Here is a 975488-nt window from a genome sequence, read left to right on the forward strand (position 1 = left end):
AAACTGGAAACACTCAAGATTCTGCGAGCATTGGTACCACACCCGGGAAAGATTTGCTTAAGAAATTGCAGATCATTAGCCTTGGAGTATGACTCTTAACCTGCCTAACAAGAAAATCCAGATCTCAGCAAATCAGTATCCAAATAAGTGCACCCAAAACAAATCCGAGATGTACAGGAATACACAAACACTCAGCACTAGAACAAGGCAAACATTTCAATGTCTGTCATCTGAACAATAGTTATCAGACATGTTAAGAAGCAAGTAAATGAGCATAAAAGTTCAATCGATCAAAATAGATCCCGAACTGAAACAGATGTTAGAATTTGCAAAAAACACAAGATGGTTGTTCTAACTGTAATCCAGACACTTAGAAAGCCAGAGGAAAGATTGAACACGTTAAGCAGAGAGCTGGTATAAAACCCTTAAAAATGCAAATCATGATTTTTAGGCATGATAATTTCCACGTCAGTGATGAAAGCATCAATGTGTAGGATTATAAGTGGACATTTTGGAGGAAATGGCCAGTGAACTGAAAGACACAGCTATGGAAGCTGCCCACGTGGAAGGCAGATAGACCCGCGTCCAATGGAAGGAGGAGGAAGCAAAAGGGAAAGAGGAGCCAAAGGAAATGGAAGGAAATAAAGCCAGCGTCACTGGCCTGCGGCGTCACGTCCATGGCCTCATGCTCGTGAAGTCAAAGTCCAGAGAAGAGGGAAGGACGTGGGTGAGACAGAAAGGCCCTTGAAGAAACAATGGCCCTTCCCCCTCAACTGTGATAAAAACCATAAGTTTTGCACGTCCAAGAGAATCCATGAGCCCCAAACACAGAAAGAAAATATGGAAAAACTTAGACAACATTTACAAACCCCTGAGAAGAGAATCCCAACAGGAGCTAGACAAACAAGAGATGGTAACATCTTTGAAACGAAGATGAGGTGGCCAACAGAGGTTTCACGAGACACTGTTCACAGGAAAAGGCAGTGAAAGAAAATCTCTAAGGTCTTCAAAGGAAAACAGTCAACCTAGATTCAATACTCAAAAAATAAGTTTTTTCTAACATATAAACTTAGAACAAAGACATAGGGACTTATCAGCTTACAAAGAAGTGTAAAAAGATGTTCTTCAGACAGGATAAAATGATACCAGGTGGGAATATAAATGTACACAAGAAATGAAGACCACTAAAAATTGTCTATCTGTGGGAAAATAAAGAGATCCTTTTCTTCTGTTTGTATAAATACCTAAAATATAATTGTTTAAAACACTATTGCCCATACAAACAATGGACTATGAAGTCTATATGTTTGTTAAAAAATATATGCCAATAATAGTATCTGGACCAGGAGAGGTATAATTGGAAGGATGCTGTTGTAAAATTATTTTGTAATATCTGTTGTGGTATATTGTCATTTTAATTTAAAAATAAGTCTAAGGTGTATATTAAAAGTCAGCTGCTAAAATAATAAAAGACATAGTTATTGCTAAAAAGCCAATATAGGAGATATATAATATCATACAATAATGGATTCAAAAGAATCCAGAGAAAGAGGAAAATATGAAAAGAACAGAGGAGAAAAAGTGGTTATATGGTAGCTTTAAATCTAGCCCTATAATTAATCATACAACATTAAAGCCTCTGAATATCCTAATTAGAAAGCAGAGTGGTCATATTGGTTAAAAAGTGAGACCCAACAATTGGCCTCATGTAAAAGATGCAAGTTAATATATACAGACATGAACAGATTACAAGTAAAAAGATTGAATGAAATATACTGTTCTCACATTTATCCAAGAAAATTAGAATGGAGATATTAATATCAGACAAAAAGTAGATTTCAGAATAAAGAATATTACATGGAAAAAATAAAGTTATTGTATAATGGTAATTTACCAGTAAATTACCAAATCAAACCCAAACCCAGTACCATCACGTCCATTCTACCTCATGCACTCCTAGGTTGGTTTTCTGAGACTCTACATGTTTACAGGAGCAGACAGCCTCATCTTTCTCTCTCAGCAAATGTTAGGTTTGAACTCTCCACCTTGAAGTTATAAGACTAATGACTAACTCACAGTGTCATCAGAATCCCTGTAATTCACCAAGAATATATATAATCCTAAATATTTATATGTCCAGTAAACGAGCTTTAAAAACACGAAGCAAAAATGGATAGAACCGTAAGGACAAGCGTAGTCAGAGCGTTTAATCTAATTGATGGACTGAGATCAGGGTATCATTAGGATGTGGAGGATTGGAACTGCCCTACGAATCATTTTCATACAACAATGACTTTCATACAACACTCCCTTTTTGTGGTAGCTACATAATCTGATGTCAATTTGAGGACAAAGGGTGTATGGGTGGGGTACATTCTGTCAATTGGGTCAATCCCTGAGAGACATTGCAACTCACAAGACACAGGAAACTATGTGGAGACTCCCGCCAGAGCTGAGACGCTTCCACCGCCATGGGATCCACAGGACTTCCCACCCATTTGCCTGTGATCCTCCTGCATTCGGCGTCATTACATATGTTTTGTGAGTCTGAAGAGGGCTTTATAGATTGGTATTAGACATATAGGCTAATATCGGACTTATGGACTTGATCTGGACTGGGATGTTTTCTCAATATTCAATTGCTCTTGCATATAAAGCTCTCTATGAATTTCTTTCTCTAGTCTACCTGGACTAACACAATCATCAAAAGTAGAATATGCACGCCCTTCAAATACACATGGATCATTGGCCAAGTTTAGCCAACAAGTCTCATCAAATTATCTGAGTACAAAAGAATGAAACTGTAAACAAATAACAGAAGAATCTTTGGAAGAACTCCCAAATGTTAGGAAACTAAATAATCCATGCTTAAATAACCCACGGGTCAATTAAGGCATCAGAAAGGAAATTAAGAAATCCTTTTGTATTGAATTAAAATGAGGACATGAAATATTGGGTGCCAATAAGATACTACTTAGAGGAACATTCATAGCACCAAACGCCTATATTATTAGATAGCACAAAAGTCTGAAATCATTCATTTCAATTTGCATTTAAAACAAAACTAGAATAAGAAGAGAAAATCATACCCAAATAAGCAGAAACTGAAAAAACACACAAAAAACCAAACTCATGGCTGTCAAGTCAATTTTGACCCAGACCGAGGTGACTCCCAAGGACAGAGTAGACGAGCCCTTCGTGTTTCCTAGGATGTAAGTCCTTATGCGGGCACAAAGTCTCATCTTTCAGAAGTTCGTGATACGTAAAGGTCAGAGGGCAAAGGAATGAAGAAGAAAACAGAAAGGGAGAGAGAGAAAGGACCAGAAGCTGCAATCATATTTATAAGGTGAACAAAAGAGAAGACACAGATTACTAATGTCATGAATAAGTATAATAAATATGATGAACAACTTCATAACAATACATTTGACCATCAAGAGAACGTGGGCTGAATATCTGAAAGAAACAAGTTACCAACGCTCCTTCAGGAAGAAAGAGGCAACTTGAATAGCCCTATATATCAAAAGGTAATTAAGATTATAACACAACTACCTAAAAAGAAAGCTATAAGCATATTATAAAGTAAAATGTGCCAAGCATTTAAGAAAGAATTGATATTAATTTTACACAAATTTCCCAGAGAATTAAGCATGAGGTTTGCCAGCTAATTCTATGTGCACAGTGTTATCCTTATCCCCAAATCAGACAGAGTACAGGAACACTATAGAACTATATGCCAATGACCATAGATGAAAACTCATTCAATTTTAACAAGTCAAATGTTACATGTATACAAAAAGGTAGTATCATGTGACCAAGTTGGATTTACCATAGGAATACAAGATTAAACATTTGCAAGTAGATTTGTATAATCCATCATTCTAATAATCTAAAATATAAAAACCTTATTAATATCCAATAGATAAAGACAAATATTTTCCTTGTTTCTAAAATTTGTTCCTGATTTAAAATAAACCATCAAAGAACTTGAAATAAAAGAGAACTTCCCTAGCTTGGTAAAAGGGGTAGATGATAAATCCATGACTGACATTACTCTTAATAGTGAAAGACTGCACGCTTTTCCCAAGATAAGACCCAGATAAGGAAAAAGAAGCCGCCACGAGGTAAGGAAGTCCACGCTTGTTACTGTTTCTCATCAGACTGAAAACAAAAAGAAGTCATTAGGTCATAAAAGAAGAAATACTACTAGTTGTCTTAAGTTCTCAGATAATATGATGGTTTATGAAGAAAAATCTGAGATGTTCCCAGAAAGTTAATAGAATAACTGGGTTTTAAGAAGTCGCACAATACAACATTAGTAGAAAACAATCAATGTCTTTTTATATACTGGCTATTGATGACCACATATTAACATCTAATTATTTACTATGCTACCAATGTTTTCAAATATTTGGGACAAGTTTTGAAATATTAGGGACAAATCTAAAGCCAGATGCATGATCTTTACACTGAAAACTACAAACAATTGCTTAGAGAAAATGGAGAAGACCTAAATAAAATGAGAAACAGATTATGTTTCTTGGCTTAAAAGAAAATGAAGATTAGGGGCTCAACACAATCCAGTACGTTGATCTTAAAGATAATACTACCCTAATGCTAACGTTACACTGATACTTGTACTTCCATCATAGAGTAAATTATGTGCCCCAAATATATGTCAACTTGCCTGGACCATGAGACTTAGTGATTTGAAAGTTAAATTATGTAACATTCCCCACGATGTGGCCTGATATGACCAGCCAATCTTTGTAAGGGGATTCGGATGAGACACAACACCCTGACCCAGCACCCAGATCCTAATGGGTCACAACACTGATCCATTGTAAGGAAGTGTCCCTGTGCTGTGGTTTCTAGCAGCTTTTGTCCTACAGGCAATAAAAGGGGAGAAAAGATAAAAGAGAGGGACCTATGATTATAAAAGAACAAGAAGCACATCCTTTGGACCCCGAGTTCCGCACTGGAACATTTCTAGAACCAGGGGGAAATTGATGCCAAGATACAGACAGCTCTTCGAGATGGAGACAAGACTCTTCCTCCAGAGCCAGTGGAGAAAGAAGCCTTCCTCTAGAGTTAGCATTTGGAGAAAAATGGAGCTTTCTACTCCCGTAAAGAGTTAGAGCATTGGAAGCTCATAGGGGCGGTTCTACCCTGTCCAGGAGTGTCGGCATCAACTCGATGGCAGTGAATGAGAGGAAGCACTCTGAACTTGGAGATCTAGCCTGTTTATCACAGCCATCTGCTTGTGATACTGCTGTGATAGTAGTATTATAGTATCTAGTCTTAAATAACTAAGACAACTTCTCACCCACACTGTAGAACTGGTGTAGTAGTTACATAATCCACTGTCAACTTGAGACTATTAAGAGTGAAGGGGTGGAGTGTAGCCTGCCCATCAGGTTGCAGACCTCATTTGGAGGCGCTAAGGAGATACATAGCTCACTGGAGGTAGGACACACACTCATTCCCTGCCAAGACATTCCTATTAACAAGCCACATGAAGCTACACTGATGGCGCCAGAGCCCTGGAATTAGAGGAGCCACTAGATGTCTCTACCATCACTGGATCCTCACGACTTTCCACCCACTGGCCTGTGATTTTCCTACATTCATCATCATTACATATGTTTGTGAGTCTGAAGAGGAGCTTATAGATAGATATTGGACATATGGATCAACATTGTGCATATGGACTTGATCTGGACTGGGCTGGGATGTTTTCTTAATATACCATTGCTCTTTTGTGTAAAGCCCTTTCTTATACACATATGAGCGTCTCTGGATTTGTTTCTCTAGTCACCCCAGACTAGTACAACTGGCTTTAAGAGAAATGGACCTTGTTGCGATTGCCTTCTGCCAACTGACTTTGCAAGACTGCCAGCAACGCAACTCGGCTGCCTCGACTCTTGCTGCAGCCACAACTCCACTCGTAGGACTTCGTCTTGCTCATGAACAGCTGCAAGTCTTTCCTCTCCCTCTGCCCAGTGAGATGCATCTTTCCCACAGAGGCTACTGTCTCAGGCTGCTCCATTTGAAACTGAAGTCCCTGTGGGTACATCAGGCTGGTAGTGCCAACAGACATGCCTGTGCTCTCGCTGTTCAGGAAACAGAGAAACTGAAGTTTGCAGGACTTTGTCATAAAGAAGTGAAGCTCACAAGGTGAAGTTTTTTCAAAAGTTTTTTTTTAATTAGTAAAAGTGTTCAAAAGTGTTGTGTAGACAATTTGCTTGGCTCGCAAGAGGTCCCGGGTTCAGTCCCCGGCACCTCCACCAAAAAATTAAAATAAAAAATGTATGTATGGCACATGCGTACTAAACACTAGACCAAACCCTATAAATAGAGGACTTGGAAAACCAAACTCATTTCGTCAAGTTGACTCTGACTCATAGTGACCGCATAGGATGGAGGAGAACTGCCTGACAGCGTGTCCGAAGTTGTAAGTTCTTAGGGACGCCGACTTACATCAGTCGCCAAAGGAATGACTGGTGGGTTTGAACTACACACCTCTTGGTGAGCAGCCAGATGCTCAATGGCAGTACAACTGCTAATAGGTCTTGAGCAATGTAAAAGAGAAACTCCCTAACTTTGAAGTATGGGAGTACTTTGATCAGTTCAGAGGGCAAGGAAGGCCGGTGTTTTACACAAGCATACAGATCTGTCTCTGTTTCTCTCAGGTTCTCCTCGTGGAGAGCTCTAAAAATGTTTGTGTGAGAGACATCCAAGGAGACCCCCACACACGCGCACACACACGCATAAGGGACACAAACATTCTTCATCAAGAATGTAATAAGTACCAACACATTTCTCTTGACCTGATCTGTCATGATTCTCGGGAACTCAGTGACAGTGGGGAGGACCACATTTGATTGATATAGATCATCTCCCTGGAAGTCCTCAGAGAAGAGTTAGTGGTCAGAATGTTTCCCTCGCCCGGTTTCCAATCTTTCACTCACTTATTGGAGACTTCAAAATGAGCCCGGGGTTAAAGTCACACATTAGAGTTATTGTTCACACTGCTATTACACTTTAAGGCACTGCCAGCAGGCTTGGAGAGCAAATAAGCAAGTGAGCTTTTGAAAGAGTAGCCCATTTCTTCATAGGTATCTTGGATTTAGAAAAGACTGTCTTTATATATATAGCTTTATGGGGGTGCACTCTACAAATAAGCACTGTTTCTCCAGGCCAGGTGTGTACTTAACACACACACACACACACACACACACACACTTATACACATGCCCCACAACACACTCACATTTACACACACACTTATACACACACCCCACAACCACACTCACATTTACACACACACACTTCTATACACACCCCACAACCACACTCACATTTACACACACACTTATACACACGCCCACAACTACACACATTTACACACACACACACACTTATACACATGCCCCACAACCACACTCACATTTACACACACACACTTCTATACACGCCACACAACCACACTCACATTTACACAACACACACACTTACACACACGCCTCACAACCACACTCACATTTACACACACACACACACACACTTATATACATGCCCCACACTCACATTTTCACACACACACATTCTTGCAGTATTTATAGAAGCCCACCCTACACTCTATTACAGGACTTGAATCCCCACCTAAAGAACAGTCATCCTAGCCCCCTGAGGAGTCTGGCTCCAAGCCAACATCTGAGGTGTGATTTTTTTTTCAGACCTGAAGCAATTACTAGCTTTGCCTGGCAGCTCTCCTGGGGAAGCTGGGGTTTCCACATCAGATGTGTGCTGAGCAAGTGCCTTGTAATTTAATGGAGGCCCCGCAGTTCAGAACTTGGGCCCCCTCCAGAGCAGCCACGCTCCCGTGCAGCTCTACCGCAGTGGTCTAAAGGACCTCCACTGGGATGCTGCCTTGGCGGCCTTGGTGGAGGTACTGTTTTATGGTCTAACTCAGTCCCTTTCCATGCTTGGCCCCTGCCCCCACCCCTCCTATCCGAAGCCTGTTGTTCAGGGTTCTTTGGCAGTGATATGCTTACTCTCATATGCACCTGTCCACCTGACTTTTACCAGGTCACTTGTTTTTAGGAACAGAGCAGTGGGAAGCTGCCACGATTTTTTCTTGTCTCTTGCTTATGAATACAAGCTAGAGTATTCCGTTCACTCTGGCTCCTGGTGGTCATTGGCCATTTGGACACCTGGTTGGGCATTGGCTTCTGGACACCCCGGTCGTTTGCAGGTGTACTTCTGACATGTCATCTGAGCTCCCTGTGGAGTGAGTTTGTGGCTCTCCTCTCCTGTAGTTCCGTTTGTTCCAGTAGAAAGCTTCCTCATAGCTGCTACTGCTGTTGGCACGGGCGCTGGAGGCCTGGGCTGGGCCGTTGTGTCAGACCTGCCCCTGCAGTGACCTGTGGGTCCTGCTGGTGCTACCAGAAGCCAGTGGTCCTCACAGTCCCCTCCATGTCTTCCAGCGGAGGAAGAGAATGTTCCTTAACGTTGCTACTTCCCGATTTGGGGTGGGTTCTATTCCTGTAAGTCAGTTCTGACGTTACGTCGATGCCTCTTTTTACCCCCTTCTTTAGTATTATTGCCTTTTAGAATTAGAATCTTTAGAAATTTGATTTTGTCCCCCCTTTGGCTGTTGGAAACATTGCGTATGAATTTACATTGCATATAAATTTTAAGCCATGCATCCATCTTTAAAATACACAAATCAGGGGCAGGGTTTCCAGTAAAAAAAAAAAAACCCACCACAAATCATAAACATGTTCTTCAGTGATAATGAAAGGCTGGGGCTACACTGTCATTTTGGAAGTTGCAATAAAACCAACCATGGGGAAGGTTCTAGATCACCTGATCATCTCTGATGTAGTAGTTATATAATTGTCAATTGGAGAGGATTAAGAGTGAAGGGGTGGAGCCTAGCCTGTCAATCAGGTCATAGCCAATGAGGCTCTGTGTGGGCATGGCCTTCTCCTGAAGATTCTGGGAACTCCTGTATTTCCTCCTTGGAGACGGGAGACACTCTCTCTCTGCTCACTGCCTGGGAGGCATTGCAGCTAATAAGACCCATGGAACTACTCTAGTGTCCTGAGCCGGAGCAGCAATGTGCTGACCCCTGCCAGCACTGAGAGCCTTACAACAACACTGGATCCACAAGACTTCTCACCCACTGGTCTGTGATCTTCCTGCATTTGGTGTCAGTGCATGTGTTTCGTGAGTCTGAAGAGGATTTTATAAATTGGTATTGGACAGATGGGCTAATCTCGGTCTAATGAACTTCATCTGGACTGGGCTGGGGTGTTTTCTGAATGCATACTTACGCTTTAAAGCTCTTTCTTATGAACATATGTGTGTCTATGAATTTGTTTCTCTAGTCTACCTGGACTAACACACCTCAAAATGAGGGTGGCAATTTTAGCCAAACAATGAATACATTGTCTCTATGGTATTTTCCTTTTAGTTGTTCATGTATGTGCCATCGTGACCTGTCACTGCTTCCCCAGTCTGCCTGTTAACTTTAGCAAAGCAAAGAGTGTTTGGGTCCACGCTTTCAAGCAAGTGAAACTACTGAAAGTTTAGAAAAAACTCCAACTATTCCTTTCTCTCTAAATGTTTTGGACCGCTCCTCACCTTCTGGTTGTTGATAGGTGCCATCAAGTCGGCCCCAACCCATAGCGACCCAATGCGCCACAGAAGAAAACACTGCACAGTCCTGGGGCAGTCTCGCAATTGTTCCCATGCCTGAACCCATCGATACAACTACCCTTCCCCTTTACCAAAGAGGATGTCTTTCTTCAGGACTGGTCTCTTCTGACAACATGTCCAAAGTATGGAAGACGAAGTCTTGCCATCCCTGCCTCTAAGGAGCACTCCGGCCTTACTTCTTCCAAACAGATTGATTGGTTTGTCCTTTTAGCAGCCTATGGTACTTTCAATAATCCTACACGGCACCACAATTCAAATGCATAAGTTCTGCTACAGTCTTCCTTTGTCAGTGTCTAACTTTCACGTGCATATGAATATGAAGACTGTGTAAAGCCGGGTTGACTAGAGAAATAAATTACTCATGAATATGTGTAAGAGAGAGCTTGATATCAAGAAGTAATTATCTATCAAGCAAACATCCCAGGACTATCCAGATCAAGTCCATAAGTTCAATACTAGTCCATAATTCTGATACTAGTCTATAAGACCCTCTTCAGACTCACGCAGCCACAGTAACAATGCAGAATGCAGGGAGATCACAGCCTAGTGGGTGCAGTCTTGTGGATCCAATGGCAGTGGCTGCATCTCAGAGCTCGCAGGTCTCAGGGTGGCTTTCCAGCAGGAAGTTGGAAGCAGAGAGAGAGGGAGGGGCCAGCCTCCAGCAAGGCATTTATCTTGGTTGGACTTCCATATAAGGTCATCAAGCTGGGACCTGCTTGACAGGGTAAACTCCACCCCTACACTTCAAGTTGACACAAAATCACAAATATCAAGGGTTGAGTTAGACACACCTTAGTCCTTAAAATAACATCCTTGCTCTTTAATACTCTAAGGAGGTCTTGCACAGTAGATTTACCTAATGCAGTGTCTTCAGATATTCTGAGTGCAATAGATTTACCTAATGCAATATATCTTTTGATCTCTTGACTACTGCTCCCATGAGCATTGATTGTGGATCCAAGTCAGACAAAATCCTTGACAACTTTAACACTTTCTCCATTTATCTTGATGTTACCTCTTAGTTCAATTGTGAGGATTTTGATCTTCCTTACATTGAGTTGTCATCCACACTGAAGGCTGCAATCCTTGATCTTCACCAGCAAGTGCTTCAAGTTCTCCTCACTTTCCACAAGCAAGGTTGGGTCATCTGCATATCTCAGGTTGTTATTAAGCCTTCCTCCAATCCTAATGCCACACTCTTCTTCATATAATCCAGCTCTGATGATTTGCTCAGTGTACAGACTGAACAAATATGGTGATAAGATATAACCCTGACACACACACCTTTCCTGATTTCAAACCATGCAGTCTTCTGCCTCTTGGCCCATGTACAAATTCCAAATGAGCATAATGAAATATTCGGGAACTCCCATTTTTCTCAAGGTTACCCACAGTTTATCGTGATGGGATCCACAGTCAAATGCTTTTGCAGAGTCAATGAAACAAAATTAAATATGCTTCTGGTATTCTCTGAGTTGAGCCCCAATCCATCTGACGTCAGTAGTGATATCCTTTTTTCTACTTCCTCTTGTGATTTGTGCCTGAACGCCTGGTATTTCCCTGTCAGTGTACGGCTGCAACCAATGTTGGAGGATCTTCAGCAAAATCTTAGGTGTGTGTGATATCAAGGAGACCATTTTATTGTTTGATCATTCTGTGGGGTCACCTTTCTTTGGCATGGGCATAAATATGGTATGTGCTAGTCAGCTGGCCAAGTACTATCTTCCAAAGTTCCTGACCTAGACGGGTGATTGCTTCCACTGCTTCCTCAGCTTTCTGGAACACTTCAATGGCTATCAATTCCTGGAGCCTCCGTTTTACTAGTGCATTCGGTGCAGTTTGAACATCTTCCTTCAGTACCACTGGTTTTGTCTGTCACGTTGTCGTACTGTGGTGGCTGGTGTGTTGTCGTGATGCTGGAAGTGAAGTCACTGGTATTTCAAAGGCCAGCAGGGTCCCCCAAAGTGAGCAGGTTTCAGTGGAGCTTCCAGACTGAGAACAGACAATGCAGAAGGTCTCCACTCCCCATTTCAGAGGGAGAAGCTGCTGAAAGCATTATGCACAGCCTTGAAGTACAGTCACCCACTCTCCTTCCTATTCCTCACTATTTCTTCTTCAGCATTTCTTTCCTCTTCAACATCCATTAAGTGCCCATCTGTCTTATTCCCTTTCTTTATGATCTTTGAGCTGCTCTGCATCCTTGACATTGACTTCTAAATTCAGCGTTCTTGCCACAGGGACAGTTTTTCCCCACTGACCTCTTGCATCATGTTATCCTGTCATATAATTGGAGTGTGTTATCATCATCACACACACACACACACACTCCCATCACCTGTATGCACTGTCCCACAATTTCATTCCACGAAGATGCAATATTCCAGAAAGACTGAGGGTCCTAAGTGCGGTTTATTCTAGATCCGATATGGTGTGAGGCGGGAAGTGCCCGTATGGTCACACCTCTGCTGAGGCCTAAAGCCCTGTTGTTGCTCACGTACTCAGGGACCGAGAGGGGATTGTCATGAAGTGGTCCTTTCCAATGTGACTAGTCTTCTTCTTCCTCTAAGCCCTGACAAGGTGGCCTGGGGTGAGAGGAAGAGAGTGACAGTGTCAGTGCTCACAATCACCCCTCCCTCATTGAGCCCAGCATCTTTACATAGTCTCCCTGATCATGGAGTACTTGTAAGTTTTTTCCGCCCACCTACCATCATTTTAATTTACTTATTTTCTTCCCCCCAACCCCACTCCCCAACTCACCTTTCCTAGCAACCACCAGCGTCTGCCCCTTTTGGTGCAAAACCATTTTTCTCTTACAATAGCGGTATCATACAGGGTTTATCTGTATGGGATTGATTAGCTGCATGCGGCATATTATCTTCCAGGTGCATCCATGTCACCAAGTGTGGGGCAGTTCCACCGCTATTCTTTAGGGTTGCGTAATATCTTATCATACACATATGCCCAAGTGCATCATCCATTCTTAGCCACGAACTGCATTCTGTATTTCCATCTTCTTGTTACGGTGACCAACCTGTGATCAACCTGTGATCAATCTAGGTACACATGCATCTGCTCATGTTTTGTTCCTTATTTCTGTAGGGAATGCACCAAATGGAAGATTGTTGGGTCATATGGAGACCCAGCTATAGAGTCCCTAGGAGTCAGAATCAACTTTATGACAGAGAGAGAGAGAGAGAGAGAGAGAGAGAGAGAGAGAGAGAGAGAGAGAGAGAGAGAGAGAGAGATCCCATTTGTTGGAGAAAGCATCATACTGCTTTCCACAGTGGTGGAAATTTCTTTATTGGACCTGCGATGGCTGCCATTCATTGGCCTAGTTCCTAGTTCCACTGCCTTCGTTGGAGAGTTTGGGAAGGGACAAACTTAATCGATCACCCTTCCGTATTTAAATTAGGAGCCCTGGTGGCATCATGGTGACACATTGGGCTTTGATCCGCAAGCTCAGCAGTTCAAAACCACCAGCTGCTTCCTGGGGGAGAGGCTGGGATTTCCACTGCAGTGAGCAGTTGGATTCTGACACTCACAAGGGTAATTCTAACCCTGTCCTGCAGGGTCTCTATGAATCGGAATCTGCTCAATGGCAGTGACTTTAGTTATCTAGGCGGGGAAGGGAGGATTCCAATTGTTGCTGTCCAGTGCAGTCTTGTCTATTTTGATTGACAGCCATCCCATGTGACGGAGTAGACGGGTCCCATACGCGTTCCCGGGCCGCCATCAGTGTAGCAGCTGATTGCCAGGCCTTTCTTCCTGGGTCTGTGTGAACCACCATCTTTCCGGTGAGCAGCCAAGCGCTTGAGTCATTGCATCACCAGGGCTCCTTGGAGTCGAATCAGGGCTCACGAAGTCCATGCACTCAGGCAGAATTTGGGTGGCAAAAAGGAAGCAGAGGCTGGCTGCTACTGTTGGCAGGGAAGCGCAAGGACATGAAAATAGTTCTGCCTTGGCATTTTCCGTCTTCGGAGGGTCCAGACACAGTCGCAGGCTAGCCTCAGCAGTGGCACAGTGTGTGAACTCACGGCTCCGCAGGAGCCTGCATGCGTGGCTGTGCAGTGGGTGCAGGCTGGGGTTTCTGGCCCGTGCCTTGAAGCTCCATCTGAACCTTTCCCAGCAGCTCTTCCCCTAAGTTCATAAGCGCCGAATGCAAGGTGGAGTTCCCGTGTGGTGCCAGTGGTTGATTCTTGACTGCTCACTGAAAGACTGGGCATTTGAGCCCACCTAGAGGCACCTCAGAAGAAAGGCCTGGTGAGCTACTTTATAAAATCAGCCCTTGAAAACGCTGAACGCAGTCTGACGCTGGCACACTCAAAGTAGCAATCAGTCAGAATTGACGCCATGGCAACTGGTGACTGGTTACTTCTTTCCTTTAAATCATTTCTCGCTTAAAAACTCCAGGGTGATTTCTGTTTCTTGTATTGAACCTGAGTGATGCACCCCTTCTATAAGCAGATGTAGGAATCCCTGGCAGCATAGTGGGTTACACTTTGGGCTGATAGCAACAAGGTTGGCAGTTCAAACCTGCTGTCTGCCCTGCGAGAGGTAAATGCAGATTTCTGCTCCTGTAAAGCTGTATAGCCTTGGAAACCCATAGGCACAGTTCTATTTCATCCTGGGCAGGATCACTACCCGTGGGAATCTATTTGATGGCCGGGAATGTTTATAAACAGAGTTTTGGAGTAGAAGCTGAAACTCAAGCTGCCATGTCCTCCTTGCTCCCCACCTCCGTTCATCTCATGCCTCTGTACACATTTCTCCGTGATTGTTCAAAACTGGGTAGCATACAAATATACCTTCTGATGGTGTTTTATGGAAGAAAACATGCAATTTATAGAAGCCACAGAACAGTAATAGTTGCTGTTCCCTTCTTCTTGGGCTATGTTCATGGGAACTTCCTGGAGGGCGTCTCGACCTGCATTTCTCGTTTGCGAAGGTCTTTGATGCGTCAGTCTGAGGGTTTGAGGTACCCTCCTCGGCTTAAAGCAAAGGCATGCTTATATACTCCCTGCCATCCAGTGGATGCTGACTCATAGCAACCCTCTGGGACAGGGCAGACCTGCTCTCTGTGAGTTTCCAAGACTGTAACTCTTGACAGGAGTAGAAAGCCCCTGCCTTTCTCCAGAGGAGCGGCTGGTCATTTCGAACTGCTGACCTAGCGGATCACAGCCCCATGTGTAACCACTATGCATACCTACCTCAGGATCTCTTGGGGCGGATCTGATAACACTTAAAATGCTAAGATCCGCCCGCATCAGCTCCAGGTGCTGCCAGAATCAATGGAGTTCACTCTGCTGGGGGAACCTGGAGAACAGGCATTACTGGGGCCTGCAGCCAGCTAGCAGTTCTTTCTGGGATCTCCGCCTCCCGTGCCTCTGCAGCAGCGTCAGGGGGATCTTTACGATATGGTGCTATATCCAATTAATCCCAAGGACTGAAAAGACACTGGAATTGTTGACCGTGGCAGCCGCTGCCCAGGATTTCCATCCTGGTAAGTTAAAATAGCATGACAGCCTCAGCAGCAAACCCCTGGGCAAAAGGCGAGGCAGGCAGAGTGAGCCTGCCTCAGCAGGGTACACAGTGAGGTTTTCAGTTTTATGTCCTGCTGCTCTTTCGATACTCGGTATTACTCAAATGCCATGGGTATTTCGGGCATGGAGCCTGTCTGCTTAGTGACTGAGGCTGCAGAACCAGCTTAATGACCTCGGCCTGTGAGTTTGTTGCAGGAAGAGATCATCAGGATTTGCTGCTTCTCAAGCACCAGGCCACCTTTGTTCCTCTGCTCAGAGTTAGAAAATGAACGGTTTTGATTCTTTGGGTTTTTTTTTTAATTTGTTTTGGCAACAACGTCAAGCCTAGTTTTGTGACTTCCCTTGAATCATATACCAAAAGCTCACCTACTGCAGGCATGTGTGGTGATTTGGGGGAAATCCTAGTTGCTGCCGACGGCGTTCTGGTGGTTTAGCGGTTATGCGTTGGGCTGTGATCCATATGGTTAGCGGTTCTAAACCACCAGTGGTTCCTGGGAGAAAGACTGGGCTTTCTACTTCACATAAGCAAGTTAGAGTCCCCGAAATCCACAGGGGGGGCACGCTTTGAGACACCCCTGACTCATTGGCAGCGAGCCAGTGGACATGGAAAGGGCCCCGTGTGTCACAGTTGAACTGTGCTCCAGGGGTTTCCATGACTGATTTCTTTTAAAAATAATTTTATTGGGAGCTCTTACGGCTCTTAACATAATGCATCCATCCATCCATTGTGACAAGCATATTTGTACATCTGTTGCCATCATCATTTTCAAAATATTTTCTTTCTACTTGAGCCCTTGGTATCAGCTCATTTCCCCACTTCCCTCCCTCCCTCCTGAACCCTTGATGACTTAGGATTATTTTTTCACATCTTACACTGACTGCTCTCTCCCTTCACCCAGTTTTCTGTTGTCAGTCCCCCTGGGAGGGAGTTATACGTAGATCATTGTGATCAGTTTCCCCTTCCTCCCCGCGCCTTCACCTTTTCCTCCTGATATGGCTACTCTCATTATTGGTCCTGAGGGGTTCATCTGTCCTGCATTCCCTGTGTTTCCAGCTCTTATCTGTACCAGTGTGCATGCTCTGGCATAGCCAGATTGTAAGGTAGAATTGGGGTCATGATAGTGGGGGAGGCATTAAAGAACTAGAGGAAATTTGTGTATTTTATTGGTGCTATACTACACCCTGACTGGCTCGTCTCTTCCTTGTGACCATTCTGTAAGGGGATGTCCAGGTATCTACAGATGGGCTTTGGGTCTCCACTTCATGATCCCCCTCATTCACATTGATATGATTTTTTTTTGTTCTCATCTTTGATGCCTGATACCTGATCCCATCGACATCTCATGATCACACAGGCTGGTGTGCTTCTTCCATGTCGGCTTTGTTGCTTCTCAGCTAGATGGCTGCTTGTTTATCCTCAAGCCTTTATGAACCCAGTTGCTCTATCGTTTGATAGCCGGCATCATCAGCCTTCTTCACCATATTTGCTCATGCACCCATCTTGTCCATGAGTGATTTTTAAGAGGTGGATCAGCAGGACTTTCTCCTAAGGGTCTTCTGAGTGGGCTCAAACTTCCAACCTCTTGGTTAGCAGCAGAGCTCTTTAACTGTGTGCCCCACCAGGGACTACCAGGGGTGGTTATCACTAGATAAAAGCTTATCGCGATGTCCCCAGGCTCTGCTTTTCCTGCCATGGGTGAGCAGCAGTCTGTAATTCTCAAGCTGTTCCCGAGGTGACGCAAATTATATAGTCCCATCTTCTTGTTCAAGTTGCTTCTTCTGGGCGTAGAGATCTTAGCCGTACTTAATGCCCGGCTGGCTGTTGTGTGGAAAAAGCTGAGAGGGAGATTTCTTTGAATCGCTTGCAATGTGAATACAGCTTAAGTATCACCCTGCCATCTCTGCATCTTAGCGGTGGGTGGAGGGAAGCCACAGGTGCATCTCTGTGGCAGAATAGAGAGTAACATATTTTTGGAAGACTGTATAATGCCATGCCCATTATACCATAGGTTTCATGAGATAATTATGAAGCACTAAAGCAAATCAGCACACTAGACTGGTGGAATATGCTCACATTCTAATTTTGCATAGGGGTGATTACCGTTATTATTTATAGAGTGCAGTCAGTGTACATAATGTTTTATAAACACGTAGGCAGGCAAGGGCTCTGCCCAGAGGTGCCTAAGGTCTAATTGCTTGAATTAGATAATATAAATTCAAAGTAAAGGGAAAAGGACAATCGTGCAGCGAAAGTAAGAGGCAGGCAGATGGAGGTGGCAGACCCAATTCAAGTGACAGGTGTTTAAGATGCATAAAGGGCGAAAGACACGCAGCAGACTCAGACTCATGTTGCTCCATACAAGACAGAAGGGCTATGACTAAGTTCATTTAAAAATACTTTTGGGGACCCGTGTTAGTCTGGGTACTTTAGAGAAACAACTCCACAGAGACTCATGTAAAAGAGAGAGTTTGATATAAAGGTTCACTGTGCATCAAGAAAACATCCCAACCCAGTGCTGCCCAAGCCCACAAGTCCAACATTCACCCATTAACCCATATGTCCAACACCAGCCCACAACGTCCTCCTCCATTTCACAAAGCAGACGCAATGATGCCGACTGCAGGAGGAAAGCCAAGTCAGTGAGCGTGTAAGCATCTCAGTGCTGGCAGGGGTCTCCACACAGGTGCTCCAGCACCCAGGGCTGCATCAGGGTAGGCCCATGTGGCTTCTCCTTGGGGATATCTTGCAAGAATTCAGCCTTGCAAGCTGAAGCAGGGAACTGCTAAGGCAGCTGCACCCTGGTGCGACCACCACAAAACAAGAGACCTGAGAACTAGAAAGGCGAGGCTCACTGAGCCTTTTACCCCTCTGCCCTTCAATTAATCCCACATGTGTTTATTGGCCAGGTTGGCACAATAAACTAACTAACTCAGGACCTTTGAAGACATTGTGATTGACTCCTAGAAACTCAGCCCTCCCTTCTTGCCCCTTAGATATGAAGAGCCCAGTCTTTCTTTGCAGTGTGTTCTTAATCCCTCGAGTGACTAGTGAAATTTGGAGTATCGATGGCTTAGCGTCTAGCATCACAGCCATACACGAGCCACCAGAGGATGATGAACTGACAGGCAAATGGCGGATAATTATACCATATGAGTGAATTTTTGTGTAAAACGCTGTTATTAAAAATATATAGAAGACAACAAATTCAACTTCCATCATTAAATTATTGCTAATCTTTGAATATATGTAAAAGTGTTGGTTATTTAAGTCGTGCCTTGTTAATATTTTAGTGTGAAATTTAACTTGATTTTTCCTTTGGGAGCACTATGTATAAACATATTGTGTCAAATACGTAATTGTTATATCATTTTTGAAACTTTTAAATCATTCTTTTAAGGCTTCTGAAGTAGAAATTGGCTACTTACTCCCCCCCCCCACCTTTTCCTTCAGGGTTAGCTTGACTAGGATTAGAGAGTACTACATAAGCAATTCAAATACAAAGGTATTAATATATCATGAGGTATAAAATATTAAGAGCAAATCCAAGTCATAAGAGAAACTGCAGGAACATTCCAATGTTTTATACCCAATTTTCTATATTCTGAAAACAAATGTTTAAGATATTTTGGGATAATGTTTTACTTTTCATGAGGTTTGTGGCCCTCCTTCCAAATGTCATTCTAAAAATATGTGTATAATTGAACAGATTTAGCACGATTTTGACCATAATCTATAAACGGTGGTCAGTGAATATAACCCTCACTGCCATCAAGTTGGTTCCTACTCATAGCGACCTTCTAGCACAGGTCAGAACTGCCTCTCTGGGTTTCTCAGACTTTTTTTGTGGGAGCAGGAGGTAGTTTATTGTGCCAACCTGGCTGATAAACACATGTGGGGTTAATTGAAGGGCAGAGGGATAAATGGCTTGGTGAGCCTCGCCTTTCTAGTTCTCAGGTCTCTTGCTTTGTGACGGTCAGACCAGGGTGTAGCTGTCTTAGCAGTTTCCTTCTTCAGCTGGCAAGGCTTACTTCCTGCAAGACATCCCCAAGGAGAAGCCACATGGGCCTACCCTGATGCAGCCCTGGGTGCTGGAGCACCTGTGTGGAGACCCCTGCCAGTGTTGAGATGCTTACACATTCACTGACTTGGCTTTCTTCCTGCATTCGGCATCATTGTGTGTGTTTTGTGAGATGGAGAAGGACTTTGTGGATTGGTGTCGGACATATGGGTTAATGTTGGACTTGTGGGTTTGGGCAGCACTGGGTGGGATGTTTTCTTGATGCACACTTAACCTTTATATAAATATCTTTTACATGAGTTTCTGTGGATTTGTTTCTCTAAAGTACCCAGACTAATGCAGAGCAGAAAGGCTCATCATCTGCCGCGCGCCCCCCCCCGCCCCTCCCCCAGCCACGCAGAGGGAGCTCTGCATACCCGCTTTACATGATACCCCGCATTCTAAACGATGAGAAGACATTTGTCATGGACGCTGGGGGTGCTTCTCAATTCCAAACACCACACTTTTCAACTCCGTGGCAGTGGTTCACATTTACTATACTGCCTATTACCTACATAAGTGTGGGTGAAGTAGATACCAAAAGGACCTGTTTAAAACCTGCTTTATTTTATACTTTGACAAAAAATGCATCTGTTCAATATCTCATAAGGCCCTGCCATGTACCAGGCACTGAAATTGGTCTCAGGGAAACAAGGACAGTGCCCTTGCCTTGGTGTAATCAGTCGTATTAAAGTCTAAAAAATACTGGCTGTTGAGCTGCAGGTGGCCCTCAGGCCTGCCACATCAAGCAGCCAGTGACAAACCAGGCTCTCCCAGCCATGCTGTCCCACACCTGCTCCTTACAGCATCCCCAGCTCCTGACAGTGCATACTGGGAGCGGAATTGCAGCACCATTTAGAGGGTTTGCATCTATCAGCGTGGGCGCCAGGTGGCAGTCTAATGTTTAAGCTGTCCTTTTAATATATTGATGACTTATTGAGGGTGCCCAGAGTAGTAACCTGAGTTGGCATTTTCAGGGACTGTGATTCCAATAGAGGAATCACTATCTCAGAACATGCCTAAGTAGGATCTGGGCATGCATTTCTTTCATGATGGCAGGGTGTTTTACAAGGCAACTTTGAAAGGGTGGGGAGGGTGAAGAGTGGAAAGGAGGGAGGGAGGGAGGGGGGAGGGAGAGAGAGGGAGGGAGGGAGAGAGGGAGGGAGGGAGAGAGGGAGGGAGGGAGAGGGGGGAGGAGGGGAGAGAGAGAATGAATGAATGAATGAATGAATGAATGAGAGAATATGGTTACCAGAGGACCTGGAAGGACCCTATCACCTTCGCTGAGATACATCCTCTTCCAAATTAGGAACATGTTTTTCTTATACAATTTCCTCCTTAAATTCTACCTACAACTAAGGGTACCACACTGTTAAACTTCCATTTGAAAAATCAAATAATGAAACCTTTTGTTCCTTCAACTGGGGGTGAGGTGGGGGGCAGCTGACCACTGAGTCACCTGAAGCAGTGGAAGTTACAAACAATGGAAAAGGAACATGCTTGTGGGCGGGCAATCATTACCTCTCCTCTTTTTTGGTTTTGCTTTGGTTTATAACCATTTACTCTCTTCTTACCCATTACTGTCTAAATGAAGATAGGTACGTGAATAAAATAAGCAACACATTTGATGAAAAGTAAAAGGTGCATCTGGGCGACCCCGCAAGGTTCTGGATTTAGAAAGGAAGACGCTTGCTTGCTTGCAGTGCTGTTATATACCACTGCAACTGCACGGGGCTAAAATTGCTGGCGGTTCTGGCGGTCCCTGCAGCCTGCCTGCTGCCCTGCTGTTGACAGCGGAAGCCCAGGGCACCTTTGCGCCAGCGGAGCGCCTGCGGGTGGCAGCTCTCCGTGGCTGGGCTCTCAGATGTCTCCAGGGGGACGCGTGAGGCGCGCTGGGGCTCCATCCAACACAGGGCCCCAAGCTCAGCCCCAGTCCCCTTAGCCATCCCAGCCGCTTGGAAAGAGCTGTCATTGGATGCCTCCGCAGAAACTCTTCCCTGCATGGTTCCCAAGACCATGTCAGAGAGCAGGGAAAGTTGGGAGAGGAGGGACCTTCAGAGTAGGGTCCTGCAGAGGACCCACTCAGTGGCCTCCTCGGGGTGAGCTGGGGGAACTCTGCCCAGCTGCTCACCACCTCCGGGGGCCTCGGGCCTAGGAGTCCAAGGTAGGTCCGGAGACGCCGCGAGCTCAGCGGCAAGCCCTTTCCCGGAGTCTGGACTCCCAGGGTCTGGCAGAGACCCGCTCGATCCACACGCTCGCGCGCGATTCAGATGGGGAAAGGGCCCTGGTAGCGACGATGCCGAAGCGGCGTCCTGGGCGCTGCGAAGCCCGCCGGCCCCGGACCTTGCGGCGGGCGTGGAGGTGGCAACTCCACTCTCTGCTGCTGGGGGTGGCGTGCCCAACCAACCCTCCACCGCGCTCTCTCCCAGTGCAATTCCAGCTCGGGTTTTTTTTAAAGGCGTCCGGGCGTCCTCCAACTTTGCGGGGAAAGAGGAGCGCAGCCCCCGCGGTGCCGCGGGCCCCTCACCGCGTTCCTCCAGCTCCCGGCGAACTCCGCGTCCCGGGTGTCTCCGCCCGAACCTGGCGTCGAGCGCCCCCGGCTGTCGGCGCGCGGCGGCTCCTCCGCGCCCCGGGAACGGGACGCTCGGGTGCCGGAGGTTCCTGGGACCCCGCCGCGCCTCCTTCCCACCTGCGCGCCCGCTCCCACGCGCTCGCCCTCACCGTCACCCTCCCGGTCCCCGCGCCCCTGGCCCTACCCCACCCTCGGCGCCTGTCCTCCACGCGCGCGGGGGGGCGGGGCGGGGGGCGGTGACGTCAGCACTGCAGTCCCGAGGAGAGCGCTTGCGAGAAGGCTGCGCGCTCCTGGGCGAGCTGGCTGGGCGCGCACTCCGCACGCCGCCGCTCCGCCCTCCTCCCCGGGCGCTGCACCCGCCCGGGTCACGCTGCCCGCCCGCCCGCGGGGAGCCTCGCGGACCTCCAGGTGAATTGAAAGTCGTTTCCAGGGCGGGTGCTGAGGGGGGGCACGGCCCGGGCGCTGCAGTCCTGGCATGCACTGAAACTGCAACTCGGACCGGAGGAGCCCGGCGCGGGGCGGCGCGCCATCACCTCCCCGCGCCGCTGGCGGTGGCGACTCGGTTCGGCTCGGCTCGCGGGAGAGCGCGGCGGCCGGCCCCTGGACTTCGGATGGTGGGCGCGCCCGCGGGGACAGACCCCTCCCCGCCCCCCGCCCCTGCTGCGCAGGTCGCTGCCGTGCGGGTGCCGGGGAAGGCGAGCGGGGCGGCTCCAGGTCGCCCAGGAGCCGTTCCAGGTGCGAGAGCTGGAAGAAGCGAGGGGGCGGCTGCCTCGGCCCGAAGTAAGTGCAGCAGAAGTTTGCGTCGGTTTTCTCAGCGCGCCCAGGGAGAGGGTGGAAGGCTCTTCTCTCCCCCACTCCTTCTGCCAGGAAAGCCAGGGGAGACTTAGGAGGAGGCTTTGCTCTGGAGAGAAAGTGACCCTTCAGAACGAGAAGGGGACGGGGGACCAACCCAGAGGGCAAAGGCAAGCAGGATTCCTGTTGGAGTCATGGGGGTGCCAAAGGAGGAGACCCCAGATGGCAATGTAGGGCGAGGAAGGAAAGGCACCCAGGGGATCTCAGACTAGGGAGATTGAAGGCGGAGGCAGCCACACCTATGCTGGTGACCTTGATGTGCCCCCCCCCCCGAGTTGTGAGCCATGGGGGCGATGTCTCCCTGGCAGGAATCAGGGGTGAGACTCATTACCTCGCACACAGGGTTGCTCTTGGGGAATGGAAAGTCAGTGGGCAGAAGAGGGAAGTGGACCTGGAGGGAGAGATGCTGGAGTAGGTGGGGACGCTGGGGAGTCAGGACATGGGCACTCGGAGTGTGGGAGGTTGGGGTTCCCAGAGAAGCCCGCTGAGGCCATTTGGAGGTCCAGGGTGTGAAGGTCCCTTCTGGTCATTGCTACCTTTGCTGCGAAATGCTGCTACCCATGCCTTTGAGCCTCAAGGCTAAACCTCATTAATTGGGCGGCATGATGGTGGGCGAGGGGGCCGGAAAGCAGGCTGAAAGGAGGCGGAGGGGGGTCCCTCCTGGCTCTCTGATCCCGCCCCCCACCTCCACTGCTGGTCCCTCCAGTTCTTTAGATGGGGTGACAAGGCCGGCACCTGGACTCCACTGAGCCCCTTGGCATTTTGCTCACTTCCCCGCCGCACATACTCGGTTGGTTCGTTTTCCACTCCCTCTGCTTAATTGCACTCCCTGTGCTTAATTGCTCTCCCTGATGAGATTTTATTCTTCACCTGACCAAACTTCTAGTGGAGGGGAAAACAAAGTTTAAGGAAGCTGCGCTCCTCTTAAGATGGGAGCCTGCAGATGGCAGGCGAGGGCAGCAGCGCGGGTCAGTTCTACAGGCTTCCTACCACTTGGGGTGTGGGCTGGGGGCTGGAAGAGGGTCTCAGGAGTTTGTTACTTAAAGTAATGTCCCCCTCGCCCCCTAAGAAAGGCAGAAAGACATCTGTCCCCCAGAGTAGAACTGTCTACCTGGGAATGTGGCGCCTTCTCTCATCTTCTGACATTCAGGGCTGTCCTTTAGGAAGGGTTGGAAGGGGGTGGTTATTCAGTTAATTACAATCTGATCCCAATGAGTAAAGCAAAACCAAACAAGCAGACAGACAAACAACCCCCCCCCCCCAACATAGCACAGAGTTACACAAGAGGCATATCGATCATCCCATTATCATTAATTCCCAGCCAGTCATTCAAAACTCTTTGTGTGGACAAACTGTGTGACAGAATTGGTGTGAGATCCGGTGCAATAGGTAGGATATGGTTAATTATTATTTGAGTATTCAGAAAGCTTGCTGTGTGTAAGAGAAGTGATCTAGAAAGTGTTTTCTGGGGGGGGCGGGGTGGGAGTTGATTATGGTCACATGTCCTGCAATTAAGTGCAGGTGCTACCAGATTTTAATAATGACTCATCCCCAACCATCTATCCACTTGATTGTGTCTACCCACCCATATCCACCTTTGATGCCCAGAGCCCAATACCACACCAAGCACATAGTAGGTCATCAATAATTTCTATTAAAAGAATAAAGGAATGAATGATCCATAGTTAAATGTGTCTTAGAGGCATCCTACTTTATTTTGGGAAAATTGAAGAAGGAAGTGAATGAGAGGAAGAAACAGCCAGAGAAAATAGGAGGGAAAAGAAGATAAGGCTCATTAACATTTAAAAGTAGATCTGTCTTTCGCAAACATGATTCCTTCCCATTGTAATATAGTGGAAATTAGCAACACCCAAAATCCTCAGTCCTCTATCCCTGCAATCCCTGCAGTTCTGTGCATATTAGAGTATAACTTTTTCTTTCTTTGTAAGCCGAATTCTCACAACTCAGTTGAAAATTTTTCTTTCTTGCAATATAACTTTGTGTGGACTTGAGCCGCTGGCCTCTTGGTTAGCAGACAAGCATGGTAACTTTTTGCAACTGCATCTAGGAATGCCCTGTCCCCACCCCCTTTTTCTGTTTAATCATATTGTTAGTAATAGCTACTACATACAGTGTGGGAGCACATAATTAGTTGATGGTATCATTCTCGGGGTTCATTTGCAGATGTTTAATGCTAGGACTGACAGTCCAAAACACTGTTGAAGAGCAGACAGGCTTCCAGGCTAGCAGTGAAATTGGTGTCCGTGTGGCAAATTGTAGGAGAGAGAACCTTGGGCAACGTTCAGCTCTAACAACAAAAGATAATTGAACTGCCCATGAGTCCAACCACCCTTGGGGCTTGGCTTTCGTATTTCATTGCTATGTCACTGACACTGACATTAGTGTGGACCAGGCCTGTGTTCTGATCTTATTCCATGGTCCGGGCCCCGAGGAGCATCAGCTGTTAATCTGAGTTGCATTGTTCAAATTTCTCTCACTACCACCCCTGCATTCGTTCTACCCCCAACATGTCATTCTACCCCCAACATGTCTAGCAGGAGAAGTCATGCCGCTGAAAAATATGTAGTTACAAGTTTAAGTATAGATTAAGATTAGATTTGTTTATACTGACAATAAAAAGGCAAAAAAAGAAAAGTGTCTTAAGTTTAGTGTTCTGTTTACATTGATAATGACCTGTGAAGGCATTGGAAGGGAGCCACGGTTAGTTGGGGACCCCCTGCATGGCCCATTGTAGCCCTCAGGAGTAAGCATGTACGCAGGACCCTCCAGAATCCAGCGCCACTTTATTGGACCTGCTCTCCCTGGATGCCCCCTTCTGCTCATTCTGACCAACCCATCCTCAACCACTGTCAGCCCTGAGAGGGACCCACTCTCACTCCTCCTGCAGCCTTACTTATTTACTGGGGCCTTTGGAGGACGGAGCTCCAGAGTCTTTGCTCATGGTTCTGCTGTACTGTGGGACTGGTGACATTTGGGTTGAATGTCCCCACCTCCTCTTCCCCCGTTTTGACCCCACTGTGTGTCATAAAATCAATTTCATAACCAAAAGGAATCTAAGAAGGCAGCTGTCCTGTGTCAGTCTGGGGTGACTGAGAAACAAATCCATAGACACTCATATGTGTCTATGAAAGAGCTTTCTAGACAAGAGCAACTGAATAGTGAGAAAACAGCCCAGCCCAGCCCAGTCCAGATCAAGTCCATAAGTTCGATATCAGTCCATATGTCCAATACCAATCTATAAAGCCCTCTTCCGACTCTCGAAACACATGCAATGACGCTGAATGCAGGAAGATCACAGGCCAGTGGGTGGAAAGTCTTGTGGATCCAGTGGTGGTGGAAGCATCTCAGTGCTGGCATGGGTTTCCACGTGGCTCCTCCAGCTCCAGGGCCCTAGTGTAGCTCCATGTGTCTTCTCAACAGGAATGCCTTGCAGGGAGTATATGCGTCCAGTCTCCAGTGAGCTATTTATCTCCATGGGGCCTCCAAATGAGGTCATCAGGCTGTGACCTGATTGACAGGCTAAACTCCACCCCTTCACTCTTAACAGTCTCAAGTTGACATGGACGATGTAACCACCATGTGGCCCAAACACCTTGTTGTATAGGAAACTCGGGCCCAGAAAGGTTCGGTAATATCCCAAAATCACTAGTGGAGGACTTTCTAGATCCGGTCCCTCTTCTTGTTGGCTCCTTTGCTTTCTGTCTCCAGTGAAAAACTAGTGAGTTCTGGAGGGAGGCAACCTGTGTTCCTGTCCTGACTCTGTTTCTCTCTAGCTGTGCCTCTGGGCCAAGTTATTTAAATTCTCCAGCACTTCTGTTTCCTCGTGAATAGCTCTATCTATCTATCTAATTTGGTTGTTTCATAGATCATTGCTGTCTATCTTTGCAGAGGTTTTTCTTCTTTTTTTTTTTAACCCTATAGATTTAATGTGTTTCCTCCTGAGGACTGGGCTTCTCGACTCCTGTAAACAGTTACGGTCTCGGTTGCTCTGAGTCAGTATTGACTGAATGGCAGAAAGTTTGGTTTGTGTTCGGTGCTGAGGAAAGAAACCAAGCACCCCATCATTCGCGGTATGCTCAAGGCCCACGACATGGCCTGGCACACGGTGGGCGCTCAGCAAACAGGTGTTGAATCAGCAACTATGGATGAAGGCATGAGAAAAAGAAGGTTTGTTGGAAGAAGGCATGACGTAGGGAGAATGAAAACAAGTTGCCGTTGAGTTGATCCTGGCTCTCTGGAGGAGGTCTCTGTCTCGGGGGGCGTCTATGAGTTGGGATTGACTTGTGCACAGGGGCTGGATGGAGGAATTGTTTATACCCCAGTCCTGCATTAAGTTCCTGTTTACAAGGTAGAACTATAAACACCATATGGTTTACCCATTTATGTTCTCCTCCCTACTATAAAACACACGAAAGTGGAGATTCTGTCTTGTTTGTTCTTTACTACATCCCCAGTCTTTAAAATAATGAATGGCTCATAGCAGGTGTTTATTAAGTATTTATTGAAATACTTAATGGAGGTCTGAAGAATGTGTGTCTTAGATAAGAGTGCTGTTGTGGAAATGCCACAAGTGGATAACTTTCATAAAAACATATTCACTCACCGTTTAGGAGGCTAGAGGTCTGAATTCAGCGTGCTAACTCTAGAGCAGGGGTTCTCCACCTTCCTAATGCTGCAACTCTTTAATTCAGTTCCTCGTGTTATGGTGACCCCCCCCCACCATAAAATTATTTTTGTTGCTACTTCATCATTGTAATTTTGCTATTGTTATGAATCGGGCAACCCTTGTGAAAGGGTCATTCGACCCCCAAAGGGTTACGACTCACACAGATTGAGAACCGCTTCTCTGGAAGTTCATGGAGAGAGTCCTTGTTTCATGTCAACCTCTGTAGACTTGGCTTCCCTCCATGCACCTTGGCATTCATCTTCCCCTGTGTCTAGGACGTTGAAAGCCTAGGGCTCAAAAGGTGAGCTCTGTTAAGGTTCAGTCACTTCAGCCTTGGTGGTAATCAGTTCCCCAATTGCTTCTAGTTGGTTGAATCTCTCTTCTATCTCCAAAGAGATTTAGTTAACATCCACCGGACACTGTATATTGTATCCGACCTCCTTAACATAACTGCCACTGATCCTTTAGCACCCTAAAGGTTAGGACTCACAATTTCTAGAGAAATGACATCAAGTCCCAAACAGAGGATGATGACCTAATACTGGAAGCATGGCCCAACCAAGTGGACACCTCCATCAAGGGGGAAATAATTCAGTTGGTAACAACCCATCCCGTGGGGTTACTGAGACAATGTATGTGCGTAACACAGCGCTTCACACTGTGCCTGGAATGGACCTGCTGCCACTGGGTCAATTCAGACTCATCGAGGGAGAAAGCACACCTGCTCTCTAGGGTTTTAAATCTTTTATGGGTGCAGAAAGCCTCATGTGACTCCTTCCAAGAGGCCAGTTGGTTTGAACTATGGACCTTGCAGTTGGGAGCGCAAAGTAGGTACTATTGAGCAAAAAACAACCAATTCATGGCCATGGAGTGATTCCGACTCAAAGCAACCCTACAAGGAGGCTTCAAAGAGCTAGTGCTCTGCCAGAGCCACCAGGGACCCTAAAGCACGGTCCGTTAGCATATGACCGTTCCTTTGATCCGGTGTCACCTCTGATCTCCTGGCCGTCAGGTCCTAGGACAATCGTCAGAGACACAATTCTTCCAAAGCCTGTAGATGTTCTTATTTGGTTTGAAATGACCTTGAGGGGTTTTCTGTTGTTGACATCTGCTGCTGCTGGAAATAAGGGGGAATTGCGTACAGTTGTCTCTCCAAGGCAGCCTATGTTTTCTGTGAAGCTCCTCCAAATCTTGGATTCTTGGGAGGCTGCTCCGGGGGTCCCTCCAGGTTCAGGTGTCATGTTCTAGAGGGCTCTCCATGTTCTTCTCAAACGGAGCAGGGCCCGTCTTCCCCAAAGGATTCCGGTTGTATGTCTGCATTGATACCTACTGTAAATGCATCTTAGCTGTACCTCTGGAGTGATTTCTTGCAGTGGAAGACTGCGAGTAGTGGTTTCCCAGGATGGAAGTGAGGAGAAGATGGGCAATCGCTTCTTGGCGGGGCCCCTTGCCAAGTCAAGACTAAGACAGGAACGTGAGCAGAATCTGGTTGGTCAAAGAGTTAGTTAGTAACTGCTTGCCCTGCCTCTTTCACTTCCAGGGCAGTGGTTCTCAACTTTCCTCAGGCCGCAGCCTTTTCATACAGTTCCTCACGTGGTGGTGATCCCCCCTCCCAACCATAAGATTATTTTTGTTGCTACTTCATCACTGTCATGTTGCTACTGGGATGAATCGGGCAACCACTATGAAAGAGTCGTTCGACTTCAAAGGAGTTGCCACCCCAGGTTGAGAACTACTGTTCTAGGGTTTTCTCTGGCTCGGCTTACATGCCAACTCTCATTGGTTGTGTGGGAGCCAGCATATTGTGGCTGAAGAAGAGTGATGAAGCCATTATCAGTAAACGCATGGAACGCTACCTGAAAATAAATGAAAATTAATCCGAACTCTTCTAACGCTGTCCCCAGAGTTAAGAATTATGTAGCTGCAAAATAGCCCAGAAACAGACCTACTGCCATCGAGCAGACACCAACTCCCAGTGTTGCCATGTCGAACTAAGCTCCCCGCTGCTGTTTTCTTGCCTGTCAGCGTTATGGACGCTGGACACCAGGCCTTCTGTTCTTGGAGTCACCATGTGGGTTTGAACTGACGACCCTTGGATTCGTAGTGGAGGACAAAGACTGTCGGCACCAACTAGTTACCTTCAGATGCTAAATAAAGAGTTCTTCATTGCGTACTGACGGGCTATGCCTGTTGGCTGGTCTGATGGAAGGTTTTCCCGGTGCTACCAGGGCAGTAAGGGTGCTGGTGGCCTAGAGTTTGCGTGGTAGGCTGCTAGCTGCGAGTCCAGCTGTTTGAAACCCCCAGCTCCTCCGAGGGAGAACGACGAGGTCTTACTTTAGAGAAACAAATTCACAGAAACTCATGTATAATAGAGAGCTTTATATAAAGGTTAAGTGCGCATCAAGAAAAACATCCCAACCTAGTGCTGCCCAAGGCCACTAGTCCAACATGAACCCATATGTCTGACACCAATCCACAAAGTCCTCCTCCATCTCACAAACCACAAACTATGATGCTGACGGCAGGAGGAAAGTCGAGTCAGTGAACTTGTAAGCATCTCAGCGCTGGCAGGGGTCTCCACACGGCTGCTCCAGCACCCAGGGCTGCATCGGGGCAGGTCCATATGGCTTCTCCTCAGGAATGTCTTGCAGGAAGTGAGCCTTGCCAGCTGAAGCAGGGAACTGGCTAAGGCAGCTGCACCCTGGTCCGACCATCACAAAGCAAGAGACCCGAGAACTAGAAAGGTGAGGCTCACCAAGCCATTTATCCCTCTGCCCTTCAAATAACCCCACATGCTTATTGACCAGGTTGTCACAATAAACTAACTACCTCAATACCATATTGGAAACCCATAATGGGGGTTCTTCTCTGCCCTCTCACGGGATCCCTGTGTATGCATCGGAACTGGCCAGGATATGGTGAACAGATACTGATTGTGGTAAAGTTGGGTACATTATTACATTTTCTATACAAATGACTAACTTATGAAACGATGACAAAAAGCCATTGCTTTGAGCTGGTTCCGACTCACAGAGACTCTGTAGGAGAGGGTAGGACTGCCCCAATGGGCTTCCATGGCTTTAAATAATTATGGAAGCAGACTCTGTCACGTCTTCTTCCCATGGAGTTACTGGAGGGTTTGAATGGCTGGTCGTTCAAGGAGCGGGCAGAGGCTTTGACAACTGCCACCCCAGGGCTCCTTGTAGTAACCCGTCGACCTAGACATTCCTTCTGGCTCCACTCACTCACTGCACCGAGTCCATTGTGACCCTGCAGGTCAGAGTCGAACCGCCCGCTGCTTGTAAGTGGCTGAGGTAGGAAGACGAGCAGAAAGCCTCATCTTTTTCCTGTGTAGCACCTGGTGGTTTCAAACTGCTGACCTCGTGGTTAGCGGCCCAACCCATGACCCGCTGAACTACCAGGTCTCCTTTACTAACTTAAAGCGGTCACATTTGATAAAAGTTGACTCAGTGGGTAGTATTTTCAGTTCTGTGGAGCCATAGAGTTCTGTCATGGCAGAGGAAAAAAGTTACATCCTGGCTTTTTTTTTTTTTTTTTTTGCTCTAGAGATAGAGAACCGTGGGTTTACTCACCACGTATTGGCTTGAGTATAAGCCGACCGAAATATCAGCGGAGGCACCTAATTTTACCACAAAAACGGCATTAAAAATGTCCTGCAAAACTCGGCTTGTACGTGAGTGTATATGGTGCTTCTGGGTTCCTGGTTCTGCTGTTCAATTCTCTGTGACCTTGTCCAGTGCTTGGGGCAGCTCTGCTGGAGCCAGAGAATGATACCACCACAGCAAACCTGGGGCCAACAGTCTCTAAGATCCCATGGCAAAGCCAGATTCTTGGAACTGTCAAAGGGAGGCAATTTGGACAGGTCTAGGGCAGTCTCAGTCTCTCTCTGGAGTCTGGTGTGGAAACATAAGCTACCATACTATGAAAAGCAAGGGTGAGCAACTGCGCTTTCTACAGAACAGGAATGCACAGCCTTGTTTTGCCTATTTTACAAATATATTTTGCTTCGAACTTCCTGGGTACGCTGTTTGGGTTTTCTTTTCCTTCAGAGAAACAATGTTACGTGTGGAATTTAGATTCCCAAAGGTCTTGTAAGAAATCTCATTTGATTCACTGATGAGCATTGAAAAGTACAATGGTAGTATTAATTTTTTCATGCTCATCAGTGAATCCAGCTTTTAAAAAGCAATCCATCCGGCTGTTTTACTTGTCCAATGACAGCATTGCTTTGGCGTCTAATGAATGAACTCCTAGTCGCTTCTATCATGTTCCACAACGCGGACCCAGGACGATCTTTTTGTAAACATTAACTCTCCTGACACTCTTGCTGGTTTACCGACAATATGTAAGTGATAGTGTATCCTGTGTGTTTGCTTGCAGATAAGATCGAGTTTAGAAAGTCTTGCTGAATCAATGGAGGGTAAATAAATGAACTGCCTCACCAACATCAAATTTGTAGGCATCTTGGAGAATTAAGATACTGCACAGCGACTGTCCTGTCCATCAAGAAGTGCCTGTCCATCAAGGTCACTTCTGGTTGCTAAGGGGGAGAGTGAGGATGCCCTTCTCCTCTCCCATCATGCACCACGGTACTGAGCTTGTTGGAACACCCTGAGAGTCCCTATCTCAGCCTCTCACCAGCCCAGGGATTGGAGGATGGCAGCTAACACTTGCTTATAGAAGGGACAGACTCCTTTGGCTTCCTTCCTGCTTGTGTCTCCTTTCCTCCCCCTGCAGCGTTTATTTCTCCATGCTTCCTTTTGGCCTCATGCTCTGGGCCAGCGATTCTCAAACTGGGTTGTGACCCCTTTGGGCGGGTGTCAAACCTCCCTTTCACAGGGGTCGCCTAAGACCATCAGAAAACACCTATTTCCGATAGTCTTAGGAACCGAGACACCGCTCCTCTAGAGACCCGCCCACATGCAGATAGGCCCACATACGAGAAAACTGTTACCCTTGCTACACCGTGCTTCACGAAAAAATTTCATTTATTTGTAACTAGAAATAAGTATTTCACAATATGTAATTACATATTGTTTTTGGGATGAATCACCATGCTTTCATGATACTCAATTTGTAACCATGAAAATACATCCCGCCTAGGAGATATTTACATGACGATTCACCACAGTAGCCAAATGACAGTGATGAAGTAACAACGAAAATACTTTTATGGTGGGGTCACCGCCACATGAGGAACTGTATGAAAGGGGTGCAGCCTTAGGAAGGTGGAGAACCACTGATCCAGGTGAAACCTCTGGGCCCAGACGCCTTTAGGCAAAGTGTGACTAGCCCTCCCTCTAGTGGCCGGCAGTAAGTCTTCCCCTCCATGGCCTTGGTGAACCTCAGGAGAAGTTCTCATCTGATCCTTCGTGGTCCCCACCAGCCTGTGGCTGCTTGGCCACTGGCATGAGGGCATCTCCTTCCAGGCCTCCAACGAGGATAGCAGTGGGGGCCCCCACACACCTTCTTTCCTGACAGGCAGATATTGACCTATTCTTCCAAGCCTGGTTCATGCCTGACTGCAGCTACTCAACTTCCCGTTGCTACCAGTTTATTTACTTAGCAAACACTTACTCTCATGTAAGAGCCCTGATGAGAGAGGGGTGGTTTTCATTCAATTAGTAAGAGAGAGAAACGGGGGCTGACCTAATAGCGAGGTCATGCGAGTCCTGTGCTTTGCTGTCACAGAGGGGGAGGCTAATGTTAGGACCAGGCTCAGGCACTGGTCGAAGATGTATTAGTGGTTTCGACCATGAAGTCGCTGGGGTACAATCCAGCCAGGAAAGGCATACCTCTCCATACTAAGATCCCACTTGTTAGTGCTGGCATTGTGGACGGAAGTGCTTTGTACAGCACTTGTCTTGTTGGTCTTGAATGTCTTGTCCGTCGTGAAGGCTAGGGATGGTCCAGCCAGAGCTTCTAAGTAATATAGTTTTAAGGAATACATGGGGATAAGTATGAGAGAAAGCCAAATGTGGATGTTTAATCCCAATTGCTACTATTAGGCCTAATTGGCTGAAAGTTGACAAAGCTACGCTGTTTGGTTTTTTTCCCCTTTTAGTATCATATGGAGTGAGGACGCAGATGGCAGTAAAAGTGTGACGGTAGCACCTAACCAGAGTGTAAGGGCTGGAGTGAATGCGTTATTTTCTGTGTGAGTCTGCGTTGATTCAACAAACAAATTCATAGACACTCGCGTGTGTATAAGAAAGAGCGAATATATATTAAGAAAACATACCAGCCCAGTGCACATCAAGTCCATCAGTCTGATGTTAGCCCATATGTCTGATACCAGTCTATAAATTCCTCTTCAGACTCATGCAACACATGCAATGACACTGAATGCAGGAAGATCACCGGCCAGTTGGTGGAAAGTCTTGTGGATCCCATGGCGGTGGAAGCATTTCAGTGCTGGCGTGGGTCTCCACGTGGCTCATCCAGCTCCAGGGTTCTGGCTCTGTCAGTGTAGTTCCACGTGGCTTCTTAACAGGAATGTCTCACAGGGAGTGTGTGTGAGCGTCTCTCCTCCAGTGAGCTATTTATCTCCTTAGTGCCTCCAATTGAGGTCATCAAGCTGCAACCAGATCGACAGGCTAAACTCCACCCCTTCATTCTTAATAGGCTCAAGTTGACACCAGATGATGTAACGACCCATTTTCCATGAAGGAGTACCATTGAATTGGTAGGAAAACGTCAGCTGCTGGTGGTGTTGGGGACAGGCATTGGCCTGCTGGCCTCAGGGTTGGCGGTTCAGATCTCCCAGCCACTCTTCCGGAGAAGGATAAGCTATCTTCCTGATAGAGGTTTATAGTCTCAGAAACACAGAGGGTGGCGAAGCGTCAGAATTGACCCCCTAGCCGTGAGTTATCTAATGCGTACTCCGCCAGGCCGTGTTCTCAGCATCTCACAGATATCGACGCCCTCAATCTTCCCGTTAATTCATGTGGCAGGTGCTCTCAGGTTCCTCTGTCATCACCTTCAGAAGCTTCGGGAGGTGAAGGTCGGAAAGAGGGCGTCTGGCTGCTCAGTCCGTGTGTGCTTCACCGTGAAGTGTGGCATCTTGCTGTGAGCTTTCTGAGCACCACCACGGGCTCCTCTTTGAATCCAGTGTGTCTGACATCATACTGTCGGGACTGGGAGAAGAGTCCGTTGCCGGAAGGCCTTACCTCCTCTGCCCACAGGAGCACCCTGGAAAGCAGGAATGGTGTGTCCTTGCCTCCATATCTCCAGGGAGTTGGGTCCATAATAGGAGTAGAATGAGTGATAGAAATGTAAGTGAATGGATGGACGAAGGAAGGAGCAAGCGAGTGGCTAATGAAAAGTTCAGGCAGCGAAGCAGCAGCCATGGAAAGGGACCTTCTTGAACATCAGGCTGTGTGATTTCTAGGTCAAGGAATACCCCCCACCGGCAGCCTTTTAATTCAGGCCAGCCTAATTTCTGGCTTTACCATCATAGTACTTCAAAATTTCCATGAATCCTTTGGTGCAGTCTAATCAAACCTTGCTATTCTCCGTTTCAAAAATGATGAAGTTCCCGGGCTGGCAGGGATGGTGATGTGGGACTCGGATGCTCTATGGTCACCAAGGGCATTCCTGCATCTGATGCCAGGAAGATGGCTTCATTTAGAGCTAATAAGGACCGCGTTGGCTGGAGAAAGCAGAAATGTGGAAAAGACATGCATGATGTGAACAAACGAACCCAGTGTGAACCGACAGGGCAGCTTCTTTGACCAGCACAAACACGGCTCTTTGTTCTGATGTAAAGTGGAGAAACACTGGGTGCTGTGACATCACTGTATTTTTAGCATCGGGTAGTGAAAGTATTTCTGGAAAACGCATTATGTTTTACAGATGGTTCAGGCTGTGCTGAACTTTTACTCAAATGTAGATTTATACAGGTGTGTCTTGATCTTGAAGGGAAAAGATATGCTTCACAAAAATCTGAACTACAGAACAGGCACATTAGAAATAAATCCCCTTGCCTAGTAACCTACCAATAGTTCATTCTGTATTAATGGGGTGGCCCACGGAGTCTAGGGGTCTGGGCCACCACCTACCCCTCGCGAGCTCCAGGAGTCTGACTGACAAAGCAGGCCCACCAAGAAAGGCTGTTAGCCAGGTGGGTAACAAACAGTGCATTCTGCTAGCCTCCATAATCCCCATTGCAGGGCTTTGCGACAATGTCTGATCTGAATGTATGCTTGGGGCTTTTTGAAAGTGGAACTTCTTATTCTCACACTACGCCTGGGCCCCTGTAAGCTCAAGTGTGCTTTGGACCGGATCTGCGGGGCAGACTCGAATATCACTCCCTGGCCTCTGGATGAGGGTGGCCGTCATGGATGGAAGGAAGGTGTGACAGGCAGAATAAGGGCCCGCATTTCCCAACCTGTGATGGCTACTGCTTGGTTCTGAGCCTCAGCTACTTTCCTCAGCTGTGCTTGACACTCTGCTGAATGGCCTTCCCAGGTAAGCCCAGGGATTTGTTTCTTTAATGTACCTAGACTAATACATTAGTCCATATATCCGATACGAGTCCATAAATTCCTCTGGAGACTCACCCCACACATGCAATGATGTTGAATGCAGGAAGATCTGGGGACAATGAGTGAAAAGGCCTGTGGATCCAGTAGCAGTGGAAGCATCTCAACACTGGCATGATCCTCCTCCAGCTCTGCGGGCATCTCACCAGCAGGAAAGTGAAGCACAGAGAGAGAGAGTGAGGCACACTTTCAGGGAGAAAGGCAGGATGTTCTCAGAATCCTCATGAGAAGGCCATGCCCACAAGGAGGCATCATCAGGCTGTGACCTGATTGACAGGCTAGACTCCACCCCTAGACCTATTTATCAAATTAACACAAAATTACAGAACTACCATAATCCCTGTGAGTCAGAAACACTCGAGGCTCCTGGTTTACTGTGTTTGAAAGTTTAGGACTAATAACAACAACAGTAACAGCAGACTATTGTTATTTTTGGTCGAAGGTGGTTGGTTTCTGTACAACTTGACCAAGGAAAATGATGATATTAACAAGTGCACTCCTGGCTATGTCCTTGGGGGCTCACCCTCATGAAGTGTTATATGCTTTTCTATCTTTCAATATATGAAACTCAGGCTTGCTGAACCTATAGAGACAGCAGGTAGAGTAAAGGTTTCAGGGTGGGGTACAGTGGTGGTGGTGGTGGTGGTGGTGGTGGTGGTGGTGGTGGTGGTGGTGGAGGGGGTTAAAAGGGAGATGATATGAAGGAGTCCAGGAAGAAAAGGGATGTTTGGAAATCGTGGCAATTGTACAGTACTGCTGCATGTGATTGAACTATGGCATGATAGGATATATGTATTAACTCCCCCCAAAATAAACAATTCATTTAAAAAAGTACACATAATTAATATTTTTGGCAAATACTATAACATGCATAATTTTAAACCAACAGTGTTATCAACAAAAAAATATATGTGTGCCAGCACAGGAGGAAAAGTATGCATACAGCGTATGTGCATGTATGTATATGGGCATGTGCTTATAGGTGTAGACATAGCTGTACACATGTTTCTCTGTGCCGCATACATTTTCATTTAAAGTAAAGCCACCCCAGAGAGGAAAAATCCAGCGGTCTGCTGCTGTAAGGATTTACGACCGCTGCAACTTCGTAAGCTGGTGGTCTTTTATTCTGTAGGCTTGTTTTTAGCCTGAATGGGCTGGACCACGGTGGGAAATAGAACACACAGCCAGTAGAGTTATGGATACTTGTAGACATCGCCAAATGCCTCCTGGGCTTGGTTTACTGTGTTTGAAGGTTTAGGACTGTGTGCTTGGGGGACCATTTGGTCAGTTGGCATCACACAGTTCATACCGTTTACGTTTTATGTCCTCGTCCGGTGAGTAATGGAGGAGGTCTCAAAAGTATGTGAGGGGCCATCTGAGAGACAACTTATGGCCACTGCTCATCTTAAGCAAAAACAGGAAGAAGGATATCACCACTTCAAAGAAGAAACTACTCTATCACACCTCATCTGCCCCGACTGACTGGCTAGACCCCACCCCTATCCTTATTTAGCAAGTTGACATGACATTATGTCACTACCACAATCCCTGGCTGCCACTACCAAGCCCGACCACCAGAAACACAATAGACCGTACTGGATAGAATGAACAAAACAAAACAAAACAACCAACCAAAAACCGTAGACTAAAAGTCATAGTCTTTTAAGAGGCCTGGCTGGCTGGGGTGGGAGAGTTCAGTGGAACCCCAGAGACTATTGCCTGGACTGACCTTTGAAACCCTTTCCTGGAGGTAGCCTTTCAGCTACATAACAGATTAAGCTCATAAACTAAACAACATCACTCAGGAATACTGTGCTTTTAAAATAAAAAAAAAGAAAAACTCAACTATTTATGACTGAATTGTTGACATTTGTCCGAAGGTAAAGAAGAAAAGGGTGGGCAACCAGAATGGGACTGGTGAGAATGTTGGCGTATTGCGAAATACGGAACCAAGGTCACTGAGCATTAAGAAAGGAAATTGTTAAAGGGGACCTAATTTGTGGTGCCAGTTGTCACCCCCAAACACAACCATTTAGAAGCAGGAAACAAAGAACCAGAAGCTAGGCATGAAACAGTGACTATTGATGCATAGACTTAACACGATCGGGCTGTCATTTTACTGTCCCTGATCCACGCTCTCTTTTTTTTCTGCTCTCTCTCTTGAACCTACATTATTTCAAGGACATTTTTCCTTGGAGCTCTTAGCAAATAATTTAAGCCAAATTAATACTCGCCGCAAATGTCAGGAACAGTTGCATTTTGTTTTCTCGGGACCTTTGAACCTCGGTGTTTCCCATGAAAGATCAGAGTTGACATGCCATTATTTTTTACTTTTTAAAAAAATTCAAATGAGGTTGCGCCTGGAACGGTTAGCCAATTATCCACGGGGATAACTACCATTTAAGTCAGGAGTGAGCTCAGCATGCCATATATTTTTTTCACTGCTTGCTTTCAAGGTTTTCTTTTTTTCTTCTTCTTCTTCGCCCTCCTCCAGGAGATTTTCAGCCTACCTCCCAGTTCCATCTCTAATTGCCCCTTAAGATGATAGAATTACATCCCAAATGCCACACGCAGCAAAGGGAGAGCTGGCGGCACCCTGGCATTTGCTTCTGTGTCTGAGCTCAGAGCCCAAGCGTAGAGGAGAGCCGACGTGAACACTGGAAAGTTACTCACCCAGTTGCCGCGGACTGGATGCTAGCTCGTGGAACCCCCATGTGTGTCGGAGTTTTCAGAGGGTGTTCAGGGGCCGTTCTTCTCAGAAAGAGGTGGCAGCGCCTTCCTTTTGAAGTACCATTGACTAGGCTTGAACTGCCAGCTTTCTGGTTGGGACTGAGTGTGTTAATCATTGACACCACCTAGGGTCTCCTGGGAAGTCAGGAGCGATCTCTCTATCACTTGATCAGGAACGGGTGATGCGGGTCAAGCCAGAGCCAACTTTTCCTTTGCGATGTAGCATGCTTCAGTTCCTAGCAGAGATAAGACAGAGAAGCAAGCAGCGAGGGCAGGGGGAGTGGGGGCCGGGACTTCAATATCAGAATAAAGAAAGAGCCAACATGAACTCAGGGTTTGGAAAAAAGGCAGGTGAACGGGAGGGGATGCTGTAGGTGAACGGAGCACATGGTTTCAAGGCCCAGGGACCATTTCCCAGAGAGCCCTGCAGATGACTGTGAAGCCCCTGCATAGGACTCAGCTTGTGAACTGTGTTTATGCACTCAGGTGCCCGGGGTGACTCTGGCAAGCCCATCCAGCACCGGTTCTGCTTTGATTAAACTGCTCTTGGCTCTTTGCCCATGGCCATCACTGTGAGTTATTTCTTCATTTCAAAGACCATACGGCCGAGATCAAGAGCTGTTGGTTTTAGGACATGGTCACTAATCATTTCGGTTTGAGTTGGTTGTCAGAGCTTTGGGATTTGACTTCCAACAGGTCATTCTGAGTCCTGCCTACACAGATGATTGCAGGCCAGGGGGTAGATTCAAATACTGTCCCTCTCTAACCATCCATCAGCCGGGAAGCATTTTCATGGTCATGTTCGTGTTGGTCTGCCTTGCAGAAATGGCGACTTCGGTGGCGGTGACCACTCTGCAGTTCACATTTTCAATTACCATGGAAGTGCTGCTCTTAACAGAGTTTGATTTTAAAGGTTCTGCTTAATTTCTTTCTGTTTAGGAGCCTGTGTTGGTTTGGATGGAGATATTACTATTATTATTATTAATTATTATGACACAAGCCAAACCATTAAATCTCTTCAGTATTGCTAATAAAGTTTGACTTTAATTTCCACTAGAATATGTGCTGTGATTCTGGAGTTGAAGGCATTCTATAAAACAGTCAACTTAGATTACTCTGTTCCTGTGGAAAAATTAATGCTTCCTGATCGCCTATTCCTGGTCCCTTTAGGCAATTTCATTTATATCTTCGGCTTCAAATCCACTCTCAGATTTGCCTATTCAGCTTAGAACTTTCAACTGAATTCAGACCTGCATGTACACTGATTTTTAAATACCCTACCCAACTTATTAACAAGATTGAAGGCTTATTAGCAACCTGCAATATGCAAATGATGCCGCCTCAGCTGCAGAGACCCTAACATTGAGGAGCTCTGGAAGCGCTTGGTGAAGAAATCAAACACTGCAGCCCTCAGTATGCATTACAACTCGATTTAAAGAAAACTCAGATCCTCACAACTGGACCAATAGACAGTAGCATGATAAATATATGTGTGCGCAGGGGAGTGGGGGGCGGGAATGGCATTGTCAAGGATTTCATTTTGCTTGGACACACTATCGATGCTCGTGGGAACCCAAGTTGAGCAATCACACGGCATATCGCAATTGTGAAATCTGTCAGTCGGCAATAGTGGTTTCCAATGAGGCCTTGAATGCATGTCGGCATTGTCCACTGAAACCTCCATTGTCTAGATGTGTCCCTCTCCTGCCCAACTTCCATACTCACTCGCCACTAGCCACTGCCATTGGGTTGGTGACAACTCATCTCAAACACAAAGCTCTCTGCCATCGAGTGGACTCTGACTCATAGCTGCCCTGTGGGACAGAGTAGAACTGTGCCTGTGGGTTGCCAAGGCTGTCAATCTTCACAGGAGTAGACAGTTTCATCTTTCCCTCAAGAGTGGCTGGTGGTTTCAAACTGCTAACCTGGTGTTAATAGCCCAACTCACACCCTACACACCACCAGGAGGTTCTTTCTACCACAGTGACCCCAAATTGTAAATCTTTATAAGACTGTCTCATCTTTCTCCAAAGAAGCAGCTGGTGGGTTTGAACTGCCTACTTTGAAGTTAGCCCACCGACACCTAACACACAGTGCCACCAGGGCTCCTTGACTTACTCTCTCAGCGCCTTGGGGTCATTGCTGAAACACAGGACCGTATAGTACAGGAAAGAACTGCCCCTCTGAGTTTCTGAGACTGTGTTTATGAGAGTAGAAAGCGCCATCTTTGTCCCAAGGAGTGGCTAGTTTCAAACTGCGGACTTTGTGTATTGGAGCTTGTGGGAGTTACATAATCTGGTGTCAATTGTGACTATTAAGAGTGAAGGGGTGGAGTTTAGCCTGCCAATCAGGTCACAGCTTGATGACCTCATATGGAGGCACTAAGGAGATAAATAGCTCACTGGAGGTGGGACACACACTCTCTCCCTGGGAGACATTCCTGTTGACAAGCCATGTGGAGCTACACTGACAGAGCCAGAGCCCCGGAGCAGGAGGAGCCACATGGAGACACATACCAGCGCTGAGATGCTCCCACCACCACTGGAGCCACAGGACTTCCCACCCACTGGCCTGTGTTCGTCCTGCATTCTGCCTCATTCCACATGTTGCGTGAGTCTGAAGAGGAATTTACATATGGGCTAATATTGAACTTACGGACTTGACCTGGATGGGGCTGGGATGTTTTCTTAATAGACAGTCACTCTTTATAAAGCTCTTTTGTGTACACAGCCGAGCGTCTATGAATGTGTTTCTCTAGTCCACCCAGAATAACAGAGCTGAACGCGTAACCACTACCCCACCAGGACACCCTCCCATAGAAGGAATCCACAGACTGGTTTGCCAGTCTGCACTACTTAGAGTTTCTTAAATATCCTTTGCTTCTGCACAAACTCCTGTCCTTTGACCTGCTGCTCCTTTTGATCTGAATTACTCTTCTTCTTCGGCAATTTGTTTGCCTGACTTTGGAACTAAAGATGACTCTGAAGTTATTCTCCTGAACTAGGAGTGTTGCTTAAGGCTCTGAAACTACCCTAGGAAAGCTTACAGTGCACGGGCTTTTGTCCTAAGTTATTTGATTGCACAGCGGCTGTTTCTCCCTCTTGATAGTGGAGTCAAGACGTGAGATCTTTGCCCTTCTGCCTTCTGGTGCTTAGCCCAAGACTTGTGGAGTCAATGAGGTGAGTAGGCGAGTAAGTGCGAGAGTAAGCCAACAAGCATGGCTACAAAATCATCAAATCCTTTATTAACCCAAGACATGAAAAGGTGAGGCTGTTGCTTTTTGTTGTCTCCTCCTTCCAAGTCTCCATCTTCAAGGCATCGTTTCGTCTCTCTAACCCTTCCCCAAAGAACTCTGTACTCTTGAGTGTACACCAGGGCAAGACAGCAGTGAGGGTACCTTCGGGAAGCACAAATTATGTTTCCTTTAGATGTCACATGAGTTGGGGAAACAAAAATAGATGTCTGAAGGGACAAGATGAAGGTGGATCTGTAGGTGGATGGGGTCAGGTCTCACAGGATTCCCTTACGTACCTCAGAGTGTGAGCGGGTAAATTGTTGTGATGAAAAACAATTCCTCGGGGGAACTTCCCATGCCCTTTTCTCAGGAAGGCAGTTTTCAGTTTTTACAAAGCATCTTCATAATAAGCCCCCATCATCACCCAGTGACCTTCAAGAAAACAAGAGGGTCCCTTGGGAGTCCCCCTGAGAGTTATAACCATCTGAGCTGCCCTCTGCCTGCAATTCAGCTGGCCCTTCGGAAGCCACTGTTAGGATTAAGCCTGTTTTTGTGTTTTTGACTGGTTGTCTTGTTGTGATTTTTTGAAGGTGTCCTAACGATATGAAAAGCCCTAACTCAACTGAGCTGCCATTGAGTCAATTCTGACTCATGGTGACTGAGACAAGTATGTATTACCGAGAGGACTTGTCTGCGGCCATCCGCTGATCACAGAGATGTATGTAAACATGGAACTTTTGCGGTGAACTGGTATATGAACTGGTACCCTAGTAGGTGATGTCTGCCTCACCTTTGTACGTTTGTCGAAAGGACTGTGACCAGAGTTGGTACACGTTATGCCATAGATCGTTTTATTCATGGCGAGTCTCAGATCCTTTATTTTAGCTCCCCGCCTCATCACGGTGAACTAGTATATGATCCAATGGTCAAAGGCATATCCATTTTAGAGCTGATTTTATGAAGCTATAAGGTTTTACGTTTGTTTTATGATTCACAATGCGAAGCTTCAGACATGTTCTAAAGAGATTTAAAATGAGTGCTAAGGAGATGACTAACATAGATTTGAGAATGTCAACGCTAAAACATATCTTTTCCTTTTATCCCATATATAAATCTGTATTCTTTAAAAATTAGGTAGCCCTGACTCTAAAGGAACGAATTGTACTATCCTGGCCTGTGAAAGAAAAGGAAAGTTTGCATGATCCTTTAACTTTTACTGTGTTTTATGAAAAATGTGATGTCATGATGCAGTTCACCCAAATGACCATTAAAAGCCATATTTTTTGTAAATGGCTCATTTTAAAGGGAAACTTGCCCCAGTTTGCAAGCTAGGAGTTTTATCTCTAAGTTAGCCATGTGAGAATAAAGCAAATGTTGTGGTACAAATTATACAAATTGTGTTTCAATCTTGAAAGGCATTAGTGTTCTTTTTATTCCTTAAATAAGCTTTTATGGAAAAACTCTGACTGATGCTGAATACGAGCAATGTATGCACATATTCCCCTTAGATGTGGATGTGTCATTAAAATATATGAACACAATAGGCTTTGCGCAAACAGAATGTAACAAAACTGTGCTCAGGGCACTTGGAAAGTTTTTCCTTGTCAACTAAATGAGCAATATCTCTTTTAGAAAATCCATCCTAAACCAAGCTCTGATTTATAATAGAGGGCCTAGTTTTCGATCAATGAACTCCCTTCTTATCCATTTCTTTTGCATACATCTGGTAGTAGTTCTAAATATATAAATCCATCAATACCGTTCCTTTTGTCCTAGATATCCCTTATGTTGAACAAGTCCATCTATAAACGTTTTATGTTGCTGAGTATAAACGTAACCATAAATTCAGGAAGCAGTATCAGATGTCCCTGCATGTGCAGGGTGAAATTGCTTTGTCTCCCTCTGACTACGTCTACTTTCGTTGGATCTTCTCAGCTAACGGAGTGTTGGGAAGCAGAAATGAGTACGTCTTTGACTCCAATCAGAATCTGCCCAGAGCCTTGGAAGACAGGCCTGCCCCTCTGCTGCAGAACGATCAGCAGCTTCATCCAGTGCTCTGTGCGGCACGGTTCCGCTTGGCAACACAGGCAGTGGCTCGGGGCTGGAGTCAACTTGATGATAACGTGTGTGTGTGTGTGTGTTCTATTTTCCCAAAGCAACGATTGGTTTTATAACCAACTTCTTTATCTCAAGTCTTCCTCTCTTCTCAACCGCCACGCTGAGCACAAGTGAACATATACAGGTCTGGGCAGGACTCTCTGGTGTGAGTAAATGGGAAAACTGGTGGCCCCAGTGGTAGAAGAGTGCTTTTCCAGTCTGGATTATACATATCATATATGTGTGCATAATGAAATATATATTGGATATATATAGATACACATATACACATGCACACACATAGATATAGCATTGCCATTAGGTGAATTCAGATTCATAGCAACTCTATAGGACAGGGTAGAATTTCCCCTAAAGGTTTCCAGGATTGTAACTATGGGAATAGAATCCCCATCCCTTGACACATACATGCATATTGTATATGTATATATATATGTGTGTGTATGTATATGAATAACTATACATATCTGTATAGATATTCACATATATTCATATTCACATATTTATAGATAGGGAGACAAATATTTATGCAGGTTTTCTTACTCAAGAGGAGTCATGGTTGCCCTATGGGTAAGCACTGCATTGCTAACAGAAAACTTGACAGTCGGTGTGCAGGAGCAAAGGCCTGGCATCCACCCCCATAAGTCACTGCTGGCAAGTTGGTTTCCACCACAGTGACCCTCTAAGGCTTTTGAGGGTTTAACCTCTTGACAGGATTAGAGAGCTTCGTGTTTTTCCCTTGGAGCAACCAGTGAGTTTGAACCACCGACCTGGTGGCTAGCAGTCCAATGCTTACCTGCCAGCGCCATAGGAGTGCAGTTCTCCCCTGTCAGCACACGGTGAAAACAACACCCTCCACAGGGCTTCTGTAAGCGCATGGACATGATACGTTGGTAAAGTGGACCCCTCCTGACTGTCTAGCATTTGTCCTCATGAATTTCTCCTTTAGATCCTAATGTTTTCCTTTCCCTCATATTGGAAGCATTTTGAATTAAAGCTCTTTTATACTTCTGTGGCATTTCCCCTTGTGTGTGTTTCTATTTCTCCTATTATAAGCATGCACCCTCACCCAGTAACACAAGCAAGCAAACAAAAATCTATACGCAAAACGCAAACTCTGCTTCCCTACTAAACCCACGCCGAGTCTGCCCCTTCTTGCAGCCTGTCTTCTTGAAGGCGTGCGCTGCACTTGCTGTCTTTATTTCATCACCTTCCCTTCACCTCTCGGTGTCTGTGAACTTAAAATTCTTCTTGATATTAAAAAATACTTCCTAGGCATCAGAAGACCAAAAACAAGCAAACAAAAAACCATATTGCTGAGAACGAGGTGGGTTAAAGCAGATACGCAAACCCATCTGTAGACAATAGGACATTCCCAAACAGAAGGGTCACAAGGAAGGGATGAGCCAACCAGGGCGCAGTATAGAACAGACGAAATACACACATGTTCTTTGAGGCTTCCTCACACGTACAAATGCTTCCCCACTAGCATCACCCAGTCCAGCCTTTCAGTTCCGGCTAGACCAGAGCACGTACACTGGTACAGATAAGAGCTCACGACACACGGAATCCGGACAGATTAACCCCTCAGGAACCGAAATGGGAGTAGAGATACCAGGAGGGTAGGGGGAAGAGAGAGGGGTCAGGGTGGAAAGGGGAACTGATCACAATGATAGACACATAAACTCCCACCCCTACCCCAAGGGTGACGAACAACAGAAACATGGTGAAGGAACACAGAGGTTGGTGTAAGATATGAAAATAATAATTTCTAATTTATCAAGGGTTCATGAGGGTGGGAGGGTAAAAAGAGGAGCTGATACCAAGGGCTCAAGTAGAAAGTAAATGTTTAGAAAATGATGGCAACAATATGGTACAAATATGCTGGATACAATTGACATATGGATTATTATAAGAGCTGTAAGAGCACCCAATGAAATAATTTTATTTTATTTTATTTATTTTTTTTAAATTATTTTTTATTTTTTAACAAATTATTGGGGCCGATACAATTCTTTTCACAGTTCATACATATACATACATCAATTGTATAAAGCACATCTGTACAGTCTTTGCCCTAATCATTTTTTTCTCCTCTTTTCTTCTTTTACATTTTATTAGGGACTCCAACAACTCTTACCACAATCCATACATATACATACATCAATTGTATAAAGCACACCCATACATTCCCTGTCCCAATCATTCTCAAGGCATTTGCTCTTCACTTAAGCCCCTTGCATCAGGTCCTCTTTTTTTTTTTTCCCCCTCCCTCCCTTTTCCCCCCTCCCTCATATGCCCTTGGTAATTTATACCTCGTTATTTTGTCATATCTTGCCCTATTCGGGGTCTCCCTTCCCCCCTTCTCTGCTGTCCCTCTCCCAGGGAAGAGGTCACATTTGCTCACCTTTGTGCTAGTGCATTTTTAAATGAAGTCATTTAAATAGTTCTTCATTTTTTTGGCGTTAAGTTACACTCATAGGAGACTTGTTAATGTAATATTCAAGATAATATTTACTGAGCATGTCCAGGCATTGTGCTGAAATCTTTACATGGATTATCTCACTTGTATCGTAAACCCTTTTATAATGTCGGGATTTTGCCCACTTGAGAGTGGAGGAGAATGATGGATAGGGCATTTTGCCCTGACTCTATTTTTATAACTTTTTCTATTCAGCAACTGATTTTACAGTTGCACATACATTGCAATCCCCTCTCTGTACCATCCCCCACTCCAATTTCTTCTTGTTTCCTGTTCCCTCCTCGTCTCCATCTTTTCTAGCCCTCTGATCTTTGCCTTTTTCCTTAGGCAAATGCTACACCCCTGCTCATTCTTCAAGGTTCTATTCCTGAAATGCAGGTACCACTGCCTCTTTCTGATCAGTAGGGCTGGCCTCTTTTGTGCTTTTGAGTTTGAGTCTCCATTTTTCTCCCACTCTATGCAGAGCCTTCTGATGTGTTCCTGTGGGGGCAGTTGGGAGAAGTAGGCAGGTACAGCCGGCTCTTCTGGGCTCAGGGCCATGCAGGCTGATGCATTGGTCCACGGGACTCGTGTTGCTTCCCTATGCATTTCTCTTGTGAGCACTCCATGGCTGCACCCTGGGCCTCTCCTCAGTCTGGGATCCCTAGAACCGAGCTGAGCCGCCCTTCTCCGATGAGGGCTCCTGAGACTAGAGCTTCATTTCCCCTCCTCAGGACCTTCCGTGTCCTTGAACGGGCAGGCCCTGCTTCCTTCCTGCCCTGCAATACTGTTCACTCAGAAGAGACCAGGCCACCCTAAAGATAGGCCTGGTGGCGCAGTGGTTCAGCACCCAGCTGTTAATTGAAAGCTTGAAGACTCACCCAGCAGCTTCACAAGACAGAAAGACCAAGCAAAATGCTTCCACAGATGACAGCTCCAGAAAGCCCTGGGGGTCAGCCCTACTCTGTCACACGAAGGTGCCAGGAACTAGGAGCGAAGCATTCAATGCACATGATCCATCGCCCAACCTTTGATGGCAACAGACCGCTGGAAACAGACCACTTGAGAATATAGTCCTAACCTCAAAAAGTTTCACGTGTGTGAGGTGGTGATATTCATTATATATATGTCTATGTATTATTATTATATATTATTTAGCAGAAATAAAATTGAAGGGAATTAAACAATTTTTATTGAGAGTTAATACATATACAGTTCCACAGTTCAGTCACATCAAACAGTATTGTGCTGAGAGAAACCCCAATATGGACAAACAGAAAACAAAACCAGAAAGTGTTGGAAATCAGATCAAGCCGAAGGTGCGTGGGGTGGAGTGGGAGGAATCAATTGACAAGATTTTAACCGTTCCAGTCAAATGTATCCTGTTGATCTTCTATGGTCATCTCTCCAATGCATTGCTTGGTGACCAGTGTCTTCCCAGCCCTCTATTGTGGAGAGAGGGAAATCCCTGGAAGCTGATTGCCTGTGTCGATCTCACAAAGGTATCTTGGGCTCCCGTTGTCGACCACAGCCTTCCACAAACCAGATTCTCACAGCGCAGGCTCTGATACTTGTGCCCCCTCGGCGTCACATGATATGATTTACAATGCTTCGGTGACTGAGGTTGGTGTGCTTAATTCCATGTGGACTTACTTGACATCTCGCTCAGATGGCTATTTGGAAATAAGCCTATAAGACCCCAGACACTATTTTACCTGGTAGCCAGGCACCATCTAATTTCTTCACCACATTTTGCGATAGCACCCGTATCTTCTATATTCCCTTCCTGAAGGCGAGTATCGAGCAGGGCCATGATGTATGAACTAATTTTTTGGAAGTTGATGTTTAGTGTGAGCCCCAAAGTAAGAGGACACATTTAACCCTGGTTGAAGTTAGGACATAAAATGTTTGCAATATGGGTCAGAAATTTGGGCTCTGAGCTTACTAGCGGCCAATGCAAAGATGGAAACATTATCTGAGACATGATTCATGGTTAAAAAAAAAACCCAACAAAACCAGATCAGTGGTTCAGGAAAAGTGCAGCTATTCCTAGTAATGGGGTCCAGAGCCTCATAGCAACAAGTGCTTAATCAGTTGGGCACTTATCCCAGAGACCTGTGCATAACCCCCCTTAAATATATAGATCTGGCCAATACATTTTTCATATGGTTTCTCTTAACTTTCTTGAGCTGTGTTCTAGTGTCAATGCCATTATGGTGGTTACACGGCTTTCTTAGTGGTTAACGTAAGTCCTCTTTCCTTTCTTTGTAGCTTGCTCACATGTTGTGACCTGGTGCTGATGAAAACCAAACCTACTGCCATTGAGTGAATTCTGCCTCCTAGTGATTCATGGATTCAAAGTAGATGTGTGAATCCCCCATGTCCGGCCTTGTGTCCCCTAGAGGGCATACGTAAGAGTCAGTGGGTTAATGTGTCCAAAGCCCGGAACCTCAAAGGAAAGGGTGGTGGCAGTAGTTAGAGTTTGTGGCTGTCTTCGGAATGGCCCTTCACTTATTAAATCTCTTACGACACGGAAGTAATAGTTTTCTTTCTCATTTGATCTGTTAGCAAATATTTCAATGTGGTTTATAAAACAGCACCAATATTCTGAAGGGCTATTTATTTATAAGCAGGTTGTCTGTCAGAGAGAAATATTTTATTATGATTTGGGGTTTGTCCCAAGTTTACTTTTGGCTTGCTTTGTTATTTATCACAGCCTTAAAACCATTTTAAAATTACATTATTCTTTAAGCACTGACAAATATTTATTGTAGGAGGAGAGTATGTGCATAGACTGGCCTAAGATGAAATAAATTTAGAGACAGAAATCAAAGAGAAAGCATAAAAGAAAACATCTCCAGAGATGTGTTTCATGAAACAGATAAAAATTCATAGTTTTCTTTGTTTAAAATTTTTTTTGATTCTTTTGTATATAGTTTCTTATAGCCATTTCAAGGTTTTAGGACAATAAAGAATAATGTAACCGAGTTTTGAAGTGTCTTGAGAATTATGTGAAGGGCCATAGAAATTCCCCAAGTGAGTCCGACTCTCCATTGACATGAGTTAGTACGACTCTCCATAGACGTGAGTATGACTCTCCATAGATGTGAGTGAGTGAGTGAGTAGGACACTCCATAGACATGAGTGAGTGAGTGGGTGAGTGAGTAGGACTCTCCATAGATATGAGTTAGTGAGTGAGTAGGACACTCCATAGACATGAATGAGTGAGTGAGTGAGTGGGTGAGTGAGTAGGACTCTCCATAGACATAAGTGAGTGAGTGAGTAGGACTCTCCATAGATATGAGTTAGTGAGTGAGTGAGTAGGACTCTCCATAGACATGAGTGAGTGAGTGAGTAGGACTCTCCATAGACATGAGTGAGTAAGTGAGTGAGTAGGACACTCCATAGACATGAGTGAGTGAGTGAGTGAGCGAGTGAGTAGGACTCTCCATAGACATGAGTGAGTGAGTAGGACACTCCATAGACATGAGTGAGTGAGTGAGTGAGTGAGTGAGTAGGACACTCTATAGACATGAGTGAGTGAGTGAGTGAGTAGGACGCTCCATAGACATGAATGAGTGAGTAGGGCATTTCATAGACATGAGTGAGTAGGACACTCTATAGACATGAGTGAGTGAGTGGGTGAGTGAGTAGGACTCTTCACAGACATGAGTGAGTGAGTGAGTAGGACACTCTATAGACATGAGTGAGTGAGTGAGTGAGTGAGTAGGGCACTCTAGACATAAGTGAGTGAGTAGGACACTCTATAGACCTGAGTGAGTGAGTTGGACACTTCATAGACATGAGTGAGTGAGTGAATAGGACACTCTATAGACATGAGTGAGTGAGTGAGTGAGTGAGTAGGGCACTCCATAGACGTGAAAGAGTGAGTAGGACTCTCCATAGACATGAGTGAGTGAGTGGGTGAGTGAGTAGGACACTCTATAGACATGAGTGAGTGAGTGAGTGAGTAGGACGCTCCATAGACATGAGTGAGTGAGTGAGTGAGTGAGTAGGACACTCTATAGACATGAGTGAGTGAGTGAGTGAGTAGGACGCTCCATAGACATGAATGAGTGAGTAGGGCATTTCATAGACATGAGTGAGTGAGTAGGACACTCTATAGACATGAGTGAGTGAGTGGGTGAGTGAGTAGGACTCTTCACAGACATGAGTGAGTGAGTGAGTAGGACACTCTATAGACATGAGTGAGTGAGTGAGTAGGGCACTCTAGACATAAGTGAGTGAGTAGGACACACTATAGACCTGAGTGAGTGAGTTGGACACTTCATAGACATGAGTGAGTGAGTGAATAGGACATTCTATAGACATGAGTGAGTGAGTGAGTGAGTGAGTGAGTTAGGGCACTCCATAGACGTGAGAGAGTGAGTAGGACTCTCCATAGACATGAGTGAGTGAGTGGGTGAGTGAGTAGGACTCTTCACAGACATGAGTGAGTGAGTGAGTAGGACACTCTATAGACATGAGTGAGTGAGTAGGACACTTCATAGACATGAGTGAGTGAGTGAGTAGGACACTCTATAGACATGAGTGAGGGAGTGAGTGAGTATGTATGACTCTCCATAGACATGAGTGAGTGAGTGAGTGAGTACAACTCTCCATAGATGTGAGGATGACTCTCTATAGACATGAGTGAATGAGTGAGTGAGTATGATTCTCCATAGACATAAGTGAGTGAGCAGGACACTCCATAGACATGAGTGAGTGAGTGAGTGAGTGAGTAGGACACTCCATAGACATGAGTGAGTGAGTGAGTGAGTAGGACACTCCGTAGACATGAGTTAGTAGGACTCTCCGTAGACATGAGTGAGTGAGTAGGACACAGGTAATGAAAGATACAAACTTCTCTTCAAGTAACTTAAGTAGTTCGATAGCATGTGCATCCCAAACAAGCGCTGGTTTAGGAGAGTTTACAGTCTAATGCAGTAAAACAACAATGTGTCAGAATCTTAAGAGGAACCTTGACGAAGAAACCCGATAACATAGCGTGTTGAGCAGTATTGCGGAAAACGAAGACAAGCTCTCTGCAACGATTGTTTCCATTGGGTTTCGAGGCCATGACGGCAGGTGGAGGGTGCAAATCAAGGCAAGCCAAGAGGCACGAAGCGGGTCTCAGTCGAAGCGCCCTGGAAAGAGCCTCCTGAGATGAAACTGAGAGAAGACTCAGGATGCCAGAGAGAGGATAGCCTCTCCTCATTTTGTTATTTCCCTGCTCTAAACACTTTGATTGCAATTCAGCTTCCTAATTGGCCTAAGCAATGTATCCAGATCTCACAGAGCTACATCATGGGGCTTACTGTGAGAATATTCTTCTGGGGCAGGAAAACTCTCCCTAAATTCCGTAGCTGGAAACGCAGTGTAAGTATATTAGCGACTTCAAGCTTAGCATCATCCCACTAACATTCTTAGGTCACCCATATGGAAATGGCTCATGTTCCCTATGGGATGAAAAAAAATAGAAGAAAAAAATCCTGTGAGTCTAGGTTTTGCTTAGAAAAATAAAATGAAAAGGTATGAATTTCACCGACACCTTTTAAACTTATAGATGCCTCAAAAAGATCCAAGTATTTTTGGATCCATAGTATTAATACACGCTTCAACCTATCCAGGTCTGTATAGATTTTTATAGTCTTTTAGACTTGGTTTTTTTTAGGTTATTAAAAGAAAATCATTGTTACAGTGCAATCTGTGAGAACTTCATAAAACATCGGGGAAATTAGCCAGTTCCCCTGAGCAAGTGCCCTCAAAAAGTGCAATGTTAACTTTCAGAGTGACTGGGAATTGCAAGGCGGCTTCAGAGCCCACTCCATCCCATCCTGACCACCTCCCCCCACCTGTGTAACCACTGGGCCAGTAGCAATGTCAGGTTAAGCTTCCGAATCCCATTAGCACCTTAATGTCTGATAGCTGTCAATAGTCACCTGTCTGGTGCTGATAGACCTCATGAACTGGGTGGGCAGTGTGTGCATGGGTATGTGTGTGTGTGGGGGGGTGTAAAATAGGAAGGCAAGCATTACAGCCTGTTGAAGTCAAGGCTACTATTCTAAGTAATAGTTCCTTCTAATTTCTAAACACACGATGAACTTCTGCCCTTGCTTTTACTCCCGTTACATGGTATTCCTTTTTCTGAGCTTGTGAAAGTATAAGTGACCAACAAGCTCCTTTGGACTACCCAAAAAGATGTGATGTGATATGACTTATTTCGGTTATCAAATTGCTCTTGTTGCTAGGAGCCACGAAGTAAATTCTGATCTCATGTGCAAAAAACCAGGTAGTTGACTGGTCCTGTGGCATCCTCACAATTGTTGCCATGTCAACACATCTCCTTGAATGTCCTCCTCTTTGGGGATGACGTACTTTACCGAGCCATGATGCCCCTTCTTTGGGTCTGGTCCCTCCTGATAACCTGTCCGAAGCACGTGACATCACGATCCCCCATCCTGACCTACAAGGAGCACTCTGTTTCTTCTAAGATACATGTTTCCATTCTCTGGTGGCTCACCATGTATTCCATACGCTTCCCCGACACCATCATTCAAAGGCATTGATTCTTCAGCCTTTGTGTTTAATGGTCCAGCTTTCACGAGCTAGAGAGTTGATTGAAAATGCCAAGGCTTGAGCCAGGTGCATGCCAGTCCTCCAATGGACAGAGATTGATTTTTTTTAACACTTTAAGAGGAATTTCAGAAGATATGCCCAGTGGGATGCATTGTTGGACTTCTGGACAGCTAGCCGTTGCCCAGGACATTGACTGTGGATGTAAGTAATATGAAATCCTTGGCAATTTCAATATTTTCTTTATCATGATGTTGCCTACTGATCCTTTGGTGAAGGTTTTTATTTTCCTGATATTGAGGTGTAATCCATACCGAGGGCTGTGGTCTTTTATCTTCATCAGTCAGTGGCTGAAGTTCACCTTTCAGGAAGCAAGGTTGTATCACCTGCATATCACAGATTGTTAATGGATCCTTTTCCAATCCTGACGCCACGCTCTTTTGCGTATAGTTTGATTTCTGGGATTGTTTGCTCAGCGTGTAGTTTGAAAAACTGTGATGGAAAAAGGCAACTGTCACACACGCCTTTTCTGGTTTTCAACCCCGCAGTGTCCTCTTGTTCTTTGTGAACGACTGCTTCTTGATCTATGTACAGATTACACGAGTACAATAAAATGTTCTGTAATGTCCCCTCTGAATGTTAGGCCTAATTTGTTGTGACGCACGTGGTCAAATGCCTTTGTGGGATCAGTAGGAACAGAGAAACTTTTTTTTTCTGGTGTTCTCTGCATTCAGCGTAGATCCATCTGCTGTCCACAGTGTCCCTTGTTCCACGTCCTCTTTGGAACCCAGCTTGAAGTTCTGGCAGCTCCCTATTGATATGTTGCTCCAGCTCTTGCAGAATCATGTGCAGCGAAATGTTACTTGTATATAACATTAATTATGTTCTCATTATGTTGGACCATCTCTCTCTTACATGGGTACGCACATGGATCTTGTCCAGCTAGTTAGCCGGAGAGATCTTCTCCACAGTTCTGGGCTTCGACACGCAAGTGCTTCCAGTCTTGCCTCTGTTTGTTGAAACCTATCGATTTGGTATTCCGTCAGTCCCGGGAGCCTTGCTTTTCAATAACGCCTTCAGTGCAGCTTGGACTTCCCCCTTCAGCATCATTGGTTGAACATCAACCAGTTCTTTTTGGTACAATGGCTCGATGTGTTTCTTCTATTTTATTTTGATGCATCCTACAGTCCCCGTGATGTAACAGCCCTCTTAGTGCTTCCCCATATGGTTCTGCTTCCATTAGCCCTTCCTTCGGGCCCCTTCCTGTCCTCTGGGCGTTATCCTGGACCAGCTGCTGCGCTCTTAATCTCCTGGGGCCCGTTGCTTTAAGGGATGCATCCTTCCCTGGTGTCATTGTTCACTTTACAGGCCTGCTCGTCACTTCTTTTTGTTTGTTTGGTCTTTTTAAACTTATCTTAATATATTTTTAATTAAGAAATCATTTATTGGGGCCTCTTACAGCTCTTATAACAATCAAGTGTATCAAACCCATTTGTACATATGTTGCCATTATCATTTTCAAAACATTTTCGTTCTGCTTGAGCCCTTGGTATCAGCTCCTCTTTTTTCCCTCCCTTCCCCACTCTCCCACCCTCGTGGATCACTGATAAATTATAAATTATTATTATTTTCATATCTTACACCATCCACTGTCTGCCTTCACCCATGCTTCTGTTGTTCATCCCCCTGGGTGAATGGGGGGGGTATGTCGATCATAGTTGGTTCCCCATTTATCCTCCTTCCTCTGCCTGCCACCCCCCGCCCGACCCCCACCTTCCCCGTGCTCTCATGGTATCGCTGCTCTCATTACTGAGGGGTTTATCTGGCTTGGATTCCATGTGTCAAGAGCTCTTATCTGTGCCAGTGTACATGTCCCAGTCTAGCCTGATTTGTAAGGTCAACCTGGGATCATGATAGTGGGGGGAAGGAGACATTGAAGAACTATAAAGAAGTGGAGGAATAGTTTGTGTGTCATAAGTGCTATGCTGCACCCTGCTGACTCGATTTTTCTTGTGGCCCTTCTGTGAGGGAGTGTCAAATTGTCTACAGATGGGCTTTGGATCTTCACTCCGACCCCCATTGTTTGCATCAATATATTTGTTTGTTTGGGATCTTCTGATACCTGATACCTGATCCCTTCAATGCCTCGTGATCATACAGGCTGGTGTGCTTCTTCCAAGTGGGCTTTGTTGCTTCCATGCTAGATGGCCACTTGTTTAATTTCAAACCTTTAAGACCCCAGATGCCATGTCTTTTGATAGCTGGGCGCCATCAGCTTTCTTCACCACTTTTGCTTATGTGCCCATTTTGCCTTCAGTGATTGTGTTGGGAAGGTAAGCATCACAGAATGCCAGGTCATTAGAACAAAGTGTTTTTGCGTTGAGTAAGTAGTTGAGTAGAGGCTCAATGCCTGTCTACTACCTTAATTAATACTGAAATATAGGTACATAGGCCTATATCCTTATTGTTGTATATTAATAATTTACATATGTGTATGCTTATATTTATACCTCTATCCATGCCTTTTGCCTACTAGTTCCTTCCTCTATTTCTTTTTACTTCCTCCTGTCCCACTATCATGTTCCACCTTCATTCAGCTCTCAGCATTTTCTCTCAGCTACTTTGCACTTGATCAGACCCCACCAGGCATTCTATGCCCTCCTCACCATTAATTTAGCTCTCTCATTGTTCCCTTGTTTCTGGGTTTGTTGTCTAGCTCTCCCTTTCTCCAACCTCCTCCTCTCCCATGTATCTGCCCCCCACTTCCCACCAGAGCTATTGGCCCTGTTATTTACTCCTCAAGATTGTTTATCCTGTCTATCTTTCATGGATACACACAAGAAAAAGAAAAAAGAAAGCCTCTAAATAGTTCCAGGTCTGTCTGCTGACCCTTATGAATATTTTCCAATAGTGCCAAGTCCATCCTGCCCACCGATTTTGAAGTCGATTTTCGGGATTCCTCAGGGACTTCATTGCTTTGCTCCCCTTACTGCTCTGTTGCGCTCCTTTCATGCTTTGCTCCGGTGGTGGGGGGTAGGAGGGGGTCAGACCAGGCACACTTCCTGCACTGTGTCTCCAGTGCAGTGCTGTCCCCCATAGCGCTGTGGGTCAGTGAGGGGGGTGTCAGGTCTCGTGGTGGGGCCAGCCCTGGGGTCCTCTCTGTGCATTGGCTGCTCCAAGCCAGGCAGGCTGGTCGCTTCCTTGCAAGCTGAGTCAGGGGGAAATGTCAGTGCAGGTTCTAAAGGTGTCTAGGGAATTATGACAACCCTCTGCACATTTGAGTCAACACCTGCCTGGTTCTGGACCATCTCCACCATGGGTTGTAGGTATCACCATTGTTCACACGGTTTTCACTGGCTAGACTCTAGAAGGAGATCTCCAGGTTTCTGCGTCTGCATCAGTTTGTACCGGAAGCTCCACTGTGACCTGTTCACCCCGTAGCAGAACGGCATGCGGACCCCCACTCGCAGACGGGTGCTGGCCAAGAATGAAGTGCGTTGGCCGGATCAAAGCTGGAATCTCCTTCATGGAAGCTGAGGATCGAGCACTGAATCTGGTGTTTTCTTGAGAAAACTGAGGTGCAAACAGGTTTGTTACTGTGCTCCAAGCCCTATGGGAAAGCCAAATTTGAACTCAGGGTGTGTAATGGAAATTTTGAAAACGAGCAGTGATGATTGAACGACACAGTCACTATCACGGATATCACCAAATTGGACATCTGAAGAATGATGAAATGACAGGTGGTTCGCTACACACACATTCACCGCAATCAATTAAAGAAGAAGAGAGTAGTTTGTACTTGCAGATGCTGGAAATGCTCACTCAATTTTGCTTCCACAAAGTAGTCACGCGAGTCCCTGCTCTGGTCCGTGAGGGGCAGGCCCAGGTTTGGAATCTTGGGTCTCGGCATAGGTCTTGACACCTTGTCCCTTTGTTCCCCTCCCTCCCTTGATTCTCCTGCAGCCTGTGTGTCGGCCTCATCCTCAAGCTAGTGCTAAAATTGGTGAAGTAATTCTTGAGTCTCATCAGACTCTAGTAGACTACGTGGCACGCCTCACTGGCCAGGAGCAGCTCACATGTCCGTTCTTATTAAACCAGACACAGGTGAAGAGGGTAATTAGTCTAAAGTAATAATTTGGGTTCAGATGAATACCGGGGAATTTATAAGCCTGACTATTTTAGCCTGTCTGATCCCTGTGGACCATGCTACCTCCTTGGGCTGTTGGTGATTTCTTATTTCTTCGTCTCTCTGCCTTTAATGACCTGAAGTGCCCATGCTTTTTACATCATCGTGCCTGGCTCATGACAGGTTTTCTAGCTTCTCCCCTTGTTGTCGCTGTGATCAGCTTCTTTCACCTTTCATCAGTATCCTGGTACCTTGTAGTATTCCCATTGCTTCTCAGATTATTTAATTATCTTCTTAGCTGATGTGCCCTAGGGGGGTGGGAGGGGGAAACATAACCTTATTAAAGCTTTATATAAAAACATAAAAATAGACTGATAGTAATGGTGTGTTGGTTTCTCCTAAGGATGAAGCGTGAAGGCAGGGTAAGATTCGTATCTTGCCATTTTTTGCTCATTTACTGCTTCCTGAGCACATCTCTGTAATTGACACTGGTTGGTGAGTAACTTCTGATTATGTGCATCTGCAGTTAAACAAAGGGGCTTATAATATAGTTACCTGTTCAAAGCCATTGTGAAATTAGCAAAACAAGAATTTTCAATATTCTTAAGATGTTGTCCAAGTTACTGTTGACAATACAGCAGAACTTCCTGCCGGGTACCTCAGAGTTGATTCCGACTGCCCCTTCGCTGTTCCTGGAGCTACAACTTGGGAGATGCTCTGCTATCACGGGGGTTAAGTGGCTGCTAACTGAACCGTTTGCTGTTGGAGCCCACCCAGAGAATGATGGGACATTCTGCTTCTGTAATGGTTTACAGCCTTGGAAATCTGACGGGGCAGTTTTACTCTGTCCTGTAAGGTTGCTGTGAGTGAGAATCCTCTAAAAGGTAGTTTCTTTGTTTGCTTTCTTGCTCTTTTATAATAGTTATGTAAGCAGACTCCCAGATCTTTTCTCCTGTGGGGCAACTAGTGTGTTTGAACTGCTGACCTCTGCGTTAGCATTCCACTGCTCAATCATTGCTCCACCAGAGCTCCTTACAATCATAGTAGATTTATCAAGACCAAATGTGGGTAAGAATTGATGATGGAAGGTTTTGATGACTAAACTGGACAATCTAGAAGGGTCTCTCAAACTTTGATCACTAAACATCCCTAAAGTTGAAAGATAATTAAGGCATAATCTCATAATTTGATGACCAGTCCGAACTGGTTCCTCCCCAAACAGCTTCAGTGTTTTTCGAGCCCCTGTGCTTCATCTTTAGAAAGTACATGTTCAGTTTCTATTGCCCACCGTAGCAGATATGGGATTATTTTAATATGAATTGTATTTACAGTTCTTGTCACCAAACTATTTTATCAGATATCTTTGCCTCTAGACTTCCCTCACCCAGAACTATTTGTATAGTGTGTTAGTCCGGGTAGACTCAAGAAACAAATCGATAGACACTCAGATGTGTATAAGAGAGAGTTTTATATAAAGGGCGATTGTACATTAAGAAAGCATCCCAACCCAGTCCAGTGTAAGCCCGTCAGTCTGATATTCGTCCATATGTCTGATGCCAATCTATAAAGTCCTCTTCAGACTCATGAAACACATGCAATGACACCAAATGCTGGACTATCACTGGCCAGTGGGTGGAAAGTCTTTGGATCCAGTGGTGGTGTAAGCATGTCAGGACTGGCAGGGGTCTCCACGTGACTTCTCCAGGTCCAGGGTTCTTGCTGCATCAGGATTGGTCCATGTGGCTTCTCAGCGATGTCTCCCACCTCAAAGGAGTAAAATCAGGATTTCCCAGAATTCTCAGGTGTAGGCCATGCCCACACAGAGGCCTCCTTATTTATGTCTTGATTGACAGGGTAGACTCCAACCCTTCACTCTTAATCCTCTCAAATTGTCATCAGATTATGTAACTACCACACATAGCCAGTTGATGACTTGAGTTCTTTGTCCATGTGCAGCCTCCCCCAAGAGCAGTCCTGCCAGCCTCTTGGAGATGTCCAGTGACCTCAGTTCCACTCAAGTGGGAACCTTCCCGGAGCCAATAGTTCGCAGCAATCTCAGTCTTTCTCCTTTCTCCGTTGCATGCCTGCTGCTCTGTGGGGTAGGGGTCCCTTTTCTCTAGTGTCTGCTGATTTCGTGGGTTCCTTTTTTTCTTCAGCGATGCCCTTTCTCCTGTTTTGAAAACATTTCCCCCTTCTTGACCACATTCAGACTCTTGTTATTCTACTCGAGTTCTCTGGTAAAGTTGGTTTCCCAATTCCATGGAGCAAGACTTGAAAACTGGAGGTTTTGATGGGGGAAAAAACCCAAAAGTGGGACCGATTCAAAGTCTTTCTGGAAACTTAATAGCAGAGTGGTCCCTGAGAAGGGCTTACAGGGGAGATAGGAACAGTAGTTCATTTAGGAGGGATGCAGTTATCATCTTGGCGGGAACATTAGCGTGGTTTGTTAGACCATTCCGGGACTATACAGAGACCACGAACTGAACAAGGTTTTGAATTACACTTGGCTCCTTTAGATGAAAGGTTGTTCCTGGGAGAAAGATTGATTAATGTGGAGTTTTTAGGTATTTCCCTAAGTTTAACTACATGATTGTAATCATGTATCAGATCTATAAGCAAAAGATCTAATTAAATATAGGACAGCAATTTAGTTGCTCACTCCCTTCTTTCCCCCATTAGAGTAAAATACAGAACACTGTAGTTAATGGAATAATTAATGCCCGCCGCTGATTATAGTGAATACTTTAGTTTGGAACAATCAATGTCATTCTACTTATCTCCAGGGCTTGTTTATTCATTGAACTTTTGACTTACTGAAACTAGCATTTTACTGTAATAAACACTTGGTTACATCTGCTATAAATTGAACACAATTGGTTTTTCCAAGAAGAGTGAACCAAATTTAAACCAAAATTATAAGCAGCTGCCTGCTCATAGATACATAAAACCAGCTCTCCACCTTCGCGTCCTGTGGCTTCAAAATGCCTTGCCTCAAAAATCAAGTTCAAATTGATGTCATTTTTTTTACTTGAAATTATGCTGTGTTTTGTGAAATTTTCTTTCCTCACTCCAGAAAAAAAGAAAAGGCATTCTGTGCAGGGGGGAATGGCTGTTTTTTTTTCCCCCTCCATACCCTTTTATATGAATTCAGGAAAATGTTTCTTTTCCTATTCATTGCCAAGTACCTTTAGTTTTTGCTTTTTTTTTAATTCTTAGGAGGCTTTAGGTTTGCCTTTCTCTCCTTTTGGCACTTCCTTTTCTTTAATAAAAAACTAGATAATGCCTCTTGGATATGGGGGACTGTAAAACCATTTTCTTATTTGCTTTTTAAAATCTGATCAAGAAAATATAATTCACCTATGAAAAATTGAGACTACAGGAAATACTGAAAAATTACCTGTGGTCCCTTCCATCCAAGAAAATCACCATTATAATGTCCATGTAGGTTTCATTCCTAGTCTTTTTTAGTCTTGTTTCTTTTTTTAAAGAAAGTTGACTTGGAGGGCTGAAACCTCTTGAGCATTAATGCATGTAGGCCATTCCTTTGAAAAGATACAGATGATTCATATAAAAATTGTATGACATTATGCATTAATATTATACAACTAGGAATAAGCCACCAAAAACTTTAGGATTTTCCAAAGTGATATTTCCAGGTTAATGCATAAGCATGTTTTCAGACTCTTAAACCTTTGGGTAATTTTCTTTTCAGTAATATTCTAGGCTCTGGGACTGTCGAGATTTCAAGTGTCCACACTTTACTATGGATGCCACCAGGTTTTTAAAAAGGTGTTAATTTAGGTGCTAAACAGTAGCTTACTGTTTTAACCGGCAATTCGTGTAAAGTAAGATGGAATCTTTTCCCGTGTTTGTTTTCTCATCACATCTTGCCTTTTGTAAATAATTCATTGCCCTGGACAGTTTATCTGCGGTGTGTTCAATGCTTGTTCTTGTGTCTTTACCGTGACTGGATGCTCCTTATCTCACTAAAGAAGCGTGCTTCACCACCACCTCGGCCACCTTTCATATGCTTTTGGTCATGTAGCATCTGATGTGAAATGTTATCTGAAGCAGAAATGCGAGTTACAAAGCTAGGGGTCTCTTATTATAATATCAATTTAACTGGAACCCAGTTAAAGACATATCAAATCTCCACTTTCCATTTCTGATACATCTGTCCGGACTCCAGCCGTGCAAGCAGCCCATCTTCCTTCACAAGTGACACAACCGAGCCCTCCAGCCTGCCAAGTCAGCTCAAGACCTCACCTTTGGGAATCTCTAGGGATCTCCTCACCGCGACCTGCTGGCTTCCAATGCTCCCTTAGGTTCAGTAATTTGGGAACACGACTAATGGAACTCGAAGAAGGTGGTATGCTTAGGACTATAGCTTTAAATGAAGAGTCCTGGCCAGGACTCGCATGGTAGGGTCGGATCTGGACAGGTTCCCTTGGCGGCATTTCTGTGTCCCCCAAAAGAGATGTGCTACCCTCCCGTGTGCATCCATGCCTCTTGCCAACCAGGAAGGTCATGGAGCTCCGTGCCCAGAACTCTTCTAGTGCCTCATTACACAGCGCACACTCCAGACTCTTTCCCCTGAAGAGGCTCGTTACCATGGGTCATCATGAGGTTGATAGGAGGAGGTTGGTCTTTCTGGCCTGGCCCCCAAATCATCTGCTTCCCCTCCCCCATTAGCTCCATCTGCATTTTATTGAACCAATACCTAGACTACTTACTTAAGATTACCTCGAGGAGCCTTGGTGGTGTGGTGGACTATGGAAGTTCAGCAGTTCAAATCACCAGTCGATCCACAGAGGAAAGATGAGGCTTTCGAATCCTGTAAAGAGGTACAGCCTCAGAACCCCCCAGGGGCAGGCCCACTCTGTGATGGGGTTGCTGTAAGCTATGAGTCAGAGTAGACCAGATGGCAATGCATCTGTGCTTTGGCTTTCCCCTACCTGAGGCCATGCTGACATTCTCCTATAGATTAGTTTATTTCCCCATTCATTCTTTTTATGGTTCAGTGTTGTTCAAGGTCAAGTTTTGAATCCTTTGGTGTGGTCTATGTATTAGAGAAAGGGTGGTGTGAATTAGGAGTCCAATTGTATATTTTTCCCACGTGGATAACCAATGTGTGAATTTGGAGTCCAATCGTATTTTTCCCACGTGGATAACCAATGGTCTCAGCACCATTGATGGGGCTGTCCCTTCTTTCTCAGGTGATCGCCAAGGACACCTGTCTTAGCTCAGGTTTTCATAGACCGGGGCTTCATTCAGGGGTTTCTATTCTTCTTTGTCTCCAAATTACATGCCAGGAGCTCTGGTGGGTTTAGTTGGTCTGTTAACCACAAGATCAGCAGTTTAAGCCCACCAGCCTCCATTGGGAGAATGATGAGGCTTCCAACTCTGAAAGAGATGTACAGTTTAGGAACCTCACCAGAGTGGATTTACTCTGCCTGGTAGGGACACTGTGAGTTGGAAACTTGATAGCAGTGAGTTTGGTGTTTCACAGTGAAGTTAATGTCCGACCGTGCTAGTTAGCCACAACTGGTTTGTAATGTCTTACCATCTGATCCTGCAAAGCCCCTCATCCTGTATATCTTCAGGAAGTTTCCTGGCTATTCTTGGTCTTTGCTCTTCCATATATGTTTTAAAATTAATTTGTCAAGCTTAATTTATAAAATTACTTCTCTGGGTTTTAGGATTAAATTATAAAATTGTATCTAAAACAAAATTGAATCCTTGAAAATCTGAGCATTCTGTCCCATGTTGATGCCATTTCTTTGCCTTTCTATGTGTCTTTAATGCCGGTCAAACGAGTGTTTACATTTTGTTTTCTCTGTGCATCTCTTGTGCAAAATTTGCTAGATTTTCTCTGTGGAAGGCAGATAGCCTGTTTTAAATTCTACCAGTCCTTACAGGAACATTTTACGAGGAATTTGGCTCTTTGATTTCCAGCTTCCCCCTCCACTACTCTCCTCCCTAACTGAACCCAACTCTTCATCAGTCTTCCAGCACACTCATCTGGAACTTAACAAAACAGACAGATGGTTTGAAGGGAACATGTCCTCGCTTTCAAAATATGCATTACTGTGTATTTTGTTTCTGTTACTAGTAATAATTAAAACTATTTTTAATTGTCCTAATGTATTATTTTCTCACAGCAATTAATATATTTCTTTAATGATCCATTAAGTAAAGAACCAGAGTCAATACCTATTGAGAGTATTTTTTAATGACAGTGCATAAATTTTTAAAACTTTCAAAACTCATACATTGGTGGGCTGGAATATGTTTCCCGTCAAATTCTGTACAAAGTTATTAAGTACTACGTCTATAAGACCTTTCCATTTCCTCACGGACATTTTAATAGCATTATTCACTTTTGAGTTTGGTCATCAAAAAGTTGCCTAACATATAAACAGCAATCATAAACTCTCTCTCCTCCCAAACTCACCCAATGTAGGATAAACTGCCTTCTTTTGTACCACTTAATATTATGGAGTAGATATTAGAAACGTAACTATAGTTTACTTCCTTCTTACATAGGTCAATTTCAGGAAACATTTGTAAAATTCTTTTAGTTCAAAATTTTTATGAAGCTATATCTTAATGTTTATGTATTAGGCTGGTTAGACTAGAGAAACAAATCCAGTGATACTCATCTGTGTAAGAGAGAGCTTTATATCAAGAAGTAATCATATACCAAGCAAATATCCCAGCCCCATCCAGATCAAGTCCATACATCTGGTACTAGTCCATACATCCCTCTTTAGACTCACGCCGCCACATGCAATGATGCAGAGTGCAGGAAGATTACAGGCCGGTGTCTGAAAATTGTGTAGCTCCAATGGCGGTGGTTGCATCACAGGGCTCCCGGCAACCTGGGTCAGCCAGCAGGAAGGGGAAGACAGAGAGAAAGATGGGAGGTTCCCAGGACCTTCTTATGAGAAGACCACGCCCACAAGGAGCAACCATCAGTCTGATGGGCAGACTACACTCCACCCCTACACTTTTATGTATCTTCAAGTTGACATGAAATTGTGTAACTGGTGTTACACAGTTCTGTTCCTTAAGTGTTCTATTCGTCCACTCCTAATTAGTGCACTTTATCCATGCCTTTGTTCTGTTAAGGCTGGGTTTTCGCTCTGAGACGCGTCCTCCCGGTTGTCCTCTCCTTGTGCATATTTTTCCTACACTCAGTTTGGTCTTCATCCTGGCGTGTGTCTCAAGTGTGTTCTCTCCCATCATGAGTTGATTTTCTGCATGCCTACTGATTTTGTTTCAGTCGCTGCGTGCTGCACTTTTCTCTGCTCCTATCTTACTCCACCAGTTCTTTTTTTCATATGGGCCTGAAAATGTAGATTTAAGTAATGTGTCCCCGTTGCTGGAAGCCTGGGTGCCAGGGAGAATGGTGAGGAGGTTACAAGAGGTCCTTCCTTTAAGCTATTGTACTTAGACATTTTTTTCATGGAATAGTGATATTCATGGACAGATAATTGACTAATTCAGCATATATTTTTGGACCCCTTATTATGTATGAGTCACGAGCCCTGGTGGTGTAGAGGCTACATGTTGAGCTGCCATCCATATGGTCGGCCGATCAAAAGCACCAGCATCTCCTTGGGAGAAAGACTGGGCTTTCTCTGTGTTTGAGATGCTTCATGGAAGTTCAGACAGAGGGTAAATGTGTGTACATGCTCATCTGTTTAATTCACTTCTGAGCGTGACTTGTTGATCTTGACTTATTTTCTGCAGTTTCTTGGGAGATTGGGGTTAAGCCTTCTTCTTTGTGGCCGTGTGTCTGCAGCCCATGTTGGATTGTTTATTTTGTTTTGTTTTGGGATGTAGCAAGGTCTGTGGGGGTCTGTGGTTTTGTTTTGGTTGGTTTTGGTGGGTGGGGAGGAGATAGGGTGGGAAAACTGTCCTCACACATCTGGGTTCCAGGCGTTTTCATGATTGAGTGTGGGTTGATCTGAAAGACATATTCTCCTGTGCTTGGGTTAAAGGTCTTCATGAAAATCTGGATTCTTCTTCTAGGTATGGAATTCCAACCATTTCTGAGGATGTCTGTTTAGCACACAATCCAGCCCTCTCTCCCGTCGCCCATCAGCTAACAGACCATAGAATGAGAACTACACTCGGGCCTTGTTAATCATAGTATCCCTAGACAGAGGAATCGGCCCAGTGGTAAATGTATGGTCTAAGTCGAGCCAGTATGAGTCATTCCCATGATTGATAAAAGGCCGTGGCAATGAAGACACCCTCTTTCCACTGGAGTTATTAATTATTATAGTCTAACGCCAGAATTATAGGTTGTCACTTCCTTGCTGCATGGAGGAATAAGGCATAGAGAATGTAACTTTTATAAAGAGGACAAGTAAGGTGAGTGAAGGAAGAGAATATATGTCCTAAGAACATTCTTTAAACTCTGGATTCCACTATACTTGAAGTCAGTACATATTTTTTCTCACTTTTTTGCTTCCCTGCCCTTTTTATTTCTTGCACTTCTTGGAATTCATCTTGTATTCATTTGCAACTGGAATACTACTGATCAATTTGGGGGACCAGCCTTCACAACTAAATGGGTCCAAGGAGGCAGTTGTGTCATTGAAGGGTAAATTAAGGTAACAATGGACAAGACATGCAAGGACTCACCTCTTCCATGATGACTGGAACCACAGGGAGTGAGTGTGTTCTCTCACAAGCTCATACACTCTCGGCCATGCAAGTCACGTCTTACACATACGTAACAGGAAGGGATTTCATTAGAGGTATACAGGTGACCGGAAGGGGACAAGCTGGGGTATACACATGACAGGAAGGCACATATGTAACAAGATTGGAGGGAGTACTTTTAGAGCTAAGACGGTGGCTTTACTTTGGTCGTCTATGAGTTGACTTGACCCTAAGTGTCCCTGAGCTCTTCCTCAGGGGAACAATCTAGGATCCTTATTAGAAGGGAGTGGGCCCGACTAAGGGTGGGACAGACAGAAGGGTCTGCTTGCTCTGATGGCAGACCACCTTGTGCTTGCACACAGCACCTTAAAATGGGCATTATTACAGGGGAGGGGAGGACCCCGTCGGGAATAACTTTTACTTAGAAGAATGTGACTGAGCTGTATGTCCAGCCCACGGACGTGATGGCCTCCTTCCACCAGAGTCTCGGCCTCCCAGACTCCTGAAAATATGAGCGTTGAGAATTCATCTGCATACACTCTCTTCCTAGGTCTCTGTCTCCCACAATGAATGTCATGCCTGTTCAACCCTTTAGTCAATCATTCAGATCCGAAGGAGGGGAATAAAGATCCTTCATACTGGTTCGCACAGCAAAGGAGACATCACTATTGAGCCTTCCCTCCTTTATTTCATATTTCAGAGATGCCCTCACTAAGCATTTTCACACTCTGAACATGCAAGCACACGGGCTGTACATGCAGAGCCACTTCCCGGTTCTCTGAGCTGCCAGCCAAGACAGGAATGGGGGCAGAGCAGTGAGGGAGCTAGTGAAAGTCCTTCCTCCCTGCTCCTTCATTGTAGTGGGAGCCAGGAACCAAACAAGTAATCAGCAGCCGATGTTAAGGGTTCAAGTAGAAGGCAAATGCTTTGAGAATGATGATGGCAACAAATGTACATATGTTCTTGACACAATGGATGGATGCATGGATTGTGATAAGAATTGTATGATTGTGATAAGAGTTGTATGAGCCCCTAATAAAATATAAAAAAAGAAAAGGGAAAAAAGAAAAAAAAAGAATCGTATGAGCCCCCAATAAAATGATTTTTAAAAAAACAAAAAACAAGTAATCATGATTGTCTGGTAAAAGCATGGCCACCCTTCCCCCAGACTGTCTCCCAGAAACGGGCTAGTTCTGCGAACAACTGTACCCTCTAATAGCACAGGTCACCCATTTCATTGTTTCTAGAACCAGAACAGACTGACCTTGTACAATGAGCAAACAGTCACGTATACCCACTGAGCAAAACCGCACCTTACGTCAGCTCTCCAGAAGCTTCAACAGGGTGGGTATAAAAAACCCCTTAAGCGCTCCCCTGGGGCGGCTTCAATAGCTCAATACCCTGAGTTGCTGAACCCGCCCGCAAGCTTCTCAATAAAGCCTGCTTCTAAAACCTTGCCAATTGGATCTTTGGTTCTGTTTTGTGCCCCAATAAACCTTACAATAATGTTGCTGATCCCACAGAGTCGGGCCCAGGGAGGACAAGCAAAGATGATGGTCAGAATCCGGGATGGACAGGAAAGGCTACTGTGAGGTGGTGACATTTGAAGGGCGTGGATGGACGAGTGCAGCAGCCTTCGGAGATTTGGGGGATGGAGCCCGGCACAGGGACGAGCAGGTTAGGGATCTGGAGATGGGAAGGAGCTTGGTGCGCTCCAGAATCTGCAGGAGGGCCAATGTGTGTGGAAGCGAGTGCGGCCTGAGAAAAGCGGTGAGCAGAGTGACCCCATAGCGATGGTGACGCTTTGGGTGTTTCCTGGGCTCTCATGAGGTGTCTTGGGCACTTTAGGAGAAGAGGGGCGGTTTGATTTATGCTTAAAAAGCACAACAAACGAATCTGTGGATCCCAGTCGGAGTCGGTGCAGTGGTCCAGGTTGAGAGGCAGTGGTGACTTGGGCTAGGCTACCGGGGACCGGGACTAGACAGATGGAAACGAGGCTGATAGGGTTTGTTGATGGCGCCGAGGTGGGTTGGGAGGGAGTGATAGAAGTCAAGGCTTGCATACTGGCGTTTTCTTCAGCGTGCATAAACTGTGCTGTTTCATTACATGGGGAAGGAGGAGGGGCAGGTTTCTAGAGGACACAAAGGAGTTCTATTTGAGAGCTGTTGTGTTTAGCTCTCCTAGAAGGAACCTGGGTGGTGTCAGCAGTTTACAGTCAGCTACTAGCCTAAATATTGGCAGTTCAAACCCACCCAGAGGCTCTGTGGCAGGCAGTCCTGGAGAACTGTTTCCATGAAGACCACAGCTAAGAAACCCCTATGGACCAGTTCTACTCTATAACACATGGAGTCACCATGAGTCAGGGGCTGCCTGGATGGGAGCTATCACCACCACCACCAGCCCTCCCAGAGGGAGTCACCTGCTGTGTGGATTTGTCTCAGAAGGAGGCCAAGGCTAGAGATCTTAGTGAGGACATCATTGACATAGCAAAAGCTGAAAGTCGCTGCTTTCCAGTTGAGTCCGAATCACAGAGACCCTATAGGACAGTGGTTCTCAACCTTCCAAATGCTGTGACCCTTTCATACAGTTCCTCATGTTGCGGTGACCCCTCCCCAACCATAAAGTTATGTTCGTTGCTACTTCATCACTGTCATTTTGCTACTGTTATGAATTGGGCGACCCCTGTAAAAGGGTCTTTTGAGCCACAGGTTGAGAACCGCTGCTTTAGGAGAAGGTAGACTGCCCCATGTTAGTTTCCCAAGACTGTAACTCGACAAGAGTAGAAAACCTCATCGTTCTCCATGTGGCATCTGGTGGTTTCAAACTACAGAGCTTGAAGTTGGTTCACCTCTCAACACGTATTGGTGAACGGAAAGTCATCAGACTAGATGAAGAACCTGGAGCGTGAGTGAGCAAAGAAACCAAGGAGAGTTGGAGGCTGGGTTCTGGAAAGATCTAGAAGAGGAAACAGAGCGAGCAAAGGAGAGAGAAGAAGGACTCTGCTCAGTGGAACCCTGAGGGGGTTTCGGGATCCTGGAGGCCAAGAGCAGGAGGGGTTTCAGGAGACACCAAATGGACTATGTAAATGTTGCTGAGTGGCTCCGTAACTCAAGACCAAGAACTGACCATTGGGTTTGTCATTACCGTAGTACCACGGCTAGGGTTTCGACATCATTGAAGAGGCTCCAGATCGGAGCAGATCATCTGGAGAAGGAGGGGCAGACACTCAGTTACTCTGGACGTGCCAACCATTACTGGGGAGCGAGAGTGGGCAGCAGCTGCCAAGACCCAACCCTGTGTGTGCAGAAGCATTAAAAGTGATGAGCTTGATAGCTTGGAATAGAAGCCAGCCTGGCATCCCCGGAGCTGCACACCGATTGAAGGGAGAGCCAGGCATAGAATCCTGAGTGGATTAGTAAGATTATTTTGGCAGCACCTTTATGGTACATTGGAAAGTGAAGTGCACAGGAAATCTCAACATTGAACTAGGTGGAAATCACAACTGCCTCCTGGCAAGCCCTAGAGCAGTGGTTCTCCACCTTCCTAATGCTGTGACCCTTTCATACAGTTCCTCATGTGGTGGTGACCCCCCAACCATAACATTATTGTCGTTGCTACTTCATCACTGTCATTTTGCTACTGTTATGAATGGGGCAACCCCTGTGAAAGGGTCGTTCGACTTCCAAAGGGGTCACAACCCAGAGGTTGAGAACCATTGCCCTAGGGACTCATGAAAAACTTTGTGGGTGTCTCTGATCATTCTTACCACAGCCTGGCTGTTCATCCCATCCAATGGAGATGCCCATGGTTAGCTCAATTTTCTTATTTCTTTTGCAAATGACTTCTACGTTTGTGCCGGTGATAGGGATGGGGATCCACCTTCGAGGCAAACATCCTCCAGCATTTACATTAGGCAGGTGCCTGTTCTGAAAATTCCCAGCAAGCATGGACCTTTCACGAAGACTTCACTGGAGCAGACAGGTAAATTGCTCGCGACTCTTGTCAGAACAATATACTTGCATTTGCTTTTAGAGAGGAAGAATCTGAAGAAAGGAGGAAATGAGAGGGGGTACACCCACAATGTTTCTGGAATTCACCCTCTGCTGTGTTGGGGCGAATGGCCAATAACCACCTCACTATCTCTGTATGATATGTTTTTATATTTTAGAGTTATTAAATGTGAAGGTTGTGACCCACTTTTGAGCAGATTAATCCCTGCACCCAGACCTCTCTACTGCTGTGAGTCTCTATTCCCAAACTGCATTTATTGAAACTCATACTCAAAACCGAAAACAACAACAAAGAAATTCCCACCTCAGGACCAATAATGAGAGTAGCGATACCAGGAGGGTAAAGAGAAGCTGGTGAGAGAAAGGGGGAACCGGTCACAATGACCTACATATAACCCCCTCCCATGGGACAGACAGCAGAAAAGTAGGTGAAGGGAAACAGCGGCTGATGTAAGACATGAAAAAAATTTTTTTGGATAAATTATCAAGGGTTCATGATGGAGGGAGAAAACTGAGCTGTTACCAAGGGCTCAAGTAGAAAGAAAATGTTCTGAAAATGATGTTGGTGACATATGTACAAATGTGCTTAACATAATGGATGGGTGTATGGATTAAGGTAAAAGTTGTATGAGCCCTAATAAACTGATTTTTTTAAAGTTGCACCTTCTCATATTCAGACTGACAAAGGCCATTTTCACTGGTCTTATGATAGGAGGGGGTACCCCCCCAACAATAGGATTTTTTTTTCAAGACATTTATCAAATCTGTGATACCATTCTTGGAAACATTTTTCAAACTCAACTGTTTGGATGGCTGACAGCACCTCCTTCATTTTTTTCTTTACCTCTTATGTGTCATCAATTGATGTCCTTTCACATCCCTCTACCTTTGCAGAAACAAAAAGAAGTTGCATGGAGCGATGTCATGTGAGTCAGGTGCATGGAGCAGGAGAGGCATGCTGCTTTTTGCCAAAACCTGGCACACAGATGCCTTGTCGTGGTGGCAATGCCAGTCCCCGGTCTGCAGCAAATCAAGCCTTTTTTTTTGTGTGTGTCACACACGTTTACACAAACTTTTCAGAAACGTTAAATAGAAAGCTTGATTAGCAGTCTGACCTGATTCAATGAACTCCAAATGCACTCTCCCCCTCACACCTAAAAACAAACATCATCTTGTCTTTTTTATTTCACTTGACAGACTTTTTTTTTTGGCAAGGTGACAATGGTGTCTTCCACTGGTGTGTTAGAAAGGGATCTCTAGAGAAAGAAAGCCAGAATGCTAATAATGACATATATATATATTTATACAGATAGATCGATATATAAGATAATAATTAAACAGTTAATTAAATTATAAAGCAGTACAAATGGCTCAGTGCAACTCACTCCTGTGAGACAGTTGTGAGACACTGCCCATCCTTCAAGTCTTGAGGGCTGCCAGGTGGTCCTTTATAGAGCAATTCAGGCTATCTGGGCACAGGCAGCAAACAGCAAGGCAGGTCACCAACAGTCAGATGACAGGGTGCAACAGTCCCCAGCTCAAGAGATGTAAATTCCAATGGTGTGGCGAAGCAGGTCTTGAAAGATCTTCAAATTACAGTGACAGGGTTAGGTGTCCCACAGGTAGCGTAGCTTGCAAATAGAGGCAGAAAACAAACAAGGCATCCGCACACTAGTCTGATGATCAAAGAGCAAGAGACAAGAAAGGCGAGGCTCCCCGAGCCATTTATCTCTCTGCCCTTCCTTTAATCCCACATGTGTTTATCGGCCAGGTTGGTATAATAAACTAACTACCTCAACTGGCTTGGTTGATGTTTGCTTTCAGGGTCATAAGAATAGGACCATGTCTTGTCACCAGTAATGACCTTGGGGAGAAACAAAATGTCTGGGTCACTTCGGAGCTGTTCTTTCAAAACACCACATATTTCCACTTGGCACTCTTATTCCTGATCATTTAGAACCCGAGGCACAAATTTTGCAGCAATCCTTCTTATTCCCAAATCTTCTGTTCTGAACCAAACTCCAAGATAGTCCAGGTAACTTCCCCATCTCTTCAATGTTCCATCGTCGGTCTTTGAGCACGAGTGCATGAATTAGGTCAACATTGTTGTCCATTCACGAACTGATGGCCATCCAGAAAGAGGTTTGTCATCAATCAACATTTCACCTTTTTTGAAATGTGAAAACTCTTACACTTGAGGTTTTTCCCATAGTGCTTTCCCTGTAAACTATGTTCCACATCATAGCAGTTTCCGCAGCATTTTTCCCAAGCAGGAAGCAAAACTTGACAGCCACATACTATTCTCTTAATTGGCCAGCTCACTCACACACACACACACACACACACACACACGGTTTAAGCGAAACTGCTTTCATGAAACAATTCTCTGCGACCAGAGAGAACTTTCCCAGGTGATGCCACTACGTGCACTAACTCAGAGCGAATTGCTGGATGCTTGCCTAGCAGGAAAATTAAGTACTATGTAAGCTCTGCCCAGCGGAGTTTTTTAGGTTGTTGTTTTTGGGGTTTTTTTGGTGGCACCTCCCCTCATACACTATTTGGTTTGCATGACCTTATTTTTATGTGTCATTCTTAATATTTAAAAACACATATAGGTATCTCTGGAACACAATTTGGAGAACGATTAATTTTTCCTGCCAGCGCTCAGGAAAGACTTCAGAGAAACCAAACCAAGCCTATCCAAATTATACAGACAATAGTTGAGGCAGGGCTGGGAGGATCATTCCCTGCAGAGGAGCAGGATGGGCAAGGTTGAGGAAAAGTGGAAGTGACTCATTATGTGGAATCCAGGCCAAGTCCTATGGGGAGAGGGCGACTTTGAAATTCTGGGCTTCTTAACATGGGACTGTGATGGTTTGGGGGTAGAATTCTCACTTTTCATGCCAGAAATCAGGCTCTATTCTGGCCAGTGCACCTCACTGGCATTTGGCTAAGAGAGCCAGCATTCACTTTTCTGTGTAAGTACTCAAGAAGCGGTGTAGGACTGACTAAATGATAAAATAAATGTTTGAGTTACATTACTCAAAGACAAATTATCCAATATACTGGTATTTCCATCTCAGCCAGAAGGTTTGTGCTAAGATAACATGCTTCTATTCAGTTGCCTGGTTTGCCTACCTTAAGCCCCTGCACTTTCCCAGAGATGGGACCAATGAGGTATCTTTGAAAACCCCATTGGGGGTACATAAGCAAATGTGGCGAAGAAAGCTGATGGTACCCAGCTATCAACAGATATAGCGTCTGGGGTCTTAAAGGCTTGCAGATAAACAAGTGGCCATCTAGTTCAGAAGCAACAAAGCCAACATGGAAAATGCACACCAGCCTGTGCGATCACAAGGTGTCAAAGGGATCAGTTATCAGGCATCATCAGAACAAAAAAATTTTACCATAGTGAATGAGGGGGGGAGTGTGGAGTGGAGCCCTGGGGTCTGTTTGTGGGCCGCTGGATATCCCCTTGCAGAGTGGTCTCAGGGAGGGACGAGCCGGTCAGTGTGTGATGTAGCAATGATGAAAAATGCAACTTTCCCCTAGTTCCTAAAAATTGCTTCCCCCCCCCACCCCCTATCATGATCCCAGTTTTACCTCGCAAGTCTGGCTAGACCAGAGGATGTACACTGGTACAGATAGGAACCAGAAACACAGGGAACCCAGGGCAGATGATCCCTTCAGGACCAGTGGTGTGAGTGGTTAGACTGGGAGGGTAGAGGGAGGGTGGGTTAGAAAGAGGGAACTGATTACAAGGATCTACATGTGACCTCCTCCCTGGAGGACGGACAACAGAAAAGTGGATGAAGGGAGACATCAGACAGGGAAAGATAAGACAAAATAATAATTTATAAACTATCCAGGGTTCATAAGGGAGGGGGAAACAGGGAGGGAGGGGGAAAATGAGGACCTGATGCCAGGGGTTTAGGTGGAGAGCAAATGCTATGAGAATGATGAGGGCAATTAATGTCCAGATGTGCTTTACACAATTGATGTATGTATGGATTGTGATAAGAGTTGTATGAGCCCCTAATAAAATGATTTTAAAAAAAGAAAGAAAACCTCATTGGAACTTTTCCCTATTGCTGATTGACACAGCAGTATGGTCCGTGGACATCAGCGCCCCCTTGTAGCTGCCCACTGTGATCTGGGAAGTTCTCGCTCCAGTGAGAAGCACCCATGAATGGTCTGAGAAATGGTAGCTGTTTTCGCTGTGTATCTATTACAGCCCTTTGAAGGAGAACCCGAGATGATCTATTTCCTTTACCAGCTAAGCCCGTGCAGGGCTATTTGTAACTGTCCTTGGCTCACAGACAATTTGTAGTCTTGGAAAACCAGACGACAAGTGTGGGGTGGCTGACAAAGGCCAGGGTAAAATGAGTGAGAAATCGCAGCCGAGTGAATGGATGGTTAACCATTCACTGGATGGGAGACAGAGACAGGTGAGGGGAAGTTCATCAAGGCAGTGGGTACAAATGCAAAGGCTGGTGAATAAAAACATCTGCTTCAGAGTCTGTCTGCAAAGGGATGAATAGAAAACAGATCCCCGCTTATCTCTCTTGCATGGGTCCTGTGGTTTTCCCCATTGTCTTGCAACCTTTACGAAGACAGGCATGATTCTTAGTGTTGCACTGAATACACATTCACTGTGCTTCCTGTCTTCCTTTACCCTCCCTTCCAGGTAGATGTCCGGGGGAGATGCAGGTAATCTCCTCTGCTCCCCGGTGAAGCACAGGTAGAGGTATGATAACCATTGGGTGAACTGTTACAGGCAGAGAGAGCGGAGCCAGGGTTGATGCAGTGTGGGAATTGTACTCTTCCAATGGCTGCATGGGAAGACAAATGGAGGTGGGAATGGAAGGCTTAAGCAAAATGGGCCAGCGGATATTTATGTGGTTGTTGGGCAGGAGAAAGCGAAGGACTAAGGGAGCAGAAAGAGGAACTCGTGAAAGCTGGCAGAAAGTCTCGACATCAACAGGAAGGAAGCGAACACTCCACAGGCCCCAGACCAGCATCCTGACTCCAGGGACGATCTCATGAGAAAAACACGTTAAAATGCCCAGCACCCCTCTATCTCCTAGGGACATGGCTAGGAACAAAATGCTTGGCCGGAGAAAATATCAGTGCATGTCACCACAGAGGAAAATAACTGGGAACAAAAAGGCGTTGAAGAGATGATAGAGATGACAGGAACCAGAGATTTGTCCTGATGAAAGGTAAAGGAAGGTAATGAAGATGTTAGGAGTTCCGGGGTGACATGGATGGTTAAGCACTGGACCGCGTGCTGAAAGGTTGGTGGTTCAGACCCACCCACAGGTGCCTCAGAAGACGGGGCTGGCAGAGTACTTCCAACGGGTCACAGCCTGAAAACACTGTGATGGAGAAGCTCTAGTCTGCCTCAATAGGGTCCCTGTGAATTAGGATCAACTGGATCCTCACCACCACCACCACCACCACCACCACCACCACCACCACCACCAACAACAACAACAACAACAACAACAACAACAGAACAACATTCATGAAGATGTTAGAGAAAACACCAGCATTTTATTTCTTCTGCAACTTTGATGCAGATGGTGATGTGTCCTTTAGTCCCCGGGCTTCTAACCCTGGGTGTCTGATTTGCATTGTCTGAAAAGCATTGTAAAGATAAGTGATGAGGTGGGCTTCACTGTGGTCTCTACGTTGAGACAAAGAAGGAAAATTCAAGAAAATAATAGTCGCAGGGCAAGTGCAAATGGGCCTATTGAGTCAGGGTGGGATATATCTGGTGGGGAGTGACTGTAGCAATTGTACAATTCTCCTTGGTGAGACTGAATAATGAAATGATACACGTAGTAACTCCCAATTAGTAATAATATTTTAAAACTAAAATGAGCATTTTATATATTTCATAGAATTGTATTGTCAGTCCTTAGACTTGTTTAAAAAAATAAAAAGGCTGTGAGATCATTCAGGGAGCACATTCCTTTTTTAGGAAGGAGTCTAGATTAGGTCCTAGAGGACCATTCACGGACTTAAAGGAGACAAAGGTTAGAATGCTAGAGAGCCACCAGGCCAGACATGGATCCATTCAGAAGCACAGTGTAGACAGATGTAGGTGGATGGCCCTTTAGCAAATGGTCCAGCTTCTGTGCACCAGGGGCCATGGTTGTGACGACCAGGTGGTGAAGGCATCCTCACACTTGCCTGCTATTCTGCACTCAGGTTCGCTGGGAGCACGCACAGTCTAACTAGCTCTATCGACTCCCCTCCCCACCCAACCCTAGGGGTGACTATTGTTCTTAACACCTGGATTCCCCATAGAAAGCCAAAAAGTCAGGTGCTGAATGGCACTGGAAACCCAAGACCAGTTCATCACTTCCGTCCATTTGCACATCCCCGGTATTCTCAGTAGCGTCTCAAGATGAAAATCCCCTGATGAAATTTACTTCTCTTCAACCCCATCGGGCCCGTGCTGCTTGTCCTTCAGCAAGCCTCACCTACTCCCTCCCTACAAATCCCAGGCACAGTGCCTTTTGGGGTACCTGTTCCTGAGCAGTAGAAGCCTGTCCTCTACCCTCCTCTTCAGTGGAAGTGCTCTTTGCCCCCCCCCCAGTCTTAGCGGAAATCTTTCTCCTTGTGATTGTGACTTTCACTTTCCCAACTGCCTCTTGATGGTAGGTTTTGTGAAGGAAAGGGCCATATCTAGTCTGTCTACTAATAATATTGTCAGCATGTAGCACAGCAACCGGCACCAGCAGGCACTCAGGAAATACACCTGGAATAAACGAATGCAAGTCGACTGTGACCGTTGGCTCACGGCCCCTGTTCTCCAAGTCAGGAGTTGGCATAGAGACTCCTTGTTTCTTCTTCGCGTGTAAACACTTGCCCCTTCACGATGCCTGTTTATAAATGCCACTCTCTTTTCATTGTGACCAGCTGCCCCCTCCCACCCACCCCCCACCCTGCTCAGCCCCCCACTACTCCTCTTCCTGAAGTCAGGCCCCTTCACTGGCATCTAGTCTCTCCTCCATCCCAAGTCTCTGTTTGTCCTCAAGGATAATCTAACCAACATTCTAGCCCGTTGCTTCCAAGGTCGCCACAAGATCAGTGAGCTTCCCATTCTTTCTCAGTCTCCGTCCCTGGAATGTGTCACCACCCCAAATGATAGAATATGTGGCATTTGTCTATGGTTTTAAAATAGTTCATTTTACTGTGTTGTTGAAAATGGTCGCAACAAACCATGCACCGATTCTGTCATTTCGACGCGTACAATTCAGTCATATTGATTGCATTCTTCAAGTTTGCCAATGTATTCAGTTGATCTTCCACATGTACCTACTCACTGACTCTGACGCTTCCTAGTTAGGCTGTCACATCACTGTTGTCCGTTGGGTCCCACACAGGTAAAACTCACAGCCACGGAGTCGATAACTCACAGCGACCCTGCAGAGCAGTGTAGAACTGCTTCTATGAGTGCCCGAAACTGTAACTCCACGAGATTAGAAAGCCTTGCCTTTCCCCTCAGAGTGGCTGATGGGTTTAGAAATGCTGATCTGACAGTTAGATGCCCGATGCAGGAACACGGGACCACCATGACTCCTCTCATTTGATAGTTCTTTCAAAAGGCCACTCATATATCAAATTGTCATAGGTGGGCATCAGGAAACATCATGAAAACGTTCTCCCCACTTATTGTCTCCAATTCCTTATCCCATGAATTCATCCTCATTCACTCTAATCTAGCATTTGACCTTCCAAGGACACACACTCTACCACCTACCACCCATCTCCTTGTTGTTAAATCTAGCACATCTTTCTGTCTCAGTCTTTAATTGACAACTTCACAGCATTTGTCAATGTCAACCGCATCCACCTTCTTGCAATGTTTACTTGTCCTGGGCGTTCTTGGTACTTAATCTCTTAGTTTCCTCCTGCCCCTCCTTCTCTGACTTTTATTATGTTGTTCCACCTTAAACCCAAAACAACAAAAACCAAGCCAAATTCACTGCCATCCAATTGATGTTGAGTCTTGCAACCCTATAGGTCAAAGTAGAACTGCCCCTGTGGATTTCTGAGACAGGAACTCTTTACTGAAGTAGTTGGCCGCCTCTTTCTCCCAAGGAACAGCTAGTAGTGTTGAACTGCTGACCTCTAGGTTAGCAGCTCCTAAGAAGTTGATGCTCCCTAGGTTCTCATTTTCTCTTTTCTTTCTTAACTCGAAACTGGTGACGTTCGTGGTCTCGGGCTGGCGCTCATTTGGTGTGAATACTCATCTTCTTGAGAGCTCAGCAGGCCCCTGGGTGATCCAAACCTTTTACTTGACTATTAACCTAAAGGTTGGCAGGTCGACCTCATCCAGATGTATTGTGGAAGAAATGCCAGGTCGCCAGATCAGCAGCCAAGAAAGCCCACAGGAGCACTCTCTAGCACTTGTGGCTTGAGTCAAAAGGTGGCCTCTTCGGTCTGGGGGCAGTTGGTTTTATAGCTGTCGTCCAAATGTTGACCCTCCTGAGACCATGCTTACACAGACACTGATTCGGCTTGTGGAGCACACAGCACCTCCGACTCAATGTTACAAATGGAAGGCATCCCTTTTCAACCACCTTCCCCTTGTCCATAGCTACCTCACATTTCTTTGGCTTGTTCATGTTTCCTAACTCTACTACCTCGATTGCTGTCACTTTTTTTTTTTTTACAGCATTTCCCTTGAACCCATTCCTAACTCCATCCCTGTTAGGATTCTAACTGTCATCCTTCTCAAGTGCAAACTCTGTCATGCCATTCCCTTTGCTTAAAACAGCGGTTCTCAACCTCTGGGTCGAGACCCCCTTGGGGGGTCAAACGACCCTTTCACAGGGGTTGCCCCATTCATAACAGTAGCAAAATGACAGTGATGAATTAGCAATGAAAACAATTTTATGGTTGGGGGTCGCCACAACACGAGGAACTGTCTTACAGGGTCGCGGCATGAAGAAGGTTGAGAACCACCGGCTTAAAGCCTTTCCTGTCTTAGCATTGCCCTCGATATCAGTCATTTGGCAGGAAATACACAGCTCTTCAGAAGGTAATCTCAGTTTACCTTTGTGACTGTCATCTCTGACCACTTCACTCTCCACTAACACCCCCCCGCCCCCAACCAGGTGCAGCTCTGCTGAGATTCCATCAGTCTTTCTTCCATGGTGGGTTCATTTGCCTTTCAGACACAGATTCAGTTCCCTCTCCTCTTCATGGTTCAGTTTACATGGCCTCCCTCAAGGCTGGCTTTGGTGTCTCCCTGGCACCCACAATCCCATGCTTCTTTCATTGCTCAATCACAGCTGCACATTTACTTCTCTGGCTGGAAAAGGTAAAAACTCTTGGCATTAGGTCCTCGTACCTTGTTGTCTACTTACTTCCAAGTGCTCAGGACAATCTCACTCACTCACCTCAACTCACTCAACTCACTCACTCAACTCACTCAACTCACTCACTCACCTCAACTCACTCGACTTACTCACCTCAACTCACTCACCTCAACTCACTCACTCAACTCACTCACTCAACTCACTCACCTCAACTCACTCAACTGACTCAACTCACTCACCTCAACTGACTCAACTCACTCACCTCACTCACCTCACTCACCTAACTCACTCAACTCACTCAATTCACCTCACTCACTCACCTCAACTCACTCACTCAACTTACTCACCTCAACTCACTCACCTCAACTCACTCAACTGACTCAACTCACTCACCTCAACTGACTCAACTCACTCACCTCACTCACCTAACTCACTCAACTCACTCAACTCACCTCAACTCACTCACCTCAACTCATTCCATCGAGTCAAGTCCATTCTGACTCAAGAGCTACAGTACAGATGGGGTGGAACTATCTTTGGGGAGTTCCCAGACTGCTTATCTTTACTTTAGTAGAAAACCTCATCTTTCTCCATTGGAGCAGCTGGTGGGTTTGAACTGCTGACCTTACGGTTAGCTGCCCAACTCATACTTCCCTATGCCACCGGGGCTTCTTTCCCAGGACTATGCTGTGCTCTGTATGTACTTGTTGAATTCACAAACAACTAATTTAAGAGCCTACATGAGATTCTGTGACTGAAAAGTTCCATTACCAGTGTCTTAGCAAAATGAGGTCACTGACTGGCCATGTTTTATAATAGCATTAATACTATCGGTGGCATGTTTAATTAATGACTTTGAAAAAATTAAGTTTAGGAGCTCCCAGTAAATTGTACCTTGCCTGCCCTATCTTGTGACTTCCCTACCTTGTGACTGCTCCCCTTAGGAGGACTCCCTGCAAGCCCTGTGTGAGGTGTCCCTGGGACTGGAACTGCCATGTTGTCTGGAGGTCTTGTGGATCATAGATTTTAATAACTGAAAATTGGTGAGGGTTAGATACGTGAGCTGAAGCATTTTTTAATGTCGCCTGAAAATGTGGCTTCTAGTTTTAACTTCCTTCTAGAAACCAAAATGCCTTTTGGGTCACAGGATGTCTGTTCTCCGTGTCTTACCTGCTCCCTTTGAGCCTGGCTTTCAGGATGATAACAAATTTCAGTTTCGTCCCATTAGATAGACAGTGGTTTTGCAGTCCCTGTGTGGTGCACTAAGGGCTCACCTACAAATGGGGAGTTTAGTGGTTTGAACCCATGCAGAGGCCCAGGGGAGAATGGCCACAGCTAGAATAGGGTGCAGTCCTACTATGAAACACCTGGAGTTGCCATGAGCCACAGCTCGCTTACAGCTTGCCTGATTGTTTCCCCCATTTTAGAGTGATTGGCACAATCGATTTGTTAGTGGCGCTGATGGTCTTGGAGAACAAAATAATTTCCTTGGTTTAGCACAGTGGTTCTCAACCTTCCTCATGCCACGACCTTTCATACAGTTCCTCACGTTGGGGTGACCCCCCAGCCATAAAATTATTTTCGTTGCTACTTCATCACTGTCATTTTGCTAGTGTTATGAATCAGGTGACCCCTGTGAAAGGGTCATTTGACCCTCAAAGGGGTTGCAACCCACAGGTTGAGAACCACTGGTTTATCAAATGCAATTAAAAGTGAAAAAGAAGAACTTTAATGTTAAGAGAGCCTCCTGACTCTCTTTATTATAGTTTGAGAGGATTCTTGTCAGATTCGCTGTCTGGGAAATGTTTGTGACTAATTATGAGGAATGTAACCTGGGACAGAGTTTGCTTGAGTTCAGTTTCTGAAACACTGCTGCATGGCACACCAGCCAACATCTTTAATTGTGTGTATGGTTTTCACAAATTTCCCGGGATATTTATTTTTAAAGGCAAGACATGGACCTGGTGCTCGGGAGGGCTCTTCATAGGAGGTCTTGGATAGAGTGGGAGAAAAATGTGGAAGAAAACTCAGAATAATAAAGAAGACTAGGCTTGCCATTTGATAGAAACTGGTGCGACTCCGGAGAATGTGACCTTGAGTCATCCTTCAAGCCTGAAATGGGACTTAGCCCTGGGTCTCAGCTTTCAGCCTGACCATAGACAGATCTATCAGATGACCAACGTGGAGTAGTGGTTATGGGATGAGCTGCTAATCACAAGGTCAGCAGTTTGAAACCACCAGTTGCTCCCTGGGAGAAAGAGGAGGCTTTCTTCTCTAGTAAATATTTGGTCACAGAAACCCACAGGTGCAGTTTCTACCCTGTCCTATTGGATCCCAATGAGTTGGGATTGACTCAATGGTAGGGAGTTAGTGCCTGAGTATCAGGTGCCAGTAGTGCTAGGGAGGGGAATACACACTTTTTGATTAACCTATCCTAGAAGATGACAAGGGCAGGAGCCGCCCAGGGATACACACTTTCTAGAATAACCTATCCTAGAAGATGACAAGGGAAGGAGCCGCCCAGGGACAGAGCTTATCAAGTAGGAAGGGATGGGCAAGAAGGATTTCCACCAGTGTCGCACATGAAAACATGCATGAATTGTTGAATGGAGAACCAATTTGCCCTTTAAACTTTCACTCCAGTTCCAATAAAATGTTTTGTGTCTTAAAGTAGACCCAGGACGTTGTTATTTGTCTTGCTTTTCATGATGGCTTCCACACTTCACATATCTCTCCCAACCCACTCTCGAGTCTGAGGGAGTTTATGAGCCCACTACACACCAACAGCTGCAATGGTTTGTTCGCTTGTCGGATTGTTCACGTTAAGCCCCAACTTGTTTTGTTTTTGTAGGGAGGACCAGGTTGAATTTCAGTGTGGACATTTCGATCGATTCTAGCACTCTTCGAATGCAGTTAATTAGCACGGCATGGGGTGGGGGGTGGGGATTACTGTCATCCAAATGTTAATTGAATGCTGAAGAATTGTTTCTGAAAGTTTGACTATTTTTAAACGTCTTCATGGACACTCAATTAAAATTACCACATATGACATTCACTTTAATTTTCATTAACTCAAAACTGAAAAGCATGTTCCAAATATCATTTCTCATCATTCATGCAATATTGCTGTCTCTCGCTTTCTCTTAGCTATTACATGGTTGATCATTTCTTTTTATTTTTTTCCCCACTCATAAAATATTAATAAATATAAGCACAAAGGGCCCACCTTTCTAGTTAAGTTCTAGGCATGATTTTATTCCATGTCATTAGATTTTGTCTTAGAAAAAAATTCTCCTGTGATCCAAAGGCAGTAGGCATTGACTAAACGCCTTCAGTGGGCCACACACTGGGCCAAGTTACAGTCTTTACATGAACTCTATAGGAACCCAGCAGAAGATTATCACCCCTAGTTTACATAGAAAGAAGCCAGGGCACAAAGAAGTTGAGTATTGACCATAATTTTATACAAATCACAAGTGGTGGATTTGGGAGCACATACCTGCAAAATTAGTAACACATGCCTTACCTAACAGTTCTCCAATCTCAACTCAACTAAACACACGTATCATCAAGTTGATTCTGACTTACAGCTACGGTACAGGGTAGAGTAAGACTAGCTATAGGGTTTCTGAGGCTGTAAATCTCTGTGGGAGCAGAAAGAACCATCTTTCTCTTGCAGATTGACTAGTAGTTTCGAACTGCTGACCATTTGGTCAACTAAATGCATAATTCACTACACTACATAGTTAGGCTTCCTATCTCCTCTCTAGTCCTCTTATTTTGAATAGGGTTCCATATGCTAACCCATCAAACAAACACAGCCCTGGTGGTGTAATGGTTATCCAATGGGCTGCTACCCACAAGGCCAATAGTTCAAAACCACTGGCTGCTCAGCAGGCTTTCTACTCTCACAAAGAGTTCCAGTCTCGCCAACCCACCGGGCAGCTTTACCCTGTCCTGTAGGGTCACTATGAATTAGAATCAACTTAATGGCAGTGAGTTTGGTTTGGAAGAGCAGTTCTAGGTTTGAGAAAGCAGATGTGTCTGCCACATAAGTAGATTTCAAGCAGAGAGAGAGGAAGAGCTGGTCAGAGCAGTGGCACTGGCTGTAATCCCAGTTTCCTGGACTCAGCCTTGCAGAAAGAACAGGCCAGGTGGATGACTTTGATCACTGGACTAACTCAGGGAAACCTGGATGACATTAGTGTGTCTCACCTAGAAGGACCAGAAGACCACTTGACCCTCAACAAACATGAGCTCTATAGTCATAATTGTTCATAGAAATGAGCTGAGAGCTTCGCACACTCACATGTTATATTTTTATGCCTACTTTATCTGTATATTTATTGTGGACATAGCCAATCAAAACCCAAGTAGCTATCCACATGCTGGTGTCATTAACGTTGATGTCAGAAAATTAAAGATGCAACCTAGGAATGGGATTTTTAGTTTATAGCCTATAGCAGTCTAATGCTTGACCACTAGGGGAAGGTTGGCAATTGTAAAGTACCCAGAGACACCTGGGCAGTCAAGCCCAGTGATCCTAGAAAGACCACAGCCTTGAAAATCCCACGGAACAGCTCCACTTGGTCTACACAGGGTTGTCGTGAGTCAGAGAGGACTCATCAGCAACCAGCGACCACAGTAGCAGCCTATATATGTTTGGATTTCTATCTCCCCGATAGAAGCAGGGTTATTCAATTTCCAATAACGAGAAGAATGCTGGGGACAGAATGGGAGTCTGTTTCATGGTCAACATATTCATCTTTTTTTAATGATTGAAAATCGAATATGTTCAAAACCTAACACCACCTGTCAGTTTGTTGTGCATGTTGTTTGTTGGCATGCATGTTGTTATGATCACAAAACCTATGCCACCAGTGGCAAATGCCAGCAGGGTTTCCGATGGTGATGGAGGGCAGGTCTTTGCAGAGCTTCTAGACAACGCATCTTAGGACAGAGTAGGAAGGAAACCTGGGAATCTGCTCCTAACAATTAGACGGTGACAATTCTATGGGTCGCCATGGCACGTTGTCTGAAATAATAGTAGAAGAAGAGCTCTCTCTGTTGGAAGATCCTCACAAGGCACAGGGACTACACCAGGGAGTCTGAGCATGCCAACACGCAGGGAGTCAGCCCTTGACTACGCAGTGTGTCTTTCTGTTGAAAGACATGACTGCCATGACTTGGGGCCAAATGGCTGGCCACTAATCAGACCCAAACTCATCTCAACTGTGTACCTGCAGAAGGGGTGGGGAGTGTGGGGAAGAACTTTTGTGATAACAGCCCACCTGAGATTAAAAACAAATAATGATATTTCGTTTTAGATTATAAAGTAAGGTGACCAGATTTTAACACTGTTAAAGTGGGACACCATTGATAAAACTCATATCCTGGCGAAATAGCCACATAGTACCATTCTCCTGCCATTCCCTAGCTTGTCGTGCATTCTTTCCAAAAATCGGGACTTTTTAAAAACGCTGTGGGATGCGGGACAAATTGTTAAAAATCGGAACTGTCCTGCCAAAAGCGGGACGTCTGGTCACCTTGAAAAGGCGTTTCCAGATCTTAAAACATTCAGACTCCTCTAATTTTCCTTCACACTATCATTGTTCTAAGCTCTCTTGGTCCTTATGACAAATTCTACCAATTGGTAAAGCCAGCTTCATTGTATCTTGCCTATGAATTTCCCTGAACTACTTACTCCCTTTGGCTCAAGTACTTAGGGCATGGTCCGAGGAGGTGACGAGTCCCTGGAAAAGGACATCAGCAAGAAAGAGGGGGGCCCTCAGGTGGATGGAAGCAATGACCCCAACAGGTTCAAATGTAACCATGGAAGCATGTCACAGGCGGTGTTTTGTTCCATTGTACACAACAGAGAGTCAGAAAAAGTCTGAACCAATTTGGCAGCTCCTGACAGACACACCTATTGACTGTACCTCTCTTCCCTCGCTCTACCAGAGGTGACCAGTCTCCCAGGTTCCTTTTACTTGATTTAATAATTGCTCTCCCCTAGGTGTCCCTAGGCTGTGCTGTAAATATGCAGACTGGTCACTGGTCTCAGATGACCCCCTCAAGGTCAGGGAAAGCCTCTTGTGTACTGGAGACAAAGCAAACTCACCACCTTGGAGTTGTGTCTGACTCAGAGTGACATGACAGCAACCTTGTAGCAGACCAATAGACTGTCCAATGGAGGAAAGGTAGAGAATGCTTCTGAGGAGGAATCTCCTGCCTGACTAAGTAGTCTGTGTTCGAAAAGGAACCTGTCACCTGGCCACCATCACCTGCCTGGCTCAACGAATCTCTTAGGCTGAAAGCCATACAAGAGCTCAACCGTTTCCTACCTTTAGCTCAGGGACGTTCCTAGCTTATCTCGAAGAAGTCCAGCAGACAGGGTAGTCTAGAAGACCCTTGATTTAGTCGTAGTCTTTTCAAAATCTTTCGCCTTGTCTGATCCTGACAGTCTTAACGTGGCATTTGGTTCAAGCCCAGCGGTGGCAGCTGCCCAGCCTGCTGCTTCCATCTCATTGGCCGTCTCCCTTTCACTGCGTCATGTTTACTATCCCTCTGCTCCTCCCCTGAGACCTCTCTTTGGGGCCCTGGCATCCCGGCACGCAGTTCAAGCTCCTCAGTGCTCTGTTTCCGCACCTCCAGGCTTCCTTAATCTTCTGGCTGCCTGTGAGGGAAGTGGCCGCTAGGCCCACTTTGCTGTGTCGGACAGTATGCTTTCACGATGAGCATGCCTCAGATTTTCCCCCCGACTCTTGAACTTCCATCAGTGGGATTTAGATGTTGCATTAAGAGGAAGGATACAACCCAAGGAAAGAGACTTTGAAAGCATCACTGGCAAGTGCTTTTAAAAGAAGAACTGATCCAAACAATAATGAAATACAAACTGAATGTTATCCCCATTATATAAACCGGCAGACGGATCATCACTGTGTAGTTGTCAGGGCCGACACCCACGGTCCTGGGATCTGCAGCTGCACCAACCCCATCCAGAGGCCTCGAGGCCCAGCTGCCTCCAGCTGGACCCAGATTCTTACCATGGCTGCAGTAGACTAAAGAGGAGGAAACGTTTGGGAAAGACAATAAATAGCTTGGATCCTGGGAGTCTATGAAGAGAAATTAAAGTTGTGCAGAAATCCTAAGAACTCTGGTTTGTGGGGTGAAGGAAAAAGTGTTGAGTCCCTGTGGCAGTTCCTCCCTCACTCCCCAGAACCCAAGGAATTAAGAGGATGGCTGTTTAATCCCAGCCTCGGTTAAAGTCATGGCTGCTCCCCGGAAGGAGGGTAGTTGGAAGCCACCAGCTGTTCCGCAGGAGAAAGACTGCCCGCTCTGTGAAGATTTACCACCTTGGAAACACGATGGGCAGCTCTACACTGTCCTATAAAGTCATTGTGAGTCAGAATCAACTCCATGGCATTGTGTTTGCTTTGGGTTGGTTTAGCCCCAGGTTGTTTACCAGGTGTGCAAATACTTTAATCTCTATTTTCTTTAGTGGTCATAAAGTTCCTAAGGGTCCCTGGTGGGGCATTGGGTGAAGGGTTGGCCTACTAGCCATAAGGTTAGCGGTTTGAAACCACCAGGTGCTCCTTGGGAGAAAACTTGAGACTTTCTATTCCTCTAAAGATTTATGGTCTTGAAAACCCACAGGAGCAACCCTACCTGGTCCTATAGGGTCATTATGAATAATCATGGACTCCAAAGCATTGAGTGTGGAGTTTTTTGGAGTTGTTGTTAGCTGTTTTCAGGCTGACTCAATACAATGCTGCTTGATCCTATGTCAGCCTTATGACCATTCAGCAGGACCGTTAACATGCCACAGCATCTCCTGAAAAGTCTCTCTGGTCTTGGGAGAAGGACCACCAGAATGCGCCTTAGAGGCAAGGTTGGCGAGACTTCGGCTCATGTACTTTGGACCTATTCTCCGGAGGACCAGTCCCTGGGGAAAGGCGTGATGCCTGTGGAGGCGCAGCGAAACAGGACGACCTTGAGCGTGATGGAGTGACACCCTGGCTGCAACAATGAGCGCCAACATACAAGCCATTGTGAGGACCAGGTTGTGCTTCATTCTGCTCTCCATGGTGCTGCTGTGAGTCAGAGCTCATTGGATGGCACCTAACGACAACTTCAGCCATCTGATGTCTTTTTCCAGTGACTGATTCCTTCTCAGGATGCATCCAAAGGAAGCGAGTCAGACAGTGTCCGGCTGTGACGTATACGTTTCCATTGGTTGGCTTTTTGAAAGTCAATACCAACTTGTTCTTCCTGGTCTCAATATGGAAGCACCCCTGAAACCTGTCGGCCATGGGTGACCCTGCAGATATTTCAAATATTGATGACATCGCTTTCAGAATCCTAGCAACACACAAGCCATGCACCAGACTCTCCACTGAGTCAGTGGTATATAAGGGTCTCTAATATCAGTAAAATCCAGCATGGTTACGACCCTGTCGGTAATGGCATGCAGAACATGCAAAGCAGAGATGATTGCATATGATCTTGCCTGACGACCCCCACCTGCACCCCTCAGGGACCTCGAGTGAGGACTGAAAGCTTTATGACCATGCGGCTGCCAAGAACAGAAGTGGAAAGAAAGGAGAGGAGGAACGGAGAAGAGGAAGCCTAGAGGGAGAAGATCTAGGAGTTGATTATGGGAGTCGCAATACCAGCAGGATGGAAGAGAAACGTGAATAATCAAAACAAGGAAGATTGGCCAGACAGTGCGCCACCAAGGGCTAACGTGAGCTACTGATTCCAGTTCGCCTGCAGCGAGCCTCATGCCTTGTGCAAGTCACATTTGAACCAGTGCTCCAGGCTCTGGTGTTTTAGCTCCCTGCTGGTGCACGTAGATTTATATCACCTCGGGATGCTTCCTGATTCTGAAGACTGCTTTAAAGACTAATGAGGAAAAAAGGAGAGAGAGAGAGAGAGAGAGAGAGAGAGAGAGAGAGAGAGAGAGGAGAAAATCCTATAGACAAATGAACAAGAGTTGTTGAGGGTTATTTTTTGTTTTTTAATGGGAATGCCAACATTGAGTTCGGAGGTTTACTATATAATACTGTCACCATTTACTTGGGAAGGACTGGGGTCTAGTTTAAGATTCTTAGTGTTAAACTGTCACACTTTCCTTGAGTGCCTGGTGTCCGAGGGCCAGCTTGATTGTGGAGAAGGCAATAATTGGAGCAGCAATATCACTCATCACTGAGATGAGGGTGCAGAGAGATGATCGTGAGGTCTGTCAGACTCTGGACCCGGGTCACAACTCCTCTGGTTCTCAGCTCTGGAACTTTGGGACGAGATGGTTCACTTCCATGAGTCTCCAGCTCCCTGTCTGTGGAAGTGACGGGCCTGTTGTTTGTGGCTGTGCGGTTGATTCGAACCCATAGCAAAACGCATGTTCTTTATCGGAGCTCTGGCTGCCCCTCCGCTGCCCTGAGCGTATGGGGATGTGAGCATTGACCGTGGTGAATGCGCAAGGAAAGTGAAGCTAACCCTTTTTCACGGCCATGCTGACTGCTGAGTCGTGCTGTTGCTGCTAGCTGCTATGGAGTGGGCTTGGACTCATGTTGTCCCCAGGGAGCACAGAGCAAAGAGAATCTTTAGGATCTTTGTTAGACACAGGCCACTGGGGTCATCCCTGGGTATTTTGAGCTCCTTCCAATTTAGGGTGCCCCCGTGCTAGCACTGTGTTGGATAATGACATTCTGTTATGATCTGTAGAGTTTTCATTGGCTGAGTTTTAGAAGTCGATCATCCAACCTTCCCCCATCCCCACCTAAAATCTGAAGCCAGTCTTAGTCTGATGCATCGTGACCCTCTAGTACAGAGTAGACGACACGGCTTTATGAAACTAACAAGCCTCCCCTTTCTCCCACAGAGCGGCCGATGGTCTTGAACTGCTGGCCTTGTGGTTGGCAGCACAGTAGTCACCGCTATGACACAAGACTCCTCCTCTGGGTAGGCTCGCTATGCGTCAGCATACGCACTCAGGGGCAGGGAGGGAACGTCTTGGTCTGCGAGTTCTCCTGAAATACAGACAGCCCCGTGTCTAGCCACATCTGTGCTGGCTCCGTAGGAGAACCTGACTGACAGGTGGAGGCATGGACCTCTCCAGCCACTCATGTGTTCACTCCATGTGAGCAGGATGACAGTGACACGCAGAGGGTGTGGGATGTTCTGCAGTGGCATCAGCGTGCATTAAGAGGGAAGAGGCAGGACGTGGATGGTGCACAGGGACCAGGAGTGGACAATGGTCAGGACAGACTTCTGCCAGTAAGGGGAGGGGTGAGCACATGGGCAGAGGGACCTGGATGAAATGAACATCAGTGTAAAGTAGAATGGGAAGGGCTGAACCCCGGCAGTATGCACGTCTGTGGGACAGTGTGCTCAGGTGGCAGAGAAGAAAAATCCATTCTGTTAGCTGTGAATCTACTTTTAAACTTACTCCCAAATTCAGCTACTCAGTCTTGAATATTAAATATTAACAATTCAGGTATTAAATCACTTAAGTTCAATTTTCCTATTCTTAGATTGTACTGTTAATTCTGATCAGCCCTGGGGGGCATTTGGATAGAAAACTCTTTCCCCTCATCTTAATCTCCCTTCTCTGCTTTCTCATTCTCCTACCCCACTCAGTACAAATTAATACTAGAATAGGAGGTTTTCACTTGCAATGCTTCATACATTTGCAAAATTCAAGTCTCCAAGTATTATCGGGGTGACTCAATCATTTAACTGTTTTCAAAGACCTCAGTTGCAGAGAATTTGAAGGGGACTGCAGGAGGCCAGGTGATTCTGTGGGCTAGGCATTTGGCTGCTAGAGGTGAGGTTCTCAGTGGTTCAAGTTCGTCAGCTACTCGAAGGGGCACAGATGAGGCTGTCTGCTCCCATAGCCACCGACAGTCCTGGAAACTACAGAGGATCACTAAAGTGGGTAGCAGCGGGTTAGATATTTTGGGTTTGCCCGGCAACATGTGGTTAACTAGTAGGCCGACATGTCTTCCATCTCTTTAATTAGCAATGATTTCAGTGTTCACCCAGCTCGTAAGAGAGTTCAGTCAGATGGTGTATTCTCAGCGAAATCTGCATTCTCAAAACCCTGCATTCTCACAGAAATCTGAGCACTTCCCTGAGAGGTTCATGTGCCTTCTGAATAGAGTGTGGCCTCATGCCCTACAGCTGTCACTAGTGGTGTGAGAAAGCAAACACAGCTAATATTGATTTTAGTTTTTATGTTGTTTAAAGAATAGCTTTTGTTTATGGTAGTGACCTTGACATCAAACCAAACAGATGGCATTTTTATTCATCAAGTTTGTCATCACGCCATTTCATCATAGATATTACTTCACTGCAAAGAAGAAAAACCCTTCCCCCACCCAACTCCAGTGTTTGCTAGAAGTCTATCCCCCAAAGAGTGAGGTTCATGGAAGTTATTTGAAAGCTGTTGTTATTACTGCCGTACTCCCCTTTTCTCTGTAAGCACGCCATCCTTCCTCAGGCCTCTGCATTGTGATTTCTGTCTGTCACAAGCATTCTCCCATGCCTACCGTGTCCTAAGCACAAGAGATACACACACACACACACACACACACACACACAGAGTCCTAGTACCTAAGGATCCTGGGCATGACCCGGGGAACACAGGAACATGCAGTTTGCTACAGATGACACACAAAGGCGATTACAGATGAATTGATGCGGTGGAATGGCAATGTTGGCAGACAACACTGAAAGCACCCCAAGCTGCTAGAAGACCAAACAAACCTATCTTGGATGAAGTGCAGCCAGACGTGCCTTCGAGGTGAGGAGGGGGAGACTTCGTCTCCTGTCCTGTGAACACGTGGTCAGGGAAGAACAGCCCCTAGCAACTCGTCCTTGGTACAGTAAAGGGTCAGTGAAAAAGGGAAAGACCCTCGTGGAGATGGATTGACAGGAGCAGCAACAATGGGCTCAGACATCATCTGAGGACTGCCTTAGGACCCGACAGAGGTGCCCGGGTGGCTGAGTGGACTGCAGTCCACAAGGTCGGCAGTCTGGCACCATCAGCCGCTCCAAGTGAGAAAGGTGGGCCTTCTGCGCTCGTAACTAGTAGGAGTCTCAGATGCTCGTAGGAGCAGTTGGGCCATGTCCTCCCGGGTTTGTAGGAGCCGGCATGGCTTTGATGGTGGCGTGTTTGTGTGTTTGCAGGACCAGACAGTGTTTCATCTTGTGGGGCTTAGAGTTGCTATGAGTTGAACCCGCTTGATGGCATCTCAGAACCTCTGAAGCAGCCCCCACATGGAGACCCAGAGGTTGAATCGTGAGATTAAGGGTTAGGAGAGGGGGGTTAGGAATGGTTTCAAAATGATGGACAGAGAGCGATTGGTGGAGAGAACCCATCAGTCATGCACCCTGAAGCTCCCAGCGAGCTGGGAGGAGATGAGACTAGGGGCGTCTGTCTTCTTCGAATGAGCCAGCAGGGTTTCAGGCAGAGGGGAGAGACTGGACTGGAGGTGGGCATGGCCCTCACGTTGCAGCAGGACACTCCACGTGCAAGTCTGGTCACTCCAACGGAGAGAGCCAAGACTTACTTGGATGGAGTCAGAGTGATGAGAGCCTTGGGGATTCAGTGGAAGAGTTCTTGCCTTCCATCCAAGAGACCGACGTTTGATGCCAAACCCATAAACGTCATTCACAGTTGTTCCCCTGCCGCCCAGTGGAGGACTGTGTGTTGGTATGGTTCTCAACAGGCTTCAGAGTCGCTTCCTGGCTAAAATGTCCAGATCATTAACAGACCACGAAGATAAGAAGCCGTGTGGAAGGTGAAGGGCTATGTAGGCGGTCACCGTGAATTGGGGTCCACATCGTAGCAGCAAACGCAGGAAGAAAGGCCTGCCGGGAAGAAATAAATGACTGAAGAGAGGAGAGTGTAGACACGTTCGAAGTGTTCAGTAAATATTCGTTGAATCCATCAGTGACGTTTCCTGAGTTACTGCTGTTCAATGCAAAAGGTCAAATTCAGTTTTTTAAAAAAAGAGGGGGTAAAATTAACCTCTAATTTGACCACATAGGGATCAAAGTCTATTTGAAAAGTCCTCACTGAGGAGGGTATAAATGACCATTTTCAGAAGATCGGGACAATGGTCTGCATTGTTAAGGTAACAGTGTAGATTGAATGTGACCCAATAGAGAGGCCCTGAAAAGAGACGTTAGAAGGACTCTCGGACATTTCCTGCAGACCAGTGACAGCCCACAGGCTGCCCTGGGCTGCACTTGCTGCATGGGAGAGGTAGGCGCAGAGGGGGTGTAAGTTTGTCCAGACCACGAGTTAAATCCACGAGTTTCACCAGGCTGAATCCTGACGCCGAACTGGGCTCTTCCTACCCTGAGTTACCTCGCGGGGCTCTAACGGAAATAGCACAAGACGGAGGTGTGAACGAAGGTAGTTTCTCACTTTCTGAAGGCAGAGTACCACTGTGGGGCACCGCCTCTTACAGGAAGGCTCCTGGGAGCCCTCTGAGAGGCAGCCCTCTCTCCGCTTCTCTGACGTTCTTCTGGTTCTGCGCGTTCCCTAAGGAGCGTCTGTCTGTCTTTCCCCCTTTTTGTACGTGCGGCTCTGCACCCAGCCTGCCTTCTTGATGACCTCAGAAGTGACCTTGGTTGAAGAGACACCCTACAATAATACGACCTCAACACCGTAACATAAGACTCCCCCTACTCCCAAATGGGATTGCATCTACAAGTATATGAGGTTGGATTCCACCACGTTCTTGGGGTGTGTGTGTGTGTGTGTGACTAATTCAATCCACAACCCGCACATTCCCCCTACTCTCTGTGAGGAATGAAGAGTTACGGAGACCAAGGAGGTGAGACAGCAACTGTGTTTTCTCCGGGAGTGAGATAGATTCCTCCCCACTCTCTGGTAGGGTTTGCTCGAGTGAGATAGATTCCTCCCCACTCTGGCAGGGTTTGCTCGAATGACACTCTAGAGACTCCGGAGTGCTCTTGGGAACACCAGAACACCAGAGCACCTTTGGCTTTTAAAGGGGAACTCAGCCCCTTTAACTCAGAATTAATTATAGGCATTTATGTTTGCAGGGACAAAAATGGGTAATCAGACCCAATGAACTGGTAATCAATCAATGCTTCTCTTCCTCCTGTTTTCTGTCTCCATACCCAGTGGCAAGGACGTGAAGATACTATTGGTTCTCCAAAGATGAGCAGCCCTTGGAAGGCTGGGAGGAAGTGGGGAATTGGGGAGTTCTCTGTGTGGTTTCTGTCACGGGTGATGATGTGTGATGGATACATGACCATCCCCCTCAGTGTGCTCCGCATGTACCACCGTTGGATGGTTCTGGTGACTGATGTCAGATGTGGAACTAGGAAGTGCAGACCCCATTGCTGAAGTGGTTGTGAGCCCAGAGGACCCTGAGTCCTCGCTCTCTCTGCCCTGCCTCTGAGGCAGGCCTGGTTTGTGATGGTTTAAAAGAGCTTGGTCAACCTATGCTCAGTTTTCACCGACGTCTTCCTGGTAGGCAGAGTTCCGCCAGCTCATCTGTGAGGAGAGGGGAGAAAGCAGACTTTGGGGACAGATTACTGCGAAAGCAATAGCAAAGCAGGGTTCCTTCCAGGACAGGGAAGGTGCTGTGAAGAAGATGTTAGCATTCCAGTGGTCCTTTGAGGAGGTGACGGGAGTGGCCCGTTTCTTCACCACTGATTTCTCTAAGCATCTCCAGGAGACAGAGGATGTCATAGGACCCCCACAAAGGAAATGGGGGTCTAGAACAGCTGCTGTACACCGATGGCCTGGCAAATCTCGAGTGGCTTCTCAGAGCCGTCTGTTTTTCCCCGGTTTGTTTTTCAATGTCGCGGGGCCCCATGGAGGGGGAAGCAGGATGAACTAAGAGTGACACTGGCTGCCGAGAGTGAGCCCTCGTGGATTGCTGGCAGTGCGCCTGGGGAGGTTTGAAGTGCTCCTTTAAGGCAACGACATCAATCTGGAAATGATAAACGCATCGCTCTTTCTCTTGATCACCCCCACCTTCCTTTTCCCGCCTTAATAGATATCCCTCCATTGCTTGGAAATTAGTGCGGGTTGTCGGAAGTGAAGTCTCACAGCAGTGATGTCACAGCAGGGCTGTGCTCTCTCTACGCCACCATGAGATCCGGTTGAGGGATGGCTCCCAGAGATGGGAGCTTTGTTCACGTGGAATGAAGTTCTCTCCTCTCTTAGTCCATGTGGCGAATTTCTGCCATGAAGCTTCATTCATTCCTCATTGTCTCTCCCTCACCACGAGCATGGTTTGGATTCTTTGTTCCACAGGTGATCATTCAGGAGATGCAGACAGATTTTGATAGTGGCACGCTTTGTTGTCTGCCACTGAGTTGATTCCAAGTCACAGCAGCTCACAGTCCTGTGGGACAGAACAGAGCGACCCCGTAGGCTGTAATCGCTATGGAAGCAGATGGCCACATCTTCCTCCCTTGGAGATGCTGGTGGGTTTGAACGTCTAATCTTTTGGGTAGCAGCTGATCACATAACCACTGTGGCACCAACCAAAAGCTAAACCCACTGAAGTAGGATAGATTCACATCTATCGTGACCCTGTAGTACAGAATCAAGCTGCCCAGAGGAGTCCCAAGGCTGTAAATGTTGACCAACATAGGTCGCTACCTTTTCTTCCTCTTACCTTTCCGTTAAAAGGCAAGTGCTTTAACCACGATGCCACCAACTCCCCTTAGGTTAGCATGAGTAAGATAGAACTGGGAAGGTATGGTTTTGTTGCCAAATCCCCCAAAACCTATTATCTCAACACAAGCCATCAACTTCTACAATGAAGGGTAGTAGTGCTTCCCAACAATATTTTGTGATGTTCACGAAACCCAAAACTCACTGCCATCGAGTTGACTCTCCCTCGTGTTGACCTAGTACAGGATAGAATAGAACTGCTCCTTTTGGGTTTCTGAGACTGCATTGTTTCATAAGGAAACGGCCTCATCTTTCTCCCAAGATGTGGCTGTGGGACTTGAACTACCAACCTAGAGGTTAGCAGCCCAACGCCTAACCCACTGTACCACAAAGGCTCTTGGAGTGTTCAGAGTAGACACATTTGTGCTACTCTCCAAGGATGAACACAATAGAAGGAAATTTTTTCCAGTTACATGTTTTCCTGATTCATGATTGCTGTCTCTAAGCAATGGCTTGGAACCCCATGTCCTTTCTTCATCTGGTGGCTTAGCCATTTTTTTTCCCCAAAGCTGCTCTCATTGCCACAGAAGATGGAAAGGGCATGCGGGATTACTTGTGTTTAAGGGCTACATGTCACTTCTGACTTACCTTTCCTTGGCCAGAGTTCCTGCCCATGCAAGGGACCTTGAGCTCCAGGTGAGTCCACCTGTGTGGCCAGGAGGGTGGAGACACAGCTTTGCTAAATAGACAGCCCTTCTCTGCCACAAGTGGGTCTCTTCTTCCCTTCTGCCTTTCCCTTTGGGATCTGTCCTTGTGACTTGCGCACAGGAAAGCGTGGTGGGGTAGCCCAAGTGGGGTAGCCAAGAACTCAAGCGTCATGCTAAAAATACATAATGTAGCCAGGCTTTGGGGATTTTGAATGATATGCGTTACAAGAGTGTGATGGCAATGTTAGTAAATATTAAGCAGACTCTAATTTTATGTGTAAAACTGGAACAAATCAAATATGCCAAATTAAAAATAATTAGGTAGATTGCATCATTTCCAAGTGAACTAGCAAAGAGAATCGTTAAGTATTGGTTGATGCCACCGGTTATTGACGACTTCACCTTGGCTGATAACCATCCTGGGTAGGCATCCTAGGAATCTGAAAATCCTCTGCATAAACTAGAATCTCTAATCATTGTTTCTCTGACTGGTATCCAACTTATTTTATTTCCCAGGGTGATTCTTATCTAAAAGAATGCCCTCAGGCAGTGTTAGGCAGAGCCCTGGTGATGCAGTGCTTAAGCACTTGGCCACTGAGAAATGTGCAATACACTTGCATAAAAACTGCTGTCTTGGAAATCTTTTGGGGCAGGACTATTCTGCCCAATGCAGGAGACCTGCAAAAAGTTTCTGGAAATTTTCTATTATCTTTTAATTCTGTTCCCCACCCTCAGGAAATTCTCAAAGCCTTCTCAGTGGGGTGCTGTGAGTTGGGATCAACTTGAAGGCAATGGGTTTGTTGTTTTTGTTTTTAATTATGTCCACGTTGGGCTGTGTGTTAGTCAGGGTAGACTAGAGAAACAGATTCATGAGCATTCATATGTGTATAAGAGAGGTGTATATACAAGAGCAATTGTATATTGAGAAAACATCCCAGCCCATCCCAGTCCAGATCAAGTACATAAGTCTGATATGAGCCCATATGTCCAATACCAATCTATAAAGGCCTCTTCAGACACATGCAATGATGCCAAATGCAGGAAGATCACAGGCCAGTGGGTGGGAAGTCTTGTGGATCCAGTGGTGTTGTAAACATCTCAGCCCTGGCAGGGGTCTCCACGTGGCAACTTCAGTTCCCAGGCCACTGGGTCTATCAGCATAGTGCCATGTCCTGTTAGTAGAGTGTCTCTCAGGAAGTGAGCTGAGAGAGTGTCTCCCGCCTCCAAGGAGGAAAAACAGGAATTCCCGGAATCCTCAGGAGAAGGCCATGCCCACAGAGAGGCCTCATTGGCTATACAATGATTGGCAGGCTAGACACTTACCCTTCACTCACAACCCTCTCAAATGGATAACAGATTATATGACTACCACAGGTTACTAGCTGGAAGGTCAGCAGCTGGAACCCCTGGTTGAGCCAAGGGAGAAAGAAGAGGCTTTCTACACCCATAACGATTTACAGCCTCAGAAACATTCTAGTGAAGTTTTTCTTTGTTCTATTGGGTCGTTAATGAGTCTGAACTGACTTCATGGCAGCAAATTTCTTTAGTGTATAAGCACACATCAAGGACCCCTGGTGGCACGGTGGGCTAGGCACTGGACTGCTGACGACAAAGTCAGTGGTTCGAACCCACCAGAGGGAAGAGAGGGGACTGAGAAAAAAAGAGACCCAGAAGAGACAGATGAGACTGTGTGTTTACAAAGAGATGTACAGCTTTGGAAACTCTAGTCTGCTCTCTAGCAGCCGGTTTGATTTGGGTTGTAAGCACCCATCATGGGCCAGTGTTGAAAAGCCTGTCTGAAAAAAATCAATAGCACTGGAGTGAATGGATGTTTAATGATAATAATACTCGGAAGGTGGAGGAAAAGAAGCACCAGGCATTATTTGTCCTGAGCCCTGTTCATCTTCACAGTATTCACACTACAGGTAAACAATGACCTCCATGCTCTATAGACAGAAGCATAATCCTCCGGGTGAACAGTCGAACACACCACAGTCTGTCTTGCCCTGCTGTTTATTTAGAGATGGGCTCTCAGAAATATTCCCACTGCCATCACGTCGACTCTGACTCACAGTGGCCTCACATAGGGATTCCGAGACCGTGCATCTTTATGGGAGCAGAGAGCCGCAACGTCCTCCCAAGTGGGAGCTGGTGGGTTTGACCCACTCACCTTGCTACGAGAGATACCGATTAAACAATAATAAATGGAAGAATGAAGTCCATCTTCTCTCCACATCCCATTCTAGAGTGGGCCTTAGCAGATACTTAAGAATGACGTGTTCTGAGCGTTACTCTTTGCACGCTAGCAGCTTCCTTCGCGCTGTATACACAGCCCAGGGGCCATGCCTGTGTGATTTCGCCAGACACTTGACTCTACAGCCACCACCTACTTATTCTCGGTCTTCTTCCCTAAACATCCTCCTGGAAGGAGTCTGCTCCACACCTGACCGTGGAGTAGGGTTTGTCTTCTCTATTTTCCTCCAGGAAAGCCTGGTGGCAATAGAAATACAGGAATGAGAGTGAGCATTAAAGGAGAAAAAGAAGCACACAAATGGAGTGGTTGGAGATAGGGACGAAACTGACCGAGTGAGTAGTTAACGTCCTCATCTACCAACAGTTACCAATGGTTCCTTGTGCCCAGCCCAGTGGAAGGCCCTGGAGCGGCGGAGGGCAGGACGACCACTTTAAGGTCCCACTGTCCACTAGGGAAGGGAGTGCTAAGAGTCTATATACAACGCTTACCGGAAAGTGCAGGCCGTCCCGATGAACAGCCAACTTATGCGCACCCTGAGTTATGAACAAATCCTGCAAGGTGTATGCTATTAAAAACTCCAGGTGTAGTCATTTGCTTATAATTTTCATATTAATAGCTGCCACATTGGGATGAGCATTATTATTACTGTATGATCGATCACACTCAAGATGTTTGAGTACATCTCGCAGGGTTTTTTTAACATTTGGTAATATCACAGGAGAATAATGCCCACTCCTCTCTGGTAAAGATTTGCACTCGGCTAGCCTGTGGATGCCAGCTGAGAACCACACACCACTGTTCTGAGTTATGGACCAATGGGGCACGAGGACGGAGTTAGAAACAACTCATTGTCCTCCGGGTACTGCCTATGGAATGCAAACATGTGCCTAACTTTCCCTGACAGAAAGACTTCTTATAGAGCCTGTCCAGACAAGAGGTCAGAGTCAGCCGTGCTCTGGAAGCATTCTATATGATGCGCTGGAGAGCAGTGCTGTCCGCAGGCCTGGGGACAGTCACCTTGTCCTGGATCCTGCATGTAGAGACCATGCCTCTGGCAAGAGGCCAGTGGAGTCATGAGGACTTACTCCCTTATGCTCCAGGTATTGGGGAACTAGGCACCCCCTACTCAGACAATCCCTACAACAGATCTGTAGGTCTACACAGCCCTCTGCCACTAGAAACTCCCTGAAGGACATAGATGGACACACCCCAACCCCAAAGTGGCCAAGGGGTAGCTGTTTGTAGAGAGTGTATTTGAACTTTGATGTCAGCCAGCCTGTCAGTCCATATACTGTTCACAAGGCGAAGCCAGGGGGTGGAAGCAAAGAGACATGGGAAAGGCAGGGGGCCCACTCTTCCTGTGACACTGTCCCATGTGGACTTCTGAAAAGTCCAAGAGTTGTACATTCACTATTGATTTTCAGGTCCTTTTAAGCAGCGATCTTTGCTAAGATGGAAAGAGTAAGCGGATGCTAAACAAGTCTATAAACAAGAGTCACAAGTTCTTGTGTTCTTATGTTCAGTCTGTGAGCCTGCATTTCTACTCTGGTCCTGGCCCCACTCTGGGAAGGATGGGCTTCTTGGAGAAAGGAAAGGTGGATGGGATAAACTGGGGTCAACGGATGAAGGTCTTGGTACAGCATGCCAAGTAACCAGGATGAGTTAATAGAAGCTTTTAAAGAAGTATCATACCATCTGATGATGAACTTTTATACAAGATAACTGTAAGAACAAGGTGAAAGGTGGAAAGACTTTAAGCCAGTGGTTCTCAACCTGTGGGTTGAGACCCCTTTGGGGGTCAAACAACCCTTTCACATATCTCACAGTGTAAGATATGACAAAATAATAATGTATAAATTATCAAGCGATCATGAGGGAGGGGGGAGCAAAAGGGAGGGGAAAAATACCAAGGGCTCAAATAGAAAGCAAATGTTTTGAGAATGATGAGGGCAACAAATGTACATATGTGCTTGACACAATGGATGGATGGATGGATTGTGATAAGCAATATATGAGCCCCCAATAAAATGTTTTTTTTAAAAAAGCCGTAGCAAAATGACAGTGATGAAGTAGCAATGAAAATAATTTTATGGTTGGGGGTCACCCCAACATGAGGAACTGTATGAAAGGGTCACAGCATTAGGAAGGTTGAGAATCACTGCTTTAAGCAGTGAGGCTGGTTAAAACCTTGCAGCTGTTTAATTCCCAGAGGATGACACCCTGCCTGTGGTTGTGGAAGAGCCAATGGACATGAAGGAGAGATGAGGAGGAGGGGCTAGATTTGAGGGCTGTTTCTAAGGGAGAATCAGAGAACTTTGCTAACTGATTAATACTCACTGCCATTGAGTCAATACTGACTCATAGTGACCTCCTTGGGGGTTGATGTCTATAACTGTTTATATGAGTAGCAATCCCAGTCTTTCTCCTGTGGAGCTGTGGGTGGTTTTGAACTCCCAACCATGCGGATTGCAGCCCAGTGGGTAACCACTACACCACCAGGGCTTCGTGGACGAATTGTCTGACTAACGTAATGATGGGATGAGAGATGAAGGTGAGAAAGCCGGGACCCGTGGAGAACAACGGTTCATTTTGTGGTCATTTTGGACACTCTTACAGGCGGTGCCTCCGTTAAATCAGACCAGTGGGAATAAAGGCTTTGGAGGAGAGATCATGAGTTCAGTCTGAAGGATTGTAAGACGGTGTTTCTGAGCTCCCCATTTGCAGATGGGCAGCGGGTGGTGGGCAGTAAGGGAGGTAGGCCAGCACGTCACCCAGATCTCCCTGCGGCCATTTACCACACAAGGAGCACCTCGTGTCAGCGTGTAGAATGCGAGTGCGGACCAACATTTCATGCAAAATTTATGCCCAACGCAAATCATTACGTTAACAAAAAAGACCGAGTGCCTGAACTAATTCAAGATTTCGAGCTTCATTTGTGATGGACTCTACGTTTCAGTATGCACCGAAGCGAGGACTCTACGTTTTGCACCAAGCGAGGCCGATGGCATTCGCTGTCTAAAAGTCATGCCTTCCACTGGGAGACATCTGAAGGTTCATCCTTTGGGGTAACTGGTTTGCACCTGAAAGGCATTTCTACCGCAGCCTTTTCTGTACCCCCCACTCCCCCCCGCACGCCCTGGTCAGTGCCTTCTCCCTGCAGTGTATTAATTCTCAAGTTATAACATTTTATGGTGTAGCGATGTTAACTTCTCTGACTTTATAACCATAAAACATAATTATCCCTTCGACATATCAGAAAACGTTATGAAAGTAACATTGAATCAAAATGACTTTCATGGCATCAAGAATTGTAATGATTTCTTTTAAAATTATAGGGCAGGTCGTGTTCAGAAAAGAGTCAACTATTAAGTAGAGGAATTGAATTGGATCGGTGCCCAGACTCGGACGAGAGTCCATTGAAGGTGACGACCTGGTTTCCTCTGAGCTTTCGTCTGAATGTGGCGTCCTTGCTAAAGCAGTTCCTCTTGGAGCGACTCTTAAGGACACCAGGAACAATGTGTGGCAGCTCTTTGCACAACTGCCTAGGGCTTGGAGGAGCCCTGGTGGCGCTGTGGATTAGGCATTGGGCTGCTAACGGCAAGGCCTGGTTCATACCTATCAGTCAGGCTGAGGGAAAAAGATGCTTCCAGTCACGATGTGGACTCAAAGAAGCTCTGTGTTGGGTCACTGTGAAGGTGATTGGACTTGATGGCGATGGGTGTGGAGGAGGGGGTGTGCTCTGTAACTTGATTCTTTCTTAAGAAATGTAGTCAGTACTAGATCAATGACCCATTGGGAGAAACAGATACGTGGACAAATAAAGTCCTATGCATATCCCCCCCCCCCCCGTCCCATTCTCCTCTCTCCCACCCTCCTTTCCCAGAATCTAGGATCTTATGATTATCATAATGGGATACAGAAAAGTATAAGAAATAATATGGTCTTTGCAATTAAAAAATAATTTTATATGGGGCTCATACAACTCATCACAATCCATACATACATCAGTTGTGTAGAACACATTTGTACATTCATTGCCCTCATCATTCTCAAAACATTTGCTCTCTACTTAAGCCCTGGCATCAGCTCCTCATGTTTTCCCTCCCCCTCTGCTACCCCTTCCCTCATGAGCCCTAGATAATTTATAAATTATTGTTGTGTCATATCTTTCACTGTCCGACATCTCCCTTCACCCATGTTTATGTTGTCCATCCCCCAGGGAGAAGGTTATATGTAGATCCTTGTAATCGGTACCCCTTTTCAACCCCACCCTTCCTCCACCCTCCCGGTATTGCCACTCTCACCACTGTCCTCAAGGGATCATCTGCCCTGGATTCCCTGTGTTTCCACTTCCTATCTGTACCAGTGTACATCCTCTGGTCTAGCCAGATTTGTAAGGTAGAATTGGGATCATGATAGTGGGCGTGGGAGGAAGCATTTAGGAACTCGAGAAAATTTGTATGTTTCCTCGTTGCTACACTGCATCCTGACTGGCTTGTCTCCTCCCTGAGACCCTACCATGATGGGATGTCCAGTTGCCTACAGATGGGCTTTGGGTCTCCACTCCATACTCCCCCTCATTCACAATGGTATAAGTTTTTACTCTGATGATGCCTTATCCCTGATCCCTTTGACACCTTGTGATCCCACAGGCTGCTGTGCTTCTTCCATGTGGGCTTTGTTGCTTCTGAACTAGGTGGCCGCTTGCTTACCATCAAGCCTTTAAGACCCCAGACGCTGTATCTTTTGATAACCAGGCACCATCAGCTTTCTTCACCACATTTGCTTATGTACCCGCTTTGTCTTCAGCAATTGTGTGGGGAAGGTGAGCATCATGGAATGCCAACTTAATAGAACAAAATATTCTTACGTTGAGGGAGTACTTGAGTGGAGGCCTGATTATACTCCCTACATATCTGGCCCAGTGCACAGACTGCCACCACCTGTCTGTCTGTGGGTTCTTGTGTGCTGCAACGACACTGATCAGGTTTCAGTGGAGCTTCCAGACTTAGACTAGAAAGATAGGCTTGATGGTCTCCTTCTGAAAGTCAGTCAACGAAAACCTCAGGATCACAACCATGTGATCCCATTGTGCTTGGGGTTTTCCTGGCTTGGTGGTGACTCCACAACAGCCCACCGCCGGAGGAACAGGCTCGCTGCATAGGCTGAACTTAGGAGAGAAAATGAGTGAATATCTTTATTTATTTATTCATTTCAATACATGTACTTGGTCTGTGTGTAATAGATGCTCCGTCAAATCCTGTAGCACACCGTTGATCGTCAACAAGTCTGACAGTTTCTTTGCCCAGGGTTACACACGCCATACTTGTAATTGTTGTTAGGTGTGGCTAAGTCATTTCTGACTCTTGAAGGGAGCTCCATACAATGGGAAGAAACACTGCCCTGTTTTGTGCCATCTTCACAATCATAGTGATGTTTGAGCCTACTGTTTCAGCCGTAGTGTCAATCTATCTCATTGAGGGTCGCCCTTTTATTATCGGATCGTTTACTTTATCAAGCATGGGGTTCTTTTTCAAGGATTGTCCCCTTCTGGTAACATGTCCAAAGTAAAAAAACAAACAAACAAACAAACCCTCCCAGCCATTGAGTTGATACTGATTCACAGTGACCCTCAGAAGGCAAGGTATAACTGCCCCTGTGAGTTTATAAGACTGGAACTCTTTTACAGGAATAGAAAGCCCCATCTTTCTACCTCATGGGGCGGCTGGAGGTTTCAATCTCCAGACCTCATGAATCACAGCCAATTGCATAACTACTACACTACCGGGGCTCTGAGCACGTCCAGAGTAGTAGAGATGAAGCTCACTCTCCTTGCTTCCAAAGAGCATTCTGGCTGTGCTTTTAGCCAACTCAGATTTTGTTTCTTCTTCTCGCAGTCCGCTGTACAATCACTGTTCTCTGCCCAAACATCATTCACACGCATGGGGTCTTCAGTCTCCCTCATTCCTTCCCTAGTCACAAGCACAGGGGGTCATTGAGCCCTGGTGGCACACTGACTTAAGTATGGTAACTTTAGCTGTAAGGACAGCAATTTGAACCCGCCAGCCTCTCCCAGGGGAGAACTGAGGCTGCCTGCTCCAGCAAGAACAATAGTCCTAGATTTTGACAGCTGGGCCTTGTTCAGGCATCCAAAACCCGACTATCTCAGGAGTGAATGTGGAGTATTTTGATCTACCTCTCTACTCTGCAGATCATACTGATCCATGAGCTTAGTCTGGTCACTTAAAACCTCTGTAAGTTCCTGTTAATGCATGGTGAGGTTTCCGTAACCTATGCCCTTCATTCACCCTTTTGGGTGAAATTCTTTAAGAATGGCTCATACTCTGCTATAATCCAGTTTGCCCAGGGGATGTAGTACCTTTTCCCTTCTGCCCACCAACTAAGTATTAAATCTACCTTCCATTAGTCAGTGTGTTATACTGTGGTGACATGCATGCTCCTATGATCCTGGAAGATGTCCCATCGAGATTTTAAATAACAGCAGAGTTACCATGGTGGACACCTTTCCATAGACAGCCTGGGAAGAAAGGTCCCAAAGTCAGCCAATGCAAAGTCAATGGAGCACAACAGATTACTCCCTGCTGAAAGTTTTACACACTCAACCTCAAACTCATTGCCATCGAGTCAGTGCTAACTCGCAGCAACCCAGGACAGGATAGAACTGCCCCTGTGGGTTTCTAGGACTGTAATGGTTTCTTGGAGTAGAAAGCACCATCTTTCTCCCAAGGAGCAGCTGGTGGTCTTGAACCACTGACCTTTTGTTAGTAGCCCAATGCATATACCCACTATGTTAACATGGCTCCTTGCTGAAAGGTTGGAAGACACTAAAAATGCACAGTGGCCACAGAGGTGCACACCTGGAATCATGCAGGTGGTTCAGGGCAGGGCTAGGTTTCATTCCCTTGGAGTGTGTGTGGTCACTATGCATTTGAGTCAACTCAAGGGCAACTAACAAACACTGCTACTGTGTCTGCTCTCCTTGCCTATGATAAGCAATGAGGATTTAGATCTTCATCATAAAAATCCCCCAATTCCAAGGGACATGGTATCAAGCATGTCTTAGGTAGTGCTGATGTAACAAAAAATACCACAAGGTATGGCGTTTACAAACAGGGCTTTACTGTCTCCAAGTTCAAGAGGCTCCAAGTCCAATTTCAGGGGCCAGCTCTAAGCAGGGAAGGCTTTCTCTTGGTCCATCTTCACGCGGCCTGGCCAGTCTCTTCCCCTGTCTCTGCTGGATCTATTTGCGTTTCATCTATTTTCTATCTCATGAAATGGCAAAATATGCCCTTAATGAATCATACCTCATTAATAGCATAATAAGGAAAACCCATTCCCCCAAAGGATTATAGCTATGAGCCTACAGCTTAGGATCTATAACACATATTCAGGGTGGGGGTGGGAGGATGGATAATTCAATCTATAATGAAGTTCTTCCAAGAACGCTTCTTGCTCCATGAGGCAGCCTAAGGGTGAGAGAGGCCAGCCCCCAGCCCTCACCCATCACCCACTCATGGGTCTCTTGAGGGTCTCCCATGGTTGGCGGGAGAGAGCAGCTCTACTGTTGTCCTGTGACTGCCCCTCCCTCTGCCATGAGTCTCTGTCTCCTTATTCCTAAGATTCTCCTTAAAATGGGTGCTAGTCAAATTTGGCAATGCCTGGTCTTCATCTTAGCATGCGAGGGTGCCTGTCACCATTTAAGCTTTGAGACTTTAGTCAAAATTCTCAAACTACACATAAGCCTTTGTGCTCACCTATGAAAGTAGGTTATGAATGCCCAAAATACCCCGGAATCACGCTGTGCTGAGTGGACCCTTCATGGTACGCGTTTTTCCCACTAGGCGAGCATCTAGCAACTCGCTCTGAGTTAGTGCACCCAGTGGTGTAGCCTGGGAAAGTTCTCTCTGGTCACAGTGAATTTTTTCTTACAAGCTGTTTCACTCAAACCTCAATTTTTTGTGATGGCCCATTTAAGAGAATAGCATGCGGCTGTGAGATTTTGTTTCCTGCTCAGGAAAAATGCGGGCGGGCATTTTTGTGATATTGAACACAGCTTTCAAGGACAATGTTATGGAAAAAACTCAAGTGTACGAGTGGTTTTCTCTTTCAAAAAATGGTGAACTATCCATTGAAGACAAACCCTGTTCTGGACATCTGTCAACTTCCTAAATGGAGGAAAATGTCAGCTTGCAGTGCATTTTCAGTTCATTCCACTGGGTTACACTGTTAATCTAGCTTTTTATTTAGAGGTTCTGGAAAGATTGCATAACAGTTTGTGACAAAAAAGGCTTGACTTGTGGCTGATGGGGGACTGTTTTTGCTACCACGACAATGCACCTGCTCACGCAGCCATTTCAATGCACCTCTTTGGGGCAAATACCAGCCTGCCTGTCTTGCCCCACACCCCTAACTCACCTGACTTCACTCCATGTGACTTCCCTTTTTTCCCACAAATGAAGAGGGCCATGAAAAACGGTGATTTCACAACATAGAAGAGGTGATGGGAAAAATGAGGGAGGTGCTGGCTTCCATCCAAACAGATGAGTTTGAAAAATGTTTCCAAGAATGGAATCGCAGATGTGATAACTGTCATAAGTGTCATGGAGAGTGCTCTGCAGGTGATAAAAAATAGTATTGAGGGAAAAAAATCTGTGGTTTTTCGGGGGGGGGGTGCTGTACCCCATCGTATATGCATCTTTAAAATCTTGACAATAAAATATGTCATTAAACTGGATTTTCCTTTTTGTTGTTGTTTCTTGGTTTGCTCGGCCTTATGCATTGATATTTTCCGTGTCAGTGCAGGATCCTCAGGTGCATTTGTGTTTGCCTCCTGCATGGTAATTTCTTGGTGTGACTATACACGTTGTTTATTCTCTAGTTGTACCCAGAGTTTCTCTTATTTCCAGATATCTGCTTTGTTGTTATTGACCAGAAAGACAGCATGAGTTTTAACAGCTCGTAGGACTTTCTCTGTGGTCAAAGGGAAGTACTGTGAAAGGATCCTGGATAGGAGAGTAAGCAGGTACGAGAGGTGAGTGGTTTGAACCCACTAACTGCTTCTTTGGGAGAAATAGGTGGCAGTCTACTTTCATGAAGATCTGCAGCCTTGGAAACTATATTGGGGGTGGGGTGGGGGGCAGCAGTTCAAAACCACCAGCCACTCCTCGGAAGAAAGAAGGTGCTTTCTACTCCCTTAACGAGTTATAGTCTCGGGAAATCACGTGGGGCAGTTCTACTCTATCCTCTAGAGTCCCTCTAAGTCAGCATCGGCTTGATGGCAGTGAGGTTTTGAGTGAGTACAAGGTCTTTACTGGAGCCCAGGTGGCCTAGCAGCTTACGTGTTGGACTGCGATCCTCAAAGTCAGCAGTTTGAACCCACCAGCCATTCCACATGAGCAAGATGAGTCTTTCTGTTTCCACAAAGAGTCATAGTTTTGGAAACTCACAGGGGCCCTTCTATTCTGTTCTATCAGGCCACTCTGGGTCAGAATCCATGTGATGGCAGTGAGTTTGGGGGTAGACAGCATCTTTAGGGGGCCCGGTGGCAATGTCAGGTCATCATTTTACTGCTAAAGACAAAGTCAGCAATGCAAACCCACCAGCACCTCCAAGGGAGGAAAATATGGCTGCCTGTTCACCTGAAGATTTAATACCTCAGACTCTCGACATTGGGTTGATATGAGTTGGAATCTACAACATCTCTAAGGAACCTGTTGGTGCTGTGGATTAGAGGTTGACCCGCTATCCTCAAAGTCAGCAGTTCAAACCCACCATCTGTTCTTTGGGGTCAGTCTGCCCCATGGGGTCACTATGGGTCAAAATTAACATGACAGCAGTATGTTTGAGTTCTCTATCTTTCTCTTTCTTTTCAACTTACAGGGTAAGAGTTGGAATCCATAGGAAGGCAGTGACTTAATCATGCTGAATGCAAGTTCACTGGAATTAAGACACACTGCCCCAGACTTCATTGAGGCAACAGGGATAAGCTAGAAAATGACACTTAAAAGTCTCAGGACCAAAAAAACCCCAAACACTACTTCTTCCCCTTTTGCAAAATATGAGTTCTTCTGTTCCCCACCCCCACCCCCTGTGCTCACAGAGCGTCATCCATTTGACAGCTTCCCCACCTCAGCAGCCCTGACCGTGTCTTTATAAATAGCATCCCGTGTTGCTTATTCAGGACATTAGCACATAAAGCTCACTCAGTGTGAATGTTCTTGGTCAAGGCCAGGTGACTGATAGATACTTAACTAGAAGTTAAATTGACCACAGGTTATAAGATGAACCCTTGGTATTGAATAATTGTCACGACTGTTATTTTATATTTACTCTCTCCTTTAATGAATGACTCTACATGCATTGAATATTAATATTGTGTTCCAACCTATATTTATATATGCACTTTATAAAATTTCCTTTTTTTAAAAAAGGTATGCAAGAGAATGTATTTAGGATTTTCACTAGCCTTTCCCTTCAATCTACATAATCACTTACTGCACACTAATGTGAATAGTAAATATACCAAATAAATAGGTTGTTTTTAATACAGGTTAAAAAAAATAAGGAGTTGTGATCTTTAAAACCAACTAACTTAGCTCAGACACCGATTCCTTTTGATGTATTCCCAATGCTGCTATTATTTCTGCCTGAACTCTGAAACAAACAAAGCAAAAGAAAACACTTCCTAACGAATCTCGCCATTCCCTGGGCCTGTTCCCATTCCAGTCTCATCTGCCAGCCACTACTGGAAGGCTCTTTCCAAAATACAATCGAATGATACCCCTGCTCAAAATCCATTGTGACATCTTGCCAGCTGCAGGATGAAGGACCAGTGTTGTCTGATGAGAAGCATCCTTCACACTGGGAGCAGGAGCCCTGGGGCTTGGGGGGCTAGGCAGGGGACTGGTGGCCCCAACACGAGCCATTCAAATCACAGGCCAGCGGGCTGGAGGCCTTGTGGATCCAGTGACATTGTAAGCATCTCTGCGTGGCTGCTCCGGCTCCAGAGGTCTAGTTGCATCAGGATAGGTCCATATGTCTTCTCCAGCTCCCAGGGAGTAGCACCAAGTGTCTTGTCAGTAGAGCGGCTCTCGGAGTGAGCAGAGAGAGAGAAGTGTCTCCCACCTCCTTAGGAACATACAGGAGTTCCCAGAATTCTCAGAAGAAGGCCAGGCCCACACAGAGGTCTCATTAGTTATGACCCAATTGACAGACCAGACTCCACCCCTTCACTCTTAATCCTTTCAAGTCCTAAATTGACACGAGATGATGTAACTACCACAAATAGGGTACAGTGATTCATGGGATACCAAAATGTATTATATGGGAAACTCACCCTCCAGTGGCTTTCACTCTACTGAAGGGAGATTAACATGAGTAAACTGTTTACAGTGACTAATATCAAATGATAAAGCAAGTGGTGAGAATTGTCTGGGGGCAAAATGGGCAGTGAGCTTTGGTTAAAATGTATTTAATGAGTAAATAGAAGACTAGAAAAGAACTCAAAAGTTCACAGCGTTCAGTCAATCCTGACTTATCTTGACCCAATGGGACAGGGTAGAACTGCCCCCAGGGGTTTCTGAGATGGTAACCCTTCATGGGAGGAGAGAGCCCTGTTTTGAGCCCCAGTGCATAGATCCATAGATGACATACTTTTGCGACTTCAGAGGAGCAGTAATTTAGATCTAAGGAGCTCTGGGAAAGGAGAGGCAATCTTGACCTAGACCTTGTGGACAGTAGGATTTGGTGTAATGTGAACATGGGGCAACAGCTTGGGAGATAAGGACACAAGAGGATGGAGTGAAGAATGCAAGGTGATGTGGAAAATGGAGACGGTGGATGGACACTGGGTGATAATCTAATTGGGCCAAACCTGCATACCCTGTGTTTGAACTTGCCTCGTCTATTTGCTCAGTTTGGATGGCCCATCCTGAGGACGGCCATGTCTCTTTCCCTACAAATTCTGACAGATGCCCCCTTCCCTTTGAGTGGACGACGACTCAGGGGACCGCATACTTGACTGTGTTACAGAGTTACTTAGAGAAGATCTGCTTCCTAGGATTTTCTTGGCTATTACCTTTGTGGAAACAGATTGCTAGCTCTCCTTCCTTAGGTGGGTTTGAACTGCCAACCTTCAGGCTAGTGTCAACAGTGTACACCAGCCAGGGACAACTTTGATGGGTGTTATGCTCTTATTCGGACTTTTTGGCTATTGTGGTCACCACCAAATTCGGATTCTACTTCTCCAAAAGCTTAAACATCTATGAAGTGGCCCAAAAAAACAGGGCATGCAGCTTTGGAAACCCCACCCTTGGTGCAGGAAACAAACAGAGATCTGCAGGCAGCTTTTGTAAGCATCGGTGGGGGAGGTGGCAGAGTTGTCATAGCCGTTCCTCTGTAATGAGGGATGGCAAATCCCTGAGCCCAAGACCCCCAGAGGCTGAATGAGATGCTCAGCTCAGCAGGTTCAGTGAAGCAGGAGAGAGCCCTGGAATGATGCAGACTCCATCCACGTGGGGCTTGCACTTTCTGCTGTGAGGCTCAGAAGTCTAAATTCCTATTTCACTGCCATCATTTGAAGCTGACTCACAGTGACCCTATAGGGCAATGTCGACCTGCCCCTGTGAGTTTCTGAGACTGGAACTCTTGGCAGAAATAGAAAGCCTTGATAGGATTTTTTGTTCTGAGTCTTTGATGCCTGATATCTGATCCCATCTACACTTCAAGATCACACAGGCTGATGTGCTTCTCCCATGTGGACTTTGTTGCTTCTCAGCTAGATGGCCACAATCATATCTATGTGAATCAGGGGGAGCACAGTGGAGATCCAAAGCCCATCTGCAGACAATTGGACATCCCCTTACAGAAAGGCCATGGGAAGGAGACGAGCCAGTCAGGGTGCAGTGTAGCACCAAGGAAACATACAGCATAACATTCCTCAGTTCTTTAATGCTTCCTTCCCCCCACTATCATGATCCCAGTTCTACCTTACAAATCTGGCTAGACCAGAGCATGTACACGGGTACAGATAAGATTTGAAAACACAGGGAATCCAGGACAGACAAAGCCCTCAGGACCAATAATGAGAGTAGCAATACCCGGAGGGTAAGGGTAAGGTGGGGGGAGAAAGGGAGAACTGATCACAATGATCTACATATAATCCCCTCCCTGGGTGACGGACAACAGAAAAGTTAATAATAATATATTATTATTATTTTGTCATATCTTACATTGACTGACGTCTCCCTTCACCCACATTCCTCATTTTCTCCCTTGGAGTGGAGGGTGGCTTTGAACTGCTGACCTTGTGGGTATCATCCCAACATATAACCACTAGACCCCCAGGATTTCTTCATGAGCTACATCAAGTCAACAAAAGCACCAATACCAGTTAACATCATACACCTCACCAAAGAGAAGCAGTTCTAGCCATCACATGTGTGCTAGCTAGAGGATTTTACTCATATGTCAACCTGAAGATGCATGGACGTGTAGGGGTGGAGTCTAACTTGCTAATCAGTTGCAGTCGGTTGGTGCCTCCTTGGCAGTGTTGCCTTCTTATAAGGAGGACCCTGCCTGGGAATCTGCCTTTCTCTCTGCCCCTTCATCTTCTCGCTTGCTGGAATTCTGCGACTGACCCTGAGAGTTTTCCCTGAGAGACATCCACTGACCTTGGATCCACACAACTCTGCCCCCACCAGCCTGTGATCTCGCATTGTGCATCACTGTGTGCAGCTCTGTGAGCTTGAAGAGGGACTGGTGGACTGGTATTGGACTTATAGACTTCAGTTGGACTGTGCTGGTATGCCTTCTTCATATATAATTTTTTGGTATAAATCTCTTTCTTATGCATAGATGAGTATCACTAGATTTGTTTTTCTTGATAATCCAGCCTAACACAACATTAAATTCAAACCCATGTGCCATCAAGTTGATTGTGACTCATAGCCACCGTGTAGAACAGGCTAGAATTGCTTCTGAGACTGTAACTCTGTACAGGTCAAGAAAACCTTGTGTTTCTATTGCAGAAAGCCTGGGTGGTTTTGAACTGCTGACCATGCAGTTAGCAGCCCAACGCATTACCACTATGCCACCATCACATTAGGGGCGAGTTCCTTACATGTTTGACTAGATACAGCAGACTAATTTTAGGTTGATAATTTTGTATGTCCCATGAATGATGTTATAAATATCCAAATGGCCCTTGGCAGGAAAAAAATGTCCCCCACCTCTGTTGACGGCAAATATCTAACGTAGGTTTTGTACCCTTATCGCACTCAGCCTGTATGTGGGAGGTCATGGAAAGATCGTGGAAGGTAGAAACCCTTGGTTTGGACCACGCCCTGTGCCATGCTGCTGATTCTGACTCAGAGAGAGCCTGCAGGACAGAGAAGGTTAGGGGAGAGAATAGATCTTTTCAGGAGCAGACAGCCTTGACTTTCTCCTGAGGTAGCTGGTGGATTTGAACCATGGACTTTTTGATTGGCAGCCAAGTATTTGGCCACTGTACCAGAATACAGAAACAAAGAATTCAAATGGGTGTTCATCTTTTTCCTTTATACAATCTTTTTGACAATCAGAAGAGTGGAATAGGAAAGACCATTGTTCTTTATTTGGTCTCAATAAATGTTTAGTTAAAAACGATAGAGATGCAAAAAGAGCTTCATATTTTCTTGGTAATTGAAAGTTCATTCATTCCTCCAAATGTAAAGAAAGTAGTTAAAATATTCCCCTGTGACCTGCAGCTCACCTCTTGAATGCCACTGAGTTCTACGGCCATTCTTCAGCCTTAAGTAAAAGGACCTTGAAAATAGTTAAGTAGTCGCCCCAGACCACTGCCATTCCGTCAGTCCCGACTGATAGCCGCTGTCTGTCGGGTGTCATGGTGGTTACGCAATTTCATGTCAACTTGATACATAAGAATGAAGGGGTAGTCTAGCCTGGTGATCCCTCCTTGTGGGCGTGGCCTTCTCATGAGGATTCTGGGACTTCCTCTCTTTATCCCTGGAGGCAGGATACACACTCTCTCTGCTACGTATTTCTATTGAAAAACCACATGGAGCCACGTTGAGGGCAGCCAGAGCCCTGCAGATCCTTCCACCACCACTGGCTCCATAGCACTTTCCACCCTCTGGCCTGTGATCTTCCTGCACTTGTCATCATTGCATGCGCTGCGTGAGTCTAAAGAGGAATTCATGGGCTGATATTGAATGTAAGGATTTAATCAGGACTGGGCTGGGATGGTTTCTTAATATCCAATTGCTCTTTGATATAAAGCTCTCTCACACACAAGTGTCTCTGCATTTGTTTCTCTAGTCTACCCAGTCTAGCACAGTCTCTGAAACTATTTGGAGGAGTGGACAGCCTCATAACTCTTCCTAGGAAGAGTTAGTAGGATTGAACCGCTGACCTTACAGTTAGCCCAAAAAACACTTAACCCTCTGCATCATTAGGGCTCCTTCCAGGAGGTAGAGTCGTTACTAATTCATGATCAAGACTGGACAAAAGGGCAAGTGTGTTTAGAGGCTCACAGGTGAGAGAAAGCTTGCCACTCAGTGGTCTCTGTAGGAGTTGTGAGGAAACAACACAGCAACCTTTAAAAATCAAGCAACACAGAAACTCTCCAAGCCATACAGGTCCACATTCAATGTGTCTCATATACGTTACGAGAAATAGCCTTCGGTGGCCGTTACATAATTTCCTGTCAACTGGAGTGAAGGGGTGGAGTTGTTTCAGGTCATAGCCAATAATGCCTCTGTGTGGGTCTGACCTTCTCCTGCGGATTCTGGGAACTCTTGTCTTCCTCCCTGGAGGCAGAACACATTCTGTTGATGATCCACATGGACCCATGCTGATGGCAGCCAGAGGCCTGGATATGCTTCCACCACCACGGGATCCACAAAACTTTCCGCTCTCAGGCGTATGATCTTCCTGCATTCGGCATCATTGCATGTGTTATATGAGTCTGAAGAGGAATTTATAGATTGGTATCAGACATATGGGCTAATATTGGACTATGGACTTGAAAGGGGCTGGGCTGGGATGTTTTCTTAATATACAATTACTATTTGTTATAAAGTTCTCTCTTACACATATGAGTGTCAATAAATTTTTGTGTATTGTTACAGACTTAGCACCTTCCTTATATCATTTTTTTTCACCTAAACAAATTGGTGAAACCCAGAATTCCTAAAAATAAAGTTAAATCAACTATCATTCTTTGTAGTGTATATCCATTTAGCAACATTTGAGAGAAGTCTGTTATCTTATGCTTAGAGTTCTCCTATCTGTAAATCCTTGGCTAACCATTCTTGGTGATCTGTGAGGAACAGAGTCCCATCTTGGCCATATTCAGAAAGTCTTGGTTCCAATTCATGGTTCTCCTCCCCCCACTACCCCCCCCCTCCAAGGACAGGAAAACAATGTCTTCATGAGTAATGGTGGGATGCTCAACTCCATTGCTTTGGCTAGTGAGTACCTTCCAATGTTAGGGCTCATCATCAAGCGCCATACTGGACCATAGTCTATGGCAGTGATTTTCAACCTGTGGGTCACAACCACTTTGGAGGTCGAATGACCCTTTTACAGGAGTTGCCTAAAACCATCAGAAAACACTTATTTCCAATGGTCTTAGGAACCGAGACATGGATCTTCTATCCGTCTCCAGGCAGGTCTGTCCATATGCTGATCTGGTGAGAAAGAAGCTATCTCAACCTTCACAATGACATTGGCTTTTTACTCATACAATTGCAAAACATAGCAATGTAGATTACTGTTATTATATTAAGACTGTTACCCATGCTACACCATGCTTCAAGACAAAATTTCACTTATTTGTAATTAGAAATAAATATTTCAAAATATCTAATTACATATAATTTTGTGATGAATCACTGTGCTTTCATTATGTTCAATTTGTAACAATGAAAATACATCCTGCATATCAGATGTTTACATGATGATTTACAACAGTAGTAAAATGACAGTCATGAAGTAGCAACGAAAATAATTTTCTGGTAGGGGGTCACCACCACATGAGGAACTGTATGAAAGGGTCGCAGCATTAGGAAGGTTGAGAACTGCTGGTCTGTGATGATTCCATTTGCTCAATTTTGAAAGTAGGTCACCAGATATTTCTTTTTAATCTATCTTAGCTTAAATGGTCCACTGAAAGGTAGCCACTGGGTGTCCCTCCTGGTTTGGTTTGGTCTTTTAAATACTGGCGCTATAACTACCAATATCCCAGCAAGCACACAAGCTACACCTGGTCCACAGTAGAGTGCACTGAGGGACGAGGGGTGGAAGTTAGTGAACTGGGCACTCAGGTCCCTTCTCCGGATGCTCAAGGCTTAGTCCATCGCTTCCCCTCAAAGACATTGTAGAGTCCTCTGGTCCTTTAGAAATGTCTTCACTGGTGTTATCAGTGTTAGTGACCTTTCTTTTTAAATCTTTGGTGATTCAACTTTCATAACTTATTTACTGAGGCAGACTGGCATGTTGCGGATCTGCGGTTATATAATGCATTAATCCCTCGAAGGAGAAAAGTGTCATTTTTAAACTTGTCATTTTTCTGTAGACAGGTGTGTCCTTCAGTACTTGCTTAGCAGGCAAGCTGGAATCAGATGTCTTAAAGTTCTTATCCCTTACATTTTCACCAACCTTAAAAAAGAATGCATACATTTACTGAAAGGTTCAAAGACTCATTTTTCTCATCTGTAAATTGGAATAAAAACCGTATCCTCATCATGAAATGTAAGTGATGACTCATTAGGGAGAGTAGGTTAAATCTTTCACAGCACGCCTAGCTCATCATATGATACTAGCAATAGATACTAACTCAATAGATACTAACAAGTAATAAGATTGGACATGTCATTTATTAGCTCTGTAGATCCTATTTGATCTTTTAAATGTTTATTAATGCCATTGATTCTAAATGCCATCACTGAGCAATGGCCAATTTCCGATACCAGGTGGAGCACACATTTCTTAACCCTTGCTAAGATGTCAGTGGAGTAGCTGAGTTGTACATCTGGTTAATGCAGTCATCTGCTCATTGAAAGGTTGGAGGCACCTCAGCAGAAAGGCCTGGTGATCTACTCATGGAAAAACACCCATTGAGAACTCTATGGAGACAAGTCTCTTCTGACACACCTATTGTGGCCATGAGTTGGAATTGCCCCGACAGTCAGAGGAGGTGGGGAGGGAAGAAGAGTTGTGAACATGTGATTCTATTAGCAGGTATTTGTAACCCCTGCCATGGAGTAATTTTGTTTTTGTGAGACTTGGTTGATTTTTTAAAAGTTAGTGGTGTTTCCCCATGGTACCACCATGTAAAACAAGAAAGGACGGACTATTTGTGAAATCTGTGAATCTCTTGATGCATAGCTTTCTTCCTAAAGAATCCTGCTAATATTGTTTATTGATCTCATCATTCTTGAACTAACAATATTATCCCCTGTGATTATGCAAGATCCCTGTTAATGTGAAGGAGACCTAGATGTGTAGTGGCTACCTTGGGCTGCTAACTACAAGGTCTGCAGTTACAGCCACCAGCCCCTGTATGGGAGAAAGTTGAAGCTTTCTACTCCCTTAAAGAAGTGCAGTCTTGGAAACCCACAGGGGCAGGTCTACCCTGTCCTGGAGGGTCGTTGTGACTTGGTGTGAAGTTGGGAGTAGTGAGTTTACTGATGTGAGGCTCAGGGGAAGAAGTGGTCTCTGCATCTACAACTAGATCTCTGTCTTTTGGTGGCCTTCTGCAGTGGCCACTTTTCTTCTTAGTTTTTCTTTTCTTTTTTCACTCAAGTAAAACAGAAAGGTGTGGTAATCTGGGTTGACAAGAGGAACAAATACAGAGACAATCATGTGTAATAGAGAACTGTATTATTAAAGAATAATTGTTTATTAAGAAACATCTCAGCCCAGTCCAGATCAAGTTCAAAAATCTGATATTAGCCTGTATGTTCAATACCAGTATATAATTTCCTCTTCAGACTCAGGCAACACATGCAATGATGCCAAATGCAGGAAGGTCACAAGTCCGTGGGTGGAAAGTCTTGTGGATCCAGTGGTGGTGGAAGCATCTCAGCACTGGCATGGGTCTCCACCTGGCTTCTCCAGCTCCAGGGTTCTGGCTCCATCAGTGTAGCTCCACGTGGCTTGGCAGCAGGAAGACGAAGCTGAGAGACTGTGTGTGTCCTCCCTCCAGGGAGGAAGACCAGAGTTCCTATAATCCTCAGGAGAAGGCCATGCCCTCACAGAGGCCTGATTGAGAGACTAGATTCCACCCCTTTGCAAGTTGACAGGAAATTATGTAACTGCCACAAAAGGCTAGAGGATACTCCCCAAAAAACCATCCATCTGGTTTCCAAGTCTACCTTGATTATGGAATCCTTCTCCTGCACACTAGGGTAGTGGGTTCAAACTACCATGCTTTCAGTTAGCAGCTGACTAGGTACTGGACCACGGAGCCAGTAGGCTCATAAGAGGGGCTAGAGTTGGGTATTTCTGAAGATTAGATAACCACTGTGCTATCAGATCTCACTTCCTCCCATCGGTTAAAAAACCAAACCAATAAAACAAACAAACAAAAAACAACCCCAAACTCACTGCCATAGAGTCAACACCGACCCAGAGCGACCCTAGAGAACGAGGTGGAACTGCCCTGTGAGTTTCCAAGACTGTCATTGTTTACCAGAGGCCCAGCCCCGGCTTGCCTTCATGCTGGTTTCAAACTGCTGGCCTTTGATTGCTGCACAGTGTGGAACCTCCATGCCACCAGGATCAGTTAGGCTCCGGTAAAAGCCAAGGTGGTTATGTTTGGGCAAAATCCTTTCTCCGGTGGCAGGCTGTTGCTAAAGATCCTGATATGTGCTACCTGTTTTAAAATCATCCCATGAGATGAGGCCGGCGGGAAGTGAGGGCCCAGAGGATAGCTGAGGTCAGACAGGTTATGCTTTATGACAGGGGTTCTCAACCTTCCTAATGCCGCAACCCTTTCATACAGTTCCTCCTGTTGTGATGAGACCCCAACCATAAAATTATTTTAGTTGCTACTTCATCACCAATGTTGCTACTTTATGAATAGGAAGACCCTTGTGAAAGGGTCGTTCAACCCCCAAAGGGGTCGTGAGACCCACAGGTTGAGGACCACGGTTATATGAGGATTCCCTGATGGTCTAGCCATAAGGTCAACCGCTTGAAACCACCAGCTTCTCCTTGGGAGCAAGACACAAGGCTTTCTACTCCAGTAAAGACGTACAGTCTCAGATACCCACAGACATAGTTCTACTCTCCCATATTGGTTTGCTATAAATTGGAATCCCCTTGAAGGCATCTAGCTAGTGAGTTCATGGTTGAGGGATGTGTTGTTAACTGTTTTGAAAGGCCACTGTATCATTTTCTCTATCTTTGGTTTAAATATTTTTGTGACACAAAGTTTTTCTCTTCTTCTTGAGAGAGAGGGAGGTCCCTAGCGAAGAAGAAGGCTGCTGTCAATAGAATAACCACAATATGTGGACAGTTAACGCATCTGAAATATTTAAATATTTCATATAATCAAATGTCCATTCATTTCTTCAATTTTTCCCAATTATTTCATAAATGTTGCTTTAGAGTTGGAGTGGCACTTCTGAATCAGGGAACATGAAGAAATGTATTGCACTAAGAAATAATCTTAATGTGAGTTTTTGTTCTGGAGATAAATCATAATGGCCTCCGGCAATTGCCTCTCAGGAAGGAAAATATTGCACCTAAAACCTTGAGAAAACTGTGTGTTGACCTAATTCGATGCTGGATGCATCTAAACCCCAATGATTTTATTGAAAGAGATAGTGTAATATGTGTCTACCCAGAAAGAGCTGGTCCTTTCTCCCTCTTTACCCAAACACTGCCAATGAAACATAGTTGAAGAGAATTTATATAATATTTCTGATTTCGTATTCAGGAAGCCTCTTGTCCAACTTTCCTTTGATTTTCAGTTTGAACTACATCTGTGCCACATTCTGTCTAGAAAAATATTGATATCTATGGAAGTGTTCATGACCTTCAGCTATAAAGGAACCACTCCCCTAGCAACGGATTAAATTAAAAATGCTCTCTTTGGGTGATCATTTTATGATACGTTTTATCTTTGCCAACCAGGACACTAGAGGACACAACCAACATTTGACCTGTTCATTGAGGTCAGAGAAAGGGCAAAGCTGCTCCCTTTCTGCCACAGCTATTTCCACACAGTTAGAAGTGAAGCATATTTTCAGACCTAAGGCATGCTTTGAATGAATGCCTTATGGAAATTCCCTATGTAAGGAGAGCCAAGCTGAATCCTTCTGGAAATTTAGGAATACCCAATTTTTTAACCTTGAACAAGTATTATTAACTTGGTTCCTTGAGAGTAAACTTTCCATAAAGCACTCTTTTGAAAGTCACTCCTGATAAAATACCAAGTACATCCTTATTGCGCTTTCCTTAGGGAAAGAATGGATTTGGGTAAACGTCTAAGCACCCCTGGCCTTACGACAGCTTTGTTTCATAGCATTCTTGTGCTGTCACCACTATTAATGATCTTGATTTTACAATACACTCAGAGATGCCATTTTGTCTGTGCTCTATTTGCTTGATCTCTTCAAAGTCGGTCTTACACTTAAATGGAGCCGATGGATTTTACAAGCCATTTCCCATGGTGCTCTACAGTTTGCTAAGCCAGTAGGTTAAATGAAACATTTTCAGACATCCTTCCTCACAATGTGAGAGAAAGCATGAGAGTAAGTGATATGACAAGAAGAGATGGATGACATTTTGTATGAAGTTCTCACCTACTATGCCTGGTTTGTTCCCAACACCCTACATAGTCTTCCCTCAAGGATGAAGCCTTCGATTCTGTTTAGTTGTCTCACTATGATTGCAAAGGGGACTCATACAGATGAATGTGGCTGACCTAGGGAACCCATTCACTTTAGTAGTAAAGCAGCTCAACGCATGTCCCCATACAGCATTGACATCAATTTGAAATTCCTGTGTCAACCCACAGATTAAAAAAAAAAAAGCAAAAACGTGCCATCAAGTCATTCTGACTCTAGTGACCGCATATACATCATGTAGAAAACCCAGTGGCACGGGATTTTAGGGTTTTCAATGGTTGATTTGTTGTTGTTTCTTCTCCTCCTCCTCCTCGTCTTTCTCCTCTTTCTTCTTCTTCTATTTTGGAGGAAGATAGCCAGGCCTTCCTTCCTTTGTCCCTCAGGTAGGCTAAACTTCCAACCATAGGGCACGTAGTCAGGAGCTTAACTGATCACACTAGCCATGGATTCCTTGACAATGGATTAACATCCCTGAAAAATAATGTCCTACAGAGGTAGGAAGACATTATATGTGTTTCTCTGCAGATAAGTCAATAAATGAGCGTCCGAAGAAGGAATTGGGGAAGTTGAAGAAGCTCTGCGACTTCTGCTCTCTGATGCTGCTAAAGGGTATTTTCTTAAACTGAAGACAACTTGAAAGCCCAGAATTTCCACTTAATAAGCACTTGCTTATTTTTAAAAGCAGCGATTTTATAATAATAGTCAAAATGCCTTTGATGAATGGCTATTAAAAATAATTTCACCATATTCGAACCACAGGAAGAAAAGGTCAAAATGAAATGATCTCTTTTGCTTTTATGCATTTCTTTTTTTTTTTACTGACAGGGCCTAAATGATCTCTGTCGGCCCTGCACGCATACCCAGTGGGTATGCCTTACAGTTGTCCATGGTGAGTCTCTGCGATGGACCTGGGGGATGCAGCAGCTGTGGTATCAAAAGACCCAGGCCCAAACAGCTGCTACTTCCACACTAGACATTTTACATGCAAGTTGTGCATGGCCAGCGACTACCACCCTGCTGATTCCTGGCCAAGCGTGGCATCTTGGCAAGCATGTGCTCTGCAGCAGGACATTCGCTAGTGCTAAACCTGGGAGTGACTTGAGTTTCACCTGGAAGTGGTGTACCAACTCTCCACAGATGGCGCAGCAGCAGAATTGCAAAGTGCAAGGGAAAGAAAGAGGGAGGCGTCAACGGGGATGCGGCTTCCTGCCTCACACAGACATCGAACCCTTAGGCAGGTGTCACCAGCACCAAGCAAGCAAATGCACCAAACAGATGCGTGGGAGTTACATCATCTGCTGTCAATTTGAGAGGTCAAGAGTGAAGGGGTGGAGTCTATCCTGTCAATTAGGAGGCAGCTTGATGACCTTATTTGGAGGCGCTAAGGAGATAAATAGCTCACTGGAGGCAAGATACGGGCTCACTCCCTGGGAGACATTGCAGTTGACCAGCCACATGGAGACAGGCTGATGGCAGCCAGAGCCCTGGAGCTGGATAAGCCACATGGAGACCCCTGCCTGCGCCAAGATGCTCACAATACCACTGGATCCATAAGACTTCCCACCCACTGGTCTGTGATCTTCCTGCCCTCAGCGTCATTGCAAGTGTTTTTGTGAGTCTGAAGAGGATGTTATAGATTGGTATCACACAATATCAGACTTATGGGCTTGATCCGGACTGGGCTGGGATATCTTCTCAATATTCAATTGCTCTTGTATATAAACCTCTTTCTTATACACATATGAGTGTCTGTGAATTTGTTTCTCTAGTCCACCCAGACTGGCACAAGATGCTTGGCCTGTGTTATGTCCAGGTAGCCCTGGTGTTGCAGTGACTACATGCTGGGCTGGTATCCTCAGAGTCAGCTTTTCAAATCTCCCAGCCTGCTCCACAGGAGAAAGGTGAGGCTACGTGCTTGACTTTGGTTCCAGTCTTGGAAACCCTCCAGGGAAGCTTGACCTACCTCATCTTGTGGGCATTTCTACGGGGTCACCATGAGTCAGAATCAACCCACGGTGGTGAGTTGGGTTTTGGGTTATCTCGAGGACCAGGTCCCTAGATGGTGCAAACCATGAAGCACTCAGTTGTTAGCAAGAGAGTGGTAGTTTGAGTACCCCAAGAAGTACCTTAGAGGAAAGGCCTGGCAATCTCCTTCCAGCAATACAGCGCCAGAAACCCTATAGAGCACACTTCTCCTCTGACAGAGATGGCATCGCCCAGAGCCCAAGGCATCTTGATGGCAAGCGGGCTCAGAGAGGTTTATTACTAGCCGCTCTCATAGATCATAACGTACTTAATATTTTGGGGGGTGCGTGTCCTAAAACATAAGGATCCTGGTGGTGTAGTGGGTTAAACATTTGGCTGCTAACCTCAAGGTCAGCCGTTTGAAGCCATTAACTGCTCTGCAGGGGAAAGAGGAGGCTTTCTCTTCCTGTTAACTGTCTCAGAAACCCACAGGGACAGTTCCACCCTGTCCTGCACAGTTGCTACGAGACAGAATCGACTCAGGAACAAGTACTTTATCCCCCCAAACACAAACGGATTGCCATTGAGCTAATTCCAACTCTTAGCAACTCTGTAGCACAGGGTAGAAATATCCCTGTGGGTTTCCGACACTATGACTCTTCGCCAGAGTAGAAAGCCTCATCTTTCTCCAGCAGAGCGCTGGTGGTTTCTAACTACTGAGAGCACCAGCCCACTACACTACCACTGTTCCTGTACTTGTGAAATGGACACCTTTTAAAAAGGTAAACATCAAGCACCAAAGAACAAGAAAATCATGTCATTATGAATAAGGGGGAGGGTGGGGTGGGGACCCAAGGCCCATCTATAGACAACTGGACATCCCTTTGCACAGGGGTCGCAGGGAGGAGGCGAGTCACTCAGGGTGCAGTGTAGCTACGATGAAACACACAACTTTCCTCTAGTTCTTAAATGTTTCCACTACCCCCACTATCATGATCCCAGTTCTACCTTACAAACCTGGCTAGACCAGAGGATGTACATTTGTACAGATAGGAACTGGAAACACGGGGAATCCAGGGCGAATGATCCCTTCAGGACCCGTGGTGAGAGTGGTGATACAGGGAGGTTGGAGGGAAAGTGGGGTAGAAACGGGGAACTAATAAGAGAGATCTACATATAACCTCCTCCCTGGGGGATGGACAACAGTAAAGTCGATGAAGGGAGATGTCGGGCAGTGTAAGACATGATAAAATAATTTATAAATTACCAAGGGTTCATAAGGGAATGGGAAGCAGGGAGGGAGGGGAAAAATGAGCTGATACCAAGGGCTCAAGTGGAGAGCAAATGTTTTGAGAATGATGAGGGCAACGGGTGTACAAATATGCTTGACACAATGGATGGATGTATGGATTGTGATGAGTTGTAGGAGCCCCCAATAATATGATTTAAATTTTAAAAAGGGTAAACATGTTCTTGTTTACCATTTAGGGTAGACTAGAGAAACAAATTCATAGAAATACATATGTGCATAAGAGAGAGTTTTATATAAAGGGCTATTGTACATTAAGAAAGCATCTCAACCCAGTCCAGTCCAAGCCCATAAGTCTGATATTAGCCCATATGTCCAATACCATCTATAAAGTCCTCTTCAGACTCACAAAACACATGCAATGATGCTGAATGCAGTACACTCCCCGGCCATTGGGTAAAAAGTCTTTGGATCCAGCGGCTTTGTAAGCATCTCAGTGTGGCATTGTAAGCATCTCATTCTCCAAGTGGCTTCCCCGGCTTCAAGGTCTGGTTGCATCAGGGTAGGTCCATGCGGCTTCTCCAGCTCAGGGCAATAGCGTAGTTCCATGTGTCTTGTCAGCTGCAGTGTCTCCCAGGGAGTGAGCAGAGAGAGAGAAAGATGTCTCTTACCTCCAAGGAGGAAATGCAGGAATTCCCAGAATTCTCAGGAGAAGGCTATGCCCCACAGAGGCCTCATTGGTTATATCTTGATTGACAGGCCAGACTCCACCCCTTCACCTGTAATCCTCTCAAATGGACACCGGATTATGTAACTACCACAGTTGCAGACAATAACTTGTGAAAGGATGTCGTCTAGGAAAGAAGCTGACCAAGGTGCATCAGCTTCCTACTGACTTGTGACTACAGAGATAGGCGCCAGTTTTCCCCAAAGAAACACCCTTTCCCTCAGGCTTTTGTTTACAAAAGCAGACAAGGCTGTGGTTGATGTTTTCATTTAGCTGACAAAACTGTAGCTCTCTATTTTCATATTTAGTGTTCATTAGCAACAGTGAGTCATTTCGTAGATGCTTTGGTGTTCATGCGGTCCTATTTCAAGGGAAATTTTTTTTTTTATTTCCTGAAATTGATAGGGAATGAGCATGAGAGAGTCAAATGGGACTGATGCTGGGGCGCCAATCCCTGCATGTATGGGTTTATTCCGAACAAAACCTTTTGTGTGTGCCTTTTTGTTCAGTGGATGGCTGCAGCCAAGTTCTCCTATTAGCACAGTGGTCACAGTCCCTTGTTGGTAGGTGCTGTCACATCAGTTCCAACTCATGGCAGCTCTGTGTACAGAACAACTGAACACTGCCACCGTCACAGTTGTTTGAGCCAATGGCAGCCACGGCGTCAGTCCATCTTGTTGAGGGATGTCTTCGAGAGCTAACACTGCTTTACCAAGCATGATGTCCTTCCTTCTCCAGGGACGGGTCTCTCCTGAGAACATGGCCAAAGCACTTGAGTCAAAGTCTCACCATCCTTGCCTCCAAAAGCATTCTGGATGCACTTCCATCAAGATAGACTTGTTTGTCCTCTTGGAAGTCCCTGGTACTTCCCTTATGCTTCAACAGCACAAGAACTCAGATGCATCGATTCTTCTGTGGTCTTCCTTACGCACTGTCCAACTTTCGCATGCATCTGGGACCATGGAACATCCCTTGGCTTGGGCTAGGCACACCTTAGTCTTCAAAGTGACATCCTTGCTTTTCAAGACTTTAAAGAGGTCTTCTGCTGCAAAGGTACCCATTGCAACTCATCATTTGATCTCTTGATGGCTGCTTCCATGGAATTGACTGTGGACTAAGCAAGATGAAGTCCTTGCCAATTTCAATTTTTTTCTCCATTTATCATAATGGTACCTACTAGCCCAGTTGTGAGGATTTGGGTTTTCTTCACATTATTTTAGTGCAATTAAAGTAAAAGCCCCACTAATAACAAGTCCTGATCTCCACTCATTTCACAGCCATTGAGTTGATTCCAACTCACAGTTGTCCTCTCAGACAGAGTAGAGTGGGAGTTTCCAAGACTTTAACTCTTCATGGATGCACAAAGCCTCATCTTTCCACCACAGACTGACTTGGGGAGTCGAGCTGCTGACCTTGTGGCTAGCAGCTCAACGCACAACCCGCTACACCACACCGGGGCTCCTTGTCCTGACCGAGGTAGCTTGTATCAGTGATCTGGGGCCTGTGGAGGGAAACACAGGGTGCGGCTGTTCCACACATTCCCTTGGCTCTGCCGCCCTCTTCCCTGCTCTCTTCTGCGCAGGCTGTAGGTATTTGTTCCTCTTGTTAGCTCCGTGGGATTCTCGGCTTCTTTCTTCAGTGCCTCTGTGAACATCTTCAAAGGACACGTGGAATCTACAATGATCTTCATGGTGTCACATGCTACTCAAATATGTTAGCTCTAGTTCCCAAGGGACATATTAAAGGGAGAGCATGACCCTCCAAACCAGGACCTGGCTTCTGATAGTCCTGCCTCTTACACTCTGTGCCCTGGTGGAAATCTAGCCTCTCTGAGCCTCAGTTTCCTCCCTTGGAGAACGGCGGCGATAGTAACACCAGCTTTGGTTTCCTCCCTGTTGGTCTCACACACTCCCCCGATAGCTTTGAGTGGGGGGCAGTTCCAGAGGCTCCCTTCAGCCAAATAGCCAGTGGGCTACACCCCTAGGCCTTCACTTGGGACCCCTTCCTTGGGGGAGTAGAGTGCTTTGGGTACACCTAGTAACATCACCGGGGCCATCGTGGGGGAGTGTGGATGGCAGGTGACATTAAAATGACCCCTGGGTTCATAGTGGCGGGGGGGCAGCAAATGGGGTGCTGATATAAAGGGATGGAGCATCAAGGCCACTAGGTATGGTGTCACCTGCCACCTCGTGCAGTAACTGATCACCCCCAACAACCCTCCAAACCCTCTACCTCTATATAACCTGCCAGTTAAGGTCTGGGTGAAGGGCCACAGGGCTCACCACTGGTGGCAAGGGGGTTGGTTCTCCACCTTGGCTAATGGGAGAGGGGTAGTGCTAGAGGGAGCCAAGAGGGATGAGGCAGGAGAGGCATGTGAAACCAGGCTGCTCAGTCCACTGGGGATGCTTTTCCTTGTTGGCTCTTCCTCTCGGGGATACAGGGGGACCCTATGAATTACTGGGTGACACCAACACCAGTGGTACCTCCAGGTCCAACCACTGAAATGATTTGTAAATTGTGTATTTTAATGCAAGTATTGGCTGTGTGTGTGTGTCTGGAATCTTCCAGCCATGTCAGCTTTCCAGAGGAGGAGTAGATGTGCGCAGACATGAGAGTATTACCAGGCCTGAGGGACTGAGAGGGAAGCCTCTCTTCCCCGGAATAACACTGCGATGTTCTGTATAGAATGCACTCACAGGCCGGATGCCACTAGGCATTTTATATTCAGTCCCCATTTACTACTCTGCCTGAAGATCCTGTTATCTCTGTTTCAGGAAGAAGGAAGCTGGATTTCTGAGAGATTAAGCAACTTGCTCAAGGCTACGCATTTAGTAAGTATGTCTGATTTCACACTTAAGTATATCTGACTGCAAAGCTCTTGATTCGGTTCTGCTATGTGAGAGTGCAGGTTGGCGTTCGTCTTAGCTGACTGCCGCCATCTATACTTCCGACCGCCACCTGGTCTCTTGGGAAGAAATGATGTCTAGGCCTATTCTGCTCTGCTCTAGCTGTCCTCTCTTCTCTGTTGCCATGAAGTCAGTTCTGTTCTGACAGAAAGTGACCCTGTCTGTGTGTCCTGGCGGAAGGGAGCTCCCCCTAGGGTGTGCAGGAGTTGGCTTGTCAGAAGTCGATCTTCCAACCTCCAAGTTTTCACTTAGCAGACAGGGACATGAAACTTGACATCACCAGAGACGTCTCTGAACCACAGATGGGAAGTTAAACTTGGGAGGAATGATCTCTGAGAAGATCTTCAGCATCTTGGCTGCCTGCAGCGTTCTGAGAGGCGGCGAATCTGGTTCTCACCAGCTACCGGCTAGGCTGGGCGTTTCAGGAAAGGAGGTTTTAGAATTGCGTTGCCCTTAGGACGACACTCTTTAGTGTATACTGTGAAAAAAAAACGGGCCTTCAGGACCTGGGGGAGAAATCACTAGGTAGGAAGAGAACATTGCCAGTCTCAGGGCGGGGATCCAGCAGCGCGTCCTTCTGCTGCATCTCTTGGGCAAGGCGGCGGCGCACCCTTCTGCTCCGTGGAAGGAGTGGAATTTCTGGCCACTGCCAGCCCTCCACGGGGCTGCCATACCGTGAGCATTGCCATAAATCGAGGCTCCAGGTTTTTCGGTTTTCTGGTGCATACTGAAGGTTATAGTTACACTCTCCAAGAACCTATTGCGTGCGCAGTAGCCTTATGAAAGAAGTTTGAAATTCTGTGAGAATGACCAACCGGTGACACGGAAGCTGAGGGAGCACCACGTGCTGATGGAAACAGGATGCCGATAGATGTACGCCTCACAGGGTTGCCCCAACCTTAAATCTATACATAGAAATAAATAAGTATACACATATATATGTAATGTCGTAGAAGTGCAGTAAAATGAAACACGACAAAGTCAGACATTTACATACATATGATGTGCACATGCGCACCCCTTCAGTAAGCCTGTCCTGGAAGCAGGAAGGTGGCTCATGCTGCCCTCTGAGCTGCCCCTCCGCCCCCATGGTCCCCAGCATTATTGGGGGCTGGAGCGACTGGTTGCCTCTATGACTTCTTCATGCCACCTCACAGTGTTCGCTCAATGCCCTCCCGGGTGTCAGAGCTGAAGCCGTCGACTGGCCCTTGCTTTGAGGTCATCCTCTGTCTGCGGGAGCCCAGCGGAAAACGTTACAGTAGGGTGTGCTCAGGGCTCCTTGGAGTTTGGCATGCATGAATCGCATGGAACTAGGAGAAGAGAGGTGGGCCATATCCCCTTAAGTCGGCGGTTCTCAGCATGTGGGTCACAACCCCTTTGGGGTCGAACAACCCTTTCACAGGGGTTGCCGGATCAACAACAGTAGCTAAGTGGCATTGATGAAGTAGCAACGACAATAATTTTATGGTGTGGGGGGTAGGAGTCACCACAACATGAGGAACTGTATTAAAGGGTCGTGGCAGCAGGAAGGCTGTTGTGAAACCTGCCGTGAGTGCTGGTGGGCCAGACATACTAGTTGTGTGAACTAATGTCACAACTAGTTGGCACCTGGCAAGCAGAGTCCCATCTGGACTGTTCCGTGGGTAGGAGTCTGAGCGATGATGTCAGGGAGCAAAGATCGCAAAACCTTTGTAAATGAGCCAAGACCTGTGGACGTAATCACCCACGTGTCCATTGGGCCCGTGTAAGAGAATGCTGGTGAGGAGGTTTCGCACACCGTGAAGTGCAGCATCGAGGTGCGGTGTTGCTATTATAATTGCTGGGCTGTGTGCTTGACAGTGACTGCGTCTATTTCTTCCAAGTTGCCTTTGCTTTGGGGATATTGTGAAGCTCGTTGTCACTCTGCGGAAAGTGTGGAGAAGGCAAAATGTGGGCTTATTAAAGGGAGGGTGGTGGGGGGAGGGAGGGAGAAGGGAGAGAAATTGAGGGAGAGTGAAAGCGTAGCTGCCTTTGGCATATACTTTCAAGGACTTAGGATCTAACTAATTAATTTCTGATTTTTCTGGGGGAATCCAGGAAGCTTCCGCCAGGATTTTTCATAGGCTTATTAAAACCCATTCTTCTATTGAAGGCCAATGTTCTTATGTCTGACATCGAATTGTTGTTAGGTGAAACGGAGATGCTGCCAGGTGAGGCTAAATGGAAAGGCCTGGGGATGCCCCCCCTCTTTGGAATGTAAACGTTTAAAATACAGAAAAGGGTTTATGTTCAAGGAGGCAGTCAGGAGGTGAAGACGAATTAGGGATTTCTTAACCTCCAAGAAAAGCCCTTCTACGATATAAACAAGATGCATGTTCAAGTGATTTCTTTTTCCTTCCTTCTATAATCCCCTTGCCCCACCCCCTGGAACAATTGTGTTTGCTTTGGGAGCTATCACGGTTGGATGTATTACAAATCTCTCTGTGGTGGTTACACAATCTGGTGTCAATTTGAGAGGATTAAACATGAAGGGGTGGAGTCTAGTCTGTCAATCAGGTCATAACTTGATGACCTCATTTAGAGCCACTAAGGAGATAAATAGCTCACTGGAGGCAGGACACATGCTCAGTCCCCACAAGACATTCTTGTTGTCAAACCACATGGAGACAGGCTCATAGCAGCCAGAGCCTCAGAGCTGGAGAAACCATATGGAGACCCATACCAGCATTGAGATGCTTATACCATCACTGGATCCACAAGACTTTCCACCCACTGGCCTGTGATCTTCCTGCACTCGGCGTCATTGCATGTGTTGTGTGAGTCTGAAGGGGACTTTATAGACTGGTATCAGACATATGGGCTAATATCAGACTTACGGACTTGATCTGGTGAGGGCTGGGATGTTTTCTTAATATTCAATTGCTCTTTTATATAAACCCCTTTCTTAGAGACATGAGTGTCTGAATTTGTTTCTCTAGTCTGCCCAGACTAACACGCTCTCGATTGCTTTGTGAGGTGCTTTGCAGCCCACCAAGCCCTCTGCCCAGCCCTGCACATTCTCACATTATACAAGTTGAAGAGCTATGTAAATGGGAGGGAAAACAGCCAGGCAACAGAAATCAATAGCACAATAGGAAAGAAAACGCTGCTCCCTACTGTTTGCAGACGTCTCTCTGCTTATTTAGATCATGCTTTTACTCTTCCACAAGCTTGGGGTGGTTCACCAGCCACTTAGCATTTGCTGGTTGCTATCACACTGATTGCTATTCGTGCATCGTGGACCCCCATAGGTGTCAGAGTCGAGGTGAGTTCGGTAGGGTTCTCCCTGGCTGGTCTTTTCTGAAGCAGGTCTCTGAGGCGCCTCCAGCCTTTCCCGTAGCCAAGGAGCCTGTTAACCAGCTCCGCTGTCCAGGGACTCCATTTAGTACGTACGGAGGGAACATGCGAGGCCCGGGACCCCCAGGAGGAACACGTGGGTGACAGTTATATCCTGAGGGGAACGGTGAATGCAGGGGGTTGGGTGCCCTCTTTGAAACTGGACCTCAGAGGGGACTGTGCTTGTCAGTGACCCTAGACTTAATCCTGCGACCCTTGGCTTGGAGAGGAAAGTATAAAACCAACCAGCTCTTCACACAAGCCACTCTTGTGCGACCTGGACTACAGCGAGACTTCTTCAGCGGGGCCGGAAGAGGACACTGTGCTCGATTGGCAGGGTCTCAGCCTGAGGAACGATAGCAACTTTGATTTGGGAGCCTGTTAGCTCCTCCCTCAGAGAAGGCGGTAAAGAAAAGATCCTCAAGGAGATGACCTGACCCAGAGGCTGCAACAATGAGCTCCGAGGCGGCAGCCAGTGTGAGCGGGGCGTAGACCTGTGTACACAAGGCTGCGGCGAGTGGGAGCCAACTTCCCGGCACCTACCAACAAGCGCAGTGAAGGCTGCCGGACAGCACCAGATCCAGCTCAGCACGATCCCACTCAAACTCGCTGATGGTTTGTCTGGATCCTAGGGGCTGATCCAAGAAGAGCCAAAGCAGTGGAGTTACGGCCTCAGCCTTTGGGAGACACGGATTTCTTACCAAGGAGCATAGAGAAGGGGGAGGCCCTTTGAAAGTGTTGGGAGACTGCCCAGGCTCTGAACTCTGACCCGTGAGGTGGCTTGTGAGGCAGGTCCTGTGGACGCGTTAGGCACCATGAAGCGATGCTGCGCTCATAGAATCCCCCTGAGAAATAGCAATGCAGGTAATAGCAACGTGACCTATGTGACAGGCTCCGCTCTGGGACCTCTACATGGGTAATTTCGTTTATTCTGCACACCGGGAGGTAGGTACTATTCTTACCATCGCTGTTTTGCAGAGAACGAAATGAAGGGACAAGTCCTTTCTACAGTGTGTGCATACTTTCCAGACACAGTTCTCTACAAGGTGATCTTTTTCATGTGGGGAAAAAAGACACCTTTTCATGTGGAAAAGCTGGACTACAGTTGGCTTAGACTTAAGAAGCCAGGCTGTCAGGAGGGGGAAATATCATAAAGTGTAAGAGGGATGTCTGGTAGGGCCGTGGATTTGTAATTTGCGGTGACAGGTGATTTTGTGCGTCCTCTAGTGGATTCTGACCCAAGCCCCCTTGTGTGACAGGGGAGCTGATAACATAGAGTGGACTGGGCATTGAGCACAAGATCAGCAGGTAGAACCCACCAGCTTTGCCAAGGGACAAAGATGAGACTTTGTGCTCCGTATGGATGGGCAGCCTCCGAAACCCCAAAGGGAAGTTCTCCTCCATATTACGGGGTCACTGCGAGTCAGAGCACACTGTGGAGAGATTATCAAAAGGACCGTGGGCTGCTGAGGGGACATACCAATCTGCCTTGGACAGCCAGAGGACTCCTTACAGTCAAGGATGACAAGACGGCGTCTTACTGTTGTCAGTCAGGAGAGACCAGTCCCTGCAGAAGGACATCACACTGGGTAGAGTGGAAGGGCAGTGTGCAAGTTACATCATCTGTTGTCAATTTGAGAGGATTAAGAGTGAATAGGGTGGAGGTTAGCCTGCCAATCAGGTGAAAGCTTGATGACCTCATTTGGAGGCACTAAGGGGAAAAATAGCTCACTGGAGGTGGGACACATGCTCACTCCCAGGGAGACATGGCAGCTGAAAAGACACGTGGGCTATGTTAGAGCCCTGGAGCCATATGGACTCCCGCCAGCGCTGAGATGCTACTACTGCCACTGGATCCACAAGACTTCCCATCCATTGGCCTGGGAGCTTTCTGCATTCAGCTTCGCTGCATGTATTTTGAGTCCGAAGGGACTTTATAGATTGGTATTGGATATAAGGGATAATATCAGACTTATGGACTTGATTTAGACTGGGCGGGGATGTTTTCTTCATGTACAATCACTTTTTATATAAAGCTCTTTCTTAGACACATATGAGGGTCTGTGAATTTGTTTCTTGAAAAAGAGGAAGGTCCTTCCTCAAGGAGACAGATCATTGACACAGTGGCTGCGGCAGTGGGCTCAGGCAGAGGATCGATTGTGAAGATGCCACAGGACCGGGCAGCGTCTTGTTCTGTTGTGTATCGGGTGGATGTGGGTTGGAACAGATTCGGTGGCCTCTAACAACCACAGCGAGTCAGAGTGAACCTGATGGCAGTGAACTTGACATGGTGATCGTTACAAAGCAGATCACCACATCTTTTCTCCTCCAGCCCATGGGTGGGTTCGAACTGTTGGCCTTCAGCAGAGCACTTCACCATTGCACCACCAGTGTTCACTGAGATGGAATAGTCCTCCTTCAAGAAAAGGAAGTGGAGCCACTAATGTCTTCTAGTGGCTGCTGTGGAATATGGCGGCCAGGGCCGTCTGAGGCACACATATCCCTAGCTGCTGAGGGTGCCCACAGCTAACCAGTCACAACCGAGTCCTTCACAGGCACTGGCCTCCATGCCGGGAGCTCCCCATCAATGCCCCTCAACAGAAGCAGCTGATAGGGATGGCTGGTCAAGGCAAGGGTCCATTGGACCAGCCCCTGACCCCCATCTCTGCAATGGAATCCCAGGTCCAGCTATTCCATGGGACCTCATCTGAATGACTCGGGGGTTCACTTTCTCCCTTTGCTCTGCCCTGCTTCCCGCCTCGCTGTTTGCTGTTGCTCACAAGTCACCTCCCTCCCAACACACACACACATTCCACACCCCCCCCCAAGTAAACATCATGCATTCATACTTGGATCAGAGTGAGCTTCTCGGGGAACCTGGCCCAGGACATGTGGCTTCACTTGCAGTGGTTCTTTCCCCTTCATGTTAAATCAGCAAAAGAGTGCTTTCTCATTTCATCTGTGATATGTAATCAGTCATACTTTGTGCACAGTTCTATTTTCTCTTAGCCACTGCTTGGTGGGAGAAATGCGTCTTTAATTGCATCTTCACGCAGCTACGGGGGATGCTGTGATCACACACGCACACGCACTCACACACACCAGAGACAGTTGTGCAGGCTCACGCATTTCCCTGTGTGACTGAAAATTTAAATCATAGCATGTAGGTTCACGGACGTAGTAGATAGGCTGTTACTAAGTGATATTGAGTCTATGTGTGACCCCCGCCACTATGTGGTGACCCCTGTCACTATAATCTCTTCCTCAGGATTTTCGAAGCTGTCGTCTGGATGAAACCTTTCCAGGTGTTTCTCCTGAAGAGCCCCAGCATGGGTCTGAGCTCCCAGCCGCGCAGGGAGCCGCCAAGTGCTTCACTGCTGTGCCGCCAAACCTCTGTAGAATAGATAACAGATGGGCGAATGTAGATGCGAATTCAAAAATATCCCATGTAAGAGAATCACTGTGTGCACTTCTATGTCTATAGACACAGAGACACAACCTTGGGCATAGCCAGAGGTCTGCTTTCCTTTGGAGTTGGTAGCTCCCCATCTGGATCTTGGTTTTCATTCCGGACTTCTACCCCCGCCCCACCCCCACCCCACCCCGCCTTGGTGCTGGTCCTTGACCTTGATTAGGAGTAAAGTGAAACCGTTCAAATATGGCTTAAATTGGCTGCTGGGATGCTCAGGGGAGAGTCTAATTATCTTTGCAGATATGCTCTACAGCTGCGCAGGGGCTGAGCCAGCCTTCCTTGCTGAGCCCTTGTCACGTACTGGTTTCCGGTGGGGATGTGTGATGGGGCTTGGGTCAGCACCCCTTTGAACCTTTGAAGTCTTCTCTCTGCCTGAAGCTACACAGGCTAGAGGGGCCAGTTCACTCAGTTTGCATTTGGTTAACACGACTGGTTGGTTTTTCTAATGTTTCTTTTTGCAAACAAAAATGAATGCTGGTCTTTCCATTTTTCTTGCGCATAATGTTTTGCTCACCTTTTTCTTTCTTAAATGGAGAAGGTGTGTGGGCAGCATGAATTGGGTCTCATCCTGCGAGCTCCTGTCGGTCTGGATTTTGTCTTGCGCTGTGCTCTCATGAGCAGTGCTGGCGTGACGAAGGCCTACATCTCCTCTCTGTCCGGAGCCCCCTCGCACCCCGGTGCCGGGGTATCCGGATGACATCGCTGGCTGAGTGAGACCATGCTGTGATGAGCTTTGTGCCCCTTAGAGCCTTCCTGGTTGATTTTCAGAAATAGATCCACAGGCCCTTTCCCCTCATGCCTCTGAGCCTGGAAACTCCACTGCAGGCTGCTCAGGGTCATGGCAAGTCCATAGCGGTACACAGCCCTCCCTGGAGAGGCAGGTGGTAAGTGCACTTCAGGTGCATTGTACAGAATCAAACCCTGGTGTAGGGGGGTGGAGTGGTGGTGTCAATTCCACCAAAGAACCACCACTGCCCAGCTGCGACAAGGGACCAGAGTAAATGCTTGCTGCTAGTGCCCCAGTCAGTGGACCCAATCATCTTGTGCTGACTTCATCTTTTGCTTGAACTCGGGACTGGAGGCCTTAGAAGGGGATAGTAGAAAGCAAATAATTCTGGTTAAGATCTCTGATCAGTGGGATTCCCAAAATAATCAGCCCAAATATGTCTGAGAGATGATTGAGGTGTGTGTGTGTGTGTGTATGTGTGTGTGTGTGGTTTTGGGAAAGAAGAGTGGAGCGAGGCACAGAATGGGAACTTAATCTTTATAAGAATATCCTCCCAGTGCTGCTTTATTAAACTGTTACGCGGGAATTTCTGTGGAGGTAAAAGGCATGCGTACTAAAGTACAAATTAAAAGTGATGGATAAACAAGTCCACATTGAAAAGAAACGAATGATGAAATTCGAGTGATTTTTCTTTTTTTTCCTTTTTTTTTTACATTACCCTGGCTGTACTTTTGCATAATAGCATAACACTGGAGACTCAGAAGATAAATTTATATTTCTTCAGATCCTGCCCTAATTACTGAAATGCCACTTAACCTTGGTGGTGACCTTGCTATTTATTTAGTTGTGTGTGTGTGTGTATGCGTGATCAGCCCTCCTAAGGAAACCATTCTGCACTCTCATGAATTATGTAGAAGAAGGAGGGAAAAAAAAATCTGAAAACAGACATCTGGGTGGTACTTCCCACCCTACCCCACCCTTTGTTCCCCCTCCCTGCCCAGTATTCACATTTCATATTCTATTGCTTCCCTCTGCCATTTCTTCTAGAAATAGTGACTTTTTTGCTAGCCTTGTTGAATTCTCTTAGGTTTGAACCAACTGTCTTTCCTCTCTGAATGAGTTTAATTTGCGCCGCTACTTTTTCTTTCCTGCCAACTCTTGGAAGACTGCAATCAAGTCCTTTTGGGCCGGCACTGTACATTTTCAAGTTATTGATTCACTTGCTGTGTGGTGTATAAATGAAGCTTACAAATGCAATTTCTTTGGTTCCTAAGGTCTTTTTTTTTTTTTCACCCCCGCCTTTCAATTCTCTGGTGTTCCAGCGAGTTTAACTCTACATGCCCAGCCTCTCGGCCCATTAACAGCTAGGATGTGTCTGCGCACGGTGAACTCTATTTCTTTGCTCTGATGAAGCATGGAAAACAGAATTGCTCTCTCCTCAGCAGGCCACCCTTTCTCCAGAGGGATGAGCGAATGTTTCCTTCGGGCGGAGAGCTAAGCCCTGGGAACATAGTGAAACCGAAGGTACTGTTTGGACAGGATTGTCGCATCAACAGGAGAGTCAACCGTCCACTTGGGTCAGCTGCTTCTGTCTACACAGCCCCGCCAGCCTTTGGAACAGACAGTTCCGTTGTTCTGTTTGAGTTCCATTTGGCTCTCAAACTTGACTTTGCTTCTTTTTATTCGAAATGAAAGATTCACCAATTTTGAAGCATTTATAGCCTGGACAATATTAAAAAAAACAACAACGAGCAATGAGTTAGGCCAAGTTCAAAAAGGAAGATATGGCAATCCTGAGCTGTCAGGAACGAGGAGGGAACTCACCACGAGGGCAGTGAGCAGGACCTGAAGCGGAAATGGACCATGAGAGAAAGGAAGAAAAATCTACCCCTTAAAATGGCAGCAAATGGAGCTGTCAGCCCTGTCTGGGGGGTCAGAGGTCAGGCAACACTCTCAAATGTTGGAATCTAACCAGCAGTCAGTCACTCACCAAGAGCCTCCTTGTCTGTTAGAAAGGGACCAAGAACATGGGACACTGGCTTGCTGTAGAAGCTTGCTATATATTTAAGGCCCCAAGGGAAAAGATCGACTAAGAAGAGAACTCAGTAAGGACTGGAGGATTTAGAGGATCCCAGAAAATGGAGCCCCAGTGGTCTCGTGGTTACAGCCGGAGCAACGCCCACAAGGTCAGCAGCTTGAAACCACCAGCTGCCCCGTGGGAGAGAGATGGAGCTTTCGACTCCTGTTAAGAGTTGCCGCCTCAGACACTCACCGGGCAGTGCTTCCATGGAGTCAGTGCTGACTCACAGTGACCCCCGTTTGGTTTCTGAGACTGTAACTGTTTACAGGTATCCAACCAAGCCACTGAGCGGCTGGGTAGTTTTGAATTGCAGACAGCGTGGATCGGTGCCTAACAGGTAAGCACCACACCCCAGGGCTCTCTCTACCCTGTCCCATAGGGTTGATATGCATCGGCATCAGCTGGATGGCAAGGAGAAGGAAGGGAACCCTGGTGGATAGTGGACTTTCTGTTGGGCTGCAAACCACCAGGTCAGCAGTTCAAACCTACCAGTCGCTCCAGAGAATGATGAGGCATTTTGTTCCCATAATGATTTAGAGCCTCAGAAGCCCAATGGGCAGTTTGACTCTGTTCTTCAGGGTCGCTGTCAGTCAGCATTTCCTCGATGGCAGTGAGGAGAAGGAATCCTGGTGGTGTCATGGGCTGAGATGTTATACACGGTCAGTGGTTTCAGCCCACTGTGCGAGGCTGTCTGCTTCCTTAAAGATGGAATGTCCTGGAAATCCACAAAGGGCAGGTGTACCCCATCCTATTGAGTCACTGTGAGTCAGCATCCACTCAGCGGCCATGAGGGAGGGAGCAGAAGAAAGAGGTAGCTGTCTGCTTCATTAAAGACTATAGCCGTGGAGATCCTGTGGGCCAGTTCTACTGGGTCTGAGAAGGTTGCTATGAATCAGAATCAACTAGACCACACACAACATCAACAGCAGTGGTAGGACATCCCATATCGAAAAGTAGCACCGGAGAAATTAGATGTAGGTCTTTGACGAAGACAAACACTATCACAAGGATCTTCTTCCACACTGACACTGGGCGGCAGAGGAATTTACCGTCAAAAATGAGAAACTCCATTGGTAGCCAAGTCAACACACGGGGAAATGTAGATCCCAAGAGCTGAACACGGTAGGTGATAGCCTAGCCGGAGACACTAGCGTCACTGTGTTTAAGTGGTTCAAAGAGCTAAAGGAGAGAAGAGAACCCATAGAGCAAGTACAGAAATGGACAACAATGGATGTGTTTGGAAATACCCAATACATTTTCCTAAAAATTACTCCAGTTAAATAAAGTTTTAATAATGGATGGAGTAAATGACTAAGCAGATAAGTAAGTGGTGAACTAGAAGATGAATTGGAGGGAAAAAACCCACCAGAAATTCAGTATAGAAAGATAGAGATGGAAAATATGAGGGGGGTGTTTCAAAAAGTTAGTAGAAGAATGATGGAATTAAAAGTTAATGGGAGTTTTCTAGGATTTTTTGTGTGTGTCATTTGACTTTATTTCACACTAGGTGGTGTGGGCACAAGCAATCCCCTTAATAAAGTTGACAATGAGCTTCACTCAGAACATTTTTAATAATGCACACTAACAAAGAAAGTATTCATCTTACAAATTGTTTTGCAATCCAAATATGCAACAGCTTGGAAAACACCAGGTAGGGAAGAAAAGCCCATGTAAAAGACAGGTTAAAACGAATGAATGAAGGGGGAAGTGCAGAGTGGAGACCCCAGGCCCAAGTGTCGGCTACTGGAGATCCCCTCATAGAGGGGTTTAGGAGAGGAGATGGGTCAGTCAGGGTGCGAGGTAGTACTGATGAAGAACACAGCTTTCCCCCAGATCTTGGATGCTTCCTCTCCCCAAATACCATGATCTGAATTCCACCTTGTAGGACTGGATAGGGCAGAGGTTGCACACTGGTGCATATGGGGGCTGGAGGCACAGGGAATCCAGGGTGGATGAAACTTCAGGACCAAGCGTGTGAGGGGCGATGCTGGGAGAGTGGTGGGTGAGTGGGTTGGAAATGGGGAACTGATTACAAGGATCCACATGTGACCTCCTCCCTGGGAGATGGACGGCAGAGAAGGGGAGGAAGGGAGACTCCGGATAGGGAAAGATATGACAAAATAACAATGTATAAATTGCCAAGGGCACATGAGGGAGGGGGGAGCGAGGAGGAAGGGGAAAAAAAAAGAGGACCTGATGCAAAGGGCTTAAGTGGAGAGCAAATGCTTTGAGAATGATTGGGGCAGGGAATGTGCGGATGTGCTTTATACAATTGATGTATGTATATGCGTGGATTGTGATGAGTTGGATGAGCCCCTAATAAAATGTTTTAAAAAAAAGAAAAAATAGGTATGTAAGCATGAGTCATATTGTAAAACACCCAACTAGGGAGATTTAACAAAAAAGTAAACCAAAACAAGAATAACAAGGGATATTAGAATAGGATTCTTATCTTACCAAAAAAGAGATTAGAAATGCCGCTTAAATCTAGATTTACTAAAATTAAACTTACATGGGAAAAGTTTAAAGGTATCATGTTTTATAAAGTAGCATGCTAACTTAGAGAAACAAGGGAAACTATAGCAACATATTAAACTTCCTAGGGCCGCCACTACGAATTAGGACACACTAGGTGGCTTAAAGGAACCCTGGTGGCAGAGTAGTTACACATACTGGTACTAACCACAAGGTCAGCAGTTTGAAACCATCAGCCTGAAATAGAGCTATGTACATATATTTATATGTTAAGTATTAAGGTAGCAGACAGACATTGGGCCTCTACTCAAGTCCTCCCTCAATGCAAGAATACTTTGTTCTAATAACCCAGCATTCTGTGATGCTCATCTTCCTGACACAATTGCGGAAGACAAAGCAGGTACATAAGCAAATGGGGTGACGAAAGCTGATGTGGCCCAGCTATCAAAAAAAAAATAGCAACTGGGTTCTTAAAGGCTTGAAGGTAAACAAGCGCCCATCTAGCTCAGAAGCAACAAAGCCCACATGGAAGAAGCAGACAAGCCTGTGTGATCACGAGGTATTGATGGGATCAGGTATGAGGCATCAAAGACCCAGAACAAAAAATCATATGTGAATGATGGGGAGGGAGGAGTGGGGACCCAAAGCCCATCTGTAGACAGTTGGATATCCCCTCACAGAAGGGTCACAAGAAAGTGATGAGCCAGTCTAGGTGAAGTATAGCACCCCCAAAACACACAGTTTTCCTCTAGTTCTTTAATGCTCCCTCCCACCCACTGTCATGACCCGAAGTCTACCTTACAAATACAGCTAGACCAGAGCATGTACACTGGTACAGATAAGAGCTGGCAACACAGGGAATCCAGGACAAATAAACTCCTCAGGATCAATAATGAGAGTCGTGATACCAGGAGGGTAGGGGAAAAGTGGGGGGAGGAAGGGGGAACCAATCACAGTGATGAGCATATAATCCCCCAGACACACCAGGGGGATGAACAACAGAAAAGTGGGTGAAGGGAGATAGCGGTTGGTGTAAGACATGGAAAAAATAGTAACTTATAAATGATCAAGTTTTCATTAGGGAAGGAGGGGAGAGAGGAGGGAAGTGAGCTGATACTAAGAGTTCAAGTAGAAAGAAAATGTTTTGAAAATGATGATGGCAACATATGTACAAATGTGCTTGACATAATGGATGTATGTGTGGATTGTGATGAGTTGTACGAGCCCCCAATACAATGATTTTTTTTTTCAAAATCAAGAACCCCAAAATCCCACCAGCCACTCTTTGGGAGAAAGACAGGGCTTTCTACTCCCATAGAGAGTGACCGTCTCAGAAGCCCAAAGGGACAGGTCCACCCTCCCCTGTATGGTCCCTGTGAGTCAGCATCAGCCCCACGGCAGTGAGAGAGGTGGCTTAGAACAGCATAAACACCCTCTCCCAGCCCTGGAAGCTGACCAGTTGCATCTCACTCCACGGGAACTCATGGTGCTGACTTGCCTTGTCTCAGAGTACAGCTGTGCCCCAGCGGCTTTTGATGTATCGTTTTTCCGCGGGAGATCTACAGGGCTTCCATTTGAGGGGTCCCTGGGTGGACTCACACACCAGCCTTTTGGCTAGTGGCCATGAGGGCTAACACTTTGACCATCCGGAGGCTCCTCTGGACTCTAGAAAGCAGACAGGATGCTGTGGGGAGGGTCTTACACTCCCTTTAAGCGCTAGGGGAATGCCTTTCCTTGCCTCCTCCTAGTTTCTAGTGATTCCCAGCAAGTCTCGACATTCTCCGGTGTTCACTCCTCTTACTACCCCCACGCCACATGATCATCTTCATTCTGTGTGTGTCTGTGTGCCTCCAACCCTCTGTCTCCTGATAAGGACAACAGTCTCAATTGAAGGCCCACCTTAGTTCTCTAGGATCTGCCCTGAACCAGGCAGCATCTGCAAAGATCCTCTCTCCAAATTAAATCACACGCACAGACACCTGAGGTTAAGACTTCAGCATTTCTCTTTTGGAGACACAATTCCACTCACAAGTTGCGTAAACAAAAACAAAAAAAGAAAAGCCAGTTAATTTAACAAAATGCGGTAAAGAGGAGAAAGGAAGCAGAGAAAAATGCAAGCAAATGTAAAACAGATAATAAGATGGCAGCAGTAAGCCTAAACCTCTATTTCTTCACAATAAATACAAGTCCTAGAAGTTGACTTTGTGAAAAACAAAACCTTTAGCAGTTCAACTATTATAATTAGCAGAAATTTCACAAGGTCAAAAAATTGAAGTTCCTTATTAGAAAACTGTCAACTATTAAAAATACCACTTAAAAACCAATAGTATTTACAATAATACAAAAAAATTAAATGCTAAGGAATAAATCCAATGAAGATGTTCTGGAAATATACAGAGAGCTAGTAAGCATTGCTCAGAAACGCTAGAGGAGCTAATTAAACTAATGGACATTATCAGGTTAATGCATTTGAAGACTCAATGAATATTCTAAAGAAAATAAATTTTCCCAATCAACAGATTCAATGCAAGCCCAAATAAGATTTCCAAACATACTGTGGAAAGGCTGCCCTTGTCTTTATGGAAATGCCAACACTGGTGCTTGCTTTACACCAGCAGTTCTCAACCTGTGGGTCAAACGACGCTTTCACATGGGTGACCCAATTCATCACAGTAGCAAAATGACAGCGATGAAGTAGCAACAAAAATAATTTTATGTTCGGGAGTCACCACCACATGAGGGACTGTATTAAAGGGTCGCGGCATCAGGAAGGTTGAGAACCACTGCTTTATACCATATACCAACATGATTTCCAAGTTAATTAGAGGTAGCTATACTAAAGTTTCAACAATAAAGTTTTTCAGAGACAACACTAGGAGATAGCTTCATGATTATAGACAAAAATTTCTCAAGCTGGATGCAAAATGACATTGATAACAAGAATGGTTATCTGGTTATAGTTCATTGAAATTAGGAGCTTCTATTTACTCTTCCCATTAAGAGAATACCAAGGTGAACCATCGAGTGGGCGAAAATACTTGCAATACATGTATTTATCAGAGGTCTCGTGTCTATAGCATATGAAGAATTTTAAAATCAGTAAGAAATCAGATGCCGTCCCACCCATAGTGACCCTGCACACAACGGACCCAAACACTGCCTGGTCCTGCACCATCCTCGCAATTGTTCTATGCCTGAGCCCGTGGTTGCAGCCGCTGTGTCAATCCATCTCACTGAAAGTATTCCTGTTTTTGTTGCTACCTTTCCATTTACCAAACATGATGTCCATCTCCAGCGACTGGTCTCTCCAGACAACATGTCCAAAATACATATGACCAAGTGTCGCCATCCTTGCCTGTCAGAGCACTATGGCCAGATTTCTTCTGAGACAGATGGCTTTGTCCTTTGTAGCAGCCCATGGTCCCTTAGGTGTTCTTCTCCAGCACCACAGTGCAAGTGCATCGATTCTTCTTCGATCTTCCGCATTCAGTGTCCAACTTTAAATGCATATGAAGCAACCAGAGATACCCTGGCTGGGGTCAGGTATACCTTAGTCCTCAAAGTAACATACTTGTCTTGCAATACTCGAACGAGGTTTTGTGCAGCAAATTTACCTAATGCAATATGTCTTTGCATCTCCTGGCTGCTCCTTCCATGAGCATTGATTGTGGCTCCGAGCAAGACACGATCCTTGACAACTTCAACCTCGTCACCACTTCTCATGCTGTCTGTCTCCATTGGTCCGGTTGTGAGGATCTAGGTCTTCTTGACATCGAGTTGTAATCCACACTGAAGTCTGCGATCCTTGATCTTCATCAGCAAGTGCTTCAAGTCCTCATGTTCAGCCAGCAAGGCTGTGTCATTTGTATATTGGAGGTTGTCAACAAGCCTTCCTTTGATCATCTGATGCTGCATTCTTTATATAAGCCAGCTTATCTGATATTTTAATTAAAAATTATGTTTACTTCCCTGCTTATTTATGCAGCATACAGATTGAATAAATATGCTGACAGGATACAACTCCATGACACACCTTTTCTGATTTTAAACCATGTAGTCTTCCCTTATTTGGTTCACACAACTGCCTCTTGACCCGTGTACAAGTTCCAAGAATGGATTAGCAACTCAATCAAAACAGAAGGGTTGAACAGGCACACAACCAGAAAATAATCAGCGAGGTCAGTAAGCATCTGGTCAAGTGTTAAATATTATTCACCTGGGAAAGGCAATTAAAACTAGAATCAAAAAGGCTTTTTAAAATTGAAGGACAATAACAAGTGCTGGCTGAGATGAGCAACCAGGGCTTTCAAATACCACTGGTGGGAATGTCAGTGGAAAGCTGGAAATACCTGCTGAAGTTAAACGTACACACAGCCAATGATGCACTAGTTCCATTCATAGTTATGTACCCTACATTAACGTATTTTATGTCTGTGTGTAGGGGTGGAGTCTAGCCTGTCAATCTGGAAATAGCCAATGAGACCTCTTGTGGGCATCTCTTGAGAATTTGGGGAACTGCTGTATTTCCTCCTTCGAGGTGGGAGACTGTCTCTCTTGGCTCACTCCCTTGGAAATTCTCTACTGACAAGTCTGATTCCCTGCAAGATATTCCTGAGGAGAAGCCACATGGACCTATGCTGATGCAGCCCTGGGTGTTGGAGAAGCCACGTGGAGATCCCTGCCAGCGCTAAGATGCTTATAACACCACTGGATCCATAAAACTTCCAACCCACTGTCCTGTGATCCTCCTGCATTTGGATCATTGCATGTGTTTCATGAGTCTGAAGAGGAATGTATAGATTGGTATTGGACATATGGGGTAATATCTGACTTATGGACTTGATCTGGACTGGGCTTGGACGTTTTCTCAATATTCAATTGCTAACCTCTTTCTTATATACATATGGGTGTCTATGAATTTGTTTCTCTAGTCTACCTAGACTAACATTGTGCCAAAAGACACAGATCAGGGCTATTTATGTGATAGGGCTATGTATAATACCTCCATCTGAAGACAACCCAAATTTCTATCAAGAGGAAAGAAAATTATAGTAGAGTTGTTAGGTGCTGACCAATTTGGAAGAAGTAGTGACATAGTTAAATAGTGAGACTCTTTGCATGGTTTGAGTCAACCACAGTCAACGTGGGTCTGAAAATGGTGGCCTAGTGCTTATGTCATTCACATCACTGCATCCCTCAATCACACTTTTAATCACAGTGTATTGTTGTAATTGTTCTGTTTTATTAGTAAATATCATTGCTCTTATTGTGCCTATTTTATCAATGACTTCATCTTAGGTATGTATGTATAGGAAAGAAAACATAAAATATATTCAGATTGGTATCCAATGGGGTATGGGCATGTCTCCCCCACAGTTAAGGGAGAGTTACTCTGTACACATACAGTGGAATACTACGTTCTTGTAAGTGCCACCAAATTGATCCCTTCTCATAGCGAGACTGTGTGTAACAGACCAACCCCATGCCCAGCCCTGTGCCACCCTCACAATCTTTCCTGGGTTGAGTCCTTGCTTTCAATCTTTGTGTCAACCCGTCTCATTCATGGTCTCCCTCTTGCTCATGTCCTTCCTCAGAGAATGGTCTCTTTTGATAGCACCCCCAAAGTACACGAGGTGAAGTCCCACCATTCTCACTTCGAAGGAGCATTATGGGGGTCTTCTAACACAGAGATGTTCATTCTTCCTACTAGAATCCGTGATCTACTTAATACTCTTGACCAATAACATATGTCAAAGACATCAATTCTTCTTCACTCATCCTTATCCACTGTCGAGTTTTCACGTGCATGAGAGGTGATTAAAAAATACCATGACTTAGGTCCTACGCACCTTAGTATTAAAGGCTTTAAAGTTTTGTTGTTGGGTTTTTTTCTTTTTTGGATACTTTATAAAGCTTTCTCAAAGGAAGGAGGAATATTCTACAGCAATGAAAAAGAACCACTATGCACAGCAACCTGGTTAAACCCAATAGACATAGTTTGAGAGAAAGAAGCCAAACACAGAAGGTGTGTGTGTGTGTGTGTGTGTGTGTGTGTGTGTGTGTGTGTGTGTAACATTTATTTAGCTTTCAAAAGGAAACACATAATCTATGGTGGTCAAACTCTCAAGAGTGGTGATCAAAGGTTATGATGGGAGAGGGTCCAAAGAGAGTTCTTAGGTGCCGGACATGCCTTAAACTAGGACGTTGTGACATGATCAAGATTGCTTTCTAAATATCCATCGGCACATTTAAGATACGTGCCCTTAATTATGTTTATGTTTTGCCTCAACAGGGAAGTTAGAAAACATGTATTAAACAAACAGAGGTGAACAGTACACACACACACAGATTACCAAGGAGGAAAAGTAAATATGTGCACGTGGACTGGCAGTGTACACCCAAATTCATAAAACTGACTGCTTTAGGGCAAGAGAGAAAGGAGAGGTACTGGAAGGAGAATAATAGAAAATCCACTTTTGTCTGCAATGTTCTTTTTCATTTTAGGGGCAGAGTGATATTTAAATCCAATTTTACACTGTACTAAACATGTTAATCTTTGTTAAACATTCGTGTTTGTTGCATTATTCTCCACATTTATGTGTGTTTAACGTGCTCTTTGGCATTACAGTTAAAAAGGAGAGTCAGGGTTCATCTTTATTGTGTTGTGGGGTTAGAATGGAGGGGAAAGACTGGCCTGAGAGAAATGACTGGGGAATGTTGTGCAAAAGATGGTGACATGTGGCCAGGGTGGTGGTTCTGGGACAGAGTGATTGTGAATTCCAAAGACCTGTTGTTGTTGCTATTAGGTGCCATCCCGGGCTCCAACCCATAGGGGCCCCGTGCACAACTGACTCACACACACACACACACACACACACGTTGCCTGGTCCTGCGCCATCCTCACAATTGCTCCCATGACTGAGCCCATTGTTGCAGCCACCGTGTCCATCCATCTCCTTGAGGGCTTCCCCTCTTTCGCTTTACCAAGCATCACGCCCTTCTCTGGGGACTGGTCTCTCCCGAAAATATGTCGAAAGTATGTAACATGAAGGCTTGCCATTCTTGCCTTTCAGGAGCATTCTGCCCATACTTCCTCCAAAACAGATCAGTTGCCCTTTTAGCCGTCCCTAATACTTCTAATATTCCTCTCCAGCACCATAACTCAAATGCATTAATTCTTCTTCTCTCTTCCTGAGTCAAAGTCTAACTTTCACATGTATACGAGGCCACCGAAGATAACATGACTTGGGATGGGTGTACTGCCTCAGTTCTCAAAGTAACAGCTTTGCTTTTCAATACTCCTGCTTCCATGAGCATTGATTTTGGATCCAAGCAAGACAAATATCCTTGATAACTTCTATATTTTCTCCATTTTTCATGATATCGTCTCTTGGTCCAGTTGTGAGGATTTTAGTCTTTTTTTACATTGAGTCATAATCCACCCTGAAAGTTACACATTTTGATCTTCATCAGCAGGTGCTTCAACTCCTCTTCATTTTCAGTGAGCAAGGTTGTGTCATCTGCATATCACAGGTTGTTCATAAGTTTTCCTCCAATCTAGATGCCACATTCTTGTTCATATAAGCTAGAGTCTCTGATTATTTGCTCAGCATATGGAATAAACAACTATAGTTAGAGGACACCACTCTGTCGCACACCTTTCCTGACTTTAAACCATGCAGCTTCCCCTTGTTCTGTTCACACAAGTGCCTCTTGATCCACGCTCAAGTTCCTCATGAGCACAATGAAGTATTGTGGAATTCATATTCTTCTCAAGCTTACCCGTAGTTTATTATGGTCCATGGGGTCTAATGCTCTGGCTGAGTCAATGAAACACAGATGAACATCGTTCTAGTACTCTCTGATTTGAGCCAAGACCCACCTGACATTAGGAATAATATCTCTTGTGTTCCAAATTCTTTTCTGAATTCGGCCTGACCTTCTGGCAGTTCCCTGTCAATGTATTGCTGCAGTCATTGTTGGAGGCTCTTCAGCAGAAGTTTACTTGCATGGCATATCCATGATATTGTTCTGTAGTTTGAGCATTCTGTTGGGTCACCTTTCATTCAAATGGGCAAATATATGGATCCCTTCCAGTCAGTTGGCCAGGTAGCTGTCTTCCAAATGAACTGGCATCGATGAGTGAGTGCTCCCAGTGCTTCATCAGTTTGCTGAAACATTTCAGTTGATATTCAGTCAATTCCTGGAGCCTTGCTTTTGGCTAATACGTTCAGTGCAACTTGAACTTCTTTCAGCGCCATTGGTTCTTGCTCATTTGTTACCTCCTGAAATGGTGGAATGACGAATAGCTCTTTTGGTGCAGTGACACAATGTATTCTTTCCACCCTCTCTTGATGTTTCCTGTACCATTCAATATTTTGCTCCTAGAATCTTTCAAGTTTTCAACTTGAGGTTTGCATTTTTTCTTGAATTCTTTCCGTTTGAGACATGCGTAACATGTTCTTACCTTTTGATTTTTTGAGTCTAGGTCTTTGCACATTTCATTATAACATTTCCCTTTGTCTTCTGGAGTTGCCTTCAGATGTTCTATTCATCTCTTTGACTTCAGCCTTTCTTCCATTTGCTTTAACGATTCGATGCTTAAGAGCAAGTTTCAGAGTCTCGTCTGACATCCATTCTGATCCTTTCTCGTTTCCCTGTCTTTTCAGTGGCCTTTTGCTTTCTTCATGAGTGATGTTCTTGATGTCCTCCCACAGCTCATCAGGTCTGCTGTCATTTGCGTTCAACGAATCACCTCTGTTCTTGAAATATTCTAGAAATTCAGGTGGGATAGACTCAAGGTCATATTTTGGCTCTCATGGATTTATTTTAATTTTTTCTTCCACTTTATCTTGAACAATTTATATGAGCAATTTATGGTCTGTTCCATAGTCAGCCCTGGTCTGGTTTTAGCTGCTGATATTGAGCTCTCCATTGTTTCTTTCCAGTCAATTTGATTGCTTTGTATTCTATCTGGGAACATCCACGTGCATCGTTTCCTTTTGTGTTATTGCAAAAAAGGGATTTACTTTGAAAAAGCTGTTGTTTTTGCAAAATTCTATCATGTGATTTCCAGCTTCATTTCTCTCATCAAGTTCATAGTCTCCAACTACTCTTCCTTTGTGTTTGTTTCCAATTTTTCCATTCCAATTATTAGTACATCTTGACTGCATGTTTGATCAGTTTCTGACTGAAGTCATTGGTAGACTTCTTCAATTTCGTCATCACTAGTTATTTTGGTTGGTGCCTAAATCTGAACCATAGTTTTATTGAGTGGATTTACTTGAAAGAAGATAGATATAATCCGATCACAGACAGCATTGTACTTTGTAATGGATTTTGAAATGTCCTCTTAGACAATGAATGCCATGTTTATTCTTCTTGATTGGGTTATTCCTGGCACCGTAAATCATGTGATTTTTCTGATTTAAACTGGCCAATACTTATCCATTTCAGCTCACTCATGCCTAGGATATCAATCTCTATGCATGCCATTTCATTTTTGACCACTTCCAGTGTTCCTAGATTCATAGTTGGCACATTCCGAGTTCCAATCGTTAGCAGATTTTTGCATCTGTTTCTCCTGAGTCATGTCCCATTAGCAATGGAAGATCCCGAAGGCTGCACTTCCACAGTCTTTACCTGACTCGTGTCATCAGAGTCAACTACGATCTGAGAAATCTGCTGCTCCTCAGTCATGATTCAGGTATTCTCAGCCCGTCCTCTTGCACAATCTCTGACAATGTTCTGCCTCCATTCAATAGGCCCTGGGTATCTGACAATGTTTCAAAGCGATGTATAAGGTTTTCCGTGGCTCCTTCCTTCGAGGTAGGGAGCTACAGCTTTCCTCTTGTCTGTTCTTAATCTGGAAGCTCTGCTGAAACGTGTTCACTTTGGGTGATCCTGCTGGCATTTGAAATACCAGTGACACAGCCTCTATCATCACAGCAACACACAAGCCACCAGAGTACACCAGACTGTTAGACAGGACAGGCACTTAGGATGGACTCATGAGAAGTTGATGATGGCTAGTTTTAGGAGGCAGGGTCAGGACCGAATCATTGGCGGTTCTGAGGTTTCTTGGACCTGCTTACTGAGAGGATAGCAGGATGCAGTGCCATGCACTAACTGAAATGTGGAAATAGGAAGTGTGTCTGAGAGAAATGGAGGCTTACAACCTAATACATTTGATATGTTGGATGGACACTGGCAGGAAGTTTCCTAACACAGCTGGAAATAAGATCAGAGACTAGCTGGGATTGATGGCATTATGTATGATTGCTTATAGGAAAAGGCTGTGGAGTACAAAATGATAATGCCCGTGCCAGAGTTTAAAAATTGTTATGTGACAACAAACACACACATATCCTTTTATTTACAGAGTGGTACTTATTTCTAACTTGCAGTAGGGTTAAGTCTTGATACCATCTTGAAAACAAGGAGTTGACTTTTTTTGTGTTTTATTTTATGAAGTATTGGCCAGGTTGTTGTCCAGTCATACCAGTTCACGGTGCACTATGTGTGGACAACAAAGCAGGACAACACTCCTGTACCGTCTTCACAGACGCTGCTGTGGTTGAGCCACTGTGAACACATGTTACTCAAGATCTTTCTCTTTGTTGTCAACGCCTACTTTACCAGGATGTACTAGGCAGAGTAGAGGTAATAGAGGAAAAGGGGTCTAGATCAAGAAGTCACTGCATGGTGCAAATAGTTAATGCTCTTAGCTTCAAACCGAAAGGCTGGCTGTTCTAGTCCACCTGTGGGTTCCTCTGAGGAAAAGCCTAGTGCCCCTAAGGTATCAATCAGTGGTGCACTGTTCAGTTCTGATGCCCGGGGGTTGGCATGAGTCCGACCCCACAGCATCTCTTTTGCCCTTCCCTCACTTCCAGATGAAACAATGAGAATGATACTCACTGGCGTTAAAGCAGTGAGTATGAGAGATACTTCACATACTCTATAACCCGCTTCTTTAAAGTATGCAATTACATGGATTGCTGTGTACTTAAAGATGTGTACATTCGCCACCCTAAACCATTTCGGTCTTTTTCATTTCCTCAAGTTTCCTATTGGTCATCCTCCAAGCTCCCCACCCCAGAGAGAGAACCACTGATTTACTTTCAATGTCTATGGAGTCCCCCAAGCCGGTCATTTCATATAAATGGAATTATAGAATGCTGGTCCATTTTGATTGACTTCTTTCAAGATTTGTTTATGTTGTAGCATCTTTGTCAGAACATTGATCTTCTTCCAATCTTTTTGCTCTCTCTCCTGGTAGTTGGCCCACAAAGTCTATTCTGACTCACATAGATTTCTATACAGAATTTCTGAGGCTGTAAATCTTGACTGAAGCAGACAGCCTGATTTTTCTCCCATGAGGCAGTATGTGGATTTGAACTAACTTTGCCTGATAATGCCACCCGGGTTCCTTCAGTTGGTAATGAACTATAGTTAAATCGGATCTTCGTGTATACAATGGTTTCTTGTTCTCACTTCAAATTCTGTAGTGAACATATTCAAATGGCCTTAAAAATATTCTTAGAACATCACTTTAAATGGCTGTGAAATCTCACTGTCATTTATATATCATAATATATTTCCTCATACATTCTTAAATACTTACACAGTTTCTGATCTTATGACTAGGGGCTAGTGGATATGCGTACAGGTCTGTCTTATCCATACACCTGATTCTTTACCTAGGCTACATTTGGGTTTTAAGAGGTAGCTGTTACTGGGCCCAAGAACATGAACGTTTTCTATACTGAGTGCAAATTGCTTTCCAGAAAGTTGGACCAATTCATACTCTGAAAATAAGTGCTTCTGTCATTGTGTCTCATTCTGAGTACTACTATAAAGCAATCAAACAGTAAATGTATGACTTCCTCTCTCTTTGATGCCCAGCCCCCTTCATTCATTTAAAGCTGAGGATGCTGACACCATGCATTCTGCCAACACTTTCGCAGAAGTTCTCTTGCTCTATGGTGACTTCACACTTCATTTCAAAGGCATGAAACAATTACCAGGTCCTTAGTGAATACTTTTTAAAACGAAAGGGGTTTTTTTTTTCCATTCTTGAAAAAAAAAACACACTTTAATGTATTTCTCTAGACATAGCAATCATGTTCAATATCCTTGCAATTCTGATCCCGTGGCAGCTCTTTGTGCTAATATGGTATCTAATATGCAATTTAGTATTTTAAAAAGCCTCCAAGCTCACTGCCATTGAGTCCATTCTGACCCCTAGTGATGCTATAGGACAGAGTAGACCTGCCCCTGTGGGCATCTGAGGCTGTAAATCTTTATGGGAAAAGACTGCCTCCTCCTTCTCTCACGGAGCTGCTGGTGGGCTTGAACTGCTGACCTCGAGGTTAGCAGCCCAACTGCACCACCCAAACCTCTCCCCTCACCATGGACTCTCATAAAAACAGCCAAGCGGCTGCTTACAAGTAAGGACGGTGAGACCAGGAAGGATCATTGTCTACAGTAGGGAGGGCTTCATGCCTGGTGAAACAGAGGGGAGTGAACCAAAAGGAAGACTCCTACGGGGGAGGTTGATATGGTGGTGGCAACAGTGGAGTCAAGCAGAATCATGGTGAGGATGGCATGGGACCAGGCCGTGTTTCATCCGGTTGTGCAGTGTCAGAGTTGGGACTGGCACGAAGGCACCTAATCACAGTGACACATATTGTTCAGTGACATTGGTTACAGTTTCCATTTTGCATCAACATGTTCATGGTTTCCTCTGGTTAGTCCATTTTTTTATTATTCTCGCTTCCCTGTCCATCTGCCTGTATTAATTTTGTTGTAGGGTTTTTGTCTTCCCCCACTTCTTAAATTTGCTTTGGGGTAAATGTTGATGGTTGGATCTGAAAAAGGTTCTCAATTTTGAAGATATACAAGGATATATGGAGGACAGTACTCACAGATGATATTGAATGAGGCAATATGTTATTTAGTTGAAATGACCCTCCGGGATTAGCTTCAGTTAAAATTTCAAAGGGCGCCTCAGAGTGATAGACTCAGAGGTTCCCCAGGCCTTGAGTGGTCCAGTAATTCTAACTATTTTTAAAGAAAATTTAATCTATACTTTTCTATCTTTCTAAGAAGCATGATTTAGCATGGCCCAACAGTGGTAACTGAACATCATCTAATTCTTCTGGTCTCTGGAGAAGTGAGGCCATGGTTCATGTAGGTGGCCAGTCCTGTATTTGTTTTCATTTTGAGTCGTTGGCTCTTTCCCTCCCTCCCTCCCTCCCTCCCTCCCTCCCTCCCTCCCTCCCTCTCCTGTTCCATACAAGTATAGGCCAATAGCTGTATCTTAGATGGCTTCTCATACCCTTTAAGACCCCCAATCCTACTCACCAAATGGGAAGTCGAACAATTTTATAGATTAGGTTATGTCAATTGGCTGAGATGTCCCACAAGATACCAGTCAATCTTAGGAAATCAATTCCAAGAGGTGTTTGGATATATTTAGGAGGTATCTGTGAATTTGCCCACTATGTGCTTTATTATATGTATGGGTATATATGTAGCATTAATCAATCTGTATGCAGATATCCCTACCCACACAGCTGTATCCATGTATGTGTAAGTATCTATGTACCCACTCATATTTTTGGTTCTTACTGATGTTACCAAACTACACAAGGAGACTTCAAAAAGTTTGTCGAAAAGTTATACTGAAACATAATGGGATTTTCTCTCGTGACCTTTTAGCAGCTTCCTCATAGATGGTTCATCGTTTACCAATACTTTTCCTTATTCTTGTGTATCTCATAGTGTCTTCCTTTGCCCTGGTTAGGTGGTGGTCATGTCATGAACTTCTGATGCTGCTTTCCCATAACCAAAACAAGTCAGTATCGCCTGTCTTCCCCCGTGGGAACAGCTGAAAAGCACTGATTCCTTTGTGCATCTCAGTTTCTGTCCTTTGTGCAATGGTGGGATTACACTGGTACAGTATTTGCCCGTTATGCTAGACTTATTTCATTCAGCATAATGTCCTTCAGATTCAGCCATGTTAAAGGATGTCTTATGGATTCACCATTGTCCTTTATAACTGCTTAGTAGTCCACTGTATATACATACGTGTGTGTGCATATATGCATGTATACATGTATCACTTTGTCTCTGCATCCATTGGTTGATGGCGTGCAGGCTGCTTCCATCCTTTTGATACTCTGAATAGTGCTGCGATGAACCTAGGAGCGCGCGTGGCTGTTCAAGTCAATGATGCTCGCTCTCTAGGGGACTTCTCTTCCAGATTTTCAAGTTTGTTGGAGTACAGGTTTTCTTCATATTCTGGCCTGATACCTTTTTTAATTCTGTTAAATCTGTTGCAGTGTCTCTAGTTTTGCTTCTTATTTTAGCTGCTTGCATCCCCTCTCTCTCTCTCCTTTTTCCAACTTGCCCAATGGGTCTATTTCCTTCAAAAACCAACTTCTAGCTTAGTTGACTCAAGGGTTTTTCTGTTTAATAGTTTATTTATTTCTGCTTTGATCTGTTATTTCCACTCCTTTGAAGGCTGAGTGGTTGGGTTAAGCTATTGATTGCTGACCTTTTACTTGCATAAAATGAGTTTTAAAAATATCTCTCCTGGAGGGTTTTCGCTCTTAATGGTGTTTCACTGGGAGGAACAGGGATCCTTGACAGAGTGAACACTTGAAGGTAGGAATCAAGTGATGGAAGGAATGAGTAGCTCATCCTGCTTGGTCTATTGGGGTTTTATCCTGAGGCCAGGGACCTCGTTGGACCCCTGCAGTGTGAGGCAACTCGTAGCACAGATTCCATGGAGGCAGATGACTGTTGGAACCCCAGTGCTCCCAACTTCTGGCATTGCGTCTTTGGGTCTGTCGGAACTGCATGTGAAGGCACAGGTAGCGAAGCACTTACTGCCGAGTAGAACTCAGTTGATTTAGGTTTAAGATGACCCCTGTGTGTCTGTCAGAGCAGAACTTTGCCCTCACGGGATTTTCAGCTGGGTGGTTTTCAGAAGTAAATTGATAGCCAGCCTTGTATTCCAAGATACTTCTAGGTGAACTTGAACCTCCAACCTTCCAGTTACTGCCTGAGCATATTTGCCCCACCCAGGGACATATATATATGAGGTTTTCAATAAATGTCAGTTGTTTGCCATTGTTGTTCATCTCTGTACCCTGAATAGGACAAGACACACTGGGCATGAAAGATGACTGGTGCTTAAATGGGTAAATGAATGAGCCATGGAAAAGCTAAATGGGTAAAAACAATTTGTCCTTACATCATGGCCCAAGGAAACACAGAGGTTATGGGTCCTATAGCAGAGTGCGGTGAGGAAGTTGGATGGTGCGCGCTATCGGATAAAATAATGTCTGGGGTCTTAAAGGCTTGTTTTCAAAGTAGCAGCCATCTAAATGAGATGTCAGCTAAGCCCACATGGAAGAAGCATGCCAACAACAGTGACTGAAGGATTGTAAATCATATAATCTAAAGGCGAAGGAGGGAATAGTATCAGAGCCTAAACTGTGAGATTGTGGCTGGCAGAAGTCTATGGATGACAGTGGAAGCCCGAGATACATCTGTGAGATCTACACAGGAAATCAGCCTCCGGCGAGTCTCCTCTAAAGGCATGGGAAGAAACTCGTCACCAGAGTGCATTAGAAAGATGACTGTAGAAAATCAAAGTGGTAAACATGACATGAATGGTTGAAATCTGATCAGCTGATCTCCCCCTCTGATGTACATTGGGCCAGATCTGGTTTTCAGCATCCTCATTATACTTTCATTTTTCGTTTTGTTCATTTGGGGTTTATCTCAGATGTATTTTGTCATTGAGGGTAACCCTCTTGAATTTGTGTGATGTGATTTTTTTTCTGTCTCTCAGTATATGAATCCTATGATAATGAACCTATAGAGACAGCAGGTGGGATAAGGGTTCTTGGGGGGAGGGGGGATACATTTGGGGAGAAGGGGATAAAGTGGAGTTGATGTCAAGCAGCTCAAGAAGGAAGAAAATGTTTTGAAATGGATTGTGGGAGCAATTGTACAGCACTGCTTGATGTGATTGAACTATAGAGCGATATGAGATCTGTATTAGCTTCCAATACAATGGTTTTGGGGGAGCACAGTGTGAGGGGGAGAGAAAAGCTACATAGAGGCTGCATATGGAAGGGGCCTCCCAATATCATGTATTTATTATGGGCTGTTCTTAATCCTCCAACTTCAAAACTGGAGCCATCTCCTGTTTGAAACTTTCCTATGCTATCCCTCCTTTGGTTAAGATTTCACCCTGAAAAAAGGCCATTCTTGGCAGCCTGCGTGTTTTCCATTCTTCTTTCATTCTGCTTTGGTTCTGCTGTTTTAAATCATTCAGCAGGTTACCTCCCCCCATAAAAGTCACTTAGAGACTGATTTAATCAAGAAGGACAGGGCAAAGTGTGAAAACTCAGCGTGGCTCTGAGCCTTGGCTTTGTGGAAAGCTACAAAAAAGGCATAAATTAAGTGACCTTTCCGGTCAGGATTTTGTGGCTCCAGTAATTCCCAGGCTTAGCGCTCGTCAGGGAAAACCATGCACGGAGAAGATGATGGTCTTTGCAGTGAGCAGATGAGGCAATGGATTTGAAAGTGCCTTGGAATTAGTCAGGTTTTCTCTTTTATGAATCTAAAACATGATGACTCTACTGCCAGTGATTTGGTAAGCACCGCAACAAATATAAAGTACTCAAAATTGAGGCACAGCTTTTTTGGGGGTTTTGTTTTTCGTCATTTCATAAGATCTCATAGCTCCAGGGGCTGTGTGAGGTTTTGTGTTCCGGATCAGTGTAGGCATGAGGAAAGGGTAAAGTGGGTTTATCAGGACCACATTATTTAAAACCCAAACCTTGCTTCGTTCCATAAAAGGAGTGGGTGGTGAAAATGAATAATTTCAAGTGAGTCTGAATTGACTTGATGGCAGTGAGTCTGGGAGAGACTCTGTTCTGTCCCTTCACAGAGCTAGAGGAGCGAAACGGTCATCATGCGCTTCATTTGTAATGCGTTTGAGTGCATCGTAAATGTTATCGTCCTAAGGTAAATGCAGTATATATATATATACACACACACACACACACACACACACTTCAATTATGAAGGCTTCGTTGAGGTGAATCATTGGAGCATTTTGAGAACACATTTGCTGCCTAACCAGTCCTCCGTTTAACCCCTCAGCTTCCAGCCTTGTTGTTAAGTTAGCCAAACGGCCCCCTCCTCTGGAAGCTGCGGCCTTGCCTGGAGGTTAACTGACATGCCAGTTCATAAAGATTACTGAAGTTTTTTAGAAACTCTCTATTACCTGGGTTCCCAAATTTAAAGGGGAGCAGCTTCCCTTATGTCTGGCAAACATGTACAAAAGGCAACGCTTGCTGGTGGCCAGCACTTGGCATTGGCCGCCATAGCAAGGCCCCAGCTATAAGAACCGGTGTAGTGTTGGGAGTGTGCACAAGCAAACCCTGGTCTGCAACTATACTTGGGGGTGAGGGGGGCGCTATGAGGGTGATTCTGCATCTTAGGAGAAGCAAGTTCTTTATTCTTGTTATTGGATGACTCAAAACTCACTGCCTCTGAGTGGATTCTGACTCCTAGTGACCCTCAAAGAAAGCCCTTGTGGCTTTCTGAGACTGTAACTACTTATCAACATAGAAAGTCTTGGCTTTCTCCCATGGGCGGGTTGGGTGTTTTTGAACTGCTGACCTTGCAGGTTAGCAGCCTAATCCATGACCACGACACAGCAGCACACCTTCGTGGATAGCAGTTCACTTTTATCCGATCCTTTTTGGAAAGGCCAGGGGTGTAGGGAAGCAAGATGTCCAAATGGCTTCGCTGTGGTTGCTCAGCACTGTGAGTTGATTCTGCTCACAGTGACCCGGGTGCCAGATCAACACGGCCCCTGGTCAAGGTTGCCGTCCTTAGAGAAGCACATTCCCAGGTCTCTTCTTTGGCCGAGCCACCAGATGGGTTCCCGTGGCCCACCTTCCTGTCAGTAGCTGAGTGCTTAATGTCTCTTTCCAATCATGGTAGAGAATGCTCAGGTAACACTACCCTTTATCCCAGAATTTGAAGAGCATTGAAGGGTGCTCAGAGGATAAAGCATTTGGATGGCTCTTCCTTAACTTGAGGAGGTCCAGCAAGGAGGCAGGCACCGGAAATCGGCCACTGGGCATTATTCTTCATCTGACAGAGTGGGGTGCACGCAGGCTTTGGCAAGGAAGTGAAGGCAATGAGAGGGAGTCTGGGGGATAAGATGACTCTGCTCTCTCAGGCAGAATATACTGTTAGCACAGCCTACTGTGAACTTGACCTAACCATGAGCAATACAGAATGTGTGCTGCAGAAGTACTTGGCATCGGCCCATCCCCGGGAAGCAAGATGATACGTTTCCCCTTGCAAAAGAGACAAAGGACCAGTTCTTCTAAAGTGGTACTCTGAGATTATTATATAACACTCCTTGTAAATGATTTGAAGTCATTTTAATTGGTACTTACCTGGGTGCTCCATCTCTTCTCATTTCACCACCTCCCTCAGAATGGCACCATGAATGGCCACACATTGGCAGCTGTGAAAGAATGATAAGACAGGATGATGTATACAAACGATTTCTTCTTCAGAAGAATTCATCCAGAAGAGTTGTCAGATTATTTTTAAATGGCTGGAGTTCTTACTGAAACATTGCAAAAGAGGTTTAAAGATTCACTGACAATTACATGGTGATGCTATCTGACATTGCTGGCTAAGCCTTGGACTGTTCACCACAAGGACGCTGTAGGCTAAGTGTTGGATTGATAACTGAAAGGTTGGCGGTTCAAACCCACCAGCCACTCGACAGGAGAAAGATGAGGCTGTTAGCTCTCATAAAGATTTGTAGCCTTGGAGACCTTCTTTTTTTTTGTTTTTTAACATTTTATTAGGGGCTCATACAACTCTTATCACAATCCATACATATACATACATCAATTGTATAAAGCACATCTGCACATTCCCTGCCCCAATCATGCTCAAAGCATTTGCTCTCCACTTAAGCCCTTTGCATCAGGTCCTCTTTTTTCCCCCTCCCTCCCCATTCCCCCCTCCCTCATGTGCCCTTGGTAATTTATACATCATTATTTTGTCATATCTTGCCCTATCCGGAGTCTCCCTTCCCCCCCTTCCCTGCCGTCCCTCTCCCAGGAAGGTCACATGTGGGTCCTTGTAATCAGTTCCCCCTTTCCAACCCACTCGCTCTCCACTCTCCCAGCATTGCCCCTCACACCCTTGGTCCTGAAGGTATCGTCCACCCTGGATTCCCTGTGCCTCCAGCTTCCATATGCACCAGTGTACAACCTCTGCCCTATCCGGCCCCGCAAGGTAGAATTCAGATCATGGTAGTTGGGGGGAGGAAGCATCCAGGATCTGGGGGAAAGCTGTGTTCTTCATCGGTACTACCTCGCACCCTAATTAACCCATCTCCTCTCCTGAACCCCTCTGTGAGGGGATCGCCTTGGAGACCTTCTATAAGATTTCCGTGAGTTAGAATCAACCCAGTAGCACTGAGTGGGATCATGGAATAGTGGAATTGGGAAAGCTTGATGGATTGCCTGATATAAAGCACCCTCCCTCATCTTTCCCCACCGCCGTCCCCTAGCCTAAGGAAGTAACGGGACAGGTCTGACTTGAAGGTAGAGGCAGGGAGTGAAGGAAATGGGCTTGGAAGAGAAAGAAGTACGGCCACTTCCTGGTTATTTTGTTGACTGGTTACAGTGCTGACAGGGCACTCAGCTCATGTTGAGGTAGATTTCAGAGAGTTGGGGACTGGCAACAATGTCAAGTTTCTGTAGGGATTTTATGATCCGGCTCTCTGTTAGCAGATACATGGGAAGGGGGATAATGAGACCCAAAGAGAAAAAAAATATGTTGCATTTATTTAAAATTTGAATTTTGAGCTACTCATTCTCCATATTTTCCCTTGACAGTCTCCCCTGAAATATCTAGCAGGCTGGGGGAAAAAATCATCAAGCAGAATGTTTCCAATGGGGGATATATATCTATATATTTATGATGCCATTGTATGTGGACATTTGTCTTGGTGTGTTGAAAGCCTCCGTGTCATCGTATTGAGCGTACAGCCTGATTTCCCATGACCTGATGGGTGGAGCTCTGATGAGAACACTGGACTGGCATATCAAGAACCTGGATCTTGTGCCGCTCAAGACACACACTCACTTATTAATTCTGTGCTCTTGAATAAGCCTTCTTGACCTCAGTTCCCCTCTCTGGACAATGAAAACAAGGGAGCAATCCTCTCCATAAGTCTGCCAAGCTCTGGAGACTAGATATTTCTGAAATGATTTCCTTTTAAGACCATCAAGTGGAGACTGGGCTCCAGGCTCATGTAAGGGCCCTTTTCTGTGCAAACATATGGTCACAGGTGCTGGTTGTGCCTGATATATGCAGACTACTATTCCTCTGTTCTTCCGTATATGGGATATCTGTGGGAGTGGGTGCCACAGTGCTTGTTTGCAAGGAGTTCACATTCTGGGTTTAGAGAAATTGAGGCAAATATAAAATCATAGAGTTTGATTTGGTATGATTTTCTCCTGTCTCCTGATCAAATGTTCTCTTCTGTTCTACATTTCACCGCTTGTTCTCCCCCCACCCCTGTTCATTAGCATATAATTTGCATATCATACAATGCAATAGTTTGGTTATATTAAGAAGAGTTGTATAATCATCACCACAATTAGATTTAGAACATTTTCTTCATTCTCTTGTTATTGTTAGCTCCCCATCTCCCTTCAACCACCCCTGCCATGTCCCTGGGTATTTATTAATCCCATTCTTGTCTCCATACATGTTGCCATCCTAGATTTCACATACAGAAAAACATACAAAACAAAAAGGAGAGACAAACCCCAAAAAACAACAGCAACAATAACAACCTAAAACAGAGGAAAACCTCAATTCAAAAGAAAGCAGAAAATATTAAAAACTGGAACAAATCTAAAATATGGCAAAAGGGAGATAAAATGACAAAGCCTTCTATTGTAACCTTACTATATTTTCCATAGTGGACTTTACAAGGCTCTCTGTCATATAGCCAGGCTATTCACATCCCTGGACTGCGGTCCAAGGGGAAGCACAGGAGGCTTATCCAAGCGGAGACTCTACACATGGATTTGGCCTTCCACCATTACCCATAGCCTCCTGCAAACTGGATGCTCAGAATTTAAGCTCTGCTACTGTTCTCTCCTCCCAATTTGGATTTTATTATCTGTAATCCTTGGATCACACAGTCTGGTGCACCTCTTCTCTGTGGACTTGGTTGATGCCTAACTTAGATGACGGGCTGCTTGCTCTGAAACAAGTCTCTAGGACTCCAGATGCTATACGTTCTGATAGCCAGCATCATCTGATTTCGTCACCCCTAGTGCTATGGCACCCGGGTCTTCACCGGTCTCTCCCTGAGAGGGTGCTCTCATCCTCTTTCAAGGCTCAACATAACACATTAGACGAGGAATACTAGCGATGACACTCTAGTCCAAAAATCTCATCTATTGCCACAAAATACAGTTCTGCTCTGTTTTCATCTGCCTAAAAAAGTCAGCTTGCTGTGAGAAATGGCCCTCCAACCTCTTCCCATTCAGCATCAAAGAGTGCTGCAGTTCATTTATGCAGCTACACACCAACAAGTGCAAACTACTCGATTACCAGCTGAATGCCAGCTAGTGAATGAAATCTACAATGCCAACAACTCGATTTTCAACTGAACCAAGCGTGGAAAGAGCTGTTGGGATCATGGCATCCGAAGAGACTTTCCTGAGGAGTTGAGGTTTGATCCAGAGTTTGAAGAAGATTCTAGTCATAGCTTGTTAGAGAAGTGAGGACAGTGGTGTTCACAGGTACACTGGGGTTGGAATGGTGTCCACCAAGCGACCGAGATGTGGCAGAAAGATGACCGGCTGGCTAATGCGGAGGGAATGCAAGGAGGAGGCGTGGGCTCTGGGAGCTTCCTGCTCTTTGTCTGCCCTAGCTCTCTTATTATTAGTGTGAAATACTCTCTTTAAACCCCGGGTTGTTTGGTGTCTGGAAGGAGCTCCCTCCTGTAGAAGAGAGATGGAGGAGAGTATGATTCTGGTGGAAGTAATTTTAAAGATACAGGGCAAGGAAGGGCAAAAACCATGGCTTTAAGACTGCGTCCCCTTTGTACCGCAGAGCTGTCATTTGCATACTTAGGTTTTCTGCTTCACTGTGTGCTGTGTGGTGTGGATGAGATAAAGTTGCAGAAGGAACGTAGAACTGCCTGACTTTTGAAAGCTAAGTCAGCTGTGACTTCCCACTAATAAAGTCTCTTCATGGGCTTCATTTTCTTGCAGCTGTGTGTGTACGTGAGTGTGAGTGTGTGTGAGATGGTTAATGGAAAAAGCCTAAATAGGGAGCTGATTTATTGCAAGCACTGTGTTTACCTGAGTGTATCATCATCGAAATTATCATAGATATTAGAAGTGGAGAAACGCCTGGGTGCGTCAAATTTTCGCAGCTCCTTTTGCAGCCTAACCCATCCGGTAGAATCACAGTTGTCTTGGAGCATTGGTTTGGGATTTTGCACCTGGGATGGATGGGGGTTCTTTTTCAGTTTTCTCGAAATTTCTGTTTTCAGCTCCTAAACCTAAAATTTCTTGGAGCCTGGAACTCAGAACTAATACCATTCTTCTCTAGAAGGAAGGAGGCAAAATCTGCCTCATTTTACCTAGTCTGGGTTATGAAAACGTTTTGTGGTTGTGCTTAGCTGCTAACTGAAAGCTGGGTATTTTTAACCCCCCCCCCCCCCCCCGCAAAAGCCCCATGGAAGAAAGGCCTGCTGATCTGCTTCTATAAAGGTTACAGCCCACAAGAACCGTATGGCATTTAGTGATAGTCTGTAATGCCCAGGGCCCCCAATAATCAAAACTAACCCAATAGCCATGCACTTTTGGCTTTGATTGCACTGGCAGAAAAAGAATCTGAATTCAAATTCTTGACATATTCTAAACCTAAACCAAAAAGACTACCATCAAGTCAATTCCAACTTTTGGCAACCCCATGTAGTGTTAAAATACTGTCGATGTTTGTGGGAGCAGACAGCCTCGCCTTTCTCCTGAAGAGTGGCTGGTGGATTCGCACTCCTGACCTTGAAGCTAGCAGCCCAAGGTGTAACTCCCTGTGATGCCTGGACTCTGCATATACAGCATCATGTTGGTGGCAGGTAGGGGCAGGAAGACAATCAGAATTTCTTAGCTGATAGAAAATCGACATTATTTTTGGTTTGTTTTCCCTGTTGCAGTTGATGTTATTGTTCTGTATCTAAAGTGTAATTTTTTTAAAGTTGGTTTTGAGCATCTAGTCAGGAGGCAGAGTCAGCTAGTTTTTTCTGCATTACAGGCCAACCGACCTCTTGTTCCATTCGTAAAGTTAGATCCATTTTCTGCCCAATCAGGGGTGTGGTGTTTGAGGAAAGCAAAAATGCTCTAAGTCTCCTACAAAGATGAGAGGTGTCTAAACGAAGCTAGATTTTCCCAGGGGATTTCTGTACGTGTGGATGAACCTTTGATGCCAATGATGCTCACCTGGAGGACAAGTCTCTTTAGCTGACTATGTCCATTCCTTGGTTTGAAAATAGGACAACGATGGAAACATCAATGAGCCCACACTCCATACTTCTGAATCTTAGCCCAGAGGAAAGACAGAAGAGCCAATTTAGAAAAGAATTATGAAAAGCCATGAACTCATGAATTCTTACTCCCCAGGTGAGAAGAACTCCAAACAATCTCACTGCCCTGGAGTCCACAGTGACTCACAGAGAGCCCCTGTTTCAGCGAGGTTCCATAAGAGCTGGTGGGTGGTACCAGGGTAAAGGGCCCGGTTAATGGTGCGAACACTCTCAGTAGCTACATGGGACAGAGGCTTGCGATCGGCTCCCATGAAGATGGAAGCCTCGGAAAAGCCTAGACGACAGTTCTCTGTTACATGGGGTTGGCCGAACTTCAATCAACTCGATAGCACTCACCACCACCAACACCCGGATTCAATTTCTATTGCTGATGTAATCCACGACCCAATACTAGCTTCAAGTAACGCTCATGTCTTAGCTCACCATTCTGTACAACAGAAGTGAGTGGATCCTGACTTACTCTGCACAGTTTCCCAAGGCCTAGCATTGCGTGCCTGCTTGGAGGCTGCAGGGAAGACCGGCCCACACGACGGGGGAACTCACCTCCTTGTCGCTGCAGGACTATGCCCGTGTTCTGGTCAGCTCTGGTCAGCTGTTAGCCCCGGCCACCTTGAGCTCCTGGAGGCTACTCTTGGGCTGTTTTGCATGGGGCCCCTTTGTACAGGGTCATCAATGGCCGTTGAATCCTTTTCACACTCGGAATGTCTCTAACTTTTCTTTTTCTGCATCTCTTTTGGCCTTGGCTGGAGAAAATTCTGTCTCTCTCTCTCAGGACTCGTGTAATTAGATTGAGTCCATCAGGAGCATCTGAGAGGACGCCCTGTTTTCAAGTCTATAACCTTCATCCCATTGCCAGGTCCCCTTAGCCATGTAACGTGACATATTCGCAACTTCCAGGGAAGAGGTCAAGGATCGCCCCAGGGGAGTCTTTCTGCCTACGACGCCTTTTTGTAGAAAAAGAAATCTATAACACTCAGTGCACCTGCATTTAAGTTAGGGAAAAAAACAAACTTAGAAAACATAAAGCCATTCAGTAAAAGTAGCAACGCAATTAAAATGTCGTTTTAGCCCCAGGCCATAGCGAACTGGGCCGGGCTCCACGGGAAGAAGACATGATGGAACCTAGAAGGGGCTATCTGTTCTCCAAGGAGGGGAGATAGGAAGAAGGAATGGGGAGGAAGAGGCGAGGGGGAGAGGAGAAATTAGAGGGAAAAGTAGAAGATAAAGCCAAGTGGAAGCATATGAAGGATAAGAAGATATATCAAGACAAGTAAAGAAGGGAACAAAAGTTACAGAGAGACATGCAAATGAGGGAAAATTCAGGAGCCTTGACAGAGAAGGATAATTGACTGAGATCATTTGGGACTTAGGGACTTTGGCAGGTATTCCGCTCACAATATACTGTCTTGCCCAGGCAGTCCAGTTTACAGTGTTTGTTCTGCTTTATTTGATAGGAGCATCCATTTGAAGGGAACCCTGATAGCCAGTGGTTAAAGCGCTTGGTTCCTAACTGAAAGGTAGGCAGTTTGAACCCAATGATGGGTCCATGGGAGAAAAGACCTGGCGATATGGCCCAGTGAAGGTCCCAGGTTCAGAGATCCAGTGGGACAGTTCTGTCTTGTCCTGCAGGGTCCCTGAGAGTCAGAATCTGGTCCAGGGCACATGATAGCACCATGATTTTTATTCTCATAAGCGTCCTGATTTGGGCAACATACCACAAGGAGTCCTGGTGGTATCGTGGTGATGAGTTGAGCTGCTAACCAGTCTCTCTCTCTCTCTCTCTCTCTCTCTCTCTCTCTCTCTCTCTCTCTCTCTCTCTCTCTCTCTCTCACACACACACACACACACACACACACACACACACACAGACTCAATGGCAGTGAGTACGTTTCTTTGTTAGTTTGTTTATTATAGGCATGACCAAAGCCATGGTATTTTCAATGGACTCATCTGCATGTGAAAGTTGGACATTGAATAAGGAAGACCCACAAAGAATCAATACATTTGATCAGTGGTTCTAGGGAAGAATATTGAAAGTACCAGGGACTGCTAAAGGGAAAAACGGATCGGTTTTGCAAGACATACAGCCAGAGCACGGGCAAGGATGCCGAGACTTTGTCTTACGTGCTTTGGACATGTTGTCAGGAGAGCCCAGTCTCAGCGATAGGACATCGTGCTTGGTGAAGTGGGGTGGTGGTGGTGGCATAAAAGGGAAGGCCCTTCCTTGATGAGATGGATTGACACAGTGGCTGTACCAATGGGCTAAAGCATGGGAACTGTTGTCAGGATGGCAGTGTTTCCTTCTGCTGTGTGTAAGGTCACTATGGGTTTGAGCAGACTCAATGGCACCTCACAACAATATCATTGGCAGGACTTGGGGGAATCAGAGCTTCGGTTGCAGACCATCACAGTAAAGGAAATATGATCAACTGAGTCAAGAAAAATGTCTGGCTTCCCAGTCCTTGTTAAAGTTGTGCTTGCCCTACACTGTGGCTTTTGAGGTGTGCAGTGGCCTTAGGGAAACGTTTGTAAATTGTGAGAATTACCAAAATGTCATATCGAGACACAAAGAGAGCACCTGGTATTGAATAAACTTGATTGACTCATAAACTCTTTGTGGAAGACTGCATTGGCAAAAGGCAAGAAAGAAAAAGGCAATTAAATGAGGTATGTCTATCGAGAGAGACGCTCTCTCTGGTGGCATAGTGGGTTATGCATAGGACTGTTAATAACAGGGTGAGCAGTTCAAAATCACCAGCTGCTCCAAGGGGAACGACAAGGCTGTCTACTCCCACAAAGAGTTATGGTCTAGGAAACCCACAGAGGTAGTTCTACTCAGTCCCATGGGCTCATGGTGAGTCACAATTGACTTGATGGCGATGAATTTGCTTTATGCCTATATCAATTTATCTGCCCTTAAGAAGCCTTCATTTGGAAGGCACATTAACTCTTAAACCATTTTTTGCACCTTTTAAGATGCTGCAGTGAAAATACCTGTTTCATGTAAGCTGGTCTCAAAGCTCTCCAAAACAAATGAACTTGATCGATAGTAAGTCCCTCATAAGTTCCAATTGCTATGTTGATCTTCCTATTTGTCTCTGGCATACCCCACTGAAAATTCTACGTGGGGCATTTTGAAATGTCAGTTTTATTTTTGTAAACTAATTTCCTTTCTTAATCTATCATTGTGGAGTACAAAGTTTAAAACGTAATCCCATTATTTTGTGGGTGGAAAAAAATAAAAGTGTATTTCCTCTTGGAGCACAAATCAAAATATGCTCTCTAGGATTTTAGTTTCTCCACATTAAAAATTAAGCTGCACTGTCACTTCAACCTGGGTTTCAACTCAGGTATTCGTGTTTAGACGCCATGGTAGTTACATCATATGGTGTCAACTTGAGACTAGTAAGAGTGAAGAGGTGGAGTTTAGCATGCCAATCAAGTCGCAGCTTGATGGCCTCATTTGGAGGTGCTATGAAGATAAACAGCTGACTGGAGGACAGACACTCTCCTTCTGCTACACATTCCTGTTGACAAGCCACAGGGAGCTACGCTGAGCCCTAGAGCTGGAGGAGCCATCTGGAGACGCATGCCAGCACTAAGATGCTTCCACCACCACTCGAACCACAAGACTTTTCACCTACTGGCCTGTCATCTTCCTGCATTCGGCATCATTGTATGTGTTGCATGAGTCTGAAGAGGAATTTGTAGAGTGGTATTGGACTGATGGGCTAATACAGGACTTCTGGACTTGATCTGGACTGTGCTGGGATGTTTTATTAATATACAATTAACTATAAAGCTCTTTCTTCCAAACATAAGCATGTCTGTGAACTTGTTTCTCTAGTAATCTCAGACTAACACACATGCTAATTAGATGCTATCCTGGTGGCCACACGTAGAAGTAAGTTACAAGTGGGTACAAGACATGCAACAACAGAAGGGCCAACTTTGCTTGGATTGGCCTCTATCCACATTGCTTTGGTTCTCAACCCCAAGGAAATGATTGCCATACAGTTTTATGACACTAAAACAGGATTAGTTGTTTGGCTATGAAATCATTTCAGGTTTTTTCCTAAATCAAATTGATTTTCATAGATTTTCATGTGTTACCCAGGATGATAAGACTTTCAGGAAATAATGGATAAAGGAAAATATCCAATTGTCCAGATTGATATGATGTGTCGTGTCATGCACAGGTCTGTCAGCAGGGTGAGGTGGCGAAACTTCAAACCTGTGCATCCAGCAGATTGGGTTCAGACGCTACCTTTATTCCTGTGGCATTGTATGGCGTTCTGCACATTCCTCAAACATTCTGATACTAAATGGAAATACTAATGTTAACCTCTGGGTGGGATGATTTAAGAGAGATTTTAAGCAGGGATTCTCATATACAATCAGAGTTTAGAAAATTATCAGTTGCCCTCTTCTTCTCAAGCCATGGTATTTTCCATTGCCTCGTTTGGATGTGGAAGTGGAACATTGAATAAGGAAGACCAAAGAAGAATCTGTGCATCTGAATTGCAGTGCTAGGCAAGACTATTGTAAATACTACGGACAGCTAAAAGGAAAGACAGACCTACCTTGGAAGAAGTACAGCCAGCGTGCTCCTTAGAGGCAAGGATCATGAGCCCTTGTCTTACTTTGGACACGCTGTCAGCAGAGAGCAGTCCTGGGAGAAGGGCATCGTGCTTGGTAAAGCGGAGGGGGAGCGGAAGAGGAAGGTCCTCAAGGACATGGGTCGACTCGGTGGCTGCAGTGGTGCGTTCAGGCACAGGAACAATGGTGAGGATGACGCAGGACCGGGCAGTATTGCCTTCTGCTGTGCTTGCCGTTGCTATAGGTCAGAGCCGACTTAATAGTACCTACCAACAGCAACATCTTCTTCTTGGGTTCTAGTCTGTCATCCCCACTGAACCCGAACCTGTTCACCCTACCGCAACCCAAACCCTCATCATGTGATGCAAGATCTAGTTTATTGGCTTATTTAAATCTAACATTCGCTTATATTGTCCTGACTGTAGGTGATTTTGCTTTTACAGTTACACGATCAAGACTATGTCTCTTTGATCAGTATTAAGAATAATAGTAAGATCGTTTGCTTGGTTCTTTAAGATTAGAAAGTCAAAATTCTATAAATGGCACCAAAGCAACAGAATTTCATTCTTTGCATCTCTAGAACAAATGCTTCTCTATTGTAGTTCAAAGGTCTTACCATGGAGAACCTAAAGGTAGCTATTCTTCTAAGGTCTTACCACGGAGGTCCTAAAGGTAACTATTCTTCTTGAAACTAGTAAAAATGTCCATTGTGCTGGATTTTCTTTTTTTTAAATTAAAAAAGTCATTAATCACTGATTGGCGGGCACAGTCACAATTCCTTTAGGTTTCCATGGTACCTGGTCTAAGGCTCTTCTCATCTCCTGCTAATGCAGCCGTTCTCAACCTGTGGGTCACGACCCCTTTGGGAGTCGAACAATCCTTTCATTGAAGCCACCCGATTCATCACAGTAGCAAAATGACAGTGATGAAGTAGCAACGAAAATAATCTTATGGTTGGTGGGGGGGGGGCATTCACCACAACACAAGGAACTGTATGAAAGGGTCGTGGCATGAGGAAGGTGGAGGACCACTGGGAGATCTGATGGCCTAGTGGTGACATGTTGGGCTGCAGTTGGAAACCAGGCACTCTGCAGGAGAACGTGAAAAACAGGGGCTTCCTATGTCCTCAGGAGTCACAGTCTTGGTAACTCGAGGGGGACGTTCTGCCATGTCTTACAGGGTCACGGTGAGTTGGAAACAACTCAGTGGAGTGAGTGCAGTTGGTTGTTTTCTGTTTTGTTTTTCGTTCATCTGCTTGTCTGTCTCTAAGATCACCTTGCTTGTGGCAGTGACCCCCAGACTCTGGCTGTGGCTTCAGTCAAGCGCTGTATGAGCAGGGCCTCCTTGCATGCAGCGCACATAAAGAAGGAGCCTTGGTGGCACCATCAGCTAAGCACTGGACTGCTCACCACCTCAAGGTCTGCGGTTCAAGCCCGCCATTTGCCCTGCAGGAGAAAGATGAGGCTGTTGGTTCCCGTGATGACTGGCAGGCTCAGCAACCTTATGGAATAGTCTACTCTATCCCACAGGGTGACGATGAGGAAGAACTGACTCCGCAGCAGTGGGGTATCTAGTGTCTGCCTGTGTGCTGTGGCGCGGAGCATTGTGCAGTGTGTCTCTGGCTGGCATCCCTGGTGACGGCTGAGATTCTGGTCTTCTCCAGTGGCAACCTCATGGCTCATTACATCAATGTCTACCAGTCTCCTCCCAAGCACAGACTCGTAGTGTGGGTGCTACAGAGAAATGAAGACACCTCGGCTAGAGTTGGTCCCTGCCTTCAAGAAGCTTAGGCTCTCGTGAGAAGTGGAGGTAAATAAACAGATTCAGCAAAGCAAGGCCAACAGAACCAAGTGTTCTATTAGAGGTACTGTCGTGTGCTGGCCCCTGAGTCCCAGCCCTGGCCACCCATCAGCATTGCTTGGGATGGTATTTGGAAATGTCTCCGTTTGAGCACCATCAAAGACAGATTCAGACTCTCTGGGCATGGGGGTCAGGCCAGGGCTGCTAATTGTAAGGTCGGTTGTTCAAACCCAGCTGATCCTCAGGCGAAAGAGCTATCGGTGTCCATAAATAGGTACAGTGCAGATGTCCTTGACACAATGGGTGGATTGTGATACGAGTTGTATGAGCCCTAATAAAATCATTTTTTAAAAAGACGTAGTGTTAAGGCCCCTACATAGGGTTCCCATGGGGTCAACAAGCGTTGACCCAATGGCAGAGGGTTTGGGGTTTGGTTTTCGCTGGTCAAGTTGAGAACTATTGCCCTAATGAGGGTTCTCCGTGGTGGTCAACAAGTTGACCAGGCTTTCTTCTTCTGTCTTACTACTGGATGGGGTGGGTTCAAACCAGCCACCTGTTGGTTAGAAGTCGACTGGGAACCAGCCACACGACTTGACTACTTCCGTTTTGTGGCAGGGGGCCAGTAAAGTCTTAGCGAGCCTTCTTTCCATACATTTTATGCATCTGCTTCCACGCGATCTGACTGGATTTTGATGAACTGAACTGTTGATAGGGAGCGTGTATAATTAGTATCCCTTCGCTCAACATTGATCGGCTGGCAAATGAACACTCACATTTGCATGCCACCTCTCCCATTTCACAGCAAACAAACACTATATGTTTGGGGCTCTACTGATTGGTGGTAGTAGTCCAACAGCATCTATGACTATGACTGGATACATACAGGTTTCCCACACGGAGGCTTCTTTTCCATCAGAGCCCTCTGGAGAGCTGGATAGCAGAGCAAGCTCAGGGATCCCTGCCGGCGGACTGTCACGGATGAAAGTTGGAACCTTCGCTGTTAGCAGGCAGCCAGTGGATTCCTCAGTACACGAGGACCTGAGGTCACAGAGAGATTGCACTGCAGACCTGTAATGACGGAGATGGGTGCAGAGTGCCATAATTGCCCGACCAGAGAAGGCAGCCTCTGGGGGAACCAGAGAAGGATTCTAGAAGGCAGCTTGTGAGGCGAGTCCACAAGGATGAGTGTTGGCTCTCCGGTAAGGTATGGGAGGAGAGGCATTCCTGGCCCAGGGAGACTCCCTGTAAAGCCAGAAAGTCCTGACGAATAAGGAGCACTGGGCAGCGTGGAGCCACACAGGGAAGAGTTCTCTGGGGAGTTTAAGTCAATGAAGCTGTATTGATTTCCTGCAATGTTCTAAGCACTGTGTAGAAAGGACACCAAGGCAGTAAACTGTTCAAGGAACAGGATGTTCCCGGGTTTGTCTGGAAACTTGTTTTGTTCAAGAAGAATGATGACCTGTCCCTGCCGAGCTCTGGAAATATCCCCGAAATGAGGGGGTCTGCTTGATTCATGGTGCTATAAAACCACACTCTGAGGTAAGAGCGTCTCCACTGGAAAGGCATAGAACCTGGCTGGTGGAGCCAGAACAAGCGCCCGACTGCCACCCCACCCCAGGCCCATACAGCCTTGGCAGTGAGAGTAGGAACCTCTATCCATCTCCAAACAGCTGGAGGCTCTAGGAGGAGGCAGTCTGGCCTGAAAGGATGTGCACAGGCCCCGGAGAAATAAGACCATCCAGAAGGTCACGGCTCATCATCTTGTTAAACAGCTGGTTAGGTTTTATCATACTATTACCCCCAGGCTATAAACAGGATGAGTAAAATAGGCTTCCGAAGCCATAACTTGGGAATCCAATCACCATTTAGAACTGTTTTGTTTTGCTTTGCTTTGTCTAAGAGCGAAGGTAAATTATGTTACAATGTTTTTTTTTTTAATCTGAGTCAAATTATTTGATTATTCTCTTGATCGAACCCAAACCAAACCCACTGTATTGAGTCAATTCCAATTCATAGCAAATAGCTCTGGGGAGAGATACTCCATGGGGTTTCCCACTCTGTAAATTTAAATAGAAGCATCCTGTGGGTTTGAACTGCCCACCTATTGCTTAGGTGCCGAGTACTTAACTACTGCGCCACCAGGGCTCCTGCTCATTCAACCAGCTGAAGTCCTCCTTGATCATCCAGCTTTGAGGCCTTATTTCTCACTATTCACTGCAAAGAATCTTCCACTCTGATCAGGTACCCATTGCTGTCCCGTGGGTACTGGCTCCTGGCACCCAGCTCCGAGGTCAGAGAACTGTGCTCCACACGGCTCCCAACGGCTGGTGTTACTCAGGAGTCCGTCACCAGGCCTTTCTTCCGAAGCCCTTCTGAGTATACTGACCACCAATCCTTCGGTTTGCACCAGCCATCAATGCCCTGCTCATGATCATGCATCGTTTCTCATACCAGCCCCCCCAGGGGGGGAGGGGTGTAGTTGCATGATGTCTGTCTCACACAGTGTGGAAGTTAGTAACGGAGTTGGATTTGAACCCATTACAAGCTGAGCCTTACAAATTTGGCCAGACTACTTTCGAATGTAGGTTTTTACTAAGCTGGTAATGTTCTCTGATTTCAGAGTTTATTTTTGCATCTCGCAGTGTGTTGAAACTTTGGTGAGTCAGATTGAAAACAAACAAAAGGTGCCAGGATCGATAGCAACAAATAAAATTGACCCCATTTTCTGGCTTTCCACCATGGACTGTGAAAAAGAACAGACAAAACCATCTTGGAAGACGTACAGCCGACATGCTCCTTAGAGGCAAGGATGGTGAGAGTTTTGTCTCACATGCTTTCTAAATGTCAAAAGATACCAGTCCCAAGAGGACATCACGCTTGCTACAGTGGAGGGGCAGTGAAAGAGAGAAGACGCTGGGCAAGGCGGAGTGACCTCGTAGCTGCAATAACGGGCTTGGACAGAACAATTGTGAGCACAGTGTGGGACCAGGCAGTGTTTTCTTCTGTTGTACATGGGGTCGCTATGACGACACCAGACAACAACAAGCGATGCTCATTCCTGCGCGTGGCATCCTATCTCCTGAGTCCTTTGGCTTAATTCTAGATGACAGGCTAAGCAATCCCCAAACGATCAGAATACTCTGCTCCCAAGAGGGATTTTTAGACAGAGCCGGTGATTCGGACTCTGCCAAAACAAACTTCAAATATTAGGAGGCATTCCACTGAACTATGAAAATAAGTTCTGTGACTTATCAAGTATTTTCTTTGATTATGTGTTGTTGCCCGCTCCCTTGATAATTGCCTGGGGCTTGAGTAGTGATTTACACCTAGCAGTTGGCTATCCTCAGCACCTGCAGGGAAAGGTAAGATATCAACTCTTGCTAGTTCTATTCGCAGGTATTATCTCCCCAGGACAAATAGGAGGCTGCTTTGGTGAGAACTTACAGTTAACATCAACCAAAGAAGAAAGCTGCAGAAGCAAACTTTCTGCACCATGAGCTGGGGTTTCAGCAACCTACATTTGTAATGTGTTTACCGCCCCCACTCCCCACCTTTTATATGAAAGATTTAATTATTCGCACATTTACAATCTTCTGCATGGTTTAGCATCTCATCCAGCTGTTTTATGTTTATTCATTGGATAATCTAAACATGTTCTCTCTTTCCAAACTATTACCAATCTTTACAGTCACTCGATATGGTTCAATTACATCACTCGTTAAGCAATGTTTGGTCAAGTGCCAAGGAGAGTATCTGTAATCTTTTTGTGCGCGTGGTAATTTCAGATACCAGAGAGTATAAGAAAATATTGCATAGTGGTTAGACATTTCAAAATATTTATATGAATTTACATGACCTCTTAATAAGAAGAAATTAATTGAACTCATGCTGTGAAACTAAGTAAATCAGTGGGAAGAAAAATGGTGGCGTTTACTGGTGGAAGTAATTGGATCAAAGAACTTTTCTTTGTTGTGCTAAGTTGCCTCTGTTGATTTCTGAATGGTTGATAATGTTTCAAGCTCAGGGCTGCTAGATTTTTACTATTTTGCCAACAACATTTCCTCCCCTCGAAGTGTTACTGGAAAGCTAATCAGATACAGTAATTGATTTAACGACAGACTGATTCAATAGCTGCAATCTTGTGTAAAATCTCTTTTTTATAAAACCGAAGGTGGATTTGCAATGTATGGAGCTTCTTGGGAAAGCAATCTTCTGTCTCCTTTAAAACAAAAGAGTTCTCTGCATTCAAATGTGTTAGTGGGCAGAATGCAGGGTTTACCTAGAGAGCCATGTCATTGTCATTGCCGAGTTGACTCAAAGTCATTGCTATCCAGGTGGCTCAAGCTCTTATAGACACAACAGGACAGAGTAGAACTGTCCAGTTGGGCCGGCAAGCCTGCACAACTTTTTTACCCCCGATGGTAGCAATTATAATGTTTCATGTTTAGAAGAGCTTTAATTTTTCTTTTTTTAAAATCATTTTATTGGGGGCTCGTTCAACTCTTACCACAGTCCATCTGTCCACCCATCTTTTTACCATGCAAAGGCTAGTGATTCTAACCACTGACTTTTTATTTCACAACCAACCAAGCAGTTAACTACTGTGTTTCTCGGATGGCTTAGGATGATCATATACTTGCATTCAGTTAAAAATGGCACAGCCTTAAAGACAGGTCTAGACCTAGCCATGTCTAGGTCTCCCTGTGAAGAATTCAATGGTGGACGTTTATATGCTCGCCCACTGCTATGACAAAGGGGACAGGGTTTTGTCCTTAAAGACCTTCACACCACTTTAGACAAGAGCCATGGTGGCACCAGTGGGTTATAGATTGGACTGTTAACCTCCAGGTCAACAGTTTGCACCCACTAGCTGCTCCACAGGAGGACAATGCTCCGGAAAGGTCTCTGTCTTGTGGGGTCACTCTGAGTATGAATCCATTTGGACGACAGTAGGTTCTTGGAGTTTTGCTGCACTTCAATTCCCATCCTAGCCCCTCATGCCAGGTTTCTGATGGGCAACATTCAGTTCTTCACCTTAACCCAACCACCCAACTAACTAGTCACCCTGGAGTTGATTTTCTACTCAAGGCATGTCTCTGTGTTTCCCAGTGAAACTGTACCCTTTAGGATTGATCTTGGAGAAGTAGATGGCCAGCCCTATCTTCTAAGGCTCCCCTCCAAAAATCAAAATCAAATTTAGGGCCACTGGATGCAACCCTTACAGGACAAAGGGTAAAACTGCCCCTGTGTGTTCCTGACACTACAACTTTTTAAAAAATCTTTTTATTAGTGGCTCATACAACTCATCACAATTGCCCTCATCATTCTCAAAACATTTGCTCTCCACTTAAGCTCCTGGCATCAGGTCCTCATTTGTTCCCTTCCCTCCCTGCTCACCCATCCCTCATGAACCCTTGATAATTTATAAATTATTATTTTGTCATATCTTGCCCTGTCTGACATTTCCCTTCACCCACTTTTCTGTAGTCCATTCCCCAGGGAGGAGGTTATATGTAGATCCTTGTAATTGGTTCCCCCTTTCCACCCTACCCTCCCTCTACCCTCCTGCTATCACCACTCTCACCACTGGTCCTGGAGGGATCATCCGCCCTGGATTCCCTGTGTTTCCAGTTCCTATCTGTTCCAGTGTACATCCTCTGTTCTAGCCAGATTTGTAAGGTAGAATTGGGATCATGATAGTGGGGGAAGGGGGAGGAAGCATTTAGGAACTAGAGGAAAGTTGTATTTTTCATCGTTGCTACATCGCACCCTGATTGGTTCATCTCCTCTCCAAAACCCTTCTGTAAGGGGATGTCCAGTGGCCTACAAATGGGCTTTGGGTCTCCACTCTACACTCCCTGCCACATTCACTATGGTAAGAATTTTTTGTTCTGATGATGTCTGATAACTGATTCCTTCAAAACTTCGTGATGTAATCAGGAGGAATTGCTGAAACCCTGGTGGGGACTGAGCATGATAGTGGGACAGGAGGAAAGTAAAAGGAAATAGAGGAAAGAGCTGGGAAGCAAAGGGCATTTGTAGAGGTCTCGATAAAGACATGTACATATGTAAATATATTTTTATATGAGGATTAGGAGGTACATCTATGTGCATATATTTATAGGTTTAGTATTGAGGTAGCAGAAGGACGTTGGCCCTCCACTCAAGTACTCCCTCAATGCAAGAATACTTTCTTCTATTAAATTGGCATTCTATGATGCCTGCCTTCTCGACACAACCGCTGAAGACAAAGCGGTGAATAAGCAAATGTGGCGAAGAAAGCTGATGGTTCCCGGCTATCAAAAGATATAGCATCTGGCGTCTTAAAGGCTTGAAGGTAAACAAGCCACCATCTAGGTCAGAAGCAACAAAGAGACCGTAACTTTTTATAGGAGTAGAAAGCCCCATCTTTCTCCTACAGAGCAGCTGGTGATTTCAAACTGCTGAGCCCGTGGTTAGCAGCTCAACTCCCACCCACTATGCCAGCAGGTTTTCTGTGATGCCTCCCGGGGTGGGTTTCAGCCACCAGCATTTCAGTTAGTAGGCGTGCACTTAACTGTTTAAACCACTCAGGGACTCCTTTTCTCTCTTACAAACGTGTAATCTGAGCAGATGGATGGAAGGATGGATGATGTAATTAGATGTGTGCATACAAGAAGGAGCCCTGGCTGTTCCATCTCAGCTGTTATTCAAAGGCTCGGCCATTTGAAATCATAGACCCCTATGCAGGGAAAGATGTGTCAGTCAGCTTCCATACAGATTGACAGTCTTGGAGCCCTTTGGGGACAATCCTACTCTGTCCTACAGGATGGCTAAGAATTGGAATGGACTTGACAACAGCATGTTTAGTTTGGGGTGGTGTGTGTGTGTGTGTGTTTCAATAAGTTCGTGAAAAAATGGAATTAAAAGAGAATGGGATTTTCTACAAACTTTATGAAGCGCGTGTGTGTGTGTGTGTGTGTGTGTGTGTGTGTGTGTGTGTGTGAAAGAGAGAGAATGTGAGCGAGAGAATGTAAGATGAGATTTCACATTGACATTTGAAGGCTGCCCAGTCACTGTGTTAATCTTGGTTGACTAGAAAAACAAATCCAGAGACACTCATGCATGTAAGAGAGAGTTTTATATCAAAATGTAATTGTATATTAAGAAAATATTCTAGTTCAATCCAGATCAATTCCATAAGGCTGATATTAGTCCATGTGTCTGATACCAATCTATATAAATTCCTCTTCAGACGCATGCAACACAGGCAATGACACCAAATGCAGGAAGATTCACAGGCCAGTGGGTAGAAAGTCTTGTGGATCCAGTGGTGGTGGAAGCATCTCAGCATTGGTATGGGTCTCCACGTGACTTCTCCAGCTCTAGGGCTCCGGCTCCATCAGTGTAACTCCATGTGTCTTGTCAACAGGACTGTGTAGCAGAGAGAGAGTGTGTCTGACCTCCAGTGAGCCATTTAGCACCTCCAAATGAGATCATCAAGCTGTGACCTGATTAACAGGCTAGACTCTATCCCTCCCTCAAGTTGACAGTAGATTAAGTAACTGCCACACTCACATTTATTTATTTTTGTCTAGCCCTACCTCCCTTTTCTTTCTCTTTCAGCTTAGTAACTCCCCAGTAAACCTTTGCCCCCTGACTCTCCACATTGGCTTCCCGACGAACCCAACACATGCCACAGGCTTGGTATTTGCTTTTCTCTATGCCTGGAACTCTCTTCCCCCTTTAATTGGTTATTTTGCTCACACGATGAAATTTCTGCTCAAATACCCCATGATCAGAGTGAACTTAGCTGAAAAGACGCACATTTCTTGAGTTGATCTCTTTATTCACAATCCACGGGTTTTGTGCCAAAAGAAGGGCACCGGGTGGGCTGGAGACACCCGCAATGCAATGACCCCGAGTCGAGTTGGGCCCTGGCTTTAGAACTGCCTTCTTGACTGAGTCTCAGTTAATTGGCATGTACCCCGACCCCACAAAAAAGCAAAAACTGGTGCATCCCCAAGACAGGAATCTTCCCCATTGCTGGTCACCACGATTGCTTCCAACCCAACTGTCTCTACAGCTGTTATTTGATATCCTATTTGTATATTTAAAGACTTCTTTGTATTACAACTGAAATAAGTGCATGGGATAAAATTTGAATAGTATAGAGATGAACGTGTTTAAAATAAGCAAATAAGCATCTTCCATCTTCCATCTCCCGGGGAATTCTCATTCTCCTCATGCATATATATATATATATAATTATTGTGAATAATATATATTCCCATGTGTGTGTATATGTGTGTTTGTGTATAGTCCCTTGTGTGAAATAAGGAACCCTAGTGGCATTGGGGGTTAAGCATTGGGCACTGATCAAACATCAGTAGTTCCAACCCACCAGAAGCTCCAAGAGAGAAGGACGGAAGTGCCTGTACCTGTAAAGATTTACAATCTAGAAAACCTTTGGGAGCAATTCTACTCAAAATCAATGTGAGAACCCTGGTTTTGACTTTAAGTTTTGCTGTGAAATATGGAGAATTTGCATAATTATAGTATTTTTTTCAAGTTCTAAAGAAGTTTCTTTTTATCAATGATCCATTTTATAAGCAGATCTTATAACTCAATATAATATATTTAAATCTTTTTTTTCTAAGCGTATTAACCTTAGGCATTATAGCTAGACTCCTCATGATAGGTGTATAATGAGGATAATTACAATACCTATTTTATAAGGTGAAGTCATGCAATTAGAGGTACATGAAAATGAGGATTAAATAATATAACTCATTTAAAGTGCTTTTCTCAGAGCCTGACACAAAGTGAGTAGTGACCAATGCATTTATCTGTTACCATGTGAGGGCGGGGCCTTCTTTACAGAGACCATAGAGAATTACAGTCTTGGAAACCCACAGAGGCAGGTCTACGCTGTCCTATAGGGCTGCTTTGATTGATTTAGCATTGACTCGATGGCAGTGAGATATGAGGACAGTTAGCCACTGTGTTAGGTGGGGTTGTCTAGAGAAACAAAACCAGGACACTTATGATTTTATATATATATGTATATATAGGTATGTGTGTATATATATGGATATATTTATACACCATGAAGGAATTTAACAGCTAATTAGTCTACACAGAAGTACAGAGGGCTCCGTTCAACTCACTTTCATGGAACAGTTAATATACTGGATGTCCTTCAAATTGTAAGGGCTCCTGGGTCCAAAGTCAAGGAAGCAGACAGCTGAGTCTTCCCTGGACAATACAGGTAGAGTCTGTCCACAGGCAGCAAACAGCAGGGACCATAGTGAAGCAGGCCCAGATGGGATATTGAACTCAAGCAATGCAAGACAGCAGGATCCACCAGCCTCAAGCTCAAGTGATGTACACACCAGCAGCATGGTGAAGCAGGTTTCAAAGGAACCTCAGGCTATAGTGACACAATCCATGGGTTGGCTGTGCCTCAGGTAGTGTAGCTCACAAGTTGAGGCAGAGATCTAACTAAAGCAGCTGCTTGCTGGTCAGATCACCAGAGAGAAAGAGAGGGGCGGGCCTTGCCAAGCCACTTATCTCTTTGCCTCAAATCAAATTGGGACATAATTAATCCCACATGTTTCTATTGGCCAGGTTGGCGCAATAAACCTTCCTATCACAGCCACGTATCCTTCCTTCCCTTAACTACCCTCACTCAACACCCCAGCCTCTGTCCAGTAGATCATGATTTTTATTTTTTAGATTATCAGCATTTATATTGTTTAATATAATGAATTTCAGCTTTTCTTATTGATGTGAAAACAATTGTTGGCCTATTAATTACTGAGGTCATCTAGCTAATTAGTCAGTGGGGTTGTTACCTTTGAAGACTTTGTCTTTGGGCCTTTTGTTTCCTATCCCAACGTGCACTGATTGCGTTCTAGGGCATTGCATAGTGGATAAACTGGTATTTCCTTCTCGGTGCACTATAGACCTAAGGTCATTGTGTGTATAATCCTTGTTTTTCCTTATTTCCTTTTCTGTTCCATGCATTGCAAGCATTGCTGGCCTGCAAATGCTGGCGCGGACTCGCGGGTCTCAGAATTGTGAAGGCATTGCTTCCTTAGCTTACAACAGTCAGCAACACTAGTGGAAGTCTAATGCCAACTGTTCTTTGTTCTCCTTGGGCTACTTGGCTTCCTGTCTGGAAGTTTTAAGATCTTTACCATGAAATGCCATGAAGATGTCTTTAAGGGGGCATTTCTGCGTTCTACATGCTACTCTATGAAATCATCTCAGTACTACTTGATATTTTTGCTGTTAGTGGCTATCAAATCCTCCCTAACTCACGGTAACCACAAAGAATGAGATGCCGCTGGTTCTGAGCATTTTCATTCATTGGGTGCTAATTAGATTGTTGGGGTCCCCAGGGTTTTCCTAGGCTTGCTTGTACCAAGTCTTTCTTCGTAGTCTGCCTTGGTCTGCAAGGTCCAGTGAAACCCATTCAGTATTGTAACAGCAAGGAGACCACATCTGACAGATGGGTGGTGGCTGTTCATCAGGTGTATTGACCAGGAATGGAATGCATAGAAAGTGAGAAGTCTACCATCGCTGAATCGCCATGGTCTCCACCGCCATTACTTAGCTCACTGTCTTCCATAGTAGCTTTGCTTGCATCTCCTTTAGCTTCTAGTCGTATGACAAAGTGAAGTATGCATTGGGCTGCTAACTACAAGATCAGCAGTTCAACATCACCACCTACTCTACAGGATAAAGGTGAGGCTGTCTACTTCCCTGAAACGTCTCAGAAACCCAAAATGGGAAGTTTGACCTTATTTTTAGGGTTGCTATGGCAATCAATTTGGTGGGTGTGGGAGTTACATAATCTGGTGTCAATTTGGGACTTGAAAGGATTAAGAGTGAAGGGGTGGAGTTTAGTCTGCCAATTGGATCATAGCCAATGAAGCCTCTGTGTGGGCATGGCCTGCTCCTGAGAATTCTGGGAACTCCTGTTTTTCCTCTTTGGAGGTGGGAGACAATTCTCTCTTTCTGCTTACTGTCTTGGAGACGCTCTACTGACTCACGGCACGACTAGACCCCATGCCCTGGGAAGCGGAGAAGCCATGTGGAGACCCCTGCCAGCGCTCAGATATTACACCACCACTGGGCCCATAAGACTTCCCACCCACTTGCCTGTGATCTTCCTGCATTTGGCGTCATTGCATGTGTTGTGTGAGTCTGAAGAGGACTTTATAGATTGTTATCAGCCATTTGGGCTAATATAAGACATATGGGCTTGGACTGGACTGGGTTGAGATGCTTTCTTAAAGTACAATTACCCTTTAAAAAAAAAACATTTTATTAGGGGCTCATAGAACTCTTATCACAATCCATACAATTACCCTTTTTATAGAACTCTTTCTTACACACATATGAGTTTCTATGAATTTGTTTCTCTAGTCTACCCAGACTAACACAGTGGGTTATTTTTTGGGGGGGTAGGTGGGAGTATCTTTCTTGAACGCACATTAGATTAACGTTGCTTGTAATTAATCTCCACATGTTTAAACTGACACTCTCCGCTTTTGTTCATCTATTTTCACTCAACAAGACTTCAAAATGTTCATGAAAAAATTCTAGACAGCAAATTACTCAAAGCCTCCACAAATTTTTGTGGATTTACGGATGGTAAATGAATCCTTTTGACACAAAGCAATGTTTTTTAAACTTTAATGGCATATTTAGAATTCAGGCATAATGTGAATCTGAAATTGGCACCCTGAACGACTGAAGCCTTTCTAAGAGGCTGGAGTGTTTCTCACATAACTACCATTCTTGAATTGTATCAAACAAATCATCGACTATGTGGACCAGAGTTCAGCTGCAGAGGACAACATCCCTGTAATGGATTTAAGCACAACGGGTGCACGTCGAGGTTTTAAATGATTTATTAAATCATTAAGAGTGATGAAGAAATGATTTCTAGATGAGGATCTGGGTCACGGTCCCCAATCGATTCTTCCATTTTGGCTAGAAAAGTACCAGCTCCAGAGGGCACCACCTCTGTTGGGATCAGGAAGCTCCATGACTAGGGATCCACTAGCACCCAAAGCCTGCTCTCAGAATACGTGCTACAAAAGTCGTTTGTACCTGCCTGGAGAGGAGGAAGAACAGCGTTTGGCAATCACAGAAGGAAATGGTTCACAGACCTAACTGCTTCTATGAACACCCTTACCATGAGATTGGATTGTTTACTGGACATTTCGATCAAGGACTCAGTAGACAGGTCTTGACCAAAAGGAGGAAAGCTGTGGGAGAAAACTGCAGATGCTCCTTGGAAGCCTGACTGCTGGACACAGCAAAACCGGTCACGATGAACAGAATGAGAGAGTCCCTACTTCTGTGTCACCCTCAAAATGATTTCTTTGCTTGAACCTGTTGCTGCAGCCACTGTGTCAACTCCGCTCACTGAGCCCCCCCCCCTTTTTTTGTTGTTTACTGATAGCCTTTTTCATGTTCCAGCATGATGTTCTTCTCCAAGGATGCATCCTTTCTGACATCGGGTACACTAAGTATGAGAGACAAAGTCTCACCCTCCTTGCTTCTAAGTATTCTAGTTGTACGTCTGCCAAGAGAGATTTGTTTTTAATCCTCTGTGTGTATCTGATACTCTCTCCCTTCAGTCTACTCAAGAGAGAGTTTCATTCTCCCACTGTCCATTCGTAGATGCGTGGGTCAGGTGCTAATGGCATGTGTTGTCATTTACAAAATTCAAGTGTCTGCCTTGTCCCACTGAACACCTGGAGCAGCATTTCATTATGTTGGCCACTCCTCTTTGAAAGAGTCAATCTTTAGAACCCACATTCTCCTGGGTTTCCTCGGCCTTTTGACTCCTGTCCCCATGGGCAACCTTCACAAGAAATGCACCCTTGTTGAGGCAAATGACTAAGATGCTAAGACGGTCACTGCCACAGCATGAGTCAACTCTTCCTAATTAATACAACTGAGAGGAAGAGGAGGCTTTCTGATCCTGGGAAGGATGATACTCTCCAAGACCCACAAGGGCAGTCCTGCTTTGTTCTATAGCAGTGATTCTCAACCTGTGGGCCGTGACCTCTTTAGGGGTGTCGAACGACCCTTTCATAGGGGTTGCCTAAGGCCATCGGAAAACATAACTATAACAAAATGACAGTGATGAAGTAGCAATGGAATTAATTTTATGGTTGGGGGGTCACCATCACATGAGGACCTGTATGAAAGGGCCGCGGCCTTAGGAAGGTGGAGATCCACTGTTTTATAGGGTTGACTTGATGGCAGTGAGTCTGGCTTTACGTTTTGAATGAAGACACTATCTCTTCATTTCTGATTGCACATTTATTTTAGTTATTAACTAAATGGTTTCTTTCTTCTCTAAATTGTTAGCTCTAGTAGTTTAAAACTTGCATCTATTTTTATCGCCACAGAGCTTGGGAATGTCCTGGCAAATAAAAGGTAATAAAGAAAACCCATATGCTTAATGAATGAATACGTAAAAGGAAAACATATGGAGTACAAAGCTGATATAAAACGGAATGAGGAAGATAAAAAAGAAAACATAAAGCCTGATATGATTGCTGATAAAGTATTGCAAATAGTTGGTAATAAATGCGTATAGGATAAATGAAGACATGGATTGGTTATGTTGTGATTTATAAAATTTTACCAGTGGAGATCTTAAAACTAAGCATGAACCAGCATAGATGAGCTGCTTTTTTGGGGTGGTGGGGGTGGGGCTCTCACTGACAGAGATCCATCACTCTTCATCCTCAGGTTTGTGCTGTGGAACCTCCTTAGCAGCTAGCCTGTGCCTGTCAAGTTCCTCCTGACTGGCAGGGACCCGACATGCTTCCCAAGAGAGCTGTCTGCCATGCAGTTGGCCGTGGCTGATGTTTCTACGGTAGAGAGTCAGGCCTTTTCAGGACGGGTCTCTGGCTAAACCCAAACCTCCAGCCTTCCAACTGGTAGCTGAGCACTTAGGGGAACCACTGACCCCAGCCAGGACCTTCCCAGTTGTAGCTAGTGGTTGTGACGGGGTTCTTTGCTCAGCAGCTCCTTAGAGCTCAGCACCTTGGTTCCAGGTTCAGACAGTGGATGGACTGGCACGGTGGCTACCCAAACAAAAGCAGACCAAAGAATTGGAGTAGCCGGTGGTTCACATAGGGCCACAAGGCCATTCCGCAACTTCAGTTCCAGCCCCTCCTCAGGAAGGTCGTGGCAGTTCCTATCAGAAGAGCATTCTCCTCCGCCCAGCTGAGCTTCACACCGCCCCATGCTGTATGGTGGCCCTTCCTGGCCATGAGTCTGTTCACCTCACTTGCTAACTCTCCTCTGGTCTCTCAGCTGGATCCAGAACCTCTGTTCAAATCCCCTCTTAGCTGTGATGACTGAAGTCCCACCCATGTGACAGATGCTTAGTTGGCCGCTCATTCTTCTCCCAGCAGCCCTCTGCCAAGTCCCAGGTGCTTGTGCACACTCATCCAGACAGCTGGCATCCGGCAGCCCGGCTCCTTTCCAATCTGAATCTCCTATAAACACATCCTTTTGGGAGGGCGGCGGGTTTCTTTTTGTGTGCCCGAGCCTGGGAGGCTATTCTTAAACACAGTGTAAAATTTGGACCCTGGAAATGAGGTGGACCCAATTCTAGCATTTACAATAAGTAAGTGCTTGAGAGTCCATCCCATTAAGGAGTTTTTAATTAAAAAACAACAACCCACAGGTGCCTCGTTGTGCCCAGGATGGAAAGAAAAAGAACCGTTCTCTCTCTGTGGTCGACAGCCCGACACCACATTAACCCTAGCGACAGAGTATTAGAGGCGAAGGTAATCTTGCTTGAAGCGCTACTAGCTTCTCACTTTTATTTCTCTCTGTTTCCCAGAATAGCAAGGGGCAAAAGTACTCGCGGCCTCAATTCTTTTTACTTCCTCTCCAAACACAGAATGACTGCTGACTACATCCCTGCAGGGGCAGAGAAACACAGGCGGACATGTAAATAGGGAGCGCGCAGTTTCCCTCCTCATTTCTACATTCGGATCTCCATGAAGGGAGGGCCACAGACCAGCACGGCTCGACAGGCTCGGCCTCTGGGAGAGCAGTCTTTCAAAAAGTCAATGTGTACTGAGTAAACTGTGTGTGCAGCTTTGCACTGCTTCCCACTAGTAATGATCATCTCAGAAAGGGAAAGTGCCAGCACTTCATTCTTCACCACGAACTTCAGTCCAAAGGGAAAAAAGTTTCTATTTCACTGCTATCATGTCCATGCCGACTCACAGTGACTTTCTAGGACTCTGACCCCTTTGTGTTTCCGAGACTTCCAGATCTTTATGGGAGCAGGCAGCCTCCTCCTTCTCCCATGCAGGTGACCAGTTGGTCTTGTTTATTAGAGGAAAAGACTCAGGACTGAACAAGAGCCAAAACTAGAAAGATGTGGGGGTCGAGTAATCATTAAAGATATATCCGCGAGAAACAGGGCTTAGCAGTAATTAGAGCAGCTACTTAGATATATCCATGACTGTATGTCTTAGAAGAAGCCCAGGTGGGGTCATGGGTTATAAATCGAGCTTCTAACTGAAAGGTTGACAGTTCAAACCCACCAGTAGCTCCAGTAGAGAACGATGAGGCTCTCTGCTCTCATAAAGGTGTGCAGCCTCAGAATCCAACAAGCAGTTTACTCTGCCCCATAGTCAGTATCCACTCACTGGTTGTGAGTTTGGGTTTGGGTTGGTGTACATTGGAATACATGGCCTCAGTCCCCTCTGCATCCAAACCACCTGGGAAGTGATGGGTCCACCCAGCAAACAGTGAATTAAAAGCAGTAGGCTGCAGGGTATCAGTGATGAAACACACAACTTTCCTCTAGTTCTTAAATGCTTCCTACTCTATCATGCTCCCAATTCTACCTTACAAATATGGCTAGACCACTGGTACAGATAGGCACTGGAAACACAGAGAATCAGGACAGATGATCCCTTCAGGACCAGTGGTGAGAGTGACGATACAGGGAAGGTGGAGGGAAGGTGGGGTAGAAAGGGGGAACCAATTACAAAGATCTACATATAACTTTCTCCCTGGGGGACGGACAACAGAAAAGTGGGTGAAGGGCAATGTCAGACAGTGTAAGATATGACAATATAATAATTTATAAATTATCAAGGGTTCATGAGGGAGTGGGAAGCGAGGAAGGAGGAGGAAAATGAGGAGCTGATATCAAGGGTCCAAGTAGAGAGAAAACTTTTTGAGAATTATGATGGCAACAAATATACAAATGTGCTTGACACAATGGATGTATGTGTGGATTTTGATAAGAATTATATGAGTCCCCAATAAAATAATTTTTTTAAAAAGAAAATAGAAAAATAAAATTGAAACTAACATAAAGAAAACAACAACAAAAGCAGTAGGCTCTAGGGATCTGCAGCGGATAATCAAGGGTTCCCTTGGGGCCAATTGGAAAGCCACACTGTCTTCAGGGACATCTGTGAATGGAGTGCCTGCCCCTACTTTTGGGAATAGAGCGGGGGCTATTTTCTCAAGAACATCACAAGGGATCCGTTGCAATACCTTAGAAGATAAGAGCAGCTTATTTTAAATCAGCTTTGGACCCATAAACACAGTCACCAATCCAAGCCCGCCAATCACTTATACAATGGTTTTATAGCAGAAAGAAGAGGCTTGCTCCTCCCCGTGGCACCTGGTGGTAGAGTGGTTACATGTTGGGCTGTGATTCGCATGGTCTGCAGTTCAAAACCACCAGCAGTTCTGAAGGAGGAAGACTGGGCTTTCTCCTTCGCTATGAATTACCATTTACCCAATGGCAGTATGCATCTTCTCCCGTAAAGCTCCGTAAGCGCAGAGACCGTGGGGAACCGTCCTATTCTATCGTACAGGGTGGATAGGAGCTAGAATTGCTTCAATGTCAGTAGATATGAGTTGCAATGGACTGGATGGGAGTGGGGCTCTGTATATTAAAAACAGATTAAGCATTTCAGTCTGTTTGACTGGTGAATGTAGGCCAAGAAAGGAATGCAGAGACCTCAAGTTGGATGCAAGTAGAGAGGAGACAGCCAAGGGGAGCAGGTAAGGGAGGGAGAGGAGCCTTCAAGGGTAAGCTAGTAGTTGGTAATATTCTCAAGGATGCAGCAAGAAAGATGACTGCAGTGGAATGACATTGGCCACTCAAGGATGGAAGTCAGGGCCAGGCCCCCTCCTGTGCTGCAGCAGGGAAATCCTTCGAACCCTTCTGTGATGTAGCAGGGGAATGTGGATTCTGCCATAGCTCTGACATTAGTTCATACGAAGAACATGTTTTAATCTTACCAAGTCTGTGTACTCCTTAGCAATAAGAGGATGGGAAGGACTAATAATTTTCAAACATGGTCCACATGGCAACCTATGTTTTGATGTCATCATGAGGAACATAATATAATAATTTCAGTGTCCACGGATGGTTAAACTTAATACCTCAAGGATCATAACCTTGCAGCTGCTTGTAGTTACATTTCATTGTATTAAACACAACAGCATCCACATACATTTTATACCTTGTAATGTTATTCTGGAACAATGCATGCAAAGAAGTATGTGCCACCATATCCACTCGTAAGTGATATGTTCTATGAACATTATTATGATCAGTTTTCAAAAATATTGTCATTATCCCAAACAGGAACTTAGTACCCCTTCAATAATAAAGCCCTGTTTGCCCCTCCCCGCAGGTCCTGTTAACCACTGATCAATATTTTTCTATGTATGTGACTATTCCATTTTGAATAAGTGATATCATATAATATTTTATTTTTGCATATCTAACTTACTTTTCCTGGCATAATGTTTTCAAGATTCATCCATGTTTTGTTTCTGTGTTCGGCTAAATGTCTATTATAGGTCAATAATGGTATAGGTATAGATATAGATACACTGCATTTTGTTTATTTGTCTCTTGATAGAAATTGGGTTGTTTCCATCTTTGGGCTATTATACATTCCACTGTATGAAGCACTGGTATATACCTATCTAATCTGATCTCAGATATTTTGAGTATATACTTGGAGAGAGCCCTTTGGGAGCCACGAAACCCTTTTCCACAGTGATTATCCTGGTTTACATTCCCACCAGCACGACATGAAAGGCCCACTGTCTCAGCATCTTCACCAACACTCATAACTTTTAATTGCTCTAATGATAGATATACCAGTGAGAGTAAGACAAAGGCCTTTGACTGTGTGACTCATAGAAGGTTCTGGATCCTATTGTATGCAATGGTAATCCGGGAACTTAATCGAGTACCCGGAGAACTTGTTCGCCTACCAAGAGGCAGTCCTTTGAACAGAGCAAGGGACTACTGCAAGGTTTAAAATCGGGAAAGGTGTGTGACAGGGTTTATCATCCCACCATACTTATTTAGTCTGTATATTGAGCAAATAATCTGATAGCCTGGGTAGCTGAAGAAGAATTTGACATCACGAGTGGTGGAAGGTCCATTGACAACCTCAGATATGTAGATGATACAACCTTGCTTGCTGAAAGCAACAAGGACTTGAAACATGTTCCAATCAAGATCAAAGACTGCAGCCTTCATTATAGATTGCAACTCGCTGTAAAGAAAACAAAAATCTTCAAACTGCATGTGGCAGGTACATAATTTCATGTCAACTTGATAAATAAGCATATGGGCAGGGGCTAGCCTGTCAGTCGGGTCACAGTCTCCTGATGCCTCCCTGTGGGCGTGGCCTTATGTTGAGGATTCTGGAAACTTCCCCTCTGTCTGTCTTCCTCTTCATGTTGACAAGTCATAGAGACTTGCTGAGCCCTGTGAGAACCACGCTTTTTCTCTGCTTCACCTTCCTGGTAAGGAGCCACACGTGGAGACCGGAGCCATGGAGCCGAGGTGTTTCCACTGCCATTGGATCCACAAGACTTTTCACTCACCGGCCTGTGATCTTCCTGCACTCAGTGTCATTGAATGCGCTATGTGAGTCTGAAAAGGAATTTATGGTCTAGTATTAGATATATGGGCTATCATCGGACTTATGGACTTGATTTGGACTGGGCTATTTTCTCAATCTACAATTACTGTTCTGTATAAAGGCCTTCCTCTACACACATGAGTGCTTCTGAATTTGTTTCTCTAGTCAACCTGGTCTAACAGTACTGGATCAATAGAAAGGATCCTAATAAACAGAAAAAAGTTTGAAGTTATTAAGGACTTCATGTTACTCGGATCCACACTCAATACTCATGCAAGTGTTATTGGGTGGCATTGAGCCCATTCCAACCCACAGTGACCCTACGAAGGAAACACTGCGCTGTCCTGCGACATTCTCACAATCATGCCTATGTCTGAGCCCACTGAGACAGCCACTGTGTCAATCCATCTCATTGAAGAGCTTCTTCCACTTCTTCACCAACCCTCCACTTACCAAGCATGATGTCCTTCTCCAGGGACTGGCCCCTCTCCTGACAACATGTCCAAAGTATGTAAGATGAAGTCTTACCATCATTCCCTCTAAGGATCCCTCTGACCTTACTTCTTCCAGTATAGGTCAGCTTATCCTTTCAGCAGCCCGTGATCCTCTCCGTATTCTTCTCCAGCACCACAATTCACATGCACATCCTTCCACGGTCTTTTTTACTCAGTGTCCACCACTCAGATGCCTATGACACAATGGAGGACACGATGGCTTGTGTCTGGCAAAACTTAGTCCTCCAAGTAACATACTTGCTCTTTAACACTTTAAAGGAGTGGTTCTCAGGCTTCCTTGTGCCTCGACCCTTTCATACAGTTCCTCATGTGTGACCGCCCCCCAACCACAAAATTATTTTCGTTGGCCACAATGTATGGCTTTATTTCTGAACTTTCAAGAAGATTCCATGTCGCTGCTTATACAATTACCAGCCTGTTCTGATGACCAGAGCTTTACAGTATGTTTTTAAGGTGGAGAGTATGAGATTTCCTACTTTGTTCTTTTTTAACATTCCCTTGATACTTCAGGGTCTCTTGCCATTCCATACAAATTTGAGGACTGATTCTTCCATTTCTACAAAAACAACAAAAATGCTGCTAGAATTTTGATAAAAATTGTATTGAATTTTATATATATTTCAAAGTGGTTATATATAAACTTTTGCAACAGACTGTTTCATAATACACTTTCTTTTTTAATCAACTTAAACTTGGCTCCAAATATCACAAAAACTTGTTAGGATAGTGGAAAACTTAGGGATTATTGGGCTCCCCTTCCCATCAGTTCTAAGATCCCTTTAATCTTCAACCCACACTGATGGTTGTTGAAACTGTATAAAATCACTTGATCATTTTAAAAGTTGGCTCATCTCTGATTCTCTGGGCATGGTACATCTACAAGTCCTGGTTGTAGACTCCAGACCCCAAACATTCCAGACATCCCAGGAGTTGTACTTCTCACTGCTTGGGTTCTTCTTTCTTTCCAGCCGACTACACAATCCAATTAGACATGCATACCTTTTGCAGCATAGACCATCTCCCTTCCTTTGACATAAACCTTCTACCTTTGCCTTGTCATAACATAATATTTCCAAGAAATCCAATCTTTCAGATAAGCCCAAGTAGTAATTAAAACCTACCCTCATCCAATGAAACAAGCCACCTGGCTACTGTCTTAGAAAGGAGAAAGTAAAACCAAGCACAAATGATCTCAGTGCATTATAATTCCCCGTGTAATTTATACATGGCTAGATGTGTGTGTGTGTGGAATATCTATTTAGATTACAGAGAACACTTGTAGCATGGGTTGTAAACCTCTGGACTAGAAGCCCCAAGATGCTTTCTAGCTATAATGTACTGTGCCGCTAGAATCCCCTTTGCCCTTGGTGCTGACCTTGATTGAGAGCTGCCGCAACTTATACCTTCTCACAGTGGGCACTAAACGCTCTATGTGTAATGATAGAAGTAAATTTGAATGAATTTGCTTTTATGGGCTGGTTGATTGGTTTTCTAACCCGAGGTGAATTTTCTTTTTTAAATCGATGTCATATTTGGTAAAATAATGGTATATCTATCATGCATTAAGCACATGCCTAGAGGCATTCTTTGCCCTACACTCACGGGATAGTCACTGTGGACAACAGTCAGACGATGCCTCTGGTGGCGTGTGGAGTTCTTTACCTGTGAACAGCGGTCCTGCAAGATCCCATGCTTAATCGGAGCGCCATCACTGATGGCCATGGCATGCTGCAGCGTTCCTTACAAAGATCAAGTACCTTGTGTACTTCAGGGGGAAAGGTGATGTGCTTTTAGCAGAATTTCTAAGCACGCAAATTTATCACATTATAGAGATGGGCTTATTAAACTCACGAAAGCATCCCTGTGTTTAGACTAAATTGTCTAAAATGACTTTCTTCTGTGATTTTTTTTTTTGGCAGCCAGTCCAAAACAATTACTTGGGGTCAGAGATTTCCAAGGTTTTTGCTTCTAATTAGAATATCCTGTAGACTCTCAAAGCCATAGATGTCCACTGTCATATAGTTGAGTAATGGCATTTGGAGCCTCCTTGCTGAACGGCTCTTAAGGGGGAAGGTGAAAGGAGAGGTGATGGACTCGGCAGCTCAGCCTCGCTCATGAACTGACTTCCATGACCTCCTCAGAGTGGGTTGGTTCACACGGAACTGGGGTTCACAGGCCAGGGCACTGACCTCCGCCTTCCTGTTCCATTCTCCATGCCGTTCTCTTCCATGATGGGCTGAGGTAAATGCACTACCCTCTCCCCCAACCACCACCCCCATTGTGACACTAAACTCTACCTGACCTTAATGATGAAATCTTGAAAAATTTATACCTCTGGTTGCCTAGGTGATAATTTAATATCATTATTCCTTGCTTCCAACCTACTTGAAAGCCATTCCATTTTACACTGCTCCCCTTTTATATGCTTTCCATTGTATAACTCCCATCAAGATGGACAAGATGGCCCAGCCACCACTAAAAACATACTGTTTAGTGTATCAACTCTCTTGTTACCTGATATTTTGTATTGACAGCAATAGTAAAAGGAATACGATCCAATCACGTTGCACATTAATGACAGACTTCTGGTTGTAACAAATCCCGAGGAACAAAGCAAGAGAAATGCTGACTGGGACGGGTAAGGTTATGTGTCAACTTGACTGGGCCCTAATTCTCAGTGGGTTAACAGTTATTTAATGATGTCGTTTAGAAGTTACCAGGTGGCATCCACATCCCCCCAAAAAGGAAAAAGCTCTGCTGGGAGTTTTTTCCTGCCAGGCGAGCCTCTAGTAACTCGCTCTGAGTTAGTGCACCCGGTGGTGTCACCTGGGAAAGTTCTCTCTGGTCAGTGAATTTTTTTTTCATAAAAGCAGTGTCACTCACACCTCACTTTTTGCGATGGCCAATTTAAAAGAACAGCTTGCGGCTGGAGAAACTGGTGTGATGTTGAACACAGCTTACAAGGACAGCACTATGGGAAAAACTTAAGTGTATGAGTGGTTTTCTCCTTTCAAAACAGTTGAACTGTCAACTGGTGACAAACCTCATTCTGGACGTCTGTCGACTTCCTGAATGGACAAAAATGGCTCTGTGGACTTGTGCTGACGACCAATGATGGATCAGAGAGAAGATGGGGAAGTTGCCTGGGCCATCTTGGAGCTCAGTTCAGTGAATTGTAATGGAAGATTTGGGAATGAGAGGGGTCACTGAGAAATTTTGCCTCAGGTTCTGACTGACCAGGAAAAAGAGCATCAAGTGGAAACATGCTGTGCTTTGAAAGAACGAGTCTGAAGTAACCCAGACGTTTTTCCCCAGGTCATTACTGGTGGCCCAATATGGTGCTATTCCTAGGAGCCCAAAAACAGCATCAATCAAGCCAGTGGAAGACGCCATCGTCACCTCCCCCAAAAAAGGCTCGTCAAGTGAAATCAAAGATCAAGATGGCGCTCAATTGTTTCTTTGATGTGAGGGCAATAGTGTGCTTGGAGTTCATTCCACCAGGTCAGACTGTTAATCAAGCTTTCTGTTTAGCGGTTCTGAAAAGATTGTGTAATAGCATGCAGCAAAAATGGCCTGATTTGTGACAAACGGGACTGGTTTGTGCCACCACGACCATGCACCTGCTCACGCAGCCATCTCAGTGTGCCAGTTTTCAGCAGAAAACAGCATGCCTCTCTTGCCTCACATTCCGTACACACTTGACCCCACTCCATGTGACTTCTTTTGTTTCTGAGAATGAAGGACATGAAAGAACAGCGATTTGATGACGTAGAAGAGATGAAGAAAAAAATGAGGGAGGTTCTATCAGCCATCCCAAAAGATGAGTTTGAAAAATGTTTCCAAGAATGAAATTGCAGATTTGACAAATGTACTGAGTGTAATGGAGAGGACTTTGAAGGTGATAAAGTTGTTTTATAAAAATTTTAACTACATAGCTTTGAAAATAAATTCCAGTTTAGGGGTATAACCCCTCATATGTAATAATGTAATTTGCCAGACAGGTGATAATGTAATCATCCTTCATGTTGTGATCTGATGTGGCCATCCTGTTTTTTCATACAGCTAGTTTCCCCATAACCTAGTGTGTAGAACCTCATCTGAAGGATACATGAGGGGTGGGTGTATTAAGTATAATATAGTGTAGTGTCGTGCAGTGTAGAATGACCAACCATGTTAAAATTAAACCTGTGGAACAGAATTTCATTTTGGAATTAAGCAATGCTGTTGTAAGTGCTGTCTTTGTTCTTTTGTCCATAAACGATACAGACATCTATTCTGGGAAACTATTCCAATAAGTCACTGCCATTGTAGTGATGGAGTTCCTAGAGCCTGACCTGGGTGGCACAACTGCTAACTCAAGTACGAAGCAAGGCTTGGTGAACTGTTTCCAACACATTAACCATTGAAAGCCCCATGGGACCCAGTTGTAACAAAGAGCTGAATCAATTGCAGCTTATTTTTTCTAGGAATGCTAAAACTGAATTAAATATTTGTTATTGAGCTAATCACAAAACCTGCAACTATCTGTATGGCTTGCTTTCAAGTTACAATACGCAGGATGAAGGTAAAGCAATAGTAATGTAAAACGGTCTCTTAGATTTTGTTTTTGTTTTGGAAAGGCCTCCCTGTGCCTGTGTTTTGGCAAAGAATCAGACTCTTCGAAACTCTTTTTGCAAATATTTCTCTTTTCTAATAACAAAGACTCAACAGCCGCATAAAATAAAAAGTAGACTTTGGGAACTGTCTTCCTGACCGGGCTTGGCTGATGAAACGAGCAGACAGAGGAGTCCTGGAAATGCAATAATGAAATGCTCAGCTTCTAACAGAAAGGTTGACAGTTCAAATCTACCAAGCAACTCTAATGGGAGAAAGACCTAACGACTTAGTTCCATAAAGATTACAGCCTAGAAAACTCTGTGGGCACCCCTGCTCTCTTGCTCAGGGGTTCTCTTAGTTGAAATCAACTCCACAGCATCTAATAACAGCAGCTGAAATCAAAAGATCTCAGAGATGTTCCCAGCTCACAGCAAAGAAATGAGGAATCCCAACCACAATGGATTTTCCCAACAACTAGAACAAGCAAGCAAGCTCCAGCCTGCAAGCGAATTCTTCCCCAGAGCCTCCAGGTAAGAAAAGCCAGGCTCAAGGACTACATTTCCCACCTTGTGATGCTAAGACCAGAGAAAGCAATTGAGTGCAGACATAAGATGCAGTGAACTGGGTTGCTTAAAGTTGCTATGTTTGTGGTAATTGATTGTAGCGGCAATAGAACATTAATACAAGGAGGAAGTCTGGGAGCAGAGACTTTGAGTTTAGCTCTGAACTAATCTGTATTGTGAGGATCCAACCTCTGTGTCAGCTATGGATAGTATCCAACCATTAGACGTCAGGTACGGGGCTTTGGCATTCAGGTATGGGCAGGTAGATTCAGAGCAACCTAGCCTGCTCAGTGGGCTGGTATTTTGCACATCCTCTCTCTTTACCTAGCTTTTTGGGGCTGACAATAAACTAGATTTGTATCCAGTATCCCCGGTTTCAAATAGACAAACACACACATGAAGATAAACCTCTACTTTGGCAAACTATTAATGCATAGGCTATAAATATGATTATTGTACATTTTATATTCAATTGTAAAATGAATTTTAAATCAAGTCTCAAAAGTTGGTGGAGAAAATGATGGCTTTGAGAAAGAGATATATCTATAAAACTTGTTCATATTAAGATGTATAAGTGTATGAGGTTATTAATAAAATAAATGCCCCTAACTCATGTTGACTACACACTTTGACATTTTGTCCCTGACCAAGCATGGCTTTGATGTCTGTCTTTGTCATTTTATGTCTCTCAGGAGTTTTATTTCCTGATTACAGTTTAATGTGTAGAAAAATTTTGTGGTTACTCTTATTTTACCCAAACAGATTGAAACTTGTAATAGAATTAAGTGGACAGGAAATCTGGTTATAAAATTCTCAGTATATTGTCAGGTTCCAAAAACAAACAAACACACGCACACACAGTGGTAGTTACATAATTACATGTCAACTTGAAATGTGGCGGTGGAGTTGAGCCTCCTTGTGGGCATGACCTCCTCATAAGGAGGGTCCTGGGAACCTCTCCCCTATCTCTCTGCTTCACCTTCCTGGGAAAGCCCATCCCTCCATCTCTCTGCTTCACCTTCCTATTGGCAAACCACACAGCCGAGACCTGCCAGAGCTGTGTGATGCTTCCACCACCACTGGATACACAAGACTCGACACCCACCGGCCTGTGAACTTCCTACATTTTGCATCATTGCATGAGGCTGTGTGAGTTTGAAGAGGGATTTGTAGATTAGTATCAGATTTGTGGACTAGTATCTGATTTATGGACTTGATCTGGACGGGGCTTGCATGTTTGCTTGATATAAAGCTCTCCCTTACACATATATTCATGTCACTGGATTGCATTCTTTAGTCAACCCGGCCTGACACACAAACTTACTGCCATTGAGTCAGCTCATAGCACCCTTTGGAGCAGGGTGAAACTGCCCCCTGTGAGTTTCTTAGACTGTAACATTTTATGGGAGTAGAGAGCCTCATCTTTCTCCTGTGGAGCTGTCTGATGGTCTCCATAATGGATATATGTATGGATTGTGATAAAAGCTGTAAGAGTCCCCAATAAAATAAAAACTTAAAGAAAGAAACACTGCCTGACGCAATGAAGACAAGCTCACTTTTCTGTATTTCTTTCCCAAAGCGACTCCTCTCCATTGGTAGCATCATGATCTAATCTAGTTTTAACTTTGAAGTCGCCCCTGAAGATGAAATAGGCTTGTAGATTTTTCACCCCTTAGATCCTCTCCCCCGTTCATCCCGATTGCCACCATCACTCCCTCTCCTCTCTAAGCGTGCATGTACACCTTTCCCTGCACTGGACTCTGGCCACATGGAATCGCTCTTGTGGATACTTGCCTCGGAGTCAGCTCCACACAACAGAACGCGTCCCCTCCAGCATCACTGGCACATCAGTCCTGTGTTGTAACAACTGTGTCAGTCCGTCTCACCGAGTGCTTCCCTCCTTGTTGCCGACCCTCTCCTCTTCAGACAGGATGGCCTGCTCTAGTGATTGGTCTTTCCCGATGACCACTGAACAACTCTTCTCAGTTTTTTTCCTGAACTCTTTCAAGAGTTCATCTCACCCTGTCTAGTCTTATCATAACTGCAGAAACATCCGTAGCATGGAGTGCACCTGTTTGCCCTGTGCTAACATGCAGCACAGTAAGTGCTTTTTCCTTTTTTGTTGTTTTGTGTGGTTTTTAATATAGATCATATCATCCCATAGTTCATTTGCATCAGGCAGAGTTGTACTATTACTACCAGAGTTTCCCAACATACTTTTTCTGCGTGAACTCTTAGGCATTGTGTCCCCTTGCTATTGTCTTTCTAAAGGCGCATGGGTTTTCATAAGTTATGCAACACCCCCCCACAGCAATACAAATCAGCATGTGGCTTTTCCATGTGATGAAGCTGCACGTCTATGAAGAAGCCATTGCCCTCCATCGTCCTTCCCTTTTGCACGTTGACTGGTACCAGATCCATCAGCTCTTCCCCGTAAGTTGGGCTTCTCCGGCTTCTGGGAAGCCAGAAGTCAGAAGCCTGTTGATGCAGTACACACAGGACAACGTCCCAGATTACAAAACAAAAAGCTGAACACTTAGTGTTTTAGACTGGTTTGATGAGAAGTATTTGGGGTTTATACACTTGCATGCTGCTATTTAAGATACAACTACTGGTCTCTAAGTAAGTGCTTTTTCTGTAGGAGACCATGGGATAGTCACCACCAGCTTTTAAAGATTTGTTCTTCTTCTCGTATTGATAAGGAAACAGAAGCTTAAAGAAACTAAAAAATGGAAGCCTGGCCATGCCCAAGTAAGTGGTGGGGCTGGAGCTGGGATTCTGAGCAGGCTGATGTCAAAACCCAGAGGCCTGATCACTGTGAAATGAGGCTTATCATGACATCATCTCTCACAGTCATAGGACTTGTGTGTCTTCAACCTTTGATTGTGTACAGGACAATATTAACCTCCCACCTCTTATCAAAGACCCTTCACTATCTGGGCCCAGTTGGTCCTCTTCAGAATTAATGAACGTATTGCCTCTATTTTTATGCATGCCCAAGGTTTACATACTTGAAATGTTGCTGTCGGTTCAGTTGCATATTCCGTACTTTTGTTTGTTTGATCCTGTCTTTCTATTTCACTCGGGAATTTTTATTTTCCGTGTCCTCTTACTGGACTTCTCTCAGCCCCTGCCCTGCTCACCACACAGTCATCAGCTTGTTGCAAACCATTCCTCAACTTTACCCACGTTGATGTGAATAGAAATGCACACACGTAAGATATTTGGTTCTTTTTAAGCTACAGAAGTGGGATTAAACTGCCTACATTTCTTTGTAACTTGCTTTTGCTCACTAAGCAAGCTATATCATAGAATCCCTCCATACCAATAGTGGGGCTCTATCCCATTCTTCTCGATAGCTCTGTAACGTGAAATGTGTTACTGAGAAATATGTATTTGGCTGTGATGTATTTTTGCATTTGGCCTCGAGTTATTTTCAGAAATGCTTTGTGGGAAGAGGAGGATCACTAGCTATAATGTTATTAATATTTTTACTAGATACTATTGGATTAAATTCCTCAATTATAGCGTTCACATTTCCACCACAGCATATGAGAGAATGGTTTTCTCGTCCTGCCATGGCGAGGAGTTAATATTTTCTGTAGTCAATATCAGTATAATGGATGAACGAGAGCGACTTACTGGACTTTTCATTTTCACTCCCTAGACTTTTCATCTGCTTATTAGCCATTCAGATCCTCTTGTGAATTGTATTTTGATCATTGAATTGTATCCTTTGGCTGTATTTTTATTGATTTGTATGCCCTTTATCGATTTATATATTATAAAACGTATTTTTCAATCTCCCATGTTTTAAAAAGTTCCCTTAGTCTGACATTTGCCCTTCGATGTTATTTGTAGCACCATTTACCATTCTTTTTGTTGTTGCTGCTCTTTTGTTTTGTTTTAATCATTTTAATGGAGGCTCATACAAGTCTTGATACAATCCATCCATCCATCCATTGTGTAAAGCACATTTGTACATTTGTTGCCCTCATCATTCTCAAAGCATTTGCTCTCCACGTAAGCCCCTGGCTCCTCATTTCCCCCCTCCCTCCCTGTTCCCCTCTCTCTCTTGAAGTTTTAATGATTTATAAATTATTGTTTTGTTATATCTTACACTGTCCAAAGTTTTCTCTTACCTACACCTCTGTTGTCCGTCCCCAGGGAGGAGGTTATTTGTAGATCATTATAATTGACTCTTTCTCTGTAGCCCCCCTCCTGGTATTGCCACTCTCACCACTGGTCCTGAAGGGATAATTTGTCCTGGATTCCCTGTGTTTCCAGTTCCTATTTGCACCAGTGTACATCCTCTGGTCTAGCCAGATTTGTAAAGTAGAATTGGGATCATGATAGTGGGGGGAGAGGAAGCATTTAGAAACTAGAGGAAAGTTGTTTGTTTCATCATTGCTACACTGCACTCTGACTGGCTCATCTCCTTCCTGTGACCCTTCTGTGTAAGGGGATGTCCAGTTGCCTACAGATGGGCTTTGGGTCCCTACTCTGCATTCGCCCTCATTCACAATGATAAGATTTTTTTGTTCTTTGATGCCTGATATCTCATCCCTTTGACAAATCATGATCATACAGGCTGGTGTGCTTCTTCCATGTGGGCTTTGTTGCCTCTGAGCTAGATGGCCGCTTTTTAACCTTCGAGTCTTTAAGACCCCAGACACTACATCTTTTGATAGCTGGGCTCCATTGGCTTTCTTCACCACATTTGCTTATGCACCCGCTTTGTTTTCAGCGATTGTGTTGAGAAGGTGAGCATCATGGAATGCCAGTTGAATAGAACAATGCAATTCTTGCATTGAGGGACTGCTTGAGTGGATGCCCAGTGTCTATCTGCTTCCTTAGTACTGAACCTATGAATAGATGCACATACCTCTATTTCCCCATCCTCATATATAATATATTTACATATGTACGTGCCCCCATTTACCATACTTAATGTTTCTTTGTAGCTTTGGATATTCTAATTTTTCTTAAGGACCCTTTTCTCTTTTAATATTGAATAACTATTCTCCTATATTTAACCTTATTTTTAAATTCTTAACATTAAGTTATTAACTTGTGCAAAATTTACTTTTTGTATTTGGTGTAGGATGAGATGCAAGTGTGTTTTCCTCAAAATGGTTAGTCAAGTGTGGCAATGCAATATTTTGAACCAGACTCAATTTTAATTTAGAAGAGAAAGGATTAAATAAACTGTCCCTTTCCCTCTCCATTAAAATACCATATTTGTTAGTTGTCAATTTCCTATGGATGCTCAGCTATTTATCTGGATTCTTTATTGTCTATCTGTCTGTTCTTGTGCTGGTTTGATTTAAAAAAACAATTCTACAATAAATTTTATAGCTGGTAAGGAAAATCAACTTCTTTCGCTGCCTTAAACACACATATAATCTGTCTCATGGTTTTACAGTATGCTTATAGACTTATTCTTCCAGGCAAACTTGAAATTATTTCTTCCAATCTCTACCCACTTCAGACTATAATTATAATCCCTATTGTACCAATTCTCTAGTACTCTATTTATGATTACATTATAGTAACTGTTATTTGGATTACATCTGTTGTTGATCTTAGGATATTACATAAATTATCCCACCTCAATAAAAGTTGCTTATTTGCTGGACCAATAGTATGACACTTCCCATTGATCTATCCTCAAGAAAATCCCCCACCTGGGTGTGAATGGTTCTATTTTATTGATTATAAAGCTCTAAAACAAAAAAGTCAAATATTCAGTAAGATACAACTTTGATTGAAGGAAGTTTTTCTCCCTTAGAGAAACCCACGAGGACTCACTCACCCGCTGTTGTGGAGTCGATGCCTCCTCCTATTAGTGCTACTGGCGAGGGCAGAACTGTTCCCTAGAGTGCCTGAGGCTGTCAGTCTTGCAGTAGCCAAAAGCCGCATCTTTCCCCCATGGAACATGGATGCGTTTGCATCCTGACCTTGTGCTTAACCCACGATGGCAGCAATATTTCCTGTCAGTATGTTGTTATTAGCTACCATGGTCCCCCCACACAGGACGGGACCAAACCTTTGTGACTCACGGGGTATTCCTTGGCTGATTTCCGGGCCTTTCTTCCTAGTTTGTCTCAGTCTGTTCAGCTTCAGAACAATACCCAAGCTTGTATGGTCGGATGAGTAGTGGCTACCCCTTTGGCGCATTTGTCAAGACTTGAACCTGGATCTCCTGCGGGAGAGGTACACATTCTATCACTGATTCGCCACGATCCAAAGAGCCAGGTATGCTCTAAGGAGAGTCAAGGTGATTAGGTAGTTGACTTTAATCTGGATGATGACCTTGGTACTGCTGCACACTCCACGGAGATTTATCTTCCCTTAGGGAGGAAGAACCGACCCCCACCCCTGCCGGGGAAAGCTTGTTCTCTCACATACACCCCTACGGTGCATCCCACCCAACCCTCTTCCGAGCCATCCTGTTCACCTGAAACTCCAGGACTCACAGCACTGACTCCAGGCGGCGTCTGTTTTCAAGGGCACACAAAGGGCTCCTGTCCTTGGCACAGTCTCAGCATGCGCTTCCTTGTGATTCCTCGTTCCAGCTGAGTGAGCCCTGTTTGTTTCTGTGTTGCCTTTTACCCTTTCCCGGCCCGTGAAATAAGCCCAGACCGCATGGTGTGCTCTGTTGCTGAGAAAGATGCCCAGACGGACAGCTGTTGAGTTCAGCTAGACTTGGCAGGGAGAATTCCACCACAGAAGAAGCAAAGCGTCTGAACAAAGTCTGGGCAAAGGTTGCGCTCATCCAAGAGGACAGCAACACGGATTGCCCTGTGCCCAGTGTGGCTGGGCTCCTCAGAAGAAGACCAAATGTGTTTGCCTAACCCTCTGCCCTTGTCCAGATATCTCCCTTTGTCTGAGGGTCGTCACCCCCACCCAGCCCCATCTGTCCATCTACTACCGAACCATGATGCTCTGGGCTGGCGGCCCAGGTCAAGCAGCGGTGGCTTGTTCCTTGTTCCTTCTGTGAACTGACATTTCACCACCAACCAACATCGATGGCCTACACGCTGAGCACATGGTGGCTGGCGATTCACGGAGCAAGTAGACTCTTCATCGCTCTCGTGATCTATCCCAGGACCCAGTGGCAAGGCCTGAGACGTCTGTCCTCTTTAGTAGCACCGCCTCCCCGCTCTCCACCTTGCTGCACTGTCAGACTGTCCACAGAAGCATATTTTTGGATGGAATAGTTCATTAAAATAGAGATCGCTGTTATCATAAGGTGGAACTAGTCTGTGTGTGCTATTGAATAATACTGGGGGGGTGGTTGTGATGGTGGTGGTGATAAGGAAATCTTCCCTTTGGAAAATCCATTGTGGCTTTTCATAAACATAGGCCTGTACTAATGTCAATTTTCTGCCTGAATAAAAGTGAATGAATATTAAATATGACTGCAGGCAGTCTTGTTATTAAAACTAAAGGTTCTCTGCTGTAATAAGTATTGTTTTCAAAAATTGCACATTTTGCCTAAGCAACACTAAGATCTGATTTTTTGGGGTTTTTTGGTAAATGTGTGATATGCCCCTGGTGCATACATTTGGCATTTCATGCGTGAGCATGACATGTAGGTTTTTAGAACAAGCAGCCTACATTTTGAAGCAGGGGATAGCCACCTTCCAGTTATGAGGTGGCCGAGTGGCTAAGTGAGGGACAGAGGAGTCTTTGGGGTGGGGAGATGGGATTTGCCTTAGAGGAAAGGTGTCATCAGAAGCACTACTAAATTGGCTGGGCGCTTGAGTAAGATGCTGCATCTCCGTCCAAGAAAACACGATGTGGTGGCATGAAATGAGCACGGGACTCAAAATCAGCAGAGCTGGTATCAAGTGCACGACAGGCCAGCTCCTTGCTGGCTGTGTGACGTTGAGCGACCTGTCAATGCTCCCTGAAAGAGGAACCTGTTAGTCCAGGCTGGCTAGAGAAACAATTCCAGAGACACTCATATATAGGTAAGAGAGAACGTTATCTCAAGAAGTAATGATGCATCCATAAAACCATGGTAGCTAACAACAACATAGTGACAGATCAAGTCCGTAAGTGTGATATTAGCCTGTCAGTCCATGAATTCCTCTTCAGACTCATGCATCACATGCAATGATGCCAAATGAAGGAAGGTCACAGGCTGGTGGGTGGAAAGTCTTGTGGATCCAGTGGTGGTAGAAGCACCTCAGCTCTTGCATGGTCTCCACGTGGCTCCTCCAGCTGGGCAGCAGGAAAGGGAAGGCAGAGAGAGTGTGGTCCACCTCCAGCGGGCAGAAAGGAAGTTCCCAGAATCTTTGTGAGAAGGCCATGCTCACACAGAGGCTTTGGCTCGACAAGATGACTCTACCCCTTCACGCCTATGAGCCTCAAGTAGATCTGCTATTGTGTAACGTCCACAGAAACTATCAGGCCAGTTGGGCATTCCAAGCCAGGTGATTTTTCAGGATACCTAGTGTTTCTCTGTCAGCTGTGAGGTAGACAATTTATGACAACTAGTAATAACGCTCTGGTGCGTGCAAATGATTTATGTTCATGGTGTGGATAAGTTTAGCTCTGTGATGCCATTTTCACCGACTGGCCTTCACAAAGGGCTCCTTGAGGGCAAGAAGACAGTGTGTTAGTTACGGCAAGACAAGTACCGCCCCCGCCACCCAGAGCTTCCAAATAACTAATTTCACGATTGACAAGCCTATAAAATGCTTTCCCGGTTATCACTCCCACAAAGTTTCTTACTAGGATTGCCCGACTTCCAACACATCCTTTTTTGTTGGCGATGTTGTTGCCAAAATTTTGTCAACATGTTGTCATCTCCGGGCACGCTCAGAGGAGTGGGTTATCCTTCCCCTGCGGACTCCACCATGTGGGATGTGCTGGACGGGGTCTCCTCTCCGTGGACTCTCCTTTCTGCAGTCACAAGTGATGCTTGCTGCACATTGGAGTGGGATGGCTTGGGGAATAGGTCCAGACTAGATCCTGTGGCAGAAAAATCTCTGGAACTTTGTGCTTCTCTTCTGTTGTTTTGTTTTGTTTTTTTATTGGTGGTGACCACTTGACCCAGGGCTGATGATTTCCGGGTGTGTGAGTACTTTGACTTTGGAGTTCCTCATTTGCATATTCTACCTGGTCTTTGCCTCACGCCCTCGACAGGCGTGTCTGTGATATGGAGCAGAGCCACGGTGATCATGTTTCCTTTCTTCGCTGTCACCCAGCACATACACCTAAGGAAACACTTGGATATGGGTTAGACAAGGACAAGGAGTGGTGACAACCTTCAGGATCGTGAGGACACAGTCTATCTCTGGCCAGGATTTATTGATGGATTACCCTGTGCCAAGCAGGGGGCTAAGTTTTCCATGAATGGATTCACTTCGTCTTCATAGTTCTATGAAGTAAGTAAGAGCAAGACTCCTGTGTTATAAGTGAGAGTGCTCAGGCCCCGAGAAATTAAGTGAACAATCCGAGTTTGCACACGTAGCAGTTGGCTGCGATTTAAACCCAGGCGGGCGGCCTCCAAAATCCAGACTTGTCCGCTTTTCCATGCCATGTCATTAGTTCATGAAGCTAATTGAGCTTGTGCCGGGTGCTTTTATAAGGTCTGCTCTGAAGTGTCTGAAATAGCCCACCTTTCCCCAATATTTGAAGAAGCCAGTGATCAGTGAAATTAGGTGAAAATGACAAAAGTCATATGGCTGGAAATACGGAGAGGAGTGAAAGATACAGAATTGGAGGCTGGTTTTCTTTGACTGTCAAGCTGTGCTTTTTCAACGGAATCTCGTGGGAATGAGTGAAATACTCTAAGGCATCCCCCCTCCCCTCCCCCCAGGAATATAATTTTTCCTAAAAATCTGGGGTTTCATCTTAGGTGGGAAATCCTGGTCGTGTCATTTGGATGCTGTCCCCATGATCACATCAAGCACCAGCATCTGAATATCTCTTCTAGAAAGCAGCCACTTTCCCCACCACAGGGAACACACACCCAAGGAGAGGAGATGAGACAAGACAACTTGACCCAACCCTCCCCAGCTCCCCTCAGGTGCTGGTGACCTTTGATCTTCAGACTCAGCCCCTGTCATCCTGCAGCCTGTTAGTTCTCCTAGCTCCCCAGTGGGTGGGCCGAGAGTCAGGCTTGCTTGCTTAAGGTAACACCTGTGCTGCAGCTTACACCCCAAGCCCCAAACAGGACCCAGTGACGGAAGTTCTGCCTCCCTTCATGAGTTGTCAGTGAAGTTCCTCAGTGAAGCGGGGTGCTTGTTCTTGATCTTGGACCATATCAATGAAGCACCGGAGAGCCGCCAGCACCGTTTAGTGGGCCTCCTTTGGATATGGACTCTGTATCATTTTCTCTCCATCATTGGCGGATATTGAACCCAAGCATCTCTCTCTTCCTTTCCCCAAATTGACCAGTCACTAGTTTGCCATGGCTTCCAGGTAAGGTGAATTGAACAATAGGTTAGCAATCACATTGGGGTGGGGAGGGCAAGATCTAACTCTAACTCAGATGGTTGCAAAGATTAAGTCACTTAATATGAAAAGGCAGTAATGGTCCATGACCATTGGACAAGGGCTCAAAGAACCCTCGTAGCAGGAGCACCAATTTATCATCTGAAAATCAAGGAGCACTGAGTTTTTCCGCCCTGCCAGGGACTATGCCTAGAACCAGGGATCAACGGCAGCAGCGAGTCCTAGTTCATGACCATAGTACTCACAGACTCATTTGTGTTCGCAGAGACAATCTTTTCTGGGTGGTGTTTAGCTGTCCTGAAAAAGGTCAAATGCACCCTTGGTTTCCATATCTTTGGCCCATTGGGGGGGATGGGTGGGAATTCAGCTCCCCAAGTTTGATTCAAAAGAACATACTAGCAAAGAGATGAAAGCCGTCTCTCTGCGGGTCATCAGATGAATGGAGAAGCAAGTTGTGGTACGTGCACACGATGGAACACTCTGCCGCCATAAAGAATGATGATGCATTCTCAAAATATGCATAACGTGGATGCTCCTGGAGGACACTGTGCTGAGTGAACCAGGTCAAGGTCAGAGGGATAGACGCTGTCGCCTGCAAGCATGCTGAGAGTTGCCTCAGAAGGGCCATGCAGTGCAGTCTTATCACCACAGCCAGCTCTTTACCTCCAGCCGGGTGCACCCCATCCTTGTGTCATCTGAAATGAACAGGGTAAACCTCCCCAGGGGTCAATTAGGTTTCGTCTGTCCCCACTTCCAGTGGGCATTGAGGACAGATGACCGAGGCTGTGTTAGAAAGCACGAGTCTGTCTTTCATTCTTAATTTTTTAAAACATCATTTTATTAGAGAGGCTTGTACAACTCTTATCATAAACCATACATCCACCCATTGTGTCGAGAACAGTTGTACATATGTTGCCATCATCGTTTTCAATGCATTTTCTTTCTACTTGAGCCCTTGGTATCAGCTCCTTGTTTTTCCCCTCCCTCCCTTTTCCTTCCTCAAGAACCCTTGATAATTTATAAATTGTTATTTTTTTCATGTTTTGCACTGTCTGATGTCTCCCTTCACCCCCTTGTCTGTTGTCCATCCCCCTGGGAGGGGGTTATAGTTAGGTCATTGTTATTGGCTCTTCCCTTTCTCCCCCCACCTTCCCCTTCTCCTCCTATAATGGCTACTCTCAATATTGGTCCCGAGGAGTTTATCTGTCCTATATTCCCTGTGTTTCCAGCTCTTATCTGTACCCCATGTACATACTCTGGTCTAGCCAGATTTGTAAGGTAGAATAAGGTTGTGATAGTGAGGGGGAGGAAGCATTAAAGAACAAGAGGAAAGCTGTATGTTTCAGAAGTGCTATACTGCACCCTGACTGACCTGTCTTCTCCCCACGACCCTTCTGTAAGGGGATGTCTAATTGCCTACAGATTGGCTTTGGGCCTCCACTCCACACTCCTCCCCCGCCTCATTCGCATTATGAATTTTTGCTCTGGGTCTTTGATGCCTGATTCCTGATCCCATCGACACCTCGTGATCACACAGGCTGGTGTGCTTCTTCCATGTGGGCTTTGTTGCTTCTCAGCTAGATGGCAGCTTGTTTACCTTCAAACCTTTAAAACCCCAGACGCTATCTCTTTTGATAGCCTGGCACCATCAGTTTGGGTGGAGGATTACAGAGCAGAACGGTTTTCCCATTCGATAGGCCATGCACTTTCTGTTTCAACTCATTTCCCTGCAGTCGCCCCGTGGCTGTTCGGTTCCCATTCCTCCTCCTTCCCTAACCCTCTGAACAACATCCTTGGGTTAATGCTGCTGTTTTAACCACAAGTGGTCGATAGGTCCTAGGTATTCATCCCCTCTTTGCCTGATTGTTCACCTTACAGACCTGTCTACTGTTTGGCTGAAATTGGCTAAGTGGGCGAGTTCCTTTCCAGCCTTGAAGGTTAATAAGAGCCCTCATTTTGAGGGTCTCACCAACTTCCATCTGATCAGAAAGCCTTGCCTTTTTCTTAATGGTTTTGTGTTATAATCCACATTTCCTTCCCACTCTAGTTAAGATGTCTAATGTATTTCTTTGCTGAGTGGTTGGTGGAGATAGCCGGGCACCATCTAGTACTTCTAGTCTCAGGGTCACTGATGAGAAAGGAAGTCGGGGGCCAGGAAGCAAAGAAGCCAGCTTTTCAGAAGCAGAGCAGCCAGAATGAAAGTCAGAACGCCGGCACACTGTGAAAAGTGTACGTGAAGCCATGGAGTAACACGAGTAGCAATTGTTCACTGAGAACCTAGCATGCTACGCAGATTTTCTCCAAAGTCGCACTACGTTGATTCTTTAACAAGAAGAACTTCTGCAAGTAGCCACTTACACATAGAGCAATGGATAGTTTTGTTAGATCCTAAAATCACTTGTTTTAAAACAAAGGCAAAGGGAACAGGCAAGATGGCAAGTACCTGTGGTCAGAGGTGGCAAGAGCCTGGGACGGATGCTCTGCGGGCTGTGAAACATTAGAAAGAGCCCAGCGAAACGAGGGTGATAACTTCCGGAAGGCCCGTGCTTCTCCTAGACAGGGAGATGAACAGAGGAGACTACCACCCACCTAGAACGAACTTGGAAAGGGAGAATACATTTTGGAAGACTTGTGAGACATAGCTAGAAATGGAAAGAAGTTTAAACATGGCTGCTCAGGCTCTTTCCCAACTTTCAGAAGAGAATGCTTGCTGTCAGCTTTGAGTGGGCACAAGAAGGTGCCAGGCTGGCTGTTGCCTCTCCGACCGAAGCGGTCTCCCCCAAGACGATGTGTCACGAGCCTTGCCAAGACCGCAAAGAGTTTCATTCACTGCTGTGGCAATCTCTCCACTAGCTGCTGTGCACATGAAGGGAAACAATTAGCAAGCTAACCAATGGTGGAGTTCCCCTTGCTTTTCTTTCATTCTTTTTTTTTTAAGCCACTTTGCCTTGATCAGTAACATGACCACTTTTGTGAGCTCACAGAGCCGGGCTCCAGGGTTCTGAATGCAAGATGTGTGAAGATTTCAGAAAAGCCAGACCATGAAAGCAAGAATTTAAGGTCCAGTAAAAGCGATTCAGCAAACATACATAAACCACTGGGCATGCAAAGAAATGAAACCCGCAGGTGCATCAGAAAGGAACTCTCACCAAGCCTGGAAATCTTCCTCAAATGAAAATAGCAAGAACTGCAGCTATTGCTTCCCAACGTTCCTTCCAGTTCAGTCCATACATGTCTCACGGTGGTGTTTCCATCTCCCTGACCCTTCTTCAAGGAACTTGGTGCTATTTGATCGACACCAGGACACAAGGGCAGCTTGGCCATGACCCTTACCCCATCCACTCTGTGACCCTGCTCGTGCTCTTCAGATGTCTGTTGGTTTCCCGAACTCAAAGCACCCGATGTAAGTCCCTGGGACATGCCCAGGCTGCGCCAGCACAGTCATGATAGAAATGGAAAATGGGCCTGACCTTTATCTCACCAAGGCATGCTTCCATTTTCTGATTACTTCACCATAAGTCCCTGTGATTGTCCCGGCCCCTCCAGAAAAAATCTATCTTGATCACTCAATGCACTGCCATTGGATGCATGCTGACTCATAACGAGCCCCTCTGGGGTTTCTGAGATGAACTGTTGACGGAGTAGAAAGCCTAGTCTTTCTCCTATGGAGCTGCTGGTGGTTTTGAACTGCTGACCATTGGAATCGCACCACCACCAAGGCTCCATGGAAGCCCCTGGTAACCACTACACCACCGAGGCTCCATCTGAGCTGACCTCTCGGACTTGCATTTAAATGGCCCAAGAGATTCGCTTGGAATCCACTGGTTGGATCTTTTATGTGTTTGTTTATTTATTTGTTTGAGAGACCTTGTCTGCAGTGACCCACTGAGCACGGAGACGGGTTTGGAATAAACCCACGTATGTGTGAACCTGACTCGAATAGCGATGCTTTTCGACTGGTGCTGGTGTGTTTAACACTGTCTTTTGGGGAGTTTGTCATGGATTCACATTCAGTATTCCATCACAAGAAACACCTGATAGGGTCTGTTCATCCATGCGTGACCAAGATTTCTAGCATCTTCAGAAGGAGACATAAAGAAGCATGTGAACGAAGCCCACTGCCACTGAGCCCATTTCAACACATAGGGACCTAGATAGAGTTTCCAAGACTGCAGACCTGTATGGCAGCAGATAGTCTCTCATCTCCCAAGCAGAGATTGCTGGGTTTGAACTGCTGACCTTGTGGTTAGCAGCCCAATGTAGATCCAACCGTGTTCCCATGGCTCCTACTGTAAGCAAGTCAACAGCCTGGCATGAGGTCCCATGACATGATAGATATCTATCAGAAAGCTCATGCATTTTACTCAGTTAGAAATGTAGAGTCTTTCAGAGGTGACAAACTACTTTTAAAATTAGGGACCACATTGCTGTTGTTGATGATGTAGTTAGCTGTCATCTGTCACTGAGCTGGCCCAAGTCACTGAGAAGTGAAATGCTTGGTGCTGGTCCTGTTGAGAAATCCCAGGGTTTTCATGAGAGGATTTTTCACAAGTAGATCGCCAGCCCCTTTCCCCAAGTCTGTCATAATCTCCAAGCTCTGCTCCAACTTGTTCCGCAAAGCGCAGCACACAAGCCTCCGCGATAGAGGGGAGCTGGTTATGCTTGAAGTCCATGGATCATCTGGGTCTACACGTGCAAGGCAAGCCTTGTACCACTGAACCACTACTGCCACATGAGAAGCAATTTAGAACAGCGCGCTCTGACCTTGGAAGTAGTATCGGGGTCTGAACAACAGACAGTAAAGAAAAGAACCTGGAGTCATTAAGCATGGGGACAAGGAACCCTCCACACTTTAACACCTTGGGGCTCCGCTGCCCCGTCACTAGAATGACCTTCTCATACTCGTCAGCCCATCTTCTCAAAAGCAAAATCGCATTATGTCCTTGTTGCATAGATCAGGGGACTTCAAACAGTTTGTGGAAAAGCATGGGATGAAAAGATAATGGCATTCCCCCACAAATTTGTTGATGTCCCCCAACCAAAGTAAAGAAAACTGCATGTTGATTAATGCTCTCTATAGTTGAGTAAAAATGTATTTTTCTGAATAACTCAAAGTAATGTCATTTTCTAAAATAGGAATTTAAATGGACTCTCTCCTGTGTAAAGATGCTAGATGATACATTACTATGTGTATTTGAGCATATCACACCTTACCTTATCTATACATTAGGTACTATACTCCCAATTTTAAGATAAGAAAATGAGTTCTCATCAGGCGAAGGGACTTAAGTACTGTTTGTGTGTAGCAAGGCCTGTCCAAGACATCCTTCCACTCTCCTCTCATTACGGATTTTACCTTCTGCATTTCGGCCCACAAGGTTGGAAGGGAAACAGAGAAAGCAAGCCTGCCCCTTCGCGGGCTTCTTCTTGGCCGGCCTGTCTGTCTGTCTGTCTGTCTGTCTGTCTGTCTGTCTGTCTCTCTCTCTCTCTCTCTCTCTCTCTCTCTTTCCTTGCTGAGAACTGAATTGAAAATTAAAGTACTCTTCTCTTGAGGCAAATGCTTGTTACAAAGTTTTTATCACAAACCCTTGTGAGCCAAGGAAACATTGAGTAGGCATATATCATGATACCTAAGCATTCTGGTCATTTGACCTGAGAGGTTTTGTCTGCAAAACATGTGTCCTATAGCGCATTGCCCATGGTAAAGTGTAGGTATCTGCTCTTACAGCCTCCCTGAATTGCTCCGGTGCTCTTGCCGGGGGACTGTATCAGCCATTTGGGGAACGACTGGAATGCAGTAATAATTAGGAGATTCCCAAATTCTGGCCTCCCCTCTGTCAGCTGTGGGACCCAATGCCATATTTCTCAAAAGTCGAGTCTAAGGTGAGACGGGAACTATTCGACGCTGGAGCATCTTGGTTTTTCCTTTGGTGTCCAAAGAATCCGGCAGAAGGAAAAACGTGCCCTGATGGTCCTTTTCATGGAGTCAAGCGGCCAGGGGTCTGAAGGCCGTTAATAGCAGACTGGTTACCACAGCCTTCGCTTAAGTGGTACACATGGGCCGGTATTCTCTAGGTACAAAATTAACCCTTCCTAGACTCAGCCTGTAGAGTTCCAGAATATCTAAGTGTAAGAATGACGGGTCTTCATTTAACCACTTTTTCAGTTCGTCCTAATAAGCTTTCTCCAGGAAAGGCAACTCCAATTTTAGAAGGCAAAGTTGCAGATATGAAAGACTGGTTGCTCCCTGCTCAATCCTATTCGTGGAAAGCCCACGCGTGCTCAGGTTTGTGCTGTGCTCCATGGGTTTTTCAACGGCAGTGTTTCTGATGCAGAAGGTCAGTACCCCTTTCTCCAGGAGCCCCTGGGTGAACTAGAACCTCTAACCCAGCAGCTGAGCATGTTGAACATGCACGACCCCAGAAGCTCTAGAGAGGATAGGAGACTTGTTTCTGGAATATGCATTGATGTCAACATTGCTGGAGTGGGTTTGGGCACACCAGTTACAGTTCTGGCCCGGTGCCCGATGTAGCAAGCTCTCGCGTCTCAGGAATTCTGCTACCCTGGAAACAGTCATCTCGCAGCAGTGATTGGGTTCCATCATTCCGTGCCTTTTTCTTGATTGGTTTCAACTTTCTTCCAATAGAGAAGAAAATAGTTAGGTGTAAAGCCATAAATGCTTAGGATTGAGGCCACTATGAAACTCCACCAGCGTGTTTGATGACACCATTAGGGGTGCGTGATAAAGAGTCCTATTGGGAGTAAGAGGCGCGTGAGAGTTAGACGTCACTCAGCCGCGACGTGATTGCATCCTGCCAACTTCTTTTTCCACATCCTCCATGTTCAAGTCTGTGGGATGAGGGAACAGGGCAAGATCGTCTCGAGGGTTTCCTTTAGCAGGCGGGTTTTAGGCTAACCTATCAGTCATTGGACTTTCTTTGGGCCATCGATGGATTGGCTGTTCAATTTTCCTTCTGAAGTGATGCAGACGTTCCTAAGGCTTTTATGAGGCGTGCTCACATGCACCCCCAATGGCTACCGCCCCGACAGCAGATGTTCCACCAAAGGACCTAATAAACCCAGTTTATTACTTCACTGCAACCCGTTTGTTCACTTCGATAGCAGATAGGCTTTCATGCCTTCGAGAGAAAATTGAGGGGGTTTTTTTATGTCTTGATAGATACAAAATTATATTTGTTATTTTTAACCTTTCTAGGACGGTTCCCTTGGAATCTCGGTTTAATGTTTTCCATCTATCGGTTCAACTCTTTCCACTGCCAGGAATAGCAAATGCTGGGCGAAGAAGACAACTCCATCATCTTCCTGTTTGCATTGTGAGAGGATATGCCCCAGTCCCTTCAGATGTTGACATTGCTAAACCCTTAAGTAGTTATATTTTCCTAGAAGTATATTTATATGTTTCAGTGGACCATGTATCTTTTGCTCCGTCAAGTCGGCACCATTGTGTCTTCTTTAAAAATCAGGACACTAATTCTCTTTTATACCTTTTGAGTAAATGCTCACTGCCAAATGCTTTAGCATTGGGTATAAATTGACCCTGGGATATAAAATGGGCTTTTAAACCCCATCTTCTTAGCTGACTAGCATTTGTTTTGTCAGATACCAAATAAATACAGGTATATAAAAGTTTCCTATTGTGATGCCAATATTCATGATTAGAGGGCTTCGCAATTACAGCTCAATCTTGATTTGCAGCCACTTAAAGACATGGGTTTTCCACGGTTTCCTGCCAGACTCTGGCAGAAGCACCTTGGGAGCCAGATGGCCTGGGGCACATAGTTCAGCTGCATCCACAGCAAGTGTGGAGAAGTTACCAGGTAACAAAGATGCATATTATCACTGTAGAGAGACCCAAATGCCCTCTGCTTTTCTTTATTCTTCCCCCCCCCCCCTTTTCTTGTGAAGAAGGCTTTAAAACAAGAAAACGGAGTTATGCAGGAGCTTGGCTCTGAGCAGTGTGAGACACTGAGTCAGATCCCAGCAAGATAAAACCCAGACATGATTTATACGGAAATAACATATTTCTGAAACACAGACTCTTTCGAGAGGCAGATGTGTCTGCCAAAATGTTTTATCTGTGGAGTCAACCTCACGGATAACATCAGAAATGGTATTTCCACCCTAAGTTTTAGTCTGAAATGCTTCCTTCTTGCTTAACACGAGCACACCAATTTCCTCTTGATTTTTGTAATCTAATTCTATTATCAGAAGACTTGGTTAAGAAAGCAAAGATTCAGTTATTCATTCAACAGATTTGTACTCTGCTCGTGTAGGGGAGCTCTGGTTTCAGGGGTTAGGTTTCCTGCAGGGTGCGCAGTTGTGCCTCATGTATTACGGGGCAGAGCGAACCTTAGGAAAGGTGTGCATGACAGATGAGGTGTGTGGGGTTGTGATCAGTGCCAGGGAGTGCAATAGAGCAGGGCCTGGCGACAGGGTGGGGCTTGGGTGTTGGGGAGAGGCTCACTGAGCAGGTGACAATTGGCCATAGAGTTAAAGGATATGAAGAAGCCAGCTGTGTGCCTCTTGGGACAAAAGTGACAGCCATGTGGATCAGAGTGACAATCCTAGAGGGAGGAGACATGATAGGTTCTGGAACTAGTGGGGGGAGCAGCCACAGGGGAGTCAGCCATCCAGATTGCCAGGTGGGGTGTGCAAGGACCAAGAGGACTCAGGGATGACTCCAGGATCCAGACTTGATCTCTGAAGGACAGTTGTCATGTGTGGACCTGAGGAAGGCGAGATGGCTGAGGAGGAGAATTAGGAATTTCTCTAATGTGTGGGAGGTTTGAAATGCTGATTAGACATCGAAGTCCAGTTGGAAAGATGGAGATGCAGCTCTGGCGTTCGGGAGCAAGGTCTGTGGTGAAGGCAGAAACGTTAGGGTGTCTGCTCTTACTAGGTAAGGAGCCTGGGTCCTGTCATCGTTCAGTGCTCAGCTACTCATCTAATGGTTGATGGTTCACTTCCACCCAGCAGAAGGACCGAGTTTTCTGTTGTTAGAATGTCGACAGCCTAGACAACCCAGGGGTCACTAGTGTTCTGTCCCACGGAGTGTCTGTGAACCCAGATGGACAGGAAGGCACCTGACCATAGCTCATGGGTAGGGTGTGAGTCTGAGGTCCAGTGAGATCATCCACGGCAAGGATTCTCCAATGACCTGTTCCTGCTCCTGACCCTGTACCTGCCCCCGAGACAGTTCATTCCTGTATGCTGTGTCACCCATCTCAAAGGAGCCCTGTCTGTCAGTAGTGTTGGCTAGGTGCTTGGCTGCCAACTCAAAGGTCAGCCATTTGACCCCACTCGCTGCTCCCTTGGAGAAAGATGTGTCAATCATTTTCCATAAAGATGTAGAGCCGGGGGTGGGGGGGCGGGAGGAACAGCTCTCCTCTGTCCTAGAGGGTCACTGTAAATTGGAATCAAATCCATAGCCATGGATTTAGTTCTGGGCTAGTAGCTTTTAGATTCTGGCAGTTTTCCAAAACCACCACCACCACCCCACCCACCCACCCCCAATGGTTCCCACATGTAGCTTGAGTTAAGTTCATCTGAGGTAGGAAGTCGGTGTAACTAGAGACAAGGAGAAGTCATAGGACAGGGCCCAGGCATGCCAACGTGTAGAGACTGATGAGGGACTGCAACAAGAAGGAGCTACAGCATCACGGGAGGAATGCCGAGGCGTGGGACATTCTGGAAGTCACAGGGAAGGGTACTCGGTAGGAGGAAGTGATGAGCTGCGTCCAGTGCTGCTCACAGGTCAAAGCCAACAAAGACTGAGACTGGGTCATTGGCTTAATGAGATTGTGTTAGTCAGGGTTGATTAGAGAAACAAATCTAGAGACCAGTGGTTTTCAACCTGTGTGTTGCGACCCCTTTGGGGGTTGAACGACCCTTTTACAGGGGTTGCTGATTCATAATAGTAGCAAAATGACAGTGATGAAGTAGCAATAAAAATAATTTTGTGGTTGGGGGTCACCACTACATGAGCAACTGTATTAAAAGTTCGCAGCATTAGGAAGGTTGCAAACCACTGCCATAGACATTCATATGTGTATAAGAAGGAGGCAGTGTCGCCTGGGAGGAGAGAGAAAGAATGGGGTGAAGAGACTAGAGGCTGGAGGAGAGAGCCAACTAAGCGATGCTCGTCCAGAAAAATGAAGTGCTAATTGACAAGAGGAATGTGGTCTCCAGGGGGCAGCCCGGGAGTCTGGGCGAGACCTGCAAGCAGCATGGTTGGCTGTTGGTGTGTTTTCTAGCCACCTTCCGCTTTGCAAGTGCAGCGTAATCGGAGAAGTAGATGTCACCAGGATGGAGGTTTTGCCTGATGACTGAAAGCAGGAGGAGTGTGTCCTGGAGTTATGGCAGTGGGCAAGGGCTGGTGATCATGATGGACCATGTCATGTTTGCTGAAATAAACCAGCCAGTCTACAAGTCCATTGCCAGGATGTGGATTCGGACGCGTGGCAGCCCTATGCCTTTCAGTGCACAGCTGTGCTCCCTACAGGCTTTCCATGGCTGTTGCCTGTGATCCACCAGGCCTTTTGCTAGCTTGGACGAAGCAAGGAGTCCCCAAGAGGGGTTGATTGGAGGACTGGGGAGAGTTTAAAAAAAAATGCTGAAGCCAGCAGCCCGGTATCCACTGTGGCGTGAAACAACTGCATTTTGACGAAAGGTAAGCATATTCTTTGCCAAAGCTGATTTCCCTTCGAATCTACTTAATTAAGTTTTAAGCCATTAAAATTAGCTAAGTTATGCAAAAAAGGGGGGGGGCCTATGACTCTGAGCATTAGTATGCGCTCCTTCGCTCAGAATTATGAAATGAATATATTAGCCCGTCATCTAAAAACAATTAGTGGTTGCTAGAATACAGCTCCGTAATCTGTGTCTTGTACAGTAATAAATTTCCAAAGACAGAATTCAACTATCTCGAGCACTTTTTAAATATTTATGCTTCTTCTGTAACCCCAACGGTTTGGGAAAACATTGACAAACAACACAATGTCTCTCTCCGCCAACTCGGTAAATCACGTTAATCTCGCTAAAGTGCTGAAAAGGGATTCACAGTGGTTAACAAACACTTTTCTACAACTTAATTGGTCAAATTGTGTTATGTAAGACAGATGCGGGTGCTGGGAAAGGCTTGACTTTGATCAGCTTTTATTCATTATACTTCAGAAACCCTCCCTGTGGATGGGGCTCTGGCCACCACCTCCTCTGATGACCTTGCTCTCTCAGGAGGACTCCCTGCCAGTGCCTGGAGCCAGGCCAGCTCCCCTGACTGAGGAGGGGTGCTGATGTCCTCTAGCGTTAGAACTGAGCATGACAGGCCCCTGCATGGCTGGTCCTCCTGCACCACCAGCCTGGTGCCCCCGGTCACAGAGGCTGCTCCTCATCTGTTACTTCTAGCACAGTGGCTCTCAACCTTCCTAATGCCACGACCCTGCAGTACAGGTCCTCCTGTGATGGTGACCCCAACCATAACATTATTTTCGTGTCTGCTTCATCACTGTCATTTTGCTGCTGTGATGAATCGGGCGACTCCTGTGAAAGGGTCATTCAGCCCCCAAAGGGGTCGTGATCCACAGGTTGAGACCACTATTCTAGCATGTTAGCTGCTAAAACCCACCTACCCACCAAGGTGCAGCCACTCCACAGACGTGAGGTCACACGAGGTTAGGTTGCTCCTCCCCTTCGTTAGAAGAAAGCAAGGTGAACCAGTCTGCAACATAAGCTGTTCACAACTGTTTATTCAAGTTGAAGTAAACATTTGAATCAATTCAAAAACAACAAGAGCACAGGTGAAAAGGTCCACAATTCCAGGTTGACCAAATCTCCGCTCAGTCAGAACAGTGCGACTCCCAGCCAACTGCTGTTTTCCCACTTTGGGGAACGTGGTGATGTCAGCCTTCTCTGAAAGCTCAATCCCGTGGCCCATACAAAACCACAGGCACAGATGGTGCTTCTGCGGCACCTTTCTTATGTTTTTGGACAGGTTCAGACCAGTCGCTACCGATCTTAAGGCGTCCCTGGGATAAGTGATTGGCTACTAAGCGATTGGTGGCTTGAACCCCCTCAGAGGAGGCTTGGAATTAAGTCCCCAGCAATCTGCTTCTAAAAGGTCCCATCTCAGGAAGCTGTATGGAGCACAGCCCTAGACTTAAACCCACAGGGTCACCGTGACTTACAACAGACACAGCGGCAGCTGGGGTCTCATTGCTCTTGACATCCTCAAGCCTGTGCTCTGGAGCCATTCTTCCCCTTCTGATCAGTTAAGTCTTCACCCAACAAAACTATGCTTGGTTACGGGACTCTGGCAGACGTCGGTGAGCGGATCGGCAGCATGTCGTATGCAATGTGCTTGCTTTCCTGCTCAGATGATGATGGAGGACAGTGACAGGCCTCTGTTTTAGTTCGCTGTGTGTTCGTGAAGACGTGTCGAAGCAAGGGTAAGAAAATGGGGAAAAACTGACTGTTATAGATCTATTGTGCTAACCTGGCCAATAGGAACATGTGGGATCAATAAGGTCACAGTTTGGAGGGCAAAGAGATAAATGGCTCTATAAGGCCCACCCCCCTCCTCTCTCTTGCTCTCTGGTGATCAGAGCGTGCTGGAGCATACATTCCAACCACTGCTGGAGCCAGTTCTCTGCCTCAACCTGTGAGCTGCACTACCTATGGGCCAGGCCAGCCCATGGATCATGCCGTAAGAGCTTGAGGCTCCTTTGAGACCTGCTTTGCCACGCTGCTGCTGGTGCATACATTGCTTGAGCTTGGTGGATTCCGTCACCTTGCATTGCTTGCATTCGATAGCCCATAAGCTGCCGAGTTATTGACTGTGGGTGACCCACCCTGTGCTTGCTGCCTGTGGGCAGGCTCTGCTTGCCTTGCCGCAGGGAGGACACTGCTGTCTGCTTCCTTGACCTTGGACCCAGCAGCCCACATGAGTTGAAGGACTTCCTTTACATTAACCCTTACATGGAATTGAGTTGAACTGAACCCACTGTACTGCCGTGTGGACTAATTAGCTGCTACAGTCCTTCTCACTGTATAAACCTATCTATCTATCTATCTATCTATCTTATCTATCTATCTATCTATCAAATCATAAGTGCCCTGGTTTCATTTTTCGAGAGAACCCTGCCTAACACACTTACATTGTAATAGATTTATACCAAGATTAAAACCAACATAATAGCAAATTGCATGTCACCCATCATCTGCCGTAATGTGGCTTTTATGTTCAGCGTGTGTTCCATGATTCCGTTCTTTCTTCCTAGTGAAGGAGCAGAATCATTGAACAGAAGACGTACTTCTGATGCGTGTTCAGTGGAGGCTAATGATCCGCTGTTTTGTTGGGCAATCGAGAGCATCATGAGTCCCCCCACCCTTAGAGCCCTCCCTGTGCTTTCTGTACTGTAGTCAGGACAAACGACTCTGTACACTGAAATTCCTACATGAACTCGGCAGCGTAGATGGAGAAGTCAGTGCGGCCACACCTGCCCCATTGTCCAGCCATCCAGCCAGCGTGTGGGAGTGCAGGCTAGTGTGCAGCCACTGACATTGGCGAGTAAGGCAACTCTGATGAGCAGCGCTTGGAAAAACAAAACAAAAAAACTGTAGCATGGAAATCAGTGTAGGAGAGTCCACACAAATGCATGTGTAGGTTCTGAACAGACTCCAAGGAGAAGAGGGATAAAGAGTTGAAGGGGGGAAAGTGCAGGGCATGTAGACTCCACTCTGAAAATCTACATCGAGAGATGGATAAAATTCACCCTTCGGTGAACCTTAACATCTGGATTGCGTTTTGTTGTGTTGGGAATAGGCTCGGGAATCACTGGTACTTGTTTTCTTTGTGTTTACATTGCTTCTCCCAGCTACCTGTCATTTGTTTATCTGCAATTATGGGCTCAATTGCGACAAGGATTTATGAGAAACAAACAAAACCAAGCACCCACCTGGACAGAAGTCTTGATTCACCAGTCAAGGCAACAAACGACCTGCCAAGGAGTTGCCGTCAGCACGATTTCTAGGGCCAAGTCTCCGTGACCGAATGCGCCGCTTCACGTTGGGCAGAACGGTGTTTGTGCATTCTCCTCTTCTGAGGCATCTTGTGGACTGGGGCATATTTATGTGAGTTCTCGTGAGACTGGGTTAAGGAATGAAGAAATGCCGCTGACTACGCTTAATAACTTAGCCAGAAAAAAAATAGGCAAAAGCATGGGAAGAGGTGACAAGCAAGAGATGGAGAGAGAACAGCTGTTCATTTTCATGGGAGAGATCATATGAGTGGGGTGGCCATTGTTAGGGGGATCAACCGCATCTCACTTCACCCAGAATTCTTCGCATTATAGGACCAGCCTCCCCAACTCACACCCCCTTTAGAAAAGCAAACAAGTGGACACCTGAAAAAGAAAAGATGCAGCTGCTAAGTGGGGGCCAGGTGATTGGGACCTTGGGTGACTGGGACCACTTTGAGAGCCAACCCAAGGGCCATATGCTCAGCAAAAATGGCATGTCCTTGAACTGAGTAAACTGCTGCCGGGACACTGGCCTGGGACGCCCAGAGGTTGGAGTTCTAGATCTACTGAATGTCCACATCATCCTGCAACCTGCAGGAAACAGCATACATCAGTGGTTCTCCACCTTCCTAATGCTGATACCCTTTCATACAGTTCCTCCTGTTGTGGTGTCCCCCTCCCCCCCACCATAAGATTATTTTTGTTGCTACTTCATCACTGTCATTTTGCTACTGGTATGAATCAGGCGACCCTGTGAAATGGTCACTCGGCCCCCAAGGGGGTCATGACCCAGAGTTTGAGAACCACTGGCATAAAGGCAAGGCATGGGGCTCAGCAGGCTGTCGGGTTTCTACATTTCAACACTCAGAGTGTAGAGACTAAATGGAGCGGATGTAATTTTGCCCCTTACAAAAGCAAACCAACAAACGCACAGTGCCTCTGCCTCTGAGCATTGGTCATGGCCATGCAGAAGAAAGCACTCGTAGTCTTTGCTTACCCATTCTTACTGCCGTCAAGCCCAAGAGAGTGGCCTGTGGGTGGCCAGCAATGCCGGAGCAAGGAACCCTGCCGACCACAGGCCAGAGGACCATGCCACCGGCCCCATGACAGTCTCCTTGTTTCTTCTTAGAGCTGTAAGCAGACAAGCCAGAGAAATCATTCATACGCTCTTCCATCTTTCAACCAATCTGGCTTGGTGATACCTTGTTGGTTTAGTAGTCTCACGAGCAACATTATGCTTCAAGGTAGGGAGCCCCAGTGGCCAGGATATTATCCAGGGAAAATGAACTCCAGCCACCAGAACACACAAGCTGGGGCAGCTCTGATTCGTCTTACACAGGCGCCGGCCTGCAGTAGAATGACTGAGATTATCCCAGCAGATTGCCTCTTCTCGGCAGACTTCACGTTTGTTCAAGAATCTCCAGAATTGGCATCCTGGTCTGAGGAAGTCTCAAGGAGTGTCGGAGGGGGTACCTGCTAGTTTTCCCAGGATGTTCAGGAGCATGGGTCTCTGCAGTTACTCATTAACTGCCACTCGTTCCTCACCTCATTGCCTGGAAGTTTAGCTTAGCACAGTATCATTTGGGCGTGGGTCACTGTGGCAGTGACATCATCTCCTGTCAACTTGTGAAGGGGCTGAGTCTAGCCTGTCAATCAGGTCACAGCTTGATGATCTCACTTGGTGATACGACAAAGATAAATAGCCCACTGGAGGCCAGATTCAATCTTCATGCCTTCTCCTTTCCCTGGTGTTGAGACACTCAGGAGCTGGAAGAGCCACATGGAACTCCATGCCAGCGTTGAGATGCTTCCATTGCCACTGGATCCACAAGACCTTCCACCCACTGGGCTGGGATCTTCCTGCATTCAGCATCATTGCATGTGCTGCGGGAGTCTAAAGAGGAATTTATGGACTAGTATCAGACATATGGGTTAATATCGGACTCATGGACTGGATCTGGACGGGGCTGGGATGGTTTCTCAATATACAATTGCTCCTTCATTAAAGCTCGTTCTTATACACATGTGTCTATGAATTTGCTTCTCTAGTCCACCCGGGCTAACACCATCATTCTGCCACCTTTCCTCCTCCCCACCAGTCCGATCTTGCGACACAATTTCCTTAAATTGCTGTTTCTGGGGAGGAAGCATTTCCACGGGCTCCAGCCAAAGAAGTCAAATGTTCCTTGGACTGGGTAGTTCACGGTGTCCTGTTTGAAAGCAGCAGGAGGTACTCTCCAGACTGGACCCAACGATGGAGGATAGATGTGAAGATGGGAGACTTCACCGGGGGAGATTGCAGCAGGAAGTTGTTTCGCGAGCACATGGTAAAGACACAGGCTGCTCTCCCCGGCTCGGTCAGGGGGTGTAACTCCTTTCAGTTCAATGAGGTGGGGCTGGTTCATCTTTGTTCTCCAGCAGCTCACCCTAAGGTTTGGCACTCAGGACACACACGCACACACACACACGTATGTATCGGTGTATACAGGTGCAGACCTGAAACAGCACTCGTGTACTCTCTGGAATACATTTCACTTGACGATGAAATGATGAGAGAAGAAGTCATGTGTGCTTTCTCCTCTTCTCCCTCAGGGTGCTTGGGTGTCAGACTCTACTACCAACCAGAAGCTTGCTGGTGTGTACCCTCCCAAAGGTGCCTCAGAAGTTAGCCCTGGCCATCAGGTTACCAAAGGCCACAACCATGGTGTTAGTCTGGGTGCTTCAGAGAAACAAATCCACAGAAACTCAGGTATAAGAGAGAATTTTATATAAAGGTTAAATTCACATCAAGAAAACATCCCAACCCAGTGCTGCCCAAGCCCACAAGTCCAACATTAATCCATATGTCCGATACCAATCCACAAAGTCCTCCTCCATCTTACAAAACACACACTGTGACACTGACTGCAGGAGGAAAGCTGAGTCAGTGAATGTGTAAGCATCTCAGTGCTGTCAGGGGTCTCCACACGGGTATTCCAGCACAGAGGGCTGCATCGGGGTAGGTCCATGTGGCTTCTCCTTGGCGATGTCTTGCAGGAAGTGAGCCTTGTCAGCTGAAGCAGGGAATTGGCTAAGGCAGCTGCACCCTGGTCCCACCATCACAAAACAAGAGACCCAAGAACTCGAAAGGTGAGGCTCACCGAGCCACTTATCCCTCTGCCCTTCAATTAATCCCACATGTGTTTATCGGCCACGGAGTGTAGTTTTACTCTGACATATCTGCAGTCACTGAAGGTCAGAACTGACCACACACACCTTGACCGTGGTCACCTTTGTTTGCCGTTCCTCCTAATGTCCTGTGAGGCTCCTTTGGAAGCTGTCGGCTTGTGTAGGCCATGTAAACAGTTGGTTCTCAATGGAGCTTCCCTACCCAACCATGGAAATACAAGTGTTAAAATCCTTGTGCCCATATTTAGCGGGGGATTTATGGGACCAACTCAGTGCCGATGAACCCGTGACTTCCCATGCTGGCTTCACGGAAGGGAGGCGTTGCTTGCTGTTGAAATACAGCCGCGCAGCTTTCGGAGGCAGCGCTGATGCGCTAGTGTTGGTCAGGCCTTCCATGCTGCCGGCCAAAGTGGGCTTCGCAGCCTTTGGTAGAGAAATCATGTTTGGATGTGAGCTGATGTTTACCACTCACCGACCCTTTAGTATAGGCGTCGCCGGGTTAGCACAAAGGGTTCAGTGCTTGCCTATGTGTTCTGCTGCTCACCACCCAAAGGCTGACAGTTCAGTCCCCATGTCCCCTCCCCATCCATCCCGGGGCTCTGCTTCTGAAGGGCCACAGCCTTGAAAACGCTGCTCCCATGAGTCAGAATTGACTTAGCTGCGTCAGACAACATCCAAAGCTCCCCACGAGTGGACACTTCCGGTGACCTCCCCTCAGATTTCCTGCCACCTCATGGTGACCCCAGTGGTTGTCCACAGGGGTGTCTTCACCTTTGGATTGGATTTATGTATATATTCTTTGAAATGGATTTCTCTGAAAGTCTGGTGCTTCCAGGCTGCTCAAAATGGGGACTGTGTGACTTAAACCTACAAGTCCCTTGCTTCCTAGTCAAATCCCTTCCTGAAAAACAAAAGGAAAGGCTACACACACTCTCGGGGAAGGTCATTGCAGAAATGGGCACAGCACGTCCTTTCAGATGAGGCCATTGGTCTGGCCAGACCCTCTGGGCTTTGGGAATTGCATTTCCGTTTTAGCCTGCTCGCTAGGTGCCACAGAGAGAGGGGCTCTGTATGTTCTTGAGCTTCAGCTATCAACTACTGACAGCCAAGGAACTCACTTCCATCCGTGGCCCCTGATCCGGAGGGACATAAAAGTTCTGGTTCAGGTTCAGATTCAGATCCTGTGATGATGGGGCTTGATGATAGCTGCTTAATCTGTATGTTCTCTAGAGATGCAATTGCTAAATTAGTAGTTATTAAGAAAATAAGGGCTAGGGGCCTTTTGTAAGTTTTTTTTTTATTTGTGTGTGTGTGTATGTGTGTTTACTTTTTGAGGAATCAAAAGAATGTTGGGAGGGTTGGAAACGAGGGAGACCCTCAGTAAGATGACCCAACAATGGGCTCCGAGGCAGTGGACTGGGCGGAGTTCCAGTCAGTTATAGGTAAGGTCACCACGCGCCTCAGCTGTCTGGACAGCAACCAGCAACTGTTGCAGTGCGGGAGAGAACACCTGTGTCCTCTCTGGCCTGGTTGTCTTTCAGAAGTGTCAACTCTACAAGGCTCTCCCTCATTGAAACTCGGCCCCTGAAGCATCACTGGCTATGTTTTGCAGGAAACAGACCAGAAGCCAGGGAACTGGATTTCAGAGATGGCGTTGCCATGTCCTAGCTCTCTGAACTTGGAGCCATCGTTTCAGCCTCCAGGGCCGTACTTTTCCCAAGTCGCAAAATATAAAAATGTCAAAGTGTCTCATATCAATGCTGGATGGTCATGCACAGAACTAAAGCATGTTAGGCTCTGTCTCTTAGACATGTAAAGTGTTATGTAAGTGTTGATGTTTAAAATGAGGGGTGCATGCAGACAGTAGACGGGGTGCGTATTGGTCGTAGGGGGTTTTGTTCTAATTTCAAAATCACTTGGCTCAGATTTTTTCCCATTACCGATAGGCTTATAAAAAAGAGCCATTTAAAAAGAAGAAAGATAGAGAAGGAAACGTAGCTATGGGCAACCACGAGGGTCGGTTAAAATCCGTTTTCTAAAGAATATATGTTTTTCATTTCTCTGTCCTAAGGGGTCAATAGCCACAATCAGACAGGGGAAAAAGCAAATTATATGGTAAACATACAGCAGTCCAGAGATTTACCTTGTACTGACTATAATCACATTGTCAAAGCACGCATTTCTAATTTTCTCTTTTATACCATCTTTTTTTGGATCTTTGTTCAGTGAAACCCCCCTCCCTTGGGATTTTTTGACGATAACAATCTGTAAATTAGGGGTTTTTTTTCTTTTAAGTCTGAAAAGATTTACCAGTGACTTCTATTATATTCCCTTTTGGAAACGTTGAGATGACTATTATCCTGTAATGGACCAGTCTACCTGTGTCTCTAAAATGGGTGTCATTGAGATTTTTTGACATTTGCAAAATACAATGCAAATGTTGTGTTCACATTTTTTGTTTGCAATGTTGTGTTCGCTTCTCAGACGTAGCCACCTTTCTGAAATGGGATGTCCGAGCCGTGTGCTTGGGAGCTCTGGTGCCACGTGGTTACCAATCAGCTCCTCACCGCATGGTCAGCAGTTGGAAATGACCAGAAGCTCCATAGGAGAAAGATGGGCTTTCTGTTCCCCAAAGAGTGACTGAGCTGGAAACCCACAAGGAGACATAGTTCTGCCCTGTCCTCTGTGGACACTGTGCGTTGAAATCGATGTGATGGCAATAGATTTGTTTCATGAAGCCATGTGCAAAGGAAGGCGCCACGGGCATCTCCCTGGCACACACCTCTCCTTAAAGCTGGGGCTCCCTGAGGAATGTGAGATGACCTCTAATGCGCTCGCAGTCATCAGCCGTCACATAGGAAATCAAGACATTAACCAGGACAGACGTCTGCTTGATTCAATTAGGATAGACGTTGGCCTGATGGACTTTTCCCCTCTCTCTGTTTTGTCCCCATCGCTTTGCTTGAGCTCTTTCTGGATTGTACCGGTTTTGAACGGGAGGATATACAATATCCGATGATCATGAAGCTGGTACAAAGCAGAGCAACATTTCCACGTGTGCTGAGATGGCTTGTGGGCCGCTATTAAGAACACTATCTGATCGTGCGTCTAGTAGCATAGGTTTAGATTTTTTTAATTGGGGCAATGTTGAGTATACAAGGAGGCCTGGTGGCATAGTGGTTATACACTGGGCTGTTACCTGCAAGGTTCGCAGTTTGAAACCACCAGCTGTGCCATGGGAGAAAAAGGAGGCTTTCTGCTCCCATCAAGAGTTACCGTCTTGGAAACCCACAGGCACAGTTCTACCCTGCCCTATGGGTTTGCTGTGAGTTAGAATTAACTTGATAGCCGTGAATCGTTTAGTGTACTCATTGTGAAGAATGGGAATTCCAGAACACTCCATTGTGTTCCTATAGAACTGCCTACAGACCAAGTGGCGGCCATTCAAAAAGCACAATGATTTACATTGAATGGTTTCAAAGCAGGAAAGGTATGTGTCAGGAGTGTGTCCTTTCCCCATATCTACTTAACCCATCATCTGAGCAAATCCTCCCAGGGGGTGCACTTCACAGGAGATTGGAGGAAGGCTAATTAGCAAACTAGCAAACGTATGCCGTGCCGATGGCAACAATGTAAAGAAAACAAAAACATCCTCCCAACTAGGCCACGATTAATGAAGCAACAATGGAAGAGCGCAAGAATTTCATTTCACTTGGGCGTCCACAACCCATGCCCCTGGAAGCAGAGGCCAAGGCATCACCGGGCGTATTGTCCTGGGAAGATCTGATGAACAGCACCTATTGAGAGTAGTAAGAGCACAGGTGTTTGCTGGAGGGCTGAGCTGCACCTGACCCCAACCATGGTATTTTCAGTCGCCTCCCATGAATATGAAAACTGAACAGTGAATATGGATGACCACAGAAGAACTGATGCATGTGGCAATGGTCTTCATGAAGCATAGCACAAATGCTGTGGACCGCCAGGACAAACAGCTCTGTCTTAGAACATGCAGCCAGGAAAGAGTGCTCTTGGTAAGCAAGGGTAGCAAGAGTTATCACATGTGCTTTGGACACATTATCAGGAAAGACCTGAAGAAGGACATCACGCGTGGTCAAATATAAGGGTGGAGGTCAGAGCGAAACCTGAAACCAGGTAGGTTGGCGCAGTGCCAAAACAATGGCTTGAGGCAGAACTACCATAGTAAAGCTGGTGAAGGACTGGGTCCTGTTCCATCCGGCTGTGCATTAAGTTGCCAGGAGTCAGAGCCAGCTAGATGGCATCTAATTACAGCAGGATCATTGTATATCTTGCTCCACATGGAACATCTAGCTAGGTGTTTGTTTGGTGTTTTGTGGGGGAGGGGGGTTTGAGAATTTGCCTATAGAAAGTCAAGGTGTGCCAAAAAGCAAACGGGAATGAGAGCGCTATGTAGCCTGTAACTACAGAGTCGGAATAATTATTTGTTTGTCCTCACTCAGATGATGTCATGAAAGAATTTAAGTCCACTTCAGTTTTACTTGGCTGCTTTCATCACCACTCAGACCAGCGCTTAGATCTGGTGGGTGAGAAATCTGGAGGGTTTTCAAGGCTGTGACCCTGCTCTCTTTCAAAACAAAAACATATTTGTTTCAATTTTTATATATTGTTCCTGTTATCTATGGACCAACTCTATGTAGGCGCATGGCCCTGTCACCTCAAAAACAATGACCTGATCCCAGGAAGCCACCTCCCTTTGTGATTCTTTCTTCTTTTAATAATTTTCTTTTCCCACCCACCCTCCCCCTGACCTCCCTGTCTGGCCTCATTCCAGTGTAGAAAAGTCTTTTCTTTTGGAGTGAACCCCATCTCCCCCCCTGTCCTCTATAACAGTAGCGCCCTGAAATATTTATCTTTATGTGCTTGACTAGCATCTTGTCCGTGTCATAAGGGTTTGGTGGATTCCTTATTATTCTTTAGAGGTGCATAATACTCCATGGTGTGTATGTATCTCATTTTATTTATCCACTCTGCCACTGCTGGGCATTGTGATTGTTTCCATCTTTTTGCTACTATAGAAATAGCTGTGATAAACTGTGAGCGTGCATCTACATGTTCAGAATGTTTTGTTCTTTATTTCTTTGGGGGTACATACCAAACACAGAGATTGCAAGATCTTCAGATATGTGCATTCACAAACACCTTTGTTCATTTTGTTTTTCATTTGTCCTATGGACTTCTGGTTCCATTTTTTCTTCCCTACCGTTTTCTTTTGCATGGAGTGGATATTTTCTGGTGTAACATTTTAGATTCATTAATGGCATTGCCAAGGGTCCTTGAGTTAATGTACTAGTGTTTGCCATGTACCTCTCAGCTGACAAGGATCGGCTTCGGATATGCACCGAGAGAACTCCATCAGTGTATGGACGGACACATCACTCACTCCTCTACAACTTGAGTCTTACTCCTCCTTCCTCCCCCCACTACTCCCTTGGGGGCATTTTTGCCACATGTAACATCTGTTGATGCTGCAGACCCAACAAGGCATGGATGAACCATTCTTTCACGGTCTGCCATCGTGTCCTCACCCCATGGTCTCTCAGCTCCATCCCGCTTCCTGTGTGCTAGTATTATAAAATATCTTGGATGCGACGTTTCTATATGCAATAGGCTGAACAAAACTTGATGTACATATTGTTTTACATAGTTGATTTCAAAATCAGGAAAGGAGAAAGGTTTGGATAGTCTCTCTTATAATTGCTTATTGAATTTGAATTATGATCTTAGGTGACTTGCTTTTTGCCTGAAGAACTTCCTTTCATGTTTCTTGCAAGCTGGGTCTACTTGCAACAAATTGCCTTGGTTTCGTTTTTCTGGGCCTTATTTCACCTTCATTTTTGAGTGATACCTTTGCTGCATGTGAGATTTTGAGTTGAGAGTGATTGTTTCCTTTGAGAAACTTGAATATGTTAGCCCCTGCCTTTGATACCCACATGTCTTCTGAGAAGTCAGCAGGTTAATCTTATTGGGATTCCTTTTTAAATATATATTCTTTTGCGCTAATGCTTTTCAGATTTTTCTCCTTGTCTTTGACTTTCAGTATTTTTATTATGTCTCTACGAGTTTCTCTGAGCTTCTCAGAATGGAGTTTATTAAGCTTCCCTGGATACATAGGAAGTTGTTTTTCAAACTATTTGAGAAGTTTTCAGCCGTTATTTCCTGGACCCTTTCCTCTTTTATTTCCTCTGGCACTCTCATAAGACATGCTTTGGTGCATGTAAATCATCTCGCACCATTGTTGCTCTCAGTATTTCGGGTTATTGCTTTTCTTCAATACATTATAAGCTGTGTTTTACAACATTGTTTTTATTTTAAACAGTCATCTTTTCATGGAATTACAATAAGTAAAAATAATATTTTACATTTCCTGACTTTTGTTCTTTCTTTTATGTAATTCTGAGTTTCTGTCATTGTTGAGTTTTGAATTTTCCCTAGTATCACTTCCCTTTGGCATAAAGCAAATCATTTAGCTCTGTTGAAAATGTATTCTTACAGCGTCGTTCATTTCTCAATGTGTATGTGGCTCACTGGGGGTTGGAAGCATATTTTCACCAGAATTATTATTTAGTAGTTAGATTTTCCTTTTCACTCAGGTAAGGTGTTGTTTCAATGTTCTCTAGTCTCTGACAATGCTACTATTAAGAAGTCTGTAACTATTTGTGTTGTGACTCAATGATGTCCTTTGTCCTTGTGACGATTTCCTCTTTATCTTGGACGTTTCACTATGAATTGCAAAGGAGGATTGTTTGTGTTTCAGGAGCTACTTTGGGGCATTTTGAACACTTGGGAACACCAATAGTTTAATATCAAATTTGAGCAACTTTGCTCTAGTATTTCATCAAATATTTTTATGCTCTCTCTCTTTCTGTGATTCAGATTTCACATATATTAGACTATTCCATAATATTCCACAAGTCTTCGAAATCAGGTCACTTTTTATAGCAATGGTTCCTGCTTTGTTCTTCAAATTGAATAATTTATAATGATTGCGCTTTAGGTTCCCTAGTCTATTTTACATGTCCAATCTGCCGCGACTACTTCATTTAGTAAAATTTTCATTTCGATCGCTGTACTTTCCAATCCTATAAATTCCTACTTCATATGATTTTAATTCTTCTTCTGATGTTCGTCTTCAGCTGATTTATTATGACTATGCTTTTCTTATCTTCTTGAACGTAGCTATAAAAGTTGCTGTAAAATCTGCCTCCTAATTCTAACATAAGGATACTCTCAGGATTAATTTTTTTCTCTTCTGAAAATGGAAGCCATCTTTCTGTTTCTTCTCATGTGCACTGAATTCTGCTTGTGAATTGGAAATTGTAGATTCTTTTATTTCCCTGAAGGATATATATATAGTGACTGTATTTATTTAACAGTTTTATGGAAATATAATGTACGTGTCTTATAATTCAATGGTTTAAATATATTTAAAAGATTTTTAAAGAGTCATCGCAGAAATATACCTATGTGCATATATTTATAGGTTCAGTAGTCGGGTAGCAGGTGAACATTGGGCCCCCTCGCGCACACTCCCTCAATACAATAGCACCTTGCTCAGGTAAGCGGTCACTCCATGATACCCACCTTCCTGACATGATCGCTGAAGACAGATATGTACACAAACAAACATGGTGAAGAAAACTGATGGTGGCCGGCTATCAAAAAGATATAGCATCTGGGATCTTAAAGGCTTGAAGGCAAACAAGTGGTCATCTAGCTCGGAAGCAACAAAGCCCACAGCGAAGAAGCACACAAGCCTAAGTGAACACGAGGTATTGAAGGGATCAGGTAGCAGACACCAAAGAACAAAAACCATCATTGTGTGATCACCTTCCCCACATAAACGCTAAAGATGAATGTGTGCATAAGTAAGTGTGGTGAAGAAGGCTGATGTTGCCTGGCTATTGAGAGATATAGCATCTGGGGACTTAAAGGCTTGAAAGTAAACATCTAGCACAGAAGCAACAAAGCCCACATGGAAGCAGCACACCAACATGTGTGATCATGAAGGGCCGGGGGGACCAGGTTTCAAGCAACAAAGGTGGGGGAAAAATCATATCATCGTGAATGAGGGGAGTGCATGATGGGGACCCAATGCCCATCTGTAGACAACTGGACATCCCTTGCACAGGGGTAGTGGGGAGGAGATGAGTCACTCAGGGTTCAGTGTAGCAACAATGAAACTCAAAACCTTCCTCTAGTTCTTGAACACTTCCTCCTTTCCTCCCCTTCCCCCCCCAATTATCAGTTATCATGATCCCAATTCTACTTTGCAGACCTGGTTAGAACAGAGGATGCACAGCAGTGCGGTAGGGATCTGGAAACACAGGGAATCTTGGACAGATGAGCCCCTCAGGGCCAGCAGTGAGAATGGCGACGCCAGGAAGGAAGGGAGTATAGAAAGGGGGAACCAATCTCAGGGATCTACATATAACCTCCCCTTTGGGGGATGGGCAACAGGAAAGTGGGTGAGGGGAGACGCTCGGCAGTGTAAGACAGGACAGGGTAATAATTTATAAGTTATTTAAGGGTTCATGAGGGAGGGGGAGCGGGGAGGGAGGGGGAAGGAAAAAAGGAAAGTGAGCTGATTTCAGGAACCCAAGTGGAAGGCGAATTTTGAGAATGATGAGGGCGACGAATGTATAAGGGTGCTTTACTCAATTGATGTATGTATGTATTATTGTGATAAGAGTTGTATGAGCCCCAGTAAAATGAGTTATTAAAATAAAGAGTCATCACAGTGCACTTTAGATCATTTTCTTCATTATTCTGTACGTTATTATTAGCTCCCCCTTTACCCCCAACCTCCCCTGCCATAACCTAAGGAACTATTAATCTTGTTAATGTTATCTATGGATTCATGTATCGTAGATTTCACCAAAAGAAATCCTATCTAAAAATGCAACAATGACAAGAAAATAAAACACAAGATAACCTCAATCCAAGTGGAAGCAATGATAATAGAAATCAGAACAGATTTAAAATGAATCAAGAGGGAAAACAAATTATAAGGTGTTAAAATTTAACCTAACTATGTCTGCAGTAATCTGCTCTCTAATGCACTTTGAGACCAAGACTATTCACATCACTGGTCAATGTTCCTAGGACTTCAATGGAGGCTTAATCTGCATGGGGACTTGCAAGTGGATCTGGGGCTTTCCCTCTCATCTGAAGCCTTCTGCAACTGCCGTGCTCACAGTTGAAGCTCTGATACAATTCTCTCCTCTGATCTTGGATTTTATTATTTAAAATCCTGGGATCACATGGGCTGGTGTGCTGATACCTCACTTAGATGGCTGTTAACGAGAAGCCTTTCAGACCCTACACACTATTCTTTCTGGTAGGTGGACACCATCTTAATCCTTCAACATCTTATTTGCTATAGCACCCCTATCGTCAGTTATCATTAAGTATATTGAATTTGGGTCTAGCAGGCAGTTCAGCGTCGGAATGACAACTATGAACGTGTATTGCGCATCTTGAGCGCTTTGCTAGTTATAGTAAGCCTTTAACACTTTGCTTGATGGAACCTTGGGAAGCACAAGCTGTATCCTGAACTCTTTTGATGTCTCCAAACTGCCTTTCCTTTGGATCTTGGTGAGATGGGGTTTTAAATTTGAGAAGGCAGACCGAGTGGAAGGCTTACTTTAGATCATTGCCCTTTATCCATACACAGCCTTCCTAATACCTCCGCACTGTCAACATTGTAAACTGAGTCGCCACGAGGGTTTCTCCATTCTGTTGAGGCCCAAACTCCACACCCTTGAAGCAGTTTTGTTCACAATCTATCTGCTTGGCCACTAGGTCTCTACAGGAGAAGTTCTTTGAGGAGTCTTGTGTGCTGCTCCGAACACCCTGGCTTCCAGAGACTATGCACCTAGGCTTGCGGTCTCATTCCCCCCACACCCTGGCAATTCTCTTTTTTTAGGACACAGCCATGAAGCTTTCCATAGCTTAGATAACCTAAAACCTTGACCTTTGTCTCCTCCGGTCGCTAGAAATGCTGTGCTTTGCTTAGACGCCCACACCGTGTGCTGTAGTAAGGAAATTGTCCTTAGGCATCCGTCCCGGGTATTTATGAGATCTCATGAGTTTCCCATCTCTCAGGGATTGCATTCTCTTAAGCTTCCCCTTGTCCACTGCCTAAAAATATTGCCTCGTATATTTTGTCTACTTGTTTATGGAAGGACACCTGGTCCGGCTGAGGTTAAAAGTTGCAGTCCCTAAATTAGTTTCATATTTCTTTTATCTGTCTTTTTTTAACAATCAAGTGTTAGCGTTCTCTTTTTCTTAGTTTTTTGCTTGTTTTTCTGTTCTCAGCGGGATCTGTTTTGATATTTCTTAATTTAAAATAGTTTGCATTCTCTGCATTCTTACTTGCTTGAAAAATGAGAATCTACACAATAACCAATGTAAAATATGTGCTCCAGTACTTTATGAATGATAAATCATTTGCAGTGTTTACAAGGCCAGTAGGCAGAGTAGGTATCAACTGCTCTCTCTCTTTAGTTAATAAATTTTAAACGGTTCTTAGTATAAAAACTGAATTCTTATTTAATGCACAACAGGTTTTTGTTCAGATTTACAGTTAATATTTGCATACATGGATAGGAATGAATCTAACCTTGATGACAAAGATAAACAAAAATAGCAACGACCATAGATTTTGCGTGCTAGAATCTTTTATCATTTTGTTATTTGGTGTTTGGAAAGTAAATGACTTTCATTTCAAGAAACACTTAATCAAAACTAAACAATAGAGTACTGTTTTTAAATTCACTACTACCTGTTCGATTTGAAAGTGTATTTTTAAATATTGCTTGTCCTGTAAATAATTTATAAGAAGGTTTTTAAAAAAATTGACCAATATAAGTAATGCTTAGGCAAACCAGACCTTTTGAGAGATTTTCCTTTGATCTGGTGGTGTAGTGGGTTACGAACTGGGCAAGTAGCCACAAGGTTGGCAGTTCTAAACTACCAGTTGCTCTGCAGGAGAAGATGAGACTTTCTCGTCCCATTACATTTACAGTTTGGGAAATCCAGAGGGGGGCCAGTTCAAGTCTGAAAGATTCGCGCTGAGTTGGAATCTGCTTGGTGACAATTGAGTTTGGAGTTTTCTTTGGGTCTTGCTCGTGGGAATGAAATGATCACGGGTAAGCTGGAAGGCGGTTTCCAGTCTCCGGTGGCACATTTCAGAAGGCTTCTTGAGCTTTACTGTGTGTCTGGCCTTGTTGAATGAGTCACTCATCGATCACAATGTGTTCAGTGTCTCCTTGCCTCGAACCGGGTGTCTGCTGACAAACCTTGGCCCCTCGAGTAAAAGAAACATGGTAACACCTCCTTTGAACTGAACAACCTTGAACAACCACACCATACCTAATGCTGTCATAAACACACTAGGACCTGGTGGTTAAAAAAAAAAGTTCCCGTTTGTTTTTTTGTTCATTATCCAAATTACTCGTTGCTTTGTTTGTTTTTCCCCTAATTCTATAATCAACCTCCATAAGTGCTCGTGTTGCCTTAGAACCATGGTTAGGTTTCATTCCCAAAGTTAAAAAGTTACATCTGCATGAATTTCACTGACTCCACAGATTGTAAGGGGCTCTTGATATGTGTTAGTTACCTCTTACATTTCTCACCCTCATCTCACCTCGAGAGAATGATTGATGCTGCCGGGAGGGAGATGGTTGGTTCTGAGTTTTAGAGACCCGGTGCCGCCTCACAGTGCTTCCAGGGTTTGAGCTGTTGAGTGCAGCCGCAGACTCAACCCATCCCACTGGGGATCTTCCTGTGTTCCACAGCCCTCTACCTTACCAAGCAGGATGTTCTCTTTCAGGGACCTGCTCTGCTGAAGGACACCAGGCCAAGTGTGCCTGTCCTCATTCTGAAGAGCATGTCGGCTGTGTTTCCTCCAAGGCGGACGGGTTCATTTTACTGGCTGTCACGAAAGAATGAATGAGTATCTTCAGCGTTCCTCAGAAGCATCACTATCTTTATTCATCGTCCAGCTTTCCTCGTGCATGTGAATCCATTGAAAATAACATGGCTTGGGTCTTAAAAGTTATTGGGACCTTAGCCTTAAAGGCTCTCTTTTTCATTCTTAAAGTTTAACAGTTTTGTTGACATGTAATCCCCATGCAAGTCAAGAGTTGACACGTCTTTAAAGAACCGTGCAGTCATCACCACAGTCAGTTTGAAGACATTTTCTTCTGTCTTGTGCTCATTTTTCTTAGCTCCCCATTGCCCACCAACCTCCCCTGCCAGAACCCCAAGAAATGATTAATCCAGCTACTGTCCCTACATATTTACCGTATATACTCCTGTATAAGCCGAGTTTTTTAGCACAAAAAAATGTGCTGAAAAACTGGAGTTCGGCTTATACACGGGTCAGTGGTACCCCAGGGAGGTGTAACATCTCACGGTGATTGCCAGTTCTCTGCTGTTCATTTAAAGCCCCGCTGACACTGCAGGGCTTTGAATGTTTGCTTACTCACATCTAACCAATCAGAGCCGTCCTATGACGCAGACATCTCCAATTCGCAGAAGCACCCTTATTGATTCACTTACGCCAGCAGCTGAACTGGTAAGGATGTGTCTGTGGCTGCGCTCTGTCTCTCCCCTCTGGTCTCTGTGTTGATTCACATCCTGTATTTCCCACCCAAGGCTTATACACAAGTCAATCAGTTTTTATGGTTTCCCAGGTAATAATTTGGTACCTTGGCTTATACTCGGGTCGGCTTATTTTCAAGTATATACGGTAACCTATCCTGAATGCCATAGAAAGAAAATCATACAAAAACAAAAATCTGAACCAACAACAATAACAAGACAAAGAGAAAAGCTTCAGTTGGACAGAAAGCAGAAAATAATGAAAACTAGCAAAGTGTAAAATGAGTCAAAAGAGAGAACAGGAGGTAAGGTGTTCCATTTTAACCTAACTGCACCTGCATCAGTCCACTTTCCAATCCAAGGCTATGGTTAATTGCCAGAGGGGATTCACCTGAGACGTAATCCACACGGAGACTCTGCAAATTGAGTTTAGCCTTTCCCTGTCACCCATAGCCTTCCTTCTGCAAACTAGGTGCTTAGAATTTAAGTTCAAATAATGTTCCCTCTTCCAGTCTTGGATTTCCTTATTTACAGTACTTACATCATACAGGCTGACGTGTGTCTTCTGTGTGCCCTTAGTCGATGCCTCACATAAAGGGCTGCTGCTTTTAAGACAGACATGTAAAGAAAAGACCCCAGACACGATTCTACCTGCCTTCTGGGCACCGTCTAATTCATTAGCACACTCTGACACAGCCCCTGGGTCTTCAGTGATCTCGTCCTGAGGGCAAGTCTCAAGTAGGGCCGTGTCATAAGAACTCATTGTCCTTAGCTCATGGCTACCATGAAGTGCAAATTCAAGATCCACTTGCATATCCCTGGTTTAATGGGCCCCTGGCCCACTTTAGAGACCGCATTATCTTTTCGCTGGGGAATACAAATAATCCCCACGAGGCATATGGGAATCCTATCGATACTGTCATTAACTTGGTCAATATATAGACTTTCAAGCACTCTTAGAAAAGGAAAGTAGACAAGTATAGGACAGCTTTTTAGAGCAAAATACATGGATTGCTGACCTTAAGAGATCAAAAACTAGTGACTGGACAACCGTTCAGCAACTTATACAGGGAAAAGCTTTCCACAGTACTCATTCACATTAAGGCATGCCATTAAAAATCCCAGAGAACATGAAAGTAGCAAATATATTATAGTCTTGAGTGAAAATGTTGTGGAAAATGGAATTGAAAAAAATGAATTTTTTTGCCATAAGATTTTTTTCCACACGTCTTTTTTTTTTTTTTTTTTACAATGGGGACTCAAATGAAAAGGCTTTTTTTTACATGGATTTTTTGATTGTGGGTGGATGGCTGTTTATAAGACCTGGAGCATAGGAACTCTGAGAGGTCACTCTGGAATGTTGTGGCTGACCTCTCTCCATTTATAAGGAAGCAGTTGGAATCCATCTAGTCCTAAAATGGGACATTCCTGCATTCTTCAAGTAACATTTTTGAGTAGTATGTGATTAATTTGGGAGAGTGAAATATATGGACCTGCCCAGATTTCCACATAGCTAAACTTGCTATCAGGATATCTTTTAATCATCTTGTCTGGTGTCAGTAATGCCTGCTTCTAGTAACAGACATCGCAGATTAAATTGACCTTCCAGCTTACCGAATCAGAATCAGACATGTGATCTTACGACCCTATTAGCTTCCTTCACTCTCAATTTATTTAAATAAAAATGAATTATTTTTGCATTGTCATCTGAAATGGCTACCCAGGTTGTCTGACAACACTGAAAATCTCCCCGTGAGACTTCTTGGACCGATATTTCTGTTGGTATATTTGGTACTTTCTTGGCTCCAGTCTGAACCTTTTGGGCTTTAGGTAACAAGCCTCTCTAATGCCAACCAAGGCTGAGATTGAGGGAGACACTTGTGGATGTGACGAAGGATGAAGCCAGTGCAGAGGAGTGCATCCAGTCTTTTCGATGTTGAAAGAGGTCCTATTTAGGGGTTGTGTGAAACAGAGATGGAAAACCCTGGCCACTTAGAATCCTAAATTCTGTTCAACCTTTGTTGACCTGTGAGTTAGAACAGGATAAAAATTTAATTTTATACGGGAGTAGGACACATTTCAGTTCCACACACCACCAAAAAAATCTATTATAACCATATTTATATGGCTGTAATTTCCACAGCGTATTATAAAAACCATTTCTTGAAATGGTCTGACATGACATCGCACTGTGTTTAATAAAAATACATAATTTTCAAGTGGTTTAAAATAAGATTCTCTCGGGGTTCTCAACACTCCTTCTTTTTCAAGTAAAATTCTATTTTGAGGCCGGCTAATGGTGAGGGTGCAGAGAGACACTGCCAGAGCATCTGTGCTCTGGCTGCTTGCTCTGGTGCCAGTACCTCGCTGTTGCCAAGGGAGGGAAAGAAAACAGTGGCTACTCGTATTTTATTGAACAGGCTGCACATGAATTTCTACTCTACCCAGGAAAGCGGGTGCTTTATTGCAAAAAGACGACTTTCTAAACTAGAACTTGGTTCTATCTACTCCATCATGCAGAGCTCCATGCTGACATTGAAGTCAGAGTCTTTTGGGTTGAATATTCTTTTTATATATTTATAAGATATATATATATTATACCTGTGTGGTCATCAAACTATAGCCGATACCCAATTTAAGCTCTAAAACACTGTTGCCAATAAAGCTAATCAAGGGGCCATTCCCATTTTAGGGCATAGCTACTTCTTTTTTTTTTTAACATTTTATTAGGGGCTCATCCAACTCTTATCACAATCCATACATACATCAATTGTATAAAGCACATCCATACATTCCCTGCCCCAGTCATTCTCAAAGCATTTGCTCTCCACTCAAGCCCCTTACATCAGGTTCTCTTTTTTTTCTCTCCCTCCCTGCTCCCCCCTCCCTCATGTGCCGTTGGTATTTATACATTGTTATTTTGTTATATCTTGCCCTATCCGGAGTCTCCCTTCTTATTATAATTTTAACATAAATGTTTCTATCCTTATGACTAATATGATAGGTTTTGCACATGTCTGAGATTCAGAAAAATAAAATTATATACTTTGTATTTTTCATGGGTTTTCTTAGATCCACTCAACATTGCATTCATAGGTTAAATCATGTGGATGTGAATAGTTATTATGAGTTCATTTTCCGTGTTTTATATTATTTCGTCACATAACGATTGAGAAACGTCCTTATCAGTTGTGTTTTTTTTATAGGCGTTGCTGCTAGAATCTTGTTTGCTTCACACCCAGTCACGCTGTGGACAGTTGTGTCACCTTGTTCATGTGCAAGCAGTTATAAACCCAAGGAGTGCTTCCTCGTATGGCCTGTTCATTCTAACTTCACTAGAGAGTGTTGAGATTGTCCTCGTGATGTTGATGCCAGTGTGCATCCCCTGCCTTGTTCTGTGATCTCATCCTCTAGCCAGAATTTGAAATGATCAGAAGTCTTAATATCTGCCAATGGGTATAACATGCTATCTAATTGTGTTTTCAATTTGTATTTCTCTGATTACTAATGACATTTCCACATCTTTTTATATGTCTCTGTGAAGAACAGTGTGACCTTACGGTTGTGTCTGACTTACTCTGGCGTCACCCTGGGGACTGAGACTCAAACCCGTCACCAGTCACCCCTCCCATGGCATGCTGTACGTCACCGCTAGGTCGAATAATTCATTATAATGGCCACTCCAAGCTCACAGACAATACTCATAATTATGAAGGTTATTCATCTAGTCTTTTCTCTCTCTTCCTGGTGGACAACAGCTAAATTCATTTTATAATCCACGAGTGTGGTGGCTCTCAATCGAGATACTGCTGCATCCGCGAAGAGGACGGCAGTGCTGTCATCTGGTGCGGCCTGCACACAGGTGATGTTCCGCCCATTGCAAGCTGGTGTCCCACCAGATAGCCCACCGAGACCCCGCACTGACTCACTCTCAGCATTCTCTTCTCGTCAACAAAGATTAGCCATTGCATTGGCTCCTTGTCCAATTAAAGAAAGAAAGAAAAAAAACTAAACATCATATTCCAAAATTTAATTTGTGACATAGGACCAAATCTCTTTTTTTTTCAATAGTCACATGATCAACATTTATTCTAGACTTTTATTTTATTTTGCAATCTTTGTATTGGGAGCGCTCACAGAGATTGTAACACTCCATAGTGCAGTCCCATCAAGCAGGATTGGATGTCTTAAAGACGTTTGCTTCTCCCCCGAGGGCTCAAAAGAGTGTGAGTGTCCTTGCGTGTTAGGACTGGCTGTCTTGCCCATCCAGAGGGCAGAGTGGTGACACTCAAAAGACACGTGGGAGCAATTAGTCCAGTTGCCTGAGGGGCTTCACAAACATCCGTCCCCACAACTCTGAGACCAGAAGAACTAAATGGTGCCTGGCTTCCACGACCTACTGCTCTGAATGGGGTCACACTCGAAAGCTCTTCACAGAGAGGGAGGAAAATGTGGAACCAGTTACCGCCATGAAAGGCACCAGGGTTGCTTAACAGAGACTCTGGTCCTTGTTCACCCTTCAGGGTCTGGATTGAACTCACCCAAAGGGTTCAGTTTTTCAACCAAACACTAGATAAGCTGATCTATAATGGAAGTCCATGTTATCAGAGATTGATGTTGCCATTCAAGCATTTGTTGGCTACCATTAGCTTGGTAAAAAAAAAAAAACCCACCCTTTGGGTTTTAGCCTATATTTGTGTTTAAGGTGTGTCTCTTGTGAGCAACCTATTGATGGGTCTGGTTTTCTAATCCAGTCTGCTGCTACTCTGACTCTTGTCTGGTGCATTTAACCCATTGAAATCCCATGTCATTTTTTATACAGGTGGGTTTCTTGCTGTCATTCTGCTGTGTGTCTTCTGTGTTTCTTTTTTGTCTTAGAGGTTTTATTGGTTTTGTAGTTTAAAAGAAAGGTTTCCTTGGTCTCTGTTCTGTTTTCATTGTACTGTTCTCCAGGGGTTATTGATCTGTGTTGTTCTCAGGTTTGTCTTCCATTGCTGTTGATACTCTGACTATAGTCTTCCCATAGTATTTTTTTTTTTGTAATCATGGTCTTGTTTTTATAACTCCCTTTAGTTTTTCCTTGCCTGTATTTTTGCTGGGTATAAGATTTTGGGTTGATCGTTATTTATTTCAGGATTTTATACAGATCACTCCATTGTCTTCTTACCTACTTGAGTTCTGTTGAGAATCTCAGCTTGTTCTGATTGGTTTCTCTCCTATAGGGGATGTTCTTGTTTCCTTTGTGTCTCAGGACTCAGTTTCCTTTCTCTTGACACTGGAGCGTTTAGCTATGATTTGTCATGATGTGTATCTTTTGGGGATCTACCCTGTTCCTGGTTCTTTCAGCTTCAGAAAGAGTGTTTTCTCCTCCTCTCTGGTGGCGGTGAGAGTTCTCTTCCATGATGTGTGATTTTCCTTAGAGATTTTTAAATGTGTTCTTCCTCTGGCAAATCCCAATGAGATTTAGGTTGTTTCTTTGGACGTGTCCCATATAATCCTTAGGCTCTTCTTAGTTTCCTTTGCTTTTGTTGTTGTGTTGATTGTTTCTTCCATTGATTTTATTTGCAAGAATGGCTTTCAAGCTCCCCAATTTGGTTTTCTATCTGTCCAGTTTTATTACTTAGCTATTTTGCCATATTATCTAATTCTGTCATTTAATGTTTCTCTTATAGAATTCTATTTGGTGGAGGGTGTCTAGATTTTCATTTCTTTCCTCCACCCATTGAAAATTTTGACAGGCTATCCAATAAAAATGAATACATCTATAGGATTCTTGTATATTAATAACTATGAAAAGGAAAATTTATAGTATTATAATAATAAAATTTTATAATAATAATAATTATTATTTATAATAACTACCTAAAAATGAAATACTTGGGAATAAACCTAACAGAGAAATAAAAGACATGTATAAAGAAAACTATAAAACACTGATACAAGAAACCTAAAGAGACTTACATAAGTGGAATACAATATAATGTAATTGTCAATCATACAAAAACAATCTATCAATATAATACAATTCTGATCCAAACCCAGAACAACTCTTCAGAGAAATGAGCAAACACTAATCACTAACTTTATGTGAAATTCAAAGAAACCCAGTGTAAGAAAAATACTACTGGAAAAATACAGTAGGAGGTCTCTCATTCCTTGATTTTAAAACATGTGACACAACCATAATAATCAAAACAGGTTGGTAATGGAACAATGATAGATCTGTAGACCAATGGATCATAACCCAAAACCTGGAAATACAACCAAAGACTAAGATGAAAACACATTAAATAGGGGAAGAGATAATCTCGTCAACAGATGGTGCAGTAACAATGGGATCGCCACCTGAAAAAGAATAAACGTGAGCCTTATGGTACAAAAATGAAGAGGGTGCTCCAGCTGTAGACCCAGTGATGCTATGCCAGGAGATGCCAACATCAGGTGCTCTTGTCGGCTCTCAGACACTTCTGGATACTCTGCTCCTGAACCTCTATGCCTTTGGAGAGAGGGAAGATGAACCAAAACATATCAAAAAGAAAAGGGAAAACAAGAAGAGAGATTTGAGAACCACCGTAGTCTTGTCAAGGAACCAGCTCCTCCTCACAATTCTCTTGTAAGAGGCCAAAAGGAAAGTTCTTCCAGTTTCTTTAACAAACTCAAGGAACTGCATTGTTCTCCTACTGTGATCCCTCCCCGGCCACACACACACATACACACATACAAACACAGGTTTCCCTTCAGGACCAGGTGTTCATGCTGCAGTTCCTTCCTGTCCCCTGAAGAACAGCAGGGAGCTTGTAGACCTGGTAGGATTCTACAGCAGGTGGAAGAAGAAAAGAAGGAGAAGTAGAGGAAGAAGAGGAAGGAAGGAAGAAGGAAGAAAGAAAACAGAAACCGAGCCAAGATGAAAACACAAAGAGCACAACCAGTGCCCTTGAGAAAGATGCGGACATACCAGAATTTAACTTGGCTCCTCTGGAAGCCCACAGGTTTGAAATCACAGTATGTTAGTCTGGGTTGATTAGAGAAACAAATCCAGGGAGACTCATGTATGTGTGTAAGAAAGAGCTCTAAATACAAGAGCAACTGAACATTGAGAAAACATCCCAGCCCAGTCCAGATCAAGTCCATAAGTCCAATATTAGCCCCTATGTCCGATACTAATCTATAAAGTCCTCTTCAGACTCACGAAACACATGCAATGACAACAAATGCGGGAAGATCACAGGCCAGTGGGTGGGAAGACTTGTGGATCCAGTGGCAGTGGAAGCATCTCAGTGCTGGCAGAGTCTCCATGTGACTTCCCTGGCTCTAGAGGTCTGACTCCATTAACCTCTCTCCCTGTGTCTTCTCCACAGGGATTTCTCACAGGGAGTAAGCTTGTGTCCCGTCTCCAGCAAGCTATGTATCTCCTTAGGGCCTCCAAATGAGGTCATCAAGCTACGACCTGATTGACAGGTTAGACTACACCCCTCCGCTCTGAATCCTCAAATGGACACCAGATTATGTCACTGCCACACACAGGTTATGGAAGAGGAAAAGATGCTTCTGGAACAAGAACGTGCCGTTATGCTGGCACACCATAGTTTTGCCAGATTTTGCCAAAGCAAATCAAAGAACAAAAGGCAGAAAAGGAAGAAGAACAGAGAGTGGCCTAGGACACAGATGTTTTCAAGAAGAGGAACGGTCAGGAAGACAGGATTTCCCCAAAGAAGAAATGGGCGCCCTCTATCTTGTCAAATGGATGTGGTGGGACAGGTGGAAAATTTAAGAAATGGCACATTAGTGTCATTAACTCCAAACGACATCAACAAACTGAATTCTCCCAGAGTGGTTAAACGAGGAACTTTATAAACTCAAAAGAGGAATGGAAACATGACACCATGCCGAACCCCAGCCACTCTGCAACTCAGCGATGAAAAGTTGGTTCTTAATTATTTAATGTTTTACACCCTGTGCTCTTCATGTTGAAAACAATTATCAAACAGAAACAGTGTATTTGTGGTTGTTCATTATGGTGGCTAAAAGATTGGGCCAGCTGTGATTTTAGTATGAAACAAACCCACAAAAATGGCTTTTAATATTTCCCAGTAAGGATCAGTCATATTTTATGTTCACTAATTTTTAAGATCAATTTCATATTTTCTTTAAAGCCACTAAACTTAAAAAAATCATTTTATTGGGGGCTCTTACAGCTCTTATCACAATCCACACATCCATCCCATTGTGTCCACCACATTATCATTCTCAAGGCATTTTCCTTCTACTTGGGCCCTTGATAAAGAATACAATCCGAACACCCATGTTTATGGCAAAAAGATGGAACCAGTATCAAATGCCTGTCTATCCAACATGGTGTGGCATGGCCAAATTTGTCAGACATTACGCTAGTAAAGTTAGTCAATGTAACAAAAAACAAATACTGCATGAGACCACTGTCGAGAAAGGAAGACGGAAAATGGTTTTACATCAAAAGATGAAAACTTTGAAGACTGCCGGGGGAAGGGGATGGGCGTCATGGCCAGGTCGCTACTGTGGTCCCTGCTCCGGTTCCTGGCTGGCCAGCACCAGGATGACTCCGGCTACAGCTGCTAGTGTGGCATTTCGGGCACGTGGCCGGATTTGCATTCGCCTATGAAGCTTGGCATCTTGCACGCGGTCAAAAGTATGGTTTCTCTAGGAAAAAAGCAGGGCCATCACGGAGGGGGTCTGTCACGACCTTGGGGGAAGGGGAGTGGGCCTCTGGGACAGGGGGCATTCCTGCTGCTGACCGAGCTGATTGTAACGGAAATAGAGGATAGTGGCCTCTCTCACTTGACCCGATTCTAAGTATGGTCTCTCTGCCTTGCAGGGCATTGCAGCACCCGCACAAGCCAGAGCTGCCCTGGCTCACACAGACAGCAAGCTGACTTGTACACTGCCTCTGGCAGCAGCCCGGGTGCAGTGGGAGCGGCCCGAAGGGAGCGAGGGTGGGCAAGGACATCACGGGCAACGCGCAAAGGTTGGTTCATCTCTCTGAACCATGAGAAGCAGGAAGCTGGTCCTTGGACAGAATCTGGTACCGGCCTGTTCTGGTGACACCTTTTTAAATAGGACCCAAACTGCCCGTAATGAATGGGGCAGCCCTCACCCTTTTGTCTTTATGGCTCTCCCTTGTAGGTCACTTACCCCTTTTCCTGGAGATTCCTTCAGGAATCTTTCCCTTTTTTCCAAAACAGTTTGATAGGCACTTCATCCACATAACACACAACTCAGTAGTTCCATCACATTGAGAAGAGTTGTACAATCATCAACTGCCATCAATTTTAGAACATTTTCTTCCTCCTTGCACTTACTGTAGTTTGTGTGAATAGTTTCTAAACGGTGGCAAAGATATACGCAACCAAAGATTCTCCCTCTCAACAGCTTCTGCATGTAAAACCCAGTGCCGCTGTTTATACTCTTTGTGTTGTGCGATCGTTGAGAACCTTTTCGGAACGATTCCACCGCCATTAAGGTAAACTCAATGCCCCGAAGGCAGTCCTTCCTTGTCTTTCATATTGGAAAGTTCGATTCTAATATGTTGTGATGGTTTTCTTCTGGGTTATATGCTATTTGCAGTTCTTTCAGCTTCTCACATGACCTTTCCCGTCCCCCGCCCACCCACCCCCTGCTTTCATGATGCCAGGGACATTTTCCTCCAGCACCTTGTGGATAATATTCTCTTTGCTTTTTTCCCCTTTCACATTTTAGAATTCCTGTCAAGATTATGTTGTTCCCCTCAATAATGTTCCACATAATTCTTAGACTTCTTTGGATTCACCGCTGCTGCTGTTGTTAATTTTGAGGATTTTTCTTCTTGTATATTGATATCAAGAGATTTATCTTCAAGCTCACTCATTCAGCTTTCCATTGATTCCATTCTACTGGATTACTTTTGCAGTGTGATCCATTTCTAATATTTTCCTATTAATCTTCTGTATTTCAGTTGGATGTTTTTGTATGGTTTCTAATTTTTTTCACCAAAGTGCTCTTACAAGGTTTACTTAATTTTTTTTTTGCAGTCTTTTCCTCCATCTGTTAAAAGTACCTAGGAATAAATCTGAATTCTTTCCTGGTGGGTCCAATGCCTATTCGTCCTCACTGAGATGGTTTGGCTCTGTATATAATTGTGCTATTCTATCTTGATTCTTTATATAAACTGAAAGTGCCTATTTCTCAGAGCCATTGTGCTGCTTTTGTATTAGCTTCTATTTATCGATAACATGGTCATGATAACATGATAACGTGGTCATGTGGATGCACGGTGGCTCTTGCCCACAAGTTGTAGCGGCACAAGGGTGGCTGCATCCTTTGGGGTCATTTGGCTGCGTCACGTGGAGATAGTTGACTTCATCGGATACAGGGAAAAGGAATATGTAAAATAACAAAAGGCAAACAATCCCACAATCCTACTCCACATCGCCCCAAAACACGCAAGCCAGACCCAGCGGCTGCTTTCTCTGTCTTAGCCACCCATGTGCGTGCATCAAATGATCCCTCCGGATGTGCACAGGAGGGAGGTAACCTAGGGTAAGTGAGGGTGGGTCAGTGCCTTTTCGGGTCAACGGTGGTGTGTGGGAGTTAGAGATGATTTCCCCCCTCTTGATTCCTGTGTATCACCACTAGTGGTTTATCAAAAGGGGAGATGAAAAATACAGAAAGAAAAACAAAAAACCCCAAATCCAGAACTGGCTACTGATTCTCCTAGTTGCCTTTTTCTCTCAGCGTGTTCATTCTCCAACTTTCTTTTTTGTTCCTAACATGTTTCCGTAGCTCTAGCTTCTTTGCCTTTCAATATAAATGTTAGAATCGCTTTGTGAATTTCTTTAAAAAAAATAATAAAACTCATCCTTTTGTTAAGTGCATTATTACTTTCTTACAATTAAAGAATATAATAACAAAGCAATTAGCTAGAATGAGAACAAATTTGCTTCTAGATAAATCAAAGAGCTAGAGTTGGAACTTAAAAATAATAATAATAACTTTGCCCCAAATTAGAATATAATTGGCTCAAATTAATTAGAAAAGAAATGCTCAAACCATAGAAACCTGACAAAATTAAGTAATGCTTTTTGAGAAGTTTTAAAGTTATCTTCATAAAAATGTCCATCTCCACCCAAAGAGTCTAAAGAAACAAAAGCAAATGACAGAAATTTGCAAAATCTTCCCTGGAGTATACACAAGACACACAAATCTTATGGTAAGAAACTTAAATGCCCCAAATTGCAAAATGGTGAATAAAAATAAACAGTTTCCTCCAACTCATCCTCAGACAAATTTGTTTCACCTCAATTCCCTTCAAAAGTAGGGATTATAAAGAAAGAGTAAACCAAAGTGAAAGAATGGCCCAAAGGTCACACGTATGACAACAAGAATCTTCTTTAAAAATGCAAGTGCTCCGTTGCTAATTTCCTATTAAATGTGCATGTACAGATTCTTCATCATGTTACCTCTGCAGTACTCTCCCTGCCGTGGACGTGACGGTCATTGGCTTTTAATTTAGGAATTCTGGGTGAAATTGGAAAACCCTGAGGTATAATGGAGCCCTTGTTAAGGACAGGGGTAGAACGAGGTAAGGGAATTCTTATTTTACCCATTTCAGTCAAGGTTCCTTATCTAGAGCCACATGCCAAGCCTGGCCATGGGAAAGGCAAGGTCGGGTTGTTTGCTTTGTGTCCTGTTTTGCTTTTTTAAAAACGGATCCCTCATTGAGACCATTCTTGGGTCTTGACGTCCGCATGGCTCCGGGTGCCCTCCCCACAGATGGCAAGTCTTGTCAGAAGGGAATGTGCCGTAAGCTCATCTGCCACTGCCACCGATTTGGAGGTCCCACGGATAGAGCACAGATTGAGGCACCTCTGGTTCCCCAGCTGCTGTGAGAAAACAGTGCTTACCCTTTCTTCTCTGGCACCACTGGGTCACCAACTGCCATCGCCAGGGGCTGAGTCTAGTTCCCAGAGCCTTGCTTGGCGTTCGGCTCCTAACCAAACAGGAAGGTGCTTTCATGTGAGTGCGGTGCGAATTCACTTGCATCGCTGGGCTGGCTAACAACCTGCAGGCTGACTCGGGATCTGTGTTAGCAATCCACTACACTTTCATGGGGCCCAAGACCAGTTTCTTCCTTTCTTCCTCCTTTCTCGCTTTCTCTCCTCTCAATCTTCAACAAATGATTGTTGAGAGTTAATTAGGCGCTCATCCCTCTTTTAGGCTCTGGGGAAACAACAGTTATCAAAGCATGCCCTTCTTCCCCTGAAAGCAACACTCAAGGGCAACAAAAGGGAAGGGTAAGCAATGAACAAACAAGTTCATGTCAGGGAATGATGAGTGCCAGGTGGTTATGAGATGAGGCTTGGTAGAGATGCCACGCTGAATCCGTGAAGGTTTTGCACTGGAGACAGGACCATCTCTCCTAGACTGAGCTGTGTCCCTCCTCAAATCTGTGTGCACTTGGCCACCCCGTGATATTCGGTGATTTAGCAATCGAACGATGAGGTCATTTGTCAATGGTGTGGTAATGCTGTGTGACAGTTATGCTGTGGCGTGATTGGACAATTACATAATAATGCAATTGTCTCCACAAGATGATCTTAGTAACCATCCTCCGTGTGTGATGTGTTACAAATCCTGATGTCTACGTGTCCATTTCGATGTGATTTCCATGTGATTTCTGATTCCAATGTGTTCGTTGCTGTCTGGTCTCTTAGGAGAGACCAGCCCCCGGAGAAGGGCATCACGCTTGGCAAAGGAGAGAGGCAGCAAAAGAGCGGAAGGCCCGCAACGAGGATTGACGCCATGGGCGCAACAGTGGGTTCAAGTGCAAGAGCAATGGGGCGGGTAGTGCAGGGCTGGGCATATCTGGGCAGTGCTTCTTTTTGTTTTACATAGAGTTGCTGTGGGTTGAAACCACCCCGATGCCCCCTACCAACAACAACATAGGCGGGATTAGGTCCTATTGCTGATGAATGGGTTTTGTGGATTGTGCTAGCAAGGCAGTATTGGAGTGTAATGCAAGACTCTTCATCAGTCCCATCCCTCATCTGATACAAGGGGAGTTTCCCGGGGGTAGGGCTGCATCGCTCTTTATACCACAAGAGATCAAAGGGGAGAGGAACCAACAGAGAGAAAAGAACCTCAGTAGCCCCAAGAAAGAAGAGCTGGGAACAGAGCATGTCCTTTGGATCCTGGAGTCCTTGTGCTAAGAACCTTCTAGATTCAAAGGAAATTTGATGCTAAAGATCTCCAAGGGATTCCAGACCTGCAAAGTATTTCCTCTGGAGCCAACAGAAAGATGGCAACCCCCCTCCAATGTCTGTTTCTTAAAGTCATCCACTTGTGGTCTTTCTGTTACACCAGCACTGGAGGATGGAGATACCGTCAGACATCCCGAGGGAATATTCTAGGCACAGGGAATGGTTGACTCAAAGGCAGAAAGACAGGAGGGTCAGTGGCTAGGAGCCCAGGTGGCCTGTACAAGACAGGGAGTGATGGCTCAGCAATAAGAAAAGATGCTTAAGATCATGTAACTGATAAGTGAAAAGCCAGGATTCACGTCGTCTGCCTCTAAGTTCTGAGATAGTGCCATGGCTATATAACCACCTACAAGATGTTGTGGCCGATCTTATTATCTGCCGGCCTCTTGAAATGGTGATACGTCACCCCAAACAGCCTGGTGGTTTTTTTTCCCCACACAAACAGTATTGGTTTCGTAGCGTAGTGGTAACAAAGTTCCAGAAATTGAAGAATACAGGACACAAGGAATTTATTATCTTATAATTCTGGAGATTACAAGTCTGAAATGCAATTTGGAGCAGGGCCATGCTCACTCTGAAGGTTCTAGGGAAGGATCCACTCCATACCTTTCCACTAGCTTCTGTTATTGCCAGAAATCCTTGCTGTTCATTGGCTTATAAAAATACCATGCCAATACCTATCTATAGTCATACGCCATTCTCTCTCTTTATCTATTTTATCTCTTCTCTTTTTTAATAATTTATTTGCTGCTGCTATTGAGAAAATGGCTATCAGAACAGACACCGATCCAGCTTATTCTCAGATGTGCATTTGGCAAACATCAATCACATTCTTCAAATTGTGTCACCACTCCCACCTTCCTTTTTCCAAATTGTTCTTCCTCCATTGCCACAAACTTACTGCTCCCCTAAATCTCGTATCTACTCTTCTGAGTTTTGTTATCCATTTGATCTCCTGTAGAACACAATACTCAGGCAGACATTCTCATACAGAACACAACCTCAAGTCATGCGAATTGGAGTCAAGAGGACTTTAGGGATTACTTTTGGATTCAGGACCATCTCAGGACAATCGTTTCAAGGATTCATCAGCCTTTATGAATCCAGAAAGTCTGGATTCCATAAGAACTTGACATTTTCCTCTACAGTTTTCTCCCATATATCTAGGATTCTTCTACCGAACTTTTATTCAAAAATGTCTGGGAACAGTCATAGCATCATTCAGCTCTCTTCTTCCAAAAATAACAGTCATCTCACATACCTGGTATTGCTGTATCAACTGCTCCAGCCCCTTCAAACTCATCAGGGGTGCCCAGCCAGTTAGCGTTGTCAGGTGGGCACCGTAGAGATGCCCCAGCCAGTTAGTGTTGTCAGGTGGGCACAAAGAGGGCCCAGATTGCTTGCCCACCATTGCCAGATTCAGGAAGCAGGCGGCTTAAAAAGATGCTGAGTTTTACATTTGCCTCCATGGAAAAGGGGTGTGGCTGGGCTCTCGCCTCTAACGAGCATCCTCCCCTGTTCTCTGCTCTCACAGCATATATGCCGGCTGATTTTATTTTCCAGATAGGCACACATATTGGAATGAAGGACACAGACTGGAAAAACAAAGTTTTGTTTTAACAAGGATCATATATTACAGAGCTTCATACTTCTGGAGACTCTAAATCTCGAGGAGACAGGCCGGGTATGCGGGGGCTAGCCATTAATGAGAGGGCAAAGAAAGCCTGGGGAAGATTCATAACACTCAGATAAGAGTTGGGTCTTTGACTTAGGATCCTAGAGAATCTGTGCCTGGACGCCCTCGCAGGACTGTCTCTGAGACCAGCTAGCTGGGGTCAACTTAGGGCCACAGCTCCGGAGAACTTCTAGTGAAGTCTTCTAACTAGGATTCTTCTCAAGCATGTTCTATTTACATCATAAAGTCACAGCAGGTTGGCTCCTCAAGTCCCCCTCTACCATTCTGGCTGCTCACTTCCAGGATCAAGGAGTTTGCCAACCCTGCTATTATCCCATTCCATCTTGAGAGCCCTGGATGTTTGCACATGCCTTTCGGGACTCCAAACCTACCTTCAGCTGAATGGGCTGAGTTTACTTCATCTCTGCCCTCTAGAGATTCTTGTCCGTCTTTGTCATGTCAAGCACACCATCAAGTTGACTCATAACAACCCTATATACGGTTCCAAGACCGTAGACGTCAATCTTTAGGGGAGTAGACTGCCTCATCCCACCCCGCCCACCCAACCCACCCCCCAGTCCCCGGAATAGCCGGTGCATTTGACGTGTTTGCATTGTAGTTAACAGCCCAACACCGAACCCACAGCACCAGCAGGCTGCTTTAAAGGTTTTCCAGGCGTTGTCCCCATTCCCTGATGGTGTTGCTCCCCTATTGCTAGTCATGCTCTACCCAACCCTTCAACTTGCTTCAAGTACATGACTGTCAGCCCTGGACCCTTGGCACCCATGTGGCAAAGGTTTGCTCTTTTGACAGTTCCCTTGGCGCGCAGGCGCTTGCTTTAAAAAACACCATTGGTGAGTACCTGCATGGCTGCTGCTCTCCTTGGGTCCAGTGCTCACTTGATTGTGGAAAATTGTCAGCTGGGAGAACATTTGGGGCCCGTGCACACTCCTCTGTTGGCAGTTAGCCGAATGCTGGGAGTTTTTCTTCAATTGAACAGCGTCATCAGGGAGTCTTTAGGATCTGCATTTGGCATTCAATTTAGAGCTGTGCCTTCTTTTCTATTACATTTTACATAATTTCAAAATACCGTATATACTCAAGAATAAGCCGACCCGACTATCAGCCAAGGGACTTAATTTTACCACAAAAACTGCATTTAAAAATGTGCTGAGTTACAAGGATCTACATATATCCACCTCCCTGGGGATGGACAACAGTAAAGTGGATGAAGGGAGACGTCGGGCAGTATAAGACATGAAAAAATAATAATTTATAAATTATCAAGGGTTCATGAGGGAGGGGGAATTAAAACATGCTGAAAAACTCGGCTTATACATGAGTATATATGGCAAGTTTCTAATATGTCTATGTTTGAACTATTTTAAACATATAGAAAAATCTAGATTTACAAAATAAATCTTCCTATACGCAACAACAAAAAAGAGCAAACACGTTGGAGCACACGCTAAGACAGTGTGCCTTCTTTTTAATCTGATTACATCAGAAAAGGCCCTATTTGCAAATAAGTTCATGTTCATAGGTACCAGCAGTTTGGACTTCAACAATCATATAGTTGGACTAGGGATGGGAAGAGGACGCCGTTCAATCCATAACAGAATCTGTGGATGTTTTGTACTCAAACTGTTGTCATCTATTGGGAGCTACACAGTTTGGTTGGCGTTCGATACTTTGCCCTTCGCTTTCAGGGTCACGGGTGAGAAGCAAGGCTCTTGAATATGAGGGTATCTGTGGAGGAGTGCTGATAGGGCTTTGTGGTTCTCTGCCTAGTTACTCTTCTTCCCAACCCTGTGCTCAAGTGAAAATGAACAGGTTTGAGAAAGACATTAGGATATCAAAACAGGACCAAATCACCCCATGCTTTAGCAAGACATTTGATAGAACTGGTCTCTTCCATGGCAAAGGCAAGTGTCTAGGTGATAGGTTAATTCTTGTCCAATTTAGACAGATGAAGAAGATCGTCCGCTCTTCTGTGCAGCGCAGTGTTTTGCAGGTGATATGCAGTTAGACACCCCTTTCTGGTCAGTAGCCACCTGGCTTTATGCAGTTATGGACGGTGACCATAGGCAGAATGAGCACACATGAAACCCTTCCTATGCATTTATCTCATCATCCTAAGAACCAGGCCCTTACTTAGGAAGGAGTCCTGGTAGTACAGTGGGTAAGCACTCGGCTGCTAATCAGAAGGTCTGTGGTTCAAAGTCACCCCACTCCTTGGACGGTCAGCTTCCAGAAAGATTCACAGCCTTGGAAACCCTACGAGGAGTTCCACAGGGCTGCCCTGCAGGCCGACAAGAGTCGTAGTGGGACAAGCATGGGCGTGAAGTGCCTCCTCGTTGATTCTTTCCCCGTTACATTAATAGAGAATAATATCTCACTCCTCGCTCTGAGATCATTACATAAATACGCTTGAGAATTCAACCCCTGACCTAAAGCAGGTTTCAGACTTCAAGGACTGAGCCTCTATTCTGTATGCAGATAGCATGTGCATTCCAATTAATCCTATCAAGAATGTCTGGCAGTATCAGGTTTAACTAGCGTGCAGACCTAAGTGACATTTTCAGGAGACCTGGTGGTTCGGTGGGTTAGGTGTTGAGTTTTTGCCTAGGAGGACAGCACTTCACACCAGCCAGTTTCTCCAGAGAGAAAGGGGGCGGGGCAAATGAAGCACAGGCTTGGAAACCCTCTACAGGGCTATTATGAGTGAGAATGAACTTGTTGGCAGTGGGGTGCCGGTAGGACTGGTTAGCAGTTGAACCCCCAGTAGCTCTGAGGGAGAAAACCTGGTAATCTACTCTCTGAAAGATGACTGGCTCTCACCAACTTGACTCGGATGCATTGCTACCCAAATAAGACAGTTGAACCATTCCCTGGCATGTCCATGACCATGAGTCTTTATAGGAGCAGACAGCCTCGTCTTTTTCCCGAGGGGAAATTACTGAGTTTGAGCTGCTGCCAACCCGTGGCATTAGCAGTGCCATGCGACCCTCAGAGATCACGGCCTAGAAAAGCTGATGGCCGCTTCACACAGGGTCACTAAGATTTGAAGTCAACATGATGACATCTAACAACAACAACATGTAAAATTGTAGACAGGAGCCCTGATGGCAGAGTGGCTGTGCATTGGGCTGCTAACTACAAGGTTAACAGTTCAAAACCACTGGCAGCTTTTTTGGGGGGTAAAGATGAGGCTTTGACTCCTGTATAGAGTGACAGCCCCAGAAAGCCACAGGGGCCGTTCTACGCTGTCCTGTAGGGCTGCTCTGAGTCAGAATGGACTTGATCCCAGTTTGGGTTTGGGCTGATGGGAGCAGAAAGGCTCATCCTTCTCTCTAGGAGGAGCAGGTGGGTTTGAATGATGGACTTTTTGGTTAGCAACTCAAGGCTCAGCCTACTGTGCCACCTGGCATGTAATAAGTTAAAGAAGTCAGCTGTCTTTCAATGTGGGTGGAGGAATCTAATCAGCCTCCTAGTGGGAAGAGTTTGAGAACCAAGGTGAAAGCAGCAGGGAGAGTGTGTGTGAGCCTTTGGGCCCCAGGGCAGGGAGAGGAGGCCAGGTTTGCTGACTGTCCTACAGGCACTCCATTGTCCCTTATAAGTACAGTGACCCAGTCTTCGCCTGCTGTTTCCACTCCATCGAGGGCACTTCCCTTTAAAAAACACAACAAAACACAAAAAGAAAGAAAAGCACTTCCATTGCAGTTGAGATCATTCCAATCCATGGCAAATCTGTGAGCTGCAGAACTGAATGGAACTTGATAGGGCTGTCTTGGCTAGAATCTTTAGAGAAGCTGATCACCATGCCAGGCCTTCCTTCTGTGGGGCCACCACGTGAGCTCAGACCAGCAGCCTTCCATGTAGTAGCCAAGAGTGAGCCATGTGCATCCCCCAGGGACCTGGTGTTTTCATGAGCATATCCGTCCCACCTTGAGCTGACTACTATCCAACATGCAATGCTCCTAGCAGGAAAAAGCAAAGCAACATGATTTTCATTCATTTCTCTGTAGAAACAAAGATTCTGCCCTTGACTAAGATGGTCTGTGAGTTCCTGATGACTTGTGACAGCCAGCCAGCATCTTCAAAGAGAGCTTCCTCTTGCTGGGAAGAGCTCCCCAAAGGCACCCTTACTTCAGGGCACAGGCAGTTGTGGGGAATTCTCTGGGTCAGCAATAAAGAGCTGTCTTACTCAATCACATCTAGAGAGCAGACAGTCTATGAAGTGCCTGCATTTATATTGGCCAGGAAGACTATTTTAGTTCTGTCACACTGGTCCCCCCCCCCTTTTCTTTCCTGAGTGCTTTTTCTATTCCTAGAAAAGCAAAGCAAAGCAATGGGAAGACGGCATTCACCGCCCCCAGCCCCCACACTTGCCTTGTTAACTTGCTCGTGATTCTGTGGGTTCTTTTTGGTTGAAAGTGAGGGGGAGTGAGGAGAGTGGGGAGATTTTCTTAATTAGAGGCCTGGAATGATGAGATAAGTGATGGGGGTTTTCCAGAGGCCACTGGCTAGTCCGGGCTTGGTGGTGCCAGGGCACGCATCCAGGGAAATTCCTGCTCCCAAAATAGTCCCAGCACTCTCGTTGGTGTATGCTCTGAGAGAAGAGGAAAAGTCAGCCTGGATTCTTCACATGGACACATAAAAATAAGGGGTCGTCCTAAGCAGAAATGGATACAACAGCTATGGATTGGCAGGTTGATTGATTTAGGGCATCCCTTTCCCAGTTCAGCCTTTATATCTTAGAAAATAAGAAGTTCTTTCGAGAGCAAGTAACTGCTTCCGGCCCTGTTTCCTTCCTTCTTAAAATGCCAGACATGTTTGGCCAAACTGTATTCACTCATCCATCCTTCATTCTCTTTGCCAGCATTTATGGATAGCACACTGGGAGTCAGACACTAGCCAGAGGCTGGGAATGCAGCAGTTCACAGGGACAAATGCCCTGCCCGAGTGGAGGGCTGGGATAAGGCGTCCTGTCACTTGTGCTAAGTTACAGGAGAGGGGACCCAACCTAGTCTGGAAGTGAAGACTGAACTAATCCTGCCAAGATCTGAAGGAGGAATGTGCCTCGACCCAGCTGCCACGCAAGGGAAGACCTTTCCAGATGGAGAGGAACTTGTCCCGAAAGGCAGAGTGCAGTTCACACAGGAGGTGTGCATAGGAATGCAACAGTGACAGCTCTGAGGCAAGTCACCTGTGTGCACACACTTACATCTTTTTCCTCGTTGTACCACAAAGTTCCATGGTCTGCTGCAATGTAGTGAAGTATGTTCTATGGCTCTTCTACCGCCAGATGACCTTTGTTTTCCTGATGGGTCTGGACAAGAGGGTTGGGGCAGATCCATAACTGAAGTATGTAATTCGCCTGCAATTGTTAACAGTGGTCCATTGTGAGTTATTCCTGCTGAGTATAAAACTGACCTTCTAAGAATCAGGAGTGGATGGGTGCGTTCTCACTACCAGCAAGAGAGGAAATGGATCCTCTGGACCCTGAGAGTCTTGGGCATGAAAGCTCCTTGGTCAAGAAGGCTATATGGACACTGGATGGTTGGCAGAAAAGCGGCAGAGTTAGGAGGCAGAGCATGAAGCGAGTAAAGGTGAATGCTTTGGGTCAGGAGGCTGGCTTGTGGGGTGGCATCTCTCTGAGCACTTAATGGAGAGAGCTGGCTTGCTGGCCCACAGAGCTTGAGCAGAGTGGCTTCAGATTGGGACTTACAGCAATGTGCCCTTTGGGCATTGATTCTCACTGTCATCAAGTGGATGCTGACTACAGGACAGGGTAGAAGTTGACCATGTGAACTTCAGAGACGGTAACACTAGGACAGTAGAAAGCCCTGTGGTTTTGAACTGCTGGCCTTGCAGTTAACAGCCCAGCACATAATGACTGTGCAACCGAGCACCCTAACCGAGCTCTGTAACATGCTTGAGATGGACAGAGGTGAGGTCAAGAGGCTGAGAGCCGGAGACGCCTGGGGACAGGCACAGCAGGGAAGAAACTATCCTGACTGAACACACTATAAGCTGAGCATTTCTCCCTATTAATGTCCTAATAAACCCATAATCTTGAGCATGCTTGTGAGTTCTGTGTGACAATTGTTATGAATCATCAAATCCAACTGAGGAGAGAGTGCTTTGAGAGGGGTGGTTTGAGCGTGAAGGCACGTCTGACCATCAAGAAAACTCACTGTCATTGAGTCGATTCTGACTCAGCGACCCTAAAGGACAGGGCGGAACTGCCCCCTGTGATTTTGCACCTGAACTGTTGATGGACGTGGAAAGCCTCATCTTTCTCTGGTAGTTTTGAACCACTGACCTTGTAGTTAGCTGCCGGACTCTAAACCATTATGCCACCGGGGATTCTATTTCTGACTACAGCTTCCTAGAAATCTGCCCTGGGCTGACACAGACAGGGGTTGAGCTTTCTTCCCCACAGTGTACCTGGTCAGAAGCCACCTCAAAGCCACAGACTTCTTTTCCACAGCAGCGTATTCGCATCCAGCACCACTTTGGAGGCTGTGAGAGTCCCCCTCCCTCATTTGGCTGTCACCCACCCTGACCTGGGAATGTTGTGGATTTCTGGTTAGGGTTTGCCCAGCCCTCCACCACCACTTCCTGTTCTCATGTGAGATAGCCATTGCATATCCTATGCAAACTTCCAACCCAGTGCTAGGCCGGAGCACGGTCTCCTACACTCAAGACAAAGAGATGAAGGAGTGAGTAGGGGGATGAGGCATGCCATGCTGATGGAGCTGCCGGTGGGCACTTGTAGATACTTGGTTCAATGCTGTGAAACTCATGGGAGGTCAAGGCGTGGAGTCACCACATCGATTTATTCACTGAAGACATGAGTTCAGTTTCTCAGTGAAATGCCTAGAGTGAGAGGATTAGAAGCGACAGACCAGGCTCTTGAGTTTATTATCAGCACCAAAACAGAGGGTAACTTTAGGGAAGTGGAAAGCAAGGATGGAGGTGAGGCCGGGAGAAAGGGAATCAGAGAGAAAAAGAAAGAAATAATGAGAGTGAAGATGAAAATCAGAAATTAAAATTGCACAGAAACTAAGGGGGAGGGGACGCCCATGCCGCAGAGAAGTCATATCGCTATGAAACAAGAAGCCCTAGGAATTAGAACCGTGTGTGCTGTTAACAACCTTGCTAAACACCGTTTTAAGAATTGCAGGGAGCTGAGGTCTATGAAGCCAGACAACAGTTTATCTGTAAAGAAGGTGGGTAAGGGCAATCGCTTAAGGAAGACTCGAGAAAGAAGGGTTGTTGTTGTTTGCTGTTGTGGTTTTATTTTAACAGTTACATTGACATAATTCACATACAAACATATTAACAGGGTTGTAGAATCATCACGCCGATCGGTTCTAGAACGTTTTCTTCTTCCTTGAGCTTGTTCTTATACTAGCTCTCCATTCTCCCCTGCCCCCACTTCACCTGCCAGAATCCTAAGAAGCTATTAATGCAGTTAACGTCTCTATAGAGGCGCCTATCCTGGATTTCATGGAGGAAAAATCTTTTTTTAATGTTTTTAAATTAACAATAACAAAATATAGAAAAACCTCACTTGACAGGATAACAGAAAATAATGAAAACTAGAACCAATTTAAAATGGGCCAAAGGGGAGCACAAATGATAAGGTATGGAATTAAATGGGAGCACAAATGATAAGGTATGGAATTAAATGGGAGCACAAATGATAAGGTATGGAATTAAATGGGAGCACAAATGGTAAGGTATGGAATTTTAATCTAACTACATCTGCACTAGTGCCCTTTCTAATGCGCTCTGTCTGATAACCAGGCCATTCCCGTCCCTGGTCAACAGCCAGAGGAGGTTCACTTCGTCCAAGTGAGGACCCAGCAAATGGGTTCATTTTCAAGATTGTAGAGACCTGGGGATGCTCATATGGGAACTGGAAAAGGACATTAAGGGAAAAATTTGTGAAACCCTAGGAATATCTAAAGTTAAGTTAACAGCAATATACCCATGTTGGTTGCTTAATTTTGGCCAAAAAAACTCCCCCAAAACCAACCAAACAACGTTGGTAAGATGAGATGTTAACATTAGGGGCAGTTGGGTAGAAGATTCTTGACTGTTCTTTAAAAAACAAAAAACTCTGGAAATCTAAAACTACCTCAAAATACAGTTGTGTCCTGTTTGTTTGTTTTGAATACCATTCGGAAGGTAGTGGAATGGGAGACCTAAGAGAGAGGAGAGTTTCGGCAGAGAAGGAAGTTGCAAGATCTGACATTGGAAGTTCATGGCCTCTGCTTCCTCTGAGAGAGAGAGAGAGAGGGTCCTGGCTCTGCTTCCTCTGAGAGAGAGAGAGAGAGAGAGAGAGAGAGAGAGAGAGAGAGAGAGAGAGTGTCCCGGCAGTGGCGAATGTGGGCAGCGAGTAAATGGAAGACCCAGGAATAGGATATATCTTTGAAGCCAGAGTGTCTAATGGGAGGGAGACAGAGAGAGACACACAGAGAGATGCATAGGATATGTAGAAGAACTTTCAAAGGGCACTTATTCCATACACCTAAACCAGCCAAACCCACTGCCATCCAGTCAACGCTGGCTCGTAGTGAACCTCCCGCCCCGCCACCCCCCCCCCCCCGTGACTTTCTGAGACTAACGGTTTCCTGGAAGAGAATGTCCAGTCTTTCTTCCTCTTAGCTGCTGGTGGTTTCAAATTGCCGACCATGCGGAGTGCAGCCCAACATGCAACCATGATACCACCAGGACTCCTTATTTCACACTAGTCCTCACGGGTTCTGTTCTGTCAGCCAGTAAGATTCGGCCTATGGTTGCCTACATCACAGTTAAAGTTCACGTCAGACTGGCTATTGGCTCCGATCTCAGGAAGAAGTTCGACTAAAATCGCCCCATAGCTTGACCAATGGTCACTGGAGATGAACTAACTTCTTGACCCAGTGATTTTACAAAATCATCAAAGTTCACTTAAGCTGTAGTTTTGAGGGAATTTGAAGTAATACCTCAACTGGTGACCCCTGACATACAGGCATTTTACCCTGGAGCGTGCAGCCAATTGACCCCTCCATTTGGAGGAGGAAAAGGAAGCTTTTTATTTAGAAGGTGCAGCAGCAAGGAGACCACAGTAGTGCAACACGGACTACCTTTGTGGTTTCCTGTATGAGATCAGAATACATAGAGAATATACACCTTTGACTTTGCAATGTATACCTTGCTTGGGCAGTCATGTAGAGAGGCTTGACATTCAGTCAGGTTTCAGGGTAAGCACAGGAAACAACTGTTGGCCCTGACCAAGCAAGCAGAACAATAAGGTTCATTAAGTTGCAGAACAGCCTCAGGATGTCTTTGTTGTCTACCTAAACAACAGGGCCTCTCTTTCAATCACTAAATTCAGGTAACTTGGGTAAGACAGTAATACTGGGACCTCTTAGCTGACATTCCCACCCAACTTGTCTGCTTGTGAGCACTGTAGCAAGTAATCCAAATTCCACATAGATTGCCTTAGGTGAAGAGTGAACTACATTAACTAAAATGAGTTGGGTTACACTGGGTTGAACTTAATGGCTGCTCATGTTTTGTCTTCCCCTTCGTTAGTTCCAAGCTACCCATCACAGCCAGCTCAATGGTCGCTCCTGTGAAGTCTCCGACATCTCTCCCTGACCACACTACTCACAGCCTTCCTCTAAACTCCAAGCACTTGGAAACTCCTTCCCTTGGAGGTGGCATTTAGCCCCCTGTGTTGCAAGTGCTTACTTATTTCCTCAGTGCTTCAGAGCTCAGGTAAAATGAACACAAAGCACTTGCAATATGTTTGATATAAAATCACTTCCTAGCTAAGGCTACTCCATGGTTAGAGGGTTTATTACCTAGGGAGCATGAGACTATATCCTGGCAATCTAATGAGATGAACTTGGACATTTTGACTTAATATTCCTTGCACTCTATTCATGTACAATGTAATGGATTGATTAGATGGCAGCCAACAACATAGGATGTAATACCTGCACCCTAGTTGGGTCCCAGAATTTAAATATTTTAGGTTATACCTCCAATTCATTGTAGTGATAAGACTCCGTGGTGGCTACCATGTTCAAAATGAACAGGAAACAGTGGGGAAGCTCAGACAGAAACTCTGAACACAGGCCCTGTGTGAGTCTGGGCTGACTAGAGAAACAAATTCATAGACACTCATATGTGTATAAGAAAGAGCTTCATATGAAACAGCAATTGTATATTGAGACAATATCCCAGCCCAGTCCAGATCAAATGCGTGTCTGATATTAGCCCATATATCCAATTATAGTCTATAAATTGCTCTTCATACTCACGTAACACATACAATGACACCAAATGCAGGAAGATCACAGGCCAGTGGGTGGAAAGTCTTATGGATCCATTGGTGATGGAAGTATCTCAGTGCTGCAGGGATCTCCACGTGGCTCCTCCTGCTCCAGGGCTCTGGCTCCATCAGCACAGTGCCATGTGGCTTGTCAGCAGGAAGATAAAGCAGAGATAGAGAGCGAGTCTCACCTCCAGGGGGGAATATAGGAGTTCCCAGAATCCTCATGAGAAGGCCATGCCCACACAGAGGCCTTATTGGCTATGGTCAGATTGACAGGCTAGACTTCTGATTGACACCCCTTCGCAAGTTGACAGACTATTTAACCACCACAGGCCCTAAATGGTTCTGTATGCTGGATGAGAGTTTCGCTGCATTGCACTTCCCCAAACCTCTGGTATCCACTATTGTTTCAGTCCAACCAGATGCAAGGGCAGTCAGCTCTCTGGAATCAGAGACAAACCCTTCTTGCTTGCTTTTTTAAAAAAATCACTTTATCGGGGGACTTGTACATCTCTTCTCACAATCCATACATCCATCCATTGTGTCAAGCACATTGTACATTTGTGGCTATCATCATTCTCAAAACATTTGCTTTCCACTTGAGTCCTGGGTGTCAACTCCTCACTTTCTCCCCACCTTGATCATTTATAAATTATTATTATTTTGTCATGTCTTACGCTGTCTGGTGTCTCCCTTCACCCACTTTGTTGTTGCTTTCTTGCTTGCTTTGAAAAACTCCCAGGTTGCCTTTACTGAGAGCAAGTGTCGGCAAGCCTATAGTCCGGCCAAAAGAGGGCAGCATAAGGAAGAAGTGCAAGTTCTGGAGTGACCGCCTGTGTGTGTGTGTGTGTGTGTGTGTGTGTGTGTGTGTGTGTGTGTGTGTGTGTGTGTAGGGAACAGGTGTGTTTGAGAGCCATGGAGGCGGCAGCGAGGCAGCAGGATTAAGTAACAGATCACTGATCTAGAGCCGAGGACCGTGACTTTGCGAGCCCGCAGTCACTCCCATGTTGGCGTGGAGATACTATTTCCCAGCACTTGACTGTCACAGGCGATCTAGAAAGGTCACTGCGAAACCACCAGCGAGAGAATTAGGAGGGAGCAGCACACACTCCCGGCTGTCCAAGCAGCTGTCACTGACAGATGATGTCTGGCGCTCCCTCTCACGGCTTGTCACTGTCACTTTCCTCGGCACCATGTGCCGTCTGCAAGGGGGGCACAGGAAACAGGACTTTGTCGCTCAAAGCGATGGAGAGCCAGCAAATCCACCTTCCTGTGATGAGGTGTAATCAGCTGGGTTCTTTGATTTTAGGGTTCAGGGGGTATGGGTGGCACCAATCCCTGTAAAGTCTGTATGAACAAAGGGTGCTTTATCCATTTTCATATATATATATAGAAATATATGATAACATATTGGCATCCTAATTTGTAGGGGTGGGGAGGTAGTGGGAAGGCCATTGAGAACTTGAGTCATCTCATCGATGTGAAAAGGAAAGTGGGGGTGGGGGGAAGAAACCCCAAAACAAACAGTAGCAGATGGGTCCTGTCATGGTAATATAGCATTTCTGACCTTTCCACAGGCCTCTCAGGAAGCCATTTTTAGCCATGAACTTTGCAGGAAGGCTTGCTGCAGAGCTAGGTCATGGCCGAGACCCCTTGAGATTGCTACTGTCCCAATGGTTGTACCGTGAGCCCTTTGCCCCATGGTGGACACACTTCCAGCATCGGACAGCTGGCACAGCCTGCTCCAGGGCAAAAGGCGCAAAGTCTAGAGTGAGACAGAGCACAATAAGCCTTACCACCCACATGTAGTGGCAGCTTTGTAATCTTCGTGAAAATAATGGGGGGTGGTGGGAATGTACCAACCAAACCAGTTACCACTGAGTGAATCCCAGTTCATGTAGGTCAGGGTAGATTATACTCAAAGACTATTATATTTGGGGGGCAGGGAATGAGGGGTGGCAGAGGGGGTTGTTTGCCTGCTTTTCTTCTTAGGTGACTCCGTGTTGACTGCAGCCTTAAATCATTTGGTTCAGGGTCTAGCAGGCTTCCCATTGACACTGCCGTGGACAGCTCTGACTAGAGCCAGTGGCAATGACAAGATGCGGACAAGAAGGAAGAGGCCAGCAGAGTGAGTGTGCTGCGGGCACGGGGGAGGTCTGTCCCTGTAGCCTCAGTGGAACGGCTACGGAATCTGCGCTGAGTGTCCCCAAGCCTTAGCACAAGTCACCTCTTAGAGGTATGAAGCCAGCAGACAGGAGCGCATACTGTGGCTCTTGGGGAAGCAAGCGAGGGAAGCGGAATCTAGAGCAGGGCAGTGTGGACAGACAGGAGGAACTAGTGCAGAGGGCTCAAGGTCAGCCTGTTGTGTCAACAGCCGCAGAAAGGCTGCCCATCCTTCTCCTTCACCCATGGTTCACTGCCGTTGGATTGAGATTAGCATGTCCAAGTGGATGAAGGTTTGCCTCATTAAATCATCATCTGGGAGTTCCCAGCCCTCAACATGGCAGAAAACCAAATGGTAGAACTGTACGTTTGAAGGTAGGTCCATGTGGTCTTTGAAAGTGGCTACAGCTGATCCTCACTAGGTCCCCAATAGATTCTGCCTAGACATAGTCATTCGCCCTTTCCATCCAGTCAGTGAGTCATTCAATTAAGAAGACCTTATTCAGACTTACTAAGTGCTCAGGGTCGCAGGGCAGCGTTGATAAGCCCAAGGTTGGGGTCTCAAATTCCGTTCTGCTGGCCTGGGTGAGGATAAGTGACTGGGGTCCAGAGAAGTCTCTCTGCCTAGATGTTTAAGACCCGACGCCTAGATGCTGTTCCCTGTGCCTCCTTTGCCCTTGGCCACCTGGTTTCCCAGGCTGGAGCACACTGTGAACCCAGCTGCCATCTCAGAAACAGGGAGTTTTGTGGGATATAGTTCAAAAAGCAAGGGATTTCAAGAAAAACCTGTTAAAAAAAGAGTCAGTCCTCCAAAATAGGATTCCAAAGAGGGTGGCCTTTTAAGAGATCTTACCTATGGGTGCATGGTCTTTAAGCCTGGGCCCCAAACCCAGCAGTTCTAGGGTAGCAAGGCCCATGGCCTTGACCCAGTCCTTCAGCCAAAGCAGTGACTTTCAACCTTTCCCTGTTCTGACGCACCTGAACAGACACTCAGATGAAGGGTCGAGGGACTAGACCGCCTTTGGCTAGGGTTTCATTTGAGGCCAAACTTGGGGATGCAGATCCCAGAGATGGGAGGGGTCAGGCACTTTCTCTTTGAGCCCCTAGCCATCCCAGCCCAGCAGGCCTTTCTGGGGGGTGGTGGGGAGAGGGAGGCACCTGATTGGCTGGACTGTTGACAGTGCATTCTACCTCTAGACCTGGGCCTTTTGGGTAGTCACAGAATTCAGTGTCTCTCTTGGGCCCTTGAGATGGACAAATTAGGATGAGGTTATCCAGCCAATTTAGATTTAGATTATCAAGCTGAGGATGATGAAGTTATCAAGGTTACAAGAGCCTTTGTGGACTTTAAGGCTGAATCCCTTCCTCTACCCACCCTCCTACGGTGTGAGTCGCAGTTGGCTGGTCTCTTTCAACGCAGTCCTAGTGAGGAGGCATTCCCTATCCCAGTCAGGGACCTACTCACTATAACAGAGCATTCAGAAGCTGTTCTGTCTCGGGTTAATCCCTCTCTGTGCGCAATCCTGGAATGAAGAAGTAGAAGGGCCCCTGAGAGAGGGTCGACAACCTTCATTGCAGATCCCTGTCTTTCTAGCCATGTGACCCCAGCGAAGTTACTTTTCTTCCAAGCTTGGGACCAGGAATTCCCTCAACGCCACACCTGTGCCCATCAAGTCATTTCTGACCCATGGTCACCCTACAGGACAGGGCAGAATGGCCTCTTAGGATGTCCCAGGCTTTCGAATCCACAGAAGCAGACTGCCACATCGTTTTCTCTCGAGGTCAACATGCCAGATGTCAGTCACTAGGAGCTTTGGTGGTGTCGTGTGAATGCATTGGGCTGCTAACTACGAGGTTGGAAGTTCGAAGTGACCTGCCGCTCTATGGGAGAAAGAGGAGGCTTTCTATTCCGGTAAGAGTTACCATCTCGGAAACCCACAGGGGCCGTTCTGCCCTGTCCTGTAGGGAAACTAGGAGGCAGCATGGACCAGATGGCCACGACGCTGCGCTTGAGCCGATCACGTGGCCTCTGTGCTGCACCTGTGATAGAGGAGAGGGGCCTGATGAAAGAACATTCCTGAGATGGGGGGAAGCACATGAGCGCCCCACTGGAGAACCCAAGTAAAATACCACGTCTCTGATCATCAACTCATTACGTGGCCAGACAGTTTTCAAAAGGTCAAAGCACAAACCTGCCTAATGCCCTCGCAGGAGGGCTGGGGCTGCTGAACTTTGGTTCAGGTACAGCGGGGCTTGCTTGGTTCACACGGACACTCTTGGCAGGGGCAATGTGCCGGCTGGGTAAAAGCATAGATTGAGAGAGAAAGGCAGTTAAGCCATCTACCTCTGTAGCGTTAGCTGGATTTTGCAGAATCATCAAGCAATTCGGTCCCTCTGAGATGCTGTGCTTTTGTATTTTACAAGCAACCCCCATTTGGAAGTTCTTGCCGAGCAGCGTGGGGTCCCCTGGGAGAGTTTAGGCTCAGTCGGGCCTAGTTCCAGATCCACCGGTGGCGGAGAGAACATTGCTTTTGTCGCTTCATTTTGCAAGCAAAATAGCATGTTCTAATGGAAAAGGGCGCTTTTAAAGCCAATTATCTGAGAGAGGAGCTTCCCTGAAATGGCATGGCTTTGGATTTCGGTTCTTGGGGTCATCTATTCAAATGGCGAGACTTTACCTCACCTCGTCAGCATATGGTGCCAGGAGAGAGCAGTCCCTGGTGCAGGGTGCCATGCCTGGTAAAGTCGAGGAGCAGCAGAGAGGAGGAAGGCGGTTGGCAAGTTGGATTGACAGGCTCATGGATACTAGGGGCTCAAACAGAAGAAAAAGGGGGAGAGGGCTCAGAAGCAGGTGGTGTTTCATTCTGTTGTGCACGGGAGAGAGGGAGGGAGTTCTCAGTGAGTTGGAACCGCCTTGCTGGCCCCGAGGAACAGCGACCGCATTTCGAGCCCTGGGGTGGTTTGCACAGTTACTGCCCACGCTGCTAATCAAGACAGAGGGAGGTTTGACTCCGCCCAGAGGGGCCGTGAAAGAAAGACCTGCCAACCCGCTTCTGAAAAGCCGGACACTGGAGTTTCACAGAGCACCACTCTTCTCTGTACCCATGCTGGGGGCCGGGGGGGACAGGGAGGTTCCACAAGTGGGGGTCAGCTGAGCGACAGACCCTGGCCGGTGTTATGATGCATTTACTTACTCACGAAACGTAGACTCCTTCTGTGCATAAGTGGCTATGAAGAGCTACAGCAATGGCTGCAAGCTTGACCCCAGTTGACCCCCATTCAACCTGCGACTTACCACCCTGGGCCGGCTGGCTGACCCGCAGCGCTGTGGCCATTGGACAGAGAGGAAGGCCTCTCCCTTGGACAGCGGGAAGGTGGAGGGGTGGTAGAGAGCCAGGAGTGCGGCCGCTTCTCGGACCAGCACTGGCGGGAAGTTGCGGGAGCATGGGGGGAGTGATGTGATGTGACACCGTGAGTGACCACACCCACCAGCAGCACCAACCTGAGTAACATCATGGATGATATATAAGACACCTTACTCTAGGTCCTGAGCATAGAGAATGAAATAGGACACGCTAAGGCCTTATTTTTTCACGGAACTTATATTCTAGGGTGGAAAATAGTCAATAAGCAAGGAATCGACACACCACACCAACCAACTCCCCTGCGATGGAGTCCATTCCAATGCTATTGACCCGTGCTAGGCTTTCCAAGACTGTCCATCTTGTGGGAGAAGACATCCTTGTCTTTCCCCCACCAAGTGGCAGCGGGGTTGGCGCTGCCCAACCTTGCAGGCGGGGCCCAGTTCTTAGCCCACAGTGCCACCAGGACACATATAAAACAATTAAAATCAACCTTACAAAGCAAATACAAAACGATATAGATATCATCTGCACTTCCCACCCGAGGAGACCCAGGCACCTGCTGCTGGAAGGTGTCATAGTAACAAGGACTTTGAAGCTGGCGTGTGGCTCCAGGGTCTAGTGTCCTCACCTGTCTGTGGACAATGAAAATATGGTGCGGGGATGGGGGCTGCAGGCTGCGTGAAGCTGAGCGGTCACAAGACATCTGCCAACGTGAGGATGGGGAGTCCGGAGAGCTGAGGTCTGGGGAGTAATAGCATGCCCACTGTGCAAAGACCAGGCAGGAGCAGGAAGTGCGAAGTCCCCCAGGCACAGATTAACGTCACGGTACAGAGGATCAACGCGAGGACCCATGTGGCTGGCAAGTCCAGGAAAGGGGTACAAGATCTGCTTGGCTATCCTGGTGTGGCTCTGTAAGCCAAGGAGGGAGGTGTGGATGTTTTGTTTTGTTTTGAAATCATTTTATTAGGGGCTCATACAACTCTTATCACAATTCATACATGTATCAATTGTGTAAAGCACATTGGTACATTCCTTGCCCTCATCATTCTGACAACATTTGCTCTCCTCTTAAGCCCCTGGCATCAGCTACTCATTTTCCCCCTCCCTCCCTGCTCCGTATTCCCTCATGAACCCTTGATCATTTGTAAATTATTATTTTGTCATATCTTACTCTGTCCGACATCTCCCTTCACCTACTTTTCTGTTGTCTATCTCCCAGGGAGGAGGTTATATGAAGATCCTTGTAATTGGTTCCCCCTTTCCACCCCATCTTCCCTCCACCCTCCTGTTATTGCCTCTCTCACCACTGGACCTGAAGGGATCATCCGTCCTGGATTCCCTGTGTTTCCAATTCCTATCTGTACCAGTGTACATCCTCTGGTCTAGCCAGATTTGTAGGGTAGAATTGGGATCATGATAGTGGGGGGTGGGGTAGGAGGAAGCATTTAGGAACTAGAAAAAATTGTATGTTTCATCATTGCTACACTGCACCCTGACTGGCTCATCTCCTCCCCGAGACCATTCCATAAGGGATGTCCAATTGTCTACAGGTGGGCTTTGGGTCTCCACTCCACACTCCCCTCCCATTCACAACGATATGATTTTTTTGTTCTGATGATGCCTGATACCTGATACCTTCGACACCTTGTGATCATTCAGGGTGGTGTGCTTCTTCCATGTGGGCTTTGTTGCTTCCGAGTTAGATGGCCACTTGTTTATGTTCAAGCCTTTAAGACTCCAGACACTATATCTTTTGATAGCCAGGCACCATCAGCTTTCTTCACCATATTTGCTTATGCACCTGCTTTGTCTTCAGCAATTGTGTCAGGAAGGTGAGCATCATGGAATTCCAGTTAATAGTACAAAGCATTCTTGCATTGAGGGAGTATTTGAGTGGAGACCCAATGTCCATCTGCTACCTTAATACTAAACCTATACATATATGCACATAATTTATTTCCACATCCCCATATATAAATATATTTACATATGTACTTGCCTTTATTTAGACTTCTATAAATTCCCTTTTGTCTCCTATCTCTTTCCTCTATTTCCTTTTACTTTCCTCTTGTCCGACCATCATGTTCAACCTTCATTTGGGTTTCAGTAATTCCTCTTGGTTACATTACCCTTGATCATACCCTAAGAGGCCTCCTATACCCTCCTCACCACCAATTTGGATCACTTGTTGTTCCCTTGTCCCTGGGTTTGTTAACACCACTTCCTTATCACCAACCTCCCCCTCTCCCATGACCCCCAAGAACTGTCTGTCCCGTTGTGTTCTCCTCCAGATTGTTCATCCATTTTATTTAGACAGACATGCGGAGATTATAACATGCACAAAAACAAGACAGCAAGACCAAGTAACAAAATAAAACAACAACAAGCCAATGACAAAACAAAATACAAGAAAGAAAAGCTTGTAGTTAGTTCAAGGACTGTTTGTTGGCCTTTAGGAGTGTTTTCTGGTCGAGTCTGATGGGGCACCACACCCTGGCCCCAAAATCTATTTTTGTTATTCCCCGGGGACTTTGTTGTTCTGTTCCCCTTACTGCTCTGTTGCATGCCCTTAGTGTTTTGCTTTGGTGTGGTGGGGTCAGATCAGTCACAATTCCCACACTGTGTCTCCAGTGTTGTCCCCTGAGGGCCATTGGTTAGTGAGGGTTTTCATGTCTCATAGTGGGGCCGGCCATATGATCTTCTCTGTGGATTGGCTGCTCGGAGCAGGAATCTTGGCCCCAAAGCTTGTTGAGCCAGGATGTGCTCCATTCTCTTCCTCCCCCTTCATTTGCTCCCATGTGGTCTGATCAGACACGTCCCTTGCAGATTCAGTGCTGTCCTCTGAAATAAATTCTTCTGTGGGGAGGGGCAAATGTCCACATAGTTGGGATTGGGGCCGGCCTCTCAGATGATGTGGATGTTTTAAAGATGCATTTCTACAGTAAAATCAAAATAAATTTTAAAACTCAAAAATTTTCATTTACTGTTGAATATTCCTACTTTTTTTCTTCATGGTTAACCATCATTATATGTACAGTGGCTAGGAAGGAAAAAATAGGTATGTATGTGTATATGTGTACACATGTATGTCTGCATCTGTGTATACATGTGTATGCACACATGTGCACGTGTGCATGTGTATGTATGTGTGTTTATATGCACACAGACATGTGGTATCTGTAAAATTGAACACAGAAAAATGTCACGCTTCGGTAACATCTACTTCCTTCGGTTTTTTTATAGCTATTATCTAATTATTCAGACAAGAAATGGTTGACATTCGTAGTGAAAGGTTTGTTCTCTGTCGTCTCCTCTCCCCCACCTTTCTAAAGCAGACTTTGTCTCACATTTGAATGTTTCTAAAATTGCTTTTCATGTTGCCATCAAGATGGACATGTCTATACTCGAAAAATAATTGACAGGGTTATTTAGAAGTTGTAGTTTCTGCCTCTGGCTGGCAAAGGGAAATGTGAGAATTGAGCTATTTACAATTTCAACAGAAACTGGAGTCGGAGAAATAGATTTTTCCAGTGCATGAGATTCCTTGGGATGGACATTTGAGGATAGGCCTTTTTCTTCATTACGTTCTTTCGGCTTGACTTTTAGAATTAACTCTGTTCCAGATGCTTCTGAAGTTGAGCTGCAGATTCCATGTCACCAACAGTCACTTGGGCTTGCTTCATGTTTTACAGTCAAAGTGGTCCCTCTGACTGGAGTACAAGGGGGTACCCCCAAAAACCCAGAATTGCTCCGGGCTGAGGAGAGCTTTCCTTGTAAGCATTCTTCCCGCTAGGCGAGCATCCAGCAACTCACTCTGGGTTAGTGCACCCAGTGGCGTCTCCTGGGAAGGTTCTCTCTGGTTGTGCTGAATTTTTTTTTTTTCATAAAAGCAGTTTCACTTGAACTTCGTGTGTGTGTGTGTGTGTGTGTGTGTGTGTGTGTTGGCCAATTTAAGAGAACAGCTGGTGGCTGTGAAATTTTGCTTCCTGCTCGGAAAAAATGCCACAGAAACTTCTGTGATATTGAACACAGTTTACAGGGACAGTTCTATGGGGAAAACAAGTGTACGAGTGGTTTTTCTCATTCAAAATGTCGATTGATGACAAACCTTATTCTGGATGTCTGTCACCTTCCTGAATGGACGAAAATGTCGACTCATAATGCATGTGGAGTTCATTCCACCAGGTCAGGCTGATGTTAAAGAAGCCTTCTATTTAGAGGTTCTGAAAAGATTGCTTAACAGTGTGTGGCAAAGAAAGATCTGATTTGTGGCAGGTGGGGGACTGGCTTTGACACCATGACAATGCACCTGCTCACGCAGCCATCAGTTTGGGGCAAAAATAAGCATGTTTCTCTTGCCCCACACACCTTACTCACCTGATCTTACTCCATGTGACTTCTTTTTGTTTCCCTGAATGAAGAGGGACGTAAAAGGACAGCTATTGGACCAAATAGAAGAGGTGAAGACAAAAAAATGAGGAGGTGCTGTCAGCCATCCAAACAGATGAGTTTGAAAAATGTTTCTGAGAATGGAATCGCTGATTTGACAAATGTATTAAGTGTAATGGAGAGTACTTTGTAGGTAATTAGGTTGTTTTGTGAAAAAAATTAAATACATAGCATTGAAAAAATCTGGGTTTGGGGGGTACCCCTTGTATGTCTCCCTCAGATGTACTTTTCTGCCATCCTCCTTCCCAACTGTGCATGTTTGTTTCTTGTGGCTTATGTGCTTTGTGACAGTCAAAAAGTGACCCGGACATGTTTTAGCTTTATGAACAATAGTTTGTAACCTATGATCTTTTAAGTGGAAGGATCAGCATCCGATGTATTGAATTTTTTCTGTCATATGTAGTTTTTAATTTGCTAAAGAATCCAGCAATTCATATGTACTTTTTAGTTCAAGTAGTTCATTGTGCTTTCAAAATGAAAGCATGAAAGACATGCTATGCCTAGTCAGAGTGCCATCATCCTACTGAAGGGAGCAACAGAATAGTGCTTTACGTATTTCTCTATAGTTTCCTACAGAGCCTACGTCTGGCTCAATCACCTTGGCTACTTTTATCATATTTTACATGCAACAAGTTGCATTTATTGAGTGCTTCCAAGGACCAGATAACCAGCTTATATTGAGTACATGACTACTGTATGTAATTCCCATAACACCCCTGGGTGGCAGACATTAGCAGCAACATCTCCCATTTCTTATGTGAACATGCTGAGCCCAGAGAGATTGAGTAACTTGGCCTTGGTCACATACCCAGAAGATGGCAAAGCCAAGATATGAACCTAGGTGTGTCCTCCACGCACCTGGTCCTCCACTCCTGCTCCAAAAGATACCAAAATAATGAACCTTGGTGTGTCCTCCACGTACCTGGTCCTCTACTCCTGCTCCAAAAGATACCAAAATAATGGAGTCGTTGAACTCTGTGCCCAAGATGATCAACCTCACACTTAAGCTTGCCTTGCAGCTCTGAGCCCAGTACCCCCTTCATCCACCAGCCAGAATGCAAAGTGCTCCAGCCTGGGATCATGTTGTATCACTCCCCGTGCCCTGCCCAGTGTCTGACACAAAATCCCTGCATGGTAATTGTTGGTCAATGGATTAACCCCCTTCACATGTAGGAAACCTTATGGACTGACCCGGAATTGTTAGTTTGCCTACAGCAAATGGGTGCCATGTCTCCTTAGTAGTGTTCAACTTCTGTTTTAATGTTGTCCTAATAGTTTACTTAAATCTGGTGGAGATGGGCAGTGTCTTCAAGCTCTTGTGCATCAGCCATGTGCTGATGGTCAGAAAGCTGATAGTCCACTCAGACTAGATGATGAAGGAATTTTAATGAAAGGCCTGTTGCAGAGCTATGGTTGGTGTTTTAGAGAAAGCTGCAAAGGATGGGGCGTGTGTCTCTCCCGAGCTCCTGGCTGCAGAGGGCAGTCCACGGTGGCACAAAGGCGGAGGGCTGGGCATCTGGCTCTGTGGCACAACGCCCAGCACATTTGACTTCTAGACACACAAAGGCGAAAGGCTCTCGACCGCTGACTCCACATTTGGGGGGTTTGAGATGCGTGGGAGGACAGGACTGGTGATGCCCTTCTGAAAAGCCGGCCACAGAAAACCCTCAGGCCTATGCTGACACAGGTGGGGTTACCTGGAAAGAGGTGTCCAGCAGCGGTGGGCAGGGGCTGCAGAGAGCTGCCGTCACCCTTCTGCCTGAGAGGGCAGAGGAGGGGCCGATGACTGGATTCTGTACCTACACCTCGAAGGACAAGAGAAGCTGCCAAGAGCAGTGGCCTTCAGGTGAGGGGAACCACCACAGGAGCCCAGCCAGGCGGGAGGAAGCGTGGGACACCTCTCCTCATGCTCCTAGATCAACTGCCTCCAGTGACCTGGAGGCAAGTGCGAGTGGGCAGAGGACATGGAGCCCCTTACACTGCTGCAGCACAGAGCCCATGGGAAGGGAGGCGAGCGTGTCTGGAGGAGCAAAGAGATGACCTTCATCACACCTTGTGAGAAAAATCAGGACTGTGGAATCTTGCATTCATTCAGTAACGTTATTGATGGAAACAGCATCGCTTAACCCAGTATTCATCCATTCAACAATTTAGATACCAGGCACTGCGCAGAAATGAGGTCTCAGACTTCGGGGCTCTAGAAGTTCAATGTTGGAGAGTCTTTGAAGCACTGTGCTTTAAAGATACCTGTTCAATGTAATGAATCGTCAGTTCACCGACCCCAAGGCCCTAGCAAACAATTGGCGATACAGTTATTCACAGAAGATTGAACTACGAATAAAATTTTATGTGCACGCACAAAATCAGACGTCATGAATTCCTATCTTCCTGGATAATTTTGATTATCAAATTTTAGATATAGATATTTTGATCCTTTAAGGTTTTTTTTGTTTGTTTTTGTGATTAATCTTTAATTATGCTTTATTTATGCTCAATTTGTAACAATGGAAATACATCTTGCATATGAAATGTTTACATTAGGATTCATAACAGTTCAAAATTACTACTATGAAGTAGCAACAAAAATAATTTTATGGTTGGGGGGGTCACCACAATGTGAGGATCTGTATTAAAAGGTCATAGCATTAGGAATTTTGAGAAATACTGCTCTACACTGAGGGGTCAACTGCAAGACCTGAGGATCCATCCAGAACAAGTGATCTATGAGTTGAGTGGGTTTCAAGATGCTCACAGGGTCCAGAATCAACTGAATCACAATTAAATTCCATGAGAAACTTCAAGGCTAACTCTAAAATAGATTAAAGACCAGAGGATTCACACAGTGTGAATAAACACTTTTTTTCTTAAGTTCAAGTTATTGGGTGAAAACATAACAATAGTTGTGAGAGTACACTTATTAACATTTTCTATGAGACCAGTAATAAACTTTTAACAAGGTCAGATAATGATACTTCAAGGAAACTGCAGACCAATATTTATAATGGATGTACATGAAAAAGTTCTTGAAAATATTGGGAACTGAGTCAGAAAACAGATAGAAATAATTATATACCATGATTAATTGGAATCTTCCCCAGAGTTGATTTAACCCTTTAAGATTTTTTATCTTAAACCATTCATGCAATATTAGTACGTACATTAAAAAAATGCATGGATATTTCTGTAGACCATCTCTGTCATTCAGCTCTGATTTTCACATTATGAAAGAACCCAGTGTGGATCTGAGTGAGTCTCTTTAAAGCTTCTTGGCCTAAATTATTGCTTGGGATAATGATGAAACTAACTAAATAAATGAAATTGCTCAGAAGGAGGAGATATGAAAGTGAAATCGGTGCTATTGTACTGTAATAGCCTTTCTTTCGGATTGTTACTTTTACTGCAGAAAGAATAAAAACCATATGAATCTGTTATGAGCAATTAATTAGCCCGGTTTGCTAGGACCAAGGGCAGTTTATAATATAATTCTTGTGGCAGCATCGTGAGAGCATTTCGACAGGACTTATGATCGCTACAATGTTGCTTATTTCATGAGCTTTGGGATGAAATCAGCCTCTTCTCGGCTGAATATCGTGGCAGTCGGGTCAGTGTGCATGGTTCTGGTTGTACTTCCTCCTGGTAAGCTGCTGAGTGCAACCTTAGAGAGAGAGAGCTGATAAGAGACGTTGACAGGGTTTCCAAGGAAAAGATACAATTTAGAAAGGTGAGCCTTTTCAAACCATCCTCTTCATGAGAAGAGTGAGTTCATCTCTCACGTTGACTAGAAGATACTCCTTGCCAGATGACCCATCCGTTTGGCCAAAGTGAGGTCCTTAATTCTCAGCCTCCTTTTAAATGCCCATCAAGTTTTTTGCCAGCTCAAAAGTCCCATGAGTTTTTTTTTTATTAACCAGAATGTTGTGTGGTCTTCCAGTCTTTTTAAGTATCCTAGAATAAAACATTTGACCAACCCAGAGTCCCAAACCTACTGCTGTTGAACTGAAGAGACCTCACAAGACAGAGTAGAACTGCTTCCAAGTGTTTCAGAAACTGGAACTCGCAATGGGATCAGGCAGACTCGTCTTTCTCTGGTGGAGCCGTTGGTGGGTTTGAACCTCCATCCTTACAGTTAGTAGCCGAGGGCATCCACCACAGCATTGCCCAGGCGCTCCTTATTCAAAGCAAAACACATTCATTTTATATAATATGTCACCTGGTATTTCCAACATACATAAGGGAACATATTTGTCCAAATATCAGACAGCTGCCGACCTCCGCTCTCCGGGGGAAGAATTCCTGTAAGTGCTCAGGATTATTGTCAGCAGCATCTGCACGAAAGCAATATATTTTCCTTTGTCCTCGTTCAGTGTTTATTAGTTCTAATTTAACGTAGAATTCTCGGTTTCACACACAGTGGAACCTAAAATTCTGTAGGCTCGAGTGTTGGCTTCCCTGGATCAAAATATATTAGCAAATACACTTGCATGAGGTCACGCTAAGTGTTTAGAAACATGCCCGGTGGTCAAAATGGAAGCAGGGTTTCAGAGCCTGGATCCAAGGGAAAGGTAGATTACCTAGGCCATAAATCTACACGGCCAATGCGAATTTAAATGTCAAAGACTCTGTCACTGGCCTCTTAGCCCCTGCACCAATGAAGAGCGAAGAAAGTGCAAGGCCCCAGGAATCAGTCTGAAGAACAGGACGAGTGACCACACAAACCTAAGCCTCCACTGGCCTGTGATCCAAGGAGCCAGGGGTGTCCGGCTCCCACAACTAATGGCTCCAATCAGCAACATACCCGAAGCTCTTGATTAGAGTGACAGAAAAATGTCGACCAACCCTCAAAAACATAAAAACATTTAAATTTTTTAAAAGGCCAGGCTGCTGGTTGGATGGAGGTTGGATCAACTCCTGAGATTGTGGGGCCTGAACTCACTCTCGGAGATCACTGAAGCAATCTACAGGTCTATGAAGTGAACAGAGACCCCTAAGGTGCATGCTCCTCAAACCAGGTCATGGGAATGTACTCGGCCGATCAAATAGGGCATCTGCTAGTTGCTGAGAAAATCCTAGAGACGGGTGGAAGGTAGAGTTCGGGGTCAATGGAAGCCAACTGGCAAATGGCATCTAGGAAGTGTGCAGGGACGCCTCAAGGAGCATGTTCCTCAAAGTAACCCGTCACCAGACACAGGCAAAGGGCAAAAGCCAAGTTGTAAGTGAGGAAGAGGCAGGGGAGATGGGAGAATGGAAGCGGGGGACCAGGGAAGAAGCGGGAAGGACGCTGTTAACGAGGAGGGGCGTGAGACGAAGACCATGCAATAGCATGCACGCGGAATTTTGAACGGGAAACTAATGTTCTCTTTTAAAGCCTCACTCAAACCACAATACAACATTAAGGAAAAAATTATGAAACAGCTCGCAAGCCTGCAGGGCAGTTCTCTGTCTGATGGGGTCATTATGCATTGGAATCAACTTGGTGGCACTCAGCTCGTTGTAAAAAGAGGTCCTGCATGCATCTAGGTACTGACCTTCATTTAAGAAGCAGTCAGTAGCCTTACTTTTAAAGGATTTCATTACAAGAGTTACAAAGGAAAGAAAAGAAAAGTTACTGGACAAAAGAGCAAAAGACGGTGGTGGATGAACATCAAGGTCTCAAGAGGGAAAAACCGGTGCGCACCTGTGAGGAAAATTCTCGGTGGTCTGCTGCTAGAGGCAGTGAGTTCAAGGGGCCCAAAGGCCAGAGGAGAAGTTGACTGGGGCCACGAAGGAGACCAGAGTCGTGGAGAATAGATGTCTTTGGGTGAAGGGACACAGCAAGCCTGAGGCGACCTCACAAGAACCAAGTTCATCTCTTTGCTGGCTTCAGTCTTCACACCCTGTCCAGTCCACTCCTGGGCACCTCGTTGGCTGAGACCAAGCGAAAACCAGAGGTCACAGGCGTCTTCTCTGTCCATCAACTAGGGCAGCCTCCAGTGGCTGGGAACATCAGAGAGTAGGGTGGAAGGCGGAGTTCAGGGTCCGTGGAAGGCATCTAGTGGGTTGAATTGTGCACCCCACATGATCTGTGGAAGCCCTGGACCTGGTGCATGTGAATGGGGCCTTTTTCAGAAAGGGCACCTTTGCAGATATATTAAGTTGCATGTGATCATAGTAAATCAAAGTGGGTCCTAAATCAGTGATGACGGTCTTTAAAAGATACAGGCTATCTGAACACAGAAACTCGGGGTAAGAACTCCACAGGTAGAGAGAGAGACTGGAGTGACGCAGCTACAAGGCAGGGCCTGCTGGCAACCACCAGGAGCGAGGAAGGCACGAGGAAGCATTCTGCCCTAAAGCCTTTAAAGGGAGACTGACCTGACAGCGTATTAATTTCAGACTTCTAGCCTTCGGGCCTTTGAGAGAGAATACATTTTTGTTTTGTAGATTCCCAACTACCACTCCCTTTCCAGGGGAAAAAAAGGGATACAAAGAATCTGTCTCCCCTCCCCACCCCACCCCGTTCTCAAAAATGTATGTCGTGTCACCCATCATGCAAGATAAAGTGCGGGTAATCTGTTTCTGAAGCTCCCTGGATCGCTGTGGGACAGAGCCGACTTGAAGGCAGTGAGTGAGCTGATTGTTCATGGCCTCTGTCCGGGAGTGATATTGCAGACACTGCTTTAAACCACTCCGTTTGCTGTGACTGGTTAGGCCTCACTCTATGTTGTTGCGTCAGCCTGATAGGGAGTATAACCCACTTCCTCAGCAGTCGTGCTGTTCAGGACTGTTAAGAATTAAACACAGTTGGATATTTCTTCCGTTGATTCTATTTTCAAGTGATCATACCCCCAAGTAACATACGAGGTAATCACAGGGATGGACGTGTTTGGGAGGAAGAGTGAGGTGTACCTGTCGGCCTGAAAGGATAGTGTTCAAAGACTCCTGGGTTGGAAGGTAGAACAGTCACCTGAGTAATTGCTTCGCTACTTGGCTGTGTATCCTGCCTGCTGGCTTGCCTGGGACTGACTCAGATTCTGTGTCTGACCGGCTTGTAATTGTCCTCCTTCTGGACTTTACCCTCTGACAGCACGCACATCAGGTAGCAGTGCTTCCGTGCTGTTCCCCAGAACCTGGGCCTCCCCAAGCCTGATTATCTCAGGTTTTATATGCTGCCTACAACAACAACAAAGCCCGATAGTAGAAAGGTTACTATAATTATGTAATCTGTTGTCAAATTGAGAGGATTACAAGTGAATGGGTGGAGTCTAGCCTGTCAATCATTGTATAGCCAATGAGGCCTCTGTGTAAGCATGGCCTTCCTCTGAGGATTCTGGGAATTTCTGTATTTTCTCCTTGGAGGTGGGAGAGACTCATTCTCACTACTCACTCCCTAAGAGATGCTCTACTGACAAGACACATGGCTCTACACTGATAGACCTCGTGCCCTGAGAACTAGACGAGCCACGTGGAGACCCCTGCCAGCGCTGAGATGCTTCTACTGCCACTGGATCCACAAGACTTCCCACCCACTGGCCTGTGATCTTCCTGCATTTGGCGCCATTGCATGTGTTGCATGAGTCTGAAGAGAACTTTGTAGATTGGTACCGGACATATGGGCTAATATCAGATTTATGGACTGGATATGGACTAGGCTGGGATGTTTTCTCAATATTCAATTGCTCTTTCTTATACACATATGAGTGTCTACAAATTTGTTTCTCTAGTCCAAGCAGGCTAACACAGTTACTAACAGGAAGAGCCAATTAGACCACTTCTTTGCCTCCCTGCAGCACCTGGCCTAATTTGGCACCATCATAAATAAGCAGAAATTTCTGCTTCAGATCAAATTGGCAGAACAGGGGTCAGAATCCCCTCTAGTCAGAAACCTATAACAATCAGGGACACAATGGTCTCTATATATTCAGCATTTGGTGGTGAGCGCAGGTTAGAGATTGCCGACAGCAGTGAGATAAATAGGATGAGCCCTCTGCTTGCCCCAGTTTGTTTTCTAGGGTGAATTTCTAGGCTTCAGTGCAGTGTGAGGATGCCCAGAAATCCCTGAATTGAGAAAAATGGGCTTGGTATGGAGTCCAAGGAGGCCAGGGCGGCAAGTGTTCACAGGGTAGGGTACCAGGAAAGACAGTGGCACATCGTGAGAGCACTAGAGAAAAAAGTGCCCTCCCCAGTCTGGGGTGGTGGTGGTGGTGGTGGTGGTGGTGGTGGTGGTGGTGGTGGTGGTGGTGGTGGTGGTGGTGTGTGTTGGGGAAGGTGTGGCGAGGACCTCCTAAGGTTGGAGAACGAACCACCCAAAAAGAGCAAGCAGAACTAACCTGGTCATTCATCAAGGACTTAGACTAGTTGGTGTCCCCACCTGGCAGCACATGAAAACCTCAGAATGCATAGAACATCACGTCAAGCCCTCTGAAAGGTATTGCCTCTCTGTTCATTGCTGTTGAGTTGATTCTGGCTGATAGCTGTCCTCTAGGACAGAGCAGAAATGCCCCATGCAGTGCTCAGCACTGCAAATGTTTACAGAGACGCCTGCATCCCAGGGAGGAGCTGGTGGTTTGATTGCCACCTTTCAGTTAACTTTCAACACTGAGCTACTGGAGCTATTTATTGTCTCAGTGGGGAAAATATTAACGCCCCATTAAAACGTGTTCTGATCTTGCTTAACTCAGCATAAACACAAGCTTTGAAAGTATCCAGTTTCCATGTAAGTACACTGTGGGCCAAACAAAACTGAACCGTGTATTTTGTAATATATAGAGAGAGATAAATTAAGCCTGATATATAAAATTAAGCAAGTATGGCAGTTGGAATTTGGGGCTTTCACTTAATTCTAGCTCCAATGTAAGAATAATTAGTTTTGATGACATGACCCTGCTTGATACTCACCCTTAGTAAGAGATCACTGAGGTGAGGGAGTACTATAGCAAAGTATGGTAATGAAATCAGATAGTACCTGGCTATCAGTAAGAATAACATCTGGGGTCTTAAAGGCTTGTCTTAAAACAAACAGCCATCTAAGTGAGGCATCAACTAAGTATTCATAGAAGAAGCCTGTGTGATCTAAGGATTGTAAATAATATAATAGAAATTCCAATGAAGGAATGGGAGTGGAGCTTCAACTGTGAACACTTGATTTGCAGAAGGCTACAGATATCATTGGAAGTCCCAATTCTGACCTCAGTCAAGGATGTGAATAGCCTGCTGTCAGACAGAGGGCCCCGTAGTCAGTTATAGCAATTGTAGTTAGGTGAAAATGAAAGATCTTATCATTTGATCTCCCATTTGACCCATTTTAAAGTTGTTTCAAGTTTTATTATTTTCTTTTGAAGACATCGTTTTATTGGCATATAATCACATATCCTATGCTTCAATCGTTCAGTTGCATTAAAACTTATTCAATCACATTGCAAAGAAATGTACACTCCCATGGGCCTCTCATAGTGTCCCATGCCAAAGCAAATTGTAACCCCGAACCACTGCCTGGCTTTACCCCATGGGCTTCAGGCACTGAAGCGGGTTGCACAGTAAAAAAGGAAAAAAAAGAAATGTACAGTCATCATTGCAATCAATTCCAGAATACTTTCTTCCTGGGCTCATTGTTATTAGCCCCCCATTTTCCACGTCTTGTTTAGTCGTTGTAGTTAGTTTTCCTTACGTTTTGCTCCCTGTTTGTGTTTCGTATGACTTTCTGTATGTGAAATTCAGGACAGGTAGCTCTGTAGACACAGTGGCTTGATTGATAACTGCCTAAGGTCGTGGCAGGGGAAACGAGGAGAAAATGCTCTGAAGTTGATTGTGGCGACGACTGCACAAATATTCTTAATATGATCGAGTGATTAAGTTGTATGGTATGTGAAGCATATGCCATCGTGGAAGAATTACACACACACACACACACATACACACTCAGAGTAGAAGGAAACGATAACAAAGAGCAGGTGAGACAAGTAGACACCAAACTGCAAGATGGCAGTTTTAGCCCTAACTTTATAAAAATTTACATGAAACATAGATTGAACACCCCAATCAAAGTAATGATATATACATGTGTACAGATGCAATTTAAATACACACTTTAAATATAAGGTCACAATTATATTTAAAAATTGGAAAGGATGTACATGTGATCAATCAAAAAGAAGATGGAATAGCTATATTAATGTGAAATGTAGATTTCAGAAGAACGAATATGACCAGGAAGAAAGAGGTTAATTTGTCAGAGATAAAGTTGTCAGTCAAGAAGACAAAGTAGTCTTACATACATAGCGCCTAATAACAGAGCTTCAAAATGCATTAAACAATAACTTATACAACTGAAAATACAAATAGACAAAACCACAATTAAAGTTAAAACTGCCAACATCTCTTGGTTATTTATTGAAGAAGTGAACAGATATCAAACATTTAGAAGACTTGACCTAGACTTCAACCAAATTGATCTAACAAACATCCACAAGAGGGCTTCAAAAAATTGTAGAAGAATTCCATTATCTTTTAGTAATACTTTTGTATGAACTTTTTATACCATCTTATATAAAATATCCTACCCAACAATACAAAAACACATTCCTTACATGCACTCATGGACCATTTACCAAGATAGTCTATCTTTCAGACCATCAAACAAGTCTTAGTAGCTAATGAGCTGATCATACAATGTATGTTTTGTGACAAACATGGAATTAAATTATAAATAAATAAGAGAAACCCAGATCACCACCAAACTTGAAAGGAAATAATACACTTTAAAAAAAAACTGCATCGGAGAAGAAATCTTAAATACTAGTAGAAAAATTCCATTATTTTAACTCTATTTTTCATAAACTTTCTGAAGACCTCTCATGTGTGGGTATCTATTCTATACACTCATGTTTTGGTATAATATTTGGACTTTGAAAAAACAATTCCTAAAGCAAAGAGCAGACAGCTTCTTCCAACTTTCTTCACAAAGTAGCTCTCTCTGAAGGTGCCTGCAGAAGAACACGAGTCAGGTCCTAAGGGCCTGATGAAAGATAAAGGCCATTGTATGCATATTTCATCAGGAGAAGTAAGGAGGTGAAACTTCACATTTTTTAAGAAGCGAGGCTAACATAATGACATGTATGATACCTTTATTTGCCTTGCTATATTCGTAATTCAATATTACTCTACAATGAGTAGCTATTACATTCATGACAAGAACAAAGAGGAAAGATGTTCATTAAAAACAAATATGGAAGACTTCTGGTTTCACTAATGGTGAGTAGGTCATAAACATAACTCTTGGGAAATAAACAATGATTCAAAGTCACTGCAGAGTGACAAAAGCAAGAACAAATGGGGGAAAGAATCAACCGTGGAAAAGGAAACTCCATGGCAAATACCATCTGCATGGTTCCTGCCTTATGGCCATCCCCCATCTGGGTGACTAGTACTCCAATCTCGCCAAATCCATGCTCATTTGGCTTGTCACAGGGACTGGGAATTGAAGGAAAAGTTGCAGAAGTGGGAGCTACTGAATGCCTAGCATACATAGCTGCCTATAAAATTTCTCCAGCTTTTTTGGTTTATCCCTTGCACTGCACATGCATCAAGGAGATTTCATGGCACCCAAGAGAAAGCAACGAATAAAAGGTGGGAAAGGCTGAGGAGAGATTTAAGCTACTGCCTGGGCCAGAGGAGACAGTTTGGAACTTAAACTCAGCAACATAAGAGGAGTCTTGTGAATAGTCCAGCATCACAGTCTTAATGGCCAGGCTTCAGAAGAGCCAACTAAGTCCATATCCAAAGATTGTACTGTAAAACTAAGAACAAGACTGAATCAGATCTGTCATAATTCAATGGGGGTGGGGACGATCTTCGCAAATGAAAGGTAGCCAACCCCTAATCTAACTGTGTGCTGAAACAAACATCTCCACTCTTCAGAGGAGGTATGCAGAGTTCAAAAATTTAATCCAAAGAATAGCTTCAGAGGGGACCTGATAAGCCAGGTAAGTTCAAGGCAGAGAGGTAGCTCAGAGACTTACGGTGCCTGTGTTAGGGGGTATCAAATGGGTTGTCTTGATTGATTTTCTCAAAGGACACAGGGCTATCAAGGAGGCTTATTGGGAAGAAGTTTGGGGAAGACTGAAAACTGTATCGGTGAGGGGAAAGCCAGCAGAGTCGCTCTGAGGAATTTATTTACGCGCTGACAGTGCACCTGCTCATTCTATGAATGTACGCTGCCGTCGGAGAATCTTGTTGGGAAACCATTCCTGGTCCACCCCACAGTCCTGATCTTGTCCCTTCAGTCTTTTTTTATTACCCAAACTCAAAGAACATTTACAAGGAATATGATTGGAGTCCCCCGAGAATGCCCAAACTGCTGTCATGATATGGTATAATTCAAAGAGTGCAGAACTGGGGGGCAGTGATGGAGGAAGTTAGAGAGATAGAAATACTGCCTTCAGAAGGTAATATACTAGATGGAGGATATGTCGGGAAATAAATATTTCACATTTGCCTTTTTTGTTTCCTAAGGTTTTCTGTTATTTTTTCAGCAATACCTTTAAATTTTACCCACAAATATGCATGTATATAGGGGCCCGGGTGGCTTAGTGGGGCTCCTGTTCGACTGCTAACAGCAAGGTTGGCAGTTCAAAACCACCCTTCCCTTTTCGGGAGAAAGATGAGGCTTACTAACTCCTGTAAAGAGTTAGCCTTGGAAACCTCTGGGATAATTCTACTCAGTCCTAAAGGGTTCATATGAAAGAGGAAGTATGTGTACAGGGTAGCAAAAAATAATTATAATATGAAGTCGTTGAAAGTTTTCTTAAAACAACAAAATGCTTGAGAATCAATCAGAGAAGAGATGGGCAATATTTATACACTAAAAATTACAAAATATGGTTGAGAAAATATAGTTGAGTAAATTATATATATATATATCATGATATGGTTGAGTTATATATGCCATGTTCATATCTTAGAAAATCAATGTTATGAGATGCCATGTATCCTACAATGTACCCATAGTGTAATCCCTGTCAAAAGCCCAGAAGAACGTTTTTGGTAGCAGCTGACAAATTGGTGCTCACATTTACACAGAAAGGTAATGTAAGGTTTTTCAGAGACGAGAAACAGTGAGCTATTTAATTAATAGGTTTTATTTAGGGAAATGAGATTTACAGAGAACAGGAGAACAAAGTAGGTGAGATGAAAGAAATCTAGGATAGTCACATAGAAGAAGGTTAGAGCCAGCCAGCCCTATGTCTGACCCCAGAGAACTAGCCAGCCAAAGAAGAGGGTGAGCTCATAGAGACCACAGGAGACAAGAGTTAAGCAGACACATCCCCGACTGCAGGGAAGTTCCGCAAAGATTGAGCGAGTAAGAAACTCTCGGCCAGCAGAGCGCCCAAAAGAAGAGAAGTGGCAGAAAGAGCAAGAGAAGTAGACAAAGAAGTTTCCTGCATGTATAAGTCTTGGGGAGAATAACTTAGGATCCTTTAGCCAGGAGGAGCCCAGCACATGTTTCTGCTTGGGTCTTTCAGCACCACAGGACTGGGGCTTGCATCTCTGGGAGTGGCATCACTCTGCTGGGCGGGGAAGAGGGTGGGACCTGGGAACTTTGTACATAAAGAGCATGTCTGGGGCTGCTGCCTATCACGCTGCTGTTAGATCCAATGGCTAAAGGCTCTGAAGAAGTCAAAAACCTTACTTATTAGAACTAATTAAAAAGATCTGCGCTACCCGATTTCAAGACTTAATGCAAATTCAAGACGGTAAAGACAAATATGGAATGGAACAAAGAGTTTAGAAGACTTTCTCCTTTGGAGAAGAGTTGCGGTCTAAGAAAACCCACAGGGACGGTTCCACCCTGTCCCACTGGGTTGCTATGGGTTGGAATTGACTTGAGTTCTACCCTGTCCCACTGGGTTGCCATGGGTCGGAATTGGCTTGAGTTCTAACCTGCCCACTAGGTTGCTATGGGTCAGAATTGACTTGAGGGCAGTCAGTTTGGTTTTTTGGAGGTTTTGATATAGTTGGCCAATTGATTTTACTAAAGCATTGGGGCAATTTAATGAGAAAGGCAATTGATATACATTCTGGATACATAATGAGAAAAAAGAACCTTGACATTAACTTCATCCCACACACAGAAATTAAGATGAATAATAACCCTGAACTTGAAAACTAAAACTCTTAAGCATCTTGAAGCAACATTAGATAGATCTCTAAACTACCTTGCTTAGGCAGCTAGCCAAGAAAAGCAGAAATATTAGAAAAGATATCAAAAGTATTAAACATAAAGGAAAATGATAAATTACACTTTATAAAAAAACTTAAAATTTCTGCTAGTCAAAAGATACCCAATGATAATCATCAATAATTTTTAAATTTCCTTTTGAATCTATGGTAAGCTCTCTAAATCCAAAATAATATTTAAAACTCTAAGAAGGATGGGAAAGACCACATGCAAACTTCACCAAAGGAGGTATATGATTGATCACAATTACATACAAAAGTGTTCAACAGTATCAGCTATCAAGGAAATGCCAAATAACTACATAAGAAGACATCACTCACCCAACTTGAGTGACTGACTTTTCCAAGACCAGTGACATCAATTGCAGATGAGAATGTGGATAAACGCCCTGTCATTCACTGTGGTTAGATAACACTGGACAACAGCTCGGTAGTTTCTGACAGAGTTATACATCTGCTTTCTGACCTAGGAAGCTCACTTCTAAGAATGTAGGAAAGGTAAATCTATGTCATTGGAAACACCAAAAAGACAAATGACCCACTAAAAAAGAATGGATGAAATATTTGAATAGGCGTTTTACCAAAGACTGTATTCAACTAGGTGACAAGCACGTGAAACGATGCTGCGTTAGGCTGGGTTGACTAGAGAAACAAATCCAGTGACACTCATATATGTGGAAGAAAAAGCTTCATATCAAGAAATCATTATGTGACAATAAAAATTTAAAATAATGGAAAACGTTATGTATCAGAAAACATCCCAGCCCAGTCCAACTCAAGTCCGTAAGTCCGATAGTAGTCCCTCAGTCCCCCTTCAGGCTCATGCAGCTCTATGCAGTGATGCAGAATGCAGGACCATCACAGGCCGGTGGGTGCAAAGTTGTGTGGATCCACTGGCAGTGGTACCATCTTCAGGGTCTTGGCAGCAACTAGGGGTCAGACAGCAGGAAGGCGAAGACAAAGGGGGACAGGGTTGCCCAGAGCCCTCCTTAAGAGAAGACCATACCTACAAGGAGTCACCATCAGGCTGCGACCTGATTGACAGACTAGACTTCATCCTATACTTTTAGATCTCTTTGAGTTGACATGCAATCGTATACCTACCACAGAGAGATCAACACCACAGTGAGGTCTCACCTCACTCCCACTAGGACAGCTAAATTTTTTTTTAAGTTTAAAATAGAGAATGCGGATGTGGGGAAGTCAGATAACCATCACTGGTGGGGAATGAAATCCTGGCACCACTGTTGTGGCAACCAGTGTGGCAGTTCCTCACCCAGTGAAAACCAGGACTGCCTTATGGCCCAGCAATTCCACACCGAGAAGAATTCAAAGCAGGCACACGAGCTGTAGCACGATGCGTACTACTGGTTCCGTTCAGGGTTCCCCTCTGAAGGACACCACACAGGAGAGAGGACTCTTATCAAGGAAACTAGAATTTCGGTTTTGCCCCATGTAGGCTATTTGTAGTTAAGATGGACTCTGCATCTTTGCATCTGTTTTTAACTCTCGGGTAACTTTCAAGCGGGATTTTACCCTCTAAGAATATCTCATAGTGGAACTTAGTCAGTAGAGCTCGTGTATGTAATATTTATAAACTACATAGAATTCATTGGGCCAGGCCCATTTCAGAAAATCCGCTCACTCTTCTCATGGGAGGCTTCTATTCTTCTCGAAGCTTCTGGTGACAGAGAATATTCTAAACCCATGCAACTTGTCCGGTGTATTGAAAAGCAAAGACAAGGCAGCTGGCTGGCAGATATAAGAAAAGATCATGTAGAAGAAAAACCACCGACGTGCTTCCTTTTCAGTGGCTTACCTTGACAAAATCAGAGATGCTCTTATGGACGGGTTTCATAATAGTGAGCCAAGCCAAAGGGGAATTAGGAACGTACTCTATCATCTCATTAGGGCTTACAGATTCATCTCAGCATCTCAACGCATATGTTTCCTTAGTTCTATATTGTTCATTTGAATTTCAAACCTTACCCATGCACACAGCCACTCGTGTTCACATGTACTTGCTCATAACAAAGAACAATTGTCGGGAAATACAACTAATTTCTTCCTCTTCCAGGGAAATTGAAAAACTAAACTAAACAGTAACACAGAACAATCCTGTGTAGAAATGATCGCTGGCTCTGAAGTGTTCTTTTCCTGTTTTAGTATCCGATACTTCACTGCAGGCTAACATTATTGTCACATAATGATTTACATACAGGCTCATCAAGAACCCATAAGAACCTATCTTTCCGATGGGCAAAATATTTTCATCCTATTCTGGGTTTTTAAAAAAAAGAGTGGACTGGGAGGAATGTGGGAGAAATATTTTCCCTTAGTCCTAAGAAAAGTTAAATATAAGGATCAAATGTGTATAAGTGAAAATGAATGTCTTCTTTCTTTAAGGAAACAGACTTATGCCTGGAAAAGATATATGTCATGTAGCTAAAGTTGCTTCACAAAGGGTCTGTTGAGTAGGCCAGCAATAGAGTCCTGATTTGTCAATGATGACTGTGGATCTCACTGGTCTCCTCCGTCTCTGTGGCTTGCACTGGGAGTCACCATCATACGTGCAATGAACTTTTATAGTTAGTCTTGAAAACTTCATCCTAAGCCAAAGCTCTTCATCAAATTTCTCAAAATCAGCAACAATTAAAAATGTGCATCTCATAATCTTTCCTCTCTCATCTTATTTCCTCCTTTGCTGCGAAAGATATTAATAGATGGTGAGTCAGCAAGAGATATTAATAGGTTTTGTGTACAAATTGTAAGTGGGATTAAAATGGTAAATTTGCCATTAGGATATGTTTATTCATTCAATAAATATGCATTGAGTGCCTTGCTCTGTAGTAGTACTATTCTTAGCAATAAAATACAGCAGGATAGCTCATGGACAATAATTCTGCCTTCATGGTATTTTTTTATTTTAATGTATGCATACAAATAATAAGCAGGATAAGTACCTAGAAATGAATAATTAATAAGAAAAATTAAGAAAGGATTACTTAAAGGCAAGTGGGACTAGTCCAGTTTTGAATAATTTTGAAATTGCTGTGTTCTTATCATCTCTATCACTTTGGCCAAGAGAGGGAGCCACCCTTAGCCACGGAGTGCATGTTGACTCATAATATAACCCTGTGCATCAGAGTGGAACTGCTCCATAGACGCTCGTAGCTATCCAAAACCCACAGACTCAGGGCCTTCCCGCTCTGATCATTTACTCAGTTCCTCTCTTTCCATTCCAACCAGTGTACTTTCCATCTGCTGTAACAAGGGTTCCAAGGAGAAGATTCCCTAGCATGTCTGTAACTTAATATGATAAACCATCTGAGATCGTACAGAGGACTCCATAATATATATATATATATATATATATATATATATATATATATATATACATACATACATACATAATATATATAATCAATTGCTTTGCCTCTGTGGAGTTGATTAGTCAGGGTCTTTGTTGACTAGCACCAAAGGAAACCCAGGAAAAACATATTAGTCTGTTAATAAATAAGAGCATAATAGAAAATAACCTCATTTCATAATCATTTTCTTGGGGGCTCATCCAACTCTTATCACAGTCCATACATCCATCAATTGTATAAAGCACATTTGAACGTTCATTACCCTCATCGTTCTCAAAACATTTGCTCTCCATGTAAGCCCTTGGCATCAGCTCTTCATTTCCCCCCTCCCTCCCCGTTTCCCCTCCCTAATGAACCCTTGATAATTTATAAATTATTATTTTGTCATGTCTTACACTGTCTGACCTCTCCCTTTACCCACTTTTCTCTTGTCCATCCTCCAGGGAGGAGGATATATGTAGATCCTTATAATGGGTTCCCCCTCTCTACCCCACTCTTCCTCCACCCTCCCAGTAATGCCACTCTCACCATTGGTCCTGAAGGGATCATCCATCCTGGATTCCCTGTGTTTCCAGTTCCTATCTATACTAGTATACATCCTCTGGTCTAGCCAGATTTATAGGGTAGAATTGGGATCATGATAGTTGGTGGGGAGGAAGCATTTAGGAACTAGAGGAAAGTTGTATGTTTCATCATTGCTACACTACACCCAGACTGGCTCGTCTCCTCTCCGTGACCCTTCCATGAGGGGATGTCCAGTTGTCTACAGATGAGCTTTGGGTCTCCACTCCGCACTCCCCCTCATTCACAATGAGATGATTTTTTTTGTTCTTTGATGCCTGATACCTGATCATTTCGGCACCTCATGATCACACAGGCTGGTGTGCTTCTTCCATGTGGGCTTTGTTGCTTCTGAGCTAGATGGCCACTTGTTTACCTTCAAGCCTTTAAGACCCCAGACGCTATATCTTTTGATAGCCAGACTCCATCAGCTTTCTTCACCACATTTCCTTATGCACACATTTGCATTCAGTGATCATATTGGGGAGGTGAGCACACACTTATATGATTTTTTGTTCTTTGATGCCTGATACCTGATCCTTTCAGCACCTCGTGGTCACGCAGGCTGATGTGCTTCTTCCATGTGGGCTTTGTTGCTTCTCAGCTAGATGGCCACATGTTTAACTTCAAGCCTTTAAGACCCTAGATGCTATATCTTTTGATAGCCGGGCACCATCAGCTTTCTTCACCACATTTGCTTCTGTACCCGCTTTGTCTTCAGCAATCGTGTCGGGAAGGTGAGCATCAGGGAATCTCGGGCAATATTTTAACCTCTTTGTTTGTACTTCAGTCTCTTCAAATATAGAATGTGGTTGTCAATAGTACTTCCCTCATAGGATCTGTCTATCTATCTTATCTATCTATCTATCTCTATCTCAAAGTCACGTTAGATACACAGATAGATACTCATCTGTATGTTTGTCCCACTGTGGTGGCTTGATTGTTGATGTGATGCTAGAAGGTATACTACCAGGATTGATGAGCTTCTTAGGTTGAAAGACATTAAAAAGATGACTAGGGAAGAGCTGCCTTCTCAAAATATTCATATCTCATGATATGAATTCAGCAAAACTCAAGACCTTAGTTTGCTAGTGGGGCACGACTTAAAATGAGAAGAAGCATCTGCAAGTATCTATTAATAATTGAAACATGGAATGTACAAAGTATGAACCTAGTAAAATTGAAAGTCATTGAAAATGAAATGGAATGCATAAAGATTGGTATCCTGGCACGAGTGAGTGGACATGACGTGGAATTGGCCCTTTTTACTTGGGGGATTGCATGGTTTACAATGGCGGGAATGACAGTTTCAAGAGGAATGGTATTGCATTCATTGAAAAGAAAACTTCAAGATCTGTCTTGAAACACAGTGCTGTCTGAGCTCGGAAAGCATCTATATGGCTACAAGGGAAACCAGTGAATACAATTGCTATTCAAATTTCCCTACCCACCCCTAAAGCCAGTGATGTAGGAATTGAAGAATTCTATCAATTTCTTGTATCTGGAATTGATCAGACTTGCAATCAAGATGTATTATAATTACAGGAAATTGAAATGTAAAAGTTGGAAACAACAAAGGAGGAAAACATGGTCTCGTTTATAGGAATGAAGCTAGAGATTGCATGCCATATTTTACCAGACCAACTTCTGCATCACAAATACCTTTTCCAAACACATGGGTCTCACCGCGAGGAATACACAGGAGTGAAATTCACTACACCTGTGGGAAGAGATAATGTCAGCTTACAAAACAAAGTCACAGGCCTACCTGGAGCAGACCATCAGTTTCTCATATGCAAGTTCAGATGCAAGCTCAGAAATATTAACACAAGACCATGGAGCCAAAAGATAATCTTGAATATATCCCATCCAAATTTAGAGACCATCGCTCCAGAAAAATTTGACACAATGAAGACGAAGGACCAAAAAGCAGACAAGTTGTGAGATGACATCAAGAACATCATACATAAAGAAAGCAGAATGCCATTAAAAAGAAATAAAAGGAAGACAACGCCAGAGTGCAGGTACAAGAAGAGACAGAAACTTGCTCTGGACTGAAGAGGAGCTAAAGCAAGCGGAAGAGACCACGCAATGTACACAGAGCTGAACAGACTCTTCCAAAAGGCAGCTAGAGGGGAAAAAGTAATGCAGTGTAATAAAATATGCAAATACTCAGAGATTGGAAGCCAAAATGGACGAATGTACTCTACATACCTCAAGCTGAAAGAACTGATGGAAACAAACTCAGGATTATGGAATATGGAAGGATTCTGTGAGCAAAATATTGAATGAGGCAGAAAGCAGCAACAGAAGACAGAAAGAACACACAGAATCCTGTACCAAAAAGAATCAGTTGACATTCAACCATGTCAAGAAGTAGCCTAGGATCCAGAACTGATGGTATTTGAGATAGGTTTATTGTCAACCTGGCTGGGCCAAGTTTCCCAGCATGAAGATTATCAAATCCTCATCATTGAACCAATAAAGATCGTGATGAGTGGAGAAAGGATTTAAGTTGCCAATGATTTCCTTTTATGAGGACCCACAATCCGTGATCGTGGAATCAGCAGCCAAGAGATGGCCAACATATTTCAGTGGACAAATCTGCTGCACAAGAAATCTTTAAAGTGGTAAGGAGCAGAGGTGTCCCTTGAAGGACAAATGTGAGCCTGACCTAAAGTCGTGGTATTGTCCATCTCCACATATGAAAGTGAAATCAAGACAAGGGCCAAGGAAAGCTGCAGCATCGATTCCTGTTGAATTATAGTGAAGAATATCGAAAGTACACGGCTGACCAAAGGAACCATCGATCTGTCTTAGAGGAAGCACAGCCAGAAAGCTCTTTAGAAGCAATTCTGGCAAGGCTGTTTCAAGTACGTGGAATATGTTATCAGGAAGGACCAGTCCCTAGAATAGGGGGTGCTCCTCGGTAAAGTCGAAGGTCAGTGAAAAAGAGCCCTTACTGAGATGAATTGACACTGTGGGTGCAACAAGGAGCTCAACTATAACGACCATTTTGAGGATGTTGCCGAACCAGGCAATGCCCCGCACCCCTTGTATATAAGATTGCTATGAGTCAAAATCAACCTGATGGCAGGTAACAACACATACACAAGTCATGGTACTTTCCATCACCTCCTATGCAAGTGAAAGCCTGGGAATGAAGAGGGAAGGCCAGAATAAGAACTGATGCACTTGAGTTTTGGTGTTGTCGAAGAATACTGAAGAGTGAATTGACCATCATAAACACCACAATTAATCTTGGAAGAAATATAGCCAGCATATGAAAGGGTACCCTGCCCCCCAAAGGAAAAAAGCTCCGCGGGGCAAAACCTTTGTAGTAGGCAATTTTCCCGCCAGGCGATCATTCAGTAACTCGCTTTGAGTTAGTGCACCCAGTGACGTCGCCAATTTACACTGTTTGGTAAAAGCAGTTTTGCTTGAACTTCATTTTTGGTGATAGCCGAATTCAGTGAACAGTTGGGGGCTGTAATATCTTATTTCCTGCTTGGGGAAAAATGCCTCAGAAACTGTTGTGATATTGAACACAGCTTACAAGGACAATGCTTTAGGGAAAACTCAGCTGTACGTGTGGTTTTCTCCTTTCAAACATGGTGAAATTGATGACAAACCTTGCTCTGGATGTCTGTCAACTTCCCGAATGGAAGAAAATGTTGACGGGGGTGTATATGCATTTGACTGCTAATCAAGCTTTCAATTTAGAGTTCTGTGGGGGTGGGGTGGGGTGGTACACCTTATTTGTAGAAGACAGGGGATTGGTTTAGCTAACCTTGACAATGCACCTGCTCACACAGATCCCTCAGTGCACCAGTTTTGGGCAAAAAACTGCATGCCTCTCTTGCCCCACACACCTTACTTACCTGGCCTCGCTCTGTGTGTTTCTGAGAACGCAGAGGGGCAAGAAAGGACAGCGACTTGAGGATACTTATGTGAGGTGAAGAAAAAATGAGGGAGGTGCTGTCAGCCATACAAACAGATGGAAATTCAGAGTTGACAAATGTATTAAGTGTAATGGAGAGTACTTTGAAGGTGATAAGTTGTTTTGTAAAAGTTAAAAATTAATACATTAAAAAAATCCTGGAGATTTTTGTGTACCTCCTCATACTCCTTAGAAGCATGGATGGTGAGACTTTGTCTCAGGCACTTTGAGCATGTTTTCAGGAGGGACTGGTCCTTGGATGCCATGCTTGGGAAAGTAGAGGGTCAGTGACAGAGAGGAAGACCTTTGAAAGGGTGGATTGAAGCAGTGGCTGCAATGATGGGCTCAAACAGCTCACTCTTATGAGGATGCCATAGGAGTGGCCAGCGGTTTCTTCTGTTGCACCGGAAGTGATGTTGAATCTGAACTGACTCCACAGCATATATATTTGACTGTGTGCATGAGTGTGTGTGTGTATTCAGTTAGAACAGTACATGGCAAATTATTAAATATCACAATATGAGAAAACTGATTTGGAAATATTATAGGTGTTACTTTTACAATCACTTGGAAGTGATACTAGATTAACTGCAGTTTTCTGTGAGATTTAAAATGAGACTTAAAGTGAAAGTAGATGCTTGGCCTCTCCGTTATGCAGTGGTTTTAAAAAGAAAACGGTGCCCAGATAGATCATAAAGTCTTAATTTTTAAAATCCTTCATTATTACTCTCCATCCCCTTAACAGGTAGATGTCTTAGGCTGGATACTGTACAGAAGAAAACCCAGCGAAGCTTATACATGTAGCATTAGAAAGAAAAAATTTAAGAAATTATTCATTATGAATTTAGTGGGGGCTTATATATCACATCACCATTTTTTTATTCCACAACTTTAACAATTTATCAACTCTCCCATTAGCTTACCTTTCACCCCTCGCTTTTTCTCCATCCACATTTCATGGGAAATTATCTTCCCCTCACCAGATGGACCCCTGTGTACCTCTACCCTCCTACTTCCCCTACCCTCCCTCCCTCTGACACAACAGTGGTCTTGTACAATATCTATTCTTCTGTGATTGACTAGCCTCAGTCAGCATAATACCCTCCGTATCCATCCTGTCCTGTCGGCGTTACAGCCTTGTGTATTAATGAATACAGCGGTATTCTTTAACTGCGTCTAGTTTTCCACTGTATGGATGCTGGGAGTCTGCTTCTCCATTCTTCCACTGACAGGCAATTTAGTTCTTTCCATCTTGCTGCTGTTGTGTGTAGTGCTGCGATGAACACAAGTGTTTTTATATTGGCGCATAACTTATTCCTTGTTTCTTTGGCATATACTCCAAGTAGAGGGATTACTGGGTCCTATAATAGTTCCATTCCCAGCCATCTGAGGAAACACCATGCCACTTACACAGAGGTTGTGACTTTGCAGTCCTGCCGCCAAAAGTTCCAATCTCAATAACCATGTTATTGTCCATGGTTTAAAAATTTTTTTATCTTTGCTATTAATGCTGGTATGAAGTGGTATCTCATTATTGCTTTGATTTGCATCTCTCAAATGCCCAGTGATTGTGAGCACTGCTTCATATGTCTGCTGCCCACCTGCATATCTTATTTGAGGAGCTTTCTATGCGTGCCCTCTGCTTACTTTCAAAATTGGGTTATTTGTCCTGTTCTTGTTGTCACATTGTGTTTTTCTGTAGATTTTAGAAATGAGTCCTTGTGTGATATATCATTGTCCAAAATTTTTACCCAGACACTGGGTTCTCTTTTTATCCTTTAAGGAAGTCTTTTGAGGCACATCGTGTTTTATGTTTAGGTCATCCCAGTCCTCGTTTTTCATGGTTTCTTCTGTTGTGTGTGTTTTCCATTGTATTTGATTGTGTGCTTATGCCAGGTGCTAGGACACTTAAAGCCGTCTCTGTGCTTCTCATTGATGATCTCAGTAGGTCTAGGCTTTACCTTTACATCTTGTTTGGAGTGTGTTATCGTTCCAGTTTCATTTTTCCGCAAATAGAAATCCAATTTGTCTAACTCCATTTCTTGAAGAGATGATTTATTTCCCATTTAATATATTTTCTGCCCTTTGTAAAAAGCCAGTTGTCTGTAGGTGGATGGTTTTATTTGAGAGCTCTCTATTCATTCCATTGGTCTACATACCTCTCATTGTACCAGTGCCAAGCTGTTTTCACTACCATGGGTGTATGGTATGGTTTGAGGTTGGAAATTTATATCAAGTCTGAGTCCATGCAGGTTTCAAGTCTTTGAGCCACATGTTAAGCTGGAGCTTTTTTCTGAATCATGTACCTTTGAGGCCTGAAAGACCCAAGAACAGCAGGAAGACCACAGGCTCATGACTGCAGAGGTGGATGAATCCCAGCTCAGTGAGTCAAGCTTGTGAGTGGAGAGATGAATGAATGCAAGGTCAGCAAGTGAGATGGCAGGCCTCTGATCACTCCCAAAATTGACAGGCAGCTGGCTCAAGTCCAACGAACCAGAGGTTCAGACCCAGCAAAAAGCAAGCAAGCTTCTACACAGCATCCACTTATATAGGAAGTAGAGCACATCTCTGCATAAACTCTCTTTAAATTGATCAGGGCTATAATCTGAGTAAGGAGACAGCTTTCCATCCTAATTGTTTAAAACTGATTGGCTACTCGCCATGTGTTAGGTAACATAATAGGTGATTAACTACTAGACTATTGAGAATCCTGTACCAAGCAAATTGACACAACGCTTAACTGTCACAGAAGGTAAACTCCATGGTGCCACAGATTTTTAATTAATTTATTTTTGTTTTTGTTGTTTCTCCATGTTACCCAAGTGCCTATCATAGTATTTGGCATATTGCAGGCATTCAATGCAGTGAATAAATAAGCTAAACAAAAGAATTAATGAATACGTGAGTGAAAGGTATCTAAATAGATGTGTCTAAATAGATTGCGAACATTGCTTCATATGGAGCCAGGTTGAATTCTGGCTTATTCACTAATATCTATAAAAAGGTCTATAACTTAGCCTTTTTGTAAAACTGTTCATTATATAACAATGGTTCTCAACCGTCCTATTGCCATGACCCTTTAATAAAGTTCCTCATATTGTGGTGACCCCCTAACCATAAAATTATTTTTGTTGCTACTTCATAACTGTCATTTTGCTACTGTTCTGAATCATAATATAAATATCTGATATGCAGGATCTATTTTTATTGTTATAAATTAAACATAATTAAAGCATGCTGAATAATCACAAACCAATACGTAATTATATATTGTGAAATATTTGTGTTTTCCGATGGTCTTAGGTGACCCCTGTGAAAAGTTGTTCAACCGCTGCTACATAACAAGGTGATCTGCTAAACTGTGAATTCTCAAAGAGTTGTAATTTCCTAGAGTAGATATTAAAGACATATAAACTAATTATACAAGGTGGAAAGTGCTAAAAAGGGTGGGAGGGGAGTAAAAGTAAGCAAATGGGAGAGACCATTATAGAATTCAGACTTCTTACGGTCTTTTACTTTTAAGGAATACTTGGCCTGACTCATGATCATCCCCTATGAAGTCTCCTTAAATAAATAATTAAAAATTAGAACGGTTGTCAAGTTCACCACATGGGTGAAACCATGACTGAAAAGGAAAACAGACAGACAGACACAGGGAGTTACGGTACAACAAGATGCCTCAAGACATTCCACATATCGAAGCTAGTGAGCAGTGCGGGAGAGCAGATGTTTTCTAAGAAACTCTGATGCTATTTGGCAAGTCTGATTATTTTTAGTTTATTCTTACATATTTACCCTTGCCTTTATTTGGTTACTTCTCAGGGTTATTTATGTTATTTAATTTTTAAGAGTACCCACGAATGTTTGACATATGCAGGGTGAGAATGTGTTTCTCTGACAATGATTGCTTATATTTGTACAAAATAACATTACAAATGCATTAAATTCAGATACCCAAAAGGAGTTGCAGCCATAAATTTCATTTAGCAGAACAAATAAACAGCAACCTTTCTTTATTTTCTACCTTTACTTTTTTTCCAAAAAGATTTCATCTTTATGATATTGGAGAAAAGATTGTGTAGGCCTTTTAAAAATAATAATAAAAACCTCTACTGAAAGTCATTTATGGTGATCGTGCAAGTACTGTGAATGAAGTTTTTATTTTAAAAAGTTGAAAAGTAATCATGTTGTACACATAAAGTCACCAAGAAAAATCAAACTGGGAAAATTATAACTTTATAATTAAAATTCTCTACATTGTTTGCTAAACCAACTTCAGTTGCAATATGAAGTGAATCCAGCAAGGGAGGATGACAATTTTTGAATGAGATTCATAGTTAATGTTTACAGAACGCTTTCTATGCCGGTACTCTTCTAAGACCTTTAGATTTAATAACTCATCGAATCCCCAATAATAACCCGGTGGGGTAGGTGATTTTATCATATCAGTGATATTGGTGAGGAACTCAAAGGAGAGGCGAGTCATTAAAGAGGATTACAATGTCTCAGGGCCAGTAAGTAAGAGAACACTTTCCATGTCAGACACAGATTTTAGTGGGGGAAGTAACAGTTATTTTATAATTGGGCCTGTGCTGGGGATTTTCCTGGCATTGTCCCAAACACCACGCTCACAGAATAATTATATTATTCATCGATTCATTTACTGAAGATGGGGATGGACATGAATTTTAAGGTGGAGAGGTGGAGATGGACACGGAGTACAGGTGGAGACTCAGGTAGGGCTGGGTTTGAGTCAAAGATATGGCAAGGCGTAGGAAGGAGGAGGAATCCCGATTGGGGAAAGAATGGCATGAGGTTGAGGCCAGTTGATCATCATCATCTGACCTAGGGATTACGTAGTGTCCAGCCTCCCCACTAGAATAGACACGAGCTTGTTCTCTTTAGGGTTGCGTGTTGAGGTCTATAGAAGCTGTGAGTTGCCATCACATGAGTTCCGACTCATGGTGACTTCGTGTCTACAGAGAAGGACTGGTCCGTAGGAATTTCTTCGTCTTATCTTCCACGATAACTCTGGGTTGGTTGAAATTTGACTGGGTGTTGAGCACCACCATTTGTGCCACCCCGGAGTTCCCTGGGGCACTTACTCATTAAATGAAAGTTGTGCCATGCCGACCGTTTCATTAGCACGGGGATCTCCTTCCATGATGAAAGATGCTGCATTTGTTTCTAGCACACTTGCAGTCTGGGCAGAAGAGAGACCATAAACAGGATATTACCATTTGGTATAAAAGTAGTACGATGAAGGCAGGGACTCACAAAGTCACCTGTGTGATCCGAGGGACCCAATCCTGTCTCAGAAAGTTACAGTGGCCTTTCTGGGGGGGAAAGAAAAAAAGGAAAACTTCTAACCTAGAGAATAAATATTCTAACTCTGTTCTGTCTGCCTTCAAATGCCACCTCTTTCCCTCCCAAATGGTCCCATAGACCGGCATCTACCAGTGTATGAAACATCCACCCCTCCCCCCCACCCCTCTGCTTTCAAATGGAAAATAATTGTTGTTCCTGCCTGCGATCATTGATCTTATGCCTTGCTACTTCAGTTGTTCCTCGGGGAACCACATAGTTAACTTTCCTATCACCCCCTCCCCCCATTTCATGAAGACTGGGATCAAGTTAATCACATACAAAGGTGTGTTCACTTTCTAAGGACACCAGAGCGTCCTTCTGCAAGCTCTTATGTACAGTTAGTCAATGTTGCTTCAGGGCTGGGAACATGCATGCAAATTCCCAAAGGGCTGATGTGTCACCTTAGAACTAGCTTGCACCTGGGGATACTCACCCCTGTGTTCACTTTAGTAACAGGTACACATTCGTCTTGAAATGATGTTGTTTGAGCACAGTAGACAGTGCTTTCTCGTCTATGTAGACACCACTGTTTGTCAATAATGGGTCTCTTCCAACCAGTGTCTCGGGGGTCCAGACCCCTTCGACCTGACACACTGCTATCTCAGCACATGGTTTCCAGATTTGCCAAGGCATGGGGGGGAAGATGGGACAAGAAGTGGCACTCATCTCTTGAATGTCTTGGCTTAGAAGTGCTGTGTGTCGAAAGTTGGAAATTCATATGGAATGTGGGATATGTAATTTTCTTGTATTACCAGGAGAGAGATAAGAACCAATAAAGGAAAGCATTAGGGGTCTCTAGCATGCCTGGCTCCACTCCTTGCCTATTCAAGAGATTTGGGGAAAATTAGATTTCTCCATCCATAAAATAGAAATAATAAGAGTTCCTACCTTACTATCTGCTGTTGTGTAGATCAGATGAGATACTGGACATCAACCAACTCATATAGAAGTGGTGTGTGTGACAGTTGAGTTAGATATTATTGCTTTTACTGATTAATTCCTTGATCCCATTGGTAAAAAAAATTAGGCATTGATGAAAGCTTTATTTATTTTTAAACATTTTATTAGGGGTTCATACTACTCTTATCACAATCCATACATATACATACATCAATTGTATAAAGCACATCCGTACATTCTTTGCCCTAATCACTCTCAAAGCATTTGCTCTCCACTTAAGCCCTCTGCATCAGGTCCTCTTTTTTTCCCCTCCCTCCCCGCGCCCCCCTCCCTCATGAGCACTTGATAATCCACAGATTGTCATTTTGTCATATCTTGCCCTATCCGGAGTTTCCCTTCCCCCACTTCTCTGCCGTCCACTCCCAGGGAGGAGGTCACATGTGGATCCTTATTAATCAGTTCCCCCTTTTCAACCCACTCACCCTCCACTCTCCCAGCATCGCCCCTCACACCCCTGGTCCTGAGGGTATCGTCCACCCTGGATTCCCTGTGCCTCCAGCTCGGATGGGGTTTCTTTAGCACCAGCCAGTTGCCATTGAGTAAATTTCGACTTCTGGTAAGCCCATGTGTGTCATAGAACTGTGCTCTCTCCTGGTTGTAATCTTTTGGAAGCAGACATTCATGCCCATCCTCTAGGGCACTTCTGCGTGGAATTAACTGCTTTCATTAAAAAGTAAGTTTATCATTTTGTATAGCCACTGAACAAGACCAATGTGTGGATTTTCAGGCGACTGCATTGTCTGCATTTAAAAACACGTGCAGCTTTCTTTCTCAAGTAAAATCATTTGCCAGAAAGATTAAAGTGGATACACCCAACAGGCAGGAAAATTCTTAGTTCTTATGAGGTCAAGTACATCAAAATTCTCCTGAGTTCAAGTGCATCCATGAAACGGAAGAGGAAACCAACAGATACTGGTTACATGTTCTTCCACTGAGAAATTGACATGTGACTTCAACAAATTTGTGAAGCTAGTGCTTCGTTAGTTTTACATGTGAGAAAATACCTGTTTGAGAGATCTGCTCCAGGGTCTCAAAGCTAGTGAATACCCCCCAAGTCCTGGGTATGAGCCATGCTTTGAGGGAGGGACAAACGGCAGAAGAGAATGGGCACAATTTGAAGTAAGAAAGGGCGGAGCTTGATTCCTGGGATACCACTTACTAACACTCTATCCAGGTCAAGATATCAGAGCCATTTCCCCCACCTGTAAATTGAAGAAACCGCCAGCAACAATTAACACTTAGAGATTTAGGCTTGCAAGTTCTTTTTATGTGCTGTATGTATATTAACCTACTCAAATGCGCACAACCACCTGATTGAAGGACAGAAAACTATCACTGTTTTATGAGGACAAAGCTGAAGCACTCCTTGATTAAGCAACTTGTCCACCGGTCCACACCTATTAAATAACAGAGGCAGAATTCAAATGCAGCACACCAGATCCAGAGCTCATGCCTTGAACCTTTAGAACTTCCTACGCAAAGGATAACATGATATACACGGGTGAGATAACACAAATGCACATCATCCTCACCATTGGCACCATCTCTGTACTCTACAATGCTAAAATAAAGTTTATGAGAGGGAGTCATTCCTCTGATGTCTTCTCTTCAAGAAGGGTGTGTGTGTGTGTGTGTGTGTGTGTGTGTGTAGAGAGAGAGAGAGAGGGTGGACTAGAGAAACAAATTCATAGACACTCATATGTGTATAAGAAAGAGCTTTATATAAGAGAGCAAGTGTATATTGAGAAAATATCCTTGCCTAAGTCCAATACTAGCCCATATGTCCGACACCAATCTATAAATTCCTCTTCAGACTCACACAACACATGCAATGACACCGAATGCAGGAAGATCACAGGAAGTGGTTGGAAAGTCTTGTGGATCCTATGATGGTGGAAACATCTCAGCACTAGCGTGGGTCTCCACGTGGCTCCTCCAGCTCCCGGGCGCAGACTCCATGAGATTAACTACTCCATGCGGCTTGTCAATAAGACTTTCTCACAGGGAGACAGGCACAGAGTGTATCTGACCTCCGGTGAGCTGTTTCTCTCCTTTACACCTCCAAATGAGGTCGTCAAGCTGAGACCTGATGGACAGGCTAGACTCCACCCCTTTGCAAGTTGACGAGAGATAGTATAATTGCTTCACGATTTTATCAAACATCTGGTTTATGCTAATGGAGATGTTAACTATAATCCTCTTAAAGTGACTCATTATTACTCTTGTGAGGTTAAGTTATTAAGAATAGCCCCTTATTTACTTTCAGTTCATTGCTGTAGTTTTTGCAGCCTGCCCGACTCCCATGCGTTATTCTCAATATGTTTTAGCATGCTGCCGGCTTCTATTCTGATTGATGCTCCTGTTCCACTGATTTAATGCTGAGTCTTCATCTTAGTGCCTGCTGACATGAGGGTTGGTTCGCAGAAGCAGTCCTTCAGCAGCCTACACATGAGTTTCTAAATGGCCCCTCTTCCAGCAGGACACCTTCCCTGCTCTGCAAACTGCTCTCTCCAAGGCAGGAAGAAGTCACTTTGTCCACACTAGGAAGCCCTCTCCAGGGCAACCCACCACCGTCCAAGAGACTCTCCTATCTGTGCATCCCAAGCTGGAGAGGTTGCTCAGCTGGCAAGACGTGTGCCTGCCCCGGCCGAGGTCTGACGGTCCAGAGTCGTCGTGAGAAGGCCAGGTGGCTCCCTTGCACACCCAGACACCACAGGGTGAAGCCATTGGTGCAGAGAGGTCCTGCATCCCTTCCTTAGAGGAACTGACCACCCAGGAGGGTATAAAGTTAGGGCAGTTCTCACACCCACATGGTCCTGCCACCCGTCTTCATGTGCAGCTAGTGCCTCAGGACCTGGATGCTCATGGACAACAGTCCTCGCCCACCATGGGAAAAGTGCACACTTGGCTATGGCAGCACCCAGCACAGCCCCAAGCCTGATGCTGTGCCCAACCTACACTGTTTCCAGCACAGAGAACCTGGGTGTCAATTGGCTGCAACGCACTCTGCTGCCCCAAGCCTGGCATACAGTTTCAGTGTTTACTGCCAATTACTGGGCACTGCCAGCTGCAGTCCAGGACTTCTGGACTCTGGCTTATACCTTGACCATACAAATATGTGCAAAAATAACATATCCAGACCCTTGAACTGAGGAGAAATAAGGCCTTGATTTACTTTCAGGAACGGTCAGAAGATGCGTCTATGCATGGACACACTTTGCCAGACTATTTTGTAATTTATGTTATGTATGTGGGTATCACCTCCATGGGTGGATTATTTGTGGAATAATAGGGTATGTTATAGAAGTCTAAGGGATGAAGGGGAGTTCTGGTTTCTTTTTATTGTGAATTAGGAGTGGGGGTTGCATTTTTTAAAGAAATATTTTTATTTTATTTCTTTTTCACTAAAAATGTGCGAGGTAAAGAGGAGTCTGCTTAGATTGGACCAAACTCCTTTCATTTGGTCCTAAAGTGTATCAGCAGAAACAGTTTGTTGTTGTTGTTGTTGTTTTTAATAAATCATGTTATTGGGGGCTCTTCCAGCTCTTATAACAATCCATACATCAGTTGTATCAAGCACATTTGTACATATGCTGCCATCTTCATTTCCAAAACATTTTCTTTCGACTTGAGCCCTTGGTGTCAGTGCCTCTTTTTCCGCTCCCTCCCCAACCTTCACACCCTTGTGAACCCTTGATAATTTATTAATTATTTTATGTTCATATTTTATGCCATCTGCTGTCTCCCGGGGGTTACATTTTGGATCACTTTGTATTCCGCAGTTTAAATCACTAATCAACGTGCCCAAAAGTTTACCCTTCACCAACTTCATGATTATTCTTCTCCCTTGTGTGGGTTACTATCGTCCATTGTATCAAAATTACACCCATTCCCTGTCTAGTTCATTAGTCTCTCTGCCCTTTCCCTCCCTCCCTTGGCAAACCCCAAAGTCGATTCCTGTGAGTGTGAATGTCTTCCTTGTTTTCTGTTCAACTCTGCTACTTTCTCTCTTCCCAAGTGCATTTAATCCATTAACATTCAGTGTCATTACCAGTGTGTGTAAGTTAGTTTCTGTCATTGGGTGTTTTTGTGGTGTTGTTAAGCTTATGGTTCTTCTAATATGTCTGTGCTGTTTGGGATAGTATTTTGAATGTGTTGGGGGTTTTTTGTGTGTGGCGCTGTCTTAGGTGCTGATATCAAAGTTGTCTACTGTTGTTGATTATTACTTGTCTATAGTACTCCACTGAGTATTTTTTTATGATGCTGATCTTGATTTACAAATTCCTTTCGTTTCCCTGGTATGGAAATACTCTTAGGCACCCTTCATATTTGAGCGATGATTCTGTTAGATATAAGATTCTTAGTTGGGAGATGTTTGCTTTTTTCTTTCAGGATTTTATTTATGTCACTCCATTGACAGCTTGCCTTCATCATTTCGGCCAAAAATATCCAAGCTTATTCTTATCGATTTTCCTTTGTACGTGACTGCCCGCGTTTCCTTTTTTATTTTCTCTCCTTGCATTTGGTATTGGAGTCTGGCGGCACGATGTCAGCTGTTTTTCTTTGGAGTTCAATCCTGCTTCCTGAATAGTTATTTCTCCTCTTTTATCCTGTTAGAAAAGTTTTCTTCCAGGATTTCTTGCTCTGTTTTCTCTGTTGTTGGTCGTTTGCTCTTTGTCCTGGAATCCCAATGTAACATAGGTGGTTCTCCCTGCATTCCCACATACTTCCTAGAATTTCTCCAGACTCCCTTGCCTTTTTTGTCAAGAAGTTTTTCTGATACAGGTCAGGCCCATGGGAGCGAAACATTTTGTCTCCAAGCTCACAATTTGGCTTTCTATTCTTCCATTCCATTCCTCTGTTCTTTATAATATTGTATAATTAGGTTATGTTCTTATTAAACTTTTAGGTTTCTGTTTGCAGTTTTCTTGTAAGGTTTCTAGGTTTTCTATGCTTTACTCCTCTCCCCTCTCAGACTCTTTCTCAACCTATTAAAAATACCCAAATATCATTCTTCTGAATTCTTTTTTCTGACAATTACATATCTTGTTCATATTTAGCCATCTCTCTTGGGTTTGGAAGTTGTTTGCTTGTTTGTACCTGCATTTTTTGCTCTTTCATATCGACTTGTATTTTCTGCTGCCTCCCCAGCCTTCAATGTAGGTGTGGGGCTGGCAGGAGGCTGGGTCACGTGGAGGTAGATGAGTCTGTGGAGTAGTGTAGGAGAGGAATAATAGAAACTTCAACATGAGAAGAGAACGACGGGTGAAAGAAGGAGTTTAAGAGTTAAGTGAAAAAAAGAAGAAAAATGAAAGGGTCTTACTAGTTTTTTTGGGTTTTTTAAAACATTTTATTAGGGACTCATACAACTCTTATCACAATCCATACATACATCAATTGTATAAAGCACATCTGTACATTCTTTGCCCTCATCATTTTCAAAGCATTTGCTCTCCACTTAAACCCTTTGCATCAAGTCCTCTTTTTTCCCCTCTTTCCCTGCTCCCCCCTCCCTCATGCGCCCTTGATAATTTATAAATTATTATTTTGTCATATCTTGCCCTGTCCAGCATCTCCCTTCACCCCATTTTCTGTTGTCTGTCCCCCAGGGAGGAGGTCACATGTAGATCCTTGTAATTTGTTCCCTTTTTCCAACCCACTCACCCTCTACCCTCCCAGTATCGCCCCTCACACCCCTGGTCCTGAAGGTATCATCCGCCCTGGATTCCCTGTGCCTCCAGCTCCTATCTGCACCAGTGTACATCCTCTGCTCTATCCAGACTTGCAAGGTAGAATTAGGATCATGATAGTTGGTGGAGGGAGAAAGCATTTAGGAACTGGAGGAAAGCTGTATTCTTCTTCGGTGCTACATCGCACCCTGACTGATTCATCTCCTCCCCTAGACCCCTCTGTGAGGGGATCTCCAGTGGCCAATAAATGGGCTTTGAGTCTCCACTCTACTTCCCCCTTCATTCACTATGGTAAGATTTTTTTTTCTGATGATGCCTTATACCTGATCCCTTCGACACCTCGTGATCACACAGGCTGGTGTGCTTCTTCCATGTAGGCTTTGTTGCTTCTGAGCTACATGGCTGCTTGCTTACCTTCAAGTCTTTAGGGGCTTACTAATTTTAATGTGTAAAAATAATCTTTAAAAATTTAAAGACTTAAAGAAATGATAGTACTAAATAAAAGGAAATTAAAATATCATATATATATATATATATATATATATATATATATATATGTAAAGGAAAGAAGAAAGAAAGGCTGTTGCTATTTGGGTAGGGTCTAAACTCAGCCCAGCAGTGTGGAGCTGGTGTGACTAAGAGCGAGGTGTGCTGCTTTGAGAAGGGCGGGCTGGTGAGGTGGGCTTGCAGTCTGTGCTGGAGGTGCACAGGGTGAGGACAATTAGAGCTTTCTCAGGCAGCGCCTTGGTAGAGTGCTTGCCTGGCCAGGAGGTCCTGCAGGCTGACCAGAGGCTGTGGTGAGTGTCTCATCCACTGGGATGGTCACTGGGATAGGCCCAGGGTGGAAGGAAGGGGGAGGGGTGACATCTGGGGGGAGAGGGGAGAAGGGGTGGTTGCTCCCTTTGGTCTGGGACAGCCCAGGGTAGAGAGGTTGGCGCACACTGGCTAGGGCTAGTGGTGTTCACATGTGCCCTGGGCCAGGGGTCTGCAGAGCGCATGCTAGCTGGGAATATGACAACTGCATAGGCAGCGCAGGGGTGCAGGGGGAAGGAAACACGCCCTGGCCAGACGGAGGGATGGTCATGCAGGCCTACATGCCTGTGCAACACGGGCAGGCAGGAGGGAGTGTCGGGCGTCTCATGGGTGTGTTTACCCTGCCCGCTTCTCTTCTGTCCACTCCCCCCATCTCTGGCTGTTGGAAGGTTCCGGTGACTTGTCGACGGAGTCGTTTCCCCAGATGGCCGGTGAGCTGGTTTTTCTCTTTCTGCTTTTCTCCCGATTGTTGAGGAGGGATTGCCTCTTCGTGTCATCAGTCGGCTATTGTGAACAGGGATCCCTGGGTTGCTACCAAAGGACACAGCTGGGACCACGATGGTGATCCAGTGGGAGAAGGGGCAGCAAGGAGCTCACAAGAGTTTTCAATGAAAGCGTTGAGTGGCTCTAAGAGGCTACAGAAATGGGCTCTGAAAGGAGGTGCTTTGGCCTGTCTCGCTCTGATCCTCCAGGAATTCTATTTTCCTAGGACAGGAAGAAGACAGTGTGAGCTCTTAAGATTTGATGCATTATCTAGTGACTGTGGAGGGAATGATGAAAGAGGGAACCGCGTGTTAGCCGAACCAAAGGATGATCCATGCATTGTCTACACAGAAGAGGTGCATTGACTGCAGAAATAGTTCCCAGAGCCCCCATGTTCTAGCAAGATTTTCCGATGCATAGCTATCCCGTATTGTGTTTCCCAGGATTTAGAAATCTTTACAGAAGTAGACAGCAAGGAGGGCAGCAGTCCAGGAAGCTTTATGGAGTATTACTACTAAAACTCTCTAGTACACTCAGAGCATGCATGTTTCCTAAGGAAGTAGATCAAGTAAAAGCAGAAGCTGAAGCTAAAGGAAAGGTTCCCATACTTCTGCCCCATATGTTATATGTAAATTAAACCTACCCCCAATAAAGGTGTACTTACAGTAAGAGTGTTTGTAATGACATCAGAGTCAGGAACATTATCTACACATACATATGGTGGGAATGCCCTGGAAATGCTACTGTATATAGTACAAATTGCATCATATCATGTTATGATATCATATTGTATAATATATACTGAAACTCTCATCTACATGTAAAATTCTAAGGAATTCCCTAGAATGTAAACAGTGTGATACACAAATATGGTAAAGGGACTCACTGCCATCAAGACAATAAAAAATAAATAAAATATTTTCCAAATCGTCAGGTAGAAGCGCAGACTCAGTGAAGACAAATACCTCTCACAGTCCTTTTTCTAGTTAACCCTATTAAGGAACCTTCTCGAATAGCCCTGTTTTAACTGTTTTTTTCTTTTTCTTTCTAACATGGAATTTTTAGAAAACAAAAGTCAGGGTTAGATGAGAACGCTGTCTTTCACGATACCATTGCAATCGTATATTGTTTGACAGATTCTGATCTCAATCACACTTGAGATGTGAAAAATTACACTGTGCACACACATTCATTTCAGCATGTCTTATCGAAATGGATGGGTGTACTGCACAATTTATGGGAACATTACCATGGTTCCATTCGCTAAATATAATTGAAGGCACACGATGTTCAAGGCAAGTGGCTAATTATCTCACCGCATTAAGATAATAGGCTTGCAGGAGTTATTCTTGATGCTACCTTCTGCGTCCCATTTAATCAGTTACCAAATTCTATTGATCCGCGAAAGGCATCCGAGGGGTGTAACAGCTGAATACCAGGATGCTGTGGAAAGTGTCATGGCAGCTCTACTGGAGAAGGACCCGGCAGCCTGCTTCTGTAAAGATGACAGTGGAGAGAACGCTTTACACTGTCACACGGGGGCACGCGAATCAATCCACTCCACTGCGCCAAACACAGTATTACCAGGCCAGTCCCTGTTGCTTCTCCCAGATGCCACGGCAGGACCCTACCTACACCATCTCATCCCTTCTTCGGAACCGCAGTCTCTCCAGAATGTCAACTCATCACCGGCACTCCCCTATTCAGACCTTGAGACTTGTTTGGAGGTTCTAGCAGGGGAGCGTAGCTACTCGTATACCCTTGATGGAAGGACGGTCCTCCTTCTATTGGGGAAGGTTGTCCTCTTTGTCTGAGCACGCAGCTTCGGTAGGGATGCACATGGAGCTGGGAGGGAGGAAGAGGACACCCGCATAGCCAGCCAGATCAGCCGAATCAACCCTGGAAATCAATGGACTGACAGATGTCACAGCCAGATCACCCTCACATTCAGCACTCCCGTATTTAGATGTCCGAGGTACCCCAGGGCTATCAGGTAAGGATCCAATTCACCTCATACCTCACCCTTAGAGATGGCAGGCTCTGGCCATGGTGGACACCAGCAACATCCCGACATGCCCTTGGCAGTGACCTTGTTTCCCTGCCGCACTGGCTATCATCTCTTCCACCGATAAGCATTGCCCCTGCTGCTTTCTCTGCCCACGTGGCTACTTTCCCTGACTCCTTCTAGCTACCTCCCTGAGTGTTCAGCTTCAATAACAATTTTCTCCACAGCAACAGCATCGACAACAACAGCAATCTCAGCTCAATCTTTCCTTCATCCTCTCTCCGCGCCCAAGTCACCTTCCTTTGGAAAACTCTACACTTTCTCTGCTGTGTCTCGAGCCGCACAATTTATTTGACAATATAGATGTACAACGAGTTTGAAAACCTTCACGGAGAGGGTGCCGATTGTGTACCCATGCGTATCAGAATAGAACTGTGCTCCACAGACAGTTTGGTGACTGGAGCGTTTTTGTCCTTAGATCACCAGGCCTTTCCTCTGAGGTCCCTTGGGTGGATTTCAACCTCCATCCTTTCAGTTAGCGGCTGATCATGTTCACAGTTTCCTCCACCCACAGATTCTTTCACACCACACCTAAGAGATGCTAAACATTCATTGAATGCATAAATGGAATGGTATATATAAGTGGAATGATATATGATGTATATGTTATATATGTATTTATAAATGGGATAATCTATGCAACTGATATAGCAGAAAGCAGAAAGAAACACAGTAGAGGTTCCAATAGGAGAGCTACTACTTCCCTGTGGTGGGACTGGGGAAATACCCATAAAGGAGACTTTGAAGCATAAATAGAATTAAGATAAGCAAACTAGATAGAAAGGTGCCACTTTTCAATTATGCACTTTTAGCCAATGGCAGGCAAGCACCTGGTACATTTGGGTAATAGTGAAGAGCCTACTTCCCAAACACTCACGGCCATCGAGTCAATTGTGACTCATAGCAACGCCATCGGACAGGAGACAAACTGCCCCCGTGGGTTTCCCAGCCTGTCGCCCCACTGGACAGGAAGCCTCATCTCCTGTGGAGCAGTTTGTGGCTTCTGACCTGTAGCCCAATGCCGTGCGTATAATCCACAGGAGAAAGATGGAAAGCTTCAGCGAGATGAATGGTGAATGAATTCAGATTGGCAGGCGGGGAGGCGGGGCAGACACAAGAGTAGGAGAACAGAATCCAGAGTTTGTGCAAAAAAAGAGGCCTCTTTCCACATTGAAATCAACGGCGAGGGTGATAGAAGACTGCGTTGAGAACGACCGTGACTTTCCCCCCAGTGAGCTGTTGGTGCATTTGAAACTACTCACTTTTCTGGGGAACGAGAGAGCGGAAAAGGAATGGATCATTCGGTGGGTTGTTTCAGTTGCAAGGGAGAGAATCAGAACTCAAACCAGTTTGCGTCACATGGGGAATTACGCCCCGGAGCCTGCAGAGATCGATTTGCCTCTGGAGACAGTCTTTATTTCATGCCATTTCGCATTTCTGCTCTGCTCTGGGGTCAGCTTTCTCCTCGCTGACGGACTTTTCTACAAGACCAGTGCTTTCCCGTCATTTGCCAATGTTGTCCCCACATTAATCATGAGACACCATTAGAAAGCCCCTAAGGAAGGACTTTTGGCAACTTAGTTCTGTGTCCACAGTGCTCTGGGCCGGGCCACTCTCTAGAACCAGAGGCCTGGCCGCTCCCTCGCGGGTATATCTCTACATAAGGAGGTCTTCCGATTTGCAAAGAATCACTGGGCAGTGCTCACAGCTAATCCGTGTGGCTGCTGGCTGAGAGGTGGAAAGTTCCAGTCCCTCCAGAGACACCTCAGAAGGAGTTCCTGGGCGTCTGTGTTTTAAAATCCACCCCTGGAAACGCTAGGGAACAGTTAAGGTCAACTCCAAGGCAACGGATTTTTTTTTTTTCCCTTTTGTAAAAGTTGGTAAGACAAAGCAATAGAAGTCTACTTCAAAGACCACGAAGTGCTGATTAGGGACACGTCTTTCTGTGCGTAGATCAACACTGTTACTGACAGGGCCTCTGTTTGGAATCCTATGTTTGTCTTATAATAACTTAAAAGGACCTCCCGGGTGCACCCTTCACCCAAGTTAAAGAAAATCAAAAAGCCTCTCTTCTCTTATGAATTTTCTTATGACCCTTGGAGCTGGTTAACTGTCTCACCACGTTCTTCTTGGGATGGATTTGGAGAGCTGCTTTCTTCTTCGTGGACATTTGTGACAAATAGGAAATCAGTGAACGCTTTTCTTCCTTCCTTCCCAGTAGAGAATGCCCGACGCAGCCAGAGGGCAGTAAGGAAATGGAAATGATATTTCACTTCAGAAATTTTAGCGAAACAAAACAAATCCTCATTAGAGTTCTGGATATCCAACCCACTTTGACACACCCTATCGGCTCATTAAGATTTCATTCTCCTGTCGGTCCAAAATAGTTTATTAAAAGGGCCCCCAAACACGTGAACGTGGGCTAACTGCTTAATTTAAGTGCATCTTTTATTTCCTGTACTCCCTCACATGATCTCTTTTGAAAGTAACAAAATAGGAACTGACAGGTGTGAATTTTGACAAATGTATTATCTGAAGGCAGATAATTTAAGATCTACAACATTTTCCAAAGATACCTTGGTGGTTTTCCTTGATTTTTTTTTAACTCAAAAGTCTCCAGAGTATGAAATTACACTGCAAAAGAATGTTCAAATTACCTTTTTATAGATTATAAATTGTAATATTTGTAAAAAGTCTCTGGGGAATTCTAGAACTTGTCCCGGAAGCCATTCGGTAGATGTCTATAAAACACTTTAAGGTAAGCATTTCCATAGGTCACTGAGGACTTCTGTAGGGTTCCACAAAAGTAGAATTTCCATAAAATATTGTGTTATTCCACTTCTAGTTTATTTATCCTTGTGCCTTTCCACCAGCTGTACCCTAACAATCACGTCTTTTTATTTTTTTAAAAACTTTTTCATGTTACTTTCTTACAGCTATAACTAGCTGGAAATCTGTATATTGATCGTATTTCATCTGGACTTTCCAGGATCCTGTTTTCCAAAAATAACACTTGAAATGGCACGGGGAAAGGGTTTTATGGAACTGTTGGCCACAGGGCCGTATGTTGGGAGCAGGTTCAAACAGAGACATTCTAAATAAGAAGATTATAGAGCAGCAATTTCATGACAGCTTCTATAATTTAGAAAAACGATTCAGCAGAGTATTGCATTCATGGTCGTCCCTGATTCTGTCTACACGTACCTTGGTTGGCTAGTGTTATGAACTAAATTTTGCCCTCTTAAAATAAATGTGCTTTAAGTCCTAAACTCTGTGCCTGAGACTATAATTCCATTGGGTGTAGGTTTGCTTTGTTATTCTAACAAGGCAAGGTTGTTATAGAGTGTATCTTCAGTCCTAGAAAAAGCCAGGCCCACACAGAGGTCTCCTTGGCTGTGACCTGATTGCAAGTCCAGACTCCACCACTTCACTCGTAATCCTCTCAGATTGACAACAGATTACATAACTACTACAACTATTAAAAATTATGAATGGCAAAGGCAGTTCGCATGATGACTCAGAAGGAAGTGAGGAGAACTATCGAGAAAGTGTCTATCATCTTACAGAATTCATAGGTGACATGCGGATGTGACATGGGCTTCTGGTGAGGCTTTAGAAGAAGGTACTGAGCATGTGATTGGACAAGGAGTAAGAGAGGTGGTTTTCAGGTAGTGATAAAGAACTTGTCTAATTATATTCAGGTGTTTGGTGGAGGGTAGAACTTGTAAGAGATGAGCTGGGATATCTGACTGATGTGATTTCTAAGCAATACCTTAAAGAGGTCGTGCTATGTCTTTTTTCCTGCTTCTTGTTAAATGTGAGAGGAAAAGGATGGCCTTGAAAATAAATAGGGCAGAATTAAAACCGACTTAAAAGATTTGGAAAATCCCGTTGTATGAACTATGTCCTAGGTGTTCATCCAGGAGATGACCGCGCGATCTTTTGTTTAAAGAGATGAAGCATGTGAGTTAGGAATTCAATCACTGCAGCAGAAAGCCATCAGCTGAGCCTGGAGGAGAGAGAGAAATAATGTAAGGAAATGATGCTGTCTGCCACTCAGACTCCCCCCAGGAGAAAACAAACCAAAGAGCTGTACTTACTGTCCTAAGAAAAGACCTATCCCCAAAGCAGCTCAGACACCAGAACTGTCGTCAGGAGGATGGGAGGGAGGCTCTCTTGGTTTCAGGGCGGGGGCGAGGGGTTTGGTTGGTTACTTGGATCTCAGAAGGTAGAGCCACATCCTTTTCCTTTCACAGTCAGAGCTTTAGCAATGTATTCTGGAGGGTGGGGGGGGCTGCTGTGAAGGTGTCCAGGGGGATGCTTCTTAGCTCAGGATTGAAGGGATAGGCCTAGCATTCCCAATAGGCATAATAACGGGGCCTTCCTGGACCAAGAAGTGGGGTTGACCCCAGGGGTGGGATTCAGCCAGTTCCCACTGGTTCATTGGATCCATTGGGTTCAGCTGCTAAAATGGTACTTTCACAGATCTCTCTCTAAGGTGGGTGGCTGGGGAAACACCCAATGTGGAAATCACAAATTTATGTTCGTTCCTCTGTTTAGCATTCTTCTGTGCAGCAGCACCTTCTAGGGGCCCATAGTAATGTTTAGTCTATCCATAGGTATAAAATATTAAACAGGAACATCCTTCTACTATTTAGTCATTTATCTCATAAAACTCATTATTCTTTTGATGAAACACGACATTTTCGTGCCCTTGAGTTTGGTCCTTCAGCAAACAAACATAGAGCGTAAAGAGGAGCCGTGCCAGCCGACCAGAGGTGGTGACATGCTGTCATTCAGTTCAGGTGTGTGTCGTGCCCTAAGTCCCCACAAGATGCTATAAATCGTTTATGCAAGCCCTAAAAGTGTTCCAAGAGCTAACAAGAATATTTTCAAAACAATTGCTCTAGGTTCGGGAGAAGCAGGGGGGGTTCTCAAAGATAAACATATTGTGTTTGGAAAAGAAAAGTCGCTGCTTCTAGTAGATCAAACACAGTGATTCTTGTCTAACTGGCTTACCTCCAAAGGAATGGGATCCTCCTTCTTCAGTGGAAACATGATGAATGATAAATCACACAGCCGATGATGCTTGGATAAAAGCAAAGAATATTGCACATGAGGATGCCTATCAAGGAGCAATACGACCATCTCTTAAAGAACAGCTTTATTGTTCCTTGTCAGGTGTTATGTAATACTTTTACTTAATATCTTTAAACTCGTCTCTAGTTTTGCATTCCTCTTTTGTTGTTCTTATTTAAGCGTTCACTGGATGAAATAATAATCTACCCTTTGGTATATGTTTGTTTGTTTAAATACGTGAAGCAGTCATTGGGGCAGTGAAGCAGTTGTTAACTTATTTGAATCCCACCACTGGTTGGCACTCAGGTGAATGAGGGGAATGAGACCCCCTAAAACTGAGGGGGCAGAGCTACCATCCCAGTAGGCCTGGAAGGCAGAAGTGAAGTCCAGGACTAAGAGGCCCCACCCAGAATCCAACCCGTGTGACCGCCTCCCCAGAGTCTGCAGGGTTGGGCCCTTGTCCACATGGCCTCGGGGAAGAGAGGACTAGTGTCAAGCCCAGAAAGCTAATGTCAATTGCACTTCGGGGTTTGGGCCTCACTTGGTGCCTCTTAACCCTTCTTCACCTCCAATCTCTCCCATTTGCACAAGAAACGTCAAGCAGATAACCTATCATCTAGATTTCATAGGTCCACAGATGAACAGGAATTTTGTCCCAGAATGAAACACATATCAAGTCTCACTCATATTTTATTCAGACGGTGCAGAAGATGAGATTTTGGACGTAGAGTTGATTTAAGACTCTGGGCATGAAATGATGTGGTGAAGACATTTTGCATACGAACCTGTATTTAGGGGATGCGACGGTGGAATGTTTTAGATTGAATATGTACCCCCAAAATACGTGTTGTAAATCCTAACCTCCCTGGCCATGGTAAGGACACTTGACAGGTGATGCAATGGGTCAGGCATTGGAATGCTAACCACAAAGGAAACAGGAAAAAAAAAGATCAAGCCCACAAGCCACTCCTCTGCAGAAAGACGAGGTTTATAAAGCCACTCTGCATGGAGTCACGAGGAGTCAGAAAGGACTCGCTGACAGTAGGTTTGGGTTTTTTGGCTTGGTATATCTGTGGTTACAATCCACCTGGGAGTGGTTTGCCTTGGTCCTGTGAATGAGGCAAGGTTAATGTCGGGTATCTCTTAAGTCAATCTCTTTTGCGATATAAAAGAGATTAAACAAGTGGGTTAAGCAGGGTTCTCTAGAGAAAACCAGTACATTTAAGATTTTATATATATATATATATATATATAATTATATATATAAATTATATATATATAACTTGATAGGTTTATACAGCAAGAAGGAATATAACAACTAATTAGTCCACCCAGTAGTACAGAGGGTTCAGTTCAACTCACGTCCATGGAACAGTTAATACACTGGAAGTCCTTCAACTCACATGGGCTGCCGGGTCCAAGGTCATGGAAGCAGACAGCAGAGTCTGCCCACAGGCAACAAGCAGCAGGGCGGGTCACCAACAGTCAGCAGCCCAGGAGCTTAGCAAAGCAGACCCAGATGGGATATCAAACACAAGCAATGCAAGGTGACAAAATCTACCAGCCTCAAGCTCAGATACCATTCGCCCCAGCAGCCTGGCAAAGCAGGTCTCGAAGGAGCCTCAAGCTCTAGCAACAGGATCCACAGATTGGCCTGGCCCACAGGTAGCGCTGAGGCAGAGAACCTGCTACAGCAACAACACGTATGCTCCAGCACACTACAGCACGCTCTGATCACCAGAGAGCAAGAGGAGGCGATGTGTGGTGGCGGGCATTGCTGAGCCATTTATCTCTTTGCCCTCCAATCAAACTGCAACCCGATTAGTCCCACATGTTCCTATTGGCCAGGTTGGCACAATACACCTACCTATCACAACAAGCAAGGAAGAACTAGAGATGGAGGAAGAGAGTTGCCAGGATACATGACAATAACCCAGGAGCAGAGGGTCAGAAGAGACAGGGACTTTCCCCCAGAGGCAGCAGTGAGCAAAAGCCTTCCCTCGGCACCTTAACTTCCAACTTCTGCTTTTCTGGACTGTGAGAAAAGAGATTTCTGTCTGGTGAAGCCACCTATGTTGTGGTCTTCCTGTCACGGCTGCACTAGATAGGAAAGATGACTTGATAATGAAAAGCACATTTGCCCATGTGTTATTACTTGCTCTTGTATGATCCATTAGCCTAAAAATAACTCCTATGCTTTCTTTTTTTTTGAATATGGCAAATCAAATTAAACATCTAATTAAGCCTGGAAACACTGTTCTTTTGGGCAGCAGCTGAGCTCGCATGCGTTACAGAGGAGAAGGGCCCCTTGGCCATGAAACGTTCCAAATAAATCAGAATACATTCCAGGCTGGCCAGAGGTAGTACTTGTGCATTACGTACATAGGGTCCCTGGATGGAAAAAAGGATCAATAAGCTCAGCTAGGAATAAAAAGGTTGACAGTTGTGGTGCACCCAAAGCTGCCTCAGAAGAAAGGCCCGGCCATCTCTCCCCCAAAGATCAGCCACCGAAAACCCTGCGGTGCACAGTTCTACTCTGATGCACGATTGTGGTCCTCAGCCAGAATTGACTTCATCGGCAAGAGGATTGTTGATCCGTGTGCTTTTTCTCTTCACGTTTTGTTTTTTACACACATTGAGAATAGTTGTGTCCAGGGCTTGGACTCAGAGGATCTGAGCGGCAATATTGTTTTTAATGTTTCCCATCAGGAAGTATTGCTTTCACCTCTTGCAGTTTCGGTCTCTCCATCTGTAAAGCGAGGCAGAAAGAGCACCGTCTGCTTCGGGGGGTGTTCTAAGGCTTGTAAGCTCACTGCCGTTGAGCAGATGCTGACTCGCGATGACCCTACAGCACAGGGTAGAAGAGCCCTCTGTGAGTGGCAGTGCCTGGGGCTCCTCATGGGAATCACAGAGCCCCCCGTCTGTCTCCTGAGGAGTGGCTGGTGGTTTGGAACTGCTGGCCTTGTGGTGACGTCACCAGGGCCCCTGCTCTGAGGCTTTCATGAGCTAATCCACGAAGGAGCTTACTAACGGAACCAGACACCACTCAACATACTTAACTGCGCCTGTTAAAAATAACTGTCGATAAAAATAGCACGTTCGTATTGCCCACTGTTGTTGTTCTTGCTCTTTTATTGCAACTTTTCCGTAATAGCTTCTTTCATAGTTATGGTAAAGAAAGAAAGGAAGGAAGGAAGGAAGGAAGGAAGGAAGGAAGGAAGGAAGGAAGGAAGGAAGGAAGGAAGGAAGGAAAGAGATCCCTTGGTCTGTTTCAGGATAAAGAGCACATAGAAATTCTCATCCCACCCATTTCTTGAAAAACTTTTCTTGCACACAGACTACTAGGTTGGAAGTGACCTTTCTCGGTCTGCAAAACAGAAGAGGCCTGTATTGCAGCTAAACTGTTGTAATTCCTAGAGCAGAGTCCTGGTGCTGGAGTGGTTCCAAATAGTGCTGCTCGCCAAAAGGTCAGCAGTTTGAAACCACCAGCCGCTCCGTGGGGGAAAGGCGAGGCTTTCCACTCCCGTAAAGGGTTACAGCCTCGGAAACTCACAAAGGCAGTTCTACCCTTCCCTATAGGGTCGCTCTGAGTCAGAGTTGACTCAAAGTCAGGGAGCTGGAGTTTGGAGAGCAGAGAAAGAAGAGCAAGTCTTGGCCAGGAGCCAGTAGCAGGCCGGGCCGCAAGGCGGACCTGTGCTCAGGTCTGGCTTCATTGGTGTGGGGAGTTTGACAGACAACCTCTCTTTCACAATAATAAAATCCCTCAAGGAGAGCAGTCAAGAGCTTCAGGGGACAGATAACGGACTTTTAATGTCAAGTCATAGGTTCAACCATGATGATGCTGCCAAGTTCTGACCTGTGTCAGCTTTGTGATGATGGCTAAGCAGTTAACGACTCACCCAAAGGTTGGTGGGTTGACCCTACCCAGTAGCTCCATGAGAGAAAGACCAAGGTTCAATGCCGACTCATAGGGACGCTATAGGACAGGGTAGAACTGCCCCTGTGAGTTTTGAGTAGAAAGACCTGTCTTCCTCCCCGGAGAAGCTGGTGGTTTTGAACTGACAACCTTGTGGATCTCAGCCCAGAGAGTAACCACAATGCCACCCAGACTCCTCCATGGCAGACAGGTGCCAATTGGCTTCCATTAAGATCACAGCTGAGAAAGTCCTACTTCGCAGTGCTGTGTTACCTACTCTGTAACACGGGGGTTGCCATGAATACTCCTGCCAACTTCTTCAGTCCAATATTGTTTGAAAATGCAATCAAGATGCACTGGTGGATTGAATTTGAAAAAGTGGAATGTAGGAAGGATCTGTAGTTGGAACGCGGGGCCTTGGTGCTGGAGAATAAAGGTACTGATCATGGGACAGATTTGTGCAATACCCAGGACGCCCTCATTGGAAATGCCCTTTTCAACAATGTACAGCAGCTATGCATGTGAACACAGGATGGAACACTCAGGAGTCCAATCAACTACATCTATAGAAATGGGGAAGCACACAACCGTCAGGCAAAACAAGACTAATGGCCAACTGTGGAACAGAGCACATTAGCTGCTCATATGCAAGTTTAAGCTGAAACTGAAGAAAATTAAGATGAATTCACGAGAGCCAAAATAGGACCTTGAATCTATCCCACCTGAATTTGGAAACCATCTTAGGAGCACATTTGAGGAATCGAACATGAAGGACCAAAGAACAGACATGATTCCGAAGCCCCACGGAAGGTTTGCAGTAGCCTCTTCCTCCCAAGTGGGGAGCCAAGCTTGTCTTCATTGTCCGTTCTTAGTACGGAGGCTCCACTGAAACCTGCCCACTGTGGGGGACCCTACCGGCACCTGAAATACCAGTGACATGGCTGCCAGAGTCACAGCACCACACAAGCCACCCACCGCAGTATGACAAACTGACAGACGGGTGGTGGAAACGCTCAACAAGTTAAGGGAAATGATACTGAGACTTTCCTGTAATTCAAGACATTCCATTACAAACAAATATATTCAGATTTCATGTATTAGCATTCCAGAACCGGCAAAGATGCTGGTTAAGAAGATGAATTGGTGCAACTTTGAGGACAATGGGGAACTGTCATCCCCTTCTCAAGAACTGACCCTACAAACAGACTTATAAAGTTCAATGAAATCCATTTGCTGTGGAGTCCGCTCCAGCCCATGTTTTTAGCAGCATTGTGCCCTTTGAGGGCCCCACTGATTAGTTTTTTTGTTTGTCGTTGTTGTTGTCGTTTTGGGGTTGGGGGGGGGAGAACGTCATACTTTTCTTCTGAGGCGCCTCAGATAGGCTCGAACCACCAACCTTCTTATGAGCAGCTGGTGGTTAACCATTCAGACCACCCAGGGACTCCATACTCAGAAAGAGAGACTACAAAGTATCTACCCAAGTATATTTACAAAGTGTTTCCTGCAACATTGTACATCATTGAAAAGGCTGCAAGCAGCCTGTGTGATCATAAGACGTCAAGGGAATCAGGTATCAGAAGACCCAAAACAAATAATCATATCGATGCAAACAAAGGGGGTCCAAGTAGAGACTCCAAACCTGTATCCATAAACAAATGGACATCCCATCACGAAGGGTCACAAGGAAGGGATGAGATAGCCAAGGTGCAGTATAGCACCGATGAAATTGAAAACATTCCCCTAGTTCTTTAATGCTTCCTCCCCACCCATCCCGGGACCCCACTATCATGACCACAGTTCTACCTTACAAATCCATCTAGACAGGAGCATATGCATTGGTACAGATAAGAGCCCTCAACACTCGGAATCCAGGACAGATAAACCCCTCAGGAACAGTAATGAGAGTAGTGATACCATGAGGGTTGGGGAAGGTGGGGGGAGGGGAGAAGGGGAAGAAAGGGGGAACTAATCTCAGTCATTAACATGTAAACAACCCCCACCCCCCTGCCGCTGACCAGTGGGGAGGGAACAGCAGAAACATGGGTGAAAGGAGCCAGCGGATGTGTAAGATATGAAAATAGAAATAATGTATTAATTATCAAGGGTCCACAAAGGGTGAGGAGGGGAAAAAAAGAAGAGCTGATACCAAGGACTCAAGTAGAAAGAAAATGTTTTGAAAAGGATGGTGGCAACATATGTACAAATGTGCGGGATACAATGGATATATGGCTTGTTATAAGAGCTGTAAGAGCCCCCAGTAAAATGATTTGTTAGGAAGAAAGGGCTGGAAGCATACTCTAAGTGTCCATGAGGAAGAAAATAGTCATGGTGCTCGATGCGTCCTTAGAAAAGAAGACCGCCTCGCTGTGAGCAGTGAAGGCGGAGCCAAGTGCATGGCTGATGGGGAAGGCTTTCCGAGCAGTGTGGCTCCTTTCTGTCCATGTCTTGGCTCTTGCAGACCGGCGTTGCATAATGAGGTTTCTGGAAAACAGCTAGGAAGCATTTTTGGGTTTTTGTTGCTATTGTGTTCAAGTTTCATTGAAGTACAATTCCTGTGCCTTATAATTCACTCATTTAAAATGTACCGTGCAGTGGCTTTCCGTTTGTATGTGTTGGTTCTTTCCCAAGAAACCCCATCCCCATCAACGGTCACTCCCCAGTACCTCCTAATTGACAAACCCTGGGCAACCACTAGTCTCTGCACTGTGCTTCTTCTGGGCATTTCATATACGTGGGATCATCTCGTTACCGTATATACTCGAGTAGACGCCACTTGAATACCAGCCGAGGCACCTAATTTTACCACAAACACTGCATTTAAAATGTGCTAGAAAAACTCGGGTTATACACAAATATATACGGTAGTCGCCTTTTGTTACTGCCTCTATTTGCTTAAGCCTGGTGTTTTCAGGATTCATCCTTCCTTTATTTCAATGTATGGCTGAATGATGTTACACGGTATGGCTTGTCGCCATTGTATTGACCCGTTTGCTGTTTGTTGGAGAGTCAGGCTGTCTCCACTCTGGCCTACGATACACGAGCACACCTGTACGGATCAGAATGTATGTAGACATGAGGGTGCGATTATCTCGTGGAGTTTTGATTCTGTTTCCCTCGATTAATGAGCATCTTTGCGTGCATTTCTCGGTCAATTGCCGTATCGTCTTCAGAAAACCAGTTGCCGTGGACTGGACTCCGCCTCGTGGCAATGCCACGCGTGTCCCAGCAGGACTGTGTAGGGGTTTTCAGTGGCTGAGATGGCAGAGAAAGATTGCCAGCTCTGGGAGAACTCCAACCCCCCAACTTTCAATTAGCAGTTTTTCAGTTGTGCATTTTTCGGTCGAGTTGTTAATCGTGAATAGTGGAGGTTTATAAGAATTCTCTACATGTTCTTTCAGACAAGTGTTCTATGAATTTCTTTTCTTATTTTCAGCCAATTCTCATCAGAGTGTTGTCTTTTCATTTTGTGGACGTGTCACTTTGTGGATGTGTCACTTTGTGGACGTGTCATTTTGTGGACGGTGTCATTTTGTGGACGGTGTCACTTTGTGGACGGTGTCACTTTGTGGACGGTGTCACTTTGTGGACGTGTCATTTTGTGGACGTGTCATTTTGTGGGTGGTGTCATTTTGTGGATGTGTCATTTTGTGGACGTGTCATTTTGTGGATGTGTCATTTTGTGGGTGGTGTCATTTTGTGGATGTGTCATTTTGTGGACGTGTCACTGTGGGCGTGTCATTTTGTGGATGTGTCATTTTGTGGGTGGTGTCATTTTGTGGATGGTGTCACTTTGTGGACGGTGTCACTTTCTGGACGTGTCATTTTGTGGATGTGTCATCTTGTGGGTGGTGTCATTTTGTGGATGTGTCATTTTGTGGATGTGTCATTTTGTGGACGTGTCATTTTGTGGACGTGTCATTTTGTGGACGTGTCACTTTGTGGACGTGTCATTTTGTGGACGTGTCATTTTGTGGACGTGTCATTTTGTGGACGTGTCACTTTGTGGACGTGTCATTTTGTGGATGGTGTCACTTTGTGGACGGTGTCACTTTGTGGACATGTCATTTTGTGGATGTGTCATTTTGTGGGTGGTGTCATTTTGTGGATGTGTCATTTTGTGGATGTGTCACTGTGGGCGTGTCATTTTGTGGGCGTGTCACTTTGTGGACAGTGTCATTTTGTGGATGGTGTCATTTTCAGCCCAGGCATTTTATAAGTTTGCTGATGTCCCATGTAGCTAGATTTTCTCTGCTTACTTCTGCTGATGCTGCTCAGTATAAGGAAGTCTAGTCTGAGATCACCACGACGGACTGCCGTCATGGTCGTCTCGTTGGCATTTTGTCACTGTCACTGTTACATTTAGGCTTACAGCCTTTTTGCGTCTTTTTTTTTTTGTCTCGTTCAGAAGATAGGTCCAGCTTCCTCCTTGCGCATTTGAATATCCAGTGGATCGAGCACCATTTGTTGAAAGACTGTTCTTTCCTCCATTCAATTGTGTTGTCAGTGCCACCTTATGATTATTCCAGAATCAGATGTTGATTGATGGTTGATGAATTTTTATGATCTTCTTGTTAAACAAGAATTTCCTTCCTTCCGGATAAAATTTACATAGAATTTGCATTACTTTCCGTGAGAAATGTACCACAACTTGTTGTCAGACCCCGGTTTCCATCCTCCTTGATCAGGATGAGCTTCCTGCTTGAACTGAAAAGGCTCAATTTGGAAAGCGATAAGTCTTGGATTTTTTTTCTTCTGTCATTTTAAAATTGCGGCATTGCTTTGCCGTTGCTGGCTGATGGTGATGATTTCAAAGTTTGCTTATCTTTATTACTAGGGTACACAGAGAATTGTATGTAGGAGGAAAATGATTCTGGGGAGAATGCAATTAGATTCCTGCAGAATTTCATCCTCTTCATCCCAGCGATCTAGCACTTAAGCGACACGCTGTATATGAGTAATATTATTACCCAAGTCCATCCTTAAACCTGTCTACTTTACAGTCTAGGAAACTGAGGTTAGAAAGCTTAGATACGTTTCCCAATGTCACCCTATTTGTAAATGGTAAAGCTGGATTCAAAGCTGAGTCCAACAGAATCTAAACACGTACAATATAGCTTTCTGCATATTTCTGAATCAGTCTCCAGCTTCATAGAAAGACCATGCTGAAGTTCTATGAAATAGCATCATATATCAGAGCCACCATATACACGTTGGGCCTGGTGAAAAACAACTCTTTTGCCCAGATCAAGGAAGATCAGATCACAGACTCACAGCTTGCCGAACTCACTGCAGTCCGCACACTGCTTATTTATTGCAAAGGCGCGTTGTTATCCTAGCCATTGCTCAGGCAATGATGAGACCCTGTGGTTTCATATTGTGAGTCTACAATCTTCTCCCAGTTCTAAAATGCCATGCCAGTCTGAGCCAGCATCTCCTGCCCCCTCACGGGCCCTCTGTTGATAAAGAAAGGAAATATGACTTAAGGAAAATCCTGATTTCACCCGTAAAAGAAATGCACTGACATCCTGACTAGTCTGACATAGTCCATTTTCTGGAACAACCTTTGTCATTAACATCAACAATTCACTGTTGCTTAAATCATCTGTAAACACATAAGTAATAATAGCAACGCCGTGACTAATTCAGAAACTATGTTAGGCTGGATTCCCCAGAGAAGCAAAATCAGTTATATCGATCCATATCTAAATCTACACACACACACACACACACACACACACACACACACACACACACACACTATTCCATTCAATGCCGTTGGGTTTATTCCAACTCTATAGGACAGAGAAGGACTACCCCAGTGGATTTCTAAGACTGTAAGTCTTTATGGGAGTGGAAAGCCTCACTTTCCTCTCACAGAGTGGGTGGTAGTCTCAAACTGCTGACTTTGTGTGTGTCTATAAGGAGAGAGAGCAACAGTCAGTAGACAAAATGGCAGGACATTGGCTCAAGTCTAAAGAAACAAGAGTAGATGAAGGGCCAATGTAGCAAGAAGCAAAGAAGCTCTGCAGAGTGCCCAGGTAGATAGGAATTAGGCCACTCCCCCAAGGAAACGGCATCAAGGCTCTGACTTGAGTAAACCAAACCCAAACCAAACCCACTACCATCGATGCAATTCCCATTCGCAGGGGCCCATGCCGATCCTCCCGTAACTCCTGGGCTGCTCTCAGCAAGTCCCATCATAGAGCTGATTACATAATGTTGCATTCGATCATGAGAATCCTGGCTTATCCAAATTAACACAAAACATACATATCACAGACGGCAATTCGGGTTCATTTGTTGTCCGGAAGAGAGAACAGTTTGTACTGGCTGTGAGCATACTCCAGATGGACAGCCAGAGGTAGAAAGACTTAACCCTTCATCTTAAGGCCTCTCACGGTTAAGCAGGGTGCGTTATCATTGGCTAGAGGAATATAAGCACATGTTTTCACGATGCCTGGGTTTGAAGTCTGTTTCCAACAATACTTGAGATGTTGTTAACCTGGTAAAAATCACAAAGCCCTCCGCATTTCTGTCTCTTCGTCTATTAAATGCAGGTGTTAGGGGCTGTTAAATATTTAGTCTGATGTAGAGTTTAGGAGCCCGAGTTTTATACTTATTCACACCAGGGTTCAAATCATGGCTCTATTAAGTGGGACACTGTGCAAAGCACTAGCCTCTCGAAGCCTTGGGCTTTTCTTCTACCAATAGGGATATTAATGGAATGTTTGAGGATTAAATAAGATACTATATTTAAAGCCTGCACAATTGAACCTGGCTTTTATTTCATGCTCAGAAATGTGTTTGTACATGATTACTGCTGAGATATAGTCAGTGGATATGGTCCTTCTAGCCATAATTCCTCAGGTGATGTATTATAATTCTGGATTCTGTGCCACCATTTATCTGTCAGTTTGCCATACCATGGAGGCCTATGTGTCGGTGTGATGCTGGGAGCTAAGTTACTGGTATTTCAAATGTGGCACAGAGTGAACAGGTTTCATCTGGGCTTCCAGACTAAGAACCAGAAGATGGGGAAGGTATCGGCTCCCTCCATACGTCAGAGGAATGAGCTTCTGCCAACCATAGGCATTGCTTCACCACTGTCAGGTGCTGTAGGCCTCTTGAATGGAAGTAGGGCATTGTTCCAGAGTACCAGAGGATGGGCACCCTCAAGGTGCGAAGGCCTCCAAAATATGAGTGAGGAGGAGCTGGTTTCTTGGAGTGGTGGTGGCCATGGTAACATGGGTCATTTAAAGCCTGTGGGAGTGGAGCCTTCAGGGTCTACATTTGCTGATGGGGTATAATTCAAGGTCAAGGGAAACAGCTGCAAAAAGGCTCTAATGATCAGAATGAAACTAGGAAAATTGGAAGTGGTCAAAAATGAAATGGAATGCATAAAGACTGATCGACATCCTGGGCATTGGTGAGTTAAAATGGACTGGTGTTACCCGTGTTGAATCAGAAACCCGTATGATTTTCCATGCCAGGAATAACACAATCATTCATTGTCTGGAAAGATACTGTGAAATCAATCATGAAGTACAATACTTTCTTTGGTAGGTTTATATCCATCTGCTTTCAAGGAAAACCAAGCATACAACTATTATTCAAATTTATGCACCATCTGAAAAAGATAGTAAATTAAAGAATTCTACCAAAGAAGGATGTCAGTCTGAAATTGATCAAGCATGCAGTTAAGATGCACTGGTACTTATTGGCGATTGGAATGCAAAAGTTGGAAACAAAGAGGAAGAAACAGTGGTTCACCTGGATTCCGAGAAGATCTCAAGGACAGATTTGATGCATTAAGACAGATGACAAAAGACCTGAGGAGCTAGAGGGAGCCATCAAGAGCATCATTCTTGAAGAAAGCAAAGGTCATTAAAAATACAGGAAAGAAAGAAGAGATCAAAGTGGATGTCAGAAGAGATTCTGAACTTTGGTCTTGATCACCGAGTAGCTAAGGCAAATGGAAGAAATAACATCAAAGAGCTGGATAGAAAATGTCAAAGGGAAGCTGGAGAAGACAAAGCAAAATATAAAAATGAAATTTGCAATCACCTGGAATTAGAAAAAAACCAAAAGGGAAGAACATATCGGCAAAACTTAAATTGAAAGAACTGAACAAAAACTTCAATCCCTGAGTGGCAGTATTGAAAGATTTTATGGGCAAAATATTGAAGGATACAAGAAACATGCGAAGAAGATGGAAAGAATACATAGAGTTACTGTACCCAAAAGAACTGGTTGACAGTCCACCATCTGAGCACTAACCAATGGGGCAAAAAGAAAATCAAGCTTCGCTGAAAGCACTTGCTAAAAACAGTGCTCCAGAAATTGACAGAGTACCAATTGAAATGGTCCCACAAGCTCAGGAAGCACTCACTCTTCTGTGCCAGGAAACGTGAAAGACAGCTACTTGGCCAAGTGACTAGGAGGAATCCATATTTGTACCCATTTCAAAGAAAAAGTGACCCAACAGAATGCTCAAATTAGGGAGCAATATCATTGATACCATGCAAGTAAAATTTTGCTGAAGATTCTCTAAGAACACTTGCAGCAGCACATTGACAAGCATCAGGCCAGATTCAGAAGAGGACATGCAATGAAGGATATCATTGCTGATGTCAGATGAATCTAGGCTGGAAGCAGAGAGTGCCAGAAATTTTTTCACTTTTGTTTTATTGAGTATGCAAAGGCATCTAACTGTGTGGATTATAACAAACTATGAGGAGGACTTGAAGCAATTGCTGATGAAGATAAAGAATTTTAGCCTTCAGTATGGATTTGGACCTACAGGTAACATCAAGATACATGGAGACCAGGTTGAAGTGGCCAAGGATCTTGTCTTGTCTGGATCCACACTCAATGCTCCTGAAAGCAGCAGTTGAGATCAAAAGACTAGTTGCACAAAACTAGAGGATTGCAAGGCAAGGATGTCACTTTAAGGACCAAGGCATTTGACCCAAGTCTTGGTAGTCTCCATTGCCTCATATGCATATGAAAGGTGGAGATTGAATAAGGCAGACTGAAGAAGAATTGATGGGTCTGTGTTGCTGTGCTGGTGGAAAATAGCAAAGTGTGATGGACGCTAGAAGAGCAGAGCAACCTGTGTTGTAGGCCAGACTGCTCCTGGCATGCAAGGGTAGCAAGAGTGTGTCTCACATCCTCCGGACACATTGTCAGGAGAGATCAGTCCCTGGAGAAGGACATCACGTTTGATAAAGTAGATGGGCAATGAAAAGAGGGAGGGCCTCAAGGAGATGGGTTGCTACAATGGCTGCAGCAATGGGCTGAGACACAGAAACAATTGTGAGGAAGACGCAGGGCCGGGCAGGGTTTTGTTCTGTCGTGTATACGGTCAGAACTGACTCAATGGCACGTAACAATGACAACATTATCCCATTTTTTAGGGTATTCTCTGTGGGGCTAAATCTTGACCTTAGTGCTTGGGGTTATCTTTAAGACCATTTTATTAAAGGGTGTGGCTTAAGATACCAGGCTTCATTTTCTTCCGGGTTATAGTTGGTCCAAAGACAAACTACACTTCCATCAAAGCCATCTGGGACACAGAAACCCCCCCCCCCCCCAGGACTTTGGAAGGGCACATCCAAGAGGTTTGTCTGAAGTGGCGCAGGCCACCAAGACCGGATGCACCAGAGCCTGTGACATGAAGACGCAGAGATGTTGATCTGAGACTATGAGGAACCACAGCTCCAGTGGCCCGAGATTATGGGACTGTGAGGTACTAACTTCCTGCCCCACGGGGGCAAAGCAAAGACCAAAGAACCATGTGGCTGAGAGACTGAGGGCCAGAGAGAAGACTCGCTACTGGCTGAGCAGTGTTCCCATGAACCAATGTTTGTATCGTTACTGTTTGCTGATCATCGTTGGTGGTCATGTGTTAACTTCCTCCATAGACCCTCTTGATTGTGCGTATTGCTTGTGCCTTCTTGCGGCCATTGACATGAATGATCAAACCCAGCATAGACACAGAGTGCTGTGGGAAGAATGGCTGTTGTAAGTCTAGGGAAGGGATACAGGGGGAGGCATGCCTGACTCCTGCCGCGTAGCCATAGGAGGCCAGAGGGGGTCAGAGATGTCCATCCACCTGCATTGCTGTGTATTACAACTGCTGTTGCCGCTAGCTACAGCTACAATGACTATTGACCATTGCTATGTGAAATGTCTACTACCATGATCTCCATGAAACAGGAAATAGAGAGAGATATATTTTTTTTCTCTCTCTCTTACTTTGTAACTTAGTATTAGTCAACTTAATGATTCTTCTTGCCTCTGACCATCAGACATTGGCTCTTTGACCATACTATTCAGAGAGAAAACTTGCCTCCGTTTCTTGCTTTCTGGGTGTAGCCGTGTGGATTTGTCCTCGTGGTTTTGAAGTTACCTTCAAAGTGCGCGCCGACTTACTCTCCAGAAGGCATGTCACTCCTGGGTCAGGCATGCACACAGCAAACGCAAACGAAGTCCCGGAGCTGGAGTCCCCCCTGCCTGTCTTCCTTATGTAAACAGTGTGCAGTTTCAGTGTAGAAACACCATGGAAGTGACTGTTCCCAGAGGCAGAGACTGTTTTTACCGGGAGGAGTGACCCTGAAGCGCTCCTTGCCAGCTGGTTTTACTGCGCCCACCCACGGCTTCTCTGGCTCCCTGCACGCCTTTCCCACTGGAAGTGAACTCTGAAGTTCAGGGAAATGCTTGGCTGGCTGGCAGGCAGCACACATTTTACCAAAAGCCAAGTGTCTGAAAGTAAGATTTCAACCTGCTATCCCGGCAGTTGCTCCTTCCAGCTTTTACTTCCTATCCTAAAACTAAATTAGAAAGTTCCTTTGAAAATAAAAGGTAAAAGTGAAGCAATTCCTTGGCACTGATTAAAAATGCAGAGGCTCGTGCATGCACTTTTAACTCCCTCGTGTGAGTCAGAAGCAGCTCAACCAATAGGAATTTGAATCACATGCAGGGTAGAATTCATATCCCACGCAAGATATCCAAGGCATCTGGTGGCGCTGTTGGGCAAGTGTTGGACTGCCTATGGCAAGCCCTGAGGTTCAAACCCACTAACTGCTGCTGGGGAGAAAGATGAGGCTGTGAGGTCCCGTGCAGATGGTTGCCCTTGGAAACTCTGTAGAGGGTTGACTTGAGTCTCAATCTACTTGATGTCAATGATTTTGGTCTCCAGATTTTGTGAGATGCCTATGTAAGCAGACATAACTATTATGTGATAAACGACTAGATAGTGAAGGACAACGATTCCAGGCTAACATTGAGTCACCATCCTATAACATGCAAAGCCTCCCAGATACAAAGAACTAATAGAATCTCTGAAGCACACAGTTCCATGTTGTCTTCCATTCCCTTGTGTACAGGGTTTCCCTTTCTCTGTACTTTCCTTGATTTTTGAAAATGTCTCGACGTAACCCTGGAATAGAAGTTCTTTATCTAGAACTAGAGATGGGTCCGTGGTGAGTCTTAACGATTTCATGTTAACTCCCATTTTGATCCATTGGGCCTGTCTTCCAGACAACTTCTCAGGGCTAGAGCTGCAGACTCTGGGCACTTACTGGGCTATGGGGCACTGGAGCGGTACTCTGGTTTAGCCAAGTGTGCCTCTCTTTTGATTCATCATCTTCAGATCCAGAATGGATTCGGAGAGTCCCAACTCCATGTCAGAATTCAAGAAGAATCCACAGAACAGCTAACCTCAAGCACTCATTTTTCGAGGAAGTGTCTAACTGAGTTGTAGGGAGAGAAAGCAGTGCGTTCAGGCTCACCTAAGAAGCTTGGTGCAAACCCGGGGTTAGGAATCAAGCACTCCCCTCATATTGTTCCTCTTCCTGTTGCTAAACAACGGGGATTTATTGTGCATCAGCTTAGCTGGACATGCCCTTCTACAAAGAATGTCAATGGTTGTAGTAGATACATAATCTGGTGTCAATTGGGGACTTGATGGGATTAAGAGTGAAGGGGTGGAGTCCAGTCTGTCAATTGGATCATAGTCAATGAGGCCTCTGGGTGGGCATGGCTTTCTCCTGAGGATTCTGGGAACTCTTATATTTCCTCCTCAGAGGTTAAACACAGTATATCTCTCTGTTCACTCCCTGTGAGACATTCCTGAGGAGAAGCCACATGGACCTATCCTGAGACAGCCAGAACCCTGGACCTACAGAAGCCACAGAGAGACCCCTGCCAGCACTGAAATGCTTACAATGCCACTAGATCCAAAGGCTTTCTACCCACTGGCCTGTGATCATCCCACATTCAGCATCATTGCATGTGTTTCATAAGTCTGAGGAGGACTTTATAGATTGGTATTGGGCATATGGACTGATACCAGACTTAAGGACTTGATCTGGACTGGGCTGTTTTCTCAATATTCAATCACTCTTATATATAAACCTCTTTCTTATATACATGTTAATGGATTTGTTTTTCTAGTCTACCAGACTGACACAATGGTCTATTCTCAAATGAACTGCACATGTCGAATGGTCAACAGCAACTTAAGCATTTTAAAATATGATCATGTGTGCCCACAGACACCACTTCTATTCATCGGCAGATGAGAAACACATCTGTGCCAAAGCCCTTCCTCTCGATCAAGGCTCACATAATATTATGTACACAGAGTAGTATTCTTCAATAATCAATGTATATTTAATGAGTGCTTGCAAGATGCTCCTGGCTCTTCCAGGGGCAGGGAAAACTAGAGGGGGACATGCTGTCAGTACAGATGAATGAAAGTTCCCACAAAGAGGAACTTTGCAATGAAAGGGTTCACAGGTGTTGAGTACCGAAGTGGTGTTGAATCTGCAAGTGCCCACGACTGCTCACAGGCAGGTAGGAGGGTCGAGATTTTGTACCGAGTCTCCCTGAAGAGCATCTTATATCACATTGGCAGTTCAAGGGGGAAAACTCTTGACACTTCAAGATGAAAATGTCCTTTACTTTGCTCAAATACTCAGGGTGTGAGCTTAATTTGCGCTAAAGGGGAGGACGGGCCAAGCATTTGCAGTCAGAGAGCTCATCAAACCCCAGGAGACGTGACTTTCTTTCTCAGCAGAATAATGGGTCGGAGTTAATGGTTAAGAATAAAAGTTAAGAGAGGATTATGGCTTCTAGTCTGTGAACCTTTCTGCTGAGGGAGAACGTTTGCATGTATGTTTTATATCCAAACGAGGCAGTGCGTATCTTTGAAAAAGTGGTGTCGTCTCCAGCAGTAACTTCTTTGGGACACCATAAGGATGATTTGTCATTCAAGGTTGGGAAGGAATTTTGATTTAGTGGCAAGAAGAAAAACCCTTCTTGAACTAGCCTCACGCTTTGTCCAGCTTGCTTTCTTTAATGAATTAGGTGCCACCTTCCATTCCGACTTTTTTCAGAATGTCATAAATTAAGAAAGCACTTTCACTGCCCTGCACCGAGAGGGAGGGCGGGTACCATTACCTCCCGGTTATGGATGAAGAAATGAAGCCTCAGAGAGGCTAAGTGACTTGCCCAAGGTTGTGCAGCTAGTTAAGTGGCAGAACTGGATGAAAAAGAACCGAAAGTCTTCCCAGATTTCACGAGACACTCTTTGGTCACACTCGAATGCCCTGGAGTTAGAGAGCAGAAAGTGGAGGGGGAGGGAGGAGGTGGGCGGGGGGCAGAGGGGGGAAACAGTAAGATAAAAGGTTGGGACTGATGGATATTTACCCAGTCAGCCCAGGCGTCCTGAAAACTGAAGCCTGGGGAAAGAAAATCTGCTCTATTTTTATACGTTTTAAAGCTCTCGCTGGTGTTCTATGAAATGAAAAATTAATGAACACCTGTAAAATATTTTATTGCCCAGCTCTTTGGGGCCACAACTTAAAGTTAATGTTAGTTTCTATATTAATAGCTGCTCCCAATGATGTTCCCTCTGAAATGAATGCAGATGCTGGGTAATTTGGAAGAGAGCAACTAGCCCAGGAGGACTTGTTCAGTTTGCTCACTCAGCAGCCTTCTAACGGGCGCAGAGAGCGCTCCGGAGCAGTCATTGCCACTGGGGATGTGTCTGAGGTCATTGGATGCACACCAAGCCTCTCCTTAAGAATAACATCCTCTGTCTCTGACCCTTCAGAGAAACTTGTGGGCTCCTTAGTTGTTGTAGAATAGAATTCCGTGATCCCAATATCTCCCACTGAGTTTCTCGCCCAGCCTCGGATTTTTTCCAAACTGTTCCCGAGAGGACTGTGCGCTCCAGCACCAGGAAGGAAGCAGGATGGCACATTCTGCTCAGAAGATGGCTCTGAGCGTCTTCACGGGGATTTAGAATGCGGGATGGAAGCATGCTAAGTCTGAGACCGAAGCTTAGATTTACTCGTCATTCTGCAAACCTTCCAAGTCGCGCCTTTGTTGCTTCTCGGGGAGCTCAGTCTGCGACCCGGCCTTCAGTCTTGAATCTTCAGCCCTCCCTCTCCCCAGGAAAGAGAACCTCCCAAAGTCTCCCGGTGCCTTGCTTTTTTCCTTCTTTTTCAAATTTTCCTTTCTTCATCTGAGCAGAGACGTAGTTAGTTCTGTGGACAGGGTTGACAAAGGAAATGTGTGGGAGTGCTTTCTGGCATGGGTTTGAAAATTAGTCTCATAAATTAGCCTTAATTATAGCAGAGTTCCACAAGTGCAATTGTCAGTTTTTGAAGTGCAATGTCATGATGCTGAAGGAGGGGTGGAATCCAAAGGTTATCAGTAATCTCTTTGTGTGTTAAAATGTACATAATACTAATAGATGATGTACATGATGAAGTACATCTAGGGAAATCAAGCTATATAAAACACAGAGTAACAATGAGCTGCATAAATGGCAATGTTGTATATTCCTGTCCTTCAATGAATTCCCTTAAGACAGCAGTTCTCAATCTGTGGGTCACAACCCCTTTGGGGGTCGAATGACCTTTTCACAGGACTAGCGTAAAACCATCAGAAAACACCTATTTCCGATGGTCTTAGGAACCGAGACACCGCTCCTCTGTCATCTCCAGGCGGGTCCACCCACATGCAGATACACCCACGTACATGTACCCTGGTGTGAAGACTGTTACCCATGGACACCATGCTTCAAGACAACATTTCATTTACTTGTCATTAGAAATAAATATTTCATAACATAGAATCACATATTGTTTTTGTGATCCATCACTATGCTTTCATTATGTTCAATTTGTAACAATGAAAATACATCCTGCCTATCAGGTATCTACAGGATAATTCATAATAGTAGCAAAATTATAGTTATGAAGTAGCAATGCAAATAATGTTATGGTTGGGGTCACCACCACGTGAGGAACTGTATGAAAGGGTCGCGGCATGAGGTAGGTCGAGAACCACTGCCTTAAGACCTTCCACATCCCAAAGTCTTAAAATGCTCTTCTGGCTGTGGGACTAGAAGAATTGGATGGTGCCCTGCAACCAACACTGAACAATTTGATCATCGATGGTTTTGTAGAACGAGCTTAATGAAAGGGGGCAAAATGCAGGGCAGAATTTAAAATTCTCGTGGACCCCAGCCTCTCAGACCTACAAGGCTGAAGGAACCCTTGAAGCGATTTCCCTGGGATGATCTTTAAACTAAAGCGATCCCCTGGAGTATGCTTAGAACCAAAGAACAGGCTTGTTTAGCTGGCCAGAAATGGGTGCCTCGAGCATTATGCTCTGGTCAGAACCACCTATCTGGCATCAAATGAACAAACAGCAACCTGTAGGACAGTGGCTCTCCAACTTCCCCATGCCGCAACCCTTTCTTCCTCGTGTTGTGGTGACCCCCAACCATAAAATATTGTACATTGCTGCTTCATCACTGTCATGCTGCTACTGTGATGAATTGAGCGACCTCCGTGAAAGGGTCATTCAACGCCCCCAAAGGGGTCGCGACCCACAGGTTGAGAACCACCGCTGTAGGAGTAGATGAGACCGGCTTAGGGGGACAACGGGCTTATGTGGCCGGAGGAGGGACCACTCAGCAGAGGAGGGTGAGAACGGTTGTGCTACTCGAGGAATGGCACCGGTGTCCAAGGTTTGCAGGCTTCGCGTAGTTACAACAATCCCCTGATGGGCCTCACCCTCTTCTCCTTGGCGGCTCCTCTCTGGTCGCCTCCTCCAGGTATGGTGCCTCTGAAACCTTAAGGAGATTTTGTGTCTCTTCCAGACACTCATTTCAAACGACAGCAGTTTCGGCAAAGTCTTCATTTCAGACAGTATTCCCCTGGAATAATTTCTTGGTGCTTTGAACCACTTCGTTTTGCAATTATAGCCACCGCTTGCTCTCGAGAAAGCATATTCCGGATTTAGTCAGTCACAGCCTTACCTCTGGCCCTTGCTCAATGTAAATAGATTGCAAAGCAAAGCCCCTATGGTCTTACACATAAAAGACGTATTCGTGAGCTTTGATTCAAAGGTTAATTTTGATTGCCCGGGTCTCTGTCACATTTATAAGCAGATGAGAGCCGTTTTCAGAAATGTAATAACTTAAGGTAGAGAGAGAGAGAGAGAGAGAGAACCTCTTGTAACCCTCGGCAATAATTCTAATCGTATTTTTTTTTTACTTGCCAGGGAAAAGGACATTGTTATTCTGTCTGAATCCAGGACATGCTTATCTTTCTTCTCATGAATCACGACCAGCCCCGTTAGTAGGCAATCTGCAAGAAACGGGCTCCTAACCCAACAGGTGGGAGCTTGGATCCTCACCATTTATCATAAGTTGGGGCAGCGTTGCTCAAAAAGGTCCCATTTAAAAAGAAAATAGACCAGTAAACTTTCAGTTACTGGTCTCCTGGGAGAATTAGACTAGATGGATCCAACAGGGCCAAACAAACCAAACCACCCGTTCGTTACCAACCTAACCTGCTGCCACGAAGTACATTCTGCCTCATAGTAACACCATGCAGGCTGTCCGTCTTGATGGTAGGAGCTGGTGGATGGAAGCCACCAGCTTTCTGGTTAACAGTCGAATGCACGCCTGGGACTTCGGGTTAGCAGTTACTCCTTAACCATTTGTGCCACCCAGGGAAGCCTTTCAGAAACAGGAAAACAAAAGCAAAAACAGGCTCTACTACCATGGAGTTGACTCCAGTTCCTTGTACCCTGGATAGAACCAGACGTACAGGAGCAGACACAGCCTCATCTCTCTGCAGAGGCACAGGTGATAGGCTGGACCCAATGACCGTTGCATTGGCTTCCAAGGGCCTAATGGCTCCAAACCAAACCAAAGAAATCTATGGAGCAGGCAACCTTGTCTACCTCTGGACATGTGAGCGAGAGACAGAGCGAAAGCAGGAATCCCTGGTAGAGCGTGGAACGGGCTACCTCTGACACCAAGTGAGCTCCTGTCACTCCAAGAGCTTGCACAGCACAATACTGGCTCAGATTGTTTTCTTATCCATTCTCTCTTGTCCTTTATTCTCAGTAACCCTGTGAATTTTGGGGGATAGGAAACCAAGCGACAATTATAAAGAAGGAAATTGCATACCAGTAAAACAGTGTCCAATTCCCAATACCACATACAGGAATAGAAGAAGTAGAACTGGCTTGGGGATGCAGGTTCCCTGCACAAGACAATATGTCTCAAATCAGCGCTTCTCAACCTGTGGGTCGTGACCCCTTTGGGAGTCAAATGACCCTTTCACAGGGGTCGCCCAATTCATAACAGTAGCAAGCTTACAGTGACGAAATAGCAACAAAAATAATTTTGTGGTGGGCGGGGGGGGTCACCACAACATGAAGAACTGTATTAAAGAGTTGTGGCATTCGGAAGTTGAGAACCACTGTTCTGAAATGATTCCTAAAAGGGGGCAGGGTGCTCTTAACAGCAACGGAAGTGACCTTTGGACATTGAGGTAGGTGGGTCAGATTCAAGAGGTCTGAGAAAATAGGAAAAGCTTGCGTGTCACTGTGTATCATTTTTCTTTTCTTCAGAACCCCCTCAACAGTCTCAGGAGCTTACAATATTCAAACTGCATCCTCTTACTCCTGGGTTGGTATTCTGCCTATAGCTATAAGGACTTGCCTGCTATGATAGCTGATTCTGCACCACCTTGGCTGGGCCAGGATTCCCCTATGACGTGATCTAATTTTATGTGGTCGTCCCCATGATAGGATCTTCTGTGAGCTGCCAAGCGGTTATGGGAAGCTCGTGGGTGAGTTCTAGCCCCTTAGTCAGGTCCTCGTCGCGTTGGTACAGTTGAAAGGAAAATCTCCTCACCAGTGTGCACGACTACTACTGCTTCATATCTGACTGAGTGAACTAGAGTGGAATGAAGCACTTCTACAACTGTGTGATCCCTTTTCTTGATGTGAAATTGTGTGTGTGTGTGTGCGTGTGTACAGTTGTTGTTAGATACCATCAAGTTGGCTCTGAGACAAAGAGACCCATTACACTACAGAACAAACACTACATGGTCCTGCCCCATCGTATGCCTGAGCCCATTGATGTAGCTACTGTTGTCAATTCATCTCTTGCGGGGGGGCTCCTTCTTTTTCACCACCCCTCCACTTTACCAACCATGAGGTCCTTCTCCAGGGATTGGTCTCTCCTGACAATATGTCCAATGTATGTAAGATGAAATCTTGCCATGCTTGCCTCCGACGAGCTTTCTGGACTTACATAGATGTGGTTTGTCTTACATAGATGGATGATTGAGTGATAGAGGTAGCGATGTCACTGATTTTTTTTTCTTCTCTAGAGAACCCAGACTAACACAACTAACAGTATTGGTTGGCCTTGACCATAGGTTGTGTTTTGGGTTCAACTCTGCTCCACATCTTCTCTCCTCTCCTCGGACAGCAGCTACCCATGGCATGGTCTGTTCATGGGAGTCAAAGACTCCAAAGGGAACCGGTGAAAACAAGCAATGCTCATTAGCCTTGGCTTCCAACTAGCAGCCCTCACCTCTGCTTTATTCCATTGACTGGAGCATGTCATGTCACGGGCTCAAAGTGCGAGGAATAGAAGCTGTATTCTACTTGCTTAGCTGTACAGCAAAGAAATAGTGAAAAATGGAAACAAACGATCCAATCAACCTTAGCTTTCTCGTTCAGTCACAATCATGTACCTTCCCCCACGTGCAAACTATATTCATCTCCATGATAATTCTCCCCCAAAGTTTCATCTGAATCCAACATCGGGCTCCAAATCCTGAATCTCATGATTGACATCAGACCCAAATGCAGATCTTCTTGGCATGGAGACTTATAAACCAGAAAGACAGGTTAACTTGCCTACTTCTGATGTCTACACAGCTAACATATAATAGTGGGGGAAGGGCAGAGTGACAGAGAAACCACTCCCATTTGAAATGTGAAGAATGCGAGGCGCATAGAAGTCACCCGCAATGCTTATTCTAAGACCATATTGGACAGATGTTGTCAAGTCACAGGGATTGGGGGTGTTCATTGATTTCACCCCATGATGCATATGGAGAGCAACTTCCTGAACAGTCTTTTCCATTGTTCTTAATTACACCTCCCAGGAGGTACTGCCTTTTCCATCATTTGTCATCACCACATGAAAAGAAGCCACTTTCACCTTTCTGGTGGCTCAACACCTTTCTCAGGATGATTTTTTATTATTATTATTATTGATGGTGCCCTTAGGTCTTGGAATCCTCCCACTCACTTTTAATTAAGACTGGCAATGCTTTTGCTAATATAATTATTTTTAAAAACGTAAAGTCCTTGATTCAGTCAGTTCCACACACATGCCAGACTGACCCATCATTCTTCTTGGACTTGGTTAGCTCTATAGATTTTAAAAAGTCCTTTGAGTTGAGTAGAATTTCTGTGAAACCATACTTAAATCTTTTTAGAAGCCCTTTTTCAGCTGAAATTTTCTATGGGGACGCTCTTAATATTTGGGGGAGTCTTAACAAAAGTATAAACACTAAGGGTTTTATTCACTGCTTGCCTGGGGGCTGTATTTTAATGACAGTGCCTGGATTTTCAATCTTTCCCTAAGGCAGTGTCATGAGGCTACAGCTTTGGTTTTATTTTTTTTTAATCAGTGTCCTTTTCCAACCCCACAAGTCTCAAGCATCCATGATGTCTATTTTGTGTGAAAGTTGGCAATTTCTAAGTTCGCTTCTGTCCTTACCAAAGGAACTAACTCGTTCAATCAAACTCTCCTAGCACTACAAGTTATATGAATAATTTTCCCACCTCCCATGTTACCACAGAGGACAGTTTTAACCGATGGTTTGTCATTTGCATAACGTGGGTCCTGTGTAGCATGGGTCACTATTCTTCTGCACATTTATAATACTTCTTCCCATTTATTATTATTAGTAAAGTCTCTACCTCTTACCTTCCAACCTCATACTGCCCATTAGATTGTGTTTTAGCAAACAGCATTCTACTTCTGTGTAAAAGATGTGATCGTCAATGTTTGCTACGTGACAACCAAAATTGAACTCTCAAAGGCCAGCACCATCTGTACACATGTTTCTTACTCATGGCTTTTGGGGTGTGCTTAGCCTGGCTGAGGGCTGAGGGCGGGATTCTGAGTTGAGCATATTCTCCACGGGGACAGTACAAGAAGGGCATCAGAGTGGACCAGCTCAGTCAGTTGGTATAACATAGTTCATTAGTGTCTGTGTCCAATATCCCAGTTGGGTGAGTACCATCTAAGAGGTCTTAAAAGCTTGCAAGTGGCCATCTGACACATACAACACTTGGTCTCTACTTGTGAACAACAGCAACAAAAAATAGATCGATAGATAGGTAGATAGATAGATAGAGTGAGTGAGTGAAGCTAGCCTACAAGGCTAATAGCCCACCCAAACCAGAGCTTCATCGACGTTAGAACCAGAAGAACTAGATTAGCCTGGCTCCACTCCTGATCACAATAGATTGATCCTGGTGGAGGGGGTGTGAAATGTCACATAATGGTGCAGTCACCAGAGAAAGAATCCGAAATACATGAAGTACCAGACTAAATCTGCAGTGGGTCAGCTGGTTGTCGTTCACAGCAATTCCACAGGACAAACTAGAGCTGCTGGTAGGGTTTCCCAAACTGTGACCTTCACCGAAGCAGGCCCACAGTTCTATTCCTGTGGAGTGGCTCGTGAATATCTCCCACGGACCTTTTGGGTGGAAGCCAATGCTCAACCACTGTGCCCCCGGGGCTCCTACGTAATGCCACTGAAGACCTCCAGGACAGGGGAAGCGCTCTGTCGTACTGCAGACATGGCCACAAATGCCGCACCACGAGGGGAAAGCGAGACAGTGATGCATCTTGTAACGTTCTAATATAATTGTTTAATTTTTCACTAGCTGCAAAGACTCCAAGTAACGTGGACATTTCGATATTATCCTATGGCACTATGTGATCATGGCACTGTGCTAAGTGCCCCTCGGGATACATTTCCCCCCCAGATTGGAATGCAGACATGCACAAAACTGTCGCTTCAGCACTGTAATGTCTACTGCTCCTGAAGACGGACTACAAGAATGTTTCTCCAGTCGTAGACTCTGAAGACGCATTTTACTCCGTTCCAAATTTTGCCTAGGTCCGAATCAAATGGTGTCCCTTTTGAAACGTGGTGTGGCATGGTCTTTGTCTTCCAGCAGCAACATTGCGAGAAGGACTGAGGCAACGTGAGAGAAAGTCTTCCTTTGAAGATCGGTGGGACTCTCGCCTATATACATTGCAGCAGGCACAGGAGACCGTGCGTTGTATTGACTGATTGATTCAACAAGTACCACGAATACCTTTAACCTGCGTCAGACCCAGCGATCCTGATCGCAACTGTGATAACGTCAAACAAACAGAACCCAAACCACTGCTGTCGAATCCCTTCTGACTCACAGGGACTCTGGAAGACGGAGCAGACTCGCCACAAAAGTTTCCTGGGCTGCAAGGTTGACACAAGCAGACGGCTCCATCCTCCCAGGGAGCGCTGCGTAGGTGTGGACAGCTTGTTTTCCAGTTTGCATCAGAACACTTAAGCACTGCACCACCAGGACTCCTTGATGAGACCACAGTGGTCCATCAGGAGTGGTCCAGAATCTTAAGTGTCCCTGGAAACTTTGCAGGAGAACTTCAGAGTCCAGATTCTTTTCATAATAGGACTAAGTAGTGGTTTGGTTTGGTGTGGTGTGGTGTGGTTTGGTTTAGTGTGGTGTGGTGTGGTTTGGTTTGGTGTGGTGTGGTTTGGTTTAGTTTGGTTTGGTGTGGTTTGGTTTGGTTTTGTGTGGTGTGGTGTGGTGTGGTTTGGTTTTGTGTGGTGTGGTGTGGTTTGGTTTTGTGTGGTGTGGTGTGGTTTGGTTTTGTGTGGTGTGGTGTGGTTTGGTTTTGTGTGGTGTGGTATGGTTTGGTTTGGTGTGGTGTGGTGTGGTTTGGTTTGGTTTGGTTTGGTGTGGTGTGGTGTGGTTTGGTTTGGTGTGGTGTGGTTTTGTGTGGTGTGGTTTGGTGTGGTGTGGTGTGGTGTGGTTTGGTTTTGTGTGGTGTGGTGTGGTTTGGTTTGGTGTGGTGTGGTGTGGTGTGGTTTGGTTTGGTTTGGTTTTTTCCCCCACTCTCATCATCTCGTCAGTCCTGAGGAGAGATATGATCTATTACCCCAGACATGAAGGAGATTTGTAAAAATAGAAAACAATGGTGTTCTTCTTACTTAGGTGTTTTATGAGGACGGTTATTTTTTAATAAGCATCATGGCACTTCTGTTAATAATAGGTAATGACTTCATGATCGCTGTTTTAAATTATTGCTAGATAATATAGCTACAAATGATATGTCAAAGTTTTTACAGACTTAATTTACAATATGATAGAAATCGATAGACATCATGTACATAAACAGAAGCCAACAATTGCGCTCTTGACATATTCAAAGGCACAAAGGGCCCTAAAACAAGCAGACCAACCTAAGTGAGATCAAAATCCATGGTCAGAGGAGAGAGGGGTGTACTCCAACTTCAATTCTGAGCACTAGATTCACTCAGAACTCAACCTCCCTGACCTCTGGTGGCATGGTGGGTTATACGTTGGTCAGAAGGTCAACAGTTCAAAAACCACCAGTCACTCCCAAGGCAGAAGGATGAAGCTTTTCTACTCCCGTAAAGACTTAAAGTCTCAGAAACCCACAGGGGCAGTTCTACCCTGTCCGATAGGGTCCCCGTGAGTCAGGATTGCTGCAATCGCAGTGGGTTTGGTTTTCTTAGGTTTGACGAAGGGCTGGCGATGTGAAAATGTTTGCCCTTGGCCAGAGGCTGTTTGAAAGTGGATTGCTGAGACTCTGCTGGTCAGCCCAAGGGAGGGGAAGTCTCACCCTCAAGAGATATTTCTGGGTGAGCCCTTTGTGGCAGTCACCTAATCTAGTGTCAATATGAGGATTAAGTGTATATGGGGTGGAGTCTAGCCCGTCAATCTGGAGATAGCCAATGAGACCTCTGTGTGGGCATGGCCTTCTCCTGAGAACTCTGGGAAATCCAATACTTCCTCCTTGGATGAGGGAGACACCTCTCTCTCTCTGACACTCCTTGGGAGATATAGCAGCTGACAAGACACATGGACACCCCCCACCCCCAATACAGAGACCCCTGCCTGCACAGAGACCCCAATGCCACTGGATCCAAGGACTTTCTACCCACTGGCCTGTAATCTTTTACATTCGGCATCACTGAATGTTTTTTGTGAGTCTGAAGGAGACTTTATAGATTGCTGTTAGACATATGGGCTAATATTGGACTTATGGACTTGCTCTGGACTGGGCTGGGATGTTTTCTCAATGTTCAATTGCTCTTGTATATAAATCTCTTTCTTATACATATATATGTTCCATGGATTTGTTTCTCTAGTCTACCCAGACTAACACATCCTTCAAAGACATTGACTACCAGGGCTGCATGGTCGTACTCATACCTGGACCAAGTTGATTCGAAGACTCCAGAAATAGTCCTGTAAATTGATCTAATCTGCAATAGCATACATATCCCAATCATGTTCCCCTTCCTGCTTACTTCATCCTGCCTGCTCTGATTCGCAGCCAGTCATGATTTTGAGAAAGAGCCCAGGTGGTCTGGTGGTTACACATGGGGCTGCTAACCACAAGGTCAGTAGTTCAAAACCACCAGCCATTCCATGGGAGGCAGATGAGGCTTTCTACTTTTGTAAAGAGTTACAGTTTTGGAAACATACAAGTTCTACCCTGTCTGAGAGTGAGGGAGTGAGTGATCATTTTATGACCAATTCCTTTGTCTTCCTTGTTCTGTGTCTTAGTCAACTGGCTGTGAACTCTTTGGCCATCCTCATGCCTTCATACCGACAGTCTTCCTTATCCAGATCATATGTTTTTGTCTCATATTTGTCCTAAGTCTTAATAAAGGGGGTTGTGTTAGTCCAGGTAAACTAGAGAAACAAATTCATTGACACTCATATATGTGCAAGAGAGAATTTTATATGAAGAAGTAATGATGCATCAATAAAACACCCCAGCCCAGTCCAGATCCAGCCCAAAAGTTAGATACTAGCTCATATGTCTGATACTAGCCCACAAATTCCTCTTCAGACTCACAAAGCACATGCAATGATGGAAGATCACAGGGCAGCAGGTGGAAAGTCCTGTGGATCAATTGGCAGTGGATGCATCTCCAGGGCTCTGGCTGCCATCAGCATGGCTCCATGTGACTTGTTAAGCACCAAGAGCGTGTGTCCCGCCTCCAGGGAGGAGAAAGGGAAGTCCCAGAATCCTCATGAGGAGGCCACACCCACAAGGAGGGATTACCAGGCTGTGACTTGATTGACAGGATAGATTCCACCCCTTCATTCTTTTATCAAGTTGACATGAAATTGTGTAACTGCCACAGGGGTCTCTATAGAATAAAATTTAAAAACAATGCAAAGGATCCTGAGACACACAGTCTGAGAACCATTGTGGAAGTAAATGAATGAGGCATTGATTTTTTTTGTCCTTATTGGAGGTTTCACCAGTTCATCCTCAGTTGGCAGCTTCGTGACATTCACCCACTTTTACATGCCACCTCTGTTATAGGACTAGAGATTCATGCCCTAGAATCCCTTGCCAGAACGAGTCCAGACGACATGCTGCCCAGAGGAAGCTCTCACCCAAAAGGTGAAAGACAGGCAGAAGCCAAATTGTCATTCGATGGGACAACAGACGTGGAATTTTTCAGGAGCCCTGAACATTCATGTAAGGACCGATTTCACTAACTCACAGAGATGTGATGAACGCCAGCGCTTTTTGTGGTCCTGGAGACTGTCTGCCGCTCCCGAAATAGGGGGCCCGCCAGCATTGGCATCTTCTACCCTTTCGACTTCTTGTAACTGTAGACTTCCTTCTTTATCCCTGCTCTGCTTGGCGTGCCTAGAGAGGTTCGCTTTGGTGAGCCCAGTCACTAGCTGAGGAGTCAAATAAGAACAGAAAATATTAGTAAATATACAAAATGCACACCAGCTATGGCAAGTGTCGTGAGAGAAAGAATGCACGTGTCGTAACACAGATCAATAAGATAGGCCACAGGCTTTGATCACGCATTGAAATATATGAGCACTATATAGTCTGTGTTAATTATTTTATATATATGTATGTATATATGTGTGTGTAATGTACATTTATGTGTGTGTGATGTATACATATAAAGACATGTGTTTGCTCTTTAAGTTTCTAGACATAAGAAAATAAAACCCTTCATTTATATTGGAAACATAACACTGATTTTTTAAAATGAAATTGATATCAGTGTACCTTGTCAAAATGATTTGTGAATGTGTGATAAAATTTTACAGACTCTTACCATATGGAAATGTTTGACACACAAAATCTTGGGAACATGATTTAGGATCTTGTTATAGAATGCCTTGATATAAATCACTGATTTGTTGATGTGATTAATTAGAAAGCAAAATTCACATTAATTTTTAACTTAATACAAACCTTCTATTTCATAAGATCCTCTAGAAACTTTAGAACGTTCTACATTTTAGGAAGCAGATATTGAATAGACACAGTCCTTGGATTAGCATAATGAAATATATCATGCCTCAACTTTGCATCTATAAGCAACATATGCCATCAATAATATTTAAAGACTTTACTAAACTTGTAGGAAAGGCATAATGCCACAATTATACTCATCAGATAAGATAACAACAGTGTGTGTGCATGTGTGTGTGTGTGTGTGTGTGTGTGTGTATGTACAATGAAATTGCCAGCAACTACATGCTGTTGGTGAGGGAGGTCTGGTGGCGTGGTACACATTGGATGGCTAACCACAAGGTTGATGGTTCAAACCCACCCGCTTCTCTGCAGGAGACAGATAAGGCTTTCTGCTCCCATAAGGCTGTTCAGCCTTGGAAATCTACAGGCGACATGCCACTGTGTCCTGCAGGATCAGTGTGAGTCAGAATCGACTTGATGGCCATGAGTTCAGTCTTCAGTTTTGAGCTGTTATCGAGCCTCTGTTAACGCGTGAGACCCCGTGTGGGTCTGAGCAGGGCTCTTCTCCGCGGGCTTCTCACTGGCTGCGTTCTCAGAAGTGGATGGATAGGCCTTTCCAAAAGGTGCCTCCCAGGACTTTCAGAACTCTAGCCTTTCTGATCAGCAGCCAAGTGTGTAACCATTTGGAGACTTCGCGGTACAGTTCCATTTCCTTAAACCCAGAAGCTGTCTTCTAACTGGACAGGAATGTGGCATAAAGCTACAAACTCTTGTGTTGAAAGTCAAGTGAAAACCAGTTCGGTTTTCGGGTTCTAAACATGGAGAAGGCTGGTGACTTGCCCCAGGGAGCAGGCGCTTCAAGGCAGATAGAGGGCCCTGAACCACCCGCGGGAAGACACACGCTGGGGATTCAAGAAACAGTAGACATTTTTCTCAAAATAAAATTTAGTCTAATGTTGGGAATACTCTACTAACCCCACAATCTTTCCTAGAAATCATGGTGAGTTCTCCCCACCCCTCAGGGAGTTTACCACTTGGGCGTCTTAGAGGAAGCTGTCTTTCAGGGAAGTGCAAACAAATCAGCTTGAAGGTGTAGATTTTGCACTTTTAATTAGGGATGCTTTTTCCAGCGGCTGCGTGCTTCCATGGGATGGAATCTGGTGTCAGGCCTGGTTTCAAATATCTGTGAGCTGCTTCGTAAGGAAAGACCGCCTTCTCTTGTCCTATGGGCACCCTTGTAGTTGGGGGGAGTGTGTGTGTTTGGGGGGGGGGTGTGCGCACACATGCATGTGTTTTATGCTGCAGGTCTAAAAAGACCGTTTTAAGGTGCAGGGAAATCTAATTCAACTATAGACACAACTAACAGCAAGTTACTCGACCTCCTTGCGCCCCAGTTTCCTGCCCAGCAGAGCAAACCTAACCGCTAGACTTAACATTCACTTAACCGTCCATGAATGTTCAGTGCGTGGCAAGCACGGGAAGATCATGAGGAGCCAGTGGCTGTCAAGTTGGGTCCACCTCTTGTTGACTCCCTATAAATCAGAGGAGAACATGGTCTACTGGGGTTTCAATGCTTGATTTGATTATTATTATTATTATTCCGAAGTAGATTGCCCGGCCTTTCTTTTGAACTGCCTCTGGATGGCTGGGACCTTGAACATTTGGCGGTCAGTCAAGTGCATTCACCTTTTGTAACCCCCAGGGATCTCAAAAGGTAGCAGTCATCCCTGCCCGCATCCCTGTGGAGGACAGCTGGCACCAGCAGTGGAGCTATGCCGCGTCTGTCTGACCGTCTTCATTCATCATGTCGCGTGTGTGTGTGTGTGTGTGTGTGTGTGTGTGTAGGGACTCTGAAATGCCGGGAGGTGAGCCTGTTGCCGTGTGTGTGTGTGTGTGTGTGTGTGTGTGTGTGTAAGGACTCTGAAATGCCGGGAGGTGAGCCTGTTGCCGTGTGTGTGTATGTGTGTGTGTGTGTGTGTATTCTGACATACCGGGAGGTGAGCCTGGGCCGTGTGTGTGTAGGGACTCTGACATGCCGGGAGGTGAGCCTGTTGCCGTGTGTGTGTGTGTGTGTGTGTGTGTGTGTGTGTGTGTGTGTGTGTAGGGACTCTGACATGCCGGGAGGTGAGCCTGTTGCCAGGTGTCACAGTTGGAATCAGCGCAATGGTTAAAAGTCTCACAGAGAGGCAAGGAGAACGGCTCGATGACTCTCATTTCCTCATCGCAGAATCAATTGTAATACCTTTTCCCCAACAAGTCACGCTCTGGGAAAAGCACCACACAATTCAAGGAGCGCGTGTTCATCATTTTCTTTTTGAATTCTGCTTAAATCTCCCCCTTTTCTACCTTGTTTGATTAAGACCATTAAAATTAGTTTTAGATCTTTCCAGTAAATTGCCATGTAAGATGCTTCATCAGTAAATTGCTAACAGATTTTTGAAAACAAGGAGGTATCTTATTTATATTTAATCAAAACAACCCATATTATTTCCCTAATTCAGTTTCTATGCACAGCTGCCTCTTCTTCTAATGATTAATTATATCTTTCTGTGCTGAAGAGAAAAAAGAGGGAAAGAAAGCTACCTAAAATATATTTAAGGAAAGCTTGATCATGGTTCTGAGTCTTTTTATTTGAAGAAGACACATCTTTGCAAAAAAGAAGAGCTAGCTGTATAGAAACCAATTCCTATAAGAAGGAACAGCAGAACCATTATCAAATGGAAACAAAGGAATTGTGCTTTGGTTATTTTTAAATTGCTACACTGTAACATTTCCCCAAGATGCGTCAATGAGCTGCTTTCTTTTCACTGGTAGCAGCCGGTACTAATCGGACCTGGCGTGAAAGTCCGAGAGGGAGGTCTTAAAGAGGATGTGCAGGTGGAAGAGGCCCTAAAGGCAGACAGTGGCTGTAGAATAGGGACATGGCCATGGTGGAAGGATGTGGGCTGTAGAGGAAGAAGGGAGGCTAGAAGAAAGAATTGGGTTCTAAAGGAAGAAAGTGGGTTATAAGGGCCTAGGGTTATAGGAGCTGGAAAAAAGCCATGGAGACCAATCTGATGTCTGCCAAGCCCTCGTTTTATAAAGGAGGAAATTGCCAGCCAGTGAGACAGTGGCAATAAAACTGAGACCCTGCCCTTGCATAACTGGAAGCTGCACATGGCTGTCGGCACGTTGAAAGCCAAGTGTGAAACATGCCCCCCTCTCTGTTCAAAGGAAGCTTCCAGCCGGAGTCAGCTGCCTATGTTGATTGGCCTATCACACTAATTGGACACGTCCTTAATTTCCGCTGAAGGTTGTGTTTTCCCAGTCCATCCTGGGTGGCTGTGTGGGGAGAGTTAAGAGCAGGGCCTGTGCCTCTGGGCCACCTGGACAGGTCAGCGCCACACACATCGCGGTTTGTCCTGGAAAATCGGGTTCCTGCCAACCTGATGACGTGGATTCTCCACATTTTCATGTTGTCCAGCATCTCTTTTCCATGTATCCATGGTGTTCATCTAAACCCAGGGGTCTCGGCCTTCCTCAGGCCGCGACCTTGCATACAGCTCCTCATGTGGTGGGGACCCCCAACCATAATATGATTTTTGTTGCTACTTCATCACTGTCATTTTGCTACTGTTCTGAATTGTCATGTAAATATCCAATAGGCAGGATGTATTTTCGTTCTTACTAATGGAACATCATGAAAGCATAGTGATTCGTCCCAAAAATAATTGTAATTCTATATTGTGAATTATTTATTTCTAATGACAAATCAATGACATATATTGAAGCATGGCGTAGCATGGGTAACAATCTTCACACTGGGTCCTCATATGTGGGTGTATCTGGACATGGGCTGAACCGCCTGGAGACGGATAGAGGAGCTGTGCCTTGTAGCCTAAGACCATCGGAAATAGGTGCTTAACGAAGGTCTTAGGTCACCCGTATGAAAGGGTCATTCGACCCCCAAAGGGGTCGTGACCCACAGGTTGAGAACCGCTGGTCTAAACAAACAAATAGCCAGTTGCTGAGAAGTCAGCTCCCACTGATGGTCCTCTTTCTTTCCGGAGTCAGGCAGACGGAATTGTGCTCAGCCCTGCATGAGCTTCGTGGCCTCCGGGTGGCCGGGCCCTGCTGTGGGTGCTATTCCATCAGACTGAGGGGTTTCCCTTGTTGTCGCTGAGCCTCTGGTCGACCACACCTGATAGCTTTTTCGAACGATCGGTTCATCCACATGATGTGTTCAGAGCAAGTGAGTCCAAGTCCCAGCATCCCTGCTTTGAAAGTCAGCTTGTCTGTTCTTCTTGGACCCCGGTAGATTTCAGCAGCCATTGCCAACCCCAGAGGTGGCATCCACCCTCCTCTGGTCTTCTCTTTCGGTTCTCCACCGTTCACCTCCCTCTGTGGGGATTGCAAAACCCCACAGCGTGGAGGAGCCGTGGCGTCGCCATCAAAGGGACATACCTCCATTCGAGCACTTTCAAGAGGCCTTTGGTGGTTCCAAGCTGCTTCGGTGCAATACACAATGTGATTTCTTTGCTTCCTCCACAGATAGTGATCATTGGAAGGATATCATTGACATTTGTCATGATAGAAAGTTAGCCTGTGAAAACCTTGTCCTGTAGGAGCGGGTGGTTTTATTAGGAAATGAGGGAATGATGAAGAAGTGGGCTCATGGGCCTCACGTTTATGCCTGCAGCTCATCTCTGAAATGACCCTGGACCTGATCTCCACCTTGAACTTTAGACAGAGTCTGGCTCTCTGACAGAGATGAGGAACTGAGCATCATGCTTACATACTGGGGTAAAAACAAACCCACTGCCTTCAAGTTGATTTGAACTCATAGGATTTTGGAATTGCAAATCTTATGGAAACAGATAATCTCTTATCTCCCCCTCCACCCCCACAGAGTAGCTGGTAGGTATGAACCCTCTACCTCGTGGTTAGTGATCCAACACTTACTTAACCTTGTCCAACACCTATTACATGCCATCTATTCTAGGGTCAGAAAGAAAAAGAATCCGCTCCTCTGTCCGTCTCCAGACGGGTCTGCCCACGCTCAGGTACGCCCACCTACAAGGATCCAGCGTGAAGACTGTCACCCATGCTACACCATGCTTCAGGACAACATTGCATGGTGTGGTACCGTGGGTGAATAGGTGTGCTTGGGGGCGATTGAATGCGAGGCTGAAGCACTGCCTACAATGAGTTTCAAAAGTTGGTGGATATTTTCTAATTTAATTCCATTGTATCCACGAGCCTTTTGAAGTCCCCTTGTATATATGGCTATTCTGTGGGGCTGCTAACATGAGATCAGCAGTTTGAAACCACCAGCCACTCCATGGGAGACAAATGAGGCTTTCTACTCCCGTAGAGTCGCAGTCTCAGAAACCCACGGGGGCAGTTCCACCTTGTCCTGTAGGGTTGCCGTGAGCAGGTATCGATAGCACTGAGTGGGTCTTTATCTCATGCAATGAAACCGTTCTACTCATTGCAGGCTAAAGGATAAGACATGTGATCGTAGTGTTATCGTAGTGACAACCGGGGTTTAATAAAACGAAGTAACCCATCTCAGCTGCAACAATCACCCTCACTTCTGTCTGCGTTTAGGCCCTCCCCTTGATACCCTGGCAGGATTAAATTTCAGTTTTATTAGAGCATTAAACGCCACCACATTTGCAGGTGAGTGGGTGGTAAAATAGAACCGATGCTTCCAGAAGATTAATCTGGTCAGTGGAAAGGGGGCTGCAGTTGAAGGAAGGAAGCCACTCAAGGTGAGATGACCATGAATCAACATTGGCATTGCCACTTGTGGATGGCATACCTTGGCTCACTTTTCACCTCAGAGATACCTTGTGATGCACGTATATAGACCCTACCCTCCTTGTCAGGGATAGCAAGGCTTAGAAATGGGAAGTGAATCTACGGTTAATGGTCCTAAAGGTAAACGGGATCTGAAGCCAAGTCTTCAACTCCCAGTCCTGGGATTTCTCCAATACTCAGTGGTTATCTGTGCCATATTCCATTCGGGAAGTGAGGAGAACGGGGATGTGGGTGATAGAAGCCAGAAATGAAGCATGTATTCCATTTCTTTTCAGGAAAACTATCTGTTCAACAGTTTCTGCACTGCGTGAGTGTCCTTTGTTTATCTGTTTGTCTCTGTGTTAGTCTGGATTGACTAGAGAAACAAATTAATAGACACTCATATGTGTATAAGAAAGAGCTTTATAGAGCAGTTGAATATTGAGAAGACATCCCAGCTCCATCCAGAACAAGTCCGTAAGTCCGATATTAGCCCATATGTCCGATACCAATCTATAAAATCCTCTTCAGACTCACACAACACATGCAATGATGCCAAATGCGGGAAGATCACAGGTCAGTGGGCGGAAAGTCTTGTGGATCCAGTGGCGGTGGAAGCATCTCAGCACGGATGTGGGTCTCCATGTGGCTGCTCCGGCTTTATCAGGCTCCTTGTCAGCAATGTCTCACAGGAAGTAAACACGTGTCCCGCCTCCAACGAGTTATTTATCTCCTTAGTGCCTCCAAATGAGGTCCTCAAGCTGCGACCTGATTGACAGGCTAGACTCCACTCTGCACTCCTAAGTCTCAAACTGACAACAGGTGATGTCACTGCGACAGTCTCCATTTGTAGAGTTGAACAATTCATTGGTAGGTTCTAGATCTTGTTCATCTTTGATACTCCGACGCCTAATAGAACATCAGGCGCATAGTAGGTGTTCAGTGAACATGCGTGAATGAATGCTGCATAAAGACTGATGGTGTCTAAGTAACAGGCAAGAACCAAAGGCGACGTTGAATCATCCCAGGCCCGTGACACTGACACGGTGACTGCAACAATGGGCGTAACCATGATGACTGTTGTGAGGCTGCCACAGGGCCCGGCAATGTTTCTGGGTGTTTGTTTTGGTTTTTCTGTCGTTTGTAGGATGCCTGGGAGTGAGCCCGACCTGACGGCACCGAAGGAGAGCAGCGACCACGTAGTACTCGTGAGAGAAGCAGAGCGAAGGAGAGCAGTGTAGGTTGGTGGGCGGTGGAGTGGAAATGAGCTCAGGGATGGCTTTGCAGGGAGGCTCTTCATGATGATGGTTGCGTCAGTGAGGGTGGAGACCCTTCTGTGCTTAAAGAGTTATTAAAGCCTCCACATCTTGGAAACCAATGGTGAATCAAAGCCTCTGGGACCTGACCCACCTCCTCCTAAAATCAAAACAAAACAAAATATCTCAAAAGAATCAAAAAACACCACATGCACTCACTCACAGTGAGAGCAGGCCGTGTGCTGTGCACAGAAGGTTTTTTAATTCAGTGCTCACTACAAGCTAGAAGGTGGATACTCTCATGAGCTGCAATGTACAGGTGGGAAAGTCGGGGCAGGGATATTGCTCCAGTTTTGTGTGTGTAGGAATCCAGTGTTCCCAGCACCAGTCACTGAAGAGACTGCTCTTCCCCCATGGAATAGACTTGGCATGTGTCTTCTTATTGTGGAAATAACATTGGTGTATCTATATGTGTGCATACACACATATAGATACACCATTCGTATAGTTGAACAGTTCATTGGTAGGATATATATATTCAGAAGTACATTCAAAGCTGTGAAAGTCCATTCTTAAATTCAGGCCCATCTAGTCCATTGCAACTCACAGCCACCTTATAGGACAGGGTAGAACAGCCCGTCTGTGGGTTTCCAAGACTGTAACTCTTTATGGGAGTAGAAAGCTCCAGCTTTCTCTCACTGATCCCCTGGTGGTTTTGAACTGCTGACTTTAGGGCTAGCAGCCCAAAGGCTAACCCACAGGGCTCCTTTCAGTGACAGTAAATATTAAAAGGTAATGACTCTCGTGGTAGGGGAGCGAAGGACTAGAAATGGTGAGGTCCGGAATTCCAATGACAGCTTCACGGTTCTGTGTGATTGAAGGAGCCCTGGTGGTGCAGTGGTTAAGCACTCAGCAATTCATCCAGAAATTGATATTTCAAACTCACCAGGGGCTCCCCAGGAGAAAGGACCCGGCAATCTGCTTCTATACACCAAGGGACCCTGCGAGACAGTTGTACTGTGTCCTTTGGGACTTCCATGAGTCTGAGTCAGCTCGGCATAACAAGAACAACGTCTGTGTCTTACTCACCAGGAGATGGAATGCTCGCTTACCCATAGCAGACCTCTGAGGGGTCAGGGATGAGACGTGGGAGAAATGGGGAAGTGCTGGAGCCTCCTAGAGGGAGGGTGCCTAGCAGAAGTCACCAAGGATGTGTTTGGAGATGAATGCGAGTTTGAGGTCCATTCTGATAACAGGAGAGATAGTTACTGGGCAGGCAGCAGAGGTGGAGGGTTCTTGGAAGCCTTCTTGATGGAGTCAGAAGGAGGAGCTCCATGGTGATGGCTTAAAAGAAGGACCTGCCATCTCCTTAGGTGTGGTGGGGACACGGCATTCCCTGGTCACTGTCAAGTTCATCAGCTTCTACTGGATCAGGAAGAGGCTTGGTGGTGGCATGACCTACTCCTTGAGCTGTTCCTCACAAGGTCAGTAGTTCAAACCCACCAGTCGCTCCATGGGAGAAGCACAGTGGGGACTGCCCCTGCAATAATTTATTTTGGGAAACCACAGAGGCCGTTCTGCTCTGTCCGATGGGATCGTTAGGAGTTGGGAATTTGACTCAAGGGCAGTGAGATTGGTTGGGGTTATTTTGCTGAACCCAGACCGTTGATCTGTGGGTCACGGCATGGTCTCAGATTGCTCTTCTCCATGGAGCAGACAACTCCAGATGGAGCAGGGTGGGCAGGGGAGGGAGAGAGGGCAGCCTCCTCAACCAGCCAGAACAACCGGTCCACACTGATGAGCCACACAATAGGGAATGTCGTCACCTCCTTCGCCTCATCCTTTGAAGAGTCCTTCATGGCCGTTTGTCCCCCGGGTTCTTTCTCTGAGAGCTGTAGCTTCATCACCACCCATGTAAGCTAACTAAATGGCAAGGGTTGAGGTTATCAAGGCCCCTCCCCCCCCAACCCCCCCCCCACACACACACCCAATCCCTTGGGCCCCGCCATGACCTGAAGTCAGCTCTAACTAGGGCGCCCGTCTGCAGCACCATGAGAGGTTGCCTGCTCCTGCGCCACACCCTCTTCACCACCGCCGAATAAAGAATGTGTGCTGGCCGCTGGTGGCTGTTGGCCTCCTGGGTTAGGTCCATTGCCCAGCGCCATTCACACAGCAGGCCTCTCGAGGCTGTTGGTTTCTCCCATTGGCATATGAACATCGCCTTCCACGGTTTGCCTTCCTGCTTGCCTTACTAACCATGGAACGTTTTAGAGAGAAGCAGAAAAACCCGAGGAGGGTCATGATATATATATATATATATATATATATATATATATATATATATATAATGTATGTGTGTGCATGCATGTTTGTATATGTATACACATATCTATCTATCTATCTATCTATCTATCTATCTACCTTTCTTGAAATTTTCTACAGGAGCCAAACATCATTTTTGGATTTTGCGCCAAGCAAGATAGACACACCTGAGCAGGTGAGCTTGCCACCACCAGGGGGCAGGATGAAGCTGTTTCTGCTTCTCATCAAGACAGGCATGTCCCAGGGGCAAATCCAAACCACACAAACTTTGCAGTTCCTTCAAGGGGGCTTCGTCAAAGCCCTTGGGCGACACTTAAACTTCACGGTGAGAGGAACATTTCTTTGGCCTCGAAATATCGCAAAGAATAGGTCGGGTTTGCCCTCCTCCAAGTTAGCAGTGCTCCTGATGGCATGCATCGTTTGTTTTCCGAATTGGCCATTTTTCACAGTTCAAGAGTAGCAATAAGGAGGCATTGTTATTGCTTCTCAGCTTTTTGGCTACGATCAAGTGTAGGAGGCATTGTTTACAAATACACAACTCCCTAGCGCGCTGGAAGCTTTAAACCTGGCTTTCCCGCGGTGTTCAAAGCTTCATCTCTAGCCACTGTCGTTAATGTTGAAAACCTGTAAAGATGGATCCCCATGCAGATTCGCCTTGTAATTCAGAGCTTGCCACACATCAGGCATCGCCCTAGAAATCTGAGGGATGATGCTGTGGGGGACATGGTTCCTGCACCCCGGGAGCTCACAGTCTCCACAGCTCAGGAAAGCTGACATGTTCATGGGGAGGTGGTGGTGGTGGTGTGTGTGTGTGTGTAGAAACTAGTGGATCTGGAAAATGTAAACTAGCAATAGACTCATTTGCTGACCCACCACAGTTCAGGAAAGTTGACATGTTCATGGGGGCAGGGGGAAGGTGGTGTGTGTGTGTGTGTGTGTGTGTGTGTGTGTGTAGAAACTAGTGGATTTGGAAAATGTAAAGAACTAGCAATAGACTCATTTGCTAACCCACCACAGCTCAGGGAAGCTGACATGTTCATCATCTCAGGCCTTCCGGCAACATCCTTCAAGTAAATTCTCTACTGTATAAATTCTGATTGCGAGACGGCGTGTGTGTGTAGGGAGGCTTCAGCAAGTGCGTGGAAACAATGGAATGAAGGTGTAACAGAATTTTCCACAATCTGTTTGAAGCTTCCATAAGTTCATTGTCACCGAGTCGATTACAGACAGGGTAGAAGTGCCCCCTGTGGGTTTCCAAGCGTAGAGAGCCTCAAGTTTCTCCCACTGAGGGACTGATAGTTTTGAACTGCTGACCTTGGGGCTAGCAAACCAACACAGAACCACGATGCCACCATCTATATGTAAAGGAAAAAATGTTTCCATTTTTCCTGGCACTTTACAATTTCCCAAGAACTAATTTGTCAGAGAAATTGCGTTGCAAATATATGATACGGGAGGAAGGATGAAGATTGAAAGGGTGATTCAGAGAGTCTCATAAAAGCATTGAGAAATTTGAAGGGAGAGTGAGATTTTACGTCAAACTAGGAATCAAAAAAATACACATCACCGTGCTCTGGACCAGGTACTACCTTCATTTTTCATGAGTTGAACAGCAAAATCAAGCCCTGATTTTTGGGCAAGGTTAAATGTATGGCCAAGCGTGCAAAGAACCAGGAGAGGGATTTACAAACTCTCAGTCCCCCGTCCCTGGTCTGTGATTGACTTTGAGAAAGTCAGCTCACCTCTGGCTTCTTCCGCCTCCTGGGGAAAATGAAAGTGATAAATGGCCCGCCTCACTGAGACGCTGTGATGAATGCCCCACGTGACCGAAATACACGTGCACATGCAACTCGGGATTGCAGGGCTCGGGCAGATCCATGAGAAAGGGACACGTGTGTCGGCTTCTTACAGAAGGAGGCTTCCTACCTGCCTCCCCTCCCCACCTCCAGCTCCAGCTCCACCCTCCTCCTCTGCCTCCACTTCTACCTCCATCCCCACCCAAAAGATCCCAGAGAGTCTCCTAGCTTTGTTCAAAGCCATTTTCAATCGGGTACTGTGACCCAGCGGATTTTTTTTCCCATTTGGCCGATTTCCAGAAATTTCTGAGGCCTTCTTTCTAGTCTCTGAGTTTGGCAGCTCCATGGAAACCCACTCCACATCATAGCAACAGGCAGGTTGTGGTGCGCCTGAGGTGCCTTGACTGGGGATCGAACAGAGGTCTCCCACCTGGAAGGGGAAAGAAAGTTCTTTCACTACACCGTCAACGCTCATGGAAGCAGCAGTGGAAAGATCCAATGACTAGTTAGTTGCATTGGATGGCTGGGCTGCACAGCACCTCCACAGAGTACTGAAAAACGAGGATGCTCCTTTGAAGACTGTGGTGTGCCAGACTCAACCCGTGGTTTTTCGGTTGCTCCGTATGCATATGAAAATTGGGCATTGAATAAGGAATTGATACTATAAGAATTGATGCATTTGAATTGTGTCGCTAGAGAAGAATATTGACCATCCCATGGACTGCTAAGAGGACCACCCAATCTTTCTTGGAATATATACAGCCGGAGTGGGTCTTGGAGGCAAGGATGGCAAGACTTTGTCTCTCATACTTTGGACATGTTGTCAAGAGAGACCGGTCCCTGCAGAAGGCCATCGTGCTTGGTCAACTGGAGAGGCAGTGACGAGAGGAAGACCCTCAGCGAGATGGATGGAGACGGTGGCTGCTCCAGTGGGCTCGAGCATTGGCGCAATAGTGAGGATGGCACAGGACCGGGCGGTGTTTCCTTCTGTGGTGCTTATGGGTCAGAACCAACTCTGTGGTACCTGACAGCAACCCCAACACTCATGTCCCTAGAAACACATATCACTTATATTCTTCAAGAACGGAGAGGGCAAGTTATTTGTAAGGATTATTCTGGAATACATATATTCCAGAAGAATCTGGATTTTTATAACATATATTAATATTCCTTACTTTCATAAGCAAGTATAATGTTTTAAAGCACACAAATACCTTTCTTTTTTAATGACCCAAAATACAAACCTCACTTTTAAAAAATGACTCTCAGGAAAGTACTTGATAGTGTATCATTATCATTTACCTAACTGAAAGAGTACCAGTAAAAATGAAACCAACCAACCAGGGACTACTCCAGTCATGCTTTTGTGCCCGTGCTTATGTCCCATCCCGCCTCCTCCAAGTAGCAAGAACACTGCGGGGTTTGGAGAGCGTAGGGGGGATGCTTTCTTCTGTGGGAAGGACATTGGACCATCCTTCTGTGGGAAGGACATTGGCCCATCACCTCCCGGGGTGGATTTCTCCTCAGGAGATGGTGAGCGAGGAAGCAGCAATGGAGAGGCTGTTTTTGTTATCCTGAAATGGTTACAGTAACTACCAGCTCCAAGATCATCAAAAGAAGAAGCCGAGCCAAACACTGCCACAGGCTTGGTTCCAAGTCACAGTGAGCCTTAGAGGACCAAGTGGAACTTCTCCTCCGGGTGTCTGAGGCTGCCAGTGTCCACGGTGATGGAAAGCCTCATCTTTCTCCCTGGTAGCAAGCGATGGGTTCAAACTGCAGACCTGGCAAAGGAATACCAGAGCTCCCTGCCAATTGAGCTAACTGATTTGATTCACTGGAAGCTTCAAGCAACCGCACAAAGGACTTGGGAATTTTGTATTTTCCATGGCGTCCTAAATAATAAAATCAGCCATGGAGTCATCGGCAGTAAGAGGAATCACTGTAGAGATCAAAGAGAGTTTATCTCTATGTATAGAATAAAATGAAAATGTAAAAGTGTTCCAAATAGTAGGCTTTTGGAAAATGGGGGGTGTGTGTTTGTTTTAGAAGAATCATTTGAAAAAGTATCTCTTTCTTCTAGCACTTACATTATTTTCAGTAACCCTGCGTGCCCCGGAAGAGAAAACAATGAGGAGCGACGCTAGTTCCAGCGGAGTATAACGTGGCATTTCCAGCTGGATCTAACTAGCCCATGGGAGGAAACGCAACTTGTTGACTCCCGGGCAGCCAAAGTATCTGAAAACCTAAGGGTATAAAGAATAAATACCGAAGCCTTTGAAACAAACTGTCCTTTCTTCGAAGCCCGTGTTGTTTCTGGAAGATTGCAAGCAGCAGAGCCTAGGGCCCACTGTGGGTCAGATGTCAAGGGGAGTCCCACGTCTCACCTGGAGACGACTTGTGCTGGGATGCCAGCCAGTGGGTCTTTCTTTTAGGTCTGAGGAAGATGTGGCTGCGTGTCCAGGCTTTCAGCCCCCTCCCAGAGAGGTCAGGTATGAACAGGAAGAACAAGAACTTGGGGTATTTTTGCAAGGCACTGCTAGAGTGCTGCTACATGTCTCCCCCAAAAAGCGATTGCTGGAGGGAAAGCAGATGATTACTTTCCAGAAAAATGCAAGCTTAAAGCCATTTCCAAAAAAGATTTGCTTTATTTATATATATATTTAAAAGTGGCTTGGATCCATATTCTATAAAGACCTTTGCTAATCATTTTTTTCTCCTAATTACTTTGGCTAACACATATTTGATTATTTATATATATGGTGCGAATGGTGGTGAAATGTAAGTTGCTCTCCCATGTAATTAGTTTGTTCTGGGGGCTTATTTTCATTACTAAAATAATTTGTGGTAGGGCGTTATAAGGGCAAGGCTCAAGCCGAAAGGCTGCAGGATATTATTTCTCATAGGAAACCTTCTCTACCATGACAACTCATTTTATTCCTTGATAGTCAAGCCTGTACTCCACAGCTAAGTCCACGCATACGCTCTCACTGGCCCAGACCCTTGACTCTCCCACGGGATGGCTGGAATTCCATCATAGAGGGAATCAAAAGCTTCAGGCATCAGTGGCCACGTATTTTCTCTCAGAATACCTATTTCTGGGGCCCTGTACCTCTTTCCTATTTTCTTTCCCCCACCTGATGCCTACTGGATTAGAGGAAATGGTGGAGGACAAATGAAGGACACCGCTAGGCCCATGACCTGGCAGGATTTCCCTTTGGCGACGGACTGGTTTGGTTTGTCTTTCCCTGGAGCCAAGAGAAAGATGCCTTTGTCTTTCCTATGGTGGTTACATAATCTATTGTCAATTCAAGAGGATTAAGAGTGAAGGGGTGGGGTTTAGCCTGTTAGTTGCAGCTTGAGTACCTCCTTTGGAGGTGCTAAGGAGATAAGTACCTCACTGGAGGTGGTATACTCACTCACTTCTGGGAGACATTGCAGCTCACAAGACACATGGAACTACCCTAGAGCCCTGAGCTGGAGGAGCCACATGGAGACCCCTGCCAGCGCTGAGATGCTTACCACCACTGCATCTGCAGGACTTCCCACCCACTGGCCTGTGATCTTCCTACATTCGGCATCATTGCAGGTGTCTTGTGAGTCTGAAGAGGACTTTATAGATTGGTATTGGACATATGAGCTAATATTGGACTTAAGAACTTGATCTGGACTGGGCTGGGGTGTTTTCTCAATATTCAATTGCTCTTGTCTACAAAGCTCTTTCTTAGACACATGAGTATCTATGAATTTGTTTCTCTAGTCTACCCAGACTAACACATTTCCTAAAACCAGCCTTCACCTGGGCTCTGCGTTCCACCCCCACTCCCACCCCTTGCCAGGGAACTTCCTCACAACTATTTTCCATTTTACCTTCCATTTGCCCCTCTCTCCTTTACCTTCAAACAGAAGTGACTTCATCCCTTTTACTATTTTCTTTTTAAGGTGACCTCAACTTTACTAAAGCCTTCAAACAGAGGTTCTTCCTTGTTGCCTTCATTTCCTGGGATCCAATCCCTGGCTTTGATGCATTCCACTGCTGGGCCCTGGCCTGAAATATCTTTATTTCTTGTATGTTAATTTGCTAACATCAAACCTCGACACAGAAAAGAATATCAAGAGACTCTTTGATCTGACTCTGTCCCTCCTGGTATCAGTGCCCCGGGGTTCTCTTCTAGAGAACCTATTTGTGGATCCCCGGTCCGACAGCAGGTTGAGCAGCAGATGCACACAGTAGCTCCGTGGGCGAAAGATGGGACCGTCTGCTTCCATACATAGTGATGGTCGTGGAACCCCATGGAGACCCTTCTCCTCTGTCCTATAGAGTTGATGGTGGGGGGTATCTTCCATATTTTATTTCTCCCTCCTGGCACCAGTTTGGTTATAAAAGAGGTAGGGCTAATGGATAGAGTCTCTGGGTGGCACCAATGGCTGGCAGACTGGAGCTATATAGAAGGACCTGGGATGAAAGATCTCATCACCTGTTGCTGAAAGATAACCGCTGTGGAAAACTCTCCATTCTAATCAGACGCACGTGGAGAAGCCATGAGTTGGAATTAACTCTGTGGTGTCTGGTCTGGTCTGGTCTGGTCTGGTTCAGAGGGAATGGCGGAGGATAACTGGATTCTCCAGATGTTAGAGAAGACACTGATTTTTAGGTAAGAGCTGAAGGCCAGAGGAAGTAATGTCCTTGGGTAGATTCAATGGTGCTGTGTTACTTTTTGCGATACTAGAAGCCACAGGGGTCCCACTGGCTGGTTTTCCAGAAGTAGATCACCATTGCTTGCAAGGCACCTTCCAGCTAGACTTGACCCACCCACTTTTGGGATAGGAGCCAAGGATCCCGATGGTTTGCAACACTCAGGGCTACAACGTTAGCTGAACTTCACCAAGGAGGATTTGGTTGTAGTTTTCACAGAAGAGAGGCGGTGGGATCGTGCATCTTGAAGTCTGGATAGATTACTGTGTTAGTCTGAGTACTTTAGAGAAACAAATCCACAGAAACTATGTAAAAGAGAGAGTTTTATATAAAGGTTAAGTGCGCATCAAGAAAGCATTCCAAGCCAGTGCTGCCCAAGCCCACAAGTCCAACATTAACCCATATTTCCAACACCAATCCACAAAGTCCTCCTCCATCTCACAAAACAGACACAATGATGCCAACTGCAAGCGGAAAGCCGAGTCAGTGAGAGTGTAAGCATCTCAGCACTGGCAGGGGTGTCCACACCCAGAGCTGCCTCAGGGCAGGTCCATATGATTTCTCCTTAGGGATGTCTTGCAGGAAGTGAGCCTTGCCAGCTGAAGCAGGGAACTGGCTAAGACACCTGTACCCTGGTGCGACCATCACAAAGCAAGAGACCCGAGAACTAGAAAGGAGAGGCTCACTGAGCCATTTATCCCTCCGCCCTTCAATTAACCCCGCATGTGTTTATCAGCCAGGTTGGCACAATAAACTAACTACCTCAATTACAAAAGCAAACACTAAACTTTCCGGAAAAAAAGAAAGTTCCAAACCAAAGCCTGGCCTTGTGGGAGAACAGAGTTTACCGAGCCTTTGGAAGCAGCTAGACACATCTGGGGTGCTTGATCCTTGTAGTGGATGTGGTGGGAAATGAGGCTGAACAAAGAGAAAGGAGGGGAGAAACTGACCATGACCCCTCCTTGGTCTTCTCTCTCTGGGACGTGAATGCTCTTCTCTGGAACACAGGGAAGCACAGAAGCGTTCTGGGATGATCCGATGGATGCCATGCCTCTGTGCCAGCCACTAAGGACTTCCATTCATGGCCCACATTGGTCCACAGTTCTTCCCATTGTCATTCCTAATGTCTTCTCTCCCTGGGGTCAGGCAGGAGTCCTCCAGGGCCAGTCCAAGTCAGCTCCAGGCAGACGTTACTCAGAGGGGCCTCAGCCTCTGCCTGCGGAGACACCATCGGCACCGTCCCCCTGGCTCGCTTCTTCCCTTGTTTGAGAAGGGTTCTCTCGGTTCCCGTCCTCCACCGACTCTCACAGGGCCCGCCTGATGTTCTGATAGGGGCCTTCACTCCACGTGAGGTTCAGACATCGGCATTGCTTCACATTACGCAGCAATAATGAACAATGAAGCCCTTTTTATTCAGGGTTGCCCTGAGTGGCAGTGGCTAAACAGCACCTAAAAGCAACACAACAACAGCAAACAAACAAACACAAAAACCCTTACATCAGCTGGTTTTTCTTTAACTCAGAATATCACTGACTATGTGCCATAGGGAGAAATCCCATATTAAATTCTTGCATTTCTATCTTACCTGTAAGGTCTGTGAGCAAGGCGATCGATTGGCATGTGTGTTAGTCTGGGTTGACTAGAGAAATAAATCCAGAGACACTCATACGTGTGTAAGAGAGAGCTTTATATCAAAGAGCAATTGTACATTAAGAAACACCCCGGACCAGTTCAGATCAAGTCCATAAGTCTGATATCACCACATATGTCAATACAAGTCCATAAATTCTTCTTTAGACTCACACAGCCAGGCAATTATGCCGATTGCAGGAAGATCACAGGCCAGTGGGTGAAAAGTCTTGTGGATCCAGTGGTGGTGGAAACATCTCAGCTGCTCGGGTGGGTCTCCATGTAGCTACTCCATCTCCAGGGCTCTGGGTTCTATCAGTGTAGCTCCATGTGACTTACCAATGGAATTTCTTGCTGAGAGATACGCAGGGAGTGTATCTGGGCCTCAATGAGCTATTTCTCTCCTTTGAGTCTCCAAATGAGGTCATCAAGCTGCGACCTGAGGAACAGGCTAGATTCCACCCCTTTGCTCTCAATAGTCTCAAGTTGACACAAGAATAAGGTTGACAGTTGAAACCCAGTCAGCAGCACCAAGGAGGCCAGACCTGTGTGTGTGTGTGTGTGTGTGTGTGTGTGTGTGTGTGTGTGTGGTGGGGGGTGGGGATGGGGGGGTGCCTCTGGTCTTAAAGATGTCAGCCAACTGCACAGGTCACCGTAGAGTGGAGTCAACGTGAGGACAAGGGTTCTAGAGCTCGGAGCTTGGGAGGATTTTATTACTGTTGTTTTGGCTTTTTGTTTGTTTTTGCTTTGTTTTTTCAAACAAGGAAAGCTGCCCATAGCCAGATGGAGAAACTTTATCACAGAAAGGGGGGACAAGTTTCACAATTACTTTTCTAAGAACCACCGGGTGACCGCATGTCATGCTGAATCACAGGATGTTTCCCATAATTCAGCCTCTGTTCCTCATTTTCGGCAATCCAATGGCAAAACTTCATTCATTCAGACTCAAGTTTTCCTATTCTTCTCATTTCCAAGCCTGGACATTTTGAAAATGATTTAATGCCCAGCTTTTGTGAAGTCTCTATTTATCTAACTATATTTTCTTCCCAACTCTTATAGCCTCTTTGGGTAACAATACTGAGACATTTGGGAGATTTTTTTTTTCCTTTAAAGACAAGATGTGTTAGGTAATATCAAGCTCTCCCCATGCACTTGTTCATTTCTTAGCAGCCACAGACCGTTTGTAGGAACCTTTCTTCATTCATTCATTAACCAAAGCTCATTGAGGACTTCCGCTTGGCCATCTTTAGTAGCATGTCAAACGTTACTCCATTTATGTAAAAGTAAGAAAACTGCAGTCTATGTGAAATTGCAGGCTGTCCCAGAATTTCTGGCACGTGACAGCTGGAGCTTGCCCTTCCAAATGAAGAAAAAGGAAAACACACTGCCATTCCATCTAGCCTGAGTCACAATGACACTTCTGCACCATGTAGAGCTGCTCTTTTGGGTTTCTGACCATTTCTACAGGGGAAGGCAGCCTCACCTTTCTCCTGCAGAGCAGCTGGTGGTTTCGAACCACTGACCTTGTAGTTGGCAGGGTAACACTGGAAAACTGGAAGTCAACAGTCCCTAACTTGGAGAGCTGTACAATACACATGTGTGCTCACAAGGCATCCGCGGCACATGGCTACGTTCACCTCTTAGGTCCTGCCTGCGCTCTGTTTATCATCAGCCTGAGCATCTCATGGCTCAACTAGACGTCCCCTGGTAGAAGCCACTACCTGATTGTTACTCTCTTGCAGACGGAGCGCAGGAGGCTCTAAGTGGACAGCTGGTTTGCCAGGGCACCGTCTGCATCCTGCTGACAGCTGGAATCTCAATCCTGAACACCTGGGCTTTGACCAGAAGACGAGCCCTAGCGACTCCTCAGTGGAGGGGACCACTCTGCGTGGCTTTGTTTGAAGGTAAGTTCGGTCTTTTATCTGATCTTAGAATGGATATTTATCATCTTGACAGTGAATGAATTATCAGCTGACGGCCATGTATAAAAGCTGGCTTTCGTTCATCCCCTTCCTGAGTCCACTGGAACAAACGTCTGAGTCGAGCCGTGCGGTCTCCCCACATGCATGCACCCAGAGGTGCAGCTGTCTGGTTTTCCAGCCATCTTTCTTGGGTCTCGCCGCAGTGTCACTGGCTTTTGTACCACTCTTCAGTCTGTGTTTATCTTCATGCGTGTGGCGGGCTTTGTCCACAGATTCCGTTGCAAAGCCATCATCGTGACTAAAGATTGAGCTAGTTCAAAAAATGTGAACTATTGACAAACAAGGTGACGGCCTGGATGGGTGTCGGGTGGCTTTGTCTGTGGAATGAATAGAATGAATCTGAAATAAGACTCCTTTTGAAAAAAAAGATAATTTCATTGGGGGCTCTTACAGCTCTTATAAAATCCCATACATCAGTTGTATCAAGCATATTTGTACATATGTTGCCATCATCCTTTCTGAAACATTTTCTACTTGAGCCTTTGGTATAAGCTCCTCTTTTTTTCCCCTCCCACCCTAGTGAATCCTTGATCATATATTGTTGTTATTATTTTGTATCTTACACTGCCCATTGTCTACCTTCACCCGCATTTCTGTTATGTGCCCCCCTTGGGGCTATATATCTAACCTTGTAATGGGTTCCAGCTTCCTCCCCCTTCCCCCACCCTCACCACCTCCCTTGCTTCATGATATACTTAAGCTTCCCTCGCTATATGACTCTGATCTAAATCAGTATTCCAGGAAAGTAGGCGGGGGGGAGAGAAACCTGCAACTTTTTAATTGAGGTTCCTTTGCTTTGCCCAAGCTAGCCCACGTGGGTGGCCTTGGCGGTCAGCAATGGGGAGATGGTGACATTGAACCCCAGCTTTAGATGGATTCGCTTGGCCCAAATCACCACGGGAGGCTGTCTGTGCAGTGGTTGAAATGCCAGTGAAAGAGAAGGGACAGGAACCAGTGTTCTCCGTTCCACTGCGCTGAGTAGTGACTGGCCTCACATAAGCTCGCGGGTGGCCATCCAAGATGCACCTCTCCGTTTATCTCTGGTCGAAGGAAAGGAGAGCGAAGAAAATCAAAGCCTGGGGGAAACAAGTCAGTCTGCTGACCTCTCTGGGCAGATCACAGAAAGTTCTCGATGCAGTGGGTGGACCAGGTAGAACAAAATAGGAAAATCCTAAATAAAAAAAAAAAAAGATAACCCAGACTTAGTGGTCTGATCGAGACTAGTAGAGCCTACAGCTGTGGTCCTTAGATACCCTTCAAAACTGGACTGGAACCCACCACCAGGGACCACCTTTTAGACAAAGGGCAGAGAGACCTGTGAAGAAGTGAGCAGACACTCCTGATAGGCAGTGCTCAGCCCTTTAAGCAATTAACCAGGTGGGCTGAACAGGGTCATCTTTACCCAGAATTGGAGCTCAGGAGGCAGGAAAGATGCACCAAGGGCCCAAGGGACCGAAGGAGGAAGGGGGAGAGTACCGACACCTTGATGGAATTATGACTCATGTTACAGAGCAGCCTGTGAAGGAAAACTCATGAGCTCTATGGACTTGCACCCATACAGTCCCGAAAGAGGAGAACCAGGAAAACAGGGTACCTCTTCTTCCACGGCAGGCCTCTCCTGAACCTACACTATGCTGATATCAAGTTGTCACATTTCTCGTGTGATCAGGAGGTGTCGGCCGGATCAGGTATCAAAAGATCCAAAGCAAACAACTAAAGCAAAGTGAATGCGGGGGGTTAGAGTGGAGACCCAACACCCCACTGTAGACAGTTGAATACCTCCCCCATACACAGAAGAGTTAAAAAGGGGACAATTCAACCAAGGTGCAGTATAGCACCAGTGAATCACCTATCATTCCCCTACTTCCTGAATGCTTCCTCCTCCCCATGACCCAGCTCTACCTTACAAGTCTGGCTAGACCGAAGAACACACATTGGTACAGATAAGAGCTCTGGACACATGGAATTCGGGACAGTTAAGCCCCTCAGGAACAGTAGTGGGAGTAGCAATGATATGAGAGGAGGGCGATGGTCAGGGGGAGGAAGGGGGAGCCCATCACAAGGTTGGATCGGGGACAAATAACAGTTATGTGGGTGAAGGGAGACAACGGGCAATATAAGATACAAAATAATAACAATATATAACTGATTAAGGATTCACAAGGATGGGAGGATGGGGGAGGAAAGAGGGAAAAGAGGAGCTGACACCAAGGGCTCAAGGAGAAAATGTTTTGGAAATGACGATGGCAACCTATGTACAAATAAGCTTGATACAATTGATGTGTGGATTGTGATAAGAGCTGTAAGAGCCCCCAATAAAATGATTTTAAAAAAAGAAGAAGAAAAAGTTGTCAACTTGTGACATACATGGTTTAGAGGGAGTTGTGGAAACCTGTGGCTGTCGAGTAGATCCCAATGCACGAGCAACCCTCCTGAGGAAAATGGGAATGAGAAAGGATAGGTCCTGTCCAGCGATCATCTCAATTCAAGTTGGCTTTTCTTGAGTCAACCATGTGGACTGACCCCCAGCCCGCGTCTCAGAGAGTGTGAGGAGAGAAAGGCCGCAGACGCCCTTGTCCAGGAGCCAGGGGCGCACCGCCCTTGAAGGGATGCTTCCACCGCTTTAGGGTGGGGCAGTCACGGCCTCCCACCAGTCACTCTGAAAGTTCCCTGAGTGTGACGAGGGTACCAGTTTGCAAAATAGTTTCCAAATCCAAGGAGTCAGAGAGGCCATTCTGCTTCCTTGTCTATAACCACAGTGCTGGTGGAACACGGTAGGAGAGAGGAGGACACGGAGACTGGGCTTCCGTGCAGCCAGCTAGTACCAGTGAGTAAGTCATGTGTCAGCTCTGCCAGAAGCTGACTGGGAAAGGGAGTTTCAGAGTCCCGATTGCTCCACGGCTGACTCTGATTTCCCTTTGCAGGCATCTGGATTCGATCGCCAACGGTCTCTCTAGATACTGTTGTGACTGACTGTGTGCCAAGCCAGCTACCTTTCTCACCCCAGGGAGAAGCTGGGGATCAGACATTCCTTCCCCACAGCCTAAGTAGACACTGCCAGGGGAGGGAGCGGACTTGGCAGTTAAAATGATGTGTGGACTGCATCTTGAAAGAGCCAGGCTGAACTTAGAGTCCATGGGCCGCCATGAATCATCTCTGTGTGTGTGTGTGTGTTTTGCACTGGAATGCCTTTCTCTTCAGGGCTCTTCCCGTAGCAGAGGATCAAAGAGCCAGCCGTTTATGGATGCTGAGTTCATTACCAAGTCACTCCGCTCAGCGACAGGACACTGGCAAACACACTCATCATTCCCTCCCCTTGCTGTTCTGTCGCATGCATTGATGTTGGAGGGCAGGAAAAGATGGCAACTACTTTAAATAACTTTTTTTAAAAAGGAAAGATTAAAATTCACTTTCAAAGCTTGAGAAGGGCTGGAGCTTAGCTGGCATCTTTTGAGGGTAAGGAATGTGGCAGAAGGAAGGAAAGAAATGGACGCATTCCCACATGGAATGTGGCTCCAGAGGAACAGCGGCAGACCTGAATCCGGTGCCGTCTCCTTGCCCTTGGGTGAGCATTGGGGAGAACCTTGGATAAGCAGAGCAGAACAGACGCAGGGCTTTTTTATTTTTTTAAGCTCAAAGGAGATCGTGTAGTTGAAAACCAGGCTTTTGAACTCGTTCACTAGAATGTAGAGCCTAAATGTGCTTCAAATTACAGCACCGCGAAGTTCCAGTCCCAGGACTGTGGATAATCACTGATAGGAAATAATATCCGCTATTTGCTCAATGTCTGCTGCCGCACGCCGCACGCCGCGCCCTGTACGTACCGTCGTCTCAGGCTCAGCCCACGCGAAGGGAGGTGGTGTGAGCCCGTAGTGCACCCAGCAGAAGGAGGCGCCACAAAGTCGGAGAGGTTTGGTAACAAACTCAGGATTTGAACCGGGATCTGGAATAAATGGGAAATACTACCCCCTGAGCCTGTAGTCAGCATTTCTGGCTCCTGGTCCCTCTTCAAAAACCCCAGGAGGCTTTTGAAGTTTAACCACCACTGGGAAGGGAATGTTGGCGGTTCAAAGTCAGGAGTAGGAGGGAGGGCCACCTGGTCATCTGGCTGCTGTCGAGATTAAACAGCAATCACAGACTCGCTGCCATTGAGTCAGTTCTAACTCATAGTGACCCCCCTCCCCATCGACTCCCCGGTGAGTCTCCAAAACTTTACGGGAGCAGAAAGCCTCATCTCTCTGCTGCGGAGTGACTGGTGGTTTCGAACGGCTGACCTTGCAGTCCGGAGCCCGGTGCATAGCCACGATGCCACCAGGGCTCCATCCTGGTAGGGATTCCAGCCTAGAAAACCTTCGGGGCAGGGCTACAGTGGCACGCATGCGCAGCCACTTTCCGTGAAGGCCGTGCCCACGGCAGCCACCGTGCTTGCCCCCATCTCTGCTGCAGGACTTGTGGGATCTCACTTCCCCTCTGGCTGCGAGGGAATGAATTGTGTGTCCCCAAAGCCAGCCTGTTAATGCCCTGACCCCTCTTGCCTGAGCTTGTGAGCCTGTTGGGAAAGGGGATCCTTGGAGATATTATCAATCAACATGAAGTCATACAGGAGTAGGGAGGGTCCTGATCCGACTTGAGGGGTTGCTAACCCTTAGGTCGGCAGTTCGAATCAACCAGCAGCTGTTAGGAGAGAGACGAGCCTTTCTTCCCCATGAAGAGTTAAGAGTCTCGGAAACCCACAGGGGCAGTTCCACCCTCTCCGATAGAGTCGCGATGAGTTGGCATCCACTGGATGGCCGTGAGATCGGCTTGTTTGCTTCACCCAACAGGAGAGGCACGGACCGACAGGATGGAGATGGCCAAGTGACAAGGGATCTTTGGTGTAGTTGCGGGCGAGTGGGAGCGACAAGGGAACAATGCTTTCCTTAGACTGAGCTTCAGAGGGTGCGTAGCCCTGCCCAGAGCTTGAATTCAAGGTCGTGCTTTCCAGAAGATGAAGAGAAAATGTTCCTGAGATAAACTAAGGCGGCCCTAAGACGCTCACATGGTGCTCGGACGTGCTCTAGGGAACCACTGTGTGGGGTGGCAGTGGGTTCAGCCCTCCTGGGATGAGCCCCATGTTCATCTGGGTTGACTAGAGAAATGTCCCAAGACCCACTTCACTGCCTCCCTGTTTCAGTTGCCCGCACACCCTCCCTTAGCTTGCAGAGTGGCTGCAAACCACCCATGGGTCTTCTCCCAGGAGCTTACCCCAGAACAACTCGATAGAGAAGGTGCTTGATAAAGGAAGCGACTTACCAGGGTTCTTTATTAAAGGGAGGAGTGTCTTGTGATACAGTGCCTCTGAGGAGAGTCTATTCGAGTCCCAATAGCCATGCCACCACCTGTGTCTTTTTGTCAACACTAACACCGGAGTCACAGGGAAGCCACAAGGGCCAACCTGATCAGAAAAGGGATGCTCAGAGGCTTTGCGCTTGTTACTCTTGTTCTGATGTCACTGCTGCCACCCTTCGCATAACTCTACTGTAAAAAAGAAAATATCAAAAATAGAAGCGGGCATCCCATGCGTCCTTTTCTAAACAAATGGAACTGGAAAACTATCAAGAGTATCATTCCAAACCTTGTGCCCCGCCCCTCCCCCTCACCCCACCTCGAGTTCTCTTGAAAGCTTTCACACGTGCAGAGTAAGAAGACGTGACTCAGCCTTCCCTCCCGAGTCCCGCCTCTCACAGTTGCTGGGATTCGGTGCCAGGCTGCACATATGTTCTCCATTCGGTGAGAGCAAGAAAACACATTTGCTGAAAAGAAATGGGAAATGTTAAGATCGCTGGAGTTGGAATAAAAAGATGCTTTGCCTTTTGCTGACTTCTAGTCCCCTCCGGTGTCTGAAGGCTGTTCTGGCTTCAGCCACCGGGTTCTTGAAGCCTCTGTCACCTCCCCAGTGGAGCTCTCCAGAAAGGAGCATGCAGCATATTCACTTCCTGCAGAATGGAGGACCAGGAAGTACAGACTGACCCAAGGATGGGACTCTGGTGCAGAGATAAGATATCCACAGTGTCCATGTCATGAAGGCTCTCTGCTACCACCAAGCCAGTGTTGACGCAGAGCGACGCCTCCCTGTGGGTTTTCAAGACTGTAACTGTTTATAGGAGTAGAAAGCACGGGCTTTCTCCAACAGAGCTGCTGGTGGTTTCGAACTGTCGAACACTCGGCTCTCACCCCAACATATGGGCTCCTTTTATTGAAGGCAAGGCACTCAGAATTGTGAAGCCCTTGTCCCACTCAGTCCCCGTGACAACCAATACCACTTGTTGCTGTCAAGATGCAGACGCATGCTGCGTTCATCTAGGTAGACTAGAGAAACAAATTCATAGACACGTATATGTGTAGAAGAAAGAGCTTTATATACAGGAGCAATTAAATATTGAGAAAACATCCCAGCCCAGTCCAGATCAAGTCCACATGTCTGATATTAGCCCATATGTCCGATATCAATCTATAAATTCCTCTTCAGACTCACACAACACATGTAATGATGCTGAATGCAGGAAGATCACAGGCCAGTAGGTGGAAAGTCTTGTGGATCCAGTGGCGGTAGAGGCATCTCAGCACTGGCAGAGGTCTCCATGTGGCTCCTTCAGCTCACGGGCTCTAGCATAACTGCCTGTGTCTTCTTAACAGGAATGCCTTGCACGGAGTGAGCATGTGTCCCACCTCCTGCAAGCTATGTATCTCCTTAGCCCTCCAAATGAGGTCATCAAGCTGCGACCTGATTGACAGGCTAGACTCCACCCCTTCACTCTTAAGTTTCAAAATGACAACAGATCACGTAACTACCACATATGGGGATGCCACGTGCTGCTGAACAGAAGGGCTCTACTGAGTCCCCATGGCCATGACCTCTTGGAAGTAGACCAGCAGGAGCAGGTTGTAGGAAGGCTAGAACCACCGCCCACTTCTGGGGTTTGCAGTTGAACACTTTAAGTGGTTACACCACTCAAGCAAGGTGTGAAATAAATGCGTGGCCCAGGTCACCAAGCCGCTGAGCCAGGCCTTGGAGTGGTAGCCTTAGAGGAGTGACCTCCAGATTGTTGATGGCCTCTTCCTTCTGGGGACTTGTGCTCAGCCAAACACAGGCGTAAGCCCCCTGACACCAGGCAGCGGGCAGATGGCTGGCCAGCACGTGCATGGCGTCTGTGTTCAAAGTTGTAGAGGGCGGATCCGGATCCCAACAGGGTGAGGGTTTCTCTGGAAGCACAGAGTGAGTTACAGGGGAAGCGGTGCTAAGCGCGCTCTCGGGGGGCCTGCTCCAGAAAGCAGGAAGCTCACCTCCTGTGCTTTGCCCTGCCTCCCTCGCCTGGCATGCGAAGCAGACCCACGGCCCTTCAGTCCTCAGTACATGCATGTTGTCAGTCTGCGTGTTGCCAGTCCCTGAATGGCAGTTTTGAGTGGAAAGGGATGTGGCGAAGGAGCCAGGACAGCCTGGGTGCAGAACAAAGGCTTCTGGAAGCCAGCCTCTTCCCACCACATCTGGGGAGAGGTTTCATGTGGGTTTCCCCTCCTTGCCTACCCAGTGACTCTGTTCCATGTTCACCAGAGAATTGACAGTTGACATTCATTTGACCAGCCAAAAATAAAATCAGGAAATAAGGGGCGGGGGGATGGAACACACACTTTTGCATTTAACAGAATCCAAGGCAACTGGAAAAAACACTTTGAAAAGGAATTCCCTTTTATTATTATGATTATTTATTTTTAACCAATTAAAGCTTACCTAAGCTGTGTCTAGAGACAGGTGATGCTGGTTGGAGTCGGGACCCTTCTTGTGTGTGAAATGATGGTGTCAGGACTCATCCCACAGGATACTGATACACTGGCTTCCGCGCCCCTGAAATGGGTTACAGTACAACTCCTGAAAAGAAAACCGACCAGGTAACCCTGGAGCCCTGGCTTGCCATTTAAACTTTCAGGCCATTCTCCCAGAAAGCTCCGGAGTGAGGCTTCTTCGGGCCCATCCTCCTCAGACCCTGTGGCTTCTTTGGTCGTAAAACTGGCTTTCAGTTGGTGAAAAATGTTGCCGAGAGGCAAGAGGTTAATGAGTGTCCCTTTGCCTAGGACTCTCTGAAAGCATGAAGGGAGGGGGCCATTGTAAAAGGAGTTCTTGGGAGTAAATGGGGCTGTTTGATTGTCAGATAGGAACAGTTTCTTCCTTGTGCTTCAGCAAGCAAAATACTCCCTTTTGCAATGTTGGACTCTGTGCTGAAGTCACTCGCCCGGATGCCTGGGATTTAACCGGAGAAGACAAAGTTAGCGTGATCACAGGAAGCCTACGGTGATGCTCTGTGATTCAGAGGATCCTGTCTGTAAGACAAGTTTAAACTTCAGCTAGACAGAGCTTCTCAACTTCTGAGTCACGTCCCCATTTGGGGGTTGAATGACCCTTTCACAGGGGTCCGATTCATCACAGTAGCAAAATGACAGTGATGAAGTAGCAACAGAAATAATTTTATGGCTGGAGGTCACCACCACATGAGGACCTGTACGAAAGGGTCCCAGCATGAGGAAGGTGGAGAACCACTGAGCTAGACTAAGCTGCCTTGATGTTGCATTAAACTGCAGGGAAAGCTGCTGACCATAGCCGACCTCCACCAGGGCTTCCCTATGCCGAGCGGCAGGGGTCGGGCATGCCACCATGCTCTGCCCTTCTTTACCTATGCAGACATGGACGGTTCCTTCCTCTCGGGGCACTCTGCTGCGGGGCCGGGTTCAATCATTCTCTGCAATGGCCACACACAACTCCCACACAGCAATGATGATTAAGAGGGTTGATCGCGGCAGTTAATAGGTTACGACAAGTTAGGATCAGCCAACGCGAAGAAAGTCAGGCCCGAGTTAGAGCAAAGGGTTAGAACGGACAGAGTGCCTTCATTGAACGGGGCTCTTTGGAAAACAAAGCCCAAAGGGTCCTGAGCTAGTCTCGAAGGCTGGCAGCATGTAGAGCCAAGTGTTGTTCTGCTAATGGTGGACCTCCCACCATTGGCTGACTGACCAGGGGGCCTTCTGCTGTTGGCTGGAAATCCACGGCATACTGCTTCTTTCGAGCCCTCTGTACCCCTGCACCCCTGCTCCTTCATGCTGTGCCCTTATCTCCAGACCCAATACTCAAGAGGCTGTCCAGTTAGGGTGGGGACAGTGAGAGGCTCCTGTCTTTCCCCACCCAGCCTTTTCACGACCTCAGGTCTCTTTCGCTGATTAGGAAATCCATCTCGTCTGCCCTACACCGTACTTTGTGCTGTGGGGGGGGTGGGGGGGGTGGGAAGAGATGTGTCGCCACCTCTCTTTGGTATTAGAACGCCTGCCACCGCCAGCATCGCCTCCTTTCCGGCTGCCCGTTCCTGTCCAACAAACAACTGTCCACATGGCAACCACACTCCTCAGCCAGCAGCCACATCCCTCACACATGTGGTTCCTGGGCTTCAGTCTCAGTAGGTCATGAGGTTATGAAGCCAGATCGCCTGTCGCTCTGCCTGGAAGCTCCATCATCTGGGGCCAGATGCGGAGAAAGTAGCCTCTAATCTAATCTTTGAGTCTCCACGCCACTGGCTCTGGTGCATCTGGTCCCAGCAGTCTCTGCCACTGCAGAGGGCTTTCTCTGTGTGTCCCAGATGGCCCTGAGATGTGGAGGAGGATCCTTGGTGGACCTGTTGTTGGTGTTTTAGCTGACTATGCCCCAAAGGAAAATTCAGGATGATCTCCTAAGTCACACCCTCTAATCAAGCCGTCTGAAAGATCAGCCAGAGGCCAGACCTCAACCAAAACTCATGGCCACTGAGTCAATTCTGACTCATAGTGACCACGGAGGGCAACTAGAATAACTGCCCCCTGGAGGTTTCCAAGACGGGAGCAGAAAGCCTGATTTTTCTCCCAAGGAGTAGCCCCTAGTTTTGAACCTCTGCCCTTGCAGTGAGCAGTCCAGCCAGGGCGGGCGGAGCTCCTGTGGATTTCCAAGGCTGTGCATCTTCTATGAGCTTTATAAAGCCTCGTTTCCCTTCTCCAGAGCAGTTTGCGGTCTCAAACTTGCTGCTCTTGCCGTTCGCAGCCCAACACATAACCAAGGACACCACCAGGCTCCACTGGTAGCAGAAAACAGCCTCCCAAATGGGACGTTCGCCACAGGCACTGAGTCTCTAGAATTGTAACACATCACTCCAGGGAATGGCGCTCCAAGGGCCATGTCAATGGACTCTGTGTCCAGACAGGCACCGACTTCCGTCAGTAGAAGATGTACCTTTTAGACACAGAAGACTTATGGTTGTGCTGTCATCAATTGCATCCTGAACGATATCTAGTCTTTGTTATTGTTTTGGCATCAAACACTCGCTCCGTGATTTCCCGATTGGCTCTGCTGAGTGAGGAAAGGCCCCACTTCTCTCAGAGCAAGCAGGCTCAGACACTGCTTGCTGTGTTTGGACCAAGTTCTGGAGAAGCTGGGCGCCCTGGAGGTCTTCAGACAATCCCGAGACTCCTCTACCCAAGGCAGAGAAATCAGCCAGTGGATGGTTCTGGGCATTTGGGGATGGAAGAACCACCTGGCCATAAGCCACGGGACAACTGCCGGAAGGAAGGGAGACCGGGCTGGGAAAAGAAGTGGAAGAAGAGAAACATCGAGAGTCGAGGGGAAACAATTGGTACCTTGGTAATGAAACTTGAGCGTTGGACGCATGATTTTCTTTCTCTTCAGCTTGGGACGTGACATGAGTTTTCCTGACGGAACATGATTTTTCTGTTCATATTTTTCCTTCAGTGAGGGGGGCACTCCTTCCTCCGAAGCATGGAAGAGAAACATCCCTGTGACTACCGTGCCATCTGCAGCCTCTCCTGAGGCACTAGATAAGACGCCACACCTCCTGCACACGTTAATGCCATCGTTTTTTAAAATTTTTATGGAGACCGAACCTTACTTGTTTGCTTGTTTCTGCTCCATGTAAGGACCTGATGCTCTGCTGCCTCCATGCCCACAATAGGCGATGTTGATGTGAGATAAATAAGACTTGTAGGAATCGCCCTCTTGAACCAACAGGCACTTGCATGGCCAGAAGTCACTGGGATTGAATAGCCCATTCAGGCTGTGATGACAGGGAGCGGGGAGGGGGGTGTCTTATCAGCTCACTGAGAAAGTCTGTGTTTTCATATCCATGCATAAGATACCGTTGTCTTACAGGCAGAAAACAGTTTGCTGTTGCAAAATAAACAAACCATCCTGTGAAGCAGTGCAGGAACAAGTGTATGACTTCAAAACCAATTGCTTGTTTACATGCATTTGCTTGTGGAGGCGGGCGCTCCTCTGTCATCCGTGTGCTACGCCCAGGAGTGTGAAAGCATGGGGACCCAGCACAGCAGAGAAAATTCCCCACAAGCCCAGGTGAACATGATAAATGGGATCGTTCCACTCCCTAATGGGATATTAGACCCATGCCGCTTCTAACTCATGAGCTTCATTTAGAAATCTCAAGTCTGATGGAACATTGTATTTTTAGGATTTCAGGAAAGATTCTCAAAACTTTAGGAAAAAATAAGTGTTAGTGAAATATGAGCAAGTCATCTTCACACATGAAAAAAAAAGTAGGATCTTTTCCTCTAGGACTTTGGAAGGCATTTGAGTTCTGGGTTGCTGGGATTTTTTTCTTAAAGCAGTGTGAGGATGACATTGAGCTGCTGTTAAGGAGGGAGGATTGAAAGGAGTCGGAATCCACTCGCTGGCCTTGAGTGGAAATGGCATCTGACCAGGAGCCCTGGGGAGCCTGGGCAGGTGGGTGTCCGGACCCACGTGCTGGTTTACAAGGGAAGGGAAGAGTTCTGCTCGGATCAAGATGTATGGATTCCATGGGGGCAATTCTGATAGATTTTCTTGAAAGTCAGAGGACAACTAAGGGACTTATTATGATGACAGTCCAATAGAACTAAAAACTGTGTTGGTGAGAAAAAGGCCAAGAGAAATACACCAATGGTGTGTGTGTGTGTGTGTGTTTCCATTACAACAGTACACCTACTCATTCCTCAAGGGTAGAAAGACTTTCTTTTTTTTAAAAAACGTTTTATTAGGGGCTCATACAACTCTTATCACAGTCCATACATATACATACATCAATTGTATAAAGCACATCTGTACATTCTTTGCCCTAATCATTTTCTTTTCTTTATGAGGGTAGAAAGACTTTCATCGAGAAACCTTACCCCATCCACCCCACAGCCCTGATATTGTCCCTGCAGACTTCTTTCTGTTTCCCAAACCCAAAGGACATCCAAAAGGACAATGATCCAAGTCCCTTGAAGATGCCCAAACTGTCCTTTTGACATAGTGTCAATTGAAGACCCCAGAATTTTTCAAGGGGGAAAGGCCAGGGTGATGGGTACACCACTTTCAGAAGTGACCCTAGCAAAAGGAAGATATGTCAAGAAACAGGAGCTTCACATTTTGATGTTTCTGTATGATAAAGGTCTCTGATTTGGGGAGAGTTTTTTTTTTAGCAGTGCTTTCTAACTTACCCTTGTAGAATCATTAAATTGCCTCTAAGCCATGTATCATTTTCCCTTGGATAACACAGACACAAGCATGGCTTTTTTTCAAAGCCCGGGGAATAGCAAAGTAACAGACAAGTAACAATGAGGCCAAAGGGAATTCCAGGGACGACAAAAGATCCTTTCATAAACTCTCCACAGCTTATCCTCAAAAGGACACTCCAATTATTAATGCCTGATCTCCTTCCGTGTATGTTTCACTGGTTGGTAGCTTAAATCTCAGTACATTACAGCAAGAAAGACTGAGTTATCTATCACCAAGGTGACAGGTGCACAGAAATCCTGTGACTCTGCTAGGGTTATCTGTGTGACAGTTTATTCCACCTTGCAGAGTGTCCAGTCTCAGTAGAAGGGGACAGGACCGTGTGATTGTTATAGAGGTTTATGTCCTGCCGTAGAAGTAGGAACATATTTTCCGTCCAGTCTTTGTGCCAGAACCTTGTCCTGGGGCCACCACATAACATCAGAAGGTGCTGTCAGAGGCATGGAGCGTAAGGTAATGCCACGCTCGGGAGCACCGCTGTAAAAGAATAAGCCTGATAGAAAGTAATTGAGGGAAACGTGCAACCGCGCATCTTGAGGCAGTGGTCCCATTTGGACCATGCAGCCGATACGCAAGAATCCTAAAAGGCAATCCTGGGTGGGAGAGCGTTAGAGAAAGCCACATAGTCCCCCAACATTCTTGGTTGATTAAGAAATTATGAGGTATACACAAGTAAGGCAAGGTGGAGACCAGAGAAAAGTAGACGTCACAGCAGAATGAAAATTGAGCGCAAATGGAATACACTCCATAGCCCGCACACAGACAGACTCGCTCACTGGCAAAAGCCTTACTTACAAGGTTGAGGTATTTGAGCATAATCTCCACTCAATCCTCGTTGACCGCTGAGCTAGGCAAAGACAGGAACAAATCCCTAGGAAGCCAGACAGAAATATATAAGTGAGGATTTTAAAAACAAACAAAACCAGCTGAGCAGAGACACCAATTCCACACAAAGCAAGGGAGAACATCTTCAGAAATTCATTCCAAGCCAATTACTAAAAAGTACAGGCATACTTCTGAGATACTGTGGGTTTGGTTTCTAAGCACCGCAATAAAGTGAATTGTGCCCTGATGCAAGTCAACACCGTTGTTTGGGTTGCCTGTGCGTGTGCAATGTAAAATTTACACTGTCCTGTAGATTATTGGATGTACAACAGCCTCAGGAAGCAGTCTGAAGCATGGTGAAATTACTCAAAATGTGACACAGCACATCCAAGATGGGAAAAAATTGTCACCGACAGCCTTGCTTGATGCAGGTTGGCCTCAGATCTTTATAAGCTCTGTCACATCTGTGATGCACAGTGCAGCAGAAGTTCAATACAATAAAGTACGCCTGTGATAAAATGCTCAGAAGAAAAAAATCAGAATTGCTACATGATATTATCTACCATGTCATTTTCAACCAAGCAGCATAAATTATGCAGAGAAGAAGGAAAAGGTAACCCATGCTGAGCAGTCCATAGAAAATCACCTGAACGGTACGCCAAGACATTCACGTAGCACACATAGGCTTCAACATATCTATTACTGACGTGCCCAAGGATTTATTTAGCCACGTTCAAACAGTTAAAAGAACCCGTGATAATAATTATTCAACAACTAAGGGTTGCCCATAAACAAATACACTTAACTCCTCACTTATTGACTATCTTATTATTTTATGTTTGCATTTATAACAATAGTAAAAAATCCACTATTGGCCAATTTTGGCATATTAATGAGGTGTATCTGGCACAGAGGCACAGGTGAGAGTAATAGTGGCTGTGAAGGTTCAGGTAATGTGTCAGGTTGGCCGGGACATGATTCCCAGTGGTTTGGCCATTGTGTAGTGACGTAATTCAAGAGTTACATCATGATATAATCATCCTCCATTCTGCAGCCCAATGTTCTCATAATACGCCAATTTTCACATCATGACCTGGCGTTTAGAGCCTAACCATGTTGGAAACTGAGAAGTAAAAGAATCAGGATGAGAATGTTTCTGTGTTGTCTCAGCAGTATATTTGAGATCACAGAGGCTCTATGGGGCCTCGGGCATCCAAAGGATATTTAATGAAGCTGCAGAAAGATGGTGGGGCATGTAAGGGCAAAAGGTCGATTTGAAAATATAATGGCCCAAAGCTTCCTAACTTGGTTGAAAACCAATCCTCTGCAATCCCAAGAAGCTCCATGATCCTCAAATAGGATAAAACCAAACAGGTTCATGCGTAGGTATATTGTCATCACCATATTGAGAAACTTCAAAGACCAAGAGAGCACCTGGAGGGTCATAATAGAGAGAAAAGAAGAGCTAAACATTTATAGGAGGAGAACCATATGATAAGCCTCTGATAACTCATCAGAAACAATAGCGGGTAGAAGGCAGTAAAATGACATATTTTAAATGATGAGGGGAAACAAAACCAGCCTGTCAACCAGGAATTATATATCTTGCCAAACTGTCCTGCCAGCCAACCGTAGGCAAAATAAAACCAAAAGCCAAACCCACTGCCATCAGGGTGATTCTGATTCACAGGACAAACTAGAAGTGCTCCCTGGGATTTCTGAGATTGTAAATCATTGTGGAAACAGACAGCCTCATCTTTGTGAATCAGTGGGTGGGATTGAACTACTAATTTTTTAGTTAGCAGCAGAATGGTTAATCCAGTGGCTCCAAGGTGCCTGAAGCAAAGTAAAGGCATCCTCAAGTCATCACAAGAGAGAGAGGGAATTCATTACCAGTGGACCTGCCTTACAACAAATCATAAAGAAAGTGCAGGCATGTGGCACTTGACATCTCACAGATCATGTCTGAGGGCATACAATGCCCATGGTTGCATGTGGGTGTCTTCATATGGGTTTTGTAAAGTCAAGGCAGCTCTCATCCTTTTTCCCCCTGGGTGGTTTTAAAGACACCAAACCCAGACCTTTGCAACCCTGGACCACAGGGAGCATACAGGCCAGGTGAGACCGAGGACATGGATCTGAGTGTGGGCTCTCAGTCTGTATAGGTGGCCAGGTAGCAGTAGCGGTGGTAGGGGGCTACAAGGACAGGATGGCTCCTGCAGCTCATGAAGGTGCGCATGCTTGTCTTCCTCCCCACTCACTTCCTGTTGCTATATTCCCATCGCTGTTGCCACAGCCAGTACCTCCAGCTGCTACCGGCAGCAGCAGCAACAGTGGTAGTGTTAGGAGCGGTGGCCTCAAGGACACCTAGAAGCAGCCTCCTCCCATAAGGCTTTAATAGGGTGTTCACACGTTTTTCGGATCACATTGCATCGTCTTTCACAGAATGCAGAGTGGAGATTGAGCTCTCATTCAGAGAGGAAATGACACCAGTCATTAATCTGAAGCCAAAGGAAACTAAGCTAGCACCCCCAGAAATGGCAAAGACCTGCTTCTGAATTTTTATTTTCTTCTCTTGATTTCACTTTTAAAAGACCACAAAATTATATAAAGCCTGTTAAGAATTAAGGTTGCAGATGGACATTGGGCCTCAACTCAAGTACTCCCTAAATGCAAGAACACTGTTCTAACAATCCAGCATTCTGTGATGCTCACCTTCCCAACACAATCACTGAAGACAAAATGGATGCATAAGCAAATGTGGTGAAGAAAGCAGATGGTGCCCAGCTATCAAAAGATATAGCATCTGGGGTCTTAAAGGCTTGAAGATAAACAAGTGACCATCTGGCTGAGAAGCAGCAAAACTCACATGGGAGAAGCACGCCAGCCTGTGCGATCACGAGGTGTCAATGGGATCAGGTATCAGGCATCTAAGACCCAGAATAAAACCATACCTAAGGTGAATGGGGGTGGGCTTGGAGTGGAGACCCAATGCCCATCTGTAGACAATTGGACATCCCCTCATAGAGGGGTCACAGGGAAGAGATGAGCCAGTCAGGGTGCAGTATAGCACCAATGAAACATACAACTTTCCTCTAGGTCTTTGCTGCTTCCTTCCCCCACTATCATGACCTCAATTCTACCTTACAAATCGGATTAGACCAGAGCATGCACACTGCTACAGAAAAGAGCCAGCAGCACAGGGAATCCAGGATAGATAAACCCCTCAGGGCCAACAAGGAGAGTAGAGATACCAGGAGGATTAGGGGAGGGTGAGGGGAGAAAGGGGGAATCAATCACAAGGATCAACCTAGACCCTCCTCCTAGGGGGACAAATAACGGAAAAGTGGGTGAGGTGTGACGGAGGATGATGTAAGATATGGAAAAAATAATCTATAACTTATCAAGGGTTCATGAGGGAGGGCAGGCGGGGGATAGAGGGGGAAGAAATTGGGAGCTGATAACAGAGGATCAAGTGGGAAGAGAATGCTTTGAAAATGATGATGGCGGCGTATGTGCAAATGTGTGTGACACATTGGAAGAATGTATGGCTTGTAATAAGAGATGTAAGAGCCCCTAATAAAAGTATTTTTTAATTATTTAAAGCCGTAATTTAACCTTGTGTTGTTGGATGTTTAGCATGTACATGTAACATGTGCATGACAATAATGGCACAACATATAGGAAGACACCATATGATGGAAACAAAGTTGTCCCTCCCTGGATTTCACCCAGTATTGACCTGGAGGAGTCTGTGATAAACCATGATCCTCACAGCAACAGCGAAGGAAATTAGTCTGCCAGTCAGGTTAAATGATAAAGGAACTTTCAAAATTAAAAATGACACACTGACATTTCCTAAATAGAAAAGAAGATGTAAGGAAGCCATATAGGACAGGGGAAAAAAATGAGATGAACTACTTAGGAAACAAGGAACATAATGGCTGGCATAAACCTAATCCAGAAAGAAGAACAATATGGTTTACGTCTTCTAGCTGAGCAACACTGGGAGCCAGGTGAGACTGGGTGAAACCTTTAAAGAGGTGAAGAGAAGCAACCGTCATCTGAGCATCACTTAGCCAGCAAATTGTCTTTGGAGAATGAGAGTTAATGGAAGACTTTTTTTAAAATCCGAAGAAGGAGGAGGAGGAGGAGGAAGAAGGGGAGGAGGAAGAGGAAGAAGAAGAAGAAAACAGAGAGCATGTTTTTCCCAGCAACAGAACCTCTCTAAAGATAAAGGAAAATGATCTTGAATTATGGCTCAGGAAATGAATCTTGATATTTGTTCACTTTATACAACACAGTTCGGTAGTTTATCATTGATATTGAACTAAACAAAGGAAGATGGTTTTTCCGTCAATAATGTATACACATTTGGTATTGTGGCATTCGATGCAAACCCCTCAGAAGAACAGCACTCTTCTGCTTCTTCTTGCTTTCCCTGGTTCCATCTTTTCTTCCCTACCCCTTCCTACCTTCTTTTCTTCGTTATCTTATCTGGGAGCAAATGCTGCCCTTCTGGTCTTATGTGACTGATTGGACTGGTAGTGTGGCCATTCCTCCTCAGTGTTATTATTTATCTACTTTGAGCTGTCCATTGCTTGATCCCCTAGGATCAAACTCAATTCCAGGTTTCAGAGTGTGAAGGGGCCAGCCTTGTTCATTCCACTATCCTCCATCAGACCAGTAAGTCTGATCTTTTTATGTTTTTGAGTTCTGTTCTACATTTTATTTTCTCTCCCTCTCTGTCAGGAAATTCCATTGTGAACTTGATCAGATGAGTCACTGGTAATGATAGTGGGCACCATCTAGTTTTTCTGGTCTCCAGGTAGTAGAGTAGATTGTTCACAAAGCCTATTACTACTTTGGATTTATTTTTTTCCTTAAGTTTTTCGTTTACTTTGCTCTTCGTTGTTCTGGACAATAGTGGCTTCTTACATAGCTGCTCACCAGCTTTTAAGAAACCAGTCACTACTCACCATAATTCAGTAATTTTATCAAGTAAATTATATTTCCCTTTATCAGTGACAAATAAAAATGACCTTAAAACCCATGTAATTTCATTAGCATAATAAATTAAAATGTTTAACAATTTATAATACTTGAGCATAGACACAGCTAACCAATTCAGGAATATATATAATGACGTATACAAAGACTTGGAGTCAGAAAGCCAAAGGGAAGGAGCATTCTTAGCACGTCTCAAGTTGAAAGTACTGAAGAATAAATTTACGAGTTGATTTGGAATACTGAAGGATTTTATGGGTGAAATGTTGAATTACGCAAAATGCATCAATGATAGATCGAAGGAAAACACTGAGCGACTGAACCAAAAGAATTTGTCAACATTCAACCATGTCGAAAGGAAGTATATGATCAAGAGCCCTCATGGGGCTGAAGGAAGAAGTCCACGCTGCAATTAGGACATTCGTGAGAAACAAGGCTCTGGGTATTGATGGAATGCTGATGGAAATGTTTCAACAAACGGATGCAGTGTTTAAGTCCCAGTTACTCTGTGCCAGGAACCTTGGAAGAAAAATACTTGGACCGCAACCTGGAAAAGATGCATATTGGTGCTCACTCCAAAGTGGGGGGGGGGGATACAAAAATCATCATCATCATCATCTGGAAATTGTTAAACAACATTATTAAATATGATATGAAAGTAAGATTTTGCTGAAGCTATTTTTTAAATGGGTGCAGCTATACCATAACAGGGAGTTGCTGGAAAGTCAACTTTGATTCAGAGGAGGATGTAGAACAAGGAATATCATTGCTGAGATCAAATAGATGTTGGCTGAAAGTGAACATGTATACATTATTGGGGGCTCATGAGGGAGGGAGGCTGGAGGAGAGGGGAATGAGCTGATACCAATGGCTCAAGTAGTAAGAAAGTGTTTTGAAAATGATGATGGCAACATATGTATAAATGTGCTTGACACAATGGATGCATATATGGATTGTGATAGAGCTGTAAAAAAAACCCGATAAAATGATTTTTAAAAGAGAGAAAGAGTGTTACTTGAGTTCCGTTAACTATACAAATGCATTCAACTGTACAGATCATAGAGATCTATGGAGAACATTGAAAGGAGCTTGATTGTGCTCACGGGGGCCTCTACAGGACACGGGAGGCCGTCATTTGAACAGAACAAAGGAATGCTACATGGTTTACAATTAGAAAGGTGTGCATTAGGGTTGTGTCCTTTCACCATATTTATTCAACCTGGATAATAAACAAACAATTGGAGCAGCTTGGTTATTGAAGAAGAACCCAGCATAAGGATTGGAAGCAGCCTTCTTAACAGCACACCATGAGCACATGACACACGCTAGCTTGCTAAGAAAGGAGGACTTGAGGCACATGTTGAAGTAGTGGTTACTTCAGTCCACAATCGATGCTCGCAGAAGCAGCAGTCAGGACACCAGGTGAGGTGCTGCACTGGACAAGGTAAGGCCTGAAAGACCAACGTGGACGTCTCAAGGGCTGTGACGTGTGCTCTTACTAATGCGCCCCCCCCGCCCCCAAAAAACAAACCTAAAGTGAAAGAGCTATACCGAAGATTTCAAATCGTGGCTCAAGAAGAAGAAGTTATTGTAATGAACCGCGCGACAGCTGGGACTAAGAACATCAAAAGAGAAGAGCATGCGTGTCATGTCTCCAGCGGAAAAGAACTGAAGGGAAAACCAATGTGTCAAGTTGCAATGTTGAAGCATTCCACGGGCTCAATCGTGGACGACTCAGCACACTTCAAAGGAAGATGGAAGAGACACACAAAGACATTTTACCAAAGAGAATCCTATTTTAAGACATAACTTATAATCAAGACCCGATGCTATTGAAGGAAGAAGCCTGAGTTACAGCGAAGATACTGACAAAAAAGCAAGGCTCCAGGAATTGTTAAAATACCGATTGAGATATTTCAGCAAATGAGTTAAAGCACTAGAAGCGCCTCACTTATCTAGGCTCAGAAATGAGAAGGAGAGCTGAGCTTCCTAACCAATTGAACGGAAGAGGCCCGCGTTCATGCCGAAGCCAAAGAAAGATGAGCCAATGGAAAGGTGAACGTTATCTTACAGAATCCTAAATATCACAGACAAGTACAAGTTGGCTGTAGGTAATTTGAATACAGCTGCATGCGTATATTGACAGGCCACTGACAACTTCTAAAAAGCTAGATTCAGAAGAGAACATGGAATTAGCGATGACATTTTTTGGTGCCAGGTGAATCCTGGCTGAAAGCAGTGAATACCAGAAAGATATGTACCTGTTTCGTTTTTCTTTCACTCTGCACACTGTACTTCTTTGGTTGTTGTCCAATAATCAATTGCACTGACCACAAAGAAATCACAAGCCAGGTTTCCAGTTGGGAGGTTATTAGGGAAAAAGCAGGTTACAATGCAGGACCAGGAACTGCCCAGGTCCTCGGACTTTCAGCTTCTCAATCCTCAGTGTCTTGGATTTCTTGTAGCAGCCTGACCTCTGCCGATTGGGTCAGTGTTACAAAGTTCTTTAAGCTCCACCAATTAAGTGTCTGGGGCATCCTGTCCTGCCAATAAGCTTCAGCTCAAAGACACACAGCTTTCTCACTACATACATTAGTCAACCTGCCCCCATTGATGAGTTCTTGGACGCTCACCATGGCATCCAAGCTGTAGACAGGGTAGAACTGTCCCTGTGGGTTTCGAAGACATTACCCATTTACATGAGTAGAAAGCCACATTTTTTAGGGCTTCGTAATTCTATTATTTTTTAAAAAATCATTTTCTTGGGGGCTCTTAGAGCCCTTATCACAATCGTTTCATCCATCCATCCATCCATCCACCCACCCACCCATCCATCCATCCATCCATTCATCCATCCATCCATCCATTGTGGCAAGCACTTTTGTACATATGTTGCCATTATCGTTTTCAAAATATTTTCTTTCTACTTGAGCCCTTGGTATCAGCTCCTCTTTATTCCCTCCCTCCACCACCTTCCCTCCCTCACGAACCCTTGATAATTTATAAATTGGTATTATTTCATATCTTACATTATCAGCTGTCTCCCTTCACCCACTTTTCTGTTGTTCGTCCCCCTCTTGGGGGTGGGTGGTGTTATGTCGATCATTGTGATCAGTTCTCCCTTTCTTCCCCCACCTTCCCCTTCCCCTCCTGGTATCGCTACTCTCACTATTGGTCCTGAAGGGTTTATCTGTCCTGGATTCCCTGTGTTGCCAGATCTTATCTAGACCCATGTTCTGGTCAAGCTGTATTTGTAATGTAGAATTGGGGTCATGATAGTGACCGGGAGGAAACATTAGAGAACTAGAGGAAAGTTGTATGTTTCACTGGTGCTATACTGCGCCCTGACTGGCTCGTCTCCTCCTTGTGACCCCTCTGTAAGGGGATGTCCAATTGTCTACAGATGGGCTTTGGGTCTCCACTCCACCCTCCCTCTCATTCCCATTGATATGATTTTGGGGTCTTTGATACCTGATACCTGATCCCATTGACACCCCGTGATCAGATCACACAGGCTGGTGTGCTTCTGCCATGTGGGATTTGTTGCTTCTTAGCTAGATGGTCACTTATTTATCTTCAAGCCTTTAAGACTCCAGACACTATATATTTTAATAGGTGTCCACCATCAGCTTTCTTCACCACATTTGCTTATGCACCCATTTTGTCTTCAGTGATCATGTTGGGAAGGTGAGCATCACAGAATGCAGGCTAATTAGAACAGTGTTCTTGCATTGAGGGAGTACTTGTGTAGAGGCCCAATGTCCATCTGCTGACTTAATACTTAACATAAGTATATGCACTTAGATCTATTTCCCTATCATTATATATAAATATATTTACATATGTGCATGCCTGTATTTAGACCTCTATAAATGTCCTTTGCCTCCTGGTTCTTTCCTCTATTTCCTCTTGTCCCACCATCATGTTTGGCCTTCATTCATGTTTCAGTAATTACTCTTGGCTACAATGCTCTTGATCAAGCCCCACCAGGTGTCCTACACCCTCCTCACCATTGATTTTAGATTGTTGTCCCTTTGTCCCTGGGTTTGTTGACACCCCTCTTCTTTCCCCCCCCCACATTCCCCTCTCCCATGTCCCCCCAAAACCGTCTGTCCTGTTGTTTTCTCCTCTGGATTGTTTATCCCTCCTATCTTATCTAGGTAGACATGCAGCGACAATAATAAGCACAAAAACAAGACAAAGCAAAACAAAAATGATCAAAAAAAGAAAAGCCTATAAATAGTTCCAGGTCTGTTTGTTGACCTTTACGAGTGTTTTTCGGTCAAATCTGCTGGGTGCCATGCTCTCGCCCCAAAGTCGAGTTTTGGTATTCCCCGGGGAAGTCATTGCTTTGCTGTTCTTGCTGCTCTGTTGCATGCTCTTAGTGTTTCGCCCCAGTGATGGGGTCAGATCGGGCAGAAGTCCCGCACTGTGTCTCCAGTGTTGTCCCCCATAGTGCTCTGGGTCAGGGAGAGGTGCCATGTCTCATAGTGGGGCCGGCTCTATGGACCTCTCTGTGCATCTTTCTCCCACAGAACCACTGGTGGATTTGAACTGCTGATCTTGTGGTTCACATTGCATTGCATAACCCACCATGCCATCAGGGCTCCCTTGTCTAACCAAAGTCACAAAGAATTCTCCCATGTTTTCTTAGAGAAGTTTGAAATATTAACTTGAAATTGTAGGTCTATGATCCCTTTAAGTAGATATTTTTATTTGGTGTGAGGTAAAGCCTTATAGACATTAGCTGTAAGTTTTTCATTAATACCCTTGATCAAATTGAAGAAGTTTCCTTCTATTCCTAGATTATTGAGAATTTGCATCATGACTAGATCTTGAATTGGATCAATTGGATCAATTCTGATTCCATCAAGATAGCCATATGATATTTCTTTTTGGATCTGTTAACGTTGTGAGCTACACTGATCCATTTAAAACTTTTAGAACATGTTGCATTTCTACAATTTATCTTATTGCTCATAATATATTATCCTTGTTGGATGTATTTCTGGATTCCATTTTCTACAAGGCTTTGTTTTTTCCTTTTGAGGCTTGTGTGCATATGTTCATAATAAAATGTTGTCTGTTGTCTTCTTCTCATGTGATGTCTTTAATGGCTTTACAACCAGGGGGATTCTGGCCTGGGTTTAGGAATGCCCTCTGTCTTCCAGAAGAGTATTTCCTTAGACATTTGGTAGGAATTCCCAGTCCCGCTGTCACAGCTTGGAGTTTTCATCATGGCAATAATTTGAACGATCAGTTCAATTAACTTTAATAGCTGTAAGATTATTACCTGTATCGTCTCAAGTGCGCTCTGGCACGGATTGCTTTCAGACAGCTTGTACATTTCATCCAAGTTCTTGAATTCCCTTGTCTAAAGTTATTTGTAATCGTTACTATAATACACTTGATCGCAGTGAGTTTGAGGGGTTTTTTGTTTGTTGTTTTCAAGAAGATATTTAATAAGAGTCATGCAAATTGTACAAAAGACACGTAAGATATTACATATCTTAATTTGACTAAAACTCATCCCAGTATTTAAATAAATTGCGAGAAATGCCATGTTAATGGATAAGAAGAATCACTTCTGTAGCTCTATCTGTAGATTCAATATATTATCAAAGAAAAATTTACAAGTTTTTTCAGGGTGGTGAATATGGGGTTTAACAAGCTATTTCTCAAATCTATACTTATGATCAGAAGATTATAAACCATTCCTGAAGGGGAAAAAAGCCAGACCAATAAGACATTCCTGAAGAAGACTATTGCCTAACTAGGGATCAGGATTTATAATAAGAGTCAGATTCACATACTGTGTACATGCTGTACGCTCACATTGTCTGAATCCCTAATCCTGCCTCAGAGACTTACAATCTGTTTCTCTGGGTTCCAGGTTCTCATTTGTAATATGACCTCATCACAGGGTAATGATGAAGAATTAAATGACAACATGTGAAGTGTGCTAGGAGACATATCGTATCATAAATGTTGATATATATCAGCTATCCTTATTATTATTAAACTGAAATAACTCAGAGAGAACGCACAGAGAATGATAAAGAAAGCCTGCTGGCAAGCCCAGGAAGGCCTCACACCATCTGTGGAGGCTGAAATCAGTAGAGCTGGCATGTCAGATCTGTGGGAGAAAAGATCATTTAGACAAGTGATAGCCCATGGCAGGAAAAACCAAAAACACGACAGCACACCCTTTCTTCACACCGAAAACAACCCAGATGTCTGTGCGCTGCGGGACCGAGAGAGAGGTGCATGCCAGGGAGCATTCTGAAAGGTGAAAATGAACAGACTGGGGCTGTGTCGTGTACGTACATGTGTGCGCCTAAAGGCAAGTCGCAGAAGCAGGAGCAAAACTTGGAAGTCATTTACACAAAGGGAAAGAGAAGGCTAAACTATCGTATTGTATCGGAAAGGTACAGCCATATTTGTAGCACGATGAAGAAAAATAAGAGAATCGTTAGAACTGACTTCGGGCACACTGTCGCATCGGGGCCCGGGATAAAGTGATCAATTACAGCATCAAGGGGACCTCCCAGAGTGCCTGGGTGGTACACATGGTTAATGGACTCAGTACTAATCAAGATGTTGGCAGCGCAAGTCGAAACGGTTGTTGTTCTTCTGTAGGGTTTCGGCTGGCTGCTTCCTACTCTTGGCGACTCTGTATGCAGCAGAAAAAGACATCACCAGGTCCTGTTCCGGCCTCTCAACTCTTCTTATGTTTGATCCCATTGTTGCAGCCGCTGTGCCGATCCAGCTTGTCAAGGGTCTACCTCTTTCCTACTGCTCCTCTACTTGACCAAGCATGATGTCCCTATCTAGGACAGATCTCTCTTGACAACAGGTCCCAAATACAGGAGACGAAGCCGTGCCATCCTTGCCTCTAAGGAGCATCCTGGCTGTACCTCTTCCCAGATAGATTTGGTTGTTCTTCTGGCAGTCCAGGTACTTTGAATATTCTTCGCCGGCATTGTAATTCGAATGCATCGATTCCTCTTCAGTCTTCCTTACTCAATGTCCCAAGGAGGCAATCAAAAAGACCATGGCTTTCGCCAGACACACCTTAGTCCTCAAAGTAACATCTTCCCTTTCTGATACTCTAAGTAACAAGGTCCCGTGCAGCAGATTTATCCAATGCAAGGTATCAGTTGACCCACCCGGGGGCACCACAGAAGAAAGGCCTGGCAATGTACTTCTGAAAAATCAGCCACTGAAACCCCTCATGAAGCACAATTCCATTCTGCCCTCAGATGGAGAATCGGTTCCGCTAGATTTCCTAGAGGACTCCAAACGTTAAAGGTAATACTTTGTTTCTAAATCTGGGTGAGAGTTACCTATGTGGCTGCTGTCATGTTTTGTCTTGGGGCTTCAATATTTTTAAAATATATTTGCTACATCTGAAAATTTCAAAAACATTATTTGAGGAGGGCTGAAAATCTAAAAGAGGATCACTTGCGGTACGGGTTATTTTCTGTTCCATAGATAAGTGTTACATGTAATATTTTAAAAGTTCACACTGTGCATTAAACTTCCTTCTGAACTTTAGGGAAAAAAAGAAAATGAGTTATAAATATTCCATGAAGAGTCTTTCCAGAAAGCAACTTTCAGTGGGTTGGATGGGATTAGAGGTCTCCCAAGGACGTCTTGGGAGGGAGAGGAAGTGAGGGGAGTGGAGGACTGTGAAGTGGTGTGTCAGTCTGGGTAGACTAGAGCTACTAATTCATAGACACCCATGTGTGTGTAATAAAGAGCTTTATATAAAAGAGTAACTGAATATTGAGAAAACATCACAGCCCAGTCCAGATCAAGTCCATAAATCTGATATTAGCCCATATGTCCAATACCATGTATAAATTCCTCTTCAGACTCATACAACACATGCAATAATGCAGAATGCAAGAAGATCATAGGCCAGTGGGTGGGAAGTCTTGTGGAACCAGTGGCAGTGGAAGCATCTCAGCATGGGCAGGGGTCTCCACGTGGCTTCTTCAGCTCTGAGGCTCTGGCTGCCATCACCCTTTCTCCATGTGACTTGTGAATGCAATGTCTCCCGGGGAGTGAGCACGTGTCCCGCTTCCAGCGAGCTATGTATCTCCTTAGTGCCTCCAAATGAGGTCATCGAGCTGCAACTTGATTGACAGGCTAGACTCCACCCCTTCACTCTTAATAGCCTCAAGTTGGCACCAGATGATGTAAGTACCACACGTGGTAATGCAATCTGATGGAAGCAAACTTGCGTTTCCGTTTTCCTAGCCGTCCACATTGGGTAGTTTTCTTGTCACCTACTTATTTTAATTCTTCAGTGGGGGATTCTGGACTCTGCGGAAAGAGATCCGGTTTGGTTAACAAGAGGTTTCTGCATGTGAAGGACCACCAGGGGTCTCTTCCATGTAGGAGTTATTATAGAAACATGTTCTATTTCTCCACGTCAATGTCTAAATTGCCTTGGTTGCAAACATGAACCCGCAGAGCAATAAGGGCCCTTTGCCTGTTCTTGCACGCACGATATGCAGTCCGGCTTTCATGTACTCTAAATGGCGCGCACAGATTTCTTCTTCTTTAGAACAGTGGCGGGTGCTCAGTGAGTCTTTATTTACTCCTTAAAGAGAATCGAGCTTGCACCCCAGTTCTGGGGCCTCCTCGTATTTGGGTGCTTAAAAGCTTGACTGTAATTCAAGGCAGCTTTTGGAAAGTCAGGCCCCAAGCATTTCAATCAAAGGTTCTGAAACAAGGCGGAGATGTGTCCCTCATCTGGGGAGGGTGTGGTAGTGGAAAGGGTGGAGGCGGGGTTTGCTTTGTATCTGGAGAAAGACGTTCTTCAGAGAAAACCCAGTGCTGGGGCCAGAGAATCCCAAGATCTCAGCGCTTGGGCCAGAGAATCCCAAGATCTCAGAGCAAGGTGCTGAAAGGGCAGCTTCAGAAAGTGCCTGCCATTGTCATTGTCAGGACCACCTAACAACCAGCTGATTCTGGTTCCCAGTGACCAACAGAGCCAACGCTACCTGTGCCCGTCCTGCGCCATCCTCACAGCGGGTAGGTCTGAACCCCTGGCTGCCGCCGTGGTGCGAATCCATCTCCTGGAGGGCCGCCCTCTTTTTCCACGTCCTGCGACTTGTAATGCCTTCTAAGGCCCATCCATCTCTGGCGTGGGCCTTCGCCATCCCAGCAGCACTTTAGCCGTTGCCTTTGTGAAAGTGCGTCGACAGAGATGACAAAAAAAAAAAAAAGTTCCTTGCCCTTGCTAGGATTTTGTCATTGATTTGGTTTGATAGCTGGCAGTGACCGTGCACGGGGACAGATAGGCCTATTAGATGACCGGGGGGGGGGGGGGGGGGGGGGTGGGGGGGGAGCGGTCTTTCAAGAGAACAGCTTGCTTCCTTTGCAAGGAGGATGACTAGCTGTCTTCTCATTCTTTTTTTAATTTTAAGAGTCTTATTGAAAAATAATTTCCATGTAGGACAGGTCAATATTTTAACCATATTAAAAAGAGGTGGGCAATCGTTACCACAATCAATTGTAGAACATTTGCTTCTTTTTTGACGAGTAGCTTTCTATTTTCCCCAAACCACCCCACCCTCACCGCTCCATCACCATAACCCCAAGAAACTATTAACCCAGTTACTGTCCATATCGATTTCCCTAGCCGGGATTTCATATAAAGAAAATCAGATACAAAGAAAACATAGAGAAAGTTTCGTTGAAAAAATGACGGAGATCGTGAAAACCGGAACACATTGAAATGGGTCAAAAGGGAGAACAAACGATAAGGTGTTAGAGTTGAACGTCACGACGTCCCCATTAGTCCACTGTCCGTGCATTCTCTCTGATGTCAAGGCTGCTCCCATCTCTGTTCAATGGTCAGAGGGAGTAACCAGAGGCTCCATCGGGGCAGTGACCCTGTCAAAGGATGTGGGACATCTGTCGTCATTCACAGCCCTCTGCCAACTAGGTGCTCCGAATTTAAGCTCAATACTGGTCCCTCTTCTAGTCTTTGCTTTCCTTAGAATCTTTGCATCACACAGGCTGGTGTGCTTCTTACCACGCGGACTTAGCTGTCACCACACGTAGATGGTCACTTGTTTAAAGACGAGCCTTTAAGACCCCAGAAGCTGTTCTTTCTGATAAGGAGGCAGCAGCTGATCTCTTCACCACCCTTTGCTGTCGCACTCTCATCTCCCGGGGTCTCCTCGTGAGAACAAGTTTGGAGTAGGCCCTGTGACCATCTTCTTGACCCAGCCGGTGAGGACACAGTTTGCCTGTAGACATGAGTCAAACCCAAACCTGTTGGTATTGAGGCAGTTCTGATTAATGTGACGGGACAGAACTATGCTGTAGGGTTTAGAGGGGTGGGGAGTCTATAATCTTTAAGAAAGCAGATCTTCAATGTTTGGGGGTAGGGTCAAACCACCGATCTTTGATTAATACTAGCTAGTCATCAAACACAAACCACCTGTGCTACTAGGGATGTACACATGGCCCAGGCAACAGAAACCTAGAGAAGGAGGAGGTGGCTGATCATCTAGCCACAGCTTCACCAACTGTGTCAGGCTATGCCTTGGAATAATTTTCAGAGCTGAATAATTTTGAATCATTTTAATTACTTAAAGAAAAGATCTATTTTGAGAGGGAGTCGGGTTCTTTACAATTCTGGTGTGAGATGTACTGTGGCTTTGATTAGCAACAGGATGCCTTTGTGAATGGAGCACGCACATTTTCAAAATGTCGAATGGGCGTCCTTTCTCTTTGCTCACCTTTCATCAAGTGTTAATTAGGGGGAAAAACAGAGAGAGAGAGAGACAGACAGAGAGGGACAAAGAGAAAAGAAGTCACCTTAATATATATAAGTTTCCCAAGTTCCTAGGAGGCTTTAGCACATTGTTAATTATTTTCCATTTTCCTCATTCATGGTCTCTCATAACCTTTCCCCTGCCTCATCCTCCACCAAAAATCAGAGCACATTAGAATTGATGGGGACTGGAAAGGACTTCTGTAGGTATCTCAGAAAGAATGTAACCGTCTATTGAACAAAAAATGTTATTCTACGTTTTCACATGTGCTAGAATTTCTCTCAGTTAACTTCGATTTTTTTTCTCTTGATTTTTTCTTTTTTTTTTTTAAGACTTGGCTTTTACTAACCTGGAAAATGCCATTACATTGAATGCTTTATGATAATTAGCTACTTGAGCAAGATAATTGGACAGCACCCACATGAAGCCCCACGACCTCTTAACGTTTCTGCAGAAGAACGAATAAACTCCTCCTCTTGGCAGATCTCCAGTGTGATGTATCTTAATTCCTTGACATCCCCATTGGCTTTAGCTGTTGTTTTCCTTCACAGACCCATGTGCCTAATTCTGCTCATGATGACTTTTAAAAGGAGAGCGGGCTTCTATCATCAATGCCCCCATTTGCATTGTAGAGAGCGTAGACCTTGCTGTCGATGAAAATAAAGTCCTGCCACGCGCTACCACATGAATGGACTCTGAAAATATTATAAAACAACAACGCCCTGCCATTAGTCAATTCCAACACAAAGCGACCCCCTAGAGGGCTTCCTGGCTGTGAATCTTTACAGGAGTGGATGGATGATCTTATTGTTCTCCCACAGAGCTGCTATTTCCACTTGCAACCTTGTGATTAGCAGTCCAAGCTTACTCAACAGGGCCTCCAGGGCTCCCCACCATGAAAGCCTTGCCCTGAGTGACCCAAGTCAGGCACCAAAGAATGGACATTGTATGATCCCATTTGCATGAGACACCTAGGATAGGCAAGGGCACAGAACTAAAGCTAAGAGCGAGTTCCCGGTGTAGAAAAGAGGGCGGAGGCAAGGAGAGCTCGCTGTGTTGAGGCTCCTTAGCTTCTGGCGAGAGCAATGGCATGTGTGGGGGAAGAGAGAAAGCATGATGGTCGAACACCGTGAATATTGTGAAAGTGGCTAGATCACACACACGAAGAAGGTATTTGATATGTCAAAGGGTTTGCTACACATATATGTTCACAAATTTGAAAACTAAGGTGGGGGGGATTAAGACTTCATTAGCTACTCTGAATACTTTTTATTAATGTGTGTGCTTGTGTGTTGGGTGCAAGTTTACCTGGAAAGTTGGTTTTCCCTTCAGAATGCACACATATTTTGCTCTGTGACAATGATTCCAATCCCCACGATGTAACAACACGCATCCTGCCTCCCCCCTGCGTCTGCCCTGCTGGTCCTCTTTCTTTCGGCTCTCTCCCTGCCCGCTTGAGTTTGAGCCCGGTGCACACGCCGCCCTTTGAGCAGCACATGGCTAATTGCTCTAATCAGTGAGTTACCGCTCTGGTGTTTTTGCTCACTTTATAGACTCGGTGACCCTTTGGTTCCTTTGACTGAAAGTTGAGCCTTGGGTTGGGGGAAGGTGAAGTATGTAAAAGGTAATATTCTAGGGGTCCCACCAGTCTTATGAGACTCTACAGCTGGGGTTTTTTTTTTTTTGTTTTGCTTTGTTTTTATGATTTTGAGTTTAGTTCTACACTCTTCTCCCACTCTGTCCAGAACTTCCCATTGTGATCCCTTTCAGACCAGTGGTGGTGGTAACCAACACCATCTAGTTCTTCAGCTACAGGGTCCGAGAGGCTAGGGGCTCTTGGGGCCCATTCGTCTTTTGAACTAATTGCTCCCATGCATCGCTGATTTTTCTTCACTCTACTTTGCTTTGGACTTCAAGAGACCGAGAGATGCCCCTTAGGTAGCCACTCAGCAGCTTTGAAGATCAAATCCCCACTCACCAAATCAGATGTAAACCACGGTCAATTATGCCAATTGATCTGATGTTCCCCAAGACTGTGATCTTGAGCCCCGAGGCCCAGAGATTCCCCATTTCTCCCTCAAAATGTTTACTTATGGGTAAGATGTTTCCATAACTTTGTCCCCATATGGTCTATTTATTAGCAGTGCATATGAAGGGGGACCTGCCCCACCCCACTACCCCCCCCCCAAAAGGAAAAAAGCTCTACTGGGCAGAGCTTTCATAGTACACATTGCCCTCCCCCCCCCCCCACTGGAAAAGCATCCTGCAACTTGCTGAGTTAGTGCACCCAGTGGCATCACCTGGGAAGGTTCTCTCTGGTCACAGGTAATTTTTCATAAAAGCAGTTTCATTATAACCTCATTGCTTTGTGATGACCGATTTCAGAGAACGGCATGCAGACTATGTAATCTTGTTTCTTGCTCTGGAAAAACCACAAAAACTGTTGTGATGTTGAACACATTTTACAAGGACAGAGCTATGGGGAAAATTCAAGTGTAAGAGTGGTTTTCTCTTTTCAGAAAAGGTGAAATGTCACTTGGTGACAAACCTCTTTCTGGAGGTGCATCACCTTCTTGAATGGACAAAAATGTCAACAAAATGCATGCAGTTGTGCTCAAAGACTGATCATGGGCCATCGGTGAGATGGAGGAGTTAGGTTGGTGGTTTTGGAGCTTGGTTCGGCACATTTTAACGAAAGGTTTGGGAATGAGAAGGGTCGCTGTGAAACTTGTGCCTCGGGTTCTGACTGGCCCGGAGAAAGAGCATCGAGCGGAAACATGCCGTGCTCTGAAAGGACAGCTCTGAAGCGACCCAGGCTTTTTCCCCACGGTCATTGCTGGTGACGAGACATGGTGCTACTCTTATGACTCCAAACCAAAAATCAATCAAGCCAGTGGAAGACCATCATCACCTCGCCCCCCAAAAAGCTCATCAAGTGAAATAGAAGATCAAGATGATGCTTCTTTGTTTTGTTTTTTGGTGTGAGGAGGACAGTGCATTTGGAGTCTGTTGCTCCAGGTCAGACATCATGTTTTCTATTTAGAGGCTCTGAAAAACTTGTTTAGCAGAGTGTGATTTCAAAAGGCCTGATTTGTGGCAGATGAGGGACTGGTTTCGCCACCATGACAGCGTGCCTGCTCATGCAGCTCTCTCAGTTAGCTAGTTTTAGACAATAAAACAGCATGTTTTTCTTGCCCCAAGCATCTTACTCACCTGACCTCACTCCATGGTGACTTCTTTTTGTTTCGGAGAATGAAGAGGGACATGAAAGGACCGGGATGTGAAAGCTTAGAAGAGGGGAAGGAGAAAACAAAGGGTGTGCTGTCGGCCATCCAAATGAGTTTGAAAGAAATGTTTCCAATCATGCAATGGAAGATTTGACAAATGTATTCAGCATAATGGAGAATATCTTGAAGGTGATGAGATTGTTTTGTTTAAAAAAATGTAAATACACGCTTTGAAAATATTTTGGATTTTGGGGGGGGGGGCAGGTACCCCTTCATATGTACTGCTAATAAATAATAGAGCATATGGTGGCAGTTATGGAAACATCTTCCCCATAAGGAATCATTTTGAGGGAGAAGTGGGGAGTCTCTGGACCTGGGGCTTGAGACCATAGGCTGAGGGCACATCAGATCAATTGGCATACTGCTGTCCACAAGGAGCATGTTCGACATCTGATTTGGTGAGTGGGGACTTGTTCTTCAAAGCTGGTGAGTGGCTACCTAAGGGCCAACTCTTGGTCTCTCATGGTCGGAAGCAAAGTAGAGCGAAGGAAAATCAGAGATGGTCCATTGACCTTTCACACCTTGCTTGTCTATGTGCTCACCTGTGCTCACCTGTGCTACCTGTCCGTGCAGGGCTGGGTACGGGATCACGTTTGCCTTGCTGCCGTGAACCGCGGTCCTTCTCCCCGTTTCTTCCTTTGCTTTGGTCACTGTGTGCTGACCCCTCCCCTAGATAATAAGTCACCTTCCTTTCACCCAAGGTAAGTCTACCCTCTAGTTCAGTGGCTCTCAGCCTTCCTCATGCCGCAACCCTCTTCTACAGTTCCTCATGGGGTGATGACCCCCTGCCCCAACCATAAAATTGTTTTCATTCCTACTTCATCACTGTCAGTTTGCTACTGTGATGAATCGGGTGACCCTTGTGAAAGGGTCGTTCGACCCCCAGAGAGGTCATGACCCACAGGTTGAGAACCACTGCTCTAGTTAGTCATTTGCCTTTTCTTTCCCCTTTGAATGCGGTATATGGCTGATAAAAAAAATTTTTTTTGATAAAAATTTTTTCTTCTGTAAAACAAAACACTTTATGTGTGTCCGATGTGTGCACTTGGCTGCACTTTTTAGTGATGGAAAACACGCTGAGAAGTTTAGGGGGAAATTGAAACATCTTTCACTTCCACTCTTCTCCAACCTTGGGGGTGCCCCCTCTGATTTTCAACAATACCACTGGAGACCAGTTTCGTGCAACAAAGGGGCTTATCTGTACTTGGGGAGGCTACACTGAAAGATGAAGCTTTATCCTGTAAGGAGAGCGGATGTAGTTCTAACGTGGTACATGGCAGAATGCCTATGACTGCAGAATCCCAGCCGCCATGACAACCTGGCTGTCTAACACATTCTGTACAACATTTTCAGATGGCTTCCAATTCTACTGTTGGTCCAGCTAAGCTGTTCAGCCTTCCATGAGAGTGCTGTGCAATAAAAATAAGGGGAAAGTTCCTCTTGGCAATGAAATTTCTATAACATATTGAAGCAGGTCCTAAATAACTTCAAGATTCTTTTGTGATCTAGAAGCGCAGATGGGTGAAGTCATGGTACAGTGCACCTTTTATTGAACTAACCTTAAAAATGCTTTTAAAGTGATTCTTAGAAATTAGAATCGTTAAATCCGGAAATCTTTCTGTAGCATCTAACTAGGGAATTGAGGAATCTGAAGCGACAAGCTTTTGCCATGAACCTGTGAGGCTTGGAAAGTTCAAACTATAGATTCTGTTTCCCAAGCACAATAATGCACATGCAGCAATCTACAAAAGCCAAACCAAACCCACCGCCATAGAGTTGGCTCCAACACAGGACCCCGTAGGGCAGAATAGACTTGCCCCTTATTGGGTTTCTGAGACTTTAAATCTTTATGAGAATAGCCTCATTTAAAAAAAATTTCCAAAAAATCCCCCCCAAGTTTTATTGGCATATAATTCACATATCATATAATTCAGTAGTTCAATCACATCAAGAAGAGTTGTACAGTCATCCCCACAATCAGTTTAGAACATTTTCTTCATCCTTGTGCTCATCGTCATTAGCTCCCCCTAAACTTCCCCCTAGTTTTCCCTGCCACACCCCCAAGAAACCATAAATCCAGTTACTGTCTCTTTAGTTTTGCCTATCCTGGATTTTGAATACAGAACAAAACATTGAAAGGAAAAACTAAAACTGACAACAATAGCAAAGTCAAACAGACCAAAAACACTCAATAGAAAAGAAAGCAGAAAATATTAAAAACTAGGACATATTTAAATTCATCATAAGGGAGAGCAAATGATATGGCGCTAAGTTTTAACTTTACTGCACCTGAAACAACTCACTTTCTCATCTGCATGCTAGCAAGTCAGTTCACATCCCTGGTCCATGGTCAGGGGGATCCACCAGGGCCTTAATGCATGTATATTCCCCCTTCAATTTTATTTTCCTTTTTTTAAACTCAAACAACTTTAGAGTGGATCAGAGATAAGATATGAGATTTTAACCTAACTATGTCCGCCACAATTGACTTCACAATGTTCTCTGTCTAACAGCAATGTTATTCACATCCTTCAGCTACGATCAGAGAGGGATTCACCAGAGGCTTAATCCATGTGGGGACTCTGAAAATGAATTCTGGGATTCCACTGTCAACCATATCCTTCTGCAAACCAGGTGCTCCCAATAAGCTCTGAAACCATCCCCTCCTTTAAATTTAGATTACATCATCTACAGTCCTTCAATCTCACAGGCTGGTGTGCTTCTTCCATGTGAACTTAGTTGATTCCTCACTTAGATGGCTGCTTGTTTAAGAACAAACCTTCAAGACCCTAGACGCTATTCTTCCTGACAGCTGGTTTCTTCCCCACACTTCGCTGTATCATCCATTTCGTCAGTGATAAGGGCAAGCATCTAACAGGGATGTTATAAGACTCTATTGTGGTTTGACTCGTATGGGACCCAGCCCAACAGTCAGATGCTCCCGAAAAGCTTCGTGTGTATGCGATTAAGGACAATATAAAATACAGAAAAGACAGAGGGAGATTATTTTACATGAGGCGTGCAAGCCTCTGTGGGGCACATACATGAAAGCCTGGGCAACGTGTGAATCTGAGCTGTCCTGATTTTGGGGGTGAATACCTCACCATAAATGCCAGGCATCTAAGAGACAAAGGAGTGGCTGGTCCCTAGTGGGATGGAGACAAAGAGAACCTAACTGCTTGTAAAGATAGGCATCTGTGAGCTCAGAAGCCAGGAGCCAGGCACCCTTATGAGAAGGCTTTCCACTAGCATCTCAGTGGAGGGCAGTTGTCAGGGAAACGCTGTCTCTCTGTAGATAGTGTGTTCTTGGCTTTACCTACAGCCCAGAGACTGTGGAGGATCTTCCTCTAACACCAGAGCTGGTCTTCCAAGCTCTGTGGTCACAAATGTAGAGTTTAGGCCACTTACACTTTCATCCTGGTTCTCACATTGCAGCTATAATTAAGTGCAAGCCCCGAATTCATTCATGCATCTATGGTGGTGGTGGTGGTGGTGGTGGTGGTGGTGGTGTGTGTGTGTGTCACCTTAGAGACATCACTGTCTTTCTATGTTAAAGAACATTAACAACACCACCTCCCCCCAGGGCATCGCTTCCACTGCCATGAAGTCAACACTGACTCAAAGGTACCCTAGAGGACAAAGTCAAACGGACCCTGTGAGCCTGTAAGGCTGAAACTCTTCACAGGAAAGGAACCCCCCCCCCCCCACCGCCTTCTTTCCCTGTGGAACTGGCTGGTGGTTTGGACCTGCTGGCCTTGTGGCTAGCAGCCCAGTTCAAAGCCACTGCACACAGATAGTGTCATTCGTTTAGCCGATGGTGCAGGCTTTAAGATGTGGTTGACAACCAGAAACGGTACTCGTATAGCCCAGCTATGGACCCAAAGACGTGACTTGTTGACAAGCACAAATTAAGCCCTGATATGACTGGACCCTGTTGACCCACACAACTGGGGTTGGTGATGGGGCACATCTAATAATATTCTTCCACAGCAGCAGAGCCACGCTGACCACATGACTCCATGTCGTAAGGAAGCACAAAGGGTATTAAAATAGTAAATGTATGACAGTTCCGGGCTGCCATTGATTGGATACCCTCCAGGCAAGAGATTGAACCAAAAAGTTCAAGTCCTTGAATGTCAATACCCTTGGCCAGCTGTCATCTGCTTCTTCTCACCCGAGGGAGCTTCAGCCTTAAATCCAGTGGCTGCAGGTGAGTTTGAGGTTTATAAAGCCCAGTTCACTGAGTGGGATTTCCACAACAGGTCTTTCTTGGGTAGCCGATGAAGGATGTTGTGTGTCTCGACAGAATGGAGCCTAAGTCCCCAGTGTTCCCCAGCACACAGACTGGGTCAGCAGGGGCTGCAAAGAAACTAGGTCATAAGTGTCCAGTAGGAAACTAGTACTAGACCTATTCTCTCCTTGGATTCTATAAGTGTTGTTAAGCATTTTTTTTTTCCGGAGGGAGATTGTTCCTCCCCATTTTCCTACCAACAGAGATGTAATTGCCTTCCCAGGTCTGAATCACTGACCTTGAAGTTTGCGACTCAGTGCTCAGTGTGTAGCCCACTGCCCCACCAGGGTTTCTGGTTGTTAGTGAAAGATGGCAACGCCTACTATAATCCAGGCAACGACAGCGGAGTGTTAGGCTGATCCCAGCTTTGCTTCTAAGGTAACTTAGAATCAATCCATCCTGGCTCTTGTGCAGCTGGTGTGAGGCTTGCTTCAGATGCCTCAAGAGTCCCGTCCAGACAGTAGAGTGAGACAAATGCGTGGGATTGTTCACATCTGTGTTTGGGATCAGACACGGCGTGAAGAAAAGAATCCACGTAGCAGGTTTGAGTGGAGGAGACAGGAATCAGAGTACCAACTATGCTCATGTCTAAGCTGAGTTTTTCAGCACATTTTTTTGTAAATCCTTTTATTGGAGGCTCGTACAACTCATCACAACCCATATATCCATCCCTTGTGTCAAGCATTTGGGTACATTTGTTTCCCTCCTCATTCTCAAAACACTGGCTTTTTACTTGAGCCCTTGGTATCAGCTCCTCAGTTTTACCCCTCCCTCTCCGCCCCCCCTCCCCCATGAAACCTTGATGATTTATAAATTATTCTTATTTTGTCATATCTTAGACCATCTGACGCCTTCCTTTACCCACTTCTCCACTGTCCGTGCCCCAGGGAGGAAGTTATATGCAGATCCTTGTGATCCGTTCCTCCTTTCTCCCCCACCTTCCCTCTGCCCTCCCAGTATCGCCACTCTCACCACTGGTCCTGAGGGGTTCATCTGTCCTGGATTCCCTGTGTCCTGGATTTCCAGTTTCTATCTGTACCAGTGTACATCCTCCAGTCCAGCTGGATTTGTAAGGTAGAATTGGGATCATGTCAGTGTGGGGGAGGATGCATTCAAGAACTAGAAGAAAATTTTATGTTTCATCGGTGCTATATTGCACCCTGACTGGCTCATCTCCTCCCTGCAACCCTTTTGCAAGGGGATGTCCAATTTCCCATAGATGGGCCCTGGGTCCCCACTCTGCACTCCCCCTCATTCACAATGCTATGATAGTTTTGGTCTCTGATACCTGATCCCTTCGATGCCTCGTGATCCCATAGGCTGGTGTTCAGCACATTTTTAGTGCAGTTTTTGTGGTAAAATTAGGTGCCTTGGCTGATATTTGAGTTGGCTTACACTCGAGTATATACCGTATTAATTTTCACAAATGATTTCAGTTGGCTTCTGTAGAACAGGAATTGGTAAACCATGATTGAGTGTGGTGTGTACATAAAGTTCGATTGGTCCAAAACCCACACCCGTTTGTTTGCATCTTCTCAGTGGCTGCTGCTGCCTTACAGTGGAAACATTGAAGACAGGCATACCTCGGGGAGTGGTCAGTTGCACACCTCGCAGGAAATCAAACGTCACCATAAATTGAATCACACTAGTTGTTTAGTTTCTGCATGCATTTGAAAGTTATGTTTACACGACACAGTAAAGGAGGGATGGTTTCAGAGCTTATTGGGAGCACCTGGTTTGCAGAAGGATATGGTTGACAGTGGAATCCCTAGTAAGGGTGCCATAGCATCCCGAAAACGTTTGAAATATTGTGAGGATTACCAAAATGTGACACAAAGACAGAAGTGAACACATGCTGTTGGGAGAAAAAAATGGCACCGATGGACTGGCTGGCTTCAGGGTTGCCGCAAGCCTTCCATTTGTCTAAAGCAACCAAAAACAGTATCTATGAGGCATGATCAAGTGATGGAGGCTGGGGCTTAGAACAGAAGCAATGCTGTGTTAAATCGAGTTGACTAGAGAAACAAATTCATTGACACTCATCTGTATAAGAGAGAGTTTTATATTAAAGAGTAATTGACTATTAAGAAAACATATCAACCTAGTCCAGATCAAGTCCATAAGTCAGACATTAGCCCAGATGTCAGATACCGGTCTATAAATTCCGCTTCAGACTCATGCAATGCATTGTGATGATACCAAATGCAGGTAGATCACAGGCCTCTGGGTGGACAGTCGTGTGGATCCAGTGGCCTTGCAAGCATTTCCAGGGCTTTGCTGTCATCAGCATGGCTCCATCTGGCTTGTCCACAGGAAAGTGAAGCAGAGAGAGTATGTGTCCTGCCTCCAGGGAGGAAGACATGAGTTCCCAGAATCCTCCTGGTGGGTGTGACCTTTTGACTTGATTGACAGGCTAGACATCATTCCTAAATTCTGTTGATCAAGTTGGCATGATATTATGTCACTATTACAAATACAGTCTGCAAAGTTAACCCTACTTACTTTATAAAATAAATTTACAAAATAAATTGGCTGACCTCTGGTAGGGTACCAAATCAACCGCCGACCTTACGGATCACAACCCAGCACCATAACCAGTACACCACTAGGGCTCTGTTCACATGCAGGAACGTGAACTTGTTCGTGAACAAAATGGAATAATCCTTTTAATGGTTAGATGATGGTAGCTGGCTTGATACCAATTTTCCATACCTACACCCATCTTTAGGAACATGGGTACTAAGCCAGCTGCGTTTTATAACCATTACAACTGTTATTCCGTTTCATTGAAGAACACGTCCGTGTTCCTGTGTGTACACACTTGGCAAGGTCCTCTCATGGTCATGATCTCGTGGCTGCAACAAGATGGAATGTGAGAAATAAAACAAACCCCACTCCCCTCGAGCCGATTCCAACTCATAGCGGCCCAACCCAGGATTCCCAAAGCTGGGCATATTTACAGGAGCAGCTGGTTTCTCCTTTCTCCGGAGAGGTGTCTGGTGGGTGTGAACCTCTGCACTTGTGCTTAGCCATCCAGCCCTTACGTGACGGCATCAGCAGGACATGCGTGCATTGGAGCGCCTCTGTGAGGGCCGCGTTGGGTGGGCATCAAGTGGACAGCAGTGACTTGGTTTGTGATTGTTTCTGCCAGGAGGACTGGTTCAGGGACTTCTCTGCGGTTGCATTGCAAGCTGAGCCATGGATGCTTCGGGAATGTAGGCTGGGTTGGTTTAGAGCTGAGGAAAATCTTACCAGCTTGCTTTATCTGACAACTGAGCTGAGAAGGGAAAGGTAGGTCAGGAAGGCCGTGAGAGACCCTGATGTTCAGGCCCCCGGAGTCCTCTGGAGAGCGCCAATCCCACCCGCAGCCCTTTCTCTCAGTGCCCTTTTCTGTGGGCTTGTTGGTTCCACATAAGAAGCTGCTCTACTCCCGTCCCCCAGACAGCCGCTCTCGCCATCTGCTCCCCAGCACAGCATGCTCCCAGATTGGAGCTGCTGGAATCCCGTGAAATTCAACACATGCACATCCTCTAGGAGGCTCCTGAAGTTACTGGCTTGCACGGCAGTTGGGCGTCTGGCGTATGACATCCAAGTCGGAAGAAGCCTTCTTCCCAGGTCATGGCTGTGACGAAGCCAAGCCTGGCTGTTCACCCACTGTGTGCTGTGGGGACTGCAGCCGGACTGTGACTGACAAGTGAGAGGGCAGACTGATTGCCGAAATCCAAATTGCAGCTCCTATAACTCCCTGTTTCTGAGCTCATCTCTGGGTTCCAAACACTCATCTGTAAGATGGGACCAATGATCGTACCTAGAGTGGAGGGGCCCTGAGCAACTGCTAACTGAGAGGTCAGAAGTTTCCAGCCAACCAGTCTGTCCAAGGGAGAAAGCTTTGGCTGTCGGCTTCTGTATAGATTGCAACCTGATAAACCCGACAGCACAGTTCTTCTCGGTCCTGTCGGGTCTCTATGAGTCAGAGGCAACTCAATGGTCATGGGTTCAGTTTGATGTCTGTTGCCATTTTCAGAGCATCACTGTGAGGAATCAGTGGCTGAGAACAGTGTCAGACGTGTCGTGAACACAGTGAATGTGAGCTGTTATGTTCTTTATGGCCACCATGACAAGGAGAGCTGGGCCCTGCAGCAGCCTGGACCATGATCCTCACAGGAAGGCATCTGGATTGTCTGGGGGCATCTCATCCCTGGGGGATCCGTGAGGCATGAATTATCCCTCGCCTACAGGCTGGGACGAAGATTGCACTTAGGCAAATGCCCTCCTCCCTGCAATATCCAGGTGCTGGTGCTCTGAAACCAAACAATAGTTGCTATTCTGTTGATTCTGACACACGGACATCCTGCTGTGCCGTGGGGGGATGTTCCAAAACATGAGGTCCCGGTGTGCAGTGGGGGGATGTTCTGACACATGGAGGTCCCGGTGTGCAGTGGGGGATGTTCTGACACATGGGGATCCCAGTGTGCACAGACGGAGGGGGGAATGTTCTGACACATGGAGGTCTCTGGTGTGCAGTGGGGGGATGTTCTGGTACATGAAGATCCCAGTGTGCAGTGGGCAAGTGTTCTGACACATGGAGATCCCGGTGTGCAGAGGGGGGAATGTTCTGATACATGGAGGTCCTAATGTGCAGTGGGGGGATGTTCTGGTACATGAAGATCCCGGTGTGCAGTGTGGGACTGTTCCGACACATGGAGATCCCAGTGTGCAGTGGGGGAATGTTCTGACACATGGAGGTCCCGCTGTGCAGTGGGGGATGTTCTGACACATGGAGGTCCCAGTGTGCAGAGGGGGGGGCTGACACATGGAGGTCCCAGTGTGCAGAGGGGGGCGCTGACACATGGGGATCCCAGTGTGCAGCGGGGGGGGGGTGTTCTGACACATGGAGGTCCCTGGGTTGCAGGGGGGGGCGTGTTCTGACACTTGGAGGTTCTGTTGTGCAGCGGGGGAAGGGAGCCCATTGGGTTTTCATGAGTGTGACTTCCAGGATGCGCATAGCCAGACCCTTCTTCTGAGATGCCTCAGAGCGGCTTCAAATCCCCCACCTTGCGGTTAGTAGCCAAATATGTTTGACAATTGTACCACCCAAACAGCCAGCTCGGTCACCCCCACTACCACTGCTACTGAGCCCATCAGGACCTCGTCAGTCGGGACAGCCCCATAGGGTTCCCAAGGCTGTGCATCTTTACATGAGAAGACCACCTCGTCGTTCTCCCATGCAATGTGCACCACCCACCTTGCGGCAGCAACCCAACGCTGAGCCCACTGGGCCGCCAGGACCCCTGTGGCTTCACTCGGAAGACACGAGCCCTCCCCCCTTCTGAGATGGAGTGTCGCTTCCTAGAAGGGTGGCCAGAGCCAAGTCAAATACTCGGACCACAGGGGAAACCCCCAGTTTTGCAGAGCATAATTGTCCCGCTGGGTGGGGACTCCCCTAATGTCCACAAGGATTGGAAGAAGGATGTTCCTTGTCAATGTCCTCAGTACTTATATTCAAAATGAGAGAAACTTTGTTTGCAGTCCTGAGAAGGGTTTTCCAGTCGTGTGAAGGTTGGAAGAAAGAAGATCGAAGAGGAATTGATGCATTTGAATGGCAGTGCTGGCGAAGACTATTGAAAGCACCATGGACTGACGGACTGACGGAAGAACAGACAGATGCGTGTTGAGAGAAGTACAGCCAGAAGGCTCCCGAGAGGCGAGCGTGGCGGGACTTCATCACTGTACTTTGGACTTGGTGTCGGAGAGACTAGTCCCTAGAGAAGGACGTCGTGCTGGCTAAGGGAAGAGGAAGACTTTTGATAAGAAGAGTGGACACAGGCTGCATCGACGGGCTCAGACACAGAACAATTGTGGGGATGGGGCAGGACCAGGCAGGGTTTCGCTCTTTTATATGGAGGGTTGCAATGTTCGAGCCAAGTCGCGGCACCTGGCAACAACATGTCATTGAGCTATGAGTGCTACCACATCAGAGAATCCGTTCATGACTTTGGGGTTTGCAAAAATACTGCGGCTTTGGAGACCTCTGGGGCAGCTTGGGGTAAGGCTGCTACCCTGAGAGCCAGTTCCCGTCTCTGGATTGAAGAACCAGTGGTGAATAGAGTTCTTTGGGGTCAAATGGCGAATGCACTTGGCTGCTTATCAAAAGGTTGGGATGTAGAATCTACCCAGAAACACCTTGTGGGATCAACCAACTGAAATCTTTGAAGCACCTCATTTTGTGTGGAGGAAAGGTGCTTGGGCAGCCAATAGGCACTGCACCATTTGAAGGAACATGAAAAAATATGGCTTCCCTTCTTGTTTGGGGCCTCCAAGGGTTGTGAGCCTGAAAAAACATCTAGTGTGATCCACAACCCTGCGGAAGCCCTGTTGTACAATCACTGTGTCGTTTCCCTCTCGTTGGAAAATGAGTCTGATGATACTGGTCTTTTCTGGTGATTTGAAGTGGAATTCCTTGAGACATCTTTCTCCAAAATGCTTCTATCCCTAGGAAACAGCTATTATAAATGTGCTACGATGGAATCAGACTTCGTTCCAGTCTGATGTCCAGGTTAAAGTTCACTGTCTCCTCTCAGGGGTCCTCCTTACTCATGGGACTTGTGTGCCCCAGGATCCAGGACTCAGCTCAGCGTTGGGTCATTGTTCTGAGGCCCGTATTTAAAGTGTGAGCCCAGCCTACGTCAGCTGTCCCTTGACGGGTAGGTGAACCCCAGCCACTGCTCAGCGAACGTTCCCTACCCCAACTTAGATGCGCGCCATGTGACAACCTCACGAAGTGGCCTGTTAGTGCCTCCGTGGAATTTCTTCCTGAAGGGAAAGCCGACTGCGAGTGCTGATAAAGGAAGGGAAGGAATCTCAGGAGTCCTGGTGCCCGGTGATGTCATAACTGAAGTGCTATGATGCGGTACGCTTTTAAGAACAGAAATGCATTGCCTCGCGGGATTGGAGGGAGATATCCAAATCAGGGCATGGGACCCCAGGGAGGATCCCGCCCTGTCAGTAGCCCTTGGAGAGAGACCTCCGCATATTCTACTCTTTAATTATAAGATACCACCTAGAGGAGTTGAGGTTCAGGACCCACCCTGCTCTGCTCACACCTCCTTAACACAACAAAAGGAAAGCTTCATTTCTCAAACAAACAAATACAAACTCACTGCCCTCCAGTGGATACCCCTCACACTGACCTGATAGGACAGTGTACAACTGCCCCGTGAGAGTCTGAAACTGTAATGCTTCATGGGACAAGGGAGCCCTGTCTTTCCCCCAGGAGCATGGACTGGTGGTTTTGAACCGCTGAGCTTGCAGATGGCAGCCCAATATGCACCCATGATGCCACCAAGGCGCCTTATTCCACTGTTAGAGGGATGGGGGTTAAGGCTTCAACATAACTTTTTAAGGGTGTCCAGCCTCTCTCAAAGTCTCAGAAAACAATGAGTTTTAGCCAGAACGTCAAGACAGTTTTCCATATATATCATATATGTAGTCACACGTATATGTGAAATTCCACTCTCCTTTATCTTTTACTTCTACTTGTGAGTTAGGTGAAGGTTTGCAGAGCAGATTACAGTTTCATCTTCAACAACTCCTCCAAGTTTTGTTTCAACTCACCCACTGCAATCCCCTCAGTGCGCTATCTCTTACCCCTCTCCCTGTCGGATCTCTTGTTTCTGTCGCTCCTTCTGTCCTGACCCTCTGTACTTTGTCCCTGGTGACTGCTTCTCCTTGTATCCTGGAAGGTTTATTTGTCTATCATATGAGGGTATTCAGATCCAGACCAGACCTGCAGGGTGACAAAGGGACAGTCTTGTGGGTTCCACCTGTCTCCATATGACCAGTCAGCCAGGCTCTTTGATGCTTTTGAGTTCTGTGTCACATTTGTCTCCCACTGGACTTTCTAATGGGATCCTGGGCCCCGCAGTTGGTAGTGATAGTTGGCCCCGCTCCACCCCCAACTCCTCTGGTCTTGATAGCTGGTCCTGCCCCCACCCTCACCCCCCCCCCCAAGTCAGGAATGCTGTGTCGTTAGGCGTGGCCATGTTGAATGGAGAGGATTGGATGGTAAAGGCAGCATTTGCAAACGCCATGGTTCATTAGCTTCTCAGTATGCATTTCTCACAACACCACGGACCTGCTCTCACAGTTTCTTCTTCCAGATCCGCAGATCTGAGATTAGGCGTGTGGTCTTATGTCGGTCTGCTTATTCAGGGGTCAGGATTTGAAATTGTAATTCTGATATTTGGTAAAGCTGTGATAGGCCTGTGGATTTGCGGGTGGTGCAAATGGTGAAGTGCCCAGCTAGTCACCAGAGGGTTAGCCATTCGAACCCACCCCGGGACACCTTGGAAGAAAGGGCTGGCAACCTGATTCTGAGAAGTCACAGCCCTGAGAGCCCTGTGGAGTGCAGTTCTCTGGCAATTCTGGGGTCACGTGCTTCAGAATCTGCACCCCAGCAACTGGTTGTTATGATCGGACATGCTGGGGGTCATTAAGAGGGGAGAGTAAGGGATTGGGGGTCATTAAGAGGGGAGAGGACGGGATTGAGTATTGCTATGTGCAGATTTGGTACCTCCATTGGTCTGGACAGTAACCCTATGAACCAAATTTATTACCCTTACTCTGTTGGTGAAATAAGGCCTGAGAAGGTGACTCATCTAAGTCTGGTCCCATATTTAGAATTTAGAGGTAACTTTATGTCCAATATGGAACTCCGGTGGCTGCAATCCACGTGGTCGGCAGTTCGAAACCACCAGTAGTTCCTCAGGAGAAAGACAGGGCTTTCTACTCCAGTAAACAGGTACCAGTTTCGGAAACCCACAGCAGGTGGCTAAGAGTCAGCCATGACTCAGTGGTAGTGAGGGGGTTTGGTCCAATTGATTCCGAAAGTGTTCTTCCCCTCCTATCGTGCCCTCCAGTACACTGCTAAGTGGCTATTTGTTTAAGGGACTGGCACAGAACAGGTTCCTGCTGTTTAAAAGGTTTTTTTTTTTTTAAGTTCGCTTTTAAGACCTGGCTAAATACTCATTTTCCTGAGCCCCCCAGAAATCGGAAAATAAAGGCATGAAGCGAAACTAGCACCAGCCCTTGCTTTGCAGCTCACCATGTGCCCAAGCAGAGAGCACCACACCACTTGACCTCCTTCCCGGGGAGCTCCCCCGAGCATCTCAGTGTCTGTGGGCACAACACGCGTGTGTTATTGGGTATGATCCGGTGTGTTACATGCATGTTATTGGGTATGTTACGGTGGTGACATGGATGTGTTATTGGGTATGATCCAGTGGGTTACATGGATGTGTTACTGGGGATGCTCTGGTGGGTTACTTTTGGGGCCTGGGGATGCTCAAAATTGTCTCCCCGTGTAATGAATGGTCCTTGCTTCTGTGTTTTATGCCACGTCTGTTTACGGAAGGGTTCGCGGGCCCGCTCTCGTTTTGGGTAGTCGGGGATCACGTGTTTACGCTTGGAGTGGACGTCTGCGTACATAGACTTCTCCAAGTCTCTTCACAGTTCATGGACAGTTTGTGTAGGCGCGCCCCACGGGAGCACAGAATAATTGAGTTTCAAAGCAGCTTCACCTCCAGTCATAAAAACCACTGACGTGCGAAACAGAGGAAAAAAGTGGTTCCATTTAGTGGGGGAGAAGGTGGCTGTCCTGGTACGTGCTGTGTGTCCAATCAGCAAAAAGAATGTTTTCAGTCTAGAGCAGGGGTTCTCAACCTGTGGGCCGCAACCCCTTTGGAGGTGGAACAACCCTTTCACACAGGTCAACCGATTTATAACAGCAGCAAAATGACAGTGATGAAGTAGCAACGAAAATAATGTTATGGCGGGGGATCACGACCACATGAGGAACTTTATGAAAGGGTGGCAGCATGAGGAAGATGGAGAACCACTGCTCTACAGCCATGTGACTTCTTGAACGTGCCTGATTTTTACAGCATCCTGACTCTTCCTTCAGAAAGCACGGACATTGTGAATATCCATTTCCTTGTTAGAATAAATGCCCAGCTCCTTAAAAGGTTAAAAAGCTTCTCTCTTCCCTAGACACCTCTCTCTCTCTCTCTCTCTCTCTCTCTCTCTCTCTCTCTCCCCCCCCCACCACACACAAACATAGCTCTCCCTGCTTCTCAATCAGTCCTTTTCCAGCCCAAATGGGTATCGAAATGATATCTTTCTGCCTTTCCCTAGTGCTGGGCATACCCTGTAAGTCACAGAGGCAGCCAGGATAGAGGTGAACAGTAGTCACAGTCAGCGCTTGGAATCGAGGGGGCGGGGGGGAGGTGCTAAGGTGAGGAAATACTTGTTTGAACTTGGTCTGTGCTTCAAGAGTAACATAAGTCACATAGCTAGCTCGTTGCATGTACTGTTGTACCAGGGTGAGTGGAGCGACAATATTTATACATTGTCTTGTTGTTTCCAACCCAGAGCATGTTTGGTGTTTAGTCTGTGCATGCTAAGGTGCATGTGTGTGCGTGTGTTACATTTGCTCACTCTGAACTGGAACATTGGTTGTGGTTCCAAGTCACCCGTTTTTTGCCAAACGCACATTTTACCTTCCACGGGTCTGCTCCTTGGCTGTGAGACTTCACGATGCCTTTTACATACGAAAGACAAAAATAATAACCCAGTCACAGCCCAGCCCTTCCATCTAGCTGCACTTCACACTGTAACCGTGACCGCTGAAAGGTGAAGCTCAAAAGATTGGCGGGAGGGTGTTTCTTGTTTTTGTTTTAAGTATCTGCTGGCCCAGCAGGTAACATTCTGAGGCTGGATTTTTTTTTCTTTTTTCCTTGTGGTTTTTGCCATTCAAAATGCCCAAACCTTCTCGCTTAGTCAGCCCTTTCGTAGCAAATGCAGCTGCTAAGCTGCCGTCATCTCGGAAAGATGATTTGAACAGCAAGTCGACAAACCTCAGTTTGGGTGAGAAGGTTCTGAGAGCTGGAAGTGGAGGGGATCCGGTCAAACAGCCACAGGGCTCGAAGGCAGCCAGTCCCGCTCCGAGGAAAGCGCCGGCGGCACACAAAGGTACCCCTGAAACCCACTGCTTTCCCGGCTTGGAAACTTCCTTCGACATAGCTGCTCGTAACTGGAATGAATGAGACTTTCATGGCTTGGAAAACTTATCTGTCTGTGTGAGTGTAAGATTTTCTAAGACCCTGCAACGTGTTGCTAAACTAACGTGTTGCAATAATGGGCGAGATAGGGCTTTGTATCGTTTATTATGGGATGGCAAAGGAAAGACAGTGTCACTCCCGGAACGATTGAGTTTGTCTACTCGTGATTGTCTTGAACAAATCCATTCCTATTAGTACTTGGCTTTTCATTTGCTTATCTAGCTGAAAAGGAACAAAGAAAGATAAGAAAATGTTCTGAAACCACGTCTTTCACTCCAAAAGATGTGTTTTGCATGCTTGATTTTTGAGGTTTCTGTTCAAGAGGAATTTGCGTCGGAAAATATAACCGGCGATATGGATTCGAAAATCCCTCCTGGTTCTGTTACCTGGAGCATGTAAATCGGTCTGCTTAGGTGATTACCAGAACTTTTCACTTTAGCAAGAACCATGCTGACTGTTTGAGCTGGACTGGAGAAACAAGATAACCACAGCTGTGGTTACAATGTAACCACTGAGGATGATGGGATCATCGGGAAACATGCAATGGTCGTTTCCTCTATTGTGCCCAGAACCAGGGGTTAAATTATGACGCCGTATGTAGAATGCTTATTTAATGATGACTTAGAACTTTCTGTTGAAAATGTAATATCTGGCCTTGTCATTTTACAGTAATATTTTTAAACTTCTAATGTTTTCATTCTTATTCCTGGATGTGTTTATTTCGTAGGGAAAAGTACAGTCACTTTGAAATTTTAATTCTGACCTTTTCTCTCATTAAAAAAATTACTAGTGAATATGCATTCATCTTTGTGCTATGTTCTATTTCAAAGATACACATTTCTGCCTGGGAATAGTTAATGATGTTTTTCTCAACTTGGTTTATTACACATGGTTTTATCCACTCTGAACAATAAAGTGCTTGTTCCAAAAACTAGGAGCCAAGCGTTCCACAGAAAGCTCACATAAGCCCGGAAGCATAGGGAATATTGTCATTAAGTGGATGGATAGACTGAATTTTGACTGGTGAAGATAAGAACTTTGATGTGACAATATGTGTACGAATCTAAAATTTCTTTCAAAAAGGAAAATTTACAAGGGCGCAGGAAGGTCGTGTACACATTCACACAGTGCCTCTATCTGCACCTCAATAAGTATGCATAGGGAGGATTCTTAAAACAAACAGTCCAGGGCTCGTTGCTTAATCCAAAGATTCGGAAAAATGTCAGCCTCGTTCGGCAGCCCCTGAGGACTTCTTTTCAAATGACTTGGTGGGTGAAAATAGATTTTCTTTGATAAAAGGTTCGGCTATGGATTCTAGTTGAAAGTCGTCTGAACTAAAGAATGATTATCAAGTACCAAGATGTAAGACCACGATAAATGAAGTGCACTTTTTTAATAAAGCAAAAGGAAAGAAAGAAACGGGGAAGATTATAAAGTCACAGTGTTCTCTCCCAGGTGATCCAATCACAGGACGCAGATGGTCCAAAAGGGAGATTTGAAACTGGCAGCCGGACGGTGTGATTCTGTGAGACAATACTCTTCGGAATGCAATGTGATTTCATTTTTAAGCAAAAGTCTTAGTTCATAGCCAGGCATGGTATTATGTATTATTGCCTCTCAGTGGAAGGCCTGCGGTATTGGAGAACAGGACTAAGACTCTATCTAAGGATCACTGTGTTACACCAGGCTTTTACTGAAAGTGGCCGTCAGACGACCAAGAAATCAAAAGCACCAATCACGCAGTGTTACCTTTCGGTGTGGGCACGCTCTCCGCCCGCTGGGTTCAGGCCTTCTCGTGTTTGTTCTTTAAAATGCTCCTCTTCTTGGATCCCCGAGGGTTGGTCTCCTTTCTTCATCTTGCTCGGGCGCTACTGAGTTGGCTCTGAGCCCCCTTCCCCGGGCACAGCAGCACGCGGACAGCGGTGCCTCGCTTCACAGACGTGATCGCGTATCTCAGCAGCTGATTTGTTGAGTCACCCACGTGTACGCCCATACGCTCCGAAGGGTTTGAAACAGAGTTTGCCAATTTCTTCAACTCTGAAATTTTGTTCATTGCAGCGACTGTCCCCCTATCTCTACCCCAGGACTCCCCCTCTGCTCCTCTCACGTTCCATTTTCTGAAGTGTTTATTTTCATATATCAAAGGGTTGGTCCTCGTTATTTCTGTTACCAGAATGAAGCCTCCCACACTTTCTTTACAGATTGAATCCTCAACGGTCAAAATCAGCAAAGATTATAACTATTATTATCACCTTCATAAATGTTTTCATGGCTGAGCCCACGAGGGTACCAAGAACATTCTCTCGTTCATCTTCAAGTGTTTAGTCTGCCCGCCCCTCAGCCTTCTCGGTCCCCCAACACTTCAGGCATGAGACAGATATAATCAGGTCTACCCTCCTTTTTCCCAAATACAGCTCTCTGTGTCATTGGCTCCTTCTGCCCTGCTATTGCCTGGTGATTTCTAGAATAAACGGACAGGTTGTCTCTGAGTTTACGGCTTCATTTTGCCCAAATACATTCCCAAGGAACATCCCATGAGCAGCTAAATGGGAGGCAAACGTTTTTCTGAGCTTTGAAACCCCGAAGGCAAAGTCATTGCCATCAAGTCCATTCCGATTCGTAGTGACCCTCAAGGACGGCGTAGGCCATAGGGACCCCCGAGGACAGTGTAGGACTGCCCCGTAGCATTTCCGAGGCTATCAAACAAGGGCTGGTGGCCAGAACTTTCTAACCAAGAGAGGTTGCTGAGCACAACTGCCCCCCAGGATGTTTACATAGCCAAGACGTGGAAAAATGTCTGTCTTCTCTTTGCTCGCTTTGATAGTGTGGAGTAACAGGTGCACGCTTTGATAGTGTGTTTAGGCTGGAAACTATTCCCCCTTATCCCAGGCCTTTCTCCATCGGCTTGCGGGTCTGGAGGCGTGGATGAGAAGTCCCGGGTGCTTCACACATTCCTTTGTAGCTATTTTGTTTCTCTCCTTGAAGTTTTCAGGGGCCTCTTGATCCTTGATGTTCAGAAATTTCACTGAAGTCTTTAAAACCTTTTATTTTTTAATTCCCCCTTTCATTTTGCCTATAGACTCGATGGGTCTTTTCCGTTTAAAGATTGATATCTTTCACTTTGGGGAATTCGTTTCTGTTAATTCTTTGATCGTTTTTCTACGTTTGTTCTGTTCTGTCTTTGTGGACCGTCTATCAGTTGGCGATTGAATCTGCTGCGTTGATTATCTGACTCCTGTCTTTCCTGATAGTCCCTAGTTCTGAGCCCCCCGGTTTTCTTGGAGGTTTCCTTGGCATGGTCGTCCAACTTCTCAGCTGTCCAGTTTGATCATCCGCCTGTTTCTGATTTTTAAGAGGTTCTTCTTACCCTGCTCAGACCAATATACTTAGTGACATTTCCTGTACTCAGCCTACCTGTGTGCTTTATTTCTGCCATTTAATGAACTCTGCCTGTTCTCGTTTGATAGTGCCCGACAACCCGATTTCACGACAACAGTGTCTATGGCCTGGCAATTTTGTGCTGCTTTCCATTCTCGGGGAATCCTCCAGACTGGCTCCCACAAGAGACCCAAAGAAACAAATACACCAATTAATGAACTGCCATAAAGCCAATTCCTCCTCGAGCGACCGATCCTGTAGGACAGGGTGGAACCACCCACAGAGGTTTCCAAGACTCTACTCTCTTTGTGGCAGCTGGTCTTTCCGAACTGCTGACCTTGCAGTTAGCCACCCAACCCATAACCCTCCCCCCACCCCCACCCCACGACTCCCTACCCAAAGCAGAACACCCCACGACTCCCTACCCAAAGCAGAAGGTTCTGGCAACCATTGACCTTTTTAAGACAACTACATTCTTATCTCAGTTCCCCCAGGAAGAACTTGTCTCTTGATGAAACCCATCAAGTAGAAGATGAGTGTGGGTGAATGTGTGAATGGATGCCAGTTGTTTTATTCCGGGAGTGAATCTCAGTAACATTAGTCCTTGAGATTTCTGCATCCCCCTGAACCCCACACGTTGGTGTTTCCTGATTCTTTTTTTTTAACTCCTTAGTATTTCTAAATAAAGAAAATATTTCTTAGGACTGGACGGGAACACTGGCCACAAGCTTGGATTTAAGAAAACCACTTCCCTCTTGCACATATTTGTATTGACAATGCAGATGACATCTGATGTCCGCCCGGTCTTTCCTATGCGCGATTTACAGTGCTGAGCACATTATAAAATACTTAACAACAACCCTGTGAGGTAGGGCTATGATAACTCTCCTGTTTCGCAGATGAGGAAACAGGTAGAAAATGTAAGCAGCTGTCCAAAGATCACGCAGACAGGAAGAGGCAGGCCTGGTATTCTGAGGACAGCAGTGGTTAGGCTTGAACCTATGTACTTCACTGTTCTGCCCAAGCACATTTTTACAGAGAAGGGCAAGTCACTCATCCTGGAAGTCAATCTAAGTCCTCAGAGCTTTGTGGCTGGGTACTCTGTTCTCTGAAGCTAACTGTCCAGTGGCATGCTGTCCAGAGCTGCTCTCTGATTTTCAGCCCATCTGTTGCTCAGGAAGATGCTTCCTTAGAGCAAACAAAGGGAAAAGGCAGCGTACAAACTCCAGACCCATGGATTTCTCACTGGACTGTTAATACCGGCCTAGTATTGAGGAGTTAAAGGATAGCATCAGGAAGACAAAAAGAAGGTGCCAGCAGATATAGGTCTTTGTCATCTCAGTGTGCAGAGCCATGCCTGCAGACTCAAGTCCACACGTGCCGCACAGAGTTTCGGCGAGGCTCCTCCATCACACATGACCTGGAGGTCCAAGTGTAAGCCTGGAGGCCAAAAACAACTGCAGTCTAATTCTTTTCTGACACAGACTCCGTCTGCGGCCTTGAGCAAAGCAATTATCCTCACGGCCCGGGTTTCGTCAGCCATTGAAGCATAATCATGGGGGGCTTGTGGGGGGAAGTCGTGGTGAGGATTAATGACCTAGTTAATGTGTGGCTAGTGCTCTTAAGAGCACATGTGCTACGTGAATACTCAAGGGCAAGCACAATGGGGTCTCTATTCACTCCCCGTTGCTTCCACAGGAGGTAATGACATGTTCCCTGACAAATGTCATGCATGCCGCCACAGCAGGAAAACTCCATGTCAGCACTCCTAATTGCACATCCTCCCAACCCTGTATGTCATTTGTTTGCCATAATGCATGTCAACTGAGATTGTCTTTACACACCTAAAGCCTCCAGGTGTCAAAATATTAATAATTGGATCAAAGAAAACATTGTCTTCTCTCCAAAAGCACCACCACCAAACCATCAAGCCAATTCTGACTCAGAGTGGTCGCATGTGTTACAGAGTAGAACTCCCCAAAGCAAACTCACTGCCAGATCGAGCCAATTCCAACTCCTAGAGACCCTACCAGGACCGTGGATTTCCTGTGGATTTCCAAGACTATAAATCTGAAAGGGAACAGAAGGCTTCAGCCTTTTCTCTGGGAGCAGCTGGTTGCTTTGAACTGTTGACCTTGAGGTTAGCAACCCAAGGCATGACCCACTGTGCCGCCACCAGGGCTCTCTCTAGAGTAGAACGCTACACTTACGGAAACCGTGGACACTGTATGAAACCCATAATGGACGGATGCAGTCATCCATCCCCTGATGGAGTCATATTTCCAGAAGAAGAATGCCAGGTCTCTCCCTTCTGTAGGGCCCCTGGGTGGGTCTGCACCCCAACCTTCAAGTTAGTCGTCTAGCACAAAGTGTTTGAATCATCTCTGTCATAGACTTTACACTCACCTTGGCACTGTGTTAGTCTGGGTACCTTAGAGAAACAAATCCACAGAAACTCATGTATAAGAGAGAGTTTTATGTAAAGGTTCAGTGCACATCAAGAAAATATCCCTACCCACTGCTGCCCAAGCCTACAAGTCCAACATTAACCCATATGTCCAACACCAATCCACAAAGTCCTCCTCCATCTCACAAAACACACACTATGATGCCGACTGCGGGAGGAAAGCCAAGTCAGTGAGCATGTAAGCATCTCAGCGCTGGCAGGGGTCTCCACACGGCTGCTCCAGCACCCAGGGCTGCATCAGGGTAGGTCCATGTGGCTTCTACTTGGTGATGTGTTGCAGGAAGTCATCCTTGCCAGCTGAAGCAGGGACCTGCTAAGGCAGCTGCACCCTGGTGTGACCATCACAAAGCAAGAGACCCGAGAACTAGAAAGGTGAGGCTCACCAAGCCATTTCTCTCTCTGCCCTTCAATTAACCCCACATGTGTTTACCGGCCAGGTTGACACACTAAACTAACTCAGGCACTCCTACTCATCACGATGACGTTGCCAGGCCTTTGCACAAGAAAGTAACGTGGAAGATAATCTTGGGTGTGGAGAGGTGCATCCCTAAAAGTTATATTCACAAGGGCCGTCAGTATCCATCTATAATGGGTTTCCTGCAGTAAGTTCCGTAAGTACTCGTGTACTACATCCCCCTCCCCCCGCCCCCGAAGCGAGCTGATAAGAGTAAATAAGTGGCCACTGGGAGGGCCGGCCCTTTGGTGACTGTTTTCCAAACGCAGCAATGGATTTGTATTGATCGTGTACGCTCATTCCTTCATCGGAATGTATTTGCGGCCATTACCACCCCATGGTGAGGGGCACTCAGGTCAATGCCACGGTGTTTGTTCCTCAAAGCAATGGTAGCTGCTGCCCACTGTCACGGGCTTTATAAGTTGGGCTTCTTGCAGATATGGTAAGCTGATGGAGTTATCCATTGCGCATCCGTATGGCCAGGAGGTTTCTCTCCATCCTGTGGCCAAGGATTGTAAGGTCAAATGTTCTGCAAATGAAAGCCAAATGTACTTAAACGTTTATCAGTATCTCATGAGAAGTTTCTCTCCTGCTAGACAGAGTACAAGGTGTGATTCTGGATACTGAAAATAATATTTATGCTAAAATTCTCCCGACAAACCTTCCTTCATCTTATCTGTATTTGTCTTACTCCGTGCAGTGATCGATGCTGTTCTTGTTAGGTGCCATTGAGTCCGTCACTATTCACAGTGACCCTGTGGACAGCCGAACAACAAACTGCCCGGCGCACCGCCACCCTCACCATTGGTACATTGGAGTCGATTGTTACAGCCAATGGTTGGCGAGAAAGATATATAAATATAAGATAGGGTCCCACATGTTGGTGGCTTACTTGATTCTATTCCACTACATTCTATCAGACACTGAGAATGAGTCCATCAACTCAAGTTCATCTGTGGTCTCCTTGGGTTCACCTTGGAAAAGCCTGGGCCACTGTTGGGGGAAGAGAGGGCAACATAGACTAACTCACAGTCAAAGATTTCAGAGTCGTAGAAAGACTTAAGCCATATCAAATTATGGGGGGGGTGTTGGGGTGGGGTAAGCGAAACAATGGCTTTTATCAAGACTAGTGGTTCACCAGCATGGACCCAGTTTCTGACTCCGTGCTCTGTTTTCTTTCCATACATCTTAAGCAGCAAAGGTAAACATAACACCTCTAAAAGCCTTCTGTGTTTTCTATCCTGTTGACCTCTGATATAAAGCGCCTCCCCCTGTAGCATGTGAAGGGCCCTGGAGGTCCAGGCGGGTTAATCATTGGGCTGCTAACTGCAAAGTCATCAGTTCAAACCCACCAGCTGTGCAATGGGAGGAAGGTGAGGTTTTCCTGCTCCTGTGAAGATATAAAGTTCAGAAACGCACCATTGTACTTCTACCCTGTCCTACAGGGGAGCTGTAAGTCAGAATCAACGAGGTGGCCGTAGGGTTTGAGACCCTGCAACCTGAACTCGTGTCCTCTTGTTGTCAATTGCTTACTCCAAGATGAACTTGCTTACTCCAAGATGAACTTGCTTACTCCAAGATGAACTGGCCACTTTGGAATGAGCAATCGCTGTGCTGTACGGATTAGTTGGGAATTTTTATCTATGAAACTGAGTTGTAACCTGAGCTTAGTGCTGAGAGTGGTGAGCTCGGTCTCTAAAGCACAACATTTATAACATAAATTTACTTTTGGTTACTTGGCTGTAATGAGCCTGATAAAGGCAACTATTACCTAGCTTGATAAAGCTTTAGAAGCATTAAGCGGTTTCACATTTCTGTTTTAATTGAAGTAGGAAGCTGCAGTCACAGACCCCAATTTTTAAAAAAATATATTTTCTAAAAGCTGTACTGTTTAGTACATCACAAGGCTCAGGTCAGTTCTCCAGAGAGCATTTGCCTCGGTGAAGAAGTTCATGTATTAAACACACTCACCAATGAGAAATGTTGGCAACATCAACAGAGTATTTTCCTGCCTGAACCTCTTTGGCCCTTTCATTTCCTATGCTCCAATTTTGACTCCATCACATAGATTGCTTCCAACTTGATGTTTTCAAGTCTAACAAGCGACTCTACGTCAAAATCTTTAAAGAACTCTGCCGTTCTGCTGGATTAATTTAAGCAATCAGACTTGTTGCCATGTGAAAAATATCTAGAATCAGAATAATTGAAAGAGAAGGTGGTTTACCTCATTAATTGGAGATATATTGATGAAAAAAATTCTCGCAAATGAATGGGTCATCTCTTTATATTATGTCAAGCTGTGTATGTTCCCAAGAATAGTTACCACCCTTGGCTATTTAAGAGAAAGCCTGTCACGAGCCTCCTGCCTCATCTTTCTGCCAGCCAGGCTATTCATGTAGTCAGTAGAAAACCTTTGTGTCAGTCTCAGCAGACTAAAGAAACAAATTCATAGACACTCATATGTATATAAGAAAGAGTTTTATAGACAAGGGCAATTGAATATTGAGAAAACATCCCAGATCGAGTCCATAAGTCTGATATTAGCCCATAGGTCCGATTCCAATCTATAAAGTCTCTTCAGACTCATGAAACACACACAATGATGCCAAATACAGGAAGATCACAGGCTAGTGCAGCAGTTCTCAACCTGTGGGTCGTGACCCATTTGGGGATCAAACAACTCTTTCACAGGCATCACCTGATTCATCACAGTAGCGAAATGACAGTGATGAAGTAGCAACTAAAATAATTTTATGGTTGGGGATCACTACCACATGAGGAACTGTATTAAAGGGTCGTGGCATTAGGAAGGTTGAGAACCACTGTGCTAGTGGGTGGGTAATCCTCTGGACCAGTGGTGTTGTAAGCATCCCAGTGCCGGCAGGGCTCTCCACGTGGCTCCTCCAGCTCCCAGGGCTTTGGCTGCATCCGGGTAGCTTCCTGTGGCTTCTGTTCAGAAAAGTCTCACAGGGAGTGAGCGAGTGTCCTGCCTCCAGTGAGCTATTTATCTCCTTAGCACCTCCAAATGAGGGCATCGAGCTGCAACCTGGTTAACAGGTAAATTCCACCCCTTCACTCGTAAGTTTCACATTGACAGCAGATTGTGTCGCTACCACAACCTCCTTACTCAGTTCTTGGCCAGAGAAAGCTAGAACAAGAGTCTAAGCATTAGATCAAAGAAAAGCCCTCTCCCATGTGGTGCAGTGGCACCAAATAAACAGGTACACTGTCTTGAGTCTAATGGGCTCTATAGTCACAAGTGGAGCTAACAGTTAACATACCTGACTGCTAACTGAACGGTTGAATTCAGGTCCACCCAGTGGAGCCTCAGAAGAAAGGTCTGATGATCTAACAAATCAAATTATTAAAAACCAAACAAACATTTTTTTAATCAATCGTTGAAAATTCCTTGGAGCACAGTTCCACTATGATGCACCTGGAGTCACCATGAGTCTAAATTAACTCCATGGTGATTGGTTTCTAGCTAAAGTCGTACTGCAGGCCCAAGACTGGATTCATAGGATCTTATCCATTCCAAAAACCTCAAATAGGTTCAGATCAATTTTACATTCCATGCTTTCAAATTGTACCATTGTTCACCAAAATAAACTAAGGGAGCCTAGAAATAAGCAAAGGATCCTTACTTATACGTATACCATTTGCATTTAGTATATTTGGCAGGAATCCATCCTTAAAAGTTCTATTTCTTGATCATAAATTTATATTTATAATATCCAAGTCAGGCATTAGTGAAAATTCATGATTAAAAAATCTTAGCTATTTAAGAATAGAGAATACTACTTTTATGTCCACCTTTGTCTTGTACACATTGTGAATATTATACAATTATTCTGATATGTGACATCCTATCTGCAAAATCATCCATTCAAAAACCACCAGAAGTTCCAAGGGGGAAAGATGGAGTTTTCTACTCCCATGAAGAGTTACTGTCTCAGAAACCCACAGGGGCAGTCTACCCTGCGCTATAGACTCATGATGATTTGGCATAGATTCAGTGACAGTGAGTATGGGTTTAGGGTATGGTACATCTTATGTACTCTCTATTTGGATACTAAAAGAATTAATATGCTTAAATTAATATGCTTTGGAATATATTCTAGATATTGATTAAATAAAGTTTGGAACTAATTTTCACCCCCATAATATCCTGTGGTGCTTAGGTCATTTTCTGGAAACATTATTTCAACCATTCCTCTACTCCCCTACAAACACTGCTTGAACATGTTTATATATCTGATAGTTTGCCAAGTACTTGAGAAGTGAGAAATGATTCTTGGCTGTAAGTCGGATTGTATATGACTGAGATAGCCAGATTCTCTGAATATCTAGATGATAGTTTGGGGATTTGAGGTATATACAAAGCCATATAAGTGCATAGAAGAATCATATTTCCCCACATATAGGAATTTAGCAGGTAGGGAGTGTGGAGAGCCATCCTTAAGGTCCTTTTACCTTTAGGAAATGTCCAGCCCTCCGTGGCTGGAGGCAGAGAGGATTGGTCAGGGAAGAGGTGGCAGGAGAGGGTTATTTTGAATGGTAGCCCAAAAGGAAGCTTGGTCATGCTTCCATGCCATTGATTAACATTTATAGAGCCCCCTAAAATGAGGGGAAGAAGTCCCTTTGAAAACAAGTCCATGGGAGCCAAAAGAGGACTTTGAGTATATCACCCCCCCCCCGCCCCAAATACCCAGACTCTCATCTCAAGAACAGATTTGATGCATCTCACACGAATGACCGAAGACATGGCAAGCTATGGAACAAATCAACAACCTCAGGCATGAAACACAAAAGGTCAATAAAAAGACAAAAAGGAAGAAAACAGCCAAAGTGGGCATTCTGAAACTTGCTCCTGGTTTTAGAGTAACTAAAGCAAATGGAAGATATGATTACGTGAAAGAGCCAAGCAGAACATTTCGAAGCACGCTCCAGAAGACAAGGTAAAGTATTATAATAGTGAAATGAACAAAGACCAGTCATTAGAAAGCCATACATAAAGAACACTCTCAGCCTATCTCAAGCTGAAGGCGCTGAAGAATGAAAATCAAGCCTCACGTTTCAATATTGAAAAATGCTCTGTCATTGCCCCATAAGCATGTGAAATCATTGCCCCATAAGCATGTGAAATCATTGCCCCATAAGCATGTGAAATCATTGCCTCATAAGCATGTGAAATCATTGCCTCATAAGCATGTGAAATCATTGCCTCATAAGCATGTGAAATCATTGCCTCATAAGCATGTGAAATCATTGCCTCATAAGCATGTGAAATCATTGCCTCATAAGCATGTGAAATCATTGCCTCATAAGCATGTGAAAGTTGGGCATTGAATAAGGCAGCGGTTCTCATCCTTCCTAATGGCGTGACCCTTTATAATATAGTTCTTCATGTTGTGGTGACCCCTCCAACTATAAAATTATTTTCATTGCTATTTCATAACTTTAATTTTGCTGCTGTTATGAATTGGGTGACCCTTATGAAAGGTTCATTCGACCGCCAAAGGGATCACAACCCACAGGTTGAGAACTGCTGGGAAAAAAAGATGCTGTGGACCAAACATTGAATGATGTAGGAATCATCAGAAGATGATACAGAGTCACTGGACCAAAAAGAAGGGGTAGACAGTCAACCCTTCCAAGAAGTAGCAGGTAATCAAGAACCAACGATAGTGAAGGAAGAAGTCGACGCTTCATTGAAGCCATGAGTGAAAAGTGAGACTCCAGGAAACGACAGACTACCGACTGAGATGTTAACAAACCGATGAAGCACTAGAAGCTCTCATTCACGCACGCCAAGAAATTTGGAAGACAGCCAGCTGGCCAACCGACTGGAAGAGGTCCATATCGATGCCCCTTCCAGAGAAAGATGAGCCAACAGAGGGCAGAACTCAGTGAGCAACACGATTACCCTCACATGCAAGGGCAGTTTTGCAGAAGATAACTCAACTACGGTGGCAGCCACGCATCCATAGGCAGCTGCTAGAAATTCAAGGCATATCGTTGTGCGCATGGCACACGGGATCTCATTGTGATGACATTGGATCGTGGCTGAAAGCAGAGGCTATCTAAAGGATGCTTTATTGACTGTGCAAAGGCATTCCACTGTGTAGATCCGAACAGATGGTAGATAACCGTGAGGAAATTGCAGGACACTTCCTTGTGCTCCTGAGGAACCTGATCCTGGATCAAGAGGCAGGCAGTCATTGGAACCAGGAATACCGAGTGGTTTTAACCAGGAAATGATGTGCCACCGTTAGATCCTTTCACCATACTTATTCACTCTCTATGATGCGCCACTTATCTGAGGAGCTGGACTGTACGAAGAACGTGCACCAGGACTGCAGGAATACTGATGAACAACTTGCAATATGCAGATGACATGCCCAGGAGCATTTGTAGTGCCTGCCCATGAAGATCAAGGATCGTAGCCCTCAACTCAATGTAGGGAAACCCCAAATCCTGCCAACTGGACCCATAGACAACATTATGGAAAACACAGAAAAGATCGGCACTTTTCAAGGGTTTAATGTTGCTTTGATTCACAATCAATGCTCACGGAAGTTGCGGTAAAGGAATCAAACAATGTACTGCGTTGGACAGATGTGGTGCCTGACGGTCTCTTTACATTGGTGAAGAGCAAGGATGTCTACTGAGGACTGAGGTGCACTTCGCCCGGCCATGGTTTTGCAGCCACTCACATACATGTAAAAGATGGACCATGAGTAAGTAAGGTTCCTGATTAATGGGTGCATTTGAATCATGGTGCTGGCGGAGAATGTGGAAGGTACCATGGGCTGTAGAAAAGCCAGCCTACTCCTTAAAACTCAAGATGGCAAAACTGTGTCTCCCGTACTGTGAGCATGTTATCAGGGGAGACCAGTCCCTGGAAAAAGACATCATGCTGCTAAAGTGGAGGGGCAGCAAACAAGAGGAAGAACCTTAAGGAGACAGGTTGGCACAGAAGCTGCAACAATGGGCTCCAACCTAACAATGAAGATGGGTGGCAGTGGGCAGGGCTTCCTTTGTCATGTGTCACTGGGGTTAAGAGTCTGAGCCAACTGGGCAGCACCTAAGAACAATAGCAAAGAGAACTCCGGTGGCATAATGGGTTGTGCATTGAGCTGATCACAGCAAGGTCAGCAGTTCAAATCCACCCGCTGATCTTTGGGAGAAAGACGAGGCTGTGTGCTCTCATCAAGATGTACAGCCTCAGAAACACCAAGGGACCTACCTATTGTGCCCTGCAGATTCACCGTGAGTCGGAATCAGCTCAACTCTGTGATAGTGTTTGTTTTTCTTGGGCACGAAGTGTCAGCACCTGCCAGCTCTCAAGAAGAGGTATCAAGTGAGGTATGTGAGTCGAGAGAGCAGAGCCAGGGAAGGGCCGCGGATAAAAATGAGTACCTGAGCAGACAGACTGCTAGGGTAGAAATCTGACTTCAAACCAGGAGACTGGATGGAATTTAAACCGTCCTCCGTCCCTGACACCTCTTCCCTCACCCACTCTCTGGTGCGTCAACCAGACAGGTCTGCTGTGCTGTTTCCTGTGTGCGTCAGGGTCTCCCATGAGGCCCCCGTCTTCACACGAGGGGAGGTGGAGGAGCTAAAAAGAGGCTGGGGCCCCCGTAGGAGAAAAGAAAGTCGCCCACAACCCCAAGGCACTCCAAGATTCCAGGAGCAGAGACTTGGACCCAAATATCAGAGCTCTTGGACACCAAGCACCAAGTTGAGGATTTTCCTTTAGCTTCCCAAGCCAGAGGATTCTACACATTCCTTCCCGTCCCCCACCGAAAAAAGCCTGCCTGCCCCTTCTTTGTGGTTAAAAAGACAGACTCTAAGTGTACATTTTCCTTGTAATGTTTTATATTTAAAATGCGTGCAGCTCTGTAGTCTCGTCCATGATAGATCGCTTAATAGAAAGATCATGAACTGAATTGCCTCTGGAATGGAAATGTTTCCCTCCATGTTTAATTTATGACTTCAAGCAGCCACAAACCCCCAGCTCATCTCCCTAGGTGTTACCTCTATCTCTACTTTCAGAAATGACTCAGTGATAGAGAGCCAGTAAGAGGTATTCAGCATCCTCCACTTGTTTATTTGCCATTTAATATTTGTATCACATAATTATTTTGTGTAGCCGGTTAGTATTTTATTTCACTTTGTGTCGTCTGTTAATATTTGCTTGGTTGTCCTTCATATATCCCTGACTATGGAATTCATTGTTTGGGATGAAGAACTCCTTTCTGAAAAGATGAGGACTAATTTGCTACTTATCTCTAGCATACTACAATGTGATATGTTTTAACGAAGAAACTCCTGTTAGCATTCTTAGAGGTTTGTAAAATAGCGTCTTAAATATTTAAAGATCGTACCCTAGACAGGTCTCCAACCTATTTTCTTCGGGTCCTACTTATGAAACTTGTTTCCCAAAGGTTGGTGAATAGTCATGATGAAGCGAGCCACCAACTGATAATAATAACGGGGAGCAGTGCCGAATTGGGGTGCAGAGACTACCTTGTCCAAAGGGCAAAGTGCCAAGTGATGCTTTTTAAAACGTCATTTGTATCTTTTATAACATCTGGCTGATCTGGAAGGACAATACAAACACGTTTACGAGACAAAAATGGCAAGACAGCATCGAGGAAAAGGACTGAGTGACACCTGGGCCAGCATTGGCCCTTGTGCTCTCCTCAGTCCCCGTGGCCTGTGGCAGCTCTAGCGGCAAGTGGACAAGGAGAACATTGGAGAAACCATCAAGAAGGGCCACTAACAGGGAGAGCGCTTGGGTAAGCCCTTGACCCACGCGACCGCCCTTCTTGGTGGAAGAGAATGAAAGAAAGCAATCGCCTGAGACTGACAGTGTTCACCGGTGTTCTTGGGGCCCTAATGCACATCACTAGGAGGTAAGGAAATACGGAAGGAAGGAAACCAATCAATCCATCTAGGAAGGAAATCAATCAATCAGTGAATCAATCCATCTGGAGAATGGCCATGCTGGCTGCCCAGTAGCAGAAAATGAACATCCTCTCTGGGAAACAAAACAAAAACAAAATGCAGTTTGTGTCCAGGCCTCTGAGCATTCCCCCAGCAAAGGTCCAAAACCATGAACTCACAGTACAGATGTACCAAGCACACACACAATGACATCACCATGAGCAAGGGTCAGGAGGGGCGACCCTGACGGAATCATATGTATAACCGCCCCAGTGGCAGAGTGGTCAAACTCTGGGCTGTGCTTCTCAAGGTCAGCACTTCGAAACCACTCCTGGGGAGACAGACGGGCATTTCTACTCCAGGAAAGAGTTCGTCTCTGAAACCCACAGGGGCAGGTCTCCCCTGGCCTCCAGGGCCAGTGGGTGCTGGAATCAACTGCCTGGCAGTGAGTTGTATACACACACAAGTATGATTCACTTGGTGTGCTAGAGGGCCGTGTGTGGTTTGGATCTTTATAGAATATGGTGTGAGCACATTCATCAGACATTGCATGCAAACACCCTGTGAGAGAATGCGGTGTGTGCATGCCAGCCCAACTCGCAGGACGTCTGAGTTCAGGCTGCCCCCTCTGTGGCTATGCTTGCCAGGTTCTCCCCCTGCAACAGTACTGCAGCACTCCCTGCAGGGAAGACCATGCAGAGGAGTATTTGCCCCTGATCTAATGTGGGGGAAGGGGGGACAGGCGGAGGGGGCACGCTGGCGCCTGCCTCCCGCCCTCCATATGTTGCAGTAATGGGCTGAAACCTGCAGCGCTGGGAGCTGAAGGAGCTTCCACTCTCGGACCTCCACCTCTGCTCAGAGGGCCGGGACAGGCCTCTCAGGTGTGTTCACCTTCAAGAGGTCACAGGGAAGGTGACAGCCTCGGGAGTCTTTCCTGCACCACCCTGCCAGCTTCTCATCCAGGACACCTCTTTGCTTTTAAATTAAATACTCTTATTGGGAGCACTTCCAGCTCTTATCACAATCCAGACGTTCCTCCAGTGTGTCAAGCACAATATGCCGCCATCATCATTTTCAAAGCATCCTCTTCCCACTTGAGCCCCTGATATCAGCTCCCCATTTCTTCCCTCTCCCTCCCCTGCCCTCCCTCCCTCATGAACCCTTGATCAGTTATAGATTATTATTTTCATATCTTACATCGTCCTCTATCGCTCTCACTCACTTTTCCATTGTTCCATCCCCCTGGGAGGGGATTCAGGCTGATCTTTGTGATCCATTCCCCTTTTCTCCCCCCATCCTCCCCTAATCCTCCTGGTTTCTCTACTCTCTTTGTTGGCCCTGAGGGATTTATCTATCCTGGATTCCCTGTGTTGTGGGCTCTTATCTGTAACAGTGTGTGTGTTCTGGTCTAATCCAATTTGTAAGGTAGAATTGAGGTCATGATAGTGGGGAGATGGAAACACCAAAGAACTAGAGGAAAGCTGTGTGTTTCATTGGTGCTATACTGTGCCCTGACTGGTTAATTTCTTCCCTGTGACCCCTCTGTGAGGGGATGTCCAAATGTCAACAGATGAGCATTGGGTCTCCACTCCATGCCCACCCCACCCCCGCCACCCAATTCATTGGTATGATTCTGTTCTGGGTCTTAGATGCCTGATACCTGATCCCATCTACACCTCATAATCACACAGGCTGGTGTGCTTCTTCCCTGTGGGCTTTGTTGTTTCTCAGCTACATGGCGGCTTGTTTATCTTCAAGCCTTTAAGACCCCAGATACTATATCTTTTGATAGCCGTGCACCATCGGCTTTCTTCACCACATTTGCTTATGCACACGTTTGTCTTCAGTGATTGTGTCGGGAAGGTGAGCATTGCAGAATGCCAGATTGTTAGAACGAAGTGTTCTTGTGGTGAGGGGGTACTTGAATTGAAGCCCAATGCCAGGACACCTCTTGGAGATCATCACCACCACCAGGCCCTGCTTCACCTCCAGAGTATGAGGATGGCACCCCCTCTTTCCCCGGCCCTGAGGTGTTCTTCCAGCAACAGTGGGAGCAGAAGCAACTGGATCCCCAAGACATCCAAGAAGTCAAGGCTGGGAGAAACAGCACCTGGTTGAATTCTGAGTGGTCCCATCTCCCCAGCCCGATATCCCTGAGGTGGTGTGGATCAGGAGGCAGGGCTGCTGAGAAACATACTGAAGGTCCTTCCAGAGGAACCCAAGTGGAAGACAGCTTTGTGTCAGACTGCTTTGGAGGGGCTGACAGGCCAACTAAGAGGAATTAGACCCTGCCTGTAGGAGAGAGGCGTGGAGCGCAGGATGCCCTTTCCTGAGTCCAGCCCATGGCCTGAGGCAGCCCTACGAGGGTGTAGCAGGGCAGCAGCTTTGACCTGGGTTGGGTGGCTACAGAGAAGTGCTTCAAGAAGCCACGGCTGTGAGACTTGTGGCCAGAGCTTCAAGGGCTATTTGCTACAGAAGCACCCACAGGAAGAGTGGCTGACTGTTTCCCACTCTGATGGAGAGCGGCTAGCACTTCCCAGGCTGGTCTGGCTTCAGCCAGCACCAGAGCACAAGAAGCCCTCCAAGTGCAGCAAGTATGGGCAAGCCTGCTACTGCAGGCAGAGCTCAGCCTGGCATGGCACCAGTGGCCTCACGGACAAGAAGACACACAGCAGCAGTGAGGGTGGCAAGGCCTTCACTTGGAGCGGCCTGCACACTGGACACCGGCGCACCCACACAAGCAAGTCGCCCTGCAAGCACCACGAGTCTGGGAAGGCGTTTCTTCCCAAAGATGTGAGAAGCCCTTGGCCTGCAGTGCCTGGGGCACAGCCCTGACCCAGAACTCTCGGCACATCCAGCCTCAGAGAATCCACTAGCAGGAGCTGCCTGCTAGTGCCATCAAATGCATGCTGAATTGCCATCAAATGGATGCAGCCACCCTCTGCCAGCGAATGGATGCAAACTCACAGTGATCTTATAGTGCCCAGTAGGACAGGGTAGATCCTATGGTGCCCAAAGGGTTGCCCACACTATAAATCATTATGGAAGCAGACAGCCTCATCTTTCTCCGACAGAAAGGCGGACATATTTGTCCCACCTGGCTTTGCAGTTGGCATCCTATTACCTAACCCATAGTTCCACCAGGGTTCCTGCCTGTCTGCTGTCCCAATAAATGAATCCTCTCTGGTTGCTGGGTGTAGTGGAGTACCTTAGAGGGCCACAAATGCAGTCAAGTGTTTTCCTTAGAAACTTATGCAGTGTGTGCGCGCACGTGTGTGTGTGTGTGTGTGTTAGGAGTGGATGGGAGTGGGGCTTCAAAAATTTCACAGGAAAGTGCCATTAACTTTTTTTAAAAAACTGTTTAGTTGACATATGTGTTACTCCAAGTTGACTAGAGAAACAAATTCATAGATACTCCTATGTGTATAAGAAAGAGCTTTATAGAAAAGAACAAATGTATATTAAGAAAACATCCCAACCCCATCCAGATCAAGTCCAGAAGTCCAATATTAGCCTATATGTTCGATACCAGTCTATAAATTCATCTTCAAACTCACACAACACATACAATGACACCAAATGCAGGAAGATCACAGGCCAGGGGGTGGAAAGTCTTGTGGATCCAGTGGCAGTGGAAGCATCTCAGCCCTGGTGAGGGTCTCCACATGGCTCCTCCAGCTGCAGGGCTCAGGCTCCATCAGGGTAGCTTCATGTGGCTTGTCAGCAGGAATGTCTTGCAGGGAGACAAGCACAGAGAGTGCATCTGACCTCCTGTGAGTTATTTATTTCCATTGCGCCTCCAAATGAGGTCATCAAGCTGCAATCTGATTGACTGGCTAGACTCCACCCCTTTGCATGTTGACAGGAGATTTTGTGACTGCCACAACATATAATACACATAATGTGTTAGATTGGGCTTTCTGGAGAAAAAATCAGTGACACTCATATATGTTTAGGAAAGGACTTTATATCAAGACATAATCTTACATTAAGAAGGCAGCTCAGTCCAGTGCTAGCGGAGCCCTCTTGAGACTCACATTGGCTGCATGCCAACGATGTGGAGATATGAAACAGGTTGCAGGGAAATCACAGGCCCGTGGGTGCAGAGCATTAATCTAAGTTACTGTCTCCATAAATTTATCCTGAAGTTCACATAAAGAAAAGTATGCAAAAAGATCTCAAGAGCAAACAAGATACAACACAGAAAAACCGCAACCCAAAAGAAAGCAGATAATCCTAAAAAGTAGAGAAGTTAAAAATGGATCGAAAGGGCAAATAAATACTAGGATGTTAAAATGGTAATCTGACAATATCTGTAACAATCCACTCTCCAATGCTCCCTTTTTAAGGACGAGACTATTCCCATCTTTGGTCGATGGACCAAAGGAATTCAATGGAGGCTGACTCTGCGTAGGGGTTCTGGAAATGACTTGGGGGCTTTCCCTGTCACTCATAGACATCTTCAAACAGGGCGTTCAGAGTTTAAGTTCAGAGTTTCAGCACCACCACCACCCTCTGATCTTGTGTTTCATTAAGTGGCTGGTGTGCTTCCACCGTAAGCGTCATTAACTTTTCATTCCACTTTTCCATGAAGGCCGTGTGTGTGTGTGTGTGTGTGTGTGTGTGTGTGTGTGTGTGTGTGAGTGTAAGAGAGAGAGAGCGCGCTCAGTATCAGACTTTGGGAAATGAAAACATAAAACTAAAAGGATTTACTGAAAGTCAGACTAGATACAGTGAGTAGAGAATTGATCTACTGGAAGGGAAATGTTTTAAATTCCCGAGGATGAAGCACACAGTGAAGCAGGGTGATGAGAAATGTGGTAACGAGGTGACGCGCTCTAAGAAGAGCTTGAGAAGGCCCAACATAAGTGTAATGGCCTGTCTGGAAAGTGACCCCCGCAGAGACCGAGAGCCTGCTCTGAAAAATAGCATCACTGAAAATATCCCAGAGTCAGAATAAGAATATGAAGCTGAACAGTCAAGATGCTCAGTCATTGCCAAGCAAATACACTGAAAAAGCAATCAAACAAAAAAACCCTATACTTAGTCACAGACATTTAAAATGATTATTTTAAATTTAAAACCTATATTATCAATGGAATGTTATGAAAGTTAATCAGTCTAATAAAGTGTGGACTCTGTCTATGGATATTATATTAATATATAAATTAGTTATTGGTTCTTATTAAAACTAGGCCACTTTGAGAGGGATGTATTTTATAGTCGCTTGTGTCTTGAACCAGCAACACACCCATAGTAATTATAACTCACAAAGTAGAATTGAATTACTGTAATTTATTTTTGTATGATCAAGGGGTAAAAAGAAATATCAATGTTGACTTGCTTAATCTTAACCGAAAGTGATTTCAATTCATTGTTGTTGGAAAATTGAGAGAAATGTTGGAGACCAGGTAAAAAATTATCTAGAGAATAATGTAATAATGAACAGCATAAAATAGTTCCTGAACATTATTTTGTATTCAGAACAAGTATATATATCATTGAAAGCTTGTCTCAATGGGATTCAACTAATACTCAGATTGCTTGAATAATGGTGTAGCCGTGTTAATATTTTAAGGGTATTTATATGATCGTTTCTTGAAACCTGAGGAATATAGATGCCATATGTTCCAAAGAAATCACTTTATCAGCTTAACCAATGAAGCCAATTAAAGAGAGCGTTGTATTATCACCAGTGGGATTAAAACCACCCTTACTGGGTCATCCCAAGTCATTCAGGGTAATAAAAAATGGTTCTGTTAGAGTTATCCATCTGCACAACCTGAGTGTTTCCTTAAACAAAATAAACCTGCGCGGATAACTGTGCCATCCTCTTCTCTGTGAAGAGATTGTAAGTTTCATGTGATTGAACACCTTCGCTACAGGATAAAAAAAGATGAGTTCAGAAGGACCCTTGGTGCTCCCTGATTCACTTATAAATCTCACAGTTTGTTCGGTTCGACTTCGCTTTCTTCCTCTCCTCGCCCAGAGAATCTCCATAGTGCTTCAGCTGTGTGCTACCATTGCTCCGTGAAGTCAGAAAAAAAACAAAAAAAAAAACGAGAGAGAAAGCTGGGGTTTCTGAACGTTCTCTTACAACTTTATGTTTGATTAAATAGATTTCAGGCTTAATGGCTTCCGTGGGGGGGGGTGGATCACGTTTTGTAAGACTAAACCTGGCACAGTCGAGATGAAGAGGGTAGTACACCGCGCTGAATGCTGACTAAATGCCCTCAGCTAGCTACCAGCCGACAGGACACATGGACCGGAACGGTAGCAATGGCCCTGTAGAGGCATTATTACCAATCGTCCTCAGTAAGCGCTCAGCGAGGAGAGAGCGGAGGTTGAAAATGAGGGAAGGCTGCAAAGAGCCATGAAACAATACACTTGGGACAAAATAATAGAATGCTGTTTTTCTTATTTTTTGTCATTTATTTTGTATGTGCTGTTGTTTTTGCGGATCGACTTCCTAGAACATATATCAATTCAATAAGCTCTCCCAGGACAATTTGATGGCATTGATTATATTCTTCAAGTTGTTTAACCGTTCTCGGACTTCTCTTTTAAGTTGTTTCCCCCTGGCTAACCCCTGATTCTTATCTAATCTTTCCAGTTGTCTTGTAATTTGGTCCCATAGCGATTGATCCCAAAAGAGCACCCTCTCAAGGTAGATGTTCTTTACTAGAAAGTTAAACGATTGTTTGGTTTTAAAATTTAAGATGACTTCAGGGGATTTTGTGTGTGTGTGTGTGTGTGTGTGTGTGTGTAAGGTGTGTTAGTCTGGGTTGACTAGAGAAACAACTTCAGAGACACTCATATGTGTATATAAAAGAGCAATTGAATATTGAGCAAACTTCCCAGCCCAGTCCAGATCAAGTCCAATATTAGCCCATAGATCTGATACCAATCTATAAATTCGTCTTCAGACTCACCCAACACATGCAGTGACCAAATGCAGGAAGATCACAGGCCAGTGGGTGCAAAGTCTCACAGATCCAGTGGTAACATCTCAATGCTGGCAGGGGTCTCCATGTGGCTCTTCCAGCTCCAGAGCTCTAGTATAACTCCATGTGTCTTGTCAGCAGGAATGTCTTGCAGGGAGTGATTGTGTGTCCTGCCTCCAGTGAGCTAGTTATCTCTCTACATCCTCCATATGAGGTCATCAAGCCACGACCCAATCAACAAGCTAGACTCCACCCCTTCACTCTTAATAATCTCAAGTTGACACCAGCTTTTGTAACTACCACATAAGATAGTTAAAAGAAGACCATAGTTTAAAGATTACCATCACAGGACAATAGCTCCAGGGGATTCATTCACCCTCAGTGGCTCCAGGAATTTTGGATTTCAAGACAATTTCCAATTCTGGCTTGAACTTTCCCTCTTCTTACTAGGATTCATCTAGAGAATCTTTGATCCAAATGTCCTGGTCTCCTGGCAAAGGAGGCGGTTGCTCATGGAGGCAATCAGTTGCACCAGCCATTGCATTTTCAGTGGGTGATACTTTTTGGAAGTAGGCGCTGTACCTTTCTCCCAAGATGCTTTGGGATGACCTCAAGCCTCCAACCTTTCAGTTAGCAGCCCAGCGCCTGAATGATTTGCACAACCTGGGACTGATCCTGGAAATCAAAGGAAGATGGTGTGCAGAGAGCAGTAACAGTCGAACGGACATGCTGTAGAGACAGATGAGAACCATGTGGCTATAGGATGCATGAGAAACCCCCATTGCTTTACTCCGCATTGCCAGTACCTGGGGCTCCTGGGCCCTTTCTGCCTCCTACTTCTGTTTTATATGCAATATCCCTATAGTCTTTACATCCCACTCTTTTTTTTAAGCTACCCTGATTCCCTGAAAGTAAGATATCCCCCGAAAATAAGACCTACTTACACTTTTGCCTCTCACTGAAATATGAGGCATCCTCCAGAAAATAAGACCTCCCCAAAATAAGGCCCCTGAAGCTACCGTAACTCTGGACTCTGGACCCGCACAGCTCACTGCTGGCCACAGCACAGCCGGAGCAGACAGGAAGTGCGAGGTCTCTTTTAATAAAACAATAAACAGTAAATGCGTACCGTATTCTTCTTCATGGAAAAATAAGACATCCCCTGAAAATAAGACCTAGCACATCTTTGGGAGCAAAATTAATATAAGACACTGTCTTATTTTCATGGAAACAGGGTATTTTGAGTCAATATCTGTTACTTACAACCAAAAGATACCCAAGTTCCAACACTCTGATGGGCAAGATTTCTCTCTCTCTCTCTCTCTCTCTCTCTCTCTCTCTCTCTCTCTCTCTCTCTCTCTCTCTCGTTGTCATTGAAGTTCTCTCACGGAATTGTCAGATCTGGTGAAACAGAAAGGAAGTAGGTTCCTCCCACTGGTGCGGGCTGCTGGCTGAGCCCGCTGGCAGGCCCTTTCAATCCTGGAAACTGTTTGTTTGCTTCTACAATGCTCCTGGGTCAATGTTTGTCCTTGGTTCGATTTTGGAGGATGGAGGACAAAGAGGGGACTTCCCGCCCCACCCTGACCTGTGATTGTTCAGTGGCACATCTGTTTTCTGAAGTTGTGGAAGGGTCCTTCGGGAAGCGGCCCATCCTTTCTCATGCATTAGGTCAGCAATCTTGATTAGAACTGGCACCGACCACCCATGAAACTAGAAGCTTTACTTGCAATTTATTATTACAATAAAGCCTTACTAATTAACCATAATTAGAGCAAAGGCTTGCCTCCATGCTAAGATTTTTAAAGAAACAGCATTTTAATATCTGCCAGCGCCGCACAGTGATTTAAATGAGGCTAACCAAGTATATTTGATTTAATGTGTGAATAAAAATTATTTCTCAACAGCACATCAACTTAGTATAGGCATTTTTGGTCTTTTTGAAAAAGTATATTCATTTGAGTTGGCAATTTAAGCGTTCAACTTGTACATTTATAGCATTGTTTAGCAAGTGCTTTTGCCCGTTGAGAATACAATGAATAACTTAATCTTAACACTTGTCCGAATTATTTTTAAACAAATAGGTTCTGTATTACGGAGATTATTGTATTTTTGGAGCAATATGACAGTGATGAGGGGAAGGAATGGTTTGAGTTAGGGTGTAATGAAACCCTGTCCTGAAGCTTTCTACATTTTCCACAGGATTTTACATCGCAGTTGATAGTCAAGCCGGCTTTATTTAAGAATCTCTAGTGGAATGAGTGATTGCGTTGTGGATGCGCCATGGATCAGCTCTGCTGCGTGTCTGCTAATGCTCCAATCTTTACACAATGGCTCCAATTGCAGAGAGACTGGAGTCAAAGTAAATAAGCCCACACGGGGATGGTCAGGGCCTCCGGTTCTGCTGGTGTATTTTGCTGTTCCTGAAGTCTTCAGAGGGGCTGCGTACAGGAATCGATCTTTCTTAACTGGCCACAGTGGACAGTGATGGTTCCGTTGGGGAAACATCCACTTCTTCTGCAGGAGACCTCGTCGGATTCCCAGCCAACGCCCCGCATGCGCTGGGACCACCCATCTTTCATCGGAAGCTTCTGTGTTGCTCTGCACTGCACATGTTTCATAGGAGCATCCAGGCGCCATCCGACTAGGGAGGTAGGCCGAGGGATCTACTTCCACACTCCGGCCAGTGGAAACCCTTGGGATCACCCTTGGGAAGGCACACGCGTAGACAGTGCTTCCTTCGGTTGTGCCTGGAGCCGCCAGGAGTGGGGCTGACTCAGCAGCAGCTCACCACAACTGATGGCCTCCCTCAGGTTAAGCTGTGAGGAGATGTCTTCAGGACACTGAATTGAAGCTGCTTTGTCTGGAGGAAATGGATAAAAAATGGAAAGGAGGGAGCTAGGCAAAGCTTTTGAGTCCCCCTGGGAAAAGCAACTGCTAGGAAGCTTGAGAAAGCCCGATGTGGGCCAGGTTTCTCCAGTGGGTCTTCCCACCTTGTCCTCTCTCTCTCTCTCTCTGCATCACATTAGCCTCACTGGTTTGAATCCCTTGCCTTGCTTGTAATACGAGTTCCTAAAATGGTCTGGACAGTGAGGTAGGACTGAGCACGTCTCAAAGTCAAGGTAGGATTTTAGATCTCCGCTCGATGGAAACTGCCTAAATCCGACACAGAAAACAGGGCCGCGCCCATCAGAGACCCAGAGGTGCATCCGTGACTTCAAAGGGCCAACTCGATTGAGGGTGCCCTGGGCAGATAAAGATGCTCCCTGGGCATTCATATGGCCAAAGGCAGTAGAGAGCAATGCTCTGCCTCAACATGCTTTCTGCTTGGTGAAAGCCATGGTCCTTGTCATCGCTGAGCTTTCAGCCTCTGGTCAGAACTGATGGGCAGGCTGCTTGGTCACATCCCCCCTCATCTCCCCCCCGCCCCCAGGATAGGCTTTGTGCTTGTTCTGGCCTCCAGCAGGGCTCTCCTTTGGCTCCTCTCTGGAGGTCAGCCTTTTTGTGTGCATCCGTGAACTTGTTTGGCCCTTTTGCTCCGTGTTGACAGATGTCTGTCTGATGTGAATAAAGCGTGTGTGAGATACCTAGATCGGGATCTCCCAGACAGTACAGACAGGAAGGAAGGAAGGAAGGAAGACTCAGCATAAGTACAGCCTTCCTCCCGAGGCCGCTCGGTGATGACTGCTAAAGCTGGCAAGCATATGCCAGCTCCGTGGCTCATTCCAGCCATCGCCCCGGGCTGAGAACGACAACGGGGACCATGACCCAGAGGACATCTGACACGCTGGTGTAGGCAATGCTGTGATACCACCTGCCTGCATCCCAGCTCACACTCAGCTGTGCTTAGGTGCCCTGGGGCCAGTTTGTCTCATCCTCACATCTTTCCAGCGTTGGGCAATGGTTGTAGCCACGGGGTCAGCCCATCTCACGGAGGGACTTCTTTTTCGGCTTCTCCTCTACTTGACTAAGAAGATTCTCCTTCTCCAGGAACTGGCCCCTCCAAACACAGGAGGCAAAGTCTCCCCATCCTGGATCTTAAGAGCCTTCCGACGGTACTTTTTTCTCCCAACGCAAGTTTGTTCCCTGGCAGCCCACGGCTCGTTCAACAATCTGCAGCAAGTCAGAATTGAAAGGCTCGATTATGCTTCAGCCTTCCTTACTCGTTGCTTGGCTTAGCATGCCTGGGAGGCCATTGAAAACACCCTAACTTGAGTCAGGTGCACCTGGCTCTGCAAAATGACGTTGTTGGTTTCAAGAGGATCTTTTTGCAGCACATTTCCCAAATGCAATGCTTTGTTTGATTTCTTGACTGCTAGTTCCAGGGATGGACTGTGGAGCCAACTAAACTGAAATCCTTAGCAACCTCGATATGTATGTTTATTATAATATTGCTTATTGACCCAGCTGTGGGTTTTTTGTTTTCTTTATGCTGTGGGATAATGCTGGAGTCTTTAAGAATCACCAAAAAGCATGGCCACGTCTCTCCAATTGCAGCTGCAAGGTTGTGTCATCTCCGTGTCTCAGGTTGTCCAGGAGCCCCTCCAACACAGACGCCGCGGTCTTCACAGAGTCTCGCGCTGCAGGTCATCTCGGTGTACAGGGTCAAATAAATAGAGCGAAAGGCGACAGCCCTCTCCTGAGTCCGTCCTGGTCTTACGCCTTCCAGTGCACCCTCGGGCTGCTTGACCCTCTTAGTTCGCGTAAAGGTTCCACATGGGCACAATTAAGTGTTCTATAGACGCCATGCTTCACAATGTTGCATGTCATTCGTTATGATCCACACAATCAAATGCCTTTTCAGAATCAAGAAAAATACCTTTCGATAGCTCTTTCTTTCTAGTACTCCCTGCTTTCTGGCAAGACCCATCGGCTATCAGCCACGACATCCCTCATTTTGTGTCCCAAATGCCCTGAATTTCTAGCAGCTCACTGTCAGCAGACCACTCCGACTGCTTCTGAATTATCTTTAGCAACATTTTACTAGGTGTGGTATTAATGGTGTTGGGCGATAATTTCTGCATTCTTCAAAATCACCTTTCTTTGAAAGGGGCACAGCTATGATGTCTTTCAGTCCATTGACCAGGGAGCTGTTTTCCAAATTGCTCCATGTAGACAAGCAATCAGCCCCCGGTGCTGCATTCATTTATTGAAACATTTCAGCTGGCTTTCCATCCATTGCTGGGGCCAGGCTTTTCTTGATGATATGCCCCCTCCTGAGATAGTTGAAAACTGACCGAGAGTTGTTGGTACGGTGACTCTTATGTATTCATGTCATCTTCTTCTGATGCTTCCTACATCGTTCAGTTTTGGGGCCACGTATATCTTCAATTGACAACTCAAGACTTGATTTTTTTCTTCCTCTGGTCTTTCAGCTTGGAGAATGCTGTGCACTTCCTCTTTGGGTTTCTGACTCTGGTCCTCACTTATTTCATTGCACTACTCGACTTTTTCTTCCTAGGTCACCTTTGGAAATATTCGGTTCAGTTCTCTCGTGTCATCGTTGCTTGCTTTCGTTTTAGCTCGTCTACGTTCAGGAGCAAGTCTTTGAGTCTCTCTACTTTGTCTTCTTAATGATGTTTTGCTTTCTCATGCGTGGTATCTTTGATGTCATCTCTTGAACCTTTGGTCTTCAGTCATCAGTGTTGACTGTGTCAAATCGACCCCTGAGATGGCCTCTAAATTCAAGTGGAATATACTCAAAGTCAAAATATATTTTGACTCTCATGAGCTCTTGATTTGCTTCCGATTCAGTTTGAAATTGCATAGGATTAAGTGGGGGGGGGGGGCGTCTGTTCCGTAGTTGGCTCCCTGTCCTAGTTCTGACTAGTCAAATTGAGCTGCTTTATCATCTCTTTCACTAGATGTAGCAAAAATTTTACTCCGGTGTATTCCATCCGGTGAGGTGATATATATCGTTGTCATTTATGTTGCTTGAAAAAAGTTGTCATTTATGTTGTTTGAAAATAAGGTTATTTGCAATGAATAAGCCATTGGCCTTACAAAATTTTATTATGTGATCTCCAATATTGTTTCCTTTACCAGTGCTATATGTTGCAGCTACTACTTCTTCCAACTACTTCTGCCCCCCCCCCCCCCCCCCGCTCCCCGGCCAGAAGTAAGTCTCCACATGAATACTAGTTGGCATTTGGAAAGAGTTCCAACTTCATTAAATGGGGATGGCAGACTCTTTAGGAAATGTTGCGGGAAGAACTGGATTACGCATGCAAAAGAACGAAAGTTTACCCTGACTTCATACCGCATATGAAAATTAATCAACATCAGTTCTAACCTAAATGTGAGAAATAAAATGTGAAACAGTGAGATGATGAACAGACAGGGCATGACACCATTAGAAGAAAATATAAAATGTGAAACTTTTAAAAGAAAATATAGGTGCAAATCTTCAATGACCTGGGATTTGGCAATGGATTGTGAAATGGGACACCAGAATCACAAGCAACAAAATAAAAATAGACAAGGTGATTTCAGAGAATCTTTTGACGTCAAAGGGAATTATCTAGAAAATGAAGACAGCCCACGGGGAAATAAGGCAAAATATGTGGTAGTACTAGATTAGATTAAGTTAACTCTTCTTTTTTTATTTTTCAATTTTCCCATTCTAATCACGAGCGATTATCAACAATATGCAAACAATTGTCAATTGATTGCATGGTTGATCAATTTCATAGTGTAGAAGTTGGTGGAAACCTTCAGTTTCTTGGCATTGGTGGCTGGTGCATAAATGTGCATGACAGTCATCACATTAGCCGTCTTCCTTGTGGGAGTATATGCAGCATCCCCCCACTGATAGCGTTGTATTTCAGGATGGATCGTGAAAGGTTCTTTGTAATGATGGAGGAGATGCCGTTTCTCTTCAATTAGTCATTGTGACATAGCAGACCGTAGGATTCTCTCGCTCAAAATGGCCAATACCAGTTCCTATGAGCTCACTGATCCCTGCGAATATGTTTCACTTTCGATGATTTGCAGTTTCCAGACTCCGTTACTCATGATTTGTGTAACTTTAGGTTAATGCGGCTCTCCGGATTTTGTACGCTGCCGTTTTATTTTTAGAAATGCACTTCAATACAATTACAAAAAAAAAAAAAAAAGCGTAGCGAAATGAAATAAGAGGAAGTGTTCATTAATTGCTAGCGAGCATTGTGATTGAAATGTCCGTGTGAGACATGGTCCCTGATCTACTCCGGGAGGTAAGTCGTCTCCATGTCCTCACCCGACGTTTGTGTGCACAAGATCACACTCGGCTTGTCAGCGGCTGTGCACACACATCTGCAAGTGCTGGTTCCCATCAAGCGTTCATCACACCATGCTTGCTTCATAGATGAGCTAACTGAGTGAAATAGAAGGATGAATGTAAATTTAAAATGACTGCCTGGAGAACCTGTGAGTAGTGCTGACACACTGTGGGCAATGCCACGGATGTCGTGGGAGACTCTATTTACACATGGTTGGCTGGGAAACTAAGCTGCTCTGTGAGTGGCCACCTCGAGCACAATGGAAAAGACAAGGGTCTCGCAGTGAGTGTGTTGCAGGCTCCGGGCAGGGACAGCGAGGAGCTATGATTGCCTCCCAGGTTGCTGCTGCCAGTGGAGGGGTATGATGGTTCTGTTCACGGAAGCAAGGATCCCAAGGGAAGGTGAAGGCAGGCGGGTGGGTGATCTGTCTGCTGGAGAGCCTGTTGAGTTTTGGGAGTCTATGAAACATACAGGAGATGGCTGATGAGAGGCTGGACCACAGAAGAGACCCCCAATAGCTAAAACGATGGAATTGATAGCATTTGCTGAGGTCTTTGCATTTCCTGTGCCACCTGTCTGGAGCACTCCTCCCCCATATATCTGCATAGTCACACCCCATGCCATTCAGGTCTTTGCTCGAAAGACCCAATAATACTCTCAGCCAACCTAAGTCAGATGGAAAACACCTGATCCCAAAGCACTCCCCAACTCCCTTCACCATGTTCCTTCTTTTGGTAACACACATATTTGCCTAGCCTATTATATGGTTTATGTACTTTTGCCTATTTATTTTGTGATGTTCCTATTAGAACGAAGTCTTTGGGGATTTTTGTGCGGCTTACGTCCATGTCCCCAGTCCCTAGGATGTATGGTGTGTGATGGTGTTGTGGTTGAAGGAGAGGATGAGCCCTCTCATTCAGAGATGTCCCACATGAAGTGCCTTACGTGTACTTTCTTATTTAATCTGGGCAAAAGAGCTATCAGGTAGGGGCCCCGAGCATATCCAACGGAGCTCTGGTCGTGCAGTGGGTTGTGTGTCAGGCTGCTAACCACAAGGTCAGCAATTCATAGTTGCTCTGCAGGAGAAAGAGCTACAGCTTCAGACCCCCACGGGGCCAGTTCTACTCTGTCCTGTAGGGTCAGTCTGAGTTGAAATGGACTTGTTCGCAGCGAGGTGAGTGTTTGAAGTTTATCAACACGGAAGAGAGCCATGAGAGTGAATGTGAAAGGGAAGAAGACCGGGGGGCAGAGACAGAAAGGATATCATCCTTCTAGCGACAGACAGAAGAAACGGACCCCACACAGGGACCTAAACAGTTCTTTGAGAGTGTATAGGAGGAGACCCAAGCTGGTTCAGGACTATGGAAACCAGTACATTTTAAGAGGGAGCAAGGGTCCACATTGGTGGACGTGACAGAGGTGGATTTAGGAAAGGACCAGGCAGGACTTAAGAGAGCTGGATGAAGAGACCCTCTCTGCCTTCGCCTGCTGACCGCTTCCACTCCGTGGCGGGCAGACAGCAGCACTGCTTTTATATGACCTCCTCGGACAACCGACCTTCCAAACCTCCAACTGGCAGCGTTTACATCGAAGCAAGATAGGTTGCTGCTGTCCACGGCCGCCTTTGAGTCAGCCCTAGAGCATCCCCCACCCCCCCACCCCTACCCGCCCGAGGCCTGATAGAGCAGAAGGAGATGTTGCCTGGTGAGTGCCTGTGTGCTCACGCTCAGGGTTGTGGCCACTCTGTGTCAGAGGGCCTTCCAACCGTAGGCCGCACTCCATGAGGCCTTATTCTGTTGGGATCCAGAGGGTTATTATTGGCGACGTTTAGGAAGGCGATCACCGCACCTTTCCTCCTTGTTTGTGTTAGTTTTCACCTTTGTTAAGCTTGGTCACCAGCTTCCAGCATCATAGCGACGCCTAAGCTGCCGCAGTGCAACAGAAGCAAACAGAGGATGATCGTCCGGTGGTTCCAAGCCTGCGGGATGGCACGGGCTGGCTCCATTTGGAGGAGGGACACAGTTTTAGTACGAGACTGCTTCACTGATCATCTGACTCATTCTATACAACTCAAATAGGATCGTCTGCCCAGAGAGAACTAAGAATTTCAGAATCAGGTGGGGGATGATATAAAACCCAGGAGAGGAATGGTGTAGGGGTGCAGTTTCCCATCTCCTCAGACTCTTCAAGGGGTGAGGAGAATACAACTCAACAGTACCCCAAAGCCCCATTTCTGTGAGGCAAGGTCAGACTCGCCCACACCCTCCTACCTCCTGTATCAAGTCTGGCCCTCACTGTCTCCCCCACGTCACTCTCGACTTCTCTGCTGGGTCTGCCAGAGCCTCAGCCCTAAGGCACTAACCTTTAGCTCCATTTGGGTCAGCAAGCCTCGTGACGGCAATGAAGGATCTAGACCAGTGGTTCTCAACTTTCCTACTGCCTTGCCCCTTTCATACAGTCCCTCATGTGGTGGTGACCCCAACCATCAAATTATTTTTGTTGCTACTTCATCACTGTCATTTTGTTACTGTGACGAATTGGGCGACCCCTGTGAAAGGGTCATTTGACCCCCAAAGGGGTCACGACCCACAGGTTGAGAACCGCTGATATAGAGGCACCCGCCCCACAAGGGAGCCTGCTGCCTGAAGGTACTCAGCTTTGCTCACTCCTTGAGCCAGGAGGCTCACCGCTGATTCTTGGTTCTTGTCTCCCCTGCTGTTCTGAAAGCTCTACCTCCTGATTAGAGGAGGTTGTGTGTGTAGGCATCTCGGGCTTCAAAGGATACACTCTGATCCCCATTCTTTTTAACAGTTTCATTGGAATATAATCCACGTATCATACAATTGAGTAGTTCAGTTGTATCAAGAAGAGTTGGACAATCATTACCACAGTCCATTGTAGAACATGACCTCTTTCTTGTACTCCTCGTTATAAGTTCCCCAATTCCCGGCAACCTCCCCGCCCCCCACAACCCCAAGAAACCATCAATCCAGATACTGTCTCTATAGATTCACCCATCCTGGATATCAATATACCGGAAGACATACAAAATGACAAGCAAAGCAAATAATAATAATTCTGACAATGATCGAAAAATAAAATAGAGAAAAACTACAGTCAAAAGACAGAAAATATTAAAACTAGAACAACTTTAAAATGGTTCAAAGGGAGATCGAATGAGAAGGTGTTAAATGTTAGCCTACCTTCGTCTGCCATAGTCCAGTTTCCAATGTGCCCTACATGTTAGAAACGCTAGTTTTTCTTTCTTTCTCTCTTTCTCTTTCTTTCTTTCTTTCTCAACGCATTTCCATACCAATATATTTTTGTGTTAGTCTGTTTTGACTAGAAAAACAAATCCAGAGATACTCATATGTGTGTAAGAGCAATTTATATGAAAGATCAATTGTACATTAAGAAAACATCCCAGCCTAGTCCAGATCAAGTCCATAAGTTCGATATTACCCCATATGTTGATACTGGTCCATAAATTCTTCTTTAGACTCATGCAGCCTTGCAATGACGCCGAGTGCAGGAAGATCACAGGCCAGTGGGTGGAAAGTCTTGTGGATCCAGTGGTGGTGGCAGCATCTCAGCACTGGCGTGGGTGTCCATGTGGCTCTTCCAGTTCCAGGGCTCTGGCTGCATCAGTGTAGCTCCATGTGGCTTGTCAGCAAGAAAAAGAAGTAAAGAGAGTATCTCCCGCCTCCAGGAAGAAATCCCAGAGTTCCCAAATCCTCAGGAGAACGCCAAGCCCACACAGAGGCCTCATTGACTATGGTCTGATTGACAGGCTAGGCTCTACCCCTTCCCATGTTGACAGGAAATTAAGTAACTGCCACAGTCTTGAGAGCAATTGCACATTTTTAATCTTGACGATTAGTTTCCAAACAATCTTTTTCTACATGGACTCCTTGACATCCCCTGTTCCCAGGTCTGAGAGGGATCATTTTACACCCACAGAATGGCAAAAATGGCCAATCCCCATGCTAGAGTTACAAGTTTTTAACCCTCTCAAGTTCTGTTAGCAACCACTCACAACTGAATCATATAATCCTATTAACCTCTTCCCACACCTTCTCAGGCCCATCACAAAAGGGGGAATGCCCCCAATCTGCATGTTCCTACCAAGTCATTTTGGCAGGAATGTCCAAACCTCTGGCTAGAAGAGCCCTATCAAGTAAATCACTGCACCATACCCCAACAAGATCTGTTGGGTTACTTAAGGGCAAGTCCAAAGTTCTTTTGGGGAAAAGATCCCGATGCCCGGTCCCTTTGCCAACCACATCTCCCCGCCTACCTTGCCCATGGGGTTCAGGATTGCTTGCTATGCTGTTCTGCCTGCCATCACTCACAGGAAACAGGGGTTCCCAGCGCTGTCCAACCCACAGTTGTTATCAGCTCTCCATTCCAGGTTACACCTAATCTCTGCAGTCATGCAATCTGAATAAAACACAGGCTAGACAAGATGCCCAAACCTACCTATTGCCCCTCAGCTTTCTATGTAGAAATCTCAGCATCGTCTCTGGGCACGTGAGGGGTTTCTCTGATACGGAGTCTGGTGTCAGCTATTCAGAGAGAAAGTTCATTTTGTTTTTTTAATGCTGACGAGGTGATTGAGGATACCCTGGCTTAGGTCAGGCACACTTGAGTCCTCAAAGTGACATGTTTTCTTTTTAATATTTTAAAGAGGCCTTGTGCATCAGATCTTCCCAATGTAATATGTAGTTTGATTTTTTAAATCATTTTATTGGGAGCTCATACAACTCTTATCATAATCCATACATATACATACATCTATTGTGTCAAGCACATCTGTACATTTGTTGCCATCATCATTCTCAAAACATTTGCTTTCTACTTGAACCTTTGGTATCAGCTCCTCATTTTTCCCCAACCTCATGAATCCTTGATAATTTATAAATTATTATTTTATCATATCTTACACTGCCCGACGTCTCCCTTCACCCACTTTTCTGTTGTCCGTCCCCCGGGGAGGAGGTTATATGTAGGTCCTTGTAACTGGTTCCCTGTTTCTATCCCACCTTCCCTCTACCCTCCTGGTATCACCACTCTTTCCTCTGGTCCTGAGGGGTTCATCTGTCCTGGATTCCCTGTGTTCCCAGTTCCTATCTGTACCAGTGTACATTCTCCATTCCAGCCTGGTTTGTAAGGTAGAAGGAGAAGATTACTAAAAAGAAATGGAAGAAAGTTACCTTTAAAGGGAGACTCAACAGAAGGAAGCCTCTTGCCTGTCCCCCCCACCCCACCCTCTGGCACCCCCAAGAGCAGCTTTGCCTTTTGCAGATGAATGAACTAAGCTTGTCTTTTGCTTCTGACAGGATTTCAAACTAGTGAAGCCTCCCTGATTTTTTGAGAATACAGATATGCATTCCTTCTCAGAATGACATTAACCAGAATATTTTAATGTCAACAAAGACATGTGAATGATTGCTAACCTAATTAGTTCTTATATCCCCTCTGTAAGTTTCCACGCATAGAAGGTTTTTAAATAAGGAGTATGTCCAGATTGATTTTTTTTTCTACCTTGTAAGAACCCTGAGTATTATCGAGGATGTAGCCTGAATGGATTTGGAATAAACTTCTGGTTCATATGTTCTGGCTAATGCTCCGTAAATGTCATAATGGGGATACTTAAGGAGGAGGGTGCAGGTGTGCACGCATGCGTGTGTTTTAATGTAATAGATATGCCAGCCATTAAAGGAGGGAAGCAGAGAGCAAGGAAATGACTGAGGACTTCCCACTCTGGCTCAGAAACACCCAAATGAGCATGAGGAATCGGGAGGGAGATTGCTGCAGACAGAAGGGACAGCTGATCCTGGCTCTCCGTTTCCCATGAGTGACTGGTGGGCGACTTAGTTGGGGCAGGTCATCCGCCTCGTGTCTGTGTAGGGATGCTGAGGTGGCAGCCAGCAAAGGGATGTTGTAACCCTCCGGGGACAGCCTCCACTCCCGTCCCTGCAGACGACAGAGCCTCCAAGGCCATCCTCCGCGCCCTCATTGCCCCCGAGGCCCCGGGTAGAGCGGACTCCACCTCATGCGCAGACTTCCGGGGTTGATATTTATGGTGCCCAAGCTCAGCATATCTATTCATCTTTCAATGAAACCTGCTCTCCAGAGAGAAAAAACAAAACAGGTTTAATAAACCAAGGACGCCTCGGGCTGGCAGAAATTCGGTGTGACAGAGCTGGAAGTATGAATCTTAGAAACGTCGGAAGAGGAGCAGTACCATTTCTTGTGGAAAATTTAGAGTAGAAACAAAGAGCAGGTGAAATCATGACCTAATGGCCATTCTTCAAGACACTGCTTTGGCAAGCCCTTAAGGATGGTTTGTTTTTAACGTATTATGTCACTGCGTGCCTTAGAAAGGAAGGGTTCTTGGAAAATATTGCCTTGCCTCGTGCTACACCTGTATTGATATTGCTCACGGGCAAGCAAAGTACCCGTTTCCACTTTAAATTTCACACGCTTTCCAAATGATTCTCCATTTCTCCGTGAAAAGGCATTGAAATGTGCAAGGTTTGATTGCCGTGGGCCTCCTGTCTTTTATTCCAGGGCTTCCCCACTCACACGGTGCTTAGAAAATATCACTCCCGTCTGAGTGAAAGGCTCTGGAGTCGACCGTCCTACGCGACCAGCTGTGACCACGAGCTGCCCTCGGGCAGCACCTGTGCCTGACAATCTCAGACACAAGACAGTCAAACCGCTGTGGTGCACAGTGTTTTCACTGGTTGTTTTTTGTGCCGCTTCACCAGGCATTTCTTCCTAGTCTGTCTGTCTGTCTGGCATCTCAGTTGCTGAAACCTTTTCGGCATCCGGCAGCACACCAGCCTTGACTGACACATAGTGGTCACTGTGCAGGAGCTAGGGAGAGACCTGCCTTTCCCCGCAGATGGTGAGGATTCTGCCCCCGAACTGCCAATGCATCCAACACCCCTTACTCCCTCCTCTTGCGTCCCTAAGCAGAAACAGAATCCCTAATTCTGGTGTCACTCACAAAAGCCGTGTGTGCGTTGATGCATCATCCATCGCAGGAAGCGTGATGTTGCGACTAACACATAGTGTCTGTTCTGTCGGGCGAGGCTGTTGACTTAGCATGATCCCCTTCTGCAATGAATATGTTTACTCTAAGTAGTTAGGTGGTGTACGTGCATCTGAGCCACTCAGGGATTAGACCGAGGATGTGGTGACTGATTTTCCCCTATGCCAAGTCAGATCGGTGTTGGAATTCCAGGGCTTCCCAGTGGTGAGAGGGACTGGAGCCAGGAACCCACTGATTCCTTGAGCCAAAGAAAGGAGCCGTCTTCTGTTGACAAGGTTGCTCACCATCCTCCTGCTGGGAGCCCTAACCAAAGCACAGCAAGCTCACGGCCATGGAGAACGTTCTGACCTAGAGTGGCCCTGGAGGAAAGGGGAGAACCGCCCCCGGTGGGTGTCTGAGCCTGCCACTCTTCATGGGAGTAGAAAGCCGGGTCTTCCTCCCAAGGTGACTTCAAACTGCTGGTGGTTTCCAACTGCTGACCTTGGGGTTAGCAGCCCAACGCCACCAGCGTGCCTTAGCCCGTTCCAATTGCACAACCCTCCTGTGCCTGGGACAGTGTTGAGTAGGACAAACTAGTGATTCAGGAAACCGAAACGTCCGTTGCAGGCAAGTCAATTCCAACTCATGGCAGCACGGTGTTCATCAGAATGGAATGGGGCTTCACAAGGCTTTCAATGACAGGATTTTTTCACATGTAAATATGTTGTTGTTGTTGGTGGTGGTGGTGGTTCCCCTTTTCTCCCTCTTCTCCCCGCACCTTCCCCCTACCCTCACGGTATCTCTACTCTCATTATTGGTCCTGCGGGGTTTCTCCAGCATGGCATTTCAATGCATCGTGACAGCCTTGCCTTTGTCAGTCAACTTCCTCCCTCAGCATCCTCCACAAGGGAGACGGCGTTCACCCACTGAGATTAGCACACCTAAAAGCTCTCCACTCCGCTCACCATGACACAAACCACATTAGATTAGAGACACTATGCTGAGGCCCCTCTCAGAGAGAGCTGGTCAGAGAGGGACCATGGACAAAGGGACTAGGGGGACACAAGGGTGAAGAAGAGACTATGAGCATTTGGATGGGAGAGACGCTCGTGAATCCCTTCATGGCCATGAAGTCCGTTCTGACTCACGAGGACCCTACAGGACAATGTAGAACGGCCCCTGTGGGTCCCCAAGACTGGAAATCTTCACAGGAGTTGAAAGCCTCCTCTTTCTCCCACTGAGTAGCGGGTGGTCTTCAACTGCTGACCTGGTGGTTAGCCGCCCCATCAGTAACCGGGGCTCCCGCTCCCAAATTTGCAGCTCCCCCAGCATTTAGGGATTGCTCCCTACATTTCTGTCGAGTGAGTCAAGCCTTTTTATAATCACAGAACAACTTTCAAATATTCTTAGCCTGATACCCGGCATGCAAAGTATTCAGGAAGGAATTCCTCCAAAGTATAAGCAATCTTATTTCTAATATGTGCAATATATAATATTGTGGGTGGGAAAATCAAAGCAATAACCCAAAGTCATTAAAACACTACTCACCTGTGGAGATGATTTCTGGACTCGCACCTGTGAAACACCCCTTGATCCTATTAGACTTATGACTGTCTCCATGTATTTCCTGAAAATAGGAAGGGAAAAAAAAGAAAGAAGGAATTTTTTTCTGGCCCATTGAGATGAGATTACCACAGTAAGTTCTTTTGCACACAATGATTCCACAAAACATTTCCTGGTTCCTCTGAGTTTTGAGGAAATTAAATCTGATACCCCAAACGGACTCTTGTTATCAATCCCGGTTCACAGATTGCTCTGCTTGGTATCAGCATGCAGCTCCGTGCACTCTGAGTGATTGGCTGAGGCTGTTTGAGATAGTCTCAAAACTTTCACTCCCTGCAGAAGGAGCCCAACAACATGCACCGTCCCATCGCCATCATTTTGGTTCGCATGGATGCTGCTCTCTTCCTGTGCCCTGGCCTTGCTTCACGCGTTGCTAGGGCTTTCCTTTACCCAGAAGGAAAAGCGGTAGCCTGTTGTACTCATTAATGAGTCAGAGAGAAATCCCACCTCCTTCTCATCGCCAGGGGGGCATGTCGGGTTCTCCAGCACAGAAGCATGTTTCTGTTATCATGGACATTGGCAAATATAACAAACCACACAAAGTGAGTGGGCAGTTTCATAACCCGGTCACCTGCCCCCTAAGTCCTAGGGCCTAGGAAGACGAGGGGAGGGAGGGATGGGGGGCAGGTATCTGGAACTTTGGGATGGTGATTTGTGACATTGAGATTAACCTTTGAAGATCGTAGCAATATTTTTTATAGAAAACGAAGGAAAACATACCTCTAGGGGGTTGGTGGTCACCAGAGATGGGAGGCAGGGGGACAAGTAGGAACCACTCCTCGAGTTAGGGGATCGGTATTTGTTCATTTGGGAGCCAGTAGAGATAGCCGTGAGCATGGGAGACGGCGGGTGGAGAGCTTGACCAAGGGAAATGAGGGCTCCCCAGAGCGCACCTGAGAAAGGATGCCTTTAGCAAAGGATGGGGCGAACAACATTTGGAAACAGCACCAGCAACCCCCCCCCCACACACACACACAATAATCCAGGTGTGGTTACACAAATAGGTGTTCAGACAGATACGTATATGAACATGGGAAGGTGGGGAAACTAGAGCCCTGGAACTGTTGCAGCCAGAATGGATGATCAATATTGCTGAGTAGCATTAGTATAGAAATTGTTCAACAGGAACTTGATTTGCCTTGGATACTCACGCCTTGGACACAAGTCAAGTGCTTTTTAAAAAAAAACCCTGAGCATAAATATTAATCTTCTGAAGTTGTAGTTCTGCTTCTTTTTCTTAGCACCCTCTAGATAAGCATGGCCATTAATCCACAGCCTCCGCAGGAAACACAGCTGGGTCCTTCAAGAACAGCAGGGGAATGGGGCAGTGGTGGGCGGTCTGGCTGGGGTTAGGATTTATGTAGGTGTGTAGCTTGGAAGGTCCGTCATCCCGATGAGATCAAGTTCAGGTCCCTGCAAGACTCACTGCCTCCTTCCTCCCTTTAAAGTAGAGGAGGGCTCTGTTTTCAAAGGCCATTCTCTGCAGCCTCTCAGGAACTTTAGCACCTAATCCTCTCACCCCATCCCTATCTCCTCCTTGTCTCTAACCTCTCCCTATCTACTCTCCCCTTCCCATCCCTGTGAAACTCAAACCTCTTTTATCTTTGACAAAGGTCCCTCCCCATAATCCCATGGCCACCTCCAACTACAGCGCCCCCCTCCCTCCCCATAATCCCATAGCCACCTCCAATTATAGCGCCCCCCTCCCTCCCCATAATCCCATGGCCACCTCCAACTACAGCGCCCCCCTCCCTCCCCATAATCCCATGGCCACTTCCAATTACAGTGCCCCCCTCCCTCCCCATAGTCCCATGGCCACCTCCAATTACAGCTCCCCCAGGCCGATTTGTTCCCTATCAAGTTACTTTCACACACTGTGTCATCCACATGTCACATCCTCTTGCTTCTAACCCTCCCCTATCCCACCCAAGGCCCTATCATGCCACCCAAATAGCTATAATCACAAAGATTCCAAGCGATTATCTAGTTAAGTGTGGCCACCGGCTATAACTCAGCCATCGGTCACACCCCTGGGTGTTTACCAAGAGAAACGAAAACATATTGTTCAGACAAAAATACTGTCTGTGAAGAGCCGTAGCGGTTCTGTGCAGGATCACACAAAACTAGACGTAACCACCATGTCCTCCGACCCGGGAACAGATTTTTCAAAAGGAGTAAAATGATAGGACACCCCCACCACCACTACCACCATGGAATGTACTTAGCAATAAAAGGGAATGAACTGCCATTCCCAAGAGACAGGATTGTTTCTTAATTATGACTTGCTAAGCGGAAGCAGTCAGACCCCAAGGGCTGCAGGCTGCTCCTTGTCCTTTATGGCCGTCAGGAAACAGCAAAACTCCTGGGAGCGTGTTAGAGGACATAGGTGGGGCTCCCAGAATAGTCTTTTTAAAGCACAGCAAGGCTTTGCCTTCCTATGCTTTCAACCTGTCTGTGCCTTCCCCTGGCTTTTAGTGGACAGGCCAAACTCCAGTATACATCTGCCTTAGGCTGGGTTCTCTAGAGGAGCAAACCTGGTGAGATGTGTCTATACTTGTAGCTAAAGAGATTTCATGTCCCAAATACATAGTGGTGGAGACAGGCAGGTTCCAAATCTGTGGCTCAGGCTGTAGACTCAAGGCTCCTCCTGTGTGTGGTGGTGGCAGGGGCTGACCATCCCCAAATCATCTACCTCCCCTGCCAAGAACAGCAAGGTCAAGGGCAGACCAAGGAAGAGTGAGATCTGCAGGAAGGAACGCAAGTTGACGTTTTGGATGCAGGACCCACCACCAGCAGAGCCCCCTTTCAGCTGATTGACGACTCTCCTATCAGATCACAAACTAAAGGACGGTGGCAAAGTATCTGAAGACCACTGAGAACCCTGGCCGAGCCACGTGGATACACAACCTAAACCGTTGTCGTAATGTTCTTCCAGGCTCTATAGGATCTTACCCCGCCGAGTTCCCTCTGCCCTTCTGCCACACTGTGCTTCCTCGACCGCTCTATGCAGTGCCATGGCAGGGATCCATCCACCTGTTCTCTTTCAGGCCTGTGTTAGTCCCGGTAGACTAGAGAAACAAATTTCATCAACATTCGAAAGAACTTCATGTACAAGAGCAATTGGGTATTGATAAAACATCCCAGCCAGCCCAGTCCATAAGCCCATTATTAGACCATATGTCAATAGTAGTCCATAAAGTCTTCTTCAGACTCATGCGGCCGTGCAATGACACTGAATGTGGGAAGATCAGAGGCCAGTGGGTGAGTAGTCTTGTGGATCCAGTGGCGGTAGAAGCCTCCCAGAACTGGCATGGGTCTCACATGGCTGCTCCAGCTCCCAGGGTTCTGGCTGCATCAGGGTAGCTCCATGTGGCTTCTCAGCAAACATGTCTCACAGGGAGTGAGTATGTACCCCACCTCCAGCAATCTTTTTATCTCCTTAGCACCTCCAAATGAGGTCATCAAGCTGTGACGTAATTGAAAAGCGAAACTCCACCCCTTCATTCTTAATCCTTTCAAATTGACACCAGATGATGTAACTAGTACATGGCCCTGTGCATATGCTCTCCTCTTCACCTCCTCACCCCCATTTGTTGCCTCCACCTTCACTGATGAATCACTGGTCACCCAGAAGGCCTTCAGTGGTCACTTCAATGCCACTTCTTATGGAAAACTGCCTGTGACCCCAGAGACTTAGTTTGCTCCCCTTGCTACATCCCTCTGTCGTTTCTGTTGCTGAGCCCTTATCTTTCCTATCTACCCATGTCCATTGAAAGCAAACAGGAAGTGTGTATCTGGCTCAATCCTTGCTGTTTCCCTAGGGCAAGAGATGATACAAAGCACACGAAGGTTCCCGGGATGAAAACAGATGAGTCATGTACCATAAATGTGTATGGTACTGGGTATAAACCAAACCAACCTCACTGCCGTCATGTGGATTCCAACTCACAGCAGCCTTACATAGGGTTACCAAGGCTGTAAACCCTTCCGTCAATGGTTCTCAGCCTGTGGGTCCCGACCCCTTTGGGGTTTGAATAACCCTTTCACAGGGGTCGCCTAATTCATAACAATAGCAAAAGGACAGTGATGAAGTAGCAACAAAAATAATATTATCGGCGGGGGGGGGGGGGCGGCACTGCAACATGAAGAACTATGTTAAAGGGTCGCAGCATGAGGAAGGTTGAGAACCACTGCCTTACATAGACAGCCTCAGTTTTCTCCTGTGGAGCGACTAGTGAGTTGGAACTGCTGACCTTGTACCCAGTAGCCCAATGCCAAACAACCCACTGTGCCACATTGGGTTTCAGTCACGATAAACCATTTCTCCTTCAAAGCAAGGGTGGTAAGACTTTGGCTCATTCACTTTGGGCACCTTGCAGTGAAAAAAGAGTGCAGGACTGGGCAGCATGCAGCTGCCCTGAGTCAGGCAGGACTCGATGGTGACCAGCCGCAACAGCAAAGTCCCTGAAGGCAATCCTAGGAAGAGAGTCAAGGGAAAGGGGGGACTCCATTGCACCCATTTTTCAGCCCCTCACAGGGACATCGGCGAAAACCCCAAACACCAAGATTATACTGTGAGTGGTCAGGCTGGCAGCAATAAGAAGAGTGATCAGAGCAATACAGAAGGAATTTTTTTAAAAAGAAAGAAAAAGAAAATTCCAGATGTAATGACTAAATTCTAGCATTATTTGGAAGTTGGGAGGGGGAAAATGATTCAGAGATTAAGCCCTGGTGATTTGTGAAACACTGAGGAGTTTGAAAAGAGAGAACTGGGGCTTCACGCCCATGAGTTCAGGCCGACCCACTGTCCCCATGATGACGAGGCTTACAAAGAATTCTGAGAGGTCTAAAACACCGAAGCCATATTTCAAGGCCGTCTGCACACCTCTTCTCCATGAGGACCACCTGCCAGAAAAGCTTCAGTGGGATGGTTGTTTATGCAGATAATCTTCTCTGCAGGTGGTCCCCTTCTCCAGGAGGCAGGGTGGTGCGGAGGCCAGACCACCTGCTGTTCTCGGGAATGACTGCAGAACCAGGGAGCTGACCTGCATCCTTCTAGGGACACTGCCCACCACCCTGAGTCACGGTTCCTAATACTCCATTGGCATGATGCTTCCCCTTCTGGTCCATCACACTAAGATAGAGCTGACTGACCGAGAGGGAGGCCTTCAGAGGACAGATCCACGGCCCACCTCTACGTGGGCTTTAATGACCTTGTAAGCTCTGGATAAGGTCTCTGGGTGGCACAAACAATTTGTACTTGGATTTAAAGATGTAAGGCGGGCTCGATAGGGTTCAGGTTTTGCTTAAACCCCAGACAATTTTACCAGTGGAGCCAAGCCTGTTGCCTTCCAGTTGACTCTGATTCAAGGTGACCCCTGCCCCCCAATAGCTCATGCCTTTCCAGCATAGATCACCAGGCCTTCCAAGGAGCCTCTGGGAGACCTGGTACGGGGTAACTGGTCAAATTGCCCCGGGATTCCAAGTCATAGAAAAAAACTCATTGCCCAGTTGCCCAGACGAGAAAATAAAAGGCTCCCCTCCAACATGGCAGCCCCGTGGGTGCACGTGACAGTGTGTTCCAGGGAGAATTGTCTGTAATGCTTGGTTGCCCACCAGGAGAGGCGGCAATAGCAAGTGCCCTTTCGTAATTTAGAGCATTTTCCCTTCCCCAGGAGATGGCAGGGGCGGGCAGGTCCAACCCACCCAGAGACTGACTCGGTAGGGGACCGACGCGGCGATGTGTGTCCACACGGATTGCTGCAGTTGGTGGTGCTGTCACGTGTGATTCAAGGCCTAACTCACGGCCACCAAGTCAATACTGACGCCTAGAGAGCCCTTGTGGGTTTCCCATTTATGGGAGAAGAAAGCCCAGCCTTTCTCCTGCAGAGCTGCTGGCGGTTTCGAACCGCCGGCCACGGGGATCACAGCCCAACGCGTAACCGCTCCACCACCAGGGCGCCCGTTTCAACGTATGGAGACTCTGCATCCCACAGAAAGGAGCACAGCCCAGGTCCACGGCACCCTCACGACTGATGTGCATGAGTCCATTGCAATAGCCATCGTGTGTGTCCATCTCTTTCTGGGTGCGTGATGGCCTCTGGTGGCGAAGTGCTTACAGGTGGGGCTGCGATCTGCAAGGTTTGAAAACAGGCCCAGCCGCTCCCTGGGGAAAAGACAGGGCTTCTCCTCCCGTGAACAGTTAGACTCTCAGAAGCTCCCTGGGGCAGTTCCACCCCATCCTGTAGCCTCCCTATGGTCGGCATCGGCTCAATGGCAGTGAGTTTGGTTTGGTTTTGAGGGAATGGGGGGATCAGTCTTTTCCCTTAAGGATGGTGGTGGTAGTTGTTGTTACAGCAATCCAGTCGCTTCAAACTCAGAGTGACCTTATCTACACACAGCTAAACACCGCCCGGTCGGGTGCCATCCTCCCCCTTGTCATGGTGGAACCACCCTGAAGAATCCTGAAATGCTTCTTACTCCCCACTATCATGATCCCAATTCTACCATACCAACCCTGCTAGACCAGAGCATGTACACTGGTAGAGATAGGAAATGGAAACACAGGGAGGAGGATCCCTTCAGGACCAGTGCTGAGAGTGGTGATACCAGGAGGGTGGAGGGAAGGTGAGTTGGAGAGGGGAAATTGATTACAAAGATCTACATATAAGTCCCTTGCTGGGGGATGGACAACAGAAACGTGGGTGAAGGGAGAAGTCAGACAGTGTAATATATGACAGAATAATTTATAAATTATCAAGAGTTTGTGAGGGAGGCGGGATGAGGAAGGGAGGGGAAAAATGAGTTGCTGATACCAAGGGCTCAAGTAGAAAGCAAATGTTTTGAGAATGATGATGGTAACAAATGTGCAAATGTGCTTGACACAATGGATGGATATATGGATTGTGATAAGAGTTATATGAGTCCCCAATAAAATGATTTTTTTAAAGAAACAAGAAAAAAGAAAAGAATCCTGAAGACTTTTAGACTGTTTAGAACCCCTTGTGAATTTCCCAATAAGCAAGATATACTATGGCTTTCTTGGGCTAATTTATTAATCTGCAGTGAAGAATTGCCTCTTTGTGTGTATGTGTGTGTATGTGTGTGTGTGTTTACTCACAGGTTAATCATTATAGATTAGTAAGTAAGCACAAAGTGGCCTGTGTTTACCCTGCTTATTATGGGGTACTTCATCCCGGCCGGGGATTATAAATTCGATAATGCTCACTGATTGATAGGAAGTTGCTGAGGATTTGGGGAAAAGGCAGAAGACAGCCAGACCTGGAAAGAAAATCTTTAATGTGGGGGAGAATTGTGGAACTGTTCACTACTGATGAGTAGGTAAGCACAGTAAGCCCATGCTTACCTTGCCTATTGGAAATTCCGGCATCTTTCATGGGGCAGTTTGACTCCGTCACCTGAGGTCAGAATCAACTCGGTGGCACCTAACAGGGACACTCCCCAACCTCCACGCCCACCCCCACATCCAGTCAACATGAACACTGTCAAGGACAAGTAATCAAAACAACGAAACATTGACGCATGCGAAGGTGCTCTTTCCCAAGTAATTCTGCTCATCCTTAACTTTACCTGGAATTAGGATAAACAGCCCCTCTGTCTTATGTAAGGGAACACTTACTGCATAAAGAGACTGTAGCTTTCAGCAAGCATGCCTTGTCGTGACTGTGTGCACGGGCCCCGTGTAGAGTCCTGATCTTGCAGGTGGAGAGCTCAGGGACTCACCCCGCCCTCTTCCACACTCCTTCCGAGGACGTCGGTGATGATACATGAAGGATGCATGGCCACCAAAGCCAGAATTCTTATTACTTTATTCTGATTGGTCCCTGATAGCTGGCTTCTTCTTTTCCTGCCTTCAGTGTTAGTTGGAGCGAAATTGTTCTCGCTGACATTTTCCTTAATAAATGGGTGAGGGGGAAAGGGGACAAAAGTCAGCTATGTGCCCGGTGATTCATTGCTCTAAGACATTGTGTGGAAGGATGGTCTCAGGGGTCTCTGGGGGAATATTTAGGGTCAGGAGCTTCCGGGCCACTTTAGCCTTGTTAGCAAGCACTCTTCCTGCTTCTTAGGATATTTCTCTTTCTCAAACGAGCAAACAACAACAAAGGAAAGTGTGCCTCACATGCCACTTTTGCTCAAAAGGACTAACACAGCAAAACGTGTGTGTCCAAGCAGATCATAACGGTCAAGGTCTAATGCAGCCACAGCATGGTGAGACTGCGCCCTGTGCTGAGGGCATCACTGCAGAGCACACCTGACAGCGGCATCCGGGAGGGTGTTCTCAGCAGTGGGCACACATTGTTGGCACAAATCCCGTTTCACCCTCTTAACACAGCGGTTCTCAACCTATGGGTCACGACCCCTTTGGGGGTCAAATGATCCTTTGACAGGGATCACCCGATGCATAACAGTAGCAAAATGAAAGTGATGAAGTAGCAACGAGAATAATTTTCAGGTCGGGGGGGTCACCACCCCATGAGGAACTGTATGAAAGGGTCTAGGCGTGAGGAAGGTGGAGAACCACTGCTCTTAATGATTATTACAGAATCTGTCAGTGTGCTTATAAATCGTTCATAAAATGCCTCTCACACGTTCGAATGCTGTGGTAAAGATTTGTTTTTATGATTATGTTTAAAGTATATCGACCTGACCCCAGCCCCACCCACCCCCACCCCCCTTGCTGTGCATGAAGGGTCCTGGTCATACCTTGTTTAAGTGTTTGACTGTTATAGATCTGAGGTTTCAGGCCACCAGCAGCTCCAGGGGAGAAAGCAGAGGCCGGCTGGGTCCATCGAGATGGTCACAGTCTTATAAACGCCCGCGGACAAGGTCACCATGCGGCGGGAATGGGCTCAGGAGCAGTGGGCTTTGTCTGGGTGTCACGGTGTATACATCAACAGGAAGGACCGGGTGCCGAGGACAAACAGGTGAGGCTTCGGGTTTAGATCCAGAGTGAACTGCTCAAAAGAGGTGGAAGCACAGGCAGCAAGAGCAAACCCAAGACAGTCCCAGAGTGACCTGACGCGGGACACACCTGGAAGCACTCCCCCCATCCATCGACGGTCGTGGTTCGTACAAATACGCGCATGGGTAGCCCACTACTCGTACACCCCGGTAGCTGGAGCCACCGGGGTCTGCCCGATGACCGATCTCTGCTCCTGTTTGCTTGATTCCCGACTGGGCACATTGGCAGCTGAAGGAAAAGTTAACATGGTCCAGCCTCCCTTGCCATAAGGTGCCGCTGACTCAGAAGCCACTCCATCGCAGTGCCATGAGATGGTAGCCCAACCCCCGCAGCAGCAGACTGCGGCTCACACAAAAGGCACGTGCTCCTCTTTCCACATGTACATGCGGCTCGGAGGCAAAATTGAAAAAAAAAAAAAAAACTTTTGCTTTAAAGCAAAAGCTTCATTTTTTTTTTTAAAGAAATCATTTTATTGGGGGCTCTTACAGCTTTTAACAATTCCTACAAGCATAGTTGTACATATGTTGCCATCATTATTTTCTAAACATTTACTTTCTATTTGAGTCCTTGGTATCAACTCTTCTTTGTACAGCCCCCTACCTCGTGACCCCTTGATAAATTATTATTTTCACATCTTACACCGACCGCTGTCTCCTTTCCTCCACGGTTTCTATTGTTCATCCCCTGGGAGGGGGGTGGGTGGAGTTAATGCATCAATCTTGTGATCGGTGCCTTCTTCCTCTCTTGCTCTCCCCACCTTCCCCTACCCTCCTGGTATAGATACTCCCATTTCCGTTCCTGGGTTCCGTGTGTCACAAGCTCTTATCTGTACCTGTGCACATGCTCCGGTGTAGCCCACAGTGAAAGGCAGGACTGGGGTCATGATAGTGGGGAGTGAAGAAGGCTCAAGGAACCAGAGGAATATTGTGTGCTTCATCGGTGCTATAGTGCACCCTGGTTGACTCATCCCCTCCTTGTGACCTTTCTGTGAGGGGCTGTCCCATTGTCTACAGATGGGTTTGGAGTCTCTGCTCCACCTGCCATCCTCCACCCCCGTTGTCAACCATATGAATTTTGTATGTTTGTTTGGGGTCTTCTGATGTTTGTTACTCTCTCAGGATGACACTTCATGATCCCACAGGCTGGTGTGCTTCTTCCATGTCGGCTTGATGCTTCTGAGCTAGATGGCCACTTGTTTACCTTCAAACCTTTAAGACCCCAGACGCTATATCTTTTGATAGCCAGGCACCATCACCTTTCTTCACCACATTTTCTTCTGTACCCATTTTGTCTGCAGAGATTATGCCTGGAGACTGTGCCAGAGAATGCCAGGTTGTTAGAACAAAGTGTTCTTACATTGAGGGAGGGCTTGAACAGATGTCCGTAGTCCATCCTCTGCTTCAGTGTATTGCCTTATAAATATATGTACATGGGCCAATACCTCTATCTCTATGAATTCGTGTATTTACATATGTGCACTTCTGTGCTTATAGGAACATTTTTAAAAGAGATGATCCAGATAATGGTGATTTCATTTGTTTGTCAAGATCCACTTATGGCTCGTGAATCACTTTTAAATTGTTGTGACGGGCAGGATCGGCTCTCCCATCTCAAGTTTGCCAACCCCTGCTCTGACCTGTAGGATGTATATGTTCTATTCTATAGGGTTTCAAGAAATCATCTTTCTAAGAAGGTCATGAATATCTTCATCTCTTTTCCTCCTTCCTGTGTGGAATGCAGGTTTGGTAGATGGATTTCGGCAGCTCTTCTAAGCCGGGAAATTACATCCTTGGAAATATCTATGAAGAAGTTCTATGTTTGTACTACAAGGTTGCTATGAGCAGGAATAAAATCAGTGGCAGTGGGTTTGGTTCCAATATAATTATGGAAACAAATATTAAAAGGCAACTCTCTAGACTATATGTGTTTCGGTCAGGTTTAGGCCAAGATTAAAATCCTAGGACCTCAGAGCAGGTGAAGAAATGCAGATCAACAGCAAACCCAAGACAGCCTGAGAAAAACAGACTCTGGAAACATGTAGCTAGTCCAAAGCATGATGTCACCTGGAGACCAGAAGCCACCCTTCTGATGATAGATGATGAAGATACTGCTCCATGGCGCCCTCGTTCAATCCCTGTGACCCATGTTTATTTACGCAACAGGATAGAACACGGTGATTTGTGTCTCCATTGTGGGCGGGGGGTCCATATGATCCGGAGCGAATGATGTGCCGGGGAGGTCTCTCACCTTCCTGTAGTTGAGTGTTCCCTGCACCATGAACAGCTCAGTGCATGCCATGGTCAGCTTGAGGATGGCATCCAAGGACAGAGAGCAGTCCAATCCAGAACAACGCTCCTCTCCCAACATTTGATTCCTAGAAATGTGAAACGAGGAAGGGTTGGGGAGTTTTAGTCAACTCTTTTATTTTATGTAGGAAGAAAACGAAGCCCGTGTGTGCAGCGTTGATGGTGACAAAGTCCCCTGTTATCTGCACAACCGGGGAAGTGGTTCTAGCCTGTTGGTGCCAAGCCCAGTGCTCCTTTGTTTACTTTTGGGCTTCTTGTGGTTTCAAAATACCATTAGCTTTTTTTACAATGTTTTGTTTTCTGTCATTCCTGCTTAAACATAAAGGATAACGCCAAAAGCTGATGCTCCCACTAGTTATTTCACCACCAGTCTTGAATGAGCACATCTGGGAACGACATGTCTTGCCACAGCAAGTCCCCCGGCAACTGCTAATAACACATCAGGACCTCATTTGTCTTTTAGAAGATTCTTGGTGGCTTAGTGGTTATGCACTGGGTTATGCACTGCAAGGTCAGTCGTTCAAAACCACCAGCCGCTTCTGGGGAGAAAGACAGGGCTTTTTCTACTCCTGTAAAGAGTTAGTCTCAGAAACTCACCGGGGTGGTTGTACCTTGTTCTATCGGTTCAATATGAGTTGACAGAGATGGGATGGGAGTGATTTTGCTTTTGATTGGTTTGTGTTTCTACAAGGAAAAAGCAGGTAATTAGACTTAGTGAAGCAAAAGGAAAGAATACTAATTGGATGGTGCTGTCTGGGTTTGATCTGGGGTTAATTTTTATTCATTGTTATTCATTTCTATTGCTGCTGTTTTGGGGACACGATAGAATTTGTTCTGCTTGTAGTTCTGCTTTGTGACAGAGTAGACATATCTCATGATGGTGTTTCCTAGGCTGTAAACCCTATAGAAGAGATCGCCATAATATTTTTGTTTTTACCCTTGTTTTTTATTATTTTTGAATTACTATACAATCTAGGAAAGGACTTAAAAATTTAATCGTGAATCAGGTGAAGGGTGACAGAGCCAATCAACAGTTTCACATCTGACTCTTTAAGCACATTTGATTGCAACTCATCCATTTCATTCTCCTCAATATACTGTCGATTATTCCAATTCCTCTCTCTCTCCCGTTTCCATCCCTCCCTCTTTCTAACCCTCGATACTTTGTCCTTCAGTCACTGTGCCTTTGTTACCTGGAGTGATTGATTATGCTCACTTGAAGGTGGTGATAGGTACATAATTTCATGTCAACTTGAAGATATCTGAAAACGTAGGGGTGGAATCTAGCCTGTCCATCAGGTCACAGCCTGATGGTGACTCCTTGTGGGTGGGGCCTTCTCATAAGGAGGGTCCTGGGAACCTCCCCTTCTCTCACCACCCTCACCTGCCTGCTGGCAAGCCACTCTGAGAGCTGCCGCAACCCTGGAGCCACATCCACCACCATTGGATCTGCAAGACTTGGCACCCACTGGCCTGTGATCTTCCTGCATTCTGCATCATTGCATGTGACTGTGTGTCTGAAGAGGGCCTTGGGGACTAGTACTGGACCTGTGGACTTGAGTTGGACTGGGCTGGGATGTTTCACAAATGCAAAGCTACTGTGAAACCCGTGTGTGCAGCATTGATGGTGACAACAGGGCAGTGGTTCTAGACTGTTGGTGCCAAGCCCAGTGCTCCTTTGTTTACTTTTGGGCTTCTTGTGGTTTCAAAATACCATTAGCTTTTTTTACTGCTCCATTTTAAAGCTGTTTCTGACACATACATGCGCTTTGAAGACCCCAGTCACCACTCACCAGAGGAGTTTGCACAACATTGTCTCTGTGAACTGCTTTAGGCCGATTGACCTTGGTGTCCCCTGAGGCTACAGTCCCTGGACATGCTGGATGATGTCTTTAAAAAAGAAGCTTTGCTAACTCTGCCCACTGTAGGCTCCACCACATTCATCGACAGATTTGCAGCAAAGATAAATACACATATGCAAATATCCTCTGTCAAATCTCTATTCATAGGTATGCTCCGCTCTCTCTCCCATGCCTGTTCAGCCTGTCCAAACACCTGCTTGTAGATCACTACTACCGTAGGGCTGTGTATCACGTGTTAAGACAGGAAAGAGAGAAGAAGAGAGAAATGCTGTAGCAACAAGCAGCTAGACTGGTTCAGGAGGCCTGTCAGTGGTAGCTTTGACTTCTCATCGAAGGCAGGCAACTATCCAACCCTAGGGATCGCTCATAGCACTAGGAAACCTCCCCTCTTCTGAAAAATAGTAACCTTGATTGAGGCACGGAGGGACATGCTAAGATTTCCTCACAGCAAATATATATATATATATATATATATATATATATATATATATATATATACAAAAAGAGATAAGGAAACCCGATAAGCAAGTTTTTCCCTGGAAGTCAGTGCATGAGTGGTCTGCACAATTTAAAAGATACAGTAGATGGGACAGTAAATGAGAGCTGAGATGTGGTCCTTTATCTTTAAAAGATGTTAACAAAATACATCTTAGAATTTACCACCCAGAAAGTCTACTTGGAAATCCCCTGTAAAATAGTTGAGTTGATATTAAGAGAAGCGAAACCCATAAGCCCACCAACATTTCCAAGAAAGAGAGAAGTGAAAATAATTTCTGGGCAACTCAATTGCCCTTTTATAGCATGATTGAACTTCATGGGCAGGACGAAGGGAACAGAGGTGCTATGTCTGACAGCTCAGAGAGCAACTGTCTTCAGGTCACGGAATTTTACCTGGGAAGTCCACTCCAACTTGCGCGTTCCTAGTAGATTCCCTGGATGCAATGGAAGCTGGAAGGCTAGGCAACAGCTCATGGTAGCCCATGGAGGAGCCTGGACAGAGGCCGCCAAAACACTCAGACTCACTGCCTTCCAGTGGATGCTCACTCACAGTGACTCGATGGGGCAGGAGAGAACCATTTCTAAGACTGTAACTGTGGACAGGAATAGAAAGCCCTGCCTTTCTCCCAGACAGATGGCAAAGTGCTCTCAGAAACAGCGAGGGCTGGACTTTCACCTGATTCTTCACTGCTTTCAGTAAACATCAGCGAAATGGGACCAGCATCATGAATAGCAGCAAAGAAAAGTTAGCAAAAACACACGCCACTGGGGATGCTTCAATTAGTTGATGTCACAGATGGAAATGAGTACATTAGCTCACTTTGTCTGTTGTATTGATTTCTTCTTTCTTTTTAACATGGGGTAAATATCTTTTTTAGTGACAGTGTGGTTACAAGTTGTTCTGTTCATCTCAAGGTTGGCGGTTCAAAACCACCAGTGGATCTTGGGAGAAAGACAGAGCTGTCTACCCTCGTGAACAGTTACAGTCTCAGAAACTCACAGGGGCAGTGCCACACTGCCCTCCAGGGTCCCTGTGAATCAGTGTTGACTCAATGGCAGTGCATTTGATTTGGTTTGGCTTGGCTTGGCTTAGCTTGGCTTGATTTGGCTTGATTTGGTTTCGTTTGAGCAGAGTTTAAAAGGGTTCTGTGTATTAGGTTCTTGGCTGCTAACCTCAAAGTCAGGGGTTTAAGACCGTCAACCATCCCGATGTAGAAAGATGATGCTGTCTGCTCCTGTGAAGTGAGTCAGGGTCAACTTGATGGCGGGGAGTTGATTTGTTTGTCCATCAGTAGAGGCATAGACAAACAAAATACAGTACGTGCGTACAATGAAATAATATCCTGTTATAAAAAAGCAAAGTCCTGATGTGTGTTATATGTCAGTCCCCAAAAGGCCACCTATCGTTATCGTGTGATCCAATGCATATGAAATTTCTAGGATAGATGCATAATTCAAGAACAATATTTCTTTGGGTTTTCCAGGAGTGGGAGTGAGGGTGGAGAGAGAGAATACTTACGGCTCCTGAGGTTGTTTTTTTTTTTTTAAGGATGAGAGGAAATTTGGAAGGTTGCTCAAGATAGTTGTGAGGCATAATTCACGTAGTTGATATCACTAAATCGTGCACATAAAAACGGCGAAATGGCAAATATTTTGAAGTGTTGAAGTGGCAAGTGTGTGTGTGTGTATCAAAGCTCACTCACTTCCATGGGGCCGATTCCGACTCCTGATGAGCCTATGGACAGAGAGGAATGGCCCTTGTGGGTTTCCGAGGCTGTACATCTTCACAGGAGCAGCAAGCTCCATCTCTCCCCAGCAGAGAGGCTGGTGGTTTTAAACTGCTAATCCCAATGCCCCCCGGGACTCCATCTATGTATTTAATTGTGGTAAATGTGTGTGTGTGTGTGTGTGTTTATCACCTCTACATATACATTTCCCACATTGTAAAAGGAATAAGAGCACATGAGGGAGGGGGGAAAGGGGAGGGAGGGGAAAAAAAAAGAGGACCTGATGCAAGGGGCTTAAGTGGAGAGCAAATGCCTTGAGAATGATTGGGGCAGGGAATGTATAGATGTGCTTTATACAATTGATGTATGTATATGTATGGATGGTGATAAGAGTTGTATGGGTCCCTAATAAAATGTAAAAAAAGAAAAGAGGAGAAAAAAATGATTAGGGCAAAGACTCTACAGATGTGCTTTATACAATTGATGTATGTATATGTATGAACTGTGATAAGAATTGTATGAGCCCCTAATAAATTGTTAAAATTTTAAAAAAGGAATAAGAGTAACAGGTGCATCCTGCAGAGAGAGAGAGAATCCGGGGTGAAAAGGAAGTTTTCTGAGGGCTAAGAAGAAAGAGGAAGAAGCGAGTAAATTACTACAGCAGGGCAGGGCAGCGATAGGGGGTTAGGATTGGTTCCTTTAGAACTCCCGCTAGCTGAAGCAAAGCTCGCACTTGATTCTCGCAGAGTGCCCAAGTGCTTACTTATTTGCGGTGTCTTTAAGACGTGCCCAGCGTCTACAGAATGGCTGCTGTGACAATGGATGAGAACCGGACCTTCCTTTAGAGCAGCCGTCATTCCTTGGATTTGTACAGAGAGTCGTGATTCATCGTGTGCCCTTTCCCCGGGAAATCTATGGGGGAGTCTGTCTTCACAGGAACCCAGGCACTTCGATGTCTGCGTGGGAAGTGTTGGCAGGTCCATTCCATCTCCCCGAGGACAGAGAAGAGCTGTCCCTCGGGTTTCCAAGGTTGCGATCTCCACAGCGGTGGACCACTGCAGCTGTCCGCCAGGAGCAGCTGGGTACATTCAAAGCACAGACTTTGCCACGAGAAGCCACGTGCTTACCACGCAGGCCACCAGCGCTCCTGCGTCTGTAGAAACCACCAGGAAGTGAAGCATCAGTACAGATACTCTGGAGTCTCCCTTCTCCATGTGAGAAAACTGCTGAGTCGCCGTGTGCGTGTTTGTCCACAGAGAACAAATCTGCAGTGAAAATAGGAACATTCTCTTTCCAAAGAGTTGTGTGCACTATTAATACTAGACGTGTGAGCAGTAGTTCCCACCCCCATGTATCTGAACCATACAGACTATACAAAGCGTCTCCCATTCATTTTTTTCCCGTCTTCCTTGGTTCTCATTCCCTTGGTTGGGCCTGAAAAACAAAAGCCTCCAAATGTTTTGCCAGACATTGGATTTTTTTTAATGTGCCACGAGGAAGACCTCATCAATAAATATGAAATGCTGCAAAACAGGAAAATGCCACATTCATTAAGCCACAGATCTTTCAGCATGTCAAATCTGATTGTAAATTATCTGAAGAGGAATAGTTAGGTGTGGGAAGATAGCTTTCCATGCTCTCAAATATGGGGGGAGTTGATAGCTTACCATCAAATGCTTCTTTTCCGCTTTTTCAGGCACGATGCATTTTTAGCAATTTTTTATGTGTTCTTATAACTTCAACCGATTTCTAACATTTGTAGCTGCAGCAGGGATTGTATCAATATCTTCAGTGACACATTAATGCGTGTCAAGAAATGATGGTATTACATGGCTTGTTTGTATCAGTCGTTATCATTGATGTTCGCTATTTTGTGTAAAATACAATTTTTACCCATTTAGGGAACATAAACTTTATTGCTGTCTCATTACCATGCAGAAGCCAAATATCAGCCAAAGAACAGCATCACGCATGAATCTTCCCCAAACTGGGGATAGATAACCCAACTGATTACAATATAGTTTAATTAATGGAATAAGAAGGTGAGGATTATTTCCATGCTACCCGATAAGTGTAATTCATAGCAGGATATGTCCGATGGGAAAAAAATAATTCTGATGGAAAGGCTTTCTGCCTGGTTCAGAAAGGCAATCTTCTCTTCTCTGCTCATAAAAGAAAGATTTCTCCATCCTAAGGCTGTATTTTATAGTGTCATTTTAGGTATTCCTTTTGGGGGTGGAAATGCTTGTGTCTTCAACTTTAAGGACTTGGATCCCATTGAACTAGAAAGCGATGTACCTAAAATAGCTCAAATTGTTTTTTGATTTGTGAAATGGAGCAAGTCACCCCCCCGGATGAGGGAACGGCGTGTTTTGCAATGGCTTGGCCCGGACCCCTTCCCCTTGGCATAAAGCCTTGTCCTTTAGCAGCATGGGCATGGCCCTGGGCAGAAGAAAATTATAGGGGTGCATTGGTGGAGGGGGTAAAAACCCTTTTAGATGTGGGGGGTGGGGTTGTATATTTAGATGGTTTATCTATGAGCATTTTTAGGGGATAGCTTAGGTTTTTTATTTTTTTAAAGACAAATACATTGGAAGGTAGCGAACGGGCAGACCATTTGTTAGAGGCCGTTGGGTCTGGTAGGCTGTGTCGGAAGGTCAAATAGAGCACAACTTGCTTCCTGTTCTTCTACAACACACTTTCCAGGGGGGCAGTCCCTGAGGGTGCAAAACGTGACTGCTAACTTTGGGCAGGAGTAGAAGCACCGCGGAAGAAAGACCGGGTGATTTGCTTCTGAAAATCCAATCCTCTGAAGCACAAGTCTGCTTGGGGACATGCACGCGGGGTCAACTTGGCCGTGGGTTGTCGAGCTGCCAGACATCGCGATGTGGTTCAGCTGGCAGGAACAGGGAGAGGCGTTGGCCCCTGCGTGTTGGGCTTAAGCACTGTGGAGCTCCGTGTGCCCAGTCTGTGCCCTGGTCAGCCAGCTTGCTCCTGTGAGCATCTAGAGGAGAGGACAGAGGGATCGCGACTCCCTGGCCCACCGCTCGGACACTGACAGCGTGGCTACAAGAGTGAGAGACACTCCCAAGGGCGCAGTTAACAATCCGTATGCAAACTGGAACTGACCCTTGCTCTAGTGCAAGAAAGCTCTTGAAACCTCTCCAGGGACTAAAAGGGTGCCCGGGGCGGGAAGTGAAGGCGATTGGGATGTGGAACTTAAGCACTGGGGCCACGATGGGTTAAGTGTTGGACCGCTCCCCCAACCATAGGGAGCTCAGACCCACCAGCCGCTCCATGGAAGAAAGAGGAGGTGGTTTGCCTCCAAAGGCACTGACCACCTCAGAGACCCTTTGCGGGAGTTCGTCTCTCTCCTGTGAGCCAGAATGGACTTGAGGGGATGGGTTTTTTTTTTTGCCTAGGGGTCCATTGCATTGTTTGAGCGTGAGGTCAGCTCTAAAGAATAGTCGAGGGCAACCAGGACTTGCCCTCCAAGGCAGACGTCCGTAAGCCAGGGTCTGCCAGTGAAAGGAGAGAAGCGTGTAGGCATCATTTGAGGCTGCATAGAACAAACATGCCAGGCCTGTGCCTAGTGAGGCATGTCTCAGGATCCCCGTCTCATGAGGGCATGGCCAGAACATCACAAGCCTCACTGCACGTGGGCTTGTGCCCTGGGCTGCGAACCGGGAGGTCAGTAGTTCAAAAACGGCAGCCGCTCTGCGGGAGGAAGATGAGACTTTCCACTCCCTCCAGGAGTGACCCGGTCTCAGAAGCCCACAGGGGACCTCGACCCTGTCCCTGAAAATCGCTGTGAGTCAGAACCGGACTGGATGGTGATTGGATTTGCATTGTTTCAGGGGGTGTTGTTTATTGTTTTCGACTGGGACAAAGTCTGATGGCAAAACAGTCACAGGCCTCTTTCCGAAAGCCAGCTCGTCTTTGCCCTGGGCCCTAAGTCCGCAGATGAATGTCAAAGAGAGCAACTTGCATGTTAAGTTTCAACCGAATAGGAAAGCCTGCTCCTGGACTCGCTGGAAAGGCAGCTCTAGCACACAGCACCAAACCCACGTAAGTAGTCCTTCCCTGGACCCCAGCTCCTAGGACACCCTAGAGGAAGAAGAGTACTGCTCCATTGGGCTTCGGGAGGGAAAGGCCCTCAGCAGGCTGAACAGACCCCCCTGGCTGCACCCATGGGCGCATGCACAGTGACACATGTGAGGCTGGCACAGGACTGTGCAGTGTGTCATCCTGTTGGGCAGAGGGTCGCTCTGGGTTGGGGCTGACTCAACATTGCACCTAGGGCTCTCTATAAGGCCATAATCTATCGGGGGCGGGCGGGGGGCACACACTCTCCCAGCCTTCCTCTACAAGATAAGAGCAGCTAGGGATTCACAGCCGACCTTTTGGCTAGCGGCCATATGCCTGCTCCACCGCACCACTGGGGGTCCTTGGCACTCTGAAAGCAGCTCCTCAAAGCAATGCTGCTGACCAGAGGAGGCCTGCAAGGGACCTGGTCCCTCTGCCGAGACAAAGGAGGCAGGAGGCAGGCTGCAGCTGGCTCAGCTGGTGATCGCAGCAGCCAAGGTACGTCCAGTCTAGGGGACTGGCTTGAAGAACCACGAGTGCTGAGCTCCCTCCTGGGTCGGGAACTGACACCATCCCAGTTGGCAGGAACAGGTAGCTCGTCCGTGTGGCCCAGCGCTACATGGAGTTAACGCAGAGCCCTTGTGAACGACAAGATGTTGTCAACACAGCTTTCAGCCAAGTGCCTTCCTCCGCATGGTCCCTATGGAACAACACGGGGCCCAGGCCCTAAAGCCAGCCCCCAGGAAGGGTTCAGTGCCCTGGTCACGCACACCTATAAAATGGTGCACCCCGCTTTACATGTCCACGGCCCCTCGTCTTCACTAACTCAGGACCCAAGGTTAGTTAAAGCCGTGGGAGAGTGTGCTGATTGACAGAAGAATGGCAGCCCTCTGAACCCAACTCCAGCCTCACTGCCCTCGGATCAGTGCTCTATGGGGCAAGATGGAGCTGACCCCCACCCCCACCCTGTGGGGCTCTTTCTGGGAATAGAAAGCCTCATCTTCCTTCCATGGAGTGGCTGGTGGTTTCGAACCACCAACCCGGCAGTAGCTCGATATGCAACCACTATGCCACCAGAAATATCATTTGTAGCTTTCCAGCCCTCTCTTGTGAAGGAAGCCTGCTGGAAGGAGTTGGCAAAGGTGCCAAGTGAGCCCATCTACTGTAACCACGCAGGTGTCCACGCGCCAGCAGCGGAGAGAACGTTCCGCAGAGCAAGGCGTTTGCTTCCCGCTTTGGGTTTCCAGGTCCACGCTGCCTGCCGCAGCCGTCCTTGGACTCACAATGCCTGTGGTTGAGCTGAAAGTGTCCGATCCGCTGTTACTCGGAGCGCAGGACTCGGGTGAGGGCTGGGGACACTGGTGACAGAGGAAGATCCATCAGGACCCTGCCGGACTGGAGTTTCAGATAAAAGGTGTGGAAATGAGCAAAGAGCAGTGAGTTGCTGGATGAGACCAGGGCCGACTGAGCAATATGAAGAGACTAGGAAGACACAAGGGGGCTGGGGAGCTTCTGGAAGAGCCATCTTGAAAAGGTCCAATTTCTGAGGGCAGAGGACTCTGTCAGTTTGGGTTGACTAGAGAAATTCACAGACTCACATGTGTATAAGAAAGAGCCTTATATAAAGAGCATTTATACACTAAGAAAGCATCCCAGCCCAGTCCAGATCAAGTCCCTAAGTCCAATATTAGCCATATGCCAGATACCAATCTATTAAGTCCTCTTTATAAAGACTCATTAGACTCATGCAATGATGCTGAATGCAGGAAGACCACAGGCCAGTGGGTGGAAGGTCTTGTGGATCCAGTGGTGGTTTAAGCATCTCAGCACTTGCAGGGGTCTCCATGTGGCTCCTCCAGTTCAGGGTACTAGCCTAGCTCCATGTGTCTTGTCAGCTGCAATGTCTCCCAGGGAATGAGTGTGTGTCCCACCTCCAGTGAGCTATTTATCTCCTTAGCACCTTCAAATGAGGTCATCAAGCTGTGGCCTGATTGACAGGCTAGACTCCACCCCTTCACTCTAAATCCTCTCAAATTGACAGCAGAGTATATAATGACCACAGACTCCCTCAAAGTCCATCGAAGACCCACTCTCTTTCCTCAAACTCCCAGAGCAACTTTTAGTCCCAGCCACCAGCCACCACTCAACAGGCTTCGTTTGTCATTGCCACTCTTGCCTACCGCCGATCCATTCTCAACAGCAGAGCCAGAGATAGCTTTTGCTTGTCACCAATCAGATTGCAGCTGCTCCAGTGTCTTTGCCTGGCTCTTAGAAGAAAAAAAACTGCCAAGCCCTGCTGTCATTCAAGTCAAAGCTATAGACAGTCCAGTCTGTATCTATCTTTCCCTAACTCTCTGTCTCACTTGCCCACCATGTCCTTTTGGTCTGGAGGACATGGCCAAGGTCCTTCTGGTCTCTGGGTTTGTAATTGCTTTTCAAATGGCTTCCTGCACAGCTCCGTTCCACCTCCTCATCTCATCACCCAGCACTGAGCTAAAACAGCACCTTCTCAGAGGGGTGCTCTCTCACTACCCTACTCCATAGCTCTTCCACATCTTATCACCTGGCTTAGGTCTCCCGCAGCCCCTCGGGTCATCCACCTGTTCACAGTATGCATGGTCCCCTTTTCTCTGCAAGCACTTTACGACCTTGCCTGCCCTGGGCAGTCCCTGACCCCTAGACTCAATACACAGTGCCTGACACAGGGCAGGAGGTGCTGGTGTATTTGCTAAGGAAACCAAGTCACTGACTGACTGATGGAGAAGAAAAGAAAGAGAAAAAAAATTACATCCATCGCCTAAAAAAATAAAAAACACATCTCATATATGCTGATTGATTGCTTAGGTAGCAGACATTTAACACCAACATTGTTTGGGACAGCTGTGGACTTCGGGCTAATCAAAGCCAAGAATCGGGACCTCGGCAGTAACGAGTTAGGGAAGGTGGGCTGTGGTGAGAAACTGCAGGCAGGCTTCAGCGTGAAGAGGTCAGGCCCCCAGCAGTTTAGCTGTTCGGCTTATCGCGCACTTGGTCATGGCTTATTTTGAAATCGCTCTTTCTTCCTGTGGGCACGGTGTGACTTCTCACAGGGAGGCCATTTACTAACAGAGGGAGACCCATGCCTTACCCCATTCCCCACCGCACCCCCGTGCCTCCTGGTGGTGGGTCCCTGCTCCTTCCCCGAGCCCCCCAGGGACGAAAGATATGAAGCATCATCAGGGAAGCAGGGCATCTTTGTTTTCCTTCAATAACTTAGTCCTAGCCCCTTTCCCCTAGCCAGGTCACCCCAACATTCCTAGTGTTCTCCTCCCCTTTGGGCTGTATTGTACTTCCAGGCCTCACTCTCTCTGCTCCTGCCCCCCGACTTGACTCTCCTTCTTGATGATGTTGGGGGTGGGCCTCTTACAATGTCCCCGGGGTTTGGTTGGGGGGTTTGGTTTGGTTTAATTAGGTGGTCCTGAAAATGGCCTTTGGGTTTAGAGCGCTGGGAGGCTGAAGGGCAATTTTCTTGGAGCTGGTGTGGTGGGCGAAGGCCTTGATGGCACGGTCACATGTGGGTGGCCAGCTCTCCAGGCAGCAGCAGGCGCTCGGCAGTGTGGATGTCCCTGGCCGTGATGTTGGGGTGCTTGTTGGAATGTGCCAGGTGAGACGCCTGGTGCAGGGTATGCTTGAACGTGTGGTAGACCAAGGAGTCCAGTGAACCTGCTTGAGCACCTTGTGCACATACACAGGGGAGGCCTCCTGGTGGCTGTGCTGGCCTTTCTTGTGGTCCTTCCTCTGAGCCTTAGGCACCGCCTCCTTGGGCTCTTCCCGGGGCAGGCGCTCACTGAGCTCAAGACTCAAGACAGAATCATACAGTCACAGCAGCGAAGAATGCCAAAGGATTTGGGTCACTTTTGGGGGTTTAACACAAATTTGCCCTAATGAAGATGTTCCTGGAGTTGGGGTGATGTACGAGGAGGAGCAGGATAAAACACACAGTCCGTGATTGGTGAGGGGAATTCTTGCATCGTGTGGGGTGAAACGCCCCCCACGGCGATGTGGATGATGGGAAAGGAAGTCGCACCCAAACGTGGATTCAAACGTCCTATTTGGGCGATTAGTTATTTGGGGGTTTATTTTCAGAACAGAAGACTCTACGTTGGTGGGGACCCATCTGTGCACGGCTCAGATTAGAGCGCTCTTTCCAACACACATGTAACTCAAGATTCCTGAGACACCCCGCGTCTGCATCATGTCCTTTGACACGCCACGTGCTGTGCTTAGCGCGTCTTTTCAAACGGAGAGAGGGGAAGCGAGTAATAACGGCGTCTGTAATTAACTTGGGGGACCACACTCAGAAAGTCCTCCGCTTATCTTCAAGCTGCTCATCACAGACAAGACAGCCAGCAGCAGTCACCAGGAGACTCCCTCACCAGAACCAACGCCCCGAGGCCAGCCATGGAACACCAGCCCATGCCTTCACACTACAGAACAGAGTGCCACTGCCCCATCGATTCCCGAGGCTGCAGCTGTCCCATCATTCTCCCCCAAGAGTGGAAGAGGAGGCGAATGGAGAAAAGGGGCACCCGTGTTGAGTAAATTGTCCTCTGGGGGCCTTCTTGGGGCCTGGGGAGATCCGACGTGATTTCAACAGGGACAGGTGACCCACAGAGCACCGCAGTGGGGCTGGTCCTTTGCCCCACCATTCATCCCTGCTGCTGGGACGATTGCCCAGTGACGGCTGTGCACGCGGGCTCATTGCTAAGCAAATACTGCTGAGTCTCCAAAACGGAGCTCCTTCACAAGTAATTTCCACACAACCTCGACTCTGTGCCTTGGTGGGGCGTCCTCAGCAGGAAATCCTCCATATGTTGTTGTTGTTGTTTTTCCTTTTGATACAAAGAACTTCAGAGAGTGAGCTCATTTTCCTTCCAACATCCTCCCCTCACTGTAAAACCGCACTGAGCTGCCTGATGAGAAATGGCATCCGGAAGAAGCAAGACCTCCGGCAGGAGACAGTGGGCTCAGTGATGCTTCGGAATTAGATATCAGTTCGGTCAAGGTCGTATAGTTTTCTTTCTGTGGCTTTCGGGTAGAGATGCACTTTCTTTTTAAGGACCGGAGTCTTTTATTTACTCTCTCTCTCTCTCTCTCTCTCTCTCTCTCTCTCTCTCTCTCTCTCTCTCTCTCTCTCTCTCTCTCTCTCTCTCTCTCTCTCTCTCTCAACACCATGTCCTATAGCCAAGCTTAGATACTTGGAGAAATAAATACAAAAGGAAGGTTTCTCAAGATTTCCCTATGGAATAATGACGTACCCCTTGTAGACCAAAGGATGGTGAATCAGATCACAGTCATTCTTCTTAAACAAGGGGGAGGGGGTGAAAATCTCATTTTCAAGCCAGAAACATTTTTTTAAATATCATTACATGTGAATAATTTGTCTTTACTTTTCCCTCTCCCCTCTTTTTCTCCATAACCTCCTGACAAATGTGAATTTTTTACGTTGTGATCTCAGTGATGTATTCGGCTGGGCTGTAAATCTGAATGAGTGACTTTCCCATCCATACGCTAAAGAGGAGACGACACCAGGTGTTCTGTTTTTCTCACTGTTTAGCAGGTGGTCAGGGACCCTTGTAGTAATGTTGACATTATTTTTATGCTGAGATTCTTTTTCATTTCACTCATGTTCCAAGAGAGCACCTTTTGCCTCTCTTCCCTCAGTGCCATATACTCTGTTTTAAATTGGAAAACTAGTGAGGAAAAATTTCTTCTGAGAAAAGCATCGTATTTGCCGGTCGATCTCGCAGACTCAGGTAGATGCGCTGAGGAAGCCGTGAAGCTGGGGAGCAAAATTAACAAAGCGTGTAGCTCTCGTGAATAGCCTTTGAAAATGCCTCTCCAGACCCCACGGCAAGTGCACCAAAGGCATGCCTGTGTTCCAAAAAGGGCACTGAGACACGAACAAACTTCTATTGCTTTTCTTCCCCTTGGTTCCACGATTGTGCTGAGCGAGGGCAGTGTGCATGCTAGAGCTGGCTCGGGACTCCAGAACGCGGCAGCTGTGACCCTGAAAATGGTCTGACTAAGCACAGGTCATCAGGAAAGCACACAAGAAGAGCCCCCAAATGCCCATTCCTTGCTAGGCTTAACTTTTACCACTCCACAGCCTCGAGGGGCCCCTGTTCCCTAGAAAGTATCTTAAGTCAGGTCAGTTTGCCATTGTTGGAGGGCAGGGGAGATGACTGGTTCCATGTACTGTCTGGCTGAAGCTGGGATGAGAATCAATATATGGATGATGTGTGCGTCCTCCCAACACCCACTCCCAGACCTTCCCTTCACCACCAAAGCTACGTTCAGCACACCCAGCCCCCTGCTCCCTGAAACAAAATACTCAGAAGGTAAGATAAGGGGGGAACACCCCTTCCAGTGGTGGTACAGTCATCTCCCCAGCGTCCCCTGGGGTTCCGACCCTCTGCCTGGTCCACTAAGAGACTTTTCTTGCTCACCATTGCTTGTCATCACCACGTGCTCCCAGAATGTGTGACTGTTTGGCCTCTCCGTTCCAGACCATCCTCTGCCAAAGCATCTGTAATTTTCACTGAAGAGAGCGTATTATTTCAGATCTATAGGTGTCCTGTGTGTGCTAGTTAAAGTGCAGGGGCAAAGTCCTGCTGTGACCCACAGGAATATGTGGCCCACTTTGAGAGAGTTAGCAGCACGGTGTCATCCTGGATGGCACACGCCCACCCTGGAGGGGAGGGTGATCTGGGGACTGCAAAAAACACCCCAAAAACGTCCAAATGCAAGGCTGGTCTTTGCCATCAGGGATGGCTGCCGATGTCAGAGGAACGGCTTGCTTTCTGACTTGGCTGGGCTGCAGGACTGGTGCTTCTCGCAGTGAGATGGTGGTGTGTTACCCATAATTCCCCTTTATGCACTGCTGGTCACACATCAGCCGTGAGGATATTGGTACTTGACTGGTAGGAAGGGGAACCACAAAGAGTGTAATTTTTCCTACTTGGTCATGATAACCCCTTCACCTGCTGAGAAAATGCTCGGTGGTTTTGCCTCCTTTAATATAGTTTATTACCTGCTAAGGGAGGGTGCTGTCTCCATTAGCTTCTCCTCCATTGATGGAAATTATGCTGCTGAGTGAGCTTAAAGACATCAGGTCATCTCCACGTGTCTGGACAACTTGCCCTTGTGACAGAGCCTGGCTGCCCCCAGAGCAGTGCTCTGGTAACCTTGTCTCCTGGGCAGATCTGGAGCATCAGTTCCTGCTGTGCTAGGAGATGATGATGAAAGGGATGATATCTGACACCTTTGACTTGTCACCTGTGTTGGTCCGGGTAGACTAGAGGAACAAATACATAGAAATTCATAAGTGTATAATAAAGAGCTTTATATACAAGAGCAATTGAATATGGAGAAAGCATCCCAGTACAGTCCAGATCAAGTCCATAAGTTCAATATTAGCCCATGTGTCCTATATCAATCTATAAATTCCTTTTCAGACTCACAAAACACATGCAATAATGCTGAATGCAGGAAGATCACAGGCCAATGGGTGGGAAGTCTTGTGGATCCGGTGGATATCCAGCACTCCAGCTGCGAGGCTCTAGAGTGTGTCTTGTCAACTGCAATGTCTCCCAGGGAGTCAGCCGAGAGAGGGGGAAGAGAGAGAGAGAGAGAAAGAAAGAGAAAGAGAGAGAGTCTCCCACGTCCAAGAAGGAATCCAGGAGTTCCCAGAATCCTCAGGAGAAGGCCATGCCCACACAGAGGCCTCATTGGCTATGGCCTGATTGACAGGCTAGACTCCACCTTTCACTCTTAATCCTCTCAGAGTGACAAATGATTATATAACTGCCACATCACCTTTGGCCAGTTGTGATCTAGATGTTCTATGACCTGTAGCGCCTTAAATCTCCTGTGCCTGACCTGAGATGCAAGTGATGTGGGCAGCTTCAGAACTTTGTATTTCAATGCAGGAAGACAAGAAGATCTGAGGGTGTTTCTGTAATTGAGACTCCGTGTGTGTGTGTGTGTGTGTGTGTGTGTGTGTTGCTTGCCATTGTTGATTCAGCTCTCTAACGGCTAAAGTGGGAGACTGTCCAGCATCCTTTCTCTAGGACTCTAATGAACTTCTGGGAGAAAATAGACAAAGGGTGGAATGAAAGAAGAAACCGAGATGCCCTCAGTGCGTGCTTGTGACGTGGGCAGGTCTCTGCGTGAGCCTCTGCTGTCACCTGTGCCGGCCCTCCTCATCACGCTCCTCGCTGCTTCCGTGTCTGCAAGGTGATGGGGTGACTAAACCTGTGCTTGAAAAACGTTGAAATCCGTGCAGAAAACAGTACCTTCGTGGACAAATGTATTTTAATTGGGGGGCAGGGGTTGAACCAAATTCACCTGGGGAGCAAATTAGACATTTACATGATAGGATGAAGTCTTCCAGATTACCAGAAGGCGGGGAGGAGGGGGCATTCAGAGATTTTACGGCCTTAACATATTCCAAACCCCACCCACCCCAAATACCGCACTGCTGCCAAGGGGCCTGTTCTAACTCATTGCGGGACAGAATAGAATCGCCCGGGTTCGCTAAGACTGTCACACCTTTCTCTCCTGGAGCGCCTGGTGGGTCACAGACAGTGAGGTTTTGAGCAGCTGAGGACTGGACTAGTGTGTCACCGGGGCTCTGCTAACGCATACATGGAACTGCACTTTTTTCCACCCTGCACTGTTACACGTTTTGTTAAATAAGAGAAAGGAGGATCGTCCTGTGTGCTGACATTCATTCCGGCCCACGGGGCTAGGGATTAACTGCTGGATAAATTGCTAAAGAAAGAATGCACTTACAGGTGTGGAAATGGAACCCTTTAGGGTTTATTTTAAACTCTGCTTTTGAAAAATGTTACTCCTACTTTGGGGCCGTGGAGCATTTTAAAGCTCATTTGCCACATTTCCTGCATCATTGACTCAATGACCACTTACTGAATATTTCTGAGAGCAGTGGTTCTCCACCTTCCTGATGCTGCGATCCGTTCATACAGTTCCTCATGGTGTGGTGACTGCCCCCCACACCATACAATTATTTTTGTTTTTACTTCATCACTGTCATTTGGTACTATGATGAATGGGGCGACCCCTGTGAAAGGGTCGTTGGACACCCCCCCCAAATGGGGTCATGACCCACAGGTTGAGAACCGCTGTCCTAGGGCATCGCTTTCTGGGACGGCCCGTCATTCACATTTGGGAAGAAATGTCCTGCTACCGGGCACTGTCCAGGTATGCTGTACAGATGGCATCCAAGGACAGAGGAAAATTGAAGAAGGAAATACTGGCCTCTGCTGTAAAGCATAGCATCTGAAGCCCCAGGGGGAATAGGCTCAGAGCCTAAATTGTGCGATTCTGGTTTGCAGAAGGCTCTGGATGACAGTGGGGTCCAAGACACATTTGTGGGAACTACACAGGAAGTAACCTTCCAGTGAGCTCCCTCTGTCCATATGGAGGGACGGGACGAATCTGGTTACCAAACAGAGTGCATTGGAGAGATGACTCTAGGAGATCAAAATGATAAACCTGACGGGATCGGTTAAAACCTTCTCAGTTGATCCCCCCCCCCTTCCCCTCCACTCCCTCCACCCCTCACACACACCCCTGCTCAGCAGGAGACCTGATCTGGCTTTCCACGTTTTCTGTATTTGCTTGTTTGTTGGTTCATATTGAGGTTGCTCTCAGATGTGTGGTGTCGCTGAGGGTCACCCTGTTAAATTCGTGCTGTGTGTTCTTTCTGTGTTTCAGTAGATGAAGCCCAGGGTTGACGAACCTATAGGGCCAGCAAGTAGAAGAGATTTCGGGGGGGGGGGGTGTAAAAGGGAGTTGAAGCCAAGGAGTTCCAGAAGGAATAGGATGTTTTGAACCTTGATTGCGGTAGCCACGGTTCAATAGGGCTTGATGTGATTGCCCAATGGCACGATGTGGTGTCTGTATTAACTCCCAGCCAAATGTTTCTCTTGGGAAAAAGAAAGAAAGACATAGCTGGCCTCTCACAGCATTTGATTTCTAGGAATCTGTGACTAGGATGGATCGAGAGTTGTATGCTGTTCCTTTATTTTAAGCAGGGGGGACTGAAGCCAGTGGCTAACGGGATTTACACAGCGTCCCTCGCTGGCCGGGGACGGGGAGGGTGGTTGTGGCCTGTTGACGTCAAGTGCAATGCTCTTTTCTTTCACGTTCCTGGTTCTTGGGTGTTTGAACTGTCATTCGCTCTTCTTTATCGTGATTTAGAATAATAAGCATGTGCCCCTGATCTTACCAATCATGTTGTTCTTTTGCCTCTTAAGATGTTTTGACGCAGAATATCTTCAACATCCCCAAACTGGGAGAGCCATCTGTAAACTTGTCACAAAGGTTAAACACATACCACGCTGACATCTTTAACTTGTAAAATAAAACTCAACTGTCTCCGACAGTTTAGAGCATTCGCCTCTTGCCTTCTCTCGTTGCTGCTGCCCAAAGAGAGCGTCATCCTCGCCATCCGGAAATTGCTGGAGATCTTTCCTGCATGTCCGCTTCAGTGTTTTCTACCATGTCTACATTCCATGCAGAAGAAACGTGAGGCTTTCCATTCCTGTCCAAATGCCCGGTCTCGGAAAGCCGCAGTGGCACTTCTACTCTGCCCCAGAGGACTACTGTGAACCAGAACTGATTCAACAGAAGTTGAATTAGGGGTTTTGTTTCATTCAGACATGAAACGCACTGCCATCAAGTCGATGCCACCCTATAGGGCAGGAGAGAACTGCGCCTGTGGGTTCCTGAAACAAATTCTTTATCAGGGTAGAAAGCCCCTTCTTTCTACTGAGGCGTGGGCTGGTGGTTTCGAACTGTGGGAACTTGTGAATTTATGTCCAATGCACAACCACTATGCTACCAGGGCTTCTGTACAGGGATGGATATAACTGGATACTGGTTTGCATTCAGAACTTTTAAACAGATGATGTGCTATCTAAACAGATGATACGCTATCTCTGTTCTTTTGTGATTTTACAATTTATTGCAGCTGTGAAGATTAACCCATGTTGTGACGAAGTATCTGTTTTGCTCATTATAAGCTTCAGGCCAGCCTCCCATTGGATAAAATAAACAAACAACGAAAAAGGTTGCCAGTGAGCCTACTAAATTCCCAGTGACCCCATGTGTGTCAATGTATAAGTTTTCAATATCTAATCTTTTGGAAATAGATCACCAGACCTTTCTTCCCAGGTACCTCTGAGATGTGTACCCAAACCTCCAACCAGCAACTAAGTTCGCAACTGAGGTAGTTATACAATCGTTTACCAATGTGAGAGGATTAAGAGCGAAGGGGTGGAGTCTAGTCTGTCAATCAGGTCACAGCCAATGAGGCCTCTGTGTGGGCGTGGCCTTCTGGGGATTCTGGGAACTCCTTTATTCCTCCTTGGAGATGGGAGATACATGCACTCTCTCTGCTCACTTCCTGCAAGACATCCCTGTGAACAAGAGATAGAGAGAGGCTGATAGAGCCAGAGCCAGACCTCTGGAGCCAGAGAAGCCACGTGGAGACACCTGCCAGTGCTGAGATGCTTACAATGCCACTGGATCCACAAGACTTCCCACCACTGGCCTGTGATCTTCTTATATTTGGCATCATTGCATGTCTTTCATGAGTCTGAAGAGAACTTCTTTATAGATTGGTATCAGACATATGGGCTAATATCAGACTTATGGACTTGATCCGGACTGGGCTGGGATGTTTTCTTAATTTACAATTGCTCTCTGTTATAAAACTCTTCCGTATACGCGCACGAGTGTCTATGAATTTGTTTCTCTAGTCAACCAGGGCTAACACAGCACCTGAATACATTAACCAATTACACCACTGGAAAGCAAACTCATGGAGTTGTTGCTGACTCCTAGCGATCCTCTAGGGCAGGATGTAAGTGCCCCTGATGTCTCTGAGACTGTGACTCTGTACAAGACTGGAAAGACTCACCCATTATTCCCCACGGAGCTGCTGCAGTGTTGAACTGTGGCCCTGCGGCCCAGCGAGTAACTGTTTCCCCAGCGGGGCTACACCACTCTACATGCATGCCAAAGTTTGTCAGCACTTCTGCTCCAATGTGCTTTCCAAGGCTCATTGGTCTATTTATTATCCAGTTTCTGGCTATGGGACATTTGGGTTGCCCCTTCCATTTCGTTACTGCAAGCAGTGCGACAGTGAACCCTGACACATAACTTACTGCTCGTGTGGCAGAACTCACACCTCCACTTGATTCAAAACCAGACGCATTGCCATCAAGTGGACTCGGACCCGCAGGGACTTTGTATGGCAGGGTAGATCTGCCTCTCTTGGTTTCCAGCACCATACTCTTGACAGGGCTGGAAAACTATGGCCTTCTTCTGAGGAGTGGCTGGTAGATTGGACCCGCTGGCTGTGTGGCTCGCAGCCCGATACATAACACACCACACCACCAGGGACTAGACATTGCGAAATTGTGTTCACACCGATTGCACTGGTTTCTGAGACCATCAACAATGTTTCAAACTCTGGGTGCACCTAAGAGTCATCGGAAGGAGTTTGTTTCTTTTTAAAGTATCAATTCCTAAATCCCACCTCAGGTCAATTAAACTAACTTCTCAGGGGATGTGTTCCAAGAGTGGGATTAACGTTAAAGCTTCCCAGATTATTTTAATCTATAACTAGGGTTAACAAGGGCTGAGTTATCATTTCTGTTTCCCAGAAAGCTTCACCTTTCTCCCTTCGAGCAGCTAGTGGTGTTGAACTGCTGACCCTCAGGGTAGCAGCCCACTACATAACCACTATGCCACTGGAGTTTCTTCCAATACCTAGTACTACCCAATACTCATTTATGTTAATCTCTTGGATAGAAAGACTTTCTGATTACTAGCGAAGCTGAATATGGGAGTAACCTCTCAAAAAAAACCCGGAATGATTCTTTTTTTTAAAGCTACGTATTTACATTTTTTTTACAAGATGAACTTATCACCTTCAAAGTACTCTCCATTACACGTAATACATTTGTCAAGTCTGTGATTCCATTCTTGGAAACATCTTCAAGTTCATCTGTTTGGATGGCTGACAGCGCCTCCCTCATTTCGATCCTCGCCTCTTCTGTGTCATCAAATGGCTGTCCTTTCATGTCCCTCTGCATTCGCGGAAACAAAATGACGCCCCACGGAGAAGGGTTAGGAGAGTAAAGGGTGTGGGGCAAGAGAGGTATGCTGTCTTTTGCCCAAAATTGACACACTGAGATGGCTAGGTGAGTAGGTGCATTGTCTTGGTGGCAAAACCAGTCCCCCCATCTGCCACAGATCAGGCCTGTTGTTTCCCCCCCACCGCACACACACACACACACACACACACTGTTATGCAATCTTTTCAGAACCTCTACATAGAAAGCTTGATGAACAGTCTGACTGGGGAAGGAACTCCAAATGCACTATGAGTCAACACGTTTGTCCATTTGGGAAGTTGACAAAGGACTTCCAGAGTGATGTTTGTCATCAATCGACGTTTCGCCTTTTTTGAAATGAAAAAACCACTTGTACACTTGAGCTTCTCCCATCGCGCTGTCCTTGTAAGCTGTGTTCAACATCACAAGTTTCTGCAGGATTTTTCCAAAGCAGGAAACAAAATATCACAGCTACAGGCTGTTCTCTTAAATCAGCCATCACCAAAAAAACCCAAAGTTCCAGCAAAACTGCTTTTATGAACACATTCAATGTGATCAGAGAGAACCTTCCCAGGAGACACCACTGGGTGCACTAACTCAGAGTGACTTCCTCGATGCTCGCCTAGCCGGAGAAATGCATGCTATGAAAGCTCTGCTCCGCCCAGCGCAATTCCAGTTTTACGCTTTTTGGTTTTTGGGTTACCGCTTGTATTTTCTTGGGTTTTCTAAATAGATCATCATAGCTATGAAAATAATTACAATTGTGTTGACTGTTTTGTTATTTGTGTGTGTGTATGTTTTGTGATGTATACATGTTCTGTTTTGGATATCCTTGTAATATCCTTGTAAATGTTAAATAGAAGCAGGCATGATTTTTACTCCTTATTTTATATGGACTGCCCCTGATGTGGAGGCAGGGATGTAGAATGCCCAGCTTAAGCATTGTTGTTGTGGTTAGGTGCCACTGAGGAGATTTTTTTACTCATAGCAAGCCTATGTACAACACAACAAAGCACTACCGCGTCCTGCTGGCTCTTCACAAACGCTGCAATGCCTGAGAGCATTGGCGTAGCCATGTGTCCGTCCATCTCATTAAGTATCTTCCTCTCCTTCATTAACCCTTTATCAAGCATGATGTTGTGCCGCGGAGACTGATCCCTGCCAATGACATGGCCAAAGTATGTGCGCTGAAGTCTCGCTGTCCATACTACTAGCGAGTATTCTGGCTCTTCTTAACCCCGAGATAGATTGCTCATTCTTCTGGCCATCCATGGGCATCCTTCGTCAACGCCATAACCCAGCGGGAGAGATTCTTCTTTAGGGTGTCTTCTTCCAGCCTTCTTTGGTCTGTTCTTATTCATGTTCCTTGGAAGCCATGTGAGGGGATTGAAAATGCCATGGTTTGAGAGTACCGCACCTCAGTCCACAAGCTACCATCTCTGCTCTTGCACATTTTGCAGCAGATTTGTCCACGGCGATACGTCTTTTGATTTCTTTGCTGCTGCTTCCCGGGGCCAGCGTTGTGTGTCCAGATAAAATGAGGCATTTGATGTCTTCAATTCCCCTGCCCCACCCCACCCCATTCTTCATGCTGTAGCTACTTGGACCAGTGGTGAGGGCCTTTGTGTTCTTTCTATTGAAGTGTAGTTCATCTGACAGTGGTGATCTGTGATCGTCAGCTCTTCCTCACTGGCAAGGGTGGGTCATTTACAAATCACAGTTTGTTGTTGGATCTCCCTCCAATCCTGGTGTCACCTGCTTCTTCAGAGACTCCAGCCTCTCTGATGATTTGCTCAGCACACAGATTGACTGTATATGACTACAGGACACAGCCTAAAATACACCTTGCCCACTTTGAGTACAGCAGCCGACTTTTGGTCCATGTGTGTAGAGGTTCTATGGGAGCACAATGAAGTGTTCTAGAATCCTTATTCTTTGCAATGTTATCCATAATCCACTATGATCCTCACTGTCAAATTCCTCTACATGGCCAATAAGACACAAGTAAATATCTTTCCGGTATTCTCTGCTTCCAACATTAAGTATGGTATTTTCTTAGGGTTTTCGTAGATTATGTATTTTATTAAATTGAAAAGTTCCTTTTTAAGTCCGAGTTTCTGAGGAGATTTTATCAAAAAGGAATTTCTAATTTTATGAAATATTTGCTGGATATATGGATATGAATTTATTATTTTATTTTTTAATCTGTTAACTTATAAGTTAATACATTGTTGAAACTTATTTTGAATGTCTAAAATTAAGCCATCCTTCTCTTCTGGAACAAACCTTTCTTGACTATAAGTTTTAAAATTTTAAATTTGGTCTGCTAACATTTTAGTTACAATTTGTGTTTTCATAAATGGCATTGGATTTCAAATTTCCTTTTCTATTGTATACAAAGTTTATCTTACTTTATAAGTTGAGTTAGAAGAATTGTTCTATTTCGTAGAGCAGTTGTACACAAGATCAAAAAATTAGGACTAGTTTTATTTTGAAAATTGTGTAGAAGTTGTCTGGAAGAATGCTAAGTTTGTTGGTCTGATCTGTTTTGGAAATTTAGCTACTATTTCACTATTATTGGCCAATCGCATTTCTCTTTTTTCTTGGGTCCTTATTTGTAGGTTGTGCTTTGTAGAGTTGATCATTACTTCTAGGTCTTCAAATTACTGACGTAAGGTTGTTCTTCATATTCTCTTTCTGAAAATCTCTACCATCTCTGTAGCTAGTTCCCTTTTTCTATACTAATTCATACATGGGCTTTGCCCTCTCCTTCCTCTGTGTGTTTCAAGAGATATGTGTCTTGTAAGGACTTTGACTATTTTCTAGTTTGGTTTTACAAGGAAGCATGGTTTACTTGTCTGGATCGCTTTGTCAATTGGTAGCAAATGCTTTTGATAGTCAAGTCATCACTTTATTACTCACTCCAAGGGAGAACCATGAGACTGTCTGCTCCCGAAAGAGGGTCACAGCCCCAGAAACCCTGCTATAAGTCAGAACCAACTCTGCGGGCTCGGTTTGTTCTTGGTGGTGTTAGAGTAGACTGGCATCCCCCCCCCCCCTCTTTCCTGTCTCTTAGTCTTATATTCAACCCGGTGTCCCACTGTCCTACATTCTGATCTGTTTGCTTCACTAAGCTTTGCAGGTCATTAATTGGGTCTTCAACTGGATCTAAGCTGTTGTCTCACTCACATCTTGCACTCTTTGTTTCCATTTCTAGACAGTCTAAGTCTAGGTACCTATGACCATATATACTATTTTATTTCTTTTTGTAGTTTACAATGTTTTAAAAAATCTATTATTTTGTTATCCAATTGCCTTTGGATTCAAGTTCTATTTATTGTTTCGACTGAATTTTTCTCATGATGGACAATTTCTTTGTGGGATTTGTAATTTGGGGTTGTTCGCTCATCTTCAGTGGAGAATTACATGTAAATATATACAGCCAGAGGAGTTGTACTCTAAGCCTTCGTTGAGTTGTGCATTTGTCTTTGCTGGGTATCCTAGGATGATGAATCCCTAACCCAATGTCTTAATTCGGGTCTTCCTGGACCACAGACAGAGGCAGTCCTGGTTATAAATGTTGAATGAATACCATATTTCCACTTCACTCAGCACCTCAATAGAGACAGGTTGAGATCATGATTATGTCTAAATGTTGAGACACTTTTACCTGGCCCTTATTTCGGTAGTGGTATTCCAACACAGCTTCTTGGTGGCTGAGACCAAGACATCCCACTAGTGGGGACTTCATGTCTCCTGGAGGAGCTCTGGTGGCATACTGGATATGAATTGTGCTGCTAACTTCAAGGTAAGCAGTTCAGAACCATCAGCTGCTCTGCAGGTGAAAGACAAGGCTTTCAACTCCCATGAAGAGGTTCAGTCCCAGAAACTCATCAGAACAGTTCTACCCTGTCCCTATGAGTCGGAATTGACTCAATGGCAGTGTTGGGTTGGCAGTCTGAGAGAGTCTACTGATGTCCTTGCCAGGTGGATTTTTAGTTCTCTGTATCTTTCACCAAAGGGGAATCCCTCCTTATCTTGTAGTTATCTGTTTGTCACCTTAGTACTGCATCTGAAAGAATGATGTCTTATATCTATTTTCTCTAAATGGCATTTTGGTTTTTGAGGATCATAAATATTGTGTTTAAGTGACTACAGGACACATCAATGAAAATACTTAGTAGGCAATTAAGTGGGTCTGCTTAGGAGATAGGCTTGAATGGGAATGATCCATTTGTAACCAATTCAGTACCCCCACCCCAAACAACAACAATCAGAAGCAAACACAATATTCAGAACCTAACTGCCTGCCTCTGAGTTGGTGAGGACTCCTAGTGACCCTCGAGGCAGGCTAGAACTGACCCTGTAGGGTCCAAGACTGGAAGTCTTTGGTCTTTCCTTTGCCCTTCAGAACCCATTTTGTAGGAGCTAATACATAGATCATTCCGTAGTTCAATCCCATCGAGCTGTACTGTACAATTGCTACCACAATCAGTTTCTAAACACTCTCTTCCTTCTTGAACCCCTTGATATCAGCTCCCCTTTACCACCCTTCCCTCCTGCATCCCCAGAGCTGTTACTCTACTTACTGCCTCTATAGAGTAACCAGTCCTGGGGTTCATAGACTGAAGAAACAGATAAGCATCTGATCAATATTCAAGAGGGTCACCCCAATGACAAAGTACATCTGAGATAAACCCCAATATGAAAGCAAAACAAACCAAACCCCGAGAAAATGTTGAAAACCAGATCAGGCCCAACATGCGTCAGGAGGGGAATCAACAGACAAGGATTCAACCGTTCAAGCAAGGTTTACCTTTTGATCTCCGAAAGTCATCTTCACTCAATGCTCTCTGATTGGTAGCCAGTTTCTGCCCATCTCTCTAATATGGATAAAAGGAAATCGCCGGAGGCTTACTTTCTGTGTAGAACTCACTAATATATATATCTTGGGTTTCCAATGTCATTCATAGCCTTCTGCAAACCAGAATCTAAATGTTTATATTGGGGAATTGTTCAGAGCAAAAGCCCACCAAGTATATTCTCCACACAAAGTTTTCTTGTCATTTTTAGTAGAAGCATAGCATACCTAAACATCAGCTTGAAAAGCATTTAACCAATGTAACCCTGGATATGGTCCTATATAAGCTTGAGGAATTGCACTCCTTTTAATGTCTCAAAAAAAAAAGAAGAAAGAAAAGCAAAATTGGGTCTGAATCACGTGTGATAGGCCATTTCTTTGAGAAAGCTCCAGGAAGTCCGTGGAGTCATGGCCATAAAGGAACAAACAATATTTTCTCTAGTAGTCTACTACCTTGAGGTACATCCCCCTCCAAAATTAGCTTCTAACCCCAAAATCAGCCTTACACAAAAAGGTACCATTGCCCTGTAACCTTCGCCGAATTCTCTCCCGTCCCCTTTGCCACTCCAGCAAGTCTAGAGAGAGGGAGGAAATTGGACTAAGCTTTTGTCTGCTGTTAAAAATTTGTTCTAGTCTGACTCTTCCAATCTAATTCCTTATGGCATGCTGAAGTGTATCTTAGCAAGCAAAAATTGTTGGTTAAAGACCACGCTAATGTTGGAGGGCTCTTTGAGCTTGGCACGTATCGGGACACCCACTGCAGGCAGCTTCTGTAGCTTCCATTGGGTGTGCTACAATTAAGAGCTGTTTCACGCTTCCAGTTCTCTCTGGGGGCAACAAGGTAGGAAGAAGTTAGTAGAAGAAATACTTGAAAGAAAATCAAACCTCCCCTCCGCACTCAATGCCCCGAGTTATTTCTGAAGCGCTGCCCTATTCTTTTAGTCTCAATGTCTAAAACCATTTGCTACGAAAATAAAACCCATCTGTTTGCGGAATCTTGTTTTGTGTTTGCATTGAGGTGGAGTTCGTTGTTAACGGCGTGATTAGAGCCCCAGACACTGCGGCTTTATGTTCTTAATTAAGAATTACTGTTTCCAACCCTGGACCTCGGTTTACAATGGCATCAATCCCTCCCCAAATAGCTATTATTCTTGACCCTAAGTGGTTTGCCAGAGCATTAACCTCAACTTGACCCCGCGTGGCTGCAGGCAGGGTCTCCAGGGGTCAGTCATCATTTCTAGAGAAATTATCAAGCATGGGCTCCACCCTAGATTATGTAACCGGCTTTAAAAATAACGATAATGTGTTTGTCATGTAAAATGACTGGGATCAGCAAGGCTAATGAAAACGTTTAAACCCTTATCGGTTGGAATGAAAAGGGCTGGCTCCAGAGAGTGCTGACTTCAAAATTCTTGCCCTGCCTTTGTTGATCCTGCCTGCCGATGCACAGGATAGCTAATGTGGGGCTTGGCTGGCCATAGCGACTCATTCATCCATGTTATTCGAGAAAGGGGCTTCTGGGCCCCGACATGGGCGGGCGCATTCCTCTCGTTCTCCAGCAAAGCTTCTAATCAGCATCCGAGACTAATGAGCATGAAGTCCTAGGAGAAATGGAGCCTCCAATGCCGCTCGGAGCTTCTCAAACTTGAACTCCAAGAACAGCCGGGCCCCAAGGCTTGAGACAGAACAGGAACTAATAGCTTAATTTCCCATCTTTTATAAACAGGCGTGCGTAGTTCCTTGCTACATCACACGCTGCACCTTTGGCGTTGTGTACCTAAGCTATGATTGCCAAGGCCCTCGCGGGCCGGGCGATTATTGATTGTGTGCTTCTTCCTAGGAGAATCTGAATGAACCCTAGAAGAATCTGAAGTGACCACCTGACTTTAGCTCACGTTGAAAAGTTACCACCAACTCCCTCCCCATGGGGTTTTCAAGGGCTGACTTTCCAGAAGAGAGTCGGCAGATGTTTCTTCCAAGGCACCTTGGGTGAACTCACACCTTGGGTAAACTCACCTGAGCTCCTCAGCTATCTCTCCCAGCGCAGCGGCTCTTCTCGAAGTCTAATGGGGATTTCCCCAAGGAGCTATGTCCCTCAGTGTGTAGAGAGGCTGTTCCATTCGTCCTGAGGTCAGTGGGAAGGAGTAAATGTGGGAGGTGGGTCACACTGAGCTGGTGACAAAGGGACTAAACCCTTCCTGTGGGTAGAGCATGCTGGTACAAGTGCTACTGCCATAGGACTTTTGTGACTTTTGTTGAAGTTACATTTTCAATTACCATATATACTCGAGTATAAGCTGACCCAAATATCAGCGGAGGGGCACCTAATTTTCCACAAAAATAAATGTGCTGAAAAACTCAACTTATACACGAGTATATACGGTATATGCCTTGCTATAATGCTATAGAGAATTAGGTTGACGTCTAAAGCAGGATGAAGAACGGATAGCCCTTACCTGTGATGTACTTATTAGCTTGGTCAAGGGCATCAGGTAGGGGAAGTCATTCAACTCAGTAAGGAACTGGGCTGGGGGTAGGGGAAGGCCATGCTCCTTCCCCAAGATCTGAGCACGGCTGTTGGAAAGGACACTGCATGATTTCATTTAGCCATGCCATTTCATAGACTCCACGCTTATAAATAACCTCCACAACGCCACTGAAAGAACGAAACGCAACAACCTGCAATAGCCTACTACCCTACCAGGGCTCCTGCAACCAGCTATGTTCAACAACCTTATTTTCCCAAATATTTTCAACAGTCTCGCCCTTTGTCCTGTTGTTGGCCTTTGATTGTAAGGAGCTGTCTGTCTGTCCACCACAGGCTGCTATTTGCCGTTGGCATGCCCGCCTGCAAGCTTCCATTTCTACCTTGTCTAGCTCTGTTTGCTGTGCCCTTGGCTCCAAGATCTTTTCCTCCTGTCCAGATTGGTCATCAATGCTCACTCTTCCCTTGATACCTCGCACACAGGCCCAACATGTATAAAGAAACACAAGTTCTCCTCTCAGGGTCTCAATCACGGGTCTTCCCCCTTCAGCGTGTAACTTAGAGTTCGGTCTATCCGTGAAAACTTCTTGGATCGGGTGTCTTGGGATAAGTGAAGGTTGAAGGTTGCTGGCTTTACAGGCAGAAGACAACGGAAGCAGCCGTCGCTGCCTGTGTGGACACATGTACAATTGGCCTGCTTTGAGCGGGGTGCGGGGGGCTCATTATTCTCTATGAACCTGAAGAGAGACTGTTTTCAGGCAGTTGCCAGGTTTACTGTCCTATAGCTGCTTGGGTGTATCCAAAACCCTGAGCTCTACCACAGCAGTCCCTGCTGGTGGTGGGATCTCCTGACGCACGCGTGTCTGGAACATAGAGTTAGCAGACTGCGTGGAGCTCTCCTGCCTTCTGCCTTGTAAGTGGAAGCATTAGAGGAGTAACAATCAGGACCACCCCCCCCACCCCACTAAAAAAAAAGGAAAAGCAAATCAGCCAAACTGCTGACAGAAATCAGAACAATACCTATTGGAATGGCCTTTTCATGTTCATCCAAACTGAGTAAACCCATCGAATGGATTCAGGCTCATGGCTAACTTATATAAGGTGTAAATCTGTATGGGAGTAGACAGTCTCATCTTTCTTCCACGGAGCAGCTGGTGGGTTTGAACAGCCAGCCTGGAGGTTAGCAACCCAGCACTAAATCCATACTGCCACCAGGGCTCCTATATTATATACATAGAGACTAGCGCATAGTAAAATTTTAAACATATTCAATTTAAAGCAACGGAAAAGGTTTTCGATCCTGTGAAATTGACCACTGTTACCCAATTTTCCAGCAACTTCTCCATAAAGGTCATTAGCTCTCCGGTGATCATCTATGCACCCAAAGGCCAGGATGAAATTAGTACAGCAATTGTTCATTAAACTGGTGTTCTTACTTCCACCTGAGAAAGCAAGGCTCACTCACAGTCTTTCCTCAGCATACCTCTACTATAGATTAAAGTACCGTATATACTCGAGTATAAGCCTACCCGAATATCAGCCGAGCACCTGATTTTACCACAGAAACTGCCTTAAAAATGTGCCGGAAAGCTCACTTATACACAAGTATCTACAGTATACCCAGACTTTTCCAATAGTGTTAAAAGTTCCTCTTTGTGAAGGAGTGAAACTCCGTCTCTTTAGAAGACCATCTGGGTGATTTAGTTCAACCATGAACTTATCACAGCGCAGTGCTATTGGATGTTGGAACTGATACGAGTGGTAGCTGTGAGATCATCATCGTTATCTGTTCTTAAAAATAGAGTTGGTTCTCTCTAGCTGAGACCCAGGCCTGGACTGGGGGGACTACTTCAAACTCTGAAAACCAAGGACGTTACATTTATCAATTAAAGTCACCCTGTTCGTCGATTACTTAGTGTTTCTTCTAGGGTTTTTTGTTTGTTTGTTTTTGTTTTTAATTTGGGAACACGGAAGATGAACAAAGATATTCCAATTCGACCTTGCAGTTTTACATCATCTGTTTTGCCAAAGACATTTCACAGATCCTGTGTTCTTTAAAGGCCACATGGAACGGTTATGGTGCAAACCTGAAAAGAAGGCTAGAACTAACACAGTACAGAGATCACATTTTCACAGAATAAGGATTCCAAGTCTGATCATTTAATTTCCATGCTTGGATGAATTTGTCTTCCTCCTACTCTAAAAATACAGCCTACCACATCCTGCCTGCAGTCCTTCAGGACAAAAAAAACCAAACCAAAACAAAAAAGGCCAAGCCTGCACATTAATATTCTACAGTTGGGCTCAGTTGAAACCTTCCTACTCAATAATAGTTTCTTTAACTAGAATGAACTTTAAGCTTACAAGCTTGTCCTTTCTCAGGGGAGAAATGATGAAAGACAGAAAGAATCACTGTTTTTCTATTACCATATACACTGGAGTAGAAGCCGACCCGACTATCAGCTCAGGCACCTAATTTTACCACAAAAACTATGTTAAAAAATGTGCTGAAAAACTCGGCTTAGACACGAGTATCTACAGTAACTTAAAGTAAAACCCACTTAACTTACAAAGAGTGAAAAAATACACTTTCTCAAGGACTTGGGGTGCTGTGGGGGGGGGTCTGTGTGAGTGAGTGTGTGTGTGTGTGTGTGTGTAACTCCTAAGAGGATTTTTGTTTATATGAGTATATTATTGGACTCTTCCCCTCTGTGTATTTGGACATGGTTCTATAATAAATAAGCTACAAATACGGCCCAGTAACTTCTCGATGGGTAGCTGCATTGGCCCCTCACAACATAATCCCATGGTGGCAGGACAAGGTCTGAGTGAGGACTCTTCTCCAGGCAGTGAGTGGTTCAGAGACCCAGGACGCTTTCCTGACAATACATGGCCTTGCCATCTTCTGCAGGCTCCATACTCTCTGCATCAGTAGGGAGAACCTTGTGAAGGACTGCCTAGGAGTCTTCGACAGACCAGGCCTGAAAGGTGTGTGTCACGTGTGCCAATTCTCATGCCTGAACTCAGTCACGGGATCCCACTCACTGCAGTGGGGGGCGTGGGAAATATAACCTGGTTGACAAGAGAGAAAGGAAATAGGCTTTGATGAACCCTGAGCAGTCTCGGTCACTTCTCCAAGACTTTAGAATTAGAGTTCTTTAAGGAAGGATGTGAACAGCCTACCGTACTGATCCGCCCTGGGTGTTAGTAGCTATAAGAAAACAGAGCACCAAACGTATGCATCCTACGGGTTGTAGCTATGTATTGCCTATTAGGGAGAATGCACTGTTTTCAATGCTGTGGGGAGGGTGGGGGTGTGTGCAGAAGATGAATTCAGCATTACCTCTGCCATCGGGCTGTAGAAGGACAAGTCAATAGTATTGCGACTTGGGTAACAGTTAATACATGCACCGGGTTGTTCCCAATGAAAGCATGTTTAAGGATGTCTCTGTGGCTCATGGGAGGCTGCAGATGGCTTGTACCAGCAGTCTACTGGCCTTCGCCTTGTTAGGACGTGTGTTCGGCTGAGTCTCCTAGAACCAGGGACACTCAAAGAAGAACGTTATCTCAAGAAGTGTCAGGGGAGCCAGCCCCTAACAAATCATCACAGACCCGGTAGGTGCAATTGTACAGCAATAGTAAGTAAATATTATAGTAAAGTCATAGAGAACATGAGAGATAGGAGAGAGAGTAAAATTAAGGAATCAGACACATTTCATGGTAGCATGCTCACCTCAGCTCCTCTTGGTGGTACAGGGCTGGAGAGAAAGAGAGCAGGGAAGGAGGACTAGGGGACAGGGAGCAGAGGAGAGGAGGGGAATGGGGCAGAGAGGGTCAGGAGAGAGCTTTTTATTGCTAACCAAGGCTTATATATCTTTTGGGGACGTGCAAGCCCCCTAATTACAGGTAAAGACGCACGTCACAGGAAAGGGTTGTACTATAGGTAATACAGTAATGGGAGGGGACAATCTAGGGATACACACACTATAGGAAGAGAAGGGATTAAGGGTGTACATGTGACAAGCTGGGCGGATCCTAGATTCAGGATGGCAGCCTAACTTTGGATGTCACTGAGCAGGTTTGACCACTTCTCTGGCTCTCCAGGGAAACCATTACTGTCCTTATCAGTAGGGTGTGAGCCCCGCCTACAGTGGACCAGACTGATGGCTGATGCCTTCAGGGAGAATATCTCTAAGCATCTGGCCTCCCACCATGTGTTGGCAAACAGCTTCTAATGTTTGGCATATATTTGGGGGAGACAAAGCTGTGGAAAAGTCTTTTTATATCCCACAAAGAAGATATTGTATATCAACCAGGCATCCCGGCCCAGTCCAACTCAAGTTCATAAAAGCTCATGCCAGCTGGAAGCCCCCTTCAGACTCAGGGAGTTGTGAGCTGATGAAGCAGAAAGGGAAAGCAATCAGCAGGGAAATAACAGGCCAGGGAGTGAAGGTCCAAGATGGATCCAAGGTCAATGGGAATCCATGGCAGGATGCTGACAGCCCCCAGGGTCTGTGACACCCTCCACCTCCCATGAGGCTTCCCATGGAGGCAGACACCGAATTCCAGCAAGCACAAAGGTGAAACGCAAGAGAGAGAGAGGTTCCTGGTGTCTCTCTTGTAAGAAGCCCACACCCCTAAGGAGGCACCATCAGGCTGTGACCTGATTGGCTGATTGGACTCCAAGTGCCCTCTTTCATCCAGGTACAAGTGGACATACAATGGCGACAAGGTTCGGTCAAAACAGTGTCTTCTTAAGGGGATGTGCTGGGCCTGCACAATTCCAGGCAGAGAGGTCAGTTCAAAAGGTTATGGCAAAGGGATAACTTGGTAGATATTTTCTCAAGGGACTCAGGGTGATGATCACTGGGGATATACTCTTTGCTTTGAAAGGCAGCCTTAGATGAGAGCTGGGAAAGATGGGTTACCTTTGAATGCGGATCCAAGTGCAGGAAGAAGTTTGAAGAGAAGGGAAACCTGCATTGGCCAAAAAGATCCCTGGATTATTTTTCCCATCAAGACAATAGACCTTCCCTGGTCATTCTTTGTGGGTCATTCTTTATGGCTGTCCTAAGAGAATTTCCTTGGGAAACCAACCTTCGACCCTGATTTTACTTCTTCAGATTTCTCTCTGTTCCCCAAATGGAAGGAAACCTAAGCCCTCAAGGAGGCCCACCCTGCATTTTGATGTGGCGCACAACTTGGAAGAGTCCCCAAACCCCAAACCAAACTCCTCGCATCAAGTCTTAGTCTGTACGGCAGTTATATAATCTCCTGTCAACTTGAGCAAAGGGGTGGATTTAGCCTGACAATCAGGTCGTGACCAAATGATGCCTTCTCCTGAGGATTCTGGGAACTCCTGTTTTCCTCCCTGGAGGTGGGACACACACTCACTCTGCTTCACCTTCCTGTTGACAAGCCACATGGAGCCACACTGATGGCAGTCAGTCAGAGGCCTGGACATGCTTCCACTGCCGCTGGATCCACAGGACTTTCCACCCACAGACCTTCGCTTTTCTGCCATTCAGCCTCATTGCAGGTGTTTAGTGAGTCTGAAGAGGAATTTATAGACTGGTATTGGACATACGGGCTAATAGCGGACTTGTAGACTTGCTCTGGACTAGGCTGGGATGTTTTCTTAATACATAATTCCTCTTTGATATAAAGCTCTCACTAAGATACACATGAGTGTCTCTGAATTTGTTTCTCTAGTCAATCTGGGCTGACAGTGTGGAATCTCTGCTCAAGCGTGCCTGCCATGCTGACACCCCAGCAAGCGAGTGCCCACAGCATGGCAACTAGCAGAAGGGTGGTGGATGAGAAATCTAGAGAAAGGCGGATACACTCTTTGCTTTGAAAAACAGCCTTGGGTGAGAGCTGGGAACGAAGGGTTTCCTTTGAATAAAGATTTGAGGGCTGATGAATATTGAGCTGCACATTCTGATTTCTGAGTTGAATCTGTTTCATAAACTACAGTCAACATTGAGCCTCTGTTTTAATAAAGATGATCAGTGGAGTTAAGGCAGTGGTTCTCAACCGTCCTGATGCTGTGACCCTTTAATACAGTTCCTCATGCTGTGGTGACCCCCAACCATAAAATTATTTTTGTTGCTACTTCATAACTGTAATTTTGCTACTGTGATGAATCATCATGTAAATATCTGATAAGCAGGATGTATTTTCATTGTTACAAATTGAACATAATTAAACGTAATTAAAACATAGTGATTAATCACAAAACAATATGTAATTATATGTTGTGAAATGTTTATGTGCTTCCAATGATCTTAGGTTTCCATCATGGGCAGGGGAAGAGCTAATATTTTGGATATACAAAAACTAAATTTCTGTTTGGTTTTATGAGTATAGCTTACCTACTTGATTTGTGTCATGGGCCAATTGCATTTGAATTATGGTGGGTGTCCTAGGAGTAACACTAAAGTCTTCTGGGAGGTCAAGTAAAGAATGTTAACTAGTGCAAGTGTCTCAAAGGAAAGGTTGCCTGGAGGACCTAGAAGAGCATAAGGCTTATGTCTCAGACCTCGGAGGTTTGGGGTCCTGGGGTGGGATACATGAGCAATGAAGCATTGGTAAAGTCACGTCTAGCAGAACAAACCAAAAACCAAACTCACTGCCATCAAGTCAATTCCGACTCCCAGTGATCCTGTACGGCAGGGTAGACTTGCCCCTGTGGGCTTCTGAGACAGTCACTCCTTGTCGAGGTAGAAAATCTTGTCTTTCTCCGGAAGCCGCTGGTGGGTTCAAATGGCTGACCTTGTGGTTATCAGCCCGAGATGAAACCAGTAACATTAAACACATACACACACGGAGACAGAAAAATATACCTGGTGCAACAGCACAGCAATGACTTCTGTTTGACTGAAGGTAAGCATTGGGGCACTGATGAGAAAGAAGGTAGAAAGTGTTGGCTTCTGGCTGGGGTAAAAGACCATAGAGATGGCGTGCTTGAAATTCCAGTTGAGTGTCTGTGTGGACAGCAGAGAATCCAAGGTAAGGCAGGTAGCCAGGGTACAGGAAGAAACCTGGTTGAAGGATGGACTCCCCTTCATTGCAAGTAGCCAAGTGCCTAATTCCAGTGTCCAGGTGGGCGCGCATTCTTATCCTACCTTGTCTTTATGGATAAGCTCAAATATTGGGAACCACACAAAGACAATTCCTAGAAGGCAGAGGTCAAACATTTCCACGATCTCGGTTTTCCCCCATTGTGCTGGCAAAGAACATTGAAAGTACTGTGGACGGCCAACAAGGGAAGTCGGCCGTGGAAGAAGTACCTCCAGGGTCGTCCTTTGACTGGACTGGTTTTGAGACTTCATCTTACATTTTTTGGACAGGCTGTCGGGAGAAAGCAGTCCCTGGAGAAGGAAGTCATGCTTGGTGAATTGGGGGTGGGGGCAATGAAAAGGGGGAAGGCCCTCCATCAGATGGATTGACACCATGGATGCACCAATGGCCTCAGGCATAGGAACCATTGTGAGGATGGGGCGGGACTGGGCCGTGTTTCGTTCTGTTGTACATAGGGTTGCAATGGGTCACAACTGACTTAACGACACCTAATAACAACAGCAACAGTGCTGTGTTAGTCTGGGTAGACCAGAGAAACAAACCTATAGACATTCATATGTATATAAGAAAGAGGTTTATATACAAGAGCTATTGAATATTGAGAAAATGTCCCAGCCCAGTCCAGATCAGGTCCATAAGTAAGGTATTAGCCCATATGTCTGATACCAATCTATAAATCCTCTTCAGACTCACAAAATACATGCAATGATGCCGAATGCAGGAGGCTCACAGGCCAGTGGATTGGAAGTCTTGTGGATCCAGTGGTGTTGTAAGCATCTCAGCATTGCAGGGGTCTCTATGTGCCTTCTCTGGCTCCAGAGGTCTGGTTGCATCAGAGCAGGTCCATGTGATTTTTCCAGCAACCAGGGTATAGTGCCATGTGTCTTGTCGGTAGAGCGTCTCTCAGGGAGTGAGCAGAGAGTCTCTCACCTCCAAGGAGGAAATGCAGGTGTTCCCAGAATCCTCAGGGGAAGGCCAGGCTTACAGAGAAACTTCATTGGCTATCACCCAATTGACAGACTAGACTCCACCCCTTTACTCTTAATCCTCTCAAGTCCCAGACTGACACCAGTTGATGTAACTACCACAAGCACTATTCTCCAAGCTGCTTGTTACACAGTTTCATCTCTGACGCTGGCCACTCGTCCTCCCTTTAGCACTCTTCCCTCTCCTGTGGAGGCTCGGCAATTCACTGAAGTGTCTCTGCAATTACTTGTAAGAGGTACTTGCAGTTAAATGGTACAGTAAGGATACAAAAGGGTGTAACTTGGGATCAGGATCAACAGACTACAACTCCAGATCTGGATTAAGAACCTTGTAGGGAAAATGGATTAAAGCTTGAGGGCAGAAAGAGCCAGGAGACAGGGACTCTGCTGCTAAATTGTCTGAGCCTGGATTTCTTCAACCGTTCAACAATAAAATTAAATGTACCTCCTTTACCAATAGCCTAGAAGTTTCATCTATCAAAAGTTTAATCAAAACATGAAAGTAAGTAAAAGTGGCCTTTGGTCACTTTTTTTTTTTTTTGCTTAATGAAGACTGTGGCAGTTACATAATCTGTCAACATGCGAAGGGGTGGAGCCTAGCCTGTCAATCAGGTCATAGTCAGTGAGGCCTCTGTGTGGGCATGGCCTGCTCCTGAAAATTCTGGGAACTCCGATCTTCCTCCCTGGAGGCAGGACACATGCTCTCTCTCTGCTTCATTTTCCTGTGAGACATTCCTGTTGACATGCCACATGAAGCTATGCTGATGGCAGCCAGAGCCTTGGAGTGGGAGAAGCCACGTGGAGACCCACACCAGATGCTTGCACTGCCACTGGATCCACAAGACTTTCCACCCACTGGCCTGTGATCTTCCTGCACTTGCGTCATTGCATGTGTTACGTGAATCTGAAGAGGAATTTATAGATTAGTATTGGATATTTGGGCTAATTTCAGACTTAGGGACGCGATCTGGACTGGGCTGGGGTGTTTTCCCAAATGCAATTGCTTTTGCTTTTTTATATAATGTTCTTTCTTATACACATATGAATGTCTATGGATTTGTTTCTCTAGTCCACCGGACTCACAAAAAGACACCTTTTCATAGCATTCTAGTTACTCTTTTTAGAGCAAACCCGGCAAAAGAAGCGAAAGATCAAGGAGATCAAACGAAGAAAAAATTTTTGAAATCTCAGCATGGATCCAATTCATATGTTGTTGTGAAGTAGTTCCAACTCACAGCACACCCTACTGACACAGAGCAGAGTGAAACCCTGCCCAGTCCTGCACCACCCTCAGACTCACTGCTGTGCTGAAGCGAATTGTCCTAGATGCTGTGTCAATCCAGCTCACTGAGGGTCTTCTGCTGTTATAACTGATCCCCTGCTGAGGATGACGTTTTCTCTGCAAAAACTGGTCCCTCCTGATGACATGGAGAAAGTTCATGAGACAACGTTTCACCACTGTCATTCCTTTCTCCCCCTCCCCGTAGTTTTATTGGTAAATCATTTACAATCACCGTCATGCCTCCAGCATTCTGGCTGTACTTCTTCCCCGCCAGATTTCTTTGTTCATTTGGTAAATCTTCAGCTTTCTTTGTCGACTCCCTAATTCAAATGCATTGGTTCCTCTTCCAACATCTTTGTACCTTGTTCAGCTTCCACAGGCACATGAGGTGATTGAAAATACCAGGGCTTGGGTCAGGAATACTGCTGCATACAGTGATATCTGTTCTCTTTTGCAAATGTAAAACCCAAAGGTGTTTTACACCAGATTTGTCCAATGTAATGACATCATGGATCCAAGCAAAATGAAATTCCTGAGCACTTCAATATTTCCTCCATTTTTCATGATGTTGTTTATTGGTCCAGTTGTGAGGATTTTAATTTTCTTTTTATTGAGGTGTACTCCATCCTGAAGCCTGTAGTCTTTGATCTTCACCAGTGAGAATAGACAAAGAATATCCCCATTTCCATGCACTGTGGGAGACTCCCTGTGTTTGTGCTATAGGCTCTGGAATCACCAGACGGAATGAGTACATGATGTTTGGGACTGTATTCTGGATCATCGAGAAATACATAAAATATGGCCAGAAGTCTTTATTTTCAAGTAGTCAGGGAAGGAGATAGATGCCTCTTTAGAGTTCTAGCCATTTTTTCCCCAATGAAATCTTTCAAGGGTTAAGTTTTCATTATATGAACATCACTTACCATTCATGTAATATTTGTCCTTTATAGGCTATGTAGACCTGAATGACTGTAAAATGTCAACATTATGAAAGGGTGGGGACTTGGGAAAATGGATGAATAATCATCTTGAATAAATGTATAGTGAGGATTCTGCCATTGCCACAAATACTTTTATAATTGGTACTTCTTACCTGTACGGTCTTGTAGAGAGATTGTAACAGTAGAAGACAATTCCTTCCTGACTTTGGGATCAAGCCATGTGGTTTATAGAGCAAACCACCACCACCCACTAGCAACCAGACAACGTTGATCCTGGTTCTTCTAGCAAACATGGGCTGAGCCCTGAACTTTGTGTTGCAGGATGGAGACACTGACACTCCCTGGAAGTGAACTTGGAATATGGCTAAATTATTCATCTTATTCCCAAGACTTCCTCATTTTGATTGCTTACCAAAATAAAATTTTTAAATAAATGCATCTACCCTCTAGGTAAAAAAAAAATTACCACCATTGAACAGATGTTTTAATATACCATAAACTCTAGTGTCAAGGTCCCAAGGGGAATACTAAAGGTGATTTGAATCATGACAGCATTGTGAAAATAAGGTGACCCATTTGAATGGGGACAGTACTCATGTGCAATCTAAATTCTGGAGTCTTTGTTTAAATATACATCCCATGGGATTTCACTTGGAAGAACACTGAGAGTAACCCATTGGCAAAATAAGATGAAAATATGACTGTGATCCTCATTCTACTGGGCCCCACTCTGCAGGGACTCTTCCTGTGGCAGAGATGGCTGGGTGTTGTCCTGGCTGTTGGCAAGTTCATGGTTCTCGATGCCCAGGCAAGGAGAGTGATGATTAAAACAGAAGGACTACAGGTAGATGAGCCAGCATTGAACAGATGTTTTAAGAGACATTTAAAGCGTATTGATGAGTGAAAGGCCAGGGAAGATATGCCAAGAACAGTTTTTTCTTCCCACCAAGACAGGACACCCGCTCGTTCTTCCAAGATAGTATGGACTGTCCTGGGAGGTGTAAATCAGAGGGCAGAATTCTTTATGGAGAAAGGAGCAAGGTGGCAACCTCTCCTTCAGAAGGGCAGAGACCTAGATGGAGGGGGGTTATACCGAGCAACAGTACCTTCCGCTTCTCGTATATTTGTTTAATGACGATGTATATCAATTTGTAATGGTAATTTTTTGCAAACCATGGCATATGGGATACAATTGACAGTAGTAACTGAAAGGGTTAGACAGGCACGACAGGGGGGTCGTGGATTTATATTAAAAGGGGAGGAACAACATAGACAATCAGGGTCAGATGGTTCTGCAGCTTGAGGAATGTGATCAGTTTCACTCAAGGTTACATGTAGTTACATGTTGAATTTGCATGTGGTTTCCTGTGAACATCCACACAACAGCAAAATAAATAAAATCATATTGGGGGGGAGACTCATCTGTTTGACTCTCGACGACGCTGGCGTCATGACAGTGTGTTAAAAATACTCTGATTGTACTCGAGTTTTCAAAAAGTGAGGGTTTCGGGAGACATGTGAGCTCACCGTCAACCTTCCTTTCAAATGCAGACAAAAATGCTTATTTGGAAAGTACCTCTGTCTTGGTTTAACTATTTTTAAATATAAAAACAATCTACTCTTTTCGAATACTTTTATAATAAATTAGATTGAGAAGAGAAATCTGACAACCACCCCTATGAACCATTGCCAGCTGTAATCTTGTGGGTGGTTTTCTTCGGGGCTCTTGGATGACTTTGCTCCTCTGTGTAGTTTCTATCATGATGCATATGACAAGGAAATGTGCGGGTTTGGTTTTTATTTCTTTCTCTCTTTCTTAAGATTAAGCATTTTCATATCTTTATCTGCTACTTATCAGGAATTTTTAATGACTACATTGTTTTCCATAAAACAGATATTCCATGCATTACTTAACTAGTTTCTACTGGTTTGATATTTATGTGCTTCCATTTATAAAGAACACCCTGGTTTATATCTGTGTATGCCTTCCTGTTTGGACATAATCCTTGCGATCTATTCTCAGTGACGCTGCTTTAGCTACCTTGCTACACGTTGCTAACTCGCTGTCCAATCGTTGTCATTTGTTGTTGTTGTCTTAACCATCTTACAACTTCATCCTATGGTTTTTAATGTCACGAAATGTGACAGGATCCCTTTAAAGCTAGTTTGTAATATTTTGGTCTTGGTTTAGTATGCATGTTGGGTTAGTCTGGGTTGACTAGAGAAACAAATCCATAGACACTCCTAGATGTGTAAGAGAGAACTTTATATCAAAGAGTAATTGTGCATTAAGAAAACATCCCAGCCCAGTCCAGATCAAGTCCACAGTCTGATATTAGCTCATAGGTCTGATACTAGTCTATCAATTCCTCTTCAGACTCACGCAGCACATGCAATGATGCCCAATGCGGGAAAAGCACAGGCCAGTGGGTGGAAAGTTTTGTGGATCCAGTGGTGATGGAAGCATCTCAGCACTTGGCGTGTGTCCGAAGAAATATTTATAAACTGGTATCAGACATATGGGCTAATATCGGACTTGTGGATTTGGTCATATACAATTACTCCTTTATATGAAGTTCTCTCTTACATGTATATGAGTGACGATGAATTTGTTTCTCTGGTCCGCCTGGACTAACACCTTATGGTACCTTGTGGGTGGGGTACTAGAGAAACAAATCATAAAGATGGAGAGTGGATACTTGTTTGACCTCTGCCTCATGGTAGTCTTTCTTCTTTGGCTAGCCAGAGGTCAGATATGGCCAAGCAGTTTCCTGGAAAGAATATGAGTCTCTGGATTTGTCTCTTCCGGCAACCCAGACTAACACACACGTCTTAATGATGTTGGCATTTTTGGGTCTTTAACTTTTGTGTGTAAGAAGTATGGATCTGAGCTTACCTGTGTATTGGTTGAGGTGCTGCATTTTTGGCCCATGCTGATCATATTACACCTTTGTCATACCTGTGGGGACATTCTTGCCCAGTGCCCTTTCCCATTTCCTTTTATTTTAGTTATGCAAACATGTGTGTTCTTCTGTTTTTAAATACTATGTTACTGTGTGTTGAGTGAATTGTTTACTATGATAAAGTGTACTGGTTACTTTTACTACTATGAATCTCTGCATCTCAGAGATATAATAAAGGTTTGCTTCTAGTTTTATTTTACTTGTTTTTTGAATGTCTGTGTATAATATTTTAAGAGCGCTTGGCTATTAACCAAAGGGTTCATGGTTCAAACCCACCCAGAGATGGCTTGGAAGAAAGGCAATCTGCTTCTAACATCCTGGGGGTTGCATGGCGCCGCTGTGAGCTAGACTCCACGTGCTGGACTTGGCTTGGCCAGTTGGAAAGGTTAGTTTAGAGCATATGCTAGAAGGGGTAAGGATAAATTTTTCTTTTTCAACTAGCTGAGCAATGATACCCAAGTTATTTATTTTGCCCATCTTGGTTTGTGATGCTTTTTAAAAACTATTGAGTACTGCTCTCCTCAGTTACAGTTTATTTTATGATTAGAATCATCTATGTTTTTCTATATTTTTTCAGTACCAAAATATTTTTTTCCCATTTGAAAGCAGTCACTGTTTTATGTAGAGACCAGATTACAAATAATCCTGCCAGAGATCTTGGTTCATCCTTCTAATACGCCTGTTGATCTGGTCTGCCCTGCTGCCCGCATCTCCACCTTCTGCGAAATGCGTGGTCTTTTGGTACCAAAATAAATGAAAGCCTCATGTTTTACCTTCGTTTTCACGGGGGCTCTCCTGCTTCACTTTTCTTCTTTTTCCACAGTGGTTTTCATGGTCCCTTTTTGGTTAATAAGAGCAAGGGCTTGACAAGCAGCCTGCCTGGGACTAACATACCTCCCTTTTACTAGTGGGCTGCCTGATCCTGAGCAGCGTGTCATCGTTTAGCCTTGCCTCAGTTTCCATAACTGAAGCTGTGGATCATGATCCGAATACGCACTTCTTGGGTTTATTGTGAGGATTTAATGAGATAATGCCTATAAAGGGCTAAAGGCAGCGCTTGGCGCACAGTCAGCAATTAATGAATGTGAACTTTTGTCATCATCAGATTTCCCGAGAGTGCTCATTGTGTGGTTTTATATTGTGTTTCTTCTTGCTGTTTTACTTTGCTGTGCAGCATGTCCAAGGCGATATTCAATAATAATAATAATAAAGAATAGTGTTCTGGGTAAATTGAGGTAAAAATCGCCTGCCTCTTCCACTGAATGCAGCTGAAAAACATGGACAATATTCATGGAGATGTTGTTGGAAGACTCAAATCTCCTCTAGGGAAGGAGACCAGATTCAAACTACAATGACCCGGGCAGGGAGTCCTTCATGTTGGTTTCCCCCAGCGCCTTCCAGCCTGAGCTCAACAGAGCTCAGCCCTGGGAGGCAGTGCGAGGGAGCAGGAGGCAATAGGCCTCGGTGCCAACAGACTGACGCCCAACAGTACCCCTTATATTCACCACCCCTCCGCTTTCCCAAGCACGATGTCCTTCCCCAGGGACCAGTCTCTCCTGAAAAAATGTCAGGAAACAAATTCTGGCCATCCTTGCCCCTGAAGAGCACTCTGGCCTCACTTCTTCCAATACAGATCCATCTGTCCGTTTAGCAATCCGTGGGACTTTCAGTATTCTTCTCCAGCCCCGGAGTTCAGATGCATTGATTCTTCTATGGTCTTCTTTGCTCAGTGTCCCACTTTCAGATGTCTATGAGGCAGTGGAGAATACCATGGCTCGGGTCAGGCACACCTTAATCCTCAAAGTACTATATGTACAATTGATGCATGGATTGTTACAAGAGCTGTAAGAGCCCCAAATAAAATGATTTATTAATAAAAATAAAAGTTCTGTTTCCGCCTGATTATTTTTAATTACTTTAAAAATAATAATAAGTATTTATAGAAAGGTACTTTAAAATATATAGTTTAGTGTCCTTGCACTATGTCCTTAGCAAATAAAGATGTATTCTGTCCATTGAATAATCTAGTGAGGGGAGAAAGAGGCCTTGTTATGCATGTCTGGCTGGAGAGATCTGTGTCTGCGATCTTGTATCTGAATTTGGAATTAGTTCTTCCCAAAGAAATGAGGTCATGTGTGGCGATCAGTATCCAGGACCCAGCTCGCTCATCTTATGGAGAAACAGGCCTTCAAAGGACAGGTTCAACATCTAATCACCATCCATATCACATGGTTTCTGTGGGATACTTAGCTCTATGGCTGGATAAGCACCTAAAATTACGAATCTGAAATACATTTAAGAGACCTGGAAGATAAATCTCAGGACCTTGGGGGACCCAAATAATTTTCCCTGGACTGCTAACTTTTGTGACGATCGGCTGGAGGAGTTCAATTCAAGGCAGCGCGATCAGCTCAGAAGGTTATGGCAATTGTTCCTTTGGGGGAAGATCCTGTGTTAGTCCGGGTTGACTACAGAAACAAATCCAGGGAGACACTCATATGAGTGTAAGAGAGAACTTTATATCAAAGAGTAATTGTATATTAAGAAAATATCCCAGACCAGTCCAGGTCAAGTCCATAAGTCTGATATAGCCCATATGCCTGATACCAATCTATAAATTCCTCTTCACACTCGCGCCAGCACATGCAGTGGTGTGGAATGCAGGAGGATCACGGGGCAGTGGGTGGGAAGTCTTGTGGATCCAGTGGCTGTGGAACCATCTCAGCGCTGGCGTGGGTCTCCATGTGGCTCCTCCAGCTCCAGGACTCAGCTATGTAGCTCCATCAGGCTCATCGTCAGTAATGCTTCATAAGGTGAGAGTGTATCTGGCCTCCAGGAAGCTATTTATCTCCATGACGCCTCCACATGAGGTCATCAAGCTGCAACCTGACTGACAGGCTAGACTCCACCCCTTCTCTCTTGATCGTCTCAAATTGGCACCAGATTACGTAACCACCCCAGATCCCCAAAGAGTCATCTTCATAGCTTGTTTCAAAGAACATGGAGACTGGTTTTAAGAAAACAGAAAGCTGCGTTGGTAAGAAAAACCCACGGAAGCGAGGTGTCTCTTCATTCCATCCACAGCTGTGCCCTTGCTCACGCTGTGAGGGGAGCCAAAGCCGTCCGGGAAGAATGTCCTTGGGAACCCGACTCCCTCTCCCCTGCAGCCCTGATACTGCCCCTCCGGAGGGTCTCCAAAACCGAGAGGACACGTCAAAGGAACACGCCCTGAGTCCCTCGAAGATGCCAAGATGTCCATGAGCACCTGGTGTGCATAGGCGATCACGGAATTCTTTGGCAAGTGTTGTTAGCGAGATGGAAAACTCCACCTGCAGAAATGTGGAGACCCGCACTAAGAACATGTCAGAAAACGGTAGCTCCTCCCTGTCATATTTCTGTTGACTCAAGAAAAGGAATCTGATTTTGGAACAATTTTTTTTTCACGTTGTACTGACCCACTTATTTCACGCATTCTGGGATACTGTCGATGTCTCAGTAAGCAGACACACATGAGCTCATTTGGTAGCTGATTTGGGTTTTACGTGAACAGAGAAGCTTCGTGACGGACTAGCCGTGATGGAGGGAAGGCCAAAGGATGCAAATCATTATGAAAATGTTTCTCTTAGGACCAGTTAAACCCTGTTTCCTACGTGCAGCTAGCTGACTGAGCAGCGTATGTTGTGTCACGCCGACTGTCTGTCTGTCTGTTCCGCAGGTCAGGGTGGAGTCAGTTCGGACTCACAGGGACCCACCGGTGCAGGGTTCCCACGGTTGTCAATCTCGATGGGAGCAGATGAGCTCATATTTCTCATGCAGAGCTAGCTGCTGGCGAGTTTGCACCGCCGACCCGGCAGTTTGATGACCAGTGTGTCCCCAAGAGAACCATCCTGGGCCAGCTGAAGGAGCAGTGGCCGCTGGGCTGGCTGGCCTTTGCCAATCAGGGGTCCTCAAACTTTTTAAACAGGGACTAGTTCACTGTCCTTCAGACTGTTGGAGGGCTGGACTATAGGTTTTTAAAAAACCATGAACAAATTCCTATGCACACGGCACATATCTTATTTTGAAGTAAAATAACAAACATTGCAAAAACACCCAGCGGGCCGGATAAATGTCCTCGGCGGGCTGCATGTGGCCTGCAGGCCGTCTATCAAAGAAATTCATCAGTGGGCGAGCTGATCTCTGCCCTGGCCCAGGCTTCACCGTCTGGAGATGTCTTTCTGTGTTTCTTCTGGGTTCTATGATGATGTGCTTGGACACCCTTAAGCGTGGTGTGGATGTGGATAGGAGTGTGAAGACGCTGCGTTGATCTGGGCGAGAGGGTGTCCCCGTGTCTGGAAAGACAGAAAGAGAGCCAAGGGGACCCACAGGGGCATGCGGGAAAGAAGGGAGACTCCACAGAGAAGGTGCTAAGGGCTTGCTTTCTTTACAGGAAGATGAGAAGGTGAAAATCTTCCTGAAGACCAGAGAGCAGGGAATGGTGGCACTGTGAAACACTCTTCCAGTTAGGCCTCCGGTGGTGTCATTTTGCCAAAAAGCTGTCACTGAGCAAACTCGCAGTTGTTTCTGTAGGTTTAATACTTAAAAAAATAATAATCTGAGGGTTGTTCTTGATGTTCAGAAACACATTGATGGAGGCAGGAAGGGGAGGCAAAAAGTATTACTATCAGATCATAGAAGCCTCTATGCAAAGCAAAGATCTCAAAATGTGAAGCAATTACTACGTTCCAGGCCCCCTAACAGGCTAAGATTAGTGTGTTGCTGAGAGGACTTGTCTGCAGACACGTAAGGAAGCCTCTCTGGTTGGGCATAGCCCTCACTCGGCGTGTATCACACTGAAGGACTTGCCTTTGTGTGTGTCTATGCGGGCGGCGGGGTGTGTGTGTGTGTGTGTGTGTGTGTGTGTGTGTGTGTGTGTGTGTCTATGCAGGCGGCGGGGTGTGTGTGTGTGAGTGTGTGTGCATGTGTGTGTGTGTGTGTGTGTCTATGCGGGCGGCGGGGGGTGGGGGTGGGGAGAGTATCTACACCAGTGTCAGAGACCAAAACTACAATAATTGGAAATTTATTATTTTCCATAACCTGTTTAGGAAATATTATGTATGGTTTTCGAAGTTTATTTTTTAAATCTTTATTATTATCTTTATTTTCATTTAATTTTTACCTTAAGTATTATTAGTTACATTAGTTCTATTTTTATATATGTATGCTCACATACATCTATATAGCTTGCATATAATATATATTATATACATATACAATAATATACCTTTGATTTCCATAACTTTGCCTCATTATTTCCATAACGTTCCATTCCATAGCATAACATTTCCAAAACATTATTGCGTACCGTGCTAAAAGGGTTTTCTTACACCATCCAGAGGTGAATATTGTTGCAATGACAGTAAAAGCAGTAATTTATGAGTAGCTACATAAATTGATCGACATGAAAACCGAGTGGGTGTGGGAGGCAAATGGGACTACACCCGTGGATGTATACATATTTAACAGAGGCTGTTTCTGCATATTTACAATATGCTGCGAATATACCCATGAATATAATAGAGCGCCGTTGGGGATTCGTCGTAGCTATAATCAAACACCCTGAAGCAAAGAGTCACTGGGAACACAGAATCATCATCTCTGGAGACATCAAGCTCCACTGACTCAATTGGCACAACACAGTCTTCACAGAGAACACTCTCATCAATGGTTCTCAACCTTCCTAGTGCCGCGACCCTTTCATACAGTTCCTCATGTTGAGGTGACACCCCCCCTCCCAACCATAAGATTAAGATTATTTTCATTGCTACATTATCACTGTAATTATGCTACTATTATGAATCGGGCGACCCCTGCGAAAGGGTTGTTCAACCCCCAAAGGGGTCCCAGCACACAGGTGGTTAACTGCTGTTCTATATCCTACCTTGGTGAATAGTCACATCTTAAAAGCTTGTGAGCAGCCATCTGAGGTTCAACTACTCATCTCTCACTGTCCCAAGAAAAGACAAGTGAAGGAAAGAGAGACCCATGGACACGAGTCGCCCAAAGGATCCAAGTTCCTTGTGACCCTCCAGTCTCCAGGACCTTGAGACCCGAAGAACTAGATGGTGCCCGGCTATCGCTTCTACCCCTCTGGAATGAGATCACAATAGGAGGTCCTCTATAGAATGGGAGAGAAATGTGGAACAAAACTCAAAGTAACAAAAACCACCAGGCTTACTGGTCTGCTAGAGACTGGTGGCACCCCCTCCCTCCCCACACAGGGTGGCCCCCGGTCACCCCTGGAGTCCAGAGCTGCACTCCACTCCTTGCGGCCCCACCTGCAGCCTCACAAGAGACAAGTCTGTTGGGAAGAGGAGTGTAGCGTCTTAGAACAATCGACCTTTTACTTATGTGTTTATTAAAAGATCACTTTATTGGGGACCCTTACAACTCTTGTTACAATCCACACATCAATTGCATCAGGCATGGTTGTTTACATACTTTTCTACACATTTGGTTTCTATTGAGCCCTTGGTAACAGCTCCTCTTTTTTTCCCTCTCCCTGCCCCCAACCTCTATTTACCCCTTGATAGATTATAAATTATTATGATTTTCATATCTCACGCTGACCGCTGTCTCCCTTCCCCCATGTTTTCTGTTCTCTCCCTGGAGAGGAGTGTGTGGTTATATCATTGTAATCGGTTCCCCCCTTTCTTCCTTCCTCTCCCCCCACTTCCCCCTTCTCTTCTGGTATTGCTATTCCCACTCCTGTTCCTAGATTCCGTGTGTCATGAGCCCCCATCTCTTTTCTGTACCTGTGCACATGCTCCGGTCTAGTCTGGACTGGGAAGCAGCACTGTGGTCATGAGAGTGGGGGGTGAGGAAGCCTGAACCCAAGGAATATTGTGTTTCATTGATGCTTTACTGCACCCTGGTTGACAGAGGGGCCACAGGGAAGGGATGAACAATCAACCTTTTGAGATTGACGGGGCAGCCTTTGCCCAGGGATAACATTTGGCAGCAGGAGAAGATAGAAAACAAGGATGGATCAACACGGAAAATACAGGATGGACGTGGGGGAGGGAGCACAGTGTAGCGGTCGCAGAACAAAATGTGTGCAGGTGGTGGAAGGGAAACTAATTGGCTCTGTAAACTTCCACCCACATCCCAACAAAGAGTTTGGTTTGGTTTTGAAAGAGGACAAATAATAGGCAGGAGCAATCTACTAGTGGTTCCAGGAATACTCTTTAAGGTGGGGAAGAGCAGAGACGCACGTTGAGCATAAGGTGGAAATGAGGAGGAGGCAAGCATCTCAGGAGGGCTGCTGAGAGACCGCGCGGGGGTGGAGACCCATCAGGCTGGAAGCGTGATCCTCTTACCTTCTCCCCGTGAGCTGCAGGCCTGCTTTTCGCCTACTCTGGTGCCCCACACCTTATGTTGCTGCTGTAATTTGATTCTAATGAGCCATCCCTAATCGCTTGGCTGCTAACGGAGAGGTCAGCGGTTTGATCCCCCCAGCTGCTCCTCGGGAGAAAGCTGTGCCGTCGGCCTCTGTCAAGACCTCAGTGATTCTTCTACGCTGCCCTGTAGGTTGCTACGAAGCAGGTTTTTCTGTTTGTTTATTTGGTGATGGGTCTCGGCTCCTAGTGCAAGAAGCTAATGAACTCCCCTGAGACTGCTAATAGAAAGGTTGGCAATTCAATAACTCAAAAGCATAGAAGAGACCAGGCGCACCCTTAGCCATTGTTTGGGTCCAGAACTGCGTCGCCCCCCATTGTCAGCCGAACAAGAGGCAGGTCTATTAGGGAGAACAATAATGCCAGAGAGGTGTGCGTGCCTTACAGTTACCAACCATCTGAACTCACAAGGGCAGCATCTCCCCTGGACAGAGCTCAGCAGGGGCGGGAAAGAGGGAGGAATGGAATCAGGAAACACAGGGAAGGAGTGGCTCAGTGACGGTCCATTGAAGGGATTGGAATGAATGGGATGAAATAAAATGTGTAGGAATTGTTGGATGGAAAGCCTGTGACCCAATTCACTATTAAAGTTAAGGAATGGAAGAGCAGTTGGCAGTTCAGGTCCACCCAGAGGGGCTAGGAAGAAAGGTCTGGTGGTCTGCTTTTAAAAATCAACCATTAAAATCCCTATGGACAAAATGGGTGCTCAAGCAAAGGTGGTGAAGAAAGTTGATAGTGCCTGGCTATCAAAAGATATAGCATATGGGGTCTTAAAGGCTTGAGGTTAAGCAAGTGACCATGTAACGGGGAATCAAATAAGCCCACATGACGAACGAAGTACACCAGCCTGTACTGATGGAATCAGGCATCAGAAGACCCAAATCAACCAACCAACAACAAAAAAACACATATTGTTGAGAATTTGGGAGTTCAGAGCAGAGACCCAAAACCCATCTGTAGACAATGGGACATCCCCTTACAGAAGGGTCACAAGGAAGGGATGAGTCAACCAGGGTGCAGTCTAGCACCAATGAAACACACACTTTTCCTCTGGTCCTTTGAGGCTTCCTCACCCCCCACTATCATGACCCCAGTCCTGCCTTTCACTTCGGGCTAGACCAGGACACATGGAATCCAGGTCAGATAAACCCCTCAGGGAGTATCTATACCAGGAGTGCAGGGGGAAGGTGGGGGAGGGAGAGGAGGGGAGGAAGGAGGAATTGCAATGATTGACACATAATCCCTCCTACGACATGCACAACCCCCCACATCCCACACACACACCCCACCCCTGCCAACCAGGGGGAGGAACACAGAAGCCGTGGCAGAAGGAAGGCAGTGGTCCATGTAAGATATAAAAATAATAATAATGTATAATTTATCAAGGGGTCACAAGGGTGAGAGGGAGGAGGGAGGGAACAAAGAGGAACTGATACCAAGGGCTCAAATAGAAAGCGAATGTTTAGAAAATGCTGATGGAAACGTGTACAATAAGCTTGATGCAATGGAAGTGTGGATGTTAGAAACCCCCAATACAATGGTCTTTATTTAAAAAAAAACTCTATGGTGAGCAGTTCTACTCTGAAACACATGGGGGTGGCATGGGCCTGGATGGGGCCCATGGTAATTGAGTGCCAGGTAGTCTCCCACAGCGAGCACTGGTGTTTCAGTAGTAGAATGCTCACCAACCAGGTAAGATATTTGGGCTCAATTTCTGACCAATGTGCTCAACCACCACCCATCTGTCAGTTGGGGTATTCCCGTTGCTATGAGATTAACCAGATTTCAGTGGGGCTTCCAAACTAAGACCAGGAAGAAAGACCTGGTGAGCTACTTCTGAAGAAAAACAATTTTTTTTTAAGTCACGGATAAACCTTATGCAGAATGATCCATTCAACAACTGGCCAGGCAACTGTCAGCATGCATCTGATATCCAGTCTCCGTAAAAGGTGGAGTTTGAATGGTTCAGTGAATCTACAGCAAGGAAACCGCCTGTTCCTGTGCTCACAGTGAGCCTTTGTGTCACGAGCTGATTCCGGTGATCAGCTAGACTCCCGCCCGGCTAGCAAGGTCAAGTGCTGCAAAGCAGATGACCTATCATAAAGGACTGTGACTTCCGGTTTCCTCTGAAGGAATCCAACACATGCAAAGCATCCTGCCCTTGTAACCAACTCTGAGGGGTCCAGTCTGCTATCCTTCTCACTGGGCATCAGTGCACATGTCCGCTACCTGCATTTTCAGATGAGGTTTTAATTTACCCAGTCTGGAGAGAAAGGTGAAGGGGGTGGGGAGCAGGATGCTACCAACAGAGTAGAATTCTGTCGATTTTAAAAGCCTCTTTGACGGTGTTCAGGATTGGGGTTTTCATGCCAGATTCATTCACATCTGAGAGCATGTCTCAGTACTCAACCAGGGGCTTGGGTCTTCAAGATCTGCATCTCACTGCTGGGTCACGCAGGACCCCTCGGCGATCCCAAAGCCTTGAGTCATTAACTCCTGTTTGGAAACCCGTGCCAAAGAATGGCAACGCTTCCACTTGCCGAGCGAGGAACGGCCAAGAAGGAAGGAGCGGAGCCTAGGCTAAATGAAACCAGAGCGAGTCTTCCTTCCAGAGGCTGGATGCCCAGGTTTCAAAAATAATCATTTCTTTTCCCAATAGTTTCATTGGCATCCAGTTCACGTGCCATGCCATTCACTCGTCCGAAAGCGTCAAGAAGGGCAGTCCAGGGATGCACATGTTAAAATGTGTTCGTAAGCCCTGCGTCGCATCGGCCACATCCTTGTGCTTCCTTAGACAGACAGCTGTGAGCGACTCACTTTGGTGATGCAGGTACATTCGCAAGAAGCGAAAAAACATGGGGTAGTGGGCTCTGGCCTCGTAAGCAAGGCCTTGAGAAGGCCTGGTCTCAGGAGCAGCAGCAGCAGGAGGCAGGGTGTGCCATCGAATCGTGGGTGCCTGGTTCAGGAAGGAGATGATGTCTCCTACGGAGATGTCTTTTAATAGCCCTTCCCTTGGAATGGCAGGATCTGGGGGACAATGGCCGATCCAGTATCTGGAGGAGAATTTCCTACGGGTGCTGCTATTTTTAGGTGTTTGCTCTGACTTCTTCCTTAGGGCCTTGTAGCCTGCCTGTCCTGTCCTCTCCACTCTTGTCTCAGGAACCCCACCCACCCTTTCTCCCCGCAGCCCTCCCCATGTTCTTTGTAATTAATATATCCTGCTTCTCAGTGACTTTTCCAACCCTAAACAAAAGGGTTATTTACAATGGCTTTGTAAACAGGGACCTGGTCTGAGTTACTGATTATCATCTTATTTGGCCGTTCGCTGTAGATCAAAGAACATTTAGGAATTTAGCTTCATGCGGCATTGAAAGATTCAGAGACTCCATCTGGAGTGGCCCAGACAGACACACGTCAGCGGAGTCTCTGTGCACGTGAACAGGCTCTTGTTCCATCCTTGTTTTCTCCTCTGACCTCTCTCCAGTGGTTATACAAACAGCCTTGGAGTTGGTAGAAGCCACTGTGAGCATATGAGTCAAGGATCGTGCTGCTCTGTGCTTGGCTGCCTCTCTCACTGTGTCTCTGAGGCCGTGCTCAGAAGGGTAGATAGCCTGCCGTGACCCGCCACTGCACTTAGCTGTGCCTAGGCCCTTTCCACAAGAACTCTTCTGACTCTTAAGGGTTACAGAGGGACTGCAGTAGCAAGACCCAAGAAGAGGCAAAGCCAGGACGTGTTTACTGATGAACCAGCATAGGTTTTTATTTTCCCTTTGCCTTGTAAGACATTTAGAATCTACCTGATGAAGGGAGAGCAGCAGCTTGGAATAAGAACCAACGACCATACATTGGGAACATCTCGCCAGGAAAGATGTGGGGAGATGGGGATGAGCTACTTCATTGGGTGAAGAGTGGAGGTGACAAGTTACTGTCCAGAAGAGAATCATGGCGCCCCCGTAAGAGCCGTCCACTGTGGGGTGTGCAGAGGAACTCCTTGGCCGGGGACAATCTCAACATCCTCAAATGGAGGCCCTGGTTGAAAAGCGGAGCACAGAGAGTTAGTTCAGTAGGCTCAGGGCGTATCTGCTAAACCAGGCAGCACACCTGGCCCCCGGGGAGTGGCGGGGGAATGGCCCAGGATGTCCCCATCACATCCCCCTAAGAAGCTGTGAAGAGAAGTCCCCAAACAGCTATGCATACGTGAGAAGAGCCCTTGGGAAACGCACTGTGCTTGTAGAGGGGCCTAAAGTTGTCCCATCTCTCTCACATCATCCATTTGTGGCCAGTCCCCTTCCACGTTTTCGCAGATTGAGCGTGTGGCCACCGTGAGCCAAGGCTGACAAGAGCCCACAACTGCAACCACGACAAGGGAAATCACTCAGAGGGTTGTTGGGGTGGCCTTTGGTTAAGTTTTTTTTAATGTGGATTTATTTTTAAGCCATTTCTTGGGGTATTCTGATTTCCATTCAGAAGACGTGGTGGCACCTTACATCTCTCAATTGTCCTTTTACTGTGAGCACAGGGTTGCCAGTAGAGCCTGGGCAGCAGAAGGAGTGCAGGTGGGGTAGTGGTTACATGTTGGGCAGCTAACCACAAGGTCAGCGGTTAGAAACCACCAGCCACCCGCAGGGAGAACTAGGAGGCTTTCTACTCCTGGAAAGGGTTTCCGTCTCAGAAACTGGCAGGGCCAGTTCTAGTCTGTCTTACAACATGGTGTAGAGATGAGTCCGTAGTGCGTTTGGGTTCCCTGTGATTCCTGAGACGGAAACCTGGTGGCATAATGGTTACGTACGGGCTACCAACAGCAACGTCAGCAATTTAAAACCACCAGCTGCTCCTTAGGAGAAAGACGGGGTGTGTTAGTCTGGGTGGACTAGAGAAACAAATTCATAGACACACTCATGTGTATATGAGAAAGAGCTCTATAGAAAAGAGAAGTTGTATATTTAGAAAACATTCCAGCCCATCCAGATCAAGGCCATAAGTCTGATATTAGCCCACAGGTCTGATACCAATCTATAAATTCCTCTTCAGACTCATGTAACACATGTAATGATGCTGAATGCAGGAAGATCACAGGCCAGCGGGTGGAAAGTCCTGTGGATCCAGTGGTGGTGGAAGCATCTCACTGCTGGCAGGGATCTCCACGTGGCTTCTCCAGCACCCAGGGCTTTAGTGTAGCTCCATGTGTCTTGTCAGCAGGAATGTCTTGCAGGGAGAGAAACTTTATATGAAAGAGCAATTGCACATTAAGAAAGCATCCCATCCCAGTTCAGATCAACTTTTAAAGTCTGATATTATCCCATGTGTCGATACTAGTCCATAAATTCCTCTTTAGACTTACACAGCCAGGCAATGATGCTGAATACAGGAAGATCACAGGCCAGTGGGGGGGACATCTTGTGGATCCAGTGGTGGTGTAAGCATCTCAGCTTTGGAATGGGTCTCCACGAGGCGCCTCCAGCTCCGGGGCTCTGGCTACATCAGTATAGCTCCATGTGGCTTGTCAGCAGAAAGACAAAGCAGAGGGAGTGGGTCTGGCCTCCAGTGAGCTGTTGATCTCCTTCATGCCTCCAAATGAGGTCATCAAGCTGCGACCTGATTGACAGGCTAGACTCCACCCCTTCCCTCAAGTTGACAGGAGATGATGTCACTGCCACAGTCGGCAGCCTGGACTCGATGACAGTGAGTGGTGGCCCCAGGCGACCTTTAGGACAGTCCCCATAGTGGCTGAGATGAAAGAAACACGATGATTTATTTTTGGCACTTAGCAATTTAGTCTGTTTGTTTTTACATTTTGGTGGGGAGGGGAGCAGTGGTGGAGGGTGGATGCTCTTCATTCTTCAGTGGTGGAGAGGGATTGTGGTTTTGTTCTGTAAGCAAACAGATAAAATGAATAAACAAACAAACAAGGACCCTGACTGTGATCTACACTGGAAGTTCTTAGAGGCTCCCTTAAACTCGAAAGTTTAAAACTCTCCACGTGGGGGATTCTCTGAAGGGCCCCAAAAATACATCTGAGTTTGCAAGAGCAGGTAATCCAACCAATGTACATTGTGTCCAAGCAGAGGTCAAAGAGCCAAAATGGCATAAATGCATGTTGAGAAAGCCTATATCATCATTTGAAAAGTAAGCGTTCCACTCAGTACCCATGTGCCCATGGTCAGCTACTTATTTCATAGAGTGTGAAATGAGAGATATTAAATATGGCATATGGATTGGCAAAACACTTTTTTAATATAAGATTAAAATGTTGATTTAAATATAAATACTCGGTTGTAAGCATTTAAGTCCAAAAGAGTGACAAGCTTCCCCCACGGCCCTCTAATTTCCCCAAAAATAAGTTGCCTTTGAATTAAAACCATATATGGAATATTTATCCCTAAAGGAGATTTCCCCCCCTTCTTAGTTTTGAATTACTAAGACTATTTTGCATTCTTAACTACAGCATTCATTACTATGAATAGATTTAAATTTTTTCTTGGGTAAATTTGTACTGAATTTTAGACAACACTTACGAAGTATTATGTAGAAGAACCACTACTTCTAATACTACCATTTTTTTACATGTAAATAGAAAGATAAATTTCTAAAGCTGAAATGGGGGATGGGGAAAGAAACCTAAACCTTCTAAACTTTATATATATGTTAGGTATATATATAAAGTTTAGGTATATAAATATATATTTTTTAAATATGGAAAGCTTCCTGAATTTGCATGTCATCCTTTCACAGGGGCCAGGCTAATCTTCTCTGTATTGTTCCAATTTTAGTCTATGTGCTGCCGAAGCGGGCACTTAATATATTTTTTATTTATTAACATTTAGTTGGACTGGTGAAAGAGTTATACCAATATTTTTATCTAAATGTAGGTTCTCGTTTCTATAAAACGTTCCCACCTGACCCTCAGAGCTTCATCCATTTTGTGCACGCTGAAGTACTGTGGGCACTACAGCGAGTGTTCGTTTCTGTTAGCTGTAGATACCCTTGTTCTTCACCATCATGAAACTCTTCGGATTTTGCATGCATCTGGCTTATCGCCCAGCACCGCCTCCCCCGGTGGGCCTGTGGTTAAGCCTGGCTGCCTATTCAGATGTAGGGTGCGAACGAGTTGATAGAACCGCCAGCTTATATAAGGGTATAATACCAACAACCTTGTTTTTCCTTCTCAGGAACAGTCTTTTTTTATTATGAAAGAAAATACAGGCAGCTTGCTTATAAGCAGATATTGCATTTTGTGTGCAGGAGTATAAAATGTTCTGGTGATATGGACAGAAAGTAGGAACATGTTTTCTTCCTTAAATAGAACTGGGGGATAGTCTATGTGTTAGTCTGGATGGACTAGAGAAACAAATTTCATAGACACTTGTATGTGTATAAGAAAGAACTTTATATACAAGAGCAATTGAATATTGAGAAAGCAGCCCAACCCAGATCAAGTCCCTAAGTCCAATATTAGCCCCTATGTCCGATACCAGTCTATAAATTCCTCTTCAGACTCACGAATGCATGCAATGATGCTAAATATAGGACAATAGCAGGCCAGTGGGTAGAAAGTCTTGTGGATCCAGTGGCAGTGTAAGCATCTCCGTGCTGGCAGGGGTCTCCATGTGGCTTCTCCAGCTCCAAGGCTGTAGTATAGTTCAATGTGTCAACTGTAGATCTCCCAGGGAGTCAGCCGAGAGAGAGTGTCTCCATCCTCTAAGGAAGACTACAGGAGTTCCCAGAATCCTCAGGAGAAGGCCAGGCCCACACAGAGGCCTCATTGGCTAGGACCTGATTGACAGGCTAGACTCCACCCCTTCACTCTCAAATTGACAAATGATTAGATAACTACCACAGTCTATATATGTTTAAAGCACTCATGAACCTTTCTGAGCAGGTGGCAAGATCTTGGTCAGTAGTACATACCCATTTAAGAAGACCAGCATTGAGGATTTAGGAGAATGGTCGAGTCTTGCTTTCTTATCTCCAAAAACTGGTTTGATTGTGGCTCCCTTGAGGTGTGGGGGCCAGACCAAGGATGATCGCTGGTATCAAAAACAAAACAAAAAAACATTTCACCCTATCACTGAGTCAACGTGACCCGAAGGCTGTAAATCTTTCCAGCAGTAGATAGCCTCGTGTTTCTTCCATGGAGCATTGATCTGGTGGACTTGAACTGCCAGCCTTATGGTTACACGCCAAGGCTTGCTCAACAGCGCCAGAGTGGGCTTATCTTTGGAGCACACAGTCCCCGAGGTTCCACACATGTCGAGACCTGTCCTCATTGTCTTCCCTTTCTCTATTCAACCGTACAATCTCTCAGTCATCTGAATGAGTCCGGGTTTTTATAAGCCCCTCAGTTGCCAGGAATCCATTTTCTGCAAGAATAAATGTAATCCACTGTTCCCACAATAAAATGACCAGGGCTAGTTTCAGCATCAGGCGTGGTGGTACCTAGGCTACCATCATTAAGATCTTCTAGCCCCTGCTCCCCTTCCCCCAATCCGTAGGCTCTGATGCTGGTGGTTTCACTCTCAGTAACGGAGTGATTTGATAGACTCGGCAGAAAGGGCATCATTTTCGTGTGAGCTTTCCAATCACCGGAGCTGCAGACGTCTGTCTCTTCGTGGACACAGTGGTAAGACTGGGCTATTGGCAGCCACATGAATTCTGGCTGCCAGGTGATTCCTGAAATGGACATGTATATGAGGGGGTACCCCCAAAAAAGGAATTTTTTTTCCAAAGCTATGTATTTAAATTTTTTAAAAACTTATCACCTTCAAAGTACTCTCCGTTACAATTAACACATGTGCCAAATCTGCAGTTCCATTCTTGGAAACATTTTTCAAACTCATCTGTTTGGATGGCTCCCTTGTTGTTTTTCTTCACCTCTTCTAGGTCGTAGTCAGGTTGCTGTCCTTTCATGCTTTCCCCTCTTCATCCTCGGAAAGAAGATGATTTACACAGAGCAGGACCAGCTGAGTCAGGTGCATGGAGCATGATATGTTTTGTCAAAAATTGGCACACTGAGGTGGCTAAGTGAGCTGGTGCATTGTCATGGTGGCAAAGTCAGTCCCCCTTCTGCCACAAATAAGGCCTTTTATTGTCCCACACTGTTATACCTCTAAATAGAAAGTTTGATTAACAGTCTGACCTGGTGGAATGAATTCCAAATGTACTACAAGAATCGATAATTTTGTCTGTTTGGGATGTTCATGACAGACTTCCAGAAGGAGGTGTGTCATCAATAGCACCTTTTTGGAAATGAGAAAACCACTTGTACACTTGAGTTTTTTTCTGTAGCGCTGTCCTTGTAAGCTGTGTTCCACTTCACAACAGTTTCTGTGGCATTTTTCCTGAGCAGGAATCAAAATTTCATAGCCACACGCTGTTCTCTTAAGTTAGCCATCACAAAAAATGAGGTTTGACTGAGACGGCTTTTATGAAAAAATTCACTGTGACCAGAGAGAACCTTCCCAAGTGACGGTACTGGGTGCACAAAATCAGGAGTGAGTTGCTGGGTGCTCGACTAGCGGTGGGTGGGGGATTATTACGATAATAGCTCTACCCCACTCAGAGCAATTTGGGGTGGTTCTTGTTGTTGTTGGGGGGTACCCCCTGGTACAAAAGTAGCCAAGAGTAAGATAAACCCGAGGTGAAACATAGAGGCTAGGGGAGCTGGGGTGAGACCTCCAGTTCTGGGAACCACCTCCAAATATTCAGAGGCCTGGAACTGAGCAGGGGCAGAGTTTAAACCATCAGAGGCAAAGTCGCATCTGAAAATAAATACAGGATTGCCTCAAGCTCGTCTCAGCTCTCTATGTACCTTTTGATTGTAGCGAGGGATGACGTTTCACGGCAGACCCCCAAAATGAAAACCATCAGCTGCTGTTGAGTCGCCTGACTCACAGTGACCCCAGGTATGTCAGAACAGGACTCTGCTCCATGGGCGGTTCAGAAGCTGACTTTTCAGATGTGTTGAGTGGGAGTCCTTTGCTTGCCTGTCTGCCTGCCTTCCACTGTCTCTTGTCCTCCCTCCCTCTGCTCCTTCCCACCCTCTTTCTTGTAGCCTCCATCATATCATGAATAAGGAGCCCTGGAGGCATAATAAAAAGCCTCAGGCGACTTGGTGGGGAAGGCATTGCACTACACTGTCGTCACGACAGGGTTGAAGGTTCAAACCCACTGGCTGCTCCAGTGGGGGGGTGGGGGGGAGAAAGATGTGGCTGGCTGCTCCTGTAAAGGTTTACATTCTGGGAAACCCAAAGGAGTACTTCTGCTTGGTCCTGTAGGGTCTCTACGAGGCAGAGTTGACTCTGTGCCTTGGGGTTTTTTGGGGTCTCTATAATGCAGGGGGGTGGCTGTTTGGTTTTTTTGTTTTTATAAGAATGTGTTTTGTCCTGGGATCTGAGCGGTGGGCTCTGTCGCTCTCTATCTCCTGAAGGATCGTGTACTTTACCAGGCAACGAGTGTGTTATTTTTTCCCCCCAGGTGGTTTTAATGTATGTTAAATTCTGGTTTGACTCGACTACATTTGCTGTAAATGCCCAGATTGCAAATAGTACCAGGGTGCTATAAAAATAAAATGTGATTATTGCAGTAGTCAATATCCATAGATCGAGAATGAGCTCCGCTCCCATTTCCTTCTTCCTTCTCCTTCACCGAAGAAGTACTTAGCCTCTCCGCCACTTTTTTGCACAAATCAGAATGTACCATATTTGTTCTGGGTGTTCAAACTGAAAGTTAATGAATTACAAAAGAATGCTTATTTTCCGGAATGGCATTTTTAAAAAAGTCTCTTTGTGCATGAAGTACACAGGAGTAGGCAGTGGCTTTGAATGCAGTGATGGTCCTGACAAAGCAGAGATTACGTTTCTGCCCGTGAGTTTCCTAAATCTCCCTCGGTGTCTGGTAATTCTCTTTCTGGACTAAATAAGGCAGAACGCCTTATGCCTTTGTCATCTATTTGCTAACACGTAAATGAACTTGACTATCGTGTGCTTTCCTCGGCCCTTATGAAAAGTAAAACCTTATCTTTGTTTAGAGAGAGTGCATTGATTTATTTCTTAAAGAAATGCACAGCCTTTAGCAGGAAAGGGGTGGTGGTGGTGGTGGTGTTTTCGTCCCCTCATTAAAAACAGCCTGATCCTGGAATTTGTGGACCGCTTGCAAGGCCCTTTAACAATGAATAAATAAGGCTCCGGTGACGTGAATCGGAAGGGGGTGGGGTGGATTTTCAGAATTAAGAATAAACCTAAGCCCGGGTTTGCTTGGGAATAGAAAAAAGGAATGAAGGTCTACACAGCAGGCTTGCTCCAAACCCGTGTTCCTGAGTCTCAGCGCCGACCATCTACGCACGTGAACTGGGAGCCCTACGTGATTGTCCTTGTCCGTCCAGGCCCCTGATGTTACCCTTTGCTATGGAGTCTGACTTTGGGGCAGGCTGGCTCACTCCGGGGTCGATTGGCTACAGATGGTCTTGGGGAGCAAATGTCCCTTCATGTCACTTGAAAGGATGCAAATCCCCCCACCCACCCCCGAGGATTCCGCTGAAACAGCAGCCGGGAACGGGTTCCTTTCTGCCTCAGAGGGCAAGACCAACACTTGTGGTTATGTCTGTCTGGAAGCGTATTCTGTGTTTTCTGAGAGATGCAACCCTGAACCCTGGAAGTTCGAGCAACACACACTGTGCTTACATGGTACCGCATCTGGGGTTTCTTTTTCAGAAGGAGCCTGGGGCTTTGAGTTGTCCAGCTCGTTTTTCTGTTCACCTTGGTTTGAGGGATGGAGCAGTAGACACCAACACTCACTACGACCCTCACAGAGAAGGGAAGGGCCACCAAGGAGTTAAGTGGCCTGTTATCATCCAAGAAGGGGCCCTTGGTGGTCACCTGGTAGAGTTCTTGTCTTTCCGTGCCAGACACCCAGGCTGATGGCACCTCATAAGCACCCGCCACCCGTCAGTGGAGGCTTGCATGTTGTGATGCTACATGGGTATCGGGAACTTGCAGAGTAAAAGGCACCAGGAAGCAAGGTCTGGTGATCTCCATCAGAAAAACAACCCACGAAAACCCTTTGGGGCACAATGGTCTGATCCACAACAGATCAAGGGGATGGCACAGGAGGGGGCAGTGTTGGGTTTCCTTGTGCATGGGTCACGACAAGTCAGGGGCCAACACAATGGCATCTGACAAGAGCAGTCCAAATCCAATCAAGAATAGGAGCTGCGTGAGTTCCGCCGCCCTGCCTACGGTTCTTGAACCGACATCCTGCCTTTCCCGGCTCACTCTCCTCTCGTTGACTGCATTGCTATCCGATCACAGTAACGGAAGGATCAGACGTCTGGAACCAGCACAGCCACCTTCTGCTTGAATTCTGTTTGAAACCTGTTCGAATCCTGGGCCAGTGAGGACTTTGTTGTGTGAGCGAGCTCCCAGAGACGCGATGTGTTGGTTTGTCTACCAGTTTTTCAAAAAGGTTAATACCTCCGGACTTACTGGGGAGAGTCCATAAAGAAACATAGAAGCACTCAGTGCAGAGCCAGACAATTGTGTTCAGCCTGCTCCCGCTGGCTCCTCTCCCAATCTGCCTCGTGGGTCTTGGCTACTGGTGGAGGGCCACTGGAGAAGTGGGTTAGCTGGAACTCTGAGTTGGGCAACTTGGGTCAGCCGGCGCTCTCTGACCTGAACAGACTGGCCGGCTTGGGTCAATCTACATAAGCCCTAAGCAGCGGCGTCGAGCCCATTGTTCAGAAGCGCAGATGACAGGCTGTTAGAAATGACGACTGCTCAGAGGACATCTGAGGGCCACCTTTTCATATTGTACACAAAAACCTCGATCTGGAGATGTTGATTGACCTGTCTGCTGTAACACTGGAAAATGGGAGAATTGCTGGAAGCTAAACTCCAAATCGCCAGCACCGAGTCCAGTTTGCTTTTCATGAAACGGCGGGTCTGTGGGTTTCTCTGGGAGCCCCTCTGGGACCTCCAATTAAGGAGCTCTGGTGGCATAGTGGACTATACGTTGGGATGCCAACCAGATAGTGGTTCAAACCTACCAGCCACTCCACCGTAAAGTTAAGGCTTTCTACTCCTGTAAAAATTGATACCCTCAGCCACCTCCCCGGACTGATCTACTGTGTTCTAGAGGAAGGCACCCTGTGTGTCAGAATCAACTCGATGGCAGGGAGGGAGGGAGGGAGGGACTTCATATTAGGGTGCAGTCATTCTCATCCCACTCCTTCTCCTTGTTGGTGTTCTCCATTAACTTAAATTCACTGCTCTCTAAGATTCTGTGATAGTTAAGGTTTATTGTGCCAAACTGGCCGATCAACACATGTGGGATTAATTGACGGGCAGTGAGATAAATGGCTCGGTGAGTCTCTCCTGTCTTGTCTCTTGCTCTCTGAGGGTCGGACCAGGGTGAAGCTGCCTTAGCCAGTTCCCTGCCTTGGCTTGCAAGGCGCACTTCCCTCGAGACCTCCCTGAGGAGAAGCCACATGGACCTGGACCTGATGCAGCCCTAGGTGCTGGAGCAGCCGTGTGGAGACCCCTGCCCATGCTGAGACGCTTACATGCTCACTGATTCAGCTTTCCTCCTGCAGTTGGCATCATTGCATGTGTTTTGGGAGATGGAGGAGGACTTTGTCGATTGGTGTGGGACATATGACCTTTTCTTGGACTTAGGGCCTGGACAGCACTGGGTTGAGATACTTATCCTGTATATAAAACTCTCTCTTATAAAGTATGAATTTTGTTTCTCTAGTCTACCCAGTCTAACACAGGTTCCTACAAAATTTTCCAAGTTGCCATGGTCATCTTGATCCCATACGGATAGATTTTTCAAATAGACACAATGCTCAAGGCAGACAGTTGCGAATCGTTAGGTGTACCAGTCGCTTGTGTTTCGGTCAGAGCAGTGGTTTCAGGAGTTCATCCAGTCTCCGTGGAGCCATCCTCTGGATTCCATAAAAAGCTTTACATCTGTTCTCAGGATCCTTGTGATAGTTGGATTCAGTGCCCCCCTTGACTGGTCCAGGTTTGACTCAGTGGTCTGACAGTCAAGGCTTAAAAATTCCCCCACAGGTGACCTAAGAAGGTCACCTGCTCCCTGATGGGATTTTCCTTGAGCAGCAAGCCAGTTGTAAGAAGATTAGGATAGGACACAACACCCCAACTCAGGTCAGAGCCCTGAGGCAACAGAGAGGAGAATTCCTCTGGGATCCGACCTGTTCCCAGCTGATGCAGAAGCCTCAGGAAAGCTGCTTTGCATATTGCTGGGTCAGGAGCCTGCATCTGGCTCATTGGCCTCAAGTGTTTCCCACTTGAGCCAATGGCCTGCCATGTTGCTGGCTGATCTTGGGAGTCTTCAGGGCCTGCCCGTCTGATCTTCCCACTTGCATTCATTCACCTCTGCAGCCGCAAGCCTGCCCTGCTGGCCTTGCATTAGTCCACTTCTGCAGTCACCAGCTTGTCGCCTTCCGGCCAATATCATGGGTTCATCAGCCTCCATGGCTGAATCAGGAGAAGCCGCCAGTCCCACAGACTTGAAACCTGCTGGGACTTGGGCCTGGCCATTTCTACAGCTGATGAGCCATTTGGGGATATGCATTTCTTTTTTATCTATAGATGTATAAGCCGTTTTTTAGTCCCTAGACCAGTGGTTCTCAAACTTTCCCATGCCACAACGCTTTAATCCACTTCCTCATGTTGTGGTGACCCTCCCCCAACCATAAAGTTATTTTCAATGCCAATTTATCGCTGTAATTTTGCTACTATTATGAATCATCATATAAATATCTGATAGGCAGCATGTATTTCCATTGTTATAAATTGAACATAATTAAAGCATAGTGATTCATCACAAAAACAATAGGTTGTATATTGTGAAATATTTGTTTCTAGTTACAAATAAATGAAATGTTGTCTTGAAGCATGGTGTAGCACGGGTAACAGTCTTCACGCCTGGTACTCGTATGTGGGTGTATCTACATGTGGGTGGACCCACCTGGAGACAGATAGAGAAGCGCTGTCTTGGTTCCTAAGACCATTAGAAATATGTGTTTTCTGATGTCTTAGGCGACCCCTGTGAATAGGTCATTTGACCTCCCAAAGGGGTCGCGACCCACAGGTTGAGAACCGCTGCTCCAGATGATCCCATCTCAGATCTTACTTTCCAGAGTCTTTTATCAAAACGCCCAGTGCTGGGAGCCAGGCACTATCCAGGGCTTCTGAGCCTCATGGCAACAGAGGCAACTCTTCGTGGTGGATCCAAGGTCCTTGTCGTCGATAATGGGTTGTGAGGATTTGCCTCAAAGGACTTGGCTGTGCTTTTCCTTCTCATAACAGTACAGTGTGGAGGGCAGATATGTTTGTTGTTTGTTTGTTTGTTTTCATTTTAATGAGGTCCGTTGTGTTAATTTATTCTCTTATGAATTTTGTTTGTTGCTGACATAGCTAAGAAATCTTTGCAGGAACCAACACCGCAAAGATTATTCCTCTAGATTCATCTCCCAAGATTGTCACCTTCTAGAGGGTTGACTGTTTTAGGTTTTATATTTACTGTATATACTCAAGTATAAGCCAACCCGAATATCAGCCAAGGCACCTAATTTTACCACCAAAACTGCATTAAAAATGTGCTGGAAAACTCAGCTTACAGTCAGGGTGTAATGTAGCACCAGTGAAACATTACAACTTTCCTCTGGTTCTTTAATGCTTTCTCCCTGCCCGACCCCATCCCCCACACACCCTTATTCTACCTTACAAATCTGGCTAGACCAAAGCATGTACATGGGGACAGATAAGAGCTGGCAACACAGGCAATCTAGGACAGAGAAACCCCTTGGGACCAATATTGAGAGTAGCCATACCAGGAGGGGAAGGGGAAGGGGAAGGTGGGGGGAGAAAGGGGTACGGATCACAGTGACCTACTATAACCCCCTCCTAGGGGGATGGACAACAGACAAGGGGGTGGGGGGAGACATTGGACAGTGCAAGACATGAAAAAAAAAATAATTTGTAAATTATCAAGGGCTCATGAGGGAGGAAGGGGGAGGGAGGGGAAATCTGAGGAGCTGATACCAAGGGCTCAAGTAGGAAGAAAATGTTTTGAAAATGATGATGGCAACAAATGTACAAATGTGCTTGACACATGGATGGATGGATGGATTGTGATAAGAGTTGTACAAGCCCCAAATAAAATGATTTTTTTAAAGAAAGAAAACAATAATAAAAGTCAAAGAATGTGAAGACAAAAAATTACTCTCGGCTTATACACGAGTCTTCACGGTAGGTCTGTAATACCCATCGGGTGATCGCTTATGCCTGGTGTGAGATGCAGCTTGAAGGCTGTTGTTGTTGCATTTATAGCTGTCCAGTTGTTTCAGCATCATTTGTTGAAAAGCTGATTCTTTGCCCCACTGGTTTAGCTTCGCACTTTTGTCAAAAACCGGTCGCCCGATATAAAGTAGGCCTAGTTCTGGCCCAGTGGCCTCTGTGTGTTTCTGCCAATTCTCCACCATCTTGATCCTTGCATGGTTGCTGTGTGATCCTGAGTTGATCGTCATGACGTGTGATGACTCCACAGGACAGGGAAGAGCTATCCCATAAGGTTTCTGGGCTGTAATCTCTATAGATTGCCAGGTTTGTCACCCACAGAGCAGCTGGTGGATGTGAACCTCAGACCTTTATTTAGGTTACTAGCCGAGCACTATTCCACCGTTCCACCATCAAAGCCCCTCTTGATGTCTATGCCTTTATATTAAGCCATGAAATCAGATAGTGTGGATTCTTCACTTTGTTCTTCTGTTCGAAGTAGCTTGTCTCTTTCTAGGTCGTTGTCAGTGAGCACTGATAGTGCGTTGGCCAAACACCAGGCTGCTGGCATGTTCTACTGCTGTCGAGTTGTTCTGACCCATAACAACCCTATAGGGCAGGGCAGAACTCCCTCTGTGGGTTTCCATGACTGTAGCACTTTAGGGGAAAAAGCCTCATCTTTTTCTGCAGAGTGGCTGGTAGATTCCCACTGCTGCTGACTTCTCGGTTAGTAGCCCCACGAGTAGCATACTACACATCCAGGACACAACAATTAGCAATTCACACCACCTAGTTCTCTGAAGCAGAAAGGTGTGGCAGCCTGCTTCCAGAAAGATTTCACAGCCCAACCAAACTCACTGACATCAAGTTGACGTCCACCCGTAGAGACCCTGCAGGGCAGCGTAGAGTTCTCCCTGTGAGCTTCTGAGACTGTAAAGCCCCATCTTTCTCCCATTAAGACTACAGCTTAGGGACTTCTATAGGGATTGTTCCTACTTTTCTAGAGGGTCTCTCTGAGTTGGAATCAACTCAAAAGTAATGGGCTTGGGTTGTTTGGAATTTGGGGGGCAGGAGCATGGGGGTGGGGGCAGGGCATGGAGAAGAGACTTGTTTTGTGTTGTATTTTTAGGTCCTTTTCATTGGACTTCAATTTAGAATAATTTCTTCAATTTTAACAATGGAAACCTTCTGGGGGAACAACTGGAAAATGCATCAATTTGGAGATGGCTGTCTGTCCTTGAACAATACTGCATCTTTCAACTCATGAACATGGTACACCTCTCCGATGATTTGTGTCTTTACTTTTTCTGCACAAGGCTTTGTGGAGTATTGTGTTTATTGCTAGGTGCTATCAGATACGTTCCAACCCATAAACTCTGTGTGCAACAGCACCCTGTGGGCTGCCCCAGCCCCATGCTCGCACTTGAACTTGGGTTTGAGCACACTGTTGCAGAGCCAGGGGTCAGTCCATCTCCTTGAGAGCCTTCCTCGTTTTTGCTGCCCTTCTGTTTTAGCAAGAATGCTTTGTGTTACCTTGTAACATGTCCGAAGTATGTAAGATGAAGTTTAAACCATACCTGCTTCCAAGGAGCATTGTGGTTGTACTTCTCCCGAGACGAATTTGTGTGGTTCTTCTGGAAGCCCATGGTACTTGGAATATTCTTCAGCAGCACCATAATTGAAATGCATCGATTCTCTGCGATGGGCAGAGATGGGCAATAAGCCCAATTTTCACATGCATGGGAGACCACTGAAAAGGCCATGACTAGGGTCATATGTGCCTTTGTCCTCAGAGCTTCAACACATGAAAGAAAGAGGTCTTGTGCAGCAGATTTTCCCAGTGTAAAACATCGTTTGGTTTCCTGGAAACTTCTTCTGAGAGCATTGATTGTAGACCCAAGAAAGTTGAAATGCTTGACTTCAGTCTTCTTTTGTTTCTTATATTACCATGTGTAGATGTCCATATATTGCACATCTTGTATAAAAATTGTCCCTATTTCATATCTTTTCCCAAAATCATTTTATTGTAGCAAATGCAGATATCATATCATTCCATAGTTCCATCACATCAAGCAACATTGTACAATTGCCACCAACATCAATTTCAGAACATTCTCTTCCCTCTTGCACTCTTTGCTTACCACCTGCCAGAAACCTTTATTCTACTTGCTATCTCTATAGCACTGGTTCTCAACCTGTGGGTCGCGACCCCATTGGAGGTTGAATGACACTTTCACAGGGGTCGCCCAATTCATAACAGTAGTAAAATGACAGTTATGAAATAGCAATGAAAATAATTTTATAGTTGGGGAGTCACCACCACATGAGGATATGTATGAAAGGGTCACGGCATGAGGAAGGTTGAAAACCACTGCTCTATAGGTTTATCAATCCTGGGTTGCATTTACTATAAAACAGAATAGCATATAACAAAAACTCAAGATGTTCACTCACCCCCAATTAAAAAATACATCTGAGATGAACCCCAATATGAACAAGAAAAACAACAACAACAACTAAAAAGACCAGCAAATGTTGAAAATCAGATCAGGCCCAATGCTCATCGGTGTGTGTGAGGGCGGGGACAGATCAACTGCCAAGGTTTTAACCTTTCACAAATCAGGTTTATCATTTTGATCTCCTGTGGCCATCTCGCCAATGCACTCTGCTTGGTAACAAGCTTATTCCAATCCCTCTATTGTGGATAGAGGCAAATCACCAGAGACTTATTTCCTGTCTCGATCTCACCAGTGTACCTTGGACTCCCACTGTCGTCCATCGCCTTCTGCAAACCAAAATCTCACAGTTTAGGTTCTGAGACTATTTTTTTTCCTTCCGCTTCTGGTTATGATATAAAATCATTCGGTCCTAGTTCATACCTTAATGCTATGTGATTGTTCTATTGTCTTAATTTCCATTTCCAGTTAGAAAAAAAAAGTCCCTACTAGTTATTTGGTACTTCAAACTGGGATGCTCTGTTTTCATAGAGAATAGCAAAACAATGGGTTCCCTGTTTTATTTTGGCTCCTCTTTCACTGAGGAATTTCTACAAATGGATTTTCCGCTCAGGCTTTCAAACTAAATACCAAGTCCCATAATGAGGCTGAAAATGTACCCCTATTGCCCGGAAGGAGAAAATTGTGTTACTCTCTTTTGCAAAAAGTAGCTAGGCACAATTGAGTATATTAGAGAGATAAGTTTCTGGGGCTCGTAAGGCTTCTGTCAAGAATGTTTAATGGGGATGAATTACTTTTGCTCTGAGAACTTCAACTTTTGCACTTCCTGACTTTGCTATGGCTAAAATTAAAAAAAAAAAAAAGAAATGAAATGAAAGCGCTATTCCCTAATGTTCTCTAATTTAATGGTATTAATTACCAGGGTCCCACAAGTCTATAAACACTTCATTTAAAAATTCAACAATCTATTTGTAGTTCCTAATGGGAGAGGGGAAACAGCCATTTCCTCTCCTACCTGTAGGCTTTGCAAGAGGCAGACGGCCTCACCTCTGACACCAACTCCTAGAAGCAGTGAGTGGGCAGCTAGGCCTCCCCGAAAGAAAGAGCTCTTCTCAGTGATGATGTCTTGTGGTCTACATTGAGCTGGACCACATACCTCCTTCTCCTTCTTAAATGTCTCGTCCTTGCAAAGCCCCGAGGCAAAATATTCTGACACACGACTGCAGCTTGAAGGAAAGTTAGCACTCCCAAGAATATCTGGATTTCAAAATACCGTGGTCCCAATGCAGAGGTATTCATGGTAAGGAAAGGTTAGGGGCACCATAGACGAGAAAGACATAGTGGGACATGAAAGCCCAGTGTCTCCCCTCCCTGAATTCACAGTGCCAGACATGCTTTGGGGGACATCTAAGCCAGCCTTCATTCCTGACTATTTGAACGCACACGAGACGTCTCTGTCCCTGTTGACCCAGCTACATTACAATGGACACTGGGCTCTAGCTTTGTTGCTTGCCCTTTGTGGTGGTTACATAATCTGGTGTCAACTTGTGAAAGGGTGGACTCCAGCTTGTCAATCGGTCCCAGCTTGATGACCTCATTTGGAGGTGCCACCGAGATAAATAACTCACTGGAGGCCAGATACACTCACTCACTGCAAGACATTACTGACAATGAGCCTGTCCCTCCCAATGAGCTGATAGGGAACTATGCTGATGCAGCCAGAGCCCTGGAGCTGGAGGAGCCACGTGGAGACCCACGCCAATGCTGGGATGCTTCCACCACCACTGGATCCACAAGACTTTCCTCCCACTGCCCTGTGATCTTCCTGTATTCGGCATCATTGCATATTTTTCCTGAGTCTAAAGAGGAATTTGTACATTGGTATCGGACGTATGGGTTAATATCAGACTTATGGTCTTGATCTGGTCTGGGCTGGGTTGCTTTCTCAATATTCAATTGCTCTTGTACACAAAGCTCTTTCTTATACACACATGTGTGTCTAACACATGACTAACACGCCCTTCTTCCCGGGGAAGTAGTGCAGACAGAGCATGGTGTACAAAGTCACACTGAAGAATGTTCATGGCCAGGTGGAGAAGGGCTGATGGCCACCATCCAGCCCTTTCTTATTGTGTTAGTCCGGGTGGACTAGAGAAACAAGTTCATAGACACTCATATGTGGATAAGAAAGAGCTTTGTATCAGAGCAATTTTACATTAAGAAAACATTTTACATTAAGAAGACAGTCCAGATGGAGTCCATAATTTCGATATTACTCCATATGCTGATACTAGTCCATAAACTCCTCCTTAGACTCATGCAGCACCTGCAATGACACTGACTCCAGGAAGCTCACAGGCCAGTGGGTAGAAAATCTTATTGTATTGATGGAAGCACCTCACCACTGGTGTGGGTCTCCATGTGGCTCCTCCAGCTCCAGGGCTCTGGCTCCATCAACATAGCTCCATGTGGCTCCTCCAGCTCCATCAACATAGCTCCATGTGGCTTGTCAACAGGAATGTGCAGCAGAGTGTGTGTCTGACCTCCAGTGAGCTATTTATCTCCGTGGCACCTCCAAATGAGGTCATCAAGCTGTGACTGGATTGATAGGCTAAACTCCACCCCTTCACTCTTAATAGACTCCAGTTGACACCAGATTATGTAACGACCACAGTTATCAAGCCTGGATTGCCAGCACTGGCTTTATTTGGTGTCATGTATTAAAACCACCACTATGCGAAGACACAAAACGTCCCTCCACTAAAAGAATCCATGTGGAGAGCTAAGAAAGATACTCCCGCACCCCGGAGTCAAGGGGAACAAAGACCCGAGCCAGCTCCGCTCAGGCATCAGGACTCACTTTAATTCCCTAGGACTGTTGTACGGAAGTGCCACACGACTCAGATGCATCTGCTCACACTGTCGAGGAGGCTGGAGGTTGGGTTGAAGGAACTTGCTCTCGAGAACTTGGAGAAAGATGGGGCTTTCTGCTCCTGTGCAGATGTGCATCGTCAGAAACCCACAGGAGCAGCTCTGCTCTGCCTTATAGGGTTTGCTCTGAGGGCAGGGCTTTCTGTCTGTTGACCCCAGAGAAAGGTCTTTGTCTCTTCCAGCATTCCCGCTCCTTGGCAATCTTCACATGGCGCCTATCTCCCCCCAACCCTCACCCAAGCTTTCTGTTCTCACCCCTTTGTCTGTGGGGACAGCATCATGAAGAAGTGACGTGGGTTAGACAGACCATACGTAGAGAGGGCCTCGTGCGTCAAACCCAAAGCAACGAAGACCAGACAGGATCATCTCCATGGGTTGAGGCTCCAACACAGATTTGGGGTGCACACAATTCGATCCATCGCAAGACTGAGGATGAGACGCGTACCCTTGAGAAGGTGTGCCCACGAGATAGACTTGCTTTAGGAAAACTCTGTCAATCGAGTAAGCCCAGGCTGAAGGAGAGGCAGCCCAGCAGAGAAACCACGGTACAGAGTAGCCCTTGTATGACACAAGCCTCACCAGCACGAATGGCAGGCATTTAATTACAAGCATTTTCAAGAGTGCACAGCGCTGGGAACCAGTCCAGGAAATCATACATTTGGGCTCACTGTTGTGTTAAGATCTTGTCCACTCACCCTGGCACAAACCCATACGCAGGCAGGATAAGAGCTGCCTCCGGAAATGTCCAGTTTTCTGATAGCATGAAGATAGCGGCAGGAGACCGTCTGTGTTGAGAGAAAGTCTGTCTGAAGCTCGGCTTTGTCTTCGATCTTCTCTGTGAACATCAAACTCCCACCATGCCTTTGTTCCAGGTTTTCCGGTAGACGTAGAGAGGAGACGGATGGCTGCCTCGAATGGTCCTGGAAGAGCATTACTGGGCCTTGGCCGGATGATCCCCCACCCCGGTCTTCATTCCAGCAGCAGAGTTGGAGCTGCTGTCACGTGCCCTCCGTCTCCGCCCTGGATGACAAGGGACAGGAGGGTGGAGTCGAAATGAATGACTGTAACTCGGAGTCCCTAAAAACTCTGAAGGCTCGGCAGTTCCATTCACTCTCTATGACCAGCTTAGCATGACAAGCTCGTCTTACCCCTCCCTTCATGTGCACTGGGAATCTGGGAGGAGACCCACTGGGTGGTCCTGGCTCAGGCTCGCAGGAAGTTTGAGTCAAGTTGTTGGCCTTGGCTGAACTCATCAAGTCATCAGAAAGGCTGGAGGATCTGCCTTCTGGGCTGCTCCCTGTGCTTGTCAGCAAGGCTCCGTTTCGTGCTGCTTATTGGTTGGCTATCTCATGCCCTCACCACGTGGGCTTGTCCACCGCTTGCCCGAACGTTCTCACGTCGTGGCAAGTGAACTTCCCAAGAGTAAGTGGACCACTCGGGAAGCCACAAACCCTGACTTCTGCTATGTGTTATTGGTTTGGTAGACTCACCCTGGTGTGACTATTGGGAGGCAGGTAAGATTGGAGGCTCTCTCGCAGGAGGCTCAGCACAACACGTCTAATATGATTGTGCTGAGGAAGCACACCATTGACCCTGGTCCCAATGCCATGTGTAGCAGACTCGTGTGGTCTGAACGGAAAGGCTCTGGAATGTGGTGCCATCATTGATTGGCTCCAAGTGAAGGGATTTGGATTCAAGCTTAGCTCTGACGATGCATTGGGAATGCCATGGCATTGGCACTCCGCTTGGCCTCTTTGGGACATCTGTTTGCTCATCTGTGCAAGAGGGGAGGGCTGTCATCAGTGATCTCAGCCATAATGTTCACCTCGAAAATGCTATTCAGCTAAGAGAGAAGTCGCGTTAGACATGAATGCCGTGAAGGATAGTGTGTCTAACAGAGGGAACCGTTCTGATCAGATATTCCTTGTTTCAAAGGAATAATAGACCAACTGGAGCTTTCTTGGTTCATATTTTCTTTCCCTTCATTATCTATAGTTTATTCTACAAAGTGAGCCTCACAATAACTTAGGATTTAGTGGTGTAATGCTTTGTAGCTTAACACACACACTCTATCTGTGTGTGCCCATGTCTCCATAAATTCCATTCGCCTTCCGAGGAGGAGAATAATATTTTTCCTCCTCGTCTCAGTAATCATCCATAGGGACTCTTTTGCAAGCCCTGGCACATGACGCAAAGTGAGTGGAAGGGCCCACTCATGTCTAAAATCTCCAAGCCTTAAGAGACAACTTACAATCGACAGGACCCAGGGCAGGCAGCTGAACAAGAACAGTGGCGCTGTGTACTTTGTGCAGTAGCCGGGAGCAGACGGAAGGCAGGGAACCCTCCTGAGAGGCATAATTGCAGACAAGTTGGGAAAGAAAGAAGCCAGTGGTTCGGTTCTCTTTCAGTTCCATCGATGTGCCAAACAGGTTCCTACCTCAGGGCCTTTGCACTGGCCAACCCTACTACCATTCAACTCCAGTTCAGTTGTCTTTGCTGCAGGCAAGCCTTCTCCAGACATCAGTCTCAAATAGTGCCCTCTCTGCTACCGTCTGTCTTTTATTTTGATGGTTTCCTTTTTTAAAATCATTTTATTGGGGGGGGGGGGCTCTTAAAAATCTGATAACAATCCATCATTCAATGGCATTAAGCACACGTGTACATATGTTGCCATCAACGTTTTCAAAACCATTTCTTTCTACTTGAGCCCTTAGTATCAGCTCCTCTTTCTTCCCTTCCCTCCCCCACCCTTCCACCCTTGTGAAACCTTGATCAATTCTATGTTGTTGTTGTTATTTCGTGTCTCACGCTGTCTGTGGTCTCCCTTCACTCACCTTTCAGTTATCTGTCTCCCTGGAGTGGGGGGCTGTGTATCCAACCTGTGATAGGATCCCCCTTTCTCTGTCAGTCTTTTAAAAACCACGGCTGTTAGGTCACATCACAGTGTGTCCAAGTTTTCAGTGGCTGATTTTTCAAAGTCGGCCACCAGACCTATGTCTTGAGGGGCTGGCTGTTGCGTAAACTTGAATCTCCAACCTTTCTGTAAGCCAAGCACCATAACCCTTCTCATCATGCAGGGATTCTGGGTTAGTCTGGATGGATTATGTAGCTACCACAGACTCCTGGGTCAGTCCCTACAACACCCCCTTTTTCTGCCCTGGAGCCTTTCTCAGTCACTCCACTGAGTCCATTCTGACACATTAGTGACCTAGAGGACTGGGAAGAACTGCCCCCTGGGCTTCCGAGGCTGTAAGTCTGTACAGGAGCCGAGAGCTGGTGGATTTAGACCACACTTCCTGCTCTCTCAAATCATCTTCCTCCTGGATTTGTTGGGAATGTGCTTACTCCCACTGGTACGTCAGCCTCCAGAAGAGGCTGTCTTTCTTGTTCCCGACCACATCGCTTGCCTGGAAACCGTTCCTGGTGCAGAGTGGCCCTGGATATAGATGTGTTAAATGGATACGTGAATCGGCCCATAGAAACATTAAATGGACCTTTATTTTTTCTGTTCCCTTGAAACCGGGGGGACCCTGTTGATATTTGAAATACTGGTAGCATGGTTTTCCACATCAGAGGAGCACACAAGCCACCCGACAAACTGACAGACAGGCAGAGGAGGAACTGTGTAGGGATTGCACAGCAGGCTGGAAGGTTTACTCAGACACTCAACAGCCGTATTTAGGAGGATAAGTTATATATTATATATTTGCCTATGGATTTTGAGTTTGCACTTAACCATAAACCCTAACAGAAGAATGATTAATTCCTACGAGGTGACCCCTCTCTATGTTTGCTCTCAAGAAAGAAAAGATCAATGACGATATGGGTGAAGAAATCAGATGGTGTCTGACTATCAGAAAGAAGAGCACCTGGGGTCTTAAAGGCTTGCCTCCAAACAAGCAGCCAACTAAGTGAGGTGTCCGTTAAGTCCACAGGGAAGAAGCGCATCAGCCTATGTGATCCAGGGACTGTCAATAATAAAAATCTAAGACTGGAGGAGGGAATTGTAGTAGAGCTGAAATTCTGAGCACCCTGTTTGCAGAAGGCTATGGATGACAATGAGAGGCCCAAATCCATGTTTAGAGTTCCCATGTGGATTGAATCTCTGGAGACTCCCCTCTGGCCACTGACCAGGAGTGTCGGTAGCTTTGCCAGCAGACAAACTGCATGGGCTATTGGCTAAATGCCGAGGGAGTTTGGTGAAAACTCAACACCTTATCATCTGTGCACCCTTGGGGGCCATCTTAAATCTGCTCTAGTATGTATTATGTATGTTCTACTTTCTGTGCAATTGATGTTTCTTCTGGTTTGTTTTCTTGTCATGGGGTGGGTGTTTTTGTTGTTTGGGGGCTCTGGGGCTGGGGACATGTTTTAATTTATATAAAATTCAGAATAGGTAAAATCTAGAGAGACAGTAGCTGGAGGGATAGTTTCTTAGGGTTGTGCCAGGGGAGGTGGCTGGGATAATTGGGAGCTAATAACGAAGAGTACACGAATGAAGGAAATGTTCTCAAATTGTGTGTGGTGGTTATTGCTCAACTCCTTTTAGTATGTTTATTAAACATACTAAAGTCTGACGTTGATCCTATATCAACGAAACTGTTACAATTTTCAAATAAACGAATAAGCAACGGTTTTTATGATGTTGTGAAAACATTTCCGCAACATCCTAGAAGCCTTGATTAAACAAAAACATCCAGGGGTGAAGCTCTGGTTTCTTGACGTATCTGCCATGGGCTCTACGCACTTCTGAAGATGTGTTTCCATCTCGGTAACTCTTCCTCCAAAGAAGTCTATGCTTTTTAAAAGCATTTATTTCACCACTGCTATTCCTCTCCACGTTCTTTTGAGTTTTAGGAAGACAATGAAGGCTGGAGGGGCAAGAAATTCTCACAGGACCACTCTTTGCACCTTCAAAGAATGGCAGCAGGTGGGAGCGCAGAACTTTGTGATGGCAAAAAAAAAAAAAAAAATTCCCAGTGAAATTTTTAAGGTCTTTTTCTCACCGATGCAGTTTTCTGTTTTCTCAAAATAAGCCCTCAGGATCGTTCTGTGTACTTTGAGAGAATCTACCAAGGTGATCGCTTTAGAATCCCCCCTCCTCCACCAAAACTAAACAAAACAAAGGGGCCACCATGACTTTATGAGCAAACCTCTCTCTGCCTCGTATTAAATAACCCCAGAAGAGGCCTTCGGACGCTGCTGTTTTAATCGGATGATTTCGGAAGGTGCTATAATGAAGCTAAGGACACGGGCGTGAATCAACGACAGAACTCATCCGCTGCCGATTGCAACAGGCCCACTGATTGCATTTTGCTCGGAATCAACCATCGCGCGTAGGAACTGGGACCCTGGTAACAATATGTCTTATATTCCTCTCCCTGGTTACACGTTAGAGAGCAGCGATGGCAAACCACCAGCTGCTTCGAGGGATAGAGAGGAGGTTTTCTACTCCCCAAAGGCGTTTGAGGCCCACACACCCACAGAGGCAGTTCTAGTCCAGGTTACGGGGTCACTGTGAGTTAGAAGTGACTCCATGGCAGTGAGTTAGAATGGATTTTTCGAGACTCTTATGCTGTCCACACATTTCCGGTCATTTGGGCTACCTGTCGCAGGTAAGCCCATTCACGGAAAGGTGTGGGACAGAGGACGAGAATTTAATTGAATCTCCATATTCCAGGAGAAAAAGTTGATCCGATCCAAGCACAAAGCTGCCTCCCTGGATGGAGGAAGGAGGGGGGGTCTGGAAAAGTAGCATTTATAATCTTTATGATAAAAACTTCATAATAAAAATGTGATCTGTGAGTGATATATGCCAATAAAAACTGTTCCGAACAAATACAAACGCAGTCGCAGGGTTTCGGTGGATGGATATCGGATATCCCTGCCTCCTTCCTCTGTTGCTTTCTGCTCTGGCGGCCACTGGTCTGACTTTGGGAGGTGACAGCCTAATTGGGATGATTTATCTCCCTTTCCCCCTGAGACTCAAGGGAATACATTCCGTCTCCTGACTCCTTAACCAACATCCCTGCCCTCCTGGCCTAACATTCCAAGCTTATTTGTTTCGTTTCTGACCACTAAAGACTACAACAAATCACACTGAAGCCATTAAACTCTTAATAAACTTTAGTCCAGTCTTCACTTATTTTGCCATGAATTTACTTGATTTCCCTTTACCTCAATCATTTCAACAAAAGTTACTGTAATTTCTGACTTCTAACAGAAAATCACTACATCAACATTTACTGTACTACAAACCGGCCCTGCTCTCCAACAGAAAACGGCGAGACTAGGTTGCAAAGGGGAGCCAAACGCACACAGCCCCCAGCAGTTCCCCAAGGCCTGGTGTGGCATCAGCATGCATCTGCTAGGAGCTGGTCCATGTTAGATCAAGCAGCAGAGAAATGCAGCCAGGGGGTAGTCACCAAACTCCTCCCTTCCCTATGAAACCCACTGGGGCATCAGACGCCGTAGGAGAGTGACAGAGAGCTGCACAGAGGCAGACCATAGTCTTCCGTGAGCTATAGCCCTGCCTGCTGTGGAGAAGGGCCAAAGTAATGTCTATAGCTTTGAGTTTGATGCAATCTACATATATATGGATATATATATATGGATATATATGTAGATTGCATCAAACTCAAAGCTATAGACATAACTTTTCACTTTCCCTAGTATCCACCCAGCTTCCAAAAAGGCTTTCTCCTGAAATTATACACACACACACACACACACACACCAACAAAAAAAATCACTCCTTGGATAGTGGTGTTGGGGAAACAAACAGAAGACAATTTCTAAGGGGCAAAAAAAAGAAAAATCTAATGGCAATGAACTGGCAAAAATCAAACGTCTCTGATTGGAAGGTGGCTTTGCTTCTGACCACTCCTTTTATCTTCCTGATCAAAAGCATTGAAGAATAGAGAAGAAGCATCCGTTGTACTGTGAGATGAGCATTGAGTTGTTAACTTCAAGGTTGTTCAAACCCACCAGCTGTTCCATGGGAGAAGAATGAGACTGCCTGCTCCCATAAAGATTGACAGCCTCAGAAACCCGCTCTGGGTCCCTATGAGTTGGAATAGACTCAATGGCAGTAGGGGAGAGTTATTCATAAGCAATGTTCATCAATGAGCTGCTCACTGAATGATAGGCTGTTCAAACCCACCAGCCAGTCCACAGTAGAAAGATACGGCAGTCTATTTTAATACAGATGAGGATTATATTGTTGTTGATAGCTACTGTAGACTCAGCTTGAACTCATAGCAACCCTATGAGTTTCTGTGTTAGACAGGGTTCTCTAGGGAAACAAAACCAGGACTCTTATAATTTTATATATATTTAAAGATAGATATATACAACATGAAAAAATAAACAGCCAATTAGTCCTCAGAGCAGTAGAGGGCACAGTTCAACTCACTTCCATGACAGTTAATACACTGGCAGTCCTTCAACTCATGAGGGATGCTGGGTGCAAGTCAAAACTATGTTTTTTTAACACTGAGTTGTAATCTATTCTGAAGGATGCAGTTTTTGATCTTCATCAGCAAGTGCTTCAAGTCCTCCTTAATTTCAGCAAGCAAGGTTGTGTCATCTTCACCTCACAGGCTGCTAGTGAGCCTTCCTCCAGTCCCGATGCTGCATTCTTCATCAGAGTCTAGTTTCTCAGATTATTTACTCAACACACATGTAGAGTAAGGATAGCAAAATTATACAGCCTGGACGCACACCTTTCTTGTTTATTTTCCCCTTTATTGATTTTAAACCGCAAAGCATTCCCTTGTTCTATTCAAAAAACTCTCTCTTAGTCCATGTGTAGATTCCGAATGTGCACAGTGAAGTGTTCTGGAATTCCCATTCTTCTGCATGCTATCCATAGTTTGATATGCGTCACACAGGCAAAGAAATGCCCTTGCACAGCCAGTAAAACACAAGTAAACATCTTTCTGGCATTCTTTGCTTTCATCCAAGATCCATCTGACATAAGCAGCGATATCCCATGTGCTATGTCCGCTTCTGAATCCAGCTTGAATTTCTGGAAACTCCTTGTGCATGTATTGCTGCAGCCATTTTTCAGTTATCTTCTACAAAATTGTAATTGTGTGTGGTATTGACGGTAGTGTTCAATAATTATAACACACTCTGCTGGGTCACTTTTGTTTGGAACGGGGACAAATATGGATCTCTTCAGTTGGTTGGCCAGTAGCTGTCTTCTGAATTTCCCGACAAGCTAGTGAATATGTCCAGCGGCTCACCAGCTTGCTGAACTACTTCTGTTGATTCTTCCATTGATTCTTGGAACCTAGACCCTAATGCGTTCAGTGCAGCTTGGGCGTCTTCCTTTAGGACCATTGGTTCTTGATTATAGTCCATCTCCTGAAATGGTCAACCACTGAGCAATTCCGTTTAGGGTGAGTGACTCCTTATACTCCCTCCGTCTTCTTTTGCTGCTTCTTGCACCGTTCAATAATAGGATCCTCCAGTGGCTCATCTCAAGGCTTGAATATATTCTTCATTTTTCTCAGTTTAAGATATGCCGGATGCATTCACCAGGGCTTTGCGTATTTCATTATAAGACCTTCTTCTTCTTCTTCTTCTTCTTCTTCTTCTTCTTCTTCTTCTTCTTCTTCTTCTTCTTCTTCTTCTTCTTCTTCTTCTTCTTCTTCTTCTTCTTCTTCTTCTTCTTCTTCTTCTTCTTCTTCTCCTTCTCCTCCTCCTCCTCCTGCACCTCCTCCTCCTGCACCTCCTCCTCCTGCACCTCCTCCTCCTGTACCTCCTCCTCCTCCTCCTCCTCCTCCTCCTGCACCTCCTCCTCCTGCACCTCCTCCTCCTGTACCTCCTCCTCCTCCTCCTCCTCCTCCTGCACCTCCTCCTCCTGCACCTCCTCCTCCTGTACCTCCTCCTCCTCCTCCTCCTCCTGCACCTCCTCCTCCTCCTCCTCCTCCTGCACCTCCTCCTCCTCCTCCTGCACCTCCTCTTGCACCTCCTCCTCCTCCTCCTCCTCCTCCTGTACCTCCTCCTCCTCCTCCTCCTCCTGCACCTCCTCCTGTACCTCCTCCTCCTCCTCCTCCTCCTGCACCTCCTCCTCCTCCTCCTGCACCTCCTCCTGTACCTCCTCCTCCTCCTCCTCCTCCTGCACCTCCTCCTCCTCCTCCTCTTCTTCCTTCTTCTTCTGTGACCTTTTCTTTTCTTCACATATGACGTCTGTGATGTTTGCCCACAGTTCATCAGGCCTTTTGTCCTTTGTACTCAGCACCTTCGATCTGTTCTTGAGATGTTCTCTCAGTTTTGTGGGACCCACTGAAGGTTGTATTCTTGACTCTAGGCAATGTTTGAACTTTCTTCAGCTTCAGCCTAAGCATGTCAACACTCTTCTGCCGGTTTATCACACTGTGGTGCCTTGAATGTTGTGATACAAGAAAGGATGTCATCAAGTGTTTCAGCTAAGCAGGGTTATCCACCACAGATAGGTTTCAGTGTCGCTTCCAGAAGAACAGATGACAAAGAAGAAAGAAGCTGTCCACTTCTGAGGGATGGTCCACTGAAAGCCTTATAAATAACAATAGAATGTTGTCTGTCAATATGACAGCATGAAAGCCCCTCTGGGGTAGTTCTCTGTTCTGTGAGGTACCGGTGGGTTAGAATCGACTCGATTGTGATGGGTTTTAAAGACACATGTCTTAGAACAGTTGTGGTGTATGGATGTGAGTTCCTCTTTTTGCTTCCACAAATGGGAAGCAAACCCATTCTCTCTCTCTCTCTCTCTCTCTCTCTCTCTCTCTCTCTCTATATATATATATATATATATATATATATATATATATATATATATATATATATATATCCTTTGCTGAATTTTTTGGAATCTGATGATTTGATCATGATACTTGTTGGCTATCGTCCAAACTCTGGTTGCCTATATATTTCCTGCAGCTCCAGACAACCCATAGAATCTAGCCTGAAACCACAATGCCTCCTGTGCCGCTTGAGAATGCCAGGGCTGGTAACCTGGCTAGTGGCCAGTCCCAGGGCCTCTCACTTAGGGGTCAGGGGCGTTTTGCATCTTTGTCCTATCTTGACACTGTGAAGATGTCATCCCTATTATGGTCATCAGCAAGCAACACCTTTCCTCACTGACCCTACTCCTCTCCCTCACTCTCAATGTAATGGGTTAACTGTTGGGCCGCTACATAAGGTCAGCATTTCAAACCCAACACCTGCTCTGAAGGAGAAAAACAAGGCTATCTTCTCTCATAAAGATTGACGGCATCAGAAAACCTAAGCTTAGTTCTACCTTGGCCTATGAGGTCACTATGAATCAGAATGGTGGCATTTTCCAGGTGGTGGCTGAGGTGCGGGTGACAGAGGTGTGGAGATGGTGACAGCTTCAGAGAGATGGATTCAAGATATACTGTACACAAAGCCTGCCTCATTTACATAACAAAGACAGCCTGGTCCCAAATGGCATTGTAGTTCTAGGTACAGAGGTTAGAATGATCAACTCCTGTAGTGGAGGAGACACAACTCAATCCATTTGTCCTTCCTTCCGCATCCAGGCACGAACCCCCTTCAAATCAGAACCTTTGTCCCTTGATAAAAGAATCTGACAGATTCTTCACCATCCTCTCCGCTGCTCTAGATCCGAACCTTGAGGTACAGACACAGGGCTTAACAATGGTGAGATTTGAATTCAGATGAATAATAAGAATAATTGAGGCCACCAATGATTAATTGCCTGCCCAAAAAGGCACGATAAACTTTGTGGTGGTGGAGTTGATAGGATTCAGCTTGATCCCCTCGGTGTGTGTGTCAGAGGAGAGAGCTGTGCTCTGCTCTGTAGAGGGTTTTCAGTGACTCTTTTACTTTTGTTTTTCAATGTATAGTCTTGAAAGTAGACCGCCAAGCCTCTGTGGGGGCTCCAACCTGGAACCTCTCCGTTCGCAGCGGAGTTGTAAGCATACAACATGCACCATCCCTGGACTCCGCTCACAAGATCACGCATGCGATATAGAACGGTCACAGATACAGATCAACATGTTCTTTTTATAGTATGAGCAAACTGAGGCTCAGTGAGAGTATGTAACTCGCCCCAGGGACATACAAGGAGTCAGTATACAAGCTGGGACTCGGGCCTGGGACTGCCTTAGCAGGACATGCACCCCTTCCACAGACCCATTTCAAGCACAGGCTGGAATATGGAGGGCCATTTCCCCTGCTGCTATGGAGACCTCTGGCAAAGAAGCAGGGGGGTGGGGAGTGGTTTCTCCACATGGGATCCTTCCCTTTTTCTCTCGGCATAGAAATCGGACAGACTAAATAGCCGATTGTTAGAGAATGAGGCTCCTTTCTGCAGGGGCGGGGGAGGGGAGGGGAGGGGAGGCAGGCAGACTCGCTGATACATCACGGGATTTCCTGGCATTCCCCTGAAGCAGGAGGGGCTGTCCTGTTGATCCCATTTCTGGAAGCCAGGTTCAGGTTGGCCCTGGCCGCTGCCTGACATTATCAGTGCTCCCACGTGTTAGCCTCAAAGGCGGGCCTGCTTCTCTGTCCCCGGAGAAGCTCTTTTTGCCCCTCATTTAAAGCCAAGGAAACACCCTGGTCTAAGGGGGCCGTGTCCACGTGGATCACCAGGCAGTGACTGAGGTGTGTTTAAGGCCATCCTCAGGTGTGCCCAGCATGAACACTTCGCGCGTGTGTGTGATGAGCGCTGGGGCCTGGGAGCCCAGTTAGGATGGACGGCTGCGCTGATGAGCTTAATTAACTCTTCAGAACCTAGAGACTACATCAACATTTCTAAAACCTCTCCCCCACAATGGGTGTTTGTGTTGTAGAGTCTTTATTAATTTTATTTTTTTAAATCATTTTATTGGGGGCTCATCCATCCATCCATTGTGTCAAGCACATTTGTACATTTGTGGCCATCATCGTTTTCACATTTTCTTTCTACTTGAGCCCTTGGTATCAGCTTAGTTCCCCTTCCCCCACCCTCCCTCCTTCATGTACCCTTGATAATTTCTATTTTTTTTCTTTTCATGTCTTACACCGACCGCTATCTCCCTTCACCCACTTTTCTGCTGTTCGTCCTCCTGGGAGGGGGTTATATGTAGATCCTTGTGATCGATTCCCCCTGTTTCCCCATCTTCCCCTTATCCTCCTGGTATGGCTACTCTCATTATTGGTCCTGAGGGGTTTATCTGTCCTGGATTCCCTGTGTTTCCATCTCTTAACTGTACCTGTATACATGCTCGGGTCTAGCCAGATTTGTAAGGTAGAATTGGGGTCATGATAGTGGGGGGTACATTTTGATTTTCTTTGCAAGAGGCAAAGGCATTGATTGACTCTTGGGGCTGCAGGGGGAGAAGGCTCTCTGTGAAACAGATCATGACTTCTAAGCACACTTGGCAGGAAATTTTATAAGGCCACGCCTACCACTCCTAAGCCACGCCCTGCCCAGCCCCAGCCCCACCTCCACTCCCCCCACCACACACACACACAGACCCCATTGCAGTGGAGTGGATGCCAACTGTGAGCCCCAGTGCAGGTTCCGCAAGGGCTGCTTCCTGATCTACTCACATGCCCTCACCCCCCTCACTGCCCGTCAGGCCATTCCAACTCACTGTGACCCTCTAGGACAGCATGGAACTGCTCCTTTGGGTTTCTGGGACTTTAAATCCTGATGGGAGTAGACCAGCGGGTGGGTTCGAACTGCAGACCTTGTGGTTAGCAGCTAAGCCTGGTGCGCACTATGCCATCTCAACAGCCTGGCGGTGTTCCGTGTGTCTCTCCAGCCGGCTTTGCCTTAGGATGTGAGCCCCTGCTTACTCTTCCTTCTACTTGGGACACCTTTTCTTTTCTCTCGTTTTATTAATCATTTTATTGGGGAGGGGCTCTTATAAATCTTATAACAGTTTATCATTGGATTGTATTAAGCACACGTGTACATATGTTGCATCAACATTTCCAAAACATTTTCTTTCTGCTTGAACCCTTAGTATCAGCTCTTCTTTTTTACCCACCCTCCCCCTTCCTGAATCCTTGATCAATTATATATTATTATTGTTATTGTTGTTATTTCGTGTCTTACACTGTAAGTTTTCTCCCTTCACCCAACTTTCTGTCATTCATCCCCCGGGGGATTTATATCCAACCTTGTGATGGGTTCCCCCTCTCTCCCCCAACCCCCGACCATCCCCCTGACCTCATGATATCGCTATTCCCAATACTATTCCTGGGGGATTTATCTGTCCTAGATGCCATGCGTTGAGAGCTCTTATCTGTACCAATGTGTATACACTGGTCTAGCCTAATTTGTAAGGTCGAACAGGTCATGGTAGGTCTGGGTGGGGTGGGGGGAGGAAGCATTCAGGATCTAGAGGAATGGTGTGTGTTTCATCGGTGCTGTACTGCACCCTGGTTGAATCATCCCTTCCTTGTAATCCTTCTGTGGGGGCAGGTCCAAGTGTCTACAGATGGTCTCCCTCTTTCACATCAATACAATTGTTTTGGATTTGGATACCTGATAACTGATCCTGTCAATATCTCATGATCACATAGGCTGGTGTGCTTTTTCCATGTGGGCTTATTTGCTTCCTTGATAGATGGCTGCTTATTAGACTTCAAGCCTTTATGACATCAGACGGTATTTTCTTTTGATAGCCGGGCACCATCTGCTTTCTTCACCACATTTGCTTATGGACCCATTTTGTCTTCAGCAAATAAGAAGGTGAGTATCGGAGAATGCCAGGTTATTAGAACAAAGTGTTTCTGTGTTTGAGGAGGCCTTGAACAGAGGCCCAAAGTCCATCTGCTACCTTAATACTTAACCTATAAATATATGCACATTGGGATACTTTCTCTAGGTGGCGGTTGGCCCCCCTCTGCCATTCCGTCTAGGCAGCTGCAGTCACCGATTGCTGTGGAATCGGTTCTGGCTCAAGGCAACCCCTGGTGTCTCAGAATAGAGCTGAGCTCTCTCGTCTTTCCGTGTACGGTTCTGGGGGAGAGGATCACCTGGCCTTCCCTCTGAGATGCTCCGTAGTGAATGTGGACCTCCAAGCCTTTCATTAACAGCCCTCTCCTGCTTGACTCTGCTTAGCTTATCACACTTGGTTTCCTGTTGTTTATTCCACCCGAAGGCTTACTCAGTGAGACAGGAAATCAGTTTTGTCCTCAGCTGGTATACCTATGAGTTGTTACAAACACATAAATCAATCAACACCATCAGGTCAATGCTGGCTCAGAGGGCTGCTATAGGACAGGGTAGAACTATGCTATGCGGTTGCTAAGATGTGACTCTCTGTAGAAAGAGACTACTTCATCTTCCTCCAGTGGAGTAGCTGGTGGGCGGAAACTTTGAACCTTGTGGTTCGCAGACCCACTAGCCACCTAGGGCTCCTTGTAGAGCAGCAGTTCTCAACCAGTGGGTTGAGACCCCTTTGGAGGTTGAAAGACCCTTTCACAGGCGTCACCTAAGACCGTCAGAAAATACAAATACTTCACAATATATAATTATCTATTGTTTTGTGATGAGTCACTATGCTTGAATTATGTTCAGTTTGTAACAATGAAAGTACATCCTGAAGATAAGATAGTTACATGACGATTCATATCAATAGCAAAATGACAGTGATGAAGTATCAACGAAAATAATGTTATGGTTGGGGGCCACCACAACATGAGGAACTGTATTCAAGGGCCATGGCATGAGGAAGGTTGAGAACCACTGTTTTAGAGGAAACAAAGCCCCCCACACACACACACACACACACTAAGTTATTATCTTAGAAGAGGACATAAAAATTCAAAAAGCTGCAAGGAAAGCTTTTTCGGAAGCAAGCTCTGCTTATCATAGCAGGAGTTAAAGATAGCAGGTTAGTGTGTATCATGGCTGGCCCTGGAGGACGTGCAGAGACTGTGCACTTCTGTGTAGAAAACTGAATGTGATCATCCACACATGTGAAAGCAGCTGTTGTGGAGTCAATTCTGACTCGGGGTGACCCACGTGTGTCAGAGGAGAACCATTCTCCAAGGGCCTTTCAATTGCCTTCATTTCTTCCGGAAGTCTATCACCAGGTCTTTCTTCCAAAGCACATCTGAGTGGATTCAAACCGCTAACCTCTCAACACCACAGTGAGTTAACCATTTGCACCACTCTGGAGCTCGTATCTACCGTATTTGATATGGGAGCGTTATACCGATACAGAAATATGATTGAGAATGACACATTCCCACACAATGTCGCTTCTGCGGTTTGGTTCAGCGGTCTTGAGAGGACGACCTTTCATGGTCAGTATTTTGCCGCATCGGCCTCTCTCTGCCTGGTGACAAAGGGGACTTTGAGTAGAGAAATCCCGTTGCTCCTGAAAGCAGGAGCGGAAGTTGGGAACCCCAGGGGAAGCTGGCCTCTGTGCCGGATGCATGAGTCTTTTCCAGGTGTTTCTGTTCTTTGGCTTTTAAAGGAAACGGAGCCACTCTCCTCTCTGCTCCCAAGGCCGTTGTGTGAGAAGTACCTTGTTGGGCAATTCCGTGATTCTCGTGGCTATAGGAATGTACTGCCAGGAGAGGGCCCAGGGGGAGGGTCTCCTCATATGACAGTGGGAGTACGGGTGCCCCACAAACAAGTCCTGGTTTAGGAAGAGGGAAGAGGACAAAGGCGGTGGGGAATGGATATGTTGATCAAAAGACTCTCAAGACTTCTGTCACATCATTTCTATCTGTGATAGTGTAGTAATTACATAATCTGGTATCCATTTGAGAGGATTACAGGTGAAGGGGTGGAGTCTGGCCCGTCGATCAAGATATAACCAGTGAGGCCTCTGTGTGGGCATGGCCTACTCCTGAGAATTCTCGGAACTCCTGAATTTCCTCCTTAAAAGAAGAGAGATACACTCTTTCTCTCTCTACATTGACTCCCTGAGAGATGCTCTACTGACAAGACACATGGCACTAAGCTGATAGACCCCGTGCCCTGGGAACTGGAGTTGCCATGTGGAGGCCCCTGCCAGCGCTGAGATGCTTCTACCACCACTGGATCCACAAGACTTTGCATCCACTGGCCTGGGATCTTCCTACATTAGACATTATTGCATGTGTTTCATGAGTCTTAAGAGGACTTTATAGATTGGTATTGGACATATGGGCTAATATTGGACTTGTGGACTTGATTTGGACTGGGCTGGGATGTTTTCTCAATTTTCAACTGCTCTTGTACATAAATTTATTTCTTATTCACCTATGTGTCTCCATGAATTTGTTTCTCTAGTCTACCCAGACTGACATAGATAGGTAGGTTTCATGTCAACTTGGCTGAGCCAGGATTCCCCAGGGTTTGGCAGTCCTGTCCTGTCCCATCCCTACCTGATGATCCCCCGTGATGCAGTCAGCTACCAGGCAGTTGTCAGATTAGGATGGGGTACAACCCCTTACCCAGCACAGCCTGAGGATGTCTCCTCAGAGTTGTGGCCTACTTCATCTGTATACATCGATACTGGGGAGAACGCCTTCCCCCAATTCTTCCTGACAGCCTGGGTCCTGCCTCTGGCTTCTGAAGGCTTGGCCCAGTGGCCTGCCTTTTTGCTTGCAAACCACAGGTGTTGTCAGCAGCCTCCCATATTGCCAGCCAACGTTGGAGTCACCAAACATTGCCTCCACCAGCCTGCGGTCTTCCCTCTTCCTGGTTTGTCGATCCCTAGCAGCTGCATGTGCCCACAGACTTGAGCCTGACTGGGATTGCTCACTCTGCGGCTATATGGGCTACTCTCTTGATAAAATTTTCTTTCTTATGCACAAACATTAGCGTCAATGGTTTCGCTCTTCTAGGGGTCTGGCCCAACACACACTCCCCACCACCTCTGCTGCCTGTGGGACAGGAGGCGTCCGTAGCTTCCAGTTAGCTTCCAGTTGACTGGAGTTTTAGCATTCTAAACAGATAGCTCATACTCTCGAGCAAAAGTCAGCCTGGATTGAAAAGGAAAATAGCCCTGTTTGTGGCGGCAAGATGACCTCCCTGGAAAATCAGGTGGCCACAGAGCCTCAGATCCTTCAGGTGCTGTGGGATGAAATCTCCGGGGAGCCGGCAGGGGATCCCGCGCAGATCTGGGCTTGGCAGCGTAGTCTTCCACCTGAGCACCTGCAGGGGCAGTGAAGTTCCTGTGTAGTTCTACACACACACACACACACACACACACACACACACACACAGCGTAGTCTTCCACCTGAGCACCTGCAGGGCCAGTGAAGTTCCTGTGTAGTTCTACACACACACACACACACACACACACACACACACACACACACACCTAGATTGGCAGGATCCATCTGCCAAAGGCACACAAGGCGTGAAGGCCGAGCTTCTCTCACCGCGTGGATCAGAATCAGCCCCCCCCGCCCCAGCAGAGGGAGGCACTGTGATTTTGTCACGAATGCCCACAGAGAAGGCAACTAAGAATCACTGGCAGCGGCGGCGCCTTCTTCATCATGGGTTTCTAACGGGTATACAGATCCCTGATAAGAGAAGAGGAGGAGTCGGATGGCCCTTTCCTTGACAAGGTCTCAAACCCAGGCCAGTGCAGCTGGAAGAGAGGAGCTGGCATAGACATTGAACGAGACCTCGTGAAACGGTTCGGGTTTGTGTGTGTGTTTTTAAAAATCACCTTAATAAAAATCTTTACAACAAAATATCGCTTTCCCCCTCACTCATATTGATGACAAACAGTATAATCAAAATCATAAAAGGCATTTGGGATTTATGGACAACCTCCTGCCAGCCAGGAACTAGGGGACGAAGTTGGCACGCATTGTTTTCCTCAAACCGTCACGACATCCTCTGAGGTGAGGGCTATTCTTATTGCCATTCTGCCGGAGAGGAAACAGGTTTGTAAGGGACTGAGACCTTGGCAAAGGTCACACAGCTGGTATGGGACGGAGCCGGACCTCAGCCCTGAGTCTTTCAGATAGATCGCGCATAAAGCGTGCGCTTCATGTACGATGGTATAAAAAAAATTGAACACGTTTGAAACTCAAGGTTTCTGTTGAGATAACAAGGAGACCGGGTGGCGACGTGGTTAAAGCACTTCGCTGCTAATTGAAAAGGCCAGGAGTTCAAACCCACCAGCCTCCATGGGAGAAAGGGCAGCAGTCAGCTTCCATAAAAATGGATGGCCTTGGAAAGTCTGTGGGGCACTTCTGCTCTGTCCTAGAGGGTTGCTATGAGTTAGAGTCGACTCGATGCCCGTGGGTCCCGTATTGAGACAGCAACCATTTCAATGAGTGCTAAGGCTTTGGCGGTCCCTTGCCCTAATGTGGTAGAAACAGAGTGGAAGTGGGTAGGGGTAAAGCAAAAAACTGCTGATCACATTTTTTTTCAAGTTCTAGAGATACCATTTTTCTACTCTCAACCAGTTATTACAAGGAGGCATTCCTTCATTTTCGAATTCACGTTGCTGCTGTTGTTGTTGCTATTGTTAGGGACCGTGCAATTCCGACCCTGAGCGTCCCTCGGTATGACAGAGCAAACACTGCCTTGTCCTGTGCTTTCCTCACAATCAGCCTTGTTGTTTGTTGCAGCCACCGTGTCAATCCATCTCATCGAAGGTCTTCCTCTTGTTCAGTGCCCCTCTGCTTGACCAAACATGATGTCCTTCTCCAGGGACGGGCTCTCCTGATAACGTGTCCAAAGTATGCGAGACCAAGTCTCACCATCGCTGCTTCGAAGGAGCAGTCTTGATTGCACTTCTTCCGAGACAGACGTGCTTGTCCTTTGTGGCAGTCCATGGTAGTTTTGAAGTTCTTGGCTAGCGCCATGGTTCAGATGCACCAATTCTTCTCTGGGCTCCCTTATTCGAGGTCCAGCTTGAATTCAAGGTCCATGCTTGTGAGACCACTGACAAGATCATGGCTTGTCGCAGGAGCACACCCTACTTCTCAAAGGAGCGTCCTTGCTTTTCAACGTGTTGAACGAAGTCTTTTGTAACAGGCTTACCTGGTGCAATGTGCCCTTTGATCTCTTGGCTGCGGCTTCCAGGAGCATTGATTGTGGATACAAAGAATATGAAATCTTTGACAACTTTAGTCTTTTATCATTTATTGGGTCCTTACCTATTAGTCCAGTTGTGCGGCTTTGGGTTTGGTGTTTGTATTTTTTTTTTAGCATTCAGTGTAATCTGCACCGATAGAGACTAATCAATGGCCTGCATTTGGGTTCTGGATGGTACAAATATCTCAATGGAGATTCTTCTGAAGTAGTGGTTCTCAACCTTCCTAACGCCGCAACCCTTTAATATAGTTTCTCATGTTGTGGTGACGCCCCCCGCCCCAACCATAACATTATTTTCATTGCTACTTCATCACTGTCATTTTGCTACTGTAATGAATCGGGCAACCCCAAAGGGGTCACAACCCACAGGTTGAGAACCACTGTTTAATCTAAAGGGTGATCTCTGTGGGTGCTTAAGAGCACAAATGCTGGAGCCAACCCCGCTGATCCCAGGTGCTACTTTCAAAGCCTGTGGTCTTTGGAAAGGTAGTTTTCCTCTCTGGGTCTCAATTGCCTTCTCTGTAGAATTGAGACAGGAGCAGCTTATATCTCAGTGAGGGTGAACTAAGTTTGTATGCTGAGAATGTGAAGAGAGAGGGCCGGTGCGTGTGAGTAGCTACTAACCGAAAGGTGGGCAGTCAGATCCACCCAGAGGGGCCCCTGAGGACAGGCCTGTGGAAGACCAGAGCAGGATCTCAATGAGATCCTCCCAGGGCACCCCATCCCGCTCTGAACCCCATGTGGGCTGTGGCAACTTCTGAAAGAAGTGTTTAAGAAGACCGCAGTTGGCACACGATCAATGGCTTGCGGGTGTTGGCTGGCACAAATGCCTATACAGGAATGACGTCTCCGTTGGGTACGCTGCTTCCCGCCCGCTCTCGCCATCCTCCTTGATTCCTGAATGGACCGGGCTTGTCCTTGATTCTGTGTTCAAAATAGCATCCATGGAGTCCCTTCAGAAGATCATTTCCAGAAGCCCAAGATGCAAAAGTTCCCAGGAGACAAGGCTGTGAGATGAAGCGTGAGGCTCGGTGATCCAGAGAAACAGAGCCAGAAAGAATCTGATGTCAAGAGTCATCTTAAATCCAGAACACACCATAGCTCAAGTCCCTGGGATCTTGGGCTAGCCGAGACCCTCCTGTAGCTGCAGGTTGATGAAGCAGAATGGTGAAGCTGGGAGGAGGGAGATCACAAGTCAGGGGGTGCAGAGGCGCGTGAAACCAGGGTCAGTGGGAAAACGGCAGGGAGCCCACCGCTCCCATGTTGGCTTGTAGGGTCGGTGGCCCACATGGGACTGCCCCTGGCATCAGACACAGCATCCCAGCAAGCAGGACAGTGAAGGGCCAGAGAGAGGGACGTTCCCAGTGCCCTCCTGAGAGAAGGCCACACCGTCCTGACCTGAGCTGATTCATAGGTTGGACTCCACCCCTACCCATCTACGTAGGTTCCGGTTCACACACAGTCTGTCTGCCGTGACTGACACCATTGTTCTTCTAGAATCTGAGACCTGCCCTTGCGTGTCATCCATTTCAATCCTCTGTCCAACAGGTGGTTCAAGTTGACCGTACTTAAATGTCCTACCAACCTACGAAGCAGAAACCGATGTTAACAGCCCGTCGTTTCCCGGATAAATTTAGGATTTTAATTGTGTGACGTATTGCCCAGAGGAAACACTCAATAAGCACTAAACTTATTCCTACGAATGGACACAGTAGCGACATTTGTTGTTAATATTCGTGGTGCTGGTAGAGATGTGAGGTTCCTAAAGTGCCAGGCCTCCTGAACTTTATGCCAACAAGACAAACTCACATTTTAGCTTCCTTAAGTACAAAGTTGGAGCTGCGTGCCTCCTTTCTTATGCCTCTGGGGCATTCTGAACATCCCGTCAGGTAGGATGCTCTCTCGCCCTCAGGAATGTGCCCCTTATGATCCTGTCGCCTTCGGACTGCAGTCACTACGGCTGCAGCTTGGGTAGCCCTCCAGGGAAATGTCCATCTCTGGGTCCAGTTTTCCTCTGCAAAGGCACAGACAGATGCACTGCTACCCTGACTCTGGAGAAGGGACTCAGTGCCCAGCAGGAGTAGGGTCATACTGGGAGTGGAGACAAGGCTTTCCTGAAGGATCGAGAACAGCGGTTCTCAACCTTCCTAATGCCGTGACCCTTTCATACAGTTCCTCACGTGGTGGTGACTCCCAACCATAACATTATTTTCGTTGCTACTCCATCACTGTCATTTTGCTACTGTTCTGGATGGTCTTGTAAATATCTGATAGGCAGGATGTATTTCCATTTTTACAAATTGAACATCATTAGAGCATAGTGATTCATCACAAAAACAATACGTAATTATATATTGTGAAATACTTCTTCCTTTTTCTTTTTTTGTGAAATACTTCTTTCTAATGACAAATAGAAATAAATGAAATTTTTTTCTTGAAGCATGGTATAGCATTGGTAACAGTCTTCATGCCGGGTATTTGTATGTGGGCGTATCTGCATGTGGGCAGACCCGCCTGGAGACAGATGGAGGAGCCGTCTCAGTTCCTAAGACCATTGGAAAGAAGTGTTTTACGATGGTCTTAGGCGACCCCTGTGAAACGGTCGTTTGACCCCCTAAGGGGTCGTGACCCACAGGTTGAGAACCACTGCTCTAGACTATTGGAAAAGGTGTCACAGTTAACTGCACTGGCCAGACAGGGCTCAGAACTCACAAAGCCAGGCCTTTTTAGGTCTGTCATGCACCTGAATGATTGCCTCACCACCATCCCTCAGCACAAAGTAGGCTCCAGGCAGTGCCCGCGGAGATTCAAGGGAAAGGCCCCTTCCCTCCACCTCCAGCTCACACACAGATGCACACAGACACACGCCGGAGTCTAAAGCTTGGAGCTCAATTTCTTGTTGTAGAAGAGGGTTCTTCCGGGATGAGTAGAGAGTGGGAATTGTGCATTAACTTCTTAGGAAAGCAGTATCCTTGTAGCAAGACTATCGTTTTCCTTACCCATGACCGCCAAAGGAACAGTTTCCATTGAGACGCAGTGGCATGGCACGGGAAAAATACTCAATTAGTAGAATGCGATCCCGGAACTTCTTGGTCGGAAGTAGCTACATCCCAGTGACTTCTGTACCATCTGCTTTTCCCTTGCATACATTTCCCTGGTTAACAAGCCCACTGCAGTCTATCCCAGGCTTAAATTCAAGCCCCCACTCAAAGGAAATGTAAATTGTGTACATCCTTAATTCATCAGATTGAAGGGAAAGGGACAGTTTCCTAGCCTCTATATTGAAAAGGCAAGGGTGCATACATGCAGGCACGCACACGCATGCCCACGCATGCGCGCCCATGCAGTGAGTCAGAGGGGAATGTTGACAATCTAACATAACTCATTAGAAATGAGCCGCACTAACCTTCTTCACCAAGGAGGCCCCACAGGCTATCGCAGCCGTTATGATGAGAGCAGCTGGTGGGCTCTCCGAGGTGGGAGCAGTGGAGGTGGGGAGGAGAAGCAGGGCCCCCGGTACACTTTGCAGGCAAAGTGAAAGTGTCCATCAGATGCATTTGCTATGGTGTGACAGGAAAGGGCCATCCAGCTGGGCCTTCCCGACCTTATGTGCAAGTGTTTCATTCATGGATGACGATGGACTCAATTGGAGGAAGAGTCGGGGGGTGGGGTGGGTTATGGGGCCGTGTTATGTTTGAAAAGCCTACTGGAGACCTGAGTGGGAATGCCGAAGAAAGATAGAGCATTGGTCCAGGGTGACTGGGAAAAGGCTATCAGGGAGAAAACGGGAAATCAGGAGAGCAAGTGGGTCAATCTGGGTAAACTAAAGAAACAAATTCATGAAGACTCATATGTCTAGAAGAAAGAGTTGTATATACAAGAGGAATTGAACATTGAGAAAACATCTCAGCCCAGTCCAGATCAAGTTCATAAGTACAATATTAGCTCATATGTCTGATACCAAACTATAAAGTCCTCTTCTGACTCACAAAACACATGCACATGCAGTGCGCCAAATGCAGGACAATCACAGGCCAGTGGGTAGAAAGTCTTTGCATCCAGTGGCATTACAAGTATCTCAGCGCTGGCAGAGGTCTCCACTTGGCTTCTCCAGCATCCAGAGCTGCATCAGGGTAGGTCCATGTGGCTTCTCCTTAGGGATGTCTCCCAGGAGGTCAGTCTTATCAGTAGTGTCTCACAGGGAGTGAGCAGGGAGCCAGAATCTCCTGTCTCCAAGGAGGAAAAAATAGGGTTTCCCAGAATCCTCAGGAGAAGACCAGGCCTACACAGAGGCCTCATTGGCTATGACCCCATTGACAGACCAGACTCTACCCCTTCCCTCTTCATCCTCTCAAGTCCTGATTGACACCAGATTATGTAATGACCACCGCACGGGTCCCAGAAAGCTAGTGGGGAACTTGTTTTAAGGAGGAAGGAGGTGATACTTCTTAAAGTTTCAAAGGTCAGGACTGAGAATTGACTATCGGTTCGGTCAAAAGGTGACCACGCATGGCCTTGACTGCAGGGGTTTCAGCAGAGCAAAGGAAGAGGCTGAAGCCCAAGAAAGAGCCTATCCCGAGCTATCCCATATGTCCTTCTCAGCTCCATTCCCTGTTGACTCAGACTCTGAATCAGAACTGTGGATTCACACAAACTCTGCAAGCTTTCCCCTAAGCCTCCTGATGCTGCTTATAAGACAGCGTCATAACGACTTGTGGAGGAGACAGTTTAGTTGCCACGAGCCCACTGCCATCAAGTTGATTCCAATGCTGTCTGGCTACCACAAATGTCTGTTGGTGCATCTGGGCCATGTAGATAATGGATACGGATAGAGGAGAGACAAATGCGGAACAGAATTTAAATTCTTAAGAAGTCCAGGCTTTGGGCTTCTGTTCAAGCCCTCCCTCAATGCAAGAACACTTTGTTCTAACAATCTAGCATCTGTGATGCTCACCTTCCTGACATGATCACTGGGGGCAAAAAAGGTGCATAAGCAAATGTGGTGAAGAAAGCTGATGGTGCCCCACTATCAAAAGATCTGGGGTCTTCAAGGCTTGAAGTCAAACAAGCAGCCATCTAGCAGAGAAGCAACAAGACCACATGGAAGAAGCACACCAGCCTGTGTGATCATGAGGTGTCGATGGCATCAGGTAACAGGCACCAGAAGACCTATAACAAAGCAAAAAATAACCCACCATATTGTTGTGAATGAGGGGGGTCGGAGAAGAGACCCCCCCAGGCCCATCTGTAGACAATAGGAGATCCCCGCACAGATGGACCACAAGGAAGGGATGAGTCAACCAGGATGCAGTATAGCACCAAAGAAACACACACGAGTCCTGTTTCTTTGAGGCTTCCTCACCCCCACCACCCTTCAGACTGTCCCCAGTCCTGCCTTTTAGTTCTTGTTAGACCAGAGTATGCACACTGGAACAGATCAGAGCTCACGACACATGGAGTCCAGGTCAGATAAACCCCTCAGAAACATAAATGGGAGTAGTGATACCAAGAGGGTAGGGGGAAATGTGGGGGGTGGAGGGGAGGAGGTGGGAACCGATCACAATGATCGACAGACAAATAACCTCCCTCACCCTGAGGGGGATGAACAGCAGAAATGTGGTTGAAGGGAGACAGCGGTCAGGGTAAGATAATGAAAATAATAATCATTTATCAAGGGGTCACTAGGGTGGGAAGGGGGAGGGGAGAAAGGAGCTGATACCAAGGGCTCAAATAGAAAGTAAATGTTTAGAAAATGGTGATGGCAATCTATATACAAATGTGCTTGATACAGTGGATGTATGTATTGTTATAAGAGCTATAAGAGCCCCCAATAAAATAATATTTTTAAAAAGAAAAATAAATTAGGCTTATTGGACTGATTGAGATAAAAGACTCTCCAAGACTATCTCCTGTGATGTACCAGGAACTTAGCATGCGCGTGCGCACACACACACACACACACACACACACACCCCACCCCACAGGCTTACATTTCTGCTAAAGAACAGATTGGTTCTAAAAACAGAAAGGCTGTTCTCAGTGAGCACTGCACACCTTTCAGAAAGCCCTTTGTAGGCGATCCAAGGGTCAGAGAGCCCGCGGGAGCTCCAGGTGAGAGGGCAAGGGTGTCCTGGAAACCAGGGTGCCGGCAGGGCCTCATCTAGAAGGGGCTTAATGAGGATGCTAACACACTGCGGAAAACATCACCCAAAACACGGAACAACTTGTGAAACAGCTGTGAAATGAGGAAGCCATTTGCTGTGTCAGCTTACACCATGAACTCACGTATATGTGTGTGTACATGTATATGTATATATGTGCGTGTAGAAGTATGCATGCACTATCTATTTATTTGTTTGTTTGCTGTGCCTCGCCACCACCCTCACCTCCAAGCCTGATCCCTCCCCATCCTGGGGCCCTGGCTACTCCGTCCCACAGGAAGGTCCGCATCGGCCCTCCTCAGAGCCACTGGTCCAATGTGATGCTTGAGGGTGTAGCTGAGCTTCCTGCCTGCACATTGGTGGAGAAGCCGAGCTGCTTCCCAGCCAGGGAAGAACAAGGACAAAGGGAAGCCAGGACTGAAGTGGAAGATGGAGGTCAGGACCGCCCCAAGAGGTATGAAATGGAAAGGAGACCCAGGAGCCAGTGGAAACGTGGATTAAACCCCCAAAGGACAACAAAGGGGGAGCTTAGAGCATCCCTGAGATGAAATGGAGCCTGTGTACAAAGGACTGTTTTCAGGGGCTTCCGGCTCATCTCGACGTCAGCCACGTGGGCTGACTTAGTGGGACCTAAGGAGCCAGGTCAGCCACAGGAATAGGATTAGGGAGGAAAGGCTCACACATGCCTTGTAGGACCATCTCTTGTAGAGTCAACATTGTGCCATCTGGAGCGAGGCACATGTTTTGATAGAGAGCAATAATAAATCTGTATGACAAAGATGTTCTACTTTTATCAGACTTTTATATGTGCCTGCAAGGGTGACATTTTTTTAAAAAAAATCTCAAATCAGCAGGGGAAAAATATACGAAATCCCAATCACTGCTGCTTTTTATTTTTACTTTACCCCCCACAAGTAATTAAACAGCATTAAGGTGGTGGAGGGGGCCTAGCTTCGCCTGATTTCCCGTGAATAGTGCTGATGAGTCCGGACCATTACATCTCCCATAAAAGGCCCTATGAAAAGCAGAAGCTAAGTGTTGTGTTTACCAAGTGCTACCATACAGACGCCAGCTGATTAGCAAGTTGACGGGATAGTAGAGGCTCTTGGCTGATTGCAAGAAAGAGCATCTGTTGGCTGAGTCCTTAATCTAGGGCCCGTGCAGACTGAGATCTCCGGGTTTGACTCTACCCCTACGGACCAGTATAAATTATTTTCGTATTTGACCTTCAGAGAGTAAGACTGATGTGCTGCTGGGGTTTAAGGTGCTGTGTGAGTCCTGGTAGACTAGAGAGCTTCATGGAGACTCATGTGTATAAGAAAGTTTCATATAGAGTAATAGTATATTCAGAACGCATCCCAGCGCAGTCCAGTTCAAATCGCTAAGTCCAATATTAGCCCTTATGTCTGATACCCATCAAAAATTCCTCTTCAGACTCATGCAATGCATGCCATGACGCCAAATGAAGCATGGCCACAGGCCAGTGGGTGGGAAGTCTTGTGCACCCAGTGGCGGTGGAAACATCTCAGCCCTGTCAGGGGTCTCCACGTGGCTCCCCCAGCCCAGGGCACTAGCCTAGCTCCATGTGTCTTGTGAGCTGCAATGTCTCACGGGGAGTGAGCGTGTGTCCCACCTCCAGCAAGCTAGTTATCTCCCAAGAGCCTCCAAATGAGGTCATCGAGCTGCGACCTGATTGACAGGCTAAACTCCACCCCTTTGCTCCTGCATCTCACTTTGACAACAGATGATGTCACTGCCACAGATGCATGTGCCGAGGAAAACAAAGGAAGGGAGGCTTAGGGTAACAGGGTACCAAAAGGTGCACACATGAACACACTGTGTATCACTCAGATGTTCTTTATCATCGTACTTCATGTCACATCCTCTGAGGAAGTATGCTTCCCTGGATGTGGCTCACGTGTGTTACCCAGGGTAACTGAAAAGGAAAAAAGCGTCATCTCCTTTAGAGACCCATGTATTGCTGTGTCTATATTTGTAGCTGTTTGTAAAACCCACGTATGTTGTCCACGAGCAAATTCTGACTCGAACCTCCGACCTCCCGGTTGGAAGCTGCGTGTGCTAACCACTCGCACCACCCCCTTTGCACAGCAACCCCCACAAAACTCACTGCCATCGAGTCGAGGCCAACTCATAGTGACTGTATGGGACAGGGCGGAATTGCCCCAGTGGGTTTCCAAGACCGTAACTCCTTACAGGCGTACAAAGCCCAGTCTTCCTCCCACGGGGCTGGCAGTGTCATACTGCTGACCTAGCGGTTAGCTGCAAGAGCCCCCTCTGCTGGCATCCCATCCACCATTAGACATTGGATTGTACGATTTTAACTCTAACAAGCAGATTCCTTTCTACCTCTCATCAAAGCAGACTCAAAGTTAATTTTTTTTAGAAAGACGGAAACCCTTCTAGTTTAACGAAGTTCAAAGTTGGACTTGTGGTGGTTATTCCATTCTTTGAAACGCATCAGGCCCAATGGCCTTTGAACGGCCTCTGGGACAGCACGCATGTGGCCTTCCTCGTTAGCCTGCTTCTGGTTGTTGTTGTTTCAATGAACCATTTCATGGAGGTGGTTGTTTTATGTATGTTTGTTTGTTTTGTGTTTTGTCCTGTATCAGAACTGGCTCAATGCCACCCCACGATGACAGTCATCCAACACACACGAAAGCTAACTTCTGGGAAAATCTTGGAAAGTTTCAGGGAAATGAGCATGTTGTGAGCAAGGGGAGGTTGTAATTATCCATCTTTTAGCCCTTTTATTTCAATACCATGTCAGTTGGGGTTGCTGGTTTTTATTTGTGTGTGGGGGGGGGTGGCCTGGAGCTTCTTCTTGTGCTTCTGTTTAACTAACAGGAACTGCCCTTCCTTCTATTTGATTTCCTGAGTTTCTTCTCAGCAAAGTTACAGACTTCTTGCCCTCTGTTGACCTTCCTCCACGCGCCTGCTCATAACTCGCCCATCCGTTGCTATAAACCACTTCCCCTCCACTTCTCCTTCCCCACCTTGCCTGTCCTTGGACACAGATCCGTCTTTCCATCTTTCAGGGCTGCTCTCAGACGGCTTTTGCCTCTGAACGGTGTGAGCTTCGAGAGTCTGAGGAATTGATGTGACAACTCCTCAGTGCATCCTCCCGGTGGATCTTTTAGCAGTTATGTAAGTAAGTCTTTTGTTGTTATTTAACACCTCACGGGTTGCCGCCTGTGCTCTTCTGGCCTCCTATCTGCTCCTGCTGCGCCCCCCAACACACACACACACACACACACACACCAGCCTCACTCTTGCTCTATGCATCCTGCCGTGTTGCTTTCTAAGCTGCGCGTGTCTTCACCAAGAGTCCTCCCCAGAGGTCTTGTTGAAAAGGTAGACTCCGGAGCTGCTCCTTCTGGGCAGGGCAGTGTGAGGATGACTGGGCTAGACAGTGGGTGCCATTCATTCCCTCTTTCTGTTCACTGGGAGGCTCCGGGAGCACACGGCAGGAGCTGGGACTTAGCAACGGTGGAGGCGTCCACCCCTGATCCCCGGGGTCTTCTTGGACGCCCCAGCTTAGTCTGGAAGACAGTAGGAAATAGACATGGCTGACTTGAAGTAGCACCATGTAGGTCCCAAGAGGGACAGGCAAAGGCCTGTGGGACCACCTGGGAGGGACAGCTGACCCGGCGTGGGGAGATGAGGGGAGGGGACCCCTGCTTGAGGATGTGGAGTGGAGACCTAAGAGAAGCGGGGGATTTGGCCAGGTGGGAGGAGAGTATGATGGGCGGAGCCGAGGAAGGGCACCACGGCCAGACTTTGCTCTGGCGAAAGCATGGCTGGACCAGGCAGGGGCCTCGGGGCCAGCTGAAAGAATTTGGAACTGATTCTGAGGAAAGCCATCAAAGGGGACAAAGACGATCACTTCTGTGTGTCAGAAGATCCTGTCAGTTGGACCCTAGATCGAGATGCATGGAGGGACTGGTTGGCGGTGCGCATTGGCTTTCGCAGCAGCCCCGGGAGAGAGCAGGGGGCCCTGGTGGCACAGTGGTTACACATTGGGCTGCTAACTGCAAGGTCAGCAGTTTGAAAACACCCGCTGCTCGGCTGGAGAAAGGCAGGGCTTCTTCTAAAAGAATTACAGACTTGGAAACTCACGGTGGAGGTGCGGGGTAGGGTGGAAGTTCTACACTGTCCTACTGTCCCATGGGGCCGCTAGGAGAGAGCATCCACTCAATGGCAGTGCGTTTTGTTTGAATTTTCGGTCCAGGAGAACAGCAATAGGGTGGGTTCAAATGAGGGAAGGAGCAGTTTGGGAAAGGAGGATGTGTTAGTCTTGGTAGACTAGAGAAAAAATTCCTGGGAGACTCATATGTGTCTAAGAAAGAGATTTCTATACACAAGAGATTGAATATTGAGAAAACATCCCAACCCAGTCCAGATTGAGTCCATAAGTCTGACATTAGCCCATATGTCTGATACCAGGCTATAAAGTCCTCTTCAGATTTATGAAACACATGCAATGACATCAAGTGCAGGAAGATCACAGGGCAGTGAGTGCAAAGTCTTGTGGATCCAGTAGTGGTAGAAGCATCTTAGTGCTGGCAGGGATCTCCCCGTGGCTCCTCCAGCTTTCAGAGCACGAGCTATATCAGCGTAGTGCAGTGGTCCTCAACCTTCCTAATGCCATGACCCTTTAATATAGTTCCTCATGTTGTGGTGACCGCCCAACGATAAAATTATTTTTGTCGCTACTTCATAACTGTAATTTTAGTATTGTTATGAATCGGGCGACCCCTGTGAAAGGGTCATTCAACCCCCAAAGGGGTCATGGTTGAGAGCCTCTGGCATAGTGCTTTATGTCTTGTCAGTTGAGCATCTCTCAGGGACTGAGTAGACAGAGAACGTGTCTCCCACCTCCAAGGAGGAATACAAGAGTTCCCACAATCCCCAGGAGAAGGCCATGCCCACAAAGACCCTTCATTGATTATGATTTAATTGACAGGCTACACTCCACCCCTTCACTCTGAATCCTCAAATCAACACCAGATTATGTCACTGCCACAGCAGAGGAGACTGGTTCGTAGACTTGATGCTGGATCATACGTGTAGACATTGTCGGACTGGAGTATGCCTCCTGCACAGATGAGTGCTAATAACAATTTAACAAAATCGATGTACCTTTCAAAAAATTAGCATTCCATGGAACACAATTAGATCTGATACATGCCAGGCTGCCCTGGGTTGAGCTGGCCTGAGAACAACTGAAGTCTGTGTGTATTTGCCGGGAACACATAAATACACATATTATTTTTGAAGTGGCTTTTGGAGACAGATCTAATGGGATTGGAATATTAAGTTGGAACTTAGCAAAGGAAGTGTCTGGGATGTCTTTGGCTTTATTCTGATCACAGTAGATGAAACCATGTACCTTGGGGAGGACCGGGAATGTGTAGACAAAATCAGGAGTTCGGATTCATGTGCACCGGTCTTGAAATACCTGTCCACGGTGAAGTGAATTGTGCCATGTGTCCTTCATATTCCCAAAGGAAAAGTTCAAGTGGGCTTGAAAGAATGGTAGGATTTGGATGAGCATCAATGGAGACTGAGCTAGCGTCTATCCATCAAAGTGCTTCTTTGTGTATTTTCTCCTGCTGGATATTTGGACAGAGCTAAACTCACAGTCCCAGTGCTTCAAACTCCATCTGCAAAAGCGACTGCTTTTCCCAAGGTGTTCGGAGAGGTTTATCTGGTTTTCTTGCTCTTAATCTCTTTTGTTCTAGGGAGAGACTTGTGTCCTTTGGGGCTCTGTGTGCATTTTGTGGTTTCTTTCTTTGGCTCAGAGAAGACTTTGTGGCGGTATAGATAGATTTTTTTTTTTAAGTTAACCTCTACACCAGTGGTTTTCAACCTGTGGGTCACAACCTCTTTGGGTGTCGAACGACCCTTTCACAAGGGGTGTCTAAGACCATCAGAAAACATATATTTCCAATGGTCTTAGGAACCAAGACACCGCTCCTCTGTCTCCAGGAGGGTCTGCCCACATGCAGATATGCCGACATACAAGTACCTGGCGTGATGACATCATTGCACCAACCCCATCACATACACCCTGTACAAACACAGGTGTATGTGACAAAGTTGGCGCCATTATGTACTTATGCTGACCAGTCACACATGTGTAGAGTGCAGCTACTGTGTAGAGAGCAGATTCTGTGTTGAAAGCAGCTACTCTGTTAAAAGCAGTTACTGTGTTGAAAGCAGCAGTATTGGAGCTAAAACAAAACTTTATGAATTATAATTACATATTGCTTTTGTGATGAATCACTATGCTTTAATTATGTTCAATGGAAATACATCCTGCGTATCAGATATTTCCACGACGATTCAGAATGGTAGCAAAATGACAGTGATGAAGTAGCAACGAAATAATTTTATAGTTGGGGGTCACCACAACATGAGGAACTAACTGTATGAAAGGGTCGCAGCCTTAGGAAGGTTGAGAACCACTGCCCTAGACAGCATCACCTAAAAGCGGGTGAGTTCAGATGTGCTGGAAGCAAGAGGAGAACATCCATGAAGAACACAGGTGAAAGCCAGAGACATCGAATGCAGATGAAAAACATCGAGTCCAAGGGTCAATTGTAGGAGACTCTTGGCATGTTTGAGTGGTTCTTCCACGAGGGCACACTTGAGTCGTACACGGATGGGTTGGCGTTCGTTATGACTATTCCAAGATGGCCGAATTTCCTAGAAAGAAGGTTTCATGGGAAGTGGTGGGTTCTCCTTTTAACTTCCTTTCTCCAACTTTGGTTTCCCTCTTTCTTACCCTCACTGGCATCTTATTCCTCTTCCGAAGAGCATATCAAGTGAAGAGGCATTGACTCTCAAGCATCCTCAAGAGAAACCCGACCCCCCCCCCCGACACCATGGCTGTGCAGGCTTTGGAAATTCCACAAAAGGCATTGTGGATAAGCATCGGCGACAGGATGTAAACTTGGGTCATTAGGCTGGTCCTACATCCCAGTATGGGAAACTCCTGCATCCCGTTCCAGAGTGCTGCTCCATCAGCCTCCACTTGGTCATTCTTAGTGGCAGCAGGCCCTCCCTCTCTATTTTAGGAATCAGACAATTGTGTGACTGAATCCAGTTAGACAAAACACCTTCCCTGCAATGAATCTCGATAAGCCTGCTTGTCACGGACACTGTCCTGCACTACATAGCAACCTGGTCTGAATCTACACTACCTTTTGTGTGATGACTTTTCACATATATTAACACACCTGCCATAGCCCTTCATGCCTTCTTATCCTCAAGCTACATATCCCCCTACCCCTACCCCCGCCACCCCCACCACACCTCCCTCCAGTTACCATTGACCTGTTATGAACTCACTTCAACCTGTGGTGCACGGGAGTGAAGTTGTCCTCCATAGGGCTTTCAATGCCTAATTTTGTTTTGTTTTGTTTTGAAAAGTGGATCACCAGCTTTTCTTCCATGATATCTCTGGGTGGGCTCGAACCTGCAACCTTTCAGCAATGGGCCACCATTCTACTTGGACACACATGGTGTTGCCAGGTGCCAGAGCCATTAGGACGGTGACTGACCCTGAGAGCATCAAACTCAAGCAGGCAGCGGCAGTTGGAGCACTGTCACCACCTTTAACCCGGTCTTGTCGCCCCTAGTCCCTGTCATCAGCCTAGGCTCCATGGGAGAAGCCCAGGCTCTGTCAGTGGCAGCCCAGGCTGTATGGGAGCAGCAGGCTGCACAACAGAGCACCTCAAGTTGCTGCCGGGGGTCTTTTCATGATGAACACGAGACTTGGATCCAGAGGGCAATGAGGGACGATGAAGGGGTGTGCGTTACCTTCCAAGCTCAGAGGCACGGCCAGGAAGGTGGAATATTTACATGTGGCTTACAAAGGAGAAGTTGTTTTTCACTCCTGGGAATTGGAATGTGCTGCATCCCAGCGGACCCACTAGGGGAAGCAATGGGAGGAGCTTAAGATTCCGTTGGAGTCAAATGGGAAGACAGGTCCCTTCTTTCACTTTTTCTGTGGCAGTTGTACCTTCGCCGCTTTTGGGAGCAGCTGTTGTGGCAGCTGTTCGTTTTAAATGGTTTCTTTTTTTTTTTTTTTTTTAATTTTCCGGTATACCTAGCAAAATCCTTTTCAGTGAGAGACGTGTATGAAAGACCAAGGTTTTCTTTCTAATGCAAATAGGCTACCATTGAGACAGCGCCTCCAGCCTGTCACCGGTACTGACGAAGCACCTTTCCTGGGCACAGCCACCCAGTGCAGGCTGTGGAGGAGCTTGCCTCAAGCAAGCGGCAATGTCCCAATTGATGCCAGGGGCAGGGTGCAGGCTGCTGGGAAGGTCACAGTGGGTGCAAACGCTTCAGCACTTTCACCTAAAGGCTGGAGATGGGAATCGGCCAGAGACTCCACACAAGAAGGGGCTGGCAGCCTTCTCCTGAAAAGATCACAAGCGTAGGAAACCTTCGGGAGCCCTGCTCTTCTCTGATGGACTTGGGCCACCTGGAGCCAGAGCCAAGGGTAGGACATTTAGCTCGGATTAGGAGGAGCAGGGACTTCCTGGGTGATAGAAATAGGGAGCATGCTTAGGCGACTAACCCAAAGTTGGGAGCCCGCCCCGAGGTACCTCGAAAGAAAGGCCTGGCAATCTGCTTTGGGACAGTCGGTTATTGAAAACTCTACGGAGTACAGTTTTACTCTGACACGCATGGGGCCACCTGGCGTCAGGGTTGAGGTGACAATGACTAACACTGGCAGGGTGGGGTGGGGCGATTAGACTCACACTGGGAGCAGCAGAGGGTTGTGCTTTGTCCTCCCTGCCCTCACTGCTAGGGTTTTAGCCGTGGCCCCTAGACATTTATTAATACCAGAAGGAGATCACATAGTCACTAGAAAACCCTGCTCCTGGTTAGTTCAAGGGCAAAAAAGTCTATCCTCTCGCACACTGACCTTCGTCACATCTAACCCATAACAGGCCTGTTGGTGGTGGTGTGGCCTCATCTCTCCGACTCTCAGGGACCCTGATGCACAACAGAAAGGACCACCACCCAGGCCTGCGATGCCCGCCATCCTCACAGTGGTTATGTTGCAGCCCCTGGGCTGACCCATCTTGTCAATGGTCTTCCTCCTTTTATTGAGGTGCCCCTCAACTCCACCAAGATTTATGTTCGTTTCCAGGGACTGGTCTCTCCTGTCCAAAGTACGTGGGATAAAGTCTGGACATTCTTACGCCTAAGGAGCATTCTGGCTGTACTTCTTCTAAGACAGATTCGTTTTACCTTTTGGAGAGGCCATGGCACGGTCAATGTTCTTCTCCGGCTCCAGGATTCAAATGCACCCTTTCTTTGTTGGTCCTCCATGTCCAATGTCTGTGTGAGTCTGGGTAGACTAGAGAAACAAATTCACAGATACTCGTATGTGTATAAGAAAGAGCTTTATCTACAAGAGCAATTGAGAAAACATCCCAGCCCAGTCGAAATCAAGTCCATAAGTCCAATATTAGCCCATATGTCCGATACCAATCTATAAAATCCTCTTCAGATTCACACAACACATACAATGGCACCAAATGCAGGAAGATCACAGGCCAGTGGGTGGAAGGTCTTGTGGATCCAGTGGCAGAGGAAGCATCTCAGTGCTGGCATCTCAGTCTTACGTGGTTCCTCCAGCTCCAGGGCTCTAGCGTAGCTCCATGTGTCTTGTCAACAGGAATGTCTCACAGGGAGCGAGGGTGTGTCCCACCTCCAGCGAGCTGCTTATCTCCTTAGTGCCTCCAAGTGAGGTCATCAAGCTGTGACCCGATTGACAGGCTAAACTCCACCCCTTCACTTTTGAGCCTCAAATTGACAGCTGATGATGTAACTACCACAATGCCCGATTTCCCCGTGCATACTATGTGACTGAAAATACCCTGGTTTTGCACAAGTGTATTCTAGTCCTCAAAGTCACATCCTCGCTTTTCAACGCCTCGAAGAGATCTTGTTCAGCGGGGTTCCCCAATGCCGTGCATCGCTGCGTCCTTGACTACTATTCCTCGAGCATTGGTTGTAGATCTAAGCAAGGCAAGAGCCTTGGCCACACTAATCTGTTGTCCATTTACCATGATGCTGCCTTTTTGGGGTCCAGGGGTGAGGATTTCGTTTTGTTTACAGTGAACTGTAATCCATACCCAAGGCTGCCCATCCTTGATCTTCATCAGCAAGTTCTTCAAGACCTCCTCACTTTCAGGAAGCGATGTCCTGTCATTGAATAGGAACAACAGCCATGGACCCATCTGACAGGCGTCTGAGTGGAGAGCTAAGGCTGGGTTTGGTCTTCGAGCATTGCTTGGAGCACTTAGCTTTGAAATTCATGTGTCTTTGTACTTGCACGGCACGGCTGGGTATCAGTCAGAGCTCACATCTCTGAAAGCTCTGACCCCTCCTGTCTCCCGTGCACCCTGCCCGACATTCATCCCACTCTCAACTTCATCTGTACCTGTTTTTACATCGTCAACGTTTTCGATCTGTAAACCCAGGTCTCTTAATTTCCAAAGACATTCTTGAATAAGCGTTGACTGATGATTACCTTTTTATCTCCCGATTCTTTCATGTCCTTCAGAGATACCTATTTAGACATCAGATCTCTTTGGTTTCCTTATCTAAAATTTTAAAAATCTATTAGTTCACTCTCTTCTCCCCATTGCCACCCCATCCCCCGCTCCATCCTCTGGACTCAGTCTCCTCAACTGTACACCCCCTGCCTCCGATTTTGTGCCCAGCTCTGTCCCGTCTCCATTCTCCCCACTTCCAATGTTGCTTTGTCTCTATGATGCCCTGACTTATTTGCCTTTGAGACGCTCCCCACAACCCTGATCTGACAAGCTGATCGGTGATCTTAGGGTTTCTTGGGTTATTAAAGACCCATTCTTGGCCCAGTTTTACTTAACCTGAGCTTCCTGATCTGAAACACCACATCAGTGGTCCACGAAGCCGCCTTCTCACATCCTTTCTCCTTATAACCTTTGAGTTCACCTTTATTAAATGCCTCACAGCGGTTCTCTTAACACATCTCTAAAACCTGACCTTCTTCTCATATTTTCAACACTTTTTCTTCTGTCTTCCAAGTCATCTACTTTCTTCTTTCCGAAGAATCTCGCTTCTAGGAAGTGTCTCTGGCCTCTATGTCCCCATTTCCCTTCGCTCTCATAGTATGTGTGTTCTGATCTTTGGCCCCTAATTGTGAAGTAGCCTATATTGGCAGAGAAAGAAGAATTAGCACCTTTAGGCATTCACTGGTATGACCAGGGCAGAGGTGGGAGTGCAGGGGGGCTGGAGGGGAAGGGGTAACCCAGGGGATGGTCAGAGGGATTGCATGCACCGTCTTTAAAGTCTAGTGTTTTATCCTAAAGAGTAAGGCATTGTTTGTTTTTTTTATTCAACTCCATAATGTCTGTTTGTTTCCAGTGTGTACGTTTGAAGTGTTTTAAATTACTGAGCTAAATTGCTTAATCCCTCCAATCCCACCACCAATCTTGGAGTCAAATTAAGGCCGCAGAGAGGCAAGCCATATTAATAATGAGTTTTCAAATACATCCCAGCCTGCCACTGGGGACCCTGAGCAGTATGAGGATCAGAGCCATGCGTAAATCACATGTGAAAAGGATCCCCACATTGGCATCTTGGACACTCCAGTCTCTGGCACAATACCAGGGGCATGCTTGGCATTCGGTCATGGTTTGTAGAATTGACTGGAATGGAAATGGCGAGGTTTCTGAGCGACGCTCAAGTGGCTGTTGCCTATTCTGGTTTATTTTTGGTGCTGTCTAATTAGACTGTGGTTGTTCTTTGTCCTGAAGGAAAGATGGAGGCACAGCCTTTGTGACTCAAATGGCATATGTGTTTGCGCTGTGATCATCAGGAGTCAGCTATTAAAATCGGCTCCCCCCTCACCCTGTACCCCATCCCTGGCCGTGCTTTCTTGCCTCAAAGAGACAAGACATTGTGTTGAACCTTGATGTGGGAACAGCGCAAACCACAGGAATGTGAGCAGGCACTGTGACCTAAACCATCTGATTTTGGAAGGCAGCTGTGTGAACCTCTAAACCACCAGTGCTAAACCACCTGGCTTTGAACCCTAGTTAAAGCAAACCAACAAACTCACAGCCATTGAGTCGGTTCTGACCCTATAGGACAGGGTAGAACTGTTCCTATGGGTTTCTGAGACTGTCACTCTTCATGAAAGCAGAAAGCCTCATCTTGTTCTCTCGGGGTGGCTGATGGTTTTTAACTGCTGACCTTGGGGTTAGCAGCCCAACTTGTAACCACTATGCCATTGGGGTTTTATTCAACCCTACTACTGGCCCTGAAAAAAGTCCTGCTGGGGCATTGGCTCCCCACTCAGTGGCTGACTGAAGGGTTGACAGGTGAGACCAGGGATTCCACCAAGGGAGAAAAACCTAGTGATTCACTCCCAGAAAAAGAGCAGATGGAAGGCTCTGGGGTGGGGTGGGGGGCAGTTCTACTCTGTCCTACTGTGTCCCTATCAGAAACGACTCTATGACACCCAATTGCAACAATTGCCCCCTAGTATTTGTGTGCTCACGGGCTTGTTATTTGACCTGTAAACGGCTCTCTTTCCTCATCTGTCCTATGGGAGTGACAAAGATACCTCCCTCTCCAAGACATCGTGGGGAACACATGATGACATACATGAAAATGTTTCACATGAAACCCGACACAAAGTTCTCACCCATTAAATTATATATGTATGTATGTATGTATATCACTTTACTGAGGGCTCTGGCAGCTCTTTTAATAATCCATACATGCATTGCACCAAGCACATTTGTACATCTGTTGCCACCATCATTTCCCAAACATTTTCTCTCTACCTGAGGCCTTGGTATAACCTCCTCTTTTTTTCCTTTTATCCCTTCTCTCTCCTTCCCTCCCCTCCCACCCTCATGAACCCTTGATACTCTATAAATTATTTTTATTTTCATATTTTATACCATCTGCTGTCTCTCTTCACCCATGTTTCTGTTGTTCGTCTCCCTGGGAGGGGTGTTACATATTGTTGCAATTGGTTCCCCCTTTCTCCCCCCTTCTCTTCCCACCTTCCCCCTATACTCGTGGTATCAATACTCCCATTGCTGTTCTTGAGGGGTTTCTCTGTCCTGGAGTCTGTGTGTTGAGAGCTCTTATCTGTACCAGTGTACATGCTCCAGTCTAGCCGGATTTGTAAGGTAGAACTGGGGACATGATAGTGGGGGGGGGGTCATTAAAGAACTAGAGGAATGATGTATGTTCTCAGTGCTACACTACACTCCGGCTTACTCGCTCCTTCATTGTGACCCTTCTGTGAGGGGACAGCCAACTGTCTACAGCTGGGCATTAGGTCTCCATTCTGACCCTCCTCTATCACATCAATATGTAAATGGTTTTCTTAAAAGCACACAAACATATGAGCAAATGAGCAAAATGTGCCCATGTGGAGTAGATTGCACCTCATGGTGACCGTCATTAATAAGCTCCAAACTTCTTGTCGGGTGCGTCAGTTCCAACTCACAGATTGTGATCCTAATGCTAGATGGAGAGGGCACTTGTTTTACTTAAAGGTTCTTGGAAAATGTGTCCCAGAGAACAGGGAACAAGCAATGCCAGGCAAACAAAACAAGACAAAAGACGTGAGGTAGAAATCCAGGGATGAATTCCCTCAAGGGATGGCACCGTGCAGAAAGTTTCTATTATTCGCCATTTCTCCCTCTCTGCACACATAGCCATACAACGCTGACCCCCTGGGTCCGGCTGGGTTGTCTCCAGCCACAGAAACAGGTGTAAGAAAGACCTTGCTACTAAGAAGCGATCTCCTATCCAGAAGCCATCCCGGTTCTTTGGAACCCTCTTCGTTGGGACTCATGCCGATGCGGGCGATAGGAGAATGGTGAGGCGAGATTCAGCAAGGTCCTACCTACAGGCCTGTGGTACAGAGTTGCACGGCGCCAAGACCAAGGCCGGGGGAACACCGCAGGGCGCCAGCAGCACCAACGGAGTCACAACACCCACCTGCCCCCACCCCACCCCAGAGGCAGGTACAGAGTCCCAACAGACAGGAAGGCAAAGGAGCAGAGAGAGATGGGGGAGGGGTCCCCAGAATCAATCTTATAAAAAGACCACACCTCCCAGAAGGCATCAACAGGCTGATTGACAGGCTGGATTCCACCCCAGCGCGAGTTCTCCTGGACATGAAATTGCACTGCCAGACCTAGGAGCCCTTGGGCAGGGAGCGTGTTTATGGGTGCTCCCGTTTCCCAGGTGTTTCTTAACCCCGCTATCCAACTTGAGGATCCCTGGACAGGCTCGGACATCCTGAGGGCTGGTCTCACGGTGTGCTGTGCACTGGCCTTTCTGTGCTTCTCTCCTGTTAGAAATTCAGCAACAGCAGCGCACGCCTGGCTGGACTGGGCGTCAGACATCACTATTGGGGCTCGCCAGGGTGACACTGTCATGGCTGGCAAACATAAGAGAGGAGTTTCTCCCCCACCCACCACTACCACCAAAGCCCCACCACCAGCCCTGTGTGCTAGGGGAGCTCAGTGCTATCTAGAAACTGCAGAATCCAATGGAGTCATTCGGGGTACCACGGGCAAGGGAGGCAAGCGCTAACTTAGTTTTCTTCTGAGCACTCACCCTTTGGCATCCGCCGCTCCAGGAAATGCCCAGCCTGGCAGGCTCCTCTTAAGCTGCCCTCCGGACGGCTCTGAGAAAAGGAGACAGTCAGGCTTCTGAAAATCCCGCGATACAGGCCACAGGAAGAGCAAAGACACAATCGCTGGGGCCCTGTGTCTCCCGGCACCATCCCAGGCTCCTCCCAGGAGGGTGGCTGACCAGAGGCAATTTCCACACACGGTTAAGTGCTGCACATCCTGGCTCTTCAAGGCTCAGGATTCTGAAAGATGCACTTGGAGGAGGCAGATGAAATGGGACTGTGCTAGGGTCCCCCCGCCTGAATTACAGGTCATACGCAGATGAAGAGTAGCATGATTCCTAATGGACCAATTGGACTAGTGTCCCAAATTAAGCAATTCTGTGATGTGGCATTCGCTATGGCTGGGGTAATGCTTACAGCACGACCTTGGGGAGCTTCAGATCTATCGGGGTGCAGTAAAGCACCAATGAAACACACAATACTCCTCTGGCTCCTTGAGGCTTCCTCACCCCCACTATCATGACCCAGTCCTGCCTTTCACTGTAGGCTAGACCGGAGCTTGTGCACAGTTACAGATATGACATAAGAGCTCACGACTCATGGAATCAAGAACAGGAATGGGAGTAGCAATACCAGAAGGGTAGGGGGAAGGTGGGGAGAGGAGGGGGAACCGATATCCATGATCAAAACACATAATCATATCCCCCCACCCCGGGGGACGAACAACAGAAACTGGGGAGGGGGGGAGGGGGATGGAGACTGCGGTTGGTGCAAGCTATGAAAATAATAATAATTTAGAATTTGTCAAGGGGCCTAGGAAGGGGGCAGAAAAAGAGGAGCTGCCACCAAGGGCTCAATAGAAAATAAATGTCTAGAAAGTAACGATGGCAATATATGTACAGACGTGCTTGATACAATTGATGTGCGGATTGTTACAAGAGCTGTAAGAGCCCTCAATGAAACGTTTGTTTTTTTTTTTAAAGCCGTTTCAGAGCTGCCTCAGGAGACTTTTACTTGAACAGCTTTTCTAGGTCTGGTTATAGAAGAATCCTTCAGATTTACGATAAGAATCCTTCAGACTTACAATAGGAGTCCTTCAGACTTACGCCGGCATCCATCTCAAAACACCTTGACCAAGTCTTCCGCCGTGATCCAGATGCTGAGCCTTGTGTAGACAAGAAGGGGTTTGTGCTCATGTTGTTGCCCATCAGGGACAATGATGAGATAACCAGAGAACATTAGACACTTATTCTCTCCTGGCCACCATCCTCCCCCCACTACACACACACACACACACACACACACACACACACACACACACACACACACACGACTTTGACTTCTAGAACCATCTCAGAGCATTCTAAATTGTTGCAATCTACCCTGAACAAGTACAATGGCTTAAATTGTTCCTCCGCCAGGAAATCACTACTCACCCACCTAGCTCTCTCTGTGTCACCATCGGAGGAGGGGGAAGTGCAGTTCTCAACATTTAAGGCATGAAGTGGATCTCAGCCAGGTCTGACTGTGTTTGTTTTCTTTTGTTTGGGTGTTTTCTCTCTCTCCCTCTTTTTCCTCACAAAAAGAAGCGTCAGGTGCGTGCCCAGAGTTCCCTTTGTGCAAAGTGAATGTAAAATAGCTTGGTTGGAAAAAGAAGACAAGACAAAACGAAATGGAAAAAAGAGCAGCCTAGGCTGGTGGAGGTTCTGGGCCTGGAGCCCGCCTGGGAGTGTAACTCCCCTGACTGTCTCCTCCCGAGCAGAAGGACCTTAGGGAGTCTGTTTCCTGCTTATCCCGGAACAGCCCTGTCCTTGCAGGCGTTGGCTGTCTTTCTCCTTCTCATTGTAACTTTCGGCTTTCCTATTCCTGAGACCATCTGAGCAGATTCTAGTTCTCTGCGGCCCGTGCAGGACGGGCTAGATTTGTCCCATGGCATATCCTGGGCTGTACTCTTTCTAGATTATGCTCCTCAGAGGCCTGAGTTGGGTGGTGCTGATGGGTGGATCCGAACCTCCCAAGTCAAAACCTGAGTTTGCAAGTCAAGATGCCCCCGGGTGTGCCGGGCCTTTCTTGCGAGGTGTTTCTGGGTAGGCTGAAGCCTGCGACCCCTTGGCCCACAGTCATGCCCGTTAGCCATTTCAGGACCCAGAGATGCCACTGTTGTTACTTCTCCCAGAGAGTGGACTTAGCTAATTATGTCACTGGAAAAGTGAATCTGCTCTGAGATTCCACAAAGCGCTGGCCTGCCGCCTTTCCAGACACAGAGGACAAGGACGGGAAATGAACAAGATCTGCCCCCTCCCCGCCCGCAAGGTGCCTTTGCTCCCCAGGTCGCCGCAGCTGCAGGGGCCGACCGGCTGCCAGCCTTCTTTGTAGTCCGGTTTGACCCCACTTGCTGTGGAATCAGTTCCTGCTGGGGGAGACCCTGTGTCTGTCAGTGAAGAACTGGGCTCCATGGAGCTTTTTAAGGACGGAGTTTTCAGATGCAGATGGCCAGGCCTTTGCTCTGAGGCACCTCTGGGTGGGCTTTGCACCTTCATTCTTTGGTGAGTAGCTATGCACATTCACTGTCTGTGTGTCCCATCCCCCAACCCCCTCCCCCCCTGCCTGAGAATCACCAACCTGGTATGACCAGCCCAGGTACACTCATGAGTGTACACACACACACGAATACCAGGGGGGAGATAGAACAAAACAAACTGCCATTGACTCCCTTTCAACTCCTAATGACCCTAGAGCAGGGGTTCTCCACCTTCCCAAGGCCGAGACCCTTTCACAGTTCCTCATGTGGTGGTGCATCCCCCCAAGCATAAAATTATATTCGTTGCTATTTCGTCACTCTCATTTTGCTACTGTGATGAATTGGGCGACCCCTGTGAAAGGGTCATTCGACCCCCCCAAAGGGGTCATGACCCACAGGTTGAGAACCGCTGCCCTATAGGCTCGAGCGGAACTGGCCCCGTGGTTTCTGTCTTTGCAGGAATACACAAAGCCCCCTCTGTCTCCACCAGAGAGGCTGCTGCTTTCAAACTGCTGCCCAGCACGTAACCACTGCCCCCACCCCGTCCCCCACCCCCGCTTCCTGCAGAATACCACGTGCTGTGTGTCAGTCCAGGTGGACTAGAGGAACAAACTCATAGACACCCCTATGTGTATAAGAAAGCTTTCTACACCAGAGCAGTTGAATAGCGAGAAAATATCCCCGCCCAGTCCGGATCCAGTCCATAAGTCCGATATTAGCCCATATGTCCAATACTAGTCTCTAAATTCCGCTTCAGACTCACACAACACATGCAATGACACCAAATGCAGGAAGATCAAAGGCCAGTGGGTGGAAAGTCTTGTGGATGCAGTAGTGGTGGAAGTATCTCAGTGCTGACATGGGTCTCCACGTGGCTCCTCCAACTCCAGGGCTCTGGCTCCATCAGCTTAGCTCCATTTGTCTTGTCAGCAAGCATGTCTCTCCGGAAGTCCATCCGTGTCCTGCCTCCAACAAGCTATTTATCTCCTAGTGCTGCCTCCAGATGAGGTCATCAAGCCATGATCTGATGGATAGGCTAAACTCTACCCCTTTGGTCTTAATAGTCTCAGAGTGACAGCAGATGCCATAACTACCACATGCTACATGGCACAGGTGAAACAAGTCGGGCAGGACCAGTAGGTCCACAAGAAGCAAGGTCTTGATAGAGCGGACAGTGGAAGCCAGACTGAGCAGGGAGGATCCAGTGTAGGTGGACACAGTGAGTAGGAGTGGATAGACAACGCGTCCCACGGCGGTGGGGTTACCAGTTGGGCAGGTCCAAAGAGCAAATGACATGTTTACTACCATTGGTCACATGATGAAGCAGTCACCAATTTCCCCTCAAAGTGGCAGATGCATTCACTGCATAAAAAATGACTGTGGTGGGTGTGAACTTACCTAGCTGGGAGTCCTGCACTTGCTCTGGCTAGCTGACACGCGTGGGGTGGGGGGCGAAGGGGGGGGGCAGCATGTGCAGCCAGGCTTTAAGGCCCAGGCCCTGCCTCCACAGCTTCTGGATGAAGGCACCAGGGGCGGGCGGCACAGGGCTAACCCAGCCCCTCTAGTCAGCCGTGGGAAATTTTCTGAATTGTCACTACGTTTGATTTTTCTTTTATTTTGTATTATTTTTTGTAGGGGTGGCGGAGTGGGGGAGCAAACAGCATCAATTTCAAATTGTCTGGGGTGAAACGGCACTGGGGCTTTCTGCTGCATCAGTGACACCGTGATTGGGAGCTAGGATTACAAGGAGACATGTGGGGAGGCTACCTGGGAAGCTGCGGGAGTTTGTTCACTCTGGAATGGGGGGCTGTGTGCTGACATCACCAGCAGGTTTTGACTCTCTTGCCCCCTAGTGGTTAAATGCCTGTACAGCGATTTCCTTCCTACTTTTACAAACCTGGCTCCTCCGAGGTCCTAACGCTGGTCACTTAGAGAACCATGCGAAGGTGCAGAGCACTTGCTACAAGGTGCTTGGGTGGGGCGCATATGCGATGCGCAATACTCTACTGCCCCTGTCATTTCCTGCTATTGTACGAGGCTGGGGGTGAATCTCTGATCTGATGTCTCCCGCGGATGTTTTCTGGGGCTGGCTTAGGACTGAGGGCCAGCCGGCTGTGCTGGGCGTCACCACCTGATATGTTCCAGGGAGATTCCAAGTCAAACTAGAGTGTGCACAGAAGTTGTACTCAGGACGAGCAGAAGGTTTAGAACCGTGACGAACCAGGCCCAAAACCAAAGGGCCACTGAGTGTATTACAACTCACAGTCCCCCCCGCCCCCAAGGGACAGCGTAGAACTGCGCTCACCGGGAGGCTGCGATGCTTGGTCTTCATGGAAGCAGGTGGCCACACCGTTCCCCTTTGGGCCTGCTCTGCGTAACTCAGGACCTTTTGATAAGGGGTCTTTGTTCTTGTTGTGGTTAGGGGCCATCCAGACGGTTCTCAGGCTTAAGGCTCTGTGTCCAACGGAAGAAAACACCGCCGGTCCTGCGCTGTGCTCACCATTGTCCCTAGGTTGTAGCCCGCGGGCTGCATCCACTGTGCCAGTCCGCCTTGCTGAGGGCCTTCCTCATTTTTGCTGCCTCTCGACTTTACCGAGCCATGTCCTTTTCCTGGTAACAGGTCCAAAGTATGGGGGTGGGGGGTGGGGGCAAAGTCTCCCCATCCTCGCCACTGAGGTGCTCCCTGACTGTGTTGGTTGCAAGGGCAGGTTGGCTTGATCTTTGGGCAGCCCACGGTACTTTCCGGATTCCTCTCCAGCACCACAATTCAAATGCATCCATTCTTCTTCCGTCTTCCTTATCCAGTGTCTGGCTTTCACGGGCATTTGGGGCCACTGGAAAACACAATGGAAAACAAATGTGGCCTTTAGGCTTCTGGAAAACGATATAAAACTCGGCACACAGGAATCAACCAGATACTATATACAGCAAAATTAATATTAGTTATTAATTGCATAATGATTGAAAGTGGGTCTTGGCAGAATGTTGAATCACTCGCCCCACCCCTTTCTCCCTCTTTTTAGACATGTGCGATGCTGAGCTATTGGACCTTGAAAGGACACACCAACACAAATCTATTTGAGCACTGAAACTGTTTTGGAAATAGTCAGGTGAATTTGTGGTGATAATATTCAAATGGAGTCAGTATGACAAGCTAGGTGGGATATTGAAGCCTGGGTTTATTCAACTTCTTGGAGTCCGTGTGTTAGTCCAGGTGGACTAGAGAAACAAATCCAGAGAGACTCATATGTGTAGAAGAGAGAGTTTCATATCAAAGAGTAATTGTATATGAAGAAAACATCCCAGCCCAGTCCAGTCCAAGTCCATAAGTCTGATATTAGCCCATATATCTGATACCAATCTATAAAATCCTCTTCAGGCTTATGTAAAACATGCAGTGATGCTGAATGTAGGATGGTTACAAGCCAATGGGTGGAAAGTCTTGTGACTCCAGTGGTGGTGGAAGCATCTCAGTGCTGGGGTGGGTCTCCATGTGGTTCCTCCATCTCCAGGGCTCTGGGTCCATCAGCGTAGCTCCAGGTGTGACCTGTCAGCAAGAAGACAAAGCAGAGAGTGTGGGTGTGACTTCCAGTGAGTTATTCATCTCCTTAGCACCTCCCAATGAGATTATCAGGCTGCAGCCTGACTGACAGGCTAACCTCCACCCCTCCACTCTTAATCCTCTCAAGTTGACACCAAATGATGTGACTGCCATAGTCCTCGTCCCCCTCACATGCATTCAGGGAGTCGCTTTGTCCTCCAGTGCGGCTTCTCTACAAGTTTCTCAAATGCTCTGACTCACTAACCGCCTCTCCAGCCCCGGTGTGCTTATCGTTGTCCTTGAGCTGTTGTGTTAGTCCCCGCCCCAACTTCGCTCAAATCCACTTCTGCCAGCTGCATCCTAAACACAATGTGGATCAAGCCAGCACTCGAGTCTGACTCTTGCTCATGACTCCATAGTACTTTCAGGATACAGTTCAAGCTTTTATGTACTGACCATCCTGCTTTACTTTCTGTAAGCAAACAAACAAACAAAAACTCACTGCCGTCGATTTGGTCCTGACTCCTAGCAGCCCAGTAGGAACGGGTGGAACCACTCCTGTGGGGTTCTAAAAATGGACTTCTTTGTGGGAGCAGAAAGCTTCTCATGCCCTGTTGGAAACAACTGGTGGTTTTGAACTGGTGACCTTGTAGCTAGCAACCCAGGACATTACCACCACGCCACCAGGTCTCCTCACCATTAGCCCTGGCACAGATGAGTTTGCTAACGGGCTGTCCAAACACATCAGCATCCTTCTGCATCGATTCCCTGTGGGTTTTCTCCTTGGCTACCAAGATAGCCCTGGACTGATTGAATTCCACTCGAAATGCATCATGAACCTGTGTCAATGGTGATATAAGAATCCGATTATTAGTGTGTTTATCCTGCCACCTCTTTGTCCATGTATTGTACTGTGATGATACCCGGGGGTGTCTACAATGCTGGGTGACGGGCTACGGCTATTTCAAACACCAGCAGGCACACCTATGGCGGACAGGTCTCCGCAGAGCTTCCAGACTCAGACAGACTTGAAAAGGGCTTGGGAACCTGCTTCCGAACACCAGCCAATGAAACCCCACAAATCGCAACAGAATATCGTCTGATACAATGTGACACGGGAGCGCAGTGGGTTGAAAGACTCCCAAACCCAAGCAGCTGCCATGTCCTCAGGCCTCCCAGTGACCAAGACCAAAGCCCCGGAAGGGCAGCTTTCCTGTTGTGACTCTGGGATCTCTCTGAGTCAGAGCTGGCTCAACAGCACCACCAAGACAAACAACAACAGATGTATTCAATTCCAGGGGCCTCCCACCCACCCACCTTTCACCTCTCAGCTCCTCAAACTTCTCTGCCCAATGTGAAAAAAAAATCTCTTTGGGTTCCCTCAATTGCGCTCATTGAATTTTGAATCCAGCATACCTAGAGCGGAACATTCTTTGGCTACAAAGGCCCATTTGTTTTCTTTGGAATGGTTGCTGATGGAGTAGGAAGGGGAGCGAGCCCTTGTCTTCCTAACAGGGGTTGGAAGGAGGGAAGAGTAAGTTCATCAGGGTGAAAGGCTCCCTCCTGGAGGCACCCAAGCATGCTAACTGTCAGCGCTGTCAGCAGCTCATGCACCAAAGTCTAACTTTCAGAGCCCAGCTTGCCGATGTCATGCCTTGGCCTGGGGCATGCCTCGCCCAGGTCTATTCTTGATTTTTCTATTATGTTTCAATGACCGAGGTCACTGCTCTGTAGTTTTTGTTCAGAGCACTACAGCCGTTGGCAGGAAAGTGCCAGAATAAATTCCCCTGGAAGCAGAGATGGGAAAGCTCTCTGCAGCACAGCGAAGGAGTGAGCTTCAGGATGCTAAGTCATCCCCTGCTCCCCCAAGCCCCTTACTGTTTCTCTCCACTGGTACTCCTTGGCTTTAGTTATGCAGCTGGCTCCTGAGAGCTTGTGACCCTTGTTTGGACAATACAGGTGGGCTTATCAGTTCATTCTGTTATGAGGAAGAGAGGTCGATGGTGTCCGTCAGCTTTGCCATCGTGCGATTTCTCATTCTCTCAGGCCACATTTAGAGGGAGGAGGTCAGCGACTGTCCCGGACACACGGCATGAAACACGAGGGTGGTCCATTGATCTTAGTCAACTTCTTTACCGTTCACCGCCCCGCCTTCAGTCCCTCCTCCAGTGCCAGCCGGGCAGCTTTTCCCACACACAGGTGGGGCCCCGCCATTCCCCGTACTTTGCCTGCTGGGTACTTTTCGACTTTGAAAACAGAAACTCAAGCACACTGCCATCACGTCCAGTCCAACCCACAGCGGCCCTCGAGGACACGGTAGAACTGCCCCGGTGGGTTTCCGAGGCGTTTGGTCTTCACGGGAGTAGAAACCTTGTCTCCTTCCCACGGAGCAGCTGGTGGCTTTGAACTGCTGGCCTTGCGGTTTGCTTGCAGCCTGGCGCATGTAAACCACCAGGCCCCTGGGACTCTTCGTTGGACATACAGAACCTTTCAAACCTGGCTCTTATTGTATCAGTGGCTTCTCAGTCCCTGTCCTCAGCATGGAGTTTTTAAAGTCCCTGTGCTTTCTGTCTTTATTTTCCATCGCCCCCTCCCTGTCGTGGAACGAACAGAACCCAACCTTGCCCCGCCCTGTGCCCTCCTATGTTGGGGCCCATGCTGCCTGTGGAGGTTCCCTAATCGGGTGTCAACTTGGGGAGGGGTGGGGTCAGGCCTGTCAATCAGGTGGCAGCCTGATGACCTCATCTGGAGGCTCTAAGGAGATAAATAGCTCATTGGAGGAGGGGCACACTTGCTTACTCCCTGTGAGACATTCCTGTTGAGAAGACACCTGGAGCTACACGCAAGCCCTGGGGCTAGAGGAGCCACGTGGAGACCCACCCCAGAGCTGAGAGCCTTCTACCTCCTCTGGATCCACAAGACTTTCCACCCACTGGCCTGTGATCTTCCTGGCATGTGTTGCGTGAGTCTGAAGAGGAATTCACCGACTGGTGCTGGACATCTGGGCTAATATTGGATTCTGGACTTCATCTGGACTGGGCTGGCACGTTGCCTTAACGTACCATTACTCTTTATAGAAAACTTTTCCTAAACACATATGAGTGTCTATGAATTTGTTTCTCTAGTCAACCCGGACGAACACACCACCCCTATTACGTTGATTTGCCTCATGGAGGTTTCCCCCTTGTTTCTACCAAACCCCCCATTCCCCCTCTCCTTTACCAAACATGGTGGCCTTCCTTAGCCAGTGATCTTTTCCTGACAACCAGCCCAAAGCAAAACTGCTAAAGTCTCACTCTCCTCTCTACTCAGGAGCGTTCTGTTTGTATTTCTTCTAAGACTGATTCATCCTTTCTGGCCCTCAGAGCCATGCTGCGCAGTATTCTTGGGCAACTGGGTTATCTGTATGAGGGAGGAAGGAAGGATTAGAGATGCCTTGCCTGGCTTTCAGGAGCATCTGTCCATGGTTCTTTGACCTTTGGGACATCTAAGTAGCTATGGAAGGTGGACCAAAGTGTAGGCACATCCACAAAAATGGGCCTTTGCCCGTCTCCTCCCTCCTACCACCACTCTGTCTCGGCTTCTCCCTCGGTGCCTCCCTCTTCAGCTCGTCCTGCCTCATGGTCTTTGCTGGCTAAGGTCTTTGATAGTATATTTCCATATTTGCTCATCTTATTGGCTGCAGCGGAGGGCCTCAAATCACCCCCTCCCCTTTTTTTAAAGGAAATTCTGGACTTTAGTGCTGAGATTCCCAAGGTTCAAAGTGCCCTAGGCCCCAAGCAGACTGGGAACTGCGACATCCCTCTCCTTCCTATCACACAATCAGATGGTATACAAGATACCATCCTATTGGGCCTGATAGGACTCTCCAGCCTAGAGCGCCCTGAGTCCCCGCCCCCACCCCCACAAGGACCCATCCCTCCCTGACCATCACAGGCTGACTGGACCGAGATCAGACCTGGGGCTGACACAGGGAAACGGTCATAGCAGTCTCCCTGAGAATGGGGTCTGGGAACATTGCACATCCCTCTGAGGCACACCAGGTGTCCCTATCAGAACCCCGGTCCCCTGGCGAACTTTGGGTGAGGGTGTGCGGGGAGCTGGGAGGGGCGGGCGGGTGGGCGGGATGGGGGTGCCCACTCCCCGTTTGTCAATCCAAAGGCAGTCATGCGCATGAGGTACCTAATGGTGGGTTAGGGACTATGGACTCGGCTCTTCATTAGGTCTTTTATTCTCCCCTACACTGTGTCCAGTTGAGCGAGCGTCACATTTGCAAAAGGAGAGACTGCTTCCCAAGCTAAACAGTTTGGTCCGAGAAATGAAGAACGGACCGATCCAGCAGCTCAAGAGGACACACACAAACACACACACCCCCAACCCCCTCCGCCCTGCAGGTGCCAGGGCAGAGTATGCGCTGCCACAGAGCGGTTTGGGATACCAAAGGTGTTCTACCTGCGCCCACCTTTAGCGCATTACACGCCCACTGGGCTGGCTCCAGAAATTCAAACCGGCTTTTCCCATCTGCAAGGGACAGAAGTCCTCCCGGGCCCCTCCTCCCGTCTCTCACATTCTGTGAAAGGACAAATTAAATCAATCAAAATACTTCACCTTCTGAAGCACCCAACAACTAAGCCTGAGGGCAGCCTGAAGAAGAAGATGGGAGGCTCCCTGCAGGTGGACCTGCTTCAGCCCAGAAGCTATCGGGATAATGGCTTTGCACTGAGTCGGTCCTCCTTTCCTTCCCTGTGTCTATGCGGCTCTTAAAAGGCGCGTGCGTGCGCGCACACACGTGTGTGTGTGTGTGTGTGTGTGTGTGTGTGGTTCAGTGAAAGTAAGAGCCAATGAGAAAGAGAGGCACGAAACTAAACGCATTGAAACTAGCCCACGGAGGCACTGTCACCTTCAGCATTTGAGGGAGAAGATAGAGTGGATTCAGGTAAAGGCTTCACCTTGGGCAGTTCGAGCCCCACCAGCCATTCCTCTTGAGCACAATGAGGCTGGTAGTAAAGAGTGACCTGTCTTGGAAACTCACAGAGGCAGCCCCACCCTGCCTGATGGGCTCACTGTGAATCAACTCAATGGCTGTGAGTTGCTGTGGTTGGTTTTGGTCTTGGTCTTGGTCTTGGTCTTGGTAGGCAACGTGGTGGCGAAGCACTCTCCATCCCAGAGCAGGGGTAACCCTTTGTAAGTAGAGTCTGGGTCTTCATGGACAGCTGTTCAGGGGAGGGAGCTTCAGGAGAGGCCCCAGCAGGCCCACAGGACCCATTTTTCAAAGGCCAGTCTTTTTTAGTGTCTCAAGTTCACCTCCAGAGCTGGTCTCAGTTTGCCCACAGCACATCTCTGAGCTCCCCGATTCCCCTAACCCTCCTAGCTGCTGCTTCGGGCCAAGCTGCTGCTCCAAACTCCACAGCAGGCCGAGTTCCCCCCCCCCGCCCCCCATCTTCACTTGGCCTCCCAAGCTCTTTCCCTTGCCTGGGAATCTTCAGCTAGCTCTACTCTCCACGCACTTGGAAATCCCTCTCCTCAGCTTATGGGAGAGCTCTCCCTGGGTGGGTTTGCCGGAGGCATTCAGTCCACAGCAAACAGGCCAACCGGGGACATGATTCTCTTCCACCTCCGTCTGGCAGCATGTGCCCTCGCCTCTCCCGACGCTCGGTGTCTCGGGTGGGAAATAACCTCGGTTCTTGGCTTCGCACGAGAAAGAATTCACGCCGAAGCCTGGTTTGTAATCCAAGTGAGTATTTATGAAGGACAGGAGAAGTTTCTGGATGTACAGTCTCAAAAGAGTACACACGATTCCAGGGAAGCGTTCCAGATGGAGCGTAAGCTGCACTGGGGCTCACCACTGACCATGGGCAACCTCGTGGGCCTCTGTGCCCACACATGGTGAAGCGAGGCCAGAGAGACCTTGGCACGGCCGAGCGGGCACAAGAGCAGGGTAAAAGAGAGGAGAGGATCCTCTCCAACCTGCCACTGACCAGGAGCGGTGGGTCCAAGAGACAACCTTCCCGCTGCCCAGGGTGTTTTAAACTTCTGTGTGCGAAGGCATGGTGAAAGTTTTTGGTAGACCCCGCTGGCTGAATTAAGCCCACCTGGGTGGGGCATTATGAGCCTTGGCCTCCTTTGGGCCTCCCGGTTGTGACACCCATCTGGCTTAGGGGCTCCTGAATTGGAGCATGCTCAGCTAAAGTCTTTATGGGTGGCTAATGGTCTCCTGATTTTTCTTCCCAACCTCCTGGAGGATGTATGTGGGGGGGGGGAGGGGACGGTTGTGCAGGCATGGGAGCGACAACCCCCTGTCCCTGTATGGCTACCTAACACCTAAAGGGCCAGGCACCAGTCACCTCCATGACCAGAGGGCCCAAAGTTCTCAGAGGTAGATCCCTACAATTGAACCAACCAATGCCTCAAGGTTTCACAGAAATGCCCCCCAAATAATGTCCACCCCAATTCTATAGTTAGACCTCCCCTCACCCCCTTTACCAATCCTGAATGAGCCTTGGGGCACTGGCTAACTACAAGATCGGCAGTTCAAACCCACCAGCAGCTCTGAGGAAGAAAGATGAGACTATGTGTTCGCCGTAGAGAGTTACAGCCCTGGAAACTCTACATAGGGTTGCCATGTGTTGGAATCAGCTCTGTGGGCACTGGGTTTGAGTTACCCTGCCCTCATTCACTCAGGGGCTCCACTGTGACTTCAGTGATGAGAAGAGATGAGAGCGGTGGGGACTATCCAGAGAATGTAGCAGAGGGAAGACTGGCTGGGAGTCCGGAGGCAGGAACCTGGTTCTGGCATTCACCTTCTGGGTCTCTGTGCATCTGATCATCTGCAGAATGGAGGCAGCAAGGAGGAGGGAGCTGCATGCTGCTCTGTGATTGGTCCCCCAGCAGCTCACAGTACCCTGGGGGAGGGCCTATGGAGAAAGGCAGGGCAGAAAACAGGCCAGGGAAGCCCCTCTTCCAGTAGTCCTCGTGGAAAGGATATTAAAGACCAAGCAAGGAAGCCAACAGTGCTTGAATCTGTGGGACTTCGCGGGGACTCTGAGGACCACCCTGGAGGGTGGGGGCGTTGTTTAAGCGCTCTCTGGGATAAAGAGTGGGTAAGCGCATGCACATGTTGCAATTTTCACTTAAAACGTTGCCGCCACCTGGAGTCCAGACTTGGCCTGTGGCGACCGGTGAGGCAAGTTCAGTGTCCGCTTCTAGAGGTTGTGGGACACAGATGGCAGCTCTGTCTACCGTGTTTCACAGACGTGGGCTCTGCTTTCCAGAATCCTCCAACTTAAAATAGATCAAAGGAACCCCAGGACAAAGGAACATCCATGGGTTCTCTTTAAAAGAGAGAGAGTAAATATGCTGACAGCATGAACACACTGGATCTATGACCACATGGGGTCTTTGCATGGATTGGGGAGGAAAAGACCAAGACATCTGAGTAGGGAGACTGAGGGTTAGATGCTCTTGGCCTCATCACTTCTCCTTGGCTGGCAAGGTGACCTTGGAGGTGCTGGAAGGTTAGGAATTCCAAGTGAGAAAAGGACCTATGGAGAGGGTGCGATCCATACAAACACTTACCTGGTCGCATCTATGAAGTCCTTGTCCTAAATGGAGATGAGAAACGGTCTGTTTGGATGGGTAAACTCACAGACATGTACCTGATTGTGGAATGTGTGCTTTGCTATGTGAAATATGCAGACGGGGCTTGTAACGTTTAGCTCAGGATGATTTCCACTTTCACTCTTAGTGCCCTTGTGCCTAGAAGAATCGGTGCATTTGGAGGAGAGTATGGAAAAGACCGCTTTGTCTCCTATGCTGTGGACATGTTGTGGGAAGAGACGAGTTCCTGGAGAAGGCCACTGAGTTTGGTAACGTGGAGTTTGGAAGGCCCTATATGAGATGGATCGGCTCCTCAGTGGGCGCGGGCACAGGACTTGCCATGTCTCGTTCTGTTGTGCACAGGGTCACTATGGGTTGGAGCCAATTCAATGTCACCTAACAACAACAACAACAAATGCTTAAAGATCTGTTCAGAGGATGTCTGAGTTAGGCCAGGCTGACTAAAGAAACAAATTCAGGAACAAGAAGAGAACTTTCTATCAAGAAGTAATTGTGCACGGAGAAAATATCCCAGCCCAGTCCAACTCAAGTCCATAAGTCCTACAGTAGTCCATAAGTCCCTCTTCAGATTCACAAAAGCACATACAATGATGCAGAATGCAGGGAGCTCACAGGCCAGTGGGTGCAAAGTCACGTGGATCCAATAGTCCAGTTCATCACAGGGCCCTGGGCGGTCTCGGAGTGGCCCACCAGCAAGAAGGTGAAAGTAGAGAGGGTTGGGGAGGTTCCAGGACCCTCAGGAGAAGAGACCACGCCCACAAGGAGTCAATATCAGGCTGTGTCCTGATTGATAGGCTAAACTCCACACCTACGCTGTCTTCAAGTTGATAGGGAATTATGTAAGTACCATTCCTTCCTTGGTACACTGCACAGCGGTCTTGCGCTCATGTCGCCTTGGCAACCCGGGGCTCATGTAGGGCTTAGCTCTGTCACAGGCAGGTACCATGCATGCGTGATGGGAAGAGGATGGTCCTGTTTTCTGCTTCTTGCCTGGGCATAATTCTTTCTTTTTTTTTCTTCCTCAATCATTTCATTGGGGGGGTTCATGCAGCTCTTATCACAATCCATACATTCATCCATTGTGTCCAGCACATTTGTATATTTGTTGCCATCATCATTCTCAAAACATTTTCTTGATACTTGAGCCCTTGGTATCAGCTCCTCATTTTTCCCCTCCCCTCGTCCTCCCTCCCTCATGAACCCTTCATAATTTATAAATTATTATTATTATTTTTTTCATGTCTTACACTGACTGATGTCTCTCTTTACCCACTTTTCTGTTGTCCATCCCACTGGGAGGGGGTTATAGATAGGTCATTGTGATCGGTTCCCCTTTTCTCCCCCCACCTTTCCCTTACCCTCTTGGTATGTGTACTCTCAATATTGGTCCTGAGGGGTTTATCTGCCCTGGATCCCCTGTGTTCCCAGCTGTGTACATGCTCTGGTGTAGCCGGGTTTGCAAGGTAGAATTAGGGTCATGGTGGTGGGGGGTAGGGGTGGGCACTAAAGAACTAAAGAAAAGTTGTTGGTTTCATCGGTGCTATACTGCTCATCTGCTCCCCGAGACCCTTCTGTACGGGGATGTCCAATTCCCTACAGCTGGGCTTTGGGTCTCCATGCTGCACTCCCCCTCATTCACAAAGACATGCTGTTTTGTTCTGGGTCTTCTATGCAAGTATAATTCTGAAGAGTGACCCAGCAAGGTCCTCGCTGTCACCGTGCACTTGTTTACAATCAGCTACAAGGTCAGCCGTGGCACCTGACACCCTGGTTGGCAAGACTAGCCTGGGAAACTCCGTGTTTCACACTGACCAGATCATCCACGTCTGCATTTGTCTGAAATCCTTTCTTCCTGATTTGGAGGGCCATGCACAGCAGTCAGTCCCTGAGAAGTATCTCTAGTGTCACCTTTCAAAGCATGACGCCTCTCACCTGGGGAACTAGCTCTTTGCTGTCCTGTTTGCTTTTCATCCTCCGTTGTTGTTTCGTTGTTTTTCCCGAGTTTGCCAGTGCCTTTGAGACTGACAGCTCCCAGGCTTTGGCACGCATCGTTAGTTCATTTGTGTCCTGATGGCGAGCAGTCGAAGCTATCTTGTTCTTAATAGGATGTTGAACGAAAAGAGCCAAACATCAAATCATATAGGGCAATCCTGTCTGCCCTTGGTTTGAGCAACGATTTTCTCTCCCTCGCTGAAAAAGCTACAGAAAGGAAATTGACCAGCTTTCTGTGCTCTGTAATTAAATAGGCTTGCTGAGGAGTCGCATGCAAGAATCTCTGAGTCTTGTAATTAATGCTGATCAATGCAGTGGGTGCCCGCTTCAGTTGGCACTATCAGAACCAGTAATGACTCCATGCTCTAATAGGTCAGTCCTGACCACAGAATCCCCATTGGCCCTTCCAGGACTCTTTTATCTCATTACTTGTCTTTAGTTTTAAATGACACTCTTTTTTTGTTTTTTTGCATTTTGTGACGCGAACTGCCAACATATGGAACCATTAACTAAGAAATAGACGTGCGCCTTCCCTGTTCAGCCACAGCAAGAGAGGTGGAAATTAAGCCCCCCCCCCCCCCCCAGGGTCACTATTGTAGCCCTCTGTACACGGAAGGGACATCAAAGTTCAAGTTCTTCCCAGTTTCCCGATGCCTTTCACAGAGAACTCCAGAGTATGGCAGTAGGCAGATTGAATTGTCGTAGGAATTTTTAAACCCGGAAACGAAGTTAAACCAGCAAAGGCAGTGTGCCTGCCCCTCGTTCACACGGCGGCTCTTCCAGAAAGAGGGGCATCTCCGTAGGAGCAGCAATGGCGATGATAGCATCTTTCAACTTTCGGGAAGATCGGAGCCAGCAAGTTTCTGTAGATTACAGAACACAGCCAACTGTGTTCCAGGGGCTGGGCCGACAGAGAAGTTCTCAGACAGGTCCTGTGCTCTGCTCGGAGACGCCTGGAACACTCTGTGACATAGCATTCATCTAATGCGTCCTCAAATTATTTTCTGTTCCCATTCTCGAGAGAGAGAAACAAAGAGCTAGTAAGTAGCTCAATAGAAGCTTTTCCTAATAACAGAGCACTTAGATCATTCAACCATTGAGAGCCCCATTCAGAAGAACATTTTTCAGATTGTAAATAAAGGTCTAGATTCCATGGTACTTCGTGATCCATGGTAATTCTCTTTCTTCCTAATGCCTGTTTCTTTTTGTGCAGTCCACGGAGACTGCTTTGCCTCTTGGGGAGGGAGTGTTTTTATTTTCCATTCTTTTGAAAAATAAATTCATGTCCGCAGAATGCTGCCCCACCCCTTTCCATCCGGTTCCAGAAATCCATTCTCTACATCAGCCAATGGACTTTTCCAGCTGGGGCAAGGTAGCAAGGAGTAGCGTGTGGTTGTGTTGGTCCGCCGCACGAAGCTTCGTCTCTGTTGTCTCCTTCCGCCACTGTACTATGTCAAGTGACGGGTGGGAGCGTCTTTCCAGGTCTGGGCTCTTGATAACCCGCAGCAAGTTGGGTTGCTATCAGAGCCCAGTGAGAGGGAGATCTGGCTGCGGTCAGAGGCCTGGTGTCAGGCTGCGGTCCGTCCTCTCCATGTGTCCTGCTCTCGCCACACCCAGCACCTCCGCCACCTTCCTGGCGTCGGTCGTCCGCAACTTCCTGAGTGGCACAGATGGTGAAGCGCTTGAGGACTACACGCCAAAAATTTTGACCACCTCCGAAGAAAGACTTTGTGCTCTACTCATTTTTTTCCCCCCAAATTTTCACAGCACCATGCTGCTCTGGCTAACAGGGGATCATCGCCTTGAGGGGGATCAACTCAACAGCAGGGGTCAACACATCTGCAGGACAATCAGAATGGTCTTCCTTGGAGCTCAGACAGGGAACACTGTGTTACCTACGGCCAGAGAGTCAACAGACAGGAAGTAAAGCAGAGAGGAAGGCTAAGGCAAGAATCGTCGATATTTCCCCACAGGTCACTAGTGTAAAAGCTGTGGGGCTTTTTCCTCCACAAGAACAAAAACAAATATCAAACCAAACCCACTGCCATTGAGTCCATTCTATAGGGCAGGGAGACCCACGGGCATCTGAGACCATAACTCTTTATGGGAGTCAAAAGCCATGTTTTTTTTCCCAAGGATCAGGTGGTGGTTTCAAACTGTTGACCTTGTGATTGGCAGCCCAACATATAACCACTGTGCTACCAGGCCTCCTTTTAAGTCAAGACGACTTAGTAATCTTACTGCCAAGTCATGGAGTCCTTGGGTTACCTGCCCTCCAAGCCCAAGGGCCTATATTCCTACTGCCAAGGCATGATTTTACTTTCTGGAAGATTCATCACATCTTGGATTTCAGGGAAATGTCTGTGGGGATGCAGAGGCTCTGTCTGTGGGATTTTAACTCACTCTGGCCTGGGGATGCTTTCTGTTGGGTCGACAGCCTTTGTCCTTCATGGGCTTTTGTAACTTTTTTTTGGCCCAAGTGGCAAACAAAACAAAACAAAACTCCAGGCTGCCAAAATGCAGGTGACCGAGGTCAAACTAGAGAGGAGAGGCCAACCATTGTTTGAATGAACACACATTCTGGATCTAAATTAATCTAAAATCTTGCTTGAATGGCTGCTAAAATAGGTCAGCAGGCTGACTGTTGTTGGTCAGTCGCACCCTGACCAGCCTGACCTGCCCTAAATGGTGGGGCCACTCCGGGTTCAAAGATCTTTCTTACTAAGTTACTGTGTTGCTCTTCAGCTTCAGAAACCATAGGGTTAACTTGTATTTTCCCAATGTGTGTGTGTGTGTACACACACATTGCCTCCTATTTTCGCTTCCCTGGGAAATTTGCCAGTTTTTCAAGGACCGAGTAAAGAACAAAATAAATATTTGTAGGTAGTTTCAAGGAGAGTTTGTATGTTGGCCCATCCAAAGAAACACATTTTAATCGTATTGCAGATGTTTTCAAAGTAATTAACTCAGGACATTCGGCAGTTGATTTAGGAGTTTACCTTTCAGGTAGATGGTCAAGAAATTCTGTGTGTGTGTGTGTGTGTGTGTGTGTGTGTGTGTGTGTGTGTTTGGGGGGGGGCGAGAAGAGACGGCTTGGAGAAGAGAAGGCAAATGAATGATAAACTCAATCTAAAACTCCAGAGTTGGTGACTAAAATTGGTTTTTTTCCACTTTTTTTGGGGGGGGGAGATGTGGAGGGATTTCTCCCTTCACTTGGTTACATGCAGTGCCCATCAGACCCTCACATCGGCGACACCTTGGTGTCCCTAAACGTTTATTTAATGAAATTCCGCATGTGTCCTCTCTTGCACATTGCTTTAAAAGTGGGGAGGTGGGAGGAGGCCCGTTGAAAAATTCGGATTCCGCCTTCTGTTTATATAAGTATGTATATGGCTCTATTTTGGGGGGTTCCATTCCGTGCCCGGGATTAGGCGCCAGAGAAATGGATCCCAGCAAAGGTTCATGTCCCTGTTCATGTGTGTAATGTTTTCCTCCCCAAGGCTTGGCTGCAGAGGCCAGGAGCTGGTGGCAGTGGGAACAGGCGGCGCTGGGCCGGGCTGCGAGAGTCCGTCACCTGTTGGGACCTCTCAGAGCGCGCGAGCAGGGGGGCAGCCCAGAGGCCGCGGCAGCCGCGCCCCCCACCCCAGGCCCCACCCCTCCCTCGGAGGTCCGGACGCACCGACCGACCGACGACTGGGAGGGGGGCGCACGGAGGGACCTGGGCGCGCGCAGGCCGGGCGCCTGGAATGCAGTTGGCTCGAGCGAGGGGGCGAGACTTTGCTTGGTCTTGGAGACTAGTTTGGGGTGGGGTTTCGCACGGGACCCTCCTCCTCCCACCTCCGGGCCCCTTTCCAGGCGCTTTCTGGGAGCTCTGCGCACTGCGCTCTGAAGTTTGGGGAGCGAGGAGCTGGAGCCTTAGGCAGGGACAATGGAAGAAAATGAAAGCCGGAAATGTGAGCCGGGCCGCCCTTACTCAGCAGACGGCGGCGGCAGACAGACGCAGGGTAAGTCCCAGCTCATTCAAAGATGGAGTTACATGTCGCCGGGCCCCGCGGTCGCCGGCTGCTTCTTAGAACCCGAGCCCGGGCGGTGGCAGAGCAAAGCCCAGTGCTCCTGGTGGTCGGGGTTCCCCACACTGCGCACAGGGCTCGGATTCCCTGAGCTTGGCTTGATGACCTGTGGCCGGAGGGAGGAGGTGGCGCCGGGAGGTCACATTCGGGGGGCACTGCGAGCCAGTCGGTTTGTGCTGCGTGCGTGAGCAGCGTGGCGCTCGCTCGCCGCGCCACCCGGGGAGCGAGCCTCGGGTTTGGGGAAGAGCACTCGCTCTAGGTCGGCTGCGTTTCCATTCATTGGTTGCTGCGCTTGCCCAGGAAGCAAACCCAGTCTGCACGTATTCCAGTACTTTCGAGCCGCCGAGCCCTCAGGAGTTTTCCGAGCAGCTTTAGGGGAACAGCAGGGGAAGGGGCAGTTTTGTGCAGAAGGCACTTGCTGTTTGCATCTGGAGCGGATCACTTTGCCGCGATTCTTCCTTAACGCGTTCGCTCACGAGTTGGGAGTGTGTTGTAGCGTTTTGAGGCTACATTCTCAGATTCCTTTGAACTGTGTTCTTAATACACGGAGTTTCCCGGAGGAGGGAAGTTTCCAGCCGCCTGTTTTGTTCCAAAGACGTTTCACAGTGCTCCTGGCTTTGTGGAGAGAGCCCTTCTGCCCTCCACGGGTTGGTGCCCATCATGCCAGCCCCCCCCCCCCACCACATAGAACCAGAGGCTGTACGTCTACAATGGGCACACAATCCTGAGCCAGCCTGCGGCCCCGGTTCATCCAGGGGCCAGTTATCACTAAAATCCACGCTGTGGTGCAGCGCTCTGCGTGGGAGTAAGGGATTATGCACAGGGGAAAAGGTGTGTGCTTTGAAAACAATAATGCTATAAGGGAAGTAACACATGACTCATCCACGCAGAAAATGCACAACCAAGAACCAACTGCAATTACGGGAGATGGAAAACCACCACTAAAAGGCAGGAAGCCCTGAGCTGCGCAAACGCTGGAGAATCCCTGAGTCTTAGAATCGGGGCTCTAGATTTCTCCATCTGGGCTTCAGAACAGAGCACTCTCTCTGTGGCCAATTAGTAAGTGGGGTCCAGGAGGAACCAGCCCAGCCCAACCCACCCTCATTCCCAGGATAGGCCTCCCTAAGACAAACCGACCTGAAATCTACAGCGGCCATTAGAATGTACCCCGTTTGAGAGACCGCCAATCCTGAATAAGCCCAACAGTGGTGGGGAGGCAGGGGGGAGTCTGAGGGAAGCACGGTGAGGTGATCACGCCATTCATTCACTCAGTGGACATTGAACGTCTCTAAGTAGCCACTAGGGAGCCCCAGTGGTGTACCAGGTTACCGATTGGGCTGCTAGTCACAAGGTCAGCAGTTCAAAACCACTAGCCACCATGGGAGAAAGATGAAGTTTTCCACTCGCATGAAGATTTACAGACTCGGGAAGCCAGAGGCAGTTTTCCCTGCCCCATGGTGTCACTCTGATTTGAAATCCACTCACCCTGATGGCAGGAAGTTTGGTCATGGTGTGATATAGTCGCTGGCCATCCAGAAGTGAAAATTCAGCCAACAAGAGACAATTTGCATGGAACTTCCACCCTAAGGGTTGAGTTGGGGGTTGGGGTGGGGCACGGGGGGAGTCTAGGAGGGAGTATTAGGAAGCACAGTGACCAAATAGGTAAAATAGGTTGCATGTTAGAAGTTCAGGTTGTTAGAGTTAGCAACTAAAAACACAGGACGCCCAAGTTAAAGGTGTGTTTCAGGTAGACAGCGGTCACCCTTTCGAGTAAGCATCCTCCATACATTATTTGGGACATAGGGCTTAGTGCTCCAATGTTGGACGGCTAACCCCAAGGTTAGCGGTTCAAACCTACCAGTCTCTCAGAGAAGGAAAGTCCTTCCCAGTAGAGATTTATGTTCCCAGAAGCTACAGGTAGACTTGCAATGAGCCAGAATTGACTCAATGACAGTGTTTTGTTTTGAAATCCGCAATATTGGGGACACATTTAGGTCCCTCCCCCCCTCCCCCCCACTGCCCATTTGAAGTTTGCATTCACTGATTCTGCACTGTTTTTCCCTGACAACCCATTAGAGGGAGATAAGACAGGAAAAGGGAGGGGGAGGCTCTGGGAGATTGCAAAACTTAAGTGCTGTGGTCAGAGGGAGCCTCCAGAGAGTGGCATGCAGGCTGAAGCAGAAGGAGCTGAGGAAACCAACAGGCAGCTCTCTGGGAGTTAGAATTGCCAGGCCAGGCCGGGAGCAGAACAGCAAGGAGCTAACCCTCTCAGAGTCCACTCCCCGAACCTAGGAGGAAAAAATGAAAACATTGAGATGGAAACCCTGGCCAACAGTACTTTGGGGTTGTGGGAGTTGGGCAGGAATGCAGGCTTTTGTCCTTGGCTGGGTGGGGCTGGAGGGATTGGAGGGAATGGTGACTTGGTCTCCACTTGTCTTTTACCAGGGTCCTGCTGGGTTACTCTGTGGAAAGTAAACCAAGGGTGAGGAGGGGGCGGAGGTTGGGCAGCGGCAGGAAAGTCGGTTAGGAGGTTTCCACAGTAAACCAGGCTCTGGCTTGCCCCAGTGGGTAGTACAGCCAGGTGGTGAAGAAGTCAATATTCTAGATGCACCGTGAAGACAAGATCCTCAGAATTTGCCAAAAGATTGGACTGGACTTGTAAGAAAGATCAAGAACTATTCTGAGTAGCTGGCAGAACAAAGTCAGTCAGTCTCTTCCCCCCACCCCCACCCCTCTTCATTACTATCTAGTAGATTCCAGCTCATCAAGATCTTAGAGAACATTGCAGAATTGCCCCTGGGGGGTTTCCCAGGCCGTAAACTTTCATGGGATAAAAAAAGCCTCATCTTCCTTCTGCCAAGCATCTGGTGGTTTTGAACTGCTGGCCTTGCTGTTAAGCAGCGCAACGCATAGCCCACTGTGCCACAGGGTCTCCTGCTATTTACCTAAGGAAGGGGGATTGAGGAGGGGGGAGGAGGAGGGAGGAGCCTATGAGAGTGTTTACTGGGCAGGAGGATGCAGAAAACCCCTGGGTGTGTTAGAATTGAGAAACAAACGAATTAGGTTTCCAAGAGGAGGGATTGATGGCTGTTTGGGTGTCTGTGACTCCCTCCGCCTTTTCCCTGACTCATCCTCCCCCCTGTCTCCACCTAACAGAGAGGAAGTGAGTTCTGGGAACTGTAAAGATCCGTAGGATTGGATGTGTGTGGAGAAAGACAGGTCCAAGGAAGGAGGGGGAGAGGAAGGGGGGGGGGACTTAAGTGTATGGGGATGAGGGAAGTTGGGGATAGGTAGCTGGAGATCCTGTGAAGAGCGGTTAAAACCCCAGGTTAGCTTTGTAAAGTCCTGTGAGTTCTGGGTGCACACGATGCGGCTGGACGCGCACTTCTGGGGAGGCACGGTGGGTTAGCGCTCGGCTGCTGATGGAGAGGTCAGTGGTTCAGCCATACCTACTGGCTTTGCAGGTGAAAGCACCTGTGGATCTGTTAGGTTTCTGGAGTGGGGTACACCTCGGTCCTTTGCTTCACATGCACAAAGAATTCACGCCAAAGCGCATCATGTGATCCAAGTGGGTTTTTGTGGAGGACAGGACAAGTTTCAGGTGTCATGGTCTCAAAAGGGCACCAGCCATTTCTGGGAAGCGTGCCAAGCCGCGCGGGATCCGTGTTGGGGTTCCCCACTGGGCAGAAACAACCACGTGGAAAAGAGCACCCCACATGGGCAGATCCTACCCCACAAGCCCAAGAACCTAGAGGTTAAAAGCATGCACACCCAGAGACCAAGAGCATGGGGACCAAGCGGCTGTGGGCCCCAAGTTGGCCCAGAGCAGGCGCCTGTGTGCCCACATAGGGGTAGAGAGACCCTCACCTTCCACCTGCTGTTGACTAAGAGCAGGGTACATGTGAGAGAGGCCTTCCCACAGCCAGGATAGTTCAAGCCTCCGGCTGGGGAGGCACAGTTGATGGTCTTGGTTGACCTCATTGACTGAGTTAGGCCCTCCTGTGTGATGTACCTCAGGTGGGTGTGCCCAAGAGAATGGTTTGACTTGGTTCTCGGGAACTTGTGTCTGAGCATGTTCAGTTTGGGGTCTTCATAGGTTTTCAATGGTCGCCTGATTTCTTTCCAACTTCCTCAGGGGGTGGGGGGAGCTTTACAGGCATGGGAGGGACAAGCCCCCTGTCCTTATACCTGGCTACCTGACATGTCAGCTGCCTGGAAGATGACCGCCCAGGAAAACATGGTGGGGACCTTCTCTGTCCTGGAGAGTGTCTCTGAGGCAGGACCGGCTGAGGGCAGATGACAATTGGATGCCGGGCAAGAGGCATGGTGCCTTCAGTTCCATGGCTCGTGGAGAGGGAGTACCGCCTGTGGACCACCATGCAACAGGCCAGTGTCCCCAATAGCAGCACCGGTCACAGTACCACATGTCCCCATCTACCAGGGTGCTCTCTTGTGTGGGCTTCTGTCTCTGTTTCACCCAAGCGCCATGTGATACTCTGGGGCAAGCACCTTGTCGGAGTCATCTTTGCATTCCCAGCACCACCCGAGTCCCGGACGGACATGGTAGAAGGCGCTCCAACTGTCTTTGTTAGAGGAGAGCCTGATCGCATTACCCTCAGACTTGGAAATCGGGGGTCCCTCCCCCAGCTGGTCATGTAACGTATTGTCCAAAGCAGTCTCCTTTTGAGAGGAAAAGGGGACACTATTAATAATTTCGTTAGGACAACAGTTGTGATGCAGAGCCCTACTTGGCAAACTGGGACATACGGTCGCCTCAAGGAGAGCTGGAAACAATGAGGCTCCCGTGGTTGAATAGCCAGGCTTCCAGATAAATAACCACTCACGGGGGCATTGCAGCATGCGCTTTGCAGGATTAGGCACTTGCTTGGGGTTGGTGCGGTTTGAATCCGGCTCCATCGCGCTGCTTTTGAAGGACAAGAGGGGTGACGAGGAATTCCCCCATCTGCTCCCAACACTCTGCCCCTGGGGTCTTCACACTCCTACACAGGGAAAGTTCTGCCAACCCACTTGCTTCCCCCCTCCATCTCCAGCTGCCCCTGCGCTTGAAGGTCATTAGAATTTGCAGGTCCCCCACTACAGTGCTGTCGGTGGTCTCTGCTCAGAAGTCCGCCCTGGGGGAGTAGCGCCCCTGAGACCATGCCCTCCTCTCCTGACCCCTCTTCCAAAGCCTTCTCACCCCATGGCATTTCCATGGGAGGTTCTCGATGGTTCTCTGTCTCCCTGGCGATAACTGGGGCTCCACTGTGGGGGGAGGGAAATGAAGTCTATCCACACTGTCTCCTAACTCCCTCAGGGATCTGAGCAGGCACTGAAGTACTTGCTTGGATCAGTAAATCACCTGCTCAGCACTTGACCCGGGAATGGGCTTATCTGGATCAGGGAGAAGCTGTGCCTCTTTTGCGTGAGGTGTGGACCAGGAACCTCCTGTCACCGTGCACTTCCTGTGCTGGGCCTCCGTGGAGAGCACACCGGGCCTGGGTTCTGCTGCCATTTCTTCTGTCGGTTTGTGTGTGATGGTGGTTGTGTAAGTCTGGGTTGACGAGAGAAACACATTCATAGACACTCGTGTGTGTATAAGAAAGAGCTTTCTATAAAGAGCGATCGTACATTAAGGAAACATCCCAGCCCTGTCCAGATCAAGTCCAGCATTAGCCCATATGCCCAATGCCTGTCTATTAATTCCCCTCAGACTCACGCAACACATGCAATGACCCAAATGCAGGAAGATCACAGGCCAGTGGGTGAGAAGTTTTGTGGACCCAGTGGCAGTGGAAGCATCCCAGCATTGGCGTGGGTCTCCACGTGGCTTCTCCAGCTCCAGGCTCTGGCTGCCTCAGCTAGCTCCATGTGGCTTGTCAACAGGAATGTCTCACCAGGGAGAGTGTGTGTCCCACCTCCCTGGAGGAAGACAGGAGTTCCCAGAATCCTCAGGAGAAAGCCATGCCCACACAGAGGCCTCATTGACTATGGCTTGATTGACAGGTTAGACTCCACCCCATTCCTTCAAGTTGACAGGAGATGATGTAGCTGCCCCAGTGGTCTTTATGGCATTCACAAGGGTGCTGGGAAGCTGAGGAGCATATTGTTCCTCCTCTGCCCGCTTTGTGGATGGACTGTGTACTTGCTGTGTCACAATCGGGATTAAGGTCTCCTTCCCAAACAGGGAATTGGAGGTGTTCCTGGTCAGGGGGACTTCCCGGGTGGCCTTCCTGCAGGCAAAGACTAGGGGACACAAGCTTGTCCACCGGTTCTTATGAGTCCCTGGAGGTGTCCAGTGGTTGAACTTCAGCGGTCTACCTGGGGAAGGATACAGAGAGAACCTGAAGAAAGAGGTTCGAGACGAGGATGACGAGGAGGTGGCACGCATCACTCCTGGACGCATTGCAGTGACCAAAATTAGCCCAAGGCCCCCAAGCCTGTCTTGAGATGGAGTTTGTTCCTGCACGTTGGAAGACTTAACACACAGTCTGTGTCTGACAGCTGTTAGTCAAGTGGTTGTCTTAGTCGGGAGTACAGGATGCACCTTTCTGTGTTCGGACGACACAAAAGAAACATTTCCAGATGCACTCAAGCATCATTGACCTAGGAGTGGAGCGGTCATCATGCTCTGGTACACATCACAAAGCCGTGCCCCTGTGTTATTACTGACCATCGGTTTTCCGTAGGGCATTTAATATGATGGGCCTTCCGGGGGCTGCTGGGGCAACTGATGGGTAGGTGGTTTGTCCGTGGCTGAGCAATGTTCTGCAGGGCGCGGGCTGTATGATTTCTTCCATCGTCTGCCCAGATGGGTTGTGCAGCCGGACAAAACAGACAACTCCTGACAGCGTTCCCTCAGCACCTTTTAAAAAGCGTGTTAGAGAACTCATCGGCAGTGCCTAGGTAAAGAAACGAGGCCCTCCTTAAGTGTCCCCTAGAATGAATGTAATTCCACTAAAACTCACTGTCATCAAGTGGGCCCCCAGCTCATAGCGACCCTATCGGACAAGTGGACCTGCCCCTGTAAGGTTTCCTGAGCCTGTAGCTGTTCCCGGGAGTCGAAAATGCCATCTTTCACCCACGGATGGACTGGTGGTTTAGAACCTGCTGACCTTGAGGTGATCGGCCCAGCGCCGTAACCTACACCACACCCTACGGTCCAAGAATTCCACTCCGGGAGGTGGTGGAATTGAAGAAAGACCTGGAAGAGGAGGGCAAGCAAGTACTTGTACATCCCAGGTCCATGGTGGCTCCACTCACAGCAGCTGAAAGGCGGAGATGCCTAAGAGTCTCTTACCAGGCGAATGAAGAGACCAATATGTGCACATCCTCCCAGGGGAGTGCTGCTTACTCCCCCAAACAGAAACGAGGCCCCCGATCCATGTTGCAACATGGTGAACCCTGAATGCCTTATGTCGATGATCGAAGGGCAGGTGTTCTAGGATCCCGCACACGTGACCTATCTCGAACAGGCAGATGAACTGACAGATACCAAAGCGTAGCCATGGTTACCACAAGCGTGAGGGAAAGGAGAAGCCCTTGTGTGTGGGGGGGGGGGCGGGACACTGGATTTTCATTCAAGGTGATGCAGACACGTGGAAACGGACGGTAGAGATGGCTGGACAACACGATGCTCGTCGTGAATCTCGATTTGCGAATCAGACCCCCACCCAAACTAACTCACTAATCCAGGCTGACTTGTAGCGACCCCCACCACCACTGCAGGTGGGGTTTCGGAGACTGCAACTGTGTTCCCAGAGTAGGAAGCCCATCCTTGGCCCCTCAGAGCTGCTGGTGGTTTCAACGCATACCCACGCCACCCCCGGGGCTGTGGAAACACTAAGTGGTACACACACGCTCACCACACTGAGGAAGGGGCAGGATCCCTTCCCTCGGAGGCTGCTGCCCACCTGGACTTGAAATCAGAGATGCCGCCACCACCACCGGTGCCCTTCACTGGCTGGCAGGTGGAACGTGGCATTGGCTGCTTGCAGGATGCAGCAGCTGAGGCCAAGGGCCAGTTGGGGCAGCCTCTGCAGTTGCCCACACAACTTGCCCGGGGGTGTCTCCCTTTGGTTAAGGTATCTCCCTCCGTCCTCTGCCTGTCCGGTCTCTGCCTCCATTTCTACTTTTGCTTTCCACCATGCCTGCGGCCCACTTGGGAGCTCTGTGGAAAGTCAAAGGTGCATTGCTTGGTCAGCCCTGCCTTCTTCTCCCCAGCCCTATGCTAACCCACCACCACCGAGTCCGTGCCAGGAGTCTCCATGACCCTACAGGTCAGCGGAGAACTGCTCCACGTGGTTTCCCTAGGCTGTCCAACTTTACAGAAGCTGACTGCCTCACTTTCTCCCGTGGAGTGGCTGTAGGCTTCGAGCCCCCAACCTTCCTTTGGGTTAGGGAGTGGTGGAGGGGCTGCTGGTCCGTTGTAGCTCCTACTGCAAGTGAGCTACAGAGAGCCATGGTTCTGGGCTGTGGCAGAGGTTGGGCGGGGCTGGAAAGGGAAACAGGACTGCCTTTCAGCATCTCCCAAGCCCTGTGTCCAGACTGCAGCTTCGTTGTTGGGCCTGTCACGGACTCCCAGAATAGCAGGCCTCGAGACCCACCCATGTTCGAACAGCAGGGCCGAAGCACCCTGCAAAACAAGAACTAGAACCGTGTTTCTGCTCTCTGTGGCCTGGCTTGTCTGTCCTTGAACTTTTCTCGATTCCCGTGGCATTGGCGGGGCTCTGGGAGCTCTGACCCCAGCTGTGGCATTATCACGAACAGCCTCTGCCCTCTTGCTCTCTCATTTGTGTGTACCCCAGTTTCTGTTTTTCTCTTCAGCTGAATAAGACCCTGCTTCCTTCCTGGTGGCTAGAATGACGTGCATTGTTGCTTCTCCCTCGGGCGTGGACGCTGACAAGTCCTACTTCCAAACCAGTTCATCATCACACGCAACTCATGGTGACCCCATGCGTGTCCCTAGGAGGACCGTGACCCTCCCCCCCCAGGGTTTTCTGAATCCTCAGAGTGGCTGGATTGGGGAGGACCGGGGTAGATGTCTAGATTTTCCTCCCGAGGTTTCTTTGTGGGTGAGCTCGAGCTGATAGCAGCAGAGTGTGTGAACCATTTGCACAAACACACCATAAATGAATTAACGAATGAATGAATGAATGCCAAGATCACTGCCATCAAATCAACTTTGACTCATGGAGACCCGACAGGGCAGAATGGATCTGCCCTTTGGGGTCCCAGGCTTCATCTGTGTCCCTCGGAGCAGCTGTTGGGTTTCGAACTGCTGGCCTTGCGGTTGGTGGCCCAACAGGTAACCAAGCCCACTATGCCACCAGAACTCCTGTGCGCAAGCTAACTGGGTTGGAACACTAAAGACTGAGGTGCTGTGGTCGTGACATAAACTGTTGTCAATTTGAGGCTGCCGAGTGAAGGGGTGGAGTCTAGCCTGTCAATCAGGTCACAGCTGGATGACCTCCGCTAAGGAGGTAAAAAGCTCACTGGAGGCAGGAGACAGGCTCTCTGCGAGACAGCTCTGTTGACAAGACACATGGAGCTACACTAGAGCTCTGGAGCTGGAGGAGCCGCGTAGAGACCCTTACTGGCACTGAGATGTTCACACTGCCACTGGCTCACAAGGCTTTCCACCACTGGCCTGTGATCTTCCTGCACTTGGGTCATTGCATGTGTTCTGTGCGTCTAAAGAAGAATGTATAGACTGGTATCAGACATGTGGGCTAATCTCAGACTCATGGACTTGATCTGGACGGGGCTGGCTATTTTCTCAATATTCAATTGCTTTTGTACATAAAGCTCTTCCTTATACACATGAATGTCAGTGAATTTGTTTCTCTAACACAGGTGCCAAGGATGCCTGTTAGAGTGGCCAAGTGAGGCTGGGCAGTCGTGAGTGCTGGTGAGGGAGCAGGTGGTCTGAGGTGGGTGGGGGTGGGGGGTATTAGTCCGGGTGGACTAGAGAAACAAATTCATAGACACTCATATGTGTATAAGAGTGAGCTTCATTTACAAGAGTCCTTGAATATTGAGAAAACATCCCAGCCCAGTCCAGAAGTCCGATATTAGCCCGTGTGTCAGATACCAATCCATTAAGTCCTCTTCAGACTCACGCAACACATGCAATGACGCCGAGTGCAGGAAGATCACAGGCCAGTGGGTGGAAAGTCTTGTGGAGCCACTGACGGTGGCAGCATCTCAGCGCTGGCGTGGGTCTCCATGTGGCTTGTCAACAGGAAAGTTTCCCAGGCAGACTGTGTGCCCCACCTCCAGCGAGCTATTTATCTCTGTAGCGGCTCCACATGAGGTCATCAAGCAGCCACCTGATGGACAGGCTCAACTCCACCCCTTCCCTCTTAATCCTCTTAAGTTGACATCAGATGATGAAACGACCACAGGGCGGTGGAGTGGGAGGCACAGGCTCAGCCAGCAACTCGCCTTACAGCTCCTCCACTCACCGTGGACGCAGTGTCTGCGTCCGTGAGGAGCACGGGGCACCTATTAAGCAACGGGGAGGCTGATTTGAACACACCGCAGAGGAAAGGACAGAAATAGGAAGAGGGAGCGGCCCAGCGAAAAGCTCAGAGACGGATGGATGGAGGTTTAGCGTCTGGCGCCTTAGGGCCGCTCAGAGGTTAATGTTAGCAGAAGACGGACTGTGACTGCCCCTCTCCCGTTCTAGCTCATTTCCAGAGTCTTTCCCAGAGGAATGTGGAAAACGCTCCCCTCCCTCCCTGTCTCTGTCTCCGAGGAGCACACTGTTCCCGCTCTGCTGACCTCTGAGGAGCCTCAGATGAAACAGCAGCGCTTATCCGGGTGTGTGGCCCAGCCAGGCAGCTGGCAGCGTTCTGGCCCCGCTGTGATGGATGTGTGTGTGTGCGTATGTTCGTGTGTGGCGCCCACAGGCTGGTGTCAGCTCTTCACAGACACTCTCTTGTTAATGAAGGCGCCTGTCCTAGATACCGTCAAAGCACATTTCCACGATGTCACTGCCATCGTGCCCATCCCGACTCAGAGCGACCCCCGAGACGTGACCCCAGTGGGTTTCTGAGGCTGCGGCTCTTCCCGGGAAGAGAGAGCCTCCTGTCTCTGTGTGTCTCCCTGGGAGCCGCTGTTGGTTTGGGACCGCTGATCTGGTTGTAGTTGGGGCCCCCGATGCGTGCGCCATCAATGCCACCAGGCTCCTTAATGGTGCCAAAGGCAACTTTTAAAATCCACTTAAAATATCACATCGTTATAGCACGTGGCCAAGCAGTTTGGGCTGAAATGCAAAACTTGTGCCCAGGCGCACACTCCCACCCATGAGATCAGCACGCTCCTCTTCAGGTGGCACTCGTAGCTCTCACTCTGACTCCTGGCATTCTCTGTCCTGCAGAGCTGGACTGGAAGGCAGTGGGGTTGCCTTTAATCTTTCGGTGACTGCGAGATCATGCGGTATGATCAAAACTTCCACATCGTGCAGCATGATCACAAACCAAAGTAAAGCAAACACACTGCCATCGAGTCAGTTCTGACTCACGGCGACCCTATAGCGGGGGCAGACCTGCCCCTGTGGGTTTTGGAGACTGGCAAGTCTTCATGGGAATAGACAGCCTCATTTTCCTCCTGCACATAATGAGAAGCGAAAGCCCCCCAGCTACATGCAATGTCAGGGAACCTCCCCGGGAGGGACGGCTGAAGTCACTTAGTGCTGGAACTAAGGGCAAGTGGCAGAATCCACTATCGGGGCTCTTTGCTCACGCTGTCTGATGGAGACACTATAATTAGCAAGGCGATGAGAAGTGGAAGGGAAAAGTGTAAACAAATGAGAACAAAATCATTCCCAGAACAGGCATTGAGTGGTGGGAGGCTGCGCCAGGGAAGACAGCCTGAGGGGACAGTGTTGACAGCGTCTAACTCAAAGCTCACTGGACCCAGAGTTCTAGCACTCAGATGCTTCTAGGCAGTCAAGGGGGACTCCCTGGGCAGCCTTGCCTCTAGGGGAGCAAGGGTATGCCTATGTTCTGGACACTGTTGCTTACCTTCGCTACAGGTGTGATGGGCTGGTACCCCAGCAGACTCTCCAGGCTTGGCTCTACTTGTCTGCACTTCCCTTTTTAAAGACAAATCTTTGGCCAATGAGCCCTTCTGGATCTGTTCTGGTGATGCAAAAAATGTACATTTTAATTTTTAGGATGTCCAAAGTAACCTTTAAAAGTGGGGTTTTAAAAATCCAGCATGTTCCCCTCAGGACCAATAATGAGAGTAGCGATACCAGGAAGGTAAGGGGAAGGTGGGGGGAGAAAGGGGGAACCGATCACAATGATCTACATATAACCCCTTCCCAGGGAGATGAACAACAGAAAAGGGGGGGAAGGGAGACAGCGGTTGGTTTAAGACATGAAAGAAAAGTCATAAATTATCAAGGGTTCCTGATGGAGGGAAGGTGGGGAAGGAGGAGCTGATATCAAGGGCTCAAATAGAAAGAAAACATTTTGAAAATGATGATGGCAACATTCGTACAAATGTGCCTGACACGATGGGATGTATAGATTATGATAAGAGCTGTACGAGACCCAATGAAATGATTTTTTTAGGAAAAAAAAGATTTTAAAAAATCAAGCATGTTATAAGAGCTGTAAGAGACCCCCCATAAAATGATTTTTAAATAAATAAATTACATTAGATAAAAAATCTAGCATGTTGTGTATTATTTGAATTTTCAAAAATATGTATAGTTTTAAAGGATGCAGAGCTAGAGGCCTCTCCATAACTAATGTTGATGCAAATGCCTTTCGCTTTGTTCATGAGGGAAATGGGATTGAGGGAGGTCAATTTTCACTCAGGAGAGGTTCTGCCTCGTCCTTCTCCCCGGGATATGCTGTTCCGCGTCTGCGTGGCAAGAACGTCTCTCCGGAAGGGCCTGTGAGCCCCTGAAAAGTTTCTGATGTGCCTGACTCCTCTCCATCGCTGTCCGAGTGCCTGACAGCAACGAGTCCTTTGCTGAGTGCATGGGCATAGCCAGACCTGACACCCCCGTCCTGTCTTCTGGACTGAACGAGAAGATTCTATGCCTGCCCGGCATTCCAAGAGTCCTTCGTACCCCAGTACGTAAACTTGTGCTGAAGATCATTCCTTGATGGTTGTACCACTACCGTGTCAGGGCGCTGCCAGAATCCCAAGCTGGATTCAGAAGAGGACCTGGCATGAGGGAGACTGGGGCAACATCACACGGAACTTGGCTGAAAGACAGAGGCTGCCGGGAAGATGCTTGCTTGTGTCTTGTGGGCCATATGAAGAAGCGCAACCATGTGGAGTCCTAACAAACTGGATGACGTTGCAAAAAGAGGGGATTCCAAGAACGCTTCATCATGCTCCCATGGGACCTGCGCACAGACCCAGAGATAAGTCAGGGGACCAGAGCAAGAGGATACTTACTGCATGGCTTAAAATCCGGAAAGGAGTGTTAGCATGGTGTCCTTTCACCTTCTTCTATCTCTGCACAGAGCAGATGATCCGAGAAGCTGGGCTAGATGATTGACGAAGAAATGCAACACCGGGACAGGACAGCTCTTTGTGCAGATGACACAGCCTTGCATGCTGAATGACTTGGGGCACTTGATGATGGAATCCTGCATCCTGCAAAGTGATCACAAATCATGTAAGGAAAACCGAAATCCTCACAACTAAGCAAGACAACATAATTATACACAGAGACAAGACCAGTTGGTTAAGATTTCCGTTTACCCGGTGTGGTAGTTACATAATCTGCTGCCAATTTGGGACTAGTAAGAGTGAAGGAGTGGAGTTTAGTCGCAGCTTGATGACCTCATTTAGAGGCACAAAGGAGATAATAGCTCACTGGAGGTGGGACACACGCTCACTCCCTGCAAGACATTCCTGTTGACAAGACACACTGGAGCTATGCTGATGCCACCCAGCACCTCCTCAGAGTGCGGAGACCCACACCAGTGCTTAGATGCTTCCACCACCACTGGATCCACAAGACTTCCCACCCACTGGCCTGTGAGCTTCCTGCACTCGGCGTCATTGCATGGCTGCATGAGTCTGAAGAGGAGTTTACAGACTGGCACTGGACGTGTGGGCTCATATAAGACGTATGGACTTGATCTGGACTGGGCTGCGATGTTTTCTTAATGTACAATTGCTCTTTGACATCAAGTGTCTATGAATTTGGTTCTCTAGTCTACCCGGACTAACACACTCAGATTCTCTATGGAAGGGCAGTCAAAAATTATAGGGCATAGGGCCTTGGACAGATCTGCTGTGTATCATCTATTTTGAGTATGAAAGACCAAAGCTGCCACTGTGAGTCCTAAGGCCTGCGAGGCCCAGCCTATGGTATGTTTACATTGCCTCGCGTGCAATAGGGAGCTTGGCAATGAATGAGGAAACGGGGAGGCATTGGTGCCCTTGAATGAGAGTCTTGGTGAATAAAATGGAAAGTACCACAGTCTGGCTCTGGCAAACAAACAAAGCAGACTTTATTGCCGTCCTTTGGACATTTGTCCAGGCCCTGGGAAAGGACACCATGCTTGTGGGTTAGTCTGGGTTCACTAGAGAAACAAATTCATAGACACTCATATGTGTATCCGAGAGCACTTGATATCAAAAAGCAATTGCACATTTAGAAAACATCCTTGCACAGTCTAGATCAGTCCAAGTCCAGTATTACCCCATATGGTGATATTAGTCCATACATTAACTTTTTAGACTCACACAGACATGCAATGATGCCAGATGATCAAGCGGCGATAGAAGTAGCTCAGTGCTGGCGGGGGTCTCTACATGGTTCCTCCAGCTCCAGGGCTCTGGCGCTCTTTATGTGGTTCATTGACAGGAATGTCTCAAAGGGAGTGTGGGTCTGGCCTCCAGCGAGCAATTTTTCTCTGTGGAACCTCCAAATGAGGTCATCAAGCTGCAACCTGATTGACAGACTAAACTCCACCGCTTTACTCTTTATAGTCTCAGGTTGACACCAGCAGAAAACCCACTGCCATGCCCATAAATGGCAACTCACAGGGATCCTGTAGGACAGAGTCGATGGTCCTGTGGGTGTCTAAGATTATTAGCTCTTCATGGGAGTTGAAATCCCACCGTTGTCCCTGGTAAGTATGGGCAGAGGGGGATCTTCCAACAGATGGATCCACACAGTGGCGTCTACAAGGAGCCCAAGCAGAGGAACAATTGCGAGGATGGGGCAGGACCGTGGAGTGTTTGCTTCTGTTGTACGCCGGGCTGCTATGACTCAGAGTTGTCCTGCGGGGTGACTCAGTGGCTAAGTGCTCACTTCCTAACCAGAAGGCCGTTGGTTCAGATCCTAAGCCAACTGGTAAGAAAGCCCTTCTCTTCGGACAGCTCAGCACCCTGCAGACTTGATGGAGCCCCATCCGTTGGGCTTTTGACACCCGTGTCTGCGCCTTGAGCCACTCGGTGGGAACAGGTTTGGGTTTCGTTGTGCCCTGTGTTCTCAGCCCTGCTATTGGCTGCTGCAGTTCATCTGCTCTCGGGAGAAATGACCTTGCCCCTTGAAGGCCTGGGAAGAGGGAGGGGCTGTAGGTTCTGTTAGTGCGAACGACATCTTCTTCAAAGCTGCGCCCCTACGATGGTTTAGGGAAAGAAAGCCCGCTTCAAGAGAAAAGCGCCGAAACTTTTACTTTATGCTCGCTTCTTCCCTCCAGTAATACTCTTCTGCTCCCTTGGTGTATGCTAATAGGAGGGGATTGAATTTCCGGTGTATGCTAATAGGGGGTGTCATTTCAGTGATTAGCCCACTATGTGCAGGGCATTCACATAGTGTTTGGCCTTAGGGAATAAAGCAAATGTTTCAGAAAAACAAAAACAAAATGTTTCAGAAACCATATATATATGTGCATATGTATATATATGTGTGTGTGTGTGTGTGTGTGTGTGTGTGTGTATTGACAGCTCTCCTGATGCCAGGATGAAACTGTCATGACTAGTAGAGACATAGGCTGAACACCTGGCAGTATCTTCCTTAAACCACAGCAGAGGGTAAGGGGTAACCTAGTTGCTTGCAAACATCTAGCCTGACCACGTAGTTCTGCTGTGAATGCCTCAGGGGGGTGGGGGGTGGTGGAGGAGCAGGTGTTGGAAAGTATCTTCCATGGCAGAGTTCTGATTTGTCGTATTTCTTTTGATTGTTGGGTATGTGTTTTTTCTTCTTCTTCCCCCTCCTTCATTTCTGCAAAATGCAGAGGAAACTCCCTCTGAGGTCGCAGTCACACATTAACGGCTGCCACAAACCCTCTTGGCATTCTGTAAACGAGGCTTCTGGAGCAAAATCATTAATTTGCGAACTGTAATTTTTTTTTCTTTCTTTTCTGTTTTTCAGAACAAGGAAAAGGCAATCTGCATGTCACCTCCTTAGAAGATGCAGAATGTCGCCGCCCCAAGGAACGCCTTTCTAATGGCAAAGGCCCCGCCTCGCTTTCCAAGTCTTCCCGCAGCCTCCCCAGGCGGCACACCCTAGGCGGGCCCCGAAGTTCCAAAGAAATCCTGGGAATGCAAACATCGGAGATGGACAGGAAGAGAGAAGCTTTCCTGGAGCATCTGAAGCAGAAATACCCCCACCATGCCACCGCCATCATGGGCCACCAGGAGAGGCTGAGGGACCAGGTATGAACGCTTGTCTTTGCAAAACCCATGCCAGCACCGGGGCCAAAAGGAGCCCCGCCATGCAGAGGGGACAGACGCACGAGGGCACTGTGCCTTCTAGTGCTGAGTCTGCTCTTTCAGGCTTCGGCCAGAGCCGACCTGTTGGAAAGGTTTGACCTGAGAGCTCGGCTCTGTCCCCCCAGGAAAGACCCGGCGAGCCTGTGTCCCTGCGTTTTGCCTCAGCCACTTTTCTGTAGGCCAGGCGATGAAGAAGTCACCACTTCCCTGAGTAAAGCAGGGGACCGACCGTGGGTAACATGCACGTAGCAAAGGGATGCAGGGGTGGCACCGGCTCGACAGAACCACACGGCACGTGTGCCATCTGTGTCCTCATCCCCGCATCCCAGCGTGCCTCTTCCAGTCACATGGCCCTGCGAGTTGAGCACCACACACTGCAAGCTGAGAAGCGAACGTACGTCTTCGGTATAAAAGGGGGCGGTAGACGTGTGACAGACCCCTTAGGAAGCCGGCGCTGGGTTTTGTTCCAGCGCTTTTTCTCTCTCTAATCACAGATGGGCTCCTCTTGCCTATACTGCCTTCTGCCGGCTTCGGCTACTTGTTTTCTCTAGTCGGCTGGACAGCCACGTGACTGCCCCACCCCCCTTCAGACAGGTAGGGGACATGTCTTGTTTCTGGGCTCTGTGCAATTACTTTTTTAGCAGACAGCGTAGATTGGGAGGGGGGCACCATGCGAAATGTGGGTGCCTCTCCCCTGACCCTTACTGGTATGTTGTCAGAATGACCTTCTGAGCGCAGGGTCCAGATGAACCGAAGCCCAGAGCACTTAGTGGTCTGCGAGGGGCCTGGGGAGGAAGGCAGGCCGCTGTTATCCTTGCCACTGACGTAGAAAGGCAAGGCCGGCGCATGAAAGTCCCTTCTCTGGCAGATCGGTTAGTTGTGGGACGGGACACCTCGCTTGGCGTCCAAGGATCCGTGCAAGTGGAGGCTGGCCTCTGCCGGAGCCCCCTGACATCTCCGCTTTATCCGCCAGCCAGGGTGGTTCCCAGAGTCGACCTCCTCTTCCTTGGGCCCTCGATCACGGTGCCTTCAACACTTGAAACGCGATTGAGCTGCACGTTTGTCTGCTTCCTTGATCTCTTTGAAAAGAGGAGCGGTTTATCTGTGTGTCCAGATTTCTTATCAGTACCAGTGTACATGCTCCGGTCTAGCTGGAATTTTACTGTAGAACTGGGTCAGATGGGGGAGGGAGGGAGCATTCAGGAACGAGAGGAATGTTGTGTGTTCGGTCTGTGCTTAACTGCACGCTCGTTGAATCAGCCCTTTCTTGTGACCCTTCTGTGTGTGTGTGGGGGGTGTCCAATTGTTTACAGATGGGCTTTGGGTCTCCACTCTGGACCCCCCATGTTCACATTGAAATGGTTGTTTGTTTTGGCTATTTTGACACCTGATACCTGATCCCATTGACTCCATGATCACACAGGCTGGTGTGCTTCTTCCATGTGGACTTTGTTGCTTCTGAGCTAGATGGATGCTTGTTGATCTTCAAGCCTTTAAGACCCTAGATGCTATGTCTTTTGATAGCCAGGGACCATCCGCTTTCTTCACCACATTTGCTTATGCACCCATTTTGATTTCAGTGATCATGTTGGGAAGGTGAACATCACAGGTTATTAGAACAAAAAGTTCTTGTGTTGAGATAGGGCTTGAGTCGAGGTCCGACGCCTGTCTCCTATCTTAATACTTAATCTGTAAATATATGTACATTGACCTATATCCCTATCATGATAAATGAATATATTTGCATCCTAGTATTCTTTCAATACTAGGGTTACTCCCCACTTCAGTAGAGAGTACTGTGTCTCGCTGTGAGTCACTTTGTGACATATGTTGACTATATCTTATCCAGATCACGTGAACTCAAGCTCTAAGAGAAGGTATGCTTATGGTTGGCTGATAAGTTGGGGGTCTTACAAGCGTTGGACATCAAAATCCTTGGGTATCCCATCATTCCACTCTCTTCTGAGCGAAGTAATGTGGCTTCCGCTTTTCGAATCTGTCTGCGCTCTGAGTACCTAGGGCAGTGGTTTTCCACTTCCCTAAGGCCACGACCCTTTCATACAGTCCCTCATGTGGTGGTGACCCCCCAACCATAAAATTAGTTTTGTTGCTACTTCATCACTGTCATTTTGCTCCTGTGATGAATCAGGCGACCCCTGTGAAAGGGTCGTTCAACCCCCAAAAGGGTTGAGACCCATAGGTTGAGAACCGCTGACCTAGGGGAAGGGATAGTGTGTGTGTGTGTGTGTGTGTGTGTGTCTGTCTGTCCCCCTCTAGGGACAGCAGAAGGAGGGAAGAAAGCTAGAGAATTGATTTTATTTTGAGTCCAGGCTAAGTGTGGAGGGTAATTCTTCAAACAGAGTACCATGAGTTAAGGGTCCTGAGAATTACAGGTGTTGGTCTGTCAGACACGACAAGACTTTTCCGTGTGAGAAGCACTGTAAGGATGACTGTCACCATCTCTATGTGGACTGTCCTCATGATGCCATTATTGTTGGGAGAGGGGGGAGGTTTCCATTGTAATATGCAGGTTGTCAGGGTGCAGGATTTAGGAGAAAGCACTCTATGGGCGCGTGTTTTGATCTGTCCCAGCCACGTCTGCTGTGGGTGTGGCCCTGCTACAGTCAGGCATCTGGTGTACCAGGGCCACTGTTGTTCCACAAACTGACCACTGGAAAGAAAGGAGAAAATACTGGGTGGACCAAGGGAACGCGTGTTTCTAGTACTAATTCTCAGTGATCGACTGCCATCCGCGCAGTCAGAAATAAGAAACTGAACGCAGGAAAAGCTAACGATTCATAGACACTCTTATGTGTCTATGAAAGAGCTTTCTAGACAAGAGCAATTGAGCATTGAGAAAACATCCCAGCCCAGTCCAGAGCAGGTCCAGAGGTCTGATATGAGCCCATATGTCTGATACCAATCTATAAAGTCCTCTTCTGACTCATGCAACACATGCAATGATGTCCAATGCAGGAAGATCACAGGCCAGTTGGGTGGGAAGTCTTGTGGGTCCAGTGGTGGTGGAAGCATCTCAGCGCTGGCAGGGGTCTCCATGTGGCTTCTCCGGCTCCAGAGGTCTGGCTCCATCAGCCGCTCTCCATGTGTCTTCTCCACAGGGATGGTCTCCCAGGGAGTGAGCAGGGAGAGAATACAGGAGTTCCCAGACCCCTCAGGAGAAGGCTACACCCACACAGAGACCTCATTGGCTATATCCTGATTGACAGGCTAGACTCCACCCCTACACTCTCAGTCCTCAAATTGACACCATATTATATAACTACGGCACATGCATACATTTGTAACTTAAAAAAAAATCTGATGTGCTTTCCCATCCAATCTAAAGACTAGGAGACCTAAACCAAACCCAACCCACTGCCATCATCCGGTCAAGCCTGGCTCATAGCGACCCTATATAGGTTTTCCAGAACTGTAAGTCTTCGCGGGCGCAGACAGCCTCACCTTTCTTCACGGGCACAGCTGGTGGGTTTGAATGGTTGACTTTGTGGTTGGCGGCCGGTGCCTCGCCCACGGCGCCATCAGGGCGGAGACATGAAGATGTATCGACAAGAACACTAAAGGAGTGAAAAGCAGTGGGGACGAGCGCAGAGCCGTTAGACTGTACAGGAGGGCCTCATCCGGCTCCGCTCCCAGGCCAGCCTCTGCTGCCGCCTGGGGGCTACTCCAGGCCACCGGAGCAGCTCCTCCTTAGCCAACCTCTCCATTGGCTGTGCAGGTCTGCAAAGGCCAGGGTCGCTCTGAGTCCCCCCCCTCCACGCCCCCAGCTTAGTTTGCCATGACTGAGCGTTCTCCACTGCAGTCAAACGTATCTGGCACTGAAAGGGAACCAGGCTGCCGATTGGGAAACTGAAAATAAGGAGAATATCCATCACTCTGTTTATTTATAGACATCTCGAATCGTGGCTCCTGCTGTCTTCTGTTTCTTAAATCTTTTAAACAACCTCTAAGAGAATGTTATCTACTGGTAAAGAGCAGCATTGTACAGACTCATATATGAACAGCAGTACAGAGGGCACCGCTCAACTCACTCTCGTATAACAGTTGATATACTGGAAGTCTTCAGCTCACATGGGCTTCCAAGGTCAAGGAAGTAGACTGCGTGGAGTCTTCTGTCAGGCAAGGCAGGCAGTCTGCTTGCAGGCAGCAGGCAGCAGAGAGCAGGGTGGGTCAGCAACAGTCAGTAGCACAGGAGCTTATGGAAGCAGGCTGGTGCTATCTTGAACTCAAACACGGTGATGGGGATCCACCAGCCTCAGCTCCAGCAGTGTACTCACCAGCAGCACCAGCAGCACGGCGATGCAGGTCTTGAAGGAACCGCAAGCTCTAGTGATAAGATCCACAGGTTGGCTGTGCCCACAGGTAGTGTGGCACACAGATTGAGACAGAAAACTAGCTAAAGCAGTGGCACTCTGGTCCATTCACCAGGGAGCAAGAGGGACATGGGGTGCAGACCATCTCTATTGATCTCGCGGATCCTCCAGTCAAGCCACGACCGCATTAAACTGTGACCACCTTTTCCTACTGCCTAGTTGGCACAATAAACCTATCCCATTTCCCTTCCAGAGAGTCCTTCTCTTTTCCTTTCCGCCCACCTTCTCTCCTTCGCTCCCTGCCCGGGGGCCACCCCTCCTCTTCACAGTCGTCATCGTGGTGAACAGCCTGTTGTGTCTTCTTTTTCGTTTCCTTTTCCTTTCTAGGAATGCTATTATGACGTGCTTCTCTCCATGAGATTGATTAACTTTGCCGAGTGTGATGCCCTCCGGTTTGGTCTATGTCAGGAGGTGTTTGCCTGTGTCTTCATTGTTTTTAGAGGTGCAGAATATTCTCTTGTTTTGTCCCCCCATTCCTCCACAGATGGGCCTTTTGGCTCTTTCCATTTCCCTGCCATTGTATAACTTGCTGCGATAAACAGGGGTGGGCATATACCTGTTTGTCTTTCATCCTTAATTTCCTTGGGATATAGACTGAGTAGCGAGTTTGCAATGCCACTTGGGATTTGTCTGTGCATTTGTGTAAGGGGGCACCATCGTGGTTGTACAAGTCTGTGATCCCGCCAGCTGGCAGTGCATGAGGGTTTCAGTTTCTCCACATCCTCTCCAGCATTGGTTGCTTCCTGTTATGTTGAATTTTACCAAGCATGTCAGTGTGAGATTAGGGGTGCCTTCTATTTTTTCTTTCCAAGACCTTTTTATTGGGAGCTAATACAGATACCATATCATTTCCCAGCCTTCCATTTTGTATAGAGGGTCATCACTGGGGGCGTAGGCCCTGTATAGATCTCACAAATGTATCTTGGGTTCCCACTGTCATCCATAGCGTTCTGCAAACCATCATCTCACAGTTTGGGTTCTGATATGATTCCCTCCTTGGGCTTTGGCTCGTATGATTTATAATCCTTGGGTCACGAATGATGATGTGCTTCCTCCATGAGGAGTTGGTTGACATCTCGGTTAGGTAGCTACTTGTTTGGAAACAAGTCTTTTCAGACCCCAGACCCTTTTTTTATCTCACAGGGGAGCACCATCTAATTTCTTCACTACATTTTGCCATAGCTTAGGGGTGATGGAAAATGACCACAATCAAGATACCGAAGAAGAAATGCAATCTTCAGGCCTTTAGAATCAGAAGAGCAAGTCTCAAGATTCAGACACTCAACACTAGACGTGAGTGCCTGAAGGTGGCAGAACAAAGACATCATTTCTCTGCCGCCTTCTCAGAACGCATGAAAAACAATCGCATGAATTAGCGCCCTGGTGTGTGGTGCGGTGGGTTAAGCGTCGGGCATCTCAGCAAGAGTCAGTCCCGCAGTTCTAACCCAGCAGTCGCTTGGTGGGAGAATGACAAGGCTGTTTGCTCCATACACACCACGGTCTCGGGAACCCTATGCAGCAGTTCTACTCAGTCCTAGAGGGTCACTATGTGTTGGTATCACCTCATTGTCTTGAGTTTGGGGGTTCAATAGGAGGAGAGAGAGGAAAAAATTCTAACAAAGTAAACATGTTGAGTAAAGCAAGAGAAGTGGTCAAACTCTGTGGAGATTAGGGACCATCAGTGTGTTTGACAGGAAGATAGAAGGGGAAATGGAGCCAAAGGAAGAAACGATGCTACCAGTAAGGTCAACATTCTTGCCCTCATCTGCAAACCAAGGAAACTGCTCCATGCACCTCGGGGTTCTTCTAAGACAGGGAGCAGTGATGGCCAGGTCAGTTCACATCCAGTCACAGAAAGACTGAATTCAAGGGCCGTGGTATTATATAATCTGGTGTCAACCTAAGATAACTAGCCTATCATTCAGGTCACAGCTGGATTGACCTTGTTTGGAGACACAACAGAGATAAATAGCTTGCTGGAGGCGGGGTAGACACTCTTCCTGCGAGACATTCTTGTGGACAAGCCACATGGAGCTACACGCTGATGTAGCCAGAGCCCTGGAACTGGAGGAGCCACTTGGACACCCACACCAAATGCTGAGATATCTCCATTGCCACTGGATCCACCAGACTTTCCACGCACTGGCCTGTGTTCTTTGTGCATTCGGCATCATGTCATGGCTGCGTGAGTCTTTAGAGGAATTTATGGACTAGTATTGACATACGGGGTAATATTGGCATTATGGACTTGGCTGAGATGTTTTCTTAGTGTACATTGCTCTTTGATATAAAGTTCTCTCCTACACATGAGTCCCCTGGATTTGTTTCTCTAGTCTACCCAGACTAACACAAGGGTCTCATGTGAACCTCACAGATTTGTGTAAAGCCACAAGTGTGAAGAGTGCAGAGTGGCTTTGCTTTCCTCCTATTTGGGCAGAGAGGCCATTAGATGTCACTAACCAGTGACGGGGTATAAGCTGCGTGCGCTGTCTCCCTGCTTCTGTGCCCCAGTTTCTCAGCTTGATGGCGCCCTTCAGCAGGAGTTTCTAATAAGGAAGGTGCCCGTAGTAGACTTCTGCTTGGAAACAGAGGACTCATCCGGATAGTCAGTTTCAATCATGCATAGCAAATACAACTCTTGTTCTTTGCTGCTGTGATCATTATATAAACATTTGTCAATTTGAGAGGATTAAGAGCAAAGGGGTGGAGTCTAACTGTCAATCAGGTCACAGCCAATGAGGCCTCTTTGTGGGCATGACCTTCTCCTGAGGATTCTGGAAACGCTGTATTCCTCCTTGGAGGCAGGAGACACTCTCTCAGCCCACTCCCTGGGAGACATTGCAGCTGACAAGACATATGGAACTACTATAGAACTCTGAGCTGGAGGAGCCACATGGACACCTACGCCAGCACTGAGACGCTTCCACTACCACTGGATCCACAACACTTCCCAACCTCTGGCCTGTGATCTTCCTGCATTCGGTGTCATTGCATTTTTTGTGTGTGTGAGTCTGAAGAGGACTTTATAGATTGGTATCAGACATATGAGCTAATATTGGACTTAAGGGCTTGATCTGGACTGAGCTGGGATGTTTTCTCAATATTCAATAGCTCTTGTATATAAAGCTCTTTCTTATTCACATATGAGTCTCCCTGGATTTTTCTCTTTAGTCTACCCGGAATAACACAGCTGGTAAAACACAAAAGCACCTCCTTTCTCATTTGTAAGAGAAGTGTCTGCCGTGCTTTAGGAACCTCTCCAGAGAAGCCGTCCTGACTTCCTAATGCAAGTGACTTCCATCTGGTAATGGGGCCGTTCTAACACACGGATCCTCAGTCGCCAGGTCAGGGAAAGAGCGTGCCAGAGGGCAGTACACAGATGCTTAAACACGGTGACTCCGCCGATGTGGCACGTGCTGCTTCCATGCGTGGTAGCCTCTTGGTAATCTAGCTCTTATCTGTTGGGGTGTTAGGCACATTCAGATATTGAATCTGTTTCAAGACGGAGATCTCCCCCATTTTCTTTTGGCAACTCTCCCACGTGTAATTAATTGCTTCACCAACTTTGTTTGACTTAGTATATATCTACCCATCCATCTATCTATCATTTATCTTTCTACCTATCTATTTGTGTGTGTGGACATATGCTTCATCATATATCTGCTATATACAAATAAGGCATATCTATGTACACACACACAAAAAAAAACATTAACATCAAATTAACTTCCTCCCTCTGAGTGGGTGGTGGATTTGATGTGCTGACCATGCAGTTGGCAGCCCAACATGTAACCACTGCACCACCAGCAAAGGCTCAGTGACGGAAAACCCTAGATCTTTGCAAAAGTGGCTGTGGCGAGTTGACATTAATCAGACACAGAGAAAGAATCCGAAGAGCGAAGATCGTTCGTGACACATGGCTTCTGATCCATGGTTAATTGGGTGACACCAACCCCCTACAGTCGCTTTCCTTTTAATTAGTGTTGTGTGGGAGAGCAAGTGAGCACGTTGGGGAGCGGTGCTTTCTTAGGAAGAGGGAGGCAGAAACCCCAAATAGGTTCCATTGGAAGGCCTGCTGCAACGTGCCTGGGAGCAGGTGGGGAATGAAGGAAGTGGGGGAAGGGAGGGGGAAAGCAAGAACCCCGTGTGGCTGTGCTGTGGCAGGAGACACCCCTGGAAAGCAGTCATCAGCCAAGCCTGGACAGCACTGCCACCAAAGTAGGTGGAACTGGGTGGTGTTGAGGAATCTATAAGAGACGAGTGAGGGTCAGCGCAGTCCTAGCTGCAGGACTCATAGGGCGAGTGTCTACCTGGCCTTTCCACTACTCACTGATGGCACTCATCTCAGTGCCACCGTCCCTCTGCTCTCCTGCAGATGTTTTCTTGGATCAGTTCAATCTGTTGTTTATTCTGGACTGAAACCGGGAGCCCTGATTGGGGTTCTTGGCATGGGTTCACTGCCTTATTGAGAAGAGGATGGTGCTGGGGTTGCATAAAACCCACTGCCAGTGGAGTTGCTTCTGACTCTGTGATCTCGTAGGCCGGAGTGGAGCAGCCCCACAGCCTTTCCAAGGCTGTGGATCTTCACGGGAGATCAGGTTGCCTTGTAATATTTTTCTGGTTGAGAGTGGCTGCTTAGTTTGGCTAGGAGCCCAGTGCTTAACCTGCTGCAACACCGGGGCTCTTATATAACTGAGTGTATGTAGATGTGGTGGTTACATAATCTGGTGTCAATTTGAGGGTTACGAGTGAAGGGGTGGAGTCTAACCTGTCAAACAGATCATAGCCAATGAGACCTCTGTGTGGGTGTGAACTCCTTAGGATTCTGGGAACTCCTGTATTTCCTCCTTGGAGGCAGGAGACACTCTCTGCTCACTCCTGTGAGAAATCCCTGTGGAGAAGACACATGAAGAGAGGCTGATGGAGCCAGACCTCTGTAGCTGGAGAAGCTGCGTGGAGACTCACGCTAGCACTGAGATGCTTCCACTGCCACTGGATCCACAAGACTTCCCACCCACTGGCCTGTGATCTTCCAGCATTCGGCGTCATTGCGTGTGTTGTGTGAGTCAGAAGAGGACTTTATAGATTGGTTTTGGACATAAAGGCTAATGTCAGATTTAAGGACTTGATCTGGACTGGGCTGGGATGCATTCTCAAGATTCCATTGCTCTTGTGTATAAACCTCTTTGTTAGATACATATGAGCGTCTATGGTTTTGTTTCTCTAGTCTACCCAGACGAACACAGGATAGATAACTAGCTAGCTAGATAGATAGATTCCGAAACTCTTAACTCTGTGATGATTATCGACAAGTCCGTCAGTTTCTCTGAGGCATCCATTCCTTAACCTTAGAAGGAGACGAAAATTACTGTGTGGGGAAGATGCTGAAATTCCACTCACCGCCATCCGCTGCATTCTTGGTAGGATGGCATCGGTGCGCCCTATTGAGACAGAATCGTCACCAGCCTCCTCTCTCTCCTGAAGAGCCACTTGGGGTCCCCAGCTGCTGATCTTGGAGTTCTCAATCCTCTGCCTCACTACCCACTTCACACTACCAGAGCCCTTGCAATGATCAAAAAATCCTAAACTCAAAGTCACTGCCAGGGACAGGGAGTCAATTCCATTAAGACTCATGTGTGACCCTGAAGGACAGAGTGGTACAGTCCCAGTGAGTCCCGGAGACTCTGTACTGGAGTAAAAAGCCCCACTTTCTCCCTTGGAGCAGCTGGTGGTTTCAAACTGCTGACCTTTCTGTTAGCAGCCCAAGTGTAATTAATTACCCACAAAGCCACCAAGGTTCCTTAGGTGAGGATTAGATGAGAAAATATATTTACACTGTGGCTGATTTGGATACCTGTTAAAATCTGCCCATTAAGGAGGAAGCATTCAAGTTAGGACACCACAGCAGTGAACCTGAGGGCACGAGGAAAAAATGTAACTTTTAAATTGCAATGATACAGGCTTTTAAGAGTATGTTCTAAAGAATCCTAAATCCTCGGGCTGTTTGTTAATAGCTGTTGGGGGAAGCGGGAACATTCATAGAGAAAAAAATTTAATTAATTTCTCCACTGCTGGATTTATCCTATCACATAATATGCTCGTATCATATTTAGATCATATGACTATTGGGGCTGGAGTGGGGAATGAAATGTGTAGTGTTTCCCAGGTCTGTTTGGCCATTTAATTATTGTTTGGGGGACTCTTGTTTTATGGACACACCGTAGGAAATGCTCACAGATACTACACACACACACCCCAAAAGACAGATAAACCTGTCAGAAATAGTACTGGGAGCAACGATTCCTTGGGGGTACAGGAAGGGGATAGTAAGGGGAGATCTGATAGCAGAGATGACTGTATACTCCCACATGAGGGGAACGAATAACAGAATTGTAGGTGAATGGATTCGGTGTATGGTGTGAGGTTTGGCATAACACTAATAATAATAATTTATAATTCAAGAATAAGTGTTCTTGAGGGCCAGGGTTGGGGAGGGAGGAGATAAAGGGGAGCTGATTGCAAAGAGTTCAAGAAAAAATGTTGTGAAAATGATGGTGGCAGCAATTATCCAATTATACTCCACCTAATTGAATTATGAATTGTCAAAATATCTGTAAGAGCCCCCAATATAATGATTTAAAAAAAGGTTGTAGTTCATAATAGTGGGAGTGCAGTGAGGTACCTCATAGACTCACGATGACCCTGTAGGACAAGGGAGTACTTCCCCTGTGGGTCTCAGAGAGTGTTGCTCTTCAGGGAGTAGAAAGCTTCCTCTTTCTCCACTGCTGGTGGTTTTGAACCACTGATCTTGTGGTTAGCTCCTGCCTTCACCATCAGGTGAGTCAGAATTGACACCATGGCAGGGAGTTTGGAGTCTTGTGTGTGTGTGTGTGTGTGTGTGTGTGTGTGTGTGAAGGGGGGGAGGGAAACTTGTACAAAGGACACCCAAAACTGAATGAGAACTTTTAGAAATGGCAGAGGATTCCTACGACAGGAAGCTTGTCTTCGTCATCTTGCACCTCCCCTCCAAAACTCGGTACTTGGCTGAAATTATCTGTGGCAAGGACATGGAGGGAATCCTAAACTGAGTGGGCAGCCGGAACTCCGCATGGAGAGGGATATTCCCATACCAGAGGCAAGGAAGGAAGGCCACTGTTGAGAGGGAGGAGGGGGCCAAAGACTGGCTCGCTGGATGGGCGGGGCAAAGGGAGGAGGGCGGGGCGTGTGAGGAGGTGGGCAGCCCTGTGTGCAAGCCAGACTGCATTAGGTGTGCAAAGCCAGGCGAGAGACTTTTGTTAGCCTCGCAGCAAGGGAGCACCTAGCTCGCACCGAGGAGAAGGAGGGCGTGTGCGGAACAAAGGGAAAGTGTAGAGCAGGGGTTCCCACCTTCCTAATGCCACGAGCCTTTCATACGGTTCGTTCCTAGGTGGTGGTGACCCCAAGCATAAAATTATGTTCTTTGCTACTGTATCACTGTCATTTTGCTACTGTGATGAATCGCACGACCCCTGTGAAAGGGTCGTTCAACCCCACCACCCCAAGGGATCGCGATCCACAGGTTGCGAACTGCTGGTGTAGACATTAGCTTGTTTGAATGACGTCATCGCAGGAGGGACTCCGTGAGAAGAGCCAGGATTCTGGGCGGAGCCTGCTGCAGTGTGTGAGCCCTACCGCAGTTCGGCGGACCACGGTCACCGTTTGCCATTGTTTCTTCCGAGGCACCTCAGGGTGGACTTGACCTTCCAACCATTCGGCCATCACGGTCTGACACTGGCTTCATGCCTCAGGGCGGAGGGCTCTGGCTGTGGATGGGGCCTCGGCCACAGTTGGAAGATATCTCCAGATGATGGTGGGGGTGGGAAGGCTCTCCAACGAGTGTCGCAAAGGGGCAAGAGGGCCTTCTTTGGAGCCCGGGAACCTAATGGTGTCAAAACGTGATGCTCGAGGCTGACCACTCCCCTCTCCCTCCCCGTTGCCATGAGGAATGGTGGAGGCTGACATGATGATGTTACTTCTTTCTGGGAATCATCTGTGGGGCGACGGGGGGATGGGGTGGGGGAAAGATTTGAGGTGAGAAGGAGGTGTGGGTGGCTTGGGAGCTCAGTGACTGTTCTCAACACGACTCTGTAGCTTTCTCTGTTTGAAAATGCTCTCGAGTTGTCTTCACCTGGCCCACCATCCTCTCGCATTCCCATCTCAGCATCTGTGTTAGTCTCGGTAGACTAGAGAAACAGATTCATAGAGACACTCTTATATGTCTAAGAACGAGCTTTCTAGACAAGAGCAATTGAATATTGAGAAAACATCCCAGCCTAGTCCAGATCAAGTACATAAGCCTGATAGTAGCCCATCTGTCCAATATCAATCTATAAAGTCCTCTTCAGACTCATGAAACACATGCAATGATGCCGAATGTAGAAGATCACAGGCCAGTGGGTGGGAAATCTTGTGGATCCAGTGGTGTTGTAAGCATCTCAGCATTGGTCTGGCTCCATCAGCCTCTATCCATGTGTCTTCTCCACAGGTATGTGTCATAGGGAGTGAGCATCTGTCCTGCCTCCAGAGGGCTATTTTTCTCCTTAGCGCCTCCAAATGAGGTTGTCCAGCTGCTACCTAATTGACAGGCTAAACTCCACCCCTTCACTCTGAGTCTTCAGATTGACAACAGATTATGTAACTACCACAGCATCCTTCTCTGATCATGTGTGGTGGACCGAGTTCCTTCTTGGGGCCTTCTTCCTTGGTTCTTCGGAAGCACAGCTTGGGAGATTCCCACCCCTAAACTTTGAGGAATGAACTTTGCTGCCGTTCTTTGGAGAAGTCACTTGGGGAGGGGGAAGCCTTCCGGGTTCTTTCTATCCCGGAGGGTTTTGTGACTTTCTCCCCGCTCCCAGGGAATCTGTGTGGTTGATGCACATTTCCTACGTACGTGGTCAACCACTTGGTAGTTTGATAGCTTGGTGCGGGGCGGGGAGTAGGGGGGGGGCATTGTTTGCCTGGCCCTGGACCACAGTCTGTGCTGTGATTCGTCAGCTTTATTAACTGTAACTGGATTGGTTCATTTACTTGTCAGAAAGATGATGTGTAAAACTACCCAATAGGAGTGAAGGATTTGCGGTTCCCTGGTGGGGGTGGGTGGGTGGGGGATTATTAGTCTGTCATTCAGCAGGGAGAGCCCTGCCTTGGGATTGTCCAATTGCGTGTCCAATTCGAGATTTTTTTTTTTAAGGTGAGGAGCCAATCTCAAGACCAAACAGGTCAAAGCAGAGCATTTTGGTTTAGGGCTCCTGACAGATGTTACAAGGGGCCATAATTCAGAGTTCGATTGTTCTCTTTGATGGAAGGCTTGCCTTGGACTATTTAATGTTCAAATTTCTAGCTCATCAGTACTTATGCATAGTTTTTTTGGGAGCGAACAGAGAATGCAGCCTCTAAAACTCCAACGTTAAAATTTCTGTGAACAGCAATAGCAACAACAAAACCCAGCTTAAAAAACAATCAAGTGCAGGGTTGCCGTGTGTAAACCCATGGAAAGCCGTGTGTGCAACATGTGCACACACCTGTGCATAACATCGAGGGAAGGTTTGCTGGTTGTATACTTCCTCAGTTTTCATTGTATTCTACGAGAGCTGTTCGGTGCTGAATAAAATAGACCACAGTCTCCCGATGTAAGCATTTTCACCCCAGTTTTCCTAGTGTTTCTAATAAGCTTATATTTTCTGTTGTTCTGCTTCTTATTGCAATCAGATCTGTAGGGATCATACCTTCTTCTGAAACAACATCCTTTCATCCTTTGTCCTGTATTTGCATTTGTCTCCTCTGTGCTGCTCATCTATTTTCCCAAACATAAATGTGTTTATTACAAACCACGTACGACTTTTGCTTTTCTTCTTCTTCTTCTTAGCACAGTCTGTTATTTGTTGTTACTTAACGGGAGAATCCATGCCATTGGCATTTGGTTGAACAATTGACCACCACTGGTATATTCTGTAAGAACCCTGCGAGGGCATCCGTTAAGTGCTTGCTGCTCACTGAGAGACTGGGCATTCAAATCCATCCAGAGGCTACGCAGGAGACAAGACCTACTCTCCGAAGATACCCCAAACACCAAACCCAGTGACTAAGAACAATTGTATAAGGACTGAGGAGAACTTTCCCCTTTGGTTTTCCGAGGCTGTAAATCTTCACAGGAGCAGACAGCCTCATCTTTCTCCTGGGGAGCCGCAGGTGGAGTGAAGCACCGACCCTGCAGCCAGCAACCGAGCACACACCACCTGGGCTGCACTCCCTTCACCCCCTTTGGGGCAGTTCGGCTCTGGCACCTGGGGTCATAGGAGCTGCAAATGAAAAATCACCCAAACAGCAGCATAAGACTGGCGTCGGCTTCTTCATCTTCACTTGACAGCAACATGTGGGTTTGGGTTCCCTCTTGGTAAATGCTAAATGATTCCTTGACTGGAGACCCTTGGCTAGCCGTGTCTGAAGAGATGGTTGGGTATTCCAAGTGAAGATGGCCCTCAGACAGTGGGAGCACGTGAGCCCAGGCCAGACGACAAGGTGGGACACCTGCACATTGGCGTTATCAGCACGGTAGCAAAAGCTGGAAAGAAAAAACACAGTGGTCGATCCGCAACAGCAACAACAGAGGTGGGAATCAAGTATCCGGGCCTAGGGAATTAGCGCAGTCAGGCTGTTCCGCTTTGTTAAAAAATCCAAGGGCCCTGATTCTTTGGCCTCCACTTCTCTGTGTTCTCGACTTACTATATATAGCCTATACCAAAAAAACACTAAAAAAACATAAAGCACTCCCCCTCACCCCCATCCTGCAGTTTTCTTAGAAGAGGACTTCAGATTGCAGGTACAATGGAGAGCTTGCTGTGCTCCCAGCATGCACTTGGCCTTGTCCACATCACTGTGGTCAGCTTGCCCCGGGGCTTGTGAGTGCACAGCCCTTGATGGGAATAGGTTAGCCTGCCCTGTCCTTGTCAGCAGGCAGCATCCAGGCTGCAGCCAAATAGATGCTGCTCCTGTTCCTGCTGTTGCTGGGGGCCTGGACCCTCCTGGGCACCAGGACCGTATGTTGAGTTGGTGTACCTGCGAAGATCTGCAGAGGGCTCATCTTAACCCTTGGCGTTCCAGTATGCATGTTCAGGTTGCGTCTCCTCAGGAACACCTCCCAGCTTGCTTTAGTGTAGTGAGGATTGTGCTGTCCCCGACTAGGAGTACAATGCCTGGTGGTTACGTTCCTAGGTTTGGGGTTCAACTCTTGGGCCTGCTCAAATTCAAATGTAAATGCCAACATGGGGTTGCTCTGCAACCTTGATCAAGTTACTGAGACCCTCTGAGACTGCCTTCTCTGTTCGTAACACGAGGTTAATCATCGTTCTTCCAATGGCTTGTTCTTGTGAGTCTTAATTAAGTATTGGTTATTGTAATTTTTTTTTCAATTTAAAGAATTCTCTACCTGCAGGAAAGTGGTTTAGTGTTAGGCTGTTAACCAAAAAATGGGTGGTTCTCTGTGTGGAAACAATATGGAAATTTTCTTTATAAAGATTGTGAACCCCACGGGGGCCAGTAGAGTGGCCCTTTAGGGTGGCTATGAGTCGGAATTGGTGCAAGAGAAATGGGTTTGTAAAGCAGCAAAATTCGGGCCATATATCCATCAGACTCAACCTGTCAGCAAATACCTGTGTCCTTACATTTTCCTGAGCTTTTTCCAGTAGTTAGTTTTTGACATTTCTTCTACCAAATAGCTTTGTTGAAACAGACTCAGGACTAAGAATCCTGTTTGCCGACCTAAGTCAATCATCAGGGGATATGATGGTGTTGCTAGGTCGAAACCCAAAAAGACAGTTGTTTTTAAAGAGTTAAAAGTGTCAAGCTTCAAGTCCCTTAGTGTGGGAAATCGCAAAGTCCTTAAGGCTCTGTCAGGACTACCGCTTATCTCATCTGCTTATCTCATCGGCAGATGCCTGTAACAATTGAGATGGCACTGGGCACCTGCAGCCAAGCCTTGGTGCCTGCCTGGCCCTCACCCTCCTGTCTCTACAACTCCTGGCTGAGGCTGGTGTCCTCACTGGCTGCCCTCCCTCTGTATTTTACATTCCCACGGCTTGCATGCAGCAGTAAGGCACCCCAGACAGGGTTGCGCTGGGGGTTCAAAGCCATCCAGAGGCTCCTCCGCTGCGCAGAAAGCGGCCTCCATTGAGAACTGTTGTCAGTAGGTGCCTTCGACCTGATGCATAAGAGAAGGAAGAAAACAAGCCCAGGTAGCACAGTGGGTTACACGGAGGGCTGCTAGCCACAAGGTCAGCAGTTTGAAACCATCAGCCTCTCTGAGGGAGAAAGAGAAGGCGTTCTACTTCTGTAAAGAGGGACTGTCTTGGAAACTCTCGGGGTGTGGGGGTGTGGGTGGGGGGTCAGTTTGACCCTGCCCTGTAGGGTCGCTGTGAGCTGGAATCCACTCCATGGCAGTGAGTTTTCCATGAAGATCACAGCAGAGGAAACTCAAGTGTGGAGGGGGTGGGGTGTGTGCTACTTTATCACAAAGGGTCCTTATGCATCAGCAACTAACCCAAGAGTGCCCACCCAGCACATGTCACCAAAGGGATGTCAATCTCGGGTTTCAAATTCTCCTGTCACTCCTTACCCCTGCCTGCCTGCCTGCTGGCTCACCTGGCTGCGAATCTTCCCCCTCTCTCTCTTTCATGCCCGAATCCAGGAGGTCCAGACTGAGTGGGTTTTTGTAATTCCATCAGTAATACCCCAAGGGGAGATCCACATCGCTGATGACCACTCAGTCGAACCCACAGTCCCCTCTCTCGCCCACGGGGCTTTGAGGATTGCTATGTGTAACTGCAGAGTAAGCCAGCCCCCAGACCCCCCTGCCCGCCCCGCCGAGTCTAAACACCTGCATGAAACCTAGATCTGCTGTGCCCTTGTTTTCCGTGCTGGGTGGGAACCCCACTGGGAGAAGCACAAGCCTGAACCTCATGTGCATGGAAGTGTCTTCATCTTACAGAGGCGGTCCTGGAATCCCGCGGGCTGGCAGTATTCTTGCCTCTGGAGGGAGTGCCAAGTCTGGCAGCTACAGGACCGCAGGGTAGCTCTTGGTTTCTCCAGAAGGCAGTACCCCATCTGTCTACTGACCCAGCTCTGTAGCAGCTACCCTACCCAGCCACGCCAAGCACGCAGAAGACTCAGACAGGACACATTTGCTCTGACTTTCCACCAAAAGAGGCCTCTTTGAGTGGCTGAGAAGGTGCTCTTGGCAGAAAGCTGCCCTCTTTGGGGAGACCATAGAAAGCTCATGAAAGAGATTCCTGGTCATCCAGGGGTTAGACCCCAGCACGTAGTGAGACCCCAAATTGAAACCCCAGTGGGTTGCCAGGCCTTTCATCTGCTGCACCTCTGAGGGAACTTGGATCTGCAGCCAAACACACCACCCAGGGTTCCCTCTCCCTTCAGAGAGGAGGTGCTACCCAGCCCGCAGCTGCTGCTGTGCTGCCCTGCGGCAAGTTAAAGCAGGCTGCTCCTGCTCTGCTGGGGCCTGCCCAACGTGTGCTCCTTGGTTCATCCCCGCGTGTTTCATTTCCTCCTAAAACTCCGTGCAAGTTGGGAACCTTGCAGGTATGGGGCCCAGTTAATATTGCCCCGGGCAATCTCCAACTGCTTATATGTCCCTGGTCGCACACAGTTTTCCATTTATTTAAATTTGGGGGGTGGGGTGGGGAGGGAGAGGAAGGCACTTCTCTTCTTGTTTATCATTTCTCCTAATGGTTTCAAAAGGAGCGTCGGTGGTGTAGAGGTAAGCGTTTGGCCTGCTAACCACAGGGTCAGCCATTCGAACCCACTAGCCACTCTGAGGCTGTTTGACTCCTGTCCTGAGAGCTCTTGTGTTGGAAAACCCACGGGGACAGTTTCTGATTTGCCCTGTTAGGGTTGCTCTGGGTTCCGCAGCTGCTCATTGACATTGAGTATGGTTTTGTTTTGAACCCCTCAAACCCAGACTCTTAACAGCACTGGGCTGCAGGTGGGGTACAGGCAGAGGGCACCCCTGTGGACACAAACTCCTGAGCTCCATCTGGTGGGCAGGTGGGCAGGCTGGCACTCACTCTGGCCGTCTCCTCCAGCTCCTGCTGCTGCTGTCTCTTCCTGCCCTGTGGGTGCTCCTGCAGTAGCCACTCGGCCATCACCTGGGTGCCCCTAAGGCAGTGGTTCTCAACCTGTGGATCTTGACCCCTTTCACAGGGGTCGCCTAAGACCATCAGAAAACACATTTCCGATGGTCTTATGAACTGAGACACCGCTCCTCTATCGGTCTCCAGACGGGTCCGCCCACATGCAGATACGCTCACATACAAGTTCCTGGCAAGGAGACTGTTACCCATGCTACACCATGCTTCAAGACAACATTTCATTGATTTGTCATTAGAAAGAAATATTTCTCGATATATACTTACATATTGTTTGTGATGAATCACTATGCTTTCATGATGTTTTAATTTGGCACAATGAAAATACATCCTATCAGATATTTGCACGATGACTCATCACAGTAGCAAAATTGCAGGGATGAAGTAGCAACGAAAATAATTTTGTGGCCGGGGGGTCACCCCCACATGAGGAGCTGTATTCAAGGGTCGCGGCTTCAGGAAGGTTGAGAACCACTGCTCTAACGTGCTCCCGCGGTGGCTTTCTCACAAGTTCCCCATCACATGCGCTCCCCCGACGGACTTCCCTGTATGAACTCCCACTGCTGTTTTACAGCCAGAGGGGAGTATCCCCCCAAAATCCCAAACAACAACAATACAAAAATCTATTTATTTCAAAACAAATTATCCTGGCAAATGGCACCTGTGTCCCCCCCCCCCCCGTGTGTTCCCCCTCCGCCCCCCAGGGGACTCAGCTTTTCTCTTGGGCTGTGCAGCTACTGGAGAGATGGACAGAAGTGGGCTGGGGCAGCACTGTCACTCACAGGCTGCAGCCTTCAGTCTCAGCAGCCTTGCCCTCTGGGCCTGTGCAGGGCGGGCCTACTGTGAACACAGGGAGAGATGAAAAGCACAGAGACTTACGGAGGGGGGGCTTAGTACCTGCGTGGCAGTGAGTCACCCTGAGCTGTCTTTTCATTCCCAACCTTCCTGCAAAGAAGATGAGATGAATGTAAACATTGAGCCTCTTCCATCCTGCTTACCCTCCTTCCTCAAAAGCCAAGAGCTCCCTTGCGCGTGTGGTTCACTAACTAGCATGGGCCTACAGAGGTGTCCTGGGTTAGGAAAGAGTTAAAAAGTTCTCAGCACCCACCCCAACTGCCTCTGCATCCATTGAGAACAAGGGACACACACACACACACACACACACACACACACACACACTTACTTGAGGGAAACCTGTTTTGCAAGTTTTCCCAGTAAACCTTGGGAAGGGGTTGCCGGAGACCAGAGTGGGAAAGCCTTAGCAGTATGGATTGGAGGCAACTTTATCCTGCAGGGAGGGAGGGAGGGGGAGGGGGGAGAGAGAAAGACACACACATACACACACACGCGCGCGCGCGCGCACGCACGCACACACTCACATGCGCCACAGTGGGTTTTCTCTTGAGCCCAGTAAGTGCATTGTTCGACAGGGAGGGGCAGATTAAGGCATGCCTATAATTTTGATCATTGTTTGCTGCAAAACAGCTCAGGCTTTGAGCGCGAAGCCACCGTTCTTGGCTTCGTCCCTGCATTCCTGGGAAAACCACACAAATTACACCACGCAGGGCTCCAAAGCCCCTCCAAGAGGTTTCACTAATGAACTCTCTCTCTCCCAGAGTCTCCGCCTGACAGGTAACGTAGGCATGTCGGCAGGTGGGGCTAGCGTTTCCATGGAGATTTATGATGTCATGCTTGAGAGAGCATGTCAAGACAGCCAATTTAACAAGTAGCTGCTCCGAAAAGTCCCATAGGCTAGAAGTAGGCTTTATGCAAATGACAAGAGGCTCCCTGGGGAAAAGAAAAGCTGAGAAAGAAAACGGTGGCGGTGGCGGAGACATGGAGGGGGGGCTACCTGACAGCTCCGAAGGATGACCAGGGAGTCCATCGGCACCGAAAACTTCCTGGGCACGGATTACATTTTCGACTTGAGCTGCCAGCCCCCCCGTGGCGCCCCAGGTACAGGTAAATAGGCCTCTCCCCCCACCTTCCTTTGGGAGCTGCTGCAAAAAGTTATCTGGGCACTTCCAGGAGGGTTGTCTCCCGGCATTGTTCTCGGGCAGGAAGCGCGAATTCCTGAAGCTCAGCTTTCTTGCACCCAGTGTTCCTGCTTTGGGCTGTGTTTTTTTTTTTTTTTTTCCTCCTGAAGGTTTTTATTTTACTTATTGATTGAATGAAGTGAGATGTTTCAATAGAGCTGAGAGAACAAACAAACAAAAAGCAGGCGGTTCAGTAATACTGACTGAGCCTCTGAATCCTGCGAAAACCAGGCCGGAGGTGAAAGTTAGAGGTGATTTGAGCGAGGAGTTACTGTATGCTTTTTTGTGTGAATTAGCCCCAGGTGCCTTCCGCCGGCTCCCCCCCTTTCCTAACTCTGAAAACAGCTTGACTTCTGGACAGCATGCATTACTGCAGTCTCTCTTTTTTGTGTCTTGTTTTTTAAGTTTTAAAGCATCAAAAATAAGATCGGTGGGCTATCCCCGAGAAAGCGTTTGACTCCAGTCTGTGAGCGCCGCGCATTTCTTTCTCCTTGCACGTGCCTTTCTCCCAGACCAAATTAAGGGGGGGAAAATCTACTCTGAGAAATCAGTTTCTGCACTCAGGGAAGTCCGGACTGCCCAGTTCAAAGAAGGCAGTTCAGATGGAGGCTGTGGAGTGTGGAGGGGGTGGGGGCGGGGGTCTTGGTGATAAGAGGCAGTTTTCAAAGCACACGCCCCAGCTTTCCTGGTGGTAGGGGCTTCCGTTTACTTGAGTTGGTGTGGTGTGCGCCTGTGAACACATTCGGACCTGTGGGGGACCCTATCTGCCCCACAGGACTTTTTAGATCCTAATCGGAGCAGGTCACCACCAGGCCTATTCTACTTGGATCCTTTTGGTTAGTCCCCGCATGCTGACGGTTCATGAGCAGAACTCCTTTCTCAGGCCCCGGGAACCTTGGGAGGAGCCCTGGTGGCATTGTGCTTACAAGTTGGGCTGCTAGCCTTAAGGTCAGCAGTTCAAAACCACCAGCCGCTCCAAGGGAGGGAAGTCCGGGCTTTCGACTCCCGTGAAGTGCAACAGTGTGGGGAACTCACTGGGGTTTTTCTGCCCTGTTCCAGGGGGTTGCGGCGAGTCGGCATTGAGGTTTTATTTTGGAGGAGCAATTTGAACCCCATAGATGCTCGTCACCACTGAAGGTGGGGCTTTCTGCTCCCTAAAGACTTGCAGCCTCAGAAACCCACGGCGGGGCGGCAGTTCTAACTGTCCTTTCGGGTTCCTGTGTGTCTGAATTGACTCTGGCTCGTGAGTTTGGTGTTGGCGTTTGAGAGGTTTGAGCCTGAGTGAGTGAGACTACGTCTTGCCAGCCAGGAGGATGTGATGGGAATCCCGGTGGTTTGGCTGTCGATCTGTGAAGTTCATTGGAAAGAGTTAGTTCCAGGCAAGAGTTGGATCCAAGAGGCTTGAGAATGGAAGCATAGAGTTCTGACTAGTTTTTAAAGACCATGGCGACTCTTGAAAACAACACCCCCCACCAAACATTAAGAAAAGGAAAAGAAACGACTGAGGGAGCAAGCAGAGCATGCATTAAAACATGTTCTGAACACTGTCTTGGTGTGGGAGGCCCACCTGGGAGGTTTGAGAAAAGATACGTGCCGGATGTATCGTTCGTGTTAAACACACGCCTCACTCATCGGCACGGTTCGGCTGCCCGAGAGACGAGGTTGTTGTGGGCAATGACCTTTCTGCAGAAAAAGCAAGCAGGATGTCCACATCATATCACAAAGTGGAAGATCGTCTGGTTACGTAGCTGCGGAGCCCCCGAGAATCATGGCCCCTCCAGGACGACAGATAACCTTCACCATCAGGCTCGTGCTACGATTGCCTCATGCCCCCCTGCCCCCCGCTGTTAGCTACTTACTCCCAGACGTGCTCCGTTAGTACACCAAATAGGCAGTCGACTTAAAAAGACATTACTCCTGTCAGTCCAAAATGTTGGCTGACGGGATGCGTGCTAAGCGGGGAATGGGTGGGGACCTCTGAGCGGCGCGGCCTTGCTGCAGAATAGTTCAGCAACGACACCTCTTTCTTGCCTCGAGAACAGTGGCGTGCTGGCTGCCAGCCTCAAGGTCCAGCAGTTGGAAACCCACCGGCCAATTCTTCCTCGAGACAAGGACGAAGCTTTCTATTCCCCGAGAAGAGTTGCAGTCTCGGAAACCCACAGGGAGGGGCAGTTCTACCCTGCCCTAGTGTGTGAGTGTGTGTGTGTGTGAGTGTGTGTGTGAGTGAGTGTGTGTGTGTGTGTGTGTGAGTGTGAGAGTGTGTGTGTGAGTGTGTGTGAGTGTGTGTGTGAGTGTGTGTGAGTGTGAGAGTGTGTGTGAGAGTGAGTGTGTGAGTGTGTGTGTGAGTGTGTGTGTGAGTGTGTGTGTGTGTGTGTGTGAGTGAGTGACTGTACGGTGGTGGCAATGAGTCAAAAATCCACAAGATGGCAAGGAGGGTATCTTATTTTTATCCTGTGCACGGAGACCATGGGTCGGAGGGGGTGTGGGGCAGGGGTGGGGGTGTTGGAGTTCCCCCAGAGGCGCCTTGGAGAAAGGCCTGTTCAAGTCAGCCTTTGGAAGCCCAGTGGAGCACCGTTCTCCTCTGACACGCTTCCCGTCTGTCTGTCGCGCGCCAGAATCCGTGCCACTTACTCTTAAAACAATGCCCACCGATGCTACCTCGAGGCACTTGCCAGACGCAATCGTCCTGAGTCTGGTTCACCCCCAGGTTGTCTCGCCCTGTAGGTTTGCACCGAGGTACGTTCTTCATCAGGAAATGAAGCCGTCTGGGACTTGTGGAAGGGACAGAGGCTAGGATGGGACTGGGAGTCCACATGCTGTCTTTCCCTCCTTTTGTGTTCAGACCCTGGCTCCGCCCTCCCTTGTCTCCATCCCAGACGGAAACACAGCCCAGAATTACAGTCTGCATCCACTGAATGTGAGAGACAAGTATGTTTTTCATTGTGTTATTTTTAGCACCGGCTACTTCCTAGCTGGGAGAACACCCTCTTATTCATTCCAGGTTTTTCTTATTGATTCCCCCAACTTTTCTGATAGTTCCACATTCGACAGTTGAGAACTGTATGGGGTTCCCACACTCCTGGCAGAAGGCTCGCTGTCAGAGTCGGTGGGCCTGTAGGCGGGTTTCCCAAGGGGCTCTGCCCCCTGACAGACACAGCCCACCACCACCACCCGGGTCAAGTGAATGGCACTCATCTCCTGGTAGCAGAAGTCTGATTCCCAGCATGGGCTTGGGGTGGTGCTTGGAATCAGAACCAAACCCTGCCATCCAGTCGTTTCCGATTCAGAATCATCAGGAGCCTATAGGGCAGGGCAGAGCTGCCCGCTGTGGGTTCCCGAGACCGTGTGAAGCTCTTGGCAGGTGTAGAAAGCCTGGTCTTTCTCCCAGGGGGCTGCTCAAAAACTGTTTCCAACCCAAAGCCTAACCCACTGCACCTCTTGGCTCATCTTGCAATGCTACAAAGAATCCTGTTGCCCCAAGGGCAGATCTGTGAGTTTGTCAAGCAAATATGAATTCATTCCACAGAGCGGCCATTTGTGATTTGTGTGTGTGTGTGTGTGAGAGAGAGAGAGAGAGAGAGAGAGAGAGAGAGAGAGAGAGAGAGAGAGAGAGAGAGAGAGAGGAAATGAAAGAGAGACTTCGATCATTGCTGGTCCTGAGGGGCTCATTGCCCTGGATTCTGTGTGTCAAGAGCTCTGATCTGTACCAGTGTACATGCTCTGGTCTAGCCGGATGTGTAAGGTAGAACCGGGGTCATGATCGTGGGGGGCAGGAGGAGGAAGCAAGAACTGGAGGAACGTTGTGTGTTCCGTCGTTGCTGTACTGCACGCTGACTGAGAGCGGCCACTTTGAAGGCAGAGCGGCATGTCCCAAGCAGTAGGGACTGCGGTGCCCAAACTCCAACTGGCCCTGGAACCTGTGATGCAAAGTCATCAACTTCGTTCGTACCTCGTGTGAGACGTGTCCGGGGGCTCTGCAGTGCACCGAGCGAGTTGTGGCTGTAGCTGGGAGACAAGATGCTTGTACATGCATGGTGATTGCATCCAGCAGTGTGCTCTGCAGGGGGTGAATAAAGATTTGTGGTGTCAGAGCCAGGGGGGTACCCCCCGACCAAGTGGCTGGATTGGCATGGTGCTCCCACGGTCTGGTCCATCTTATGAAAAGCTCAAGCTTTGGGGTGCTGGGAGCAAAATAAAGAGCAGCCTTTGAATTTGAGAACCCTCTTAATGACGGGAGGGCAGATGTTTGGATTCGACTATCTTCTTGTGGTAAACGTTTGGGACTTTCCATGAAAGTGCTTTCGGAAGGGAGGGAAAAAGGGGTGGGGAAGTCCCCATGCCCAGGAGATGTAGGACCTCCGGTGGTGTAGTGGTTACTGTGGGGCTGCTAACTATAAGCTCGGCAGTTCAAAACCACCAGCCACTCCTCCAGGGATGGGGCGGGGGACCCGGGACTTTCTACTTGCGTTGAGAGTTAGTCTCAGAAACCGCCAGGTGCAGTTCCTCCCTGTCCTGTACAGTCTCTGTGCGTTGCAATCTGCCCAACAACGGTGAGGTGGTGGTTGTTAGTGTTTGGTCTGAAGCAATGTGAACTAGACCTTCCCCCAGGCAGGCTGATGGGGAGACAGCTAGCAGAGAACTTCTCTTGAGCCGAAGGAAAGCTATTTCTGGAAGATGTTTACAGCGCAGGCCCCTTTCTTTGCTATTCTCAATTTATGTTGATCAGAAACACTCCTGTTTTACAGCTGGAGGGGAGTAGCCTCAAACACACACACACACACACACGCACGCACGCACGCACACACACGCACGCGCTCAAAACCCCTATTTATTTCAAAACAAACCATCCAGGCAATGATGCCCTTCCCCCCCGCCCCGCCCCCTGCCCGGGGAACTCAGCTTTTCTCTTGGGTTGATGAACAGAAGTGGGCTGGGACAGCACTGTCACTCACAGACTTTGCCCCTCACACCTGCCTCCCTGCAGCAGCCTTCTCTCCGGCAGGGCAGGTAAGTACAGGAGTTGACCAGAAGCAGCAGGCAGTATCCTGGGAAACCCAAAGTTGGCAGAAAATCTCTTCCCTTGTGGATTGTGAAACGCTGGCCGCCGCAGACCCCTGCTGGTGGATTTGTGTCGCTCTGTATTTCAGGGTGGGCCTCCCCAATGTACACAGGCTTCTCCTGCACTTGTAACTGCTGGTTCATGAAAACGTGTGGGGGGGAGGGGGAGAGGGAAGGGCTTTCTTTCCTGGAGTCGGAGAGCAAAGGCGGCTTAGTCATCCTGTGTCGTCAACCTGATAGCTGTGTGTGTGTGTGTGTGTGTGTGTGTGTGTGTGTGTGTTAGTTGTTAGCATGGCAAGAGCAAATACACACGGTATTGCACACTTCGAAAAAGCCTTCTGGGGAGATTTTACAGGCAGGTGGTTTGCTGCCTGCCTGCAAGGCCATGCTGTCTCTGGGTGACCCTGCAGGACAGAGTAGTCCTGCCCTGTAGGCAGTAATCCTAATCCTCTGCTTTTGGACTGGCTGCCTTTAGATTAACCCTTGAGACTCCAGGCTTCCTTTCTTGGAAAGGAGAGGACAGCTTAGTTTTACATGAGGGCGCAGGTGTGGTCTTTCCAGGGCAGGTGGGTCAGCAGACCGCATGTTACCATGGTGCCTCCGGGCTCCGGATCAGGGGCCCCGTGTCCTGGGCACTTGGCAGTGGGGCAGCCTCCGGAGGTACTGGGACTCTTCTGCAATGTGGCTCTCAGCGGGACGTTTGGATCCCTCCAGACTGAAGCACTGTGAGCCTTCTTTGAAAGACTGACCCTTGAAGGTGCCCCTTCCCAGTCAGAAGCCAAGCCAGCGGCAGCAAAGAAAGGGCAGGCGTGCTGCTTCACGGGTTGGGTTTGGTGTCTCCTATCCCCCAACACAGAATGACTCGGAGAAATAGAGAGATTCGCACTGGTTGTTCATTCCGATTCTCGGGGCACGTGCATGGAGGGTGGGTGTTTTCGTTGTGGTCAAGTGGGCTCCATCCATCACCCCCCCACCCCACCCCCCCTGCTGACCCTCCCTCCCTGTCTGTGGGAATACAGCCCAGCCCAGCACGGTTTGAGTGTCCTTGGACTTGAGTCTTGCGGTGCTGCATTCTAAGTTCCTGGAAGAAAGCGGTGCCAACGACTTGACATTTTGTTGCATCTTGTGTGCGTGGAGGGGGAGAAGCTGTGTGTCTGACGCTGAATTTAAAGCTGGGATCCCTTCAGAGCCGTTTCAGTCGTGGCTTGACCCTTCCACTCATCATTTAGATGGCTTCTCCCCCAGCGTGAACCGTACAGCAAGGACCCTGGTTGTGCCTGTGCCTGGGTTAGCCCATCCAATGGACAAAGAGCCCGATGCCTAATTGTTGAAGGTATTGCCTGATTGTCTCTCCCAGGAAGACTCACCAATTTGCTCTTTCAACCCCGGACGTCTTGAGATGAGAGTGGGTTACATTCACATAATGTGACTCACCGTGGTCATGACAATCAATGAAATGGATCCCGGAGGTGGGTTTGGGCATGGAACCCAGGCAGATAAATACAAGCGAGAGAGCAGTGTGTGACCTGGCGGATGCTCCCATTTTCATACAGCAAATTGGGTATCTAACCAGCCAGTTTTATATACATTGTTCAGCCACATTGGTTACAGTGTTCACAGTGTGTCAGCTTGCTCCCCATTTCCTTTCTGTTTGTTCTGTTTCCATCCATCTAGTTTCCATTTGCCTTCCCCCCTTTTGCTTCTGGGCGAATGTTGGCCTTTTGGTCTTGTGTAGTTGACTGTTTAAGGGAGCTCAGTGTTATTATTAATATTAATGGACAGATAATATTTGTCTGGAAGAGCAGATACATTTCCTGTGTGCCGATATAAATACACTACACCTTTCTAGAGTGAAACAGATCCAGTGCACCTGAGCAAAAGACGAGGGGGAGGGGGGAGGCTGCAAACAACAGGAGCATTTATTTCCAACTTTGCTGTGGTTTTTTTTTATCACATGCATATGTTCCTTAAAATAATTTTTTTAATGTTAACTTTAAATTTGAAACAGAACTAAATAAAGCCCGGGAGGGTAGCCTGCCTCCTTCCTGGTGGGGCACTACCAGCCATTGGCTTCTATATCACTTTCTGTAGCCTTCCCCTCTCCCCTACCCATCTCCATGCACCTATCCCCCATTTTTCAGATGGAGGCCTCCTGCAGGAGCTGCTTTCCCCCCTTCTTCTCCATACCCCACACCAAACTCAGCACCATACCCCTCCACCCACCACCCACCTTTTCAGAGGGTGGCCTCCTGCAGGAGCTGCTTTCCCCCCTTCTTCTCCATCCCCCACACCAAACTCACAGCCATCGAGGGGTTCCAGCGTATAGCGACCTTACAGGACTGGGTAGAGCAGCCCGGATGTCTGCCGAGACTCTACTCTTTTTGGGAGCCGAAAGTCTCGTCTTTCTCCTGCAGATCTTGCCAGAAGCAGCTCAGTGGGCAACCACTAGGCCACAGGGCTCACCTCTCTTTGCCAAGAGCAGAGACTTTGGGCGGCACATAGAGTCTTGTTTCCCCCAACCAGCCCCTTGCAGGCAGGACTCCACATTTCTAAAGAGACGCTTGTTTGGGGTTCTGAACCCCAGGCATGTTTAAGTGTCCATCTTTTAAAAACCGCCTCAACTTTTCAACCGAAACAAGCCTGTGTCCCCCTCTTCCAAAACACTGCCTGGAAGTTCACACAAAAAGGCTCTCGGATTCAACCCCACCCGTGGCCTGCTGAGTGAGGAGCCCTTTTGGATTGGGGCCTGTTACGGTCTGGCCTTCTGTCACTGTGGCGCCCTTTTCTAAATGGAAGGCGGAAAGGGACCTTTTATGACTCAGACCTGGAGAGTCACAAAAGCATGCCGGAGATTTTTATCTGACAGCAAAGCCAGGAAAGGCCTTCGGAGAGAAGTTGCGTTTCTTCGGCTCAGTAGTCGCTGCAGAAAGCCTTCTGCGTCCTTTTAAGCTGGGATTCTGTGGGCGTGAACGCCACCCCAGGGAACGCAGGGGCGGCACAGGTGTGCTGCCTTTGCTGCCTCATCCCTTTCGCCAAGTCAGGCCCTGTCTGCACGGTGGTTAGGCGTTTCTCCCTATCCTTCTCACAAGCTACTTGTGAAACTTCACATTTTCATCCACACACACACACACACACACACATATATATATATGTAGTCCACATATATAATTTTAAGCATTCACATCTTCTTCCTAGAATAGCTCGGTTCTTCCGCTGGTGGCGTCTATGTCCTAAAACGGACACATGTAAAAGAAACGCCCCTTCATAAGGTACTTCGTGAACGCATAAGCACATGCCTGACATCAGTTGGTGAACCTAAAGAAGAAGGCGAACGACGGGTAGAGGAAAGAGAGTCAAGTCGTGGCTCTGATGTGCACGACAAGGGAAAGCTGTAATTTAAACAAATTCATTAAGGAGGGCACAATTACAGTCGCCTCAAGGTGCTGGTAGGTCAGTTTCAAGCCTGATGGAGCCTTTGCTAATATGATGAGAGACATGATATTAGACATAGTAAATATGACATGCTCTTCCTCCAAGTATTAAATACATCTGGATTTTATAGATACTGGCATCATACATGAAGGGCCTTCATGCATGTTAATGCAATTCAACCAAAACTTTTTTTTAAATCATTTTATTTGGGGCTCTTACAGCTCTTCTTCCGTACATCATTGGTTTCAAGCATATTTGTACATAGGTTGCCATCATCATTTTCTAAACACTTACTTTCTGTTTGAACCCTTGGTATCAGCTCCTCTCTTTTGCCTCCCTCCCCCACTTCCCACCTTGGTGACCCCTTGAATAACTTATAAATCTTGATTGTTTTAATGTCTTACACCAACTGCTGTCTCACGTTTGTTGTTCATCTCCCTGGGGAGGGGTGATTATGAGTCAATCATTGCAATGGGTTTCCTGTTCATCTCCCCCCACCCTCCACCTTTTCCCCGACCCTACCCTCCTAGTTTTGCTACTCCCATTTCTATTGCTGAGGGGTTTATCTGACCTGGATTCCGTGTGTCCTGAGCTCCTAACTGTACCAGTGGACCTGTCCTTCTCTAGCCAGAACTGAAAGGCAGGACTGGGGTCATGGTGGTGGTGGTGGTGGGGGAGTGGGAGGAAGCCTCAAGGAACCAGAGGAATAGTGTGTGTCTCATCAGTGCTATACTGTGCCCTGGTTGACTTATCCCTTCCCTGTGACCCTTCTGTGAGGAGATGTCCCATTGTTTACAGATGGGTTTTGGGTCTCTGCTCCAACCCCCTTGTTCTCAACAATATGTGTTTGTATGTTTGTTTGGTTGGAGTCTTCTGGTGTCTGTTACCTGATCCCTTCAACACCTCATGATCTCACAGGCTGGTGTGCTTCTTCCATGTGGGCTTGTTACTTCTCTTCTAGATGGCTGTTTGTGTAACTTCAAGCCTTTAAGACCCCAGATGCTATATCTTTTGATAGCCAGGCACCATAAGCTTTCGTCACCACATTTGCTTATGCACCCATTTTGTCTTCAAATTGTGCCGGGAGGGTGAGCATCACAGAATGCCAGGTTGTTAGAACAAAGTGTTCTTGCATTGAGGGAGAGCTTGAACAGAGGCCCAAAGTCCATCTACTTCCTCAATGTATTACCATATAAATATATGCACCTAGGCCAATACCTCTAGTCTTATGAAACATCATGTTTATACCTGGAACCATACCTTTGCTTCCTAGATCTCTCCTCTGTGTCCTTTTACCTCCCTCCTGCCCACCATCATGCTAGCCCTAGTCCAGGGGGTGGCCACAGTTGGGGATCCAGTTTGCTAAGAACTGGATCCAGGTCTCCGGCCTGGAGTCAGGAAGAGGCCCAAACAGGCTCTGCATTTGAATGACGGAGCCACTTAAGAAGATTCAAAGTCCATGGACTACCAGAAGACCAAACCATCTTGGCTTGGAAGAAGTCAAACCGGAATACTCCTGAGCAGCGAGGCTGCTGGGGAGAGTTTGTCTTGCATACTGAACGTGTTCCTAGTCCCTGGAAAAGGGCATCTTAACCTGGTAAAGTTAAAGGGTCAGCACACAAAAAAACAAGGGAAGTCCCTCCGTGAGCGAGGGATAGAGTTCTTTCAACAATGGGACCGACCGAACTATGCTTGTGAGGACGGGGTGACTCTGAGCAGCAGGGTTTGTTTCATGCTGTTGTACACGCAGGGGCGGGGGTTGGTGGGTGGGGAAGGTGTCCCTGTGAGCCAGAAGCACTGACTGAGGACACCTAGCAACAGGAACAAGCCCTGCCTCCTTACTGGATAAATAACCCACATAATCACTGCCGTTAGGATGCACCAGCCCAATGGGGAAAAACGGAAAACAAACAAACAAACAAACTCATTGCTTCCAATTCTACTGATACAAAGCAGAAAGTGACCCTAGATTGGAAACAGTAGTTCCCAAGTCTGTGAAACCCCCGGGGCGACCCCTGTGCCACTGTGAGTGAGTGGGTGGTGGGGGCAAGCCTTGTGACTCGCAGTCAAGCACTTAAGCCCCAGCACCACCAAGGCCCTTTAGAGAAAGACTGAAAGCAGCCAAACCCATGGCTGTTGAATTGATCCCGACATCACTTGGGTGGAAATACTTGGTTCGCAAAATGGTGAGCACACATTTTCCACCATAAACTCCCCAACACACCGAGTCTTACTGCCAAGGTTTTTTTTCACATGTGATTGTAAAACATTCTGAGCTGAAATGGACAGGGCAATGTGGTATTAGGATTGGGAGGACCAGCACCCCCCCCCACCCCCCTGAGTACCCATGGGTTCAGTAAGCACAATTTTACGGTTGAGATGTATATATATTATATTAAAGTCATCGAGAGCATGAGAGATACAATAATGCAGTCAGACACATTGCATGGTAGCATTGCTCATCTCAGCCCTGCTTGATGGTCCACGTGGAGAGAGGGGGAAGGGAAGGAGGGCTAGGGAACAGGGAGCGAGGATGAGGAGAGGAGAGGGAAAGAGAGGCAAGAGGGAGGAAGAGAGACCTCTATTGCTAACCCAGGCCTATATACCTTTTGGGGGCGTGCAAGTCCACTAGTTACAGGTAGATACACGTCACCGGAAGGGGCTGCACTATAGGTTATACAGCAATGAGAGGGGGTGGTCTAGGGACATACGTGCAATAGGAAGAGGGATTGGGGGTATATATGTGACAAGATGGGCGGATCCTAGAGTCAGGATGGCAGCTCAACTTTGACCTGTTCTCTGGATCTCCATAGGAACCATTATCAGTAGGGTGTAAACCCCACCTATAAGAACCAAGCTGATGGTGGCAAGCTTCAGGGAGAAGTAGTCCATTGTGTCCAGCAGCAGGGAGCAGGCCCACCCCTGTGGTGTGGGGAGACAGCAGTCTGCCTCCTGGGAGGATCTCACCTCCCCCCACTGGGCAACTCAATCCCTGTGCATTTAGAATAGCTGGAGGTCAGAGCTGGGGGCCAGTTCCCCCAGAAAGGTTTGTTTTAAGGGGCAAAAACTTTGGTTCCAATTTTTTTTTGGATAAGCCAACCAGAATTTGTCGAATGCGGAATTTATACATACGATGAAATGTCTCATTTCTCCAATGAGAGTGGGGGTAGGTGGGAGAGGGTTAGGTGACCAGGAGCCGCCTTGCTTTAGATGAGGTACAGGTTGTCCAGTTCTCCACAGTCCCCTGTCTCCATCTGATCTCTATCACAGGCACTCACTCGAACCCCAGTCCTACCTTTTATGTGGAAGAGATGATGTCGGTGGAATTTACAACTTTGCAGATTGAGGTTCGGGCACTCCTGTCCTTGGGTGGTTTTGGACAAATCACGTGTCTTAATTTGAGCTTCCCTGACTGCCCCTGTGGAAAGGTGGGGCTAAGAGTCCTTACTCAGCAAGAAGGTTTGCAGGAGCCCTGGTGGTGCAATGTGGTTAACTGTGTTTCGCTGCTAACCCAATGGTTGGCAGTTCGATTCCACGCAGTACTTTTTTTGGGGGGTGGGGTGGGGGGATAAAGACTAGGTGATCTGTGTCCAGAGCATTACAGCCTAGAAATCCCTGTGAGGCAGTTACACTCTGCCGCATCTGGTCAGGATGAACCCAAATTGACTCTGGGGACACTTACCCCAAACAACAAAGGTGCCATGCAGATCAGAAACCATGTGAGACAAGGGTTTAGTCTAGTCCCCGGTGGGTAGAGATCTTCACTGCATGGTGTCCTGGCTGCCATGGAAACTGAGAGAACAGGTCAGTTTCTTATTTAAGATATCCGCGTCTTAAACATGGATCGACTGTTCTCAGCGGGGCCTCCTCCAAGCTCCTGCGGAGGATGTCCTCGTGTCACGGAAACCAGAAGCAGAACCAGAGGGCTGCCATCCACGATGGCGCAGCTCCTCAGACGTCTGCACAGTGGACTCTGGACCTGATGGCTTTGCAGAGACCCGTGAGGAGGACGCAAGAGTTTGGTTAAACCAAAAGAAAAAACCAACCAACCAACCAGATCCAACCCACTGCCAGAGAGTCAGCTCCCACCTGCAGCACAGATTGAACGGCTCCTTAGGGTAGAGTCTTCACGAAAGCTGACAGCCGCCTGTGTCTCCTGCAGAACAGCGGATGGGTCTGAACCACAGAGCAGCCCATGAAATCAAGAGAATGTAGTTATTAATGCACGAGAGTGCTGTCTGGATTCTTAGCTGTGAGATGAGGATGATTTTGATTAGCATGAAAGGGGACAAACACTTGTGATCAATTGGATTTGGAAAACACACACACACATGTCTTATACGTGTGTGTCTATGTACTTTTTCTTCCCATGTAGCCCCTCACTTCTTCAGCTCTGAGTGAGTCTAGACTGTGGGTCAATAGTGGTGTAATCCAACTAGATGATACTGACAGTGACCCTGCTGGACGCAGTAGACCTGCCCCACGGGGTGTTTAAGGCTGTGTGCTCGATGGATCGCGTGTTCCGTCATGTCACATGCATGTGAAAGTCAGACACTGAATAAGGAAGACCGAAGCAGAATCGATGCTTATAAATCGTGGTGCTGAGAGAACTCCATGGACTGTCTCGGAAGAAATGCAGCCAGAATGCCCCTTAGAGGCAAAGAGAGTGAGACTCTGTCTCGTGTACTCTGGACGTGTCCCGAGGAGAGACTGGTCCCTGGAGGAGAACATCATTCTTGGTCAAAGCAGGGGGGCAGAGGAAGACACTCTGAAGCAGTGGTTCTCAACCTCTGGGTCGAACGACCCTTCCACAGGGGTCGTCTGATTCCTACCAGTAGCAACATGACAGTGATGAAGTAGCAAAAAACACAATTTTATGGTTGGAGGGGGGTGGTCACCGCCATATGAGGCACTGTATGAAAGGGTCGCGGCATGACAAAGGTGGAGAACCACTGCTCTGCAGGATGAGCTGACGGGACACGGTAACTGTAACAATGAGCTCTGTCCTGTTGTACTTTGGGTCCCCGAGTTGAAACTTGCCAGCACCAAACGACAACCATGTCAATGGAAGCAGGTGGACACAGGACACATCTTTCTTCCATGGAGCAGCTGGTGGTTTCAAACCTCTGACCTCTGGCCAGCAGCTGAGGGCCTTTCTCTTCTGCCAGCAGGGCTCCCGGGACCCATGCTAGGCCCTGGGAATCCATCACTACACACCACGGAAGACTGAACAGGACACTGATTTCTGAATCTTATGGGTGAAGGCAGAGACAACAGAGAGGTCATTTCCGATGGAGTCAGCCCCGTGAACACAATAAAGATGGTGTTGTGCAAACCAAACCCATCAAGTGAGTTCTGCTTTCTGTAGACCCTCTCAGCAGGGTTTCCGCAGCTGTCAGTCTTCACAGGAACACACAGACCTCATCGCTCTAACTCGGAATGGCTTTGAGTTTGAACTGCCCACTTCGTAGTCAGCAGCCAAGGGCTTAACCCACAGCACAACTAAGACTCCGGGGCCAGAGTGTTCCAGCCAGGAACAGCAGTGGGGAGACACCTTCTTACAGGAAGTGGCTGGTTGGTTTCAGGACCCAGGTCCCCAGGAAAAGTGGTCAGAATAAAGCATCTGGACCTTAATCTGTGTCGTGCTAAGGGTTTCTTAGGGAGAAGGCTGAGGAATGTGTTGAGTTTCTGTTCCAACAAATGTTGGTGTGTGTGTGTGTGTGCGCGCGTGTGTGTGTGCCAGCCTGTGTGATCATGAGGTGTCAGTGGGATCAGGTATCAGGCATCAAAGACCCAGAACAAAAAATTGTACCACTGTGAATGAGGGGGAGCACAGATTGGAGACCCAAAGCCCAATTGTAGACAGTTGGATATCCCCTTACAGAAGGGTCACAAGGAAGACATGAGCCAGCCAGGGTGCAGTATAGCACCAATGAAACATACAACTTTTCTCTAGTTCTTTAATGCTTCTCCCGCTACCCCTGCCGCCCCCCCACTATCATGACCTCATTTCTACCTTACAAAAAACCAGCTAGACCAGAGCATGTACACGGGTACAAATAAGAGCTGAAAACACAGGGAATCCAGGACAGATAAACCACTCAGGACCAATAATGAGTGTAGTGATACCAGAATGCTAAGGGAAAGGTTGGGGGGGGGGGGAGAGAAAGGGGGAACCAATCACATTGATTGATATATAAGCCCTTCCCAGAGGGATGGACAACAGTGAAGGAAGACCGGTCAGTGTAAGGTACAAATGTGCTTGACATAATGGATGGATGGATGGCATGTGATCAAAGCTGTACAAGCCCCCAGTGAAATGATTTTTTTTAATATGGGATGTGTGTGTGTGTATTTGGGGGAGGGGTGGTTAACTGTGCCCCCCTCCACTCGTCTCCATGACTGAGGCTGCAGGAGTCCCCAGAACTCCCTGAGTCTACGATGTGGCAGGTTCCAGAATCCCGAGCAACGTATGACTCCTACCAGGTCCACAACAGTGTCCCCATGGCAGTTTTTGTCAATCCCAAGGCCACATGTTGGCAACATCTCATCTTTTCTCCCCTCCTAATTCTCAACACTGTGGTGGACGCCCAAAGTGCTGAGATTGCACATTCTTTGGTCACTGGTGAATGTCCCACTTGACCGCCAAAAAAAAAGGGGGGGTGTCATTGGTCATGATGGTATGGGAATGTATATCAGTGACACCAGGAGAGTTAACCTGCTCTCAGTCAAACTCAGGATGGTGTGTGTGTGTGTGTGTGTGTGTTTAACATCATCCTGGCCATTTCAAGTCAAGAGAAAGGTTCAGCAGGTAGAACCATTCGTTCACAGCCAGGCTCGGCTGTAAGCTCAGGCCCCCAGGATGCAGCCAGCCAGAGGAGCGAGCATAGATCTTGTGGGTCCCACGGACGTCTTTCATAACTAACAGGGGCCAACCCATGCTGGTCCTTAGAAGTTGGCAGAGATGTTGGCGAGGTCAGTGGACGGATGTCCCGTCTCTCCGGGGTGCAGATGTGGACCGTGAGCCCCAGAGAGGAGACATGATTTGGGTAAATTGCGTCACCCGCTGAACCCAGAGTGGGTTCTGGCATCCAGGTGTAGGAATTCTAGTGGCCCTTTCACAAAGACTGTGTGCCTCTGATGGCCATCCTGTGGGGCCAGTAGAACCGGTTTTTTCACCAGGAGCAGGCATGCCCTCTGGGTGGTCTTCCTTCTCTCTCTCTCTCTCTCTCTCTCTCTCTCTCTCTCTCTCTCTCTCTCTCTCTCTCTCTCACTCTCACTCTCTCTTTCTCTCTCTGTTGTGGAAGTTCCTGTGGCAGAGAAGGTCGAAAACAGAGACCAGGACCTGTCAGGAAGAAACCATTGGCTCAAACCGGGGTTGGTGTAAGACTTGGGCAGTCGCACCACAGATACATTTTGATACAAAGTAGAGATTTCCGTGCAATCAGGGGAAAGAGCTGTTTCTAATCCGAAGCTGTGGACATGAGTGCCTCCCCCGCCCTCCCGCCCCCCCCCCCCCCCCCCCCCGCCACACACACATGGACCATTGGATGGTCCTTCTGGTTCCATGCCCACTCTTGAATCCTCTTTGCCCGTGGGACCATGTGAGCTCTGTGGAAAAGAGACACATTCCTGACCTCATTAGCGTCGTTCACATCCGGATTTACCTGCACCCCACCCACCTGGGTCGGGTTTGGGGAGCAGTGAAAAAACCGGTATCTTCTAACCGTGAATCACGCTCCCAGCCCCGTGCCACTGCCTGTCGGGTTCGTTCGCCAGGCAGCTCCCTGGCAGAATGGGCGCTAGCGTGGAAGGCGGCCTACGGAGTGTGGAGAGGGAAGGCCCGGCCACTGGTGGTGTTGGCCGCTGGCTGCACTCGGATGGCTGAAGGTCATTGGGCCCAGGCCTGGCTTGTGGCGTTGGATATGAAGCCCCCCGAGGGTCTGCCTGGAGAGGAGAGGTCAAGCAGAGAAGGTGCCTTCATGTGCTTGTGCTGCCCGGGGCCCTGCAGTGCAGCAGGCAGGAGCCAGGTACCGATGGGGCTGTGTTCTGCGGGACTGCCTCCCTCGTGGAGGTGGGGGGAGGAGGGGGTCTCCGCACACTGTGTCAGCGCACCCCTGGCTCCCTGGGCCCCTCCTCCGGTGGGAGTGCACTCTGCTAGGTCATTGATCGCCCAGAGAGGCATGGGCCACTCTGGGTTCTTTGGACGTGGACTGTATGCTGCCCACCAAGCAGAGGGGCTGGCCCACAGCCCTTAAACCGTGCGCATTGATCACTGGATTGCTTGGTTTACTCTGAAAAAGCTCTTCCGTTTGTTTTCCGGACAAAGGCAGGAGGCATTTCCCTCCCCCTCTCCTGCGGAGCACATAGGCTGTTTCTGGGCAAGGGTTTTCTCAGGCACCGTCTGCCTCGGCCCCGGGCTCTGCCTTCACCTCCTGGCCAGGAGATTCCCTAGAACACACACAAACCACTTTGTGCTGACTTCCATCACCCTTTTTCCGAGGGCAGATGAGGTCTGACGGGTTCCATCTTGTTCCTTCCGGACGTGAGCCCTGCACGCAGGCGTTGGTGATGGGCAGGGCTTCCCGCGGGGCCGGCCTTGGGGTTCTGGGACAACACCCATGCCAGATCTCACCAGCGTCTGAGAAGCTAACCTGGGGAAGGGCTTCCAGGCAGGGGAGGCAGGAAAGAGACTGGGGTGAAACGCCCAGAGAGGAAAAAGAAAGACTCCTGCAGAAGTGAAAAGACCCCACCCCCCAAAAAACAGGATGAGTCTTTGTACCTGGTCTGTCATTTCCCACGCCTGACGTCCTAGTCAGAAATAATAGGCTCTGAAAATAAGCTTTAGGTGAAGGGTCTCAGTTACCAAGTTTGATGTAAGGAAGACGACGGGGGAGGGGGTGTGGGGAGTGGATGGGTGGGGGCATTCCCAAACGAACCGGCTGCAGTTTTGTCCCAGCATGCATTCCTTCCTTGTTATAATAGAAATGACTGACAATTAGAAGGAGCCCGGTCAGGTAAAGCTGGGCTGCTAAGCACAGGTCTGAGGTTCAAACCCGCCATCCACACCTCCGGAAAAAGACTTGGCCGTCTTCTACCGTAACGAGGTCCAGCTTTGGGAACGCCCCTGCAGAGGCCCCGTGAGTCCGAACTGACTCGATAGCAGTAGGCTTTGGGCACACTGATTGGATGAGGGTTTGCTCTTGGCCTGGCTCGGCTGTGTCGTGAGCACCCTAACATTTTGAGTCAGGCTGTGATGCTCTGTGTTGGAGGTTTTGAGTCTGTGACCCAGCACGCTCTGTTGAGACTGCCTTGGGCCGCAGTGACATTGGGCGGGTAGCCAGCAGAGTTCAGGTCTGGGCATGAAGGCTAACGGTGGGATCAGACACACGGGAATGCCATTGGGATCAGACACACAGGAATGCCGTTGTGCCTGACATGCTTCCAGGCGGCGTTCCTAAGGGAGTGTGCTGCTGGGTGGTGCGCAAGCAGTTGGCACGCGTGGCTGCTAACTGAAAGGTCGGTTCCTGGGAAGAAAGGCCTGGCTTAACGCTTGTGGGCACAGCTCCACCAAGCACCACAAAGGGCTCCGTGTAGCAGAGTCCCGTGGCCCAGCAGGTGTCTACGTGGCGAGGAGGAGAAAGGTCCAGGAGCTTAAGAGGACCGTGGAGCAAGACAGTTGGGGCTCGGAAGGGTCTGGGGCTGTGTACACGTGTGGAACGACCACAGCGGCCGCGACCACAAATCTGAAGAGATCCTCATTTCAAAGATGCCACGAGAGGTCTGGAAAGCCATAGGAGCTGTGTGTGGAGGCTTGGTGGCCGTGTCTCGGTGTGGAGGTTCTGTTTTGGTCCCTGTGACCCCACTGCCATCCAGCCTTAGCGACTCACAGTGAGCCTCCCCACAGAGCAGGGTAGAACTGCCCCTGTGGGTTTCCCAGACTGTACCTCTCCAGGAGTGGAAAGCAAACGTTGTCTTACTCCCATAGAGTGACTGGTGGATTTGAACTGCTGACCTTGCGATTAGTAGCCCAATGCCTAACTACTGTGTCACCAGAACCTCTGCTTGGGAGAGGCCCTTCTGTGTCAGCCGAGTTTCCTAACGTTGGGCGGGTTGAAGAGACGTGTGCTAGAGGACTGACTTGGGACCACACCGGAAACTGCTGAGTGGATGAGAAAGGGTGCCGGGGAGTCCCCTGCTTGCTCCAGCTGGCACAGACCCTTCCCCTTTCAAATCACCTCCTTTCCATCTCTTTGACTTCAGACCAATGGGCCCCTGATTCCCTCGCAGTCCCAAGACCCCATGCTGGTTCTGTCACTACCTCCTAAGTCTTCCTGGGGCCTTAGTGGTTATGTATGTGTTGGGCCCAGAGCTGCAGGGTCAGCTGTTCAAAACCAGCAGCCACTCCTCAGGAAAAAGACAGAGCTGTGTCCTCCTGCGTTGTTGGGAATCCCACAGGGGCAGGTGTGCTCTGTCCTGTGTGGTCGCTCTGAGTCAGCACCTCTTGGATGGTTTTGGGGGTGAGTGTTGATCTAAGAGCCCCTGTGGTGCAGTGGTTACGCATTGGGCTGCTGTCTAGGAAGGTCAGCCATTCTAAACCACGAGCTGCTCTGTGGGAGAAAGATGGGGCTTTCTACTCCTGTAGAGTTTCGGCCTCAGGAACACACAGGGGCCATGGCAGCCCCATCCTGTAGGGCCACTGTGAGTCCGCATCGACTTGATGGCTGTGAGTATTTTTGAGTGTTGATCTGAGATTCAAAAGTAACTCAGACGAGACCCAACTCTGAGGATGACAGCTTGTTTCAGATGAAAGACACACTCACACCACAGGTCAGGATCCCGAGGCCGGAGCCCTCAGTGTCACTTAACCTGAGGTCACACAGTGATGGAGCGAAGATCTGGAATTGAGACAGTCCCTGAGGATGGGCTTTGTCCCCCAACCCACCTCCCTTTCTTTTCTTCTTTTAAAAAAAAAATCATTTTTACTGGGGGCTCAAACAGCTCTTATCACAATCCATACGTACATCTCTTGTGTTAAGCATATTTGTATATTTGTTGCCATCATCATTCTCAAAACATTTTCTTTCCCCTTGAACCCTTGGTGTCAGCTCATTTCTCCCTCGCTCCCCCACCCTGCCTCCCTCATGAACCCTTGATAATCTATAAATTATTATCCACGTTTCTGTTGTTCCGTCCCCCAAGGAGGAGGGTATATGCAGATCCTTGTGGTCGGTTCCCCCTTTCTACCTCACTGTCCCCTTCCCCCTCTGGTATCACTACTCTCATGACTGGTCCTGAGGGGTTTATCTGTCCTGGACTCCCTGTGTACATGCTCTGGTCTTTCCTAAGGTTCACTCAGGCACAACTCCCGGCACTGCCGCTCTGCCCCACAAGTCTGCTTTCTGGCCTGCTCTGCCTTCAGCTAAGGAGCCCCGGTGGCGTAGCGGTGATGTGTTGGGCTGCTATCCTCAAGGCCGGCAGTTTGAAACCACCAGCTGCTCAGGAGAGCGATGGGCTTCCCATTCCCATAAACAGTGACCGGCAGTGAAACTCCTAGGGGCCGATCCACCCTGTTCGTATGGGGTCCCTAAGAGTCAACATCCTCTTGATGGCAGTGAGTTTGCGCTTCCTCCTTCTCTGAGATACACAGGGCATGGGGCATGTGGGGACTGAGGGGTGTTCCTCCCCAGACAGCACCATAACCTGCCCTCACTCACACGTCACTCTGGTCTGACCCTGTTCTGTCAAAGCGTTATCCTGATCCTGACCCAGAGTCTGCTGGTGGAGAGCAGTGTGGTTGTAGGTGAGAGGGGAATCTCCATGCCCGCTTACTGACTGTGCTTCCCCAACCCCACATGACTGCCTGCATTCACACGTAGGAGGATATGCCAATAGACACACACACACACACACACACACACACACACACACACACACACACGGTGGTGCACACGGCTGATGCTCCCCTTTACTACGAGATTGCTTTAAATCCACCCAGGAGCGCCTTCGAAGAAAGTCCTGGGGAATCTGCCTCCAAGAACTGGAGCACAGGGCTGCTTGGACACATGTAGAGCCATGATATCAACATGCACATGCCGCGTACTCAGGTTGCGCCGACAAATGCGTATCCGCAGATACCTAACTCTCACTGAAGCATGCAAAGAGTGTGTACGCATGCACAACCCCCCTCCCCCCCACACACACTCACGAACATGTACAGACACACGCAGACGCCTCACAAGACCAGATACTTAAACATACATGGTAACTGGCTCTGGCCGTCCGGGGCTCACACCGTTGTCCTACGGGAAAGGCGCCTAAGAAAGAGCCACGTTGTCAAAGACGGACCCCGTGACCATCAGGGCCCTGAGTGGGCGTGCCGTCTGCAGAAGCTCCGCACCTGAGTGACTAGCATTCATGCACACCCACGCAGGCAGAGGGCACAGGGACAGCCCTGTCGTCCGGGGTTTGCCTTTTCACGAGCCTGCGGTGCCTGTCAGCGCCCTGTCATTCCTAAGGTGATGGCTTTCTTCCAGCAAAGCTGCTTTCCCTGAAAGCCCGGGCTTAGGGGCAGCTCTTCCGAGATGAACCACCGCCATCAGATTCCAGCAGCTGCCTGGGAGGTCAGCTGCTTGCATCCCGCCGCTGAATCAAGCTTGCATCGCCGGGGGCCTGCAGGGGGCTCTGGTAGCGTAAAACCCCGGACCTTGACGCTAATCCGTTCTAGAAGCAACGTCGAGATGCAGTGCAATGGCGTGCCCAGTTTCTTCCGCGAGAAATAACTGAAAACAGATTAATCCGTTCTCGACCACCAAGTGTTTCTCCTACCCTTGCCTTTTCATACAAAACACGGTGCAAAATTTCAAAGTAAATAAGTTCCGAGTTAAATAATATAATTTAAATCAGAAACACAACATTTAAAACATTTTTAACAACGGCATGTAGCCACTACCTTGAGACTGATGAGGCTCTGGATCTGTGGGCATGGCTGGGGGGAAGACATAATGGAGAGTCATTGTTTAGAAGGGGGATCCCCTTCCATAAAATCAACTGGTAGCTGCTTTTCAGGAGTTTTTACCCTTCTTTGCTTTCGATTCACTAAGACTTGGCTGGCTTTCTCTAAAAAACTGTGTTCTGTCGAATGTGGTCTGCTGTCGGCCTTTCCCTAACTGTTCTCCAAAAGGGTTTACTCAGTTATCATCAACAATATCAATCGGTAACACAGTTAACCAGCTCCTTATCATGATGATTCTTTACCAAAAATTCTTTCTTTGGCCACATGGTTTTTATCAAAAAGCAACGAAAACTAAGAAAATTATAGCAAAACACTTGGAACACAGCCGCAAAAGGGTAAGCAACGCGTACTAGCAATGCCAACCAAGTCGATTGAATGAAACTGCTTTTGTTTACAAAAATCATGTGCTCGGGTCGGATTCCGATGCTTTGTTCGAGCCCTGATGCAAAATTGGCTTGACATTTTGCGTTGAAACCCGATTGAGTCGAGTGCTGGTGCGGTCGAGTACCGGGGTTCTGCTGCACTTAAAATAGCACAGAGCGCGCGCTCTGCCTGTCTTGTGTTTGTGAGCATTTTTCTTTAACTAGGAAGACGGGAGGGCGGCGATCCACCACCTTAACATCTGGGGCTTTCTGCATGAGAGGATGTGGCTAGGTTGCTTGAACGTTGCCCAAATACTTGGTGACAAATACGGGCCCCACTCAAGAGTCTGCTCTGGAAATTCCTGGAGCCTGGAGGTGAGCTGGGTCTCCCCACCCCTCTCCCCCAGTAACCTGGGCAAACCTGGAGAGGGGACTGGCACCCCCCTGGAAAGTTAGGAGCCTGGCAGGGATGGGGGAGTGCCCTGAAGAGGACCTTGGTACTTATGTAATCCTTTGTCAAGTTGCAAGGATCAAGAGTGAAGGGATTGAGTCTGGCCTGTCAATCAGGTCACAGCCAATGAGGCCTCTGTGTGGGCATGGCCTTCTCCTGAGGATTCTGGGACCCCCAGTCTTCCTCCCTGGAGGCGGGAGTCACACACACTCTCTCTGCCCTCTCCCTGGGAGACATTACAGCCAACGAGACACATGAAACTATGCTAATGCCCTGAGCTGGAGGAACTACGTGGAGACCCCTGCCAGCACTGACATGCTCACAACACCATTGGATCCACAAAACTTCCCATCCACTGGCCTGTGATCTTCCTCCATTCGGCGTATTGCATCTTGTGTGAGTCTGAAGAGGATTTCATAGATTGGTATCAGGCTGATATCGGACTTATGGACTTGATCTGGACTGGGCTGGGATATTTTCTCAATATTCAGTTGCTCTTGTCTATAAATCTCTTTCTTAGACACATATGAGTGTCTAGGAATTTGTTTCTATAGTCTTGAGTCTAACACAGGACAGATTCCCAGGGCAGGGCAGGGGCTGGTGATCCTCATCTGGGGTCGCAGGCCACCTCTGATACAGAAGGTTTCTGTCTGGTTGTCCTCAGTGGTCAGTCTCATACCTCTCCCCCAGAGATGGAAGAGGTGGGAAGGGGAGGGGCTGTGAAAATAAACAAACAGACCCAACTTACTCTCCAGCCCCCAGGCCAACACACACACACACACACACACACACACACGTCAGCCCTTGATTCAGGTATGCCAAAACACGGGGGTTCCCAGAGAACAAGCCCCTCCGTCTGATGGAAAGAGTGCAGGTACCCTAAGTTTGGGTTTTGTTCCCACCTCATGGCTTAAAATCCAGTCCTGAGGATCTGGCATCTATAGGGCTTCCTGGTGTTTGCTGACCTCACCCTGTAATGAACTTTTTTTAAAAAGAAAAAGGTTTCTGGCTTCGTCCTGTGAGACAGAAGGAAGGAATTCACCTCACAGGAGTGACTCACTCCCGGCTGCAGGACCGTTGGCGGGCACCAGCTAGAAAAATGCCGTTGAGAGTCCACTGCCTTCAAGGATTGGGGTGGGGGATGTAACCAGGAGCACTTGTGGGGGCGGAGAGCGTGTTCTCACACACGCTCCATCAAAGGCTCCCGCAGAGTGGCCGGCGGGCCTCCAATCTAGCAGGGGTCCCAGTAAAGATGAAAACACAAACTATCCTTGGTCCCACGCAACCAGTGGTGCTGTTTGGTGAGCGATGTATTCGGTCGCGCCATGAATAAAAAACAAAGCGACCAGGGTATTGAAAAAGACAATGCTGAGCACACACTGACAGCTTTTTTTAGACTATAAACGTGTTTCCCTCCCACCCACACCCATCCCATGACCCAAACCGTGAAATACCATACTGCTGTTTTACATCTCTTTTTGTGGTGGTTGTTTAGATTTTTTAATTAAAAGATCAACTTATTGGGGCTCTTACAGCTCTTATAACAATCCATATATCAATTGTATCAAGGATATTTGCTGCCATCGTAATTATCTAAACATTTAATTTCTATCTGAGCCCTTGGTATCAGGTCCTCCTCTCCCTCTCCCCCCGCCATGGTGATCCCATGATAAATGATAAATTATGACTATTTTCATATCTTACACAGACTGCTGTCTCCCTCCCCCAAGGTTTCTGTTGTTCATCGAGGGGTGAGGGGGGTGTTAGGTGTTGATCACTGAGATTGGTTCCCCCTTCCTCCCCTCCTCTCCCCAACTTCTCCCTACCCACCTGGTATCACTTCGCCTGTTCTTGTCCCTGGATTCCGTGTGTTGTGAGCTCTTATCTCTTATCTGTATGTGTGCACATGCTCCCGTCTAGCCCGAAATGAAAGGCAGGACTGGGGTCATGATAGTGGGAGGTGAGGAAGCCTCAAGGAACCAGAGGGATATTGTGTGTTTCATGGGTGCTATACTGTGCCCTGTTTGACTCATCCCTTCCCTGTGACCCTCCTGGCAGAGGTTTTATGTCTCTTGCCTCCCTTTTTGGGTGTGTGGGTCGAGGTGTCTGTGTGTGTGGCCTGTGCCTGAGACTGGAGCAGCAGGGTAAGCTCTGCCACCTTACCCAGGGATGGGGGGCCAGCTGACGGCTGGCGAGAGTTGGGACACTTGCTGTCAGGCAGTTCCCATCAGGAAAGGGCATTTGCCTGAGCTTTCCTATGTGAACAAACCAAAAACGGCACACGAAAGATCAGGGTGATTAATTGGACCCAGGTCACCGTGTTCGGCCCCACGGAAGGTTCAGAAGGTGAGATGCCCCAAATACCAAGAGGATCAGAGCGATCGAGGAACTGGCGCCATTCGTGCAGAGACCGTGAAGAGTGGTGATTGGTTTGCTGTTTGCACATCGAGGAGGCCAAGCTGCCAGACGATTTCTTGAGGGTCCAAACCAGTGATGTTTCCCAGAGTCGGGCATCTGGGTGGTGGTGGGGGGAGGGGCAGAAGTGTGGGCAACAGCACAATCGTGTTTTAAAGTGCCAGAGGGGCGCCAAGTAATTTTCCCCCTCTCTCTTTCTGAAAAGGGTACGGCAGCCCCACCTGAGTTTGGTAAGCTACAATCCACGCAGTAACACATCGGCCCATTCCCCCCCCCCCCCCCACCTAGGATGTTGCCCTTGAAGAGGCTAGGGGGTTGAGCTCTTTCCAAGAGTGAATCTCGACGTCCCAATGTGGGTGTTTCCCTCTGAGGCTTTCTTAAAGCTAAAATTCCCTGTGCCAAAGTTCCACCAGCAGTTTTAGTCTCTAGACGGATGGCCACCACCCACTCACATAGAAAGTGCTCCTGCCTGGGTCTCTGTCACACACACACACACACACACACACACGTGCTGTCCCCTTGCACTGACTGAGCTACTGTAATTCAGTCCTGCTACTTCCAGATATGGGACGGGGAAGGAGTAAGGGAGAGAGAGAGGGAGTGTGTGTGTGTGTTGTGTTGTATTGTGTGTTGTGTCTCAAGTCTTCACCTAGAGGCTGACACGTTCAATCAGCCTTCCTTCATTCCCGTCTTCATCCCCTACCTTCTTCCTCCTTATGGCTCCTCTCTCTCTCTCTCTCTCTCTCTCTCTCTCTCTCTCTCTCTCTCTCTCTCTCTCTGTATTTATAAAAACACACAAAAGGTTAGCATCTATTTATACATTTTCCAATTACCTTTTCCACTCCTGTTTGCGGGTAGCTGAGAGGGAAGTGCCTCCATGGGGTGGCTGAGAATTGAAATCTGCAGTACACCAGGTCCTTGTGGGGTGTGGGGGTGAGCGTGAAAAACCAGGGCTTGGGGCACCTGTCCGTGCATTGTGCTGAGCTCCTGGAGGGCGAGTGCCTGCTGCGGCTGGTACTCTGGCCTCTGGCTTGGTCTCCACTGCAGGCCAGCGTGAATGAGGCCATCAGTGTCATGCAGAGGGCCCCCAGCTCTTGAACCCCTAAACCCATGTCCCCTTCTGCCCCCTCTCACCCGCCTTCACTCTCTAAACGCCCTTTTAACCTCTGAATGCCTGTTTTCAAGCCAAAGAGAAAACCAGGGTTTTTTTTTTTTAGTGGGGTGTCTCTCCTAGGTATTGGGGAGACTAATCAAGCATTTGGTTCCTTGGCATTTGAAGGGCTGTTTTTAAGTCTCCTTTCATGTGTATTTACTGGCCTCCCCATAGGAGGGGAGAGAGGCCTGCATTTCCTGTTGTGAGAGAATCAGCCAGCATTTTCCTTCTGAGTTTTTTTTTGTCCTCTGTCCTGGTTGGGGAGGCGCGTCCGTCCAAGTGGTGATCGTGTCCCTACAGACGCAGTGCTGTAGAAATTCCGTGCATCGCCACCCAAAGTGCGCACCATCAGAGCGTGGGGTTTCTTTCCCAGCTGAGACACGGCAAGCAGGCCGTGCAGAACACATAGGATAAAGGTCAAAACTGGGCTTAGAAAGCTTGATGTCGACTCTTTCTTCCCCCGTGGTGTTTCTTTGATTTCGAGAACATGTCCAGGGATAACAAGAAGCAGGAGGAGGAAAAGGAGGGGAGGGGTGGGGAGGAGGAGGAAGAGGAGATGATGTCTTTGAAAGGGGCTTGCTAGTTAGCACACCATAATTTGGAAAACCGGATGAGGTGGGTGGAGTGTGACAGAGAGATTGTGTGTTTTCTGCCTCCAAGGAAAAATATACAGGAGTTCCCAGAATCCTCAGGAGAAGGCCATGTCCACACAGAGGCCTCATTGGTTATGACCTGACTGGCAGGCTAGACTCCACCCCTTCACTCTTAATCCTCTCAAATTGACAGCATATTATGTAGCTATCAATATGCCTTGTCACCTCTGGGCAGACTCGAACTTTTAACCTTTTAGTTAGCCGGTCAGCACAGTAACCCTCACACCACTGCAGAGGTTGTATACGTAATGTTTCAGTTGATCTTACGAGCTGTTTCGGGTCCGCCAACATTTTCATTCAAGTCAAATGTTAATCATTCCGATGATGCCGCTGTGTATGTGTATGTGTGTGTGGGGGGGGGTCCCTTGGAGCTTCTTAAACAAACTTCATAACCGAGCATCACTGGGACCTTCAAATAACTGAGACTCTGATCGTGCAGACTCCTCAATCCCAGAACAGCATGCACTGCCCCATGCGGAGGCATTATTGAGCCGCCTTTCTGCTGAGCTTGCTTGCTTAGCTCTGGAATTCCTCATTGCAAGACAGTGTCTGAACTGAAGGGTTTCTTCCAGAAGGGTCACATTCAGAGTTGCAGAGTGGAGGGTGAAGGAGGGTGCTGGTCAACCAGCCACGGGCATCTCTTCCCTATCTTGAGGCCTTTGTGTTTCTCCTCTCGGTTGGTAGAGTTCTTCTCCCCCACCCCACCCTTCCTTCTTCCTCCCCTGACCGAATGGCAGACTGTCTGCTCTGCACCGGGCGCTGCCCTACAAGACGCATGTGCAAAAGTGTCGAATGGACAAGCCCCCCACCCCCATACATACTGGAAGGTCTGTCCCAGTTGGAGGAGGTAGAAGTAAGTACGCCAAGTATGATGAGTGTCCCGAAAAAGCAAGGGCCTTTCACTAGGAGCAGCAGCACCCAGAAAGGACATCAAAGAGCTGCTGGGGTGTCTCTTTAGAGGTGGGAGACAGAACTAAAACTCTAGAGGAGAAAAGGGGAAGGAGCGAGAGGCCAGCCAAGTACACTCACATTCTCGGAACGCTGCGTATCTGCGTGAAGACAGAGCTTTTGCATCGGTTGCCCAAAGAGTTCACCAGCAAGGTGACTTGGGGACACTATGCTGAGACAAACAGGAATCAAAACCGAAAAAGAGCTTGCCCCGGCTGGGGGGGGGGGGTGCTGTTAAAACCATGTTGTGTCTACTGCTGTGAGAGTCTGCCCCTGCCTCACGGCCACTGCAGGACAGAGCACTGGCCAGCCCCATGTCGGTTAAGGATCCAACCACTGCGATCCACAGGGTTGGCTGCACTGGCTGAATTTCAGAAGTGAATCACCAGTCTTTCTCCCGAGCCCCTCTTCCGCCTAGCAGCTCTGTGGAAACCATTCAGCGTCAGAGCAGTGTGTGAGTCTCCGGCGTCAGAGGGGTGCTCCTGGGAAGGAAGTGTGGGTCCCTGCATGGAACGCCAGACATCTACCCGGAGCCAGCCAATGCCTCCACTGTGGGTACGTGACTCCCTGCCACTGGAAGCGAAAAGTTGGGAGTAGAAACCGCTCCGTTTTGATTCCTTAGTACAGTTGAGTTATGCATAGCTCTGTCCTCACCCACACCTCTGAACACGTCAGTAAATACATTCCCACGAGCACCTACCGAGAGCCAGGGATCCACGGGGCTTCGGGAACGTGTCGATGCATGTCCGTGGTTTACACACCACAGCCGACTCAAAGGCTGGCAGCGCTTCAGAAGAAAGGTCTGGTGGTCTGCAAGAAGATTGTTAGGGGTTATCGAGCCCATTCCAGCCCCTGGGGATCTCATGGACGACAGAACAAAACACTGCCCGGTCCCATGCCGTCCTCACCATCATTCCCAACGATGGCCGCCCAGAAAATTCCACTGAGCCGTTCTCTGTCACACATGGGTTTCCCTGAGTCAGAACTGGCTCGCTGGCAACGGATTCTGTTTGCCGTTGTCGAGCCAGGAATTCAAGGAGCTTCTGGGAAGAGGCGGAGCCCTAGAGGCGTCAGCCAGCGGCAGAGGCTGGCGTCCCAGAACTGATGGGATGAAGACCCAGCGAGGGCATGAACGGCCTCGTCGCAGGACGCTTAGCCCAGGGCATGGTCCCCCTCCCACGGCGATGGAGCCAGGAAGGACTTCAGAGAGCCGAGTCCTACACGAATGGTAGATGATTGCTAGCCTAGCCAACTAGGCTTTCAAAAAGAAACTTTTTTTTCCTTTTTTGCAGTTCATGCTTAATTAACAATAATAACAACGCTTTGACGAGAGCAGAAGTAGCCATGGAAGCCAACCTGTACCCTTGGCACCTGGGCCCTCCTGGGTCGCTCATCGTGCTTGGCATCTGCTAGGTCTGGAAGGGACTTGGACATTCTGCTCCCAGGACCACGCTGGACGTGACTCAGCAGATGCCTCTTGGAGCTTGAGTCCCATTATCTTGCATTAAATTAAAGGGGCGGTGTGCCCGCTGATTGAGGCGGTGTGCCCGCTGATTGCTTGGCAGTTGGCAGTGGCTAACCCTTTCCTGCCCTGAGGCTCCTTCTCCAGCTGCTGGTTAATCACCCAGCACTTACACTAACAGTAAGGGACCCCTGGGGAGCTGCTATTTAAAGAGTCGGGGGGGGAGTGGGGAGTGAGGGGGGCCCATAGAAACCTTCAGTCCCCGGGTTCCTTTGGGTAGAAAGGTCCGATTTCTTCTACTGGGTTTTGCATAAAAGTGGGCTGACTACTAGTGTCCCCCTTGAGATATGCCAACAGTTTGTTATGTCTGAACGTGTCCTTGAAAATCAGGTGCTCTGTGTTCTCCTGACCAGTTAATTAATTTGCTAACCTCCTGCCAAGATTTGTCCTTTTTTTTTTAAACGGGTTGCTTTACATACCCGGCAAAAAGAAAGAAGGAAAACACATAGCCAGTGAGACCCTGGCAGAAACCTCAAGGCTGACATTTGCACCTGAGTCCCTGTACACTCGGGACTCATCGCCTTGAAGGGGTAACCCGGGGGGCGGGCTTTCTCCCCCAGCCACGTGGCTGTGGGAGAGCGGACCCTTAGTCCTTTGCACTGTAGACACGGCTACAGAATGTGGTTGGTTATCTCATGGAGGCCTCTGTTCAAGCCGTGCGAACATTCATCCGGGTACTTTTGAGGAGTGACAACATGTGGAACTTATCAAGTTCATGGTCATGGCCAAACATCGACCTCCAAATCGGGGCCCCTGCTGTATATGACATCCTAAACAGATTGCCAAACATGTGGTCAGAAGAGCCCGTGAGTGGGTCCTCTAGTCATCTGCGTGCGGAAGACCCCCAGCCACATCAGCACCAGTGGGGGAGTGTCTTTCCCAGACACGGGAGTGGTCAGGGGCGGGTTCTTGAACCAGGACCAAGTCACTGTCTCTGGGTTCTAGTTCTTAGTCACTCATCTCGTCTGTGCTCCCCTAACTGGAGAAAAGAGAGAATTGCTGGGTGGTGTGAATAGTTCAGTGTTCAACAACTAGCCACAAGGTTGGCAGTTCAAACCCACTTACAGCCACCTCCCAAAGACAGTGCTGGGGATCTGCACCCAGAGAGGTACAGCCTTAAAAACACTGGGGAGCACATGCTGCGAACCCGGGATTTGGAACCGTGCCTTCTGGCTCTACGGCCCCTCCCCTGACCAGGATCTGGGGTGCGGCTCCTCTGCTAACCTCTGGTTGGTTGGACAAGACCCTGACGCACAGGCCCTCGGTCACCACAGACAGCCGATGTGCACAGACTCTGCGGGCACAGCACGGGTCCCATCTCTGGTCTTCTGTTTGCAGTGAGCGAGCAGGGAAGGGAGCTGAGGGATTCAGCGTTGCACGGTGTGGCTTGGAGTTCTTCCTTGTGATGGCTCTTCCAGCGGTTCGGTCAGTGCCCGCTCCGCCTTCCACTCGACAGCACTCTGTCTTTGAATGACAAACCACACCCCCAGTCCTCTCTTTATTCGGCAGGGGGGAGACGGGTAAGGGTGCCAGGTTTCTGGGGGGATTACGGGGCTTTCAAATCAGCGTAGAGAAAATGACTGCGATCTGATGTCATTGGAAGAACATATCCTTCATTTGTCTGTCATTTTCCCCTAATTGGCACATTGGCTCCATTTGCAAAGAACTTTTGAAGCTCGTTTGCTTCCAATTTGGCATCCACAGTATGAAATTGGGCTGTTTAACTTTGGGATCATTTTCTAGTTTGACTGGCATTCAATGCCTCATTTCTGAAGTGGGACGTGTTCACATATTTGCGGGGAAAGGGGCTCCCTGATAGCAAACCCTCTTTATTTTGTGTCTGGTGGTGATGTTAATGGCTGGAGTCGATTCTAACGGGAAATCTCCCACTGGAAGCAGCTACTCTGGCAATCTGGGCTTGAGGTTTCCGACGGGACGCTTGCATTTCAGCCCCTCACCATCCCGTCTGGTTAGTTCATGCTTGCTTTCCACTTAAGGGGCCGGTGAATCGAGAGAGAGTGAAATTGGACAGACACAGACAAACCTTGGGAAAAATTTGTGTGCATAATGTTTCAAAACTTTGGGTATTCCATGAACCACTGCCACCACCACCCACGCCTCCTCAAATACCAAGCCTCCTTCACGTATGTGTCATACAAGATAGACTAGCACCGACTGTCCAGGATCGCGCAGGGCTCAGCTCCATGGTGGGTTGGAGAGGAAGAAGCACAGAGGGGCCTTGACTTGGGGTACACACAGAGCTACAAATATAGCAGGAGGGGTCTATAGGCTGGAGTGGATTCTAACTCGTAATGACACAGTAAGACCTTGTAGATGACATGCTGCCCTGTAAGGTTTCCAGTTGGGCTGTTGGGTAAGCCTGGCATTGCTAACCCCAAGGTTGGCAGTTCAAACTCACCTGCGGCTCTGAGGGGCAAAGACGCCATGATCAGCTCCAGTAAGGATTTGCAGCCTCAGCAGCCCATTCAGGGCCCCTGTGGGTCCGAATCACTTGGAGGGCAGTGGGCACCCAACTTGAGGTGACTGTGAACATAGTCATGGATTTGGCGGAAAAACACCTCTGGGAAATCTCCGGGTTGTTTCCATCCACTCTGGAGCCTCATCCACGATCCCATTCCACACTCTCTTTCATGACCCCTGGGGAGTAAATCGCACACAGGACGGGTTCTTCCCAGTAGAAATCATTATTGGGCCTTTCTTTTTCTTCTAATACCATGGTTCACAGCCTTCCTAATACAGTTCCTCATGTTGCGATGACCCCCCGCCCAACCATAAATCATTTTTGCTGCTACTTCTTCATCGTCATTTTGAAACTATTATGAATCGGGTGACCCCTGTGAAAGGGTTGTTCGACCCCCAAAGGGGTCGTGACCCACAGGTTGAGAATGTCTGTAATCAATCTATGTTGGAACAAAACCTTCTTTGAATAATCTCAGGAGAAGAGTGGCCCAGGGAATATTCGCCACCCCAGTGCGGCAGGGGTCTAGCCTGGTGAGGGAACGCCTACGCCAATCTGCCCTTGGATAGACCAAGATGAGTCTGTTGCTTCGTGGGGAAGGGAAAGGGAAACAAAAATTAAAAATTAGCTTAATTTTTTTATGAGTTATTTTAAACCCGTCAAAAAGTATTAGAGAGAACCTGGCATTTTCTACATGAGGGGCCTCTTAACTTTGCCCAACTCCGCAGAGACGAAGAGAAGAGAAAGGAGAAAGGAGCATTGGGTTTAGAGACTGATCATGCCCCCCAAACCCCCATTAGCTTCAAGAGAGCTGCCTTTTTATTAATTTTTGCAAAGTGTGAACAGAGAGGAACACTTGGAAAATAAACGTCAGGTTAGGTCTTACTCCTTGTGTGTGTCCCCGTCCCCCCCCCTCCCCCCCCCCCCGTCCCCTAGAGACATTCTCATGGTAGACATTGACACCTTCCTCTAAGCAAAGTGCACGCTTGCTGGTCTGGCTGCCTCGTTGCTTTTTAAGTTCTTTGTGTTGGTGCACTTGAGACAAGTTCTGGGGACGAATCTCTCTCCCCCTGGGGGCCCACCCTTCTAATCAGGTGAGGGTCCCAAAACAAGCCCTGCTTCCCACTGTGTAACGAGTCCACACCCCACCCTTAAGCAGACCCCCACCCCCACCCCAGGCGATTATTCTGAGAAAAGTGTGGAAGGGCGTCCCCTTCCACATCTCAGTTGAAAAGCATGGCCCGTTCTCCAAAGTGCCACGCACTCGGCTGCTGATCCGCAGGCTTGAACCCACAGCTGCTCCGTGGGAGGTAGACGTGGCCATAGGTCTTTAGCCGTAAAAATTACAGGTGTGGAAATGTAAGGAGGGGTCACTTGGGGGGTTGGTTTGGTTTCTTGGGTTTGTTTGTTGTTGTTTTTTGTCCTGTGGAGTCACGAGCAACTAGAATCTGCACAGCAGCACTAGGCTTGTTTGTTTGGTTCATTGGTTTGGGTTTATCAATGAATTGTGGTTTCCACATGGGGCAAGCCATGAATGTGCTCACTGCAGATGACAAGGTTAGTTGACCTAGAAGCGCCTCAAAAGACAATCCTGGCCATCTAGCTCAGTGGTTCTCAACCTTCCTCATGCCGGGACCCTTTCATACAGTGCGTCATGTGGTGGTGACCCCCCAACCATAAAATTATTTTCGTTGCTACTCCATCACTGTCATTTTGCTACTTTATGAATAGGGTGACCCTTGTGAAAGGGGTCTCGACCCACAGGTTGAGAACCGCTGAAGTCCTTCTGAACTCTTGGCCCCTGAAAGCCTGCCAGCAGAGGGAAGTTTGTGTGATCTGGCTTCCTTCGTTTCTTGGGGCTAGGGCAGGTTGGGCATGAAAATGAGGAGCTATTAATAGTACAAAAAGTCCATTCAAAATTGGATTCTTCCGAGGACTGCACAACAATTTCCCATCTTCTCAAACCACTGACTTGCATGGTCCTTGAAATTATAGGACAGTAAAACTGTTTAAATTTTTCCCGGAAGAAGCAAACCGTAGCTGAACCTCATCCCAAAACAACCAGCCCACATGGGGAGCGAGCACTCAGCTTGTTTCAGGTGACTGGCTTCAGAAAGCCCAGGGCTGAGGCAGATGGTGAATGAGCTAGCTAGCCGCCTAACCAGAAAGTCGGAGGGTTGAATTTACCTGGAGGCACCTGGGAAGAAATGTCTGGTGATCACTGCTCATTTTCATATCGGCTCAGTATTGGAGCATTACAGTGGGGAATGAGGAACGTTATCAATCTGAGTGGGACAGAGGGAACAATCCAATGGGCGTGCCCGCTTCAGGACCGTGGAAACAAATGCCCCAGGGAAGTGGAATGTAAGGCATTCAGACAGGTGGTAGAGCCTTTTCGTCTCGTCTACACTGAGGCTTTGTCCAGCACTGTTGGAACAGTTTAGCCGTGGAAATTCAGCTCTCCGTAAAAAGCAGGACTTGGAAGGCAGGGCCACTGATTTTGACTGACTAGATGCCCCCCTGGAAGGCTGACGTAGGGGCCTTACACCCTGAATGGCCTCCGCATGGCGGCGCGTGAGCCTGGGCTGTCGGTTTGCAGAGGGGCTCGACCGTGCATTACAGAAAGGCCTGGGTTTGCGGCATGAACTGTTCTCCTGTGAAAGCTTCATTTTCAGGAAGCCCTCTTTTAGTGGTGCTCAAGATCTATAACCTCTTAAAAAGCGAACTTCATGTTTATACAGTGCAGGCTTGGTTTCCAGAGAATTTGTGTCCATAGCGCAAAGTTTTTCATGAACTAAACCCCCCTCTACCTGCCCCAGTGCCCTCTTCATTTTGTGGGTTCTTGTGCAAAGGGGGAAACAATATTGGTATGTGTTGGGCTGTGATCTGTAAGGTCCATGGTTCGAAACCACCCAGCCGCTCCCAGGGAGAAAGAGGGCTTGCTACTACCCCAGCTCCAGTCTCAGAAGCTCACAGCTCTCCCCTGTTCTAAAGGGCCGCTAGGAGTCAGCATCCACTGGATGGCAGTGAGCCTGTTTTTGTTTTGGGGGTAGGGGAGGTGGTTTGGTGTTCTTAACTAAAGTCCAAAGTTGACATCATGGCCCACTCTGTGTGGTCCCATATTACAAACTCACTGCCAAAGGCCAGCCATTTCTGACTCATAGGAACCCTGTAGGATGGAGTAGAACTGGCCCCTGTGGGTTTTCTGAGACTGTACATCTCTGAGATAGCAAACAGCCTCCTTTTCCTCCTGCACCGGGCCTGGGGGTTTCAAACTGCTGCCCTTGTATTTAATTGCCCCAGGCATAATCCATTGTGCCACCCACCAGGGCTCCAGGTTTTCCCATACATGTAATGTTGTGGTGTGGCCACTGTTACTGTACCACACAGCACAACACAGTTCCAATGTCGCCCTCCTCATTCCCCGCCCCCCAAGCCCCCTGTACCCTACCACCTTACACATCTCAGCCTACAGTCTTTCCACTTAAAAAAAAATAAGGGGATCGTATGCATTCTATTTAAGAGTTCGTCACAATAATTATGGTTAACTGCTGCTAAAACATCGCCATCTATAGAGGACCACGGATGTTCGTTCACCAACACAGCGTAACTCCAGAGATCAGAAACTGTCTGATTCTGGCATCTTTTGCCAAGGTTAAAAAAAGATACACCTCAACGCCTAAATACCTACGTTCCTACGCGTCCTACTTTATTGATCGGTGGTGGTTCTTAGTGGCTTTTGAAAATATAACAGTGCGCTCATTTCACACTTCTTTCTCCAGGAAGCCTTTGCTTTAAAAAAAAGCAGAGCAGGTCAGATTGGCGCCCCTGCCTTCCACTACTGGTTGCTAGCATGGGTGGGATTTGGTGAATGCACGAATTCGGCAACCTGGAGGAAACTGGCTGTTACTCCGAGGCAGAAGCCGACCACTGGCCATCCCTTCTACCTCCCTGGCCTCCCGTTCCAGCCCCACCGCAGTGGACATAGCAATGTAGTCATTAAACCGGGGGTGGGGGAGGCCCGTGGCTGTACTCAACCCCGACCACTCCTCCTTCTACTCAGGCGGGTTCAGAATATGGAAGTGAATTTGAATGTCATTCACAAGTGAGGCATCTTTGGGCACCGTTGTGTGTGTGCCTTCGTGCATGCGTGCGTGTGTGTCTGAGTGTTTAAATGGCTTCATGACTGAATGGAGCTGCAAGGTCACTGGAATCAGAACTGTGTCAGTTTGCTCTCGTGTATGCCGTGATTCTAGTCATGGTGCAGCTGGAGTTTGCTGCTGTTTGCCCATCATGGGTAGTATGGGTGGCATTGAACACAACACACCAGGGGAATCACATGGCCATGTTGGGCTTTGAGGTTCATTGGAAAGGAAGGTCTTGACACAACTGCAAAAGGCAGGGTGAATCAGCATGCTGTTCGGTTCTGTTAGGTTTCAGCACACCGTGGAGACTCATGGCAGCTCTGAGAACACGAGTTTGAAATTCTCAGACATGTTTGAACCAATCGGCTTCCTCCTTTCAGAACCCCAAGCCTGGATTTGCAGATCGGAGCCTCTTGCTTGGACCCAGCGAAGTCTGACCTCTAACCTGAGTTGAACCCTGGCAACTTTTCCAGTGGCGGGCTTTGCTCGTTTCTAACCGGGATCTCTCGGTTCCGATCCAGAGAAAGCGGCCTTCTGGATGGCTGGATTTACTGTGGGTCATGTGGGTGTTTCTGAGGTCGACCCCGCGCGGCTGCCACAGGAGTGAAGTGAGCAGTCCTTAGGTAGAGGGCTCAGGAGGCCCAGGGAGCTACAGACTAGGGTAGCAGGTGAACAGGGTGGGGACAGAGCCCCACTCACTGTCCAGAGTTCTTTCCTACCTGTATTAGTCTAAGTACTTTACAGAAGCAAATCCACAGAAACTCATGTATAAGAGAGAGTTTTATATAAAGGTTAAGTGCACATCAAGAAAACATCCCAACCTAGTGCTGCCCAAACCCACAAGTCCAACATTAGCCCATATGTCCAACACCAATCCACAAAGTCCTCCTCCATCTCCCAAAATATACACTATGATGCCGACTGCAGGAGGAAAGCTGAGTCAGTGAGCATGTAAGTATCTCAGCGCTGTCAGGGGTCTCCACACGGCTGCTCCAGCACCCAGGGCTGCATCGGGGTAGGTCCATGTGGTTTCTCCTTGGGGATGTCTTGCAGGAAGTGAGCCTTGCCAGCTGAAGCAGGGAACTGGCTAAGGCAGCTGTACCCTGGTCCGACCATCACAAAGCAAGAGACCTGAGAATTAGACAGGCGAGGCTCACTGAGCTATTTCTCTCTCCGCCCTTCAGTTAACTCCCCATGTGTTTATCAGTCAGGTTAGCACAGTTAACTAACTCACTACCTTTTCTGAGCATCCCCTCAAACTATACCCCAGGCAGACGAAAACCAAAGGGCAAGCAGCCATGTGGACAATTACCCACCAGGTTACCAACGGACCGCCTGTCTTCCCGTGCGCTCGCGGTGCTTGGGGCGTCCACCGTGTGGATCTGTGCCTTCAGCCATTGGAGCCTCCTGACCAATGGGCTTGCAGCCCCACCCCACAGTTGAAAAGCTGTAAGACGCGGTGACGTGATCGCTTCCGGCTCCTTGTGAAACTCACGGAGGTGAAGTCCAGGGCACTGGGGAACAGCTGCAGTCAGGGTTATGGGCAACATGGAAAGGTATGGGGGACCAGCCTCCACAACCAAACCAGAAAGTGGGTAATGTGTTCTCTTAGCAAGTTTATATCATCTCGGGCTAGCAAGCCACATGTCACACACTCATACACACACAAAAACACACACTCACATACTCTCTCTCTCTGTCTGTCTCTCTCTCTGTCTCTCTCTCTCTCTCTCACCTGGAAGGGGTCGTAATACAGTAGAACCCCTGGAATTGACCGCCTCAGTACGCCACATAATCGGATTTTGTCATGAAACGTGGGGAAGATTTTGCGTGGGAGCTCAAACAAAACATCGCGGAATCGGAGCTGATGCCGCTGATCTTTGTAAACAAAAGCAGTCTGTGTTTGGGTCACTCGGCCTTAGCCGGCGTCGTTTAAACCTTTTGCGGCTGTGTTCCAAGCGTTTTGCTGCAACTTTCTTATTTGTTGTGGCTTTTTATACTGTTTTTAGATTTAAAAGACCACATGGGTCCCTAAGAAAGAATCATCATGGTGAGGGACTGGTTAGCTGTCTTATTGATCCATATTGTTGATGATAATTTAGTCGACCTTTCTAGAAAAGAGTCAAGGAAATGCCCACAGCAGACCACATTAGACAGAGTTTTTGGACTAGTTGAGTTTATGGAAGGGGATTTCCTTTCCAAACTATGACTCTCTCTCCATCCCTCCTCTCCACAACGGTGTCCACAGATCCAGGTCCGCATCAATCTCAAGGTAGGTGCCACACTGTAGCTTCTAAAAATTTTTAAAATGTTTTGTTTATTATTTAAATTATATATTTAAACTCTGAACGTAATTAATTTGAAATTTCTCTGTCATGTTTTGTATAAAAAGTCAAGGTTAGGGTAAAAAATGTCAAGGTTAAAAAACTGGCTGGTTAAAAAAAAGGGGTGGTTGAGAATGGATTCATCCATTTCCACTTATTTCTTATGGGAAAAATTGATTCGGAACTCAACTGCATCGCATCTCAATGCTCCTTCTAGACTGGGTTCGAGTGGAGGTTGGAGTTCTCCTGTAGAGGCGTACCTGAAACAGGAAGGGGTCGTGCTGGGGACACACCATGACAGGAAGGTAGAGATGCAAGGAGAGGGGCGGGTTCTACAGTCAGGATGGCAGTTTAACCTGGTGGTCTCTGAGCTGGCTTGACCTTAGGTGTCCCTGAGTTCTTCGCCAGGGGAGCAATGTGACTCCTTCTCAGAAGGGAGTGGACCTTACTTAGGGTGGGGCGGTCCGACCTCTCTTGAGAGGGGCAGACAACCTTCAGACAGATAGCCTTCTAGCATTAACGTCCCAGCAGTGTTAGTCAGCAACCACGTGACTGCAAGCAGCACCTTAAATTTGGCATTATTGCAGGGAGACATCGTGGGGAATTACGTTTACTTAAGAGACCATGACTGCCTATGAGTGTGAGGGCCTCCCTCCACCAGTCTCGGCCTCCCAGACTCCATAAAATAGAAGCATGGGGAATTTGTCCACACACACTCTCTTCCCCGTCCTCAGTGGAGTGTGTCCCCACTCCCCACCATGGTGGTTCCACCTCAGGGCAACCCCTCATGTGTCAGTGTGGAACTGGGCTCCAGAGGGTTGAGCGGCTGGATTTCAGCATGCAGATCCCCAGACTTTTCGTCCACGTGCCTCTGGGGGACTCAAACCAACAACCTCTGGGTTAGTGGCCCTGCCTGCTCGTCTGTGCCACCCTGCGCCTATGCTGGTGTATCGGCCCAGCTTAACAACCAGTGGCCCGAAAGGCGTCATTTTTTCCAAGACTGTCAAGGCACAGACAGACTAGAATTTTTCCTGTGAAGTTCTGATGGATTGAACTCTGGCCTTTCTACGGGAGCTGCGGGGACAGGCAGTGTTTGGAGGGTGATAAGCAGGAATTCGGAATCTACCCAAGTCTGCTTTTAATTTTGCTGTTGAGCGGCGTGACTTGAAAGAGATCTGTGTTAATCCCACAGACCGTCTTCTGCAGCACGGCCAGAATACCCCGGAGCCTGGGGAGTGGTGGGGACAGAGGGAGTGTAGTCTAAGCACCCGGGAGGTTGCTGGCATGCAGTGGGCATGAAGTAAGAGGCAGCTGCCTCAGAATACGTTTTCATTTGTCCATTCAGCAGGAATTCCATGCTACGCTGTGGGGGCGGGATGTTAGCCTGTGGGGAGACACGGGGAATTGGCTTTAGAACCCAGTGCTTGCCGTGTAGTGGGGACAAAGAGTAGGCAAGGAGTTAAGTAGACTGCCACCAGTTCTGTGATGGAGCTGGCGGCCCATCCAAAGGTCCCCTTGAATCCCCCTGGGGTGGGGAGGGGGGGGGCTCAGAAATTCTTTCCATGAGGAAGAAACATCCACCTAGTGCAGTGGACGATGAGTTAGCCACGCAGGGGGGCCTGAGCTTCCCAGCAGAACAAAGACCCTGTGCCAAAGCCAAGGGGAGGTGGGGGCTGGAAACATGGATCTTTACACAATGGAATGGCCCTGGGCAGAACAGGATGCGCCTGGAGTCAGGTTTGGAAAGGAGCGGATAGAGGATGATCCAGGATGGTCGGCGGTAACTGTCTAGAACTCATGCTCCAGGGACAGGGGGAGTCAGCTAGGGAACGTTGTGGCCCCTGGGCGACAGGCTCAGGTTTGCCTTTCACAGGGTGGAGACGGGCGCACCGGGATCTGGTGGTGGTTGTGAAGGTCGGCTGAGGCGCCTGTCAACAAGCCTTGGCAGTCATCCATAGGAGAGCCTGATTGGGGTAGAGGCAGGCGTGGCAGGGAGGACGGGGAAAGGCAGCAGGAGTCCAGGCAGATGAGGGCTACAGAGTCAGCTGGATGGAAAAGCTGCAGGAAAGGAGGGAAGGAGAGAAAGGAGTCTAAGCTGGCCCTTGGGCTGCTCCTGAGAGTGGACATTCAGTAGATCCAGGATTCACTTGGTAGGAGGGTCGGAGAGGAAGGGGGGGAAAGAGGAGCTGATTCGAAGGGCTCAAGTAGAAAATGTTTTGGAAATGATGATGGCAACATATGTACAAGTGTGCTTGATACAATGCATGTATATGTATGTATGGATTGTTATAAGAGCTGTAAGAGCCCCCCCCAACAAAATGATTTATTTTAAAAAATAAAATTTAAAAACATAATCTAGAGTCACTTTGAGTTGAAATTGACTTGATGGCAGTGAGTGATTAGGAAGTGTGTGTGTGTGTGTGTGTGTGTAGTATATACATATACATATATATATATGCATTAGAGAAAGAAAGAACCAATGGAGACATGATTAAAATAGAGATACAAGAGCGAGAACAGAGAAAATAAGAATGTAATGCAGTATAACCAGAGGCATTGTTCATTCAAGAGTCTTTACTGGTGCCCATCCTGTGCCAGTCTCTGATGTAGACACTTGGATACATAAAATAAGAGGGAGGGGGCAATGAGCGACTTGAGAAGTCAAGGTACGGACGAGTTTGGGTCCTGCTTGGGGGATTGTGTAGAACACTCCAGGAGAGAAGGTAAAACACAAGCGAGGGCCTAGGAGAGAGGAGACGGCAGCCCAGGGCGTGGACAGAACAAGGCACAGGGGCAGAGTCGGCTGGTGGGGGGTCATGCAAGGGCGAAGATGCTGAGGAGCGCCTCAGAGCCCGAACGCTCTGCGGGAGTGTATGGAGTCTCTTCGTTACATAGTTGCTTGGTAGGTCGTATCTGAGTCGTGCGGCCGTGCGTGCAAGAGTAGAATGAGGGTTTCAGAGAATGTCCTGGGCTGTGGAGCCTTTAGGAAGCAGATGACTAAGCCTGGCTTCTTAGCCGCCTTTGGGTGGGATCAGACCACCCTCCTTCCAGCTGGTACCATGTAGGTTGTGTCTCTACAAATACCGCACACATGTGTACGCCTGTGGCGCCCAACAGGAAACAAACATGTAAGGTGTGGGGTGGAGGGAGCAGTCTGCTAATGAGTCATGTGAAAATGAGGTAGTTGAATGCTTACCCGTTGCACGCCCAGGGATCTCCCTCTGCTGTAAGAACAGCAAAGCAAACCCGTAGCTTCATAAGCCAGATTTCAATCGATTTAGAAAAAATGGCAGAGACGGTTTTATAAGACCAGTTGTGTCAAGCTCTGGTAAAACATTCCTGAGGGGATGTATTTTCACAGATACAGGCAAGCGATAGTGAGACAGACATCAAAGAGGCTACCCATTACGGCTTGTGTAATTAAACATCGTTCCTTAAGAATTGGAGCAATGACAGCATAGTGGTTAGCAATTGGGCTTGGATCCTCAGTCAGCTATTCAAAGCCCGCAGCTGCTCTGGGCCTTTCTACTCCCATGAAGAGTTACAGTCTGGAAAACTCACAGGCCTGCTCTATAGCACCCTATAGGATCACTTATGAGTCAGCATCGACGGGAGGAATTAAGACATGTCCCTCATAAGGGATAATAGGGCAGGAGCCCCCCATCTCCCCCAAGTCACACCCCAGTGTGTCTCTGAGTTTGCTAGTACAGTAGAACCACAGGAGCTCTGTTCTGTAGACAAGCACCATTGTGTTTGTGTGAGTCTGGGTAGACTAAAGAAACTAATCCATAGACACTCATGTGTATAAGAGAGAACTTTATATCAAAGACCAATTGCACATTAAGAAAACATCACAGCCCAGTTGAAATCAAGTCCATGAGTCCGATATTACCCATGTGTCAACATTAGTCCATAAATTCCTCTTTAGACTCATGTAACACATGCAATGACACAAAATGCAGGAAGATTTCAGGCCAGTGGGTGGAAAGTCTTGTGGATCCAGTGGTAGTGGAAGCATCTCAGCACTGGCATGGGTCTCCACCTGGCTCCTCCAGCTCCCAAGGCTCTGGCTCCATCAGCGTAGCTCCATGTGGCTTGCCCCTAGGAATGTCTCACAGGGAATGAGTGTATCTGGCCTCCAGTGAGCTATTTATTTCCATTGCGCCTCCAAATGCGATCATCAAGCTGCAACCTGATGGAGTGGCCAAACTCCACCCCTTCACTCTTAATAGTCTCAAGTTGACACCAGATTGATTATGTAACTACCACACCAATGGTTAATTTTTTTAGAAGTAGGCTGTTGGGCCTTTTTTCGAAAGTGTCTCTGGGTAGACTTGAAGCTTTAACCTTTCAGTTAGCAGCCGTGCATATTATATTAAATATTTTCCCCACCTAAGAGCTCCGCCTTCTCAGTCTGCATCCTTTCTATTCATACCTATCCTTTCCCAACGTGATGTGTCTTGCAGAATATGAACTCCAAAATTCTGTTTCCTGGGGCTGGACGTGACTGGGGTTTTGTGCGACAGTATCAATACCGATTTTTTAAAATGTCATTTATCTAGAACAAAACAAATACTCAGTGCAGAGAAACTTGGAAAATCAAGAAAAACCGTCTTCACAATTCCAACCTCAGGAAGCAACCCCCTGCTAACCCTTTTGTGTGTAATGTTCAGTATTTCACCTGTACCTCAGGAAATTTCAGGCAAACCTTAGGATCTTGTCCTACACTCCAACCTTTTAAATTTGCCACTCCCTGATGAACAGGCGGATGTATGAGAAATCATCAAATAGGCCATATAAATGAAAGCTCATCCCACTTCGGATTTCTGTTGCCTTTGCTAATCATCCAGCAACCCCCTACGTAGTAGACTGTCTTCAAGCAGGCAGTGTTGAATTACCTTGCCCTTGCTCCTTTGGGAGTCACCACGCCCTCACTCCCTATACTTGATCTTGGCCTAAGGGCCGAGAAGCGACCATGCCTTCACCCTCAATCACACCAGGGAGGGTGTGAGTTTAACGTCAGTCTGCCATGCGCACCGAGAGGCCCGCAATGATTTCATGTGGTCATGGAAAGTCCCAGCTTATGTGGCGTGTCTTAACCGTCCTCCCATCTCCATAAGCAAGCATTCCTTAAAATGTGTTTGTAGCGCGTCCAACACTCCGTCGGGAGACGACTCCTTCTCATCCCCGTCTTCAAGGACTTAAGGTGTCTAGGTGAACGAGCCTCCTGATTTTACTCTTCCAAAGATCTGGCTTTGGCATCACAGGAGGCCTGCATCCATTCCTCCTGGCTTTGTCACAGATAGGTGGCGACCGGCAGATACAGGCGCGGCGCTGACAGTAGCCGCGGACAACCGGGCATGTTCTGAACGTTCAAGATGGAACCGAAGCACAGAGCTTTTGGAGCTCACTGATTCCAGTAGTCAGCCGGACACTCGTAGCCAAATTCCCTGAGGGTTGCTGTACAGGGTTGCTGTACAAGGTCGGGCTGGGTAGAAATTCGTCTCATCAGCAGACCACCCCCCTCTGTCTTTCTTTTCATTAAGAAGTGGGTTGAGGATGGCTGTCTGCGAAGGCATTACTGATGAAGACTGAAGCCTTGATCCTGCTATAACTGGACCCCAGTGAATGGCCAGGACGGAAGATAAGACTGGCCAGACCTCTCAGGGCTTTTGTTTTCTTTTTGGATCTCTGTCTGTTTGGTCAATGCCTTTCCTGCCCGCCCTCCTCTGCCCCAGAGATGGTGTGAAGGTTCCTGGCACACTTTGCTAGAGCCAGGGGCCTGGTGGCATCCTGGACTTCGGCGTCTTTGAACATCGATAGTCTCTGACTCAGTCATAATTGTCCTTAACACATCACTATAAAATCTAGAACATTACTCAGACGAAAGAGCAATTAGTTAGCAGGGAGAGACTACAGCTTAATGAGGAAGTGGAACATTTCTTCTCAAAGTTCTTTGGGGGGAATGAGCCGATATCAAAGGCTCGAGTAAGAAGAAAATGTTTTGAAAATAATGGCAGCATCTGTACAGATGTGCTTGATACGACGGATGGATTATGATAAGAGCTGTAAGAGTCCCAATAAAATGAGTTGAAAAAAAGAAAACATTTTTGTGGGAAGGACCCATGGGCTTGTCTTTCTTTCTTTCCTTTTTTTTTTTTTGCAAAAGCCCATGTGAGAAAGATATTAGAAACCAAAGATTTATGAAATCTGCATACTAAATATAAAGAACTATGAAAATATTTGTTTTGTCGCAATTAGAGAAAGAGTAATTAAATTTGAGCTTATCATTAAAATCCCTGGATTTAAGGAGAGATGAATTTATAGAAAGCTAAAACAGAAATTAATAAATCCAAAATAGTAATAAATCCCGAGAAGAAATAAAGTCCCACAAATTAACTGCAGTCAGAGTTGCTTGCCCCTCTCTTTAGCAGTGCAAGGGGGAGAAGCGTGCACACTGATGATGCTACTGTGATGCGAAATGCACTTGTCATCATGTTGGTGTAAGGAAACACGAGTGAGAGGCATGGAGCAGGCTCGAGACCAACCACTCGCTGCAGCTGCAGGGTTCTTGGGAGGTTTCTCCAAGTTTAATGATTTCTCTCCCGTTTCTTAAGCTACTGTGAACTTATATGGCGTGTAGAGTCAGGGAAAGCTAGTGTTGCGGCCTCCCTGAATAGTAGGAATTTATGGGCTCTCTTCTTTCTCTCTCTGTCTCTGTCTCTGTCTCTCTCTCTCGCTATCTCTCTCGCTATCTCTCTCTCTGTCTCTCTCTCTCTCACTCTCATTTCTTAAGGAGCCCTGGTGGCATGGTGGGTGAAGCACTGGGTTGCTAACCTCAAGGTTGGGAGTTCAAACCCAACAGTCCCTCTGCAGGATAAAAGTGAGGCTGTCTGCTCCTAGAAACGTGTGTAGTCTTGGACACCCGAAGGAGGAGCTCTGCTCTGCCCTCTAGAGTTGCTGTGGGTCGGAATCAATTTGCTAACAGTGGGTTTAGTTCTTTGGGGTGTTTATTTTTCATTTTTCCTGGGCTGGAGGTTTTGGACTCCAGGAGATGTTTGACAGCTTGGTGTTCTTCCTTTGTGCTCAGCTAATTGTTGGTGCATCTGTAGATGCTTTGAAACCATCACTGTTCTTTCAGATGGCACCGTATGAAAACGACGTTTTCCTTTGTCGGAATGGGGGCCCCGGTAGCACAATGGTTAAGCATTCTGGGCTGCTGACCTCAGGCCAGTAGTTCAAACCACCGGCTGCTCCTCAGGAGAAAGGTGAGGCTTTCTACTCTAGTGAAGAGGCTTGGGTTGTTTTAAGAGCCATAAGAGCCCCCAATAAAATGATTCATTTATTTTTAAAAAAGAAGAGTTAGCGTCTCAGAAACCTATAGAGGAAGTTCCCCCTATAGACTCAGCTCTGAGGGGGAGTCAACTCAAAGGCAGTGAGTTCTTTTTGGGGGGTTTGTTGAGTTTTTGTCCAAAAACTGTTGAAACAATATCTGCAATTCCTTTTGGTTCCACGTAATCCATCCTAAGTGGATCTCAGCACGCGATTTGCAGTTGCCACAGGATGGGTTTGCCTGTTTTCAAGGACAAGACATAATACGGAATGGAAGCAAAACGTGTTCTTCATCTGAATTTTCTAGAATTGTACCAGGGTATTGCTGTTGGTTGTTCTTTATTTGATCTTGACTCAGCTACCCTATAGGTTAGTGGTTCTCAATTTTCCTAATGCCGCGACCCTTTAATTCCATCCCTCGTGGTAGTGACCTCCCCCCCCCCCCCCACCATAAAATGATTCTTGTTGCTACTTCATCACTATCATTTTGCAACTGTGATGAATCGGGTGACCCCTTTGAAAGGGTTGTTCCACCCCCAAAAGGGGTCTCGACCCACAGGTTGAGAACCGCCGCTCTGTGGCACAGCAGAAGTGTCCCGGAGGATTTCCCAAGCTGTCGTGTTTAGAGGAGCACTTCCGCAGGTCTTCTGTCCTGAGGATCTGCGGGCGTTCAACGGCAGGCCCTTTCAGGGGCAGCTCGCTGCTTCAGTGCAAACCTTAAAGACAAACAAGCAGAAAACCCAGACTCATCGCCACTGAGTCAATCCGGACTCCCCACAGCGACCCTGCAGGACAGGGTGCCACCCACCCCCTAAGTGTTTCCAAGGCGGGAATCTTTCCAGACGCCGACTGACTGCCGCATCTCTGTGGGGGGGTGCAGCTGCTGCATCACCACGCTCCAAGTGGATCAAGCCTGCACCACCTGCCATTGGGTCGATGGCGATGCCAACTCATGGTGACTCTGGCCTGTAGACGAGCCCTGGGCCCTGGGGGTCACAGCTGTAAGCTTAGCCAAGGCAGCTCGCAGCGCCTTTCATACCACTGGGGGTTCCAACTGCCAGCCTTTCTGCTAGACGCTGGAGGTGCCGTTCGATAAGACCAAAGGTACCAGTTTGCATGCTGCCAACCAGGGTGACCGAAACATGGGGAGCAGCCATTGCTCACACCCGTGTGTTGATAATTCGCTTCAAAGCAGTGCTTTCTTTTGGTTACACCCAGCCTGTCAATCTGCGTAGGACACTGATGTAATTTTGAAAACTTCTCTCATTTGTCTTTTTTAAAATAAACTTAATCCAGGACAATTTGTCTTCAGATACCACAGCGGGTTTCCACACACTCCATTTCCAGTTTCACAATGGTTAGCCTCTTAGTATTACTACACTTAGAGATGATCCGTACTGTACTGATTTAAAATTATAATGAATACGGATGCACTTTATCCTAATTAAAGTTCATAGTTTCTTCGGATTTCCTGAACTTTCACATGAGGTCCTTTTTCTGTTCCAGAATCCGGTATTGGGCACTACGCTACATTTAATTGTCATGCCTCCTTAGTCTCACCCCTCTTGACCAGGATGGCTTTTCAGACTTGTCTATTTTTGTATGACATTTTTTTTTTACAGGTGCTGGTTAGGTAGTTTATAGAGACAACTAGGGTATGTCTGATGGGTTTTGGGTTGTTTTTTTTCTTTTTGGAAAATCATAATTAGCTTCAGGTCATGGCATTTGGGGGAAGAGTCCCCAGCAATGAACTAACATTTTCACCACGTCGTGTCAATATGCCTTGTCACGGTTGATGTTAACCTTGATCACCTGGAGGGGCCTAGTGCTTGTCAGACGATGTCTCCACTGTAAAGTAACTCTCACCTTTCATGTTACTCCGGGTAGACTGCAGAAATAAATTCATAGACACGCATGTGTGTAAGAAAGAGCTTGATATGCAAAAGCAATTTAACATTGAGAAAATGCCCCAGCCCAGTCCAGATCAAGTCCATAAGTCCGATATTAGCCCACATCTCTCATACCAATCTATCAATTCCTCCTCAGACTCACACAACACATGCAATGGCACCGAATGCAGGAGGATCACAGGAAGTGGGTGCAAGTCTTGTGGATCCAGTGGTGGTGGAAGGTCTCCACATGGCTCCTCCAGCTCAGGGCACTAGCGTAGCTCCCTGGGTCTTGTCTTCAGGAATGTCTCACAGGGAGTGAGCATGTGTCCTGCCTCCAACGAACTACTTATCTCCTTAGCACCTACAAATGAGGTCATCCAGCTGCAACCTGATGGACAGGCTAGACTCCACCCCTCCATTCTTAAGACTCTCAAGTTGACAATAGATTATGTAATTTCCACATTCTCTTAAGATCCTTGTCATCTTTTGTTGGTTCCAGAGACTTGAGAGGTTGTCTGGAGATATTTTTGGATTCTCTGAAAGAACCGTTAAAAAAATCCCAGTTCTGGGTCATTTCGTCCCTCCAGACTGATTTGAGAGATTCTGTTTTGTAGTTTCTTACCAAAGCGTTCTGCCCCCTCCAGAGAAGACAATGCTCCACATTTTTTGGATGAGCCTCCCCCCAAAAAATCCTTGCAAAAATGCCCTCACTGTTTTTCACCTTTCACTAATTGGATGGGCCATCTGGTCAGCCCATTCCTTTCCCTTTAAACGGTCAGGCAGAAGATGGTATGCTTATATTGGAATCAACAAATTAGTGCAACACACTCCCCCCCCCCCCCACCCCTCGGTCTGTGAGTGTGAGTTCTGATTTGAGAGCATCCTGGCCCATGGCCCCTCAGGAATGAAGGGTTTCTCACTGGTGGTGAATTGGGATGCGTAGAGGTCAGAGCGGGCTTCTGTGAGTCAAAAAACGATCGTGTTCGTATTTGAGAAGCCTTAGACAAATGGAGTTTTTAATTACAGAAAATAATCGCCAAGCCCCGTAGAGGCAATTGAAGGCATTTTTCTTCTGTGTTCTCACCCCAAGCTCGTTAGATAGATAAAACGCTGTGCTGTTGTGGGGTTGCAGTGAGAGCCCTCGCTTCCTGCTGTGAATTTGGAAGTAAATTTTGATGAAATGGAAGAAATTCTTTCTTGGGATCTTCCAGCTGTTAATTAGTCCAGGAGGTTTAACTTTTTAAGGGAAAATATTTACTTTGCTTCCCAAGTCCCTGAATTAGACATCTGAGGTTTTCTTTCTTTCTTCCTGAGTTCTATCCAGTCCTACAAGGCTGTGGCTAAGGACTCACTTCCCGTTTAATAGTTGGAAGGTAATTAAATAAAACCACAGCCTAATTCTCCCAAGGACTATAGAATTCAAATATCTATAAAAACCCTTATTTGATAGTGTGACGGGTTTGTTGTTGTTGTATTTTCTCTCCCCTTTTAAATCTTCCCTCTGGTTTTTGAGGGCCTCGGAAGAAACAAGTGGCTTTGGAAGGGCACCTTAGGTCAGTCCTCAATGCCTGGGGCAGCAATGAGTTGGCAGGATGCAAGCTTACCAATGGACAGTTGGCCAGCCTTTGAGGTGCATTCTCAGATGCAAAGACGCTCTCCTGCAGGGTCATTATGAGTCAGCAAGGACGGCGTGGCATTGAGTTGGGTTTTTTAATATCTAAAAGAAGGGTGAAGGCCTTCTCAGAGCAGTTTTTTGAAGAAGACATGTTGCAAGCGCTTCTCACTGGGCTTACCTAAAATGCACATTCGAGTGGGTCACTCTAGTTTTCCAGCCACATCTGCCGTCCTCAGACACATTTCCTAACCTCACACACCAGGTGCAACGCTGGCCGGGCCCTGCCCTGCTCATTACCCAGCATGCCCTGCCCGCACGCTTTGCTTCCAGCTCACCAAAGTCGCCACAAGCCCTCTTTTGCCCACGTGGCTTGGTGCGCTTTCAATCACCTGGAATGTCCTGTCTTTTGCATCTGATCAACTCCAAGCCATTCTTAACACTGAACTCAAGTGTCAGCCCTTCTCTGGTGCCGATTGCTTTTCATCTGTTCCCGGGGGTGCCCCCATGACCATCCCCTCCCTGAGCTCCCCACTGCCCTCTCTCCCGCACAAGTGAGCATGCACCCCCTTCACCGCTGCCCTGAGTATCTCTCCCAGCAGACATGGGCAGGGGCTGCATATGGTCTACCTTTGTCGTTTCACTGCCTGGCTTACAGTTGCTGGGGACAAGGTAGCCAAGGGGGCTTCGACGAGCGTGTGGGGTAAATGGAATGAAAACATACGCGTTGAAGGCTTCCCCTCTGCAGGCCACAGTGGTAGGCAGAGAAAGCAATAGGGTTCCAGCCGGTGTTTTGAAGCCAAGGAGACCCAGCCTGCCTTTCCTTCCCACGTGCCCATGGCTAGTCCCCGAGTCTGATGTGCTGTGGGGAGTCCACCCCTCCTAGCGTTGTGGATTAGAACTCCGCCCAACCGTCCCACATCTGCCCCTAGGTACTCGGGGGTCCTCAGTCTGTGCCAATGGCAGCTTGGAGGCACACTGCCCGAGCTTTGAGTCAGATGCCTGTTTTTCACTAACTGCCGCGTGCCAGTCTGCCAAGGGCACAGAGTAGGGGGCAGAGGTGAACAGGCGGAAACAGGAGAGTGACAGTATCCTGCGTGATGAGCGACATGAAGTAGTTGTCAGGGTCCCGTGGAGCCTGGCAGTAGAGGGAGTGGACTTGTTGGGTAGCAAGGTAGGGGTCAGTTCCTCTCCATGCCCAGGGGCCCCCCTACAGGAGGTTGGAAGCCAATGCAGGTAAAGGTCAGGCGCCAATTCAGGCCCCTGAGCCAGCACATGTGGGTAGGCCCCAAACTAGGCCAGGTGGGCTTTTTTAGTTGTTTCTCTGCCTTCTGCTCAGCCGGGCCATGGTTCTGCTAGGCCAGGCCCAGGTGTCTCTCTGGCCTCAGGTTGCCACGTGTGGTGTGTAGGTCTGTGTTCCGTTAACTGTAAAACCGGAAACTTCTCCTATCCTTTATGAAAACTCACTTGGTCGCAAACCAGTCTTCGGCGTGGATTTCCAGTGCAAAGCTACGAATGGAGGTTTTTCCCACCTGAGGAATCTAACGGACCCTGACGGAAACTGTGGCTGAGGTTAATCATCAAGTGTCAGTGTTGGCTCATTAACAGTAAAGCATGCCGGGCACTAATGCAGGACGTTAATTTGGGAAAACAGGCTGTGGGGAGGCGGGGGGAGACCTACGGCAACTCTGCTCCTTGGCGCAGGTTTTCCATAACCCTGAAACTACACTAAAGAAATGACAAGCCAAGCTCACTGCCAGCGAGTTCATGCCGACTCATAGCGACCCGGTAGGACAGGGTAGGACTGCCCTGTGTGTGTTTCCAAGACTGTAACTGTTTACTGGAGTCGAATGCCCCACCCCCACCCCCTTTGGTGGTTTGGAACCGCTAGCCTGATGGATCCCAGTGGTCACCACTCTGCCGCCTTATGAAAGAGTCAATAGCATTGAGAAGTCGGAGGCAGCGTGAGAATGACCAAACTTGGGACCCACGCTGGAAGGGAGCGCACACCGTTGGGGAAAAATAACCGTCGACAGGCTGGTTCATCCCACGGTGGCTGCCACAGGCTTCGGTTTGGTAAAAGGCAATGAAAGGTGGCATCCGCAAGGGAGGCGCAGCAAGATTAACGCAAGGAAGCCAATCCGTGGGAGCGCGGTGCCAGGTTCTCTGTGGACTGAGCAGACTCCAGAGAAGCAGGGAGATGGGCTGAGTCTTTGGCTCAGGACTTCTTAAATCCCTGCAGGATTGGCTCCCACCTATAGATTCCTGGTGCCCTTCCCATCTGTCTGCTGCAGGAGTGCATGTGTAGAGAAAGCGCCGAGTCCCCCGATGGGCAAGCCCCTCACACTGCTCTGTCTTCCCACGTTGCCGCTTCCACCGTAGGGTGGACTTGAACAGTCCATCTTTGGTCTGGAAGCTGTGCCTGGAAGCCCTTTGTACTGCCTAGGGACTCCATTCTAAAACATCCCCATCCCAATCGTCCAAGTAATCGCTGCAGAACCCAGATGTCTAGTCCTTTCATCCGGTGTCCTTCGAACCTGGTTACGCCAAGCTACCCTTTACCATGCACTGGGATACTGTCTGCTCAAGAAGTCCTTTTAATTTTTAAAAAAGGTCATAGCTGGTTGAAGTCTTCTCTGCCCTGGCTGTTCCCCTTCCCTCCCTGGACACTCATCAGCGGGAAGCACCTGGCCTTCGCTCCAGAGCCAGGAGACAACAGCTATGTCCAGGGCCCCGGCCTCCAGCTTGTGACCAGGGGCATGTGTGGGGCCCGGCAGCCATGAAGATCAGTGGGGCTCGGCAGCCATGAAGATCAGTGGGACTCGGCTTAAAGGCCTCCATGCTTGATCTCCACGAGCAGAGAGCGGCATCCACCTTAGCAAGATGTAGCACCCATGTATGGCTTGAACCTTGGACGCACCCCACCCCACCCTGTTGGCTGCTGTGCAGACAGCCTGCCGTGCCAAGGAGGACTTAAAAATAGCTTCGTTCTCCCGGCTACTTGCAGGCAGCCCAGGGGTGTTGCACATGGCAGCACCCTGTTGCAAACAGGTGGGCTCGGGCGGCGAACTGCTGGCTGGAGGGTTAGCTCCCCCCAGAGCTGAGTGGAAGGGCCTGGGGATTTCATCTGCGCAGCTGACCTGAAATGCCTGGTGCTGTCCATTCCAGCGGGACGTGGACGGGCCAGCTTGGGCTCTTCCGTAGCCTGGTTGGTTCTGATCATTTTCTTCTGCCCTCTGTGCGGGAGCGGCAGTGGCTCTGTGGTTACGAGTTGGGCTGTGATCTCTAAGGTCTGCAGTTCGAAGGCACTAGCGGCTCCTTGGGAGAAAGTCGGGGCTCCCTACTCCTGTAAATGCTTACAGTTTGGGCAACTCAGGAGGGGGGGAGGGCGGCTCTACCCTGCCCTAGAGCGTGGCCAGGAGTCGGCATCGGCTCAGTGGCAGGGAGTTTGGTTTTCAGGGCTGGTGCCGTGTGTTTCGTTGATATTCAACATTAGCTTCGCTCTGTTCAAAGTCATCCTACAACTGCCTTCGTATAGTACTTAGAATCCCTTAAAGGTTCCAGATTTCCCCCCCAATTTATTGTTTCTCAGCTTTAAAAATGTTGGATTAAAAAATCATTTTATTGGGGGCTCATACAACTCATCACAGTCCATCCATCGATCCATGGTGTCTAGCACATTGGTACATTTGTTGCCATCGTCATTCTCAAAACATTTTCTTTCTACTTGAGCCTTTGGTATCAGCTCCTCCTGTTTTCCCCTCCCTCCCTCAGTGACTCATCTTGACCCCGTGTGATGTGGTGGAACTGCCCCATGGACTTCTCTAAGCTGCTGTCCTGGCCGCAGCAGGCCACCACGTCTCTCCTCCCGTAAAGGAGCCTGGCGGGCGCAAACGAACAACCTTTCAGATTGACCGGGTGCTTAACCACCGGCCGGCCAGGACCCCTTGACCACAGATTTAGTACACAGAAACCTGTTTGTGTAACTTGCTAAAGGATCGGTGTGCCCGTCACACAGCACGGTTCGGTTCTCCAGTTCAGCAAACTGCTGCAGAGTCCACGTGTGACTCCCTTAGAAGATTCTTCACTTCTTTTGTCTTGAGAGCGGAATTGGAAACTCTCACCAAAGCCCTGGCCTCCAGTCCATTCCCACTGTCACAGCAAAAGCATAGACCTGCTCTGGGCATTTCCGAGACGGTAAATCTGCCTGGAACAGACCAGCCCGTCTTTCCCTCAAGGAGCAGCTGGTAGATATGAGTGGTTCGCCGGCCAACACGGAGACCGCTAAGACACCAGAACTATTTATGGAAACTTTTAAGAGCTCATTGAATCCACTACACACTTCAGAGGGCGCTTGCTGTCCCTGCTCCCGGTGTGGGAGCGGCGTCCGTGGTCTGCAGCTTAAGACCCACAAAGGACGCACAGCTTGGACACTGTCCACACGACCAAGGCCTCCAATCGCGGTCACCTCTCACCTGATAACGGGGGAGCCAGGGGACTCAGATGGTAATAGTCTTTATTTTTTGGAATGCATTGTATTTTCCTTCTCCGTAAAAGGATGTTTGTTTGTGTTTTTTTTTGGGGGGGCAGTTTCTCACACTGTGTTTTAAAAACAGATGCGTCCCCCTGGGGGCGAAGAATGCCCGTCTTTCTGAGCTGACATAAACCTAGCACCTTCCTATAGAGCCAGGCACAAGAGCAAGAAGTTACTGTCACGAATACGGTTAAGATCACTGAGACCGACGGCCTCTTTTGAAAATACACAAGGCCTGAGTATTTTGTGCTGAAGCCCAAACCCACTGCCATGAGCCCATTCGGACTCAGTGCCCCTATCCAAGGTTTCCAAGATGCTCAGTCTCTACAGGAATAGACAGCCTCATCTTTCTCCCCCAGAGGTACGGGTGGATTTGACCAACCGACCTTGTGGTTAACAGCCTAATTCCTCACACACAAAGCTGGCAGGGCCCCTTATTCTGTGTGAGGTGGAGTGTTGCTCATTAATAGCCAACCTGAACCTGAACCTTTTGGGAAAAAGGAAATCCTAGTCTCAATTGGTTGTTTTCAACCTAACACAGGAGTGACTGTTCTGAGGGCATCGCCTCGTGCCTTTTAATGAGCATATCCGATTTGCAAACCTTTAAAGAAAGGTTAAGGAACTCTGCCTGTCAGATCAGGAAATACAATAGATTGCCATTCTCAGGAAAACCTCTCTAGGAAGTCAAGGTATAAATGACTCAGTGTTTTGTTTTGCTGTTGTTTTTTTTAACCTTATCAAAGATTTATGACTGGTGGTATCTTGAGCCTGGCTTCTCTCTCTCCTGGACTATTTCAGTAGCCTCTTAATTGGCCTGTCAGCCTTTATTTCTCGTCCTCTGTCTGCCCTGTAAGCCTGTCCCCGCTACCACTCTGAACACGGTTCTCAGATGGCTCAGCTTCAGACTCTGCCCCAGAGCAGAACTGAGACGTTACAGCTGCAAGGGAGAAGACAGCTGGACCTCTCCTGTGGAGCAACTTTGTGGGTATTGAACTCATGACCTTGAGGTCAGCCACTCAGTTAAAACCCAGGACGCTGCCAGGGCCTCTCCTGACTCTCCTAGTCCACTGCATACTCTGCTGACCAGCAGAGTCCATAGCGTTGCTGGACAGGCAGAATCTGCTCTGGCCCCAGGCCAACTGGACCACATTTTAACGAGGCCCCTGGGTGATGATTCCGTTAAAGTAACATTTGAGAAACCCTTCCCTGGGGCAGAGCAAACAACCTGATAGAAAGAGCAAAGCTGGGGATATCTGCCGACTGAGGAAAGGACGAATGACTTTTAAAATTTAGGTGGTTCTCCTTGGCTAAAGAAAGATTAATCTCAGAGTCCCTTACACCTGGTACATGGAACTTGGCATAATTCATTTCTCTTGATTATGTACAGTCTTACAACAAGGAGGCCTCCTTTCTTCCTTTGAAAACCCTGATAAGAGATTTCAGGTCCCTTCTGTTAGGATAATTTTCTTTTAAAAAATGGCTTTTTTGTCTTCCTTTACAGGGCAGTCTTGGGCCATAGGTGATGAACAAGTGTTAGAGAAAAATACTTGCTAATTGGGGGCTTAATATAGATTATGTACAGTTTCTGGCTGAGCTTCTGCAACTCGGCACTCAGCTGCTGGACATCCGTTTGTCATGTGATCGCCTTGTGTTCTTTCTTTATGTTCTTCAGGCCCAAACCGGCTACACTGAAAGTTAAGAGACCCGCCCCCGCCCCCCAAACTGCGTCAAAAGCGGTTTGGACTAGCGCACACATCCTCGCTGATAACCATAAACGTGAGGGATGTGTTAGGGTGGGTTAACGAGAGAAACGAATCCACTGACACTCGGCTGTGTAAGAAAGAGCAGTCCATCAAGAAGTCATTAGGCATGCATAAAACATCCCGGCCAAGTCCAAGTGCAGACTGTAAGGCCCTCTTCAGACTCACGGACCCACAGGCAGTGATGCAGGATGCAGGAACATCACCGGCGGGTGGGTACAAAGTCCCGTGGTGGATCCAATGGCAGTGGAAGCGTCACAGGGCCCTGGCAGGTCTCAGGGGAGTGGCTCCTCTGCAGGGGGTACAAGGGGAAGGTTCCCAAGGCCCTCCTGATGAGAAGACCATGCCCACAAGGAAATGCCATCAGGCTAGACTCCATCCCTACATTTTATTTTATCAAGTTGACATGAAATTGAGTACCTGCCACCGAGGACAACATGAATCTCTGGGATATTTAAAGGGCTGAAGAACTTGACACTAAAATCACCCAGCCAAAAACCCCAAACTCACTGCTGTAGAGTTGATGCAGACTCACAGCGACCCTATAGGATGGACCGGCTGGAACTGCCCTTGTGAGTTTCTGTTGCTGGGAGTAGACAGCCTTGTTCCCGCGAAGCGGTTGGTGTTTTCAAACATCTGACCTTGTGGTTAGTAGCCTAGTACAGAACCACACACCGCCAAGGCTCCTGAAAGTAACCTGCTCTGAAAATATGAGAGAAGGTGTCTGTGCCTCTGGCTTAGCACAGGCAATAAGAGTGCCCACTATGGGGTAATGTGGAGCCATTTCTGTTTGAGTGAGAATGAGAAGTGACTTCTTAGTGGGAACAGGTCAGAGAATTCAGGTGGCAGTCTCACTCAGGGAATCACGCAGTGAACACTTGTCGCATGTGAGGCTTTCAACCTCAGGACATCTGGCCAGGTGCCAGTGTGGGTAAGAAAAGTGTGTATATTACTAAAAATATATAGTAATCAGAATATATTTCATATTCTATATTCATATATATTTCACATGTAACCAAAAAGCATTTCCGATGCACCTTGAAGTGTCCAGGGATGCAATCATCAGGTAAATAGAGTAGACACCTGTTCTGTGCTTTACTTAGGCCGGAGGGCTGATGGTGTAGTGGTTACACGATGAGTTGATAACCACAAGGTTGGCAGTTCGAAACACTCCCCCCCCCCCCCCCCCCCCCCCCCCGCTGTTCCCTGGGTGAAAGATGAGGTTTTCTACTCCCTTAAAGAGATATACACTCAGAAACCGGTTCTATTTTATCCTATAGGGTCACCATGAGTTGAAATTGACTCCATGGCAATGAGTTTGACTTTGGCCTTATTTCAGAAAAAAAAATTTTTTTTTGGATAGTTCACATCATTCTGCACGTGTGCCTGTTACACCAACCTTGTTCTCCTTAGATCTTCTGGGACAGCTGCCCTGAGCATTTATCCTTGGAGGTACTAGGGGGTGCTTGGTGCCACAGTGGTTAAGTGCTCAGCTTCGGCTTAACCACTGGCTGGAGTTTGAACCCACCTGCTGCTCCACTGAGGAAAGGTGAGGTCTTCCGTTTCCATGGAAGCAGACGGCCTTGGAAACCAGATGGGCCAGTTCTCTTCTGCCCGGAGACAGCCGCTCTGAGTTGGAATTGATTTGAAACAATGGGTTTATTTATATACTGGAATGCATCTGATTTCCTATCAATTTCTCCTTTGTGTAGTGAGTAGGGCATTTGATTTTAAAAATAAAAGTATATGTATGTATATATCTATCTTCAGGATAAAAAAAGAGGCACTGAACCAGATAGGTTGAAAACCACATTGATTTGTGGCGTGTGGGAAATAGGGCGAGTCATGGAAAGAATGAAGAGAAAAGCCACCTCTGCATGGGTGGCTGCAGAGGGAATTCCTGGCTCAGGCCAAATGGACAGAGGTTGGGCTCAGAGGTTAATATCATGTGCTTACTGTGCTGTGACCTTGCTAACCTTCCTGAGCGCAGATTCCGGGGGATTCCTGTCAAGAGTGAATATTGGAGATAATGACCCCCAAACACCTGGCACAGAGGTCCCCAAATCAGCACACCCTGTAAATAATATATGCTGGGATCTCTAATTTCGTGTGTGTGAGACGCTTGCTTGGAAGTGTGTGTGTCAGGGGCTTGCTATCACTGACTTCTAAGTACCAAAAACACAGGCTCTTTAGATGTTGTAACACCAATCCCATCGACAGATGAAACTTGAATAACCGTTTCCCTGTAAAATCCATGGGGGTGCTTTTTGTTTTTTTTAATAAATCATTTTATTGGGTCTCTTACATATCTTATCACAATCCACACAGTCATTGTGTCAGGCACATTTGTACATAGGTTGCCATCATCCTTTTCAAAACAGTTGCTTTCTGCTTGCGCCCTTGGTATCAGCACCTCATTTCTTTCCTTCCTCCCCCACCCCTCCACCTTCATGAACCCTTGATAAATTATAAATTATTAGTATTTTCATACCTTATAGCTTACGCTGTCTCCCTCCACCCATGTTTCTGTTGTTCGTCACCCTGGGAGTGGGGGGGGCATTGTGCTTGATTCCTCCACTACCCCTCCCCGACTCTTGTTTTGCCTACCTTGTGGACACTGCCATCAAATCCCATCACGCATCACATAGCCCCTCAAGCCAGCATGTGACTGTATCTCAGGCCAATTTCAAGGTCTTTGACACTGGTTAGATTTTGCTTTTTTTCCCCTCAATCTTCACTTTTTCACTTACTGAAACAAAACGAAACCCTACAATTTTATGAAGGAAGAGGAGATGAGAAAAAATACAAAATCCATGTCCCCGGCTAGCTTGCTTTCTTCCTCTTCGATTGCCTGAGACCACCTTGGCCACCTCAGGCCAAAGGGCCACCTATTAATTCCTGAGGAGATTTCATGGGAATAGAGACTCTCTCCCCTTCAATCCCTTTCTGTTTCCCTCCGTGGTATAGCTCAGAGCCCGTGCAGACGCCGGGCCCAGCGTGCGAGAGTGTGCACACACACACACACACACACACACACACACACTTACAGGTTCTCTGCCAACTACCTTCATTTCTGAGGCCCCAAAGATAACTCCGTCCAGGTGGCACATCTTTTTAAAGAACCATTTCACCAAGCCTGTCAACACAACTCACCTTTTGGATTCAAATGACCTTTGAGTAGGATATGTTTATTCCTGACATTCTTGCTCTATTCACCTGCCTTCCCTGAGCAGCTGGGGGAATGAAGGAAGAAACCCAAAAAACAACTCTGTAAAACAATGTGAGTCTGCATTTTGCACCTTAAGCGCTTTCAAATGATAACAACGATACGAATCCCTGCTGTTGGAGGACACCCAAGGGATCACTTCTTGGTCTGTTTCCTTCTCTGGAGAATGCTCAAGAAGGTTTCTCTGGAAAGTCAAGGGCCAGTCTTTGGGACCAGAGTTTTGATTTTCGGTCCATCCCTTCTTCGCTCCCTCTTAGTGTGCCTGCCATGAGTGGTTCTAGCTGTTCTTCTCTTTGGCTAGATTGGCTTTCCTGCAGCTGCTTGTCTTTAACTCAGCTCCAGTTTACAGTGGGGTTTGTGTGCGTGTGTGTGCATGTGCACAGCCATGCGCTGTTTTCCTTGGAGTAGACGCCAGCTCTTCCTTCTGAGGAACAGCATGATAGCCATTTGCGCCAACCTTGGGACTCCCTGCCTTTCATTGTGGTGTAAACAGATCCCTGTGCCTGTCATAAAGGTTGCTGCCCCCGCTATCAAAAGATAAAGCGTCTGGGGACTTAAAGGCTTGAAGATAAACAAGCAGCCATCTAGCTGAGAAGCAACAAAGTCCACATGGAAGAAGCATACCAGCCTGTGCAATCACGAGGTGTCGAGTCGATGGGATCAGGTATCAGGCATAAAAGACCCAGAACAAAGAATCATATCGATGTGAGTGAGGGGGAGGGCAGAGTGGAGACCCAAAGCCCATCTGTAGACAATTGGACATCCCCTTACAGAAGGGTCTCAAGGAAGAGACCAGCCAGTCAGGGTGCAGTATAGCACCAATGTGAAACATACAGTTTTCCTCTAGTTCTTTACTGCCCCCACCCCACTATCATGACCCCAATTCTACCTTAAAAATCTGGCTAACATCACAGCATGTACACAGACAAGAGCTCACAACACACGGAATCTAGGACAGATAAAGCCCTCTGGACCAACAATGAGAGTAGTGATACCAGGAGGGGAAAGGAAGGTGTGGGGGGAGAAGGGAATGGATCACAGTGATTTACAGATAACCCCCCACACACACACACACACACGGGGATGGACAACAGAAAAGTAGGTGAAGGGAGACAGGGGTCAGTGTAAGACATGAATAAAAAATAACAATGTATAAATTATCAAGGGTTCATGAGGGATAGAGGGCCAGGGGAGGGGAAAAAGGAGCTAATACCAAGGACTCAGGTAGAAAGAAAAATGTTTTGAAAAGGCTGATAGCAACATATGCACAAATGTGCTTGGCATGGATGGATGGATGGATAGATGGATGGACTGTGAGAAGAGCTGTACGAGCTCCCAATAAAATGATTTAAAAAAAAAAAAAAGCTGCCGCCATAGCACTTCCTGTGAGGCTCCTCAGAGCTGGCTCGGTGCCCGTGGGTCTGTCACTACCTTCCTGCTGCTCCTTCTGAGCGCTGAGACCTCGCACAGTCAACCCCATGGCTTCTCCGGCCGATCGGTGCCCTCTGCTCTGGCAGTCCTCCTTGGCCTTGACATGTGGAAGTGAGGGGTGTTTATATGTCCTTGATTCCGTGTGTTGAAAGCTCTTATCTGTACCAGTGTACATGTTCCTGTCTAGGTGGGTTTGTAAGGTAGAACTGGGGTCATGATGGGGGTGGGGGTAGGTAACATTAAAGAACTAGAGGTATGTGTGTGTGTCCATGGTGCTACACTGAACTCTGGCTGGCTCATCCCTTCTCCGTGACCCTTCTGTGAGGGGATGTCCAACTGTCTACAGATGGGCTTTGGGTCTCTACTGTTTGTTTTAGGTTTTCTGATGCCTGATCCCGTCAACACCTCTTGATCACACTGGCTGGTGCACATCTTCCATGTGGCCTTTGTGGCTTCCCTGCTAGATGGCTGCTAGTTTAATGTCAAGCCTTTAAGATCCCAGACGCTGTGTCTTCTAATAGCCAGGCACCATCAGCTTTCTTCACCACATTTGTTTATGTACCCATTTTGTCTTCAGCGATCGTGTCAGGAAGGTGAGTATCACAGAATGCCAACTTATTTAAACAAAGTGTTCTTGTGTTGAGTGAGGACTTGAGTAGAGGCCCAATGTCCATCTGCTACCTTAATACTTAACATATACATATATGTACATAGACCTATATCCTTATTGGTATATATTCATATATTTACATATATACATGCCTATATTTACACCTGTATATAAATGTCTTTTGCCTCCTAGTTAAGGTAGTACCTTTCGTTCTACGGTCACTATTAACTGCAACCGACTTGGAAAGTCAGTTCTGATAGAAAGACGCTGCAGGGTTGGCTCTCCCAGAACACCAGTAACTTGCCGCTTTCCTGTTGTTGATCTCTTCTTCATATCATACAGCACCGGATGGTGCCGGAGACCGGCACAGTCATTAAAGAGTGGCAATAAAGGCCTCATCTTGCGACAGACCCAGACTCCACAATGACAGTTCAGGCTCCTCTTCCACAGAACCATAATCTACGCTTCGATTTGTGCTTTGTCTGCCAGACTCCATAAGCAGGGTATTTAAAGCTGCCTCTTGGGCCTCTTGGTGAACCTCGGTGACTTGCAGGTAGCGACTGGCCTTTGGCAGGTGTTGTCGTCTGAAGCACAGAGTATGTCAGAGGGAAGATGAACACACCCCACACACCTGCATAGGAAATAGTGCTCACAGGCAGCTAAAGCAGCGGTTCCCAACCTTCCTAACGCCGCGACCCTTCCAAACAGTTCCTCATGTGGCGGTGACCCCCCAACCATAACATTATTTTCAGTACTACTTCGCTGTCATTTTGCTACTGTGACGAATCGGGTGGCCCCAGTGAAAGGGTCGTTCGACCCTCAAAGGGGTTTCAGACCCACAGGTTGAGAACCGCTGTGCTAACGTGATAAAAATAACTGCAATTTGCTTCAGTCAGTCGCCCGGAGGCCAAGTGTCACCTTTCACTCCCTGCTGCTCTCTGAGGCTGTCTCATCGCCCACAGTTTCGAGCATGACATTTGTGCTTGCACTAACAGAACTCTCATAGCTGTCTGCTCCCTGCTCCTGTCCCCTCTTGAATCTAATACTTGCGTTTTAGATTCCTCAGGTTGGGGACACGTTCACCCAGCAGGAATCTGATACTTGGTGTCGAGGCACTAGGTAGCATAACACATGTACCCCGTTGGGTACTGGGAATGGATTGAAATGTATCTTCACACACACACACACACACACACACACACACACACACACACACACTATATTGGAATCCTAACCCTCATAGCTGCTGTTTGGCGTAGGTTTTTGTTCCGTCAGTGGGGGTATTATCAGTGTAGACGGTGTCATTAAAACAGTGACTTAGTTACACAGAGAAGCTAGTAGGCAGACAGCGGAGTTGGGGAGATCTGCCGCACCGAGGTGGCCAAGGAATTGGCCGAGAAGGAGACTGAGACAAGGATCTTCCCCCATGATGGACAGTGAGTGCCTTCTTCTGCAGCTGCTGCTCAACTTCTTACTTCTACCCCTAAACAAAGGCCCCCTGTGCTAGTCTGGGTGGGCTAGAGAAACAAATCCATGGACACACATATGTGTATAAGAAAGAGATTTATAGACAAGAGCAATTGAACATTGAGAAAACATCCCAGCCCAGTCCAGATCAAGTCCATAAGTCCGATATTAACCCATATGTCCTACAGCAATCTATAAAGTCTCCTTCAGACTCATGAAACACAGGCAATGACACCGAATGTAGAAGATCGCAGGCCAGTGGGTAGAAAGTCTTTGGATCCAGTGGTGGTGTAAGCATCTCAGCGCTGGCAGGGGTCTCTGCATGGCTTCTCCAGCACCCAGGGCTGCATCAGGGTGGGTCCATGTGTCGTGTCAGCTATGTCTCCCAGGGTGTGAGCAGAGGGTCTCCCACCTCCAAGGAGGAAATACCGGAATTCCCAGAATCCTTAGGGGAAGGCTGTGCCCACATAGAAGCCTCATTGGCTATGAACTGATAGACAGGCTAGACTCCACCCCTTCACACTTAATCCTTAAATTGACACTCCTATAACTACCACACGCCCACTGTGTCAACCCATCTCCGTCGAGGGCCTTCCTCTTTTTTGCTGTCCCTCCACTTTATCCAGTGGGATGCCCGTCTGCCAAGGCCTGATCTCTCCTGACCATGTATTCAAAGTCCATGCGATGAAGTCCCTCCTCGTGCCCTCTAAAGAGCACTTCCAAGACAGTCTTGCTTGTTCTTGGAAGCCCGTGGTACGTTCCGCATTCTCCACCAGCACCGTCCTTCAAATGCATCGACCCTTCTATGATCTTCCTTACTCTATGTCCAACTCTCACACGGGTGGGAGGCGATCGGAAGAACATTGAAAAGCCAAGTGTTGGCTTGGGTCAGGCGCGCCTTATTCCTCAAAGTAACGTCTTCCTCGCCTGCTTCTCAACTCTTTGAAGAGGTCTGTGCGGCCGATTTACCCAGTGCAGCGTGTCGCTGGATCTCGTGACTGCTGCTTCTATGAGAATTGATTGTGCGTCGCCGGAAGAAGGCATTCTTGACCACATCCACCGTTTCTCCTTTGTTGATGATGCGAACTGTCCGTGCAGCTGTATTTTTGTTCGGTTCACATTGAGTTGTAATCCGTACGGACGGCTGCAAATCAGTATGCAAATGAAGTCTGCCAACAGTCCGCCTCTTAAAAGGCTTCCTTTAATTCCCCTCGGGGAACGTTCTTTCAGGCCCCGCATTCTGGTCCCAGAGGCAGGTCCCCTGAACCTTGGGCCGGCTTTCGGATGTTGACGTTTGTCATAAAAGTCTCCTTTGGTGACTGGGGAACGTGATGTCTCTCTTTTCCCTTGGCTCTGGGCGAAGGCCCTTCTCAAGGGGCTCAGCGTGTCCGCGCCCATGCGAATGCGCACAGAGGGAAGGACCGTGGGTGGATGTGGCGCTGGTGGGGCGGTGTCCTGCGTCAAGCTTCCTCCCTGGGCAGACTTGGCAGAGCGCTGACGGGCCATGGTGGCCGTCTCTGTGTCCCGCTGCCTGGCTTCTCACACTCTTCCTCCCACCTTGACTGAATCACCAACACCCGCCCCCAGCAGCTGCAGACGGATCGGGATCAGGCCTCCCACTCGCCGGAGAGACATCTCGCGTGAACCTGCTAAAGTAGCTTCCAAGCAGTTAGTCGTGGAGTGGGGGAGAGGGCGGGCGGGGAGGGAATGTTGGGTCACGGTCTGGAATCAAAGGCCTGAGTCATGGGTCGTTCTGATTGGCATGTGGAGCCATGCTTAACTGACCAATCACAGTGAAAATTAAAAAAAATAATAATAACATAAAGTCAAAGAGAACTAGTCTTGACGCTGTCAGGTTGATTCCATCGTAATGCAACTTGAACAGGGCTGACAGAGTCCAACTGCCCCGTAGTGTCCTCTCCAAGAGTCTTCTCCGAGGCGGCCATCATTCACAGGCAGACCATCGCATGGCGTTTCTCCTCCCGAGCGCCTGATGGCTTTCCATGGTGGGCCTCTCTCGGTTAGCAGCTGAACACCTATCCGCTGAGCCAGCAGGGCTCCTTTACGAGGAAAAAAAAGCCTCAGCTAATAGGCTGTAGCAAATCAATTGATTGCATCGGCTCCCACATGTAAGAACGGCCATTTGGGCATCCCATGTTCACTATTACTCAACGGAGCGAGGAGCCTGCGCTTTGCACGGGGCCCAGCACCCCAGCCTCGTCCCTGTCAGCCTCCTGGGCTGTTAACGGATCGCACATGTGTCTCAGAAGGAAACCTGGAAAGGAATGCTGCCGCCCCTTGTATGGAAATAGCATTCCAAATTCCATTCAGCAGGAGATAATGCTCTGGCTAGACCATCACGAGGCAACCCCAGAACGGGGCAGTTTGGATTGGAAAGGGATCACAGGAGCCGCGGAGCGAGCAGGTCTGACAGACGGTTTAGCCGTAAAGAGGGTGGTCTGGACAGGACCTGGAAGAGGGCCCTGTGCACACTCCAAGCCCATTCCCTGTGGCCTCCGAGAAAGAGGTGATTCCACGGGCCCTGAGCTTTTTTGTCTTCTGGTCCCCAAATGGGGCAGCAAAGATTTTGAGTCGCATCACCCAGGGAGCTTGCAGCCGGTTTCTTCTCTGATCCCACAAGGGCTTCTCCCTCCCAATGGGGTCCCGATGTTACCATGTGAACTGAGCGATGGGTATGGCTTCCTCCTTTCCTTTGTGCGCGGCGCCCGACACACCGTGTAGTGCAGCATATTTGCGGATAAAGGGGGCGGGGAGGAAGCGAGGATCAAAAGGCTGACAGGGAACCTGTGAGTGGAAGAGAAGGCGGACACAATAAAGAGGGTGAAGGGGGTGCCCTGGGCGCCTTGGGGGAAGGAATACTGTCTGAGTGGGGCATGTCTGTGTTCCAGAAACAGTAGGCCCTGCCAGATCGCTCACACACAAACACACACACGTAGTTACATGATCTGTTGTCAATTTGAGTCTTAAGAGGGAAGGGGTGGAGTTTCGCCTGTCAATCAGGTCACAGCTTGATGACCTCATTTGGAGACACTAAGGAGATAAATAGCTGCTGGAGCCAGGACGCTCGCTCACTCCCTGCCAGACATTCCTTCGGACAAGACACACGGAGCTACGCTAGAGCCCTGGAGCTGAAGGAGCCACGTGGAGACCCACGCCAGTGCTGAGATGCCTCTGCTGCCACTGGACCCACAAGACTTCCCACCCACTGGCCTGTGATCCTCCACATGATTTTGGCATCATTGCATGTGCTTCGTGAGTCTGAAGAGGACCTTATAGATTGGTATTGGGCATATGGGCTCATATCGGACTGATAGACTTGATCATGGCTGGGATGTTTTCTTAATATTCAATTGCTCTTGTCTGTAAAGCTCTTTCTTATACACATAAGAGGGTCTATGAATTTGTTTCTCTAGTCAACCCAGACACACACGTGCAGGTGCTCACACACACACACACACACACACACACACACACAATTTCATGTTTTGGACAACAGTGCACGCTGTTTCACACTGTGGAATTCACAGTGCACATTTGCACACTGGAGCCTGTGGGAAGGCCCCCATGAGACAGCCGCCCTTTTGGGCCTGTATTTCACTCAGCTTTTTCCCCAGCCTTTCAGGCCGTGGATGTTGTTACTGCCGAAATACCCCTTTCTATCTCAGAACACACTGAGCACACGTTGGCCAACCCTGGTGGGGGTTCACAACAGTCATAAACTGGAGACTGGCTGGCCTGATGGTATACCCCAGACTGTGTGCTACTGAGTCAAACAAACGATGGTAACTCTAAAGCCACCGACACACACACACACACCCCAGTTCCTCTTTGGTAAGATGAGCTTGATAGTCATTTTCTAAGATGTGCTCCTTAAAGCAGACAGCGCAGACCTCTCAGTGCTTCCTTTCCACACTCATGCAGTACATTTGTCTACATCAGGGGGCCTCAAACTACGGTCCGTGGGCCACACACGGCCCGCCGAGGACCTTTATCCAGCCTGCCCTGTGTTTTTGGCCTGTTTGTTTTTTTACATCAACATGATATGTGCAGTGTGCATAGGAACTTGTTTATAATTTTTTTTAATTACAGTCCGGCCCTCCAATGGGTCTGAGGGACCGTGAATGGCCTCCCCTGTTTAACAAGTTTGAGGACATCCGTGTCTGCATAAATGCCAAGAAAGAGGGGCTGTTTGCAACACAGCCTTTTCTCATCCGTCCTCATGGCCAATAGCAGGCAGTTCTGTTGTTTGCACTCAGAGTGAAAGTAGCCTTTTTTTTTTTTTTCCAATTGTGTTCTCGAAGACAAGGAATGACAAGAGAATTCTTGGTTGCTTTGGCTTTTGCTTCCTAATTATATAAAATTCTGCTTCCTAATTATACATATATATATAAAATTCTGCCAGCTTCTTCTACATTGGATGTTATCTTAGTTTCCTGGTGTTCCTGTAACAGAAGCACCACAAGTTACATGGCCCGAAACAAGAGATCCATTTCCCCACCCACTGATGAGCCAGCAAGCCCGAGCCACGCTCTGGGCCATGTCGATTCCTTCTTGTCGACACCCCTGGTCGCTCCTGGCTCCCAGGGCTCAGAGATGAGGCTTGCAGGTCACGGGTGCTTGTCTCTGTGTAGACACTGCTCTTTCGATAAGTCCGAAACGGGCAGGGTTAGTAGCCACTCTATCAAGGAATAATCTCAACGGATTGCTTAATCGTGTTCCATCGTGCAAGATGGTTGCATTGGGTTACACCAGATCACATCCACCGGTATGGGGGTCAGCATGCCATTGCATATTTACATATTTGGGGGTGGGGCCAGGGAGATACAATTCAATACTTAACAGATTGCAAAAGGGAAAAGCCCTTTTTTTTTTGGCAGCGGTGGGAGGAATGCCATGTTACTTACCGAGCTGTCAAACAGCTGTCTGCTAATTATGTGTAACAAAAATAACAGCCACAAACACAGCCAAGAGACAGCCATTGACAGGACGAGGGGACCCTGCTTACTTGAACAGCAGCAGAGTTGTGTGTCAGGATTGTATCCTGTGTTAGTCCTGGTAGACTAGAGAAACAAATCCAGGGAGACTCGTGTGTGTAATTAAGAGCTTTATATTAAGAAAACATCCCAGCCCAGTCTAGAAAAGTCCATAAGTCCGATATTAGCCCATATGTCCAGTGCTGGTCCATAGTTCCTCTTTAGACTCACGCAGCCATGCAATGACACCGAATACAAGAAGATGACAGGCCAGTGGGAGGAAAGTCTCATGGATCCAGTGGTGGTAGAGGCATCTCAGCGCTGGCAAGGGTCGCCACGTGGCTCCTCCAGCTCCAGGGCTCTAGCATAGCTCCATGCGTCTTGTCACCAGGAAGACAAAGCAGAGAGTGTCTGTGTGTATCTGGTCTCCAGTCAGTCACTTTTCTCCATCAAGCCTCCAGATGAGGTCATCAAGTTGCGACCCGAGTTACAGTCTAGCTCTTCGCAAGTTGACACCAGATTATATAACTGCCACAGGAACTTAGCATGACCCACCTTTGAACCTCACGGTTTGCTTTGCATGTGGGAGGCAGGTAGCAAGCACTGATTGAAGGTATCATTGAAGAATTTATGTATCCACCACCCTCTGCGTCATGTTCGCTAGGGGGTGCAGCTGGAAGAGACCCACTTGATGATTGAGCTGTGTTTCGAAGTTCTAACGGACACTTGCTGACCTTGTTCCTGTGTCTTCACCAGTTGGTTCACTCTGTGTACCTGCATTTTGCCTCCTCACCTGAGGTGGCCACCTTCTAACCCTGACTCTCTGATGGGTAGCACACAGCCTGTGGCCGCACAGTTGCAGGGAGAGGAGTCATAGAGTCAGACTCTGAGAAAGCATTTCGGGACTTTTGTGATATGTGGATCAGAAGACCTTTCTGGTGGCGGTGATGTGTGTGTGCACTCAGAAGCAATGCTGTTAGGATGGGTAGGGATTTCTCGGAGACTAGAGAAGAGAGACACTTGGCAGGTGACCCCTGTACTTCCCCCTGGCAGGGAGGTGAGGACAGAAACACAACATGGCCCTGAGAAATCACTGACCTGGTGACCCGCAGGTAGGAGGCTCTCTGCTCTGCACAGTGAACTCTCACTGCGGTGGAGGCTTCCCCCCACCCCCTCACTTCCTGGGGTTAGGTTCTCTGGCTGTGCCAGGTGGCATGAGGTGGGGCAGATGATGACGACATCCGAGTTGATTTGTAGATGTTGGGCTTCCCCTGGAAGAGGCCGCATTCTCCCCAGAGGAAGGTATTGACTGCTCACGCTCGGTGCCCGTGCAGCCCCAAACCAGGAGACCATGCCTGTGACTAGGAGCCAAGGGGGGCCTGCCCACAAGTCACAAGTGAGAAACAGATTAGAGTTGTTTGTTGAAGTATACCGCACCAGTATGGCACACCCCTGAGGGTAAAAACCAAAAGAAGTACTTTCAGCAGGGGGTTGGGGTTTGGGGGTGGGGGGTGGAATTACAAGATCTCCTGGAAAGCCAGGAGAGAGATGTGGGTTTCCTGAACACACGAAGAAGGGATGGGGAGCAAACCCCAATGTTCCCGTGCCCATCCCCCTTGCTCTTCTCAGTCTCCTCTGGTTGAGCATTGGGCGGAGGTCCGTTGGGCAGTGGGACACAGTCTGACGTTTTGTGATCCGTCTTTAGGGAGCCCCGGAGGCGGGGCTGCACAGTGTCTCTCAGTGGGCAGTTACAGGTAGCCCACTCCCTTGTGCAGAGGGGCATAAAGGAAGCCCTGTATAGATTTCTTCATGACAAAGCGCCCCCGCGGTAAGGGGGGGCCGGGAGGGGGAGCGTTGCAGGGTGCTGAGATGTTCTCCTTCCAGAATGAGGAGCCCAAGCCTTGTTCACAAGAGCACAAGGCACACTTCAGCCGCCCAGCGTGGCCGTGTAAATGTCCTCGTGCATGTTGCCTGTGCCCTTTGGGTGTCACGGCACGCCGAGATGTCTGCATGAAGCCCGTGGGAGACTCCTGTGGGTGATCATGGCAGCGGAGCCCCTCCTACTGAGAGTAGCACAGCTTCAGCGCACAATTGTTGAGCCTCTGGGGGGGGGGCACCTGCAGAAAGAAAGGTGTTCGCTTTCCGTTTTTACGCACCGCGGAAAGCTGCCAAGAGATTCTTCTCCAATCTAGCGACGCCAGGTTGGGGATGGCTGTCTGGCGAAGGGCTCTAGGCGATGATGACATTCGAGTTGGTTGTTGGATGGGGGTCTGGCTGGTCACCCCTTGTTTGAATGTTCTCCTGGGGAATGGAGGAGCCAACCTTTTCCCCTTCAGCTCAGCATGAGAGCTCCCCCGAAGACCTGTTATTTCATACCTTTGCATTAAAAATAAACCCACCGTGCATAGGGGACTCCTAGCCAGTTCCTAATATAGTTCTGTTTACCTGGGTAAAATCAAGGGGCGCAGCTTGGTGGCTTTAAAGATGATTAGCTATGTGTGTCCTGCCTAGAATGTCAGTTTTGTAATAAACACGGCATGGACTCAGACAGGAGCTGGTAAGGACGATTTCACAGAACTAAATGGTGTGGTTGTGTTAGTCTGGGTAGACTAGAGACACAAATTCATATATACTCGTATGTGTATTAGAAAGAGCTTTGTATACAAGAGCAATTGAATATTGAGAAAACATCTCAGCCCAGTCCATATCAAGTCCCTAAGTCCAATATTATCCCATATGTCTGATATCAATCAATCAATCCCTCTTGAGACTCAGGCAACACATGCAATGATGCCTAATGCAGGAAGATCACAGGCCAGTGGGTGGAAGGTATTGGGGATCCAGTGGTGGTGGGAACATCTCAGTGCTGGCAGGGGTCTGTCTCCACATGGCTCCTCCAGCTCCCGGCCTCTAGCATAGCTTCCCTTCCCCCCACCCCCGTGTCTTCTTAACAGGATTGTCTGGCAGGGAGTGTGTGAGTGTCCCTCCTCTAGTGAGCTATTCATCTTGCGGTCATCAAGCTGCAGCTTGATTGACAGGCTAAACTCCACCCCATTCACTCTTCAGTCTCAAATTGACAACAGATTATTTAACTACCGCAGTGGTCTACCCAAGACTGCATTTCAACAGGCTCCGAAATGAGGGTGTGTGTGTGTGTGTGTGTGTGTGTGTGTGTGTGTGTGTGTGTGTGTGTTGAGAACACCTTTTATGACTTTTATTTGGGTGTCTCTGGTTGTAGATAGAGGTAGAAAAGACTTTCTACTCCCTTAAAGACTTTCTGTCTTGGAATCCCACAGGAGCAGTTCTACCCTGTCCTGTAGGCTCCATAAAGAGTCGGTGTTCACCTGATGGCAGTGAATTTGTTTTTATTGTCTACAAAAGATGGGGCCAGAAGCTGTCCCGTGGTAGAATAAGACAGTGGTTAGATTCCTAGCCACGATGCCCAGCCCACCACCACCACCCATTGAGGGGTGGTGGCACATTCAGGCTGAGCAGACTTCAGCAGACCTTCCAGACTGAGGCTGACTAGGAGGAACGGGCTCACAGTTCACCCGTGGAATTCAGCCATGGAGAACCACACAGAGCACGGTGGTCCTGTTATTAACCATTCATGTGGATGGCAACAGCATTTCCCGCTGGTGCACACAGAGTCACCGTGTGCCGGAGGCCAGCGTCAGGATGACCCACTCCAAAGGACATCCCGTGTTCACCGACTACCATCTAGTTTTGGCGGCACCAGTCTCCAACACAGAGGGGTCTCGCCTGGAGCCCACAGCACCCAGAGGCATCCCTGGAAGGTTGAGGCCAAGGAAGGAAGGGGTGTGGTAGGAGAGAGGACGAGAGTGCAGGGCTGCCAGCAGTGACCTCAGCTACCCCGTGGTGCTGTTAGCGGACCGCAGAATCTCAGCAGTGCCGCCTTCATAAGAAAGAGAGGGAGCCCTTGAGGGCCAAGGTGTGTTCCCCAAAGGTGATAACTGCCCCCAGCGTCTTTGCCTAACCCCCCACCCTGCTTCAAAAGTAGAACTCCTTTCCTGTGAGGAGATGGGAAAACAGGTGTACCTGGGTATGGGAGACTCCCTGAAAGGAGGAAAGGGGTGGAGTTTAGAACAATCTCAAAAACCACACACCTTTTCGGATTTCAAAGTGAAAATGGCCTCCTGTGTCTTGGAAATGGAGCCTCCCGGGAAGGCTCTTTGTCGACAGGGCGAGGAGACAACTCCCCTCCCCCCCATACACACACACACACACACACACACACACACACCTCTAGCTCTCTCCACAGTCTGGCCTGAGCCTTGGCATGTTCACAAAGGCAGTGGCTGCTGACTTGGTGGAAAGTGTCAGCTTGCCACTCGCTGGAATGGGAGTCGAGTATTATTAAGACCTGAGCGGTGGAAAAGCTTCCCTCTGTCCTTTACAGGGTTTGCTTCAGCAAAGATGCTTATCTTTCGATCTTCTCATTGCTGCCTGAACTAGTTCATCTTGATATTATCTAAAAGTCAGGGTGGGGTGGTGATAAATGGTGCTTATGGGGAAAAAAGGTGTCTGGGAAAATTAGGATTGTAAACTGGATCATTATCTACTAAGCTGCAAAGCTATTAAGCACCTTAGGCATTTGTTCCTGGCCGAAAGGACACCTCCTGGAGCCAAGTCTGAAGCAGTGGTTCTCCACCTTCCTCATACCATGGCCCTTTCATACACTTCCTCATGTCCTGGTGACCCTTCCCCCCACCCCACCATACCATTTTCATCACTGTCATTTTGTGACTGATAAATCAGGCGACCCCTGGGAAAGGGTCTTTTAACCACAAAAGGGGTCACGACCCACAGGTTGAGAACCGCTGGTCTAGAGCACCTTCAGCTAGTACTTTCCTATCTTCAAGCTAAGTCCTGACTTAGGTATAAGGGCCACTAGCTTTTTTAACCTTTCCTGGGCAATACGAGTACTCCTAAGAGGCTCTACAAGCTCATCTCTTCATCCCTTGCTGAATTACTGAGGGAGGAGCCACTTAAAAGATCAGCTAGCATCAGAAGCTGTATTTGGAAGGAGGCATAGTATCCATGGAGCGGTGATGCATTGGGTGGCTGTGCCTGCAAGGTCAGGAGTTCGAAACTGCCAGCCACTTCTCAGGAGGACAGGGGCTTTCTACTCCCCTTAATGCACCTTACAAATCTGTCTAGACCAGAGCACTACACTGGGACAGATCAGAGCTCTGAACACACAGAATCCAGGACAGATAAATTTCTTAGGAATGACAATGGGAGTAACAATACCATGAGGGTAGAGGGAAGGTAGGGGGAGACAAAGGGGGAACCGATCAAAGTCATTGGCATATAACACCCCTCCTCCCCAGGGGGATGAACAAAGAGAAATGTGAGTGAAGGGAGACAGCAGATGGCGTATGATATGAAAATAATAATAATTTATCATTTATCAAGGGGTCACAGGGTGGGAGAGGAAGGGATAAAAGGAGATGATACCAAGGGGTCGAGTAGAAAGAAAATGTTTGGAAAGGATGATGGCAACATATGTACAAAGGTGCTTGCTACAATTGAAGCGTGGATTGTTATAAGAGGGGTAAGAGCCCTCAGTACAATGATTTATTTTTTATAATGATTATTATTTTTAAAAGGTTCCTGGAAGCCTACAGGGGTCAGTCCTTCCCTGTCCTGTAGAGTCACTATGAGTCAGCATTGACTTGATGGCCAGGAGTTTTGAGTTTGAGCATCTACAAGCAGTGCCCTTGGTTAGTACACTCAGCTGCTAACTGAGAGATTCCACCCGGAGCCACCCTAGAAGAAGAGACTGCCTTCTCAAAGCCCAGCCGTTGGGCACCCCATGGAGCCCAGATCTGACACGCATGGAGGCACCAGGAGTGGGGGTTACTCGGTGGCCAACGGGAGACAACAGTTCTGTCGTGATTTGCCGCAAACTCAGAGGGTTCCTGGAAACTGGTGGGAAAGCCTTACTGAGGGTCCCTAGGGAGGGGGTTGGGCCACAGACCTGAGCATTCCTTTTCAAAGGAGCCCGTTGATGGCATTTTGAATGTCCGGGAACCCATCTGGCCGGCTACACTCAATGGTTCTCCAAGTGCCCAGGGCCCTGGACCATCCCCAGCCACCCGCTGTGGGCATGCTTGTACCAGGAACACAGAATGTACCTCTGATTCCACGTGTGCATGGGCACTGGTGTCTCGTCACTCAACGTTCCAACTCGGTGTAGTCCAGACTGGTGGAGGAAGTGCCCAGGAGCCGTGGGCAGGCTTAGAGGATCCGAATCTAGCATCTCGCCCTCATCTTCAGCCCCAGCATCACTACTTTGATTTCTCAGGAGACAGGTGTGTACAGCCAACTTTTTTTTTTTTTTGGTATCATTTTATTGGGGACTCGTATAAGTCTTATCGCAGTCCATCCATTCATTGTGTCAGGTACATTTGTACATTTGTTGCCTTCGTTTTTCTCAAAACATTTTCTTTCTACTTGAGCCCTTGGTATCAGCTCCTCATTCCCACCCCACCCCTTCCTCATGAACCCTTGATAATTTATAAATTATTGTTGTTTTTTTCATGTCTTACACTGACTGATGTCTCCCTTCATCCACTTTTCTGTTGTCCATCCCCCGGGAGAGGGGCGTTATATGTAGATCATTGTGATCGGTTCCCCCTTTCTCCCCCACCTTCCCCTTCCCCTCCTGGTATCGCTACTCTCAATATTGGTCCTGATGGGTTTATCTGTCCTGCATTCCCTGTGTTTCCAGCTCATATCTGTAACCATGTACATGCTCTGATCTAGCCAGATTTGTAAAGTAGAATCGGGATCATTATAGTTGTGGGGAGGAGAGCATTAAAGAACTAGAGGAAAGTTGTATGTTTCATCGTTGCTACCCTGCACCCTGACTGGCTCATCTCCTCCCTGCGATCCTTCTGTAAGGGGTGTCCAGTTGTCTACAGATGGGCTTTGGGTCTCCACTCTGTACTCCCCCTCATTCATAATGATATGACTTTTGTGCTTTGATGCCGGATACCTGATCCCTTCGACACCCCATGATCACACAGGCTGGTGTGACAGCCAACATTTTAAAGATGATCATGTCATTCTAGGTTCTCAACCAAACCAGACTCAGGGGCCTGCTTATCTCTTACTGGTTTCAGTTCTGCGTTCTTCTATGGGGGGGGGGGGGCGCTGATCCTCAAAAGGACCTTGAATGGAGTCAATTTTTACAAAACTGCCTGTTGAAATGGTACTGATAGAGAGAGAGGCTACTCACTGGGTGGTCCCTTTATTTTTAGTAGCAGGGTTAGAAAATTCAGGTTATGTTTACTCTGAGCACGTGGGAGGGACAGAGGGAGCTGGTAAGATTGTGTAGTCTGGAAAATGCTAGAATTATAATTTATTATAAGCATCAGTCCTGCTGGGAAATTCATATATACACATACACACACACATACTGCAACCTGTACGTTTGCCTGCAGATTTTCCACCTTGGTCATTGCGCACACTTGTATACACTGGGGAAGAGAATCAGCTCAGGACTCACTTCCACGGAGAGACATAAAAATATATTTAACCCCCTTTCCTTTTGTCAGATGTGAGTTTTTTGTACGTGTGTCAGAGTTCTTGTTTGTGCAGACACCCCCACCCCAATGTTTAGGTTGTTTGTTTTTGTTACCACTTTGATAACTCTGTCAGCGTGGTTTTATCAATCTGTTAGACAAAGGCATGGAGGCCGAAATGCTACCTCCTCTCTCGTGTTAACCACATCTCTCGTGTTAACCACATCTCTCGTGTTAACCAAGCGTGTTACAGATTTTCTCCCCACCGCCATTCGTTTTCAGCCTCTCGGTGTTTGTTTTTGTTGGAATACCGGGTTTTCTACTTGGCTGTGGGACATTCTTTGATCTGTTAAGGACTATGCTTAAGGGGAGGGTCTGGGGCAGGGGCAGGCACTGTTGACACGGGATGGATATTTTTTTTTAATGGAAAGCTAGCTATCCTCTGTGGTTAGCAAGTATCCTCTTTGAGAGAGAGAGAGAGAGAGAGAACAAAACTCGCAAAGCCTTGGTATCTGGGAACTGTAGGTCTGTAGGCATGACTCACTGATGGACTAGCATCTGTATCCAGCACGCATGAAATAAAGAAAGAAAACAACTTCTGGTAATTTCCAGCTTTCATTATGAGGAATGTGACTCAAAACGGGAGAGCCTGCTTCCAAAGAGCTTGCCCACGATTCAGTAGCCTTGCTAGCCATTCGGCTGTGCTTGCTGTACACGCTCCTGGGAGAAACCTGGGCGTTGTCCCTAACGGTCCCTGCCCGGGTTTTGCCTCTGAGGTTGTCTCTTGGAGTTGCCTGTGAAATCAGCCCATCCTCTGGACGGAATGACTCGGTGTCCCCTTTGGGAGGACACAGCTCGGCCGAGGCTCCCCTTCATGAAGTCCCTGCCTGCACAGTGTTTCACGAGAGGCAGAGTTGGCTGTTTGTTTTTAATGTTTGTTCTACATGGAAAAGACTTGACCTTACCAAACACATTCTTGTTTGTCGTCAGACAGGGTTGTTTTCCCTTCACTGCCTTGACCACGTGTTCCCAGATAAGACGGTGCACAAATGTGTAAAGGACCATTTTGTCTCCTGAAAAGATATTTTAAAATTTTGCTCCGTGGGCCTTTAGCCTTTTGTTTAGAGTAAAAGGTGACATAGGGGAACATCGGTCACGGGATTCAGACGGTTTGCAGCGGTTCCGCAAACCCGATCCCTAATACCCCACCCCTGATTTTAGATCTATTTATTTATATTATTATTAAAGTACAGAGTATATTTAAGTTATGCTCTTTTATTTTTGGAGTATAACACAAAGAAAAACTTACCATTGTCGTGGCACAGCCCGTCGCGTGGGAGCAGTAGCAGTGTCCCAGGAAATGTCTTTGCTTGTGGCTCTTTCTTCTTCCCCGCCCGCCCACCCTCCTCTCTCCTTCCCTCCCTGTCCTCCTCCACTTCCCCTTTCCCCATGCCCCTCTGCCCCGCCCCCTGCCTCCTCATAGCCTTCAAAGTCTTTTCCTGTGGTGTGGAAAATCTTCTTTAACTGCCCCCCCCTTTGTAATAATGGCATAAGGAAATATTCATCTTTGTGAGATTGACAAACTTTGCTGAGCATCATCTCTTCCAATTTTGCCCCTGTCATGAGGTGTTGGACAATCTCCATCCTTGTTTTTTAAGAGATGCATAGTGTTCCGCTATGTGTGTACCAGAGGTGATTTACCCAAAACTCCACAGGTGTGGTGCTTGGTCCTGTCTGCCCTTCTGGCATTGTGGAAATTGCTGCGCTAAACATGGGTGTGCATTTATCTGTTTGTTCTTCTTTATTTCTTTGAGGCATGTGTTAGGCAGGGTTCTCTAGAGAAATAAAACTAGACACTTATCGATAGATAGATAGATAGATGATAGATAGATTTCTTTTCTACAATAAAAGGATCTTAAAAAATTAATTTAATTTAAGAATGACGATAGCAGACTCCGGTCCCACAATGGGGGAGACGTGTGGGAAGGGAGCTTTTCTGTCGCTTCTTCCTTCCGGACTCCAGTTGATTCTGACTCTTGATGAATCTGCGGATTCGAAACTTCCCGGGGACTGGCTTTTCAAGGCGGGGACTTTAAATGCTATCTTCTCAGTACTTCTGGGTGGGGTCAAACTTCCAACCTTTTGATCAGGAGTCTCTGGCACTTAAGGACCTCATGGAGAAAGCTGTTATCGCAGTTGCGGTTGTTGTTAGTTGCCCTCGAGTTGGCGCTGACTCATAGCCACGCCATGTGAGTCAGAAGGAAAGGCCGCCCAGTCCCGGCAGCAGCCTCACAGCTATGGCCGAGTTTGAGCCTGTTGTTGCAGATAGTGTGTCCTCAAGGGACTTCCTCTTTCTCAGCCCTTCTTCCTCACCAAGTGTGGCAGTTACCACATCTCCAGTCAACTTGAGCAAAGGGGTGGATTCTAGCCTGTCCATCATGCCATAGCAAATGAGGCCTGTGTATGGGCATGGCCTTCTCCTGAGGATTCTGGGATCTCCTGTCTTCCTCCCTGGAGGCAGGAGATTTTCTTTGCTTCGTCTTCCTGCTGACAAGCCACATGCAGCTGTGCTCATGGCAGCCAGGGTCCTGGAGCTGGAGGAGGCACGTGGAGCTCTACACCAGGGCTGAGATACTTCTACTGCCACTGGATCCATAAGACCCTCCACTCACTGGCCTGTGATCTTCCTGTTTTGGACATCATTGCGTGTGTTGTGTGAGTCTGAAGAGGAATTTATAGACTAATATCCTATATATAGGCTAATAACGGACTTAAGGACTTGATCTGGACTGGGCTGAGATGTTTTCTTCATATAAAATTGCTCTTTGATACAAAACTCTCCCTTACACACACAGGGATGTCTCTGGATTTGTTTCTCTAGTCAATCCAGACTAACACACCCAGCATGAAGTACTTTTCCTGGGACGAGTTTCTCCTCAAAGCATGTTCAAAGTACATCTTGCCATCCTAGCTGCTGGGGAGGATTCTGGATGTACTTCTTCCAAGACAGATTTGTTTGAGGACTTTAAAATATATATATATGGTAGAAATGTGATCAATTTGATATGGAGGGTCTGAGCTGATCAATACATGGGAATTCTTCCCTTTAGTGTGTGTACATGCACTGGCACACAGTTAGCGTGGGAGAAAGACGGCTTTCTACTCCTGTCAACAGTGAGAGTCTCAGAAACCCACAAGGGGGCGCTGTGAGTCAACGTGGACTCAAGGGCAGTGAGTTTGGTTTGGGTGGTTAGAACGTGCGTGCATTTGACAAGCATCTATAGCGTGCATGTGGACGTTCATTCAGAACATGTTATGCATCTTGGCATGCATTTCAAACATGCATTTGTGGGCTGCAGCCACCCATTCTCAGCTCACGCTGTTCTCAGTGTGAGTCTCCATTCACGGCCTGCCTAGCCACAAAGAAATATCGGGCAGCTCTGTGTATTCAGGAGTAAGGTCCAAAGGACACGAGTGCCTATGTCCTAGCCACGTATTGATCACATCAGCTGAAAGAAAAATATTTCCGTTCCATTTCTCAATCACACTTTACTCAGCCCACACTGGGGACTGGGTGTACCTGGTGGGCCCACACAGCTCAAGTCTTGGAATCAGCTTGGACGTGGCCACGCTCCTTTCCTGTTCCGCAGTGGTTGGCATTTTTGTCCGGGCGGCCATGGAGAGGACCTGGCTTGGCAAAGATGAGGTGATTAAAAGGAATCAAGCTCTGGAGTGAGTGACCTGATGTGGAGATGGTGAACAACCAGAGTCCGGTGGGCATCACATAGTGCTGCATGCCTTGAGAAAAACGTCAACTTTACTACAGTCGCCGGTGTACGCTCTGAGTGGTATCCCTGGGGTGACAAGCACACAGTATGGGCACTCTGGGCACAGGCTTGGCGGTAGTCGGGGGATTCAGAGGAGCTCAGCGGTAGGTGGAGAGCAGAGTTGAGCTCCACAAAGAATGCCCGCAGAGAGAAAGCACAGAGGAGCTTTTGAGATGTACTGAAGGGAGATTAGAGGCACCGGGAGTCCCAGTGTAGTGGGTAATGCTCTGGGCTACTAACAGGAAGGTCAGCAGTTCAAAACCACTAGTCTCTCAGCAGGAGAAAGAGGCTTTCTTCTCTTATAAATAGTTACAGACTTGGAAACTCACAGGGCAGTTCTGCCCTGCCCTAGAGGGTCGCTCTGAGTTGGTAAGGATTTTATGGCAGTTGGAGTTGTTGTTTTTAGAGACATGGGGTGTGGGTGTGGGCTGATGGGGGTAACCTCAAAGAGCAAGAAAGTATAATCACAAATGTTTATAAATCACCAAATATACATGGGCATGGGAGAGAAAGCAGAAGGACATATTTGATAAAGCTTCCATGGTTGGGGGAATCAAGGTATGGGGCTGTGGAATATTTCCACCCTTTTTCACTTCCCTCAAGGTGAGACCTCTGCCTCCTTGTTTAATTAAAAACCTGGTATTTACAGCCACCACACCCTCCAAAGGCTTTCTAATGCTGATTACCCCGGGAGGCATCTCCTCTTACCCCTCCTGCCACCTCACCCCCAATTTCAGTTCCAGCTGTAAAAAGGAGTCAAGTTAAGGGGACCTGTCTAAAGAAGGTTGGTGCAGAAGAATGTAGTCCCATGCTTGCTTTTCTGTGGGCACTTATTGAAATTACTTCCTGGGTCTGGCAGTGTTAATGTAGATCAGCGGTTCTCAACCTGTGGGTCGCAACCCCTTTGGGGGGGTGCCTGCTTCAGATGTTTGAGGGAGAGGCTGCTTCATGCCCGAGGCCCCATTTCTTCTTCTTTTGTGCAAAGGAGTGACCCTGCCTTCAACTTTGGGGGCCTAGCCTCTTCTCTTGGCTTAAGGCAACCTTATTGAACACGGGATTGATGAAGTGGCCCATTTATCCATTCCGTTTACACATAGCTGCACAGGGAGTTCCACACCTGCTCCAGGTGTTGACCAAACCCCACCTGCCTCGCTCATTGAGACAGCTCCTCCCCTGCCAGCAGAGATTCCTGACAAGGAAGCGCAGGCTGCACACAGCGGCCGGCCTCTGGCTTTGGGTTTCACCTGTTCCTCCGGTTCCATCTGCTTTATCGCAGCTGTGACCGGGCTGGAATCATCGACTTTGGCGGAGGAAGTCGCTCCCAGCCTTCAGACTGCCCCCAAGGGCAGAGGAACCTGGGTGGGAACAGAGTGGCCTCTTTTGGCTACCTGTGTGTGTTAGGGCTGATTTCTAGTGTTGGCCCCGTTTCCTGGTAGTCTCTGGTGGCGCAGCCATTAAGGCCTTGGTTGCTAACCAGGAGGTTGGGGAGGCCTGGCGATCCACATCCATGAAAGGCTACCTGGGAGAAGGAGGCCAGGGAAGGGAGCGGTGAGCAAACAATACCATAGACAGGGGAACAACTAGGGGATTAAAATCAACACCAAGGAGGATGTAGAGATCCTGGGGTGTCTGGGCAACAGCAATCTAGCTGAGAGGAAGTACTTAGAGGCGGAAGTAGGGCAGAGTGATGGTGGGGCAGGAGGAAAGTAAAAGGAAACAGGAGAGATCTAGGAAGCAAAGCAATGAATAGAGGTATAAGCATAGGTGTGTACATATGTAAATTCATTATTTCATAATAATAGATGTATTGGCCTATGCACATATATTTATATGGCAATATATTGAGGTAGTGGATGGACTTTGGGCCTCTGCTCATGTCCTCCCTCCATACAAGAACACTTTGTTCTAATAACCCAGCATTCTGTGTTGCTCACCCCCACCCCTCTATCCCTGGCACAATTGCCAAAGACGAAATGGGTACATAAGCAAATGTGGTGAAGAAAGCTGATAGAGTCTGGCTATCAAAAGATATAGCGTCTGGGGTCCTAAAGGCTTGAAGTTAAACAAGCTGCCATCTTGCTCAGAAGCAACAAAGCCCACATGGAAGAAGCACACCAGCCTGTGTGATCACGAGGTGTCATTGAGACCAGGTAATAGACATCAGAAAGCCCACTAAAAATAAACCCTGTTGTTGAGAATGAGGTTGTTTGGAACAGAGACCTTAAGCTAAAGCCCATCTGTAGACAATGGGACAACCCCTCACAGAGGGGTTCACAGCGAAGGGATGAGTCAACCAGGGCACCGCAAAGCGCTGATGAAACACACAGTGTTCCACTGGTTTCTGGAGGCTTCCTCACCCCCACTATCGTGACCCTTGTCCTGCGTTTCACAGCAGGCAGACTGGAGCACGTGGCATTGGTACAGATAAGAGAGAAGAGTCATAGCACCGGAATCCAGGATCAGGAATGGGAGTGGTGATACCAGGAGGGTAGGGAGAAGGTGGGGAGAGGAGGGGAGGAACAGATCGCAATAATTGATACCTAACCACACGCACACCCCTCCCAGGGGGAAGAACAGAACCATGGGGGAAGGGAGGCAGAAGCTGGTGTGAGATATGAAAACAATAATCATTTATAATCTATCAAGGAGTCACAAGAGTGGGGGTGGGGGAGGGGGGAAAGAGCCGATAGCAAGGGCTCAAAAGAAAGTTGTCTAGAAAATGAGGGCAACATATGCACAAATATGCCCGATACAACTGATGCGTGGATTGTTGTAAGAGTTGTAAGAGCCCCCAATAAAATGATCTTGTAATTAAAAAGCCAAAATCACTTCGGAGTAGCTCTCTCCTGTCACCTGGGTGCCCCCTGGGATAGAAATCGACTCCACGGAGCAACTCACAAGAGCCAAAATCTGAGGGTGGATGCGCCTTGTGTACATTGGAATCATAAACAGACGTTTGCTAAAATTCAAAGGAGGGATAGTGATAGGAAGCCTAGACTGTTAGGGGATTAGACGTGAGATCTTAGGCTCAGGACCTGTTGTCACTGTGTAGGAAACCATAAATACAGACCGGGGGCTCGGCCGGAGTAGAAGTACCCAGAAATCCTCCATGTTGATCCCCAGAGTTTGGCTCATTGGTTGTAAATTGCATCGCCCCACTCCTTCCAAGCGCTCTGCAAGGTCTCTCCAACCCTCTCTTCTGCAAGCATGATGTCGGTACTTGTCCCTGGGCTGTGCGTGTCTAGTCTTGTGATTTGGAGCTGCCGTAGTGCTTGGTGTTTGGAAAGGCGCCCACGATTATCTTGTTTTCATAAGAAAGGCCGCTACATGCTTTTACGCACCTGAACCCTTGGGAAAGCCCCGCCTTCTAGGGCTGATCCAGGTCAGGGGCTGTGTGTGCAGAGCTTGAGTTGCAGACGGCGTAAGTGACCTGCTAGGGGGTGGTCGGTGGCCACCTGCTAGGGGCTGGTCAGTGGCTACCCTCTCCAGGGAGTAATGTAAGGAAATTCCCCTTCTCTCGGTTGACAAAGAACAAGGCCACCTTGCAAGAAACAGGGAATTTAAACGAAGCTCAATATGTTAGTCCAGGTAGGCTAGAGAAATAAATTTGTGGACGCTCATCTGTATGTAAGAGAGAGCTCTATATCAGAGTAATTGTCTATTAAGAAAACATCCCGGCCCAGTTCAAATCAAGTACATAAGTTCAATATTAGCCCATATGGCTGATATCAGTCTATAAAGTCCTCTTCAGACTCATCCAACACATGCAATGACACCAAATGCAGGAAGGTCACAGGCCAGTGGCTGGAAAGTCTTGTGGATCCAGTGATGGTGGGAGCATCTCAGCGCTGGCAGGGGTCTCCACGTGGCTTCTCCAGCTCCAGGTCTCTGGCTCCACCAGCACAGCTCCATGTGGCTGGTCAGCAGGAAGATGAAACAGAGAAGACTGTGTGTCCAGGGAGGAAGACAGGACTCCCCAGAATTCTCTGCAGTAGGCCACGCCCACCACAGGCATGATTGGCTGTGACCTGAATGACAGGCTAGACGCCACCCCTAGAACCTAGTTAACAAGTTGTCATGCTATTACGTAACTACCACGCCAGCTTTCTCATTGCTCTTCAATGTATTTTGTGTGTGTGTGTGCGTGTGTGTGTGTGTGTGTGTGTGTGTGTGTAGTGGGGGGGGCAAGTTCTTTGTTGTCACGGTTGTTGATAGGTGCCATCAAGTTGGTTCCGACTCACAATGATCTTGTGGACCACCAAGTGAAGCATCGCCTGGCCCTACGCCATCCTCGCAAGTGTTGTCATGCGCGGCGGCCCCATTCTTTTGGCCACTGCATGGATCCATCTTCCAGAGGGCCTTCCTCTCTTTCCTGCTGTCCCTCTCCAGGCGTGCTGCCTTTCTTCCGGAACTGCGCCCTCCTCCAGCAGGTCTCAAGCAGATGAGACAACGTCTTGCCATTCTTGCTTCCAAGGAGCATTCGGCCTGTGCTGCTTCGCCAGGCAGAGTTGTCCATCAGAGGTGATATTTTCTATTTCGGGGGCTATTTGCCTTTTTCTAGTCTGGTGGTTGGCTCTTTGGTTTCAGGGAGGAGAGGTCAGGGCAGGCTGTGGAAGTGCCCCTCTCTCCATTGGCATGGCTTCCTACGGTCGTGGGATAAAGTGGGGATGGCCAGGGGGAAATATAGAAGCCAGACCCAGGCGAGGGGGGAGGAGTGCCTAGTCCCCAGATCGGCACCTACGTATGAGAGAGTGACATCCCTCTAATTCCCACCTGTTTGCGTTGACAGTGGAGGGTCCGGAAGGAACACAGGGTCTTGATGGAGGTCTCAGGGCACCTGTGGGCACTCCCCTTTTCCACAACAGTGTGGGCACATCATCTGTCAGCACAGACTGGAGACAGGCAGCTGGCTGATCCTGGGATTCACCAGTTGCCTGAGCTGACCGTAAGTTAAGAGGAAAGAATGCTCTTAATGTGGAGAGGGGCTTGGGGGATTGGAGTGGAAGTTTTGCTTTGTCTGTGTGTCTGTATGTGTGTGCACGCGATGCCAGAATCACCAGCCCTTTCTTTTGAGTCACCCCTGGGTGGACACAGATAGATCTCCAGTGTCGTAGTGAGCATCGGAGCCCAGTGGCACTTCTTGGGGGCCCCTGTGGACATGACCATATACACATATGCACGCTTTCCAGAGAGGAGGCTGGGAATATGACAAAGAACTACCGAACATTGACCATTTAATCTCCTGAGTCTATTTTCAATGTTTCACAGGTTTTCTAACCTGCACGTTGCCCAGGCGATTTATCCTCAGATTAATGCTGGGCTTCTTGTTTTCCAAGTCAAGGTCCCCTGGTGTCATGTAAGGTTAGGAGGCATAGTGCCCCTGTTAGGTCGTTTGCACACTGTAAGGCCCTCCATCACCGTCCTAAGAATGACTCTCAGTCACAAGGGCCCACCTCCCACCTCAAGCCAGTTCTGCAGCACCCCTCGGTACCTTGCTTGAGAAAGGCAGAAACGCGGACGGAACCAGCACATGCCATTTGGTAGACAAAACACGTGGGTTTTTTGAAGTCCTTAACTTCTTTGATCACTTCGAGAATAAAAGGAAGGTAGCCTGAGTCCCCACGGACATGAGTCCCCACATGGGAACTCGGGGAGGTGGCCCAGGGTGAATCCTGGGTCCTGATTGCGCCTTCTTCGTTGCCTGGGGCAGCGTGCTCCATTGAGGCCCTCGAGCCTGTGTTCACTAGAACAGCCCAGAGAACTCGGACGCGCTGTCGTCCCCATGACTGTAGGGCGTGACGGTGAAAAAGTCACACCAGCAACAGGACCGTCCTTAGGAGGGCAGATGGTGCAGGCGGAACTGGCCCCGTCTTCTTTTCCTGGCAAAATCCACTGCACAGGACTCTGCACTCAGTGCCGTCAGCTCGATTCCGGCTCGCAGCAACCCGAGCAGACAGAGTAGAACTGCCCCTTGCAAGTTTCCTTTCCCGGGACAGAAAGCCTCACCCACCCCTGCCCACCCCGGGAGTGGCTAGCGGGTTCAGACTGCAGGCCTCGCTGTTGGCAGCCCGAAGCTGCACCCAGGCACATGCCTTGGCAGCTTGCCTGACAAGTGCTGCCAGCCAGGGAAGTGCCCCCACCACGCCCTTGGCGTCCAGGCTTCTGATTGGGGACTGGTCACCGGAGAGGCCCCTGGATGGTACAGATGGTTACGGTGCTTGCTCCTAACAGCAGGCTGGTGGCTGGAGATCTTTCTGGGACTTAGGAAACAGGTCCGGTGAGCTGATCTGCTTTTGAAAACTCAGCCCTCGAAAACCCGATTAGAACCCCATTCTATTCTCTCTCTGTCTCTCTCTCTCTGTCTCTCTCTCTCTCTCTCTCTCTCTCTCTCTCTCTCTCTTTCTCTCTCTCTCTCTCTCTCTCTCTCTCTCACACACACACACACACACACACACGAGGTTGCCAAGCCTTGAGATCCACCCAGTGGCAACTAGTAGCCTCTTTGGAGAGAAAGTGGTAACAGTGCTAGAATTGTCCTGCAGGAGATCTGGGTTCGATTCCCAGCCAGGGCACCTCATGCTCAGTTACTGCCTGTCTCTGGAGGCTCTGATGTGCCTACGACGTGTAAACAGGTTTCTGTGGAGCTTCCAGACTACAGTGGGCGAGGAAGAAAGGCCAGTGATCAACTTATTGAAAATCAGCCAATGAAAAGCCCTATGGATCATATACTGCACTTGATCCCTGAGCGCAGGACTGGGTGGCATTTCATTCTATGGTTGGCGGGGGGGGTGGTCTCAATGAGTTGGGAGCCTCGGTGGTGGCAGCTAACAACAGCCATCACATAGACAAGGGAGCACCTTCGTGACTGAGCTAAAGATACTCAATCTCTGGCCCCACCCGAGGTCTGACTGATACAGCGTGGCCCAGGTCCCTGAGCAAACCAAAACCGGCATGAATGGTCAACCACATTGTTAGTGCAAACTCTCCGGTTCGTGCATGCCCACCCAAGTTCCAGCATCAACCTCTCGTAGAAGAAATGCTTCCATCACCTATTTTCCCCTTGTGTCCCCCACCGCCCCCTTCTCTGAGTATGTGAGAGAGATTGCTTTGCACGAATGTCGAGAGCAGAAACTTTGGCCTGACTCGGGAAATGCAAACATCTGTGGCAGCGTAGGTTGAGACTAACTTAGAACAGACTTCCAGAAAGCAGGGAGCATGGTTCAATAATCCGTTGTCTCTCGAACTCAAAGGTATGGAGTGCAGGGTTTGCAAAGACAAGTCCATGTGCACGGTCGTGTGCTATTCAGTCTCACGCATCCCAGTTTGTCAGTCATGTGTTATCTTAAACCAAGATGATCTTTCTACTCCAGCTTTGGTGTCCTCAGCTGGGCTGTTGACTAAACAAGCGTGTGAGATTCTAGATTTTTTTTTCTCCCCTAGTGCATAAGGAAACCTAGATTGCTGTTAGATTCTTTCACAATTACATGAGCAAATAGACTCAGACCCAGCCCACTGCTCTTGAGTCAGCTCCAACTCGTAGTGCACTATGGAGCAGAGTAGAACTGCCCCTTAGCGTTTCCAAGGCTGCAAGTCTTTCTCCCCAGGAGCAGCGGTGAATTTGCTGTGGTGAGTAGGTTTGAACTCTTGTCCTTCTGATGAGCATCGAGCCTGTTAACCACGATGCTGCCGGGACTCACGTTGTAAATGCCTGTTGACTTTCAAAGCCCACACATCTCGGAGAGGGACAGTGGAAGTAGAGTGGGACTTCGATGATGGCTGTGCCAGGGGAAGATATGAAAGTGCAGATGGTGTGTAGATGAAGTTTAAGAATCCACGCAGCGGAGAGCAGTAACTTGTTCCACCTTGGAAACACTTTGTGCTCAATGTTTTTTAGTACTTCCCCCCCCCCTTTTGTTGCACAATAGTTTCTGGACCTGTTTGAAAGACAGTGCAATATAGGTCAGGTGTCGGTGTGTTTTCCAGAAGAGACCGTTTGAAGGGAGCAAGCTCATCACGTTTGTTTGTTTGTTTGTTTTGAAGTAGATGCAAGCCAGCCTTGCACTTCCCAATCAGTGTCGCTGACCCTTTGGGTACTGTCACCCTTTTAGAAAAACATTTCCTGGGGTTTCCCACAAAGGAGTTGGCCGGGGGCCACAGGGAAGTGTGCTTCACGATGCATACTGAGCAGGCTAGCATCGCTCCATGTTCCCAGACCCCAGGTGGCATGTCAGATGAATGAGATTGAAGGATCCCTCCCAAAACACAGCTAGGTAGATGCGTTTCAGCCAGGTGTGTTAGCTGATGTGAAGTCCGTGTCGGATGGGAGTGGCAGGGAAATGCTCACTGGGTCCTTGTGTTAGGCGTTTACGAACGCCCGCCTGCTTGGAGACGCACAGTTTGGGTGTCATTTTCTTTTGCTGATGAAGCATCGAGGCACAGGGTATGGGAGCAGACACAGCAGGCACAGGAGCAGGGCCGCAGCGGGTGGCAAACAGCAGACCCAAGATTCAAAGCGTCCTTGGGAAGAGAGTGTACTTGTGACTCTGTGTTGCTTCCCACAGTTCTGAGCTGGCGGTTGGGGGTGGGTAGGGGGGGGTCCCGACTTGGGGCACGTCATCATAATGCACATTATTCCAGAGGTGTGCCTGGGTCACTGAGTGTAAAGCAGCTCTCATAACAGAGAAGCTTTAATGCGATTGTGCTTTTATTCATAGTAGGGATCAATGAATAATTGATTAAGGTTGAGTTTTCAACTTCTCAGGACTGTGTTCCTCTTCTGCCCTGTTTATGACAACCGAGTGTTCTCATAAGCAACACCGTGTACATGTGGCTTAGGCTGCTAAGCACAAGGTCAGCAGTTCAAAACCACCAGCCCCTCGGCAGGAGAAAGACAAGGCTTTCTATTCCTGTAAAGAGTTACGGGCTCAGCACCCCCAGGGGCAGTTCTCCCCTGCCTGATAGGGTCTCTGTGTGGCGGGATCGACTCGATGGCTGTGGGCTGGTTGGTTGGTTGATTGGTTGGTGGGTGTGTGGATTGGCTGCTTGCTTGGTTCTAGGTCCTTAGGGCTATCAGAGCAGCCGGGCACAAAACACACGGCTTTCAAGGGCGGACATGTATTTTCCTACACGTCCTACACGTGTAGAAGTTGGAAGTCCACATTCAGGGCCGGAACCGTGTGGATTCTCCAGGGCTATGAGAGAGGGCTTGTCCCTCTCACCGGGCTTCCCAGGCCTGCGGTTTAGCCTCAGCATTCCTTTGCTGCTGATGGCGGCAGCTGCCTCCGTTGTCCCAGGCCACCTGTCTTCCCCTGGTCAGCGACTCCGTCTGTGCGCGCCTTCTCTCTCTGCAAGACATCACTGTAAAGGGATTAGGATGGGGACCTACCACTCCTCCAGTAGGACGTGGTTAATTCAACTAATAGCATCTGTGAAGAAAAAGAAAAAAACCAACCCCCCTCCAAACAAAGCCACAGTCACAGAAACAGGGGCTAGGAATTCAACATACCTCTTTGGGGGGCACAGGACACAGTTCAATCCTTTATACCCACTAGATGGATGGATGGATGAATGGATGGATGGATGGATGGATGGATGGATGGATGGATGGATGGATGGATGGATGGACGGACAGACAGATATCCCTCCCAATGCCCTCATTGTTTGAAAGCTGCATTTATTCCTTGAGTCCTAGCTCTTCTTAGTGCCCACAGTGCCATCGGTGCTGGGATCGCTGTTTTATTAACTGGATTTGGAACGTGACATAGGAAATCGGCATGCGGCTTTCCCAATTTTCAACACGGAAGGTCACCGCTTTCTGGGGCGCACTAACAAGGTTGTTACCAGTTCTGATGTGTTACAGTTATTCCATACTGCGTGTCTTGAGGGGAGGGGAGGCTCTCTTAGCCTTGGTCGTGCACGGGGGAGGGGGGGGAGGGACAAGAATTATTAGAAAGATTATTTTACTACCTAAGGGAAAAGTAATATACTCCATATAGAAAACAATGTCTATTTCCCTTCTCACATAACCAAAGGAGAAAGCAAAGTACCTGAAGATATTAGCACATCAGTCAGTGGTTGATTCATCAGTGGTTGATTCATCAGTTGATTCATCAGATTTGAGTAGACTCGTGGTACATGCTCAGATCAATGGGAAGTTGCAGATCAATACCCTGTATATTTTTTAATCCCATTAGGGGCTCACACAACTCCCATCACAATCCACACACACATCAACCATGCTACGCACACCTGCACATCCACCGCCCTCATCACTCCCAAAACATCCGCTCTCCACCCAAGCCCCCGGCATCAGGTCCCCACCCCCTCCAATCCCTCCCCGTTACCCCCTACGAACCCCCAACAATCCATAAATTATTATTTTGTCACATCTCTCCCCATCTGACGTCTCCCCTCACCCACCCCTCCGCTGTCCGTCCCCCAGGGAGTAGGCCACATGCAGATCCCTGCAATTGGTTCCCTCTTTCCAACCCACCCTCGCTCCACCCCCCCAGCATCGCCACCCACACCACCCATCCCGGAGGGACCATCTGTCCGGACTCCCCGTGCCCCCAGCTCCCAACTGCACCAGTGCACAATCCCTGGTCCAGCCAGACCCGAAAGACAGAATTCAGATCATGATAATGTGGTTGGAGGAGGGGCGGGGAAGCATTCAGGAACCAGAGGAAAGCTGCGTTCTCCATCACTACTACATCGCACCTCGACTGGCCCATATCCTCCCCCAGGCCCCTCTGCAAGGGGATCTCCAGTGGCCGACACATGGGCCTTGGGTCTCCACTCCGCACTCACCACCCCCACCTCATTCACTGTGGCAAGATTTTTTGTTCTGATGATGCCTTATACCTGATTCCCTTCGACACCTCACGACCGCACAGGCCGGTGTGCTTCTTCCACGTGGGCCTCATTGCTTTGGAGCTAGATGGCCGCTTGTTTACTACCTTCCAGACACCAGATGCTATACCATTTGATAGCCGGGCACCATCAGGTTTCCTCGCCACACCTGCCCATGCACCCATTTGTCTTCAGCCATCATACCATGGAGGTGTGCACCCAATTAGATCATCTTTTGTTCTTTGATGCCTGATAACTGATCCCTTCGGCACCTCGTGATCGTACACGCTTGTGTGTTCTTCCATGTGGGCTTTGCTGCTTTGGCGCTAGATGGCCGCTTGTTCACCTTCAAGCTTTTAAGACCCCAGACGCTATATCTTTTGATAGCCGGGCACCATCAGCCTTCCTCACCACATTTGTTCATTCACCCGCTTTGTCTTCAGCGGTTGCGTCGGGAAGGCGAGCATCATAGAATGCCAAATTAATAGAAGAAAGTATTCTTGCCCAACGTCCCTCCGCTACCTCAATACCAAACCTATAAATATTTAGAGCCTTTGGGGATGTAGTAGGTTCAGCGTGGGGCTGCTGAGCACAAGGTCTGCAGTTCAAAGGGAGAACGATGAGACTTCCTGCTCTCTTCAAAATCACAGCCTAGGAAACCCAGAGGGACAGCTCCACCCTGCCCTACAGGGCCGTCAAGAGTCGGCATGGACATCTGAGGTCGGTGCGTTTTGCTGTCTGCATTTAGTAACCTCGAGACTGCATTTACACCATTTCAGCGGCATGTAATTCATCCATCCTACAATTCAACAGCTCAGTCCTTTTAAGGAGAGTTGTCCAAGCATGAGCACAATCCATTTCGGAACACGTTCTTGGTCAGGGTACTCCTCGTGATGACCAGCCACGCGGGCAGTAACTTTTGAGCCTCGACACTTCTTTGTTAAGCAGGAATAAGAAGAGGAACAGAATATTCTATGTCCGAGGTCCGGCACCCAGCTCCTGTTAGAAGCAGTACTCGAGGTTGGCTTTGAGTGTGTGGCTACAGGGAAGCATGAGGAAAGGAGAAGAGGCTAGTTATGCACAAAGCCAGTTCCCTTTTATAACTGGCTTAAAATGTAAGGTACGTAGAGAAAATGGGGGCAGCAAAATCTTTGTTCTAGACTGAGGCCTTGCTGGACTTGTCTAAGGCATACTTCACCTAAGACTGCCGGCGGGGATTGTTTGAGATCGGGCAGGAGTTTGAAAACTTAGGATGTGTTGCCCATGCGGTGTTTTCTTTGTAGCTTTAAGAGGATGCAAAAGAATATCAGCAGGCAGAACGTCTCTGGGCTGAGAGAGTAAAAATAAGTTACAAAGCAAAGCGAGTGCTTCAAGGGAGTTGTGAGGTTGATCATCAATTTAAGAGAAAGCAGAGCCTTTCTGAAAACCTAGCCAAGGCTGGCAAACCCTGTCTTTGGCAGTGTCCAGGATCCCACACCCCCCTTCTGCCTTGAACCGTGGGAAAGAGAGGCTTTCGGCTCTGGTAAAGAGTTGCCGTCTGGGAAAACCACAGGTTTTCTATAGGGTTTCCTACAGGGTCTCCGCGATGGCAGAGCGTGCAGTTTGGTCGACTTTCCTTCTCCTGCCAAACGCACCTCACAGAGAAGCTGCGGCGATGCGCTGAGCTGGAGGCAGCAGAAGAACCCACCAGGAGGCCTGCGCTGGCTGCCATGAGCCCTGCCACACGTGGTAGCTGGAGGAGAATGGAATGGGGGAGATGCCAGGATGTCTCAGGCCATCAGCGCTTTCAGTAAGTTGGCTTTTGAGAAGGCTCCCCATACCCGGATGGAGAGGCAAACAAACAAACAAAAAGACACAGGAATCCAGCACCGGTGACAGCACTTTCCCTCACAGACCTGGTTGTGGACACGGGGACAGGCCGAGCTAACTAAGGCCGTGAAGGTGGGAAGAGACCCCACGGATAAGCAAAGAGCGCTGGGACAGCTGAGACAGGAACAGAAATACTACCCAGAGTAGAGGGCACGGCTCAGGGCCAAGGAGGGAGCACAGAGAAAGAGCAGCAGAGTCCGGGAAAGTGAAGTGAGGAAATGAGATACAACTTCCAAACGCCTCCGGGGAACGTTCTTCAGATGCTTAGAAATCACAGGACTGGGAACTGTGCTTCGCTGGGAAGTAGAGGAGAAAATGACAGCAGTAGACATTTCCCCTACAGGCAGAAGTTCTTTGTCTTTAAGCAATGGTTCTCCACCTTCCTCATGCGGCGACCCTGTCGTACAGTTCCTCATGTGGTGGTGAGAGCGCCCCCAACCATAACATTATTTTCCTTGCTGGTTCATCACTGTCATTTGGCTACTGTGATGAATCCAGCGACCCCCGTGAAAGGGTCATTCACACACCACCCCCAAAGGAGTCTTCACCCAGAGGTTGAGAACTGCTGTCTTAAAATCATCTGGTAGTAGACTCGGAATTGGGGAGTGTGGTAGTTACATCATCTGGTGTCAATTTGGGACTTGAGAGGATTAAGAGTGAAGGAGTAGAGTAGTTTGTCAATCAGGTCATAGCCAATGAGGCCTCTGGGTGGGCATGGTCTTCTCCTGAGGATTCTGGGAACTCCTGTATTTCCTCCTTGGAGGTGGGAGACACTCTCTCGGCTCACTGCCTGAGAGACATTTCTGAGGAGAAGTCATATGAAGCTACCATGAGGCAGTCAGCCTTTCAGAGCTGAAGGAGCCACATGGAGGCCCCTGAGATGCTTACAACCCCACTGGATCTACAAGGCTTCCCACCCACTGGCCTGTGATCTTCCTCCATTCAGCGTCATTGCATGTGTTGCATGTGTCTGAAGAGGAGATCGTTATCAGACATATGGGCTAATATTGGACTTGATCTGTAATTGGCTGTTTTCTCAATATTCAATTGCTCTTGTATATAAACCCCTTTCTTATGCACATAGAGTGTCTCTATGAATTTGTTTTTTTAGTCTACCCGGACTCACACAGGGAGTTAGCAAAACGCACTGAAAGTCCTGATGAAAGTTACTGTAGAGGGCCACTTCTATGAAAATCTATCAGCACCAGTGGCTGACCTATCAGAATGCTGCAATATTATTTGAATGACAGCCTTCCAGGATGCCAGCTTGTAGTGAGAATGTGGACCTACCAAAGGGGCAGGTGACATGCCACTTCTGTGTAACCTGGGGGAAGAAGGACTTCGAAAGGGCAAGTTCAACAGCACCCTGTGACCCGGAAGGGATTTGGAGGCTAAGGGGATTGGTAGCCCTTATCATTGACACTCAACTGAGGTAGAAACACCGCGAAGGCTTTAAGGTAGCAGACATTACCAAATGTGATCTGAAGATGAGCAGGGGCTGTCCCAAGAGTGAAAGCTCTCCACGTGACAGCGCCACGGCCCACCAGACCTCCGTTGGTTTGGGGAGGACCACTGATGCTTATACACAAGTCACACCTCGTGGACCACAAAGGAGTGTGTGTTTTGTTCTGTACAACCCTTGGGAGGCAGAAAGAGGTAGCGTCTGCTTCTGTCAATACTCATTCTTCTCTGTGCTGAAAGGTTGTGATGACGTGAAATCGGCCCATCACTACTTGGTGGGATATAGCTCTTTGAAGGTCTACCTAGGGGGAACACATGGAAAATGTGTGAGCCTCTACACTGGTGTTCATAGTGTGTGTCTGTGTGTGTGTGTGTAACGGGTCACATCAAGAATTGTTCTAATGGGACCATCCCTCTGTCCAGTGCTTACTGCCCATGTTACGGGGCCCAGAAGATGTGCAGGAAACACAGCAGAAGATTAGGTGGTGGAGTGGGAGGAGGGTGGATCTAGCCCCAGTGGTTAGACTGCAGTCATTTGGAGGCATGAAACACAGTAGACGGTGATGCCAAGCACAGAACGATTGAAATGATCTTTGTGCAGGAGAGTCATGTTTGTAATTTGAATGTAGCATATGCTCAGAAGGGATGCATTTTTTATCTGATACTTGTGTGATGTTTTGTTTATTGGGGTTCCCTCACCCCACAAAGCACTGTTAAGCTAGCATCTTTCTGATCCTTTCTGGGCCAACTGTTCTATAAGTTGAGCTAAGAAAAGACGTAGGTACAAGAACTCCAAACCAACAGGCTGACCGACCAAGGTCAAGGAGCAGAGCACACTGTGTCCTAAGCTCAGGTCATAACCTTAGTCGACCGAAGATGTTGAGAAGAGTCAGGCAAACAGACCCTGGGTTCTGTGTGGGGTAACGTGTTGAGGGATGTGAGGAGCACTCAGGATCGGAAAGACTCCTGAATGTACTTCGGAGACAGCTGCTGCCACTGTCTGCTGAGAGCAAGCTAGGAGGACAAAGGCAGACCTGAATCAAGACTGTGGAATAGATTTCCAAGAAGATAGTGTGACCCCGAGGCAAACATTGAAATAAGGAACAGTGCATGTCTCCTTCCCAGAAATCTTCAGGATCATGAGAAGTTAAGCTGTGGGGCGTGAGCAGAGGCTGTAAATTGAGGACGCATGTGAATGGGCTCCGCAGCCGCTACCTGGTGAAGTCAGTGATCCCTCAGATCGCCGCTAACCAGATGCTGCAATTTGTATTGTTTTGAAGGCGCTTGTCTTGAGTAAAATAAAGTCTAATTGACTTCATTTTCTTCCTACCACATTTCTGTGTTCCACGCCCTTCTAATTGTGGTGTAGCTTCCTTGAGGTAGGGCTTGCAGATTGTTGTGTGTGCAGGCCCCGTTCTCTGCTCACCGTCATCGGGTCCCCAGCTTCAACAAAGTATGTGGCAGCATAGGATCTTAACTGACAGGGTGAACGGCGACTGGGGGGAGAGGTATGTTACGCACGGGGGATCAAACTGACAGCCGCAACTTGAACGGTTCCATAAAGACCTTGAGTGGCCACAAGCTTATGTACACTGGGAGAGGAACAAGAGCTCTGGTGGCATAATGATTACACATTGGACTGAGACCCACATGGTCAGCGGTTCAAAACCACCAGCTGCTCCGTGGGGAAAGATGGGGCTTTCTACCTCGGGGAAGATGTGCAGCCGCAGAAACCCACCAGGGGGAGGGGGGCAGTTCTCTGTCCCGCATGTCACTGTGTGTCTGCATGGAGTCGGTGACGAGGAGTTTGGGTTTGGGGAGAGGAACAACTCCGCAAAGGAAAGTGACAGCGCTCACGGAACCCAGAGAAGATAATCAGTGTCACCAGATGGTGTGCGTGGGAAGCGTGGGCAGCTTTGCTGCGTGTCTTGTCAAAAACGGCAGAGCAAAACAAATAATTTCAAAAACAAGCAGGACCGAGGGTTGTGGGCTCAGGAGGTGTCCAGCCTGGGAATGACTTGTGGAGGCTGGAAGACCTGTAAATATACTCCTCAGTGCTGGGGATACGTCCGTGTTGAAAGAGCATCTTCTGTGCGCATCATTTTTTTAAATGCAAATGGCACCATGCAACTACACGTACATGAATAGCTAAATAAAGCAGGTTTACATGAAGTAGCCAGGTAGTGAACTGATGAAAGGCTAGCAAGACGTGATACATATCGATGCGAGGAAATATTATTCGGTGCTGAGAAAGAGTGAGGTACTGCTGCCTGTGACAATATGATGGGGAGACCTTGAAAACACTGCGCCCGAGTTAAACTGCGTGCTTCAGAGGGGTGCTTGCCACGCAGGGGGGCGGGCCCGGCACCAGAGAAAGATCCTGATGGCCGTGAAGCTCAGACAGCATGAATTCACACTGTTTCCTACTGCCTGGTTTGATCTTGGCTAATTGCGTGTAAGACCAGTGTGTGGTCACCACCTCTCTGCAGAACAAGCACGCCAGCGGGATGCGCCTTTCCTCTGTCGAGACGTGCACGCAGTCTGAGTGTGGGGTGGGCGTCTGTCCACTCCCGCCATGAACAGGGTTGTCCGCGTGCCCTCTGCATTCCCTGTGCCTCCTTGATTTATTTGATCAGGGCCTGGCATGCCCCTGATGTTTGCTGAGTCGCTATTTTTAGGTAGCATGACCTGGGGAGATCTTGTTTCAGGAACAGCCCAGAATCTATTATGGGTTTAACAGAGTTGCCGCTCAATAGGTTTAGAAAATGTTTTTAATAATTTTTTAAACCATTAATGTAAGGTTGTCTACGTATACAGATTGCCATCAAACTGTCACGCCGCCTGTCCCCCCGCATCCACATCCTTGGTGGCTTTTTCCGGAGCACGGCAATCCCGGTAAACACTGCCGGGCCTTCCTCCCTTCTCCTCCTCCTCTCCCTCAGGACCCTCGCAAGGTTGATAGGGGCTCTTCAAACGCGGTGAGGAAACCTGGAACCTTCTGCTGCGCCTTAGTAGGTGTGATCTGGGCACTTGGGAAAAAAGTTTACAGATAGTGTAGATTTGAATGGTGCGGCCGCCGGTGGCCCAGAAGCAACTGCCTAGCAGAAATCAAGGCTTTGGCAGGTTGACAGAGTGAGACTGGGAGGCTTGGGAAGGGGCGTGGAAACTGGTTGCCCCGCCCATGTTATTTCACACTTGGCCCGCGGCTGCTCATCTGCACTGCCCTTGCACACACATAGCTCCTTTCCTGGAATTAGGATACGAGCCGACTTGTCATTCTGCAGAAGTGACGCATTTTACACTGGCCTTCTATTTAACGTTGTATGGTGGCTTGGGTGAAAGTTTACGGACCAGGTGAGCCTTCCATTCGGCAATCGTACACGTGTTCTTCCCTGGCTACGCCAGCAGTATAAACCCATTCTCCCCATGTTTCCGATCGTCTTTCTTCCCTAACTCTTGCTGCCTTCTGAGCTTGGTTTTTGGACAGAAGCTGCACTTTTGGTCACATAGGAGTGATTATTTGGTGGAGTGAGTCCTCCCTGGCGTTAATGTCCTCTTCTTAGGCTTACCCATTTAAAAAAATAAATAAATCGTTTTATTGGAGGCTCTATCAGCTCTGACTTTAATCCTTGTAAAAGAGGCAGCTTCCAGCTTCCTGTGACACGAAAAGTATCTTACAACTTTGACCTCGCCTGGGTTAGCGCCCGTACAAACAATTGTGAGGATGCAAACAATTGTGAGGATGGGGCAGGACCAGACAGTGTGTCCATTTTTCCTAGGCTCACCAGGAATCAGAACTGACTCAGTGGCACCTGACAACTAGTAACCTAAAAGGTGTTTGAAATAGGTTTCCTTATCACACACTATAAATTTGTTATTGTGTTTCTGTCTGATTCTAGATACAATGAAGGTTCCTTTTAAAATACTGTCACTGGGAGGCGTGCTAAGTATCTTTCTTTCCCTTAGTCCTGTTCTTTGGCTGTGAAATCTAGACAATATTTTCTCTGACAACATAACTGACTCTGAACCAACAGCAGTTTTATCTTAGCAGAACTATGTTTGTGTTAGGCAGGATTCTCTAGAGCAGTGGTTCTCAACCTTCCTAAGGCTGCGACCCTTTCATGCAGTTCCTCATGTTGTGGTGACCCCCAAACATAAAAGTATTTTCGTTGCTACTTCATAACTGTAATTTTGCTACTGTGATGAATCAGGCAACCCCTGTGAAAGGGTCGTTTGACCCCCCCCAAATGGGTTGCAACTCACAGGTTGAGAACCGCTGCTCTAGAGAAAAAAGGCAGGACATTGATGATGATATGTATATATATGAAGATAGATTTATACAACATGAAGGAACATAGCAGTTAATTAGTTCACACAGCAGTACAGAGGGCTCAGTCCAACTCACTGTCATGGAACAGTTAATATGCTGGAAGTCCTTCAACTCACATGGGCTGCCAGGTCCAAGGTCAAGGAACAAGACAGTGGAGTCTTCCCTCGGGCAAGACAGGCAGATTCTGCCCACAGGCAGCAGACAGCAGGGTGGGGAAGCAATAATTAGTCGCATGGGAGCTTAGTAAAGCAGGCCCCAGGGGGATCCCAACCTCCAAGAACACACGGCAACAGGATCCAGCAGCCTCAAGTTCAAGTGATGTGTGCACTAGCAGCATGGGGAAGCAGGTCCTGAAGGAGCCTCGAGCCCTAGCTCTGTGAGTTGGCTGGGCCCACAGGTAGTGTGGCTCACAGGTTGAGGCAGAGAACTAGCTAAAGCAGCAGCGCACTTGTCCGATCACCAGGGAACAAGAGAGAGCAGGGAGGCTCTTACAGAGCCATTTACTTTGTTTGCCCTCCAATCAAGCTGTGACCTGATCAATCTCCTCCCACATGTTCCTATTGGCCTAGTTTGCACAATAAACCCAACTATCTCAATGTTGAAACGGTCTTACAGAAGAACCTTTGAACGGCGTAAACAAATGTGTCAGGCATAAATTCTATCGTCACACAAAGGAGGGAATCTTTGAGTCAAAGTGACTTACATGTAATGTGCCTGCACCAAATTTCATAGCTTAATTCTCTTGTTTGTAAAACGCACGGTTCCAGGCATCTTTCTTGGATGTGTTCGAATGTGGACTGAATAAATTACTACTCGTGAAAGAGTCCGACACGTGGCTGACTCAGTAAACCCAGTCCATGCTGACTCATAGCAACCCTGTAAGGACAGGTAGAACTGCCTGCGCCTGTGGGTGTTTGAGACTGTACCTGTGTATGGAGGTAGGAAAAAGCCGTGTCTTTCTCCCAAGGAGCCTCTGGTGGTTTCAAACTGCTTACTTGACCAATTGTAGCCCAACGCATAGCCAGTAAGCCACGAGGGCTCCTTTGACTCATAGTAGATTCTCCAGTAATGATCCCTCCCTTTTTCTTCTCTTACTAAACCTCTTTTGCTTATGGGCTAGTCCTCATTGGCGGTCTCTCTATTAGCACAGAAAGCAAGGGTTCTTTCCGTTCTAATCAATTCAATCCTTGAATATAATTTTGTTTTCCCTTTTGGTCATTGTCACCACATTTGAACACTTCAGTAAGTCCTCATTTGCAGTTCATCTGTATGCGTATGAAGGGATCCTGATGGCAAGTGAGTAGGAACTGTTGACCCTAAGGTTTGGGTTGAAACCCCAGTGGTTCTGTGTGAGGAAGCTTGGTGAGCTTCTTCTAATGGGCAGTTCCAGTCTCTCCCACGGGGCTGCTATGAGTCGGAATCCTGTTGCGTTGGTGCCCTGATGGTGCTCAGTCGATGTGTTCCGCTGCGAACCACAAGGTCAGCCATGTGAAACCACCAGTTGCTCAGAGGGAGAAAGGTGAGGTTCCCTTCTCCTGGGAACGGTTACAGCCTGGGAAACCCACAGGGGCAGTTCTGCCCTGTCCTCTCAGGTCCCTCTGAGCCAAACTCGACTCAGCAGCACTGAGGACGTCAGCAGCAACAGAGGCACCTTAATTGGAGTCTAAACAAATCTAGGGTTCGGCGGGAGGGACTCCCCTGTCTTCCCTTGCAAAGGATTTATGTGCTTCATGCCAAACAAGCAACTTTTGGCCTTGGTCCCAACCTTAGACCTATGGAATTGCCAAATCCAGAAGCCAGTAACCTAAAAGGTGATATGGCTGGCGGGGGCGGCGGGTAGGGGGAGGGAGTGTTTCAGAACTGACAGGCCTCCTCTTGTTTTGTCTCGTTCTGCTATGCTGCACTGCTCCTGTGTGCATTCTATAGCGCAAGCTCCACGGGCGCTCTGCCCGCCTTAGCCCCACACCCCAAAAGCATGCGCTCACCTCTTGACCTTGGATCACATTTGGATGATGCTCACCTTGTTGGGCATGGCATTGCACACATGGTAGACGCCAGTCTAGTGCCGACCTACCTGACTGATGTGCATTAGTGGGCGAGCAAGCTGCCTGGGATTCCCTGTATCGTGGCAGGACTTTCCTGGCGGTGGTTACGGGCCTCACTGGCAATGTCTGCCCGCGTGCCTGCAGGATGGGCCAGGGACTGGGCAAGGCTGCTGGTAAGTGTGCTTTCACATGGAGCCCATAGTAGTTACCTAATCTGTTGCCAATTTGAGACTTAGGAGCGAATTAGGATTGCAGCTGATGGCCTCATTTGGAGGTGCTGAGGAAATAAGTAGCTCGCTGGAGGTGGGACACACACTTATTCCCTGCGAGACATTCCTGTCAACAAGACACATGGAGCTATGCTAGAGCCCAGGAGCCAGAGGGACCACGTGGAGACCCACACCAGTGCTGAGATGCTTACACCACCACTGGATCCACAAGACTTTCCACCGACTGATCTGTGATCTTCCTGCATTCGGCATCATTGCATGCATTGCATGAGTCTGAAGAGGACTTTATAGATTGGTATCAGACATATGGGCTCATATTTGGCTTATGGACTTGATCTGGACTAGACTGGGATGTTTTCCCAATATTCAATTGCTCTTGTCTAGAAAGCTCTTTCTTAGACACATATGTGTGTCTCTGTGAATTTGTTTCTCTAGTCTACCCAGACTAACACAGAGCCTTCCCAGCCTCCAGCAGGCAGCATCAGCACCGTTGTCCAGGAGCCTGGGAGCAGGATGATGCTGAGAAAGCCTGGCCCAGCAGCTCACTGGGGCATGTCTGTCTTGACACGCTTCCTGTTCTCCGCAATCTAATTGTATTCAGCGATCATAATTCCAAGAGATGTCTTTTGGGACCTAAAACTTCCATAACCCCTCCAAACGCACTCTGTCATCTGTCTCCCAAGACCAGCGTGCTCATTCTTCTATTTCTCCCCTCCCACTTGCCTCCCACCCCGCCCCTGCCCGAAAGAACCGTACAAGTCCATTGTTCAGAGTTGTAGTTATTAGTGGTGGTGGTGGTGGATGGCAAGTTGATCCCAAGCCCTGGTGACCCACGTAGGGTAGAACTGCTCCCTGGCCCTTTGAAGGCCGTGACTGGTTTGAAAGCATATCCCTGAGTCTCTTTCCCATCTGAAGGTGGACAGCTCAAATCTATGGATTTGAGCTGTCCACCTTCAGATGGGCAACGGATCACCTAACCATCGGTACCACCGGGGCCTCCTTAGAGTGATGTTGAGAGAGAAACCACACTGAAGCAGGTTGTACGGTTCAATGTAGACGGAAAGGGAGGCTCTCACATTACAGTGACTTGACGCCCAGCCCCTTGGGGTTGGGTGGGAGAATGGGTGAAGAAGGGCTGCCTGATATAGCCCCCTGCTGGGGGAGTGTGAATCTGACATGCCAATTGCCGTGTCGCCCTCTAGTTACTCGAAGGTGTCCAGGTGTCACAACGGTTGGCTGTAACGACTTATGAGGGGTGAGCAGTAGGAACGCACCCAGAGGCACCATGGGAGAAAGGCATGGCGGTCTGCTCTCAGAGCCTACAAAGTTCCGCACCATAGTTCTTCTCCAACACACGGCGTCGCCGTGAGCTGGGGCCAGCTGCATTGCACCCCTCAGACATTAACAGCCACTTCACCTTCTGCAGAAGGCTCTTAGGAGACGGGCCTCCTAAGGAAGCAGAGTGTTTGCCTGGGAACTCTGGTTTTCCAGTCGGCAGAAACGCCGCAGCATCCCGCCCAGCTCTCGAGTTGGTGGGGTGGAGGGATGTTCTTTTGCGTGTATGTGGTGTGTGCGTGTGTGTTGTCTGACACCTGTTGCATGGAGATCCTTCTCATGTGACCCTAGAAAACGCAAACTCGTTCCCCTGATTGCTTAGCTCGTCCCTTCTGTAGATACTGTGCGGTGCCCAATAGGCCGGCAAGCCCAGGTGGGTCAGAGCAGCTTATTATCCTCTGTCACTCCCGTCAAAGAATGCAGCCACGCAGAGCAAGCGGAAACCCAAGACGGCGTTCCCTGTGGGCGAGTGTTGTGCTCGGTGCCTGAGCTCACCAACGATTCTTGTCTTACTCCTTTCTGGATGCATTGTCTGCAATCGGATTCCCTCTGTTGTGTCTTCTGCGCAGAAATGAAACCTTTCTTCACTCTCTCAATGGATGACCATCTCCCGGAGATCAGTTAAGAGATGGTTCCTTTCTCCCCGTTCTTCCAAAAGAAGCCTTGCTCGCTGTTTTCGTCCGGGTTGACTCGAGAAACAAATTCATGGACACTCGTATGTGTGTGAGAAAGAGCTATACATGAAGGAGCAGTTGAACATTGAGAAACCATCCAGCCCAGTCCAGATCACGTCCATGAGTCTGATATTAGCCCATATGTCCGATACCAGTTGATACATTACTCTTCAGACTCACACAACACATGCAATGATGCCAAGTGCAGGAAGGTCACAGGCCAGTGGGTGGAAACTCTTGTGGATCCAGTGGCAGTGGAAGCATTTCAGCACTGGCGTGGGGCTCCACATGGCTCCTCCAGCTCTAGGGCTCGGGTTCCATCAGCATAGTTCCATGTGGCTTGTCAGCAGGAAGACGAAGCAGAGAGAGAGAGAGAGAGAGAGAGAGAGAGAGAGAGAGAGAGAGAGAGCATCCCACTTCTGGGAAGGAAGACAGGAATTCCCCGAATCCTCGGGAGAAAGCCATGCCCACACAGATGCATGATTGGATCTGACCTGATTGATAGGCTCCTTCACTCAAGTTGACTGGAGATTATGTAACTGCCACCGTAGCTTGTTCGCCTTTTCATTGGATGTGTTGCTGGCTCCTCTCTGGCCAGAGTGAAGCTCTGCTCTTTGCTTCCCTTTGCAGCAAAGATGGGATGCTTACATCTCTCCTACTGCGGCCGCTTCCGGATGAACCCAGCAGCCAGCCTCCCTGGGACAGCCGTGCGCACTTGCATCAGGAAAGCAAAGGGAGTTCCCTGTCATGTGCTGCCAAATATACCGTGTCTCTTTCCGTGATTTCATTGTGCGTGGACAGAGGTGGCAGTTGAGATTGGCCCCAAACCGTTTGTAGAGGAAAGAGTACGAAGCAGGACTTGGGGAGGCTGAGGGCTGCCCGTCCCTGCAGTTGCAAACTGGTGACCTTGGACAAGGCATTTAACATTGCCTGCTTCGAGGCTCTTCAAACATGTGGGTGGAAATGGATGGTCTCTAAGCCCCCTGCTAGCTTCAACATGCTGGGGCCCAGAAACAGCCATTAGTCGTATAGAACAGGCGTATCTTTATGTGCTCCTAAAGTACCCTCCTTGCGCATAATTACAATTTTTTCCAGTGGTCCTCATGATTAGTGCTGTTGGAAAGAAAAGTTTGTGGAGAAATTCTGTTCCATCTCCATTCCATGTTTTTGCCCCACAGATGTGTCAAAAAACCCCTTGCCATAGAGCTTGGACTTATAATCAAGCTGCAAGGGCCTCTGCAAACCATCCTGGCTCACAGGAAATCATCCTGGAAGACAGGAGGAACTGCGCAGGCCTGAGGGCCCCTCATCTGGTGTTGTTGAGAAACCCAGTGCATTGCACTAGAGCCTAGGTGGCGTAGTGCTTATGCGTTGGGCTGCTAACCACAAGGTCAGCAGTTTGAAACCACCAGCTGCTCCTTGGGAGAAACATGAGGTTTTCTATTCTCATAAAGAGTTAGAGTCTCAGAAACCCACCAGCACAGTTCTACACTATCCTTCCTATAGCGTCACTATGAGTTGGACCGGGCTAGATGGCAGTGGATGATTATGTTTTATGTATATGTGTGGAAATGAATATATATATAGAGAGAGAAGTGAATATATTTATATATTCATTTCTAAGACTAAATTACAGAGTTAGTTCTTATCATAATTGCCACAAATATTTTTCCATGATAACTTGCAACTTTGGGGAGATTTTTGTTTCTCCCTGGACATTTAAGATTTTCACATCCATATTTATAAATCTTTCATATTTTTTGCTTCTGGAGCCTGGGTTTTTGAAAGACTTTCCTCCTTTTAATACTGCACATTTAAAAATCTTTTGTTTTATTCTAGTACCTTCAGGGTATTAACTTTCTTGCGCCTAAAAGCAGACCCCTCTGAAGTTTATTTCAATGTAAGAAGTGTAGCCCAGAATCCAGCTTCATTTCTTTTTCCAGGTGACGCGCATATGATCCCAACACCACTGCCCGAATCATCCATCCTGCCCCCCAGGTTTGAAATGCCACCCTGCGACACCACATTCCTGTTTGTATGTAGGTCTGTTTCCAAGATCTGTGGTTGGCTCCCTTGAACTGTGCTTTCTCCTCTCCAGCTGCAGTCTGTTTGATTTACGGTATTATTAGTTACAAGTCAAGCTGGAGCAAAGACTGGCCATTGTCTGAGCAGTTCACAGGAGACGATTTCCAAGGTGCTTAAGGAGGAAAGGGATGCCTTTGCTTCAGTTCTCTGTCTTAACTTCAAAAATATAGCTGGCTTGGCATTGCATCATGGAAAGACGCCGAGCCTTCTTTGTTAAACCAAGCTAAAGAAGACCGAATGTCTAACTCGTGATGAAAAAGATCATTGTAAAAACAACACTGGAAAAGATGTTTTCAGAAATGCCTTACCTGGGGACCTCGTACCTGCCAAGGTTGAATGAGTCAGACTTGGGGGCATCTCTCGACACAGGCATGCGTAGGAGAAGCCTTAGGAAACATTCTTGGCGTGTCGTGAGCTGTGCCTTTTAACCTGGGGCCCATCACGTAGATTTACGGGTTGTCCTGGTCCGATTGGTTTCATAGGAAGACCTGTGCTTTGGCCGCAGTTAGGGCCTGTTTGTCTGCAAGGAGGTAAATCTCCTTGCAGAGCAGGAAGCCGAGCTTTGGGAGGAGATGCCAAGAGCCCGTTCTGACCTCATTGCTGGGGAATGTAGAAACCAAAAACCTTCCTTCAGTTAATCATGTGAGCAGTAAGGGGGTTTTGGTTTCTTGCCTCCTGAGCTGTTTGGGCGTGTTCTGAGCGAGGATGAGCGTTGGAATAATTTTGCCCAGCTCTGAGCTGCAGCATGGTCCTCAAAGACTTCCCTAACCCCAAACCCATGGCCGCTGACTCCATTCCAGTTCATGACAAACCCAGATAGGGTTTCCGAGACAGTGAAGCTCTGCAGGCTAAGACAGCCTCATCTCCCTCCTGGGAGTAGCTGGTGGGTTTGAATTGCTGGCCTTCTGGAGATTAGCTCAGTGCCTGATACTCTGGGGCCATCAGCCTGCCAGGGCTTTGTTGGTGGTGGTGAGCACCCTGCATCGTTTCCTCCATCACCGTGCCAGGACTGCTCAGACCTGCTCCACCCTCACCGTGGGTTCATTGGAGTCCATTGTTGGCGGCTCCTGAGTCAGTCCGCTTGCTGGCCCCCTCCTTTACCAAGCACGCCGGCCTTCTCCTGAGATTGGTCTCTCCCAAGTTGCATGTCCAAAGAATGGGAGATGCGAAATGTCACTGTCCTCACTCCTCAGCAGCCTCCTGGTTTTACTTCTTTTCAGACGGATTGGCTTGCTCTTCCGGCAGTCCACGGGACTTGTGTTTGCTTTGCGAGTTCCGGGCATCATTTCCTCGGAGGCCCTCTGTATTCCTCAGAGAGTGAGTTCACTTACAGACCTGGAAGATGACGCAAAGCCTGAACTCTTGCCGGGACCGTTGGTCTCCACCTGACCAGTCAACATACTCTCCTTTAGCCTTCCCCCTTCTTTTGATGCTTCTGGAACCTGCCCCTGTTGTGGTCACAGAATTCATCGATATTAAAAGCCCAGACTTTAATTTTTTTCCCTCATTTCCTTCAGCTTGAGATAGGGTGAGGGTGCCTGCCTCGTTGGCATTGCAGCTGCAGGTCTCTGCACATGCCACTGTAACACAACTTTGTCTTCTCAAGCTGCCCCGTGGAAATGTCCGTGCAGCTCTTGGACGTCGCCATTTCTCCCTTGGGCTGCGGCTGATCCGTAAGCAAGAGCAGGTTTCGGTGTCTTCTGACTTCCGCTTAGGCCTTTTCTTTCTTTCCTGACTCTGTACCGACCTTTTGCTTTCTTCACGTGGGGTCTTCTTGATGTCCTGACACAGCACGCGAAGTCTTTGGTCACTAGTTGAGGTAGTTTACTGTGCCAACCTGGCCGATAAACACACGTGCAGTTAATTGAAAGGCAGAAAGATAATGGCTCGGTGAGCCTCGCCTTTTCCAGTTCTCGGGTCTCTTGCTTTCTGATGGTTGGACCAGCGTGCAGTGCCTTATCCAGTTCCCTGCTTCGGCTGGCAAGGCTCACTTCCTACAAGACATCCCTGAGGAGAAGCCACATGGAACTACCTTGATGCAGCCCTGGGTGCTGGAGCACCCGTATGGAGACCCCTGCCAGCACTGAGATGCTTACACGCTCACGGACTCAGCTTTCCCCCTGCAGTTGGCATCATAGTGTGTGTTTTGTGAGAGGGAGGAGGACTTTGTGGATTGGTGTTGGACATATGGGTTAATGTTGGACTTGTGGGCTTGGGCAGCACTGGGTTGGGATGTTTTCTTGATGTGCACCTAACCTTTACATAAAACTCTCTCATACATGAGTTTCTGAGGATTTGTTTTTCTAATGTACCCAGGCTAACATACTGATGCTCAATGCTGTTTTCAAGAGGTTCTTAAAATTCAGATAGGATGTACTCAAGCTCGCTCTGAGGCTTCCATGGCTTCTTTCCGTTTTCTTCGGCTTCACCCCGAACCTACATATGAACAGTTGATGACCTGTTCCTCGCTCGGCCCCTGGTCTCACTTCCGCTGATGCCTTGCAGCATTGTCCATTGTCCCTCCCCCACAGATGTCGTCAACTTCACTCATGGGTGCTCCACTACGAGGTCCACATATGTAGTCCCCGTTCATGTTGTTGGGCAAAGGTGCTGCCTTGAAAAAGTCCCCGGTGTTGCACAATTCTGCCATGTGCTCTCCAGCTGTGTTGCTGTCACCGAGCCGTACTTTCTAGTAAGCGACAGCTCCTCTTTGTTTCCGACACTCACAATCCAAACGCCAATAAGAACCAGTGCCCTCGTAACTGCATGTTTGACCCGTTCAGACTGAAGAACTTTTGGTAGAGTTCTTGACTTTCTGCATCTCTAGCGTGTGTATTTGCGTAGCAGTTTGTATTAACGCGCCTTCCTAATAGACGCGGGGATATTATCCGATCACAGACAGCAGGGTACTTCAAGACGGATCTTTGGGAAGGCTGCAGTTCAAGGGAAAGACCATACCGTTATGTCAAGAGACAGTAGATGAGTTTCTTTCTGCCTTCCGTGCGTTTAATGTAGGAGTGTGTCTCTTGTCTTACTTTAAATTGAAGCAGACAGCCTTCAGTGAGTTGTTACAATTCACAACCCTTCTCTCCAGATGAAGTCTACAGACTTTCTCAGAGAATCCAGTAGCAGCTACCCAGCTGATCGATCCTTAGTAAGACAAATGGACAACGGGTTTGTTTCTATTCAATCGCGCGAACTGGCAGAAAAGCCGGCTGCCACTGAGCAGACTTCGCCCCATGGCAGCTTCATGCTTGCCAGAGTAGAGCTGGGTCGCATCCGTTTGCAATGGCGGATCGATCTTGTTTTTCAGAAGTAGGTCTGGAGGTCGTTCGTTTGGGGCTTCTCTGGCAGCCTTGAACCTGCAACGTTTTATGTTACAGCCAAGCACCTCGCTGTTCGTACCCTCAAGGTCTCCATAGTCACATATAAAACAAAACAAAACAAAACTCGAAGCTCCTGAGTTGATTGGGATGCAGCCCAACCCATTGCCATCGAGTGGACGCTGACTCCCGTGGTTCTATGGGGCTGAGTCCAGTGCCTCCCTGAGGCTTTCAAGACTGAGGAGCAGCTGTGGGTTCACACCACTGACCTTGGAGTTGGCGCTGGGTGCTTAGCTAGTCAGCCACTTAGCTTCCTTTTACAAGTAGGCATGCTGTTGGTTGCCGCTTCCTTTTACAAGTAGGCATGCTGTTGGTTGCCATCGAGGTGACTCCAGTGACCCTATCACTGGCCCCAGGACTTCGGGCGACGCTGTCATCCTTATGGGAGCAAGCTGCCAAGTCTTTGCCCCTGCGGAGCAGCTGGTGAGTTCAAACCACCCAGCTTTGAGGCAGCAGTTGAGCACGCAACCATGGTGCCCCAGGGTATAGACACTCACCCCCATGGCCCCCCACACACACTGCCCCCCAGACTCCAACCAGAGAAGTCCGTTTTAAAACTGAAATAAACGAAATAAACCCACGGCCACTGAGGAGAGTCCAACTCCTGGCGGAAGGCAATTCCACTCGGTAATTATAATTCCAACTCCCAGGACCCCCGGCGAACTTTCCCCACAGGGTTTCTGAGATGCTAAGTCTTTGCAAGAGTGGGCAGCCTCGTCGTGCATTGCTGGAGCATCCCATGGGTTTGACCACCGACCGTGAGGCAAGTAGCCAGCCCGCCACCAGGGCACCTTATAGAATACACACACATATATAGAATATATATGTGTGTGTGTATATATAGAATATATATGTGTATATACATACATACATATATATTTTTAAAGAAGGTATATTCTATCTTGTTGGTTTCCATGTGAAAAATAATTTCAGCAAGTCAATGGACTTCACCATTGATCAGCAGTGAAAATGAACAATGGCATGTTCCTCTCAACACACAGACAGGGGCTGTGAGAAGCCATGGCAGATAGCTCTGGAGGGACAGTGGCACGGCACGGTGGCAGTTCCTTCAGCACCTAGCGCAGGGCTGACCGCTCCAAAGGAATCAAACCATGTTATTCTATGCATAGGACTGCCACCACCCCCCAAATTAAAAGGCCAACTTAGACTAACTGCACTCTTCCTCGGGTGTCTGTCCAAGAGCATCCGTGGTCCAGCACTTGAGAGCAGGTAAATGTCTCAGGAACCAAAAAACTGGGGAAAGACCAGAAGGGTCATTAGCCGAAATGAAACGATCCTAAGAATTTTAACTCTCCATTCAAACAAGCCCAGAACCATGAGAGAGAGACAGACAGACAGACAGAGACAGAGTGAGTGGTTAGGAGAAGAATCAGCTTGTGCCCAGTTCACAAACAACAGGTGCCCCTGTGTCACGGGGGATTGGCTAAGGATCGTTTGCTCTTTGCGCCCTCCTGAAGACTTGCTCCCTGGAGAGCCGAGGCCGGGCTTCTCTGGTTCCCTTTCAACTGGTAGAATATGTACGCAGCCCTCTCCCTCGAAAGAAAGCTATGTTCTTGGGACCTGAAGCTACCAGGTAGACTTTGGTTGCCGTCAGTAACTTCGAGATGGTTTAGTGAGCGTTCAAGCACAAAACGCCAGCATGCACGATTGCTTCAACTATTAATTACTATTGATCATCAGTCTTAATACCCCAGATCTTCTTCTTCTAGTTGAGGCAGGTCCAGGATCCATGAAGGAAGTCAGAGGGCGTACGTGGCAGCCCACTGGCACCAAAGCGACTAGTTATCAGTTTCCATTTAGTCACCTCAAACCCATGGTCTTCCCATGTGTGTCCAAGTAACTGTGCCCTTTCGTTTCTCTAAGGCAGATTCCTGTGGAATCAGTCACCAGGCCTTCCTTCTGAGCTACCTCTTGGAAGATTTGAACCGCCAACCTTTTGGTCAGCAGCTGAGCACGCTGCACCACCCATGGACTCCGATCAGGGAGACTTGCTTTCCGAAACGGATTTTTCTCTACCCAGCATCCAGAACGGCACGGGTTGTGTAGGCATTTGAAAACCTCCGAGTTTGGGTAGTGGGTTTATTTCCTCCTGGAAATGGTGTGTGACCTTCCTCACCAGTGATTCTCAAAGGCACCGCTCCATAGGCAATCCCAGGTCACAACACCGAGACCGGGAGGAGGGAGCAAGGGGAGCGCTGTCACCTCTTTTGCCCTGGGACACTTGGCTTCCGCAGCACTCTCCCGTTCAGAAGTGGAAGAAAGAGAGGGAAACTGTGCATTTGTTATGGACAGGTTTGACCGCTCCTGATGCTTGCTGAGTCAGAGGTGAAGGTTGAGGTTATGCCAGGGGGAAAAGAATGTATAGATAGATAGATAGATAGATAGATAGATAGATAGATAGATAGATAGATAGATAGATAGATAGATATATGTGTATATATATGTGTATATATATGTGTATATATATATATATATATATTTGGCTTTGCCTAACAATTTTCATTTCCAAATGCATTTTTGCATGGTAGGGATTACTCTTTTGACATGAAGAAGGGGAAAGATGATAGATAGATAGATAGATAGATAGATAGATAGATAGATAGATAGATAGATGTCAGAGGGGGTAGCTTTCAAAAGTGCAACATGTGAAGGGAATAAACACAGCAACTTCCATGACAACTTTGGGAAGAAATGGTGTGAGATTCAAGGTTATCGTGTCAACAGGATAGACGATCCTTGTGCTTACGCTCCATTTGGACATATCCCTCTCACGCCTTAAATAAGTGACTAAAGGGTAATGACTGACTAAAGGGGACTTAAACAAGTGACGATATCTCTAACTAAAGGGGAATGACTCACTCTGGGAAATTTGGCCATGGCTGGTTTTACCCTGAAAGGATTAACAGCAAATTTCCTTCTGAAATGAGTTACCCCAGCTCACTGGCATCTTCCCATAATACGCCTGCCACCAGGTTCCGGTGAGTCGACTCAGACTGTGTATTGGAGTAGAACTGGCATCCCTAGGGTTGTTCTAGGGTGGTTTGCCAGGGCTTTCTTCTGCCTTCCAGTGTACGCAAACGTGTCATCGTTGGGTTACCACCTTAGCGTGTTAGCTGTTTGTAACCCGCCCTCCACCCCCAGTAGCTCCCACCCATTTTCATAGCTGCACTCAGTGATGACATTTCCATTAAAGCTAAATTACAGGTGCTACTTAGGCACTGATTTAATCCTCCTATTTTAGTAAATGGAAGGTTAAAAAAACATAACCCCATTAAAATGCGTTTGATTGTCTGCAGCTTTTCATGAACATACCTCACTGCCAAGGCGTACTCAATGGTAACTAGTAGGTTTCCACTCACGGGGCCCTAAAGGACAGGGCAGAACTGGCCCTGTGGGTTTCTAAGACTAACTCTTTGTGGGCGTAGAAAGCCTCGTTTTTCTCCCAGGGAGGGGCTGGTGGTTTTGAACTGCTGACCTGGTGGTTAGCAGCCCAGTGGGTAGCCACTCTGCCACGAGGGCTCCTAGATGTGTGTGAAATGCACACCCACTTTTGTCGATACTGTGGGCAGGGGTAGGTTTAGAGTAGGGCGTTTCACATAGTGCGGCTACTGGTCCCATGATGGATTCTGAGTCAGTGCTGACAACAGGCATGTCCCTCTCTCACTTTGTGTTTCTGATATTAGATGAAAATAGGTTTTCAAGTGTTGACCTGGACATAAGGGACAGTAATTCTCCATTCTCAGCAACATAGCTTCTAGGGTTAAACCCACTACCCACCCCTGCCCCAGGTGCAGGGCTGCTCAGAGAGGGCTGCCCACCCCCTCCTCGCTGTCTCCTGTTTGGGTCGGTGGGACTGTCAGCCTTGAAGATCGTGAAGGGAAACGAGTCATGTTCTGGTCCATTGGGCTTCTTTAGATTATGAAAACTTCAACGAGAAATAAGAGTACAGAAAAGATTTAACCTTCTGAAGAAGAAATGAATCTTCTTCCTGCGTGGAGATTGCTGGCCAGGGTGTGTGCACGTGTGGCCACTCCTGGCCAGCAGAGAAGGCATTGGATCCATAATGAGAAGCTCTTGGACCCTGGAAGGCCTTTAGCCTTGGGAGCCAAAGAGCAAACCTTGGGGGAATTATGTAGAAAGGAGGTGGAATGGGAATTCTGGTCCTGGAGGGAAAGGCAGGGTCAGAAAATGAGGATATTAAAAGTAGGAATGATGTGTGCACCCCAGGGGAAATCACGGCAGATTGCTTTTCGTTCACCCTTTACCTCTTCTGTGTTATTGTTATTTTTCGCTAAGAAGAAAATGTTTTTGAGGTAACACTTTACCTTTTGGCCTTGGGCCTAGAAGCTTCACCAGTTGAAAGCAATTTCATAAACTGCAGATGCTTCCTGGTTTTGAAACCATGTCCTGGATCCCAAACACTTATGATATCAGTACTGAGGAGAGCATTCTTCCATATCAAGTCGTTCCAGCAGCAGCCGTGACCTAACCATCATGAAATTAGGAGAAGGGTCAGGCCGGTCTAGATTGTGAACTCACCAGAGTAAAGCTATTTCATAGGGTTGTGATGGTGAAGGGTGGGCTACCAACTTGGCTGGGGCCATCACTCTCAATGGTTCGGGAGTTATGTCACGTTGCACAATGGTTTGGCAGTTATGTTGGAGCTTGGCAATTATAGAACGAAAAAATTTGGCAAGTCTCAACACCTTGCTCTGGGGCCTGCATGCTTGCCATCATTTTACCCCTGGTTCTTGGGATTCATGACCCTCTGCAGCCTGTGAGCTGTGCCCTCTGACTTACTGATCTTGGGTTTGTCAGCTATTTTCTGCGAGTCAGGAGAAGCCTCCAGCCTGACCACCTCATCCATGGATGTGGGTCTTGTCACCATCATATGAGCCTCTTCCTTGATGTAAGTAGATCCATTGCCAGGTGATTCTGACTCACATAGACCCTATGATGTTAGGTGTCTTCTAATCAGTTCCAACTCACGATGTTCCCGACTCGGATGAAACATGGCCCAGTCCTACGCCATCTTCACGCATGGTCTTACATTGCAGCCGGTCGATGCAGCTGCTGCAACAAACCATCTTGTTCAGGGCCTTCCCGTTTTCCACAGCCCCTCGTCCTCACTGAGCATGATGCTCTTCTCCAGAGACTGCTCTTTCCTGGTACCATAGCCAAAGCTTGGGAGAGAAAGTCTCTGTAGCCTCATTCCTGGCTGTACTTCTTCCAGGACAGATTTGTTTGTTCTCCTGGCAGTCCGTGATACTTTCAGTCTTCTTTGCCAGCACCTTAATTCAAAATGTGTCGGCCCTAGAGGACAGAGAGTAGGGTTTCCCAGGCTGTAAACCTTTATGGGAACATCTTTCTGCCATAGAGCAGCTGGTAGTTTCTAACTGCCAACCTTTCAGCTAGTAGTCCAATTCTTAACCCGTGGTACCACCAGGGATTCCTGGATAAATACCTATGCACAGGAGAAGGCATTCAACATTTTGTGGAAAAAATGGAATTAAAAGACACCGGACTACTCTTCACAGGTTTTATAGCCTACAGGACCCCAGCGGAGAGAAACACAGTGCCATCAAGTCGTTGCTCATTCATGGGGACCCTGTCGGGCCGAGCAGAGCCAGCCCTCTGAGTGTCCCAGACTGTGACGTAGAAAGCCTGGGCCTCTCCTGTAAAGACACATAGTTGACGGTGCTGCAGTTGGAAGCTCAGTGGCAGAGGAGCTAGTAAAGATAAGCACTAAAGCATAAGGCAGCTCAACAATGGGCACATGCAAAAAAGCAGGGGTGGCGGCAGATTCCAGGCTGTGTCCCTGTGCCCATCTCCTTTCCATCATCCCCCCCTCGTCCTAAGCCCCCTGCTCCCTCGGCTCTCTGTCTTCCCGTGGGCGGTGCTCTTGCCAAGCGGACCCTCTCTCCATCTCTGAAATAGTACTAACTGCGCTACTCTCTTTTGTGTGACATCATTTTATTGGGACCTCGTACAGCTCTCAGCACAATCCATACATCCATCCGTTGTGTCAAGCACATTTGTACATAGTCGACTGTTCGTCGGTTGTGTTTTCTTAACCCACCAGCAGTTGACCCTATATGGGGGTGGGGGTTTCCCCCCTGGTTAACAAATGAGTCACGCTTTGCCTTGAATCTCTGCGGTAAAAAGCTGAGGTAACAGAACCCTGGGGAATTCACAGCCTAGTTTGTTTACAAGTCCTGCCTCTCCGTCAGCCGTTAACATTGAAGGCAGTTAACATGGAAGTGTGTGTGTGTGTGTGTGTGTGTGTGTGTGTGTGGCCACGGGTCTGGTGGGGGCGGGGCAGACAAAGAAGTGAGATCAAGATGAGGGGAAAGATCATGGATAACGTCTTAATTTTAAGGATAATTGTCGCGTACTTAGCACGTCCTGTATTTCAACGGTCACTTTCTGGAGAAGCGAGTATGCGCCCACTGCCTGCAACTTGATTTTTGGAATCTCTTTTTCCAAAGATGTCTACCTGCTTGCCCACCTGGGTTTCTTCCTGCTTCTAACAGCCTTTCTTGATCTTCTCCTCGGCTCTGGGCTTCTCTCGGCCACAAGGTGGTGGTGGCCGCGGTGGTGGGTGGGTGATGTGCTGTCCGGTCAGGACCCTGCATACAACCAGTCACACTGCCCGGGCCTGCACCGCCCCCACGAGTGTCCTAATGTCCGAGCCCACTGCTGCAGCCACGCTGTCCGTCCACCTCGTCGAGGGCCTTACTCTTTGTCCATCCCCCTCTGCGCTGTATCTTTTGATAGCAGGATGTCCTTCCCCAGGGACACGTGTCTCCCGACAACACGTCCACAGGTCTGGGAGACAAAGTCTGGCCATCCTTTCTCCCAAGGAGCACTCTGGCTGGACTTCCTCCAGACAGATTTCTTTGGTATTTTGGTGGTGCAGTCACGTCCAACCATCTTCTCCAGCACCATAATTCAAATGCACCGACCCTTCTCCGGTCTTCTCCTTACCCAAGGTCGAACTTGTACGTGAATATCAAAAATACCCCGGTTTGGGTCAGATGCACCCAGGTCCTCAAAGGGACATCTTGCTCTCCGGTTCCTGGAAGCATTGAAGCCACACGGGAGCAGCCCTCTGCTGGGCTCCTGGCAGTCCCTGTGGACCAGGCCCGTCACAGCCAGCATCCATTCGTGGGTGGAGCTGTGTTCCCCACTGTCAGTCAGCCAACTTCTCAACCTCAGCCTGAAATTCGTTGTCCAGGTGGAACGTGGAGGCCCCACATCAGCGCAGCCACCGCCCCTCTATCAGTGGGGTGTGCGGATAAGCTGGGGCGCTGAGCCCGTTTTAGAAGAGCTTTCAGACTAGATGGGTGGGAGGCAAGCCTGGCGTCGTCTTCCAAAATGCAGCCAGGGCTATTGAGCACGGGGTCCCTCCCCACATGTGGGGGGCTGGCTCTAAGGCAGTTAACAGCAGCAGCAAGGCTTGTGGGAGAGGGAAAACCAGCACCAGTGGGAATACACCTGGAGATGGTAGCGGTTACGGAGTGTAGTAATGCCCGCCCCTTCCCGCCGTGCTTGCTGTCACTTTAATCTACCGGGTTAGCTCGTGACATCACCCTGCTCACCCCACGACGCGTCCTCAAGCGGCTACTCTGCCTGCTTGCAGTCTGATCCTGCCCCTGTGGTGGATGGACAGATCGGTCATCTACAGGGGCCGGAGTCTGGTAAGAGCCATGTTCTTCGGCCTGGCTGTGCAATGACCTTGGGACACCAGCTCAGGGTCAGGACCCCCTCGGGACAGACTGCTTGTCCAGCTGGGCTTTAGTCTTCATTCCCGAGTGACGAGGGCCACACCTGCTCCACGCCTTCTTCCTTCACCGTCCACCACACTGCTCCCTCCACGCAAGTAGGAAGGACCCAGGTCTGTGGGTGACTCCACAGCAGAGGCAGGCATTTCTTATTCTGTTTCCTCTGTGAAGCTTAGAGTTGCTTTACCCTGGGGGAAGGCGGGGACTCATGGAGAGTTTCCTTTTATTTATTTTATTAAAGTGAGACGGGATCCAATCGCATGCACAAGGTGATTGCCTTCCGGGTGTCTTGCTCTGCCCAAGTGATCTGAGGGTCACATAGGAGTCTTGCACTCGCCTGCAATTAGATGCACCGAACGAGTGCCGTACACCTGAAGGGCCCATCTAGGAAAGCATGGGTTTGCCCTTCTCGTGAATGGCATTGTGTTAGTCTGGGTTGACTAGAGAAACAAATTCAGAGACACTCATGTGTGTAAGAGAGAACTTTATATCAAAGAGTAATTGTACATTAAGAAAACATCCCAGCCCAGGCCAGATCAAGTCCATGAATCCGATATTAGCCCATATGTCTGATACCAATCTATAAATTCGTCTTCAGACTTCCACAACACATTCAATGATGCTGAATGCAGGAAGATCGCAGTCAGGTGCGTGGAAAGTCTTGTGGATCTGTGGCTGGTGGTGGAAGTATCTCAGCTCTGGTTTGGGTCTCCGCGTGGTTCCTCAGCTCCATGGCTCTGGTTCCATCAGCCTAGTTCCATGTGTCTTGTCATCAGGAATGTGGGAATGGAGTGTGTGTGTGCCCCCCCTCCAGTGAGCTATTTTTCCCCTTAGCACCTCCAAATGAGGTCATCAAGCTGGGACCTCATTGACAGACCAGGCTCCCCCACTTCCTCAAGTTGACAGATGATGTAACTGCCACACCCATGAGATGGAGCCTCTTTTCCCACACTGATAACTGAAATGCTTGATCTGTTTGAAGTCTGTCCTGGCCTCTCCACTCAAAGGCTTTTCCATCTTGCCCACGTGAGGAAACAGATGGCCTAGAGTCAAGGCCGCTCGTGCCATGCAGTCTTGCTCTGAGAGAGCGAGTTACTGTTTCCAACGCAGCACTTCAGCTGATGTTCCACAAGTGAGATTTGTTAGCTCCGCAACGGAGGCTGGAGGTCGTGGTGGTCACTTGGTAAACCCTGAGAGGGGCTAGGAGGTCAACAGGAGCGAGGACTCATGCCAGACGTCCCCCGCTCAGAGGCAAACAGAGGCTGCATGTGCCATTAACCAGAATGTTAGGAGAGGACTGCTCAGCTTCATCCTGGGAATGCAAACTGAAGGAGCAGGAGTGTGGATGGGGAGGGCCTGGCAGAGGCTCCGTGGTGAAATCCTCACCTTCCCTGCAGGAGACCCAGGTTCGATTCCTGGCCTTTGTACCTAGTGCCGAGTCCCGCCCTGTCACCCTCAGTCAGGGGAGGGGAGCTGCTCTTGCTGTGTAATATCGACCGGGTTCCGGGAGAACTTCCAGGCTAGGACAAGCCAAGAAGAAAGGCTGCTAATTCCCCCCAAAGCAGCACATGGAAAACTCGGTGCTCGCAAGTGCCCCAGCCCACAGCCGCTTGCAGCAGTGGGGCAGGCCTAGGTGGCATGGCTCCACTGTGTGTGCACGGGCTCACGGGCCAGGGGCAGCTAACACCGGAGACGGGGAGGGGAAGAGCGGGGCTCTCCCGGGGTCCATCTGCTGAGCGTTCCCCACGAGTCCTAGAGCGTTCGCCTCAAACTCGTGGCAGGCTTCTAGGTAGAAGATGATGTGTTCTGGGCAGGATATATTCGGACCAATTGGGAGCGTTCATCCCAACGAAGTAGTAGTGGTCTGCGCCCTGACTGCTGGTCCTCCCTTCCATCACCTCCTTCTGCACCCTCAAAGTTTGGACAGGGACACCACTTCACCCCACATGGTGCCAACATTCCATACGACATCAACCCAATCCATAATTCTAACACAGCGGTTCTCAATCTGTAGGTCGAGACCCCTTTGAGGATGGAACATCCCTTTCACAGGAGTTGCCTAAGACCATCAGAAAACACATGACTATTTCACGATATATAACTACATATTGTTTTGTGATGAATCACTATGCTTCAATTATGTTCCATTGTAACAATGAAAATACATCCTGCCTATCCGATTTTTACATGACGATTCATCACAGTAGCAAAATGACAGTGATGAAGTAGCAACAAAAATAATTTGATGGTTGGGGGGGTTCGCCACAACAGGAGGAACTGTATTAAAGGGTCGCAACATTAGGAAGGTTGGGAACCACTGTTCTAAAGGATGGGAGATGGGACAACTTAGTGGGTGGCCCCAGCATCAACAGCCATGAAAAGACAAAAGTTGCTCCAACATAGTTGAGGTTGTCAGTTGTCTTAGAGCTACCTCCATCCATGTTGACCTTCCGTGTGGTGGCAAAGGACAGTGTGACACAGGGCTTTCAATGGTTAGTTCAGGGACAAGTTGATCACTAGACTTTCCTTCCCAGCTGCCTCTGGGTGGACTCCAATCTCCAAGCTTTTGGTTAGCAGCTGCATGTGCGAACTGTTTCTACCGCCAGGAGTCTTTGAGAATAAGCCCTCCTTCAGCGCAGTATAGCCGCCTCTCACCTGACAACACAGGTAGGTTCCGCAGAGCAGGAGAAGATCCGATCGCAACAAGGTGGATGACGACATAGTTGCACAATTTGCCCAAGTACATCATTCCACAACCTGCCAAATGACGTCACTGCCCAGCCACTGGGAACCAGGAACTCAGGCAGGCTCACTGTCCTTTCACCGTCTTCTTGATGGTGAATTTGGACCATCCACTTTGTCTTTAACAGTCTAAATGCCTCATCAACACCCACACCAACAGTGTAGCTGTTACCTGGCTCCTTGATTTCTCTTCTCCTTCTTGTAGACCGCCATCTCCTGTCCTTTGTGCCTGTCCACTGTCTAGCTCACTGCTCTCTGATCCCTTGCCCTTCCCGCTGCCCCCCCCCCCTGCAGACTCCGAAGTCTGTTCCCTTTGATCTTGGCTGCGATCTTGGTGTTCCCTTTGTTATAGTTTAGTCCCTCATTTAAAACGTTGGGTTGTGATTTCAGTGAAGATGTGTAGAGTCCATCATAATTTTCCCATGAAAAATGTGCACCTTCTGTTGCACGTTACCCATGACATACAGTGCCCGCAAAGAATTCTGACTTTCTTTTTTTTTTGCCTTCCTTGTATGATAGGTCTCCTCTCACTCAGAGAAAGGTTCTCCCGGTCCATCCATGTCATGAGGTGCTTTGCGGTTTTGCCCTTGTTTTGAGGGATGCATAGTATCTGTTCATCTGCTCCTGGGCATGTAGTCACGTGGTCAAGGGGACACACAACCCTAACCTTCACAGTCGCTGTCACCCTCTTCACACCTCTCATAACCCCCACATGTCCCTCATGAATGTGCAAAACAGCTGGGTGTTCAAGGTCAGCCAAGGAGATGGTCGGTGAGTGAGGTCGGTGAATTTGCTTGTGAGTAAGAAGTTCTGCTTTCACGCGTCCCCCCCCCCCCACCAACTCCACCACCACCACCAGTCACTTCTCAGTAGACTGGTTGCACTGTGTATTTGCACCTTATCCCTGTGCGATTTGGAAAGAGAGTATGGTGTTAGTCTGGGCAGACTAGAGAAACAAATTCATAGACACTCATGTGTATAGGAAAGAGCTGTATATAAAAAAGTAATTGTACATTAAGAAAACATCCCAGCCCTGTCCAGATCACGTCCATAAGTCCTATATGAGCCCACATGTCCAGTGCCAGTCTGTAAACTCCTCTTCAGACTCATGCAGCCATGCAATGACGCCGAGTGCAGGAAGCTCACAGGCCAGTGGGTGGAGAGTCTTGTGGATCCAGTGGTGGTGGACACATCTCCTCAGAGCTGGTGTGGGTCTCCATGTGGCTCCTCCAGCTCCAGGGCTCTGGCTCCATCAGCATAGCTCCATGTGGCTTGTCAACAGGAATGTCTCTCAGGGAGTGAGTGCCCCTCCTCCAGCAAGCTATTTATCTCCTTGATGCCTCCAGATGAGGTCATCAAGCTGCTACCTGATGGACAGGCTAGACTCCACCCCTCTGCAAGTTGACACCAGATTATGTCACTACCACAAGTATCAAGGGTGTAACATTCCACATCTACCCAACCTATCCCTCAAGTCCCTTCCCTCCGAGTGTAGCAACTTACTGTCAGCATTCGTTTGTGAAGAGTCTGCTCATGGTGCCACTTGGTGTCCTACTGACACTTGAAAGCTGTGCTTGCCACTCAGCTCCGGCTGGAAGTCCATGTCCGTGTGAGGATGGGCAGCAGTTCTGAGACAGTCATCTTTGTTAAGGGGCCTCTTCCCCACCGCCTGTCTCTTAAACTTTTAAAATTGTGAATTAGGTGGTGGTGGGGGGATGTCTGCACACCAGAGAATCATTTTTGTATTCTACAGCTGTAACAATGTATCGGCCTGCTCATTAACTTGCCCTGCCCTTGACCCACTTTTCCATTTCCCTTTTGTTAGATCTTGTCTTTCCTTTGGGGGTTGACCCTCTACTCTTACTGCCCCTCCTCCTCCCCCTCCACCAGGAGTAGTCATCAAAGTCTGCTGCTTTGGCTCCGGTCAGCTTTATCTTACTCCTTGTCAAGTGACAGTAGTCCCACACGATACTTGTCCACCTGTGGTGGGCCCGGCGTCACTCAACAACATGGCCTCCAGGGGGATACTCAACAAACCTTTCTGTTGTGATTTAAGTGACGATTCGTAGAGCCGACCATAATATCAGTGTTTCAGCAGCATCAGGATCCCTGACCCAAGCACAGTACTCCTGTGCGTGGAGTCGCCCTGCCCTCTCACAGCAGGGCGCTCTGGTGGGCGTTTCATCCTCCTGCTGTTGTGAGCTGTGCCCCGATGGGCATGGGTGGGCATGCATCTGCCCTGCACTCTGTCCCTTGTTCCCTGACGGCATGCACTGTGTGGAAGCATGGTTGGGTCTGTTTCCAGGGCTCGGAGGAGGCGCCGTGGCTGCACAGTTGGATCAGCACCCCCACCAGCGTCCATGCCGGCACCCGTCTCGCCCGCCTCCGACAGCATTCCTTGGGGTCAGAAAGGGATATATATTTTCAGTGCTGATGGGAGGAGGCCTCTCGACCTCGTTTTGACTCGCCTCTCTTGGGTTGGCCGGTGATTTCACACCTTCTCTTCCTGCACCACCCGGATGTCGTCTGTGGCCAACTGTCCGTCCCTGTTCGCCGTTTTGTCTTGTTGAGCTGTTGTTTTCTATAGAGTAGTCAGGAGTCCTTCATTGCCGATTCCAACCCCCAGTCTGTGGGTGCCTTTCCCCCTCGGTCAGTGAAGTCTTTTGAGCGCGTACATGTCTTTGTCTTAGGAGGTCCCGGTCGTCGACGGTGGCTCCCGCTGGGTGCGCATGTCCAGTGTCTGTGGCAGCGTGTCGGTGCCATGGACTAAGGCCCTAAGAGTGTGTCCCTGTGTTTTCACGAGTGTGTGTGTGTGTGTGCTCAGAAACGACGCTTTCAACTTTTCACCCCTGACATTTCTGGGCATTTAGCGAAGTCTGTGCAGAGTTGACTTGCTAGGAGTCCATGTTCTAGTTGGGTTCTATCCTTTGTCAACGCTGCATTCGCTCGAGAGAGAGGAAGTTCTCGAATCTGACCTCTGGAGGCAAAGGGTTGGACTCTCTGTTCCTTTCATGAACAAAGGATGTTCCCTTCCACAGAGAAATGCCCGTGGCTAGGACTGGTGGGGGTTCCCCAGGTGGTACAGGTGGTTCACCCACACTCACTCGCCTGCTCCCCAGAGCGTGAAGGCTTGAGCCCACCCAGAAGGGCCTTGGAAGAAAGGCCTGGGGACCGACTTGTGGGGAATGGGCCCTGGAGACTGTGTAGCCCAGCTCGGCGCCCATCAGGAGAGGGGGGTTGACTAGATGGGCCAGTCCTTTCGTCACACAGAGCAGGATGTGGGTGCTGCACCCCAGGGACTGAAAAAGTACGCTGCCAAGCTGCCTTCAGCTTACTTTATCCTCCGAGGCACCGGCTCTTTGATGGCGCCGGGTTTTTTGAAGCCGTTTGTAAATAAGGCCACCCTGTGTTGGGGACTGACAATGTTGGATCACACAGAGTAGCAACTGATGAGGGCCCCCACCCTCCTCTGGGGTAATTTTCCCCAAGTCCATTGCTGAACGGAAGAACTACTGCTGCGTCTAATTGCCACTAGCCGAGAAGGAGAGCAATCGAGGCTCAACGTTTGTATCAGAGGCATTTTTTTCCCTCCCGGTAAAGCCTATTCACATTTGCAGAACCGCTTTGTATCCAGAAGGTAGTGTTGGCTGACGCTGGAGATCAGTCGGCCAGAGGCTGGATGTGGGGCCAGGGGCCAGCCGTGAGCTGTCTGGCTCGCAGGGTGACTCTGGCTGATGAGTACTGGCCGCTCGATTGAGCCCTGGCTACAGGGGTCCAGGTCTCCATGGCAGCAAGAACCGGGGATCAAAACAGGAGCTTGCGTGGGGTCACTGGAGGCTGCAGCAGCCAACTAGCACAGAGGGGTGTGTGTGTGTGTGTCTCTCTCTCTCTCTCTCTCTCTCTCTCTCTCTCTCTCTCAGGGCCTCAGGACTGCAAGTCTCACGGCCACAGGTGAGGATGCCACCATTCACCCAAAGCTCCCTTAATTGGTTCACGAGCTGAGGTTGCCGGTAAAGGGTTGTGTTTGTCTGGGTTGACTAGGGAAACAGATCCAGAGACATTCATATGTGTATAAGAACGAGCTTTATATAAAAGAGCAATTGTATATTGAGAAAAGATCCCACCGGTGAAGGGTTGTGTTTGTCTGGGTTGACTAGGGAAACAGATCCAGAGACATTCATATGTGTATAAGAACGAGCTTTATATAAAAGAGCAATTGTATATTGAGAAAAGATCCCACTCCGGATCAAGTCCGTAAGTCCAATATTAGCTCATGTGTCTGATACCAGTCTATAAATTCCTCTTCAGACTCATGCAACACATGCAATGATACTGAATGCAGGAAGATCACAGGCCAGTGGGTGGGAAATCGTGTGGATCCAGTGGTGGTGGAAGCATCTCAGCATTGGCGTGGGTCTCCACGTGGCTTCTCCAGCTCCAGGGCTCTGGCTCCATCAGCACAGCTCATGTGTCTTGTCAACAGGAATGCCTCACTGGAAGTCAAGCAGAGAGAGCGTGTCTCGCCTCCATCAAGCTATTTATCCCCGAGGTGCCTCCAAATGAGTCATCAAGCTGATTGCCAGGCTAGACTCACCCCTTCGCAAGTTGACAGGAGATTATGTAACTGCCACGAGGGCCTTCTGTTCCCAGTGTCGAGGGGGGCAGAGCCAGCCCTCGCCTGGTGCCAGCAGAATATTTCATTGCCAGCTCTTTCTCTTCCGCAGATGTTGAGGAGGCGCCTTCTCACTTCGAACAGCGGCGTGGACTTACTCCCTTGTTGATTTATTTTAGCACTTGATGGCTACCAGCTTTTCCTCCAGCCTTTCCCCCCCTGGCCTCTCGTGGGTGACCTTTTGAGAGAGGGAGGATAATTACTGCTATGTGTGCGGCTCGGTGGGTGAATGGGCCCCGTACAAAACCTGATGCTAAGTCAAGTAATTGATTCTGAGAATAACTGAGGGCCTGCAGGATCTCCTGCCTGAGCCCAGGCCCTGCTGGCTTCTGTTGCAGAGAGAGAGAGAGAGAGAGAGAGAGAGAGAGAGAGAGAGAGAGAGAGAGAGAGAGAGAGAGAGAACAAGAATGAACCGAACATAAAGCCCTGACCCTGTGCTCCAGACCCAGCTCAGATTATGGTACTTCGAAGGGAGCACCGGTGTGGCCAAGGAGGTGGGGAGGAATGTGGGTCCAGAGCAGCGGTTCTCAACCTTCCTAAGGCCGCAACCCCTTCATACAGTTCCTCATGTGGTGGTGACCCCCCCGCCCCCAGCCATAAAATCATTGTCGTTGCTACTCCCTCACTGTAATTTTGCTACTGTAATGAATCGTCGTGTAAATTTCTGATAGGCAGGATGGATTTGCATAGTTACAGATTGAACATAATTAAAGCATCGTGATTCATCACAAAACAGTATGTCATTCTATATTGTGAAATATTTATTTCTAATGACAAATCAATGAAATGTTGTCTTGAAACATGGTGTAGCATGGGTGACAGTCTTCAGACCTGGGACTTGTATGTAGGTGTATCTGCATGTGGGCGGACCCGCCTGGAGATGGATAAAGGAGCAGTGTCTCATTTCCTAAGACAATCAGAAATAATGTGTTTTCTGATGGTCTTAGGCAACCCCTATGAAAGGGTCATCTGATCCTTAAAGGGGTGGCAGGCAACCCACAGGTTGAGAACCACTGCTGGTCTAGAACATCCCCGACCCAAACGCTCCCCGGTACAGATTGCGTCCAGTTCTCCATTTCGCACAGGAGGGAACCGGCGTAGAGAAACGCCTAAGAGACACTCAGGTGAGAAGAGGACTAGGCTGGAGGCCAGTGCCCGGCTTCTCAGGGCAGTTCTGTGTGGCCCCGTGAGCTGTTGTACCTTTGCTTTTGACAGTGACGTCTGTAGCTGCCTTTGAGTGGGCCCCAACATGTGGTGGCACCAGGCACGCTAGGATGAAACGCAGCCTGGACCCTGTCCAAGCACCTACGATGATGATGGGTGCACACCAGACCATTGAGAGCTACAGGGTCTGCATTGGCTGACTCGGGGTCAGATCGCCAGTTCTTTCTTCCTGGTCTCAGCCGAGAAGCTACGCCGAAGCCTGTCGGCATCCCAGCAACATCTAAACCTCCACTGAACGCATGAGTGGGGTATTCCCATGAAGGGCATGGGCAGGGAATCCAATGGCGGGAATTCTTGCAAGGAAACAATGCCGTTTCCCCTTCGTCATTTCTGGACAAGGAAGACAAGCCACGGTCCCTCAGCTCGGTCACAGGACTGTGTGGTGAGAGGTTCCATGCTTTTGATTCAGAAAAGCATGGTGGAGGTTGATGCTGTTCTAGACTTGGTGCCTGTTTGTGGTAGTTATATAATCTGCTGTCAATTTGAGAGGATTAAAAGTGAAGAAATGGAGTTTAGCCTGTCAGTCAGCTCATAGCTTGATGACCTCATTTGCAGGCGCTACAGAAATAAGTAGCTTGCTTGAGGTGGGACATGGGCTCACTCTCTGGGAGACAATGCAGCTGACAAGCCACATGGAGCTACAATGCTGCCCGGAGCTCGGGGAGCCACGTGGAGACCCCTGCCAGCACTGAGATGCTGACAAGGCCACTGGATCCACAGGACTTTCTACCCACTGGCCTGTGATCTTCCTACATTCAGAGTGATTGCATGTGTTGCGTGAGTCTGAAGAGGAATTTATAAATTATTATCAGACATATGGGCTAATATCAGACTTATGGACTTGATCTGGGCTGGGATGTTTTTTGAATATTTCATTGCTCTTGTTGATAAAGCTCTCTCTTACACACATGAGTGTCGGTGGATTTATTTCTTTAGTCTACCCAGAATGACACACGGTTGTAGGGGAGAAAACGGAGGGGGTGTCAGGAAGGAATTCTTCACTGGCTTCAGAAAATGGCCCCCGGGTCTCTGCCTCCTCTTCTTATATTAAACTTTTAGCCCTTTCTTTGTTGCCCATCTGGGGAGGCTCCTTACTGGCAGAGCGAGGCACATTCCTAACCATACCCTAGACGTGTGTGAACCGAAGCCTGCCACTCCAGCAAGTCGCCATCTCTTTCTCTGACAGAGCAGCTGGGGGCGGGGGTGGGGTGGGGTGGGGTGGGGGCTCAGCTGCCAGCCTTTGGGTTAGCAACTGAGCGCTTAACCAGTGCATCACTGCACATAAAGGCTGGGCGCAGCTCCACTCAGCCCCATAAGGTTGCTATGAGTCGGAATCTGCTCAATAGCAATGGGGATTTAAAAAAAAATTTTTTTAAATTTTTTATGGAAGGCCGGCAGTGGCCACGTCCTGCCCTTGTGGAGCAGCTGATGGAAATCTGTCAGTTAGCAGGCAACCTCTTAACAGAGCAATCTGCACTGAGCAGGAGCGGCCACCACGGGCAAAGCTCTCCTTTAGCCTTTCAGCCATGCACGCACTCAGCCTAAACAGCACCCTGGGGTTCCCCAGCCATCCCTGCTGTGTTTTCTTTCCGGGGAAAGATGGAGGTCGAGGACAGACCGCTAACAGGCCATCAGTGAAGTCCCTCCCCAGTGTGTGTCGTCTAGGGAGGCCGATAAACAGGGCGTCCTCGGGGCACTGGTGCGTGTGTGCATTGGAGGTTCCCTTCATAGTTGCTGTCACAGACTACTCACAGGCAGCCCAACCGAGTTTGAACAAGGAGCTCTGTGAGAGAGATGGAAGATGAGATAGAGCCTGCCCCCAAGTCAGGAATATGGACTGGGCTTTACCTCTTCCTGTGATTGTGATGGGCCCTTTCTTCCTGAGAATCGCCATCCTGAGCGCGCTGTTGGCGCTTGGTAGGATCAGAGCGCCCTCTTGTGGTACAAATGATTCAGACTCAACATGAGAAAGGACGGGAAGCCATTGAGATCTCATCGGGCTGCTCTGCTGGGTCTCAAAGCTCTCGAGGTAAAACTATCTCCACCACCGCCCTAGTTGTTGGGTGTTCAGGGTGCCCATTGGGTGACTGACTGCATGTCAACGCAGAACTATCCAGCTTTGCCGGTGGGGTGGTTGTGTAGAATTTCCATCAGAGGCAAGCGCCGACAACACAACAGATGAATTGGCTCTGCCAGTTTTTTGTTAAGTTGTTCAGGTTGTGTTGCCGCTCATTTGCCAAAGCAGTCGTTTATTTATTTTGATAGTGCAATCTTTTAAAGGGAGGTTTCCAGTCCGCGGCATTGGCATTCTTCGTCCCACACTGAGTTGTGTATGCTGATCTACATGCCTCGGGCACAGTGGTTACGCGGTGGGCTGCTAACTACAACGTCAGCAGTTCAAAACCACCAGCCGCTTTCTCCGCAGGAGTAAAGGCAGGGCTGTCTACTCCCATAAAGAGTGGCAGTCTTGGGAATTCCCTGGGGCAGTTCTGTCCTGTCCCTGTAGGGTCGCTATGAGCTGGCATCCACTCGATGGCAATGATACACAAACTATTCAGTGAAAGTTAGCCTTTTTCCTTTCTCTTTTTTTCCACTTTGTGTCAAGATTCTTCTTGAACTCTTATGTCCTTGTCCCCTTATCACCTCCTCTTAGATTTAGAGTGATTATTGACCTTCTGGGTCTCATATAGATGGCTTGAAAAAAGAGATCATCTTTATGATTGAAACTTCGGCGGGAAACATAAGCAGCAGCCGAAGGAGAAGAAAAATGTATCACCATTCACATCCTCATCGGTGCTGTTGTCTGCTGCCCATGCCTGGTTCTCGCTGGAATATCTGTGCATTCGGTAATCACTTGCTGGTCTGCTTTTCCTGAGGAGGTTTGCTCAGCCCCTCAGTAGACCCGTGGCTCCTAGGAAAGAAACGTTTGACCCCCTCTCCTTCCCGTGCTCTTAGCCTTCAGAGACTCGAGAATTATTCATTCACAAGAGCAACGTCTGCCACTCCTCTTACTGTGCCACCTCTCATGCTAGCCATTGAGTGTACTCAGAGCCATTGGGATGACAACTGTATCTGCTGCTGCATTCGGATGATGCTTCTCTTGCTCTTTCCTAATGGCATCCCCTTTGTGTTAGTCCAGGTAGACCAGAGAGAGAAACAAATCCAGGGAGACGCATAGGTGTATAAGGAAGAGCTTTATATCAAAGAGTAATTGTATATGAAGAAAACACCCTAGCCCAGTTCAGTTCAAGTCCTTCGGTCCGATATTAGCCCAGTCTATAAATTCCTCTTCAGACTCATGCAGCACATGCAATGACACTGAATGCAGGAAGCTCACAGGCCAGTGGGTGGAAGGTCATGTGGATCAAGTGGCGGCGGAAGCAACTCAGCACTGGCGTGGGTCTCCACGTGGCTCCTCTAGCTTCAGGCATCTAGCTCCATCAGTGTAGCTCCATGCGGCTTGTCAGCAGGAAGAGGAAGCAGAGAAAGTGTGGGTCTGGTCTCCAGTGAGCTGTTTATCTCTGTCGAACCTCCAAATGAGGTCATCAAGCTGCGCCCTTAATTGTCTCAAGTTGACACCAGATGATGTCACTACCAAGCCCTTCGTCCTTGAGGTGGCCTCGTTTAGTGCATGAACTACAGGATGATTGTGATCACTTCCAGGGCCCCCTCCCTGCCCACCTCACTCCCTACTCTTCGTTTTTTGGTGTTTTTTTTGTTTTTTTAATAAATCCCTATGTTTTCATCCAATTGAAAAAAAAATCAACCTTCTAAGTTCCAGGGTTGGTTTAGCTGCAGAGAGTGAGAAGCCTAACAGCAGCCATTGTTGTCTCTATTTTCTCTGGGAAGGCTCAGAGCCCATGAGGACCCGCAACGTTTCCCACATAGATTGATTGAGTCTGCTAAGATGAGGCAAGCTCTCCTGTAAGCTTAGTTGTGTAATGCCCAGTCTCTGGCATGGGCCTTTTGGGGCTCCCCCGATGTACGGGGACTTCATATACAGTGGAAAACTCTTGGTCTTGAGTCGATGCTGACTCAGCCACCAGATAGGACAGAGCAGAGTTTCCCTTGATGGAGGCAGATGCTCACAACTCTCTCCCTGGAGCAGCGAGTTCAGACCACCACACTGAGGGCTTCATCGCTACACCCTGGAAACTCCACAGTAAAGTATAGCCCCGCACCTTCCCCCCAAAAGAGGTCAAGCTTCAGTGAAGTGGATTAGCTCAGTAACCCCAACAGCAGACCCAAACATACCTAGAGTGAGGAAGACGGCGCAGGACTGGACCACACACATAGGGTGCCTGAGTCAGGGCTGGCTCGCTGGCCACTGACCATGGCGTCGTTATCCCGAGAAGCTCATCTTTGACTGTGGAGACTGAAGTTCGCCCACCCCTCAACCTGTCCCAAGTCCTTGAGTCTGCTCCCTGCCTGTTTGCTGGCTCCTCTGGGACAAAATAACTCATCCAACCCCTCGGCCTCCTGGGCGTCTCTGCCGGGCCGGAGAGGGTGCAACCCTAGGAGCTGGGTGTGGCCCACCACAGAGCTTGATGCCGCTGGCCACTCATTTGTTCCTTTTGCCCCACCCCTTCCTTTGCTGACAGCTGGTGTCTGCCGGACACAAGGATGTAGCGAAGTTTCCCACCCTCCTCTTTCCTCTCGGATGGCTGTGGGTCAGAACCGACTCAAGCAGCGTTGGGATGGGTTTGGTTTGGGATTGATTGCCCTGATGTGTGATTTCCCTTGCCGCAGGCTCCTCTGATCAGAGGAGGTGTTCCAGAGAGAGCAACCCCCCTTTCAGCTCCCCTTGTCAGTGTTGTGGTCACCCCCATCCCTCCATTCTTGCCTCGTCTCCGTGCAGGGTTGTGTCCCTTGTATCTCATTTTACCTCTGCTTCCTGAAATGTTTCCTGGACAACTTTGACCCCTCCTCGTCTTGACCGTGCTGTTTTCCATTGGCCCGGTGGCGAGGACGTGGGTGTTCCTCGCCCTGGGGTGTCGAGGAGCTCATGGACTTGGATCACAATGCAGGCTCACGGAACAGCGGCCAAGAGATCGAACGAGGCAGTGCAGCGGGCAGCTATGCGACACCAGACCTCTTTAAAGGGTTTCAGGACACGGATGTCGCCTCGAGGACTCAGGTCCCTCTGACCCAAGTGAACAGAGTGGTTATGCATTGGGCTACTAACCTCAAGTTCAGCAGTTCGAAGCTACCATCCCATCTGTGGGAGACAAGAGGTTTTATACTCCCATCAAAATTTACTGTCACAAAACCCGACAGGGGGCAGTTCTTCCCCATCCTGTCGGGTTGCTATGAGGCAGAACTGACTCCGTGGCCGTGAGGGGTTTGCTTTGTTGCCATGTGCATGTGAACATTGTACAGAATGAAAGAAAAACTCAGGAATCGATGCAGAGAGTACCAGGAACTACCCAGGAACAAATAAATCCATCTAGAAAGAACAGCCAGAAGATTCTTAGAAACTGGGATGGCAAGGTCACGTACTTTGGACTTCTTATCAGGCAGACCAGTCTCTGAAAAAAGGCATCGTGCATGGTAAATTATAGAGCAGCGATTCTCAACCTGTGGGTCGTGACCCCTTCACAGGGGTTGCCTAAGACCATCAGAAAGCACCTATTTCGGATGGTCTTAGGAACCAAGACACCATTCCTCTCTCTGTCTCCAGGCAGGTCTGCCCACATACAGATATGTCTACATACGCGCACCCAGCATGAAGACCCAAGCTACACCATGCTTCAAGACAAAATTTCATTGATTTGTCATTAGACATAAATATTTCACAATATAGAATGACATACTTTTGGGGGGTGAATCACTATGCTTTCATGATGTTCCATTTGTACCAAGGAAAATACATCCTACCTATCAGATATTCACATGACGATTCATCACAGAAGCACAACGATGAAGTAGCAGTAACAGTAATGTTATGGTTGGGGGTTACCCCAAGATGAGGAACTCTATTACAGGGTCGTGGCATTAGGAAGGTTGAGAACCACTGGCATAGAGGGTTGGCGAAAATGGAAGATGGTTTCGGGGTGGAATGACGTGGTGGCTGCATTATTGGGGGTTCAAAGGGTGAGGGCGGTGCCAACGCAGGCAGTGCTGCGTTCTGCTGCTCCTGAGCTCTCTAGGAGCCGGCGTGCCCTCTACGGCATCTAACCACCACCACCATGGAGATGCTCCTCTGTGCAGCCCTCTGGAGTGTCGCAGTGAATCAGAATTGACGAGGAGGCAGTGGGTGTTGTTTGAGTGGGTGTTGTTTGGGGTTCTCTCCCTGTGGCAGTTACATCATCTGTTGTCAATTTGAGAGGATTAAGAGTGACGGGGTGGAGTTTAGGCTGTCGATCGGGTCACAGCTTGATGACCTCATTTGAAGGCGCCATGGAGATACATAGCTCGCTGAAGGCTTGTCACACACTCACTCCCTGCGAGGCTTTCCTGTCCACAAGCCACGTGGAGCTATGCTGATGGCAGCCAGAGGCTTGGAGCTGGAGGAGCCACATGGAGACCCACACCAGGGCTGAGCTGCTTCCACTGCCACTGCATCCACAAGGCTCTCCACCCACTGGCCTGTGATCTCCCTGCATTCAGCGTCATTGCATGCGTTGTGTGAGTCTAAAGAAGAATTTACAGACTGGTCTCAGACAGATGAGCTAATATCAGATTTATGGACTTGATCTGGCCTGGGCTGGGATGTTTTCTCAATGTTCAATTGCTCTTGAATATAAAACTCTTTCTTATACACACATGAGTGTCTCTATGAATTTGATTCTCTAGACTACCCAGACTAACCACTCCTTGCAATGGAAATTCTTATTGATTTTCTACTCCACGCTCTCCCCTCGCCGGTCCACAGCATCTCTTCACACCTGTCATCCATTTTTATCCGGCAGTTTTATTTCCCAAGCACCTACAGGGTTGTATTATTTGTGGTCTTCCCCCCAGATACTGCTTTCATAGCTGATGGAGCCCGTAAACTTTGGAGAACTCGCCGAGGTCCCTACGGCAGCCGTCACCTTTCCAGCGAGACTATAGTCACCCAGAAAGGGGCTTTTGTGAGGTGAGCGCGGCTAATAGTCCCCACAGGCTCAGTAGAGCCTTTCTCCAGTACCTCGTAAGGGCATTCTGGGCAGAACGTCTTAGTTACACTCCATTACCTCGTAAGGGCATTCTGGGCAGAACGTCTTAGTTACACTCTGGCCTGGTTGCCTGTCTGCTGTCTTTGGGACGTTGCTGTACGCCATCTCTACTCAAATCATCGTTTCTTCGTGTATACATTTGACACGTGCAATAAAAGGGGTGGGGGTGGAGAGGAAACGTGTGTGTGTGTGTGTGTGTGTGTGTGATGGCTTGCCATTGTTGCTGTAATAGAAATACTATAGGCAGGTAACTTTAAAGAACTGAAATTTGTTTCATTTCTGGAAGCTGAAGTCCAAATCAGGGTCGCATCTGGTTGGATGATTTCTTCTGCGGCCCACTCCCTTGGTTCCTGGAAATTGCTAGTATTCCTCCAGGCTCCTTGGCCTCTGCTCATACCTCCCCCCCCCCCCCCCCCGCATGTTGTCTTTGTGTCACTTCTGTTCTTGCTACAACTAAAATATGATTACCGTATGTATATACTCGTGTATAAGCTGAGTTTTTCAGCACGCTTTATGCTGAAGAAGCTCCCTTCGGCTTATACTCGTGTGAGGGCCCCCACTTACCTGTTCTCCAGTGCAGTGCGGGTGTTCTCCGGTCTCTCCCGCTCTTCTGTGGGCGCCTGCAGCCTCTGTGGGTGGTCCGATGGTATCACAGCTCTTCTTCTCTCCTGCACACCGGCAGCCTCTGTGTTGTCCGTGCTGCACGGGGCAAGAACCTGCCCGCTGCTGTGCACTGGTACCCGGCGCCCCGCATCCCTGTCAGATGGGTGTCTTCATCTGCTCTTCTTCCCCCGCTCTTCTCCAGGGCGGCGACATGGTCTTACCTGTGCTGGGTCACGCCCCTTGCTCCTGCCACGTCGCTGAATATAAGTACCGGTATACCTCTGGTCTTGGATATACAGTACCTTTTTTTACAGTACTTTAATTTTCTTCTTAACCCCTATCTGGACCAGCGTCGACTATGCTTGCACAGAGCAGCCTGTGTCAGGGCTCATCATACACTCGCTGTGTCGTGTACGCGCTGTGTTACTGCATGTGCTGCGTTGGCACTTCCCATACTTAGGCGGTAACGCTGCATCTGCAGTAACGCAGCGCATGCAGTAACACAGTGCAGCGTGTATCTGATGAGTCCTAACACAGGCTGCTCTGTGCGCACAGTCATGTCATCGCATTCTGGAATGCCATCGGCCTGCATTGGGCCTCAAACTGTACAAGCTGTGTTGTGTACGTGCGGTAAGGCAGCGCATGCAGTAACACAGTGTGCATAGTTACTGTTGACACCATGTTGTTTTGTTGACCCTCTTTCCTTTTAGTACAGCTAGTTTACTGTTTTTATTTGAAAAAATATTCAAAAACATTTAACCTACTGATGCTTCAATTAATGTAATTGTATTGGTATCTATTTTTATTTTGAAATTACCAGTAACTGCTGCATTTCCCACCCTCGGTTTGTACTCGAGTCAGTAAGTTTTCCCAGTTTTTGTGGTAAAATGAATTAGGTGCCTTGGTTTATAGGTGGGCCGGCTGATGCTCAAGGACATACTATACTCTTCTGTGGCCACCTTAATGTAACAAAAAGAAAACCCCTATTTCCGAACATGCCCACAGGTAGCCCCTAAAACCAACCCACTGTCACTGCATCAATTTCCAACCGTATCGTGACCGTGTAGGATGGGTAGAACAGCCCCTTTGGGTTCTGAAACTTTGACTCTTTACAGGAGCAGACAGCCTCATCTTTCTCCCGTGGAATGGCTGGCGGGTTTAAAGCACTGACCCCATGGTTAACACGTTCAGTGGGTAATCCACCACACCACCATACATACAAGGTCTCTTTTGTTACAGATCTTGAGGGGAGATGGTTCAATCTGTAGCAGTGTGAGATGGTCATCTTGCCCATAGGAGATTGCAGCTCAACTCTGAGTGTTCAGAAGCTCCCATATGGGTAGATCAGTGTGCACACGCGGCAGGATAGAAAGTCGGCTTCCATGCTAAGGCATCTCATTGGCTAATTTTGGTTGCAAGAGTAAGTCAGTCTCCTTGTACTCGGGTTATAGAAATACTCACTTTGAAGAAGACCGGTTTTTTACCATGGATTTTAAAAAAATGCTTCCTACAAATTAGTTCATGGAATCCAAAAGACCCGGCGTATGGCAGTTAGTGCAGTCCAGTGAAGACAGGCTCCCCAGCAGCCAGGCTCCTCAATCAGAAGCTGTGCTTTGATTTATGAGGGCCGCCCTTTCATTGGACTCACCTGCCTGCGGTCTAATCAGGAAGAAGTCTGCCATCCATCCCGCTGGGAAAGCACGGGCGCAGACCATTCGCACGTCTTGTCTGTCGAGTAGAATGCAGCATTCACTCGGCTGGTGCCAATCCAGGTGGCGGGATGAGGCCTCCCCACCAAGCGCAGTTCTGACTCCGGGAGGCATTTCATTCGGACGGGGCAGGGGCAGGCTATCCTAGGGAAATCTCACAGATGTCAGAGCTCATGGTCACCACCTCTGTGCAAGAGAAGAGGATGGGAGGAACTTCCACCCTTGTCCCCCTTCTTTGTGGGCGGAGGAGGAACTGCTACATTTGCATCATGAACGGGTTGTCCGTGGGGGTCGCCCGTTCCTGGTCTCTTCATGTTTTCACACACTCTCTCTTCTGTGTTTCTTTCCTGTTTCTCTCCTTCCCGACCCACAGGCTTTGCAGTGCATGCTGGCCTCTCTCCAGGCAGAACTTGACATTCAGAGGTACTTGATGAAAATCGAATCATCTCAGCGAGTTAGTACCCTCCTCCGTTCTTGGTCTGCGTTGAGTGGCCCTGCACTGCACACCTCCCACGTAGCTGTGTGTGGCTTCTAACCACTGTCGGCCACTAAGCCAGCCCACCTGCGCTTTCCCCCACTGACTCTGAGCCCCAGTTCCAGCCAACCCACGGCCCCGGCGTACAGCGTTCTCAGACGCGGTGGGCCTTGTTTGATTTGTGAGAGTTGATATTGAGGTGAACACTAATTGCATGTTTGCTTCGAAGCATTTAATTTCCGCGCCACAGACTGGTCGATGGAATCCTCGGCAACACAACGGCAAAGCGGAAGTCCTTGCATGATCATTTGAACAGGTAGGGGTGGGGGTGGAGCTCTAACGGGAGACCCCATCAGGACGTGAAACAGAAAACAGCATGGTTCCAACCCAGTGGTTCTCAACCTGTGGGTCTCGACCCCTTTGGGAGTCGAACGACCTTTTTACCGGGTCGCCTGATTAATCACAGTAACAAAATGACAGTGATGAAATAGCAACGAACATAATGTTATGGTTGGGGGGGTCACCACCACACAAGGACCTGTCTGAAAGGGCCCTGGCATGAGGAAGGCTGAGAACCACTGTAACCAATCCCAGGCATGTAACTCCTGTTTAGTTCACGTCCAGGGCATCTGGTCTTGGGTCCAGCTGGTTTTGCTGGCCCATAGCCTGAGAATAGTAGCGGTAGAAAGAAATCCACGAATACGCATTTTGCAACCACCTGCCCTTTCTAAGGGCTTCCCACGTGCTTTGTAACTTCTTCTGCTTCTCCATGTCAAGTACATGCAGAAATGGAGGCCCAGACCAGCCAGGCCACTTGTTTAAGGCACACAGCTAGCAAGGGGGTGGAGTTGGGATTTGACTCCTGGCCGACTGACCCTCAAGTCCATTTCCAATAAGTTTTCTTTTGTAAGAGGCCAATACAGACGCTAAAACTTGAAGGAGCCGGCGCTTTAGCCAGGCCTTGAGTGGCGGTGCCACCTGCACCTGCTCTGCAGAGCCGCCCATGCCCTTCCTGTGCCCGCTCAGCCGGGTCTCTGTGCCGCCTGCATGCGTCTATAGTCTGGTGCTCGGCCGCATAGCCGGGAACCTGCTGTGCTCCGGAATGTCCCATGAGCCTGGCTCCCCTGTCCCTCCCCCCCCCCCCCCCGCTGGCTTCCATGACCTCTTAACCTCATCACCTTCCCTTCCCCAATTTGGGCTTCATCCCTCTGGAGGGTAATGAGCTCCAATGAAGAAGCCCGCCCCCCCCCCCCCAAACGGACCTCATAGGAAAAGTGGACGGGACGCCAGGCATAAGAAGAGAATCGCGGCCACGCCCTCTGAGTGAATATGGAACGCCCTCCGCTTCTCACCGACCTGTTCTTCAGAGAGATAGATTGGCAGGCCTTTCATCTGCGGTGCCTCTGGGTGGGCATGGATTTCCAACCTTCATATTAGGCACTGTGCATACTGACCTCCTGTCCCATCTGGGGACTCCTACCCCTACGTATGCTGGACCATCCCAATTCTGGTGGTCTGTTTACCTGTAAATGCACACACGCACACACCCCAGGAATTGTTCATCATTTTCACATTTCTGCAATCCGTGCAGAGTGGGGGCGGTGTTGTGATGTCTTGCATGGGACCGGTCACTAAAATAGAAATGCAGAGAGGAAAAAAGATGGCACAGCAAGCTTCCCTACCCTTCTGCTTTCAGAACACACCTTTCACTTCGTGGTGTGGGGCTTTCCCCATCACAAACCAATGCTGTGCAGATTTGGCCCATTCCCACTGTTTATACGTGTGACCTAAGACAGGAGCGCTGGTGGCGTAGTGGTCACGGGTTTTGCTGCCAGACTGAAACCCACCAGCTGCTTCATGGAAGAAAGGCGAGGCTTCCTGCTCCTGTCAAGAGTTACAGTCTCGGAGACCCATGTGGGGCAGCCCTGCCCAGTCCTACAGAGTCGCTATGAGTTGGAATCGGCATGATGGCATGGGTTTGGTTTGATATGAAACCAACAACCGGGCATCTCAGCATGGTTGCTCTTTGCTTCCCTCCTACCTGCCAATCAGTCTCCCGGTGGCTGGGGATTTTCTCGAATGACGATTCGCCTGTATAAACAGGTTACAATGCCAGTGGTGTTTTTTGGTGGAGTGTGTTAGAGTTGACTAGAGAAACAAATCCAGAGACACTCAGCACACAGAAATTGTCCGTTATGAGAACATCCCAGTCCAGATCAAGTCCATAGACCCGGTATTAGTCCATCAGCTTAGCTCCACTTGTCTTGTCAGTAGGAAAGATGAAGCAGAGAGAGTCTGTGTATCTGGCCCCCAGTGGGCTATTTAACTCCGTGGTGCCTGCAATTGAGGTCACCAAGCTGTGACCTGATGGACAGGCTAGACACCACCCCTTCTCAAGCTGACAGGAGATTATGTAACTGCTGCAAGGAGTAAAGTGAAGGCTAAGGTTGAAAACAGAAAGGGTTGGTAAATTTCAGGGTCTCTGCCGATGCCCACGTCTTCATGGTCACATCGGGAGCCACCATTCCTTGACCTCGCAAGGCATTGCAGGTGTTGTAAGGGGTTAGTTGTGAGTCTCCCTGCTCACATAGGGTTCCATCAGCCCCGGGACCTTCTGTGTGTAGGAGGTACAGGTGTCCTCTTGAACCACCCGCATGAGGAGGATCCTGCCCCCAGATGGGTGAGAACTGTACAAGGGATGCAAATAGTTCATGTGTTCGGCTGCTAACCAAGGGTGGCGGTTCCAGTCCACCCAGAGGCACCTCAGAAAAAAAGGTTGGGCGATCGACTTCTGAAAAGCCCGCCCCTGGAGGCCCGCTGGAACACATAGCTAATCTGACACACGCTGGACCACCGTGGGTCACGGTCTGTCAGCTCCTTAGCAACTGGTCCTGGTCAGGGTAGGTAACGGCTTAGCGTTACTTACAGTTTACAAATTGCTAGTGTGTGTGTGTGTGTGTGTGTGTGTGTGTGTGTGTGTGTGTTTCCAAGGACTTCTCAAGGATATCCATCTCATACTGATTCCGGCTGCACCCATGTTAAAGAAGTGTGGGCATTGGAGGTGCAGAGTGGCTTCTTGTAAGGTCACCCTGAAGGCGGGTGGCAGGCTTGGAGTCTGCACTGCGGAGAATGAGGTGATGGATGGGGTACCTTCTCGTGCCCCCTCCTGCCCTGTTTACCCGCCCTGTCCTCCTGGAGGAAGACTGGGGGGAAAAGACCAGCTGCAGCTTAACAAGATGAGTCCGGAAACCGGTGCAGTTTGAAAGTTAACAAGTCAGAATGCATGGTGAGTGTCTAGCCACAAGCCTTCAAGGTCTTGGAGGCCTGGGACACCTCCAGTCTACCCTCACCCAGCCGCCTTCTCCTTCTAACGGGCAGTGTGTTAGGGACAGCTGCTCGCTGAGGACAGGGGCCATGGCTCCCCGCATACCTGCTTCTCCCTTGGGTTTCACAATGCTGCAGAGCTTGAGGGGTGGCCTGCCCCCCTGGGCCTGCGGGCCCCACAGCCTGTGCAGGAAGAACTGAAGCCCGGCTGCAGGGATGGGCTTAATGGTGCCTTTTGTTCGGAGGCCTTTCAAAGTGCTTAGTTAGCTCCGGGTGTTATTCCGCTTGTATTTTACTTGAAATTTCAAAGCCCGCAAGCAGGCCCTTTCCTTTCATCACTGTAATAACAGCAAGCCTCACACAGACACCCTTTATGCCGAAGCCTTTTAAAGTGCAGTGCCTGGCTCTCGGGATCGTAAAGGCATCTGCCGCCAGGCCCTGGAATCTTCCCGGAAGGACTGGGGGAGCCAACGCCAGTTCAACTGCGAGTTGATGATGCGTATACCTCTCTGAGAGAGACAGAATGAATGAGCAGATCGCTGATTGAATGAGTGAATCCATCAAGGCCATTTGTGAGAAAGAGGCATGGCCCTTAAGGTGGATCGACGAACACCCACAAGGTGAAACTGGTAAGAGGAGGGCGCACATTACCACCTAGAGTTGCATGACTGGCGTGAACATTGAAGTTAGCGTCCCATTTCCCCACACATGTGATGTTTTCCTTGTTCTATATTCGGAACGAAGTTGGTTGTGTTGGCGGATTTTTGGCCGGCCTCAAAGGAACTTAAAGGGACGCGCCCCCGAGTCAGCCAAAAGGCAAAGCAGCAGGACTTCTTCATGGGCTGTTGTTTATTTTTAACCCCTTCGGTAAAGAGGAAAGCGCAGTATGGACGAATAATTGCATGATGGAAGCAGAGTATTACATGGCGATTGCATGAAAGTGTGTCTGAAAGGGGGGGGGGTGGGAGCAGAGGGGGACGAGTCACAGAGATCCTGAATTGGCACTTGCTGATAGTCTATCTTTCTAACGTGATGGAAAGATGCTAAATAGAGGTGATAGGAGAGGTGGTCCTTATCTCCTCTAAATAGCCTTATCTCAGTCTGGCTCCCGAGGACCCAGGGAGAGCCGAATCCAGAATGCTGTTTCGGAAAGGAGCCCATGTTCCGTGTCAGGACGGATACCGGACGGGCAGGTGGCAGGTTAGCTGGTAATCATTGAACGTGAGAAGGTTGGCCTGCTTTGGACTTGGGGAGGGACCATATTTTAGGAACTGGGAAGGTTTTAGGAATCCCTCTAGTCAGAGCCAAAACTCTTAAATGTAGGGGTAGGGGGGCATGGAGGAGAATTGTAGTATCAACACATTGTGAAGGGTTTGGAAAATTTTTTTTAAAATTTGGGGGGGTGAATTTATAGGAAAGTGATAACATTCCCTGTATTCCCTGGCAGTGTAGTGGGTTACAAATTGCACTGCAAATGACAAGGTCTGCAGTTTGAAACCACCAGCCACACCAAGGGAGAAAGATGAGGCTTTTACTCCTTTAAGAGTTTCAGTCTTTAAGAACAAATAAAACTTTTTTAAAAAGTTTCAGTATTTAAAAAAATTTTTTTTAAGTTTCAGTATTTAAAAAATAACAGAAAGAGTTTCATTCTTGAAAACCCACAGGGGCAGTTCTAGTCAGTCCTATACGGTTTCTATACATCAGAATTGACTCTATGGCAGTGAATGGGTTTGCATTTACTGGCATTCCAAATGGTTCTGAAATGACAAAGGTAAGGGTCTTGAAGTCCAGTTACTATAATGGTGTCAGAACTTCAGAGATGAAAGCCTTTCTAGGGTGAAGTTCATCATCTGTCTGTCCAAGATGGACTCCATGACTTGAACTCTTTTCTTCTGTCTCAAATGTATCCATTCTGGCATGGAAGTCTTTGCCAACTTTCAAACAGCACCAGGCTGCGTCCCCTCGCCCTGTGTTCTCCCCATGAATGTGTGCCCACTTCTCAGGGGGTCATGTCTAAGGACCAGTCCTTCAACCTGGAGTCCAAGAGACGTGGGCATGGACACGGCCAATTCCCATCACCAAAGATCCTTGTAGACTGTAAATGCTTTCATGATTGCCCTTTTAAAATCCCATGCGTGTTCTATGCGAGATTTGTGGAAAAGAAGAAGTAAAAGGCATGTCATCCAGAAGGAAATCACCCAGAGAACATCCTTGCTGATATTTGGATGCATTGCTCCATCTTTTATGTTATTTTTTAAATCCCTAAAAACGCCTGGGTTACGGCGGCAGAGCATTTTCCATGGTGAGACGTCATCGAAATGTGCCCACCATCCCTCTGGGCTGAATCTAGACATGTATATGTATTATTATAAATGCATTGAGTACAGATTTGCTCCTTGGTGCTCCAATGGAGGAACTATCGCTTTTCTTACTATTGCCAAATAAAACTAACAATTGGTTCCAGCAGTGATTGAGATGTTAGCGCTCATCATATGGTGGGAGGCACTGCTCCTTGAGTAAGAGTCCTGGGGGCACAATCATGATGTGCTGTTGGACTGCTGACTACAAGGGAGAGTTCCACCCCGTCCTACAGGGATGCTATGAGTTGGCATCTACTCGATGGCCATGAGTCAGTCAGTCTCTCTCTCTCTCTCTCTCTCTCTCTCTCTCTCTCTCTCTCTCTCTCTCTCTCTCTCTCTCTCTCTCGTTCAGGGTTATAGAGAGCCCCTGGGAGCATGCCTAGCATCAATCACATAACACTGTGCAAGGGCCTTTGATCTACCATGGCTGCCACACCTACGATTCCCTGCACTTGTCCATAGATGGGACCTGGGCCTCTTTGTCAGCCTTCCAACTTCAGGCGCCCAGTTTCGGCCAGTCCAACCAAGCCAAACATCCATCCTCCCAGTTGGGGCCACTTCTTACAGATGGAGCCCAGTTCTATACCACTTGAACGGTATCACCACCACGAGCAACAAAATCACCATCCTCCTGAACCTGGAGAACCACCTTCTCCCCTCGTCCTGCACAGTCAGTGACCTCCCTCGGCATTCCTTCCAGGGAGATCTGTTCATTTTCCCTTTGGCCACATGCCTTTTCCTTCTGTGTTAGGCCGGGTTGACTAGAGAAACAAATCCTTGGACACGCATATATGTGTAAGAAATAGCTGCATATCAAGAAGTCATTATATATTCAGGAAAGTATCCCAGCCCAGTCCAACTCAAGTCCATAAGTCCACTACTAGTCCACAATCCCTCTTCAGATTAATGTGGCCACACGCAACGATACAGCATGCAGGAAGATCACAGGCCGGTGGGCACAGGGCTGCGTGGAAGCCTCACAGGGCTGGCGCAGGTGTCTGCATGGATGGCCAACAGGAAGGTAAAAGCAGAGGGGAGGGAGGGTCCCAGGACCCTCCTTATGAGAAGGCCATGAGCACCAGGAGACACCATCAGGCCTGATTGACAGGCTAGGCCCCACCCCTACCCTTTAGTTATCAAGTTGACATGAAGTTAGGTAACTACCATGCCTTCTAAGCCCACTCGAGGGAAACTTCCTGCAGAGTGGCTTCTTCTCCACAAAGACACCATTGACAGCCCCCCAGAAGACTTGACATCCCAAAGGCTTAAGAGGTTTCAGGAGGTAATGATAGAATTTATATATGCTCAGGTGCACCTTAGCCCTCAAAGTGACATCCTGCCCCAGGCTGGGCTACTTTCAGCCACCTTGTATGCTGGTGAAAGGTGGACAATGACTGAGGAAGACCTGAGAGCAACTGATGGATGCTTTTGAATTCATGCGTTCACAGAATCACATTGAAGGCACCCTGGACTGCCGGAAGAAAAACAAATCTGTCTTAGAAACACAACCAAAAGGCCCCTTAGAAATGAGGGTGGTGAGCTGTTTCCCCTGCTTTGGACAGCTTAGCCTAAGAGACTAGTCTTTGGGGATGAACATCATGCTTGGTGAAGTCAAGGGTCAGTGGGAAAGAGGAAGACCCCCCCGCCCCCCGCCACGAGATGGATCAGCACAGTGGCTGCAACAAACCATGGGTTCAGAGGTAACAGTCGTTGGGATGGGGCAGGGCTGGACAGTGCTGGTTTCTGTGGTGCACGGGGCTGCTTTGAGTCAAAACTGACTTGATGGCACCTGATAGCACACATATATCATATGACTTACACACATATATCATCACTACTCTAGAACAGGATAGAACCACTCCTGTCAGTTTCTGAGACTGTAACTCTTTGTAGATAGAGTTACAAAGTCTCGTCTTTCTCCCTTGGAGCAGCTGGTGGTTTTGAACTGGTAACCTCAACCATAAGCAGTTGGCATCACCTCGATGGCTGTTGAGTTTCATTTGAGGATGGATGCACACATATTTAAGTCTCACGCCACCACAAGGTTAGACAGAGTAATAGCCTTCCAGCAGACGCATCTGACACACTAAGTGCACTGGGGAGTATCTCTGCGGGACTAGTCTTTAAATAAGGAAGGAGCATCCTTTTTCTGCACTGAGGCAGCCTGGTCGTTTGTCCCTGGTCCAGCTAGCTGGCCCTCAAGGAGGGGACATGGCATGGTGACAGGGTGCGCAGGGCAGCATGGAGCTCACGGTGTGCGTGCCTGTGGCTGGCCCTCCATGCACAGTCCACAAATAGCACTGTGTGCTAGGCCCCCCCACGCTCCCTATCTTGCTGATCTGATAATGAAATAATATACACGGCGAAGAGAAATGTGGACACAGAAGACACGGTTGTACTTTGCTCAACTGCCGAATGGTCTGATTTAACTCCAGACCAAACAGCGTTCTGTTTTCACAGGTGAAAATCATGAATAATGTCTGGGTGCCCTTTGGGTGGCAGGAGGAGGAAGGGGTTGAAATATTACCCTTGAAGAAACAGGGTATAAACTGAGTTTCTCAAGGAGAGTCCGTCCAAACCCTTCAGAGAATGTTTTCCTCTGGTCCAAGTGAGGGAAGGTAAATACTATTTCCAGAGCTCAACTCAAGTTGGAGGAGATTTAAGAGCATCCCACACATGCACAGCTTGAGGATGGCAGTAAAACAGAAAATCTGTACCTGGATGTCCATTTATTTCATTGCCGGACCTTGTTCCCACAAGTCCCTGGTTGCTGGTAAACCCGGCACATGTCTACTGCCTGCTCACATGTGGGACCTGGGAGCACAGCACCCAAACCCAAAATCAAACTCTGCCATCGAGTTGACTCCAGCGCATAGCGACCCCGTGAGACAGAGCAGGCCTGCCCTGTGGGTTTCCGGGACTGTAACTCTTGATGAAAGTAGAAAGCTTTGTCTTTCTCCTGGGAAGTGGCTGGTGGTTTTGAACTGCTGACCTTGCAGTTAGCAGCCCAGTGCACAGCCTCTACACTGCTGGGGCTTAGACCCACGATAAAACACTCTTTGTCTTTGTAGGTGCTTGACTGTCCTCCTCTGAACTAGCATCCGGAGCCTTTAGTCAACAAAATAGAAGCTAATTTAATCCTCTAGGGCTGCTTCTCTGAGTCTCTCATGCCAGTCTTACCCCAAAGTGATGGAGTTGTCATAACACGGACTACAGTCTCCTCGCTGGGGTCCACAGTCCACACCCCAGAATGACCATTCTCTGAGAGAGGGCGTGGAAGATAGTGCCTCAGGTTTTGGTTTTGCTGGCCATGAGACACACACACACACACACACACACATTGTGAGAGGTGACCCATGAGCCATTCAGAGAGCAGGCCCACTACTCCCCAAGGGCTGGGCACAACCAAGAATGTAGGTGTGACAGGGCCTGCGGGGGGGTGGGGGTGGGGAAGGACCTTGGCTGAGGCTGCAAGGCCAGGAGGCCAGGGAGTGGGAGCCTGTTGTCTGTTTTCCCATCCCAGCCACCAACTCAGCATAGGCGTTAGCCTTTGTGTCCGTCCCGGTTGACTAGAGAAACAAATCCGTAGACCCTGTATGTGTCATACACAACTTTAGATCAGAGTAATTATATGTTAAGAAAACAATCCAGTCCAGATCAAGTCCATAAGTCTGATATTAGCACATATGTCCAATATCAATCTTTAATTTCCTCTTCAGACTCATGCAACACATGCAATGATGCCGAATGCAGGAAGCTCACAGGTCAGTGGGTGGAAGGTCTTGTGGATCCAGTGGTGGTGGAAGCATCTCAGCGCTGGCGTGGGTCTCCACGTGGCTCCCCCAGCTCCAGGGCCCTGGCTCCATCAGTGTAGTTCCATGTGTCTTGTTAGTGGGAAGACGAGTAAAGAGTGTGTGTTCCGCCTCCAGGGAGGAAGACAGGCATTCCCAGAAGAATCCCCAGGAGAAGACCATGCCCACACAGACTCATGCTTGACTATGACCTGATTGACAGACTAGACTCCACCCCTTCCATCAAGTTGACAGGAGAGGATGTAACTGCCAGTTTGGAGATTATGAGGGACTGGAGGGGGGTGTGTGCAAAGGAGGGGAAGAAGTAAGGGCACTGTGGGTTCTAGGGGGAAAAAAACAACAACCCTGGAAGCATGTGTGGAACTGCCACCTTGCTGTAGGTCGTCAGAGCTGCTGCTGAGGACCTCCATAGGTGACAACCCCCTGTGCGCTGGCTGGCACTGCTCCCCGGGGCTTCCCTGGCTCACGGGTCAGAAACACATCGCCAGGTCTTTCTTCCGAGGTGCCTCTGGGTAGACGCAATCCTTTTAGTGTGGGAACCGCCTTACACCGCCCAAGGACTTCCACAGAAACCGTTTCTTAATTGTCCCTGCAGCCGCAGCGCAGTAGAGTAGGGGTCTTCGTAGGAAAAACGGGGAGCCCCTGGAGGATCCTGAGCTTCCAGTCATTTTCTCCCTGACCAGTTACAGGGGCCCCGAGCCACTCAGGATGCTCTCTCCACTTGAAGCCAGAGGCTTTGTGAGGTTTAGGTTGGACAAACTCCCAAGTGCGAGGCATGGCTCCACGTGATGAAACGCACCATGAAGGTTAGGACTGAGCCCTTCGGAATGGATTTGCAGGTGGCGAGCTTCCTTGCCATCCCAAAATCTTGGTGACAAATCGGGCACTCATTAGGATGACGTCAGGGTTTTTGTTCTTTGCAAGTGAACATGACTTGGCAGGAAGCGGACGCACACCCCAGCTCACCAGGTGCTGCCCCCTGTTCTGGGCCGTATGTGAAACGAGGTGTTTACGTCCGCTTTCTGGACCTGGACCTTTCCCGGTGGAGAGCTTTAAAGAAAATCCATGCTTCCTGCCTGCGCTTAGTTTGCTTTCAGTCTCCAAGTTCAACAGCGTTGCAAAAAAACAAGAGGAAAGAGGCTGACGCCCCCCTAGGAAGAAAACAGAGTGCGCTGCTGGAAAATCTCGGCACACATTTGTTCGGTGAAGAAATGCCAACGCTGCAGTCTTTTAAAGAGGAGTGCCGTGCAACTTTGTTGCCGACGCTCAAGGCGCAGTCTTTTAAAGAGAAGTGCCATGCAACTTTGTTGCCAATGCTCAAGGCGCAGTCTTTTAAAGAGGAGTGCCGTGCAACTTTGTTGCGGTCACTCAAGGACATAAACGCAGAACACTAGAGCTTGCTGCTACCTGGCTGCACGTCCTCCCTGCAGGGGGGTAAATAATGAGGGAAATCACACAGCTGTGTGGTGTGGACCCTAGCGCCGTAGTGGTTACAAGTTGGGCTGCTAACCACCAGGTCAGCAGTTCGAAACCACCGCTGCTGCTCTGAAGGAGCAAGACAGGGCTTTCTACTCCCTTAAAGTTACAGCCTCCATAACTCAAGGGGGCCTTTCTACCTGGCCCTAGAGGGTCACTATGAGTTGGCATCCACTCGATGGTGTTTTAGACCTGCCTGGGATCTCAGAGACCAAGAAATGGAGCTTCTACCCTTACAGATGAGAAAAAATCCTGTGACTGCAAATTCACATTCACGGGTTTGGGTTGGAGATCCAGAATGCGCAGACACACCCGGATCACTCAAACCAGAGTCCTAAAAACTTGAGCTGGAAGCCCAGACCCTTTACTTGCCAGAATTTGGGCAAGTTGCTTACACGCCTGTGGTAGTTACATAATCGTGTCACTTAGGGACTTGAAGGGGTGGAGTTGGGTCTGTCTATCTGATCATAGTCATTGGGGCCTCTGTGTGGGTGTGGCCTTCCCCTGAGAACTCTGGGAATTCCTGGATTTTCCTCCTTGGAGAAGGGAGACACTTTCTCTGCTCACTCCCGGAAAGACGCTCCACTGACAAGACACATGGTGCTACACCCTGGGAGCTGGAGAAGCCACATGGACCTTCCCTGATGCAACCAAACCTCTGGAGCCGGAGAAGCCTGCCAGGGCTGAGATGCTTACAACGCCACTGGATCCACAAGACTTCCCACCCACTGGCCTGTGATCTTCCTGCATTCAGCATCATTGCATGTATTTTGTGAGTCTGAAGAGGACTTTATAGATTGGTATCGGACCTGTGGGCTAATATCGGACTTATGGACTTGATCTGGACTGGACTGAGACACTTTCTTAATATTCAGTGGCTCTTGTCTATAAAGCTCTTTCTTTTTCTTTTTTTTTAACGCCCCCCCCCTTTTTTTTTTTTTTTAGTAAACCTCTTTCTTTATTCACATCTGAGTCTCGATGAATTTATTTCTGTAGTCTCTCTGGACTAACACACTCCCAGACTTTTCCCAGTGCAGCCAATCGCATTGCTACCACGTCGAGCCTGGCTCCCGGTGGCCCATGGGTGCTGGCGTAAACGGATCCTTGGGCTTCTCTTGGCTGTGATTTTGATGGAAGTGGATAGCCAGGCCTTTGTTCCATGGTCCTTAGTACGCATTCAAATGCCAGCCATGCAGTCTCTAGGAGAGCGTGAGCTGTCTATGCCACCGGGCACCCTCCAGGCCAACCAGGGCCATTTGAGTGCATGCTGTCCCCTCTCGGCCCCATAAAGAGAGCTGAGGCTGCAAGTCTGCAGAGGCAAACAGCTGTAGCCTTCTCTGCGGACCCAGGGACCTCTCCCGGGTGCGAATTACCGAGCGCAGGGCAGCCGGCACTGATTTGTTAGCTTTCCTTTCAGCCCTCCCGCATCCATCCATGCCCAGTACCACCAGCTGCCACGGGGGGTGTCCCCGGCTGTCAGTAGCACTGCACTCCACGGGATTTCCACGTGGCTGCTGATGGTCGTGAGTGCCACCCTGGCCTGCCCTTCCATCCCCGCACCTTGCTTTTCCTGCTGCTGACCCACCTGCAATGTCAGCAGTGACCGCCACAGGCACCTTCCTGTCCAGCGGCAGCCTTGGCCCCCTCAATAGCCCTGCCAGGCCTTCTGAGGGCAGGAGCCACACAGCGCACACCCTCGTTTGACCCCCAGTGCCCAATACCGTGGCACAGTACAGTGTTCCCGGCCTAAATGCCTCCTGACTGATTTCTCCATCTATCAAGTGGCACAGCGCTGACCCTCCTGTCAGCAGTTTCCTCCGGACCTGAGGGAAGGGTCATGGTGTGAGGAAATTGCTAATATGTGACCATGGTTGTCGGTGAGCAAGTGCATGACAAGAAAAACAAGGAAACACGCAAACAAGAGAAGGGGTTGGCCGTTGGAACTGACTAGCTACAAGCCAGTGTTTGTTTGCTGTTTGTTTTTAAAGATGTAGCCCTTAGATATTGATTTTCATGTACCTCTACTGTGTCAGTCCCGGTTGGCTAGTTAAACAAATCCGGAGACACTCGTGTGTAAGAAAGAACTTTATATCAAAGAGCAATTGTATATTGAAAAAAATATCCCAGCCAAGTCCAGATCAAGTCCATAAATCCAATATTAGCCATGTGTCTGATACTGGACCATAAATTCCTCTTCACTCTCATGCAGCACATGCAATGATGCCAAATGCAGGAAGATCACAGGCTGGTGGGTAGAGAGTCTTGTGGCTCCAGTGGCAGTGGACGCATCTCCATGTGGCTCCACCTGCTCTTTGAGTGTCTCAATAGCAGGAAAGGGAATGCTGAGAGTGGGAGCAGCCTCCAGGGAGCTATTTATCTCTATCATGCCTCCAAATGAGGTCATCAAGCTGCAACCTGATTGACAGGCTAGACTCCACCCCTTCGGTCTCAATACCCTCAAGTTGACAGGAGATGACGTCACCAGCACACCTACATGTCCGGGACCCTGCATGAGAACGAAGACATTTGACTTTCCTTTCCCTCGGGGAGTGCTGCCTCTGGTTTAGGCAAAGGACAGTTGGTCAGCTGCCCCGTGTCTGCTCGAGGCCTCGGCGCTGACCTGGCAGCAGACGGGGTGCATGTCGCCAGGCTGCTTTCAAGTCATGCTGTTCCATGAGCAGTCTGCTAGAGTGAAAAAAACAAAACAAAAAAACAACCATATTGTTAAGGACAAGGGGCGCGTCGGAGTAGAGACCCAAAACCCATCTGTAGACAATGGGACTTCCCCCCACAGAGGGGTCACAAGGCAGGCATGAGTCAACCAGGGCGCAGTCTAGCATCGATGAAACACAATATTCCTCTGGTTCATTGAGGCTTCCGCACATCCACCCTCATGACCCCAGTCCTGCCTTTCCCTGCAGGCTAGACCGGAGCTTGTGCACAGGTACCAATAAGAGATAAGAGCTCACAACACAGGGCATCCAGGAACAGGAATGCGAATAGTGATCCCAGGAGGGGAGAGGGAAGGTGGGGAGAGGAGGGGAGGAAGAGGGAGCCAATCATAATGATTGACACATAACACCCCCACCCCCCCAGCCCAGGGGGATGAACAACAGAAACCGTGGGGGAAGGGAGACAGTAGTCGGTGTAAGATATAAAAATAATAATTTATCATTTATCAAGGGGTCGTGAGGGAGGTGGGCAGGGGAGGGAGAGACAAAAGTGGGGCTGCTACCAAGGGCTCAAGTAGAAAGAACAAGTTTTGAAAAGGATGATGGCAACATATGCTGGATACCATTGATGTATGGCTTGTGATAGGAGCTGTAAGAGCCCCCAATAACATGACCATTTAATTTTAAAGGGGGGGGACATAGCTGATTCCTTCACCCCCCCACCAGAAGGTGGCAGGCACCATGTCGGGTGAGTCAGGGCGAGAGGGGAGGGGGAGCTGACAGGCGACTTCTTTGTCTGAGCTCTTCCCCAGGCTTGGATCTCCCCTTTCTATCTGTCCACACACTTTTCGAAGCCCCTCCTGGAGCCTCCAGCGTCCGTCCCGCAGCCTGAGTGACCCTCTTCAACGTGTATGCCACCTGACACCTCCCCTGCCGAAAGCAGCCAGAGACCTCCCCCATGCCCTTCGCGTCCAGTGAAGCGTTCTCCCCGTGGTTACCGTGGGAGCACTCAGTGGTGTAGTGGTCACAGGCCAGCCTGAGAGCCATGGGGCCGGCAGTTAGAATCCCCCAGCAGCCCCACGGGGAGAAAAACTGGACTTTCTACTCCCCTTAATAGTTGCCGTCTCAGAAACCCACAGGGGCTCCCTGCTGTTGGCCTGGACTCCGTGCCGGCGTTTGGTTTGGTTTGGTTGGACCATGGTTCTGAGGAGTCCCGGCGGTACGATGCTTCATCACCTGGCTCCCTGTCATGAGCAGACCTCCCTCGGCACCCGAGAGGAAAGTCCTGGTGATGGCTTCTGGTAAAGATGCTACTCTGAGCCAGAGCAACTTAGTCCGGGTTATTGTTGGTCCCTATCTGCTTCCAGTGACCGCCCCCTCTTTCTCTGTGTCTCTCTCTCACCTGCTTCCACCCATCTTCCTCCTCTGTCACTTCTTTCTTCCCAGGGACTTTCCCATCCTGCCTCCCTCAAACTCCTGGAATCAATCAATATCTCTCTCTCTCTCTCTCTCTCTCTCTCTCTCTCTCTCTCTCTCTCTCTCTCTTTCTCTCTTTCTCTCTCTCTCCTTCCCTCCCTCCCTCCCTCCCTCCTTCCCTCCCTCCTCTGATCTCGTTATCCAGCCCCCAACTCTGTTTTCCTCAGGGGATCTGGTTCACCTGCTTCTCCGACTGCCTGGCCATCACTCTCCCTCCAGTCTGATTTACACACCCTCACTGTACCTCAAACTCTCTCTAAATGCTCTGTAACACCTGTCTCTTCCACTCGATGAAAAGAATTCTGAGGGTAGGGGGTTCGTGTGCATTATTTGGGGGTAGGGGTTCATGTGCATTATTTGGGGGTAGGGGTTCGTGTGCATTATTTGGGGGTAGGGGTTTGTGTGCATTATTTGGGGGTAGGGGTTCATGTGCATTATTTCGGGGTCAGGGTTCGTGCGCATTATTTTAGGGTAGGGGTTTGTGCGTATTATTTCGGGGTAGGGGTTTGTGCGCATTGTTTTGGTGGTACTTCTGTCCCCAGGACTTAGTCTTGGTACCTGGAACATAGGTTTGTGGATAAAGAGCCACATAACGGGACCGTGAATCCAATCCCTGATCTCCCCACTTGTAGTCATCTCTGACACCAGCCACCCAGGCAACACTTTCTCCCTCAGATCCAAGCCACATGGAGCTCGAGAAGGCCACACAGGTTAAAGGACACTCTGCCCCTGAGACTGCTGAGTAGTCTGCGTGTCTGTGTCTGTGTGTGTTTGTGGGCTTGCTTCTGCCTGCTGTCCACACACTTGAACTTTCCCCAGCGCCCCTTCTCAGGAGGGCAGCTGCAAGCTGAAGGTCTCCCCGGGCTCCTTCCCTTGCACCTGCTGGCACCTACTTCTCTTGGGTTCAAGAATCGCTAGACTAGCTCACGGGTCTCATGCAATGCCTTAGATGATGGCTAAAGGGTTGTCACTGCAAGATGATCTCATTGCAGAACAGCAGAGAGCAGCATGGGGCAAAACCAGGAGGTTCCCCTCATGCTGCTCCTGTGTTCTGAAAGGAGCGTACCACTGTGAAGGGCCGGCTTGTCTAGAGAAACAAATCCAGTGACATGTATGTTTAGAGACTCACAGGACCGCACGCTGTGATGCGGGGCGCAGGAAGACCACAGGCCGGAGGGTACAAGGTCCTGCGGATCTAATGGCGGTGCACGCATCACACAACCAGGGTCAGCCAGCAGGAAGGTGAAGGCAGAGAGAGAGAGAGAGAGAGAGAGAGGGGTTACCAGGGTCCTCCTTATGAGAAGGCCACGCGCACAAGGAGGTACCATCAGCCTATGACCTGATTAACAGGCTAGACTCCATCCCTACACACACACACACACATATAAAGCTCTTTCTTATACACATGTGAGGTCTATGAATTTGCTTCTCTAGTCCACGCAGACTAGCGCATTAATGATTCTGGAAATAACCAAATGTAGAAGGGCCAGTGTGAGCAGTTGGACCCCAGGGCAAGGGTGCCCTGCATGCAGGGTGGGCATGAATGTTCCCCATCCCATTGGGGGTGGGGGTGGGAGTGGAAACAATCCTGGTGATAGCCACAAGTGTGCCATTCTTCTTTCCGGTACCGTGGCCCTTCCTGCTCCGCTCTCCAGCAGGCACGGCCTCTGTGCAGGAAATGGGGCGTGTCTGGGGTCTTGGTGGAATAATGAAGGAGGGTGCAGAGTGGTCAGAAGGGTTCATAGATATACTTGCACCCACCGAGCCCGTTGGTGTTCTCTACCCAGGAGGGTCTAACTCTCTCAGACGGGCCTTTTTTTTTTTGTAAGTCATTTTACTGGGGCCTCTTACAGCTCTTATCACAACCCATCCATCCATCCATTGTGTAAAGCACATTTGTACATATGTTGCCATCATCATTTTCAAAACCTTTTCTTTCTACTTGAGCACTTGGTATCAATTCCTTTTTTTCCCCTCCCACCCACACCCTCATATCTTACATAATCTGCTGTCTCCCTTCACCCACTTTTCTGGTCCATCCACCAGGGAGGGGGTTATATGTAGATAATTGTGATCGGTTCCCTGTTGCTCCCTACCCGCCGCCACCTTTGCCTTCCCCTCCTGGTATCGCTACTCTCATTATTGGTCCTGAGGGGTGTATCTGTCCTGGATTCCCTGTGTTTCCAGCTCTTATCTGTACCAGTGTGCATGCTCCGGTCTGGCCGGATTTGTAAGGTAGAATTGGGGTCATGATAGTGGGACAGGGGGAAGAGAAGCTGTGAAGAACGAGAGGAAAGTTGTAGGCTTCATCAGTGTTATACTACACCCTGCCCTGGCTCGTCTCTTCCTTGTATGAGGGGATGTCCAATTGTCTACAGATGGGCTTTGGGCCTCCACTCTGCGCCCCAACTCCCCTCGTTGGCATCGATATGATTGTTTGGGGTCTGTCTTTTGCAGACGGGTTGATCTTGATGGTTTTCAAAATCACCCAGTCAAACCAGTAACAGCCTCTCCCTTTGCTTCCCCCACATGCCTTCTGCAGACGAGAAGCCCCAAGCTGTCCCACAGCCCCCAGCCTCCTAGCTTGGGCGACCCGATCGAGCATTTGTCGGAGGCGTCCGGCGACTCCTTGGAAGCCATGTCCGAGGGGGAGTCTCCGAGCCCCTTTTCCCGGGGCAGCCGGACACGAGCCAGCCTCCCGGTGGTGAGGTCGACCAACCAGACGAAAGAAAGGTCTCTGGGTAAGTCTCTTCACCCCTCCATTGCTGCACGTGGATGGGTTCATTCCACCTTGGGTTGTAAACGATAATAAGAATTAAAATGATTAAGTAATAATAATAATAAAACAGATGCAAGGTGGGTGGGACTCCCAGAAGCACTGAGGGAGGACTGTGGAGGAACCAGGCTGCCCAAGCTGTCTCGGGGCTGTCGGTTCTGGACTTGGCTTGACAACCTAAGTGTCCAGGCTGGTGAAGCAGTTGCTGGGGAGTCTCTTCCAACTCTGATCCCGTGCAGGTCAGCGTGGAGCTGTGCTCCAGGGTTTCAGGTGCTTGTCTGACGAGGAAGGTCCCCAGGCCTTTCTTCTGAGGTACGGTTAGGTTTCTCCGGTGGGAAACGCCTCGGTTCTTGGCTTCACAGGAGAAGGAACTCACGCCGAAGCCTGGTTGGTGATCCAAGTGAGTTTGTATGAAAGGACAGAAGACGTTTCAGGTTTTACAATCACTGGACATGGGCAACCCTCTGGACTGCACCCCCACACGTGGTGGTCTGAGGCCAGAGAGATCACAGGTGGCCCAGCAGAAGGGTGAGAAGCAGCCCAAGGGTCATGTGGTCTTAAGGTCCCAGTCTGTGGGGCCTTGGGCTGGGAGGCATGGTCAAAGGTCTTGGTTGACCCCATTGGCTCTGAATTAAGCCACCTGGCCTAGTTTGGGCTTAAATGGGCCCATGCCCCTTAGCCTTTATTGGGTGGCTGAGTCTCCCCTGATTCTCTTCCTACCTCCTGTATGGGGACCTCCAGGCATGGTGAGGGGCAGCCCTGGTCCCTGTCTCTAGCTACCTAACAGTATCTCTGAGTGTGTTAATGGATTGCAACACCCCCCACCCCCGGCCCCAACCATCACCAAGAACTCCATCTGTGGCACCTCTGTGACAGTGTGCATCCAAACTCCCAGGTAGCAGCCCAGCTCCTAAGCCTTTTGCACCAGCTCCGCAGGGACACCACCACTAGGCTGGCACTTTTCCGACCCGTCAGAGGAGACTTGTGCTCCCCAGACTCTGCTGGCACTTGAAGCGGGCCACACGGGAGCCTGCCAGGGAGTGGAATCTCTCCTGTGTGCTTGGCAGGCAGATCGTGAGGTCCAGGTCCCTGAAGAGATAGCCTCTTCTTGGCAAGAGAAAAATACAGATGAGAAGGAAGGATGGCGGCCCCCTCCCCCATACCTGGGCAGCACTGGGCAGCTTGGCTAATTGATCCTTTGTCTCCAAGGCAGGAATTCCCCAACCCCCAACCCCCACTCTCTATCCACCAAGAGCCTCTGGCAGAGCAAGGAGATACTCACGGGTTGAGGAACCCATTCTGGGGCAGAGAGGCTGCCGGAGGAGGAGGTGGGCCTTGGCCCAAACACCCCATTCTGGGAGCTCACGCCTCTCTCTCTGGCAAGCTCTAAGTCTTTGCAGGTTAAAAAAAAGGGGGATCCTGAGGTGTTTATTCCTCCAGCTCCGTGAGGGGGCTTTGGTGCCTTTGGCTTTTCATCCACAGATGGAAATTAAAGGCATGCTGGGACTGGGGTGGGGGTCCTCAGTCAGAAGTTTGCCAAAGCTCAGGGAACTGCAGTCCCAGAGAATGCAGCTGGCGCCAGGCCAGCAGGTGGGCACACTGCCCCCCCCCCGCCCCAACCCCTCTTCGTGGAATGCCCCCCCCCCCACCTGCATGCACACCTAGTCCCGGGTTTCAGTTGCACGGAGATGAAAATGGGAAAGTGTGAGTCATGGAGAGTCTGAACTCACTCCAGGGTCGTGCTCAGCCTTGTCTTGGCATGGGGAGGGGGCGGGGGAGGGCCAGGGAGGAATGAGCAGGGGGGGCGGGGGAATCCCTGGGCTGGATTTTCCTTAACTTAAAGCTCCCTTTACCCACATAGCTGGCTCCCCAGAGAGCCCAGACTGTCAGGGCATGCACAGTGGGTTGTCCAGAGCACTCTATGGTAGCCAGGTGCCCCGGACCTCAGTGGCTGTCCATTTCTAGACTTCGGGCTGTGGCCTCTGCGCCTCAGCCTGTAAGAAGCCCTGTTTAGCTGTCTTGGGGGATTTGTATGTTCTTGTTGCTCCGTCTTAATCCACAGAACATTAATAAGCTACCCCCTCACCCATCCCAGCAAAACCTGTTGATTCTATCTTCCTTGCAAACTTTTAATTATTTTATTGGGGGCTCATATAGCTCTTATCACAATCTATTCATCTATCCATTGTGTCAAGCACATTTGTATATATGTTGCCATCATTTTCAAAACATTTTCTTTCTACTTCAGCACTTGGTATCAGCTCTTTTTTTTTCCTTCTCTCCCCAACCCTCCCTCCCTTATGAACCCTTGATCATTTATAAATTATTTTTTTCATGTCTTACACTGACCAATGTCTCCCTTCACCCACTTTTCTGTTCTCTGTCCCCCAGGGAGGGGGTTATATGTAGATCCTTGTGATCAGCTCCCACTTTCTCCCCCACCTTCTCCTTCCCCTCCTGGTATAGCTACTCTCATTATTGGTCCTGAGGGGTTTATCTGTCCTGGATTCCCTGTGTTTCTAGCTCTTATCTGTACCCATGTACATGCTCTGGTCTAGCTGTATTTATAAAATAAAATGGGGGTCATGATAGTGGGGAAGAGGAAGCATTTAAGAACCAGAGGAAAGTTGTATGTTTCATAGGTGCTACACTGCACCCTGACTGGCTCATCTCCTCCCTGTGACCTTTCTGTAAGGGGATATCCAGTTGTCTTCCAATGGGCTGTGAGTCTCCACACTGCCCTCCCCTCATTCACATCGATATGATTTTCTTGTTCTGGGTCTTTGGTGTCCGATACCTGATGTCCTGTGTTTCGCTCATCCTGGGCTCTCCACGAAATTTTGTTTTTAAAAACAATTGCACTGGAACATTCTGCACCGCGGTGACGGAGGTTTCTGGCTCCCACTGGCATTTTGCCTTGGAGGAGAATGTTGTCTTGGCCTCTCCCCGCTGGTGCAAGAAACCCCAGGAACTTCAGGTGCCACACTGCATGTACCCCACCCACCCCCACGCCTGGAGACATCTGTCAAGGGTGAGTGGGAACAGCCATGCTGGGCTCCTACCCTCCCACCCACGCAGGCTTCCTCACCCTGAGACCCTGCCAGCTGAGACAGGGCTGGGTGCATCCCGGGTATCCTGAAATGCTGAGGGTCAGGCCAGCATTAAGTGGCGTGGACAGGTCCCTCCCACGGCCCCTGGAGTACTGAGCCTACTCTGCCTTCAGGAGCTTGAGCCTGGGCACTAACAAGCCCACACAATGATTCTTTTTTTTTCTTTTCACCTGAATAGTCTGCTGGGAACATGCTTAGGGCGGCTGGGAGGAAAGAGGGAGGCTGAGCACAGCATGCTTATCAGAGGCTCATGCATGCGTGAGAGAACATGGAAAACAGTTAGCTGTTAGGAGCCGGGCCAAGTTATGCGGAAGGAGCCCTGGTGGGCTGGGAATCACAAGGTAAGCAGTTCAGAACTGCCAGCCGCTCTGAGCCTCATGCTATTGCGAAGCTTTCGTCTGCTCAGAAGCAGTTCTAGAACGCCCTGCGGGGTTGATCTGATTCAGGATCCTCTGAGACCATGAGTTCGGTTCCTGGTTTTGAGCCCCTGTCCTGTTGTCCTGGGGGTGTCGGAGTAGAACTGTGCTCTATGGAGTTTTTAGTGGTTGATTTTTCTCATTGTGAGGTTGGTGGTTCTAAACCACCAGTCGCTCCATGGGAGAAAGATGAGGTGTTCTACTCTGTAAAGCAGGGGTTCTCAACCTTCCTAATGTCGCAACCCTTTAATACAGTTCCTCATGTTATGGTGACCCGCCAACCATAACATTACTTTCGTTGCTACTTCATCACTGTCATTTTGCTACTGTTATGAATCGGGTGACCCCAGTGAAAGGGACATTTGACCCCCCCAAAAAAGAGTTGATACCCACTGGTTGAGAACTGCTACCATAAAACTTCACAGCCGCAGAAACCCACAGAGGCAGCTCCACTCTGTTCTGCAGGACCACCATGAGTCAGAACTGACTTAACATCGGTGCTTTCAAGTCACTGGTGTCAGGAGAAGTGTTTCCCTCCTAGGCCGTACCGGAATGGAAGATTCAAAGGTTCTTTGGCACCTGCCAAACCCCAAGCAAAGCCAAACCCCAAAAACCCACTGCCATCAAGCAGATCCCGATGCTATGACACAGAGTAGAATTGCTCCCTTGGAGCTTCCAAGCCTGGAACTCTTAATGGGAGCAGACAGCCTCGTCTTTCTCCCATTGAGCAGTGTGGTCGGGTCGAACCACTGACCCTGCAAAAGCTGTGTGGGCTGACAGAGCAGAATGCCTGCCTTGTTCACAATGCACCCAGGGCTGCTTTGGGGAAACTGCAGGCAAGGTCAAAGGGCAGTCAACAGTACGCAAGCCCCTTCTGGTGCCGGTGGCCAATTGGCAGCTCTCGGCGACTTGTGGAGCTCAGTGGGCTCTGACTTGTAAAGTCCCAGATTCCAGCGCCCTTCCATATCTCTGTCTTTCCCTCTACAACCCCGCCCATCCAGAGCCCCTCAGAAATCCTCCCTGCCCTGTGTCACTTCTGCCTTTGCCCCTCCCCTCCATCTTCCGGGTAAGCAGGGGCCATCAGGAGGGAGGCAGCTGAGACACGAAGTACAGTTGGGGTTTGAGAAGTCATGTCCGTGAAAAAAGCAGAAGAACGTCCCGCTGATGTTCCGTCTGGCGTCTTAAAGATGGCATCGTGTCCCTCTTTACCCTGGCGCTGGCTTGTAAATGCCTGTCTGGAATGTGACCAGAGGCCGGGCCTGGTGTCTGGCTGCTCCCGAGTCGGCCTTCGGGGAAAGGGTAGCCACAAGACATCCCCACCCCTCCTCTGTGCCCTCAGGAATTTGGAAATAAAACCCATGCGAAAACAATAACAACAGCAGCCGCCTCCTTCTGGGTGCAGCCGGCGTCCTTTGTAGGACACGTTCTGAACCGTTAGGGTTAGAACAGAGTCCCCACCCCACCCCACGTCTCAGCCCGCCCCCAGGGGGCTCCCCATCTCTGACATAAGCCGACGCTCCAGAGTCAGACCAAATGAACACATTTGGGACGGATGAGAGGCCCTTAAGGCAAATGGGAAGAATGTCCCCAACTTGAATACTCAGTGGCCCAATCCATCCTTCTGTTCCACTGGGGACCAAAGGCAGTGATCACTCCCGCCCTGAAAGGGGATGGGGGAAAGGAGGGAACAAAAGGGTTGCCGGAATCTGCCACTGGCTCCGTTCAGGACTGGGCAGGAGGTGAGAGCAAAGGATTCAGGAGACGGCCATGCTCACAGGGAAAGCCAAGACCGTTTGGGGACAGAGACTGTAAGGCTAGTCTCTCAGGCTGGTGGAGCAAGCTCAGGTTGTAAGAAGCAAACAAGTAAACTTCAGGCACACGCAAAGAAGCACGCCTATCCCCTCAATCATTGGCTGTTTTGTTATTTGACCTTTCCGATTTCTGAATACCGTTAAAATAAACATCTGCGGGGCAACTCTCTTGTCCGTTAATGCCCTTTGTCTGGAAGTGATGGATGCTGAGGTGCGAGGCGAGGGCCACACGGCTGTGATGCTTCCGGTTATGTGTCAACATTGTTCGGGGCCGTGATTCTTGTGAGGCAGGGTTCTCTAGAGAAACGAGACCCGGACACTTAGGATTTTAGATAGATAGGTAGGTAGGTAGGTAGGTAGGTAGGTAGGTAGGTAGGTAGGTAGGTAGGTAGGTAGATAGATAGATAGATAGATAGATAGATAGATAGATAGATAGATAGATAGATAGATAGATAGATAGATAGGTTTATCCAGCGAGAAGGAATGTAACAGCTAATTGGTCCACACAGCAGTACAGAGGGCTCACTTCAACTCACTTCCGTACAGTAGTTAATACACTGGAAGTCCTTCAACTCACTTGGGCTGCTGGGTCCAAGGTCAAGGAAGCAGACAGCAGATTACTCCCTGGGGCAAGGCAAGTAGAGTCTGCCCACAGACGGCAAGCAGCAGGTTGGGTCACCAACAGTAAGTAGCTCGGTACCTTAAGGAAGCAGGCCCAGATATGTGATATCTAACGCAAGCAATGCAACACAATGGAATCCAGCAGCCCCAAGCTCAAGCGATGTGTGCACGAGCAGCACGGCAAAGCAAATCCCGAAGGAGCCTCAAGCTCAAGCTCTAGCTCTAGGTCCATGGTTGGCTTGGCCCACAGGTAAGGTAGCACACAGGTTGAGGCAGAGAACTAACTAAAGCAGCAGCATGCTTCTCCGATCACCAGGGAGCAAGAGAGAAGGGATGGGTCTTGCAGAGCCATTTAAATCCTTGCCCTCGAATCAAATTGCAACCAGCTGAATCCCCATGTTCCGATTGGTCGGGTTGGCACAATAAACCTACCTATCACAATTCTCAAAATTTGACAAGGGTGCAGTGATGTAGTTCGGAAGTTACATGACGATGTGATGTGGCAGTTGTGTAATGATGTAACGAGGGAGTTGCGCAAGGATGCAGCCACCCGCCATTTTGTCATCAGATGTAGTCACCTTCCATTTTCGCATAGCACTAACTGTGGAGTCTTTTGGGAACGTAACCCTGTTGATAAGCAAGGTCATCCTATGTTGCACTATCAAGCAAATGGCACGGTTGCCAAATTTGCCTTCCTGTGTGCTGGTAAGGGTTGAAATGCAGTATTACAGAAACGGAATTTTATGGAAGAGTTTGTTAGTAAATAGATTTGGGCTACATCCTGAAGGTGGATGGCATGGTTTTGTTTAGCATCAGAAGCCGCATTCCACTTACATGGCCCGGGCTGGGTGGCCGTGGTGGATGGGCTCCCATCGATCACCCCTAGCTCTCCCAGGTGTGACTTCTGCTGCTGCTGAAGCGAGGATGCAGACTCATGGTGGGCTACCCATGCCCAGGGTGCTGGACTGTGGACAGTGAGTTCATTATGGACGCCTTCACCTTTTCCTTAGTCACGCCCAAGGACCCAAGGGATGAACATTGATTGAGTTGCGTCTGGGTGTTGTTATCGTTGTTGCTAGGTGCCATTGAGTCCGTTCTGACCCAGAGCGACCTTATACACAACAGAACGAAACAATGCCTGGTCTTGCACCAGGGGCACAGTTGCTCTCAGGCTTGAGCCCATTGTTGCAGCTGCTGTGTCAGTCCGTCTCCTGCGAGCCTTCCTCTCCTTCGCCGCCCTGCACTTTAGTACTGTACCTGTACCAGTCTCTTTTCACAGCATGCCCCAAGTTTGTAAGATGAAGTTTCCCCACCCCTGCCGCTAAGGAGCACTCCAGCCGTACTTCTTCCAAGACAGATTGGTTTGTACCTTTAGCTGTTTTTGGTAACGTTCAATAGTCTTTCTCCGGCGCTGCAACTCAGATTCATTGATTCTTCTTTAGTCGTCCTTATTCAGTGTCCAATTTTCATATGCATATGAGGCCATGGAAAATAATATGGCTTGGGTCAGGCCCACCTTAGTCTTCAAAGTAATATCATTTCTCTTCAATGCTCTAAAGAGGTCTTGTGCAGCGGATTTACCTAATGCATCTTTTGAGCTCATGACTATTGCTTCCATGAATGTTGATTGTGGATCCAAGCAAGACAAAATCCTTAACAACACCGACCTCTTCTCCATGTATCATTGCTATTGGCCCAGTTATGAGGATTTGGGTCTTCTTTACATTTGGTTGTAAACAATACCGGACGCTGTCATCCTGGATGTTCATCAGCAAGTGCTTCAAGTCCTCCTCACTTTCAGCACCAAGGTTGTGTCCTCTGCACCCTGTGTACTAGTTCCCAGCAGTCCTTGCAGCTTCCTGAGAGAGGCACCAGTTAAGCACCTTTAGACACACGTATCCAGTGTAGCAGGAAGCCCCCTGCTAGTTGAATGGTTTGGGAGCCAGTTCCCTGCAAAGCGAAAATTCAGCCTAGGGGGTTCTGAAAGTCCATTTAGTAAGTGCATTTTCCCTGAAATTATCTGGTGTCAGCAACAGAACCCTGGCCAATATAAGAGGTGCATTCGTCACAAATTGTAGTGTGCTTTCCCTGCTTGTTTCCGAAAAATGTGACCAGGGCCTGTAGGTGTGCAGACTGTTGAATGTAAGAAGCAGGGCAAGGTCCCAGAGACTTCCATCTGCTCCGTGGAAGTCTATTCTGGGGGTATTCTCTGCCGTAAACATTTCACCATCATTGGAGAAAACAACTTGATGAACAGTGCTATAAAAATCACACGAAAATTAAAAACATGTTCTCTATACAATAAGAATCTCTGAGTCCTTTGATAGGGCTTTGTTTGGTCGGTCCAAAGATTGCCTCTTATTTGTTTTTGTTTTTTCCCCTAAATCAAGTGAAAACCATCCTGAGAAAGTGCTGCAGTTGTTGTAAGCTAGATCCGTCTTCAATTATAAAATGGATTTGGAGCTCAGAACTGGCCATTTAAAGGGACATTCAGAGAAATCCGTTGACGTCGTGAAGCATGTCCTTGTGATGCAATCCACCAGCCCCGGTTTGCCCTTGATCTGCTTGAATGATCAGATAGGAAATCTCCGGGGAAAAGGGCACACTTGCCCAAGCTCACCCACTTGGCTTCTGGTTCGCCTGTAAGACGGAAGGCAAACGAGTGTGCAGACTCGTGGCTTGTTTGTATGGTGCCTCAGATAGCTTTAGAAATCTCTCTGTGTTACAGCCATTAGGTAAAAATGCTCGAAGCGATTTGTGAGGCTGAAGAGAGCCGAGGCGTGCTGTACCCTTGACCAACAGCCATAGGATGACTTGGAAGGCGGGATGCGGTCCAGGGAAAGCACCGGCTGAGATGGGTGGAAGGTGTGATTGCTCCGAAGAGTCTGAGACCCCCTGAGCCACCATTATTGGGCAGGGTCTGTTTGCAGGTGACGTAGTGGTTATTCATGGGGCTACTAACCTCGAGGCCAGCTGCTCAATCCCACCAGCCGCTCTCTGGGAGACAGACAGGGCTTTCTATTCCCGTAATGAGTTACACTCTCAGAAACGCACAGGGGAAGTTCTACCCTGTCCCATCAAGTCACCACCAATCGGAGCAGACTTTGGGTTCTCAAGTCCAGCAAGTTAAAAAACACAGAGGCGCTGTCCTAGGAAGGACATTGGAGAGACCTCGGGCTCTCCTGATCCTGTTTCTTCTGTAGCTGTGGTGTTGCTAAACTTGGACTTAAAGGTCACTGTTTGTATAAAACTAACCAAAAAAATGTGTCCGTGATGCAAATGATGCTTGATGGTTAAATAACTATAACCTTGACTTAAGTTTCCAAAGCCGACTTGGAATCATGAGTCTTCCAGTAGCTCCGTGTGAGATAGACCTTCCCTCAGCCACAGCCACAGCCACGTGGTGGCAACACCCCAGTCCTAACTCAGGCCCCTGGCCAGTGTGTTGTTGTTGTTGTTGTGTTCTGCTATAACAGTCACTCTTGCTCAAAAGAGAATAGTCCGTCAGGTTCCATAAAGCAACAGAGGAGAGAGTAAGGCAAAGGCTATCTGCCAGCACAATTAACAGAAGGGTGATTGCTATAATTGCAAACGAGACCAAAAAAGGGGACTTGGCAAGTTGTGTGGATTTAATTATTTCATAAAGGGTTACTTTCATTAGAAAGATTGTTCGAAGTCATTTGCCCCCCAGATGAATCTTAACATTCGTGATAAGAGAGACCAGTTGCTGTCCATCTGATGCCAGCCCGTGGTGGCTGTGTGTGTGTGTGTGTGTGTGTGTGTGTGTGTGTGTGTGTGTGTGTGTGTGAGCTGCCCTTTGTAGGGTCTTCAGTGGCTGGTTTTCCAGAACTGGATTGCCAGGGCTTTCTGCCAAGGCACGTTTGGTCGGCCTTCAAACCTCCAGTGTTGGGGGAGCTATAAGCGTGTAAACGATTTCCGCCACCCAGGGGACTGCAAGTAAGGTATTTTATGAATTTTTTTTCATGTAGCTCTACCCGCATCAGACTTCAAAATGCAAGCTCAATCTTAAGCCATGTAGTTAGAAGGCATATGTTTTGGAGTTTATAGATTCAGAGAGCTCCGATCTGACAACACCGTGTTAGGGCATGAGCCCTTTCAGATCGGACTCACCACCAAACACATACATAGCTCAGTGAGATAAATAGCTCACTGAAGGCCAGACCCACACTCTATCTGCAACACATTCCTGTTGACAAGCCACATGGAGCTACACGCTGATGGAGCCAGAGCCCTGGAGCTGGAGGAGCCACATGAAGACCCACACCAGTGCTGAGATGCTTCCACCACCACTGGATCCACAAGACTTTCCACCCACTGGCCTGTGATCTTCCTGCATTCGGCGTCATTGCATGGCTGCATGAGTCTGAAGGGGAGTTTATAGACCTGAAGAGGAGGTATCAGACATAGGGGCTAATAGCGGACTCGTGGACTTGATCTGGACTGGGCTGGGATGTTTTCTTAATATAGAATTACTCTTTGATATGAAGTTCTCTCTTACACACCTGGATTTGTTTCTCTAGTCTACCTGGACTAACTAACTGGCCCTCCTCCTCCTCCTCCTCCTCCTCCTTCTTGTTTTTTTCCCCAGCCTCTTTGACCCCTGAACTGGGCATTGGCTTTGTTTTTCAGTTTTGATGTTCATCTTACATATTGTGGAAGTAAAAGTGAAAACCCAGGTACAGATGCACCTTCCGTTACTGCCTATGTGGTTAGCACAGCCCCTTGGCATCTGACTGATTCCACTGTGTCCCATCAAGGAGAGCTCCCGTGGCTCAGCACGCTGGGCTGAGTTCTCGACAGCTTGAAAGTGTCTTGCAAGGATGATACTCCCACCAGCTTCTCATTTTCAGGATTGCCCGAGTGTTAATTGGCTTTCAGCCATCGTCGGCTACACGTCTCCCAGGTAGAAGCGTGATAAAAATAAAACTCAATTTTTAAAAGAAAAAATTTATTCCCTCCCTACATCTCACCCCCATTCATTTATTGGGAACCTCCTCAGTGATGCCCATTGTTTTATGTGTCAGGGTGAGTTATTTTAAAGGGATATAGGAAATCTGGTTCTTGTGTCTAAGGAATTCTCTGTCTAACTCAAGACACATGGTCACCATATGAGGCTAATAACACCTAGCTCGGGGTCTGGACGGATGATGGTCTGTATGCATGCATACATCCAGCCACACTGCCCTCCCTGTGGGCCCCGGAACGTGCACGGCCCTCTTGTCTCAGCCTCTGCACATGCTGTTCTCCCCACTTGGAGTACTCCCCAGCCCCGTGCCTGCATGGCCCGCTCCTCCCCACATTCAGAGCCTCTGCGCACTTGAACTACTTTCACTGACTTCCCGACCAGCCTAGCTTCTTCCTACCCACTCAGCTGCATTTTCCCCCTCCCATGACACACATCATTTAGGACCACAGAACAAAACAGAAAAACAAACTGGTCCATGTTCCTGTAGGCCGGAGGATGCCCCATTGGGCTTCCAAGGGTGCCATCTTTGTGGAAAGAGCCCGCATGGTACAATGGGTCAAGCCCTTGGCTGCTGTCAGCTTGGCGAGCACCCCAGCCACCCTGTGAGGAAAGTTTACTGCTTTGGAAACCCCGTGAGGCAGTTCTGTTCCGTCTTCTAAGTTTGCTGTGATTGGGGATCGACTCAAGGGTGGTTGGTTTGGGTTTGGTGTAGCTTGAACTCAAAAGGAACATCTTTCTTGCCTGGAGCCACTGGTGGATTTGAATCGGTGATCTGCTGGGCTAGGAACTGAACTCTTAGCCACTGTGCCACCAAGATTTGATGGCATTTAGGCTCGCGACTGTCAAACTTGAGTACCAGATCATACGCCAAACTCACAGTTTCGGGCTTGAGTTCAACTCATTCAACCCGATAAGGCAGAGTAGAACTGCCCCTGTGGGTATCTGAGATTGTGACTATGGGAGTAGAAAGCCCCATCTTTCTCCCAACCTGCAGTCAAAGACTTGTAAAATCACAGACTGCTAGATCCATCTCTAGAATTTCTGAGTTAGTCATCTGAGACTCTGCATGTCTAAGAGCAAGTTCCCAGGAGATGTTGCTGTTGAAATGGCTGATCAGAGAACCACTCACAGACTTAGGCACTATTCTTAATCCTTCTTAAAGGACCCCCTGGGCTCAGCTGCATACCAAAAGCTTGGTGAGCCCAGTCAGGAGCTCCATGGGAGAAAGATGTGGTGGCCTGCTTCTTTAAAAAATGGGGTCTGATTGGGCCTCCTCGCATGCACTCCCTCAATACAAGAGCACCTTGCTCAGCTAAACAGTCATTTCATGATACCCACCTTCCCAACATGATCACTGAAGACAGACGTGTGCATAAGCAAACGTGGTGAAGAAAGCTGATGGTACCCAGCTATCAAAAGATATAGTGTCTGGGGTCTTAAAGGCTTGAAGGCAAACAAGTGGCCATCTAGCTCAGAAGCAACAAAGCCCACAGAGAAGAAGCACACAAGCCTATGTGAACACGAGGTGTTGAAGGGATCAGGTAGCAGACACCAAAGAACAAAAACCATCATTGTGTGATCACCTTCCCCACATAAACGCTGAAGACGAATGTGTGCATAAGTAAGTGTGCATAAGAAGGCTGATGGGGCCCGGCTATCGAGAGATACATTGAAAGTAAACAAGCAGCCATCTAGCCCAGAAGCAACAAAGCCCACATGGAAGCAGCACGCCAACATGTGTGATCATGAAGGGCTGAGGAGACCAGGTTTCAAGCACCAAAGGCTGGGTGGGTGCGGGGGGTGGGGGGGGAATCATATTATCGTGAATGAGGGGAGCGTGTGATGGGGACCCAATGCCCATCTGTAGACAACTGGACATCCCTTGAAGAGGGGTAGTGGGGAGGAGATGAGTCACTCAGGGTTCAGTGTAGCAATAATGAAACTTACAACCTTCCTCTAGTTCTTAAACACTTCCTCCTCTTTCCCCCCCCCCCCAACTATCATGATCCCAATTCTACCTTGCAAACCTGGTTAGACCAGAGGATGCACAGCGGTACAGATGGGATCTGGAAACACGGGGAATCTAGGGACAGATGAACCCCTCAGGACCAACAGTGAGAGTGGTAATACCAGAAGGGAAGTGGGGTTAGAAAGGGGGAACTGATCTCGGGGATCTACATATAACCTCCTCTCTGGGAGATGGGCAACAGGAAAGTGAGTGAAAGGAGACACCGGGCAGTGTAAGATAAGATAAAACAATAATTCATAAATTATTAAGGGTTCATGAGGGAGGGGTGAGCAGGGAGGGAGGGGGAGGGAAAAAAGGAAAACAAAGAGCTGATTCCAGGAATACAAGTGGAAGGCGAATTTTGAGAATGATGAGGGCAACGGATGTATAAGTGTGCTTTTACACAATTAATGTATGTATGGATTGTGATAAGAGTTATATGAGCCCCAATAAAATGATTTTTAAATGGAGTCTAGTAAACCTCTGCCCCCCCACTATAGTCAGTGTGAGTCAGAATGAACTCCCACCTACCCCCCAAAAAAAACAATATGTCTTAGGAAAGGATTCAATGTTATTGTAATGTATCACCACTGGAAGACATTCTCGTCCTTGCTCAAGAGCAGATGGAAAATCATGCTCAGACTGAGGAGGCGCAGTTAGGAAGCCTTACATGCCTGGTCTGAACCTTGTCCTCAAGCATAGAGAATTCAGTCCCGGTGCCTCCCAGCAGATGCCTGAGGACACACATTCTTCACACAGTGAGTGTCAGGCCATCCCCCTCCCCTAACTCCATCTCCCTGCCCCCTCAGTGCGGGCTCCCCTGTTTGATCCTGCTGGAGCTCAGTCTCCTGTGTCAGCCCCTCACCTCTTCATTTGGTGCACGGGGTGAACCATGCGTGTGCTCAACCTCTGACCAATCAGTCTTGGTGACGGAATGGTTGACCCCCCCCACCCCACCCATTCGAGTCCACGCCCCTGCAAACACATCCCAGATAACCTAGTGCTGAGATTCCCATAGCAGGGGCTGGCCTGGACCGGGCTTGAGGGCCGACTGCCCCCAACCATGGTGAGTCAGCCTTGAGATGTTGACCTTGTTAACGGTGTTGACCAGGTGGAGGGCTTGTTGATAAGGCCAGATTTTCCTACGGAAGAAATTCCCTTGGGATAAGATGCCTGATGCTCTGGTTCAGTACTTAGTCTTGCGTGCACTTGTGTGTGCTTATGAAAATAAGGAGTGTTGACTCATTGAGGGGCCTTTTTAAAAGTGAAAAGAAGCGAAATTTAGTGTATGTGTGTGTGTGTGTATGTGTGTGTGTATGTGTGTGTGTGTGTGTGTGTGTAATGTCTACTACATACACGGTGCCTTGTAGGTGAGACAGGGAAACACAAGACTGTCTACTCCCTTAAAGATTTGTCGTCTCAGAAACTCCCAGGGACAATTCTGTTCTGTGGAGAAGCTATGAGCTGGCATCGACTTGGGGGCAGTGAGTTTGGTCTTGGATTTTATTAGGTGGGAAGAAAGGGAGGGAGGGAGGGAGGGAGGGAGGGAGAGAGGGAGGAAGGAAGGAAGGAAGGAAATAAGAAAGAAAGAAGTCATCTTTCAACAAATACTGATACCTATTTCGTGCGATTCACTGTCAGAGAGCGGGCATAGCAACCTACAAAGAAGTCACAGCCCTTTGGCCCACAGAGCTTGTCTTCCATCAGGGAGGGCAACAAGCAATGAAAAGGTAAAGTAGCGCCCCATGCCCCTGCTCCCCTTTTCTTCCTTATATTCATCCGTTTCCCCCCCCCTTTCCTCACCTCCTCCCCAGTTGTCTACCATGTGCATCCCTGGATTTGATCTGGTCTCTGCCATACATTGGAGACCCAAAGCCCATTTGTCGGCCACTGGAGATCCCCTCACAGAGGGGTCTAGAGGAGGAGATGAGTCTGTCAGGGTGCGATGTAGCACCGATGAAGAATACAGCTTTCCTACAGTTCCTAAATGCTTCCTCCCCACCAACTACCATGATCCGAATTCTACCTTGCAAGTCTGGATAGAGCAGAGGATGTACACTGGTGCAGATAGGAGCTGGAGGCACAGGGAATCCAGGGCGGATGATACCTTCAGGACCAGGGGTGTGAGGGGCGATACTGGGAGGGTAGAGGGCGGGTGGGTTGGAAAGAGGGAACAGATTACAAGGATCTACATGTGACCTCCTCCCTGGGGGACAGACAACAGAAAAGGGGGTGAAGGGAGATGTCGGACAGGGAAAGATATGACAAAATAATAATTTATAAATTATGAAGGGCTCATGAGGGAGGGAGGATTGGGGAGGGAGGGGGAAAAAAGAGGACTTGATGCAAAGGGCTTAAGTGGAGAGCAAATGCTTTGAAAATGATGAGGGCAAAGAATGTACAGATGTGCTTTACACAATTGATGTATGTGTGGATTGTGATCAGAGTTGTATGAGTCCCTAATAAAATGTTTAAAAAAAGAAAAGATAAACCAGTTGACTCGAAGTAGGACGGAGAGAGATGCCGCAGGGGAAGGGCTTGGGGGAGTCCTAGGAGCCTTGGTGGTGTGGTGGTCACTTCCTGAGCGGCTTTCCTGCCAAGTCAGCGATTCGAAAGGCCTGAGGAAACATTTTTTAAAGGAATGATTCCCTCAGGGATTGTTTAGATAGATAGATGGTTGATAGGTATGAAGGTGGTGGTGGTGTTCGATGCGCTTAATACTGATTTCAATGCACAGTAGCATTGGACCCGGCCTTTGAGGAATGACTAGATGTGGACAGCTTGGACAAAGGAGCCATCTCTTGTGAGAGGAGTCACCATAGGATAGCCACCGCGCATTGATCCCGGAGGCCACTCCAGAGCAGCGGTTCTCAACCTTCCTCAGGCCGCGACCCTTTCATACAGGTCCTCATGTGGTGGTGACCCCCAACCATCACATTATTTTCATTGCTACTTCATCACTGTCATTTTGCTGCTGTGATGAATGGGGCAACCCCTGTGAAAGGGTCGTTCAACCCCCCAAAGGGGTCGCGGCCCACAGGTTGAGAACCGCTGCTCCAGAAGCTAAGCTGTCACCCTAGTTGTACATGTCTCGTTTATCTAACCTTGTCTGTGCAATTTATAAAGAGACCCTGGGTGACGAGTGGGGCTGGTAACCACAAGGTCAACAGTTTGAGACCACAAGCTGCTCCGTGGGAGAGAGAGGAGGCTTTCTACTCCTCTAACGATTGAGCTCCTCAGAAACACCCAGGGGCACATCTGCTTTGTCCTTTAGGGCCCTCTGCGCCTGGCTGGACTTGGTGGCGGCGCATCTGGTTTGTGCAGGGGCCCATGTATACGGAGCCCTGTGGTGGACACAGACGAGGCCATCTGCTCTGATTACGCTGTTCAGCATCTGAAACCCTTGAGTGACAGTCCTCTTGATGGCAGTGGGTTTGGGATGGGTGTCATTTGCATCTGTAGCTATCACCCTCCCCGGACAAAAGGGCACCCAGTTGAAAAAGGCAGCCAGTGTAGCAATTCGGAGCCTGTCACCCTGGCTCCATTACTTACCTATGGAACAGGTGCCCTCACCTTTGAGCATCCTCCATAAGTAACCTCCCTCATTGAGTAGCTTTCATAGCAATTGAGATGGTACCTGCAAAGGACTTAATATTGTCTCTGATCTCTAATATATGAGGAGCATCCCATAAATGGACTGATATTCATCATGATGACCAGAGTGTTTGGGTTTTTTTTTAATCTATTGTGGTCTGATCTCTAAGATAAGGCATTCAGAATTACATTTAGAAATATTTATATCAGAATGGTTCAAACAAAAACCTTTCTGGTTTGAAATGTGTTCATTTTTAACTAACTTTCTTGTCAAGTGTAGTCAGATGGATCAACCACCCGTGTAGCAAACGTTTATAGGATCTGCATGGTGAAAGGACAACATGCCGATGAAAGAAAGACCTAACTAGTAAGAGGAGCTGGCCTGTGTTCCTGAATTGCTGGATTCAACAATGTAAAGATGACTCAGCTGTGGTGGATACACAATCGTTTGCCAGTGTGAGGATTAAGAGTGTCAGGGTGGGGTGTAGCTTGTCAATCAGATCATCGCCAATGAGGCCTCTGTGTGGGCACGGCCTTCTCCTGAGGATTCTGGGAATTCCTGTATTTCCTCCTTGGAGGTGGGAGACTCTGCTCACACCCTGGGAGACAGCAGCTGGCAAGATGCTGATGCGGAGAACCCTGCCAGTGCTGAGATGTTTCCAATGACACTGGATCCAAAGACTTTCTACCCACTGGCCTGTGATCGTCCTGCATTTGGCTTCATTGCATGTGTTTCATGAGTCTGAAGAGGACTTTATAGATTGGTATTGGACATCTGGGCTAATATCAGACTTATGGCCTTGGACTGGACTGGGTTGGGATGTTTTCTCAATGTTCAATTCCTCTTGTTCATAAATCTCTCCCTTATATACATATGTGTGTCTGTGGATTTGTTTCTCTAGTCTACCCAGGCTAACACATCAGCTAACTAGTAACTCACTGCCGACAAGTCCATTACAATCCATCACGACTGGAGTTTGGAGCAGAACTGCTCCCGTGGATTTCTGAGACTCTGACTCTACGCGAGCCGGAGACTTGGTCTGTCTCCTATGGAGCAGCTGGGGGCGGTACAGGCGTTGACCTTGTGATTCTTAACCCAGACATAGAGGCCACTATGCCACCAGGGCTACAGCTTCAAATCAACTCCTGACAAGTAGATTTTCCTCCCTCAGGATGCTAACTTGATCTTGAAACTCAAGTACTCTAAACTCACAAACCCATATACATATCCATGGATCAGGCATCTCACACACACACCACACGCACCACACCACACACAGACACACACACACATGTAAGGGGTTCTAAGAAAAAGATGCTAGGGTTTCGTTGCTCACATTTGTTCATACGTTTCAGTAAAAGAAATTGGAAAAGAGTCTCAGGCATTCTTCTCTTCTTTAAATGACTTCAGCGCTCTGCTTTAGAAAACGGAAAAGAGGGAGCGATCCATCTGACCCGAAACACTGTATGGCACAAGCTCCTGTTGAGCGCCTGCAAGTGTTTCTGCGTCATCCATGGTCGGTAGGATGATGGTAGCGGATGTGCTAGAAAGGGATTTGAGATCTGACGCCTCCTGAAGTTAGAATTATAGTCAAGTGTATTCCCGCATGCTCATAGATGTCTCGTCTGGAAAGAAGTGTTGAAATAAAGTCAGACAGAAGGTTAAACAAAAGGTAACCTCAAGGGCTGATCACATGGAGAGCGGCCTGCCCTTTCATATTTTGGCTTCAGAAGGGATTTTCCCAGCTGTTTCCCAGTAGTTTCATCTGCCAGAACCACAAAAGCACCTGTCACTCGCTGAGCTCACCGCCTTCTATAAAAACATCAGGAACATTCTGATCCCAGCTCCATCATGGAATAACTCGGAGGCCATGACCAATTCCTTATCCTTCCTCGGCCTCCATCTCTTCATCCGTAATCTCCTGAGCCATCTCCCAGGAGACCAGAGGGGACACTGCTTATGAAAACGGGAGGACCCCAGACATTCTTAGTGACGATGGGGAAATTAAAAACCCCATGTCATCAAGTCGAGCCGGACTCAAAACAATCCCTTTAACCAAACATCAAGCGTTGCTGTCAGGTCCATTCTGACGCATAGCGACCCCGTAGGTCAGTGTAGACCTACAGCCCGCTGCATAACCTCTGCACCACCAGGGCCCCGAGCCGAAGGCACCTGTGGCTATTGTGCCCTGATCCCGTATGCCGCTCCAGGATCAAGGGCGGCATTTTCCCCAAGTCAGTATCGCCGTGAGTAGCCCTTACCATTGACATGGTTGTGCGTATGGATCGTGAACCGCCGCTCCTACATTATATGGGTGGATCCCTGAGGAGGGGAACCCCTGAAACCTGGTTTCCCCTGTTAACAAGAGACGCAGGTGTTATTTCTGAAGTTCTTGTCTTCCATAACGCTGATTTGTCAGGGCTTTGATTGGTTTAGATTCATCTTGACGACTTCTGTTAAATGGGGCAAGTCACAAAGTGCTGCTACGGTGGCTCCCTGCACAGGTTTATTCCTAACAGAACAAGTTTAAACATGTCTCTGAGGGCGTACAGAAATGTCCTCTCAGTCGTGCACTTGTCTTGTCAGGTGGTATTCTGAGGCGGGAGGTGGGGGGAATGGTTCAATGCAAACAGTGCCTTCCAAGGTGATCTACTCAAACAAACAAAACTCACTGCCAGTGACTGCCCGATATAGCCCGGGACAACTCTCCATTTGGGTTTCTGAGATTTTAAATCTTGACAAGAAAAGACAGCCTCATCTTTCTGCTGAGGAGCAGCCAGTGGCTTCAAACTGCAGACCTTGTGGTTCGCAGCTCAATGCATAGCCCACTCTGCCACGAGGATTCCAGGGGATCTGCCGGGCCAGTTAAATTCAGGGCAGAGGTCAGTTCAGAAAGTAGTTAAGTGCAAAGGACTTATAGGACACCCAAGGGGTTATCTTAAAGAGCTCCACCACCACCCCAGAGGACACAGGGCAGTTATGGGGACCTATTAGGAAGAAGTTCTCAGTAAAATTGGAAACTGCATTAGTAGGAGCAAGGCCAAGAAGGTTGTGCCAAGGCTGTCTCCCCTCATCATGGCAAAGCTGCTACGCATTCTTCAAGGGCCACATGGGCTGTCCCACAAGAATTTCATTGGGAAACCTTACCCCATCCGTCTTACAGCCCTGGTCTTGCTCCTCGGACTTCTCTTTGTTCCTCAAACTTGAAGACAGTGTCCAAAGAACACAAGTTGGGAGAGTGCCAACCTTGCCATTTTGCTGTACTACCAATCAAAGAGCATAGAAGGGTTGGAGAGATGGAAACATCACCTGTGCTAGTCCGGGGAGACTAGAGAAACAAATTCATAGGCACTCATGTGTACAGGAAAGAGCTTGATGTACAAGAGCAGTTGAATACTGAGAATATCCCAGCCCGATCCACAGCCAATCCCTAAGTCTGATATTAGCCCAAATGGCTGATACCAATCTATACAGTCCCCTTCAGCCTCACACGACACATGCCAGGACACCAAATGCAGGAAGATCACAGGCCAGCAGCTAGAAGGGCTGTGGATCCAGTGGTGGTGTAAGCACCCCAGTGCTGGCAGGGGTCTCCGGCTCCAGAGCTCTAGGAGTGGCTCCATGTGTCTTCTCAACAGAGATGTTTTGCAGGGAGTGTCCCTGTCTCCCACCTCCAGCGAGCCATTCATCACTTTAGCGCCTCCAAATAGGCCATTAAGCTGCGACCTGGTTGACAGGCTAAACTGCACCCCTTTACTCATACGTCTCAAGTTGACAGCAGGTTAGGTAACTACCACATCACTTTGGGAAGTGTATAGATCTGTTGAGGAACGGCAGCTTCACAACTGGAGAGTTTGGTTTCACGATGGTTTCTGTGATCATGCAGCAATACCTTTTGACTTGCCCCTCCTCCGTGAGCCTCAGTTGTTTATATGCAGGTGGACTACAGACTGGACTCTGAAGGTAGATTGCTTGGGGTCACCTCCTAGACGTGTTGGTTGCCTCTGCACGATGTTGGTGTGGTTTCTTAACCACCCTTCATATAGTGTGGATAAGAGTGGATGCTACCTTGTTTGGATTCTTGGGAGGATTAAATGAGTTCGTTGATGTTGACTGCTCAGTGTAGTGTCTCAGCTACATACTAAGTGCTACATAAATTATAGGTGTTGTAATTGTTGAGCATTTGGAAAATTAACAGCAACAACAAAGCAAGCACGTGCCTTCAAGTCAATTCTGATTCATTTGATTCTGGAAAAGCCGTTGCTTCGTTCTGATTCATAGCATCCCTGTACCACTGTGGGAAAGTACGGGAGCCCTGGTGGAGTCCTGCACTTTATAGTACAGAGAGACTTTCTACTCCCATAAAGAGTTACAGTGTCGAGGTTCGTGGTTTCTTGTGGGTCTGGCAGGGTAGGTGGAGAGGAAATGGGGAGCTCATAACAAGGAGTACAAGAAAGAAGAAGAAAATGTTCTTAAAATTGATTGTGGTGATGATTGTACAATTCTCCTTGATCTGATTGAACTACTGAATTGTATGATATGTGGATTATGTTCCAATAAACTGTGTAAAATTTTAAAAATTAAAAAAAATTAAAGAGAGGGCTCCAGTATTGAACACCCACAATAGCAGTTCTACCCTGTCCTGCAGGGTCGCTAAGAGTCAGAATTGACTTGGTGGCACTGTAGTTTGATTGTGGGGTGTGGGTGGGAAAGTGAAACATGGGGTTATCAGCTTCCTTTTCAAAAATGGATCGAGAACTTGGCCAGCCCTTACCTTTTATATGCCTCGTTCACCATTCCCTCTGGCTAAGACGACTTCAGTAGTCGCCAACCTAGTTGATGAATGAGGCTCGGGATTTTAACACTAACCACATGTGTATAGTAACACATGGAATTATCCCCCTGTACTTATCAGGGACCCAGGTGGCATTGTGGTTATGAGTTAAACTGCTGACTGCAAGGTCACCAGTTCAAAACCACCAGCTGCTTCAAGGGAGGAAGATAAGGCTTTCTGTTCCCATGAAGAGTTACAGTCTCCAAAACCCACTGAAGCAGTTCAGCCTTGCTCTAAGGTTGCTATGGGTCAGAATTGACTCCAGGGCAGGGATTTTTTTTTCTGTGCCTAAAGGGGAATTCTGAGTTTACAGTTTGGAAGTATTCGCAATTATTTACATAAAATCCTTTTTCGTACAAATTAAGTGAAAATAGCCAACATTCATTGAGTAGGATCAGGAGCTTTGAGCGTTTATGGAAGCTTTGAGGGCCCTGGTTGATCAATCATTAGGCATGTGGCTGATAGCTGAAAGGAGGTGGTTCAAGCCCACCAGTGACTCCTGGCAAGAGGTGACACCTGTACTCTGACCTGTGGGGCCACTAGGGATTGGAATCGACCCCATCACAATGAATTGTTTATTGAACCTCTAGCAAGCGAGTCCAGGGAATCGGACCATTCAACCGAGGCCACGCAGAACTGCAGCTTTGGCACAGGACTTGGGAATCGGATAACCCAGAATCTTGTGCTTCAGCATAAAAACCGCATCTCTCCTCCTTCCTCCCATTATTGGCAAATTACAACTCTTTTTTTTCAAATGACCTAAAACATATCTGTTTTCCACAACCCCTTTTGCAGTCATTTTTTTTCTTTTTCTTTTTTCTTGTGAATGAAGTCTTTTAAGCATCACCTTGCCCATAAAGGACTCACTTTTATGTTCTTTTATTTATTTATATTTTCCCTTTATTTTTATTGTTGGTCTTTATTATTTTCCTTTATTATTATTATCATTATACTGTATCAGAGTATACCTCCCATTGATAACAATACAAATAGAACTTACATCAATAAAGATCGCATAGTCAGATGTGCGTGTTGGATTAAGGCTGAAGTTCCAACTAAAATCTGAAAATGATTAATAATGGACACATTTGTTACTGAAAAAGCTATTGCATATTTCCTTAATTTCTCCCGTGTTTTACTGAGTAACTACTTAATGCAGGTCGACACAAAGGTATACAAAGAAAGGTCAGTCAAATTCTCAAGTGTGCACAATAGAAGAAATGTACAAGTGTGCTGTCCAGGTATACACAATAGAAGAAATGTAGGAGTATGGTGTGACACCAGGCAAAGCATGCTCTTTTTGAGATACACGAGAGTACATACTTTTTAAAAATAATCACTTTATTTGGGGGCTTTACAGATATTATAACAAGTAATAAATCAATTATATCGAGCAAACATTTTGCCGTCATCATTTCAAAACAGTATCTTTCTACTTGAGCCCTTTGATATCAGCTCCTCTTTTTTCCCTCCCTCCCCCAGCCTCCCACCTTCGTGAACCCTGAACAAATTATATAGTTATTAGTATTATTTTCATATCTTACACTGTTTGCTGTCTCCCCTTCACCCACATTTCTGTTGTTCGTCCCCCTGGGGGGTGTTATACAGCCATCATTGCTATCAGTTGCCCCCTTCTCCCCTTCCTCCACCACTCTCCCCGTGCCCTCGTGGTATCACTAGTCCTGTCCTCTGTTTCCTTTTACTTTCCTCCTGCCCCACTATCATGCTCACCCTTCCCTCAGCTCTCAGAAGTTCCTCTCAGCTGCATTACAAGAGCACCTACTTTCAAAAAGAGTTATTAGTGGATAATTATACACGCAAGATTTAATTTGATTGGTTTATCCCCTTTCTTGTACTTCTGTTGCCTGGACCTGTGGTCAAGTAATGTATAGTTGTGGAGTACTTACTACTATGTAAAGACTATGGTTGGTGACTTCTTTGCTGATATTAGCAGAGACTGACGGACCCCCCAACACTATGGTCTTACTCACCTCTCCTGTCTGGAACTGAACTCATTCCCTTGTTGAAGTAATCACTCCTTGAAGATCAAAAGGCCATCACTTGCTAAGGTCAGAGTTCAGAGGCTTTAGGGAAAGAAGCTGGAAAGGAAACAGGAAACACAGGAACAAGTGGGATGCTGGAGGGGGATTTGAATGGATGGGTTGAAACAAGATCTGTTTGAATTGTTGAATGTGAAAGTGGTGTTCCACTCTGAAAACCATCTCCCATCTCACAATACAAAGTGTAAATAAAAACAGAGAAATCAATAACTACTCCCTGATTTTCCATGATGGAAAAAAATACATATAAACTCACACACATTTTTCCCCTCTTTAACTGGGACCTTCTTTTCCATTATATTTGCGAAGACCAGTAAGGTTTGGAAGGCAGGCAAAGAGAAGGAAGGCGGTGGAAAATTAAAACTAAAATGTTATTTTTATTTTGTCCATTTGTCTGCTGCCTGGTATCCCAAGGAACCGTAGTATATGTTCCATGAACATCAGTTCTTCTTTGGAATTTGGAGACTATGCTCTCAGTAGGAAGTCCTCATGGAAATTGAAGCACAGAGATGCAGCGGACACTGCCCACTTGGTCACAGAGCACGCCATATAAAACCAGTGCTGCGGAGAGAGCGGTCTGGTCTCCCTCTGGACCCGCTGTCCCTGTGCTTCCAGGTGGCTCTCTCTGGCCAGGAATTGTTTGTGTCTGCAGAAGTCTAAAAGAAAGAACGATCCTGCTCAATCTTCATGTTTGTTACAATTTTCCATTAACATTGTGAGAATACCGCAAGAATGTTGGGTCAGAAAGAAAGAAAGAAATCTGAACCTTCTACAAATATTTCTGTTATTCCTGAGGGTGTTTGGGCACTCTCACTTGACGTGCTTTTAGGAGTGGCTCTTGAGTCATTTAAACTACTTTGAGACCACGTTAGCCAATACTTACTTCTGTTCTTCTTGTCAGACATGGTTGACTCCGGGTGACCCCATGCATAACCAGGGTGGGACCACAGTGTTGTATAGCGTGCTTCTGGATTTCTTTCTAGTCTGCCTGAGTCTGGAAGTTCCAGCGACATCTCATTAGTGACAGAGCAGTGTGCAAGCCTCCGCTGACAGATGGGGATGGCCACATCTGAGGTGCTGTGTTTGTCTGTTTGTCTGGGTTGACCAAAGAAACAGATCCAGAGCCACTCCTGTGTGTATCAGAAAAAGCTTTATATAAAAGAGCAATTGTATATCGAGAAATCATCCCACGCCAAATTAAGCCCATAAGTCCAATCTTAGCCCATATGTCCGATACTAGTCCATAATTCCTCTTTAGACTAGCGCATCCATGCAATGATGCCAAATGGAGGAAGATCACAGGCCAGTGGGTGGAAAGTTTTTTAGATATAATGGCGGTGGAAGCATCTCTGCACTGGCATGGGCTTCCCCGTGACTCCTCCAGCTCCAGGGCTCTAGCTCCATGTGGTTTGTCAACAAGAATGTCTCACAGGGACAGTGTGTGTCTTGCCTCCAGGGAGGAAGACAGGAGTTCCCAGAATCCTCAGGAGAAGGTCATGCCCAAACTGAGGCCTCATTGGCTATGACCTGATTGACAGGCTAGACTCCACCCCTTCGCTAGTTGACAGAAGATTATGTAACTGCCATGGGTGCTTTAGGGAAATTGAACCCAGACCTCCCACAGTGAAGGTGGGAATTCTTCCACTGAATTACTACCATAGTTTCACTTGAACTCCACCTGTTTTACTGAATCCTGTTGCAACTGCTGGCCCTTTATAATACAATGACTGGAAAGAGTTGCCTAACAGTCTGTGTCTGGTTCTACTCTTCAGACTTTATCTTTAAATTCTCCCCACCACTCCGTAGAAATAGTTCTAGCCAAGGCAACCCACGAAGCCCCAAACCTAAAGAAAAGAGAAATGCTCACAACTGGACAAATAAGCATCTGGACGATGAAGCGGCCTCGTGATGGATGGAGAAAACACTGCAGTTGGCAAGGATTTCATTTCACTTGGATCCTCACTTGCTCACTTACTGCCATCGAGTCAATGCCAACTCACAGTGACCCTTCAGGGTAGAGAGAAACTACTCCTTTGGATTTCTGAGACTGGACCTCTTCATGAGAGTGGAAAGCCTCGTCTTTCACTGAGCGGCCTGCTGGTTTCGAACTGCTGACCTGTGGTTAGCAGCCCAACATGCTACCACTATACCACCAGGGCTCCTACTTGGATCCTAACATACTTATTCCTTGGCGACTTCTCCACTCCCCACGCCCCCCCAGTGCTTCCTCTCCCTGTATTCCATTTCACTGTTCTTTCTCTCTTGACCCCAAAGCTACTTGTGTGGGTGTGTTGCCTCGCACACAGCAGTAAAAGCTGAAACCCCTGGGTTTGCTTGCAGTCCTCAGCCTTTAGAGGATTGGTGCATGCTATTGCTGTTCAGGGCCACTGAATTGGTTCCTACTCACAGCGGCCCTGCGTGCCACAGAAAGAAACACTGCCCAGGCCTGCACCAGCCTCACAGTCATTATATTTGGGACCACTGTGTCGATCTCATTTAGGATGGATAGGTTCATATGGATAATCAATAATCCAGAACCAGTTGTCTTCAAGCTGGTTCTGACTCATGGTGACCCTGTGTATGTCAGAATAGAACTGTGTTCCAGGGGCTTCTCAGCAGCTGTTTTTGTTTTTTGTTGTTGTTTTTTTTAATGGATAGCCAGGCTTTTCTTCCGAGGTGCCTGTGGATGGAGTTGAACTTCCAGCCTTTCCGTTAACAGCCAAGGGTGGTAACTCATTGCAACACCCAGGGGCTCTGTCGCTCTCCGTGCACTAATGGTGCTTGGTCACCATGTGCACCGGGGATGAGCTCTCCGTTGGGGTCATGGTGTCTGTTTGTGTGACTGCAGGACTGAGCCTTTACTTCATCCATATCGCTCTGTTCTTAGCGGGATCACTTGGGCATCAAAGTACAAGGTCAGTCTCCTCTGCTTGTGGTTGTTTTTAACCTTCAGACATGGGTTGGGTTTTCTCGTCCTGTGGAAAAGGGGCGCACGTAGACTATTGTTTACTCTTTGGGTTCCCTAAGGATGACGTCTCCTTAGAACCTCTTAGTTGCTATGATCCAGGAGAAAGCTGAGAGAACACACAGGTGCCTGTAGGGGGTGGGGACTGGGGTTGGGTCTTATTGCCCCAGCCTTCCCTCTTGGTCCAAGGTAGATGCTCAGCTTGTCAAACAGATGTCATGATGGGGGCAGCCCAATGCAGTACTTTGCCGTGATGAATCCCTTCCTTAATAAAGCAGGGAAGATTCCTAAAGAATGGAGATCTGGACCCCCAGTTTGTTTGGGTTTTTTTTTAAGTAGGAAGGCAGACAATGATCATTTTGAGCATGAGGCATTTAAGAGGGCCTTCCTGCCTGTGAGGCCATGCACATGGGAGAGGGCTTATTTAGGGTGAACCTGGAAGCCGGGGCATCTTTTTACAGGTAACGGCGGGGAAGTGGAGGGATGTGGAGACATGGAGCTGAGCAAGAGCCTCGTCATGGCACTGCCCCCACCTCCCACCACCCCATAGCTGCTCAGCCATGCCAGCTTCAGCCACGCTCAAACGTTTGTTCTTTATTTGATCATGTGGTTGGGAGTAGCCACTCCTCTTAAAGACCAACATCAAAAGGGGTCAGGGAGGAGGAAGTAGCCATGTGTTAAAGTCTTTTCAGCATCTCTTCAGAAAGCACCAGAAATGAACAAAGGAACTATTAAAAAGTTGTCTGGGATCTTTGGGAGGCAGACTGGAAAGTGAGGTTAGTTGAGTCCAGCTCTTGGATTTATGTCATGGTCACTAGCACCCCAGAGCTCTCCCTCCCAGGAATTTCCTGCTTGCTCACCTGACAACATGGGAGAAGGAACTGTGTTAGTCCGGGTAGACAAGAGAAGCAAACCCATAGACACTTATACATGTATACGAATGAGCTATATAGACAAGAGCAGTTGAATATTGAGAAAACATCCCAGCTCAGACCAGATCAAGTCCATCAGTCCAATACCAATCTATAAAGTCCTCTTCAGACTCACAAGCACATGCAGTGACACCAAATGCAGGAAGATCACAGGCCAGTGGGTGGACAGTCTTGTGGATCCAGTGGCGGCAGAGGCCTCTCAGCGCTGACAGGGGTCTCCATGTGACTTGTCTGGCTCCAGAGCTCTGGCTCTGTCAGTGTAGCTCCATGTGGCTTGTCACCAGGAATGTCTCCCAGGGAGTGAACCTGGTCCTGCCTCCAGCGAGCTATTTATCTCCTTAGCGCAGTGGTTCTCAACCTTCCTAATACTGAGACCCTCATGTTGTGGTGACCCACAACCATAAAATTATTTTTGTTGCTACTTTATAACTGTAATTTTGCTACTGTTACGAATCGCCATGTAAATATCTGATATGCAGGATGTATTTTCATTGTTACAAATTGAAATAAGCATAATTAAAGCATAGTGATTTATCAGAAAACAATATGTAATTATATATTGTGAAATATTTATGCATTTTCCAATGGTCTTATGCAACCCCTGTGAAAAGGTCATTTGACCCCCACAGGGGTCTCGACCCACAGGTTGAGAACCACTTCCTTAGGGCCTCCAAATGAGGTCATCAAGCTGCATCCTGATTGACAGGCTAAACTCTGCCCCTTGAGTCTTAAGTCTCAAATTGACAACAGATGATGTCATTCCCACGGGGTGGGGGTGGGGGGCGCAGCTTGGGCCCTTGTTACCCTGCCTGCGCCTGGAATTCCCCAACCAGGGAATCTCTCGATTCCCTCTGGCTCTCGGAGCCAGAAGTGGCCTGGAAGGACAAGCCTCCCCAAAGTGAGGATTGCTGTCCGATTCAATCCCCCCTCGCCCATTACAAGTGCCAGCGGATGATCTCAATCAAAACACACAACCAACATAGTCCCCTGCATCTATGAACCCTTTTCTCCTCACTCCCACACCTTGTACATTCATGCACACCCTGCACCTGAGAGCTCTGGGCGCTCTGTTTCTCTGCTGTCTGTGGTGTGGTGTGGTGTGGTGTGGTGTGTGTGTGTGTGTGTGTGTGTGTGTGTGTGTGTGTGTGTGTGTGCTTGTATGCTGTTGTGATGCCAGAAGCTGGACCCATCTCTTTGGGGAAATGAAAAGATTAAACAAGCGAGCCCTCCCCTCGAGGTGGCATGAGGTGGGTGCCAAGCTGCGTGGAGATCTCCTGGGGACCCTGATGGAGGAGGAGACCAAGACCTTCCTCCGGAGCTGATGGAGAGCAAACCCCCCACCGCCCCGGCTGAGCCAGAGCTCAGACGCTGGACCTCTAGTCTCCTAAACCCGGAGATGAGTCTGTGAGCTCAGCCAGCCACTGGCGGTCTTCCTGTTAACAGCAGACGACGTGGAAAGTGGACCCCTCGCGCTGGCCGTTGTGAGGAACCTTTCAGACTGGACAGCATTCTGTTCTGCTGGACGTATGGTCATTGAGGGGGAGGAGGTACTTTTATTCATCTCTCTTTCCCGCTGCTGTCTCTTTGTTTTCATCCTTGCTGGGGTCGCTACTTTGCCCCTGTGTCACAGGAGCCTGTGCACATAGAAGTGAACTACCAACTTCCTGTGCCTTCCCATGATTGGCTGTGGATCTGACTGTTAAGGATTTTCATTGGCTGCTTTTCAGAAGGAGATCACCAGGCCTTTCTTGCTAGTTTATCTTCATCTGAAAGCTCTGCTGCATCATTCAGCATCCTAGCAACCCTCCAGCCTCTGCTGACAGATGGCTGGTGTGTGTGCATGAAGTGCCCGGGCTGGGAATAGAACGTGAGTCTCAGGCAGGAAAGGCCATCCATCCGGGTTCTCTCACGCATGAGCTCTGTTGAGAACCCCCAATTTTTCTGGCCAGCCCTGCAAGAAACATGCTGCCTCTCCCCATCTGGAGCTAGGGTGTGTAGATCTACCAAGACTGAGAACACAGCAGAGGCTCCACACCCCCTGGCATGGTCCAGGGACATCTGAGGGGGCAGTACTGGGAGCAGCAGGGGAGACACAGGCGGGGTATGGGGGTGGGGGTGGTTTGCCAGGGACAAGCCTGGGAACTGACTCATCCAGCCTCCAGATCTGTCACCGCCCACTTCAGGCTGGAGTCAGGCAAGGATTTGCTTGGGAGTGTCCCTGGGGCAGCTGTGGCTTGTCATGGGGGAGGGGACGGCATGCAGAAAGCTCAGAGGGACCAGATAATGGACAAAATGACCGAACCATCAGCACAGAACTGTAACAGTCAGTGTTTGAAGCCTTGACTTGTGGCAAAAGAAGTTTCTGACAGTATCAAATGTGGATGTGTCAAAGCAGCAGCTCCGCCTGACCCAGTCTTTCCCAGGAGCATAGACAGCCCCCCCCCCAAAAAAAAAAATCAAATCTCCGGAGAAGTAGCATCCACTCAGGTACCTGCCTCCACTGGAGTGCTTATAAAAAATCATCATCCTCATCAATAGCCTGCTGAGGGCACAGAGCGGGCGCTCACGTGAATGCCAAGAGGTGAAGGGTCTGTTCCCAGCCTTCGACACGCATGTTCGGGGAACTCCCCTCATCTTCCGTGTCACACGCCAGCCTGCCCCTCCAGCACAAGTGTCGCGTTCCGTGTGCCATATGCCTCGGTCTGTTTAAAGCCAACAAACTGTCAGGTGAAATGTGTCCTGTGCCCCCTCCCAACCACCTAAGAAGTCAAGTGCAGTTGCAGAGTGGCTGGCTGGCCCAGAAGAGTCCCACAGGTCTACCTGCAACAGCCACCCAGGCCCTGCTTTTCCTTCCTGCAGCCCCCGCTCCTTCATCTCTAGGGGCCTTGGCCACAGAAGAACAGTTGCCCTCAGTTGCATCTGCAAGCTCCCTCCTCACAGCTGTAAACATCTCTCTCTTGGCCACCCCTCGGTACCAGGGGCTGCATCCCCCAATGCGAACCCCAAACCCAACCAGTAGTCACTGCGCGGACTCTGAGTCATTCTTGACCTCGTGTGATAGAGTCGAACTCTGGTGCCTACTTCTTTCAAGGCCGTGACCCTTCAGGAGGGGCCTGTAATTAGGCTGGGCTCTCTAGAGAAGCAAAACAAGGATGCTTATGTATGTATGTATACTAAACTCAAGAAGACTCACTGCCATTGAGTTGATGTGGAGTCATGTCGACCCTATAGGACAGGATAGGACTGCCCCTGTAAGTTCAGAGACTGTAACTCTCTTATTGGAACCGGCAGTTCCCTCTTTCTCCTGAGGAGCTGGCTGGGATATAGAAATCCATTTTTTCTCAAGTAAAGGGCTCACACAGTTATAGAAGCAGTTGAATCCAAGTCTGGGAAGGCACCAAATCCTTGCGTCAGATGTTAGACTGGAGACTTCTCCTGACTCAGGTAGCTACCAGAGCAAAGGGAGCCCCAGGACTGGCAGCAAAGTGATGGGGAATCCAATGTCGACAGGTCAGACGGCAGACCCCTGAAGACTCCCAGGGTAGGCAGGCAGTATGGCAAGCCATCGGCTTAAATCCAAAGAGCTCAAGGTCAGTGAGCAAGGTAGAGGCTCCAGACCCATAAGCAGCAAGCAAGCTTTTCACCACATCTCTCTTTACAGGAAGTTGGCCATCCCATCATTTCAGGGGTGTGACCTGAGTAAGGGGATTGCATTCCACCTGAATCTACCTACCCAGCTACTTGTCTGCTCACAGTAGGTCACATCACGGAGTTGATTGTATTGGGTAAGGTCACATCATGGGGATGGCTAGGCCTCAGTGGCCAAGCCACTGACTGTCCTGGCCCAGCCACCTCGATTCAAACGCAACTACCACTCTCGGTGCCTTTGGGTGTGCTCACACCTACAGCCTTTCAGTTAATAGTTGAGCTCTTAACTCTATGCCACAGCAAAGTGCAGGGGCTGGGGGGGGGTGCCCAAATTGTCCTCCATTCCTCTCCCTTCACAGAATTTGACCTCATTCCACTGGGGCTTACTCACACAACTCCTCCCTTTTCCATGGAACCAAGTCACCGACGTGAAAGGAAGCTAATCATTTGCATGACACGAGATATGCAGCAAAACCTACTTTTTGAGACTTTATTCATTCATTCATTTATCAGCATCACTTTTTGGTGTAATGAAATACCGTACAACCACGGATGAGAGTTCCCAAGGACTCCCTCTCAGCCTTCCTATTGCAAGCGTCTTGCATTGCTCTGGCATGCGTATTACAGCCGCGTGTGATAGTTCTATCATCTGGTGTCAATTTGAGAGGATTAAGAGTGAAGGAGGGGTGGAGTCTAACCTATTGATCAAGATATAACCAATGTGGCCTCTGTGTGGGGATGGCCTTCTCCTGGGGATTCTGGGAAATCCTGATTTTACTTCTTGGAGATGGTAGACACACTCTCTCTCTCTGCTCACTACCTGCGAGACATCCCTGAGGAGAAGCCACATGGACCTACCCTGATACAGCCCTGGGTGCTGGACAAGCCACATGGTGGCCCCTGCCAGTGCTGAGATGCTTACACCACCACTGGATGTAGAAGACTTCCAACCCACTGGCCTGTGATCCTCCTGCATTTGGTTCCATTGCATGTGTTGAGTGAGTCTGAAGAGGACTTTATAGATTGGTATTGGACAGATGGGCTAATATTGGACCAATGGACTTGATCTGGACTGGGCTAGGATGTTTTCTTAATGTGCAGTTACCCTTTATATAAAACTCTCTCTTACACACATATGAGTTTCTATGGATTGGTTTCTCTAGTCTTCCCAGACTAACACATCCAGGAACCAATTTTGATTACATTATTATGGAGAAAACAGTCATGATGCGTGTTTGAACTTACCCTCTGTGCTTGGTCTGCTGTGACCGCATCGTACAGAGCAGCTCCACTGCCCTAAAAATGCCTGCAAGCCTATCTTTTAAAAGCTACAAAATGAAGGCTGGTGAGATAGGAAATTCCACCAACTGCCCACACTCTTTCTCACTACCCTCTGGGAAAAATTCCCGAACCTCCCCCTCAGACACCTAAGATTCCGAGAAAAGTCCAGAAGAGAAACAGCTGCTCCGTGTGTGCCTCACCCTCCCTGACCGGCCACATTTCCAACTTTTTCTTTTTTTGGTCTCCAACAGCAGCTCAGGAGATGAAAGAAAGCAAGGAGCAAGATTTGACTCTTCTTGTATGCTTCCCATGGAGCTCTGGTGGTGGTGGTGTAGTGGTTATGCATTTGGCTGCTAACCACAAGGTCAGCAGTTTGAAACCACCAGCCTTTCCACCAGAGAAAGAGGAGACTTTCTGCTCCCGTGAAGAGTTACAGCCTCCGAAACCCACAGGGCCAGTTCTGCCTTGTCTTACAGGGTCACTGTGAGCGGGAACTGACTCTACAGCAGTGAGTTTTGAGCTAACGACTCCCAGTGTGGCCGTATTTGGCCCGTGTCACCCTTTAGACACAGAGGGCTGGTTGTTTGTAAATGAAAATGAACTGTGTCCACGAGAGTCATAAGCCAGTGGGGACTGGGATTCGTGGGTGCAGGGAGCCCTTTTGGAAGTCTTTCTGTGCAATGGTAGACGAAGACACAGATCCTGGGGATGCGAAGGAGGAAGGGAAAGAGGTGGGAAGGGGAATCGAGGGTGTAACTCCCTGGATCTCAAGCCTGCTCTATCTGATGCTGCTTTTTAACTGAGCATGAGAAAATAGATTGCCTGCACTTTGAAATGACGCCTCATGAGGACGCCCCTTCAACAACCACCCTGCGTTTCATTGACTGCAGTCTTCACCCATGTCACCATTCCCTATATCTCTACCCATGATGTGTGTGTTAGTCTGCGTAGACTAGAGAAACAAATTCATGGACACTCATATGTATAAGAAAGAGTTTCATATTCAAGAGCAATTGAATATTGAGAAGACTTCCCATCCAAGTCCAGATCAAGTCTATAAGTCTGATATTACCCATATGTCCGATACCAATCTATAAAGTCCTCTTCAGATTCACGCAGCACATGCAATTCTGCTGAATGCAGGAAGATCAGAGGCCAATGAGTGGGAAGTCTTGTGGGTCCAGTGGCGTTGTAAGCATCTCAGTGTTGGCAGGGGTCTTCACGTGGCTTCTCCAGTTCAGGACACTAGCGTAGTTCCATGTGGCTTCTCCTGGCTGCAAGGGATGTCTTGCAGAGAGTGAGCCTTGTCAGTAGAGAGTCTCCAAGGGAGTCAGTTGATAGAGAGTATCTCCTACCTCCAAAGAGGAAATACAGGAAGTCCCAGAATCCTCAGGGGAAGGCTAAGCCCACAGAGAGGCCTCATTGGCTATACAATGATTGACAGGCTAGACTCCATCCACCAGGCTTTCAACCAACTGGCCTTTAATCTTAATGCATTCAACATCATTGCATGTATTGCGTGAATTTGAAGAGGAGATTATAGATTGGTATCTGACATATATGTTAATATTGGACATATGGACTTGATCTGGACTGGGTTGTTTTCTTAACATGCAATTACTCTAATATAAAGTTGTATATTGCACACATATGATTATCTATGAATTTGTTTCTCTAGTCTACCAGATTGACACACAAAGGCTAACGCCTATGCTGAGTTGGTGGCTGGGATGGGAAAACAGACAACAGATTCCCACTCCCTGACCTCCTGGCCTTGCAGCCTCAGCCAAGGTCCTTTTCTGGCAGGCCCCGTCACACCTACATTCTTGGCTGTGCCCAGCCCTTATGGAACAGTGCGTCTGCTCTCTGCACGGCTCATGGGTCACCTCTCACAGTGTGTGTGTGTGTGTGTGTGTGTGTGTGTGTGTGTGTGTGTCTGGCTGATGGCCACCAAAACCGAAGCCTGAGCCAGTATCTACACCTGACCGCGGGGATGGTGACTTCCTGGACAGAGGTTCATTTCAGTGTACTCCGGGTTTCCATGAGATGGGGGCAACCACACGATAGAGTCACCACCATTCCCACATACCGTCTGGAAGTTTCTTTTGAACATCCGTAGCGATCCTGAAGTTTGTGTGTCAGATTAGAAATTAAGTTTATCATATCAAGGCTTCCCAGTGTCTTTCTTCCCCCTAGCCCCCCACCCCCACCAGTGGTGAGGGCCAAAGAGTCAACCTTTTTCAGCAGAATAACTTTTACTGAGCAACAACAACAAAAAGAAGCTGTGGATGACACAATTTTATTTATTTATTCAAACCATTTTGTTGGACGCTCATCCAGATGTGAGAATTCGTCATTGAACGAGATCTTGCATGATTACACGTTTGTCTCCTCCATCAGTTTTAAAACACATTTTCATTCATCTTGAACTCCGTGGTATCAGCTCACCTTCGTCCCCTTCCCCCACACCCTATCCCCCAGGATCCTTTATTGTTATGTTATAAATGATTATTATCGCTATTGTTGTTATTATCTGTGTCTTACACCATCCAGTATATTCGTCCCACTGAACCATCAGTCCCTTCCCTGTCTCCTTGAGCTTGTTTATTCTGCCTGTCTTAAATAGGTAGACACCCAAAATAAAAAAGATAAAAATACATAAATAGGTTTTAAAAAAGAACCATGTAAATATTTCTGTGTCTGACGTTGCATCCTGAAGACTTTCCTAAAGATAGAGTCATTCATCCTTAATGATCCCTGGTTATCACTGTGTAACATGCAATGGTAAGATTCGGATTAATGCCGCAAGACCTGGCTTCAGGTCATCGGCTCTGTGCCTGCAGGTCTTAATCACTGTGGTGAGAGGAAGTTCAGGGTGTTCAGATCTCCACAGGGGGGCCATTATGATAGTCTCTTTTTCTTTTTTTTTTGAAATGGTAGATAAAATCAAATTTTGGGAATTTGTTAAAACGTTTACTTTTTATGGCTGAAAGGCTAATTATGGTCCTAATGTGATAATTCATCCACTTTGATACTTTTTTTCTTCCCTGTAAGAAGGTGCACTTTTCCTTTGGGACCTCTTTGCTTTGTATTGTAGACTTTACAAACCCACTTACCACGGGCCAAAGAAAACTTCCAAATAGCCTGAACATCAGGTGTCAGAGTTGGGGTCAGAATGGAGAGCTCTGAGGACCGAGTACAAAGCACCAGACGGACCTTCTGGTTGACTCCTAATTTTGCCCATACAGACATTTTTTTTGTTTCCTAAATGGAAATAACTGGAAAAATATAGAATTTGAGTCATTCGAGGATGCCAAAATTGCCTTTTTTGACATGGTGTGCATCCAAGAGCACAGAATTATTTGGGTAAGGGTTAGAGAGACAGAAACTCCCCCTTCCAGAAGTGCCCAGACTTTAGATGGAGGCTTTGTCAAAAAACAATAGCTTCACATTTTAGAAATTGTTTTATTTGGCATATAACTCACATGTCATATAATTTAATTGTTCAAAATATTCAGAAGAGGGCCAATCATCAGCATAATCAATTTCAGAATATTTTCTTCTTGCATTACTTCTTGATAGCTCCCTCAACCTCCTCTGGCATGCCTTTAGGGAAGTATTAATCCATGTACTGACCCTATAGATGTACATATCCTGAATTTCATGTACACAAAATAAAAATTTAAAAATCCAACAACAATGACAAATCCAAACAGAAAAACATCCGTGGAAAAGGAGGCAGGAAATATCAAGAACTTAAAACATCTTTAAAGTGGGTCGAAAGGGAGATCAAGTGGGGATTTACCAGAGACTAATCCACATGGGGACCCTACAAATGGATTGGGGGCTTTCCCTGCCTTCCATAGCCTTCTGCAAGCTGGGTATTCAGATTTTAAGCTCAGACATCGTTCCCTCCTTTGTATTTGGATTTTATTATTTGCAGTCCTTGGATCACAAAGGCTGGTGTGCTTCCTCCATGTGAACTTAGTTGACACCCCATTTAGAAGGCTGCTGGTTGGAAGACACTATTATTTAAGAGCCCTAGCGCTGCTCTTTCTGAAGGCTGGGCACCATGTTTCCTTCACCACACTTTTCTGTAGTACCCATACCTTCAGTGATCTATCATGAGGACAAGTATAGAGTAAAGTCATATCACAAGAAGCTAATTGTTCTTAGTTTTGTGTTAGAATGCACTGCAACTCCAGAATCCATTTGTGATAGGTAGGTTTATTGTGCCAACATGGCCAATGAGCACGTGGGATTAATTGAAGGGCAGAGAGATAAATGGCTGGGTGAGCCTCACCTTTCTTATCTCTGCTCTTTGATGATCAGACCAGTGGTTCTCTGCCTCAACTTGTGAGCTACACTACCTGTGGGACACCCGACCTGTGGACTCTTTCACTGTAGCTTGAGGTTCCTTCAAGACCTGCTTCGCCACGCTACTGAAGTATACATCAGTTGAGTTGGGCACTGTCGGACCCTGTCATTGGCTGACTGTTGGTGACCTGCCTTGCTGTTTGCTGCCAGTGGTTGGGTTGCCTGAATTGTTCTACAGAGGACTCAGCTGTCTGCTTCCTTGACTCGCACCTGACGGCCCTTGAGATTCGAAGGACTGCCAGTGTACTAGCTGTCTCATGGAAGTGAGTTGCACTGAGCCCTTTGTACTGCTCTATACTGTATATTCTCATGTATGAGCCGAGTTTTTCAGCACATTTTTAATGCATTTTTGTGGTAAAATGAGGTGCCTCGGCTGATATTCAGGTCGGCTTATACTCGAGTGTATATAGTAGCTGTTTATTTCTTATGTGAGTATCTATCTGTATCTATCTATATAAAATTGTAAGTGTCCTGGTCTTGTTTCTCTAGAGAACCATTCAGGTGTCTGTGGTTCACCTCAGAGACGTCATTATCAATTTGTGATAGGGAACTTTATAAATCATCTCTGTGACTCCATGAGACTGTCATGAATTTGGCCAGTGGTACAGAATTTGCCTTGCGTGGATCATGGAAGCAGCGCTCAAAAAGATCAAAAGATAAATCTGGTGCACCAGACCCCTTTCGCGTGTTGAAAAGCACAGATGTTGCTTTGGGGCTACAGTGTGCCTGATCCGGGCCATGGTACTTTCGATGAATTACCTCAGATGCATTGGAAAGTTGGACCTTGATGAAGAAGACCAAGGAAGGATCAAGCCTCTAGTTGTGGTGCTGGTGAAGAATATTGAATATTTAACCACGGACGGTTAAAAGCGCCAACTGATCTCTCTGGGAAGAAGGACGGCCAGAATGCTCCTTAGAGACAAGGATGGCAAGACTTTGTCTAACATACTTTGGACAGGTGATCAGGAGGCTCAGTGTGTGGAGAGGGACATCATGCTTGGTAGAGCGGAGGGACGGCATAAAAGAGGAAGCCCTCAGCAGTATGGTTTGACCCCAGGGCTGAATCGAGCAGTCCCAGGTGTGGGAGCAATTGTAAGGATGGCACAGGCCCGGGCAGTGTTTCATTCTCTTGTATGTAGAGTTCCTATGGGTACGAACCGACTCTATGGCACCTAACAACCACAGGAACATAGAATTGAAAACACTGTGGAGAAAAGGGAATTTTACCCCCACGGGTCAGCTTTTCAGGCCACAATACAGAAAGTGTTGCCTTTTTCAGACGAAACACTCAAGTGACTGGGCCGTATTTACACAAACACTGTACGGGGGTGGGAGGGGCTAGTGAGAGGGCAAGACTTTCAATACCACCCATTCACAGAGGCGGAACCTTGCCGATCCAGACTAACCCATGCCATAAGAAAGCCAGAATAACATTGAGAGAGTAACTATACAGTTGTCCCGGGCCATCCTTCAGGGAGTGTCTCCCAGCAAGAGATGTAAACCAAAGTTTGATGACCACTGGTTTGTTCACCTGCTTCTTCTCATAGTAGGACGATTTAGCCTTAGTCCACGGGAGTATGTATGGTAGTTACATAATCTGGTGTCAATTTTGGACTTGAGAAGATTCAGTGAAGGGGTGAAGTCTAGACTGCCAATCATTTAATAGCCAATGAGGCCTCTGGGTGGCCATGGCTTTCTCCTGAGGATTCTGGGAGCTCCTTGGAAGCAGGAGACACACACAGTCTCTGATGACTCCCTAAGAGACTTTCTACTGACAAGACACATGGAGCTATGCTGATGGCAGCAAGAGCCCTGGACCTGGAGAAGCCACCTGGAGACCTCTACCAGCGCTCAGATGATTGCACCACCCCTGGATCCACAAGACTTCCCACCCACTGGCCTGTGATCTTCCTGCATTCGGCATCATTGCATGTGTTGCATGAGTCTGAAGAGGACTTTATAGATTGGTACTGGACATACGGGCTAATATCGGACTTTTGGACTTGATCTGGACTGGGCTGGAACTTTTTCTCAATAGTCAAAGGTTCTTGTATATATAGTTCCTTCTCTCTTTTTCCCAGCTCATTCTTTATTTGTTTGTTTTAAAATCATTTTATTGGGGGCTCGCACAACTCATCACAATCCATCCATCCATCCGTGGTGTCATCACTTTTGTACATTTGTTTCCCTCATCATTCCCAAAACATTTGCTTTCTACTTGAGCCCTTGATATCGGCTCCTCATTTTCCTTTCTCCTTGCTCTCTCCTCCCTCACGAACCCTTGATAATCTATAAATTATTATTATTTTGTCATATCTTACACTGTCCAACGTCGCCTTTCACCCACTTCTCCACTTTCTGTCCCCGAGGGAGGAGGTTATATGTAGATCCTTGTAATCTGTTTTCCCTTTCTCCCTCACCCTCCCTCCATCCTCCCGGCATCGCCACTCTCACCACTGGTACTGAGGGGTTTATCTGTCCTGGATTCCCTGTGTTTCCAGTTCCTATCTCTACCAGTGTACATCCTCCAGTCCAGCCAGATTTGTAAGGTAGAATTGCGATCATGATAGTGGGAGGGAAGAAGCATTCAAGAACCAGAGGAAAATTGGATGTTTCATTGTTGCTACACTGCACCCTGACTGGCTTGTCACCTCCCCGTAGCCCTTCTGCAAGGGGATGTCCAATTTCCCACAGAGGGGCTTTAGGTCCCCTCTCCTCACTCCCCCTCATTCACAGTGTTATTATTATTTCTTGGTCTTTGGTGCCTGATACCTGATCCCTTTGATGCCTCGTGATCTCATAGGTTGGTGTGCTTCTTCCATGTGGGCTGCGTTGTTTCCCAGTTAGGTGGCCGCTTGTTTATCTTCAGGCCTGTAAGACCCCAGATGCGATATCTGTTGATAGCCAGGCACCATCAGTTCTTTCTTATACACGTGAATGCCTATGGATTTGTTTCTCTAGGTCTACCCAGACCGACACAGTATATTGGTTCTGCTTATCTGCAGCTGGTGACTTTAAGGTAAAGTCCGGTTTGCTTAGCAGGGTTTGCACCTCGAGCCCTTTGGTGTGGACCTATGATGGAAAAAACAGAATCTAAAGCCTCGCTAGTCTGTAGCACATGGCCTGGATCACCAAGGGCTGGATAGAAACTAGGTCAAATGTGTCCAACTAGGAACATAGTCCGGAGGATTTTCTCCCCTTTGGTTCTAGATGTGTCTTGTTAAGCAGCTTTGTTGTTTTTTGTTTTGTTTTGTTTTTTTGCCCTATGAGAGGTTACTTTACGCAGTTTCCCCATCATGAGAAATGTTATCACCTTCTCTGAGACATGCATCCCCCTGCCCCCCATCTTGACTTGAATGTCCAGGAAGGTTTGCTTTTCAGTCTTGTTGGAGTGTCTGTGGATTTGGGGGTGGCCTTAGCATGAGGTTGTTTAGCAACAACTGAGTGGTCTTCTCCTCCTTCCCCCAGCTTGAGAAACTGAGCCCGGCTCAGGTGAGCTCAGTTCCCTCACAGTGCTTTTTAAGATGTGCATGTAACCTGACAATAAAAGCATATTATTGAGAACGAGGGGGTTGGAGCCAAAACCCCAAACTCATCTGTAGACAATAGGACATCCCCTCACAGAAGGGTCACAAGGAAGGAATGAGTCAATCACAGAGCAGTATAGCACCAAAGAAACACACAATATTCCTCTAGTTCCTTGAGGCTTCCTCACATCCCAACCCCCCCCCCCCACACACACACACACCACCATCATGACCCCAGTCCTGCCTTTCAGTTCTGGCTAAAGCAGAGCAGGTACACTGACACAGGTAAGAGATCATGTCACACAGAATCTAGGTCAGATAAACCCCTCAGGAACAGAAATGGGAGTAGCGATACCAAGGGGGTATGGGGAATGTAGAGAGAAGCAGGAAGGAGGAGGGAACCCATCGAAATGATTGACACCTTAGCCACACCCACCCAGCCCCCCTCAGGGGGATGAACAACAGAAACCATGGGGGAAGGGAGACACCAGTCAGTGTAAGACATGAGCATAATAATAATTTATCATTTATCAAGGTGTCAGGATGGAGGAAGGAGGGAAAAAAGAGGAGTTGGTACCAAGGACTCAAACAAATTAAATGTGTAGAAAATGACGATGGCAACTTATTTACAAACATGCTTGATACAATTGATAAGAGCTGGAAGAGCCCCCAATAAAAGGATCTTTTAAAAAATAATTTTAAACAAAGATGTGCATGTTAAGGGAGTGATTCATGGGCACCAGGCAGGCTCTCCACCCCGCTGCATGGGAGACCGGGTTAGAGGATCACATGTCCTGAGAGCAGAGGCCTGCCTTGGCCTTAGTGTTTATTCTTATGTAAGTGGACTCATGCAATATTTGTCCTTTTGTGGTTGACCAGCTTCACCCAGCATAATGATCTCCGGGTCCATTTTCAGGGGTGCATAGTATTCCATTGTGTGTATGTGCCGAGTTTCTTGATGCATTCTCCTACTGAAGAGCATTTGAGCTCTTTCCGGCGTCTTGCTCTTGTGAACTGTGCTGCAGTGAACATCGGGGAGCATGTTTGTTCATGTGCTCTTATTTCGTTGGGGTGTATGCCTAGCAGAGGTCTTGCTGGGTCCCCTGGTATTTCTAGGAGCCCTGCTGGAGTCGTGGTTGCACATTGAGCTCTCATCCGTAAGATCAGCAGTTCAAAACCACCAGCCCCTCTGAGGGAGACAGGACTACTCTTTTGGGCTCTATCGATAGAGGGTCAAACAGCAACTCAAAAGATTAGGTAGGAGTTTTAGAGGGCAGTGAGTTTATCTTCAAAGGAAAGGAAGAGTCCATGGAAAGAGGGTGAAAGGGAAGGGTTGTACCGCTTGCAGAATGTAATCAATTTCACTGACCTGCATATGTCGAAATTAGGGAATTGGCATCTGTTCTGCGATGCATACCCTCAAGAACACCAACAAAACATTCAGTCATTCACACCACCATCACCACCACTACTCCCACCACTGACCACCGCCGCCATCGCCATCACTGACCACGACCAATGCCACTGACCACCACACCACTGACCACCGCCATCGCCATCACTGACCACGACCACTGCCACTGACCACCACACCACTGACCACCGCCGCCATCGCCATCACTGACCACGGCCACTGCCACGGCCCACCACCACACCACTAACCATCGCCACCACTGACCACTGCCCACCACCACTGACGACCACCACTGATGACCACATCACCACCACTGACCACCACTACTACTACCACCACTGAGCACTAGACGTTGCGACCTTAGACATCCACTTCTTTAACAGTCTGCATTCCAGATGTCCTCAGTAAAGTCTCTGAGACATTTTTAGGGAAGCACCGTGGTATGCGCCTTCCATTGATACGATGACCTCACTTATTGTCGGGCCACTTTGTCTGAAACAGAATAACGTTCAGGGGTCACCCTCTTGGAAGCTAACGTCCTTCGAGCCTGAGTGCCTGCCGGCAAGATTTCTCCATGGTGATTGCTGTCAATCAGGTTGTTGAGTGGGGCAAGAAATGAGCACATTTAACAGTTTACAGATATGTGTATCTATTTCTATGAGTCCAGGTGGTGTGGTGGTTATGTATTAGGCAGCTAACCGCAAGGTCCGCAGTTTGAAACCAGCCTTTTACTCGTGTTAAGTTATGGTCACCGAATGATTGAAATCCATAGAATCTGAAGTCAAAGGAGGGGTTGGTGCCAGAGCCTCAACTGTGAGACTCCGGTGTGCAGCGGGCGATGGGTGACGTGGGAGCCCAAGATTCATTGGTGGAATAACAGGAAATAGACCCCTCCAGAGAACTCCCCCTGTCTAAAAGTGAGGGGTGGGAGCAACGTGGTCACTAAACAGATTGATCTAGTTGATCAAAGGCATCAATCTGAACTGAACAGTCAAAACCTTGTCAGTAGATTCCCCCTGTGATGCAGGCTGGACCTGATCTGGTTGCCAGAGTTTTCTGTTGTTGGGTTTGTGTTGTTTCGTGGGGCATTTGCTCATTTACAGTGGAGTGTATCTCAGAGAGGTTTTCTCCATGGAGGTTACCCTCTTGAAGCTCTGTTATCTGCTTTTCCACTTGTCAGTCTACAAACCCCAGGATTGATGAACCTCTAGGGACAGCAAGTAGGATAAGGGTTATCATTGGGGGGAAAGGGAGTGTTAAAAGGGGGCCAATGTCCAGGAGCCCATGTAGAAAAATAACGGTTGGAAATTGATGGTAGTGGTTATTGCACCATTCGATTTGGTGTGATTGAAATGGGGAATGAAATGTTATATGCATTAAATCCCAATGAGGATAATAAATTAAAAGGGAGTGGGGGGCGAGTCACAGTCTTGGAAATCTACAAGGGCAGTCCTACCTTGCCCCTAAGCTTGTGAGGAGTCGGCATCAACTTGATGGGCGCGGTTGGGTTGGGTGTGTATGTACAGCATCTCCTTCCACGGTGCTGACGGGCCCTGGTGGCCCGGCGCAAACCCACCAGCTGCTTCTTGGGAGAAACACGGGGCTTTCTGCTCCCATAAAGACTTACAGCCTTGGAAGCCCAAAGGGGAAATATAACTCTCTCCTGTAGGGTTGCTTTAGAGAGCCTGAGGTGGGAGTGAGTGGGTTTACACGTGGGGCTCAACCGCAAGGTCAACAGTTGGAAACAACCAGCCTCTTCCTGGGAGAAAGATGAGGTTTCCTGCTCCCATGAAGACCCACAATCTTGGAAACCCACTGGGGCAGGTCCACGCTGTCCTACAGGGTCACGACGCGGCGTCTCCATTGACCCAATGGCAGTGAGCTGGACTTGGGAATTGACAGCGTTGCGATGAGTTGTAATGGAGGTGACGGCGGTGGTTCGAGCTCGGTCAGTGATGCTGAGGTGCTGTGTCCCATGGTTGATGTCAGGTTCGATAGAGTTGGTTCCGACCCAGAGCGGCCCCATACGAAATACCCCCCAGTCCCGGGCCGCTCTCACAGTTGTCCCTATGCCTGAGCCCATGGTCGCAGCACTGTGTCAAACCATCTAATCGAGGGGCCTTCCTCTTTCTCGCTGCCCTTCCGATCTCTCCGATTATTGTGTCCGAAGGATGTCTTGCCTCTAAGTATGGCCATACTTCTTTCTGCTATTTTAACGCTTTGAAACACATTCTACATTAAAATTTGACTTAAAGTTGCCATCTTTTCATATCTTCACAAAATTTTTCCCTGAGAGGCTCTCTAGAGAGTGTCTGTGATTCCACTATTAAAAGTGATAGAAGATAATTTAATTAAAACACTTCCAAAAATAGTAGCTTATTGTTAAATGTCAGCTATCTGGATCGAAGAAGAAGAGTCATTTAACTATGTGCTCCCGCTCGATACTGCTGCGATGGCTTGGTGTTCTCACCGAACTCAAGCTAAAACTAAGCAAAACCCACAGAAAGCAAAACCAGTTGCCACAGAGCCGGCCCGACTCTTAAGGAACCTTGAGGTGCAGAGTAAGACGGTTCCCTCCGCTTTCAAGGCTGTGATCTGTCAAGGCATCACGGGGGCTCGGACCACCAGCCTTTGGGGCCATAGTCAAGCACCTGAGTCAGTAAAGGACATGCAGCCCTTCTGTAGAGAGAGAATACATTCTCCATGTCCTTTTTCTTCCTCACAAGGCAGCGACCGCTGCTCGGCTGGGTCACCTGCTTGGAGCACCATTCCACAGGAAGGGACAGGCATGCCAGTCCTGCTGAGGCTGGCAAACGCTACCGAGGGCATGCTAGAGCTTTTCCAGGAGCCCACCCCTCCTTGCCTCCACGTGGAATTGTGCCCTGTCCTGGCATATATACCTGGCTCCTCTCGTGGAAGAATGGAGCTGCTTATTTGTTAAAAATTCCAACGCTTCCATAGAGCCTCCTAAGAAATGCACCACCATATTGATATGCCGGAGCCTTTGTCTGTACTGAATACCAGTCCCTTGCCCGTTTCAGATGCCAAGCCACTGAGGGGAACTTGTATATGAGCATCCTCCCCTCATCCATCTCCTTTGCTTAGAAAGGCACCCAGCGCGCTAACAGGATCGGAAGTTGTGCAGTGTGTTTAGATGGGACAGGGCTGTGGGTTTTTTGGTTTTGTTTTGTTTTGTTTAAGATTATCAAACTAAAAGCCCACTCACTGCCGTCAAGTCAATTTGGACTCATAGCAACCCTATAGGACCCTATAGGATGGGGTAGAACGACCCCTATGGATCTCCTACACTTGACAGGAGTAGAAAGCCTTGTGTTTCTCCCACGAGTGACTCGGGGTTTTGAACTGCTCACCATGAGGTTAGCAGCCCATTGTATAACCACTGCCCCCCTGGGGCACACTTATGTTAGGAAACAGAAAATCATAAAGAAGAGAACATCCCCACCCACGAACTTACCACCTTGGGTGTGTGTCCGTCCAACAGGCAGACAGCCTGGAAACCAGCAAAGCCAGCGTCCTGGCCCCTCTAAAGAAATGTGCATTTCTGCACCTACTTTATACTTATAACTGTGTTCTTTTTCTGAAGGGAGCCCCTTCAAGACTGTAGACCCCACCAATCCTGGGGCCCGTCACCGCCGTCCAGCTGAATTGATTTCCACAAACGAATCCCTGCGCATTTCTATAATGGGCCTCGCGTCACCCGAGAGGGTGCGCCCTTCTCATCTCCGCATCGATCCCAGTGCACTGCTCCAGCCATTTGACTCTATCTCCACCTGTGCAATCGACGACCAGGTGTTGGCCGTGTCCCCACGGCTGGTTTTTTTTAAAAAAAAACAAACAAACAGTGCTTCACTGAGGACTCTGGGAAACCGTCTTTGTGAGTTAAGTGCGCAGAAGTGGAATTCCTGGCTCCAACCAGATGTTTGCTGAGGGGACTTTGGACACACTGAGAGAATTGATATTGTTTACTTTCTCAGCGGTGGTATGCGAAAGCAATCGTTTTCCCCCAATCTTGTCAGCATGGTTTATTTTGATAGAAAAGCCTGTGTCGGTTTCCGGGGTTGGGGTGCTTTCTTATTTGAATATCCTTATTCTTCCTGTGAAGTTGGAAATGGAGAGTTTTTCTCAGGAAGGACTGCTGGTGCCCTTCCTGTGTTCCAGGTAGCATTAGCCATTTGCCTCAACTCAGCGATAACTCCCTGCCACTGAGTCAGCGCTGACTGACAGCTACAGGGGAGGACTGCCCCTGTGGGTTTCCAAGACCCTGACTCTTCACGGGAGTAGAAAGCCCCGTCTTTCTCCCAGGGGGCGGCTGGTCATTTTGAACTGCTGACCTTGCAGTTAGCAGCCGACATGTAACCTCTATGTCGGCAGGATTCCTTATATTTAACATAACACGTAGCCTTTTGCCATGAGTAATGAAAATCCTGGCTTCCTGGTGTTATCTGGAACTGGCTTTGGAGAAGCGGAATAACTTCTATCAATGTTGAGCAGCAACCTCCTTCTGCCCGTGAGGGGAAATGTCTTTCTAGTTCGAGAAGACAGTGGGACATCATAAGAACTATACTCGGTTCAGGAAAAATGGAATTCCATTCAACACCAAGGCAGCTGAGCCTCCTGCCTTGCAGGCAGCTGGACTGTGTGTTGTCGTTTGATGAGGAAGATTGGCATGGGTGTGACTATGCCGTAAAGCAGAACTCAGTGCCAGGTTTGCCATTTCAGTAAAAAAGAATGTGGAACTGTGGAACAATGAGACTGTTCCTCATCGTCAAGCATGCAACCAGTGTCACTGAGCCACTTGTGTAGAGAGCGTAGAACAGGAGCTACAAGGCCATGGAGACCTGCACTGGAAATGCGAAAAATTATCACCCAAAAAACACTCCCTGAAAACACCCACAAGTGAGAAAAAGTAATTCCTCAGTTCCTAAAGGAGACGTGATGGGAAGGGTTGGCGTCGGGGAAGATTGCCCAGAGAAGGTCATGTTTGCGTTGGTCAGAGGGGTGAGGTGCTCTTCCCAAGCCAGTGACACGTCAGGCTGCATGCTGAAGGGACGTGGCAAGTTCACAGAGCAGGAAGCTGTCCGAGGCTAGCTACAGTGTTCTGGGAGTAGAACGTAAACCTGCTGTTGTTCTCAGGTCCAGCACCCGGTGACACCCTACGTTACAGGCTACAACTGCGTCCTCTGGAGTTCTCTTGGCTGTGGTCTTTACGGAAGTCAGTCACCAGGCCGTTCTTCCATGGCACCACCGGGTGGGCTAGAGGCACCAAACTTTCAATAAATAGAGGACAGCCAACCGTGTATGGCACCCAGGGAGCTAGCAATGTAGGATCAGTGTGGGTCAGAGGATAAGAACAGGAAGTTGAGGTCTCGCTGTCCAAAAAAATCCCTGGATCATTGTGAAGATGGCACAGGACCAAACAGTATTTTGGTTCTGTTTTGCATAGGGTTGCTAAAGAGTCTGAGCACCTAACCACAACATATGAAAATAACAGATTGTGGTAATTACATAATCTCATGTCAACTTGCGAAGGGATTGGAGTCTAGCCTGTCAATCAGGTCATAGCCAATGAGGCCTCTATGTGGGCATGACCTTCTCCTGAGGATTCTGGGAACTCCTGTCTTCCTCCCTGGAGGCAGGACACACACACTGTGCTGCGTCTTCCTGCTGACAAGCCACATGGAGCTACACGCTGATGGGGCCAGAGCCCTAGAGCTGGGGGAGCCACGTGGAGACCCGTCTACTACCACTGGATCCACAAGACTTCCACCCACTGGTCTGTGATCTTTCTTCCTGCATTAGGCATTATTGCATGTGCTGCGTGAATCTGAAAAAGAATTTATAGACTGGTAATGGACATATGGGCTAATATTAGACTTATGGACTTGGACTGGGCTGGGATGTTTTCTTAATGTACAATTACTCATTGATGTAAAGTTCTCTCTTTTTTTTATCATTTTACTGGGGACTCTTACAGCTCTTATCACAATCCATACGTGTCAAGCACATTTGTACATATGTTGCCACCATCATTTTCCAAACATTTTCTTTCTACTTGAGCCCTTGGTATCAGCTCATTTCCCCCCTCCACCTTCCCTTCCTCATGAATCCTTGATAATTTATCATTTTAAAAAATTTTCATGTCTTATGAATTTATTTCTCTAGTCAACCCAGACTAACCTACAGATATGTTAGATACGGTCACGCTCTGGAGCTGATTCTGAGATCCAATATTATAAAGATGTCGATAGTCTAAGATGACTCTCCCGGATGCACTATCTATTTATTCATTCATTCATTTACCTGTTCATCTTATCTATTTATTTTTTTGGTGGGACGAGAGGGTAGGATGTGATTATGCGTTCGTGGTTGAATCCCACTCTGGCTGTGCATGACCTTGAAATGGAAGGTCTCTCTAGTGCGACCGGTGTCTGCAGATGGGCTCCCGGTGTGGTCCTGCTTTCACAACTCTATCCATTGGCTTCCCTCTGTCTGTCCAGTTGCGGCATGTGGATTGCCTCTGACTGTGTGTCAGCTTGACCTTCCGGCGAGCTGATGTCGGGAATCCCGACCTCCCCCACCCCCATCACGCTCGAAGAGCTTCAAGCAGACCGTGGGAGACGGACAACCCTGAGCACAGAGTGACAAGAGGCCTGTGTGCCTCGGACAGAGACCAGGGCCCCTGCTGATTGACAGGAGTGATTAAAATCCTCCCACGTCTCCTTGGCCCTCCTGAGCTTCAGCTTCCTTTATCTGTGAGGACCACGGAAACCAAAACTCAGTTGCTGCTCAGTCCATGTGCTGGACAACTCCTGCGCTGGACTACCGGACCTTGATGGCTCACCCGCCTGTCCGTGCTGCCAAAGAGAGGGCTGGCAGCCCGTGTCTGTAGATGTTCCAGACCACAACCACCTGCCACCTAGTCCCTTCTGACGCACAGCCGGCCTGCCTCCGAGGGCTTCCCAGGCTGGGAATCTTTATGAGACGGAGAAGGCCTCCTCTTTCTCCTGCTGGGTTTGAACTGCTGGCCTTGGGGTTCGCAGCCCTTTTGGGAACCCACTAGGCCGCCAGGGTTCCTTCCTGGAAAGCTCAGAGCCCAGGAAACAGTCCTCCTTTCCCGGAAACGGGGATATGAAAAAACAAAAGAAAACCCCAACACACTGCCATCGAGTCGAGGGACCCCATAGGACAGGGTGGATTTCTGAGAGTAACTCTTCTTGGGAGTGAAAAACTTCGTCTTGCTCGCTCGAGGCGGCGAGTAGTTTCAAACCTCTGACCTTGTGGCCAGCAGCCGGCAGTGCCACCTAGTCCAAGGGGCTGTGCAGCACCGAGGAAACCCACGTGCACCATTTCCGACACATGCAAGAGGGACCCTTCCCTTCTTGAGAAATATTGAGGGGCCCAAGCCCACCCAGCAGCTTCCCTGTGCCACCAGGAAGGGAAGTGCCGCCGTGTCTCTAGAAAACCTTCCTGGCTTCTGCTGATTGCTGTCCTCCTTGCTGTGAAACGTGGAATGCAAAACAAACCAACCAGCACCAGACTCACCCACCACCGTCAAGCCGGTGCCGGCTCAGAAAGCCATGCAGTACCCTCGTAAATGAGGAGATGACTTCGTGAGTTTAAGTTTTTGGAAATACCTTTCTGGAATCGGGTAGGCCAGCTGCACTGCCCATTCTCCTCCGTCTGCAGAGGCCTCTCTCCCATGCCCTTCCGCATTTCCATGCCCCGTGAGCGGCCCTGTGTACCCAGCTGGCAGCTGCACCAGCCAGACACTGAGGTAACTGTCGTTCAGGCCCGATTCTAATTTTCACTGCGGAGCACACCACATGCGGAATGGAGATGAGGGAACCAGACCAGGCCTTTCGGAGCACAGAGACGAGAGAGTGAATACCATGGGACATCCCTTGCTTGTCTGCAGCCCCCACCCCCTTGCTGTGGCCTGGTGTGGCTCAGACCTCAGGAGTGGACTTGGCCTTTTGATACAGCCTTAGCCACCTCACGGCATCTCCGTTTGGGGCACAAATCGTGACAGCGTCTGCGATTGAGCAGGCCTGTCGTTTCTCTGCACCCTGGTCAGTGACAGGGCACAGCAGAGGCGTCTGGCAAACTCACTCTATGAAGAAACTGAGGTCAGAGAGCAGAACCGGGGCCGGAGCCCCTGGGTGGCATGAATGGTTTAACCAGCTCGGCTGCGAACCAGAAAGTTAGAGGCTGGAGTCCAGCCAGATGCAGGCCTGGCACGCGACATTGTTTTAAAAAGCAGCCATGGGGGACTCTGGAGCACAATTCCACCCTGACACACATGCATGCACTGGAATTGACTGGACATCGACTGCTTCATACAAGATGCGAAAGGACCACATTGGCCAAGGACCTCGGCCTCTTTAGAACACGTTTCCAATGTGGTTACAAACCATGAGTAAGGTTATTCAGATGGGAACGTCCTGTAGCAGACGGTCTTCCACAGAAACTCACTGCTACCGAGTCACCGCCGCCTCATAGGCACCCGATAGGACAAGGTAGAATGGTCCCAGTGGGTTTCTGAGGTCATAGCTTCTTAGAGAGCGGCTGGTGGTTTCAAACTGCCGGCCTTGCAGCTGGGAGCCCAACACATAACCACTGTACCACCAGCGCTCTACTCAGCAGGCGCTCTTTAGCTCAGCCACCTCTGCCATTCAGTCCATTCTGATGGACAGAGACCCTTTGCTCCCAGAAGGAGGTGTGGAAGTTACATAGTCTGGTATCAATTTGGGACTTGAGAGGATTAAGAGTGAAGGGGTGGAGCCTATTCTGTCAATCAGGTCATAGCCAATGAGGCCTCTGTGTGGGCATGGCCTTCCCCTGAGGATTCTGGGAAAACTCTGGGATTTCCTCCTTGGAGGTGGAAGACACTGTCTCACTCTGTTCACTCCCTTGGAGACTCTACTCAGAAGGCTGACTCCCGGCGAGACATCCCTGAGGAGAAGCCACGTAGAGACCCCTGCCAGCGCTGAGATGCTTACACAAGACTTCCCACCCACTGGCCTGTGATCGTCCTGCATTCACATCATTGCATGTGTTTCGTGAGTCAGAAGAGGACTTTGTAGATTGGTATTGGACTTTATAATAGTGGACTTATGGGCTTGGGCAGCATTGGGTTGGGATGCTTTCTTAATGTACTATTACTCTTTATATAAATCTCTCTCTTATACACATGTGAGTGTCTATGAATTTGTTTCTCTAATCCACCCTAACACAGGAGGTGTTCGCTTTTTGATAAGGAATCATTGATTCATTCATTCAACAAATATTTACTAATGCCTTAATATGTTGTAAGCTCTTTGGTACTCACTAAACGAACTCTGGCATTTCAAACCCACCAGCCAGTCTTCAGGAGAAAAAGGGTGAGGTTGTCTGATCCCCTAAAGATAAAAGCCCCCAAGACCCTACACAGGATCTCTGCGAGTCAGCACCTACTGGACGGGAGGGCGTGTGGTTGAGTGTCGGCTCAACCATACGTAGTAAGGACACAGAAATGAATAACAGTAAAATTCCCGATTTCAGGAAGGCTATGTGCTAGTGGAAAGAGCAAAGCAATATGCAAATATTAACTCCATTACAGGTGAAAGACAGATGGTAAAGCCCAAGGAAAAATAGTCAAGCCAAAACCCAAACTCAATGCATTGAGTTGACACTGACTCATAAGACTGCCTCTATGAGCTTCTGAGATCATGACTTCTCTTTTTTAAGCATTTTATTGGGGGCTCATACAGCTCTTATCATATACATTCATCCATGTGTCAAGCACATTTGCGCATTTGTTGCCATCATCATTTTCAAGACATTTTCTTTCTATTTGAGCCCTTGCTATCAGCTCATTTCTCCCCCACCTCCCAAGATTGTAACTTTGTATGGGATAGGAAGCCCCCTCTTTCTCCTGCAGAGTGGCTGGTAGTTTTGAACTACTAACCTTGAGGATGCGTAACCACACCACCACCAGGGCTCTGGACAAAAAACAAGAGAGAAAATACGAGGGGAGGGGTGCTGTGCTTTTAGAGAAGAGAGCCAGAGACTACCCGACGTCAACACATCTTGGCATGTATAGGAACCAAACACAGCACCATCCAGTCAATGCTTGCCCACAGAGCGCCCGTGGGGAGCCCGCCAGACATGGCAGAACTGCTCCATCCAGTGTCTGAGGGTGGAGGTCTTTGAGCAGAGAGACTCATCCATCTTTCTCCTGAGGAATGGCCAGGGGCTTTAAATCACCTGGAAGGAGGCTTCCCAGCAAGGGGGCAGGCAAGTGCAAAGGCAGACAGGTGTGTGTGTAATGTGTTCATTCGACAGGGTGTACCTGGTGTGTTGAACCACAAGCCAAGCACCAACCTGGGCGCTTACAGCAAGAGGGAAGAGTGGATATGGATATATATATATTCATATATACACACACATACATACATATACATACATCTATACACAATATATATACAATATATTATGTATTTTTTAAAGAAAAACTTGTACAAATGTTTCTACCATGTTTGCCGATCCAACACTTTCCAGGTGTCCAAGTAAGTGAGATCAATTGCTCGTGTTGCATAACCACTGTCCATTATTGATGCCAAATTTCCTATGGCCCTGAACAGAAGTTCACTGCTTCTAATGAAGGGGGGGGAGTATATGAAGCATCAGGTTCTACCTAGGACTGGCAATGCGTTAGGAGGAGTATTCTTAAAACCTTCTGATCAGAATAAATGGGTGCACGATTCTTAAAAGCAATTTGGCAATGAACCCAACTGCCATCGAGTCAGTTCTGACTCAGAGAGACCCTGTAGAACTGCCGCTGTGGGTTTCCAAGACTGTCAATCATTTACAGGAGTGGAAGGCTTCCTTTTTGTCCCGTGGGACAGCAGGTGATTTTGAGCAACTGCACTTGAGGTTAGCAGCCTGGCTCAGAACCCACCACAACGCCAGGGCTCCTGGACTTTGGTAAGAGAGATCCATATTTTAAGTGTGTTTCTCCAGAAGGGCAGCATTCCACAGCTAGCGTTTTCCCTTAAAAGAATTATTCCCACCAGAGCACAAAGATGTGTGAATACAAGAGGCTGTACATTTGAAGTATGGCTTTGTGTTAGTCTGGATGGACTAGAGAAACAAATTCACAGCCACTCATGTGTATAAGAAAGAGCTTTATAGACAAGAGCAGTTCAATATTGAGAAAACATCTCAGCCCAGTCCCGATCAAGCCCATAAGTCCGATATTCGCCCATATATCGGATACCAATCTATAAAGTCCTCTTCAGACTCACACGTGCAATGATGCCGAATGCAGGAAGATCACAGGCCATGGGTGGGAAGTCTTGTGGATCCAGTAGTGTTATAAGCATCTCAGCACTGTCAGGGGTCTCCACGTGGCTTCTCCGGCTCCAGAGGTCTGGTTCCATCAGGCTCTCTCCATGTGTCTTCTCCACAGAGATGCCTCACAGGGAGTAAGCTTGTGTCCTTCCTCCAGCAAACTATTTTTCTCCTTAGCACCTCTAAATAAGGTCATCAAGCTACTACCTGATTGACAGGCTAGACCCTACCCCCCACTCTGAATCCTCAAATTGACACCAGATTATGTAATGACCACAGCTCGTAATATAAAAATACTAGAAACAATGTAAACGTCACGGGAGCGCTGTCTCTGCGGTGATCCGTGATGGTGGAAAGGTCTCTAAGCCCTTTCACTAACACAGTGCATTGTTGTTAAGACCGCCTACGTCTTCTCTTTCTCTCTCTCTTAAACATTTTCTTGTGGCAAGATACATAAAACAGGACAAAACAAGGTGCTGTTTACCCTTTTACATTTCTTTCTGTGCTGAACTGCATGTTTCTTACCAGCTTAATTTAAAAATTTTTTTTATAGTGGTAAATCTCTGTGTCACCAAGCATTTGAGTTTTCAAGAGTATTAACACATGCAGGTCAGCGGCATTCATTATGTTCCTCAGAGTGCATTCCCGTCCTACTACTTCCAATGTCTGCAGAGCCCCCAACAGAAGCTCCGTAGCCCCATCCCTCTCTCCCTCTCCGGTCCTGGCCTTCACTCATAAACTGTCTGTGTACCTGTCTATCCAGACAGGTCTGATCCGTGGAATTCATCGACTTGACACTGCTTCACTCAGCAAATTGCCATTGGCTTCCTACTCTGGGTAATGCAGGTTGAACTGCTGCGAAGAGTGGGGCTGGGGTGGGGGTGGGGTGACGTGCCTGAGTGCTAATGGAAAGGGTGGAGGTTTAAGTCCACCCAGAGGCACCTTGGAGAAAAGGCCAGTGATCTCCTTCCACAGATACATCAGCCACTGAAACACCCCCGAGCCCAGTTCCACTGGCACGGGTAGGACCACCCCAAGTTGGAGTGGGCTTGGTGGAGCCTGGTGGCCCGCGCCCTTAGCTAGCTACCTTGACAAGCATGTCCCTTTTCCCATGGTCCCAAGCAGACTTGCATCAAAGCTTACCAAGCAAACTCTACCAGGGCGTGGATTTCGACTCAACCGTGACCCCATAGGGCAGCACCCCTGTGGGGTTTCCGAAACCAACTTTTTACGGGAGGAGAAAGCCTCGTCTTTCTCCCGAGGAGCGGCTGGTGGTTTCAAACCGCCACTCTTGCAGTTAACAGCCCAACACTTAATCCACCAGGCCACGCAGGGGCCCCTAAGACTTGCTCGGCTCATCTCAAAGAAGTGAAGCGTCCTTTTCACTGGCTAAAGCGACTCCGACTCCGGGTTGAGCTGCATAGTCCTCATGGATCAGAAGCTTTCTTTGTGCTGCACTTTTTGTTTTGTTAAACTGAGTAATTGCCTTTCTCAGGGGCCCCATCCAGGTTTAAATTATCTTCAGACTTTCAGACAACGCAAACCGTCCTCCACATTCCATCCATTCCATCTCCTCTCTCTCTCTATATATATATATATCTATTTAAATATATTATTAATATAATACAATAACAATAAAATATCATATATTATTTAAATAATAAAACATAATTCAATAATAAAATATAATGATGAATTTAAATGATTAAATTAATTAAATTCAAATTAATAATAAAATACAATATATTTAAAATATATTATAAATATAAATATATTAAATGTATGTTTATATTTATAAATATATATATATTTATATTTTAATTCTTGGAGACATGCCTGCTGAAGCTTTCTGTTCACCTGGTCCAATTTGGAGTTGTTCTCTCGGCCGGCCTGCATGACTCTCCCCCTGAGCTCTCCGGGTCTGCATCATTCTCCCAGGAATCCTTTTATTACTCTGTGTGACGGGAGCTCTTGTTTCCCAGCTCCTGGTCTTGGCAGGGTGGGGTGGTGGTGGTGGTGGTGGTGGTGGTGGTGGTGGTGGTGGTGGTGGTGGTGTGTGTGCGTGCACGCGCGCGCGCCAGTGTGAGGGGTACCATTTGCACCCTGCAGTGTTGTTGACGGATGGCTTGGGTGGGTGTAGACCTTGATGGAAAGCACCTCTCCTCAGAGTGTTGGGGGCTGTGCTCGACTTGCTTTGTTTTCTGGGATTGCTGTTGAGCAAGCTGATACCTTGCTGACTCCTCTTGTTCCCCTGGGAGTGACTATGGGAAGCGTTGGGGATCCCGGGCTTTTTATCCTGTGGTCTGAAAGGGCCCTGTGATGCTGCTGAGTGTGTGGCGTTGGATAAGCCCTTTGGGTCAGATAGTTCATTTGGTTGGTTTGGGGCGGGTGGAGGGGGGTGCTCACAGTTTTCTCTGTTTTTCCTGATCTCTTGCACTTGTTCTCCATGATCAAGCATCTAGATGCCTCGAGTGATTCTTTAATGTTCTTATTGTTTCCCCCCTCTCTTTCTGTTCTCTCCATGTCTCTCCCATCCCCAACCCCGCCACCCCCGTCAACTCTGAGAGATTTATCAACATTTTCTTCTCTTCCTACTGATTCTTGTTTTTTAATCTGCTCTCATGGTCCTCTGGGGTCTCCCTCATTCTCCAAATGCCGCCTCTGCCGGGGCTGCTCTGTTCCCGTCTTTTTGTGTGTGCCTCGATTGACCCCCTGGGAGAACGATGGGACCTTCTGCCCTGTAAAATGTTAGGGTCTCTGAACTCACATGGGGATGCCGGGGGTAGTCCTGCCCTGCCCTACAGGGTCACCACAGTCTGCATCGACTCAGGGAGTTTGGTTTGGGGTTTGAGGGCCGCTTCCCGGTGACTGAATCCGACAGCACCCAGCCATTTCTCAGGGATGCTTCAGAAACCGGTTGGTTTCATTTCTGTAGATGGGGTGAGGATTGGGGGGCTGCGTCCAGTTTCCCCATGAAAGATCGGAGCCCCTCGGTCAACATCCTGCCAGGGGCCCGCCTCACTCCGCCATCACCTGTGCTTTTGTGAACCAGGACTGCCCGTGTGTCTTCCCGTGTGTGTGTGTGGGGGGGGGGGGTCACGGGAGCTCTTGGCCGTGTATGTCTGGTGGCAGGGGAGACACGGGCGTCTCGTGTGACTGGTGTTCATTGCTGTCCATTCTCGGCTATGCATCTCGCACACAACAGAAGGAAAGATTGGGCCAGCGCCATCTTTGCAGGTGGGCTCGAGCCCTGTGGCACCTGCACTGTGTATTGTGACCGCCTCCCCAGGCGGAGGCCCATCGCCCATCAGGGGGCAGAACGCCCTGGTAGTCTCCTGTGACCCGTGCCGTTTCGCTCTGTGAGGTTTTGGAGCTAGACTGCCGGCTCTTTCTTTCCACTCTGTCAGCCTCGAAGCAGCTGCTGAACAGTCTCCACCGCAGGTGACGCGGCTGGTGTTTGAAATACCGCAGGTGGAGCTTCCAGCATCGTGGCAGCCCATCGCCACCCCAGGACGACAGACGGACAGACGAGCGGTGGACGGGCACCTTACTGTGACCAAAATAAATCAGTTCAATGAGTTCACGGGCTCAGACCTCACTGGGAGGCCCCTCCTTCTGGAAAACCTGCTGCCTCTTTTCTGCACCTCTCTGATCCTGTGCATTCTTGCTTCGGGTGGGAGTTTAGACAGCAAGTCCATCTGTCCACTTGCCAGGTCTTCACGTAGGAGAAAGATCGTGCTTTCTACTCCTGTAAGAGTCTCGGAAACCCACAGGGGCAGTTCTCCCTGTCCGATGGTGCCTCTGAGTAGGCATGGCCTCAGTGGCAGTGGGTGAGTTCTTACACAAGTTGTTCTGGAACATCGGCTGCCACCCTCACGCCGGTCACCTCTCCCCACGTCCACCTTCGATTCCTGTTTCTGCCCATCTGCTTCCCCAGCCACGCCCTACCTCCTCCTCTTTGCTTGTGGGCCAAGGCTGCCCTTTGGTCCCTGGTCCTTCATTGATCTCTGGAGCACCGTTCTCAGCAGGTGGTGGTAGCAGTTAGTTCACAGGCCCATCTGTTATTCAGCGGAAAGGTTGTCTTCCATCCCGAGTCTCCTTCCGACCAGGAGGTCTGGTCTGTTTATTGAACAGGAATTCTGTTCTCCATTTTCCGCCCCTCCCCACCTCCTACTTCTGCTAAGTTGCGATGAGTGAGAGGTACCAGACAACGAGGTGCCGGCTGGTCTCAGGTGGGAGGGGCGTTGACTCATGGGTGCCCTCCACCCTCCTTTGGACTGATTGCTTCTTTGACTCTGGTTTCACCCATCATGCTTTGCATGAATTTTCCCCCACTGTCTCTGGTCAGTTTTCCTTCCTGACCTCCTAGTCCTTTGGATGGACCCTCCTTTGCATTTTTTATTGCCGTCTTAAAGCACCTCTAAAGGAAGTAGAGATAACTTTGTTTTACAGATTGCCCCCTCTCACCAGAAGTCTGCTTCTCCTCTGCTTCTGCCTTTGTCCTGAAGCTTATGGGCCCACAGGGCAAGCTCCAGTATGCAAGCACCTATCCAGCCTCCCCTTGTGTTCCACTGGCTCACGCCCCATTGGCACAAAAACGGGTCATGTGGCCAACCCAGAATTCATTCTAACTCAGACCCACTGCCACCCAGTCAGTGCCGACTGGTACCCACTGGGGAGGACAGGGGAGGACTGTCCCTGTGGATTTCGTAGACTCTAATCATTTCCAGTATTAGAAAGCCCCATCTTTCCCCTGAGGAGCTGCTGGTAGCCTTGAAACGCGGACCTTGTGGATCGCAGGATACCCAGTGTGTAACCACTACTCCCACAGGGCTTCTCAACCCAGCATTAGAGTGTGTGTCTGTTGTGGTGGGGGGTCGGGTAGAATGCAGAACGGCACGAAGACCGGGAACCATGATTCTTCAGGGCCACGCTGACTTGGGAAGTCAAACATCACGTGAGTCAGCGTTCGTGTGGAGGAGCACTGATGGCTGGGTGACTGAGCATTATCTGCTCCCTAACGCCCTGGTGGCATGAACCCGCCTACCACTCTTGGGGAGAAAGGCGTGCAGCCTGCCTCTGTAAAGGTTAGAGCCCCGGAACTCCTGCGGGGCAGTTCTGCTCTGCCCTGCCTTCCTTATCAGCTCAGCCGCCATGGGCTCTTTGTACGTTCTTCATCTCGGAGCTTGTTTATGCCATTGTGCTTCTGACACTGGGGTTCGCCAGGCATTTTTCCTGAGGACGGGTTGATGTGCTCTTATGAACAGCCACTAATACGCGTTCTAGACTGGGCAGCATTGCCAGCCTGCTAACCTAAAGTGTTTCTAACTAGACTATAGAGACATGCACTATAGAGCACTGTTTCTCAACCTGTGGGTCGCGACCCCCTATAGGAGTGGGGGGGGGGCGTAGAACGACCCTTTCACAGGGGTTGCCTGATTCCTAACAGTAACAAAATGACCGTGATGAAGTAGCAGCAGAAATAATGTTATAGTTGAGGGGTCACCACCATGAGGAACTGTAGGAAAGGGTAGGGCATGAGGAAGGCTGAGAGCTTATCTGTTGTCATCATGACTGTGCTAATGAGAGACTGGGGGGGGGGGCAGCCACAGAATCAGATTTCCAAGTCTCTCTTCCAACGAACTTGATTAGTTACTTCTGACTTGCAGACAACTCCTGCCTGCCCCTTAGTGCTGTGTATAAAGGGAGCCTCTTAAGTGCTTTATCACAATGGCCGTCACTTGCTCCATGCGCAACTTCCACCCCGTGGAAAAGACTTTGAACCTTGTCCCGCATGAAAGCAAACCCAAAGGAGGCACCATCTGCTCATGGTCTCACGTGGGGTCTTAAAGACCCCGGGGTGCACCTGGGCACTGGTTTACAAGAGGTCAGCTTCCTGCTGTTTGGGCCTTTGTAGTCTTTAAAACTTGGCTCTTCACCACCTCCTAGACTTGTTTTAGGGTACAAAAGACACACACACACACACACACACAATCTGGACTGTAGTTTAGAGACCACGTTTAATTGAGACAAAAAGGCAAGACAAAGACAACCCCATCTGGATAAAGGAGGCCAATCAGCCTGAGGCCAACGTGATTGGTGGCAGATCACAGTTGCAGGTGGGACTGGAGGAGCAGACACAGGACGCTGATTGGGACGCATGTGTTAGATTAGCTAGAAGAGCTCACAAGATTGGTCCAGGTGTTTCCCAGCAAGGCGGTCAGGGCACGACTGATGAGAATTGACTCCTGACTGTGTGACCTTGTAGGGTGATTTCCCTCAAGGGCACCCCAGACAAGACCCTCAGAGAGGCTGCCCCTCCCTGGGCTGGGGGAGAGGGTTAGGAAGCAGTCCACTCTCTCATGCACTCTGCCCGAAGCAAGGCTATCTACGTTCAGGGGAGGCTTCATCTGTGCAGGGGGCACTCGCGAATGGATATTGGGTTCTCACTTGCCCTTGACCTGATGCAGATAGGGCACTTGAGAGTTGAAGCTGTAAATACAGGCTCCGAAAGCGAAAAGCTGTGGCTGCCGTGAAAACCACATCATGCCTTCCTTGGAAATGCCAAACTGCGTCTAGGATTTCCAGGCTCGTGCTGTGCCTGGCAGGGCCGCGAGCGGGCCCGCCTGTGACTGATCACGTGTTCCTTGCGCCCACAGGAGTTCTCTACCTTCAGTACGGAGATGAAACCAAGCAGCTCAGGATGCCCAACGAGATCACAAGTGCAGACACCATCCGCGCTCTCTTCGTAAGTGCCTTTCCACAGCACCTCACCATGAAAATGCTGGAGTCCCCGAGTGTCGCCATCTACATCAAAGATGAAAGCAGAAATGTCTACTATGAACTCAACGATGTCAGGTGAGTCCATAATGGGCAGGGTGCGGGTGGGGCTTGCAGTTAGCACGGACACGGTGGGTGCAGGGTTTCCGTGCCTCGGCTTCCCAGGAAAGAGTTGCTATCCCATTGGGCAAGCTCACCACCACCTTCGTTCTCCAGTTAAAGATTTGCCAGGTGCAGTTCACAAAGGGAGAATATGCCTCTCCCTGTGGCCTCTGAAAGGAATACGAGAGATGATCCGATGCGGTTCAGGCCCTCGGAGAGGTGGCGAGCCTTGATCAAGGTCGCAACTTCTGAAGCCGGCACTTAAGGCTGGAATTTGCTCAGCTCTCTCTCAATGCGGGGGGCGGGGTGTTGGACCCCAGCAGGAGACTGTGTTGTTAACCTAGCAAAGAGGTTAGCAGGCACTCCCACACTCCGTTTGTCACTTCAAGAACTGTCCTCCCCCCCAAACATCTCACATCGCTGAGAGGGTTCCTCCAGGGCCTGCCGTGAGACACACTCCACAGCAAGGCTGAGCAGACGCCAGGCACTGCACATGGTACCGGAATCGGAGGATCTTTATGGGGCTGTGTGTGCCATGTGCAGAGAAGAAAGGGCTCTTATCGCCTAAACCGCAACGGGAACCCAGTGGCCAAGGCAGCCCTTTCATCAGTGTTCAGAAACGTTCAGGTTACAGTTAGTGGGCGGATCAACTCCGAATCCCAAGCCCTCCTCTCAACCTGGTTCTTCATATTCTTAGCTGAGAACCCTGTCACACTTGGGATTGCCCCTCAGCCCTGCCCCGGGGTCAGACAGTGGGATGCCATCCGCAAGGTCCGCCATGTGAAAGCCCCCTGCCTTTCCCCGGGAGAAAGACAGGCTTTCTACTCCCGTTGAACAGTTGCCATTCTCAGGAACTCGGGGGCGGGGGGGGGGGCTGGGCATCTGACTGTGCCCTACAGATAGGGTCTCTGGGTTGGAGTGGACTAGATGACAGTGGGCTCAGTGGGCCCCAAAGGGAAGGAGCCCTGGAGACGTGTCGTAGGTTGACTATACGTTGGGTGTTGGCCTGCTAGCCTTTAGGTCAGCAGTTGGAATCCAATTGGAGGTCTTCTACTCCAGCCTTGGAGACCACAGGGCATGGTTGCTATTGAGTCACTGTTGACTAATGGCTGAGTTTGGCGGTTGGTTTGACCCCCATAGGAATAGCAAGCTTCTCCATCTTCACTGTGGAATTCATGGATACCACCTAAAAAATTATGTATGTATATATCTATCTAGATAAGCCTCCAGTGCAAAATAAATGGAAACCGATAAACATCTAACAATTACCACAAATGACATCGTTAGGCGTGTGCTGACGTGTACGTGTAATTGACGGCTTTCAGAGGCTCTACATCTGTGACACGACCTTCTTGCTTCTCACAAACATATTTAAATATTCATGAGCATCAGAAAAATTGATGTTTGTTTTTTTTAATAAATTATTCATCAGGCTATCACATGCGCACACACACGAACCCCTTAAATTTGAAAGAAGTAAACTTAAGGGTAAGGTAGTCATGTTATGTTTAAAGAGTACGTTTACACTAATATAATGCCACGTAGTATTGGGTTTTTATATATTGAACATCAATCACCTACGTCTCTGTGGGGTTTGGGGCCTCTAAGAAGGGAGGAATACAGTGAAGACACGTTAGCATGGGACAGAAGGAAGCTGCTGTTGATTATGGAGTACAGGCCTGAAGAGGTTATCGTGACCACCACCCCGTCCCCCGCCCTGTGCTTGAAGTGGGGAGCCCTGGTGGCAGAGGGGCTGACCCACAGGGCCGCTGGCCGTGAGGTCGGCAGTTTGAAGCCCCCAGCTGTGTGTCTGCTCGTGAGTTACTGAGCGTTGTCTTGATCAGTCATGTGTTATGATGTCCAGTTGCCTGAATCTTGAGGAGTTTGCCCGTTCTTTGGAAGGGGCCCTGTTGGACAGTGAACCACAAGGTCATGGGTTCAAACTCAGCACCCACTGGGAGGGACAAATAGGAGGCTGTCTGCTCCCATAAGGATTACCGCCTTGGGAACACTGTTGTGAGGTGGCTGTGAGAGCGGACTCGATGGTTTGTGGAGGAGGCTTTGTTCTTTGTGAGGGGTGTGGCGAGGTGATCCCCCCAAAAGGAAAAGGTCCCTAAAACACCCCATCTTAGATGATCTGCCCTAATGGAAATTCCGGTTGATAAACAGAGAGCCGAGGTGATCCCTATACCCACTCTCTGTTCTCTGTTCATGTAATTAGACTTTTGAGGATGACTGGCTTCCTGATGATGCTTTGGCCGGCCGGCTGCTGGTAGCCTGATTTTCTTCTTCAAATCTTGCTCAAGATGGTTAAGGGAAGGAAACTTTTTTTTTTAATTTTAGTTTGATGATAAATCTAAAGTGTGTGCTTCATGATGACAGGCATGTTCTAAGAAATTATTCTGGTTCTTCGCTCTGAGGCACAGTCTTACTTGAGCGATAGAATTCATTCCGGCTGCCGGAGTTAACGCAAGAGCAGCAAAGCCCAGAAGAAGGCTTCACGGGGCTTTTCACCAAAGACACAGCTCGGGTCTTCAAAACCCAGAGACGCCCTTCGTTCTGCCTCCGTGTGTGTTTCCAAAGGGAGCGCGGACAATTTGTGAAGCGTTTGGGGTAATCCGTGGTTGCCCTGCGTTCCCGTGAATGCCCTCGGGGAAACCTGCGGAGAGTTCAGGTTGGGATTCTGTGTTGTGAACGCTGTGAATCTGGAGGATAGGCTCACTGGGTTTCTCTGGGACGAGCAGGTTTTCTAAATTAGCTCTAACCCAGCGCCCGGCATTCACAGTCCTTTAGGTAAGGGTTCCTAATCGCTGCACACGGGTCACAGCGAGATGCGTGGGGGTGATTTTCCCTCCTAGCAGAAGATGTGTTCTTGTATCGAACCCCCATTTCTTCACCTTATCTGAGCCCTCCCTTCATATTAATCTAGACTCTTATTAGCAGGGGCTGCTCCATTCCCGCTCCCCACCCCCTTAAGCAAGCTCTAATGAGTTACTTGAAACCAGAGCGCCCTGCAAGCTTGGACTCCCCATTGCTTCAAAGCACGTTTGCTCATGGATACCGCCAGGAAAAAAGCAAGACCAGTCCAAGATTCCTGCACTTTGTTTAAAACTAAACAAACCCCCAGCCATCCTGGGGATTGCCATGAGCCCCACTAAACCTGTACCTGCACCTGGAGGGGAGGAATGTGGCTTCCTGAGCACACCTCCTTGTTCCTGCCCGCTGCTGCCCAGGGCGGAGAGGCGCCCCTGAGCCTCAGCAGCTGCTGCTGCTGCTGAGCAGTGTAGACCGGGCTGGGCGGTGCTTGGGGGGGGGGCAATCCAATGGGAAGAGGATTTCACAGGCATCCATGGTTCCAAGGTAGGCTTCTGAGCAAGGTGTGGGACTTGGGACTTTTGCGACAGCCTGACTCCTGCGCTTTCACAGGAGCCAAAGGCGCCACTGGCGAGTAGAAAGATAGATTATCTCTCGCGCTTGGCCCTTGAGGGAGCCGGCCGGCAGGGTGGCAGAGTGGCTGAGCGCTCTGCTGTTGAACCTGCAGGTTGCCAGCTAGACCCCTCTGGCCACCCTGCAGGCGGAGAGGACGCAGTACGCGTTCCGGAAAGTTGCGTTGGTTTTCCTGGGTCCTCCAGAGTCTCTCTGCGGCTGACCCGACTTCAGGGCACACCATGGCATTCTTCCTAAACGCCCTGCGCCCTCTGGAACACAGTGTGTCCCTCTGGAAAGTAAATAAGTAACATGGAAGCCTCTGGAAAGCCAGGACAGGAGGAAAGGGGACGAATTTTAATCTGTCATCTCTCTCTCTCTCTTCCTTTGTGGACTGCAGGCAGATTCATTTTCTTTCCTTTTGTTGAAAACATTTGGAAGAAAAAAAACAGTATTTTTCTTTTGGGTGTATCGCTAGATAAGCAGAACCTAGAGGTTGGGGCAAAGTACACAATGAACTATTGAAGTATTAACAAAATATCTTTGGATAAATTGTAACCTTTGGGGCTTTATTTTGGGTCATTTTGTGGGGGTTGTTTTGTTTGGGAGGGGGCAGCACGTATAATCTTTCCATGCTCCAAATCGTGAAAGAAAGTTCTGCTCGCCGGTATTTATGGGTGGAGGACGATATGGGAAGGAGAATATTTCCCTCAAGGAACAAAACAGAGAGGAAAAGCTGAAGTGGTTTTTCTTCTTTGTATTTATTTTTGCCTATCGGAATGTTCGAAGCACTGCCTGCTTGCCTGCCTGCTGACTGCCTCACTGACCACTGACTGATGATGCCTGGCTGCCTCACTGACTGACCACTGCCTGCCTGCCTGCCTGTGTACATGACAACTGGCTAATGATAACTGACTGACTGACTGCCTAACTGACTGACTGACTGCCTCACTGACTACCTGACTGACCACTGCCTGACTGCCTGTCTGGCTGATGACTGACTGACTGACTGACTGACTGACTGACTGACTGCAGATTGTCTTTGGATGTCTTTCACCTGATTCTTACAGGACCAGCAAAGGAAATGGCCCAAAGCAGGTTGCGTTCATCTGTGATAGCTGTGGGTGTTTTTGATTCCAGGAACATTCAGGACCGGTCCCTCCTGAAGGTGTACAACAAGGATCCTGCACACGCATTTAACCACATGCCCAAGACTGTGAACGGAGACATGAGGGTAAGTGTTTGTGCGCCTCTTTGGGTTTCCCCCTGCCAGTTTACCCACCTCGCTCTTGAAGGCTCCCCTGTGAGACCTGGGCCTCGCCTGGGGGTTCAGTCTTTGTTCCTTGCTAGAGAAATCCACTGTGCTGCTCGTGGGGAACTCAGGACTTGGCCCATCCTAATTTACTCTCTGCAGGAGCTGAGTAACTATAAATTCTCAAAGTCATTCCTTAAAAGGGTCCCGCGTCCTTGGCTGCCTTGCCTCCCCCCATTTAAACAGGGCGGACAAACAAAGGTCGTAGATAACATCGGTCCATGTTCTTGCTTAGCTATTCAGAGGCGCAGTATCCTCATACCATAACCACTGTGCCATATTAAATATTATCCCGTCTTTGAACTGTGCCTGGAGACCCGATACAAACATCGGGGCGATAGGGGCGGTAACATTGTCTAGATTGAGATCATCGCCGGAGATTATGCCAGCATTCAGAACACGTGAGGATGGTTCGAAAGAAAAAGGACAAGCGGAGAAGCTGGAAAAACAAATTGCATTGATGCAGGTCCGCTGGAGAGGGGCGGGGTTTCTAACTATAGCGCTGCTTTACTCTGCCGCAAAAATAGCGCGAGGCGGTGAAGATGCGCTTCTCTCTTTCTCCCAGCCGCCACATGTAGCCAATGGTGTACTGGTCTGTACCAGCTTGGCTCTGGATTCGCACATGGCTGGATGCAGGGATGTAATTAGGGGACTGGGAAGTGTGTATGTGGGGGGTGGGGGGTGGGGGGAAGGGGTGATAGGAGGCTGTGTTGCCCAGGAAACCGAGGGTACTGTCCCCCCTGGAGTTGCAGTAGAGTTGCCAGAGAGGAGACTGCCTCTGCTCCCTCACCGGATGTCTTTGTCCCCTGGTGCTGCTTTAACAAGCTGCCACCCATCCCGAGGCTTTAAAACAGCCCAATTTGTTGGGTTTCGTTTTGTGTACTTCTTTGTTCGTTTTGCCCCTTTCAGTTCTGGAAGTCTTGAGTCCCAGCTCCGCCTCTTGTCCCTGTTTGTGGGCAGCAAGTTGATCCTGACTCACGGTGATCCCAACTCTGCAACAGGGTAGAACTGATCCGTGGGGCTTGCAAAGCTGTGACTTTTGGGCAACAAAGTCACCCACCCTGTCTTCTGAGGCCCCCGCCTCTGGGTGGGTTAAAAGGACCAGGCTCCCAGCTAGTCACTGAGTGTTGATCTACCCCATTCACTTAAGACTCCACTCACACTCTTGAGGCTCCGTCGGGTAGAGTAAAGCTGGCTCTTTGGGTGTCAGGTGTGACACGTTTTTACAGGAGCGGACATCCCCATCTATAGCCCTCTGAGCGCCTGGTGGATTCGAACTGCTGACCTTGTGGGATATGGCCCAGCTCAAAAATAACCCACTACACTCGCAGGGCTCCTTTAAAACTCAAAAGCAAACTCCCTGCCAGAGTCAATTCGGACTCATAGCTGCTCTGTAAGAAATGGCCCCCGTAGGTTTCCAAGACTGTAACTACGCCAGCAATTCTCAACCTTCCTAATGCCGCGACCCTTTGATACAGTTCCTCATGTTGTGGTGACCCCAACCATAAAACTACTTTCGTTGCTACTTCATCACTGTCATTTTGCTACTGTGATGAATCAGGCGACCCCTGTGAAAGGGTTGTTAGACCCCCAGAGCAGTCGCAACCCGCAGGTTGAGAACCGCTGCTTTACACGATATCCACCGTGGTAGGTAACAAAAGTATGTAACTACATAACAAACACCCCTCAGTCCTGCCCCATCCTCACAGTTCTTCCTGTTGGAGCCCATTGTTACAGCCACCCTGTCAATCCCCTTGTGGGCACCTCCCTCATCCGCTGCCCCTCTGCTCTGATGTCCTGCTCTGGGGACTGGTCTCTCCTGACAACACGTCCAAAGTACCTGAGGTGAAATCTCGCCATCATTGCCTCTCAGGAGGATTCTGGTTGGACTTCTTCCACGTGTCCAGAAAATGCCTCATCATCTACTTTCAGTTTGGCTGGCTGCGGTGGTGGCTGGGCTATGAGTTGGTTCCCGCTCAGTGCCCCCACGAGCCAGAGGGATGCGTTGCCAGGTCCTGAGCCATGCCCACCACTGTTCTTAGGTTTGAGCCCATTGTTGGCATGATGTCCAACCATTGTCATGGGCCTTCCTCTTTTTCCAAGCCCCTCTACTGTGCCAAGCATGGTGTCCTTCTCCGGGGACTGGTCATTCCTGACAACGTGTCCCAAGAACATGAGCTGAAGTCTCAGCGTTCTTGCCTTTCAGGACCATTGTGGCTGTCCTTGTTCCAAGACAGATTTGCTTGTTCTCCCATCAGTTCGTGGTTCTGTCAATATTCTTCACCAGCACCATGATTCAGATGTACCGATTCTTCCTTCATCTTACTTATTCAATGTCCAACGTTCACATGCGCCTGAGGTGATGGACAATCCCACGGCTTGGGTCAGAGGGACACACACCTTAGTCCTCAAAATAACTTCCTGGCTTTGCAACACTTCAGAGCTCACGTGCAGCAGATTTGTGCAGCAGAGTGTTTTGTGTGATCCCTGATGGTTGCTCCCATGAGCATGGATCACGGATCCAAGCAAGACAGGATCGTTGGCAGCTTCGGGCTCTCCTCCATTTGTCAAGACATGACTGTGCAGGTGAACCCTTGGATTCCCTTTGCCGTGGAATCTAACTTGGTCACAAATTCGGGGGATTCGGTTGTGGACACTTTGGGGGTGGGGGGTGTGGTTATGTTATCCATCAGAAGGAGAATGTGGGGGTCCAGTGAGTCCGGTAGAAAAAGCGGGGAGATATTTATATGTGATTCTTCATCAAACTATGGGTGATGACACAGTAAGATTGGAGGCTACATTTTTGGGGAGTGGGGGGTTGGGGCGCTAATTTACTCAACTGCTGCTTTCTGTGTGTTAGAGAAATGCTGTGTGAGTGGAATTGAAAGCCAGGCTGTTACTTTAGGAACATCTGGGTTCCGAAGGCTGTTTTCAGTCACCCACAAGTTCCGGCGTCACCCAGCGGCACCTGCAGGCAGGCTGAGCCCGCTCGTGGTGAAGCATGCACTCTGTGTTACGAGACCACCCTCTGCCTCTGCAGGTTTTCTCGTTCTCACTGCCAGCACCCTCCCCGCGAGCCCTCGCTCCTCCGGGTCCCTTCCCTGTCTGACAGGCGAGTCTTGGGACTGCCGTTCCAGGGATTTTCTTCCTGGGATGTAAAGTTCCTTCCCGCCCAGGTACCCAGAGTCTCCTTATGTAGGGCTGGTGAGGACACCTGGTTTGACTCTCAAGCACATGTATGTCTGTCCCACCCAACCCCAGCCAGGCCCAGAGGCCAGCACTGAAAGAATCATCTATCAGTCATATGGACAGGGCCTATTCGAACTCAGAACTCTCACTGTGGGTCCCAGACAACCTGTGTTGCTATAGCCTACAGCCGAGACCCAAGCAGTCACCTGAGTACCCCACGACCTACTTTGAGCAGCACATTTTAAGAAATCATTGTATTGGGGGCTCGTACCGCTCTTATCATAGTTGTATCAAGCACATTTGTACATAGGTTGCCATCATCATTTTCAAAACATTTTCTTTCTACTTGAGCCGCTGTTATCAGCTTCTTGTTTTCTTCCCCCTCCCTCCCCGGCCCTCCCACCCACGTGAACTCTTGATAATTTATAAATCGTTATTCTATTTTCACGTCTTACCTGACCGATGTCTCCCTTCACCTACTTTTCTGCTGTCTGCCCCCGCAGGGAGGGGGTGATAAGTAGATCATTGTGGTCGGTTCCCCCTTTCTCCCCCACATTCCCATTACCCTCTTGGCATTCGACTTTCATTATTGGTCCTGAGGGGTTTATCTGCTCTGGACTACCTGTGCTCCCAGCTCTGATCTGTACCCATGTACATCCTCTGGTCTAGCCAGATTTGTAAGGTAGAATTGGGGTCACAGTAGTGGGGGGGGGGAGTGGGAAGAAGCATTAGAGAACTAGAGGAAAGTTGTATGTTTCATCTGGAGCAGCACATTTTTATGTGAGAGAATCAACTTTCCATTCCCAAAGGAAGGGATGATAGGAGAACACACACACACACACACACACCACCCACCCCTCTTCCCAGCAGGGGGGCTTTTACATTCAGGTGGGGACGGCTCTGCAATGGGAAATGGAAATCGGTTGGAAACCCAGCCAGGCGCAACCAGGATGAGGAGAGAGGTGGCTTCACTCTGCCTTCCATGGGTCCTCTGGGCTCGGGTTCCAGAAACTACAAAATGTGGCATTCCTGCACGGTCACCCTTTGGCTCTGGCCAGTGGCGTTCTCAGTCCTTCCTCCATGAACGTGTCTGTGTGGCTGTGAAAGGGACGAGAGCTTTGCACAGCCCTCCCCCACCCCCCACCCCCACCATGGCTCATGGTAAAGGACCGAGCAAGGATCGCCAAACAGATCCTGGCGGCAGAATGGGTCAGGGCTGCCCCGTGTGTTTGCCACGTGGAGCGTCGCCATCGAGGAATCTGACTGCCACTAAGTACGTGCATCGATCGGTTACTGCAGCCCTGCCCCGATGTCAACCAGGCTTCCTCTGCAGTTTCCCGAGGCGGCCGGGACAGACCTCCCAGCACCACACATGCTCAGCACACAGCCCACCCAGAAGAACGTGGCTTGGGACCAGCAGAAGCTCAACAGCGCCAAGACTGACCCTCAGTCCTCACAGGCCATTTGACCTCTTGCTCTTGGAGAGGACCAAACATGTACGACCTCGTCTTCACTATCAGTTCCCTGGGAAGCCAGCGAGACGCCCCGTCCTGGCCAAGGTGATGGCCCCAGAGCGGGCCCTCGGAGTATATGTGAGGCAGCCGGGGAGCCGGGTTGAGCTTCTCGCTGAACTTGCAGCTGAGCATTGTGGAGGGCGGTCTGGCTCATGAAACCCAGCTCCCTGTCTTCCTCTGCGGGACACATAGCTGGCTGTCTTCTTCAGCGGGGCACGTAGCTGTCCATCGTGGTGACCTCATGCTTTGGGGCTTCAGATAGGAGTGTTAGTCATTCAGGAAGGCGCCCTGGGGTGACACTGGTGAAGCGCTGGGTGCTGTACCAACCCCCTCCGTTCCTCTCTGCAGGACCAAGTGGTGGCTGCCTGCTCCCGTAAAGATGGACAGCTTCACAAACCTGGCGGGGGCAGTTCTGTTGACTATTGATGATTGGGTTCCCCAGGAACTGAGCTCCCCATCTGGAAGCAGACCTTTCTAGGAACATCTGACATGGATCACAGGGCTTGCAACCCACAGAGTTAGAACTCAGAGATAAGCTGCCGCCACCATTTTCTCTCAAGTTGCCTGGGTCACACAGCATCCAGTGTGTGTGTGAGAGGGTAACTGTACTCCACTGGGTGTGCAGTGGCTTTTTTTTTTTTTGGAAATAGATGCCCCTCTTTGGCCAAGGCACTTCTTGGTAGATTTGAACTTTCCACCATTTGATTCATTAGTAGCCAGGTATGTTAACCATCTGCACAGCCCAGAAACTCCCAAAGTTAACCGGTCTCTCCCTCACCACACCCAGTGGCTTGTCCACAGCCTCTCCATCTCCTCCCCAAGCCAAACCCACTGCCCACTCACCGGCAGCCCTGTGCAGGGTTTCTGAGACTGTAGGTCAGTCTGGGAGCAGCAGGCTCAACTTTATTCCAGGAGCAGTTGGTGGGTTCGAACTGCCGACCTTAGAGTTAGAAACCCAAAGCTTAACCCATAGCATCATCAAGGGCTCCGTCTCTATCTTCGGAGGTGATTGAAAGTCATTTCCCAACACACTCTGCTCTCACCTTTCAATACCCCCTCCCTCCATGTCTCCTTTCTTTTACTTTCACCCGTATGTCTCTACTGACAGCTACCCTATAGGACAGTCAGGCAAACATGGTCCCTGTGGGTTTCCGAGACTGCCACGCCCAAGGAGCGACTGGTAGTTTCAAACTGCTGACCTTGAAGTTAACAGCCCAGCACGTACCACTACACACCTTAGCCCCTATGAGTTGGCATGGACTCAGACGGTGAGCGCCGGTGGCGTGGTGGGTTACATGTTGAGCTGCCCACTCCTCTAGAGAAAGATGAGGCTGTCTACTCCCACATGGAGTTCCGGGCTCGGAAACCCACACTGTCCCGCCGGGTGGGCTCGATGGCGGTGAGTTTTGCGAGTACAATTTCCCTGGAATCCGCCTTCCTCTTAACGGACTCCAGTGATTAGCCGAACCTGTTGCCTGCCCATAGTTCTCTTCTGTTTGGGTTCTGGGTTTGACAATTGTGCCCCATTCCCAAGTGGCCCGTTTCCCAGTGATTCATTCCACAGGGACGTTATCCAGTGTGTTTCGCGTGTCATGTTGAGAAAAAAAAATTACTGTAATCATTTTCCCCAAAGATATTCTCCTCTCATTTTCTATCTCTGTGAATGATAGGGGGGTGGGGTGGGGCATGTGTGTTTGGGGGGATGGAAAAGAAGAGCATTAATGTTGAGTTAGTAGTATGCTTCTCCTGCTTGACTCCTTTTCTTCAAAACACCCAAACCAATCCCCCAGAGGAGTCCAATTCTCTTCTGCAAGGTCTCTTACCCCGCTGCCGTTTCCTGTAACATGGGTCTCAGTGTGGCTTCCATTATTGATGGATTAGTGAAGCACTTCCTTGAGCAGTTTCATTTAATCTAGACCACATTCTGAGGCCGGTTTTGCCAAGATGCCCCCATTCGCAGCCGACGAGACAGTCGCTTGGGGCAGCGCAGACGTGTCCGTGGCTACACAGCTAGGAAACAGCAGGAGCGGAGCGCTGCCGGGGCAGCCTGGCTCCCAGATCCCAGGCTCTTAGCTAGACTGCTGTCTGCAGGGTGCTGATTGCTTCTCCGCCCTTCCGTTGCGCGGCCATCGAAACCAGAAACCACAGTGCCTAGCTCTTCTTCCCCGAGACCTAGCAATTTCTGACCAAGGACTCTCCCTAAGCCCACCACCCCCACGCAGCACTCAGAGCTGCCCCACATTCCCCCCTCCTTGCGCACACGTCTGCCGGCAGCATTCTGCCTCCCTAGCCGGCTACAGACAGTCCTGGTCGTGCAACGGCTGTGCTCTTCTGCTCACACAACAACCAAGGCTGCTGGTTTGAACCCACATGTCACTCCGACTCTGGCTGTTTCTGTAAAGGTGACAATCCAGCAAGCCCAGCGTGGGGCAACAAGGGACTTCACGGCGCCTAACAAAAACAACCTACTGGGGCCCAGGTTCTTCAAGGAACGGTTGGCCTGCTAACAGGGCAGGAAGCGTTTCTCGGACCTCTTCGGGTGAATCCGGCTTTGACGCAACCGACAGGGAACAGACCTCTTTAGAACGATTTAGGAAATGTGAACATGTGTTGGGGAGGGCATTAAGGGACAACCAACCGGTAATTCTGTTGCGTCTAATCACAGCCTGCTGGTTACATCTTTGTAAAAAGGACGCATGCTACAGTATTTGCTGGGTAGATGACATCATCAGTGGCATTTACTTTAAAACATTCCGGCAAACCTACGTCAGTAAGCGGTGGGCGTAGTTGAAACCAAGAAGACAGAGCGTTTAAAAATCTCCAAACTGTATGTTTAAAGTTATATGAAATTTTTTCCATGCTGAGATGTTACATACAAACAAAACCCCAACTACAAAAAGGCCCTGTAAATAAACAGTCATTGAAAACAAAATAACATGTTAAAGGGGACACAGGGAACCAGCCACCTACTTACTCCACAGCGTACTGTCAGAACGATCTAGCCCTTTGGGGGGAGACTGTGGCACCCCTGTCCGGGCTACAACCATCCTCCCTGTGCCTGTCCACGCCACCAGCCAGACCCTGAAGTTCCTCAGCGGCTCGGCAGATCCTGTTCATCTGGGCACCGCAGGAAGCACGTCCCGGCGCCCCGCCCACCGCGTGGGCCCTGTACACATTCGCTCCCGGGGGTGTGTTGCACACTATCATGATGGTGCTCCGAGTTATTCACTTTCCATCATTAATGAGAGCCGCTGTAAAACCGCGCGCTCTGTTCTCACCGCCAGAAATAGCCGTGCTGCTCCGGGGTTTATTTTTACCACACGGCCTCCGAGAATCTTGCAGCTGATCATTTTCTCAGTTGGTGTTTGTTGCTCCTCTGGGGCTTAGAATTACTCTTGCGGCACACCCACAGCAAGTGCCCGGCGCCTGTGACATGGGTTTTGTGTCCTGGCTTTGCCCCTGCCCTCGCTCTCATTTCAGTTTCCTAACGTTCATCTTCCTTTTCCGATGATTTCTTATTTATGTGGCTACATTGGATGTACTTAGAGGTGAACTCTACTGATGTCTTTCTGAAACCTGTCGGGATGCAAACAGTACGCATTCTGTATCATCGTTCATGAAATAAGATACTCGGGCGTCTGTGGGTCTATGTAGGAAGTCGTGTGCCAGCTACGCAGCCTGTTTAAATCCATCGGCAACTCTGACACTTTGTTGTGAATTAGGTGGAGGCTTACAGAGCAGAAGGTCAGTTTTGCACTCAACAATTCACCCATCTTTTGTTTACACCCCTCCATTGTGATCCCTTCCATGTAGCATCAGGTATCCAGTTTCCTCCCCTGTTTCCTGTCTCTTGTCTCTTCTTCTTTCCTAACCCCATACAGGTTGTTTTTGGGTAAGGGCTGCCCTTTGGACCTTAAGTAGTTGATGATTCTCATGTAGAGGTATGTCTGTGTCCAGATCTGAAGGGTAACTAGATGTCATAGAGTTGGGGTCACACCTGTCTCCATCCAACCAGTAAGCCTCGTCTCTTTGTGGTTTGAGGTTTTGTTGTCCATTTTTCTCCCACCCGATCCAGGACTGCCTACTGTGATTATTTTCAGAGATGCTGGGCGTGGTAGCCAGGCACCATCTAGTTCTTCTGGTCCTGACTCCACCTTCACAGATCACAAAACTCAGATCCAAGAGGTCTTTCCCAGCGTTGTGTAGCTGACAAGTGACAGGCATTGGATGAACTTGAACTCATTGCTGGCTGGTTCCTTGTGTTCTTATCCTTATCAAAGGCCATGTCTTAGAAGTTCCTGTTTCTTCTCCCCTTTGATATTTTTTTTATTTAAGGTTTTGCAAGATTTTAACGCATGACTTCCTCAGAATCTTGCCTACACCAGAACAGGGAGTACGCTCATTGGTGGGTCCTCAACAAAAGTTTCAAAAAGCTCACTATCACCGAGTTGCTATTCATGACCCAATCGGACCCAGCAGAACTGTTGCTGTGGGTTTCCTAGGCTGAACTGCTGCCGTGAGTGTGTTCTCTTTAAATGTCTAGATGAACACTCTTTGTAGGTACTTCTGTACCAAGGTCAATATCAAACCCGCTGCCATTCAAGGTTACCCTGACTCATAGTGACGTCACAGAGGCTGTTTAAGGCTGTGAGTATCCTTTCTTCCTCAGAGCAGCTGGTGGGTTTGAACTGCTGACCTTGCAGTCAAGCCGCTGAGCATAGCCCACGACGTCACCAGTGTTTTTCAGGTCAAGCCCAAACTCAAAACGCACACTGGCTGCCATCAAGTGGATTCTGACCCTTTGACCCTATAGGACAGAGTAGAACTGCCCCTGTGGGGCTTTTCTGAGCCTGTATGTCTTTATGGGAATGCAGAGCCTCATCTTTCTCCCTGTTGATTCTTCACCAAAAGAAGAAATGCGCCTGTCCAGTGGTTACGTGTTGGCATGCTAACCGCAAGGTCAGCGTTTTAAAACCACCAGCTGCTCCATGGGAGAGAGGGCTTTCTACTCCTGGACAGAGTTCCAGTCTCAGCAGCTCACAGGGGCAGCTCCGCCCTGTCCTGTAGGGTTGCCACGAGGCTGCATTCACTCGAGGGCAGTGAGCTCCCCTCTGAACAAAATGTCCCCGTCATATCGCTTTTGTGGATGGTCATTATCCTGATGGTTTAGCTGGTGAGCATACGATCAAGGGAAAGGCCTGACGTTCTCCGATGAAAGTTTGCGCTTGTCATAAATGCCCACACACCGGCCTTTTCTGTCACAAGATTGCCAGGAGTGAAGAGAGATTTAACGTGGACTTCCATATCACTACTGGTAGAAAGTTGGCAGGTCTCCGGGTCACAAGTCTAAGTCGGACAGGCTTTCCTTTGCTGTCCTTACAGCCCAGGAGGATGGGTCTAAGGAGCCCTGGGGGCATGGTGGTTGCCTGCTTGGCTGCTACCTGAAAGGTTTGTTGTGTGAGCACACTAGCCACACCATTGGAGAAGAAAGCACAGGCTGCAAACCTGAAGATTCACAGTCTTGAAAAGTCTAGGGGGGCCCTTCCAAGTCCTTCAAGGCTGCTGCTGTTTGGCGTCGAATCAACAGGTTCGGTTTGGGACAGACGTTAGATTCATTGGACAATACTTCACATACCTCTCATTAGGACAGCTCGCTTAACCACCCCATTCCCATTCAGCAGCGCTTCTCAGCCTTCCTAGTGCCACGACCCTGTCATACAGTTCCTCATGCTGTGGTGACCCCTCCCCCCAACAACCAAAAAATTATTTTCATTGCTACTTCATCCCTGTCATCGTGCTACTGTGATGAATCGGGTGACTCCTGTGAAAGGGTTGTTTGACACCTCCCCCCCCTTGCCCCCAAAGGGGTGTCGACCCACAGGTTGAGAATCACTGCCATTCGGGGTCACTGATTCACTCCCCCAGCCAATAGGAGTTGAGTCTCTCTTCCAGTCCAGGCAACGTAAGTGCTGAGCGCCCAGCAGGGTAGATGTGGCCAACTGCCCTCCCAGATCCTGCTGACGGGAAGCTCAGAAAAAACAAATCATCAGGAGGGATACAACCGGATGTCATTTTTCACATCTGTTCCAGACGGTGTGAAATCCTTGCCCTCACTTTCTTACTTGCTTGGGCTTGATGCTTACTGGTAGCACCGTGGGCTAAAGCGCTGGGCAGCCGAGAAAAGCTTGGTAGTTCTAACCCCCCAGCTGCTCGGTGGAAGAAAGATGTAGCAATCTGTTTCCAGGAAGATCACAGCCTTGGAAGCCCTATGGGACAGTTCTATTTGGCCTATTGTGTTAGGATGAGTGGAAGTCAACTTGACGGCGGTGGGTTTGGCTTTGAGTTATGAATGCCAGGAAAGTCACATGGGAGTGATGTACCTAATTCTTCCCCCTTTAATGGTCCCTTTCTGTAGAAACATGTTTCTCTGTGATCTGTAGAGTCCTGATGACGGACTGCCAACCACAAGGTCAGTGGTTCAAAGCCACTAGGTGCTCTGCACACAAAAGACAAAGACTTTTCCACTCCAGTTACAGCCAGATCTAGATACCTTGTGATAATTTTTTTAAAAAGAAAGAAAGAGTTACAGTCTCTGAAACCCCACCCGGGGTGGCCCCACCCTGCCCTGTAAGAAGTTCTGAGTCAGAATCACTTGATGACTGTGGGTATTGTGATGGGTAAGGCATTATTCCTCTTATGTAAATGTTATGCAAACACATGTGATACAGTGACTCTCCTACCCCGGCTAGATGTCTTCTTCTTCTCCTGCTGTTTCCAGTGATAAAGTCTGATTTTTAAAGTCAGAAAGGGTCCAGTGTGGACCTGCGATACAAAGCTCATCTTCCCGGCAGCCGGCTGCTCACTTCCCAGATACTGGCTTCTTCTTTTTTCTCTCTTTGTCATTGAGAGGTTATGACAACATGAGCCATATTGTATTTATAAACATCACGTGTCTCCTTGATAGGGCTTGGCAGTGTCTGCCAAACAGCACACATGGAAGCACCACTTCTCGGAGCTCTGTTGGTTTGAGTTCTGCGGATCTCTGGGACAGGGAATGCTTCCTCCTCGGATTTAACTTTCCCGGAGTGAAACAAAACCTCCCAACAGCCGTGAAATAGCTTTAACTACGGTGGGTCCTGCTTCTTTAAAGCTGCTTATCTTGGCTAAGGGATTCCTGCGGCTTAAAAAAAAAAGAAATTAAAATGCTGCCTTTAGTCCCTGTGAAAAGAGACAGCACTGAAAGAATGAGAGGGCTGAGCGGGCGCAGGGTCTCTGCGAGTCTAGGACGTTTCTTCTAGAAAACAAAGTTCTCAGAAGATGTAAGGTAAGAACCGTGCCTTGATTACCAAATGGAATTGTCCGATATTTTTTTTTTTTTGGTCATGCGGTGCAGCCCGTTTATGTTCAATTGAGTTCCAAGTCTTCCGTGTTCAAATTTAATCCGGCAAGGAATTAGAGCGTGCGGGGGGGAGGGGGGGTGTATTTTACATTTTTACATTCTCCCACAGGAGGGCGGGGAGGGTGACTCCTTGTCAATGCGTCTGCTTCAGAACCCACTGTCTTGAATCTTAGGTGCCATGACCCTGTTTCTGTTGAACCACAGGGCAGGAGGGGGTTTAGAGGGTCAGCTTGGGATCTGGTGACGGTTTCCAGCAAGGTGTCGGCGTGTCATTCTGTCCCCAGACAACTGTAGACTGTCTGAAGACACAGTCTTCACGGTGCTCAGAGGGACTCCCCCCACCCGCGGGGGAAAGATAGTGGAGGCTTTTCCCTTGTGAAAAGAATCACTCGGAATCTTAAGATAAAGTCTCGTTTTTATAACTTGGTCTTGAGGTTGGGAGAGGAACAGAAAAAGAACCAGGCGTTGAAACCCTTATGCAATTCCACTTTTGAAAACAACAGAAATCAACCCACTGTCAGATTGCACGACGTCCGAAGATGCCTTTGGCAGAAATTACGTGAACTGGAGATAATTATCCAGCCTTAGTCATGTCGTAGTTAAATCACATTATTTTGCATGTACTTGAAATGTCTTTAACACCAGCCTCGCCTTTCAGGTGCATCTCTTTGGATGTTTCTGCACGTGCGTGCATGCGTGCGTGTGTGTGTGCACGTGTGGCTGCGTGTGTGGCGTGTCTGTCCATGTCTCTGTATGCAACTTCCTCCCAATTTGTAGCCACGTTCATATTCATGAGACATTGTTTTCCAATGTGGTCTAAACAATTTATATTAATTAATCCATCATGAACATAACCTCTGGCATTGGGACTGGCACGCCCACTTTCAAACTGGGAAACTGAGGCTGTGAGCCATTCGTTGCCCAAGATGACCGAGTAGAAATTAGCAGAGCTCACTCTCAAGCCCAAGCCCTTTCCAGGGTCCTTACTGATGGCGCAGTGGATCACAGAGTGGGCTGCTTGCTCTAAGGGTCAGAGGTTTGAAACCACCAGCCGCTCCGCAGTCGAAAGGCAGGCTTTCTACTCCAGAGTACAGAGTCACAGCCTCACAAACACACAAGGGCAGTTCCACCCGTCCTACTGGGTCTCTGTGAGTCGGGATCAACTCCCTTGGCAGCGAGTTTCATCTTCTGGTCTCACAATAGTGAGACTGAGTCTCACTTCTGAGTCTGAGGTCTTGCAGTCAGAAAGAGAGGGCTTGTCTGCAGAAGAGGGACAATAACAAGTAATGTCTGTGTACTGTCACCATAAATTATGTTGCATGACTGTGGAATTGCTTCCGAGTCTGAAGCATCCCACCCCTACTAGCAGACTGTCCCTCTGTCCAGCGGCAATTTCACGCAGAGGGAATGAAATGCCAGCGAGCGTCAGAGAGCGCGAGGAGTGGCGGCCGGCCCTTTGGGCCCAGCTTCAGTTGTCTTCCCTCTGTGCGTGAGACCTCTGCCGCCTTCCAGGCTCCAAGCTGCCCTGAGGCCCTGCAGGGAGCTACTTGCAGATGTGCCCTCCTCTTCTTTGAAGGGCTTCTGGCAGAAGTGCTCAGAGGACAGCAGGGAGGAATGTGAAGGGACTTCGAGGCTGAAGGGTGCTGGAGTCAGGGGAGTGAGCGGTTCCACTGCGAACCTCAGGCTTTGGCTCCCCTGACCCCTTTCCAGCAAACACTGCCCGTTGTTCTGGGGTGCAAAGTCATCGTGGCCAACGGCATCACCACGGCACTGGGGATCCAGGCTCCAGGCCCTTTGCCCCCCACCTCCATTCAGCCTAAACCCCAAGGTTTAGCTGAAAAACCACCACCACTGCCAGTGGGTCAGGACGGTGCTGGCGGCTGCCAGGGTTCCTTTCCAAAAACTCCTGCACCGTTGCCGGGAGTGGCCGGGAGGTGGTTTTGGCACACCTGGATGCCTGCTTTTTGCTCTGCCAGCCACCTCCCGCTCCAAGCCTTGGCTCTTACAGTGGAGTCACCTTTCTTGAGGACCGTGTCTCCTTGCGTGATGAAGTTGGGTCGCTCGAGCCCGTAGGCTGCTCTCTCCCTTAGTCTTTGTTTCTCTGCTGCTTCTTTGTGGTCATCTCCCACCAGGGTCAGCCCAGAACCACCTAGCTTGTGTCCTGCCTCGTGGCCCCATCGGTAGCGACCTTGACCGTTCCTGATGATTGTTCCAAAGGTTCTCAGATAAGCACATGGTACTCTTACACTTGGGGGTGGGCATAAGCCTTCCATTTCATCGCAATTAATATTTAAAGGCATACCGCACCTGCCCATGGCACAATTCCTCTCTGCTCAGCTTCTCACAGTGTGGTAGGTGATGCCTTTGCTTACAGGTAATTTGTGGGAGGACCTGTGGCCAACTCCTGAAAAACGAGGCCTGGCGACTCTAGACTTGTGACGAATGAGATGTGACAGGCCCTGGTAAACAGACTTGGTTTATTTGGCAACATTGAGACTTAAAAGTGAGAAGAGGGTCTGGGTCTTGGACACTATCTTTTGTCGTCCACCCACCTGCTGGTGAAACGCAGGTTTGCCTCGTTTGCAGCACGGCTGCCCTTGGCCTGGTCTAGGATTGCAAAATAAACAAGTATGAAAGAAGCACCTTCCTCAGGAAGTTACCTGTGTGTGCGTGCCTGCCTGCCTGTAGAGAACCGTGATTTCGCCACATCTCAACATTCTGCTTCTAGGCACGGCTGTCCTCTCCCAACCCCACAGCACCTTCCAACAGAGTCAAAGGCTCTTTTCAAATTGGCATTCCCTCTCGGGAATGCAGTGCCCAGGAAGCAAATAAGCACAGGCATTCTTGTGCTTGCTAAGTACCGTGTACCTGCCTTTACTGGCTCCGGTGTCCTGAAGGCCGAGCCACCTGGCCCCTAAACACATCCCTTTCCATGCCCAGGGGCGGTTAGTGCTGTTACTGTTTTGCTCATCCCTGAGGGCCCCATGATGTTTGTTTTCGTGGTAGGTGAGGAAAACACTAGATATTAGACAGCTGTTCCCCATCCCCTGTTGGGGGTGACGACACCCTGCTTCTCTTGCCCGAGATTATCTTTCTCAGAAAGCACCAGAAACCCTAGAATGGGACCGGAGCACTTGAACTGGGGAAGCAGGGGCCCAGACCCAAAGTCAAGGGGTAGCCAATTAGCTAGCTGTAGATCACCCACTGTTTTGATTAACGGAGTCGCCGGAGAAGTTGCAGCTGCTTACATCACAAGATCTTTGGAATAAAAGCATGGAGAGTACGGTTCCGGCCCAGCTTCTTTGGTACGGCCAGGAGTACCGGCAAGGACTCGATGTGGCACTTTCAGTCTGCTTTGCAGCCATCCTGGGAGGCACAGAGGAAACCCCACCCACGGCCATCAAGTCCCGTTCCAACTCAGACTGTAGAACAGCGGTTCTCAACCTGTGGGTCAAACGACCCTTTCACAGGGGTCGCCCAACTTATCACAGTAGCAAAATGACAGTGATGAAATAGCAGCAAAAATAATTTTATGGTCTGGGGTCACCACACATGAGGAACCGTAGGAAAGGGTCTCGGCCTTAGGAAGCTTGAGAACCGCTGCTGTAGAACAAGGCGGAACTGCCCCGTGGCGCTTCCGGAGTTGTCCATCTTTCTGGAAACTCATAGTGAGTTTGAACCGCTGACCTTGAGGTGAGTAACCTAATTCATAACCCACTACAGCATGAGGCCTCCTGGCACATAGAAAAACAGGCTTTGACCAGTCACATGGTGGTGTTTCCAATGCTTCTTGGAAGGCTAGTTCTCATGGATTACAAGACACGGTGAATCTGTAGGCTAGCGTAGAACTATCCCATCACTCACGTAGGATTTCCAAGGCTGTAATCTTGATGGAGGAGCCCTGATGGTGTCGTGGTTACACATTGGGCTGCTAACCTCCAGGTCAGCAGTTTGAATCCACCAGCCGTTCCCTGAGAGAAAAATTAGGCTTTCTGCTTCCACAAAGAGTTGCCGTCTCAGAAACCCACCAGGGGTAGTTCTCCTCTGTCCGCTAGTGTCGCCGTGAGCCAGAACTGACTGGATGGCAGTGGGTTTGAGAATCTTTATGGCAGCAGCGTGCCACGTCTTCCCCCTGCCGAGCCTGGTGGGTGTGAACCGCTGACCTTGAGCTGAGCAGCCCCGCATAGAACCAGGCCACCACTTGGGCTCCTTAAGACGGTAGCAGAGTCTTGCTAATGACCGAAGTATCCAAACCAAGACCTTTACAGGGAAAACCCAGGTCTGAGGGAGAGGAGAGGATTGAAATGTAATTAAGACCCAGAACAAAAAATCAGACCATTGTGAATGAGGGGGAGTGCGGAGTGGAGACCCAAAGCCCATCTGTAGGCCACTGGACATCCCCTTACAGAAGGGTCACAGGGAGGAGATGAGCCAGTCAGGGTGCAAGGTAGCAACGATGAAACATACAACTTTCCTCTAGTTCTTAAATGCTTCCTATCCCCCCACCCCCACCCCACTCCACCAACATCAGGATCCCAACTCTAGCTAGACGAGAGCGTGTACTTGGACACAGATAAGAGCTGGAAACACAGGGAATCCAGGACAGCTCAGCCCCTCAGGGCCAATAATGGGAGTAGCGATACCAGGAGGGTAAGGGGGCGGTGGGGGAGAGTAAGGGGGAACTGATCAGAATAATCTGCATATAACTCCTTCCCAGCGGGGTAGATAACAGAGAAGTGGGTGAGGGAGATATCAGTCAATGTTAGACATGAACAAATAATAATTTATAAATTAAGGGTTCATGAGAGAGGGTGGAGGAGGAAGGGAGGAAAATGAGCTGATAGCAAGGGCTCAAGTAGAAAGAAAATGTTTTGAAAATGATGATGGCAACAAATGTACAAATGTGCTTGACACGATGGATGGATGGATGGATGGATTGTGATAAGAGTTGTACGAGCCCCCAATAAAACGATTTTTTAAAAAGAAGATTATAGAGTTAGGAGTAGAGGGTGGAATCAGGCTCATTTTAGATCAGACTCAAATCTCTTTCCTTTTTAAAGATTTCTCAAGAAATTCTTCATCTCATTTGGCACAAAAGAAAGGTTGTTCAAGAAGACATTTTTGTGTAGACTTTTTTAAGGTGTGTCCGGAACAAAAGTGCCCGTAGTCATTGTGGGGTGTTCACTGTTCAGGTACCCCTAAACCGGTGGGCCTGGCCTTGGCTCCAACTCTGGGCTTCCCTGAAAATACAGCTATACTCTAGGGTTTTCAGTGGCTGACTCTTCAGAAGTGAGTCGCCTGCCTTTGGAGAAGGTCCCTCTGGCTTACTGCAGCCTCCCATCTTTCTGTGAGGAGACAGACATGGTAACCATTGGTAACCCCCACGGATTTTGCGAAACACAAAAACCCAAACCCACTGACGTTGACTCTCGTCCCCCCGGCGTGCATGCTGCCGCGTTCCGCTGTTCACTAGGGTTTTCCACGCCTGCGGTCTTACAGAAGTGCGTAGGATGGAGAGCGGCCGTGCTGAAACGCAAACAGCAACCAAACCTCTAAATGATCTCAGTGATGAGGGAACTCAGAAAGAGCAGGGACCTGGGCTGCGATCCTCATGGTCGGCAGTTCGAAACCACTAGCAACTCCGCAGGACGAGGACTGGGCTTTCTACTCCCGTTAACAGCTACAGTCTCGGGAAAGCCACAGAGGGTCGCTGTAAGTCAGCATTGACTCGATGGCAGTAAGTTCGGGGTTTTGTTTTGTTCTTTTAATTCGATCTAAAGTATGCTTAAGCCATCAGGCGAGTTTTCCATGAGAAGCCACACCCACAAAGCAGAGCGGTACTAGGTCCGTGTCCCATCTCTTGGGTCACCATTAAGTACTTTCACTTCCCCGGGGAAGGAGACGAGATGGAATTTAGTGTAGGAGGTTGGCCCTTTAAGGAGCTAGGGAAAATTCTAGATGTTCCAAGCCCCATGACTGGCACAACTCCCCCTGGTCTTGAACGCCATGTAAATGTGCCCTCACTTTGAGCCAGGGGAGCCAACATATCCTCACGCACACGGTCTTGTGACTACCTTTACCTGCTCTCAGCATCGTGGGGGTGGGGGGGGAGGAGGCTTCGAGTCATGTCTTGCACCACAGCAGAGCTAGGTGAGTACCCTGGCCCCCTGTTCTGGCGTACCTACACATTCCACCTTTAGGACGCACATAGAAGCCCAGCTCATTTCTAACCCGGGGACCACCTGTACGTCCTCACAGAGCCGGGTGCCACTCTTGGCTGGCCTGCCTTTAAAAAGAGAATCTAAAAATATGCTTCCCAGCAGCTGGGTAAGTGCCCAACAGAACTCAGAAATAAAATAAAATAAAAATAAGGCTTCAGTGCCTCAGAAATTACTCACCAGCTATCTCCAGGGTTCAGACCTTAAGACTTCAGAAATTTGCTGAACATTTTACTGTATCTATTTAGACCACGGAGCCTATGAGCTGGAGGTGGGGACAACCTCTGCATTCCCCTGAAAATGAGGGTGGTGCCACTGTTGGCAGCCCAAGGCTATCATTATGTTAATCAGACCATTTTAAGGCTGAAATGTGTTGTTTTAGAATATTTCTCTGTTTTTTTTATTCCTAACAATGATCTGAAGAAATTTCGTCCAAATGCCAATAGACCCCTGCTCAGGATAGCTTTGGGACTAGAGAATTAAAAAAGACCAAACCAAATGCCAATAGGCCCCTGCTCAGGATAGCTTTGGGACTAGAGAATTAAAAAAGACCAAACCAAATGCCAATAGGCCCCTGCTCAGGATAGCTTTGAGACTAGAGAATTAAAAAAGACCAAACCAAATGCCACCAAAAAAAAAAAGCGAGTCAAATGTGGAACTTTATATATATATATATATATATTTTTTAATTTTGGCAGAGAATTCGAATCTACTGATAGAGACTCATATGCATAATGCATCTTAATAGCGTAAAATGCACCAAATACATCTTTATGACTTCAATATTGATACAAGTGAGTCTGGGCACCAGGATTGTTTAGAATATAGGTTCAATAACAAGACATTTCCACAGTTGCTTTTAAATTGCCAAACTGCTGTGCGTCAAAAACAGCACGCGCACACACACACTAAAAAAAGCCAAAATTGTCTTTCAGCAATACCATAAGATAGATGTGTTTTGTTTTTCTACCCAGAACTATCCCCCAACAACCCAGATATGTGCTTTTTACTACAGATCGGGGCCAGGAGTCCCTGCCACTCCACAACTATAGAGTTAGACCCAAGTGGCTCGTGTCGCTGAAGCTGTGAGGACTTTCATGCTGGCCGCAGGCTAGACCTCTGTCTTCTTCCGCAAAGGGCAGGCCCCCTAGATAAGAAGATGGAATAGTACGGAGAGGCGCCAAGGCAGACCTGTGCGCCTTCACCCAGCTCGTGATTAATGTAGCCGAGGAAAAGCACTGCTTGCTGGAAGCTGTAGGCGGTAGGCAGGGAGTTGTCTACACAGGCAGATCTAGGTTCCGAATGAGAGCTTCGTTTGGAAGCAGGAATAAGGCAAAGCTCCTGTTCCAAAGAGAGTCCACAAACAAGCTGTGGGACTTGGTTCTTATGGACGATGTCTTTGGAATAGGATAGAGCCGGGCATTCCTGTGCTGGTGGCATACTGTCGAGCAGGGGTCCTCAAACTATGGCCCCTCCAGGCCACATGCGTCCCGCCAAGGACAGTTATCCGGCCCTCCAGGTGTTTTTGCTGCTGCTGCCTGTCCTGCTTAGCAGCCGACTTGTCCAGTGTGTATAGGAATTTGTCATAGTTTTTTTTTTAAAACTATAGTCCAGCCCTCCAACGGTCTGAGGGACAGTGAACTGGCCCCCTGTTTAAAAAGTTTGAGGACCCCTGCTGTGGAGCCTTCCTCCCATTGTAAGTTACTGTAGCTCAAACAGAGACTCTCCCACAGACGCTTCATCCACGGTGGCTGCTTCCATTCTGTCACCTCTGCTCCGTTGTCTCACAATTCACGGAGTGGGTGTGTGAGTGTTTGTGATATTACTGAGCGTGCACGTTAATCATCAGAGGCCCCTGCTTGCCAAATAACATGCTGATAATTCAGCTCATTTGAAATTCTTAAGGCACCCTGGTGACTCAGTGGTTAAAGCACTCGGCAGTGAACCAAAATCTTTACGGTTCAAGCCATCCAGCCACCCCCCTGGGAGAAAGATGTGGCGATCGGATTCCATAAAGACTCGGTGTGTAACTGTGTGGTGATCTCTAAGTAGATGCCCGGCTGCGACATGAAGGCAGAACAGGTGCAGGAGAGAGAGTGGGAGTACACCCCTGAATGTACACAGATTCAACAGAGGATATTTGGGTGTGGGCCTTTTCCTTTGAGCCCTGGTGGTGTAGTGGTTACCTATCGGGCTGTGATCCCCAAAGTCAGCAGTTCAAAACCACCAGCCACTCCTCAGGAGAAAGAGGGGTTTGCCACTCCCGTCAACAGTTACAGTCTCGGAAACTCACAAGGGCAGTTCTACCCTGTCCTACAGGGTCCCCATGAGTCAGCATCGACTGGATGGCAGTGAGTTTGGTTTGGGTTTTTGGATTTACCTGTGCTGAAAATACATCCATGACATAGCATGCACATATAAGATACATCTTCGACATAGACACGTACCTCTAGGAAATGAATCGATCGAGCTGGGGGCTCCAGACCATAGTCTCGGGGGACGTCAAGTTTAATGGGCATAACGTAGTTCACCGTGACAATATTCTTCATCCTACTTTGGTGGGTAGAGACCGCAGTGGTAAAAACTCGTGAGTAGCCATCCAAGATGCAGCTGCTCATGCTCATCCTGTCCTGAAAAAGAGTGAAGTTTCCTGAGAAACATGCAATTAATCCAGTGGCCTAGTGGATTATGTGGACATCTGTCTCTAAGACCCTGAGACCAGAAGTAGGTCATGTCCACCCGCCACTACTGACTGCTCTGAAAAGTATCCCATTGGATGGTCTGGATAGAAAGGGAGAACATGGAGGCCAGGCCTCAGAATCACAAAAGAGACTCGGCTTGTTCAGTGCGTCGTCAGCTTGTTGAAACATTTCAGTTAGCATGCCGCCAATTCCTGGAGTCTTGTTTTTGGCGAATGCCTTCGGTGTAGCTTGAACTTGGCTTGAACTTGACTTCTCTCGGCACTTGCTCATGGGCTACGTCCTGAAATGGTGAAACGCCGACCAGGGCTCTTGGGAACAGTAAGTCTGCTTCGGCAGGGCTTGGCCTTCCATGTGTGGGACATACTGTCAGGAGAGACCTGCCCTGGAGAAGGGCACCGCGCTTGGTGATGTGGAGAAGCTAGTGACAGAGCGAGGCCCTCGGGGGCATGCGTTGGCACGGGGGCTGCAGCAGGCCTTGGAACAACTGAGGACAGTGCTGGACCGGGCAGTGTTTGTTCTGTGGCGCTGTGGGTCAAAATCGACTCAATGGCAGCCAACAACAACAGGTTTATTTGTTGGAGAGTGACAGGTAGGACGCCCAAGATGATGGTCCTTTGTCACCCATCAGGTCTGTCGGAGGACTCTCTCTCCCCTGTCGTAAGAGAATCACCCATGTAAGAACCCCAGAGCAATCCGTACCCAAGGATAGAGACGGTTAGGAAAGAAAGGAGGAGGAAGTGGGAGGATCGGCGATTCACTGAGGGGATTTGAGTGGGCGCATTGAAACAGCAGGTGTGCGATTGCCGAATGTAAAGCTGATCTGTAATTCCTCACCTGGTTCACAATCACATGTACACACACACACAGGGACGGTTAGCAGTCCAAATGGACTTGATGGCATTGGGTTGGTTTGTGGGTAACAGGAGGTAAGCTTAAGAAAGTATTCCTGAGCTAACTTTGCTGCAGAACTTGGGGCTCAGAAAGTCGAAGTATCAGGACCACCATAGTGAGACCTCTACTGTGGCAGGTACCTAATCTCCTGTCACCTTGAGCGACGAGGTGGAGTCTATCTAGCCTGCCGGTCAGGTCATAGCCAATGGTGCCTCTGTGTGGGCGTGGCCTTCTCCTGAGGATTTTGGGAACTCTCGTCTTCCTCTCTGGAGGCGGGCCCTAGACTCTGCTTCGTCATCTTGCTGACAAGCCACATGGAGTTGTGCTCATGGCAGCCAGAGCCCTGGAGCTGGAGGAGCCATGTGGAGACCCATGTCAATGCTGAGATGCTTCCACCACCACTGGATCCATAAGACTTTACCCACCGGCCTGTGATCTTCCTGCATTTGGCAGCATTGCATGTACTACGTGAGTCTGAAGAGGAATTTATAGACTAGTGTTGGACATATGGGCTAATATCAGATTTATGGACTTGATCTAGACTTGGCTGGGATATTTTCTTCATATACAATTGCTCTTTGATAGAAAGCTCTTTCTTATACATATGAGTCTCCCTGGATGTGTTTCTCTAATGTACCTGGACTAACACACAACCGAGGAGAGGGATTCTCAGGGGAAGCAGAGCCCTTTGGCTCACCAGTCAGGGTTTGCTCCGCCTCCCCATACAGTCCTCCTTGTGACAGTGGGGAGGTGTATCGATGAAGATGATGCAAGCCGTTTCAGCGCTTGGAATTAATTTACCGTATGTACTCGAGTCTACGCCAACTTGAATATCAGCCGAGGCACCTAATTTTACCATTGAAAATGTGCTGGAAAAACCGGCTAATACACAAGTATGTACGGTATACACTTAGGAACAGAGGAGGAGTTGCCAGGGAAGGTCATCGAAATTGGAGCCCGAACCCTCCTTCCTTGGTGTTTAAGGAACTGATTTTATTTCTTGGCCCTCCATGTCTCTCCTCCGGGAGAAATTTTATCCAGCATTGCCCTTCAGAGAAGGGGGGGAGATTCAGTCGTGGCAAGAGAAGGACTCTTCACCAAAGTAAACCTAGCGAAGGGAGTCGGCTTGCTTGCGTCGAGTCCGCTTCTCTTTGACGTGAGTGTAAAATTGTGGCTTCCGATCGTGAACGTTGACTGACGTGCCACCGATCCCAAAGCCGTGTCTCCGCATGTCCTCCCCACCCTGTGGCTGATGATGCTTGCCATCCCGTGGGCAGTGCCACGAGGGCAAACCACTAGACGGCGCCCGCGCCCTGCCCGATGTGGCTTTGTTGTTGTGTGGAGCGTGGCGTGCTGGCAGGGAATCGTTGGGCCGCAGCCCTCCTCTTTGTTTCTCAGACCAACTCCGTTGCAGGAATGCATGCATGCGGGGCTTCCGCTTCCTTCATGCACACCCTCCTGAGCTGCCAAGTGAGCCCTGGCCCACGGTGGCCCCATGCACAACTGAATGAAGCACCTCCCAAGCCTGGGCTAGCTTCAAATGGCATCCTGGGTTACACTAACCAAAAGGTTGCTGACGGAAAGGACAGAGGGCACAACCCACTGGCTGCTCTGCGGAAGACAGAGGAGGCTTTCTGTTCCCATGTTACAGCCTCAGAAAGCCTGCTCTCTCCGGTAGAGTGGCTGAGTCAGAATTGGCTGCGTGGCAGCCGGTGGTGGTGCTGTAGGCTGGTCCCCGGTGGCCGGTATCTGGTTTTCTTAACCCCAGTGTTACAGCCGCTGAGGACGGAGCGTCTGCCAACTTCGAGGCCCGTCTTCCCGCAAGACGTTGGACGATGCTGTGTGGTGATGGACAGGGATTTCATTGGCTTGTTTTCACAAAGAGCCTTCCAGGGCTTCCCCTCCCGCCTAAGGTCTTATTCTAAGGAACCCGAGTGAGTTAAGAGTTGAGCTGCTAATGGAAAGGTCAGCAGTTCAAAACCACCAGCCACTCCATAGGAAAAAGACAAGGCTTCCTACCCCTGTGGAGAGTTAGTCTTGGAAATGCATGGAGTGGGGGGCATATCTACCCCTGCCCTCTAGCATAGCTGTAAGTGGGCACTGACTCAGTGGCAGGGAGGCAGGTTTGGGTCTTGTCTCTTTTTGAACCTCCACGGGTGACCCTGCTGGTATGTGAAGAGTGACATAGCTTTCAGTGTCATAACGACACGCCAGCAACATGGTATAGACAGACAGACAGGTGGAATGCTCACATAGCCCAGGGAAGCCGCTGCTGCCTTTGAGCAGGAGGCTCCTGGTGGCACCAGGACCTCAGGGAGAAGCAGCAGCTGTCGGAGCCCATCCAGCTGTTGGGCAGGGCACCGCAGGGCGGGCGTGGGCAGAGATGCTTTCCCAGCCCAGCCTCGGGGAAGGAACGCCTGCCTTGTGCACTTGGTGGGCTGACTGACTGGCTCTTTGAACAGCAGACAAGTGTCCTGTGGGCTCCTGGATGTCCGCAGACAGTTTGGAGGGTTTTCTTCCCCGCACAGGGGAAGGTGACATGAATGTGATCTGCCTTGTGAGATCCCCTCCCTGGGACTGTTGCAACGTGTAATCCGCATGACCTCGTTCAGGTCTCCCTGCCCCTCATTTCAGATGGAAACCATCCTGATCGGATACCACAGGGGCAGGGAGCTTAGATTTGGTTCTATCATCCTCAAATCACTGACTCCCCCTTTCTTAAATCATTTTATTAGGGACTCGCACAACTCATTACAATCCATACATACATCGATTGTGTAAAGCACATCTGTACATTCTTTGCCCTCATCATTCTCAAAACATTTGCTCTCCACCTAAGACCCTGGCATCAGCTCCTTACTGTGTGATATCTTGCCCTGTCCGACGTCTCCCTTCATCCTCTTTTCTGTTGTCCATCCCCCAGGGAGGAGGTTATAGGTAGATCCTTGTCATCGGTTCCCCCTTTCCAACCCACTCTCCCTCCACCCTCCCAGTATTGCCTCTCATACCACTGGTCCTGAAGGGATCATCCACCCTCGATTCCCTGCATTTCCAGTTTCCATGTGTACATCCTCTGGTCTAGCCCGACTTGCCAGGTGGAATTGGGATCATGATGGTGGGGGAAGGAAGCATCTAGGAACTAGAGGAAAGTTGTATGCTTCATCGTTGCTACATTGCACCCTAACCGGCTGGTCTCCTCCCCGAGACCCTTCTGTAAGGGGATGTCCAGTCACTGCCCTCCTTTGAAGAGTATCTTGAGAAGGCCAGGTCTCTTACTGGTTTCTTCCTACTATAGTGGAAGATTATTCCAGTGCTTAATCGATCCCGAGGACCCTGTTATTTGACTCGAAAGGTTGGGAGTTTAAGACAACTGGTGCACCTCGGAAGAAAGGCCTGGCGGTCTACTTCTGAGCGCTGACAGCCATTGCAGCCCTGCGGAGCCTGGTCCTACCCTAAAGGGCACCATCACCAGGGTTAGCCAGGATCAACTCAGGGGGCCACTGGTCTGGTTGGGGTTTAAGCTACTTAAAGTTGCCGGGTCCCAGCTCCTTCAACTGTGGAATGGGGCTATGTTCATCTGACAGGCTTGGGCTAGGGATGAGATGAATTCATTGAGGAAAGCATTTGGTCAGTATTAAGGCTCGGAAAATGGAAGCGTGTTCTTTCCCCCTGCCCGTTATGTTCGGGCAGACGTCGTTGTTAACCGACAGAGCAAGGGCCGGCATGGATGCTTGCTGGCCAAGATCTGTCATCCTTCTGAGTCAGGTCTTAAACCAAGTCTGCACTTGCCTGGCACCTCTGACGTGAGTCCACAGGATCCCGCCTGCTCCTTCACGCCCACCCCCACCCCCTGGAGCCGTAACTCTCTGGACCCCACAGATCCAGCCCCCACGGTGGGAACCTGTCAGCAATGTCGGTTCTCAGACACTGCCCAGACTTACTGACTGAGATGCTGTGGCAAAGTAGGGATTACAACCTTGCCGATCAGCCCTACCCCGGGGCGATGTACCCCGGGGCTTTGCGCGCACCTGGGAAAATGCCCTTGGCTTTTATCTTCCCGCAGTGTGATAAAGCAAGAAAGCCCATCTGCTCAGACTTCCTGTTGTTGAGATAAAGAAACTGATTCTCATCACTACTCCTGGTGGTTCCCTGAAGCCCTCCCCGCCCCCCTTCATGTTCTTCTCCCTTTTCCTTGCTGCCCCGAGGGGAGACCCGCCAAGGGCACTACCCGTACCCAGTCTGATCCACACTACCCGGTGCTTTGGGGTTCCCTGCCTCAGAATCCAACCAAACCCAAAGGGAAGAAGATGGGTGTTTGATATGTAATTCAGAACGTTTTAATTTCTCCCTCAACAAATGAGAACTGGGAAGTGCCAACATTCCCATTCAGAAGGCCACATGGGATTGCAGCCAATGGCATGTACTTCCCACTTTGCGTACGGGTTTTTGTGACTCAGCAATGTACCTGCGAACCCCGTGGGATTCCTTTTCATTTATGAAAGGTGTGGTTAAGAGTAGAGCAAGGTGTCCAGTCGTTTGGTTGGAGTCTGGGGCAGAGAACCCAAGAGAGCCTGTCAATGTGCAGTTAAGTGTCTGCAAGGAAAAAGTAGTGGGGGGGGTAGGTGGGGGGCAGGCAATCAAACCAGTGACTTCCGGGGGATCCGCCAGGCAGTTCAACTCAAGGCAAGGATGGTGGCTGTGCTTCAGGGATTTCCAAGGGGTAAATTTGATGGATTATTTCAAAGGGGCTCATGAGGAAGCGTTGAGAAAATTGAAAACTGTGAAATGAGCCCAGGAAAGTAGCGGGGAGGAATGCGTTCTTCCATCGACCGTGCACGCGCTCACCCGTGGAGGACGGCCAGGGCTGCCGGAGGAGAACTGGGTTGGGTGGGCTTGTTCCATCCAGCCCACAGCCCGGACCCAGCCCCTTCATGCTTCTTGATGCCCTGAGCGCAAAGGACATTTCGAAGGAACAAACTGGAGTCCCACAAACTCGCAAGGGATGGCTGCCGCTGTCCGCGTGGTGGCTCACGCCACGCCACCCATCGACAGGTGCGGAATCCTTTGCTGTCGCCTTCAAAGGTGTGTCTAGACCTAGACGGAGGAATGCCAGGGTATCCTAGCTTCGTATTTTGCTGTTTTTATTTAGTAAAAGTCGCTATGATTTCCCAACACACCCACACACTCTGAAACCCAGAAGAACTGGCGCAAGGACCGTTTGGATTGGAGCGTCACCATTTCTGGTCCATGTTGAGGGGAAGCTGGAATTGGTGGGTTTGTGAAATGTCGTCCTTCAGCCCCATGTCCCGGTCATCTTCCCTCTTACCCACCGCTGCCGCTTTTGACACATGGTCCACTTTGTCCAGTGGCTGATCAAGGTGATGGGCAACTAAAAACCCGTCTCGTCCAAAGTCCCACAGGAAATTCCCTTGAGAGTTGGCTCTGCCAGCCTAGCTCACCTGTGCATTGTGTTTGTTTTATTGCTGGCACTAGAACAAACATGGAGCCCATTAAGATCGCTCTGAAAGCAGGCAATCAGAATGCAGGCCGAGAAAGCCAAGATCATAGGTCGTCCAGCTCAGCTGAGGGGCTTCGCAGAGGCTGCTGGGGCAGGAGGAGAGGTTAACCTGGGAGGGCAGAGACATGAAGCTGACCAGAGAGGAATACACCTGACAGGAAAGACGTGTCTAGATGTTGAGCCCGGTCCATGTGGAGGGAGGGAGGGAGTGCAGGCTCCTGAGGAAACGCGGTCCCGGGAGTTACGTATGAAGCTGCTTTATGAGAGGGTGGTGGCAGGGCCAGAAGAAATGACCCTTGGGTTCCCAGGTTGACATCTCCTGTGAAACCACCAACCACGGAGTCTAGTGCTGGCTCGGTGATTTTGCAGGGGCTGGTTTGTTTTGGGGGATTTTTGGTTTTGCTTTGTTTTTCAGAAGTTGATGTCAGTTTTTGGTGGGGTTTTTTCTGTTTTCTTTTGAGTTGTCTCTCAGTGGATTCAAATACAAAACCTTTCCATCAGCAGCCAAATGTATTAGCCATCGGATATAGTTAAAGTCTATTGTGCCAGCCTGGCTGGCTGATAAACACGCGGGGTTAATTAGTGGGCAGAGGGATAAATGGCTCGGTGAGCCTCGCCTTTCTAGTTCTCAAGCCTCTTGCTTTCTGATGGCCAGACCAGGGTGCAGCTGCCTTAGCCAGTCCCCTGCTTCAGCTGATAAGGCTCACTTCCTGCAAGACATAGCCAAGGAGAAGCCACAGGAACCTACCCCGATGCAGCCCTGGGTGCCGGAGCAGCCAGGCTGACACACCACCTGTACCATCCAGGCAGTCCTACCTGACGTCTCCCACCCTCCAAACTCACTACCACTTTCTCAAATGCTCCGGGGAAAATACCTATTCTTCACGACTCAGTATAGCTCATCTTGCGGTCCTTGTTTAAATTTAAATGCGTTCTATAATCAAGCTGAACTATTTTTTTAAACGTCGTCACATTGCCTGGATCATCCTAAAGCACTGTAGTACTGAACGCATCTGTTTTTCACTCGATGCCGCCTAATCAACACCGTTGGTTTCCTTGTGAGACACACTTGGTGTCTCTGGGAAGTGTAATCGCAGCAAGGTCACCTTGAGGCTGATTGAGAGCCAGAAAAGTAAGACTTTTGAATATCCGGCAGGGCCAGTAAATAATCTGGTATCTGTGACTAATGATTGTGTGTGTGCATGCGTGCATGCATGCATGCTACACACGCCAGCACACACACGTGTATGTTTTTGCCTTGTTGGGAGGCCATCACGTTTATTCAAAGCAAACCACTGTGAACCATAGCAAACGAGAACCAAGCTGTCCGTAGGGTTTTCTAAGCGGTAACCCCTTTTGTGAGTGAGTACTTCATACAGAGCTGTCTGGTTTTAGCTCTTAATTCGTTTTCCATTCAGCGATTTGCGCATGTTTTGTTTGGGGACATTCATTGCGATCCGCATGGTATCAGGATGGGGCCATGTTCTCCCTGGACTTCCTGTTACTGTTGCTCTTCTTCTCTCCTGCCTCCTTTGTCTTCGGAGCTTTGCTTCTGGGGGGCACTGCCCTTGCGTCCCTCTCCTTTCAGTGGTGGTTCAGAGGATGGCTTTCCTCTCCAGTTACATTGCTCACTTTTGTCTGGCTGAGAGCTGAGCCTTACGGGTGGGTCCCTTCCAGGTTTGAAGGGCAGGGAAGGGCCATACTCTCTGGGTTCCGTCTTCATGAGACCCGCAAGTCTGGTCAGTTTTTAGAATTTTGGATGTCGGTCTTCCTTTGCCTCCCACCCTGTCCAGGGCCTTCTGTGATGCGGAGCAGAGCCGACGGGGTCCTCCTCAAAGAGTGGGTCGCCGGGTCTCTAGGCTGCAGAGCAGCTGGTGGGTGCAGGCTTCAGCTGAACTTGTACCATTGAACCGCCAGCACTCCTGGTATGCAGATACCGAGTAGAGCGCCTTTGCAAACACAGGACAATAGAACTGCCCCATAGAGGGGTTGCGGCTGTCACTACAGTGTTTCCCAGCAGATCTGTCAGTGACATAGGCTGGCGATGGTGTCGTTAGGGGTTGGCGAGTCGGTTCTGACTCAGAGTGACCCTTCAGCGAGAAGGAAGCACTGCCCGGTCCAGAGCCAGCCTCGCTGTCGTTGCCCTGTTCCAGCCCCTGGGTCGGTCTATCCCATTGAGGGTCACCATCCTCTCCTCTGTAGCGAACACATCGCTCATCTGTAGGGACTGGCCCCGCCTGACAATATGCCCAACATATGTGTAGCTTCAGCAGGATGCCCAGAGGAGTAGTATGCAAGGGGGCTTGGAGGATGTCATGGGAAATGGAATTCAAAGAGAATGGAATTCCCACAAACGTTTTGAAGCCCTCCCCCCTACCCCCTCTTGTATCTAGGTGAAGTGGGCTGTGCTGTTAGCGGAGAGGCCAGTGGTGTGAACCCACCAGCCACTCTGCAGGAGACTGATGAACCGTCTGTTTCTGTAAAGACTTGCAGCCTTAGACACCCTGTGGAGCAGTTTGTTCCTCTCTGCCCTGTAGTGGGTCTGTAAACTTGAACTGACATGGCAGGGAGGCTACAGGTGCCTTCAACTGGTTCATGGAAAATGGAGTGAAAAGATCACGGGTTCTCCATGGCCTCTTTGAAACCCCTGTACGATGAACACAGAAGTCAGTGAAAAGGCCCTGTCCCCATGATTCCATCTGACATCTGGGTCTATTATAAATAAAGTGCATGTCAACATGACTGTGATCGGCGGGCGGCTACCAAACGTGTTATCTCGTGAATACATTTGTCTTAGTGTTATTCCAAAAAAACCCAAACTCACTGCCATCAAGTCAATGTCGATTCATGGTGCCTTAGTAGGGTAGAACGGTCCCTGTGAGTTTCCGAGACTGGAACTGTGTGCTGGAGTAGAAAGCCTTCCTTGTCTTTCTCCTCCGGAGAAGTTGGTGATTTTGAACTGCCAACCTTGCAGACAGCAGCTGAACTCGTAACCACTACACCACCAGCCCCACCCCCTCAATTTTGTTAGAATGCCATTCAAACAACAATATTATGCCGTGTGGAGGTAGGGAGGGGATTACTTTGAGGTCAGGGCCAATATAAAATTTGTAACAAAACTCAAGTGAATTGGGGTGGGGGGAAGAGGGAGGGGAAAAAGGAGCTGATCCCAAGGACTCAATGGAAAGTAAATGTCTAGAAAAGAACGATGGAATATATATATGAATATGTCAGGTACAATTGATGTATGGTTTGTAACAAGAGTTGTAAGTGTCCCCAATAAAATGATTTAAAAATAAATAAATAAAATGATGTAAAAATAAATAAAAATAAACTCAAATGGAGGGATAAATGGCCCTGCTTCAGCTGGCAAAGGCTGACTTCCTGCAAGACATCCCTGAGGAGAAGCCACATGGACCTACCTCGATGCAGCCCTGGGTGCTGGAGCACCTGTGTGGAGACCCCTGCCAATGCTGAGATGCTTACCCACTCACTGATTTGGGTTTCCTCCTGCAGTCGGCATCATTGCATTTGTTTTGTGAGATGGAGGAGGACTTTGTGGATTGGTGTTGGACATATGGATTAATAGGTTAATGTTGGACTTGTGGGCTTGGGCAGCACTGGGTTGGGATGTTTTCTTGATGTGCACTTAACCTTTATATAAAACACTCTCTGATACATACGGGTTTCTGTGGATTTGCCTTCTCTAAAGTACCCAGAGTAACACATTATGGTACCAGGAGTGGGGTTGGAACCCATGCGGACATAATTCTTGCCCAAATCATTGGAGCTTTTAGAAGGTGGCAGGAATGCTGCTTCACATGAAACAGCAGTTTTGAGGAAGGTCAGGAAGAGATCTCCAAGAAGAGCTACGAGAAGGAAGATGGTCAACTTTGAAGGAGGAAGGGCTTGAAGTCCAGGAACTGGTGGAAGCAGAGCCCAGATTTACCGCTGATGCAGTTGTTACTGAAGTTGTTGTCAGGTGCTCTTGGATCAGTTCTGAGTCACAATGACCAGATGCATAAGAGACCAAAGCATTGCCCGGACCTCCACCACCCACACAATGGTGGTTATGCTTGAGCCCATTGTTGCAGCCACTGTGTCAGTCTGTCTCAGCAACGATTGTCCTCTCTTTCAATGCCCTTCTTTGCCAAGCACTACGGCTTTTCCGGGGGCAGGTCTTTCCTGGTAATATATCCATAATTCGTGAGAACTTCTAAAGGCGTGTTCTGGCTGTACGTCCAGGAGATACTCGTTTGTTCTTTGGTGGTCCGTGATACGTCCAGTGTTCTTTGCCAGCACCACAGTTCAGGTTCAGCCATTCTGACGTGAGTGTCGACCTGCCCTGTCTTACCTGTATCTTGGCTTCGACTTGCGTTGGGCTCGTTTTTGAGCTGATCTTTCATGGAGCTGATCTTCCCACCCGTATTTTCAGCAAGCTGGATGCTAATGAAGGCGATTCTATGAAACAGCAAGCAGGGCCAGTCTTGGATTTGCCAGTATAATTCAGAGAGCAAGAGCCAATAACAAAGAATGACCTCTTAGGGAAATCTGCTGGCTAGTCAAATTCATGGCTGGAACGTCAGCTCAGCCAGTTAGGATGACTGTTTTCCTGGGTGTTAGTCTGGGTAGACTAGAGAAACAAATCCACAGAAGCTTATATGTATGTAAGAGAGTTATATATAAAAGGTACGTGTACATTAAGAAAGCATCCCAACCCATTCTAGTCCAAGCCCCTAAGTCCAACATTAGCCCCTATGTCCGGCACTGATCTACAAAGTCCTCCTCAAACTCACAAAACATAAGCAATAACTCCAACTGCAGGAGGAAAGCTGAATCAGTGAGCGTGTAAGCATCTCAGCGCTGGCAGGGGTCTCCACACGGCTACTCCAGCACCCAGGGCTGCATCAGGGTAGGTCCCTGTGGCTTCCGCTCTCACAGGAAGTGAGCCTTGCCTGCTGAGGCAGAGAACTAGCTAAGGCAACTTCACACTGGTCTGACTATGGGAGAGCAAGAGACCAGAGAACAAGAAAGACAAGGCTCACCGAGCTATTTCTCTCTCCACCCTTCAATTAATCACACATGTGTTTATCGGCCAGATTGACACAATAAACCTTCACTACCACACTGGGCTTCCCCGGGGGAAATCCTGATGGACTTTCTGAAAAGGACACAGGTAATCACAGAGGTTCATTCTGAAGATGGCAGAACACCATGGAAACACCTCAGTGCTGGGGAAAGACCGGAGAGTGTGTTGAGAAAGTTAGCTAGCTTGTTAGTCTGTCTGTCTGTTTCCTATCACCTGTTCATTCTTCAAGGGCAGCAAGCGCTGTCTAGGAGAATTCTGCTGGGAAACCTTACCCCTCCAGCCCCCTCAGATCATCTTGGTACCCCCCAAACTCCGGGGATGTTGAAGAGGAGCCCATTTCGAGTGTGGTCTAAATCAGAGAGCCCAGAGCTGTTCCGGTCAGTAGGAGAGAGCTGGACATGCTGCCTTTCAGAGGGGGCAGGCCACCTGGCAGGCCCAGCTTCACGCTCGGATGTTGTGCTTTCTCGAGGTCTCGGTGATTTTGTGGCAAGGCATTTGGACTTCCCTTTGTATCACTTACTAGTCTGCGTATTTGTCATAAGTCGAAGTGAGTGATATACAGTTGGTCAGAGGGCTAATGTGACCCAGTTTAGATCTAAACCTAACGGTTAGGTCTGCAGAGAAATCTGGGTCATTTCGCCTCAACCCCCACGAGCCATCCCAAAGGCTCTGAGACTGCTTGCTATAGAAAGCTGGGTTCGTGAGTGACACCGTGGGCGACCCCCGGCTCCCACAGCGTCAGAGCCCACAGGCGTACATCCCGGTGGGGAAGGGGGTGCTGGGGGCAGGAGACAAAGGCCTTGCTTTCGAAGAGCAGTTCACACAGTCTCTCTGCACCCCAGGCCTGAGGTGTGAACATTACCAGAAGGCTCCCCGGGAAGCCTGAAGACATAGATTCCCACTGCCTTCCCTGCGTACCAGCGCTGCGAAGGCGGCCCGATTCTTAGCCGCGGACACTTTTCACTTCCTACCGGCTCCACAGGCGAGTCTCAAACTAGTATCTATTTCAGTGAGTTCGGCAGCCCATAAAATGACCTTGCGCTTGGAAACCCGGCTGTAGCCTGGGAGAGGATTATTGGTGTGTGGAGGGGCAGGGTGGTGTTTGTACCCTTTAAAATGCTCTGCACACTAAGGACTGCTAATTCCAGAGAGCAGCATGTGGTTCTGTGTCACTGAGTGTGTGTGTGCGTGTGTGCGCACACGCGTAGAAGTTAAAGGGGAGTCTAGCGAAGTTTCTTGGTGAAGGCTCTTGGAAGTCTCATTTGGCCAGTGGGGGTGGCTTCCTGGCAGGACAGATAGAGTCAAAGAGTACTCCTTAGATACAGAGTCATGTGCATCCAGACAACGGGTGTCTGTGCACAGCCGGAGATAGGGAACATGGAGGAGTCGTTTGTACCAACTGTTGTTACAAGTGTAGAAAGAAGACGGCGCTTTAGAGCATTTGTAGCAAGTTTGGATACAAAAGGAGCTTGTCCTTGGCCTGGATCTTACAGGAATATCCCAAAAGGATGCCAAAGAAGATGGAGTCCAACAGAGGGAAGGGCATACGGCAACCAATCTGTCTCGCAACTCAGCACAGTTATTGATTGTAGTCTGGGAAATGTCGAATGATTTCTTCGACGTTGCTACTTTAATTCTGTTGCAGACTGAAATCTGCAATCGCTAAGCCTGTCACAGGGCTCAGCAAGGCTGCCCCTGTCAACATATTTGTGCGAATAACACTTAGCTGACATATCGCTAGAAGCTAACCGCGGACTCTACCAGCTCTTTTCTGAGAATGAAGTAGTTTTGGCAGCAGCCTGTCTGCCTCGTGTCTGGGAGATGTTTCATTTATGGCCAGATGAAATATTAATGGGCGAATGAAGCCCTTCCTAGAGCAAATGACCCTCTTGCCCCATTTTTACAAGGTAAGCAAGATAGGCTCAAGCATTTCCCCGCGTATTAATCATGGCCCTTCGTGAGATCGTCTCAGCGCACACCGACTTGCACATGTCAGATTTCACTGAGCATTGTCATGTGGGGAAAAGGAATAGAGAAATGGAGGGGGGAGAGCACTGCATCACTCCCCATGCTCCGGCCCTCACCAGAGCACAGACATCCCCATCCTGTTGAGGCAATGCCATGTACTAGAGTGTCCTTTCTCATCGAGAATGCAAAAGAAGTAGATTCCTTAAAATGCAGTCAGGTGCCCCCAAATATAGGAGTGCTCCTTAGATGCCTGCTGGAGCTGCAGCCCACGAAGCCTATTGAGGTGTGCACCCTGGAAGTGCACCTTGACGTGTGTGGGCAGTTACATCATCGCCTGTCAACTTGAGTGAAGGGGGGAGGGCTCTAGCCTGTCAATCATTGTATACCCAATGAAGCCTCTGTGTGGGCATGGCCTTCTCCTGAGGATTCTGGGAACTCCTGTCTTCCTCCCTGGAGGCGGGAGACCCTCTCTCTCTGCTTCATCTTTCTGCTGACAAGCCACATGCATTTATGAGAAACTGTTCCCGATCTGAAGGCAGCCAGGGCCCTAGAGCTGGAGGAGCCACGTGGAGACCCACGCCAGCGCTGAGATATTTCCACAAGACTTTCCACCCATTGGACTGTGACCTTCCTTCCTTCGGTGTCATTGCGTGTGTTGTGTGAGTCTGAAGAGGAGGTTATGGATTGGTATTGGACATATGGGCTAATGTCAGACTTATGGACTGGATCTACACTGGGCTGGGATGTTTTCTTAATATATAATTACTCTTTATTTAAAGCTCTGTCTTACTTACACACACACACACCCCACCCCACCCCCACAGACAGTCCCCGGAGAATGACACCGTGCTTGGCAAAGTAACAGGGAGGTGAAAAAGAGAAAGACCGTCGACAAGCCGGATTGATGTGACTGCACTTAAGAGTCTGGCAAGACCGGGTAGTGTTTTGTCCTGTGGTGCTCAGGGCGCAGGGTCACCGTGAGTGGGAACCCTCTCAGCGGCACACAACAACATCCTCTGCCCACGGAGGAAGGGAGAGAATGACCAGGAGGGCGCTCTGCACCCCGGTGGGAAGGACGCGTGTTCTCGCAAAGGCGCTAGCGTGGCGAGGTAGGCTTCTGCCCTGGTGAAGTAACGGCCTCAGTGTGTGGCTTGTGGAAGGGGACCTGGTGTCATCGTGGCTACACCAGTCGGACTGCTTAACCGCAAGGTGCGCGCAGGTTGAACCCACCCGCCGCCCCTCTGGGGAAAGACCGGGCTTTCTGCTCCCATGAAGAGCAACAGCCTCTCAGAAGCTCCCCGGGACACCTCCGCCTCGATGTAGAGGGTGGCTGCGGGTGGGCATTGACTCGATGGTGGTGAGTTTGGAGCGTTTGGGGTTGGTCACAGGCGCAGGGAGCCAAGCGTTATGGTGAGCTAGTCTCTGGAGACCAGGGGCCACTGCGGGGTCGTGGATGAGCTGGACCAGGGCTAAGTGACCCGTCTGCTGTGTGAGGCCGGGACACCAGGACCAGGACCCCAGGAGCGTGAGCGCCCCTTCCCCTCGGCCGCACCGTGAGCACACACAGTTCACTCAGCTCCTCCGGCCGCACCGCTGACTCGGGCTGGCTTTCCAGCTCCTGACGGTGAGTGGATGCTCTGGTCAGCAGGACGCTGGACGCGCGCCGTGTACAGACAGAGCTCCCGAAGTGTCTTGAAAGCAAACAGAACAGGCACAGTACACAAGCAGGGAGGGAGAGAAGAGAGGGGCAAACTAGACCGCCTCTCACATGAACCACCACCTCCCTCTGTTGACCCCCCCCCCCCACACACACCCCTCTCTTCCGGGGCCAACAGAAGCTGTCTCTAACACAGCCACACGGTGACGGACGATGGACCGTGTTATCTGCTTAGGGCAGCAGCCGGAGCTCAGCCATTGTGTGTGCGGCTGGATGACGGCATGTACCTCCATACGCTTGAAGGTGTGCCAGGCTCGGACCGCCAACTTGCACCTAACGAACGGCATCCAGGGAAGCCCAGAGGCTCCGAGAGGCCCTTGGCCACTGACCACAAGGTTGGTTGTGTCTGATCTACCTGGAGGTACCTCCGAGGAAAGGCCTGGCAACCTACTTCCAAAACATCACCGCTGTTGGGCATCTCTTGGAGGAAACACACTGCTTCCCGAACATTTTACTCAGAGGTCCTCCGGAGTGGGGGTCCACTCCAGGCGTGGTTTCCGGTTAGGTCAGCGCATCTGGAGTCATGGGGGCCCTTGCTAGGACTGCACAGACCAGAAAGCAGGGCCTTTGGCAGGGGGGAAGAGCGTACTCATTCAGTACAATAGGATGGCTTAATCGGACAGGGAATTCTGGTCCCAGAAGTACCCCTTCCGGGAAAACACGTGTCTGCCTGCAGACACAAAACTGCCCAACGTGGAGCCAGGGGATGGGGCCTGGCGAGAAACAACAGAGCTGTCTGTCTGAGGAGGTAAAAACAATCCTAACGAGGATTTCCACGTGCCTTCTCCATCCTGGCCTCTTGGGTGGCATCTGCCGCAGCCCGTCTTCGAGACGCTGTGTCTCGTGAGGCGTCGTTTGAGGAGGGTGGCAATGTGTTAGGGCAACCCCCACCCCCCTGCCGGCCCTATCTTTTCATTACCCCCCCCACACACACACACACAGCGTCCCCCATAGTGATTCATCTGTTGATGGAAATTCGGGTTGTTTCCAACTCCTTGCAATTGTGAACTGTGCCCCGATGAACACTGGAGCACAGCTGTCTGGCCGTGGTTTGTTTCTTGCCTCTGTCGCCCCACAGCCCCTCCAGCACTTGGTGCTTTCTGATTTTTTGAATTGGGTTACCTTTGAGGGTGTCAGGTGGTATCTCTCTGTTGTTTTAATTCGCGTCTCTCTATGGCTAAAGATAGGGAACAGTTTCTCATGTTTGTTGGCCATTCGGATTTCTCCTCCTGTGAAACTAATGTTCAGGTCCTTTGCCCACCTCCTCAGTGGGAAATTAGTTGTTTTTCTTTTTGGAAGCTAGCAGAGTATTGCAGATTTTAGTAATACGGGCTTTGATGTGTCATTGCTAAAGATGTTTTCCCAGTTTGTGGGCTCTCTTATTACCCTCTTGGTGAATTATTTCGATGTACACAGGGGTTTTATCTTCAGTATATCCCATTTGTCAATTTGTGCCTCTTCTGTGTGTGTGTCCTTCCCTATTTCTGATAGCCTGTGTATTCCCTGTGCCAAAGTTCTCAGGATGGTCCCAGTTCCCTCATTGATGGCCCTAATAGTTTGGGAGAGTTTTTCTTTGTCGAAAGCCTGCCAAGCTGACTGGTTTGGAACTGGAGAGATGATGTCGCACATTCCTTCCGGTCGGCCAGCGCAGCCTCTGATCACTGTAATGCGTTCGAAAGTGGCACCGGTCGCCCAGAGCCAGCCGGGCAGCCAGCAAGAGCGTCTGGATCCCGGCCCTGTCCCTGGACTCCGGCCCGGGAGGTGTGGGGAGCGCGGCGGTGATGAGAACGAACCTACCCGGGAGCTCCAGAAACGTCTCCTCCCCTCACCTGTTGGTTGGCTGTGAGCTCATGCCTGAGTGGGCCCCAGTCTTCCCGGTGGGGCGCACACCCGTCTCTGTGTGCCTGTTGCCCTCGGAGCCCCGAGAAGACTGCACGGGTCTCGTCCCACTTGTCCCTGTTCAGGGTGGGGCAGGAGGCGGGACTCTGTTTCCCTCTGGCCGGTTGCAGCTGTGGCTGGCCCTTCTCCATCTGCCCGTCTTTGTCTCAGGTATGTTTTCCGAGGATTGCCGCGGCTGGCTGGCCCTGGCGCCGTGTTTGGCTAGGTAACACCGGGAGCTGGTTAATTAATAGACAGCCACGCTATCTCGCTCCCTGCTCCCCGCCCCCCCACCCCAGGTCCCTCCGGACCGTACAGCAGGGAGGACAGGCTCGCATTTCCTTCAGTTGCCAGGACACAGACTTCAAAAGCCTGGGGACAGCATGGATGGGTGCTGGGTGCCCGGCTCGGTTTTCACAGCCACCTAACTTTCTGGGAGGAGAGACGGCTGCTCCACAAGTGCCGCCTCTGAAGTCACCAGGGCTCAAGCCTGGTCGCTGGTGGCTGGTGGCTGACTCGGTGGCTTTCGGGTCCCTGTTGGTGTTAGCAAACACGGACTTGTAATAACACTTCCTTGCCCGTGAACCCATGGACCTGGGCCTCGGGGCGCTGCCTGGTGCGTGTGTTTTCCATGTAAGCAGTTGTGAAGGGACTGAGTCAGCCGTGCGGGCGGGCTGTGGTTGGATGTGGGGCTGAGGTTATCCAGTGACTAATTTCCAAGGGGAGGAGAAACGGGCTTATCGTGGGGAGGCTGACTTTTCCTCCAGGCCCCCGGGCAGCTCCGGTGCCGAGGGCGGGCGCTCTCGCCGGGCGCAGTTGTGGGCCTCTGTGTCCTGCATGGTGACAGCCTCTCCTCGGAGGCGGAAGCCCGTCCAACACGTCGCAGCAGCGGGGAACCCGAGGCTTGAGACAGAGCCAGCAAACAAAGGACTCGGGTGAACGAACGGGAGCTGAGCCAATGTGTGTGTTCACACTGGCGCTCGCTGAACAGGTGACTCCTTAAGCGAAAGTAAGTGGCTCTTTCGTGCTCTGAGGGTGAGTTTCCAAGACGCCCCCTTTCCAGCTTTGCTTCCTTGTGTGGGGTCCGACGGAGTGGTGTAGTTTAAAAATGGTAGGCTTGGAAGGGGTGGGGTTTGAAACAGAATAAGCTATACGTAATATTCCCTTTCCACAAAGGGCGTGTATGGGTGTGTAGATGCATGTATGTATATAAGTATATGAGACATGATAACATGAGATATTTTCCAAATTGATCTCAAATCAACACATTTCCTGCGTGTTAGATTGTTTCCAGAAGCGATTGCCTAAATCTCCCGCTTCACTTTCAGGCAAGAACCTCTGAGCAAGGTTACGTGATTTAATTCATGGTGCTTTGGGGGGAAAGAAATGTGCAAGGTCGTCTCCTAAGCCCACACGGGAGAGGGTACTTGGTAAACAGCCTCAGGTAGGTCCTCAGGTAGGCACAGGGAGGTGCAGGCTGCAGGCAAGGAGGGCACCCTCCCATCCAGGGCCATGGAGATGAGGCTCGGGAAGAGAGTCCCCTGTGTATCCGGAATGGAAGGAACATTGTTGCTTTGGGCGGTGAGAGAGAGATAGAGAAACCGCCCAGCCAGCGATAACTGGGTGGGGAGAGCCCTCTCACGTCTGTACCTGGCCAGTCCATTGAGTGCTGGCACACGGATGCTTTCTGTGTCGGGACTGAGGTGCAAGTCCGATCCACCCCGTTTTGGGTTCTGGTCAGGTGAGAAGAGAGTCTTTCTTCTTGTGCCTAGGCCCCTCCTCCTATCCTGCTGTCAGATGACCTTCTGGAAAGCTCTTGGTGTGGAGGCTTTTGGGGGCTGGGGATGAGAGGCAGTGGACATCAATGACAGAACATAATAAGGTGTTCATCCTCCGAGGCTTGGGAAAATTGGTGGGACTAGAAGGGGCTTCTGTGTGTGCGTGCTGCTTTATTTATTTTGCCTTTTAAGTTTAATTTTCTCCTAGAAGGTCTGACTGGGGGGTGGGGGTGGGGTGGGGCAGAGTATGTATATAATGCCATAATGCATTTGCCAAGTAAGGGTTGAAAACTGGGTTAGTCTGAGTAGACTAAAGAAACACATTCATAGACACTCATGTATAAGAAGGAGCTTTATATATAAAAGGGCAATTGAACATTGAGAAAACAGCCCAGTCCAGATCAAGTCCCTAAATCCAATATTAGCCCATATGTCCAATACCAGTCTATAAATCCCTCTTCAAACTCATGCAATACATGCAATGTCGCTGAATGCAGGAAGATCACAAGCCAGTGGGTGGGAAGTCGTGTGGATTCAGTGGTGGTAGAAGCATCTTAGCTGGTGTGGGTTTCCATGTGGCTCCTCCAACTCCAGGGCTCTGGCTGCCATCAGTGTAGCTCCATATGGCTTGTCAGCAGGTCTATGTAGCAGAGAGAGTGTTGGTCTGAACTCCGGTGAGATATGTATCTCCGTAGTGCCTCTAAATGAGGTCATCAAGCTGCGACCTGATTGACAGGCTAACCTGCACCCCTTTACTCTTCATAGTTTCAAGTTGACACCAGATTATCTAACTACCAAAAAATCAAACAAAATGAAACAAAACTCTATAGATGCTCGATTCCAGAAAGATATCTCTGCGGAAAGAACACGGTGCCAAAGACCGAGGCAGGAGCTTCTTTTCTTTGGACCTGTGGAATCTCAGTTCATCAACCTGCTGCAGCCCTTCGGGCAGCGAGGGCCTGCGGGGTTATGTCAGGTCCACTTTGGGCTGAAATCGCAAACGGTCTTGCCAGGAGGCTTACACGGCAGTCATCTCGGGCACCCCATCCTCTGCCACCTGAAGAGGAAGTTCCCTTCCGGTTGATTCATGTCCTTTCACGTCTCCCTTGCTCCAGTTCCTTCCACATGGACGTGTAAAGAATATAATGCTCCCATAGTATTCCGACAGGGACATGGTGTCCAGCTCTCCCGTGGCTCCTCTCCGAGCCAGGGATGGAATGATCAGAGTTCTTTCAGAACCCAGCCATGAAAGCCCAGCCGTGGCTTGGCAAACCAACACGAGCTCCTGCCAGAGGATTCCAGCCTCCGGGCCCGCGCCATACCGGTGGAGACATTCAACCTCAGCTCTCCCCATCTTCCGGGGCTCGATGCACTGTGGCACTCAGCTCCACGGTGGAGAGTGGATTTTATTTATCTGTCATGCCGTCAGATGATGGCATCATGCATTTGAAGTGGGCCCGGCTATGGGGTGACATTCACCACTGCCACCAGGCCTGGGAGGCTGCTCCATCTAGAACCCTTTCTCAGCAGCTGAGGCCCCCTTTTTTCTTTTTTATTAAAAGATCATTTTATTGGGAGCTCTGCCAGCTCTCTAACATCTGTACATCCATTGCATCCAGCATATTTGTACTATATGTCGCCATCATTTTCTAGACATTTACTTTCTTTTGAGCCCTTGGTATCAGCTCCTCCTTTTTCCCTCCACCCCCCCAATCCGCGTGACCGCTTAATAAATGTTAAATTATTATTTTCATATCATACACCAACTGCTGTCTCCCTTCTACCACGGTTTCTGTTGTTCATCCTCCTGGGCGGGTGGTGGTGGTTATGTGTTGATCACTGGGATCAGTCCCCTTTCATCCTCTCCTCTCCCCACCTTCCCACTGCCCTTCTGGTATTGCTATTCCCATTTCTGTTGCTGGAGTCCGTGTGTGGTGAGCAGCTCTCTTGTCTGTATCTGTGCACATGCTCCGTCTAGCCCGCAGTGAAAGGCAGGACTGAGGTTATGCTAGTGGAGGTGAGGAAGCCTCAAGGAAGCAGAGGAATATTGTGCGTTTCTTCAGTGGTGTCCTGCATCCTGGTTGACTCACCCCTTCCCTGTGACCCCTCTGTGAGGGGATGTCTCATTGACCAAAGATGGGTTTGGCAACTCTGCCCGGCTCATTCTCAACAATATGGTTTTTGTTTGGGGGCTTATGATGCCTCTTACCTAGTCCCATTGACACCTTATGATCGCACCGGCTGGTATGCTTCTTCCATGTGGGCTTGTTGCTTCTCTGCTGGATGGGGACCCCCTTCTGATGGCCTGTGGCAGCTGTTTAACTGCCACCAAGTAAATTCCAGAACCCGGGGGCCGTGTGTATGGCAGTATGACATGGCACCCGGTCCTGTGATGTCTTGGTGATCTTAGGGATGCTCGATCCGTTGCTGTGGCTCTTGTGCCCATTTGGCTCATTCTCCCTGACCCTCTGCTTCACCAAACACGATGCCCTGGGCGTACGAGATGCTAAGAACTTCCACAGTGGTCCGCATGTTCCCGACACACGTGCACACCATATCAGAGTGACAGTCCTTCATTGTCAATTTCCCTCTTTGGCCCCATTGCCTCACTTGATACGAGTCCCTGGTGAGATTTTACATGCTTTTATTTCAAACGTTAGCCACTTGTACTCAAGTACTCCCTCAATGCAAGACCACTTTGTTCTATTAAACTGGCATTCTATGATGCTCACCTTCTCGACACCATCGCTGAAGACAAAGTGGATGCATAAGCAAACGTGGTGAAGAAAGCTGATTGTGCCTGGCTATCAAAACATAATGGCATCTGAGGTCTTAAAGGCTTGAAGATAAATGGGTGGCCATCGAGCCGAGAAGCAACAAAGCCCACATGAAAGAAGCACATCAGCCTGTGTGATCATGAGGTGTTGATAGGATCAGGTATCAGTCATCAAAGACCCAGGACAAAAAATCATATCATTGTGAATGAGAGGAAGTGCAGAGTGGAGACCCAAAGCCAATCTGTGGGGAACTAGACATCCCCTTACAGAAGGGTCGTGAGGAGGAGATGAGCCAGTCAGGGTACAGTGTATCACCGATGAAACATACAACTTTCCTCTAGTTCTATAATGCTTCTTCCCCCTCCCACTATCATGATCCCAATTCTACCTTACAAATCTGGCTAGACCAGAGGATATACACTGGGACAGATAAGAGCTGGAAACACAGGGAATCCAGGACAGATAAACCCCTCAGGACCAATAATGAGAGTAGCCATACCAGGAGGGGAAGGGAAGGGGGGGGGTAGAAAGGGGGAACTGATCACAAGGACCTACATATAACCCCCTCCCTGGGGGAGAGACAACAGAAAAGTGGGTGAAGGGAGACATCGGACAGTGTAAGACATGACAAAACAATAATTTATACATTATCAAGGGTTTGTGAGGGGGGGTGAGGAGGGGGGGGATGAGCTGATACCAAGAGCTCAAGTAGAAAGCAAATATTTTAAGAATGATGATGGAACACATGTACAAATGTGCTCAACACAGTGGACGGATGGATAGATTATGATGAGAGTGTACCAGCCCCCAATAAAATGAATTTTACAGGAAAGAGGAAAAAAACATTAGCCACGTCGTCTTCCTCATCACTTCCCATGGCGACATGTTTCAGAAACATGCGCTGATATCTTTAAACAAAATGTGCTCGGCTTCTCACTTGCGTGTTGGGCTGCTCACTTCCAGGCCAGCAGTTCGACACCACCTGAGCCTCCCATCCTCAGGATAGGTGTAGCTTTCTACTCCCAAAAGAGTGACCATCTCAGAAACCCACGGGCAGTTCTCTGTACCATGGGGGTTCGCTGTGAGTAGGCATCGAGGTTGGGGTTTTTTTTTGGGGGGGTTGGTTTTTTTACTTCCCGGTTTCTTATGCGTGAAGACTAATTTGACCATTTTCCCTCCATTCCTAGGCTTAGTCCTTCTTGGTTCCATATCCTTTATGTCTTTATGATGTCCCTCATGTTCTCTTGCCAGTAAGAGGGATTTTTTTTTTTTTTGCCGTGTGTGTTAACTGGGGTCAGGAGTCTCCCAAGTCAAACAGTTGGCATCTGAAACTATTAGGTGTCTCCAGGGGGGAATACCTTGGTTCTTGGCCTCGCACGAGAAGGAATTAACGCCGAAGCCTGGTTTGTGGTCCAAGTGGGTTTTTATAAAGGACAGAAGAAGTGTCAGGTTTTACAGTCACTGAACACGGGCAACCTCGTGGGACTGCACCCCCACACGTGGTGGCCTGAGGCCAGGGAGACCTCAGCACGGCCGAGCGGGCACAGGGCAGGAGCTGAAGGCAAAGAAGAAGGGGAAGAAATGGAGGGGGTTCTCGTGGTCAGGGTATTTGAGGCCTCTGGCTGGGAGGCATGGTCCAAGGAACTGGTTGACTGCACTGGCTGAATTAAGCCCACCTGGCCTACTTTGGGCCACCCAGTGTACCACCCACCTGGCTGGGGCTTGAATTGGTGCGTGTCCCTTAGCCTTTATTGGCTGGCTAAGGGCTCGCCCGATTCCAATCTCCTCTAAGGGGCCTTCAGGCACGGAGAGGGAAAGCCCCGTCCCTATTTCTGGCTACCCAACAAAGCCACATCAGGCGGGACAAGGGAGCAACGGGAAGCCATGGCCATCCCTGTTGAGACCAACTCCTCATCTGAAGGGGACTCGGACTTCAGAGCATTTGCTTTGTTTGCTGTCCATTAAGTTATTTTGGGGTACCGACAATAATACGACCGCCACGAGCTGGCACCTGCCACACCTCGGGCAGTGCTGAACCTTAGCCTCAAGTGGCTCCTCTTTCCCTTGAGCGCCTGTCCTTTCAATCCCTTAGTGTGCTGGGTGGTCTGGCTGGGCAGGAGTTGGGGCTCGGTGTCATCCTCTGCTGGCTGAGCCAGTGCTTGTTGACCACTTGACTCGTGACTCGGGAAGCCCTGCATAGCTCTCCACTGAGCCAGAGTCTGTCTGTCCTTTTCCTTTGTCTGCCTGTCGGAACTTTGGATTGTGCCTTGGGGGAGGTTGAGGGCAGAGCATCAGTTCCACACGAAGTGTGATAGTCTGGGTAGACTAAAAAACAAAATGTATTGACACTCATATGTGTATGAGAAAGATCAATTGAATATTGAGGAAACATTTCAGTCCAGATCAAGTTCATAAGTCCAGTATTGACCCACATGTCTGATTCCAGTCTGTAACTTACTCTTCAGACTTACGCAACACATGCAATGATGCTGAATGCAGGATGATCCCAGGCCAGTGGGTGGAAAGTATTGTGGATCCAGTGTTGGTGGAAGCATCTCAGCGCTGGCAGGGGCCTCCACGTGGCTCCTCCAGCTCTGAGGCTCTGGTGCCTGTCTCCATGTGGCTTGTCAACAAGAATGTCTTGCAGGGACTGAGCCTCCTTACCACCTCCAAATGAGGTCATCAATCTACGACATGATTGACAGGGTAAACTCCTCCCCTTCACTCAATCCTCTTAAATTGATAATGGATTAGATAAGTACCACACGGGCATTCCATACACTGCCCTTCATCTGATTCACTGCAACCCCCACCCCACCACACCCCCCAGGACCTCCTCTGGGTTCCCCCCCTCTGCTCCTTGGTTCCTGACCCTTGTGAACCTGGTTTTGGAGGAGATGTGGCTCTTTTGATCTTGTGGTCTGAGTACCTCCCTCGTCTGACAATTGAGTCCAGGAAGTGTGAGTTCTGACTAAGGGCCACACATAGGCTTAGAGGTTCCTGCCAGTCTCTACCCAACCGGCCGGCTGTGTCTCCTCTTCACGAGTTTGCAGTTCATTCTGCCTGTACCCAGGGCCTTCGGGTGCGACCGCTTCCAGAGCAGTCGGTGGTGATCCCCAGGCCCTGTCTGATGGATCGGGTCTCCAGACCTCTCCTTTGTTTGAGCCCCTCCTTTTGGAAGGCTAACGTGGGAGAGGTAGCTGCAGAGGCGCTCGGTGTTGATCAGCTATGAGACTTCTGTCACCTGGCTGCTCTGGCCATTCTGCTATGAAACTGCAAAGCCTTTGATCACATTGATGGGCACTTGGTGACTCCTTATTGCCGGCCCTGAGCATCTGGGTCCGGGAGGCACTGGGGGATCGGAGAGGGGCTGGGCCACAGTGTCAGAGAAGGCTGCGCAGAGCAGGTGCACCTGGAGCAGGACCTTGAGGACAGACAGAGGCATGTGGATCGATACTCCCTGCCACCGAGTTGGTTCTAACTCATAGCAACCCTAGGAAGCTATTATGACGTTTCAAAGTTTTTAGGATTTTATATTCAACAATAGATTTTTGGTTAGGACACCAGAAAGCAAGGGCAAGGTGAGAAGGGGAGGAAAAAGGGAGGTGGGTGAATTGGATTTCATCAAAATTTAAAACTTGTGTTAGTCTAGGTAGACTAGAGAAACAAATTCATAGACACACTCATATGTGTATAAGAAAGAGCTTCATAGACAAGAGCAATTGAATATTGAAAAAACATCCCAGCCCAGTCCAGATAAAGTCCATAAGTCTGATATTATTCCGTATGTCTGCTAACGAATGCCGGAAGGTCACAGGCCAGTGGGTGCAAAGTCTTGTGGATCCAGTGGCAGTGTAAGTATCTCAGCGCTGGCATGGGTCTCCACGTGGCTCCTCCAGCTCCATGGCTCTGGCTGCATCAGCGTATCTCCATTAGGCTCATTGTCAGTAATGTGTCTCAGAGAATGAGCATATATCCCACCTCTAGTGAGCTATTTATCTATCTATTTATCTCCTTAGTGCCTCCAAATGAGGTCATCAAGCGGCGACCTGATTGACAGACTGAACTCCACCCCTTCACTCTTAAGTCTCAAATTGACAACCGATTATGTAACTACCACAAAAATAAACTTATTTTATTAAAGAAAGTAAAATGATAATGTAGGGAATGAGAGACAATGTTTGGAAGCCATACATCAGTCAGTGAAGGATATACTATTCAGAGCATACACAACATCTCCTTCAGATCAACAACAAAATGACATAGAACTCAATTTAAAAAGGGTCCAAGGCAAGGCACAGCAATTGGTCTATTCACCTAGAGCCACAGAGAAAGGAGGAGAGCTAAGAACCAGAGGAGGACATGGAGTATGTGACAAATTGCCTGCTTTTGCCGGGAGACCAGAAGAATTAAATGGTGTCCAGCTCCCACCAATCCAGGTGACCACCAGCTCTTACCAACCCCATGCACAATGGATAGAACCACTGGCTGGTCCTGCCCTATCCCCATGTGCTCCGTCGGGAAAAAAGACGGGGCTTGCGACTCCTGCAGTCACAGTCTCAGAAATCCACAGGGGCGATTCCGCCCTGCCCTCCAGGGATGCCGTGACTCAGAGTTGAGTTGGTGGCAGTGATGTTATGATCCATAGGGCTGTGGATATTATGATCCCTTGTGTGAGCTAATTTCTTGGAAGTATATCGCAAGACCTGTCTTCTAATCCAGTGGTTCTCAACCTTCCTAATGCTGTGACCCTATAACACACTTCCTCATGTTGTGGTGACCCCTAACCATAAAATTATTTCCGTTGCTACTTCATCACTGTCATTTTTTTTACTGTTATGAATCGTCATGTAAATATCTGATAAGCAGGATGTACTTTCATGGTTACAAATTGAACATAATTAAAGCATAGCGATTTCATCACAAAATAACATGTAATTATATATTGTGGAATACTTATTTCTAATTACAAATAAATGAAATTGTGCCTTGAAGCATGGCATAGTATGGGTAACAGTCTTTACGCCAGGTACTCATATGCAGGCATATCTACATGGGGGCGGACCTGCCTGGAGACGGAGAGAGTGCTAAGATCATCAGAAATATGTGGTTTCTGATGGTCTTAGGCGATCCCTGTGAAAGGGTTGTTTGACCCCCAAATCGGTCTCAACCCACAGGTTGAGAACCGCTGTTCTAATCCATCTTAGTCTGGGACCTCCACCAAAAGCTGTCTAGCGTCATACCGGCACACACAACTTCTCTGGTAACTGCAGTCAGACGCATTGGCCTGGAGTCAAACTCTGGTATTCTGCAGGGCAGCTAGAACTCTGCCACTGAATGACCACTGCCCTTGCTGGGGTGGGTGCTGGGAAGTAAAATTTTTATTGTGAATTAATGAGCCTGTATACTTTGGGGTCTCCAGAAACAGCCCCCGCTCCCAAGGGAATCTGTTAGTCCGGGTTGACTAGGGAAACAAGTCCAGAGACACTCGTGTGTAGCAGAGAATTTGATATCAAAGAATAATTGTATATTAAGAAAACATCTGGGCTCAGACCAAATCAAGTCCATAAGTTCGATATTAGACCTTATATCCATTATCAGTCTATAAATTCCTCTTCAGACTCGCAGCACACACAATGATGCTGAATGCAGGAGGATCACAGGCCAGTGGGTGGAAAGTCTTGTGGATCCAGTGGCAGTGGAAGCATGTCATTGCTGACATGGGTCTCTGCATGTCTCCTCCAGCTCTCCGAGTGTCTCAACAGCAGGAAACGGAAGGCAGAGAGAGTGGGTCTGGCCTCCAGTGAGCTATTTATCTGTTGTGCCTTCAAATGAGGTCATCAAGCTGTGACTTGATTGACAGACTAAACTCCACCCCTTTGCTCAAGTTGGGAGGAGATTATGTAACTACTACAGTGGGCAAAGGGCCAAATGAAGGATGTTCTTTCCAGTCATGTAACGGTCAAGTGTTCCATCCCGTGCTACCTGTTTGCACCTTGCATGTACATTTCAAGGAGCTGTGGTGGTGGATGGGTGAGGGACTCTAGCCCACCTGTCCCACTGCGAGAGAAAGGTGGCTGTCTGCTTCCGGAAAGTTGGCAGCCTTAAAAACCCTGCAGGACAGGCCTGCTGTGTCCCCTAGGGTGGCTGTGAGTTAGCACTGACTCCAAAGCCACAGGCTCTGTGTATTCCAGCTGTGGCTTCCGTCATGAAATCCAGCTCCATGGGGGAAACCCTGTGTCAGGGATCCAGCCCTGCCGGCATCCTCCCAGGGACAAGACAGGGAAGCTAGGACAGGCCTGCCGGGGCTTACTCTACATTCCCTGGCGGAGGGGCACCCATCTGTCCAGGAGACAAGCAAGGATGTACCGACTCAGGGCCAGGGTCTCGCTGCACTGTGCTGCATCTGAGCAGTATCCCGCTATAATGAACACGGGTGCTTAGCAGACACTTGATCTCACTATTGTTTAACAAAGGGATGATGGATCCATGCTGTGAGAAAAAGAGCCCCGCCTCCGTTGGGGAACTGTTTACACACCAGGATGCCATCCACAGGGTGGGCAGTTCGAAACCACCAGCAGCTCTGAGGGAGAAAGCCTGGGCTTTCTATTCCCATCCACAGTTACGTGATGGTGGTGGGGGTGAGGGGTGGATTGGGAGCTTGGGGTAGAATGTGCTGGGGGTAGGGGCGTCTGAGAGCAGCTAGGTTCTATAAGAAAACAGTCTGTATTCAAGGCATATGGGCTTTATTTTATTTTCAACCTCTCTCTCTCTCTCTCAATCTCAATCTCTGTCTCCTCAACACCATGCATAAGGTGGGTTTCCCTCCCCCTCCCCTTTCTCCCTCCTTTCCTCTCTCCCTCTCTCCCCTCCACTCCCCTTCCCTTGTAACTCTGACCCCACTTGCCTCCTATGACATTTGCTTATAAGGCACCTGTAGTCCATTGGGCCCAGCAGATAATTCAGGATCGCTGCCCCATCTCAAGGCAACCACCGAGCCCTCCCACCGGATTTCAAAGCCCCGTTTGTCACAGGAGGTCACCTCTTTGCAGGCCGCAGGGATGAAGATGCAGGCATATTTGGGGGGAGTGGGGAGTGTCTTCAGGAAGCCATCCTGGCCCCGGGGGAGACTCTGACAGCCTGACTTTCCAAATATCCTCAGTGACGCCTTGCTTTGTTTTCAGATGCAGAGAGAAATTGTGTACGCGAGAGGAGATGGCCCCAGCGCCCCACGACCCAGCTCCACGGCTCACCCGGCCCACGCCATCCCGAACTCTCCCCCATCCACTCCGGTGCCCCATTCCATGCCGCCCTCCCCGTCCAGGATCCCTTACGGGGGCACCCGCCCGATGGCTGCGCCCGGCAACGCCACCATCCCCAGGGACAGGCTGTCCAGCCTGCCCGTCTCCAGATCCATCTCCCCAAGCCCGAGCGCCATCCTGGAAAGGAGAGACGTCAAGCCGGATGAAGACGTGGGTGGCAAAAACGTGGCCCTGTACCGCGGCGAGGGTTTCTACGGCGACCCGTACCTCTACCACGAGGGCCGCATGAGCATCGCCTCCTCCCACAGCGGGCACCCGCTGGACGTGCCGGACCACATCATCGCCTACCACCGCACGGCCATCCGCTCGGCCAGCGCCTACTGCGGCCCGCCCCTGCCCGCCGAGCTGCATGTGGAGCAGTCGCTGTACCGGCAGAAGTCGCGCAAGTACCTGGAGAGCCACCTGCCCACGCTGGGCTCCAAAACCCCGCCCACCTCCCCGCACAGGGTGGGCGACCTGCGCGTGATCGACATGCACCCGCTCGCCGGCGCCCACGGGCAGGCGCACACGCTGCAGCCGGAGCGCGCCTCCCCGAGCCGCCAGGCCTTCAAGAAGGAGCCGGGCACCTTGGTGTATATTGAGAAGCCACGCAGCAGCCCGGGGCTGGCCGGCATGGTGGACCTTGGCCCATCGCTGTTGGAAAAGCAGGTGTTTGCCTACAGCACTGCGACGATACCCAAGGACAGAGAGACCAGGTAAGGTGTGGGGAGGGCCTGGACACGGTCCAGCCCCAAGACAACAGATGGGGGGCGGGGAGGAGCGACAATGGTCCCGGGGTGGTGGGGTTGAACTGCTTGGCGTTGGGATCCCAGCCCAGCGTGTAACCCACTATGACACCAAGCAGTGTTGGAACTCAAGATTCCAATTCCTGGTCTTTATAGGAGTTTCCAACTCATTGTCACCCCCAGTAGAACTGCCCCTGTGGGTTTCCCGAGACTGTGACTCTTTCCTTCGGGGGTGGAAAGCAAGCCGCCTCTTTTTCCCCCGCGGAGTGGCTGGTGGTTTTGAACTCCTGACCTGGGAGTTAGCAGCCTGAGTAACACTATGCCAAGCGAGTTAAGTGTCAAAATGATTGCTGTGCCTGCCTTCCGAGCAAGGGTTGGCTGGCCTCCTTGGGGTTTTGGGGGTGGGGAGGAGACACACAAATGGTTAACACGCCCCACGGCTAATAACCATGATGAAAGGTTTGAGTCTACCCCAGGATGCATCTCGGAAGAAAGGCCTGGTGAACTAATTCTGAGAAGCCAGGCACTGAACCCTATGGAATTCTGCTCTGTTCTGACCCACTTTGGGCCGCCCTTGGGTTGAGTTCTGTGGAAACTGGTTTGGTTGGATTGTTGCTGTCGTCGTTGTTGTTAAATCGTTTGTGTCAATTTTAATAATGAGGGAGAGAATGCTGACCAGCAGGAATGGATCTGCTGTTAGAAATCCAGTTCCGTTCAGACGTGAAATGGCGATGCGTGTGCGTGTTCTCCGTGGAATGCAGTTTCATGGGCTCCGCTGGTTTCAGGCACCAGCACGACCATGTCCTTGCTTGCTTTGAGGATGAGCCGCGTGAATGTGCATTAAAGTAGGGTGGTGTCAATGTCACTCCTTACTGGAGAGGGCTGCTCGTGAGATCAGCGGGCAATTTCGAGCAGATGGGACACTCTGGGTGGGCATTGACAATTTTCAGTATTTTTAAGGAGAAGTCTAGAATTACCAGCCTAGAAACCTTGAACTGCATCTTGGAGAAGTTTGCGTAGTCCAGGTCTCTTCCTCTTTTCGGAAGCTCCCTCGATGCCATTGCACTTTGAGGAAAGGCCAACATTTGTACCTGTTTTCACGCACCCAAAGAAATCCGGAGAGGGCTTTTGCTTTTATTTGAGGGGGGGGACTAGTGTTCCATTTGTTTGCAGAGAGCCATTAAAGTGGTGAGCCGTTAGACCAGAGGATGCACACTGGTACAGATCAGAGCTGGAAAGACAGGGAATTCAGGACAGATGAACCCCTCAGGACCAATAAGGAGAGTAGAGACACCAGGAGGGGAAGGGGAAGGTGGGGAGCATAAGGGGAAGGTGGGGGGAGTAAGGGGAAACAATCACAATGATCTACATATAACCCCCTCCCAGGGGGACAGACAACAGAAAAGTGAGTGATGGGAGACAGCAGTTGGTATAAAACATGAAATATATATATATAAATTATCAAGGGTTCATGAGAGAGGGAGGGGGGAAATCAGCTGATACCAAGGACTCAAATGGGAAGGAAATGTTTTGAAAATGATGATGCAACATAAGAAAAACCTAAATGATCTATTTCTGGAATCATCAAAAGTCATTTGAAAAGTGATGGGGAAAGATTCGTGCTTCCTGAAACAAGAAGGTCTGTATCGCAGGTGCCATCTTCTGACACAATCGCTGTTCGGAGTGTGATCATGGTTAGAGCTTGTGGGAGATACATCATCTCCAGTCAACTTGCAAAGGGGTGGAGTCTAGCCTGTCAATCAGGTCGCAGTTTGATGAGCTCATCTGGAGGCACATCAGAGATAAATAGCTCACTGGAGGCCAGATACACTCGCTCTGTACTACACATTCCTGTTGACAAGCCACATGGAGCTATGCTGATGGAGCTAGAGCCCTGGAGCTGGAGGAGCCATGTGGAGACCCACACCAGCTCTGAGATGCTGCCACCACCACTGGTTCCACAAGACTTTCCACCCACTGGGCCGCGATCTTCCTCCATTGGGCATCATTGCATGACTGCGTGAGTCTGAAGAGGAATTTATAGACAGGTATCAGACATATGGGCTAATATCGGACTTAGGGACTTGATCTGGACTGGGCTGGGATGTTTTCTCACTATTTAATTGCTCTTTCTCACACACATATGTGTGTCTCTGGATTTGTTTCTCTAGTCAACCCAGACTAAGACAGAGCTGGCAATGTTTGTTCATTCCCCGAGGGGTGAGAATTTTTATCCCTAGGTCTGGGCTCGCCTGTCTTATCTCTAGAGGGTAGAATTGGAGGCTGACAGAACAACAGCCTTCCTCTGTAGACTGACAGACAGACAGACAGACACGCACCCCTCTCTAAGTGGAATCATGTAGAATTCCTGTTACTGAGGGATCTAAATGACCCTCCTTATTCAAACAAAATATATAGCAAGGAACGTGTGATTCAGCAGTGCAAACAAGTTGTGTCTGGAACTTCAGGTACCAGCATTGCGACCAACTCCCCTCTGTTACTGAGCCAGCTGGGATGGGGAACACAGAGAGTGAGAAATGTCTGGTTGCTCTCCAGCCAAATCTGACCTTTTGGAGAGCCTGGGGAGCAGGCTGCAATGCGTTAGCAGTGCATGGGAACAATGGGAGGATGGAGGTCAGCCATCGTGTCCTAAGAGCCCTTTAGGGGCTGAGTATGATGTTGAATCATTTCCAGTGATGAATGTACTGTCATCTCCTTTTCACACATGGGAACAGAGGGAGTGTGGACTGTCCATGTTCATTGAAGGAGGGGCTCATTACACTTGGCCATCCCTGTTCTGTCTGGTGAGCGAGAGCGCCAAGTCCCACCTTCCCCCCTCAGAGGAGGAGAGTTGTGAGCCTTTCAGGCAGAATTCTTCAAACAGGGTTCCAGCTAAGCGAGTGTTCTGAAAGGATATTCATAATCATGACTGCAGTTGGATTTTCGTAATGATTCTGCCATATGTAAATATTTAAATACATACATATATATGAAATACAAGTACCCTCCATAGTATATTAGCACATTTAGGCAGACTAGGTGAGAAAGGAAAGGAGCTGTTTTGGTAGGTGTGTTAATCTGAGTAGACTGGAGAAACAAATCCAGAGATACTCACAGGTGTATAAGAAAGAGCTTTATATAAAGAGAAATTGTACATTAAGGAGACATCTGAGTCAGGTCCTGATCAAGTCCATAAGTCCAATATTGCCCCATATGTCGCTTCTAGTCCATAAATTACTCTTCAGACTCATGCAACACATGCAATGACACCAAATGCAGGAAGATCACAAGCTGGTGGGTGGAAAGTTTTGTGGATCCAGTGGTGGTGGAAGCATCTCAGCGCTGACGTGGGTCTCCACGTGGCTCCTCCAGCTCTGGGGCTCTGGCTCCATCAGCTTAGCTCCATGTGACTTGTCAACAGGAATGTATCACAGGGAGAGAGTGTATCTGGCCTCTAGTGAGCTATTTATCCCTATTGCGCCTCCAAACGAGATTATCAAGCTGTGACTCTACCCCTTCCCTCTTAACAGTCTCAAGTTGACAACAGATGATGTAACAACCACAGTAGGTTTTATTTCTCAGAAAATGTGTGTGCTACGTTAAAGAAAAAAAGTTTTTTAAAGAACATCAGAAGAGAATTCCTGAAGCGCCGAATTATAGTCCCTTGTCTTGCGAATAATGTGATGTTCTCCTAGGAGCACGCCAGTAAAGGCAAAGTAAGTTCACCTGCCTTCATCCAGCAGACTCCGCGTCATCTTTCAGAGCTGCTGGGAGGAAGCATTTGGGCAGAGATGGGAAAGTACGGGACACCAGTCTGGGAAATTGAGTGCACGGCCATATTAAAAGCCGTTTGCCAGCTAGTCAACACTAGGGCATGGTGACCCGCCCCCCGTGTGTGGGGGAGTAGAAAGGCACTCGTGGAGTCTTAATGCCTGGCCGTTCAGCGGATCGCCAGGCCTTTCTTCTGAGGCGCCTCTCAGGGGACTCAATTCTGCAGCCCGTCAGTTTGTCGGTGGCACACACTAACCGTCTGCACTACCCTGCACCATTATTTCCATCCGTGGCACATAAAGCAAGCCCTGGCGAATTATAGAACGCTGGGGGCATTTAGGCTTTGCTATTTTCTATGTATACTCTGGGTCATCTAACATATCTGTATGGAGAGAACATTCCGCAATCGAGGGTGCCCATTGCCAAGGACGATGAGCTTCCCTTCCAGATGGTTATACCCGGACCCCTCCGAGTGAAATGGGGCTCTCCCATGGGCAGTCAGCTCTCTAAGCACCCCAGTGGCTGTCACACTGTGTCCTGGCTCAGGGCAATGCCCGGACAAAGAAAGGATTGGAACACGGTTCAGCCCTGGCCCCTCATCCCAGTGGACTGCTGATCTGACCACGGTGACCTTCAGGGTTTGCATGGGGGGAGACTTGGAAGTAAATCGTGCAGCCTCTCTTCCCCGCCCACATCCATCTGACCGCGCCACCCAAACGTGGTCAGCCTCGTAGCCACATGCGAACTTCCACCGATGGGCAGGTGGTGCACCGGCTGGGGAGGAAAGCCAGGTCTCCCCTATGGAAGGTGAGAGCTCCACTGCCCCCCTCTGCGCGGGGTGGGTCTCAGGTGCTGTCCAAACAGTTCCCACGCGTGGTGACTATGTGTGCAGCAGAACGAGACATTACCCGGTCTCCCGCCATCCCATTGGAGCCCGGGGATTGGAGCCACTGTTTCAGGCCGTCTCAGAAAGCATCTTCCTCTTCTTTTTTGACCCTCTATGCGCATGTTGCCAGGCATGGTGTCCTGCTCCAGGGAGTGATCACTCCTGATGACGTGCCTCTGTTAGTCTGCCAAGACTAGAGAAACAAGTCCATAGACACTCGTGTCTAAGAAAGCGCCTTACATACAAGAGCAGGCGAATGTTGAGAAAACATCCCAGCCCGGTCCAGATCCGATATTGGCCATATGTCCAATAGCAATCTCGAAAGTCTCAAAAAATACATGCAATGACGCCGAATGCAGGGAGATCACAGGCCAGTGCATGCGAAGTCTTGTGGATCCAGTGGCGGTAGAAGCATCTCGGCACTGGCAGGGGTCTCCACTAGCTCTTCCAGTTCCCGTGGCACGGGGTTAACAGCATAGTACCATGTGTCTTGTTAGTAGAGTGTCTCCCACCTCCAAGGAGGAAATACAGGAATTCCCAGAAGCCTCAGGGAAAGGCTATGCCCACACAGAGACCTCATTGGCGATGATTGACAGGCTTGACTCCACCCCTTCACGCAATCCTCTCAAACTGCCAACAGATTACATAAGTACCACAGTATCCAAAGTAGGTGAAAGAACCTCACTTCTGGGATTTGTTTCTTTGACCTTTATCATTTTGTGTTCTTTTGGCAGTTCCTGGTACTTTCGGTATTCGTTGTGCCAACCCTATAATGGTGTGGCATCGATTCTGTGACCTTCCATGTTCGTGACCCAACTCCCACATGCATCTTAGGAGGTGACGGGAAATATTAGGGTTTGGGTTGGGTGCCCCTTTGTTATCAAACGTGACATCTTTTGCTCGTTAACACTTTATTTTAAATTTTTATTAAATCGTTGTATTGGGGACTTTCAGAGCTCTTGTAACATTCCACACATTGTATCCAGCGTATTTGTACCTATGTTTTTCCAAAACATTTTCTACTTGAGCCTTTGGTATCAACACCTCTTTTTTATCCCCTCCCACACTCATGAATCCTTCATCAATTATATATTGTTATTCTCATTTTCCTGAACACTTTAAAGAGGTCTTGCGCAGCGGATTTGCCTGGTGCCACACATCCTACGATCCCTGGACTGCAGCTTCCGAGAGGGCTGTGTGCCTCGGAGCCAGATGAAATCCTCCACAATGTCGGTTTTTGCTCAGTTTGTCTGTTTGCTGGTCCAGTGGCCAAGATTTGTGTCTCCTGTACCTAGAGCAGCTGAATCCATGAATGGTGACCCCGGGGAGTGAATTCTTGCCCTAACTGGGCACAGACATCTGAATCAAGAAAAGTGTCCCCATAAGATCTCGCTGGGCTTTCTGAGACAGCAGCGACTAGGAGACTTGGAAGCACATTGCCCTTAGCTAGTTGGAAAGAGGGGGAACTGTGCCCAGGTGGAAACCTGCACACTCACTGAGAGCCAGCGCCTGTTAGGATTGTTTCGCATCGTTTTCTCATCTGAGGAAGAGTAGACACTAGCTCTTGTTGGTGACTTTCAGTGGGTGGGACAATGGGCCTTTGGTTTACCAGCTGATCAGTTGAAAGTTTCACCTCGAATGTTATGCGATTTAAAGATGGTTACTGGGACCGACGGCCCCTTGAAAATGTTCTAAGCTCTCTGTGCTTTCTCCTGCATGAGATCCGTGACTCTGGATGCTTCACAAAAGGGAAGGCTACAGCATTCCCTTCCTGCACGCATCGTCACAAGTGAGCCACTCCAGAGCTCCTAAGGGGTCAGAGCAGGGATCGCTCCGCAGCAGGGTTTCGGAGACTGGGCGCTGTTGGCCTTGTGGGCTGGATCACCTGCTGTTGTAGGGAGCTGCCCTGTGCACGGCAGGATGCTCAGCAGCATCTCCACCCACTGCCCACTAGATGCTGCTGGCAACCCCGGATTTCCCAAGGCATGTCATTCAAAAATGCCCTCAGATGTTGCTAAATGCCCCCTGGGGGCAACATGTTGCCAGTTAAGCAGTGTTAAACTCAATCTACTTCATGAAATCAAGAAATGAAAATAAGAGCGAATGTCAGTCAAGGAATGCAAATCGCGAGCACAGTCATAGACCAATCACGGACTGTGACGATTCTTATTACCCCAGGGCTGCTCCTTGCCAATTGGGTCTAGCAGCCTCGTTACTGAAAGAACTTGCGTTTGCAGCCCTGGTTGTGCTGATCTGCCAGTAAACTGTGGACCGGGGGGTGGGGGTGGGAGAGTAGCAAGAAGCCTGCATGAGGATGGGCCACACAGCCAGACTACTTGGATTTGAATCCCAGTCCTAACACTTCCACTCCTTGGACCTTGGTCAAATGACTGACTCTTGTTCTGCGTCCGTTTTTCCATCTGTAAATAGGGATAATAACAGCATCTATCTCATAGCTACTCAATGACATATTCACGTGTCTGCTTAGTGTTTATGCATGGCATCTAGTAAGTGCTCACACATTCCTACTTTTAAAGCATGCTAACCCATTGGTATCAAAGTAGATTTCTGACTGATTGGACTCTGGAGGATAAAGGAGAGCTTCCCCAGAGAGTCTCCATGTCTGTAGTGTGTGTGGGAGGTCTGACATCCTTGTTCCTGTGCAGCGGCTCAGGGGGTTGAGCCACCAATCTTCCAGTTAGCACAGAAAAATGACAGTAGTACAGTCATGCCTCTGGGGTCATTGCCCTGAGTGTAAATGGATTCCGTGCACCAGTGAAGAGACAGAGTGTTCGAATGGCTAGAAAAGCATTGCCCATCAATATGCCAGCTACAGTAGACACAAAGATGTATAAAAAATTTAAACTCAAAAGAATGAATGAATGAATATATAAAATCAAGCCAGTGGCAACCAAAAAGAGGGCAGAACTAACAATATTAATGTCTGATTAAAATAGCCTTTAGGACACAAGAAAAGGTATTATTAATGATTATGAAGAGTCAATCCAACAAGAGAACACAACCATAATAAATAGGTCCAGACCCATTGATAGAGTTCCAAAATACATAAAACAAACTTTTCAGGCAGAGTTGAAAAGAAAAACAGACAACTGTACAATAATATTACGGTGCTTTAACACATCACTTTTGATGAAGGACTTCTCTAAAAGTGGACCTACTTGGAGGGGGCGGACAGATGCAAAGACATCGGAAAAGGGACTGATCTCTAAAATGTATAGAAAACTTCCACACATCAACAACAGAAAGACAAACAATCTAATTTTCAAACGGGCAGATAAAAATGAAAAAAACACTTTACCAAAAAAGACAATCAGTAAATCTATGAAGAGATCTATGGGATCATCAGTCATTGAGAGATGCAAATCAGAGCATCGATGTCATCTCATCCTGTCAATAGTAGGAACTATTTACCCCCAAAATTCTATTTAGACAGAAAACAAATGCTAGTGAAGGTAAAGGAAGATTGGAACTCATACACTGCAGGTGGGGTTGTAAAACAGTATAAACACTGTGGGAAAATGGTATGGTACTTAATTCCTGAAAAAGTTAGAAATGAAAATGCAATATGACCCAGCAGACCTACTACTAGGCATGTATCTTTTAAAGAAATCAGAGCCATGACCCAGGCAGATATATATACTCATGTTCATTGCAGCATTATTCACAAGAGCAAAAAGATGGAAATAGTCTTAAGTATTCATCAACAGTTGAATGGACAACAGAAGAGTGAGTGAAGGGAAACATCGGTCAGTGTAAGACATGAAAAATAATGATTTATAAATCATCAAGGGTTTGTGAGAGAGGGAGGGGGAGAATGAGGAGCGGATACCAAGGGCTCAAGTAGAAAGAAAATGTTTTGAAAAGGATGATGGTAGCAAATGTGCATGGCTGGATGGATGGATGGATGGGTGAATTGTGATAAGAGTTGTACAAGCCCCCCATAACATGATTTTAAAAAGGGGAAATTACTAGATTTCTAATGGCTGGTGGTGCCTGACTGATTCAGTTCTGGCCTGGATTGTTTTACCACGTGGTGCTGAAGCAGTAACTGTTGACAGGCTCTTCTTGGGTACTTAGCACTGGACTGGATGCTTGGCTGGATCCACATAAACTTGGATGTGGACCCCATGTGCAAGGAATGTAAACCGGGGTACACTTACAAAATACGTGAAGCTTGCGTAAGCGTACAGGTGATGCCGCCATCCTGTGCAGGAAGAGGATTGGGCGATAAAGTATTTGCTCAGTGAGAATCACCTCCACAATAGGACTTCATGTTTGGGCATGTCTTCCATCGTTGGCATTGCTCAGGGATCCCCTTCCTGTCCCCCAGAGGGTGAGAAGAAGGTCTCTCGTAAAGCAAACAAGTAGAAGGAGGGAACACCAAGTCACAAAGGGGAAAAGGCCCCCGTATGGAGCCTCGGGAGGGAGATCCGTACCCAACGTCTCCATGTCTCACTGGAAAGCCAGGGCACTTTTTCCATAAAAACAGTGAGGAGCAACCATAGGATTAATACTAGAGCATTTCAACAACATTATATTTAAAGGCTTCTGTGGCCCGACTGGAAACGCAACCCCCGTTTATTCTGAGCTCCTAAACAATGGAAGTACAGGTCACCTTTTCAGTGACAGCCCTGCCATGATTCTGGAGCTGCTTGTACATAATTAATCCCCAAGAAGGGGCTACCGAAAGCAGTGGATGTGAATTCAGCAAAGGGAGCCTTCTCCGGCAGTGATACTGTTCTGGAAGCCCTCGGAAAACCTTCGGGATTGACTAGAGTTTAAGGGGCTTAAGAGGGGAGCTTAAAAGAATTTGTGGGGGGGGGTAGGTGAGTCATTGTCTTTAAATTCCATTTTTCCATGAGCTTTTTGAAGTTTCTTCATGTATAAAGCAAGATAAAAGGTTTTATTTGGGGGAAAAGATAGACTGGTCTATCCAATATTTGTTATGTTTCCGTCCATTATACTTAGAAAAATGACATCTGGATATATTTTGACAGTCTTGGAAATGTTTTATTAAAGTGCTGATAAGTTGAAGTATTGTTTCACTCAGAGAGAAATCTTCCTGGTTAAGGCATATTTGCTCGTCATCCCTCAGCGCGCTGGGCACAGGCAGCAGCTGTCTGACAAACATGGTACTGAACCAGCTGGCACATTTATGGACAGAGCCCCAGTCTCACAGGGGGCTGTTCATCCAAAGTCTCCATGGACTTGGCCGTCACTGGCCAGTGCTACCTTGAACAATGCCTCAAAAGGGAATGCCATCATCTGTCACAAATGAGATCCAATTAAAAGGTGCTCCTGGAGTCCTTCTTGGGTACTCATGAGGTGCTGTCAATCAAACCTCGACGGCTAAGACCAGAAACAAGACCAGGATGCCCTACGTACATTTTAGATGCTGCCAGCTTTCCTTCCTTGTCCACCCGAACCACCCGCTTCAAAGACAACAGCAATCAAGTAAGGGCAGCGTCAACCTGCTTGAAATATGGCACGATCAGATCGACGTAGAAGTTCCACCTTTACACGAAGCTGGTCTTCGCGGCCCGAACAGGCTGCAGTTTCGCCGCTGTGTGACTTGTCACTTTTCTGCCTGTCCGAGATGATGGAGATTGTCTCTCCGCCTTTCCGCGCTTGGACCGTGGGGGAAGCCATTCAAAGAACTGCAGGTGTGGGCAGTCAGTAGTGCTCTGGCGGCTGGTGTGCTGGAAACATAGCACCGGCATTGGAAATACTGCCAGGGCTGCGTACAGTGGTGGTGACGTCATCTGGTGTCAGTTTGGGACTTGAGAGGATTAAGAGTGAAGGGGTGGAGTCTAGTCTGTCAATCGGATCATAGCCAGTGAGGCTTGTGTAGGCATGGCCTCGTGAGAATTCTGGGAAATCTGTTTTTTTTCCCCTCCTTGGAGGTGGGAGACACTTCTCTCTCCTTCCTCACTCCCTTGGAGACTCTCTACTGACAAGGCTGACACCCTCCCTATGAGCCATCCCTGAGGAGATGCCACATGGATGCAGCCCTGGCTGCCGGAAAAGCCACACGAGACCCCTGCCAGCACTGAGATGCTTACAGTACCACTGGATCCCCAGACTTTCTACCCACTGGGCTGTTACTGTCCTGCATTCGGCATCATTGCATGTGTTTTGTGAGTCTGAAGAGAACTTTACAGATCGGCATCAGACATATGGGCTAATATCAGACTTAGGGGCTTGGACTGGACTGGGTTGGGGTGCTTTCTTAATGTACAATGACCCTTTCTATAAAGCTCCCTCTTATACACATATGAGTGTGTAGTCAACCTGGACGAACACACCTGTGGAAGACAGGTTTCAGTGGAACTGTCAGACTGAGGCTTCGAAAACACCAAACGCAAACTCACTGCCGTCGAGTTGATGCTGCTCATAGCAACCCCCTGGGGGTTTCCGAGACTGCAACATTTTACGGAGTAGAAAGCCCAGTCTTTCTACTGAGGAGCTGCTGCTGGTTTCAAACTGCCGACCATGCGGATCACAGTCCAATGAGTAACCACTACAGCACCAGGGCTCTTTTAGACTAAGGCTAGGAAGGAAGGAAGGAAGGACTGACAATCTTCTAACATTTAGGCAGTGGAATTCCCTATGGATGGCAACTGTCTGATCCAGTGCTGGAACTTGAACGCCCTTACGTTGGGAGACTGCACAGTGTCTGCCACGATGAACTCCAACCTGCCAGTGACCGTGCAGGCTGGCAAGGGTCTGTTATGCTGCGTAAGTGGTCATCATGAGCCGGAGCCAACTCTCTGCCAGCCAGTCATTCTGCGAAGGATGCGTTGAATGCGAATTGCCATTCAGAAGTTACAGACCTTCCAGTGCACTGTCCACTGCATTTGCTAGGGTCCGACTCGAAGGACTAGTCACTGGTTCCTTCTATCCCCTGTCCATCCTCTGACCTGAAGGGGACCACACTGCTCCAATCCCTGACTTGATGGACAGTTCTGAAACCTTATGAAGACCCCACAGTGAGGGCTCTCCAGTCCAAGGATGCTTTTCCTGTCCAGCTCACAATCTTTTCTTGCTGTCTCTGTAGTCAAGCTGCTGTGGTGGCTGGTGGGGCAGGGGCCGGGGCTGGGTGGAAGTCTGAGTCAATTCTGACTCATAGCAAGCCCATGTGTGACACCATAGAGTTGCCCCATAGGGTTTCCTTGGCTGTGGTCTTTGCCGAAGCAGGTGGCCTGATGTTTCCACCTGGAGTGGCCGGGTAGGTTCAGACAGCCTGTCTTTTGGTCGAGCAGCTAAACATCTGTGCCGCCAGGGCCTCCTGTCTCGGACTCAGCAAGCCCAGATATTGAGGAGGACGCGATGACCAAGAAACACACCGGACAGACCAAGGAGAAGCAAGGTCGTCTTCTTAGAGAAGAATCACTCCGTTCCAAATCTAGCCTGAGACTTCTCAGGTCAGAAGCAGGGGAGCCTGAGCGCTCTTTTCCACCCGCTCGGCCAAGCGCCTGACACCATCTCTCATTTGAAGGCCAATCAGTTGCAGGCTTTGGGCCCAGATTACCCCTAACATGAAGGTACAGATATCCTTACTCGTTCGTTCCTGTCCAGGAAAAAAATTATGCTACTTCTAGGGCATGAATATTGAATATGCCCCTTCAGGGAAGAGAAAGATCATGCAAAATAGGTGACTTCATGAAGCAGGGTGGAGGCCCGGCCTGGGGTGTGGAGGCCTGGTCTCCCAGCCAGCAGGAAGCGCAGCGCCTCACCCCAGCCCTGAGTCACCCCAGGAGGCTCGCGGTGGATGAGCGTGCCTGCTCACCAGTGAGCTCAGTTTCCTTAGGAAAATCCCAGCCTCTCCCAGCTGCGTGTCCTTGTCACGGGAGATGGCACTTCCCAACTCTCCTTGTCAGCTGTCACGTTCTCTATAGCTGAGAATCAGGAGTCCGTGTGGCACTGTGTGTTAAGCAGTAGGCAGCTAGCAGCAAGGTTGGCGGTTCAAACCCAGGAGAAAGATGGGGCTGTCCGCTCCTATGATGACTGACAGTCCCAGCAACCCGACACAGACATGGTCACTGTGGGTTAGGAGTGACTGTATCGATGGGTGTATTGGCGTAACAGGCCCCTGGGTGGTGCATTTTGTGCTCAACAACCAACGCAAAACTTGGCTGCTCGTTCTCACCCAGCGGCACTGCGGAAGAAAGGCCTGGCAACCAGGTTCTGTACAAATGTCAGCCAAGACACCATCCTTCCCGGTGACACCTCAGCACGCCATGAATCGGAATCAGTTCAACAGCACTGGGTTTGGTTTGGGGCTTTTGGCTTTATTGACACAACTTGACAGCAGATTGCCCCAGCTGTGCGGGTTTGAGACAGTGGGTGCCGCCACCAGAGCCCGCCTAGATGGTGAGCTGGGAAATGGATGAAAGGGGCCCTGAGGCTGGAGCCCTTCCTAAGTGGGCTTGCTGTGCCGAGCAGAGAGCACTGTGGGAATGCTGGGAACCCACGCTGCATGCCGGGAGCGACCGGGCCTGGGTGTGGCTGAGCTTTGGCCTGTTTGCCAGGCGTGTCCCGCCTTTATTGCTTGTCGCGCGCACAGCACAGGAATGGGAATCGTGGGTTCAACCTAGAGTTCCTCCCAACCGGAAAGTTCTTTGACTCCGGACTTCTAAACCGGGCCTAGTGTCAAATGTGACTGTCTTTGCATGGTGGGCCTACATACAAAGACTCTGGCCACCCTTACATTGCTAGACATCTTGATCCAAGATTCCGTCGATGGACCCTGGCCAGAAAGCTTGGGGAATAAACGACAGAATTTCACATTCTTACGGACCCTGAAACTACAGCCCTGGTAGCATCCTTAAGTCTTGAGCCAAAAGCAGCTCCTAAAGTTCCCTGAGACCGAAGGAGAGAGGAGCCTGGTGAGTACAGAAAGGTCTGCCTCGAACTTCCTGCTCGTTACGGTCTATAGGGACTTGCGTGGACTGACAGCCCCGCCTGGAAGACTAGAGGGGAGCCTTTGATAGCAGTGAGTTCGTGCTAATGGGGGGAGAGGATGCCCAGAAATAGAGGCTGGGGCGTGCTTGTGTGGCCGGAGTATTAACAGTGTCTCTAAGTGATACAGGTCCCACCTGTTGAACTGGTGTATGTTTTGCTGTGTACGAGTGGGATACCCCCCCAAAAAAAACACGTTTTTAAAAAAATAACAAAACAACCAACCATATCATCTTCAAAGTACTCTCATTACACTTAATACATTTGTCAAATCTGTGAATCCATCCTTGGAAACATTCTTCAAATTCATCTCTTTGATGGCTGACAGCACCTCCCTCGGTTTTTTCCTTCACCTCTTCTATGTCATCAAACCGCTGTCCTTTCACGTGCCTCTTCATTTGCGGAAACAAAAAGCAGTCACACAGAGTGAGGTCAGGTGAGCTAGGTGTGTGGGGCAAGAACGGCATGCTGTTTTTGCCAAAAACTGGTGCGCTGAGATGGCTGGGGGAGCAGGTGCATTGTCGTGGTGGCAAAACCAGTCCCCCATCTGCCACAAATCAGGCCTTTTTGGTCACACACTGTTATGCAATCTTTTCATAACCTCTAAATAGAAAGCTTGATTAATAGTCTGTCCTGATGGAATAAGCTTAAAATGCACTACGTCACTCACATAAAGAAAAACAAATGAGCATTGTCTTGATTTTTTATTTCACTTGATGAGCATTGCGGGGAGCAAGGTGATGCTGGCATCTCCCACTGGCTTGATTGATGTTTACTTTCGGGGTCGTAAGAATGTGTCATCAATCACCATGTGTCATCAATCACCAGTAATGACCTTGGGGAAAGTCTGGGTCGCTTTGGAGCTGTTCTTTGAAAGGGTGGCGTGTTTCCAGTGGATGTTCTCTGTGCTGGTCAGTCAGAACCAGGGGCACAGAGTTCACAGCGACCCTTCTCATTCTCAAATCTCTGTTAAAATTTGCTGAACCGAGCCCCAGGATAGCCCAGATAAGTTTCCCATCACTTCAATGGTCCATAGTCGGTCTTTGAACACAGTCCATGAATTTTGTTGGCATTTTTGTCCATTTGGGAAGTTGATGGATGTCCAGAATGAGGTTTGTCATCAATCGACATTTCACCTTATTTGAAATGAGAAAACTACTCTTATACTTGAGTTGTCCTCATAGCGCTGTCCTTGTAAGCTGAGTTCAACATCACAAGTTTCTGTGGCACTTTTCCCTCTGAGCAGGAAACAGACTTTCACAGCCGCGTGTTGTCCTCTGAAATCAGTCATCAGGAAAAAAAAAAAAAAAAAGAGGTTCGAGTACAACTGCTTTTATGAAAAAATTCACTGTGACCAGAGAGAACCTTCCTAGGTGATGCCACTGGATGCTCTCCTAGCATTCAAATATGTATACTACGTATAAATTTTTTATACATAGGTAGTCTACAAAAATGTGTACTATGAAAGCTCCACCCAGCGGAGCTTTTTCTTTTGTGTGTGTATGTGGGGGGGGGAGCTCATTAGTCACAACAACAAGAACAAAATACATGAAGTTTTATGTGCATATAAAAAGAACTTCCCCACTCTGATTTCATCAACAATAGGGGCCTTCAAAGGCAATCTTCGTTTTTGAGGGCTTTACAAAATCCCACAAAGCAGATAACCTTGAAGAACAGGCATGTGGTTGTCTTATAGTTCTGGATTAGAAGGCCACGTGCAGGGCATTGACTGGGCCATGCTCTTTGTCTGCTCTAAGGGCAGATGTTGCTTCCAGTGGCCTGTGGTACCTCTTGGCCTTCCTTAGTAGGTAGATGTATATCTTCACTATGTGGTGACCCTTCGCTGTGTGACTGTTTCCTTATCTCCCTCCCCGCCCCCCACTATAAGGGACCACTCAGTACCAGGGGGCTTAAGGGCCACCTGAATCCAGTAAAGGAGCCCTGATGATGTTGTGGGTTAAGCATTGGGTTGCGGACCGCAAGGTCTGTGGTTCAAACCTACCAGCTATTTCTTGAGCGAAAGATGAAGCTGTCTACTATAGTTTTACATGAGGTGGAATTGACTCGAAGGCAGGAGCTTTGGTTTGGGGTTTGGTTTTACTTGGCTTTGATCTGATTAATTTCCCTGATAATATTTTAAAAGAGCCTATTTCAAAACAGAATTATGTCTACAGGGATACAACATATTTTTCTAAGGACACAATTCCATCCAGGATAAGACCTTGTTCCCTGTGCCTGCAAAGATTCATTTAGGCTGTCCTCTCACTCTCACACTATCGCTAACACTGTGTGTGTCCCTCTCACCTTATCACCGTTACTCTCACTCTGACACTTTCACTCTATTGCTCTCACTGTATCCCTCTCTCTATCACTTGCACTCTTACTACTCTCACTGTATCCCTCTGACTCTCACTCTATTACTCTCTCACTCTCACTATCACTCTATTACTCTCGCTGTATCCCTCTGACTGTATCACTCTCACTTTCACTCTTACTCTCTCACTGTTACTCTCAGTGTATCACTCTGACTCACTCTAGTACTCTCATTGTATCCCTCTATCACTTTCACTCTATTACTCTCACTGTCTCACTCTGACTCTCACTTTCACTCTATCACTCTGACTCTATCACTCACTTTCACTCTGTTACTCTATGACTCTGACTCTGTCACTCTCACTTTCACTCTGTTACTCTATCACTCTGACTCTCTCACTCTCTTTCACTCTGTTACTCTCTATCACTCTGACTCTCTCACTCTCACTTTCACTCTGTTACTCTCTATCACTCTGACTCTCTCACTCTCACTTTCACTCTGTTACTCTCTATCACTCTGACTCTATCACTCTCACTTTCACTCTATCACTCTGACTCTCTCACTCTCACTTTCACTCTGTTACTCTATCACTCTGACTCTCTCACTCTCACTTTCACTCTGTTACTCTATCACTCTGACTCTCTCACTCTCACTTTCACTCTGTTACTCTCTATCACTCTGACTCTCTCACTCTCACTTTCACTCTGTTACTCTCACTCTGACTCTCTCACTCTCTTTCACTCTGTTACTCTCTATCACTCTGACTCTATCACTCTCACTTTCACTCTGTTACTCTCACTCTGACTCTATCACTCTCACTTTCACTCTGTTACTCTCACTCTGACTCTATCACTCTCACTTTCACTCTATTACTCTCTATCACTCTGACACTCTCACTTTCACTCTGTTACTCTCTATCACTCTGACTCTCTCACTCTCACTTTCACTCTGTTACTCTCACTCTGACTCTATCACTCTCACTTTCACTCTGTTACTCTCTATCACTCTGACTCTCTCACTCTCACTTTCACTGTTACTCTTATCACTCTGACTCTATCACTCTCACTTTCACTCTATCACTCTGACTCTCTCACTCTCACTTTCACTCTGTTACTCTCTATCACTCTGACTCTATCACTCTCACTTTCACTCTGTTACTCTCACTCTGACTCTATCACTCTCACTTTCACTCTGTTACTCTCTATCACTCTGACTCTCTCACTCTCACTTTCACTGTTACTCTTATCACTCTGACTCTATCACTCTCACTTTCACTCTATCACTCTGACTCTCTCACTCTCACTTTCACTCTGTTACTCTATCACTCTGACTCTCTCACTCTCACTTTCACTCTATCACTCTGACTCTCTCACTCTCACTTTCACTCTGTTACTCTATCACTCTGACTCTCTCACTCTCTTTCACTCTGTTACTCTCTATCACTCTGACTCTATCACTCTCACTTTCACTCTGTTACTCTATCACTCTGACTCTATCACTCTCACTTTCACTCTGTTACTCTCTATCACTCTGACTCTCTCACTCTCACTTTCACTCTGTTACTCTATCACTCTGACTCTATCACTCTCACTTTCACTCTGTTACTCTATCACTCTGACTCTCTCACTCTCTTTCACTCTGTTACTCTCTATCACTCTGACTCTATCACTCTCACTTTCACTCTGTTACTCTATCACTCTGACTCTATCACTCTCACTTTCACTCTGTTACTCTCTATCACTCTGACTCTCTCACTCTCTTTCACTCTGTTACTCTCTATCACTCTGACTCTATCACTCTCACTTTCACTCTGTTACTCTATCACTCTGACTCTATCACTCTCACTTTCACTCTGTTACTCTCTATCACTCTGACTCTCTCACTCTCTTTCACTCTGTTACTCTCTATCACTCTGACTCTATCACTCTCACTTTCACTCTGTTACTCTATCACTCTGACTCTATCACTCTCACTTTCACTCTGTTACTCTATCACTCTGACTCTATCACTCTCACTTTCACTCTGTTACTCTCTATCACTCTGACTCTCTCACTCTCTTTCACTCTGTTACTCTCTATCACTCTGACTCTCTCACTCTCACTTTCACTCTGTTACTCTATCACTCTGACTCTATCACTCTCACTTTCACTCTGTTACTCTCACTCTGACTCTCTCACTCTCTTTCACTCTGTTACTCTCTATCACTCTGACTCTATCACTCTCACTTTCACTCTGTTGCTCTCACTCTGACTCTCTCACTCTCACTTTCACTCTGTTACTCTCACTCTGACTCTATCACTCTCACTTTCACTCTATTACTCTCTATCACTCTGACACTCTCACTTTCACTCTGTTACTCTCTATCACTCTGACTCTCACTCTCACTGTTACTCTCTATCACTCTGACTCTATCACTCTCACTTTCACTCTATCACTATCACTCTCACTTTCACTCTGTTACTCTCACTCTGACTCTATCACTCTCACTTTCACTCTATCACTGACTATCACTCTCACTTTCACTCTGTTACTCTCACTCTGACTCTATCACTCTCACTTTCACTCTGTTACTCTATCACTCTCACTCTATCACTGTCGCTTTCACTCTTGCTCTCTCACTCTACATTACTCTCCCTCTATCGCTCATTCTGTGTCACACTCTGTCTCTATTATTCCACCACTCTGTCACTGTGTCACTTTTTCACCATCACTCTCTCACTCTATTCTTCTCACTAGATCACTCGCACTCCCATTCTGTCACTGGTTCACCAGCTTCTGTGCTGTGTTGAACTTGCCAAGAACTTTGCTTCCTCGGGTACTTTGCATTTGCATACTATACCAGCAGAACTTCCCCGTGACTTTCCTCTAGTGCCAGCACCTCACAGCCCAGCCCCTGCCCCCCACACACAGTCCTTATATTTCTTCTCCTCTATTATTTTTCTCCAAAGTACTTTTCATATCTGATGCATATGTATCTCCCTGTAACTGTTGGCTCTGTGGTACCATCTCTCTCTCTCTCTCTCTCTTTCACACACACACACACACACACACACACACACACACACACACACACACACACAAAACACCCCCTGCCATAGGCGCACTCGCCTGCTTCCACGGACCAGGCCTTGGTGCGGTTGCGTGCACCGCAGTCAGCACTGCAGTTACAGCTCCACCGCCTGGCTGCTGCTCACTCTGAAGCTAGCATGGCCCCAAAGGAACGCTCCCCTTCCTCATCTCGGTTAAGACACCTTCGTCCTCCCGGTGACTTACGCTCCAAACCTTGGTGTCCTCTCGGATGCTTGTCATTCTTCTGCACTCACATCTGGAAAGTTGGAGAATCTGGTTAGCTCCATTTTCAGGAAGCTTCCTGACTCCAAGCACTGCTCCCCCCCCCCCCCCCCCCCGGTGCCAGCCGCTTCATCTCTCACCTGTTGTTAGGCCACACTGTCTGTACGCCCCTATCTTACCCACCTGCAATCTGTGCTCAGCAGAGAAGCCCGAGTGCCTCTGCTGGAGTGCGTGTCCCATCAGGCCCTTCCTTAGCTCAGCCTTCCGCGCTGGCTCCCACACACTCGTTCGAAAATCCAGAGACCTCCAAAGGACTCTCAAGTAGAGAAAACCTACTTCTGAGTTTGACTGGACCAGTGAACCAGATAATTACTATCCAGTCAGCTCCAGCTCAGGGTGACCCATGGGTGTCTCAGGGGAACTGCACCCCATGGGGTTTTCGGTGGCTGCTCTTTCAGAAATAGGTCTCCAGGCCTTTCTTCCAAGACACTCCTGGGTGGATTCAAACCTCCAACCTTTTGGTTAGCAGCTGTGCCCATCACCTTCTCTCACTACCTAAAGGCTCCACTAGACGGGGAAAGTGTTAGCGTGTCCTAGTTGCCTTTATGAATGAATCAAGCGCTTTCTCTTTAAATTTCAAAGGTCGTCTGGTTTGATGGTAAACTACAGGGTCTGGCTACCCATCAACCCTCCCTCTGAAACCATACTCTGATGCCCTTCCCTTCTTCACTCACCGCTGCTCCTTTCTTGGGGGCTGGCGGTGGGGAGGTTGTGTACCTGCTCTTCCCATTTCCATGAATATTCTTCCCCTAGGCATCACCCAGGGGCCATGGGTGCGCCTTCATTTCCTTCCAATCTTTACTGATCTACCCATCTAGGTGTTTTAAGCCTCTTCTTACCCACTGTCACTGCTGTGTTCTTCTTCTTTATATTTTACGGACATTGACGATGTCCTCTTCACTTTGATTCTGATCAGTAGGCTTGTTACCGCCATGTGGGCAAGAATTAGTTTTAGCTTGGTTTCCGCTACCAACGTTATCGGCACATACATCACATACCCAATTCAGTAGGTCAACCCTGTGAAGAAGTATTGTACAGTATTCACCACAATCAATTTTAGAATGTGTTCTTTCCTGTATTCGTTGTTCTTAGCTGCCCATTGCCCCCAGCCGCCCCTGCAACACCCCGCTAAATCATTAATCCAGTTACTGTCTATAATTTACCTACCCTGGATTTCATGTACAGAAAAACATACAAACAACAACAAACTGACGTGGACTAAAACCTCAATCGAAAAGCAAGTCAAAAATAGTAAACACTAAAGCAAATTCAAAATGGGTCGAAAAATAGATCGCACGAGGTGGTGTTGAAATTCTAACCTAACCACATCTTCCATAATCCATTTCCAATGCATGATAGATAGCAAGGTTGTTTACCTCCCGGTTCTATGGTCGGAGGGAATTTGGAAGCACTTTGCTGCCATCTCCGAATCTCTGTGTCCCAGAAGCACTTTGCTGCTACTTCCTAGGGAAGCCGCCCACCCCCTGAGCCAGGGTTGGGATGTGGCCGGCTCCCAGCACCCCAGCCCAGTGCCCTTATCCTCAGCGCCTGTCACAGCACCCCTTAGGAGGGGTCGCAGGGCCGACTTGAAGTGGAGGCTGACAGTCGAAGGCTCCTTACAGACATTTAGGACAACAAAGCACTTGCCTACTAGTGTGTTACAAGCTCACCTGATGTTCCCAGCGCCCTCGCTTGTTACCTGTCACGGAAATGCATTCCGCTTTCCTTCTCTGTCGAGCCGCAAAGTTGGAAGCAACGATGAGTCAAGTCCTACTCAGCGCGATCCTCAACACCAAGTGGGACTTCCCCGCCGGGTTGCCAAGGCGCCCCGAACAGCAGAGTTCTTGAGGAAAAATTAGAAAGACTAGGTGTTTTTCTCACATCCTTGTAAACGGCCCAGTGCCCTTCTGTCTTACAAGCAGTTTTTCCAGTCTGAGTGGATGATTGGAGCTTCGAGCCCCGCCAGAGGTGCCGGGGAAGAAAGGACTGGCGAGCTACTTCTGAGAACCTGGCCATGGAAAACCCTGTGGTCACACGGGGTTACCATGTGTGGTGTTGACGACAGCTGCGTCCCCATACATGGGGCTCCATTTTTGCCTGTTCTTTCTCCCCCAGGCCTCATGAAATGGCTGTTATCTTCACAGGCCCTAAGTCAAATGCAGAGCCAGGGGGTGGATTCGAGACAAGCACTGTTTCCTCGCCAGGACAAACCTGGCTGCCCATTGAGAGGCTTCTAAAAATCTGTCTCTTCGCCAAAGCCGCCAGAAGAATTGGCATGGGAACAGATAGAAAGAATAATACCGGAAGCTGCCACATCAGCTTCCCCTGCACCCAGGCAAACCGAGCAATACGAGTGGCAAGTCATGGGAAAGGTCAGCACGGTGGCGAACTTGTGTAGTAGGGGCCACACTGAACATGGAGCAAGGAAAACTTACCAGGACATTCTGGACAGGATCAATGTCTCGGGTGGAGGAAGTCAAGGGCAAGGTCTCTGAGTAAGAGAACCAGAGACAGGACAAGAGGGGGTACTTTAAAGGGGAGTTTGCCCTTTCAGGCCTGGCTGGTAGAGCCTTTCCAAGACGAGCGTTTCTACTCCTGTACACAGTTACCGCCTCGGAAACCCCCACGGGCAGTCTACCCTGTCCTTAGAGGGGGGCTGTGGATCGGGCCAGGCCTGATAGCAGTGTTGTAGTTCCATGGGCAGAGGGCAATAGAGAGCAGCCATCAAGCGCTGGACTGTGAGAGACTGCCTTGCTCCCCTCAGTCTGCTCGGCCTCCATATGGGTGCTCTGAGAAGGCAAGGAAGAAAGGCTTAAGATGTGGGTGTTGGCTGCTAAGGGGTGTGCAGTGTTGGGGGACAAGCGTTCAAAGTTGCTGAGATTTCTCGTTACCTTTCTAATTCCGTTTGTCCATGCATTTCCAGAAGCCCCCTCACATGAATGCCGTGAAACATTTCAAAGCGCAGAGCATGCCAGCGAGGGGCTCTGTTGCGAGGGGCTCTGTTGGGTCAGTAGTTACACACCGGGCAGCTCACCCAAGGTCAGCAGTCTGCAACCATCCACAGATCCACAGGAGAGAGATGGAAGCTTTCGATCCCCGTAAAGCAGTGACTCTCCACCATTCTTAGGCCGCGACCCTTTCATACACTTCCTCATGTGGTGACCCCCCAACCATAAAATTATTTTCATTGCTACTTCATAACTGTACTTTTAGTACTGTGATGAATAGGGCAACCCCTGTGAAAGGGTCCTTCTACCCCCAAAGGGGTCGCGACCCGCAGGTTGAGAACCACTGCTGTAAAGTTAGTCTCGGCAACCCACAGGGGCAGTTCTACCCCTGCCTTGTACTGTCCCTGAGTCAGAATCGACTTGATAGCAGTGTTTTGAGATAGTATTAGTCCGAGTTGACTAGAGAAACAAATCCAGAGACGCTCATGTGTGTAAGATTATACCACAGAGCAATTGTACTTTAAGAAAACATCCCAGCCCAGTCCAGCTCAAGTCCACAAGTTCAATATTAGCCCATATGTCCGATGCCAGTCTATAATTTCCTCTTCAGACTCACGCAGCACACACAGCGATGCCAGATGCAGGAGGATCAGGCCAGTGGGTGGGAAGTCTTGTGGATCCAGTGGTGGTGGAAGCATCTCAGCACTGGCGTGGGTCTCCACATGGCTCCTCCATGTAGCTCCGTGTGTCTTAGCAGGAAAAGGATGCAGAGAGTGTTCCTGCGCTCCAGTGAGCTGTTTGTCTCCTTCGAGCCTGCAGATGAGGTCATCAAGCTGCAACCTGATGGGCAGGCTAGACTCCACCCCTTCACAGGTTGACAGATGACGTAACTGCCACAGAGATCAGTGCATAGCACACGCACTTCCACCAAGAGCAGTGTCTCCAGAATAAATCTAGATGTATCAATGAGAAGCTCAGTGTATTGAAAGTTTTCGGAAGACTGTCTTTGGGCAAAAACAGAAAGTTCCTTGCCTCAGGGTTGAATTTGAAGCTTTCCTGCAAATGGAGATCATTTGAATCCTGGTTTGGTTTATGTTGTTGTTCCACTCATCTGAAAATAGTGCCTTTAAGTCCTTTGGTGTTTCTCCTCCCCCACCCCACCCCACCTGGCAGCATACCAGAGAATCAGAGCATAAGGAACAAGGGCCGTAGCTTTCAACCTGTTCACTATTTAATGCTGGAAACTGCCTTGAGCGCCGCCCAGAATCAGCGTGTGATTTCTCCCGGGAAACAGTGGACTGTGGAGAAGGCACTGCGGCAGGGCGCTGAGCCTTCCTGCAGTGCTGCGCATACCACACTGGCTGGCACCTGCCCACCACTGGCCTGGACGGCCACTCTAACTCCTGGCGATTCCGTGTGTCTGGGCAGGACTGTGCTCCAGAGGGGTTTCGATGGCTGGTTATTTGGAAGGGGATCACCCGGCCTGTCTTCCAAGGTGCCCCTGACGTCGTCACCCTTTCACTTAGCAGCCAAGAAACACCCCGGAGATCCAGCCTGAAGCCATGGCCATGCACCGTACTCTTCACCCTGACTCGCTGCAAACGGGTCCTGATTCTTTTTGCTTTCACCGGGCTGAGAGGGGTGAAGGGGGAGGAAGGTAATGCACAAGAACGGGAAAATGGCGACACGTCAGAACCGGAAGCAAACTGCAAAGTACTCTCCGACGGCCAGCTGGGGTCCCCACTAGCTTAGCTGCTTACTTCACTTAGCGACTCCCGCTCAGCACGGCTCTGGTCCCTCTGATGGTCACAGTAGTTCGGCTGCGTCCAGCCAGCTCCCCCAGGGCCTCTTCAGAGGGGTGAAAACATACCCTTCAAGGTCCCTTGGCAGGGAAATTACCAGTCGGTCGCCTGGTTCAAATGCTGACTTGCTCTTTCACAGCCGCAAGTGTGGCTAATGGAGTGATCGGGAATAGCTCACTTAGACAGACTGACATGGCGTATGGTCCACGGTTAGTGGGTCTCTGTCAATACAAAGACAGGTTCCTAGTCAAGAAAAAAAAATTGGAGGCGAAAACATGAATGAAAAGTTGTGTCCATAATGGCCCTGGCTACAGATTGGTTCCCCAAGGCCGATGCTCCCCCCGTGCTGTGATGAAGTGGGGGCGTGCGAAGCAGGACGGGCCTTGCTTTCCCCTCACAGACAGCAGCCGTCTGCACAGCAGCGGGTTGGGGCAGTAGGATCTCAAACACTGGACTCACTGCCTCCCTGGAATGTGCTTACTAGGCTTGTGTGACAGCCCCCCCCCCCCCCGATTCACTCAGACAGGCTGCTGGCGGCACCAGTTGATTGATTCACCATATGTACTAATCCTATAAAGAGAGTGATGGGATGATGGGGGGGGGGGTTATGAAGTCATTTTCGAGCCATTTTGTCAACAGTAATTACCCCAGTCCTGCAGGGCCTTAAGACCAAGTGGTACTGGCAAGAATCGAGCTTAAGCCTCGTTAATATTCTGGTGATTACCCTTGTCAAGCTACCATTACAAGAAAATGACAGGGTGGCATTTAGTTTTCCTCCTTCCTCTGCATTTCCCTCCCCCCCCCCACATTAAACATTACTTCATAACACTTCATCATGGGGAGAAGGCTAAGTTTCCAGTTGCTGTAATTTAGTTAAACGATAAAATTGTTTCCAGATTACCAACCATGAGATGGAGAGACCATCTTATTTATGAATATATAAATCAGTTAATCTCCCTAAAATGAATCCTGAAACCAGAAACATTTTAGTGATTACATAGGGAGCAGGAGGGGGGGGGTTGTCTCTCATTACCACGTGTTAAAAGCATTATATTTACGTAGTTTGAACCCAGAGCCCAGGGGGGCACATCTGCCATGAATGGCTCATGGCTGCTTCCACAGCATTTGGACACCATTAGTTCTTGGGGAACAGGAGATGGGTCCCCCATCAGCTCCCTTAGCACCCTCAGCTCCCCCCGTCAAGCATAGGGGTTCTAAAGATGTCAGCGAGGGGCTACTGGACTCAGTACCTTCAACAGATTGTGCCTCTGTGGTGGTGGTCCCCAGCTGGCGGAAGCCCCCCACCCTGAGAGCACTCATCTATTTCCTTGTGGCTACAAAATAGAGCCGAGCACGCACATACGTCACTCAGCTCGACATTCAGGTCTTGCTCCAAAGCCTGCCCCTCTGTAAGAGTCGGGGGACAGTAGGGTGCTAAAGGCAGGTTGCATCTCTTTACATCCCAACATTACAGTCTCAGGGAAGAAGCCAGCTGCCCATGGCCTTGAGGGAAATGCCCGCCGACACCGCAAGCCCCACTTGGAAAAAGCGGTCTCAGGTGGATTCCTACTCCTGGCAGCCCCACGTGTGTGAGAAGAGACCTGTGCTCCACTGGTTTCCAGTGGGGGCTTTCTGGACGGAGGTTGTTTCTGGAGGCAGCTCTGGGTGGACTTAACTGCCAGCCTTTCCATTATCCGTGAACTATTGGCAAAACTCCAAGGGAAACCCCAAACAACCTATCATTGAAAGTCTCATGCTCGTCCGATACTGTCGCTCAGAAACCTCACTGCCATCGAGTCGATTCCAACTCATAGCGAGCCCATGGGACAGAGCAGAACTGCCCCTGCGGGGTTTTCCAAGACTAACTCCTTACAGGAGTGGAAAGCCTCAATTTTTCTCCCGCACAGAGGCTGGTTTTGAACTAGTGACCTCATGTTCAGCAGCCCGATGCGTAACCCACTGTGCCACCAGGATGCCTACCCTGTGCCCTAATCGTGTATAATTCAAACCCAATTGATACAGGAATCGAAAGTCTGTGCCCTTGATCAAGAAGGACCCAGATTTATTTTTTGTTTTTCATGCTCACGTCCTCCCCTGCTGGACCAGGTGTAGCGCAAACTGTTGACCGGAGACTGTAAGAAAAGAGCCCAGATTGACCCACAGGTGGATGGCCACTGCCGGGAGCCCAGACTCCCCTCCGCTATGGTCCCCGTCTCCGCTTTTGGGTGCCGCTCCATAGCCATCGATTGGCCTACTTCTTGCCATCCTGAGTATCACTGTCTTTGTCACCATTCGCTCCTGTCCCGCATTCTAACTTTCACGAAGCCCCTGAAGCCATGTCCTAATGTAATCTGCCCAGACCCTGACAATGCCAGGCCGTTCTTTTAAAATTCCACTTGTGGTAGTTGTCGTTGAGACAGCGTAGCACCCGTTCACCAGTTCAACAAGTCCTCTGTGCAGAGTTCAGTGACGGTGATCGCATTCTTCTGTGTTCCATTGCCGTTCTTACCCGCATCCCCCCCCCCAACTGTTCTTTTCCCCATTAACAAACGCACGGCCTGTCCTGCCCCCCCTACATTTTCCCATCTGTGTTAGACAGGGTTCTCGAGAGAAATAAAACCAGGACACTTATGATTTTATATAGATAGATACAGCAAGAAGGAATATAACTGCTAATTAGTCCACGCAGCAGTACAGAGAGCTCAGTTCAACTCACTTCCATGAACAGTTAATATACTGAAAGTCCTTCCACTCACGAAGGCTGCTGGGTCCAAGGTCAAGGAAACACATAGCTGAGTCTTCCCTAGGGCAGTGCAGGCAGTCCGGCCACAGGCAGCAAACAGCAGGGCGGGTCACCAGTGGTCAGCAAGACAACAGGATCAGACAGTCCCAAGCTCAAGTGATGTATACACCAGCAGTGTGACGAAGCAGATCTAGAAGAAACCTCAAGCTCTAGCTCAGCAGTTCTCAACCTGTGGGTCACAACACCTTTGGGGTCGCCTAAGACCATCAGAACACATAATTCCGATTGTCTTAGGAACCAAGACACCGGTCCTCTATCTGTATCCAGGCAGGTCCACCCACATGCAGATACACCCACATGCTACATCATGCTTCAAGGTGAAATTTCGTTTATTTGTAATTAGAAATACATATTTCACAACATATAATTACATATTGTTTTTCGTGATTAATCACTATGCTTTAATTATGTTCAAGTTGTAACAAGGAAATAATCCTGCCTATCAGATACTTACATTATGATTCATAATAGTAAAATTTCAGTGATGAAGTAGCAACAAAAATAATTTTATGGTTGGGAGTCACCACAACGTGAGGAACTGTATTAAAGGGGCAAGCCACTAAGAACGTTGAGAACCACTCCTCTAGTGACATGATCCATGAGTTGGCAGTCCCACAGGTAGTGTAGCTCACAAGTTGAGGCAGAGAACTAGCTAAGGCAGCCGCCACCTGGTCTGATGACCAGAGAGCAAGAGAGAGAGGGACGGGGCTTGCTCAGCCATTTATCTCTTTGTCCTCCAATCAAATTGCAACCTTGTTGATCCTACATGTTCCTATTGGCCAGGATGGCACCATAAACCTACCTATCACACCATGTAATGTTTTGAGTTGCTACCATTATTTTGATGTCCTGCAAACCTGATGGTTGAGCACACCCTTCTTTTAAAGAAGAAATCTGTTGCATTTGTCTAAAAGCAAAGCAGTAAAGTGGTACATCTTGATTGGTCCAAGGGGACCTCCACATGAGAGGTCACGTAGGTGGTACATGGCCTCACTGTGGACGGTGTGCTGTGGGACACACGAGGGCAGCTTGCACTGGCGCTGAGCCTTTCCTCAGAAGGATTTCCATTTCGCAGGCACTTGGATTTGTGGTCCATTCTCCACCTGAGCAGGCAGCAAGAAAGCACAGCCACACACCCTCCAGATTCGTCCCTGGAGATGTCATTAGGATCTGTGTCTAATCACTTTGGGATTCCCCCACGTGTGTTTGCTAATCTGCTGTGGTGGTCTTAGTCACTTTTCCCGGGAACGTGGGCCATTTCGTAGCTGGGAAAAGGCTACCTGCACAGGTCTGACAGTGTGCGGTGGGTCAGAGGGCTCCAGGGAACATTTGGAAGTCACTCTAGAGGTGCTATTCCACCTTTCTGGCTTAGTCACCCTCTTTCCACCCTACTAGGATTCAGAGGGCAGGGTATTGACATTTGCAGTATGAAATTACTTTTTCCTTACTGCATTTACAGCCAATCAACTTTTATAAGAAAATATTTTTATTGGGGGCTCTTACAACTCTTCTAACTTTCTTCCCCTCCCTCTCTTCCCCTCCAACCCACACCTATCCTCCTTGATCGGTTATATATTGTTATTGTTTGTCTCCTTTCACCCACAGTTCTGTTATTCGCCTTCTTCAGTGGGGAGGGGGGGCATATATCCAACCTTGTGATGGGTTCCCCCTTTCTCATCCTTCGCCCTCCCTGACCATCCCCCTACCCTCTTGATACCGCTACTCCCTTTACTGTTCTGAGGGGTTTCTCCATCCTGAATCCCATGTGCTGAGCATTCCTGTCTGTACCAGTGTGTTCTCCGGTCTAGCCAGATTTGTAAGGTAGAACTGGGTCATGATATTGAAGGGGGGAGGGGACTACAGGAATGATGTGTGATTCATCGGTGCTATATACACCTTGGGACCGCCAATCAGCTTTGCACACTGCCGTGGCTTACCTCTCGGAACATAATCATGGAACCACCTTCTTTTAAATGAAAGGGAAAAATATAAGCATGGAATTTTAAAGTCAGAAATTAAGCTCCGTGTTTCACTTACTGCTAAGGGTTATGTTTCAAAGGCAGAGAAAACAAGGGCAAACTCTTTTGCTTGGTTAAAATTGCCCCCCAAAATCCCCATGGATACGATAAAATTCAAGAGGAGTTCAACCTCACCTGCCACGTCTCTTTTTCTCATTTTTAAAGATCGAGGAACCGCGGTCACGTTTCCATAAAGCAGGTGGCTTGTATTTCAGAGCCAGGCGGGCAAATACACTTGTAGTGTAGGAATTCCCATCGCTGTGGTGACCTCATAAGGCCACTCTCTGCAGGGCTGGAGTGGCAGGTGAGACACCCCTGTTTTATCTGTCACCCCCTTCGTCCTTTCTCTGTTTTAAGTGTGTGAGAAGAATAAAATATGCATCACTTAACACTTGCCACTTTAGCCAGTGTTTTAAAATGTAATGCTTTTATTGGCATCTAATTTGCATAGCGTGTATTTCGATAGGTCAGTCATCAAGAGGAGTTGTAGTCAGACGGTGATCACCGCAATCAGTTTTAAAACATTTTCTTCATTCTTGTGCCGTCATCAGCTCCCTATTTCCCCCAATCTTCCCTGCCATGCCCCCAAGAAGCCATGAATCCAGTTACTCTCTATATAGATTTACCTCTCCTGGAGTTCATGTACAGAAAAACATTTTTTAAAAAAAATATCAAGAATAACAATGTAAAACAGAGTCAAAACACTTCAATTGAAAAGAAAGCAGAAAATATTAAAAACTAAAACAAATTAAAAATGGGTCATAAGGGTGCTGAAGTTTAACCTAACTGCATCTACTTTCCGGTAGATGCCCAGAGGGGATTCACCAGGGGATTCATCCCTTGCACCTTTCTTGGTTTAACTGAACAACTTTAAAATGGGCCAAGAGGAGATCAAATGATAAAGTATTACATTTTAACCTGTGTAGGCCATAACCGACTTTACAATGTTTTCAGATAACAATACTGTGCACATCCCTCAACTCTGATCAGAGGGAATTCACCAGAGAGGTAATCGATGTGTATACAATGCAAATGGATTTGGGGTTTCCACTGTCAGCCGTAGCCTTGTGCAAACCAGGTGTTCACAGTTCAAGCTCTGATACCAGCCCCTCCTGTGGATTTGGATTTTATTATTTATAGGCCTTGACCCCTACAGGCTGGTGTGCTTCTTCCATGTGGACTTAGCTGATGCACCACTTTGGTAGCTGCTGATTTGAAGGCCCTTTAGAACCCGGTCTCCCTATTCCATCTGATAACTGGGCACCACCTAATTTCTTCACCATACTTTTCTATAGCACCCATATCTTCAGTGATCTCTTCACGAGGGCAAGCAACAAGCAGGGCCATGTTATAATTAGTTGTTATTAGGTTGGGGCTAGAATTAAGTGCAAGCCCAAACCCATGAATATATCTATGGTTTATATCTGTCTCTGGCTCACCTTAGAGGCATCGTTGTCATTTTATGTCAGAGAACATGATCAATCGTCCCTCTGGGGCATCACCTCCACTGCCATCGAGTCAATGCTGACCAAAGTGACCCTACAGAACAGGGTACAACTACTCCTGTGAGTCTCTGAGTCTCCGAGACTGCCAGATCTTCATAGGAGTAGAAAGCCTCATTTCCCCGCCCTACACAGCTTTTGGGTGGTTTTGAACTGCTGACCTTGAGTTTAGTATCCCAGTTGACAGTATCGTAAATTTAGCCAGTGATACAGAATTTAAAACACGGAGAAAAGGAAATTGCATGAATATACGTGAACTGTTGACTTGTACAAATTAAACTCTTAAGGGACTGGACGCTGTTTGTACAAACAATGGGGATTGGTGATAAGAGCAAAAGGTTTACTAAGACTCATTCACAACAGCAGAGTCGTGCCTACCAACATCAATACATGTCATAAGAAGCAAGGAGGGCAGTGAAGTAATAAGTATATGGTAGTCCTGGGCCCCATTCATTGGGCATCGTCGTGCCAAGAGATTGGACCCTAAGTCCAGCATCAGCCAGTTCTATGACCATGGGCTAGCAGTCATCCACTTCTCGGACTAGGGGAGTTCAGCCTTCAGTCCAAGGATTACAGGTAAGTTTGAGGTGAAACCCAGTTCACTTGGTGGGCTTTCCTCATCCAGTCCTTCTGGTGTGGCCTCTGAAGGATGTTGTCTGCCTCAACAGAATAAAGTCCCAGTTGTCTAGAGCACGCAGACCAAGTCAACGCGGGCTGCATAGAAACTAGGTCAAACGGGTCTAATTAGCGACTTTGTGCCAGACATATTCCTCCTTTGGATTCCGTAGGAGCATTGTCAAGCTTTCCCAAAGGGGAGGTTGTGCCTCTGAGGTTAGCTACCCACACCCGCATGCCTTACTCATAGGGCTCCACACACTGGTGGAACCATCGACCTTTAGCTTTAAACATTTTATAATAAAAAATAAAAGGATGAACCTTTGAAATCAGAAAGTAGATCAGTTGAAGAGCCCTACATAGTAAATATTTGGGACATTTGTCAGTAACGCCTGGAGGTGACCACGTTGTTAGGGACAATTGTTTCCCTGCGTCATCCTGTGGAAAGCTCTAGATTGACGTTTCTAGGACACTCGATCGACCATCCTGTCTCTTAAAATCATACACTAATTTCAATCATGTTTTCCATGGCCTGAAGAAGACACACGTTTGTGTTGCCCCTAGGCTGTAAGACACGTTTTAGGACACCGGAACCAATCTTCTTGCCACTGACACCCGAGTCCACGAGCTGAGGAGGAGAGTGTTGGGTGTGCTCCGTTGAGGGGCGGCAGGTGTAGGCAGTGCTAGTCCACAGGCGCTCTGGGAACCCTGGAAGGACTTCCTGGGTGGTGTGCATGGCTCAGGTGCTCACCTGCCAACTAGAAAGTTGGGGCTTTAGGCTGCTTTGAGAACGCCCCGGCCGGTAGACACAACAGGGACAGTGAAGACACCGTGTAGCGTGCAGTTCTGTCCCCTGGATTTTGAGCCAAATACGAACCAGGTCGTAGTGTCTGCTCACAGATGTCAGCGGCCCATGCCACTTTGAGCAGGGGTGGCGCCACCGTCTCTGACTTGAGTGCTGTGCAGCACATCCGTCCGCTGCCCTTGTTTCTGTCTGCTGGAACTGATCCATTGTCACCTGGTTCAGAGCCCGGGTTGCAGGTTCAGGTCCACCCCGAGGCACCCTCGAATAAATGCCTGGCAGCCACTTCTGAAAACGGAGCCATTCAGAGCCCTGTGGAGCACAGCTCTGCCCTGGCCGGCTTGCGGGGGGGCGTGGGGGATGCGAGAGCCAGAGTTGACTCCATCGCAACTGGTGGTTACCCTACAAAAAGCTGGGCCCGAGAGGCTCAAGCACCACGTGACATGCAAACCGAGTTATTTCCAGGGTTCCAGGAGACCTTTTCCGGGCTGTGCAGCGCCTTCTTGCGAGGTCACTGCATGATTCCGAAACTCCAGTGATCAGATCTGGATTCTCAGCCGAGGCTTTGGGAGCCACCGGGCTGCGGTGAACTCTGGCAGCCTCGTCGGTGGCACTGTTTGCCATCCTCCGGCGGCCATCAGTCAGCCAGAAAAACCAGTCTGAAAGTCAATATAGCCTTAACAAATGATTCTCTTGTTTTACAGAGAGAGGATGCAAGCCATGGAGAAACAGATTGCCAGTTTAACTGGCCTGGTTCAGTCTGCGCTTTTTAAAGGGCCAATTACAAGTAATAGCAAAGCTGCATCTAGGTAAAGAAAAAAAAGGAGAGAGAAAAGAAAAAGGAAATCTCTCCAACAAAACCATAATTCAATCTGTTTCTCTTTAATCATTAAAAGAACCCTCTCATCCAAATCCGTTTTCTTTTCAATCATTTCAAGGCTGAAACTGCATTCACATCTCTTATGAATCATGGGTTTGCGTGTGTGTTGTGTGTTTTGTTTTCCGGGGGATTCTTGGTCAAAGGTAAACCTTCGGCCCAAGACGGATGGGGGGGGGGGCGGTTTCCCAGTGCCTGCGGCTGCCGTGCACCCACCCTCCCTGTGTCTCCACCATGTCCTCCCACTCATGGCCGCGCTCGCTGCACCCCCGGCCGGTCCGTGCACACCTGGGAAGCCTGCTCCATCCCGGTCACCAGTGGCGCTGATGTCGCGTGTTGCCGTCATTGCTTAAAGCCGTCGCTAGCCTCGCCACTTGCTCAGGACACTGGGTGGAAGGTGGGAGAGGAAGCCTGGGCATCTTGTAAACGGTCCACCTGACGCTCTCTCTCTTTCATTCAGTGAGAAAACAACGAAGCCCGCAGCCAGTAAGAGCCACGGCGACAGCGCAGGTAAGTCTCTTGCAACTCCGGGAGGCCTGCGGGCGGCCTTGGTCCGTTGTCCTTCCCCGTGACCCCCCCCCCCCATCAAGCCGGTGCTGATGCACACACACACTCACACGCACGCACCGCTTGGTCCGGAGTCGTTGATGCGTCGGAGCCCCGTGTGGTGGCTGTGGTGCGGGTCTCCCTGGGGTGGCCCTCACATTCCACCAGCGAGTCTTCCCTGCTGCCGTGTCCAAAGCAGGCAGCCGGGTCTGGCTGGCTGCGGAGGGAGTTTAACTTCCCCCAGTTCTTCCGTTTGGTGAGATCTCAGACGCGCTGGGGTCAGCCCTGCACGTTAATGCTTCGCTCCTGCTGAAAGCCCACTCGCCATCGGTGTGGTGCTGAAGCCTGGTGCGCTGTCTCTCTCCACGATCCGTTCATGCACTGCTTTTTCAAATCATTCCGTTGGAGGCTCTTAAAACATCCATACATCATTGTATCCAGCATATCTGTACCTATTGCCATCCTCATTTCCAAAACATTTTCTCCTTGAGCCCTTGGTATCAGCTCTTTTTGCCCCACTCACCGCATGAATCCTTGATCAATTATATATTGTTACTGTTCTTTCGTACCTTACACTGTCGGTTGTCTCCCACATTTCTGTTATTCGTCCCCCTTTGATGGGGGAGGGGGGCTAGATATCTAACCTGTTGGGTTCCCCTTTTGTCACCCTTCCCCCTCCTTGACCATCCTCCTACCCTCCTGATATTGCTACTCCCACAACTGTTCCTGGGGGGATGATCTGTCCTGAATTCTACATGTCGAGAGCTCTTGTCTGTGCCGATGTGTCTTCTCTGGTCTAGCCAGATTTACAAGGTAAAACTGGGTCATGGTACTGGGGTGCAGGGGAAGCATTCAGGAACTAGAGGAATGATTTGTGTTTCTTTGGTGTTTTGCTGCGCCTTGGTTGAATCCTCCTTTCCTTATAACACTTCTCTGGGGGAATGTCCAGTTGTCTATAGATGGTCTTTGGGTCTTCACTCCAAACCCCCTCGTTCTCATCAAGAGTTGTTTGTTTTGGATCTTTTGATACCTGATCCTGTCGACATCTCATGATCGCACAGGCTGGCATTCACTCACTCGCTGATCTGCTTATCCGGCATGTAGCCAGCAACCGTTTTTTGTGCCCAGGACTGGGCAAGGAGCCCTGGATGCCTAGGGAGGTACACAGTCAACTGCCAACCACAGAGTCAGTGGTTTGAATTCACCAGCTGCTCCGCAGGCGAAAGACAAGGCTGTTGATCCCCATAAAGACTGAACGTTTCAGAAACCCCATGGGGCAGTTCTGCCCTTTCTTACCGATCCTATAGGAAGTCTAGAGTGAGTGGGTGCTGGGCAAAGGCGGTGGCATCATTCAGACCCAGTTTGCATAGAGCATGGAATCCTGTTAGGAGCTCTACCTGGAATCGCTCGGTTCCTGATGCTGCCGTAACGAAACAAGACAAGTGAGTGTCTTTAAACATCGGAGACTTGTATCTTGCGCAGGGAGGCTAGACGTCTGAGACCAGGACGTGGCTCTAGTGGAAGAGCCCTTCTATGTCTTTTTCAGCAAGTTCTGGCCCTGTCAATGCATCCTGCGAGTGTGTGTGTTCTTTCAACTGACACCATTCCTGCACGTGCGCACACGTGTGTCTGTGTGTGTGCGTTTGTGTGTGTGTCTGGACTGCTTTCTAAATAGTTCAGAAGTGATTAGGTTTAGGATCCATACTAAACATGACACAACAGAAGGAAAACCCGTAACACAGCATCACCCCCATGGCTATTGGGGCCAGGAACTCAATACATAATTGAAGGGAGACATAGTTGAATCCCTAACAGGGATTCATGTATAACATGTAATGTTATACGTGTCGGGTGTTAGGGTGCACAGGACAAGTGCTACCATCAGGTGTAGTCTAGGCCACGGACACCTCTCTAAAGACAGTTGATTAGGACTTAGTAAGTGAAGGGGGAAGGGAAGAGCAGCGCTTGCCAAGGCCAAGGTCAAGGTCAAGGTCGGGAATCAGATAGTATTCTAAGTGTGATGTGAAGCCGTGGGAAGGCTGCTCTGGGGAAGGACTGTAGCCCAGCTGCCTGGGGGAGTGGCCAAAAAGTGCTAAGCGTGGCAGGTGAGCACCTGGTGGGCCAGACAGAAGAAGGTACACTGGAACCAGAGTCCACTTGTGAAAAGCAGCCTTTCTGGGGGACCCAGCCACATTCTCGGTGGGGAATGTTACTTCCCAGGATCGAGTGTGGTGTCATACAGACGAGAGATAAGCCTCTCTCGAAAGTCTTTCCTCCGGTCCGATTAGAAAGAGACATTGGTAGCAGGGAGATGCTGAGCTACAAAATGAGACGGGAAACATGGCACGCTGGGTAAGACTCTACTTGGGCAGAGCCGCATCGACTCATGCTGTGCAGCCTGGTAAAGGGGTCAGAGTTTTAGACCTGAGAGTACACCTCTGTTGGGCAGGGCGCTGTCCCCAGTGTGCTTGCCTGTCGGAGGAGCCTAACTCCCATCTCTCCACGCTGGCGTGACTTATTCCAGGCCAGACAGCCTGGAAATTACCAGGATGGTCTTTGGAGTAGTTGCCAAAATGTTTTAATGGTATCTCTTCACTCACCTTTTTCCTTATCTATCAATGGTGGGGTGGGGGGAGGGAGCGTGGACCAGAAGCCTAATAGACCCTAAAACCTTGCCTCCCACCGCACTCCATTCCAGTCATAATCAGTGTGCACTTCCAGTGTGTTAACCAAGAGGCCCTTGCTGGTTTGCATTCTGTTCGGGTTTCATGTTTCATGAACTCATTGGAAACACGCCGTGTTTCCTACGTGCCAGACATTTTCCCGAGTGCTTTGCATCGATTAACCTGCTGACTCCTGAATTCAGCCTCCGAGAGGATAGGTTCAGGTGTTAATTCCCATGTTCCAGATGAGAAGACGTGTGTCCGTGCTCACACACACACACACACACCGCACATATGGCCCACAGCCACATAGACCATGCACCTGTCCTTCCCCATACCTGCCTCTCCAGTTCTTCTGTATGAAGAGATTCCTGTGCCTATGAAAATAATGTGGGGTGTTTTTATGTCTCTTTCCAAAAAAAATATAAATGCCTCTTTTTTCATGCATGGACAGAGGAAAGGCTAGGTAGATTCCTTGGGATCTGTTTCCCAAAGTGGAATGCATAAATGAAAAGGGGTGAGTGGTTTAAAAGCATTCACACCAGGCGGCCCACTGGCTCCTCCGAAAGGCTGGGCCAATTGCAATGCCACTAGCAACGTGTGTGTGTGTGTGTGTCTGTGTGTGTGTGTGTGTGCAGTCCCGCATCTCTGTGGAATCTGGCCTTTCTCATTCTGCACCCGTATAAGGCAGGGTCCGAGGGCCTGGTTTTAGATGCCCCTGGCAGCCTTAGACAGTGCTCGAGACCTAGTCATGCGTCCAGCCTCTGGAGGTCATGTCCAGCACAGGTGTTCCTACCCCTGTTCTGTACACGCGTAAGTGGAATCACAGAGGTGTGACATTCTGAGCAAAAGGTGCGTGAGTGCAGGAAGCCTGGCCTCCTCGGTTCCTTGCTGGGCGTTCATCAGACTGTGGAGCCGGGAGAAGGGAAGGGACCCGCCGTGCTTTCAGGCTGTGTTTGTGGCACTGAGTGCATATAACCCCATCAGGAAGGTGTCATTCTCCATGTAACAGGAAATTGAATCTCAAGAGAGGTGAAGTGACTCATCCAGAGTCACAGCTTGTAAAGGGTCAGCCAGCCCGGGCAGCCCAGGGACACAGGAGCCCCCTGACGGCAAACAAGCGTCTGTCGTTGAATTTGTACACAAGCCGGAACACCTAAGGTACTGCTCAGCTCTAACGTCAGTTCATCAAATGCCTGTCTTAGTGCACAGCAGATAGCGTGCCTTTCTAGACATAAAGACATTACACTTTCGAAACATCTTTAGCTCAGTAGTAAAGTAACAATAGCAGTAATAATAATAATGTTTTGATGAGCACCACAGAGTGGGGCCCAGTTATTACGACGAATCGTTTTGTGAGTCTAGAATTTTAAAGAGAATGAGCTGTGTGGGTTGATTCGTACCTTTGAGCTGTACCTGAATCAGATGTGGGTGGTGTGGCGACTGCCTGGACATTCGCATTACAGTCGCACGTGGGTCCATCGTGGGAATACATAACTGACTGGGTTACACTATGGAGGAGCAGCTTTGGTCGCAGAGCGAGGAGGTGACTTCCTGGAGGCGCAACAGCTAAGCCCTCGGCTCCTAACCCAAAGGGTGGGTCTTTGGAACCCACTGAGAGGCCACACGGGACAAGGAGCTAGTGATCGGTTCCTATGAAGCCCCTGTGGGGCAGTCTGCTTGCTCATAAGCATCGGAACTGTCTCAGTGGCAAACAGTAACAACAGGGAGGAATTAGCTCTTTTCCTTCGTTCCACAAAGAGCCCTAGTGCTGTGTAATACAGGTTGGTCTGCGAATGTCAAGGTTAGCAGTTCGAAACCACCAGCCGGGGCATGCTACTCCCATAGAGCGTTACAGTCTTGGAAACTGGCAGGGGCGGTTTGACCCACAGGTAGGATCACTAGAGTTGGCATCGAGCTTGTTTGTCTGAGGTTCCACAGGAGAAAGATCAGACCGTCCTCGCATTAAGATCCCCAGGAAGGAGCTGGACTCTTGTCTTACAAGGCCACTTGGCCTCAGATCAGCCCAGCGGCTGCGGGCCCGGTTTGGGCTTTGGGAGATACAGAGTGTCCCCATTGGGCTAACTGCACGGCCAGCCCAGAAGACCCACTGCTCGGGAGACAGCTCGGAAACCCCAAGGAGCAGTTCCACTCTGGCCTGCAGTGTCACTGGGGGTTGGAATCGCTCGGGGACCATGGGTTTGATTTGGGGCTTTTGAAAGCCTCCTGGCCCATCAGGTCCTACTCGGGATTCTCTAGAATCCTTTCTAAAGCAAGCTGGGTCCAGGGCGGGTCTCCCGAGAGGGCCTTCTGCGAGGCCCGAGGCTCAGCTCAATGGAGAAGCGCACAGGGCGGCTGGGGGCCCTGGAGGAAGCTGCTCTTTCTGCTGCTGGGTGTGCAGGAACAGTGGCAGCGTTGTGGCCAGCCCTCTTCCTAAAAGAGGTCCCCCAGAGGCCATCCTTCTTTGGGTTGGAGAACGTGGCGGGATTCAACAGGCTGCTCCGCCTCTTAATTAGGGAGGGAACAAATTTCTGTGGAACCGAGGCTATGCGTGCTTAGATTAACACCGAAAATCACCCATTAAGCATGACATGTTAGGTCCTACAACTCTCAAATCCTATGTCCCCGGTGGCACGGTGGTTCTAAGCTGGGCTTTTAACTGTGAGGTTGGCAGTTTGAAACCACACGTATGCTGCTGCGAGAGGGAAAGATGAGACTTTCTACTCCCGTAGAGTGACAGTCCCCCAAATCCACAGGCAACCCTTTGCTGGGCTGTAGGCGCAATTGGCTCCTTGGCGGTGAGTTTGGTTTGGTCATTACCAAACAATGGCTCCCCACGGGGCAGATTTTCAAATACAAAAGGTAGTTAAGCAAAGCAGAAGAACTCAAGGGGGCACATTTCCAGTTAGGTTTTCTGGCTTTGTTTTTGCTGTGCCTGCCCGCGTGTCTAAAGGACACTAGCCTTTCTGTGGACGGGGACAGATGCAGGTCCTTATAGGGGCCAGGCTGTACCATGCTGCGCTGCCGCCTGCCTGCCTCCCACACTCACCTTCCAGATCACAGCTCCACCTGTGGCTAGCCCAGTCCCCCGTTGCCATGGAGGCAAACAGCGCGATTTCTTTCTCTTTTCAATGGTCCTATGGACGGAAGGACAGGCTTTTGCTTCTAGCATGGCCAGTGCGCTGCGTTGGGATGGAACTTAGAGCCAAGACCTTCCTGGCTGACCTTCTTGGATGCTCTTCTTGCTTCCGCCCTAGGGAAGGCACCCAGTAGCCTGGAGTCCACGGTGCCGCCCAGCCAGCCCCCTCCCGCGGGCTCGTCGGCCGTCCACAGGAGCCTGCTCGACATGAGGCGAAGCGTGGCCCAGCTCCGGCTCCAGCTCCAGCAGATGCGGCAGCTCCAGGTCAGAGGGCGCCCCTCACCGCACCGCGGGGGGCTCTGTCTGTCTCCACTGTCCACTCCATCCATGTTCAACTCTCCCCTCCTCCCATGCTCCTCCCCCACACCCTTTGCTCCCACGGCACCTCCCCTGCCATTCTGTTCCGAGGACCTAATTGAAGATCCGTAGGTCCCTGGGGCGTGGTGTAGTGGTTGCACACTGGTCTGATAGCTACAGGGTCAGGTTCAAATCCACCAGGCGCTCCACGGCAGAAAGCTGGGGCTTTCTACGCCCGTAAAGGGTTACAGTCTTAGAAAGCCACAGGGGCAAGCCTACCTTGTCCTATGGGGTCACCGTGCATCCATGGTGTTGAGTTTAATGGAAGACCTAGACAGCAGAGTCCTGGCCGCACATTTCCTGCTCACACACCATCCTCATCTGGAACCTTCCACGGCCGCCGTGACCAAGTGGCAACCACTCCTGGGAGCTGTGCTTACCTGTGCTCGGGAAACGCAAACGCAGTTGGGATCTGGAGTCTTGGAGGAGAGGAACATGCTAGACCCCGGGTCAGACTTCCTGATAACAGTGCCGAGGTGCCTTCCCGCTCCCGGCTGGCACACCCTTGCTGGCCTGGGATGTGTCCTCCAGTCATTCCCTTGCCCCTTTCCATTGGTAGGGATGACAGGGACCTGTGGGGAGCTCAGGTGGGGAGGGGAGGACCCTTCACTTGGCCAGGCTTGCTCACCAGGCTGTCTTGATTTGACGCAGCGCCGCGGCGTGTGTCTGGCGCCAGGGGAGCCAGAGCCAAGGGCCCTACTTCTCAGTGAGATCACGTCTGGTTTCCTCTGTCCACCTCAGACCTCTGCCTTTGGGGTGCTGAGAACGTGGCATTGGCTTAGACTAAGGCTGCCATGTCCCCTGAAGTCAAGAAAGCTGTCATGGAAGCGCTGCTTCAAAGCCCACCACAGCCAGGCCCTGGGCCACGCAGGCCTGAAAGTCCTGGGCAGCCAGTAAGGCGCCAGTCTCGAGCTGCTGTGGTTCCGTCAGGAAAGGACTCCAAGCCCGATGCTTGCCGCCCCTTCGGGAGGCGAGGAGACGGCCGGCAGTGGGCCCTCACCTTCCATGCAGGTGTGCACCTCGTGTGCAGCTACCCCAGGTGTGTCAGACACGCCCGCCCTGCTCTGATGTGCAGCAGGTTTCAGAGGGTCCCGCCAGCCTGCGGGCGACCAGCCTTTCCTGGGGAGGGGACCCACGTTTCACTCCAGCGTGCACTTGGCCGGCTCAAGGGCAACTCCGTTCAAGTTAAGACCATGATTTCCCATTGCCCTGCAAATCCCTTACCCTGCAACTCCGTTCAAGGTAAGACCATGATTTCCCATTGCCCTGCACAGGAGAGCAGAGGACCGGGCTGGAGCCCCACTGAAGATCCAGGGGGTGCTGTCATAGGCTGGCATCTGCCAGGCCTCAGATCCCCAAAGGCGGCTGCTGCGTTTCTAAGGCAACAGACCAGATACCTTTTGGCATCCCACTCGATTTCATTTAAATCCTCTCCTGAGTTGCCTCGGCCCCCTCCTCTGCGCCAGCTCCTCCTGGCATTGCAGTTTGTGGGACCCCACGCACAGGTTGGGCGGAGGGGCCAGGAGTGACTCAGTGACCGGAGGTGAGGGCGCAGACTGGGTGGGGGGAAGGCCGTGCCACAGTGGCACACTCTGCTCCTTCAGCTCTCTCACCTGACAGAGCTGGGTCCAGTGCTTCTGCTTGCTTCCGGAAGATCTGGAAATGTGTTTAAACGACATCGCTCTGTTTTTAAATGCCAGGAACTAATGTCAGCGCCGTTTGAATGGGACCCGTGCGGCCCACTGGACAGGGCTGGCCCACTGGACAGGGCTGCAAGCCAGAGAGGCTTCTTAACTTCCCTGGAGGCTTGAGGGCTGAGGCCCGCCTCTTACCGCCCCTGCCCTGTAGTGCCATCTGCTGGCCTTTGGGAAGCTGTGCTTCTTCTCTGGACCCTCGCAGGAAAACCAAGCGTGTAGTCTGAGCGAGGTGGTTTGATTGCTTTACTAGGGATGCAGGTAACAGAGCAGCACACCACGGGGCCTTAAGCAACAGAAATGTGCCTTGTCACAGTGCTCGAGAGCATCACCGCCTCTTGCTGCCTCTTGTGGGGACGCCACTCCTGTTAGCCGGCACCGGCCACCCCAGGAGGGCCTCGGCTTGTTAACTACTAGCATTCCCAAAGGCTAGTTACTAACCTGCAGGGGAGCCAGGGGCTAAGACCCACTCCAAGAGACCTCTGCGGGGCACATGCCTCCATCTGCAGCCAGTGGTAGTTCCGAACGGCATGGAGAAGGCCGGCTGTGCTAGTTTAGAGCCGCTCTCCCACAGATCTATGTGCAAGGCCCTGGGAGAATCTGATAGGGAGGCTATGGTGCAACACCGGCTGCTGACGGCCAGCACTATTCCGAGCTCCTGACTGGTAGGGAGGGCTCTAGGCAGGCTCTCCTCGCCATGCATGCAAGCGCCTGCATTCCTCCCGAGCTATGGAACAGTTTGGGGCTTGCTTTCTGGTGTAAAGGCCAATGAGCGGATGTGCCTTTGAAGTTAGCAGTTGGCATCTATGTAGTTCCGCAGGACAGACACCCGGGGGCACAGAAAGCATGCGGTGGGCCCTTGCCTCTGCCTCTGTGTTTGTAGACCCCGCGCTCATTCTGCTGCACCCCCGCCCCTGCCCCAGGAAACAAGAGTCTACATGAGAAAAGAACAGAATAATGTAGGCGCCTCCGCCCCAATTCCCCTTCTGCATATGTGTTGTTACACAGCGGGAGTGATTCTCCGTCCAGTAATAGAGCTATCACTCGGATACGCGAAACTCCCTAGAACAGTCTCCAAAGAACAAAAAATGGAATTAGAAATTCAAATGTTCTTTGAACTGTGTTATAAAATAGTGAAACGGAATGAAGTCTTTTGTGCTTGGCAGCCAACTCCCGTAATTAGATAATTAAATTCTAGGGAAACCCCAGACTAGAGCGCATATCCTGTTTGAGCACTTCATTTGCACAATTGATGGATGATTCTCAGGGAAATAATGTGGATGCAGACACCGTGGGGTGGGCAAATTGTAAACTGGATCCAGAGAGCGCCAAGGGAGGCGTGGAGGGCTTCCGCACACCAAGACACGCACTCTGGTCCCCTTCCTGTGACTCCCCCCCACCACCCAGTGTCACAGGAATGGTCAGGCTAAGCCTCCACGCCATGCCACGCACCGGTCAGTCTGTGCAGGTCAGCATGGTGCTGTCGTCCCAGGAGCCTACCGGTGAGCTTTCCAATACCAGCAGGGTCCGCTTGATAGGCAGGCCTCAGTGACACGTCCAGATGAAGATGAGCTTAGCAGAGAGCTGGCAGGCACACCCCAACAGTGAGCCAATGGGAATATCATGGATCACAGCAGAATATTGCTTGGCTCTCTGGCCATCGTGAGGGACCCACAGCTGGAGAAGGCCAATAGGATGGTGACTGTGAGGGTGGGGGCCTTGGGGAGATGCATGGACGCAGAAGCACAGCGATGGACAGGCACGTGAAGGTGCCGGGATGGGAGGGACGACCCGGGACCAGGCAGCGTGCCGGTATGTGTCGGGTCAGGCCGCTGTGACAACCCCGTATCTGTTCCTCCGTAGCAGTCTTGGGGAAATGGTTCCCAACCCTGGATAGCCTTTCGCTTTACTTGAAGATCTAACCAAAACGTGACTATCCGGCCACCGCGGCCAGCGTCTGGTCTTGTCGATCTCGACTGGAGGGCAAGGGCTGGGGATTCTAAGGTTCACCCAGGCTGGGAATGATGGGTCTCCGGTAGGCCTCGGGAATGCCGCACTGAGTCCGCACAGAAGTACTGAGTCCTCGGGTACCTGTCCCAACGGGTGAAGCAGAATCAAACGAGCCCCCCCCCCCCCAACCCCTTTGCTGGTGGACATGGCACTCTGAAGACTCGGAAGTCCTGACTTCCAAATAACCCTCCTGCTGCCTGGTGGCTGCGTAGGCCTTGTTCTGTTCACACAGCCGCCTGTTGATCCGAGGGGATAGCTCGTGGTTGAAAATCAGGACAGGTAATGGGCTTCCATGCCAGTGACGGGGGCAGCCCCGCGGCGCTGGTCTACCCTGTCGTGTAGGCTCCCTGCGCTGGAGGACACACAACCACAGCAGGTGACGTCATTCTTGTATGGTGCCATCCACCTCTGACTCCCGTGCGTAGTACAAGGCTGGCTTGGGGCTTCATTGAGTGGCAGAGACAACATGGGCAGTGGGACTCTTCCCGAACACCTGCTGTACAGCAAGCATTCCCTCATGTCATCCTCAGGATAGCCCAGCCAAACCAGGTGCCTTCCCACCTGGTGGGCGCCTCTGAGAGGGCTCTGGCTCGGAATGGCCCTGGGGACAGCAGAGTGAGGGAAGCACCGTCCTCTCAGTTAACCTGGGAGCCCGTCCTCACGGCAGCCAGTGTCACTCTGTCTTCTTTTTGGCTGCCCTGAACTTTACCGAGCACCATGTTCTTTCCCAGGGCCTGGACTCTCCGCATAGCATGGCCAAAGCTAAGGAGCCCTCTGCTGTACTTCTGAGACGGATTTGTTTGTTTTTTGGGCAGTCTCTATCTTTCCAGACAAGCGAGGCTGAGGTCTCACAGTGCCCGGTGGTTGAGAGGGTTTGGCGGTTTCTTCAATACCTGCTTGGCTCCAAAACTGGCATGCTTGGTGGTTTCTGTTAAAGGAGCCCTGGGAGCGCAATGGGCACACGTTGAGCTGCTGACTACAAGGTCGGCAGTTCAAAACCACCAGCCTCTTCAAGGGAGAAAGAGGAGGCCTGCTACGGCCGTCAGGATTTACCGTCTCAGGTGTGCACAGGGACAGCTCTGCTCTGCCCTGCAGGCGATGCGGTCTGGTTTGGAGTGTGCTGATGCCCACTGTCCCTGCTGCACGTCTTTTTGCCTGGTTGTCGGTTGGTTGCATAGGTGCAAGTGTTGCGGGCAGAAGCTGCCTGGGCTGTTTTTGCCCCCTTGCCGTGTTCATTTCTCCAAAGAAAGACGGCTTCCGCTGGCTGTGGGCTGATTGCATTCAGTGGGGGTTGATTTCCTCTGTTCTCCAGCTGCAGAACCAGGAGCTGCTGAGGGCGATGGTGAAGAAGGCCGAGGTGGAGATCAGCAGCAAAGTGCTGGACACCATGAGGAGGCTGGAGGATCCCGTGCAGAGGCAGCGCCACCTGGTGGAGCAGGAGAGACAGAAGTACCTTCACGAAGAGGAGCGGATCATGGGGAAGCTCTGGTGAGTGCCGTTCCCCTCAGGCATGTTCACGCCTGCTGAACTTGACAGGGAGCATCCCCTCCGTCCACAGGGAGGCCCTTCGTGTGGATGCAGGGGCTGATGAACCCCAAGTCGGGCATCTCTTTTCCGCGGGGTTGAGTAGGTACAGGTTAAGTCTCTGCCGAGTCTGGTTTCCATGGGTCTTCGTACCCTCCCCTGATGCCTGAGCGATCCAGTCACGCCCCGGGGTCAGAGCCCATCTAGACAAATAGCCCACGTCACGGAGTACTCCGGCAGCCTTCCTGTGAGCCCACTGTCGTACGACAACGAATGGGATTTCAGTGTAAGGCATGTGTGCTGCAGCCTGGGAGATGCCCCCTTGATTGTTGGGAATCGTACGTAAAGTTCTAATTGGGAGCCGCTATCAAGCCCTCTTTTGATGTGAGCAGTGTTTCATTAGCACCCCCATCAGGAGGTTGGGAGGCACAGTTCGTATGTGAACCCATGTTTGGTTAGGCAGCAAAGGTTTATCGTGCAAGTATCTCACCTCTGAGTACACTACAGTCGTTTTCCTGGGCACTTGGTCACGCCCATTCCATGGACTTCTTCGCTCTCCGAGCTTGGGAGCAACTTCCACCATTGGGCTAGAGGCTTCCATGTCCCGACACGTGTGGTCTCTTTGATGTGGTACCTGTAGCTCATGTCACCCCTCTGCCAACCCAGCGTGTTTGACTGCGATTAGGACGACACACTCTGGAGCAGTCGCGGGGAAACATTCGAATCTAAACCATTTTCCTAATTAATTAAATGTAGCACCGTCTACCCCGTGTCTCCCACACTGAAGAGCAGAGCTGATCGGCCACTGTGAGCTCGTAAGGCTATCATTCCTCTTACTTATCCTGGGACGGACACCCAGTTAAACCCAAACTAGGTCTCAGTTATTCCTCTCAAACGTGTCTGCTAAATGTAACCCTTCGGTGACATTTCCTGTCATAAAGGATTGTGTTCATCGCTGGACCACCGTTGACCCCGCTGAGGAAGGGCATCCTGAATCCCAGTGACAGCCTAAGAGTAGCTCAGCTCAGGCCTGACAGAGGGCGGGCAATGGGACACAGGCCAGTGAAATCCATTTTAGCAAACTCGTCTGCTTCTTTTTAACGGGAAACCAAACTGAGTGTCCCCAAACTGATTCCCACTCCTGGTGACGCCATGCCGTGGGTCAGGGCAGGACAGTTCCCAAGGGCTGGTACGTTTGGAGGCTTCCTCTGGGTGCCGTCAGACCACCATCTTCTCAGGTAGCAGCCAAGGGTGGAAATGGTTTGTACCACCCGGCGGCTCTGGTTTGGTCTTTAACTGATGTCAAGGGGAAAGCAGCTTGCACAGCTAGAAGGGCTTTGCCCCTGTCCTGCAGCTTCTGAGACCCCGGGGTGTGCTGGTCGGGTCGAGTCGAGTGGAAAGTCCTAGTGACGTTTATCTACAGCGCCCACGTGAGCGCCCTGGTCTCGTGTGCCACGTGGATGAGCAAGTGGGACCCTCTGTGCTCATCTGTGACAAGGACCATCAACGTGCATGTGGGAGTGCCGCCGGGATGCACACTGCCATCATGACACACGGTGTGGTCTTCCTGACCCAGGTGGGAAACGCCTCTCGTGTGCGAGGTTCTGAACCCACGAGACACGTTGTGTAGACGAGATTGAAAGGGGAGTTTAAGCCAAGGGTAGACCTCCAGTCAGAGGACGGACGGTTCCTGGAAATACTGAAAACCGGCAGGCTTGTGGCCGTTAACGTAGTCCTGATAGCCGTCGGGCCTTAGCTCTGCCACCAAAGCTGGGAAGGGCCGGCCGCGCCAGTCAACCTTTGCTGCAGCTGTTTGGCTACAAGATGGGAAGGGAGAGACCTTTTCTGCACACAGCGGGCCTGTCCTGGATTCCGTGTCCTGAGCTAGGGACCGCACGCACAGTCTCTCAGCCTCTGGGACATCATTTCTGCAGGAAGTCCCGTCTGGTGGCTGTGGTCCCGTTGGGTGCCTTTCCATCCTTTGAGAATGGGGACGGTGAGCAGTGACCGCCTCCCTGGTCTCCAGGCGCATCGTTCCACCACCAGGAGTGGACGGCGGTCATTTTGCTCCCATTTCTTACACTGGAAGCAAAGATATCATTCCCAAACCCCACGCCAATTCTCGGAGATGGCGTGTTTGTACCCGTCCCTGGATCCTGCGGTATGGACCCGGAGCCCTGTGTGAATGAATCCAGCCCAGCTGCAGAGTGCATCCATCTGTTTGCCCCAGAGTGGCCCAGATTCCCTGTGCCTGCTTCCCTCCTCCCTGTCCACTGCCTGTTTTCCTGCTGTGCAGGGAGCCAGGCTCTGGGAAGGAGACTTCTGCTCACTTACTGCCCCCTGGTGGTTTTCCTCCATCTATTCCTCTGGGAGCGGGTTTTCTGTTGTCCCAGCCAACAGGCAGGAGAGAAATGTGCTTTGGGATCGGGTTCTTGCTGTGCCCAGGGAGCAGGATATAATTGTTTGGTTGTCCTTGAAGTGGAAGACATAACTGAGCTCTGCGGGAGCTGGCACGCTCTGAGAGAGCACGTGTCCGGGACACTCATGCCCACCAAGGCCTGGGATCATTTCCTCTTGGGGTCTCTTGGAGGGGGCGTGGGGGCGGAACAGCCCATCAGTGACTGCAGGACCACCCCGGTAAACCAGAAACTCTTGCTGAAGGGCAGTGCCGCCGCCTCCCCTCCCCCAGAGACAGTTGGCAAGGTCTGGACACAGTGCACATGAGGGGGCAGGCCATTGGTATCGACTGGGTAGAAGCCAAGCACCCAGTAAGGCACAGGACCACCTCCACAGCAAGAGCTGTCTGCCTCCAAATGCCAGGCAAACCAGTTCACATGTCTGCAGCTCCCTCTGCCTTCCCATTCAGGCCGCAAAGTGCAAGCAACATCCGTCCTTCCACCCCGCTGACATTGGCAACGCCGGAAATGGAGAGGGGCCCTTCTCTCTAAACAGCCCCGGCAACACTTTCTGGGACTTGGCTCCGACCTCCACAACATCCTTAAACCCAGCCAGGGAGTGGAGTGGAATGGAAAGTGGGGGGCTGCTTTGCTGCTGCCGCCACCTGCCCTGGCTGAGGCCCTGGGCGCTCACTTGTCTCTGGTTTGCTCGCTCCGCACAGTGACCTGGAGAGCTTCGTGGAAGACTTAAAGGAGGGTTCTGCCTCTGCTGGATGCGTGGTTGCCCTGAAAGATGTGGAAGACGGGGCCTTCCTCCTGCGGCAGGTGGGGGAGGCTGTCGCGTCCCTGAAAGGTGAGCTTCTGCTTGCAGGGAGGGGCTGGGGCGGGCTCCTGGGGTGTCCCGAACCGGTGAGATTGTGGCGGAGCCATTCCGGGTGCCTTTGGCATCGGCTGTGTGCCAGGCGCTTGGGAGGCATCACCGAACAGAATAGACCAGCCTCCTGGCCTCACTCATGGGGACTTCTGGGGTGCCGTCGGATTTAGGACTTCACTGATGCCCACAGTTCTCACTTTCCGGGGCTCCCAACCTTTTGCCTAGTGATTGTGTGTGTGTCCGTCCGTCCGTCCGTGTCCGTCCGTCCTCCGAGAATTAACCCCCCACTTGGGCCTGCAGGGGAGTTCCCGACCCTGCAGAACAGGATGCGCGCCGTCCTCCGCGTCGAGGTGGAGGCCGTGAGGTTCCTGAAGGAGGAGCCACACAAGCTGGACAGTCTGCTGAAGAGAGTGCGCAGCCTGACCGACGTCCTGACCATGTTGCGCAGGTGACTGCCGGAGGGGGGACGAGGGGGGAGGTCCTGGAGTCCTGCCACCCAGAGGACTCCTTCCTTCCCAGCTTTGACCTTGCACTTGAGAAAGTCGCCTTTGCACTGTGGTGACCACTCCTGGGCACATGCACATCCTGGGGCTTGGGAAACACAGTAACTCTCTTTTAAAAAGATTTTAAGCACCCAGAGGTGTTTCTTGTTGCTGCTGCTGTTGACGTAGCATTTTAAAGTTAACCTCTTCCACCCCAAAGGCAGAAGGCCTGTCTGCCAGGGCAGAGACAGACCCGGGCCGGGGTTTTCTCATTGATTCTCTTGCTTCAGATTGCCAATGTCAAGTTGTGGGGTTGGTTTGTTTCCCTTTTTGCAGGATAAACATCTGGTAAAAAGGGTCTCCGTTAAGCTCCTAGCTCAGTGGCTCTGAACCTTTGGGGGTCGAATGACCCTTTCACAGGGGTCTCCCCATTCATAACTAGCAAAAGGACAGTGATGGAGTAGCAACGAACATAATGTTATGGTTGGAGGGTCACCACCACGTGAGGAACTGTGTGAAAGGGTCGCGACGTGAGGCAGGTGGAGAACCTGTAGTAACCCATCCCCATAGCTTCAGAAAAAACACTTTCAGTGAGTGGAAACAGAGGAGCCTGGGAAGGAAACGTGGAGAGCCAGCCGGCAGGGAGGAAGCTCAGTACGTGCCTCACCTCCAGGGAATGCGCGCTCTTAGAAAGAGATGACACTGCTTCAAGTGCTGCCTGCTTTTGTCGCTGTTAGCTAATTTTCTTTATTTTGGGGGAGGCCTCATAAGTTCTTGGTGGTGGCCATGACAGGAAGGGGAAAATGTTAACTAGCTTTATAAATACAGATATCTGAATGTCATATCAGCCATTAGGCGCCCCATCACCAACTGCCCTTAGGCTCATGCCTGTTGTCTTGGTGTCTTTGGTGTGTAAGTGACCTGACCGGACAGAGGAGACGACTTGGGACAAAGGGAGGAAGTAAAGGTTCAACACCCCCCGCCCCCCCAGCTCCACAAGAGAGGACACCTGGTGATGGGGGTAAGGGTTACAGCACAGGAAGCTCGAGTCTGCTCCATGGGGCCTCTCTGATTGGGTCCGTGCTGATGGAGATCTCCACAGAGCTCCCACTGACCCCCACCTCCACCGCAAAGCACCCCACAGCCAGTGGGTCGGCGTGAAGTCACGCTGAGCTTGTTGGGTGCCATCCAGTCTGGCCCATGGCCACCCTGTGGGCAGCAGGACGAGGCACAGCAGTTTGACCGGGACTCACAGCAGCCTGATGTGGGGGCTCCAAAGCTGTACGTCTTCCCGGAAGTAGGCGCCCTCTCTTTCTCCCAAGGACCGCCCGCTAGGTTTGAAACTACTCGCCCTGGTGAGTAAGCGGTTGACTGCGTGTCCGCCAGCTCCACCAGCCAGAAACGCACAGTGGTGACCAGGAAGGACAGGGTGGAGGGACGGAAGGAGGCAGAAGCCAGGGTGGGTCAACAGCAGAGCCGCAAGCAAGGGAACAGTCAAGGAGAAGCATCGCATGCCTTATGCCTCGTCAAGAAGAGAATACTTTGATAAGGCAAGAGCAGAAAGACGAAGAGGGGGCCTTCAGGGAAAATGTGGGCTGGGGTTGCCACCCAAGCCACGTGACCCTGCCTTCCCTACAGGGTACCTTTACGGCATGAGCCTAACCAGGCTCCCAGCAGGCACTGGCATCTGCACCATCCGGCCAGTCAGTGTTACACAGAAGCGTATCGGGCTCAGAGTGGTGCAGTGGGTTCCTTGGAATGGTGTGGCTGGGACGTAGTAAAGCTGACGTGTACACACAGGCCTGTCTGCCCCTAGTGGAGCAGTGTCTGTTACCCATCGGGCTACTAACTGCAGGGTCAGCGGTTTGAAACCAGCAGCTGCTCCTCAGGACAAAGACGGGACTTGCCCTCCCAAAAGGAGTCACCATCTCGGAAACCCTCGGGCAGTTCTACCCTGCTCTATGGGGCCGAGGTGAGTCGGCCCCGGCTCCAAGGCAGTGGGTTTGTTTAGTCCGTGAGGCCAGTAGTCTCACGTGCCCAGCAGCGCAGCTGTGCAGGACAAGGTCTGAGGATGGCTGTGAGAACTGCAAGTCCTCATTGACCAGGCCCAGCCAGACCACTGCAGGTTCAAGGTCAAGGAGGACAAGGGATTGGAATTAGTGCGCCTCACCGCTCTCTCTAGAGCAGTGGTTCTCAACCTTCCTCTCGGCTTGTGGTGACCCCAACCGTGAAATAGTTTTCATTGCTACTTCACCATTGTGCTCTTGTTACTGTTTCGGATCGTAATATAAATCTCTGATGTGCAGGATGCATTTTCATTGTTACAAATGGGACATAGTGATTGGTCACAAAACAACATGTAATTATACATTGTGAAATATCTATGTATTTTCCTATGGTCTTAGGCGACCCTGTGAAAGGGGCGTTCGGCCCCCAAAGGGGTTATGACCCTCAGTTTGAGAAGCACTGCTTTAGAGGTGTAGCAGTGAAAGAGGGGGGGCGGGGGGGACAGCGAAGGAAGCTGGGTGCCATTGGATGGTGTGAGCAGTGAGCATGCTTGGCAGCTCGGAGTGCCTTGGAAGCACAGCCTGGCGATCTTCTAGAACAGCAGTTCTCAACCTGGGGGTCGCCACCCCTTTGGAGGTGGAACAGCCCTTTCAGAGGGGCCGACCGATGCATCACAGCAGCCAAATGACAGTGATGAAGTTATGGTGGGGGGTCGCCTCACATGAGGAGCTGTATGAAACAGTCGCGGCATTAGGAAGGTGGAGAGCCCCTGCTCTCGAAGAAAACCAAAACCACCACAGTCACACACGAGGCTCGCCAGGAGCTGGGACCCTCATCATGTTCCCCGAAGGAGCTCTGCATGTTAGAGCTCAGCCTGTTTCCGGGCCACGGGGTCGGAATCCAGTGGGGGCGTAGGAGAATGGCGTTGGGATCACAGGATCCACATCTGGACGGGAAAGGCTGACCTCGCAGAGGGAAGGGCTGCGAAGCAGCTGGCTGAGAGAGACAGCAGGCAATGGGTGCGGCTTGTGGGAGTTGCCTTGGAAACCCTGGCCCAAGAGCGGCTCCTCTGAGGCTCAGAATGTTTCCATTCTGAAGCCAAGACTGGACTGGACTGGACGTGGCGTCCAGGCTGGGGTCCGGCGGGAGGGTCCTGAGTTCAGGGCTGACGCTGCCCCGCCTGGCTTCTCCTAGGCACGTCACCGATGGGCTCCTGAAGGGAGCCGACGCCGCCCAAGCCGCACAGTACCTGGCGATGGAAAAGGAGGTGCTGCGGAGCCAGGAGGAGGCCCCCCACGGCGCAGGCGTCCCCGGGGACATGAAGGCGGAGGTGGTGGCCGTGCACCATGCCCAGAGCTCGCCCGTGCTCATGCAGCCGTCCCAGCACTCCTCGGCCCTGCTCAGCACCGCGCAGAACCAGCCGGGGGCACCGCCAAGCCCCCCTGCCGCCTTGAAGGACGGGGTCCCCCCGCTGCCACCCGGCCCCCAGTCCCTGCAGTCGCCCGTGAACGGATCCACCGTGCAGAGCCTGTTCGTGGAGGAGATCCACAGCCTGAGCACCAAGAGCAGGGCCGTGTCGATCGAGGTAGAGTCAACTCCACGTCTTCTAATCCCGTAGACTGGATGGAGGGTAGAGTGTGGCCCTGCCCCAGGAGGAACGGGGTGGAGGTGCCATGGCCTTGTTGCACACGCCGATGTTTAGCGCTGCACACGGGTGTCTGAGGACAGTGTAGGTTCTGTTCCACGGCAGCGTGCTCCCTTCCCACACGCGAGCCCCGCTTCCACTCCCAGCCAGGATCCGTCAGGTACAGCCACCCCCACCCCACCCCGAGGCCTTCCTCCCATCAGAGGCGTCTCAAGCACTGTCCTGCTGTTGTGCAGGTTTCAGTGGGATGCCCAGACTAAGGTGAGGACTAGGAAGAAAGGCCTGGTGGTCTGTCAGAAAAACCAGCCACTGGAAACCCTTTGGATCAGGGCATGGGGCTGCTGAGAGTTGGCTGTCTGGGGGCCCTAGCAACAACCCCTTGGCTTTCACAGCCAGCCAAGCCCGTCGCTAGTCCGTCCGACCCGGTGCAGACACCCACCTCGAGGCTATGGGAGGGTGAGGCGGTGAGTAGGGTAGTGGTAAATGCCCCCCTGCCTCTCTAGGGGTAAAGTGCCCCGATTTGTAGCATCTGCCAATGGTGGTGGTGTAACTCCTCCCCCTGTGCCCGGCTTGGCGGGATCTGGGCGAGCCGAGAGTATGGTGAGGGTGTCCTAGGAGAGGTGCGCCAGGCACAGGCGGAACCCTGCTCACGGGAAAGCACACATTCCCCTGGGATAGAACTTGCCAGTGCTTACAGGTCTCGTGTAACCAACCCCGGCACGTTGGAAGTTGGAAACTGAAGACCCCGAGGTTATATGGCAATTCTTTGATCCGGATAAAACTCCAACACAGGGCTCCTTATTCCTAAAGAGTTTATTTTTAATGTTGGTTCCTACTTGTTTGAGCAATAGCATTTCTGATGAAAACCGCATTCAGAAAGCAAAGCACAGATACCGATGGGTGGTGGCCTGTCTGTGCACCCTGGGAAGCATCTGCCTGTGCGCCTTTTCTCCCAGGTCGGCAGCAGTGCGCAGTGGGAACTCCCTGGGAGGGGTGGGGTCCTCAGCTGGCTTCTCTCTGTGGCTGTCATTGTCCGGGCACAGCAGTCCAAGTGGCTGCTGTAGGTGTGACTGACAGCAGGAGAGCCAGGAAGCCTGGACTTGGCAAACAGGGTCTGGGGTGAAAACAGAAACCAGGACCTTACTTCTCCTACCTGGCACCTGTATTACCCCTAAAGGTTCATTCACCAGCTGTGCGCTGTCTAACGCCCCTTGCCCTCCAGAAAGCGGAAAAGCGCTGGGAAGAGCAGCGGCACAATCGGGACCACTACGACGGGAGGGAGTTTGAGAAGCTCCTGGAAGAAGCGCAGGCCAATATCATGAAGTCCATTCCCAACCTGGAGATGCCGCCAGCGTCGAGCTCCCTGCCCAAGGGAGACACTCCGGGGGACAAGTTAGAGCTGTCAGGTAAGACGGGGCCACAGCAAGTATTCCTGTGAGCTCTTGGTGGGGGGGACTGCTGTCAAATCCGTGTGTTGTCACCTGCCTACCCACTTGCTGGTCACTGTGCCCATGCCCCCCCCTTCTTAAGGATCATGTAACCTGGGGAGCTGATGTCAAGGAGTTCAAGAAGGAAGGAAATGTTTTGCAACTGAATGATTGTAATAGCAATTGTATATAAGACAGGTTGATGTGATTGAATGGTGGAATGGTGTGAGGTCTGGATTAGCTCCTAGTAACATGGCTTGGGAGGAAAAAAATCATATGAAACATAATGATAGAAAAAAAAAATCCCAAGGCATCCTAGAGCCTTACTCCCGCTCTTGACCTGTAACAACCATTGGGAGACTGCCTACCTGCCGGGATGCTAGGTCAGTCATCTGCCCTGCAAGTCCATGCTCAGTTCCTGCCCGCAGCTGGCCGGCCTCCCGAGGACCCGGCAGCAGTCTCCCATGAAGGGAAGGCTTTGGAAAGGGGAGCGCTGCTCTCCGAATTTCCCACGGGAAATTCCTGATGGAGAAGATGATCTGCCTCATGACACAGAGTCTTGAGCGTTAATGTCATGCTCCTCACCGTAAGTCTTTCGTCCGACGGCAAAAATACGACATTTGCTGAACTTACTCCCTCTTCTGTGCCTGTTTCATCTTCTTTCCGAGGAAGACATTTTTTAACGTCGTGTTGCTCTTTTAGAATCCTCTGTAAAAAAAAAAAACAAAAACCAACATCAGCCTGATTGTTTTCGGAGGAATTCCACTGGTAGATCCTGAGAGTCACCTGGGGCTCCCTCCTGTGAGTCGGAGTAACCCCACTCACCCTGGGTTTGGGTGGCTGGTTTTTTAGTCCAGTTCCAGGCCTTTCTTCCTAGACAACGCTCGGTGGACCCATACCTCCAACTCTGCAGTCATTGGCCGAGCTCCTTAACTGTTCCCACCACCAGGGATGTCCAGAAATAGACACCCCCCCCCCCCAAAACCTCCACGACCATCAAGTCAGTGCTAGTGCATGACGACCCCCTTGTGAGTTCCGAGACTGTTGATGGGAGTAGAAAGCCTCACCTTTCTCCCAAGGCACTGCTGGTGGTTTCGAACTGCTGACCATGCGGATCGCAGCCCAACATGTCACTCTGACTCCATCAGGGTTCCTAATTCATCACCAAAAAAAAAAAGGCATGGCTGTCTACTCCTGTTACCGTCTCAGAAACCCACAGGGGCTGTGCATCAGAATGGACTGGGTGGCAGTGAGTTTATTAATGTTGAAGCCTATTTATGACCGTCTGTAAATGTTGCTCTCCATTTATCTCTTCTGGATGTTACTGTTTTATTTCTGTCTGCTAAAGAACTGTGAGACACTGAGAATGGACAGCTAACCATTGAAATAGCCAAGGTTCCTGGGCCGTTTGGGGCGTATCCACCCCAAGCATTCTCACTGGGCACACTGCAGGGCTGCTGAGCGTGGACAGATCCCCAGGGCGCCCAGGAAGCAGAAGCCGCTGCTGGGAGGGTAGGCCCATGAGCTTGTCTGCCCAGGGTCGCCCGCTGACGCAGGGAGTGTTCTCCTACCAATCTCCTCCCTTAACCCTGATGGCTTACCCACCACGTCTTTATTGCAGTTCTAAGTAGAAATGCATCCGAAATCGCCCCACAACAGCGCTGTCGGGATTGCTTAGGAAAGAAGAGCGGACTGTCTGGAGGTAGCCCTGTCTGTCGTTAGGGAGACAGTCCTGACAAACCTCTCTACGAAGCTCTGAGCCCTAGCATAAGGTCGGCCTCATTGAGAACTCCTGACCAACGGCTGGCTGGAGTTTCCATTAAGCAAGACCTTTCGCCACTTACCGGCTGTCGCTGAGGACCCCCAGTGGCATAGTGGTTTCATTCTGGGGTCTGCGGTTCAAACCCCCAGCCTCTCCAAGGGAGAGGATGGGGCTTTCTGCTCCAGTAAAGAGTTAGAGCCCCGGAAACCCACAGGGGCAGGTCTACCCTGTCCCGTAGGTCCCTGTGCGTTGACATCGACTCGATGGCAGTGAGTTTGGGTTTTCCCCACTTACTGGAGGTAGTGCAGGACCCCTGGTGGTGTAGCGGGCTAGGTGCTGGGCTGCCAGTCACAAAGTCTGCAGTTCAAACCCACCAGCCACTCCACTGGAGAAAGATGAGGCTTTCTCGGAAATTACAGCCGCAAATCTGTGGGCTCACTCTGAGTCAGAATTGACTTGTGGCAATGAATTTGGTTTGGGGGAAGCTGAGCAGATAGCTCCATTTTCCAACCTTCGATGCCAACCACGCAGAGTATGAGTCTATACTCTCTGCATGCACTGCCTCCATGAAGAACCTTTTCCAGCCAGATAAACCACTTGTCCCCATCTTCTGTCTCATTTATCCTGACCTGCACCCTGCACAACTCCCTGCCTCCGAGGCACCAGGTGGTAGAGGCTCTGGGTTTGTCACTGGGTTTTTTCAAAGGGGCACTCGGTTTCCTTCTAATAACAGTGACCTGTGTAAGCGGCCATGGCAGGTCCACATTGGACTGCTGGCCACAAGGGCACTGGTTCAAAGCCCCCTGCAGGTCCTAGTAGAAATGCTCCTGTAAAGACTTACAGCCTCGGAGACCCTGTCCCCCTGAGTAGCTTTGAATGGAAATCGCCTCAAGGGCAGTGGGTGTGGTTTGGCGATTATTACCTGCCACCAGAGCAGTTACCGTGTGCCAAGCGCTGTTCTGAGGACTTTCTGTACAGTAAGTCCTGGAGTCCTCCAACGGTCCAGTGGAGAGAGGCTACTTTAATCCCCCTTCACCGGTGAGAAAGCGGAGGCGCGAGGAAGCTAAGTACTTTCCAGGGTCGTCTGGGATTCCATCCCAGCAGCTGACTCCAGAGCTGCCGTTACAACTCCCTGTACCCAGAGAAGGGAGAGAGAGAGCGCGACTTTTAAGCCCTACCGGGTCCCTGGGTGGGGCACTGGGTTCCTAACGGTGAGCTTGGCCTCACCCAGGGGTATCAAGGGAGAAAGGCCTGGCGATGACTGCCTGCCTGGCGGTTCTCCTTTGTACCCCGAGGCCCATGAGAGGCAGCAAGGACCTGTCAGCATCAGGTTCAGGTTCCGTCGTAGAGTTTAAATGAGATATGGTGTCGAGTGTACAGAAATACTCTGGACTTTCTACACAGGAGTTGAAAAGAGGCTGTTTTACCTGATCCACTGCTTTTTTTTTTTTTTTTTTCAGAAGACTCACCAACTTCAGACCAGGACTCGGAGAAGCTGGGGGGGAGGTCCCCGCCTCCCCCACCCCCACCCCCCAGGCGGAGCTACCTGCCAGGATCTGGACTCACCACCACGAGGTCCGGCGACGTGGTCTACACCGGCAGGAAGGAAAGCTTTGCTGCGAAGGTGAGCCCCGGGGATGTCTCTGATCCTCTGTGTTCTCCTTCAGAAGGTCTTGAGCCGTGGGGCAGAGGCGGGGAAGACTTGGAGTCTCCGCCTTCAGACTGGGCAGCAACAGTGCAGACTCAGTCGGTCTCTCCTCTGGAGCCAGGCAGCCTAAGAGAGCGGAGGTGGGGCTGGGGGAGGAGGGAGAGAGAACCCCTCTTTCTGCTGGTTTCTTTTTCTAAACATGACCGGGATTGTGGGAGTCTGCCCGGACAGGTGTTCCAGCTTTCATTTCTGCTGTTTGTGTGGTTGCGGGTTTGGAGAGAAGACCGCTGCACTGCCCAGTGAGCATTATCCACATCTTTCTGGTGCTACCAGGGCCCTCTCCACCAGCCTGCAGCCCGGCTTCCCAGGCCAGGCCTCCTGTATCGTAGTCTGCGAGGGTGGAATACGGAAAGAAGCAGAAAAAGTGCGTTAAAAAGCACATATCACTAAGTGGAATTGACAGAAGTAAAGCAAAAGTGTATTTAGGTAAAGCTTCAGACGCCTTGCTTTGGAAGCCCATTGGGGCGGGAAATGAATGCTCCTGTCCCCCAGAGACTTACAGCGGCTCTTGATAGAGCACCAGCTTAAGCAAGAATTGCTCCAAGCGCATGTACAACCCTGCATTCCATTGTGAGAGTGGCCATACCGGGGGCGGGGGGGGGACAGGGGGAACCGATTACAAGGATCTACATATAACCTCTTCCCTGGGGGATGGACAACAGAAGAGTGGGTGAAGGGAGACATCAGACAGTATAAAATATGACAAAATAATTTATGAATTACCAAGGGTTCATGAGGGAGGGAAGGGAAAAAGGAGTTGATGTCAGGGGCTTAAGTGATGAGCACATGTTTTGAGAATGAAGAGGGCCATGAATGTACAAATGTACTTTATACAATTGGATTGTGATAAGAGTTGTATGAGCTCCTAAAAAATGTTAAATAATGTTTTTAAAGATTCCACATAAACAACCAAAAAAAAAAACCCAGATTGCCGCAGGCCCAGCCGAAGCAGGTCAGAGGGGGCCGGGAAGATGGCCCCCAGGAAAAGTGCTCCTTGGGACAGTTCCGCTTACCTGTGGTGACGTGTGTCAGTGGGATGCAGCAAACCACTTGCCAGGGAGACGGGGTGGTCCGGGAGGAGGAGCTCGTAACATGCGCAGAAGGTTGAGGGGTCTGTTTTACCGTTCGTTGTCAAATGGTGCCTTGTGGGCACAGAACACAGAGAGACAGCATTGCCTTGTCCCCGGGGCCCATGTGCTAGACCACCAAGAGCGCGTGTTCCCCATGACCACCTCTGGTTTGCGTCCCCCACAGGCAAGCCCTGAAGATGCTGGACCCACCCCGCGGCCCAGACCCACACCAGCTCCAACCGAGGAGCCTGCCGCTGCCTGGACCCCAGCCCCGCCGCCGGTCCCCACCACCTCCTCAAGGGACGAGGAGGAAGAGGAGGAAGGAGACAAAATAATGGCAGAACTCCAGGTATGCGCCCTGCCCTCCTCCCAGCCTCCTCCGAGAGCCAGTGGGTGGGAGGTGTGCCAACTCTCTTTGGGCATGACCTCCACTCCCCCGAGGTGGCCCGGGCGGAGTTCCATTGAACAGAGCGGGCCTCTCGCCACACCGTCCAGGAACCTGTGTGGCCAGAAGAGTCCAGGGCGAGCTCTCTGAACCCTTTCTCTCGCTGCTGTGGAGGGCTGCCACCCACAGCCCCCGCTCTGGGTTGACAGAGTAGGTTTCCCTCGAGGATTTCTCAGGCTGTGAATCTCCACGGGAGCAGACAGCCTGGCGCTTAACCCAGCATGTGCTATGCTAGTCTAGCTGTGTGGGCATAACATCCCAGATGGGCATCCCAAGTGCCGGCCGGATTCACATTCACTTCTGGACACGGACAGGTGCAGCACGCTCCCACCCGCCCGTCTGTGTCTTTAATGCTGAGAACCAGGGGCCCTGACCTGTTTGGGCTTCGCCACTGCATGTCAGCTTCCTGTTCACGGTCAGTGGTGGCTTTCCCATATTCCCAACGGCAGGCAGCATAAGCTCATTTTCCATCTTCTGTGTCCTACAGGGAAGTAATGATTTTAGGCTTTTTCATGTTTAACTAACTGACAGCGCGCGCTCATACAATTAAGACAAGTATAGAATTACCCAGTGGCCCAGCAACTCCACTCCTGGGCGTGCACTCCCAACGAACGGAAGTCAGGACTCGAACGCGTCCACGCTCCGCCCTGTTCATCGCTGGGCTCGTCAGAGGAGCCAATAGGTGAAACCATCCAGGTGCGCACAGAGAGAAGCAGATGAACCGAACACACCCTGCCCTTCAGCCTCAGAGAGCCCTGAAGTTCGGATCCACTAAGAACATGCCTGGTGACATAGGCCAGACGCCGAGCGACAAATGCGGTGTGCCGCCAGGTACTTGGAGTGCCACAACCTGAGACACACACCTAAGTGAGTAGTTACCAGGGGCTGACGAAGGAGCCCTGGGGCATCATGGTTCCGCATTGGGCTGCGCCCAGCAAGGCTAAGGGTTTGAAACTCCCATCTGCTCTGCCCTGCGGGGCCGGTAAGGATCGGCACCGACTCACTTTCACTGAGGCTTGAGAAGGGCTGAAAGGAGGAGGGAATGGGAAGCTATTGTTTAATTTCCAAAACAGCAATGAGGCCCAGGGCTGTATCCAAAGACGGTGTCACTTTCAAACCGTGACCGTGACTCTTTACCCTCTAGGGACTTGTCTAATCAGAGACGTGCCGCGTGTTCACATAAAGAACACATTCGAGATGCGAGGCTCTGTGATTTGGGTTTTGTTTATCTTCCAACTGCGCCTGCGCAGCCCCTGGGTACATGAGTCTCCTGTACATGTGCGCATCACTGCATGGGCGTGTTCGGTACCCAAACGACGGTGCACACGATGCCTCGGGCATTCTGAACTCTGGCTTCTCAGTTTTCCCCCCAGTTAACTGAAGGCCGCTAGTATCACACCCCTTCAACAGTGCACAGGGGGGAGGGGGGTCCCTGCAGGCCCGTGAGCTGCCCTCTTTGCTTGGAGCAAGGAGAACATCCAAACCTTGTCCTTGTCACTGAAGCTGCCCTGCTCCAGCTTCCAGGGACTGTCGAAGTTGGGTTTGACGGGAAAACGGGGCTATGGGAACGATCTCCTACTCTTAGAAACATCACTAAGGAGAAGAGATGGACCTGGGGTAGCCCTCCACCAGGGAGATGGTGTCGTGCTGGGAGCGCCTACCTGTACAGTGCGTGGCAGCGTCCCTGTGGCAGCTCCCGTGAGGACCTGCTGTGTCTGTCCCAGGCCGCTCAGGAGTGTGGATCGGTGCTTTCCCCACCAGGCTTCCGGCAGGCTCTGGGGTCAAATGTTGTGATATCTGCCCCCAAATCATAAAATTATGATACAAGTTGTCAAGACCCTGTTTGACCCTGACTCACCTCAGAGCCCTGATCTGATGTAAGAAGAGGTCTCCCGGGATATGGCCTGCATCACCGAGTCTCTGCACAGGAGAAAAGGAGAGGGAAGTGAGGGGACCAGGGACCTCCTACAGCCAAGAAAGGAATGCCTCCTTTGGACCCAGGCGACCTTGCCGTGAAATGCCCGGGGCCCAGAGAAAGAATGAGGATGAGGACAACCCCACCCCCAGAGCTGAGAAACCTCCTTCCCCTGCGGCACCTGGCACCCTGAATTCACACTTCGCCCTCCTCCTCTGTGAGAGCACAAGTATATGCCTGTTCACACAGCTGCTCTGCCGTCCACTGCAGCCCCCACTGACCTCCTGGGGAGCACAGGAAATGGCTGATTTTCCAGAAGTCGACTGCTTCATCCAGGGAGTCCAACATGGCACCAGTGCAGAGTGAGCAGCCGGTACCGACAGCGACCGCGTCGGCCTGTAGCTCTGTCAGTCGCCCTGCAGTAGCCCTCCGAGAAATCGTTCGGTGTTTCACTCTCGCACAGCCCTGCATTTGGGTACCTCCACTGAAGCGTGATAGCCATTTTTAAGAGCCTTATTGGCATATAAATTCATAGACCATACAAGCCAATGATTTAAAAGACTCATTCAATCACTACAATTTTAGAACATTTTCTTCATTCAAGTACTTCATGTACACGGATGTATTATAAGCTCATTTTCCCCCAACCTCCACAGCCTTCACCCTGAAAAAACTATTAATCTACTTACTGTCTCTGTAGAGTGATGTATCTTGAATTTCATATAGAGAAAATCATCCCCCCAAATTAAAACTAAGAACAAAATAAAACACTGAAAAATCTCAATTCAAAAGTCAGAAAATAATAACTAAGGCAAATTAAAACTAAGTTGAAAGGGAAAACAAATAATAAGATGTTAAATTTTAATATTATTATCTGCATTAATCTATTTTATGATGCATTCTGCTTAAAGGGAAGGCTATCCCTGGTCACAGATCCCAGGGAATTCAATGGAAGCTTCTTCCATGTGGGGATTCTGCAATCAGATAGTTGGGCTTTTGCCGTCATCCATAGCCTTCTGCAAAATAGGGTGCTCAGAATTTAAGTTCTGATACCATTCCCTCCTTTGATCTTGGATTGTATTACTTACAATCTTTGGATTACACAGGGTGGTATGCTGCTGCTTCTGCGTGAACCTAGCTGACGCCTCGCTTAGATGGTGCTTGTTTTAAGGCACAGCTTTTCAGACCCCACACACTATTCTTGCTGATAGCCGGGCACCATCCGATTCCTTCTCCACACTTGACTCTAGCACCCGTATCTTCAGGGATCCCTTCATGAGGGGAAGTAGCCCGTAGGACTTCATCATAAGAACTGATTTTCCCCTCGGTCAGGTGAGCTCGAAACCCAGTCATATAGCTGAGGTTGACGTTATCCGTTCCCCTTGAGGGGGGAAGCCTTAGCGGCTTTTGGAGAGATGGCATTACCAATAGTGGTGTCATGAAACAAGCCAGTGGTGTGGAATGTAAACTACTACTGAGCTCAGGGGGACATTCACGTCTAGGAAAACTTTTCAGACTCAACTACAGGGATGTTTAACTTATGCAGATTAAAAAAGTTAAAGGCTGGCTCCTGTATAAGAAAGCCGTGCGGGCTAGACGGATTACCACTCGTTCACTGTGGCTTCCCTCGGTCCTCAGAAGTGAGGCCTGACATCAGAAGCAGCTAAGAAACTAGGAAATCATGAGCACTGCTTTGATTGAAAAACCCCACACCCTTGGACTTGGTGGGGGGGGTTGCTCTGTTTCCAGTAAGAGCAGTGAGTGACGTGCTCAAGCCCCACCCCATCCGCGCCTCCTTAGCTCTCCTACCAGAAGGGTACAGTCTGTCAACCAGGTGGTCCCTGCTGGTCCTTTGTCCCTGCAGGGGACACAGAGAGGCTGCAGCCCCTTCCCGGAGCAGGAAGGAGACATCCTCCCATTCTGCTTGTCACCGGGCCTCGGAAGAAACAACAGGCCTCCCAGGCCCTAAACTGCTGGGTGGGGAGAAAGCAAACACCTCTGGAGCAAGCTGGGACCAGCACTGAAAGCAAACCCAACAGTAAGAAGCTTGTGCGAGATGGGAACAGAGGCCGGCAGGAGAGAGCCTCCACCTATCGCCTACATTTGTATTTGGGGATTCATGCTGCGATATCTATTGGGGGAAGACATAGATTATCCTTTCTGCCTGAGGGGTTACTTTCAAATCACACTGCTAGACACTATCTATGGGGCAAAAATAGCTAATGTGACTCATTGCAGAAAGTGGCCTCACAGTCGGGCTGCCTGCTAGAATGACCGAGAAGCAAAACCAATAATGCCGCCTTACAGCTCAGGGATTCTGCTGAAGTATGTTTGCTTGAAGCCTGCGAGAGAGTATTCAGAAACAGCAAAATCCCACCACGACAGTTGGATGTGAGGTCGCCCAGCTGGAGCACCACTGTCTTCCGTGCAATTGGTTCTTGCCTGCCCTCGGCGGGCACATGGTCCATAGCAGTGGTGCCTGAGGGGCGGTCCTGCCACTTGAAAGATGCAGGGGGGCGGGGGGCAAGGCAGATGCCTGCACTTTAGCCTGGATTGTGAGCTAGCGTGCCAGAGTCATTCATTGCCGGGGGACACTACGTAACTGTTAATGGAAATGGGCTGGTAGGCCAACTAAGTTTGGGCACCTATGTCTAGATCAGGGGTCAGCAAAAGAGCCAGCCCTATCCCTCAGAACGATTTTGAAATGATTTGAAAGCCATAAATACATTTTCAGAAACATGACCATTGTCTGCACGGTGCCCTTTAACATTTTCCGATGGTGCTGCAGAGCCGCACGTGCATACCAGAAGAGCCGCAGGTGGCTCCTGAGCTGTAGTTTGCCGGCCCCGATCCACATACTCACAGAGGGATACTCTGCCGGACGCAGTTGGAAACCACGCCAGTTTCCATTGAGCTGCCTCTGACACAGCGCCCCCGTGTTCCTGGGAGCTACAGTGCTCCCCGTGGCTGCACTCCTCCCAAAGAAGACTTTGAGGTGCCAAGAGGGGGATTTGAACTGCCACACTTTCATTCCGGAAGCAAGCCCTCCACCCCTTGTGCTTCCCAGAGAACTCCTGGGCTACAGACACAGCCTGTACCCTGTGTGTGTCTCTCGGGGCCTGGCACTGGGCCGGCCGTCACCTCCTGTAACGACAGCCCTTAGACTGGGCTGTAGTACCTGCCCAGCAGCAACTAGGCCGAATCCCGTGGCTGCCAAGAACAACACTTGTTTTTTCTAGGATGTGCCCAGAGCACCTGCTGGCAGCTGTCCCTACTCCAGAGACTGACTGGCGAAGGATTGTTTTCTTAAGATTTGAAAGTTTTTAAAGTCTCATGATCATTTCAGTAACCCAAAGCAAACCCAAGCTCGCTGGCATAGAGTCAATGCTGACTCATAGAGACCCCCCCTCTGGGTTTCCAGAACTGTCGCTCTTTATGGGAGTAGAAAGCCCAGTCTTTCTCCGTTGCTGCTAGTGTTTTTGATCTGCCAACCCTGCGGATTGTAGCCCAGCACCTAATCACTGTACCACCAGGGCTCACGATCCCTTCAGTGAGGCTGGTCAAAGGAGAGTGAGATCATGCAGACAGACACAAGAACTGCTGGCTTGGTTATCATTCCTCACCATCCAGCACTGAAAATTAGAAAAAAAACAAAAAACAACAAAGCCAACTGTGTTAGTTCGGGTTGATTAGAGAAACAAATCCAGAGCTACTCATGTGTATAAGAGAGAACTTGATATTAAAGAGTAATTATATATTGAGAAAACAGCCCAGTCCAGTTCAAGTCCATATGTCTGATACCAGTCTGTAAATTCCTCGTCAGACTCATGCAATGACGCTGAATGCAGGAAGATCCCAGGCCAGTGGGTGGAAAGCCTTGTGGAACCATTGGTGGTGGAAGCATCTCAGCGCTGGCACCAGGGTCTCCACATGGCTTCTCCAGCTCCAAGGCTCTGGCTGCCATCAGCGTAGCTCCATGTGTCTTGTCAACAGGAATGTCTCACAGGGAGTGAGTGTGTGCCCCACCTCCAGCAAACTAGTTATCTCCTTAGTAGTGCCTCCAAATGAGGTCATCAAGCTGCGGTCTGATTGACAAGCTAAGCCCCACCCCCTTCACTCTCGATAGTCTCAAATTGACATCAGATTATGTAACTACCACGCAACTAAGTCCAGAACGGACCCCCCACAGGATGGGGGCGAGGGTGGTGGTGCGAGTACAAGTCAGAAGCATTTGCCATGCCTGCAGCTGGCTCGACAGAGGAGCAGGTTTGCCAGGGGCACCCTGCTGGCCTCGTGCCTGCCTGCTTGCCTGTCTGTGTGCAGCGCCGGGCCGGGGGCCGATGCCTCGGGCTTCCCAGCCTGCTTCCCCCCTTTCCTCCCTCCTCGGGACAGCCTGGCCCATGTTAACCTCACTATTTAATCCTTTAGGCTTTCCAGAAGTGTCCCTTTACAGACGCAAACTCAAACAGCCATGCCGAGCAGTTGCGGACAGACAGTCACCCTAAAGACACTAGGCCCGGGGCCACAGTCCCACCCAAGGACAAGAAGGTAACGTGGCACCAGGCACCTGCCACACGCTCCTGACAGCCCTTTTTTCCCTGCTCGGATACTAACACGCTCCCCTGTGCCTGTCCCTCTGTGCACCCTTCTCTGCTCTGTGCTTGGTTTTCTTAGACTGATGGAGACACGTAGGTTTGGGTGTGGAGCGGAGCCATGCGGCTCCGTTGTCCAGTGTGAACGCATGTGCCCAAGCACGCAGCTCACGGGAGTGTGTGCAGAATGAAAGGGCATCTTCCCAGACGAGCGAGCGGGTCACACATCAAGCCAAACCAGGTTCCGGCGAGGCCAGGAGAACTGGGCTGTGCTGGATTCACATCGACTGATTTCTTGAGAGTCCACCCCAGGCCTTTCCTGCGGGGTTACTTCGAGGGAGACTCGAACCACCAGCCTTTCCAGTTGTGGCTGAGCCTCTGACTACGTGAGCCACACAAGGACGGAGGGACTTACTTTCAGGGTTTTTAGAACAGAAATAGGAAAACTAGAGGCACTGCTCACATGGAGCATGTTTTCCTTTGTTTAACATCTCTTCTCAGGCAGAAAGAAATTATGTTACCAATCAGTGCACGCCTTGCATTCAGGGAAGGAAGCGCATGGTAGAGCTCCAAGCCTGCCAGCCAGTATATCCTCCTCAACTGCAAAACTAATCTCACTGCCAACCAGTTGCTTCCGCCTCACAGCCACCCCGTAGGACAGAGCAGAAGTGCCGCTGCGGTGTCCACGGCGGTCAATGTTCGTGGAAGCGAAGGCCTTGCACCTGCACAGCAACCACGAGAGACCCTGAAAGTCGGGGTCGGGATGCCCGAAAGAGACACAGAGACAGCATGGGATCAGGAGCTCCAAGCAGAGACCAACCTCGAACGACTTCATTGTAAAGCTTAGGCCCAAGTCACTTGTGGAACTTGGCAGGCAGAACATCTCTTTGTCCCTTGTTCCTAGGACTTCACAGAACCTTGACTCGCAATCAGCACGCTCCATTAGCTGAGCTGCTGGCGTGTCCTGTAGACAGTGACTGTTGTGAAGGTCACACAAAGCCTTGCACCTCACCTGAGTCCCTGACTTCCGGGGAAGACCGCCAGTGACTTTGTCATCCTGGCAGCTGGTCCTCGACAAAACCTCACTTTTCTCCCAAGAACCGGCTGGTGGCTTCAAACTGCTGACCTTGTGGTTAGCAGACCAGCGTGTAACCCACTGTGTCACCAGGGCTCCTGGGTTTGGCCTCAAAGAAACCTACAAGTGTATTTTCCCCAAGGTTTAAGGATGAAACCTAGAATTTGCTCTTCAAGTCTCCACATTCTCAAAGTGTGCCTTCCAGGCTATCAAGTTCAGTAGCAAGAAGACCGTGTAAAATTACCTGCTGGGCTCAGCGATACTTAGGCACATACTAATCATTACCAGGAAATGCTGGGCGTGCTTTGTGAGGAAGCTCCTCGTGGTCACGTTAACCTGAGTGTTAGAACAGCAGATTGAAGTTGGAGCTGTTTTATTTTATTTAGCGTGTGTGTCTAAATTTCGGGATTAGTGAGCTGATCCTGACCAGCTCCAGCTCCAGCCCCGAAGGAACTCTTATGCGAGGGTTTGAAAGAGTCTGTGGAAAAATGGAATGAAAGGCAATGGAAAGTTTCCACACACCTCAAAGCCACACACATTTCAGAAGGCAGATGGCAGCCAAGCAAAGGAGTCCATGATGACATGAGTCAGCGACTCGTGGGTTGGATCCTGGGCCCTAACACCTGAGGGCTAGGCTCGCCGAACTCTGCTAGGGACTTCCGAGTCCCAGCCCCAAGGCGGCCCCACGCCCTCCTCCCTGGCTGCCAGACCCCAAGGGGAGACCTTGTATGGCACCAGCGAGGTGCCTGACACAGGAAATGATGGCAAGCCGAGGTGTGAGGTTGTTACAGATACAACTTTCTAATGAGGAAAACCTCCTGCCAGTGAGAATTTAGCCCGCCAACTCACATTGCTGCTGCAGGTGGCGGACGTCCTTGGTGGCCTGACGGCCACCCACGGAGGGGGCTGCTGGCTCGCTCTGTCGCACTCAGGGACCGGGGACTTGATGCTTCTCTCAAAGACCCTTCCGGAACAGCCACCAGCTCATTGGAGAATGCTCCTGATTGACTGCACAGTCGGCACGGAGGCCCTCGTCCTGTGATTTGAAGCCCCCACCCCACTTACCCTAGTTAACAAGCAGGCCTTTTCTGAGTCCCCAGCTCTGCCGGGGATCAGTCGTAGCATCTTATTCTTGACGCTTCTCCCCAGAGGCTCAGTCTGTCTCATCAGAACCATCAGAAGCAAGCTTGCCACCACCACCCACCACTTTTGTCACGATTACCCTTCACCTGGGCTAACTGCCAACCCATCCCTGGATCACACATTTCTTTAATCTCGGGGGAGCACCTATCAGAAAGTGCCAGCTTCGTACTTCCGTTTGAGGCAGTTTTTCTGTCATGACGTCTCTTCGTTTCTAAATAACTTCCTAGACGCTAAAAGGACGTGCACACATTAAGCACCACCGCCAGCCGTCAGAGCACTCCAAGTTCATGAACAGATAAGAAGGAAGGACAGCTGCCTTTCTTGCAGATTCCGAACTCCCTGGACTGCCAAAGAAATCAACCCCAAGTCCACCATCTGGGATTAGCTGAGGTTGAGGGCTAAATTACTCGATACAATTAACAGGGTTGCTTTGATACATTGATTCTCTTCCCAAATCCGGTGAAGAGAATGTGCGGAGCTGTAAAACCCATACCTGACGTCTTGATCTCCGTGGACTGCCCACGGGAGGAGGGTCTTGACCACGAAATCAGTTCCTAACTGGGTGGACTGCAGACTGACGTTGACCGTCCTTAATGTTGAGTAGGGCCGGGTTCAGACCAATCAGAACGACGCCAGCCCCAGCCCCTGGTAAATGGCGAGGTGGGTGGGTGGGGTGGATGCGGGGAGAGGGGCAGCCAGGCAGCTTCAGGTGACAAGGACAGGCAGACCCATTCCTTCTCTGAATCGGAGAGTGCATTCTCTTGTGCGTGACACCCTGCCCTCCGTGTTCAATCTTCTTGAAGCCTCTTCCGGTTGGCCGCATCGTGGTGTGTGTTTGGGGGCGGGCAGAGGAAGTCAACAGGAGGGGGTGGCTGATGGCCGGTGCCCCGCGCATTTTCTGCGTTTTCATGTGATTAATACTGACCTTGTTGCTCGTGCGTTACGCCTGGAGTGTGTGTCCGTGTTCCGCCAGGGCAGGGGGACTGCACGGTCGTGGCTGTGACGCTGTCGTCTTCGCTTTCTTCAGAGGGTCTTTCACCAAAGGGGGTCGTGTGCTGCCCCTTCTTGGGCTTCTGCCACCAGCAGACTGGGCGGTGGTGGTTTGGACATGGCAAGGCATGGCAGTTGAGCAGTCTAGGCCCGGGCTCGAAGACCCCTCATCACACTGATGCCTGACCAAGCACCCGGGACCCGCACCCTCCCTGCTGGGCCCTTGAGGACCCTGGAGAGAAACAGTCTCCACCCTGCACCACAGAATGTCCAGAGTGGGAGCTGCACCCAGCTGCCACCGTCACCGCGTGAGCGGCCGCGGTCCGAGGCAGAGAGGCGGAGATGATACTCTGGCTGCGTGCTCACTGTCGGTCCTTTAGATGCGGCCACCTTGGCTGCGTTTGTGAGTTTGAAGGCTACCTGCAACACTTTCAACTTGGAAGTTCAAAAACCATGGGTTCATCTTCAAACTCGGGCCAGGGAGAAATGGTGCTGCGCTTTAATCTTGAAGTACCATCCCCAACCCTGCAGCGGTCTCTCAGGGCAGTTTTTCTGAAAGAGGCAAGGCAGGGGGCTGAAAATCATGAACCGGAGGAGAAGTGACCTGCCCAACGTTCCACAGCAGAGGAACAGACCTGGCTCAGAACCAGTCTTCTGCCGGCCAGGATGTTGGGTGTCTTCCGGGCCCCGAGGTTCTTCTGGTCTGCAATTCCACTGTGCTTGCCATCAGCTGTTGAAAGGAGGGGGGTGGTCCTGCAGGATTGGCCCCTTGAGTCTCTAAACCAGCCCCCTACCAAATTTGAAATCCAGACGCTATTTCGCTCACTAGGATTTTCCATCCTGGGCCGACCCAGGGCGTTCTGGAAGTTGGAGAACAAAGCCTCGCGAGGTAGACAGAGCTGTCGGCGTGTGGTGTGCTGTGTGGCCAGTGTGCGCGGCTAGCATGGTTTGGACGTAGACTTCAAAGAGCGACGTAGTGGTAGTCCACTTTGGGAGGGGGGTGTGGTTTTTGTGGAGTAACATGTCCTACGCTATCCTACCAGAATTTGAAATTTTTCCATGAAGACGTACGGAACTCTGAAGTTGAATCTGAAAGTGGACCCCAAGTGGAACCCCAAAAGGTGAGTCCACCAGACCCGCGTCCCCCCCGCGAGCTTGCAGATTAGTAACCGCCCTGTGCAGGCCCATCTCTGATGGATGTGTGTGCTTTCCCTCCTCCGCCTGCTCGCCCTCCCAGGTTCCTGCAGGGTCACGGCCACGAGGTGACCATCCTCAGGACAAGTGGGAAGGCGGCGGGAAGAGCAGTAGCTCTGATACCCCGAGAACATCTGAATACACAGCTGGCGTTTCCATGAAGGAGAAACCCGACTCCGGCAGGCGCCTGCTTACAGGGGACAGCCGAGACTGTTCCCAGAAAAATGCACCGAGAGCCAATCCCAGCATGGCCGCCATCGGCTCCCTGGAGGAGGAACTCGGCAAAGGGCCTGGAGTCTCCGAGTCGCAGAGCCAGTGGGTGAGCCATGGAAAGAGAAAGGAAGTGACCCCACTGGGACAGCAAAGCGCCCAGAAGGGCCACCTTCCCCCTCCCGCTAGGTCGACCGAACTGAGTGTCCCTGGAGGCAGAGCACAGGATCCAGAAGGTTCCCTGGCCGAAGTAGGGCAAGTTGTCCTGAGGTCCAAGGGCGGGAGGCACGCCAGCCTGACCCCCGGCGAGGGAGGAGAATCCCCGTTAAGTTCTCCTGCGGAAGAAGCCCCCTCCACGGACAACATCGCTTTCATGATCACCAAAACGGCCGTCCAGGTTCTGTCCAGCGGGGAGGTTCGGGACATCGTGAGCAGGAAGGGCGAAGATGTACAGACGGTGAACGTCGACGCCAAGAAGGAGCTGAGCACCCGGCCGGGGGCCCTGGAGGGCGACACGCCGGTCGTGTGCCTGGACAAGAAGCCGGTGATCATCATCTTTGAGGAGCCCATGGACATCCGGGCTGCCTACAAGAGGCTCTCCACCATCTTTGAGGAGTGTGACGGGGAGTTAGAGGAAATGATGACCGAGGACAAGATTGAGGAGGAGGAGGAGGGCGGAGACCCCGCCGCCAACCAGTACAACCCTCCCCAGGTGTGTCCGGAGACCGTGGCCCCGGCCAGCCTGAGACCGAGGCAGGAGATTGAGAGCACGGGGAAGCCAGCCTCCCGGCCCACCGGGGCCAGCGGGCCAGGGGGGCAGGAGGCGGGCAGGCCTGATCTCGGCCAGTTGGGGCAGGCCGATGTGCCAGCCTCCGAGGGCAAGTGGGACCTCACGGAGGAGCACCCGGAGAGCCCCAAGAAAAAGTTCAAGTTCCGCTTCCCGAAAAAGCAGCTGGCCGCCCTCACCCAGGCCATCCGCACAGGCACGAGGACGGGGAGGAAGACCCTGCAGGTGGTGGTCTACGAAGAGGAGGAAGAGGACGGGGCCTTGAAGCAGCACAAGGAAGCCAAGCGGTTCGAGATCGCCAGGCCTCAGCCCGGGGAGCCCCCCCGAGCGCCGGCCCTTGAGAGCCCGTGGCAGCCCTCGCGGACGGATGACATTCGGAAAAGCACCTACAAGACGCTGGACAGCCTGGAGCAGACCATTAAGCAACTGGAGAACACCATCAGCGAGATGAGCCCCAAAGCCCTCGTGGACACCCCGTGTCTGCCCGACAGAGCTGCGGTTACCACCAGCTCGTCCCACCTGGTCCAAGAGGCCTCTCCCCACAGCGCACCCGCCCCGGACGAAGGTTCCAGCGCCCCAGAACCCCCCACGGCTCCCCCTGCGGCTTCACGTAAGGTACCTTGGTCCGGTGCAAACTGAAGAGTGGACCGCTTTCCTAAGTCCGCCGTAATCACCCGTGCCCCATGGGGTCTCACGATCGACGCGCTTCTTGCAGGTGGCTCGGTTTTGTGTCTGCTCCCCTTGAGGCCTCTCTCACACTCCACCCCACCCCCACCCCCCAGGTGTCTAACCGCTAATTGAGTCTCTGTTGCTGACTGGTGTTGGGCAAACGCGGGGGTCAACCATTTGCTGTGTGATGTGATTGCCCTGGTCCCTACCCACATTAAAACCTGTCTGATCAGTAAGGGGGCGGGGGGCTGTGGATTCTGTGTGATTCTTGGGATCCCCCTGGTGTCTCCTGACGTCCGCCTCTTGGGGCTCTGCTGCACGTGGGACGGGGGCTTTTCACTCCTGGCTGCTCTGCACACTGCCGTGGGCCTTTCGCCCGGTGCTCACGCGCCGCCTTCTCCCCCCTGCTCCTCTTGCTCCCCGCAGGCCTCCGGTGGGACCACGCAGGCAAGCAGGATGCCCGTGCCCATGAGTGCCAAGAACAGACCAGGAAGCACGGACAAGCCCAGCAAACCGTCCAAACTGCAGGATCCCCGCCAGTTCCGTCAGGTAGTTTTACCCTAAGCCCACTTTGCGGATCGCCACGAACAGTCTTGCTATTATGTTCAGAAGCAAGGAAGGGGCTGCCTTAGTGTACCTCAAACTCGCAGGTGTTTGGGGGGTGTCTTTTTTGTGGGGCTCTCTGCTTTCATTCGCTTTCCTTGGGAAACGAACGGTCTGGGCAGGCACCTGGACCTGGGGGCATGGAGGAAGTCCGGAGGAAGGCCCATGGAAAGCGCCCACCGCGCCCGGTGCATGCTTTGCCCTCGAGCACCCTCTCCTCCGGGACTGTGTCGCTCCGCATCGGGCCCGGGGCTTGCCCTGGTGGATGTAGTGGTGCGTGCCAGAGAAAAACTCGGGCCACACAGAGAGCCTGCGGCCGAACTGCCCTTACTCACGGATCCCAACGTAGCATGTGGACTGCTCCCTGGTACCCTCCCCGACCTGCCCCTCACCCACCTCCCGACCCCAGTAACAATCCAGACACCTGGCCGGCCCAGCACTCAGTTCGGATGTGATCCAGTGCCCTGACCCCTCTGCTGAGCACTACCAGGTCCAGGTCTGGGACAGCACGCCGAGACTTGAGCTCAGACCTTGCCCTGTCTCTCAGAGAGAGAGAGAGAGAGAGAGAGTTTTCCTTTGGTTTAACTTTTCTCAGAAGGGCTGTGTTGCCAGGCCCCGGATTGGATCGTGTGACCAGCTCTCTGACAAACTGTCTCCCGCAATCTTTATTCACAGGCCAATGGAAGTGCTAAGAAAGCTGGTGGGGACTGTAAACCTACTTCCCCCTCCTTACCCGCCTCTAAGATTCCAGCCCTTTCTCCCAGCTCTGGGAAAAGCGGTTCTCTGCCCTCCTCCGGTGGGGACAGCTCTAACCTCCCCACGCCGCTGCCTGCCACTAAACCCCCCGCTGCTTCTTCTAACCCCCTCAGCCCCCAGCCAGGACGAGCCGCCCACTCGGCCTCCCTCATCCCCTCCGTCTCTAATGGCTCCTTGAAGTTTCAGAGCCCCCCTCATCCAGGTAAAGGTCACCTTCTTTCCTTCCCCCTGCAGACTCAAAATGGGCGCGCAGCCCCGCCCGCCCCCTCCTCCTCCTCCTCCTCCTCCTCCCCTCCCTCCCCTGCCTCCCCCAGCGCCCTGAGCCAAGGTGCCAAGAGCATCCGGACCATCCACACGCCCAGCCTCACCAGCTACAAGGTGCAGAATGGAAGTTCCAGCAGAGCCACCGCATCCACAGCCAAGGAGTCCTCTTAAGGCCAAACCCCACTAGGCACGGCGTGGCAGCTGTCTTACAAAAGGAAACAGACTTTAAAAAAAATCATCTTCGTGGGCTGCGAGGCCGCGTGTTTTCACCAGAGAGCGTCACCGATGGCCATCTAATTTGAGGCTTAGACCTTGTAGGTGTCGTCGCTAAGGGGCGGGCTTTGTTTGCTTTCCTGTTGTGCTATGTTGTTGCTCTGTTCTGTCCTGCTTGCCTAGTGTCACAGTCTCTGCATTCAGTACCTGTCAGGGAGCACGTGGCTTCGTCCTGAGAGGGCAGGGCAGGATGCGCGGCCGGGGGAGGGGAAGGGAGGGGAGGGGGTGTATTCAGCATGTAAAACATGTATGATGCCAGAGTTTCAGTATGTTTTGTATAAAACTTATTTTTCATTACCGAGACTAGGAGTGAACAGAGAAATTACACAAGTGTGACTATACAGAGTGTAAAACAGAGGACTATAAGATATTTCCCTTTTATTTTAGTGTGATTTAGCATTTATTACAGATTTCTATTTTTGTCAAAACATCATAGTTCCTTTCGAGACCTTTTTTTGCCAAAACATTTTTATACTATAGCACTGTGGATTTGGAAGTAGTGTGCTAGACAGCAAGCCAACGAACCGCTACACGAGCCAGCAGGGCGCGCCGTGTAGAAGGTAACCCTGACCCGCTGCACAGCGGTGGACACGTGTCTAATCACGGGCTGCCCCAGAGGCAAGCGCGTTCTCTTTGCTTTCCAAGTTTTTTGGTTGCGTTTTTGCTTTGTTTTTCACCTCTCGGGATTCTCTCATTTCCTTTGTAGTCTCTCACCCCAGCTTTGTTTTTTTTTTTTTTTTGGTTACGGTTTTTGTTTAGTTTTCCGGGGACCCGGTAGCCACACTATATTGCATTGTGGGTTTTAAAATTATGACACCAATCCACTTCTGTAGATATGTAAATATGAATCCACCTTAACAACAACAAAAATCCTGTGTGTGAGAGCACATAGTTTTGTTTTCCCACACCAAAGTTAATTTTTATGCATGCTTTAAAAACACAGGGGATTGGGGGAGGTGGGGGGTGGGCAGGAAATGGGACTATCCATTAAAGTTTTCTTTTTAAAAAAAAAGGAATAAAAGCAACAGGTTTGCACCACTAGGGTGTTTTTGTAAATAAATGTATTTGTATAACACAGTCATGTAATATACAGAACTATGAGCAGAGACTTTGAAAATCTTAATAAAGGGCTGCATGCTTCTTATTTGGGGCACCCCATCCCTGTAACAACTTCTTCCTCGGTCAAAGAGCAGAGATGGGGCTCTGCCCCAGGCACCCCGGCTGGGGGCTTCGAGGGTGCCATCGGCAAGCACCGTCTCCCACCCCGACATTCCCACAGCCGAGTGCCCCAGAGGCTCCCAGCGTGGCCCCTGCCCAGCAGGCCCTGCCTGCGGCCTCTCCACGGCTGTCCTCAGCATTGGATGCCTCATGGGAAGCAGAGCTGGGTGTGGTGTGAGCGCCCTGCCTTTATGTTCCTGGGACTCATTACTTTCTCACTCCAATCGAAGTGAAATAAAATGCCTTTGCCGCTTTCTTTTCTTTTTTAATCTCCATTCTTAAAAAACAAACAAACACATAGTTGGCACAGAGGAAAGGCTTCCATGGCCAGTTTTCATTTCAGTGATGCCTAGGAGGGGCGGCGAAGAAAGCTGAGGCTCCGCGTCCGCCCTCCTTCTGCCTGCTCTGTGTCGGACTGCCTGGGAGGGCGCCTGGATTCGGAGTGTTAAGAAAACCCCAGGGTTGGTGTTCACGGGCGTCCACCTGAGTGAGACCTACTGTTACATGTGAGACACCATGGCTGTAATTGATAGTGACCCCTGTTTCAGGTAGCATTCCTTATGGAGGGAGAAGAGGTTCCAAGATATTAATCCTGTCCCGCAACTTCAACAACAACTGCATTGTGTTACTTGTCTATAGTTAGAGAGAGAGAGAGAGAGAGAGAGAGAGATCAAATAGCTGGGTAATCCCGATGGCTGACTTGTCCCCATTTGTGCACAAACGGAGACTTCACTGTTCGCTCTTACAGAGCCCAGAGCATCTACTTGTTGGCAGTGACTTTGGTTTTGTTCCATTTGATTTCAGAATTCCTCTGAATACACCCAGTCTCAACACGCCCCACAGTTAAAGGAGGTCCCCGGCCACCCTCCCTTCACACCGGCTGACCCCAAGTTCACTCAGAAATTCAAAGTCTGGCTCTTGCCGCCAGTCGACTCTGCAGGTAGACTTGCCCCCTTTCCCCTTCGTCGGCTTCGTGGTTCTACTTTGTGGGAGCAGAACCCTCATCTTTGTCACACAGCGGCTTGGTGATTTCGAATGGGTGACCTCCTGGTTAACAGCACGAGGCATAGCCCACCAGGACTTCCCCTGCAGGGTCGCGTGACCCCCGCCAGCCACCCCATGTTTGAAAACTCGCTCCAATGACTCAGTGAGGGCATTTGAAGGTGAGGCCCGGGTGACAAATACAGAAGTCTAATGCAGGGCTGGACGGGGCGCCAACACAACAGCCTCTGCGTCCTGAGCAGCCTCACCCCCACTCCACATCCTCAAGTATCGCCAAGCCCAGAAGCTGGGCCACACGTCAGTGTCCAGAGCCTTTACTGGGGGGTTCATTAGATATGCGCGACTGTCAGAGTTGAAACTGCTATCACACAAACAACCCTCCTTTCTGCCCCGGCCAACCTCAACCCCAGCTGTTCCTCAAAGAGCAGACTCTCGGCCCTCGGGCGATTCCGACTCAAGACCCTCGGGCTAGGAGCGCTGCCCCTGTGGGATCCCAACACGGTGGCTCTTTGTGGGAGTGGACAGCTTCAGGCTATCTCGAACGGTGGTCAGGGGTGGCCCTCCATCGGGCCCACGTGGGACAGCGCACACTCCTATCCCTCAGGAACTGCCAAGGACGCGGGCACTGGGGAGCGAGCCTAGTCCAATCCCCGATCACACACAGCCGTCCGTGTAATGTCTTCGCCCCTCTCCCGGCAACGAGTGTAGTGACAGATCCAGCCGACTCACCCCGCAAGGGGAAACATTCCCCCAGGAATTCTTCCACTGCACGGGTCCCAGATCCAGCCAAAGCGTGCCCTCCACCCCCAGACAGAGAGGGAATGACAGAAACAGGAGAAGGGGAATCCAGGCACGCCTGACCTGGCACAGTATCACGCTTCTTTTGACACTGAAACCTGCGAATGGCAGAGGCCCTCAAGCTTCCGGTTACCAGACTTGCTGTGGGCTCTTTCAAGTTCATTGTTCAGCCACTAACTCGCATCTGTAAGAGAATCACATCCACAAGCTGTGTGGGCTCCTTGGTCCCACCAATCGGCCAGGACTTGGCGAGCTCCTTCCTTGCTGCGGCCAGCATTGGCTTCTGCCCCTGTCATCAGGCTTGGCTGCTGCCCAGTGATCGGGCTGTGTGACCTTACACGTGCCCTCGGCTCTTTCACACCCTAGCAGAGGATAACTTTTCGGCATCACGGGTGCTGGCTCAGCACTAGAGTCGAGGCTGTCCCTGCAGGAGCACCCAGGTTTGGTTCCCGGCCAGTGCATCTTCAGCACAGCCCACACCTCAGTGGAGGCGTGCGTGTTGGTGGCCACACAGCCTCCAGACTGAAATGGAGGAAGGGTGCCCAGCTAGTCTCCCCATTGTAAGCCCATGCATGAGCCTCCCACCATGGCAGTGGCCCCATCAGGCACCGAGGAGGGCAGTGGGCAGTGTTTTTTTTCTGTCGTTCCGTGGTGTCCGTGAGTCAGAGCAGGCAGCGATAGCAGCCTCATAAGATCACTAGAAGTGAGAAAAATTCCAAAGAGAGGCTAACACGGACTAAGCACTCGATACCAGCCAGCTAGCAGTTTGTCACTGTGGAGAGGGCCACACGGTCGCTGCCCTTCACAGGCTGGTGGTCCAGTTGGGGAGCAGTGGGGAACCAGTCTTGGATCGAGGCAGCGGGAGACCATGAGAGGGGCTGTGAGGGGAGGTGGGCTCTGGGTATTTCAAGGAGCCCTGCGATTTGGCCCTCAGAGGTGTTGTGCAGAACATGACACAGGTGTCCCTGTTACATTTACAACTACAGTGTTACAGATGATACAGATGGTCGTAGTTGTTTCCAGAGCAAACATTTCCACAGTCTTGGGGAAAACCCAGGCGCCTGGGGTCAGGGCTGCCAATCAAAAAACCACACACACAAAAACCAAACTGCCTGCCACTGACTCCATGCCAACTCACAGTGACCCAATGGGATGGAGCCCTGGTGGTGCAGTGGTTACGCATTGGACTGTGATCCTCATGGTTGGCAGTTCAAAGCCACCAGCAGCTCCGTGGACGAAAGACTGGGCTTTCTACTTCCCATAAACAGTTACAGTCTCAGAAACCCCCAGGGGATTGGTGTGTCACCATTGACTCGATGGCAGAGTGAATGAGTGAGGGACAGCGGAGAACTGCCCAAGTGGGTTTCTGAGGCTGTCAATCATTTTAGGAGTGGAAGAAGCTTCATCTTTCTCCTGCAGAGTGGCTGGTTGTGTTGAACTCATGACCCCGCTGTTAGCCACTGTGTTAGAAAGGGTTCTCTAGGGAAACAAAACCAGGACCCATATGATTACATATGTATGAATAGGTTTCTACAGCCAGAAGGAATACAACAGGGCTCGGTTCAACTCACTTTCATGGAAGAGTTAATAAATATACGGGAGTCCTTCAACTCCCTGGGGCTGCCAGCAGATAGCTGAGTCTTCTCTCAACAAGGTGGGTCAGCAAACGTCAGGAGCTCCAGGAGCTTAGAGAAGCAGGCCCCAAAGGGGTACAGCAACCTGGCAAAGCAGGTCTCGGAGCCGCAAGCTCTAGCGACAGGCTCCACGCATTGGCTTGGCCCCCAGGTAGGCAGCACACGACGGCGGCAGAGAGCTAGCTGAAGTTCCAACTGAAGAACTAGCAAGACACCGTTGCGATCACCTGCGGAGCAAGCGGGACATGGGATGCCGGCTGTCTTTATTGACTTGGCTTGTCCTCCAATCAAGCTGCGACCTGATTAAACTCCACCCGCATGCTCCCACTGGCCTAGTTGGCACAATAAACCCAACTTTCTCAGCGGCCCACTGAGTAACCACTGTGCCCACACTACAAGGCTCATACGTCACTACCAAAGTGTGGCCCTTTTGCGTAGCTGCATTTCCAGACTTCGGAGGAGGAGCCTCCGAAATAACCCTAACCCAGGCACCCCGGTGGCGAGAGGTACAGCGGGTGCCCACCCTTCACTGAGTGCGGGACAGCACCCATGAGGGCCAGCTGCAACACACGCAGAGTTGGCCAGCCTCTCCCAACCCCACGCCACCTCAAGGGCGGTCCCCAGATGGGGCAGCAGGTCAGGCACTTGCTCTCGGCCCCCTTGCACGGCTCTGCACAGGCGAAGGCATCAGAAACCAACCAGGGGGCCTCTGTCAGAGAGGGTGGAACAAAGCACACTGCTACATGTGGAAGCACCGTCCAGGACACGCCACCGGTCAAGGACACTGTTCCTCCCTGTGCTCTGGTGGAGGAGACACGCCCACAGTGAGGAGCCATGGGGCTCTGTGGAGGAGACAGCTGACACCCACCGGGTTGACACCACTCAGCTCTGAGGGATGAGGGGCAGCCAGGTTGGTAACCTCTGCCCCTGCCTTGTCCCGTGCAGCGTGCATGGGGAATTCACCAGTCTACGCTGCCACCCTGTGGCGGCTCCTGCCATCTCTTGTCTGGCTGGTGCCGAGCATACAGCTCTGACCTGGGGCCTTATTCTTGCCTTTGTCCTCACACCAATCTTGCGAGACAGTTCCTGTCACTAATCCTGTCACCCGAGTCCCTGAAAACTAAAAGCCGTGTGTCTCAGGTCCCTAGTGCTGCTGTCACACAAGCCGCAATTAGTAACTCCGACAAACAGACATTTGTGTCGGCCAGGTCTGGGGGCTGGGAGTCCCAGTGGGGTCCTCCAGAGAGCGTCTCTCCTGGGTTCTGGCGTCTGTCTGCCTCACTGGGGCTGATTAACTTACAGAAGGCCCCTCACGTGTCGTCTGAGCCCCCGCTGTGTGTGGGGGTGGGGTGGGGTGGGGGGAGACATGGTCTGCCAGGTCCTTTGTTAATAACTCGGAAGTGATTAGGTTTGGGATCCACCCTGCACGGGTATGACCCTGTTTAACCTAACAAGCAACAACACACAATCTCGCAATTTCCAGACAGGTGCATGGCCACAGGTCCAAGGGGGGCAACACGTGTGTGTGTGTGTGTGTGTTACAATGCAGTCCCTAGCACTGTGCCAGTAGGACCCTGATGGGTGTGTGTGTATGTTTGTGTGTGTGTGTGTGTGACAGTGCAGGTCCTAGCACTGTGCCAGTAGGACCCTTCTGGATTTGTGTGCGTGTGTATGTGTGTGTGCACGTGTGTGTGTGACAATGCATTCCCTAGTACTATGCCAGTGGTAGGACCCTGCTGGGTGTTTGTGCACGTGTGTAAGACACTGAATTCCCTAGCACTGTGCCACTTGGACCCTGCTGTGTGTGAGTGTGTCACAATGCAGTCCCTAGCACTGTGCCAGTAGGACCCTGCTGAGTGTGTGTGTGTGTTACAAGCAGTCCCTAGCACTGTACAAGTAGGACACTGCTGTGTATGTGTGAGGGTGTGACAATACAGTGCCTAGCACTTTGCCAGTTGGACCATGTAGGGTGTGTGTGTGTGAGTATGTGTATGAGTGTGTCATAATGCAGTCGCTAGCACAGTGACAGTAGGACCCTACTGGGTGTGTGTGTGTGCGCGTGTGTATGTCAATGCAGTCCCGAGAACTGTGTCAGTAGGACATTCTTGGGTGTGTTTATGTGTGTGTTTGCGTGCATGTGTATGACAATGCAGTCACTAGCACTGGGGAAGTAGGACCCTGCTGTGTGTGTGAGTGTATGACAATGCAGTCCCTAGCACTGTGTCAGCAGGTCCCTGTTGGGTGTGTGTGACTGTGTCACAATGCAGTGTCTAGCACTGTGCCAGTAGGACCCTGCTGGGTTGTGTGTGTGAGTGTGTCACAATGCAGTCCCTAGCACTGTGCCAGTTGGACTCTGCTGACTTGTGTGTGTATGTGTGTCACAATGCAGTCCCGAGCACAGTGTCAGTAGGATCTGCCAAGTTTGTGTGTGTGTGTGACAATGCAGTCCGAAGCACTGTGCCAGTAGGACCCTGCTGGGTTTGTGTGCTTGTGCGTGTGTGTGTGTCACAATGCTGTCTGTAGTACTGTGCCAGTAGGACCCGGCTGTGTTCTCTGTGTATGTGGGTATGTGTGTCACAATGTAGTCCCTAGTACTGTGTCAGTAGGATTCTGCTGGGTTTACGTGTGTGTGTGACTGTGTCACAGTGCAGTCCATAGCACTGTGCCAGTAGGACGTTACTGGGTGTGTGTTTATGTGTGTGTGCATGTGTGTGTGACAATGCAGTTCCTAGCACTGTGCCATTAGGACCCTGCTGTGTGTGTGGCAATGCAGTCCCTGGCACTGTGCCCGTAGGACCCTGCTGGGCTATGAGTATGCGTCTGTGTGTGTGTGTGTGTGTGTGTGTGTGAGAGAGAGAGAGAGAGAGAGAGAGAGAGAGAGAATGCAATCCCTAGCACTGTGCCAGTAGGACCCGGCTCTCTGTGTGTGTGCGTTCATGTGTCACAATGCTGTCCCTATCTCTGTGGCAAGAGAATGCTGTTGGGTGTGTGTGTGTGTGTGTGTGTGTCACAATGCAGTCCCTAGTACTGTGCCTGTAAGACCCAGCTGGGTTTGCGTGTGTGTGTGTGAGTGTGTCACAACACAATCCCTAGCACTGTGCCAGTAGAATCCTGTTGTGTGTGTGTGTCACAATGCAGTACCTAGCACTGTGCCAGTAGGACCCTGCTGGTTCTGTGTGTGCACGTGTGTGAGACAATGCAGTCCTGAGCAGAGTCCTGGGACTCTGCTGGGTGTGTGTATCTGGGTGTATGTGCGTGAGTGTGTGATAATGCAGTCCCTGGCACTGGGCCAGTAGGACCCTGCTGGGTTTATGTGTGTGTGTGAGTGTGTGACAATGCAGTCCCTAATCCTGTGCCAGTAGGACCCTGCTGGGTGTGTGGGGGGGTATGTGTATGAGTGTGTGATATTGTAGTCCCTAGCACTGTGCCAGTAGGACCCTGCTGGGTGTGTGTATTTGTGTTTGTGCGCATGTGTATGACAATGCAGTCCCTATCACAGTGCCTGTAGGACCCTCTTTGGTGTGTGTGTGTATGTGTCACAATACAGTCCCTAGCACTGTGCCTTTGGACACTGTAGGGTGCGTGTGTGAGTGAGTCACAATGCAGTCCCTTGAACTGTGCCAGTAGGACCTTGTGGGTGTTTGTGTGTGTCACAATGCAGTCCCCAGTTCTGTGCCAGTAGGACCCAGCTGGGTGTGTGTGTGTGTGTGTGTGTGTGTGTGTGAGTGTGTCACAATGCCGTCCCTAGCATTTTGCCAGTAGGACCCTGCTAAGTGTGAGTGTGTGTGTGTGTGAGAGAGAGAGAAAGAGAGAGAGAGAATGCAGTCCCTAGCTCTGTACCATTAAGACCCTGTGTGTGCATGTGTGTGACAATGCTGTCGCTAGCATGTGCCAGTAGGACCCTGCCTAGTGTGTATGTGTGAGTGTGTGACAATGCAGTCCTTAACACTGTGCCAAGAGGACCCTGATGGGTGTGTGTGTGTGTGTGTTCGTCGTGCATGTGTATGACAATGCTGTCGCTAGCATGTGCCAGTAGGACCCTGCCTAGTGTGTGTGTGAGTGTGTGACAATGCAGCCCTTAGCACTATGCCAGTAGAACCCTCTTGGGGGTGTGTGTGTGAGTGTGTCACAATGCAGTCCCAAGCACTGTGCCAGTAGGACCCTGCTGGGTTTGTGTGTGTGAGTGTGTCACAGTGCAGTCCCTAGCACTGCTCAAGTAGGACCGTGCTGGGTTCTGTGTGTGAGTGTGTCACAATGGAGACCCTAGCATTGTGCAAGTAGGACCCTGTCAGGGGTATGTGAGCATGCCACAATGCAGTCCCTAGCACTGTGCCAGTAGGAACCTGCTGGTTTTGTGTGTGTGTGTGTGTCACAATGCCGTCCCTAGCACTGTGCCAGTAGGACCCTGCTGGGTTGTGTGTGTGTGTGTCACAATGCAATTCCTAGCACTGTACCAGTAGAACCCCGCTGTGTGTGTGTGCGCGACAATGCAGTCCCTAGCACTGTGCCAGTAGGACCCTGCTGGTTGTGTGTGTGAACATGTTTGTGACAATGCAGTCCCGAGCACTATGCCAGTAGGACCCTGCTGTGTGTGAGTGTGTGCGTGTGTGACAATGCAATCCCTGGCACTAGGCCAGTAGGACCCTGCCGGGTGTGAGTGTGCATGTGTGGGTGTGTGATAATGTGGTCCCCAGCACTGTACCAATAGGACCCTATATGTGTATGTATGTGTGTGTGCATGGGTGCGACCATGCAGTCCCTAGCACTGTGCCAGTAGGACCCAGCTGGGTTGTGTGTGTCACAATGCTGTCCCTAGTACTGCGCCGGTAGGACCCTGCAGTGTGTGTGTGTGCATGTGTCACAATGCTGTCCCTAGCAATTTGCCAGTAAGACCCTGCTGTGTGTGTGTGTGAGTGTGTCACAATGCAGTCCCTAGCACTGTGCTGGTAGGACCCTGCTGGATGTGTGTGTGTGTGTGTGTGTGTGTGTGTGAGAGAGAGAGAGAGAGAGAGAGAGAGATAATGTAGTCCCTAGCACTCTGCCAGTAGGACAGTGCTGGATTTGTGTAAGTATTTGTGTGTGCACACGTGTGTGTGACAATGGAATCCCTAGCTATGTGCTATTGGAAACTGCATTGTGTGTGAGTGTGTAACAATGCAGTCTCTAGCACTGTGCCATTAGGACCCTGCTGTGTGTGTGTGTGTGACAATGCAGTCCATGGCACTGTGCCAGTAGGACCCTGTTGGTTGTCTGTGTGAGTGTCACAATGCAGTTCCTAGCACTGTGTCAGTAGGACCCTGCTGTGTGCGTGTGTGTAACAATGCAGTCCCTATCTCTGTGCCAGAAAATTCCTGTTGTTTGTGTGTGTTTGTCAAAACGTAGTCCCTAGCACTGTGCCAATAGGAACCTTGTGTGTGTGTATTTGTGTGTGTGTTTGACAATGCAGTCCCTAGCACTGTGCCATTAGGGCCCTGCTGGGTGTGTGTGTGTGTGTATGTGTGTGCGTGTGTGATAATGCTGTCCTTAACACTGTGCCAGTAGGACCCTTTGTGTGTGTGTGTGTGTGTGTAACAATACAGTCTCCAGCACTGTGACAGTTGGACCTTGAGGGTTGTGTGTGTGTATATGTCACAATGCAGTCCCTAGTACAGCACCAGTAGGACCCTGCTGGGTTTGTGTGTGTGTGTGTGTGTGTGAAAATG

The 975488-nt window shown here is 47.8% G+C and overlaps 1 protein-coding gene, 2 long non-coding RNA genes, 1 other non-coding gene and 2 pseudogenes across 22 annotated transcripts; 3 read left to right on the top strand and 3 right to left on the bottom strand.

Annotated features, from left to right (window-relative positions):
* The first annotated feature begins 22200 nt into the window (after positions 1–22200).
* On the top strand, positions 22201–966608 carry KIAA1217 (KIAA1217 ortholog). 19 transcript variants are annotated; one of them, XM_075552493.1, is made up of 24 exons: positions 22201–22676; positions 126494–126550; positions 360641–360802; positions 557554–557662; positions 605300–605583; positions 776767–776965; positions 836598–836796; positions 841387–841480; positions 891381–892213; positions 924742–924846; positions 925375–925424; positions 931381–931526; positions 936636–936811; positions 939966–940096; positions 940418–940565; positions 943801–944191; positions 945429–945657; positions 948901–949064; positions 950403–950567; positions 957007–957126; positions 961422–961499; positions 961616–963184; positions 963665–963787; positions 964517–966608. In XM_075552493.1, the coding sequence occupies exons 5-24, from the start codon at positions 605470–605472 to the stop codon at positions 965030–965032; spliced, it is 5550 nt and encodes a 1849-aa protein (XP_075408608.1). In that variant the 5' UTR covers positions 22201–22676; positions 126494–126550; positions 360641–360802; positions 557554–557662; positions 605300–605469; the 3' UTR covers positions 965033–966608. The 19 variants fall into 19 exon arrangements, with proteins under 19 accessions (XP_075408608.1, XP_075408609.1, XP_075408615.1 ...); XM_075552494.1 differs by lacking the exons at positions 22201–22676; positions 126494–126550 and adding an exon at positions 214376–214623; XM_075552500.1 differs by lacking the exons at positions 22201–22676; positions 126494–126550; positions 557554–557662 and having other exon boundaries at positions 360645–360802.
* Positions 186147–218163, bottom strand: LOC142450508 (uncharacterized). Its single transcript, XR_012784947.1, has 3 exons — positions 217907–218163; positions 188315–188474; positions 186147–187797 (listed from the first exon to the last, which is right to left on the bottom strand). It is a non-coding gene; the product is annotated as an uncharacterized LOC142450508 (long non-coding RNA).
* On the top strand, positions 240211–241636 carry LOC142451746 (40S small subunit processome assembly factor 1-like; annotated as a pseudogene).
* LOC142452190 (small nucleolar RNA SNORA42/SNORA80 family) lies at positions 278437–278562 on the top strand (annotated as a pseudogene).
* Positions 514312–514418, bottom strand: LOC142452056 (U6 spliceosomal RNA). The gene has a single exon (XR_012785120.1). It is a non-coding gene; the product is annotated as a U6 spliceosomal RNA (small nuclear RNA).
* LOC142450507 (uncharacterized) lies at positions 647625–654859 on the bottom strand. The gene is made up of 3 exons (XR_012784946.1): positions 654658–654859; positions 654450–654559; positions 647625–649297 (listed from the first exon to the last, which is right to left on the bottom strand). It is a non-coding gene; the product is annotated as an uncharacterized LOC142450507 (long non-coding RNA).
* Positions 966609–975488: the final 8880 nt, after the last annotated feature.

Source organism: Tenrec ecaudatus, chromosome 6, assembly GCF_050624435.1.
Source record: "Tenrec ecaudatus isolate mTenEca1 chromosome 6, mTenEca1.hap1, whole genome shotgun sequence".
NCBI classification, from domain to species: Eukaryota; Metazoa; Chordata; class Mammalia; order Afrosoricida; family Tenrecidae; genus Tenrec; species Tenrec ecaudatus.

Coding starts and splice junctions, on each gene's coding strand:
- KIAA1217 (XM_075552488.1), top strand. CDS start 588,798: ATGGAAGAAAATGAAAGCCGGAAATGTGAGCCGGGCCGCCCTTACTCA. Junction 931,527..936,635: donor AGCAGATGCGGCAGCTCCAG/GTCAGAGGGCGC, acceptor TCTGTTCTCCAG/CTGCAGAACCAGGAGCTGCT. Junction 936,812..939,965: donor CGGATCATGGGGAAGCTCTG/GTGAGTGCCGTT, acceptor CGCTCCGCACAG/TGACCTGGAGAGCTTCGTGG.